The following is a 1,153,433-nucleotide window of genomic DNA, read 5'->3' as shown; positions in this document are numbered from 1 at the left end:
GTATACTTAAAGCTGGGTAAAGATGAGAGGTTACAAAGTAAAAAAAACCCAATTCTCGGATGACAGATCCAATGGCATTGGAGCAACACAATGTAAAACCCTAAGCTAATAAACCCATTTTTAATAACCATTTTTATTTTTGTTTATTGTCAAACTGGTAAAAATAAATAAAATGAATTCATACTGTTAATTAAATTACAAGATGTAGGCATTGTTTGGGTGCATTTCCAATTCTGTGTTCCTGTTTAGAGGGAGAACAATACAACATTTCGGGGCAGGAAGTAACTGAGTAAGACACAGTGAATCCAGGTCTATATGAGAAAGTGTCAATTAATCCTCTTATTCCTAAGAGAGAGGAGAGAAAGAGCCAGTGGCAGGACTGGAGACAGGATGCCAGTAGTGGGCAGGGGGCACAGATTGAATCCATCCAGGATGGACCTGGAATAATTCCTGCTGGCTATTACTATGCATTGTCCTCTCCTTTGTACATGTCTGCCTACTGCAGAACCCCTGACCTTTTGTCCCTTGTGTGACGCATAGGGCACTGAGTATTTCCAGATTGCATGGCTTGCCAATCAACAGAGCTGCATGCATAAATGGACCTTTTTTTTGATGACAGCAAACCGCATTGTAAATGAATTGAGTCTTGCCATAGATCCTGCCCCAAGCCATACTCAGATTCTGGCAAAGTCTGCTCAAGATAAATAGAAAATGAAATAACATCCATGGTCCTTAAAGAAAACCAAGGTACAAGCCTTAAGGAATCCTTAAAGGTCCTTAAAGAAAACCAAGGTACAATCTTGCCCTCAACACCTCTGCCACCCTGTGATAGTCCGTAGAGTTACATGGATGTGAGTGAAGGCAGGATTCAGTTAGAAGTGGATGACACATTATTCTTTTGTTATACAGGCAGTCCCCGGGTTACGTACAAGATAGGGACTGTAGGTTTGTTCTTAAGTTGAATCTGTATGTAAGTCGGAACTGGCGTCCAGATTCAGCCACTGCTGAAACTGATCAGTTTCAACAGCGGCTGAATCTGGACGCCAGTTCTGACTTACATACAGATTCAACTTAAGAACCCCAGGCATCCCCAAGTCAGCTGCTGCTGAAACTGATCAGCGGCTGATTCCAGGAAGCCCGGGGCAGGGGCTTCCTGTAGTCAGCCACTGGTCAGTTTCAGCAGCGGCTGACTTGGGGATGCCTGGGGCAGAGCAGCTGGGGTGCTGCTGGGTTGGTCCAGTAGCGCCGCCGCTCCTCGGCGCTACTGGACCAACCCAGCAGCACCCCAGCTGCTCTGCCCCAGGCGTCCTGATTCAGCCGCTGCTGAAAGTGACCAGCAGTGGCTGAATCAGGAGCCTGGGGCAGAACAGCGGGGGTGCTGCCCGGTTGGTCCAGTAGCGCCCAGAGCGGCGCTACGGGACCAACTGGCAGCGCCCCAGCTGCTGTACCACAGGTGTCTGGAGCAAAGCCACGGAGCACGGGGGCAGCGGGACAGCCCAGATGCGCCGTGGCTGTCCGCTGCCCGCGTGCTCCGCGGCTTTGCTCTGCTTTGCTCCCCCCCCCCTCCTCCTGGTCTGCAGACCAGGGGGATGGGGGGGGGGCAAAGCAGAGCCAAGCCGCGGATTGCGCTGCCAGCTGCCAGCCCAGATGTGTCTGGGCTGTCAGCTGATCGCGCGCTCCGCGGCTTGGCTCTGCTTGGCTCTGCTTTGCCCCCCCCCCCGTCCCCCTGGTCTGCAGACCAGGGGGATGGGGGGGGGCAAAGCAGAGCCAAGCCCCGGAGCGCCCGGCCAGCTGACAGCCCAGACACGTCTGGGCTGTCAGCTGATCGCGCGCTCCGCGGCTTGGCTCTGCTTTGCCCCCCCCGTCTGCAGACCGGGGGGGGGGGACAAAGCAGAGCCAAGCCTCGGAGCGCGTGGGCAGCGGACAGCCCTGTCCGCTGCCCACGTGTTTCGCCGCTTTGCTTCCTCTCCCTGGTCTGCTGGAGACCAGGGAGAGGAACCCCGTTCGTAACTGCGGATCCGACATAAGTCGGATCCGCGTAACTCGGGGACTGCCTGTACATAGAGTTGCCAGATGGTTTAACCAAAAATACCGAACACCCCAGCCCCCCAAAAAAATACCAGGAAAAAAATTCTGTTGAGAAAAAAAAGAGGGAGACCAAAGTAGTTGAGCAAAAAACCCCCCAAAAACCAAAAAAAAATAGCATGGCCCCTTTAAGAAGAGGCTTTTTTTTGCTGGCAGCCATTTTTTTTTCTGCCAGCCACAGGACAAGCCCCTGCAAAACCAGGTAAGCCGGGATGAGGGGTAGGCGGCCCAGCGGGGGTGGAGTCAGGGGGCTGGGCCCGATTTCGGGTTGCCAGCTGTCCAGTATTTTTGCCTCCTGGCAGGGAAAAAAAATAAAAAAATACTGGGCATTTTAGGTGTCCAATATTTTCTGATTTTTTTTTTTTTACTGGACAGGAGAATGAAAATACCAGATTGTCTGTGTCAATACCGGACACCTGGCAATCCTAGTTATACATGCATATATGTCCATGCACACACTGTCAGGCCAAAGATTTCCTCCCTTCAGGTGCTCACCAATACCAGGGGCAAAGTTCAGGCTCTCTCAACATTGTGTAGGCATGCAGAAAAATATGACAGGAAGGACCCCATCAGAGCTGCCTGGTATGGCCTGCTCTGGACTCCTCTCCAGCCTGTGAATTCCCACTCCATACTCCCAGTTTGGCTTGATTAGAAGAGGTGGAATTTTCAAGGACAAGGGGGATGGCTGGGGTACTTTTGCGCAGATACTTTTTAGCCCAGAAGCTCTATGTCTTATGCAGATTTATTTTTGCTCTTGGTGAGTTTATCTTTGTGGGGTGTTTTGGAGCCAGGATTTGGGTTCCCAGCAATGCTGCTTTTGCAGCGTGAATCATGTGAGACACTGTTGTGAAGTTTGAATGAGTGCCCATCTGCGGACAAGAGTCTTGTGTAATGAAACGCATATGCCAGCCCAGTGGTACATGCCATACCATCCAATAGGGATGTAAAAGTGTACTTGTTGAAAAGGTAAACCTATAAACCTGGGTTACTGGTTATTTTTAATGGTTATACATGGGTTCCCACACTGCTCCTGGGAAGATGGATTCCATCCTGCTGGCTGGGTGGGTGGGGGGCTGCTCAGGCAGGTGGGGCTGGGGCCTGCTGCATGGCGAGAGGGTGCTGGGACCTGCTTGGGGGGCCAGGGCCTGCTCAGGGGCCTGTTCAGGGAGCTGGTGCTGGCTCGGAGAGCCTGCTCCAGGGGCCGGGGGCCTGGTGCCAGTCAGGGGCCTGCTTGGGGGGCCAGGGCCAATCAGGGCTGGGGCTGTGTCCAGGACTACAAAGTGGCCTCCCAACTGCTCCCTGGGCTGGCCACATGGTGGCTGACCAAAGCTGGAGCTGGGCTATGGTGTAGCTGCTGCTGGGGCTGGGGCCTCCTGCATCTCTCTTCCCCCCTCCCACACCTCTCTATAGCCCCTCAGATCCCCCTGTTCCCCAACCCTCTTTCCCCCACAGTCCTCACATGTCACTGCCCCACCCCCAGCACCTCACTCCCTGTAAACCTGGGTGCTGGCAGCAGCTTCCCTCTGCCCCAGGTGGGAACTCACAACCAGCCCCATGAGGAGCAGCCTGGGACAGTCCCTGCCCTGCACACAGGCTGCCCAGGAAGCAGCACTCCTGCGCGGTGGCATGCCTCACCTTCTCCCCAAGGGGTGGGGGTGCACTACCTAGGAGAGTCTCTTGGGGAGCAGCACCACTGGTGTGTGCCACAGTGGGGCACATCCGAACAAGTGCACATGACCTCATTTTGGTACACAAGACAAAACTCACTCCGCTCATGGATGGAAAATGTTAGAGGGAACACTGTTGACAATCTGTGGTGAGGAGCGGGGTTTCAATGCAATCTGCTGCATATTCATTTCTTGACTAATTAGTATTAAAAGCCAGCTCATGCTCTCAGAGCGACTAATTGCCTTGCAAAAGACTTTTGATTTCTTCTTCTTTCCTCTACCCCTATACTCAAAGGATGTTTTGCAAAAGAAAATGATTTCTTGGCCATCCTGGTGCAATCTCACAAATAACTACTGCCTTCAGCCCAGTGCTCTCCAACCTTTTTAAGTACAAGATCACTTTCTGCATTTAAGTGCGAGCAGGGATCTGCCTCAAACCAAAATACACTTGCCCTGCCTCCTTTACATTCCTGCCCCTGCACCATCCTTTCTCTGAGGCCCTGCCCTGCTTACTCCATCCCCTGTCCCTCATCCTCACTCACTTTCACCAGGCTGGGACAGGGGCCGGGGATGCAGAGGATACAGCCTCGAGTCTTGGGCTGAAAGGTTCAGAATGTAGGAGGGGCTCCAGCCTTAGCTTGGGGCAAAGGGCTGTGTGCAGAAGGGGGTTCAGGATGCAGACTCTGGGAGGGGTTTCAGCAGGGGCCTTGAGCAAGGTGGAGGGGGCTGGCTCCTTGCTCTTAGAAGAGGTGTGGCCTTTGGTGGAAGTGGAGCAGCCAGCCCCAAGTACCACCTGGTGCGCACCATGCATGGCAGCACCCCTGCCCTCAGAGCCACCCAAAGTACGCTGCACTCCAGCAGCGATTTAAAGGGCCCTGGAAAAAAAATTAGATGGAATGAATTTTGTTACGAGCACCAATGTCAAGGAAATACGCAGATATGCACCACTAATAAAAATTATATATATATATATATATATATATATATATATATATATATATATATAAAACAATTACCAAATTACCATGGGGATAATTACTCCAACCCTGACAGGTTAGGTGTTTTAGAACTCACTACTCGAAGACTTATATTTAAGCAGAAGAGAAAAGTAGAAATTATGAAGTGCACTGACTAGCGTTAGGAGGTGAGTGTGAAAGACAGAGTGTGTTTGTGTGAGTGACAGATACACGCACACAGGTGACAGAGATTCACATTGTCCCTTTAAGTATACCGAGCACATCCAGACATAGGAACAGCTTCCAGCAATCTCCCTCTGTCCCAAGTCTTGCCATGTCCCCTCCTCTCTGTGGAGATGGGGTACAGAGTTTCAGTGATAATGTGTCAGAGGCTCTATGAGCTACCAGTGCATACCGATCTACTGGTTAGTGATCACTCCTCTAGCTTTTATAAAATGCTTTCCTATTTGGTTGTTTCACCAATTCAATCTTTTCTTCTATTATTAAACTTACTAGTAAAATAGCGGTGTTTATTATTTACAATGAAATGCAAAGCTATGCAGTATCCACCCAGCAGTCAAGATTTTGTAGCATATTTGAGACTCAGACCAAGTTCCTGGAAAGGTTTGTTACATTTCCTATACCATTGCAGGTGAAACTGGTTCATGGTGGAACAGCGAAGAGTGTGCAGTTTTACATGGTTTCAGATTGGTGAAACCTGGCAGTTCTGACTGAATTTCACCTGGAGCCTTCCAGTTTGATCAAAGCTAACTCATAGCAAGGAAACTCAGGGAGAATATGAATCACTGTGGCTTTAAACTAAGAAAACACCTACATGAACCTCTCTGAAATGAGATTGCTAATATTTGCTCAGATCTAATTAGAATCCACATCCTAATGTTGAGAATATGGTTGGCTATATTTGAATGTTTGTGAATGGAGGAGAATTATTTCTTAAGTGATGTAGCTTATTTCTAATTTGATTATATTAATTTCTCCAGCTATAAACTGTTTAGAAATATATTCTACAGGTTGTTCCTGCTATATGTAAGCGGGGGAATGGTCCTGCTCTTGTGGGGAACTTTCCTGGCTTCTATACACCCCGGTGAAATGAACCAGCGAAAGGATCTGAGTCCCCGCTCCCACTTCCTTTACCCCATGGCTCCCTGATCCTGAGGGCTCCCCCTCCACTCTCCTGAGTAGCAGAGCCCTTGAAACCCCAACAAGGCTGGGCCCAGGTTTCCTGGGGCTTAATCCCTGACCTTGTAGTCACTAGGGGCAGGAGTTAGGGTGTCCCCACTCCGAGGTGCTCTCTTTACACTGCAGGCCTTCTTGGCCCAGTGACCACTTCATAAGGTTCAAAGCAAATACAATTTATTAAACATCAACTGATTAAAGAGAATAGAATAAGAAACAATGAGAATGGTTAAATGGGAACACACAGCCCTGCTCTGTAGCACAGGGACATCAACACAGCAGTCTGCAGAGTGTAAGGACAGTTCACAGTCTCTAATTCTATATGGACTCCCCCTGACGGTCGGAATTACAATCTGGATTTCTAAAAAGCACAGATACAGACAGACATCATCTTCCTTAGAAGCCCTGGATGTGCTGCAAGGGGCTGCAGGCTGGACACGCTTGCACTGGCAGTGACCACACAGCCTCAGTCTCTAAGTGGCCAGACCCCTCTCCCAGTCCAGAGCCTTTCCCCACACTTTGCAGGTCCCAGTAGCTCACCACATCCAGCTGCAGGCTGTGCTGCTTGGCCAGTTCCAGCTCCTTGTGTTGTTTCTCTGTTCCTTTTGGCTTTCTGAGCACTGCCAGTCTGCTGCTCAACACAGGGTCTGCACTGCTTGGCCTGTCTGTGTCTGGTTCTGTCGCTGCAGGACTTCTTCTTGTCCTCCTCTTTCAGCTCTCTGTCTTTGCAGGACCTCTTCTGCACACAGCTTGTTTGTTCAGAGCCAGAGCCAGAACAATCCCCACTTACAACCTGTCAGTCAGGCTGAGCTGGAGTGTTGACTGCTTTCCATTGTCTCTGGGGTCTGTCAGTCTCATGAACCCTTCCCCTTCTGAAGCTGGTAAACCAAAAAACTCCCACAGAGTTTTAGTAAGGGGTAACAGTCCCCTTACATATATTGTGTAATAGAACAAATTTGTTGCACTGAGAACCATGAATGTTGCACCTTAACCATGGCAAACTTGCAAAGAATCTCCAAATGTGTCATTTAATATGATTGAGGGGGAGGGTATTATTATTACCTTCATTATTCAATTCTGCATATAGTAGGCTTCAGAGCTCTTCAGCACCAACTTTTTAAACCTCTGTGTTTAAGTTCTGCTTACAAACTATGTCCCCATGCATACCTGCAGGTAATTAATTATACAAAATGTGTCCACTTGCTTGTTTGACATGGTAAACTGTGTGCTAACGAGTGATTGTGCTTACAACTGCATATTTTGCATGTGCATCTATACATGCATATCCTGGAAGAAGTCAAGTATCTGAACCTACAATTTACCATAACATGGATGACAGAATGCCTTCTATTGTAATTAGCAGGATCAGGGAGAAAAATGCCCATTTCTGAAAACCACGGCCAGAAATATACCAATTTAGTCTTATTTAGTTATTTGAAAACTTTCACCATTTATAATGTCTCTATGCAGGTTCATGAACTTGGAAAAGCTTGGGGGGAGCAAGCTCTCATTATCTATGTTTTAATAACATTGTTGTCACATTCAGATTGGACACAGAAATGGACTCCATAGAATAATTTGTTTGGGCCTGTCTTTCTTTTATATTTGCATGTTATGTTGCTGATCTAGACGTAAAATTGCCCATTTGACAAACAGAAAATGCACATAACTCCATCTTTACTGCCTCCTCAAACAGTGTAGTACAGTGTGATCATGTTCCATTTTAATATGGAACTAACACACACACTTAGGGTATACGTAGACTACGGAGCTTTTCTGGGAGAAAAATGTCGGAAAAGCGGACACATTTTGTCAGCATCCTGGTAAACCTTGTTCTAGGAGGAATAAGGGATGTTCCTAAAGAGGGTGTTTTCTGACATTTGGCCCCATGTAAATGGGACAACTGTTGGAAAAGCCTCTTTTGGAAGAAAAGCAGAAAAAGACACACAAATTGCAGTTCACAATTTGCGTATCTTTTTCCAACTTGTCTTTGTAGTGTAGACATAGCCACACATGGCCAGCACATTTACCTGGTGTTGCTCAGGTCATTAAGGAGGGGCTCAATGCTTGGAGCTGTGGGTATGGGGTGTAGGAGTCAGAGCAGGTGCTTGGACTCTACAGTTGGTCTGTGGGGGGGATGGCAAGGCTCCAGGGGTCGGCCCCGGCCTGCAGCACACCCTCCCTGGCCCTGCAGCTGGCCCAGAGGAGAGGTGTTGAGGGTCCATGGGTCAGTCCCAGCCTCCAACTATCCCCATGGCTTGCAAGCTGTCTGCAGGGGTGTGTGTGAGGTTTTGGGGGCTGCCTCCAGTCTCCAGTGGGTCACTGTAGCAGGCTCTCTGAGGTTGGGGAGGGGGCAAGGCTCTGGGGACTGCCCCCAGCCTCCAGTGTCCCCCTCCCTCCCAATGGCCTGCAAGCTCTCCACAGGGAGCAGCCCTCCCTTGGCTTCCCATGGTTCCCGGCTCTAGCCTCTTCTTGGGGTGGGTGTCTCTCCTGGGGGTGGGGGGACTGGGCTTGGTTCCCAGCCTCTCATCAGTGAGGGGGGGTCTCATGGGTAGGGGCACGGAGGGTCAAGGGATGGGGAACTGAGTTGTGTCTGTTAAGAATATTTGGATTTTTCATTCTTGAGAATTTTTTTATCTGCTTTGTGGATAAAAGTGATTAGATTCCTATCAAATTAGCCTTATTCATGGAGGCATAAATATCTCTGAATGGGAGAAATACACAAGAGTTTCTTAGGTTGAATTTTAACATCTGTCTGAGATCTGGAATGAGTTGGAGGAACATCAGCCTGTGATCTGTAGACTGTATCCATGCCTAAAATAGCTAGTAAGCTCAAATTGGTGAAGTATGGTCTTATGTTGAATGACATCGTATAGTGTCTCCCTACATCAAACACTAATTAACCTCCAATAAATGAACAGTTGTTGGATCCCTGATGAAGAAAACATCTCTACAATCAGTTAATTATCCACTCAGCCCTCATCATTCAAGAACATTTATTGAGAAGGCAGGGGTGAATAATTGCCTTTTCACTTGGGCTACGTCTAGACTGGCATGATTTTCCGCAAATGCTTTTAACGGAAAACTTTTCCGTTAAAAGCATTTTCGGAACACAGCGTCTAGATTGGCATGGACGCTTTTCTGCAAAAGCACTTTTTGCAGAAAAGCGTCCGTGCCAATCTAGACGTGCTTTTCCGCAAAAAAGCCCCGATCGCCATTTTCGCGATCGGGGCTTTTTTGCGGAAAACAAATCTGAGCTGTCTACACTGGCCCTTTTGCGCAAAGCTTTTGCGCAAAAGGACTTTTGCCTGAACGGGAGCAGAATAGTATTTCCGCAAGAAGCACTGATTTCTTACAGTAGGAAGTCAGTGCTTTTGCGGAAATTCAAGCGGCCAGTGTAGACAGCTGGCAAGTTTTTCCGGAAAAGCGGCTGATTTTCCAGAAAAACTGGCCAGTCTAGACACAGCCTTGGGTTTTAGACTCTGGTGCAGCACAATGACCGTACTGGTTAAAACAAATGGAAAAAAGTGATGGAAAAAAAGTCATCCTTGGTGATTCTTTTAGATACATCTCTTCTACTATTTCCTATAAACTCTTATTCTGCCCTCCTCACTGTAATACCTGAGCACCTTCAGGTAATGAATTAAGTGACATCTGCCACAGGTTCTCTTTCATCTTCTCCGTAGTGTCAGCGACCCACAACTGAATCTAGACTCAGCTAATTTCCCCCAGGTAATTCAGCTAATGAACCCACCTTCTGATTGACTGAAGACTCCAGCTGGCCCATTCTTAAACCCTGCTGCCGGAGTTGATACTTAGCTACTTAAGAGTGTTCCATGTCTGCAACTGTGTTTCTGGTCCTGCTCTCAGTCCTATCCCTGCTTCTGGTTCCTGGTCTCTTCCGCCTTGTTGTTGGTTGCTGTTTCTGGGTTCTGCCTCTGCTCTGGTTGATATTCTAGTTCTGACTCATGGCTCTCAGCTCCAGCTTGCTCCCTGGACTTGATATTTAGCTTCTGACCCTAGCTCTGACTCTTGGCTCTGCTTCCTGTCTCTTGACTACAGCTTGTTCCCTGAATTTGATAACTCAGACCCTGATTTGGATTCTGGTTAGTATGCCTATCCCAACTATTAGACAAGCTTTCTGTCCTGACCAAAAGAAAGACCAAGCATGTCTTCTTAGAGCAGAAAGTGGTGAGACTTGTGATAGTCCTTAGTTGCTGGGAGATTTTGCTGCACCATCTGATTCCCAAGAAAGCTCTGTCTCCTGCATGAAATTCCTCCTGGTACTACTATGGCAGCTGAGGTCTATTGATGTGCTTCTCTTAATAGTCCTTGTCAAAACATTTGAACTTCTGAGGGCTAGGAGCAGAAATCTGGTCATCTTAAGAGCATGGGAAAAGGCCCATATTTTTACTAAGGATTTTGCCTGAAGCAGGCTTTGAATATGTGGTGGGTATGCAACTGACTGTGAGTATAGGCTTTTGGTTATTGAAAATTTAAAATAGCTTTTACATATTCTGCATGTGCCCTGAGGTGTTTGTAATGTGATATATTGAGAACTGTGTCAGAATTACAAGATACCACTTCAAGTATGTTAGGGAAGTGTGTAGCCTAGGCCTGGAGCTGTCAATCTGCACTGAGCCAGCCTAGATAAAAGTGGAGAGAGTTTTGTCTCTGTTTTAGGGAGTGGCCTATTTTGTGTGACTCAGGTTTTGATTTATTGTATGTAAACAATCTGAGTTCCAAGGCCTTAACTACACATACCTGCACCATCAATCTACTTTGGCTACACCATTTGTATAGCAGAAGTTGACATGCTCACCTCAGCATCTTGCATGTAGTCAGGTCAATGGGGGCTGATCTCCTATTGATGCCAACTACTCTATCACCTTGATGGAGTTCCAACATTGACAGGAGTGCTCTCAGATCGATTTATCATGTCTACAGCAGACACAATAAATGGACAGCTGGTGCATCGATCACTGCAGCGTTGATCCAACACAAAGTGCAGACAAAGGCTAAGCAAGCAAGCTGATTTACATTGAAACCTTCCAAAAGGAGTATTTGATGGTTTAAAACCTAATTTCCATTTCTGTTTGCCTTGACCAATTACAGTTATGTTCATACTTTTTATATAAATAAAGTAATGATGAAACTGAAATTCAGATTCAGGACAGACTTCCATTTTCATTGTACTGAATGTCTGCAAATCTCAAGTGCCTCTAAGCATGCCAGGAGCTTTATATTTGCTTCCCTTCTATTATAGTAGGTGTGCAATTTATATACATGAAGGCTGTGTCTAGACTGGCCAGTTTTTCCGGAAAATCAGCCACTTTTCTGGAAAAACTTGCCAGCTATCTATACTGGCCACTTGAATTTCCGCAAAAGCACTGACAATCTCATGTAAGATTGTCAGTGTTCTTGCGGAATTACTATGCTGCTCCCGTTCGGGCCAGTGTAGACAGCTCAGATTTGTTTTCTGCAAAAAAGTCCTGATCGTGAAAATGGCGATCGGGGCTTTTTTGCAGAAAAGCATGTCTAGATTAGCACGGACGCTTTTCTGCAAAAAGTGCTTTTGCGGAAAAGCATCCGTGCCAATCTAATCGCTCTGTTCTGAAAATGCGTCTAATGGAAAAGTTTTCCGTTAAAAGCAGTTGCGGAAAATCATGCCAGTCTAGACGTAGCCGAAGTGTAGGATATATGCATACAGTAATAAATGGGTAGCTTTGGTTTTTCTTTGAAGCTTATTAATTTTGTCATGAATGTTATAAAGATCCTCTAGTTTTTATTTTACAAGTCATGTACATGAACTTAGGCATGGCTTTTCGGGAAACTGGTGTGATTTGTGGTTTTTGCACCAAAATTACGAAATCTGTCACTTCCGTGCAAGGCCAGGTGAAATGGGGGAATAGCAACAGTTTTACATTTGTCTCAAAGCTAAACTGAGATGTCAGTAAATTACATGAACTAAAATTGGGTGAAAAAAGTCACACTAGACATGTGCTCAAACTCTGAAGTGTGATAAGCTAGAATTTTGAGGAAGCTTGAATTCACGCCTGACCTTGGCAACTCAGACTGATCTCTGTAGTAGGCAGAATTGGATCTCTTGATCTGAACTCCTTCACACCTGAACATTGGGGAAAACTTGGATTAAGATCTAACTACTGATTCAAACTTTGTGGCGTGCACCCATGTTTAATTTTTCACAACCCCCACTCCTTCCAGTGAAAACTGCAGTTTGGCACAGCTATTTGTGATCTAAGTTGGTGGGCTTAGTATGTAAACAGCATGGGGGTGTAGAAGGTGTGGAAATTTGCTATCAGCAGAAACCATCCGAAGTTCAAGAGCATCATCACTATAATAAAATTGGGTCAGTTTGACTTGAGAAAGCTCTAAAGGAGATTATATCATTTCCTGTCATAAAAAGAAACATTCAAGTGGGTTGGTGATACCAGAATTCTTCAGCATGCCAGTAATATGAGAGTGTCATTAGCAGTGAAATAGCAGAACCAGAGTCAATGAAATTTAACTCTCTAGAAACTCTTCTTTGAAAAGAGAAACATTCTTAAAACCTTGTTTCTTAATCTGTCCCATGTTGTTCAGAGGATGGATTAGATGTTACAACTAATAAGGGGATCCCCTTTTTTGCAGCTATGCAATAAGAATGGGATTTAAAAAATGACATGCTCCATGCATGCATATTAAAGTAGTGACTGAAGACAAATGCTGTAATTCTTCAAGCTTGATATAGCAGTGTTAAGGTATGTCTAGACTACATGGCTCCGTCGACGGAGCCCTGTAGATGAGTTTACTAGACATAGGAAAATGAAGCAGTGATTTAAATAATCGACGCTTCATTTACATAAAAATGTCCACTGCGCTGTGCTGATCAGCTGTTTGGTGGCACAGCGGGGCAGTCTGGACGTGCTGCGGTTGACAAGGGAAGCCTTTGTCGACTGCTCCAGTAAACCTCATTTCACGAGGTATACCGGAGCGGTTGACAAAGACATACCGGAGCGGTAAATCAAGACAGGTAGGATTGGTTCCTGACTTATGACTTTGGAAATGTCATTTTAATGAGCCTAGGCCCTAAGGCCAAAAGGGCCATAGAGAAGTCCTCTGGTGGCTACAGTGGCTATGAGGAAACCAGCGAATCAGGCGCCAGAAGGGACTGGATAAGAAGCTGCAGGACTAGCAGCAGCTAAGTCCTATGAGGGAGAAAGTCAGGGCTGGCTGGCTGGCTGGCAGGCAGGTAGGAAGGACTAAGAACAGCTCGGACTGGGGAGCCATTAGGACATTGTCTCCAGGAGAAGCCCTGGAGACACCAATCTCATGCTGAATGGGGAAACAGACTGAGAGATTGGACTGGACTCAGAGAGACACTCTAGAGTCAGCAGCGGGATGGGCCCCTGTTAGAGGTATGCCCCAGAAGAGGTAGTGATCACACACACGGTGCATCTAGACTGGCAAGATTTTGCGCAAAAGCAGTTGCTTTTGCGCAAAAACTTTCCAGCTGTCTACACTGGCCACTTGAATTTGCACAAGAGCACTGACTTTGTAATGTACAAAATCAGTGCTTCTTGCACAAATATTTTCCCGCTCCCGCTCAGGGATAAGCCCTCTTGCACAAGAATACTTGCGCGAGAGGGCCAGTGTAGACAGGCACCTTAATTTTTTGTGCAAGAAAGCCCGATGGCTAAAATGGCCATTGGAGCTTTCTTGCGCAAAAGTGCGTCTAGATTGGCACGGATGCTTTTGCGCAAAAGCACTTTTTTTTGCAAAAGCATCCATGCCAATCTAGATGCTCTTTTGCAAAAATACTTTTAACAGAAAAAATTTTCCATTAAAAGTATTTCCGCAAAATCATGCCAGTCTAGACATAGCCACAGAGTGAGACCCGGCCGGAAGGCTGAGTAGCCGCGAGGGTTTTAAAACAGAGACCGTGCAGGACCTCGCATTTGGCCAAACATGGCTGCTCTCGTGAGGTCAGTGCCGACTTTGTTACAGTCATCAAACCTCCTTCTGTGACTTTCTCTGTGAAATGGGGATAACCAGGCTGAACCCACTTTGAGATGTGCTTTGAGATCTGGAGGAAAAAATGCCGCACAACTGTAAATTCTCAGCCTGTTTGAATGTACTTTTTCCCAACCATTTCAGCCATGAGGTTTTGCTGAACACAACCTCTGTCAGACCATGTGGTGGCTTAAAAATGTAGATGAATTCTCACAGGATTAGAAGTTGAGTCACTTTCGCTTTGGAGCTGAGGTTTTAGTAAGTGACAGATATGTTCATCTCAGCACAGCTACAGTGATGTGTAGAGCGCAGATGCTGCCTGTCCCACTAGCATGGTACAATTAACACTGTAAACAGTGAGCCTTGGCTTAGGTGACTACGGTAGAGTGGAATACTATACACACATCTGAACTCTGTGTGCATACCCTATGCGGTATACTACTTTCCCAAGCTCCTCCCCTGTCTACATTTATTTTAACCATGTAGGGTTTCATTCCTTTCCCATTGCTGAATCTCTCCAGTGCCCCCTCACTGTCAGAGCCTTTCACTGTAGTTCTCAACTACTTGCTGCAATGGTAAGTGTGGACATAGTGGCTGAGTCTAGACTGGCATGATTTTCCACAAATGCTTTTAACAGAAAAGTTTTTCGTTAAAAGCATTTGCAGAAAAGAGCGTCTAAATTGTCACGGACGTTTTTCCGCAAAAGCACTTTGGAAAAGCGTCCGTGCCAATCTAGATGCACTTTTGCGCAAAAAAGCCCCGATTGCCATTTTCGCGATTGGGGCTTTTTTGCGCAAAACAAATCTGAGCTGTCTACACTGGCCCTTTTGTGCAAAAGCTTTGCGCAAAAGGGACTTTTGCCCGAACGGGAGCAGCATAGTATTTCCGCAAGAAGCACTGATTTCAGACAGTAGGAAGTCAGTGTTCTTGTGGAAATTCAAGTGGACAGTGTAGACAGCTGGCAAGTTTTTCCGCAAAAACTTTTCTGGAAAAACTTGCCAGTCTAGACACAGTCAGTCTGTGTAGTACGTAGCTGTGCATTAGAGGATGTACTCTAGCATGTCTACTTTTAAGGCAGCATTGTACTGACAGCCCACAGAGGCATTGCCAGTCTGGAGTAATGCTGTGATGCAATAAGCACCCACCACTCACATTAATCTAATTGACTTCTGATTAGCACCCAAATGCCACTGAATGGAGGGTGCTTAGTACCCTGTAGGATCATGCCCCAACTGCACAATTAGCCAGAACATTCAATCAAATGATTTAAGAAATCCAGTCCAAATTAATTTGACTGCAAGAATAATGAGGCTCATGATAAACTGGCAAATGTATATCTGACTGGGGTGCATGGCAATATGGAAAGCAAACTAAGCCCAGCCATTTATATTACTGTAGCATGTTGGAGCCCCACTCAAGGACCAGAACCTCAGTGTAATAGGTGCTGTATAAACAGGGCAAAGAGCTTATAATCTTACAGCTTGTCTACAAGTTACTGTAAAACAAGCCAGGGTATCAATCTACAGCATTCCAGTTTGCAGGAATGTCTTGTGAGGATACTATCGCAGTGCCAAGAGAGTCCCGAGTGCAGGTTGGCTCGCTGTGCTTTGAGAAGGAGTAGCTTGTGCCGAGGCACTCCAGGATTTTCAGCGCACTGTAGCAGTATCCAAACAAGACCTAATGCGAGGCTGGCTACTGCTCTGCAGATTCACACTCTGGTTTGTAATCACTTGTCAAGCCTTAAGTGTGAATTAAGAGACCAAGTGATAGAAAGACCAGGGGAGTACAAGGAAACCATGAGGACAGTACTGGTCAGCATGGTAGGCCGTGGGCTCAGCACACTAGTAGCCTTGCTGTTGGGGTTTTTGCAGGTCTGCTGACAAAAGAGAACTTTAAGGAGGGCTTTAAATGTCAATGACTTACTTCTGTGGATGTTTACAGGAAGCTCCCCAAGCATGAACTCAGCTGCAGAATTATTGTTCTAAACAGCTGTATTTTTGACATATTATCATTAATCGGCTATGCAAAATAATATGTATCTTTTGTGACATTATTGATCTGGTCTATAATTGTACCATACATTTTTAATGTGATCATTTTTCCCCAAAAAAGAATTGATCTCAGTGGAGTAACTGCTCTGTCAGTGTGTCTAATCTCACCTCAGGAGAGAGACATTTTAACCTTCGTTTTATTACTTATGACTGACATATTTCACCATGAAATCAGATTGTTTTCCTTTCAATTAATGTTGGCACCATGCTGCTTTGCTCTATTTGAAGGTATTAATGAATAAATTTAAACTCTGAATGTCTGGTTTTGAAATTAGCTGAAAGAATAAATGTATAGTGACACTCATAAGTATATATCAAAACAGTCAAATGAGGGGCTATATATTGTACTTTGATGTGCATGCAAAATTCTCATTAGTGTTAATGGGAGCTAATGTGCTTGTACTGAAAGGAGTCTATATTCCTGGCAGAAACCTGTAACCAGTGTTTATTCCTTTTGGCACCATTCCTCATTTTGTAAATAATGTCTGCTGCACTAGTGCAACATTCCTATTTTAGGAAACTTAATAGGTAAAATGGAGTTCATGCCTATACTGAGGTAGTCATAACAAGTTTTCACAAGACTGTTCATGTGCTTCACTAAGGCTATGTCTACACTGTTGTCATGGGGTATGATTGTTGCTTGTATAGATTGTCCCTGGGGGTATGTCTACACTACCCTCCTAGTTCGAACTAGGAGGGTAATGTAGGCATACCGCACTTGCTAATGAAGCCCGGGATTTGAATTTCCCGGGCTTCATTAGCATAAGCGGGGAGCCGCCATTTTTAAATCCCCGCTGCTTCGAACCCCGTGCAGCGCGGCTACACGGGGCTCGAACTAGGTAGTTCGGACTAGGGTGCCTATTCCGAACTACCGTTACTCCTAACCCCATGGGCTAGTGCTGAAGCATTTTGATGTAGCGTGTAATACCACAGCCAGTGCTGTACCTGCTCTATGGATAAATAGAGGGCTTACCCTTTAGAGCTATTAATCCAGCACCTTTCATTAGCACTCTGAAACACTGGCATAGGCTCTCATGCTGAAAACAACTAAGTAATAAGTAAATTTACTCAGTTGAGGAATCCTAGGATTGACAGGTATCCAGTTTTCAGTCAAAGCCAATAGGAGCTGCGTGGGTAGCACTTGCTAGAAGTAGCAGCATGCAGAGCCCCGGAGTCACTTCTCCGCCTAGGGGACAGCTACTTCTGGGGACTTGCCTGGTGCCCACACTCCATCCCATGCCCTACCCCCTGTCTGCATCCTGACACCCTTTCACACCCAAACTACAAGCCCAGAGCCCCTGCTCCCTCCCAGCCTGGAGCCCTCCTCCCACAATCCGAACCTCAGACCCACCTCAGAGCCAGCACCCCCAGCTGGAGCCCTCACCCCCATCTGCACCATAGTGTTTTGCCATGACCTGGTGAAAATGAGCAAAAAAGTGAATGGGAGACAGTGAGCAACAGAGAGAGGGGGGGAAAGTGTTAGCATGGGGGTGGAGGGGCTCAGAAGGGGCAAGGCAAGAGTACAGTAAAACTCCAATAGTCCGGCACTCCTGATAGTCCGGCATCAAAATGGCAAGAGCCTAGTGAGTGAGCTTCAGCAAAAAATGAGTCACACGGTAACAGCGGCAGCAGCTGAATTGAGCAAAAAGGGTAAAAAAAGGCTTAAAAACCGGAAACATTACAGTATACTGTATACAGTATGTACAATAAAAAGGGTTAAGAACACTTTATATACAGTATATAATGTATACAGTGTATATATAACCAGTTTATAGTACCTCCTGATAGTCCGGCATATCTGATAATCCGGCACCACCTAGGTCCCATAGGTTCCAGATTATCGGAAATCTACTGTATTTGGTTTTGCTCAATTAGAAAGTTAGCAACTCTATTTCACAAAAATCAGTGGGACTACTCATATGAGTGTTGTTATGTATGTACTTAAGAGTTTGCAGTACCATAATATGTATAAGAAATAGTGCCTTAGAACTCATACTACCCAATAAGTATTTTTATGCTTTATGTTGTTTTCAACGGCTTGGTTAGGCCCACAGTTTCTAAGTGTGGCTGGAGTGACAGATGGACAATATCTTGACAGGTAAAAGGCCAGCAGAGAAAAATAATCACAAGAAGATGTTAGTTCCGTCCCTGCTGCTGTGGGGAAGCCCTAAGTGACATGGTGTGCAGCACAGTGACAAATGCTAAGCAGCTGTGAATTTCTTCTGACAAAATGGCTTAAGCTGTCAGGTTGTCACTGTTCATTTGTGCAGGAGGATGGTTTAGAAGAAAAGAATACAGAAGGCACATCCTGTAACAAACTAGTTTGTGTGTGTGTTTGCCTGTGCTCCTTGGAGTTGCGAGTGATTTTCTGCAGGTCAGTCAGTATACTTCTAACAGCTAGCAGACCTTCCCTTCTTTTGAGTGATAGAGGGATGTGCCTTTAAAGCAGGAATATTGGGATTCTTGTCTTGCTACTAACATGACTGTCTGAGCAGCCACTGTGCAGAATAGTGTCAATGGTAAGGCTCTCGGTAACAGATTTATTATGCTATAATGCTCAATAGCAGAAGAACTGGTCCTCTTCAGATGCCAAGCATCCACCTGAATGATCATTTCAGGCTGAACAAGATTCCTGTAAACTGATAATTATGGGGTCACCCTGTAAAGTAAGAAATACTGTAATGGACAGGAGGAGTACTGACCAGCACCCAGTGACTAAGGGGTTAAGCCCATGTAGCTAGCAAAGGTGATGGCCAGGGGGCCCGGGAGAACCAATCGAGATAGAGTGTTGACATTTGAATTGGATATAGATAGATTCCTTGCCTGCTTTCTTTGTGTGGGAGAGAAAAACCAGGAGTGGAGAGACACAGGATGATTTACACCCAAGCAGGACTGCCATGTCTCCAAGGAATTTGGGGTATGGGAGTGGACTGAAGAAAGAGAAAATTGGAAGTAAGTAAAAGGAAAAGTTGATCTAGTCATGATCAGGGCATTTTTCTTTATTTTGTGGTTTGGTTTCTACTGCTCTGTGTGAATCTATGCCTCTCCTCCCCATTTACCATCTCACATTGTGCCCAGAGACTTTTTTTCTGTTTTCCTTAGTTGCTCTGTAACATCTAGCAACCAAGCATACTTTATCAAGTTTATTTTTAGTTCTGTAATAAAAATCACTTTTTTAAGGTGATGATTTGATTCTTGTGTCCCAGAAGGTCTGTCTGTCTGTGTATATCTGTATGCCATCGACTGAGGCGTCAGATAGTAGAGACTGCAGCTTGTTTTCCTCTTTTCTTTTTTCAAGTTCTTTTAAGGCAAAAGAGCTTGGGTGGGTTCAAGTTTCACCCATGTTTTTTTAGGGATAAATATCACTTGATGATGGCAGCAATTCCCCAAAATCTGTGTGTTATGATTCTGGGGGGAAATTTTTGTAAGCAGTACCTGTAGAGGCAAAGGGTTTTTTTTTTCTTTTAAGCTTTTTGCAGGCCCCCCATCTTCCCCACTTGGAGTGCCAGAGTGGGGAACAGTTCTGACAAATGCAAATAAGTATTAAGTCAGGCATTCTATAAAGGACCAAGAAACCCATTTGCTGTTGAAAATCTATATTCACTTGGACTCCCAAATTCAGCAACATACTTAAGTAGATGCTTAAATCTCCCGGGACTTGAGCACATGCTTAAGAATTGTGCCAAAGAAAAGCCTTGTTATAAGTCAGGATTGCAATGTTTTATCTGTGAAATGCCTAGCAAAAAGGATGCTGTGTCTCAACCTAAGATTAGAAATCTACAGCTAAATTGGAGATCCTAGCCACTTTTTTTTGTTTGTTTCTAAGGACCACTGAAAAACTGAATTACCTGTGTCAAAAGCTGTAACCCAGAGGAAATTTGTAAAGGCCTTGACAAGAGAGCATCCTTCATTCCAGGGGAACTACTATAGATAGGCACCTAAGGAGGTGGTCAGCCAGTTCACTAGTGTGATTTGGTGGATACCAACTACAACCTCATTTTGTGCTTTTAATATTAGAATACTGATCCATAAACAGTGACTTGCAAACAGGTAATGCCATTTTTTATGTAGAATGAAACTCCAAAGATTATAACCATTGATTTTAACATTTCAGTCATGCAATTCATCCCAAGATGTATAGTAATACCGACTACATCAAACTGATGATCATAAATGAGTAATACAGAAAGAATACCAAAATGACATGAGGCCCGTTTGGCTTAACAGAGAAATTATCAGTGAGCTTAAACACAAAAAGGAATCTTACAAGACGTGGAAACTTGGACAGATGACCAAGGAGGATTCTAAAAACATCACATTAGCACGCAGGACTGTAACCAGGAAGGTCAAAGTGCAGTTGGAGTTGTAGCTAAAAAGGGATGTGAAAGACAAAAAGAAGGGTTTCTACAGGTCCAGGCAAAAATGATTAGGGGGCTGGAGCACATGACTTATGAGGAGAGGCTGAAGTATTTGGGCATATTTAGTCTGCAGAAGAGAAGAGTGAGGGGGGATTTGATAGCAGCCTTCAATTTCCTGAAGGGGGATTCCAAAGAGGATGGAGAAAGGCTGTTCTCAGTAGTGATGGATGGCAGAACAAGGAGCAATGATCTCACGTTACAGTGAGGGGGAGGTCTAGGTTGGATATTAGGAAAACCTACTTTACTAGGAAGGTGGTGAAACACTGGAATGAGTTACGTAGGGATGCGTTGGAATCTTCATCCTTAGAGATTTTTAAGTCCCAGCTTGACAAAGCCCTGGCTAGGATGATTTAGTTGGACTTGGTCCTGCTTTGAGGGGGTTGGACTAGATGACATCCTGAGGTCTCTTCCAAACTTAATCTTCTATGACTCTATGAATTCCATTCCCTCTTGTTTGTTAACCAGGCTGCTAGCATTAATGTATGGGCAATTCAAGAATTTCTTCACTTCATGTTATTTGCTGTTTTGTTCTCAAGTCTCACTTTTGTGCTAGCTGAATACTTGTATCTTCTTTCTCTTTACCCTCCCCTTTTCCTATTAACTACTCTAGCCAACCTATCCCCAAGGAGACTAGAACCCCTCCTGTTGAGATGGAAGCCATCTAAATTATGCAGCCTTGCTTCACTAACTTTGTGTTGGCTTTCTTGGATACCCTGTTCTCCCTATAATATACAGATCTTTTGTTTTTATAGGTTCTATTTCCTCATGAAAGAGTGAGCTAGAAGTAGCAGACTTACTCTCTAGTGCAGCTTATGCAAACAAGATGTAGTAAAATCTCTCACCCACAGTATTGTCACTTTTCATTTGGAAAATTACTTGAAGAGATTTTATATAGAAGAAACAAGTCCTCACATTTCCTTATATGTCAGTTGTGCACCAGAATGGTCTCTTTGGACAGCAAATTGACACACATTTCCAAGAGATAACACCCATATTTATACTTGACATCCTAACACTATTTGACTTGAGTTAACCCCAAAGTTGCAATGTGTTGTGTTGGATGAAAATAGATGTTGTGGGTAAGGCAGAGTATAGGCTTGCATCATATCACTAGATCTGGCAAGATTAATTATTCTGAGAAAGTTTTGATGACATTTCATATGTACACAGTACCCTCTTCTGTTAATCACTCCACAAATGCTTCAGAAGTAAATAGCCAAAATAAACAGTGTGTAACCTTTTATTGGACCATAATATGTAGGCTGCAAGGGCCAAACTTCAGTTGTATAAAACAATATGAAGCAAAGAAACCTCTTAGTTGTGTGTGGCTTTCAAAAAAGGCAAGAATTTATTGGGAGGTGGCAATGAGGTATGGTCCTGTCGGTCTGGGGAAATAGTAATGTGCCTGTACATCTCCTGACCAAGGTTGGTTCTGTTAAAAAAGTGCCTCTTACTGTCCTTGCAAGGGACACCCACCTCCCACACATGCTCTTGTCCACTTGCTGAACTGTTACAGTGGAGAACTGTCTCTCCTGGATTCCTTTGAAGTTGTTATCCCCTGCTCTTCCCATAAGCTGCGCAGGGCTGATAACATGTAGAGTCTCTACCCCAGTAGAGTCTTCAGGGACTATGTTATCCAGGGCTGTGTCCTCCCCACAATCCCTTTGGGGATGGGAGTAACAGGAATTTGGGAATAATTGACAGACTCTGCGGAGCCTATTACAGAGAGATTCCTAAAATTCCCAGCAGAATAGCCAGAGGAACCTGCAGCAAGCACACAGTAATGGTGGTAGAGCACTCCAGATAGACACCATTACAATGGATATGGGACGTCTTTGCCCCATTGTTGAGTTAACACACATTTGGATGAAGACCCATTTTGAAGGAAGACGGTCTTTTGTGTTGTATGGCCTTCTTTATAAGGAAGAAAAAATCCTTTTTGTGAAAAGCACAACACAAAAGGAAAGGAGTGAAATAAAAAAAAAAGGGGGGAGAATCTTGTTTCAGTCCATGAAAATGTGAACACGCAAGGTACATCTACACTATAGAGAAGATCTACCATCTAGCATTCGATTTAGTGAGTCTAGTGTAGACCCCTAAATCAAATGCTAAGGGCAGTCCCCACTGGCATCCCGTACTCATTCTTCAAGGAGTAAAGGAAGCCAATGGGAGCATATGCTCCTATTGGCCTCTTGCAGCGTAACACTGCGGTGGCTCAGCTTAAGGTATGCTGAATCCAGCTATGCATTTTGCATAGCTGGTTGGCGTACCTTAAGTTGACCTGCCTGGTATAATGTAGACCTAGGCTTAGAGTTTTGTCTGTACATGTGGTGGTGTTGGGTTTTTTTTTCAGGATGGGGATCAAATCATTTACCTTTGGAGAAAGTCAATTGGTTCAAGTGGGGGAAAGAGTGTAGTCATGTTACTAAAAACTATCATAATGCATATACGCAAAGGGGTGCTGAAATAAAGGAAATTTTCATTCTAATATTTCCTAGCTTTCTAACCTTAATGTTCTTTTATTGCAGTTTTTCATGTGTAATGTCCTAGGATGTAAAAAAAGCAAATTGAAAAATCAAATTCCATCACAGGGCATCCTATTAAAGCACACCTGCAGCATCAGAAGGGGTTGGGACTCTTAAGATCCACTGCACAGACCTCTGTCACTTGAGATAACTGAGTAATAGCAGTAGTAGGCTCTCATTCTTCATATGATGCCACACAAGAGGGGATGGAACATTTTGTCAGTGGGTTGCACAGGTATTTGCTACAACATAGGAATGGTGAGACTCAGGAATCTTCAGGTCACAGATCTTTCTGTCTTGCCCCCTCAATCCATCTTGGCCAAGTAACTCTCCACCCCAACCCACCATGAGATTTCTTGTTGGAATATATACCCTTTGCCATTCCCATTGGTGGTTAGGATTTTGTCCATGCTACAGCTGATAAAATCCTACTATAGGCCACCTACCCAGGTGGAAGAGGTGGATGAGGCTTTTTTTAAACTACTAAAAAAATCATCCAAAGTGCAGGATTTGGTGGTGATGGGAGATTTCAACTATTCAAACATATGCTGGGAAACTAACACAGCAGGGCACAGACTATCCAATACGTTCTTGGACTGTATTGAAGACAACTTTTTCTTTCAAAAGGCTAAAAAAGCTACTGGGGGGAAACTGTTTTAGATTTGATTTTAATAAATAGGGAGGAACTGGTTGAGAATTTGAAAGTGGAAGACAGCTTGGGTGAAAGTGATAATTAAATCATAGAGTTCATGATTCTAAAGAATGGTAGAAGGGAGAACAGCGAAATAGAACAATGGATTTGAAGACAGAAGATTTTGGTAAGCTCAGAGAGCTGATAGGTAAAGTCTCATGGGAAGCAAGATTAAGAGGAAAAACTACAGAAGAGAGTTGGCAGTTTTTCAAAGGGACATTATTAAGGGCCCAAAAGCAAGCTATTCAGCTGCATAGGAAAGATAGAAAATATGGCAAAAGACTGTCTTGGCTTAACCAGGAGATCTTGCATGATCTAAAAATAAAAAAGGAGTCATATAAAAAGTGGGAACTAGGATAAATTACAAAGGAGGAATATAAGCAAACAATATAGGTATGCAGGGGTAAGATTAGAAAGGCAAAGGCACAAAACGAGCTCAAACTAGCTACAGATATAAAGGGAAACAAGGAGACATTCTATAACTATATTAGAAGCACGAGGAAGGCTAAGGACAGGGTAGACCCACTGCTCAATGAGGAGGGAGAGCAGGAAATTTGAAAATGTCAGAGGTACTTAATGACTTCCTTGTTTCGTTCTTCACCAAGAAGTCTGATGATGCAGGAATGCCTAACATAATGAATGCTAGTGGGAAGGAGGTAGATTTAGAAAATAAAATAAAAAAAGAACAAGTTAAAAATCACTTAGAAAAGTTAGATGTCTGTAAGTCACCAGGGCCTGATGAAATGCATCCTAGAATACTCAAGGAGCTTTCAAGTAGGAATAAAAGATCCTCCAGAAAAGGGCTTATTTTCCGGAGAATCACGTCTAGACTGGCGCTTTTCTCCGGCTTATCCCCAAGCTGGAAAAAAGCGGCAGCCATGTTAATGCAAATACCGCGGGGGATATTTAAATCCCCCGCGGATTTGCCTATTCCAAAGTGTCTAATCTGCATCCCTTTTCCGGAAAAGGGGTGCAGTGTAGACACAGCTGGTCAGACTAAAGGTCCATCTAGCCCAGTAGCCTGTCTGCCGACAGTGGCCAACACCAGGTGCCACAGAGGGGGTGGACCGAAGACAATGACCAAGCGATTTGTCTCCTGCCATCCCTCTCCAGCCTCTGGCAAACAGAGCCCAGGGATACCATTTCTATCCCCTGGCTAATAGCCTTTTATGGACCTAACCTCCATGAAATTATCTAGCTTCTCTTTAAACTCTGTTATAGTCCTAGTCTTCACAGCCTACTCTGGCAAGGAGTTCCACAGGTTGACTACACGCTGTGTGAAGAAGAGCTTTCTTTTATTAGTTTTAAACCTGCTACCCATTAATTTCATTTGGTGTCCTCTAGTTCTTCTGTTATGGGAACTAATAAATAACTTTTCTTTATCCGCCCTTTCCACACCACTCATGATTTTATATACCTCTCTCATATCCTCCCTCAGTTTCCTCTTCTAAACTGAAAAGTTCCAGTTCCTTTAAACTCTCTTCATATGGGACCCGTTCCAAATCCCTAATCATTTTAGTTGCCCTTTTTTGAACCCTTTCCAAGGCCCAAATATCTTTTTTGAGGTGAGGAGACCACATCTGTTCACAGTATTCAAGATGTGGGCGTATCATAGTTTTATACAGGGCATAGTTTTATACAAGGTGCGTGCATAACTGGCTGGATAACCATTCTCAGAGAGTAGTTAGTAATGATTCACAATCTTGCTGGAAAGGTATAACAAGTGGGGTTCCACAGAGGTCTGTTTTGGGACTGGTTCTGTTCAATATCTTCATCAGCTATTTAGGTATTAGCATAGAGAGTACGCTTATTAAATTTGCAGATGATACGAAGCTGGGAGGGGTTGCAACTGCTTTGGAGGATAGGGTCATAAATCAAAATGATCTGGACAAACTGGAGAAATGGTATGAGGTAAATAGGATGAAGTTTAGTAAGGACAAAAGCAAAGTACTTCACTTAGGAAGGAACATTAAGTCTCATATATACAGAATGTGAAGCAAATGTCTGGGAAGGAGTACTGCAGAAAGGGATCTACAGTCATAGTGGACCACAAGCTAAATATGAATCAATAGTGTGACACTGTTGCAAAAAAAAGCAAACATGATTCTGGGATGCATTAACAGGTGTGTTGTGAGTAAGACATTAGAAGTCATTCTTCCGCTCTACTCTGCGCTGATTTGGCTTCAGTTGGAGTATTGTGTCCAGATCTGGGCACCACATTTCAAGAAAGATGTGGAGAAATTGCGTAAGGTCCAGAGAAGAGCAATAAGAATGAAGAAAGGTCTAGAAAAATGCCCTATGAAAGATGACTGAAAGAATTGGGCTTGTTTAGTTTGGAAAGGAGGAGACTGAGAGTGGACATGATAGCAGTTTTCAGGTATCTAAAAGGGTGTCACAAGGAGGAGGGAGAAAAATTGTTCTCCTTGACCTCTGATGCTAGGACAAGAAGCAATGGGCTTAAACTGCAGCAACGGAGGTTTAGGTTGGACATTAGGAAAAACTTCCTAACTGTCAGGGTGGTTAAACACTGGAATAAGTTGCCTAAGGAGGTTGTGGAATCTGCATCTCTGGAGATATTTAAGAGCAGGTTAGATAAACATCTATCAGGGATGGTCTAGATTGCACAGGGTCCTGCCGTGAGGGCAAGGGACTGGACTTGATGACCTTTCGAGGTCCCTTCCAGTTCTAGTGTTCTATGATTCTATGACTCTGGCTGTATCTTTCCCCACAAAGCTTAGACCCAGCAGGTAGAACACAGAGCCCAAAAGAGGCCATTTCCCTGCTCTTTTTTGCTGTCCAAGCAGACTGAGCAGTCAGGAGGAACAATTACAGGGGAAACCCTGCTTAGCCCCTACAATTTAGATTGGAGCATGCACAGTACAGATGGACTCATTGAAGAATTTAACTGTCAACTCTAGCTAGTGTCTCCTGGGCTTGTGCAAGCTGATTTTTTCCCAATGTCTCATAACTTGATTGTGTTTGGGCGATTTCTTTTTTCCCCACAAACAGTAAAAGCCACATTCCTGGCACAAAGGCCAAATCTAAATTTGAACTTCCTTTTATCCAAAGGGTGGAGGAGCCAGAACTTCACAAGAATAGTCTGAAATGAGTAACAGTGTAGTTTTCCCTTATCTGATTTTGAGAAATGGGTTGAACCATTTCTGGTTTTTAAAAAAACAACAACTAGATTTCAGCCTGAGGCAAACCCCTAGCATGGAATATTTCATCTCAAACAGTTATAATTTGGTAGCTGTAAATAACTAAAAGCAGGGTCTTACTGAGGGAGGATTCAGGCAACCTTAAATTTGAGTGATGCTACCATTTCTGCCTATGGGTATGTCTAGACTATAGGCTTTTGTTGACAGAGGCTTTGTCAACAGATACAAGCCGCTTTGTTGATAGAAAGTCTAGACACTCTCTTTTGAAAAAGCACAGTGTGGATGCAATAGCGCCTTTTGTCAACAGAACTCTGTCGACAAAAGGCATTATTCTTTGTAGAATGAGGTTTACTGCTACGTTCTGTCGACCTTCTGTGGACAGAACTCGGCGGTAATGTAGAGGCAGGTATAGTTTTGTCGACAAAAGTCCACTTTTGTCGACAAAACCCTGGAGTCTAGACACACCCCAAGATCCGTGTGCAAGGTCAGTAGCTAATTACAAACAAGAGCAATGCAGATTGTGTGTGTATGGAAGTGTAGCATATTGAGCTCTACCTAGAGAGAGAACACAAAATGCCTGTCTTTTAGCAAGAAAAACAGCTACACTTAAGAAATTAAGCTAAGCAGAAATAGGAACAACTTTGGCTTTATATGTTCCCTTGCCAAAACTCAAGAGTTTTCACAAGTGCATAATGGACTTGTCATTTTTCTGCAGAGAAATATTTTATATGATTGGTTTTGTGCTCACATAGTGCTCAGATGCTGATAGTCTTTCATTTATACAGGAATAATCAAACTGAATTTCTTCTCCTTTTAACTTCTTCTGTACATAGCTTATGATACCTTTGAAAAAGGTTGCTATTGGGGCTGGCCTCTTGGCAATGTAGGATACCCACGTTTAGAGACTGGATGTGATCTTTTCCACTCCTGTGTACTGGAACTAAATCATTATATATAAGTAATAACTTAAAAAATAATGAATAGCTTAGTAGCACCTTAAAGACTAACAAAACATGTAGGCTACGTCTACACTGGCCCCTTTTCCGGAAGGGGCATGTTAATTTCAGCTATCGCAATAGGGAAATCCGCGGGGGATTTAAATATCCCCCGTGGCATTTAAATAAAAATGTCCGCCGCTTTTTTCCGGCTTTTAGAAAAGCCGGAAAAGAGCGTCTACACTGGCCCCGATCCTCCGGAAAAAGCGCCCTTTTCCGGAGGATCTTATTCCTACTTCAAAGGAATAAGAACCCCTACTTCAAAGGAATAAGATCCCCCGCTTTTTCCGGAGGATCGGGGCCAGTGTAGACGCTCTTTTCCGGCTTTTCTAAAAGCCAGAAAAAAGTGGCGGACATTTTTATTTAAATGCCACGGGGGATATTTAAATCCCCCGCGGATTTCCCTATTGCGATAGCTGAAATTAACATGCCCCTTCCGGAAAAGGGGCCAGTGTAGACGTAGACGTAGTGAGTTTTCGTAGGCACAACCCACTTCTTCAGATGACTGGAATATATGTCATGTTTAGCATCACTCAAGAATAGTTCTACTTACCAAAGAAGGATCCCTCCCTCACACACAGCACCATCCCAGGAAGTTTGTAACTGAAAACAAGCAACAACAGATACAGACAAATGGGTCTGCATGAGCAAACAATGAGAGAACTTTGGTGAGCATGACAGGCAGTGGTCTCACCATTTCATACTCCTCAATGTATTGTCTTTCTTCTAACTTTCTAGTAGGCTTGCTCCAGTTCCATGGGCTGGTACAGAGAAGGTATGGGTCATCTTCACCCTGGTAGGGTGTGCTCTGCCTAATGGAAAATAGAGAGCGGTCCCTTTGCACCCCTAAGGACAGGGATGGTGATCATCCCTGCTCTTGTGCAGAAAATGCTTACAAGGTGGAGGAATGATTCCTTCTCCCCTTCCCCTCATAACATGTGTAAGGCTCAGGTACAACTATGTACATCAGTGCTCCCTGTAAGTTGAGCGCTTGGGCAGCCACGCGGGAGAAATTCAGGTGCCAGTGAGCTGGTAGACAGAGCACCCACAGCTGCCCGCATGTGTTTCTGTTGGTGGTGTACATCTGCACATGGCTTGGTGCACATAACAAAATTTATTCTGCACATGGATAAAAAAATTAGAGGAAACACTGGTGTTGTCCTCCTCCTTTAAGATCGCCTACCCGCTATTATTTAAACACGAGACAATATTAGACCAGAAGATGCTCCTGGCAGGGTCTATGTCTTATGTGTTACATGACAGCTGTGTGGGGTTTGTTCGTTTTGCCTCCTTGTGCTGAGAAATTGGTCCAAGTGGCTACTTTTAGATATTTAATTTGAAAAAGAAAACCAGAAGGAAGAAGATGGAAGAAACCTAACAGTCAGCCTGCAGCTGGAATGAACTTGCCGGTCTATTGCTGTAAATAGCTGCACCTTGTTAATCAAATCATATACAATAGTAGAAAAAGACAAGGCTCAGTTGCAGGGATCTGTTTGTGAAAGGCATTAGTGGTTTTACTGATTCATCAAAGAAACTACCTGGCTACATCTACACTGGCATGATTTTGCACAAAAGCAGCTGCTTTTGTGCAAAAACTTGCTGTCTGTCTATACTGGCCGCGAGTTCTTGCGCAAGAACACTGATGTTCTAATGTATGAAATCAGGGCTTCTTGCGCAAGAACTATGATGCTCCCATTCAGGAATAAGCCCTCTTGCGCAACTGTTCTTGCGCAAGAGGCCAGTGTAGACAGGCAACATGAATTTCTTCTGCAAGAAAGTCCTATGATTTAAAATAGCCATCGAAGCTTTCTTGCGCAAGAAAGCGTCTACACTGGCATGGATGCTCTTGCGCAAAAGCACATGCCAGTGTAGACGCTCTCTTCTGGAAGAGTTTTTGCACAAGAACTCTTCCGCAAAAGAGTTCTTGTGCAAAATCATGCCAGTGTAGATGTAGCCCCTATGTTTCTTTTGCTTTGGCTTACTGGTTTCTCTGGTCTGCAGAAGAGCTCTGCATAAACCAAAAATTTGCCTTTCTTCCCATCAGAGGTTGATCCAATAAAAGACATCCCCTCACCCACCTTGTATCTCTGATTTCTTTGGCATATTTCAAGCATTTCTGTTTAGTTGCTGATTTTCCTTGGCAGGCTCTGCCTGCCCTCCTCTGGTCTTTCCCCACCTTCACAGGCCAGGGAACGGAACTCAAAAGTGTATGAATAAGAGAGATGATAAACTGAGTGTGGATGATAAGAAACTGGCTTACTCGACAGCTCGGAATGTGAAAGGGACTATGAAACAGTGAGCTTCTTCTTTCATGCAGCAGTTTCTGAGGTCAAGGAGCCCTTATGTTCATATTAATAATATAGTCTCTATATATGTTACTCAATAGTGTTATCTGCAGTAAAGTAGTGCCCAGGGGCCTGACAATCCATTGTGTTAGTTGTATACACATAGTAAGAGACAGTCTCTGCTCCAAAGATAGTCTACATAGAGTGGTGATAGAAATGTAGCTGTGTTAGTCTGGTGTAGCTGAAACAAAAAACAGGACTATGTAGCACTACATAGAGTGGGGAGGGAAGCTTGTCTCATTGGGTAAAATCTCAGAACTTGAATGTCTGACAAATTCAGTGCATTACGTTCAAGAGCCAAACAGCAGTGTTTTTTGAGGAGGGGCAAGAATCAATGTATTTTGAAAAAGCAGCAGACAGCTGCGATACGGGAATGCATGAGGCTATGGCTGACAACTTCTCCCTCTCTCCCTCCCATAAGAACTTCTTTTATTTTAAACCCCACCCTGTCTCTGCAAATCCAGTTTATTCCATTTCCTTTAGTGGCTGTTGAACTGAGTGCTCAGTTTACTGCCTTATCAGCTGGAGTTGCTTCAGATTCTCTGCTTGGTTCATTCATAAAAAAAAGTGTAGCAAATTAGCAATAGCTGTGGGTTTTCTGTGGCAGATTTCTCTGGTTACTTATCAAAGGTCTCTCTTATGCTGAGCAAATGGCTACTCTGCAGTTGCATCTCCACTGTGCAAGTTGGAAAGGAAGTGTATAGTACTCTGCTCATGAAAGAGGAAATGTTATGTGGGTAAAAAAGCCACGTCCTCATCAAAGGTCATTGAAAATTATTTTGTGCACAGCCACATCTTGCCATTAAGTCTGGCACAGAAGCCTGAGCAAACTGTGAACAAATACTTGTTTCTGGTATGAATGTGGGCATTGGAGGAAGAAAATAAACTACTACCCCATGCATGGTGGGTGTGTTTTTTTCCTACTTCCTGTAGTTTCCAGGTTGTTTCACTGGCAAGAAACTGATTGGGCTCAAAAAAGCAGAATATATTTGTTGGCAAAGCTTTGAACTGCTCAACCCAAGCTAAGATTTCCCATGTTAAACATACTGTAATTAATCTCTGAATTTACTGGCTAAATAAAAAAAAATCTACAAAAATACTCCGAGTTTGCTGCCTTATCTTTTCCAGGTCCCTGACATACCTAGTGACAGCAGCCAGAGAACAGCTGGATCATCTACTTCAACGGCTGCTTGCACTCCAGTGCCACCTATTACTCTGCCTAAAATTCCCCCTATAGTTTGGATGAACCTAGTGTTCTTTCCTGCCTCTCTTAAGACTCAATCCTACATCCAATGACAACAGTGTGGATGCTGCCCTTGACTGTGGTGTGAGTAGGAGCTGGCCCTTTTAAACACTCCATTCCGCAAGTTGCTTACTAATTTTAAGCACATGAGCTAGCCCATTGACTTACTGGAAATGAGAATTAACACTATACAACTGATGGGGGACTTAACAGCTGCTGTGTTCCTCTGCAGAGGTGATTGTATTTCAGTGGTGGTGAGTTAGCAGTTCTTCCATGTAGTTTGTGAAGTGCTTTGGGAGTCTTTGGAATGAAAAAATGGTACAAGCATTGCAAAATCAAGGGAATTTACTAACCTAGTCACTATCTGCTGCATTACTGATACCATGAGGCTGATGGGAAAAGTAAATGGTATTTTTTTAAGAACATCTCACTAGATGCTTAGGAATATTAATTATTCCTCCAAGAGTAACAAATGAGTAGACTATTGGATTGCAATTCTTTTCTGTAGAGATATTCTACATTTCTGCAAAGTTAATCTGCCAGAACAGAGATTTAAACACACCCATGATCCCCATAATCTATCACAAAAGAAATACAATCAACGCACATGTATACCAATTCTAGCCCCACCCTGCAGACGATAAGCAGTCACCAAGCTGTCAGGGGAACATCTTACATACCATGTACAAATCAACAAGCAAATAATATATTGTCTTGTAAAAGACCAGAGAATGAGAGCAGGCTGATGAAATCTAGTCTGTTCTTTCCCTTTTACTTAGGCATGACATTTGCTCTAAATTCTTTATTCTCAAATGTTATGGCCTGTGCTGTAGGTGGGGTGTAGGTGTGTGTGGACGTTTATGGCAAGTAGTCGAACACAGTTGTTGAGTATGTAGGCAGATAAATATGACTTCTTTAAGGAACAGTGGAATGGAAGACTCATGACCAAATAACTGTGGCTGAGAACAAGGAAGTGCTTGTTTGTACATGGAACCGACGTTAGGGTGTCTATCATTTATACCAGTCACTTTATACCTCTCTGGCTCTGTAAAAGGCCCATTTATGTTACCAGCTCAGTGTAAATGAGAATCAGACCTTTGAATATCTAACTCCCTTTCTATGTGGTCTCCTGTGCTAAGGTTGTGGCTAATCAAGATCACTGAACTACGTAAGCTCATAATTAGTACTATGTGTTTATGGTACAGCCCAGAATGTGCAGACTTTTATCTAGTCATTTATGTGTCTATAATATACAACTAGGCTTGTTAATGTAATGTCCATTAAGAAAGTGTTACAGAGGTGAAGGACAGAAACTCTACTCTGCTTTCAGAAGATTACAGAAGAAATCGTAACCATAAATAGCCCACCCTTTTTTTTTTTTACTTAGAAATGTGTCAGTGGTCATTTATCTGAGATCTGTGTACTGATAAATGGCTGTTTCTGGAAAGCAAACCTTATTTAAGTTATAGCTAAGTCATGGGTGTCAAATCTACATAAGAAATCAATTGAAAAAAGCTTCTAATTCTGACTTAACTTTATCATATGAAACTGTTCAGTTCTGTCTGCTTATATTACTTCATATGAAAAACAAAGCTACCTGTTTATACCTTGGACACAGAACTATTCCTAACTATCTGTAGCCCCTCAGTTTGTGTGTAAGGCTGCAATAATGCCATAGTCAAAATATGACTAGGCCTGGAAATATCATACATCACTTCTCTTTAAGAGCTTCCTACTAGAAGAAATTCCCTAAAAATCCAGCAATTGACATAGCTACTCACTTTATTTGTTCTCAGTGGAATTATGATGACATGTGCAATGTTCGCACATGCATACGATTTACCGACTTGTGAAGTCAGCTGATCTGAAAGGACCAGCGGAAAGGTTAAGCATTAAAACCAAACTGAGGCCCATGCCACTGCTTATCTCACAATTGGATAGGGGAAAATGGCTCAGATCTGTAGCTGGCAGTAGGGGTTCCTGGCTTTCTCCCCTTGTGTAAGAGAAGGATCCCTCATTTCAAATAGATCTGCCCCAACCCCACAGCTGGAGCCCCATGAGCCGCTCTCTTACCTCGCTCCTGCGGCCAGAGCAACAAGCCCCTCCAAGTAGAGGAGCCCTGGCCTGATCAGAGCCCAGAGCACACTTATCCACTCACTGGCAGGAGGAGCCCTGAGATCCCAGAGCCTTTAGACCCCTCCCCTACACACACCTGGAGGAGCCCTGGGCCAGCTACACCCACACCTCTGCTTCCCACCCCAGACTGCAAGCTGTCTGGGAAAATACACAGCATCTCCTCCTGAAGACAAACCTGAGCTTTTGATAGGCCCCGTGCAGGTGCCAGGGCAGCTAAGGCAGTGGCATCTGCTTCTCAGCTTCCTAGGTTCCTCAGTTATCTCTCTGGACTCCAAGGAGACTACTGATGAACCCAGGAAGCTGAGTAACACATAGCACCTCCTCAGCCATCTGAAACCTGCATGGGGCATAAGAAAGCAAAAACTTCCCCCTGCCAAACCCACAACAGGTGTCCAATGCCAGCACCAGGAGGGGAGGCAGAGCTCTGGTCTCTATACCCACCATTCATGTTTCTAGCCCTTTTCCTTGCAAATAATCTTGGAAACATACTGGGCTAGGTTTGCATAGCGGGGCTCCCCTTCTGCAGCAACAGCTCTTCCTCCTGCTCTCCCCCTACCATGTGAAATAGTGGCTGTTAAGTTTTATGTTCATTCCAACAAACCATCCTGCTAATCCTTCCCACCACCCCAAAGCCAGCCCTGTGTAGGTGCATAGGTGACTTGTGGCAGTAGCCGGGAAGTGCGCTGCTCCCCTCAGTCCCTGCTAAAATTTTAATTTCTAAATGGGATGTCCCTCATAATCCCTCCTGTTCCTCTGGCCAGCTCTCCTTGCACCCCATCTCCCTGCAGGCACCACTCGCCTATGTTTGAGTGGGATCGTGAGGGGCAACTATTGGTTATGTCATAAAGTGTTGTTTCTCTGGTTCACCCCACAGTGCCAAGGCTGGCTGCACCCATTGCAGTTCAGATGATCATGCAAGAGACTTTACTCCTGCAATAGGTCATGTGCGCTTATTTCTAACTCCTTTCACAATGGCTGAAGTATCTCTGCTTCTAGTTCTGCTTGATTTTATTCTTTAGCCCCTATCTGTTGGGGGCAAGCTTCGCTCAGAATAAAACAAATGTGACTCATTATTTATGAAGCACCATTAAGTGCATGGCTCTGTACATTTAAACAGAAGAAATGGGGTTCAATGTTCAAAAGGGCCCATATGACTGAGGGCTCATTTTCAGAAGTGACGAGGCACTTAAAGGCCTATGTTTCAATTAAAGTCAATGGTACGTATTTAGGAAAGCTTTGGAGAATGGGACTTAGGGACATTTGAAAATGTTAATCATGGTTTTTGCTTTTAAGGACCAGTATTGCAACCCATTTAGACACAAGTAGGTATTATGCTACCTAATAGTCTCTTTAGTGTCAGTATGTTAACAAGTGTTTAATTTGTAATGAAAGAGGTGCTGGGCTTCAAGTAATTAGGTGCTGGGGTGCAAGCAATATTTTACATTCCTAATAGACGCAGCAAGCACAGAGGTGCTGGGACTATGAACTGCAAAGGCTTTGAGCACTAGTGTTAACCTAGCAATGAGTCAGCCCATACACATGCAGTAAGTGATAGTAATAGATCAAGGGGAAGTTAAGGAAGGGAGATTGTGAGTGACAGAAATTTGACTCTAGGGGTTACACTGCTTTGCTATGTATTTGTCTCTTGGTGATGGTTTTTCTCCCTGTAGCATCTATCGTCAGCTTTACAGGATTTATTATCACTAACTATACGTAGTGCAGATAGTGCTGCCTTTAATTAAAGTAACTCGACTTCCCATTACAAGGCTGTTCTCAGTTGCTTATAACTTTACTAAACTCTAACCATTTGGGGTGAAATTTCCAGTGCCATGTATCTGCTTCATGCTGCTTTCTCTTTTGGAAGACTTTTAGCAAAAACAGCTCACCCATTTCCAAGGATGAGGTTTAGGGATGAACATGCTATTTTGTCCATATTAAAAATACAATATTATAGTTATTTTGATGAGAAACTCTAGAGCCTCCATGCTTTGGAGCAGATTTGTAATGTGTCAGGGAGGCACCCTAGGAAGAAACATGCTCCAGGACTTGCCCTGCAGTTGCTCCTCCCAGATGCTGGGAGCTGCTGTTAGACCAAGCACTAGAAATTAGAGCAAAGAGATTCTCTCGCCTGTGCTCTGTGCTCCCCCTGCTGGTGCCCAGGTAACCAAGGAAAAAGCATTTTTAGACCAGTTCAGAAAGTTGACATTTGCTCGGTAACATTTGGGTCCTAATTAGTCATAGTGGGCTGCCATTCTTTGCAAATAACAGCATAGTACCTGGTTGGAGGGCTCACTAAATGCCAAAGTCTTGTTGAAGATGTGAAAATTACCCACGGTTGTTAATGGATTCAGCTGAACTGGTGCTATAAATGTTGACAAGAATAAATTATTCTGTATCAAATTTAGAAATTGGGGGTGAATCTTGCCTAGTAATCTCAAAATCAGAGTGTCCCAACCAGAAATTACCAGTCACTATACTCAATCCCTACTTTTGACCCAAAAAAATAGAATCTCACCCTTATATATCCCTTTTTGTCCCAGTGAATCTCAAAATGCTATATCCACTGTATATAGGAGGAATAATTTCATTTACTATTAAAATGAAATCATCTCTAGGGTGAAAGGAACTGGTATTTAAAAGCACAGAGTAACTCAAAGCCATAGTTTCGGACAGTGACTGAGGAAAACAACAATATCCAATTAGAACTACAGAAGGAACTCCATTTGCGGAATGTAGTTCCTCCACTGAGGTCTGGCCAGCTCTGCAGAACTAAGACCTCTTCTCTCACAAGCCAAATTCATTCTTGGAGTGAAGAGATGACACAGCTAGAGAAATTAAACAGAGTGAGTTCTAGTCAGGTGTTAGTGAAATCCTGGAGGAATCCACAGTTTCTGCACATAGCCGTTACCATGTTGCCTCTATGAAGGTGATGGTGTGGCCTATATGACCATCACTGTGCCTCATTCCCAAAGTCTCTTCTAATATGCTGTGGGACTGTTTCCTTCCATCCCTGTGCTTGTTGTTCAGTTCACCCTGTGTGTGAAAACAAACCTCCATTTCCTAGTTCCCAAATCCTTTCACTGTGCGAGCAAGAGCTCTCAGATTGATCTACATCCAGTTATGCCCCAAGTTACATTGGCACTTATTAACTAATGGTATTTCCTGTGTCCCAGTTATGTGCACGTTCCTCCTGGGGCAAAGATTTTCAGCAGCTGATTGCTCCTTGGGGAAAAGAAGCTCCTTGGCTTTGATCCTGGAAGTCCTTGCACACTGTACAGCAGAGGGCACAGAGTTGCAATGCACCACCCAAGAAGCGTGCATAGAGTCCATATGGAGGCATAACGTTAAATACTATCTACATTTCTCTGCATTAAGTCTCAGGCCCCTGCTATATCTCTTTCAAGAGCAAAGCTAAGAGAGAGGATGCTATATCTCTTGCAAGAGTAAAGCTAAGAGGGAGCATGAGGAGCTATGAGGCCAAGTGAGTCTTGGTGTAAGCAGGCACAACTCCACCCAGCTCACAGGAGTTGTACCCACTCACCTCAGGGCTAAACTTGGCCAATAGTCTTAAGCTTAGTCGTTGTCTTTGGCCAGGTCTACATTAGGGCGCAACGTCCAACTAAGGTACACAACTCCAGCTACATGAACAGTGTAGCTGGAGTCGACGTACCTTAATTTGAGTTGCTGCAGCATCGTCTTTATGAGGGGTCAGTAGGAGACACTCTCCCGTTGACTCCTCTTACTCTTCTCAATCTGGTAGAGTACCAGAGTTGACAGGAGTGTGATCAGTGGTCAATTTAGCATGACTTTACTAGACCCACTAAATCGACCCCTGGGAGATCAATCTCCATAGCACTGATCTCCTAGTAAGTGTAGACAAGACTTTCGTAATAACACTGAGTAATAACACTGCCCTCTCAAGCCTGATTTTTGTTCCCCAGGCTGGAGTAATGAAGGGCTGCCCACAGCCCACATGTTAATGAAGGATTCCTATGTGTTCTGTGTCTTGCTTTTTACCTTGCACTTAGCCCTGAAAAGCAGAACTGTGTAAGATCAAGCCCATAATGTAAATTTAGGCTTGGAAGGATTTGATTTTTATTGGCAAATGTCAATAAACATCAATTTCACCATTCACACAGCTAATGAAAAAATGTGTCCACCAATAATAACCAAAATTTTAAAACAGGCAAAGTAAGAAGAACACTGCTTGGGAACTTACTGGTGTTTAATGTAAGGATATTGGCTTTGTATAATTTGATGTGTCAGGTTGACAATTTGTGATTTAACACTTACAAAGTTTAAACTTTTTTCCCCAAGCATCTACTGTTATTAAGTGTCTGTCTTCCCCTTCATAATCACCTGCTGCTATGAAAATTTAACTCGATAAAAACAATTTTTTAGAAAATGCTGAAAACTCATAATTTCACACGGCTGTGAAATTTAAATTAATTAAAATGACGGCGAATGTGTAAAAATAAACTTGGGTATCTGTCAATGATAAAAACATAAACATTGAATTGTGCCAAGCCTAGGTAAGCTGCATGGTTTTTTTTGTTTTAATTTCCATTTTCCTGTTGCTTTTCAGTGCAAATAGGTCCACAGCCATTAAAGTACTTGAACCCTACATAATGATTCAGCTGTAGGTTCCTGTTTCCCATGCTGTATGGGCTTTAGGGGGGCTGAATTGAGGTAGTAATGGCCCCAGAGCCCCATGCTCAGGTCCATCTGTTAGAGGGGTGAAATGAGAGGCGGGGAGGCCACTATGAACATTTCTTTTGATGGGCCTGTTTGTGACCTTTTGCTCTCATAGTACTTAACTACAAAATTTATGTATGTAGCCATTTCCAGTGATCTCCTTCATACAGATGGGGGAACTGGGGATTATACATCTAAGGATATTTGCACAGCTAAGGAACATAACACGGGTCTTTGGATTCCCAGCCCTGTGCTTCCCTCTTTGTTGCTTTTCTGATCTATCTATCTATCTATCGATCTATCGATCTATCTATCTATCTGTCTGTCTGTCTGTCTGTCTGTCTGTCTGTCTAATAATTGACATACAAATAAAATATGACTAAAATAAAGCAGCTTGGTTTAGGTTTTTGCTGGAATGCTATATTTAAAGCCTGAGCTTTGAAATGAGAGTTGATTTTTTTTTCTGCAGTAAAACTGTTTCCTGCTTTCTCTGAAAAACACACCATGAATTCACAGCTGTTGCTGCCCGACCTGTATGAGCTTTTCTTTAAGCAGCATCTTACATGTTTTCGTTTACATATGGCCTTTGGAGCTTTTAGGTCACATTCTTATATGCCAGTGGTCTTGTACCACAACAGGAGTTTCTAAACACCTCACCTTCATTTCACATCCTTTCACTCTTCTGAATTTTTATCTGGCCAGATGCATTTGTAAATTAAAATGTGTCCCTGACACCCACCGCCTACCCTAACCTCCAGTCAGAAAGGTCTGAAAATACCTGCTGCATAACTTAGCAGGGCTGCATGTTGTTCTGTTCTTGGGTTGGAGTGAGTCATCGTGCAATGCCGTGATGTGGTCTGCACAGCAGCTACAAATATTGGCTATGGTGAAGAGTAGAGCTAGTCTAGAGATAAGGGAAGGCTTCCAGTGGTTGGAGGGGGAGGTGATAGCTCTTCTCTAGATAACACTTTATTCTGCCCTGCCCGAATCCTTCCCTTGATCCTTCAGCCATGCACTGCTCATGTAGCATGCTCAGAGTTCCTTCCTAACTGCTAACTCAGGCATTCCATGTTGGGGGTGGGGATAGCGGATTGGATTAGTGCAGTTGTAACAGGAGAGGAAGGCAACAGATGATGGTTAGAAAGTCAAGCTGAGGTGCGTCCTTATAGGTTTGCAGGAGATTGTGTATCTCTTAATAGCTAAGGGTATGTCTACACTACAAAGTTAATTCGAACTAACAGACGTTAGTTCGAATTAACTTTGATAGGCGCTACACTAGCGCTCCGCTAGTTCAAACTTGATTCGAACTAGCGGAGCGCTTAATTTGAACTAGGTAAACCTCATTTTACGAGGACTAACGCCTAGTTCGAATTAGCTAGTTCGAATTAAGGGCTGTGTAGCCACTTAATTCAAACTAGTGAGAGGCTAGCCCTCCCCAGCTTTCCCTGGTGGCCACTCTGGGCACCACCAGGGAAACTCGTCTGCCCCTCTCCCGGCCCTGGAGCCCTTAAAGGGGCACGGGCTGGCTACGGTGCCCATGCCAGGTGCAAGCCTGCCAGCACCGAGCCAGCAGACCCTGCACCTAGCACGGCTCGAGCCAGCCACCCGCTGCCACCCAGCCCTCCGCCTCTTCCCGGGACAAGGCTGGCGGCTCCCGGGAGCCTGCCCGGGTCCGCAAGAGGCGGACGCCCACCTGGTCTAGTGCGGAGATCGTGGACCTCATCCACGACCTCCGCACTAGGCACAGGAAAGTGGCCGTCTAGGGCAGGATAGCTGCCAGCCTGGCCACCCAGGAGCAGGTGTGCATGAAAATCAAGGTGGTCCACTGAGACCCCCGACCCTGAGCCCTGAGCTTAGAATGGCCGTACTGGGTCAGACCAAAGATCCATCTAGCCCAGTAGCCTGTCTGTCAACAGCGGCCAACATTAGGGACCCTGGAGGGGATGGACCGAAGACAATGACCAAGCCATTTGTCTCGTGCCATCCATCTCCAGCCTTCCACAAACAGAGGCCAGGAACACCATTTCTACCCCCTGGCTAATAGCACTCCATGGACCCAACCTCCATGACTTTATCTCACTTCTCGTTAAACTCTGTTTTAGTTCTAGCCTTCACAGCCTCTTGCAGCAAGGAGTTCCACAGGTTGACTCTTTGCTTTGTGAAGAACAACTTTCTGTTATTAGTTTGAAGCCTGCTACCCATTCATTTCATTTGGTGTCCTCTAGTCCTTCTATTATGGGAACTAATGAAGAACTTTTCTTTATGCACCTCTTCCACCCCACTCATTCTTTTATAGACCTCTATCATATCCCCCCTCAGTCTCCTCTATTCTAAGCTGAGAAGTCCCAGTCTCTTTAGTCTCTCTTCATACGGGACCTGTTCCAAACCCCTGATATTGTAGTTGCCCTCCCCTCTCCCACTCTCTCTCTTCCCCTCTCCCACCTCCTTTTCCCAGTCTCCCCGAGTTTTGTTCAATAAAGAGAGTTTCTATTTTTGAACACACGTGTCCTTTATTTTGTACATCAGGAAGGGGAGCTAGGGCGGGGTAAATGGAAGGAGGTGAGGGAGGAATGGGATACGAGCCCCCGATGGGGAGGACTGGGGTGGCTCTGCGGGCTTCTTGGGGTGGAAGCTCTCCTGAAGCCCCTTGATTGACCCTCCCTCCGGATGGCAGCCTGCGGAAAGTGACGCCGGGCAGATGGCCGAGTGCTGTGATGTGCTGAGTGTGGGCACTCAGGGCACTCCTAGCAATGACTGCTTTGCAAGCGGGGAACCCCGGAGAACTGTCTGTCCGGGGTGGGGGTTGGGACCCTTTAAGCACAGCCCTCGGCTAACCTGAGGCAGCAGCTCCACCCTCTAAGTCCTAATCTGATGCCCTGCCGGCACTGCTTCCGGCCATCCTTAATCTCAGTTCAGGGTCCACTCAGTGTGGACATGCTAGTTCGAATTAGCAAAACGCTAATTTGAACTAATTTTTTAGTCTAGATGCGCTATTTCAAATTAGCTTAGTTCGAATTAACTAATTCGAACTAAGTTAGTTCGAATTAGCGTTGTAGTGTAGACATACCCTAAGAGATGGAAGAATAACATGATCTGTGTCCTAATGGGCTTGTCTTGCAGGGATCTAAGGACTAGGATTCCCAACCTCATCTATATTAGAGCTGTTTTTCATGGAAGTTAAGGGAAAACTTGTGCTTTTATCATTTATTAGCTTTAGAAATGTTGCTCTGACAGAGTGTGACTAAGAATGGGATAAAAGACACTGGAAACTTTTGTTGATTCAGATATTTCTAAAGCCTCAACATTCTGAGGCTGCACATTACCATTAATACAGGCAGTCCCCGGGTTACATACAAGATAGGGACTGTAGGTTTGTTCTTAAGTTGAATTTGTATGTAAGTCGGAACTGGTTCATATTGTAGGGGAAACTCTAGCCAAACATTTCTCCAGAGCTCAGTTTTATTCTCCCACACCTCATTTCCCTCAGTCCTTTATTCTCAAGCTGAGGTGTCTGCTGAGAAAAGCCGCTCCGCGTCTCCCTGGTCTGCTGGGGGAGGGGGGGGGCGCTAGCTTCGCGTCTCTCTAGTCTGTTGGGGGGAAGCAGCTAGTGTGGGATTGCCTCACCCCGTTTGTAAGTAGGGATCCGATGTAAGTCGGATCCATGTAACCCGGGGACTGCCTGTAATACAGGCAGTCCCCGGGTTACGGGTTACGTACAAGATAGGGACTGTAGGTTTGTTCTTAAGTTGAATCTGTATGTAAGTCGGAACTGGCGTCCAGATTCAGCCGCTGATGAAACTGATCAGTTTCAACCGCGGCTGAATCTGGATGCCAGTTCTGACTTACATACAGATTCAACTTAAGAAACCCAGGCGTCCGCAAGTCAGCTGCTGCTGAAACTGATCAGCGGCTGATTCCAGGAAGCCTGGGGCAGAGCAACTCTGCTTCGGGCTTCCTGTAGTCAGCCGCTGGTCAGTTTCAGCAGCGGCTGACTTGGGGACGCCTGGGGCAGAGCAGCTGGGGTGCTGCTGGGTTGCTCCAGTAGCGCGGCTCCTCGGCGCTATTGGAGCAACCCAGCAGCACCCCAACTGCTCTGCCCCAGGCGTCCTGATTCAGCCGCTGCTGAAACTGACCAGCAGCGGCTGAATCAGGACGCCTGGGGCAGACCAGCTGGGGTGCTGCCGGGTTGGTCCAGAGCAGCGCTGCGGGACCAACCCGGCAACCCCCAGCTGCTCTACCCCAGGGGTAGGCAAGAAAAGCCTAGTCTGCTGGGGAAGGGGGGGCACTAGCTGCACCCCCCCCCCAGCAGACCAGAGAGATGGGGGTGGCGGGACCGCCCAAGTCCTCCACGGCTTTGCTCCGTCTCCCTGGTCTGCTGACCTGGGAGACGCGGAGCAAAGCCGCAGAGCACGCGGGCAGCGGGACAGTCCAGGCGCGCCGCGGCTGTCCCACTGCTGGCGTGCTCCGAGGCTTTGCTCCCCATCTCCCTGGTCTGCTGGTCAGACCAGGGAGACGGGGAGCAAAGCCGCGGAGCACGCCCACAGCGGGACAGCCCAAGCACACCCGGGATGTCCCGCTGCGGGCGTGCTCCGCGGCTTTGCTCCCCGTCTCCCTGCAGACCAGGGAGATGGAGAGCAAAGCCGCGGAGCACGCCCGCAGTGGGACAGCCCAGGCGCACCGCGGCTGTCCCACTGCGGGCGTGTTCCGAGGCTTTGCTCCCCATCTCCCTGGTCTGCTGGTCGGGAGACGGGGAGCAAAGCCGCGGAGCACGCCCGCAGCGGGACAGCCCAGGCGCGCCCGGGCTGTCCCGCTGCGGGCGTGCTCCGCGGCTTTGCTCCTGTCCCCCTGGTCTGCTGGGGGGGGGGGTCCAGCAAAGCTGCTGGATCCCCCCAGCAGACCAGGGACACCCGAGCAAAGCTGCCACCTGGGCGGCTTTGCTCGTTTACCCGGGAGCGAAGCCCCCCAGGCGGCGGCTTTGCTCGGGTGTCCCTGGTCTGCTGAGGGGGGTCCAGCGGCTTTGCTGGACCCCCCCAGCAGACCAGGGAGACCAGGAGAAGCTTTTCTTGCCCCGGAGGACAGGGGTGGCGACCCGCCGCCCGTGAGCTCCAGGGCGAGAAAAGACCCGTTCGTAAGTGCAGATCCGACGTAAGTCGGATCCGCGTAAGTCGGGGACTGCCTGTATTATTACCATTATATATATAATATATCGTAGCATTAGAGACCCCCAACCAGGTCATGTCTGATTCTGTGGGCCTGTGGCAATTTGTGTAACTCTGCAAAAATGCCAGAAAGCATTTGCAAATAAAAAGCATGTGAAATGCAACAGATTGGTTTAGGACACCTGACTTTTGCTTCTGAGTTTTGGTTTCAAGTGTACATAAATGCTAAACAAATCTCATCTGAAATCCCATTTTATTTTAAAATGTAAATTGAGCACCTTCATCAAGATGACTGGTCTGTTCAACATCCTGCTAGGATGTGCCTTGTTACCATGGCATTAAGTGCTCTATGAAATCCAAAGTAGGTAAATTCCTTACAGCTCTAATGCAACGGTAATAACAGCATTTAAAATAAGCTGGGTACATTTGTGGTTCCTGAGTGAAAGGGTATGTCTAGACTACATGCCTCTGTCTCCAGGGGCATGTAGATTAGGCTACCAGACATAGGAAAATGAAGCGGCGATTTAAATAATCGCTGCTTCATTTAAATTTACATGGCTGCCACGCTGAGCCGACAAACAGCTGATCAGCTGTTTGTCGGCTCAGCGCGATAGTCTGGACGCGCGGGTGTCGACATCAAAGGTATTTGTCGACCACCCAGGTATGCCTCCTGGGATGAGGTATACCTGGGTGGTCGACAAATACCTTTGATGTCGCCACCCGCGCGTCCAGACTATCGCGCTGAGCCGACAAACAGCTGATCAGCTGTTTGTCGGCTCAGCGTGGCAGCCATGTAAATTTAAATGAAGCGGCGATTATTTAAATCGCCGCTTCATTTTCCTATGTCTGGTAGCCTAATCTACATGCCTCTGGCAACAGAGGCATGTAGTCTAGACGTACCCAAAGTGTGTGTGCCTGATATGATCATAAATGTCTGTATATTCATTGTATACTACCAACTGTATCCCAAAATATGATCGATGTGCTTGACTTCTAAGATTGTATGTTATGTTATGTCAACACTTCAGAGTTCTGTCTGCAGAGCTGTGTGGGTCCAGGATATGAAGAAGTGTGATCCCTGACTGACATGGCTGTGTGAGCAGAATACTCTGAGGTAGATGTAGCTACATTTGGAAAGCATGCTTTTACCAATGTAGCTTGTTTCACTAATGGGATTTAGGTCGGCGAAAGTAACCTGGTTCTTCTCTGCTCCTGTAACTTAAGAGGGAGTCTACAGTGAACCAGATGGCTAGATGAGGTTAAATGCACATGTGAGCTGCTTAATGTTTTAAAACCTTACCACTACTCAAAAAGATGTTTACCAGCTGTGGAGATGGGGCTAGGAGGGCACGTCTATACTTACCACAAGATTGACGCTCTGAAAGTCCATCTTCTAGTGTTGGATTTAGTGGGTCTAGTGTAGACCTGTAAATTGAATGTTGAGGGCAGCTTCCAGCAGTGTCCAGTACTCCTCCTTTTGCGAGGTTCCCATTGGCCTCCTGCAGGATGGATGCTGTCACAGCTTCGCTTAAGGTAAGCTGACTCCAGCTATGCATCTTGGACCTTAAGCTGACCTTCCAGGTGCTGTGTAGAGCTGGCCAGAGAGACCAGAGAAGGTGTAAGGCAGAGCTAGCCCCACAGTTTTAGCAGATAATTTAATTCATGTGATTAAACCTCCAGGAATACATCCATCTCAAATTGGCAACCCTATCTGGAACCTAACTACAAACTCCTCCACTACTCCCTGCCTCAGATTTGCTCCTGCTCTGACCCGAGGTCCTGCCTGCTCTCAGTAGATCCAGATAGAGTCTCCCATCTTAATTCTCTTCAGGCCTTTTTTCTGGCAGAGGGGCTGGCAGGCTTTATTTAATTGATTTAGTTATTTAGGAGGATTTAACAGAGTGTGGCCCTGCAAGCCACTGAACACTGACCTTGATCAGCAAAGTGCTGAAATGCATTCTCACTATCAGACAGGTATAGCGCCGCCGAACTCAGTGCAGCTACTCTCTAACTTACAGGTCAGCATGTACTTAAGTGCTCTGCTTTGGATTGGGGCCAAATGTTTCTGAACCTTAACAGCTGAGACTTTATCTTGCACCACAGTCTTTAAAATGAGGCTATGTCCCTTCTTTTCAGGATGATAACTCCATCAAGGTACGAGAGGTGTATTTTTTCGTCTGGTGCACCATCATAAATACATAAAACATTATGCATTTATGATGAATTGAGACACGATTAGGTCTTATTAAATCATAGACTCATGGGATTGGAAGAGACCTCAGGAGGCTATGGTGTCCAACCCCCTGCCCAAAGCAGGATCTATCCTAACTAAATCATCCCAGCTAGGGCTTTGACAAGCCAGGACTTATAAAACTCTAAGAATGGAGATTCCACCATTTCAGTGCTTCACCACCTTCTTAGTGAAATAGTTTTCCCTGATATCCAACCTAGACTTCCCCCACTGCAACTTGAGACAATTACTCCTCTGTCATCTGTCACCACTAAGAACAGCCTCTCTCCATCCTCTTTGGAACCTCCCTTCAGGTCGTTGAAAGCTGCTATCAAATCCCCCCTCACTCTTCTCTTCTGTAGACTAAACAAGCCCAGATCCCTTAGCCTCTCCTCATAAGTCATGTCCTCCAGCCCCCTAATCATTTTTGTTGCCCTCCGCTGAACTTTCTCCAATGTGTCCACATTCTTTCTGTAATGGGGACCCCAGAATTGGATGCAGTACTCCAGATGTGGCCTTACCAGTGCCAAATAAAGGGGAATAATCACTTCTCTAGGTCTGCTGGCAATGCTTCTACTAATGCAATTAATATTCCATTTTTACATTGACATTTTAACGGCACGTTTGTACTGATGAGTTTAAAAATAATAAATGAATGAAATCTCACACGTTGAGGGGGTGAAGCATGAACAAAAGGAGAGATAAAATAAAACCCCGGAGCCAAAAACTGATTTAAATCCTTTCAGTTTGACCTCACAGGACGTGAATGGCAATGTAATCCTGAGACTTCTTTATCACCCTGCTTGCATGAAGAAAACTCAACAAAGGCTGAAATAATACTTAACCATTCTGAGCAGAGAACTTTTTGTGGACAAGTACGATAAAAGGACAGGATTTATTGAGTTAAAATATTTATAATGAGCGAGTCTTACTTTCTAATTAAAATGTAATTATTTGGTATGTCTGCTGTGAACAGATGAAATAAAAATCAGTCAGCCTTTGTCCCTTTTTTGTGCATGACATAACTTATTCAGACAGGAATCTTTCTGCTTTTGAATATTTCTTGTCTTTTCTTTTACCTTGGTCTCGCTTTCCTTTCACAGTGTTACGATTTAAGCTGACAGTCCCCTTTGTGCATTGGGTCCAGATCTTCAAAGATAATAAAGTGGTTAACTCTCATCCAATAGGACTTAGACACCTAAATACCTTTTGAGGATCTGGGCTTTAGTGCCTTCAACTATTTCATTAGGAAGAACATTTAAGGTATAAAAACAGTGGATGTGATCATGGGAGTTGTTGTGAGCAGTGGTGTTAAACAAATACCATTTCTGTCCTGCAAATATATTTCATTTTCATAGAACTGGTTTCCTAACTTTGGATCTTCAAATCACTGCTGCCATCATCATAGCTGCAATTTTTACTCTGACACGCTAGAAGATAAACATCACAAAGATGAACAAAGTTCTTTAAAAGTGGAGGTATGTTCTTTATTCCTCCTCTGGATGGCTGAGTTAATTGATCTGAATAGTTAAGGCTCTGTCTGACTTCTGAGCAGGTCACGTTGAAAATAATCAGTAATTGACAAATTGTCCTACTTTGTCGTTTTGAGTGTTCTGATTCATTCATCCATTTCCAAGGAAGATTGGATTAGCTAGAACAGAGCAGCCTCCTCTGGTTTGAACTGCTCCTTCGTTTGGTAGGAAAAAAGCACTCACTTCTTCAGTGTAATTGTTTACTACCATTCAAAGCGGATGTGCAGCAGCCCTTGGACTCAGATGTAAAATCACCACAGTGCTGCCGAATGCAGGAGTACGGTTTAGTACCTATGATAGGCTTACTTTCAGATACTGGGGAATTGAAGGGAAAGGATGTTTGAATCAGCAATAAAAAAAAGAGACTTGGGTGACTTTAGAGCTACTTCTTTATTTTCCTGGCATAATGAAGGTTGAATTCCAAGGCTACAGGTTTAAACCCAATGTTGTTTTTTCTTTAATATGTTTTGTATAGTAGTTCATTATGTAGCCAAGTATAGCTAACATCCTCTAGACCAGAACTGGGCCAAACAGGCTCATACAGTTTGATTTCCTCTGATACCCCATATGCAGTGTTTTTGTGAAACAGTCAATTTCAGACTTTTTGCTTCAGTTCTGAACACCTGGCTTACCCATTCAGTGTAATTTTAGCCCACTTGGGTTTTTTTGATGGTACCTACAGACCTTAGTGTATGCCCTTTGCTCTGATCCACGTGGACATACTATAGTTTACTGCCAGGGTGGGCAATAATTTTTATAGCGGAACTAATCCAAGAATTTTGATAGGTGGTCATGGGCCACACTTTTCCATGATATTAATGGAGAGGATGTGAGGTCTGGGATGGAGTTTGGACGCAGGAAGGGATTCTGACCTGAGGCAGGGATGTAGAAGGGGGCCAGGGCCTGGGATGGAGTTTGGGTCCAGCAAGGGGTTGTGATCTGGGACAAGGTTTAGGGTATGGGAGAGGATGCCAGGTCAGGCTCTGGCTGGGAGATGCTTTCCAGCGTAGACAGCTCCCAGCTGGTAGCACAGTGCTGTATTCAGTCAGGAAGGCTTCCTGTATGTCATGGTGGCCCTATGTTGCTGGAAACTGCCAAAATATGTCTCTGTGCATCTCTAGGCTGATTGCAAATATGTCTCTATGCATCTCTAGGGGGGAGGATGGGCAGTGGGTCTCCATGAATTGCCAGTGCCCTCAAGCACCACCCCTGCAGCTCCCATTGAACATTTTCTGCTTACCAGCCACAGCTGAACATTCCCGGGAGCAGCAGGGCTGGGGCTTCAGCAGGCCTGAATGTCATATTTGGCTGCGGGACATTTTCTTCCAGCCCTGACCCACAGGAAATGTTTGAAGGACTGTATTTTGCCCACCCCTAGTTAGCTGTGTAGTCTGTTCTTACTTGGCATTAAGCACAGATTGGTAAATTGACAAAACAAAAATCCAGGATATCGAATGACAATATAACATAACTACAAACTGAAAGAGTTAATCAAATCTGAATATTCATATTAGGTTGGTATCTTCTTTCCCACATTCCCTTCCATTCTGTATCAAGATAATTATGTTAGGAAATTTTACCATTCCAGCCTAGAATATTCAGAACACTTCTGGTTGCCCCATCTAAAAAAAAAAAAAAAAGATATTTTTGTTTTTTTCTGCATCTTTCAATTCTAATTAGACTAATCATAAAAGGAGAGATGAAAAAGGGATTGACCAGTTTAGCCAAGAGACAACTAAGGGTACGTCTACACTTGCAGCCTAATTCGAAATAGGGCTGCAAATGTAGGCATTGGAAATTGCAAATCAAGCCTGGGATTTAAATATCCCGCGCTTGATTTGCATCTTCCTGGCAGGTGCCATTATTTCCTTTTTTGACTACCACTGCACACTGAGTGGATGTTTTCAGAGAACTATCCACAATGACTCCAAGATCTTTCTCTTGAGTAGTTGTAGCCAAGTTAATCCCTATCATATTGTATGTGCATTACTTTTACATTTATCAACATTAAATTTCATTTGCCATTTTGTTTCCCAATCACTTAGGGTACGTCTACACTTGCTCCCTAGTTCAAAGTAGGGATGCAAATGTAGGCAACCAAAAATTGCTAATGAAGCAGGGATTTAAATATCCCTTGGTTCGAACTAAAGTTACTCCTTATTTTTTGAAATGCTACAGTGTTGGGCTGCTGAGGTATTTTTCCCACCTCAGGGAAGTTAAATTTTATCACATTATGGTTGTTATTTCCAAGCGGTCCAATTATATTAACCTCTTGAACCAGATCCTTTTCTCTACTTAGGACTAAATCAAGAACAGCCTCTTTTCAGAACCAGCTGCTCCAAGAAGCAGTCATTTAAGGTATCAATAAATTTTGTCTCTGCCTCCCATCTTGAAGTGACGTACCCAGACAATACGGGGATAGTTGAAATCCCCCATTCTTATTGAGTTTTTTTATTTTTATAGCTTCTCTAATCTCCCTTAGCATTTCATAGTTACTATCACTGTCCTGATCAGGTGGTCAATAATATATCCCTACTGCTATATTCTTATTATTGGAGCATGTAATTACTATCCATAGAGATTCTATGGAACACTTTGGTTCATTTAAGGTTTTTGCTTCATTTGATTCTACATTTTCTTTCACAGACTGTGCCACTCCCCCACTAGCAGAACTACTCAATAATTACCCTATTTTGTTGATTTCAACCAATGTTGAAAGGCAGGATATTGGATAGATGGACCATTGGTATGACCCAGGGTGGCTGTTCTTATGTTCATACTGAATCAAATTCACTATTGCATAAAACAGGGCATAGGTATTGTGCCAGTCCTCTGTATAGAAGTGATTTTCACTCACTCTTTAGTCCAGATATTTATGAGTAGGCATGGGTTTTGCCCAGGCAGTTACTGAACGTGTTGACTATTTCAGAAACAGCATACTGGTGTGACATTTTATCATCTGAACTCTACCTACTTACAGTTATATCAACCCATTAAGGACACTTCGGGGCTACGTCTACACTGGCCACAATTTCCAGAAAAGGGATGCAAATCAGGTAAGTCGGGATAGGGAAATCCGCGGGGGATTTAAATATCCCCCGCGGATTTAAATAAACATGTCCGCCGCTTTTTTTCCGGCTTGGGGAAAAGCCGGAAAAAAAGCGTCTAGACTGGCGCGATCCTCCGGAATAAAGCCCTTTTCCGGAGGATCCTACCTCAGGAATAAAAGATCCTCCGGAAAAGGGCTTTATTCCGGAGGATCGCGCCAGTCTAGACGCTTTTTTTCCGGCTTTTCCCCAAGCCGGAAAAAAAGCGGCGGACATGTTTATTTAAATCTGTGGGGGATATTTAAATCCCCCGCGGATTTCCCTATCCTGACTTACCTGATTTGCATCCCTTTTCCGGAAATTGTGGCCAGTGTAGACGTAGCCTGGGTGTGTTTACACAGCAGGGCTTACCTCGAAATAAGCTATGCAAATTGAGCTACAACAACTGAATAGCTTATTTTGAAAAAACTTATTTCGAAATAGGGAGCATCTACACAGCACTTATTTTGAAACAGAGCACTATTCCTCTGACTTCCCTTACTCCTCGTACAATTAAGGTTACAGGAGTTGAAGTAAGAAGTCCTCCAGCTTGGCAGTGTTTTGATACTATTTTGAAATAACTGCCTGCTGTGTAGATACGGACTAAGTTATTTCAGAATAGTGCTAGTTATTTCAAAATAGTGTTGCAGTTTAGATGTACTCTTTTTGTAAAATAACTTCCAATATATTTCAAGGCAAAGTTTTTTTTTTCTTTTTGGTATAACTACTGCAAATATTTTGGATTTCAGTACTCATTGTCTGGTCCATCCATCAAAATGACCAACAGGGAATACACTAGTACTGAAGAAAACCAGTGAGGTCCTTCACCATTTTTGTATACACATTTGTGACTAATATTTTTATTCTTCATCAAAGAATTGCTTCTATTTCTAACACTATGTGTTTATATTCATTTTGTCCACAAATGCTAATTCTCACCTGAAAGTGCTAATCCTTACCTGAAAGAAGACAAGCAGGGGCAGATAATCAATTGTACTTATAGCATCATTAGAACTAGTTTCTTATAACAAGTTCGAACTAACTTTCATAGGCGCTACAACAGCGCTGCATTAGTTCGAATTTAATTCGAACTAACGGAGCGCTTAGTTCGAACTAGGAAAACCTCATTTTACGAGGATTAAGCCTAGTTCGAACTAGCTAGTTCGAATTAAGGGGTGTGTAGCCCCTTAATTCGAACTAGTGGGAGGCTAGCCCTCCCCAGCTTTCCCTGGTGGCCATTCTGGCCAACACCAGGGAAACTCTTCTGCCCCCCTCCCGGCCCCGGACCCCTTAAAGGGGCACGGGCTGGCTACGGTGCCCGTGCCAGGTGCAAGCCTGCCAGCACCCAGCCAGCAGACCCTGCACCTGGCACAGATAGAGCCACCCACCCGATGCCCCCCAGCCCTCCCTCTCTTCCCGGGACCTGGCTGGCGGCTCCCAGGAGCTTGCCCGGGACCGCAAGAGGCGGGCACCCGCCTGGGCTAGTGCAGACATCGTGGACGTTGTCCATGATCTCCACACTAGGCACAGGAAAGTGGCCGTCTAGGGCAGGATAGCTGCCAGCCTGGCCACCCAGGAGCAGGTGTGCAAGAGAATCAAGGTGGTCCACTGAGACCCCCGACCCTGAGCCCTGAGCTTACAATGGCCGTCCTGGGTCAGACCAAAGGTCCATCTAGCCCAGTAGCCTGTCTGCCGACAGCGGCCAACCCTAGGGACCCTGGAGGGGATGGACCGAAGACAGTGACCAAGCCATTTGTCTCATGCCATCCCTCTCCAGCCTTCCACAAACCTTGGGCAGGGACACCACTCCTACCCCCTTGCTAATACCACTCCATGGACCCAGCCTCCATGACTTGATCTCACTTCCCTTTAAACTCTGTTTTAGTTCTAGCCTTCACAGCCTCCTGCAGCAAGGAGTTCCACAGGTTGACTCTTTGCTTTGTGAAGAAGATCTTTCTGTTACTAGTTTGAAGCCTGCTACCCATTCCTTTCCTTTGGTGTCCTCTAGACCTTCTTTATGGGAACTAATGAAGAACTTTTCTGTATGCACCCTCTCCACCCCACTCATGCTTTTAGAGACCTCTATCCTGTCCCTCCTCCGTCTCCTCTTTTCTAAGCTGAGAAGTCCCAGTCTCTTTAGCCTCTCTTCATATGGGACCTGTTCCAAACCCCTGATCATTTTAGTTGCCCTCCCCTCTCCCAGCCTCTCTCTTCCCCTCTCCCACCTCCCTTTCCCAGGCTCCCCCAGTTTTGTTCAATAAAGACAGATTCCATTTTGGAAGACACGTTATCTTTATTTTGTACAGCAAGAAGAGGGGTTAGGGAAGGGTAAGTGGAAGGAGGTGAGAGAGGAATGGGGCACGAGCCCCCGATGGGGAGGACTGGGCTGGCTCTGTGGGCTTCTGGGGGTGGAACCTCTCCTGCAGCCCCCCAATAGGCCCCTCTCCTCAGATGGCAGCCTGTGGCAAGTGCAGCCGGGCTGATGGCCGAGTGCTGTGATGTGCCCAGTGTGGGTAGTCCGGGCACTCCAAGCCAGGACTGCTTTGCAAGCGCAGCACCCTGAGAACTGTCTGTCCGGGGTGGGGGTCGGGACCCTTTAAGCACAGCCCTCGGCTAGCCTGAGACAGCATCTCCACGCTCTAAGTCCTCCTCTGATGCCCTGCCGGCACTGCTTCCGGCCATCCTTAAGCCCAGTTCCGGGTACCCTTAATGTGGACATGCTAGTTCGAATTAGCAAAACGCTAATTCGAACTAGTTTTTTAGTCTGGATGCGTTAGTTCGAATTAGCTTAGTTCGAATTAACATTGTAGTGTAGACATACCCGGAATGAGGGATGTCTCGAAATAGTGCTTTATTTCAAAATTTGGTGCTGTGTAGATGCGCCAAATTTCAAAATAGCCTATTCTGAAATAAAATTGAAATAAAAATCTGAGTTCAATTTTAGAGTGCAGTCTAGATGTACCCTAAGAGAGCAGCTTCCCTTGTTAATAGTTATGCTGTTGTCATTGTTTGTTATGCTATTATTGTAGTGCTGGGCAGCCCTAATCATAGAATATGTCCACACGGTGTGAGACCCCTGTGCATACACAGAGCAAAAAGACAGTCCCTGCCCCTAAGACAATAGATATAGCCAGAGGAGTGGTGAGCAAGTATTGGTCAGTGTGGTAAGCAATAGTGTCACATTAGTAGCCTAACCATCAACCTTGCATTTCCTCAGCCTTTTATCTCATGCAATCATTAATATCTGTGCAGAACAGTGTTCCCTGTAAGCTGTGCATTTGTGCGGCCGCTCAGGAGACATTAGTGACACAGTTAGATTTATGTCATTTTTGGTAATGCATATTTGCACATGCCTCGGCGCACATAAAAATTATTCTGCACATAGATGGAAAAAAATCTGCACATGGATAGAAAAGATTAGAGGGAACCTTGGTGCAGACCTAGAATCAGTTAAATTAAACTGCTTCCTTTCCAGGCATGCTCCCTCAAATCCTTGTCTCTGGACAGTTGTTGAAGCTCTGGAAGTGCTCTGGAATGGCTTTGTACTGAGTAGCCATAAACCACAGGCAGTGACAGTGTTTTCTTATTGCTGACCTCTTCCTCCAAAACCACAGGGCCAGCTACTTCAGTGCCACACACACTTTCACGAAGTACATCAGCTGCTGTGAAAAGCGTCTTCAAGTCTCAGCGTGAAGCCAGGGTTATAATCCAATTACAGGCATGCTAAACTGTTCCACCCCAGTGTCAGGAGAGGGTGAGCATTTGCAGGTTCTCAAGCCTGACTGCACAGCATGTACCCGTCACCGCGCTGTACTTTTTATAACCTGAAAAGCACTGTTTATGCTTTCAAAGCTGCTGAACAGTCAGAAGCTGCCTGGAATACAGAGCTAGGAAAGCAGAAAATTGCCTTCCATCTGCACTGGGGACAGTGGGGGTATCGCAAGCTGTTGCCACTGCCTTCCGCGTGAATGAATAGTCGTCTTGTGAATAGATGCAGTATTCAAGGACTATTACTAGTAATTTAAATATAGTTCTCTTTACCTTAAGGATGCTCACTGCTACTTGTTACCATGGTATTTCAGTGCCTGGTATTCAGAGGGCTCTGGTTCATCTCCTGACTTTGTCCTAGCCATCCCGGGCAAGTCACTTCATTTCTTTGTGCCTCAGTGCCCAGTGTATAAAGCAGAGATGAAGGTAGTGATTCCCTTCTCCTATCTATTTGGGAGCTATAGTGATTTCAGCAGCTGATGATACAGCCTGTTTTTTCTTAGTAGCATAAATGCATTGTGAGATATGATAATTAGAAGAAATTCACAGATAATTAATATAACTAAAAATGAGCCGAAGTGGAGGAAGCAGGTCAGATTCAGCTATAAGCTTTGTCTACTTTAGGCAAACTAATTCCTTAATGTTCTGGGTTTAAATCGAGCAATCCAGGGTTGGGGCCATCGCTGGTAAATAGTGATATTCATTTATATGTTCCTTTCTCCTAGAAGACTCCAAAAGCTTTTTTTACTGGCTGTATACAGAGGAATTTGCTTTCCTATTCTTTCTTATTGCATGGAGTAAATCTAAGACAGGAAAAATTTCCTACCTGTGAGATTTTCCATATATGCTTTCTATATAAGTGCTGTGTGCCAAGAAATTAAAATGGCAGCTATAACATGCTATGAACAGACGGCAACAGAGTGAATAGTTTCCTTTTATTGCTCAAGGATTATTCTTTTATCCTCAAGATACTGAAAACAAAAAAATGTTAAATCAATTTCCCAAATGGAAAAGGAAATGTCAAAAAACCCTAAACCACCTCAACTGACTGAAATTATTTCTTAGAGGGAATAATAACCATGGTTTCAAAAGGAAAAAAAAATCAGTGAAGGAAATGCAAGGGGTTTGTTCCGTTCAGACTCTTTTGCAGACAAAGACGCTCAAAGTTTAAACTGTTGAGCTTCTTTGGCAGTGATTATCCAGCAACAGTACCTCATTAGGCAGTGTGTGGGATTTCCTTTTCACTTCCGCTCCAAGCTTACTCAAATGCAGCTTTCTCAAAGACAGGCCTTTTCTCAACCCCCCCAGGAATTTTGAAATTTCCTTGTAGAAAAGGAAGTTTCGCTTTTGTGACTTTTTTCAGACATATTCAGACCAATCTAGTCTGTGCAAACACACACACACAGATTTAAATTAGCATTTTTGAACAGGGCTTTTTTTTTTTTTTTTTTTTTTTTTGGCCAATGCTGAGACTTGACAGTTCAGTTCCCTGAGTAAAATATTCATGTCTATTTCTGGCTTGATTTTCAGACATGCCAAGCACCCTCACCTCCCGTAGAGTTCAAGAGCTAGGATTGCTCAGGGCCTCCGAAAATTAGGTCATTAATGTCTATGCAGAAAGTAGAGAAAACAATGGAAGAGAGAGTTCTGTTTCTCAAACACACATGTTTATATCATTTTAGAAAGAAGTTAAGTGACAAAGGAAACTGCCTTTGAAAGTTCATGTTTAGAGAAGGGGCAGAACCTTCACATGTGAATCCAAAGTTCAGCAATGTTTGAACCCAAGGCTGCTTTCTCTATGTCTATTTGGGCTCTGACATGGCATCTGGGCCTTAAATATTGTGATGCTGAGTGTCACCTAATTATTAGGTGCCTAGATAATCACCGGGATTCGCAATGCCTGAGTTAGATGCTCAAGTGTCCTATATAATGACTAGAGGGCGATAGGCACCTAAGAATGAGATTCATCCTAGACAACTCCCTACCTAAGTTAGCCAACAGGAGATGTCACGGAGCGGGGTAAGTCTCATGCCCCACCCCTTTTAAGAAGTTTGGTGTTTAAATTCAGGCTGGAAGGAGACACTATTTCTGCTGGGAACTTTTTCTTAGAATTAGGCACCTAAGGTGTGTCTTGCAGGAAGCTAGGATACAGAGGTGAAGGCTGCCCCCCTAACTCTTAGCACAGAGGTCAGGGTACTCAGATGCAATATTCTCTAGTCTTTTCCATCCATGTGCGGATGTTTTCCATCCACATGCAGAATACATTTTATGTGCACTGAGACATGTGCAAATGTGCAGCACCAGGAGAAACAAAAACCCTAGCAGTGGGTGCTCTGCTAATCAACGGAGTGGCAGTAGATTCTCTTGTGAGTGGCCGCAGAAGCATCTACTTTACAGGGAAGGCTGCTCATATGCATTCATTGTTTCTCTTACAACTGCAGGAGAGAAGGAATTTGCCATCATTCAGATATGTGCTTTAGCCTCTAGGCTGTAGGCTATTTTGTTTAAGCTGCTCCACTTTGAATAAATATCTACTCACTGGAACAGAGGGACTGGATCCTGGGTCTTTCATATCCTGGGGAAATGTTCTAGTCACCGGGCTATAGAGTCATTCTCACCCTTTTAATTTTTCTCTTTAATTATGTGGATCTTCCACACCCCAGGTGAATACCCTAACCCGTGGACTAAAAGTCACTAGAGAAGTTCTTCAATACCTTTGTGTGAGCCCTCTCAGGGCACGTCTAAACTATGTTTTTTTTCCGTGGCATTTGCATATCTTCTTCCGATCTCACTTTTGAAAGATCCTCTTTCGAAAGTGAAAGTCGTCTGGATGTGTTTTTTTCCAGGAAAAAAACCCTTTTTCGAAAAAAAAAAAAAAAAAAAAAAACCACGTAAACCTCCTTTTTTAAGGAAGAGCTTCTTTTTTTTTAATGGTTCTTTTCCTGAAAAAACTGTGTCCAGACTACTTTCACTTTTGAAAGATCCTCTTTCGAAAGTGAGATTGGAAAAGACCTCTTTCGAAAATTCTACATAGTCTAGACATGGCCTAAGAGCATGCCTACCCAATCAGGCCTTTGCTGGTGAAGGAATGCCTATCCTTCCCCAATTTAGCTAGAAGATAGGTGTCCAAGCACTTAAAGCGCAGCAGCAGTAACTATATCCAGAGGTAGAAACATTAGCTCCTAGGGATTTTTTTCTGCCAAAACTTAGGCATGGAGTGAGTTAAGGCATCTGCCAGGTTCAGTGGCAGCTCGATGAGGATTTTGTGAATATCAGTGTCATATTAATACAGCTAAATATATATATCTGGGAAGAAAGGAAGTAAGCCCACATTGATAGGATGGGGAAGCTTTGACTCTAAAAAAGAATTGAGAGGTTGTGGTAGATAATTAGCTGAATTTTAACTCTTGAAGCTGTAGCCAAAAGAACTAATGAAATCCTGGGATGCATAAACAGGGAAGTGTCAAGTAGGAGTAAAGAGGTTATTTTACTGCTGTATTTGGCATTGGTGCAAGTGCTTCTGGAACGCTGTGCCCAGTTTTGGTGTCTACAATTCAAGAAGGATGTTGATGAATTGGAGAGAGGTCAGAGAAGAGCTATGAGAATGATTAACGGATTAGAAAACATGCCTTCTAGTGATAAACTCAAGTGCAATCGATTGAGCTTAACAAAGAGAAGGTTAAGAGGTGATTTGTTGGCACTATAATTACCTACATGAGGAACTAATAATTAATTCTTTAATCTAACTGAGAGAGGTGTAACATTATCCAATGGCTGGAAGTTGAAACTGTACAAATTTAGACTGTAAATTCTTAATGGTGAATGTAATTAATCATAGGAACAATTTACCAAGCATCATGTTGGATTCTCTGACCATTTTGAAATCAAGAATGCATTTTCCTTTTTAAAAAAGATCTGCTTTAGGAATTATTTGGAGAAGTTTTATAGCCTGTGTTACACTGGAGGTCAGACTAGATTGTCACAATAGTTCCATCTGGCCTTAGATTCAATGAATCTATAAATCTGGGATTTGGCACCTACAGAGGCAATTAGGCACTTAAATCATTTTGTAAATCTGGTCTCTTGTATCTAAGCATTGTGCAATGGCAAATAGTGTCTATTATAAATCTGACCTATTATAGGCATGGGCACCAAAGTTTTGTTCCATATCTGATATTCCTTTAAGTTCTTTGGTAATCACATCCTGAGTTTTGCTTCAGTCTACTAATAATTAAAATCCAACATTTATCCACTTCTTTTTAAGCTTCAGAGGACACAGAAGTACTTCCCCACCAGAAAAAGTCTTGGTACCAGCTGCTAGGCTAGGGTAACAGGTTGAATTTTCACAGATACCTCAGGTTCAGTTTTGGTGGAAATCTTCCAAAGTTCAAGTTTGTTGGGAATAATTCATGGAGGATATGATTTTCAATTTTAAAAAGTCATTCGAATATTTAACAAAAAATGCCCAGAGTTTTTCAACCACCTCTGTGTGTTTTCAAAATGTTGATCGTGAAAAAAGTTCAGTGAAACATTGGCATTTTTCAAACAAAACCAGTACATTTTAAATGTACACATTAGCACATTTTTTTCAAGGGGTTTCAACCACATCTGGAAGCTAGGTGCCCAAATCTTATAAAAAAAATCACTGGAAGTGGGTGTCAAATTGTTTTAGGCAATTTTGAAAATTCCAAAATCGCAACCATGAGTTAATCTCCTGTAGGCCAAATTTAGTTCACTGGGAAAATTGGCTTCGGGAATAGATAAGCAATATGGTAGGTTTGATATCCTCATCCTTCCTGCAAGACAGAAAAAATACTCCAAAATGGTTATTTAATTGAAAGTGACAAAAATCTGGCACTTTGTTGAGGGTGGAAATAGTGCTGAAATTCTGCCAGCCTCAGATTTATGTATCGTCACGCTACCCTAAGAACTGCCATAATAAAACTGTCAGTGGAACAATGGAAGGGAATTAAATCCCCCTTCTTTACTACCAATGTGAACCAAAAGATTAAAAATGTGATCAAGTGTCTTCATTGCAGGAGATGCGGCTACCGTTGAAATGGAATGTTTTAAACCACCTGTCAGTTTTGGGGGCTTTTGTGGGATAATGTTATACAGCACAATATGCTGGTGGATAATAAATATAAAGACTGTTTCACTTGAGCCTTCCTAGCTCAGGCATTTGGGTTTGAAACAATAATTGCCATTGGAAATAGGTGTCCTGATCATGATCCTTCAGCAAGAGGGTTAATCTTTGAAACAGTAAACCTAAATTTGGATCACTCGCCATGCAATACTTTCCATAGCCCTGTTAATCTAAGATACTAAAAACAGAGACTGAAGAGTCCCTAGTGAAGTTTGCTTGGTAGCCTGTCAAAATAATTTTAACAGAGCTAATTAACCATTGAATGATATTAATGGACTGACAGAATTGAAGAGCAAGTGAATATTATGCCACTAGCAGACCAATAATCACTGAGGAGGGTTAACAGCCCGCTTTATCTTGAATGATTCCTTTCTGTGATATTCTGAGGACAGGTAACACCAAAGTGAAAACTCTCCTAGGCGGATGGAAGAGAGCTTTCCTGTCCATTCAGTTCATCCACCAGCCCAAAAGGTGCAGATGGTCTCCCATTGACATAGTATTATCTAAACAGGGCTTTAAGGTCAGCATTACTACATCTCAGGAATTTTCCACATCCCTGAGTGATGTAGTTATAGCAGCATAGGTCTGTAATATAGACAGGTCTATCCTTACCCATATGCATAATATGCAGCTGTGTAGGGCACCCAAAACTTTGGGGCATCACTGGGTCTTAATGTCCATCCAACTGCCTCTTCCTGTCCCTGTTCTGTGGCTCTGCTTCCTATAGGATCTAGTTAGCCTGAAAGTGAAAAGGCCTGGCAGGCCTATTAGCAGAACATTGAAACTGTGAAAGAATCGTTCAAGTGGTAATGAAGGCATTGAAAAAGAATTTGCCAACTCCAGATATGTACCATCAGTTTTTAAATTTACTGTGTTAGTTCTACAGGACCCGAGTTTAAAATTTGCTTTAAATATTTAATTAGTGTGGTGCTGAAGATTATAAAAATCACATCTCTAAAAAATCATCACTCTCACCCCAGGTCTACTATTGGGTACCAGTTTAATAGTACTGTGTAGGGCCCTGTAAATCCTAAGGATGTTCCTTAGTGTAATCCTGCCCTCAGGGGCGGCCCGAGACGAGCTGCCGGCAACTAGTGCTCCAGGCAGAATGCGCAGTCAGCGCCCCTGCCTCCGAGACGAGCTGCCGACAACTGGAGCCCTAGGTGGAATGCGTGATCAGCGCCCCCGCATCCAAAGCCCTCAATGGCAGTGCGTCATCATTGGGTGCCCCGTTTAATGTGGCACCCTAGGCGACTGCCGAGTCTGCCTGTATGCACGGGCTGCCCCTGCCTGCCCTGAGTATATTTCCCAGACCTGAAGAAGACCTCAGTGGCTATATCTACAGTACCATTTTTATAAGACTAACATGTAACTCTGGGGTATGGGAAGAAAAATACCCTCTGAGCAACAGAAGTTACAATGACAGAACCCCTGTTGTGGACAGAGCTATATCAGGAGAGCATCTCCTGTTGACATAAGTACAGCTGCTTGTTGGGGTGGTTTAATTATGTGGACATGACAGATCTCTCCCACTGATGTAGAATGGCTTCACAAGAGACCTTGCAGCTGTGCCACTGTAAGTTGTGGAGTAGAGACATGGCTTCTGTGAGCTCGAAAGCGAGTATCTCTCACCAACCGAAATTGTTCCAGATAAAGACATTACCTCACTGTTAAATATTTGACTTATCTCCCATTTTAAAGTGACAGAAGCTTCTAGTTCAGAGCAAAGAACTAGCTTGCAAACTATTCTAGGCCTTCACTCATCTTCTAAACTGATCCCACATCCTTGTAGTAAAGGAAGGGTTCAGTAAATCTGTCTTGTTGCGAAGGCCTCCAATGCTGCCACTTCTTCATTTACCTTCAGGTTGATATTCTTTGGATGGACCCAGTACCTGGTGAAGTTAATGGAATGTTTTCTATTGATTTCAATAGCTGAGGATCAGACCTTTTCTAAGCAAATCTACACGCATAAAATAAAAACTCTTCTTTTTCCTTACCCACTCTTGATCCTTCTGCAAAAGTCTTGACTTAGTCCATTGGTGAGGATTAAATACATTTGAATCGTGATTCTTGGGTCCCTGTCCACCTCGGTTCTAGCCATGTTCAGAAGTACTGAAACATCCTGAGAAAGGTTGTTCTTGAAATATTTCCAGACAGACCACGAAAAGGATGTCTTTCATCAGAAAGCTCCTCCTTACTCAGTTTTGGAGACCCAAGAGGCTTTGAGTGAGATTCAAACTAAGCATCAAACCAAAGCTAAATTCAGAATCTTCAGAGGATCATGTATAATTCAAGTTACAATGCACATTTATATTTGTTATATTTACTGTTGTAGCTCATCAATGTGGAAGAAATGATCATGTTTGAAATTTACATCATCCTGTATTCTCCTGGGTAGATTTATAAATTCCAAAGCTTGAAGAGACTTGTTGTGATCATCTCACCTGACTTCCTGTATAACACAAGCTGCAGAGCTTCAGCAAAATAATTCCTAGAGCAGAGCTTTTAGAAAACCACCCCATCTTGATTTAAAAATCATCTTGTTAAATGTGACAATTTACCAAGGGATTTGGTGGATTCTCCATCACTCACAATTTTTAAATCAAGATCATCTTAAATCTGGAAGATCTGAAAAACAACTCTGTGTAGGCTAAAAAACTCATCGTTCTTTCATCAATAGCAGTCAGTCTCATAAAAGGTATTACCTCTTCCACTTCCCTCTCTAATATCCTGGAACTGACATGTCTACAACAACAGTGAAATCAACTTTTATCACCTCTTTTTTTCTTTGGTGGTGGACATACACTTTTGCATGGGTGACTGATGTGACAGCATCTTACCTGTAGGTGTTCGGACATGTGATACTAGAAGATGAAGTAATGTTGCCAACTCACTCCACCCTCCTGACTATGGCTTTGAAAACCAGGTTCAGTCAAATAAACGGGTTTGTATATCTTCAGCCTCCTCCCACTTGCAGCTACCTGCTACAAAGGGGGCAACTGCCATTGATTCAAGTGAGCAGTGATGTAGTGGCACTCAATATTAAAACCTCTGTGGTACCGTGATTGCAGGATTTCCCTTAAAATCTGAAAGTTCTGTGCCTTCTCCAAGAAAGTAATTAAAATACAATCACCTGATGTTGCAGTGTAAACAGTCACGGACTGTCACTCTAGATTATAGGATCATTCAACCCAGAAAATGGAAGAAAGGGTTTCTGTGCATGTCATTGGTTGTTTCTTAAAGCACAGCTCAGCATCTCCCGGTGGCAGTTAAGAGTTTCTCTTCCTTAGGAAGAGTATGTAGTTGATGGAGAGGTCAAAGAAAAAAACACATTGAATTCTGCCAAACAGAGAAAAGATGGTTAGGGTTATATTTCTCTTTGCTTTAAAATTAGTCTCAGATGTGCACTAAATCCTCGTAAATAACGCGGTTTCTTTAAAAACAAACAAAACTCTGAAATCCATCACTCATGACCACAGCTGGCAATAGAAAGGCAAATGGGGCTTGATCCAAAGCCCACTGAAATCAACTAGAATCTTTCCATTGACTTCAGTGGGCTTTGGATCAGTCCAGGAGAGAGCTGGAAAACACTACTACTTGTGCATCTGTCTCAATGCAAATAGCAATTTGTGCATGCCACACGAGACTTGAAATGCCAAATTACTGGTTTCTAAAAATTACAACACAGAGTAGTTTTAGGCTGTCTCTACACTTACCGCCCCACAGCTGCGCAGCTATATTGGTACAGGTGTACTGCACTGATACAACTGTGTCACTGCAACACATGTGCTCTATGCTCTATGCTGATAGGACAGTGCTCTCTCATCAGCATAAAAAATTACACCCGGCGAGTGGCACAAGTTGTGTCAGTGAGAGAAGCATACCCACTGCTATAGCACTGTGCATACTTGTGTTTATGTTGGTTTAACTTTTATTGTTTTATTAAGTGGTGGTTGAAGGCAAAGCTTCAGTTTCTATTTGCTGGGAAATGGTTCACCCAGTCTTAGTTACAGTGGCACTCTTTGCTAGTAGTAGAAGATAGTCTATTTGCATGCACTACAGAATATCTGATAACATTAATTTCTAGCAGAAATAACCATTTCCAGATTTGACTGATAATTCAAAAAATAAAAATAAAAGACTATAGTATATGTAACTTCATGCTTAGGTACTATCTTGAATAGACATGTTTCCTTGAATGGCAACTTACTAGAGAAGTATAGGAGAATGCTGATAGAAAATTTCAGGTTGAGATTACACCCCATGAGTCTGTACTATCCAATAGGTGCTTAAAACACTTTACAGATGGAGATAGTGAGGCACAGAAAGGTCTACGACACAACACAGCAGGTCAATGGCAGAGTTAGAGACCGAACCCAAGTCCTGTCCTATGGACACAACCCCAAGATCATCTTTCCTCCATATTTTTAGTTTCCCAAAAATGTCAATATTGTGATATTTTAAAGCTAGTCAGGAATTTTCTATTAGAATGAATTTCCAACAGAAAATGAATCTTTTCCAAAATCTCAATATTTCCTAAGAAAAATTGATTTTGCTGAAAAAAGTCAACTTTGTATTGGGGAAAACTTATCATGCAAATCATTACAAGTCATTAAAGTAAATTTCCCTGTCAGTGTATTACCTTATGCCAGTTGTAGTTTGTCTCCTGTTGGCCAAGCTCCCTGAAGGATTACAGCTCCAAAACACAATGAAGTTTTTCCTCTGACTGAGTTGCATGGTGCATCATACGAGTCACAGGAGACTGGGTACTTAATGGGAGATGTAATCTGACCTGGAATCTTGGCCCTCAGAGGAGAATGGAGGCATCAGAATCCTAAACTACAACTCCCACAAGGCAATGTACCACTATGGGAAAATTCCATTTAAACTAACTTGGAACTAAGTATTTCAGGTCAATCCACTAAACCACAATTAAATATGTTGATTTTTTGAATGTTTAAATTTTAACTTCATTTGAAAACACCAACACAAAACATTGACACTTCCAAATGGAATTTTTACCAAATTTCTATTTTGTGAAAAAATTGAAATTTCAACTTTCCATCCCAATTTGGTATGAGAACAAGTGTTGAAATGTAGAAATTTCCATATATATACTGGAACACCTTCAAGTTTGGAAATACGTTTAGTTCACTGAAGTCTTTCAGTCTATGCCTATCTGCAATGTAAAGCTGACTCTTAGATTTTGGGAGGAGCAAAATTAGTAACACTAAATGAACTCAAGCTCCAATAGAAGTTTTCAGAGTGGACAAATCAAAGTGAGCTTCTGAGAGCCCTTATGTTTATGAATCACTGTGCTAACATCAGCAGGGAGATCATTATTGCAAAATCGCAGATACCAAAAACAGCCAGCTGAATTCCCATCCCAACCAACTATGAAATTCCATAGCTGGATCTTTGCATTCTGGAATCAACTGAGCTTGCGGGAGATGAGGAGGCTTGTCATCTGTGAAAGCTGTTCTCTTAACGAAAGCGTACGGGATGGTCCGTGCTATATAAACGGTGTTGTAACCCTTCCATCTCTATTTCTTTAAAATCGCAGCATAGCTTCCAATTGGCAGGCTTCCTCTGCTGCTCCTGGCTCACGGACCTTGTTAACTGGGTAGCAAACTTCCACCTCCCTGCCAAGACAGTTGGCCCAGCTAGCCTCAGAACTACACATGGGATCCAAAGCAGTGAGGAAACAAGACAAGTTCCAAGAAATTTGATGCACTGTACTTTAAAGCTACAGTTTCTCTTCATGTCAAGGAATGAGATTTTAAGAGATCAACTTTAAAACAGAACTGAAGAGAAGGTTGCTTTGGTAAGCCAATCAAATGCAACAATAGGTCTAAAATGCCAAACTTTTTCACATCCCAAAGGATGCAGCTCTATGAGGTGAGAGCTGACTGATCTAGACCACCTCTTTTCATACTATAAACCCTACTTTTAATCTCCATTTGAGGAGGCAATTGGTTGATGTACCAGGAATAGAATATTCCACTAGTGGCGGCCCGTCAATACAGGCGAACTAGGCAGTCGCCTAGGGCACCAAGATAAATGGCCATTGAGGGCTTTGGAGGCAGGGGAGCCTAGGGTGCGAGTTGCCAGCAGCTCGTCTAGGACTGCTCCTATATTTCACCACATTATAATATAAGTGTATGTGTAAACCCTGGTATTCATTATTGATGGACTGGCATTTCTGTAAGTATTTATGCTCACAGACTAGGGTTTGGGGTACCACATTGCCATACAGATAAAAAGTATCTTCTTCCAATTTAACTACCCAAAGTAGCACTTCCTCTAATCGGACACAAATGTGATCGTGATCATGATCATGATCCACACATTCATAACTTCAGACTTGATTATTTCAGTTCCTTTCCAGGAATGCAGCTATGCACCTTGAAAAATTCTATCTGAAACAAAATTCAGGAGGCCAAAGAACTAGTGGGAAGCTATAGGAGCAAGGGCATATCAGTTAAGATGTGTAGGCCTTTACCAATAGTTGATGGATCTAGACAGGGGAAGGAGTCATCATGAACTTACTTCATTTTTCTGACACGTGAGAGGAGTTCAGCTTTTAAAGGTTTAGGAAATATTGCCCTAGCCTAGATTGTACTCTCCATGGCATGGTTGGAATAATTGGGTCATTGCTAGAGTAAAAGGAAGCTTACAAATTGCTGTGGATTTATATCAAGGGAAAGTAGAAGAGTTTCATGCCCAAGATGCATCTGTCTGAAGATCATATTTGGAATGTACATATGTTCCCAATATACGAAACACATCACTGATGTTCATTCTTCCTACTCAATCTATTGTTTAGCTCTGCCTAGAGCAAAACACTTAACTGTTTTGTACTGTGTTGAAATGTTTAGCAGGGAGAAAATGTTTATCTGCAGGCAGAAAAGTGGAAATAATAAATTTCTATGTTTTTCAATTGTCTTTCTAAGAATCTGCCTGGAGAGCTGCATTAGTGGGATAAAACCCCAATAAAATTGTTTTTGAGCTTCCCTGAACTTTCCCATGCAAATCACTGAAGCCACTAAAGAATGACCATATCTTCTTAGCTTAAAGGAACTCAGTCAGTTTCTGATTTGATCTTGTCATAGCTATGTCAACACACTTTACAACAACAACAAAACCTGACAGAAAGGCTACCCCAGGTCTCTGAACAGGGGATGAAAATAATTTTGCCGTGTAAATCCTTGGAGAAGGCACAGCTGACCTGAATTTATTGCCTGCCTGAATAATAGTCCCAACTCTTATCCCTCTCCCTCTGTGGTTTGTATAATGTGGCAAAATAACTACCAGTGCTTCAGAACCACAGCAGGGCATGCAATGACTTTGTGACTGTGAAATAAGTTCTCAAAGAACAATTTGATCCTCCTCAATAGTTGTTACCCTACGAGCCCTGCACACTCCAAACTTGTGACTTGAGTTGCTTTTAAATGTATTTAAATGTATTTAAAAATAACCTCTTACTAATACGGATCCAGACCCTCAGCTGATGTAAATCAGTGTATCACTGGAATGATGCCAATTTATACCAACCAAAAGTTCCGCTCTCAGTTTTAATGCTGTGGATGTACAGGTTGTACCTCTCTTAACCGAAACTCTCCGGTCCAGCAACATCCATGGTCCGGCATTGCTACAGTTGTTCCTGGACCACAGAGCTCAGGGATAGGGAGATCAGGCAAAAGGGCAGGAGCACAGTGGAGGGCTAGCGACTCTGCTGAGAGCCCCATGGTGGGGAGGGACATGGAGGGATGGGCAGCATAGCAGGGAGTTCTGGCCCCTGTGGTAGTGAGGGGCTGGCCCTGGCTGCAGCAGCCAGGGAGCTCCAGTCTGAGGAGCCTTAGCTAGACAGACAGCAGCAGTGCTGGGCTGGAGCCCTAGCTGGGGACAGCAATTCAGTACTGGCCATGTTTGGGAGGGACCTCTCCGGGTCCAGCAAATCCCCTGGTTCGGAACCAGTCATGTTCCAAGGGTGCCGGATGAGAGAGGCCCAACTTGTAATTAAATTGAGCTAACACTGTTCTCTTTTAAAAATCATGTTCAGATCATCTAAAATGGGGGTGTTATTAACAATTTCAAATTAGTCACAGCCTAACACAGTACAAGGAGCTTTAAAATTCAAATAGGTTCCTTGTCCAGAGTGGTTGTTAAAAGCAAGCAGCACCAAAGTAGCTTCTCTCCCACTGAAGTCAATAGGAATTTTGCCATCATCTTTAAAAGGGGTAGATTAGGGCAATTCTGAGCCCTTCTGAAAATTTTACCCTGGCTTTTAATTTTTGGGGTGATGTGATAAGTGAGATAACATGTAGTCTGGTAGAGATGGGGTGAGGAAGGGTAAGGGTTACAGCAATAGGATCACACATCGACTCTAATTAGGTATCTGTACAGATAGGTGAATCAAATAATAAAAAAAAGGTTGTAAAGTATTACTGCTGTAATACTGAGGGCTGGCATAGTGGGCATAGTTTAACACTGTCTCACCCCTTCCAGCTAAATTGTGATTTACCATTTTAGCCTGATACATCTTCAAAGCATTTAACCAAACCCAGTTTTAGTACAAAGTAAGAATGGCTCACAGAGAATCAGAGCTAGAAATGCAGCCCCAAATCACTGGCTTCTAGACCTGTTCTCTGACCAGTGCAAATATTTCCCCTCTCGTCTGGCAAGTGAAGACTACAAAACATTTGAAAGTGACTAACCTACATCTTGTAAACATTAATTACTGTGGCACTTTTATGTATACATTCTAGAGTGCAGAGATCAGAGTGCTCAGACCGATTTCTTTCTAATTAGTTTTTGCTTTTCCTGGCCTCATACATGAGGGAATCATGCATCCTGGAATTACATAACACGGATTTGAAGCTGCCGCTTGGCTAGAGCAGCATTCACATAAAAACTCTCAGCCTTACTCAGGCTGTTTTGTTTCTCTCAACTAGCCATTGGTGCTTTCCTCCAGTCCAGAGGAATCACTGGGGATATAACCATTTATCAGCTCCCATGCTCCCATCCTCATGATGTATGGGGTTTTCTTGGGTCCAACTGAGAATGTACAGAAACATCACCTATATTTATAATGAATCTGGAGTGTTTGCAATCCAGATGCAAACTTTGTACCTAGAGAAATATTTCCATTGGTGATGTTACATTTTTTTCTTCTAATTTTCTTTCAACGTTGGCTTACCAGTCACTTGTGCAGAACTCCGACTTTGCCACAATTAAGTTCTTTAATAGCAAAAGGTACCACAGCTGTGGTGGACTTGGGACTCCTCTGTATTAATCAAACCCTTCCTTTCCAGAAACATCTTCTAGCTTATTCATGGAGAATTTCTCTTTCTGAGCCTTCACACTGGTAAGCTGAGAATGATGGTGGGAATTTTCCCTTCCACTGGGTCTTGAACGTCTCACAAATGAATGATTGTTTTGAAGATAGCCTGAAGCTTTAGTTAGTCATCACAAATAAATCTTATTTTTTTCCACACTCAAGTACAAGTGTGTAATGGGTATTTCACTGCTCTCACTCTCTCTTCTCACACATCTGCCTTATGTGGGTGAGGTTATCACCTTGTGTATTTTTCTAACCTTTTGTCACATCCAAAGAGCAGATGAGTAACATTTCCATTCTTCACAATGCGTGGGGGTAGGAGGCAAAGTGCTGCCTACCAGGTAAGTCAAAGCCTGGCACAGTGAAGGACTTTGAAATCTAGTTGCTTATTTACTTTTTGACTGAGGGTAGTCTACACATTCATCACTCTGGCAATGATGGTTCTTTTGTCAGCATAGGTAAATCACCTCCTGGTCTCTAGGTCAGTGGAAGAATTCTTCTATAGACCTAGTGGTGTCTATCCTGGGGGTTAGGATCAGCATAAACTTATTTCTTAAACTAATTTCTAAAGGGTGTGGATTTTTCACACCCTTTTGGTAATGTGAATTCCTAGCCTAGACTAGTCCTCAAAAAGGGAAATCTTGATTAAGCATGAACTGAATTTCAGTTTTGTAACATGAGCTGCTAACATCCCCAATTACCTGATATTTCTAGAGATTAGGGCTAAAATTTTCAAAAATAGGAGCCTAAAGTCAGGCATGTTACTACTTTAGTAGGTATTTAAAACAGGGGTGGCCAATCTGCAGCTCTTAAACCGCACGCAGATCTTTGGTTAAACAAATGCAACTCTTGTTCTGCACACATGCCCCAGCACCTGCTCACGGCCAGCCACTCTGCACACGCACCCCAGTGCCTGGAGGGGGAAGCGTGTGGCGATGGTGGCTCCGGGACCCAGGCATTGGGGTTGAGTGGGGGGCTGGAGGTGCCTGGCTCTGGGGGAGAGGAGGGAGCCTGGGTTAAAGCAGGGGGGCTGAAGCACCTTAAACTCAGGGGCTGTGTCTACATTGGCATCCCATTCCGGAAAAGGGATGCTAATGAGACACTTAGGAATTGCAAATCCACAGGGATTTAAATATCCCCCGCGGCATTTGCATTTACATGGCTGCCGCTTTTTTCCGGCTCGGGGTTTTTGCCGGAGAAAAGAGCCAGTGTAGACGCGATTTTCCTACTTTCAAGTAGGAATAAGAGATCTTCCGGAAAAGGGCTTATTTTCCGGAAAATCGTGGGCTCTTGGCACTCTATCCACAGCTATTTTGGCTCTTTATTTCTAACTGGTTGGCCACCCCGATCTAAAACATTAGTCTGATTTTCAAAAGTGCTAGCCATCCAGCATCTCCTGTTTTATGGGTATGGATGAGAAGCCTATATTAAATCCATTTTGAAAAATTTAATGTGGAAAACAGTTGTCCTCTTGACAGACAGCTGTCAGTTAGCGTCACATCTCCTCCGAACTGCACTGGACATTAGTGGTACTATACATTACCTATCTAGAGGAACTGAAGAGAATTCAAGGGACTATCTGGTCTTCTGTATTGATTAATATTGGTTTTACTTTCTTTTTCCATGCATTTTTTAATGTAGTTTCCTTATTACCGTGGGAGGGATAGCTCGTTGGTTTGCGTGTTGGCACCAACCATTCACGCAACTGTGGAAAATCATTAGGCTCACCGAGAAAATGATTTCCCATCTCCCTAGTTCAATCTGTCCAGCCTACCAACTCTGTACACACTAAGTCACAACTTTCCCAACTCCCAAACAGAGAAATATGTGAGTGAATGTACTTAGGTGGCCAGGCACCCTGGAGGATCGTATTAGAAAGTTATGGTAGAAGCCCTTTAAGGAGTCTTCTTCCCAGGCTCTGTTCCATAAACTTATTAAAATGTCAGGCTCGCTTCCTATTTACCATCAACTCGTTTCTAATTGAAATCTAAAAATGTATTAACAACTTTTCAAGACGTGCTAAAATCAACAGATGATCTGCATTTTATTGGAACATAAAACATCCTTCCTGACCTATTACAACAAACCAGAGTGATGGGAATGACGTAAGAATCAGACTAGAAAAGCATTGCCAATGTCTATCGGTGCATGCTATCCGCACAGCCAATGGGCCAGCCCTGTTCTGCCACTGTAGGTGTCTCAGAATATATAGCCAGTCTGTTTAATCTTGTGGCTTCAGACATCCTGAATGCTGAGGAAGGGGGCACAAGAGCTGATGAATGTTGTTTGCTTGATCAGCAGCATCGCTTCTCTGCCTCTGGCTGCCATGGGACTTCTCTACCTGGGACCCTGCAGTACCATTTCCCTTCACCATACATGCTGCTACCCCAGGACCCTCTCAGCTGTGGGGCCCTGCATGCAGGCAGCTCTTGCATACATTTCTGCCCAGCTCTGAAAATGGAGGGTGAGGAGGAGTTTCTGATGGAATCCTGACAGCTCCTCCAACAGGTACCCAAATCCCATGACTTGCCATCAGTTTGCAAGTTGGCCACTGCCTTCCCCTGGCTGTGGGGAGGAGACTCCTCTTCCCCACCACTGTCCCTAGGAAGGGGAGGGGGCTGCCATCAAATCCCTCCATCTCCCACCCCATCATTGTTGTTTGCCCCCCACGTCTTCCTCCTCCCCATATACCCTGCATACCCTGCTGCCCCTATATCTGTTTCCTGCTCGAGCTGTCCCCCAGCACCCTGCTCCTCACTCACGCCTCCATCCACTCACGACTCTGCTTTTCTTCATAGTCCCTCTGTCCTCTCTAATCTCCTGAACTGTTGCATGGCAGCCAGTTTGCCCATGGGGTCTTCTTCAAAACAGTGGCAGGTGGGAGCCTACATTCTTTAAGGACATGACTCCCACATGCACAGAAGGAAATGGTGGCCATCTTGCTGGCCTCAGCCCCATTTAGAGTAAGAGGTGCCGGTAGCCATTTTGAATGAGGGAGAATTTATGATTTGGCTCTTTTCATTGTTTTCATGAAACTAGGTGTAATTCCCCCTACCATTCTAAGAGCCACTGCAGCCATAGCTTGAAATAAGCTACACAATTTGAGTTATGCAAATTGTGTAGCTTATTTTGAAATTTTTCACTGTCTACACAACACTTATTTAAAAATAAATCACTATTCTGAAACGTCCCTTACTCCTTGTGGAATGAGGGTTACAGGGATGTTGGAAAAGTGAGCCCGTTATACAGTATTTCAAAATAATGGGAGCACTCAAAAGACTCTGGTGTCCTGAAATGGCACTGCAGTGTAGATGTCACCTAAATGATTACAGCCATGAGAACTGGCAATACTTTAACTCAGTGGTGGACAACCTACAGCCTGACGACTGCATGCTGCCCATTAGGGTTCTATTTGTGGCCCGTGAAACATTTTGTTTTTCTAGCAGTATTACTAAAGTGACATACACATGAAGTGAAGTGCTTGCTGATTGCCCACAATGTTGACTCTGAAAGCCATATGCTCCTTCTGCATCCAATCAAAGTGCTGCTATGGTTCAAATGGCACACCCCACAAATTCTAGGTATGCAAGTGCAGCTGGCAAAACTATCCCATCACGGGAAATCATCTTGGTTACAAGAATCTTGCTGCCCAATGAGCTGAAGGAGTGCCACTCATGCGGCCCACTCACTAGCTTGGCTTGCCCATCACTGCTCTAACTTTTCCTCCTGGGAAGTTTCTTCTTGATCTCCAATAATTACAGCTGGCCAGGTCACATGCTAATCCAGTGGTGGGATCTATAATAACCCACCTACTCTCCTGATGATGAGTCACTTGCTTTAACCATTAGGTATATTCCTTGCTAACAAGTCTGGCATGGAAATACATTTTAATACCGGAAATGACCTGATTTGGTGAAGAATTTCACTGTCACTAAGTTACCCTGCAAGCAGTTGGGCACTCCCCACTTTCACCAATGATTCCTCATTTGGAAGTTCAGTCTGACCATGTCAGCATTTAGCCTCATCTTAGGCAGGCTTAGCACATAGCATTGGTCATTACTATAAGTGCAAAGACACTGAAATGTCTCCTCCCCTTCCTCCCCCCAGTGGTTGTGGTAAAAGGTGTCCCTTCAGTTCTTTTTCTATGTTGCTGAAAATAAAACCAAATTCTTATAAGTGTATCTCAGCAAATGTTTATTTATAAATGTATGAAAATAGCTTCTCCTGGCTACACATTGTATAGTAATATATATTGGTTCTGCTTTGGTGATTTTTCTGCTGAAGTGGAAAGCTGTTTATTCCACTTAGTGATGGGCAAACCTTGAGTTTGGATTGAAGTTGGATTTCTGTTGCAAGTTTATGATCAACAGCTTTGGATCCCCCCCCCCCCCCCCCCGTTTGCAGTGTTCCCTCTAAACGGCGGGGCAGCACAGCTTCACAGGTAATTCATCAGCCCAGTCAGAGGCTCAGGGCTCCATGCATGGAGCTGACTGGCTGGATGGGGCTGATGAATCACCTGTGAATCTGTGCTGCCCCACAGCTTAGAGGGAACACTGCCCCCTTCTATCATCTCCAAAGCTGTAAAATACTTCATTAGAATCCCTTGTTTTCTCCTAATCAGACCCTGCAAGCCTCTAAACCAGCTGTGGCCAACCCGCGGCTCACGAGCTGCATGAGGCTCTTCCCCCCCACCCCAAGGTGCGGCTCGCGAAGCACCTCCCATGGCTTGTAAAGCCACCCCTGCACTTCTGAAAACAGACCTCTCCTCCCAGTTCCCTGTGCTCACCATGGCAGGGGAGCCATCCAGCGCGGCCATTAAAGATGGTGTCAGCTGGTGGAAGCCTGATGTGGTCAAAAAGCCTCCAAACATATTTTCTTAAAGGGGCAGACTTTTTTTTTCCTCAACCAAACACGACTGAGGGCTCCTTTTAAGGGGTCAGTCCTGTTTTGTTTTGTTTCTCAACAACTTTGCCCCAGCTCTTTGCACTGGATCCACTGATATCTTGGCTCTTTGCCTGGAATGGGGTTGGCCACCCCTGCTCTAACCAAAGTAATCATGACAAAAGACACTGCCTTAGTTCCAAAATTAGTAAAAGTAAAGGAAGGGGTAAAGTGTTTTTCTGAATTTCTTCCTTATGCTGGATGAAAACGAGGTGGGAGATTTTTGGGGAGGTGGGGGCAGAGGAATGTTTTCCTAGTGCCGTTTTCATGGGTTTTTTTCTTCTGTGTAGCATCACTTGGAGCTGTAGCTAGTTGAAAAAGAGGCTAGCATTATCAAGAAAATATGACCCATAGTTTCTTAATCAGAATTCCAGTCAAAAGTTTTGTCTGAGTATAACCCACACACTTTCTGAGTGTGGTTCACTGTCCAATATAGTGGCACTTAGACCACTTACAGAGAGAAAGAATGAGTTTCTTCTAGGGCCTTAGCTGTGAGCCAGCTACAGAGTCTCATGTACAGTGGTCCCAGGTTTGTTTCCACCTGTTGGCATTACAAATGGGGACTTGTCTAGGATTTCAAATGGGTGGCTCTGAAGCTTAGGATGTACTTCCTCAGGAAAGGGAAATATGTAACCCACACACCAAGTGGGTATAGTTCACTGTCCCATGTAGTGGCACTTAAACCACTTACAGGGTGTGTCTAGACTACAGGGTTTTGTTGACAAAAGTGGACTTTTGTCAACAAAACCATACCTGCGTCTACACTGCCACTGAGTTCTGGCGACATAACGTCGACAGAACTCAGCAGTTTTGTTGATGGTGGTAAACCTCATTCTACGAGGAATAACACCTTTCGTCGACAGAGTTCTGTCAATAGAAAGCGTTATTGCATCTACACTGTCCTTTGCATCTACACTGTCATGTCGACAAAGCGGCTTGCTTTGTCGACAGAACTGGATATAGTCTAGACGCTCTTTGTCGACAGAAGTTTTGTTGACAGTATCTGTCGACAAAACTTCTGTTGACAAAAGCCTGTAGTCTAGACGTACCACAGAGAAATAAGAATGAGTTTGCTCTACAATCTTAGCTGTGAAGCAGCTGGCTTTTAGCTCAAGCAGTGAAGGCTCATGCATGAAGCAGCAGAGGTCCCAGGTCTGGTTCTGCCTGTTGTCATTACATAAATGTTCTGCCCAGATCTAATAGGGGCATTTTTGTTTGACCTCACCTGTACCTTCATTAAGTCTAAATGTTCAGATGTATTTGAGAATCTTGAGTATACATTATGGTCCACTGGGATATTCCTTTTATGCTTTGTCTACACTTCAGCTTTTAGTGAAACAACCCTGTCACTGAAAGTCTGGTAGTGTAAACTCTGTGGCTACGTCTACACTACATGCTTCTTGTGCAACAAGCCTTTTTCGCAAGAGTTTTGTGCAAAAATGTCTTGCACATGAGCACGTCCACACCTCAAAGCACATCGCAAAAGTGATGTGCTTTTGCACAAGAGAGCGTCTATACTGCATGAACACTCTTGTGCAAGAAAGCTCTGATTGCCATTCACAGAAAGGCCATCAGAGCGTCTGTGCTTTTTCCCATAGGGGTTTCTTGTGCAAGAAATCCCTCTGGAGCGTCCACACATGTCTTTTTGTGTAATAGCTGTAGCTCAAAAAGGAGTTATGCCTCATAAAAGATGGTTTATCCACACCGGAAAAAGCCCTCTCTTCTGCCATTTTACTGTTGATTTACTTGCGCAAAAGTATATTCGAGGTGCGGATGCTTCACGGGTTTTTGCGCAAAAACTTTGCAGTGTAGATGTAGCCTGTATGTTGGTATTTTTGCTGACAAAATACTTCTGCTTCCTATGAGCGGGGTTTGCTTTGTTGACAACAATGAGACGTTCACATGGCTACTTGCTGTAGTAAAATGTTTGTCTTTCAGGAGGGCTTTTCAAAGCACCTGCAAACGACAAAAGTTTTGATGTTCAATTGGCAGTTTAGCCAAAGCCTTAGACCATACCATTGGATTACCCTGATCAACTCTTTGTATTGTGCCTACAAACAAAAAGGAAGGGTTAGCTGCTAAGTATTATAGCATGTTGTACATTAGTCATCCTTTTTAACTTCTGCAGCTTCTTTAGACCTATACTCTGACCACACTGAGTGAAAGAAACTGCTCTATCTTTCGAGTATGTTGGGTTTTCCTGTTGTAAGCAGGTCTGAAACTCATTACCTTGTGAAGCAATAAAACCACAATAGTAAAATAGTATACTGAAAAAAGTACTGCCTTTTACAGAGTGGCCCAAAGAAAGTGTTGTGTTTTGGGGTTTTGAGTTTTTAAAAAAAAAAGTTCTCTGTGATTATGTGAACATTATCAAGATCAGGACAGTTTAACTCACAAAAGTGTTCTCAGAACAATGTGCTTCCACTTACACACACCACGCAGATCTTAAATTTAGGCAGAATAAGAGTAGAAACTATTTGAAACTTTATAATGGGACAAGAGATAGCAAGATGAGTCTAACAAATTTTTTATAATAAAATGCTATAGATCCAGACTTGTTCAGTTCTCCTATTATGTTTAGCTTGTCCTGGTTTGAAATTTCAGAGAAGGTTCTGCCAGTGACACAGTAATGGAGCTTGGTGTGACTGGTAGAACCAGAGCCATGCAACAAGTTCACAGTGGAGATCAAAATAATGCAACTTTTACCTGGTTTCCATTTTATGACCCAGATATTTGACTTAAAGCTCAATTGATTTGATTGTTTTGATACAAAAAAAAAGTGACACTCACTCTTGTTTGATGCAAAATTTGGTGATTTTGATGGCATTTCACTCTCAGATTTGGGTGCTGCCTGCAACCCCTGTGGCTTTAAATCAAAGGAAATGTTCTTGCAAACTACTGTGATGTAAAAACTTCCAACTTTCATGGATTTTGAAGGACTGTCTGCTTTCAGCTACTATAAAATCATGACACCTTCCCCAGACCGCTTTGCTTTCTCTAGCGATGTTCATAAGTGCCATAGAAGACCAGGCTATGTTGACTTCTTCATTGATGTCTAATGTGGCAAATGTACTGCTAAAAATGGAGTGGGCTAAATCTCATTTCAGAGGCACATTTTCTCTCCAACTGCTTCTATTCGATTCAGATAACACTGTTTTGTTTATACTAATCATTATGAAGATGAAGAGACCTTACAATATTATAAATATCCCATGCACTAACTATGTGCCTGACTCTTGAGTTTCCATTAACTAAACTACAGGCCTCTCAACTTTCCATTTCACACCTTTGTACAGTAGTGGATGAGGCTGATCAAGTGATGTCAGATTTGCTTTACAAGAGCTTCATTTGCATGAGTAAAATGTGAGCCGTGATGTAAAATCTAGGGGAGAAGGAGCATAAAAGCTTTGGTGCAAAAGGCTGAAAAGTTAAAGTGGCGCCCCTAAGACAATGAGCTATATATAGGAAGTGATTGTAACTAACAGATTAAGCCCCAGAGCAAATGTAACACCCACACAAACAGGAGAGTGCTAATGCTTTTAGGCATGTGATTTTTAATTAACCGCACACAAAAGCCTTACAGGATGTTGACAGGATTTTCATATAACCTAAGACTATGCACTAGGGATTCGGCCTCCACCTAACCACAGGCCAAATTGTGATCCAGCATCTGCATCCCCGTTTAGGAGCAAGTGATTTCAATGCTCCTCCCTACCTCGAGCCTCTTAGAATATATCTTTGCTGCACTACACAGTTTTACCAACAGAAGTGCTAGGGTAGACATGGTCTAAATCTCTAAGGGTATGTCTATACTACAGAGTTATTTCGAAATATTTTATTTCAAAATAGTTAATTCGAAATCAGATATTTCGAAATAACGCGTCTACACACAAAATGCATTTCAAATAGCGTTTTGCTATTTCGAAATAGCGCGTCCACACTGATTGGATGCTGAATCATGTTTAAGGCCAGCTGAAACCAGTTCCAGCATGGCATCAGGTCAGTAGTTACTTTGTGTGGCTGCTTCCTGAGGCTATCTGAGGTTTGTGCTTAAAGGGACCCCCCTGGACTGCCAGTTCTCAGCTTTCCCTGCTTGCTTGCCTACCTTGCTGAGGGACAGCAAAGCATTTTTGTCTGTCTGCTTTGGTCGCCCTGACTCAGGACACCACAGCACTTGGCACAATGGGGCCAGAGTTGCCCCTGGGCACTCTGGTGCTCATTTTGGATGTCTTGCTGCAAGCCTGGCAGCAAGTGCTGGAGTCTGCCTTGCAGCATCTGCTGCAGCCCGACCCCCAGACCCTCTTCTGGACCCTCCTGGGGGATGAGGAGGAGCAGCAGCAGTGCCTGGACGCCAGCAAGCCCTGCCGCATCTGGCGTCTGGACACCAACAGCGACTGGTGGGACCGAATCGTCCTGGAGCGCTGGGGAGACCAACAATGGACCCAGAACTTCAGAATGAAGAAGGACACATTCTTCGAGCTCTGTGAGTGGCTCGCCCCTGCTCTGCAGCGACAGGACATGCATATGAGGCCCGCCATTCCCCTCCAGAAGTGTGTGGCCATCACCCTCTGGGAGCTCTCTACGCTGGATAGCTACATCAGGGTTGGGGACATGGACATGCCTGTGGGCCTGGTGGGGGATTCAGCCTATCCCCTACAACCCTGTCACATGAAGCCCTACACGGGACACCTCAAGCCTTCCTGGCAGCCTTTAATGCCAGGCTCAGCAGGGTCCGCATCGTGGTGGAGGGTGCCTTCGGCCAGCTGAAGACCTGATTTAGATGCCTCCTCACCTGCCTGGACCTCTGAGAGAGGAATATTCCGCACATGGTGGCGGTGTGCTGTCTGCTGCACAATTTGTGCGAGAGACAGGGGGAGGCTTTCTTGCCAGGCTGGATGGCAGAGGCCGACCACTTGGCTGGCCTGTACGTGTAGCTCCGCACAGCTGCCAGCCGAGAGGCCCATCGGGGAGCTGTCAGTATCTGGGAGGCCCTGCGAGAGAACTTCCAGACAGAGGAGGAGTGAAGTCTCCCTGGCGTGCCCCACTGGGGCCTTGTGCCTTATTCCACCCTCACGTCCTTTCACTTTTCCCTCCCTAGCCCCCCTTCCTGATGTAAAATAAACACACATATGTTGCCAAAAACAAACTCTGTTTTTTGAACATAATTAGGGTGGTGGGGGAGGCGAGAGGGTGGGAGAGGGGAGGGGTAAAACTGGGAGGAGGGAGCTGGAAGGTGTAGCCAAGGGGAGGATGGGGGAGGAGAAGCTCAGGGTTGGGAGTCTTGCTGGTCCACCTGTCTCCCAGCACTGCAGGTGTGGGGGTGTCGGCATCCTTGGGGGGGAGCAGGTATGGAGGGTGGGGTGGGTGGGGAGGAAGAGTTGGGAGAGGGAGCAGGAGTGGGAGGAGGAGCGATAGATGGGGCAGCAGCAGAGGCTGGAGTGGCAGGAGGCACCAATATCTGTACCAGGGTCTGCAGGTGGTTGCAGATGGCACGGCCCTGGGCAAGCTGCTCCCTTCAGCTCTCTCATCGCAGCTGCAGGTCTTCATGCACCCAGTGCTCCAGGATGCAGACCTACCTTCACAGGTGCTGCCGTTGGTACTCCTGGTTCTGGGTCAGCCTGCTGAGTGCCCGGGTGCGGGAGGATGTCCTGGGCGGGGTGGTGTGCCCTGCACTCACAGCTGCTGTGGCTGCGGAGAAACAAGCGAGGTGGTCAGTTCTTCCTGGGGACACAGTGGGTAAAGCCAAGCCCCACTCTGCAAGGCGAGGATGGCAGGTCTCCGCACCATCGGAGCCGATGTGCTTGCACACAGGCCATGTTTGGCATGTCCTTCTATCTCTGGGAGTGTGAGCTGGCCCGGGACTGCACCCATGCCCCTGTGCTGTATATGGTGTCAGTGTGTGTGTGGGGGGGGGAGGACACTGGGGGAGAGGAGATGTGCCCTGCCTCTGTGTAGAGGGGACTTGTGGCAGGAGGACATCATTCAGTGTCCCTCTCCGGGGTCAGGAGCATGTCATGTGCCTTCATACATACACGCGTGTGGGTAACAGAACAGGGCCCCTGTGTGGCAGCCAGCTGGGGTCATATACCCTGGCTGGCACAGAACATGCACAGGTTGCTGCATGCTCCTTAGTCAGCAAGGTCCACACACGTGGTCCCTGGTCTCCCTCTCCCCTGCCCTGCATAAGGGGACAGTGATGGCACTCACCTGTCAAGGCCTCCCCGGCCTCGGATGACACCAGTGACATGGCTGCTATGACATCTCAAGGGCCTGGGTGAGTGCCACGCTTCCTCCAGGATCCTGCAACTCCTGGCCATTGTCATCCTCCTCCTCCTCCTTCTCCTCCGTGACCTGCTCAGGGCCCTCTGCCCTAGGGTCGATGACCACCTGAGAGGTCTGACCCCCCAGGACTCGGTCCAGGGCATCATAATAGGGGCAGGGGTCTGGGCCAGCTACCCCCCGTGGCCCTGGCATAGGCCTGCCACAGCTCCTTTATCTTCATGTGCACCAGCTCCTGGGTGTGCATGTGGCCGTTAGTGGCCAGGCTGTCAGCCATCCATTTGTAGATGGCCGCATTCCTGCTTCTAGTGCGGAGATCATGTACATTGGAGGCCTCCCCCCAAACCTCAATCAGGTCTATGATCTCTGCACTGGGCCAGGAAGGCGCCCACTGTTTGCAGCCCCTGGCAGGTTCCTGGGAGCTGCCAGCCTGCTCCTGGGGAGCTGTGGAGGTCTGGGTGAAAATGGGTTGCTGGCTCATGCTGGGCCAGGGGCAGTGACTGCTGGCTCTGTGCTGGCAGGCTTGCAGCTGGCACAGGCATTGTGGCCAGAGTCTACCTCTTTAAGGGCTCTGGGGTTGTGGGGGAGCAGAAGAGTTTTCCTGGTTTGGTCCAGAGTGGCCACAAGGGCAGCCTGGGAAGGGCTGGAAGCCCCCTATTTCGAAATAAGCATCTACACAGTGCTTATTTTGATTTAGCTATTTCGCATTTGGCTTTATTCCTCGTGGAATGAGGTTTACCACATTCAAAATAAGCATTCCACTATTTCGATTTAATTTTGAAATAGCAATTTGCTGGGTAAAAGTTATTTCGAAATAATAGCTGTTATTTCAAAATAGCTTTGCTGTGTAGACATACCCTAAGTACCTACACAAGGACGGTTTCTGGTATTGGGGCATAACAAGATGCAATGGCTGGAAATGAAAGCTAGAACAATTCAAACAATAAATACAATGCATATTTTTAAAAGGAAAGCTATTTAACCACTGGAACAGATAACCAAGAACTGTTGTCAATTTTCCATCACTTGAAATCTTAAAGTCAGAACTGGATGTCTTTCTAAAAGATATTTTCCAGCTTAAAAACAAGTTATCCGCTCAGCTGCTGGAATTGCGGAATGAAATTCTATGTGATTCCTTACATAGCAGGTCTGATTAGAAGTGTCCCATACTAGCCTTAAAATCTGTAAGAGTAGGGACTACCTGGAGTTTGGGGGAACAAAGCTTTTGGATGGTAAACTAAAGCCTAAGAAACTTTAGTTGCAAAAAGGCAAAAAGGCTGAAAAACTTGAGTTGCACATGAAGTTACTAGATAATGCAGATATACATCAGCATCTTAGAACTCTTCAGTCTAAATACACTGTGGCGTTTTCTGCTCCTCTATTTGGGTATGTCTACACTACAATGTTAGTTCGAACTAACGGACGTTAGTTCGAACTAACATTCATAGCTGCTACACTAGCGCGCCGCTAGTTCGAATTTGAATCGAACTAGCGGAGCGCTTAGTTCGAACTAGGAAAACCTCATTTTACGAGGACTAACGCCTAGTTCGAACTTACTAGTTCGAATTAAGGGGTGTGTAGCCCCTTAATTCGAACTAGTGGGAGGCTAGCCCTCCCCAGGTTTCCCTGGTGGCCACTCTGGCCAACACCAGGGAAACTCTATGCCCCCCTCCCGGCCCCGGACCCCTTAAAGGGGCACGGGCCGGCTACGGTGCCCGTGCCAGGTGCAAGCCTGCCAGCACCCAACCAGCAGACCCTGCACCTGGCACGGCACAGAGCCACCCACCCGATGCCCCCCAGCCCACCCCCTCTTCCCGGGACCAGGCTGGCGGCTCCCAGGAGCTTGCCCTGGACCGCAAGAGGCGGGCACCTTCCTGGGCTAGTGCGGACATCGTGGACCTCGTCCACGATCTCCGCACTAGGCACAGGAAAGTGGCCGTCTAGGGCAGGAGAGCTGCCAGCCTGGCCACCCAGGAGCAGGTGTGCATGAAAATCAAGGGGGTCCACTGAGACCCCCGACCCTGAGCCCTGAGCTTACAATGGCCGTCCTGGGTCAGACCAAAGGTCCATCTAGCCCAGTAGCCTGTCTGCCGACAGCGGCCAACCCTAGGGACCCTGGAGGGGATGGACCAAAGACAGTGACCAAGCCATTTGTCTCGTGCCATCCCTCTCCAGCCTTCCACAAACTTTGGGCAGGGACACCACTCCTACCCCCTGACTAAGACTACTCCATGGACCCTACCTCCATGACTTGATCTCACTTCCCTTTAAACTCTGTTCTAGTTGTAGCCTTCACAGCCTCCTGCAGCAAGGAGTTCCACAGGTTAACTCTTTGCTTTGTCAAGAACAACTTTCTCTTACTAGTTTGAAGGCTGCTACCCATTCCTTTCCTTTGGTGTCCTCTAGTCCTTCTTTATGGGAACTCATGAAGAACTTTTATGAATGCACCCTCTCCACCCAACCCCTGCTTTTAGAGACCTCTATCCTGTCCCCGCTCCATCTCCTCTTTTCTAAGCTGAACAGTCCCAGTCTCGGTAGCCTCTCTTCATCTGGGACCTGTTCCCAACCCCTGATCATGTTAGTTGCCCTCCCCTCTCCCAGCCTTTCTCTTCCCCTCTCCCACCTCCTTTTCCCAGTCTCCCCCAGTTTTGTTCAATAAAGACAGAGTCAATGTTGGAAGAAACGTTATCTTTATTTTGTACATCAATAAGAAGGGGGGCTAGGGAAGGGTAAGTGGAAGGAGGTGAGGGAGGAATGGGGTACCAGCCCCCGATGGGGAGGACTGGGCTGGCTCTACGGGCTTCTGGGGGTGGAAGCTCTCCTGCAGCCCCCCGATTGCCCCCTCTCGCCAGATCGCAGTCTGCGTCAAGTGCAGCCGGGCTGATGGCCGAGTGGTGTGATGTGCCCAGTGTGGATAGTCCGGGCAATCCAAGCCGGGACTGCTTTGCAAGCGGGGCACCCCTGAGAACTGTCTGTCCGGGGTGGGGGTCGGGACCCTTTAAGCGCAGCCCTCGGCTAGCCTGAGACAGCATCTCCACGCTCTAAGTCCTCCTCTGATGCCCTGCTGGCACTGCTTCCGGCCATCCTTAAGCCCTGTTCAGGGTCCACTTAATGTGGACTTGCTAGTTCGAATTAGCAAAATGCTAATTCGAACTAGTGTTTAGTTCTAGACGCGTTAGTTCGAATTAGCTTAGTTCGAATTAACTAATTCGAACTAAGTTAGTTCGAATTAGCGCTGTAGTGTAGACGTACCCTTTCAATTCAAGTGTAACTTTCACTAATTTACATTTCCCCCTTAGTTCCTTTTTTCTGCTATTGGATGGGGAGGCTAAGGAGGTTACTGGAGCTATGTCTTCACTACCACTACAAAATGAGTTATTTTGAAATCTCAAAATACCTATTTGAAAATAAGCTTATTCCTTTTCACAAGCAGGAGGTACTATTTCGAAATAACAGGCTCGATAGTGTGGATGCTTGCCTTGTTATTTTGAAATAACTCCCCAGTGTAGACATGAGTGGGCAGAGACAATGGTTCTGCCTGTTATTTCACTTACACCAGTGTGTAACTTCATCCATTGCTTCAGAGGAGTTCTCTGACTCACACCAGTGCAGATGACAGACATGGGCCTGTACACTCAATCCAGTGAAAGGGAACCGTGGCCCACAAAAAATTGGGAGCTATTTTTCTAAACAGTAGATCAGTGAAAATTCAGCTGTCTACTGTAGTTTGCAGTGATGGGCTATTACTCTGGAAAAAACCTTTGTCACAGCCTTGAAGCTGGTCAAAATCATTTTCACCTTCCCACATCTTATTCTATCATGTTTAATAACAGCAGCCAACCACTCAAGAAATATAATCATGTCCAATATTTTCTTTGATATTATTCTACTGCTGGTGTGATACTGTGTATCACAAGTGCCTTCAAGAACAGCATAGGTACAACTGTAAGGGCAGAGGACTGGATTTGATGACCTCTCACAGTCCCTTCCAGTTCTAGTATTCTGTGATTCTAAGACAATCTCAAAGGCCGCCACAAAATAAAGTTAGTGCTAGGAGATTACGATAGCATAGACTAATTCTGCCTTCCTCCTCTCCTCCACCCCAACCAGACAACCTATTAAAAGCAGTGAGACTGTTGTAGAGATAATGTGAAGTAAAGAATTTACAGCTGCTGTTACACTAGGAGACACTGAATGTTATTAATGGTGCAACTTGTGTCCATCTAATTCCAGATAAAACAATCTCCTGCACATCTGCAGAATAAAGAATCTGATGGTGAGTCAGAGACCAGGAAGAAAGTAAGTTGTGACTGTTAGTCAAGCCCTGAGCCTTATTGTGTAGGAAGACTCATCTCTCTCTCTCTTTGTAAGTGATCCTTGGCATAAATCTTTCCATTGACTGGTTATCTAGCATACACAAAACCAGTCCACCCAAGATATGTGCAGCTGCCTTTATGCCACTGCTGAGATACATCACGCAGTAGTTATTTATATTGAGTGGGAAGGAGGAAGAACAAATCTCCCTTTATTTTATTTCTTTCTTTTGTCTTTTCCTTTCCCCCTTCATACTGCAGTGCTGACATACTTCATCAAATCCCAGCTATTCAGCCTGAATGATCAGACAGTCATATGTGCGCTGAAGCCCTGAAATATATGAGGTGTTAAGAAAGACGTTGATATGGGGGAATTAACAAATGGAGCTATGCCAGTTTACACCAGTGACATGTGCAGCCCTCTAATTATACACTTGGCCAATGGATCACATGTGAGGCTACATCTATCATAATTGTTATCCCCACAACTCTGTGGTAGTGGATGTAAGACTTGGGACTTTTTGACTTACAAAATACATGCAGACCCAGGAGCCATGAGACAGAAGAGACTTTCCATTAGTAGGTGTGGCATTAGGTTTATATGTTGGTGGTCCAGCACTAGAGAGTAACATTGAGCATGCCTTAACATTCCACCAGCATTTGTTTCAATAGCATCCTATAGCTGCATTTACATCGGGATTGTCTTTCCTCGCTGTGGTTTCATGTATCAAAGCCCAGGATTTTTGCATGTCTGTCTCTTAATGAACCTCCCCCAGAATAAAACCAAGTCAACATCTCATACTGCATCACAAGATCATTAACATTGCTACCTTGCTCACCATATAGTTCACACTCTTATCTCCTCCCTTTTGAGATTAGCCTTTAGATGGCTTGGGGTGGCTCGGAGGTTGTTGCTTGACAGGAGACACAATCTGACCAACCAGTGCTGACTCAGCATGGCCACTTGTAGGAGGCACTGGATTAAACTTCCTGTGAAGGCACCTGCACCACCCAAAGAGCATATGTATGTGTTTGCGTATACAAAGGAAAAAGGCTGCTTGGGATGTGTCCCTCTCACTTGACTGAAGGAAGTGTAAAGAGGATCCTTACAAGGAACAAGAAGTCAGTAAGGCACTACAGGCATATTTACACAGGGCAATTGAAACTCATCTCTGGACCTCACAGGGGAAGGCAGCTGAGCTCTAGGTTCTATGAACAAACTCCTCCTCAAAGAGGATTTGAAAGCCAAACATGCCTTGGCCATGCCTATAAAAGGAAACATTATGACGTCTGAGCCCTGAAAGCAACAGGCTCATTTCAAACACCAGACACATGTAGATGTTAGTTTTGGGGGAACAAGTCAATACATTATCGCTCAGATCTGCAGCAACACATCCTGCCTGAGATGCTGTTAATTTGGGAATTTTACACATCACAGCCATGGAAATATTTTTGTGTTCTACCTGCTGACAGCTACATGTAGGAAGGCATTCTTAGTTCTTCCATATGCAATTAAAAGATGATTCAAACTACCATTCTCAGGGAGAAGTCCATGGGGCTGGCGGGGTGTGTAAACTGGGATTAAAAAAAAGGCCACAAAGGCAGGTGCTAGTTCCCAACCTCACAGATCTCAGGTAGCTGCACCTCTGATATCACCTACAGTATCCCAAGCCCAGGCAGAGCCATCAGATGTATTAATAATGGTTCATTTCCCCTACTTAAATCAGTGACTCCATCAAGCAGAGATGTGAAGTATGCACAGAGAGTAGATTTTGCAAGATATTTTGCAAAGAGCAAGTTAGCTACCTGGGCCTGGGAAAAACAGCCTCCTTAACAACTTTCCCCCTATGAACTTTGAGATCTGCCGAGGAAAGGTATTACAGAACAGCTACGTATTGTTATTCCTGCTGTGATGTCTCTACTCAGTTGCTCTAATTCATTATTATGTGGTGGAGAAGGAACACATGGAAAACAGGTATAATGCACCCAGGCCTAGAAGCCCCTAGAGAGCTGCCATACCCTGGGCTCCTCTCAATGCCTACTGAAGCCACTTGGGCATCGCCTATGGGAGCTCTGATTGGAGGATTTCCCAGATCCACTGATTGGTCCAACGCTGCTGTTTAAGCCAGGAGGAAGCACGAAAAGTTGGTCTGACCAGCCAGGTGGTTTCCTGTTGTGGCTGTGTAACTCACACACCTGCTGGGTGTGGTGTGCTTATTCCATGTTGTGGTACTGAGACCACATACAGAGAGAGAGAGAGAGAGCAAATGAGTTTCTTTTACAGCCTTAGCTGAACACCAGCTAGCTTTCAGCTCAAGTAGTATAGGCTCATACACAAAGCTCCAGAAGTCCCAGGTTACAGGTAGGAGCTCTCTGAGATTTCAACTGGGTCTCTGCAGCTCCAGATGTGCTTTCTCACCTAAAGGAAGTTTGTAACCTACACACTTACTGGGGCTACGTCTAGACTGCATCCCTCTGTTGACAGAGGGATGCAAATAAAGCACATTGAAATTGCTAATGAAGCAGGGATTTAAATATCCTGTGCCTCATTAGCATAAACATGTCCACCGCTTTTTTTCGAAATGGAGTTTTTTCGAGAACCCCCCCCCCCCCCCCCCGGCAGTCTAGATGTGGATCTGTCAAAAATATAGCCTTTTTCGACAGATCCTGTATTCCTCAAAAAATGAGGTTTACAGGATCTGTTGAAAAAGGCTTTATTTTCGACAGATCTGCATCAAGACTACCGTTTTTTTCAAAAAACTCCATTTCGAAAAAAGTGGCGGCCATGTTTATGCTAACGAGGCATGGGATATTTAAATCCCTGCTTCATTAGCAATTCCGATGTGCCCAATCTACATTTCTCTGTTGACAGGGATGTGTAGTCTAGATACACCCTGGCTATGTCTACACTAGCATGATTTTCCGGAAATGCTTTTAACGGAAAAGTTTTCCATTGAAAGCATTTTCGGAAAAGCGCATCTAGATTCGCAGGATGCTTTTCTGAAAAAGCACTTTTTGCGGAAAAGCGCCCATGGACAATCTAGATGCGTTTTTCTGCAAAAAAGCCCCGATCGCCATTTTCGCGATCGGGACTTTTTAGCGGAAAACAAATCTCTGCTGTTTACACTGGCCCTTTTGCGCAAAAGTTTTTCGGAATAAGACTTTTGCCCGAACGGGAGCAGCATAGTATTTCCGCAAAAGCACTGACAATCTTACATGAGATCGTCAGTGCTTTTGAGGAAATTCAAGCAGCCAGTGTAGACAGCTGGCAAGTTTTTCCGCAAAAGCACATGCTTTTGCGGAAAAACTTGCCAGTCTAGACACAGCCCCTGGGTGTAGTTCACTGTCCCATGTAGTGGCACTTAGACCACTTACAGAGAGAAAGAATGAGGCTGTGTCTAGACTGCAGGGTTTTTTTTTTGAAAAAAAGTCGTCTTTTTTCTAAAAAACTTCACCTGCGTCTAGACTACAGCCGTGTTCTTTCGAAATTAAATCAAAAGAACACGGCTTTTCTTTTGACGGTGGTACTCCTCATTTCACAAGGAATTACGCCTTTTTTTGAAAGTGCTCTTTCAAAAAAAGGCGCTATGTAATGCAAACTGTGCTTTTTCGAAAGAGAGCATCCAGTCTGGGTGCTCTCTTTCGAAAAAGCAGCTTGGTTTTTCAAAAGTACTGATTGTAGTCTAAATGCTCTTTTTCGAAATAAGTTTTTTCGAAAGTATCTTACGAAAAAGCCTCTTTCGAAAGAGACTTGCAGTCTAGACGTAGTCTATGTGTGCTCTATAGCCTGAGGGGAGAGCCAGCTGGCTTTTCATTCAAACCGAAGAGGCTTAAGCACAAGGCTTTGGAGGTCCCAGGTTTGGTTCCGCGTGCTGGTATTACCGCTTCAGTCACCTGGGTTTCTGCTCCTGCCATTGCTTCTTTTTCCACGGAGCTCCTGTTTGGTCCTTGTCTCTCCACCTGTTCTTACACCTACCTCCTATCCTCAGTGACCAGTCCTGTCTTTCAGCTTCTGACTCAGGCTTGACACTGGGCTCTGGCATTTGCTGTTTGATCTCAGCTTTGGTTCCTGGTTCTGACCCTGGTTCTATTGCTGGCTCTTTTAACTGGCAGCTAACTCAGGTGCGGACCCTTGGCTTTATTACCTAACCTGGATGCTCGGTCTACCCACTAGACCTGACTCTTGCTCTGACCACTAGACTAGACTGCCTACATCTTGGTCCACAACAGTGGATTGGTTTAAAGATGGGTTGAGAAAGCTATTGCCTGTCTTTATTGATTCATTTAGATTAACTAACAGTGATGGTAAATGACAGGTGAATTGCAAAACAGGACATAAATATTACACAGAGCACAAACCCACTGAAACTGTAGAAAGGGCTGCCTTAAGGCTACACCCATAACTTTCAAAAGAGGCATTTCCTTTGCCATTTTCTCCATTCCAAATTGCATTGCCCACAGCAGCCTCTCACCAACACAATGGCAGTTCAAAATACTTATGCAATGTGTGCCACTAAACAAAGCTACTGAATGTATCCTATCTTCCTTCTGAAAAATCAAGCTCCTTTAAGGCATCTCAAACTGGGCACCCAAACTTATACTCATTCTCAAAATTCTTGGCCTTTTCCCTCTTTCTGTTCTTGCAGGGTTGGCACATTGTCTAAATACAACACAATAATAACAGCCACAACACAATCACCAAAGCTATGCCTACAGTGCAGTGTAAGCTCCGGGTTAGGAGAACTCAAGTTAGCAGAGCCAGGGTTTGTTGACCTAGGGCTTTAGCAGCTTTGTTGCCGTCCAGGTTAAGAATTGTTGAACCTTTTCCCTCAACCTGGGGTTCTGGAATCTTCATTGCATTATGAGAGCCTGGGTCCAACCACCCATACCTCAGATTTCTTAGCGCCTGCTGAAGATGGGGCTGCTCTAGTCCTTGGTTCATGGTGCAGTATGGGAAAATTTGTCTGTCCACCAAACGTAGCTGTCCAGAAGACAAAGAAAGCTGGCCTATGAGATACTTTTAGCAGACTCTCAGAGCATGTGTCCACATCTACCCTGCAAAGTAATAGGGCTTGAACCCAGAGTCCTGCTTGATTCTGGTTCAGAACCTCCCCTCTATAGGGCCTGGAGCTGAACCTGGGCTTAGCATGGTTTGTGTGTAGATAGAAGGGGCCATAGTTAGGCTGGGGCTTGATTTCAAATCCTGGGTTTCCATTGGAGTGTAGAACTACCCCTAAGTCAGCAGAAAAGCCTTGGCAAATCTAGGAAGGGGTTACAAGTCTCCTCAGGGAAGATTTTTTTTTTCTGGAGACCTTTCTCAAAAGAGGAAATTCTACAAATACTCCAATGAATCACAAGAAAAGGCTGTTTGTTCATTCCTTGGAAGACAACAAGGGTTAAGGATGCAAGGCCCCAGCCACTTGTCGGATTTGGCATGCTCCCGCCAACAGCTGGTGGAGGCAGTTAATTAGTCCTGTGCCCTGCTCAAAGTTCACCCTTTATTGGCAGGAAATGACAGGCTGCACTAGCCTGCTTTCCTCTTTCTATTAACAAAGACCTATGCCATCAGATTACCGTGGCAAAAATCCAAGGCCTACATGTCGTTTGCCTGCCCGAGGTTTGCCATGGTAACAGGAAGGCTACTCTTGCCAAAGTAGCAGCTGGTAGATGGGTGGCAGATTACCTGCCAAACAGATTTACTAGCCACAAAGTGCTGCAGACCTCTTCGATGAGTTAAATAAAAGGAGAAGAAAGGGGAGAATTTGTGACAAAAAGATTATTATCCCTGTTAGGTTTTCTTTTCTAAGCCAAGGTTTCCTGGTGTCCAGCTGCTGATGTATGGGTAGAGCACGTCCCTATTCTTTTGGGTATGAAAGGCATTAAACAAATTAGTCTTTATCTTAGTTTCAAGTCCCCCTGGACATTACAAAAGCAAAAGGCTTCCTTTCTAGAGAACTCATTTCCATACCTCAGTGACAAGCCTGGCACTGGCAGAGGACTGCCAATTTTTTCATTTCATTTGGTGGCTTTCTATGTTGAGTCTGGCATTGGATTGTGATTCAGAACGATGCATCTAAATGCTCTTAAACTTTGGAGAAGTTCAGATCTGAGTATGAACATCATGTCCCCCTCCAATTAGCTATACAATACCAGAACCATTCCAGAATTTGAATCATATGCAAGTTTGGGTCAAATTAGAGTTCAAACCTGATCTGTGCTCTTGGGGCCCATTTCTAATAGTTACCACCTTCTATGTGCAACTTTCTTGATCCTAGCAAAAACATGGCCAACTTTGTCAACCTCAATAAGTTTACAATTCAGGTTTAGTGAGTCTCAATGTCACAAAATTCAAAAGTTCTCCTGAATGCAGCCTTTCCTCTCTGGAAGACAAAATGTACTGTTGGCTTTCATGAGAAAGTGTTTTTTCCTAGTGATAGTTCATGAACTAGGATGGAAACAAAAGCTAAGATCAAAACTTCCTGGAATTTTGAAAAAAATTGGATCTGGATCCAAAGATTGTGGTTGGCCCCAGTGTCTTCTTGTGCTCAATCCAAATACAATTAAAACGGGGACTATCTCAGATTATTGTAAAATTCCCCCTCCCAACATAGCTATTATATTACTACATATTGAACAGCCTAATAATTCCTTTAAAATACTCCCAAAGAAGGGAAGCAGAAATCTCATCTTGTAATCAAGCAAGTCCTTTTAAACCCTATTTAGTCAAATTAACTTGACTCCCTTATTTTTCTTCTCCCGGTTGCTTGGGTCTGGACTTCCCTCCCTCCCTTGTTTACTTGTCAACTATCCCACCCCCTTCCTCATTAACTCTTTTCAGCTTCTCATCCACCAGCCACAGACATCTTTCCTGGTTTTTGACCATTCTTCTTTGCTTCTGGCCACGGCTCTCTTCTAGAGCCACTTCTCTTGCGATTCACAGCATGAGGTTGGGAATGAAGCCAATAGTGATAGCTGAAGATGGTGAAAAGTTGGGAGAAGGAGAGGTATCCAAGGCCATGAGAGGCCTGGCTCCATGCCCGAAAGCCAGCTCAGCCCATGCCCTGAGCACTGTCTATCTTCATACAGCACAATGCCAGTGAGACAGTCCAGAGTCTCAGGAATTCAACAGTGTTGGAGGGTAAAAATCAGATACTTGCAAAGGATTGTGATTGTCTTTGTGACAGATGGAAGCACACTGTGCCACACAAGTGGAAAGATCAGCTAATCCATGGAAAAAGAGTGCATTACATAGTATTTATACTCCATAGGCCCTGTGAGGTAGGGAACAGAAATATAAAGAAACTAATTGGCAGGACTATCCTTAAGATTTATGGTGCCTTTTGCAGAGGTGGAGAGTGACTGCTCCATGGGGCGGGGGCTGGGGAAGGAGCAGGGTAAGAAGGCATAGATGCAGAAACTGGAGGTTCTGTAGAATTCCCCACATTTTATGTGGGTTCCCAGCTGACACAAGCCCTTTGCCTGGGGTACCAGCTGCCACCTGGGACTCTGACACAGGCCCCTCACTCAGAGTTCTGGCTGCCACATAGGCTTCTATGCCCGGGGCCTGGCTGCTGCATAGGCCTCCATCACCAGCCTCTCACCCAGCTAGGGTCCTGGCTGCCTCCTGGATGTTCACCACCAGGGCTGCCTGGGGCTCCGCTGCTGGTCCCATGCCAAGGAGACCACATAAGCAGCATGCATCTGCCTAGCATATCACTAAATTTGGGGCACCTGGTGCCCTCCACAGCTTCGTATTCTGCATATGCCTATGGATGGTCCTAGTAAATGACTTACTTACCCAAGTTACACAGGATGTCCGAGGTAAGGCAGAAAATTGAACCTAGCTCTCTAATGGCCTAGAATAATGTTTGACCATTGGACCATCCTTCTTCTCATAGGCTATGTCTACACTACAGTGCTATTTCGAATTAACTTAATTGGAAATAGTTAATTCGAATTAACCTAATTCGAAATAACGCATCTAGACACAAAAACTAATTCGAAATAGCATTTCCCTGAATGGAAGGTAAGGCTGACCGGAACCAGTGCCGGCAGGGCATCAGGGTCGGACTTAGTGTGTGGGGCTGCTGCCTCAGGCTATCCGAGGTCTGTGCTTAAAGATACCCAACTCCCCACCCCAGACAGACAGTTCTCAGATTTCTCTGCTTGCTGATCTACCTCGCTAAGGAACAGCAAAGCATTTGTGTCTCTGAGTGCTCTGCTTGCCCTCACTCGGGACACCACGGCACTCTGCAACATGGAAGCAGACCTGTCCTTGGGCACGCCGGTGCATCTCATGGCGTCGTCGCCATCAGCCCGGCTGCACTTGTTGCAGGCTGCCATCTGGGAGGTCCACCGGGGGCTGTCAGGATCCAGGAGGCCCTGCGGGAGAGCGTCCACCCCGAGGAGCCCTCAGAGCCAACCCGGTCCTCCTCACCGGGGACTCATGCCCCATTCCTCCTTCATGTCCTTCCACTTACCCCTCCCTAGTCTCCCTTCCTGATGTCAAATAAAATACACATTTTTCATAAACATGAACTGTCTCTATTTAACAAAACTGGGGAGAGGGAATGAAACTCTGGGAAAAGGAGGCGGGAGAGGGGAGGGGGAAAACTGGGAGGAGGGAGCTGGAAGTGGGAAGCAAGGGGAAGAAGGGGGAGGGGAAGCTCAGTGCTCAGGGGTGGGAATCTCATCGGGCCACATGTCTCCCAGCATGGTGGGTGCGGGGGCCTCAGTGTCCCCGGAGGGATGGGGAGGAGTGTGTGGAGGTTGAGGTGGGGGGTGTGGAGATTGAGGAGGAGGGTGAGGAGGTTGAGGAGGGAGAGGTGGGAAGGTGGGCAGGTGTGGGAAGAGGAACAGTAGCTGGAGGGGCAATAGGCACTGGAGCGGCACGGGGCAGCACGCTCTGCAGCAGGGCCTGCAGGTGTGAGCACATGGCACGGTCCTGGGCAAGCTGCTCCCGGCGGAGCTGCAGGTCCTCCTGCACCCAGGCCTGGATGGTGCCATGCAGGGCCCCCAGGTGCTGGTCCCAGTACCCCTGCCGCATGCTGGTGGTCCGGAGGAGCCCTCAGGTGTGGGAGCATGTCCCAGGTGGGGTGGTGCTCCTTGCACGTGCAGCTGGTGCGGCTGTGGAGAAAGAAAGGGAGTGGTCATTTCTTCCTGGGGAGGCAGTAGATGATGCCCAGTACCCCCTGCGAGGTGTAGATGACCGTGTCCTGCACTGTCCGAGCCAACGTGCTCCTGGGTGCTCCTGTGGCCTTTCCTGGCCATGGTGGCCGCTATGTGGCTGTAGATGGCCGCATTCCGCTGTCTAGTGAGGAGATCATGGACGTTGGGGGCCTCCCCCCAAACCTCAATGAGGTTCATGATCTCCACACTAGTCCACGAGAGTGCACACTGTCTATGGCCCCTGGCTGGCCCCTGGGTGCTGGGGGGACTGGGCGGGGGATAGCTGGCTGCCACTGGATGACATTGTGTGGCCACTGGGTGAAGGGCTGCAGCTGCTGGCAGGCCTGGCTCTCGCACGTTCCCGGTGGCCAGACTCTACCTCTTTAAGGACCCCAGGGCTGGGGGAGAGGAGAAGAGTTTTCCTGGTTGTGCCCAGAGTGGCCACCAGGGGAAACTGGGAAGGGCTGGAGGCCCCCTAATTCGAAATAAGTGTCTACGCAGCACTTATATCTTTCCCTGATGGTTAAGTGTCTACACAGCACTTATTTCTTTCCCTGATGGTTAAGTGTCTACACAGCACTTATTTCGAATTAGCTATTTCGAATTTGGTGTTATTCCTCATAGAATGAGGTTTACGAAATTCAAAATAAGTGCTCCACTATTTCAAATTTATTTTGAAATAGCGGTTTGGCTGTGTAGACTCTATTGAAGTTAATTCGAAATAACTCCTGTTATTTCGAATTAACTATGTAGTGTAGACATAACCATAGTGACTTATTGTCTTTTTCCAACCCACCAATATACCACTATGACTCAATTTTGTAGTCTGTCCTTATTGCAGTCAATGGGAGATTAGAAAAGCTGTGAGGATTTGGCCCTTTCTCTACTAAAGCTTTCACCTTCCTTCGTATCGTATCATTTCCATTAAACTATTCTCTCTACCAGATCTCACACATGATAAGGCCTTCTTGTCTCCTTGGGTCTTTTGGAAGAAAGAGGATTCTGGGATTTTCTTTCCCTGATGCTTAAAAATGATGGACAAACAGTACTGATCAAACAACAAACATAACTTGGATGGGTATTGTTTAAGTATCTAAACTGTAGCTTTGCAAGAGCACTCTAATTCTGATTGGAAGTATATTTATAACTCCATTCTAAGTGCTCTTGTAAGAAGAAAAACTGCTTTTTCTGCCTGAATTACATTAAATGCCAGTTGAAATTTTCCAGATTTTTATTCCCCCCCCTCCCAAATTTAACCATAATAGAAATGGAGCAATATTAAAGTATTTTTGCAATAACTTTCCCCTGCTTTTCAACCAGCAATAATTACATTAAAAGGAATTTTAAAAGCATCGTGCCAGCACTAGAATAAGCCACTCAAATTCTCCCAAGTTGGTATATAGAGAGATTTGATTCTGAAGGTTGATGAATGTCTCTAGTAAAGTGCTTGGGGTCTTGAACTCTCCCTGATGTTACTCAGTGTTGAAAATATCCAAGTCCATTGCGCTGAGCACTTTTGGAAACCTGGTTGCTTATGTCCAAATGGGCATAGAGCTCTTGGTGAAAATCTAGCCTCAGGGACCTGATCCAAAACCTACTGAAGTCAATTGAAAGACTTGTGTTGATTTCATGGTGCATTGGATCATGCCCTAGAAAAAAATTATAAGTGACAATAATACTTGTGGGTGCTAGAATAGAATAGAATAGAATAGAATAGAATAGAATAGAATAGAATAGACTGCTGAAACTCTGGGCAGTTGCACAGGGTAGCTAAACCTGTGTCTCTTAGCCTGTTGTATGCATTTACGCTATCTTGGCTGTCTTCCAACATAATAAGGCTATTTATTTATTACCTAATTTATCATCTCATCCAAGACAGACCAAAGGACTGAGCAATATGGAATGTGCACTGTTAATTTTGTTTATCCCCCTCTCTGTCCCCATAACCTGATGTACTTATATCAACTTCAATGCAAAATGAAAAGGATAAACACGGGCTTTTAGCTCAGTCCCCAAACTATGCTCAGCAAACATGCAGTGTCGCACGAGCTTTGGAGAGACAGAATTGATCCAAAACGCTGTCGCCTCAAATATACTGCTGGGCCAGCCTAGAAAATCCTAATAAATCTTTCTGGTTTAATTGCTAAGCTCTTAGGGCATGACGACAGACAAAAGCAGAATGCTAAATGGCTTTCAGAGGCTGTGAAGTTTAAGAAGCTGAAACTAAGAACACATTCATTATCACTAAAGCGCTCCTATTATCTTGCTCAAGCTTGTTTGTCTTTTTTCATCAGGGCAACTTTTTATTGGGAGACAGCAATTGTCAAGGTCAAGCCTAATTACCTCCAGTGTTGGGGAGGCCTCAATCCAACATCCATATCAAATCCCAAAGGGAAATATCAGCTGGTCTGAGGAATATTTCTGAATATGGCTGTTGCATGTTTAAAATGTTTCTTGCGTTGGAGGACATTTTTCTTTGTCCACCGATTTGCTTCTACTTAGGGATGCTCAACTTGTGACACCAGAAGAGGCTTGATTTTCAGAAAATCCTGAACACCTGGCCTCCCACCTCTTAGAATTATCTCAAAGTAGGCATTCAAAATGAACTGTCACTTTTTTGGAGGGAAAAATGTAGGCCATTGTTTGCTGCTGTGAATAAATTCAGAAGTAGGTCAAATCCAGACGGTGCATCGTTAGATAGTAAAGTGTTCTAATTATCAGACTATTTTTAGAAGTCTCAGCATCTTCTAGCCAGGAAGGGAAGTGGAGAAGAAAATGAAATCTGAGTGAGATACTTCACTCATCAGAAGGGTTATGCATCAATAATACTATAAATAAAGGAGAGGCTGAATGAGCCACAAGTCCAGATTTAAAAGCTTGTTGCAGCCACGTGGGGGGTTGTACTCAGTCAGTTGTGTCCTCTGGAGCTGTAGTTACTGAAGAGCTGATCTTGTGATGGAAGGAAGTTTCAGGTGTTCCTCCTCAGACAGCCTGACAGTATGTCTACACTGCAGCTAAGAGCTTGTCCCCCCGACTTAGGCAGGCAAGTTGGCATGTTAAAATTAGCAATGTGGTTGTAGTTGCAGGGGCCAGCTGCCTGAGTGCCAGGCCACCAGATCCCAGGGTTCTATGCTCAGTTGGCTAGCTCATGCTGCAACATTGACGCTGGTACTGCTATTTTTAGTGTGTTCTCTTGAGCAGCGCTAGCATGTGTCTGTCTACCAGAGCTGGAAGGCACAGTCCCAGCTGAAGTGCTGACATCCCCGAGCACTAATATTCCCTATAATATTCTTCACTCAGAATTGGATCTATGCAAGCTCTGTATACTTTAGTCTGCAGGAAAGTCACATGAACCCTTTTCTTCCAGCTTTCATTTGTACAGGTTAATAGCCCTGATTTTTCCATAGTGCTGTTCATTTTAGAGAATGGGTGGGCTGAGCTGAATGATAAACCCACGTCAACCAAACCTCTGTTTCCAAACCAGTTCAATAGTACCTCAAACCCTTGCAGTGTCAAGTAATGTCATTGATCTAATGGAACAGCTTGGTCTTCTGTTCCCCCACTCATAGGCTGTGTCTACACTGCACCCCTTTTCTGGAAAAGGGATGCAGATGAGACAAGTCGGAATTGCAAATGCCGCGGGGATTTACATTTTCCCCGCTGCATTTGCATGAACGTGGCTGCCGCTTTTTTCCGGCTCGGGGCTTTGCCGGAAAAAAGCGCCAGTCTAGACAGGGATCTTTCAGAAAATAAAGCCTTTTCTGAAAGGTCCCTTATTCCTCTTAAAATCAGGAATAAGGGACCTTTCGGAAAAGGCTTAATTTTCCGAAAGATCCCTGTCTAGACTGGCGCTTTTTTCCGGCAAAGCCCCGAGCCGGAAAAAAGCGGCAGCCACGTTCATGCAAATGCAGCGGGGAAAATGTAAATCCTCGCGGCATTTGCAATTCCGACGTGTCTCATCTGCATCCCTTTTCCGGAAAAGGGGTGCAGTGTAGACACAGCCATAGGGTATGTCTAGATTACATGCCTCTGCCGACAGGGGCATGTAAAATAGGCTACTCAACATAGTCAATGAAGCCAGGATTTAAATATCCCTGGCTTTATTAAAATAAAAATGGCCAATGCGCTGTGCCAGCTCAGCTGATCGTCGGCACAGCGCACAAGTCAAGACGCGGATCGGTCGACAAGGAAAGCCTTTGTTGACTGCTCCCTTATGCCTCGTGAAACAAGGTTTACTGGAGCAGTCGACAAAAGCTTCCCTTGTTGACTGATCCGCGTCTTGACTCATGCGCTGTGCCAACGATCAGCTGAGCCGGCACAGCGCAGTGGCCATTTTTATTTTAATGAAGCCAGGGATATTTAAATCCCGGCTTCATTGACTATGTTGGGTAGCCTATTTTACATGCCTCTGTCGGCAGAGGCATGTAATCTAGACATATCCATGTATACAGAGGCCTGGATCACTCAGATGAGGTTTGTCTGAGCATCAGAATTTTTGACTGACTTTCTGAACAGAACTACTGAGCCTTCTGAACGTCCTCCATGGCACATTCTGACCCTTTTAAGCTATAAAGGACCTGATCATCAGCTTCCTTAGGTCAATGGGAGCCATTGTTCCCCCTCACCCTATTAGCTGGCCTCCATAAGCATGTATATGCCCAGGTGTATGTGACACTTGGCCCAGGCTCATTGATAGGTTTGAGAAGCATGGTAAACATACCGGTGCACTGGACACAGCCTCGTGCAATTTTCAGCCCACATCTTGGTCCCTGCCTAGAAGACCACGGTGGCAGTTCCTCAAAAAAGAAAAAGAGAGCAGAGTCACTGAGTGACTTCAGAAAATCCAGGGAAGACGAACACTCAGACTCTTCACATATTGGCACATAGGCAGGCCTGCTGATGGGAGGGAGGGGCAATTGCTTAGGAGCCCAGGTAATTTCGAAGGGCCCAAAGGGCCCCTGCTGCCATGGAGAGATTCGCGTGACTCCTAGCTGAGAGGTGGCAGGTTCCCCTTCCCCCAATGTTGCTCTGTCCTGCTGCAGCTCAGTGCTTCAGGACTCTCTTGCTAGCTGTGCAGAGCAAGGGGTGGGGAACTACTGATGTGACAGTCAGGGTGTCTCCCTTATCCCTGTACCCATCTCTGTACAGCAGGGGACAGGGGACCCAGGAGACTCTGGCTCATGAGGACTTGAGTTGGAACTGTTTTCCTTCTACTCTGGGGAGGGTGTTAGTGCTTCTCTTAAAGAGACAGTGCACTGCGGCTGAGATTTCCCCAGCAGTCCCTATGGTCATAAATATTTGTTTCTATTGGTGGTGCACATGTGCACATGCCTTGCTGCACATAACAAAATGTATTACTCAGATGCATAAAAAAAAGGAAAGCAGGAAAATGCCCGCAGTTCAGACGCAACACTGCCCAAATGTGAGGCATCATGGGGGCACATTGTGTTCTGTCCTGGGGCCTAGAATTTCTGCCAGCAGGCATGGTGGTGGGAGTCAGGCTACAAACTCTATAAGAAAACACCAAAGAAAAGTAGGATGGAAGTTCCCAGGGATTTGTTTTCTGGAAAGAAGTTTTTGGAGGTTCTTGCAGAAAGAAGTGAAGTTTTTGGAGAGTCTGCTTCTGTAAAACCCAGTCATTTAAGCTAGCCAGCAGGTGCTGGTTCAGTAAAGACCCCCACAAATGGACTGTAGCTACAACAAGGACCCCTGCACAAGAAACAATTGGGGTAGAATGAAATCTTTTGGCTAAAAGCAAAGCATTTAACAATATAGCAACTAAAAAAAACCTTCCAAAACAACAAATCGTTCAGATGAAGAAGTGGGTTGTGCTCACAAAAGCTCATGACACATCTATGGTTTTTTTTAGTCTCTAAGGCTGTGTCCAGACTCAGGGGTTTTTTCGGGAAAAGTAGCCTTTTTCCGAAAAAACGTCACCTGCGTCTAGACTGCAGCCGCGTTCTTTCGAAATTAAATCGAAAGAACGCGGCTTTTCTTTCGACGGCGGTAAACCTCATTTCACGAGGAAGAACGCCTTCTTTCGAAAGTGCTTCTTTCGAAAGAAGGCGTTCTTGAATGTAAATAGGGCTTCTTCGAAAGAGAGCATCCAGACTCACTGGGTGCTTTCTTTCGAAAAAGCGGCTTGCTCTTTCGAAAGTTCCGCGTGCAGTCTAGACGCTCTCTTTCGAAAGAGGCTCTTTTGAAAGTATCTTTCGAAAGAGCCTCTTTCGAAAGAGGCTTGCAGTCTAGACATAGCCTAAGGGTATATCTATGCTACATGGCTCCATCAACGGAGCCATGTAGATGAGCTTTGTAGACATAGGAAAATGAAGTGGCAATTTAAATAATCGCCACTTCATTTACATCAGCTGTTTGTCAGCATAGCACGGTAGTCTGGACGATCCATGGTCGACATCAAAAGCCTTTGTCGACTGCCCCGGTAACCCTCATCCCATGAGACATAATGAGGCAGTTGACAAAGGCTTTTGATGTCGACTGCAGAGCGTCCAGACTACCGCGCTGTGCTGACAAACAGCTGATCGGAACAGCGTGGCAGCCATTTTGATGTAAATGAAGCGGTTCCGTCGACAGAGCCATGTAGTGGAGACATATCCTAAGGTGCTGCAGAAATATTTGTTGTTTTTCAAGTTTTTTCAGTTACAGACTAACACAGCTGCCCCTCTGAGACAATATAACAACTAATTATGCTTGATGTTAACAACAAAATAAACATGATAAAATATGATCGCAACATTCTGTGTCAAAACCTCATGGAGAATTACCATTTGCTTTTAAATTTTCCTAAATGTAAATTGTGCATCGTTAGCAGAGTATTAGCCATGTGTTTTTCACCACTGTTTAATTACATGGGAGGCAGTTAAGTAGATCAAAAAGCTCTATTAACAACAGATAACCACAGAGCAAATATGATTAAAAGTAATTATGGTTAGTAAGTAATCTGCAGTTTCTTAATGGCTCTGAGAATTCAGAGTGGAGTTATCAAAGTGATTCACTTCACTAGGAATAAGAGTAGTACTATAATGACCCAATATATGGTATCTTGTCATTCAGAATTATGGGCTTTATAAGCTACATATTATCTTTATTCAGCAACAGCAGGTCATCTTCTATGTAATGCAACATTAGCTCACGAATAGCTGATTTTATTGATTTATTTAAAAATCTGAGATGATTTGGAAGCATCAGGAGCCACCAAGTAGTGCAAAACTTAATCAGGCAAGCGGACAATGTTACTTTGATTCCCCGGTTCCTCTTTCTAGTGCTCATCTCTCTTTTTGACTGTTACCCTCATGTGTTGTGACTTCCCAGATGTGGTAAATTCTCTACCACTTTAAATCAGGATTGGAGGCCTTTTTCTCAAAGATGCTCTCATTGAACTGTAACTTGATGAGGAATAACTAGATGAAATTCTCTGATCAGCGTTGTACAGGTGGTCAGTCTAGTTGATTCCCGAGGTGTCTTCTGGACTCAAAATATATAAAATATATATGTGCATCTGTCACAGGGCAACTTGCCCCTTTATGTGCAGTCAGCGCCTTGTCTTGCCTTCTCAAGTTCCATGTGAGAAGAGTTGGCTGCCCCAGCTGGCTGATTATTTGTTAATTAATAAACAAGTACCCGGTACTAATAAAGGTTACACAAGACCAGTTAGAGTGAGGGTGTCCTTAAAGAGGAATGGTCACAAGAGGCGTCCAGGAGAGCTCCCTGAGATAGGAGACTCCTAGTGGGAGAATTGCAGGCATCCAAGTGGGCCTGATCCCAGCCAAAATGGCTCTCGGACTCTGTCAGGCAGTCTGACCTGAGAGGAATCATGTGCTGCCCCTGGAGAAACCTCACCATGGACAAAGCTCCATGCAATTCCTGACTCCAGAAATGGATCCCATTCCAGTATCAGCAAAGGGCCCCACCTCAAGGATGTAGGCCTGAACTGAAAGCACTCCTAGTGTGCTTATCTCCATCCAGGCACCTCAAGACCCAGGTGGGGAGCAGGTAGACTAAGAATGCCGTGGGTGCCCAGATAGGATGCCACAGTGAAAGTTTTATTTATACTCTGCATTGGTATTTTTGTCAGTAAATGAGACCTTTCAAAAGGAATGCTTTTCACTAATGATCTGAGTGGACTTGCTGATATGCTGGGTGAGGGGAAATCACCTGCAACATAAGGGGGTTATCTGGGGTAGCCTGGAGGATGACCACATAAAAGGCTCCTATTGCCGACTTTTTCCTTGTGTCTCTCCTCTCAAGCAAAAGGAGAAAGAGCCCCAAACCTAGATTTCTAAGTCATCCCTCTTCAACAAAGCACATAACCCAGTGTGTCTAGACTACAAGGTTTTTTCGAGAAAAGTGGCCTTTTTTCGAAAAAACTTCCCCTGTGTCTAGACTGCCACCGCGTTCTTTCAAAATTAAATCGAAAGAACGCAGCGGGTTTTTTTGACTGCGGTAAACCTCATTTTATGAGGAAGAACGCCTGTTTTCGAAAGTGCTCTTTCGAAAAAAGGCGTTCTTGAATGCAAACAGGGCTTTTTAGAAAGAAAGCATCCAGACTGCCTGGGTGCTCTCTTTCGAAAAAGCGGCTCACTTTTTCTAAAGAAGTGGTTGCAGTCTAGACACAATCTTTCGAAAGAGGCTTGTATCTAGATGTAGCCCTAGTGCTTAAATCCCAGGACAAACTGCTGAATTGGAGTCAAAATGAGACAGGTGAGTGTGGTTATATATAACATTTGGCTTTTTGTTAATCTCTCTCATCCCTTAGTCTTCTCTCTGGGCTACTAGATCCATCTATCTACTCCCATTCCCCTTTTCTTTGCCCCTAGCCCTTATTTCTCTCTTCCAAGTCCCTGTCTTCATGACCATTCACCTGCACTTGACGTTATCACCTTCTAGTATTAACACTTATGTGCCTTGTAAGCCTTGTACAAAATGATTACAAACCACTTACAGCCTGCTCTGACCACTGCCACTCAACAGCTCTAATTGGAGCGTTCCTCACAGCACACTAAGTTTTGCTGCAATGTATTGCTCCTGACCCACAAGATCCCAACTTCAACCAATAAACCGGCATACTGAGCCCTCTGTGATCTGCAACACAATAGGGCCAGCATTTCCCCTCTGTGTGCATGTGGTTTTTTTAATGTATTACTTAGGTAGTTATAGTCTCTCAATCAAACCCAATACCATTTGAGGCTAAGATTTTAAAAGATAAAATTCTAATTCTAGGCTTCTCTATTCAAATTTAGGTGTCCAAATAAGTGATGTTTAAAATTTGCAGAGCATTCAGCCCCTCTCACTGAAATGAATTATTAATTCACAACTCTGAAACCCCATGTTTGCATGCCAGGCCTCTCCAGAACACAGTAAGTCAAAATCTGACATCACTGGGTAAATAGAGTAGGAAACTGAAATAGCCATTGCCGATGTCACGTTTAAAGAACTGAGGTCTGGAAGTAGAAGCTGAGGCCAGGCAGCTGAAACAAAGAATGTAGTCCCCCAGCCTAAAAGATATTTAGGCGTTTGACATCTCAAAGGGAGTCAGGCATCTAAATGCACTTGAGATCTTGGCCATCACAACAAGGAACATGCAGTCTGAAGGCTGCAATGGTGAATGTGAGATTCAGTTCAGATTCAGCATTGGGCTTTCCTGGCACTGGTGATAAATCTCTCTGCAGCTTGCGGTGCCAGGACAGATGCTGGGGTGGCTTAACTCTGTAGCCCTTGCGCTTTCTTCCTCCTTCCCATGAGTACTTTAAATGCCACCTTGACAGCTGGCTTGTCTGAACTATGCTAGGCATTTTTTTAGGTTTCCACAGTTTTTTCCTTCCTTTTACTGAATTCGTGAAGAAACTGTTCATTGGATTTGGAGGACAAGGGCTTGAATTTTACAGGCCCCTTTGTCACCTGTTCTAATTTGGTCTCATCTATTTAGGAGTTGTATGACTCTCATTATCATGATGTCTGAGCACCTCAATCATTAATGGAATTTATCTTCACAACACCACTGGTATAGGGAGACATCTCCAATTGAGAGATAGGGAGCTGAGGCACAGAGTTAATTAAGTGACTTGCATAAGGTCACTTAGGAAATATGTGTCTATGCTAATAACTGAACCCCACTTTCTTGAGTCACCATTCAGTGCTCTCCCCATTAGACCACCCTTCCTGTTCCTGCACTGGGCTATGTGCAAACACAGTTAGCCCAAACAGATCTCACTGAAGGACTGAGGCCTTAGGTATAAATTATACTGTAGGGCAGTTGCCATGGTTTTTTCTTCATTATTAGTGCTGAAACCCAAGCAGAATCCACAAGGTGTCCCATAATTAATGAATATATGAGTTTTGGCACAGTGAGTAGGTGCCTTCAGAGCTCTTGATCTGTCATACAACTTCTGACAATATGCCAGTGTGAGTAAAACTTTAAAAACCTTTCTCTTTCATTGTGAGGCAGCAAGTGTTGCATACGATAAACCAATCTGTGTATCTACCGTAAGCTGCAGAAAGAACTGCTTTTAGTTGCTAAGCTGTAGTTAGAATTTCACCTCTTCAAAGTGGGAGATGATATATTTGGTTACAAAGAAGTAGGTGTAAAGCAAGCAAGGTTGCTTATATGGCCAGTTCCTTTTGCCTGTTGCTCATTCAGTGAGTACAGGTTTTATGTAATTTCTGAGCGGGAAAAATAGACCCTGCCACATTTTGGTAGTAAAGAGGTTAACCTCTGGTAAGTCGAAGGGTCACTCTTACTTGCCTTAAGTGTAACAAGGCTGGAACAACTGTGTGGAAAGAGTGTTGGCCTGCTTTTATTGAAGTGGTGTCTGTATATGGACCTGTATGCTTGCATTGCTTTGGTAATTCCTGTTCATTGACTCATCTCCCTTCTTGCCCTCTTCTCTGTTGCTGATCTACAATGCAGCAGTCGCCCCTACTCTTCTTTGTGGGGCAAGACATGGGGTGACATAGCAAAGCCATCTTAAGCATCAGGAGTGGTCCCAACTGTGCTTCTTTAAGAAGATTCTCCATCTCAGTTCCAATGTTGGTGTTCTCTCTGCAGTTAATGTTGTGGTGAAAATGATGAACTAGCAACTTTGCTGGGCTGGCCATTATGTGCAGATGGCTGATGCTCATCTTCTGAAGAAAGTCCTCTTTTCTCAGCTTAGTCGTGGTAAGAGGATTTAGGGGGGACAGAGGAAACACTACAAGGAAACCCTTAAGGTATATCTTAAGAAGGGAGGCATTGACCCCACAACTTGGGAAAAGCTGGTTAGTAATAGACTGCAATGTCATCACATCATACATAAGGCCTCTTTCCATTTTGAAGAGAATTGGCTTGCTCAAGAGACTGAGAAATGGTAGAGGAGTAAGGCAAGTGTACAGCATCCTGGCAATCAGTTGTGTCCTCTCCAAGCAACCACCTATCAGATATGGATTGGATTGGATTCCATAGTCATCTTGGCTTTTCCCCTGCAGATAACATCCTCATATCTGGAGATATATCTGGACTGCAGGCTTCTTTTGGAAGAAGCTTTTCCTGAAAAGATCTTCCAAAAAAACTGCTTTTTCGGAAGATAGAGTCCACACTGAATGGATGCTATTTCGCATGTAAGCTGTGATTACCAGGGTTCGACAAATTATGCAAAACCCTACTTGCCAGACAAAAAAGGGACTCACCATCCCTTCCTTCCCCAAAAAAGTGTTTTAATGGCATAAATTCCTAATAAGAATAAGAACAGTAATTACTAATAAGTTATTAATAAATATTAATAAATATCACCCACGTTATTAATAAATATATTATAAACCTCTACCTTTTCCCTCTGCTGCCATATCTCCTCCCCTTGCTCCATCAGCTCCCCTGGTGCCTGCTGCCCCCCAATCCCTCACCCTCCTTTGCTGTCCTGACTCCTGCCCTTCTCACTTCCCTCAGCCTTCCTGAGACATGCCCCCCTTCACCAGCCCTTCTCTCCCCCCTGTGTCCACTCCTTCAGTAGCCCCACTCTGATCATGTGAGCTACCCCTCCTCATCCGCTCTCCTAACACCTCCCACTACACACCTGCCCTGGCTCTCTCCTCTGGTGCTGGTCCTTCCCTGCAGATGTCTTCCCTTCTGCTTCACCCCCAGAATCTCCTGGCATCTGCACCCTCCTGGTGCCTCCCCCTTCCCTCACTGCCCCTGCCCCCTCTTTTTCCCTGATGCCCACCCTCTCACCATCGTCTGCCCCTGTTCCCCTCATGTCCCTGTGCCCTCACACATACCTCGCTCCATCCCCACCTTCCTCATGCCCACACCTTCTTTCAAGCCTTCTCCCAGCACCTCCCGCTCCCCCCTCTAAGCCCCAATGATCTTACCCTCTCCTCTCCCAGCATCACCCTGTCCCCTATCCTACTGACACCTCCCCTCCTGCCCTTTTCCTCATTGTCTTCACTTGGCCCCCTGGTATTTGTCTCTCCTCCATGCTGTCCCTTGGTGCCTTCCCCTTTCTTCTCTTGACCTGCCCCCTCCCCTCAGCACAAGCCCCTTCCCTCTATTTTTCCCCCTTCCCCTCCCCTACCTGGTTTCTGCCTTCCAGTTTGCAGGGCTGCCAGAAACTTTTTGAATCCAGCGGTCACTGGCCATGATGCCACGACTCCACGTCACACCAGTGTCCTGGCATCTGCCGGTATCCCACCCTCTGGCTCGCGCCCCGCCTCCTCGCGCCGGAGCTGCACGCAGGCAGCCTGGCGGCGAGAATTGCCACGTTTCCCCATCCCCGGCGGTGCTCCGCTTCTCCACCAGGCCGGCGGATGGGGCTGTGCCACCCATAGTAAGCACGCCTATGTCTGTAGTTACTTGCCAGCTGGTAATATCTACTCTCCACGGGCGAGCGTATTTGTTGAGCCCTGGTAATTATTGTGGATGGAGTGGCCACTAAGGTACCTGTGCTTTTTCCTCTCCTCTTCTTTCGAACGAACTGCCTCTTCCCCATCCACACATACCTTTTTCTGAATAGCCTTTCGGAAAAAGGTTTCTTCCTCATAGAAAGAGGTTTAGGAATGTTGGAAAAAACCCTCTGTTCTTTCAATTTTTTTTTGAAAGAATGCGATTGCTGTGTGGATGTAAGTGAAGTTGTTTTGGAAAAAAACACTGTTTTTCTGAAAATCTCTGCCGTGTAGACATACCCAAGTGACGATTTGGTTCCCCTTACCAGAGTCACTCAGCACCTCACAGTCTTGAATGTATTTATCTTTTTATGTATTTAATTAATCTCCCCTGTATTTATCAAAGTTAATGGGAGTGTCCCTTAACTTCAATACTGTGCCCATTGCACATGATGGCCCCAATCCTGCAAATACACACAAAGGTGTTTATCTTTATACACCTGAATAGACCAGACAAGGGGCTTACAAAACATATGTGCTGTGGAGAGTCAAGATCTCCAGGAAGAGGACTGAAGACAAAAATAAGAGCGGAGGCTTTCTTTTCAGAAATTTTAATGTGAGTCCAGGGCCAGCCCACAACATTTTGGCACCTCATGTGGGGAGCTCAAATGACACCCGCATGCCTCCTTGCTCAGGCCAAAACTTTGAAAGGTCTCAAAGTGGCACCCCCTCCCCCACAGTCTGGCACCTGAGGTGGCAGCCTCAGTTAGCCTCATGGTAAGGCCAGCCCTGTGTGAGTCATAGTTTTGATCTGTGCTTTGGGCATGGCAAAGCATGTCTTGACATCTATGGAATCTTTACTCTCGCTGAGGGAAGTCCTGGAGTTGTATTTCTGTTTGGCTCTTACCTGGGAAGAAAATTCTTTATAGATGCTTTTCTCTATTATGACAATGCTAATCTCCACTTGAGTGCCCAGAAGCCTTTCCTCCTCTGAGCTGTCAGTCACAACTGGTTAGTTTCAAGAGAAAAAATTCTTTACTTGTATTCTTAAAACTGAAGTAGTTTGGTTTTCCCGATCTATGCTGTTAGTTTATACTGTGTGATAAAGTGGTGATAAAGCGTATCTGCAGAATATAAAGGTCTAGATACTTTTAAATATTTTCTGTTAAGAAATATAATCTTAAAAGAAAGCCCAGAATATCTCTTAGTTGGACCTTTAATAAACCATCTCTTAAACAGAAGTTGCTACTTCATTAACTAAAACTCTGAGCTCGCTGCTGAAGGCTTTTACTCTTGTAGGAATCTGTTCCCAGCATGCTTTTCTTGTGGCTATCTATTTACATTTGTGAGAGACAAGCAATTGCAGGCTCAAGGTGGCCATTTTCTATTTTACTGCAAGCTATGCCCTCCTTCTATTTTCCATTTAGCTCCTCTTGTGTCTTCTCTCATTAATGAGTATATGATGTGTTCTTGTATTTTGCCTAGCATGACTGAGAAATGAATATGTCAGTTTTATTTTCTGACTCCAGTGTTCACAGCACAAAATTCCAGATGTTTGGTTAATGCAAACTAAATTAAAGGGAACCTATCATGCCATACAAACTAAAATATTTATAATTGTTAGAGTACTAATACTGCAAATATCAAGTATTTTATTTATTCTAGTCTAAAAATGGGCACGCAAAGCTAAGTTCTAAATATGATTTTAAGATACCTGAATAAGTGTCCAGACTTTCCAAAGTACTGAACTCCTAACAGTTTTCATTCGCTTAATTAGAAGTGGATGCATGTTCAGCATTTTTAAAAACTAAGCTACTTATTCAGTTGTCATAGAATCACAGAATCATAAAGCTGGAAGAGACCTCAGGAGGTCATCAAGTCCAGCCCTCTGCCCAAGGCAGGACCAATCCCAACTAAATCAACCCAGCCAGGGCTTCGTCAAGCTGAGACTCAAACACCTTTAGGGATGGAGATTCCACCACCTCCTTAGGTAACCCATTCCAGTGCTTCACCACTTCTGTCCATCTAGTGCTTCTATCCATCTTACAGTCCATTTAGCCAATCGATACTCCCTTAACTTGCTGGCAAGAATATTGTGGGAGACCATATCAAAAGCTTTGCTAAAGTCACAGTATATTACATCCACTGACTTTCCCATATCCACAGAGCCAGTTACCTCATCATAGAAGCTAATCAGATTAGTCAGGCATGACTTGTCCTTCGTGAATCCATTTTGACTATTCCTGATCACTTTCCCCTCTTCCAAGTGCTTCAAATGGATTCCTTGAGGATCCCCTCCATGATTTTTCCGGGGACTGAGGTAAGGTTGACTGATCTATAGTTCCCTGGATTGTCCTTTTTTCCAATGTCTAAAGCCTTGATCCTTCAAAGATTCACATATATATGTTTTTTGTAAGATTGGGGCCTTAATATGATTTTAAACGTCTAGTTTTATGTTCTTAGTTCTCGTGAATTTTGGCTGTTAACTTCAAACTTCCTGGTATTCCTTTTGATTTACTTTAGAATTACAGCATCTAGTGCATGAAAGATTGGTTTTGACAAATAACTAAGATTTCATTATCTGAGCAGGTGGGAGGACATGACTGATAAGAAAGATGTCACATAAATCACTGGGAAAAATGACTTACTTTGTAGGCCAATCTCAGCAAAATGGTAAATCTCTCTATTTGGTACAGATTTATTCTTAAATCAATACACAAATCAGAGCTGGGAAGTTAAATTCAACAGCAATTAACTTATAATCAAGCTACTTCTCTCTGAACTGAAGAATTGTATATAGTCACCACTCTCTAATTTTTATTGGCCTTTATTTTAGTACTACAATGGCCACAATGGGAAGACGTTTGAAAACAGGTCTACTATTTTTGAAGGAAGCTGATGCTTTGAAGTCATTTAAGTACCTAATGATGGTGAAATAATTGAACAATTTGATGTAACCATATAATGCACTTTATATGGAAATTCTTCTTCACTACTGAACTTTAAAGAGGGATATATAACTTAATTCAGTTTGATATCTTTCCTTGCCTTCCGCATATGTTTTCTGAAGTCAGTTGCAAAGCATAGTCCTATTACAAAGATCACTTTTCTCATGCTACTCACTTCAGAGTCTAGTCTTTTGCAATCTTTATTAACCTCCTTCCTTTACCTCCTTCATTAAGAAATTAATTTCTGTTGGAATATTTGAAAAGGAATTCTGTATGCCAAACATGCTAGGGTTGTTTTAGAAATGAACGGGGAAGACTAGGGGACTACATTTAAAGTAAATAGCCAATAATTATTTATTAATTTGACACTAAATCATTAATCATGATCCACTAAGATGGATCGTATTATTTTCCAGAAGAATTTCCCTGTAATATATATTTGCCCATTACCCATACAGTGTATGAATGCTACTATTGCATAAAGCAATGTGTCTAGCAAAACAGTAATTATTTGCCTTCCTAATGTGCCTTCAAGGATCTCAAAGACTTTCATCAGTGCTAATTAAGTCTGACTACACCCCTGGGAGGTAGAAAGGCATTCATCTCTCCACTTTACAGTAGGAGTAAGTGAGATACAAAGTGGATGAGAGCTGAGTCTTAAGAGATTCTGAGTCCCCAGAACCTCAACAGAAATCAATGAGAGCTGATCGGCACCTATAAAAATTGGATCGTAACTGACTTACCTATTGTTACATAGGAAATGTTTGGCAGAAGCAAGAACAAAGCCCAGATCTCCCGAATTCCAGGCTTGCGTTAACCTCTAGATCTTGCATTCTCTGTGCTGCGTGAATGTGGCTGTGAGTGGAGAGGTGGAGGTTTCTTATTCTTTGATATGCTAAAAAGCAATTCTGGATTCTGCCATGCACAGTTGTTATTGCTATTCTGAATTCACTTCTCTAGTAGAGTGTCTACTCCAGCAGATTTATACTGCTTTAATTAAAAACCAACTTTTAAATAGTGGAATGGGCCCAAAAGGTCTTCACTAATGAGAAATCCAAGATGGTTCTTGCAATCTTGTAGCACATGTAGGGGCCCCACAAAATCCTACTTTGCCATGTGTATGCATCACTCTTCTGTTGCATGAATACTTTTCAAAGAATATTCTGCTTCCTTCTCAATGGCTAAAGCATTCTTTGTTTTCTCATTTCTCCAGGCTGCTAACTTGGCATTTCATTGGTAACTATTGTATGGTGGGAATTCTTCAGGTCCCTGATAGAATGTGACCTGGTTTTGGATAACAGGGAATGTTGGACAATTGAGATTTGGATCACGAAGGTTATTCTGTAGATCTGTATTTTACCTTCTGACAGAAGTGCTCAGAAGAGATTGTCTAACCTTCTGTGAAGCATTGGTTTTCCCCTCATATCTTGCTAATGATTACCCTTGTTTAAGAGCATTTAAGTCACTAATGAGGCATTACGTACACCTCTGAAGGTAATCCCCTTTGGAAATGCCACAGAAAATTGCAGAGCAAAGCCAGAGACTGAGAGAGAGAGAAAGAGAACTGCTGCTTCTGCAAAATAATGGATGAGGCTGGAGTGAGGTTTAGGCTATGTCTGTACTACAGTCTACTTACATGCATAATTTATGTCATTCACGGGAGTAAGGAATGACTTTCCTGAGCCACATAGATTACACTGACATAAGCACTCATGTGCACAGCACTATGTTGGCAGAAGAGCTTCTCCTGACATACTTTTTGCCACTCACAGTGTCTTCACTAGAGGCACTGCATGTAGAGCAGGTATATTAATATGGATATGCCACTACAGTGCTGTACAGATAGGCCTGGCCTTATTCTTCTATGTTGAAGTTGAGTGTGGGAGAGAGGGAGGGTAAACATCCCTGGTTTTGTAAACTCGTAGTACCAAGTACAGGTGAAAAACTGGTGGAACCACGAGAAAATATCTGAGGGAGGGAGAGGCAGGGAGAGAGCAAGTAGTAAGTATGTTAATTGTCATTGCAGCAACCACAATCACTCCACTCTTCTGGGAATCCATGTAAACTTTCTGCTTGAGTTTTTAACACAACATCAGAATAAAATAGCTTGTCACTTTAAAATGTAAGGAACATGTTGGCTCTGACTGAACATGTTAGTGATTGTGTGGATGAAATTGGACCCCGGGGAATGAGTTCATATATCCTGATACCATAGGGCTGACATCACTCAAATGGAAAATAAATATATTCTCCATATGCGCTTGCATGTTTAAGAATATAATACATGCATGTAACAATTCTATCTAAACCCTACCTACAGCATTGCAAATGGGAGTGGGAGGAGTACTATATTTAAGGGAAGACCAGTGTATTTACATATTTTTTCGCCAAAGTAATCTTTAGTGAGTTCCGTAGAATTACACTATTGATTAATTTAACCACTGTAGATTAATAATGGACATCTGTGGAAGGCACAGTTGTTTCCTAAGACCTACTGTTTCAATGTGTCCAATAGTTTTGGATGCCTCTGTGCCCAGGATCCAATTTAAATCACCTCGGTGTGTCAATTTGGGCCTCCAGAGTGGAAGGCACTCCAAATTCAGTGGACATCTTTGAAAAGGCCTGGGGCTTCAGCCTAAAGTGGTAATGGAGACGTATTTTCTTTCATACTGCCTTATTCTGTACTTGGCCACTATAGGGCTAATTTTATCTTTTTCTAAAGCAATTGGTACTGACCCGTATCAAATGTGGCCTTGATGAGTGACTGTTCTAATCTAGTATAGTAAGTCCAATGATCCCAAAAGAGAGGTGTGTGTGTGTGTGTGTGTGTGTTTTAGATCTTCTGTATGCATTGATGTCTTGAAACTAAAAAGGTCCATTCAAATTATTGGCACAATCTTCCCCTTGCAGGATCCCTGTCACCATCAACACAGTCTGGAAGTCCTTCTGTAGTTTCTTGGCAGCCTTTGCACTATTAAAAGAACAGAAGTTGGAGTATGAGACACTAATCTTGTGAGAACAGGAATTGTTGCAAGATTTCTGCTGCTGGGATCCTGTAGGTGGTTCTAAGGATGGAGTTTATAGCAAGAATGCCAATCCTGAAGTTGAAGATGGGCGGTTTCTGGATCGGCGTACCACCACCTGCTTTGCATGGCATGATTTTTTTCCCCAGAGGTCTTGAGCCCACACAGTGAACACCCAGAGCTTCCATTCACAACAGTACCTCGAAAACCCAAGCCTGTAGAGTTAAGGGTGATATTTCATAAAACATTAGAAGGGTTTAATCAAAATTTGTATTTAAAGTCATTCTAGATTCATTGAGTCCCAAATGCCCTAAAAATAAAGAAAGTGTATTTTATTTTGGTAGTGCTCAGATAATAGATGCTGCAGAAATATATAGAAACACATACTTTTCTGTTTTGTATTAATCTCTTTATTTAACTGCACTGAAGAGCCTGCAGTCCTAAATCAGCAAAGCAAATGATAAAATAAGAAACAGAGACAGAGAGACGGGAAGAGATTTGGCCACGATTGCAATGCACATTAGCGAAATAGAAACTACTGTGTTTTAGTGAATATAACCCATGGGTTATATTTGTTTTTACAACACATCCGCGCCCCCCCCCCCCGTGGGGTATACTCGGGTGCGGGGTATACAGAATTTTTTTTACTCACCAGGTGGTGAGCTCTCCATTGCCTCTTCCTGTGCCTGCGCAGCCACCAGCCTCTGGGCAGGGGAGCGCTCACTCCCTGGTTCCTGTGCAGCCGCAGGAAGGGGCAGGGGAGCACTCATCCTCCTGCCCCTTCCTGCGGCTGCGCAGGAACCACGCAGTGAGCACTCCCCCGCCCGGAGGCTGGTGGTTCCTGCTCTCCCGCCCCTTCCTGCAGCTGCGGAGGAACCTGAGGGATGTGTGCTCCCCCGCCCGGAGGCTGGCGGCTGCGCTAGAACCTGTGGCAGTGAGAGGCTAAACCCCCACCTCCCCCGCACTGTAAAAATACCCCCAGCAAATATACCCCCAGCACAGAAAAGTCTTGTATACCCACGGGTTATATTTGTGCACGGGGTATACAAGATTTTTTTTACTCAAATAGAAAAAACCACGGGGTATATTTGGGTGTGGGTTATATTTGCAAAATTACGGTAGGTGCCCTATCTCATGGTCCTTTGCTCTTCCCACTAGGCCACACCATCTTCTAGCCCACCATTCTCAAGCCTGCTATTTAAGTGTGCTTCTAATAATAAGACCTAGAGTTGTTTTGTTAAAAAAAGCTATTGGTTCGGGTTGATGCTTTCTCATTTTATGTAATGCTGACAACAAATCTGACCGCATTTGAAATTGGCACTGGAAGAAAACAATGTATTTCCCCTGTTTCTCGGCTCTTTTCCTCTGGGTAGCTCTTGTGCTGAAGCTCCCAGTGGAATGTTGCTGCAGGCTGTCTTTAGCCTTTTGCCAGCTGAATGATAATTGTTTCCTATCTCTCTGAGCCCTGACTTCCAGGCTTCCTTCCCTTTCCTCCTTGACCTGCACTGCAGCTCTGAGCTTCCTGTGAGGTCTCAGCAGTAACCCCGTGGGCCTCTTCTGCCACCATATGTGTGCAATCACAGGCTGAAAACTTCTCCACCTCTTAATTCACAGGGCTGCCATGTGAGATAATTATCTACAGTTATCAACCCCTCACTGAAAAGACAGTGTATTCACTGCCTTGCGATCCATCATTCTCTCAGGCTTTTTGTCTTGCTGTTTTGGAATTGCTCTACCATGAGCATAATGAAGGATCGATATTGAGTTAATCAGGCAAAAGAAAAGACACCGTGAAAACATAACAGCATGTCAAATCTCGTCTGTATTAGGAAAGTTTTACCAGACTAACTAAAATTGGACCAGCCACACCAGCACTAACCCCCACTAGTGCTACCTCTCTAAATTAAATTGGGTTAAGCATGAACAAACTGGGTTGAGTACATCTTATTTGTACCTATGTAACTAGAAATATTTAATTATACCAGTGCAAGACAAGGCTTGATTGAGGAGCTAAGATTTTGGCCTTGTGTGGTTATTCCAGATGAAAGCCATTGTGATGGAGATCAGAACCTGGCCCATTCTGCATATGTTTGTTATAACTCATCATTCCCCTCATAACTGGCTTCTCAATGGAAGCCGCCTTACCTCAACTAAATGCATCTAAGCTGAGAGTGGGTGTGTGTTAGTCTATATAGCTACAGTGCTTAATTCCTTACACACCAGAATGCCCTAGCTATGTCAAGCTAACTTTTAAACGTAGACCAGGCCTCTCTAAGAGCAAATCCTATGCTAAGAGGACAAAATACTATTTCTTTTCTCATGGAGCAATACATAGACTTCAGATTATATTTGAAAAATAAAATATACTCAAGGATGTTATCACTTCCAGCCATGTCACAACATGATTCCATTAAATATCCCCATGTTTTTTTATTGTTTGAAATGCTAGAAATGGTATCTTTGCAGTTTTAACCCCCCAGCTCCTATACCTCCCCCATCCTTCTGTTCAGGCTTTGTCTATACTTTAAGATGAGATTGCGATTCTCTTTTCTCATAGATGTACCTGTGCTAATAGGGGTGGCAGCTTAGTAGTCCCAGTACATATCCATTCGGTCTGGAAAATCATGCCTTACAGCTCCAAAAACAGACATACCCAAAGGGAAATGCAATGTACCCAATGTATCTTCTTCCATATTTTTATTATATATATAACAACTTTCAAAACATAAGCTTTCTCCTGAATTATTTCCACCAATGCTGTTGAGTGGTGAAATGATCCATGTGTGGTGAGGACCCACATACATGTTGAACACCGTTGGTAAACAGTTATTTAGAAATGGAACTATGGGGAGAAGTCAACCAGATTTTGAAACGACTCTGAAGTTTGAGTCACATGAACTTTACATAAACCACTCCGTCTACACTTGCAGAGTGTCTACACTGCACGTGCGTTCTTGTGCAAGTAAATTTACAGTAAGGCGTCGGAACAGAGGGCTTCTTGCACAAGAGTTATTCCTCTCCAGAAGAGGAATAAGCCCTCTTCTGCAAGAGCTCTTGTGCAAGAATGCAGTGTGGATGAGCAATAGGGCTGTGTCTACACTGGGCCACTTATTCCGGAAAATCAGCCGCTTTTCGGGAATAAGCTGTAAGCTGGCCCTTGAATTTCCGGAAAAGCAACGACGCTCTACTGTACAAGATCAGCCGCTATTCCGGAAAAGCTATGCTGCTCCCGCTCAGGCATAAGTCCTTATTCCGGAACACTGTTCCGGAAAAGGGCCAGTGTAGACAGGCCAGTAGTCTTTTCCGGAAAAGCGCGTCTACATTAGCCACAGATGCTTTTCCGGAAAAAGGGCTTTTCCGGAAAAGCAGCTTGCAAATGTAGACGCTCTTTTTCCGGAAATACTTATAATGAAAACTATTCTGTTTTAAGCATTTCCGGAAATTCATGCCAGTGTAGACACAGCCTTCGGGTTTCTTGAGCAAGACACCCCTATGGCTAAAATGGCCATCAGAGCTTTCTTGCTCAAGATAGCATCCACACTGCCATGGATGCTCTTGCGCAAAAGCACATCTCTTGCGCAAAAGCACATGGCAGTGTGGATGCACTCTTGTGCAAGACCTTTTGTGCAAGAACTCTTGCGTAAAACAGTTCTTGCACAGGAAGCCTGCAGTGTAGATGAAGCCCAGGTTAAACATGGTGGCTACGTCTACACTGGCATGATTTTCCAGAAATGCTTTTAACGGAAAAGTTTTCCGTTAAAAGCATTTTCGGAAAAGAGCGTCTAGATTGGCAGGATGCTTTTCTGCAAAAGCACTTTTTGCGGAAAAGCGTCCGTGGCCAATCTAGACGCGCTTTTCCGCAAAAAAGCCCCGATCGCCATTTTCGCGACAAGAGCTGAAATCACTGTTGCTGAGGTGAGCCTGGTGCTAAGCTGCTGGGCTACTAGCAGAGCAGCTTGCAAGGGACACCCAGTAAGCGCAGGCAGACAGCAGAGTGGTTTGCCGGGACAACCAGCTTGCAAGGGACACCCAGTAAGTGCAGGCAGACAGCAGAGTGGTTTGCCGGGACGAACGGTGAGTGCAGGCGAACAGCAGAGCGGCTGACGGGGACGACCTGCGGCCGGTAGGAGCGGCAGGAGCAACCAGCTGGCAGCCAGAGGCATGGACCGAGATGGTTGGCGGAGCCAAACAGTGGAGGCGGCTCACTGGACGGCAGGTGGAGTGTGGCGGAGGCAGCTTACTGGACGGCAGGCGGAGTGACTCACGGCGACGGCAGAACCCCACGGAGAGGCGGACCCATCGGCGGAGCCACCAGCAGACCATGTAAGGTGTATTGATCCCTGCCTCTCCAGGTTGGGATGGTAAAACCCTGCCGGGTGAACTTTTGAACCCTGGGGCGGCAGGAACCCGGGGCAGAGACTTTTGGGGTGTTCGACTTTTGGGAATTTGGGGGGATTTGTGGCTGGGGGGAGGGCCTTTGCTCATGTTTGGTCTGTAAATCCGAGTTGTGGTGTTTCCCAATTTAATGCTGATGTCGGTTACCTCATGTTATTAAAGGTTTGCTACTATACAGAGGCTCTGTGCTTGCGAGAGGGGAAGAATTGCCTCTTTTGAGGCACCCACAGGTGTATGTAAGATTTCCCAGGTCATGGGTGGGGGCTCGAGCCGGTGTTGTATTACCTTGTTGGGAGGAGACCCCTAGATACTGAACCCGGCCCTTGCTGCTATTTAGTCGGCCTGGCAGAAGGGCTACACCATACTGATTTATTTTGTTTTTACCTTGAACAGAGCACATTTCCACTCAAACTGGCCTAAGCTTCAGGTTTCCTTATTTTTTCTTGTATTTAAACAATGGAATTCCTCTCCTGGGTTGAATTACCAGCTCTCAGCTCTTCCTTACAGGAATCAGTGCTAGGGGCCTAAATTCCATTGAGTGCTTTGTCTTGCTAATGAGCTTAGGGCACAATTTGCCATCCAGCTATATATCCATTCTTTGGCTTGCTTGGGGCTGATTTTTAGCCCACAGGGGGAGAGTGGATTGCAATAATAATGTCAGAAGGGAGTACTTGTGCAGAGGATATGGAGGTCATGGGCAGCACTGTGCGAGCAGATTGCATTTTGTTGTCTAAGGACTGGGATAGGAAACGAGTAACAAAAGCAGTTCACAATGAGATGAAAGGCTCTCACTGAAGTCATAAACTGTAAGGAAATGATGATGGCCATGCATACAGGGAATGAAATGGATACAAGGGGGGAGGCAACATTATTAAGGAAATGGTGACATCTTGATATAAACTAAAAGGGGTTCTGTATTGGCAAGAAATATGTGTTGTGTTCTCCCAATGCTGCATGTGTGTAGATTTTGTATTTTGGTGATCAATAAGTCATCGTTACCCCTTTCTGAGTCTTATATTTAATGCTGGACCAGAATCAGTAGTCGTGCACTCAGCACCACATGAGAACTAACAGATTGCACACTCTACTGGAGCTCAGCCAGGGATCTCCTTTGTCCAGTCTCATCTCTTTCACTTCCCAATTGCAGGTCCTACACTAACAAAACACAGGAGCACCACACTGCAAACTGCCCCATCTCTTCATGCACCACCCTGAGACAAGGCTTCCCAAGTATAATGGGACATTGTGCCTTCCAGTTTGCATGCATAGCCTGGCCAAATTGGTGAGTGACACCGCTAAGGTATTGATATATCCCCATCGCTGTAGTATCTGAACACCTCACCTCCTCAAAGTAATAGAAATGTAGCCATGTTAGTCTGGTGTAGCTGAAACAAAAAACAGGACTATGTAGCACTTTAAAGACTAACAAGATGGTTTATTAGTTGATGAGCTTTCGTGGGCCAGACCCACTTCCTCTGATCAAATAGTGGAAGAAAATTGTCACAACCATATATACCAAAGGATACAATTAAAAAAATGAACACATATGTAAAGGACAAATCAAATTTCAGAACAGAAGAGAGATGGGGCGGGGGAGGTAAATGTCTGTGAGCTAATGATATTAGAGGTGATAATTGGGAAGCTATCTTTGTAATGGGTAAGATAATTAAAGTCTTTATTCAAACTTAGGCGTAAAGTGTCGAATTTAAGCATGAATGACAGTTCAGAGGATTTTCTTTCAAGTGTAGTCTTAAAAGGCCTTTGAAGCAGGATGCAGGTAATCAAGTCATTGAGACAATGTCCTTTCTGTTTGTGATCCTGTCTAATATCTGTTTTGTGGGCATTGATCCTTTGGTGAAGTGTCTGAGACATTTGTCCAATGTACATACCAGACAGACACTTTCGGCACATGATAGCATAAATTATATTTCTGGATGCGCAGGAATATGTGTTCTTGATCTTATAACTCACTTGGTTAGGTCCAATAATGGTATCAGCAGAGTGACTATGTGGACAAAGCTGGCAACGGGGTTTGTTGCAAGGGAAGATACCAGGGTTGGTATTAGTATGGTATGTCCTGTGGTTGTTGGTAAGAATCATCTTGAGGTTAGGTGGTTGTCTATAGGAGACTATGGGTCTGTCTCCCAGAGCCTCTTGGAGTTTAGTATCCTGTTCCAGTATAGGCTGTAGTTTATTGATAATGTGTTGGACAGGTTTAAGTTGGGGGCTGTAGGTGATGACAAGTGGTGTTCTATTGTTGATTTTCTTGGGTCTGTCTTGAAGTAGATAGTTTCTAGGTATTCGTCTGGCTCTTTCAATTTGCTTTTTTATTTCTCCGGGTGGGTAGTTGAGGTTTATAAATGCTTGGTAGAGATCCTGAAGTTTCTGGTCTCTGTCAGTGGGATTAGAGCAGATGCGGTTGTATCGAAGGGCTTGGCTATAGATGATGGATCGTATGGTGTGTTCTGGATGGGAGCTGGAAGCATGTAGGTAACTGTATGAGTCAGTGGGTTTTCTGTAGAGAGTGGTGTCTAATTTTCCATTGCTGATTTGTACTGTGATGTCCAGGAAATAGATCTCTCGTGTAGAATGGTCCAGGCTGAGATTGATGGTGGGGTGTAGGTTGTTAAAATCTCTCTGAAAAAATGAGGAAGAACAGCTCTTGTGCAAGAGTTGTTTTTTGCGCAAAAAGGAGTGGTCTACATAGCTCCTTTTCCTCTTGCGCAAAAACAGCCCCTAATTAATTATGCCAATGAAGCGTAGCACTATGCTAATCTGCGCTTCATTTGCATAGGCTTTTGTACAAGAGAGATTAAGTTTAGACGTAGCCTAAGGCTGTGTCTAGACTGGCAAGTTTTTCCACAAAAGCATCTGTCTACACTGGCTGCTTGAATTTCCACAAGAACACTGACTTCCTACTGTCTGAAATCAGTGCTTCTTGTGGAAATACTATGCTGCTCCCATCGGGCAAAAGTCTATTTGCGCAAAGCCAGTGTAGACAGCTCAGATTTGTTTTGCGCAAAAAAGCCCCAATGGCGAAAATGGCGATCAGGGCTATTTTGTGGAAAAGTGCGTCTAGCTTGGCATGGACGCTTTTCTGCAAAAAGTGCTTTTGCGGAAAAGCGTCTGCGCCAATCTAGACGCTCTTTTCCGCAAATGCTTTTAACAGAAAACTTTTCTATTAAAAGCATTTGCGGAAAATCATGCCAGTCTAGACGTAGCCTAAGGCTACATCTAGGCTGGCATGATTTTCTGAAAATGCTTTTAACGGAAAAATTTTCTGTTAGAAACATTTTTTGAAAAATCGCATCTAGATTGGCAGGATGCTTTTCCGCAAAATCACTTTTTGTGGAAAAGCGTCCGTGGCCAATCTAGACGCGGTTTTTCGCAAAAAAGCCCCGATCGCCATTTTTGCGATCGGGTCTTTTTTGCAGAAAACAGTACTATGCTGTCTACACTGGCGCTTTTGCGCAAAAGTCTTTTGGAAAAAGACTTTTGCCCGAATGGGAGCAGCATAGTATTTCCGGAAAAGCACTGATGATTTTACATGAGATCGTCAGTGCTTTTCCGGAAATTCAAGTGGCCAGTGTAGACAGCTGGCAAGATTTTCCGCAAAATCATGTGATTTTGCGGAAAAGCTTGCCGGTCTAGACACAGCCTAAGTGTTTTACGCAGAGTCACACGTGTAGCCTGTGGTAGAACAGTGAATCAAACCCAGATTTCAAATCCCTGCCTCATGCCCTAACCATTGCACCATCCTTCCCTTAAGCTATATTTAAGTGGGAGGAAAGGCCAGGAGTACAACAAGAATTCCATGACTTCTGTTCTTAAGGAGTATGCTGACAGGTACCTCCTATTTACATAGCAACGCTAGGTATTGATATTACATAAAAGCAACAAGATATGGGTTTATCTGATTTTGCGGAATAACTTGCCAGCTGTCTACACTGGCCACTTGAATTTCCGGAAAAGCACTGACGATCGCCTGTGCTTTTGCGGAAAAGCATCCTGCCAATCTAGACGTGCTTTTCCGAAAATGCTTTTAATGGAAAACTTTTCTGTTAAAAGCATTTTCGGAAATTCATGCCAGTGTAGACGTAGCCATGGTGTGTGTGCTGTCCTGAAGAACTGGAAGTGTGTTAGGGGTTGCTTCTGCCTCCTCACCCACTTTGACCAAGTTATAGCATGTGTGTTCTAGGCTAATTAACTGGAAATATAAGTACTTGTGGTGGGGGTCGAGGGGAGCAGGGTGCATGCAATGAAATGTTAAAGTTACCAAGATTCTTGTCCATCTTATGGAATTATTGTGTTGGGGCCCCTAGATACTGCCACAGTCAGGGATTAGAACCATCTGGTGCTATTCAGTGTAGAAACATATAATACTAAAAATGACCCCTGCCTCAAACAGCTTCAAGTCATGATATGAGAATGAAGATTACTCAAGGAAACCATGAACTGATTTTGACCATACAAAACAACTCAGTTTAAGAATGGAGCTCTGGACTGAATGAAGCTGCTTTTCTTCCACCAACATGATATTCAAAGGAATTTGACTTTGGTTTTGTCCCTTATCTATGCGTATGTGAACCTTAGGCACATTTAGTGTCAATCTTTCTGAGGGGAAACGGGAAGCAATGTGAATCTTAATTTGGAGATACAAAGCTAGCTTTACATCCTCTCACTTGTTGGGCTGTGTCTGCACTGGCCACTTATTCTGGAAAATCAGCCGCTTTTCCGGAATAACTTGCCAGCTCTCTACACTGGCCCCTTGAATTTCCAGAAAAGCACTGACGATCTACTGTAAAATCATCAGTGATTTCCGGAAAACTATGCTGCTCCCGTTCGGGCAAAAGTCCTTTTCTGGAAAACTGTTCCGGAAAAGGGCCAGTGTAGATAGCACAGATTTCTTTTCCGCAAAGAAGCCCCGATCGCGAAAATGACGATCGGGGCTTTTTTGCGGAAAAGCACATCTACATTGGCACGGATGCTTTTCCGAAAAAAGTGCTTTTCCGGAAAAGCATCCTGCCAATGTAGACGCGCTTTTTCCGGAAATACTTAGAACGGAAAACTGTTCCATTTTAAGCATTTCCGGAAAAGGGTGCCAGTGTAGACATAGCCATTGCAGTATAAAAGCGGGCTGATACTTTAAAATTCACTCATTTTAAAATGACAGGTTTAACTGGGGTTGGTCCAAAGGGGGATTGGGCGGGGGCCTTGCTCAAAGTCACATATTGAGTCAGCACCAGAAAAGGGACTATAGCCCAGCACTCACGAATCAAATGGCCCTAGCTATTGGAACCTGCCTTCCTATTGCCCCATATACCAGGGCGAACTCACCACCAAAGGCGCTGCCTGCTGGTCACTCAGGGAATTAGCATTTTTGGTACAGGAGCACCCCCTTCTGGCTGGTGGCTCTCCCACTGTTAATTGTTATTCTTGCCACTCTGGGTCAGGTCCCACATCTTTTCCAGATCGTGGTGCCCTCCTACCTAAGTACTGCCCTACTGTACTGCCCCCACTTTCTGCAGTCCTCTCCCTCTGGGGACCACCCACTGCCAGTCTTCATCTTCTAGCCCCTGCCACAGGGGCAAACTGCATTCTGAAATGGCCACTCCTCATTGGCAAGGGGTTGTGGAACTGCTGCTTTTGCCTCTCCCACCTGTCTCCCCACAGCTCTAGTACTCTGAGGCCTTGCTTCAGGCCCTGCAGCCTAGAAGCTTGCCTGGCCAGAGCTTCCCCAGCCCTGCTCCAAATCAGGAAGGCTCTAGCTTCCCTAGCGGCTAGGTCCCCCCTGCTTCCCTGCCAGAGCAAGAGTGAGTCTGCTCCGCTCCATGAACCTTTATTTATACTTCCCTCAACAAGGTCCTAATTGGCATTTATCTGCTGCAGCTGTATGCTCCAGGCTACAGCTCCCCAGCCCTCACCCAGGTTTTAACCCCTTAAAGGGCTAGTGCAGGGCATACACCCCGTCACATCCCTTATAACAATCCAGTTCTAGAAATGTTTTCCTTGTGCATGTGGGAGAAATTGCTAGACAACGCATCCCAGTCATTAGTGTTTTTTCGACTTGCTATTTCCAAGTGCCTGTGCTGGTGTATGTCCATTTTCGCTTAAGCCTCCATCCGGTTAGCTGCTGACTAGCATAACCCTTAAACACAGACCATATTTACCATTGTGACTTTCAGCAAGGCTAGTGAGGCAGGACATTATTTTAATTTGTTTCAGATGGCAGCAGAGCCCTTGGTTAAATTTTCCTCTCTAATTTAAGGAGTTTGTGGCTTAGGACTTAAAGGCCTAGTTAGGCTGTGCATCAAAAACAACAAATACTAACTCAAGTGATTCGTTCTGGAAGAACTGCCTTTCACTTTGGCTTGGTACCAAATAATAGGTCTTCTGAAGAAGATTCATCTTAAAAAAGCCATCCACACTTGTATCATATTATTTCAAGCCCAGTAATAGCACACCAGATAGCAATGCTCGTTCAGTTCAAATAACATCAGGGACACCATGGATTGAAAAGCATAAAATCTTGCTAATACACCTTCATATAGCATCTCAGTGGCATGTTTCCCATAATACATTGTATGTGTGAGCCACAACTACATAGGAGTTGTAGATACACAGTGCACAACATCCAAGTAGTAACTATGGCAACTGCTTCCATAAAAAAGTAATATTAGAAACTACTTATAGGATTAAATAACTCAGCAGCTGGAAATGAGGAGACAACTACATGTGACAGACAGTTTTCCAGGGACCCCAGACTAAAAACCTCAGGCCTAGTATACTGTGCACATGCCATTGTTGCTTAATGTTTGAAAAGTGCCAGTTGTGTGCTAGATTCTGTACATTCAAGTAGGAGTAAGGGTTGAGGGAGGCAGAGTTAGTTCTGTGAATTGGTGTGCAGAAAATAAGCTGCACTGTGAAACAGGAGGTGGGTTGCATTGCAAATCTAATGTAAGGAATAACTTAGAGGGTTTTCTTTTTAAATATAAGTGAGTCTTAGGGAGGGCCTCCAATATAAGGCAGGCTGTGGTTTGCTGATGTGGGTTTGGGAATGCATTCTGTGCCTAGAGAGAATTCTCAAAAAAGATATTGTGAATGAGTCAACAGGTAGCGTCTCTGCTCCAGAGAAATGAGCCTGGAATTGTCGGTTACGTGTCATAGGACAGCTATGCAATTATGGCTGAAGGGAGTATTGTGTGTGGAAACAGTCCACCAGTTGACACGTTTTGCTGTTAAGTCTGAGTGCATTGGCCTTTGCAGAAACTAATACAGGTTAAACCTCTCGGCTGTGTCTACACTGCACCCCTTTTCCGGAAAAGGGATGCAGATTAGACCAGTCAGAATTGCAAATCCGCGGGGGATTTAAATATCCCCTGCGGCATTTGCATTTACATGGCTGCCGCTTTTTTCCGGCTTGGGGATAAGCCAGAGAAAAGCGCAAGTCTAGACGTGATTCTCCGGAAAATAAGAAATCCTCCGGAAAAGGGCTTATTTTCTGGAGAATCGCGTCTGGACTGGCGCTTTTCTCCGGCTTATCCCCAAGCCGGAAAAAAGCGGCAGCCATGTAAATGCAAATGCCGCGGGGGATATTTAAATCCCCCGCGGATTTGCAATTCCGACTGGTCTAATCTGCATCCCTTTTCCGGAAAAGGGGTGCAGTGTAGACACAGCCCTCTAGTCCAGCATCCTCGGTACCCGACTGGTACCGAACCAGAGAATTTGCCGAACAACAGAAGTTCAATATTGTTTAGCTGCATGACCAACACTTCCACAGCTTACTGGGCTCTTAGAAGACATTTAGGGGTAAATTAGAACTTAACTACAGCACAGAACACTTAGAGCCAGTTTGGTGGCTATAAGCAAAATTTATGGAACCACATAGAACTTGGTGAACTCATAAGTGAACATCTAGCTAACTAAAATTATGCCAGACCGCGGTTGTTGATGGACCAGAGAGCACTGGATTAGATAGGTTCAACTTGTAGTACAGGAAAGGAATAGTCACTACTTCCATCTTTCTAATGATTCCGTCCTGTCATGTAACCTGGGCATTAGATATAACTCTTCTGAACATACAAAATGTTTCCAGGCAAACCTGGAACTAAACCTGGAGTTTAGTTAATATTTAAATGTAGATTTGAATAGTGACAAATCATTTTAGAGCAGTACCCAGATCTGAAAACTGATTGAAATCTTTTCATCGTGCTTTGAGGACCACAACTTTCTATCATTATTGAACAAACTCATTCTGAAGGACACTGTCTATTTTTAAGATGACAAGTGGTTTACTCACCTTGAAAGATAATCAGATACTAACCTACTTTGTTCACCGGATTCAGTAAACAATGGATCACTGATAATCTTTGACATTTCATCAATATATCTATGTGGATGCCTCTGATCTTTATTTGCTACTTTGATGTTACTAGAGTAGCTAGCAAAACTTCTTGTTCCCTGCCCATCTAAGGCAAACATTAAAAGTTGGTTTCCATAGTAGACCCAGGTATTTTTTTCTCATTGTCCTTTGGTTTCTTTCTCCAGTTTGTGAGCATCACTTAGCTCCTCAAAAGACTACTATTTGCTAAAATCAGAGGTGCTCCCCATCTCCATAAACTTACTGACCTGAAACCTGTATTTAGTATTCAGAATTCTGTGGCCTCCTTGCTGCATGAAGTGGAGGGGAGAGAAGAAAAAATAAAAAAGTGAAATAAAAGATCTTGCAAGGCATGAAAGGGTGTTTGACAAAAGTGTTACATGGTTAAAAAAATTCACCAAAAAGTGTGGGTGAAATCATGGGGGATTTGCTGTTGATTTCAATGAAAGCCAAGATATCATATACACTAGGGCTGCATCTAGACTGGCATGATTTTGCACAAATACTTTTAACGCAAAAGTTTTTCCGTTAAAAGTATTTGCGCAAGAGAGCGTCTATACTGACATGTGCCTTTGCGCAAAAGATTTGCTTTTGCGCAAAAGCATCCATGCTAGTGTAGATGCTCTCTTGCGCAAGAAAGCTCCGATGGCCATTTTAGCCATCAGGCTTTCTTGCACAAGAAATTAACGTGGCTGTCTACACTGGCCCTCTTGCGCAAAAATACTTGCACAAGAGGGCTTATCCCTGAGTGGGAGCGTCGGAGTATTTGCGCAAGAACCACTGATTTTCTACATTACAAAGTCAGTGTTCTTGCGCAAATACTCGCGGCCAGGGTAGACAGGTAGCAAGATCGTGCCAGTCTAGATGCAGCCTGAGGCTGTCAAGAGATTAAAATATTAATCATGATTAATTACATAATTAGAAAAAAAAGATTGAGTAATGTAGTAAACAATAATAGAAAACCATTTATTTAAATATTTGCGTGTTTTCTACATTTTTCAAATATATTGATTTCAACTACAACATAGAATAAGTGTACAGTGCTCATTTTATATTTATTTTATTACAAATATTTGTTTGCCCTGTAAACAAAATAAGAAATTGTATATTCCAATTCCCCCATTATAAGTACTATTGAGTAATCTCTTGACCATGAAAGTTGAATTTACACATGTAGAATTTGTACAAAAATAAATTCATTTTAAAATAAAACAATATTAATCTTTATGGCCTGCAAGTTCATGCAGTCCTACTTCTTGTTCAGCCAATTGCTCAGGCAAAGAAATTAGTTTACATTTGCAGGAGATCATGCTGCCTACTTCTTGTTTACAATGTCACCTGAAAGTGAGGACAGGCTTTTTCATGGCACTGCTGTAGCCACCATTTTAAAGTATTTATGTGACAGATATGCTAAACATTTATATGCACCTTCATGTGTTGGCCACCATTCCAAAGGACGTGCATACACGCTGATGATGGGTTCTGCTTGATAACAATGTGAAGCAGTGCAGACTGATGCATGTTCATTTTCATTATCTGAGTCAGATGACATCAGTGTAAGGCTGTTTTTTCTTTCATAGAGGTTCAGGTTCTGTAGTTTCCTCATAGGAATGTTGTTCTTTTAAGCCTTCTGAAAGCATGTGCCACACCTTGTCCTGCTCAGATTTTAGAAGGCACTGAGATAGTACAGCACTCAAGCCAGGTTTTGACAATCTTTAGAAAATTCACATTGGCACCTTTTTTGTGTGTTGACAAATCTTCACTGAAAGTGTCCTTAAAACAAACATGTGCTAGGTCATCATCCGAGACAGCTATTACTTAAAATATATGGCAGAATGATGGTAAAATGCAGCAGGAAACATGCAATTATTCCCCCAGAAATTCAGTCACAAATTTAATTCATGCATTATTTTTTTAATGAGGATCATCAGCATAGAAGCACATCCTTTGGAATGGTGGCCAAAGGATAAAGGGGCATACACATGTTTAACATATCTAGCACATAAATATTTTCAAAGGTGTCTACAAAAGTCCCATGCAAATTCCTGTTCTCACTTTCAGGTGCCATTGTAAATAAGAACTGGGCAACATTATCTCTCGTAAATATAAACTAATTTCTTTGCCTGAGCAATTGACTGAACAAAGAAGTAGTACTGAGTGGACATGTAGACTCTAAACTAGGAGTTTTCAAACTTTGGGTCACAGCTTCTCAGGGTGAGCCACTGGTGGGCTGAGACACACTTTATTTACCTGCACGGTCACTCGGAGAGCCCAGTGGCCATGATTCTCTGTTTGCAGTCAATGGGAGCTGTGGGAAAAGGTGACCAGGCCCTTGCCACTTCCTGCAGCTCTCTTTGTCTGGGAATGGTGAATCGTGGTCACTGGGAGTTGCAAATGGATATGCCTGCAGATGCTCAGGTAAACAAAGGGTCTCATTGCCCATAATGCTTACTCTGATGAAGCATGACCCAGAGTTTGAAAACTACTGCTTTTAAATGTTTACATTGTTTTGTTGCTGAGTGCAGTTATATAACATAACAAACAAACAAAAAAAAACCCTTTATGCATTCTGCTACAAAGACCTTTTACATCTGCACTTGAAAGGGAATCCTCTGAACTGTCATTCATATTAAAATTCGACACTTACCAACAAGGACTTAACAAGTCTTTGAACTTTCTCACCCATTACCAAGACAGTTTCCCCAATTATCACCTGTAATACCATTAACTCACAAACATCCCACTCTCCCTACCTTTAATATCAGCAATTCACAGACACTTACCTTCCTTCCTCCCCCTTCCCACCCCCCCGCATCCCCCTTCTGTTCTGCAATGTGATTTGTCCTTTTCATATTTGTTCATTTTTTTAAATTGTATCCTTTGGTATATATGGTTGTGACTACTTTCTTCCACTATTTGATCTGAGGAAGTGGGTCTGGCCCACGAAAGCTCATCATCTAATAAACCATCTTGTTAGTCTTTAAAGTGCTACATTGTCCTGCATTTTGCTTCAACTACCCCAGACTAACACGGCTACATTTCTATCACCTTTATAAGTTGTGCTTTGAGAATAAAGAGATTGTGCTACCGTACTTGTGTGAGGTGATTTGAAAAAATATTATTTCTTTTGTTTCTCATTTTTACAGTGCAAATATTTGCACTCAATAATAATATAAAGTGAGCACTGTGTACTTTATATTCTGTGTTGTATTTGAATATTTAATAAATTCCAAATGGTATTCTATTAACAGTGAGATTAAACCTCAATTACCCTTGATTAATTTTTTGAGTTAAGTGCATGAGTTAATTGTGATTGCTCAATGGCCTCACTGTATACCAATGTGAGAAGCTTAAAAGCAATAGTAGAGAAACTAGAATTTGGACAGTGGAAGATTTTGGTATATCAGATATTACTGAAATACAATGAAATGACAAAAATAAATGGGATACAGTAACGGTTAAAACATGAGATGTGGAGAATACTGCAAGAGCAGACTTTTTGCACAGAACCTAATGCAGAACATACAATGGAATAAGTATGGATACAAATCCCAAATCATAGGAATACACATATGCCAGTAAGGTTTTTTCCCCCTGGTTTCCAGATCTGGAAAAATATACTCAGTGCATGGCGCCAAAGAAGATCAAAGAAACAAGTACATCTAATAACAGTACTGATGGATGATTTCAACAATCTTATTTATCAAACCGGTCAAATGTCTTGCTGAGACAAGGTTTAGAGAAGCAGCTAATTCCAAAATGCATAAGAAGATACTTTTGATTAGTCTTTTGTAATAAACAAGGGTTAGTTCAAGAGTAAGTTGAGCCACTCAAAGTCTATGATTCCAGGGTGTCTAGGACTTTGCCAGAAAAGGCATGTGCTACATGTGCACGTACATTATTAGTAGCTAAATTCATTTCATTTCCATATTAGCTGCAATCTTATTTTGGTTTCTTCTTGCCTGTTTTGCTCCCTTTGTTTTATATGATTTCCTCTCCATAGGTGTTTGCAATTCATCCCAGTTTGGTATCACCCTCCAATGTTGCTAATGTGCAATTTTATGGCAATAAGCCAGTTGGGTTCTTCCCAATCTTATAATTTTATAGGCTTCTTTTGTTCTCCCTGCACTGAATGACCACAGAAAGGGGAAGTGTTGGGTTTAGCACAAATTTGGAGGCACTGCTGTATGTGTTTAATTTTGTTTACATCATTATAATTTCACAATCAGGAGCATTTCCCTCCCATAACTGAATCTCTTGGAAAGCTGATGAGGGTGTTTTTCATGCTCTTATGACATCAGCTGCTGCTTTCTGGTAGGAATGCAAACACTTAAAAACAAACAGCCAAAGTGGAAATTATGAAGAGTCCTTTCTGTTCTGGGAACAGTTGGCTTCATGACAACCTTCATTGTCTTTCTCCCCATTCTACTCCTGCCCCACCTGAACACTGGCTCCTTAGAGAGTTTCATCTGACATTTTAGGGCCTCTGTGCCCAGCTCTGTGAAAAGAACTGTACCTATGTGCCAGGCTGCTTTAAACATGTGCTTGTTTTATTGCCCTGGCATCAGTTCAAGAATTCCTGTTCACAAGCACAAGAAGTGCTTTATCGACTTTGCTTCTACTTGAGGCAGTAATAGATCTTGGGTGGAGATGGTGGCTCAGTGCCTGATGCTGGTGGGAAACTTACTCTCCCTCTCAAAATAGCCTTGGTTCTCACTCAGGTGAGAGCTGCAGCTGTTTGAGGGATGACAGCTTAGGGACTGAACTGATTAATTAAGACTATAAAGTGTGTTTTGCTGTAGCTCCTTTTTCTGTTTAATTGGCTCCATATGTAGAACACACATCCAAGTCTAAAACACAAAAAGCAGCAGATGCTAAGTTATGGATAGGGGCTGCAGAGTTGCTTGCCTTTGATCAGAGGGAATGTGGTGGTGTAGGTGTGGCAGTAATGAATGAGGAATCAGCACTCTTGGGTTATGTTCCCATTGACTCACTTTGCAATCATGGACAAGTCACTTGGACCAAAGCTGACAAACTGAGGGAGCTGTTAGTATGACTGTGTGCATTTAAAATTTGGCAAGTATTGCCCTAATTAGGGTGGTGTGCAGAGATGTTGAATGCGATGGTCACCATCTCTACTAAACAAACTGGGGGCAGCCAGAGCTAATTGCATGAGCAGCTACAGCTTGAGCTAAGGTGACAATGGCTTAATAGATGGCCTAAAACAGACTTTTATACTCCTGGATTGGGTTGAGAAATTACACGTACATGCCATTAGGTTACATTGACCACCTAGAGATCTCATCAACTTACATTCATTTCAGTGGGAGCTGAATACCTCTGACAAATCAAGCCAATTCATTACATGTCTAGCTGTTGATTTAGATGTGATCTTCATGTGCCTGTGATGGGGTGTGTACCCCTGACAGGTGCTGAAAGGATTATTACTGGCTTGAGAGGCCAATTATGCTACCTCGCTGCAGCTGGAAAGGCAAGCCAGGCTTAAGTGATGTTGAAGTCCATCTGTGGCTGGGCTGGGAGAGAATTTTAAACAGAGGCAGTTGAGAGCAGAAGGGGGCTGCAGGTGGAGTGAAGAACTTTGTAGCTGTGCTTTCTGGGACTAGCAGGGCAGCCAACAGCAATGCTGGGCACCTTGGCAAGATGGAGGTGGTTGGTTCTGTGCTCCCTGAAGGGGCATGGTCTCAGATGGAAAGAGCAGAGCCAGGCAACCAGCCCTCAGCCTGGAGTGTGCCACACAGCCCCCAGCAGCTCCGGCATCCATGGTGATGGCCAGGAGTCCTGGTCCTTTAGAATTGCCAGGCCCCAGGGCAATGGACCCCTTTACCCTTCCCCCTATCAGCAGGCTTGTGGACTAGAGATGTTGTGAGGAGACAGACCAGGCAGGATCCTAGGATTCTCTCAGGTATAGAGAAGTCTGGCATCAGGCCAAGAGTGATATGGAGCAGAGCAGAGTGTAGTTAGAAGCCCCAACAAAAGGGCAGGAACTAGACCTTCTAGGGAGCAAGACCTGAGGGGCATTTAATTGAGAAGGTTGTAAATTCATGTCCAAGAAGGGCAGATGTTAGTTTGCATTTATATTTTATGGTTTGGGACTTTAAACATTTCCAGGGGAGTGTACTCAGTGTCAGACCTTGGAAGATAGGTTAACCTAGACAGGTGATAGGTCAGAGCTCTTGAGAAGGGCTGTGTGAGAAGAAGACTAAGGAAACAGCAAGGAGGAGTTGGATGGATCACCCATTGGCTGCTGGTGATAAGGTGGGTGGTGTAATGTAGTGAGAAGGCCTAGGTTCCTCTAGCATCCACCAGCTGGGATGTGATGTGAGGCCAGAGACTGGGACAAGAACAATGGAAAGCCCTGAAAGGAAAAGAGGGGTGGAGGATTCAGAGTTGGGGCTGAAGACCCCATACAAGGTTTTGGACTTTGTTTTGTTGACTTATTACCCAAGAAGGGGTGGATTCTGATTTGACTTGGCCAAAGAACCAAGTCACAAGAAGAAGTGGATCACCATGGTATTGGCATGACTATCGACAGAGGGTGCTGGACAGGAGGCAATTGGTACACCTCACCCCAGCAACAAGGAAATGCTCTATTGGTGAGTCCGCACTTCTACAGTGTGACAGTCTGAAAATGTTGGCCTTAATCTGGTACCTCCTTGGGTCGTTATGAGGATTCATTACGAGAACCACAAATCAATCAGTCCTTCAAGAAAGCTGTAAGTAAATTTCCTTTATAAGCTAATTTTAACCAATACCTGCCAGGTAACTTGCTGAAACTTGTTCTTATTACATGTCTATGTTATAGTGTTTGCCATTATTGACTCTGATACTATTTGCTGATATTATTCCATCGTAACTAACCTAACTGGACATTTTACACTGCACATTCCCAACACTGACTTTCCAGTCTCTTATAACAATCTGCTTAATCATCCCCTCAACCATCATGAAGCCCCTCTGAACTCATGTCTGGCTGGGCAACATGAAATGGAGGGAACCACAAGTGTGGGGAATTGTTCCTTGTCATTCTCCCTCCACAGAAGCCCTGGCGGAGCAGGGAGGACTGAAAGGAGAGTTGCTTTCTGAAGCCTCATTTCTTGGCAAGCTGAATGGAGACCATTGTGTGTGCCACAATATGGGTCATCTCAAGAGTGTGTGTAATGAATATAGTCAGCAGTAGGACTGATTGGAAGCAAGGATTTTTGATTTATAGGAGAACCCTGAGATTTTCATTTTTTTTTCTTTTCGGCGCAATGTTTTGGTGCAGACAAATCAGCATCTTCCATTTTAAAAAAATAATTTTTTTTTGGTCTACAAGTTCCAGGTCCACACTAGTAAGCAGGCAAGCACTTGGCAAAATTGCAGTGCTGCCTCTGCACTTGAGAAATGAGGGACATCTACACTAGAGAGGCTAATGAGGTTGACCGAAATTGCAAATGAAGCACAGGTTTTAAATATCCCGTGCTTCATTAGTATGTTCCCAGGCGGTCGCCATTTTGGAAACTGACTAGCCCGGAATAACTGCCCGTGTCTTCACGCGGCAGTGAAATGGGAGTTGGAAGTAAACCCATTAACTCGAATTAGCAGTTAAACCTCATTCCACGAGGAATAACAGCTAATTCGAGTTAGGGGTTTACTTCAAACTCCCGTTTCACTGCCGCATGTAGACGCGGGCAGTTATTCCGGGCTAGTCAGTTTCCAAAATGGCGACCGCCTGGGAACATGCTAATGAAGCACGGGATATTTAAATCCTGCGCTTCATTTGCAATTTTGGCTACCCTCATTAGCCTCCCTAGTTTGAACTAGGGGGCTAGTGTAGACATACCCTGAGTGCAGACTTGTGGGATCACATCATAATACAAGTTTGGGACAATGAGCAGCAGCTGCAGAACTTTCAGGGGACAAAAGGTCCCATTCCTAGATCTGTGCGCCAAGCTTGCCCCAGCCCCCCAACTCAGGGATGCTAGAATGAAAGCTGCATTAAGGGTTGAGAAGTGAGTCTTGATTCACACTGGGAGACCAGACAACTACTGATCATCAGGAAATCATTTTGGAGTTGGAAAATCCACCTTTGTCATGCCCGTGTTCTGGGCCATTATAATTATCTTCTGCTATGCAGGATTATGACTCTCCAAGGTGGAAGACATAGAGAATGGATTTGTAGCACTCAGGTTCCTGAACTCCAGTCATAGATGGCATATGCACCCCTGTTTTGACACTAGACCATCTTGCCACAGAGAGCAGCAAGAGAAACTTTTCTCTGGCTATTCAAGCATTGGCAGCTCACCGGGGACACTTCACTGATTTTAGTGTTGGCTGGTCAGGAAAAGTGTGAATCTTTAGGAACATAGGACCACAGAACACAGTTCAGAAAGATGCAAGCAAGGATAACCTGAGCAAATGGATAACCGTTTGCAAAGTTGAAATATCAGCCCACCCTCTATTCCCCTGACTGATGAAGCCATACATTGGCCACCTCAACAATACTAGGGAAAGATTACATTACCTGCTCAGCAGGTACAGGATGAGAGAGAGACTCATAGAACCATAGGGTTAAAAGGGACCATAACAGTCATCTAGTCTAACCCCCTGTCAAGATGCAGCTGAATTTGTGTTTGGTAGACTGAAGGGACGCTGGCATTGAATATTCACTAGATGGATCTCTAAGAAAGATACCCCAATGGTTACAATTGTCTGCTGTGTCCTGCACATCATAGAATACTAGAACTGGAAGGGACCTCGGTAGGTCATCAAGCCCAGTCCCCTGCCTTCATGGCAGGACCAAGCACCATCCAGATCTTCCCTGATAGATACTTATTTAACCTGCTCTTAAATATATCCCCAACCTCCGTAGGCAATTTATTCCAGTGCTTAACCTCTCTGACTGTTAGGAATTTTTCCCTAATGTCTAATCTAAACCTCCCTTGCTACAATTTAAGCTCATTGCTTCCTGTCCAATTCTCAGATGTTAAGGAAAATAATTTTTCTTCCTTCCCCTTATAATACCTTTTTAAGTACTTGAAAGCTGCTATCACGTCCCCTCTGTCTTCTCTTTTCCAACTAAACAAACCCAGTTATTTCAATCTTCCCTTATAGGTCAGGTTTTCTAGATATTTAATCATTTCTGTTGCTCTTCTCTGGACCTTCAGTTCACTCATCTGTAGAATGAGCATAATGATAGTGGCCCTTGTTGTAAAGTGTTTTGAGAGCTACTCATGACAAAAATGGTAAAATGATTACTTCAATCACACCTGTAGGTCTAATCTAATTACAAATAGTATGAGTTTCATTAATTAAGAACTTCAGAAGGAAACGAAAGTGGTAGAGATGAGATGTTAGGGTATGTCTACACTACCACCCTAGTTCGAACTAGGGTGGTAATGTAGGCAACCGAAGCCTGGGATTTGAATTTCCTGGGCTTCATTTGCATATTGCCGGGCGCCGCCATTTTTAAATGTCCGCTAGTTCGGACTCTGTGCCCCACAGCTACACGCGGCACGAACTAGGTAGTTCAGATTAGGCTTCCTATTCCGAACTACCGTTACTCCTCATGGAAGCCTAATCTGAACTACCTAGTTCGTGCCGCGGGGCACGGAGTCCGAACTAGCGGACATTTAAAAATGGCGGCGCCCGGCAATATGCAAATGAAGCCCAGGAAATTCAAATCCTGGGCTTCATTTGCAACTCCGGTTGCCTACATTACCACCCTAGTTCGAACTAGGGTGGTAGTGTAGATACACCCTTACATAGAGGCTGTCTAGGTGCACCCATTAAAGGCATGAATCCTAAATGCCTTCAAAGCACAAACTATGAAACCAGATCACTTCTGAAACATGGGTATTTTATGGAGAGGTCGAGGTCACAGTATGTGGTTTAAAGGCATTTAGGATCCAAGCCTTTAATGGGTGCACCTAGACAATCTCTATGTAATGCTCTTGAATCTAATCTGTGAGCTATCCATTAGTACATATTGCCTCCCCATAGTGAGTTATCTTAGGGTACGTCTAGACTACATGCCTCTGTCGCCAGAGGCATGTAGATTAGGCTACCAGACATAGGCGAATGAAGCGGCAATTTAAATAATCGCCACTTCATTTAAATTTACATGGCTGCCGCGCTGAGCCGACAAACAGCTGATCAGCTGTTTGTCGGCTCAGCGCGATAGTCTGGACGTGCGGGTGGCGACATCAAAGGTATTTGTCGACCACCCATGTAAACCTCCCGGGATGAGGTTTACCTGGGTGGTCGACAAATACCTTTGATGTCGACACCCACGCGTCTAGACTATCGCGCTGAGCCGACAAACAGCTGATCAGCTGTTTGTCGGCTCAGCGCGGCAGCCATGTAAATTTAAATGAAGCGGCGATTATTTAAATCGCCGCTTCATTTTCCTATGTCTGGTAGCCTAATCTACATGCCTCTGGCGACAGAGGCATGTAGTCTAGACGTACCCTTAGAGATTCAAGACAATATTGGCCTACAAAAGGAGTCATTTACTTTGCCCATCCCCTCTACTGACTCTCAGCCATGCTCGGTGCCATCTGCTCTCACATTCTGTGATTTTTCTCGCCCTCAAAAGGAAGCAGGCTCCTCAACTTACATTCTGCTGGCTCTTGAGGTGTGGCTCAATGGCCTTTTCCCTCCCCATGCCCTCTATGTCAGCAATGGAAGTGATCTGGTCCAATCGGGGGAAGAGAGGGGTCATATGTATCTGCTTCAATATTTAATGGAGACCATGACTGTAGCCTACTGGAACACTGATTGGGGAAGAGGATGCCTTTTCATTCTCTCCCACCAACAGTCCTGTTATTTGGAAATCACTAGCATTGTGATCAACACTACACAAGCAAACTAGTCATGGTCCCTATGCAGCAGAGCTTGTGCATCTGCTCCAGCTCTTACTAGCCCCAAGCAGCACCTACCAGCAGTTCCACTAGGAATACTCATGTGATCTAGAACTACTCAGTGTAAGGCAGGGGTGGGCAGTAATTTTTGCCTGGGGGCCATTTCAAAATTTTTTGAAGCAGCCCTGGGCCACCCTGGAAGGGGCAGAGCCTAAACAGGAAGGGGCAGGGTTACCTTACCCCGGACTGTGATTGGTCTGGAGTTGGGGAAGCCCCTCCCCTCCCCCCCCCCCCCGCTTTCCACTAGTCACCCATGCCCTGGAAGAGGCTTGGCACACTCCCCCACCACCAGGCCAATCAGGACCTGGGGGCGGGGCAGCATGGGAAGCCTCCTCCTGCCCTGCAAGGAGCATGTGGCACTTTGAAGTGCCACGGGCTCCTTGCCGGGCTGGGGCAGGGTGAAGGAAGCTTCATGCAGTTCCCCCGCCCCCGGGCCCTGATTGGTCTGGGGGCAGGAGAGCGTGCGAAGCCTCCTTTGCTCTCCCCCCTGCCCTGCGAGCAGCACATGGCACTTCAAAGTGCCACATGCTCCTGGAAGGACAGGAGGAGGCTTCACACGCTGCCCCATCCCCAGGGCAATTAGGGCAAGGGCAGAGCGGAGAAGGCTTCTGGCACTCCCCTGTCCCCAGGCCCTAATCGGCCTGGGGACGGGGAAGCAGCAGGGCCTCCATGGACCGGATCCATCTTCTTGGTGGGCCGGATCCAGCCTGCAGAGGCCCTTTTGCTCACCCCTGGTATAAGGGATGTGCAATGTGGACCTCCCACGTCAAATTCTCTTCCCAAATTTCCAAGTGCAAAGGTCAGTAACTTTGTCTCTTGCATATCTTATACTTTATATCATTATACATTTCTATGGCTTCTGGGATCCCAAAGTGCTTTATAGCCCTATACACAAAGGTGTATTTGAAGTTGAAGAATGGTATTGATGCAGCAGACTTAAAAGCCTTTTATTTTTTTTGATCCGCCAGTTGCTGGGAAAAAAGTTTTATTTTGACAAGTGATCATACATTGGCTTGATTGGTTTTATGGGTACTGTATATTGTTTGCAATGACAACGAAGTGTACTGACAGTTAAACTATATTGATCTCTTTTTTGGAGTCATTTGCTGTTTTCCTAATCGAATATTTTTGCTTCATTTTAGATGGATGTGTTCAGTGTATTTAAAATTCCAGTGTTGGGTGTTTTTCTTAGCATCTGGACTTTTCAGTCCATCTGGTATTTTATTCAGAGACTGATCAAAAACTTGTGTTTCTCCCCCTACTCCGATCAACACACAAAATGTGAATATGTAGGTTTTGAAAAATTATTCTGCTATTTTTAGGGAAGTTTTGAAATAAAATGAAAATTCTCCATATGAATAAAAAAATTGATTTCAGTTTTAAATTTTTGGCTTGGGACTCTTTCTTATGAGAAAGTTCAGGGGAATTTTTGTTTTTACTGTTTCAATTGGAAAATTATTAAGTTATTTTTAATATAATACATCTGCCTAGAAAGTAGCACTTTCCTTCATCATCACTTTTACCTTTTCTTACACTTTTTTCAATTTAAGTGTGCATCTTCCCCTCCAATTTTTTACTTTTTTTGTCCAACATTTTCAACTGCAGAAAAAGTACATGAGAGAGAAAGTGGACTTTCTCCCACTTTCTTTTGATTCATTTATACTCACTCTTTCTTTGTTGGGGGTCAGGTGAGAGAGCCAGGGACTAGTTCACCAAAAAAGGGAAGAATGAAATGTAAAAATTTAAAACCAAACCATGAAATTCTTCACTCTTTTGAAAACTGAACTAAAAAATATAATTCAAAATGAAAACTTTAATTTCATCAGAAGTAACTCTTTCCAGTGAAAAGCTATTTGACCAAACCCTTATTTTTTGGAGAGAGAATTTTCACTTGAAAAATCTCAACCAGTTATTATTTTGTTTCCCATTCTTTTCTTTACTTGTCCACACATTCCGTGGCATTCTTTGCTTCCAACAGAAATATGGAATCATACAACCAAAGGCTAAGAAGGGCATCACGATTCACCTAGGCTAACCACCAGCCAAGATGTAGGATTGGTGTCTAAACTATTTAAGACAAATGGTTATTCAGCCTCTTTTTGAAAACCTCTAGGGTGGTTGTAGAAGCACCAACTATAAGACGGTCTCTTCCATTGTCCTACTCTTCTTATGGTTAGGATGTTTTCCCCCTGTGATTTAATCTAAATAAGTTATGCTATAGTTTGAATCCCTCATCTCTTGCCCTGCCTTCGGTGGCAAAACAGAACATCTCCTCTCCATCTTTCTGTGTCAGCCTTTCAAGTATCAGAAGACTGCTAATGTGCCCCCTCCCCAATTTCTTTTCCAGATTAAACATACCTAGTTCCTTCAGCTTTTGCTCGGATGACTTCCACTCTATCCCTTTGATTATCTTTGTGTCTCACCTGTGGATTCTTTCCAGTTTCTCTACAATCTTAGTTGAGACCTTCCCTTCCTCCAATCCAATATAATTCCATTAATAGTTACATAATTGTTTATACAGCCACATAGAGTATCTGCTAAATGGTAGTTCTGTTGAGCCCACATTTCTCCAACTTGATTATCAGAATGTCATGTGGGACTGTGTCAAAAGACTTACTGAAGTCCAGGTAGTATGTCCACCACATTCCCCCTTGTCCACCAAACCAGTTAGCCTGTCAAAGAAAGAAATCAAGCTGGTTTGGTATGATTTGTTCTTGGTAAATTCATGTGGATGCTACTGATTGCCCCTTCATCTTCCAAGTAATTGCAAATGGAATGTTTTATACATTGTTCTTGTAGTTTCCCAGGTATCAAGGTCAGGCTGATTGGTCTGTAGTTCTCCGGCTCCTCCTTTTTCCCTTTTTAAAAGATAGGCACTACATTAGCCCTTCTCCAGCCTTCTGAGGCCTCTCCTGTCCTCTGTGAAATTTAAAACATTTTTGCTAGTGGCTCCAAGATTTCTTCCGCTAATTCCTTCAGTACCTTAGATGATAGCATCCAGCCCCACAGCTCTGAATTATTTCAAATTGTTCAGAAGATCTCCGATGTGTTCTTTGCTTATCCTGATCTGCCTCCCTTCCCCTCTTTTGTCTTGTGGTAACTTCTCTAGTCATCTGGTAACACTTTTTTTTGTGAGCAAATGTAAGCAAAGTAGCATTGAGCAGCTCTGTCTTTTGGTCATCTTCCATTACCAGCTTCCCTTCTCCATTGAGAAACAGACCTGCCCAATGGCTTGGTGCAGGGGACTGGACTTGATGACCTCTCAAGCTCCCTTCCAGTTCTAGTATTCTATGACCCACTTTGCCAACCAATATATTACTTTAGTAATAAAATGTGATCTAATAGCTAGGAATGAAATCCAGGAGGTATGCCTCCTATTCCCAGCTCTATCACTGAGTCATACACTTTGAGGGAAGTCCTTTTTTTCCACTGTATCTCGGTTTCTCCAACCCCAAACAGACAGAATACTCACCTGTGCCAAGTACCTTTTTATCCAAGGATCTCAAAGCATTATGTGGTAGAATATATCAGTAATCATTATTTTTGTTTCTTTGTAAAAGCTTCCAGAATACCTTTCATAGAGAATTATTCTAGTTCCATGCATTTCATTTTATTTTAATTTTTTTAAAGCTAAGCTAACCATTTTTCTGCAATGGCATTTTATGTATTAAATCATTGTGGAGTGTATTTTAGATTGAGCTTACATCAGAATAGAGAAAGGCAGTTACAAGTAACACCTGGAATGAGAGTTTTGTGTGTGTGTGTGTGTTTGTAATGGAGGGCAGAGAAAGTAGACTGTAATTCTGAAGTGACTTGTTCTTGCATCATAGTTTTACCAATTATCAAATACTTGTACTCATAGAATTCATGTGACTATGATCAGTTTATGCAGCAGTGTTGTAGCAGTGTCCGTTCCACAACATTAGAGAGACAAGGTCATATAATTTACTGGACCAACTTCTGCTGGGGAAAGAGATAAGCTTTTCATCTATAGAGCTCTTCAGGTCTGGGAAAAATAGGGAGTGTCACAGCTAAATACAAGATCAAACAGCTAGTTTAGCATGAGTGTTAGCACATGTTCTAAGGGACCCTGCAAGGCAGAGTGGCCTCTTAACACCCCTGTGGTCAAAGGACAAAAAAAAGAAGTTAGTGTGTTGCTCCAAATTTTCATAAACTGAACTCTTAGAGATAAGTTTTGGCTAAATCTGAATTGTGACATGATCTACAACTAAAACCTTGTCTGTCATATCAGTACCGCCTTACAACAGCCATTACATTGAGTTAGCCTTCCTCTTAGAAACACTTGATATTTTTTCATGTTAGGGAACCAAGATGTATAACTCTGCAGATTACATGTATAGAGTGCTCTTTTAGAACCGTAAGGCACTTTTCCTGTACATGTATCTCTAGCCAGACCTTACAATAGGCCTATTTTAGTTAAACATGTAGGCTACGTCTACACTGGCATGATTTTCCGGAAATGCTTTTAACGGAAAACTTTTCCGTTAAAAGCATTTTCGGAAAAGCGCGTCTAGATTGGCAGGACACTTTTCCGGAAAAGCACTTTTTCCGGAAAAGCGTCTCTGGCCAATCTAGACGCGCTTTTCCTCAAAAAGCCCCGATCGTCATTTTCGCGATCGGGGCTTTTTTTTGAGGAAAACACTACTGTGCTGTCTACACTGGCCCTTTTCCAGAACAGTTTTCCGAAAAAAGACTTTTGCCCGAACGGGAGCAGCATAGTTTTTTCCGGAAAAGCACTGATGATTTTACATTAGATCATCAGTGCTTTTCCGGAAATTCAAGCAGCCAGTGTAGACAGCTGGCAAGTTTTTGCGGAAAAACGGCTGATTTTCTGGAATAACTTGCCAGTGTAGACACAGCCATATTGTTTTCCAGATTTTTCAGAAAGCCTACCTGCCTCTCTTTCTAAGAGATTTGCCTGACACATGTCACAATCTAAAGTCACAGTCATAATTAGAACTCAGATCCCAGAGAAATCTTCAATTGCCTTCAATGGGAGCCGGAGCAGGCCATTTAATATTATAAATGATCAATGGAGTTTTCACTTCCTGAAGTGAACACAAGTGAAGTGAAATAGCAACTGTGGCATAGTTTACATAGCTGGTCTTTCCGAAGCCCTCATTGCAGGATACTTTCTGGTTCTTTAGAGAACCACAACCTGTCATCATTTAAAATGAGCTTTTGAAAAGTGCCCATCATAACCTGAAACGTCCTGATGCTGAAATACACCCTGTTCTCATTTGTATACTCGATAGCCATCCAAGTCTGTCCCACAACAAGGCACTAAGTGAGAGCTCATGTTAAAGCCCTGTATATTAATAGACACACAAACCCTCAAGAAGGCATGCCACATACTTTGAAGTGTGACACTCTGAACAAAATATTTTAAAATTACAGAAAAAGAGATACATAGAGATAAAAATCCATTTCCCACTTATGAAGACCTCATGTTTATCTGGCCACGGGCACCAAGCCCAGAAATTCCAGGAGTCCGCTAAGAAAAGTCTTTTTTTTTTTTCCTCCTCAAAATATGACTTGAAATCTCAAATCCAAATGATCTGAAGATGAAAGAGCCCCTTCAGTTAATTTTAGACAAAGCGCTCCTATTTTGGTTGTGGACTGGAAGGAAAGAAAAGTAAAACGTTTACTCTGAGCACAACAGTCCTGGGCAGCAAGCCTAAATACAGCTCTCTTCCATAATTCTCTTACCATATAAGATATGGTTCCTTCCAGAACTATTTACAGCAGAGTTTGAACTGTCATAATGCTCCCCACTGCAACATATCATCCATTGACAGGGTAATCTAATCTGCTGAACTGCAATACACTGTGGTGCTGCCATTGTTCAAAAGCCGTTACCCAGGGACTAATGAGACTCAGTGATGAGGGTTTCTGGGTTTTCCCCAGGAAAGCTTACACCCTAATAAATTGGTTAGGGTATGTCTATGCCGTGATGCTATTTTGGGATACTTCCAGTCTCCCGAAATAGCTATTCCATGTCTTGATAGCATGCCCATTATTTTGAAATATCTTTTGAAATAAAGGGTGTACTATTCCAACGTCCCTATAAACCTCATTTCATGAGGATTAAGGGACATTTTGGAATAGTGGGTTATTTTGACCGTGCCAAATTCTCTTATGATAAGAGAATTTTGGTCTCATCTCAAAAAAGATATACTGGCATTAGAAAAGGTTCAGAGAAGGGCAACTAAAATGATTAGGGGTTTGGAACGGGTCCCATATGAGGAGAGATTAGAGACTGGGACTTTTCAGCTTGGAAAAGAGGAGACTAAGGGGGGATATGATAGAGGTATATAAAATCATGAGTGGTGTAGAGAAAGTGAATAAGGAAAAGTTATTTACTTGTTCCCATAATATAAGAACTAGGGGCCACCAAATGAAACTAATGGGCAGCAGGTTTAAAACAAATAAAAGGAAGTTCTTCGTCACACAGCGCATAGTCAATCTGTGGAACTCCTTGCCTGAGGAGGTTGTGAAGCCTAGGACTATAAGGGTATGTATACACTAGCCCCTTAGTTCAAACTAGGGAGGCTAACATAGGCATTCAAAGTTGCAAATGAAGCCTGGGATTTAAATATCCTGGGCTTTATTTGCATCTTCCCGTCCGGGCGCCATTTTTAAATCCCCTTAGTCTGAACTAACTGCCCATGGCTACATGTGGCACTCAAACATTAACACGAACTAAGTCCTTAGTTCGAGTTAACTGTTACACCTCATTCCATGATTTAACTGCCCTTATTTCAAAATAACAAGTGGAGTGTCTACACTAGTACGCCCATTATTTTGAAATAATAACTCCTGCTTTCCATGAGGAATAACACTTATTTCAAAATACTGTTATTGTGGTCACTCCACTGCTGCTATTTCAAAATAACTACTCCCCTGACTCGTTCAAAATAATTACTCCCTAGTGCCTCCTGGGGCTCTAAGTTGAGGTAGTGCGTCCACATCATGGGCACGTCTAAACTACAAAGATTTTTTGAAAGGAAAATCCGATCACATTTTCGAAAGATGATCTTTCGAAAATGAAAGTAGTCTGGATGCATTTAAAAAAAAAAAACAACCCCTCCCTTTTCAAAAAAAAGCTTTTCCTAAAAAAAAAAGAGGTTTTCACATTTTTTTTCAAAAAACGGGTTTTTTTCTGAAAAAAACACACGTACAGACAACATATCCATAAAGAAGTAGGCTAAAGATGGAGATTACAGAAGTGGAATTTTAGACCAGCTGGAAAAACATGAGGTTATTATTAAAGACCCAGAAGGAGGATATTGCCAGTAGTGAGAATGATTTGATGGTTGGGACTGAGCGTAAAGGCTGAAATTTAGAAATACCACACTGGGATAGACAGAGGAGGAGGGCAAAGATAGCCTCTTGCATCCCTTCTCTTCATTCTGAACTCATGCAAGGCTATGCATAATATAACCCTGTGACTTCACAGTGTAGCAGAAGCTCTACTCCGAGCTTTTGTTTCAAGTATTGTAAAATGAGGGTTATAACCTGAAGCATGAGGATCGGTTGAGTAAAGGGCACTAAGCATTTTTGAAAATGTAGCATACTGCAGCTTGATCCTGCAAGGGCCTACATGTCTTTAGCACCTCTTGAAATCCCTGTGCTTCAAGAACACTTTTGCACCTCTCTGGATAATCACCTAATCTATTTGCGCTTGACCTTCTAATTCCCATGAGACTCCCAACATAAAATAGGTGGATCCGCTATTCTTTGGGATATCTTAATACCCATCTTTACTCTCCCTAGCTCCTCTTCCTCCACCCCAAATCTTCCTGGTTTGGCATTTTTTGACGCTGTCCCATTACAGAAGCGCATAATCATACATACATATGTGATCACAGTTCTAAAATGGAATGCTTGGTATTTCCTTGCTCCTGTACAGGACCTTGGAGAGTATTTTGAACCAGATGTCTGAATCTGCAAGGCTCACATTTTTCCATCCAGATGTTCTAATGACCCCTATGCAAAAGGTTGTGTTGTGATATCACCAAGTAGTGAGAAGCCCTGGCAAAAGTGAAAGAAAAGGTGACATCCATCTGGAAAACAATGGTGATACAATAACACAAGGAAAGTACAAATCCAGTTCATGTATCCACAGCTGTTGGTTAGTGATTTATTCTGTTATCTGTGTGCAGTTCCTTTAACTGGACTGATCAGCTATCTTCCTCAGCACTCTTTACTCAGGCAAAACGCCCTCTAAAACGGGGATTTCCATGGGACTCTGTGGGATGTGAATTGGCCCTGAGTAAAGAGCACCAAAGAGGCAAGTCACTTCCTCTTCTTTATTGTTTGTTTTGCTGTAATACATTGGGGGGCTCTGATCTGTGACTGGAACTCTTTTGGGCTATGTACTGTACAAGCAGAGGACAAATAGACTCCCTGCCTCAAAGAGCTTAATGCTTATAAACTATGACAGGCAGTAATCTCGCTTCTTCTCCTTGTGCCTCTTTTCCTCCACCTCTTTCTTTCTGGTCCATTGAGACAGTCACTGTACAGAATACTATCTTTTAGAAGGTGTTTGTACAGTGCCAAACGCAATGGGACCTTACTGTCATTTGGGGCTGCTAGACTAGGCACTAATCATGACACTTTTTTTAAATGTTCTTTGTGTTGTTAATGATTCCCTGAAACAACTGCATCCTTTCCGTATTGCTAAATGGGAGGGAGACCCTCTGGCAGAGAGGAGTATGAGAAAGCTTTAGAAGTAGAGGTAGCTGAGAATGTTTGGGTGAAATATTTTTTTTGTTGGAAAACACTGGGCTTTATCAAATCCAAGACTCTTCAGGGAGCAGAAAGTCAGTTTGGATAAAAATTGAGCTGGGAAGATTTGTGTTTTGACCAGAAATTCCATTCTTGATCCCAGAAGGGTAGCCAAATGCCCACCCAAGAATAGTCAATTGATAAGGGCCCTCAAACAGACTGTGGGAAAACCAGGTCCAAATCCCTGCTTTGCCTGATTCATAGCAGGAACTTGAACCTGTTTCTCCAAGCTGAGTGTGGTCCTCATGTGGGTGGCTGGGAGTGTCAGGGGTTTTATTTGTGATTTTTTTTTTAAGTTCTTCATTTCATTCTGCTGCATAATGACGACAAATCTCCAAATCACAACTGTTTTTCACAAAATGGAATTTTTGTTTGCCACCCATCTCTATTCATAACCACTGTCATAAATCATCCAACATACTCCCTCCTTCCCCCACACACTTTACCTTCCTTAAGGATTCTGAAATGAAAACAAACAGCAAAACCATGTCATAACATTCTAAGTGAAGAAGTTTTCTTTTCTTTGGTGCACAACCTGCTGACATCCAGTATTTTGGATCTGTTCCCACCCTCTGCTGATATAAATCTCTGTGTTGGTGGTGTGTGCTTCTTAAGCCCTGGTGGAAAAGCGTTAACATGAACTGAACTCTTGGCTGGCTGCCTGGGATGAAGTGAACTTTCCCCTGCAATCACCACATGAGAACTTTCATTCACAATGTAACGCAACAGCGATGTTGTAAAGAAGTTGCTCTCTGGTTGTCTTGGAAACAACCTTTATATGTTCTGGTACATATTAGAAAGTGATGATACCTTTTTTTAAAGATACCAAGTTCCCTTTCCAATAACTGAATAGACTGTAGAATAGTGATAGAAATGTAGCCGTGTTAGTCTGGTGTAGCTGAAACAAAAAACAGAACTATGTAGCACTTTAAAGACTAACAAGATAGTTTATTAGGTGATGAGCTTTCGTGGGCCAGACCCACTTTCTCAGATCAAATAGTGGAAGAAAATTGTCACAACCATATATACCAAAGGATACAATTTAAAAAAAATGAACACACATGAAAAGGACAAATCAAATTTCAGAACAGGAGGAGGATGTGGGGGGGGGGGGGGGAGGAGAAAGGAGAGAGGAAGGAGGTAAATGTCTGTGAGCTAATGATATTAGAGGTGATAATTGGGGAAGCTATCTTTGTAATGGGTGAGGTAATTAACGTCTTTGTTTCAACTTAGGCGTAAAGTGTCAAATTTAAGCATGAATGACAGTTCAGAGGATTCTCTTTCAAGTGTGGTCTGAAAAGGTCTTTGAAGCAGGATGCAGGTAATTAAGTCATTGAGACCATGTCCTTTCTGGTTGAAATGGCAAGAAACTGATTTTTTCTTTGTGATCCTGTCTAATATCTGTTTTGTGGGCATTGATCCCTTGGTGAAGTGTCTGAGACGTTTGTCCAATGTACAAAGCAGACGGACACTTTCGGCACATGATAGCATAAATTATATTTCTGGATGAGCAGGAATATATGTTCTCGATCTTATAACTCACTTGGTTAGGTCCAATAATGGTATCAGCAGAGTGACTATGTGGACAAAGCTGGCAACGGGGTTTGTTGCAAGGGAAGGAACCAGGGTTGGTATTAGTATGGTATGTCCTGTGGTGGTTGTTAAGAATCATCTTGAGGTTAGGTGGTTGTCTATAGGAGACTATGGGTCTGTCTCCCAGAGCCTCTTGGAGTTTAGTATCCTGTTCCAGTATAGGCTGTAGTTTACTGATAATGTGTTGGACAGGTTTAAGTTGGGGGCTGTAGGTGATGACAAGTGGTGTTATAACACCTAGAAACCATCTACTTCAAGACAGACCCAAGAAAACCAACAATAGAACACCACTTGTCATCACCTACAGCCCCCAACTTAAACCTGACCAACAAGTGAGTTATAAGATCAAGAACACACATTCCTGCTCATCCAGAAATATAATTTATGCTATCATGTGCCGAAAGTGTCCGTCTGCTATGCACATTGGACAAACGTCTCAGATACTTCGCCAAAGGATCAATGCCCACAAAACAGATATTAGACAGGATCACAAAGAAAAAAGTTTCTTGCCATTTCAACCAGAAAGGACATTGTCTCAACGACTTGATCACCTGCATCCTGCTTCAAAGACCTTTTCAGACCACACTTGAAAGAGAATCCTCTGAACTGTCATTCATGCTTAAATTTGACACTTTACGCCTAAGTTGAAACAAAGACGTTAATTATCTTACCCATTACAAAGATAGCTTCCCCAATTATCACCTCTAATATCTTTAGCTCACAGACATTTACCTCCTCCCTCCCCCCCCCCCCCCCGCATTCCCCTTCTGTTCTGAAATTTGATTTGACCTTTTCATGTGTGTGCATTTTTTTTTAAATTGTATCCTTTGGTATATATGGTTACGACAATTTTCTTCCACTATTTGATCTGAAGAAGTGGGTTTGGCCCACGAAAGCTCATCACCTAATGAACCATCTTGTTAGTATTTAAAGTGCTACACAGTCCTGTTTTTTGTTTGAATAGACTGTAGAATCTATTCATGTCAACCTCCTGCAAAACTTCTTCTGTTTCTTTCTGTTTCGCTGTCAGACCACATCGTCTCTTTGCGTTTGGCTTTGCTGACATCTGCTGATCACCCTCTGAAGGCCAAATTCTGCTAAAAGTGACATGAGTGTAAAAGTGGACTCTACACCACTTACCTGCAGTGTTTCCTATGAGTCATGTGCCTGTGCGGACAATTGGGAAAGATTCAAACGCCTCTCAGCTGACTAGCAGAGTGCCCACTGCTAGGTTTTGTTTCTACTGGTGGTACACACTTGCACATGCCTTGGTACATACACAAATTATTCCTCACAGTGCTGGAAAAAATCTGCACATGGATGGAAAAGATTAGAGGGATCAGTGCTTAATTTATAATGAAAGAGATGCCAGGGCTTAAGTCATTGTTTTGCATTCATTATTGATACAGCATGACCAGAGGTGTAAGTGCTATGAATTGACAAGCCCAGAAGTGCCACGCTTAGCCCTGGTACAAATTAATCACTGCTACTTACTAAGTTTTCCACAGGTGTTGCTGAGAGCAGCAGAATTTGGTTCCTGGTGTCAGTTATAATACTAAATTGGAGAAATGCCCCTCATACAAAGCTGTTAATGTTACACAGTTCTAACATATGAACATGCCAAATTTCCTTGTTGTCTCTACATCCAATAGTGTCATAAGTAGATTTTTTTGGTTGGATAGTCAGCCATGAACTTGTGGCTCACTGTGTTGATGGTGATCAGAATTAGCAACTTGAATCGAGGCATCGAAAATTTACTATTAGTTGAGCATATGATCCAATCTGTGGTGTGGTCCCCAGTACAGTATTATCTGAGCCTCTGCCAGATCTTATGTGCATTAATCCTCACAACACCCCATGGGACACAGAAGCTCTATTATCTCCATTTTACACAGCAGGAAACTGAGCCCTAAGCGATCAAGTGATTCACTCAAGGTTGCACAGACAGTGTGGTGGAGCAGAGGAACTGAACTCCTGGCTGCTGAGGGATGGGTTGATGTCTGGCTTGTCCTTGCTCAGTGAGGGATACAGTTCATTCATGGGATTAAATGTATCTTTTATGGAATTTATACCAGCAGTAACTTTTGCCCCAGTGTATGAATGCCTGGTGGTTTTGCTGACAGATTTGAAGCTCCTGCTGCCCATTTTGTAGCCCACTGCTACAGAAATCCATGATGAACTTGAAATGTCTGGGCTTAGACAGATTAGGGAATAGTAGAGTCTTCCTAAAGACTGAGCATATGTTCTTCAAAAGCTCGTCACAGAAAGAAAACCTCCTTAAAATTAGTCCAAGGATCCTGACTTCCACAGTGAGCTGCTACTGAATGAAAGGGTCATCTTCACAAGAGCAAACCAGCTGAGTCGGATATCCTTAAGCTACCCCTTCTCATGAAAAGATATCAGAGGCATAGCTTGAGAATTAGAGAGGAGCCCGCCTAAAACAGCTGTTTGGTGGCTTAGCTACAGAGTAATATCAAAATGAACCCAAAAATATGTTTCTGAATCCAAATATTTTTTTAAATGCATGGAAGCAAATAGGTTCGTATGGCTGCGGGTACTGTCCCATCCGCGAAGGCCAGATATACCACAGATATATATATCTATATGGGCAGAACAGGTTAGGTTAGAAATGGTCTAAGACAGCTGGAGGAGAACAGTGTAATGAGAGAGGTCACCGTCAGTTGCAATCCAAGCCTGGACAGTTCTTCAGTCTGATGATGCTTGTAGTATATAGCTGTCCTAACTCAGTGGTTTTCAAAGTACAGGTTGCAACCCAACACTCTGTTGTGGCAAGTCAGGCGCTGGGTCACTGCTATAGCATGACAAAGTGACCAGTGGGGGTGCTAAGGCAGGCTTCCTGCCTGTCCTAGCACCACAGACTATACCTTCCCCTGAAAACAGTCAGCAGCAGGTCTGGCTCCTAGGTGGAGGTGGGTAGCCAACTCTCACAAGATTAAAAAAAACAAGCCAAAAAATGAAGCCCACCCTATTGTAAAACAAGCCCACAATGAGCTCCATCCATTTTTGCTCGGCAATGCCTGATGACAGACAACCCAAACAAGGCCATGCAGTCACTGCCCCCAAGAGCTAATGATTGAAATTGACAAGAAAAATGACAAAGGATGAAAAGGTAAAAACCTGTACAGAGAGGTGAAGCAATTTTCCAAAATCATCAGTGTGGGTTAGGTATCCTGACCCTCTGGCCTGCCTCCCATTTCTTCCCTGGCTGAAAGCAGGAATGGGCAGTCCCTGTACCAAGCAGAACCTGGAAGTCTTGTAGGTCAGCATCCCATCTGGCTCAGAGCCAGGTATTTTCTTAGTATCACTGATTTATTCACAAAATGTTCCCAAGCCCAGTTTCCTGGAGCAGTATCAAATAGCACACGATGATCTCCCTCTTCCCGAGCCTTCAGGTGAGATACGATTACCCTGTCCCCAGGCAGAGATCCCTTCTCTCCTAGGTCTTATGTCAGTATCATTGTTTAATTCAATTTGCTCTTTCTGCTTTGGTCCCTCGGTTTTGCACCTGGGAAGGCTTCAGTCCCCAGCTGTTCATTGGGACCATAAGGGCATGGAAAGGTGAAGCTGGGCATCGACCTTCCTATTCTGCAGCTCTTGTCAGAGAGGAAATTCGGAACTCCAGCTACTAGACCATGGAGAGTGCTGTAATCCACACACAGCCTTAAAGACCCTGGGAGAAATTCCATCTTGGGTGCTCAGACATCCATGACCCCTCATGGACAGCCATTATTGTCCTCAAACTCAAACTCGCTCCTAGAATTCCAGCCCAATTCTGAAGACTCGGGTTGAAATGTCCAGGCTTTGGGTAAGTCTCGACTAGGTTTTTCTTTCAAAAGGAGATATGCAAATGTGGTGCTACTTTGCATATCGTCTTCCGATCGCTTTTTCGAAAGGGAAAGCAGTTTAGATGTGGTTCTTTTGAAAAAACTCCTTTATTTTGAAAGAAACTTCTTCCTCAAATTGAGGTTTACAGGCTCTTTCGAAAAAAGGTGGATTTTTTTCCCGAACGAACCGAATCTAAACTGGTTTCACTTTCGGGGAAGAAAGCTTTTGAAAAAGCGATCGGAAGAAGATATGCAAATTAGTGCCGAATTTACATATCTCCTTTCAAAAGAAAAGCATAGTCTAGACATACCAAGGTATTTGTCTGAATTAAGCTACTGAAGATTTTGAGTCAGATTCCATGCCTGTTGTGATTACAGACATCTTAACATGGTGCCCTGTGCTTGAAGCACAGTCTGGATTCTCAGCACTTTGCCCCCAAGCATGCTTCTTTCACCTCAGCCCACTGCATTGTGTCCCATCCCCTACATTGGAGCTTGTGAACGGGATCTTGGAAAGCAGTCTGTCTGTCTTCTGCACTGCCTGAGCCAGAGGGACCCTCTTTTTGCCAGTAACGGGGCTTTTAGAGCCACTTCACTCCACTGTCTTATGCACAGAAAAGGGACAGATGGACAGGTGACGATATCATTTGAGATTTGCTCCTCTCTAGTTGAGACATAACTATCAGACATGTCTTTACCACACGGCTCCCCAGAAATACCCACCCAACCTGTGAGTCACTTGATGCTCAAGTTTAAAGGGCTGAAAGTCCAAAGCTTAGTCAGAAGTATATTTCAGAGATGAGTCCATCTCAGGCATAGTCATCTGGCAAGTAAATAAGAAAAGGGACCTGTTCGAAGAAAGGAGACAATAGAAAAGATCAGAGAGAGGCAGGAGAAAACTTTAAAAAGTGGTGGGGGGAGGGCAGAAAACAGTGAGGGATAATATGTAAGGGGTTGGGGAGGGAGAAAAGAGAGAGGCCTTTTTTACCTTTTCCCTTCTTCAACTTTCTCTTCCACCCCCAGTCGTCTCTTAAATGACATCTTAAGGCATTATCCTGTACATAGTTGCTATCATGAAATGGCACATGATCAATGGGCTTGGTAAAATGTGTGTACAGGATCAAGCCATTGCAGTCTGTAGGATAGGAACCATAGGGCAGACCCTCAGTCCATATAGACTGGCACAGCTCAATTAAAGTCCATATTTTTTGTTTTAATCAAGAGCTGTGCAGATTTATGTCTCTAAGCAATCAAGTGAACACTGCTTTGAACTGCTGAAAATCCACCCCTGATCTGAGATCCAATGTTTTACAGCTTTCCAACTTAAACAGTTTTTGATGCACTCTTGTGTCCACAGGAATGAGCAACAGATCTGTTCTGTAGCCCGGGAAAAATTTCGAGAGTTCCCCAAATTCAGTTTGAACCAAAGGACATAGGGATCTTTGTGAAAAAGCAATCCTTGGGGCCCTTTTGAAAACATACTGAATGCTCAGAAGTACTAATGCGTTCCACATTTGGTCATTAAAGCCTAATTGGTAACATGCTGTGCATGGGATCACACTTTGGCTAGCCAGTATTTCCTAGGTCAGGTCCCTGCAAGACCCGCTTTGACCTCAATGCCTTTGTGACCTGCCCTTTTGAACTCTTAATCCTACTTCTGGTCAAAGAGCAATGGTGGCTCAATCCATGCTTTAAACCACTGGAATTTTTCCCCTGGCTTTTTAAATATTTGCATGTGTGGTTCACCCCCCACCTTCCTTAATTGGTTATGATTTGGGATGACTTGTGAAGGTCTGTCTAAAGGACTCAGAAGCACCAGGTACTTTGATAAAACTACTGTCCTTGGTCAATGTCAAAGGGTTAGTGGGGTGGTTTTTATGTATTGTGTTTATCCCACTAATCTGCCATTTTCCTGTATAATTATGACCTTTGCGGTCAGTTTAACCAAGCTACTTTATATATAATGTGCGAGAGATTTTTCTTCTATGAAATAGCTCTTTATCAAAACAGTGGTTAGAATGGTGCATCTGGTGGCTAATGAGCAATTTAATAGCTATGATAAAGGGAATTATCAGAAAACTATACAGAAAAAAGGGGGAGAACCTCAACTGGGGATTTAGTGTGGCTAATTTGAATTTAATGTAACTAAGCATTTGTATCCCTCCCCCCCGCCATCCTTTCCCTCGTCTTTTTCTTCCAAATGAGATTCATGTGGATATAAGGAGGCATTGTTAAGAGAGTCTTCTGCATCACCAAGCATTCTTCGTAGCAGACTAATTTAATAAAAATTGTACCTATGTTGCCCAGCATTTTCATCCCAGCTTAGTACCCTACCTGCTGGGCTAAAGACAAGGCCTCAGGGAAGGGAGAGCAGCACCACTACCATCTCTTCTTCCTCTTCTGGCCGTTTTTGGGAACGGACAAAATGCTTTGTGTCAACTTGGCAATTTTTGTATATCACCCCAAACAGAATTTTTCATCTCCACTATTTGTCTGAGAAATTTCACCCGGTTCTAGTTACATCTACCATCTCGGTCTGAGAAATCAAATATGAACTTAATAGAGATGGAAAAAATGGTACTGATCATAAAAAGTGAATGTTAGACTTTTGAATCAAGTGGCAATGTACTGGTTTTGTGGTGTGGTTTATTAACTCAGCATGCAGCTGATGCATTAAATAACTCTAAATGCCAGGTTCCATAAATCATACCACAACAGAACAGTTATTTTTTGTAAGATTCATTTGAGGGGGGAACCTATGGTTCATGCTTTATACTGCCACATGGAAGACTTGGGTCTCATATCTGGGTTTTTTTCAGGCTATTGCATCCTTCTAGGATTCTTCCTCTTGTCTTTGAGACTCCTGTGTCACTTGCAGTATTCTACTGGTTAGACCTCCCTGATCTGGCACCCTCAAGACTGGAGCGGTCCCAAACTAGGGAGTTTTCTGGATCAGGAGAGGTCAATGCTCCCCTGATAGCTGCTGGCTCCTGATCCTGAGCTCCCTTCCTGGCTGCCAGCCCAGCTTCTGGCCACTAACTTCGGCTCCTGGATTCCACTCCCAGCTCTGGGCAGAGCTCCTGACCCAGCTGTGCTTCCAACCTGAAAAGGGAATGCTATTTGTATATAAATAAGCATTATCATCTGTATAACGATCCTATCTGAATTAGGGTCTTGTTATGCTAATTGCCATATAAACATATAGGAAAAACAATTCCTGCCCCAAAGAGTTTACAATCTAATTTATCTAATGATAAGATGATGTAACAATTAGCAGAAGCAGTTAATACTATTGACAGGAAATCAAGGTCACCTAGACTGCCAGTTATAAATATGGCCAGTGTAAAGGAACTCAAATTTTAGTATTTGTCTCAGGATCCAGGCCACTCAGCCATTTGGAAATCCTCAAGAAGGGCTATTTAAGATTGCTTAACTAAACCGAGCTGTATGACCTGAACCAATTGGCAAATCTCTAATTTCTCTCTGCTATCGGATTACACCTTTGTGAGATGTGGCTTCTATGTAGTGCTTTTAGGTGACTGATGCATCAGTGGTGTAGCATCTAATTCCTGTTGGTAACAAATCTAGAAAATCTTGGGAAAGATCTATTGATGGCTCACTAGTCTACAAAAAGCATTACATCACAGGTCCTTTAGGACAGTTAAGTTCTGGCAGCTAATCAAATGTCTAGGAAGATTAATTGAATCTCTACTGTGGATTCTCTAAGGGCTGTTAATCTTAACGTGAAGTGGTCTTGAAAACACCCATCACTATCTTAAAAAAAATGGGTTTGTTTGATGTTTTCAGTAGCTACTGAATTATGGTGATGATTGAATACTAGTATCCCCAGCTTTTTGTTGGCTAAAAGGTTTGGGCATTGTAATTATTGACAGATAGGGGAGATGACTGTGTAAACCCTCTCCCAAAAGGACGATGGGTCTAAGACTACCATGACGTGCACCCAGTGCAATCCCATTATTCCATTCAGGGTGTGCGTCAGGACAGAATATTGCTCATCAACTTTGTAGCTCAGATTACTGATTTGTGTAGTTTCCTGTGCAATGCCGGGGAAAGCAAAACTAAGACCATCAAAGCTATAGGTTTCAGGGTTTTTTCATGTGGTAATGCTCGCAGCAGTGACATTGAGTGACGTAAGGGAACAGGAAAAAGGCTGCTGTTGTACGTAGGGAAAAACTGACAAGAAGAAATCAGATGTCCACTAACATTAATCCTCCTCTAGTAGTCTTTTATGCTTGACTCAGTCACTGATTTCATTCTTCCCTCCCTACTGCCATCCTTAAGTCACTATAAGGTTCCTTAACCCTGCTCTGTAATTTAGTAGGCTGTCTTATCTGGCTCAGATTAGAAGGAAAACTGGAATTTTGATGAAAACAGAGTTTCTGCTTTCTGCAAAACACTGTTTCTACCCCAACTTCCCCCCACAAAAAAAATACTCAAATTCAGCAAAACAAAAATATTTCTCTGTTTGCTGAGCTGTAGTTTGAAGTTCATTCGAGCTGTAGTGTGTTTTCCTCATGTCCCCATTCTCCTCAATGGGTTAGGTTCCCAATCCAGAGTGATCTCTCATGAAGCATCACTTCCAGGATCTGACTTCTTTGTTGCATCCCCTTCCATCATCAAAAGGGGGAGAAAGTGGTGCATCATAGGAAATATAATCCAACCAGGGAGCCAAACCTACAGAGGAACAAGAATTCCAACCCCCATGAAGAACTAGAAGCATTACTCAGTCAAAAACTGCAACGTTTTTGACTGAGTAATGCTCCCCACCCCTTCCCCATAATGTCAAACTTTCCTGTGGAAAAACTTCAGTAGATGTGGATTCTTTTTCATTGTCTTCTAGACTTTTGGAAGACTATTTTGTGAGCTCTTCTAGTTTAGTTTCAGATGCCTTTTATTCCTTAAACAACACTCACCCCTTATTCCAGGGTGTGAATTGACCTCTATGTGTATTCAAACTATTGCGGATGCCTACTTGTCTGTCCAAAGGCCAACCCTTTCTATTAACTTCAAATCAGGCTCCTTTGGATCTAGCCCCGCATGTAGTGCTGTCTTGAATCATGAGTGGTGTAAGGAGCCAATGAAGGTCAGCAACTCATGTGCTGGATTGATTCTACTGCAACCACCTCTTGGAGTATCAAAACTACAATGGGAGACAAATAAAGGTTTGATGACCTCTCTCTCCACCTCTCAGCAGTTTGAATCCAGTTCTTTTCTGGGGCCCCACCTAAGATTCCAGCCCTATTTGTTTGTTTCAACCATCACTAACTTATGGATGTTTCATGGAAAGACGTGTAGACTTCAGGATTATGTCCTTTGGAAAAGCAGTTGTTGTTTCTAGGGTATTTGAGATCTGTGTTAAAATTGTAAACTGTCACTTTAAATTTCAGGAGGGTTTCCTGATTCTGCTTATATGGGCAAACGTGGGAACTAAGCATAGCAGCAGTCAGCTTGCAGACGGCTAAACTGATAGACAGGTGGAGTGAGTTGTGCCTCTCAGCTTTCAGGAGCAGCTTGTTTTGTCTCTGGTTTGGTTACTACGTGCTACTGTTCTGAATTCTAAGAACTAAAGTAGTGTTATGCTGCAGCCTTCCAGAAAGAGCATTTGATGGTTTTTGTGTGTTTGTTGTGAACACGATGCTATTCATGTGCAATCATCTCCCCCCCCACCCACCCCACGTCATCAGAGAGCTTAGAATGAGCATATATGGCAGTTGCATGAGCATGCTTCCCATGCTCCATAATTTAGTTTTGAGGTTCAAAAACAATTATGATCAGTTCAAAAATGTGCTTTAAAAACAAATGCTTCATGTATCACTTGCATCTTAAGACACTTAGTGGGGGTTTTTAATTTTTTTTCCCCACAGCCCAGTAACTGATCCCACTTTCCTTCCCCTGAGTCTAAACTTGAGGATGCGGGAAAGTGCATCTAGTCTGGAATACATGAAGATGCGTTGGTGAGGCTTCCACACTTTTCTTTCTCGGCTGCCTCCGCAGAGCCGTAGCTGTATAGAGCTCTGCACTGATGAGTGATCTTGTATATTGTGGTGCTCCAATACCTAGAAACAAAAGTAAAGGTCAGAGGTTCAGAATTTCGTGGCATTGGTTTAGAGTCAAACTTCGAATACTCTTTGAATAGGCAACAGCTGGGGAGTTGCTTTGGTTGTGCTGATATTTTCATACTTGGAGAATGAATTAAATACTCAGAAATGTCGCCAGTAGGGCAGGATAGGGGTTTTTTTTGTGTATGTTTTTTTTTTCATTGAAGTACTTGCAAATATTTTAATTTTATTACTTTTTGGTTGTTTCCCATGCCTATTCCTAATGTGCCTTCAGTTGCGGCATGTCTATACTTATGTGACAATCGACCTTCCGGAGGTCGATCTTCTCGCGTTCAATTTAGTGGGTCTGATGTAGACCTGCAAATCACACAGTGGGCAGGCCATGTCGGCGTCTGGTGCTCCTCATTCTGCAAGGAGTAAGGGAAGCTGACTGGAGCATGTGCTCCCATCGGCCTCCCCCAGTGTGGATGCCTCAGCTGCATGGCTTAAGGTAAGCTGACTCCAGCTACGCATTTTGCCTTAAGACATCCTGCCTTAAGGGAGAATGGTTAGGTTGCTAGGCTGGGATTTGTGAGGCAGTTTGATATGTTGCTCCACCTTTGGCAAGCCTCTCTGAACTTTAGATCCCCATCAGTAAATGGGGATTACAGCACCCTCAGGTTTACAGGATCTTTCGAAACAGGGCATTTCTGTCAAAAGATCCCCATCTTGACTGCATTGTGTGGTGTTTTTTTTGTTTTTTTGTTTTTTGTTTTGAAAAGCGGCTTTTTGGGGAAAAAAAGCCATGCCCACCATTATGCAAATGAAGCACAGGAAATTCAAATCCCGGCTTCATTTGCAATTTCGATATGTCTAATTTACAACCCTTTTTTGATAGTTTAGACATACCCATAATAGGGACAAGCCTGCCTTAGCACTGTTGACCGGACTTTTAACAGCCAGCCAGCAGTGTTAACAGGGTCCCTTTTTCGACTAGGAGTTCCAGTCAAAAACTGGATACCTGGCAACCCTACATGATCCACCATAGTGTACACCTAGAATTTTCAGACATTCCATGGACACTGTTTTGTCATACATGCCTGTGATCGGTATGCCTTTTGCAGCATCTCCTGGAGGTGGCAAATCAATGCTCTTACAAACCAGCTAGCGCTTTCAAGGTCTTTGTGAAGAAATAACTACTATTCCTAGGGAAGCTGACACACAGATTACTTGTGAGGTGGCCTTATCTGCCTTTCCTCTGTGATCTTTCACTGTGTATATGTGTTTGAGAGCCATTCAAAACAGAAAAGACTTAGTTCATGGGGGGAGGGAGAGAAGGGAGGTTGTTGTTTTGGTAGAGGGGTTCCGTTTATTAATGAAGAATTCAAAACAGACATATATTTTCACTTCTTTACCACCACTTTTTCTGTTTTTAATATAATACACAAAGTTAATTGAGCATATTACCAAGCTGGCTATTGAATTTTTTCATTTTCTGTGAATCTGATATGTTGACAGACTGGAAAAAAAAATGGACAACCATTTTGATAATTTTTAGTGTTACTCATAAGAAATTGTTTTAAAAGAAGACATTTTTAGCCAAAATGTATTTATATTGTAAACCATTTTCTTGTTTTGCTTTTTTTTAAAAAAGTCTCTAGAAAAGGCTATTTTTTTACACAATTTGTTTCAAAAGACTGAATTCCAGAATTTTTTTTCTAATGGAGCATGCAGTTCATAGATTTGTAAAGTTCAAACCCAGATGGACCATGAGATTAACTAGTCTGACCTCTTGTATATCAGAGGTCATTAAATTTCACCCAGCCATGCCTGTGTTAAACTCAGTAATTTGTTTGACTAAAGACAATAGGTACTTTTCAAGTACAAGAGGGAATGAAGAATCCCTGCTCCAAGGAGCCCAGTCTAAAAGGAACGTGGGGAGAAAGTGAGGCAGGGTAAAAGTGAAATGGTGACCTTGTGGGGGTTCTGTTTGTTCTAGGGAAAGGGAAGCATTGTCCGATCCCATGCAGCCATCCCAGAGACAACCAGACTTGGAGGAAGGAAACCTGTGTTATATTACCAGCTCTGCCACTCGCGTTTTGTATAATCTTGAGCAAGTCACTTACCTTCCCTCTACTTCAGTCTTCCCAGCAGTGAAATAGGCAGGTCTGCTTACAGGAGGAATAAAGCAGGCAACTGCCCTCGGGCCTGGTGATTCAAACGTGCCCTGGGCCCTTTAAATCACTCCTAGATGCTTGAACCACATACTCTGGGCAGTGCTGTAGGCTGCCTATGGTAGGTGTGCCCACTGTGCGCCACTGCTAAAGCTGTCTGGGAGAAGCTAGCCCCAATGCCACCCCTTCTGCCCAAGGCCCCACCCTTTCTGGGAGTGTAGAGCCACCCCCCCATCTTGACCAGGGGCCCCATTCTCAGGAACTAGGATAATAGGGGGCATATACCTTCCATAGGAGTACTATGTACAGGTTGGACCTTCCTGATCTGTCAACGTTGGGACCCGACCGGTCCAAACGAGAGACTTTTCCAGATCGGGGAGGTGTCCCCTGCCACTGGCCCTGAACCAGCCAGACCTCTGCCTCTGGTCCCCTCTACTTCCTTCCTAGCCCCAGCCAGGCTGTCCACCCTGCTGCCACTGGACTCCCAGCCCCAGCCTGTCATGGGTGTCTGGGGTTCTCCAGCCCCAACTCCATGCTGCTGCAGTTCCCTGGCTACGCACTGCCGGGGTTCTCCGGACCCCAGCCCCATGCTGCCCCGGGCACCTGGGATTCGCTAGACCTTGCCTCCACATTGTCATGGTTCCCTGGCCCTGTGCTGCCATTGGAGGATGGATTTTCCCGGCTCTGCACTGCCACGGGCTGTCCGGGTTCTCTGTCCCCACACTGCTGTGGGTGGGCAAGCTTCTTCCTCCAGCCTTGAGCTGCTGTGGGTTGCTGGAGTTCTCCAGCCCTGTCTCAACCCTTTTGTGGGGCTGCTGGCCCTCCTAGCATTGGGCTCTATGGTCCATTAGTGTTCATGGTCCTTCTGGACCATGGATGTTGTGTGGCCAGAGAGTGCCGGTTTTCAGAGGGTCAACCTGTGTCATTTCTTTATGTAGTATTTCAAATACTACATAAATATTAATGCAAAACTTAAAAATAACAAGGGTGTTGTCTCCTTCCCATTTAAAATGGGAGTAACTATTCTCTTGTCCCTCTGGATAAAGCATTTTGAGATGGATAGCAAATACCTAATTATAAACTCTGTCATGAATTCTCAGTGTTAGTCTGTAACTTTAAAAACAATGAGTAGTCCTGGGTCACCTTAGAGTATAACAAAATTTACTACATAACACGAGCTTTGGTGGGAAAAACCCACTTCATCAGATGAGCTGGAGTGGAATGAGAGTCATGGAATGCTTAGCTCCACCAGCTGTTGGTGTAAGTGAGCTAATGGGCTCCACTAACCAAGCCAGCTGTTCTGCCCAGGGCACGTGCAAATTTTTCTCTTTGCAGTAGAATTTGACCAAGCTACAGGGAGAGACTTCTGTTACAAATCATAGGATCATAGAGCTAGAAGAGACCTCAGGAGGTCATCAAGTCCAGCCCCCTGCCCGAGGCAGGACCAATCCAAACTAAATCAACCCAGCCAGGGCTTTGTCAAGCCAAGACTTAAAAACCTCTAGAGATGGAGATTCCACCACCTCCCTAGGTAACCCATTCCAGTGCCCCACCACCCTCCTAGTGAAATAGTTTTTCCTAATATTCAACCTAGACCTCTCCCACTAAGTAGAGACCATTGCTCCTTGTTCTGCAATCCTGCAGTACTGAGAACAGCCTTTCTCTATCCTCTTTGGAACCTCCCTTCAGGAAGTTGAAGGTTGCTATCAAATCCCCTCTCTCTCTTCTCTTCTGCAGACTAAACAAACCCGGATCCCTCAGTCTCTCCTCACCAGTCATGTGCTACAGCCCCCTAATCATTTTGATCACCCTCTGCTGGACCCTCTCCAATGCATCCACATCCTTTCTATAGTGGGGGGGGGGGGCGCAGAACTGGACACTATATTCTAGATGTGGCCTCACCAGCAGAATAAAGGGGAATAATCACTTCTCTGGATCTGCTGGCAATGCTCCTCCTAATGCGCCCTAATATGCCATTAGCCCTCTTGGCTAAAAGGGCACACTGTTGACTCAGGTTCTCATCCACTGTAATCCCAGGTCCTTTTCTGCTGAACTGCTACTTAGCCATTCAGTCCCCAGCCTGTAACAATGCTTGGGATTCTTCTGTTCCAAGTGCAGGACTCTACAGTTGTCCCTGTTGAACCTCATCAGATTTCTTTTGGCCCAATCCTCTAATCTGTCCAGATCACTCTGGACCCTCTCCTGACCTCCAGCGTATCTACCTCTCCCCCTAGCTTAGTGTCATCTGTGAACTTCCTGAGGGTGCAATCCACCCCCTCATCCAAGTAATTAATAAAGATGTTGCACAAAACCGGTCCAAGAACAGATCCTTGGGGCGCACTGCTAGAAACTGTCTGCCAACCTAACATCGAGCCACTGATCATTACCTGGGCCCGACAGTCTGGCCAGCTTTCTATCCATCTTACAGTCCATTTATCCAATCTATATTCCCTTAACTTGCTGGCAAGAATATTGTAGGAGAACATATCAAAAGCTTTTCTAAAGTCAAGGTATATCCCATCCACCGACTTTCCCATATTCACAGAGCCAGTTACCTCATCATAGAAGTGAATCAGATTGGACAGGCATGACTTGCCCTTCGTGAATCCATGTTGACTATTCCTGATCACTTTCCCCTCTTCCAAGTGCTTCAAAGTGAATTCCTTGAGAATCCCCTCCATGATTTTTTCCGGGGATTGAGGTAAGGCTGACCGGTCTGTAGTTCCCTGGATTGTCCTTCTTCCCTTTTTTTAATGATGGGCGCTACATTTGCCTTTTTCCAGTCATCTGGGATCTTTCCTGATCTCCATGAGTTTTCAAAGTTAACGGCCAAAGGCTCTACAATGACATTTGCCAACTCCCTCAGTGTCCTCGGATACATTAGATCTGGACCCATGGATCTGTGTATGTTTAGCTTTTCTAAATAGTTCCTAATTTGTGTTTTCCCCACCAAGGGCTGTCCACCTCCCTCCTATACTGTGTTGCCTAGTGCATTTGTCTGGGAGCTGACCTTTTCCATGAAGAAAGAGGCAAAGAAAGCACTGAGTACTTCAGCTTTTCCCACGTAATCTGTCACTAGGTTACCTCCCTAGGTTACCTCCCTCATTCAGTAAGGGCCCCACACCTTTTCTGTATCAGAGGGGTAGCCGTGCTAGTCTGAATCTGCAAAAGCGGTGAGGAATCCTGTGGCACCTTATAGACCCGTGGTCCCCAACCCGGTGCCCGCGGGCGCCATGGCGCCCACCAGGCTCTTTACATGCGCCCGCGGAGCAATCTTGGCTGGCAGGTGCCAGCTCCGGGCGCATGGCCGGTCCCGGCCCTGGGGGCGCCGCACGTACCCTTGCCGGCGCCGGCCTTGGCCCCGCCCCCGGGAGCACGGCGCATGCCCCGGCCCCGCGGCGCTTACGGGGGGGGGCGCCGAGCGCGCGGCGCTTACGGGGGGGGGCGCCGAGCGCGCGGCGCTTACGGGGGGGGAGGCGCAGGGCGCGTGGTGCTTGCCAGGGGGCGCCTTCCCCAGGCGCACGGCTATGGAGGGGGCCCCGCCCCCGGGCATGCGGCTGGGGGGGACCCGCCAGGGGCCCGCCCCCGGGCAGGCAAGTGTCCCCGCCCCCTGGCGCCCGGCGGGCGAACGGCCACGCCCCCTGGTGCCCGCCAACCTGAAAAAGTTGGGGACCACTGTTATAGACTAACCAAAGTGTTGGAGCATAAGCTTTCGTGGGCAAAGACCCACTTCATCAGATGCATGCAGTGGAAATTTCCAGAGGCAGGGTATAAATATGCAGGCCAGAATCAGACTGGAGATGACGAGGTGGATCCAATCAGGGAGGATGGGGCCCACTTCTAGTAGCTGATCTGGAGGTGTGAATTCCAAGAGAGGAGAAGCTGCTTTTGTAGTTAGCAAGCCATTCACAGTCTGTTTAATCCTGAGTTGATTGTGTCGAACTTGAAGATGAACTTTCCTCCTGCAATGAGGAGTAACGGTAGTTCGAATTAGGAGCTTTAATTTGAACTACCTAGCCCGTGTCATGTGTAGCTGTGGGCAGGTAATTTGAACTACCAGGCATTTAAAAATGGCGGCACCCGGGAACATGCAAATGAAGCCCGGGATGTTTACATCCCGGGCTTCATTTGCAAGTTCGAATGACTACATTAGCCATCCTAGTTCGAACTAAGGTGGGTAGTGTAGACATACCCCTACATACAATGCAACTCCTCCTCCTTTTCTCCCCTGCCTGTTCTTCCTGAACAGTTTATACCCTTCCATGACAGTGCTCCAGTCATGCAAGTCATCCCACCAAGTGTCCATTACTCCAATCAAATCATAGTTCTTCGACTAGGCCCGAGCTTCTAATTCTTCCTGTTTGTTTCCCAGGCTTCTCGCATTTGTGTACAAACACCTTAGATAACCAGTTGATCGCCCTACTTTTCCATCCAAATCAGAGGTCCTCCTTTGTTGCTCGTTCCTCCTTGTGATTCTTCCCAGTGTCCGACTTCCTCACTTACCTCAGGGCTTTGGTCACCGTCCCCCAACTAACCCAGTTTAAAGCTCTCCTCACTAGGTTTGCAAGCCTGCCCACAAAGATTCTCTTTCCTCTCTTGGTTCGGTGGATCCCATCTCTTCCTAAAAATCCTTGTGTCTGAAACAGAGTCCCATGATTGAGGAAACCAAAGCCCTCTCTCCGACACCACCTGCACAACCATGCATTTACTTCAATTCGACGATCCCTACCCAGACCTTTTCCTTCAACTGGAAGGATGGACGAGAACACCACTTGCGCTTCAAATTCCTTGATCTTTCTTCCCAGTGCTACATAATCTGCTGTGACCCTTTCAAGGTCATTCTTGGCCATATTGTAAGTTCCTACATGGAGAAGCAGGAAGGGGTAGCAATCCAAAGGTTTAATCACTTTTGGAAGACTCTCGGTCACATCCTGAATGCGCGCTCTTGGTAAGCAGCACACTTCTCGAGATTGCAGGTCTGGATGGCAGATGGATGACTCAGTCTCTCTTGGGTGGTGGTGGCCGGAGACTCCCTCCTATCTCCTTCTTTTGGGGGTGGGTCATGGAACCCCCATCCCTAGGACTACGTATCCCATGCCTTCCGGTAGAAGGTGTTCCCTTCTGATTTATTTCCTGAGAGGTCACTGCCAAAGCATTCTCCACCACAGTGCCTGTGGAAGGAGCCTGAAAGCGGTTTCTTACCTCTACAGGAATGGGGGATAACTGAGTTGGCCTTCTCCTTCTAGAGGTTACATGCTTCCTTGTCCTGTACTGCCCTGACTGGCTCTTCAGCCTGCTGTGCCTGCAGAGTTAAACTCTGCCTTCTGTCAAGGAAGTCTTCATCCTCTCTGATAGAATGTAGGGTCAATACTTGGGCCTCAAGTCCTCTAATTTTTTCTTCCAAAATGGTGACCAGCTTGCACTTAGTGCAGATGAAATCTCTTCTTTCTTCTGGGAGGAAGACAAACATGGCACATGCTGTGCATGTTACAACAGCAGACCTATCACCATCCATACCTGCCTTCCTTCGGAGAGATTCCTCAGTTGTTATTAAATGCCTCCTTGAAGGGCAGGAGTGTAGTGAAAGGATTTTAAAGAATGGTGAGTGTATCTCACCCCCTTCCGACTCCCTTCCCAACTCCCTCTCCAAACTCCCTGTTTACAGCCCCTGTTTGCAAGCCAATCACTTTCCCTGACTCTGCCTTTGATCTCTATCTTTGAGGTCACATCAATTTTCTGATCTTCAGAGAACAAGATGGTTGTTTTCTAGAAACACTAACCATGAATTATAACCCACAGAGTATAAATGTTTTTACAACCCCCATTCCCGGTGGGGTATACACGTCCGCATCTTATACAAGCTGATTTTTATTCAAATTAAAAGAAGGCAAGACCAACTTAATAAAATCAGCATCTTCAATTTAATAACAATTTAATTTAATTTAATAAGTGGCAGTGGTGTTTTGTGTACTAAAATACATTAAAAGTTAAAATGTTACTTACTGTGAAGCTACTAAAAATAAATAAATTGTAATAGTTTTAAAAAATTGCAGTTTAAAAAAAATCTATCTACGCATTGTCATAAAATAAATAGTACATGCTGCATAAGCTTATTCTGCATCACTTGAGTCAGAACTAGCAGCATCCTCCTCAGCATCTGAGTTTTCAGAACCGTCAAAACTTTCATCATACTCGCTGTCGTGAAAAACATCCATAAGCTCGGCTAGGCGTGCTTCAGTGACCGTTGAGGTCTGTGGTGCCGTGTCAGAATCGCTGTTGTAGTCACATTTTGAGCTAGACAAGTCGACTTCCGGAAGAATTTCACATTTACGGAATCCACTGTGAATAGTAGCCAGTTTTATTTTTTCCCAAGCTACCAATACCCATTTTCAAACTTCCACATAAGTTGCACCGTGCTGTTGATCTGCCAGAAGGAAGGTATGCTTCCCGTTTGTCATCCAGTTGTCCCACTCCTCACGGATGAAGCTCTTGAATGGATGGTTGATGGCCACATCAAGCGGTTGCAACTTGCAGGTCAGTCCATCTGGAATTATGGCGATATGCGCTCCCATGGCGTTAATATATTTTTGAACTGAAGTTTCTTTATGGGCGGCCAAAGCATCTAAAAGTAGCAGAGATTTTGGATTAAAAAAACCCACCTTTTCATGCACAAAAGCAGCTGTCTGTCCACATCTTCATCACCTCTGTGTTCATCCAGCCCTTTTTGTTACAGACCACAAAAACGCTGGCTGGTAGTTTTTCTCGAGGCATTGTCACCCTCTTAGAAATTACCATTGGTTTTAATTTCTCACCACCTGCCATGCATGCCAAGACCACCATAAAACAGGTGCATTCATGACCTGTGGTTGCTACACCGACTGTCTTTGCTCCAGCTGCTGCAACAGACCGAGCTGCGGGTATATCGAAGGACATGGGCACCTCGTCCATGTTAATGACGTTATTTGGTTTCAAGCCCAGCTGGTTAATTTCTTTATGGACAAAATATTTAAAATCATCCATCTTCTTCTCCTATTTGTCAGGAAGCCATTGCCCAACAGATGTCTGTGCTCAAATGGAAAGGCTGTTTTCTTTCATAAATTTGTAAACCCAGTTACCTGAGCCACCTTTAAAATCATTGATTTTCATCTCTACAGCCATAAGTCGAGCCTTGAGCTTTATGGCTACCCTTGACACTGCACACTGGCTATGTCTCTGTGCAAGAACCCGCTTTACCAGGTTTTCTTCTAGTTTTGGCCACTTGGCTTTCTTTCCTTGGCATGCTCTTTTCTGAGGATTGAATTTCTCAATCTCCACTTCTTCTTTTCTCCACTCCGGAACAGACTTTTTGTTGGCAGAAAATTTTCTCCCCACTGCTCTATTGCCATTTTCTTTTGCATATGTCAGAGCAGATCATTTAAAATCAGATGTGCGCTTAGGCATCCTTACAAATATTTTGTTTATAAACTGAAGAGGTTTTAAAATGGTGTGGTTCGTAGGACTTATATACCAGTAATAGGGTAGCACTTATTGCTCAGTGGCCTCAGTTGTGGTTCATTACGGGTTCATTACCTGTGGTTCATTACCTGAGGATTATGTACATCCGTAGGTAATCTAAGGGTTTTTTTTTTTACACATGAAAGAAAAACTGTGGGTAATACACGAGTGCATGTTATACATGAATGTAGGTTATATTTGCTAATTTACAGTACTACACCTTGAGCAGCTGTAGTTTGGCTTACAAGTAGCAGCTTCTCTAATGTAATGGGGGTAAAAACACAAGATGGAAACTTATTAAAGGTCAGGAATTAAAAAAAAAGTGTGGGAGACTGAATGCTGGTGGCTTCTTTCGCTCTATTCCCCCACCTCCCAACTCTCTGGTTTTGTTTTATCAAAAGGTGGGACAGATGGGGGCTTCTATCCAAATGTGTAATACAAATAAACACTCAGTGGTCTGGTGCCTGCTGTGGTGGCCTCTAGAAACAGGCTGTTCAGATGACAATTCCACTTGGATTTTAAAGAATCAGTTGGATTATAAACAGGGTGTCTGGCTGGCTGATGGCAGGGTGCTTGCAGTTAGTAGAGGTTACAAAGAGGAGTGAATACCTATCATGGCCTTTGTCAGCAGAGGCAAATGAAATTCTCCTATCCAGAATCCTTCTGCCTTTATAGTGTTTTTCATGTAAAAAATTAAAGTCATCTTGGAATAAGGCAAAAAACCCTTGTCAGGTTATCTGAAGCATTATGTCTTGAGTATCAAGTTAGGATTTATATCCTGAAACGCAGCAGACTGACAAAAATGAGCTTTCCTGTCCCCCTGTTAACAGCAGGTTACACACTTGGCATTGAAATCATTGTGACTTCTGTCCTCTGAGGTGTGTTCTGTAAACTGTAGAAAACAACATGCAAATTTGTGTCAATTTGTTCTGCTTTGTAGAATATTCTTAAACAGTCAATGGTGAGAGATTGTGAGTGAAAGTGACTCTACAGGCTGTTTGACCTGGAATAATTTTTCCCTACATTTCAGTTAGTCCCAAAGTGATTTCTTTTCAATTGCTCTCTGACTACTCATACCCAGTTTTAAGTCAATTTTCTTTGATCAGGCTTCCAGCCACATAGTGAAGTGCTCTTCTGAATCAAGGCTTATTGAGTAAGTCATTAGTTAGGAATGACTCATTGAGCTCTTTGTGAAACTATAATCAGAATATAGTCCATTTTTCTTAAATTAGCTCATTGCTATTGTGTTTCCCTGAAACAGAGAAGGGATTCTGGACTTGAACATATCACTGAAATACTGTAAATATTATTACCACTTGAGCACATTAATCATGGCTCTTCTCAAATGAGACCATATGCCTGACAGTGAGTCAGTCCCAATGTCTCTTCTGCTACATGCACTAAACAAATAGTTTACTCAAGTGCAACACTGTGCACTATGTATCTGCACAGACAGAAATCCCAAGGTAGGGAAAGTGGATTCAAACACCTCTATATTTGTGGATGGAGGAAGGTGCCAGAGCCCGTGATCTACCACTTAATATTTAAAAACAAACAACCCTGCTATGCTGAAGCATGAAAAAACTCTGTAGGCGTGTAACGGGATATCTTCCCATCCTCCAATGTTAGCAGCCCAGCCAATAGATACAAGTTCTAGTGATTTCAGTGCCAGCTGTGTAACCTGTTGATAGGGAGCGAGGAATGCCCTGCTTTTGTCTGCCAGGTTTCATGATGTAAATCTGAACTTGACAAAAATGCTTGAAATACAGGCAACAGGAAAACTCATGGAACAAGCCGGTTTTCAAGGAAGGTGTGAATGAAGAGTCTATTAGTTTGATGAACTGATAAGAGACATGGGTAATCTTTCCCCACCTCCCTCGAAACAGTGAATGGCTAGCCAAAATATAATATCTGCTCAAAAGTTTTTGTCTGGGGCTACAGTAGATGGTTAAATCCATGGGACAAAAATTGTATTTTTTTTAAACAGACCATGCCTCAGTTACTGAGCTCAAGATCTATGGCTCGATGTAAGTAACTGCAGGTGTCTATTCTAAAGCCTCAACTAAGGGCCAGCTGGCTTTTAGCTCATGTAGTAGAGGGTCATGGCTTTATGGGCAACATAGGCTAGTGAGTGGGCTGCATGAGTAGCCTTCCTTCACCTCAGTGGGCCACAAGATTGTTGTAACCAAAATGTCCTCTTAGGATAGGGTAGTTTTGCTAATTGCATTTGCATATCCAGAATTTGCAGGCTGTGCCTAATGAACCATAGCAGTGTATGGAATGAAGAGGGACAAATGATGCTTATAGTCAATGTTGTGTGCAATCAGCACACACCTCCCTTCATGTGTCCTTTCTTTAAGCCCATGTCACATTAGCAATACCAGTAGGAAAATAACTATGCGGCAGAAACCAGTGGAATCGTGGGCCACAGTAAACATGGCTCACGGGCCCCATGTAGAACCCTTATGGGCCACGGGTTGCCTACCCCATTGCTTTAGCTCATAGGTTCCAGGTTCAGTTCCACCTGCCCATGACTTAGGTCTGCTGTCTCTATCCTATATAACTCTGAGAGGGAAGAGAGGTCTCTGAGGCAATCTTCTTACATAGATTTAGAGCTAGTGAGAAGAATAGAATTTTTGTTCCCTTGGGAATTCCAACACTTTAAAATGTGTCTGTGTCTCAAAGTCAAAACATTGAAGTATTTTGCAGCATAGAAATGCCAAAGTATTTTCATTTGGACCCATTGAAACAACCTTACTTTTTTTGGAGGAATGAGGGGGAGACAATGTCTGAACACTTCATTTCAGTAATGTGGAAACAATGTATAATAAAATGAATGCTAAATGACAAACTTCAGCTTTGAATTTCTCCACGGACAATTGTCAGAATCCATAGATTTATGTAAAACATTTTGAAGAAACAGCATTTAATGACACAGTTAGTCTCCTGATTTTTTTTTTTCCAACCAGCTCTATTTCTATTAAGATGTGGTATTAAGATGGTAATTTTGAGCATTGCTTCTATACTACCAATACCCAGACTGCTTTTTCTTAAATGAAACAGAGGGCACATCTACACAGCAGTGTTATTTCAAAATAACAAAGTGAGTGTCTACGCAGCAAGCCTGTTGTTTCAAAATAATTTTGAAATAGCGAGCGTCTGACTCCAAAATCTGTACCCCGCATTAAACAAAGAATAACGCCTATTCTGAAATAGCTATTTCGAAATAGGGCATGTGTAGACAGCACAGCTGTGCTGTCTATTTCAAAATAAGTGGCCTCCAGGGCTTATTTTGCCCTGCTGCTGCTGGCCACTCTGTCAACACTCATCAGGACTCTAATTCTTCTTCCCCTGAAGTCTTTAAAGCTGCAGCCGCAGGGAAAACAGTGAGTGGTGCACAGCATGCCCAGCTCACACTGTGCCACACAGCAGCACCCAGTTCTGCCAACCCCGCTGCCATGGCAGACCACAGGACTGCACCTTAACTCCCCTTCCCATGGCTGCCAGCACAGCTGCAAGCAGCTCGCAAGCCCCTGCTCGGGCAGAAGAGGTGGGGCACCATCCTGGTCTGGTGCTGAGATCTTGGATCTCATTGAGATCTGGGGAGAGGAGGTGAACCTCCAGGATCTCCACACCAGATGCAGGAATTGCAGACCTTTATGGCCAGATGGCTGACAGCCTGGGGCAGAGGGGAGACATCAGCACCTGGGAGCAGGTGTGGATGAAGATGAAAGAGCTCAGGCAGGCCTATTCTAAAGCCAGGGAGCACAACTCCCACTTAAGGGAAGCATCCCAGAGCTGCCAATATTACGACCAGCTCCACCGCGTTCTGGGAGGGGGGGCGTCCGTTCCTTCCCCCACCCTGGTTGTGGACTCTGGATGGGAGATGCCCATTGTCACCCTCCCAGAGGGCAGGCCTGCCGAGGAGGAGGAGGAGCAGGCCAAGGGGTCCAGAATGTCCGCCAGCCAGGATCCCATCCTATCCTTAGGGCCGTTACCCTTCCAAGATGTTGTCCAGGGATTGGATGACACAGTGGAAAGCCCATCAGGTGAGCTCCCTGACTGTCCCTAGACACACCCAAGGTGACGAGGGGCAGCACGCTCCTCACTTGGCCTTCTCGGCCTGGACATTGCACAGCACCCTGTGGAGCGCCGGGCTGGAGCATTCAGCCCCAGGAAGCTGCCTTAGAGGACCCTTGTGCTCTTGCTCAGGGTTCCTGCACAGGTCTGCCTTAGTCCCAACCCCATGGTGGGACACCCTCCCATTGCAAGCCACCACTAACAGGGCTGGGGTCCTGGACGTACGTGTGTGTGTGTACACACAGCAGTGAGACACATGGCACATGGTCAGGCCCACACTCTCAGGGCAGCATCAGCTTCTTGGCAAGCACAGAAAAGTGGAGGACACTGATCCCCTGCAAGGGGAGTCTGCTGGGAGGGGAAGGAAGAGGAGAGGACCCCAGTAGCTGTCCCTCAAGGAGGTAGGCAAAGGAGAGGAGCCTGAAACACAGCAATACAGGCGGGCCCCTTTAAGCTTGAGCCTCAGAAAGCGGCTCCAGGAAGTGACTGCTGTCCTGATGCCCTGGCTGAAGTGCTTCTGGGTGGCCTTAGAATTAGATGCGATTAAACATCCAATGTGTGTGGAGGCTCTATTTCGAAATAGCTCAGTGCTATTCAATGGGCATTCGCGCATCTTCACAGCAATTTCCAAATAAGCTGTTTCGCAGTTTCTATTCCAAAATAGCTTATTCTGAAATAAGCGTCCAGTGTAGACGTTCCCTGAGAGAGTAAATTACCTAGGACCGGGTGAGGATTTATGAGCTGACTATAGTATTCATAAACTTGGAGCATCCCAGTAAGTAAAATAGTAAGAGCTTCCTCCAGCTGAGACAACATTCTTTGGCTGCTATGTTCATGTAACATCTGGAAAATAAATTCACTCCATCTTAATAGTGACTAGTAATAGATGTCTTCAGCTTCTCAGCACATCTCATATTGCACATACGGAAGGAAGGACTTTTAAAAAAAACTGTTAGATGATTCCATCTTGAAATCTATTAAATCACCTATTCCATTCTGGTATTACTAGTTCCTCAAATTGCCTCTAACTGGTATAGTTAAATAATCCCAAGAAGGCAGTCGTAAGAGTAACATCAAGTAGTGTACAAACATAGAATAAAGGAAAATGCAGGACAATGTAGCACTTTAAAGACTAACAAGATGGTTTATTAGATGATGAGCTTTCGTGGGCCAGACCCACAAGCTCATCATCTAATAAACCATCTTGTTAGTCTTTAAAGTGCTACATTGTCCTGCATTTTGCTTCAACTACCCCAGACTAACACGGCTACATTTCTATCACTATAGAATAAAGGGAGTGTCCCCAACCCGAAAAGCACGCAGTTTAGGTCAGAAAGTGGGCCAACAGGTTTCTGACTAACAGATCCTTAGGGTTGCTATCCAGGAGATCTCAGTCTCACCAAATTCAGATGCAAATTAATATCAGGCTTGAGTTAATTGGGATGAATCGCCTTGAAAACCTGAGTTGAAAGGAATTCTAAAAGTTCATAGAAGTTTGAAGATTTCAGTTCAGTCTCACAATGTCTATGAACTATTTTATATTATTATTATTTATTAAAGACTCATTTCACAGCCTAACAAAGGTACAGAGAAATGAAATCCAAGGGAACAGCCAACAAGTGGCATAATAAACTTGACCTATGAGGGACGACTGAAAAAACTGGGTTTATTTTTTTAAGAAGACTTGGGGTACGTCTACACTACAGCGCTAGTTCGAACTAACTTAGTTCGAATTAGTTAATTCGAACTAAGCTAGTTCGAACTAACGCATCTAGAACTAAAAACTAGTTCGAACTAGCGTTTTGCTAGTTCGAACTAGCAAGTCCACATTGAGTGGACTCTGAACAGGGCTTAAGGATGGCCGGAAGCAGTGCCGGCAGGGCATAAAAGGAGGACTTAGAGCGTGGAGCTGCTGTCTCAGGCTAGCCGAGGGCTGCGCTTAAAGGGTCCCGACCCCCACCCCGGACACACAGTTCTAAGGGGTGCCCCGCTTGCAAAGAAGTTCTGGCTTGGAGTGCCCTGAGTGCCCACACTGGGCACATCACACCACTCGGCCATCAGCCCGGCTGCACTTGCCGCAGGCTGCCATCTGCGGAGAGGGAGTAATTGGGGGGCTGCAGGAGAGCTTCCACCCCCAGAAGCCCGCAGAGCCAGCCCAGTCCTCCCCATCGGGGGCTCGTACCCCATTCCTCCCTCACCTCCTTCCACTTACCCTTCCTTAGCCCCCCTTCTTATTGAGGTACAAAATAAAGATAACGTTTCTTCCAACATTGACTCTGTCTTTATTGAAAAAAAACTGGGGGAGACTGGGAAAAGGAGGTGGGAGAGGGGAAGAGAAAGGCTGGGAGAGGGGAGGGCAACTAACATGATCAGGGGTTGGGAACAGGTCCCATATGAAGAGAGGCTACAGAGACTGGGACTTCTCAGCTTAGAAAAGAGGAGACGGAGGGGGGACAGGATAGAGGGCTCTAAAAGCAGGAGTTGGGTGGAGAGGGTGCATACAGAAAAGCTCTTCATTAGTTCCCATAAAGAAGGACTAGAGGACACCAAAGGAAAGGAATGGGTAGCAGGCTTGAAACTAGTAAGAGAAAGTTGTTCTTCTTCCCAAAGCAAATAGTTAACCTGTGGAACTCCTTGCTGCAGGAGGCTGTGAAGGCTACAACTAGAACAGAGTTTAAAGGGAAGTGAGATAAAGTGATGGAGGTTGGGTCCATGGAGTCCTATTAGCCAGAGGGTAGGAGTGGTGTCCCTGCCCAAAGTTTGTGGAAGGCTGGAGAGGGATGGCACGAGACAAATGGCTTGGTCATTGTCTTCGGTCCATCCCCTCCAGGGTCCCTAGGGTTGGCCGCTGTTGGCAGACAGGCTACTGGGCTAGATGGACCTTTGGTCTGACCCAGTATGGCCATTGTAAGCTCAGGGCTCAGGGTCGGGGGTCTCAGTGGACCCCCTTGATTTTCATGCACACCTGGTCCTGGGTGGCCAGGCTGGCAGCTCTCCTGCCCTAGACGGCCACTTTCCTGTGCCTAGTGAGGAGATCGTGGACGAGGTCCACGATGTCCGCACTAGCCCAGGAAGGTGCCCGCCTCTTGCGGTCCAGGGCAAGCTCCCGGGAGCCGCCAGCCTGGTCCCGGCAAGAGGGGGTGGGCTGGGGGGCATCGGGTGGGTGGCTCTGTGCCGTGCCAGGTGCAGGGTCTGCTAGCTGGGTGCTGGCAGGCTTGCACCTGGCACGGGCACCGTAGCCAGCCCGTGCCCCTTTAAGGGGTCCGGGGCCGGGAGGGGGGCATAGAGTTTCCCTGGTGTTGGCCAGAGTGGCCACCAGGGAAACCTGGGGAGGGCTAGCCTCCCACTAGTTCGAACTAAAGGGCTACACAGCCCTTAGTTCGAACTAGCTAGTTCGAACTAGGCGTTAGTCCTCGTAAAATGAGGTTTTCCTAGTTCGAACTAAGCGCTCCGCTAGTTCGATTCAAATTCGAACTAGCGGAGCGCTAGTGTAGCGCCTATTAAAGTTAGTTCGAACTAACGTCCGTTAGTTCGAACTAACTTTGTAGTGTAGACATACCCTGAGAGGGAACACAGTATGTGTTCCAGTACAGGTTGTATCTCCCTGGTCTGGCACACTCAGGACCTGACTGGTCCTGAATGAGGGAATTTTGAGTACCAGCCCCCTCTTTGCAATGAGCCCATCATCCCCTCAGTGCTGCCAGCTCCATTTCTGTCCCAGCCAGCCCCACTGCCTTCAGACCCAACTACACCTACACCGGCTAATCTTCTGGCCCTCATACCCCTGGCCCTGACCAGACTGTTTGCTGCAGGTTATCACCCGCTCCAGCCCTAGCCTCGCTGCTGTGGGTTCTGGCTGCTGGACACTGGCCCTCCTGCCATTAGGCTTCTGGCCCTCTCTGGCCCAAACATCCAGGGCCTGCTGATCAGAAGTTACTAGTTTAATTTGTAACCTGGTTCATTTTTGTGTACCTCAAAATAAGAAGCAAGTTCCTGTTGAGGTCCTGAAAGGCCACTACGTGCTCCATCAGCAGGTCCGTGTACACTAACCAGTGCCTGAGGGTGCCATAGGTCCGGGATGGTGGTGTGGGGTAGGTGTGGGTGCTCTCCTGTTGGGTAGAGGGAGGAAAAGAGGAGGAGACAATCAATGCCTGTGTGCATCCCTGCTGTCCCCGAAGGCATGCTGTGGCTGTCCTTTGGACAGGAGACTCAGGGGTGTTACATGTGACACCGCATGAGGGTTGGGCAGTGGCCTGAAAGCCTCACAGAGGCCCCACAGTGGCAATGGGGCTAGGTGGCCCCCGACACTGCCAACCCGGCCGTGTGTGGTGACCCCTCACCTGGGAGGCCTCTGGGGTCTGAGTCCCTGCTGCCTCCTCTTCCTCCTCCTGCTGCTGCTGCTCTCCTGCCTGGTCTTCCTCCCTCAGGAGGGGTCGGTTTATGATGTGGTGGGGTAACCCGGACTCCTCCACACACAGTGGAGTCTGGGCTTCCCCACCGCCCAGGATCTGCTCCAACTCCTGGTAGTAAGGGCAGGTCTCGGGGGCTGCCCTAGAGTGGGAGCTCTGGTCCTGGGCCCTGGCATATCCCTGCCGCAGCTCCTTCACCTTGGCCCTGACTTGTGCCATGGTGCAGGGGTGATGCCCGTTGGTGGCCAGTCCCTGGGCCAGGCACTCATAGATGTCCGCATTCCTGCGGTGTGCCTGCAGGGCTTCTTCCTGGGACCAGAGCTCCAGGAAGTTTTGGATTTCTGGCCCTGACCAGGCAGGTGCCCACCTTTTGGTGTCCCTGGCTGGGTCCTCGTGTCTGTCCTGAGAAGGGCCAAGGGGGCCTTGAGGCTAGGACATGGCTGGCACGGGTGCTCTGGCTAGCTGCCGGACAGCAAGGCCTGTCTGGGTGCCTGTGACTTTAAGAGGCTGCGGCCAGGAACCACAGAGGGTACATGTAAAGGCTAGACTATCCACCAGGGCTTCTTCCTGGAGGCTTTTTTTGTTGACAGAACTGGCTCCCTGTGTCCACACACCCCCTTTGGCATTCTTCCTCATAAAAGGAGGTTTACCACTGTCGACAAAACTGCCACATTCTGTCGATTTACTGTCAACAAAATGCAGCTGTAGTGTAGACGCAGGTATAGTTTTGTTGACAAAACGCCTCTTTTGTTGACACACATCCTTAATGACATGACCCAGATGAAGTCAACTGAAACCTCAGCTTTTTCAGTGAAAAATATTTCCCTGTCAAAAAGAGATTCTTTATTGCAAGCTTTATTTGGGCCAGTGTTAATGATATGTTTGAACCAAATGAAATGCAGTAAAAATCTGGACCTGGTTACTCCATGAAGAGCCCTTTCAACTCTGGGACAATTTAGTTTTTGACAGTCTTATGCACTCTCTCTTTATATCAGATGGTTTGCATTATGATTCCCCCTACCAGTTTTCTCTTGTAAATTAGGCGCTTGCACTAAGATTTTATGTGGTTCACTTAATGTGGTGGAGAAATAAGAGTCAAATACGGTACCAATTGCACCAAAATTAGGCTTAATCAAGTGGAGTTTTAGGAGCTCAAGTTGGATTTTGACTCCCCACAGAGTGAAAGATAAATACAGTCCTTGGACCCACCAATGCTCCATAGAGGAGGGATGCTCTGGTGATTAAGTTACTAGCTGGGGGCTTAGGAGTGCTGAGTTCAGTTGCTGGCTCTGCCTAGTTAACCTTATCACCTTAATCTGTGCCTCAGTTTCTCATTTGCAAAATGGGGATTATACTCCCTTTCCCCCAGTCTGTCTATTTTGGCTAGTTTATATTTAAAGACTATCCTCATAGGAAAAATGTCATGTCATGGGGAAAAATCAAGGTTTCACATTATGTATTTACTATACTTTTGGTGATGGTTTATTCTGAGCACCCTGGAAAACATTGCTGTCAGTTATAACTCACTGGATTTGTTTTGTCTCCATTAATGCTCTCAATAGTTGCATCTTAGCTACTGGAGTATATAGACTTTCTACCCTGCTTTTAATTCAAGAGATAAAGTTACTGAATGACTAGTGTTGCCTTAATTTATGATCTTATACCAGAACCTGAAATAACAAGCAGAGAGAGAGGAGACACTTTCAAAGCATGAAATTAAAACCTTTGGGCTATGACTTAACTTACTACAGTACTTTCTTTTTTCTCATTTTCTTGTCATCAGTACTTTAATTCTGAATTGGTTCTGTTCAGTGGGAATATGCTTGAGCATAATCTTGGGCCAACTTACATTTTTTGTTAGTGTTATTTTTTGCATTATAATATGTGTAGTAGTAGGAAGTGGAGTCTTTGATTTATTGGCTATCCCTGCTAATATATGTGGCATTGGTGGCTTACTGAGGTCAATAGACATTGGACAGGAATTAGCCCCGAAGTCATTTAACTCACTCAAGTGTTAGTGTTGATGAAACAAATGTAACTCCTTGATGCTAAATGATAAAAGCCAAATGATCCTCCTTGCTTCCATGAGGAAAGGGGAGGAAAATCCAGTAGATTCAAGTGCGGGAGAGGCCTAAATGCTGGGAGAACTTTGTGATATCCCCCTTCACTTCCTGTGAGCCAGGATCCCTACTGAGCTGTGAAGGATCACAAATTATTTCTATCAGAATCCTCTTGTTTCAAGATTCCCCTCCCCTTCCACTGCCTATAATTCAACATGCCAAAAATGCAGCTCTCTTAACATGCTCTCAATTTGGAAGTTAGGGAGGATGGTCTTGTGGTTAACATGCTCAAAAGATCTGTATTCCGTTCATTGTTCTGCTGCACTTGAGGCTTGAGCCCGTCACTTCCCCACACTAAGCTTCAATTCTGTTATGTTCATGGCACAGAATCAGAAATTGTATTTAAAAACATCAAACATGCTCTGGGATAGGTTTCCACTCAACACCCCCACTTTATTTCTTAGAAGTGAGAGAAAGCAGGCTGCTCCCTACGGCGGAAAGAGACTTGCTGCTGTGTCCTCAGCAGGGGGCTGCTGCTGTCGATGAGGGAGAAGTGTCCCTCCCCCAACCAGGCAGCTCCATGCATGGAGCCCTGAGCCCATGGCTGGGCAGGGCTGAGTAAGCAGCTGCAGGGCTATTCTTCCACGCAGCTTAGAAGGAACCTCGGTCCAGGGGAGCCAACAGCCTACATGGGCCCCTAGACAAGGTGTGAGGGGCTGCTCTGCACTCCCAGAAGAGGCAGGGCATTGGGCAGAAGGAGCCAGTCACATCGCTTTCGTGGGCACAGCCCACTTCTTCGGATAACCGGAACTGCTCTAGAAGACATGAAAGTATCTAGGTAAGTAAGTCTTGATTCTGGAATGCAAGCCCCAATTTTCTTATGCAACCATTTTGTTTCCTTTACTTCTACTTGCTATCACAGAATCTTGATACTTTTTACTTACTTTCACTACAGCGATATCTAAGGGTACGTCTACACTACAAGATAAGGTTGAATTAAGATATGCAACTTCAGCTACATTAATTGAGTAGCTGAAGTCAAAGTACCTTAACTCAACTTTCGGTGCTGTCCACATTGCAGAAAGTCAAAGGGAGAGCACTGTCCCTTTGACTTCCTGTATACTCCTCGTGCAAGTAGGACTACCGGTGTCAACCGGAATATCCCTCTCAGTTTGAATTAGCGTGTTTTCACTAGACCCACTAATTCAATCCCTGGATGATTGACAGCGGCAGCTTTGATCTTCTCTGTAGTGTAGACATACCCTAAGTACTCCGTGGGACGCACAGTGGGAATCCGAAATATAACTGGTACGATTTCTGTTTCTTTGGAAGCAATGAATCTATGAATACTGCATGTGTCCAGTGGACCAGGGTCTGGACCCAGCAGGGAGATGTTCAGAGGACTTGAGGGTTGGAATGTGACTTCTTTAACCTGGAGAGAGAGAGAGGGAGTAGGCCCTGAGTAGGCCTAGAAGGAAATGCTTGTGCAGCTTACAGAGCATTGGAACTCCCTGACCCACAGCAGACACAGAGCTTCCTCATGCTAAGGCCAAGGGGCCAATAGACTTGCCACCCCCATCCACCTTGCCCAGGGTCCCAGCTCCAAGCTCCCAGGACGGGTGGAGCCTCAGGAAGAAAGGGCTAGAGTGGGGACAGACAGCCTGTAGCACCATCCAGTGTGTGCTGTGCCACATCCCCTCCCACTAGCCCTTAGTGCTGTCTGGAGCACACCACCTAGTGCTCTGGCAGCAATTTAAAGGGACTGGAGCTCCAGCTACAACTGTGGCCATAGTAGCAATGTTCAGGAGCGCCAGGTCTTTTTTAATTGGGCCCTAGAGCAGCTGTCTCTTACCCCCTCACCTGTGGTTCAGGCCAAGGGGTAGCAAGGTGTGTCTCACAACCTTTGTACCTCCTGGAGGTCTTTCAACTGAACTCAGAGGCACATGTATCTTTTTCCACTATCAGTCAAATCAAAATGACAGAATTCATAACTCCTTGTATTGTGGCAGGAGAGGCCCAGAAAATGCCTCCCATTAAAAAATTCATAGTCTCCATTAACCAGCTACCATCCTGTTATTTTTGTGAGAAGGAGTTCAGGAGCATGTTTCTTACCCGAGAGACCTTTGATTCACCAATTTCATTACTGGGTTCTTGTCCTGCCCAGGGGGTGAGTTCGTTGGTTGATATATCAAAATTCCTAACTATAAGCTATAAGTACGTAAACTCTATGAAACACATTGATGTTCATAACAGGCACCTGGGCCATCCTCTTCTATCCACTTGCTGAATATTTGCTCCCCCATATCCTACAGAGGGAGATAAAACTGTCTTTCCTGCAATTGTTAGCAGTGCTTGTTCTCTACTGAGATTGTTTTCTGTCCTTACAGAAATTACTGGTTATAACGTTTAAAGATATTCAGAGATCAAACTCTTTTTGACTTCCAGGTTCTGTTGTGTATTGGGTGGAGGGATTTAGTACTTTAGCATCCCTTGCTTATCAGAACTGGGTGTTTAGCATCTTTTCTGATCCAGATCCACCTGATGGCTCCATTGTTGGATTCAGACCCATCAGTATTGAGTCTGGTACATCTCCAAAAAGTGATGGCATCTCTCAAACAATGCCTGCTGTTCCCTCTCCTATCTCTGCAATTAGTAGGCAGCCTAATGAGGCTCTCCAATTGCTTCCTCCTCTCAACCCAGTCTAACTGAAACTACCCCAGATTGAAGAGTAAGGCATTTCTAAGACTTCTTGAGCTGTGGCCCTCATTTAAAAAACTTTTCTAGGGAAAAAGTTATCACCGGCCCAATTGCAGTGATATTTGTATGGCTGGAGTTTTATTCTTTACCCAGTAACCATGTTCTAAAGGTTAAAATCAAAAATCTCTCTCTATGTAGTATAACCAAGAGGCACTGAGGCCACTGAGCCAGGAAAGTGAAGTCTGCTCAACAGCTTTAGCTAAGAGGCACTTGGATTTTAGCTGATGTGTAGATACTCATGGCTTTAGCCCCTAAGGTCCCAGATTCAATTCCACCTGCCAAGGACCTGGGTCTGTCAGTTTTACACTCCGATCATGTGAGTGTTACAGGTGGAGTTTAAAGATTGGTGGGTGGGTAAGAAAATCTGGAGTGAAAGAGCTCTACAAAGCTAGCCATTCGGTAGAAAAAGTCAGAAGGAAACAACTTATGAATACAGGGCCAGAAAGAATCTCTGATCCTTTTAACAACCAAATAAATTACCAGACTGTCCAATCACATTTTGCTGGACTATGTCCTGTTGCTCAGGTGAAACCAAACAGCCTGGTCTCAGACTCTTGCTCAAGACCCAAAAGCCACCCACAGGATTGAAGATAAAAATCCCCAGAGAATTAGACTAAAGCATAAAGACAATAGGGCAATTTTTCATGATACATTTTCAGTGGAGGCTGTAGAAAGGGAGGTGAACTGACTAGATGGACCTGAATAGGATTCTAGGAAAACTTTTATCAAATCTGTCTTGTGGAATACTGCTGGCTATAAAAGAGAAACCCGGGATTTGGATTTCTGAAGTTATTTCACTCAATGTGGTTGTTTTCATCCTAAACACTTGCTTTTCAAAGGTTGAGTCTGTTTGTTTACAAGGCTTTGAATTTTTTTTGAGAGGGATGCTAAGCATGCAAACAAATGTAAACCTGAGTGTGGCCTGGCCCCTCTTGTTCCCATTAAAGGAAAGCAACAGCAAGTTAACATCTGGCAACCCATATTTTCAAGCCTATATTTCTTTTTCCAGATAAATTGAGTCTATAAGTCTGAATGTTTATTGCCCACTTTGCTCTCTTATTATGAGTCTTTGTCCACAGAGTTTGAGTCTCTCCTTGAGTCTTCTAGCAGAATCAATGCCTGACAGGGTTCCAGAGATGAGGGAACTCTTTTTAATTTTTCCCTCAATTGAGATGTAACTTTCTCTTGCCCCTAGATAGCCTAAGGACTAGGGTTGTAAATTTTCTATAACTTAAATATGATTTGACAATTTGAATAGTAGAGGAGAAGATGATTTGAAGGATCATTTTATGTTCACCTATTCTCTGGGGGCACCATGACTGACTATATCACAGTTCCAATTTTAAGCTGATCTTTTTAGTTTAAGAACCAGTTTTGGACCTTAATTGTATTTGCAAATATTAAAACATGACAGGATGACTTAACTTCTAAAGAGGGACATTTTCCTCTTTTAAAAGATGAAAGAATTTGGTGTGAATTGGATTGTTTCAGTTGTAAGAAACAGCAGAAATCAGGTAGGGTTCTTTTTTTGTTTGTTTCTTTTGAGATTTTAGAAAATATAAAATATTGAGTTTTTGTTTTCTGGTTTCAGAGTCTGCAGAGTGCACTTGATTTACATTTTCTCCACAAACATGAGTACAGCCATGACTAAGAATGAAACACTTTTCTTCAGTGTTTATAGAGCCTCAAACAGAATAGGTCCTGGACCATGAGTAGGATGCTAATAAAAATATTTGGAAAGAAAGAAAAAGTTGATATTCTCACATAGTAACATCACTCAAGGAGCTGACACATTAAGGAAAAATACCAAATATTTTCAGATAGGAGTGGGCAACATTGGGGAAATCAGATGTATTTTAAGAACTTTTGCTGAATTTTCAGGACCTTACATTTGAAATGCTTTTTAAAAAGAATGTATACAGGCAGTCCCCGGGTTACATGGATCCGACTTACATCGGATCCCTACTTACAAACGGGGTGAGACAACCCCGCACTAGCTGCTTCCCCCCAGCAGACCAGGGAGACGCGAAGCTAGTGGCCCCCCTCCCCCCAGCAGACTAGGGAGACGCGGAGCGGCTTTTCTCAGCAGACACCTCAGCTTGAGAATAAAGGACTGAGGGAAGTGAGGTGTGGGAGAATAAAACTGAGCTCTGGAGAAATGTTTGGCTAGAGTTTCTCCTACAATATGTACCAGTTCCGACTTACATACAAATTCAACTTAAGAACAAACCTACAGTCCCTATCTTGTACGTAACCCGGGGACTGCCTGTATTGCCAAGTGTCCCCACATTTGAAAAGCATTCAAAAGGGTTAGTCATAGGTACCAAGAGCTTAGTACAATTCAGAAAAGGATTAGACATTGACATTGATCAAATGTATCTTCTGTTAAAATAGTCAGCAAATGGAAGGGATATAAATCTTCATGTTCCAAGGCATAAACCAAGCATTAAAGGCTGGGTATCACTAGGAAGCTTGTCCTTTAAGCAGACTATTCTTTCTTGTCCCCTTCAGAATTTCTTGCATCTTCCTCTGAAACATCCACTATTTTCCACTCTGAGGCTGGGGGGGTTTCGGAAAAAGGTACGCAAATTGTGAACCGCAACTTGCTTACCTTTTTCCAATTCTTTTTTCGGAAGAGGCTTTTCTGACATTTGGCCTGTCTACACGGGGCCAAATGTTGGAAAAACTCCTCTTTTGGAAGAGCCCTTATTCCTCATAAAATGAGTAATACAGGGCTTCCGAAAGAGCATATTTGCTCTTCTGAAAAAAATTTTGGAAGAGCAGATGCGTTCCCTGGACATGGCAGTTTTTCTGGGATAGCTGTGGCATCCCGGAAAAACTCTGTGGTGTAGACATAGCCTTAGAAGCAGGCTAAGTTACACAACTGGTCCTATTAAAGATAGTATCATAGAGTACTAGAACTGGAAAGGACCTCAAGAGATCATGTACAATCCCCTGCACTCATGGCAGGACCAAGCAGGCCTATATCATCCCTGATAAATGTCTGTCTAACCTGCTTCTAAATATCTCCAATGATGGAGATTCCACAACCTCTCTAGGCAATATGGTAATTCTATAAGTTTAAATATAAAATATTCTAAATCAGACCGGTCAAACCAAAATGCTAGATCTGAATATCCCCTGTTTTAGGTGCAAGTTCATATCCTAGGGCTATCTTTGTAGCTGGGCCCCCCAGTCATGTTCCAAAACACGATATCAATACTAAATCCAGCCACTTCTAAGCTTGAAAAAATTTATATTAGGACTTTCATTCCAACTTTTAAACTCAGACCAATTGCTAAAAGGTGTGGGGTTTGGGGGCTTCCCCCTAACCAACTGAATCATACTTGAAAGAACATAGTAGGTTTAAATTAGTTTCACAAGCGCTCGCATTCTTGTAAGACCCCAAATGTTTTATAAAATCTTGAAAATCATGAGGTTTGCTCAGATGTTTTTTCACATACTTTCAGTCTGTTAGGAAAGTCATTCACTGAACGAAACTGCATGTTTTCATAGCTTCTCGAACAAAGAAAACATGACTCATTCCTAGACTGAAAGATCTCTTTTAAATGCAGACCTATGAGGTTCACTGTGGCTATCAAGGTAGCCCCAGACATAAAGTAAGCAGACAAATCAATCACTTTGTTAATCCAGACCCATTAAGTTGCAAAATTTCTGATCAGCTGCTGTCCCCCCAAAGGGCACTTCCTATTTCTGCTCAGACATGTGCAGTGGGTACTTTTCAATGAAAGTAATACCCAGAATCCTTTGCGTGGTATACTATTGTGTCTCCTTTAAAAGACTGCTGTAGCTATTGCAGTTTATAGGGTGTATTTGTGGGCTGAACACAGAAAATAGGTTATGCCCTGGAAGGAAGGGCACAACATGCATCCGATGGGGGGAAGTGAATGTTTTTCTTTGATGGCAGTGGAATCAATTTTTGTGAGATCAAGTGTTTAGCTGGAAGGGCCTTAGTGTATTGAAGGTTTATTGAATCTTAACTCTATTCATTTTGTGAAAAATTGATTTTTTTTCCTACATTACCTTTAACTGGTTAACCTATTAAATGGGGGTGGGCTGGAGGGAGTTGCTTCAGTCCAGACAGAGCACCTCTGCCATGGATGTGGGCTGCTCCAGCTCCGGTGGAACGCCTCCCGCCCATGGGGAGCCTTGCGGGGCTGGAGCAGCCCTGGCTCATAGTAGGCAGGAGGCTAATCCAGCCCCTCCCCTCACTAATCATAAGCAGTAAACATCACCCGAGAAGGACGATGCTTACCGGTTAACCATTCACATCCCTAATTCCTACACTACTGCAATGAAGTCCCATGTGAGTGTAATAGGTACACTAAACTGCCCTCTGCTGAATAGAATCAAAACTGTGCAAGGCTGTAAGGTGACCCACATGGATAGGGCCCTACCAAGTTCACAGTCCATTTTGTTCCATTTCACAGTCAGAAAAATTTAAAAATTTGCAAATGTCATGATTTCAGCTATTTAAATCTGAAATTTCACAATGATGTAATTGTAAGGGGCTTGACCCAAAAAGGAAGTGTGTGTTTGGGGGGGGCAGCGGGGAAGGTGGTACTTACTGCTACCTTTACTTCTGCACTGCTACAGGTGTCAGCACTTCCTTTAGAGGTGGGCAGATGGAGAGCAGTGGCTCTGAAGGCAACAGAAGGATGCAATGGTATGTTACTGCCAGTCTTACTTCTGTGCTGCTGCCTGTAGAGTTCAGCCCTCAGTCAACAGCTGCCACTCTCTGGCCCAGCTCTGCAGGCAGGAGCACAGAAGTATGAGGTGGCAAGGTACGATATTACGTCCCGTACTTCTGTGCTGCTGTTGGTAGAGTGCTGACTTCAGAGCTGGGTACCCAGCCAACAGCTGCCTCTCTCTGGCCACACAGCTCTGAAGGCAGCACAGAAGAGTGGCAATATCACAATTCCCCTAAAATAATCTTGCAACCCCCTTTCAACTCCATTTTGGGTCAGGAGCCCCAGTTTGGGAAACACTGGTCTCCCCTGTGAAATCTGTGTCCTAAAGGGTAAAAGCACACAAAAGATCAAATTTCAGGGGAGGGCAACAGATTTCATGGTTTGTGATGCATTTTTCATGGCCATGAATTTGGTAGGGTCCTAGACATAGAACAGAGATTTTCTTCTGGGGCAAGTGTAAGGGGCCTGTGCTTTTGGAGCTGGAGGAGCTGCATCTCCATGTCTCTGTGACATTCCAAATAGGCATGGTGTAAAGTACAGTGATAGCCATGAAATTCCTAGGTGGCTGTGGATTTATTATACCACTCCTGGGTGACGCTTGCTATGTGGTTAATCCATGCATAAACCCTGGAAAATACAGCAATATGTGCTGTAGAAATGTCTCCAGAAAGTTAGGTTAAACCGCTCACTTATGCATACCAGAGTCGTCATGATTCTTTTGGTTTCCGCATTCATGCTGCCTATAGGAAAAGAAAATCTTCGTTCAGTACTTCTGATATTAATTCTTGGTCCTTTGGGTAGGCCAGCTGCAAAGAGGAGTGTTAATCAGAACTCTCCTATTTCCCTCTAGCAGGAATCAGTGACACACACACGCAGGCACTGACTCTGTGGGTGTTCCAGGACTGGTGCACCCACAGGGAAAAATGAGTGGGTACTAAGCACACCTGTCATCCATTGGTGGTCCTGCTGACCAACTCCTTCTCTGCTCCTCCTTTTCAGTGCTTCCAGAGTGACATGAACAGCTGAGTTGAAGCACTCAGAAAGCTCCAGTAAGGAGGGGAAGAAGCATGCGTGGGGCAGGGCTTGGAATAAGAGGTGGTATGGGGTGGAGGTGGAGCAGGGAGGAGATCTGAGGTGGAGTAGGGGGAGGGTTGAGCAATCCCTAGCTAGAGGGGACGTTGGCGCCTATGGACATACACACCACTTTGTTAGCACAAGACTGTTGGGGATCTCGAGATCTGCCAAGTGATCATTGCAAGGAAAATGGCTGTCAGTTTGCAAGAACTGCTTTGAGTAGCTGGATTAGCCTCTGTGAAATATTCCTGGTCTTCAGGATAGTAAATGCGGACCAGAGGAACCTATGTGGGAGTACTGACAGACAAAGGAGAACACTTATTTTAACTGAAATCTCTGTGTTGCATTGGGGCTGTAGATGAAATTCAGAGGAAAAGATTGTGCAGTGGTGGAGGTTTGGCTATAGGAAAACAATTAAAATATACCTTGTCCAGCATCAGACTGGGAATTCTTATGTACCTTGTGAGGTTACAGCAGGATATGGCTTACTTAAGTATAAATATATATTCACTGAGGAACTCTAGGTTAAAGAGATACAAAAGTTTCTTAAAAGTAAATATTCTGTGTGTGTGCGTGTGTGTACCCATACACCGAGCTCATACACATAGACAAATGAGGAAGGGATTATGGATAACTTGTGAAAGAGACAAAATCATTGATGGTTAGGCCAGACCAAAACTTCCAAACTTTTTTTTATCTTATGATATTTTATTTAAAACCTTTTTAGCAAAAATCTCATCTATTCTTTTTAGAAACCAGCTCTTTTTGTGGTCTATTTTTGGTGCTTTAAGAGTAAGAGCAAATTACTAATATCTGTGGAGTCTGAAAACTCAAGCATGGCTTCAGTTTGAGTTGATGCACGTTTTATTGGTCTGCCCTTGAGTTTTGAATCAGAAATAATTGTGCAAAGGCTGCCACATATCTACTTACCGATGTGTGCATATGTGCAGTTATCAGGTTAAAATAAATTGGAATGGCCATGCCCAGAAAGAACTAAAAATAAGCTCACATAAGCAAGGCTACTGAATGATTTATGCCACAGTTAAGGATAATATAATTCATATAACCCAGGGTGAACTGATGCCTTGAGAGTGAATGACCATTTGTTTCAGGAGTGGACCAATTTTGACTAATGATCTTTCTAAACATACCTGTTCCTTTTCAAAGATCATAACCAGTAAACATTGTTCATCAACCCTCTGTCACTAATATCTTCCATTTCTTATTTGTAATTAACATTGTTTTCCTGAATATTTGTTACAGTGCATGCAAAAGCCCCAGTCTATAACATGCACACTACGTGGTCTGTCCCCAAAGATATTAATCTAACAAAGATCTGTCCTGCTCCCTTGTAAGATCTGTCCATGATGACCATCTAAACCATTACTAATCCCACAACTTGACCTAGCAGATCTTGATAGTATTGAAACATGTTAACTTGGCTCTTTGGAAGCCCACACACTCCTTCCTTATCACAGAGGTAATTCATAAAAGGATTTCTAAGCCAGCTGAGCTGTTGTTTTTTTTTCTTAATGCTCTCTTGATTACAGAGTTTGTGTTTGGCTAGCCTGGTGATCCGAAGCACGCTTCTACATTCGAACATAAGCAGAAACCGATTGCTGTGCCATGGTGTGACTATAAAATATGAAGGAGGCTTGTCAACTCAGATTAGCCTTGCAAGTGGCTCTCCTTCAACCTGAGTTCTAGAGGAAAGAGAGAGGGCTGAGGCAAAGCATTCTGCAGATGCTTGGGTTTTGATGTGTGCAATACGCATAAAGCACAATTGTTTGCTAATGAAAATTGCACGACACAAAAAAAGTTGTTACATTAGTTAAAGTTAAATGCAGTTAAAGACAAGATAAATCCTTAAATACATCTTCTTAAAACACATACACTCAACAACATCCTATGGAAATCATAAACTGAGGTTAAAACAACAGTCAGGCTCATCGGTGAGGGGGAACAAAGGGGGCAGCAGTCCTAGGGCTCAGCATTTTAAAAGGGCTCAAGAAGCCAAAGCCAAAAGCCACTGCCATTTCTATTGCAGCAGCTGGAGTTCCGGGCCCTTTAAATTGCCACTAGAGCCCCGGGCAGTGTGCTCCAGGCAGGACTCAGGGTTTCCTGGTTAGGCATGTTACACTCAGGGCTGCACTCAGAACTGCCTGGGGGAGGCTAGCCCCAGTCCTACCTCCTTCTTCCTGAGGCCTTGCCCCTTCCAGGGCATTGAGCATCCCCTTGGGAATTGGAGAGTCTGTTGGTCCCACTGTCAACAGTTACTATATCTAGTTCATGTGCACCATGAACAAGAACTCAAACAATATTTCAATGACAAGAACTCCAATAATATTGATTCTGGACCTGGATTCCTATTTTCAGGCCTGATGAATACGTCCATTGAAATTACTGTTAGTTCTTCCTTCTGACTTCATAAGCGTGTACAGTACAGCTATTAATTTACCATGATAAAAAGGGAAAGAAGCCAAAGCCAAAAGGAACTGTTATGATACTCTAGTCTGACTATCTGTGTAACACAGGCTATAGAACAGCCCCAAAATAGTTCCTAGGGCCTCTTTTGGTGAAACATGTTATCTTGTTTTTAAAATAGTCAGAGATAGGGACTCAACCAAAACCCTGGTAAATTGCTCAAGTGGTTAATTACCCTCACTGTTTTTTTAAATAATCCTTATTTCCAATCTAAGTTTGTCTAGTTTCAACTTCCAGACGTCAGATCATGTTATACCTTTTTTCCGCTAGATCGAAGAGCCCATTAGTTCCTTCAGTAGACTGTAATCAAGATATCATTTTACTTTCTCTTTGTTCACTGAGGCTGTATCTAGACTACAGGGTTTTGTTGACAAAAGTGGACTTTTGTCAACAAAACTATACCTGCGTCTACACTACCACCGAGTATTTTTGTCGACGGTGATAAACCTCATTCCATGAGGAATAACTCCTTTTGTCGACAGAGTTCTGTTGACAAAAGGTGCTATCGCATCTACACTGTGCTTTTTCAAAAGAGAGCGTCTAGACTTCTTGTCAACAAAGCGGCTTGCTTTGTCAACAGAACTGGCTGTAGTCTAGATGCTCTTTGTCAACAGAGGCTTTGTCGACAGTATCTGTTGACAAAGCCTCTGTCGACAAAAGCCTGTAGTCTAGATATAGCCTGAACTCCTTAAGGCACTAACGGCATGTTTTCTAGTCTTCTAATAATTCTCACGGCTCTTCTCTGAACACATGCCAATTTTTCAACATCCTTCTTGAGCAGAGGACACACAAACTAAACTCAGTATTCCAGCAGTGGTTGCACCAGTGCCAAATTACAGACCTCTCCATGCCTACTGGAAATCACACTATTTCTTTTGACCACAGCATCACACTGGGTGTTTATGTTGAGCTGATTATCCACAACAACCTCCAAAACTTTTTCAGAGTCACTGCTTCCTAGGAAAGAGCCCCCCCCATCCTTTAAATACATCCATTATCTTTGTCCCTGGATCCTCTGTATGTTTACTTTTAGCCATACTAAATACATATAGTTTGCTTGCTCCCAGTTTACCAAGGGATCCTGATAGTTCTAAACTTGTGATCTGTCCTCTTTTTCCTACTTATCACTTCCCCAGTTCTTGTGTCTGCTGCAAAATTTATCAGAGCTTTTTTTCTTCTAGCTCATTAATAAGAGCATGGGACCAAGAATTAACATCTGCTGGACCTCATCATCAAACAGGTGCCTTTCAAATAATTACCCATTTACAATTACATTTGGAGGTCTATCAGTAAGCCAACTTTTAATCCATTTAATGTGTGGCACGTTACATTTATATTCTTAATTTTAATCAAAATGTAGGGGACCAGGTCAAAATATATTATATCAACACTTTTACTTTTATCAACTGAGCTTGTAATCTCAGAAAAAGGATTTAAAATGAGCCTGACAATCTATTCTCCATAAGCTCATGTCAATTAACATTAATTATAGTTCCCTCTCTTAATTCTTGGAGTCCCATATCAATCACCCTGGGTTTGTTTTTGTTTTGTTTTGTTCAGGATCAATGGCTGACAGGCCTATAATTACCTGGGTCACCCCTTGTACCCTTTTTGAAACATTGGCACATATGGATAGCTGAGTATGTGTATTGTTCTCCGGCATTATGTTTGATGGTTTGTTACTACATAAATAGTTTCTCTATAATCCGCACTGGACTAATGTTTAGCCAATGTTCCCAGTGCAGCTCTCTTTTAATGAAGTTTGTCCGCCTGTTGGTGGGAATTGTTTGGGTCAGTAGGCAAAGATGACTGCTTGGATAGTTTTACAAGTGAGACAACATGGTCCAATAGATAAGTCACTGGAGTGGGAGTCAGAAGACTTGGAATAAAATTCTCACCCCCATTTTTAGTACTTTGTGCCTGTTAAAAGGGCTGGAGTGATGTAAGGGGTCTTAAAAACTTAAGTTCCAGTTGAGAAGGATTTCCCAGCAAAGGCACAGAGAAGGACAACTGTAAAGCTGCCTTCTAAAGACCCTCTTGCTTTGGGGTCCTTAGGTGCTGAATCCTATTTCTCTGTATTCTTCTTCATTTGCTTTAAGCTACTGCCCTTGACCTCTAGCTACTGTCATAATGCAAATACAGAATAAGATCAAGATGACACTGAGCTTACCTTGAATTCAACTGGGGAGAGGGGGGACTTGTATGTGGCTGTACAACAGGCAATTGTATGAATAAGGATTATAGACTATATATATTTGTCAAAACTAAGGGTTGAATGAATAAAGCTGAGTGGATAAAGTTCATTTAAACTGTGCAGTTACTAGATTTGTGAAGGGTGGAGATAAGTTTATTAGGGTGGCTGTAATTCAAAATGTAGGGCATCAGGTCAAAATATATCAACAAGCTCAATGAGTTGTGAAAATTGGAAAATTAAACTGATGTGAGAATTGTGGGTGAAACCTTAGTATGCGAGTTCACATTTTTGTAATGTTTGTCGGGGGTTGAATTAAACTTCCATTTTAATGACCAAGGGCAAGTCATGCCTGACCAACCTAATTGCCTTCTGTGATAAGATACCTGGCTCTGTGGATATGGGGAAAGGGGTGGATAAGATTTACTTTGACTTTAGCAATGATTTTGATACGGTCTCCCACAGTGTTCTTGCCAGCAAGTTAAAGAAGCACGGATTGGATGAACGGACTATAAGGTGGATAGAATGTTGGCTATATCATCAAGCTCAATGGGTAGTGATCAATGACTCATTGTCTAGTTGACAGCTGGTATCAAGTGGAGTGCCCCAGATCTTACTCCTGGGGCCAGTTTTGTTCAACATCTTTATTAATGAGCTGGATAACGGGATGGATGGCACCCTCAGCAAGTTTGTGGATGACACTAAGCTGGAGGGAGAGGTAGATGGGCTGAAGGGATAGGATTCAGAGTGTCCTAAACAAATTAGAGGATTGTTTAGGCCACTCTGGGCCGAAAGAGATCTGATGAGGTTCAATAAGGAAAAGTGTAGAGTCCTGCACTTAAGATAGAAGAATCCCGTGCACTGTTACAGGCAGGGGGCTAAGTGGCGGTTCTGTGGAAAAGGATTATAGTGCACAAGAAGCTGGGTACAGTCAACCATATGCCCTTGTTGTCAAGAAGGCTAACATCATATTGGGCTGCCAATCGAGGGAAGTGATTACTCCTCCCTATTCAGCACTGATGAGGCCACATCTGAAGTATTGCTTCTAGTTTTGTGCCCACCGCTACAGAAAGAATGTGAACAAATTGGAGAGAGTTCAGTGGAGGCTACAAAAATGACTTAGGGGCAGAGGCACAAGACTTATGAGGAGAGACCGAGAGAACTGGGCTTTTTTAGTCTGCAGAAGATAAGAATAAAGGGGGATTTGATAGAAGCCTCCAACTACTTGAAGAGGGTTCCAAAGATGATGGGGAGAGGCTGTTGTTAGTGGTGGCAGATGACAGAACAAGAAGCAATGATCTCAGATTGCAGTAGGGAAGGTCTAGGTTGGATATTAGAAAAAAATGATTTCTCTAGGAAGCATTGGAATGGGAAGCCTAGGGAGATGATGGAATCTCCATCCTTAGAGGTTTCTAAGGCCAGGCTTGACAAAGCCCTATCTGGGATGATTTAATTGTGTGGGTTTTTTTTAACAGTTTTGGACTAGATGACCTCCTGAGAGCTCTTCCAACCCTCATCTTCTATGATTTGTTTGAATTGCTCCTCGCAACCTTAACTGTAACTTAATGAAGTTGTTTTGTCTTGGAATTTCCTTTTGCTTTCTGTAAATCTCTGATTTGGTACAAATGTCAGGCTGCACTGCTTCATGTACAAAGCTCTGTGCACTGTTTGGTGAAATCTTGAGTGCTGGGAAACTCCTCCTCTCAGGCATGGAAATAAAATTTTGCCAGGTCTTCAGGGCTGCTATTGGTAGCCTATTAAGACATACAATCTCAATGGCATGTTTTATGTAGAAATTTAGATGTCTGTCCATATAACTAGTCATTGCTTTTGGTGCTTTGAATAAAATTAAAATGTCTCATGCTTAGACCATGCTGTGCAATTCAGCACATTGGACGACCCACATCCTCCATGCTTGCTTATCTGTTGCCATGTCCCTTAGTCCTTCCATTTCAAATTAAATTGTTCTATGTTATTGATAATTGTACACTTCCAAGTCATCCTAGGTCTGCCCCTTTTCCTTGTTGGATTTTCTGTCTTCCAACTAAGAGCTATAATCAATAGCTTGTTCTGATCCATTTGTAACATATCCCCTAGCCATTGATGTCTTCTCTTACACATTATTTGGAATAGAGACTGCTTTAGTCATTTTTCTGACCTCATTATTCCTTTTACTTTCCTCCATAGTGTAGTTCTAATATTCTCCACAAGCACTTATGATGAAATGCATCTAACTTCTGAGTTTGTGGTGTTAAGATGCCAGGTTCCACTGCCATAGGTTGCTATGGTTATGACAGCTGAGTAGACACTTTGTTTTGTGTGTAAGGATACGTTATTAAGTTTCCAAATGTTCTCAAGTTTACCAAAGGCTGTGTTCACTTTGTCGATCCTCATTCTTATTTCCTCAGAGCATGTACCATCTCGGCTTATTGTGCTTCCAAGAGATTTGAATTGATCAACCCACTCTAGCTGTGTGTCTATTTTGATATTTAAATCTGTATCTTCAATTATCACGGTTTTACATGTCTTTACACTGAGTCACAGACATATCTTCTCCATTGTTTCTTTTACTTCATTTGTGTATCCTTGAAATCCTTTAGCATTTTCATGTAGAAGAGCGATGTTGTCTGTGAAAATCTAGATCGAATAATCTCAAATGATTCCATCTTAAGCCATATTGAGGATTCTTTCTTCCCTTGGGACCATAATCAAGGGCAAGGAAGAACAAGAATGGAGACAGGATGCACCTTTGCCTTAATTTCAAATGACTTACTTAATCCTCTCTCCATTTTAATACAACATTTGGAGTTAGTGTAAAATGCCTTCACTACATTGATAAGTTTATTTGGAATTCCATTTTGCTTAACAATTTTCCACAAAATGCCAACTGTCACAAACAGAAAGCATTTTCAATATACATAATTAACATCCTCCAGTGGGAGGTCTCGCTAGCTGATTGTAAAAGTGCTTTCTGGCCTTAGAGTCTCTGCATTTATGAAATTTTCTGCTTGTAAGATTCATACTATCAAAGCACAGTCAACCTAATTAGAATGAGAATCCAATATCCCATCTGTGCTCAAGATTTTGGCTTTCTGAATGGTGCTGAGCATGATTCTCCACGGCCCTGCATTTTGTGTCCTAATTTACCTCTGGAAATGAACATAAAGCAGGTATAAAACATTTCCATTCTGATTTGTTGGGCTTCCTGACTCCCTTGCACAACTGTAAATGACAAAATGTGCAATGGAGGAGAGAATCTAGTCTATTATCTCCAGCAAAAGAGCACCAATATGCTGAGTAATGTCTCAGAAGGAAGAGTGCCACCTACTAATTGAACAATGCTTTCCATTATTTAGAACTTGTCATGGAGAATTTCTCAGTGTGTCAAATTGCAGAAGCAGCCCTTTATATCTTATCATATATATCCAATATCCATTACATTATACGATAACTTCCTATTGAGGTCTGCAGATAGTAGTAATAATGGATAATGTTCACAAGCCACATGGAGGAAGATATAAAAGCATTATCTGAGTGTGAGGCATTAATCAGATGCACCTTAAACCTTTAAAAACTTTTTTATTACTAATATAGATGAACTGAGAAAATATAACCACTCAAATAATACCAATGTTCAGCTTTATTACAATATTTAGATTTTTAAAGAGAAAACAATGGAAATGCTGTTTTTCGTCTTTACTTTTTATTAAAGGACTGGGGTAAACCGATGGAAATGACATCAGTTGTGTGGTAAGAGCTGCTAAATCCAAAATCACAGAGCACTGTTGGGAAGCCTCAGGCTTGCATCTGATAACCATTTTATGGGAATGTGTGCTGACCTACAGTTTTGGTTTCCCACAAAATGCTGCAAGCACAAGTTTCTTCTCTACTAAATGTACTACAATGTCGTCTTCTAGCATTCCTTTTGCATCAGTTTCATACTTCCATCAGCTAAAGGTATTGAAGTTTAGCAGAGATCAGTGAAAAGGTTTTCATACCTGCTTCTGATCTCACAATAGTTTTAAATGTTTGCAATTCAATTAGCTTCAATAGCTACCCTTGATTTCCATTGGTTTAGGTGAGATAGGGATCAAGCCCAATATAAGTTATTGATATATTCCATAATAGTTGCATATTTGAATCTATGGACATGGATTTCATCTACTCAATTTACATATGCAGGTTGCTGGCAGTAGAATGGGCCAAGGGAAAAGATCTAGGCTTACCTGACTTTCTAATCAATATCTCAACAGCATGGACATCTGTCCGTCAGCTCCCCTCTACTCCTCCTACACTGGCACTACTCTATCTGATTAAATAATTAAACACTTTGGGCTCGTCTACACTGGCCCCTTTTCCGGAAGGGGCATGTAAATTTCACCTATCGTAGTAGGGAAATCCGCGGGGGATTTAAATATCCCCCGCGGCATTTAAATAAAAATGTCCGCCGCTTTTTTCCGGCTTTTAAAAAAGCCGGAAAAGAGCGTCTACACTGGCCCCGATCCTCCGGAAAAAGCGCCCTTTTCCGGAGGCTCTTATTCCTCCTTTGAAGTAGGAATAAGAGCCTCCGGAAAAGGGCGCTTTTTCCGGAGGATCGGGGCCAGTGTAGACGCTCTTTTCCGGCTTTTTTAAAAGCCGGAAAAAAGCGGCGGACATTTTTATTTAAATGCCGCGGGGGATATTTAAATCCCCCGCGGATTTCCCTACTACGATAGGTGAAATTTACATGCCCCTTCCGGAAAAGGGGCCAGTGTAGACGTAGCCTTTGCGGAAAGGGGGACAGAACATGTAGGGACTCTCTAATGATGGTATGGTGTTCTCTTTGATCTGCTATCGGAGAAAATTTCAGAGAAGTAGCTGTGTTAGTCTGTTTCAGCAAAAACAACAAGAAGTCTGGTGCCCAGTATTCCCTTTAACATTTTCTATCTTTAGGTGGGTTGAATTTTCTTTTGGGCAGGTTGAATATTCTTATATGTGCCATCAATATTGAAGTAGTATGCCGATGTACACCACCAATACAAAAAAAACTCTCTCACACATACACACACACACACACACTCTCTCACACACACACACTTACTTTAAGCAGTCCAAGACACTTGCAGCTAGTTGCTGTGAGGTACACTTAGGCTATGTCTACGCTGCAGGCTTCTTGAGCTAGAACTGTTTTACGCAAGAGTTCTTGTGCAAAAGTTCTTGCACAAGAGTGCGTCCACACTGCCATGTGCTTTTGCACAAGAGCGTCAATGGCAGTGTGGATTCTCTCTTGTGCAGCTCTGATGGCCATTTTAAAACCCTGTTTCCTATCCACACTGCCTTCTTGTGCAAGAGCTGTTGCTCAAGAGGGCTTATTCCTTGTGGGGAGAGGAATAACTCTTACACAAGAAGCCCTCTTTTCTGATGCTTTACTGTAAATTTACTTGTGCAAGAACACGCGTGCAGTGTAGATGCTCTGCAAGTTTTTGCACAAGAGCAGCTGTTCTTGCACAAAAAACCTGCAGTGTAGATGTAGCCCTAGTGATTACAAAGGTGCTGTACAAAAGTAGGAAATTAGCCTTCTTCCACTGGAGGAAGAATACAAACCCCAGAACAAATTAGCACCTGCCTTCAGGGTTTGTAGACAGGTCCATGTTTCAAAGAGATTGCAAATAAGTTTTCATCCTACAAATCAACTAGCATCACATCTAATACTTGCTGCTTCTGATTTATAAGAGCCAGCACTCTACCACATAGCAAAGGTCTGGCCTTAATGCTACACAATTCACCATGTATTACAGTAAAAGGCCGATAGTCCGGCATCCAACTGTTCGGCACTCCTGATACTCCGGCATCAAAATGCCAAGTGCTCCTGACCAGCTGATTAAAAAGCCTGCCACAGAGCCAGGTGTTGGCTGTAACCAGAGGGAGCATAAGGTTGTGGGAGGGTGGGAAAGGGAGTAGGATCCTGTTACACTATGGAGAAGAGCGTTTTGCTTCAGCGAAGGGGGGAGGGGAGGAGAGGAGGATCAGGTTACAGCACAGAGGAGCCAGGAAGAGGCAAGGGGAGAGGAGAGGGAGGGAGATTGTGTCCTGGCCAGCTGTTAAACTGTGCAGCTGATTCTCCAGCAAATCTGATAATCCAGCACCACCTAGGTCAAAAAGGTGCCGGATTATCGGAAGTCTACTGTGATTAGTAACACCGGATTTTTAAAAAAACATTAAGTTCAGAGTTTAGATACCTGCAACACTCCAAACAATTCTGTTAAAAATTTAAAAAACAATGAATAGTCCACCCCACCTTATGACTATTCACTGATTTTTAAAAAAATATTTTTTCAGCTAACAGGGCTACCCCTCTGAAACTGTTAATGGCTTAAGATCAGAAAGAAAAGATTCTTTTAACACCTGTATGCAAACTTGGTTTGAAATGTAATCATGCAAATGTCCTAGCACAAATGCGACCTCCCCCCCCCCAGACTTTCCCCGCTCCCTCCAAACTAGCCTAACAGAGAGGACTGCAGTGAGTCAGACATTCCAAACAAACCGCCCTCTGCTTCCACATCACTGCACAGATGCCAGCACTCACTAGCTTCTTCTTTCCACCACCTACCCCGTGCAGTCACCCCCTTTACCTACCCCTTCCCAGCCCAGGAAGATTGAAGAGACTGCTGGGTTTCTGCCTTTACCTCTTCCCTCTCCCCTCTCGGTCTCCTCCCACAGGATGGGACTTTTCCCCAAGCCAATTAATTCCTCCCTTCCTCCTTGCAGCCATTCATTCTCTGCTTATCTCAGCTGATTGTTTTCTATTTCAAGCATGCGACAGGCAGTGCTTAGCTGCTGTTTATGGAGGTCCCATCCCTGCTGATCAGCTGATCTCCCTGACAGCATGGGGAGTTTTGAACATAGCTGCGCAGCTTCGAGGGAACTTGCCGGTGACATCTCAAACTAACAATTTTAATATGGCATAAACTTTCATGAGGTGTGACAGTCCCTTACAAAGTGAGTTGCAAGCCATGAAAGCTTAGGCCATAGTAAAATTGTTAGCCTTGAAGGTGCCACCCGACTCCATGGGTAAAGAGTTGCAGGTGACAGTCTTCCAACATATGCTGCCATGTGCTCTTTAGAACGGTTTTAGTTTGTACACAAAAGCATATTAAGGAATCAATTCACTGAAATATACTACCATGCCTTGACATATCAGTGCCTCAGTGTACAGCCAGATAAAGTCCTGCTGTGGATATATTTAGTCCTTGGGACACACTTTCAGTATCCTTTATTATGAATACATCTTCCTTATATTTAACAGGTATAACACCTGTAAACAGAGTTCACACCAATTTGAATTTTCCCTGTCTTTGGGGATTCTGGAAGCCCCAGGAGTACTCATGTGAGAAAGCATGTAAGAAATTCTCATTTGCTTGTCATGAAAGCAATACTTCTTTCCCTTGTTTTGGATTATTTTAGGTAGGATTAGCGAAGATGTGTACCTTCAACCTGAGTCACTCAACTTCAGGGGAAACAGACTGTACTTTTCCAGCTGGGTCTCAACAACAAAACAGGACAGTCTTACAGAATAGGAGATCATGAGTAGTTACACACTAATCTGGGGAAGTGTAGCAGGAGGTTCTATTCCATTTAAAGATGCCTCTTTGCCCTATCACCCCAGCCGCCTCTTTTAGAAGTTATATGGTTGCTTTTCATGGCCATGAATTTCTGTTCCTGGTAACACTTAGCACCAGCAGAGATATAGCAGAGACAGTGATACTGCTCAGTCCCCCAAATGACCTTGGCAAGAGCTATCCTTGTTTCCTGCTTGCAAGTAGAGTGGAGAATCTTCAGGTACTTCCACATTCAGCCCCAGAGGGACAGAAATTCCGTTGTGAGATTTTCCCCCTCATCTCTCCCATTATCTTTACAACACCCTCGGGATATGCTCATGTGTTCATTCTTTAAAAGAAAATAGTAGCCCCAGATATTATGGTGATGGACACTGGCAAATAAACAACTAAGGCTCAAGCGACTACATGAGGAGAAAATAAGAAAGCACCTTATATGCACTGTACCAGGGACTCAAGAGACCAGTGTTCAATTCCCTGCTCTACTATAACATTTCTCTGTGGCACTGCATTTAGGGTTAGATGTTAAAGAATTATGTAGATGTTGCTGAGCTGCAGGAGGCATAACGGGGCGATTGACAAATGCCTTTAATGTCAACTGTTGAGCATCCAGCCTAGGGCGCTGAGCCGACAAACAGCTGATGGGCTCAGCGCGGCAGCCATTTTAATTTAAATGAAGTGGCGATTATTTAAATCGCCACTTCATTTGGGTATGTCTAGTAGACTAATCTACATGGCTCTGGTGACAGAGCCATGTAGTCTAGACATACCCACAATGTCTCAGGTACTACAGTAATGGGGGCCTTATAAATATCATAGATCGAAAATGAAAGCACGTGCCAAGTGACATTGGCTACAGCCTGTCTCCATATAAGCTATATATGATACTAGAAGATTTATCCAGCATTACTTGGATCCTTCAGGGCAGGGGGCTTTGGCTGTGGGGGGTGCAGAGTCAGGGTTGGGTGGGGAGAGGGCTGTATGTGTGGAAGGGTGCAGGAATCAGGGTTGGAGGTGAGGAGGTGGTCAGGGCAGGGAGTGGGGTAGTGCAGTATTCAGTGCAGGGGATTGGAAGGTGTGGGGGGTGGTCAGGTGAAAGGATGGGGGCAGCCACTGGCTGCTCTCCGGGCTGGCCCAGGATAGCAGGGGCCACCGTAGCCAGACAGAGACTGTGCCCTGAGACCAGACCAGGATGATGGAGGTGCTTGGCTGGTGGCTGAACCCCAGATCTGGGTTCTTGCTGTCTACCTGTGGTCATGCAGGAATATAACTGTTCCCGATATATCACCTCTTTGTTTTTCATCAGATAGAAAGGATCACATTCCACGTACATCCCATTGTCCTGGTGCAACCAAACCTTGAACTTGCTTTAAGTTATGATAAGAGGAAGCTGTATACCAAATTTGGTGGTTCTAGCTCTTACCATTCAGGAGTATTTCTTGAACAAACAGATAATAAAATGCACTGCATCCTGGGCTTCCCTTTCCAATTCCCTCTCTGTGATCTTAAGGCAAGAAAGTTTCCAACTTTAGCCCTTCGTGTAAGCATTCCAAATCACTTTGCTTCACCTGAGTCAGCAATTCTGCTTGCATGACAGTCTGTTTCAAGGAACAATGGAATGGTTTATTTATACTCATGCTTCTCACTTGGAATCCAAACTGATGCTTAAAATTAGCTGATTGTGATTGATTTCTACTTGAAGTAAATAGAGATCATTATATTTTTTAATGACTATAAACCCCATTGAGGGATCACAGGGAAAGGGAGCTGCTATGAACAGCTGTTTAGTTTTACAGTTTTGGAGAACTGATTTGGTGTAGGTGGAGTGGGAAGTAAAGGTGGGGGCAGTCAAAGAAGCATTAATATCAAAGACAGTGTGTTTAGCCAGTACACTCATTGCATTTTAAGGCCAGGTGAACTATAATTCAGGACCATAGTAGGTTCTCTCTTTAGGCATACATGCTGATTTTGATCTTCCTCCAAGGAAACTTCCATCATCTTTTGAAAAAGTATTTCTAGTAAGACCTCCCAAATGACTACTGAGTTCTCATGAAAGATGGTAGCAAAGCTAATAAAACATCAGGCTTTCTCTGAAAGTCAAACACTGGATCATTTTGTACTTTTAAGGCACCAACAAGCTTGGGAGGATTACTCCCTTGTCTGATATGCATGTCAGGCAGCAAAGATACTAGAAATATTCTGAAAAAATAATGTTGTTGAGCCCAGCGTACTAGGATATTCCATTTCACTCTTACCAATGGATTTATTCTCAGGCACATTGTTGGCACCAGGATGTATAATGCAAGGAAGTATTGCATCCTGGTAAAGCTCACACATCAATGCATCACACTGTGGGGAAGTGCCTTAGGGATGGAACTCAACGCCAGTGGTGTTCAACATTTTTATTAATGATTTAAAGAAAGGAGCATATAGCCCATTTGTAAAATCCACAACAATTACTAAATTAGAAGGTGCTACAACCATCAGGGAGGGCAGCAAACTAACAGAGAAGGACTTCGAGTTGTTATATATATGGACTCAGAATACATACCTGAATTAATCCAGGCAAACATACAGGTCGATACTGAAAAAATAACCTGAAAGATTATATTTAATTCAAGGCAAATACTGGGAAGGCAGCAGTGCAGCAAAGAACCAAAGGTGACAGTTGTCAACAAGTTAGACAAAAGCTTGCATGTGCTCTTGCCTCCCTCGGTAAAATGTTTCCTATCTCCTCTCATGTTGTACAGCATACCCCATACCATGTTTGTGTCTACACTATTTTCTTTTGCATTTTCAGAAAGATATTTTAATGGCTTTACTGCTGATGGCAAATGGAATGGTAGATGTGGAAACCCAGGGAAACCTTGCTTTATTTATAGGCCATCTACAACATATGTAGTTAAAGTAAAAGTTCTCCTACACTGCTCATCAATGGGTCTCAGAATAGTGGAGGAGTCATCAATCAGGTGCCTACTCTCCCTCTCAGAGGATTTTCACCATATCTGTCTCCACTTTTTATATTGCTTCCAGATCCTCACTCAGTTCCTTCACATCCCTACTTGGCATTCCCATTTACACAATGACAGGCTCTGTTTTCTCGGACCCCTCCCCCCCCATGCTGACAAACATTTCTTCTAGATCTTGTCATTATATATCCTTCACACCAGATAGTCTGTTAGAGTCATTTACTCTTGCTCTAAATTCACACAACTTTGAGCTTCTTCAGCTCACTCCACTCAATCCTTTGTCCTCTCTGAAGGTTACCAATAAAGGCCATTGTGAGGTTATTTTATGTTCATTTACACCGGAAAGTTAGACAAGTATAAAATATGGGATGAATGTAAAGCAGATTAACTATTCTTAATTAGCATTTTGTTTGGATACTCTTATTTTGGAATAAGAAGGCTTTATTCCAAATTAGTTTAATCCACTTCCAAAGACATTGTCCTCTTCAAAGTGGATTGAGCCAATTCAGAATAATAGCTGATCAGGATTAGCAATTCTGGAATCATTCCCAGTGTAAATAAGCCCTCAGGTCTGGTCTAAACTAAAGGGGAAAGTTGACTAAATTCATGTAGCTGGAGTTGCATATTTCTTTATCTTTATCTTATCACGTTTTGGTGTCACCCACACAGTGGGAGGTTAATGGGAGCAAATGCTCCCAGTGGCTTCCCTTACTCCTCATGAGGAGCAGGACTACTGGAGCTGATGGGAGCATCCTCTAAGTTCGAATTAGCGGGTCTTCACTCGACCGGCTAATTTGAACCTTAAAGATCGACTGCAGCAGCATGGATCTTCTCTGTAGTGTAGACAAGACCTTAGTGATGGTTTACATTTATCTTCACTTTGCTTTTTGTCTTATCTTTCAGTGCTATTGTAATCATATGTTTAGCTTTCCATACAATTTTGATACTGGTATCACCTTTCTATGATATTGTGGTTCTGGAGACTTTGGAGATAGCAAGTTATTGCTAATATATGACAACAACATCTTGCCCACTAGATGGAAGTGCCACGAACTATACAAAATAGAGACAACAGATCTTCCTGTAAGAGAAGAAAATGTTTTAGACATGGACTTAGGGTAATGAACTAGTTTTTCTCAAAGAGGAGTACTTACCATTCTATTAACTGCAAATGAAATACCCACTGTTCTACTCATGACCATTCTGTACTCTTATTGTCTTCAATAATTCATAGCAACCAGGTAGATAAAAACATTATCGAGTTGAACAGAAAATAGTTTTCTAGCAGCACTTAAGTTGATCAAAGGATGGAGAAGATGGACTCAAAGCAAAAGGAGCGAAAAGACCAAGAGACTTTGAAATCCTCTAAAAAGATGTGAATTTTACTTAGGATACAGTAAGATGCAAAACAGTGATGCCAGTTCTAAAACAGTTTTTGTTCATGGTTTCAGATTATACCTAAGGATCCTGTGGTTGAAAAAAATGAACTGACTTAGAATGACAGAGTTACACACCTTATTGTTAGTACTGATTGCTCAAGGAAAAGGAAGAAGGCAAATATTTCCCAGTGTCTACCGTTTCCATTTCTGCAAGCCCTCATGCTTTCACAGCCCTCTGCAGAATCAGGCCCTGGGGAGTTGGGATTGAGATTGCTCTGTCGTTGTCGTAACAGGATATTTCATAAGGCAAATATTCACAGTAATGTCTTATCCATTCTTTCATCTCTTCTTAACTCTGGTAAAACTCTTTATTCTCAGCCAAAGGGGCTTCTAAGTTTGGCCTACTGAGAATTAGTTATTATTAAAATACCTTTAATTATGAGTGACCTGCAAGAAATCTCATAACCCCAATTTGCTTGTGGGTCATTTGAACCATTGAGGTCTGCCATGTTTTAACGTCAAGATGAGGAAAGCCAGGGAGGAAGTAATTCTGGGAGTGATATCAGAGATGTCAGCCACTCAATGGTGTAATTTGGTTGGGTAGCTAGGTTCCCTGGATCGGTGATGTTCCTGCTTAACATTGTGCCCATTCCCTAAAGCATTAATTTAGGATTCTGCTCTGCTGCTGTGGCAGGAATAAAGGCAGAATTTTACTCTTACAAAGCAAAGGAAAACAGGTGAGCAACTGTTGCTGGTCTGCATGAAAAAAACAACTTTGAGGGTGAAAAATATTTCTGGGTCTTGTTATAGCCCAGCATTTAATATGCAAAAATGAAAGAAGAGGCAGGATAACTAGCCAGGGCTGAATAAAGGCCAACAACCACTAAAAAAGTGTATATCCCATTTGTAGCTGTAAATTTCTACTCATGTAGCTACTTATTAGACAAGAAGATGGCTTGGCAATTAAATCACTTCTTTGTAATGAAGTGGTAAATATGTAACCATTTTTGTTCCAGCCTATCAAATGCCTATAACCTGTTACCCTTATCAAGCAGTTCTGTGATGTTTTCTATTCATGTAGTTATTCATTCATACTGTACAAAGTTGCATTGGTGGGCTTGGTCTCATAAAAGCTGACTATTCCAGCCCCGAGGGCACAGGAAACTAGCAAATGACCTAGCACAGGAAACAAATCTAATGAAGGAATGTCCTCAGCTTTCACAGGAAATTATTTTCATTTTATGCCATTTTCTGCTTCCATAAAAGTAACAGAGTTGACCCCTTGTGATCTGAGCTAACCTTTCAGCATCAAGGATTGGCAAGCAGAAGCATTCCCTCAACCAACAAGATGCTAATATGTCAAGAGCATAACAGGGAACAGATTCGTTTTGCAAAGGGTGCACCAATTGCAATCAAGGGGTCAAGATTTTCAAAAGTGGATTTTGAGACACTATAAAGGAGCATGATTTTCAGAGAGTGCCATGTCCCTAGCCACTGAAAAATCAGCCTAAGTTGAGCACCCATAATCAAGGCATACATGATCCTCAGTCACTTTTGCAAATCCTGGCTAGTGTCTTCTGTGTGCTAAACTTGATAGGTTCTTATTAACGATCTTGAGGTTGCATGCATTGAAAACTTATTTCATAAGGAGAGAAAGCATGTTTCAGTAGTGTGCACTACATTTTACAAATAAATAAGGAGGAAGGTTTTGTGGTATATCCTTACCCCTTCTGTTCAGTTTAACTTCAGGCAAAAAGTTATGTCCCATCTTTATTTTCATGCAAAGTAGTTTTTCCATATTTGGTCCTCATCATGGTTTGCTTTAGCTTCAGGAGAAATCTAGTTTTCTTCTGGAAGTGCTTTATCTTGGAGGATGACTAAACCAAAATGAACTGCCTAAGGAAACAATACGTGAAACATGGTATTAGGGTGTTTCTAGACTACAGGGTTTTGTCGACAAAAGTGGACTTTTGTCGACAAAACTAAACCTGCGTCTACACTACTGCTGAGTTCTGTCGACATAACGTCGACAGAACTCAGCAGTTTTGTCGACGCTGGTAAACCTCATTTTACGAGGAATAATGCCTTTTGTCGACAGAACTCTGTCGACAGAAGGCGTTATTGCATCTAATCTGTCCTTTGCATCTACACTGCCATGTCGACAAAGCAGCTTACTTTGTCGACAGTACTGAATGTAGTCTAGACGCTCTTTGTCGACAGAAGCTTTGTTGACTGTATCTGTCGACAAAACTTCTGTCGACAAAAGCCTGTAATCTAGACGTACCCTTATTTAAGATATCCTGGAGAAAAAACAAAAATGCCTTTTTGTGTAACTATTTCACAAAGACCTTATGCTGCACTTTCAACATTTGTTGCTGTTGTAGGTAAACTGGCATTTTAACTTTCTGCATTATTTCTTTTAGGGTATGTCTAGACTGCAAGGCTATTTTGGGATACCAGAAAGCTACCCCACGTCCAAGGAACACATCCGCTATTTTGAAATAATTTTCAAAATAACGGATGCACTATTTCGGCATCTCCACGAGGAATAAGGGATGTCTCAAAATAGATGCACCAAATTTCAAAATAGCCTATTTTGAAATAGTGGACTTCCGATAATCCGGAACCTTTGGGACCTAGGTGGTGTAGGATTATCGGATATGCCGGATTATCAGGAGGTTCTATAAACTGGTTATATATATACATATATATACGGTATATAAAGTGTTTTAACCCTTTTTATTGTAGCACAAGCACTGTCTAGTGTCACACAATGCCAGTGGCAGACTGACTCAGTCCCATCCAGTTTCACTCGGTTCAGCTGCTGCCTCTGCTGCCTTGTGACTCGTTTTTTTGCTGAAGCTCACTCACTAGGCTCTTGCCATTCTGATGCTGGACTATTGGGAGTGCCGTACAATTGGATGCCGGACTGTTGGAGTTTTACTGTAAAATCAGAATAAGATACTGGCAGTCTAGGTGTACCCTTACAGTGATAGTTCAGGAGGTTTGAAATCCAGCTGCCTGCTGCTCCATCATTTCGTGAAATCCCTACTTCTGAGATGATTTTATAACATGCTCTGGGTCAGCTGTCAAGTGGGAAAGGCCTGTGTGAGTTACTTTATGTTGGAAGGGGTATTATGTTACTAGAAAACACATTGAGAAAACAAGGAAGAAAGAAAATGTTCTCCATGAGCCTTTGAAAGAATCCGTTCCGATCAGCCTTTAAGAAACAACATTATCTGCTCTGTATTTAATTTATTTCTGTGCTTTTATGTAACTCTTAAATTAACACCAGCACACTGAATCTTTGACTCTTGATTGCTCATTAAATTTACAATCAGCTGCCCTTGTTTCAAACCCCATAATAGCTAATAAGAATTTTAACCTCTGAGTCATAGCCTACTGTTAAAAAATCATCACATTCCTTATTCTTTGTATAACGTCTTATACAATATTAATAAGATTAAAACATAACCCCCGGGGGAGGGGTTCTTTGTAATAAAGCTGTGGAAAACAGCTAAGACTTTCTGAGTGATTTCCTCTTCCATGGCATGCACTTCAGGCAATTAAATTAACAGTAACGACTGATTGACCCTCCAAAGGTTTGGATAAGCAGGGCACACCCAAATGTTTAAACATCCTGCTTGAAAAAAACCTATAGAACTTTGATTACAAAATTTAAAGTGAAAATGTCTGTAAACAATGTGAGCAGTGCAAAAGCAGGTTACCTACATTAGCTGACAATGGAAGTAGACTTGGATTTAGCAGACATAGCTGAATGACCACAGTCAATGAAATCCTGGCTATAGAGGACATGGGAATTAATGTTAGATTAGATCAAACAGCTGGGGGAGTAACATTACAATGAAATCTAATAAGAGAAAAATTCAAGTGGAAAGGCCCATTACAGTTGAATCTTTATGGATACAAATCTGAAGTCATAAAAAATATAAATATTGTAGTTGGGTTATATTTCTGGCCTCCTGATCAGGAAAGGGTTATAAAATGTGCAATGCTGAAAGATCAAAGAGGCAACTAAACCTAATAAAATGATGATAATGGATGACCTTAGCAACCTGCCTATAAACTGGTCAAATGTCACAAAAGTTTTAGAGAAGCTTTTTCTTGCTACCTGAAATGATTGCTTCTTGGAACAATAATTAATCTACCGTATCTATGGCTACTGGTATATTTTTAGTTCTAATAGATAATAAGAATGCACTAACAGCTCCATACCCCAGATAGTTACACTTATGATGGGGTCCAAGAAGCACAATTAAGTCAGAGTATGGCATTAAAGATAGGAGTAGAAACAAGGAGACCAGGTGTATACTCATAGGCCTGCCACTGTTTTAACGTGGAACCTTGGGCAAGTTACTTGACTTCTCAGTGCTTTAGTTTCCCCATTGGTAATATATAGATAACACCCAGCTCGTAGGGGGCATTGTGAAGGTGAGCTCATTGGTTGTGAGCTCTGAAATCTTCTTCTGTTATGTAAATAGCTACAGAGGTGTAACATATTGCTGTTAATTCTGAACATTATGATTTATGGTCTCTTTGGAGTGCCCAAAGAAGATATGATCTTTTAGCAGATGTTTTAAATCACAAGCATTGTCTCCAATGAGTCTAAAAATACCATGACTGCGACCAAATGCACGGAGTCCATTCAGTCATTGACTTCATGGCTGATTACTCTCCTTTAACAAGAATAACATGCACTCTTATTTCAAGGGATGAAGAAGAGGGTCTGATGAGGCTTAACTTAAAGTCGCAAGAACCTCAGGGAGCTATTTTCATGCTTGCCATGGTACAGCATAAGGGGAAAATCTGAACCTCCTCATTCCTTGTGGAAATAATTCCAAAAACTATCCAACTGATGTATGCTATGTGTTTATTTATCATGTGTATTTACTAATACTGTTATTCAAATAGGTATTTTGCAGGCTCTCTTTTTTTCCTGACATACGGATGCTATAAATCCACTTAGTGAATTAGACCTCATTAACATTACAAAGTTTTGGAAATAAATATCCATTTTTGTCGATAAAAGAGTGCAGGTGCACACACTGATATGCTCTTCCCGCCTATGTAACCATCTTGGCGACAGGCAGAGGTCTTATGGCAGTGTAGTTAGAGTGATGCAATGTCTGTGAAGCTCTGGGTAGCTGCCCCTGGTTGAAGGCAATAATAGGCCAAGAGAGGTGAGGTTTGGGACCAAGTTTTTCCTTTGTTATGCCCCATGACTCCAGGGAGATTACTGAGGAATCCAGGTTGCTGAGTAGCAAATACCACCTCCTCAGCTGCCCCACATCTTGTATGGAGAAAAGATTTCTGATAGGAGAGGGCTCTTTATTCTAGTAAAGGTATAATAAGATCTAATGTCTGTTAGCTGAGAGACAGCAGATTCAACAAATGAGGTTTATGAACCTTTGAAAGAGTTTATCTAGGGATGTTGTAAATTCTCTATCACTTGAAGTTTTTAAATCACTATTGAATTTTTTCTAAGTGCTATGCTCTGGCTCACCAGAATTGTATAGACTTGGCAGAGGAATCGCTTTGTGAAATCCCATGGCCTGTATGTGGACAGTAGGTCAGAGGAAGAGTTGCTGATCAAACCTTTCTGCTCTTCAAAGTTGAGTCCACAACAAGGAGAAAACGAAATCAGAGCAAAGTGAAATGATCATCCCAGTTCCATACATTGTTTGTACCACAGGGCTGATTGTGGGAGAGTCATAAAGGAGGCACCAGCTAGAGGGGGAACATAACTCTCATCCTCACACATGATTCCCCCCATGTGACTTGTTCCCGCCTTCAATCTGGGCCCCCGATCTTCCTGCCTTCTCCCCATGGCACATTACCTATGGGGGGAGGGAGGAAGGCACTCGCTGCACATGCTCCCAAACACTATTCCAGTGCAGCACAATAGCTGCCTGGGAGAGAGCAGCCACTGCACTGCACTGGCCAGCGTTCCAGGCAGCAGCGTGGCCAGTACCAGGAGAGGAAAGACTCTGGCCTCACTGGAGATGTCTATCCAACGTGCTCTTAAAATATCTATCAGAGATGATCTAGATGGTGCTTGGTCCTGCTGTGAGGGCAGGGGACCGGACTCGATGATCTCTCAAGGTCTCTTCCAGTTCTAGTGTTCTATGATTCTTCCATTTTGGCTCTACTGCTGACTCATCCCCCTGCACCCACTTAGGGTATGACTACACTACAGCGTTATTTCGAAATAGCTTATTTCGAAATAATGCGTCTACACACAAAATGCATTTCAAAATAGCATTTTGCTATTTCGAAATAGCACGTCCACACTGAGTGGACTCTGAATCGCATTTAAGGCCGGCTGGAACCAGTTCCGGCAGGGCACCCTCTCCCGGACAGCCAGTTCTCAGGTTTCCCTGCTTGCTTGCCTACCTCGATGAGGGAAAGCAAAGCATTTTGTCTCTGTGTGCCCTGATTGCCCTCACTCAGAACACTACAGCACGCTGCAACATGGAGCCGGAGCTGCCCCTGGGCACTCTGGTGCTTCTTGTGGACGCGTTGCTGTGAGCCTGGCTGCACTTTTTGCAGGCTGCCATGTGGGAAGTCCATCAGGGGACTGTCAGAATCCAGGAGGCCCTGTGGGAGAGCTTCCACCCTGAGGATCACTAAGAGCCTCCCTGGTCTGCCCCACTGGGGGCTTGTGCCTCATTCCTCCCTCACGTTCTTCCACTTATCCCTCCCTAACCCCCCTTCCTGATGTCAAATAAAATACATATATTTTCATGAACATAAACGCTCTTTATTTAACAGAACTTGGGGGGGAGGGGGCGTGGCAGAATGAAACTCTGGTGACAAATAGAAAAACTTAATGTTAACAAATCTCTGGGATCGGATGGCATTCATCCAAGGGTTCTAAAAGAACTCAAATGGGAAATTGCTGAGCTATTATCTGTGGTTTGTAGCCTATCCCTTAAATCAGCTTCCGTACCTAATGACGGGAAGGTAGCTAACGTGACACCAATATTTAAAAAGGGCTCTAGAGGCGATCCTGGCAATTACAGACCGGTAAGTCTAACTTCAGTACCGGGCAAATTAGTCGAAACAATAGTAAAGAATAAAATCGTGAAGCATGTAGAAGAACATAATTTGTTGGACAAAAGTCAACATGGTTTCTCTAGAGGGAAATCCTGTCTTACTAATCTATTAGAGTTCTTTGAAGGGGTTAACAAACATGCGGACAAGGGGGATCCAGTAGATATAGGAAGGCACCCGCCTTCTCAAGGCCCTGTCAGGCTCCTGGGAGCTGGCAGGCTGCTCCTGGGGAGTGGTGGAGGGCTGGCTGTCAGTGGCTTACTGGCTCATGTTTTGGGGCCACTGGGTCAGAGGCAGTGACTGCTGGCTCTGGTCTGGCAGGCTTGGAGCTGGCATAGGCACTGTGGTCAGAGTCAACCCTTTTAAGGGCTCCGTGGAGGAGGGAGAGAGAGGAGTATTCTTGGTTGAGGTTGGAGTGGCCACCAGGGCACCCTAGGAACGCTGGAGGCCGCCTATTTCAAAGTAACTGTCTACACAGCACTTATTTCAAAATAGCTATTTCGAATTTGGTGTTATTCCTCATGGAATGAGGTTTACCAAATTCGAAATAAGTGCTCCGCTATTTCAAATGAATTTTGAAATGGCGGTTTGGCTGTGTAGATGCTAGTAAAGTTATTTCAAATAACTTTGCTGTGTATATATACCTTTAGGCTGTGTCTAGACTGGCAAGTGTTTCCGCAAAAGCAGCTGCTTTTGTGGAAAAACTTGCCAGCTGTCTACACTGTCCGCTTTGAATTTGCGCAAGAACACTGACGATCTCATGTAAGATTGTCAGTGTTCTTCCACAAATACAATGACTCTCCCATTTGGGAAAAAGCCCTCTTGCACAAATGCTTTTGCGCAAGAGGGCCAGTGTAGACAAGTGAGAACCGTTTTGCACAAAAAAGCCCCGATGGCAAAATGGCGATCGGGGCTTTCTTGCACAAAACCGCATCTAGATTGGCACAGACGCTTTTCCACAAAAAGTGCTTTTGCGCAAAAGCGTCCGTGCCAATCTAGATGCTCTTTTCCACAAATGCTTTTAACAGAAAAACTTTTGAAGGTGGGACATGTGACCACATATGTTATTTTACACCCGTGCAACTGCTTAAAGTCAGGAGCACTGAATGGGGAACTGGAGACAGTGGACCAAACATATAGATCTTTGCTTAATTTCTACTCTGTCCTCTCTCAGGAATCATTGAGAACTTCTACAGAAGATCTGTCTGGGTGAAAGACATATGCCCTCACCCTTCAGTAAGTGGTGTGCAAGTACAGCCTTAGGTCTGTATGGAGCCCCCATTGGCTTAAACGTAGCTCCATGTGTACAAAGATCCCTCTGCACACAGCCACTTGCAGAATCTGGGTCCAAGCTTAGGTGCACAGCATTTGAAATGGGCACCTCAATGTTGGTTCTTTATTGAAATCTGTGTATAACTTACCTATGTTTCTGGGTTTGTTGTTTGTTTGATTTAAAATAGCAGTTCTGAAACAATCCTAAAAATAAAATTATTAAACTCAACACTGAACCCGTAGGAAGTTCCGGAGTGTTACAGTTCCTCTCCCAGGCTCTTGTGCTTCTTCCAAGATTCCTCCTGATCCCTTGTCACAATGTCGGTGAAGCTGCAGCTTTTAGTAACAGTTCACCCATGATTGCACTGCTTTTAACTTTCATGGTTCATAGGGTGGAAAACCCTAACCTGGTTACTTAATGCAGCATGGTGAAATTCAAAGGGAATCAGGGACATCTGGAGTAGAATGTTAGTTTCAGGTGATGGTGCTCTTTGCTGAGTGTACATTCTATGCCATAAGGCAGTGAAGCAATTAATAGTAGACAATAGAATTTAACATCTAATGAAGTTGTTGACGGTGAAGTGGCACAGAAAATAACACAGGCCAACACAAGATTAAATGATTAACAACTAGAATTTGGGCCGGTTGATTGTTTAGGAAGTGTTTGCATGGGCCTACCTTTTCATGGCACATTTTTCTTGGACTGTGCTAGCTTTTTGTTTGCTCCCCCCGCCCCCAAACCATGCTTCAATGAAAGTATCAATACCCCATTTATAATGATTTATGTGTAGTATATTATTTTTCCACTAGATGTATTTGTATGGATAGTGGTTCAGATGGGGTGTGGTTTCTGGTAAACAAGGGAGAAAAAGCTGGAACTCAATCTATGTGGAAAAATGTTCTTGCTCTATAGTTTTCTTTATTAAAGTCTTCCTTTTTAAGATATCCTGTGACTCCATATATAAAGACACTGATGTCAGAGGCACACCCTGGAATAAGAAGTCATTAGTTTTAGCCGTCTGCAGGCTGGGAGGAAAAATCTGAGGGCAATGAAGACTTCAAATATTCTTAGACAAGAAAACATCACTATCGCTGTGTCTGGTTTTCGCCTTATTCTCTCCTTGAAATTAAATGTTGCTGCTGCTATAATTTTCTATTTTTTTTCTGATTCTGTTTGGACTGTTTTGCCAGTAATTTGTGTTCATATTCTCTTGTTTGTGGTGTGTCTGGATTTCTCTTAGTCTTTTGTATTTAATGCAGTTTTCAAATGCTTGGGTATCAGAGGCCTGGATCTGAGTCTGTTATAATTCATTTAAAACAAAATAACTGTTTTAATGATTAAATAAAAATCTGGATTTTCAACCAGATTGATATACTCCATATCTAGTCACACAAAATACCACTATTCTGGTATTTTACTAGTACTGCCTTCATTTTTGTCCTTGAATAACTGCTGTGATTATATGCACAAGTGTGTTTATTCCCTTTTACCCTTGATGCCACTAGACAGTAGTCTGATGGGGCACAAAATGAGATTAAATTAGCTAGAGACATCAAGGATAACAGAAAAAAGATGCTACAAATACATCAGAAGTAAGAGGAAGACCAAGGATAGAATAAGGCTGTTACTCAATGGAGCATGAGGTAGGTGGCTAAAACAGAAAATGTGGAAATGGCAGAAGTGATAAAAGATTTTTTTTTAAAAGTTTTCACCAGAAAGGATAGTAGGAATAGAACTTCTAACATAGGGAATGCCAGTGAAAAATGAGGTAGGATCCAAGGTTAACATAGGGAAATTACAAGTTATAAACTACTTAGACAAGTTAGATGTCTTCAAGTCACCAAGGCCTGATGAAATACATTCTGGAATACTCAATGAGCTGACTGAAGTGATATCTGAGCCATTTGCGGTTATCTTCAAAAAGTCGTGGAAGATGGGAGAGATTCCAGGGGCCTAGAAAAGGGCAAATATAATGCTGATCTGTTTTTAAAAAATGGAGGAGAGGATAAGAACAATCTGGGGAATTATAGACCAGTCATCTTAACTTCAGAGCAAATAATCAAGCAATTAATTTGCAGACCTCTAGAACAGTGTTTCTTAAACTTTTTAAGACCGAGATACACCAAACAATATATTTTTTAATGCCCCTTGAACAACAGATGACACTTTTACACTTTTACTGACAACAATAATATTCGCTCACTGCCCTATGAAGCCTTCTAGACTTCTGTCTTTTTGATAGGGAAATGTAATTTACTCTGTTTACTCATATTGGTGGAAATTATAAATTAAATACCTTATCAATCATGGGCTAATGTCAAGCAACTGATTGACAGCAGCCATGCCAGCATTAGGGACCCTCAGGGCCTTATCCTGCCCCTCAATTCACAGTGGGTCCCTTACTGCTTAATATTTTGTCCTGCAATAGTTCTAGCCCCTGTCTGTGTTATTTTTGACACAAAATACTGAAGGGAAGGGCCTTGTCTGTGTAAGAGGGTGGAAGGTGCTGGCCCCCCTCAGTTGTCCTGGGTAACAAGTGAGCGCTAAAGACAGCGGTTCAAAGACCTGATTAGGGTGGCAGCTTTTGGGCAGTTTTCTTCCCCTGGCAGGTAGGATCCCCAGAGCAGCAGCAGAGACAGCCAATCAGAGCCCTGCTGCTGGCCCTGCAATGCTCCTCCCTCTGGCAAGGGGTGCAACCGAAGTGCGGAGCTTTCCCAGGCGGTTGCAAGCCGGGCGCAGAAGCACGTGAGGAACGCGGGTAGCCCCTCCTCATTTCTGCCACGTCATCACTTGCTCACCTCTTTGCACCACCCACTGCATCTCAGCAGCTCTCACGGCCATTTTTTCTTCAAACAGCCGCAGCACACCTGTGAGTTCTCTACCATGAGTTACAGCATAGCATTTCTGACTCGCAAACAATAAAAGATCTTCTCTTTATGAAAAGCTAGACATGGGTCACAGTCAGTGACAAATAAATTCATCATCAAATATACTGTTCATATACATTTGCCTACCTTGGGCTTCCTGGAATTGTCCCTGACTCAATTTCGGCAATACGTTCCAGTTGGGTCACAGCCTGACAATGATTTTTGTTTATCATTGATCTCTGTCTTGACCAGTAAAGCAATGGATGTAATGGAAAAGGAGCATTCATCTAGTTCCAAGATAGCTTCTGTAATATGCCTTCACAATATATATGCGATTGAAATATTCCAGGCTGCTCTTTGCAGCTCTAGATATGTCTTTGAGCAGTGTTACTTGCTCAGTGTGTCTTCTAGTTCTGGCGCCCAGTTGAGGAAAGCAATCCTGCAATTACTTTTCCAATATGCTTGAAGAACTCTTCCTGTCAGTTGATTTTTTTTTTTTCTGGTAACTTTTAGAGAAAAAAAAAAGTAACTGTACCAAGATTCATGTTCCCCAACCACCTTCAAAGCAGGCAGGCCCAATAGGTTTACAAAACATCATGCTATTTGTTCTCTTCTCCCTCCCAATACCATCCAGGATGCAGACTTGCAGTGTGATTAGCAGACTCAGTGACTTTAAAAATTAGTCAAGATATCTCTAAGGAAAAACTCTGCATCTGAAGACCTCTGGAGTTTGGGGAAGTTTGCATCAGTATCTGAATTTGGTGGCTCAATCTACTTCTAAAATATGGTGTCCCTCTTCTGTCCTTCTCATGGCCCATTGCCAGATACCTTTAGCTCCCTTTTGCTGACTGCAACAGATTTCTTTAGGACAGAACTATCCAAGCATAGTCAGTGATGATAAATGGCACCAGCAGTTGGAGTCTATCCTGATGGGTCAATTCTGCAATGAGCTCTTGAGCATCAGTGGGCTCACTCGCTGGAGCTTGAAGAAATTTCAAGTGAACAACTAGCTGTCTCTCCACTTAAGTGTCCAGTCACTCAAACCACCAACCATAAGCCCACTCTGAATTAAAATGGAAAAAGAGATTCTGTTGTGGTAACTATAGAATCACTTCATCATGTTGGGCCTGATTCTTCCATCTTACTCACATTGTTTAGTATTTATTCAAATGAGCTACCCTGTTAATTTCTAACGGAATCACTAGCATCAGCAGGTACCGCTCCACGTGAACAAGCTTGTACACCAGACTTTTTATTATGATTAAACAGATGAACTTCTGGTGAAATTCTCTCACATTTCTTTATTCCTAGCCATAGTCGTCGTCTTAAGTATTATGTCTCTAATGATACATGATTACTTCTAACTTTATTAACACGTTTCTTTGGTATGAACAGAGGAGAGGGGAGGCAGCAAACACCTTGTCATAACAATTTATGCTGTTTCAGCAAGTTTCAGGAAACTACCTCTTTGCAGTGCCCAAAACAGAGGGATACCCTTTAAAAAAGGAAGCACTGGTCATGCTGGGACTTCAGTGACTATATACCACACTTGCTGCCTCAGCAATCATAATTTGGGTCTAAAAACAGTAACCTAGCAGGGGCCTTTGACAAAAGAAGAGAAATGAAAAGCAAAAAATAAAATGCCAAAGAGGAGAGAGAAAGCTGAGGCTGTGCTTACACGGAGGCATCATCCTGAGACGGTTCTACCATTTTAAATCTTTATTTTAGTATTTGATGTAATGAAATCATTACAGATTTTTTTTTTCTTGCCCAAACACGGCAGTTCTATTTGAACAGAGTCATACATGCTTAATGAAATCCTGTTTACAGGTCAGGCAACACGGCATTCAGCTCAGTGGGGCTGTTTTCCTTTGTGCTCCAAGCATACCTACAATATCTGGCTTGATTAATCTGTTGCCTTTGCATGGTCTATTTAAAATGTCAAATTAATTGTTAATGTGGGAAAACAACCTGGGCCTAATTCATAGTTTGGTTCCACCTGAGCTGCCCTACAATGTTAGAGCATTCTCTCAGCTGTAAAGAGAAAGCAGGCTGAGTCTGAATTAAGGGGGGAAAAATACACACGACACAATTCTTATTCTTTGTAAATGAGTCAAATGCAAAGGAGTTACAATGGTGTGTCTGACTTTACTTGGTGAAAGTCCACTGGAGTTAGTAGGAGTCTTTACTCTGACCTCATTTGGAACATGGATGAAGCCACATAGGTTAGCTTCTTTCTCAGAGGCACTTGTGTACAAATTAAATTCTTTCTTTAACTAGAAGTAAATGTAATAGGAATGGTTTCTATCTGTCTTAGGCACTGATTAGCATTCTGACTACCTCACAAATTTTAAAAATATTTATCCTCATAACCAGGACTCAACAAATAATACAATCTACTCGTGGCGAGTAGATTGTAACCCAGAAGAGCCGGGTTCAGGCAATCTGAACATGCAGCTGGACAGCGCGGCTGGCGAGCGTGGCTCGCTGCGGTTTGGCGTGCCCTGCTCATAACATCTCTGGGTGCATCTACACTGCAACATTATTTCGAGATAACTAGCATTATTTCGAAATAATGTGAGCATCTACACAGACATGCCTTTATTTTGAAATAATTTTGAAATAACAGATGGCGTATTCCGAAATCTATAAACCTCATTCTACGAAGAATAATGCCTATTCTGAAATAGCTATTTAGAAATAAGGCTTGTATAGAGGCTCCACTGCTGCTGTTTCAAAATAGAATGTCTCTGGTGAGGGGTTAAATTATTCCTCCCCAGTGCCTCCTGGGGTTCTAAATCAAGATAGCACATCTACATTAGGGAAGCCTGCCTCAGACTAATTTTGAGACTTCCCTGCAGTGTAGATGTGCTATTTCAAAATAAGCTATTTTGGAATAACTATTCCGGAATAGCTTATTTCAAAATAAGTGTGCAGTGTAGACGTACCCAGGCCTGTGAGGTAAGAAGTACTGCTGTCCCATTTTACAGATGCAGATCTGGGCTCTATGTACAGTACATTTTCTATTCCCAATTTCAAATATGTTTTCAGAGGATGCTGTATCCCTTCATTTCAGTAAATAACATTTATCCTAGAAGTTGTCGTGTATGTAAAATTAGGTTCTCAGACCAGCAATGTTGTTCCCAATGATTATGTTAGGGGACTGTCAACAACAAATAATCCTTTTGAAAATTTTGTAGTAGGTTTCCAAAAATACATAGATAAGACAATCTTGAAGTTTATTTCTGGACAAATATCTAATGAGTTAAAGCCTTCCTTTTCCTTGTTGCAGCCATGCCTTCCCCTGTCTTCAGAGGTTGACTGAGTGGTCATGTCAGTTCCCGTGAGTACTGCTCGGCAAAAGTTGCAGTCCATTGATTGATAGTGAGCATCACTATGTGCCCAGACTATTGCATTTTACTGTACCTTCTCTTAGAGCCTGTGTTCAGCCTAATTTCCTCATGACCCCCAAATGTTTTCAGTTACTGCCACCCGGGCACCATTCTTAGTTTCTACATGTATACGTTTACATTTAACGGTATTCAAGCACATATTGTTTGCTTGCACTCAGTTTACCAAGCGATCCTGATCTGTCTGTATCAGTGACCTATCCCCTGCATTAATTGCCGCTCCACCAGATTGTGTGTCATCTGCAAACTTTATCAGTGATGATTTTATGGGTGGGGTTTTTTTTCAGATCATTGATGAAAAATGTTAATTAGCAATGAGTTAAGAACCAATCCATGAGAGATCTCACTGGAAACACACACACTTGTTGACAGGTCTCCTTTTATAATTTCAAAACTTTTCAGACAGGCAGTTTTAAATCCATTTAATTTGTTCTGTTATTTTTTATAGTTCTAGATTTTAATCAAAATATCATGTGGTACCATGTCATACATTGTACAGAAGCCTAAGTATGATTATGCCAACACGATTACTTTATCAATCAAATTTGTAATCTTATCATAAAAAAAGATATCAAGTTAATTTTACAAGATCTACTTTTATATAAACCCATGTTAGTTTTCACTAATAGTTAGTGGATAATTACAATACCCTCCTTTATTTCTTTATTAATTGAGTATCAACTACTGTACTATCTTGCCTAGGATCAGTGTTAGGCGGACAGGCCTAAAATTACCTGGGTCATGCTGTTCACCTTTTTAATAAATGGAACAATGTTTCATCCACTCTTCTGGTCTTCCTTGGACTGCAAGATTAATAGAAAATCAACATTAATTGTCCAGTGATCTCATCCAGCTCTTCTAAACTCTTGAAAGCAAATGATCTGGACCTGTGTATTTTAAAATGTCTAACTTTAGTAGTTGCTGTTTAACATACTCCAGAGATATTAGTAGAATGGAAAGAATATTATCATATGATGAGACTATATCATCTGTTTTCCCCTAAAATATGGAACATAAATATTGAACACTTCTGCCTTTTCTGAATTATTATGTATCATTCTAACATTTCCAGCCAGTAATTCACTAATACCACTGTCAGGATTCTTTTTGTTCCTAATTTATATTTTTTTAAAATCTTATTGTTCTTTAAACCTGTTGGACATAGATTTCTCCTTGTGGCCTTTGTTTCCCACATCGTTTTTTTTTATAATTCTTATCTTCAGATTTATATTCATTCTATCAACTTCCTCATTTTTCCAGTTGTGTATAACATGTATACAGTTTATATCTGCCTTCATTTTACCTCTAAACCACTCCATTTTTTAAATCAGCACAGCCTTTTCCCTCAGTTGTGGGATTGTGGTTTTTTGGGCATCTGGTAAGGTGTTCTTAAATGATTCCCAATTATCGTTCACATTTTTTCTGTTTAAATTCTTTCTCCCTGGTGATTTGGCTCATAATTATTTTCAGCTTTGTGAAACTGGCCGTATATATGGCACCAAGTGTATATATTATTGAACTCGAGTTTAGTCTGTTCCACATTATAATTGTGATCAAGTCATTATCAGTTATACCTAAGTTACTGGCTTTTTTTGGTATGGTTTTGCTTTGCTTTGTTCATTTGTTTTTATTTTTCTATTACTCTCTTTATCTGTTGGGAAAAGATTTCATAAAGAATTCTCCTCCATTGGCTGCAGCAGGTTTTGAGTTAGGAAATTGTCATCTATAATATTTAGAAATTCCAAGTATGTTTTAGAGCTGGCAGCATCAGCCTCCCAATATATGTCACTGAAATTAAAATACCCTACAATCATGCCATTTTTTTCTTAAATATAGACAGGTATGTAAGGAAGCAATCATCCTGTTTCCTTTTATAATTCTGTGGCTTGTAGCAGACACCAATACCCCAGCTTGTGCTTTACCTGTTAGGACATTGATTCATAAGCATCCAAGTTCATTTTCTTGCACATTATCATTGACTTGGAAACTGGTAATACCATTTTTGACACAGAGTGCCTTTCCCTTGCCCCTTTTTGCCCATTCCATCTTTCCTAACCATTGATATTAGCATTCCAGTCGTGTGAATCATCCTACCAGGTTTCAGTAATACCAGCTAGAGTGAATTTATGCCCATAAATAAGTCGCTACTCAGCTATACTCATGCATCTCCATTTGCTCCTTACACTCCTGCCATTCCATGGAATGTTAAGTGAGGGAGAAATCTGGCCCTAAATATATGCTGATGAGAATATTTGTATGCTGTTCCCCTATAGAGAAATGAACAGTGGCAACTTGTCTACCCATGCAAACGGGGCCCAGCTCAGTCATATACTTCAAAAGCTCTAAACTCTATACTTTTTGTCTGTGTACACATTTGTAAGGACAGTTAAAGTGCTAAATAATTACTGAAAGTCCACAAGAAGCCCTTGTGATGTGATGTAATCTGTCACGTTGTTCACACTGTGTCTCCATAGTGAAACTCAATGCCAGAAAATGTAGTACTGAGTGTGAGACTCATATCATGGCATCGGTAATAGTGCCTCAGGAAGCTACCCTGTAACCATGGCAAATTACCACACTCGAAAGCCACTTTGAGGGCATTGCCAGGTTAACCACCCCATAGTGATTGTGGCAGCATGACTGCCACAATTAAGTCCAGCTCCGACAGTGGCACTGCAAGGGGCTCCTTCCAAGCATTGACAAAGGCACTAGAAGGGGCTCTTGGCATATCTGAGATGCTCAGGGCACAAGGGCGCAAGGTGCAAAGGAAGCATCAGCCATCCTGGCTTGGCAAAGCACTGAAAGGAGTAGCAAGAGCCACCAGTTTGGGGAGGGGGCCACCTGCTGCTGAACAGCTCCTACCTTGGAAAGGCTGGCTAGTGAAGGCTGAAACTGTGCAGAGAGCTCCCTGCATGGCTGCAAGGCCAGTGACACCTGATCCCTGAAAGTGCAAGGAACTAACAGCAGCAGGGTCCTGGCAGGGTGGAGCCGACATCCCTGCCAGGACTGCAGGGAAGCGGAGGTATACTAGAATTTTTTAGATGTCTCAATGTTGGCCTCTCCTGTGCAATAAATAAATACATACATAAATCACCTGCCAGCACTGGAAATTAGTACTAACTAGAATATATTTTCATTGCAGTTATCTTTTTCTGCACACCGTTATGTGTGTGTGCATAATGTGACTAGAAATGCCAATTTAACCATCCTGGAGCTGCAGCTATGCCCTTTATCCACAGAATGAGGATGTTTTGGGCAGCAGCAGCGTGAACATCTTCCCCACTCAGCTCTCCATGTTCACCTCAACCCTGCTTTGGTGTAAGAGGGAGGAGTTCAGACTCCCACCCATTCAGTTCTTGGGCTGCCTTCCAAGGCTAACAGCAGGAATGCCAATTGTGGAGATGGTCTGTATGATGTAGCACACTCTCTCTGCTGATTGCAAAGCGACTACGCTCTCTAGCCTCTGTGTAGTGCTGGAAATTCCACTGCTTTTAAAAATTGTTATAACTGTATAACCAAAACCATGATATAATCCAGTTGCATACCTCATGACAGACATTTACTGCCGACAAGCTCCCTGCATTGCTTAAGTGGCTAAAAGCAGTTGCCTTTTGAGGTTGTATTTGTCAATGTACCCGGAGATGTGTAGTCATGTGGCTTACCCAACACTGCGGTATCGAAAGACTGTTGACTAGAACAGAAATGAGCAAATGCAATGCACAGCTGAACACTAGTGGGGTTACTAATGCCTCAGGTCAGCAAAGCACTTAAGCACATGTTTAAACCCATTGGACTTCAGTAAGAATTAGACTTGTACTCAAAGTCATCTGCCTTTAGTTCCATTAGCAATTCATCCCTGCACAATAAAGCTCTTGCTCACACATTTAACTGTGAGCCCTGAAGAACATCTGTGTATAGGGGGTAACAGGAAAAGGCATAAGAGAAACAGATGAAAGAAACATCGAGGCAGAGCAGCGTGGGCAGGGGAAACAAGACAAGCTCACTGAAGCTAGCAGGACAGATTTCATATTCAGGCTTGGGTTCCAATTTGATCCACATTCTAGTCCATTTAGGAACTAGCCTGCTATTAGTTTTCTAAGCATCTTGGAGGATTTTTTCTCTTTGGAGCAGCTATAGTCACATTTGAATGTGAAGCCCCAGTCCAACAGACACTTAGGGTGTGTCTAAACTACATGGCCCCATCGATGGAGCTATGTAGATTAGGCTGATCGGCAAAGGGAAATGAAGACGCGATTTAAATAATCACGGCTTCATTTAAATTTAAATGGCTGCCACGCTGAGCCGACAAACAGCTGATAAGCTGTTGGCTCAGCGCACTAGTCTGGACGCTTCCGCGCCGACCTGAAAACCCTTTATCGCCCTCCCCATTATGCCTCGTAGGATGAGGTTTACTGGGGAGGTCGATAAAGGGCTTTCATGTCGGCAGGGGAGCGTCCAGACTTCCCTGATCTGCCGACAAACAGCTAATCGGCAGAGCGGGGCAGCCATTTAAATTTAAATGAAGCCGCGATTATTTAAATCGCGGCTTCATTTCCCTTTGCCGAACAAACAAATCTACGTGGCTCCGTTGACGGAGCCATGTAGTTTAGACTTACCCTTGTTGAGAGTATGCATCCAATTACCACCTGCCATAATTAAGCATGGCTAGTATTGCTTATCCTATAGCCCGCCAACTTCCCCTGCTGTGCTGTGTTCTGGGAGATAAGAGCTGCTAAATCTTATAGAGAGGAGAAAAGAGCTAATGTGATATTTCCCCTGACTCATTGCCACTTGTTTCCCCTGCATGACCAATATGATACAGCTTTTGATCCATGAGGCCAAGAGGACTAGGGCAAGGGGAAAAGCCAAAGGCCAGTTACTCCACCATAGCATATTACCCTTGAAAGCTATCAAGATGCATGATATATTGTAAGCTTCTGGTTTTTGAATGGACCTGCAACTCCTCCTATGTAGCTGTTCAGTACTGCAGAGTGGTCAGCCAGGAGTGACAAGCAGCAAAGATATGGTCAGGGAGGAGCCAGGAGACCCACCAAAGCAGGCTGTGCAAAAGGTATGGGGTGGTAGAATTGTACATAGAAGAGCACTGTAGAAGATGTCACTGTGGCAGGTAAGAGCCATAGAGAGGAATCACACATTACCAGCAGAATGGAGGTGTCTGGGAGAGGTGGGCCAGAGCAGAGTTGCACAGGGTCTAGAAAACAAGAATATTAAATCTGATCTAGTGGGGAAGTGGGACCGTTGTGTGTAACTATAAGAAGATTCAGACATACCAAATATAGATGAGTTGCTGCTAAAACAACCTACTCTACATTATCATGTATATCTGCTCCAGATCTATTTCTCCACGTGTCTGAGGTGAATTACAGCTGTCTACTTTACTTCTGCAGGAACTATGGAAAAGTATGAAGTCTTTATATTTTTTCTTCCTCCAGTTACACCAGACTATGATTTATTGGTGGAGGCTCACTAATGCTTTTTCTCTTAGGGAATATTAAGAAGTCACTGGCTGAGAAATGTAACTGACTACAATGATCAGTTCCATCACAGTGCAATACCCTTTTCAGCAAGGCATTTGTTGCAACAGATCAAGAGAAATGTCCTTTGAGGATGGTATTTTAAAGTGTTGCCCTAAATTACTGTTGTGCCATAAATGACAGCTTTAAACTAAGGCAGCTGAGAAATTATATATATTAAAAATTACAGTGATACGATCTTTTTGCACTGGCGCATAAAGATTTAATCTCCAGGGTTAAGTACCCAGAACACAGCAGTTTGTGTCAAGATAATAACTAGAAGGATGCACAGAGAAATGTTCTCATGGTTATTTCTCACAGCCTTGGAGGATATGCCCTCTCCAGAGCACAGGTGCAAAGTATACATAGAATTTTAGGGGTAACCTAAACCACTCCTGTGGAGACACTTTGCAGGAAAGAAGAGGGAACCTGGCCACAGGAGAGTTAACCCACATGTGAACTCTTATCATTTCATCTGTTGTTCTAGGAACGCTCCACATACTTCTGACTAAAGGAGGGAAAGTTAAAATTACCAAGGAAACCACATGGTTTGAGTCGTCAAGTTGGAAACCTCTCATTCAATGCAGCCATTGTTACACTTACAGGAAACTTTAACCAGACTTAAGGATGCATGTGCCTGTTTCCCTGTTGAAACTGTTCCACTGTGTATGAAATACTTACATTTTCACTGGAGTAGAGAGAAAGTAAGAATTACTCCATAGCCAAGTGGTTAGAGCATCTGGTTCCTCTTCCTGTTCCAATGACTATTTAAATTTATTATAAAAAGTGGAACAGCTCCAAGGGGAGCAATGGAGACCGAGCCTAGACTACCCTATAGACCAATGTTCATAGCACTCACCTAGCAAGTGGGTCACCTGCAGTCAAGTCCATGCTCTTAATTGTACTAAGTGGAGATCTGAACACCTAGGTCGCCAACATGCTGAGCCATCAGGCATAACTGGGCACCATCCCCTCGTTTTCATATGTCGTTCATGTGGGTTACGTGTTCGATGAGCTATCACACTGGGCCCCACAGGTCGGTCAGGCAGGGAAACACCTAGTTTGTGAATCTGGTGGGGCTTGTATGTGAGTGTAGAGCCCCTCAGCACCATTGAGACTTGAGTGGCTTTGCACATAACCACCTGCTGCAATTTAGGTACTATGGGGCTCAACGACAGGTAAGCAGGAATTACAAGGATCTACATTTTAGATATAGGCATGTAAAGTAGTAGGTAGGTCCCTACGGCTAGGTCTACACTAGGGGGCAATGTCAAACTAAGGCACGCAACTCCAGTTACATGACTAGCATAGATGGAGTCAACATACATTAGCTCGAGTTACTGCGGCATCTCTACTGGGGGAGGGGGGGTGATGACACATCGGGGGGTCCCCAACCCTGAACCCCCATCTGCATCCAGATGTGACACTCATCCATCCAGTAGAGTAGAAGGTTGTATTGGTTCTCAGGGACACAGCGTAGCATAGGAGTGATGTTAGCACAGGCACCGAGGGCAGGCAGCCTTATTCCTCCTGGGGGGAAGGGATCCTAGGCTCCTCACCTCCTTTTCCCTGCTCCCAGCCTCCTCTTTCCTGCTAGCCCAGACCAGACTGATTCTTCGCCCAGGCCCTACCCCTCAGCCTGGTGCAGCCCCGTCTATCCTTTGTCTCTTCCTGGCTATCTCCTGTGTCTGGCCCAATACACATCTGGGGTGAGTCATGCTCAGCCTCTCCCCATCCCCCTACCATGCAGAGAGTGCTGCAAGGGGGGTGGGGGACTGAGGTAAAGGTACACACACACAGCCCAATACAGCAAAGACTGAATGTAACAGCACCCCCACTACATCTCTGGGTGTCAATGGGAGAAACTCTCCTGCCAACTCCCCTTACGCTTCTCAATCCAGTGGAGTCCCAGAGTTGATGAGAGTGTTATCAGTGATTGATTTAGTGTGCCTTTACTAAACCTGTTTAATCGACCCTTGATCCCCACAGCACCGATCTCCCGTTAATGTAGACAATTTATAAAACAAAAGAATTGACTGTGCTCTTCTATACATGATCTCATTCTGTTATTCTATGTGATGAGAATATAGGTTGGGTTGATACAGATAACTGCATCACTAGAATAGACATTTTGTAAGGGGTGTGACTGAGTGCCACATGGCATTCTGATGAAAAACCCGGTATTACACAATATCAACAGAGCACATATTAAATGGATTAAGAACGGAATACATGACAAATCTCAAAAAGTAGTTGCCAATGGGGAAATGGCTTTGAATGGCAGTGTTTGTAGTGGAGTTCTGCTGGTATCAATGCTGTTGTTCAGAGCTTTTATCAATGACACAGAATCAAATATAAAATCACCCCTGATATAATCTGCAGATGATACATAAATTGTCAGAAAGAAGAATGACGATGAGGGCAGGGTAGTCATACAAAGCCATCTGGATCACTTGATGAATTTGGCCATTTTAACAAAGTATATAACTTTGCATTTGGTTATATTAAAAACATATCTAGGAAAAAGGAGTGCAGGATATACTTATTGAATGGCACTGTAATCAGGAAAGCAGTGAAACTGAAAATAACTTAGGGGTCATTATATAAGAAAATGAACATGAACTTTCAATGTGATGCTGTGACAAAAGGGGCTAATGAGAACTTTATAAATAGAGAAATAGTGTGTAGAAATAGAAAGATGATTTTTACTCTGTATATATCATTGTTAAGACCAATACTAGATTACTGAGTGAAGTTCCACACTTGACATTTTAAAAAGGATGTTGAAAAATTGGAGCAGCTACAGAGAAAATCCACAAAAATTATTCAAGGCCCAGAAAAAATGTCTTACAGAGGAAGACTTAATGAGCCCAATCCATTTACCAAAAATGAAGATTGAGAGTTGACTTGTTTATACTGTATAAGTGCCTTACTGAACAGCAAATGCCCGCTTCTAAGGGGCTCTTTAATCTAATAGAGAAAGACAGAACAGAAAGCAACAGTAGGAAGATGATGTCAGACAAATTCATATTAAAAATTATACACAATTTTTTAACAGTGAGGATGATTAACCATTGGAGCAGGGTACCAAGGAAAGCAGTTGATTCTCCATCTCTTAGGCTGTGTCTAGACTGGCAAGTTTTTCGCGCAAAATCAGCTGCTTTTGCGGAAAAACTTGGCAGCTGTCTCCACTTGAATTTCTGCAAGAACACTGACTTCCTACTGTAAGAAATCAGTGCTTCTTCTGGAAATACTATGCTGCTCCCATTCAGGCAAAAGCCCTCTTGCGCAAATCATTTGTGCAAGAGGGCCAGTGTAGACAGCACAGTCCTGTTTTGCGCAAAAAAGCCCCGATGGCTAACATGGCAATTGGGGCTTTTTTGTGCAAACGCATGTCTAGATTTGCACGGACACTTTTCCACAAAAAAGTGCTTTTGCGGAAAAGCGTCCATGCCAATCTAGACGCTCTTTTCCGCAAATGCTTTTAACGGAAAACTTTTCCGTTAAAAGCATTTGTGGAAAATCATGCCAGTCTAGACGTAGCCTTAGGGTCTACACTATGAGACAAGGTCGAATTCAGATACGCAACTTCAGCTGCATTAATTGCATAGCTGCAATCAAAGTACCTGAACTTGATTTTTTGCTCAGTACACACTGCAGGGAGTCGAAGGGAGTCCTATTTGACTTCCCTTACTCCTCATGGAAGCAGGACCACCAGCATCGACTGGAGTGCCCCTCTCAGTTCGAATTAGCATGTCTTCACTAGACCCACTAATTTGAACCCTGGAAGATTTACAGCGGCAGCTTTGATCTTCTCTGTAACATAGACATACCTTTAATGTCTTAGATGCCTTCCCAAAAGATGTGCTTCAACCAAAATCAATCTATTGGGGGTTAACTCCATTTGTGTCAGTTTATAAAGACACAAACTAATGAATTTAACTTTATAGTAATAGGATTTTCTCTCTACACTTGGAAAAATCAAAACTAAAGTTCCCATATGTTGAGCGTAGCTTTCTCTTACTGTTTGCTAGTTGCTCAGGTCCTTAACTCAAGAAAGGGTTTTTTTTTCTTCATTTAAATCATTGTTCTGGGGTGGGATTCTGGATGAGGGCTTCTGTATGCAGGATGCTCCAAGGAGTGAGGACTACTCCATCCCTCTCTCTCAGTAAGTAGGGGTCAGGTTAGGAGCACACCAAATTTGGTGGTGCTACCTTTTATTGTTTAGGAGTTCTTGAACACACAGACTCACAGACAGATGGACAGACAGACACACATTTCTAAAATATATAGTAGGAAAATTAATTTTTTTCCAGGAAGTCTTTTATATTTTCATTGAATTTCAGTAATTCCACTGCATGATAATATTGACAGAGTTAAAAAAAAACAACACAACAACCCTCAAACCAGAATTTCATGAGATTTTTTTTGAAAATCTTTTAAAAAGTCTGAGGTTTCTGGGGAACACTTCCATTATTTAAAAAAAAGCCAAATTTTCATAAAAATATTTTTCATGGAAAATGTTAATTTGTTCCAGTTCTAAACAGTTTCTTTACTGCTCCTGATGTGTATGGAGTAGACCTCATTTTCCTGGGTGTCTGCAACATCCTTCAGTCCTAAAGAACGGGAGTTGTCTTGTATCTCATGACATGAACGCTGCATAATGTTGGCCAGACTATGGGTCTGGTTCTGATTTCATTTACACTGGTTTAAATGTGGAGCTAGTCCATAATTACTGTGGATAAATGGAACCAAAGTTAGGCCTTTGATGCAACAGCATAATCAGACCCAGCCTTCAGTGCTTTGGCACAGAAATTACCAATTTCCCTTTTTAAAAAATAATGTAAGAAAGAGCACGATGGGTCAACAATGCAGATTTGTTTTCTCTTGAAGTTAGGCCTTACACTAGCAGACACTGGGCCATACTATTTGATAGTTCACACCAGGCTAGGCTTAGCCTAACCATTTAAGTGTGTGGTTCAGTATTTGGTTAAGGCCATCCCTGTTCACAAAACTTACTAACTACATATTCAGCTTTAATCATGAACTTAAAATCAATAGGCCCAAAGCAGTAGCTTGACTGCTTTGCTGAATAGGGGATGCACTGCTGAATTAAGGACCCAATATAGCCCACTGTTATGCAGGTATGTTTCCAAAGTATTACTACAGTTAGGTTCAATTGGCGTGTGAGTTAGTTATTGGTTAACTGTGTCAATTCTCGAGGAAAACTAGAGACTAGCCTATGCCAGACTATTAAACTGCCTCATTCCTTGCTAGTTACAGCTCAGTATTTTCCTTTCATTTTCCACTTTAAAAAAAAATTGTGGTCTGGTCAGGCTTGTGGGAGCTCCCCTCCTTGCCTCAGACAATGCGTTTTCACAAGTTTGCTTATCCTGTTAACTTCAGCCAGTAATTGATTCACATATTTCACTTTCCAAGATGGCAGTGCTAAGATTACTGTGAGGAGATACATACAGGGGAAGGTTATAAATCACAGATTTAGTGGACACAGAGGGCTGCAACACTGCTGTGGGTGATTTGCCTACTCCTCATACACGTATAGTATTTTATTGAAGTTGATATAAGCTATCATCAGCTTCCAAATAAAATTGAAGCAACCCTGTGAAAGCATGCTTATCTACACTATCTAAAAGCCTACAAATACCTGCACAAGGGATTTTGAAATTTGCTTCCTGGAGGCATTTTTAGCCACTAAAGTTGATTGCTCTAATGATCATGGGAAGAAAATGCAGAAGGGGCATGTACCTGGACTAAGCTAATTTCATAACTCTACCAAGGCACTGTTTTGTGTCCAGCTGTACTCTATTGTATTTAATAATTAGGTATTTAAGTTTAGGCAGGGTGGGACTCAACTTTTAAAAGACTCAGCACCGCATGAATAAACATTCATAATTGGGGCCAGGTTATTAAAATAGCTCTCATTTAGGCACCAGAGTGCTCAGCTCTCAGCAGCTCCTGTTTTGACACATATATAACTGGAGGATTTACCTGGCATTGCTCGAGTACTTGTGGGAACTCAAGGCAGGGGTGAGAGGTGCAGGAATCAAGAAATAGGTTTGGGAGATGTATGGAAGGAGGGGGCTCAGGACAGGGTGTGGGTGGTGCAGGAGTCAGGTTAGGGGCTTGGAAGGTGTGTGGGGCTCAGGGCAGAAATGTAGGGGGTGGAGGAGTCAGGGCAGAAGATTGAGTGTGTGAGGGGCTCACAGCAGGCAATTAGGTTGTGGTGGTCACCATGAAACTGTCCTGACAGTCAGGGTACGTCTACACTACAACATTAATTCGAACTAACTTAGTTCGAATTAGTTAATTCGAACTAAGCTAATTCGAACTAACGGATCCAGACTAAAAAACTAGTTCGAATTAGCGTTTTGCTAATTCGAACTAGCATGTCCACATTAAGTGGACCCTGAACCAGGCTTAAGGATGGCCGGAAGCAGTGCCGGCAGGGCATCAGAGGAGGACTTAGAGCATGGAGCTGCTGTGTCAGGCTAGCCGAGGGCTGTGCTTAAAGGGTCCCGACCCCCACCCCGGACAGATAGTTCTCAGGGGTGCCCCGCTTGCAAAGCAGTCCTGGCTTGGAGTGCCCGGAGTACCCACACTGGGCACATCACAGCACTCGGCCATCAGACCGGCTGCTCTTGCCGCAGGCTGCCATCTGGGGAGAGGGGGCAATTGGTGGGCTGCAGGAGAGGTTCCACCCCCAGAAGCCCGCAGAGCCAGCCCAGTCCTCCCCATCGGGGGCTCGTACCCCATTCCTCCCTCACCTCCTTCCACTTACCCTTCCCTAGCCCCTCTTCTTGATGTACAAAATCAAGGACAATTGTGTTCAAAAATTGAATCTGTCTTTATTGAACAAAACTGGGGGAGACTGGGAAAAGGAGGTGGGAGAGGGGAAGAGAGAGGCTGGGAGAGGGGAGGGCAACTACAATGATCAGGGGTTGGAAACAGGTCCCATATGAAGAGAGGCTAAAGAGACTGGGACTTCTCAGCTTAGAAAAGAGGAGATGGAGGGTGGAGAGGATAGAGGTCTATAAAAGCAGGAGTTGGGTGGAGAGGGTGCATACAGAAAAGTTCTTCATTAGTTCCCATAATAGAAGGACTAGAGGACACCAAAGGAAAGGAATGGGTAGCAGGCTTCAAACTAGTAACAGAAAGTTGTTCTTCACAAAGCAAAGAGTCAACCTGTGGAACTCCTTGCTGCAGGAGGCTGTGAAGGCTACAACTAGAACAGAGTTTAAAGGGAAGTGAGATCAAGTCATGGAGGTTGGGTCCATGGAGTGCTATTAGCCAGGGGGTAGGAATGGTGTTCCTGCCCAAGGTTTGTGGAAGGCTGGAGAGGGATGGCATGAGACAAATGGCTTGGTCACTGTCTTCGGTCCATCCCCTCCAGGGTCCCTAGGGTTGGCCGCTGTTGGCAGACAGGCTACTGGGCTAGATGGACCTTTGGTCTGACCCCAGGACGGCCATTGTAAGCTCAGGGCTCAGGGCTGGGGGTCTCAGTGGACCCCCTTGATTTTCATGCACACCTGCTCCTGGGTGGCCAGGCTGGCAGCTCTCCTGCCCTAGCCGGCCACCTTCCTGTGCCTAGTGCGGAGGTCGTGGACGAGGTCCACGATGTCTGCACTAGCCCAGGCGGGTGCCCACCTCTTGCGGTCCCGGGCAAGCTCCCAGGAGCCGCCAGCCTGGTCCCGGGAAGAGGGGGTGGGCTGGGGGGCATTGGGTGGCTGGCTCGATCCGTGCCAGGTGCAGGGTCTGCTGGCTGGGTGCTGGCAGGCTTGCACCTGGCACGGGCACCATAGCCAGCCCGTGCCCCTTTAAGGAGTCCGGGGCTGGGAGGGGGGCAGACGAGTTTCCCTGGTGTTGGCCAGAGTGGCCACCAGGGAAACCTGGGGAGGGCTAGCCTGCCAGTAGTTCGAATTAAGGGTCTACACAGCCCTTAATTCAAACTAGTAAGTTCGAACTAGGCTTAATCCTCGTGGAATGAGGATTACCTAGTTCGAACTAAGTCCTCCATTAGTTCGAATTAAATTCGAACTAACGGAGCGCTAGTGTAGCGCCTATGAAAGTTAGTTCGAACTAACGTCTGTTAGTTCGAACTAACTTTGTAGTGTAGACATACCCTCACTCCCTGGGGCTGGCAAGCACAGTGAGGGCTATGCTGGCCAGACAGCAGATCCCGGAGCTGGCCAAGGTGGTGGGTATAGTGGCTGGCAGCAGACAGAACCCCATCCCCAGCCAGCCACTCTGTTCCCAGTGTGGCTGCCTCCCTGTGGTCATTCAACAGCATGACTGTCACTGCTAGCAGACCCCTCCCTTTCTGTTTGATTAGAAATAATCGAATTCCAGGCACATCCCATTGTCCTGGCATAACCAAACCCTGACCTTGCTTTAAGTTATGATAAGAGGAAGCTGCCTACCGAATTTGGTGGTTCTAGCTCTTATAGTTTAGGAAGAGTTCTTGAACAAACTGAGTCACAGACATACACACACACACACACACTCTAAAAAATATAGTACATTTTCCAGACATGACTCTGCCGCAACCTTCTCCTTTTATTTTATGATCTCTTTCTTAGTTCATCTCTTCTGTTCTTTCATTCTTCTCGCTCACCACTCTCTTCCCTAAAGTCATGCTCAGACCTCTCCTCTTGCATGAGAGGAAATAAATAAACAGTGCCCTGATAAAGTATTGGAAGAAGTCGCACTTGCAGCTCACTGTATGAGCAAGCACTACAGCGTGGAGAAGTTCTAATCCTTTGTACGAGTGCTTTTTGAAACAATTAGTCTGTGTAACTGGAACACTGTGAGAGATTGAAACAGGACCCATGGTTTATTTGCACTTGCTGCATTGCAGAAACATGTTAATTGGCAGCTGAAGGTGTTGGGTGTTTTTCTAGGCCAAAGCAAAGAGGAGGTTTATTGTTGGGGCAAATCCTGAAGTTCTCATGCGACTCACTGGTAAGTGTGTATTATAGGACATGATCTGTGCCAAACCACTGAGGGATATGACTTAATACAGCCCCCTGCTACAGAGCCTTGGTTTTGTAAGCTCAAAATGTGTGGCAGTGCCTGAGTTGATCACATGTTGTGTTGGGCAAGAGGATGGTCATCACATTTGTGCAGTCTTTAACCTGGGTGGTTTTGTCCAAGTCAAGAATTCAGGATCTGGCCCACTCTTTTTTTATTATTGTTGAGGATGTACCATGTGCTTGACTCCATACAAAGTATAAAAAGATAGTCATGTCCATGTACTAGGTAGCTGAAAAGTCTGACCCTATAACTTCTAATAGAAAGATGAAGGAGCTTTGGATCACTCAGAAACAGGGCCTTGCATGGAAACTAAGTTATGTTCCTCTCTCAAAAAGGAGTGAGAAGGGTTTTGCTGCAATATGACTGTGCAGACACAAGACCCTTGTAATTACACAATTTAACTGTACAAAATAACATACATTGGGGATTGCATTTTTTGGAATTCTTTTGAAACAGACCAAACTTGGTTCAGTGTCCATCTGACTTTATTTAGTTGTTGTGATACCATTGCTTGAAGTGGTTCTTTTCCATTGTGGCAGGGGCTCACAAACCAGGCAGTGATGGTATAAGCTGCCACCCACAGTTAACTCAGAGGTATGCAATGCTCGGCTGGAAACAGTCATTGCTCTAGAAAGAGCAGCAACAGAGCACACAAAGAAATTGCTGGCTCATGCGTTTGGCTAGTTTGGTTTTCAGGAATTCACTGGTTTATGAAAAGATGAAATCTAGAACTGCTTAATTATATAGGGTAAGATGTCAGCATCCTGATTATCTACTAAAAAATCCCTGAATATTTTTATCTGACATGCATGACATTAATTTCCCTTGATTTCCATAGTTCAGACTCTTGTTTAATTTTACTAGGCACAGTTTAGAGAAAATATGGAGAGAGGATGTGGTAAGTGTCTATGAATACTACAGAGCGAGCGAAGGAAATGCAAGGGAGCTGTATTTTAGGATGTTTAAAGAAAAGAGAAATGAAAACATAATGGGCTGAAGAGAAAGGAAGTTTGTATAGCTTTGCCCAATTTCTAACTAAAATAACAATGAAACCATCTGAACAATGCAGTCATTTGCCAAGACAAATTGTGACTTAGGGTACATCTATACTTGCAAGGCTATTTTGGGATATCAGAGGTATCCCGAAATAGCTACCCCGCGTCTTTTGAACGTGTCCGCTATTGCAAAATATAGCAGACCCGCTATTTCAGCATCCCTGCAAACCTCCTTCCACAAGGGATAAGAGATGTCTCAAAATAGTGTGTTATTTTGAAATTTGGTGCTGTGTAGACACGCCAAATTTCAAAATAGCCTATTTTTAAATAGAATCGAAATAAGATATGCAATTTGCATAGCACAAATTGCATATCTTATCTGGAGCTAAAGGGTGCAGTGTAGACACACCCTTTATCTGGCAAAAGTGCTAAATAGAGAGATAAGGCCTTTGACAAAGATCCTAACTCCAACCTGGGGATCCTCTGTATCTCTTTTCTTCCTATTTTATATAAAAAAGCTACACAAAAATAGGATTATAAATATCTCATCATTTAATGAAGCCACTTTTTGCTCTATGATTATCTAATAAAAATGAATGCCACCTGTTGTTAATTGTTTGTATCACAGTAGCACGAAGGGGTGTCAAATGAGACCAGGATCTCATTGGAATGGGTAATGTACAAACACAGAATAAGAGAAAATCTTTTCCCCAATAGGTGTGACAATCCAAACAGACAGGCGAGACAAGGGTAGGAAAGAGGAGGTAGCACTATCCTCAATTTATCGATGGAGGAACTGAAATACAGGGAGATTAAATTACTTAAACTGTTCACAGATGTCTGCTGGAGAGCAGAGAACTGAATGCAGGCTTCCTGAATGCCTTTGAGTACCGAAGCTACTGATCCAGCCTTCCAATGACAAAAGGTTACAAACTTTTAAACAGCAGAAGCTTAGAAAATTTAATTTCTATGCATATTTTTGCTTTGCAAAAACCTCCCTAAATAATTTTTGGCAGATTTACTACTGTACGTTGTGACCCAACAGCATAAAAGAATCCCTGCATTCCTATTGCAGAAAGAAGTTAAAAGCAGGCCACAAATAAAATAGTATCAGTTACTGACTAAAGGTACTGTACTGTACAGAGTCTTTTTTTTTTTTTTTTTTTTTTTTTGGATCAAGTTAGCTTTAATTCCTTCCCGCCTGCCCCTTCCCCAAATGAATTATGGTAAGACTCATTCTCTTGTCCTAGGCTCAATTATTCTTTGTTTTTCTGCACCACTCACCCCAGAATTGACAACAGCAAAGGTCATGTAGGTCATGCTTTGCTAGTCACAAATGCCACAGCACATTATCTGTGACACAAAATATAATTATCTTTTCACAAGTGGCAATTAGGAAGAATACCTCCCATCAATTCTGTTTAGAATTTAACATGGTTGAAGCTGAAGTTTTATTGCCATGAGGCTCTGGTATCTTGACAGGCTGAAATTTGACACCAAATATTCTTGGACTTAGTGGTTAAAAGTAACGTTCAAAATTCTGAATTTCGTGGGATAAAACATAGTGTAAACAATTCTGAATATTTGAAAAAAACATTTTTTGTAATACTGTCTGTTGTAAAAGTACTTTGTTCTTGGACAACACTTTCCTTCTCAGGATATCAGCATGCCTCAGACCAGGGCCATCCTTAGGATTCATGGGGCTCTACACAGTACTATTAAACTGGCGCAATATGCCCCCAACAGCAGCTGAGGCAGTTTGGCAATTTTTTAGAGATGTGATTTTTATAATATTCAGCAACACATGAATGAAATATTTTTAAAGCAAATTTTAAATACAGACCCTGTAGAACTAACACAGTTAATTCAGAAACTGACAGGATATACCTGTGGCTGGCAAATGCCTGTTAAATGGCTTCATTACACTTGAATGGCCCTTTCACAGATTCAACGTCTGCTAATAGGTCTGTCACGCTTTTTCACCTTTAAGTGAACCGATCCTCTCTGGAGGAAGCAGAGCCAAAGAACAGGGATAGGAATAGGCAGATGGATGGATACGCACCTAGTGGTGCCCCAGGTTTTCAGGTGCCCTGTGCAACTGCATATTCTGTATATGGGTAAGGGCAGACCAGCCTCAGAGACATTCATGGATTAAGTTACTAAAATAGGTAAATAGTATTAGCCGTATAATATAGATGGACCCTTCATCTCAAGAAGGTAAGTATCAGAACTCCTATTTTATAGATGAGCAACGTCCCAGGAAAGATAGGTAAACCCCATTCTAAGTTGTTATCTTCATCCCTATTAAAACTGGGGGGGGGGGGGGAACAGAGATATGGAGAAATTGTGACAAATTTTCAAAAACAGGGTCTAATTTGGGGTGTCTTCATTTGTAGGTTTCCAGCGTGACTATCCCAAGTGACTTTCTGTAGGTCTCAGAGGCAGTCTGAATGATACCTCCAGATCTCCTGACTCCCATTCACCCATCCGTCCTTCCATCCCTCCACTACTAGATAGAGATTTGAAGGTGATATTTGGGTATCTGCAGACTGACAGGGAATGGATCCTGGATCACCAACAAATAGTTCCATTTGATAGGAATGCTTATTTCCTCCAGTACCATATTCACAGGATAGTTTTTTGCCCAGTTAACTTTCCTGTACATAATGGTCTGTGGTTGCAGCAGTTATTGAAAGATGTATTTGAAGTGAAATAGCTTTGGGCTTGATCATCTAAGATTTCGCTGTGCTCCAATAAGCTGAAAATGTCCAGACAGTGAAATTTCTGCTCATTTCTTTCTAATAGTATCTGTTTTTCTGTCATTTGTCTTCAAGCTACAGAAGCCCATTTGATGGTTTCTCATTCTCAGTGAAATACTGGCTTTCAACCCTCCATGATCTTTAGAGGGAAGAGGATATGTTTTAACTTGGGCAAAGGGCACAAAGAGAAATCAAATTATTCTGACAGCAATGTAGCTACCAGAAGAGGGATGAGCACAGAAATGAGCTCTGAAGTGACAGAAATACCCAACCTTTTTTCAAGTGACTGAACCACATGAGGAGTTCCACCCACTTTATAGGAATACTGATTTCACCCTGACATTCAACTCACAATTGAATTGCTGTGCCCACCTGAACTAGATACTGTCTGTACATTGTATTTAGGCACTTTAAGTCTATATGCAGCCTATATGAAATAATCCATAGTATCTGAGTACTGGTCACACCTCTAAAATCCAGGATTCTCTGGTCCATTAACACCCAGGGTCCAGCATGACCACGGATGTTCCAGGGTCAGAGAACACTGGTGCTCTGCAGGGGAGTAGGGACCGGGAGCCATCCAGTGGCTCAGTTGAGCTGCTAGGGGGAAGCCAGGAGCCAGCACATGGCTCGGTTGGTCTTTGAGAGAAGAAAATGGGAGCCAGCACGTGGCTCCTCTGGGCTGCGAGGGGGGGCAGGGAGCTAGTAAGTGGTTCAGATGGGCTGGGTGGGAGCCAGGAAATTGGGGAGGGGGGGGAAATGCGGAGAAGTCTGAAATGTCTTCCCCAGTCCAGAAAAATCCCTCATCTGGGATCAATCAGGTCCCGAGGGTGCCAGGCCACGGAGGTCCAACCTGTATCTTGAATAACACCCAGGGTATGTCTACACTACCCTCCTAGTTCGAACTAGGAGGGTAATGTAGGCATACCGCACTTGCAAATGAAGCCCGGGATTTGAATTTCCCGGGCTTCATTTGCATAAGCGGGGAGCCGCCATTTTTAAATCCCCGCTGGTTCGAACCCCGTGCAGCGCGGCTACACGGGGCTCGAACTAGGTAGTTCGGACTAGGTTCCTATTCCGAACTACCGTTACTCCTCATGAAACGAGGTGTACCGGTAGTTCGGAATAGGCACCCTAGTCCGAACTACCTAGTTCGAGCCCCGTGTAGCCGTGCTGCACGGGGTTCGAACCAGCGGGGATTTAAAAATGGCGGCTCCTGCTTATGCAAATGAAGCCCGGGAAATTCAAATCCCGGGCTTCATTTGCAAGTGCGGTATGCCTACATTACCCCGCTAGTTCGAACTAGCGGGGTAGTGTAGACATACCCTCAGATATTATGGTTATGCGAAACATATAAATACCTGCAGAAAAAGACCTGGGTATTACAGTAGATGAGAAGCTGGATATGAGTCAACAGTGCGCTAATGGCATATTGGGCTGCATTAGTAAGAGCACTGGCTGCAGATCGAGGGAAGGGATTATTCCCCTCTCTTTGGCTTTCATGAGGCCACATCTGGAGTATTGCATACTGTTTTGGGCCACCCACTACAGAAGGATGTGGACAAATTGGAGAGAGTCCAGTGGAGGACAACAAAAATGATCAGGTGGCTGAAGCATATGACTGATGAGGAAAGGCTAAGGGATTTGAGCTTATTTAGTCTGCAGAATAGAAGAATAAAGGGGGATTTGATAAGACATCAACTACCTGAAGGGGGGTTTTCAAAGAGGATGGAGTCAAGCTATTCGTAGCTATGGCTGATGACAGAAAAGAAGCAATGGTCTCAAGCTGCAGTGTGGGAAGTCTAGATTGGATATTAGAATAAACTATTTCACAGGGGTGGAGCGTGAAACACTGGACCACATTGCCTATGGAGGTGTTGAAATCTCCATCTTTAGAGTTCTTTAATGTGAGGCTTGACAAAGCCCTAGCTAGAATGATTGAGTTGGGATTGGTTCTGCTTTGAGCAGGGGGTTGGACTAGATGACCCCCCCCCCCCCGAGGCCCCTTCCAATCCTAATCTTCTATGATTCTGTGAGTACCAGGATGGCGTTTCATGGATAGTATGATTTCATTTTCACAGACAGACAAGCAAGTTGGCTTCATTTAATGGATCCTTTGCCAATGTGGAAATAGCTATTACTGCACTCCTCTATGAAAGCCTGGGATGTGGAACCATCTGCATGTTTGATGAGAGGAAACGATCAGTTTGACAAACCAATTTCCGATTGCTTCCTCTGGTAGCTTTTCAACGTCCACCCAGTAGCACAGGGCAGCCAGGTATTGCATCAGTGTCGCTACAAGTAACAAATAGATGCACTGAAATTCCTTCCAAACATTGGAAACTGTTTAGGAAAGTTCCCCCATGTCTCCAAAGATGGCTTGAATTATTTCCTGATTATTTTTTTTCAAATTGCTAAAGCTTTTGCAAGATGACACCAGAGCAAAAGAGTAACATAACAGCCATTGTTTAAGTACATTCACTTTATCTTACCAACAATGCTGTCAGGAATTAAATGAATGTAACAGACAATAAAGTCCTTATTTGTGCTAGGTCAGTGACCATAAGCCATTTTAGGTTTTAAATTCTACCATGAAACACTACCGTTCTGAAAAGATGCCACAACAGAGAGTGCTAGCGTCAATTCATCCTCAGAAATGAATTCAATCTCCTTTCTACACACTGTTAACTGAAACCATTTTGTGAGACCCCAAGGCATTCCAGGTATGTTGTGCCTTTTTTGGCTTCAGTTTCCAGGAGACAAGGTGGCAGCTTGTCCAAAAGCAAGGAAAAAGCTAAATGGCAAACCTGCATGCTGCTTAGAGATGGAGGAACTCATGTAACCGAATTTCTCATTCCTTGTGTGCTGCAACTCCCCATTCTTCCTAATAACAAGAATAATAGAATTCATATTTTATTATTGTATCAGGTAGAGGCCTCAAATGAGATCAAGACCTCTTTGTGTGTAGTATATACACACACTAAAAATCTTAGATGCAAAGAGCTTACTATCTAAATAGATTAGACAAAATACAAGTGAATTATAAATATCCACATTTCACAAATGGAGAAATATGGCAGGGAAAGAGTCTGATTTTCCCAAAGCCACAAGGGAATCAGTTTTCTTTTTGCCTCTCTTCCCACCTAACAGGTCTTGGCACACCTGCTTGTCACTTCTTTCTGAGACTTACAGGATGACATTTTTCAAGGCCAATAGCTACTGAAGTTACTTTCGACTGGAGAAAGCCCTCAGTTAGTTACCAGCAGTGACCTCCCCTTGACCCTCCTTTCAAATGTATGTAACATTAAACATTAACCAGCCAAAGAACTAAAACCTTAAAAGCAGCTAGAGATAAGTGAGAATCAAAGCAACAATGGACAAATATGAAAATACCAAGATGCTGCTCTTGTCTGATGTATTACAGCATTATACTTCCACTTGAAATTTTTTGAACGGACACAACCTATTTCTTTGCCTTTATCTTTGCCTGAAGAAAAGGCCAAAAAAAACCCTCCAAAAAACCCCACACTTGAAAGGAGTGGATTTCACTGTGACTCTCGCTGAAGGCATTTTTTTAAAACACAAAGGTGAAAGGATTGTTTTTAGCTGTTGGAAATTGTAGTAACATACACTTCTTTAGATAGGTATGCAGGCAAAAAACTTGCTTAATTTTTTTTTCTCCTAGATGTCTAATATCCTTGGTTCTGGCTTACTGGAGGCACTTCTTAATGTCTGCTGCCAACTCATTTGTGATAAACTAACCATAGTTGAAAAATAGTTGAATTGCTGGTTCTGTAATGCACACATTATTAAAGATTGTCTATCAGCATTAGCCTCTGGGAAGAGAGTGTCTGCAGGGCTCTCATTAACAGAAAACATACACAGTGAAATCAAGTGTTTCCTATTTGCTTTATTTAATAAAAAAAGGAAAGATATGAATAATAATTTTCCCTCTTAGTCTTTTTAGAAACAGGGAGGAAGCAGATAGCAGTGGGCTCTTCAAAGCCATTTAGCAGTCCTAAAGTAGTCTCTTATCAATTGGCATCTGCAAACCCATCTCTGAAGGCTTAATGGTATTTTCACATGGGATCCAAAGCAGCCAGTCTTCAAGGGAAGTTATTACATCTGGTGAAAAAAGTAAAGTTGACATTTTTTGACAAGACCTTTAAGTATGGTCTTCCCAGGAGGGTTGTAACATAGAAAAGGCTGAGCAGGTGGCAATAATCAGCATTACATACATTCAAGCATTTTCTATAATGTGGATTACCATGGATTTTTCCCCTCCTCAGGGAAACTTTGTATGAATTGGAAGTGTTTTCAGAGCACTTGGGTAGCATTTCTATCATAAGTTTCACAGCTGTAGCTAAATTGTTTTAAAACAAATACAAAAGCAGCCCCATCCACTCCCCAAGAAGTAAAAGGAACAGAGGCTGTGGATTTCCCACTTTCTCTTCTTACTCACTATTGTGCCTGGATAACAGATTGTTTTTGTTCGCTAATGGCTATGGCTATCCCATTTAGTTTTTTTAAAACTAGTGCTTACATGTTGGTAAGCCATTGCTAATCTGTGAAAATTGAATGTTACAACCATGTCTCTCAATCAATTAGTGAGAAAAAGTAATGAGGCAAGGCACAGATACTCTGTTATTGTGGGGATGGAAAGGCAAATTAAACTCACTGGACTTGCATCTTCTTTCACTTTAACCTATATAAGTCAGAAGTAATTCAGCTCAAGGTAGTAGCTGAAAGTCTTACTAGCACAAATGGTCCCACTGAAGTCAATGTAATTAAACCCAGGTAAGACCAATATTCTTATTCTCCTCTTTCTTAAACCAGTCTTAGACCAATTCAATGCAATTGACTTTATTTGTAGGAGAGTTGGGCCAGCAGATGCGCAGGTAAATAAAGTGCCAGCAGCCCACCAGTGGCCAACCCTGGTGTACCACAACTTGCCCATGGGCTACTTATTGCCCACCCTTGATCCAGTCCAATCTCCAAAATAACACAGGTGATAGAACTTCCCCAAAAATAAACAGATCTTTTAGAAAAAAATCCCAATCTTGATTTAAACATCGTCAGTGATGGAGAGACTACCCTCTGACCCTTGGTAAGTTCCAATGGTTAATTACTCTTGTTGTTAAAATTTATACCTTATTTCAATTCTGAACTTGATTGAAGAGCCCGCTGTTAAATATTTGTTCCCTACACAGATACAGAGACTATAATCAAGTTACCCATTAACCTTCTCTTTCTTAAACTAAATAGATTGAACTTCTTGTGTCTACCAGTAAAGGGCATGTTGTCTGATCCTTCATCATTCTTGTGGCTCCTCTTTGAATCTTGTCCAATTTATCAACTGCCTTTTTCAGTTGTTGATACCAGAACCGGGCACAGTATTCCAGCAGTGGTCATGCCCATGCCAAATAAAAGGTAAAATATGTTCTCTGCTCCCATTTGAGATTCGCTTGTTTATGCATGGAAGGGCTGCATTAATGTTCTTACCCACATGGCCATCCTAGAGCTCATGTGCAGCTGATTATCCACCATGACACCCAGATCTGTTTTTCAGATTCATATTCTTTAACTATGACCTACATTATTTATTCCAAGTTAACCATGTTAAAACTCATTGTTTCATTGCAGTCATTCATGAAGAGATCCAGTATGCTCGCCATCTTTTCTGTGACATCATATCAAATTTTAAACAAATTTTACTTTCAAAATGGAAAAAATTGTTTTAAACACTTCAAAATGTCCCATTTAACCCCCATTTAAACATTTTCTGAATGGGAATTTGGATTTTTCATTTTGAAACTACTTCTCATTTCAAAATGTGTTTTATATGTAGCAGTATATTAAATTGGTCAGAATTCTGAAAACCAGTTCAGTTAGACAGAAACATGCCTTTTTTAATTTCCTTTCATTAAATATTTTGAAATGTTGGCTTTTTATTTCCCGGTTTGAAATATTTGTTTTTACAAAATGTTCATGGGACAGAAACTCCATTTTCTGAACAGCTCTTATATCAGTAGACTGTAGCAATAATCTTCAATATCTGAGCAGTGTTGTCAATTGAGACTTAGCCTATATCTTCTTAGTTTAGACCAGTGGTCCTCAACCTTTTGGGGCTGCTGGGCGCCCGGGGGCGGGGCCATTCACGCTCTGGGCATCCGGGGCCGCTCACACGCTGCACCCCCAGGGGCGGGGCCGCTCACGTGCTGCGTGTCTAGGGGCGGGGCCACCCATGCGCTGCACACCCGGGGCAAGGGCCGCCCATGCGCCACGCACCCGGGGCTGGCACCACCCATGCACCATGTGCCCGGGGCAGAGGCCACCCATGCACCACACACCAGGGGCCAGCACCGCACATGCGCCGTGCCCCAGGGGCGGGGCCAGCCCAGATCATTCAGCGAGTGCACATAAATGCCCCAGCAGGCGCAAAGGCGCCCGCGGGCACCACATTGGGGACCACTGGTTTAGACAGATAAGGAAAATACTATCTTCCTTAGTGTATATGCCAGTCTGTGTAGAAATCTGAAGGAGTCTCCAGATTTTTTTTAAATTTGTAACTGAAAGCTTCAGATATTTTCAGTTTTCTAGGGGTTTTTTGTTTGTTTGTTTTACTATTACTAACCATTGTGATACCTTCGTGCTTCTTGATTGAAAACATAGACTGAAATTCTTGTTTCATGCAACACATCTTGCCTTGCAAAAAACAGGTCTGCCAGTTCACTTTTTTTTTTGACATAATTCTTTTCCTTTTTTTTATTCCATTTCTCCATGCTCAGTGACACACTATCATTTCACTTGCCTGTCAAAAAGCTTTAGTAAGAGGAAAATCTAAATAAAAGTACAGTGTGCTCTCTTTTAGTCTTCTCTCTGATGCAGTTCTCTCATGCTTCAGTACACTGAAGACTTTATTTTTCAAAGCACACAAGCAAGTTGAATAAACGATTAGGTCACCGCATTCTGGTCTGTTCCTGAACAGCATGTTTAGAACTAGTGTATTAAGAGATGATATTCTTATAAGGAGCAAGTAACTATCAATTTTTTATTTAAAAGATCATGCTATTAATGTTAACTGAATTATTTTGTGCAATTGTTAAAATGATGTTTAGTAAATAATTCCCTAGTGGAGGTGGACAGAGAGAAATTGCAGGGCTGCGTCTTTTGCATTTCATACATCTCCATGCACAGTCTGTAGCTGATTTAAGTATGTTATCATAATACTGTAAAGACAAAACAACTGCTTAGAAGGAAACCAGGGTCTAATTCTGGTTTCTGTTACAATAAAAAAAATCCCACTGAAGTCAATAGGATTGCACCATTGCAAAGGAGAGAAGACTTTGAGTCTGTGTTGATGTAAATTCTGCATCTAATCCTAAGTAAAACCTGGCAAAAGAATTCTCCATCTCAATCCTCATGACAGTAGTTCTGTTAGGTAGGCTTGTTACAGACTTGCACTCCAATTTTCAAGTTTGAAGTCTTAAAGCTCATCCTCTGTGAATTCACAATTGGGCACAAATATACCTATTTCAGCACCTAAATATGGATTCTGTAGTAATGCAAACCAGAATGAATTTTGTTCCTGTAGAAATAAGTTATGATGTTGTCATATGACAAGGAGCCATATCTTCCTATTTATAAAATAAAATGCTAGATATTCTCTTTCAGATGATGATTTATTGGAACAAATGTACACAGGACAGCAGCATGTAAAATGGAAGTTGTCATCTGAAATAGCCTGAGATTTCCATACAGCTGTGAAATCCAAGCAAAAGTAAAATATTGATGCAATAGTATCATTAGCATGCTGGATGCAGCATGTTTCTCAAAGACATTGGCTGGTTTAAATGTGTCAGTGATCAAGCCTGTTACATTATCCGACAGCTGTCTGACACTATGAGATCCTTAAAAAGAACATACCAGTCTCATTAATCCATTAACCATGTTCCCTCCCTGATCCAATGTCCCAGCTAAGCACTAGCATTACAGTACTTGAATACCTCAGTAATTGTAACCAAACATAAAAGAAATTAATAGCATGCGTAGATGTGCACAGCAGTCTTATGGAGTTTCTGTCTTTTAGTCTCATCAGTGCTTCAGGTGAATGGATCCGTAATCAGTTAAACCAATTACTTGAACATCTCCCCCTTCCCCCATCTTTCCCTTGCTTAGCAAGGCTCTATTACAAGGAATTTTCCCAGCTTATAAATTAACCCCCGTGAATTGTACTAGAAAAAGGATCTGAGTTCTAGAATCATAGGGTTGGAACTTAAAAACCTCTAAGGATGGAGATTTTACCACCTCCCTAGGTAACCCATTCCAGTGCTTCTTTGCTCTTCTTCCAGGTCCCTGAGCTGTTTTTCTAGTCTCTCTGGGTCTAGTTGCTGCAGCTGTCCTCCCGCCCAAGTCTGCTCTCTGGGCTGCATCTCTCTCTGCTCCACACATAGATCTGCTCCCTGGGTCCTTCTCTGGTTCTCTCTTGCTGGCATTGCCCTGCTCCACAGCTTAGCTCTGACTGATGCTTTCCTCATAGCTTGCTCCCACTCTCGTCCAGGCAATTCCAGCTCACCCACAGGATGCAGGCTTAAGTCTCTGTCAATCCAGCTAACTTGGAGCACTGGCCTCCCCCCATTGGTTGGGAGACAATCTGCCACAGGGTCTTGATTTCCAGTTGATGCTTCCCCTTTCTTTAGGGACTGGGAGCTATCCAGCCAAAAACCTCTCTAAGTTTTAGTAAAGGGCCAACAGCCCCCGTACACTAGGGATTATCCTTGCATGTTGTTAAGAGAAGTCCTTCAACAATAGATAAGCAGGGTGAAACTCTATTCACATGGTACATAAAGGTTCCTATTTGTAGCAGATGGGTTACAAAGTATCAGGCCTTTGGGAAAGAAGGGATGGAGGTACCTTCATGCATAGAAAGAGCAAGAAGTAGTTTGTCTGGCTGGTTGATTTTATTTTTTAAACTCTTTTTGAAGCCACTCGGAGACTTAGAATGTCAGAAGTGGCCACACGTAAGAGAGGTTTATGGAGAGAATTCACATGACACTGGCAAGGTTACTCAAATGCATGTATCCTAGGATGTCACCAATTCATATGTACTTCAGTGAATGGATATATCAATATACACAGGCATACACATTTATAAAATGTATGTACCGATACACCATGTATATCAACCCATTCGTTGGGTGGCTGTGAATTCTACTCATAAGCTCACTTGCCTTTCAACAATTGCCCAAAATCCGATAAAAACAGTGATCTCAGGAGACAGGTTTTTGCATACCGATGGCTTCAGCTATAATATGGCAGTGTCTTAGAAGAAACTTCCTATCACGTTTTGTGAGGTCATCCAAAGGTCATCAATGAGATAATCCATTTTCACAGTGATTATTGTTTAATAGAATCATAGAATCATGGAATACAAGGAATGGAAGGGATCTCGAGAGGTCATCGAGTCCAGTCCCCTGCCCTCATGGCAGGACCAAATACTGTCTAGACCATTCCTGATTGACATTTATCTAACCTACTCTTAAATATTTCCAGAGATGGGGATTCCACAACTTCCCTGGGCAATTAATTCCAGTGTTTAACTACCCTGACAGTTAGGAACTTTTTCCTAATGTCCAACCTAAACCTCCCTTGCTGCAGTTTAAGCCCATTGCTTCTTGTTCTATCCTCAGAGGCCAAGATGAACAAGTTTTCTCCCTCCTCCTTATGACACCCTTTTAGATACCTGAAAACTGCTATCATGTCTCCCCTCAGTCTTCTCTTTTCTAAACTAAACAAACCCAATTCTTTCAGCCTTCTCTCATAGGTCATGTTCTCTAGACCTTTAATCATTCTTGTTGCTCTTCTCTAGACCCTCTCCAATTTCTCATGTTTGCTTTTTTTGCAACAGCATCACACTGCTAACTCATATTCAGCTTGTGGTCCACTATAACCCCTAGATCACTTTCTGCCGTACTCCTTCCTAGACAGTCGCTTCCCATTTTGTATGTGTGAAACTGATTGTTCCTTCCTAAGCGGAGCACTTTGCATTTGTCTTCATTAAACTTCATCCTGTTTACTTCAGACCATTTCTCCAATTTGTCCAGATTATTTTGAATTATGACCCTATCCTCCAGAGCAGTCGCAACCCCTCCCAGATTGGTATCATCTGCAAACTTAATAAGCGTACTTTTTATGCCAATATCTAAATCGTTGATGAAGATATTTAACAGAGCCAGTCCCAAAACAGACCCTTGCGAAACCCCACTTGTTATACCTTTCCAGCAGGATTGTGAACCATTAATAACTACTCTCTGAGTAGGTTATCCAGCCAATTATGCACCCACCTTATAGTAGCCCCATCTAAGTTGTATTTGCCTAGTTTATTGATAAGAATATCATGCGAGACCGTATCAAATGCCTTACTAAAGTCTAGGTATACCACATCCACCGCTTCTTCCTTATCCACAAGACTCGTTATCCTATCAAAGAAAGCTATCAGATTGGTTGGACATGATTTATTCTTTACAAATCCATGCTGGCTGTTCCCTATTACCTTGCCACCTTCCAAGTGTTTACAGATGATTTCCTTAATTACTTGCTCCATTATCTTCCCTGGCACAGAAGTTAAACTAACTGGTCTGTAGTTTCCTGGGTTGTTCTTATTTCCCTTTTTATAAATGGGCACTATATTTGCCCTTTTCCAGTCTTCTGGAATCTCTCCTGTCTTCCATGATTTTCCAAAGATGATAGCTAGAGGCTCAGATACCTCCTCTATCAGCTCCTTGATTATTCTAGGATGAATTTCATCAGGCCCTAGTGACTTGCAGGCATCTAACTTTTCTAGGTGATTTTTAACTTGTTCTTTTTTATTTTATCTTCTAAACCTACCCCGTTCCCACTAGCATTCACTGTGTTAGTCATTCCTTCAGACTTCTCGGTAAAGACCGAAATGAAGTCATTAAGCATCTCTGCCATTTCTAAGTTTCCTGTTACTGTTTCTCCCTCCTCACTGACCAGTGGGCCTACCCTGTCCTTGGTCTTCCTCTTGCTTCTAATGTATTTATAAAAAGTCTTCTTATTTCCCTTTATTCCCATAGCTAGTTTGAGCTAATTTTGTGCCTTTTCCTTTCTAATCTTGCCCCTGTATTTCTGTGTTCTTTGCCTATATTCATCCTTTGTAATTTGTCCTACTTTCCATTTTTATATGCCTCCTTTTTATTTTTAGATCATGCAAGATCTCATGGTTAAAGCCAAGGTGGTCTTTTGCCATATTTTCTATCTTTCTGACGCAGTGGAATAGCTTGCTTTTGGGCCCTTAATAATGTCCCTTTGAAAAACTGCCAACTCTCCTCAGTTGTTTTTCCCCTCAGTCTTGATTCCCATGGGACCTTACCTATTAGCTCTCTGAGCTTACCAAAATCCTCCTTCCCAAAATCCATTGTCTCTATTTTGCTGTTCTCTCTTCTACCCTTCCTTAGAATTGTGAATTCTATGATTTCATGATCACTTTCACCCTAGCTTCCTTCCACTTTCAAATTCTCAACCAGTTCAATAGTTCCTCCTTATTTGTTAGGATCAAATCTAGAACAGCTCCCCCCCCCCCCCCCCCCCGTAGCTTTTTGAACCTTCTGAAATAAAAAGTTGTCTCCAATGCAGTCCAAGAACTTATTGGATAGTCTGTGCCCCTCTGTGTTATTTTCCCAACATATATCTGGATAGTTGAAGTCCCCCATCACCACCAAATCTTGGGCTTTGGATGATATAGTTAGTTGTTTAAAAAAAGCATCATCTACTTCTTCCACCTGGGTAGGTAGCCTGTAGTAGACTCCTAGTATGACATCACCCTTGTTTTTAACCCCTTTTAGCCTAGCCCAGAGACTCTCAACACTTCCATCTCCTATGTCCATCTCCAATTCACTCCAAGTGTGTTAATTTTTAATATATAAGGCAACACCTCCTCCCTTTTCTCCCTGTCTGTCTTTCCTGAGCAAGCGGTACCCTTCCATACAAACATTCGTGCGTATTATCCCACCAAGTTTCTGTGATGCCAACAATGTCATAATTGTACTTATTTATTAGCATTTCCAGTTCTTCCTGCTTATTATCCATACTTCTCGCATTTGTATATAGGCATCTAAGATACTGATTTGACTTTGCCTCCCAGTTTTGCTCTGACCCTCCTTTCTCTCTGCCATTATAGCCCACGCTCCCATTTCCGACCCATCTCCCAGGTCTCCATGTTATCCACTTACCTGTGGGCTTTGCTTACCTGTCCCCGTCGAACCTAGTGTAAAGCCCTCCTCACTAGGTTAGCCAGTCTGTGTCCAAATAGGGTCTTCCCCCACCTCAAAAGGTGAACGCCATCTCTGCCTAGAAGTCCTTCCTGGAATAGCATCCCATGGTCGAGGAAGCCAAAGCCCTCCTGGCGACACCATCCTCGCACCCAGGCATTCACCTCCAGGATGCACCTGTCTCTGCCCGGGCCCCTACCTTGGACAGGAAGGATCAAAGAGAATACCACCTGTGCTCCAAACTCCTTTACCCATACTCCCAGAGCCCTGTAGTCACTCTTGATCCACTCAATGTCACACCTCGCAGTATCATTTGTGCCCACATGGACGAGTAGCATGAGGTAATAGTCAGAGGGATAGATAATCCTCGACAATGCCTCCGTAACATCTCGGATACGGGCCCCCGGCAGACAGCATACCTCCCGAGATGAAATGTCAGAGTGACAGATGGGTGTCTCCGTCCCCCTCACAAGAGAGTCTCCGACCACCACTACCCTACATTTTCTATCCGCAGTGGTGACAGCAGACCTCCCAGCCTTGGGGGTATGAGGCTTCTCCTCTTCCATTGTAGGGGGTGATTCCTTATCTCCTGTATAAAGAAGAGCATAATGGTTTCCTAGTACCATGGCAGGAGGGTTTGGAGCAGGGGTGGAGCAGTAAAATGATGGCATATGGAATGGGTGAACAAATTTCATGACTTCAGCTTTAACTGGTATTGAACAGTTGAATTGAAATAAAATGAACTAGTGTTAAGGTGATCTTTAATGTAAAGGTCAAATTTGGGATCCCCTCATCCCTTTCTCTTTTTCTAATGGCCCAGCTTTCAAGATTGTGGCTCAATGAGAAAATGGATGCTAATTCTATTACTCAGTACCCTGATTATGAGTGTGCATATTTAATTAGATATGCGTTTATGTAAAAAGCACTTACCCATCCTGTTCTGAATTGTTCTTATTCGGAAATCAAAGCCAAAATCTGATACAATCAGAGGAGGTTTTATGGTGGTTTGTGGTTGAGATTTGAAAATAAATAACAAAATTCTTGGGTTTCAACTCAGGAAAAGCCGCCAGTGATACCATTCTAATAATCTGAAGAAAAAATGGTGCTGTGCCAGAGCCCAATGTACTGAATACTATATATATATATATAAGATGAGGTTAATCAACTTACCTAGAGATATGGTTAGTGGCTTCTCTGACACTCGGGGCACATCTACACAGCAGTGTTATTTAGGAATAACTGAAGCTATTCTGAAATAATATAGTCCACGTTGGCACTACGGGCAGTTATTTTGACATAATGTCAAAATAATGTCAAACTGGAGGACTTCTTATTCCGACTCCAGTAACCCTCATTGTACGAGGAGTGAGAAAAGTTGGAAGAAGAGGGCTCTTCCTCGTACTTCCTGCTGTGTAGACAGCACCAAAAGCTGAAATAAGTTATTTTGAGTTAAGCTACACAATTGACGTAGCTCAAGCTGCGTAGCTAATTTTGGCTTTAGCCCTGCTATGTAGACGTGCCCTTACAGTTTTTAAATCAAGACTGGATAGCTTTCTAAAAGAAAGGCGCTAACTCAGCTAGAAGTTATTGGTTGATGCCGGAATCACTTGGTGAAATTCAATGGCCTTGGTCATGCAGGTCAGACTAGATCACAATGGTCCCTTCAGGCTTAAGAACTAGGTATATACAGTAGACTTCCAATAATCCGGAATCTATGGGACCTAGGTGGTGCCGGATTATCAAATATGCCGGACTATCAGGAGGTACTATAAACTGGTTATATATATACTGTATACATTATATACTGTATATAAAGTGTTCTTAACCCTTTTTATTGTACTGTATACTGTAATGTTTTAGTTTTTTTAAGTCTTCTTTACTCTTTTTGCTCAGTTCAGCTGCTGCCACTGTTACCTTGTGACTCATTTTTTGCCGAAGCTCACTCACTAGGCTCTTGCCGTTTTGATGCTGGACTATCAGGAGTGCCAGACTATTGGATGCCGGACTATTGGAGTTTTACTGTGAGCATATATATATATATATATTTATATATATATATATTTATATTTATTTATTTATTTTAAAATATTGAAGTTGATTGATTTTATTTTTTATTTTCATTCAAAGGCAGAAGAGATCCCTATGATCAAAGGTCAATATAGTTTAGTTAATAACGATCCATAAAGGGACTACCAATTACCATCAAGCAGCATAACAAAACCCAGAATAAACCTATTTAATTACCAGTGATTGAAAGCAGCAAAACACACCTCCAACAACACCACCACCACACCCATGCCATTAGCCCTTTCAAACATGCATGCCTAAAATTAAGCTCCTTTGAAAATAACTTGCGGGTTTTTTTCGCCTAAAATTTCCAACAGTTCCCAGTGACATCAGTATGACTTACTGGATATTCATCAGTCTTAAAAACCAAACCTCTTAGCTTAGATTTAGCAGTCTAACTTTAAGCATCTATTTTTTAAAATCTTGGCCATTTTGGACTATTGGTGAATGGAAACATGTTACAGCAATTCCAGTTTAGTCCAGGACAGTAGCTGCTAACTTTTGTCTCTAGAGAGGGGCACATACCTTGACCATAGCTGTGGAAATATACAAATATATGACATTTGCTGGAAAACAGTTTGCAATCCTTTAACCTGAAGAAAGCCCCATTTGGAGCACCATTCTGTGACAGTGTGCAGTATGACAGGTGCCTTGACTTCCTCTCTTTGGAATCCCCAATAATGCCTCAACATTACCCCTCCTAGGTCTTGCCTCCATACTACCCCTCCTGAGCTCTCTCACCAAAGCATAGACCACATAATCTATAACAGAAGTGCCAAAACACACTCCATCGATCACCACCATTCTATATAGTCCTCCATATCCTCCAGCCATTGATATAGTACATGCACTATTCCAGCTTCTTTTGCTGCACCAGCACTCTTTGGCCCTCCCCTGTCCTTTTCCCAAGCCAGCTACTTTGCACTGGAGTGTCATGCTGCTTGTCCCTGGGGGAACTCCAATAGCCTCTCTTCTGGGAGATCATTCCTCCTTCACCTTGACCCTCTTGCCTTTCCAGCCCTCTGGGTCTAACTCTCCATTGCTCCACTGCCTTTGGTCTCTTTGGTCCTCCGCCTCAGTTCTCCATCTTAGAAATCAACAGACAACTCCCTTTGCTGTTCATCTGCCTTTAGGCGTCCAGCAGGGACCACTTACCACATCATTCAGGGACCACCTGTCTCCTGGTCTCTAGCAGTTTTCATGTGCCAATATATCACTTTCAGGCTGCTCTCATTTGCCACATTCCTTGCCAGTCCTCAGGCATCCCCCAATGTATATGGCCGAAGAGCACTTGCTTAAATCCAACAAGGAGGCAGCTAACTAACCAGAGTACGTTGGCCTCTTTTCTCTTAAAGAGCCAATGCCAGCCTGTGAAAGATCTCTTATCGCCATTTACAAACCATCACAGTCTTTTTTGGAAAGATGGTTGCTCTCAGGAGACAGATTTATATATTTGTGATTTAAATGTATTTTCCAAATACATTTCATAATTTTGATGTAATTTGCTTAATGATTTTAGAACTTGCAGGCTGTTGGGAGAGAGATTTTACATTAGAAATTCAGGTCTTGTCTACCTTGGAAGACTCTGGTGACAAGGAGGACTAGTGAAATTATGATACTGTAATAGTCAAACCAAATGAATGGCCCAGTTACCTTCTATCCATAGGTGAGCAGGGGGAAGCCTTTGTTCTGTTGTGTGATTTGCTTTAGCAGTTGGCATAAGATTCAATTTTGGGCAGGTTTAAAAAATTTCAGGAAGAGATTAGTTAAAGAGTACGTTGGCCCTTTTTCTCCAGCTGGACACGTGAGCAGTGATAGCAGACTCTACCGGGGTCAGTAATTAGGTCTGCCTCACTCCCAGGAGATTAATTCTCCACCACACATATTATTACAGTCCAGCTTCTGTATCCATGGGCAGACTCAGTCAGTAGGTTGATTTCAATTAGAGAAGTTAAACTCTATTGACTTATCCTATGTACAAGGAGAGGTAGGAGACACATAACAAACAGGATTACTGAGTTAATCTTACTGTCACAGATATCAGAAAGATTTGTAATCCATTATTATCTCCTAAAGGAGATACATTTTATTTCATGGCAATAAATTACTGAATTCTTATTAAAGGTGACTTGCAGTGACTTAAAGTGTGTGTGTGTGACAGAGAGAGAGAGCATTTTTATATTAGATGTTCAGGTCTTGTCTACACTGGAAGACTCTGGTATCAGGAAGGACTAATGAAACTCTGGTCATCTGAAGAAGTGGGCTGTGCCCACGAAAGCTCATGATACCATCTACATGTTTTGTTAGTCTATAAAGTGCTACCGGACCATTTGTTGTTTTTTGAGTTTATAGTGAAATTATGACACGGTGAGAGTCAAGGGTCTGAAAGCTGAGCCACTGAGGGTACGTCTAAACTACATGGCTCCATCAATGGAGCCATGTAGATTAGTTTACTCGGCAAAGGGAAATGAAGCCGCTATTTAAATAATCGCCATTTAAATAAAAATGGTCACCGCGCTATGCTGATCAGCTGTTTGTCAGCACAGCACGGCAGTCTAGATGGGGTTCTGCCAACCCCAGAACCCTTCGTTGGCAGATCCTTTAAGCCTTGTGAAACCTGCGTAAGCCTTTGTTTCATGTTAAGTGTGGTTTAACATCAATAACCAGCAAATGTTCGTAAGAGCCTGCGATGTGTGAGGTGTTAATTCTGAAACTCATTGCTGGTGGAAGGGACCCTACCAACACGAGCCTAACAGAGGACATGCTACAAGAGAGTCTTTGCTGCTTCCACTCCCATCACAGTAGATGTCTTTGTATGGATGGCAGATGCCCAGGGCTCAACTGAATCTACTGAATCTACTCGCCCGTGGTGAGTAGATTTCAGCCGGTCGCCCCGTTCACCAGCGGCACACGCATGCTCAATGCGGGTCTTGCACATGAGCAGTGCAGGGCCGGCGAGTAGGTTTCACCGCCGTTTGTCAAGCCCTGCTCATGCCGATACCATCTCAAATCTAGACAAAACATAAAGATGCTTCCAAAAAAGGGTGTCACAAGGAGGAAGGACAAAACTTGTTCTTCCTGGCCTCTGAGGCAAGAAGCAATGCAGCAAGGGAGGTTTAGACTAGACATTAGGAAAAAGTTCCTAACTGTCAGGGTGGTTAAACGCTAGAATAAATTGCCTAGGAAGGTTGTGGAATCTTCATCTGTGGAGATAGTTAAGAGTAGGTTAGATAAATGTTTATCAGGGACGGTCTAGACAATACTGGATCCTGCCATGAGGGCAGGGGACTGGACCTGATGACCTCTCGGGGTCCCTTCCAGTCCTAGTATCCTATGATTCTATGAAGAGTGTGTCAAAGACCCTGAATTGCTTAGATCCAGCCTTGGCCATTTGCTGTATTAGAGGTTCATGACATCTGTCCTTTCCGTGGACCACTTTGTGAACAGGCATAAAGCTTATCATGGTAGGGTCACTGGTGGTTCACAACTCTGTGTCAGCAACTTTTGTCAGGCCTGAAATACTCACTACACAATGCACTGCAATGATATCTACCCAAGGGGTGGCATGTAATGTATCATTGGAAAACTAAGAATTCAGGGTATGTCTGCGCAGCAGGGTTTAACTCAAAATAAACTACAAAAATTGAGATACGTCAATTGCGTAGCTTATTTTGAAATAGCTTATTTCAAAATTGGAAGCATCTACACAACACTTATTTCAAAATAGAGCACTCTTCCTCTGATTTCTCTTACTCCTCATAGAATGAGAATTACAGGAGTCGGAGTAAGAAGTCTTCCAGCTTAACAGTATTTTGACATTATTTTGAAATAACTGCCTGCTGCATAGATGCATATTAAATTATTTCAGAATAATGCTAGTTATTTTGAAATAATGTTGCTGTGTAGACGTACCCCCACTGATCACTGCTATTCTTGTGTGAGGTACTTACAAGTAAATTGCGAAAACAATTTATAGATATGTGCTACAAATGTCTCCATGGAGTATTCCCACCTAGAGTGCTGTTTAATGTCTTGGAAACACTAAACATTCACACAGAACTTCTAGCACATGGGTTCAGATCCTCAGTGGGTGTAAATCAGCATAAGCTTAAACATCAGTGAAGTCCATTCACTTCTATAGCATTACATAGATTTACATCAGCAGAGGGTCTGTCCCATGCTCTATAAAACATTTGTCCCTGATATCAGCAACATTTTCCCCATATTTTCCTGCATCTGATGAAGTGGGTCTTTGCCCACGAAAGCTTATGCTCCAACACTTCAGTTAGTCTATAAGGTGCCACAGGACTCCTAGCCAATTTCCCCATAGGAATCCAACTTTGAAACTTAGCATGTTTGATTATGGTGGTCTATTCAGAGTACAAGGGAAAATGTGCTCACAGGAGTTTATAGGGTTCATGTATCAACTAGAGTATGCCGAGACTAACTTAAAGAAGGCTGGGGTTAAAGATTCCTAATATATTTTCTTTCAATTTGCTGTGCAGATGAAGGAGCCAAATGTTTGCTTTTCAATAAGAGGAATGGCTGGTGAGCAAGTAGACAGTGATGCGGTGGTGGAGAAATCATTCTGATTCCCAGAGTGATCTCACATCTGTGTGCCGAGTGTGTCTCTCTAATCCCAGTCTTTATGTCTGTTTCTGGGCTCTCTTACTGAGTAGCAGTTTATTTGTAGCCAGAATGTGACGCCCAGACACTACCGCTTGGCTCTTACCTCTTCATAGTGATGTACAAGAGTAATTAATTAAACCTCATCCCTGTGAAGGAGGTAAATATGTATTGTACTATTATCTTCAATATCCTGATGAAGAAATAGACGTAGTGACTTGCTTCAAGCCCAAACTTCAAGTTAGCAGCATCGCTGGGATTAGAATTTGTGGATTCCTGTTTCTCCCCCCCCCCCCCCCACCCCATCCTCAGATGACAAGTGTCTGTGATTGCAACAAACACGTGGTCTTTGAACAAGAATAATGCCCCCTTCAAAAGTTTTATTTCCTATATGGAACTTCAGTGGAATAAAGGTAAGTTGGAAATATGCATCTTAGGTTAAATTGTCCCTCTTTGATGTGTTGTGATATTGACACATGACTGCCATGCTGGAGTGAGGAAACAGATTCCGCGAATTCCCACTTCCTCAGTTACCAGCAAACCTGCAGTGATATCCTACATACTAATTCAAGACATGGGACATCCCTGAATAGCAGGGGACAGTTGAGAATAGGACAGAGAGGATTGGAACAGAGAAGATGAGTGGATTGAGGGCACTGTCCCCCACCCCCAGCCCCAAGACACAACATCAGCATTGTTGAAGGGGCGAGCAAGAAGTCCATTAGCTTCATCACTGGTCTGTATATTTCTCTCACTCTCTCACACAAATGAACTCACTGTTAACACTACTGGAGGAGACAATTGTTTTCCATTTCTGCTGGGAAGCTGAGAAGAGGAGAAATGGCTGGCCTGTTTCCACCCCTGTCTCCCTCTCTAGAGGGGAGTCTTGAGGGTTGTTTCTCTCCTTCCTTCCTTCTGAACTCACTCACAATAAGGCAGTGGGAGTCACCCATTCCTGACAGAGAGCTAAGAAATAGAATAAATGGAAGGTCCACCCCCTCAGAGGATAAAAGCAGCAGCAGTTGTGTGGGTCAGAGTTCATCTCTCTTCTCCCTCCCCTTCTTTGCATCTCTGGAAGTTGTGGTGGGTGGCAACTGTGTTAGCAGGGTTAATGACACCCCTGAAAGAATTGCAATGAAGGGATGGAGAGAAAAAAACCCATCTCCATGGAGCATAAGCAGTGGTAGTGATGACAGTGTAATTGAAAGGAGTATGGGAAACCTTCCCAGCATTTTAGGCTAGACTAGTATAGCCTGGAGGCAGCCAGAATACAGAGTGTGGGACAGAGAGATACAGCAGGTGACCTTACTGTTAACAAGTGTATCTCAAATACTACTACTAATTATTATTATTGTTTACTTGTATTGTGATAACATATAGGAGCCCCATTGTGTTAGGTGCTGTAAAACCCCCAAACTAAAAGATAGTCCCAGCCCCAAAGAGTTTGCACCTAACCACAATGTGATTTCTTGTTAGAAATCCATTAGTATCCATTAGTATCTGGTTTAAGAACTCTGTTGGTCTATCATGTAACTGAAACAAGACTATGGTGTCAACCAACCTTGAATAATTAAGAGCAAACTGTGAATACCCTAAGGCCTGGTCTATACTAGACCAGGCAGGTCGGTTTAAGGTACCCCATCCAGCTACGCAAAATGTGTAGCTGGAGTCGACTTTACCTAAGCAGAGTCACCTCAGCACCCACACTGTGGGAGGCCGACTTGAGCATGTGCTTCTGCCAGCTTCCCTTACTCCTTGCAGAACAAGGAGTACCAAATGTCAGCGGGGGCTGCCCTCAGCATTCAATGTAGGGGTTTACATAAGACCTGCTAAATCTTAAACTGTGTTCCACGGCACACCGGTGTGCCGTAAGGCAGTCGGAGGTGTGCCACAGAGAACAACAGAATTCAAAATGGCCAACCTTAAAGGGACAGGCAACGTTGTTGGGTTTTTTTCAATGACTTTGCTCTGATCCTTTTTTTCTCAATAACTTTCCCCCCGACCCTTTTTCTTTTTTTTTCTTCTCAACAAAAAATCCTTGGTGTTCCTCATTAAAAAAATATTGTTTGTTGTTCCTCAGTCTTAAAAAGTTTAACAAAGTTTAACTGCGCTAAATCGAATGCTAGAAGGGTTGATCTTCTCTGTGGTGTAGACATGCCCTAAGAGTCCTTTAGAAGCCTTTAGAAGTTAGTGGATGTTTTTCACGAGCAATCCACAGGCTGACATTTGTTTGCATAAATAATTTCTCTATTTTGTGAATAATGGATGCATTCCCTGAAATCAGGGATCAGGTTATGAATCATTCACAAAGATAAAAAGGGCTTAATTTGAAAAAATCAAAATAAGTCACATCTAGTTTCCAACCAGCTGAAGCTAGTTCTTCCCAATCTTGATTCCAGAAGTCTGCAAAGTGAAGGGTAAGAAGTTCTCTTGTCCTTTCTGCTGGCACATTTAGTTTGGTTTCAGTGAAGATTCAGGTCAGTTCTAATTTTTTCCAAACCAGTTCATTCAACCTTGATGTCAAGTCAAGTGAGAAAGCTGCAAAATTCACACACATGTTAAAATGAATATTTGATTCTTTTGCTGATACTATAAATTCTCTGGTGCCCAGTTTTTTAACACAATAAGGATTAAGTTATCAGAGAAGCCTAGAGTCTACAAGCCCCATAATTCCCACTGTTCAAGTGCAACAAGAGTTGCTTTTTTTGCCATATATCATATCTCTTAGAAGAAAAACACTCACTTCAGTTTTCTAAAGAAAAACAGCTATAAGAACAACTGTTTAAGGGGATATGTACTATTGTCTGAAAGCTAACAGGGTCTGGTCTGTGATATAAATATGAGGTAACCCTCCCAAATAGATCAGTATTTCATCTTCAACACAGCAGCTGATGTGTTACTGTGCCCCGATAGAACTATCTTTTTTAAAAGGATACATCTTAGACCAGATACTTATCATGACTATGACCAAACAGCCTACAAAATAGAGACCAAACTTGGGAGATTTTTGCTCTGCATGGCAATTATTTGCATTCTTTTGCTGAGTCCAGTGTAATACACGTATGACTGTCATAAGTATTTCTAAGGCACCTATCACTGCATCATCATCTGAGGCCTCATTAAATCACAGTAGGGCTATGTCTACACCAGTGGGTTCTTGCGCAAGAACATCTTGCACAAGGGTTCTTGTGCAAGAACTCTTGCACAAGAACGCATCCACACTGCCATGTGCTTTTGCACAAGAGCATCCATGGCAGTGTGGATGCTCTCTTGTGCAAGAAAGCTCTGATGGCCATTTTAGCCATAGGGCTTTCTTGCGCAAGAAGCCCCTGCTGTGCATCTACACTGTCTTCTTGCGCAAGAACTCTTGTGCAAGAGGGCTTGCACTTGTTAGAAAAGAGCGTAACTCTTGTGCAAGAAGCCCTGTCTTCCGACGCCATACTATAAATCTTCTTGCGCAAGAACCTGCAGAGTATCCATGCTGCCCACCCGTTCTTGCACAAGAATGGCCATTCTTGCACAAGAACCCACCAGTGTAGACATAGCCCAAGAGTTCTCCTCTCTCTGCCGTCCCATGGGCAGAGGGAGTGGCTTTGCAGGATATGATCTTTTGTTGTTATTGCCTGAAAGAAGGCAGGACAATCTGAACACAACAGGGATTGGACTCAGCCAAAGGAAATGACAAGCCTGCAATCCTCCTGCTGGTATCATCCAGTTCCCATGTTCTAAAGACTAAACTTGGATTGTGAGCTCTCCGGGCACAGAGACCAGGCTTAAATGATCTCATTTGGGGTATGTTTGCTATCCCAAGTGAAGGACTAATTGCAACCTGGGTAAATATAGGCCAGGTCTACACTAAAGGGGAAGGTCGAATTAAGATATACAACTCCAGCTACATTAATTTCATAGCTAGGGTCTATGTACCTTACTATGAGTTTCTGTATTGTCCCCACAGCAGAAAGCTGATGGGAGCAAATGATTTCCCTTCCTTCTCCCAGGAGCAGGAGTGCAGACCACTGACGGGGGCAGCCTCTGAGTTCAATTTAGACCAGAGTCCACACCAAATGAAGACATGGCAATATCTGTGATAGCTTTAATCCAAAGAGCACAGGAAATAATAGCAGTGAAGATGCAGTGACACAGATCTTAAAATAGGCCAGCAACCTGAGTTTAATCCTAAGGTTTCTGGCAGTCTTGTAATTGAACAGCTAGCCTGTGCAGCCGCATCCTCACTACTACTGTTACTTACTTAAAGCTAGTCTGGGTATGCCTACCCATATTGCAATCATATCTTCATTTGTAGTGTAGACACCTGTGTAATTCTTATCATTATTCTTTCTACTAGCAAACTTAGGCTATGTCTACACTATCAGTACTACAGGGAAACAAGGGCACCAGTATAGCCATGCTGTAGTGTAGACACTGCCTACATTGAAGAAAGGTATTTTTCCATTGATATAGTTAATCCATCTCTCCAAGAGGCAGTTAGCTAGGTCAACAGGCTAATTTTTCCTTTGCCCGACCTGCATATACATGGGCAGTTAGGCTGACCTAACTATCATGCTTAGGGAACAAAATGTTTCACAGTCCTGACCAACATAGTAAGGTCAATCTAATATTTCAGTAAGGATGAGGACTAAAAATTCTAGGCACTTATGAAACAATAAAGAAATTACAGTCACTACACTGGTGCTAACAATCTAGAGAGGGTAGAGGAAGGAGTATCACCATCTGCTATATATTTGAGAGAGTTTGTTTGTGTCTCTCTCTGTGTGTCTGTTGCCAAGAACTCTTCTAAATGATAAGAGCTAAGACCACCAAATTTGGTATGCAGCTTCCTCTTCTCATAACTTAAAGTAAGGTCAGAGTTTGGAGGTGCCAGGAAAATGGGGTGTTCTTGGAATAGGATTGCTTCTCATAAAACCATAGGAAAAAAAAGAAAAAGAATCACCAGGCAGGTGAAAGATGCCCCCACCATCCAGGACTACCCCAGCCCCAAGCTTCCCCCTCCCAAATGCCTTTAGGGAAGGAAGGAGGACTGCAGCTCCTCCCTCCCCGATTCAAATGGAACATTGCTTGCTGAACCCCTTCGTCAGGTAGTGAGGGGAAAGTTCACAATTTGCTGCATTTCTCAATCTGACTGGGAAGTGCGAGGGCCGATGAACCTGGACCTGCCCAGCCAGAGGACATGTACCCCTCCCCCATCTGTGCCTGCTGGAGCTGCAGTAGCTGTGGAGATGTGCTTTTCACCTGGCCCCAAGCTTCTGTGGTGATAGAGAGCTAGAGTAGTCTTCTCTCCCTGGGGCACCCTGCATACTGAATCTCTTATTCCCAGCCCCACCCCAGAGCAATGACTCAAATGAAGCATTTACATTTTCATTTATTTTCCAAAACACAAAAATTAATTGAGTTAAAGACCTGAGCAACACTGGTTAAATGTGCTAGTGTGTGTGTGTGTGTGTGTGTATATATATATATATATATATATATATATATATATATATAAAGTAGTCCATTATAGATTATTGCTGAGTAGCTGCAGGATTATTAAATACGGTTTATTTATAAACACATACAAACATACACATATATTCACTTTTATATATTTTTCAGTCAGCCACAGAGATCAGCAAGGCTAGGAAAACATGATAAATGGCAGTCCCTGTCCAAAGATTTTAGAGTTAGAACTGGGTGGAAACCAAATTTCCATTCTGTGGGATACACCAAAATTCCAAACACATCCCTTCCATTCAAAGAGAGTTCTGAATCAGAGAGAAAAGCCAAAGTTTAGACATTTCTAGCAGAACAAAATTTCTGAGAACCTTCAGGTTTAGGCCACATTGAACATTTTATTGTCATAAAGTTGAAATGTTATAATGTAATATAATTAATATAATCAATGTATAAAATATGACACTTTAATACATTATAAAAGTCAAAACAAAATTAATGGAACAGATCAAGTCAAAATGAAACATTTTTACCTTCCCAGAATGAAATGTTTTGACAACATTGAAACAAGAAAGTCAATATGATTTAGGTTTTTTCCTGTCAATAATTTGTCAGAATTGACATGTTTTCATTGGAACATTTTGATTTAGACAAAACTGTATTTTCTGACAGAAAACAGTTTCATCAAAACATTTTTTGACCAGCTCTATTTACATGAAATACGAGGTAGATAAGTCCAATAGTCTGGCATTAGGAACAGAGACAAGGGTGACAAAAAATAAAAGTTGGCTACAATTAACCCAGCTACAGTGGCAGTCATAATGTTTCTCCATTCAGAGAATTCCTCTTTAAATAATCTACCCTAGCCATATCCACTTGCACCCATGCTGAACAATTCTTGTTTACAGTGAATTACTTCTTTTTATGTAGTTCTAGTCGCCACTGTGTTTAAACTGCATCTGGCACAATAGGGTCCTTGTTCATTACCGGGGCTCTTAGGAAATATGGTAATAGATATAATTGATTATAATAATTATGACTGATAAAGGTAATTGTAACTAATTGCCTTCATTTAAAGATGGAAGCAAATATCATTGTCTAGTCAATTAAAATAAAGGAAGTCATAGAATCATAGAAGTGTAGGACTGGAAGGGAACTAAGTAATCCAATCCAGTGTACTCTAGGAAGGACTAAGTAATAACTAGCATATTCCTGACAGGTGTTAATCTAACTTGTTCTTAAAAACCTCTAAGGAGAGAGAATCCACAACCTACCTAGGCAATTTGTTTCAGGGATTAACTATCCTGACAGAAATTTTTTCCTAAACTGCCTTTACTGCAGTTTAAACCCATTGCTTATTGTTCTAATCTCACAGGTTAAAGGGGAACAATTTTTAACCTTCCTCATCTTAACAAACTTATGTACTTGAAAACTGTTCCCTTCAGTCTTCTGTTCTCCATCCAAAATATAAAAGTCTTTCCTCACAGGTTATCTTTTATAAATCTTTGATCATTTTGTGTTCCTCTCCTCTGAACTGTCTCCAATTTGACCCCCCATCTTTCCTAAAATGTGGCATCCAGAACTGGCCACTGTACTCCAGCTGAGGCCTTATCAGTGCAGAGTACAGCAGAAGAACTATGTCTTGTGTCTGGCTTGTCTCTTGCTAATGTATCCCAGAATAATGTTTGCTTTCTTTGCAACAGTGTTACACAGTTGACTCATATTTAGTTTATGAACCTCTACAGCCCCAAGATACCATTCCACATGCTTCTTGCTAGACAGTTATTTCCTATTTTGTACGTGTGCAAATGATTGTTCCTTCCAAAGAAGAGTACTTTCTGTTTGTCTATTAAATTTCATCTTATTTACTTGAGACTATTTCCCCAGCTTCTCCAGAAGAATTTGAATTTTAATCTTACCCTCCAAAGCTCTTTTAACCCTTCCCAGCTTGGTATCATCTGCAAACTTTATGGCTCTCTTAAAATCAGGAATAAGGGACCTTTCAGAAAAGGCTTTATTTTCCGAAAGATCCCCATCTAAACTGGTGCTTTTTTCTGGCAAAGCCCCGAGCCGGAAAAAAGCAGCAGCCATGTTTATACAAATGAAGCGGGGGATATTTAAATCCCCTGCTTCATTTGCAATTCCAACTTGTCTCATCTGCATCCCTTTTCCGGAAAAGGGGTGCAGTGTAGACACAGCCTATGAGAATGGTGGCAAGGTCCTCGCTCAGGCCCCTTTCCCTGGGACACCTTCTGGTCCACAAATCAGCCAGAGGCCCCTTCTGGTACAGTCACCTCTGCCTTTTATTGTCAGTTTCCCACCACCTTCTTGTTACAAAGCTTTTGGATTGTAGCAAACTCAGCCAGCCTCTCCTTCTGGCTTGGGGAGCACACTCAGGCACACCCTGGCTCCTCTCTTGGCTCCTCCCTCCTGGCTCCTTTCCCTTCCCCTCTGGCTGCCTTATATAGGCCTCTTGCTAATGAGGCCCACAGCTGTTTCTAATAGCCCTTGCTCATCTGGTTCTAGTTGAACAGGAATGATTCCTGCAGGATCACTCTTATTATGCCCTTCCAGTATGATTGTGAACAGCTGATAACTACTCTCTGGGTATGTCTACACTGCAGCACTATTTCAGCATACTTCTGGTATCCCGAAATAGCTATTTCATGTCTTTTGAGCAAGCCCATTATTTCAAAATATAACAGGCTCGCTATTCCGACGTCTCTGTAAACCTGATTCCACAATGTGTAAGGGATGTTTCAGACTAGTGCTTTATATAAAAATTTGGCATTGTGTAGACAGCGCCAAATTTCAAAACATGCTATTTCAAAGTTAACTTGAAACAAGATACACAATTTGTGTAGCTCAAATTGCATAGCTTATTTCATGCTACGGGTGCAATGTAGATGCACTCTCTGAGAATGGTTTTCCAAACAATGATGCACTTACCATATTGTAGCTCCATCTAGCTATATTTCCCTAACCTGTTTATGAGATGTTCTAGTGACACAATATGAAAAGCCTTATTAAAGTGAAGATATACCAGATCTGCTTCTTTCTCCCATCCACAAGGTTTGTTATCCTGTCAATGAAAAATATCAAGGTGGTTTGACACAATGTGTTCTTGACTGTTATCTTATTAACTTCTGGGTATTTGGAAATTGATTGCTTAATTACTTGTTCCATTAGCTTTCTGGGGATTGAAGTTACACTTACTGGTTTGTAATCCCCCAGATGTTCCCCTTTTTATAGATTGGCAGTATATTTAACTTCTCCAGTCCTCTGGGATCTCTCCAATCTTCAATGTCTTTTCAAAGATAATCACTAAGGGCTCATATATCTCCTCTGTCATCTCTTCGAGTATTGTAGGATGTATTTCATCAAACCATGGTGACTTAAATATGTTTAACTTGTCTAAATAATTTTAACTTGTCCTTTCTCTATTTTAACCTCAGCTCCTGCCTTATTTTCACTAGAATTAATTATGTTAGACATCGGATTGCTATAAACGTTTTTGGAGAAAACTGAAACAAAAAAGTAATTTAGTAATTTAATTAGAGCAGGTTTGCCCATTCCTGTGATTGTATTGTGAGTCTTATGATATTTGCTGCGTTTTTGAAGCCTCATCTCCTAGTCATGTGAATACAGGCAGTCCCCGGGTTACGTACAAGATAGGGACTGTAGGTTTGTTCTTAAGTTGAATCTGTAGCTGAATCTGAACGCCAGTTCCGACTTACATACAGATTCAACTTAAGAACCCCAGGTGTCCCCAAGTCAGCTGCTGCTGAAACTGATCAGCAGCTGATTCCAGGAAGCCTGGGGCAGAGCAACTCTGCCTCTGGCTTCCTGTAGTCAGCCGCTGGTCAGTTTCAGCAGCGGCTGACTTGGGGACGCCTGGGGCAGAGCAGCTCGGGTGCTGCTGGGTTGGTCCAGTAGCGCGGCCGCTCCTCGGCGCTACTGGACCAACCCAGCAGCACCCCAGCTGCTCTGCCCCAGGTGTCCTGATTCAGCCACTGCTGAAACTGATTAGCAGTGGCTGAATCAGGACTCCTGGGGCAGGGCAGCTGGGGTGCTGCCGGATTGGTCCAGTAGCGCCAAGGAGCGGTGCTGCGGGACCAACCGGCAGCACCCCACCTACTCTACCACAGGCCCCGGGCTTTGCTCCACGTCTCCCTGGTCTGCTGGGGGGGGGGGGGCACTTGCTGTGTCCCCCCCCAGCAGACCAGGGAGACACTGAGCAAAGTGGCGGAGGACCCGGGCCGGACCCGCGGTGCTTCCAGCTGATCTGCAGACCAGGGATCTGATCTGCAGACCAGGGATCTGATCTGCAGACCAGGGAGACGCTGATCCAGGGATCTGATCTGCAGACCAGGGAGACACTGAGCAAAGCGGCGGAGGAACCAGGCTGGACCCGTGGCCCTTCCAGATCATCTGGAAGCGCCGCGGGTCCGGCCCGGGTCCTCCGCCGCTTTGCTCCGCGTCTCCCTGGTCTGCTGGCTCCCCCAGCAGACCAGGGAGACGGGGAGCAGTTTTTCTCGCCCCAGAGGAGGCGGGCGGCAGGACCAGGCGTCCCACCGCTCCAGTCCTCCGGGGCGAGAAAATCCCCGTTCGTAACTGCAGATCCGACATAAGTCGGATCCGCATAACTCGGGGACTGCCTGTACATGAAAATCTCTGCTTTGAACTCTTTTTCTTTCTTTCTTTCTTTTTCAGATTCTAGCTTTCATAATTACTTAGAAGCTTGGAATTATGACAAGTTCACTCCCTAATAGTTAAAAAATCAGAAGGTAAAGAAAGACACCCCTGCCTAAAAAAACTCTTTATTTTTTAACATGATCTTAAGTCAGTCTCGTGATTTTTGAATACTTAGGACTGGTAATACTGTTGGTGTCTAGTGTGTGTCAATTCTTGATAGTTTTCTCCAGTTTCTAGAGTTGCTTGGCGTTTGTATTTATGGAGGCCCGACGCTGGATTTATTTGTGTCTGTGTTCAGAATCCAACTTGTCTTCCAGAAGAACCCCTTAAGGTGTTATTGAGAGGCATAAGACTCTCCCCTTCTCCATGTAACATAACTTTTAGTTGAATATGGATAGCTGGTATTGTATTCAGAACATTCAAGTATAACCCCCTTTCTTATCCATTCTTGACCATCTTAGTGGTGTACATCTAGGCACAGATTTGTCAAGTATTGACCTAGAGCCAAACCTTGGTGTCTGTGCCCAGCCTGAATAAACAGAGTTGGCTCAAAGAGATTTTACATGAGTCTAAGAAGGACTGGATTCACTCACTCACCCACTACACAGTGTGAATTAGCCTAAGGGCTAAAGTATCCTGCCCAGCTGTTGTTCATTTAGCCCATTGCAAATTCATAGGGCTACTGGACATAGAGCTGGCTGGGGGAGGGAAGTTTGGACCAAATGACTTTTTTATTGAAAAATGTCATCTCAATGCAACTAAAACTGTTCACAACAAATGGTTGGGTTCAACAGATTTCCTAACCCATAAAAATGTAGAGGGAGGAGGAGTTCAAAATTCTGGGAATGTTTTGTTTTGACATTTTCAGCATGAAAAATTCTGGCTGTCCAATTCAAAGTGACCTTTTTATGTGAGACATATAAACTAGTGAGACTGAAAAAAGACAAGGGAGGAGGGCGGTCAGAAAGGCAATATTTTTGAGATTTTTGCAGTTTTGTCCTCATTTGAAATGTGAAAAAAATGCAACCTCTTGAAAATCTTTGGAGTCTGAGAAAACTGTTTCCTACCTACCTCTATGAGGGATGTGTTGACTATCCTCCAACCTCTGCCCAATGCACAGACTTTTCCAATCATGGAAAGCAGAGAGCTCCACAGGGGTCAGTTTGGAATCCCTTTATAGGCTCCTTGCTTCCTGCCCCTCATACTTTGTATCTGCATTGTTCCCACAGACATCAGGCAGTACATATCTCCTTGCATATTGCAGAAGGCGAATCCTGGCACTCTAAAATTGTATTTGTTTCATACATGTGAGAATGCTATAGTGATAGAGCAAGAAAATAAGCCCACCCTCTCATCCCAGTGCTTCAAAACTACATTCAGTGTCTCTCTGTAATGGAGAACTTGTTTTCTTTAAGGGAAAAAGCATGAAGATGATTTACTGATTTAGGAACTGGGTGGAGTAGACCACAAAGGAATAAACTGAAAACATATGGCGTGAATGATTTGCAAAAGAAAAAATGTGCCTCAATATCTCTATAGAAAGATCTGGGTATATCAATATGTAATATAACTTACTAGTGAAACAAAGCACAGATGATTTGGCCACATTTAGGCCAAACCAAACATTCACATTAAACATTGCGCTTGGCCACATTTCAAAACAGGCAGCAGCAGGAGCAGCCACAGAGAGAGAGAAAGAGACTGCTTGCCAAAATTGCATCAGACACACATTAGCAAAGGAGGAAATGAGTTTACTTGAGCCAGCTGTGACATGAAAGGGGCTGGTCTTGCAATGAATTGTGGGAAAGGGTTCCCCCTTCCGAGAAGTTTGCAAAGTTCAGCCAAACTTACAAAAAAAGACCAAACTCCAAAGACAAGATGGTTGTTCATAACTGTGTCAGTTATTAGAAGAGAAGCATTATCAATCAGCTAAATACAAGAGGGTAGTTAAGGGAAGGGGGATGCAAAGTTCTGAATTACCAGAAAAGGACTGGATCCTGGTTTGGACAATTGATATCTTTATAAAAGGTGCTCTAGTAACAAGTACTGATCATTGCTAGAATGACTGTAAATAGGTTTTCATCATGAGTAGTCTTATTATTGGGATGAATTTGGATGTAGGACCTAAGCTTTGGAGAAAATATGAAAAGGAACAATTTTTTCAAACTGCAGCCAATTTAATGGAAATACAGATAAAACTCTGGGTGGCATGGAGCTGGAAAGTGGATGAAGTCCTGACCTCACTGAAATCAGTGGCAAACTCCCATAAACTTCAATGGGGCCAGACTATCAACCAGCTTGTATGAGCCTCTCAGTTTAATCTTTACTCTGAGCCACCTTTCACCCTGTCTCCTCCCACAGTCATACTCCTAAGTCCACTGAAGACTTTCATAACTGCCTCAGCAATCCCAAAATGCCATACTGAGGGAAACTGCTGATGCAGCCAGCCTTCACTGAGAGCTACAGAACGGCTTGGATGGCAATAGAGTGGCCCAGAACACGCTGTGTGGCACTCTGGTGGTGATTTAAAAGGCCATTTGCTCCTTTTTCCCCTGCCCCATCCACTGGCAGAGTGTCCACCAACTACAGAAGACTTGCAACAGTATCATGTTAATTAACAGAAGATTTGAAACGGTTTTTGAAATCTGTTTTCTAAAGTGATTCAATATGCCTGTATCCACAGGTACAGAACAGTTTACTCTCGTTATGTGTATGTCCTGGTACAGTCCTTATGGTGCATATAACACAGTGGATGGTAAAACAATTACAGGCCAAGATTTTCAAAAGCAGCTAGTGGCTGTTTCAATGTTTGTGTGGGCCCTGATTATCAAGTTGTGGATTTAAGCCCCTCCCATCCCGGAGTGTCACCACCAGCTGCCCCATTAGGAAGGTCAGATAAGGGACATCCTGAAGGTAGGGAGATGGGGTGTGTTCTCGAGTGGCCTCGGAGTTAGGGCATTGGCCTGGAGACCCTAGGGTGGTGGATTCAGCATCTTCTGAAAATCAGATCCCATGCGCTGAGCACCCCAAAATGGAGGCTCCCAACATTAATTCATTGATCATTAAAAAACAACTGGCACAGAGCTGCCATAGCGGTGTCTGTACACCCCCATCCTTCCTGCTGATGTGTAAACTTGGTCACGGCTCACTTGTATCCTGAGATCCCTGCATGTTGTAACAGCTCCTTGCACCCTTGGGTAGCCTACAGATGCCTAACCTGCAACATGGGACTGGCATGTGGCAGAGTAGTATTAGGACTAGGGAGTACAAAGGGTGCTGTTGTATTCTCCCTCCAGGACTACAGTCAAAGATCGACCCCACGAGTTTTTCCACAGTTTACAGCAGTCTTTGCACTCCAACCTTCCACTGAGAGTGCCCTCCTGGTCCTGAGGACTCTGTAAAAGGTTCTAGATATCAGCATCCCTCTCTAAAGAGTGAGTTGAGGCTGCTTCAAGTTAGTGGACTATGCAGAGCTGAGGGTAGATCTGAAGTGACGGACGGCACAGAGCAGCAGAGGCTGGGGCAGAGTAGAGACTGATTGGGCTGACGCCACAGATAGAGAGCAGCAGCTTACAGAAGGAGCACCATATTCAGCTATTAAGGCTGAAATATCCCTAGCTGGGTTAGAGAGTAGGGCCCCCAGATCAGTCCTGGAAGCATTGGCCTGCCAGCATCCTTAGACTTCTCCAGCCGAAGCTAACTGTGAGTGAGGAGCTAAGGAGGAGGACAGTGGCTAGAATATGCCACGCCCTCATACAATTGCCAGGGGAACTGAGGTTGGAAGGGACTTTAACTAAGGGACCCTGAGGGTGGGAATTTTACCTCAAAATGTGTTTGATTTATTATTTTCTGGTTTTCCAAAATTCATTCTGTCCTCCCCTCCCCACCCACGTTTGTTTTAAACCCCTGGACTCTGTGTGGGTGGTGCGTGTACTCAATTTTGCAGCTTTCTGGGCAAGGGCTCAGACTGGTGTTATTTAAGTCTTTAGGGAAACCCCTAGAAAAATGAACCCAGACCTTTTTGTCCCCATCAACACCTTGAAGCCGGGTTACAAGTGATGCTATAAAGATCTCCTGTCCATGTGCTAGGGATTAGATATAAAACTATTGCAGGTATTCAACCAAGGAAAGCCACCATCCCCTTTTGGCAAAATAATGAAAACCTTATACAGTAATAAGTTCCAAGCAGCAGGGCATGGTACAAATCTAACACAGAACATGAGAGAGTTGGAATAACCAATTTGTTTTCATGCTATATGGCTATTACCTTGCGTAATTAGCTCATGGTTTTTCTGTGCTTCACTAGTTGTGAGTTACATAGTGATCCCCATCGCATAAAAATAAATGATTTATTTCCCATATACACCATGCTGTGTTTAAAGTAGTCACTAAACATTTGATTTCCCTCATCCCAATGGATAGCGGAGACAAAGATTGGATCTTGTTCTGGAAAGTTGTTACAAACCTCTTTTTGCCCAGTTAAAAGTGGAATATTTCAATTTGACATAACTGGATGCATGACAAACAATGAAGTTGTCTTAAGTATGTTTGCAGACTTCCCTGGCCCCTCAGTAACTGTTTGGTTCTGGGTGTCTCTGTCCTCTGTGGGCAGGTCTACGCAATGGGGAAAGTTGACCTAATTTACACAACGCCAGCTATGTGAATACCTTAGTTGGAGTTGACATACTTTATGTCAAGTTACCACAGGTTCTCCACTGCGGGGAGTGGACGGGAGAAACTCTCCCAACTTCCCTGATGCTTCTCGTTGTGGTGAAGTACTGGAGTTGCGAAGAAATTGATCGACGGTCGATTTAATGGGTCTTTACTGGACCCACTAAATCGACCCCTGGGGTTTGATTGCTGAAGTGCCAATCCCCCGGTAGGTGTAGACATGCTAGAGTTCTTAGTTTTTTCCCTTTAGCATTAATAGTTCCTTTTTAAGTTAAGATATTTCCAAAGTCAAAAACCAAATACCTTGTGTGCTGGCATTTTTACGGTAAAAAAATGTTCATAGAGAAGACAGAAGTGCACTTTTCGTACTGTATTTTAATGCCACTACTGCCAGCTTCTGACTCAACAGCCATGTCTGTTTGTCTCTCAGATGCTGTAGGAAACTGGACTGGACAAGCTGACCTAACAGTGTTTTCTGGTTTTGATTTCTATTAGCCAGAATGCATAGTCAGTAGCAGAGAGTTGTAGGGGCAAAACCACTGGTCATTCCTTTAGGTGAAAACCATCCTCTCCATCAGTGTAACGATCCCCAGTATATTCCCCTGGAGTGCTATACTCTTCAGGTCCTCTGTGGTGCCTATTTTTGCAGAAGGGAGCCATGTAACCTTTGAGTCTTATGTCCATGATTTTATTGGGATGGAGGAGACTGAATTTCCCAAACCTCTCAACAGGCTTGATTCAATTTTTAGGAGATAATGAAATCTTATGTTGCCTAGTAAAGACAAAGAAAAAGTTTACATGTATACTCTCCAGAAGAGAGTAAAGACTCTTGGTATTTGGAGGCCTATCCACCTTAGGTCTTAAAATTGGAGGCACGAATTTGGATTCTTTTTTTAGACTTTTACATTTTTTCAACCACTCTGTTTGTCTTAGGGTATATCTACACTGCACACTTATTTCAAAATAAGCTATTCTGGAATAGTTATTCCAAAATAGCTTATTTCAAAATAGCACATCTACACTGCAGGGAAGCCTCAAAATTAGTCTGAGGCAGACTAATGTAGATGTGCTATCTCAATTTAGAGCCCCAGGAGGCACTAGGGAGGATTAACTTAGGGTATGTCTACACTAGCCCCCTAGTTCGAACTAGGGAGGCTAATGTAGGCATTCGATGTTGCAAATGAAGACCGGGATTTAAATATCCAGGGCTTTATTTGCATCTTTCCGTCCGGGCGCCATTTTTAAATCCCCTTAGTCGGAACTAACTGCCAGCAGCTACACACGGAAGTCAAACGTTAACTCGAACTAAGTCCTTAGTTTGAGTTAACTGTTACACCTCATTCCATGAGGTATTTAAATCCCGGGCTTCATTTGCAACTTCGAATGCCTACATTAGCCTCCCTAGTTCAAATTAGGTGGCTAGTATAGATATATCCTTAGAATGGCTGTGGTGAGGGGCTATTTCAAAATAGCAGAAGTGGAGCATCTACGCACGCCTTATTTTGATATAGCTATTTTGAAATAGGCATTATTCCTCATAGAATGAGGTTTACAGATTTCGGAATTAGCCAACCGTTATTTTGAAATTATTTCAAAAAAACAGAATGGCTGTGTAGATGCTCACATTTTTATTTTGGAATAACAGCCGTAATTCTGAAATAATGGTGCAGTGTAGATGCACCCTTAGTCAATGCAGACAAAAGTTGTCATTGCTCAGAATTGAATAATGAAGCTATTGGTTTAGTCCATTTAGCAGAGGCAGGAAACATGGTGCATTCCTAAAGCACTTGAAGTACAATAATGTCTATAACATGTTATCCTTCAGTGAGTAGCTCTCATTGCCAATTGTTGTGCGGGAACTGAAGAGCAGAATTCAAACACTTGCTGTGCAATTTGTATCCTGCTAAAACTGTGGTTCTCAACTGGTGGTCCATGGTGACTTTTTCGGTGGTCCACAGGAACATTGTCCAAAGTCACACAGCATGAGCAGGTGCTGCCGTTAGGCTGTTTTATGCCGTGTTCACAAGTTTCCAACAATACTTTCCGGAGTTGGACAGGACAAAGGATGGATTATCTTTCATCAGGAATCCATTTACAACAGATGTTAATAGTGTTCCAGAGGATCTGCAGGAGGAATTCTTGGATCTGAAAAATGATTTTGCGGCTCAAGACGTGTACCAGCAGTCTACCATAGAGAAATTTTGGGCCAGCGTGACTGGGAGTTACCCAAATCTGTCAGCACATGCAGTCAGATTTCTTTTGCCATTTGCATCAACTTACATGTGTGAGACTGGATTTTCATGTTTGTTGCACGTTAAGTCCAAACAGAAGAATCGGCTTGCAGTGGAAAACAATATTCGTTGTGCATTATCAAGTACCACTCCAAACATTGAAAAGCTTGTCAGTGAGAAGAGAATCCAAAGATCAGTTAGTAAGAAATAAATTTCAAACCAAAATGTTCACTGTCTGCTCTTTTTTATCATGTCTCAAAAAGGAGGTGGTCCACAAAAATTTTTTGATTGGCCTGGTGGTTCATGGACTGAAACGAGTTGAGAACCACTGTACTAAATCTAAGCCACGCTGAATTAGTGTCAGGGCAAATTTGCTAAGTCAGCATGAGATTCAGACTTTGCAATAATTCTACAAAGGTAAAGAAAAAATACATAGACATTGATTTGCACTGCAGCACCAAACAACCTAAGGTGGAGCACCCTCAGGGACACTCCTTGAAGAAGAACAGCTATTACTTTTTTTGAGGGACTGTGTCTGCAAGATTCATGGCTTAGTGTCCCAGAACTTAATAGAAAATCATACTGTATGCACAGTTGAAATTTTTCAAATGGCCTGACTTCAGGGCCTGTGTGGCTGGAGAAGTGTGTCTTGCACTCTTGAGTCAAGTCTCTGCTGTAATCAAAGGCATGACTGCAGCACATGCAGCTGTAACCTGACTTGCTTTGATCTAGCTAGTTTGCATAACAATAGCAATTAGGCAACAGCATCACAGACTAGCTGCTTGAATACATACCTGAGTTGCCAGACAGGTTTGTACAGTGCATGCTGCTGCAACTTCACTGCTACTACTCAGGCTACTTAGATCAAAGCTAGCTGGGGGATATCCAGTGGCACTGCAACTATTTTGGGGTAGGGCTGTTGAAGTGCAACCCTCTGTAGACCTGTTGAGATTGGGTTGCCAACTCTCCTGGATTGGACAGGCCAGACTTCATTGGTGCAAATGGAACTGCCCCAGGCTCGGGCCACAGCTGGGGGAGGCTGCAGAGCAGAGCCAGTGGGCAATGGGATCTCAAGGGCTGGCAGGCACTGTGGGGCTGGCAGGTGATGGGATACTGGCAAAGCCCGGGGAAGCAGGACCTCGGGGGGGCAGCAAAGCAAGCGGGGCTAACAGGACCCCACAGGGTTGCCCAGAGGTCAGGACCTGAGGCTGAAGGAGTTGACAGCAGGACTGGCCACCAGGCATGTGAAGCCAGGTGCTAACTCTAGGGCTATGTCTAGACTGCAAGCCTCTTTCGAAAGAGAGCGTCTAGACTGCACGCGGAATTTCGAAAAAGCAAGCCGCTTTTTCGAAAGAAAGCACCCAGTGAGTCTGGATGCTCTCTTTCTAAAAAGCCTGTTTGCTTTCAAGAACGCCTTCTTTCGAAAGAGCACTTTCGAAAGAAGGTGTTCTTCCTCGTGGAATTAGGTTTACCGCCGTCGAAAGAAAAGCCGCATTCTTTCGATTTAATTTCGAAAGAACGCGGCTGCAGTCTAGACGCAGGTGAAGTTTTTTCGAAAAAAACCCTGAGTCTGGACACAGCCTAGGGGTGCTGCAGCACCCCCCCCCGCCCCCACATACACACACTCTTTCTTCCTGCGCTTATGGGTATGTCTACATGGGCTGCAGTCACATCTCTGATTTGTGCTCCAGAGAACCCCTTAGATAAAAGAATCCATTTGTTCAGCATAACTCCACCAGAGGTAATGCTAGTTTCCTATTAAGTTTCTTCAAGAACCGTTTACAGAAGCTAGCATCTATTTTGCTACACTTGTGTGTAGAGAATGTTTATCTCTGCGGCATAATTAGACATGTTAATTTAAAGTTAAAGTTGTTTGCTCCTTAAATTGGTTGTGATATGCATTCTACATACCTCAAATGTTCCTCATTTTGAGGGATTCCCCTTTTAAAGCCAAGGTTATTTAGGCACAAAACCAAATTGATCCCCCTCACTTTTACCGCTAAAAATTATTTACATCAGAATTAAGGAACCATGAAATTGAGGTTAAAGATTTAATTTACACTAAGGAAAGGATTCCCACAGGAATGCTTGTGTGAATAATTTGAAGCTGTAGTGTTTAATCCTTATTGCAGTGGCCAAATTGATAGCAGATGCAACACCGATGGTGCCACATCCGGACAAAGTTAGCCCTCTGTGCTTTGCTTTGACAGGTTAGGCTTCCTTATGAATTACACATGCTGAAATGCCTATGGGTTTCCTAATAGTGTCGTCACTGTACAATGCAAAATCTGTGGAGTATTCTTCAGGGTTACCGCTCAGCACATTACAATGCTAGTTGGACCAGTGTCAGCAGTTTAGGTCATTGACTGTCTCTAGAGAAAGTGTGGATGATCATTCCACATTATATCTTGGCATAGGAAATATTTTGTCTCCAGCCTCCTTTGTTGCTGTCATCTAGGTTTAGCACTGTCAGCTTGCTGTTTGGTTTTCTATTTCCAGAAGGAACATTAATCAAGACTTAGCTTTTTTTTAATGGCAGGAGAATTCTGATTGCTCAAAATTCAGATCCAGCTGAAAAACACACCCCTTGTCAGATGGGCCCCATTCCATGGAGCAAGGACAGGACCCCTCTGGGCTTAGTCCTTTATAGTCTCACAGCTGACGGGGGGCAATTTGCACAAGGTATGTCCATACTGCAACGATAAACCCGTAACACCATATCTCAGAGGTCGGGTCAGCTGGCTTGGGCTCCAGTTGCAAAGCTAAAAATAGTAGCGTGAACATTCGGGCTGCAGCCCAGAGCGTGAGCCCTCACTTCCTCCTGCCCAAATGACTACACTGCGGTTTTATAGCCCCGCAGGCTGTAAGCCTGAATCAGCAGACCCATGGCTCTTTTCTTGCAGTGTAGACATATCCGCAAACATTTGGAACCTGGGTGTATGTAACTGCATGCCTGCCCTGAGGTAAGTGTGCACACTTCAGTGCCCATTCCAAGGGCTTGGGCCAGGGGTGGGGTCACATGCCCCAGGAGTACATGGTGGCAGCCTGAAGGTGGTGCTTCCTATACAAGGGAACCAGTCTACAGAGAAAGAGAGAGCAGGATAAAAGAAAGAGAGCTTTCAGCCCCAGGAGAGTGGAAGATCAGCCTTTGAGGATAGGACAAGAAGCAATGGGCTTAAACTGCAGCAAGAGAGATTTAGGTTGAACATTAGGAAAAACTTCCTAACTGTCAGGGTGGTTAAACACTGGAAGAAGTTGCCTAGGGAGGCTGTGGAATCTCCATCTCTAGAGATATTTCAGAGCAGGTTAGATAGACATTTATCAGGGATGGTCTAGACAGTACTGGGTCCTGCCATGAGGGCAGAGGACTGGACTCAATGATCTTTCGAGGTCCCTTCCAGTTCTAGTGTTCTATGATTCTATGAAGATCAGGTGAGAGACAGATGCAAGAAGCAGGTAGGCCAGGCAGAAAGACTTGTTTCAGAAGAAACTTGTGTGTGTCTGGAAAAGGTTTGTTTTTGAGGGAAATTGGCTCATGAGAGACTATTTGCAGGTATTGGGGAATGCAAGAAGGGGACATTGAGGCATTGGGTGGAATGGCTAGATGGATCTTATACTGACCCTGTGACCATGCTCCTTACAACTGCCCAAACCTGAGTCAGGCATTGTCTCATCATTATTATTCTCTTTTTGCAATGTAAGATTTAGCAAGATAAAGATTTCTGGCATGAGAAGATTAACATTTCCATCAGTCACAGGCAGTATATATAGAAGAAGGCCTGGAGAGATCACCTGTGAAACAAACAACAAATGAATGCTTGACTGGAGCTTTAAGGAAGGATGGGTGTGGAGCAAGAGAAGGGGGCAGGGAGCCCTAGCACACAGGAAGGCAAAGTTGTTTCAAGCATAGGGCGAAAGCATGATACCCAGAGGGAGGAAAAGGGATAAAGGGAGCAGCAAGAATGAAGGAGACAAAGAAAAGCAAGATGTGAGTGTGTAGGAAAAAGTGAGAGCAGAAACGGGTAGTCAGGGATGAAGATTCTGGAAACGGAGTCCATAGAGAATAGACCTGATAAGGAAGGTGAAGGGAGGCCCATGAAAGTGCCTTGGTAGAGATGAGAGCTTTTTTAATGCCTGACCATGATACTCAGCTCTTTGGAGCAGACAGTGTCCTGAATTATACATCTACGAAGTACCTGGAGCAATGGGCCCTAATCTCAAAAGGAATCTCTTGATGCTACCACATCACTGCTATTACTATACTCTGTTTGAATCACAGTAGTGCCTAGGGGCTGTAATTGGGTATCTGGACTCCACTGCAGTTAGAGCTATAAACCACATACAAAACAGGTGTCTTTCCTTCCCTCCCCTTCCCTGAGTAACTTACGATCCAAACTGTACTAATAATTATAAGTTCTAATAACTCTCCATAAAGAAAATCCTGAAAATTGCCATTCAGATTTCTAAAGTTTCATAGTCTTCCATATGTGATCTTTTCTCAGGAGCAGAAAACCTGCTTCGGTGATGGAAAACATATTTTTCTGCTCACCTATAAATGTAACCAGTTTCCACCCATCTGAAAAATGACATGAGGCCTATAACTTCCCCTCTCTGGAGGTACCTGGAATGCCTTTCCTTGCCTTAGTTAGTATGATTTAAAGAAAGAAACTGTAAATTAAGAGTTGTTAAGGCTATGAAAAGTAAGTGTAAGATGTGTGTTTTAAAGTTCTTCATCAACTTTTATCATGCCTTCACCTGAATGAAATTGTGTCCTTTGGCCATTTGCCACATGTTCACTACAGCCCAAGTAATTTAGCGAACTCTGTGGTATTGGCAGTGATCCACCATCTGTGTGCTAGGAAAGTTCTCAAACTGCTTCCACTGGTGCAAGTTTGGTAGAGTGCATGAAATATTCCATTGTGGGAAAGTCTGCTAGAATTTCCTGATTAAGCTGGTATCTTAAAAGTTATTTAAAGCATGACAATAAGTTCATTGTCTCAATGCAGACTGGTACCAGTATGATTTTTTTTTAAACTATCTATAGTCTCTTATCCAGGATTAGTATTAATATTTATTCCATCTCATACATAATGAAAATAACTTGGTAAATTAATGCTCTAAATGTATTGATCAGGATTCTCTTTCTGCAAGTACATAATTTTTTTGAATTTAAAAGCAGTTTAGTTAAAGATGATTCTCTAAGCCTTCCCGCCCCAAAAAAGGCTTTTTTTTAAAGACCACAATGATAAATAAAACCAGACTTTGGGGGGATCTCTAAGGCAAAATATGGCAAGGAATCTCACAAAAATGTATTCAGATCAGATGCAAAATCTTTATAAAAACTATATACAATAGATTTACAAACTTAAATAAAATAAAAAAGGTAGAGAATATTGGAAAAGTTCTCAAGGGCTTATATTTCTCATTTTTCAGGCTATTACAGGCCTTACCTACAAATCCATCTTCATCTGAGTAGTGTCTTTGAAGTCAACCAAATTATTATGAATTCTAGTCACATGACTCAGAGTTTGCATGATCAGGCCTCTTGTGTAATTACTTTTATCTTATGTATAAGGTTGAATGAACCAACAAAGTGGCTAATTTAATTTTCATAGCCTAAAAAGCAGAATATAAGAGTTCAGGTCTCTATATGGTCAAGGCCAAATGCTGAAGACGGCCCTAATTTGTGCCAGTAATACCAGCTCCCTAGGATTTGTTCTATCTGCCCAGGATTGCTAGAGAATAGTGAACTGTAGCCATACCCCAGCTAGCCCTACACCCAGGAGAAGACCAAGAACCGGTGCTGTATATTCAACCAGGAACATACTGACACTCAAAATAGGCCCAGGAAATGGGTTGAGAATGGACCTCCCCATGATGCCACTCCTGCGTGCCCCTCAAGCCCTGCCCCCTGCGTCATGTCCGGCACACGGTGCAAGTGGCGGGTCGGGCTCTGCATGCCGTATACAGCACAAACACGAAGCCGATCGGAGTGAGGGGCAACAGCGTGCAGACACGACGGCCCACCAGGAAATTCCCGGTATCCCGCCGTGCCAGTCTGCCCCTGGATTCAACCACATAGTCCAGAGAATTACCATTTTCAAGGAGCGTAACCCTCCATTTGCTAATGCAGGTTGTACCTCACTTTACCAGGGTTCTCTGGTCCAGCAACATCCATGGTTGATACAGTTCACTGTTCTCTAGCAATCCTGGGCTGATAGAACAAATCCTAGGGAACTGGTATTACTGGCACAAGATTTGATCCTAGCAAATAGGGAGGAACTGGTTGCGAATTTGGAAGTGGAAGGCAGCTTGGGTGAAAGTGATCATGAAATCATAGAGTTCACAATTCTAAGGAAGGGTAGAAGGAAGAACAGCAAAATAGAGACAATGGATTTCAGGAAGGCAGATTTTGGTAAGCTCGGAGAGCTGAAAGATAAGGTCACATGGGAATCAAGACGGAGGGGAAAAACAACTGAGGAGAGTTGGCAGTTTTTCAAAGGGACATTATTAAGGGCCCAAAAGCAAGCTATTCCGATGTGTTGGAAAGATAGAAAATATGGCAAAAGACTGCCGTGGCTTAACCACACGATCGTGCACGATTTAAAAATAAAAAGGAGTCCTATAAAAAATGGAAAGTTAAAATTACAAAGGATGAATATAGGCAAAGAACACAGGAATACAGGGGCAAGATTAGAAAGGCAAAGGCACAAAACAAGCTCAAACTAGCTACGGGAATAAAGGGAAACAAGAAGACTTTTTATAAATGCATTAGAAGCAAGAGGAAGACCAAGGACAGGGTAGGCCCACTAGTCAGTGAGGAGGGAGAAACAGTAACAGGAAACTTGGAAATGGCAGAAATGCTTATTGACTTCTTTGTTTCGATCTTCACCGAGAAGTCTGAAGGAATGCTTAACATAGTGAATGCTAGTGGGTAGATGTGGTATACCTAGACTTTCGTAAGGCGTTTGATACGGTCTCTCATGATATTCTTATCAATAAACTAGGCAAATACAACTTACCGTAGATGGGGCTACTATAAGGTGGGTGCATAACTGGCTGGATAACCGTACTCAGAGAGTAGTTATTAATGGTTCACAATCCTGTTGGAAAGGTATAACAAGTGGGATTCCGCAGGGGTCTATTTTGGGACCAGCTCTCTTCAATATCTTCATCAACGATTTAGATATTGGGAGGGGTTGCGACTGCTCTGGAGGATAGGGTCATAATTCAAAATGATTTGGACAAATTGGAGAAATGGTCTGAGGCAAACAGAATGAAGTTTAATAAAGATAAATGCAAAGTGCTCCACTTAGGAAGGAACAATCAGTTTCACACATACAGAATGGGAAACGGCTGTCTAGGAAGGAGTACGGCAGAAAGAGATCTAGGGGTTATAGTGGAATAATACAAGCTGAATATAAGTCAGCAGTGTGATGCTGTTGCAAAAAAAGCGAGCATAGTTCTGGGATGCATTAACAGGTGTGTTGTGAGCAAGACAAGAGAAGTCATTCTTCCGCTCTACTCTGTGCCAGTTAGGCCGCAGTTGGAGTATTGTGTCCAGTCCTGGGCACCGCATTTCAAGAAAGATGTGGAGAAATTGGAGAGGGTCCAGAGAAGAGCAACAAGAATGATTAAATGTCTAGAGAACATGACCTATGAGAAAAGGCTGAAAGAATTGGGTTTGTTTAGTTTAGAAAAGAGAAGATTGAGGGGGGACATGATAGCAGTTTTCAGGTATCTAAAAGGGTGTCATAAGGAGGAGGGAGAAAACTTGTTCATCTTGGCCTCTGAGGATAGAACAAGAAGCAATGGGCTTAAACTGCAGCAAGGGAGGTTTAGGGCTTAAACTGCAGCAAGGGAGGTTTAGCTTCATAATTGTCAGGGTAGTCAAACACTGGAATCAATTGCCCCAGGAGGTTGTGGAATCTCCATCTCTGGAGCTATTTAAGAGTAGGTTAGATAAATGTCTATCAGGATGGTCTAGATAGTATTTGGGCAGGGGACTGGACTTGATGACCTCTCGAGGTCCCTTCTAGTCCTAGTATTCTGTGATTCTATGATTCTATGTGGTCTGGCATCTCATCCATTATTATGCCTCCAGGAGTAGCGTTCACCTGATAGATTCAATAGAATCTGAAAAATTACCATTTACATGTGTAGGCAATAGTGTAATACCTTATTCATAATTTAATCTGCACTCATGTGAGAAAATAATAGCACAGTTTCCGAAAGGCGCCACATCATTCAGTTTTTTTAGTATATATGTATGATTATACCAACTCAAGAATATTACATTTCCATGTTTCTCTAAAATGTTATCTTTTAACATGGAAAGCATACAAGATGGGAAGCGACTGTCTAGGAAGGAGCATGGCGGAAAGGGATCTAGGGGTCATAGTGGACCACAAGTTGAATATGAGCCAACAGTGTGATGCTGTTGCAAAAAAAGCAAATATGATTCTAGGTTGTATCAACAGGTGTGTTGTAAGCAAAACTCGTGAAGTCATTCTGCCGCTCTACTCTGCACTAGTTAGGCCTCAGCTGGAGTACTGTGTCCAGTTCTGGGCGCCACATTTCAAGAAAGATGTGGAGAAATTGGAAAGGGTACAGAGAAGAGCGACAAGAATGATTAAAGGTTTAGAGAACATGACCTATGAAGCCAGGCTTCATGAACTGGGCTTGTTTAGTTTGGAAAAAAGAAGATTAAGGGGGGACATGATAGCGGTTTTCAAATATCTAAAAGGGTGTCACAAGGAGGAAGGCGAAAATTTGTTCCTCTTGGTTTCTGAGGACAGGACAAGAAGTAATGGGCTTAAAGTGCAGCAGGGGAGGTTTAGATTGGACATTAGGAAAAAATTCCTAACTGTCAGGGTGGTCAAATATTGGAATAAATTGCCAAGGGAGGTGGTGGAATCTCCCTCTCTGGAGATATTTAAGAACAGGTTAGATAGACATCTGTCAGGGTTGGTGTAGACAGAGCTTGATCCTGCCTTGAGGGTGGGGGGCTAGACTCGATGACCTCTCGAGGTCCCTTCCAGTCCTATTATTCTATGATTCTATGATTCTATGGAAAATGATTCTCTTTCATTTTAAATGAACGAGGTTACAAAAATCAAACTGACTATTTGTTCACAAGCACAGCTTTCTATTCTAAACAGAGATAAGTTATTAATGTTTTTAAGCTCTAATCCTCTTACATGCAGGTAAATGTGCTTTGCACAGGGGTGTTCTACAAGGAAAAGGTGAGAGGGATGGAACTGTCTCCTTCTGATTGTTCTGGGATGACTCTGGCAGTTTCTGTGGCTGTTTCACCCAACACCAGTAGCAATGGAATGGGATGGAGAAGTGGGGTGTGTACAGAATGAGGAGGTTAGCTGTTAGAGCTGTGTACTCATAGATCATGAATGATCCCAGCCTGTCCCCAATATCGCCTCTTTGGTCCTCCTGTGACAGCTGCCAAGGGGGAGCGTTTCATGGTGCATGGAAAAAAAATCAGCCAGTTCTATGTTGTGACCTTTAAAGTGGAAGATGAGAAAGTCACATAGAAGCACTAGAAGGAACAGTGGGAAGGGGAAATAACTTGCATCACCTCTTTTTTAGATTCATAATGAGCCACTTTCCCTTTACTGGTAATGTGGGGCCAAGCAGTCAACTACAGCAGACTTCTGGCCTTGAATCAGAGTATTTAAAAATAAAATGTAGCAGTAGCAGAATAGTGGTTGCATGCATGCTGAAGGGAATATTGCAGACTTTTATTGGGGCTATTTGAGAACACTGTGTTTGGGCTATATTTTTCTAAGAGAAAAAGAAACAGTGGAAACTAACCTCGTCATTGTAAAGTACATAGGTTTATTAAGACATAAAATATCTTGTAATGTTTGTGAAGCTCATGAAGCTGAGAAATGCTATATAGAATTTAACACTTGTCAATATTTGAATAGTAAGTAACCAATGATCTCTCAAGTTAAATAACAATAATGTAAATATATTAGAAGTAAGACGGCTATGGGATTCAGAAAAGCACATTCCCTTGTTGATAACACTGATAGTTTTCAGAGACTAACAATTATGTTGATGATTCTTTTGGGGCTAACCCAAGGTTTAATGGCCACTGTGACAGTCATTGGCTTATCCCAGGAGGTTGCCATCTCAGGCTTACCCATGATGTGGACTGTTTTACTCATGTCATGATCATCACCTCCTGGCTATGAGATGGAGGTACATTCTCCTGAATGGGTGAGGTCCATCCTGGGTTTGATTTTTAGATAGCATATAGGCCATGCACTTTGAAAATCAGACTACTGGGGAGTAACAAGCTGGACACCCACAAAAATTAGACACTTTTGAAAAGATAAGCCAGCTTAATTTCATGCTACTTTGTGCTGCAGATACATTTAGTGTAAATGGGAAAAGAAATGCATTTGAATTGCCTTCCCATTTACTTGTCTTCTCAGTGCCAATAGGAACCAGTATGAATTGTTAGGAAGAATTATTCAGACAGTGGCAGGAGTCTTCTCTTGTTTCTCTTCCTGCAGTATCACTCCAGGTTCCAATGCCAGCACTCAAGTACAGAAACAACTAATTGAACAGTGCTTCAGCTGACCAGTCCACTTTGTTCTGAGCTTGATGGCAATTTGTGATCACAGTATGTTCACATTTCAGAAGTTCATTCTATATCTGTCTTTATTTCTGTGGAGAAGTGCTTCTACCATTCAGCCTGTTTAACCTACGCCAAGTTCCTAACTCAGGGGGTGTAACCTAGGAGCCTGATAGCTGAAATCTGAAAATCAATGTTATTTACTAGCAAGTAACTATCGGTTTGATTTATGAAGACAGATTAGTGATAGTCAGACCCTCATAGAACACAAGGGAAACCATAATCATTTACAGTCCTGCTCTGCTGTTCCCAGCCAAGAAAGTTTCAGTCTGTGCAATCTGTCTGCACTGTTTGGAGAACGTGTTTCCGTGCCTCCTAGAAACAAATAAGCTTGATGCAGTCGAACGTGATGTCTCCCTGCATACAAAACCTAGAGGCTGTTCCAGCCAGCACTACCAGATCTGTAAATGCTTTTCACTAGGTTGTCTTTCCACCATGCAGGAGAATAATTTGCTGTACTGCACAGAGGGTCACCTTCTGTTGTAAACCCAGAATAGCTACCCTGACTTATTCCATAGAGTGACCTTGGGTATCTGAGAGGTAAAATTAGATCCCAGAAGATTTTTGCTTTGCTTTTTCTTGTGGTCTGTGTTTAGCAGTTTTAAATCCTGCAGTAACCTAACCAAAAGAAATCTCTTTAACTACTATTGCCTGCCATCAAGTGAGCTAGCATAAGAGGGAAAAAAAAGCTCTTAGACCCGCACTGAGACAGATTTGCCACTCCCATAGGAACATTTGTGGGAACAGCTGACTCCAAAGGCTTCACTTGGAAGGGACCTAAGAGTGAGAGTAGAACAATGGCCACATTTGATGTGTGGGATTTAGGAAAAATGATCATCAGCTGCACAGTAAAGTCTCCCCTGGATTTCCCTGTTAAAAGTCTGAGGTAAATTAAATGCATTGCTCTATGGAAAGGTGCCCATGACTTCTGGGAAGTATGTTCAAATAGTCGTGCCAGGGAAATCAGCAGTACTTCAAAACTGCATATAGCACAGGATATATGTAGGGATGTTTATCTACCCACAGTTATATGCTTAAAGTTTATTTAGAAACTCCAGACAATAAAATGAAGAGACATCCCCAATGCCCTTCAATACATTTTCTGTTTTGGTGAATGAATGATCCCAGGAATCCACCCGAAATGTGAGCTAATAATCACTTTCTCATCTGGAATCCTTGACCCCTCCTTTCGCCTCCCCATCACCTTTCCACATTATTTGCATGGATTATATGTTACTATCTTATAAATCATAGGAACTTGGAGGTGAAATTCAAATTCTCACTTGGCATGTGGCCTGAACAAACAGAAAATGCCTCGCTGTAGCAGAAGAGATGCAAATTTAGCAAGAGTCATCTTGCTGCCAGTAACTAAGATGGAATTCAATCTCAGTCCTAGGTTGTGGGTTTTTCAGAGATAAAGAGCACTATCCTTGGAGAAACTGAGTGCCTTCACGTACCATAGACATCACTTGGAGCTAAAGGTACCTAGCACCTCATGCAATCAGGTCCAAAATATCCTGATGGAAATTTTTTTACATATGCACTGGGTAGCAGTTTTGTCTCTTAGAAAAATGCAGAGTTTCTCTCTCTCGTGCCTACTTTCCATTTTAAAATACTTTAGAGAGTGGTCTCAATAGTATGTTAAGATCATAAGCTTTCAAGGCCAGATGAGTCTACAGTGCTTTTGTCTTACTAAACCAGATAATTATAGAATCTTAGGACTTGAAGAGACCTTGAGAGATCTTCTAGTCCAGTCCTCTGCATGCAAGACAGGACTAAATATTATCAAGACCATAGGTTCCCAAACTGCAGGGGCGTGCACCTCTGGGGGGACATGAAGAAATTCCAGGGGGGGAGGGCTGCAAGGTGACCCAGCTGCCCTCCTTCAATCCCCACCCCAAGAAAAAGCCCAGTCCATATGGTAAAAAAATTCAGGGGAGGATGAAGCATCTTGGGCAGACTTCAAAATGGCCTCCTTAAAAGGGCAATGCCTGCTCTGCTCTGCTCTTAAAAGGGACCCACTGATATAGACCATCTCTGACAAGACCTTGTATAAAATACCATTACAACTGCCAAATCCTCAGTGATGGTATTTCATCTTCTTATGCATGTTAAAAGTTTGTTGTACGTTATTTATGAGCGTCATATAACATTAGTATCAGTTTTATTTCAAAAGTATTTATTTTAGTGGCAAGATTGTTGAGCCCCAAAGCTGAACAGAATTCAGAAAAAGTACAGACATTTCTGTACAGAACATTCTTAGGTGTATTACCTATGAGAAAAAAATAAGGATATAAACCCTCATGCTTCAGGGTATATAATCCAACCAGGAATTGCCTGGAGTTAGAAGGACGCTTTGCAAATGGTATGTTATTCTCTAATTATCAATTATGGAATTTCATGAATTTATTTCTGGAACCTCTGATGCCATACAAGACACTGGCTAAGGTGAACTACAATCTGACCTAGTATGGTAATTTCTGTGTCCCCTATTGTACTGCAAATGATCTGGGTTACTGGGCTCAGCATCTCTCTCTCCTAAGGCCAAGAGGCTACATACTGAGTCCCTGCACAATAGGGTATATATAGCGTGTTTGAAGGGTCCCAGAATTCTGTTGGTTTATTCTCAACCTTTTAGCCATTTAAATTTCTCCTTCCCATCTCTTTCCTCCCCATTGTAAGGAGTGGTGACAACAGGTCTCTGCTTCCATCTCCCTTTCCATGTGATCTGGAGAAGAAACAATATTCTCCTGTTTTCTTTTCCCATTGCAGATAAGGAGGGAATGAGAATGAAATATCGCCCATCCATATTTCCAGGAAGGGGAAGAGGCCTTTTCTGAAGCATAAGGATCTTGTGCAAAAGGGGGTTTTGTGCAAAACGGATCCGTCTACACTGCTCGTTTTTGCACAAAAACCTCTTGCGCAAAAAGCATAGGAAGAGATTATGCAAATGAAGCACAAGAAATTGCTAATGAGTGCTTCATTTGCATTGCCTCTTCCACACAAAAAAAACCCTAGTGTAGACATAGCCCTAATGTGGTTCGCTCCCCTATGCAGTGGCACTTAGACCACAGCAACAGATAAGAACAAGAGACCTCTACAAACTAGGCTAAGAGCCAATTGGCTTTTAGCTCAAGCGGTAGAGACTCCTCTACTAAGCTCCAGAGATTCCAGGTTCAAATCTGCCTGGTGCTGGTTACAATAGCACCTTTGCAGAATCCTGAAGTACTTTGTAGAAGAACAGCCATTTTTGTATTTCTATGTCTGAGTGAAACTTGGAAGTACTCCAGACAAATCTGACTTCTGAAAGGGGTACAGTAGTCTGGAAAAGTTGTTAACTACTGATGTAACCACTCCTAAAGAATTCCTTTGTGTCTGACTATTTTACTATTCTGGTGAAATCTATCTTACCTGACTGGATAAAATGGCTTATGTTTATTTTAAACGGTATGCAGTTGTATTCTATGCTGACCAACAGCCTATTCCACCATATTGCGTTCAATGCAGTTGGTCAGAGGGGCAATAAGCACAGATCAGGTCTTTCGCTGTAACATTAAAGCAATGACAAGATCATATATATACTCTGAAATTAACAAATGTATCTCCTCATTGAAAATCTTCATTACTTTTTAAGTGAGCCGATATGCTGTAATGCAAAGTGGCACTCTCTCTAATGAAATAAGATAATTACACTAATGGCATGACCAGTGATGCTAAGTTCACAATGTACAACTTGTAATGAGACTCCCGGATCAATAAGCAGCTCTTTGCCTTGTCACACCAACCACACGGTAGAATGTTTTTGAGAAGATAAAAGGCTTCTGAAAAATGCAGAAAATTAACTCCAAAAATGCTAGCAATATTCTCCATAAAGCCAATATTTTCTTCTGGTTGTACAATGGGTTACCTACCTATCCCACAATGTACCTTACTGATCAAAGTGATAAACTTATAGAAAACTAGAAGACGTACTTGGCATTGCCCGGATCTTTCACGGCAGGGAGCTGGCAGTGTGGGGGTGCAGAAGTCAGGGCAGGGCCTTGGGGATATGGAGATGGCAGGGTGAGAGGCTGAGGGACATGGGGGGAGGGGAGGTGAGTGAGTGAGGGTAAAGGGTTGAAGAGGGGCTTAGAGTGAGGGATCCAATCTAGAAAGGCTTTCTCTCGCCCCCCCCCCCCCCCCCCCCCCCACCTCTCTAGCCGGTGGGGCCTTTTCTCAACTTGGCTGGTATGGGCCATCTGTCTTCCTTCAGCCTCACAGATTTTTGTCTCTCCTCAGTCCTTCCTCCCTACCCCCGCCTGCCAGGGGCCTTTTCTCTCCCCATCAGCCCTCCCCGATCACCAGGGTCCTTTCCTTTCTCTCCCAGTCCCTCTCCCCTGGCTGCCAGGAACCTTCTGTGTCCCTCCAGCCCCCCTCCCCCAGCCAGCATGGGCTTTCTCCTTCTCCAGCACTGTGACCAAGAACCAGGGGGAGGGGTTTGGGGCAGTGGAGCTATTTACCTGGTCTGATGGCAGGCAAGATGGCAGAGTCCCAAACCTGCCATCAGACCAGGTCACTCTGCAGTATGGCTCTCCCCTGCGGTCTCACTGCCCCAGTGACTACTGTCAGTATCATGTCCCTCCTCTCTGTGCCCCTCCTTCTCCATGATATGGAAAACATTCCTATTCCCAGCACTTCCCATTTTCTTGGCACAACCAAATCGTGACCTTGCATTAAGTTAGGATAAGAGGGAGCTGCATACCAAATTTTATGGTCCTGCCGCTTACTGCTTAGGGATTCTTGAACAAATGGATTCATAATAAGCTATGTCAGAATAAGCAATGCAATTTGCGCTACGCAAATTAAGTAGCTTATTCCTAGTCTAGGTTGAAAGCGCTTATTTTGAAATTTGGCGCTGTGTAGACAGTGCCAAATTTAAAAATAAGGCGCTATTCTGAGAAATCCCTTAACCCTCATGGAATGAAAATTACAAGGACGCTGGAATAGTGCACCAGCTATTTTGGGAAATAGCGGGATCGTTTAAAGACGTGGCGCTGCTATTTTGGCATACTTCCAGTATATTGAAACAGCGCCACAGTCTAGATGTACCCTAAGAGAAATAGAGAGAGATTATCACTTGATAAATACCAAACAGGAATGTATGGTGCTATTTTCCCCATAACATTAGACACCAGGAAATTCCCAGTGGTACCATCATGTTCATTAATATTTGGAAGAATTAAAATGTTCTCATTAACAGGAGAAAGTATTTGTTATTACCATCAGTCGATGACCAGGGCTGGCTGACAACTTTTTGTCACCTTCCCTTTCAATGGAAAATTGGGGTTTCGATTAAATCAAAATGTTTGCAGAAACTGTCTGCTTTCCTTGAAAGCTTTCAGCTTTTTGTCAGAAATCTTTGGGCCAAAAATAAAATGATCTCCGCATTCATTTTACAACCAGCTCCACTGATGACTTTACCATATTTGAGGAGTCACAAGCAGATCTCCATATATTTTACTTCTTGAATGCCCTTCAATGTTCATCCATCTTCTCACATCAGCTTTAGTGGAAGTTATTCCCACTTATAAACATAAAAAAATAGATTTGCTTAGAGTGAGGAAAAAATAATGAGGGGGTCATTCTGGGAAAGTTTGCAAATGTTTAGGAAGACAGGGTCATAATTCAGAATGATCTGAACAAACTGGAGAAATGGTCTGAGGTAAATAGGATGAAATTCAGTAAAGACAAATGCAAAGTACTCCACTTAGGAAAAACAATCAGTTTCACACATACAAAATGGGAAATAACTGTCTACAAAGGAGTATTGCAGAAAGTGATCTAGTGGACCACAAGCTAAATTTGAGTCATCTATGTGACACTGTTGCAAAAAAAGGAAACAATTACAGGATATATTAACAGGAGTGTTGTAAGCAAGACAGGAGAAGTAACTTTTCCACTCCACTCTGTGTTGATTAGGCCTCAGCTGGAGAAATATGTCTAGTTCTGGTCACCACATTTCAGGAAAAATGTGGAGAAATTGGAAATTGCCCATAGATGAGCAACAACAATTATGAAAGGTCTAGAAAACATGGCTTATGAAGGAAGATTGTAAGAATTGGGTTTGTTTAATCTGGAAAAGAGAAGACTGAGAGGGGACATGGATAACACTTCACAGTTCAAGTACCTAAAGGGAAAAAGAAGTTAAGAAGAAATGGGCTTAAATTGCAGCATTGGAGATTTAGGTTGGATATCAGGAAAAATTATTAGGGTAGCTAAGCACTGGAATAATTATATACATAAATGCATTGCTTAAGAAGATTGTGGAATTTGTTATTGTATATTTGTAAGAATAGATTAGACAAGCACCTGTCAGAGATGGTCTAGTTATTACTCTGCCCTGCCTTAGGTGCAGGGGACAGGACTAGATGACCTATTGAAGCTCCTTAGACCTACACTTCTGTGATTCAGTATCAGGGATGAATTCACTTCATTGTTTTTTGATATCAGGAATGTCCATTATTTAAGTCTAAACTTCAAGCATTTGTTTTCAAATATTTCTTTTAACTAAATAGAAACTTTGTGGGCTCTGTTAAACATGAAATTTAAAATGCAAAGTTAAGGCAGCTGAAAGTGTTTTAGCATAAGGCATTATAGCACTTTAAGTCTATAGGTATCAAAACAGGGCACAGGAATTTGACAAGATCAGACTTCAATCAATCAGACAAAAGTACAACATGATCCAATAGACTGAAGTTGAAGCTGGACAAATTTATTTAGAAATAATATGCAAATTTTTAATCATGAGGGTAATTATAATTCCATTACAGTCCTCAGATCCTTTTCTGCAGAACATCTGCCTCGCCAGTTATTCCCCATTTTGTAGTTGAGCATTTAATTTTTCTTCCTAAGTGTAGTACTTCGGCACTTGTCTTCACTGAATATCATCTTGTCAATTTCAGACTGATTCTCTAACTTGTCTGGATCATTTTGAATTCTAACACTGCCCTGCAAAGTGCTTGCAACCCCTCCCAGTGTGGTATCATCTGCAAATTTTATTTGTACATGTCAGGGCTGTTCCCCACTCTGGTGCTCCAAGAGCAGAAGGTGAGGGCCCGCAAAAGACCTTAAATAGCTTGCCTCTATAAGGCTTCCCAGGGCCGGCCCACAACATTTTGGCACCTGAGGCCCCCCATGCCTCCTTTCTTGGGCCAAAACTTTGAAAGGTCTCAATTCTGCCTTATTCCTGTTCTGCTCCTCTCATGGAACTGCAGGGAGAATACATATGCACCAGCAGCAGACACAATTTTCTACACTCTGGGTCCTAGTGGCATCCCCCCACAGTCTGGTACTTGAGGCGGCCGCCTCATTTCACCTCATGGTAAGGCCAGCCCTGAGGCTTCCTTACAAATAACTCCCTAGAGTTACATATGCACTGACTCTGGAAGATAGGCTGCCACCATCAAGTGATTTTTAAGAACCCAAGATTAATGTCTATGAAATAATGATATTAGGGGTGATAATTGAGGAAGCTATCTTTGTAATGGGTATCTATTTGCAATTCAAATTTCAACAGTCTTTCCCATTGGCTTTCCTGGCTTTCTGCCAACACCCCACTAGCTACCTGAGTTTAACCCTTTAGTCACTGGGTGTTGGCCAGCACGCCTCCTATCCATCACAACACACACTTCACCCAATTATTTAAGTCATTAATGAAAATATTTACTAGTATTGGACACAGGACTCTGTTGGACTCCACTAGATACTTCCTCCCAGTTGACAGCAAATCATTGACAGCTACTCTTTGAGTAAGGTCTTTCAATCAGTTATGCATCCACCTTATAGTAATTTCATTTAGACTACATTTGGTGGCGAAGCCAATCTCCAATGCATGTCAGGGACTAACTTTGTGTTACTTTCTACCATATGTGGTACAATGGGACTCTGAAGTCCTTTGACTCTTCTGCAATATACACCATCCATAATAATCAGAGTGCTTAATTGTGAGAATCCTCAATTCATATCCACAATTTTAAAAAGAAATAGATATTTCTGTTAGTTTTCATTTTGGTGTCTTCATCTATATGGACGCATATAGATTTAAAATACCTCTACAAGCAAACGAAATTCTGTTGTCGAGTTGCCCATGGAATATGGAGACTTCTCCACATAGTTTTCCAAATAAGCAATTTCCTCCTCATCCCTTTCAATCAACAAACAAAAAAATTTAAGGGGAAAGGCTCTACTTTCCCAGTAGGAATTATTGCTGGTGTAAGTCAGTGTGCTACCCAATTAAGGGAAGAGGAAAATGCAACCATCTGTTGGAGATATGTGTTAATAAAAGCTAGACTCTAATTACAAGTGTAACCTGGTATCCTACGGACTGTTGGAGGAGCAGGAAACAAAAAGTAGTTGGTGTCTTTATTTACTAATAAACCATACAAAATATGTTAGAGTAACATTTTGGCTGATTTTCAAGCATTTATTAGCCATTATTGAACTGGGTGGGAGGAGGTTTTGCTTAATTACTGTTCCACTGGGATGCCCTAGGAAACAAGATGCATATCTTGTAAGTCAGTCCCTCAGTGTTTTAAATAAGTTATCTATTGGAGACAGGGATTAGATACCTAAGTACTCTAACCCACATGATGATAAACAACGGCCTGTAAAATGCTGTTGGCAAAGGTGTTACGCCTCATAAAATGAGGTTTACCTGCGTCAACAAAACTGCTGAGTTCAGTCGACGTTATACCACGTCGCTGGTCGCTGCTCCACACCTCTGGTCATCGCTTCTCGCCTGCAGTCGCTCTGCGCCACGTTACGCCACCAGCCAGTGATTCCTACCAGCCACTCCACTGGCTACAATGGGTCTGGCTCTCAGCCAAACCAGGATTTCAGCTCTCCATGATTTCAACTCTTTAGCCACCAGCTGGACTGGCAAAAGAATCCAGCTTCCACTGGACTAGCAAAAGAAAAGACTCCTCCGGGAGTCTCCTTTAGGTCTGTCCTTAAAACAAGGGGGGAAAGGGGCAGGTTGGGCCAGTCTTATAGCTCACACCTGGCCAGTATGAAGCAGACTGACTCAAGCCCTTTACCCTTCCCCCCAGCTCAGTTCACTCAACTCTGGAAGTGGGGAGGCATGTTCCTCCGAGACCTCTTACCATGATGGAGTGTCTCTCCTGCAAGCACCGGTGGCATGTTTTAAAGTTTCCACATTTATGGGTAGCATGATTAGTGACCCCCACAACAGTCCCAAATTATTTACAATTCTCCACATTCCATTCCAACACTGACCCTTCATCAGCCCTGGCTGAATGGGATTTACATAGCCACACCTCCTATTCTCTCCTGAACTGTATTTACATATCTTGCAGAGCTAAACAATTGTAATGGGCACACCCACCCCTCCTTTTAGCTGGCTAGCAAGCAGCAGTTCAGCTCCTGCTTACATCTGTAAAACTTGATTCTTCTTCTTTTTAGTTTTCCCCTCACTTTCTCCAATAGTCCTGCAGCTACACTTAGATGACTCTTTTTTATTTCAAACTTCTGTTTATATGCTCCCAAATTAACCTTCTGCAGTGTACACAAGTGAGACTGCCGCTGCCAGACCATCCTCCTGCATTTGTTCATACTTGTTAAAGGTATCTTTCCTTTACTTCTTAAGATATTGTATTTGCCCAGGCCAGCGCTGGGGCTTACAGATTCATTTTCTCACTCCTGCTGCTGAACTTAACCCACTCTGGGCCAGAGGGAGAGACGCTAAGCTTCCCTCTGTATTACTTGCCCCTGCTACGACCGAGGGTACATACACTGGGTGATCCGGGATATTTCCCTGGGAAGACTGCCCCCCATAATCAAATGTAAATTTCTTCCAGGGTCAGAGCAAGAAACGCTGAGTTCTTCTTTTGTGTTCAGCCTTACTATGACTGAGGGTGGATGCACCTAAAGTTACTCTGGTTTGGAGCGAGGATCGCTAAGTCCTCCCCTTGTTGCCCAACCCTACTACGACCAGGGGTATGCACACCTGATTCAGGGTATTTCCCTAGGCAAACAGCCCCCTGTAATCCAATTCCCCCCAGCAATCTGGGGTGGAGAGAAGGATACTAAACCTCTCCCCTATTTCTCGCCCCTTCTACGACTGAGGGTATGTATACCAACATCGTAAACAATGTGTACAATAGTGATCACAATTAGGTCCTTCTTATTAGCCAGTATCTCCTGACAGGGGTGTGCACACCTTTTTAGCAATACTGCTAATAATTACTACATTACTAAACCTAAGATAAGAAATATAAAAAGAATAAAACTTTCAGTTCCAACAATTAACCACAGGAATAAACTACCAAGGGGTTCTCCGTATCTTGAGGTCTTCAGGCCAAGACTGGATGCCTTCCTGGTAGATACGCGTTAGCCATAACCAAGTTGTTTGGCTTAGTACTGGGATAACTGGGTGAAATGTTATACCCTGTGTTATACAGGTAGCCAGATTAGATGATCACGATGGTCACTTCTGGCCATGAAATCTATGAATATGAATTAGATTCATTTTTTTAAAAAACTGAAAGTACTCATGCTGTGAAGTATTTATTCCATGAGTTGCCCAATAATGGGGAGTTAATTCAAGAGAAGAAAAAAGTAGAGGCCTCAAATGATTCTAAATTCCTTTTTCATAAATAAAGAGAAAATCAGCTAGTACATGAGATAAGGACACAAAGATAATTTTGATCCAGACGCATCTCATTCTACAATTACCAAAGATAGTTGAAGCATCATTTGCAATGTAAAGATTGTTTAAATCATTGTATTGGTTCTGTAAACTGATCTCTAATCATTTTCTTTATTGCTGATCAGAGGAAATAGCTCTGCTATTGGCATCGTGTTGTCTAGCCGATGGATTTTATCAAGGAGAAGTGAAAAATCTATACCAATTTACCCTTGTTGTTTTGCTTTGTTTGTAATCTTTTTTAATAGAGTATTATGGTTCAATCCTTGCAAAATAATCAGGCTAGCATAAATCCCAGTTTCCAATAATTTTAAAGCACTTGATTTCCTCCCTCCTTTTTAGCTATTGCTAGATAAACAGATTAATTTTTGTGACAGTCATGGAGCTGAGAAAACATCCTCTCATGAAATGCACACAGATTGATCCAGCTTGATTGGCTACCCTGACACTAAATCAGTGGTTTCTATTCCCATGGTAACAAAAGGGGTTACACTGGGCATTTGTTCTTTCTGTGAAAGACTTCAAGACAGACAATTGCAGTGTAGCAAATCCATCCGTTGTCTGACACTGTCAAGGCAAGGGATTCTGTTTACATCATTTACTACCAAGATTATATTTATTTATTTAAAGTGGTCATTTCATCTGTGCTGATACATTGTGAACAGCATTACAGTTTATCAGAGGATGAAAACGGATGCATGGTAGAGTATGTGTATGGGACAGGAGTGGTTTCACATGTCCTCATTTTGTTTTATGCTTTTGATGTTCCATAATATTTTATTTTTATATTATTTTCTGTAGTATGTAGACTAACTTTGACACACCCTAAATAATTTACAGATATTTTACTCCCAAAGCCTCTTTTAGTTAAGAGGGAAAGATCAATGTAACAAGGACTTTGGGTGACAGCTACATCACAAACATTTAGAACCAGGGATTTCTGCTCCATAAACACCAACTTGCACCACCTGGCTTAATGGAAACTTTAAGCTAGCTTTTCAAAGGACAGCACAGTGACCCATGGCCTCACAGATCAACATGGTTTCCCACATACACAAGAGCAACTTTGATTTTATATACATGGTGGACAATATCTAGTACATCGCATCATTATATGGTCTGCCCACCTAGGAAAAGCTTATACCCAAACATCTGAGGTTCCTAGAAGTCCAATTGAACAGTCAGGTGCCAAATTGTAACTTATGCATCCACAAAGAATGAACACCACAGTCCTCATCTAAGCCACAGATATGCTCCATTGGATATGGTAACCAAGATATTATTGTCCAGTCTATGACCTGAGCTAAAAGAAACTCTGTTGCTTACATTGATATTATTGCTCTTCATAGGCTGCAGCCATATGTTTTCATATACTGGGACAGGTATGAATCCACTCAATAGAGAGCAGTGGTACCAAGTCATGCTAATTAGTCTGCATCTTACCCTAACCTAGTGGCTAGGTCTTTGCTTTTAATTTCACTCACCTCTTGAAAAAATAAATCTAATAAATCAAACCATAGTAGATGTTGGTATGGAAGGATGCCATAGTGGACTTCCCCCAGGAAAAAAAAAGTATACAAATAGCTCAAAAGTTTGAAAAATTTGACTCAAGATGGTAGAAAACAAAAAGAAAAATGTAGAAGAGGTGGAAAGAGTAATCCACAGCTATGATCCTGTTCCTGAAGGATGGTGCTGAAAATTACAAAGCACCATATACTTGAAAAGCAAATGCAGGCTGAGAAATCTTTGAATGGAGGAAGTTTTAGATGCTGGCTTCCCGAAGCCATCTAACATCTAAATGTATAGTGACAGGAGATTATTGTGATTCTTCCCAAGAGTTACAATACTGTCCTTTCAAAAGTGCAGGGACTCATGAGAATCTGTTAGTTCTTCACCTGTTCTCAATAAGAGACTTGAAATTCATTGCAAACTTTCCCTTGACCCTTTATCACATTTCAGTGGTTGGTGCTTATTGGAAGCTAATTCTGAAATCCCCCTGTATCATGGTGAATTGAATTCTTTATAAGTCCAATATGATACTGTATAGTATGATACTGTATACTGCAGGAGAAGGAATGTTACATGTGCAATTAACAAGATTTAGAATGAGTTTATTTGTACTTAATCATTCTGAATATTTGTTTTTTTCTAACACTGAACAAAGAACTTAATTAGAACAAAAAAAAGTCTCTCTCAAGTTACTCTATTTCTTTCCTCCCTTCAGATTTCACCTGGAATTTTCCTTATCCCCTTGTTGCTGCCATTCACATAAAGAAATAAATCTTTGGTTCAGTAACAAATAGTATATCTGTAAATATAGAGAAATAGTGAATAACTACTGGATAACTATGTGCCTTTTTCATGCAGTTCTAGTGCTTTCCTTTCCAATGCCTTTTGAGTATTGCTGTAAATAATAGATGTCCTTTGAATTGTGTCCTTCTAGTTGTTCTGTAGCATTTACAATTCATTTAAGGCCTTGTTATGGTATACTTATTGTTTCCTTTTGTGTCTCCACAATAAATAATTATTTTGATCCCTTTTTATAGGCTATAAAACTAGCAAAGGGCCAAATTCTACAAAAATCTCTGCATGTGCAGTTTTCTTTGGAATAAAGGGGAGCGGGGTTGTCAGATGAAGGGTTCACAGGATTGTGCCTTGTGAATATATTATGTTCTATTCCTGACCCAGAGCTTGCTCAGAGTATTTCAATCTTTCCAGATGATCGCTTCCCCTCAACTCTCAGTGGTAATTTATTTTTAATTGTATGGTGGCACAACTAAGTGCTGTTCCCTTAATTTAATGATAGTGAACTGATCACACAACAGATTTAATAACAGCATCAAAATTATGAGTCATGGGCACTGATTTAAGACAGATAATCCCCAGGCCCAGCAATGAAGCTGGTCTTGCTTGTATGTAATACCCATTGCCTGGTATTTTGTTAACAAAAATGAATCAGAAGAAAATTCAGGTGTCAAAGGCATGTTGACCTAGTTGTTGATTCAATGTCTAAGCATAAGAAGGAAGCACTGAACCTTTTATAAATTTACAAATGTGGAATATGGGCAGAGGAAGATGGACAAACTAATGTACTGGTTTAGGAAGTTATGCCATTAATCAGCACATCTAACAGTAAAATATTAGCTTAATCACTGAGGCCCGACGATAAAACATCCGCTTGTACTGGAAGCCCAGTCATCCCAGTTTCACTGAACGTATGATAATTCAATCATGACTAGGAATAATTTATTTGTAACAAGGAAGGCTTCTGTTTTCCCATAATGAGTTGATTATATCTTGTCAGAGGAGCCTTAAACCCATCAGATGTCAAATGAATTATATCAAATGTATTATTTTCATAGCAGCTGAATATGACTAACTGGTGAAACAGAGCTCTATTGTCATATTTCACTGAGAAAGATCAAATAGAACTTGCAACTGTGGAACTCGTGACACTGATTCATATAGAACCCTTATTTTTTACTTTAAAAGGTCCATTCTATGTGTATGACATTATTTCCCCAAAGATTAACTCCTCATTTGCAGGGAGAGAAATTATCCATCATAGAATTCTTATGTAAATTAATTGGCCACTTTTTAGTGTATCAATAATAGCCCAGATTAATAAAGTACTTTAGATCAATGGATGTTTCCAAACTAAGGTTTAATTATTCCTTCATCCACCAAGAGCACTGGCTGAGAAAAAGGAGGGTAACAAAATGTCACACCTAAAAAATTGGGCAGACACCTAGGGTATGTCTAGACTGCATCCCTCTGTCGGCAGGGGGATGCAGATTAGGCAGGTCGACATTGCAAATGAGGCAGGGATTTAAATATCCCACTCCTAATTTGCATAAAAATGGCCACCACGTTTTGCCGACTCATCACTTTGTTGGCAAAAAGTGACAGTCTAGAGGGGGATCTGTCGAGAAAGAATGCCTTTTTCGACAGATCCCTTATACCCCTAGCTTTCACAATAGAAGTGCATAACTGAGCCTTTGTAGCTCACAGGTAGATAATCCTTGTTTACGACGTACTACTGCAAATCAGTCAGTGTAGTATTTGTTCCTGGTGAGGAAGTTTTTTAGGATGTAACTTATGGGGAATTGCCAGTGACTAAGCAATGTGTTAGAAAGAAGAAGAGACATAGAACAGTGCTTAGATACTACAGATATCAGAAGGGTAGGCATGTTATTCTGTATCCACAAAAACAAGTAGTCCTCCTTTTGTTTAGAGATAACAGAAATCTGTAGTATACAAAATGCTGATTGACAGAGAGGGTCTCTTCAGTCACCTCTGTCAGACTTGCACACCCCTGCCCATACTATCACAGCTATTCTTCTAACTTCATGGCACTACAAGGATGAGAAGTGAGTGGGCTAGGAAGATAGAAAACACCCTCCTATCCCAGCACATGGGCTATAGAACCAATGGCTGCATCCATTCTGTGCCAGTTGTTCCGTGACAGAGCAACTGGATTTGGGCATTGCCACTTCCAAGTTTTCCCCAATGGGGCAAACTGTATAGAAGCCGGAGGGTGGAGCACAGGTTGCAGGGAAGTAGACAGATAGGCTGTGTCTACACTGCACCCCTTTTCCGGAAAAGGGATGCAGATTAGACACTTTGGAATAGCAAAATCCGCGGGGGATTTAAATATCCCCCACGGTATTTGCATTAACATGGCTGCCGCTTTTTTCCAGCTTGGGGATAAGCCGGAGAAAAGCGCCAGTCTAGACGTCATTCTCCGGAAAATAAACCCTTGGAAGTAGGAATAAAAGATCCTCCGGAAAAGGGTTTATTTTCCGGAGAATGACGTCTAGACTGGTGCTATTCTCCGGCTTATCCCCAAGCCGGAAAAAAACGGCAGCCATGTTAATGCAAATACTGCGGGGGATATATAAATCCCCCGTGGATTTTGCTATTCCAAAGTGTCTAATCTGCATCCCTTTTCCGGAAAAGGGGTGCAGTGTAGACACAGCCATAGACTGTTAGCTGCACTTATGGCATCTCTGTAGCTAGATTAAGCCAGAAGCCTTCTCATGTTTTATGCCACACATAGTACATGCCCACCACATTAGTCTATGCAGGCCTAACATAGAAAGCCCTTGTGAGGATGTAAGGGGTCCCAGGTGTAAGAGAGGGCCTTTTGTTTGTTTTAAACCTTCTACCTATTAATTTCATTTGGTAACTCCCAGTTCTTATATTGTGGGAATAAGTAAATAACTTTTCCTTATTCACTTTTTCCACACCGGTCATGATTTTATAGACCTGTATCCTATCCACGCTTAGTGTCCTCTTTTCTAAGATGAAAAGTCCAAGTTTTTTTAATCTTTTCATATGGGACCCCTTCCAAACCGCTAATCATTTTGTTGCCCTTTTCTGAAACTTTTCTAATGCCAATATATCTTTTCTGAGATGAGGCTACCACATCTGTATGCAGTATTCAAAATGTGGGCGTACCATGGATTTATATTAAGGTATTTTCTGTCTTATTCTCTATCCTTTTTTAAATGATTCCCAACATTCTGTTTGCTTTTTTGACTGCCGCTGCACTTTGAGTGCATGTTTTCAGAGAACTATCCACAATGACTCCAAAATCTTTCTCTTGAGTAGTTGTAGCTAAATTAGACCCCATCATATTGTATGTACTGTTGGGATTATATTTTCCAATGTGCATTATTTTACATTTATCAACATTAAATTTCATTGGCCATTCTGTTGCCCAGTCACTTAGTTTACTGAGATCTTTTTGAAACTTTTCAGTCTCCTTTGATCTTAACTCTCTTGAGCAGTTTGGTATCATCTGCAAATTTTGCCACCTCTCAGTTTACCTCTTTCTCTAGATCATTTATAAATAAGTTGAATAGGCTTACTTCTACCCCGCTAGTTACCTGTCTCCACTCGGAAAATCTACCCTTTATTCCTACCCTTTGTTTCCTTTTTTTTTTTAACCAGATATCAGTCCATGAAAGGACCTTCCCTCTTATCCCATGATAACTTACTTTGCTTAAGAGCCTTTGGTGAGGGACCTTGGTAAAGGCTTTCTGGAAATCTAATATTACATCCACTGGATCCCCCATGTCCACATGTTTGTTGACCCCCCCTCCCCAAAGAACACTAGCAGATTAGTAAGGCATGATTTCCCTTTACAGAAACCATGTTGACTTTCCCCCAACAAATTATGTTCATCTGTGTGTCTAGGTATTTTTGTGCCTGGGGTAAAATACTAATTATTCGCCCCCTCTTCTTAGGTTAACACCCATTGCACTTTTTACTTTTGCAGCTTATTATTTTTACTTTGTGCCCCAATTTATGATGCACCTGAGGCGAGTGCCTTCCTTGCCCCACCCTTGTTACGACCCTGGTGTCTGACAATTTTATTCTTTACTGTAATTTCAACTAATTTGCCTGGTACTGACGTTAGACTTGCCTGTCTGTAATTGTCTGGATCACTTCTAGAGTCCCTTTTAAATATTTTAAATAGCTACCTTCCAATCATTAGGTATGGAAGCTGATCACAGTTAATAGTTCTGCAATTTCCCATTTGAGTTCTTTCAGAACTCTTGGGCGAATGCCATCTGATCCCAGTGACTTGTGACTGTTACGTTTATTAGTTTGTTCCCAAACCTCCTCTAATGACACCTCAATCTGGGACAATTCCTCAGATTTGTCACCTAAAAAGAATGGCTCAGGTTTGGAAATCTCCCCAATATCCTCAGCTATGAGAGGGACACTGGTGGCTCCTAATAATAATCCCACTTGATACACACTGGTAATGCTTCATGTATAGTCACAGGACCCTTTCTTCTGCTACTTTGTTATATTGATGTTGCTTGGGTTTTTTTCAGTTGTGAAACTCTCTAAGGACTAGAGATTCAGTATTTAGCCATCGCTTTGAATAAGCAGCTGTGCAACTTCTCAGGCAGTGTAATCCCTTCTGGTTATCATGGGGGTCCTATATAAAAGAGAGAGATCCATTCATATGTCAGCCCTGTGGCCTGATGCACTGGACATCAGGGAGCATACTGCTCCCAATTGCAGCTTACAAGGGGGAGTGGAAAAGAGTTGTTTCATAACTCTTTGTTTCCTGAAAACTCCAGATGGATAGAAACTCCATGAGGGAAGGCGTGCTCTGTCGCCATCTCTTGATGAGCAGGGGGAAATATGGCTACAGAGCAAATGTATTCTTTGTACCCAGAAATCCAACAGGTGGTACTTTGAAGTCATCACACGCACTCTGTGGGGTAGTGAGTCTGAACTGAGAGGAAGAGAAAAAGGCTCCAAACTTGTGGCAAGGGGCAACACTCCAGCAGCAAGGTCTCTGCTCAAGGGTCCCATCTGACACGGATCTCTCTTCACTGAAGTTTTTGTGAAGAGACCTTGTAGAGGGGACTTTGCAGAGAGGCGTTGCCAAGGCAATTCTTCACTAAAGCTCTAGAGAGCAGCAGTAATGCAGAGTAAATTCTGGGGAGCCTCCCACGCACAGACACACCGTAGCACCAATAAAGCCAAAAATTACTTTAAGTGGTGGAGCTGGAAGCATACAACCTAGATGCTAGAGTCAGCCCTGCCTGAATGCATTCCTTGGTTCTAGGACTGCACTCACCATGGACACCAAACCTGTGAGTGAGTGAGGTGTAGTAGAGGGAGAATGTCTTAAAGGAACACTTGTTTATTGGATGGTCACTCCAGTGGGTGGAGAACTGAAGTAAGGAACTACTGCCAAAGATGCCCCATGAGAGTGGGTATTTTACTGATTATTCAGTGATCTATAGTGTTGATTTGTTCACCCAAGTGGACTGCCAATGATTTCCTAAATACAGCCATCGCCATTTGCATTTCAGAGAGTGTGCATCTTCAAACCTTCCATTGGGTGGTGTCACTGGCTTCATGCTTTGTAATCAGCTGGTTCAGTGAGCAAGATTGGGAAAGTCACATCCATGCTCCTCCCCACTTATTTTGGGGTGATTTATGACCTGACTCCAGAGGGCAGATAAATTGTAATCTGAATAGGATCTGAACCTCCCAATGGATATAGACTTCCTGCAGCATTGCTGCTAGTCACTCTGTGGAATATATTGTCATAAGAAAACATTGATCCAATTCTATAATGGATTTTAAATAGGTCAGCTAATTTTCCAACCAGTAATATTTATAAACATTCTAAGGTGAATGTCAAAATCTCATGATGTACCTACCTATAAGATAAGATGAGCAGCTACAGGGTGCAGGAAAGAAGTTTCCCCAGTTCCCCTAGTACAACAGATGAGGAGCTTTGTGAGGTGAAAAACAATTTGCTCTCTTGAAACCAGTTGCCACTGCTGGAGTCAAAATAGCCTATGTTCATATGACAGCCAAACATGGTCATGTTATCAAATATTTGTTACTATTATACTGAAGTGAAGTTACAGGAGACCCTTGTTCACAATCAGCAGAAACATAATGGAATTTCCCTACACTCTGAGGCCTAGGAATGAAAAATTCTGTAGAAGTGCTATTTATTCATGGTTTGTAAATTGGCTCATGACAGCATCAAGTTCAATTTCTTATTGTGGTAAGGGGCCCCCTTGCCCTTGCCAAATTCTACACTTCTCCCCTTGGCAAGAAAGGCCTCAGGCAAAACACCCCCTTGTCTGTCATGTAGGGGCAATCAGACTTCCCTTCAGAAGTGGGTTAGACTAGTAGTCTGTTCCTGGGATAAGGGGAAGGTGCCTAACATCCTTTCTCCCCCATCTCTAGCTCTACCCTCCACTTAACATGGGAGGCTTTTAGAAGGTTTTCAGCAGGCTAAAAGTGGAGTCAGCTGGCCCTGATTTGCCTGAGACAGCTCCTTGTCAGCTGCTGCTAATTGGCCCATTTCTCATTAAAAAGCGAGGGTTTTTTTCCCCTCCCTTCCCGGGGTGACTTTCTCCAGCTCTGTGGCAGCCCTCCAACTTGACTTTGTCACATTATGCTTTAGATCCACACTGTGTGCTGGATGTACTTTAAAGAGATTATGTATTTTTAACATGTATTTTTATAATACATTGAAAAACATTTTCTCTGTGCCAGTCTTGTCTTGGACTAGTTTTTCAAATCAACTGTTATCAACAGAGGCCACAGTGCTATCAATACATATACTTTTATTACACTTTTAGGCTGAATGGTGCTGTCAGTAAGAGCTGTGAAAATTTAGAGTGAGTCCATTGATTTTAGTATTGTTATTCTCTATTTACTATACCTGTATGACTAAGAACGAATTTGTCCTTTCATTGCTAAAGTCAGCTCTTCTGGAAAGCTAGACGCCACTACAAAATTTTAACTGTCTACAAGAGATTGAATTGTGGTTATAGCTGAGTATTTAACACTCTTTCACATGTCTTCTGTCATCTGGATTATATAACAATGTGTTGATTTTATAAACAGCAACTACTCATTTTTGTGGTTGAGTTTTACTGAAGACACAAGAGAAACATTTGACTAAATAAAGCTGGAGACAGAGAAATTGAACACAGAGGCAAGAGTGACATTCCCAGGCACATGAAAATAAACTGTGCCAGGCCTTTCAAACTGCAGTGCCACCAGACAAGGCCCCTGGCTTCATTTGCAGCAAAAATACCATAAGCATTTACTTTCCTGAGGTATTGCAAGTGCTTTTGCTTGACAAGCTAGAGAAAACCTGCAATCACCACCTCTCCTGTCACTTACACAGTGGAAGGGGCTAAGAGTATAAAGGCAGGATAGGTATGTTAATTTGCCACAAGCTTGTACCAACATGAAAACTTAAGAAAAATCTTTCCTGCAATATAGCAGTACTATTTTGGACAGCTTATGGTCCTCTGTTCTCATGCTGATGTTCTGGGGCATCCTTTCAACTTGAAGCAGTAGAAAAATATCTTTTCATATAACAAATGTAACCCTGAAAGATCCCAGATGCACCCTAACTCACTTTAGAAACAGCTGGCTACGTCTACACTGGCAGCTTCTTGCGCAAGAACTCTTTTGTGTAGAGTTCTTGTGCAAAAACTCTTCCACAAGAGACAGTCTACACTGCCATGTGCTTTTCCGTAAGAGATGTGCTTTTGCGCAAGAGCATCCATGGCAAGCTACATGCTCTCTTGTGCAAGAAAGCTCTAATGGCCATTTTAACCATAGGGGCTTCTTGTGCAAGAAATTCATGTTGCCTGTCTACACTGGCCTCTTCTGGAAGAGCTCTTGCGCAAGAGGGCTTATTCCTCGTGGGGAGAGGAATAACTCTTCCGGAAGAAGCCCTGTTTTCCAATGCTGTACTGCACATTTACTTCTGGAAGAACACTCATGCAGTGTAGACGGACGGCAAGTTTTTGCGGAAGAACGACTGTTCTTGCGCAAGAAGCTGCCAGTGTAGACGTAGCCAGACTGATCCTAAGAGGGTCTGAGGAGCCACAATCTAAAGGTTATTTTATGCTGTGTGAGTATAAATTCTGTACATTCTGAGCTATGTGAAGAAGTATAGAAATGACTCCATATCCAAGGAGTATCATAGCACATAGGTGTTAGTAAATACACTTTTAAATAGCTTGAGATGTAGTGGTGCTCACTGAGTTTTGTTCACCTCTTAGTGCAATGGGACACTTCACCCCATATTAGAAACATTAGTAAGATCAGACAGGAGGTCAGCCTATCAAATGTGACAGGCTTAACACCCTGAAGTAGAGAGAAAATTAAAAGTGGTTTGATACAATAGATTTCACCTCTGTAGATCAAAGCAGAAAATTATCCTTATTCCCATTGTCATAAATTCAGACCAGAACTGGGTCCAAGTGATGTTTACATCTAAGCTTTAGTAACTCACTGCTCCACGTGTGGATGGGGATTTGGGTCTTACAGTTCTCCACTCATGAGTCTAGTTCAAACTCTGGTTTTCAGAGCTGGAAGTCACTGGTCCCTCCATGTCAGCCAAGGTGGTAGCCACCATATTTTCTTTCTAATTTTACTTGTTTCTACAGCTGGGTGCAAGCAGTGTTCATATCTCAATTCCCATCCAAACTTTTGCAAAATTCAGATCTGGGGTTCTGATTGAATCTCTCTAGTCCAGCAGTCTCTGGTCTGACAGGATTTTAGTTGGTTGGGTGTCTACTTATCATGAGTGTGGTCAAGTTTCCCATGGTCTAGTAAGTTTGTTTACAGACACCAGTCCTGGATCTCAGGGTACGTCTAGACTACCGCGTTTTGTCGACGGAAGTTTTGTCGACAGATACTGTTGACAAAACTTCCTTCGACAAAGAGCATCCAGACACATTGAGTTCTGTCGACAAAGCAAGCTGCTTTGTCGACAGAACTCCATAGTCTGGACGCAATGTTACAGGCAATAACACCTTCTGTCGACAGAGTTCTGTCGACAGAAGGTGTTATGCCTCGTAAAATGAGGTATACCAGCGTCGACAAAACTGCTGAGTTCTGTCGATGTTATGTCCACTTTTGTCGACAAAACTAGGTAGTCTAGATACACCCTCAGAGTTCTGTGGTGTTGTTTAGCTCTAATTTGCCCCTAAATGTCTTTGAAGAGCACAGTAAGCAGTGGAAGCGTTGGTAATACTGCTAGACAATATGGACCTCCTGTGGTTTGGAAAATTCTGTTTTGGCACCAGTCAGGTATTGAGGGTGCCAGACTAGAGAGGTTCAACCTGTATCTCACTCGCTGCCTCATCTCATGGAAACGCTTGCATAACCTTATGAGGAAGCATAGTGAACTCACTACTACTGCAGCTTTCTGCACTAAAGACTTTTCAGCAGAAATGAAAGGAATAAAATAGTATATTCAATTGAATGTACAACAAGGGCCAAAGTCCAAGATCAATATGTACAAAAGCAATATGCTTATTCCCAGTATATGTCTCTTAGTTTCATGCTGTGTGTGATGGCCTCTCATCAAAAAGCAGTTTCTTTTGTTCCTAACATTTTTGTCTATGTGGGGAGGCCTCACCTAGTTACGGTAATTTAAAAGCACCTGTTGTCATATATTTTCATATGGCAAGTAACATTGTAAGTAATCCCACCTAATCCCCTTAATATAAAAAGTTATGGATTTACTCTACTGATATGGGGTTTGCCTTTCACACATCTAACTACATATAGATTTTAGTTTATTCCTGACATTTCACTACTATTTCTAAGTGCATGTATTATTTGTAACATTTCCCATCCATTTCAGAGAGACAAAATAGACTCTGGAAATACAAAAAACCCACCAAATTCCTTCACATTATCATATTTCCCTATGGTTTTTAGCGTGCCCATTGTAACCACATTCTTTCTTAATATACTTGACATCATTTTCTCCCCTCCCTTTTTTTTTGGGGGGGGGGGAGAATTCTATTTGTCTGTGAGGTAGATAACTCAGAATTTTATTATCATGTTTCAACTGTAGCCTGAATTCAGAAGAGCATTTACATTTGTGCTTATGTCCATGTCTGTTCACCAAAGCACTTAAGCACATGCTTATCTTTAAACATGTGCCTATATCCTACTGATATCTTTAATATGTATGAAAAATACATGAAACATTAATTATTACCTAAATAAATAAAAGCATGATGGCTAACTGCCATTAAAAAGATAATTTACAAAACACATCATTTTGATTCTTTGAATGATTAATGTCATTTTGTCAGATTAATAGTTGATAAAAGCATGTTTGTTCAAACCCTCATCATCCTGTTCCATATTTCATATCTCTACTTATTTGAATTTTGTTGCCTGTGATGGTGCATCTGCCCTGCACTGGCCCTTTACGGGTTAAAACCCAGCCCTGGGAAAGGGCTGGAGCAGTGGAGCTATGGAGCCACCAGTATAAGCCAATTAGGGCCCAGTTAAGGGCTGTATAAATAAAGCCTCCGGGGCGGGGTGGAGGCGGGGAGAGACAGACACACTCTTGCTCTGGCTGAGCAGCAGGAAGGACCAGGCTGCCAAGGATGCTGAAGGCTTCCTGAGACAGGGCAGTGCTGGGAAGAGGCAGACAGAGCCATGGCTGGACCTCACTCCCAGGCTGCAGGGCCTGAGACAAGTCCTGAGAATACTAGGACTCGGAAAAGGCCATTAGAGCAGGACTGGAGAAAGACCGGCAGAGTTGGGGAAGCTCTGGCCAGGCAAGCTCCCAGGCTGCAGGGCCTAAAGCAAGGCCTGCGTCCTAAGGCTGCAGAGAAGCAGAAAGGATAGGCAGACAGCAGGTCCACACCTCCTTGCCAATGATGAGTGGCCATTTCAGACTGCAGTTTAGCCAGGGGCGGCCCGTGACTATAGGCCAACTCCGCTGTCGCCTAGGGTGCTGCCTTCAACGGGGCACCTGGGGCTCCCGATATGATGTCATGGGGCGCCCGGGGCGCCCAGTGATGACATCACTCCATTGACGGCCATGCAGGCAGGGGCGCCAACCGTGCATTCCGCCTGGGGCGCCAGCCGCCGCAGCCTGCCTCGGGCCGCTCCTGAGTTTAGCTTCTGACCTCAGGAGCAGATGAAGACTGGCAGTGTGTCACTGAGGCAAGGAGGGCATAGGGGGTTGGTGGTTCCCAGAGCGGGAGGACCCCAGGATACAGAGACATAGGAAGACATCAGCCAGAAGGAGATGCTCTGGCACCAAGAAGCTAATTCCGAGAGTGGACAGCAGGAGTTGCCCATGGTGGTGAGCTGGACCGGTGACATTGCCCAACAGCCTCTTATTCTGATTTGAGTCTCATCAGGCTTCTCATTCAGACCCTGATATATAGTCAGTTTTAGCCACTATTTTCAGCTGTTTTGATTAATATGTAGGCATCTATTTTACTATTATTATTTTTATAATTATTATTCACCCTTACATTGCATTCACTCCTATTTACTATCGTCACTTCATATTTGTGCTCAGGCTGTATTCCTAGGTGGCGCAGGCATGTGTTTGTCTAAGTATATATAGTTTACAATGCATCTGTATGGAATGTCCAAAAAAACTGCATTAAAGAACATTAACAGTTCAAAGTCAAGCATTCACTAGTTAGGAAACGCCAGTATTAAAGTTGCTTGTGCAGCCCTAATTTTTCCTCCTCCCCCTGCCCTAATGTGTACATGTATATTCTTAAACAGGAGATCAACAGACTTTCCAGGCACTCAGGCAAGGTGTGTGTATGTGTGTGGGGCAAAGGGCCTGGCTCTGCGTTCCCTGAAGGGACAGGACTGGTCTTAAATAACATGATCACTATTTCTTTCCACAGGACCTCTGCCTTAGGCAGTGCACAGGATGGGTGGGGCTCACTGTATCAACAGCTATTCAATATTTTGTTTTATCCTCGCTGTTCCACACTGACTGTGAGCCTAATTTTTTGCAGATTATTCAAACCTGGCTCTCAGCTGTGCTTTTCTATGGCACTTGTCGCTATAGCATAGGAAAATGTTTTTACAAACCTTAATGGATTTATTTTCATAACCCCCATTATTATTATTGTAATAGTCATACAGGAGCAGCCATGAATGAAGGCCCCATTTTGCTAGGCATTACACAAATACAGAACAAGAAGCAGTCCTTGCCTTCTCCCTGCCCAGAGTCCGTGAGGTGAGGGGCTATTATTATCTGCATTATATAGGCTTAGAGAGATTAAAGTCAACTATGTCCATTAAGTTTTGGTGCCTAGACCCAGAGGGTGAAGGCCTGATTCTTCACAATATTTAGCATTACGGCTATGTCTAGACTGCAAGCCTCTTTCGAAAGAGCCTCTTTCGAAAGAGAGCGTCTAGACTGCACGCGGAACTTTCGAAAGAGCAAGCCGCTTTTTTGAAAGAAAGCACCCAGTGAGTCTGGATGCTCTCTTTCAAAGAAGCCCTATTTACATTCAAGAACGCCTTCTTTCGAAAGAAGCACTTTCGAAAGAAGGCGTTCTTCCTCATGAAATGAGGTTTATCACCGTCGAAAGAAAAGCCGCGTTCTTTCGATTTAATTTCGAAAGAACGCGGCTGCAGTCTAGACGCAGGTGAAGTTTTTTCGGAAAAAGGCTACTTTTCCCGAAAAAAACCCTGAGTCTGGACACAGCCTGTACGCCGTTCCTTATGTCAAAAGCACAGCTCTTGTTGACTTCTTTTGAAGCAGTGAGTGTTCAGAATTTATTCAATTTAAACCTCAAGGTCTCAAACTGGACACCAAGAAAATGAGGCGCGCACAAAGGCTATGTCTACGCTGGTGGGTTCTTGCACAAGAATAGCCATTCTTGTGCAAGAACCTGCAGAGCGTCCACACTGCCTGCCCACTCTTCCGCAAGAAGATTTACATTATGGCATCGGAAGACAGAGCTTCTTGCGCAAGAGCTATGCTCTTTTCTCACGAGTGTAAGCCCTCTTGCGCAAGAGGGCAGTGTGGATGTGTGGCAGGGGTTTCTTGCATAAGAAAGCCCTATGGCTAAAATGGCCATCAGAGCTTTCTTGTGCAAGAGAGTGTCCACACTGCCATGGATGCTCTTGCGCAAAAACACATGGCAATGTGGGAGTGTTCTTGCACAAGAACCCTAGTACAAGATGTTCTTGTGCAAGAAGCTGCCAATGTAGACATAGCCAAATAGTGGCCAATGGCCACCCTTGAAAAGTTTGATTTTAAGGATCATTCTCAGCATTGCAGGGGCAGAGGTAGAACCCATTCTCGAGGAAAGCTACCTTTAGCTGTGAAACGGTTCTTCCTCTTCCTGCAATCCCCTGCCTCATTCACTACCCAGGTTTCAGTCCCAGTCCCCTTTCACTTCATGCATGAAAGCAGAGTGGGTGGTGTCCACTGCTTCCTTAGATGTCTTTCAGGAGAAGAGGGGACCATCTAGAAATCCCCACTTGATGCCCCCTAGTTCCCTGATGTTTAACCTTTAACTTCACTCCTATCCCTATTTTCTCCTTTGTTGCCCCAATTATTCAAATGAGGCCTGGACCTAGAGGCTCTCCCCACCCCCCTCCCCATTAGTTCAGGGAGAAGACTTTTAGTATGGGGGCAGGACTAGACCTACCTGCCCCAGTCCTGCAAACAGTACACATGCTCCAATTCTGGATTCTTGCCACTTCATGGCTACATCTACACTGTGCGTTGTTGTGCAAGAAGATATGCAAATGAGGTACGGGGATGAATATTGCTGCATCTCATTTGCATACCTAATGAGCCACCATTTTTGTGGAAGAGACTTTTGAGCAAGAAGGAGCTGTGTACACTGCTCCTTCTTGCGCAAAAACCCCCTCTTGTGCAGGAGCCGTGCTTCCTGAAAATAAGCAGTAGAACGGCTCCTGCACAAGAGGGTGTTTTTGCGCAAGAAGGAGCAGTGTAGACAGCTCCTTCTTGCGCAAAAGCCCCTTCTGCAAAAATGGTGGCTCACTAGGTATGGAAATGAGGCACAGCAATATTCATCACCGTGCCTCATTTGCATATCTTTGCAGTGTAGACGTAGTCCGTGTGTTTGGGCAGAGTTCCTCTGGGCTCTCTCCACTGGCTCCTTGGACTCCTTTGAGGAGCAGTGGGCATTGCCTGGGATTCTCTACTCCATGTCCTCCTATTGATCTCACATTTTGGTCCTATGACCTTCTTGCCCATCCCTGTTTTCTCTCATTCTCTCCCTGCCCACACTCAACCCCACAACTGTGGCCTCACTAGTGGTTTCTCCACCCTCAGTAGAGGGGATAATCCATTAGATGTGGTCATGTCTAGGCCTGTCTGTCCCTGTCATGTCTAGGCCTGTCTGTCCCTCAACAGGTACATACAGGTTCATACCTTCAAACTTCTGCAACAACTGAGGCTTATTCCATGAGCTCCCCACCCACGTCTTCTGTCCAACCTCTCTCTCTTTGCCCAACTGGTCCCAGCCCCCTTTCCTCATCCCATGCTGCCAGCTCCTGGTCCCAATCTCAGTTACAAGTCTCCTTGTCCCAACTTTTCCTTCAGCCCTCCCTCTAGGTCTGGGTCCTGCCATTCAGCAACTGAGTCAAGCTGTACTCATCTCTACAGTATAGTTCAGGGATGAAAGAGCTGTAGAAAGTCCAGGACAGAGAGTCGCCTGCTCTGAATTCCAATTCCCAGCTACAGACAGCAACTGCCAGGGAAGGCCTGCTTCACTGCTGCAGCCCGGCGATAGAATATGTTCAGTCAGTCGGACAGGAACGTTTAGCTCCCCAACTCCTAAATCATGTGTGAATTGAAATTTTTTCAAAGGCTTATAACTTGGCCAAATGTAGGCAGTTTTCTCAGGAACAGCAAAAGGCACATCCATGCTCCAAAAGCCATCTCCTAGATAAATTCCAAGTCCTTGCTGTTCAGCATGGAGGCACTAGAGCATCTCAGCAAAATGGCTGAAATATATTTTGTAACATGAATACAGCAATTACATTTCCCCCAATCTTGTTCTCAAAAGTGGTTGAACATTTTTTTGCTGAAACTTTCCAAAACAAAGAAACTCAGAGACAGTCACTGAGCCTGGTAAACTTCAGCCCAAATGGTAAAGAACTGTCAGAGTTATAAGCAAACAAAAACAAGGAAGTGTCAGACAATCTTAAATATAGGTGATGCCACTGGCTCCCCTGTCAAAGTATATTGAGAGGTATACATGAAGACATGCATTTATATACCATATTACCATATACTTTGTTTAAAATAAATTTCCCATTTTCTTCTGATTTCAGGACATAGTCATGGCATCCCAAATTCATTCAAGGTTGTAGCACATTCTCTTGAGACCAATATGCACTTATCATTCATATTACAACATCATGCAGAAGTAGTATTGCTGCTGGGGCATTATTTCAGAGCTAGTGCTCCTATCAAGGCCCAAGACAGCGCCACAGTATCGATATGCAAAATGGTCACAATTCCAAAAATATCATTGCGAAGGCAGCCTTGTGTTCTGCAAATGTCAACTAATGAACACATTTTCCAAAATTCACAGTTTAAAGTTACTGTTTTCCCCTTTGGGATAGTGATTTTTGCTTCAGAATTTTGTCTCCATCTTTTTTATGGCAGCCTTTGAAGTATTTGAAGACCACTGTCATGGCATCACTTAATCTCCTCTTTGCCAAACTAAGCATACCTACTTCCTTCAGCCTTTGCTCATATAGATTGTGTTCCATCCCTTTGATCATCTTTGTCACTCATCTCTGGATTCTTTCCAGTTTCTCCACATCCTTTCTATACAGCTGTGACCAAAATTGGACACAGTACTCCAGCTGAGGCCTAACCAGTACCGAGTAGAGTGGTATTGTCACCCCCTGTGACATGCATGCTGTGCCTCTCTTAATATGACCCAGAATTGCATTTGGTTTTTGTTTGTTTTGGGACTGAGGGTTGGGTTTTTTTTTTTTTTTTTTTTTTTTGCAACAGCATCATATTGTTGACTTATGCGGAGGTTGTGGTCCACCACAACTCCCAGATCCTTCTCAGCTGTTCAGCTGCCAAGTCAGTTATCCCCATTTTGTAGATGTGCATTTTTCTTTCCAAATGTAGCACCTTTTATTTCTCTTTGTGGAATTTCTTTTTATTGTCCATAGCTCAAGTCTCCAATTTATCAAGCTCTCTAAATTTTAGCTCTATCCTCCGAAGTGCTTGCAGCTGGAGATATGGCTGATAAGCTGGGGAATATTTTTAGAGGAATCCTACATTCCAAAGCTAAGCTGTCAGAGAGGACATAGCAGAGGCCCATCAAAGTGTCTCCTCCTCTAAGAAATTGTAACAGCGATGGGGTAAGAAAGCCCTCCACTATTAACCATCTTTCCCTAGGAGGGTAATAACCCACTGGAGCTGGAAAAGGCTTCACCACCATCAAAGGATGCTTTTAATATAAATGAGACCTATCTCATAGGCCATCCTGGTGCACTGGGAGTTGTGCACATAGGTCAATGGCTGTCTATAAACTTTAGAGTTGCATACACTATGAGCAGTTTCCATCTCACCGTGGATGCCCATCATTTTAAAAGATAACAGAAAAGATGTATTTGAATTCCTTGAGGGTCCATTGCTTCTCAAAGGCTAGTTATATTTATGAATACTCTGAATGTGTTCTACATTCTAAATCCACTTTCACATTCCATAAGATGAGATTCACTGAAGTGGGTTAAAAAGGTCAAAAATTAACATGAAATCCTCTCTTTTGCATCTTGCTGGGATCTTGGCTTTGCTTTGGGCTTCTGATTCTTAACATCCTTGCTTAGATGCCAGTCATTTAAGGATCTTTGCTTCTCTCTTATGCATCGTTATTCTACATAAAAGAAATGGATTTTTTTTCCAGAATTTCCAACCTTCTGGTCTTTGAATTTTCTTTTCCCAGGTCTGACTAAATGGTTCTATTCTGAAAACACTTGAATATACAGGGCACCAATATTTAAAAGTTTGTTTATGGAGGCTAAGAATTCTAAGTTATTGATGATTCATAGGTATAGAAATGTTGATGCAGTTAAGGGATATTGGATGGCATTATGCAATAGTTTGTGAACCTAATACAATGAGCTCAATAAAGTATAAAAGTAATAAATTGTTTACATATTTATATTTAAACCATAGAATTATTACAATTGAGTCTATGTCTCCACTCGCAGCTTCTTGCGCGAGTAATATGCAAATGAGGCTAAGCGTGGAATATCGCCGAGCCTCATTTGCATACCTAATGAGCCACCATTTTTTTCAGAAGAAGCTCTTATGCAAGAAGGAGTGTCTACACTGCCCCTTCTTGCACAAGAAAAACCCTCTTGAGCAATGCTGTTACAACTATTACTTTTCAGGAAGAACGGCATTGCGCAAAAAGGTTTTTCTTGTGCAAGAAAAGGAAGTATAGTCGCTCCTTCTTGCACAAGAGCCTCTTCTGAAAAAAATGGTGGCTCATTAGGAATGCAAATGAGGCTCGGCAATATTCCACGCTTAGCCTCATTTGCATATTACTCGTGCAAGAAGCCACGAGTATAGACATAGCCCTGGTGTTTAATTATATTGCCAAGTTTTCACACCCTGTATATCATCTCCAGAGCTTCTGCGGCATAGCATTCAGCCTCATCAAACTTAGTGATACCATCTACATATTTTGTTAGTCTTTAAGGTGCTACTAGACTATTTATTGTTTTTTAAGTTTTTCCAGTTACAGACTAACTCGGCTACCCCTCTGAAGCTTTTGAACCCAGGTTGTCCTGCTGACAAATTAGAATCTTGTTTTAACCCAGAAGTCAGAAGAAAATTCAGCATGGTGGTTGAAATTACAACAGATTAACATGTTTTGAATGTTGTTTCTTTTAAAACAACATGGAAAACTCTTGAATGAGGAGGAGGGACGCAATTCTTCTTTTTCTTTTTCTTTTTCTTTTTCTTTTTCTTTTTCTTTTTCTTTTTCTTTCTTTTCTGCCTGTTGTAGCTGAAATTGAATCTTCAGTTTCTGCAGCTTTCTCCAAACATTGAGTGATTTAGCAGAGCAATTAGTGCAATACATAAGCACAACCAAGATGAGTTAAGGAAAGAGAGGAATGAGACTTGATAGAACAGTGACTAGCCAATCTCAAAAGATTTATAGTCTGGACTGACTGACTTTTTGGATGAGTAACCAAATCTTCAGAGGTAAATGTGAGCATCTTGAGTTCACAGACCAGAACCAGATCTCTCTGAATCTCCCCTGCAAAATTCCAGTCCTTCCTGTGGAGGGAGGGTGGTTATTGCTGATCACTTTGGGCCAGATGAGTAAGTAGCATTTTACTCCATGATTGGATTCTATTTGCGGAATAAGGGAGAACTCAATATGATTAAAGTTGGCAGAATATGCACTGTGAATACACATGGTACTTTTCAAACTATAGAGTAGGATGTTGATCCCTATCCTAAGGAGTTTAAAGTACAAGAGGCTGCACAAACCAAGCCAAAACCACTGGACAGCAATGCAAGAAGGATAGTCTAGAGAATAAACCACAGAGTTGAGAGACCAATTGCTCTGTGTCCTTTAGTCTCTCTGTGCCTCTATTCCTCCAGCTGTAAATGTGCAGCTCCTTCCCAACCTTACATGGGTTTTATGCAGTGATAATTGTGAAGCACTCAGATACTTTGGTGACAGGGGTTATAGGAGGACCTAGGCAGAGTGTATTACCAAAGAGAACTGGGAAGAAAAGACCTGGAAGAAGTTAGTTAAAGGAGGGATATGGAACAGAATAAAGGGAGCAAAGGTTTGGTGGACAAGAAATGAATAATTTTTCCAGCTGTAGGGGGGCAATTCAATGGAAGATAAGAAGGAAGTGGAAAGGAGAGAGGACTGGGAAGAAGAAATGAGGACAGAGAAATGATATGTTGTAGGACATTGAAAATGTGGGCAAAGAGCTTGAATCTAGTTTGATAAAAGGCAGGAAGCAGACCTTCTTGTGGTATTTTGGTTTCACTTGCATTTCTATTTCCAACAGAAGCAAATGTATTTTTTCTCCAGGGATATATTGACAAAATCAAGGGCAGGAAGAGACTCAACAAAACTTGATGAAACCTCCAAAGACATCAGTACAAATTTTGGACAAAAGTCTGCACAAGGGTGGGGGGTTGAGGAGGAGTGCTTTTATTTTTTTCAAAGCAAGTTACCCATTCTTGACTCCACCCTGCATTCCTCGCAGTAGCATTACTAGCACTCAAGTTTGCTTTTTTACCCCTTCTCTTCTAGAGTTTAATATAGTGATCATGTTATCAGCAGTCTGGAACTAAGTCTCAAGGTAGAAATCTTTTGAAAAGAATTCCTATCCTGTGGCTACTCTTTCCTGTTTAAAAGAGAGAAAAAAAACACATGTATCTTTAAAACAGCTGGGGTCAAAGGAACTATGCTTGCTTCTAATTGTCCCAATAAATTTTAAAGATGCTATTACACTGCAGTGATTAAGAAATGGTAAAAAGAGATGCAATTTGATAACTTGAAGGCCATCAAGCTTAATAGTCCTTAACTGATTGTCACTCCACTCAAAAAATATAGATAGATTGCTATGCATGCTGTTCTTTACCCTCTCATGCCGTCCTTCTCTCCCAGTCTTCTAAAAGCACCTTAAGCCAACAGGAATTTATACTTCCTGCAATAAAACCCAAAGTACAGAACAGCTGGCAGCTGAATTTAAGATTTCTAAAACAAATATTGTGACATTGATGGGCAGAGGAGATTTTATTGGTATTTCAACATGATGTAGCTGGTTCTGCTGCATGCAACCAAATGGCTTTTTAAAAAACAGAGAGAGAGAGATAATTCTATTGGATTTAAAAATACTTAGAAAAAAACAATGGCCAAAATGTTTAAAGTTGGATACATAAACTTAGGGTCAGGGTGAATATTTAAGTATCTAAATAAGTGGCCTGATTTTTGGGTCAGAGATTCATAGATTCATCCAATTACCCCTGTATTGAGGCCAAGAAATTGCGTTTGTTTAAAGCATATCTTCCAGAAAGGCATCTAGTTTTGATCTGAAAACTTCAAGAGATGGAGAATCCATTACTTCCCTTGGTAATTTGTTCCCATGGTTATCACCCTCATTGTTAAAAATGTGCACCTTATTTCTCAGTTGAATTTGTGCGGCTTTAATGTCCAGGTATTGGTTTTTCTCATGCCTTTTTCTAGTGGGATAAAGAGCCACCTGCAACTTTCATTTTTCTCAACCTGTCTCTGGCCAGTAAGGTATATAAGCACCTGAGAAGGCTGACTGACATCAGCATTACTATTCACAGGTTTATGACACATAGCTACCTTGATGCTTTAGAGTCTGGGTTGAAGGCAGGCATCAGTTATGCAATTCTTTCCCTTAAATGGGGTTTCATGTGTATGCACCAGCCTGTCATCAGATAGCAAGCTGCAGGATCAAAGCCACAGTGATAGACAACCAAAAGATGAGGCTGCTTGTTGAGTGGAAGCAGGTGGGGACAGCAACAAATCCTAGCAAAGCAAATTTAATAGACTTTCAGCATCGGTTTGGCTTTTTTTGTGCCACAGCTGCCCTTGAACTCTAAATGAATCATGCAATGCCAGATGACATGGTATTTTTCTCTACTTTCGGTAGCTTCATGACATACAAAAGTGACATTCATTTCTCAATGGCTCTAAATGTAAACTCCTCTCGCAGTCTTCTGTCTCTCTTAACACGTATTGCTGATCATTGCTCACAGAACAGTGATGTGCACAGACAAGAGTCAGACTCAGGGCTGGAATTTACAGGTGGGAAAAAAAACTGAGCTCACTTAGTGCACTCTCCTTCCCTTAATACAGGATGGTGCCCTGCACTCGTGGGAGCGCAAGGGGAAGAAGAGGCCGGCCAGCCTTTCCTCTTGCTTGCTGCTTTAGGGGTGCAAGATTGTGTGGCACAGGCATGGCCTCTGCCCCCCAGCTGTTCTGTGTGGAGTTATGCTTGGAAGACTGCAGTTTATGCTCACTATCCATGTGTCAAAGTGGTCAGTGGTGAACATGCTACCTTGGAGGCAATATGTGTCTTGTCCTTGGCACCATGAGCCCAGGAATTTCCTCAAAGGAACATCCCTCTCCACACTTCCCACAGCAGGGCCAGTGGCTGGACCTGAACTTGGTTCCAGATCTAACACTTTCCACTGATTTCTTTCCAACACAATGGCAGCTCGTCTGCAAGTATCCAGTTATAAAGTAAGGTCACTGGGGCCTTAAACAGCATAGGGCTAAACAAACAACAGAGACGAGACTTTTGGGGTCATAAGCATTCATTATCCATCTGTGCTGTGTGCAGGGAATATTATCTTGCATGGTTTACACTGAGGAGGCACCTATTTTTTCCGGTTGGAATTAAAAGCTTCAAAGTAATAGTGCATGACTACACAAGCTGAAAAAAAAATGTTACCGTAATGACATATAAAATCACCAGTCATCCGAGAGATATGAAAAAAGAGCTTCCTTGTTCTGCTCCTGAGAAAGTGAGTTCAGATTTGGGTTAGTCGAGGATTTAATCAAAAGTGTCAACATCGTGACTGTAAAGAAAGAAAAATATGTGAAATACAGGTTCCCATTGTTTTTGTTTGTTTTTTGCGGGTGGGGAGGCAATCCTCCACCCATTACCATCCTTATCCACATTTTCATTTTTACAACTGAAGTGTTTTGATACTGCTCATTCCACAACTTAGCTGGGGATGACTGAAAGAAAGCAAATATTTTTCTTCAGATACTGATCATAACAACTCTCCTGTTATTCCCCCCTTTCTCTTAGAGGTACCGCACCCAGGTCATTGCACAATTCTATTAAGGGTAGATGCAGCAGATGCCAAGCATAATCTAATCTGTGAATTGTGCAAGAGTGGAATGATGGAGCCTTGTTCTGTAGCTTGGCTAAAGAATGACACCTGCTGCTCCCCAGATAGATAATGAATCTTCAGTCTCCATAACTGCAGGCGCTGGTACTGACAGAAATGCCCCAGCTGGTTATTTAGTGGTTTCTACCTTGACAAAACAGGTGTGAAAAATTCCTTTGATCATAAACTACATGATACTTTTTCAGTTAGAGACCAAGGATCCAGTGGTGTTTTTCTATTGAAAAGCTTTGTGAAGGAAACCAACAAAAGTTGGTCTATTATGCATGGTATTTCTAAGGGCCACAGTAGAAAATATTCTGATATCCCTACATTTTAAAACAAACACATGGGGGCTGAGTTTAGGCTTAGTCATCTAAGGATAGTCATCTATTAGACTTATGTCATTCACTTCCAGCTATCCTAATACAGACTACTAAGGCCAGGTCTACACTAGTCCCGGCAGTTCAGCTTAAGGTACATGACTCCAGCTATGTCGAATACATAGATGGAGTTGGCTTACCTTAAGATGAGCTTGGTGGCGTCCCCACAGCGAGAGGCCGATGGGTGCAAATGCACCCATAAGCTTCCCTTGCTCCTGGCAAAAGTAGGAATACTGGATGCCAGCAGGGGACACCGTCTAAGTTTGAGTTAGTGAGTCTTAACTGGAAGATCTATCGCAGCAGCTGCAATCTTCCGCCGAGTGAAGACGTGGCCTAAGTCCCCTCATTCACTGTCACTGTTCTCATCACAGTCCTCTTCCTGTTGTAACTTAGCAACAAGAATATAGGTCCCAAATCAGCATGGTATGGAAGCCCATGCTTAAAGTTATCCTTTGAGTTCAGTGGATCTACTCACATGCCTAAAGTTACCTATGTGCTCAAGTCCCTTGCTGAGTCCGTGCATAAGAAAGGGTGTCTGGAAATGAATGGTTTGATGATGATCACTTAACTAAGCACTCTCCCTCTGACAGAGTGAGGAGTAAACCCACCTTCTAAACTTGGTGCTTATGGATATTGTGCTGAAGAAGGTTTTATCTTGCAGGTGAGATGTAAAACTTAAGCGCAGTTATGGTCATTATAGCTCCATGAAATTTTTTTGCAAGAACATGGGGCATTTGGTCAAAACTCATGCCAGGTCTGTATACATTCTGGCAGTCTTAACATTTTGGTTAAGTGTTATGTAACAAACATGTTTCTAATCATCTCTTCATTTTCTGTTTTCAGTTGAGATTAGTATAAGTGGAACCCATATGCCTACATTTTTTTTAAACAGGGTGTTCTTGCTACAATGTTGAAACTAGAAAGAGCTAGAGCAATTATGAGAACATTTGCTCTCTCTAGGTATCCAACTAGAGAATTTGACTAATAAGATAAGGATCATATCTTTTGGATGCGTATTCAAAGTGAACTTCCAAACTCCTGCAATTTCACCCAACTATACTTAACAAGAACAAGTCCTTTTCAGCCAAATGGAAGTGCAGAACATTCCATTCCTGACATTCTCTGCATCCTCACACCTCAGCCCCCATGTTCAAACAATTCCCTGGTTATCTGGATCTCTGAAAGGGCTATTACAGACAACATAAACTTGGTCTCAATGCAAAAGATAGCAGGGAATTGCTTATGTTTTTACTCCCTCCAAAAATTATATATAATCAAAAATGATCAGCTACAAAGTTACTTTTCATTTTATTGTTAATAGACTGAGGTCTCTCCATTAGCATGTTGTGATTTTGCAGACATACCACTTTAATTAAGCTACTAGAAAGACATATTTAAGCCTCCAAAACTAAAGTATTGCAGAGGGGACAATACAATGAGTACACTAGAGAAACTCATTCTTGAGACTATTTGTGATGTGGTGGGGAAGCAATCTCAAACATATGTCATTAGATCTCAGTGCTTCCTCATATAGAGATGTATGGAAGCATTGATGACACTCCTTATTGTAGTGCTGCTGTGAAAATGAATGGTTTGCCCTGCACGGTAGGGGATTTTAAGTTTCTTTGGAAGGTACAAACCCAAACTGGCTTTAAACATCATTACCATACCTTTCATCTTAAGTTTTGAGTTTTAATGCATTGTGATGTGTTGAATCACAGGGGTTCCTTGGATCTGTCACTCAGTGTGCTGGTCACTCCACTGACCCTACCTACCTGCCCTTTGGGGCACCCCACTATCCTGTCCTGTGGGGCCAGAAACTCTGGTCTCCTCCAGATAAGGCAAAAAGCTAGGGTAACATCCCGCAGCAGAGTAACACAGGCACTGAACCAGCTCAGCACTGGAGGTGCATCTACACTGCACCTGTAGCATGAAATAAGCTACGCAATTTTAACTACGCATATTGCATCTCTTATTTTGAGGACATTTTGAAATAGCTTATTTTGAAATTTGGCGCTGTCTACACAGCACTTATTTTGAAATACGTCACTATTCTGAAACGTCCCTTACTCCTCATGGAATGAGGTTTAAAGGGACTTCAGAATAGCGAGCCCATTATATTTCAAAATAACAGGCGCGCTCAAAAGATGTGGAATAGCTACTTTGGGTGGATGTGGAACTTACAATAAAGATGATTAGAACAACTTGTAGGCTAAGAATTTGCATGTAACCAGTTTATTAGTGTATTTGAGTTAGCTGGCATGTTTTGCATATTTTAGCTTAGTAATTTACTTTGATCTGTTTGCTTTCACTTGTAATCACTAACATCTTACTTTTTTATATTTAATAAAAACACTTTGGTTTATTATCAAGCCCAGTGTAAATAATTGTTACCTGGAGGGAAAGCAACTGCTGTGCATCTCTTGCTTTCATTGATAAAGAGGGCAAACTTACAAGCTTTTTGACAGGAGTGAGACTGGTGCCAAGAGAGGGAGCTGGTTGGATAGTTAGCAACATCCCAGTGCAAAACCATCAAATTAAAATCCCTGTGTATTCTCCTTTTCCTACCCCGGACTGAGTGTTTGGCTCTCAACTGGATTTGATGCAGGGTTTGAAAACACCAGTTCATCCCTCTCCTTCTACCATCTCCCATTCCCACCATGCGATGATCTCACAGTTCCTTGAATGTGGTTTGGGACAGAAGACAAACGTGTCTGTGTGGCATTTGTGTGTCGGATAGGGGCATGCATGGGGCTCTTCTGGAGGCTGGGCAGGGAGGGTAGAGGGACTGTTCACGTTGGCTCTGGGGGTCAGGGCTTTGATTTCATGCAAATGAATTTGAATAATGAATATTCAAATATGCAAATCAAATGTTACCAGTCTGCCAAAAGTTTATGAATGGGTTTGCTAGTCTGCGGTATAAAAAAGGTTGGGAACCACTGCACTAGAAAAGGTAAGGCCTTACATTCAGGAGTCACAGGATGAGGCTGAACATCAAGCTAGATATTTTTTACTATTTACTCTGTTACTGGTGATTTTCCTTTCCTGTAATAAATATTTACCCTTGAGGAAAAGACCTTACTACCTATCACCATTTTTCTTTTGTTCCTGATTCACTTTTTCACTAGCTCCTTATCCTATTTATATATTAAATATTATACATGTCTGAGTAAAAGTTTGCAAAGGACACTAATTCATTTAAAAGTTGCAACAATGTTATGTAATCATAGAATCAAAGGTGTAGAAGAGATCTTGAGAGGTCTTTTAGTCCAGTTTCCTGAACTCCTGGCAGAACTCTGTATTATCTAGAACACCCTTGACAGGTTTTTGTTTAACCTACTCTTAAAAATCTTAAAGGCTAAAGAATCCAAAACGTCCCTAGACAATTTATTCCAGTCTTTAACTCCTCTGACAGTTAGGAAGCTTTTCCTAATGTCCAACCTACACCTCCCTTGCCACAATTTAGGCCCATTGCTTCTTGTCCTATCCTCAGACGTTAACGAGAATAATGTTTGTCCCTCCTTCTTGTAATGCCCCTTTAGATACTTGGAAACTGTTATTATGTCCCCATTCAATCTTCTCTTCTCCAGACTAAACAAACCCAAGGTTTTTTTAATCTTCCATCATAGATCTTGTTTTTTAGACGTTTGATCATTTTTGTTGCTCTTCTCTGGCCTTTTTCCAATTTGTCCACATCTTTCCTGAAATGTGGTTCTCAGAAGTGACCACAATACTCCAGCTGAGGCCTAATCAGTGGGGAGTAGAGTAGAAGAATTACTTCTTGTGTCTTGCTTATAACACGTTGCTGATGCAGCCAAAATGTTATTTGCTTTTTTCATGACACTATTGACTCATATGCAGCTTGTGATCCACTATGATCCCTAGATTCCTTTCCACAAATATTTTCCATTTTATATGTATGGAACTGATTGTTCTTTCCTAAGTGGAATACTTTGCATTTTTCCCTATGAAATTTCAACCTATGTATTTCAAACCATTTCTCCAGACTTGTCCAAATCATTTTGAATTTTAATCCTTCAAACCATCTGTAGTCCGTCACAGTTTGTTATTGTCCACAGACTTTATAACTATTCCACTATCCTAAATTATTGAGGAAAATATTGAACAGAACTAGACCCCAAATTGAGCCCTGTGGGATCCCACTCAATATGCCCTACCAGCTTCAGGCTACGTCTAGACTGCAGTGCTTTTCCAGGATACCTGAGGTATCCTGGAAAAGCAATGCCGTGCCCAAGGAATGCGTCCGCTTTTCCAAAAAAAAATTTGGAAGAGTGGACATGCTCTTTCACCATCCATGTAAACCTCATTCTATGAGGAAGAAAGGATGTGTCAAAAGAGCAGGTTTTTCTGAAATTTGGCACCGTGTAGACGCACCAAATTTTGGAAAAGCATGTTTCTGCAGAAAAGCGGAAAAGATACGCAAATTGTGCTTTGCAATTTGCATATCTTTTTCTGACTTACCTTTGTAGTCTAGATGTAGTTTCAGTGTGAGCCACTGATAGCTTCTCTCTGGGAACAGTTTTCCAATCAGTTATGCAACCACCTTACAGTAGCTCCATCAAGGTTGTATTTCCCTAGTTTGTTTATAAGGCTATTCAAGACAGTATCAAAAAACTTACTAAAGTCAAGATATACTACATCTACCACTTCCTCTCTATCTACAAGGCTTGTTATGCTGTCAAAGAGAGCTGTTAGCTTGATTCGATACTATTTGTTCTTAACAAATACATGGTGGCTATCATTTATCACCTTATCTTATATGTGTTTGCAAATTGATTAATTATTTGCTCCATTATCTTTCTCATTACTGAAATTAAGATGATTTGTCTGTGATTCCTGAGTTGTCCTTCTTCCCCTTTACATAGATTAATACTTTATTTCCAGTCCTCTGGGATCTCTCCCATGAGTTTTTGAAGATAATCAATAATGGCTCATATCCCTTCTTAGTGGTTTCTTGAGTATTCTAGGATGTATTTCATCAAACCCTGGTGACTTGAAAATGCCTAAGTTAAGCAATTTGACTTTTTCTCTCCCTATTTTAGCCTCTGATCCTACCTCATTTTCCCAGTCATTCATTACATTAGATATCCAATTGTTCCTAAACTTTTTGGTGAGAACTGAAACAAAAAAAGTCAGTTAGCATTTTTGCCATTTCCACATTTTTTATTATTCCTCCTACTCTGGACCTACTCTGCCTTTGGTCTTCTTCTTGCTTCTAATGTATTTATAGAATGTTTATAGAATGTTTTCTTGCTATTCATTTTGTCTCTAGTTAATTTAATCTCATTTTTTGCCTTGGTCTTTCAATTTTCTCTCTACATACTTATGTTATTTGTATTCAGACTTTGCAATTTGACTTAGTTTCCTCTTTTTTGAGGTTCTTTTCTGAATGTCACATCTGTGAAGATCTCCTCATTAAACCATGATTATCTGTTTTCATCCTTCTAATCTTTCCTAGACAATGGGATAGTTTGCTTTTGTGCCCTTAATAATGTCTCCTTGAAAAACTGTCAACTTTCTTGAACTGTGTTCCCCTTAGACTTGCTTCCCATGGGATCTTATCAGCTCCCTGAGTTTGCTAACATTTGTCTTTTTGAAATCTGTTTTCTTTGTTGAGCTGTTTTCCCTTCTGCCATTTCTTGGAATCAAGAATTCCATCATTCATGACCACTTTCATTCAAGCTGCCTTCCTTCTTTTTAAATTCTCAACCAGTTCTTCCCAATTGGTCAAATTCAAATGTAGAACAACCTCTCCCCTATTTGCTTTCTCCAATAAAATAAAAAATTGTCTCCAATACATTCCAAGAACTTGTAGGATAATCTGGGCCCTGCTGTGTTATTTTCCCAACAGATGTCAGGGTTGCTGAAGTGCCCCATTATCTCCAAATCTTGTGCTTGGGATGATTTTGTTGTTTATAAAAAGAATCATCCTCCTCTTCCTGGTTAGAAGAGACCCTACTATGACATCACTCTTGTTTTTTACCCCTTTTATCCTTACCCAGAGACTTCCAACAAGTTTGTCCCATTCTATATCAATTTCAATCCAAAATTTTTATAGCTAAGACATCACCTCCTTCCTTTTTCCCTTCCTGTCCTTACTGAGCAAGCTCTTCTCTTCTGTCCTAATATTCCAGTCATGCTTATTATCCCACTATGTCTCTGTGATATCAGCTATGTTGCAGTTATCTTTTACTAACATTTCTAGTTCTTCCTGCTTATTTCCCATACTTCTCACACTAGTATGCAGACACCTACGATCCTGATTTGATTCCCTCCTATGTTCTCTCTTGTCTCTGCCTTATCCCTGCTATAATGGCCCATGCTCCCCCTATTTCTGACCCTGTTCCCAGGTCTTCATGTTTTTTTACTTATTTGTAGGCTTTTTATTTCCTGGCCTTATCAAACCTAGTTTCAAGTCCTCCTCACTTGGTTAGCCAGTCCACATCCAAACTCCTAATGGATCCTGGAGCTACTATCACCATTACAAGAAACCCATTTAGGATATGTCTGCATTGCAAAGAAAATCCCTTGGTATTGGATCTCAAAGCCCAGGTCAATTGATTTGGGCTCACAGGGCTTGGGATGCAGGGCTAAAACTAGCAATGTAAACAATATCTTTCAGGCTGGAACACGGGCTTTGAAACCCAATGAAAGAATGCTGGATAGCTCTCTGCCTTGGGTAGTTTAGACCCAACAAATATTGCATCTTGGTGGGGAGTTAAATTAGATTAATCTTGTGGTGTCTTCTAAGCCTGTGTTTGATGATTTTATGATATTATGTCTACAATGCTATTTTAAGCCCTGCAGCCCAAGCCCTAGGAATCTAAATGAATTGATCCAGGGTCTGAGAAAGGGGTGGGCAATAATTTTTTTCTGGCAGTGGGGTGAGGGCCTCAAATGGAAGGAGTGAGGCCAGGATGCTTCTGGGCTTCCCCACTCACATACCATGATTGGTCCAGGGTTGAGGAACCTCTTTGCCCCACCCCCAGGTTCCGTCTAGGCACCCATGCCCCTGGCAGTGGGAGGAGACTTTCCGTGCTCCCTCAGCCCCAAGCCAATCAGAGTCCGGAGGTGGGGAGCACACAAAGCCTCCTTCCACCCTGCCAGGAGCAGGCAGCACTTCTAAGTGCCCCAAGCTCCTCACAGGGTGAACTAAACTTTGTGCACTCCCCTTACCCCTAGGCCAATCAGGGTTTGGGGGCGGGGGAGCTCATGAAGTCTCCTCCTGCCCTGCCAGGAGCGTATGGCAGTTCCTGGCAGGGTGGAGGAAATTCCGTGCACTTCCTCCCTTCTCCAAGCCCTAATTGGCCTAGGGGCAGGGGAATGGCAGGGCCTCCGCAGGATGGATCAACCTGCTTGGTGAACCGGATCCAGCCCACGGAGGCCCTCTTGCCCACTCCTGGTCTGAGACTTGATAGTGCAGGATTTTCTTTGTAGTGTAGACATACCTTAAGCAACACACTTGATCTGGCCTTTCTGGCAAAAATATTATCCAGGAGCCTGATCCAAGATTAGGGAAGGCAATTGAATGACTCCCAATGATTTCTGTCTCTATGAAGAGGAATAAATGGACACAAATCATACATACAAAATGGTAACATACAAAAAACAATGGGAAATACCTGGACCTATAATTATAGATTTGAAATTTCCCATTCGTAAGCAAAAATTCTTCAAAAACAGACTGCAACCTGAAACCAGAGAGCTGAAATTCATATGCAAATTGACACCATAAGAATGGATCTGAATAGAAACTGGGAAAGGGTTTCTCATTACAATACTGCAATAATAATAATAATAATTAATAATAATACAATAAGTAATTTTCCCCTCTAGGTATTCTCACTTTCTTATCACTGTTGTTAATGGGCCACATCCACCCCAATTAAATTAATTAGAATATAACACTCCCGTCTCTGTATCCCTACATCTGATCTTTCATTTCACACATCTGACAAAATGAGTTGCTACAAATGCCCTAATAAAATTGTTAGTCTTTAAGGTGCCACTGGACTCCTTGTTGTTTTTAATTATTTCAGTGAGCTCTGTAACAGGCCACAAGAGCAAAATGTATTTCCTTAAGTCTTCTCCATGGGTGTTGTTATTTATGTCAAGTATGTAAACTTTTTTTCATGGTAGGGACCTTGGGTAACATTTTCAAAAGCACCAAATTAACTTAAAAGTCTAAGTCCAATTTTTAAAAGTGACCTAACCTCTTCTCACTGGCTTTCAATAGAATGTATGAGCCAAAGTTCACCTTTGAAAATAAAATGGGATTTGAGTTCCTAAAGCACTTAGACTTAGTGGATTACCATGCACAATTGTAGTACTAAATAAACAATAATAAAATAAAAGCTTTGATCCACAGTTAGACATTTCCACACCTCCTTTCTGGGTCTGGCATTGAAAGTAGAACAGGAAGTGTGTGTGCTGGATTCTTTAGTGAAAAAAGATTTTCTTTCCTATAAAGGTTATAGCCCTGGCTGTGAGAAGCAACAAGATGATGGGAGAACTCTTTATTCAGGATGAACTTCCAGGCTTGGTCAAAATGAAAGATCATAATAGGAGAAAATAAATCTGTTTCTGGCACAAACACCAAAAAAATAGATTATGAGCTTATGAATGAAAAGATCCCTTCTGAGCTGAGAGAGAAAGATAAAGCAAAGAGGAAAATCCTCCTTTCCATAACAGCTTGCAACTTCTAACCTGCTGGGAAGGAGGAAATTCTCTGAATTCTTCCATGGTTACAGTGGTGCCGCAGGAGGGAAAGTTCCTGACCAAAGGGACAAAGAAGGTCCTGCATTTGACGTTTGTGAGTAGGAGGCAGAGTTACCAGATGTTCAGAAGAACTTCCGGCTTCCAAACCAAGTTCCATGAAGCCAAATATCTAATTTAATTTGGGTTTTAAGTTTCCCATATTTACACAGAAACAGGATATACCGAATGAACAATCCTGAACCACACTGGGGGCAGGGATGGCTGGACTGCCCAAATAAGACGTCTGACCCATTTCTAATTTGTTATTCCTACAATATTGAAGTAACGTTAAAATAGACGGTGCCACAAAGTGACCACACCTTGATACAATAAACAATTCTGGGATCTATGGACATGGCTCAGTTATACTTAGAACCAGAGGGGGGCATGTATGTGTGTCTGTGTGTGACCATAAGGCCGTAACTCATGCCTGAGATGCAATGAATCTGAAGGCACTTAAGATCAAAGCTAGCAGCTGATAGATTTTGCCTGTATGCAGGCTGAAAATATGCAAAAGCCCCCAATTTCAGTTCACAAGTCTAATCCCTCATTGATAACTGAGCCAGGGCTCAGGTTCATGTACAAGTTTGCAAACCTTAATGAAACTGAAGTTTTTAATGACCCCCAATTTGTCTGATTGTCGATTTTTATAATACTAGTGAGAATATGGAGTTGCATTCCAACATCCATCATAAAAGCCTAATTTTAGCATACAGCAAGGTACGTAAAATACTCTGGGAATGGGGATAATACTGTACATTGCAACAAAAGTGAGGCTGAATGATCTTGTCTACATCCAATGTTCCTGATTCATTAAAAGTGCTTGGGATGATTTTTCAGCAGCAGGAAAGCGAGTGAGGGAATGATTCTTACTCATGAAATTTCTCCTTGTTAAGGCTTGAGAGTCACCTCAGTTAAAGGGCCAGCACACAGCTCTGAGGGGGTGCTTAGCTGGCATTTCAATGATACAGAGAGTCCTGAACAATTTTGCTGCAGTAAGGTGAATTTCTCCCCAGATTCTGGCTCTTAAGCAAAGCATATGTGTGACTGGAAACATCTTTCTTTGTGTAATACTTGTCCCTATTCCATAGGATCTAAAATAGTTCCTCTGTCTCTTTATGAGGAGACTGGTGTATGTCATGTTCTCTAACAGCTGTAGGCTGCATCCTGTCAGCTGTTGGGTAGCTGAATCAGCTGCTAGAACTGCAGCAAGCATAGGGCCTCTTGGCTCCACTACAGACATCTTTGCATGTCTTGGTGAAGGCTGCTGGCTGTTTCTGAACAAGCATTTCACCAGCTCTAGAGATGATGGGGTGCATTTTGGAGTGAATGAATCATCTCTTGGGGAAAGAGGGAGAAGAAGAGACAAATGACTAAAATGACTGATTGCTTATAGTGTGAGTTTGCTTTTAGTGTGTGTCGTTACAAATGGATTTCCCACATCTGTGCACCAAATGTTACATATTTCAGGTGGGACCCTGGTTTATCAAAGCCCAGAAAAACAGAAAGGGTGAAGATTGTCAGTGTACAATTTTTAAATCCAGTGAAATATACTTAGTGATCAATTCAATTAACATGAGTTTAAGGAGCTAGATTCTCAATTAGTATAAATTGCCATGACTTTAAGGGAATACACCAATTTACACCAGCTGAGGAGTAAATTGTCAATGTCAGGAAAGGGAGAAGGTAAAGAAAGGGGACTAGTTATGTCAAAGGAATGAGACTGTGGAGCTATGCCTATACTACAAAGAAAAGTTGGAAAAAGATACACAAATTGCGAACCACAATTTGCATATCTTTTCCCGCTTTTCTTCTGAAATAGGCTTTTCCAACATTTGGCCCATCTACCTGGGCCAAATGTCAGAAAAAAACCCTCTTTCAGAACATCCCTTCTTCCTCATAGAACAAGGTTTACAGGGATGCTGAAAAAACGTGAATGCGTTCCTAGGACGCAGCAGAACTTTTGAAAAGCTCTGGAGTGTAAACAGCCTGGAACCAAGCTGTTCATTTGTGCTAAATTTGAGATAGAACTGGTAATAATAGATATAAGAGGTGGAAAAGACCAATTACACAGGACCCAAGTATTCCACAGTTCTACTGAGGAATCCAAAGCAAAATTCATCCTTTACTGTGGAAATGGATTCCATTGCAAAAGCAACCTTGAAAACAAGAATCCGTTATAAGCCAATGCACTGATATCTTTCTGATGGCAGTTTAAATCCAAGCGTTGCTAACTATTTCACCATGTTGCCAGTTATTGTGCTTATCCTACAATGGCAAACTGCCACCCAGGTGTCTAAAATATCAGCTGACCCCTATCCAGCTGTCAAAACAGCCACCTTCCCCTCTGATGGCTTCTTTGATGCAGTTAGGCATTGTCAGTGCAAAAGGCTGTCACACGCTGGAAACTGACAATTCGAGGATAGCAAAAATGACATTGAATTTAACATAGAAACTAATAACCCAGGGGCTACTTCCTCTGATTCAGATTAAATTGTCCCTGTCTCAATTTCATCCTATTACTCATATCCATTGCTAGGAGGGGGCAGGGAACCATCTCCTCCCTCCAAAGAATAGGCAGTTGCTTACAGGCTGGTGTTCTTCCCATATGTGACTGAGCTGTCTATCTTCAACAGAGATGAGCTGATTCTAGTCAGGGGGATTATGCCTAGCGGTTCCCTGCAAAGCCAGGAGAGGTAATGTGTGCAAGGAAGAAGAGGAATTAGCTAAGATGGTCCAGGAGAACATGCTTAGAAGAGAGGGGACATGTTTTCTTTCTCTTCTCTGGGGAGTCTGATTTTCCTTATTTTCCTATGAAGATGGGAGGAGGACACTCTGAGGCATCAGCAAGAGATGATCAATGGCAGCTGGACAAAAGAAATGGGAGGATGTTATGTGAGGGTGACCTTGAAGAGCCAGGCTCACCTCAGTGTTCTTTGCTTTTGACTGCTTGATTATGTGTATCTATTTCTGTTTGTTTGCCTTGTGTGTTAGACTGCAACCTCTTTGAAGCACAGAATTTCTTTCAGTCTGTTGTTTACTCCTAGGGGAGTTCTGTGCCAAAAAAAAAACCCTAAAAATTTGGCACCAAAAAAACCTAAAAATTTTGTACACAATGTTTCAAAATTCTGTACATTTTATGTGCCAGTAGAACACAATATAATCCCGGTTTCAATTATTTTGGTAATTTATTACAAAATATCTGCTAGCAAATATGTCTGTAACAATACAGACAACAAAAAGAATTCGGTAATTTTTTATAAGTAAGATTAGTCACTGGGCATATTAGCACAGAACTCTGAGTAATAATTCATTTAAATTAAAATACAAAAAATAGTCACAATAACTCTTCAGCACTTCCTGAACACATGAAAGCACATATGTAAATACATAGTAACCAGTACACTGTATAGTAATTGTAATCTTGGATCTATATTTCAATTACATTGTAAACGACCAACCAGCAAAATAAAAATAAAATAGAATGTCATTGGAAAAAGTAGAATGTCATTGGAAATCACTCATTTCAGTCACTGTAAAACTAATCTGTAGTTCAAATTTTCACTTTTTCCTACAAAAGATGATACACACAAAGCCCATTAGTGCACTTCCCATGAAGTGCTGCATACACGTTAGAGACCAGATGCAGGCAGACTGCTGTGCCCACATGGCTGCGTCTAAAGTACAACGATTTTTCAAAAAAGGAAATGCAAATTCCATGGGAATTTGATTATCTTCTTTCAATCACATTTTCAAAAGAGGATCTTTCGAAAGTGAAAGTAGTCTGGACGCATTTTTTTCAGGAAAAAAAAACCCTTTTTCGAAAAAACCGCTCTTCCTAAAAAAAAGGAGGTTTACGCGGTTTTTCAAAAAAGGGGTTTTTTTCCTGAAAAAAATGCATCCAGACTACTTTCACTGTTGAGAGATCTTCTTTCAAAAATGCAATCAGAAGAAGATATGCAAATTCCATCAGAATTTGCATATCCTCTTTCGAAATAAAAACATAGTCTGAAAGTGATGGAGTCTTACTGCAGGATCAAGGTATGAGTTGCCCCACAGATTAGCCAGGTGAAAGAATGCATTAGCTTAGTGAGGTCTGTTCCCGGTCTCTTGCCAGTGAGAGGTGAAGGTGCCCCCTGCTGCTTTGAGGGCAAGAAACCTGGCAACTCACTTAGCTGCTCCTAGCCCCTACCCCTTTTTTCAGCTCCCCTCCCTCAGGATCCTTGCCCCACACACTGTTCTCTCAGCTGCTCATCCCACACTGACTGCCCTCTCCTTCACAGCCCCATGCCCTCACCTCTTCTATCCCTAGGAGATTGACTCCCTTTTCCCACCCCTGCTCCAACATGCAACCCCACTACTGGGATCCTCTCTTTCCAACACCATGGGGCACTCTCTGCTTCTTGCCCTCTCCCAACAGCACTGGGGACTCTGTACTTCTCCCTCCCACCCTGACTGATACCTTTCTTGCCCACCCCTTCCCCAGAGGGGCTAGCACAGTGCAGGAAACAGACCACAAGAGCTGCCGCTGGAGAAACTCAGTTCTTGGAGGAGGGGACCTGCCTGCATGGTGCTTCAGGTAAGAGCTCTCCCTCGGCACGTGCTGTAAACAGACTTCCAGTACAAAACTCAGGGAAGAGCAGGTACTCCTCCACCACCATCCCTACATGGTACCCCCATGTGTTAGACCCCTGCCTCTGCAAGGGTCGCACACAGGGGCTGCCTTCCAGTGGAAAGTTCAGTCCAGTGGCTGCATGGAGGTGAGAGATCACCGTGCAGTCCCCTTTCCCAGGATATGGACTCAGCAGTGAGGCTGCACCCAACCCTTACACAGCTCGAGGGCTGGGCCTGCTCAACATCTACCCTAGAAACACTGTGAGACCCCTTGCTTCCCATCAGAATCTGTTATTCTGCGGGGAAACGAAAATATCTGTGGCAGGACATGAATTCTGTGCATGCCCAATGGTACAGAATTCCCTCAGTAGTAATAATTGCAGTGAACAGGCAATGGAGCATTTATATGCAGCATATATAACCATCATGTGATTGTGAAGAGGTTCTGTGCCTTGGTGAAAAGCTGGAGGGTATCAGACCCTGGATTATGACCAGACAAGAACAAGAGAACTAAATGATTTAAAGATTGTTATTGTCCTTCTAGTGTAGAATATTGTTCTTTTATTTTATTGTTTGTGTCTGATGGTATGTACGTCATGTGCTTGGCATCTTTCAGGCACAATCTTGCCACAGTCTCTGCAAAGACAAAACAACCAGACAGAGAGACAAAGGGACAGCAAACAAGTAAGGTGGCAACTGTCCAAGTCCTAATAATACAAAGTTTTAAACTGATATATTTAGAGAGAGATTTCTGATGTTTCCCTTTATATAATTGTTAGCTTTATCCAAGTTCTGTTGTAGTGATGCAAATCTAATGGAAGTGCAATTTAACCGTGGGAATGTAAGGCCAAGCCTTTTATTGCTGAAAAATCTGTGTTCTCACAGAGATGAACTCCTGGAACTTTTACCCAGTTCTTCAAAAGACAAAAATCTTCTCTATCACCAAAGCCTTAACTTTGATCTGTACCCTCTGTAGAGTGCTTATCCATACAAAAGTTCATTCAGAAATGCCCACTCTTGTTCATGCTTTAAAATTCCACATCTGGTTCTTACATAATGCATCAGCTGGATTTTCAGCCTCTCACTGTCTCTTTCTCTGAATGTTGGCACTTCTGTCTCCTTAGTGTGTAGAGCGCAGCTGCGCCAGTTATATGGTGGCTTTCTGATTTATAGTGCTTCTGCATGGCTGCCAGTTGTTCTTATACTTATTAGCACTGCCTTTCACAACCCCAGAAGAGCCTGGGTTGTTTCTTTTCCCAAAATTTTCCTTATGAATGTTCAAAAGCGACGAGGAGTCCTGTGGCACCTTATAGACTAACTGAAGTGTAGGAGCATAAGCTTTCGTGGGCAAAGACCCACTTCGTCAGATGCATGTAGTGGAAATATCCAGAGGCAGGAATAAATATGCAGGCCAGGATCAGGCTGGAGATGATGAGGTGATCCAATCAAGGAGGATGAGGCCCACTTCTAGCAGCTGATCTGGAGGTGTGAATTCCAAGAGAACAGAAGCTGCTTTTGTAGTTAGCAAGCCATTCACAGTCTTTGTTTAATCCAGAGTTGATTGTGTCAAACTTAAAGATGAACTGTAGCTCAGCAGTTTCTCTTTGAAGTCTGGTCCTGAAGTTTTTTTGCTGCAGGATGGCTACTTTTAGATCTGCAATTGTGTGTCCAGGAAGATTGAAGTGTTCCCCTACAGGTTTTTGTATGTTGCCATTCCTAATATCAGATTTGTGTCCATTGATTCTTTTACGTAGGGACTGTCCTGTTTGGCCGATGTATATAGCAGTGGGGCATTGTTGGCACATGATGGCATATATTACGTTGGTGGATGTGCAGGAGAATGTACCAGTGACAGTATGGCTGATCTGGTTAGGTCCTGTGATGGTGTTGCTGGTGTAAATATGTGGGCAGAGTTGGCACCGAGGTTTGTTGCAAGGATTGGTTCCTGAGTTCGAGTTATTATGGTGCGGTGTGTAGTTGCTGGTGAGAATATGCTTCAGGTTGGCGGGTTGTCTGTGGGCAAGGACCGGCCTACCTCCCAAGGCCTGTGAAAGCGAGGGATCATTGTCCAGGATGGGTTGAAGATCACTAATGATGCGTTGGAGAGGTTTTAGCTGGGGACTGTAGGTGATGGCCAGTGGTGTTCTGTTGGTTTCTTTCTTGGGCTTGTCCCGTAGCAGGAGGCTTCTGGGTACACGTCTGGCTCTGTCAATCTGTCTCCTCACTTCCTTGTGTGGGTATTGCAGTTTACAGAATGCTTGTTGAAGATCTTGTAGGTGTAGGTCTCTGTCTGAGGGGTTGGAGCATATGCGGTTGTGCCTCAGTGCTTGGCTGTAAACAATGGATCATGTGGTGTGTCCGGGATGGAAACTGGAGGCATGCAGGTAAGTATAGCGGTCGGTAGGTTTTCGGTATAGGGTGGTATTGATGTGACCATCACTTATTTGTATCGTGGTGTCCAGGAAATGGACCTCCCGTGTAGATTGGTCCATGCTGAGGTTGATGGTGGGGTGGAAGCTGTTGAAATCATGGTGAAATTCTTCCAGAGTCTCCTTCCCATGGGTCCAGATGATGAAGATGTCATCGATGTAGCGTAGGTAGAGAAGGGGTGTAAGTGGACGAGAGCTGAGGAAGCGTTGTTCCAGGTCAGCCATAAAAATGTTGGCGTATTGTGGGGCCATGCGGGTGCCCATAGCAGTGCCACTGGTCTGGAGGTATATGTTGTCACCAAATCTGAAATAGTTGTGTGTGAGGATAAATTCACAGAGTTCAGCCACCAGTTGTGCTGTGGCATCATCAGGAATACTGTTCCTGACAGCTTGTACTCCATCTGCATGTGGGATGTTTGTGTAGAGAGCCTCTACATCCATGGTGGCTAGGATGGTGTTTTCTGGAAGATCACCTATGCATTGTAGTTTTCTCAGGAAATCCGTCGTGTCACGAAGGTAACTGGGAGTGCTGGTGGCATAGGGTCTGAGCAGAGAGTCCACATAGCCAGACAGTCCTTCAGTAAGAGTGCCAATGCCCGAGATGATGGGGCATCCGGGATTTCCAGGTTTGTGGATCTTGGGTAATAGATTGGTCCAACCTCAGCATGGACCAATCTACACGGGAGGTCCATTTCCTGGACACCACGATACAAATAAGTGACGGTCACATCAATACCACCCTATACCGAAAACCTACCGACCGCTATACTTACCTGCATGCCTCCAGTTTCCATCCCGGACACACCACATGATCCATTGTTTACAGCCAAGCACTGAGGTACAACCGCATATGCTCCAACCCCTCAGACAGAGACCTACACCTACAAGATCTTCAACAAGCATTCTGTAAACTGCGATACCCACACGAGGAAGTGAGGAGACAGATTGACAGAGCCAGACGTGTACCCAGAAGCCTCCTGCTACGGGACAAGCCCAAGAAAGAAACCAACAGAACACCACTGGCCATCACCTACAGTCCCCAGCTAAAACCTCTCCAACGCATCATTAGTGATCTTCAACCCATCCTGGACAATGATCCCTCGCTTTCACAGGCCTTGGGAGGTAGGCCGGTCCTTGCCCACAGACAACCCGCCAACCTGAAGCATATTCTCACCAGCAACTACACACCGCACCATAATAACTCGAACTCAGGAACCAATCCTTGCAACAAACCTCGGTGCCAACTCTGCCCACATATTTACACCAGCAACACCATCACAGGACCTAACCAGATCAGCCATACTGTCACTGGTACATTCTCCTGCACATCCACCAACGTAATATATGCCATCATGTGCCAACAATGCCCCACTGCTATATACATCGGCCAAACAGGACAGTCCCTACGTAAAAGAATCAATGGACACAAATCTGATATTAGGAATGGCAACATACAAAAACCTGTAGGGGAACACTTCAATCTTCCTGGACACACAATTGCAGATCTAAAAGTAGCCATCCTGCAGCAAAAAAACTTCAGGACCAGACTTCAAAGAGAAACTGCTGAGCTACAGTTCATCTTCAAGTTTGACACAATCAACTCTGGATTAAACAAAGACTGTGAATGGCTTGCTAACTACAAAAGCAGCTTCTGTTCTCTTGGAATTCACACCTCCAGATCAGCTGCTAGAAGTGGGCCTCATCCTCCTTGATTGGATCACCTCATCATCTCCAGCCTGATCCTGGCCTGCATATTTATTCCTGCCTCTGGATATTTCCACTACATGCATCTGACGAAGTGGGTCTTTGCCCACGAAAGCTTATGCTCCTACACTTCAGTTAGTCTATAAGGTGCCACAGGACTCCTCGTCGCTTTTGCAGATTCAGACTAACACGGCTACCCCTCTGATACTTATGAATGTTGTCACTCAAGTTCTAAAAATGAAGGTTAAGAGTAACGACCAGGCCTCTGAAAGAATTTCAGACTAATGCCAGGGAAGACCAGGAGAGGACCTCCTATAGGCAGTGAAATGGAGTTTTGAAAGAGAGAGAGAGAATCATGGAAATTAGGAGTGAAACTATCCAGAATGGGCCTGATCCAATGCTCACTGAAGTCCACAGGACTTTTTCCATTTACCTTAATAGACTTTGGTCAGGCTCTAGGTGACCTCATTCATAACCTTGTCGGTACAAGCTTGTTCCCATTAAGTCACTCACCAGTCCAGTTTTATGTGTCTCAAATGCTAGAACTTTTATAGCTTCCCTTCGCAGATCATTCCACAGCCTAACGTGTCTCTTTGTCCACAGGTATTTCATCTTTACTGACAGGAACCTCTGGGCAACCTAATGAGCACAGGTGGCCTATAGTAGGCTTCCTGGACAGTCAGCAGCTGATTAGCTGCTCCAAGCATTCACTCAGCAGCTCCAATAGTTCCTTTGCCTGCTTGTTCCCAGCCTTGTCCCAACACCACTTCTGCTGTAGCCTCAACTCTTTCCTCTCTCCAGGTAGCCCAATCCTTACCCTCAGCTCTGTTTCCTGACTTTAACTCTGACCCTGAGCTGTGGCAGCTGGCTAGAAACTCCTGGATGAGGCTTGACTCTTCTCCAACCACGAGGCATAACCAGGGAGACCCAACAGACTTTCAAGGCCCCTGGGCAGAGTGGTGGGGTCTTAGCTTTGTGCTCCGGGGTGTCAGGTGAAAGGGTAGGCCTGAGGCAGGCAGGCAGCCAGCCCTCAGCACCACCGGGAGCACATCACACTGTGCACACCCCCTCAGCCAGCCCTAAGAGCTGCCCAGAGTGTACCATGCAGCACCCTGGAAGTGCTTTAAAGCACCTGGGAGACCAGCCATCACTGCTACCAGGCCTTGGGGTAGCTGCCCCTTTTGCCTGTCTGTCAGCAGGCCTGGGCACAACCCCCCATGTTCTGGTCCTGTGTTAGAATCTTCTCTTACTTAATCTCATCCCACCTGACCCTTGTTTCATCCTAGATGAATGTCTTGTTCCACTCTAGATGAATGTCTCCCATCTTCCTGTTTACAAACATCAAATAGATGTAGACTTTTATCTCATCTCCAGGCGGAGACAGATTTTCCAGACTAACTCGTCTGGAGTAGTAACATATTTACAAGGAGTCCCACTGATGCCAATCAGACTTTATATCACATAAGTAAGTTATACCCGTGTACCTCATTTAATATTGCCTCCTAAATTAAATTCCCCTAGCCTTCTGGGCATATTTTTTGCTGCTCTCTGAATGTACCCATTTTTCAGTATTTTTCAGCTAATGTCCATTTCCAGACAAAATACTCCTAATGAAAGCACACCCAGAGCTATGTAGAGAATGACCCTTAACCACTTTGCTCAATGTATCTGCAGCCCAAATCTCATCAGCCTCTTTTGCTGCCATATCACATTGCAAATCCACATCCAATTTGCTGGCCCATCTTCTTAACATTTCTGTCAGCATATTGATTGTTTCTGTTCTGAAGATCAGAGCTACATTTGGCTTTCTCCAGTCCTCTGGCACTTCCCCTGTGTGTTTTCCATTAGTTTTTTTAAAAAATAGTGAAGCTGAAGAAGAATTTTTTTTAATTTGTGACAATGCCATTAGAATGTAAGACAGATACTGAGGTCTCCCACGAGCACTGGTTAATCTTCAAAAGTATGTTCATAAACCTGGTTGACTTTATAAACTCATAATTGTGGCCCTAATTCATTTAAGGCATTTAAGCATGCATCTAACTTGAAGAATGTGATCAGCGCTCAGAATTAGGCACATAGTTAAATAGAACCGTAAGGCTACGTCTACACTGCACGATTATTTCGGAATAAACTACAGGGAAGCCTGGAAATTAGTCTGAGGCAGGCTCCCCGAATATGGAAGCGTTACCTAGATTTAGAGCCGCAGGAAGTACTAGGGAGTAATTACTTTGAATTGCTCTGGGAAGGAGCTATTTCATCCACACTACTGCTATTCCGAAATAGCTATTTCTGAATAGCCATTATTCCTCAGCATGGTACATCTAAACTACAGGCTTTTGTCAACAGAGGCTTTGTCAACAAAGAGCGTCTAGACTACATCCAGTTCTGTTGAAAAAGCAAGCCGCTTTGTCGACATGACAGTGTAGACGCAAAGGACAGTGTAGATGCAATAATGCCTTCTGTCGACAGAACTCTGTAGACAAAAGGCGTTATTCCTCGTAGAATGAGGTTTACTGCTGTCAACAAAACTGCCGAGTTCTGTCGACATTATGTCAACAGAACTCGGCGGTAGTGTAGACACAGGTGTAGTTTTGTCGACAAAAGTCCACTTTTTCCGACAAAACCCTGTAGTCTAGACACACCCCATATTACAAATGCTGAAATAAGTCACCCGTTATTTAAAAATTATTTTGAAATATTATGTGTAGATGCTCACATAGTTATTTCGGAATAATGTCCGTTATTCCAAAATAACACTTCTGTGTAGACATACCCTAAGTCTGTTTAAGTAGCTTTTCCTCAAAATGAGAATAAACTAATGAGGCACCCTGATACTAGGAGTGGATCATGTCCAGTCCCTGGATGGGTATACAAAGTGGGGTGCAATAGAGAGGCAGGATTTTTCTGTTGCCCCAGATTGTTAGCAAATGTTAGAAACACATAAGATGTGTCTAGACTGGCCAGTTTTTCCGGAAAATCAGCCAGTTTCCGGAAAAACTTCACAGCTGTCTACACTGGCCGCTTGAATTTCCACAAAAGCACCGACTTCCTACTGTAAGAAATCAATGCTTTTTGCAGAAATACTATGCTGCTCCCATTTGGGCAAAAGTCCCTTTTGCGCAAAAGTTTTGCGCAAAAGGGCCAGTGTAGACAGCTGAGATTTGTTTTCCGCAAAAAAGCCCCAATCGCTGAAAACTTTTCCGTTAAAAGCATTTCCGTAAAATCATGCCAGTCTAGACGTAGCCATAGGGAATGGCTGATGGATTCCTGTTGGTTCATTGCAGCAGGTGGGGCTATTAATTGGATATAAAGGACTGGGAAAACTTCCCTGAATAGATATCTAGACTGAATAGTGTTCAGAGAGGAAACCTAGGAGCAGCCAAGTCCGGGGAGCAAGTTTGGATTAGACTTTGTTATTGCTTTCCTTGCTAATAAAGCCAAGCCCCAGGAAATGGTTGGTTTGAATTTATGCAGAATGTGTGGACTAGCTTCTGAAATAGCATGCAAAAGTGGGATATTTTAACCACAATTTCGAAAGAAGAATAAAGGGGAAAGATGGAAGAGGTCCTGAAATTGTTAATGAGGCATAGGGAGGTGCTTGGAGGACTTTTTGTTCCCCTGTCCTGTATCAGAGTTTTTAATCTTGAATGCAGCAGCAAATTTATTGCAAGGAGGATTGTGTGAACGCCATGTGTGTTCTACCCTTAGAAGCACAGATATGCTCAGATGAGAATAAATTACCGATTACCATGGAGAAAGCCAGGGAATGAAGTTGCACGGCTGTTTGCAAAGTTATACCTGATACTCTTAATATTTTAATGGCCTCATACTCCAATTTCCTTCCCAAAATTGCTGCTTTAAATGCAGACAGCATGCTTATAGGATTCCCTTCTTGCACAGCCAATTTCTTTGCTTTGTGGCTGGAGTGGTGATGATATGAGTCTCATGCCCAGGAGAATACCAGGAAAACTAAAAAGCCATGCAGTCATATAAAGAAGCAGAGATAAGGCCATACCTGGCTTACAACTCTGTTTTCTACTGTAGAAGCTTATAAAAAAATCAAAACTGCTTTTTCCTGCTGTGCCAGGAGAGTCTTCAAACAAGCCTGTGAAGCCAGTAGACTACTAAGGTAAAACAAATTTTGAAAAAGCTGGAGCTGGGGATGTGTTCTGGCTCCATTCTCATTTGTTTCCTTTGTTTAATTCACAGCACTGGTAAAAATGTACATGTGTACATGGTGTTTACATATCTATATAAAATAGCCTTGCTCATCAATAGCCTCATCTCCTTTTCGTGTGAGGATCTCAGGAGAACAGCAGTTCCACACTGTTGCTCCTGCACATGGTCGTGGTGCAGAGCAAGCAATGTAATTAGAGAACAGTCTGATCTCTCTCAAGGTGCTGAGTCCCTCCTGCCGTCTACTTAATATCTTCAATTTTCATAGACTCTGGTGAGTGTTCAAGGCACTTGGAATGATGCCAGAAGTGCAAAGCCCTGAGCAGGAGTGGGCCACCTTGAAGTGCAAGATCTGAATTTCCCTAAGGCTTGCAGGTGTTTGTGTAAGCCAGTGGTGAGTGTGTCACAAGTGGGATATGAGCAGTCACAGTGACTGTTTAGCTCAGCTCAAGCTAGAGCAGCTTATTCATTTAGTTATGGAGATCCTGGTATGTTGGCTGAGAAGGCAGCCATTATCTCGGCAACATCAGTCAATCTTTATGTTGGTTCTTTTTGCACTGGAGATGCTTACAGGCAAAACTTGATGTCTGTCCAAACTATCTGTTTGGTGCTGCAACTTTAAAAATCTGCCTCCGTAGTTTAAAAAATTCATAGTTTGCCTTGAATGAAAGCAATGGGGCAAAATGGAACATAAATAGGCTGGTATCAAGCTGTGAACATGCTTATTCATATATGGTTACACAATGTTGCTGCCTTAAGTCAGGGAGAATTGGCCAACTAAGTCCTCTGTAGAAGTCACATGACAGGTCCTGGTTTCATAAGAAAAAGTAAGCCACTATCAGAAGGGACTTTATTTCTAATTTTAATGATAACCATAATGTTTTGTGCAGACAGTATAGTGAATGGAAACAGAGCATGGTCAACCCAGTTATCTTACCAGGTAACCCTGTTATCAATCATGTAGAGACAATAAAGCTAAACAGAGAATGTTATTTCTTTTATTATTTTTCATTACAATTTTGAATAGATATATTCAGAAATGTGTAACTGACTTTTTGTAAAAGTTAGGAGCTCACAGCAAAACATATTGCCCTCATGCAGGTTATAAATACAGCCCTTCCCAATGTCCATAGATACCATTCACTGCTTTCACAGAGCAATCCTGTGGCACCTTAAAAGCTAACCAATTTATCTGGACATAAGCTTACATGGACCACACCCACTTTATCACATGCATCTGACATGGGACGAGTACTGTCAGATGCATCTGACAAAGTGGGCTCCAATGCATGAAAGCTTATGCCCAAATAAACTTGCTAGCCATTAAGGTGCCACAGGACTTCTCATTGACATTAAACTAGTGAACAGTAAAAACAATGTTAATCTTTCTATCCTATGGGCTTTTGGTTAAGGCACTGGGCTGAGACAAAGATGATGCAGGCTCGATTACTGGTTCTCCCACAGATTTCCTTTGCTACTTTGGGCAGCCTTTATTCCCTTCTGATCCAGCAAGCTGCTGTGCAATGCCTTTAGGCTCCACCCAGGCACAGTTGATTGTAGAATCAGGCCCTTAGTCTCTCTGTCCTCCCAAAACTGGACTAATAGTGATGCTTCCTTCCTCCTACCCATTGTCTGTCCTATTTGGAATGCAGGTATTTTGAGGCCTGGACTGCACCTTAGTATGGGTATGCACAACACCTAGCATGAGTTGGCCTCTAGATGCTACTATAAAAACAATGAAAACTCTGTGTTTAGAGATTTCTCTTCTTTTGGTCCATGTATTTTAGCACAGGTCAGCATCCAAGTAACATCCCTCAGTGCTAAAATCCTTTGTCCACGAAGTAGCTAAGGTGAAAGGCAGGAACAGTGCAAACCTATCCCCCATGTGGAACTCTAAAAGGTGGCTCAGGTAATGAAAATTTCACCCTCAGCTATTGCTGTTATGGCCACATAACAAGAGAATACCAAGACAGGGTGTGAATTTTGCAATGTGCTCAGGTCAACAAAGAACCAGGACTATTTCACAGACCACTAAAGCTGTTGAATGCCTTTTTGATCACTAACAAACAAAGGTTCCTTTAAACTAGGATCTCCTTTTTATCAGGTACTACAGTAGCAAAAGGAGTAACTTGGTTGGCAGTCAGCAGTAGTAGGCTGTTATCATCTCTGATGGACATTTCCAAAGAAGTCTGAGGATATGCCTATAAAGCAGTCACAGTGTGTGTTTTTACCTAATGTGGGTCTTGGAACAGTGTGGCTTTCAATATGGGTTAGCCCTGACAGGAATCACCCAAAGGGAGTCAGGACTTCCAATCCTATTGAAATTCTGTGGAAGCTAAGGGTACATCTAGACTACAGGCTTTTGTCGACAGAGGCTTTGTCGACAGATACTGTCGACAAAGCTTCTGTCGACATAGAGCATCTAGACTATATCCAGTTCTGTCGACAAAGCAAGCTACTTTGTCGACATGAAAGTGTAGACGCAAAGGATAGTGTAGATGCAATAACGCCTTCTGTCGACAAAAGGCGTTATTCCTCGTAGAATGAGGTTTACCGCCGTCGACAAAACTGCCGAGTTCTGTCGACATTATGTGGACAGAACTCTGTGGTAGTGTAGATGCAGGTATAGTTTTGTCGACAAAAGTGCACTTTTGTTGACAAAACCCTGTAGTCTAGACATACCCTAAGTGTCTAATTCTTTTTGCCCCATGGCAAATCCCAGTCTATATGGATTTACTAGATGCAATATGCACTACTAGATGCAATATGCACACTATAGACATGCAATACAAATGCCTACTTGTACCTTTCCAGTCATAGAGAAGGAGAGATTTTTTTAAAATGGCCTCCTTGTTCCATTTCTTAGCACTGGGAGTCATTGGGCAGGGAATTAAAAACTTAAACCTGTGAGATATCAACCCCCATCAGCATGGTGCTGCATATTCCTGTTGAAGTCATTGGGATCTGATACGTTCAGCCCTTTGCAGAATCCGCCCACTTCCCACCAAAGCAACCCCACAGCAGATGCTATAATTTCCTGATGTGTACCTGGAATCACTGGGCACATCTACACTATGTTTTTCTTTTGAAAGAAGATATGCAAATTCGGCACGGATTTGCATATCTTCTTCCGATCGCTTTTTCTAAAGAGTTTTTTTGGAAAAAGCAAGCAGTCTAGATGCGGTTCTTTTTTTAAAAAAAACCCTTTTTCAAAAGAACCCTTCCCTAAAAAAAATGAGGTTTACAATGCTTTGTCAAAAAAAAGGGGGTTTTTTCCCAAAAGAACCGCATCTAGACTACTTGCTTTCTTGAAAAAAACCTCTTTCGAAAAAGCGATCAGAAGAAGATATGCAAATTTGTGCCAAATTTGCATATCTTCTTTCGAAAGAAAAATGTAGTCCAGACGTGCCCCCAAGAGCTATTGCCAACAGCTGGGGCTTTTAGAACCTGTGATTTCCTTTGCTATCTGTACAGAACTAGAGCTGTCTGGAACAGTATGAATTAATTCCCAACAGTTGTGAATGCTATATAATTCATTTATCTGTGTGTCTATAAAAGGCATTAAAATGTAAGTGTCTGAAATAAAAATGAATGTAATTGCACCTGTCTTTAGATTCCTTTCCAAGCTGCTGTACCATTTCATTTTTATTGCCATTTAAATGGCACAATGTTAATCGAAAACTCCAAACTGCTGATTGCTGGTGCAATGTGACTTCTCCATGAGAAAAACCTCTATAAATAATTTGAAAATGAAATGGTAACCTTGCTATCCTCAGTAACATGCCCACATGTGAAAAGCCAGCATGAGAAGAATGATCATGTTCATCATTCTGGCTCAGTGAGGATTCCTGGGGCTGTTTTTAGTGACCATGTGGCATGTATCAGATGAAAACTTTGACATACATTGTATCAGCTTGCAGTCAGTTTACCAGGTCCTCTTCCTCTTTGTATGGATCAGTAACTAGCTAGTCAAAATGACATACTACGTCGATCAGTTGTTTAATATTCAAAATAGTGGCAAATTTTAACAGATAAAAATAGCCTTATGTCTGGTTTATGTCTATGAGGCAATTTTCCAAGTCCCAGTGCCTGGTCCAAAAACTATGCAGTCTTCTATAAGTCAAAGAACAATAGGTGGATGAAACAAACAGTGAAGAGACCACGCAAGAGTGCAACACTAATGAGTTGGATAATACAGGCAGTCCCCGGGTTACGTACAAGATAGGGACTGTAGGTTTGTTCTTAAGTTGAATCTGTATGTAAGTCGGAACTGGCGTCAGCCGCTGCTGAAACTGATCAGTTTCAACAGCGGCTGAATTTGGACGCCAGTTCTGACTTACATATGGATTCAACTTAAGAAACCCAGGCGTCCCCAAGTCAGCTGCTGCTGAAACTGATCAGCGGCTGATTCCAGGAAGCCCGGGGCAGAGTAACTCTGCCTTGGGCTTCCTGTAGTCAGCCCCTGGTCAGTTTCAGCAGCGGCTGACTTGGGGACGCCTGGGGCAGAGCAGTTGGGGTGCTGCTGGGTTGCTCCAGTAGCGCCGCTCCTCGGCGCTACTGGAGCAACCCAGCAGCACCCCAGCTGCTCTGCCCCAGGCATCCTGATTCAGCCACTGCTGAAACTGACCAGCAGCGGCTGAATCAGGACGCCTGGGGCAGAGCAGCTGGGGTGCTGCCAGGTTGGTACAGTAGCGCTGAGGAGCGGCGCTGTGGGACCAACCCGGCAGCGCCCCAGCTGTTCTACCCCAGGCGTACGCAAGAAAAGCCTGGTCTGCTGGGGGGGGGGGGAAGAGGGTACTGGCTGCACCCCCGCCCCCTAGCAGACCAGGGAGACGCGGGTGGCAGGACCGCCCGTGTCCTCAACGGCTTTGCTCCGTCTCCCTGGTCTGCTAACCAGGGAGACGGGGAGCAAAGCCTTGGAGCATGCCCACAGCTGGACAGCCCAGGCGCGCCCGGACTGTCCCGCTGTGGGCGTGCTCCGCGGCTTTGCTCCCGGTCTCCCTGGTCTGCAGGGAGATGGGGAGCAAAGCCTTGGAGCACGCCCGCAGCAGGACAGCCCAGGCGCGCCCGGGCTGTCCTGCTGCGGGCGTGCTCTGCAGCTTTGCTCCCGGTCTCCCTGGTCTCCAGGGAGATGGGGAGCAAAGCCTTGGAGCACGCCCGCAGCGGGACAGCCCAGCGCGCCCGGGCTGTCCCGCTGCGGGCATGCTCCAAGGCTTTGCTCCTGTCCCCCTGGTCTGCTGGGGGGGTCCAGCAAAGCCGCTGGACCCCTCCAGCAGACCAGGGACACCCGAGCAAAGCCACCGCCTGGGCGGCTGTGCTCGTTTGCCCGGGAGCAAAGCGGCTTTGCTCGGGTGTTCCTGGTCTGCTGGGGGGGGGGGGGTCCAGCGGCTTTGCTGGACCCCTCCCCCAGCAGACCAGGGAGACCGGGAGAAGCTTTTCTCGCCCCGGAGGACACGGGTGGCAACTCGCCGCCCGTGAGCTCTGGGGTGAGAAAAGCCCCGTTTGTAAGTGCGGATCTGACCTAAGTCGGATCCGCGTAAGTCGGGGACTGCCTGTAGTAGTGTTGAGGCACAATGGCCAAAACCCATTCAAGTCCCTAGAAATGCTTCCATTCATTTAATTGCCTTTGGATCAGACCTCAGCTGTCAAGCACCAAATCTGATGTGGATCTGGATGACCAGGAGACAATAGATATGGAATGACTAGGTGGCTGTCCACTAATGAGAGATAAATAGTGGAGTGTTTGGAAAACTGGGTCCAACATGGTGGTGGCTGCATTTATGCCATCTAGCATATACCAGCACCTAGCTTTAGGAAATTGCTCCTGTTTTGTCATTATGGATCCAAAATTCTGACCAAGTTTGCAAACTTTTAGATTACATCTACACTGCGGTAGTTTTTTGGAAGAGGAAATGCAAATAGAGTGTTCATTTGCAAATCTCGCAGTCTCATTTGCATATTTTCTTCTCATCCTTTTTGAGGAAAATGTTTTTGCGACAAAAAGCCCCGTCTACATGGGGCCATTTGTTAGAAAAACCCTGTTTTGCGCAAGATCCCTTATTCCTGAAAAAATGAGGTTTACAAGATCTTGCACAAAATGGTTTTTTTCTGACAAATGGCCCCATCTACACAGGTTTTTTTATTGCAAAAACCTCTTCTGCAAAAAGGATCGGAAGAGAATATGCAAATGGGAGTGCAAGATTTACAAATGAGTGCTTCATTTGCATTTCTTCTTCCGAAAAACTGCCGCTGTGTAGACGTAGCCTTAAGGTATCCGAGCCACAATTCAAGCGAACCTTGACCAGTTTATAGTTTTGCTTATTCTCTGCTCTTGCCTGGTTCCAGAGTGAGAACACACAAAAATGGTAGTTAGAGATTAGATTTTTTTAAAAAAGAATTCTCTATTTCATTCAAATGCAGAGGTCATGGCACATAAATAAAAAAATTCTCATTAAGCCCTGGGAAATGATTTTGCTGAGTTTTTCTCAGCTATAGTTTCCAGCCACTATAAACATTTTAATATGATCTAAGTGAACTAAGTAATTGGGCAACAAAATGGCCAATGAAATTTAATGTTGATAAATGTAAAGTAATGCACACTGGAAAAAATAATCCCAACTATACATATGATATGATGGGGACTAATTTGGCTACAACTACTCAAGAGAAAGATCTTGGAGTAATTGTGGATAGTTCTCTGAAAACATCTACTCAGTGTGCAGTGGCTGTCAAAAAAAACCAAATAGAAGGTTAGGAGTCATTAAAAAAGGGATAGAGAATAAGACAAAAAATACCTAATTGCCTCTATATAAAACCATGGTACCACCACATCTTGAATACTGTGTAAAGATGTGGTCGCCTCATCTCAAAAAAGATATACTGGCATTGGAAAAGATTCAGAAAAGGGCAACAAAAATGATTAGGGCTTGAAAGGGGTCCCATATGAAGAGAGATTAAAAAGACTTGGACATTTCACCTTAGAAAAGAGGAGATTAAGGGGCGATATGATAGAGGTCTATAAAATCATGACTGGTATGGAAAAAATGAATAAGAAAAAGTTATTTACATATTCCCACAATAAAAAAAAACAAGGAAATAAATAGACAACAGGTTTAAAACAAATAAATGAAAGTTTTTCTTCACTCAGCGCATAATCAACCTGTGGAACTCCTTGCCAGAGGATACGGTGAAGGCTAGAAATTTGACAGGGTTCAAAAAAGAGCTAGATAGATTCATGGAGGTTAGGGCCATCAATGGTTATTAGCCAGGGTGGGTAGGAATGGTGTCCCTAGCCTCTGTTTCTCTGGAGGTGGGTTTACCCATGTGAGGATTACCTGTTGTGTTCCCTCTCTCTGTGGCATCTGGTATTGGTCACTGTCGGCAGACAGGATACTGGGCTAAAGGGACCTTTGGTCTGACCCAGTAAGGCCGTTCTTATGTTCTTATGATCATTACAAATATAGACAGACGAGACATTTTTCTACAATAGTTGCAGGCATGGGAAGTGTTTGAAGCATCCCTGTGGCTGATGGTAAAATGTATCATATTACTGAACCTGTGAAGACCTTGATACAGCTTGTACCAGGTCTGTCCTGCTGAACATGAACCTAGTGTTAATTCTAGCAGATGCTGGCTGACCATGTGTTAGACTTTGTTATGACATGGCGAGACTGGCTTTTAGAATTAATAGGAGTAGCTGGTCTCAAAGTGCCCTTGCAGGACACAGTGACAGAATGTGATGCTTTCTCCAAGCCAGACCAAGAGAGTCCATTTGCACTGATCACATCCTGCCTGGGTGGCAATAGAAGGCTAGCTTCTCCTATGTGGCTGTGCCATCTCACACACTGCTGTCTAGGTATACTTTGGAACCTGGGCGAAAATACAGCCATCTAATTGTAAATTTACCACACGCCTCCAAAACAGAGAATGCTAACCTATGGACGTCACAACATCTGCAAATCACATCTGATTACCTCGCCTCTCTTTGTGTACATGCTCGTACAATAGCAAACAGGAGTAACAATCCTCTACGGATGCAAAAATTGACTGCTCTGTTGCCTTCCTATTGATTAACACCACTCCATTGTTTATAGTCTGCAAATCATGCAACCGTATTTTTAGACCTAGATTTGCTTTTTTGTACAGGGGATAAAACTCAAGCTGAATTTGATTTGTCAGAGAATGAAAAATCCTTAGGATTACTGCTCAAAAGGGACAGATGTAAATAACATCTTATAATTTGCCCCTCAGGAAAAGGATGTGATTTGCCAAGACTACTGTATCCAGGGCAAGAAAATGTTTGCATCAACCTTAAGACACAGATAGATAGATAGATAGATAGATAGATAGATAGATAGATAGATAGATAGATAGATAGATAGATAGATAGATATCCACAACATGTGGAACTCCTTGCCTGAGGATGTGGTGAAGACCAGGACTTAAACAGTTCAAAAAAGAACTAGATAAATTCATGGAGGTTAGGTCTATCAATGCCTGTGAGCCAGAATGGATAGGAATGGTGTCCCTAGCCTCTCTTTGTCAGAGACTGGAAATGGATGACAGGAGCAGGATTACTTGATGATTAACTGTTCTGTTCACTCCCTCTGGAGCATCTGGCATTAGCCACTGTTAGGAAGACAGGATACTGAGCTAGATGGACCTTTGCTCTGACCCGGTATGGCCCTTCTTATGAACTTATGTTCAATTTAGGGGGCAGACAGCTAAGTGGGGAAGAGTTATTGAGTTTTCAAATGATATGTTACAAGGCATATGTTGTACAAAGATTATTACACCAGTGCCTAAGGGGTGAATACAGGAGTGTTTTTCACACCCCCAGATCTCATCACTTTTAGCCTAGTGGTTGCACACTTGCTTCAATAGCCCCACTCTCTCTGCTGGAGGGCGAGAAATTATTTAAACTCATATCCTAAGAGACTGTGCTGACCACTGAGCTATAGGATAGTCTAATAGGAGATCCCTCCGTCTCTTCTCTTGAAGCTATTCCTCTGTGGATTAAATATTTAAACAGGCATTAAGCCAGAGCAAAAGCAAGTGAGAGGGGTCCAGTGGTTAGGCACTACCCTGTCTGACAGCTGGGAGACCCTAAGTCCAGTCCTTCTGCTCCAAACACTATTTCATTGTTCACTCTCTGGCACACACATGCATTGCTAGAAAGACCCCGCCAGATCGGTTAAGATGTAAAAAGAAGTTTGCATTTATGGTGATCACTATTGTGCACTGTTCCTTGGTGTTAGTTGCACTATTCTCTACCAAGCTCCTTGTCCAGATCCTCAGGTGATATAAATCTGTGTAACTCCATGTACCTCCAGTAGAGATGCATCGCTTTGTACTGCCGTACCAGCCTGACAATTGCTCCCGAAGAGCCTCTCTATTAGCAAACTGTTTGCCTTGTGTCATATTTAAAAGCCATTTCAAAATAATCAAAATCCTAAGAAGCAGGTGAAGTTGTGTTTTAGCTCTGCCAGTGACAGCTGGTATATCAGTCAGGATATATGGTAGCAGAAACACACTGTCAAGTTAATTTTCACAACTTTTGCTGGACTCTTCTTTTCTGGGTGCCCTATAGCTGATTCAGAATGACAGTTGCTAAATCTTAAAAAGAAACCAAAAAAAATGAAGCTTATCTTCTACCTTTTTGAGAAGTCAGCACTCAACCCGCCTGACAGCAGCTAATGCAGAGTAATTATGTAAATATGTGCAATGAGCTACTGTAATCAGAGATAACATTCTGCTAAATTATGGGAATAAAAAAGGTCTTATTCAGGGTTTTGTTCATAGTTGTATTCATGTTCCCAACTCTGCCCCATTATTAAGGGACCATACAGTAGTAGTCTATGCCTGTGATAATAGGGGGATAAACTCAACCAGGGAGGTCCCTTCCACACCTATGCTACTAAGTATTAGTTGTTAAGCAGTTGCAATTTTCAAAAGTACTCAAGGCATCATGAGCTAGAGTGCCAATGACTTTCAGTGTGATTTCTGTGCCCATCTTCCTTAAGTGCCTTAGAAAATCCTACCTTCATTTTGAAAGGGCCCATGTGCTTTCTGAGATATTCTGTACAATTGAAATAAGGACTTATATCACTGCCACCGGTCATATCTGCCAAAATGGAAAAAAGGTTTGGGAAAAACTTTACAATGTGACCATTGTATATAGCTAATTATTATTATTTATATTAGACTAGCAACTAGAGGTACCATCTGCTATCTGTTAGGGTCCTAATGTACTAGCACTGAACTTTCAGTGAGTATCAGTGACGCAAAAATATCTTACTATCTCAACAGACACAGGAAGGGAGAAAGGGCAAAGTTTACTCCTGGGGAACGAAGGCCAGGTCTTCACTCTGGGGAAGATCAGAGCTGACACAATCGATCTTTCACATTTTGATTCAGCTGGTCTAGTAAAGACCCAATAAATTGAACACAGAAGGCATCCCCATCATTGGCCAATGCTTCTGCTCCTGAGAGGATTAAGGGAAGCTGACAGGAGTATTTGCTCCTGTCTGTCTCCAGCTGTGGGGTTGGCAAGGAAACTCAAATTAAGGTACATACTCCAGCTATGTAATTAACATATCTAGAGTTGCATATCTTAATTTCACTTTCTCTAGTGTAGACCTGGCCTGAGACATACAGACACTAAATGACTTGCCCAGCATTTAACAGAGCCAAAAATGACACGCAGGCCATTGACGTAACTTTGTCACCAGTTTACCTCTCTCGAGGTGACAGTTAATGATTTATGAAGTGATCAAAAGCGTTCTAGGGAAAACTAATAAAGACAAATTACACACCCCTAAAGATCTTACCATTGAAAGGCCTGATTCTGAAATGAGATACATGCAAGCAGGGAAAAGGAGGCTAATGCTTACAAAAAGCACATTGTGCTCTCATGATGTTTGCAAATACACAGCAAGGGCCATGGGCAGAAACAGACAAATACCTATGGATTTTAATCCACAGGGACCACTAGGATCATCTTTTCCAGTGTCCTTCATAATACAGTTCATAGAACTTCACCCAGTAGTTCCTGCAATATGGGCAATAGCTTGTGCCTCACCTACAACATACCTTCTGCAAAGATGTCAGGTCTTACTATAAAGACAACAAGTGATGGAAACTTCACACAGTCCTTCATAAGTTGTTCCAATGACTACAGGTTTGCACCTCTATAATGGGGACTTTCTGGTCCAACAACATCTGTGTTCCAGCAGGACAATGTAGGGACAAATGGGAGCCTGGCATGCAGTCCAGCTGGGCTTCCTGGAGTGCTGGGAGCAAGGAAGCTGCCACACTGCCAGTGGAAAGGGAGAGCAGGAGCCGGAAGGTCCAGCGCCTGGGAACCATTGCATGACTCAGCTGGGATGTGGGGGTGGATGGGAAGCTGGGAAGGCCATAAGGGGACAGGGCAGGGGGTGGGACCAGGAGCAGGAGAGGCTAGAAATGACCTCCTCTGGTCCAGCAAAATCCTTCATCTAGAACCATTCATGTCCTGAGGGTGCTGGACCAGGGAGATCCAACCTGTAATTTATCCTCACTGTTCCTGTTTGAACTTTTTCTACCTTCCATTTCCAGCTACTGGATTTTCTTATGTTTTTTTCTGCTACTTTAAAGAGCCCTATGGTATTAGATATCTTCTTTCTCTGTAGACATTTTTGATCAATGTCTATGTTATCTCTCAATCTTGTTTTGTAAAGTTCACTAGATAGATCTCTGTAAATCTCTCACTGTAAAGTGTGTTTTCCAGACCTCAGATAATTCTTGTACCTGCACTCTTCAATTTGTCAACATCTTTTAAGTGTGGACACTAAAGCTATGTCTAGTCTGCAGAGTTTTTGCGCAAAAATTACCATTGTCGCGCAAAAACTTGCAGAGCGTCCACAGCTGAAGCACGTTTTTGTGCAAGTAAATTGACAGAACAGAGGGGGTATTGCTCAAGAGTTATTCCTCTTTCTACAAGGAATAACTCTTTTTTTGCGCAAGAGTTCTTGTGCAAAAAGGTGTGTGTGGACGGAGAACTGCCTCTTTTTGAACCAAAAAAAAAACCCTATCGAAAAAAGCACAGGTGCCCTGGTAGCCATTCTGTGAATAACTATCAGCGCTTTCTTTCGAGAGAGTGTCCATGCATTCTGGACACTCTCTTCCACAAAAGCTCATCGCTTTTTCGATGTGCTTTTGCAGTGTGGACACTCTCTTGTGCAAGAAGTTTTTGTAGAAGCTCTCTTCCGCAAAAAGCTTCTTACGCAAGAAGCCTGTAGTCTAGACATAGACTTATAAAACTGGAAACAAGATTCTAGTAGTAGTCAGCACAATATCCCAAAGTCTCTTTCCTGAGTCCTCCCCTGTAGAATAGACTGTTTCCCCAAACTGATCACAGCTGGCGTCTTGCTTCCCATCAACTTAGCACAGCACAAACATTCACTCCCAGGCAGATGCAGACTGACACTGCCTTTTTTTTCTTTTCTTTTTTTTGAGTTTCCCCTGTCAGACAGCTCACATAGCATCTGTGAGGCAGCAGTTTATTGCAGTGTAATTGCCACCCAAGCAAATTGTTTTAATGTGGTAAAATGTGACCATGATTGTTACTTCTATTGCAAACAGTGGCTCATAGTACCATCTGCAACCCATCAACGGATCACATAGCAAATTTGCCGCAGATGTAAAATGAACCCTCAACACCTCGAAGCATATTGTTAAAAACTCCTCTGAACCGAATGCTAATATTTCTCTTTCAGATGTCACTGTGGCTTTTTGCATAAGGCTCAGTGGTGCAATACTGTTGATGAGAAAATAAGATTCATAGATGTCAAGGCCAAAAGAGACCCTTGTGATCATCTAGTCCAGGGGTTGGCAACCTTTAAGCAGCTGGCAGGCTGTGTGACATTCATTTACCCTGAGCGTCCATAGGTAAAGCTGCCTGCAGCTCCCATTGGCTGCGGTTCACTGTTTCCAGACAACGGGGGCTGCAGAATATGATGCAGGGCTGGCTGCTCTTCCCACAACTTCCATTGTCTGAGAATGGCAAACTGTGGCCAATGGGAGCTGGGAGTGGCTGTACCTGCAGACACTCGAGGTAATCAAAGCATCTTGTGGCCAACCAGTGGCTTACCCTAATGGGTCAGGAGCCAAAGGTTGCCAGTCCCTGATCTACTCTGATCTCCTGTTTAATTCAAACATTCATTCTTAGGAGCATAAAGAAATATCATCAATGCTAAACCATATTTCGAAAGTACAGCCAAAGCATGAGGCAGACAATGTGTCTTAAGATGAGAACATCCTATTGGGAGTCGGGGGTGCTTAATATAGGTTGAACCTTTCTAGTCTGGCACCCTCTGGACCTGACTGGTCCTGAACAAGAGAGTTTGCTGGACCACAGGAGGTCAATATTGTCTAGCAGCATTACCAACACTTCCACTGCTTACTGGGCTCTTGGACAGTTAGGGGTAAATTAGAGCTAAATGACAGACGTTATTCCGAAATAATGTAGTGCGTGTCTACACAGCAAACCCATTATTACAAAATAAATTCTAAATAACAGGCTTCTTATTCCAGCTTCTGTAAACCTCATTGTATGAGGAGTCAGAGGAAGAGTGCTCTATTTCAAAATAAGTACTGTGTAGACATGCCCAAAATCAAAATAAGCTATTTCAACTTAAGCAATGCAATTAGCATAGCTCTAGATACATAACTTATTTCAAGTTTAGCCCTCCGGTGTAGACGTACCCATAGGCATTTAGGAGGATTACATTCTTTTGAAAAATGTCCCCATTAATTCATAGAAATCTAGATATTCAGTGTTCTAGCAAAACTCATTCCAAACTGAATTATGAGGCATATTGTGGCTGGTGTTTCTGCTGAAGGTATTATGTCTGGCATTACCAGGATGCATTAGTTCATGAGTCAGAAATGTTTTTCAGTCACAGTGATTGTCAGATTTTGGGCCACATCTATTCTGTGTGGTAATTTGAGTAGAGGGTGAGCAGCTTAAGGGGCCTGAGGGGCCTCACACCCTTTGTGTCTCTTCACTTCTTGAAGACTTGGAGCTACTGAAAAGGGGGGGAATATAAACAACAAATTTAAAATGTGATGCATTTGTAAAATGTGTGCTTGCTAACAAGTGTTATGGTGTGTCTGCTGAGCTTGATCTCCTAATGCCAACATCTATTTGTATATAAAAGCAAACCCGTTAGTGTGCCAGTACTCTTTTGGAGTACATGAAGGCATAACGGGCCATGGAATTAACTTGATGTATGTATTTGCATGAATTTTGCTGGAGCAATATATGCATGATAATTTGGAAATGGCAGAGGTGCTTAATGACTTCTTTGTTTCGGCCTTCACCAAGAAGTTTGATCAAGGAATGCCTAACATAGTGAATACTAGTGCGAATGGTGTAGGTTTACAAGATAGAATTAAAAAAGAACAAGTTAAAAATCACTTAGAAAAGTTAGATGTCTGCAAGTCACCAGGGCCTCAGAGAGTAGTTATTAATGGTTCACAATCCTGCTAGAAGGACATAAGAAGTGGGGTTCCTCAGGGGTCTGTTCTGAACAGCTGTTTTTCCAACAAAACTTGAGGAATGTCCACACTGCAATTACGTTCTTCTGCAAGAAAATCGAAAGAACAGAGGGGTTTTTCTGACATTGGTAATCCTCACTCTACAAGGAAGAAGCCTTTTTGCAAAAGAGCTCTTTCACAAAAAGGTGTGTGTGGACGCGGAAGAGGGAGTTCTTTTAGAAGAAGAGGAAAGAGAAAAATGTACAGGTGCCCTGGTGGCCATTCTGTCCATAGCAATCACAGTTTACATGTGAGAGAGAGTCAATTCAGTCTGGATGCTGTCTTTCAAAAGAGAAGATTGCTTTTTCAATGCACTTTTGCAGTGTGGACGCTTTCTTTCGGAAGAAGTTTTTTTGCTTTCCTCAGCTAGTCTTCACTGGTCTAGATGGTACTGGATCCTGCCATGAGGGCAGGGGACTGGACTCAATGACCTTCTGAGGTCCCTTCCAGTTCTAGTGTTCCATGATTCTAAGACATTCTACACCAGGTAATCTCAGTTCTTGGTGGATAGTATCTTGCCTTAGGATAAATGAGATCACAATGAGACCACACTCTCAAACTTGTGTTGTTATACTACAGTTTTACAACTCCGAGCACTGATCCTCAGTTTTATAATAAAATAGTTAATCTTTGTGAAGTAGAGAATGGAGGCTGGCTGACTTTCAGAAAGAATGCATAAGGCTTTTTACCGTCTGGGAGGAGAGGGGCATTTTATTTTTTAGGAAGAGTATGCTCGCAATTGAAAAGATTTTATTTTATTGGATGAATGATTTGTAATGTTTCATAATGTGCAGCCCATTTTACCAGCATTATCTTGGGAGCAAGGCACTGTCTTAATGATGTTTACTCTCATAAAATAAACTGTAATAAAAATGTTGAAGCTAGCACTCGATTATCTCTTCCATTACAGAGCACTTTCAGGAAACAGTCACATTGGCACATCTCTGGTGCAACGTAAGGGGTGGCTTTGGGCACTTTTCAATTAGTAAAACTCAAAATTAACATTGCTTTATTTCATTAATGACTTTGTCAGTACCAAAACCACTTCTTTTGGGGGTATTTTGCACTGGATTAGTAGTGGCAGCTAATGAATGCCTATCCTTTATGTCTGCTCAACTTGCTGAGTAATATGCTCCAGCAATCCCCACATGGGAGAAATCTCAGTTGATCTACTTAGCTGTTCACTGGTATGTTTGCACCTCTAGAGTTTTAAGAAGTAGCTGGAGAATTGTGGTCTCTCCTAGTTTTCATATCACATGACAGGTGTTATTGGCTTGGAAACAGTGCATCTCAGAAAAAGGAAGGTTAGAGAGTTTTAAACAACCTACATGACAAGGCAACTTTGGAGGGCTTACATGGTGTATAGTTCTTATACGGATAACTTTAAGCTCAAGAGAATTTCATTCGGTTTGTAACTTCCGCCAGGCAGATTTGAATCAGAGACCTTTGTGGAGGAGCCTTTAAAGTTTACAGTTTGAGCTATAAAAGTAGCTGGCTTTTAGCTGAGACTGTAGAGCTCCCTTGTTCTTATCTCTCACGGTACGTGGTCTAAGTGCCACTACATGGGACAGTGAGCCACACTAGGCTACGTCTACAGTACAGTCCTCTTGCAGAAGAGCAAATGCAAATGGAGTGCTCATTTGCATATGTTGCACTCTCATTTGCATTTCCTCTTCCTTTCCCTTTTGAGCAAGAGTATTTTGCACAAAAAAGTGCTGAGTAGATATAAGGATCGACCCGGGGAGGCATAAGGATCTTGCACAAAAAGGGGGGTTTGCGCAAAATGGACAAAGTCACGCTGCTTGTTTTTGCACAAAAACCCTTTGTGCAAAAACCCTTTGTGCAAAAACAGCTCAGAATGGATTATGCAAATGAAGCATGACAAAATGCTAATCAGTGCTTCATTTGCATTGCATCTTCTGGCAAAAGCTGTAGTGTAGACAAAGCCAGAGTGTGTGGGTTATATGTACATAGAGGAAACAAGCTATAAAGTGATAAAATAATTGTAGGGAAAAAATCAGCTTTAAGAATTCTGTGGTGTTATTAGGAACATAATTAGAGCTGCCCATGAATTTTCATTTTGACAGAAAATATCTTCCAAAAATTTGACATTTTTGACAGGAAAATTCACTTTTTTTCCTGACACTTTCAAATTTTCAAAAAGAAATGTTTTGTATGTAATCAATATTTCAAAATAAAAACATTAATTTCAAACTAAAATAGCAAAACAAAAGGTCCTAACATTTCCAAATTAAAATATTTTATATTTTATTCTGTTACAAGTTCATATTTTTCATCCTGAATCGGGACAAAAAATGAATGTCAAAACATTAGAATTTCAGGTAGAATGGAAATTTCATTGACCAGATCTAAACATTACTTAATAAAATATTCTGTTATTTTTCATCTATTTTCTTGTACCAAAATATATGGATTTGCTTAGTGCTGTTGTTCCATAGAAGAAGAGGGAACTTCTTTTCTTATCAGGAGCCACTGGGCCCCAAAAAAAAATCAGTTGTGGGTGACACACAGCACTGTGGGAACGGCATGCAGAGGCTTGGGTCTTCCCCTAGGTTCTGGTGTGGGGCCAAAAGTGAGGGGTTCAGGATGCAGGAGTGAGAACCAGGTTGGGGCAGAGGGCTGGGGGCATAGGAGGGAGTAAAATGCAGTGGGGGGCTCAAGGCGGTGTCAGGAGGTTGGGGTGTGGGGAGGAGGTTGGGCTCTGGGATGGAGCAGAGGATGAAAGGGTTGGGGTGCAGGAGAGCGATCTCGGCTGGGCGTGTGGGCACTATGGGGAGTTAGGGTGCAGGAAAGGATGCAGGGCCAGGGCAGGGGCTTGGCATGTAGGAAGAAGTGCAGGGTGCAGCATGCTTATCTCATTCAGCTCCCTGCCAGTGGCACATCAGTACTAAGGCAAGCTCCCTGCCTGTCCTGGCCCTACACCACTCTTGGAAGTGGCCAGCACATCCTTGTGGCCCTGGGAGAAAGGGCTGGCAGGTGGCTTCATGTGCAGCCCTCAATTGCAGGTGCCTCCCCCCGCAGCGCCCATAGGCTCCCATGGTTCCCGGATAATGGGAGCTGTGAGGGCAGTGCCTGCAGGCAAAAACAGCATGCAGCGCTTTTCTGATAACCATGAACTACCACTCGCAGCTCCAGGCCAGAGGGGGGAAGCAAGGTTCAGGGCTTGTGGTCCATAGCATGGAGACTTGCCATGGGCCAGATGAAATTAAGCAGGGGGCTGGATGTGACTCACGGGGTGGAGGTTCCTCACCCTTGCTCAATAGTATTTGCAATAATTATTATTGGGGAAGAATACACAGGAAAAAATGAAGGCTCACAAAAATATTCATGCCATCTTCCTATTTGTAATATACAGTAAATACAAAGTCTTACATTGCTGAAGGCCAGTACTGCTTCCTATTTCCTCCTATGTTTAGTTCTTTTAAACATTTTTTAAAGTTCATGAATCAAGACAATGGAAGTATATCCTGTTTTTTTCAGTAGGCAAAATATATAGTTCTAGTTCAAGGGGGGAAAGGGCAGCAAAGTTGATCTGCAGACTGAACCTTAGTAATTTTAGACAGGTGCCCTCTGGCTAGTGGTACTTTACTTGAAAGAATGTATTTGGCACAAAGAAAAAAATAAGTAATTGTAGACATGTGGCCTTTAAAATGACTTACACACCAGTTTTACTGGAGGCCTGTAACAATTACATGACTTGTCATTTATGCTGCCACCTAGATATTTACTTTGTTGGAGAAATATTGTGCATTTTGACATGTCCTGAAAGCAGAATACAACAACTCCAGCACTGCTGAATAGAGTTCTGTTTAAGCACTTTGAGGTGATACAGAAAAGCTTCCCTGTATCACTTCTTTTATAAGGCTGGAAGGATAGAAGAGAGAACACGTCTGCTCTTCCAACATTTTTTGTGGAAGAGCAGATGTGCTCTTTTGGAAGCCCTGTCTTCCTCGTTCAACAAGGAAGAAGGGCTCTTCTGAAAGAGGAGTTTTTTCTGTAATTTGGCCTAGTGTAGACTGGCCAAATTTCAGAAAAGCTTCTTCTGACAAAAGAAGCATAATTTGCATACCTTTTTCCAATAAAAAGCGACAGTCTAGATGTAGCCTCAGATGTTATGGTGATGAAAACCAAGCTATATAATCAGCTAGATTGAAACAGAGGAATTGTCCTCACTACCGGCTGGATCAATGAAGCAGTGATAAATCCAGTGGGAGGGGGGAGGGGGGGTCGATTTATCGCATCTAAAATAGATACAATAAATCAGCTACCAATTGTTATCCTGTCAACTCTGGTACTCCACCACAATGAGAAGCAACAAGAGAGCTGATGTGAGAGTATCTCCTGTCAACGCACTGCAGAGTAGACACTACAGTAAGGAGATCTAAATACATTGACTTCAGCTAGCTGAAGCTGTGTAGCTCAGGTTGCTTTCCTCCCTTAGAGTACAGGCAGTCCCTGGGTTACGTACAAGATAGGGACTTTAGGTTTGTTATTAAGTTGAATCTGTATGTTAGGGTATGTCTACACTACCCCCCTAGTTCGAACTAGGCGGGTAATGTATGCATACCGAACTTGCTAATGAAGCCCGGGATTTGAATTTTTAAAAGCCGGCTAGTGCGAACCCCATGCCGCGCGGCTACACACGGCACGGACTAGATAGTTCGGATTAGGCTTCTAATCTGAACTATCTGTACGCCTCGTGGAACTTCAAATCCCGGGCTTCATTAGCAAGTTCAGTATGCATACATTACTCCCCTAGTTTGAACTAGGGGGGTAGTGTAGACATACCCTAAGTCGGAACTGGCGTCCAGATTCAGCCGCTGCTGAAACTGACCGCCAGTTCCGACTTACATACAGAATCAACTTAAGAACCCCAAGTGTCCCCAAGTCAGCTGCTGCTGAAACTGATCAGCGGCTGATTCCAGGAAGCCCGGGGCAGAGCAACTCTGCCTCGGGTTTCCTGTAGTCAGCCACTGGTCAGTTTCAGCAGCGGCCGACTTGGGGACGCCTGTGGCAGAGCAGCTGGGGTGCTGCCGGGTTGGTCCAGTAGCGCCCAGAGCGGCGCTGTGGGACCAACTGTCAGCGCCCCAGCTGCTCTGCCACAGGCATCCGGAGAAAAGCCTAGTCTGCTGGGGGGGAGGGGCGTACTAGTTGCGCCTCCCTCCCCCCCCAGCAGACCAGGAAGACACGGGCAACGGACCAAGTTGCACCGCGGTCCTGCCACCCGGGTCCTCCGCGGCTTTGCTCCCAGTCTCCCTGGTCTGCTGGAGACCAGCAGACCAGGGAGACGGGGATCAAAGCCTCTGAGGACACCGGCAGAGGGACAGCCATGGCGTGCCTGGGCTGCCCCCCTGCCGGCTTCCCCCAAGGCTTTGCTGGCTTCCCCCGAGGCTCCGCTGCCCGAGCCCCTCCGCGGCTTTTCTCCGCGTCTTCCTGGTCTGCAGACCAGGGAGACGCGGAGCAGCTTTTCTCGCCCCGGAGTACACGGGCGGCGGGACCGCGAGGTCCCACAGTCCGTGTCCTCCGGTGCGAGAAAAGCCCCGTTCGTAACTGCGGATCCAACGTAAGTCGGATCCGCGTAAGTTGGGGTCTGCCTGTACGTCTAGACTACATGCCTCTGTCACCAGAGGCATGTAGTCTAGACATACTCTTAGTGTTGACCTGCCCAGAGATATTATGAAAGCTAGGAATACAGCAAACTACACTATCCTCAAGCAGTTATTGTAAAAGGTATGGTAGCTATTGCCCTTGATTAGACTAATTCAAAGCCCTTTGAAATCAATGGGAAAAATTCAGTGGGCTTTCAATCAGTCCCTTGGTCCACATTTTTAAGCTCCAAATATAAATCACAAAAATATATTTGGGCATGAGCCACAAAATTAAGATCCATTTTTTCCCAAAGTTTGGGTGTTTGGATCCAGGGTTAAGTTTCAATATTCTCTTGTAAAACTCAAGAGAGAAGCAGACTGAAGAAAGGAAAACTTTCTTCTATATCTTGTGTTTTGCACAGTTTTGTGGACTGTAATTATTAAAAAGATTTTGTCAAAGTTTATTTTTTAATAGCAGTGGACCTGAACTGTACCCACAAAGGAGTCATTTAATAACAGATGTTTGCAATAACGTTGTTGAAGTTGACATACTTACTTTGGTGTCTTCCATGTGATAAGGTCATGAGGGATTGCACTTCTGTGAACTCCTGCTACTCTTCTCATCCTGGTAGAGTACTGCAGTTGGGAGAGTGCTCAGAGGTCGATTTATTGTGTCTTAGCAGACTCAGTGAATTGACCACTGCTGGATAGATCGCTGCAGCATTGATTCACCATGTAGTGAAGACAGACTCTACCTCACAATGCAGATTGATTACAACTGAATTAATAGCTATTTCCCTCACAGTAACTACTTCTAGGATCTTCAGAGGAGTATAGGATTCTCTTCGGGTTCTCCAGTTGGGAAGTAGTTATTTGGGAAATTTGGGCCCTGCATATGAGCCTTTTAAGATAGCGTGAGGTTCACAAATGCAACAGCCCTCAAACCCAGACTGAGTCTAAATGGGTAAAAAATTGTATATGACTCAACATACACTTAGTTCCCTTCATTAGACAAGGTTTCTTGAAATTCCCTAGAAGATTAAACCAAAAAAAATGCATAGAATTACAAAGCTAGAGAAGATTAGGTCTTTTTAACCAGTCACCTACACTCATGTCAGAACTAAGTATAACCTAGACCATGCCTGAGAGGTTTTTGTCTAACCTGCTCTTAAAAGGAGATTCCACAACCTCCCTAGGCAATTTTTTCTAGTGCTTAACTAGTGCTTGACAGGAAGTTTTTCCTAATGTCCAACCTAAACCTTCCTTGCTGCAATTTAAGCCCATTGTTTTTTGTCCCAGCCTCAGAGGTTAACAAGAACAATTCTTCTACCTCCTCCTTGTAACAACTTTTTATGTACTTAAAAACTGTTATTTTGTCTCTTTGTAGTCTTCTCTTCTCCAGACTAAACAACCCAGTTTCCTTCAATCTCCCCTCATAGGTCATGTTTTCTAGATCTTTAATCATATTTGTCTGGACTTTCTCCAATCTGTTCACATTCTTCCTGAAATGTGGCACACAGAGCTGGACTCAGTACTTTAGCTGAGGCCTAATCTAGGCTACATCTACACTGCATGGTTATTTTGGAATAAACTATTCCAGAATAATTATTCCGAAATAGCTTATTTTGAAATAGCACATCTACACTGCAGGGAAGCCTCAAAATTAGTCCAAGGCAAGCTTCCCTAATGTAGACGTGCTATCTCGATTTAGAGCCTCAGGAGGAATAACTTAAAATGGCCTTGGTGAGGTGCTATTTCGAAAAAGCAGCAGTGGAGCGTCTACACATGCCTTATTTCAAAATAGCTATTTTGGAAGAGGCGTTCTTCCTCGTAGAATGAGGTTTACAGAAGTCAGAATAAGCCGTCTGTTATTTTGAAATTGTTTTGAAATATCAGAATTGCTGTGTAGACACTTGCATAGTTATTTCGGAATAACAGCTATTATTCGGAAATAACTTTGCTGTGTAGACACACTCTACAGTGCAAAAATTATTTCTCATGTCTTATTTACAACACTCTTGCTTATACATCCCAGAATGATGTTTGTTTTTTTGAAGCGCTGTTACGCTGTTGACTCTTCTTGAGCCTGTAATCCATTATGACCTGCCCTATATGCAGTACGCCTTCCTAGGCAGACACTTCCCAGTCTATATGGCTGTGTCTACATTGGCACCCTTTTCCGGAAAAGGGATGCTAATGAGACACTTCGGAATTGCAAATGCTGCAGGGGATTTAAATAGCGGCATTTTCATGAACATGGTTGCCGCTTTTTTCCGGCTCGGGGTTTTGCCGGAGAAAAGCGCCAGTGTAGACGGGATCTTGCGGAAAATAAGCCCTTTTCCGGAAGATCCCTTATTCCTACTTTCAAGAAGTCATGATATCTTCCCTTTTCCAATCCTCTGGAATCACTGCTGTCTTCCATGACTTTTCAAAGATAATTGCTAATGGCTCTGATATCTCCTCTGTCATCTTGAGTATTCAAGGACATATTTCATCAGGTCCTGGAGACCTGAAGACATCTAACTTGTCTAAGTCATTTTTAACTTGTTCTCTCCCTATTTTAGCTTCTGATCCTAACTAATTTTCACTGGCATTTGCTATATTAGATGTCGAATCAATATTAAACTTTCTGATGAAAAATGAAACAATAACGACATTTAGTACTTTGACTTCATATACATTAACAGGTCAATATTCCTTCTAATTATGAACATCCATGCAACTATATGATTCCTGTTTGTCTGCACTGAACTTTTAGAAGCTACCTGATGACTTTCCTTGGTTTATAAGTGTTTTATTCCTTTTGTGGAGAAGAGTGTATAACTTGATCTTCATTAAGTACCCGACTTTAAGGAAATATAATCAGTTTTAGAAAATAAACTGGAATTTAAATGGTAATTAAATAGTGATATGTTAAGGGAGGTAGTTGTGGTATGTTAATTCATCACATCTAAAGTAAATTCATTCAGCATAATAACAATACTCTAATAACTAGCCACATATTTAGTCTACACTTTTCTCACAGAACAGAATCAATGTTACGAGAATAAGCTATCTTAGAAATATATAGAGGTGTCATTTTTATCTTTAGGGGATTACAAAGCTGACTCCGAAAAATACTGTAGATGCTGCTATGTGAGTTTAGCTCTAGACCAACCTTCAATAGGGAGACCTGAGATTTTTCCATTAAATCATTGTTTTACAGCTAGTCAGTTTCAGCCATTAACTGGTAATGCCCAGCAGGCTTAGAGCAGAGAGACTTTGACTGCTGTCAATGTAAAACAGTCAATAAGAGTTTTTACGATCCATAATAATTTGTAGGGGGGTTTAACTGTAGTAATAACAAATCCAGAAAGTAAATAATGTATAAAGGTGATGTCGCTTATGAAAAACCTAGTGTACATTCCCAGTATGACTATAGATATCAAATTATGAAAAAAAATTCTCCCCAAGAACAGATGCTGTACTGATGTATACTAAACATTTTCCAGCTTTTCAGTACTGTTCTGAACTAGAGATTGGTTGGAACCAAAATTCCAGATCCAAACAAGTTGGAGATTGAGAGATATTCATAATCAAGCTGTGAATTCTGTGTGTTAGAAAGAAGAGGTTTTCTATGTCCACTGAAGGTAAGAGAAGAAGTAATCAACTTAATATTCAGCAAGAGAGATTTGGGCTAGATATGAGAAAAAGCTTTTCTTTCTAACTGTAGGTTTTGCAGTACCCACTGCAACCCAGGGCAATGGGCTTGGGGTGTAAAGCTATGAAACTTCAGCGTATACCTCTGGGCCTGGGCTGCAGCCCAGGATCTAAGACCCTACAAGTGGGGAAGGTTTCCCACAGATCTTGGTCTCCAACCTGACCCAAATGTCTATACTGCAATTTTATAGCCCTGCTATAGAAGCCCCAGGAACCCTAGTCAGGTGACCTACTGCTGCAGCTCTTTTCTCAGTTTAGATTTACCCTAAAAGAATAGCTAAGCAATGGAATAGGCATGGAACGGTTGTGGAACCCCTATCACAGGAGATTTTTAACAATAGGCTAGACAAATACCTGGTGGGGATGGTCTTGGCCCTGCCTTTGCATATGTGGTCTTTTTTAGCTCTATTTTTCAGTGTTTCTGTGATTTTGAGACTAACTCTATTCTAAACAGAAGATAGCTAATGTGATGCCAATATTTAAAGAGGGCTCCAGAGGTGATCCTGGCAATTATAGACCAGTAAGTCTAACGTCAGTACCGGGCAAATTAGCTGAAACTATAGTTAAGAATAGAATTGTCAGACACATACATGAATATAATTTGTTGGGGGAAAAGTCAACATGGATTCTGCAAAGGAAAATCATGCCTTTACTAATCTATTGGAGTTCTTTGAGGGGATCAACAAGCATGTGGACAAGGGGGATGCAGTCAATGTAGTGTACTTAGATTTCCAGAAAGCCTTTGACAAGGTCCCTCACCAAAGACTCTTAAGTAGAGTAAGTTGTCATGGGATAAAAGGGAAGATCCTCTCATGGACTGATAACTGGTTAAAAGACAGGAAACACACGGTGGCTACGTCTACACTGGCCCCTTTTCCGAAAGGGGCATGCTAATTTTAAACTTCAGAATAGGGAAATCCGCGGGGGATTTAAATATCCCCCGCGGGATTTAAATAAAGATGTCCGCCGCTTTTTTCCGGCTTGTAGATAAGCCGGAAAAAAGCGTCTAGACTGGCCCGATCCTCCGGAATAAAGCCCTATTCCGGAGGATCTCTTATTCCTACTTCAAAGTTATCTAACCTGCTCTTAATTATCTCCAGAGTTGCAGATTTCACAACCTCCCTAGGCAATTTATTCCAGTGTTTAACCTCTCTGACAGTTAGGCCGAGTCTAAACTACACCACTCTGTTGGTAGAGGGATGTAAATTAGATGTATCGAAAGTGCAAATGAAGCAGGAATTTAAATCTCCCACACTTCATTTGCATAATGGTGGCTGCCGCTTTTTTTCAAAACAAGGCTTTTCAGAAAAAAAACGGAGATTTTGACCATGTCCCCTTCTTTTTAACGAATTTCAGTCCACTTTGTTGTCTTAAAAGTTTAAGGTATTGTTGAAGGTTAACAGCTGTAACACCCTGTTCTAAGGTAAAAGCCAGTGCAGGTGGGCAGCTGAAAGGTATATTAACTGAGTAGCATTGGAACAGAAATAGAAAGCTCAGAAGGTTTTCTAATGGAGGACTGTGCAGGGAAGAACTGTTGCTGAAATTCATGGCAGTGCATGGGGACATCATAGTTACTGTATTATGCTTCATTATGGCTGCGTCTAGACTGGCAAGTTTTTCTGCAAAAGCAGGTGCTTTTGCGGAAAAACTTGCCAGCTGTCTACACTGGCCACTTGAATTTCCGCAAGAACACTGACAATCTCATGTAAGATTGTCATTGTTCTTGCAAAAATACTATGCTGCTCCCATTCGGGCAAAAGACCTCTTGCGCAAATGCTTTTGCGCAAGAGGGCCAGTGTAGACAACGCGGTATTGTTTTGTGCAAAAAAGCCCCAATCGCGAAAATGGCGATCGGGGCTTTCTTGTGCAAAACCACGCCTAGATTGGCACGGACGCTTTTCCACAAAAAGTGCTTTTGCGGAAAAGCATCCATGCCAATCTAGACGCTCTTTTCCGCAAATGCTTTTAACGGAAAAACTTTTCCGTTAGAAGCATTTGCGAAAAATCATGGCAGTCTAGACGTAGTCTATTTGTATAACTTCATCAGGGACCAGGACCCTACTGTGCCTTGCAAGGTGCAAACACATAATAGCCATTTAAGTGATGATATGCCTGGCCTTCCACACTTCAGGCTTCTTATGCAAGAAGCTTTTTGAGGAAGAGATCTTCCGCAAAAACTTATTGCACAAGAAAGCATCCACACTGCAAAAGCTTATCAAAAAGCAATGCACTTTTGTGAAAGACAGCGTCCAAACTGCATGGATGCTCTCTTGAAAGGAAACTCTAATTGCTATTTACAGAATGGCCACCAGAGCCCTTGTGCAAAAAGGAGTTATTCCTTGTAGAAAGAGGAATACTTACACCAGAAAAAACCCTCTGTTCTTTCATTTTACTTGCACAAAAACCCCCTTGAGGTGTGGACGCTCCATGACTTTTTGCACAAAAAGAGCCGTTTTTGTGCAAATGCTTTGAAGTGTAGACCTAGTCCCAGTGAATTTTGTGTGGTATAAACACTGAGCTCTGTAACTAAAACTAAAACCAAGGAAACTTCTGACACGGTTTCAGAAATCTAGATTCTGCTACTCTGCATTGCCTCTACTAAGGGAACGAGTTTACTGATGGGGCCAGAAGAGTGCAGTGAATTTGATTTGAAGGTGAATGTTCTTCTTTTTTAACCTGGCTAATTTGTCTGGAGACCTTCCTGCTGATGGCTATCTGGGGTGGAGATTACATTTCAGTCTGTTTGTAAATGGACTCTCCTGCAGAATATGCAATAAGTAACCTTTCATTGGGCACAGATTGAATGAGACACAGCTTAATACATATTACATCAAACATCTGCCTGTCTGTCTCTCTCCACTTTACTGGGCATGTGGATGAACATTAGTGATTTCATCAGTGGGCAATTATACTCGATAATTGTAGAATTCTAATGTACATCATACAGGGCCAAGCTGTGACCTGGCATAAATGGTGTGATTCCTTTGAGGTTTACAAAGAGGTTCCTGCTTTCACCAGATCTGAATTTGGCCCTCATTCATAGACACAGACACCTGTTATCATCTACCAGAGAATCGTATAACTATCTGTCAGATCATATTCCCAAAGAGAAGGCAACTGTAATGGCTTTTCTCTTATCTTCTTCGCCATGAAGAGTGCCTGACCAATCAAACAGCAGCTTCCAACATTGCATTAAAGAGACATGGTCTTGTTTTAGTCTAACACGTATGCATCACATTCCCATGGAACCTTTCCTTCAGTAAAAGAAACTGAGCTGCTTAATTGCTACAAATGCAACATATAGATTTGCCTCAGCTTCCTTTGTACTAAAAGAAAACTAGCCCTGCTGACCTGTTCACATGTGTACTACTATGCTAGCCTATGGATATGCCTATATGGGAGCTGAAAGGTGTTATGTCCAGCTTAGGAAGACGTAGCAGTGTGAGCTTGATCAGAGCTAGCATAGGTATGCCTGCTCACACTGGAATCTATAGCATCCAGCTCCAGTGAAGATGTACCCCAAAAATGTGTCCACATGGGACTCTGACAAACCATGTCCCCACCTAATCTCTAGTTTGGTAGCCTAGCTAAGTATGGATACCCACTCATCACTGTGGTGTCTGAGTGAGCGCTGCTTAGGTTTCAGATTCTCCGTTGCAAAACATTTTGGAATGCTGGCATCAGTTTGTGGCCCCTCCCACCTCTCACAGGGATCGGTGTCATAGAATGACAAGTTTCAGGAGCCCGCCGCAATCAGCTGAGCTCTGTTGCTCTCACAACCAGCGGCTGCCAGTGGCGATCCTCCACCACTCTGTGGGATACTTTCAAAAATGAAGGTGTCAAAAGCCCTCCCGTGAGTTAGGAACACAAATCTCATTGGCTGTGAGTGCCATGGGAGCTCAGAGCTCCCTTTTGAGAACCCCCACCTATTGTATGAAGATGTATTCAGAAAGCTCTAACCAGAGGGTTTAGGAGCCCCCTGAAAGGTAGCCATGTATAGATGGCCAGTTGGTTCTCCTCAGGGATAGGGATAATGTTTTTTATTGCAGGCTACACTGAAGATGCTGATGCCAGCGTAAGCAGGTGGGCTCTTGCACTTGCCCAGGAAAGAATGAGTGCCACACCCCAGGCTCTTTCAGTCCCTTGCCACACAATATATTAGCCAAAATCACGCAAAGTCATGTTGTAGTAACACAGCATACAACAATGCCCCTGGCCAAAACAGACAGCTGTCCCCAGAGAGATTTCCCCCTGGCTCCACTCAGCTTGGAAAAAGAGTATGCCCCTTCTCAGCCAGCCATATGATTCCAGCTTTTTGAGACGTGCAATTGCTGTTCATAATGTTGCAGGTCTCAATCTCACCGGGAATAATAATAGGATGGAGACTGAGACTGTAGATGGAAAGGGACGTAGTGTGGGGATGGGCATGGGCATGGAGACTGTGTCTCCTCTCAGACTGATAGAGAATGATTGTCAGAATGGAGAAGGGACCAGGAATGAACACACTACTCATCTCTTGGACAGCAACCTGCATGCAGCTGGATCACTGTGGCAGACTAGCAAATAGGGGGTCTTACCATAATTACATTTGTCAATGACAATACACACTGCCTTCACATTTAATATAAAAGGCAGCATATCATCTTCAAGCAGGGACAGTTGCTGCTTCACATCATTTCTAGCAAGGAGGAAGCTGCCACTTGCCTGGAAATCTATTCAGAACTGATGAGAAATTATGGCATGGAGGGCAATCTTATTTTAAAATCTTTCCTCTAAAAGGGTCTGAGCTGTGGGCACCACGGAGACTCCAACCAATGCGAAAGCCTAATTAAAGTGAAGAAGCCTAATTAAAGTGAAAAGGTGTTTGATTTTTTTCTCCATGTCAGCCAGAGCTTTCAGTTTCCTTGCTCTATTATAAATAAAATAATTCATTTTAAAAGAGGAAGACAAGACTGAGCCAGCATGGGAACTATGAATACATATTAGAAAACATGCTACAATATTAGACCTTATAGAATGTTATCTGGTGACTATATGGCGGAGGGCGCATTAAAAAGAAGGGGATATGAGAGGAAAAGAAGTTGCTACAGATGATAGAAAATAATTTTGTTTTTTAAAATGTGCTATCTGTTGAATAGCAAAAGGAATTAGTCTAGTCTGATGAGCTGCTCTGAGAAATCCCATCTCTGAGTCCAGGTAGTTCTAGTGATCAGTATAAAAAACAGAGTCTTTCTTCCTCCTGAGCTTTTTCCACTAGCAATTCTTTTCCTCCAGCCTCGGGATGACCATCATAATTCATCGCTAAATGGTGCTGGGTTGAAAAGACAAGTATAGCGAAGCTCGAAACAGACCAGGGTCTTAGACAGAGGGCATTTGAGATGTTGTGAGTGGAGATGCATTGAGTCTAAAACGTGCCTATTAGGTGAGAACCTGAGTTCAAAATAAAGGTGCTTGCTTGTCTTTCATTTTAATTGAAAGTCTTTGTCCCTTCCCTCTCTTCAGTAAAGACAACACAAATAGTAATGGAAGTTTTAAAAAGTTCAAGAAACATTCTGCCAGAAAGAGATGTCAAAGAGCTTCACTTTCCTTACAGAAACATTTCTTCTGCTGTTTATTACTTCAGTTTTCCACACTGGCAGGTCACAAGCCTCTCTAAAATATAGGAATCCCCTCAGTAAAAAACCGAAGACACATTATGTCCTTACAATGGAATACAACAATGCTGTAGACTAGATTTTGTCCCCAACACCCATATGTAGTGTCATGCAGGGCAGAGTGTGGACCAGGCTCCAGTGGAAGTGAAAGCATCGTTGTCAATGCTTTGGCAGATAATGTTACATCTGCTGCTTTATTTTTTCACCATTAATTCAAGCAAAAATTTGCACTAACATTTCTCTGGCATATGATTTTGCAGACCAGCATTTGTAAAGAGGTAATTAACTTCCTTAGAAATTGTTTAATTGCCTTCTCTGATCATAAGAGAGGTTCTTCACATTTCAAACATGACCCTGTAGCTTTCTGCATTTTTGTCATTCTGCTATACTAGGCTGTAACTGTTATAATTTAGAGTCTTAATCATCATTCTTTACTCACACCTCTCTAAAGGAAAATTCCCATTGAACCAAATTGCCAGTTTCAATCAAAGTGGTGTAAATCTGAAGTAGTGTCTGAATTCCAGGTGTGAGAGCTATATTCTGCTCACTGACTTCAATGTCACTCTTTCCTGAGTACATTGTGCTGCAGTTGATCCTGTCTGTTCTTTATTAAATATCCATCTACTTATTGCTGATTATCATATTCTATTTTACCAGTTTCAACTGTTATCAGCAACCCAGCACAGAAGAACTCTAACTGGGAGTCATTGGAGAAATGAATTACCTTTATGACAACAATAACGTACGGAAAGTGTCCTTAGACAAACTGTCCACTTTATGGTCTATTTGTTAAGAGGTGATGCCTAGTCTCTACTGCTCAAAAGGCACAGAACTGAAAATGTTGTAATTAGGGCTGTCAAGTGATTAAAAAATTTAATTGCGATTAATCCCGTGTGCCTCCCCTTTGAAATGCAATGGCGACATTTCAATGGTGCAGTGCTGCATGGACCCTGGGATCAGCTAGAGTCTCCAGTTGACTCTGAGCTCCATGCAGCATTGCCCCTTTGAAGCACCACAGTGGTGCATCAAAGGGGCAGTGCAACACGGAGCCCAGGATCAGCTAGAGTGCCCAGCTGATCCCGGGCTCCATGGCTGCCCCTTTAAAATGCCACCCGGCGTCAGCTGGGGACTGCCCAGTTGATCCTAGGTTCTGCATGGCATTGGAACCCAGGGTCAGCTGGGGGCTCTCAGCTTATCCTGTGCTCCCTGGGGCAGCAGAACCCAGAGTTCCACATGGCACTTCCCCAGAACCTGGGTCAGCTGGGGAGTCTGTCTCAGCTCTCAGGCAGCTGCCCCTTTGAAATGCTGCCTCTGCGCATTTCAAAGGGGCAATGTAGCCTGGCGTCCACATTGTGCTGCCCCTTTGAAGCGCCGCAGCAGCACTTCAAAGGGGCAGCGCAGCATTAACACCTGCAATTAACGCATAAAAATGTAACATTAATCCTGGCCTGCGGTATTCGCAGGCGTTAACATGTCAATTGTCAGCCCTAGTTGTAATACTAGGTTTTCATTGACACCAGTCTTTCTAGACTGCCCAGTACACTGAAGTGGTTTGCATAGGATTAACGTACTTTACAGCAAGAGTAAATGGAATTGCCTTTCTTCTAGGGTTTCTCAGAGATTCATTTATAGGCTGTAATTGGGCCATAATTCCACCACATAGTAAATGTTACATCAGATCTACCATTCTGCTAGTTACTAAGGGTATGTCTACACTAGCTCGTTAGTTCGAGCTAAGTAGGCAAATGAGGGCAACCGGGGTTGCAAATGAAGCCCGTCATTTAAATATCCCGGGCTTCATTTGCATCTTCCTGGTCGCCGCCATTTTTAAATCCCCCTTAGTCTGAACTCCGTGCCTGTGGCTTCACGCAGCACGGAGTAGGTAGTTTGAATTAGGATCTCTAATTCGAACTACCGTTACTCCTCATGGAATGATGCAAATGCAGCCTGGGATATTTAAATCCCGGGCTTCATTTGCAACCCTGGTTGCCCTCATTTGCCTACCTAGCTCGAACTAATGAGCTAGTGTTGACATACTCTTAGTCTAAAATGAAGCATCAGTTGGTTTTTAAAACCATATCATTTGCATGCAATTCTGAGGCTGTTTAGTCTCTAGATTGATATAGACTGCTTCTACCAATCTTCTGCACCTTTCTACATCTAAGAGTTCAAATCCCTCAGCTAGATAGAATTCTCAATCCCTATTTTGGATATGAAGAAGATTGTGCTAAATTTGAGTCCTTGGCTCTGTTAATTCCTTCACCAAAATGCTACTATGTAGGCTAGCACTGTACTGGCTGAACTTGAATGATTGATGATTAAGTATGGCTAGGATAAATGGGCTGTAAAGTGGACAGAAAGCTGGCTAGATCATCAGGCTTAAAGGGTAGTGATCAACATAGGGTCAATTTTGGGACTGGTTTTGTTCAATTTCTTTAATAATGACCTGGATGAGGTGATGGATTGCACCCTCAGCAAATTCTCAGATAACACTTAGATGGGAGGGAGAGCTGGAGGGTAGGAATAGGGCTGAGAGTGAGCTGGACAAACTAGAGGACTGGGCCAAAAGAAATCTGATGAGGTTCAACAAGGATAAGTCAGAGTCCAGCACTTGGGACGGAAGAATCCCAAGAACTGCTACATATTGATGCCATATCTGGAGTATTGCATTCCATTCTGGACCTGCCCCATTACAGAAAGGCTGTGGATGTATTGGAGAGAATCCAGTGGAGGGCAATAAAATGATTAGGGGACTGAAGCACATGACTTATAAGAAAAGTCTGAGAGATTTGGGCTTATTTAGTCTACAGAAGAGACGAGCAAGGGGAGATTTGAGAGCAGCCTTCAACTACCTGAAAGGGGGGTTCCAAAGAGCATGGAGAGAAGCTGTTCTCAGTGGTGAAAGATGTCATAATGAGAAGCAATGGTCTCAAGTTGCAGTGGGGGAGGTCTAATTTGGATATTCGAAAAAACTGTTTTACTAGGAGGATGGTGAAGCACTGGGATGGGTTACCTAGGGAGATGGGTGGAATCTCCATCCCTAGAGGTTTTTAAATCCCAGCTTGACAAAGCCCTGGCTGGGTTGATTTAGTTGAGATTGGTCCTGTTTTTAGCAAGGAGTGTACTCAATAACCTCCTGAGATCTCTTCCAACCCTATGATTCTATGATTCTATGATTAAACAGTAAGAGCAATTGGTTGATTTAAATGAGAACAAGTTATGGTAAACAGTGGTTTTCCAATAAATCAGAAACACATATTACTCACTCCGGAATGGAAGTTCTGAAAGCTCTCAGTTCTGATGACCTTTATAATTTTTTTAACAGATAAAGACTAAGGAATCCAAATATCAATTAGCTGTTATCATAAACTTTACAAACTAAACCAATTGGTTGTAATGCGGTACAAGCAAACCTTACTGATATAACTCAACATTTCAAAGACAGTGATACAGTTGTAAAAGTACAAAGGTGGTTACGTATTATTACTGGGTATCGGATACCCATAAATGTTTAGGATTAATCCAAATATGCACCTTTAAAAATCAGTTAGAACATTGCCAGATGTTCAGGCAAATGACATAAAATTACAGTACAAAGTTTTCTAGAAACTTCAGCCAAGAGTGTTTCAAATCAAAGTTGTCTTTGTATGCATGTGTATGTATTTAAAACTGAATGGGAGTATTTTAACGATAAATAAGGAAATGTGTATATGTCAATATTTAAGTAAATCATCTCCCGCATTTACTGGCAATGGTACTAAAGCAAGTGGGTCTGATGGGTAACCAGGTAGCAGGTTATGATGCTCTCTTGAGAGAGAAAATGGATTTGACTTTCTCAGATGAAACACAATATGAATGAGAGGGTCAGTTTATATTGGTTTTAATTTATGGACAGCATCTGTTGACTGCTTTGTGTGTCATGGCTCAGGCTTCAATTCTCTGGTAACGGATGGTATCTACTGGATGGTGTTGTTCAGTTCTGGACTACTAGTGTGGAGTCATTTTTAACTTTGAACTAAACAGATGATCGATGAGAAACCAAGCAAATGATGAAGAGGCACTCCCCTTGAGTGTTCCTGCTAGATTTACACATGTGAAGCTTTTGAAATTGACTGTGATAAGAGCCCCATTTGGAATTTGCTAACTGCAATCTCTGATAGATAAAACTTGGTGTCCTGCACTGTAAATAACTCTTGATTTATTAATTTATCAAGACTCTTGAACCAAAGCATGTCTAATTGCCCTCTTTATTAATACTTGTAAGAATGTTTAGAATTTTACTGCCATTTAAACAAGAGTTCCAGAAAGATACAGTATCAATTAATGGTCTTGTTAAAAGTCAGATGTTATTTTTAAAACACCAGCAGAACTTAACATTACACATTAGATACCTTGGAACAAATCTTAAGAGCCAAGAAGAAAAGGCAATGAGAAGTCCTGTGGCACCTTAAACACTGAAGATTTATTTGGGCATAAGCTTTTGTGGGTAAAAACTATTTCATCAGATACATAAGAAGAAAAGGAGCACTTGTGTTTTTATTTGGAAAGGTTCATGGCAGAGTTGTGCTGCCAGTACTTTAACAAGGGACGTCCCCAGGAAATCTTTTCCTTAGCCTATGAGAAATGTCTTCTATCCGGGAAGCATGGGGTCACTCGGGGAAGGGGATGACAGACAAGGGAATCCATTCCTTTGTTTTCCTTTTAAAGATTTTTTTTTTCATAACTCCAAGGCACAGGGTACCTGTACTTGCCAAGTACAGTTCACTGGAAATGCTTATATTTTGCTCCTTAAATAGGCATACAGCACAGTGTTCCACTTGTCCAGGGGTTTGTGAGATGGCTGAGGAGAACCGCACAGTTAGGCAGATGAAATTAATATGCACATGGATGGAAAATATTAGAGGGAACTTTGATGGGGACCTCAAAGCAGGTGTCCATGGTGCTTTTCCCACTCTGGTTGCACAACAGCTTCTTCTGCCAACAGAAAGGTATGCGAGAGACGTGATTCTGCAAATGTGTTTAGTGCAGGGGGAAGCAGGAGAGATTTGCATCAGGTTGAGCATCTGGTGAAGTGTCAAATTTTGGTGGCTTTTTGGGCCACCAAAAAGCAGTGGCTGTCGGATTTATGAGATTATGACTTTGGTTGAAACAGCTGTTCAGAGAATCTCCACGTGAGCTAATTCTGTTTCCTATCCCCTGCCATGCATGCAGACCCATGATGTTTGCTAAGCGTAGTGGTTATTTTTACTGTTCCTCTGTGTGTGGTTAGAAGATGTGCTCTGTTCCCCTTCCGTTTGGGTGCATTTACTATATTTTTAAAAAAGACAAGCTTATAACAAACTATCAACAAATAAACTTCTCCTAATCAGAATAATCATTGTGGCTTAAAGGAATTCAAACATACTTTCCTTTTCCTGCCATTTAGCTGAGCACCCTGGGCCTGCACCAGCCAAGAACCTGAGCCTGTGTGTAACTTCAGACTCATGAATCATCTGACACCAATGGAACTCCTCACGTGTTTAAAGTCCAACATGTGCTTAAGTGTTTTTGCTGGATCAAGGCCAAAGTGATCAGCATCCTCAAGGAGGGAGCACACATGACATGAGGGACCTTTTGTCCAAAGCTTTGTTCAGGCTTGGCAAAAGACCTGGGGAAAGCAGCTGAGTCTTGTTCTTCAAGATGAAGTTCACCAAATGGTGATTGTGATGGACCCGCAAGAGGGAAGAGCTGCAGAACTGAGTACCCTTTACTGAAAATGTCCTTCATTTAACAGTTAGTGTCTTGGGTCTCTTAGACGAAGCACCTTGGCTGACCTTAAACGTAGGAACAATACCCACCGGGAGATAAGGTCTCTAAAATTACAATCAGATCATGAGGAGGATGGCTAGCTTCATTCTTGTAGTAACGCCACTGAAATCAATGGAGTGCAGGAATTAATTTGGTCCTGTGCCTTGTGTGTGATTGGCATGAAAGCCAGTGATTTTAGTTCACACTGCTTCATGAGAGCTCCCATTCTCCTTCCAAGTTTGTGACATACCCTGAACTATGAGTTCTGCATGGTGTCAAATTTTTGAATGAAAGATTTTCACTGATCCTTCTTTTATTGAAAGTCTTTTATTCATTTTTTGAAAAAATACGCTTTTTAATTGGCATAAAGTTTTAAAAATTAAACATTAAAGAGTAGTTCATGACCACACTCTTTAATAAGTCTTTCGTTCTAACTCCTAACAAGGCCAAACCCTCAGTGATATGAGGTGAGCCCTTCCAGAGAACAGACAAAATTGACATAGTGAAAACAACTGCAAATATATAATAGGATGTTTGATTTTTATTGACCAGTCTTACCACATGTATCCTTCAGAGTAGACAGGTAGAGCAGTAGCATAGTTAAAGCACTAGATTGGGATCCAGGGAGGTTAAGTTTAGTTCCTGGTTCTGCCACAAATTTCTTATATGACCTTGCACAAATCATATATTCCCTTAGCTCTCCTATGGAGATCAGAATTTCTTTGTCTAACTTGTCTACTTAGTTGTTAATATTTTGCAGTAGAAACTGTCTATTACTGCTTTGTTTGTACGGTTGCTACCACACTGGGGCTTCAATCTCAATTAGGCCTGTAGTTGTGATTGATAACAAAAGTTGTGTGTTTTCTCAAGAAGAAAGATTGATGGTGAACTCATAATAGTACTTTGTACTTCCTCAGGCACCTTTTATTTGAAGAGCTCAAACTGTGCTCTAAACTAAAACTTATAATATCTATATGGATTAGCTCAGTATAAATACATCCCAAAGTGGGCAGGGCACTGGACTAGGATGCAGGGATTTGGGGTTCAATTCCTGGCCCTGCTACTGGTTTTCTATGTGAATTTTGGCAAGTCAGATGCCTCCCCTTGCCTCAGTTTCCCCATCAGTAAAATGGGACTAGTTATGGCTATCTTAAAAAGCATTTTGAGTGGTGTTCATAAGAGCTAAATATTACTACCATATACCAATTCATTAAATTGTAAGGAGAAATTATTTTTCAAAGGTCATATAACAAGTCAGTAAGGGTGCGTCTACACTGCACCAAAACTCGAAATAAGATATGCAATTTGAGCTATGTAAATTGCGTCTCTTATTTCGATGCAATTTCAAAATAGCTTATTTCATGATTTGGCATTGTCTACACAGCACCAAATTTCAAAATAAAGCGCTATTCTGAAATGTCTCTTACTCCTCGCAGAATGAGGTTTACAGGGATGTTGGAATAGTGAGCCCAAAATAACAAGCTTGCTGTGAATACATGGGATAGCTATTTCAGGATACTCTGGTTTCCAGAAATAGTCTATGTCTACACTGCAATGCTAAGAGAGATGGGAATAGAATCTCAAAGCCCTGCTTTTGGCATGGGGCTGGACTCAATGACCTCCTAAGGTCTCTTCCGGCCCTCGGATTCTATGATTCTATGACTATTAGACCTCTGTTAGAACTATTGAATACTCCTTCCTAGTACACACTTTACCGAGTTCTGTTTTATATCATCTAATACCAGTTGTATATAATAACATATATTCAGATGCTATAAAATGTGTGAATTTTACTTTTAATGAATGCAATTTATGTAACATTTCACTTCATTTTTAAGTAATTATTGCAGAAATCCTAATGACTTTAATGGAGAAGTTTTCATCTGTCACTTAAGATATCATCATCTGACAACTGACAAGAGAGGCCTGATTGTTTGTGAAATCCTAAACATTGTCTTTATTTAATTCAGTTCAATATGCATAATACTTGGGACTAACTTGTTAAGATTTAGAGAACAAAAATTTTTTTTAACTAGCCGACAGCTGGAAATGGAAAAAAAAGTATTATGTAAGGAGAACTAATGTAGCAGCTTGGAGTGGTTAGAACAACAAGCTGCTAGTGGGGCCGTGTTCATAAAACATATATCATGGAATCATCATCATAATTCTGTGTTCACAAGTCCTGCCAAAACCTAAACATTGCCAGTCTACAATTACAGCCAAGAGTCAATTCGCAGAAATAAGCCCCAGCCCTGAAATGAGCTCTGCCCAGACAAACCACTGTACTGAACTCTAGTGACTTCACCAGGGCTTCATGCAGATAAAAGGGTTCATCCGTGTCGGATTCGTTGCCTAAACAGAGCCCTAAAGCAAGTTTCTGTGAGATACTCAATGCTCTCAGCTCCTACTGAAACTGCTCTTATTGGATCACATCTCTAGTCATGGGCTGCATCATCCTTATTGTTCCATCACTTACGTCAAGCCTCAAAACCTGTTCTATGGCCTTCTCCAACTATCTTGTACCTTCTTCCACTGTACCCTCCCAAGCCCAGCCTTCCCCATGCCCCTATGTACCCCCTGTTTCTTCCACAAGGCCCAGCAGTATAAACAATGTAAAAGGATCTGATTAACAATATATAAAAAATAAATGCAATCTCACACGTACAAAAATCACAAGTAAGGCCCTGCCAATCATGTTATTGGCTAGAAAAAAGTCATGGGATTACAAATACAAATGACATAAATGTTGGGTTTCTACTTACCTCCGATTATTTGAGTCTTTATTGGGGTTTGGACTTTTCCCTGCAACCACCCAGGCCATAAACTTGTTTTATTTAAAATGAAAGCTGACATTTTCACATAATCATGTGACTCCATGAGCTGGGGCTTTTAAAAAATTGCCCCATATCATGAAGACAAGTGATAAAATTGCAAGAGTGGGCAATGCTATAAAATTGCCCACAGCGACTCTTTCCTTGATGTGTCCCAGTGCATCTCCTCCCTCAATATAGCTCCTATAGCTTATAAATTCTGAGGCAGGCACTGTCTTCATTGTGTCTGTACAACACCAAACACTTGGCTGGCACATAAATTACAGCCACAATGTGCGTTCAGGCCATTTGGCACCTAGTAGGATGAAACACCCTACGGTAGAGCAGCATTATCCTGTTTGTCCTTTCCAAAGACCCTGTGATATGAAGTCATAAAATCCTAGAATACTAGAACTGGAAGAGACCTCGAGAGATTATCAAGTCAGTCCTCAGGGTTGGCCTTACCATGAGGCGAACTGAGGCAGCTGCCTCAGGTGCCAGACTGTGTGCCTGGGACCCAGAGTGTAGAAAATTGTGTCTGCTGGTGTACATATGTATTCTCTCTGCTCTAGATGCACAGAGATGGTGGAGTGCCATGACAGGAGCAGAACAGGAAGAAGGCAGAATTGAGACCTTTCAAAGTTTTGGCCCAAGGTGGGGCATGGGGGTGTCATTTGAGCTCCCTGCCTCAGGTGCCAAAATGTTGTGAGCCGGCCCTGCCAGTCCTGTGCCCTCACGGCAGGACCAACCACCATATAGATCATCCCTGATAGATGTCTGTCTAACCTGCTTTTAAATATCTCCAGTAATGAAGATTCCTCTTAATGACTATCTTGTATTCTGAGGACCTCAGCTAGACACAAAATACTCTCAGGGTACGTCTAGACTACCGCGTTTTGTCGACGGAAGTTTTGTTGACAGATACTGTCGACAAAACTTCCGTCGACAATTTGCGTCCAGACACATGGAGTTCTGTCGACAAAGCAAGCCGCTTTGTCGACAGAACTCCGTAGTCTGGACGCAGTGTTACAGGCAATAACACCTTCTGTCGACAGAGTTCTGTCGACAGAAAGTGATATGCCTCGTAAAATGAGGTATACCAGCGTCGACAAAACCGCGGAGTCCACTTTTGTCGATAAAACTAGGTAGTCTAGACACACCCTCAGTTACAGGAAGTGACTTCTCTCCCGCCCATTTGCTCTTTTAATAAATGCCTCTCAACCAATAGGATTTAAATGGCCATCATTCAGGGCAAATGGCACTTGGTTCCCACTGCCTGGCTCAGTCACAACATGCTGAGCAGCTAGTGGTCTGTGGAGTGGTCATCTTCAGGGAGCTGACCAGTCACATGATACGAGTTCTCCCTCCATGTTTCCATTTGACCAAGACAGAACAAGGGAGAGCAGGAAAAACTACAAAACGCTACAGCAAATAGCGTGACTGATATTTTCAGCAGCGACTAAATTCTGTTTGTACCTGAGAGAGCTGCCCTTCTAATGCTATTCCATGTGTAAGCAATTGCTGTTGTATCTAAAGGGATGTTGATTGCATATGGGAGAGGAGTAGGTCTGTGCGGTCACCCATAGGAAGGAAACATTTGGTATGTCTACACTGCAGAGTTTTTCTGGAATAATGGGCATTATTCCAGAAAAAAATACTTGTGTTCACACTGGAATCGTGTTCTTTAGCCAAAACATTGAAAGAACAGAGGGTTTTTCTATGAGGAAGAAAACCACATAAAAAACTCTTTCTGCAAGGAAGAACGCCTTTTCCGAAAAAGCTTTTTTCAGAAAAAGGCGTGTGTGGACACGGAAGAGGGAATTCTTTCAAAAAAAGAGGCCTCCAGGAAATAACTCTGGTGTCCTACTGGCCACTCCATCCAAACACATCACAACTCTATAGTTCCTGTGTCAAGGTAGCTCTTAAAGCCACAGGCACCCAGTACAAGGCTTGTGTCCAGATGCCGGCCCTGGGAGCTGCTATTCTCCGGGCAGATGCCACTGCCACACTCCTCCTGAGCCATGTCCCACCCTCAAGCCCCCCAAGAACTCACTGGCCCTCACAGGGAGCATGCCCAGGGCTCCCATGACCCTTCCATGGGCACCAAAAGGCGTGCACTGTCGTGGTCTGGGGCAGAGATCCTGGCCCTCCTGGAGGTATGGGGTGAAGAGAAGTCCCTCCAGAATCTCCACTCCAGATGGCGCAACACCAATATCTATGGCCAGATGGCCAAGGCCCTGGCCATGAAGGGGCACCACCCCAGGAGCCTCAAACAGGTGTGCAGCAAAGTCAAAGAGCTGCAGCAGGGCTACACCAGAGCCAGGGAGTACAGCTCCCTCTCCAGGGCAGAACACCACTCCTGCCCTATTTCAATGAGCTCAACCACATCCTGGGGGGCAGTGCAATCCCTTCCCCACTCCTTGTTGTTGATTCAGGACTGAAGATGCCCGTCATCGCACGGGCGGGGGTTCCCAAGGACAAGGAGGAGGCTGAGCTGAAGGAGAAGGAGGAAACTGTCAGCACCGTCACACTAACCCTGGAGACGGTACCCCAGGGCCTGGATGTCTCCCAGGCATCCTCTGAGGCCGGGGAGGGATCATCAGGGGAGTGCTCTGAGTTTTTCACACACACAGGGTGGGGGAGGCAGGTGCTGATGGGCTGGGGTGCGGTCATCACTCGGCCTTCTCAGCCTGGCCTTTGTGCTGCAATCCGTGCACGTGGATGCATGTGCAGCACCAGGCTACAGCACGCAGCCCCACGAGGCAGCCCCGGACCCACCTGGGCTCCTGCTCACAGGCTCTGGGGAGGCCACACACATGTCTGACACCCTCCCACCATCAGCCCCCCACTGGAAGCAGACTGGGGACAAGTGCACATGCATGCCTTCACACAGACTGAGGAGTGCCGTACACAGGCATGCCTGGCTGCTCAAGGCACCACCTGCTCCCGGGGACAGCTCTGCCAAGCGCAGGTGTGTGTGCGGCCCCCATGGAAGGCCAGGCTGCTCCAGGCCCCTCTCCCACGTGTGGGATCCCAGTCTGGCCAGACACTTCCCTTGCCTGGTTGTCCATGGGACGGGAAGCATGGTCCCCTCTGCACCTCTGGGCCCCTGTGAGGCAGGGCCTGCAATGCAGGCCACACATGGTCTTGCTCCTGGGACATCACCATCCTGTGCCCTAAGGACTGTTGCTTGCAACTCCCAGAGGAGGGGAAGACTCAGGGACAGTGTCTGCATGGATGAATGACCACCTCTCCCTCTTTATTCTCCACAGCTGGACCAGCCGTGACTAATGGGTGATTCATGCCCTCCGAGGCAGTTGCCTGACCCTGATCGTGGGGGAGCCGTAAGTGCCGGAAGGTCCAGGAGGACCTCATAAGGGAGCATGTGTCCGTCCTCCAGGACATGCAGCTGACCCTGACCCAGAAGGTCCAGGATGATGCCCAAGGGCGGGCCCAAATGTGGACTGAGCTGGTGCAGCAGGGCCGCAACATGCATGCCACCATCCGGGAGATGATGGCATACCCAGCTCCTGTCCCTGTCCACCTCCCACGCCATGCCTATGCCAGCTCCCCCTCCTCCTTCCATGCCTGACCCCACTACAGCCCCCCCCCCCACCTATCCCCCTGTTGTTCCTGGACCCACCCCAATCTGCGAGGTCACTGAGGTCCCCAGACCGAAGGAGGAACTTCCAGGCTCATCACACGGCACTCCCAGCCCCACCTTTGAGCCCCCCCTCCTATCCAGGTTGAGAGCCCCCCTCCTCCCTGCCCTATCCACATTCTCAGCCCCCCACCTCCCCCGTTTCATTTGTTATAAAAAAAATACAAAGTTTTTTGTTGAACAAACTATTGTATTTATTGGGTGTAGAGGGAAGGGGGAGAAGGGAGGGGTTGTTGTGGGAAAGGCATGGGGGGGCAAGGCACAGGCCCCTAGTGGTGAGGCCCTGGGGAGAGTTACTGGGGTCCTTCAGAGAGTTACTGGGGTCTTCCTCAGGGCCTCCTGGATGTGCACCCCCACTTGATGGGCCTGGCAGGTGGCAGCTGTCCACAGCTGCTCAAAGGCCCCTTCCCTCCCAGCCAGCCTCTGCCCCCCATGCCAGAAGGAATGCCTCCCTCTTGCGCTCTACAATGTTGTGGAGAACATAACAGGCTGCGATCACCTCAGGGATGTTGTGCGCCCCACATTCAGGTGGGTCAGGAGGCACCTGAACCTCACCTTCGAGCGTCCGAAAGTGCATTCAGCCTGGATGCAGGCCCTGCCCAGGCCGGCATTGAAACGGCCCCTGCTCAGGTCCAGGTGGTTGGTGTACAGCTTCATCAGCCACTGCGTGAGGGGCTAGGCCACATCCCCCACAATGCACAGTGGCATTTCAACATCCCCAACCATGATGTTGCACTGGGGGAAGAATGTGCCAGCCTCCTGCTTCTGGCAGAGGCTGGAATTTCTGAAAATGCGGGCGTAGTGTGCCCGGCCTAACCACCCAACAAAAATGTATGTGAACTGTCAGTGGTAGTTGACCAGGTCCTGCAGGACCATTGAAAAATAGCCCTTCCTGTTGATGTACTGGGCAGCTCAATGTTTTGGTGCTCGGATAGGGATGTGGGTTTCATTTATGGCTCCCCCGCAGTTGGGGAAGCCTAGGGCAGCAAATCTGGCCATGATAGGGTCCAGGTCTCCCAGGGTATGTCTAAACTATATGGCTCCGTCGACGGAGCCATGTAGATTTGTTGTTTTGGCAAAGGCAAATGAAGCCGCGATTTAAATGATCGCGGCTTCATTTAAATTTACATGGCTGCCGTGCTGAGCTGACAAACAGCTGATCAGCTGTTTGTCCGCTCAGCGTGCTAGTCTGAACGCTCCCCTGCCGACATCAAAGCCCTTTGTCGGCAGCCCCGGTAAACCTCATCCCATGAGGAGTAACGGGGCTGCCGACAAAGGGCTTTGATGTCAGCAGGGGAGCGTCCAGACTAGCGCGCTGAGCGGACAAACAGCTGATCAGCTGTTTGTCGGCTCAGCGCGGCAGCCATGTAAATTTAAATGAAGCCGCGATCATTTAAATTGCGGCTTCATTTGCCTTTGCCTATGTGTCTAATCTACATGCCTCTGACGACAGAGGCATGTAGTCTAGACACAGCCCCAGGCGGATGACCCTGCACAGCAGCACTGGGTTGATGGCCCTCACCACCTGCAGAAGGAAACAAAGAAACACACAAAACAGAGAATCAAAGGGGGTACCTGAGCCCTTGGGAGGTCCCCACCTCCTCTCCTACCCCTCAAACATCCCAGGAGCCACCCCCTATGAGCCCCCCCCTGCAGGGTTGTGTAAGGGCAATACTGCCGAACCCCCCAGGGACGAGGCTTCCTCCCCACACCCAGCTGATTCATGGGGTTGAGGAAAACTGGTGCAAAATAGAGCAGCCTTTTAATATGCACCAGTAAGCCAACCTGCCAGGAGAGACTCAGAATCAAGGGAATGTAAAAGTTGCTTTCATCCACCATTGCATCCTATACTGGGCTTGTGTTAAGCACTGTTTGGTTGAACCAGAGTATCGGATCTCTTCTCTCCCAGCTCACATATTTCTCACCAACATTTACGTTCGAGAGCTGCTCTTAGGGATTTGTACACAGCAGCATCTTGTGCCAGGAGTCAGGACGTCCTGACATTAGTCATAACAGCAAACTCCCATCAGACAGCATCCTTTGCTGTAAGTGTGGTTAATGTGAACCTGGAAAAGCTCTGCTCGCACAGCCAAAGAGCTACAGCATGGCAGACCATTAATTATCCCCCTTCCCTCCAAAACTGAACAGGAAAAAAAATAGATGAGCACAGTTGGACCCAATACAGCAGAGCCTTTGGGTGAGTCTGTCCATTCAGAATTCCTGGACTCTGAGCTCCAAGCACATATGTGACAAGTAAAGATCAGTGAATGTTTCTCTGACACATCACCAATCTGACTGTGCCTCTTCACTCATTTATTGTCAAGTCTTTATCATTTTGCATTGCCGTCTCATAACGTAGGATCTTCCTTCCCTGTGTTTTGTATTTCCTTTTACTTGCCAGATGTATTCATTTCAGATTCATTTTTTACGAACGCCTCCTCCTTGCTTCTCTAGGACTATCTGCTCTGCTCTGCTCTCATCCTTCCCTACCTCCCCCAGTATTCTGTTCCTACCTCCCAAGGCTTCTTGATAATAAGATCTCTCAGCAAGTTAAGGAGTCTTCAATTAGACTGTAGCTTTCCATCTAAGACAGCAATCATAGAAAAGCCCCAAGAGTTGCAATTTCTCCTCCTCCTGTTTTGATGCACTGATTATCCTCTTGTTGGATCAATAGCCCATCTACTTCTAGGGGTTTTCTAGCCCTCTGATGCTAAATTAAAACAGATAGAATCAATCCTCAGTTAATTTCCCCAGCCAAACAATTTATATCTCTCTTCTGATCCTCCGTAGGGTAAATTATATAATACTGACATGCTATTAGGCCTTCCCAGACAAAGTAAGCACGTTTATAATGCTGAATTACCCTTTTTATTAATAACTCTCAAAAGTGACAAAGCAGGGGATTTGTTTTATAATGTTACTTAGTCCTTGGCAGAACTTGTTCAGACACCCAGTTACGGTACCTTAATCAATCTCTGATTAAGAGTGGCTTGGGGTGTTTGTTAATTTACTTGAGATATAAATCTGAGAGTGATTTTAAGCGCAGTGTAAAAGAATATTGCCCTTAATTATTTCAAATCAATTGTTATGCTAATAGTAAATTGCATCTCCCCTTACTGCAAATTAATATCCCATAAATAACTAGAAAAGAAAGACACTAGGTAACAATCTTACAGGGAGCAAAAAGGTTTAACATACTCATAGAGCCCCTGGGGATTGATTCTCCACTGTCTTGGATCTACTATAGTGTCTAAGTCAGGGGTGGGTGATAATTTTTGCAGGGAGGCCATTCCAAGAATTTGGAAAGTGATCATGGACTTCACTTTTCTACTATATTACTGGAAGGAGTGCAGAGTTTGGGGGCGGGGGATGTTAGGTGAAGGAGAGGATTGGAGCCTGGGGAAGAAGGTGTGGAAGGCGGTGCAAGTGTAATCCACACACCTTCTGGGTGTGGTGTGCTGTCCCATGTACTGGCACGTAGACCACTTACAGAGCGGGAGAATGAGTGTGCTCTATAGCCTTATCTGAGAGCCAGCTGGCTTTTTGCTCAAGTAGTAGCAGCTCATTCACTAAGTTCCAGGGATCCCAGGTTCGATGCTACCTATCAGTACAGGCAGTCCCCGAGTTATGTGGATCCAACTTACGTCGGATCCGCAGTTACGAACGGGGCCCTCTCCCTGGTCTCCAGCAGACCAGGGAGAGGAAGCAAAGCGGCGGAACACGCGGGCCGCGGACAGCCCAGACGCGTCTCGGCTGTCCGCGGCCCGCGTGTTCCGCCGCTTTGCTCCCCGTCCCCCTGGTCTGCAGACCAGGGAGATGGGGAGCAAAGCAGAGCAAAGCCGCGGAGCCTGAGGGCAGCAGGACAGCCATGGCGCGTCTGGGCTGTCCCGCTGCCCCAGTGCTCCGCGGCTTTGCTCCGGACGCCTGTGGTACAGCAGCTGGGGCGCTGCCAGTTGGTCCCGTAGCGCCACTCTGGGCGCTACTGAACCAACCCAGCAGCACCCCAGATGCTCTGCCCCAGGTGTCCCCAAGTCAGCCGCTGCTGAAACTAACTAGTGGCTGACTACAGGAAGCCCCTGCCCCGGGGCTTCCTGGAATCAGCCGCTGATCAGTTTCAGCAGCAGCTGACTTGGGGTTGCCTGGGGTTCTTAAGTTGAATCTGTATGTAAGTCAGAACTGGCGTCCAGATTCAGCCGCTGTTGAAACTGATCAGTTTCAGCAGCAGCTGAATCTGGACGCCAGTTCCAACTTACATACAGATTCAACTTAAGAACAAACCTACAGTCCCTATCTTGTACGTAACCCGGGGACCGCCTGTACTACAAATGCTGTGGCTGAAAGGAACGTACCATAGACAGCTCCCAGCTGGTGGCCTAGCAGGGCACCCAGGCAGGCTGCCTTGCCTGCCTGCCTGCCATAGCCCCACATGGGGTATGTCTAGACTACATGCCTCTGTTGGCAGAGGCATGTAGATTAGGCTACCCGACATAGTCAATGAAGCAGGGATTTAAATAATCCCCACTTCATTAAAATAAACATGGCTGCCGCACTGTGCCAGCGATCAGCTGATCCGGCACAGTGCAGCATCTAGACGTGGATCTGTCAGCAGAGGAAGCCTTTGTCGACTGATCCTGTAAGACTCGTTTCTGAGTACCCCACTTGGCTGTGGGGCATTAGCAGCTCAGAGGCTCCTGGCAGGCTAGAGCCAAAGGTTTGCAGGGCCCAATCCAGCCTAAAGACTGTATTTTGCCCGGCCTTCCCTAAGTTTTTCACTAAAGAACCTATAAGCAGGAGTTTAAGTTGCAATAAAGGCAACACTTGTCTAAAGTTAAAGGACTAAAGTGTTCTCCTGAATCATGTTTTGTATGAGTATGTGGGCTGCAGAGGAAACTTTTAAAGCAGAGATGTAGGGCTTGATTTTCCCTGGCTTGCCCATTGTGAAGTCATTTACATCCCATACAAAGGAATTGCAAAGTATATTTATACTATTAGCATCCAGCTGAATGTATATAATGAATGAATTGGTGCAGCCCCACTGATTTCAATGAAGCAATGATCTACCCACCTCTCCCCTTGTCCTCAAGCACTTTTTTTGACTACAGTATAGGTTTGCGCACACAGGGGTCTTGCTTCCCCTCCACAACTGTGCGTACATTCTTCTTATTAATGCCAAGCAGACAGGAGGAGGCTTGTTCTTAGCTCTCAACATCGCAGACAGCAGAGAGCAAACTGTTTTGATTAAGGCTAAGTAAGTGCTTCTGTGTTGTACACTTTACTAGATAGGCAACTGACATGCTCCTAGCTGAGCACCCCCACCTCGCTGCTCACCAGCCAGCGGTGTTGAGACAGATCCATGTGTTTCTCAACTCCCTGGCTTTGGGCAGGCTCCAAGCAGTCTTTAGTCTCTCAGCGTGCATCTAGACTGCAACTAGATACCCATGGCTAGCTCACACTGGATGACTCAGGCTAAGGGCCTGTTTACTTGCAGGGCAGCTGACTGGTACTGGAACAACTTTTATAGTGGGGGTGCCTAAAGTGATAGCCAATATTTGGGTCCATGCAGGGTCCTAGACTCTGGGCTCTGGCTCAAGCCCAAATATTTACACTGAAGTTAAACAGCCCCTTAGCCCCAGCTCCTTGAGCCTGCATCAGGTGGAATGGGCCAGCCATGGGTTTTTAACAATAATTTAGACATATCCACAGGCTCCATCCTAGACACAAACTTTGTGTAGTACTGCTTCTAAGGAATGGGGACCTTGTGGTCCAGCTGCCCTGGGCCTCCAGGACTGGTGTTGACCTCACATCCCCTATCATTCTAGCATACCCTCCTCCTCCTTCTGGTCAGTGAGAGAAAGGTTCCCAAAGCAGATCTTGTTCTTCTAACAACTTTCCACTTCCCTTTGTCATGTGACCCTCCTGCTCAACCTCAAAGGCTATGTCACATGATCAAGATTCCTCTCCAAGGCTAGGTCTACACTACAGCTTTTTTTCAGAAAAAGCTACACAAAATGCACTCCATTTTTTTTTTGGAAGAGGCTTTTTGGAAATTTGGACAGTCTACACTGGGCCAAATTTCAGAAAATCCCCCTCATGGAATGAGGAAGACTGGGCTTCCAAAAGAGCACATTTGCACTTCCGCAAAAAAAAGAGGAAGAGCAAACATGTTCCCTGGACCCCCGCAGTGTACATGTACCCCAAAGTGTACGTGAAGGCTAGGACTATAATAGAGTTTAAAGAGAAGCTAGATAATTTTATGGAGGTTAGGTCCATAAAAGGCTATTAGCCAGGGGATAAAATGGTGTCCTTGGCCTCTGTTTGTCAGAGGCTGGAGAGGGATGGCAGGAGACAAATCGCTTGATCATTGTCTTCGGTCCACCCTCTTTGGGGCACCTGGTGCTGGCCACTGTCAACAGACAGGTTACCGGGCTAGATGGACCTTTGGTCTGACCCAATATGGCCGTTCTTATGTTCTTATGTAAAGTGATCTTTTGCTGAAAGTCTGGACTGAAAACCCTGGTTTCCTGCAGCTCACTCTCCCTCTTTAAACAACTCCATGGGTGGCCAAAATAGACCTGCTCAGATGTTAATGAGACTTGATGTTCCTGCATCAGCTGTCTAGTTAGGCTGATTCAATATACACTGAGACATTCAATGACACAGCAAGTCCATAAAACCAGACAAAATTCAGAAGTTTTACACAGACAAATTCTGCACACAGTCATCATAATGAAAGCATTTCAGCAGGAGAATGGAGTCTAGTGATCAGAGCAAAGGCCAAAGAACAAAGGTAGGCAAATACTGTCCCATGGGCTGGATCCAGTCTGCCAGGGTTAGTCCCTGATGAGTCCCCACATCACCTTATTTACCTGCATCTCTGCAGGTACAGTTGATCACAGCTCCCATTATCTGCGCATCGGCATTGCCAGCCAATGGGAGCTGAGACCACCTGTATCTGTCAAAGTGCGGGTAAATATAGTGTCCCACTGAGTCTAACCCTGGTGAACTTCTATCATTTTATTGCCCACCCCTGCCTAAGAACTATTGGTCACTGGTGCATTGTATAGTCATGGTCAGAACACTTCATTTCTGAACTCCAGGTTCCCATCTCAGTAAAATGGTTTCATTCACAGGTCCATCACAGAGGTGGGGGCTGGGAGGTGTTTTCAGATATACAGCGGTAATACCTTTCAACTGTAATACCATTTTGGTTTCTTTCTAGGGTTGCCAGATTTCCGGTATTGACCCAGACAATCCGGTATTTTTGCCTCCTGTCTGGTAAAAATATTCAGAAAATACCACACACCTAAAATGTCCAGTATTTTCTGGGTTTTTTCCCTGCCAGGAGGCAAAAATACCAGATACCTGGCAACCCTATGACACATTCAGCAACTGGTCCCAGCGCCCGGACTCCCCACTAGCCCCCTCCCATCCCCGGATCCTCTCCCACCCCCCTGCTTACCTGGTTCTACAGGGGCTTGTCGTGTGGCTGCAACAGAAAAACAAACTGGCCACCGGCAAAAAAGCCTCTTCTTAAAGGGGCCATGCTGATTTTTTTTCTAAATAACTGCTGATAGGGTCCTTTTTTTTTTCTCAACAACTTTGGTCTGCCCCCTTTTTTTTCCTCAACAGATTTTTTTCCCCAGTGTTTTTTTTTTTTGTGGGGGGGGGGAGTGTTCGGTATTTTTGGTTAAACCATCTGGCAACCCTATGTACTGCAACTTTAAATTGTTAATGTCTCTGCTGCTTAGTAATATGGGCAACCATTTTGTATTTAGTTCTGTGCAGACTGTTACAGAGGAGGTGCATACTCTGTGACCTCTCACATTTCTTCTCAAGTTCTGTTCTTTTTAACCTACAGCTGAAAGCCATCCCAACTGAAAATACACGAGTATACGCTTTGTATGAAGCAACTGTAAGTAAGAGTGTGAGACTCTGTGAATTACTTGTAAAGCATTTTGAGATCTGAGATGCAAAGTATTATTGTTATTGCTGTTATTTCTAGTGAGCATACTATCAAGTTTGTTGACTTTTCCCAGCATTTCATGGACATTTACACCACTTCTACGTGTCCTCGCATGGCCTTGTTTCTCAATCGAGAGAGATGGATATTGTGCATTCCAAAAGTAAAATAGGGTTTAAATTTGCGGTCAGAACTTTAATTAAAACACTTATAGATCAACTTTACCATGGTAAATTGTCTGTGCTACTATTACTATAGCAAGATGAATGTTAGCTGTGAAAACAGGCAAAGTGCACTCCCCTAGACTAATGTGTAATTTCATAGCCATTGATTTTTGACTTTGAAAATTCTCCCACATGCTCCTGGGAATTGGAACTTGTTACAGGTGACCTGGCAGCAGTGTTACAATTTGTTAAATCTTTTTGTGAATGTGGGAGATCAGTCCTTTGGCCCATTCATGTTTTACCCCTTGGCAGCCATGACCCATAAATATTCATCTCCCTGGTTCTGAACTCAAGGCTAATATAAATATATGAATGACTAGATTTAAGAGATAATTGTTAATTCACAGTTTTGACAGCTTTGGGTGTTAGGAAACAAAAAACTTTGTTTTAGATTAGGAAAGCTAATTTTGAAGTGGGTTTGAGCACAAGACTTCCACAGAATTTGGGGAAGAGCTGGGTAAAAACAGAAGGCTTTGATTTCACTTGGTGTAAATCAGCTTAGTTGCATTTACTCTAGTGGAAGTGTGTTTACTTATACTAGCTGAGGTGTTTTCTGAAACATCAGAACATAAGAAACTGCTGTCAAATTGAATATATGCTGTTGAATAGAATAGCATATAACTCTTACTTACAATGGTTGCAGAAGTCAGCAAACAAATGTCATCAATGAGGAATAACAAACTCAAAGTTATGATGATTTTGATGACTATTGTAGCATTTAAAATAATTTTAGGTACTTATCACCCAGTCCCTCACTTCACCATAGTATCTGAGCACTGCAGTCTTTTTAGTGTTTTTGTCTTCAGAATCCCCTTGTTCTGTAAGGAAGCATTTTTATCCCTATTTTATAAAGGGGATACTGAGGTGTAGAGAGGCTAAGTGACATGTCCAAGGTCACACAGGAAGTCTGTGGTAGCAGAGGGAGTTGAGCCTGGCTCTTTGCTAGCATCCTAACCAGTGGCCCATCCTTCTCCAAGAATTTGTGGGTTTCTGGTAATGACCATGCATACATCAGTAGTAGCTCCCTTTGATCATTCCACAATAGGACATGTAGGGGGGAAGCACAGGGATCAAGAAGGGAACATGAATGGCCATCAGGGAGATGAAAGAAGGAGAAAAAACTGGTTTCTAACAATTTTTGTAAAATGGTGGCCCTTTATGGAGGGATGTTCATTGCTTCTTAAATGTATGGTGCTGAGGTACCATGGGGAAGGGCACATAGCAAATGCCTGTCACTAGAGCCCCAGCTGTAGAATGGCTGTAAATGATGATACCGTCATTTAATTGGGTTCATGCTGTCATAACTGTTAAGAAAACATATTACCTCTAGGGGGAAAATATAATATCTGGCCAAGCTGCCACTAGCACTAAGGATGTTAAAGAGCAGTTATTCGGCTAATCATGTAGTCGATACAATTTGTCGATTTTACAAAGCCTGCAGGAGTAGTATATGTTTTGGTCACTCCCCATCTGCCACCCAATGTGCTCCTGCTCTTGGAGGGACCAGAAGGAAAGAGCATAAAATGAACTATACTGGCTTTTTTGCCTACCAGAAATTCTTGTGGTCCACTGGAATCTCCATTTGGCCTTATGGGCCAGCTTGAAGCTTGTCCTGCCCCAGAGTGGTGCAAAGAGGCCTCACCTGCATCTCTTAGTGCATACCAGGGTGCCTCCCTGAGTACCATGCAGCAGATCTGGGGCCTCAGTCTGCTCTCAATTATACCAGTTTTGTATTGGTATAATTTCAAGACCCTGATTAAATCCAGCCCAGCAGTTGCTTCCTAAGGAGCCTATGCCCTAATTCAGCCATGTACCTGGCTGTTGGAAGATGTTTATCATTTATGTTGTGCTGGTGCCTGGTTAGGGACTAGGGCCCCACAATGCTTGATGCTGTACAAACACAGAAAAAAAAGTAGTCCCAGGCTTCAAATCTTACAACGTAAGGTTATGACTACACTGGCAGATGTAAAGCACTGATAGTTGCAGCGCTGCTCACAGAGCACTGCGGGGTAACTGCTGTTGTGTGTTCATGCTGTGCTTCTTGTGACAGGGGAGCATGTCCACATTAATACCTCTCGTGATGCCACAGAGAGCAGTGCATTGTGGTAGCTGTCCCACTGTGCAACTGGCCACAGGGTGCTTTGGGAATGGCAATGTTGCATGGGGCAACGAGCATCACATAATTCATGTGTCTCAATCCCATTGCTCCCTGATACACTGACAGCTGCTTTTCGATGGAAGTCGGAGGAAGGAGAGAGAGAGTGCGACAGAGTTTGGGGAGGTGGGGAGGGAGACTCTGTCTTTTGGGGAATGACAGCATGCTGTCTTGTAAGTTCAGGCAGCAGCAGGAAGCAATTCCTCCTGAGGCAGGGGGAGGAAGAAACCCTGACATCTCAGCCCCTCTCCCCACTCATACATACAGATGTCTGACCCTGTGTTCAACAGCTTGAGCAATCCTTATGACTTTCCGGAACGAAGCTCTGAAAGGGGATATTCGCATGCCTGCAGGGCAGAGAGGCAAGTTGCAATCAAAGAGCAGAGTAGACTTCAGGGATTATGGGCCACTTCCATAGGCCAGTCACAACACAGAAAAAAAATGCAAGTGTCCACGCTGGCCTCCCAGCACGGTATCAAGAGCACAACAAGCTCTGCACTTCTCATTGAGGTGGTTTACCTAGAGTATCACAACTGCAGAGTTAGTGTACACTCAGTACCATGGCAGCGTGGTCACCTCGGGAGTTACAGAGCTGGGAACTGATTTACTGCGCAGTCATTTGCCAGTGTAGAGGTGGCCAAAATTTAAAACCAGAGAGACAGGAGCATACAAAGAACCTACAGCATCATACCGGGGAACAAAGAGACAATGTTAGACAGCATGATTGGCAATGGCGTCTGTTGCAAAAGAAATAGTGCTGAATGTGCCACTTGTGTCTAAATTTGTGGGTGAAATTTGCTATAGATCTGAACACACAGACACACGGAGCTAACTTTTTGCCCCCTCGTGATGATATAAAGGTTCAGATTTCCCACCTAATATTCACAAGTAGAGGGAGTTTGGCAGATGCAGGAGATGTTGCATGCTGAAGCCTCTGATCTTCAAGGCAGCTGTTGTTTCTCTGTGACTCAGGCTTGTGGCAAGTGTAAGTGTGCTTTGCTGTGCTCCTTAGCAGTATTACAATGAAATATTCAGGAAGGGCTAATATTGACCAACTAGCCAATTAGCCCATCATAAGACGGGATTTTAAGGTCTTCTCTCCTGAGCGTGCGCGCTCTCTCTCTCTCTCTCTCTGTCTCTCTCTCCTACTGCCTACCCTCCTCTCTCTCAGCTCTCCTCCATCTCCTGCCTCTCTCTCTGTCTCTTTCATTCTCTTCTCCCCCTCCTGCCTCTCACTCTCCCTTTCTCGTCTCCTCCTCCTGCCTCTCTCTCCCCTCTCTGTCTTTCCCCGCCTCCCCCTTTCCCCTTCCCTCACACCGTGGCACTTGGCTGAGTGCTGCCTGCTCAGCCAGGCTGCTGCGAAGGAGGGGGGCAGGGCAGTGATGTACATGGCCGGGGCTGGGGATGCACGGACCCCAAAGGGCCACTTGCTGCCACTTGCTCCCCTGCCAGGGCCCAGCGGGAGTGCCGCTCAGCTGGGAGTGGCGCAGTGCACCACAGCGCGCAAGGCACGGAGGGGTAGGGGGTGGGGCTGGCCGGAAGGGGGATGGAAAGCAGAGCTGGGGGGAATTGGGGGATGTGGGGCTGGAGAGGAGGATGGGGGGGGGCCGGAGGAAGTGGGGAGGGAAGTAGTGCTGGCGGGTGGAGGTGTCCAGGGGGCCCTGAGGCCACTTGCTGCCATGGAGCGAGGGGAAGGGGGGTGGGGCACTGACGTACACAACCAGGGGGTGTGGCCGTGTACTTCAGCGTTACAGACGCACAGACGCTGGTCTACTATATATATGATAAGATTAATCGTGTGCCTGTGCAGTTTTTGGAACATTGGAATCCATTCTTACTGCTCCCCAAAATAAGATTTGTCTTTAAACATCATGCTAATTTTTACCATGTATTTTTAAAAACAATTACCTAAGGGTGCGTCTACACAGCAGGACTTAACTCAAAATAAGCTACGCAAATTGAACTATATCACTTGTATAGCTTATTTCAAAATAGCTTATTTCAAAATTGGGAGCGTCTACACAGCACTTATTTCAAAATAGAGCACTCTTCTTCTGACTTCCCTTACTCCTTGTACTATGAGGGTTACAGGAGCTGGAGTAAGAAGTCCTCCATCTTGACAGTATTTCGACATTATCTCAGTGTAGACACGGACTAAGTTATTTTGAAATAACACTAGTTATTTTGAAATAATATTGCTGTGTAGATATATCTTAAGTCTTATTGCTTAGTCTAAGTACACTGGATATGCCTTGATATTGGACTGTTACAATTATGTGCAAAAGTATTGCATAAATAAGTGAGCAAGCTATCATTTCTCTCTGGGCTAATGTGCTGTAGCAAAACACAGCAATTCTTCTGAGTCCCACAAGGATTAGCACTACAAAATATGCCACTAAAGAAGCTCTTTGCTACCGAGCACAGCAGGCTTGCCACAGCACAGGCGTGCCTTTCCAAGTCTGGAAATGATTTAACAATAAAGCTTTTGCTGGGAAATGGAGCTCTGCACTCTTGGGGTGGTCACCCAGGACCTCACCATACACATTTTTCTACATGTCATGAAACTAAGGAAAAGCCACAGGTTATGTGACCCAGAGGTTTTACCGTTGGGTCTGAGTCTGGATTTGGGTTTCCTTTGTGTTGTCTTTGTTGTTCTCTTTAAAGCCCCACGTGAACTGCAGGATGATTGGCCAAAAAAAAAAAAAAAGAAATTGTGGCCGAGCTGAGGACAAGCCATGGAAAACTCTGTAGAAAAGTAATAAAGGGCCTTATTGTTTGCAGTAATAAAGTCCATTCCTTGTCTATGATGTTCCACTGTTGGCCACCTAGAATGCAGAGCAGGGGCTCCCATTGTTGGCTACCCAGGGCTAACAGTGGGACTCGCACTCTCTGCCAGGGGGCGGCTGGGGCTTCTGCTGTTAAAGTTGTGGTGAAAGCCTCATATTGCAGAATCCACAATTTCCACAATAGCACAAGTTAAGTAGGCCCTTAGTTATTTCTGTACTACAATAGTGCTACAGGCCCTCCTCAGCGTCAGGACCACCTCATTATGCTAGACCTTGCACAAACACACAGTAAGTGGCAGTCACTGTCTTAAAGAGCTTACAGTCTAAGTAACCAAGAAAAACAGAGGGAAACTATTGCTCCCAATCAACACACGAAGAAATAGGGCCCAAGAAAGGCTAAGGCTCTGACACTCAAAAGGCATTGATTTCAATAGGAGTGAGACACCTAAATACCTTGGAGGACCTGGGCCTAAGATTACACAAAATCTGAGGAGAGCCAGGAATTCAAATCACAAATCCTGAGTGCTACTCCAGTATCCCTTAACCTTAGCTCTTCATCTTGGCTATGTCTACACTCGCGGCTTCTTGCGCAAGAATCTGCAGAGCATCCACACTGCCCACCTGCTCTTGCGCAAGTAAATTTACAGTACGGCATGGTAAGAGGGGGCTCCTTGCACAAGAGCTACGCTCTTTTTTGAGAGGTGTAAGCCCTCTTGCGCAGGAGCTCTTGTGCAAGAAGGCAGTGTGGACGCTCAGCAGGGATTTCTTGTGCAGGAAAGCCCTATGGCTAAAATGGCCACCAGAGCTTTCTTGCGCAAGAGAGCGTCCATACTGCCCTGGGCGCTCTTGCGCAAAAGCACAGCGCGCACATGGCAGTGTGGACATTTTCTTGCTCAAGAGTTTTTGCACAAGAACACTTGCGCAAGATGTTCTTGCATAAGAAGTCGCGAGTATAGACATAGCCCTCTAGTGGCACAGATTATCGATGGGTTTTTCCTTGGTTCTGTGACACCATAACATACAGCAGGAGTGGGGAACCTTTTTTGGGTTGGGGGCTGCTGACCCACAGAAAAATCAGACAAATGAGAAGCAACATAAAATAAAATATAAACCCTTACTGGCGTGGCCCCGACTGAGAAGAAAGATACTTCTCACATTCCCCTCACACACCAGTGCCTACAGGGGCTCAAGCTACTAGATTTTTTTTTGCTCTAGCCCCAAGGGAGGATGGCAGGGGGCTGGAGCACTAGCAGCGGCTCCCCAATGCTGGGGGAAACTCCAAGCCTTGGGGGCCGGATCCACACAAGCTAGGGGCCACATCTAGCCCCCGGGCCTTGGGTTCCCCACCCCTGACATAAAGTGAGGCAGGCTGCAACATTTTGTTTCTTACAAATGTCCTGTGTAAAGGATCCAATTCTGAACCCCTTCAGCTCCATGGCAGTTGTGCCAGAGACTTTGTTGGGAATAGGCCTGGGCTGAGGCTCAAAGTTAACTCTTGGGCTATATCTATACTGCAGGCTTTTTGCACAAGAACTATTTTGTGCAAGAGTTCTTGTGCTAAAGGTCTTGCGCAAGAGCACGCCCACACTGCCATGTGCTTTTGCACAAGAGATGTGCTTTTGTGCAAGAGCATCCATGGCAGTGTGGATGCTCTCTTGTGCAAGAAAGCTCTGCTGGCCATTTTAGCATAGGGGTTTCTGTTGCCCGTCCACACTGCCTTCTTGCGCAAGAGCTCTTGCGCAAGAGGGCTTATTCCTTGTGGGGAGAGGAATAACTCCTGCACAAGAAGCCCTCTGTTCCGACGCTTTACTGTAAATTTACTTGCGCAAGAACGTGCGTGCAGTGTAGACGCTTTTCAAGTTTTTGTGCAAGAACAGCTGTTCTTGCACAAGAAGCCTGCAGTGTAGGCATGGCCTTGGTGTTTGTAGGGTTTGAGCAATCAACAAGAGCACTGAGTTAATGGAGGACAAAGTGGATTAGTAATGAATACAGGGTAAACAGTTTATACTGGATAAAAGGAGGCATAAAGAGGCTAACTGGCAGCTCTTCCAGCATAGCCTTTTTTGTGTGAACAATGCAGCAATAGGCTGCCCCCAGAGCCATTGTCCCTAAAGTAATATAATACTTCCCACCTCAAGTCAATGCATCCCCAGCTACTCTCTGTGCTGTCTACTAAGAGGAAGGGTGGCTCTTTCCCATCTCTTCTTACCATTATTAGTAGCAAACTCTCTAACATGGGTATCACCCGCCTGCTGTCTGGAACTCCAGAAACCACAAGGGTTTCAGTTGTGCCCAACTGGTGCACAAAAGAGATGGTGCAATTTACTTTCTTTGCCTTGTACACTGAATCCAGGCCAGGAATGACCTTGCCATTTTATACTTGTTTTGCTCTTTACTTTGTCAGATCATTAATTGTTAAGATCAGATAGCTGCTTTATTAGCAGTAGTATTGGGATTGGAATAGAGTTCCAAATGGAGCAGAATCAAATGTCATTTGCTCTGCTTCTCCTGCAAACAGACCACTAGATATTTTCTGTATAAGGTTCGGGGGCGTTCAGTTAAATCAACATAGATTTTTCCAGAGCACTCCAAATGAGCATCACTCTTACCACTTGTCTTGTCCCAGGACCTGGAAAATCTTACTCTTAACAGCTACCCAGCAGGAACCTTCCCCTCTGTCAACTGACAGCAGGCAGATAGATTTGAGTGCAAAAATAAATAGCTAGCTTTCATGATTCATGAACATACGGAAAGCAGCCAGCAGCCTGAGGTTTTGGGTGTACATTGGTGGTGGAAGGAGTCAAATTCCAAAGTGGCATTTCTAGGCTCTGAAATCATCAGCAAGATTTCTACTTAAGTTAGAACCAAGCCACTCTTGTGATAGTTTTGACAGGCCGGCCTGTAATTTAGCAAGCCTATGGAATGTGCTCAAGTCTCGTCTGTTTGGCTTATACACCAGGCTGCACTAGTGCCTAGTTCTGCACCACTGATGTCAGTGGGCGTTCTGCCATTGACTTCAGTGGGAGCAAGAACACAGACTTAAAGCAGTGCCGGTCATTCCTCCTGCAAGGGCACAGACCCAGAGGGGGAAGAGCGCATCTCTTTATATGCTGAGGACTGCGCGGATTGGTCTTCATCAAATGGCTAAGGCCACATGGTATTTCTACAGGTTCCCTGATTGGCTGGCCCTGCCCCATCCTCCTAAAGGACCAACAGCAAACATACTGATGTGTTTTCACTGACAGACACGGGAAAGAGGACAGGGGCTCCAAAATAAGGGATTGAAGGTTTTGTTTTTATTTTGTTTTGTTTTTTTATCCACCAAAGATGCTGGATGTAGTTAGCATTCCATCAGTCCTCCCTGAAAGACAGAGGATCCCCAGGTGGCAAATGGGGGAGGGGAGGCATGTGGACGTGAATGGTACTAGGCCTGCGATGGCCTCTGTAGGTTTGGATATATTCCCAGGCATAATGTCTGTTGTCATCAAGGAGTGCACCTAGGACCTGGCATTCCTCTATGCCCTCTGCCCAGAGACTAAATAAGTGGCATTAGGTTTCTGCTCCAGTGTATTCTTCCACCAAAATCCCCTAGTATCTGAGGAGGTTGCAGCCCCTGCTGGAATCCTGTGCCTAGGCCTGGTGTCCACAATTCAAAAAGCATGTCAATAAATTGGAAAGAGCCATGAGAATAACCAAAGATTTTAAAAACCTGCCATGTAGTGATAGACTCAGGGACCTCAATATATTGGGAGAAGGTTCAGGAGTGACTTGATTGCAGCCTACTAATACTGACATGGGGAGCAAGTATTGGCTAATGGGCTCTTCAGACTAGCAAAGAAAAGTACAAGAAGCTGAAGCCACACAAACTGAGATGAGAAATATGGCATCATTTTCCTCTGGTGAGTTATATCATTACCTATTGGAGCAACTTGCTAAAAGTGCTGATAGATTCCTTAGCACTGACAATTTTTAAATCAACATTGGATTTTTGTTTTTTTCCTAAAAGCTTTATTCTAGGAATTATTGTGGAAGAGTTCTATGGCCTGTGTTATATAGGCAAGGATATTAGATAATCACAGTGGTCCCTTCTGGCCTTGAAATCTATTAATCTAAAATCTCTGTTCTCACCCAAGCTGTGGCTGCACACACAGATCAACCACTTGTAGGCAGAGTTATCTAGTGCTCACTTGCGATTGCAGTATTGCATGTACACACATCCACACAGTCAGTCATGCATCAAAACTGCAGATCAAACCAGCACGCTGCGTATTTATTTTTAATGTCATCTGAAATGTTTCCATCTAGAACAGATTTTCAAAGGTGCCTTACACGTTGAGAGTCAATTTGAGTGTTAGAAGTAATTCCTGTTATTGCATGCCTGGGTTCAAGCGTTTGCTGAACAGAGAAATGTTGTGGCTGATTAACCTTAAGGCTGGTTCCTTTTCCATATTTTCACCTTAATCCTTTCCTTGAGCACATACAGCCCAGATGCCATTGTGCCTATATTGATATAAGTTTGCTTCTAGTCTACAATAAATAAGAAGTCAAAGGCAGGGGGCAGAATTGCTGGACCCTAGCCAAGGTGCAGGGGGGCCAGCTCCATGCTCCCGAAAGGGGTGGAGCCTCAGGCGGGAAGGGTGGGGTTAGGACAGCTAGTCCTCGATGCCTGCCGGAACACACCGCACCCCCTCACAGACACCAGTCCTTAGCACTGCCTGGAGTGTGCTGCCTGTGCTCTGGCAGCAAAAGCCTCACTCCCCCAGGCCATTTTGAATTACTGGGCCACGGGGCAGCTGCCTCCTTTGCCCCCACCCGTCAAAGAGAATCAAGGAGAGGTTCTGGCTAGATCGTGATAGTCTCATATTGAGCAGATAAAGTGAGTTTACTGTGACTATTACCTCCATTGGTATTTCCTTTGACTTTTGACCTTCTTTGATGCTAAGGCTCTGTTCTCCTCAAAGCCAGCTGCCGCTCTCTCTGAAGTGCCAGCAGTGTAACATGATACCTGAGGAAATGGTACCTAGGGTAATTAAAATGTTTGTTGACTTTGGTACTGCCTACATCAATGAAGCTGCGTGTAGGAAGCCAGGATTTACTTGTTGATTAAGTGCCGAACAATTAAGAGACTAGGCATAACAGTGCGGTACATTAAGCCATCAGCTTTCCTAGAACTTAATGCTTCATCTCCCAGGTGTCTACCTTTTTCCCAGTCAGTAGCCCTGGGTATGCACAAGTGAGGCTGTAGCTTGACAAGGGCAGAAAATAAACATCTGCATGTGTATCATTTTTTATTTTGCAGAATACAGTAAACATGATATATTACTCAATGAGACACTCCAAAGATAATATATAATAATTTTTGAGTTTTCAGAACCTTGTGGGATTGGGCCTTTTGGTATCTCTCTCTTATTTTACACACGCACACGCACACATACACACAGAGTTAGGAAATACCAGAATTAAAGTTGCTTGGGCAACCTTATTTTGACCCTTTTGTGTGACTTCATGATGGTACAGTTCTTAATGATATGATCACAACATACAATTTTTTCCCCCCACAAGGCTGCCACCTCATTCTTGCATAGGATGGACAATGATCAATATTTTTTCTCAGTATGGGCATATCTACACTAGGAAATTATTTCAAAATAACATGCCCACACTGCAGGGAAGCCACAAAATTTAGTCGGAGGTTGGTTCCTTTAATGTGAACTTAGAGCCCCAGATAGCACTATGGGGTAATTACTTTGAATGACTCTGGGGAGTACTTATTTCAAAATAGCAACAATGGAGCATCCACACTAAAAGTATTTCAAAATAAGTATTTTGAAATAATCATTATTCCTTGGTGAAATCAGGAGTTATTATTTTGAAATAACCAGCTTGGTAGTATGGCCCTAGACCCTGTTTAGTGCGCACTATTCAAACCCTGCACTGAGGACAGAATTATTGTGTTCCTAATAGGCTCCTCTATAGCACTTAACACAACTGTGTCTGAATGCTTCACTTACAGTAATGAATTTATCTGTGTCACACCCCTGTGAGATGAGAGGTGGTATTATTCCTTATTGCAGTCCCTTTCTCCTCGCCTTCCCAGTCCCAGTCTCCACACAGATTTCTTGTCCCAGTCTCCTTGCCCAATGAGTCTGAGTCACATACTTGGGACTCTCTGTCTTCCTCCCAAGCTTCTTGCCCAGTCATTCCCTGATCCAGCACACATTGGAAAATTTCAGTCTGAACAATTAAAGTTTGGCAAATATATAACCAATTGAAAAGAGGGTCTTATAATGGGAAGTGTTGGACAACCTAAATTATAGGCAGTGCTAACAGCAAGAATACCAAGTGCTAATAGCAAGAACATGAACTTGATTTACTTCTGTGTTACATAAGCATAAATCTGGATTGTAGAGGAGAAATGCCAATGTAGTCTAAGCAGTGCAAACGGAAATCAGTCCCTGTATCTTTACATATATAAATGTTCCAAACAACTTTAAAATATGTGTATTCATCAAAGGAGGCTTCTCTTGTCTCTGCCATGGGGGGAGGGGCTGCTGTTTAACTCACCTTTCCCATCTACTTGTGGATTGCCAGGATGCAAAGGAAACCCCCCAGGTAGTTGGCTAAACTGGCTTTACAGTTTCTTTGCATCTGAATGCAACAAAGCGGCCTCATAACAGGGGGTGAACTGCTGCTGGTGAATCTGCAGCTGAAGCTCAGCAGTTCTTTGCAAGGTTGGGCCCATTACTGCCTCCAGATTCTTGCTCACCTAGGTTAATACACTAATGTGGCCCTAGTTTTGAAGTGGGTGCAACCTACTTCTCAGTCTGTACTGGGTGTTGCAGTCCCATATTGTAGCTGATCCATCAGGAAAAACTGCCAGCTAATGAAGCTAGCTAATGGAATGGACACTTTCAGTTGGTTGTTGAAGTCTATGTCTCAGTGCTAAGGTTCTACGTTCAAATCCCTGTGAGTGGTTGCTGCAATAACACCAGCAGTTTGTGTCTATGAACTAAAGCAATCTAAAAACAAAATTCCTCTCTTTCATAAATGAATTCCATAACAATAATGTGTCCTATTAAACCACCCTTGGGCTTTCTATAGTTTTGGCTATTACTATTACTAGAAGATATCACAAGTCATAAATTAGGTGAGAGCTTCCTAAAAGCATAATCCAGTATCAAAAGCTTTATAACAGAAATTTTAAAACAACATCCTAAAGAAATGCCACACAAGACGCAATGTTTTATGTGGCTACTTGGGATTTCCAAGTTATTCAGGGTGCATCTACACTGCACCTTTAGCTTGAAATAAGCTAGGCAAGTTGTGTAGCTTATTTCAAGTCAATTTCAAAATAGCATATTTCGAAATGTGGTACTGTCTACACAGTGCCAAATTTCGAAATAAACCACTATTCCGAAACATCCCTTAATCCTCGTGGAACAAGGTTTACCAGGACACAAGAATAGTGCATCTGTTATTTCAAAAGATATTTCAAAATAATGGGCTTGTTCAAAAGACGCGAAATAGCTATTTCAGGACACTGGAAGTATCCCAAAATAGTGCCACTCTGTGTCCTTAAACATTTGTATTTTAGCCAAGTAAAGCCTGGATGATTATTTTTATTATTATTTGGATTACAGTGGCAAGTCCAGACCCATTCTAAGATCAGGGCCCTCCTTTGCAAGAAAGCATAATGCAAACTCGGAGGGAGACACAGTCTTGCCCAGATTACAGTAGGAACAAGACAGGCATCAAATGGATGTAAGATATCATTGATTAACTCAGTTTTACAGACGAAGAACTGAAGCACAGAGAGATATGCTCAAGATCATGCAGGCATGATGATGAGGGTGGATATTAAGAAAACCTTCCACTAAGAGGGTGGTGAAGCACAGGAATGGGTTACCTAGGAAAGTGGTGGAATCTCCATCTTTAGAAGTTTTTAAGTCTTGTCTTGACAAAGTCCTGGCTGGGATGATTAAGAGGGGATTGGTCCTGCTTTGGTCAGGGGGTTGGACTTGATGACCTCCTGAGATCTTATCCAGCCCTATGATTCTATGAAAACTGAAGCTTTCCTTCTGAGACACTGATTGGTGCCTTGATCACGAGGCTGTTCTTATGCCATTCAGTTACTGTGTTCCATGTACATGGCTGATAACTACATTAAAGAAACTGAAAGGCTGGAATGGATCACAGCTTCTGCTGCAAATGGATTGGAAAGCGATGCTGATTTTGGAGCATCTGGAGGTAGAATGCAAGCATGGCATGGGAGCATTGAGGAAACAACCAGCTACTGCAAAATGAGAAGGCAGAGCAGCAGGTAAGTAAACTCACAAGAGAGCTACTTAGAAGCTGAAAGAACCAAATTCTACAGGCAGGAAATCCAAAAATGGACAGCCACAGACGAGAGGGAACCTTAAAAGAAAATGTTGAGAAGAAGGAAGAAATCCAAGGAAAGGCAGAAAAAAGGAAAACTGGAAGGAAAGAAGTGATCCCAGAGACTGACCAAAAAAGGGAGAAGGACACAGTGCAAAAGCAAAGAGGTGTCTCTACTCAGCAGGTACTCTGATAGAGCACAGCAAACCAAAGCAGAGTATGTCTACATTGCCACCCTAGTTCGAACTAGGGTGGCTGATGTAGGCATTCGAACTATTTAAATATCCCGGGCTTTATTTGCATGTTCCCGGGTGCCGCCATTTTTAAAAACTCCTCATTACAGGAGGAGTAATGGTAGTTCGAATTAGGAGCTTTAATTCGAACTACCTAGTTCGTGCCGCGTGTAGCCGCAGGCAGGTAGTTCAAACTACGGGGCATTTAAAAATGGCGGCACCCGGGAACATGCAAATGAAGCCCGGGATATTTAAATCCCGGGCTTCATTTGCAAGTTCGAATGCCTACATTAGCCACCCTAGTTTGAACTAGGATGGCAGTGTAGACACACCCTCAGAAATGGTAGACAATGACGTGGGGTAGCAGTTTGAAAAAATGCTTAAAAAAACAACAAATAGTCTGGTAGCACTTTAAAAACTAACAAAACATGTAGATTTAGGAACCTAAGTCCTATTGACATTTCATGGGGCTTTGATTCCTAAGTCATTTAGGTGCTTTTGAAACTCTTCCTCTAGGTCTTTATCCACCAAGGTCAAGAACAGTCTTTCTATGAGCTTTGGATCATGCCCTGGAGTAAGCCTTGGAGATCTAAGACCGAGAAGCCATTCCAAACCACAGTGGTCTTGATTTCATACTGAACCTCAGTTTTTTGCCAGCATAAGTTTTTTCATTAACACTTTTCCTTGCTAATCTATTGCAGCCGTGGGGGAGGAGAATCCCTAAAAAAAAGGCCAGAATTAAAAATCAGGACCTCTGCTTTGAAGTTTGTTCTCATTGTTACTGCATAACTAAAGGGAGGAGATGGAGGGTTGAAAAGCAATTTGAAGTGAAGAGCAAAGATTCTGAATTTGTGCTTCATCACATTTAACGATGTATTTAATAGCATTTCATAATTTGATTCCAGTTCTCACTAGATGGGATCCTCCCAGTCACAAAACACTGTAACAGTTGCTATTGGTTACTGACTTCTAGCATGTGATCAGAACTTGAACTTTTTTACCCCAGGATTATTGAGGAAATAAAAATCCATTCTCTTAGAAGCACTACTGAGGCAGAGAACTGAATGAGGTGGTTTCAGTGCTTCAGACTGTTCTTAAAAGCAAGTGCTATTGCAGAGAAATTGAACAGCACAAAATCCTCCACATGGCTGTAGGTGGCAGGCCCAGAAACCCTGGTAGTCTACAGTTCATTCCAGTGAAGGCATGAAGACAATTATAGCCCAATCTCAACTTGAATAGTTAGCGCACAGACTAATTAGAGACTGAATTATTTGTGGTATAAATGATAGCCAGGTCAAAGCAAGGTTATAGCAGAAATAGACTTGTCTTTGCAAAGACTAGATATTTGCAATGGGAGTGAAAACTATTCTTCCAAATGAAAATGTGAGCAGGTAACAAATGGAATGAAGGGAATCTGATTAAAAATGCACAACCAGGCATAAAAGCACAATGCAAAGGTAAATGAATGGCATACCAGATGTACTTGCAGAAAATGTGACAACAGTCTCAATATGACAGGTAGTTCTCCAGCACCAGGGGAGAGGGGTCATGAATGAAGCAAAGGAAGCCATTCTGGAAGCGTGTTACTCTCTCAGCACAAGTTGCAGAGAAATACAAAGGAAAATATGTGCCTGAACACATACCTGAAGAACAAAGTTATAATGCATGATCATAGTTCTTGAATTTTAATTTACAAAGCACAGTTCTCACAATAGACTTATGACACTGAAATAAACTAAAAGACATTGCAGCTGAGTGCAATGTAATTATTATAATCTTTAATTATGTATATCACAGTCGTGCCTAGAAGCCACCAGAGAGATTAGGCCCCGTTATTGTAAGCATTATACAAACACATAGTAAGTGACCATCCCTGTCCCAAAGAGCTTGCAGTTTCAAAAGACAAGAGACAGGAAGGGAAATAGACACCGAGAAAGGAAGGAAGAGATTTTCCCCCCAGTGCATTCTGGGAGGATTTTAATATCTCCTTCCTCTGAAGCAGCAGAGATGGGGCATAAGGTGGGGGTGGGGGACAGCTAGGGCTCAGAGGTCCCATTGAGCATTCTCTCACTTGGGTGCTTGGCTGACTGGGTCTTGCTCACATGCCCAGGGTGTGACTGTTTGCTCTATGTAGGGTTGGGAAGGGTTTTTTCCCAGGTGAGGTTGGCAGTGACCTTATGGGTTTTTCACTTTCCTCTGCAGAGTGTGGGTGTGGGTCACTTGCCAGGATTATCTCATATCCCTGCTTCTACAGGGGTCGTTTGCATTGGTAAACATTGGTTGCACCTATTCTTTCCCAGTAGCACATCACAGTCTAGTCTCCTGTGGGCAGAGCACTTCGGTCTAATTTTGGTTGTTGTGTTTCAATGTAGGTGCTGGTGGCCCTGTGATACACAGGAGGTCAGATTAGGTAGCTTGGTGGTCCCTTCTGGGTTCAAAAGCTATGACTCTATGAAGCAACATTACCCATATGCTGGTCATCAGTAGAGCTGGGAGTAGAACCCAGATCTCGTCTCTGCCAGCCCGGTGTCTTGCCCACTAAACACCCTGCCTCTTGCAGTGAGCACAGCAAATCTAGTCAGAAAAACTGACCTGTGTGCATGGAGCAGATGCAGAACAAGCTGCCTCCCCTCCCCCCATCATAGCCACATTGGCACTTCTCCAAAAGGTCAAAATGGTAGAACAGGATGTCTCAAGTGCTTCAGTTGAAGACAGTCATCTAATGCAGCTAATTATTCTGGTATATAATGCAAAAAAAAAAATGCCTGAAAGAATTTGATGAGGTAGGTGTACAGAGAACTGGAATTCACTAAGCATATAATCTGTCATGTTGGTAGATGCAAGTGAGGCACAAAAATTACATGCACCACATTTTAGCACAAAGGAAGGATTTGTCTAGTTCTAGAAGATTCGGGACAAGCTATCCTGAGTACCTGCTGGGAACAGCTGAGAAGGCCAAGTGTAGGCTTCAAAATTCAAGAATATTTTCAGTTTTGGATGCAATCCAGGAGTTTTGGCCAGCACAGTTCAAGAAAGAAAGGGTAACACTGCACTTTCAGCACCCCTCTTTCATAGACAAGAGGGAGGCATTTTAAAGGCATGTGGAAAGTGAAGGACCTTTCTTCCTTAAAAGTAATTGCTCTAAATCCAGTATGAGACCTGGATCAGCTGGCCAGAAGCTTGCTCTGATTAAAATCTATGCTGTACCCTGTCCTGTCAAAACATAGAAGGCTTCAGTCTGCAGGGATGTCACTATGATACTAGGGGTCTTCTTGGTATCGGGGCAGTGGGTATTGACTGGGGTTCTCTGCTCAGTGTCTCCTCCCCTGTGGAACCCTTGTTTTGGCCAGGTGACCTATTGCCCCATCCCTGTTTATCCATTCTTTGCCCTATGTATGTATTTAGGACCTTTTCTTCCTCCTCTCCCCCCCCCCCCCCCCATTATCTGAAAGGGCAAGCTGTAGAGGTAGGCTCTGTTCTCCAGTCCCTAGATTTAAATAAACCAACATCAGTCCTCTTCTCATAGCAGGGAGCAATGTCTGAGGTTCTCTGCTTAGAATCTTATTCTGGTTCCTCAATGCAGTACCAATGCCCATATCTTCCCCTTTCTATTATTCCTAGATATTGATCCTCCATCCTTCTTTGTCTCCCTCACCTCAGAGCAGTAACCAATGATGCTTTCATGGCGATCTTCCCAGGTCCCTTCCTCCTAAGGTCAAAGAAGCTAAATTTACCACACATATTTTTTAAAAGTTAGACATATTTGTATTGTTGTATAGCATCCCCCACCTTTCCCCACTTTTAATCCATTGGGCCGTTTTTGTGTGGCTGAAGCTGGCCAAATAATGGAGTACTGAACTGTCTCACAACCACCTTAGTTAGTCAGGGCTGAGATTAACGGGCTGTGGGAGTAGGCACCGAATCACTATTGTCTAATAAACCAACCTCGGTGCTTGTTCTAACTTTGTTTAAAATGCAGAGTTTAATAATAGAAGCTGGCCAAGTGGTTGAAGTGTACTTGTCTGTCAGGAAGGAATGTATTGGAGGAGTGTGAGAGAATAAGATGTTCCACACAGGTGCTTGAGTGTACAGCACTCAAACCATTATCTGATCTCACCTGCAAAGAGGCCTTTCTGCTGATGTCAATGCAGTTGACTGGCAAGTTAAAGCCAGCTGGTGAAATGAGAATCTAATTTATGCTGTTCAGCGTTCATTGGAAAGGGAGTGCTTTCCAGGCAACTATATTGGGGTCTGTATTGACCTCTGCTAAAAGGAGCGCAAATAACATCCCCCTACCACAATGAGAGCCATTGTGAATGACTTCTTCTGTCACCTCAATGGCCTGGCTCCTTATTTCCCATGTAAGTAATTCTCAGTACTACAAGAAAGGATGCTGGATTTGTGTGGAACGTAGGTAGCTTTGGGAATAGAAAGGGATTCATTCACCTTTGATGTATGGTAGGTATTGATTTCTGATAGGTGGATGTACAAGCAAAAAGTCTTTTTAAAAATAATAAATTCAATAATAATTAAATCTCAATCCCCTTTGAGAACTATGTCAGTAAATGGCAAAGAGTGTTTTACCCCTGCTATTGCCCAAACCTTCCATCATAATAGGGTATCTTTAGCTTGTATCTAGGACTCCATGTTAACCTTGCCAATGGAAGCGACCTCAGGGATATGCCAATTTGCCAGACTCAGCAATTATGCACCAGTGCTGGCCCTTCAGCTTCCTGGGTCTTAAATTAAGCCCAGGCTGCTTATACGGAACCACTCTGCCTGCAAGGAAACAAACTGAGATTGAATTTATTATTTTTAAGAAGACTTTTTTGCTTGCACATCCACCTATCAGAAATCAATACCTGCCACCCAGTGAATGTGAGTGAATGAAGGTCACACGGGCTGTTTTGATCGGCATGATTAATTGTATAGGGTCAGTTCTAGTATATACTGTCACTGGCAAAAGACGGCAATAATGCAAATGGGTCAGCTAGGAATAAACATCATTAATTCTACATGACATGAGGGATAAAGGGGCAATGGAAGGCTATGGATTTACAGAGCATCAAAAGGCTAACTTGGGTAAATTTTATACTGATGTAGCAATAATGGTGATCAGTTGGGGTTTGAACAGCTTCCGAGAGAGGTGATGAAACAATTGAGATGAATGGCAAACACATGTACCTGCTGGCTGGCTTGCAGATACCACACATAGCACTATAGCTCAATGATCATGGACCCTGTGAATAGCAGGAGCTGCATGCACTGCCTTTGATGGTCACATCCAATTTTTGTTAACGGCCAGGGTAGACATGGGGCAGAGCCTATCTTTTTGTGCCGTGTTTGTACAGCACCTAGCACAACGGGTTTTTGTCACACCTTGGTGCTTTAATAATAATAATTAATAATAAATAATTTAATATTATAACTAAATTATTATTATCTTTGTATCCTGAAAGTCATATGTGGTTCTAACTACTACTTTATTTAGTGTAGCGGTATCTACTGCTAGGTGTTCTCTTGATTAAGGCTATAGCTACACTTAAAATGCTACAACAGCCCAGCTGCAGCACTGCAGTGTAGACACTTAGACCAAGTCTATACTAGGGGAGAAGTTTGAATTAACATACACAACTCCAGTTATGTTAATTGCATAGCTGGAGTTGATGTACCTTGATTCAAACTTTGGCGCCATCCCCTCAACAGGAGAAATGATCCCATCGATTTCCCTTACTCCTGACGAGGAGTAGGAGTACTGGCACCAATAGGGACATCCTCAGCATTTGATTTATTGGGTCCTTACTAGATCCGCTAAATCGAACACCAAAAGATTTACTTCTGGAGCATCAATCTGCCAATAAGTATAGATATGGCTTTACTCTAACAATGGGAGGGTTTCTCCCATACGTGTAGGTAATCTACCTCCCCAAGAGGCTGTAAGTAGGTCAATGGCAGAATTATTCTGTTGATCTAGTGCTGCCTACACCAACGATTAGGTCAGCTTAACTACCTCACACAGGATTGTATGAGTTTTCACAGCCCTCAAAGGCATAGTTATGCCAGTGTAACTTTTCAGTGTAGACCAATACAGTTAATCAAGTGAGGCCTAATCTGGGGTCTTTATATCCAAATCTGTTTCTTGTATTTTGAAATTTTGCCATAAATGCAAAGATCATTTAGCAGTGGCACAAGTTGCCTCACACTTGTTTATAACAACAAGCCAATCCTAAATAACCACACAGAGCATAGCAAAAGGTGATCACCTCACAGTCCCCATCCTAGTCTTCCCCCACTCACTTGTTTCTAGGAAGAACCCTGGGAAAAGAGACCAGGATTATAGCATGCCTTGAAGGTTGACAGGTCTGAGGTCCAACAAACCAAAGAGGGAAGTGATTTCTGGAGTGTGTCACACGGGTTGTCCCTATATATTAAGCCAGGAAAGTGTGTGAAGCAGGGCAGGGGAATCAAGTGCTTTGGGAGACTGTAGCTGCCATGGTATCTATCACACAGAGAGAGGGGCAGTCTCTAGGGCAGCCAAGACCAAACTATGTAGGACTGCAGAAGCCAAATCCAACACCATAAACTTTGTGCGAATTAAACTGTTTTATGCAATTTTTTTTCATTCTCTCAAACACCCACACTTTTTTTTTTTGAGGGGGCGAGCACCTTGTGAACCAGGGGAGGAAAAAGTATTTAAAAAATAACTTTGGGCAGGAGTCTGGGAACATCTTACCATTAGTCAAGAGTTCTGCTTCCTATGTTTCATCCTGTACTACCTAAGAAACAGTCTCTCATCAGATAGCTCAATGAGGATGGGACACTTGGGAGCAACAGACGAAATTTGGGATGGGAACTCTCCAAGAGCCTGCTCCCAAACCCTTGAGCGTCAATGGAAAACTTCCTATTTCCATAGCTGGCTTTCGGGTGAGGCCCCTAAACCCCAACGACAAAATCTGCAAAAGAGGATTTTCTGACAAGCTGAAATGTGACTCCACAAACAGGGCTGTAAAAGGTCTCTGACCATTATAAACATATGATCTTAGAAAACTTTTTTTTCCTCCTAACAATAGAAAAGTGCTATGTAATGTAATTTTCAAATGTTATTGGCAACATGTTTATAGGATTCAGGAATAGAATGTGTCCCCTGGTTAAGTCAAGGAACTGAAAATCAGAACTCCTGGGTCCAATTCCACCACCCTCACAGGAGTGTATTATAAAACACACCATATAACAAAACACACCATATAACAAAATTGGAGTTATACTGAGGTGAGAGAACAGGGCCGGTGGAGTCTATTTCTGGTTGGTATCTGGCTTGCTCTGTGTTTGTTAGAGCAAGTCACTTAACTGCTTGACACCTCCATTTACCCATTTGTAAAATGGGGATAAAAGTACTTATCCTTAACAGCATGTGTTGGCTGTTTACTTAACTAATATTTATCATGGTCTTTAAGCGCCTTTGATGGAATGTGCTTTTAGAGTGGAAAAATGATTCTATTACCATAAAAAACTGCTAGTCTTAAGAAAACTACTCAACAATTCATGGAAAGGGGAGGGATATGCCAGATATATGTGATACAGAGCCTGTGTTGATATTAGCATAGGCACAGCTCAGAAAACTCACAATTTTTTTCTTGATGGCAGCAAATGTACATCTGAATATCCAAATGCAGCTTTTGTATAGGTGATATGTACTGAGAATGAATGTGATACAGTCTTGTTTTGATTCATATTTTATTCACTGGGTATTTTCCATGCAGCATAAGAAAGCAAGCCATGGAATAAAAGATTTCAGTTAGTCAAGCTCCATTATCTGTCCAGGGAAAGATTTGTACTAACCCATCAAATAAGTGATGAACAGCATAGTCAGTATTAACATGTGGCTTTGGAATCCACAAACAACTTTTGCATTCTCTATTATTTTGTTAACATGAGTCTGTCTAGGTCTCTGTGTATTTATAGCTTACTTGTTACAGCCCTATCAATGTAAAGGAAATGAACAAATATCATCAATCAAAATGAAAACAACTTGCTCCATTGAATCTATCTACCTATCTAGATCAGCTTTAGAAATTTGCCAGCTAAGGCACAAAAATTACTCATTCCCTTCCCTCCTCTCAGAATTAATGGTGCAAAACCAAATGACAGTTTATTCACCCCAAGTCAGTGGCTTAGCTACACTTTGCAAGGCTATTGTATGTGTAGCTAATGCAGACATCCTACAATATCTATTCATAATATCAAAAATTAAAAAAGAATGAATTGCTGCTTCTCCTCTCCTGGTTAGGTCATATTTCTAGGGTTCTTTGGAGAGAGACACTTTAGAGATGGAAAATCTCTTTGTTCATGTTAAAAGCCCCTCTTTTGGGGGGAGGCATTCACTAAGACGTAGCCAGAAAAATGTTCTTCTCGGGACTTCAACTAGCACCAATATTCTGTGAGTCGCCACATTGACAACAGATAACATTTCTTCTTGCTTCAATCACATCTAAATCAGTAAAACAGAGACAAAGTCTTTCTGCAGAGAGTTCAGTGCTAGTTAAATCATTCCTACAGATGCATATAGTCTGGTTGTGGATTGACAATATGCACTCTAGGAATTTGCAAGGGTATAAATGCCTTTTATCTCATGTTTCAGTTTGTGAATCCCCATGATGCCTATGAAACTCAAACACTTGATCACTGTAGTTTCTTACCATAATAACTTGAGTTCTCTCCAATCTTCCACTGTTATTTTATGGATGCTCTCTTTTAGTATGGTTGATACAGCCACGCAAACTGAAGTTGTATTTGAGATTAGCAGTGTAAAAAGTCACAGTTCAGGAGCATCTTTCTGACCTTTCAAAATTAAGGAGAGTGTGCCATCTAGAGGGCGAGTCATTTTGGTCATTTTGGAAAGTGGTTCTTAATACCACACATTACAATTAGGTGAACAGAATTGCTCCAAATGAGGAAGGATATGATGGTTTCTTTCTGACTGAGCCTTGCAGAAACAGTAATTTTCTTATCTAAATTGTGGGAGCTGAAATATCCAGTTTAATAAAGGTGAATAGGTCGATAACTTTCACATTTAGCAGAAGACAAAACTTGCTAGAGCGTATACACATTTAGACTAGTCACAGTAGATTCGGAATATTCAGAATCATGATTATGACAACTACTTGTTAAACCCATAAGCCCTGGTCCTATGAATGTGGCTTACTATAATTAAATCATTCATTTTAAATCTCCTAGCACACACACTCATAGGCAGACACAGCTCTCACATATTAAAAATGCTGTACAGAGAAAGCAAACTCGGGGGCACTCACATCCTACTCAAGCCCAGTTAAAATGTCATGCACAACCTCAGCTCTCATTTGATTCCACTTATTTCAGTCCTTTTGAGTGTCAGGATTTTGCTCTTCAAGCTATTTTTTTATTCTGAATGCTATGTTAATACTGAAGAGAACATCCATTGTGCTGCACTGGAACCCTGGACATAGGACTTATTAGCTGGTGTGGGCATGTAATCAAGGCTATGTCTATACAGCAGCATTATTTAGGAATAACATCAGTTATTCCAAAATAACGTAGTGCGCGTCTACACAGCAAGCCATTATTTCAAAATAAATTTGAAATAACGGGCTTCTTACTCCGACTTCTGTAAACCCCATTGTATGAGGAGTAAGAGAAGTCAGGGGAGGAGTGCTGTCTTTCGAAATAACTGCTGTGTAGACAGTGCCAAAAATCAAAATAAGCTATTTCAACTTAAGCTACTCAATTTGCATAGCTCAAGTTGTATAGCTTATTTCAAGTTTAGCCCTGCTGTGTAGACATGCCCCAAGAGACCTAGTGTCTCATCTTGATCTTGCTGCTTGTTCACTGAGGGTATGTCTAGACTACATGGCTCCGTCAATGTAGTTTACCCAGCATAGACAAAGAAGCGGGGATTTAAATAATCCCTGCTTCATTAAAATAAACATGGCCGCCGCACTGTGCCGACGATCAGCTGATCCGGCACAGCGCGGCAGTCTGGACATAGATCTGTCACCTGGGGAAGTCTTTGCCAACCGATCCTTTATGCCTCTAATTCTTGAAGTGTCCATTTTTGGGCGGCCAGCTTGTGTGATCTTAGCCTTGATGTTTCAGTGGTGCTGAGCAGCTACTAATACACTTGAAGTCTGCAGGAACTGCGTGTTCTCAGTGTCTGATAAACCAGGCCCAACCTGTCTCAAACTGAGACACCCAAAATTAGTATTCACTTCTGCAAAATGTGGCCTTTATCTCTTAAATAAACTTTGCACTAACATTGCCTTAAGATTTATTAAGAACAGGAACTATTATAAAACACCAACACCTACCTCTGCCCTTCCATCCCTACTAGGCAACTATATGCTAGCTAATAACTCTTGCAGAAGTTTAGTTGGATGACCATGCCTAACCCTGCTAGTAGTGGAAATGTTTCACAGAACTCAAGTCTCACTTTGCACTCAGGTTGCAGGGAATATACTTTAGCTCCGAGTGCTATTGCAAATTTCCTCTATTCACTGTAGTCTCATCATGTTGGACTTAAAACATGCTTTTTGGTGCTACTCTTCACAGACCTTTCAAAGTACATTGATGAGGAGTTGCTTCCTGTTGTATCATGGCCTAGATCACACTAAAATCATGTATATTTTAAAGGTGTGGTTCCATTCACTTTTCTCATAAGCATGCAGTTGGGAGAGAAACATAAATCTGAGCAACTGGAGTGCCCTGAATTCAAATCCCAGTTCTAATAATGACCCCAAAGCATGGAAAAAGTCACTCAACCTCCATGTTTTAGTTTCTCCATTTGTTAAATGGAGATATGACCCTTCCTCACTAGGGCACTAGGGAAATTTGTTTCAAAATGCTTTTCTTAGGCCTCATCTTCACTAGACAGAAGATCGACAATGACATGATCAATCTTCCAGAGTTCAATTTAGCAAATTTAGTAAAGACACACTAAATTGAACTCAGAGGCACCCCTGTTGTCCCTGGCCTACGCAAGGGGATAAGTTCAAATGAAGATACTCAACTTCAGTTACGATAATTATGTAGCTTAAGTCAAAGTATTTTAACTCAAATTTTGGTGCCATCCACACTGAGGGAAGTCGAAGGGAGCACACTCTTCCTTCAATTTCCCTTAGAAGCAGGACTACTGGCATCAACACTATTCCATTTGAATTAGCAGGTCTAGTGAAGTCACACTAATTTGAACCCCAGAAGATGGACTGCAGCTGCTTTGATCATATCTGTAGTGTAGACGTGGCCTAGGTGGCATGGTCCTTACTCCTCATAAAAGCAGGACAACTGGCCTCAATGGGAGCACTCTCTCAGTTCAAATTAGCGGGTCTAGTGAAGTCACGCTAATTTGAACCCCAGAAGATCAATCTTATCTGTAGTGTGGACATGGCTTAGTGGCTCCTTCGAGGAGTAAGAGAAGCTGATGAAAGCATTTTCTCCCATCAACCCCCCTCTGTGGGAACAGTGGAGAAACATGAAACAAGGTACATTGAATCCAGCTATGTAATTAACATAGCTGGAGTTGCATATTGATTAAACATTCCCTATGGGTATGTCTACACTACAGTGTTATTTCGAAATATCTTATTTTGAAATAGTTATTTCAAAATAGGTTATTTCAAAATAACGCGTCTACACACAAAATGCATTTTGAAATAGCTTTTTGCTATTTCGAAATAGCGCATCCACACTGAGTGGATGTTGAATCACATTTAAGGCTGACCGGAACCAAGTCCAGCAGGGCATTAGGTCAGGAGTTACTTTGAGTGGCTACTGCCTGAGGCTATCTGAGGCCTGTGCTTAAAGCAACCTCCTCTGGACAGCCAGGTCTCAGGTTTCCCTGCTTGCTTGCCTACCTCGATGAGGGACAGCAAAGCATTTTGTCTCTGCGTGTTCTGGTTGACCTCACTTGGGACACCACAGCACTCTGCAACATAGAGCCAGAGCTGCCCATGGGCACTCTGGTGCTTCTTGTAGATGCATTGCTGTGAGCCTGGCTGCACTTTCTGCAGGCTGCCATCCGGGAGGTCCATCGGGGGGCTGTCAGTATCCAGGAGCACCTGCGGGAGAGCTTCCACCCTGAGGAGCACTAAGAGCCTCCCTGGTATGCCCCACTGGGGGCTTGTGCCTCATTCCTCCCTCACGTCCTTCCACTTATCCCTCCCTAACTCCCCTTCCTGATGTCAAATAAAATACATGTATTTTCATGAACAAAAACTCTCTTTATTTAACAAAACTTGGGGGGGGGGTGGCAGAATGAAACTCTTGTGAGAAAGGAGGCGGGAGAGGGGTGGGTGAAGAGCGGGTGTAAGAGGGGAGGGGGAAACCTGGGATGAGGGAGCTGGAAGGGGGAAGCAAGGAGAAGGAGGAGGAGGGGAAGCTCAGGTTTCAGGGTTGGGGGGTTTCACTGGACCAACTTGATTTTCATGCGAACCTGCGCCTGGGTTCGCATGTGGCCTTTGGTGGCCAGGCTAGCAGCTATCCTGCCATAGACGGCCACATTCCTCCATCTAGTGCAGAGATCATGGACATTGGGGGCATCCCCCGCAAACCTGAATAAGGTCCGTGATATCCACCCTGGACCAGGAAGGTGACCACCTTCTCTGGGCCCTGGCAGGCTCCTGGGAGCTGGCAGACTGCTCCTGGGGAGCAGTGGATGGCTGGCTGCCAGTGGCTTGATGGCTCATGTTTTGGGGCCACTGGGTCAGGGGCAGTGACTGCTGGCTCTGGGTTGGTAGGCTTAGAGCTGGCACAGGCACTGTGGCCAGAGTCAACCCTTTTTAAGGGCTCCGGGGAGGGAGGAGAGATAGGAGTGTTCTTGGTAGAGGCTGGAGTGGCCACCAGGGCACCCTGGGAAGGCTGGAGGCCTCCTATTTCAATATAAGTGGAATGAGGTTTACCAAATTCAAGATAAGTGCTCCGCTATTTTGAATTAATTTCCAAATAGTGGTTTGGCTGTGTAGATGCTAGTAAAGTTATTTCAAAATAACAGCTGTTATTTCGAAATAACTTTGCTGTGTAGACATACACTGTGGCTGTGTCTAGACTGGCCAGTTTTTCCAGAAAAGCAACTGCTTTTCTGGAAAAACTTGCCAGCTGTCTACACTGGCTGCTTGAATTTCCGCAAAAGCACTGACGATCTCATGTAAGATTATCAGTGTTTTTGTGGAAATAGTATGCTGCTCCCGTTTTGGCAAAAGTCTTTTTCCAAAAAACTTTTGCGCAAAAGGGCCAGTGTAGACAGCAGAGATTTGTTTTCCGCAAAAAAGCCCCGATTGCGAAAATGGCGATCAGGGCTTTTTTGTGGAAAAGCGCGTTTAGATTGGCCACGGTCGCTTTTCCGCAAAAGTGCTTTTGCGGAAAAGCGTCCGTGCCAATCTAAACGCTCTGTTCTGAAAATGCTTTTAACAGAAAACTTTTCCATTAAAAGCATTTCCGGAAAATCATGCCAGTCTAGACGTAGCCCTTGAGCGTAGATCTGGCTTCAGAAGAAAAACAATAAATCTCCATTGTTGGAGGTGAAATTTCCCTATGAAATCCTTTTCACTCTTTAATCAGCATTGCTCTTTAGTTCAGTCTCAAGAAAAAGATACACCATAATTCCTCATGGCAATACAAACAAAAACAAACTGTGCAGATCCACTCAGTCCATGCAGTATTTCCACTCAGTCTGAGAAATTTTTCTTCCTCAGCACTTTTCTGCATTGTGTGTATTGTGATCCAAGCTCTCATTTCTTCAGTTGTGCCTGCATCATTTTGATTAAACATTTCCTAAAAATGCTGAGCTATCTGAACTAGCAGTTACTTGGAAGTGGAAGAGAGGAGAGAGCCAAAGCAGATCTGTGGAGTTATCGTGACTCAGTTTTACTGTGAGGATATTATGTCAGTCACTCAGGTAATAGTGTTTCCTGGATTCTGACTTGCACGCAGAAGGAAACCTGCTCTGGAAACACTTTTCAACTGCTTTCATTCTTGCTTCCAATCATTTTTTAGTCACTAATTTTGCAAGCTTATGTTTGCATTCCTAAAAATCTCCTGGCATTGGGTCTTCCATAATATGGTTGCAGGCTACTGTTTATACTTTGTCACAATCTGTGCAGCCCTAAATGCAAAACCTTCTAGGTTTGGGCTATCACTTTAGCATAGCCAGAAGTGGCAGGTACACACAAGGCAAGCAGGTATGGACCTGACTTAAAGCAGTGCCCTCCCACTCATGGTTTTAGGGGAGTGCTTTGTTGCTAGAGATGCTTTTTTTATTTTAAATGCACCATAAGCCAAGGTTCTGAACCCCTGTGGCCATTACAAAGTATAGGCCACTTTTTGTAAAAGCAAAGTTGTCAGATTTGTCCTCTGGCCAATTTCTAACCACAGGGATTATGTATTGCCCACTTTCATTTGCCGTCCAACTTCAGGTAAACACCAAGGGGCCAAATTCAGAATGAGTCTGAGGGCTAGTTTATATAAGAAATGGTACACCATTGCCACTATATTAATGTAAAATCAATTTCGTTGGACCACTCCAAACAACTCATGTAGGTGTGATTAAATTGATTTAGCCTTAGCTTAAATCAATTGAGTTTCATTTGGCATCTTACCAATTTCAGATAAATTGATTTAAGTGAGGATTAAACTGATTTCAGTGCAGCTTTTGAGTGGATTGCTCTGGTGTAACTAGATCTATTTTATTTCCTTTAGTGGCAGTGACACAAATTTTTAATGTAGGCCAAAAAAGAACTTAAGCAAGTGCTTCACTTTAAACATGATGTGAGTAGTTCCATTGACTTCCATTTCCACTTTCTTAAAGCTCATTCAATTTGCAAGCTACAGATGCTTGGAATCTCTTAGGGTGCATCTACAAAGCACAGTTATTTCAAAATGACTGACATTATTCTGAAATAACGATGTGAGCATCTACACAGCAATCCTGTTATTTTCAAATCATTTCAAAATAACGGATAACTTATTTCGAAATCTGTAAACCTCATTCCACAAGGAATGATGCCTGTTCTGAAATAGCTATTTCGGAATAGCAGCAGTGTGGACGATCCACTTCTGCTATTTTGAAATAGCTCCTCCCCAGGGCCACTCAAAGTAATTATTCCCCAGTGCTGCCTGAGGTTCTAAATCAAGGTAGCATGTCCACATTAGGGAAGCCTGCTTCTGACTGATTTTGAGGCTTCCCTGTAGTGTAGTCGTGCTATTTTGAAATAAACTATTTCGGAAAAAAAATCCGAAATAGCTTATTTCAAAATAAGCGTGCTGTGTAGACATAGCCCTAGGCTCCATGGGCCAGATGCAGAGACCAGTGGGGAGGAAGTGTGAGAAAGTTCAAGTCTGAGCTGCAGCAAATTACAGGAAGGGCTGAGCTCACTTATACAGCTATAAACAAGGGCAGATGGAAAATGGTATAAATCACACAAGCAACTTTTAGACTCACAATCCAGGCATACAAACATCTATGTGATGAGGACATTTCAGTGAGGGGATGGCTCCTTAGTCTAGGAGAAAAGGGTATAAAAGACAATGGCTAGAAGGGGGACACATTCAGACTAGACATAAGGTGCTCATTTTTAAGAGTGAGGATAAATAGCCATTGGAATAACTTATCTCTGGATGGAGTGGTTTCCCCATCACTTGAATAAACTCAAGATGGGGTATCTGTTTAAAAGTTATGCTGTAGCTCAACAGAAGTGATGGACTTGAAACAGAAATTATTGGGTGAGGTTCTCTGGTCCGTGTTATAAAGAATGTCAGACTAGGTAATCTTAATGGCCCTTTCTGGACTTAAAAATCTATGGCCTATGAATCTTAATGACATATTAGAGTACAACCCACTGTCTATGCCCCACACACGCCTCCTGTATCACTGGCACATTGGGTTCACTGGGTCTCAATGTCTGTAAAGGAGCTGTGTACTTGCATGCTAATGGTTCAGGAAACAGGAAAGGGGCAAAAATAACTTCTCAGGAAATTGTAAAAATGTAATGCAAAGTAGACCACTCTAATATAGATCTTCTACTAGGGGTCGCCAAATGAAACTAATAGGTATCAGGTTTTAAATAAACAAATGAAGTTTTTCTTCACGCAGTGCACAGTCAACTCCTGTGGAACTCCTTGCCAGAGGATGTTGTGAAGACCAAGACTTTAACAGGGTTCAAAAAAGAATTTGATCAATTCATGGAGGTTAGGTCCGTCAATGGCTACTAGCCAGGATGGGTAGGAATGGTGCCCTAGCCACTGTTCATCAGAGGCTGGAAATGGAAGACAGGAAAGGGATCATGTGAGGATTACCTGTTCTGTTCACTCTCTTTGGGGCATCTGGCATTGGCCACTGTCAGAAGATAGGATACTGGGCTGGATGGACCTTTGGTCTGACCCACTACGGCCATTCTTATGTTCTTACAATTCCTTAATCTCCTATATGTGCATGCCACATCTTGTTCAGCCCCCATTTACTGATTTACACTTCGGTATGTGGGATGCTCTGAGTGCGACCTAAAGGATCCTAACTTAAATCAACTCCTATACCACTTTTGAATTTGGCCCAGAGTGTTTCCTGCCCAAAGTGTTCTATACCTGGAAGTGACAACACTTCATTATGTGAAGCAATTCCTGTCTGTTATTAAATTGTAGTACGGGTTGAACCTCTCTGCTCTGGAAATCTCTGGTCCTTTTGCTGGACCACAAAGCCCCTGGACCAGACAACCCTGGAGGCCGGGGGGGGGCAGCAGCCAGGAGCAAGGCAGGGAGGCCAGGAGCAGAGCTGGGAGCTCAGGGGCCAGAGCTGGTGGCGTGGGGTCAGGGAGTCCAACTCTGAGGGCTGGACCAGCAGCAGAACTCATCTGGAGGCAGGGAGCATGGCAGCCAGGCCTGGATGCCAGAGCCAGCAGCAGAGCCAGGCCAGCAACAGAGCCTAGCCAGTGACAGGAGGGGAGCTGGACGAGTGCCAGGGCCGCCAGCAGAGCCAGGCTGGAGGTGCAGTACCTTGCAGCAAGGGCCCAAGGGCTGGCCTGGCAGCTAAGCCAGGCCAGTGGTCCAGGGGCAAGGAGCTCAGTGATCCCAGTCAGTAGCAGAGCTCAGCAGCCAGGCGGGGAGCTAGGCCAGATCTGCTAATGAACGATGGGTGAGCCCATTGTCCCTCAGGAAAGGGTCAGGAATTGACCTCCCCTGGTCCAGCAAACTCTCTCATTCAGGACCAATCAGGTCCAGAGGGTGCCAGACCAGGGAGGTCCAACCTATAGCAGTATGTATTATTTGTACTGAGGTAGCCTTTAGGGCTGTGTCTAAACTACATCCCTTTTTCGATAAAGGGATGTAGATTAGGCACGTCTATATTGCAAATGAAGCCGGGACTTAAATATCCCATGCTTCATTTGCATAATGGCAGTTGCCGCTTTTTTTCAAAATGGGGCTTTTTGGGAAAAAAAATGGCAGTTTAGATGGGGCATTTTCAACAGAAATGCCCCATTTCAAATGATCCTGTACTCCTCAAAAAAGCCCTGTTTCGAAAAAAGCGGCTGCCGCCATTATGCAAATGAAGCGCGGGACATTTAAATCCTGGCTTCATTTGCAATATCGACGTGCCTAATCTACATCCCTTTATTAAAAAAGGGATGTAGTTTAAACACAGCCTAGAAGTTCCAGACATGGACGAGGGGCCCCAGTTGTGCCAGGTGCTATAGAAACACAGAACAAAAAGACAGATCCTGCCCCAAGGAGCTTACAGCCTAGGTACAATCTTACTTTCTACAGTGTATTGGTGGTAAAAGGGACTACATAAGAGAAACCTGTTATTTATTATTAATAAGCCTCTATCACAAGAATAGGCACTGAAAAAGTCTGAAGCAAAGGAATGTAGCTAGAAAACTATTCTGGTGATTTGTCTTTAAAGGGCGTATTAGTGGACTTTAGTGAAACTATGTAATGGACTGGATTTCTCAGCCTCAGCTAATATTTTGCAGTTGTAGTCTTAAGGCTATTTTTTTCAATTGGAACTTCCAGAATCTACACTTTCTGTTCAGCTTTTGCAACTTCCTGTATGAATGAAATATCCCCTGACCAAAACGCTTCCACATCTCTTTCAAAAATTCACCTCAGCAAATGTAACATCCTCACCAGAAGGAAGCTTAGCTCATAAAACATTCTACTGCCTTCCTTTCTGTCTGGCTTTCTTCAGGCTTCATTCATAAAAGAGAACAAAATAAAAAGTGACAGTTGATTCAGAAAAGTTGTACACACTCATCCCTGGGTGATGGGTGGATAGCTAGTGCTGCATATCTCTAAGGACAACAACACATGCCTGTCTTTCATACTTGACAAATCATAACGGCCACTATTATCAGCCTACAGTAGCTTCCAAATTCCTACTGTCACTGAAATTCTTAGAAACACTGACACACTGAGAAAAAGACAACAACACTGATCATTTTTATGCTGCAAGTATTCAGGTTCAATCCCGCAAATGCTTGAATGATCCTAACTAATGCAAATTTTCTTATTAAAGCCACTAGCACCAATCAGGGTCCTTATAATGGCTCCCATTAACTTATTTATTATTTGTATTACTGTCGTAGCAAGAGGATCCACACAAGACCACCTGAGTTCTGTTGTCCTGGGCATTGTATAAACACAAAATAAGAAACAATCCTTGAAGAGCTTAAAATAAATAAAGATAAATAAGCAGATAAGTCTTATTAGCCCCATTTTTAAACATGGGAAAATGAGATAGGGATAAAATGAGTTGTCTAAGGTCACTGAGGCTACATCTATACTGCACAATTATTTCAGAATAAGCTATTCCAGAAGAAATACTCTGAAATAGCATGTCTACACTACATGGAAGTCTGGAAATTAGTTCGAGGCAGGCTTCCCTAATGTGGACGTGCTACCTCAATTTAGAGCCCCAGGAAGCACTGGGGAGTAATTACTTTAAATAGCCTGGGGAAGAAGCTATTTCAAAGTAGCAGTAGTGGAGCTTCCACTCTACTGCTATTCCAAAATAGCTATTTTGGAAGAGGTGTTATTCCTTCTGGAAGGAAGTTTACAAGCGCCGAAATTAGCTGCCCGGTTTTTTGAAATTATTTCTAAATAACAGGCTAGCTGTGTAGATGCTTGCATAGTTATTTCAGAATAGCAGACATTATTCTGAAATAACGCTGCTGTGTAGCCATACTGAGAGAACCTGTGGTAGAACTGAGAATTCAGTCCAGATCTCCTGAGGAGCACTCCAGTAGCTTGAATACAAAACAGCACTTTCTATGTAGAGGCTTTCGGGCCTGGATGCACAAAAGCAGTTAGGCGCCTGTATTCTTGTTTTAGGCACAGAAGTCCCAGTTTTGTTCTGCCTCTGAGCATGTGTACATCTGCCCTCCTCAAGGTACCCGTGCACCTATCTCCCACTTAAGTCTCAGAGCAGTTCACCAACCAGGGAAATGTAGGCATTTGGCCACTTAAGTCACAGACAGGGCGCAAGCCAATAGCTGTCCTCTGAGCATACCTCCCAGATTGGGCCTTTCATGAAGGTTCACATATCCAAGCCAGAGGGAGGGGGAGGAGGATGTGCCTCATAACTTTTAACCCAGGCTACGTCTACACTGGCCCCTTTTCCGGAAGGGGCATGTAAATTTCACTAGTCGTCGTAGGGAAATCCGCGGGGGATTTAAATATCCCCCGCGGCATTTAAATAAAAATGTCCGCCGCTTTTTTCCGGCTTTGAAGTAGGAATAAGACCCTCCGGAAAAGGGCACTTTTTCCGGAGGATCGGGGCCAGTGTAGACGCTCTTTTCCGGCTTTTTTAAAAGCCGGAAAAAAGTGGCGGACATTTTTATTTAAATGCCGCGGGGGATATTTAAATCCCCCGCGGATTTCCCTACGACGACTAGTGAAATTTACATGCCCCTTCCGGAAAAGGGGCCAGTGTAGACGTAGCCCCAGTGGTTGGAGTTCTCCTCTGGAATATGGGAGGCCTCCAATTCAAGTCTCCCTTCCACCTGTGGGGGAGTGAGGTTTTGAATAGGGATCTGCCACCTCACACATGAGTGTTCTGTTAGGCTATGGGATATTCTGGTGTTGGGGAGGAAGAGAGGGGGAGAGACCTAGGAACCAATCTTCCTGCTCCAATGACTTTACTTAAACAGGGAGTGTTCCATGCTCTGAGTACTCTAACTGCTGGGCTAAACCTCATGAGGGAACTCCTCCTCCTCAGTTTCTTGCTAAAATGTCAGGGGTCACCTACAAGATTCACTAGCAGACACACAGACCACTTCCATACACCCTAAATTTAGGGGTCTGTCTCCATCAGGGAGAGTGCCAGGCTGCCATGATATTTCCCAGAGGTGATTTTTACCAGGTGTCATAAAGTAAATAATGGTTTTTACCAGGTGAAATAAAGAAATAAACCACCCTGGGAAAAAATAGTTAGCCCCAGTCTAAAGCATTTTTCTAATTTAAAAACTCTTTCATTAATGCACACCACGTTACACATGATTTTAGTTACATGTTCAAATTGCGGTTATATAAGGCAGGGGATTAATTTGGGGTGTACAAATAAGAAGTCAAACTGCAGTGGGCGTAATACTAACGTAATTATAACACTGAACAGTTGAATGTCTATATGCTTTTTGGTTCAGCAGTTTCTCAAGGAAGTTATACTTGTCATGACTCATATTGCAGCTTTCAGTATTATACAGACAAAAGTCAAAACTTTTCAACGCTATGAAAATGACAGCTAGGCACAGTTGTAGACTTGACGCATTAAGCAATCAGAAACACGCAGCATTGCAGATTTATCAGTCCAGGGCCATTTGGCCATGCAGCATTCTGCAGCAGAGGATGTACTTTGACATAGTCGACAGACCGAGCCTATGCCTCAGTTTTGAATGGAGGTATCCTAAGCTTGCAGATTCGTTCTATGGTTGAAGCAATTCTTTCCCCCCAACTTCTTAAACCAGGTTTAAGCCAAGTATTTACCAGCAACCTGCCCTAAATGAGTTTGTTACAGGAAATTGCCATCCTCAGGGTTATAACTTAGCACACATCTTCGTCACTGACATCTTCCATTGGTTAGCTTAGGCACCTCCTTGCCTGGCATGCTAGCGTAACCCACATACCTACTGGGTGTGATTCACTGTGCCACTTAGGGAGAGAGAGAATGAGTCTGCTCTACAGCCTTAGCAGAGGGACAGCTGGCTTTTAGTTCAAGCGGTAGAAGCTCATGCACAAGCTCCAGAAAGCTCAGCTTCATTTCCACCAGTCGGTGTTACCTTGGATTTGTGTGTCACATTCAAAGGTGCCTATCTTTCGCCATTTTGCTATATAGGACCTAGGAACCTAACTCTGTGTGCATCACGGTGATTTTTGTAGATGCCTAAGCCTCACATCAACTCCTTTTGTGCAACCAGGCCTAGGTCCCTTGCATTTTTCCCGGCCTCCATATTCAACTGTATGACTCCATGTGAAGCTGTGCTGGGAGGGCTTCCCTTGCTGGCAGCCCATTCTGGGTCCACCCCCTAAGGGGAATTTCCACTATGACGGTCATGCTGGAGGGCCAGGAATGGTATAAAGTCTCTGGCTATATTCTGTTTCTGCTGTGAACCCTAGTGAGTGAAAGGGGGTGAATGGTGATGCACACATTTCCCCACATACCAGCAATACACAAAATTAAAATGTGTTCTCACATACAGAGAGATATGTACTCAAAATAATTGGGTCGGTGGGAGCAAGAACTTCTGACCAATACTACCACGAATCATCCCAAATTGCCATTTGAGGGTACGCCTACACCGCAGTGTTATTTTGGAATAACTGATGTTATTTCGAAATAACATAATGCACCATTATTTTGAAATAATGTCAAGATGAAGGACTTCTTACTCCGACACCTGTAACCCTCATTTCGCCAGGAGTAAGGGAAATCAAAGGAAGAGTGTTCTTTCTTCCACTTCCTGCTATGTAGACTGCGCCAAAAGCTGAATTAAGCTATTTTGACTTCAGCTACGCAATTGACATAGCTGAAGTTGTGTATCTTAATTTGTGTTTTGTCCTGCAGTATACATTTGCCCTGAGTGATAGCACTAACAATGGGGAAACAAACCTAAAAAATATCGTCATGCATTTTCCAATGAGCATCAAATTAATTTGGGGCCAAACGTGCCAAAAGAAAAGACAGTAATAGTTTATAAAAAATAAACCTTTTCTCACCAGTGATATGAGAATACATGGCAATGAGTACAGACATCATTCTATTACCTGGAAAACTCCAAAAACAAGGAACAGTCTTGTAGCACCTTAGAGACTAACAAATTTATTAGGTTATGAGCTTTCATGGGTAAAACCCACTTCATCAGATGAGCCAGGGTAGAAATTACAGAATCCAGAGTATATATAACAACAACAGTTACCTGTGAATTGTAGGGCTAGTGTTAATGAAGCTATTTAAATCCGGCTGGATTCATAGCATGTGATATGGAAATGTGAATATCAAAGGTGGGAAAATTGCCTTTGTAGAGTGTTAACCAGTTAAGATCTTTATTCAAGCCTAAGTTGATAGTGTTGAACTTGTAAATGAATTCCAGTTTAGATGTCTCCCTCTATAATAGGATAACATTATTTTGTAGTAAGATAACTTCTTTTAAATCCATTATTGAATGTCCAGAGAGGTTAAAATGTTCTCCTACAGGTGTATGTGTGTTACCATTCCTGATATCTTCTTTATGTCCATTTATCCTTTTGCACAGAGACTGTCTGGTTTGGCCAATATACATAGCAGAGGGGCATTGCTGGCACTTAATTGCATATATCCCATTAGTGGATGTGCTCCAAAGAACTCTAGATAGTCAAGCAATATGAGCAATGCCTTCACTCTGGATTTGTGTGTGCAGGTGTGATAGATGTAGTGGTGCATGGGGGGGGGTACTGTATGTTGGTGGCTAATAAAACTGGGAGTTGGAAGATTTACTTACTGTTCCCAGCTCCACCACTGTCATGGTCTATAACAAACAACCAAGGTGTCATAAGACAAGCATCAAAATGTGGGCCTAAAGCCTCACTGTGATTTGATTTGATTTGATTTGATTTGATTTGATTTGATTAGCTGTAAAATGGGCATGATGGAGGTTCATAAAGCTGCTGCGTGACTGAACATTGTAGTTCTTTGATTCGATAGCCATAGGGTGCCACAAGTTATCAGTAGATTTTCTACATCACTAACGTCTATATTTGTTCCTACCCATCATGGCAGCAGTCCTGGGCAGAAGCAGCACAGAGCATAGTGCAAGGGCAGAGTTAACCCTGATTAGCTATTGCTGCAGGGGTGGGGGAGGACGTTACACCCTTTGGTCCACTAGTGCTCGCTACTTTTGAATGAGCTGGGATTGTCAGCTGGCACTGGGAATTTGTGGCACACTGATCAGCAGTGCTCCCCACTCTGGAGGATTAAGCCATATAACTCACAGACATGAATGATATCTAGGAAGCCAGACCCCCACAGATAGCAGTTTCTAATTAGGCCCCTGAGCTGGCATGCAGCCTTGTCATTCTTGCTGGCAGAGAGAAAATAGGAATTGTTTGCCTTGCACTTCTCGTGTCCCAGTTCACTGAGAAAAAAGAGAGTGTGTTTGGTATTAGATAAATTATCTTTCACTGGGCAAAAGTGTAGTTTGTGTGGGTTTTTTTCAATGACTTCAGTCATCCCACTGACTATAAAGGTTACTTCCCTCCTTCACCTCACTGGATCCTGTCACAAGCTTCACTGTGAATGAAAAGCAGAAACTGCAGGGCTGAATGAAACCACTTCTTATTTTCAGTGTTTAGTGCTTGCAGCATCCCCACCCCCCTCTCATATATGGCCTATAGCTCATTTCAACATCTGAAATCCTTCTCTTGTGGTCAGGAGCTGCTGAGAGAGTTAAGGTAGTTCAAAGCTATTTATGGATTTTGGCCTGACTGCACAAAAGGAGTTCTGTGTTGTGATCCCTTTCAACATTGTCCTGCCTAACTTTTAGGTGCCTGGAAAATCATTTGGATTCACACTGCCTGAGTTTGTACCTAAACTCCTATATAATGAATGGGGGGAAGGGAGAGACACCTTAGTGTCTGATTGACAAAAGTCAGCATGTGAGGCAGAGGCAGATGAGTGTGAAGATAGGCACCTAAATCCAGGCTGCTGCAATATGCCACCCTCTGCTTTGGGACTCTCAGCTGCTTGTGTTAGGCGCCTATGCTGTTAGCAAGATGCTAAGGGAGAGGCGTAATAGTTCCCTTGGAAGTTTTAGGCCAGTTGTTAGGGTGCTCACGTGGGATGTGAAAGACCCCCAATTCAAACCCTCCTCTGCAGGTGTGTGCTCTACCGATTGTGTTCTGGTATATCCCGACATAGGGCTCTCTCAGACTCTCCTGTTAAAAAGGGTATACTCTAGAAAAAGAATTAAAGCACCATTGGACCAGGGAGACTGGCTCTTGGACCTTCCACATCCTTAGAGAATGACTTTCTAGCCGGGTGGTTAATGCATTCTCACACTTCTGTTTTTCTCTTTCTCAAATGACTCTGAGAGTGAGCAAAGACAACAGAGCAGGCTTAGACAGGGCCGGTCCTAACCAATTGGTGGTCCCGGGCCAACCAAAAAAAAAGCCGGGGAAAATTTGTCGAGGGAAAAAAAAAATGGTCAGGGAGCGTTCGGGCCAGGCCGAAATGCAGTTGTAGCCTACTCCTAAGACCAGCTCTGTCCGTGGCCCCAGGTAATCAACCGGCTCGACTGCCCCTAAGATCAGCTTTGGGCTTAGAGCACCTGAGACGTGGAATAGCACTGTTCAGATCCCTCCTTCCCTTTTGGTTGGAGGGGACTTGAACTGGAAATCTCTCATATCCCAGTGACTACCTAACCACTGAGCTGAAACTTAGAAGGCAGGGCTGCTGCATTCTCTTTTGTAAGAGCTCACCTGATCCAACAGATGCCTACTGGAGTTGACCCTACATGTAACTTAGATGGAGGAACCTATCTTCCCCTGGTTTGTGACTCCCACTGGAGCATAGGTGGGAGATTGGCAGCTGAGTGTCCAGAGCACTGGTTCTCCAATCAGTGTCTACGGGCCACTTGTGACCCAATCCGCATACAGATGAGGCCCATGTGGCATTTGCAGGGCCCCCAGATAGTGTGCATGTTGAGTGGATGTGGCCACATACCGTATAGAGAGCTGCATATCAATTTGCAGCCCACAATGGTAAATGGGTGGAAAACCATTCATCTAGAGAGAGGCAGCAGTGTACCTGCCAAGAGGCAGGTGCCTAGGGAACTTTTATTGTAAAAACAAAGGTTCTAAGTGATTTAGGGTTCAGTGAGAGTTTTGTGCATCACTATAGACCCAAGGCTGAAATTTTGGCACCTAATTCTTTCTGTGCATTCAGGCCTATGCGCTTAGAAGTGTTTGTGTGATTCTCTGTAACTGTGCACATAAATTGGAACTAGGCTTGCCTTGTGATACATAGGAAATGCAGGACTGTGGCCTTCAGCCATTCCCTGTGATAAGGTAGTGCAACTGCTTCCAGACACAGGCACCTCACATCCATGTCTCTGCAGTTTTAAAAGCATTAAAATCCCCCATGGATTTTAACAAGAGTAAAATGGCTCTGGTGTAATTCAACTGAATCACAGAGTTTAAAGCCAGAATGGACCATCATAACATCTAGTGTCACTTCTCTACATGACAGGTTCCCAATATCACCAGCACAATAAACACAGCAACCAAAATGAGACCAAAGTATTACAGCCCACAGGAGAGGTGACTGTTGTGTACCATACAGACTAGGAAGGACTGAGATGCACCATTGCCCCAGCTCTTTGCAATGGCCAGGAAATAATCGAGACATATTCCCAATAATCCTAGCAAGTGACCCACACCTCACACTGCACAGGAAGGGGGGAAAATTCATTGCCAACTTCACCTGGGGAAAAATTCCTACCTGACCATACAAATTGTGCACAATTAGACACTGAGCCATGTGAGTGAAAACCAGCCAACCAAGCACTTCATCTCCAAAATGCAACAACAAAAGGACTTTCTCTTTCCTTGTCTCCTCCCACTCCATAACAGAGACTTTACAAAGGTATGTAGGTATCTTACTCTCAACGAGCTGCTGGCAGAATCAGCCACTTATTGAAACTGCCAATAACTATACTGCAAATATGCCACACATTGCATCAGAAGATGGGGTGGGGGTGTGAAAATTAGCTCAAAGGAACTTTGGGGAAATCATTACCTGTGTTAGGCTACATCTATGCTGCAGCACTATTTCGGGATACCAGAGATATCCTGAAATAACTATTCCAATTATTTTGAGGGCACCCATTATTTCAAAATAAAACATGCTCGCTATTCCAAAGTTCCTGTAAACCTCATTCCATGAGGATTAAGGAACATTTGGGAATGGTGATTTATTTCAAAATAAGTGCTGCGTAGACAGCACCAAGTTTTGAAATAAGCTACAGGCAGTCCCCAAGTTACGCGGATCCGCAGTTACAAACGGGGATTTTCTCGCCCCGGAGGACCGGAGCGGCGGGATGCCTGGTCCCGCCGCCCGTCTCCTCCGGGGTGAGAAAAGCTGCTCCCCGTCTCCCTGGTCTGCTGGGGGAGCCAGCAGACCAGGGAGACGTGGAGCAAAGCCGCGGAGGACCCGGGCCGGACCCGCGGCGCTGATCTGGAAAAGCCGCGGGTCCGGCCCGGGTCCTCTGCGGCTTTGCTCAGTGTCTCCCTGGTCTCCTGGGGGGGGACGCAGCTAGTGCCCCCCCCCCAGCAGACCAGGGAGACGTGGAGCAAAGCCCGGGGCCTGTGGTAGAGCAGCTGGGGCGCTGCCGGTTGGTCCCGCAGCACCGCTCCTTGGCGCTACTGGACCAACCCGGCAGCACCCCAGCTGCTCTGCCCCAGGAGTCCTGATTCAGCCACTGCTGATCAGTTTCAGCAGCGGCTGAATCAGGACGCCTGGGGCAGAGCAGCTGGGGTGCTGCTGGGTTGGTCCAGTAGCGCCGAGGAGCGGCCGCGCTACTGGACCAACCCAGCAGCACCCGAGCTGCTCTGCCCCAGGCGTCCCCAAGTCAGCCGCTGCTGAAACTGACCAGCGGCTGACTACAGGAAGCCCGAGGCAGAGCTGCTCTGCCCCGGGCTTCCTGGAATCAGCTGCTGATCAGTTTCAGCAGCGGCTGAATCTGGATGCCAGTTCCGACTTACATACAGATTCAACTTAAGAACAAACCTACAGTCCCTATCTTGTACGTAACCCGGGGACTGCCTGTATTTCGAAATTGACTCAAAATATGCTATACAATTTGCATAGCACAGATTGCGTAGCTTATTTCGAGCTTTGGGTGCAGTGTAGATGCACCTTTAGTGAGAGCACGAACAGCCTTCTAAGTGAAGTGAGTGATAAATATATGCAATGCTTGGAAGGATAAACACCAAGGAGGGAAAGGAATTATCTAGCATGGCACACAAGTGATTAATTAAGAAAACGGGATTTAACTTAAGAATGGAAGAGTTTAGTCTGAATATCAGTATTAACCTACTAACAGTGAGGTGTATTTGCCTGTAGAACACTATCTCAAGAGAAATGATGGAAGACACGCCTTTTGAGTGGTCTCTGCCACCCCCTCCCCCGCTTAGTTATTTGGTTTGTATCATTCTAGGCACTCTTTAGGCACAATGGAGACAAGAGTATTGGATAGGATTCTTTTTCCCCCAGCAGAAAAAAACTGATTCACCAAATCAAAAAATTTCTGGCAGAAACATTCTGGGTTTGACACAATTTTTTTGGAGTTTCTGAGAGAGAGAGACCCCAGAACAGCCAATAGCCTAGGGGTTAGGACACTAACGTGAAATGTGAGGGAATCAGATTCAAAGATTCAAATGGCTGCTCCAAATTTACCAGAACAAAAACCTTGCATCTAGCTCTCCTCCAGCACAGGTAAACATCTTATCCGCCAGATTATTGGCTAGTCCAGAGGATGGCTTTCCCTGCCTGTTTTCCCACAAAACCAGTTGAAATGGCTTTTTGTCAGTCTGCCATGACATGAAAACAAATTTCAGAACAATACAATTTTTCACAAAACAGAATTTTTGCTTGCCACCCATTTCTAGCCAGTGTACAAACTTGCATCAAACAGAGCAAGGGAGAAAAATGAAAAGTAATGTACTTGAATGTGCAGGATAAGCACAATGTCTTGTTAATTTCACAATATGGGGGCGAGCTTGAAGGGAGTGTGTGCACATCTTTTCCTGTTACTTAACAAGTGAAGCTGTCTAGGGTTTACAAATCATTTACAATTAAAACCACACTGAACTAAGTGCTCACGAGTGCAGTACAAGGAACAATCCTGCATTGCCAGTGAGATGGATTAGATTATGGACAGAAATAACTCTTCCGCCTCTAATGTTTGTGAGTCTATGGAACACATGGCATGGAACCAATTAATCATAAAGGCCTGATTCTCCTCTTTTTTTCATGCTGATGCAGATCCACTAAGTGAATGGAGTTACTCTGTTTACACCAAAGTAAAAGGAACAGCCAGACCCAAAGTCTTGAAGTACAATTTTCAAGCAAAAGCATTTGCTCTGCAAAAATTGATGATTGGCATTTGAATTATATACTAAGGGGGGGTCAAGTTTCATATTCACACTCTATTCTCAGATGCAATTTCAGACAGTGAATACAAAGGAAGTTTAAAGTACTTGGACTTACCTTTCTAGTTTCGAGCTGGATACCTGTATGTCTATAAGGGCATGTCTACACTAGGAAATTATTTTGAAATAACTTATTTCAAATAATATAATAATTCCTGAAATAACTATTTTGAAATTAGTGTTATTCCTTGTGGAAAGCAGGAGTTATTATTTCAAAATAACCCGCCCCTTCTTTTGAAATAACCGCCTTGATAGTGTAGACACACCGCTTGTTGTTTCAAACCAAGGGGAGTTATTTTGAAATAACTCTCTAGTGTAGACCAGGGCTAACAGAATGTCCAGGGCACAATCCTGCTACAGAATATATTACCATACACTTTGCTAGAAGAATTAATGCACTTGCCCGTGATAATGCATACGTCACATACTGTTATGTATATCCAAGTGTTAAATTCTGTTGTACTTCTTTGTATGTATTATTTGTATTACCTTAGGGCTTAAGGGTATGTCTACACTACAGAGACGATCAAAGCTGCAGCTGTCCATCTTCCAGGGTTTGATTTAGCGGGTTTAGTGGAGACTGAGAACTGAGAAGGGCACTCTGGTTGATGCTGGTAGTCCTGCTTCCACAAGGAGTAAGGGAAGTCGAAGGGAGAGTGTTCTTTCTTTGACTTTCTGCAGTGTGGACAGCACCAAAAGTTGAGTTAAGGTATTTTGACTTCATCCACATGATTAATGTTGCTGAAGTTGAGTATCTTAATTCAACTTTATCCCGCAACATAGACATACCCTAAGAGTTCTAGTTATGGACTCCTTTGCGACAGGCACCTTTGAGCCTGTGTATAGTCCTCTGCAGTGAAGTGTGCCAAGTGCATCAGCTCCATTCAGGACAGAGCCCTTGTAGGACAGCATCCTGTTATGAGTGGAGAACTTCTTTCACTCATTCTTGCACATGGAAATTGTTCTGCAATCTTCAAAACAGCACTTCTGGCAGTCAGTGTGCTTATTAGCATATGACTGTTCATAAGTACTGAATGAAGCTCTTAACCAGACTGAAACGTGGGAATGTAGCAGTTCATTTACAGAGTTATTCCAAGAGAACACAGACAGAGGACAAAAAATGCACTGTTTATACTCAGTACATTTAAATGAGTAAAATGACAGTCATGTGATTATGCGCCAAACTTATATGTAGACTTGTCACACTTAAATTGCCTCAAATAACTAAATAGCATTACTTCGCAAGATACTGAGTACACTTTATGATAAGTACAAAGGCATATGAGGAATGCGGAGAGAACTGTATCTGTTTAAATTGAAGCTTGCTTATTTTAAGGGTGTACATTGTACGGGACCCAGCATTTGTTGCAGAGAAGAAACGTGATCACTTTAAAAAAAAAACAGTTAAAATTACTGGTTCTTGGCTTGCTAATGTGAATATTTCCAGTCCCTCTGTTCAAAGTCAGTCAACTACCATCAAACAGATTTTCATTCCCCAGTTTTAGGACATAAAAAGTCAACGGGTTCAACCCTGTTGTGTCTCCACTGATTTCAATGGATTCACGCTAGGGAGGGGCATAGTTTGATATGTGATGGGATCCAATTTTACAATTGCTTTTACCCACCCCAACAAACCTGTAAGATGGATGGGGGTTTTTTTTTCTAATGGAGCACATTTGAACTAAAATATACAGAGTATAACTTCCTACAGCCAAGGTCTGCTCTTGGGTGTGGTATACATGATTCATCTCTCCTCCCCCTCCCCTTCTAATCTGGCACTGAGATGCAGTTCAACAAACAAGCCATTTTAAGATAAAATGCGCAATGTGATATTATCTGTCTTGAGTAACCATTCAATTAGTTAATGGCATCTATCTACACACATTTTTACTTGCAAAACAATACATTAACAACATCCCCAAACAGAAGTACTAAGAGAACCACTCAGAGAAGTAGTAAGTGTGTTATGCGCCCAGGGGCAAATGCAAAGTGTCTCCCCCGCCCCCCATCCGGCCACCACCACCACTCGTTGGAGCCCTGAACCTGGTGAACGGCTGAGCCCAACCTTGGGAGGAGTGGGGGGAACTTGTACCACGTCTTCCCCTGCCCCTTCCAGTTTGGGGCTGGACCCCTACACACACTAACCTGCTGGCGGAGATGGAGGAGGGTTGGGCTCAGGGTGGAGAGGCAGGGAGGAGGCTCCAGCCAGCACCTGCAGGCAGAGGAGGAGCAAACAAGCTGAGGGATGACGGGAGAGCAGAGGGGGACTAAATTGGTGCCCACCCTAGTGTAGAGTCTGGGAGCAACTGCCCCCGCCGCCCGTCCTTGCTATGCCACTGAAACCACTGGTTGTATTAGTTGAGCCAGAACACTTTGTGTCATATGCTGAAGTGTCTGACATTTCTCTGTAGGAAAAGAAGGGGGGAGGTCACTGGCTATGAGTTAAAAATCAAAAGTCAGCTCCTGAATAGAGAGTTGCAGATTCTCCACACAGCTAGGGATTTGGTCCCAAATCTTTGCACTGCATAACAACATAAAGAGCCTGATTCTGATTTGTATTAATCTGAATGAGCGTAATTGCAAAGACCTCATTTAAATTACTGCAGATTCACAAAGATGTAAATGAAAAGAGAGTCGGGCCCTTCATGTAATAAAAAGACTCTTGGAAACCAGAAAAAAACAGTTACGTTATAGAAGAAAATGTCAAAAGCTACGCTGCTTTTTAATACACACTATTAACAAAAGTTGAATGATTAAAAGACTCCACTAACTAGCAGTGGAAGATCACTGTGCTGTATTACTTCAGCTAAGATGCCTTTCTTCATCTGTGCGTGGGAAAGCTAAACAAATGAAAATGAAGATATTTACTTGCAAAGCATCCCCAACAGTTGACATGATTGACAACCCTGTACAGAAAGGTGCTAACTCAGGAATCAATGTAACATTTCTTGACTACAGTGCAATCCTAGATAGAGCTGGAGTGGAGAGGAAATGTGGGTTTTTTGGGCAACAGCTCCCCCTAATGACATTTTGGGTTTATTGTGTTGGTTGGGGTTTTAAACAGACTCAAAATCAAATCTGAAAATGTAGGAGATGTCTCATTAAGACACAAGTGAAATGAATGTATCACTATGATCCAATAACTGTTAATAATAATGTAGAAGTATTTTAATAAGTCATTATTTAAATAATACTGGTTAGTAACTGATTGTTAATAGAATAAGGGTAATTAACAATGTAGCATAACTGTTTTTCTATTGATGCCCTATCCAGCCACCTAGAAGAAGCTAAAGCATGAATGGCTACCAGCACTGCTACTGCTTAGAAAACATGTAAACTTTGAAACCAAAGCACAGGAGTTAGCAGTGGTTGTAGTATTTTGACATATTAGTTTGAGAGCTAGGAAGCATTTGCACTACAGAGGGTAAATGCCCACAGAAACAGTAGCTATTTCTTAGCAATCCAGGTCAAATTCTGCTTGGTTACCATTGTCTCCAGCTGAGTTTCCGTGGTGATTGAAAATTTGGCCTTCCTCTCTGAACAGAAAAATATTGTTTGTTTAAATGAAAAGCTTTTCTCTCCTCTCATAGTCTGCCAACTCAATGTAACATTTTAAGAGACTGATTGGGCTCCATTGAAGTCAGTGGGAATTTTGCCATTGAGTTGTATGAGAGCGTACTGAGACTCCATTCTCCACCAGCAAGTTTCCCTCAACACAAGTCCAAGAACTATAATCATAAAGATGAGTTAATAATTTGCTAGCAATATATCAAATGTCATGTCCTGACTAGAGAGGGAAAATGCCCACATAAACCACTGCACAAGAAACGGAGTCCACTGGTTTCTATTTCTTACTCTGGCAAAGGCTTGAGGCATTTCAGAGGTCTCTTTTTCTTGGAAATGCTAAAGCTCTGAGCCTCTCCTTCACCCATGCTCCCAATAAAGCAGTACTGGAAAAAACTATCTGCACTTGTGGGTCCTATACAGTGACTAACAGGTAGACATTTAGGTTCTAAATCACCAGTACCTTGCAGATTGAGGAGTCATTTATACCAGTGCAGAATGAATGTAAAATACTAAAATTGGTAGCATTTCACACTCATTTTGCACAAGCATAAATTAGTGTAACAAGATGCAAAGCAGTAGCCAATCAACCCCTTCTCTGCAGCAGAGAGAGAGATAGCTATGGTCAAATCCCTACAACCTTTTACACCTATCAGGCAGAACTTACTCACATGAGTAACACCATTTACCAGAGTTCTGATTGCACAAGAGTTGCAGACTCAGACCTGATTAAGTAAAAAAGGAGGAAAATTGCTATTTGTATAGACTAATGTAAATTCCGTGATCCCTGCCTCTGGCCATATCTTCAAATAGAAATTTTACTGCATGCAGATAGCAGAACTGGGGATTTAATTAGTATTAAGTTGCCTAGGTAGCAGTTAACATAAAAAAAAGCTTTCACTTAATACATGAGAGTTACTTAAAGACTAAATGTTCTTTTTCAATTAATTTGCATTGGCTGTAGGAATTTTCCTCTAACTTTCCAAAACAATGATTTTTGGGGAAAAGACCATTAATGGAAAAATTAATCACAAATGGATATTTTTCCAAATTTCATATGAGACTGAAATATGCAGATGAATACTAGAAGAGACATCATTAGCCAAAGCATTTAGTACCGATCCTACATAGAGAGTCCAGTGTCTAAATAGCATGTTCAAGTATCCTATAGAGCTACTCAAGTCAGTACTACCTATAGGTAACTAAATTCCCATTTGATGCATCTAGATTCCAGGTTGGGATTTCGATATCCTGTTAAGGTGCCTACTTCTGAAAACTGGGCCTCTGGTATTATCAGTCTTTATGTGCATTACTCTCAAATTCTTCACCTTATGCAGAAAGATCTTTTTAACACCACATGTGATTGATCTTTAAACACTCAGAGGTCACGCTAGTGGATCATAATGATCCTTCTGGCTTTAAATCTATGCCAATATGATCTCATCAATCAGTCCATTGATCTCATGTTTACCTTCTACACCACTTCAAGGAAATCCTAAGCAGTTGGTGTGAGTGACACTAGACAGAAGACTTTTGACAGGAAGGTTGTAGTGTCCATGTCTTTCAGCAGTCCCTAACAAAAGGCATTGCTCTCAGCAGAAACTTATCCACAGGCAGGAGAAAGAAAGCCTAAACAAAGAGTAAAAAATATCAGTAAGATGCTGCCAAAGATCAGCACTGAGTTGATTTCTGCTGGAGAGTTCCATACAATGGTTTGACTGTGCTTCTCATAGCAAAAGGCAATAACGTATCATGGAGTTATCTGTATTATCATAAAAAATAAACTATCAGACTTTCAGATCAAAACATCCCAGATTCTGCTCTCCAATTTATAAAAGTAGGAAGGATTCTTCATAATGGACATTCTAATAAGCTTGTCTTTTACCATGATTCATGGTATCTGTGCTTTCCCTATATTTCAAATGGGGGATTACTGCAAATATAATATATATTTACACGGCTAACTTGATAAATGCGGCTTTTTAAAGATGGCCCTCAGCACACAGCATATTGAATTATTCATTACTCACTGAGCACTGACAACATGCTAAGTGCTGTCCATTGCAGAGTAAACTCCCTTCTTCACTCTGGCTTAGATGGGCAATGAAATGTAAATGTGTAGAATACCTGAGGATCAGCGATTTGGGGGGCCTAGTTGTAGTATGGCGCTAAATGCTATTTTTTGCTTTTCATTTTATGGATTGATTAGTGATGAAAGCTTCACAGGACTATACATTTTGAAGGAGCCATAATAAATTTGTGAGTCACAAAATCTGTTCTATCTTCTGTTGTGCTATTGTTTGTGTTACATTTCCTCCTGAGAAGGGCTAGATTTTCCTCTTCAGAAGGGCTAGATTTTCTTAATTGCTTCCTTTGGCCATTGGTCACAGATGATGGGGAGCCACAAAAGACATAGTTACAGTTCTTTGGGTTAGTCGCCTTACCCTATCTTAGAGCCACCTGACTTCACTGGAGCTGCAACACTGTCCTACACTAGCTCCCTGAAAGGTAAAAATAGCTGTGTATTTGGAGAGGCTCCGTGTTTATTCTTTTAGTGCCATTCCCAAGCCCACCTGAAAACAAGCACACTTGGCAGTGAGACCTGGCCACTTCAAATGACTTGAACAGTTTTACAGCAGACTAAATAAACCACTCTAGCAAGATAAGCATATCCTGGAATGCTGGGATTTTCCAACATGTAGGGCTATATGCTCTGCTGGTGGCTCGTAGCATAGCTGCACTGAAGTCAAAGGCAATGTGCCAATTGATGGTAGCAGAAAATGGCCTGTAGAATAGTGAAAACAATCATACAATCATAGAACACTAGAACTGGAAGGGACCTCAAGAGATCATCAAGTCCAGTCCCCTGCCCTCATGGCAGGACCAAGAACTGTCTAGAAAATCATTCCTGATAGATGTTTATCCAACCTGCTCTTAAACATCACCAGAGATGGAGCCTCCACAACTTCCCTGGGCAATTTATTCCAGTGTTTAACCACCCGGACAGCTAGGAAGTTTTTTCCTAATGTCCAACTTAAGCCCCCTGGCTACAATTTAAGCCCGTTGCTTCTTGTCCTATTATCAGAGGCCGAGGAGAACAATTTTTCTCCCTCCTCCTTGTAACACCCTTTTAGATACTTGAAAACAATGTTTGACCTCCCCCCCGACCCAAAACATTTCATTCTTCTAGCATCCTCTGCCCCTCCAAGTGCTTATACATATGAGAATGTGCTAATTGGCACTATGGTCCCACATAACGGCCATAAAATTAGTTCATTAACCAGTCATGCTAAAATAGATCAGGTATCAGTAGCAGCACCAGCAAACAGACAAGTAAGTCCATCTGTCTATCTAGCTTGGGTCCCAGTGCTGTAGTGCCTGAAAGTGTAACCAAAATCAAAGGGTGTCTTTCCATTGACTTCCATGGGCTTTGAATCAGGTCCTGTCTGGAAGAAAGCTGTGGTGATAATTACAACTACAGCTGAACACCATGCAATGACTGGGGGATATGTCTACACTACCCCCCTAGTTCGAACTAGGGGGGTAATGTAGTCATTTGGAGTTGCAAATGAAGCCTGGGATTTGAATTTCCCGGACTTGATTTGCATGATGCCGGCCGGCGCCATTTTTAAATGCTGGCTAGTTTGGACCCCGTGCCGCGCGGCTACACGTGGCACGGACTAGCTAGTTCGGATTAGGCTTCTTAACTTTCAAGTAGGAATAAGGGATCTTCCGGAAAAGGGTTTATTTTCTGCAAGATCGCATCTAGACTGTCGCTTTTCTCCGGCAAAACCCCGAGCTGGAAAAAAGCGGCAGCCATGTTTATGCAAATGCCACGGGGGATATTTAAATCCCCCGCGGATTTGCAATTCCGAAATGTCTCATTAGCATCTCTTTGTCAGAAAAGGGTGCTAATGTAGACACAGCCTCAGGCTTTGTCTCCCCCATGCCTATTGTAGTGGCTAATGCCATAATCAGTCCTACAGCTAAGTAAACCCAGAGTATGACTACACAGCAATTAAAAACCCATGGCTGGCACAGGTCTGCTGACTCAGGCTTCTGGGACTTGGGCTATGGGCCTGCAAAAATTGCTGTGTAGACATTTGGGCTTGGGTTGGCATCCATGCTCTGGGATCCTGCAAAGGGAGAGGGCTCCAGTCTGAGCCTAGATGCCCGCACAGCGATTTTTTTTTTAGCCCCGTAGTCTGAATCCCTTGAGCCCAAGTCACCTGATCTGGGCCAGCTGTGCTTTTAGTCATTTGTGGAGATATCCTGTAAGAACTCCATTCTTCCAGCTACCCCAAGAGAGTGCATGTGTCTGAGTGTAACTTATTAAAGGCACTTAGGTGCCTAGGGATCCAGATAGAAGTGCATCTACTGGAATTTTTAATCTGTATCTTAGACACCTCAATTCCTTTCAAAATCTGGCTTGAAGAAGACAGAAAGCTGTACTTTCAGGTAATACCCCCAGCATGATTTTTGTTGTATTTTATTTAATCAATCCCCTCCCAAAAGCAAAATCCTCACCTGTTTCTGAAACTGGATTGTTATCCAAAAACCCTGGTTTCACAGAAATGAGCAATCTAACATTTTAATGAGATCAAGCCAAACAAAACCCAATTGTGAATACTCTATTGCCACTGGAGCCCTTAACCTGTGTGGTGCCTAAATGGAACTGGCAGCGGTGCCTCTCCTCATCTGGCAAACAATGCAAAGGAGGTTCCGAATCAAGCCACTCGCCTGATCATTACATCAACCTCAAGTTTCATGTTCACTTTTGCCCTGCCCCTCATTACACTATGAAATTCATTAGGAAGGAGATAACTGTGGCTATTGCTTCGATGGAATGAGCAGCGCAATTGCAGAGTAACAAAAAAGAACCAGGGGTGGAGGGAATATCAGTTAAAGGGTGGTCTAACCCCAGAGTACAGAGCTGCTAAGCTGCAGATGTAATGGAAGAGATGTTATGACATAAATTGCCCCAGAATCATCAGGTCGCTCTTGAAGATAAGAGTGGTTTCCAAGGTTTGGCATTATATTGAGACGCTAATGCACAAAATGTCTCAGGGAAGTAGATAGATTAAAAGAGTATCTAAAAAAGTCTAAGATATGCTTAAAGCAAAGGTTTGCATAACCCAAATGGATTCCATGTTGTTAAGGGGGGGAACAGCACTTGTGCAATTCTGCACAGACAGTTCTGGCTTGTTGCCAAATAACTCAGCCAAGTGAAGACGACAGATCCCCAGTTTAAGAGTCCAAAAAGACAAGATGGGGACAAGTGTCCAGAGGATTCAGTGGTGAAATCCTGTTGCCATTGAAGTCAATGTCAAAACTCAACAGAGCCAAGAGTTCACCTACTATTTGTGAGACGCAGCTCTTAGAAGGCTTATGTAAAATTAGTGGGCCATTGTGCTGAGCACTGTTGAAACGCATACAAAATCCCGGTCTGTGCCCTGATAGGCTGAGGGTAGGTAAAGCAGGATTCAATCAAATGTACACCATTTTATAACGATCTATGCATTTATTATTGTCAGTGGAGCTTGCAGTACTGGCTAATATTAAGTTTATAAACAGATACGGTGTTAGCTATCCTCACGTGCCTGACAACCTAGCAGCCACTAATTGGCTTATTTCTTATCTTTGTCACAGCAGCCGGGGGTGTTGAGGTAGGGCTTAAACAGCAGAGGCTGGTGGCCTTATGGATCAGTTACATGCTAAAGGTGTAACATGGAAGAAGACAGGGAGATCTTTTATCAAAGGCATGTGAACCACAAACTGTCTAACAACTTGGTGAAGACTATAAAAATCTGTAGCCAAACCTTGTTCATTCCCACAGAATGGCTGTGATTTGACTCAGGTAGCTTTCATAATATAACGGTTTTTCTTTGGGGAAATATTTGAGCAATTTCCCACAAACGCGAGCCCCCGTGCCAGCCTTACAGCATCCACTGTGTTGTCTAGATGCTTGCTTGCACACAGTAGTATTGTGAATTGTGTCTGGTTTCTGACTGTCTTGGATAAGAGCAGTCATGTAATTCCCACAAACCACAAGTGACAAGGTGCAGTGGGAGATTGGAGGGAACTTGTTTCTTCTGTTAGTAACCACAGGAGTTTCTCTAAGTCTCTTGTGGTTAATAATTCCTAGAACAGGAAGTTGGAGAAACTTTAGGTACAGGAGACTCTGGCTCCCAGTGTGCTGTGCCCACCCATCCAGAGGTCAACTGATTAGGGGAGCTCTCAGAGTTACATAATGACATTTTGGGTTGGTTCTCGGGGAAGGCTGGGAAACAGAAAAACCACAAGCAATAGAATTTTCTCTTTGTTCTTTTAATCTTATATTTATTCGTTTAGATTTAAACTAATGTTAAAAATATTTTTCTAAAGGAGTACAATAAAATACCATGAGTATTTCAACAGAAACTCAGCCAGCCAGCCACCTACAGAGACTTTTTTCCACCTCTTCATTGTTGTGGGCAACAGACAATCAAGTCCTCTCCGAAAACCCTCTGATGTCTTGGAGCATGCTTCAAAGGCCACTAGATTTGTGGTAGGGCCTGTGAAGGGGCAAAACATTACTCTAGTAAAGAGGAAGCTAATGGGCTCTTCTGGGCTCAGCCAGCGGGAATCAGGAGCATCTGTAATACTTGCTTAGCCTGTGGAAAGGATGCTTAAAAAGGGAAAGCCTTCCACAGGAAGCGGCGGTGAACAGGAAGAAGCCTGTTGTACTTCAGAGGCTGCTGATCCCAGAGACATATCAGCCAGGAGGGAGACAGTCACAGACCTCACTGCTTCTGAGACTGCACGGCCCAGGTATAAAGTGAGGTAGCCCAAGAGGAAACACTGGAGAAAGACCCTAATCCTGGTTAATGACACTACACCAGATGATAAACCTAGCTCCAAAGCGGTGATCCAAATGACTGCTTTTGCCTTTCATTCTGATTCCCCTCCCTCTCAAAGGAAAGAAAGAAAAGGAACATTCTTTGCTTGCCTGTTTTGTTTGGAGAACACCTCCTGTGTTACAAACTGGGGAAGGACTTTGTAAACAACTGAGTTTGTGGCATCGATTACCATGTGATTTTCTGAATTAATAAACTCTGCTTGCAGTGCATCTTTGGAAACATAGTGACCATTAAGATTCAGGAAAACTGTAGCCAAAACAATGTATACACTACAGTTTATGTCGGCATAAGTTGTCGCTGAGTAGTGTGAATTAGCTATTCCCTGAGGGTATGTCTACACTAACCGCCTAGTTCGAACTAGGGAGGCTAATATAGGCATTTGAAGTTGCAAATCAAGCCCGGGATTTAAATATCCCGCGCTTGATTTGCATCTGCCCGGTTGGTCGCCATTTTTTTAAATTTACAAGACCGGACTAACTGCCCGCGTCTACACATGGCAGGGACCCGGTATTTCGAATTAAAGTCCAGGAGGAATAACAGGTAGTTCGATTTAGGCCTTTAATTCGAAATACCGGGTTCCTACCGCATTTAGATGCGGGCAGTTAGTCCAGACTTGTAAATTTCAAAAATGGCGACCAGCCGGGAAGATGCGAATCAAGCGCGGGATATTTAAATCCCAGGCTTGATTTGCAACTTCAAATGCCTACATTAGCCTCCCTAGTTCGAATTAGGGGGCTAGTGTAGACATACCCTGAATGACATAAGTTGCAATGGCTTATGTGCTGGTGTAGACTTCTCCTGCCAATATAGCCACTGCTGTTCATGGAGGCTGGAGGAATTAAGTCAATGGGAGTGCTTTCTCCATCAGCTTAAAACCTCTACATGAACAGTGCTACAGCAATGCAGCTTTGCCACTGTAGGATCTGCAATGTAGCCATAGCCTAAGTAAAGGCCAACTGTTTGGTGCTCTGCATGCTTTTGACTTTAAGCACTGGGCAATGTTTTAGCTGAACCTGTACCTCTTCACCTTCTATGCAGACATTGAACAACTTGGTTTTAGTAGCAATTTAAATGTGATCCCCACAATAGTAATCTTCAGATGAAAAAGGTTGTTAGAGCTGTGTATTTGGGCCCTGTTCTCTTTTCACTAATATAACTGAAAGTCAGTGCGGGAGGGGAAGGGGTTCTAAGAATTTATTTTACGGACTTTACAAAATAAATCTTTACTGATCCCTAAAAAAAAACAAACCCAAACCATAGTGTGGTGGGGACAATGGGGAGCTCCCAACCTCCCTTGCCCCACCACCTGTGGTGAAGAATGCGGGCATAACTACGCTGGTTACAAGGGGTTAAAAAGCTATAGAGGAAATAGAACTGAGCAGCTCTGTACATGACATAAATGGACTGGGGGTGGTATAAGTGGCTAGCAGAGCTGCATCAGCAACAGGTTACCCAGCAACAGGTGTTCCAGCAGCAATTGCTACAGCAGTGGGAAATCCAACAACAAATCCAGACCATGCAACAGCAACAGCTGCTGAAGGAACTGATAACCCATAAGCAGAAGTTTCAAAAAGAAATGGTACACAGATAACAACAGCTCTACATCTGCAGGCAGTCACAGTGGGCCACACTTAGGCAGAAGGGGTACCAGTACCAGTGAAGCCGATCAAGATGGGGTAAGATGATACTCCCTACATCTTTTTAATAATAGTGGTAGTAGCATTGCAGTCACCCCTAGAACAGTGGGCTTTCATTCTAGCTCCAGACTTGATGGGTCTGTTCCTGACAGCCTATAGTAATCTGGACTTGGAACAGGCAAAGGACTATAAGCTAGTAAAGTCTTCCATTTTGGACTATTTGGACTACTGCTAACTGGTTTAGAGACAGATAAAAACTAATCCACTGCTAAGTGATTTAGGGGGATAGAGAATAAGACAGAGAATATCTTATTGACTCTGTGGTCTAAATCCATGGTATGTCCTCATCTCGAATACTACTTGCAGATGTGGTCAGCTCATCTGAAAAATGATATCTTGGTCCTCCAAAAAGTTCAGAAAAGGACAAAAATGATTATGGATCTGGAATGTCTACCATATGAGGAGGTATGAATAAGACTGGGACTTTTCAGCTTGGAAAAGAGGTGACTAAGAGGGATATAACAGAGGTCTGACTGGTGTGGGAAAAGTGAATAAAGGACAGTTATTTACTTATTCCCAAAACATAAGAACCAGGGGTCACCAAATGAAATTAATAGGTAGCAAGTTTTAAACAAACATTTCTTCATACAACACAATCAATCCATGGAACTCGTTGCCAGAGAATGTTGTGAAGTCCAAAACTAAAGAGGAATTTTTAAAAGAGCTAGATAAATTCATGGAGGATAGGTACATCAATGACTGTTAGCCAGGATGAGTAGGAATGGTGTCTCTAGTCTCTGTCAGAAGGTGGGAATGTTCTGTTCATTCCCTTCAGGCATTGACCACTATCAGAAGACAGGATACTGAGTAGATGGATCTTTAGTCTGACCGAGTATGGCCATTCTTATATTCTAACACTCTTGGACATACTCCAAACAGCATTGCCACCGTTGAGAGAACACTGTTGTAAGTGGCTCCACCCAGAAGAACAATCAGAGCATGAAGTGGCCAACACCATTGCGTCTGAACAATTTATAAAGATTACCCATGAAGGGCAGGAAGTGGGTACTACATCACCGCCCCCACCTTACAATGTTAGCAGATGTGATGTGGCTAATGGAAGACTGTGTAGAAGTCGAAGGATTCCTGGAGGCAGAATCCCCAAAGCCCTTCGTGGGATGGGGGACAGATCAGAGAGAGACCTGCGAGGGTGAACCCAAACTAGAAATGACCCCTCTGAAGGTCCAACCCCGAAAGAAGTCCTCCAAGATGGTCAGACCACTCCTTAGACCAGGGATAGTCAAAGAGGATCAGACATAGATGTAACACTGACAATGGGACAGCCAGGCACCTCACATAATTGGACTTCAGAAAACCATGTACAAAAAAAAATTAAAATGAAGGCATCAGTAATGGTCCGAAGAAAGAGGGTCCAAAGACTCTTGGATTCTGTCTGCAGCCGGTTGGGGGTGCAAGCCTCCGGAGCAGGAGCCAACAACAAAATATCATCCACCTGCTGTGAATACACGGTGATGTCAAAACGTGTCTCAGCCAATGTTTACAACTGACAGCGGGGACCCACAGCACAGTGAAAATGGCTGATCTTGCCAAAAAATTGGTCTAACCCAAAATCATAGACCAATTGGTGGTAACACAATCTGATGGGATGGGAAATGCGAGGAAGCTTTTAGTGAACTAAAGGTGCGACTATGCTGGACATCTCTCCTCTTCAACTCTGATTTTTCTTCCTGTAAATTTATTCTGAACACAGATGCCTCAAACATTGGACTCAATTCTGTGATTTCACAAGACTTCAGAAGAGAAGAATATTCAATTCTATCCCTGAATAGGAAGCTATTCTCCCCTTCATTGGTTTCATGCCATGAAAGACCTGAACCTGCATATAATGTGATGGCATCTTGAGTCACAGCCCTCTCGATTCAGAATGCCATACTTGATAAGCGGGAACCACACTAATGTCCATTTATTTTCACAGTAAGCAGGAGATGAAGACGTCCCACCTCAGGACTGCCTTTCTGATCTCAGCATCGGGCCATGCCCTTATTCTAGTGGAGTGAAGGCTCACAAGCGTTTCTGGGCCTGGCCAACACTAATCAGGTGCACCTGTAAGGACTATGCTGTGAGAAGGGGAGAAGCTTCAAAAGGGAAGCTGCTACAGGGTTGAACAAGAAGACCGCTTCACCTCAGAGGCTGCTGACAACAGAGCCAAATCACCCAAGAGGGAGACAGTCACAGACTCCACTGCCCCTGAAACTTCATGGGCCATGTATAAAGTGGGGTGACCCAAAAGGAGGGGCTGGAGGCAGACCCTCATCCTGATTAAAGACACGATACCTGCTGATAAGCCTTGCGCCAAAAGACTATCTAAGAGTCAGGCCACCTGTGCCTGTCTTCTCTTTTACTCTGATCCCCCTCTCCAACAAGGGGAAGAAAGAGAAAAGGATTTTGTTTTGTTTCAGCTGGAAGACTCCTCACATACTACAGACAAGGAAAGAACGTACTAACCAGTGCATACTGGAGTTTGGTGGGAACCCAAACTAGCATCCACAGGCCAAAAGAATCCTCCCAGATTCTCTGTTGACCCCTCTCTGTCAAGTTGAGGGAAGTCCAGCATAGGTGTCCCTGCTAATAGCAGCTGTGGCAATACTCAGTGCTGGTGAAAGAAGCTAGATTAAGAACAGTACTGACTGAAGCCTTCTATTTGAGTGACATTCTCACTTAGACAGAAGATCAATGTGATGGCCACCATCCTGGCTGATATCCTAGGGACTCAAAAGGGACATTCTAAGATAGCTGCATGAGCTGCTACAGCTTAAATGAAAAACCCACCGCTCTGAAGCTGGCAGTTGTCACAACTCATTTTCTCTGTGCTTTGGCACAGAGGAGGAAGGGAAGAAGTACCACACGCATTTCCCAGCACCAGGCCTACCCGTCATATAATCCTTCCAAATGGCCGTTCATGTACTATGGCAAAGGCAATACAAGCAAACTCTGCCTCACACTGTACAACGAGGAAGCCTCAGTTCTGACTTGAAGAGGAGACCTGTAGGCAGGAAAGAAGAGTTCAGGCTCCAAACCCATTTGCTTCTTGGCTGCTATATTTAGAGTGACTGACAACAGCAGTTCAGCTGGGGCAAATGTGGCAGTGTTCTCATGATACAGATTTTTGCCTGCAGCAAGTGATGCTGAAACCTCCCAGTACTTTTAGATAGGGCACTGAACTCCATACGGCAGAGAAAGGGAGGGGGGTTAGGGAGGATGGTGGGTGTAGGAATGGAGGCAGGGGGATGGGGGTATAGGGATGGAGGTGAGGGTAGGGATGGAAGGAGTTTCTGGGCTGTGGGCCATGGAGTGCTGGGATCAGGACTCGCCGCTCAGATTACCCCACTGGGCTCTCTTCCCATGTGACCCAAATCTGATTCCCAGGAGAACGCAGGCATGTAAAGCTGGAGGCTCCCCCATGGTTCCATGTCTCTCCATTGCACCTTGTCTGCACAGAGCATGTCCCAGCTCTACAGCAGGAGCTCACCTACCAACTGGAAAGGCACATCTGGAGCGCTGCTGCCCTGCAAAGATGGGCAGTTGCCGGTCACAGAGAGCAGGGAATTCTGTCCCTACCTGGCTGCTCACACGTAAGCAACCTGGGTGCCCAGGAGCATCCAGAATGAAGGGGATTCATTTGGAGTCGGGCCCCGTTTTACTGATTGTGTTTGGTTTTTGTTTACACATAAGGCCCACAAACCCACAGATCATAGCTCTTCCTGGCAGGTCACTTCTCTGTAGCCCCATGCTAGCTGCCAGGAGAGGCTCCGAACTCTACACACAAATGAATTATTTTATTGGCGGGTGAGGAGGGTGTGTGTGGGGGGGATTGAATGGTTGGCGATCAAAGGGTGCAATCGGGCAGGATGGGCCAGGAGTGTTTGGATAGAGGGGTGTGGTCCAGGAGTGTGGTGGGGTGGGAGTGGAGAAGGGTGTGAGTAACTTGGGGCCATGGAGAATGTATCTGGTCTAAGTGCACAATTAATAGGCTCTCTGGCTGTGAAAGCATCCACTGAGAAGGGCGTTGGTGAGCGTAGCAATCGGGGGGCACAGTATGCCATAATTTTCTAGACAAAATGTTGTTACGAAAACCATACACGTAGGTGACTGAGAAAAGTTCCCTCTTCCCAGAGAGAAAAAGATAAACTGCTCTGAAAAAATTCTGACCTGCATCCTAATGGAATTCGTGGGAAGATATATTACAGCCACATGGATGCCACACCAATTCATCATGATTAATGTTATCTCCGTGAACCCAAGGGTTGCAGTAATGATTGGCCACTTATTGTGAAGTGTTGCTGAATAGTTACTTTGTTTTGCATGCTAAACACTGAAATCATTTAAGCACCACCAATTGGAAGATGCTGATTACATTCACCTTTGAAGCATGCAAATATTTTCTCCCACTCTCTTTTAGCTATTAAGGCATGTGCATTTTCCATGGAGTTCTCAGGAGATTAGCCACACAAATCCTATCAAGTGTCATGAGAGTTGTGTAACCCAATTTCTCAGTAATCACTCTTAAAAATAAGTCGTGTTCTAGAACATCGGTGTATTGGGGAATGGGAGGGGGGCGTTAGAGCAGATGTAGACTATGACAGAATTCAGTGGTTAATATCTGTTTACCGGACCCCTTTAGTGCCATAACCATACTATTACGTGTATTACAGTAGTGTCTAGAGATCCCAACATGCTAGGCACTGTGCATACACACAGTAAGAGACCTTCCCTTCCAAACAAGACAGTAATGAGAGAGGTGACAGAAGAAAAGGAAGATGGAATGACTTATCCATGGTCACAGAGCAGGTCAGTGGCAGATCCAGAAATAGTACCCAGATCTTAGTGATTGCGCCACATCACTAAGACCTTCAAGTCATTCCAGACAGACCTCATCCAAAAGGCAATGGTGACTCTAAGTTAACTGCCGCATTACTCTGGTGTAGCTGAGCTCCTGGGTGACAAGACTTAGGTGGTCCAAAATGGAACCAGGATCGTCCAAAGTGTAGCTGGTATTGGCTGACGTAGTGTGATCAGGAGGCTGGTCAGTAAGTCTCCCAGGGGAGCTCAGGTGTATTTTAAATCTGTGCTCCTTCCAGGCAGAAACAGCAAAATAAAGCAGAAACTAAAACACTGTCTGCCCTGTGCTGGGTGAATCATCCCTTCTGTGCTGGACAATTAGCTGAATTCAGAAAATGGAGGACAGGCTAAATTACTAAGCCATTTAGAAAGTTCCTGGAGCCATTGTAAGCTGTTGAATAAAGTAAAGGGTGAAAAATATGGACTATGGCCTCAATACACCTGTTCAACACTAAGGCAGATCCATAGTGAAGAATGCTAGAGCAATGGCCTGCCCATCAGGAGAGCCAGATTGTCTTCCCAGACCTGCTGCCCACCTGCACTAGTCACTGAGATCCATGGATGGAAAGTGCTGAATGAAAGCTAGGAAAGGCATGGACAACCACATGTTTCAGCAGCTTGTTATTTCCAGACAGCACCTTCAGACCTATGAGGTATGCAACGTTTTGCTCAGCAGAGAATGCAACATTCCCATTTTCGGGGCCTGTGAGCGTGTCAAGTGAGCATATAAAACACCAACAGACCCCAAGTGTCAGCGGATAGGATGGAACCTGGGACATTTGGAGTTAAATGCACAAACCTCTACCGTGTGAACTAAAAGCCGCATTGCCCTTAGCTAAATATGGAGAGCAAACACATTCATTTTTTTCTAAGTGGTCTTGGTGCCACTAGATGGAACAGAATATCACATCCAGGAGGTATGTGGGTTACACTTGCACATACACTCCCATATCTACATGTATGTACCTGTATACACCCAAAACCTTCAGTCCTTCTAGGCCTGTGACAGATTTTAGATACATCTCATCCACCTTAGGAGCATCCATGAGCCCATTAGAAATGGACTGTGACAGCTTTCCAATAGGAAACATACCCCTCACAGTAGTGGGGCATACACAGCACCATCAAACCTACACAGTGCCAAACTTCAGATTAACCTGCTATTCCAAAATGTCCCTTACTTCTTGTGGAATGAGGTTGACAGGGACGTTGTATTTTGAAATAACGGGCATGCTGTTAAGTCCCACGAATAGCTATTTTGGGATACCTCAAGTGTAGATAGTAGCTGCAGTATAGATGTAGCCTAGGTGTCATGGAAGGCAGACAGTCAACATTTGCCATAAGGACTGAGCCAATAACCATCCTGGTGCTTAAAATATCCATAATAAGAAGGAGACAGCAACTTGTTTCCTCCATCTAGTGTGTCCACAGCTCTGTTCACAGCTGCTGCTGTCAATAGCAGTGTTTCCTTCATGAAAAGTCATGATCACAGCCAAGGAACATTTCTTATTTCTAGATCTATTATTGTAATTCCTGGAAAAGAGTTGGGTAAATAATTATCCTTTCAGACTTCCAGGAATCAATTAAATAATTCCTTATAAACACAGGAATGAAGAAGGCACCTGAGAAGGTATTATTCACATCCTTCAATTTCCCTTTCAAAACTCTTCTGGAAACTGGGATGTCTTAAAAACCCTGCCTGTCTGAATGTCCACATGCCACTCATTGTCCATGATTTGTGTTAGTAGTTTAGGCTCTCAACTGTCAAGGCAAGGATATGGTTTTCTTTCTGCTCGTTGATTTATGTAATTTAACCACTGCAAAGTTCTGTCAACGTCTGTGACTAATAATATCTCCTGACTTAAAACAGCAACTATGATGTTGCTGTTCTTTGCATTGCCTGCATATTGGACTACAAAAATCTTGTTATAGGCATGACCAGTGTCACCTCGGCCACAACGAATGTGGTTTTTAACTATTCAGCTTAGTAGACGAATCAATGAAGCTTCTGAAAGAGCCTTTGAACCCAGACTCTAATTAAAAGGACATTCCATCAGAGGAACAACAATGCATTCTACCACCATCAAATGGTCCAGGTTTAGAGGTGAACATGGAATTATCTACTCCCTGGGATAGACTAGCAAAGGAAGCAGTGGATCAGACAGTGCAAGACTGCCCCCTGCTGCTCATGGAAAAGATCGCATTAGTCACATATAGGCAATTTTTCATCTGGCCAGACAAACTGTTACTGTAACAGAGAAGAAGAAGAAGAGGAAGATGCAAATAGCAGCTGGGAAATAAAAGATTTAAAAGGATGCAGTCAAACTTCTTTCAATTTCAGTTCATTTTGCAATAGTTATTTTTGTCATCCAAAAAATTGCTCTGCACAAGTGCTTTCAATTTTCAAATATTAATAGGCAAATGTTTGGTTTTCTGGGATTTGCATTTATTCTCACTTCTCTATTAATCACCTAATATAAATATCCCTTATTAAATAAAACAAAACAAGTTAGAAGAGTGATTTCAGGTGTCTTTCACCAATTTTGTACTATCTTTAATAAAAATAAAAGAGGCACTACATTTATAACTGATTTGAGTTCCCTGCTGTATTATATTCCCTTTTTCCCATCTCCTGGTTCTAAATTTACTCTAATGTCGGTCATTTCTTCAGTGCTCTTCATTCAAAGATCTCAGTGCACTGGGGGTGAGGGAGATTTTGTACTTCATATTCTGTGAGGTAAATTACTTTGCTATTTAACCTTATCAGCTTTCTCTGACTGCGACCACACTGACTTATTGGTGGTAACATCAGTTCATGATCTAAGCAAGGTCATGTGAGGTGAAAGCTCAGAAGATCTCTAGGGAAAGCTTAGGTGATGCTGGAATTAATGATTCAGCAGAAAGAAACACTTTCCCCAGAATTAGCCAAGAACCAGCATTGCAGTATAGTGTTACATGGAGCAGGACTGGTGGAGGTGCCAGTTTGTAGATGAGTCATGAAAATGTGGTCCTGATCATTCAAGGTTGTTAAAGATGCCAGAAGAGTCAATGTATTAATTCGCTGCATCCTATCTAAATTTCAGTTTGAATTCATCTCACTTAAATTTCCTCCTGGTGTTTCCAAATGGGTGAGGGTCACTCTTCCTATCATGTCCTAGAATGAGGTCTTCTGCTTCCTAGGGAAAACACATGCAAAGGTGTCATCTGCAAAGCTGAAGCAAAATGCAGGACAATGTAGCACTTTAAAGACTAACAAGATGGTTTATTAGATGATGAGCTTTCGTGGGCCAGACCCACTTCCTCAGATCTGCAAAGCTATTTGTTTGTTGGCAGTTATGTAACATTTCAGCGGTTGTACTGGGCAGTAGTTACTGGGGCTGTGCGCGTATGGGAAAGGGTGTATGCTGCAGATTGAACGTCTGAAAATCTACAGGATTAGGAAGGGCATTTGTCACACATGGGATCCCAGCTGCATCAAGGAACTGGCTCCATGCTCCTGTTCTTTTGATCACTAAGTGTGTGACTGATGTGCTGTAGAAGCTTTTCTTCTGTGTGTCACCCTGTTCAGAATATTAATTAGTTATAGTGCTTTTTAGGCCACAAGTTGAACGTCTTAGTCCACAAGTTGAACAACTTATTGTAGTCCACTTGTTGTGAATCGTGTCTGTTCTTCAGTGTCTCCCTTTTTCATCAGGCCACATTCCCTTTTCATACATTAAGGAGGTCTGCTGTGTTAATTTAAGGACAGGGTACTGAGTAGAGCAATGTGATGTGTGTGACAGAGAGAGATACCATTTTTAATTTTCTATTAGCTTTGCCTTCTACACTCCTTCCTCACACTTTGAGTTAATGGTCTTTGGTTCCACTCTGTACTGCATAAAGTTTGGGGAATGTATGGCCCATTAGCAGCTGGGTAGCATCGCCATATGCTGGCAAACAAATGCTCCAGAAAAGGCTGCACAGCAGCATTGCATATGTGAGTTTGTATATGCATGAGTTGTACACAAAGTAAAGTTTGGATGAATGTTACTGTATAAAACCAAGCTCAGAATCACTGATTGGAGGGCTTTTCTATACAGTGCTAACAGAATAGGACAGGGACTCACGAGATCCTGCTTCTATTCTCACCTCTGCTACAGATTTTCTATGTCTGGGCAAGTCACAGGGCCTTATCCAAAGTCCACTGAAGAAAAGGGAAAGATTCTCGTTTAGACCATGGGATCAATCCATCACTGTCTGTATGTCTTGGTGTCACCATCTGGAATAATGAGTTAATAAAATGTACCTGGAACACAGGAGTGATATGAGTCTTAATTCATTAAAGGCAAGATCCTGCTACCTTTATTGGCACGTAGCAGCAATCTGGGGGCCCGTTTCAAAAATATACTGATTGGTTGTATAGCACTCGTAACAAGAGCATTAAAAGTATTTGTTTATGCTAAGAATGGAACATCCCATTCTGATTATCGAAGGCATGATCCTGCAAGGTGCTGAATATCATCATCTCCTTCCTCCCCCATGACTTCAGCATTCACACGAGGTGCACCCAGCCCTTTTACTTTGTGATTCTCCTCAGAACTCACTGCCTGTCAGAACTCACTGCCTGTCAGAACTCACTTCCTGCAATTGCATCTTCCTGCACCATAACAGATCACTGAAAAAGGTTCACAAGCTAAGGTTCTGCTGAATACCAGCTAACCATGAATTGCTCTACTACAAGGGAGGTCAGAATTCCCTTGTGTCCAGGGATCACTTGCAGAAAGACATCTGCTAGAATGATCCATCACGGCAGGCTGATGTGAAATCTAAAACAAGCAAGCAAGAGGCTGAAGCCATTCTTCTATGTGTCTCAGAGTTTCAGGGAAAACATTTCAAAGGATACGTGTTTATAGTCCAGAGATGTTTTTTGTCGGTTTTAGACACATTACCATAGCAAGAAGCAACGTGCAAAGGAAAAGGAGACACATGGCATAATCTATGGGAAAGTTTTCTGCAGCTGGAGTGAAGCAGTTAGGAAAAGTTCCAGTTTCATCCAGAATCTTGTTTTCTGTATCCAATAGTATGTCGTTTACTACCTTTCTTTATTGATTGAGTAACATTTAGAGATTTAGGCCCAGACCTTCAAGGCTGTGTAGGCACTCAGGTTCCATTTTCAAAAGTGACTTTGACCTTTAGTAATACTATGAGGCTTAGGTGCCTAAGGGTATGTCTACACTGAAATTAAAAAACTATGGCTGGGCCTTGCCAGCTGACTCAGGCTTGGGGGCTTGCGCTAAGAGACTGTTTAATTCCAGTGTAGCTGTCCAGGCTCAGAGTGGAGCGGGGGAGAGCGGGTAGGACCCTGAAAAGATGGGATGATCCCAGAGCATGGGCTACCTTAGCTCAACCCTGTGAGCCCAAGGCAGCTTGCATGAGCCAGCCACAATGCAAACATACCCTAAGTCATTTAGGGTAGGTCTACACTACAGCGCTAATTCGAACTAACACATCTTGAACTAAAAACTAGTTCGAATTAGCGTTTTGCTAATTCGAACTAGCGCATCCACATTAAGTGGACCCTGAAGCGGGGTTAAGGATGGCCGGAAGCAGGGCCGGCAGGGCATCAGAGGAGGACTTAGAGCGTGGAGATGCTGTCTCAGGCTAGCCGAGGGCTGTGCTTAAAGAGTCCCGACCCCCACCCCGCACAGACAGTTCTCAGGGGTGCCCCGCTTGGAGTGCCCTGAGTGCCCACACTGGGCACATCACAGCACTCGGCCATCAGCCCGGCTGCACTTGCCGCAGGCTGCCATCTGGGGAGAGAGGGTAATTGGGGGGCTGCAGGAGAGCTTCCACCCCCAGAAGCCCGCAGAGCCAGCCCAGTCCTCCCCATCGAGGCACGTACCCCATTCCTCCCTCACCTCCTTCCACTTACCCTTCCCTAGCCCCCCTTCCTGATGTACAAAATAAAGATAACGTGTCTTCCAAAATGGAATCTGTCTTTATTGAACAAAACTGGGGGAGACTGGGAAAAGGAGGTGGGAGAGGGGAAGAGAGAGGGTGGGAGAGGGGAGGGCAACTAAAATGATCAGGGGTTGGGAACAGGTCCCATATGAAGAGAGGCTAAAGAGACTGGGACTTTTCAGCTTAGAAAAGAGGAGACGGAGGGGGGACAGGATAGAAGTCTCTAAAAGCAGGAGTTGGGTGGAGAGGGTGCATACAGAAAAGTTCTTCATTAGTTCCCATAAAGAAGGACTAGAGGACACCAAAGGAAAGGAATGGGTAGCAGGCTTCAAACTAGTAACAGAAAGTTCTTCTTCACAAAGCAAAGAGTCAACCTGTGGAACTCCTTGCTGCAGGAGGCCGTGAAGGCTAGAACTGGAACAGAGTTTAAAGGGAAGTGCGATCAAATCATGGAGGTTGGGTCCATGGAGTGGTATTAGTCAGGGGGTAGGAGTGGTGTCCCTGCCCAAGGTTTGTGGAAGGCTGGAGAGGGATGGCACGAGACAAATGGCTTGGTCACTGTCTTCGGTACATCCCCTCCAGGGTCCCTAGGGTTGGCCGCTGTTGGCAGACAGGCTACTGGGCTAGATGGACCTTTGGTCTGACCCAGGATGGCCATTGTAAGCTAAGGGCTCAGGGTTGGGGGTCTCAGTGGACCCCCTTGATTCTCTTGCACACCTGCTCCTGGGTGGCCAGGCTGGCAGCTATCCTGCCCAAGCTGGCCACTTTCCTGTGCCTAGTGTGGAGATCGTGGACGAGGTCCACGATGTCCACACTAGCCCAGGCGGGTGCCCGCCTTTTGCGGTCCCGGGCAAGCTCCTGGGAGCCGCCAGCCTGGTCCTGGGAAGAGGGGGAGGGCTGGGGGGCATCGGGTGGGTGACTCGATCCGTGCCAGGTGCAGGGTCTGCTGGCTGGGTGCTGGCAGGCTTGCACGTGGCACGGGCACCGTAGCCAGCCCGTGCCCCTTTAAATTCGAATTAATGGAGCGCTAGTGTAGCGCCTATGAAAGTTAGTTCGAACTAACAGACGTTAGTTCGAACTAACTTTGTAGTGTAGACATACCCTTAGGCACCTTTGAAATTTTTATCCTATGTATTTATCATTAACGTGTAATGCCCACCATGTGCTCTGCACTATACTTCAGAAAAATCCAGACACTCCCTCCCCCATGGATTTTTAAAGTCTATGGACAGGCACATGTGACATACTGGGAGACCCAAAAGTGGAGATAATATTATCTGCAATTTTTTTTCTTTTCTTCTTCGTAATTATTATGACTTCTTTTCTAAGAATAAGATCGAAGCTTCTGCTATCTATCTTCCAGGGTTTGAATTAGCGGTCTAGTTAAGATACCTAATTCAAAGTGAGAAGGGCACTCCAGTAGATGCTGGTAACCCTGCTTTCACAAGAAATAAGGAACATTGAAGGAAGAGTGTTCTTCCGTCAACTTCCTGCAGTGTAGACAGTGCCAAAAGCTGAGATAAGCTACTTCGACTTCAGCTACACAATTACAATAGCTGAAGTTGCATATCTTAATTTGACTTTGTCTTGTAATATAGACATAGCCTTAGGAAACAATACATAGTCTCCAGTCTTTTAGCTTTAGTGAGCAGGGAATAAAGATGAAGGCAGAATCCACACTAGCATTTTTGTCAGTAAAAATTATGTTGGTCAAGGGAGTGTTTTTTCACACCCCTGATCAATCCAAGTTTCACCAACAGACGTGTTGGTGTGCACAGTGCTATGTCAGCAGGCGATGCTTTCCTGTCAGCTCATTGTGGGGTGGTTTAATTATGCAGATAGTACAGCTCTCTCCAGTCGGCATAGAGTGACTATATGGCAGATATTACAGCAGGCACCTACAGTGGTACAGCTGTGCCACTGACAGATATGTACTGTAGATGCTGGTTAGTAATAATATTTACAAAGGATGGCTGAGTGGAATCAGTAAGGGCTTGTCTACACAAGGTTACCCAGAAAAGTTAATTCAAATTAACTAAAGATATGAACTGAAAAGTACTTATTTAAGCTATATAAAACCCCTATGTATAACTCTCATTCTGATTTAAAATGGTCTTAATTCAGTTTAGTGACATTGAAATGAGTTAAAGTAAATCAAATTAAGACAACTTTCATTCTGACTGAGAGCATCCACATACGGCTTTCATGTGGTTTATCTAAACCACTTTACATTCACACTGTCCATTAATCTGGATTAATTTTCCTGAGTGTTCCCTGTAAACAAGCCCTAAAACAATAAACAGGTTCAGAATAGTGTCGTTTTCACAGATTCATCAATACAGTATAAAAAGGGGGGAGGCATTCATCAGCTTCAATAAATAAAATGTCATGGAATGGCCCCTCCTTTATCTAGCTGTCCTAATTTAGACGTCCCCAATGATCCAGAGTGAACCGGCTCTGGATTTAGCCTCACGTGGGTTTTGCGTCAGCATGCACACGTGACCCCTACTCATTTTACATTTATTTGATGAAGATCTCTGGTTTCCAGCCAATGCTAGACACGTGGGCTTGGTTAACATGATTTTCTCTCATGACAGTGTATCTATTTTGAGTGTTAGAACTGCACTATGCATGTATTAGGTCTCACAGAGTTTGAACTCTCACAACCTCTCAGATTGAGGGCATGCCCTCTCTTAACCTTATTGCACAGCAACTTGGGTTTACAATATTTTACATCAGGATTTACTCTCTCATTTTTTTTCATAGCTTGGAGCAAAATAGGGAAGTATCGGGTATGTTCCACAAACTTCAATACCACTTTGCACATTTATTGAATTTGTTAATGAATTGTTAGTTACTATCTATACTACGATAGTGACTAGAAGTCCCAGTCACAGCCTAGCACCCCAATGGGCTATATTTTGTACAAACACAGAATAAAAAGACTATCCCTGATCCAAAAAGCTAACAAACCAAGTAGAAGACAAGAAGCAACAGACAGAGACGTGAGTGTAAGGAAACAATGAGACAATACTGTCCTCATAACAGTTGTGTAAGGATAGCATTGTTATATCCATTTTACGGGGGCAAACTGAGGCACAGAGATGTAAACTCACTTCCTAAAGTCACAAGGGGACAGATTCTGTCACTTCTGAGTAATACTTTGCTCCCTGGGCAATCCCATAGAATTCAGTGGAATAAGTCCTGGGGGAAGCTAATTCTCAGAGGATAGAATCAGAGCCAAGAACAAAACCCAGAAATCCTGAGGCCCATTCTTATACTTCAACCACTAGACATGCAAAACTCAAATGGATTTTAACTGTGGAGCTGTGATAATCGATACCTGGTTCAGATATAGATTCATGGAGAGAATAAATAGTAGTATGGTGGAGTAGAAAGGTTTAGCTAGCAAGAGTTTGGGATGATAACATCACTTGCAGCAGAGGTCTAAAACTCCTGGCCTGGGGAGTATCCCCAGCTGGAGTAGTTGCACAATCCAGCCCAGGAGTCCTGGCAGGCTGGTGAGGGCCTGTCCATTCCTTTCCCAATACTGAAGTACAGCTGCCTAGATATTTATAGTTTGTATTACTAAAACTATCTATATGACTTTTAAAATCCTGGCAGAGAAATGCTTTCTCATGGGTGGCTGCAGTTCCAATTTGAGTAGGAAAAGTTTGGGCTATGGAGTTGGGCATTATAGAAATCCCCTAGATAGAGAGTTAATTGTGCTGAAACCAAAAGTAGCTATGTCTGTATTAAGCACAAAAGGATGAAGGGAATGGCTAATGCAGTGAGGTGCTTAGTGTCTCTGCTTTGCACAGTTTGCAGCTGTGGACTCCCTCTACCAGCCCCATCATCCTTGCATACAAATCTAGGAACCAAGTTTCCCTGTCAAGTGAAGAGATGGTGTGCGAGAGAGAGAGAGAATACTGTGCCTGATTACATCCCTACTGGGAGGATCATGAGTGTACCTTCTTTCTAATGACAGGAAGCTTCCGTGTTTTCTGTCGTGGACAGTTTAGATAAGCTGTATGACTGGTGGGCTTCAAATAGTGTGGTTGGGAGCAATATTTGTGTTTTCTTGAGATGTGTTTTCTGGATGTTATTCATGCCCTTCCCCGAAATTCATTGTTGTAAGGCTACAGATAGTCCACGCTTGCGGTGGGCTGATCTCTCTGTTGCAGTATGCTGGTTTTAAACAGTCCCTCTTTTCCATCTGCTAGTGGTGTCTCAAAGCAATTTGCATTGCAGCCTGCTAGTGATAGTGACAGGGTAAGTTGGATGCATATGCTCAAGCCTTACTGAAGTAGCAGCATGCTCTGCTGGTTTACCCATAGTACAGGTTGAACCTCTCTAGTCCGGCACTCTCAGGTCCGGCAACATCAGTGGTCTGGCATGATTTTAGTTAGCCAGATGTTCACTTATCATGGGTCTGGCCAAGTTTCCTGAGGTCCCAGAAAGTTTGTTTACAGCCGCCAGTCCTGCCCCTCAGTGTTCTGTGCTGTTATTTAGCTCTAATTTACCCCTACATGTCTTCTAAGAGCCCAGTAAGCAGTTGAAGTGTTGGTAATTCTGTTAGAAAATATTGACCTCCCATGGTCCAGCAAATTCTCTGGATCAGCACCAGTCAGATCCCAAAGGTGCTGGAATAGGGAGGTTTAACCTGTCTGTCAAAAATCAAACTGAAAATTCTATGTCAGGCTAGCAGACAGACCTATATGCTAACAGGTATATGTGAAGCGTTTTCATAAAAGACTGATAATAAGCAAATGCTATAATCTTGCTTAGTTTCCTAACATTTACTTTCAGTTTGACAAATTTTACCCATCTAACCCTGTGTTTCAAATTCCGAGTGCACTTAAAAGCTCATGTTGACTTCAGTCAGGTACTTTGCATGCCAAAGAACGGTAGGATTAAGCAACCCAGACACAGTCTAGCTGTGGAATACATTGCTTCTCTTACAGCTTTGTTCCATCTTCTGCAAGATTTAGAACTCACCATGGTGACACCAAACCTATCCCAGATGCCATGTGACAGCGCACTGTCACCCTGGCCTTTTGTTGCATATACTTTCTGTAAGACATAGTGCCATTTCTCCTCTCTAGCCCATGGGCTTGCCATAGCCCTAAATATACCATTTACCTTAACTCTTGTGCTCAAATTGTTCTCCTTTCTATATAGTTTTCAAGCCTCTGGAACAGTGATGGGCAACCTCTGAGACATTTGGCTTACCATTGTCCATGCACAAGGTTGTTGGATTCTCCTGGTTTTTGTCCATGTCATTTTTTCCTACTGCTATTACAAAAGTGACACACAATTAAAGCAAGGGCCGTGGTGGCCCATAAATATAGGTGAACTAGGCAGTCACCTAGGGCACCAAGATAAATGGCCGTTGAGGGCTTTGGAGGCTGGGGTGCCGATCGCACACCGATCGTGCATTTCACCTAGGGTGCCAGTTGCCGGCAGCTCATCTAGGGCCACTCCTGAGCAAGGATACATGAAGTGTGGTGTCTGCTGATTGCACACAATGTTGTGAGAGACATGTGCTCCCTCTGCATCCAAACAAAGTGCTGCACCAGTTCAATTGGCACATCCCCCTAGTGCAGTTAGCAAAAATGTCCTATCCTGGGTGGCCATCTGGGTTACAACAATCTTGCGGCACAGTGAGCAGAAAGAGGTCCACTAATGCAGCCCATTCACTAGCCAAGGTTGTACCTCACTGCTCTGGAGCCTGACTTTTAGTATATGCTCCACTTTTTAGTAAGTTCCTATTTATCTACTCCTTCTGTCCTGACAACAACATAGGCCTGGCCCACATGCACAAGGGAAATCAATCAAAGTTATGTAAGTTACATAACTTATGTTGGCGTAGCTTAAATCGACTTACAGCAGTGTCTACACCACACTACGTTGATGGGAAACACTTTCCCATTGACATAACTTCTGCCTTGCCTCTCGGGGAGGTGGGATACTGAACTCAACCAGAGAGCACTCTGCTATCAACTTGTTTCCTTGTTACCAGACTCACTAAATCAATGCCCAGTGCATTGATCTCACCAATGTCAATTTAACCCATGGTGAGGACAAGCCCATACTTGTGAAAATACAAAGTGACAAAGCAGGGGATTTGTGATGTATGGCTACAATGCCAAATTTTAATTACAGTTCAGTAACAAGACTCAGAATAACTTTATATACTCCTTGCAACAGGCAGACAGACAAGAGATGTGAAACTTGTGTTATGTGATCATTCAAGGAAACAATAAAAATTGGTGTCTTAGAGGAGCTCGTCTCCAAATAAAAGTAAAGTGGGATTGTTTGTAAACTGGGGATCTTACGTAATTATGACAACTGTTTGGCCCATGGGAGTGAACCAGTAGAATTTGGTAAGCCTGATATTGATATTAATTACTAAAAAATAATAGAAAAACAAAACCCAAAGCAATTCGTTCACTGAAATGTTTTAAAGTGTACTTTTCTCTTCTTGCCTTTTAATTTCGGAAACCTCATTAGAGAAGACAAGTATGACCTTGTAAGTTCCAGTAGTGGATGGGCCCTCCCTGAAGAATTTGTTTTTGATACAAGGTAGAACCAGGAGCCTGAAGCTAACAGAGAAAAGTTGTAAGCTAAATATTGAGAAAATATCTTAACAGTCACACCAATTAAACTGACGGGATGAGGATCTGAGGCACCATCACTACACATATTCAGCAATGAGTCGTAGATGTTAGCCTTGAAAAAAGACAGTGGATAGACTGAGAGTGGCCTCATATGACCCAATTCTCTAAGGTCTCAGTCATGCACCATTGAAGTTAACAGTGTTTTGCCACTGGCTATTATGAGAGCAAGAATAGACCCAAAGGACCAAAATCTAGAGAGCTGCTGAGTATTTCTAACTGGTGCAAAAATCCATGGGAGGTGCAGATGCTTTATGACTCTCAGCATTCATCCCAAATAACAATAATCAGGGACCTAATGCAGAGGATTTGAGGAAACACAGCATCAGTAGTACGTGAGTGTGTGATGCAGGTGTATAATGCACATTCATTCCAAGCAATAACCAACACTGAGGTAAGAGAACAGTTGAAATCACCTTTAAGAGTTTTCTCTTGCTACCTCAACTCCTTGGAGAAGGTGGTGTTTTCTCTCTGATTTACAGCTCTCACTTCAGTCTTCCATGTTCTCTAGTCTTTACCAGTCCTTTCTGATGCCAAGCTAAGTGGGGAGGGGAGGAGAGGGGACTGTTAAGGAGGGCTGAGGGGGGCAGCAACTTCTTAATTCAGTTAACGATTGCAGGAAGTGGTTTGTCAGTTTAGAGGTAGTCCCTGCTCAAAGCCAGTGCCCTTCTCAGAAATGAACTTGCACTTCTCTAAAGATAGATTGTGCAAAACACCAGGGGGCCCTCGGGAATCTGCAGCCACAATTCCCCAGACAAGGACTTCCAGAAAAGAATTGAAATGCACCCCCTCCCCTTTGTGCAGCTGCTCTGTGGACTAAACCAACGCTCAGTGGAGCGGGTCTCTTATGCAAGTTCTCAGGTTTCATATCCGCAGTGACCAAATTTTGTTAAAAATACGACAGCTGCGCGTGTCACTTTTTTCCACGTAATCTTAACTGTAACTTCCAACTGCACATGCATTTACTGAAATTCTGTGATATTAATGAGATGTTCACAGAAAGTGTGGAAGATTCCAGCTTTCACACTGAAGATGCTGAGCATGTGATAGCCAGATAGATTAGATAAGACAGTTTGCAAACCACAGCAAGTAATCAATCTACTAGGTGATGTTCAGAACACACTACTGGAGTAATGTGACTGGTCACCTGTGATCAGTTAGAATGGCAAAGAAGTAGGCAGTTAGTACGAAAAGAGCTTGCATCACAAGACAATCACTCCAGGGATCCCCTTTGAAAATGAGGAGGAGATGACGGGTGTGAGAAAGTATTAGGTCTTCTAGTCCATCCTCATTGCAAATGCAGAATGAGTCTCTTCATCATAGTCTAAGATAAACACGTCTGCTGTGAGACTATTATAGTCATTGCTAAAGAATTGTTCCTGACAGTCAGTTTAATGGCCACATTATGTTCTCACAGAGAGGTTTCAATCCAGGGTAACTCCACTCATTTCAATAGATTTATACTGAGTTTACCCCTGCATCCCTTGAGAGTAGAATCATGCCCTACATTTTCCTTTATTAATATTCATCTCAATGTATCTCTTTGTACTAGCAGGAGGTCCTAAATAGTTATACCTACTCCACTCTGCCACCTTAAACATAAGAACCGCCATGTTCACTAAGACCAGTGGTCCGTGTAGCCCAGTATCCCACCTATGACTGTACTTGCAACATCACCTATAGAAGAAACTCTGAAGCACGGCCAATGGAACATCTTCTCCTAACATCTATTACTTAGAAGTTAATCTAAAATGTCTTTCATCTCTTGCCTTGATTTGTATCCTGTCCAAATATTAAAAGATGATTATCATAACTCTATGACAGTGGGAATACAGGTGTGAATTATTCACCAGTTGTACTTCTACCTTTCCAAAATAAATTTAATTGTTGTTTTTCTCACCATGAGACTATTTTTATGCTCCCCCAGCCCAAAACCTTAATGCAAATATTTTTAAAATAATAAAGGGGGTTGTGTGTTTTGAAAAGTTTAATTTTTTAATTTAAAAGTTTTTAAATGGTATAAGATATAGATTGCAGACCAGATTTACAGCAGTATAATTCTATTAGACCAAATTCAGGGATGAGTCTAAGACAGTCATAGGGGAAGTCAGCAAAGAGAAGCAAGGAAGAACAAAATCCTTTTAAAAATTTAACAGCCAGTTCTGCTGTCAGTTATATCCATGTAAGTCTGGAATTCTATTCACTTCAATAAATTAATTCAGATTTCCACTGCTTTAACAGGCTACATCTACACTATAGCAGAAAGTCAACTTCAGGCATGCAATGCCAGGTCTGTGAATAACGTAGCTAGAGTTGACTTAAGTTGAGTTACCTCATGCTCTACATCGTGGGAGGTCAACAGGAGAAATTCTCTTGTCGACTTCCTTTACTCTTCTCATCTGGGGTAGAGTAACAGGGTCAAGAGGAGAGTGATCTGCAGTCTGTTTGGCAGGTCTTCTCTAGACCGATCACCGGTGGGTCAATCTCAGATTGTCAATCCAGGCTGTAGTGTAGATAAAGCCTTATAGCAGAATTTTCCCTATGAAATGTATTGCATTACTGTAGAGCAGTGGTTCTCAAATTGCAGTCCAAGGACCACTAGTGGTCCATGGCCACTTTACAGCTAGTCTGTGGCTCGAGCTTAGTCCCCCCTTGCTCCCCATGCAGCAGAGAGTTCACATTGCCTCTCCAGCCTCATGGTTGCCATGCAGCCTCGAGGCTGGAGCACCAGCTCTGGCTACATACTCAGAGGGCACAGAGGCAGGAGGTGAAGAAAGCGCTGGGGGAATGGCAGCACAGTGATGCACTGTTTAGAGGCTTTTCCTGCTGCTCCCATTGGCTGGCCAATGGGAGCACCAGGAGGAGGTGCTTGGGAGCAACGGGGGCACAAAGCCAGGTAAGCAACACCCTCATGCCCAGACCCCTGCACCCTAATTCCCCTCACTCACCTCCCCATCTCTCAGCAAAGCTCTGCATCCCCAGCTTGTTTCTACCCCCGCCCTTGCTCCTGCATCCTCCCCACAGCTAGACACCCTACCCCAAAGTCCCTCCTCCACCCTCCCTTGCTCTGCACCTCCATCCTGGTCAGACCTCCACCCTGCTCCTGCATCCACCATTGCTCCTGCAGCCTCCCTCCTGGCCACACACTGCACCCTCCTTTGCTTTTGTTCCCTCTCCCTAGCCAAACATCCTACTCCCAGCCTGCTTCTGCACTCTTCCTTCCACCCAGACTTCACATCCACTCCTGCACTCCACTTCCAACCCACATCCTGCACCCTCATTGCTATCCCACTCACTGGTAGCCTTGTCCCACACACCAAACTCCTCATTTTTGTCATTACCCAGAGCCTAAGGGGATCTACAAAATCTACTAACTCTGGAACTCCAGAAAAGTAAATCTGGGGGGAAGCCCGGAACCTCAGTCCTTCCTGCCCCTTTTTCTTGCCCCATAGAGCTAGAGCACCAGAGGAATGAGGTGTCTCAATTGGGGGCCACATCAGTGAGGGTTGGGGGGTTTGGAGGAGGTTTTTTTGCTTCTCACTTGTGTGGTCCCCAAAAGATTTTTCTGTGGGTCAGTGGTTCCCCACCATAAATAAAGAAAACAGTGAAACCTTTTGTGTTGGACATCAATTAATATTTTATTTTATTTAAAATGAAGTTTGATAAACTAACATGAGAAAGTTAAAACACTTAATCTGTTTAATCATTTAAATTAAACTGTTCTCCCTAGCTGCAGAACTAGCAAAATGGCTCAGGCATAGTTATGTAATTAACAGCGAGTTTCCATTAATGACTGGTGGTCTGCAGAAAGGTTTACATGGGTGGGCCACAGGCCAAAAAGTTTGGGAACTACTGCTATAGAATAACACAAAGTACTGCTGAGTCCCATCCTGGGACTAGAAGTCCAATCTTTATTGGGCTTCTTTTAGCACTTGTCAGGCTGAAATCACACACAAAAATGTAGATCTGACACCTGAGGCTGAATTCAAGCAGCTAAGCAGAGTTAAAAACCAAGTTGCTGTATCTGCACTGTTATTTTAACCCAGACTCAAGTTAAAAGCAGAGTTGCTATGTCTGCGTTGCTATTTTAACCCAAGTTAAACATGCACCATTTTTTTGCAGTGTGGAAAGACCTTCATGGAGCACACGTCACTTAGACCTGTGGCTAAGGGATCAATGCATTTTCACTCTTGTTTCTCTACCCAACCCCAGCTTTTGGTAAGCAGTTACGTCACGTCTCCTGAATCCTAATCCCCCGGGACAGCAACTCTGTAACCACTGCACAGACAGGCTGACTCAGTCCATTGACATTGTGCAGACCTGGACATTAGACATATCGCAGGGAAGTAGAGACAAATGCTCTGCCAATAGATTTTGTACAGAATCATATACTCATAGAATACTAGAACTGGAAGGGACCTCGAGAGGCCATCAAGTCCAGTCCCCTGCACTCTCAGCGGAACCAAGTATCTGCAGAGATGGGGATTCCACAACTACTCTAGGAAATTTATTCCAGTGTTTAACCACCCTGACAGGAAGCTTTTCCTAATGTCCAACTTAAAATTCCCTTGCTGCATTTTAAGCCTACTGCTTCTTGTCCTATCATCAGAGGCCAAGGAGAATAATTTTTCTCCCTCTTCTTTGTAACACCCTTTTAGATAGTTTTGCTAGTCAAGGCCTGATCTAAAATAGTGAGTCTCAATGACCTTTGAGATGAAGATTTCATAGCACTTTATAAACATTAAGCCTCCAAGAGTGTGTCTACACCGCACCCTTATCTCAAAATAAATGACGCAATTTGCGCTACACAAATTGCGTAGCTTATTTTGAGGTACATTTCAAAATAAAGCGCTATTCCAAAACGTCCCTTAACTCTCCTGGAATGAGGGTTACAGGGATGTTGGAATAGCGTGCCCGTTATTTCAAAAACTATTTTGAAATAACGGGCGTGCCCAAAAGATGCGGAATAGCTATTTCAGGATGCTTCCAGTATCTCGGAATAGCCCCGCAGTGTAGACGTAGCCCAAGTGACCTAAGTAAAGCTACCTTCAGTCCCTGTGAAGTAGGTTTTAGCATTTCACTCCCAAGCCTGACTCCCAGCTTCCCTCTTTTGATCCCTGACAAACCACACACATCTAGCAGGCAGCATTTCAGTTGCAAGCCACCAAAAATACCTGCCACACATCACATGGGTAGCTGCACCACTCGTGAGTAAGTTATAGCCTGCAACTTGCACTCTACATCTTCCAGCAGGTTTTAATAGAGGTAAGACCTCTGAAAACAACAACAAAGTGACTGCATTCAACTGAGAGCTAGACTCTGTATGTCATTACTCCTCAAAGGGACAGCAAGGAAGTGTTAACAGCATGACTGTGAGTTGCGCAACCTCCCCTGCAGCTGTGAGTGTTTGAATCAATGGCTTTTCTGCTATTATACACTCCTTCCATAAACCCCCTTTATTCTTATGGAATAATTTAGCTTTTGTAATAACTCATAAAATAATCATGCATTGAACCACTGAACACTGGGATTGTCAGGGTTCTGTGGTGGGTGAATCAGATGACTGAAGGAGTGTTCTCAGCCCTTCCAGATTCCAGTATTGCTAGTCAGAGTCTGATCACGCATTCCTCGCTCGCCCAAAATTCCCACAATAGGCCCAAGTTGTGCAATATAGCCAGAGATTCTCCCCTTCCCCCTGCATCCTCTGTATACCAGAGAGCTGGCCACACAGCAAGAGAGGAAATGAACAACATCTGGTGAGATTCCTCCCTCTGGTAAGAATTGTGAGTGAACAGCTGTGTCAGGCATTTCATCCAGCTCTGGAAGAGGGAAAGAAATCCCTTTACCACACCCCCTAATTCTGGCATTTGCACTGGCCCTAAAAGATAATCTTTTGATTTACTTTCTTGAAAAAAACAGTGGAATTGTATCCTATGGAGAGAGGGCATTCCTTGCTGTGAAAATGCATTTGTTTTAAGGGAGGGATGTTATTTTAAAAAACATTTTCAGTATGTTGCTGTATCTTTAGTGAATTTAAGCCCCATTCCAGCACAGCATTTAAGTGCCTCTGAGTATGTGAGTCATATCACTGGATTCAGTGAGACTACTCACATGTTTAAAGTTACCCATGTGCGTAAGTGCTTTGCTGGATTAAGGCCTTGGTCCTGAGAAAAACTGCTGTACTGACAGACCTGGAATGCAGAGTTCCCTTCTTAGCCACAGCCTGGATTCAAGGAAACAGCAGCCACCAGACAGGTACAGCACAGGTAGTATTAGGCAATTTTTCCTTCTCAGCCCTACCAATATGTCTCCACCCTGTCTCGGAAGGACAAAGCTAAATCGAGGATTAATCATTCACTTTCTGTGGCCTATTCAGTTCTTTGCATTTCTGTCCACATTGCCAACAAGTTGCCAATTAGTCTCAATGGCCATTGCAGTTTTTGTGATGTAGGCACTTGACCACAATGACCCATCACCTGATTTCATAGGATTCACCAAGGAGGCATGAGAACACAATGATCTCACACACAACCCTCGGGTCTTCCCAGGAAGCAAGGAAGCAACCAAGGAGACTGGGTGTAAAGGGTTACACATTCTCAACCCCGGGACAGCGGCGTGCCAGGCCAAAACTCCAATGTAGCCTATGCACTAGAATTGTTCTCAGGGAAGTCAGCTGTTAAAAGCCCTAATGGACCATTGTAGTAGTGATTAGTGAAGCCAGAGAAAAGATGGTAGAGGCTTCCACTGTTTGTACCAGCAGCAGGCGCTGAGGAGCAATATTACTGTGGTTCTACACCCCTAGAGGACCTCTTCACTGCTGTGCTAGTTTTAGGACCAGATTCCATGAGTGGAGTGGCTCAAGGCAGAGGAGACTGTACACACCCATAGTCATTACCAGCCTGACCTGGTGTTTGAAGTGAAGGGCAGAGAAATAGATCAGATAGGAAAGACTTTGGACCAAACCCTGGACCCAGCAAGCAGACCAAGCATCTGTTTGATAGATATCTCCACAAGAGCTGCAGGAGCACACCTGGCCCTGTGCTCTAACCATTACACTACATTGTCAGAAATGCCTGTAAACAGCCTATAGGTTATCATGATCTTCATCTTGTTCTCCCCTCCCAACCATATGCCATTTCAGTTGTCTTTCATGTTTAGCTCTGGCCACTCAACTATTCAAGCCTGTAAAGAGAAAAAAAAAACCTAAGGAAGAGAGAAAAGGAGCTTTTCAGCACCACTGGGTAGACCACCATTCTTGCTATCTGGGCTCTCTTGCTATGGTGCCTCCGAGAGGAAATGTGGATTGCCACATTAGCTCTCCCCCTTTCCCAGCATCAGCCACACACACCTCCATCTGCAGCTGTACACAAGGCTCCCCTCAAAATGGTGAAACTCGTTACAGTAAAATGGTGTGAGAGGGGCAGCTCTATATGTAATCAAAGGAAGTAAGCTGTGCTATTAAGATTAAACTACCGATGGACGTTTTCCCAATAAGCAGTGTAACAGCACAGGTTTATGATTTCATCACTGATGTTGCATGATAGCAGATAATGAATAAAATATTTGCATGCGGTTTCAGACAAAATATTACTGCCTGGGTGAGCATACAAATGTCTGACACTCTGCACGTGTCTCTTGTAAATGCAGAGTTAAAGAAGAGAAAAAATAGCAATGACAATACAACAGACTTTCCCATCCAAACTGGGAATTGAGCAAATAATCAGGGAGAGAATTTAAGGCAGAGTGTGTGTGTTGGAAACCTGTCACTTTTTTTAACATACTTTTTTTTTCTTGTTTTAACATAATCTACCTTCTCCAGAGTCTACTTAGAAAGCCCCCAGTACTGGAGTGCTTGTGTATCACAAACTCACTGGGAAGTAGGGCAGGACAGGTTGGACCTCCCTGGTCTGACACCCTAGGGACCTGGGCACTCCCAAAGGAGGGAGTTTGCCAGATCAGGGGAGTTCAGACCTGGGGCTGTCCCTGGTTCCCCTTCCGGTTGCTGGCCCAGCCAATACCCTGCCCCTGGCACACTGGTAGAGCTGCAGCCCTGCTCTGGCCAGTGGCAGCTCCACACCCCTGGCAGCTGGGACTCCCTGCCCTCAGCAGGTGGCAGCAGATCTGTGCCCTCAGCTGCAGGGGCTCACCTCCTGGCCACCAAGACTCCCTGCCCCTGGCCAGTTTCCTGGGCTCCCTGCCCTTAGCCAGTTTCCTGGGCTCCATGGCCCTGGCTGGCAGGGGCTCTGCAGCCCCAGCCAGCAGTGGCTTAAAGGCCAGTGGGTCTCACCACCTGGCCTGCGGGGCTCCCCGCCTGGCCCTGCTCCAGATGCCAGCCTGGCTCCCTGCTCCCAGGCCATTGGCCCTGCAGGCTGCCTGCTGCCAAACTGGCTGAGCTCCCAGTTGCTGGCTATGAATGTTGCCGAACCAGAGAGTCCTAGACCACAGAAGTTCAAACTATACTTTTATCCGCATTTTACAGAAGGGCAACTGAGGCACTGAGAGGCTAAGAGACTAACCTACAGTCACACAGGAGGCTGTGGTAAAGCAGGGAATTAAATATTCTAACCACCAGACCTCAGCAGCCTTCTTTCCTAGAGGACCCAGAGGAACCACACAACGTTCATGGCAGAGAAGAAAACATGCTAACAAATGAAATCTCATCCTCATAGGAGCTTCTGCTTCCACCTGCCACACGTGAAATTACTGGGTGCTTGGTGAGTGTTAATTTAAAGGAGAAATATAACTTGGATTTGTGCCTCAGTTCTGCAAGCTATCATACCCACCTGTAACTGTACTCATGTGAGTTGGTACCCTGCTGAGAAAAGCACCTCTGCATTATCACAGGCTGGCTATGTTGAGGAGGAGCGAATATGTGAAAATTAACCCCTTTTTACTGCTTTCATCACTTTAATATCTTGGATTGGCTTCAAGCTCTGCAGGCCAACACACAGCCAAGAAATGAGATTGGTCTATAAAAAGAGCCACCAGTTTGGGCTCACATAAGGTTCAGACAGTATGTAACAGATTCAAGTAATAAGGGTTTGTATCTCCTGAATTTTGCTTTGAATTTCGGGAACCAAAAAGATCACAAATAGAATCTCAGATGAAATCACCCTTTTATATGATTTATACCTGAAACTATAAATCAGCTTACTGCCACTTGAAGTTTCCCTCAAAATTTTGCCTAAATTGGCTTGAAACTTGGTTGGACTTGTTCAAACCTCAATTTAAGCTTTCTAAAAAATTCAGAAACCTTGGTCAACATGCCTCAAGGATTTAGGTCATAATTGAAAGTGAAACGAGGGCAGTTTTCCTCCTCCTGTACATCCTAAGGCAGGTCGAACGCTTCAATCTCAACCAGAAAGGGGAACATAAAAGTTTCCCGATGTCCATTTTGGGAACTAGAGATAAAAATACTTTGTACAGTCCATCCTCGCTGTAAATCCAAGATATGTTCCAAAAAAGTGGACTTATAGAGAAACAACTTAAAGAGGGAAATTTTTTTCCCATTGCTGACTTCCATTTGCACAAATTGAATTGAGTTTTTGTTTCGTTTTTGTTTTTTTGCACGATTTAAGAACAGGGAATGTGAGGACTTATAACACGTCAGTTTCTACAAGCATCAACAACTTTAATGTAGAACAGATGCATACCAGAGCGACTTATAGCAGGTATACCCTGCATAACAAAGCTCTTGTAGATAAATAGTCATCACCCAGGTTTCAGCACTGGCAGATCAGAGCGATCTAGAGCAAACTCTAGAAAACACAGGCAGATGGCAAATAGACTGTGTAGATTCACTATTTTCCAAACCTACATTGAGTTGTGAGAGGTTTCTTTTGATTGCTGATACTTTTTCTCTTTCTGATTGACATACTGCTAAGACAGGTACATATTCTGCCTAAAAGCAGGACAAAATTAAATTCAACCTGGAACAAGGCTTCTATATTGAAAGCTGCTGAGCACCCTAAAAGTCCAGTGAGAGTTGAGATTGCTTAGAAGATGTTCAGCACCTTACAGGTTTAAGCCTCAGAAGTATGTGTATTACTCTGAATCAGGGCCTGAGTGAGCTGCTCTGATTGTCTCTGAAAATTGAACCCTGTAACAATAATGCCCAAATTCAAATTGGTAAGAAAAAACTCCACTTAAAACTTTGAAGCTTCCAAACTACACAATGTTTTGTTTGTGTTACTTTTTTTTTCAGCAATGTAGAGCTGCATGTTATTGGTGTGTGTGTTTTGAAGAAATCACCTTATTATTTAAATGAAAAAAAAATACTCGGGTACCCTCCAGCCCCTCCTCCATCCCACCCACTCGATTATTTCTAGCCCCAAATATATAACATACAAAAATACGGGTATTAAAATAATTCTGCTGCTTTTGATTTGTAGTGTTTTTGTAGCCATGGTGGTCCCAAGATGTCAGAGAGATGAGTTTTTCTTCAGGTCTGGGAAAGGAAAAGACATTTGTGTAGCTTGAAAACTTGTCTCTTTCAGCAGCTGAAGTTGGTCCAATAACAGATGTTATCTCACCCACTTTGTCTCAGTTGCTTTCTGTTGTTACTGTTATCACATGGCATTCTGATTTCAAAAGCAGCATTATACAAATTCAGTGTAGTTCACAGTAAAGGGATTAAAAACTAGATCTAAACAAAGTAACCAGCAATGGATAAATGCCACCAAAAGTGTTTATTTCTAATGGGATCCCACCAGGATCTGTTCCTGGTCCAATGCAATACAGTATTTTTATCAATGATCTAGAAGAAAATATTTTTTAAAAGCATGACACAAATATTGGTGGAATATTAAATAATGATAGGTACAGATTCATGTGTGTGGCCTCATTTGAACAATACATGTCTTAATATAGTCCATGCAACACAATATACATCTAGTGACAAATAATATACAGTAAAATTCCAATAGTCCGGCATCCAATAGTCCAGCACTCCTGATAGTCCAGCATCAAAATGGCAAGAGCCTAGTGAGTGAGCTTCGGCAAAAAATGAGTCACAAGGTAACAGCGGCAGCTGCTGAACTGAGCAAAAAGGGTAAAAATGGCTTAAAAAAACTAAAACATTACAGTATACTGTATACAGTATGTACAATAAAAAGGGTTAACACTTTATATACAGTGTATAATGTATACGGTATATATATAACCAGTTTATAGTACCTCCTGATAGTCCATCATATTTGATAATCCGGCACCACATAAATCCCATAGGTTCCGGATTATCGGAAGTCTACTGTAGATCATTCAGTGTGGGGGAATATATCCTGAAAAGCAGTAAATCCAAAACATGATGGCTAATTAACTGCCTGAGTTCCCAGTATGATGGCATGGCTGGAAAACATGATGATTTTGTGTATAAACAGGGGACTATTGTGTAGGAGTAGGGAGGTGCTATTACCTCTGCACATTGTATGGGTGAGACCATTTCTGGAATCTTATGTCCTGTTCTGGAGGCAAGGTAAAGGAGCAAGTTGGTGCATGAGGTTCTGTAGCCTGCAATGTGCAGGAGGTCAGATTAGAGGATTATAATGGTCCCTTCTGGCCTTATAGTCTAACAATCTATGATGCAGGTGCTACTTGGTGAAATGCTATATTATGTGTTATTCTAGAGGTGAGACTAGAATATCATAATCATCTCATTTGGCCTTAAAAATATCTTTTATGCATTAATGGATCATAAAGAAAATGCAGGGCCCCATGGATAGTTCTTATGTCCTTTCAATGAAAATTTTTCATGGACCAGTTTATTTAGGGTTTGTCCAAAGATTTCTGAAGTCTGTGAGAGTATTTACATTCACATCAATGTCAATTGTATGAAGAATTTATTGTCTGTAACAACCACCCTTGCTTGAGCTCTGTTTTCATATTGCCTTTTAATGCAAAGATTCCCCTTTGCGTTGCCATAATGTTCTCATTTCCTTCAGGTGCACAGATTGATGACAGAGCCATGCTGACATAAAAGCTAAATGAGGTGAAAATATATCTCATAAAAACTCCCATTAAAGGGTTTACAGAGAGCCTTCCTACTACTCTGACTCAAACAGCCATATTTTATTCCTTCCAGGAAACAGAAAACCCTTAATCCAGTAAGAATGCCGCTGGAATCAAAGAGCAAGAGGTAGCATTAGGTTGCAAGAACAAGGGGAAAAAAGAAGAATTTTACAGCACACTTGGAATGAAAGGGATATCATTATGGCCACTGCATAGCTCCAAAGCCCTCAGACAGAGAGCTAAGCGGATATGGGAGAACAATAAACTGATAATCTATGAAAAAAAATCAGTGATCAAATAGCATTGGGTCACCATAATGGTAACAGACCATGGAGTGCCTAATGACCAAGTGTCCATTAGGAAATATGTGTATAAAAAAGATGTTCACAAATGGCTTGCATTCCCCATAATTAATTAAGAAAATTGGGCGCCAGCGGGAGAACAACTCACTCTCAAAGACTCTACAGTCTCATCTATAAATCTGATATAATCTCCCCCCCAACTCCATTTCCTGCTATTTATTTTACTTTTCTTTTTTAAACCAGACCCTGTTCAGTATAGCATCCCAGATTACGGGGAAGTAATGGCTTGTGTCAGGTACAGCATGTGCATTCTTAGATGAAAGGTGTGGTGGTATGGTTCTCTGTCCAGGCTTATTTATCTGCAATTTCAGTGCAGTTTATCCGGTGATTTTTTTTTTATTGCTATGTTAATGAAAATATAGTAGGTCACATTCTGCTCACACTTCCCCTGTGCAACGCTACTCTCATCAACTCACGATAGAGACAGGCAAAAGAGAATTCATGTTTGCCTGGTCTCGATGTTTTCTGACATCTCACAGTAAGGTGCGTTGAATTTGCCATATTGTCATATATAAATGCATATCAGTATATAACCATTCTGGGACAATTCCCAAAGGTGCGGCGCCCCTTTTTAAGTCAGTAGAATGAGGAATGCACAACAGGAGCTCAGCACATCTCAGCTGAGTCGGTATCATATTTCAAGTGGTGTTGTCCAGTGTGAGTTTTTCTTTGCACTTACTCTCTTTTGTGATTTTCATATAGTCTTTGATGTTGCTAACACAAAGAGACACACACAGAGAGCTCATGTAGCATACAGAGAATCTCAATTTCAAGGCGATATTGACTAGCTTGAAAGTCAACAGAAATACAGGCTCAAGGGGGGAGGGGTAGTTCCCCATCTATTGACCTAAAGTCGAAGGGTAAAGGGAACACTTTATAATAAAAAGAACATGAGCTGACCTCATGGGAGAGGCCAGGGAAATGACGTTTTCCTTCCACACCCTTTGATCACACTGTACATAGAATCAGTCTTTGGATTTGGAGAAGAGTCTTCCAAATAATTCTTTGCATCCCCCTACATTTTCAGACTGCCATCAGCAACATCTGCTACAAGAGTGCCACTAAGATGCTCATGCTGGATCCATGCATAGCTGTTAATACTTTTTAGTTAAGGCAAGGGAAAAGTCTCCATGTCCCTGATCATAAGCCCATTGAAGTCAATGGCTTTGGATCAGGCGCAATGAAAGCATTTGGGGTAAGGTGGGGATGTTAGCCAGAAAACTAATGATCTTAAACTAGACTGGCTTTCAGCCCTGTCCGCAAACCCACATGTATCATTGGGAGCTATTAGGCCTTCTCCAAGGACTAGGACAGACAGTTAAGGTAAACTAACAACAAGTTTTATTAAACAGTAAACAAGGTAAGTATGACTATAAACAGGAATAAAAATTAGACCCCACCATAGGAAATAGAACAAAACAGGCTTGACTGTGACTCAAGGTAGGTATAAGGTAAAGACCCAGGTAACCAGTGTCACAGGGACTGTACAATATCTCACAGATGTGGGACTCTCACTCCAGCACCTCGATTCTGGACTTGATCTTAGATGTCTGGAATAGCAGGATCGGAACAGCTGGATCCTCCTTTGGGCAGGTCTGTTCGGCCTAACAAACCCCTTTTCACCTGCGCCATCGTGGGGGCAAATGAGTCCTAACCGGAAAGGAGTGACAGATGGATGTTCACTCCTTGCATGCGAGTATACCTCCCACAACCCTAAACCTATAATGCATGCACCTGACCTGGCGTACTCGTCTGAATGACATCTGCACTCTGCCACTCAGATGGGCAGCCCTGGGCAAAGCCAGAGGCAGCCTTTAAGTAATCTGCTGTTGCAGGGCAGACTATGATCACGTGTCTGCTGTCACTGGGCAGACTCGGGTCCCCTGACACTGGGTTTCCCACCAAAACACAAAAAGGGCAGGAAAAGGAGGGAGAAGAAGGGCAGCCAAAATGGAGTCCCTGTTGTTGTTTGTACTCACAAGATGGTGTTTGTGCCCAAAATGGAATCTCAGAGAATTAGACCATATAGGGAGGGGGCTGCTGGGTCCTCATCCACCAAATGTTAGATTTTCTGTCTTCTTCTGTGGTTATTTGACTGCAGAATCCAGCATCACAAACACCAGATTACAAGGGCTCAAGAGCCCAGCCCTTTGCCTGAGATGTACAGAAATACAGGAAACTACAACAAAGTAAAGGAAAATATATAAAATAGAAATCACCAGTCATCTTGAAAGTCCTACGTTTAATTATTCCCTTCCTCCAATTCGTTATCCCCTTTCTTCTCCTTCCTTTCTCTGGCACAGTGCCCATGTCTACTCACCAATTTGGCTCCCCTTATCCCTGATGTTGATCCCTTGGCCTGGCTCTCGTTTGAGGCATGAATAAGCCTACTCAGGAGATTAAAGCAAGCAGCTTTGGGGCCACAAGACTGCAGCAGGTCTGATTAGAAAACTGCACTCAGTCACCTTTCACAGGAAATGTTGCCACGAGGGCAAACTGCAGTCCCAGTGCGGGTGTGCATGGGATGCAGAGCGATGATGAGACGCCTTTTCTCCATTTTAAGCCCCACCACCGCTTCTGTGCAGAGGCTAAAAACACAGTCCCTTCTGCATCCAGGCACTGCTCAGTGTTTGCTCTCAGGTCCCTGCCAACCTCTCTGGCCATAGATGCTGCCTGCATGCACTCCCTCCTTGGAGTGTAATGTTAAATGTCTGCGTGCCAGGCACGGAGAGGCATTGTTCCTCCCTCAAGTCCTAATGCTTCCTGGTGACCTTGCACCTGCCCTGACATAGGTCTCTGGCCTAAAACCACAACCGAGACCACTGAAACTTTGTATACAAAGGCTCCTGTTTCACAGAATTCGTTCTCTGCTTCATGTGGATTCCCCTCCTTCTTCCATCCCCTGCCCCATCTTCATTCCAGGGTTGATTCACCCACTGCTGCCTCACCCAATACTCAATCACCTGCCCTAGTTTGGGCCCAAGCTGCACCTTAGCAGTAGAAGTCTCATGTCGCCGATGAATGAAAACATCCAGTTCTGATATGTATGGTAGGAACTAAGGGATTGACAGAGGGTTACTCCGTATGGCAGATTCTCTAGTGGGATTTCTCTCTGTCTCACATAATAGTGGCTATTTGGTCTATAGCTACAGTGAGCTGTTCTGAGGGTGCGTATTTCCTTCCCACTATGTTTGCATGGGTATTTGGGGATTCCAGATTGTCCACTACGTGCGCTGATCTTGAAACCTACTACATACGTAGTAGTGGGTGCTAGCAGCTACTATTGGCTGATTTTAACGCCCTACCTAGTATAGCTGTGATTATGCAGAGTGGGGAAATACATATTGATCTTTTCTCCAACATTCTGATCCTACACATTGACTTTTCCCTGCCCTCATTTTACATTCTCCCTGAATCCAAGAGTTGAGGTGCAACATTTTGAAGCTCTTATTCCGAGGAACAAGAGCCAATCCCCTTTTCTTGTCAGTGATCCCACCACTGGACTCAGCAACTCCTTCCCATTCTGTGGCTCAAAAAGATGCTATGGTTTCTCCATCACCCTGGGCTGCCACATCCCATTGCGCAAACTTGTGACACAGACAAGGATAGCTGCAGCCAAATGAAGGGAGCACAGTTTCCTGCCGCAAGAAACAAAAGCTGCTGCAGCTCATGCTTAATGAGTACTCTTTCCCTACAGATTTGTGCTGGCTCAGGCTGTGTAGTCTGTCTGCATCATTGAAAGACTGACCTGAACTTTCACTCAAAAGTCAAACTAACAATGCACTGACCTGAACATGGGCTTGAGAAACTGTGAAGTTTTCACTCTGATCAGAGATTTTGGACACTGAAAGATGAATACACAACTGCATCACTACTCTGAAAAACACAACAGCGCACTGAACAAGCCCTTTCATGGAATGTCTCAAAAATAATGCTAAGTTATTACAGTACTGCCAAAGCACAGTATATAACACACAGGACTCAATTTAGGGCAAAGGTTGCTGGCAGTGGTAATCCCTCCTCTAGTAGGGGCACAATGATGCAAACTCCTCACAAGCCCTGCGCTGCCAAGTTAAGGCACAAAAACATTTTCATAAACTCTCCAAACGTCTGAATCTCTTGTTTGAAAAATTATTACACAGACAGATATTTCTCAAACTGTATGTAGCAAGGATTCCATTACTTCTTCTGGATTTGGCTCAGCAAGCTGTGTGACCAGTCCCCTAAGACATGTAATATTTTTTCTGCTAGTTGATAACTTACACATTTTAAAGTACAGCCTCTTACCGGGTTTGTCTGCACCAGGAATGAATTTCATTCTGTGCCAAAACTCATTCATTTCCATGGATTACAACTCAGTGTGGGGTGCAAATGTGGCAGTTCAGGAAACAGGCATACAAACAAAAACATGCAGACAGGAAAAGCAAACAACAGGCCAGATCTGTAGCTGATTCATCAAACTGTTTGTGGACAAGTTTTTACATTATTAAACCAGTTCACACATGTACAATAACATGACAATCACCTGAATCTTTAGGGACCGAACCATGACCTATTGAAGACAATGGGATTCTTTCTATTAACTTAGTGCAATTTAAATCAAGCTCTTAATTCAAACAGTTGAAATGTTTGGTTCCTTTTATAACCTTTCTCTGTGGACTCAAAGGAATCCTACCCCATATTTTACTGAGCAATAATATTGGATGGAGATCAGCCAGTTAGTCATCCATCTGTTTTATCAGCTATTCTCTGTGTTGTATACATCACCCTTCAGAGACTGATTCTTCACTATAATGCATCTTTTATAGCCATCCACACCTGTGCAAGATAGGTGTAAAATGTTACGACAATGCCAGCAGTTCCCCAGGCAAATAATTAAGGCCCTTGCCTGACTTTAGATCGAGTGATAAAATGGGATCAGGCAACATGAATTTTGATCCCCTCTGACCTTTGAATGCTTTGTGTTATGACAGAGGGTTCATTAACATGTCAGATAGTGCACTGGGTCACATTCCATGATTTTTTGATGCCATTTCATGCAACACATTCTGGCATATCATGATGTGACGACACAATGGGTACGTCTAAACTACATGCCTCCGTCGACGGAGGCATGTAGATTAGACAGATCGGCAGAGGGAAATGAAGCCGCGCTTAAAATAATCGCGGCTTCATTTAAATGTAAATGGCTGCCCCGCTCTGCTGATCAGCTGTTTGTCGGCAGATCGGGGCAGTCTGGACGCGCCGCGTCGACAAAGAAGCCTTTCTTGATCGGCACAGGTATGCCTCGTGAAACCAGGTTTACCTGTGCCGATCAAGAAAGGCTTCTTTGTCGACGCGGCGCGTCCAGACTGCCCCGATCTGCCGACAAACAGCTGATCAGCAGAGCGGGGCAGCCATTTAAATTTAAATGAAGCCGCGATTATTTTAATCGCGGCTTCATTTCCCTCTGCCGATCTGTCTAATCTACATGCCTCCATCGACGGAGGCATGTAGTCTAGACACACCCCATATGAGAGAGAAGCCAAACTGGAAGTACCGATTACCCACTCCTAACCTTTAGTAGGGGAGGAGCCCGATTCTGGTTGCCACATGGTCTGCTTACTCCCTGCCAAATTATTCCTAGCTAGTAGTAGAAATAAGGTCTAAAAAAGAGGAACAGAGAGCTAAGTGCCTCATTAACTTGAAGATAGTAACTGAGACCAATTAGACAGCAAAAATCAATAACATGCCACCAAGTTTCCTGCTCCTTAAAAGAACCACCCACACACTTGCATTTACAACTCCCCATAACATTCTTAGCCGAGATCATCTATCATTTGGATCTAATATCAGACTTTCCCACACCTTGCTCTGGGGGGGGGGAGGTTCTGATTCACCTGTTTCACCTTCTAAATCTGTGTCCTCTGACTACACTGCATTAGGCAGTACCTTTGAAAAATCCATGTGTTGGTAGGAAAGTGATGACGTTGCTCCTTTTCTTTCCTCACTTTTCTTCCTCCTCTTCTTCTCCATTCCTTTCTTCCACTATTGACGCTGCCTTGCAGATACCTCATTGTTATACCTCAGGTTTGTTATACTTCACTGAGTTGTACAATTGCAGGCGTGGAGGTAAGTAGTTGTAGAAATGTAGCTGTGTTAGTCTGGTGCAGCTGAAACAAAAAACAGGACTGTGTAGCACTTTAAAGACTAACAAGATGGTTTATTAGGTGATGAGCTTTCGTGGGCCAGACCCACTTCCTCAGATCAAATTGTGGAAGAAAATAGTCACAACCATATATACCAAAGGATACAATTTAAAAAAATGAACACATATGAAAAGGACAAATCAAATTTCAGAACTGAAGGGGGATGGACAACACATTATCAATAAACTACAGCCTATACTGGAACAGGATACTAAACTCCGGGAGGCTCTGGGAGACAGACCCATAGTCTCCTATAGACAACCACCTAACCTCAAGATGATTCTTACCAACAACCACAGGACATACCATACTAATACCAACCCTGGTACCTTCCTTTGCAACAAACCCCGTTGCCAGCTTTGTCCACATATTCACTCTACTGATACCATTATTGGACCCAACCAAGTGAGTTATAAGATCAAGAAAACATATTCCTGCACATCCAGAAATATAATTATGCAATCATGTGCCGAAAGTGTCCGTCCGCTATGTACATTGGACAAACGTCTCAGATACTTCGGCAAAGAATCAATGCCCACAAAACAGATATTAGACAGGATCACAAAGAAAAAACAGTTTCTTGCCATTTCAACCAGAAAGGACACTATCTCAACGACTTGATTAGCTGCATCCTGCTTCAAAGACCTTTTAAGACTTCACTTCAAAGAGAATCCTCTGAACTGTCATTCATGCTTAAATTCAACACTTTACACGCAAATTTGAATAAAGATGCTAATTATCTTACCCATTACAAAGATAACTTCCCCAATTATCACCTCTAATATCATTAGCTCACAGACATTTACCTCCCCCTTTTTTCCCCCTCCTGTTCTGAAATTTGATTTGTCCTTTTCATATGTGTTCATTTTTTTAAATTGTATCCTTTGGTATATATGGTTGTGACAATTTTCTTCCACAATTTGATCTGAGGAAGTGGGTCTGGCCCATGAAAGCTCATCACCTATTAAACCATCTTGTTAGTCTTTAAAGTGCTACACAGTCCTGTTTTTTGTTTCGGAGGTAAGTAGGTGATTTATATTTCTGTATTATTTAGTAGCCCCAACCAGAACTGGCACTGGTGATTGTCAGAAAATGGGTTTCTCTTTTGTGGAAAAACATCAACAAACAAAAAATTGTTTTCTGTGATTTTTTTTTTTTTTTTTGTCAAACTCCTGAAAAGTTTTGAGATAAAAAACTTCAGGTTTCAAGTTAAAAATTTTTTAAATAAAAGTTGAACATTTCCTCAGAAAGACTCACTTTTGGTAAAAAGCCTGTATCCTGCTACATGTGCACAATAGAGCTCTGAGTATCCCACAGGCTATGTCTAGACTGTAGGCTTCTTGTGCAAGAAGCTGTTATCAGAAGAGATCTTCCGCAAAAACTTCTTGTGCAAGAGCACATCCACACTGCAAAAGTGCATCAAAAAAGTGATGTGCTTTTGCAAAAGATAGCATCCAGACTGCATGGATGCTCTCTCGAAAGTAAGCACTGATTGGTATGCACAGAATGGCCACCAGGGTACCTGTGCTTTTTCCTCTTTCCTCTTTTTGTGCAACAAACCCCTCTTCCCCATCCACACATGCCTTTTTCTGAAAGAACTCTTTCACAAAAAGGCTTCTTCCTTTTAGAAAGAAGAATTCCAATTGCGCAAAACCCCCTCTGTTCTTTCAATTCTCTTGCGCAAAAAAGTGCTTGAGGTGTGAATGCTCCACGAGTTTTTGCGGAAAAATGGCTGGTTTTCCACAAAAACTCTATAGTGTAGAGTTTATTTTGGCCACATGCATCGAGACGCACAAAATAGCTCAGTGTATGATAAAGATTTTCGAGCTCAGATTGTAATACGAATTTGACTTTGTCTTGGTTTGTTCCCACACAGCCTTGCAGAACTCTCGAAATAAAGTGTGTAATGGTATATTTTTGTTAATCATCTCCACTGCTGTAGAAACATGACACTATCTGCAGAAAATGTTTAGCTTACAGTGTGAGAAAAAGAGAGAGAGAAAATCTCTAAAGCGTCTGCCATTAAAAATGGCAATGACCGTATCTAGTTGTATCATTTAACAGCTGGCAACTATGAATATGATATGGCAGATCACAGCTAGGCTGAACTAACAAAGTCCATTTTGTTCAGAGCTGAGCAATCTTGCAGAGATTCCTTGTGAGAAAGGCTGAGGGAAACACAGAGTTAGCCAAAGATGTGCTTTCTTTTGTTGGGATATGCATTGCAATTAGTATCGTTATTTCATACTGACACATTCTTCCATGAGTTTCTTGGGTGGAGCGAAAGGACTAGCCAGTCTCCAACAGGGCTGGGGACCGCACAGATTTCAGAAGAACACTGTGTAATCACAGAAAGAAAAGTGCTGAAATGATACAATCAAATTCTTATATGATGGGATTTTAAAAAAAAAGACATATGAGAACCATTGTACCAAGTCAACAGGGCAACTGGAGGATTAAGGATAAAATCTCCGTGAGTGGGGCTTTAAAAGATGGTTGTGAGCAAAAATATACACACAAAATATTTTCAGTACAGAAGAGGGCATGGACCTGATGGATAATTCTTGGACTGAGTTAGCTGGCACAGTTCGTGATTCAGGATTCTTCTGCCCAAGAAATGACAGTATCTTCACAAAACACTATGGGCCCTGCTGCGATAGTACAAATCTTACAAACTTGCATAGCATATGGAGTGCTAGATGGCGGGTCATGGCTATGCTGATATTTAATAGGAAAGTGGGCTTTCCAGACACTACAGAACCCAGGGTGTTACGATTCCCTGATCCAAGCAGTGCACGCTGCATGAGAGTGTTAGATTTTGTGGGCTGCAACTCTGTGTCAAAGTGATGAATGAGCTAAAGCAAAGCAAAAAATGTTCTCACACCTCTGAGCTCTGGAGCAATTGAGCACCAGATCAGAACTTTGCAGCTTGGGCCTGCCTGTCTGTTATAGATTAGGTATCTGCAATGCCTGGTATTTTATGCCAAATAAGTGTTGCTTTCTGGCTCCTGGAAAGACACCATTGCAGCTCTCAGATGATCTAAGTTTGGATGCCCCAATTGTAACAAATGTTACTCACACATTCTTATGCAATAGGAAATGGCTTTCTATAATTTAATTTTATCTGAATTTTTTTTATAATTTTGTTTTTATCACATAAATGGGCCATGATTTCAGAGTGATTGCCATTCTTACAATTTAATATTTGAGTTACTATGTAGGCTTGCTATGACATGGGTACGGCTGTATTTTTTGGGAGACAAGATTCGGGAGGCAAATGAAACAGAATGTCTGTACTAGCTAAATAAACAGGAACACCCAGGGAATCATTTACAATGGAGAAGACAACAATGGATATGGTAAGTTGAGAATGTAAAGATGAGCTAAAGAGTAAGTCGTATGTGGATAAAATATGCTGCATGGGAATTGGCTCCTACAAAGTAACCAAGTCAGTCTCCAAAGGTGTGATGCAATGAATAGTAAATGCAATGTAATGTGTACATGCATATAAAGGAAAGGATTTGCTGTGTATCTTTGGATGTGAAATATGCCCTGTCCCATGACCTATGTTTGCATCTGATCAACTCAGCATAGCTTTGCTGTATGCCAAATAAAGTAACCAGAGTAATGAGACTGTAATCCAGTTGAGTTCTTAGTAAACTGACTGGAAGAGGGTTTAGGGGAACTCCAACATCCTAAAGCACCCAAAGAACAGAAAGCTGGATCCCACTGTGCGTAGTGCTCTATAGACACACACCAGAACATGGTCACCTCTCTCAACACTTCAAAAGCTAAGATTAGAGTTTGATTTTTATCACAAGAGCCAGGAAAGGGGCAGTGTTTGGTGGCATTGCCTCCAGAACAGACGTGGACCTAAGTCATGATTCAGAGTGTCACAATCTGCATTCCAGCTTCCCCATTTACTGTAAAGGAGAAATAATCTGCACTACCCCTGTGCTTGGTTCAGATTACGCTTCTTCTGCACTGACATGCCCTTCCACATAATCTCTGCCTACCTCCATAGACGGGAGAATAGCAGCCCCATGGAGTCTGATATCCCAACTGAATTGCTACCGGGTATATGGCCAGCTCAGGATGGGGACCAAGAGATGCCTTATACCAAGAGATGCCTTTACTTCCTGTATCTCATGCTAGGTCTAGACAAGTCTCTTTAAAAAAAGAGAGTCTAAATTACAACCAGTACTTTCAAAAAGCAAGCTGCTTTTTCGAAAGAGAGCACCCAGGCAGTCTGGATGCTCTCTTTCGAAAAAACACAGTTTGCATTACATAGTGCCTTTTTTCCAATCGAGCACTTTCAAAAAAAGGCATTCTTCTTCGTACAAGGAGGTTTTCCACAGTCGAAAAAACTGCCACATTCTTTTGATTTACTTTCGGCAAATATAACCTAGATGGGGCTCCTGTATGGCAGGTGCATAACTGACTGGATAACCATTCTCATAATTTAGTTATTAATGGTTTGCAGTCATTCTGGAAGGGCATAACAAGTGGGATTCCGCAGGGGTCTGTTCTGGGATTAGTTAGGTTCAATATCTTTATCAACGATTTAGATATTGGCATAGAGATTATGCTCATTACATTTTCAGATGATACCAAGCTGGGAGGGGTTGCAACTGCTTTGGAGAATAGGATCATAATTCAAAATGATCTGGACAAGCTAGAGAAACAGTCTGAGGTAAATAGGATGAAGTTTAATAGGACAAAAGCAAAGCACTCCACTTAGGAAGGAACAATCAGCTTCATGCATACAAAATGGGAAGTGACTGTCTAGGAAGGAGTTCTGCAGAAAGGGATGTAGGGGTCAAAGTGGGCCACAAGCTAAATATGAGTCAACTGTGTGACACTGCTGCAAAAAAAGCAGACGTGATTTTGGGATGCATTAACAGGAGTGTTCCGCCCTACTCTGCACTGTTTAGGCCTCAGTTGGAGTATTGTGTCCAGTTGGAGTATTGTGTCCATTTCCAGGAAGATGTGGAGAAATTGGAGATGGTCCAGAGAAGAAAAACAAAAATTATTCAACGCCTACAAAACATGAGCTATGGGGGAAGACTGAAAGAACTAGGTTTATTTAGTTTAGAAAAAATACTGAGCGGGAACTTGACAGCAGTTTTCAAGAATCTACAAGGCTGTGTCTAGACTGGCCAGTTTTTCCGGAAAATCAGCTGCTTTTCCTGAAAAACTTGCCAGCTGTCTACACTGGCCACATGAATTTCCGCAAAAGCACTGACTTCCTACTGTAAGAAATCAGTGCTTCTTGCGGAAATACTATTCTGCTTCCGTTCAGGCAAAAGTCCCTTTTGCACAAAGCTTTTGCTCAAAAGGGCCAGTGTAGACAGCTCAGATTTGTTTTCCGCAAAAAAGCCCCGATCACGAAAATGGTGATGGGAGCTTTTTTGCGGAAAAGCACATCTAGATTGGCACGGATGCTTTTCCGCAAAAAGTGCTTTTGCGGAAAAGCGTCCGTGACAATCTAGATGCTCTGTTCTGAAAATGCTTTTAACGGAAAACTTTTCCGTTAAAAGCATTTCCGGGAAATCATGCCAATCTAGACACAGCCCAAGGATATTACAAGGAGGAAGAAAAATTGTTCTCCTTGGCCTCTGATGATAGGACAAGAAGCAATGGGCTTATTTCCAGCAAGGGTGGTTGAACACTGGAATAAATTACCTTGGGAGGTTGTGGAATCTCCATCTCTGGAGATATTTAAGAGCAGGTTAGACAGACATCTCTCAGGGATGATCTAGATGGTCCTTGGTCCTGCCGTGATCTCTTGATGATCTCTTGAGTTCCCTTCCAGTTCTAGCATTATATGATTCTATGATGTACCGTACATTTTATATATCACATACATTCAAACTTGCCGTTTTTAAAATCACAATAACTAGATGAAGCACTCAAGTCATCTAATCCCTGTTTGCCTCTCAACTCCTGTATATAATTCATAGTAGCACAGTTCTGTTCTACTTTAGCTCCAGACCCCCTATTTGCTTTGGCATTGCTGCAGTGTTCAACAGCACACCACCCTCAGATCCAGTGCTGGAAATGTAACTTTTTATGTACTAAATTGAATACAGGGAAATTGTGAAACCTTAAAAGACTTATACCACACATATTAAAATATTAATCAAACTCGGGAGCCTGTCAATTGTATTGATTTCCTTTGAGGTTAGGGGTTTTTGTTGTTGTTGTTGTTTTAAAAAGTGAAACAGATCAAGCTGTGGTTGAATGTCCTGATCTTACATTCTGTTCCTAAGAAATCAGAAACTGTGTTTGGAGGGGTTTGCTTAAGTAGCTCAACTACTATCCTTGTGCTGTGGGAAGTTTTGCCTTTGGATGAGACTGAAATCAAGACCTTGCCCATCAGAGCAGCTGTATAAAGCCCAAGAAAGAATATTTATACTTAATTGTATCAAATCATATCAAGGTGGATTGGACTTTGAGCACTGAAACATACCATACCTTTCAGCTGCATGGAGGTAGCTAAAACCTGATCACTGTTTCTGCATGTCTGGTCTCAAGAATGTCTGGTTGCCACCATGAACACTGCACTGGATGCCAGGATTTCAATATGAGAGAATACGTAAACAAGTCCTCATCTTCACTTCCTGGGAGATCAATGCTGTGGAGATCAATCTCCTGGGGGACGATCCAGTGAGTCTAGTAAGGATGCACTAACTCAGCCACTGATCATGCTCTGAACTCCGGTACACCACCAGGTTGCAAGGAATAAGGGGAGTTGACCAGCAATTTTCTCCAATCAGTCCCCCACAGTGAGATGTCACAGGTCAAATTAATAGACACAGATTCTAGCTATGCTATTCACATAGCTGGAGTTGCATATGCTAGGTTATATCAACATTGGGAAGCTTTTGGCGACGAAAGCGCTATGGACATGAAAAAGTCTCCAAAATTGAAAACCAGTCAAACCAGTTTTTCTGCCTCACAATGTCAACATTTCATGGCCACATTGCTAGCACCCTGTCCCCCAGTGCAGTGTTGTAGGAAGGCAGAGCAGCTCTCTGAGCTCTCCACGTGGGGAAATGTCAAAGCAGCGCCGTAGCCTCTCCAGCCCTCCCCCTACATCAGCAGTCTGTCTGCCTGTGTTCTTAGCAGGGCAGCACAGGAAGGAGCATTCCAATTATTTGTTCTTTGTTTATTCCCCAAATGGAGAAGCTCATTCAGATATCAGATACTTCGCGGGCTTGGAAAGGGGTGGGGCACATGCCTGCAGGGCAGCATAGATCACGAAAAATTGAGCACAGCTATTAGGGCAGGCATTATGGGATAGTGGTGGAATCGGGTTCTCTCGACAAAACAAAGAGCAGAGTCCATTCTGGCTCTTTGTCAATAATAAAGGAGGGGAAAAGACAAAATTTTCTTGCAGAGGTGGAAGGTTTTTGTTGACGAAATTGGGTGGTTTTCCAGACAAAAGGAAGCACTCATCTTGTCTGACCTCCTGCATAACAGGACACAGAATTTCACCTGGTAATTCCTGCAGTGAACCCAATAACCTGTGTTTGAGCTACAGCACAAATCTTAATATATTTTGATTTAAATAGGAGGGAACTTGCGACAAGCAGGCCCTGATTCTGCAAATCTTACTCTCTGAGACAGTGCTATCTAGACCACGGATTACACCAGCAATCCTCAAACTGTGGTTAAGAACCCCAAAGTGGGTCGCAACCAAAATTCCCTCTACGATGCATGGCAGCATGGGCACATCCCCTCCCTGCTGGCTGGCAGAGACTTGCTACTCTGTCCTTGGCAGGGAGCTGCTGCTGTCACTGAAGAGAAGTGCCCCTCCCCCAGCCAGGCAACGCCGTGCGTGGAGCCCTGAGCCCCTGAGCAGGGCGCATTAAGCAGCTGCGGGGCTGTGTTGCCGTGCAGCTTAGAGGGAACCTTGGTCACAACCCTCTTTTAATGGAGTCACCAAGCCTGGCTTAGACTTGCTGGCATGGGGATGGGGGGTGGAAGCTGAAGCCTGAGCCCCACATCTGAGGCCAAAGTCGAAGCCTGAGGGTTTCAGCTCTGGACAGCAAAACTCAGGTTACAGGCCCCCTGTCTAGGGCTAAAGCCATGTCTGCAGTGGTGTTTGCAGCAGCAACGTTCCTGTGAATTAATCATTTGCTGCTGCTGTTCCCTAATATTAAATTGTCTATGAAAAATCTGACAACAGTTAGGTAGTGCTGAGATCACTGCTAGTCACGCTGGCCAGTACTGTGTTCCCGTCTGTCTGTCTCTCTCCATCTGTTGTCCCTTGTCTTACACGTAGATTGTAAGCTCTTTGGATCAAGGACTGTCTTTCTGCTCTGTATTTGTACAGTGCCTAGCACAGGAAGGTCCTGGTCCCAAATGGGAGATTAATAAATAAATATAATATAATATAATATAATATAATATAATATAATATAATTATAATTAATTAATATAATTATAATTATAATTATAATACATACACAGGTTCCAGGTAGGCATGCACTACCTGCAGTCCCATTTTTTTGCTGCTATTGATAGCCATGCTAACTAGATTCAAGGTAGTTTGGGATTTCTTAGGTGAGCTGCCTTCACACTTCCTATGGTAGCACAGACATACCCTAAAAGGCACATGGTCCACCATGACCTATTGGGACTGATGACGGAATGAGTGAGTGAAAGCCAATAATTGGCTGTTAGGCAGCATACTGCTAAGATTTATTGGGCCGAGTTTGGGCTGGGTGCATTACTTATAAATAGTAAAATTATAGGCTAACTTTCTCAGAGCATACGAACTGCTTTAGCCATTCAACTCCCCTTAAAATTGCTGCAAAGCATGACTGTGACATTTCTACTGACATAACCTAGTTGTTTGACACTGCCATGTGATCACTGGATATTAGGAATATTGGCAACAAAGCTGTGTCACCATCTGCTGTGCCAAATTCATTGCACAAAAGCCAGGAACTCCACCAGCTGGCAACACATTTTGTTCACTACTGACTTGGGCTACACATGGACTGGAGGTAACGTTATGCTATCATATTACCAGCCCCTAATCCATCACATCTTAAAGGTCTTGTTCTCCTCTCGCATCCCAACACCACTGAAACCCAAGTAGACAGCAGCATTTTTAGAGGAGTACATGGAAGGGAAAATATGAACAAAGCTGTGATATTTCAAAAGTAAATGGAGCACATTAAGGAAATATTGTGTCACAGCTAAATGTGAACCAAATCTGACAGTAGAGGATTTTGCACACAGTGTACTAGCAAGCTAGAGCCACTGCACTTTCTGTTCCCCTGAGTATCAGAAAACCCATCACATACACAGCAACAGTTATGTAATAGGAAGCAATCATTTCCGGCAATTTCTACATCAGCATATTATATAATGAACACATTGATGTGGCACTGACCAACGACCAAGCCACAGCGGGATGCAACATTGGCAAGTAGATTTATAGCTTCTTTAAAAAAAATGGGTTTTGTTCCAATAATACTTTGCCTTTCTACTGCACCTTTCACCCAGAAATCTCCAAGTGCTTTGCAAACTTCCTGCCATTTCACTGTGCAACACCCCAGGGCAGTACAGTACATTGATATTAGTAGCACTCTTATCTGGATGAATAAACTGAGGTAAAGGAGCGAAGTATTGTATTGTGGCAATGCTCTGCCCTGGGATTCAGCAGGTTTGGCCTCATTTTCCAGCTCCACCACAGATCCCCTGTGGGGCTTGGGCAGTTGCTTAGCTCCAGATTTTCAAAGTATTTAGGCATCAGGAGATGCTGATAAGCACCTTGTGAAGGATCAAAGAGACTTACACACCTAACAGCCATTTTAGGTCGCTAAATCCCAGATTCAAGCCCCATTGGGATTCACAAATCTCCCTCTCAGCTGTTACCAAACCTGATAGGCATCTAAAATCCCTTTGGCGCCTCTGTTCTGTCTCCACATTTGCCCACAGCAGGTCCATGCCAGGAGTCCTGATGCTTATGCCCTAGAGCAATGCACAAATTGCTACCTAAACTGTGGATGGAGCTTCTCCCTCATCATCTTTAGCCAGTGGTTAGGGATGTGGGAGAGACCAGTTCATGTCTCCCAGCCACATGAAAAAGAGATGAGGTTTAAACAAGGATCTGCTATCTTTTAGGTTATAGATACTAGCTACCAGGCTGTGGGCTATTCTGACGTGGGTGGCTGTTGGTTGCTGGTTCACTTTGTACAAAATGCTTTACTATAGGATTTCGTTGGCATTTAGCTGTTAGACAACACCATTTCCTTTGCATGCTCCATTTCTTCTTGAAATATCACGTCTGTATCAAAACTTACCCTTTTCTCTACCGCTTGAAGCTGTTCCACTGTGGATAAATATGTATGAAAGGCCTTTGGAGCAGGGGCATGCGCTAACCACTTGGCTACTGAGTCTCATGCTAGCTTACTCTCTCTAGCTCAACAAATCTTTCATTGTTTATCCACAGTGCTAGAGCTTCAACAATAGGCCAGGAAGCGCAAGCTAGCATGAGAATGATTCTGTGGCCTACTGGTTATGGCACTGAGATGGGAGACCCCCACAGCTAACCTGCCCTGCTCCAATGGCTCTTTTTAAAATTATTTATCCACAGTGGAGCAGTGTCACTAAGAGGAAGCAGATCCCAGTTCAAATCCCTTCTCCCACTCAAGCAGAGGGAGGATTTGAATGAAGGGTCTCCCACAGGCCAGCTTTGTATTGTAACAACTGAGTTAAACAATACATGGAAGCTCCTAGACTTCCTCTTTCTGCCACACCTTGCTACAATGGCATAAACACCTAGCACCAAGAGAGGGTTTGCAGCCCAAGCAGAAGGATACTGACTTATATACCTATTTTGAGGGAGGGGCAGGGCTTAGCACACACCCCCAAGCTTGTCAACTCCCATGTGTTAGGGAGTGCCTCATCTAAACTAACCAAACAGCTTTTGTGAATCCCATTCTAAAGTTCCTACCCCTCTCCATTCATTATATAAGGAGGCAAGGCACCAAACTCGGTGTTTGTGAATCCCTGCAATTTTCTAAGTACCTCCGTTTCTTTATGAACCTAGCCCTGGATGAGGTTGTCCAAAGTACCTAACCTGGCACCTCACTCCCACTGTTTTCAAGGGGAGTTAGGTGCCTAACCTGCTTGGGTGCTCTTGAAAATCCCATTAGGCAACTAGCTGCATCTTTAGGCACCTACATACCTGTTGAAAGTCAAGTTCTTAGTCCCAAGGGTTACTCGTGTGTTTCCAGTCACACAAGTGTTGAACCCAGGTCACGAACTCTCTGTGCCTCAGCGTCTCCCCTCCCCCCACCCAAACTGGGAGTATGAAAATGGCCTTTTTCATGTATTTTACCTGTCTTGTCTATTTAGATTGCAAAGTCCTCAGGGCACTGACTGTCTCCTACTATTCGTTTGTACCCTGGTTAGAACAAGGACCTAATCTGGTTAGAATAAGAATCTACTCTCAGCTGAAGGTTCTAGCTGCTACTGGATCACAACTAAATGATGTTAATAAACTATAATAAAAGAAGAATAATTAATAAAGCAACTTGTCTTTGGGATTCTGTCATTATTTAACAGACAATCACCATTTTGAACAGGAGTAATTATCTCTTGTGGGGCAAAATTAGACCTGACTGCATGTCATAATAGCATAACAGAACAAGTTTCCCTCTGTCTATTTTACCTATATGCCCCCTATGACTGCAGTATCTGACAGCTTCACAATCTTCTCCCACAGGACAAAGTGCAAGAAGTAGCAACCCTTGCAAACCAAATGCAGCATAAAATACAAGCTGGAGCAGTAGCAATACAGATTGTCATCTACATACATTGGTCCCAATCCTGCTTTTATCAATGTCAGCTGAAATTTGCCTTTGGTGTCAGCGGAAGCCAGATTAGGCCAGTCAAAATATAATCCTCCTACTTTGCTAACAACCATCTCTTGGCAGTAAGGGAAAGACGACAGCATCAGGTTTGACAAGTGAAAGAGCAAAAGCAGAGGAGTTTAGAGTCTGGCAGACAGGGTTGGTTTTTTCCCCCTCACAAAGTGCCAAAAGTTTGGCAAATGATTTTCATATTCAGTTTGCCAAGGTGGGACTCCCAGGAAATTGTATTTTATGTTATAGATGCATTCACCTCTGCTTACACACCTCTAAGCTAGTTACAGGTGATCTCACCCTCCTCCTAGTCACGTACTGTGTCCCGTGCCACTGCTATTCCAGTTAACAATCAAACTTTACTGAAGGAGAAATGATATAGACCATGTAGGCAGGATAGACTCTTAATTAGTTTCCACATACCCCTGAATATTATTTGTGCTCATTGTTGCTGTGGGATATACCACAACATGTCAGAATACCTTTCCACTGGTGCTTGCTGGTAATGTGACAAGGGAAGTTTAAAATGTACGTGCCAGGAGGACCCAATAAAGTAATGACTCTGAGGGTGAGCTCAGTGAGTTCGTTGTGCTTTTTTATACTGGACATGTAAAACCAAAGCCAAAATTAAGACAGGCCTAGACTGCAGCATACACCAAAGTTTGGGAGATGGAGTGGCCTACTGCACAGAGAGGTTCAGTTGACAGAACAACTCTGAATAATAATAATAATAGGGGCTGTCGGATCTGATAGAGGGTGCAAGATGAAGGAACTCAACAACAAAGGCTGCTTCTGAAACTGTGGACCTGAACGGGGCTCTGCTGCTCTGGATTTTGAGTAGCCATTTACAGCTACGCATGTTCAGAGCATGTGCAAACACTGGTGTGCCAGTTCAGAATGGACATGCTTTTGCACTCCCTGGGGACAGATTTTGGGCTGAGGTTGAGCAAAGCACAACACAGTTCAGGAAGGGATGGTTGCACAAGTGGCTCTAAACCAATCCTTGTCTTCTTCTGCGCATGGGGCCAGTCTAGTCCCTGGAGGGGATGAGAGCCACCTGAAGTGGCCATTCTTGTGAATGAGGAAATTGCTGGGTGTAAGGAAGTATTAACAACACCCTCCCTTCCCCAAGCCACGTCCCCTACACCCACAGCCAGTCTGAGAAGCCAGATTAGAAACTACTACAGCGATTCTGTGCCACCTGAGCTTTCTTCTAGCCTGTGGGACTTCCCCACTGACTGGCTAGGCAGGCTTTAGGGCTGCATTGCACGCCAGTGAATGAGCACAAAGCTTAGTGAAACCAAGCATCAAGCTCTATCTTTTCACTTGCAGAAGAGACAGATCCAAGACTTCCCTGGATTTCAGTGGGTTTTGGATCAAGCCCTGAATTACTAAAGGTAGTGCAATGGAGAGACAGGCTCCGGCTGTTTCTAAGGCTGGTCTGAGGTTATATGGAGCTTCCCGTTAAAACGTACCCCACTACACACACACAACCACTACCTACTTTAATCACTACTTCCCTAGGAAGCACAGATGTTTCAGAACCAGCCCTACCATTTGTTTTAACTTTGCTTTGCTTTTTTTAACTTGCGTTTCCTGGAAGATGCTGGGCTGACAGTCCTGGTTATCTTTAGAAGAGGACAGCATGAACAGCCTCAGTGGTAACCTTACTCCATGACCCTGGAAAAATCCCCACACTTAAGGTCAAAGTTCACGTTCTGCAGCCCATTTAGTCCTTGGCCTCCCTGACAAAGCTGCAAACCACGATGCTAATTAGTGTCAGTTTTGCCAGTGGGTTTTGTGATGGGGGCACTTGTGTGCTGTGAGATAGACATAGACCACATAACTCTTTTGACATAGCCTATCCAATATTGTGTAATTAGAGTGTAATCTTCATTTACTACCAATCAGGGGTGGATACAAACCAGCAGTCTGGGAGTAAAAGACATTCTAACTTATTACCAATTCCACTCAAGAATATTCATTTAAACTATGGGGTTGATTCTCCAATCACTGACACCAGCATAACACAGAAGTAATGCTACAGAAGTCAATGGAGTAACACTGGTGTGTGAGAGATCAGAAATCCACACTATTCTGGGCTGCTGTTTAAGTGTTCTGTAACTGAGAATTGTAATTCCGTTTAGCTAAAATCTCTGGTGATTTCCAGCTGGCTCTTTTTATGTCAAGTCACCTGTGCAGGATAGTTTTATATGCTGACAGCAAACCATAATTAAACACCAATACTCCCGGCTTTTTGTGAGGCTGACAATTTGTAGCCTGAAGAAACGAGAGGCAGGAAAGGGTTTCTTTTCTCTCATGTAAAGGTTAAGAACATAGGAGTTGCCATAGTATGTCATCTGTTCACTACTTACCCATCTCAAGGGCAGAGCAATGAGCAGAGGTTGGCTTTGGTAGCCTCCATTTGCATATTGCCTCCTCCCCACATGCTGCCCCTGCCTGCCGATGGCTTCAATTAAATGAGAGAAGATTAGACATTTCTTAAGTGTATTCAAGTGGCAGCTTAAAAATTCAGAGAGAAACACAGATTTTCATTCATAAGTCACACTGAACAGCTCTAGCTAAAAACTTGGCACTATGAAGGTTTTCCATGATTCCGTCATCTCAATCAAGTAAGGATCAGAGGGTACATCTACACTACAACGTTAATTCGAACTAACTTAGTTCGAATTAGTTAATTCGAACTAAGCTAATTCGAACTAACGCATCTAGAACTAAAAACTAGTTCGAATTAGCGTTTTGATCATTTGAACTAGCGCATCCACATTAAGTGGACCCTGAACCGGGGTTAAGGATGGCCGGAAGCAGTGCTGGCAGGGCATCAGATGAGGACTTAGAGTGTGGAGATGCTGTCTCAGGCTAGCCGAGGGCTGTGCTTAAAGGGTCCCGACCCCCACCCCGGACAGACAGTTCTCAGAGGTGCCCCGCTTACAAAGCAGTCCTGGTTGGAGTGCCCTGAGTGCCCACACTGGGCACATCACAGCACTCGGCCATCAGCCCAGCTGCACTTGCCGCAGGCTGCCATCCGGGGGAAGGAGGCAATCGGGGGGATGCAGGAGAACTTCCACCCCCAGAAACCCGCAGAGCCAGCCCAGTCCTCCCCATCGGGGGCTCGTGCCCCATTCCTCCCTCACCTCCTTCCACTTACCCTTCCCTAGCCCCTCTTCTTGATGTACAAAATAAAGATAATGTGTCTTCCAAAATGGAATCTGTCTTTATTGAACAAAACTGGGGGAGACTGGGAAAAGGAGGTGGGAGAGGGGAAGAGAGAGGCTGGGAGAGGGGAGGGCAACTAAAATGATCAGGGGTTGGGAACAGGTCCCATATGAAGAGAGGCTAAAGAGACTGGGACTTTTCAGCTTAGAAAAGAGGAGACGGAGGGGGGACAGGATAGAGGTCTCTAAAAGCAGGAGTTGGGTGGAGAGGGTGCATACAGAAAAGTTCTTCATTAGTTCCCATAACGAAGGACTAGAGGATACCAAAGGAAACGAATGGGTAGCAGGCTTCAAACTAGTAACAGAAAGTTGTTCTTCACAAAGCAAAGAGTCAACCTGTGGAACTCCTTGCTGCAGGAGGCTGTGAAGGCTAGAACTGGAACAGAGTTTAAAGGGAAGTGAGATCAAGTCATGGAGGTTGGGTCCATGGAGTGCTAATAGCCAGGGGGTAGGAGTGGTGTCCCTGCCCAAGGTTTGTGGAAGGCTGGAGAGGGATGGCACGAGACAAATGGCTTGGCCACTGTCTTCAGTCCATCCCCTCCAGGGTTCCTAGGGTTGGCCGCTGTCGGCAGACAGGCTACTGGGCTAGATGGACCTTTGGTCTGACCCAGCACGGCCATTGTAAGCTCAGGGCTCAGGGTCGGGGGTCTCAGTGGACCCCCTTGATTCTCTTGCACACCTGCTCCTGGGTGGCCAGGCTGGCAGCTCTCCTGCCCAAGCCGGCCACTTTCCTGTGCCTAGTGCGGAGATCGTGGACGAGGTCCACGATGTCCGCACTAGCCCAGGCGGGTGCCCGCTTCTTGCGATCCCGGGCAAGCTCCCGGGAGCCGCCAGCCTGGTCCCGGGAAGAGGGGGAGGGCTGGGGGACATCGGGTGGGTGGCTCAATCCGTGCCAGGTGCAGGGTCTGCTGGCTGGGTGCTGGCAGGCTTGCACCTGGCACGGGCACCGTAGCCAGCCCGTGCCCCTTTAAGGGGTCCGGGGCCGGGAGGGGGGCAGACGAGTTTCCCTGGTGTTGGCCAGAGTGGCCACCAGGGAAACCTGGGGAGGGCTAGCCTCCCACTAGTTCAAATTAAGGGGCTACACACCCCTTAATTCAAACCAGCTAGTTCGAACTAGGCTTAATCCTCGTGGAATGAGGATTACCTAGTTCGAACTAAGCGCTCCGTTAGTTCGAATTAAATTCGAACTAACGGAGCGCTAGTGTAGCGCCTATGAAAGTTAGTTCGAACTAATGTCCGTTAGTTCGAACTAGCTTTGTAGTGTAGACATACCCTAAGAGTGCTAGAACTGCAAGGGACCTCAAGAGGTCATCAAGTCCAGTCCCCTGCCCTCACAGCAGGACCAAGCACTGTCTAGATCATCCCTGACAGATGCTTGGCTAACCTGCTCTTAAATGTCTCCAATAAGTTTCAAACCTCCCTAGGTAATTTATTCCAGTAATTAACCACCTTAACAGGAAGTTTTTCCTAAAGTCCAACCTAAACTTCCTTGCTGCAATTCAACCCCATTGCTTCTTGTCCTAGCATCAGACTTTAAGGAAAATATTTTTTCTCCCTCATCCTTGTAACACCTTTTTAGGTACTTGAAAGCTGCTATCATGTCCCTTCTTAATCGTCTCTTTTCCAAACTAAACAAGCCCAGTTCATGTTTTCTAGTCCTTTAATAATTTTTGTTGCTCTGCTCTGGATCATCTCCAATTTCTGCACATCTTTCTGGAAATGTGGTGTCCCAGACTGGACACAATACTCCAACTGAGGCCTAATCAGTGCAGAATAGAGCAGAATACTCCTGTTTATGCATCCCAAAACCATGTCTGCTTTTTTTGCAGCAGTATCACACGGTTGACTCATATTTAGATTGTGGCCCTCTATGACCCCAAGATTTCTTTCTGCAGAACTCCTTCCTAGACAGTCACTTCCCATTTTGTATGCATGAAGCTGATTGTTCCTTCCTAAGTGGAGTGCTTTTGCTTTTGTCCTTATTAAACTTCATCCTATTTACCTCAGACCATTTCTCTAGTTTGTCCAGATCATTTTGAATTATGATCCTATCGTCCAAAGCACTTGTAACCTCTCCCAGATTGTTATCATCAGCAAACTTTATGAGTACTCTCTATATCATCATCTAAATCAATGAAGATATTGAACAGAACCAGTCCCAAAAGTAACCCCTGCAGAAACCCATTTATTATGCCCCTCCAGCATGACTGTGAACCATTAATAACTACTCTCTGAGAACGTTTATCTAGCTAGTTATGCAGCCCCATCTAGATTGTATTTCCCTAGTTTATTAATAAGGAGATCATGGGAAACTGTATCACATGCTTTACTACAGTCTAGTTATACCATGTCTACCACTTCCCCCTTATCTAGAAGACTTTTTATGCTCTCAAAGAAAGCGATCAGTTTGGTCTGATGTGATTTGTTTTTTACAAATCAATGCTGACTGTTACTTGTCACCTTATTATCTTCCAGATGTTTGCAGATAGAATTTTTAATTATTTGCTCCATTATCTTTCCTGACACAGAAGTTAAGCCGATTGGTCTGTAGGTTCTTGGGTTGTCCTTATTTTCCTTTGTATAGATGGGCACTATATTTGCCCTTTTTATCTCTTCCGTCTTCCATGACTTTTCAAAGATAATATATAATGTCTCAGATTCTTCCTCAATCAGCTTCATGAGTATTCTAGGAGGCATTTCATCAGGCCTTGGTGACTTGACGACATCCAACTTGCCAAGTAATTTTTACTCTGTGCCAGAACCCCATCCTTCACAACCTCCACCCCAATTTAATAAGATAAATCAACGAGGTCCATAGAAATATAATAAGGCCTATAGGGATTACTCCTAAAACTTACAACATTTATTCTACAACAAGCACATTTTTGCAGGCTCATGGGACCATCCCCCAGAGTGTACAAATAGTAGATATACATCTTTAAGGACGATCCAAAAATCAGTAGAAAAGCTATCAATTTATACCAAATGCAATAGGATTTTTTCATAAGGGTCCCACAACTCCTTCAGCTAGGCCAGAACTTAAGCAGATCCTGGATAAATCAGTATGCATTGCAGATCAAGTATGGGAATAAGAATGTACAAGGTCTTGTCAGTGGTCCAACAGCATGGATCCTCTTTAGAGCTCACACTACAGACAGGACATAGATTGATTGGGCAATCCTATTTAGCCAACCTTTGAGGAACCCCCTTTCCCCACTTAGCTCAATCTCAGTTTCACTGATTATATCTGCTAATACATACATGTATTACTTTCTTCATCTCTCCCCTGAATGTCTTTAATTCCTCTGAAATGGGTTCCCTGGGGTGAGTTTGGTACAGACATGAATTCACTCCAGTCTAAACACCGAGTGCATTTTAATACATTGTCTTATTTATGATTATTCGTGATTGCGACCAAGCATATCTGCTGACCCCAGGTGTTGGAGAAGTCGGAGACAAAGTCTCCCACACATGTCCAGTTCTGCAATCCACACAGGCCTGTTGTATTCAATCTGCTCTGCTTTGTCTGGGGGGGGGGGGGGAGAAGGCAGCGTGGCTTCTCTGTAGGCTCCCATACAGAATGCTCCTCCAGGGGGAGGGCAGGCATGTCTAGTTACACCACCCCCCACAAGCTCAACACCTGGGCTCTAAGAAACTTTCCAGGGGGACCCTCTTTACTGGTGTGTGTCATGGAAGGTCCTGGAGGTGACCCTGCCAAGCAGGTGACTTTGGTAGCAAGGCACCAAACAGTACGTGTAGGGAAGGGAGTGAGGGGAATTCAGGGCCCTTGAGAATCTTGGGAAATGTGTGTGGCTTGGGAGTGAACCTACATCTTCCACAAGGGGGCAGCCTCCCTCCCCAAGTTGTGACTTTAGCACACGCAGAAGTGGGCAAAAGGGCCTCCGTGGGCCGGATCTGGCACTCCAAGCGGGTTGATCGGGCCCACGGAGACCCTGCTGCTTCCCCGCCCCCAGGCAAATTAGGGCCTGGGGCAGGGGGAAGCGCACAAAGCCCTGCCCCTCCCCTGCAAGGAGCGCACAGCACTTAGGAGTGTCGCATGCTCCTAGAAGGGCAGGAGGAGGCTTCACACACTCTCTCACCCCCAGGCCCTGATTGGCCTCGGGGCGGGGGGGCAAAGTTTTCCCCACCCTGTGAGGAGCACGTGGCACTTTGAAGCCTGGGAGTGGAGGAGCATGGGAAGTCTCCTCCCACCGCCAGGGCATGGGTGCCTAACAGGAATCTGGGGGGACAAAGGGGCTCCCTCACCCCCAGACCAATCATGGTCTGTGGATGGGGAAGTGTGGAAGCAACCTGGACCCACTCCTTTCATTTGAGGCCCAACCCTTCCGGAGTGGGCAGGGGCCATTTCAAAAAATTTTGAAGTGGCCCCCCAGCAAAAAATTATTGCCCACCTCTGGCATATAGAGAGCATGATAAATCCTCTTCCATCTTCTCTGGAGAAGAGGGAGAACAGGCTGCTTTGTATTCCTTCAGGAGTGGCTCCCTGTTATCTGCTCTGCTGTTTCTTCCCAAAGGGCTGACAGCATGAGCTTGAGCTACACCGCCAGCTTTCCATTATGATTAACTCCTCAGTCATAGCGCAGGACGTAAGCATTCATCTCAGCAGAGCCAAACGCAATCAGTGACCAGCTCCCTCGGCACATTTATCACCGTGTTACATGGATGAAATGAACAAAAGGTGTCACTTGTGCGTGGGTAGAATGATTCATTAAAGCGGCACATTCTTAAGAAAGACCAGTAATGAAAAGCACCAAGACATTTCTGATTCCCTGACAGAGCCAGTGCTCCCATCTCTATCACCTTGCCCAGTAAACGCCTCTTTGAAAGGTAACAGTGCATGGGGCAGCTTCCCTCCTCAATCAGTGCTGGTCCCTGCCTGGTCCTTGTGCACCACCACTGCTGTATAGACAGGCTGTGGCAGAGGAGAGAATCCCTTCCGTGTTCACAAAAATGTCAGCACTGGAATTACCTTGAGAGCCAACTCAATTACAAATGTGTTTCAAAGAAAAGGAAAAAAAGTTATCTGCAGAACCAAGAAGGTTTCCAAATCACGTGCAGGCATTAAGTCACTTCCATATACCCCCATCCATAGCCAAAGAGTCAGCCCTACCCTTTGTCTGCCTGACTTTTAGTCTAGATAAAGTGAAATGGAAAACAAGAAAGAACAAAAGCAAAGTTTTAATGAGAGAGAGAGAGAGAGAGAGAGAGAGAGAGAGAGAAAGAGCAGTGTGTGTGTGTGTGTGTGTGTGTGTGTGTGTGTGTGTGTGTGTGTGTGTGTGTGTGTGTGTGTGTGTGTGTGTGTGTGTGTGTTGCCCTTTTGAACTGCCTCCCAGCACTGCAGTCTGCAACTTACAGGCAATAAAGTCCCCTGCACATTCCAATGTGCAGTAGACAGAAAGTGGGGTAATAGGCACTTCTTGCAGAAGTTACCTTCTGAAAAGGACTCACTCTGATGGCACCAAGAAGCCACTGTTCACAGAAAAAAGCACTGGGCCATTGAAACAGAGCAATGCACACAGGCTGGGTCTGTGCCTTCAGCGCTGAAGTCCACAGGACTTTGTAGCCTGCAGCAGAATGGGGCCCACAGCAAGGATGGCGAAGCAAGTACCAGGATGGAGAGAAGATCTGTGGCAAGAGGCCTACTCACAAAGATGTTCCAATTGCTCTACTCAATCAAAGGGCTACAGTTGAGATTCTTTTTTTTTTTCTGTCCTGGTTTTTAAGCCAAGAGATGTAAATTAATTTCTATACCCATGAAAGTGGGAATTTTTTTTAGTTGTGTTATGAGAAATGCAAAAAATGTTTTTGTACATATTGTGGTAACTCAACAATGGTCTTTATCCTGAAATCCGTCATGTACACGTGTCATTTATGGACACAATTAGGGTATGTTCCCTACTTTTAGATTGCCATCACAAGTACTCCTGATTTACACTAGTGCAGGTGAGTTCAGAGTCTGGCTTAATGTTTCATAAAACACCCAGAATATTTTACAAAGTTTATAACATCTCAGTCCCTGAATCTTCTCTCCTGTTTCTATCCAGGTTGATTTTTCTAATTGTACATCCTGTACAAACCAATGGCATGACAAGCTCTATAAATATTGCTTAAGCGTAAGAAAAAGCAAGGCCTCTCATGTATCTGTTATGGGTTGCGCTGACTCACTTGGGATAGAGGTGCCTGCAGTTGTTTGAAGGTTTGCTCTCTTGCATTTCTGTATGCTGCCTGTTCCTGATCCAGGGACAGGTTGTTACTTGGCATGGTGCCATCACACACTCTCCTTTCTCCTAAACCAGCAGCATTTCCTCATCACTTCCCCATCCTGAGAATTCTCGTGTTTCCTGATAATTTGAGGAAACATCTTTCCCACACTTCAAACACAAAAGTAGGAAGGGCATTTCACTGTGGTGAGACATCAGCTAGTGTGATGGTGTTTTCTACCATGTCACAGAGTTCCTACAGCAACAGAGCGACACTGTACAAAAGTAGCTGAATAGCGTGAATATCCTTTCAGTGCTATGTGTCAGTGTGCTGGGGTAGTGTTGTTTGAAACAGCTGTGTTTCTCCCATTCCCAAAATAACTAACACCATGGCCTGGAAATGAACATGGTGCCTAGACTCAGAGTTTCTAGCACTCAGGTTAGTGCATTACTCTGACGATCAACGTCAGACCCATCTGTCTCAAGTTTCCTTCTGCACGCTCCATCCATGTGGTACAAAGACAGCTGGAACTTACATCACAAAGCTGTAAAGGACCTGCAAATAATGAGACGCTTTTCACTGGCCTGACTCTATTTGGACTGAGTCCTGATGAACCAGAGGTTCAAAAGATTGTCTAGGGTTGGCTTTTTGTGGCAAAGTTCTGGGGCCACGAAGGAGGAAAGCCTGAGACTTAAATGTACTTAACCAATTACAAACTTTATTGACTACAGTCTGATTATATTATGTCTTTGATTAGTTTAAGACAACGTAGCATGCAAATAAAACATACATTAAAGAATATTAGTTTGCCTATTCACTTAACAACCCCTCAATTCTACTCCTAGTTCTTATTTAGACCTAGGTGTGATACCATTATACAATATGGTTAGTACAATACAACTAACTATTGCTAAGCTGATAAAATACATTAAGCAATACTTACAAACCCAGTGACAATTACGATACACAGACAAAAAACAACGCGTAGCATGCTCCAGATTCATACACCCTTTTGTGATTCGGTGGGCGGGAGACGGCCTTGGGAGATCAACCCCTCAGCCAGGCTGGATGATACGTGCCTTTTATCTTAGGGCGCAGGGTGCTTTATACTATAATTTTGACATCCGGTACCATATTAGGGTTATTTGATATCCGGTACCACATTAAGGTTCCTTCCTTGTGATATGACATCTGTCTCAAGGCATTGTGGTCAGTGCCTGATGCAGACATGACTGGCACACGTGAAAGCTAGCTATGGTTTTTGTTTCCCTGCTCCAGGTGCTTGTTAACTGATGTATAAGACAGCTCATTTCTCTTATTCCTATCTTGTCCTGTTTTTTAGTGCTTGTTAACTTAGTGTATGGGACAGCTTGTGTCCCTGCTCTTATCTTTCTGGCCCAGGTGCTTGCCAAGTTAAGTTCCATTTACAGAGCCTTGAAGGCCCCTGGCCCGGGTGCTTGCCAAGTTAAGTTCCATTTACTAAGAACACTGAGCACTCGAGGGACTTCAAGCTCTGTCTCTGGATCCACCTCAGTGGCCTGTGTTTTTCTTGTGAGGGGCTTTAGTGTGGCAGTATGGGCAATACCTGCGAGGCTGTGGTCAAAAGGACCTGCTACTCGACAAGCCCTAAATATGTTTTTATGTGCTCCTTTGTAAAAGAACACACAGCTGCTGCAAACATTTCCCTCACCTGTTATGTACATGTTTAGGTGACCTGCCAAAGGCTAACCTGGCTCTCCAGAAAGAAAATATGGTTGCCACAATTGTTTACAGTCAGAAAGAATTAGCGCTCATGTGCTCTGTTCCCTAGATGCATGTCTGGGCAGTTCAATCTGAGACAAGCCAGGAGGGGAGTTTAACAGAGAAGGAGGCTAAATGAGCAACTCTTGCTTTTTCTCTGCTTTCCCTGGCATGGCCACAGAACCAGAAGTGAAAAGATTTGATGTTCGGCCTTATGGCAGAAATCTGGCCAAGGCCATGTCCCGGGGCATGGCCTGCTTTCACAGAGCCTGGGTTCACTTCAGTGTGTTTCCACTGAGTTTGATTTCATAGCCTCTCTACTATGAAGAGACTATGGCCCCCAGTGAAAGCATGGTTGGGGGGGGTGGGGGGGCAGAGCATGCTCTTCTGTGTTAAAACCCAGAGGATGGGGTGTCACTAGGGCTTGTCCTGTCTCCAGCGCCAAGCATGCAGTGCCACACCCACTCTTTTCAAGCAGGTTTGTTAACAGAGGTTATTAAGCAACTAGAAAACAGTCTGAACTCAGTCCTTGGCCCCAGGGTCTCACCTTCCAGGGGTCTCCAGCACTTCTGCTCCTGGCAGCTTCCCACCTCAGTCCCTTGCTCCAGGGACCTATCGCAAGCGCTAGCTCCACTCCAGCATGGCTTTCCCTCCCCTGGGCTCGGCCTGCCTCAGTCAATTCCTTCTCCAGCTGCCCACTAGCTACTTTAAAAGGCTGAGGAAGAGTGGCCAGTTTTCAACCGAACACCCAGCTGAACAGGGACCTTTCCCAACCCTGTGAAAAGGAGCAAGTGAGCGAGGATGCAGGAGAGCGAGCGATGGCAAGAAGGGCTGGAGTGAGCAGGGCGGAGCTTTGGCGAAGGGGTGGGGCAAGGGCGTTTGGTTAGAAAGTTGGACACCATAGGCCCAGGTGTAGCCCAACCTACTTTAATTGGCTGCTTTTGTTTTGCCTGCTTTTATCCAGGGGATCTGGGCTTAGTTTATCCACAGGGTCCATCTACCTCATGACAAGGGGGCTTTATAGAGCAAAATATCCCCACACTGTATCATCAGTGGATGTGGAAGAGGCTACAGGGCTCACCCCTCAACCTGGTGGATCCCCATACCTGCCCGGCAATCCAGCTCTAATCCTCCCAAGGACTCTAGCCATAGGGTCCACAGAATCTTTAGTGTGCTGTATAGGGGATGGCTAATGTAGCTTGGGCAATATAATCTATTCTGCTTAAAAACTGGTACAGGAAGGATGATGCTAGAAGGCAACACAAAATCTATCGTCCCTCCCGGACACCATCGCCCCCATACGCAGGCTAGAGGATGGATAGAGTTAGTACCACACAGACACCTAACCCACTTTTCCCCATGAACACGCAGAGACCCCTGCATGGGGGTGTCCCCTCCGCACATGAATCTCATATGCAGTAGATGGGACCGGGCTGAATGATCTGAGGCCAGAGGGATTTCAGTACAGGTCAGCAGCTGTCTAGTGGGTCACAACGGATTGTGTTGTAGCTGGCTAGGAGGAATCGGGGGCTCGAACCCAAGCCAGACAAGTGAAATACAAACACGTTTTGCCTCATGCAGTGAGTGCTGGGGGAAGGGTGGGACAGTATTTTGATTGAGTTCGCTATTCTTCTGAATAACAACTCAAATTGTAAACCTGCCTATCTCCATCTTCCATTTTCCAAAAATTCAGGCTCACCCTAGCCCTCATCAGACAGCAGCAGCTGCTTTGCTGAGACACTAGATATTCTGCCAGCAGGCAATTTCTCAGGGGATGATGATGAAATCAGCTGTAACTGTCAGCCCTACATTCCAATTCAAATGCCTATGCTGCCATCTACAGTCTCTTCTGCTTTTCAGGAGACTCAACTCGTAAAAGAATGGCTGGGAGAAGAATCCTCATTTCCAAGCACAAGGCAGGATCGCGTAAACCCCGACTCTCATTGGGCCAAACTTACTCCCATTGACTGTAGGAACTAAATGTCTTTTGAGGTCTTCAACAATTGCAACCCCAGTTTAATTTAGGAATGTAGGTGCATTAAACAATTTGGTTTAGGAATGTAGGTGCATTCTGTGCATGTGCACGTGTGTTTGTTTCACATTTGGCTGATAAATCAGACCTGTATCTCGTTTCCTGTATTTATAATCATTAGGAGCCAGACTCACAACCCATTGCCTCTGGTTAGGCAAACACCACACTGCTGGTGGTAAAACAATATGAGGGTGGAGCGGGGGGGAACCAATCCATAAGAGAAGCTCATTTTCACATGGCCATGTTTCATTGAGGGAGGTAAATTCTTATGACTAGGGATGTAATAAATAATGAATACCTAACACTAATATAGTACTTCTCCTAGAAGGGCTGTATCCTCCTCAGATTACAGGTGGTGATACTAGCTCATAGGGGAAGTGACTTGCCCAAGGACAACCAGCAGGACAGTGGCAGAGCCACAAGTGAAACTCAAGCAGGGCTGCGGACAAAATTTGCCCCTGAGCAAGGTGGGACGGGACGGCCCTGGGCCCTTGGAAAGCACAGGGTCTCAGGCAGAAGGGACAGATGTAGGAGTTAACCTCCCCCAGCCAGGCCTTCAGCACTGCCTGACCCATGCCACTTGGAGCTCCGGGAGCAATTTAAAGGCCTTGGGGCTCCAGCCACTGCCACTCCCAGTGTAGTGTCAGTGGCAGCTGGAAAATCACCAGGCAATGGGACAGCTGCCTCTTGTGCCCCACGCCATCAGCGGCCCTGATCCCAGGTCTCTTTGTGAAGCGACACTGCCTCCCTGTAGCAATGTATGCTTTAAATACCCTACTCCTGCAAATGGACACATTTGCATAGAGCCATAACAATGGATGGCAATCCGCATTCTGTCCCATCCCTTCCCCAGTTAGGACTCAGCTGGTATTTCAGGAAAGTGGCATCTTGAAGCAGCAACATGCCAAGTTTAGCAGAGTAACTGTCTGGTTGATAGCCATAGTAAAGAGTGACTGGCCGTGTTTCATGGTGGCATAGTAAACATTGCCCTTTCTTGCTGCAAAAATGCAGTCAACTTTTCTAAAGGTCACTGTCTAGATAAAAACAATTGGGGCTGAATTTGCCCCCAATGTAACTTCAGTGAAATCAATGTATTTACACAGCGATAAATTTAGGCCTTATCCCCATTGGGAAGCAAATTACCCTTATGCGTGGAGTAACAATTGGTAGCAACACCTTTGATTAGTCAAACTGGAAAAAACACCAACTTTTTTTCAGTATTTATGGTGCGGGATTTGTTTGGTTAATTTGTTTTCTACATTTGAGAGGCCGTGTCTTGTTTGTTTTTTTGTATTTTACACAGTGGGACAGTGAAACTAGACTTTTACTTTGGTGTCAGCAAATTTCTAGTCAATTTTACTTTCAAGGTGTCTTACAAACAGGCAAAGAAATATTTGCTCATTTCTTATAGAGCTCTTTCCATGTTCAATCTTAAAAATAAAATAATAGAAATATTGATGGTTCTATCTTGTAAAACCTTCTTCAGGGCAAGATTTTAGCAGTCAGTATCCTTTTTAAAGCCAACGTTGGTAAAAGTCTTTGAATGTGCTTCTAGGACCTATGTTACTCAGGAGTTCAGACTGGATGATTTAATGGTCCATGATGGCTTTAAAAGCTATTCATCTATACAACTTGAAATATTGTCACAATTAAAAGTAGTTTATCTCCTAATTGCCTAGCCAATTTGTGTGGTTTGCCACCACATTTTAAAATAATGAAGTGTATTTTTTAAGTTGATGACGTCTCTTTAAATGCAGATGTCTTTCTAAAATCTTATATTCTTGTGTGTTCTTCACACACACAAAAATAGTGTAACACATTGGTGGCCCTGTAGGACTTCAGGATTGTGACTGTGCTGAACAACAAATCCATTCCCAATGTCACAGAAGCTAGATCCTCCTGCTTCAAAAGCACAGCCCTTTACCACTTGAACAAAAAGAGAATTGTGAGCTGCCTGCAGTATGGGGTCTATGACACACAAGAACTGTTCTGATTTCATTCTGTAGATGGCAGAGGTATGTATACATATACACTAACCAGTGCATTATTCTGTCTACACAAGACATGTTCAACACTAACTTGTATGCATGTGTTAGATACAATTTTACAAAATAAATACTTTGCCTTTTTGAACCACTGAAATGGACATCCATTTATTTTAAAGATACACTACATACAATTTAAGAATGAATAGATTAACAGCCACAGGCACCAGTCACAATGTCTAAGAACATTTTTTTATTTTAAAAAATGGCAAATATTATGTTTTGTTGGTTGGAAACACAACCCCAGCTCCTTATTCAATGGTCAGGTTCTGGATCCACAATGAGTCCATGAATCCAGGAAAACCTGGGGACAAAGACACCATTAATTGCTCTGCCCTGGGAAATTCCTGCTAGGAATTTAAACACAGTTCACAGCTAGAATTCTTCAGCCTGTCAGTCACATACCAGGAATGTGGCAACCATCAAAGTAATGCTGAATTAGCTACAGCACTGTGAAGCCCCATCACATGAAAGGCACTGCCTGCTGGAGCAGGATTTCAGATTCCAGCCTCATGAATTGAATTTCAGATGATTCCACCACACGAGGTAGCTGGAGGATTGCCATGAGAGAATTGAAAGGAAGCCAGAGGGGGAAATGCATTTGAGAAGCAAATAAAGTGACATAACTATTGTAATATGTCTGTATTTCCTTCCAAACGGTGCTCAAATTATTCAAAGGCTTGCAAAAAAAATGTATACTCCATGTGTACATGCTAAGATCTACCCTTTCCTGGATGGAATATGTCTGCCCTGCCCTAATGTAATCCACATATGTATTTTCACACTGGGATTTTCCAGAGCATTGGGCCAACCAGTGAATGCGAGTTTTACCATTGATTTCAACAGAAGTAGGGTTAGGCCAGTACTGAATGTTTTAGAAAAATCCCACCCTTAATATTTATTTTTCAACTCTCTCTAGACTTATGAAGAGGTCCCTTATGTTCTACTACACAACAAAGAGCAGAAGAGAAGTCCCATAAGCCCATGCAAATAGAGCTAAAAGGGGCTAAACAAAAGTGGATCTACATCCCTTTCCAGCAGCCATAGCAGTAGGCAAACCATTGACCCTTCCTCTGTCCATCTCATGTGACTCTCCCATCAGATAGCTCACACTCCACCGCCATGCTCTAGCAGCCAGGGACAGCATAGAAATGGAGACAAACATATTACCAGGACTGGAAAGGGAAGAAGGAGGAGTTAAGAAGCAAAGGGGCTCCCCACCTTTGGGTGGTCTCAGCTGTCTTTTGGTCATCTTTCCTAACATGTTCCTTGGAGGACAGCCCCTTGACCCTTCCCCAATAAAACTAACCCAGCCTAGCCAGGGAGCAGCCTGCGCAGTGAGGAAGCAGTGTTTTTGAAACAACCTTCATTGTTTTTATGCACTTTTAAAAAGTTAATAAAGCTCACAGTCCGAATGAAATGTTTCGATTTTATTGAAACAAACTATTTCTGGTGACCCAAAGCAATTTAAAGTCTTTTTTTTAATTTCATTTCATAGGGCATTTTGACAGGCTTATGTTTTGTTCTTTTTGGAAAGCAAGAAATTTCAAAACCACAGGATGATCCATGAAACAGGAAATCTGGATCTTGCCTGGTTCTATCGGTGACCAAATCCTGGAGGCCCTTTGCAGCCTGATTAAAGCAGGCAAGGACTCTCCACTGACACAAGACCCTCTCTCTCATAATGCTCAGATCGTTAGTGCAGTCACTTTACAGCTGATGAATGTTGTGTTAGCACACCCCTCCACCTATCCCTCCTCCCATACAGAAATTTAGATTCATGTCACCACTGTCCTACTGGCCTTGGCCTCCTTACTTTCCAGCTGGCCTAGATCCCCTTCCTGTCCCAGTTAGCCTCCTACCCTGTTTTCAAAATGTACCCCTACCTTTCAGTCTTCGGCAGATCTTAAAACAGCAGAAATGTTGGTGCAGCTTCTCTTTGCAGGGTAGGCAGAATTCCTCAGAGATGATGGGTAGATGTAGCCGGGGAAGCTATGAGCCTTGTGCTCATCCATAAGTCATTCTCCTCCCCATAATAAAGAATGGGTAGAGGTAGCTACAGGGGCAACCACAGCTTTGAGGTAACACCATTGACACCCTATCTCCTATCAGAAGTGGTGAGAAGATTCCTCTGGTCTCCACAGAACCCCTGGTCCCATGCTGGTGTAGATAGACTTGGTGTCAAATAAGAGGGATGCTCACACACCTTCCTTTCCAGAATTTGCACTAACTGTATTATGTTTGACTACTGTAGCTTCTACTAGCTGCCCTTTAAAGTAAGACTAAAAAGGCCCAGCATACACAATCCAATTTTCCTGGTCATTCATGCCACTAATTTTCCCCATGCCTTCCCACCCCCAGTACAGAGAGCTTCTGTGTCCTATTTTTCAGGACACTTTTCTTTTCTGAGAAGAACCACAACAGAACCTCAAGATATCTGATTCATGGGACATGCTCAGATACTGCAGTAATGGGTGGCGCACAGATAACTAACTAGAATTTCCTATCAGTACTCATCTCCAGAACTGAAGGGGACCTATTTTGCCAATATGCAGCCAAAAACTCTCACAAGATATCAAGCTAAAATTGCAAACGTTTCCTGAGATCATCAGACCTTGAGAAATTTCCACCATTTCATGTATCTGAAAGGTTGTTAGACGGAGGAGGGACAAAAATTGTTTTCCTGAGCCTCTGATGGCAGGACAAGAAGCCTGGGTTCAAATTTCAGCAAGAAAGATTTAGGTTGGACATTAGGAAAAACTTACTGTCAGGGTAGTTAAGCACTGGAATAAATTGCCAAGGGAGGTTGTGGAATCTCCATCACTGGAGATTTTTTAAGAACAGGCTAGACAAACACCTTGATCCTGCGATGAGGGCAGAGGACTGGACTTGATCACTTCTCGAGATTCCTTCTAGTTCTATGATTCTACGCTTTGCAGCCAAACTCTTATAAGGACAGCTTGAATCTTAACCCACATCCTCTTCCTGGTATGGCCCAATCTGAAGTCTGTATCCCATGGATGGGCAAATACCAGTGCACGGACTGGTTCCAGTCCTCTAGGGAACTGCCACTGATGGACTGCCACCACTATATTTGCCTGTGCCTCTTCAGGTACGGACCATTGCATCTTCTGTTTACTGTGGATCACCATTACTGGCCAACAAGTACTGAAGGAAGTGGTGTCCCAGTACATGCCTTTCCTGATGCCACCATTGGCCGGGAACGGTGATCTGCAGGCAACGGAGCTGCAATAGCCCTTACCGGCAGAGGAACAGGTAAATATAGTGGCTGCAGCCTACCAAGGGCTAACCCTGGAGAACTGCTGCTATTTTATTGCCTACTCCGCTCTATCTAGACACTTGCCTTCACACAGCTCACCTGTCTACTTTCTTCTGCTAGTGGGCTTCAATATTTTGAGGACTTCTACGCTGGAGGCTGACTTGATTGTTCCAGAGAAGGCCTCATGCTCAATCAGATCTTATGCTCCATTTTGCTCTTTTCTGTTTCTTTCAGTTGCTGCCAAGTTTCTTATCTGAACAATGAAGGAGTTTCTAGCGTCCCGGTGATATGGGCAGTTCATGCATTTTCTGGGAACCCAATTGTGGGGTGTGTGCTTCCAGGACACACCTCCTTCCGAATACAAATTCTGTGAATTAACCACTGTGCTGTTTATCGCTTCTGGCCCAGCCCTGATCAATGGTGATAAGTCTGACAAACTCCAACACTGAGAGTCTGAGAAGCACAACAGGCCCTGATAGTTTCCATCTCAGTGGTGTAAGTCAGTCGGCGAGTGTTCCTACTAGTCAAGTTACCAGGACTGTGGCAGGGCTGAATAAGCTGTGGAATTCAGTGTAAAAAAGGGACAGATACGATTCATTATTGGCCATTATTTCTTGTGGTGCAGTGGTACGGACAGGGGAGGGATAACGAGAGGCATCACCAGCAGCCTTTAAGCAGACTGAGGGCAGCAGAGAGAGCTGGTCCTGGCCCACACCAGACAAGGTGCCCCACTTATGCAGTGGTGCTGGGATCCAATCCCTCGTGCTATGCTTGTGTCAAACCCCACTCCCACACAACACCAGCTCTAGAAAGCAAGAGAGGGCTGTGGTCGCTGTCAGCACAATACCAATCTCCAGGCCTCCAGTCTCTCTGCCACATTCAGCTTCATTTCACCAATACTATCCCTTTTGTTGCACAAAACACAGTGAAAATGATGCCGCAGTGTACAGGCGTAGCATTTCCACCAGCACAGGGTCCCACCGAAGAATCAGAACAATGAGCCACATTCCCACAATGGGCCAGATGGATGTAAGCCTTTAAGTCCCAGATAACACCCCGCAAACAGCTTGCATGTGTGGACATTCACACATGCATGCTGCCTCGAAGGGATCTCGGATCCGGTGCCCCATTCATAGAGTGATGAACTGGCACCGGCACTTACACCTGTGTCACCCCCGCTGAGTGAACTGGATTCTGTGCAGCATCAGCTTGTGCAATTTCCTTTACTGGCTTGGGAACCTAATTTTCTAGTTCAAAGCACTAGTAGGTGTGTTAGCACACAGTCCGTCTGCAGGCACTGCCCGCAAGCCCTGCTTAAACCCTAACCAGTACTTTTCTACCGGCTTGGTAACCTGAGCAGTGGATCTATGGATGTAAAGTTTGTTTGAAATGCATTTTTTTTTCAGCATAACAGTCACCAACAGCAGCAAGGTGGACAACCCTGCTGTCTTAGAAAGATTAAACTGCATGAAATGGCAATTGCTGTGTCCTAACAATATCTTGTGCTGACACAGGGGGCCTGAAAAGGCAGTTCTTAGCACTGGCTAGTTAAGCTAAGTTCAGACACAGGTCAGCTCTGGGGTCTATCAGAGCTCAAGAAAGAGTCTCTGGGTTAATACCAGAATCCGGCCCTTACTCATAACAGATTCCAGCTGTTCATGTACCAATCCCACTATTTCTACTGCTGGGAGGCAGGGGAAACATATTCACACATGCTTTGCAGAAGGGAAGGTCAAGTGGGTTTCTGAAAATAAGGTTCAGTGAATGTCAGAGGCAGGCAGGCTTTTAACTAGAACAGTGAAGCTTCTGTTGCTTGGCTGGCTGCAGCCAGTTTGGAGGTTAGATGGATAAGAAAGCTGTCTCCACGCAGTAAGCCCATCGGAAACCCCGGTCACAGTTCCTGGCTGCCTACTGCAGAGAGGCCCGTTTGTGACCCCAGAGATGTGAGTTACTTTTTCCTCATTCAGAGGTTAATGGGATACACAAGCAAAGAGTATGAATACATGAGCCTTAAAACGTCATACACAGTTTAACTACTTCATTTTTCTTGCTTCCCGCTGTGATGTAGGCACCAGCCTTTCACTTATATTTTAGCAGTGAGAAACCCGAGACAAGGTGGCTAATGGTCTAGTTTCCACAAGCTGAAGGAAAATACATGTTCTCATCACCTCTGATAATCAGACCACCAGTGATTTACTTGCCCAAGACTATAAGCAAATGTCCAATGGGATTTTGGCACCCAGCTTCTTTAGGCTCCCTTGAAAAATCACAGCCCAAGTCTCTTTTCAGTGAGATGCCTAGATAGTCTCAAGAGCTCAAAAAACAATGGTGCCCCTTCTTCTGATAAACACGCACACTCTGACAGGTCTCACCCCCATGCGAATAGTAACAGATGTCTGGAACCTTGCAGGTTGGCTTTTCAGTGGCAGAGAAAGCAGTGATACAGAATCTGGGTACATTCGAAGTGCGTCTTGCTTTATTTACACATATACATCAGTCGAGGAATGGTGGTGGTCAGTTAACATGCAGGGCATTTCCTGCTTTCAGGAATCTCAGCCCAACACCAATGCCTAGTTCCCAGAGAACCACTCTGCCTCCAGAATTGACTCTAACTGGAATCCCAACTTAAGTTCAAACTCTCCCTGCTGCTCACACAGCATCCTCTCTCCCAAAGTTGCCCCTCTATAAAACCTTGCATAAGCCAAAAACTAAGAACACAGCATATCTTCTCAAAAATTCGCTTGCATACGGACTAGGAAGATCATGCATGCTACTTAGTGACACCTGTCATAACAGCAATAATCATTTCATTGACTATTCAAGCTAGTTGAAAAATATGACCCTCTTCACTGCCTACATGTATTTAAAATATTTTGAAGACCTCAGCATGCTCAGAATTTTTGAAGTTGGCCACAACTGCTAGGGTGAGTCTTCAGCTCCTCTGGTTCTAAGCACATAAGTTTAACAGTCATTGAAGTAATGGCTTTATGGATGACACGAAGTTGATCGATTAGATGTTAGGCCCCTAAGGGACCTCATGCTTCTGGGTGTTAAGGTGCAACAAAGGCTTAATGTTCAGTGAAAAAGAAAAGAGAAAACTCCGCTCATATGGCCACCTGCATGTCAGCATTTGACATCTGACCTTGTGTGACAGATACAGGTCAACAGATATTATCTTTAGGGATATTGGAATGTCTTTTGGATGAATGTAATAGCAAAGATTGTCTTAATTTCTCAGCCCACTGATGAACAGGATCTTATCTAGTGCTGAAAGAAATTGTTTATCTTTCCTAGAAGAGTGGAAACAAGCAGATGCTAAACCAAAACAGATTTTCCCACTTTCTTGTACCAGTTCTATGGCAGCAGAACTTCATTGCATTGAAACTGGAGAACCAGGCTTAGAATCTGCAATCCAGTCCTCCACACACCTCGCTTTCTGGCACCAGAAATGTTCAGTGTCCCAGGTGCAAGCCTGTACCAATGTCATACTATAATAGATCCTGAGCTGATGTAAAATTGCCTTCTTCTATTAACTTCAGGTTCAAAACTAAAACCCAATGACTGTCTGGTGGTTCTAAGGGGGATATAATTTATTGGTTAGATCCTTCACTGGTGTAATCAGTGTACCTTTCTGTAACTGTCCAAAATGGTAGCTTAGTAGGATGTGTTTATATTTTGATGGACACTTTTCCTGCTCCCATTCAAATAAACAGTGACAAATCCTCCTTAACATTGTTGTAACCAGGGGTTTGGTCAAGTGGCTGATACAGAGCAAAACGTGCAAAAACTGCATCAGGTGAGTTCTGCATGGTTTCTGTTATAATGTCAGAACCCCATTGAGCAATCTGATTTTCACACAGGTCCCTTACACTCCTAAAGGGTACTACTGAGGAATCAGGGCCTTAATACCAAGACAACGTGTTTGCATGACCTGTGTCCTGAGTGAATCACACCAGAGATTTTCACTGAGTTTTATTATAGGCTTATTTACATTGGAGCCTAAAGCAAAGCTCAGAGGCTATCAAGAGTGGGCTATTCTCTTCCAGGCACAAATAATTTCAGCTGTATCGCAGAAGGAAAATAATCACATGCTGCTAATATGTCAAGTACAATTTTGGTACCATAGGACCAGATAGAAAGTCTTGGTTAAATTGCAAAGCATGAGATCTGACAAGAAAATGAATTGTTCAGGTTAATTATTATTACATTGTATTGCTGTAGCACCCAGGATCCCATTGTGTGAGGTGCTGTACAAACACAGAACAAACAAAAAAACCTAGCCCCTTCCTCCAAAGAGTTTACAATCTCAGGATAAGAAAAGAGACGACAGGTTGAGACAGACAATGGAACGTTAAGTGTAAGGGACTGGACTAGCAGACTTTTCAAGGTCCCTTTCAGTCTTATGATTCTAGTGAGTATAAGGGGACAATGAAACAATATTTGTTGCAGCAACAGCAGCCTAACCATTGTCAAGTGACTTGTAGAAATCAGGGCAAATGAAAGTTAAGGACAAATATGGAACACTTCACGAATTTGTATGTTATATAGAATGGAGCTTGCCTGCAGGGAAGAGGGATGGTCTGGAGACTAAAGTATAGACGTGGTAATCAGAAAATCAGGCTTCTTGTTCCATCTCTGCCAAATACTGCGTGTGTCCTTGGGGAAAGTTACATAACCCCTCATTGCCTCAGTTTCTCCATCTGTACAAAGAAGGTAGCAACACCATAATGCTCTCACAGGTTTTTGCAGTGCTCATGGCTAAAGCAATGAGTGCTGTAGAAATGCCAATCTACTATATATTTGAGAACGTTTGTGTCGGTCTGTCTGTCCATCTACCTGTCTGTGAGTCTGTTCAAGAACTCCTCCTAAATGATAAGAGCTAGAACCACCAAATTCAATATTCAGCTTCCTCCTATCATAACTTAAGATAAGGGTTGGTTGTGCCAGGACAATGGGATGTGCCTAGCACGGGGGCGGTCTTCTGAGGGCAGAGGCCTGGATTTGATGATCTCTTGAGGTCCCTTCCAGTTCTACCATTCTATAACTCTAGAGGGGAGGGAGTAGCAAGGGGCCAGAGTTGAGGACTGGGACAGCTATAATCCCATTGGAGTGGCAGGGGCAGGGATGGAGAAAGGGATAGCTATCTACTATATCTTTGAGAGAGTTTGTCTATTGGTGTGTCTGTCTGTCCCTTAGCCAAGAGACATGCACCCTTCTCCTGGCTGCACCCACTACAACTACAGCAGCCATGGGCAGGTGCTTCTCACCTGGCCCCAACCTGCTGCAGTGACAGAGAGCTGGTGTTGTCCCCTCTCCCTGAGGCACCCTGCATACTGAACCCCTCCTCCCCAACCACACATGAGAGCAGTGATTTAAATGAAGAAAAACAAAAATGACCCGAGCAACTGCAGGTAAATCTCCCAGTAAATAAATACAGAGTAAACTGTTATACAGCTGAAGTATGCAGTAGGCTGACACTAATTTCACAAAACTACGGGAACACAATGGGATACAAGCAGAAGGAGAAAAAAGGATTGTGTCAGGCTGACTTTGGCAACACATACAGTGAAATCCCAGCCATTCTCTGTATGCATCACATAATTGTGCTGTGCTGAGGGGCCCAGAGATTGCTCCATGTGTTCCTGGGGATGGGAGGAAGCCAAGACCATGGCCTATAACTCAGTGAGTTACAGACAACACTATTATTGGTTTCAGTTTGTACTTCCCTTCACCTCATCCCCACAACAAGGTTCTGTTGATGGGTGTACAATTCATCCCCTTGCTTTCCAAAGGGTAACATGCCTCTGCACCACATCTAATGCATGACTGTATCTGACAGGGTATAAACCTAAAATTAGAGGAATACACAGAAGATTAGCTCACATCCTAAAAAATCCTAAGTATCACCCACAAACAGGGGCGGCCTGTGAGGCTAGGCAAACTAGGCAGTTGCCTAGGGCGCCGCCGGCTCGGGCACCCGATGATGATGTCACGAGGCGCCCTGGCACCCCGTGATTATGTCACGGCCATTGATGGCCATGCAAGCAGGGGTGCCGATTGCACCTTCTTCCTGGGTGCTAGCTGCCGCAACCAGCCTCAGACTATCCTTGCCCACAAAAGCAAATGTTTCAGGAAGAGAGAAAAAATAAGCGTTATGGGCATAGCATAGCTATATGTTAAGTCAAAATGGAATCTGAATCCACAACTACATGTAAACTTTATATTTCTAGATGCCCCTTGGTTTGCATCCAAAAATGAAAGCAACAGAAATTTGCACAAGCACGTGAGAGTGAGGTGGAGGGAGCAAAGGATTAGAATGAGGATGATCAAAATAATTTTCCATGCCTGCCTTTCTATTAATAGAATCATAGAATCACAGCACTGGAAGAGTGTCCAGCCCCCTGCCCAAAGTAGGATCAACCCTAACTAAATCATCCCAGCCAGGGTTTGCCAAGCCGGGACTTAAAAACCTCTAGAGATGGAGATTCCACCACTTCCCTAGGTAACCCATTCCAGTGCTTTACTACCCTCCTAGTGAAATAGTTTTTCCTTATATTCAACCTAGACCTCCCACACATCATGGCCTACTTAGGAATAATGCAGTCCAATGCCACACAAAGAGTTCATAAAGAGCTTATAAAAAGGGAAGAGGCTGTGCAGAGTTTAAAACTGCAATAAATAACTTCAAGTGATGATTTTTGCCCTACTACCCATAACTAACTGATCAGTCCTACTCCCACTTTTAAAACAAAACAGCTGAGCAAATTATTTACCTGGAAAGTAGAGGTATGGGAACAGGTTCAAGAAAGGGAAAGGAGAGGTCAACCATTCAGTTTGTCAAAATAATCATTTCCCAGTGTTAAGGCTTATTGTCTAACGGGTACAACAGACTCTACATATGCTCATTGGATCTTACTTAGCTAAGTGTGTTCAGCATGCAGAATAGATTATACTCTATTTAGACAAGGTGGTTTTTTTGCACTTGTACATGTAATTAAATACATGATACAAAATTAAATACAAAACCCTGCTGTGTGGTTTTGGGGAATTTGTGACCATGTTATTTCATTGGAGTTGGAAGAAAAATGGTAATTATTTTTCTCTGTTTTTTTTTAATTGGGAGAGTAGGTAGGGGTTTTTTTGTTTGTTTTTTGTGTTTTGTTTATTAACTTATTGCAAAAAGTTTTGGTTTCACAATGAAAAATGAAAATCCAAATAACTCTTGGTTTCTGAAAAGCCTTTTTGGCAAAAATATTCTGGTTTGGTTAAACTGTTCATGTTTCAAAACTGACTTTTTTTTAAATGTTAATAAAAAATTTTCCACTTTTAATATTCTGGTTTTGTTAAAAAGCTACCGCAGTTTTCCCCACAAAATTTTCATTTTTGTAAAAAAAAAATTCATGTTATGATGAACAAAGGTTTGAATTAACACATTTTGACCAGTTCTAGATTTTATATACAAAGAGCAAGATTTTCTCCAAGCACAGGTCTCCAGTTCTGTAGCTGGCAAATAATTGCAGGCTTAATTTTATAACCACAAATTCTGGTAAATTAGCTAGCTAAGCCACTAATTTGCAGGTTAAAATTATTGAGTATGAATAACTGCAGCTGTAAAATCGTGCCTGTGAAAACCTGTGAGAGGCTGGGTTGCATATTTGTCTCTGTGTATGTATATGTGAATGGGAAACTATTTCAGAGACGAGAGCAAATTTCCCTTCCTTGGCTTTATAACCCTCCATGCATTTGCTTCAGACTAGCTTAAGGCCTTTGGATGGGATTGTTGAAATGACTAAGAATATGTCCACAATAAAAATAAATAAAAATCCACAGCAGTGAGTCTCAGAATCTGGGTTTGCTGACTTGGGCTCCTGGGGCTCGTGCCTGGGGCTAAATGTAGCAGTGTAGATATTCTTCCTTGGGCTGAAGGATGGTTTTGGAAATCCAGTAAGAGGGGAAGGTCTCAGAGCTGGGGCTCGAGCCTGAGTGGGAACATCAGTACTGCTATTTTTCACCCCATAGTGCAAGCCCTGCGAGGCTGAATCAGTTAAGCTGAGCTCTGACATTTACTGCTGCAGGTGTCTTTGCAGCGTAGGCGAGTTCATACAAATTACATGTTTTGGAAAACGTCACCATTTTGTCTCCCTCTGCTCACCACTCTGTGCCTGAACAGAGGTGTGTAGGTCAGATAACAAATGATGCTCCAGTCTCCCCACTCTCTAGACTCACTCCTGCAAGGCACAGAATTCTCTCTCCCCAATCCAGAAAAGCACTTAGCAACAGAATAGCCGCAAAGGAATCAATGGGACCGTGCCTCTGTTTCCCCACCTGTAAAGCGGGGTTAATGATCCTCAACTCCTTTGTGAAGCACTTTGAGGTCTACAGATGGAAAGCACTAGGAGTTAGAGATTGCAATTATCACTAATAAGAGAAAGCAGGTGCAGTCCACTCACCTACGGAGTGTGGTTCACTGTCCCATGCAGTAGTACGTAGACCACTAACAGAGAGAAAGAAAGGGCATGCTCCACAGACTTAGCTGAGAGCCAGTTGCCTTTTGCTGAAACAGTAGAGGCTCATGCACGCAGCTCCAGAGGTCACAAGTTGTGTTCCGCCTGTCGGCATTATGCATAATCTTAAATGCTTTACTCAGCATCCTCAGAATCTGGCCTTTAAAGCAATTGCCCCATATTTTGCAGCTCCTTCTCTCTGGAACAGCCTGACTCTTCTCTCTTCATTTCATCGCTAATCTTCCTGAAAATAAAGCATATTCCGGTGCCACACCTCTTAATTTGTCCCTCTCAATTTAATGTGGTAAATTTTATACATCAATACTTCAAAACAGCTAGTTCAGGATCTGGTTGGCATGAAAGACACTCAATCAAACTCCACCTCTGCAAAGAGACCCACACTGTTGTGGATTTCTTCATAGGTGATATTTTGCCATCTCCTGCAAATGATTTGCAGCTACTCTATAGGCCATACCAGCTGCTTGCCCTGACATGGGACAACGTACTCTCTCTCCCATGCACTTTAACAAATTGACAAGCAGGACACAAGGCAAAACATGAATTCGGCTCTCATGCACGCTCGAAAGTGTCAATAGCATTTAATGGGACCATTCCAAAGCAATCTGTTTGAAGTTCACTTTATATTTTTTTTCCATTACCCTGCAAGCGTTGTATTTCAGTAGCCACCAATGAAGTAAACAATTATATTGCCAGCAAGCAACCACTGCTGTAAACTGAAATCAGCTCATGGCCTTAAAATATATAGTAGCGGATAGACAGAAAAGTAATCTCTCACTTCTGGAAGCATTCCTGCTTTATACAGGTTCACTTCCAAATGCAGGAAGAAAGTGTCACGGAGTAAGAGGCTGAAAGAAGAGTTCATGGCTACTCTAACAAGAGATAGTTCCTCTAAATTACACCTGTCCTGTGTTTTTAGAGTATCTCAGCTGAACATTCAACTCTTTTGCTTAAGCAGGAAGGTTCATGGCCTTTCACCTCTTTAAACACATACACTCAAACAGACACGCATGCTTTTTTACCTGTTTTCACACACACACCCCAAACACACCCTCAAGTATTTCTAAAGCACCACACACCCCAAACACACCCTCAAGTATTTCTAAAGGACGTTGTTAAGGGCCCAAAAGTAAACAATTCCGCTGTGTAGGAAAGATAGAAAATACGGCAAAAGACCAGCTTGGCTTAACAAGGAGATCTTGCACGATCTCAAAATAAAAAAGGAGTCCTATAAAAAATGGAAACTAGGACAAATAACAAAGGATGAATATAGGCAAGCAACACGGGAATGCAGGGGCAAGATTAGAAAGGCAAAGGCACAAAATGAGCTCAAACTAGCTACAGGCATAAAGGGAAACAAGAAGACCTTTTATAAATACATTAGAAGCAAGAGGAAGACCAAGGACAAGGTAGGCCCACTGCTTAGTGAGGAGGGAGAAGCAGTAACAGGAAACTTGGAAATGGCGGAGATGCTCAATGACTTCTTTGTTTCGGTCTTCACTGAGAAGTCTGGAGGTGTGCCTAACGTAGTGAATACAAGCAGAGAGAGGGTAAGTTTAGAAGATAGGATACACAAAGAACAAGTTAAAAATCACTTAGGAAAGTTAGATGTCAGCAAGTCACCAGGTCCTGATGAAATGCATCCCAGGATACTCAAGGAGCTGATAGAGGAGGTAACTGAGCCTTTAGCTATGATCTTTGAAAAATCATGGAAGTCAGGGGAGATTCCAGAAGACTGGAAAAGGGCAAATATTGTGCCCATCTATAAAAAGGGGAATAAGAACAACCCAGGAAACTACAGACCGGTCAGTTTAACGTTTGTCCCAGGGAAGATAATGGAGCAGGTACTTAAGGAAATCATATGCAAACACTTGGAAGGTAATAAAGTGATAGGGAATAGCCAGCATGGGTTTGTGAAGAACAAGTCATGCCAAACTTATCTGATAGCTTTCTTTGATAGGATAACGAGCCTTGTGGATAAGGGAGAAGTGGTGGATGTCATATACCTAGACTTTAGTAAGGCATTTGATACGGTCTCGCATGATATTCTTATAGATAAACTAGGCAAATATAACTTAGATAGGGCCACGATAAGGTGGGTGCATAATTGGCTGGATAACCGTAGTCAGAGAGTTGTTGTTAACGGTTCTAAATCCTGCTGGAAAGGGATAACAAGTGGAGTTCCTCAAGGGTCTGTTTTGGGACCCGTACTGTTCAATATCTTTATCAATGATGTAGATATTGGGATAGAGAGTACGCTTATTAAGTTTGCAGATGATACCAAACTGGGTGGGGTTGCAACTTCTTTGAAGGATAGGGACATAATTCAAAATGACCTTAGCAAGTTAGAGAAATGGTCAGAGGTAAACAGGATGAAGTTTAATAAAGAGAAATGCAAAGTGCTCCACTTAGGCAGGAACAATCAGTTCCATACATACAAGATGGGAAGCGACTGTCCAGGAAGGAGCATGGCGGAAAGGGATCTAGGGGTCATAGTGGACCACAAGTTGAATATGAGTCAACAGGGTGATGCTGCTGCAAAAAAAGCAAATATGATTCTAGGTTGTATCAACAGGTGTGTTGTAAGCAAAACTCGTGAAGTCATTCTGCCGCTCTACTCTGCACTAGTTAGGCCTCAGCTGGAGTACTGTGTCCAGTTCTGGGCGCCACATTTCAAGAAAGATGTGGAGAAATTGGAAAGGGTACAGAGAAGAGCGACAAGAATGATTAAAGGTTTAGAGAACATGACCTATGAAGCCAGGCTTCATGAACTGGGCTTGTTTAGTTTGGAAAAAAGAAGATTAGGGGGGGACATGATAGCGGTTTTCACATATCTAAAAGGGTGTCACAAGGAGGAAGGAGAAAATTTGTTCCTCTTGGTTTCTGAGCACAGGACAAGGAGTAATGGGCTTAAAGTGCAGCAGGGGAGGTTTAGATTGGACATTAGGAAAAAATTCCTAACTGTCAGGGTGGTCAAATATTGGAATAAATTGCCAAGGGAGGTGGTGGAATCTCCCTCTCTGGATATATTTAAGAACAGGTTAGATAGACATCTGTCAGGGATGGTGTAGGTGGAGCTTGGTCCTGCCTTGAGGGCGGGGGCTGGACTCGATGACCTCTCGAGGTCCCTTCCAGTCCTATGATTCTATGATTCTATGACCTGTCGCCTTGGTGCTCATTCACACTCTCAGGCATGCCAGACGTTCAAGTTTGCATAACCACATGTTAATCCACCATAGAAAGAAATACACAGGACGAAAAAGTCATGCCTTGAGGCTTGCAGACGCTGCACATCTGAGCTGTATTGTTTGTGGCACCTTAGAGACTAACATATTTATGAGGTCATGACCTAATAAATGTGTTAAGTCTCTAAGGTGCCACAGGACTGTTCGTTGCTTTTAAAGTTGTAGACCAACGCGGCTACCTCTCTGAGACTGTATTGTTTGTGCACTAGAGCTGATCCTGAAAGGAGTTAAGCACCCTCATCTCCAATGAAGCACTTCAGGCATAAATGTTATTTGTTTACATACTTTTATGCAATTGAGAACGCTATCATATATTTCCTCTTACATCCTATTGGGGATCTAAGGGTAGGTGGATCCTTCCCATTGGTAACGCCTACCCCCGCAAAAAAATTCCCCAGATAACACTGTCCTGTACAGATTGATTTCCTTTTGTAGTAAACTCAACTCAGGAGCTCTGTGGGGCTCCTTGTAGGCTATGGGATCCCATCGCCGATCAGACACATTTCTGTTGCGGTACATAAAACCGACTGCCCATTTCACAGAGTCATTCGAACACAGTTATTGCTATTCACATGGCTGTGCGCTCAGAGGAAGCGCAGTCACCGCTAGATAGGATCTCTGTGGTGTGAAGATTGCCACACCCTAGTGCAGCTTGCTAGCCAAGATATAGGAAGGTGGGGCCATGATGTCACCTCCTTCTCCCCCTGTCACAGAAAGAGAACGGGGATGGAACAGCCCCCATGCTTCTCCATGCAGAGAGCCTGCAATTCTGCTTGATCTTCCTTTGGCCTTCCTGAGAGGGGAGTGGTAAGATTTCTTCTTCCACCCTGTGTACACATGGAAGGGCCATGAAACATCTGGCCTTTCATTATTATGTGATGAACTATAGCCAGAATAATGTTCTGCCTCCTCTGCCCTGGATTGAAAACAACTTCGCAGCTTTTTGCCAAGAAGGTAATTGTCCCTGAGAATCAGGTAGTGCCCCCACATGCCTCCTGGCAGGTTTCGAGCCATCACAACAGGAAATGATCATTGGCAGAACTCACAGAAATCTGTGAGGTGGATATTCCCAGTGTGCCTGTAGGGACCTGACTTCACACTAGGCCCGAGTGCCACTAGGCACCGTGTCTGAGACGTGCCAGTTTTCTCCTGCCACTGAAACTCAAAGCCACAGGACAAATCCATGTATTTCCCATGCAATTTGAAGCCATCCTGGCTGCATTACCCACAGGTCTCAAGTTTCAAGGGCACTCCTCAGTCCTCTGTATTATAAGTAGCTAAAACAAAGCCACAGATCATAGAGGTGTTTATAATAACAGATAGCAAGGGTGATAACAAACAAGCAATTAATTTACAGGCTAGGGCTCTGTATTCCATGTTAACTTTAAGGGTTATTTTTCCTTTGAGAGTTACAGAAAGCAAGACAAAGTAAGCCCCATGCAACCCTGGACCAGAATCTCTGCTTTCCTAAGATTGTCAATGATCAGGTCGGAAATCACTAGCAGGAGTCTAACTGTCTGTAAGGCGATGCTTATCATCACAGACCACCTCAGATGTGTTAGCATCTTCTCCTGTGGCTGCTCGGGTGTCTGGATACAGGGACTTAGTCTTTTAGCTCACGCATGGCATGGAGCTGGGGGAGGGGGCTCACTCTTCTAGCTTTAGAAGTTTCAGATTCAGTCTCTACTGACATCCAAGATTATCCTTGTTACTGACAATATAATAATTAACTAATAATTAACTAATTAACTAATCCTCCCCGGCTGTGAAAGTAACTTAAATTTTCTTACAGGTAAGCTGGGTCCCTGCCAGCTTGCTACCTATTGCAAGCTGGGTCCCTGCCAGCGCTTTAAGTAGTTCCCTGCTGGTTTTTACCGCAGCTCAGCCAGCTCTTGCCGGAGCTGTGCACCAGGGCACACCCACTTATTTTCAACTCTGATCCTGCCTCATGGTAAATTCATACATCCCTGCTGGAAATGCTCCTGTAAGAGCCCTTGAGCACAAAGACAAGCAGGAATCTGGCCTGGATATTTCAAGGTGTGACAATTATTTCATCAGTTCTCTTCCCAGACAGTCTGTGATCGATTCAGTCAGACCTATTGACACGTACAATACCATAGCTGGCAGCACTGATGCAGTGTAAGCATTACCCAAGAAAATCAAAGCAACCGAACAGAATGACTTTCTGGATATTTTAACCACTGAACAATGCAAGAGCACAGGGGAGGCTAATCAAAAATACGACTGTTGTGAGACCCAGGTCTGGAAAGCACAAATGCACTAAGAGCTCTTACCAAAATCCACACATCTCTCCTTACATCCCTTCCATTGATTTATTAATGAGCCTCCATATCCTAGGGACAGACACACATATGTTTCACATTGCCACTGGTTCTGTTTCCCACACATTTCTGCTGGATGTGACCATTTGACCTCGCTATTTTACCACACACAGCAAATTCCCTTCCGCATTCTAATAGCTAGTGCCCAAAAGAAGTGGACTATGTGACAGAGTTTATCAGAACCAGCACGTTGTTTTATTTGACACTTTCTGGACTAAATTAGATTTGGATAGAAAGAGAAAAAAAAGATACCAACAGCCTACACTTTAGCCTAATATCCCTTGTTTTGTCTTTATCTGCAGTCTGTGGCGTATGCTTAATAAAGACAATTAGAGACAGTCAAGTTACTTCTTACAGCATGGAATGTAGGCAAAGCCTCTCTGGTACACATCACACTTAGATTTAACAAGACCCAGTTATACCACTGTGCCAGCTCAGCTCTCACCTTCTCTTGCCATGCATAGAGAAATGGGTAAATGGGGAGATTGGTGTGTATCTAAGATACTCATCGGGCCCCCATTAGCACAGAATCTGAGCACTTTAACATATTTAAGTTCATGCCACTCCTGTGAGGTAGGACAAGGGAACTAAGGCACACAGCTGCAGCAGTAAGTCTTAGAGTCTGGGTCTGCAGACTCATGCATGCATTACAGCCCTGAACCCGGGTGAGGGAAGTGGGTTTCAGACCCTGAGTTCCAGCCTGAGCAGGAATATTCATGCAGATGGGCTCTATTCGAGCCGGAACGTCTACACTGCTGTTTTATAGCCCCTGCAGCCTCACCCAGAGTCAGCTGACCTAGGTCAGCTGCAGCCATTCAGTGAGTCTTTGATCACAGTGCAGACTTACCCTTACCAAAGTCACACAGGAATTCAGAAATTGAATGCAGTTCTCCTTAGTGCCAGTCCGGAGTACTTGACCAATGCGCCTGACTTTCCCCTCAATATTGATTGCTGCCAACCTCTGTGCTTACTCTTGCCTCCCAAAATAGAAAGTAATCCACAGAGCCTCCTCCTATTTGCCCTCTCTCCACATGCACTGTTAGGGTGTGTCTACACTGGGCCACTTATTCCAGAAAATCAGCCGCTTTTCCGGAATAAGCTGCAAGCTATGTACATTGGCCCTTGAATTTCCGGAATAGCAACGATGCTCTACTGTACAAAATCAGCCGCTATTCCGGAAACACTATTCTGCTCCCGCTCGGGCAAAAGTCCTTTTTCCGGAAAAGCAGAAAAAACGGAAAAAAGCGGTTTGGACGGCAGGAGACCCTGTAGAAGCCGCGGACTTCCGGGTAAGCCGAGGTCTTAAAGAGCGCGGACGCTACTGGCCGCACGTGGCAGGAGCCCGCAGGAGACCACCCTTCCCAGCTCTGCCACGTGCCAACTGTGCTGCCCAGCCACCTCACAGTGCAGGCATGACAGCTCTGGGTGGTCAGCCACCATCACCCGGGGCAGGGGAGGAAGCCCCCAGGGGCCGCAAACGCAGGGCCCCATCCTGGACCCCAAGGGAGCTGGAGACCCTCCTGGACTTGTGGGAGGAGAAGGAGGGTCTCCATGACCTGCAGTCCCGCCGCCGGAACGCAGATATCTACAGCCGTCTGGCACGGAACCTGGCCCAGCAAGGACACCCCAGCCGCAACTGCGAGCAGGTGCGGTCAAAGGTGAAGGAGCTGCGGCTGGGGTACGTGCGGGCCTTGGAGGGGAGGGGAGCAGGACCCGATGCCTGCCCCTATTTTGAGCGGCTGAACTCATTTCTGGGCCAGCCAGCCCCGCAAGCCCCAGCTGTCCCTGTGGACACCTGCCAGCACCCCCCCATCAACCGTCCCACCGAGCCGGAGGAGGGAGAGGACAGTGGCGGCGCGTCAGGAGAGGAGGCCAGCATTGCCACCCAGCAGGCCCCCTCCAGCAGCTCCTCTGTGGCTGGGGAGGAACCCACTGGTGAGTCTTTGCAGATTACACTCCCAAAGAGCGGGGGGCAGAGGGCGGGGGGGCGGGAGAGCCAGGTGCCCGGAGAGGGGAGGGGGAGAGCATGTCACTCAGGCCATGTGAGCTGCACGCTGCGTAGCATTAGGCAGTTAGCAGCACGTGCAACCACGTGCAGCCTGGTGACTGAGCTGCAGGTGGCTGTGGCAGGCAGCTGCAGGGCACGCCTGGGACCGTGCTGCTCACACACATTCGGCGGGACCAGGGGGAAGGGTGGATGCTGGATGGAACCGGCCAGGGCCCCAGGGACTCAGCCCAGAGCCCGCTGCTCCACCAAGGGTGCAGCACAGAGAACGGCACACCGTCCCATGCCTGGCTGTGAGGTACAGCCAGCTGCTTCTGGGAAAAGCGCAGCGTCACAGTCCTGTGACCGTGGACCCCCACCGAGCCCCTCGCCTGCTCCCGGTGCCTTGGCAGGTTCCCCAAGGGAAGTCCCCACTGTGGCCACACCTGTCCCTTGGCTACCGGGCTTGCGGGAGGGATAGTGAGAGGGAGAAGGGCCACTGAGTTTTGCTGCAAGGATGGGACATCCCCCCACCCAGTCACTCTTCTGGTTCCGTCCAGGAGATATCCCACGCGAGGGGATCTGAGAGCCCAGACCATCACTGACAGGTGTGCTCCCAGGCACTGCCGTGGGGATGCATCTTGCTCCCTGTCAAACACCAGTGATTAGCCCAAAGCTTTTCACAGTCTCCACCGGCAGGGAGTTCCACAGATGAACGCAGCACAAGCACCCTCCCGCCCTCCACGGGGCCAGGATACAGACCGGTGCTTACAATACTGGAGGGAGGACCCTACTCCAGGGGCGGTCCTCCTTGCCAACATACAACACGGGAGCAGGAGGGGAACCGAGTGGGCCCAAGCCACACAACTGTGCTGTCACCTGGGCTCTGGGGTGGAGGGCATGAGGTGTGGGGACAGTGGATGGCCTGCCTGACTGACCCGTCCTTTGTTCTCTTCCCTGCAGCGGGACCCAGCACCAGACCCGCGACTCCAGCAGCAGCGGCACCCCCAGCTGCCCAAACCCGGAGGCCGAGGCTCCGACACCGGGACCAGCTGCTCCGCCGTCACGTCACCGCGGTGGAGGGGATCCAGACCTCAATTGCGGAGCGGGTGCAGGGGGACCAGGACTGGTGGCAGGAGGGCTGGGCTGCCTTCCTGGAGGAATGCCGAGGGATGCGCACCACAATTTAGTGCATGCCATCCACTATGGCATGGCCGGACCGCATGCCCCCGCCATCCTGCCCGGAGCACAGCCCATGCCCCCTCCTATCCCTGCTCCTCTCCCAGCTCCTGCTCCTCTTCCTGCCCCTGCCCCTACCCCTGACCCTGACCCTGACCCTGCCCCTACTCATGCTCCTACTCGTGCTCCTACTCGTGGCCACCTCACCGTGCAGCCTGCCCCGAAGCGGTCTGCCCAGCATGGGCAGGTCCGCCCCCGGAGGGGCACTCACAGGGGCCACCCGTCCCAGTAACTGCCCCCCCCCATCTCCCAGTTAAAGGTTCCCCCCCGTTCCAATTAAAGGTCCCCCCCCCCCCGTTCCAGTTAAAGGTTCCACGAGGGCCTGCAGAACGATGGAGCAGTACCCCTTTCGGTTCATGAAATGGGCTGCTCGATGCTCCGGGGCCCGGATAGCGATTTGGGTGGTGTCCAGGGCTCCCCCGCAGTTGGGGAACCCGAGGGCAGCGAAGCCGGCCATGGTATCATCCACGTCGCGCAGGCGGATGATTCGTGGGAGCAGGACATCATTGATGGCGTGGACGACCTGCAGAAGGGTGCAGAGAAACACAAGGGAACACATCACATAGAGCCAGGGGTGAGTGTGCACTCCCTTGGGTCCCCCCCCTTGATTCCCTCTGTCCTCACACACACACATACACACACACACACACACACACAAACACACCAGGGCCCCCCTCGCCCCACGCCCCCCCCCCACCAGTGGGCCTGTGCAAGGGAGGGATGGCCCAAACCCCTGGGTGACCCAGCCTGGAGTCTTGGCTGTCCCTGGGACTGGAGTGCAGCACCCTCCCCCCATCCCACTCCCCCTGGGACTTTCCTCGATGACAATCACTCTGACGGTGGAACTTCCCACCCCGAACTGGTGTGCCACCAAGCGGTAGCTGTCTGGTGTGGCCAGCTTCCAGAGCGCGATGGCAACCCTCTTGTTCACGGGGATGGGTGCCCGCAGCCGGGTGGCGGTTCTCTGCAGCGCGGGGGTGAGCCAGGTGCACAGCGTCAAGAAGGTCCGCTTTCTCATTCTGAAATTCCGGATCCACTGGTGGTCGTCCCATAGTCCGAGGACCACCCGGTCCTACCAGTCAGTGCTGGTCTCCAAAGTCCAGATGTGCCTCTCCACAGTGGGGTGCTGATGCCACACGGTTGCCAGGACCTCCCTGGTGAGGGAGTCCAAGGCGATCTCTGCCTCCTGGTATGTGTACAGCAGGGCACCAGCCTGCAGCACGAGCGCCAGGCACCTGTACAGCTCCAACAGGGGCCCGAGCAGGTACATGGCCTCCCACGGCTCCATAGCAGACAGAGCAGGGCAGACAAAACAAAGCACCGGGAAAAGCTGTTGGGGGACCAAAGGGTGGTGTCCCCAAAACTCACAGGGCAACCACCGACCCTGCGAAGGGTGCCAGTCCCTGGCAGAGGTCCCAAGGCACGGGAGCACGAGACCAACGGCTGCCCGGTGAGACCCCTTTAACCACGCGTCTGGACAGAGCTCCGGCCCCGCCCCCGGAAAGGTCTGGTGGCCTTTGCCCTCTTCAAAATGGTTCCGGGCTTTTGCTTTTCCGGAAAAGCGCGCCGCCAATGTAGACGCACTTTTCCGGAAAAGCGCATCGTTATCACGAAAACTCTGCGGCCAATGTAGACGCTCCTTTTCTGGAAAAACTGAAAACAGAATAGTATTCCATTTTAAGCATTTCCGGAAATTCATGCCAGTGTAGACATTAGGACATGCAACTTGAAACAAAAAGAGTTCTGTAAAGGAGAACAACATTAGCTAGGAATTTAATTCCCTGAGGTATTAGCCAGCCCTGGAATCCCAGGAGTACAAAGCTAGTACCAGCATTCCAGCCTGCAAAACCTCAGGTTCTGGATCCAACCTTGGAGCTCAGGCAGAAAATAATTACTGTATATATTGGCCGTCTGGCTGAGCTGATGAGAAGGGCAGCTCTGAAATCTGCATGCTGAATTGTAAGAGCTTTCAAGGGGAAAGTAAAGCTGATCCTGATACCCCATGATCGAGGAGCATCTATACCACCCCAACCCTATAGCAAACAACAGCTCACGTGCTTCTACTAATTGATACATAATCCATGAGCAAGCAGAGGCAAACTCATGCAGATAGATATAGAGGGGAAAACAGAAGTTTCAGCCATGACATGCAGGCTATGTCTACACTGCGTGGTTTTTTCAGCAGAAGATATGCAAATGAGAGCACTAGATATGCAAATGAGCGCTCCATTTGCATTTCCTTTTCCACAAAAAACACACAGTGTAGATGTAGCCTTTAAAGAAGGTACAGAGACTTGCAGCCATGCTTAACGCAGCCTATGTTCAAGAGAAAACTGATGTAGCCACAAGATAAGAATACTGCCATCTTCCAACATCACTTTCTAGCATCAGTGGCAAGTGCAGAGGAGGATCTGGGGAGCACACTGAGCCCCCAAGGCACGAGGGTGGGATTGGTTAGAGTTGCAGGGAGTTCCTGAAATAGAGGGGAAGGTGTCACACAAAGATATAGCGGAGGGAACGGAGGGATGCCAGGAGCCCCCAACGTGTGCAGAGTTCGGTCAACAGCAGCTATCACATATGTGACCGTCTCATAACTAGCAAGCCTCTGTGATGCTGAAATCTCTTAGTAAAGGCACCTTGAAAAACTGGGTCCATGATTAGTAGCTATGTTATGGATGGGGGCAAAAAATCAAGGCAGCTATTACTAAAATGCTGTAACAGTGTTTGAGACATTTTGAAATACATCCAGAGGAAAACCTCCTTTTTTGATGGGGCAAAGAGGGTACAGCTTCGTTTTGGGAATGGACTAGCAAGACATATGGGCAGCAGAAAATGACAGCATCTGAGAGGGGTCTGTAAACCTGCCATCAAGTGGAATGTGCAAGAGACATGCTGAGCAGGGTCATGCTTTGTCTGGGGAAATGATTTATTTCCCAAGTTCAGGGCCAAAGCGCCTCAGCCAGTGTAAATCAGCCAAGCACCTTTGACTCCAATGGCTCCAGGCCAGTTTACACCAGACGTGGATCTGACCCAACCGTTTTCAGTCTAAGTGCATCTTGGCAATGTTATATGAACATTCAATATTTTTTAAATTAACTTAGTATGTATCCCTCCATTTCAGGCCAGGCCCTATTTTGGAAATGAATTTAAAAACTCTGTTCAGTATTTTGATGTCAAGTGTCTTGCTGGGGCATGGAATTTCCATGCACATACCAAACAGAGCTCAAAGCATTTTCTGCTTTTTGCTTTTGGATTTAATGATTGCTGGTGATTGATAAGCAAAGAAATCCTCTTAGCCGGCTAACTGTGAAAGCAGTACTTTCGCCTTGCCTCCAGGGTTATCACAAGTGATCGCATCTTTAAAGGAAAAGTCAGCTGCAAAGAAACTGGAAATCACAAAAGGTTTCAATTGTGGGCTTGCACATGTGTGTGTCCACGAGGCTAGAGGCCGAATGAAATGGAAACACATGAAGTAAATGACACCAGTCCACAAAGGGCCAGTTCTCCCATGCTGCTCTGAATCAATAGGAACAGAAATATCTCTTGTGCTGCTCAGAAATGCTACTTTGACAAACAGAATTTTTTTCTCTCGTGAAGACAATTTACTGTGATCCTTGAGGATGCTGATGGGAGATCCCCATTAGCACATTGCTGGCTGTCTCAGCTACTGTTCAGTGTTCTTCAGATGTTTCATGGCCATTTCTATTTCCATTTCTCCTGAAGCTCATGCTGTTTCTAAGCTGGAGCATACATTCTTGTAGTCTACTATATATTTTACCAAGTTGTCTGTTTGATCAAGAACTCCTTCTAAATGGTAAGAACTAGGACCACCAAATTTGGTATACAGCTTCCTTTTATCATACCTTAAAGCAATGGTAGGTTTTAGTTGTTCCAGGGAAATGGGATATGCTTGGAATGGGATTGCTTCTCCTAAAACTATACAGAGAAGAGACGGAATCATGAAATCAAGTACAGTCCTCAAAATTGAAAGAGACTGAACCAAGATTCTGAGGCTAGAACAAGAAGCAAATGGGCTTAAACTGCAGCAAGGGAGGTTTAGGTTGGACATTAGGAAAAAGTTCCTAACTGTCAGGGTAGTCAAACACTGGAATAAATTGCCCAGGGAGGTTGTGGAATCTCCATCTCTGGAGATATTTAAGAGCAGGTTAGATAAATGTCTATCAGGGATGGTCTAGACAGTATTTGGTCCTGCCATGAGGGCAGGGAACTGGATTCGATGACCTCTCGAGGTCCCTTCCAGTCTTAGTACTCTATGATTCTATGAAGATGAGCCATAAAGTGCTTCTCAATAAACCTTATAGAAAAGATTTTAAAAAAGGAGACATTTGGATTATTGCTCTGTTTTGGCACAGCTAAATCCGTGCTAAAGGTTTGATAACTAGAAGACAATGTTATTAGAAACCAAATTGATTATTGCCCTTTTTGTTAAAACATAGCCAATGATAAGAGTTTATAGGAATGAAGAAAAAAACATGCTTGATGGAACTGACATTTTAAAAAAATTACTAAAAAAATTAAATGGACAAATTTTAACAATCCCTTTTGTTAAGACATCTGACATAAAAATTAAATTAACAAAAATAGCAATAATTTTTAAAAATACCAATATTTAAATTAATCATGTACATTTTCCTTTTAATTCCCAGAGCAATAAATTGAGTTATAGTCCTCAGCAACACCAGATAAATCTGCTAGTTAACTTATAAGCAATGATTTGAACATAAGCCCTGATTCAGAAAAGCACTTAATCACATGCACAAGTACTGTGATGAATCAGGGTCATAATAATGTAAAATCCTTAACCGGTAACCCCTAACCGTAGATGGTTTCCAATGTGACTAGTTTCTGATAACAATGTGTTAGGAGAGCAAGGCTCAAAGTGCTTGTGAATGACACTACAATCCCATCATAAACTATCTGAGGAACACATTAGCCATAGGGTGTCACCTTGGATTGAGAGTCATAAGCTCCAAGGTCATTGAGGCCAATGTTTTTTAAAGGCATAACAAATACTAAGCAACTCATTCAGAATCCGTTGACATCCTCTGGCTTAAAAACAGATTTGGGATCAGGACTTAAGACGAGCCCAAGGAACAAGAAACATGAGGTGTTATTCATGGGTGCAAATGTACCAGAAGGCAATGCCCCCCACTTTTTAACATGGACATAGTTTGGGGAGGCAGAGAGTGGTGTTGATTCCCCTCTCTCCTGAAAAACTGCAAGCCTCAGGCTGATATGGCGCGACACCAGCAAGGGCTGTACTTCACGGCATGGGAGCTCCCTCACTGCGAAGCGCAGCCCCTGCCAGTACTTCTCCCTGCCCAGTGGAGGCTTGTAGTTGGTGGGGAGGCAATGCTGCAAAGCACAGCCCCTGTCAGAGCTGCTCCACTCCTGCCCATGTGGTTTGGGGCAGGCAGCTCCGCCCCCCTCTCAAATTGCACCCATGTTAAAAAGTGAGAGACATGGCACCCTGGTCCCTCTGGTTCTTCACTCCCACTTCCCTGGCTTCTACAAAGGGTCTGGTGCCCTTGCAAGGGATGAGGCAATCAAATAGGGGAGGAAAAGGGTCAGTTAAAGCTTGGAGGGAAACAGTGGGGCAGCTAAACAAAATGGAGTTTGTGCTAGCCTGGAACGCAAGAAAAACAAGCGGGGCTTTCACAAATTGCAGAGTAGTACAAATAAACAAGGAAGGAGTGCACCCGGGCCCTGACATAAAGAAGCACATAAGTACATGCTTGATTTTAAGACTGCTTTAAGTCAATGGGATTTGTTAGGCACTCAGGCTGTGTCTACATTGGCAAGATTTTGCGCAGAAGCGACTGCTTTTGCACAAAATCTTGCCACCTGTCTACACTGGCCACAAGTATTTGCGCAAGAACACTGACGTTCTAATGTACGAAATCAGTGCTTCTTGCACAAATACTCTGACGCTCCTGCTCAGGGATAAGCCCTCTTGCGCAAGTATTCTTGCACAAGAGGCCAGTGTAGACAGGCAACGTTAATTTCTTGCGCAAGAAAGCCCGATGGCTAAAATGGCCATCAGAGCTTTCTTGCACAAGAGAGCGTCTACACTGGCATGGATGCTTTTGCGCAAAAGCACATCTCTTGTGCAAAAGCACATGCCAGTATAGACGCTGCCTTGCACAAATACTTTTAACGGAAAAACTCTTCCGTTAAAAGTATTTGCGCAAAATCATGCCAGTGTAGACATAGCCTCAATGTTTAGCAAAACTTTGGTTCTCCTTTCACTTGAGCTTTCAACCCCCATAAGTTCCTCAGTTAAATTATTGCCAGGGCTCTCTCTCCCTGGAAATCAAGATCCTGCCCCATTGGCTGGGCTTGATCCACCCTGGCTTTCAGATGGATTTTTGTACTCAGTAGAAGATCCCAAGGCCAACTCTCCCTCTGAGCTTTCTCGTGTATCCTTCCAGGTTCTCTAGTCCTGGAGAGTCAATGCAGCCATTCTCTCTTATCTCCCCCATTTGCTCAAGACTTCCCTTCCTTATAGCCACAACCCAAGTCCTTCATCAGGTGGGCTTCAATTTTAATTAAGCCTGGCCCATCCTCAAAGTGCAACCAGGTGTGTTAATTGACCTCTCAGACCCTCTAACTTTTTCTTTGCTAGACACACCCATCACAAGCACCTGGATACCAGGGAACCATTGTGCTAGGCACTGTATAAACATATTCCCTGCCCTGAAGACTTTATACTCTACATGGACAAAACAGAAGACTGGTGGGTGAATTCATAGATTTCAAGGCCAGAAGGGACCATCGTGATCATCTAATCTGACTTCCTGTATAACTCAGGCCAGAGAACTTCCCCAACATAACCCTGAGAGCACATTTTTTTTAGAAAAAACATCCAATCTTGAATGAAAAATTGTTGGGGATGGAAAAATCCATCACAGCCCTTATAAATTGTTGCAATTGTTAATTACCCTCACTGTTAAAAATACATGCCTTATTTCAAGTCTGAATATGTCTAGCTTCATCTTTCAGCCATTCAGTTATGTTATACATTTCTGTGCTAGATTGAAGAAACCATTATCCAATATTAGTTCCTGGTGTAAGCATTTGTAAGCTGTAATCAAGTCACCCTTTAACCTTCTCCTTGTAGCTAACTATATTGAACTCCTTGAGTCTATCACTACAATGTGTATTTTCCAACCCTTCCATCATTCTCTGGATCTTCTCCGAACCCTCCCCAGTTTATCAACATCCTTCTTGAATTGTGGATACCAGAACTAGATACGATTATCCAGCAGCAGTCACGCTAGTGCCAAATACAGAGGCAAATAATTCCTCTGCTTCTAGCTGAGATGCACTCATGACACTTTTGTACACCCATGGATTGCAATAGTCTTGTTGCCCTCTGATTTGCACCGGTAGCGTATGTTCAGCTGATTATCCACCATGACAGCTAAACCTTTTTTTGAGTCACTGCTTCTCAGGATACATTAACTAACCTGTAAGTCTTTGTGTCTAGAAGATGGCTGCATTTACATTTAATTGTTCCAAAATGCATATTTGCTTAGGACTAGCTTTCCAAGTCATCCAGACCACTCTGTAACAGTGACCTGTCCTCTTCATTATTTACCACTTCCCCCCAAATTTGGGGTCATCTGCTAACTTTGTCAGTAATGGATTTTCTGTTTTCTTCCAGATTATTGAGAAAAATGTTAAATAGCATAAGGACCAGATCCTTGCAGGAGACCAGAAGAAACTCACACCTATTCAGTGATGATTCCCTGTTTACAATTACATGTTAAGACTTATCAGACAATTCTCACTCCATTTAATGTGTGCTATTTTCATTTTATATCTTTCTAGCTTTTTAAAGGAAAATGTGTGGTATCAAGTCAAATATCTTACACAAGTCTAAGTATAGTAAATCAACATTATTACCTTTATCAACCAGACATGCAATCACATACAAAATATACATCTAATTGTTTTGACAGGCTCTAAAATCCACAAACTCATGTTGATTGGCATTCATTTCATTACCCTTCCTTAAATGTTTATTAATCAGATCACATATCAGCCACTCCATTAACTTGCCCATGACTGATGTCAGACTGATAGGTCTATCATTTCCTACGTCATCCTATTTACTCTTTTAAAATATTGGCTAAACATTAGCTTTTATCCAATCTTCTGGAATGGCCCCATTGAACTATGTTCCAACATGTATTGAAAATCAACAATAGTGATCCAGTGAGCTCCTCATCCAGTTAATTTTAAATTCTTGGATGAAAATTGTCAGGACATGCTGATTTTAAAATGTCGCATTTTAGCACTATTGTTAAACATTCGCCTGAGATATTAATGGAATGGAATAAGTGTTAGCTTCGTTTGGTATAACTACATCATATTTTTCTCAACATAACAGAAATATTTATTGAATGCTTCATCTTTTCTGGATTATTATTGACAATTCTACCACGTCTGATTACTAATGGATCGCTACCATTACTTCTATTCTTAATATACTTCAAAGACTCATCCTTTGTTGTCCCTAACTCTGCTGACCAAACATTTCTCCTTGAGTCCTTTTGCATTCTTTATCGATTTTCTACAATACTTAGTCATGAATATAAATCAGAAGCCATCAATTTCCCCTTCCATTAGATATTTTATTTTATTTTTATTTTTCATAGCTGCCATTTTGGATGGAGGAGCCAGGCTGCTGGTGTAGAGCCCTTTCCAGGCCAGGAGCTGTTGTGTTGCAAGTAGAGCCTGATACTGAGAGCCTGCTGGGGCTTGGATCTAGCAAGCTGCTTCAGTGGCTGTTGATTGTCCCTAAAGGGGAGAGATCCTGGCTGTGCCTGTAGCTAGGAAGAGCCTACATAATCCTGCACAGGAGGTAACTGTGAGTACCCATGGCTGTTTGTCTTCTATGCTCTGTCCCAGGCAGCACTTTTCCAAACTGACTCTAGGTCCAGTGATCTTCCCAGGGAACCAGAGCTGCTGGCATTTGGTGGAGCCTGCTCCAGTGGCAGAGGAATTTTGCAGCTAGCTGCCTGCCTGGACTGACACACAGAACCTGTCCAGTGCTGTCTCCACTCCAGCTGCAGACCTTCAAATATATATGCAAATATATGCAAATAGCTTCTTTCACAGAGTGTCCCTGATGCTCCAGGCATCTCCTCCCTGGGGGCTAGAAATGCTGACATTCTGTACCTGTCTGTTCCAGCCAGCCCATCTGCCTGCATCTTTTAATGCTCATCCTGCGTGGGAGATACCTTGCTGTTGTGGAGCGTGTTCCCAGTGGAGGCCATGTTCAAAGGATCCCACATATGAGCTCTGTGTTGAGCCCCGCGTAAGCCCAAACGGCACCATGGGCTGCAAACAATCAGGCCACAGGCCGCATGTTAAGAAGCCCTGTTCTACAGAATCAAAACACTGCCATGAGCACAAAATTATTAGCACAAAATTATTTTCCCAGTCTCAGAAATATACTCCCTATGACACTGTCAAACTGACAGAGTCAAAATCACATAATCGGTATCAAAAAAGGAGATGGTATCAAAGGTAGGATTAGAATCCAGGAATACGGACACCAGACCATTGTGTTCAGAAGAAACTCACTATGAAGATTCTCTGCTCTTTCTTTTATACTTCTTCAGCCTATTAGTGTACTGATCACCACAGTGCTACTTCAGGTAAAACAACAACTAATAAAATTACTTCCCTATGCAATAGAGCTTCCAGCAATTTTTCATGAATTATGAGTGTCTAAGAAACTCCCCTTATCATCAGATATGTAGTAACCCTGACCATCAAGATGTCTACAAAATCACCCAAACACTTTATATACCATGAATATGGGAGAGTCCCTTGAGATTTAGTTTCTTGTAGAACTTCCTCAGTGTCTTTTGGCAGCATGAAAAGTTATCATGCGATATATCTCAGGGTATGTCTACACTACAAAGTTAGTTCGAACTAACGTCCGTTAGTTCGAACTACCTTTCATAGGCGCTACACTAGCGCTCCACTAGTTCGAATTTAATTCGAACTAGCAGAGCGCTTAGTTCGAACTAGGAAAACCTCATTTTACGAGGATTAAGCCTAGTTCGAACTAGCTAGTTCGAATTAAGGGCTGTGTAGCCACTTAATTCGAACTAGTGGGCGGCTAGCCCTCCCCAGCTTTCCCTGGTGGCCACTCTGGCCAACACCAGGGAAACTCGTCTGCCCCCCTCCCGGCCCCGGCCCCCTTAAAGGGGTACGGGCTGGCTACGGTGCCCGTGCCAGGTGCAAGCCTGCCAGCACCCAGCCAGCAGACCCTGCACCTGGCACGGATCGAGCCACCCACCCGATGCCCCCCAGCCCTCCCCCTCTTCCCGGGACCAGGCTGGCGGCTCCCGGGAGCTTGCCCGGGACCGCAAGAGGCGGGCACCCACCTGGGCTAGTGCGGACATCGTGGACCTCATCCACGACCTCCGCACTAGGTACAGGAAAGTGTCTGGCTAGGGCAGGAGAGCTGCCAGCCTGGCCACCCAGGAGCAGGTGTGCAAGAGAATCAAGGGGGTCCACTGACACCCACGACCCTGAGCCCTGAGCTTACAATGGCCGTGCTGGGTCAGACCAAAGGTCCATCTAGCCCAGTAGCCTGTCTGCCGACAGCGGCCAACTCTAGGAACCCTGGAGGGGATGGACCGAAGACAGTGACCAAGCCATTTGTCTCGTGCCATCCCTCTCCAGCCTTCCACAAACCTTGGGCAGGGACACCACTCCCTGTCCCCTCCACCCAACTCCTGCTTTTATAGACCTCTATCCTGTCCCCCCTCCGTCTCCTCTTCTCTAAGCTGAAAAGTCCCAGTCTCTTTAGCCTCTCTTCATATGGGACCTGTTCCCAACCCCTGATCATTGTAGTTGCCCTCCCCTCTCCCAGCCTCTCTCTTCCCCTCTCCCACCTCCTTTTCCCAGTCTCCCCCAGTTTTGTTCAATAAAGACAGATTCTATTTTTGAACACAATTGTACTTTATTTTGTACATCAGGAAGGGGGGCTAGGGAAGGGTAAGTGGAAGGAGGTGAGGGAGGAATGGGGTACGCGCCCCCGATGGGGAGGACTGGGCTGGCTCTGTGGGCTTCTGGGGGTGGAAGCTCTCCTGCAGCCCCCCAATTGCCCCCTCTCCCCAGATGGCAGCCTGCGGCAAGTGCAGCCGTTCTGATGGCCGAGTATTGTGATGTGCCCAGTGTGGGTACTCCAAGCCAGGACTGCTTTACAAGCGGGGCACCCCTGAGAACTGTCTGTCCGGGGTGGGGGTCGGGACCCTTTAAGCACAGCCCTCGGCTAGCCTGACACAGCATCTCCACGCTCTAAGTCCTCCTCTGATGCCCTGCCGGCACGGCTTCCGGCCATCCTTAACCCCGGTTCAGGGTCCACTTAATGTGGACATGCTAGTTTGAATTAGCAAAACGCTAATTCGAACTAGTTTTTTAGTCTGGATCCGTTAGTTCGAATTAGCTTAGTTCGAATTAACTAATTCGAACTAAGTTAGTTCGAATTAGCGCTGTAGTGTTGACATACCCTCCGAGTCTTTGATATTCCTCAGATTCCAAGCAGGTTTTAGAAGCAATCCAAAGCATCAGCATGCCTCCATTTGTGGATGAAGAATGCTACCAGCAGTCAGTGCATTTATTTGTGGGATGGGCCAGAGGGGTTGAGTTCATGAATGGCCAACCACCACCTTAGAGGTGTCTCGAAATGCTGTTAAAGCCAGACTAATTCATCTCATTCTACAATAATAGCTGTGCTTCTGCAGTCACAGTGCCATTTTACAATGACCCAAACATTCTATTTTGCTCATCTGAAAGCATGCAGTTTGTACCCTCTCTGTTCCCTTGCTATACATTTGACTTTAAAAAGACAAGCTAATTTTCTGAAGTGTCCATCATACCAGTACTATGTTTGCCAGATCTGCTGGGGCTGCTTGGGTTTCCTTTTTATTCACTATGTGACTAGTAATAAACGCTTTGAGGTTTTTTTGTTTGTTTGTTTGTTTGTTTGTTTTAATAGCTTCAATTTTTTCCTGCAGTAGCCTTCTAATACTAACATATGTCAGTAACATCATACAGACTTAGATCAAGAAAGAGATGCAGAGAGGCAAAATTCAAGTGCATACCAGCTTTGCATGCAACTCAAAATATGCAGAGGCAGCAAAATTTAGGGTTGAGTGAGATGAGGATAGTCCAGTCAGTGGATTCCTGTTGCAATAATGACAATGTGTGTGATTTTCTTTTCTTCTGAGTTTGAACTCACAGTCCCAGATCACTTCCAGATCTCGGCAGAAAGCCTTAATTTTTTTTCAGCTGATACGTGGATCTACTTAATCTTGTCAGTCAGAAAACAATGACCCACACTCAGCTTCTGATCTGATTTATAAAACAATGCATCAAACAGGATAAAGTGGTGGGTTGCTACAGCAGTGATGACATAATGTTCAAGCGTAAGGCACAGGAGAAAGACAATGCAGCCTAATTGGATGGCACAGGGTAATGATCTCACCTTCCCAGTAACATCAATCCTGTATGTCAAAGTGACAACATTACATTCCCTGCTGCCCCCATCCCCACACCTCAACCACTTCAGGTCTCTGCAGCAGCTCTCTTGTTCCTTTGCTTTAAGGGTTTGGGCCCTCGACAACCAAGGGTATGTCTACGCTACAGAGTTTTTTCAGAAAAACGGTGTTTTTTTCCGAAAAAACTTAAATTATGTTCACACTGCAATTGCATTCTTTCGGAAAAAAATAGAAAGAACTGAGGGTGTTTTCCAAGATTGGTAAACTTCTTTCTATGAGCAAGAAGCCTCTTTCTGAAAGAGTTCTTTCAGAAAAAGTGATAGAAATATAGCCGTGTTAGTCTGGTGTAGCTGAAGCAAAATACAGGACTATGTAGCACTTTAAAGACTAACAAGATGGTTTATTAGGTGATGAGCTTTCGTGGGCCAGACCCATTTCCTCAGATCAAATAGTGGAAGAAAATAGTCACAACCATATATACCAAAGGAAACAATTAAAAAAAACCCACACATATGAAAAAGACAAATCAAATACCCATTACAAAGATAGCTTCCCTAATTATCACCTCTAATATCATTAGCGCACAGACATTTACCTTCCCCCCCCCCCTGCATCCCCCTTCTGTTCTGTAATTTGATTTGTCCTTTTCATATGTGTTCTTTTTTTTTAATTGTATCCTTTGGTATATATGGTTGTGACTATTTTCTTCCACTGTTTGATCTGAGGAAGTGGGTCTGGCCCATGATAGCCAGACAGACCAACACCCCATCTCATCCATCTTATTTGCCTCTCTGAAGCATACAGGACAGAGAAGGAGCAGTAAAATCAGCATAGTCTATGCTGGCTCATCTGATCCTGAGAAGCTGAAAACATAGATATGAGGAGAGCGCGATTAAGGCAATCAGCACAGCCATTAAGTTTTGATCTGCTTTAATGCAAGATCAGGATATGCGAGACTGCCACCGGCTGGCACCTATGTTGATTCGAACACACACACAGTCCCTGGGAGAGGAATTTCCCACTGAGAAAAGAATCCCCAGTAATTCCAATTTAGTTATCTCTGGGTATGTCTACACTACCACCCTAGTTCGAACTAGGGTGGTAATGTAGGCATACCGCACTTGCAAATGAAGCCCGGGATTTGAATTTCCCGGGCTTCATTTGCATAAGCCGGCCGGCGCCATTTTTAAATGCCGGCTTGTTCGAACCCCGTGCCGCGCGGCTACACGCGGCACGGGCTAGATAGTTCGAACTAGCAAGCCATTCCGAACTATCTGTACGCCTCGTGGAACGAGGTGTACAGATAGTTCGGAATGGCTTGCTAGTTCGAACTATCTAGCCCATGCCGCGTGTAGCCGCGCGGCACGGGGTTCGAACAAGCCGGCATTTAAAAATGGCGCCGGCCGGCTTATGCAAATGAAGCCCGGGAAATTCAAATCCCGGGCTTCATTTGCAAGTGCGGTATGCCTATATTACCCCGCTAGTTCGAACTAGCGGGGTAGTGTAGACATACCCTCTCTTACAAGTGTAAATTAAGTTCACAACTCCCTTGTAAGAACTGGTCTCACAAAGGACAGACCAGCCCCATTTGGCATGACAGACAAGAAAGAGAAATGCGTGACCCCATGAATATAAAAGATAGGACCAGCACACAATCACTTTGAGTGTCATTCTACCCTCTACCTGCTGGTCGGGTTAGGCGTTTGACCTCCCGAGGTTCTATGGGGACGCCCACCTCGTATTTTCGTCTTTCCTAGGAATTGAGGGACCGGCCCTGGCCTGACATGCTGAAGTCGAGAGGCACAGAAGGGGGTAAAAATTGTACCTGGATGTGGTCCTCTGTCTTAAGTGTACACATAGAAAGAGTAAGCTGTTACTTGGTACCATTATTTCTATTTTTCTATCTTTATCTTCTTTGTAACCATTTTTAATATCTATATTTTGCTAGCAGTTAAGAAATAGAACAATAGCCATTGCAACCATATGATTTATAAGCTTCCTCAAATAAACCTGTAACTGTTTAAGTTTTAACCTGACTCCTTCAGTTGCTGTAACAGAACCAAGCACAATTTAAAAGAACTTCAGCCGGTCTTAGGGACAGATATAGGGAGAGCTTGGGCGTTTGGATTTGTGTCACACCCAGGTGGCACAATCCATTGGGGCACTCGTCAACCTCCTCCAGGTTGCCCACTGCAAGGGACCCTGGTCTCAGCAGTTAAAGTCTCGAGTGTATAGTATACACACACACACCACTCACTGCCCTGACCATTGGTTGGCAGAATTGGGGCACTCGTCAACCTCCTCCAGGTTGCCCGCTGCAAGGGACCCCGGTCTCAGCAGTTAAAGTCTCGAGTGTATAGTATACACACACACACCACTCACTGCCCTGACCATCGGTTGGCAGAATTGGGGCACTCGTCAACCTCCTCCAGGTTGCCCGCTGCAAGGGACCCCGGTCTCAGCAGTTGAAGTCTCGGGTGTATAGCACACACACACACGCACACACTGCCCTGACCGTCGGCTGACACCCATGAAAGCTCATCATCTAATAAACCATCTTGTTAGTCTTTAAAGTGCTACATTGTCCTGTATTTTGTTTCAGAAAAAGGTGTGTGTGGACAGGGAAGAAGGAGTTCTTTCACAAGAACAGGAAAGAGGGAAAAGCACAGGTGCCCTGGTAGCCATTCTGCCCATAGTAATCACAAGGGCTCGACAAACCGCTGCAAAATCCATTCACCAGCCCCGCACTGCGCATGCGCCAGACCCAATTGCGTATGCACACGCCACCGGTGAACGGGGTGACCGGCTGAAATCTACTCGCCATGGGCGAGTAGATACACTGATTTGTCAAGCCCTGGTAATCACAACTTACATGGAAGATAGCGTCCGTTCAGTGTGGACACTATCTGTGGAAAAAGCGGCTCACTTTTTCATTGTGCTTTGGCCGTGTGAACGCTCTCTTTCGGAAGAAGTTTTTTCTGAAGATCTCTTCTGGAAAAGCTTCATCCGAAAGAAACCTGAAGTCTAGACATAGCCCAATTCTCACTGAATGTCAGAGGGAATTTGACACTGAACTCCCATAATCTCTTCTTTAAGGCCATCTTAAAGAACTTCAGTATCCACCGGCTGAGCTTTGAAAGACATGCCTGCCACCCTTTGCAACTGGAGTTAGCAATTAGCTTATTTGGGGCAATAGAGATCTCCCTCTCCAGCTAGGCTTCATCTTCAGGTAAAGTTACCTGAAAAAAATATAAACAATTTTGAGCTAAAATTGAAATACCAGACTATATTGACACTTTGAAGAACCTATGATATGCAGTTAAATTAACAGTATTTGGCTATAACCTTAATGATTAAGACTTTTGGGGCCAAAATCAGAGGTTAACTAGTTCCATTATTTTTTGTTAAATTGCGTGATTTAATAGGCTGAAGGAAGGTGGAATTATTCCAATTTAGGCTTCTTTAATTTCATTGTGGTCTAGTCTATGCTAGAAAACCTTTTCTAAAACCAGCAAATTTTCCTAGTGTAGACATAACTTACACTGGCAAAAGAGGGCCACTGTAGCTTATACCAGTTCCTTGAGTGAAATAAATTCTAACAGCAAAAGGACATTTAACAACAGTTAAATGCTAGTTTAGATGCAAGAAAAAAAAATCACACATCTAACCGACATTTCTTTACCCAGAAAAAATTTCTTCTATGAATCTGGCCTTAGAATCATCTTCAAATCTGATCTTTTGCGTGTAACAATTTCCAGCTCATGAAGAAGGCATGCAATTCCCAGTGTGACTGAATTCTCCCCATGTGGTTACAAGCTCTTTGTTCCTGTGACATGGAGTAAATTATTTACTCCACTTGATGTTCATTAATGAGTAGCTGAAAAGGTATCTGCGTATGCCACACAATTATCAGCATCAGAAAATTAAATTAATATCACAATTTCAGTGTATTCTTGTTCATTTAAGTTAAACCGCCCTTTGAACAGATGTAGGTAATAGCATCACTAGTGGAGTAGAATAATTGCTATAATTGTCACAGTGGGTGAAAAGGTGTAGCACTGTTCATTCGACAATGAGCTACACAATCCATGCAGCCCTTAAAAAACATCTCCTTTGCTGAATAAATGCAACTAGAAGCCTTATACTTTATGTGGCTTGCTGTGAAGCTTAACTTAGTGTCCCCAAAGCACTTTGGTACCCACTGAGTGAAGATGCACCAAAAGTGAAAAGGATTATTGAGTCTTATGATTATTCTTTCTTCAGGGTGTTTCATAGACTTCCCGCCCTACTAAGTCTGAAGCCTTTAAAAGCAACCTGCCACAGGGCACTCAACGCTGGCTGGCACCTCCTCCTAGCCACTGCTGCTCCACTCTTTCCTGGATCGGCAGCTCTCTCCTCCTGACTGGACCCTTCGCCCAGATCAATTAAGTCCTCCCCTTCCAGGGAATCACAGTCTCTTCTGAGCCTGCTCTCTGCTTGGCATGTCCCACACTCTTAGGCTATGTCTACACTGCACTGCAAACTCAAAATAAGATATGAAATTTACATTACACAAATTGCGTAGCTTATTTCAAGTTTATTTCGAAATAGGCTATTTCGAAATTTGGTGCTGCCTACACATTCCTTGTGGAACGAGGGTTACCAGGATGCCGAAATAGTGCGTCCGCTATAATTCAGAATAGCAGACACATTCAAAAGTTGCAGGGTAGCTATTTCGGGATACCTCTGGTATCCCAAAATAGCTTTGATGTGTAGAAATACCTGCCTCTGGAAATTTCCACTACATCCATCGGACGAAGTGGGTCTTTGCCCACGAAAGCTTATGCTCCAATACATCTGTTAGTCTATAAGGTACCACAAGACTCCTTGTCACTTTTACTAATTATACAATACCTTTAAAAACTCTGATTAAAAGCACTGATTAATTGATTTGAGTGCCAAACAAGTCAAGTACTTTGCAAAGAACAAAGTACTTTGCAAGAACACAGGAGTAGAATTTCCCCATCTAAACATTTGGGAGCTTACTTTGTGGTCTGATCCTTTGAGGAAAGGATGAAAGAAACTAAGATTCAGTCAGTCATATCAGTTTTTAGCTCTGACAGTCGGACTAATCGTATCAGTGTAGCTCATTTATCAGGTAGATCTTTTACGTTATCAACCTTAAACACAGAGTCTATAGGAATGGGAATGTCCCACAGGAATGCTATTTCATTTTGCGTGTGACTTGCTAGCACACAAAAACTGAAGTGTTTGACAGAGCGACTCATGCCAGAGCTTGTGAGTTTAATCTCAGAGGAACAGAGGCCTTTTTGCAACAGCCCTGTCTGCCAAGGAATTGACAATTAACGTTCCTCTCTCTTACAAGACTCTTCATTTCATGACTCAGCACTCTATGTTCCCTCCAAATGACTTCTGAAAGGTGGAGCTCAAACATTTGGAGAGCAATTGACCAGGCCTCCTTTGAAAATCCTGCTGATGTGAACTCCCAACATCCCAGCTTCAGGGCTTTCTGTCCTGGAGATCTGAATTAACCCTCTTGACCCCTTTTGATCTGAACCAAGGATTTAGATTACTAAGAAATATTATTTCTGATTTTTTTTTACCAACTTGTAGTGTTTGACCATACAAAAATTACAACACTGGTTCAATTCCATTTTGTGTCCCAGATTAGAATTTCAGCAGCTCTCAATCGCAAACTCCTGATGATATAGTTTAGTCTAGTTGACAAGACTAAGAATCAGTAGTCCTAGGTTCCAGGCTACACTCTACCACTAGCCACAACCATGGGTGTTTAGAAAATAACATCCGTTTAGAAAAAATGGTTACTCACCTTTTGCTCTTTGAGATGTATTGCTCAGATCTATTCCAATTGAGGTGTGTGTGCACACCATGTGCACGACTGCCAACAAGTTTTTCCCTACCTGCTACCTGTTGGATCAGCTGTGGAGCCCTCTGGAGTGGCACTAGTGTGTCACACTATGTATAATGCTGCTGACCCAACCACCCCTCAGTTCCTTCTTGCTGGCTACTCTGACAGTGGGGAAGGAAGGGTGGGTATGGAGTAGGCATGAGCAATACATCTTTAAAAACAACTGTTACAAAGGTGAGTACCAATCTCAACTCTGTATCCCCTGTTCCATGGCTGTTTTGGGGGACACTCCAGTTAACCAATTAGATGGGATTTTACATCCCTAATTGAAACCCCAGTCAGGAAGACAGGGATCCGCACAACGTTCTTCTATACAAAGTGGGAAAAAAAGGGTAAATATAGTGCCCAACTATAAAAAGGGAAATAACCCAGGAAACTATAGACCAGTCAATTTAACTTCTGTGCCAGGAAAGATAATGGAGCAAGTAATTAAAGAATTCACCCGCAAACATCTGGAAGATAATAAGGTGATAGGTAACAGCCAGCATGGATTTGTAAAGAACTACTCATATCAAACCAATCTGATAGCTTTCTTTGATAGGATACCAAGTCTTGTGGATAAGGGAGAAGTGATGGATGTGTTATACCTAGACTTTAGTAAAGCATTTGATAGGGTATTGCATGACCTTCTTATCAATAAATTAGGCAAATACAACCTAGATGGGGCTAGTATAAGGCGGGTGCATAACTGGCTGGATAACCATTCTCAGAGAGTTAGTAACAGTTCCCAATCATGCTGGAAGGGCATAACAAGTGGGATTCCTCAGGGGTCTCTTTTGGGACTGGTTCTGTTCAATATCTTCATCAATGATTTAGCTGATAGCATAGAAAGTACGATTATTAAGTTTGCAGATGATACCAAGCTGGGAGGGGATACAACTGCTTTGGAGGATAGGGTCATAATTCAAAATGATCTGGACAAATTAGAGAAGATAAACAGGATGAACAGGTGTAAGATAAACAGGATGAAGTTTAGTAAAGACAAATGCAAAGTGCTCCACTTAGAAAGGAACAATCAATTTCACACTTACAGAATGGGAAGCGACTGTCTAGGAAGGAGCACTACAGAGAGGGATCTAGGGGTCATAGTGGACCACAAGCTAAACATGAGTTAACAGTATGACACTGTTGCAAAAAAAGAAAACATGATTCTGGGATGCATTAACAGGAGTGCTGTGAGCAAAACACAAGAAGTCATTCTTCCACTCTACTCTGCACTGATTAGGCCTCAGTTGGTGTATTGTATCCAGTTCTGGGCACCAAATTTCAAGAAAGATGTGGAAAAATTGGAGAAGATCTAGAGAAGTGCAACTAAAATTATTAAAGGCCATGAGCTAAGAGGAAAGACTGAAAGAATTGGATTTGTTTGTTTAGTTTAGAAAAGAGAAGACTGAGGGGGGACATGATAGCAGTTTTCAAGTATCTAAAAGTATGTTACAAGGAGGAGGGAGAACAATTGTTCTCCTTGGCCTCTGAGGATAGGACAAGAAGCAACGGGCTTAAACTGCAGCAAGGGAGGTTTAGGTTGAACATTAGGAAAAAGTTCCTAACTGTCAGGGTGGCTAAACACTGGAATAAATTGCCTAGGGTGGTTGTGGAATCCACATCAGTGGAGATATTTAAGAGCAGATTGGACAGACATCAGGGATGATCTAGACGGTGCTTGGTCCTGCTACAAGGGCAGGGGATTGGATTTGATGACATCTCAAAGTCACTTCCAGTTCTAGTATTTATGATTCAGTTATACTTTCATTGAGCCAAGAGGAGTCCAGAATGTCCTTTTTATTGTGTGATACCTGCAGTTATGTGGCGTTCCATCACATTCAGTGACATCCCTCTTCCCTTTCCCAATTGCTTTAACAGACTGAAAACTGGGTTCTAGCATACATTTTTAGATTCTAGCCCCACGGAAGCATCCAATGAAACTGAAAGGTAGCAAATGCAAAATCAATACAAGGGAAAAAATTCATACAGTACACAGTTATCCTGTGGAACACAATGTCACAGAATACCACTGACATCAAGAGCGTAGCCATTTAGAGAAGTAACAAGAATGTCCAGAGTTATAATACTAAATATTTTTAAAATAATGTGGTGGCAATATAAATGTTCATGAGGCAGGGCTCTCTAACTATTAGGTATTAGGAAATGTACCATGGTGACAGGTTAGCCTTTACTTGCTTACTGCAGTACTCACTACTCAGAACCACTGATCCAGCATGACAGTTCCTATAGTATTAGAAAAGTAATCACAACTAATTTGTTTTAAAAAATCTGTATATATTCAGTATATTGTACAAGCGAAACCTATGTATTTTAAAATAACCATATAATATGTATGGCCTCTAGTGCCCTCTGCTGGAGAATGATAGACCTGCTTTGCTAGCACAGGGAACCTCCTGCACAGAAGTCTGCAATTCACATCCTTTAATGGTGCTGCATTTAAGGGGAACATTTGAAGACCATTATGCAGTAGTGCAAATGCACTGAGATCTCCACGCATTGTATAACAACTTGCTTACTTTACTATTGCTTCACCTCGTTCTCCATGTGGTTATCAGATTCACCTACTGCATCCTGAATGGCGAGTTATTTTTTTACTGCATGACTGGACAGTGCCCAGAACTACAGGGCCCCATATGGTTGGAACCCCAAAGTGATCTGTACTTTAATACAGGAAGTAATAATGAGACCCTGAGGCTTGATTCACATCTCTAGGAACTAGTGCAATGCAAATAAATAATAAAAGTGTTTTTACATTTTCTTCATTCAGTCCCATATTCCCTTGTCCGCACACAAAAATCAATGCACAGACTGTTTTAGACATACTGCCAAGAAAAGTTGTGCAGACATTGCTGGGTTTTCTGACCTCGACTCGCTGACATTTGTTCCGAATTCCTGGCTTTATCAAAGTTTCAGATACTGCCTAAATCCGACTGCTGCTCGCCTGCTATCAGGTTTCATCCTCTATTATATCTCCTCAAGTGGGGTGAACCTCATTTCCAAATGTCTGGAATCGTCATTCTCAACAGGAAATGGCACAGACTGACCAAATTCCAATCCCATTATATAACACTTCCGAGCCACTCCTACTACGGGAGAGCGGAGCAGTGAGCTGCTCGCTGTCAACGTAAAACACTGCTAGAAGGATGCTGAACTACTCGTTTACAATGGAAATCCAGTGTCACTTTCTGTCAGTGTGTTCTTAGCACCCAAGCAGCATGAAGCCAAACGGAGCATGTTGCATCAGGCAATGTGCAATGACGAATGATTTTGGACAGGCTCAGGACAAAAAGGAACACAGGCCAAATCCCAGATCAGAATTTAGATCCTCAGCTGTGCAGGATTATACGATCTGTCTAGAGCAGTTCTGAAGAATACATCTCCACAGTACCTTAAATTCTACAGGGATGGGCCTCACAGAACACTGGAAGACAGCTGAAGGCCTAATGGAGTCAGCTAGTTCCCCACAGCACTCACCAAGAGGACAACATAACTGGTGCTTCTCTCTTCCTCTCCCAGCTCATAGGAGAGGGCCTTCTGTGATTGGTACCTGGTCTTGCTCTCCCACTGGCTGGATGTCTTCTTAGGCTTTTTAGATTTGAACCTCCCATTAGCCAGTTCTTCACATTTATCTTAATAATGAATAGTCCTGAACATCACGTAAATCATTTCTCAGCATAAAATACCTTTTATATCGCATTTCATAAAATCAGCATCATAAAAAGCTTCCTTAGACCGAAAGTGTATCTGACTCTGAGCTCTGCTGGCAACGTGTCAGCAGTATCAGCAAAGAGGCCAGGGATGAGTGGGCAAAATAGATTTCCCGAACTGCCCAGTCTAAGGGCTTCCACCCTGATGTGGAAGGGCAAAGTTTGCTCTACTACCCACATTGTACCCATTTAAGGATTCTCCTCCCCACGGATGTCCAACCAGCACCTTTCAGAAAAATGAAACCTACGGGATAAAAAACAAGTAATATATCCACTTAACAGAACAATTCCAAATTACAGCTCTGCAGCTGCCGACGCACAGAATTTTGATTTTTGTTGTGTTAGAGTATAATTATTTTAATGGCCTTGTCACTTTGCAATACAGACATGGAATTTGTATGCAAGTGCTCCTCGTTTGCAGACCCAGAGAATGAGGTGGGCTGTGGCCCAGTGCTAAAAAAGAGGGGGAAACAAAGACAGTGATGTGCCTTTGAGCTTGTGCTATAGTAATTTATAGGAGGGAGAATTTGTATGTGGGACAGCCACTAGCAGAACCCTGGCATCTAGCCAATGAAAGAGCTCTCATTTCAATAGATCTCTACTGCCATCTTCAGGACAGTCAGCTCCTTTTCAGTGAGAAACATTCCCCCTCCCCCCAGCTTTTTTAATAATTTGTTGTATAGGAGGGAGAACACTTATATTCTAACACTGTAATCATTCCTGTTGCATGTTATCAAATTTGTTAGCTCATGGTTTTGTTCACCACGCTTCCATCTCTGAACTCTCAATGCCAGACAATAGTTAGGAATCTTTTCTAACCATTTACTTAAATTGAATCACAGATTATCAGAAATCCAAGATGGGAAAGATCTGTTTAGGTCAGCTAGTCCAGCCCATGCCAGTGCAGGAGTGCTTCTTAATGCACACTTTCTAGTGTTTTACCCAATTTCATTTTCAGTGCCTCCAGGAGTCAGATTTCAATAACTTCCCCTGAAAGACATTTCTGCAGCATGATAGACCTCGCTGTTAACAAATTTCTTCTTTAGCCTGTTTCCCCCTTTCTTGAGTTATACTCTACTCTCAGATCTGTAAATATCTGCTCTTCGTAGCACACCAGAATGATACTCCATTTATCACTCTATTGGTTTTTGCAAACAGTTGTAAACATTTCCAGTACAAAAATTAATGATGATAGACACACATATATTATATACAAAACCTACATTAAAATATTAAAGCTCATAAAGCAAGCAAACACAAGTTCAGAAATGGTAGAATTAAAGGTGTCTGAGAAACTTCAGTTCAGCCCCCGCCTCCCCTCCTTTGCATTGATAAAAGCCTGCTCCTGTGTTATTATGATAAACTCTTTCATTACATGATCACATTCTTTTTTGTTTTCCCACAAGCCCCCATCACATTCAGTGCTCACCAAGCAAGCAGCTAGTCACTATTTCTTTTTAATCCTATTGTTCAGTATATGGCCCCATGCTTTAGTTATTGTCCATTATTCAAACACTGCACTGAATACAAGAATTATCATCTTCCTCATGGGCTTGTCTGTGGGACTCATTGCTAAAGGGTCTAAATGTTTCCCAAATGTTAATTTAATGTAGCTGCACCACACTCTGGGGCAAGGGCACCTAAACTTCCAGGTGTCCTTAATCTGAGAACACCCGTGGTACAGCCCCTGGCAGGCAGAGGAGAAAGTCTCGCCGAACGCTGCCGCTTCCCCTCTGAATTCCAAAGAAACAGAGAATTAACAAGACTCCGCCCCTGAGAAACAGAAGCCTGAATTCCCAGGGGGCCTTCCTGACTTGAAAGACAAAGATAATCCCTTTGGGGACATTAGGAGCAGAGAGGTTTTCCATCGTTAACCTTCACTGTAAGAGGCAAAGGCAGAGGTGGTTATTCACCCTGTGTGGTAATGATGGTTCATCAAGAGAAGTGTCCGTATGTAACCCTTCTTTCAGGTGGAAGCAACAGCAGCTAGGCCCGTGTTCAATATTTAGGGGTTCCTCTCCATCTGTCCAACACAGAACTGTCTCGAGCCCTTCCCAGTAACGTGGGAAATTCACACAACACCCCTGGGAGCCTCTCAGATGCAAAGCTTCCCCACCTACAAGCACAGAGTCTAAGTGTAGGGAAAAAAAACTTGTAATAAAAGGGGAGGGAAGTAACATGGCATTAATTTGGGAAAACTCCACAGAGTTCATAACCAAAACCATAAATAACAGTCCCACCCCAAGTAGGTTGGGCAATGCCTTTTCCTCTCAGATTCTTAAGTCCAGACATGTAAATGTCCCCTGCACATGCCCAACCCTTCTCTGCACCCCACTCACAGTTGCTGCACTTGGTAAGAGCAGACCCAAAGTTCAGAGGTACGTCCACGGAGTTCACCTCCCATCCTGAGTGGAGGGGGGAGAGGTAAAGAGGCATCTTACTCACTCCTCTGGTCACTCACCATCTACCTGCTCACTGCTTTCTGGTGCCGCCCTGCTGGCTATTTGTCTCATGTCTCCACCACCGCTCTGCTGACCTCTCATTGCACCTCTCTGTCACTGTCCTGTTGGCCACTCATCATGCCTCTCCATTGCTGTTCATCTTGTTGCCTCCGCTCTGCTAGCCACTCACCGCATCTCTCCACCACCGAGCTCTCAGTCACCATCCACTTGCTGCTTCTCCCGGCTTGTGGCACATGTGGCTCTGGGCCAAACCTAGTGTTTTCAGTTCTCCGTGATTTCAGCTCTCTGCCCAAAGCACAGTCCAGCCACAAGAAATTCCAGCATCCACTGGAAGAAATTTGAATCATAAAAGAGACTGCTTGTGGAGCCCTTTCTTTAGCTCTATCATTGAAACAGTGGGGAGAAACAGGCTGAACCAGTCTTACAGCTCACACCTGGAGGTCATGTAGCCTGATGACTTAAAGTCCTCCCTCTTCAGCTTAATCTCATCTACATTGCACTGTTATTTTGAGATAACTACCGTTACAGCCACTTTCTGAGTTACGAACAAGTTACGGACCAACACATGGGCCGTAACTCAAACTGTTCATAACTCGGACCCCATTGAGTTACACGTGACCACGCTGTTCGTAAGCATGGGTGGCGTTCGTAACTCAGGGACCGCCTTTACAACCGCTCCTTGGGAGCTTTGGTCGTAAGTGCGAACGGTCGTAACTCGACTGTTCGCAACTCGGGGAGCGGCTGTATTTCAAAATAACAATGTGAGCATCTACACAACAATTCCATTATTTTGAAATAGCGGATGGCTTATTCCAACTTTTGTGAACCTCATTCCTTGAGAAATAACGCCTAGTCTGGACTAGCTATTTTGGAATGCGGCTGTGTAGACGCTCCACTGCTGCTATTTCGAAATAGCACCTCACCAGGGCCATTCTAAGTTATTCCTCCTCAGTGCTTCCTGGGGCTCTAAATTGAGGTAGCACATCTACATTAGGGAAGCCTGCCTCGGACTAATTTTGAGGCTTCCCTGCAGTGTAGACGTGCTATTTCAAAATAAGCCATTTTGGAATGACTATTCTGGAATAGCTTATTCTGAAATAACTATGCAGTGTAGACATACCCATAGGGCTCTGGAAGAGGAGCCTCTGTCCATCCATGTGTATTTACACTGACAGGTCTCTGTGCATCCATGTGTCCATCCATGTGTATTTACACTGTCCAGCCATGTGTATTTACACTGACAGGCCCTGATTGGACTTTTCAGGTTGCAGTGTCCATTCAGCCTCTCTCCCTCATGGTCGAGGCTGTCTAGTACTGGGCATGTGAATCATCCCCACTTCTTTGTCTACTGAAAAGTGCCATATTGAGAACTCCAAAGAAGAGGGGAAGGAGTCAGGCTGTAGAGCACCCTGAGGCACAAATCTTGAAGAACCATTATTACTGCATAAGGTGAATAACTGCCTTGTCTTCTTCAAGTAGTGTCTCTATAGGTGCTCCACTGTAGTTCACTTCACAGCAGTATCCACCCTGGAGGGCTGAGGCTTCAGAGAATAGACTCTGTTACTACACAAAGCACTGTGGAGCCAACGACGGCTTCAGAAATTGAAGCTCCAGTGACCACACAGTACTCTGGAAGTATGGGCTGAGGCCCAGGTCACTTACTAAGGCCTGGTCTATACTAGATCTGGAAGTTCCGCTTAAGGTACACAACTCTCACTATGCTAAATTTGTAGCTGGAGTCGGCTTACCTTAAGCAGAGCCTTGGCAGCGTCCAGACTGTGGGAGGCTGGTGGATACTCCTCATAAAATGAGGGTTACAGGGATTGGAGTAAGAAGTCCTCCAGCTGGACATTGTCAAAATAACTGCTTTTGTGTACATGCACACTTTGTTTGTTTGAAATAATGGCAGTTATTCTGGAATAACAGTGCTGTGTGGACGTACCCCCAGTGAAAACAGCTCTCTGCATTGATTTCCAGAACTCCTTCACAGAACTCGAAAATGCTTAAGTTCTCCAAATGATAGGCAGTCTTTAAAGAATAATGTGAAAACTGGTAACAAAATCCCTGGAAGGAACTGAACCCATCACCCTATTGCACAGTACATACATTTTATTTCTAAAAACTATTAGTACATTGTCTTACCATTATTAGCCTCCAGTCCTTTCCCCAGGGCTACACAAGTTTTCTGAGAACCAAGGGCAGTCTTAACAGTACCATTCTTGAAATGCTGAAAAATATCGGTATTGTGGCTTTTGGTTACATTGTATAAGGGGCTTTCTTAGCTTCTTCCAAAGAGAAATATATAATATGCTACCCTTGTCCTTGAATCGGCAGGACCTTTGGCTCTTGAAAGGGGAAACCATTCCAGGGGGAGGGCAGGCTCAGCACCACAGTAAAGGCAAATGGTGAAAGACTCAGGAGAACCTGATTATCAACCTGCTGTCCCCAAGACGTGTACTTAGAACATCCCTTATCTTCCTTGCCCACTGAACCACAACTTGTGTGCACATGACTAGGATCCAGCTGCTGGGCAAAGTGTATAAACTAGGCCTGTCTGGTGCCCACTCTGGATGGAAGAACTTCCCCTTACTCTCACAAATATTCTGAAGGGCACAGCAGGTGATGGTTGTGTGAAGAAGCTGGGTTACAGTGGGTTTTGTAGGCATCACCAATGAGCTTTCAGCCTTCCAAATGCATGACCAACCTGCAGCTAGCAAGTTTGTAATTTAATTCCCTTTTTCCAGGGTCACTGATGGGGGGTTCGGTTTCATGAGCCAAGTCAGGAGCAGATATGCAGGGTGCCCCTTATTTAATTGTTGGCACGCACTATAAAGAATATCATTTATGGAGAACGATGTCCTCTTCTCTCCACTCAAATACAATCCAGATCTTTTAGCACCGGGGGTCATGGATCTTTTCCAGTATTTTCCACACTGGTATTTATGAACCTGTCTGTGATGGTTCTCAGAATACTAGGACTGTGAGTTACCTTGTTATCCCCCTGCATCCAGTATGAAGGAGACTTGCTTGTGGTTACATGGGTGTTTTCTCTTTGCCCTCTCCAGCCTATTACCTACCTACCCACACACTCTCCCAGGGGCAGTGCTAGCCCTTACTTTGGTTTGCAGGTTTGCAATAGGTCCTCCCCAGTCCTGAAGTCCCTTTGAAATGTTCCTCTGTAGTGTTCAGACCCACAGAAAGTGGTTTCTGGTGCAAATGTGTGTCATTGGAGCGATATAAATTCTGGTTCCTCAGCACTAAAAAACATGGAGCCAAACCACTTGAACAAAAGGAGTAACTAATGGCTCGCATAAATAGCTAGTGCAACCCCAGCACTAAACCACGTAACAGAGGGACAGAGGCCACATACTACACTAGGTATGCATGCATGCAAATAGAAACCATGCTGTAACAATTTAACTGCTGACATGTGCAGTCTGCTTGCTCCCTCTTTCAAAGTCAGTGAAATATGCCTCACACAACTATGAGATTGACAGGAACCCCACCACTTAGCTGCATCAAGGTAACAGCATTTGCAAGAGACTGGCAAGACTGGCATTTGCAAGAGACTTTGCAAGAGTGTTGGCTGCTGTACATGCAGCTCAGAGACCAACATACCTCCAGTTCAGAAGCTGAACAGCTGAGGCAGACCTGCCAGCACCCCAGATGTCCATTTCTCTTGGGAGAGGACCTGGCAAAATCAAAAGCATGCCAGTTCTAATCCCTCTCCTCAGCTGCATACACAAAGAGCAAGCACTGACCAAAAAGACTGGAAAGAGAAAGGAAAGCTCTAATTAGTCTTGGGCTGCAAAGGAATGATGTTTAAAGGCAAGGTTGGAGGGAAAGCAGAGAGGAAGCGCTGTCCAAAGCGGTCAAATTTAAAAGGCCTCATTGTTTTTCGCACAGCTCAAAGAAAACCCTGATATACTAAGTCTTTAAACAATAGCTTCCCTGCCGGATTTACTCTCTTCTAATGTCTCGAGCCTTCTATAACTAGATCTTAAATGGGGACTGACAAATGACACTTTAAAACATACACTCCAGAGGGGTTTCCTCAAACATGCTTTATTTCCTTTATTACAGGAAGCAATAAAGCACAACAGGGGGTAGGATTGTGTCTCCTGAGATTACTATTAGATAACAATATTCATTGTGACAAGGTAAGAGGCAAAACTAATTGTCCCTGATCCATAATGGTGGTGAAATCATCAGGTTGGCAAGCGCTCAGGTACCCACAATGTGACTTCAGCTATGCTGTCAGGAAGGACCATGCGCACACACCACACAGAAACACTCTAGGTGTAATAATCTAAAGGAGTGGAAACAAAGAGTCAAATCCATCTGTGGGGTAAGCAGACAGTGTAGTGGATTTGATTTGACCCATCAACTCTGTAGCAGATGTCAATCAGTATAGATGCAATCAAGGGCGCCTTCAGAAATATAGTGCTTCTCTTCTATAAACCCTTTCCTGTGTATCATGTATGCAGTGTAGAAGAGTTACTTACCTGTGCTGAAAGTGTAGTTCTTCCAGATGTGGGTGAAGCCGTGTATACCACCACTCAGGTACATATGCTCCCCGCTCATCAAAGCCAAAGACCTTTGCTTAGCTGTGCCCTCATGGCCTTGCAGCCGCTCTCCTATTTTAGCACTGCACCGCCCCAACATCCCTCAGGTCTTAGCACCAGAGTTAGAAGATATGACTCTGATACAGAGAGGATGGAAGGTGAGTCAGGGAATAAGTCTGTGCTCACATCTCAAAGAACAACAGTTACAGCACAGGCAGGTAACCACCTTTTCTTCGAGTAGCTGCAGATGTATATTTCACTACAGTGGCTCACAAGCAGTATCGGTAGGAGGTGGGGGTTGGAGTCTACTCAAAAACTGCAGAACTGTTTTCCCAAAATATTCATCAGGTCTAGACGCTGTCATCATAGCATAATGTATGTACGGAAAACCAAGTAGTACCCCTGAAAACCTTCAATATCGAAAAGTGACAAAATTTTATGTCTGCACATTGTAACTTAAGCAGAGGATAAGCCCCACATACATTCCACAATATGATGGCTGCTTTTGACATATTCAGTACTTTTATAGCTAAGCAGTCATGATTAGGGACTTCTCTATTCCAGAGAAGTCTCATTGTCTTGGTTCTGCTGTGACCCACAAAATTCAAAATCGCTCCAATATTTTCTTGTATGATCATTTTGCAGCTTTCTTTTCCCGAGAGCAAAGACTGCATAATATGTTTTTGAATCCAGGTATCTGGCAGGAATCCCTGATGGCAGACATGTAGTCATCAGTTTAACTCTGATGCTTGTAACATGCTTTCTTCAACAACTAATGAGGTATGTGAAAGGTCAACCAAGTCATATATTACTTCTGCCTTTGATTGAAAGACAAAAACAGATGGTGAAGACAAGCTGGCAGATACTATTCTTTCTAAATAAATATCCTTGTTTGCATGTGGATACGGGTATTCATTTAAAAGGAGCCACTCCCCTGAGTATTTGTACTTAATGTTCACAAACATAGGGGAAAATCATGGTGAAGCGAACAATAGCTTTACAGAATTCAAAGTGCCAGCAAACAATGCTTTGGATCAGTCCAAACAGCTTTGGTCATGAAAATTTTCCAGATGTTTTCTACCGAATGAACTTTAAACATATATAAGTATTTCAATCCCTTCTAGTTGAGAAGCTTCGCTATATAAAAAGGTATAGTTGTGTTAATTCAATACTACATTTGGAATGTGTAATTTGTGAAGTTTTCAATAGGCATATGTAAAGTGTTAAATCTGAAGGATTTTTTAAAATGAGAAATCAGTTTATTCTATGCAAATGCTCAACTTTTGATTGTTTTAATTGTTGATAATCTGTGGTAAAATTATCTCAACTATGCACTCTCTATTCTGTGGTCCCTACAGCTTTTCTCCATTTCTAACAGATTTTAATAGGGAGTGGGAGGGGATGACTTCTGTGTTTTGAACAGTGCTATCACACTTATTGAAAATATAAAACATACACACACTTTAGTTTTTTTCCAATTGTTCTTTACTGAAAGAGTACAAATGATTATGGGACACAGTGGGAAAAAAAAGCTGGGATGTTTTGGGTTACTCAGTTAAAAAAGCCTCCTGGATTAGCTGAACTAACATTATTTTTTCCCATGCATTGCTTGTATGTTTGTAATTGGATTGTGAAATAAACTATATCATAGCTTATACTGTAATTAGAGATCCTAACAGAACATGTTAGGTTTTACTAAGTAATGGCTCCATATCAAGTAGGTAATGAAAGAGCAACATAATTTTCAGTATATATAACTTTTCTGGTAAAAAGCCAAAAAACAAGGAGACATCTCACTCAAAACACTGGTAAAACAAACCACACTTAGAAAAATGAAAGCTGATTTTTATTATTTTATCCACAGCCAATCATTGACATGAACATGCATACGTAAGTTTGCTACGCACACACCACATTTTTCAACGTTAGTTATTAAAGGTTAAACATACAACATACATTCTTACAAAAATGAGTCAAAATGCAAACATAACTTTTAAACAAAACAGTCTTTACTTATTTAAAAAAACTTTTTGTGTCGGGTACCATTTTGTACAAACACAGTTAATTTAAACAAATCTGCTCTTATGTTTCCTCATGGTTGCACATGAAAATAAGCTGCAATAGAAAATGAAGTAATTGAGGGTTTTTTAAATAGCAGAAATAGGCAGTTTTGCCATGCAGAAGAAGCAATATTAAATATTAGTTTTTCAAAAAAAGAAAAAAAACCACAAGTTTAAAAATATTTAGTTCAAGTCACAGAACTTTCCCCAGAACAGAGAAATCCAAACGCAACGCATAATTAGCTGCCATTTAAGGATGGCTATTCTGAAAAGTATAAATACCTTCCAGAATTGATCATTTCATTGATTTGGCACAGAAAAGAAGTCTGAGCTTACTTAAGAACAAGAAAGTGATTAAAAAGGGATAAGAGGAAGAGAGAAGAAAATAAAAAGCAAGAATGAATGAGATAGTAGTTGCAATCACTAAAAAAAAAATCTGTGCATCTCAGTCATTGCAGAATACTGTCTTCTGTATACAGCAGGTGCTAATTTCAGGTAACTGTTATTGCAACATAGATTTAATTTGCTTGGAGGTAGTCTCATCATTCAAATGCTTTGTTGTGTACCTAAAAAGGAAAAAGAAAAAGTATAAAAAGCACACTTAGAATTCTGATCTTCTACAACAGACAAAGCCAGTAACTGAAGGAACAATATCAAATGTATTGTTTAGTTACAGTTAATACTCACCAAAGATTGGAACATCTATTTGTGTACTTCTTAACTAACAAAATTCAGTAATTCTCATGGGAAGGAACATTATTTCTTTCAGAAAATTATATTCTACTCATGATTATATCCAACTTTTCTGTTACTAAAGGAGATTTTTGAAAGGGACCCCTACACGGATTTGAGGGAGAAAAAACCTCAGATCTCTTTTGAGTTGGAGAGATTGTGCCTATGTCACTGAAGAAAAAAACCTGTATTTCCTGCTCTGAAACCCTTTTGTTTTCTTGAACCCAGCTCTCCTTTCTTTTCCTTTTAATTTTATGTTCAACAGATAATGTTTTTTTCTATTTATATGGACAGTATCAGTAGCTCCTTGGTACAATGTAAACAATGAGGAGTCCTATGGCACTATAAGCCCAGTTCTACATTAGGGGATAAATTTGAATTAAGATATGCAACTCCAGCCACGTCAATTACATAGCTGCAGTCAACTTACCTTGAGTCATACTTTGGCGCTGTCCCCACAGCTGGAGGTCAATGGGAGAAACACTTTCATCAACTTTCCTTACTCCTTGCAAGTAGGGCTACGTCTAGACTGGCATGATTTTCCAGAAATGCTTTTAACGGAAAAGTTTTCCATTAAAAGCATTTTCGGAAAAGACCGTCTAGAATGGCACGGACGCTTTTCCGCAAAAGCACTTTTTGCAGAACAGCGTCCGTGGCCAATCTAGACGTGCTTTTGCGCAAAAAAAGCCCTGATCGCCATTTTTGTGATCAGGGCTTTTTTGTGGAAAACAAATCTCAGCTGTCTCCACTGGCCCTTTTGCGCAAAAGTTTTTTGGAAAAAGACTTTTGCCCAAATGGGAGCAGCATAGTATTTCCGCAAAAAGCACTGATTTCTTACAGTAGGAAGTCAGTGCTTTTGCGGAAATTCAAGCGGCCAGCGTAGACAGCTGGCAAGTTTTTCTGGAAAAGTGGCTGATTTTCTGGAAAAACTGGCCAGTCTAGACACTGCCTAGGAGTAGTACTGGTGCTGATGGGGGTGTCTTCAGCATTTGATCTAGCGGGTCTTTACTAGACCTGCTAAATCAAATGCCAGAAGACTGACCTCCGGTAATCTGCTGGTAAGTATAGATGTGGCCTTAGAGACTAATAAATGTATTAGGGCATAAAGCTTTTGTGAGTTAAAAACACTTCCTCAGAAATCTGTTAATCTATAAGGTGCCATGGGACTCCTCGTTGTGTTTGCAGATTCAGACTAACACAGCTACCCCTATGAGCTTTGTACAGCATGTTCTTTTTTATTTTTTATGACTGAAAGGACTGCAATTATATCCATGTGTCCTATGTTGGTGAGTGGGGGCACACCTCTGATGCTTTTCCCCTATCTTAGGGCTAGAAAGACTCATCTTCAGAAGCCCCATCTCCGTGGAGCATCAGAAGGTTTGCAGAGGCGGCAGGGGTGAAAAAGCCACTAAACAGTAGACCAGAGGTAGGAAACCTGTGGCCACCCCAGCTTGCCTGGATCTGGCCCTCGAGGCTCAGGGCTCCTACCCCCAGAATTGAGGAGGAGACTGTGCTGGCACTCTAGCCCTCCCTCCCACCTCGGTATCCCTCTGGGGGGCTGGAGCTCACAAAAATCTACTTGCTGGGGAGTCAGTGGCCCCTGACCCAAAAAAGGTTCCCTGCTCTGCAGTAGCTGCTGCTTCTTAGGGTCTCAAATTTTGAAAGTAGATTTTAACAATGATTCAAGCAGCATGAACATTTAGGGGCCTACCTTCCCCACTTTAAGGTTGCTAAATGAAGCCCTTGCTGCTGTTGATAGCTCGGTTCTCAACACAGGACAGTTGCACAAAAGAGTTTTCAGGAGATCTGATGACTGGGGACAAGAGGAAATCCCCAACGCAGCATGAGTTGGAGGACAAATTGAGCTGGCCACATCTTACTCATTTCTGGCCATATTTGGCACATCAAAACTTGTGATACAAGATTTGGCTAGGACCCTCTAATGACAATGAATTCAGCAGATTTTTTGGCTCAATTTTTCATTCTTACTGCATGTTGTGCACTTCTACATACGTGAAGAATTTACTATGCACTGAGATTTTCCCAGGTATCTATCTATACAGTCAACATCAGAGTATTTTCCACAGTTCTATGAAAACACTGGCCATTTTTATCTTTAAAAACCAGGAGAACATTGTATACAACCAGAGTATCATTCATGTACAACACCCCAGTTGCTTCATATTGGATGCCTATTTTATTATATTCACAGATCATAGCTGAAATTTATTTCTGTAATTACAATTTGTTATACTAAATTATTAGCCACTTGTCTGCCTTTGAGTCTTAGCTAAGTAGATTTTGAAACTGGTTACTCTGATTTGCTATTGTTGCTATCCTTGTGAACAAATGTAACGAGACTTTCTTCCTAGGGCAACTGTTAAAACAAATGAAGCCTGATATCAATCCACATAATGTATGTTCTGTGCAAGAAGAGGACTAAGGTTTACACAGTACTTTGCCAAAGTGATATGCTGACCTTAATTTAAATATTTAGCTGAAGTTTGAATTTTACATGCCCTGTATCTACCCTCACATACATACAAATAGCTATTTGTTTAAGACAAGGTTATGTGGTATCTCAAAACATACAATATAAACATTTCTGACATTCCTCACAATCCAAAACTGAACTTCAAATCTGAGGAACTAGAGAAGTTGCTTAAAGTGTCTTCTCTAACAATCTTCTGCCTCCTTTTCCCATCTACCCACTAAGCAACTAATTATTAGGGCTGTGGAGCAATTAAAAAATGTAATTGCGATTAATCATGTGCACCTCCCCTTTGAAACAGGTAAGCCAGAGTGATTTCGAAAGAAGTGGTTTATTTCAAAATAACTGCGTCTATACAGCGTTTGTTATTTCGAAATAAGGTATTTTGAAATAGCAGCGGTCCACGATTATGCAAATTCTGGCTGGGAAATTCAGATTCATGCTTCATTTCCAATTTTGCTCAGCTGCATTTGCAGCCCTCTCTCGAAAGAGGGGGCAAGTGTAGACATGCCCTTAGTGTCTCACCTAATGTGCACAGTTACGCAGTTAGGTGGTCAACTGGCTATGGAAATGGGCAATACAAGGCATATGAAAGCTCCATGTTAATAAATGCAAATTTTGAACTCAACAACTATCAAATAACATGATTAACAGCAGGTAAGTTCACTGGACGTTTCAGCCAGGGACCAAGGAATGAATGGGTCTGAAGACTTGATTATTGTTTTCATCAACAAAAACGGTCAATATCTTGTCAGGATCAAGACATACTAGTGAGGAAACTTTCAAAACAGAGCCTCATCTTTTATCATCATATAGATAGAAAACTTCATCATCCAGATGTGTCTGTTCATCACCTTCTAAAAAAAAAAATCACATTCAAATAGTTTCAAGTTAAAAATAATTACCTGAGAGCATTAAGAAGGCCTTCTACACTGTTAGGAGGCTGGTCTTTAAGGACTTTGATGCATCCTTTCATCTAAAATTAAAACAAGGTAATATTTTATATTACATGAATGCCATAAAAAATAACATGCAAAAACAAAATTCCCCAAGGCCTAACACTTACTTTAAAGGACTGTAGAGAAAAATACAAATGTACATGTTATGCTTCTGGTTATCAGAAAGATAGCAAATACCTAGTACCCTGAAATCTTTCCTTAATGTAGAAAGATTTATTTGGTTTGTTGCAATTATATTGAGAATTCCACGCATCTACAGGCAGTGAAACAGCTACATCAAAATCTGCTGTAAGGAACTGAAAGGCCGTAGGGACAATATAAAAGATTTTACAGTTTTTTTTTCTGGTTTGTTTTTAAATTAATACTTGTTTTGCTAGTGTGCTCAGAGAAGTACAGAATAAAAACCCTGATCCTGTGCCAAGTACCATATGAGAATATTTATTTTGATTCATCTACTAGACATTTAACAAATAAGATATAAATTCAATAGTCTAAATCCAGCAACACATTTCAATTACAGAACAAAAGGGGGCTAAACTGAAAGTTTGTTTAGATGATAGTGAGACACAGAAAATTGTGTGGCAGTGGGGAATATATTGGACCTACTACTCTTTCATTTCCATGTAGTCTAAAGTTTGTTATTTAGAAAATAGACACTGTGTAACTAATGTATAATAATATTTCTAGATGTTATCTGGATTCCACTGAAACTCACTTTCTACTTTAACTCTTAAGATGACTTTTTGTGCATTTGAATGCACATTTTGGATTATTTGCAGATTGAAGGTCATCAGTACTTTAGGGCTGGTAGTATATGCCAACCAATTAGGAGAATCCCAGAATGTACATATGCTTATTATGGATTTATCTAGACTCAGAAAATTCATATGACAAAGAAAAAAGGCTATAAATAACTTTAGTTTAAACATCCAAAGACTATGAGCAACAAATAACTTACATCAATTTTTGAAGTTTTGGCAAAGGCGCCCACTGGATGCACATGGTCATAGAGTATGATGACACCCACCATTACCCTCAGACAGAACGATACTGTTTCCTCATTTGTAAACCTGCTTCTGTACTCACTGGAATTTTAGAACACAAAACTATCCATTATTACATTAAACACCAGAACAGGCCTTTGTCTTTAACACTAGGAAAAAAGGTCATGCAGAGGGGATAAAAGAGCAACTATTTTCCTCAACACAGAAATCAGATCATTGAATAGAAAAGTCCATTATCTGGGAACTGGCAGAATAAATCTCTCTCAAACCCAAACTGACATCTTGCTGCTAACTTTAGGGATGTAATTATGCAAGAAAAAAAGTTAACCAGTTAAACAATATAATTGCAATTGTTTAATGGTTAACCATGAAGCAGCTGATGTCTGGCCAGCCACCATGCAGGGAGCTCCTCCAACCAAGTCATCTGTGTGCATGGGAAGGGAGGTTTCCTGGCTGGCATCCCATCACACCATAATGCAAGGGGGCGCTGCTCTGGCTTGGGTCCTGTTATGCCAAGCCGCAGGTGGAAGACTGCTCTGGCCATCCAGGTCTTGCCAGCTAGGCCACAGCGCATGCGGGGCTACTCGCCCACCCAGCTGGTTAACTGTTTACCTGGTAAGTATGTCGGTAAGGTTAATGTTTACCAGGTAACCGGTTAACCTTTTACATCCCTAGCTAACTTCAGGAATTTTGTATTAGCTGTCTTGTCTTCTTGCAAAAACTGACCATTTAGATTACGCCCAAAAGAGAAAAAAAACAATTCATTTGTGATGTACCAATGGAATAAGAATGCCTATTTTTTGTGTGCAAAGCTTAATTGCTTGTGTCTATGGCACAAAGTGCCCCTGAAGTTCAATGTTTGAAGTCCCTATTACTTGTACCCCCCAATGAAACATGCACAGTGGTCTTCAGAACAACCCTTGTACTTTTGCTTTTGACATTGTTAATCCACTCATGAATTACCAAAAGCAACTTATTCAGATCTGTTAACTGGTTTGAAAAAAAAAATACTTAGCAAACGGTGTTTGACTTTTCTTCCACCTGCCAATAGTTTCTGACATTTACAGTAGACTCAAGTAGCCCACGCTTGCAAGTTACTGATTCAAACAGAGAACAAGGCAGTGGACTTGCTGAAGCCACTATTCACCCACTGAACTCTTTCATGGAATAATTAACAAAACAGGAAAGAACCATTATGTGCATTGCTCAAGACAGTTTTCAAATCACGCTCTAGGCAAGTGTTCTTAATTTTTCTATTTTCTTGAATTATGCATGACAAAGGCATTTACAAAGGAATGGAGAGATCTTCTAACTTTCAAACGCTTTCTATTTTTAAATATGAAACAATATTCTCAGAGACAGACATCATGACGTGTCTAGTGCATGAGACATAAGCGATAAGAAGGTGAGAAAAGAAGTTATGGAATATAGCATGAAATTATTTGGCTCCCGTTTTGCTGTTTTTCCTTTTTTACCCATTTTATGCATTATGGATTATGCCTGCTATGCATACTTACACTTTCTGTAGTCATTGTGCACAACAGGCCCACAAATAAAGAATTGAATTTTGTCATGTGGCTCATACTTACGGGGTTTCCAACATGACTCTGCACACACTTGCCATGGTGCTTAAACAATCTGTGGTATTTTCTATGGGTAAATTTTTATTCTGTAAAAGAAGAAATGAGTAATTCTATTCAATATAACCAAAGTGTAATATTGTACAATCTCGTACAATTCCAGGTCAGTGAATACTACCTTAAACGTAGTGCTCTAGTTTAAAATCTCTAGTTTAGAAGAAAGGAAACACGCAATAGTGGTAAATCTAGTTTTACAATAAAGTATTTACAATCAGTTGTTTTAAAAGAAGTAACTTAGTGCAGTAACGATGGTTCTTCCAGATGTGCGTCCTCGCACCACTGATCAGAGATTTTTGCCTAGCAGCGCCTCCCACACCCTGCATGCGCAGTTGCCGTCTCGTGCTATTTTTGTCAGTTAGATGCGCATGCAGCACAAGCCTTCCTCTGTTCCTTTTCTACCGGAAATCTGATAAAGGACTCCAAGTAGAGGGGAGGAAGGGAGAGTAGTGGAGCACCCACAGGGACATACATCTCAAAGAGCCATCATTACTGCACAAGGTGAGTAACAACTTCTTCCTTGAGTGGTGTCCTTGTGGGTGCTCCACTCACATGACTTAGTAGCAGAACCTGCCATATCGTGGTGGGCACTGGAGTCATTTATGTGAAGAAGCAAAGACTGCATCTGCTAGAGTGGTGGTAGGTATGGATCCTTTCTGTGGAGTGTAATGTTGTGTGAAAGCATGATAGGAAGATCATGTCGCTGCTCTACAAATGTCTGCTAGGGGCACATTACGTAGAAAAGCAGATGATGTGGCTATTACACGTGTGGAGTGTTCTCTAAACAGTCTGTAGTGGTTCTTTTCCCCGTAGGACATGTATATGCAACTCACAATCCACTTGGAAACCTGTTGAGCACAGACGGCTGTTCCTTTGTGGGGACTGGACAAAGAGATGGGGCTCCCATTTCCTGGAGTCCTTGGTTCTAAATAAAATGCTTGGGTTCGTCTAGCATCTACAGCAGGGCTACTCAACACATGGTCTGTGGGCGGGATCTTTTGAACATGGCCTCTGCTGGGAACACGCTACACAATTGCAAGGCATCTCCCAGGCGGGATGAACACTGAAAGACGCAACCAAACGGGGTGGCTGGAATAGATGGGTACATGGTGTTGGCATTTTTAGCCACCAGAGAGGAGGTGCTGGGAGTGCCTGGGCATTGTGGGAACTGCTGGCTGCTTAACCTTCTAGGCAGAGCCTGAGAGGTGCTGACTGGCTCACACTGGCCACGTTTGGGTCCAGCACTGCAGCTTAAGGCTTAATCTTTGTATTCATGCCAGTCAGTGTGAAATTATTTGCATATATTTGCATATACCTTTGCATGTATATGCAACCACACTTAAGTTGCGGCCCTCGGCACATGCTGTGAGTTTCACTGCGGTCACGCCAGGAAAGCGCATAGCACTGAAGCATCTCTGTGGGGTGATATAGCTAGCCCTCTCGGGGGGTGGTGAGTGTGTCTGTGTCTTTGGGATCTTATCCCCTGGTGCTTGGAAGGATTTCTCACAGAGAAGTTTCTTCAACCTCATTTTGCGGTCTTTCCTTGTTCTGGCAGTCATGTTCTGACAGTCATGTTCTGACAATGGAGGCATGTTTGTGCTGTGTGGCTTTTGCCTAAGCATTTTATACAAGAGGCGTATCCATCAGAAACCAGTATTGAGTCCCAACATGACTCCCATTTCTCAAAACCAGGAGAGGCTGGCATGCTGAGTGAACGTGAGAGTTCAAAACTTGGAGAAGGGGGGGAAAGCTGAGTAGGAAGGCAAAAGGAAAAACCCAGGGAAGCAATTTTGGTTTTTTTAAACAGAGAACTGGGTAAAACTAAGTATAAACTGACTAAAACTATGAACAACTGTTAAAACCAGCTAGACTATTTTACTATTTTCTGTCTGAAAGGAGAGCACTGCTGCGACCATCTTCAGCACAGGATGGTAGAAAAAGAACTGAGGGAGCCTCAAGCTGCGCGTGCACCTAACAGACAAAAACAGCACAAGATGGCAACTCTGCATGCATAATGCAGGAGACACTTACAGGCAAAAATCTCTGATCAGCAGCATGAGGACGCACCGAGACCTGAATGGAGCATCCATAGAGATACCACTCGAGGAAGAACCGTCGTTTTTGTACTTTCTCCACTATTAGAAACACCAGGCTTTACTATATTTTCCATTTTTACAAAGAATTTCTCATTGCTTTTGGAGGAGGGTGGGGTTTTTTTGGGGTTTTTTCCTGTATTGATTTCCGTAGGGAGCTTAAACAATGGCATGAAGAAGGAAGAAAAACGTAACCTTAAAAATAAGATTCTCTAATTAACTGGAGATAATTATGTGTTAAAATATTAAGAATACATTAATATTCATTTGAAAACAAAATAACATTTTATTTAAAAAACTGCATAAGCGTAAAAATTGTGTGATTTTCCCATTGATACATGGGAAACTGGTAATTAGCGAGCTAAGTCAGTAATAGTTGTGTTGCGACTATAACGTCAGATATGTCAATAGGTAGTTCAATGACAAATGGGAAATAGGATACTTTGATCCCATCTCCTAACAAGTTCAAGATTTATTCTAATATACTTGCGTATCTAATCAAATTTATGAGTGTATTGTTATAAATTACATTTTAACTTCTATGTGTACCAGAAGAAAGCTCTCCTGAATGCTTTAAAAAAGAAAAAGCAAAAAAAAGCACAACTTCACTTCCTTTTCATTTGCTTCTCAATTTCAAGCAGAGATACTCAAGTCAAAATCATTTCATTTTGTTTCTAGAAACCTTTTTCAAGTACGGATAAAAGACCAGAAAGATGCAGATCATCATACATTTTAACCCAAGGCATACCACCACACCAGGCTTGTTTTTACTGGTTAAAGGAAAATAAGTATTACTAGTAACATCACAGACTCAGGTATTGGATAGCCTACAACACATCTGATACTAGCTACATTTCTTCTGATTGTGTAAAAGGAGAGATCTGATATACAGATTCTGCTTTTGAATGAAGTCCTTTGCAGTTAGAACACAATGTTAAAGTGATCTACAAATAATTCCCCTCTATCCTTCTGGTGCACTTAACTGTGCCATGTAGACAATCCCTAAGACTTAAGCAAATTTCACCTGAAAGTTACCAGGACAGACTTACCAAGATGACTTCTCTACAGTCATCTTTCAGAGCATAGCTGCATTTTACATGCAATATCAAGTTAGAGAAAATCCTCTACTATATATGCTTACCTCTGAAACAAATTTTGTCGTGGCATCACTTAAGGTTTTCAACATTGGTGTTGCTTCAGCATAAAATAAAGACATTCTGTTTGCCAATTCATTATTTACTTCATTTTCACCCTCAGCCTATAAACAGACACACAAAATTATATGCAGTTGTTTTGTACCAAAAAAACCCCCAACAATAACAACCACTCTGGATAAATAGTATAAAAAGAAAAAGAATTTAGCATTCAACTGTTTTTTTCACTTCCAGTGGTTACCTACCGGAACATTATTAATCCTCATGCGGCTCAAAGTTCTTCTGTAATAGCTGAAGTCATTCTGTATAGCAGGATTTGTCATCTACAAGAGAGAAAATGAATATAATTTAGTGACATCTGCTCAGTTACAATCCAGGAGACAAGCTTTATGGAGATACAATACTAAGGCCATGTCTTCACTACCGGGAAGACTGACACTCCAGCAGTTGATCTTCTGGAGTTCGATTTAGCAGGTCTAATAAAGACCCACTATTTCAATGCTGGTATTCCTCAATTTACAAGAAATAAGGGAAGCTGATGGGAGCATTTGCTCCTGTTGACCTCCCTCTGTGGAGATGGTGCTGAAGATTGAACTAAAGTACACGGACTCCAGGTACACAATTTAACACAGCTGGAGTTGCATATTTTAATTCGACCTCCCAAGTAAGTATAGACAAGGCTTAAGAGGGATAGAGCACTATCAACTGTTACTGAAGTTATCGGAAGTGTAGAGCACCTAGCAAGTCCTGGATGTCTTTAGAAGAAAAGTTCTCCATCTGGGAGGCCTCTCCCCACAGCGTGGGGTAGATGTATTGGGGAGGAAGTGAGAGAAGTTGTTGTGTTTTTTTTTTGGGGGGGGGAGGGGAGAGACTTACTGTGCACTTTCAGAGCTAAGTGGCCAGAGAGATACAGCTGCTGAGCAGCTAGATGCTCAGCCCTGAAAGCAGCACAGCCAGCAGCACTGAAGTAAGGGTGATATGGTATTGTCACTTGGCCACACAGAAAGCAATAGCTGCTGGCCAAGTGCCTGGGGAGGAGGCTGTGAACTACTACAGACACAAAAAAGGGGCATATAATCAAACAAGTTTAAGAAGAGATGGTTACTCACTTGGCGCAGTAACTGAGGTTCTTCAAAATGTGCAACCCTGTGGGTGCATCCTTGCATCTTTGTTTGGAGTATTTGGCAGCAATGCCACTACAAGTCACTCGTGCACTGCCTGCCTCATGCACCACTGGTGCTTCCTCATGCATTTGACTTGGACTCCTCAGTTCCTTCTCTACTGCAGGCTGCTTAAACTCTGAAGTAGAGGGTAGAAGGGTGGGTAGCAAAGCACCCAGATGGACACACATCTTGAAGATCCTCAGTTATTGCACAAGGTGAATAACCTCCTCTTTGAAAGATGTCCCTGTGGATGCTCCACTCCAAGTGACTGTAAAGCTTCTAGAATGGCAGTGACTTTGGAGTTGGTAGAATAATTGCCGATAATATAGCTCGGTCCAGCCAAGTATCCGCCTTAGGGTCTTGCATGATTGCATAACGTTTGGCAAACGGTAGCTTTGAGCATGTCAGTCTTTATTTTCTGTATTACTTTGGGTAGTAATGGTGTTGGTGGGAACACAAAGAAAAGGTTTGTGTTCCTGGTCAGGAATGTGTCCCCCATTGATCCCATTCTCAGACCTGCCCTGAAGCAGAATTTGGAAACTTGGTGTTACAGGCAGTTGTGAATAGATTGTGAGTGGCTCCATTTTCAGAATATGCATTCCAGTATTGCGTCATGTAATTCCCATTTGTGGTCACAGAGAAAACATCTGCCATAGCGTTCTGGTATCCAGGTAGGTAAGAAACCAAGATATGGATATTGTGAGTTGGATGCACAAATTCCAGGATCTCATGGCCTTGGTACATAATGAGCATGATCAGGTTTTCCCTTGCTTGTTTATGTAAAACATGCAAGTGATGTTGTCAGTCATTAAATCTCTCATGCATTGGTTTACTGTAAATGATCGGAATTGGGGATAGGCATTGTTGATGGTAGGAAGATCCTTCAGATGTACATGTTTCCTTGTCTTGGTTGTGGACCCTGAACTGTGCTATGCTGCATCTCTGCTCCCCACCCAATGAGAAATATCCATTGTGATAATCTGTGATGGCAGAGCTTGTGTAAGCAGGATCTCTGAGCACAGGTTGTCAAGTATCAGAGGGGTAGCTGTGTTAGTCTGGATCTGCAAAAGCGACAAGGAGTCCTGTGGCACCTTATAGATCAACAGATGTATTGGAGCATAAGCTTTAATGGGCAAAGACCCACAAGTGCATCTTTGCCCACGAAAGCTTATGCTCCAATACATCTGTTAGTCTATAAGGTGCCACAGGACTCCTTGTCGCTTAAGCACAGGTTGTGCAGCTAGATCAACCGGACTAGAGTCCTTGAGAGGCACTGTTTATATCTATCCTGTGTTTGTTTGATCTGTATATGGCAGCTAGCCATCCTTGCAGGCAATGCATGTGCAAGTATGTGTGTGACCACAAATGTGCATGTTGCCATGTGGCCCAACAGTTGCAGGCAGATGTGAGCTGTGACCCATGGGCTGTTCTGCACTGTGGATATAAATGTTTTTATCCTGTCAAATACTTGTCTCATGGAAGTGATGCCTTATCGCCACCGAGTCAAGATAAGCACTAGTGAATCTAACCATTTTGCTGCTTCTATTGTTGATTTCTTTTTGTTTATTTGTAGACTGAGGCTCTGGTAACAATCTATTGTCTTTTGGGTAAAGCAAATGACATCTGACTGAGTGTGTGACTTCAAGAGACAGCTGTTCATGTAAGGAAATATTATTCCTTGTTTTCTTAGCCACATCATCACTGTTACGAGGATCATGAGAAAACATGAGGCACTATTGACAGACTGAAAGGTAAAGCCTTGCATTGATAGTGGTGTGTGCCCAAAGTTAATATCAGAAAATGCCTGTGGGCAGGATGTAGAACATGAAAATAAGCATCCTACAGAATGAGGACTGAAAACCGGTCCCCTTGCTCCAGCGTGGTATTCCTGTTGTTAGAGTGACCATCTTGAACCACTGCTTTCTCATGAACTTATTCAGTTGAGAATGATGATAGGTCACCACCCTCCATTTTTCTTTTCTGTTAAAGAGTGGAAGTAAAATCTCTTCCTCCTGCGTTGTGGTGGAATAGTCTCCATTGCCCCTAATTGGGGGAGATGACCTACGTCTTGGCACAGCCAACGTTTGAGAGAAGGATCCCAGAAGAGGAGTGAGAGGATAGTATAGACAGGAAAGGAATGGTACAGCCTGTCAGATGATTTCTGGGTCCCATTTGTTTGTGTTGATGGCAACCCATGTCAGGCAGAATGGAAGTAAACAGTTTCCACTTAGATGGGGGGATGGTATAAGTGCTGGAATGTGGGAGAGGTCTTTCAGACTCATTACCAAGCCTTCAAATGTGTTTATTAGAGGCAGTTGGTTGAGACACTTCTAGTGGTAGAAGCTACTATCATTGGTGGTACTGCAATATACCAAGGTGACTTACTGCAGGGGTAAGCCACACTGGCATGTACCTCCCTTTACAACAAAACAGCACCTGTACACTGTACATACCTGTAGAAAATACTGTACATACCTGTAGAAAATACCGGTACAAAAGTCCCTAACTCTGACAAGCTCATAAGCTTTCTAGCTTTTGTCAACTGCCTTCTGCTCTTTTCATGTTAATTAATTATTTCTTCCACATACTTGTAATAATTATTTTCAGGAACATTGGGACAGATCTGTGCCACACTGATAGTTAATATAGACCTAAAGCCAGTGTAATCAGCCCAAGAGGACTTCACCTCTGCATGGGAGAACTTCCCGTGTTAGAAAGCCAACTTATCGAGCTCTTCAGCCGCTGTCCACTCTTCTTTCATTGCTGCTGCCATTGCAGGAAGAGAGCATGGTCAGATGAAAAACCATCACTGAGGACAAAGGTCATGTGCTATACTAAGCCTCGGCTGCATTTTCAGCACTGTGGTGGCCATTGCAGTCTTATCTTAAAGCAGGCATAAGGGGACCTAGCTTTCATACAACTTTAGGAGATATCAGGAAAGTGAAAAAAGTGAGCTTTAAACTATTTTTTCCCTCTCCTGGACCCCAATATTAGACCTGTGTAATTCGGCCACATTCCAGGATGTGGCCCATCTGACAATTATAAGCAACTTCTACAGCACGAACAAAGCAATTCTCAAATTCTCCAGAATACTTGATGAATGCTAACTTTCAATGAATTATCTTTTCATGATCAAGACAGGGTATCTGAGGATTTTAAGAATCAGGAAGTATCACAGAAAGACTGAAGCAATCATCATTCTTTTTACAGACAGAGAATCAAGAGGGATCAAGAAGTTTGCCCGATGTGACAGAGTCTGTGGCAGTGTCTGGAAAGAATCCCAGGTTTCTCCAAATCTCAGTCCTGGGTTCCTTTTAGTTTAACTGCCTATTTACAAACCACATGGCATTTTACCTTGAGCTCATCAAATCGGAGTGTGAAATGAAGAATTTCGGCAAACTGCTTAGCAAGAGCCTGCTCTCGCTCCAGGTGCTGAGTTGGTGAATATGGGGTGCTTGTCAGGGCTCCCAACAGACCTCGTAGCCCTGCCTCTAAACAAAGAAACAAAATCAAAACATGGTAAATGGTATCTCCTACTACTACTTAAAATGCTAAAACATATGTTATTTCCATGATCTAAAGTGAGTTTTCAGATCAAATAAATTATACTTAGTTTTCATGGTGTATTTAAACTGGAGAATACCCCTGAACTGCTATTGATATAAAGCCTATGTCTCACTGGATTGTATAGTAAATTAATTTTTCTAGTTGTTTCAAGACATATTAATTTTTTTTAACTTACTTTATAGTCAATATAACCATATGAAAAGCTATGCAACATTATGGAACAGAAATTAACAGTGAAAACAAAATTTCCCTAACTCCAAATGCCATAATAAAAAAATGGAAATAGATCTAGTAGTTAAAGAAGCCAAGCAGTGATGTCTTAAAATTTGGAGACTAAAATTTTATTTAAAATAATATATTGGCATGAAATTATCTACTTAATTAAAAATTGCAATTCTAAGTATCTTTCAATCCACTAGTCCAGAATGGAGAACTCTCCTGTTGGTTGAATATTTAATGAAGAATGTTTAAACCTTACCAGTAACAAGTGAGAACTTAAGCATATAATTGGTCAGTTTAGGTATGTCTACACTAGCCCCCTAGTTCGAACTAGGGAGGCTAATGTAGGCATTCGAAGTTGCAAATGAAGCCCGGGATTTAAATATCCCGGGCTTTATTTGCATCTTCTCATCCGGGTGCCATTTTTAAATCCCCCTAGTCCTAACTAACTGCCCGCAGCTACACACGGCAGTCAAACGTGGGACTTAGTTCGAGTTAACATTTGACTGCTGTGTGTAGCCGCGGGCAGTTAGTTCGGACTAGGGGGATTTAAAAATGGCACCCGGACAGGAAGATGCAAATAAAGCCCGGGATATTTAAATCCCGGGCTTCATTTGCAACTTCGAATGCCTACATTAGCCTCCCTAGTTTGAACTAGGGAGCTAGTGTAGACATACCCTTTCTTACACTTTTTAGACACATTTCTGTAGGCTTTCAAATGTTATTGGTCTACCCATTTTTTTCAGAAGGGGGGGGGGAAGGAGAGGAGTATGAGAAAATTTCCTTAAGAAAACTGAGTTTACCTCATTCATGAAATGCGATTGTGCAGTTGGCACTGTTTTGCTAGTAATTGTGGAAGTAGTAGTAGGCTGTTCAATAGGCAAGACACCACATATAGTTCTGAAAGTTCTATGATGTAGTTTCAACTAAACATACACAGGACTCTTTAGTATACTGGACAATTAACACTTCTATGCTGTAGCTCCAAGGGATGTTCTGGAATCTTGTGTCTCTCACCTACAAAAACTGGTCCAATACAAATACTGCCCCACCCAATTTGCCTGTTTAAGACCTATAAAACTAAGTTAAGCTATAGCTTTTTTATTAATTTTTTTTTCCCACCTTCAGAAACTTGAAACATTTAGGTATAGAAGATGCTACATTTTCGTGGGGATCACAAGAAGTTTCCAATGACTCTGTGCTGACATACAAGGGAAGTTTATGGAAACATATTCCTGCAGGAAACATAGTATGGTGAGCGTGAAATATTTTCTTTCATTTTAGTGGTATAACTGGTTTGCCTAGAGATAGAGATACGAGTAGGCAACAGTGCATGTTTAAGATAAGGCAAGCACCTTCTGGAGGACAGTAATAAAATACAAGTGCATTATATCCACAGGATCAACCTTATCTGTGTTTGCTGACCTCCTCAAAGAATTCTAATAGATTGGTGAGGCATAATCTCCCTTTACAAAAACCATGTTGACTCTTCCCCACAAATCTTGCTCATCTATGTGTATGATAATTCCTCTCCTTTTTATAATTTCAACCAGTCTGAGTAGTACTGAAATTAGGCTCACCAGCCTGTAATTGCCAGGACTGTCTCAGGAGCCTTTTTAAAAAATAGGTGTCACTTTAACTATCCTCCAGTACTCTGGTACGGAAGCTGATTTAAATAAGTTACCTACCACAGTTAGTTGTTCTGCAATATTTGAGTTCCTTCAGAATTCTTGGGTTAATACCATCTGGTCCTAGTGATTTATTACTGTTTAATGTATTAATATGTTCTAAAACCTCATAATGATACCTGAATCTGGAACAATTCCTCAGATTTGTCGCTAAAAAGAATAACTTATTTATAAATTATCTAGAGAAAAGGGTAAACAATGAGGTGGCAAAATTTGCAGATGAAACCAAACTGGTCAAGATAGTTAAGACCAAAGCAGACTGTGAAGAGCTTAAAAAAGATCTCACCAAACTAAAAGATGGGGCAACAAAATGGCAAATGAAATTTAATGTTGATAAATATAAAGTAATGCACACTGGAAAAAATAATCCCAACAGTACATACAATATGATGGGGACTAATTTAGCTACAACTACTCAAGAGAGAGATCTTGGAGTCATTGTGGATAGTTCTCTGAAAACATCCACTCAGTGTCCAGCGGCAGTTAAAAAAGCAAACAGAATGTTAGGAATAATTTAAAAAGGGCTAGAGAATAAGACAGAGCATATCTTATTGCCTCTACATAAAACCATGGTATGCCCACATCATGAATACTACGTACAGATGTGGTCACCTCATCTCAAAACAGATATACTGGCAATGGAAAAGGTTCAGAAAAGGACAACAAAAATTATTAGGGGTTTGGTACTGGTCTCATATGAAGAGAGATTTTTCATCTTAGAAAAGAGGAGACTAAGGGAGAATATGATAAAGGTCTATAAAATCATGACACGGTGTGGAAAACGTGAATAAAGAAAAGTTATTTATTTATTCCCACAATATAAAAACAAGGAATTTCACCAAATGAAATTAATAGGCAGCAGGTTTAAATAAACAAAGGGAAGCTGTTCTTCATTTAGTGCATAAACAACCTGTGGAACTCCTTGCCAGAGGATGTGGTGAAGGCTAGGACTTTAACAGAGTTCAAAAAAGAGCTAGATAGATTCATGGAGGTTAGGTCCATCAATGACTATTAGCCAGGATGGGTAGGAATGGTGTCCACTAGCTTCTGTTTGTTTGGAAATGGGTGACAGGAGAGGGATCACATGAGGATTACTTGGTGTGTTCCCCCACTTTGGGGCATCTGGTATTGGCTACTGTCGGCAGACAGGATACTGGGATAGATGGACCTTTGGTCTGATCCAGTATGGCTATTCTTATGTTTTTAACTTAGGTGTGGGAATCTCCCTCACATCCTCTGCAGTGAAGATTAATGCAAAGAATTCATTTAGTTTCTCCACAATTGCCTTATTTTTCATGAATGCTCTTTTAGCACCTTGACTGTATCAGGCTACCGGCTTCTGATATATTTAATTTTTTTTACTGTTACTTTTTGAGTCTTTACCACCTTTCAACTTACCTAGTCTTTGTGAAAATTCATAGAATTTCTTTAGCTTGCCCACTAGTGGAACGACTGCACCCCATGCCTTTTCCTGCAATTTATCATCAGTGGGATGCTGTATTGCCTTGAAAATCAAACACATGAAGAAAGAAAAAAGTCAGACCTCACTGAATGACAGGAATCAAAACTATGAAAGTTTTCTTTCATTCAAAATATTGATTAAAAGAGATTCATCAAGGGCAATGATTGTGGGAAGAGAACACTCTCTCAGAACATTATGGTTTTAACCTGCATCCTATTATGAGCCACATTTCAGAGAGGTAGCCACATTAGTCTGTTTCAGTAAAAATAATGAGTCCGGTGGCATAAAGACTAACAATTTTATTATGGCATAAGCTTTTGTGGTTTGCAACTTACTTTGTCAGCTGTATGAAGCGAAAGCAACAGTAGATAGAGACAAATACCTACAATGCTCTATCAAGCATTCTTAAAACTATAATACCCATATGGGGAAATGAAGAAAGATTGATAGAGCCAGACGTACTCAGAAGACACGTACAACATGATATTCCCAACAAAGAAAGCAATAGAACACCACTGGCCATTACCTAAAGTCCCCAATCAAAACATCTAAAACACAGCATCAAGAATCTACAACTAATCATAAGCGGCGAGGAGTCCTGTGGCACCTTATAGACTAACTGCAGTGTAGGAGCATAAGCTTTCGTGGGCAAAGACCCACTTCGTCAGATGCATCTGACGAAGTGGGTCTTTGCCCACGAAAGCTTATGCTCCTACACTGCAGTTAGTCTATAAGGTGCCACAGGACTCCTTGCCGCTTTTACAGATTCAGACTAACACGGCTACCCCTCTGATACTTGACAACTGATCATAGTTTCAGGTGTTCGGAAGCAAGTCAGACCTCACTTACACACAGCACCCCTAACCTGAAACACATACCATCAATCACACACTAACCCAGTAAGCAATCACGGAAACAAAGCCCCTTGCTAAACCTGTCCACACATCTGCACCTGAGACACCATCATAGGACCTAACCAAATCAGCGATATAATCAAAGGCTCTTTCACCTGTACATTTACTAATGTGATATGTGTCATCATGTGCCAGCAATGCTCTTCTGCCACATTCATTGGACAAACCAAACTGTCTCTACTAGAGATGTGAATGGTTAACCTGTTAACCGGTAAGCACCACCCTTTTCGGATGATGCTTTCTGGCTATCGGAACTGGAGGTGGATGGAGCAGCTCCCCACCCATCGCAGGCCATGATTGGGATGCACTCCAGCCCAGCCAGAGCAGCTCATGGCAATAGAGGGGGAAATGTTCCAGCTTGTCCATCCCCATTTAATCAATTAACTGGTTAAGCATAACATTTAACTGGTTAATTAAAAGGTTATTTATATCCCTAGTCTATATGGAACAGAATAAATGGACACAAATCATTCATCAAGAATGGTAATATACAAAAACCAGGGAGGTTAAAATGTTCTCTCACTGAACACACAGTTAGGCTACGTCTACACCACAGCACTATTTCGAGATATTGGATGTGTCCCGAAATAGCTATTCTGAAACTTTTGAGTGTGCTCATTATTTCGAAACATAACGGGCTTGCTATTCTGACATCCCACAAGGAGTAAGGGACGTTTTGGAATAGCGATTTATTTCAAAATAAGTGCTATGTAGACAGCGCCAAATTTTGAAATAAGCTATTTCAAAATTAACTCGAAATGAGTTATTCAACAATGACAATTAAAACTTGTATTTGCTTGTATTTGGAATTTTGCCAGATTAGATTAGTGGTTCTCAACCTATTTACCATTACGGGCTGCATATGCAGCTCTGTGTTACATGGGCCGTATCCACATAATATATATACTTCCTGTATGGACTGAGGATGTCACATGGTAGGGCTGCACAGTTTGAGAGCCACTGGATTAGAGTATCACAATGGTCCATTCCAGCCTTAAAGTCTGAGTCTATGACTCAAGCAAATATTATGTCCAGTTCTGGTGCCTACAAATTCAATAAGAATTTTGATGATTTGGAGAGGACTCAGAAAAGAGCCAGGTTAAAAAACATGTAATATATTGATTGAGCTTTTTTGAGTCTGTCTATTTATCTTAACACTGAGAAGGTTTAGGGATGACTTGTTCACAGAATATAAATATCTCCATGGGCAGCAAATATTTAATAATGGGCTCTTTAATCTCTCTGAGAAAGGAGTAACATAATCCAAAGGCTAGAAATTGAAATTAGATAAATTTAGACTGCAAGTAAGGCATAATTCTTTCACAGTGAGAGTAATTAACCACTGGAACAATTTATCAAGGGTTGTGGTAGATTCTCCACTACTGAGAATTTTTAAATCAAGATAGAATGTTTTTTCTAAAAAGATACTCTAGGAATTATTTTTGAGGAAAGTTCTATGGCCAGTGTTATATACAAGGTCAGACTGGAAGATTACAAGGATCCCCTCTAGCCTTAGAATCTATGAACATTGTCTTGGCGCTGAGGTTTATAGTAAGAACTGTTCAGACCTGCAAAGTCTGACTCCTAGTTGAACTTAAGAGCAGACCATAGAAGTATCACGTGGTGCCTTTTTAAACACTTCAGATGGTAATGGCTATATAAAATTAGCTAACAGGTCTATGCAATTTCTATAGATCTTTAGTTACTTGCAGTAGGGAGAATAGTTGTCATTTGCATGGCTGAGGATTACAATAGAAGTTCATATACTTTTGAGGCATGGCTCAGAACCATGAATTCTCTAGAAATGGAAAAGCTGCCTGTTCCATCTTTTATTAGAAGCAAAGAATAACTGGGACAAACTTTTAGAGGGGGAAACCACGACCTCAAATCTGGTTCTAGTTCAGATAAGACTATTAAAATATATTGTGGGGTGTTTCTTGTCTAAAGATTCACACAGAAACTTTTTCCAAGCAAGCAAAAAGATGGCTCCGACTGAATCTAAAAAGGTAAACTTTTCTTTCTGGCTCATGCATTAATACAGTAACAAGGATTTTGCAATTTCAGCTTAGTTAACCAAAAAAGGTGTGGTGAGACAAAATCTTCAATGGTCTCCAATTGCTGTGTTAGCTTGCAGTAGTAAACAATAAAAAAAGTTGTTTTAGTCAGTAAAGTCAGCAAATGTTACTGAATATAGACAGAAAGCAGATTTGTCTTAGCCTAGACAGCCAAGATCCAGCAGTAAAAATTCTGTTAAGATAAAAGCTTTAGAAGAAACATATTTTTATTACTGAACTATGTGCATTTAATATCAAGGCTATTCAAGACTAATTTTAGAATAGACCCATGCTTCAAAATAGAATATTTTAATTTAAGATTACTAGTACAATAGTTCCTGCCAGAGAAACTGAAGATCAGATCTTGTCTGTGTGTTCAGGATTATGTACACCAACAACACTCTACAGAATTATGAGTATCATAAAATATCTAACAATGCTTTACCTCTCGTATTTCGTGGCCAGCTCCTCTATATGACTGTAAGTCTTCCAGGATTCCTTCAGCATCCTTTAACACTACATTCACCTGATTATAAATTTCCTTTTCAGATTCTGTGGGCTGGGCATCTAAACAGTAAGAAAGCATATTAAATCATCTGTTTAACTGTGTGAGCTTTAAGAGGTACACCATGATCTATAAGACAAAGTTCCTAATGAATTTCCATATAACTATATTCCACTTTCTACATAAAGCCACCACCATATCGCTGAGAAACTTCAAAGATAGCTACAGGTATATATTTTCTCCATTATTATTTGGATTTGGAACCTTCCGTGTATGAACTCTATAGGCAGTGGGGATATTATAGTCTCAATTTTACCCTCCAGATTACCCCACACTATTAACCATGTTTAGTTATTATTTTAAGGGTTTTTAAAATTCAAATTGACAAGTTTAAATATATTTTTATTTATCACATCATATAATGATTTATTCTCACCTTTAGGATGCAGTAGAAACTCAGTGAAAGTGTTATGGAAATACACATTGATTAAGGATACATTAAAAGTGTTACCAAACAAGGTAGCCTTAAGTACTTTCATTTCAAAAATTGAATATTTTCTATGTTTTAAGTTTTCAGGAGCAGGTACTGTATTTTTGTGTATTCTGTATTGATCTGGGAACTCTCTCAGTACTGAATGTATTAAAAAATACTAGGGGCAAGTAATTAATTGGTCATGAGACGATTCATTGTAACTGGGTCAAAGACAGATGCAACAAGTTGATAAAGACATTTGTGCAGTTTCTCCTGTATTTTTATTACACTTGAGCTATATTATTATCCCATGTAACTGGATAATTAAATCTCATTTTCAGATAGAAGACATGCTCCTTCTTTCAGCATCATTTAAATAATACTGTATTTGCCCAATAAACAAAACTAATAAAAAGGATGTGTATGTTTTAAGAAATCTTGAACTTTTTGTGGTCTAATGAGTCTTTTTTCTTAAATTAGGAGGTATCATCTGAGGTGAGATCAGATTGTGAGAAAAAAATATAACAATACAGTATTGCCTCCTTTCAGATCCCTAACTGGTAATTATGATGTCAGAAAGAAAAGCAACTCAGACCAATAAAACTGGTCACTATTTCTGAACTCTACAGCTTTTTTATTGACACTATTTCTTAGCTAACTATACTAGCAAAATGATTTAGGAAATAAACTTTCAAAAGTACATTAATCTAAGATTTTCCAAGTACAAAATCCAGGGAATTATACTGATCAAATAATTATTTTTCTAAGATTATCTGTAAACAATTGACCACTAAATACTTATATTAGGTGCAGCTAGGACTTTAAAGGTGTAATGTAACTAATAGACACCACATTAAAGGTTAATTTTAGCAAGGGCCTTCTTTCCATGATATAAACACATAATTCCTATGAAAGTTGATGGAAGTTGGGTGCCCCCATTAACTGGAGTGCACATCCTTAAATTTACACATAGTGGAAAACAGTTTTAATACATGGATCACGATGGAACAAAAAGATTACACATACATAGTCTATCTGGCTTTAGTATATTTATTTGTCAAAACCACAACTACAGAGCATCTAATGTTAAGTGCATATGGGACAATGTTAGCAAGTAGACCTTGCAACAGTTTATTAATACTTAGTATTTCATTATTAAGAAGTGTCTGAACACAAGGAAGCTTGCTGCTCCCTTTTAAAAAGAAAAACATATCACCACATTGATTAGGGAATGACTAAAGAAATAACTGGCCAAAATTTTTAGGATTGTCACAGAAAATTCATATTTATAATTTTGAAAGCTGCTGAAGACTGCTGTAAGAAATGAAGACAAAAAATGGGAGAAAATAGCAGATAGATAAGCAGCAGTTTACTATTAGCAGTTCATGTACAAACATGAAATGCTACAGTACATGAAATACTATAGGACAGTACAGTCTAATATAAAGCTCTGTAGCGTTCCAAAGTATTTGCATAGTTTAATAATGCAATCAAGACTTGCCACTTCGGTTTTCTTATGTTGAACACATCTCCTGTAGTCTTAAAACTTTTCCATTATCCTATCGGGTTTCACCCTTCTTATAAAGGGGTGTTCCTTTTAGACACTGACAAAGTAGTAGAAAGATTTGTGAAGATTCTAGTCAAGTCAGAAATTCGACACTGAATGGATATGCTGAGTAAGATGTGTTAGGGTAGATTGTTCTCTTTATTTTTTAATTCATCTGATGTGTGATACTGCCTAGATATTCGTCTCTGGGAACTGCTTCAGTTAAGGGTCTCTGGCTATGGAGCTCACAAGGAAGAGGAAGGATATTTATGCCACTGTTCATTTTACAATCCTTTAATGACTGATTGCATTTATGTATGTCACGTATCCAGAACAGGATGAGGGGTTGATACAATTGTTTATTCTAAAGCAAAGGTGGAAAAGAGTTCCTATTCCTGCTCATATAGCAAGACCAGAATTCTATATTTCCCTTGTAACACCTGATGACAGAAAAAACACCAAAAAGTTCTCTGCAATGTTTAAATGATTGGGATTGTCAATTGTTGCTTGTGGAAATTACCACCTTTCAGTAAACAGGCTAATTTCACCATGTATTTGCTGTTACCCATGCAGTCCTGTGATGCACAAACAGAGGAAACTTGAGGAATAGAGAGATTATTTTACAGCCATATTTGGCACGAGTGTGATCCTTATAGGAATACTGTGCCCAGGATTCAAGAAAGAGGTTAATAAATTGGAGAGGGTTTAAAGCAGAGCTATGAGAATGATTAGAAAATCAGAAAACAAGCTGTATCATGAAAGACTCAAAAAGATTAATCTTAACCAAAATAACATTAGGGGTGACGTAGTTACACTTTACAAATACTTACATGGGGAACAAATATTTTAAAATGGGTTCTTCAATCAAGCAGAGAAAAGTATAATATAATCCAATGGCTGGAAGTTGAAACTAGACACATTTAGATGAGAAATAAGGTGGAAATTTTTAAAGGCGAAAACAGTAAACCACTGAAACATTTTACTAAACTTTGGTTTGCACTCTCAATTACTGAGAATTTAAAAATTTGTATTGCATGCTTTTCTAAAAAATCTGTTCTAGGAATTATTTTAGAAGAGGTTCTATGGCCTGTGCTATCCAGGAGATCAGACTAAATAATCACAATGGTCACTTCTGGCCTTGAAATCTACCAATTTGTTCTAGATTAGAAATTAGAAAGACTGGCCAGCTGTTTTGAGCCATTGATGAGTCATTTTAGAGCTAGCCACCAGTGAATTTTAAAATGTGATTGGTAAGGGAGTGCCCTAGGTTCAACATATAGCTAGCACCAGGGCCGGCCTTAGGCCGATTCCACCAATTCGGTCGAATTGGGTCCCGTGCCTACAGGGGCTCTGTGCCCCTGAATCCGGAAGTGCCAGATGGCGAGTTACAGAGCCGGGGGCCCTGCTCCACCAATATGTGGAGCTAGGTCTCTCCCCTGCCTCTGCCCGGAGTGGGCCCCAGACCTTCCCTACTGGTCCCCCATGCGTCCTTCCACTCTGCCCCCAGAGCGTCCCCCTCAGTTCCTGCTGTTGCCCATGTGCGGCGCTGCACGTGGGCGGGGAGGACGCCCAGGCCGTGACGTGACGTCATAGCCCGGGATTTTAAAAGTCCTGGGAGGCCACATTGTGGGGACTCGCTGGCTCTGGCTTCAGCCTCCAGGGCCCGAGCACAGGCCCCGGCCTCGCAACCACAACCGCAACGTGGAAGGTAGGGAACGGGCTGTGTGGCGGCAGCAGCAGGGCGGGGGGAAGGGAAGGGGCTTGGGCTTAGGCGGGGGTGGGGTGATGGTGGGGGGGAAGGGGCTTGGATGGAGGCAGAGGGGTAGGGGTGGAAGGAGAAGGGGCTTGGGCGGGGGGAGGGGAAGGCACCAAGAGACATGGGTGCAGGAGAGACAAATGCAAGGGGCGGGGGCCAAGGTCAGGAGGGGAGGTGTCAGTGGGAGAGAGGACAGGGTGAGGCTGGGAGAGGAGAGGGGAAGGGCACTGGGGGCAAAAGGGGCAGGTGCTGGGAGAAGGCTTGAAAGAAGGGGTGGGCACGAGAAAGGTGGGGATGGAGCAAGGCATATGTGAGGGCACAAAGGGGAAGGAGGGGAACGGGGGCAGAAGATAGTGAGGGGGTGGGCATCAGGGAAAAAGAGGGCAAAGGGGGAAGGGGCAGTAAGGTAGTGAGGGGGTGGGCATCAGGGAAAAGAGGGCAAAGAGGGAAGGGGCAATTTATTCCAATGTTTAACCACCCTGACAGGCAGAAAGTTTTTCCTAATGTCCAACCTAAACCTCCCTTGCTGCAATTTAAGTCCATTGCTTCTCATCCTAACCTCAGAGGCCAAGCAGAACAATTTTTCTTCCTCTTCCTTATGATACTCTTTTAGATACTTGAAAGCTGCTTTCACATCCCTTTTCAGTCTTCTCTTTTCCAAGGTAAACATGGGCAATTTCTTCAGCCTTGCCTCATATCTCATGTTCTCTAGACCTTTCATCATTTGAGTTGATCTTCTCTGGACTTTCTCCAGTTTCTCCACGTTTCCTGAAATGTGGCGCCCAGAACTGGACATGATACTCCAGCTGGGGCCTAATGTAGGCTCATTCCCTGCCTAAGGGACATGAGACTGGGTGGGTTAATTTCCAATTTTCTTGTTTATTCTTTTCCTAAGCCAGGAGGGCACAGTAGTTCTGATGGGGGTTGGAGAGGGGATGGAAGCCAGATCCAAGATCAATGAGCCCTGGGAAGGAGACTGGACCTGTGGATGCCTTGGGGGACAGCAGCAAGGGCCTGCTTTGGGAAGCCCCCTCTTTGGAGGTGAATGTGGCAGCACTGAGACACCACTCAGAAGCAGGCGCCACAGATACTAACTGCAGATTCATGGGACGGCTCTCATAGATCTTGCACACTCATAAGATGATAGATCTGCAGGGATGGGGAGCAGTGGCGTAGTGAGGGGATCAGAGGGGTCAGTTGCCCCTGGGAGAAAAATATAAAATGGATCAAAATTATAGGTGCTTTGTGAATATGCTGACTTGAGAGCGGAAAGATTTCATATGATCACATATGATTCCTGGTAACCCATCTCAAATATGAAAAACTAGGTTGATACCTGTTCATATCAGGAGCTGTTGAATTCAGTTCATCATTTGCAGTATCTCATTAGGATGTTTAGTGGAGAAGATACTGTTGTGTTTTTTTTATTTATACTGTGGGCAAAGCATGGGCTCACAAGAATTCCTCCATTATTTGACCATTAGTCTCAAAACATTTGGGCTGTGTCTACACTGGGCCACTTATTCCGGAAAATCAGCCGCTTTTCCGGAATAAGCTGCGAGCGGTCTACACTGGCCCTTGAATTTCCGGAAAAGCAACGACGCTCTACTGTACAAAATCAGCCGCTATTCCGGAAAAACTATTTTGCTCCCGCTCGGGCATAAGTCCTTATTCCAGAACACTGTTCCGGAAAAGGACCAGTGTAGACAGCCCAGTAGTCTTTTCCGGAAAAAAGCCCCGATCGCGAAAATGGCGATCGGGGCTCTTTTCCGGAAAAGCACGTTTACATTGGCCACAGACGCTTTTCCGGAAAAGGGGCTTTTCCGGAAAAGCAGTCTGCCAATGTAGACGCTCCTTTTCCAGAAAAACTGAAAACGGAATAGTATTCCGTTTTAAGCAGTTCCGGAAATTTATGCCAGTGTAGACACAGCCTTGGTGTTTTTCTAAAGGCCTGGAGTCAGTTGATTATGTAGGAATCTCACCTTTATTTATAAAAAGTTCTCTATACTTTTGGGCCTTACAGCTAAGGAAGAAAGCTTTAAAACATGAACCCTAAATACTCAAACAAAAGGCCAATAAAAATCCAACATGTTTTATTTTTAAAGTATCTTATGATTTGTAGACCACTCTCATAGCTTTGTGTAGGCATTCCTTGTGATTTTTGGTTTTGCAATACTGCTCTTTGGTGAATTTAGAGAGGTCTCTCCTTTCAGTTTCCCTTTCCACCCTCCTTTTTTGTCACAGGTCATCAGAGAATCATGGACACAATGGAGAGTAGGGTGAGTCCATGACTATGATTAATGACTGATCAGGGTGGCTAACTATTATCAGCCAGTGGTCTGAATGAGCTATCTACTGCCATCTGTTAATCAACTGTAGGAAAAGGCTCCAGGAGAAGACCTTATTTATATAGACAACTTACTTTGCCACAGAGATCAGTAGACACACTTGTTGTGTCAAGGTGATCAATTTTGGCTCTTTTGGGTTGAAATTCACTTAAGACTTGGAGCTGGGAGAATGAAATGTTGTTATCCATATTGTATGATTAAAAGACCTGAACTTAATATGACCTGGCTTAGGGTCTACCATAACTTGAACACTAAGCAGAGGACAGTGAGTCACATCTAACAAAGTCACAAAAGATGGAAACAGGTTTTATTTCTGGTGGTGTAGAGTCTACTTGGGAGTCCTCAATTATATCTGACACTTTACATCCAGAATAGTGATAGAAATGTAGCCGTGTTAGTCTGGGGTAGTTGAAGCAAAATGCAGGACAATGTAGCACTTTAAAGACTAACAAGATGGTTTATTAGATGATGAGCTTTCGTGGGCCAGACCCACTTCCTCAGATCAAGTTTGATCTGAGGAAGTGGGTCTGGCCCACAAAAGCTCATCATCTAATAAACCATCTTGTTAGTCTTTAAAGTGCTACATTGTCCTGCATTTTACTTTACATCCAGTGTTTCAAGGCAGAGCTGACTAGAATCAATTGAGAGTCCCTTGTCTTGTCTCAATGATTGCTTGAGCAAAAATCATTGATAAAATCTTGTCTAGACTGATCTTGGACTCAACATGCAGGCAGTGTGTTGAAGGGCAGTGCAAAGGAGGCAGTGGTGGTGAGGTACCATATTACCTAGTGAAATCACTGGTGCTGAAATCACTAAGGCCTAGAATTTGACCACAGAACTGACACTTTCTTAACAGACTCAATTTTTGCTATTTAAAAAGAATATCAATGTAACAGAAAACTGCAACGCCCTCTGGTAACTTTTTAAAAATCAAACTTTAAACTTTATTGAAAAAATTGGATAGTTTGCTATTGAAAATATTTGACCTACACTTAAGGCAATTGATTTAATTTTGTGTAAAATTTTGCATAATAAAGGATGGCATTTTTTTTTAAATGTTCAACTACATTTTGATCAGATCTACTTCTGATGTGATATTTGTGTGCGGTTGTGGTTTGTTGTGTGGGTGCGTGTTTGTTTTTTTTTTGTTTTTTTGCTCAACAAAAAAAAATCCTGGTTGGTGGGGTGAAGGGGCCCCACCAAAGTGGTTCTAATTGGGTCCCGCACTTCCTAAAGCCGGCCCTGGCTAGAACCACATCTTCACTTAACAGAAAATCGACACTGCCACAATCAATCTTCCAGAGTTCGATTTAGCAAGTGTTTAAGACTTACTAAATTGAACTCAGAGGGTGCCCCTGCCAGCAGCCAGTACTCTCGTGAAGAGTAAGTAACCTTAAACAGGTTATTAACAAAAAGCAGGAAGTCTAAAAGGAACGGAAGTAGTGATGGATCAGCAAGGACCTCTGGGCGGTCAAATGGGGGAAATGCCAAAAGTCAAGCAGAGATGGACATTCTATATGAAATTAAAACCAACAATAAAAGGTTCTTTATCAATATAGATTAAAAAAAACCCAAGGGGGAAAAAGGATACTGAGCATAAGGTAGAAATTAAAAATAACCTAGATTTGGCCCAATGTCTGAATGAATACTTTGCCTCAGTTTTTATTAAGAAGGTGCTTAAGGATAGTGGTAGCACGACTAACCGAAATGAGGATATGGAAGTAGAAGTTACCACATCCAGTGTGGAAGCCAAACTCCCAACTGTGGAGGCTGGATAATGTTCTTCCAGGAATATTAAAGGAACAGGCACATGAAATTTGCAAGCCCAAAATGATCAATTGTTAATGAACCCAGGACCATGGGACTCGTACCTTCTGACTGGAAAACTGCAAATATAGTACTTCCATTCTAAAAAAGGAAAAGAACAGTGATCCAGGAAACTACAACCCCTTAGACAGACCTCTATTATATGTAAGGCCTTAGAATGAATTTTGAAAAAAAGCAAATGGCAGGTGGGACAAAAAGAACATGGTTTTACAAAAGATAGATCATGGCAGACCAATCTCATTTCATTCTTTTATACACAAAGACAATGCAGTTGATCTACTCTATCCCGTTTTCAGTAAATCACCTAGAACAGTTGCACATGGAAATCAGCTGATTTGAAGACAATGGGGATTAACGTGAGAACTGAAAGGATAGTAAAGAACTAGGTACAGGGAAGAGTACAACAAGGTCATACTGAAAGGAGACGTGTCAGGCTGAAGGGAGGTTACTAGTGGAGTTCCCTAGTGGATCCATCCATCCTGGGACCAATCTAATTCAATTAATGATGTTAGCAAAAAAAGCAGAAGTGTGCTAATGAAATCTGCAGATGATACAAAGTAGAAAGATACTGCAATACATAGGAGGACCAAAACATAATGCAAGAATATTTGGATAACCTGGAAAACTGGAGCAATAGAAATGGAATGAAATGTAGTCGTCCATAGTGCTAGGTCATTTTTGGCTATAAGCTAGGGATGTACCACAGTTGGTAGTAACAGAGGAAGGCAAAGACATGGATTTATTGGTTGATTACAGGAGGACTATGAGCTACTAATGTAATGTTGCCATAGAAAAGGCTAATGAAATCATAGGATGTAGCAGATTAAGGGGTTGGTTTTTTTTGGTAGATATAGATAAGCATTATCACCATTATACACAGCATGGATGAGACCTCATCTAGAATACCACATGCAATTCTGGTCTCCTGTTTAAGAAAAATGAATTCAAAACAAAATAGGCTCAGAGCGGGGCTACTAAGATGATCAGAGGAATGGAAACCCTATCTTACCAGAGGAAGCTTAAGAAGCTTGGCTTGTTTAGCCTAATAAAAAGACTGAGGGGAGGGATAAACACCAGGGAGAGAGAGGAGTTATTTAAATTAGGGGCCAATGGTACCATAAGAACAAATGGATATAAACTGACCAACGAATTTAAGTTTGAAATTAGATGAAGTTTTGTAACCATCAGAGGAATGAAGCTCTGAAACAGTGGGGACATAAAACCTAGCTGGTTTCAAGACTTAATGTGATCAGTTTACGGAAGGGATGGTATGATGAGATTGCCAAATAGCATACGGCCCATCAACAACTGCTATTAGTAAATATTTCCCCCAGCTGCAGAGGGGACACTGGATGGGGAGCGCTCTGAATCACTACAAGGGACTCTTTTCCAGGTATGAGGCTGGTGGGTCTAACCCATATACTCAGGGTCTAACTGATCACCACATCTGAGGTTTGGAAAGAAATGTTCACCGAAGTCATAAGTACAAACGCTGGTGGATGAGGGCTGTAGCACAGGCACAAAGGCACTTTCTGGTTTTAACCAGACTAAATGGTGGATTCTTTGTAATGTGAAGTCTTTGCATCAAGATTTGAGGACTTCAGTAACTCATCCCAATGTTATAGACAAGTGTAACAGTAAGTGGGTGAGGTTCTGCAAGGGACAGGAAGTAGGATTAGATTGTCTTGATGATCTTTTCTGGCCTTAACGTTTATGCAGAGTAGAAGCCCTAAGGTACATCCTCTAAAACTCACATGGGCAAAACACTTTAAAGTAGGGTATAGACACGATTTTGAATTGCCAGGTCTGGAATAAACTATCTGATATTTCTTTTATTGTCCTCATTACTACACAGATCCTGCATTGTTGACTCATTTGAAATCCAATTACGTTCTCACCACATGTGACACAGAATATCTTATGCAAAGATAACTATGGATTTGCAGCAAAAGTATGCTGGATTCTATTTGTTTTTCCATCTTGAGTTGTTGAATACTACTCAATATTTTCTCTGTTGGTGCAATTACACCAACCTACATGGTGCAATGTCACCACCCTCTGCTACCTTGTTTCAGCAGTTCCTAGGTGTTTTTTCACAAATAACCACACCATATTGTCTCCACCATACCTGCGTCCCATACACTGGTGGTGTTACAATGTTGGTGCACGGCAGAGTGGCTAGAGATCAAGTGTGAAAAATTGGGATGGGGGTAATAGGCATGTATATAAGACATAGCCAAATGTTGGGAATGTCCCTATAAAATCAGGACATCTGGTCACTTTAGTGCGTGGACAAAAGTACAAAAGGCCACTACTGGTTTTCAGATATATAAGAAACATTACAACATTGCTGAGTTTAAATCCACCAATGTTGCAACACACTGACAATATCTAAAGGGAAAGCCAACAACCCATCATGACAACTTTCTTGATATTCTCTCTTTTCATTCTCTGACCTCTAGTGAGATTGCTATTAGTGAAACCTAGCACCAAACAAAATTAAGTGTGGAAGTCAAAGAAACTGGCATAAAAATCCATACTATCCTTCAGGTTCAGCATGTACCCTTAGAAAACCTTATGGAGATTAACTTTGTGCTGTGTACTGTAGTCTCCGATAATATGGGTGTTTAACAACTAACCTTTTCAAGAGGTCATTGTGAAGTGAGTTTATAGGCTTGAATTATATGCAACGATGACCCCAAAATGGCTAGTTTTGTAACATTGTTTGGCCAAACATAACATAGCATTTAGCAAATTTGTTTTTAATATAAAGCTTCCTCACTTGCCCACATACAACACGACATTAAGTTTATCAAAAGATCAAGTGCCAAGTCTTGAAGAATAAGATCTTGACTTTATCAAAGCCAAGATTCTGTAAATGCAAGCCATCTGAAACAGAACAGAGAGAATAGAGAGAGGCATGGACACAAAGTACAGCAGCAGAACCAAATGCAAGTTCAAAATGAACAAAATACACAATTCAGCCATAATATAAGCTGCTTCATTTGATTGCATATGTAAACACTTTGTGTCAGCAACTTGCTTATCCCCATGCCAATGACCCTTTTTCATGCTGAAAACATGCATTTTGTAATAGAACTGATCATTTAAAAGGTCAAAACATTTTTAAAAGCTTAGCACAGATTTTTATCACATTTTAAGTTTGCTAGATGTATGATTCTTACCATTAATATTATTTGATAAAGCATTATTGAATAGCCTAGTGTGTGGAGGGCATCTCTACTCCAACATTCTGATATATAACTCTAAACCTCCCTCAGTAAGGATATAACTTCCCTGAGACTACATTATTCATAAAGTATTTTAATAATATTAAAGAATTTTAAAACAGTAAACCAAAGACATAATACATAAAAGGCAGCTATGCCAAGGTAGTGCAAGGAACAACATAAATATATTCAGGAAAGTCAATACTTGCAAACTTCAACCATAAAGGAAAGACAACTTTAGAGTTCATTATTCTTGTTCTGTTTTAAAGATTAATTTTAAAACTAGGTTTTTTCCACATTAAAACCAATACAACCAAGATGGCTTTTTTTTTTTTTTTTTTTTGGCCAAAAAGGGCAGATTTTAAAAAATAGAGTAGAGTGCATTTCAAATTTGCTCTATATCAATATTTGCTCTCTTAATACTAAATTTACACATTACTGATAATATTTCACTAAAAGGCCAACGCTCTTCCCCCACACAGATTAATAGGATTTTTTCATGTGTTTTGGTGCACAGCTGGGAAGTTAAATGTAGCTATAAGCAAAGCAGTTAAATGTGCACAGCAGCAGCCATCAATAACACTTACCTGCCATTCTTAGCCCATATTACATCATGCAACGTGAAGCAAACAAAAAGCAAAAGATATGTGAACCTTTCAGGACATCTGGCACTAATCAGGAAAGGAGATTTTTTTCCTTACTAAAAATTACTGAAGTTCTGCATGAGAATTTGGGGGTTTTGGTGAAGTCTAAGAAGCACTTCTATGCCTCGTCAAGTTAGGTTCACATGTACGTTTAACGTTCTATTGTTAGAGAGTGATGAATGGCTTTTGTGAACTGATTAGCATGGTTAGCACACTAATGGTTGTTTCACTGTATTCCTTCTGGGGGAATCCTGCACAACTTGCAGAATTCATGCCCCCCACAGATTTATTTGCTTTCCTGCAGAGCAGTTACATACTACTCCCTAAAACTGCACAGGTACATTGTTTCAGGCACCTAGAACAGATGGCATAAGGGTAAATCACTTTACAGCAGGGAACGCCCTAGCCAGTGGCTCCTATCCTGAGCTGGGATCAACTGCTAGTCCCAGCTGGGCTGGAGACAGGAGAGCACAGGACTTCTCCTTCAGACTCTCGCCCCAGAAACCTTCTCCAGCTGCATGAAGCTCAGCATGCTCCCCCACGTTACTCCTCAGCTGGGGAGGGAAGGGAGTCACTGTAAAGGGAGCTGCTCCTCCATCCATACAACATCCTTGCATCTGAACCTCCTATACCCAGACATCCCTGCCAAGCCTCACCCGGTACATTCAGAACCCCTCTAAGCCCTCCTTACCCAAACCCTACCCCACTGAACTTCAACCACTGCATCTGGAGTACCCATGCACCCAGACTCCCACCTCTAGACCCGCAACCTGCATCCAAATCACCTCTCACTGCACTCAAAACACCCACCCTGATGGGCCTCATCTCCCTGCACCATCCTGAGTCTGCATATCCAGACCTCTATGCCACTAAACAACTATCTGAACCCAGACCCCCCACCCCACCAAGCCCCATTTCACCTAAAGCCCAGACCCCTCCGCTGAGCCTCAGCCATCTTCACCTGGAAGCCCTTTTGTCGTACCTGGGGATTCCCCTCCTTCCCCCCCAGATCCCACACACACCTAGACACCCCCCGAGCTGACTGCATGCAGACCGTCCCCACACAGAATCCTCTCATCCTACATCTAGTCTCCCCACATTGCACCCCTTTGCACTTGGATCCTGTCTGGTGGAACCTGCTTGTCCCATACCTGTTCCAACTGGCACAAAGGGGCAGGGCCATAGGGTGTTTCTAGGGTAGTCCCAGTGCTTGTACTATGCTATGAACTGGTTCAGCCTCAAAGCTGAGTTCTAGAGGTGGGGAGGCTGCAGGATGCTCTTTCATCTTCATGCAGCCAACTGCCCTGTGCTCTCATTGCCATGCAGTAGCCTTTACATTTAAAATACAAATTCTGCATAGAAATTCTGTATGGTGCAGAATTTTCAATTTTTGGCATAGAGTGCCCTTGGGACAGAATGCCCCGGGAGTACTAGTATATACTGGTATAGTGTAGTAGAGGGGATTCACATTAGTATTCTAGTTCTAGAATCTGTAAGCAAGTTTTTGCAAGACATTCTACAATTCTTTTTTAAGGTTATACATTTTTTAGAAGATTATTTACCTCTGTACTTAAAAGATTTTTAGAAGGGCTTAATAGATCATTATGTGTGCAGGCTCTTCAGCTTGTTTATAATTAGTGAAGTCTCAAATTTGCAAGACATAACTTAAAAGGTAGATATTTTATTTAAAATGTATTAACGTCTAGAAAAGGCACAAAAACATATCAGATCTCTATTTACAACATAGTATCAAAAGCTTTACTTAAATTTACTGCTGGTGGTTTTTTAAATGACAAACTAAATATATTGGGATATTGAAAGTAAAGTAACTAATCGTTCACAAAAGTATTCATAACTCGGTCATGCAAAGTAGTTAGAAGAATAGCAAAGTGAAGACATACATTCAGTATGAGACATAAATGCAGTCTATTACAGGCAAAGAGAAATAAGTATATAAAATCATCTTCTCACTTTCAAAATCAAGGAAAAAATTTGGCCCCTGCTCAAGGTCTGTGCATGTCAAAACTTTAAGAAGGTTTCCCATGTTAAGGTACCTGTCGAGACAAGAATGAGAGAAAAGAGAATATCCCTTTGTAAGAAGGAACAGCCCAAATATAGTACAATGAAGGTGGTGGGGAAAAAAGCAAACAGTTCCATCAGACATAAAACCATCTTTCAGGCTCCTGCAATGGTGCGTGCTTGATGGAGGTTGACCCCCCCAACCTCCATTTCAAGAATGTACAACTGGTTATCCTAGAGATGCAATGTGGATTTCCTGTAAAAAGTGACAGACATGTCACCCACATCTTCATAGTCTCTTCTTTGAAAAAGACGCAGAGCTCCAACTGAAGGCCTTGTAAGTAAATAAATTCCATCTCACTGAGGCAGAGTCCTGAGCAAGTGTCTGTGCCTTCAAGGGTAATTATCCTATCTGCAGCATGGCTAGTACGTTAATATTGACTCAGACTGTGTTTGATTATGTGGTGCAGTGAAGGGGTGAAGAGTTTTATTTTTTCCTTTATAATTTTACTGAAGGAGAAACACAATAGAAAGCTGCACATATAAACTTTGTTCGTATCAGTTTCATGTGTACAAAAAAACCACAGCACCATATTTCAGCTTCGAGATCCTGTTGTATTTCGGTAATGCTGCTGACAATTAATAGGTGTGACTTCCAAATTCACATCCATTCATGACTTTAAATCCCCGTTAAAAACAATACTATCCCTGCTGTGAATTAACAAGTCAGAATTAAACAGGGATTTTACTATTCCTTCATACAAGTCTGCAGTGTGCTGCAGAACCACTCAGCACATTTCATTAAGGCACACAGAGAATTTTTCATTGTATGGCTACTTGATTTGCAGGCAGATGAAAGGACATCACTGAGCACACAGACCCAAAATGATAAAACACATGAAAATCCAGAATTTTACAACAGCGGCATGATAGGGGCTTGGCTCAACTGAAAAAAACCCCAAACAAAACATGCAATCCTTTCTCAGACTGTGCTTTTGCAACTAATGTCCCCTTTCCCTTCACTGTGGTGGTGGATACACACAATCCTACTGTAACCATTTTAAATGCACCAGCTGTGAAGGGCTGAAAGACTTACTTTCAAAATCCAAGAAAAAATGTGCTGCATTGTGGTCTATGTCCCTGGTTAGCACTTTAATGAGATTACCCATGCCAGCAAACCTAAAAATAAAAATGGCAAAACTGTTTAGTTCCAATAATTGTTTTCTTTTTAAGCAGAGGACTTGGGTCCAGTTAGGGCTGGCTCCTTTGTGGTTTCACACATGTTGCTTCACCAACTTGTGACTTGAACAGGACTAACGTGCACTTTGTGCAAGTCCCATTTCACCTCCCATCTCAAAGTGATTAATGAAAAACAAGGTGGTAATTAGAAAGAAAAACTAGATTCTGAGATGATTTGTATCCAACTATGAAAGAGCAAAGAATAATGCTAACATTGTGGACGCTTAATGTCGAGTGGTGGGTGATTTGCTGTGTGACATGAAATCACAATGACTAATATCAATACAATTTTCTCCATCCCTCTAACATTGAGAAAAAAAATAATTCTGGCTAGAAATTTGGTAGGAAAAGGACAATTCCCCCCTCCCCTCCAAAAAAATAATTGACAAGCCAAATAAGTTAAACTTTATTCCCCCAAAGTATGAGCTAGTCTTATTTCAAAAGTTCTTCTTACGCTTTTCTGCTGCATCTTAGCTAAAAACAAATAGAAAGTGAGAGAAAGATTAATTGTGGTTTGTTAGATTCATCTGGTTGAGATATAAATCCACATGATGAAACCTCAAACATTATCAGCACATTATAGAGATAATTAAATGCTTAAGTAAGAATGCCAGAATAAAAAGGCTGCCATTTCAATGCATATCCATAGTTCTAAGACCAACACACAGCTCACAATCACCAGCCTTCAAATAGCTTTGGCAAGATCTGCCAAACAGCAATGACCATGCAAAATCACGAAATTGTTGGACAGTAAATGAGAATTTCCCTCCAATGCTAAGGTTTATATATGCTGCCCAATTTTAGCTTCTCTCTTGAGTCCTCAAAAAAACATCATATGCACTTTAAATTTTGCAAGTCTGATCCATATTTTTGCAATCTGGAATTTGAGACGTCAAAGAGCTGGTAATAATCTTTTGAAAATTCTCCCTATCCTTTTTTGCCATTTACCTCATTTCAAAACACAGCGTATCAAACTCCAAATGAAGTTTATTTTTAAGATCTAAGCAAGTTATAGCACCCAAGACCATTAAGGGGAGCATTGGGGGGCAAAAAACCTAACTGGCTTTAAGACTGAGCTTGATCAGTTTATGCAGGGGATGGTATAACTTGACTGCTTCAAATGTCATGTGGCTGATCTGCACCCACTAATTGCAAATTTATCCATTGGCTGGCAATGGAACATTCCATGGAGAATTACAGAGGATTCTTTCCCAGGTGTCTTGATGTTGGGTCTTGCTGAAATGTTCAAGGACCAATTAATTGCTATATCAGGAGTTGGGAAGGAATTTTCCCCTGGGTCAAAGACCTGGGTGGCTTTTCTCCTTCCTCTGCTGTGTGAGGCATCAGTCACTTGCAAGTTTAAAATAAAGTACATGATGGAGTCTCTGTAACTTGAAGTTTTAAGGCATGATTTGAGGACTTCAGTAACTCAGCCAGAGGTTTTGGGTCTATTACAGAAGTGGGTGGGCAAGGTTCCACGGCCTACTGCGTACAGGAGGTCACAGTAGATTATCATCATGATGGTCTCTTCTGGTCCTAAAGTCTATGAGTCTAAAGGGGCTAGGAAATACATGTAGGAAGTTATTCGTTAGAAAATTAAGTACATAAGACTGGTCCGTAGGGTTCCAGTACATTTTAAGGCCAACTAAAAGGTAAGACTAGCCCTTTTTCTTCCCAAGGAATCTCTAAAATGTAAGGCAACTGACCATGATGAACCACCTTGACATTTTAAACAAAAACGAAACGACACTTCAGATAAACTTCACAGCTTACACCCTCCTGATGAGCCATATGTTCTCCTGTTTGGCTACTGTGTAAAGGATTTTCAATGTTTACCAAAAATCATAAATTTGAGAAATAAGTTAATACAGAAACTAAGCATATTTGAAACCCACCACTATAGCCTTAAGCTATTTTGCATGAGAACCTACAACTAACCAGGACTCTCAGTACTTCCTCGGCCCACCAAGAACAGGGACTGAAGTTAATGAACTATGTATTTTAATAGGTTCAAGTACCCCCAAGCCGTGGCAAATGTTTGGCATTTTTGGCTCTCAAGAGCATGTTAGCACCATGATGTTAAAAATCAGGTAATTCGGTAAACGTGTAACAGCTGAAAAAGCTCAGTGCTTATATGCAGGGTTCCCTCTGAGGTGTGCGCATGTGTAGGTGCGCATCAAAAATTTCAGTCCTGTCCACCTCCTCACCAGAGCCACACAGCCACAACCACAGCTGCTCCCGGGGCAGAGTCGTGTGGTGGGTGGCTGACCGGCCTGTGGGTGGCTGACCGGCGCAAGAGCAACTGGGCAGCCACCACGAAGCTCGCATGGTGGCTGCCGGAGCTGAAGCCTGGGCTGTGGTACTAAAAATAACACCGCGACCCCGGCTGCAGTCCTTGCACATGGGGCAGCCACCAGCCACGTGGCCGTGCCCCCGGGAGCAGCTGGAACCGCGGCTATGTGGCGGCTGTTGGAGCCATGGTGCTATTTTTAGTACTGCGGTCCCTGCCCCAGCAGCTGCAATCCCAGCTGCTCCAAGGGCAGGCTGCATTGCAGGCGGCTGCACCATGTTCCAGGGCTGCAGTCAGCTGATCCTGGGCCAGTGCTGCAGTGCTAAAAATAGTACCGCGACCCTGGCTTGGGTGCAGCCATCACATGGCTAGGTGGATCATGGGAGTCCCGAGCTGCAGTGGGACTGCCAGGTGGAGTGCAGAGCTCTAGGCATGGAGCCACTGAGGAGAGTTCCTGGCAGCAGCAGGGCTGTTGTACAGAGCACAGAGCTCCAGATACAGGAGTTGGGACTGCTGCAGACTGCTTCCCACCCCCTTGGGGAGAGCAGAGTCCAAAGCATTACCGGGTGGCCAGGAGGAAATGTGGAGACCCGGATGCACTGACATCCCCTGGTCCAGCAAATTCCCTGGTCTGGGACAATTCAGGTCCTAAGGGTGCCAGACCAGAAGGGTTCAACCTATAGTTTATTTTTGAAGGGTATCTTTACAATAATTAAGGCTAGAGCTTTTTTTTTTTTTTATGAAAGTTCAGGTTCTGGAACACAACAGAGCCTCTATGAGAAAGAGCCAACTCATTGAACCATCATAAGTTTATTCGTTAGTATAGAAGAAGGTGCTTTGTTTCATTCAATTTAATGAGATACCAATTTCCTTAAATTACTTGCATGAATCTGTACTTATGTAGTAAGCAGAGTTTTCTGTTGACAGCCTCATGACATTTGCTTTTGTTGGTGGTGAAGACATGTCTTTTGTCTGTTACAATGTTTCCCCATTAAAAAAAAAATCAACATGTGCCAAAAGATACCATAGGGCATGAGATGACTGTGCTCCCTCAGTTAACACTATGTGCTAACTAATGGAAACTGCTGAATTTTCTAGTGTTTTGGAAAAAATAACTATTAATGGGACAACGTATTTGGAAGGAGACCTCTATTGGCATTCCACAGGGTTTTATTCTGGGTCTGGTGGTGTTTACTATCTTTAGTTATGACCCTGGATGTAAGAATGAGAGCATATTAATACGATTTACAGGGGATACAAAGCTGGCTGGGGGCAGGGTTGCAAATTCTGTGAAGGATAGAACTAAAATTCAAAGGGATCTTGATAAATTAGAGAACTGGGTTATAGATCAGAAATTCAGCAAGGATGAGTGTAAGGTGCTACTACACTCAAGGAAGAAAAACCAAATGCACAAATACAGAATTTCTTTTCCTCTCACTCTCGGAGCATTTAGGCAACTAAACATTTCTTAATGAATACTGATTATTTTGTATTGATACTAAATCAATATGCAGTTGATGATGACACGTTAAAGGGACTTTTCTATGATTCACGGGCTTCTACAGCATGCAGATACTATAAGAAATATAAACAATAATTAGATTATGTTCTATGTATTGCATAGTAATGTGAACTGAAGAAAAAGATGGATGAAATGTTTGGGTGATATCCCTATTTTCATTTTCTGAATGTCATTAACTTGCAACGGCAGAATGAGCTTTTAGAGTCAAAGGTGAAGGATAATGCATTCTTTTTTTATGCTTTACAAATTACAACACTTTTTTCACTGAACTGGGCTGGGAGGAAAGTGCAGGAGCTGGGATGAAGGGAGACTGTGCAGAAGTTAAGGGCAAAGGGGGCACAATACAGGGTTAGTGGTAAAGGGTGCACAGGATGGGGGAGCAGGGGTTGGAGAGCCCATGGATTCAGGATGGTGGGAGCAAAGCTGGGTAGGAGTGAGAATGGGTGCCAAGCTGGGTGGTTTTCAGGGTGTGCGTGCGTGCGTGCGTGCAGGGTCCTACCTTGTTAAATACCCTTTGTTTTAACAATTGTCTTCTATGACAATTTAAATATATAATTTAGTTAGTTAGCAAGTAACTGGTGGTGCCATGGTGGCACATATCCGAATAAGTGCACATGACATCAATATTGGTGCATAAGACAAAACTCACTCCGCTCACAGATGGAAAATATTAGAGGGAACACTGGTTATATGATTACTTGCACCTGTGGAGCAGCAGCTGGCTCCCTGGGAGTGGAACAGGAGCCTGCATGTTACCATGAGCCAGGCTTATTGGTTTACCATTTACATGGTTATGCTTTCACATCCCTAGTTACCATAGATTAATTTATTTCCCTGTTTACTGAAAGGTCACAGAGATCTCTAAAATATCACTACAAATGGAGTGCTACTGGTTAATCTCTCATTAGAACTGGCTACTTTTCAAAGAAACTTGATAGCTACAAAAGTTATTACGGGTGAACCCCGACTTGCGATGCGATTGGTTCCCGGGGAAGCGTCTCAAGTTGGGGGCATCGTAACTCGAACCCTTCCTGACGATACGCGCTGTGTGCCGTTATAAATGCAGGCTGAGGATGTAAGTCGGGGGCTTTCGGCCCCTTCTGCACTTTAAAAAAATAATTGTAAGTGCGGGGGAGGGGAGGGTTGCAACTCCGGGTTTTCCTTTAAAAGCGCTTCACACTTCTGAAAGTCAGATCACTTATTTAGGCCTAAATATGCCCTCAGAAGCCTAAGTTCAAGCATCTGTTTAGGAAAACCTGGATCTTACTTCAGAAATGTTTAGACTCATATTTTTAGGAGTTTAGATTAATTTTTTTCCTAAATACACACCCACCAACCCACACTCTTCCACAATGCTCACGGACAGAACCTTTGAGAATTCATAAATTTTAATCACTTTTTCCTCAAAAGCCACTTGTGAAGCAGGGATGTAAAATAGGGATAATTATTTCCTCTTTTCCTCACAAGTGTATTCTGAGTACATATTCATTGTTTGAGAAGTGCTCAGATATACACCATAAAGAAAATAAAATGAATTCATCCTTAGAATTTCAGATGGAGAATTAAGACAAAGTAACTTTCCTATTGTCTCTCAAAGCCTGTAGCAGAGCTGGAAATAAAATTCCGATCTCCTGTATCTAAGTCTAGGAGCTTAATAAAAAAATTTATCTCTCCTCTCAAATGCTTATGATGTTGCTGTTTACCTTAGGACACTTATGTTACCTACTGAAAGAGAAAGAAATATTTACGTTCAACTAAACGTGACTAATATCATTATGTGCATCCTTGAGCTTCCCAAAAGTTCCCTCAAATATTTTCAGTTCTAAAATTATATCTATAATTTTCCTTTATTGCAAAGATGGCAGAAAATTCCTGCTTCAGTAACTGGCTCAAAACAAGTCAGAAAACAAATTCTACACACATAGAATTTGTTTTCTGACTTGTTTTCAGCCAGTTAGTGAAGCAGGAATTTCTGCCATCATTGCAATCCAAGTTGCAATAGTTCATGTGGTCACATGCACTATTTACAGATAGACTAACACGATTACACGGTCAAATTAAGTTTGCAAGAATGTGCCGTTGCGTTGAGAAGATAAACATTTTTAGGAAAAACTGGCCATCATCCAAGAGCAGTTTTAAAATTGTGGACTGTTCAACAAAATCCCCCTCTTCCAAGCTTGAGGGCAAATACAGTTTAGTGCCTAACCACTCCTCAGTCAAAAAAGTCTTCATGCAATAGTTTTTCATTTCCTGCAGGAATATACTATTCCAAATTTCTTTTCTAGCAATAATGTTAAAAAATAAAACCGCGGCCATGCTTCACTGAAGCTGTATAGTGCAATACCCCAGAACACATGGTATATTAAAAACAGAAATGTGATTACCTAAAGGTAAACTGCCTAGTGTGCTTTTCTCACAAAGAGAGAGGCCTACATAAGAATTTCATTCATCTTTCTCAATTTCTACTGCGAACAAGTATAGCCAGAAGTAATATACTGCACAAATACAATGATGCTGGATTTGTCATTTTGTGCCAGTTAGAATTCAAAGATGAGCAGACTTCTCATACAATGAATTCGTGAGCAAATAGAGCATTTACAACATATATTTTATCAGCAGAAAAAAAAACTGTACATATCAGCTGCTCAGACAACCATCAGGATTCCTTACAAAAGGTCTAAAAAATATATATATATTTTCAAATTCTGTGTAAAACTAGAAGATAGGGAGGCTTTGGAACAAATGTTCATTATTTAGGCACTAAATAGTATTAATGAAGACCAAAATCGGTAGGCAGAAGCAAAACACAGTCAAATTAGAAAATTTGGTTTTGCTATCTAGCTTCAGAAGTGTGAAAAAAGTTATTCAAGGCTCCCAAAAGTTTTAAGAGTATATGAAGATGAGGGTCTTATCTCGAAAGTAATGCTTATTGTAGTTTCATAACAGTTGAATATAACCACAACACCTCACTTTGAACTCAAAATTTTAATTCTCATAGGTAATGTTCAGAATGTTTCCTACTTAACTCATATTCAATTCACTGAAAATACAGCATAAATAAAAGGGAAAATATACCCCAATACATAGGAAAGGGCAATTTGCTTTTATAGAACTGTGAGCTTGTCATATGAACAGAGTTCAGCTTTCAGGACCATTAACAGCTCTATAATAAATAATTTAGACAAACACTCAAATAGTTATGTATTCTGAAGAAAAAAGAAAGCCTTACCATTATACAAGAGAATGCAAATGATGTACTGTATTCAGCTTTCAAAAGAAAAGGCTGACCCAATTTAAATGTCCCAAGATGCTGAAATTACATGCTCAGTTCAAATACACAAAGCTAGGCAGCGTAGGGCTAAAATCAGAAAAAGAAGGATTTGCAGAATATGGTGCTGGTGTTTTGAGAAATAGCTTTCTTCCTGCTACATCTGCACTGATCTAATGCCCCAGAACGGGATTAAAAGACCAGAGGCAGGGGAGAGGGTTTTGTATCCGGGATCATAAATTGCGAGTAACCGACTAATTGAATAGTCGGTGCATTTTGCATCAACTATTTGACTAGCTGATTGAGCGTCTTTGCCTTTGAAGTACAGAAACAGCCCTAGGCCTGTTGCTACACTTTAAAGGCAAAAGTGCCACATGAAGCTCCCCAGCTGACCCTAGGCTCCATGCAGCACTGCTTCTTTGAAATGCTGTCGCGGGAGTCCAGCATCAGGCTCCTCCCAGCGTTTCAAAGCGGCAGCGCTGCATGGAGCCTGGGATCAGCTGGGGACTCCATGTGGTGATGGAGTTTTGAAACTCCGTGAGAAGTCTGACACCAGGCTTCCATGGTGGCGTTTCAAAGCAACAGCGCTGCGTGGCACCCTGGGTCTCGCCCCAGGCTCCATGTGGTGCTGCCACTTTGAAGTACCCCCTTTCTGCCTCTTTCTTGTAGAGGCAGCAAAGGGGGGGAGTGACTAGTCGACAAGCTTGTCGACTATCCAATAAGTATTCATTCATCAGACAGTTGACTAGTCCTTCACGTCCCAATTTTGTATAAGAGTTACAATGAGTGTCTTTGATCATTTGGGAAAAAATTCCTTGTGCTCTTCATAAAGTCCAGGGATGAGTTATTGTTCTGGCCAACTTCAAACCTATCTACTAAAATAACACATCATGTTTTAATAAATACTGTGTTCTTCACTCACTCTTTTATTAACGTGTTTTCTATATACACAGTTGAGAATGAAAGGATAGAAGCCTAAGTTGGGGAAGACCTGGTGCTCAGCATAGTAGCATGAGAACGTCTTCCACTTAGGCAGGTAAGTGGCCCTGATGGATGGCTTCCTACTGCCTAAGAGAATCTGTTGGGCCTAGAGGGAGCAGTGAAGTTCTGTGACATTGAACCATGGAGCTTCCATGCCATGAGGTGCAGGGATGGAAGGTCTAGGTGTCAGATCTACAGATCAGGTACAGGTAAAGAGGGAGCTCTATGGGCAGTTCCACCAACATCTCGAGGAGTGACATGTACCAGTGCTGGTACAGCAGGACCACCTGGGTTCTCTCCTTGTGGATTCTTAAGATCACCCTGTGAATCACAGGAAGAGGGAAGGTGTACAATAGCTGCTCGTTCAGGGCAACAGGAATGCGTGTGTCAGTGAGCATGGGCTGTGGCCCCTGAACGAGCAAAAGGGCATAGGCCTATGACACTTTTTAAAGGACTTAAAGCCTTGCGGACTGGGCATGACCTGCCGAAGGCGCATGGTACGCCGCGGCGGGGAGTAACTAAACAGAAAATAACAAAAAAGTCTTTAACTTAATTTGCAGCTACTTAGCTGAAGACTGATTGAAAGACTGAGAAGAACAATGCTGAAGACAACGATTGCTGTAAAGAGCTGAGGGTTGTTCCAACAACTGTCATGGAGGTAAGAAGGAAGTGAGCGGGTGAAGGGGCAGCAGGGGTACATATGGGCCGGGGTACCGGTGCCACTCCAGGGGGCTTCCCTGCTGGCCCTAAGGGTACTGCTGAGAGAAAAACTTCCGACGGCACGTGCACGCTGCGCGTACACACCTAATTGGAATGCACATGAGTAATCACTTGAAGAAGAATAAGAAGTTTCCAAGTGTTTAAAGTGGACTATATAAAACTCCCAGAGGAGGAGAGCTTCTTGGCACAATGGAAATGACGTTGCATCTCCCTTCTTACTGACACAAAACATGGCAGTGGTATCATCTGTCAGAACTGTGACCTTCCATAGTAGAATGAAAAAGTCTGAAAGGCCAAACCAACTAACCTAAGCTCCTTAATACTGATGTGCAAAGGCATCTTGTCATCCAACTATCTGCTCTGGATCCACAGGTCCCGGTGGTGTGCACTCCCTCCTCCCCCGGAAGATCTGATTAATCTGTGACCAGCATAAGCTCTAGGTGGGGGTCTGAAAGAGTACCCGTGCACACACCATCAGGGCTCCACCCACCACCAGGGACTGCAGGACATTCATTGGAATGCTAAGTACCTGGGTCCATGCAGTCTTGACCTGGATGGTAGACTGTAGAAGGCCGTGCTTGGAATGGCCCGAGTCTCATTTTGGCACGTGGAACCATGTAAGTGCATGCTGACATGTGGCCAAGTAAGCTCAGGCATTTCCCGGCAGGGACAATTCCTGGAACAATGGTGCAGTGACTATATTAGTCAGCACATGGCCTGGAACCTGGTGTCCAGCAGAAAGGCTTTGCTGCTGTGGTGTCCAGGATAGCCCCAATGAACTCTATTCTTCGGGTGGGAACAAGTATGGACTTTTCCAGGTTGAGAAGGATGCCTAAACTCTGGAACCATGTCCCTGACAAGGAAACATGCATCCACCTTCTCCTTAGAACAGCCTGTCAGCAGCCAGTCATCATGGTACAGACGCACCTCAACTCTACTTTTGTGGAGAAATGCTGCCACTACTGCCATGTGCTTCATGAATTTGTGGATGGCTGTAGAGAGGCTGAAGGGAAACACTGTGAAGTTAATGTATCTGACTTACCACTTCCAACAAGCTTATGTCTCAGAGTTTGGGAACTGCAAATGTATAGCATAACTGTCACACTGTGTGTGGTGATCTGAAACGTCAAGTTTTGAAGGACAGGTACGAATGTCAGAGAGCAATCTGATGGTCCTGGGCTAATCATGTGATTTGAGGACCAGGCAGGTGCTCCAATAAGCTCTTCATCCTGTGTCTCAAGTTCCAACCACTAAGTCAGCTCTGCAAAAACATAGAATCATAGAATACTATGACTGGAAGGGACCTCGAAAGGTCGAGTCCAGCCACCTGCCCTCATGGCAGGACCAAATACTGTCTAGACCATCCCTGATAGACATTTATCTAACCTACCCTTAAATATCTCCAGAGATGAACATAAGAACATAAGAATGGCCTTACTGGGTCAGACCAAAGGTCCTTCTAGCCCAGTATCCTGTCTACTGACAGTGGCCAGCACCAGGTGCCCCAGAGAGGGTGGACCGAAGACAATGATCAAGCGATTTGTCTCCTGCCATCTCTCTCCAGCCTCTGACAAACAGAGGCCAAGGACACTATTTTATCCCCTGGCTAATAGCCTTTTATGGACCTAACCTCCATGAAATTATCTAGCTTCTCTTTAAACTCTATTATAGTCCTAGCCTTCACAGCCTCCTCTGGCAAGGAGTTCCACAGGTTGACTACATGCTGTGTGAAGAAGAACTTTCTTTTATTAGTTTTAAACCTGCTGCCCATTAATTTCATTTGGTGACCTCTAGTTCTTCTATTTAGGGAACTAATAAATAACTTTTCTTTATCGGCCCTCTCCACACCACTCATAATTTTATAGACCTCTATCATATACCCCCTCAGTCTCCTTTTTTCTAAACTGAAAAGTCCCAGTCGCATTAACCTCTCCTCATATGGGACCCGTTCTAAACCCCTAATCCTTTTAGTTGCCCTTTTCTGAACCCTTTCCAAGGCCAAAATATCTTTTTTGAGGTGAGGAGACCACATCTGTACACAGTATTCCAGATGTGGGCATACCATAGTTTTATACAGGGGCAGTAAGATATTCTGTGTCTTATTTTCTATCCCTTTCCTAGTAATTCCTAGCATCCTATTTGCCTTTTTGACTGCCGCTGCACACTGCGTGGAAGTTTTCAGAGAACTGTCCACGATAACTCCAAGATCCCTTTCCTGATTTGTCATAGCCAAATTAGCCCCCATCATACTGTACGTATAGTTGGGGTTATTTTTCCCAATGTGCATTACTTTACACTTGTCCACATTAAATTTAATTTGCCATTTTGCTGCCCAATCTCTGAGTTTGGTGAGATCATCTTGGAGTCCCTCACAGTCTGCTTCTGTCTTGACTATCCTAAACAGTTTTGTATCATCTGCAAACTTTACTACCTCACTGCTTACCCCTTTCTCCAGATCATTTATGAATAAGTTGAAAAGGATTGGTCCCAGGACTGACCCTTGGGGGACACCACTAGTTACCCCTCTCCAATCTGAAAATTTACCATTTATTCCTACCCTTTGTTTCCTGTCTTTTAACCAGTTCTCAATCCAAGAAAGGACCTTTCCTCTTATCCCATGGCCATGTAATTTACACAAGAGCCTTTGGTGAGGGACCTTGTCAAAGGCTTTCTGAAAATCCAAGTATACTATATCTACTGGATCCCCCTTATCCGCATGCTTGTTAACCCCTTCAAAGAACTCTAATAGATTAGGAAGACAGGATTTCCCTTTACAGAAACCATGTTGATTTTTGTCCAACAAATTATGTTCTTCTACATGCTTCACAATTTTATTCTTTACTATTGTTTCGACTATTTCGCCCGGTACTGAAGATAGACTTACCGGTCTGTAATTGCCAGGATTGCCTCTAGAGCCCTTTTTAAATATTGGTGTCATGTTGGCTACCTTCCAGTCATTAGGTACGGAAGCTGATTTAAAGGATAGGTTACAATCCTATTGATTCCGCAACCTCCCTGGGCAATTTATTCCAGTGTTTAGCTACCCTGACAGTTAGGAACTTTTTCCTAATGTCCAACCTAAACCTCCCTTGCTGCAGTTTAAGCCCATTGCTTCTTGTTCTATCCTCAGAGGCCAAGATGAACAAGTTTTCTCCCTCCTCCTTATGACACCCTTTTAGATACCTGAAAACTGCTATCATGTCCCCCCTCAATCTTCTCTTTTCTAAACTAAACAAACCCAATTCTTTCAGCCTTCCTTCATAGGTCATGTTCTCTAGACCTTTAATCATTCTTGTTGCTCTCCTCTGGACCCTCTCCTATTTCTCCACATCTTTCTTGAAATGCAGGGCCCAGAATTGGACACAATACTCCAACTGAGGCCTAACCAGCACAGAGTAGAGCGGAAGAATGACTTCTCATCTCTTGCTCACAACACACCTATTAATGTATCCCAGAATCATATTTGCTTTTTTTGCAACAGCATCACACTGTTGACTCATATTTAGTTTGTGATCCACTATAACCCCTAGATCCCTTTCTGCCGTACTCCTTCTTAGACAGTCACTTCCCATTTTGTATGTGTGAAACTGATTGTTCCTTCCTAAGTGGAGCACTTTGCATTTGTCTTTATTAAACTTCATCCTGTTTACCTCAGACCATTTCTCCAATTTGTCCAGATCATTTTGAATTATGACCCTATCCTCTAAAGCAGTTGCAACCCCTCCCAGCTTGGTATCACCTGCAAACTTAATAAGCTTACTTTCAATGCCAATATCTAAATCGTTGATGAAGATATTGAACAGAGCCGGACGCAAAACAGACCCCTGCAGAACCCCACTTGTTATACCTTTCCAGCAGGATTGAAACATGTTGTGGTATTACAATTCTTTTTTCTGACATTTCACTAGGGAACAGATTGGCCTGAGCCAGAGCTGCAAGACTTCAGGTAAAGTCTGGTAAATGGCATCAAATCACGTACATCAATGCCAGCACGTGGCCTACCACTGAAAGATAAGTGCTTATTGTTGAAGCTGGTTATGATAATCAGAGCATGAATGAAAAGCTTGTAATGAGTGGAACCTATCCTTGGGCAAGTATTCTCTCTTAGATCCAGATCAAGGATCTTATGAACTTATCATATGTGCGGGAGCAAATGACTTTTCACAATTCTCACTTTTTGCTCTACTGGACTTCCTAGTTAGAGCACATTACAAATTTGTTGCTGCCTTCCACTATGACATACCTGACAGTCAGTCAGTCATCCAAGTATGGGCAAATGCACACTGAGACAATTGCAAGGCATTGCATGAAGACCCTCTGGCGTATAGAGAACCCAAAGGCAGCGCACTTTACTGATAATTTGATCCCATTGTGATACCCATGTACTTACTACCTGTGGGCTTGATGAATGGCTACATGGTAACAAGCAACCTTTAAGAGCCGCAAACTAGTCTTGAACCTTACAAACTAAAACATTAAGGCTACTGCTACCACCCAGAATCTGAGGAGGTATATAAATTTTTCAGTCTCTTCAAGTCTAGGGTCAGACAAAAATTTACCTTTCTCCCCCCAGCCCTCTGTTCTTAAAGTACTAATTCAATAAAAAAAACCTTCTAAATATGCTCAGGGCTACGTCTACACTGAGCATTGTTGTGCAAGATGATATGCAAATGAGGCACGACGATGAATATCGCCGTGCCTCATTTGCATGCCTAATGAGCCGCCATTTTGCGGAAGGGGCTTTTGCCCAAGAAGGAGCTATCTATACTGCTCCTTCTTGCACAAAAAAACCCCTCTTGTGCAGGTGGCTCATCAGGTATGCAAATGAGGTATGTGCCTCATTTGCAGATCATCTTGCACAATAATGCGCAGTGTAGATGTAGCCTAAGTGTATCTCTTCCCCTGCGCCACTGATCAGACATTTCAGGTAATGGTAGCCATAAGTTAAAATGGGTAGTTTAATTACAGTCTTTAGAACTAGACTGAGGTCCCATGTTATAGTCGAATATCTGCAGTGTGGGAAGAGGTTTCCTATGCCCTTTAGGAATCTTCATATTGCTATATGGGTAAATACTGAAAATTTATCCAGGATATCCATCATGGTCGCAAAAAATTCTTAAAGCGAGCTAAGAGAAAAATTGAACTTTTTAACATCTAGTATCAAAGGGAGGAAGGAAGACAGAGCAACTTGTTTGGCACTGCACTAAATTTAGAATTCTTTTCACTTTTGTAGGTAAGTGTGATGAGTAATCAATTTCATACTGCGTAGAAACATTTCCTTTGCCTTCCTGAAGCAGCAGCTCTCTGTGTTGCAACCAGGAAGAAGCCAAGCCTGAAGCTGAAGGATCTGTAAGTTAGGGTGATGAATCTTAGGGAGAGCAGGTAAGGAATGGGTTGGAGAAGAATAGAAGGAGACATTGCTAGCTATGTAGCACTTTAAAGACTAACAAGATGGTTTATTAGATGATGAGCTTTCGTGGGCCAGACCCACTTCCTCAGATCAAATAGTGGAAGAAAGTAGTCACAACCATATATACCAAAGGATACAATTTAAAAAAATGAACAAATATGAAAAGGACAAATCACATTGCAGAACAGGAGGGGGATGCGGGGGGGGGGGGGAGGACCCCTCCTCTACCTACGGTGACATCTTTATGATCTGGACGCATGGCCAAGAAACACTGGAGATATTCCACAGAGATTTCAACAACCTACACCCCACCATCAACCTCAGCCTGGACCATTCTACACGAGAGATCCACTTCCTGGACACCACCGTACAAATCAACAATGGAAAATTAGACACCACTCTCTACAGAAAATCCACTGACTCATACAGTTACCTACATGCTTCCAGCTCCCATCCAGAACACACCACACGATCCATCGTCTATAGCCAAGCCCTTCGATACAACCGCATCTGCTCTAATCCCACTGACAGAGACCAGAAGCTTCAGGATCTCTACCAAGCATTTATAAACCTCAACTACCCACCCAGAGAAATAAAAAAGCAAATTGAAAGAGCCAGACGAATACCTAGAAACCATCTACTTCAAGACAGACCCAAGAAAACCAACAATAGAACACCACTTGTCATCACCTACAACCCCCAACTTAAACCTGTGCAACACATTATCAATAAACTACAGCCTATATTGGAACAGGATACCATACTCAAAGAGGCGCTGGGAGACAGACCCATAGTCTCCTATAGACAACTACCTAACCTCAGGATGATTCTTACCAACCACCACAGGACATACCACACTAATACCAACCCTGGTACCTTCCCTTGCAACAAACCCCGTTGCCAGCTTTGTCCACATATTCATTCTGCTGATACCATTATTGGACCTAACCAAGTGAGTTATAAGATCAAGAACACATATTCCTGCGCATCCAGAAATATAATCTATGCTATCATGTGCCGAAAGTGTCCGTCTGCTATGTACATTGGACAAACATCTCAGACACTTCGCCAAAGGATTAATGCCCACAAAACAGATATCAGACAAGATCACAAAGAGAAAACAGTTTCTTGCCATTTTAACCAGAAAGGACACTCTCTCAATGACTTAACCACCTGCATTCTGCTACAAAGACCTTTTACATCTGCACTTGAAAGGGAATCCTCTGAACTGTCATTCATGTTAAAATTCGACACTTTCCAAAAAGGACTCAACAAACATTTGAACTATCTCACCCATTACCAAGATAGTTTCCCCAATTATCACCTCTAATACCATTAACTCACAAACATCCCACTCTCCCTACCTCTAATATCAATTCACAGACACTTACCTTCCTTCCTCCCCCCCCCCTGCATCCCCCTCCTGTTCTGCAATGTGATTTGTCCTTTTCATATTTGTTCATTTTTTTAAATTGTATCCTTTGGTATATATGGTTGTGACCACTTTCTTCCACTATTTGATCTGAGGAAGTGGGTCTGGCCCACGAAAGCTCATCATCTAATAAACCATCTTGTTAGTCTTTAAAGTGCTACATTGTCCTGCATTTTGCTTCAGCTACCCCAAACTAACACGGCTACATCTCTATCACTATTGCTAGCTATGTGAGGCATGGGCACCACACTGTCTCAATTGAGCAGGTGCAATCAGTGTAACTCTTTTTCTGGCCTTATTGATAGACCTTCTATATCAGAGGGAATGTAAGAAAAGTGTATAGCAGTTCTCTGCCCCACTGAAGGAGGAAAGCATTTCCTAGGGACTGTTTCCCCAGTCTGTCTCTGGAGTAGTAGCGGGGACATTTCTTGTTCTGGTAAGGAGCAAGCAGATCTACGTCTGGGATTCTCCATTGACCAAGTATGCTGTGAAGCATTGCTGGGTTCATTTCACATTCATGATCATACCCAGTCCCACAATTACCAGAGGAATCTGCACCTTCCCTAACAGCCCAACTCTGTTTCATTAAAGATTTGAAAAGTGACCAAGACAACAACTTCTCTCTGGACATACATTTCTAACTACCTACTTCCAGTTATTTTTACTGGTTTAATTTACAAATAAATCAATATTAGAGAAAAATGAAGTTCTAATTTTTTAAAGATCTGCTCAGCATTATAGTAGAACAGAGTTAAGAACACCAGAATTATGAACTGATTGGTCAATCACACACCTCATTTGGAACCGGAACTACACCATCAGACAGTAGGAGAGATGAAACAAAAATAAAAACAAAAAGGCAAATAAAGTACTGTACTGTGTTAAATGTAAACTACTAAAAATAAAGGAAATGTTTTTAAAAAGTTTGACAAAGTAAGGAATTTTTTTTCCTATGATTGTTTCATTTAAATTAAGATGGCCAAAAGCAGCATTTTTCTTCAGCATACTAAAGTTTCAAAGCTATATTAGGGCAATGTTCAGTTCTAAACTTAAAAGAAGAAAACATTTTGTTGAGAGTTGTGAACATTTCAGAATCACAAACAACCTCCATTTCCAAGGCATTTGTAACACTGAGGGTCTACTGTACTTTCGTTTTCTGTTGCTGCAAAGTTAGCAAGATAAAGCCAGAGAGAAAATAAATGCTACTACTAATCACTCAGTCTAGAAAACTGACTATCCTTTTGAGGCTGCCCATAATCCCTCCTGGCACTCAAGGTATTTCAGCCAATGCTCAGGCTACATGGAACAGGTTGTGGGAAACAGAAGGGATAGCAAAAAACATGGTTTCAAACTTGACCTACTTTCAGAGAATAAAACATATGGAATGCCACATTGGATTACAATGATTTGGCCCATTACAGCCTTATGGGGCTGTATGATGCTGAGTGCAGTGTCAAGATCAGACAAGCGGAAAGCAAAGGCATAGTTTCAAAACAAAACTCGCACGCATGCCCTTCATGCTGAAAATACCCCTGACAGATTTCAGTTTTTTACTGAATCCCGAGGAAATTTAATACAAGTTCATGATATAACCAAATTCCCAAACATCACAGACTGATTCCCTGAGAGGAACTGTACATTAAAGTACTTTGCTCCCAACTGGCGAGCAACAAAATATATGCTCAATGAATGATAAAACCCTTTTTAGCATTTATGTAAGAAAACATGAGACTTAAGGATGGTGCCAAATATAAAAGATGTAAGGCATAAAATTGCCATGCTTTTAAAATCAGATAATGTATAAATACAGGAACATATATTTGTTATCAATGAGGCAGTTTATTTAAAGAATAAATCAACTCATCTTTGTAAAGGTAAAACAGAAAAGATTAAAATATTCTAGGGATGGTTTATTATTTACCTTTAAATGCACATTAACATTGATAGATGTTATATTTAAAATCAATGTTAAATATAGCTGAAGTCTTGTGCTTAATTACAACCAGTTACCTTAAATACAGTTTCAGTTTCCTCTCCCTACCCCAAGACATGCAACAATACATACTATTAAGTCAGATGAGCATTTGTAATGAGAATCGCCTCATCCCTTCAGCACGCTGTTTGTTTGGCCTTTGGCAAAACAGCATGCTACCACTTGGAAAGGCACATTCCACAACAACACATACCTGACAGACCAGCCATATCACAAGAAAAATGCAGAGACTGATAGACAAGAGTCCAGCTGGAAATCAATCTTTTAAAGCACGCTGAACTTGTGTTTATTTAAACGCATAATAAATGGATAACCAGCTCTTCCCTTTTTAATGAATAAGTTATCTTCTGAATCTATGATGTCCCTGAATTAGATGAATTTGATAATTGCCTGAGCAACACATGACATCACCATGTAACTAGCCAATTGGTTTGAGAGATTTGCTTTTTTCCCCTATATGAAATGTACAGTTTGTGATTGGGAGAGAGGAGGAAATGGGAAGTTGTGGTTATACTCTGAAGCTTCACCACCAATATTGCAGGATTCAGAGGTTCTACTTACATTCAGCCTTCAATGCTGATAGCAAGCTCCAGGAACAAAGGGAGGGTTTCTAAGCAATGCTACTAGAGTTACTTTTCACTGAAAGGGTCCAGAAATATTTTAATATTTTACTTAGGCTCTAAATGCAGTGCAGATTACTGTCCCATTTCCATAGTAGTTTTTCTCTCTCTCCATTCAAGTCATATGAAGGAACAGGAATATTTAAAAATTTAACCATCTATTGAAACACACTGAATCCCAGTATTATAGATGTTATCTAATGAGATCCTCCTAAGGAACTAAGGATTTAACCTTCTGACTCAAGGACAATATTTATGTAAACAAGCCTTGATGCCCATCTTGGAAAAGATTATTCCAATAGATTTTTACTTATACAAATAGCAGCTATTCAGAGATACTTGTATAAGCTTTTACACAAACTGCTCCACTGCTAATTGATAATGATCAACATATATATTCTAAGTGGAATAAAGCACAGCACTACTAATATTTAGACTGAGTAATCATTCAACAGCAGAGATGCAGGTTTAAAATCCAATGACAGAACAGCAGTGATGGAATTTTTATTTTTTTAAACACAGAAAAGTTTAAATGTAGAGTTATGGATCTTTGCTTATTTCAGTGCATGATTCAGATTAAAGAATGGAAACTACCATGAATTTCATATGAGCAACGCAGAAATCTATTTGTGCTATAGCTATTTGCTACACAAATTACTCATATTTTACTGTTTCATGTGCTCAACATCAAATTTTTTGTGTTTTCTTTTCCATGACTGACATCTAGTGGTAGCTCTTAAAGAGAGCCACTGAAGAATGCCATAATAGTTTTCACATAGACCAGTTTTATCTTGGATCAATAGTCTATTAAACAACAGTGTTTTCTCATAATTAGCCTGTCAATTCTGCAGTTAGAATAGTTCGTTATTGTTTTTTAAGAAGAAGAGTAGTATAATCATTGAATTAATCAATGGAATAAATGTAAATTAAGTGTTCCAGCAAATAGTTATCTACTTGGAGGATCCCTCCTAAGCAGTTTGACATACGATTATAAGGAGAAGGGTTCTTTACTAATATCTGAGATGTGAATGAATTGCCTTTTAATTTCAGGAGAAAGTAAAAATTTTTAAAATAAACTATTGTGATGGAATGATATTTTTAAAGTACAGGGTGACCTTCTCTAATCTGGTACCCTTGGGACCTGTCCGGTGCTGAACTACAGAATTTGCCAAACCATAGGAGGTCAATATTGCCTAGCAGCATTTCCAAAACTTCCACTGCTTACTGAACCCTTGGAAGACATTTAGGAGTAAATAAGAGCTTACTAATATCACAGAACACTGAGAACCAGGACGAGTGGCTGTAAAACTTAATAGGACCACAGGAAACTGGACCACACCCATGAAAGTGGTCATCCAGCTAACTAAAACCAGGCCTGATCACAGATGTTGCTGGAACCAGAAAGTGTCAGACTAGTGAGGTTCAACATGTAGTATCAATAGTCTCTACTCTCATTTAAAAGAGTTTAGGAGTTCATATCTAGGGATGTGAACAGGTAACTGGTTAACCAGATATCTGGTAAGCATCACCCTTAACAGGTGATGCTTACCAGGTACCAGTTAACTACCAGTTAATTCTTTGATAAGATAACGAGCCTTGTGGATAAGGGAGAAGCGGTGGATGTCATATACCTAGACTTTAGTAAGGCATTTGATACGGTCTCGCATGATATTCTTATTGATAAACTAGGCAAATATAACTTAGATAGGGCCACGATAAGGTGGGTGCATAATTGGCTGGATAACCGTAGTCAGAGAGTTGTTGTTAATGGTTCTAAATCCTGCTGGAAAGGGATAACAAGTGGAGTTCCTCAAGGGTCTGTTTTGGGACCCATACTGTTCAATATCTTCATCAATGATGTAGATATTGGGATAGAGAGTACGCTTATTAAGTTTGCAGATGATACCAAACTGGGTGGGGTTGCGACTTCTTTGGAGGATAGGGACATAATTCAAAATGACCTTAGCAAGTTAGAGAAATGGTCAGAGGTAAACAGGATGAGGTTTAATAAAGAGAAATGCAAAGTGCTCCGCTTAGGAAGGAACAATCAGTTCCATACATACAAGATGGGAAGCGACTGTCTAGGAAGGAGCATGGCGGAAAGGGATCTAGGGGTCATAGTGGACCACAAGTTGAATATGAGTCAACAGTGTGATGCTGTTGCAAAAAAAGCAAATATGATTCTAGGTTGTATCAACAGGTGTGTTGTAAGCAAAACTCGTGAAGTCATTCTGCCGCTCTACTCTGCACTAGTTAGGCCTCAGATGGAGTACTGTGTCCAGTTCTGGGCGCCACATTTCAAGAAAGATGTGGAGAAATTGGAAAGGGTGCAGAGAAGAGCGACAAGAATGATTAAAGGTTTAGAGAACATGACCTATGAAGCCAGGCTTCATGAACTGGGCTTGTTTAGTTTGGAAAAAAGAAGATTAAGGGGGGACATGATAGCGGTTTTCAAATATCTAAAAGGGTGTCACAAGGAGGAAGGAGAAAAATTGTTCCTCTTGGTTTCTGAGGACAGGACAAGGAGTAATGGGCTTAAAGTGCAGCAAGGGAGGTTTAGATTGGACATTAGGAAAAAATTCCTAACTGTCAGGGTGGTCAAATATTGGAATAAATTGCCAAGGGAGGTGGTGGAATCTCCCTCTCTGGAGATATTTAAGAACAGGTTAGATAGACATCTGTCAGGGATGGTGTAGACGGAGCTTGGTCCTGCCTTGAGGGCGGGGGGCTGGACTCGATGACCTCTTGAGGTCCCTTCCAGTCCTATTATTCTATGATTCTATGATACCCGGGAGTAGCTCACCACCTGTAGGCTACTCCAACCCCACTGGTCCTGCATAGGGCAGCCAGAGATCAGCTCCCAGCCTGCATAGGGCCAAAAGCGGCAGCTCCACCCACTTTCTCCAGGCTAGAGAGCCTCCCCTCCCTGAGCAGGCAGGTGCTTCTCCAAGTGGGCTGGAGTGGCCCCCTGTGATCTGTTAATCAGTTAAACACTGCATTTAATCGGTTAACCAATTACACAGGATTTTACAATCCTATTCAAATCGCAGACCTTTCTTCCCAGGATCTCATTTGCCAAAAGAAATGGCTCAGTGAGGAAAGTAATATCTAGATTTCTTGAAATCATAGTTTCAAAGTCTTGTCAGAATTAATTCCACTGCCTTCATTATAATAGAAAAATGAAATAACATACTATTTCTTGTGCATGAATCATTGATGAGACCTTAGTAGAATAGTCTATTCTGAGAAGACACGAAAGATTCTATGGAACTTTCTTCAAGAATTGAGAAAGCCAAGACCCAGAATAAGACCTCAAGTGCACAGGGAAATTGGCCAGTGTAGATGTTGCAGAATAAGGTAAATTTACCATGTGGGCACTACCGCAGAATAGAAGTCACTTTTATTCTGGAATAATTCCTATGTTTTGTGAACTGACTTATCCACAGCCAAAATCTGGGTGCAGTTCAGCTTGGAGTGTGTACATCCAGGGTTAAGACAGGCTTGACTATTTTCAGTGTACTTTTCTTTTTTGTAAGAACATGAGGTAAAGGATGTACTCTCTAGTTTACTCCAGATCTCTTGGTTTGTTAGGTGTTCCATGCACATTTTCTGCATTTAATTTTATTTTTATACCTTGATTATGTAAAATATTTCTGAGTTGTATTTTTTTAAGATTAAGTTAGTCCCCAATTCCTAATCAAATTAAACAGTTTGTATGGAAAGTTAATTAAGTTGTTAATTAATGGAAAACAGAAAACAATTTTCAGAGTTGGGTACAATGCCCAGTGTAAACTCGAGCACTATCGCACCACCAATCTCAGGCTTTGTATACACTACACAATTTTTAGCAACACAGCTGTGACACTACAGTCATGTTGCTAAAAGAGATACACAGTAGCTGCTATGTATCGGCTTTTTTGACAACACTTCCACCAACCCATCTCTTCTCCCCCCACCCTTTGCTGAGTGGCATTAGCTTGGTCAGCAAGACAGCATTCCTGATGACAAAGTGCTGTTCACATAAGCACTTGTCTGTCATTAGAAAAAATTATGCCTTTTAAGGTAGTGTGTGCTTGTGATTTTAACTCCTCGAAAAATAAAGTTTGATCATTCAGTTGCCAGTGTAGACATAGCCTTCATTACATTATATTTATATTCAAGTGCACGCAATCTGTGCCTTCAGGTTTCAAATTTTGAAATAAAAATACTCCTGTAGTACTAAAACTCCACCTGTAGAGGTCATTCATTTACAACCTGACATTGCAGACCTAGGGAACTACTCATCACAACATCAGAGAAACAATTATTGTAATTTTTCTTTGCATAGCCCCAGATACACAGTTCCTTCTTTTCTGTACTGTACACAGTATCAACCAAGATCTTCAAATCTTAATCACTGGTATTACCTTGTAACATTAATACAGTAAAATCTGCACTATTTGGAACTTAACCATCCGGAAAAACTATTGAAACTGGCAATTTTTTTTTTTCTTGGCATCAAAAAAGGAAACTGGTCCTGTAAGTGCTCCTCAGATGAGCGTGCAGCATGTATCTGAGAAAGGGGCGAACGGCAGCCGGAAGCAAGCATCTCGGCTCCCTCCGCGGCTCTTGACACCCCCGGCAGGCCAGCTCCCTCCGTGGCTCCCGCCTCCCCCTTCGGCAGGTTTCTCCTTCCCGCCCCCCGCCAGCAGGCCACATCCCAGCCCCCACACGGCTCTTGGCCCCCTCCTCCATCTGGATAACACAGGTTTTACTGTACATTTCTTTCCTTTCAAAGATGTATAAAAATGTCTTCATTCTATTAGTGTTTTTTGACACAGTCATGGGAAAGTTAACAAGAAATTCACATAAAGAAAAACACAAGACAACTTGCTAAAAATTTCTCAAGGTGCTTTAGATGGCTCAGTGATTTAGAATGGGATAGAGACTTTCATCCCTGATTTAAATCAAGATCTAGATTTAACAATTTCTCTCATTTGCTTCTATTTGAAATAAATTGATGAGTTTGTATATTTCCTAAGGAATGGGTACCTGTCCAATGTTATAGAGCCCACAACTTTACTCTTAGAAGCGACACCTTCATAAAAGGGATGAGATGGGAAAGCTTGCCATTTCTATGGCTAAATTTTGTACTCCTCAGTGCATGGATTGCTTTACTCGCCTTGTAAAGTGCTATGCATATTTATTGTTTTTCAGCAGTAATACAGGATTTTCTATTTCAGGGCTGTCAGTCTAGCACCTTTAAATGAGCACTAAGATCTTCCCCTCCCCCCTCCTTTAAAAAAAAAAAAAGAAGAGAGAAACTCTTTCACATCTTATTGAAGGATTAGGTCAAAAGAAATCTGAAGAGGTTCAACAAGGACAAATGTAGAATCCCACACTCTGGATGGAAGAATCTTAGGCACTGTTATAGGTTAGGGACTGGCTGGCTAAGTACAAGTAGTGCAGGAAAGTTCCTAGGAATTACAGTAGACAAGAAGTTGGATATGAGTCAACAGTGTGCTCTTCTTCTCAAGAAGGCTAATGCTCAGTAGTAGGAGCATTGCCAGCAGATTAAGGAAACTGATTATTCCCCATTATTCAGCCCTGGAGAGGCCACAACTGCAATAGTGTGTCCAGTTTTGGGCTCCCCACTGCAGAAAGAATGTGGACAAATTGAAGAGGGTCCAGTAGAGGGCAATGAAAATTATTAGGGTGCTGGGGTACATAATTTATGAGGCGAGGCTAAGGGAACTAGGCTTATTTAGTCTCCGGAAGAGCAGAATGAGGGAGGACTTTATAGCAATCTTCTACTACCTAAAGGAGGGCTCCAAAGAGGATGGAGTCAGGCTATTCTTGGAGTGGACATAAGCAGCCAGTCTTCTAGGTAGGGATAGACATGCAGATCTCTCCTTTGAAGGAATGCTGCCACTACTGCCATGCACTTGATGAACACCCTTGGGGCTGTGGAGAAGCCAAACGGTAGTACTGTAAACTGGTAGTGGTCCAACCCTACTGTGAACCGAAGATATTTCCTGTGGTGGGATGATTGAGATATGGAAGGACTCATCCTTCAAATCAAGGGCGGCATACCAGTCTCCTAGATCGAGGGAGGGGATGATGGAGGCTAACGTCACCATCCTTAACTTTGACTTCCTCATGAAGGCGTTGAGCTCTCTGAGGTCTACGATGGGGTGAAGACCCCCTTTGGATTTTGGGATAAGGAAGTACCAGGAATAGAACCCCTTTCCCCTGAATGCTGGCAGGACCTACTGCACCGCCCCCAGGGACAACAGCGAGGAGACCTCCTGCCTGAGCAGGGTCTCGTGAGAGGGGTCCCTGAAGAGGGATGGGGTACGGAGATGGGGGGGGGTGGGCGGGAGGGTAAGGAATGGGATAGAATAATCTCCTTTGCACTGTGTCTAGAACCCAACTATCTGTGGTAATGGAGCACCAGGCAAGGTAAAAAAGGAGACAGTCTGTGACAGAAGGGTCGATCTAGAGATGCGGCTGGTATTCCGTCCTCAGGCGTAACTTCAAAACCCTGACTTGGGGCCCTGGGACTTGCTGGTGGGGGGTCCCTGGTTTTGCTCAAGGGGTCCTTGTGACTTCCTCCTAGCCCCCCTGGTGGTGGTAGCCCTAGACCACCTCCTACTGTCGAACCTCGGGCCTTGCTGATAAGCCCTCTGTGGCCTTTGGTTGAGGGGACGATGCTGCGGGGCCGGGGTATGGATACTGAGGGACTTTAACATTGCCCTGGAGTCTTTAAGGCTATGCAGCTTGCCGTCCATTTGCTCTGAGAATAGTCCGGAGCCCTCAAAGGGGAGGTCCTGCAGGATCACCTGGACCTCCTGAGGGATGCTGGAGCCATGAGCACCTACGCATGACTATGCCTGTGGCCATGGATCTAGACGCTGGGTCCACAGAATCAAGGGCAACCTGCAGTGCTGTTCTGGAGACTATTTTCCCCTCCTCCGTAAAAGTGGCAAATTCTTGTTGGGAGGCCTAAGGAAGCTGGGCCTTGAATTTGTCCACCACCACCCAGGAGTTATATACGTATCTACTGAGCATCACCTTCTGGTTTGCGATCCTCAGCTGCAGACCCGCTGTAGCATAGGCTTTCCTCCCCAACAGATCTAGCTTCTTCAGCTTTTTACTCTTCGGAGTGGGTCCCCACTGCCCCTGACACTCTCTCTGGCAGGAGACCTGGACCACCGCCATACCTGCTGGTGGATGGGCAAAGAGGTGCTCGTGCACAGATTGGGGCACAAAATACTTCCTTTCCACCCCCTTTTGAGTCGGGGGAATGGAGGCTGGTGTCTGCCACAAGGTCTTCATTATCTTTGCCACCGTTTTATTCAGCGGGAAGGCAATTTTAGCTGGGGCATCAGCTGTGAGGATGTCCACCATCAGATTGGCCTCCTCTTTAACCTACTTGGCCTGTATCCCTAGGTTTTGTACAAGGCGTTTGAGGAGCTCCTGATGGGTCCGCATGTCCATCGTAGGCACGCTCGGAGACGGGTCAGCCAAGGCCTCGTCCGGTGACAAGGATTCTGGTAGTTGGGGCTGAACCGTGACTGTATTGATGGGTTCCACTCTGGCATCCAGGCTCTGTGTAGGGCCCGCTGGTGGTGGTTGACGGGTTGGATGAGCAGATTCTCCCCCCAACCTGGGGGGGGGGGGGAGGGGAGGTGGGCTAGCTCTGGTCTCTGAGCCTGAATCCCTGGTATGGGGAGAAGGGATGGGAGCTGAAGAAGCAGACCTGCAGCTGGAATGTATCGAAGTCATAACCGATCCTAATCTTGATTAGTCAGGACCCTGGACCTGATGATAGGCCCAAGGTGTCCAGAAGGGCCACTGCATAAGTGGTTGCCACTGTGCGGGCCAAGTCTGGGTCATAGATGGGCTATGTGGCCTTAAACGGTGCCAAGATGGGGACCGGTGATCCGATCTGGAGTGGTGCTGGAGTGTCAATCTGTGGGAAGAGCGAGTCACCCCCGAAGCGACTGACCATTGTGAAGAAGCTGCCGAGGTCAAGGACTCAATGTCAGATTCTGAGGAATATTCCGACATGGACCACGGCAGTGCTGAAGACACCTGTTCTCCCTGCTGTGTATGGCGAGCCATAGACGCCGGTTTCCCTCTATGGGCAGTACTAGCAGTGGCGGCATAGCATGGGATTCCGGTGCCAGGTGACATGGTGCCAGCAAATACGGTACCGGTTCCACGGGGAGAGTCGTCCTTCCCCACGTTGCCTTCTGCGCTGGCGGTGCTGTAACTAGCGGTGTGGCTGTGCCGGGCTCTTGCCTGGGTGACAGCCTCGGCAGCACCAGCTGTGGTGCTGGGACTGGCTTAGCCATCTGGCTCTCGCAGCACGCGTGCTCCTCTGTGCCATGCAGTGTCGGGTTGGGGAGGCCGTGAGCGCTATCAGCTCCCAGGCCGCTGTGAATGTTTCGGGTGTGAATGGCGGGGAGGGGGCGGGGAGGGACACAACTATTAACACTCTTAACACTATCAACTTCTAACTACTTCTAATTAGTGAACTATTTACATAAGAAAGGGCACACTTGCAAAGGCAAGCACAGTGTTCCAGCAACCGCCACGGGCAGAAAGAAGGAACTGAGGGGGTGGAAGGTCAGTAGGGGATTATATGCACAGATATACCTGTGCCACTCCAGGGGGCTCTCCGTTGGCCCAACGGGTACTGCTAAGGGCAAAAAAGCTTCTGGAACTTGCGCATGGGGCGCGCACACACCTAGACGGAATGGACATAAGCAAGCACTGGAAGAACAACAGACAATATCAGAATTGCCCTGAATCTCACTAAAAAGAACTTAAAATTAGATGTAGATGGGTCAGTGACATATAAATCGTCTTGTAAAAAATGTGAACCAAGTATAGACACACAAAAATGTTTAACCGCATTTTGATGAGTGGACAAATTTTACACATAAACAGCTCATCAAGAGATGAGACTATAAAAGTCGTCAGCCCTAAAGAACAGCAGGAAGTTAGGCAAAGATGAGTTACCAATTAAGAGATGAAAACACTCAATTGTGTGACCATGCAAATATTACTGAATTGAAGTCTCCCAGGAATTGAAATCAACACTTAACATTTGAAATAAGCAGATATCTAAAATGCAATTAAATTCACCAATTTAATTAGTTCACTAGTGAGCATGTTTTTATAGTGTTACTAGTAAGAACTCTGTCAAATAAAGCTGAATAAAAGAACTGTCAACTTCTGGTTCAGGCACTAGACCCAGACCATCAAGGCAATTCCCAGCTTTGCCACAGACTTTCCATCTGACATTGGGAAATGACTTAAAAATCCCTCAGTGCCACACTTCTCTCTATATATTCAACTATCTCCCTACATACTTATTCCTTAAATAAAATAGTTTAATTGGCAATTAAGAGACTTCTTGACACTACTCCCAACACTGATCAGACAGAACAGATGCAAATAATGTTTTCCCCAGGATTCAAACACTTTCTTGATGAGGCATCAAAACTAAGAGGTAAGATTCACTTTTTCTCCATCTGGTGCCAGGGGTATTTTTTTTTCAGCATCCCTAGCTGAGAGAGAGCTAGTATTCCTGAGCCTGCGCTGGCACAAAACCACATAAATATGGAGGTACAATACAATATGCTTTATGCCCTAACTTATATGACTGCAAGACACACAAGCTAAAAGATGGAGGGTTTGTAGTGCACACCCCATTTCCCAGAATCTTGAAAAGATGGTAAAAGATGTTGCTTATTTTGAAGATAAACCATCTGGTTGAGAAAAGATCCTAAAACAACTGTCACAGTAGCCACACATTTTTGGAGTATAGCAAAGACCAGAAATAATCAGTTTTCTCTTTGTTTAGGTCTTCCAAAGAGTTTAAGAAACACTGCCCTAAAGCATCATTATCCTTTTAAATAGCTATCAATGATTATATGCTCAGAGTCCACATTGCTTTAAACAAAAGCCATTTCAATGAGCTTTCTTCAAGTTATCTTCTTATTCATTCACTGTTAATTAAGTCACAGATTGCATTAGGCTATTGAATGAGTAATGCAGAAGCAAAAGACTCCTTTACCTGTTTTCTCCCTGGCAAGATACTGTAAAAAGTGGATCTTAATGAAAAAAATAGTTAATCAGGAGAATATCTACTCTGTTATACCCTCTGAAGATTAAAAGTTATACAATTAGTGAGAGAAAAGGTAGGTGAGGTAACACCTTATATTGGACTAGCTTTTGATGGTGGAAGATTAGAAACTCAAAAGCTTTATCTTCCACTAATCAAAAGTTAGTCCAATAAAACATATTTTTTCATCTATTTTGTGACCAACATAGTTGCATCAGCACTACAAACAACCATGAATAAGGGTAAAGAAGACTGTCTGAGGCTAAGAATCTAAGTATTTCCCAAGGAGCGTTGTACATTTCTTAAATTCAAGGGGCTTTTCTTTCAATACACAATTAATGCTAGCTTAACAATATTCTTCCATGTACTATCTCTTTAAAAGCTTGCAGTTATTTCCCTTGGCCAAATCTCTCCCTGCCAATGCATGATAGATAAGTCATAATTCTTACCTACAGCCAGTGCTGCTCTCTGTTTTTGGCCCTCCGTCTGTAAAAAAATAAACACACATACATTAGGAATTAATGTATTTTTCTGCACCTAGATTGTATAAAGCATTTTAATAAATATTAAATGGTTTCAAAGCCTAAGTTTAAGATTTTAAACACATTCTATCTTTTTTTTAAATATTATTTTATTTATCCATTTCATTCACTGTACTATTCTTTTGAAACCACTGGTGTTGAATACATTCAGCTATGTGCTGTATTGAGACCTTTATCTTTTACAGCTGTAGGGTTTTTTTAAATGAAGGACTCAATACCACATTCTAATTCATTTTGCTGATATACATCAGAATATACTATGTATTTTTGATTATTTTGCAACTTGGATTAAAAAAATTAGTGGAAACTGCTAGTTTTAATCTCGCCATTGGTATACATATGCTGTCATTACATTAACCACTCGGCTCCCAAATAAAAGCAAAAGTTTTCAATTACTGCAAGAGATTGAGATGCTTTAAATGACACTAAATATCATGAGATTCTTCTGGAAACAGAACATCAGACGGTCTGGCTCCAGTGCTCAGAACATGCTTCTTTTAGGCATCTGCACGTGTGATAAATTCAAAAAGTTACATCTGTGCAGCACAGAAAACCACCTGGCTCCTGCACAACTCTAGTCTATGTAACCCATTACTTTCATTAGCTATCACACAAGTATTTTTAGGATAATATAAAAAAGAAACATTAGTAAAATATGTTAACATGCCTCAAAAGAAAGAAGGGAATGGCACGGAATCCAATGCAGCTCCCAAGCTACAATCTTTTCTACTGATTACAGTACCAAAAAAGCACGTACTGTAGTACCGGGAAAGATAGGGAGGGAGGAGCCCCAGCTAGTCCTCTACCCCCACAGCGGTATCCAGGCCCACATGGACCATCAGATGACTAGAACTGATGGGGACCACCAGTCATCAAGTCCAGTCCCCTGCACTCACAGCAAGACCAAGCACCATCTAGATCATAGGTTCCCAAACTGGGTGTGCGCGCCCCTCTGGCGGGGGGCGGAGGTGAAAGTGAAGAAATTCCAGGGGGAGGGAGGGTGCGAGGTGACCCAGCCTCCCCTCCCCCCATCAAGTTTTGCTGCCCTGTTCAGTTCTTTTTTTTTTGCTCAACAAGTTTTGCTGCTATGGGGGGGGAGGGGGGGAAGGGAGGGGGAGGGTTTTTCAAAAATCAAAAGGGGGGGGGGCATGATGCCCAAAAATTTGGGAACCACTGATCTAGATCATCCCACACAGGTGTTCATCTAATCTGCTCTTTAAAATCTCCAATGATGGAGATTCCACAACGTCCCTAAGCAATTTATTCCCCAGTGCTTACTAACCCTAGCAATCAGCTCTGAATACATTTAAAAGGCAGAGGTGCACCTGGGACTAGGCACGAGCCAGGAAGCAGCGGATTCCCGGCTCGCGCCCGGTCCCCACTACCCCACTGCCTCCCCTGTTCCCTGCGGAGACAGTGCTGGGGGGAAACTGGCTTTTAAGCCGGCTCCCCCCAGCACCAGCTCCTGCTCCCCCACCCCTTGCTGCCTGGGGAGAGAAGTGACTAGTCAAAGGACTAGTCGACTATCCAATGAGCTTTTGTTTATCGGATAGATGACTAGTCACTTACATCCCTAGTACACATAGGCAGTGTTTAATACGTTAGAGCCCTGATCACTGACTCTTTGGAGTACCATCCACTCTTTCCTCTGATGATCAGCTACTGGCTCCTACCCACTCTTTCACAAATAACCAATAGCAGCTGCTTTCCCCACTATCTCAGTTGAATATTCCATGTTAACTGCCCTGAGAACCGTCCCTAAGAGGGTGCAGTGCCTGAAGCAACCCTCTCCCATCCAATCCCCCAAGTATGGGGCAAAGGGCAACTTCCCTGCCACCATCCTCACCTCTGCTCTGCCTCTGTTCCACCATGTCATGCCCCTGCTCCACCAATTCCCTAAGACCCACCCCTGCTCTGCTTCCTAGTCCCCTCCCCCAAGCAACGCAGCTCAGGGGATTATGGAGCTTGACACACAGGGGCAGGAGGGTAAGTTCTACTGTGGCGGGTCGGATGCGCCCCCTCCGGCAGCCGACGGGCCCGCGCTGAACCCAGTGGACAGTGGCAGGGCGGCGCGAGGGCAAAGCGCCGCGAAGAACCCCGGGCGGACAGCAACGGGGCCCACGATGGGCGGACGGGTGGAGAGGCAGCGACGGGCCAGATGGGAAATGACCGGCGTGACGTCACTCGTGAAGTCATCCCCCCACGACCCGGAAGTAACGCGGGGAAATGGCGTCGGGGGGAATGCTCTTGGGGAGGGAATTTAAAAGGAAAGGCTGGGCCGAGAGAGGGGGAGGACTCCCGGGGGTGCGGGAAACGGGGTCGGCAGCCAGCAGAGCTCCTCGGGCTGTGGAGGCCTTGGGGTGAGGCATAACCTCGGGGTCCCCAGACCACGCGTCTACCAACGTGGGGGGGAAGAAGTGGCCCAGGGCAGGGGAGTGGACCTCGAGAGCGGGGGAGTTTAGGGGTTTCTTGACCCCCTCCGCTAGGTCCGGACGTAAAGCCGGACTTTAGGGCCCTGGGTCGGGGTTCGGAGCGAGGGCGGGCCCAAACCCCCTTCCCCCAGCGGGCTATCAGGTCAATTGATGTTCGTTGGGTCGGGGGATAGTTAACCTCGGCGTACTTATAGCGAAAGTGGACGGTAATAAACCGGTAAGAAACTTAACAGACTAAGGGGGTTTGTTAAGGGGCACGACCGGGTGACTTCGGGTACGAGGAAACCCGCCAACACGTGGTGGAGAACGTGGGCACATTCCGACCCCGACACAGGGGTCTAGAGGGAAGGGGTGCAATTAACACTATCCTTGTTAGTAGGGAAAAAAAATGGAAGTGAATAAGATTCTGGAATGGCTAATGGAAAACCAAAAGCAGCAGCAGCAACAACAGACACAAGCGCTACAACAACTCCTTACTCAGTTCCAAGACCGGCAGGACCAAATGTTGAGGGAACTGAGAGGGACTCCTACTGGGGTAACGGCGGAGGGAATAGGAAATCCACTAGGAGGAGAAGGAGCCGCGGCGTGGGATCACAGTTGCCCATACGTCTAACGAAATTAGGACCGGAGGATGACCCAGAGGCGTTCCTGATTACTTTCAAAAGAGTGGCGACCGCAGCCAAGTGGCCACAGGAACATTGGGCGACACTCCTGGCCCCCTACCTTTCGGGACCAGCGCAGCTAGCGTACCGGGGTATGTCTACCCGCGATGCACTCTGTTATTACAAGGTCAAGGAAGCTATCCTAGACCAGCTAGGGGTAACCCCAGAAACGCATCGCCGCCGATTCCGAAAGGCCCGGTACAACCTACACAAGCGACCACGCGCAGTGGCCCAACGTGTAAAGGAAGCAGGAATGAGGTGGCTGGAACCCGAGGCAAAGATGGGCGTACAAGTGGCTGATTTAGTGATCCTGGAACAATATGTACGGGTCCTACCTGCCGAGGGTCAACAAGGGGTGTGGCGCCATTTGCCCGAAACACCGGAAGAAGCGGTCACTCTAATGGAACGCTTCCTCGCAACTGAGGGAACGGAAGGGAAGGGAGCGTCCAGGACCCCACGGGAGGCTAGGAAGAGTGAGCATACGGCCCAAAAGCCTACGACCAAACCGCCGTTAGGCTTATTCCCGGAAAGAAGGCTGGCTCCACGGTGGAGCAGGCCTACCAGCAGGGCGGAGACCGTGCGGGAACCAGATACCGAGCCGGGACCCTCCCGTCAGGCAGAGGTGGCCCACACGATCAGTGTGGCCAAGAGGGGCATTATAAAAAGGATTGCCCCCTCATGGATTGTACCTTTGGACAGCGCCGTGGGGACAAGGCAAGCCGGGGAGAGACGAGCCACGCCCAGGTAACGAAGGAAATCAAGGTAAACGGGAAGTGGGTGGAGGCGGTATTGGACTCAGGCTGTGGGCAGACCCTCATCCGGAAGGAAGTGATATTCCCTGCCACGGCAAAAAGCCCCCCCGTGTCCCTCCGCTGCATCCATGGGGACATACACTCTTACCCCACAATTCGAGTGAAAATAGAGGATGGGGACCTAGCGGAGCTATGTACCGTGGCCGTAGCACCTAAGTTAGCGTACCAGGCCCTGTTGGGGAGGGATTGGCCCGGTTTAAGGCGGTTATTGGGACAATGGGGGGACGAACAGGCGAGGGGGGAAGCTGAGGACTCAGAGCTGGGGACGCTGGTAGCCCATGGGGAGGAGGCTGAGAGCCTGACTTCAGCAGGGCAACAGGAACAGGACCAGACGCAGGCGACCCTCCCCCTAGAACTAGATGAAGGAGATTTCCTCACCTTACAACGCGAGGATCTGGCCCTGAGGGGAGCCTGGGACCAAGCGAAGGGGGAGGAAGACAACCGGGAAGGGAGACAACCGGAACAGAACTCGGGACCTAGATACGAGGTAAGCAACGACCGTCTATATCGGGTGGCCCCTGGAGACCTCCCCGGAGAGGAAAGGCGGCAGTTGTTAGTTCCCTGCCCCTATCGATGGAAGGTCTTGGAGTGGGCACATGAGCACCCCTGGGCGGGACACCTAGGAACGGATAAAATGCAGCAGAGGGTACTGCAACATTTCTACTGGCCCGGGGTGTACCAAGAAATTAAGAACTTTTGTGCATCCTGTCCTAATTGCCAGACGTCAAGGTACCCCCAGCCCCCTGATCCCACTCCCCGTAGTTATAGAATCACAGAACTGGAAGGGACCTCGAGAGGTCGAGTCCAGCCCCCTGCCCTCAAGGCAGGACCAAGCTCCATCTACACCATCCCTGACAGATATCTATATCCAATAATTAGTCAAATAGTTGGGACCCCGTTTGAGCGAATAGCTCTTGACCTGGTGGGACCACTTGAGAAATCAGGGCGCGGGCACATCTATATACTCGTCATAGTCGACTATGCCACCCGCTGCCCCGAGGCCATCCCCCTGAAGAAGGCGACGGCCCCGGTAATTGCCAAGGAATTAGTGAAGTTGTTTTCCTGGGTCGGGCTACCCAAAGAGCTATTGACTGATCAAGGGACAAACTTGACTTCGAAAACCATAGTTGATTTGTGTAAGGCATTGCAGATTAAAAAGCTGAGAACGGCAGTTTACCATCCCCAAACGGATGGCCTGGTGGAACATTTCAACCGGACCCTGAAGGGAATGCTGCGAAAGTTCGTTCAAGATGACCCTCGGGACTGGGACAAGCTGCTGCCAGCATTAATGTTTGCCATACGAGAGGTACCTCAAGCGTCATTGGGGTACTCCCCCTTTGAGCTATTGTATGGGCGACGGCCACGGGGAATTTTGGATCTAGTGAAGGAAGGGTGGGAGGCAGAAGTATCCCCAGCCCTGGGGGCGCCCAATATGTGGAAAAACTGCGGAAGAATTTACACGCCCTGGCAGACTGGGCCCAGGGAAATTTATGGAAAGCCCACGAGAGCCAGAAAACATATTATGATAGGAAGGCCCAGCCAAGGGAATTTGAGCCGGGCGAACAGGTACTCCTATTGCTCCCGGTGGGTGACTCCAAATTATTAGCCCATTGGCAGGGACCTTTTCGCATAGTGAGGAAAGTAGGACCGGTGGATTACGAGGTGCGGGTAAATGGGAATCGGTGAGAGACCCAAATTTACCACCTGAATTTATTAAAAAAGTGGAACCAGTGGGAAGCCCTTTTAATTGAGCCACAGGCCGCTGACATAGAATTTGGACCGTGGGGCGAACCCAAGGTGAGATTCGAAGAGATAAGAGTGGGGGAGGACCTCTCAGGCATACAGAAGAACAATTATACCAGGTGCTCAAGCAGTTTCAACAGGTGCTGACAAGCCGACCCAGACAGACCAACCTGATCCATCATGAGATAAAGACTGAACCGGGGAAGACGGTAAGAGACAATGTCCGCCCCCTCCCCAGGAAATTATGGGATACGGTGAAAAGAGAGCTGCAGGCTATGCTGGAGTGGGGGGTAATCAAGGAATCCCCACTTACAAGATGTGCTACAGGAAAAAAAGAAAATATTTACAGTTTTCCAACAAATCAGTTCTTGCAGCTGAGTTGGACTGACATCAGCGATTTACTATTTGATACTAATGCCAGGAATACAGTTACCTGACTAGAACTCTGTTTATCAGACTGTAAGCCAATAGGACTCAGGTAGGGAACCTTTTTCTGGTGAGGGACCAGTGACTCTCAGAAAAATCAGTTGGGGACAACACAAATGAGAAGCAAAAACAAGACAACACTCTCTCACTCAACTAGTAGATGGGGGGGGGGGGAGCACTGATGCTTGGGTCTTCCCTCCATATTGTGGAGATTCACCATGAGCTCGATTAAAGTAAGCTGGGGGCTGAATACAGGTTGTGGGCCATAGGTTCCCCACCCTTGTGTTCAACTACTAAAGTTGTGAACTGTAGAAAAAGAGCACCAAGACATGCCACTGTAGCATTGTGTATAAATTCAGCACTTTAAAGCTTGCTGACTTTGAAATGGAAAAATAAAAATCAAATCCCTTGTTTGAGCTTGGAGATCATGTAAAGACTTTCCCTGATAAGCACATTACTGATCAGCACTGGACTGCTGTGAATGCTTCTCTCCAGAGACGTGATATGACACGTGTTTTCTCAACCTGGAGAACATGGCCACCCTGACCTTTTCACATCAGTAAAAGGGATGGCTGGTGGTCTTGTCTAAAGGAGTGAGGAAGATTCAGAGTAGTCCCAGTATGGAAAGGTTGAAGAGCACTATGTTAGAGCTCTGCAGAAAAAGAGCTTAATTTAATTTTAGTCCCCTACTTTTGGGGCTACAAATGTAATACATTTATTTAGGTAAATGCTAGCAGATTTTGTGTGACCCAGCCCAGTAGTGGGGCAGCAGGGAGGGGTGAGCTGGAGCGCCAGCGCAGGTGCCCCAGTGCTGGAGGGAGCCCTGAGCCCCAGAGGCTAGATCCGTGCAAGCCAGGGGCCACATCCAGCTCCCGGGGCCTGAGGTTCCCCACTCCTATTATAAGTAAACAAAGGATTTAGAAGATGTCCCATGAATATCTTAAATAAGCATTAGCTGTGTACTTACTCCCAGAATAAGAGCACTATACACGGATAATGTAAATGATAATTGATATCTAGTTCACATTTACAATAATTCCCTTGTGACCACCTGGATCACATTTTTTTCTCCATCATATTTATTGTACAGCATGGATTATTCAAGCAATATGTTTTATTTGAAGCCTCGAGAGGCTTTTAATAGAACTAAAAAGTAAAAAGCCATCAAAATAAGATCAGAAATATTCTGATATGGGGGAGAAAGTGAGTCAAACTGGAGGTGGGTAAAGAGTGGAGGAGGACAATGCCAGAGGCCAATCAGAAAGAAGAATAAAAATACTCATAGCAAAGTCCCACCGCCTAAGAGAGATAAAATTAAACACACACTGTTGGGAAGCTAGAAGTCTCTAAAAGGTACCAAATAAGCCTTGTAAAAATCATACCTTGATATCAGATTATTTTTTAATTCTTACTGGCATTCAGAAAAATACTAAGTGCTTATTCTGCCCAGCTCTATATAAACACATCCAAAGTTAAACTATGAAGTATTGGTCCCAAATATGAAAATAGCACCTTAAGGTGTAATTCAAACTCTGATTTAGAAGCTAAATACCTTATGTAATTCCTCTCCTATGTACTATTCCCAGAAGCACCCCTTTATTAGAAAAGCACTGAGTATTATTCATTCTTAAGGCTCCTCAAACCATCACCAGAAAGCCCAGATATAATACAATGAAGTGTAGGAAAAGTATGGGATATATGTTGGAAACCATAAAGCACACATGATGCTGCACAACAGTGGAGTAGGGAAATTATGGCTAAGGACACTAGGGGTATGTCTAGACTACATGCCTCTGGCAACAGAGGCATGTAGATTAGGCTACCCGGTATAGGAAAATGAAGCGGCGATTTAAATAATCGCGGCTTCATTTAAATTGAAATGGCTGCCGCGCTGAGCCGATCAGCTGTTTGTCGGCTCAGCGCGGTAGTCTGGACGCTCCGCGATCGACATCAAAGGCATTTGTCGACCTCCCAGGTAAACATCCCAGGAGGCATACCTGGGAGGTCGACAAATGCCTTTGATGTCGACCGCGGAGCGTCCAGACTACCGCGCTGAGCCGACAAACAGCTGATCGGCTCAGCACGGCAGCCATTTCAATTTAAATGAAGAGGCAATTATTTAAATCGCCGCTTCATTTTCCTATGCCGGGTAGCCTAATCTACATGCCTCTGTCACCAGAGGCATGTAGTCTAGACATACCCTAGGACGATAATGTACTCTTATGATCAATATCACAGAATCCTGAATGTACAAATAGGAGCTTTGTTTTATTTCTATCCCAAATATGCTCAAATGGTAAATTACATGGTACTCAGTCTACTGTGAAAAAATGAATCGTTTCAATTCACTGCATTGAAATATAATGGTGTATTTTCAAGGAGGTTGGTTATTCCAAACCTGAAGCTTAGATCACTGGGAAATCTCATGTAACAATAAATATGTCATGTTAATATTTGAAAGATCACCACACACATCTAAAATTAAGCTTTCTTTAAAAATAAAGGACTTTGTCATAACTTAGAACAGAAAGGAGCTCTCCTCATTTGCTATTTAAAGGGGGCTAAACAAAGAAAAACTAAAAATAGTTAAACTGACTCTAATTTGAACTCTGTGGTTTAAAATGATCAAGTATAGAAACAAGAACAAAATCCTCAAGAGTCTGTTTCTCTTTCTTGCATCAAAAGTTGCCTCTGCCCACTATGACCTGACTCATTTTAGGGAGGAAAATGAGGAAGAATCAGGTTCGAGTGGCTGATCAAAATGGCTGATTCTCCTCACTGCCAGCTCAATCTTTCCTCTGCCCAGCCTAGTTGCTCTCTATTCCATAGGGCAGCCAGGTATGAAAAGGGATGAGGAAGAGGGGACATGGACTGGACTGGATAGGAGGCTAGATGAACCAGCCAGCTAATAATCCTAGTTGAAGGGCTTTCATATGGCCATAAGGACAGAAATAATGAAATTAATGGGTAGCAGGACACCAAATGAAACTAATGGGTAGCAGGTTTAAAACTAATAAAAGAAAGTTCTTCTTCACACAGCACACAGTCAACCTGTGGAACTCCTTGCCAGAGAAGGCTGTGAAGGCTAGGACTATAAAAGAGTTTAAAAAAGAGCTAGATAAATTCATGGAGGTTAGGTCCATAAAAGGTTATTAGCCAGGGAGTAAGGAATGGTGTCCCTGGCCTCTGTTTGTCAAAGGCTGGAGATGGATGGCAGGAGACAAATTGCTTGATCATGGTCTTTGGTCCACCCCCCTCTGGGGCACCTGGTACTGGCCACTGTCGGCAGACAGGATTCTGGGCTAGATGGACCTTTGGTCTGACCCAGCATGGCCATTTTTATGTTATTTTCTTAATAAAGCCACTGAAGAAAACAGCAAGGATTGAGCTAGAATTCAAGAGCTAAAAGCCAGGGAGATACTTTTCTGTCCAACTGCAAGCACAGGGTCATGACCTACAGCTTGTCAAACTCTGATTTGAGCACACCACACCATGCAAACAAACGACCATCAAGAAAACATCAGACATAATAGCATCCTACTGAGCATGTGGTTAAGCTCAAAAGCATCAACAGGACAATTATACTTACCTCTCACATAACTACTTGTTAATGAACACATGGAAAGTAGCTGCTTTGCAAGGAAACTGAAAGTATATGAAGATTTTACTATTTTCCCTTTCATTCTAAGAAGGAACTGTTTCACTTTCACTGTATAAATTTCAAACAGGGTGTCCCTACTTATATTTTAATTCTAAGCAAAGGTTTGCTTTTTCAAATATTTTGTACTACTGTAGAAGATTTACCTGACATTGTTCAGGTGCTTAACTTAGTTAAGGGTTGGATTTTTTTTAAAATAAAAAGAAAATGTACATACTTCATTTAAACAATTGCATTTTTCCGGAATACAGTGTTATTTTTATGAAATTAATTTTTATTTCAGATTTCTTTAAAAAGGGATTGTTAAAATTTTACCTTTTTTGTAATTTTTTTAAAATGGCAATTCCATCAAGTATATTTTTTTATTCATCTCTATAAACTCTTACTATTCACTATGTTTTAAGAAAAAAGGGCTATAGTCAATTAGGTTTCTAACAACATTTTCTTTTCGTTTTTAAACCTTAAGCATAAGTTAGCAGTGCCAAAAGAGCACTACTCCAAATTTCTCCGTTTTATCTCTTCTGTAAGGTTTATTGAGAGGCAATCCTATTCCAGGTTCATCCTATTTTTCTGAATTATCTTGGTTCAGTCTCTTTCAACGTTCACTCAGTTGTATCAAATTTGAGGACTATACTTGATTTGGTGATTCCTCTTTTCTGTTTGGATTTATGAGAAGCAATCCTATTCTAAGCACATCCCATTTTCCTATCAACCAAACCATACTATAACAAAAATTATTAGAGGTTTGGGGTTTGGAACAGGTCCCATATGAAGAGAGATTAAAAAGACTTGGACTTTTCAGTTTAGAAAAGAGGAGACTACGGGGGGGAGGGGAGGGGGAAGGAGGGTTCAAATAAAGGTCTATAAAACCATGACTGGTATGGAAAAATTAAGTAAGGAAAAGTTATTTACTTGTTTCCATAACCTAAAAACTAAGGGTCACCAAATGTGAAATAAATAGGTAGCAAGTTTAAAACAAGCAAAAGGAAGTTTTACTTCATGCAAAGCACAGTCAATCTGTGGAACTCCTTGCCAGAAGATATTGTGAAGACCAGGACTTTAACAGGGTTCAAAAAAGAGCTAGATACATTCATGGCGGTTAGGTCCATCAATAGCTATTAGCCAGGATGAGAAGGAATGGTGTCCCTAGCCTCTGTTTGTCAGGGGCTGGAAATGGATTCACAGGAGAGGAATCATGTGATGATTACCTGATCTGTTCACTCCCTCTGGGACACCTGGCATTGGCTATTGTTGGAAAACAGGATACTGGGCTAGATGGACTTTTGGTATCACTTAGTATCTTATGTTCTTTAAAAACAGCCAAAAATATAAACCCGAACAGAAATCAAAAGACAAGGTCTGTCCAAAAATAACTTGGAAAACTGTGATAGATACAAAAAACTGAGTGGAAATAATGCCAAGACTGCAGCAGGACTTGGGACCAAATTCTCAGACAAGTCCACTACACTAATTTAGCACATTTATACATTAAGTAATTATGTGGAAACTCATTATAATATACAAAGTTGCGAGTATTAAACAATATACAGTGAACCCTCGTTTATCGCGGTAGATAGGTTCCAAACCCGACCGCGATAGCTGAAAATCCGCGAAGTAGGGACACCATATTTACGTACAGTACAGTATTTATTTAACATGTATATTCAGACTTTTAAAACCCTCCCTTTACGTAGTACTGTTAACAAACCACCCTTTAATGTACAGAACACTTAATGCATGTACTACAGTACCCTAAACTAAAACAGGCACAAATATTAAAATGTTAGAATATTAAAGTCTTTTCCTGGGACACCTCTTCAACTTCTTCCTGGGATACTTCTTCAATTTCTTCCGAAGGCATAGTAGCAGGAGGAACTGGCTCTTTTTTGCGAGGCTGGAAGAACATTGTGATCGGAAGTTGCTGCCGCTGCTTCTTTTTTCGCTCGAAGAGCATCCTGTAGGGAGTCATGTCTTCATCGATTTTGTTGCAGAATTGCAGAGAACGAACCATATCCTCGTCCCACTCTTGCGACAATTCTTTCAACTCCTTCGCAAGGTTGCAGAGCTTGGCAAGCCGTTCTAATGTTAAGCCCGTTTCTTCGTCAATTTCTTGGGTCTCTTCCTGTGTTTCACTGTCTTCGTCACTGGCCGATTTCGTCAGGTCTTCGAGGTCTGCGTCAGTTAGCGGCTGGGAATGGCAGTCCAACAACTCGTCGACGTCTTCAGTCGTCATGTCGCCAAACCCGTCACCTCCAATTATCGCAGCCAACTGCACAGATTTCCGTACTGCAGAGTGTTGAATCTCAGCAGGTGTAAATCCCTCGTCATCGTAAACAATCTGGGGCCACAACTTCTTCCAGCTCGCATTAACAGTAGCAGATTTCATTTCTTTCAGTGCCTTCTGGATGTTCTGCATGCACGTGGCTATTGTGTACTGCCGCCAGTACGCCTTCAAATTGAATGTTTCATCCTCATCATCTTGGGCAGCATCCACACACGCAACGAGATCCGCCAAGGTATTCTTCGTGTAGAGGGCCTTGAACGCCCTGATAACCCCCTGGTCCATCGGTTGAATTAATGACGTTGTGTTGGGTGGCAGGAACTCAACCTGAATGCCCTCATGCGACAGATCAGTTGCGTGTCCACCAGCGTTATCCATAAGGAGAAGGATCTTAAATGGCAAGCCCTTCTCTAAGAGATATTTACTGACTTGCGGGATAAAACACTGGTGGAACCAGTCGGAGGTCAGCATCTTCGTAATCCATGCTTTTGGATTATGCATCCAGTACACGGGAAGGAGATTCTTATTTTTATTTCTCAAAGCGCGAGGGTTTTTCGATTTGTAAATAAGCCCCGGCTTTAGCAAAAATCCAGCAGCATTGCCACACATCACGAGGGTAACACGATCTTTGAATGCTTTAAAGCCAGAGGCTTTGGCATCTTCTTTGAACAGGAAAGTTCGCGACGGCATTCTCTTCCAAAACAAGCCGGTCTCATCCATATTAAACACTTGTTCGGGCTTGTATCCACCTTCAGTGATAATATTCTTAAATGTCTCATTCGCGTAAGTTTCAGCAGCGGTAGTGTCAGCGGAAGCAGCCTCGCCATGCAGGGAAACGCTTTTCAGGCCGAAGCGTTTCTGAAACTTCGCGAACCATCCTTTGCTGGCGGAAAAACGTTGTTTCTTAGGCTGGGAATCAGTCGATGTCCCTGCTTGAGGTTCATCTAGTACATCATCTTCGTCTTCTTCAGCATGGTCGCCATCGTCGTCTTGAGGTTCCTTTGCCGCAAAATTCTCATACAAACTCAAAGCCTTGGTTCGGATGGTGTTCCTATCCAAGGCTATGTTCTTCTTCCGGCAGTCGGCAATCCAGATTGCTAAAGCACCTTCCATATGGACGATCGTTTTATTACGAGCAGTAACAACTCGCTTCGCTGACCTGCTAAAGGTGATGGCAGCCGTCTTTCTAATGTTCGCCTCGTCCTTCTTAATGTAGCGAACGGTGGATTCGTTCACTCCAAAGTGGCGGGCTGCGGCCGCGTAACTTCTGCCTTCTTTCAACATATCGAGAAGTGTCACCTTCTCAGCAATCGTCATCATTTTTCGGTGGCGTTTAGGCTCACTATCAGCCTTAGCAGAAGCAGAACGCTTGGGAGCCATTGCAGGGGTTAAACAGAAAGTTCAACAAAAAGTTCAACTTCAAACAGTCACGCACAGCACAGGTTAAAGTTACACAGTAACGTAGCAGCATCTACCCGGCGAGAGAGCGGCAAACAAAGTGGCCGCGAGAAGATGCTACTGGTCGTAATGAAAAAAGTCCGCGAAGTCGTGAATCCGCGATGGTCGAACCGCGAAGTAGCGAGGGCTCACTGTATACAACATCAAGTCTGAGTGAGCTATTTTACTACTTTCTTCTTGTTTTAATTAATTGTTTTTGGGAGAAGGAGAAGTGCAGAGGATATAAAGACCCGTGGAACTGTTTTGGGAAAAGGGACGTATCACACACAATTTAAAAATTTCAAAGAAAAATGGTATTATTTTAAAAAGTGTGTTTAAAATGTCAGCACACGATGTAAACGTGTTAGTCTTTGATTATTATACTAGTGCTGGAACACAACGTGCATAACATGCTTAGAGCAGATTGTACAATGCACCATAATGGGTGAGCATATATTCTTAGCATTAAAAATACAGGAAATTTGAACTATTTCTGGTAAATAGCTATATAAAAACAACTTCTAAAACATGCAGGGGGCAAAACAAAGCTATTCATAGAATTATAGGACTGGAAAGGATTTCGAAAGGTCACCTAGTCCAGGTCCCTGCATTCATGGCAGGATTAAGTACTAGCCAGACGATCTCTGACAGGCGTTTGTCTAGCCTCCTCTTAAAAATCTCCAATGATGGAGACTGCACAAGTTCCCTGGGAAATTTATTCTAGTACTTAATCCTGACAGTTAGGAAGTTTCTTCTAATGTCCAACCTATACCTCCACTGCTGCAATTTAAGCCCACTGCTTCTTGTCCTGTCCTCAGAAGTTAAGAACAATTCTGCCTCCTCCTTGTAACAACCTTTTAAGGACCTGAAAAGACTAAGAGGGCATGATAACAGTTTTCTTTTCCAAACTAAACAAATCCATTTTTTTCAATCTTGTCCCGATTTCTAGATCTTTAACCATTTTTGTTGCTCTTCTCTGGACTCTTTTCAATTTGTCCACAACTTTTTGAATATGTGGGCAACCAGAACTGGACATAATACTGCTAATGCATCCCAGGATGACATTCGGGCTTTTTGCAGTGCTACACCAACTCATATTTAGCTTGTGGTCCACTATGATCCCTCGATCTCTTTCTGCAATACACCTCCTTAAATAGGAATTTCTCATTTCTCTGTGGGTGCAGCTGGCTGTTCCTTCCTAAATGGAGTATTTTGCATTTGTCCTCATTGAATTTCATCCTATTTACTTCAGACCATTTTTCCATAGTTTATCCAGATCATTTAAAATTTAATCCGATCCTCCAAAGCACTTGCAACCCCTCCCAGCTTGGTATTGTTTGCAAACATTTTAAGTGCACTCTCTATGCCATTATAGCTATTGAACAAAAATAGACCCATAACCTTCAAAATGCAAGTTACGTTATCCTTTTTAAGTAAAGATGGGGTTTTGGCCTTGAACTCCACACTCAATAAAAGTTTATTTTTAGAAAGAAAGTTCCTTTATACAAAAGAAATAGCCTACATGGAGTCAGCTAGTTTATTCCTGTGGATTTCTTTCCCTAAAAAACCTTGTACACTGCAACCTCTGATCCAGGAACACCTGTGGTTCAGACTCTGACAGTGAGAGGAGCAATCGGCTCTGCGCGCTGCTGTTCCCTCTACTCCCCAGCTGAGAGAAGTGGCACTGCTGGTCCAGAGGATTTTCCTCTGCCACTCCCATAATGGCAGGAGGTGGTGTCTGGGAGTGGAAGGTTGCACAGACCCACATGTGCCCACAGAAGCAAGACATCAGGTAAGCACTCCAGTCTCATCCCTCTCGTGCCCAGACCCTGCATCACCCTTCGTGATCTGGAAAATTCCATAATCCGGCATACTTTATTCCCCAGGGTTGAGGGTTAAAGAGATTCCAGTGTATTTCCTATTAATTATTGCTATTAACTGTCTTTAGTTTATTTGCATGCACAAGAACAGGGCAGAGTTATCTGTCATGTAGTGACAAACACATACAGTATTTGTACCAAAAAGATAGCATGGTTCAGTTGACTGTAGTTCTTGACCCATAGTAGGACTGTAGTTCAAAATCAATGCTGACAATGTGATATTTGGGTATAACGTCAAGTAAGGATATTAAAATGTAGTTTTTTGGTAAACATATAGCCTCTGAAATTTTCAGTGATCACACATTTACATACCGGGGGAAGGCAGCTCCCCGGGAGCTGGTGCACGCGGGGAGCCAGCTTTTATCTTCCCCTACCCCCTTAGAAACCAGCTCCCCAAACATAATGGCGCCCATCTGCCTCGTCCCTCAGGCTGCTGCCTCTGTATCGGAGGCAGTAGTATGCGTGGAGAGGAGCTTGCGTGTAACCATAAAGGTTAACTGAAGAGCCAAGGCTCATTGATTAACCGCTTAAATGTATACACTATCACATCCATAACATCAAGCACGCCACACTAAAAATGAGAGGTCTCTTCTGCTTGTTCAAATAGAAGTTAAGAGCCTGATGGGGTTTTTCAAAGCTAGCAGCGAACAATCCCTTCACCTGCATGTCCTAATATCAATAGTCACCACCTCTGGTGACTGTATCCAAAGCCGTGCAAGCTGTCAATTACCTCAACAAATTGCTGAACTGTTAAATTACAAATCAAGCACTATGTTAAACCTTGTATAAATAATATACTTTTTCCAGATACTTGATGTCACTGTCTTCTTAAAAGTGTCACAAAGTAAGTATAGCAAACCATTTAAACTTAATCGCCATTCTTCTTCTCCATCCCACCTAAGGATGTGAAGGACTAGTCGACTAAACTGTGTGATAAGCAAATGCTTCCCCTCCCCCCCTTTGTTATCAGAAAAAGGCAGCAAGTGCGGGGGGGGGGGGGAAGAGGGTACTTCAAAGTGGCAGCGCCAATGTGGAAGCCCGGCATCAGGCTCCTCCCGGCGTGTCAAAGTGGCAGCGCCACACAGAGCCTGGGGTCAGCAGGGAGTCTCCAGCTGACCCTGGGCTCCACATGGCCTTTAATTTGTAGCAACAGCCCTAGGACTGTTGCTACACTTCAAAAGCGGAGACACCCCACTAACTATTCGATTAGTCAATTACCCGCAATTTAACTTCCCTAATCCCACCTATAGTAATGGTCAGGGCTCGCCAAGTGGCAGCGAGTCCCACTCGCCAGACGTGCAGTTCTGCCTTCTGTGCCGACTCTTCCGGGTTGTAATCTACTTGTCACGGGCGAGTAGATTACATTATCTGTCGAGCCCTGGTAATGGTTACCCAACCACTTTCCATAATGAAACTCCTTTCACTTGCTTATAAATCTTTGAGCTGACCTTTTCCATGCTGTCTCTCTGCCCCAGGCTGATTTATTTAAGTTTCAGCTAAAATGGTTCCTCCATCTGTCAGAATAAGTTCAAGGAAAAGTAAGATGTTTTGCCCTCTCTAATTCTGCAGCATCGCCATTCATTCCTGACCATGGCTTGCTCATGCGATAAGTCCAGACTGGTCACCTTCCTACATATTGTGTCCCACCATCTAGGTCAGGGTTGGCCAACCCATTAAACAAAGAGAGCCAAAACAGCAGTGGAAAAAATGCGAAGAGCCGCACCAGAATTGTTGAGAAAAAAAGATGCTGCCCCTTTACAAACCACAGGTTAGGCTTTTTGGCCACATCAGGTTCCCACTGGCCAACACCATCTTGCCAATGTCATTTTGCCACGCTGAACACCTCCCTTGCACCCGGTGAGCACAGGGAGCTGGGGGCCGTTTGTAGGGGCACATGGGGCAGCTTTGCGAGACACACTTTCAGGGTGAAGAGCCACATGTAGCTCATGAGCCGCAGGTTGGCCACCCCGATCTAGTTGGTGATCACTCTCTAAGTCTTACAGTTTTAGAGGAGGGGTGGGCAATAATTTTTGAAGGAGGGGCCACTTCATAAATTTCTGAAGTGGTTGCGGGCTTCCCTGGAAGGGGCAGGGCCTTGGGCAGAAGGGGCAGGAGGCTTCCTGTGCTCCCCTGCCGCCCAGAATAGAGAGTCATGGAAGACATTTGTTCCTGCCCAAAGCAGCAGAAAAGACAGAAGAGGAAGGATTTTGATTCCGAAGAAATTGAAGTAAGACTTACATCCCCAAGCTGTTTATGGAAGAGGAGAAACATGGTGAAACCATTAGCCTACATATATATATATGTATATATATACACACACACACACCTGAGCATGATGCAAGACTATGCAAGAGCCTGATTGGCCTGGGGGTGGGAGGAGAGCGTGAATCTTTACCTTCACTCCCCCACCGCTTAGAGCAGTAGTCACCAAGCAGTAGATCGGGATCTACTGGTAGATCTTAGAGCCTCTGACAGGTGATCCTGACTGGTTTGGCCAAGAGGCTATCAAGTGCCTACCCTTCAGCTGCCCCTCCCCCACACTGCTGTGCATCTCCTGCCCTTTGCCTTGGAGCTGCCTCTCCCCTTGGGAGTCTCCTGCTTTCTGTGCAGGGCAGGGAAGGTGAATGAGGGGTGCTGATGTCCAGGTGCCCCTATCCCATTCTGTATCCTTTCTCCACAGAGCAGAGAGGGGGCACAATAGGACCAGGGATGGAGTTTGCTGGCTGCTTTAGGGAGTGGTTCATGGCCAGGGCCAGGGCATGGGTGAGCCTGCCTTAGCCCCACTGCACCACCACTCAGGAGCCAGCAGCAGTGCCCAGATGGAGCCCACATCCCAAACTCCTACCCCAGTCATGAACCCCCCCCCATGCACCCCAAGCCCTTATCCTAGCTCTGAGCACCCCTGCATCCAAACACCCTCCCAGAGCCTGCATCTAGAACCCCTTCTACATCCAACTGCCTGCCCCAAGAGCAGCTCAGAGCCCCTCTCACACTCCAAATCCCTTCATCCAAGTCCAGAGCCTGTGCCCCCAACCCTCTGCCCCAGCCTGATGGAAGTGAGTAGGATGGGCAAGAGAGGGAGGATGGAGTGAGTAGGGGCGGGGCCTTGGGAAGGGGTAGGAAGGAGGCAGGGCAAGGGTATTTATATATGACGTAGATCTTGGATTGCACTTAAATTCAAAAATTGATCTCGTGCTTAAAAAGGTTGGAGACCACTGGCTTAGAGAGAACTGCCAGCTCCCCCGTCCACAGATCTCAATTGGCCTTAGGGCATAGGAGTCGCAGGGCAGCTGCAGCTGGATTAATCATCTTGACGGGCCTCATCCGGGCCACAGGGGCTGTCTTGCCCACTCCTGGGATAAGGAAAAGCCTGTGAGGGATTATGGGTGAAGGAGACAATTGTGATCTGGGGCACGGCATTGGCGTGCAGGAGTTTGGATTGTGACCTAGAGCAGGAGGGGACTGTGATCTGGGGCAAGGGATTAGGGTGCAAGGTCTGGGAGGCGATATGGGCTCAGGAGGGGGGCCGAGGGTTTGGCTTATGAGAGATAGGGAGTAGGAGTAAGAGGGCAGCAGGCTGGGGGGGAGAGTGGGGTCGAAGAGGCAGGTGCTGGCTGAAAGACTTCCCTCCGAGACTCCCAGTCAGCAGCCCAGCACATTTTTCAGGCAGGAGCCTGCCACACCCCTGCACAGGCTGCAGTACCACATGCTCTATGATAAGAGCCTGAGGGGAGGAGGGATGGTGCTTCGTATTCTGCCTGTTTTTCAAACAAGCAGCTTCCATTGGCCAGAAACCAGCTAATGGGATTGTGCTGGGGATGAGAGCAGCCATGAAGCGCCACTACCCTCTCCCCTCCAGGCTTATAGTTTGTGGAACACAAATGGCCAAGCAGCCGCTTTTCTGAGCAGTGTGGGGGGATGAGGCAAGTAAAGGAGTCTGCCTGAGACTCCTCACTGCACCTGCTGGCTGGATGCGGCCCGCAGAGGATGTTTTGCCCAAGCCTGCATTAGAGCCTCTATGCTAGGCCAAGCCCTTTTTTCTGTTTCTCCTCCACCCTAACCCTAGACCCAGTTGTCCACCATCCCTGCGGCTTAAAAGCCTCCTGTATTCAGCTAGTTTACTTTGTCCTGTAGCTCTAGTGGTAGCAATCTGTGCTGACATACTGAAGACTGAATGTTCAAACTCTGCTGCTGGATCACAGTGAGGGGTTGCTACAATTCTATATGGAATAACATTAGTTTTGATCTTATTTCTGTAAAAACCTCAGGAAGTTGCACACAACACACTGTATTAGGTTGCAAAAAAGAAAAATGGAATTGAAAAAAAATTAGGAAAGACCAGCTTTACAGTCACTTGTATACAGGCACAAGGGGGTGGAATAATGATTGCACAATCATACACTCTTTAATTACAGGATTACTATTTTTGCCATGGTGCCTCTGTCTAATCATGGACACAGAGTGGATACACAGACAGGAAACATTTGTTTGTGCAAACTTATTTCTAACTTTTGAATGTTTGACTAAACCTTTTTTTATTATTTATATCTGCACTACAGGAAGGATAATATTTTACCACAAACCAGTAGACATGTGAGGTCTGAAGCCACACATCAAGACAACAGAATATTTTAAAAAACCTGAACCATATATCTCCTTTACTATAGGAATTTTATTCTCCACCTCTGGAAATACCTTAGAGATCTGAAATTCCAGCATTGATTTTATGGTACAGTGCCGAACCAGAGAATTCACCAAATCAATGGAGGTCAATATTGTCTAGCAGCATTACCAACACTTCCACTACTTGCTAGGCTGTTAGAAGACATTTAGGGATAAATTAGAGCTAAATAACAGCACAGAACACTAAGAGCCAGGACTGGCTGCTGAAAACAAACTTTATGACACTGCGGGAAACTTGGCCACATCCCTGATAAGTAGACAGCCGGCTAACTAAAAACATGCCAGACCGTGGAAGTTGCTGGACCAGAGAGTGCTGGAATAGAGATGCTTAACATGCACTGCTTCAACAATACATTGGAATAACAGATGTTCAGAGAGATGTGAGGTATCAGGAGTGTGTAGTCTTAAACCAAACTAAACATTCAAACATCCCTATTTTAAATACAAAAATATTGAATTTTAAATGAAAAGCCATTTTATTTTCTCCACTGTAGTGAGATCAAAAGAGAACATAAAAATTAATCTGATCACGTTGATTCTAAAAATAATAAAAGAATAGTTACTATTATTAAAAAACAAACCACCATGACCTAATACTTCCCAATATAAAGATCTGCGTCTCAGTGGATAATGCATTGATCTTTAAATTTAATTTGGATATGATGATGTGTAAAATGCTATTCTTTCACTAAACACAAGATAACTAATGGAATACAAACAAAAACACCTGAATAAATATTTACCAGTTGATGAGATGTTCTTGATGTCTTAATGGAAAATTCTTTCTCCTCCCGGAATTGATGTTGCAGCTTGTCTTCAGAACCTGAACAGAGAACCAAAATTATAAATAAATGGCACATAATACCACAGCTCATTTTTTATAAATGTTAATGTACAGTAACAAAACTAAATTAATTAAAGGTTGTCAACTATTTTCATATCAAGGAACGAATATAATTATTCCATCTACTATATATATTACAGACTTTGTGTGTGTCTGCACGTCGATCCATCCGTGAGTCCATTTGTTCAAGAATCTCTCCTAACCTGTAAGATCTAGGACGACCAAATTTGGTATGCAGCTTCCTCTTAACAGAACTTCAAACTAGGTCAGGATTTGGTTGTGCCAAAACAGTGGGATGTGCGTGTAATGCAGGGGTGGGCAAAAGGGCCTCCGCAGTCCGGATCCGGCCCACCAGGAGGGTGGATCTGGCCCACAGAGGCCCTGCTGCTCCTCTGCCTCTAGGCCCATCAGGGCCCAGGGGCGGGAGAGCAAGGGAAGTCTCCTCCACACTAGGGGCATGGGTACCTTGGGGGAACTTGGGGTGGGGGCACTCCCTCACCCCCAAACCAATAATTGTCTGGGGATGGAGAACCCGGGAATATCTTGGCCCCATCCCTTTTGCTCGATGCCCCGCCCCTTCCTGTGCAGCCCGGGGCCACTTCACAAAAAAATCGACGTGGTCCCTGGCAAAAAATTATTGCCCACCCCTGGTGTAATGTGACTGCTTTGCATCAAATGGAAAGGTAGGGGTATGAGAACAGGGACGATTATACTCACAAATGACCACAGGAGGGCAGCAAGTGCCCCAGCCCCAGGGAGCAGCCACTGGCCAGCAGCATGGTCCCTGCCACCCCAGCCTGCCCCACAGAACAGCTGATGATTGGGCTATGGGGTTCCCGCCACCCCAGGGAGAAGACAGAAGGGGACTGTGCAGGTCCCCACCATGCACAGGCCAGCCTCAGGGAGAAGCCACTGGGCGGGCCATGCAGCCCTTGTTACCCTGGGCCATCCCCACAGCTGGGCATGAAAGGTAAGTCTTCTAATCTGAAAAATTAAATACAAATGACATGCAAAGAGCCGCCCAGAATAGAGAGTCATGGAAGAAATTTATTCCTGCCCAAAGCAGCAGAAAAGACAGAAGAGGAAGGATTTTGATTCCGAAGAAATTCAAGTAAGACTTACATCCCCAAGCTGTTTATGGAAGAGGAGAAACATGGTGAAACCATTAGCCTACATATATATATATATATGTATATATATACACACACACACACACCTGAGCATGATGCAAGACTATGATTCTAGATCTCTTCAGTTGCCTCAGGAATAAAACTATAGGACATACACTAGACTACTGCAGTAGCTATAGGTAAACTCACACACCTCTGACTCATTATTTGGTAACACAGAACGTTTAATAATGGGTCCTCCCTCACCAACATAAAATGAGTATTAAAAAAAATTCAAAAATGTAATTTTTGCTAATTAGTTCCATGAGTCACCATGGGCATCTGGTTAACTACGACCAGCAGCATGAATCATAAAGTAACTTGTGGCTTTAAATCTAGCATTATTAATACATAATAGCTGGCAGTTAAACACCACCATGCAAAGTGTAATTCTCATGCTAATCAAATAACATTTACAAGTTAGTATCTTAGTACTTTTTATGTAAATGTTTCTTAAACTTTTTAAGACTGAGGAATACCAAACGATTTTTTTTTTAAATGAGGGAACACCACGGATTTTTTGTTGAGGGGGGGAAAAAAAAGGTTGCGAGGGGCAAGTAATTGAGGAGAAAAAAAGGGGGGGAGGCATTTTGAACTCTGTTGTTCTCCGCGGCACACCGTTTTATATACTATTTTACATCACTAAGAATGATGAATATGTTAAATATAATACATTTTTATAGAGTGTCCTTTTTTCATGAAGATACTCAAAATTACTCTCTTACTGCCCTGAAGTGTTTAGAAACCTAATGCCTGTATAATCAGAATATAATTTTGGTTTCATATAAATCCCAAATTCTCTTAATACAGGCCTCTTGAATGCACTCAAAATAATGACACACACACACAGAATGTTAAATTTTGATTAATTAACGAATCAAATAGTTGATGGGACTTCCATCAACTATTCAATTAGTCAATAAGGACTAGCGTGACAAATCACCTTTGAAATGCTGCATGAAGCATTTCTGTGGGGAGTCCCACTTACTCTGGGCTCCATGTGGGTGTTTCTGCTTTGAAACGTACAAGAATCCTGCTGGCCCCGGGCTCCACGCAGCATTTCAATCTTTGAAATACTCAAGAGCCTCTGCTGGGTGTCTTGTACATTTCAGCTTTTAAACTGGCTCCCACCAGCACCTCCTCTTCTCTCTCCCCCTCCCCCAACTTGCTGCCTCTTTGTGATAGAGACAGCAAGGGGGAGGAAGCAACTAGTTGACTAGTGTGTTGACTCGATTAGTCGCTTACATCCCTAACACACATACACATTCCTTTTGGATGATGGACTGGCAACAGGTTTATCTCCCACTATTGCAGACCTACTAGGCCTTTTTACCTTTTATTATTAAAGAGTCTACAAATATATATCCTAGATTTTTAGTTTGGTCATGCTTAGCAGACACCTCATGGCAACTGAAATATTTAAAAACACACAATTAAAAAGAAAAAAGTTCATTGCCCAGGGGTGGGCAATAATTTTTTGCTGGGGACCAGTTCAGAAATTTTTAAACTTGCGCCCCAGGCTGCACCGGAAGGGGTAGGGCCTCAAGTGGAAGGGGCGAGGCCCAGATACTTTCCTGCTTCCCCACCCATAGACCATGATTAGTCTGGGGGTTGGGAACTGCCTTTGCCCTCCTTCCCCCCCCCCACAAGATTCCCCCATGGCACCCATGCCCTGGTGGTGGGAGGAGACTTTGGGTGCTTCCCCTTCTGCTGCCAGGCCAATCAGCCACAAACTCCTGGCAGGGTGGAGAAAACTTCATGCACTTCCTCCCGCCCCCAAGCCCTAATCAGCTTGGGAGCGGGGAAGTGGCATAGCCTCCGCAGGCTAGAACAACCCACTTGTCGGGCCGGATACGGTCCGTGAGGCCCTTCTGCCCACCTCTGCTATACACCCTCAATGAGGAAGGCCAAATACAACAAGAAAAACCTTCCTTATAGCACAGATAAATCCAAGAAACTAAATGAAAAACAAAAAGTATCCTTTGAATGGGAGGCCCCAGATTTTTTATTTTTAGAAAACATGCAAGTCAGAAAAAATAAAAAATAAAGCATACAAACAAAAAAGCTTCTTCCATTAGGATGAGGTTCATTAGGCCAGGAAGCAGTGTTTGGGTTTTGGTTTGGGGTTTTTCTCCCCCCTGCGGTCCTGAAAGCCAATATTTGTTTCTATTCTAGGGAAGATGTTGTATTTGGTTCAGATGCCTTCTGTTATGCTCTGGAAATAGAAAGTCAATTTTTTTTCAGCCTTTACAATATCTAAGGGTAGTGTAGGCCAAGCTAGAGAGGTTGACAAAGCATCATCATACTTTAAAAACATAAAAATAATAGATTTTTATTTAAATAAAAAGCAATTTAATAATAAGAAGCCTGTATTTTACATATTGGGTAGTGGTTCCCAACCTGTGGTCCACGGACCCCTGGTGGCCTGTGACGATACTGCAGGGGGTCCATGGAAAGTTTTCAAAACTTTCCCCTTTCCTTTTCTTCTCCCCCCGGGGCAGCGGGTCCCATGAAATTTTAGTAGATTGAAAAGGGGTCCATATGCTCAAAAAGGTTGGGGATCACTGTACTATGGTTTAAGACATAGGACTTCAGTCTGTCACTTGAAAGTCAACAAAAGGAACTGAGTCCAAAAGATAGCAATCTTTGAACATTTTAATTTTCTATCATCTCTGGCAATATTGACTGCTTAAGAGCATGGCAAATGTTAGATTGGATTACATTCAGTGTAGTTGTAGCTGTGTTGGTCCCTGGATATTAGAGACAAGGTTGGTGAGGTAATATCCTTTACTGGACCAACTGCTGGTAGAGAGAGACACAAGCTTTTGAGTCACACAGTACTAACTCAAATTTCATCTGAGATAATACTATACTATATCTGTTTCACAAAGAATTACCATGGTGTACATGGTTGCAGCAACACAACTGTCAAATGGAGGAATGGCAAGTCACCAGTTACAATGAACAAAAGGGTTACTTTACACAGTAATTTAATGCAAATGTTCTTCTGCTACCAGAATGCCTTTCTTAAAATTATTTATGATTTCTTTAAAGAGGAAAAGTGAGTCTTCCTTTCTCCAGTGAGCACTGTGTCTACACAGTAACTACTCTGACTCCCTGTATGTATGTTTAGCTATACAGTAATATAAGTAAAATCACTTAGAAATTTGGATTTATACCATTCACCAAGAATCTAGATTTTTATAATCAACAAAAAATTAAGAGAAAAAGACAGGCTTATCAATAAGAAAACTCGAGTCCAAATCTATCAAGCTTAAAAAATTTCAAAAAGATTAAGTCATTTTCAATCTTGGAAAATGCTAGAGGGAGCATGTTCCAAAGTTGAGAATCCCTGACTGAAAAAGTGCTTTCAGCCACAGAAAAATTAATTGCAGCAGCTTTAAAAGAAAGCTGCAACAGCTGCAATGCCTAACACAACTGCTGTGTTCTAGAAAAGTGAGAAAGAAAAAATTACCATAACTCATTTCAGTTCCAACCTCTTTTTGAACATTTTCATCCATCTTTCTTTATCCTTCTGACCTTCATAGTGGCATATATCTGATCATTTAACAGCTTCCACAAAACTGACTATTGTATTATCAGAACAACAGAAACCTATAATGGGAATACATTGCCATACACGGGATCAAGTCCAATATGCTGACTGTGGCCTATATCCAGATAACCGAAAGGAAGCTGAATAACCTGTCTTAGCAAATGCTAATTTTGTTAATGAAAACGTTTCACCTATTTTAACTGGGTGTTCTATGAAATAGCTCATCCACTTGACTCCTGCTAAGATCCATTCCTGACTTCAATTATATTTAAACAAAGCAAGTTCAAAGTTAAATATTTTATTCTAACTAAATTAAATTTGTCATATTTAAATGTGCCTTTGTGAATAATGCATGCAAACAAGAGCATCCCAGAAATCTCCTTTAAACTGTTTGTTATTTTATATGTTTTTAATCACATCTGCTTGTGTCTCATCGTTAGAGTCCTAACCTGTTCAATCATACCCAATACAGTACAAAAGTCTGTCCATGCCTGCCTCTAAATTAGTTTCATTTACCACTTCTGGACTTCTTAGAATCATAGAATACTAGGACTGGAAGGGACCTCGAGAGGTCATCGAATCCAGTCCCCTGCCCCCATGGCAGGACCAAATACTGTCTAGACCAGTGGTCCCCAACCTTTTGGGGCCGCCGAGTGCCCGGGGGCAGGGCCACTCATGCACCAGGCACCTAGAGGCGGGGCCACCCATATGTCACGTATCCGGTGCCGGCACCACCCATGCTCAGCACTCCCGGGGCCGGCACTGCTCCTGCGCCCAGGGGCGGGGCCACCCATACGCCACACGCCCAGGAGCCGGCAGTGCCCATGCGCCTTGCGCCCAGGACCCGGCAGCGCCCATGTGCCTTGCACCTGGGTCCAGCACAGCCCATGCACTGTGAGCCTGGGGGCGAGGCCGCCCAAGTGCTGCGCACCCGGGGCTGGCACCGATCCTGTGCTGCATGCACAGTGGAGCATTTTACATTTGTCTTTATTAAACTTCATCCTGTTTACCTCAGACCATTTCTCTGCTCGGTGTCCCCTTCTAGTTTCCTTGCTTTGGCCCTTTGATCTTCATGCCTGCTCCTGTTTTTCTTTTTATTTGTCCCACATAATCAGCTGGTTTCCAGGTTTCAGTGGATCCTCCCCATAGGCTGGGGGGGAGGGTTCTTTAACAACCTCTGAGGTTCCAATAGGATTTATCAATCACAAAGCATGTCTTTAAAATGCTGTTTCCTGCTGAAGTTCTTCTTCATTAGAAGACATCTTTTAAAAAATCACCAGAAAAAATAACCTTATCGAATTCCAGACCAAAGTATGTAAAACCTATCTACAGAGGTCTATCTTCACACCCCCTCTTAAACGTGCACTGTGATAACTTAAGATGTTTTTCCCTTAACTTTGCCAAGCCACTTTGACACATTTCTACCAAGACAGTCTTAGAAATGTGATCTTCCAGGAAGTGAAACAAATTTTCAAACTACAGTAGTGAATGGGGTCTAATTCAGTTGGAGTATTTAAAGTCCATGCATCTAGAGAAGAAACACTGGACTCCAGAAAAACCTGGCATGATACATTCAGCATGTTTTAGCCTTAATTTGGGGGGGGGGGGGGAGAGGGGAAAAAGCTGAAGCACAGCTATGGAAATTTTGTAAAACAAATACTGAACTGAAAACACCCTGGAAAGCGGAGGTCTGTGGACCCAATTCCATCAGTTTCAATCGATTTCTTAAGACATAGTAACCCCTTTCAGTTGCAAAGTTAACTTTCCCCACATGGAGTATAAAATGATTTGGTGACAACCTCATATACTTTTAATTTCAGTTAAGGGCCTCATTCTTGGTGCCTCTAGATTTTTTTAACACCTAAATATTTGTTACTATCAAAAGGAAGACACCATGACCCAAAAGGAAGGAAAGCAAATTTTTACAGAGTAGAATCTTGATCTAATTTACTTTCTGAATTTTGAGTACAGCCGGTCCCCGACTTACGAACAAGTTACATTCCAAGCACTTGGTTGTAACTCGATCTGTTCATAAGTCGGATTACATTCATTTACTTATGGCCGTGCTGTTCGTAAGTGCAGATTTCGTTCTTAACTCAGGTTCCAGTTGTATAGAAGGTTGGTTGTAAATACGAACGGTCGTAAATCGATGCATTCGTAACTTGGGGATTGGCTGTATTATTCCTTCTAAATGCATTATAAAATAAAAACATTAATTATATGACCATACTACAAAAAAGGCCAAAGTAGGTTTATTTTTCCTTTCAAGTTCACCTACAAGACTTTTTATGCATAGACTGAACTTACTTTAGCATTGTGTTTATCGGTCACTCTCACAATGTCACCATCTGAACAGATTAGTCAACTGATAAAACAGATTTCAACTATGTGCTTCCAAAAAGATGCTATTTTACATGCTTAAAAACCATGTAAGGAACAGTTAACATTCACTGAAACCCAGCAGGGCAGTAAAATGCAGATTTTTTTTTTTTTTTTTGGTATTTCAAAAGCACAACAGCAACTCAGTCAATTATTGGTAGACACATGGGGAGTGTAAGCATCTCTCTTATATCCTGCACATGGAGCCAGCATGGGACTCACTGACATGTGAGTTGTGAATGCTTTCACAATAGAATTTTGAGAATGTTTACACAAAAATATAAGAATTTCAAATAGTAAACTACTGAATAAACCATCTGTATTTTGGAATATTGTCCGCATGGAACATTATAGAAAAAGTTTTGTGCTGATACGCTGAAAAGGTGATAAAATTGTCTTTAGGAGGAAAGGAGGCTAATCCAACACTAGTGCTGTTTGTACATCGTTTTAACAAACATGCATGGATTTAGGAAAGTTGCTTAGCCACCGTACCTATTATTTTTCAACTATCCAGCTAACTGTATACAGAATAGCATTCTACTAACAGAGAGGAGAACAGTTCCGTTATTTTGTTTCTCTCTTTCATAATCTGCACCCAGGAAATAAGGGACTTCTGTCTCATTTTGTTTCAGAAGATGAAAGGAAATAGCTTGTCATTTTCCCAAGTAAGTATAGAGGCAAGTATCAATATACAGGTGAAACAGTTTGCTAAGTAATACTCCCCTTTGCCTGGTGCCCTCACATTCTTTTCCAACTGATGTCAGCAAAAATTTACATTATTCTAATCAGACCCAAACTACAATCGCTGGGAAAGCTGTGTCATACTGCAGAATATGCCACAGAATGTGCCTATTTGTGAATTTGTTCTTCGCAGTCTTTACTGTGGAATTTGTGTACTGTACTCAGTTTTGCAGTCTCATGCTCCATTTAAGCTATGCCATTGGAGGAGTTCATGTTGACACTTTTAATGCTGAGATCAGTGACTTTACAGGTGACAAATCCATAAAACTAAGAAAATCCATACTCAAAACTAAAATTTAACTTTTACTTCCTGAACTTAGTTGCAATGGTATTAGTTCTATTTGGGAACAGTGCCAATGTTGAAAGTATGCTGCAACAATTTGCCAGAAGTTCAGAACACATCGACTGCCTTCACTTCACGTTTCCTTCCTTCCACAAGGAAGTGTCTTATCTTAAGTCTGTTTCCTTTTTAGAGAGCTAACATAAACTAGGTAACAAGGAAAAGTAATAAGACATTCTAGTGTTTTAGAGACCACACTGCATTATCAGGAACATGGCCTTTCACATCCAAAAGTTCTGCAGTCACTGTTCATCACTCCAAACCTTACGACTCCACCAGTCAAAGCTTATTACGCTGTCTGTAGTTCCACCCTGAACACCACCAACAACCTTGATTTGTTTTTCGCATGGTTCTCAACAAGGGACACATGTATCTGTGGGAGGTATGCAGAGGTTTTCCAAGATGTACATCAACTCATTTAGATAGTTACTTAGTTTTATTACAGGCTACTTAAAAAGCAATACTGAATGACAATACAAACTAAAATTTCAAAAAATTACTTGTTTATACTGCTCCGTATACTATATATTAAAATATAAGTACAATACTGTATTTACATTCCAATTGGTTTTATAATTATATTTAAAAGTGAGACTATGCAATTTTTCCATAAGAGCCTGCTGTGACTTTTATTTTTTGTGTCCGAGTTTGTAAGTAAGTAGTTTTTAAGTGAAGTGAAACTTGAGAATACTCAAGACAAATCAGACTCATGAAAGGGTACAGTAGTCTGGAAGGGCTGAGAGCCAGATAACCTTAGCAAACTGTTCTCAAAGGAATCTTCATTTCCCCTGTTGTGGCAATACTTCTTGCAGGTCTGCAAATACAGAATTGCACATCCTGTATTTGCTACATTCATGAGAATTGTACAGAGTTCAGCAGGCAGCTACAGAAAATATGAGGTTTTTTTTAAAAGGCATGTAAAATAGAGGCCTTGTGCTATGGAGAAAGTTGCATGCTGAAATCTTTACCCTTAACTCTCAGAGACGCCTAGCTGAGTCATTTATATCTTATAACACATTGCAAAAATTTCTGAAATGGCACTGCACCAACAACGGCACGTGGCACATTAGGATACTTACACATGGTACACCATAATTTGCATTAATATAAGCACTCCTAGAAAGCAAAACAAGCAGCCAATTATGCATGCCTACAAGCAGAGCTCGACAAATAATGTAATCTATTCGCCTGTGGCGAGTAGATTACAACCTGGAAGAGCCGGCGCAGAGCCATCTGTGCATGCGCAGAACGTCACTTGGCAAGCCCTGTCTATAAGTATGTTCTTAGGTAGTTATACACCAACATAACTTGTATTGACCAAAGTTTGTAGTGTAGATGTGGATTTTTTAAAAAATCTATATGCAGGAAGTTCCATTACAGTTATCAAATAATTCATTTTTAAGGGGATACTCAAAATAATTGCAGTCCCTCACAGAGATCACAACAGTACTGTATAAGCTGAACTCAACAAAACAGATCTCCTGTTTCCGGACAGACACACTAAAATATTACACCTAGAACATATTTGGTTAAGGATTTTCTATTTGGAATTTCAATAGCAGACTGTGGTTCAAGTGAAGCTACATCAACAGGTTTCCTCTTTGGATCAACCCTATCAGAATTACTATCACTATGGCGAAGATGTGAGGAGCTCTGACAAGTCCAAATCAACAGAATTATAGGCACTAGAAGAATTATTAGGCACAGTTAAAATATGGTTTGGTCCCTTCCTCCCAAAGATTGCTGAATTGTGTTCCAAGCAGTACTGTAAATGGAACAAGGTAGTCGCATTGGCATAAACAGATTTACACTCCTCTACGTTACAATTTTTTTTTTTTAACATGTAGTGACTAGGGGTGTCACTGTGCAGTTAAGGGCCTCATTCTTGGCGCGTCTAAATTTTTTCCCTGGGAGGTGGAGCAGCTTCTGTTGGTGGGGAGCTTGGACCCCCCCTTCCAGTGGGCAGGGGCTGCTGCTGCCCCCCACTGCTGCCTCTATATCAAAGGCAGCAGCACAGGGTGGCAGGCAGCCAGTTTGTGCAGGGAGCTGGTTTTTAAACTGACTCTCCTCGCAAACCAGCTCCAGGCAGACAGAGGCAGCAACGTGTGGTGGCAGGAGGCTCCCCAGGAGTGGAGCTGGAGCACACTGGTTGCCGGCCCCAGCCCTGGGGACTATAGAAGAGTCAAACAACCAACAGGAACTCATGCGGTTATTGGACTACTCAATCAACTGATATCTAACAACCCTAGTAATGACATAGCTGACTTCATATTTGATATGATTGACATTTGACTCCTAGCCATGCTTCACAGTGGCTCACAAGCAAGGTTGTAAAACAAGCCTGAGACTGCAATAAGATTGCAGTAGATCAGCATTTGTATTGCCCAAACAATTAGACAAGACTACTTGATTCTAAATTCCTGTATCAGTGCAAAAAGAACCCCTAAAGTAAACTATTTAGTTCAAACACAGCTACGGTCCCCCTGCTCTTGGCCCCTGCAGCTAACATAATACTTGTTATCTCCCCCAGTTTACTGCACGTACACTTACTGAACAGCATAAAAGATACGTACTAGCAACCACAGTTTACAAATGAATTAGCTTAAACCATTCAGAATCTGATTGAACATAACACTGGGCCTTTAAACAAGTTATTTTTATTAACATTATACCAATAAACTTCTAGTTCTATTGAATTATTTTATTTTTGCAAGATATAGGTTCAGTAAATACATGGAGCAAAATTATCTGTATTCCAAAATACTGCACTAGTGATGAGAGAATTAACTGCTGAGGTGCTAGTCTAGAATGTGGGAACACTGAAGATTTGCCTACACTGTAGTTTAAAAATCTGCAGCAGGTTGGCCATCTGCAGCTTAGAAGTAGGCAAAGAACTAAAAGAAACAAAGACCATGAAACCAAGAGAAAATTCTCCTCAAATTTAAAAAGATTAGGACAGTTAAGGGCACAAAACAGGTGAGATTTTCAAAATTATTCAGAGTTATTGAAACTTTTTTTAAATTATTAACAGCAACTTAGCCTTGGGCCAATGCATAGAAAACAAAATATATTACAAAAGATAAAAATAAACTCCAAAACTATAAAATTAAGATACATGCAGATTAAAAATAGACATATACCATTATTCTGAGTATAATCATCTTGCCACTTGCCTTTTCCTTATTTTAGCGGTTGATTGTGATCCTAACAGCCTCATAATGCAAGAGGACAAGGGGCTTATTCCTATCTTCTAGTGAGTTTCAGCTGGCCTGATCCATTCAGTACTCCGGCTCATAAAAGTCAAACTGATGTGTGTCACATAAGGTATCCTTGAGAAACTAACACCACATTGATCATTAATATTCTTGCATGATGTCTTTGCAGTAAAACACCCATGGAACTTCGTTTACACAAACAAGTCAGGGGAATGGGTAAACAGGTTTCTCCCAGACAAAGGATAGGCCAATGCCTCCAGCCAAGCGAGAGTGTCAATTAAACATTTATCTGCACTGGACAGGGGAGGAACAGATCAATTCGCAATTCTGTAAACACTAGCACAGAAAGAAACCAGCATGGAAGTTCTTTCACCATGAAACTCCATATTTCCTTCCAGACAGCTCAAATGAACTTTATTTTGGGGGGAACCTCCACAAAGATCCATTCCAAAGGTTCACTTGAGGCAAAAAAACTCAAATTATCTGTCACCTAGAAAAACAGGGGCAACCAGCACTATGTACTTCTGTTAAAGGTTTTGACTGAGAGACAGCCAGTCATGATGGACAGATGGACATGATGGACAGATGGACATGATGGACATTTTTTGATCTGAGGAAGTGGGTCTGGCCCCCGAAAGCTCATCATCTAATAAACCATCTTGTTAGTCTTTAAAGTGCTACATTGTCCTGCATTTTGCTTCAGCTACCCCAGACTAACACGGCTACATCTCTACCACTATGACGGACAGAGTATCTGATGAGAGAAACCAATTTAAATGGGGACTGTACCTTGCTAGATTAAACTTTAGACTTTTTAAAATTTGCTTTGTAATCATCTCTGCCTTTATTTCTTTTACTTGACATCACTTGAAATCCTATCTACTTTTGATAATAAGCTTAACTTTAAACTAAGCCAATTGAGTGCGGAGTTTGGACTGAAGTGATTGTTAACGCCAGTTGAAATGATAAACTGTGCATTCTGTCTCTTTACAGGGGCAAGTTAATCTTATTATTCCACTGAATGATCCAGGAAAGAGCTGGAGATTGGTAGCACATGATTTGGAGAAAATTCAGAACTGGGGAGGAGTTGGGGTCAACTTGCCAGGAGTAACCAATAAGACGATGGGTACCAGAGTGTGGCTGGGAGTGTAACAAGCAAGATGCTGGAATAAGAATTGCTCATCCATGGCTGCTTATCAAAATGTTCAACTCAATACGTGTTTGCATGCTGGATGAGAGCAAGGGAGGTCTAGCAGCAGTGCAATTGCAGGTAGCTAGAGCTACAGGGCAGACAGTGACCCAACCCCACACTGGTCTAGACTGCATCCCAAGATGTGACACTGACCATGAAGACAGGGTAATCGCTCCAACCCGAGATACACTGTCAGTTCCTAACAAATACTCTATTTTCTGAGAGGTTGCCTACAAATGCAGCCAGCACAAAACCCACAGAAAGCCATTTTAACCTCAAATGGTAATACATTTTAAAATGTAATAACTAATGGGGTAGATCCTTCACCTGCCCTAAACTACATGGACAGAGGGGCTGTCTGTATATGACGCTAGTATAGCAGCCTTATAAGTAAGCTGTCTGCATTAATTGAAAATGGAGAGCTGTCAAGGCTCTTACTAAATATTATCTGGCATACCCATGGGTCTTTTTAACAGGGGGAACTGAAGTGACATTTCAATTAGACACAATTGCCATATCCCAGCTGCTTATTACTATCTTCTATATTGGACTGGATTAGAGATTTCACATTTTTAAAGATTAAATCTAAACATTTGCAATTCTGAAAGGCCCTAGAGCACACAAATAATTTTTACACAGGAAGCTTATGTGAGAAAGTCCTGCTAAACGGTTTGGCTTAGCATAACCTTGGCAAATACTGTGGGTGCATACTATGAAAGCATAGACAAAAAGTAACATCCGTGCAGCACATTGGATAGGACAGAATTCCTACCTGTCTCAGATCTAAGAAGAGTGGCTGAAGTATTTCTGAGAGACCAAGGAGTTTCCAAAGATTTGTTTTGAATCACTTCCAGTTACCTGGAATCATTCCATTCCTATATTTCGGCTCCATACAAACTTGAATGTATACATTAGCCTTAAAACTGTAAGGGCTAGTGCAATTAAGTTGATCCCATGAATTCAGTAAAACATAATACTCTTTGCACTGCATACGAGGCCTTCTCTTTAGTTACCTGAATATGCTTAACCCACAACCCATTTTCCCAAAATAGGAGAAAGAGCTAACTCATTCACTGTATTGCCCACCAATACTTCATTTATACAGCCTCTATCTCCGATTAAAAACAATTACTCTAGTTGTGGAATAATTTATTGATTATTCTCGTTCACAGTATAAACGAAATGTGTTTCATAAATGCTTCAGTCTCAAAGGTGTTCGTGACAGCAGAACCATACCATACAACCAGACACAGCGTGATTCGTGATTTTGTGGGAAAATACTGATCCCCTTTTAATGCTAGATCATAATTAATACAAAGGTAAAGAAAAAGGGCTAAAGGACAGTCATATTGAAACCCCTTTGTCTTTGGCATAGAATCAGTCAGTTCCCCATTCAGAGCGATTTTAATCTCCACCACTGTTTGTCTCTGAAGAGCTTTTCATACTCAAAATGACCAGGGATCTATTCTTACCATCTTTACACCACAGATGGTCCCTATCAAGAGAATCAAAGGAGGACTTTAGACTGACAAAAAGCAGCATACAATTTTTCTCACTTAGAAGGTCCATACACCACAGGCAGGGTCTGCCCCAGTATAGCCAGTACAGCCCCCTGCCTGTGGTGGGTAAGGGGGCCCCTGAAGCCAGGCTAAAGAGACCCTCCCCCCCTCCTCCCTTTAATCAGTTAACCCAGTTAAACAATAAAATGGGTTTTACAGCCCTACACTGCCTGTTTTTCATTTAACTAAAATATTCTAACAATTCAGAATTGAACAGTTTTGCCAGTAAACTTTCTGCTCAGTGACTTCTGGTTGACTGAAGTTCTTACTAACCATGAGAGTCCAGCCCTGCCTTGAAAAAATAGAGGCTGCTGTCACAGAGGCAACTTTTTACTGCTTTGGAAAGACAAAAAAGAGAATGCAATCATCTGTAGCAAGGAGAATGTGTCAGATAGATGGATTCTACCATGAGATGCTCTGCCCTGACAGGAAAGGGATGGCTAGAAGCACAAATGGTATTAAAGAAGAGAACCATTACCACCATCAAATCTCCAAATCTATTAATATTCAAGGTCAGAACCACTACTAGTGATAAACACCATGTTTGGGAACGCGGAGAGAAAAAAGACAGACGTCAGTGACAACGGAAGAGGAAGATCAAGATGTGCTAAGACCGTTTTCTACTCAAGATACTGTTTCATCAGTTAAAAAAACTGTCCTAAATACAAGTCAAATGCAATGTCAGAAGTACAAAGAGCAACAGGCCAGATTAGAATTCTCTGAACCAAGGTAAAACTGGAATATGACCACTACTTTCCAAATGTCTGAAGACAAGACAAAATGGTTGAAGTAATATCTTTTATTGGACCAACTTCTCCTGGTGAAAGAGACAAGCTTTTCAGTTATACAGAGCAAATCTTCTAGTCTGGGAATGGAACTTAGACGATATGTCTACACTGCAAACTGGCGCTCAGGTTGTTTAACTGCAGTGTAGACCTGCAGCCTGAGCTCTGGAACCCTGCCACCTTGTAAGGTCCTAAAGCCCAGACTCCATCTCAAGCCCAGAAGTCTACACTTCAATTAACCAGCCCTGACTCAGTTGGCACAGGCCAGCCATGTGTAATCATAATGAGGACAAACCCAGAATGTCACACCTAAAAAAAAAGGTAGAAAAGACTATTTAGCATAAGTAGCTAACACATATTCTAAGGGACCATTCAAAGTAAAGTGGCCCCGTAACATTCCAAGAACCAAAAACAGAGGCTGGTAGGTCACAGGTTGTTGTACTAAGCAAGTGATGGACAACCCGTGGCTCGCGAACTGCACGTGGCTCCCGAAGAAAAAAATTGCAGCTCCTAATGGAACCGGGACAGGAACCCAGAATCGCTCAGGTCAGCCGCTCTCATGGCCGGGCTGCTCTGAGCCGCATGCATGCTCAAGCCCCGTGCTGTTCCGCTCACAGTCCCCAGCGCATTACGTAATATTCTGCACGTGCAGGCCGGGTCGCACTCAGCGTCCCGGCCTGCATGTGCTAGCAGCCGGCCACTGAGCACCTGGCTCTGGAGAAGAGAAGGGAAGGGGAGGAGAGGGGAAAGGGGATCGGGTGGGGGGGGAAAGAGGGTGCGCATGGCGTCTCAGCCAGCACATGCTTAAAGCCGGCCGCTCTGCTCACACACCCTGCACCTGTAGAAGGATGCACATGGCAGTAGCAGCTGCTCTGGCTCTGGGACCTGGGCATAAGATTGGCGGAGGGGATTGGGTTAGAGCAGGAAGGCAAGGTGTCTGCTTCTGGGGAAGGGGAGAGGAGGGGAATCAGGATGGGGGTGCACATGGCATCCCAGCCAGCACATGCTCAAAGCCAGCCGCTCAGCACTCACATCCAGAGCCTGTAGGGAGACGTGTGTGGAGGTAGCAGCGGCTCTGGCTCTGGGACTCAGGCATAAGGTTGGGGGCGAGGAGGATTGGGTTAGAGCAGGGGGGTGCCTGGTTCTTGGGGAGGGGATGGGGATTGGGTTAGAGCGGGGGAGGAAGGAGGGGGGAGCAGAGGAAGCACCCAGCTGTCGTGGGGAGCAGAGGAAGAGCACGCGCTTCCTGAAGTTGGAGTTGGCATGCAGTCCCGGGATTCCCCCCCCCCCACACACACACACCCCCCCACCTACCCCCTGCACAGGCAGGCAGCAGGAGGAAGTCAGTCCCCAGATGAGCGACAGACCCGGCATTTCAGGAAGTGTGCCAGCTGTATACGGGAGGGGAAGGGAAGAGCAGCTTGTCCCTGTCCCCTCGCTTTGGCCAGACCCGCCCACCAGCACCCTGCCACCTGCCCCAGCACCTTGCCCAAGCACTCTGTCCCCTGCCCCCACCAGCACAGTTGAGGCCACATTAGTGAAGCTGGGGTTTTTTGGAGGGGTTGTTTTTTGCATCTCACTTGTGAGCCCTGAGTTGACTTTTATGTGGGTCAATGACCCCTGACTCAAAGCAGGTTCCCCGCCCCTCTCATAAATAAAGGCAATGCTGAAACATGTTGGCTACGTCTATATTGGCAAGATTTTGCACCAATACTTTTAACGCGAGAGTTTTTGCGTTAAAGTATTTGCGCAAGAGAGCGTCTACACTGGCATGTGCTTTTGCGCAAAAACATCCGTGCCAGTGTAGACGCTCTCTTGTGCAAGAAAGCTCTGATGGCCATTTTAGCCATCGGGCTTTCTTGCGCAAGAAATTCATGTTGCCTGTCTAAACTGGCCTCTTGCGCAAGAACACTTGCGCAAGAGGGCTTTTTCCTGAGCAACAGCGTCATAGTTCTTGCGCAAGAAGCACCGATTTCTTACATTAGAACGTCAATGTTCTTGCGCAATAACACCCCGCCAGTGTAGATAGGTGACAGGTTTTTGCTCAAAAGCGACTGCTTTTGTGTAAAATCTTGCCAATGTAGGCACAGCCATTGTGTTTGACGTATTTTATTTAAAAATGAAGCCTGGACAACAAGCCTGCAATTGGGGCCAACCCCCCATCTGGCTGCAGCATCATAACACTCCTGACCCTCCCCTGACTCCAAATCTGAACCCATCATACCCTGGAACCCCGTTCTGAGCCTCTAACATCCTCAAACTCCTGCACCCCCATATCCCCAGTCTTCTGTCACAACACCATCCACACTGCAAATCTGTGTCCTGCACCCATCATACTCCCAGCCTCCTTGTCCTAAGCCCCTCAAGCACCCCAGAGCAAAACTCCTGCATCCTCACAGCTACAAGCCTATGGCTTGCTCAGCACCCCAACCCCTCCACCTGACTTGAACACTGTCCAGCTTGGAGCCCCATCCTGGGATGGCGTACTGGCACCTACTTTCCCCCAGCATTGCTGCTTTTTTTTGCTCAACTCTTCTCCTCCCTCCCCCCCGGGTACATGGCTCTTTGCACCCTGTTCATTGCTATTTTGCCTCTTCATCCCTAACAGGTTGGCCACTGCTGTACTAAGTGATAAATCCCATGAGAAACGAGGTAGGTTTGTTGTTGAGTGGGCATGGGGGAGGGCGGGGAGAGATATTAATCATTATAGCAGTGGAGATACATTTGAAGATTTTGCAGCCCTTTGTTATGGCAAGGTCTGATGCAGCTTTGAGTTGACGGGTCCTAAGCTATAGGGAGCTTGTTTTGGCTGTTGAGGCTGGCAATAGTTTGGCTGTTGAGATGGCCAAAAGAAGGGGTATAGGAAAGATTTCTTTCAGAATAGGGTCCCCACTAAGAATGGGTTGTAACTGTTTAATGATTCCTTTTTGTGGTGGCAGGTGGTCAGAGGACTTTCCTACCCCATAACTTGTGCTGGAGCAAATTCTCTTGGGGTATCTGGGTGTTTTTTTCCATGAGACAATCTACATTTCTAGTAGAGCGTCCTTTTGGTGAAGGTCAATCTGTGTATGGTAAGGTGTGTAGCCTGAATTTTCTTCTCAGAGCATATTCTGTGGGACTGTCTGTAGATAATAGATTTCTTGCTGTGGTTGGTGTGGTTACTTGATCTGTGAAGGTTAATCCATATTGAAAATAGATTAAGTTATCATTGGTGGAATATGGCTTCATGTGAACAGACTTCTAAAATGAAAACCCATGTACTGATAGAGAGATCACAGTGCTGGTCTAAGAATGAGGCCTTTTCTTATACTGGGAGGGAAACAGCCATGAGCCAAGAAGCAGAAAGTCACATCCTCACAGTCCATCTAAACTGCATTAAAAACAATGCAATATTGGGCAGCTATATTTAATAAAAAGGAATTAAACAATAAGTCAAATTTTCAGTTAATATCATTGCTTACCTCACTGCTACATGCAGTGAAAAGAAAAATCTAACTACCTTTTTTTCTATGTAATTTTCTATCACTAATAGTGTCAAAGATAACTTAAATCAGTTTTTGATGGTGGTATTTAAGGCCATCTTTGTATTAGTAATTGAGTATTGTAGTAACATTATTGTAAGTCATAATTGTGTGTTCATTTATAAAAGTAATGTAATTAAAACTGCAACATGAGCTATATTCAGTCACTATGCTATATACCCAGACTAAAGTAAATGAAAGCTTGAATTTGGAACCAGGAAACAAACTGTTGCTCTGATCTTTAAAATCAGTGCTTCCCATTTTAAGGAAGCTTTTGATCATTTTAATAATACCGCTTTTTCCAGTTAAAGAATTTTAATACTGAAACTTGACATCTTCTGAATAAATTAAAACTATAGTTTCCGCTATCTTGAAAAAGGCCTACATTGTTTTACATTACATAGGATGCTTTTTTTAGTTCCTCTTTTTGAAAATTTACACATACATAGGCAAAAAGGAAAAATAGTATGCAAGCCATTTTGTCAATACTGCAAAGGCAGCAAACATGAAATATAAAGTGATAAAAAATTAACCAAATGCAAACAATGCAAGTTTCAGCATTTTGTAAGGAATGCACACACACGGCCTTTCCAGAGTGTAATGACTACTACCATCACAAAATGATCACAATTACATGTCTAGAGTCCAAATGCAAAACGTATCTTACATTTTCAGCAACCTCCTTTTTTCTAGAGCAGCATTAAGTCATTAAATTTGTAGAGGAGGGAAGACATGAGGTGCTTACCAATGATTTTAACTTACGCCTAGGAAATTTAACATTTTATTCACAGGCTTTATATAGGAGCTCAAATTATTTCTTAAGTAGTAGTAATTTTAATTCTTTTTTTTTTGTCCTGAAATGACATGGATACATTCTTTTTTACCAGAATTCTAACACAGAAAAGCAAACTTCATGTTATTAGATTGACAAGAAAAATGTCATTCCCAGCAGCTTTATTTCATACTTCATCTCCTACAGCTATTTGGAAACAAGATTACTTTGTTTTGATTTTTTTTTTAAATAATGCATTGTTCATTCTTAATGCCACTACACTCATCTCATGCCTGACTCACCCAGAACTATCTATGTTTCAACATGTTGCTTTTTATGTTCCTCTATAAACATGCCATTACAATCCCTCACCTGGCACTATAGAGATTTAAAAACCACATAAATCCACCCAATGAGATAAAGATATGAACTGAAAGAGAACATTACACATAAAACGTGTAGAATGGCAAGACCATTGAGCCCTTGAGGATCTCACATTTAATTGTTAATATTTTTCTAACTATACCTCTTTTACGTGAAGTGCTGCCATTTGAAAATACATATATATGAATAGCAAATGAAGTTAAGTACATACCCCGTGTCACATATCAGTAACCAGCTGTGCTAAGAGACTCAGCATAGACTTAAATTTTTCAGAGCAAAACCACAACTGCTATTATCACCCTATTTTCCCAGTGAAATAGTGTGATCTTTAAATTGCCTTAAAAACCATTCACTAGCAGTGAGAGTAGGAAGCTTTCACTGGAAACTGAGATGTAAACCACTTTCTACAATTTTTAATTTTTATGTGACCATTTTTTTTTAACCTTTAAGGTTACAAAAATAACCTTCCAAGATGAACTGAACATAAACCTTCACTGTAGCTGTTCATGGCTTTGTCAAATGTAGTGGAATGTAATAAGATTTGGGTCAGTTTCATGTGTGGTTCGGAACCCTTGCCAGAAGTGAAATTGTTAATAATCGTATCAATTTCACTCAAATGCTTCTGAGTAAGGAACAGGAGAGCAACAGAAGGCGCTGGAGTTATTCACACACAGAAACGACCCAGAAATTAAGGATGTAGGAGAGAGCCAAGCAAGGGCTCACTGACCTTGATTTGCACACAAAAAAGCAGCGCTAGAATAATATTAAGATTGCAATTTCCTAGTTTGAAAAACCAGAGTGAGGACAGGAGGAAGGGGAACAAAACAAATTCCCTCGCACCTACTGACACTCATGGTTCATCAGCAGGGTTGGAACATTAGAGTCACCACACAGCCTTCTGCCACTTGAACTAATAGAACAGCCGATAACAGTAAGAGTGATCACCCTCTAAGGAATCAGGAATTTGGGGATTCCTTTCAGGGTCTTGATGGCAGTATGCTCTAGTGAGCACAGAATCAGCCTGCTCCCCTACAAGCTTGATCTTCTCTGTCAAGTCTCCTCGAAAGTGTTGCTGTCCCATTCTTTTTGCCTTCCTAATCTCTGCTGTTCAAGCTTCTCATCCCAATTGCAGCTTCCTTCTATATCCAGTTCAAATTGCATCAGGCTCCTTGTCTGATTGCAGGGTACCCTTATTCAACTATCTGGCTCATATCTCCTCTAGTGCCAGTCTCCTTGTCTAACCATTCTATCCTACTCCCAAAACCCTGCTTCTCAGTCCTCATCTCCCCATCCCACCTAGTACTTGCCTAGCCTCACTAGGCCTTGCCCCAATCAATCTACTCCTTTTCCTTCTGGTATAGCTCTTGTTCCCTTTGCATTAAAATGACTGCATCCTCTTCCACACTGCCTGGATGCTGGAGAAAATCGGGGCGAGAACGGGGGAGAAGATGACATTCAGAGTATAGGACAAAAAAGTGATAAGCAATGGTGTAGCGAGGGGGGCAGATACCCCTGGGCACTACACTGGGGGGGGCCCCAATTTAGTCCCCTTTCATTCCCCATCATCCCTTGGCTCGCCTGCTCCTTCTCCGCCTGCCGGCACTGGCTGGAGCCTCCTCCCTGCCTCTCTGCCCCCAGCGCGACCCTCCTCCATTTCCGCCGGCAGGTTAGTGCGTGCAGGGGCCCAGCCCCAAAGTGGAGGCGGTGGGGGAAGATGCAGTACAAGCTCTCCCTCCCCTTCTCCCAGGATCAGGCTCAGCCATGTACCAGGTTCGGGGTAGCGGGGGGTATGCGTGCAAATTTTGCCTTTGCCCCTGGGCGCATAACATATTCACTATGCCTGTGGTGATAGGCTCCCTGCTCTCATTTCCAGGGCCAAGTGCTATTCCAGCCTGAAGCACCTGTGAGCTGCCATTACAAAAATCCAGTTCCACACCTATAGTCCTGGCCTGGAGCATGCTCAGTGGGGATGACGTGCTGTCTGGTCACATGTCAGCACTGGCTGAGGCTTAAAGATGGCCAGTGAGTATGAAATGTTTGGCAATTTTAACAGCAAAAAAATCTAGGAAGTCTCTACTGAGCATACTTGAACACCAATTTGTCATAGTTTACATGAAAATCACCCTTACTTGATCAGGATATAGAGGGTTAAAGGTATATTACTGATAATGATTTTCATGGTGAAATCAATAGCCAGGGTAAGGACAGCTTCTACACAGACATTGGGTCTCCCTAACTAAACCAACAAAATCATCTCAATGATTATGTTATGTTATATTACGTCAGCATAGCCGGGGAGTTATATCAGCAGGGGAAGGGGAAGTATTTCAGTATGTACACTTATGTCAAGATAGTGTAGACAACATTCTAACCCCTAGATGCAAAACATGGGAACATTAAAGCATTTCAAAGAGAAAAAAAACAATAGAATTTTTTAACATGGGCTAGACCAAGGTGGATAAAAATTGTGGTTTTTTTAAAATTAAAGAAATGTGTTATTTAAATCAGATATTTTGATTTTTTAAATTAAATACTAAATTTCACATTTAGAAATAACAATTACAATTAAAACTCATCACAAACATGCTACACATACACTTACAGTCCCATAAAAATGAATTAACGGCCTTAAGTCTGTCCAGCCTAACTGCTTTCTTCTTGAAAGTTTTGGGCTTCCAATTTCTCTCTCAACAAATTAAAAAGTAACATATGCAAAGACACACAAGTTAGATCGGATTGTTTTTGTTCTGTGCTTAAGTAGTGGTGAACCATGGCCAAGCATGACAGAGGAGTTACTTAAGACATTGTTTTAAAAAGATAGACACGATATGTAGGAAAGGACGGAAGCAACATAGAAAGAAATAGTGGAGCGGATTGGAAAAAAGAGGCAAGACATTATTCAGCACACACTCAGCTTCCTATAATCCCCACACTTTTTCCACCCAAAAAACGGTCATGGCTTCTGGGTTTAAGACAGACCCAATCTGGGAATATTTTGAAGAAATCCATTCCCTGGGTAAAAAAGGAAAACATGTCAAGTGTAAGCAGTGCAAGAAGATGATGCAGGACTGAGTTGCAAGAATGAATCATCATAAGGAAAACAGTTTATTGGGAGAAAATGATGATGTGGATATGACTGAGAGGATTAACTGGTTAATAACTTTAACTGACTTTGCAATTAATCATTCCTCAAGACTCTATGTCTTTTAGTATAAGTGTAATTTGACTAGGGATGTTAACATATAGTCATTTAAATGATTAACTGATAAGCTTAGGTTTATCCGTTAATCCAAATGACTGACTACATGCACACTCCCCACCCTTCACTGCCACTGTATCAGAGGCAGCAAGGGGGAGGAGGGAAGGCAGGAGCTGGAATAGCCTCTGTCTGCAGGAAGCTCATCCTCCCACCCCAGACAGGGGTTGTTGTGCAGAGAGCTGATTATAAAACAGCTCCACCTGCTGCCACACACTGCTGCCTCTGATACAGCCACCCCACTAGCTGCTGGCCCTGCCCCTGAGGGAGAGCATTTTAGTAACCTTGTAACTGCTAAAAATTGTTATGGCTACACAATTACTAAAAAAAAAATGGTATCTAACATCCCTAGATTTCACAAGTAAATTCCCAAACTGTTTGCAGTGTTGGATATTGCTAGGGGGAAAAAAAGGTTCTCTTATCTAAGCCTTATGGCTTGTTTAATTAGTTAACCAGGCTTACAACCTGTAATTCAAGTATACAATACAGAAAGCTGCAGTAAGAGAAATCCAAAGTTTCCATCAAGTGTCATTTTCTTATTTTAAATTGCATAATACATGCCCCCATATTTTGGATCGTCATTGTGACAGGCCATAATGGTGATGCCATAAATCTATTTCCTATTTTACTTCAGCATCACTCAGCTTTTCCAAGGGAACCCCATTCTATACTTGTTTTCTTAAACAGGAGTGCTAGTGAGTTAATGGGGCTTATTCCATAATTAAGTACACTCTGGCTGCGTCTAGACTGGCATGATTTTGAGGAAATACTTTTAACAGACAAGTTTTTCCGTTAAAAGTATTTCTGCAAAAGCGCGTCTAGATTGGCACGGATGCTTTTACGCAAAAGCATCCATGGCCAATCTAGATGCAATTTTGCGCAAGAAAGCCCCGATCTCCATTTTAGCCATCGGGGCTTTTTTGCGCAAAACAGTTCTTCCCTGTCTACACTGGCCCTCTTGGCAAAAGAGGGCTTTTTTCCCCGAACAGGAGCGTGAAAGTATTTGCACAAGAAGCACTGATTTTGTACATTACAAAGTCAGTGCTCTTGCGTAAATTCAAGTGGCCAGTGTAGACAGCTGGCAAGCTTTTGCGCAAAAGCGGCCACTTTTGCGCAAAATCTTGCCAGTCTAGACGCATCCTCTAAGTATAGTCGGTCTTAAGCTTTTTTGGTAACTTGATTTAAATCAATGATTTTTTTCATGATTTAAATCAATTATTTAAAATTAATCTAGCCTGCTTCTGTGGCTCTGCTTGACCTTTAAACACTCTTCGTGCTGACACCTTCATATTTGTTGGAGACAAGATCTTTCACACCTGCTGCTAGCTTGTGTTTAATGCTGACTTTGAAGACCATCAAAGTGCTTCTCAGTAGTACTCAAGAGCTGCGCAAAGACCTCTGTGTCACTCTCCCAAAGAGCCCACTCCACTTCCCCTGCTGCCAGAGGCTTAAAAGTCCACTGGCTCCCACCTGCTCCCCCCAACCCTGCTGCCTCTGATACACGGGGCCTTGCATGTAATCACGAGTATTAAAAGATGAGCCCAGACTCATCAGTTAACCATTTAATCCTCTACACTAGCACATCCCTAATGTATATTACCACAGAAGCAAGTGTATTTTAGAGGTGAAGCAACAGAGTCTGTAAAGCACTCTGGAATCATTCCTGGTAAAGATACAAAGGAAAGTGGAGCACTGGAAAACTTTTTACATCTGAGCACTGGGGTAAAAAGAAACTTAATAAGCAGAGCACACAACCAGGATATTTAGATTCAAGCTCCAGCCCTGCCAATAAATTAGTATGTGACCCTAGATAAACCATTTAATCTTTCATCCCAAGTTCCCTACCCAGGCCAATTCATAACATGGAATTCATGCTTCCCTAACTCAGTGGTATGTTGCTAGTCTTAGTTCATTAGTGTTTGTCCAATGAAGTGTAAAGAGTCAGTATGTTCAATTTATAACTGGATAGCATATGGAGTAAAATGTAATCTAGGTGAGAATACAGTACCTTGACTAAAGTTACAAAATTATTTCCCTGCGTAATAGAGGATCAATGCACACCTGAACAACAATATATTGCACTTAAAAAGCATTAAAAATGGTGTACAAGTTTTAAATGAATGCTATCCCACCATTATAGCAAAAAGCTGACACCTGCCAAACTATTACTGCGGTCAAAGTCTAGGCCTAGGATGTTGATGAAGTTGCAAAGGGAGAAAAATACCAAGAATCTTCACAGCAGCAGTTTCCATAAAAACTGTATTTTAGATGGCAAAAAAAAAATTACCTTGGTATTTTCATGAACAGTGAATCAATAGCAAAGTGACAAAGAAGAGGTAATATTTTATTATGGAATCTAAACTTCAGGCTATTACCAACACTATGATAAATTCACAGCAAGTGATGTATTCTAGTTAAAATATTCAATGGTTTATCCCTAGCTTTTTAGGAAAACTAGATGTTTGTAAAACAAGCTTAGCCTGAATAGGTCAACAACAAATGCTCATATTTTTCTTCCATTACTACAAATCCTAAAATAAGCCATGTTGTGTGGTGCAAGTACAGTACCCCAAGTGCAAATAGGTTTAATAGAAATTAAACAGAAGATGAGGCATGTTCTTTAGGTCACTAATTACTGGAATAAGAGTAGATAGTACTCCATTAACTTTGAGAGAGGTGTGTCCATTTACATGTGTGGAGAAATTAGCTCGTTTGATATTTGGAAGGGAAAGAAGTTTAAAGCCTTTGGGAATGGACAGATTCGGAATACACACTTCCTAGAAGATGTTAATATATGACAATATATACAAACTAGTGCAGAGATTCCCAAGTTCTTTTTTGCTGAGCCCCACTAAAGAGATGCATTGTCCCATGCTCTAGGGAAGAGGTGCCCAGTACCCACTGAGACCCTGGGATAGGAGAGGAGAAATGGAGAACCACAGCATTCCAGAGGCAAAGTAATCAATCGACATGTAACAACTACAGTTTCTCGCATTGTCAAAATACTGATGGGAAAAAACACCCACAGATGAACAATTACACAACCCTGCTGCCTCCTCTAAGTGTCATTCTTAAGTGCCTGCAGGGCATGCATGGAAATAAAACAGGTAGTGAAGAAGAGAGAGTCCCTGCAGACAGTATAAAATACCAAACACAGCAAGGAGCCTGGAAGCTAGTAGAGTTAGAAAGTAATGAAGGTATGGTTGAAGGAGTGAGAAGATACAAAGGGAGAGAAAGAAGCCAGGCTAAAGGTGAGAGTTGGATCAATATGTGAGAAAGGAAGGAAAGGATTAAGAAGTCTGATGGAATACTCAGTGAAGAGAAGACAACAGAAAGAGGAAAAAGAATTGGAATACAGTGAGGGTCAGCAAGTGTTAACTGACAGTAAAGCAACAGATGCCAGGAACCAGGCCATTGAAAATAGGCAGGGGATCAGTGGAGAGAGAAGATAGATGACTGGGAGGTTTAAATAATGGGGTTAAAGAGTGGGCTCTGATGGAAGAGCTGGCCAAGAGGTCAGTTAAGGAAAATATAAGTGATGACAACTGTCTGGAAAGAGGAAAAAAATAGCTGACCAGTGAAGGAGGGGAACTAGGGTCATTGTAGGGAGGAAAGAGAAAAAAAGTGAAGGAAAATCAGTTTAGGATAACTGGCAGTGCGGTGAGCAGAGTGAGACTATCGATGGAGGCAATGGTTCAGTTAAGGAATAAGGAGCATAACTGACTTAGAATGAAAGGCTGGTGAGTTTGAGTGGGGAGTGCTAGAAAGACATGCATGGTTTAGTGACACTAACGGGAGTGGGGGATCCTAGTCAGCACAGAGTTGATCTGGGAGATAGCAAGAGTACACGGGAAGGAATGAAAGGATGGGGCTACTAAGACAACGGCAGAGAAAGGTGGGGAAAAAAATCAGTGTGTATGCATGACAGGGAAGATTCAGCTTGGGCTCAAGAAGTAGGGTGCAAATGAAAATCGAGGGCAGGGTTAAGGACAAGTAGCGGGATGGGGCAGCTGAGGTAAGAAGTCAGATGGGGAGAGAGGAGGGAAAAGGGCTGGAGCTGAGGTCAGGGAAGGACATCGAAGGAAGTGGGTATGGGGAGTGAAAGCAAGGCTAGGTTCAGGTAATCGGTTAGGAGAGGAGCGGCTACATGGAGCAGCAGGGGTGGGGTGAGGTGCATGCACGGTCAGGGGAAAGCAGAGAGCTGGATGGGTATGGGGTCAGGGGAGGTCAGTGAGGGTGGGGTTAAGGGAGGTCAGTCAAGGGAGCAGAAGGAGTCAGTGGGCGAAGCAGAGGGGAGTGGGGAGGTCAGTGAGGAGAGTGGGGGGGGTGGGTCAGCAGGAGAGCAAGAGGGTTCAGGCTCAGTAAGTGAGGGAAGCGGGGGGGGGTTGGTGAGGAGATGGGGGGTTGGCAAGCGGAGCGGGGAGGGTCAGTAGAAGGTGTTAGCGAGAGGAGCGGGGGAGGTTTGGTAAGGGGATCAGTGGGGGGGTTGGCAAGCGGAGCAGGGGGGTCAGTAGGAGGTGTCAGTGAAGGGAGCGGGGGGGTGGGTAAGAGGATCAGTGGGGGGGTGGGGGTGGCAAGCGGAGCGGGGGGATCAGTAGAAGGTGTTAGCGAGAGGAGCGGGGGAGGTTTGGTAAGGGGATCAGTGGGGGGGTTGGCAAGCGGAGCAGGGGGCGGGGGGGGGTCAGTAGGAGGTGGGTGGCAGCGAGGGGAGCAGGGGGGTTGGTAAGGGGATCAGCGGGGGGGTTGGCAAGCGGAGCGGGGGGGCAGTAGGTGTCAGTGAGGGGAAGGGGGGGTCAGTAGGTGTCAGCGAGGGGATCAGTGGGGGGTCGGCAAGGGAGCGGGGGGCAGTAGGTGTCAGTGAAGGGAAGGGGGGTCAGTAGGTGTCAGTGAGGTGAGTGGGGGGGGTCGGTAAGGGAGCGGGGGGGCAGTAGGTGTCAGCGAGGTGAGTGGGGGGTCGGTAAGGGGATCAGTGGGGGGGTTGGCAAGCGGAGCGGGGGAGCAGTAGGTGTCAGCGGGGGGAGCGGGGGGGGGGGGGTCAGTAGGTGTCAGCGGGGGGAGCGGGAGGGGGGGGTAGGTAGGTGTCAGCGCGGGGGGGCGCCAGGGAGCGGGGCCGGGCGCCGGCGAGGTCACTGCGGAGAGGCAGCAGGCAGCAGGCGCGGGGAGGGCGGGGGCGAGGTCGCGGCCGGCGGGAGGGGGGAGCCGAGCCGCCCGCCCCTGACACTCACCGAGCCGGCAGAGCGGGCGTGGGTGGAATCCGGAGCCGCCTCCCCCCGCTCGGCTCGAGGCAGCGCCGCGGCCGGAGCCCTGCCGAGGGGATGGACCGATCTTGGCAGCACGGGGCCGCCGCGGGGAACAGGAGGCAGCCACCAGGGAGACCCGTGCGGGCGTGCGAATGACCCGGATGTACCGGGGGGCAGCAAGCAGGTGATTGCGCCTGCGCGGCGGTGGCTTACACCTTGCGCATGCGCATGCACCTGCCTAAACTCTGCGTATCTCGGGCGCCGAATGGGTTTGGAAAATGAAGCGGGCGGGTACGGCAGCCAATACACCCTTTGAAAAGCACAGCGACACCGTGGACGGCTGCCCAGGCTGCTGCTTGCTTCCTATTACCCTCCTATCCTAAGCTACCTGGGCAACCGCCGCCCCCCTTTGCTGAGGGCTCAGGGAGCTGTTCTCCACCCCACAGACAGCAGGGCAGGGTGGGAAGCCCTGGAACACCCTTGGGAGGCCTGGCCCGCTGCCAGGAGGGTCCCTCCATCACCCCCCTGCAGCCAGCCCAAGGCCAGGCTCCATGCAAAGCCAGTAGCAGGATTTCAGCCAGACCCAGCACATTTCACACCAAGGCTGCAGGCAGCAGAGCCCCCGCTTTGTCCCTCATCCAATGCAAGGGAAGGCGCCCACATTCCCTGTGGGACCCTTTCGGGTGGGGTGGGGGCGAGGGATCAGTCACACAGAGGTAGGAGTCAACACCGAGTGTCTTTGACAGATCATAGAATCATAGAGATGTTACTCAAGTATCAGAGGGGTAGCCGTGTTAGTCTGAATCTGCAAAAGCAGCGAGGAGTCCTGTGGCACCTTATAGACTAACTGAAGTGTTAGAGCATAAGCTTTTGTGGGCAAAGACCCACTTTGTCAGAGATGTTACTACAGCCCTGTTTAGTGCCTGCTTGTGTGCACCTTCTGCAACGGGGCCTGGCTGCTGGAGGGGCCCCTGGCACTAGCTACAGTGGCCAAAGGCAGGGGCATCACAGGCACAGCTTTAAGTCAGCAGTTTCCAAACTGGGGCTCACACCAGCAGCAGATAGGGGTGCAGTGAACCTAACGTGTGGGGCCATCATTTTGCTTTCAAAACGCCATTTTCTATGCTGTCTTGCTCAGACCCACCTCACGCCAGGTCCAGCAGCCCCTGTCCACTGGGTGTCGCAGCGTGGACAGGAGCTGCTGTCAGAGGCAGCAGTGCACTGTGGGGGTGGGGAAGCAGCACCACAGAGACAGTGCTAGGGGGAGGGGGGAAACCAGCCTTTAAGCCAGCTCCCCCCAGCACTGGCTCCTGCTTCCTCCCCCAACCTTGCTGCCTCTGGTCCAGAGGCAGCGGGGGAGAGGGGAAACATGAGTTGTCGACTGACTACTCTTTTACGTCCCTAGTTTATGCCATGTAACCTAGCACACGAACCAGCATCATTTTACTTTCAAAATACCATTCTCTATGCTGTCTAGGATCCCGCCAGGAAATTCTTCATCTTGGGAATCTTTGCCCTAAGTTAAGGAAGGGCAGGAAGGGGGTAGGTTTGTCCCCTCTCACATTATTTAGGATTATTCTTAAAGGACCAACTTCTAATACCAGCCTTACATGAGAATTTCAGTTTTCATTCAAAAAAGTTTTTAGAGCTAAGGATGACATGTGGAAGGCTCTAAAACTAGAACAACAATTAAAAAATAATTGCCATCACCTTCCTCCCTGCCCCATGTTTCAGACCTAGCTCATGATTTTTGAATTGGTGTTACTGAGACAAAAAGGAGCGCACAACAGCTTGGCTTCTGCCTACCACAGGATTGTCGACTCCAAGCATTCAATTAAAATAATAAAGTCACAAATTTCTTCCTAAATAGATCAGCTTGCAAACTCTGGGCAAAAGGGCCTAAATCCTGCCATGCGTTAAGTGTAGGCAGAGCCTCACCCTCCTGGGTGGAGTATCCACTGCAGAATTTCTGCCTCAATGACCATTGCCAACCGGGCAGTCCTGTCCATTTGCAGTAAAATACAAACTACAAAGTAAGTTAAATTAAAAAGGGACAATAGTTGATTTTTTATAATAGTTTTTAAAACTTAAATGCTTAAAAAAAAAGATCTTCACAATCCCTCCCTCCCCCCTCCTCCCCCCCCCCGTATGCACCCTTTAATATTCTTTTTTAATGAAAACTAATTGTGTGTCTCCTAGGAATTCACTTGCTCTTTTCTGACTGTTCCTCTTTTGGAGTCATGAGCCTCCTTTTTTTAAACCACAAAGTTATATGAAAGTTGTTAGATTCTCATACACTAGATGAGACAGACTTCACATGTATGCTAAGCTACAGGAGATGAGCAAAACAGAGATCCTGTTTTCCAGGCAGCAACCTCTAGTATGACTGTGTACACAAAAGGAGAAGAGATCTTATTTTTTTCCTGATACCTAAGTAAACATTTTTTCAACATTTTCCACAAGATGCCTTAGGTGGTCTTGGAGTTGCTACATCTTCTGAAACCAACCAATCCTCTTGTTTAAATTTGGCACTGCTGCATTACCAGCTCCACAGAAGATGGACACACACTGTAGAATAGGCAAGCTGCCTTCAACACCATGAGCTTCAACAATGGTAATTTAAGGGCTGCTAGAAGATTCTGTCCTGCAATTCAGGAACTGTATGAAAATCAGGATAGGTGGACAACAAGGAAGAAGTAGTGCAATAAAAAAAGCAAGTGACTGGCTCTAAGGCTTCAGAACTTCGGGTATTCATAAACACAGCATTATGAGTAAAAGAAGCACAGTGGGCAGAGATGAATACCCAGACTGAACAATAGGCGAGGAAGTGTAGCTACCAGGAAGTTTAATTGGTTCAGCTCCTTCCTCTTCAAAAGAGAAACTCTAGTTTAATGCGGGAGCTGTCAGCAATAATGAACATGAAGTGCCCCTCAACCTCATTTTAGTAGAGAGAGAGAGAGAGAAAGAGAAAACACAGAGAATCACATCAGATTTATGCACTTTATTACCACCACCACTATTGCTTGTGGCAAGACTAGTGCATATGTCCACTCATGCTGCTGTCCATACTCTGACATCCTATACAAATCTTCTACACAAACTGGTAGGAACTAAGGGTAGGATCTACAAAAGGTACATAGGCACCGAAGTCCCATTTTTAGGCACCAATGTAATCCACAAAACTACTCATCTGTCACCTAGTCTTGTAGGCATCAAACTTACTTTGCACCGAAGTTCTTTCCCCTGTACACGAACACTGCAGCTTCACTTAGGTGCCTCTGTTCTGCTTGAGCAGGCTCATTGCTGCCTTACAAGAGGCATCCAAGCACCTATTTTCCACCTTAGCATAAACAGGGGAATCATCCCACTATTGTGTGGAACTTTCCTAGCTTCTACACTACCCCACTGAAATAAGCCAGGCAAAATGATCTGTGTTTCTCCTCCCACTCCCTTTGCCCAGAGGCCTCTCTGACCTTAAGGTCTCCTTTTCCACTCTTCTGTGTGGCAGAGTCCTCATAATCCCAACAAGGCTGGGCCAGGGTTTCTGGTGGTCTCAACCCCCTCCCCTCCCTCAGCGTTGGGATGTACTCCAAGATACTCTCTCCACACTCGCTGCTTCCCTGACCCATTGATCATTAGTATATTGTATTTGCTTTGAACTATATGTAAGCAGCAATCAATCAATTTTTGAGAAACAAGCAAGGTTACAGAAAGACAAAATCCCGCTTTTTTTGGCACAGGGACATCACAGTGTCTGAAATATGGGGACAGTTAGCAGACGAGACTATTCATTGTGGATCCCACACGGGTGAAAATAAGTTCAATTTCTTGCAGGTACTGTTCTGTTGCAATCTCCTCTTAGGGTGGGTCAGGGAAAGGAGTTGAGGGGAGGCTGCAACAGAACAGTACCTGTAAGAAACTTAAGTGTGGAATGGGGAGCTGAGGGATCAGAGTGAGGGACTCCGGCCAAGGGTGTGAGGGTGCAGATGTCAGGAAGGAAGTTGTGGGTGGGGAGCCTCAGGGCAGAGGATTGGGGGCTGTGGGATGCCAGGGTTCAGGGCTGGGAATGTGTCCACTGTGCTGCCTGATTGGCCATTCAGCTGTGTAGCTGCCAGATCCCTGGGGCAACAGGGACCATGCTGCCTGGCCTCCCAAGCACTGGGGCTGGAGCCTGAGTGCACTGTGGCTGCACAGCCCAGGATGCCAGCAGCATCCAGAGCTCCGCCCCCCGTCGGCCAGTCTCTTACCAGTGTGCCACAGTGGGGCGTGCTGGCTTACTTTCACCTTTGGTTCCAGGCCTCCTTTCCAGACTCTGGCAGTGCCACCTACAAATCAGTCACTTGCTCTGGTGATGGCCACATGCCTTCAGGCTCCAGATGACAGGACCCTTATCCCCAGCATCAGCCCCCCCGTCAGGGTTATGATACCCCTCCAAGTCAGGCCCGCAGGGCCTCTTGGCTGGTGGCATCTATTTGCACAGGGCTTCTGCCCAAAGCCCCCCTCACTCTGCCCAGCCTCTCATCACACCTAGCTCCAGATTGCTCCAGCATCTGTTCGCTGTGCAGGATCTGCTCTCTATGCTGCGTGTGTCTGGTTCTCTCTGGCTGGCGCGGTTCTGCCCCCAGCTCAGCTCGGGCCATTACTGCTCTTTCCTTAGCTCCAGCATGCTACAAAATCCAACACCTTGCTGCAGGGCCATCCCTAGGATTTATGGGCCCCTACGCAGTACTGTTAAACTGGTGCCTCGGTGCCTGGCAGCAGCATGGGGAGGGAAGGATGATGATTCTTTAGAGATGTGATTTTATAATCTTCAGCAACATACAAAAGAAATATTTTTAGAGCAAATTTTAAACTCAGATCCTGTAGTCTAACACAGTTAATTCAGAAACTGACAGGATAAAACTGGGGGTACCAAATGCCCGTCGAAGGTTTAATTACCACTTGACTTTCACAGTTTCAGTGTTCTATTAATACAGTGGTGGGCAACAGTGTTCCCTATGAGCTGAGCACTTGTGCAGGTGCCCAGGAAAGAGTCAAATGCCACTCAGCTGATTAGCAGAGTGCCCAGAGCCAGAAGCATGTGTTTCTACTGGTGATGCACATCTGCACATGCCTTGGTGCACGACCAAATTTATTCTGCATGTGGATGAAAAAGCTTAGAGGAAACATTGGGGGACAACCTGTGTCCCAGGCACCCCGTCAGCCCTCTTCTCCCATGCACCTCTCATGCCCATGGGCACTGGAGCCCCTCACTTACTAGTCTTTCCCCTCCCTCCCAGAGCTTGAACAGCTGATTTGCTGGGAGGGAGAGGAAGGAGTGGGGACAAAGCGTGAATCAGCGGATTCATGGCATTCCAAAAGCACTGGGAGGAAGAGGGAAAAGGGGGCAGGAAAGCGGGGCGCAGGCCTCAGGTGGAACCCTAGTGGGCTGCGAGCCACAGGTTGCCCACCATTGGATTTCAATCATGCGGCCCACTGAGCCAAAGGAGGGCCACTCACTAGTCTCGGTTGCCCATCACTTTACTAATAGGTCTGGTGGTTTTTTCCCCACTTTTAAAGTAATTAGAAAGTCAGCAGTTCCCAACCTTTTCCAGATGGGGACGCATTGTGACAATTCAGGAAGACTTGGTGACCCAAGGCAATTCAAAAACAGGGGGAAGCGGGGTGGGCAGAGCCACCTGGGGAGACACTTGGCGACACTTTTAAAATGTAATGGCGACCCATATTTGGGTCCCGACCCATAGGTTGGGAAACCCTGAACTAGATCCTCCCTGGAGTTAGACCGGGGTGGGCAATAATTTTGGAAGGGAGTGGGCTGACCCAGAAGGGGCGGGGCCTGAGGCAGAAGGGACAGGGTTGAGAATTACCCTGCCGGGAGCTTTGCTTGACCTGAGGGTCCCTGTCCCCTGACCTCTGGCCAAAGGAAGGGACCTGGAGCAGAGGGGAGGGTGCTGGGGACTAGCCTCCTCCCAGAGTTGTCTGGGGTGGAGGCTTAGAATTCACATAACATGGCTGGCAGCTCCTGGCCCCACTGCTAACCTGTTGCCTGGCAGCCGCCCAGCAGACACAAACCCTTTGAATAGAAGCAGTTGAAAGGGCTCGCGCATCTTCGGCTCCCAGGCAATGCACTAGGGCAGGGGTCAGCAACCTTTCAGAGGTGGCGTGCCGGGATTTGACTCAGTCACCTCCACATACAGGTCCGAGCGCCGGTGATACTTTTCCAATAATAGTCCTACATACTACAGCTTCATTAATAAATACATTAAGATGCAAATCTTACCTTTTAGTTCAGGGGTCGGCAACCCTTCAGAAGTGGCGTACTGAGATTTAACTTATTCACAGAACTGTGTGCCGGGAAGAGGAGGGGGCAGGGAAGGCAAGGGCAGGCTGGGTACAGTGACCTTATTTTTTGAACCAGCTGCAGCTAGTGAGAACGGTTTAATTTAAATTATGAAACAGATTAAGCACTTTCACTTTCTCATGTTAGTTTAATCAACATTAATTTCAAATAAAGTAAAATATTATGTCCAACACAAAAGGCTTCAATGTTTTCTTTATTTATAGCAGGGGTGGGGAACCCTTTTAGGGTTGGAAGCCATTGACCCACAGAAAAATCAGCTGGGGACCACACAAGTGAGAAGCAAAAAAACTTCTCCAGAACCTCCCAGTGCTCATTGATGTGGCCCCCGAGACATCTCACTCCTCTGGTGCCCCAAAATCACGGGGTGAGTGGAACAGAAGGGGGAAAATGGGGTTCAGGGATTCCCATGGACCAGATTTACTTTTCTGGGGTTCTGGAGTTAATGGATTTTATGGACCTACTTGGGCTCTGCAGTAGGGACAAAAATTAGAGGTACAGTATGCGAGACAGGGTTGCCAGCAAGTAGGATAGGGATGGGGTACAGGATCTGGGAGGGAGCTGGGGTGCAGAAGCAGGCTGGGAGTAGGGTGTCTGGCCAGGTGGAGGGAGCAGAAACAAGGAAGGGTGCAGTGTGTGGCCAGGAGAGAAGATACAGGAGCAATGTGGATGAAGGAGTAGAATGGGGTGTCTGGCCAGGAGAGAGGGTGCAGGAACAAGGGAGGGTGTTGGAGCAAGCGGGGGGTGCCAGGTCTTGGGGGCAAGGAAAGTGAGAGAAGTAGGGTGGGGAAGTCTGGGCATGAGGGGTACCTTACTTGGCTTCGTGCCTTCTTGCAGCAACGACTGCAGCCAAGCAGCCCCAGGCCAGCCCCGGAGGCCGGCAGTGCCACTGCCCCGGACCTTGTGGCCATGGCAGCGGCACCGGCCCCGGACCACATGGCCGTGGTGCCGCTGAGGAGCCTCAGCCTCAGCGCTGCCTCCTCCCACCACGACCTAATCTGCTGCAGGGAGGAGGGAGCACTCTCCTTTGGCTGCGCAGGGGAAGAGGGGCAGGGCTGAGCTCTTTCCCCTGTGCTGCTGCGCTCAGGTGCGGGGCCTAGAACTGCCTTGGAGGCCGAATTAAAGCCCTAGGCAGGCCGGATCCGGCCCACTGAGGCTTTTTCCTACCCCTGTTCTAGTATAAATACCTCAGAACAGCTTCTTACTAGAACAGTGTTTCTCAAACTGTGCTCTGCGGAACCCCAGGACTCCGCAAGACATCTCCAGGGGCTCCGCGAGGTTGACAAACTGGAAACATCGACAGGTACAACACATACAATCAGTGGACCACTGAAGCTCCGCATACGTTTTTACGCATGTAAAGAGCTCCGGAGCCCAAAAGGTTTGAGAACCACTGTACTAGAATAATAGTAACAGAAACCTAGGAGACCACTCTTGCAAGTGTCACGTAAGCAGTAGGTGTTAATAGTAACTGTTAACTCTTCATACAACAGACTGTGTCCAAGTTTGTTTTTATTCTATTCTAACATAGGAGTCTGAAGACAGATCTGACAGCAAACTTGTGGTTTTACTAATCTGCTCTAAAATGTTCTCCAAAACTAATAATGAACTTATTTTTAAAAATGTACACAAGTCGTGAGCCCAAGGGAACCAGGCACTGTTAACAGTTACAATAGTTCTATTATTTCTCTTTTTTAATGGTAGCCTGAGGGAGAAAGTCAGAAATAAAAAAAGGGAAGTTCTTATCATTTGTGCACAGCAATTACAATCTGATGAATTGTTGACGGACAGTAATGTTTATCCAGGGGGCCAATTAAGTTTTCCATTACATGTTTGAATGTGGAAAGCAGGCTTCTTCCATACCCAGAGGTTTTGGGTTGTTTTTTTTTTAATTAAGAGAATTTACTGTAGAATCTTAAGCATGATAGATGGCAGCTGTTTTTGCAGTAATCCTTGTTATACAGAAGCAGTTCATATCATCTTTCTGCTACAGATAAAACTAAGGTTATATATTTTCCCACCTACAGATTTCTCTCCTACAGTCACTGCATCTAACATATAAATTGCTGCAAAAGTAGTTGCCTTTGGACTGCACAGTCCTTTAAGGCTTTACACATTTAATTTCAGCAAATACAATTCCTACAATATAAAAGACATTACCTCACCAACCTTCTCTCTTCGGAAACAAACATTTGTAACAAAATGTGAATCAACTATGTAAATTTCAACATGTAAAGACAAAACAAAAAGCCAAGGTCAAATTACTCTATGCTGAGAAGAATGCCTTTAGGGTTTTCCCCAGTAAAATAAAAGTACTTTACATTGGTGGTAACCAGTCACCCTAGGTCAGATATTGAAACACTTTTTAAAAAGTGGCTATTATCTCTCACAGATGCAAAAACTGTGGCACAGGAAAATTAAGGAATTTATTCCAGCAAATGGAATGCTAAATTGGGGAAAGACCCCAGATCTTCTGGCTGCCAGACTACTCCCACTGCATTAGTAATTTCTTCCTATGACAATACAAAATCTGCAATTATTTTCAAAAATATTTCAAACTAATTATTTATTAGTTTCTACAATTGCCTGTACCACATGATTAGGGTAATTCCCTAGACTGGTATGGCCTAGGTCCCAGGACAATGACAGAGTACATCCACAGGCCATCACGGACAACTCCTGAAAGTCAAGAGATGCAGGAGGATAAGATGGTAACCCATGATCAGAGATAATGCTGGTATTACAACAGTACAGTTTCTTTCAGTTTCACACCTTTCCTTCTGCATTTCTGCCTGCTCATATGAGGTGGGGAAGAGAAGGAGATAGAAATTGGCAGGTGTTGAAATTGTGCTACAAACAGAATTGTAAAATAAAGATAAAGGAAGGTCAGAAGAGAAACTGCAGCGTTTATATTGAATTGTACTTTGTTCCCATTATAAAATAGAGCAATATCCAACACTATGCCGAGTCTTTGATTAGCTTGTTGAGCAGAGTACAATGTAGAATTCCTCCAGTAAGTAGGGTTACAAATTATTATTGCAGTGGAGGGTAATCCTTCCCCAGATGTGGCACTGCATTCTAAAAGCCATTAGTTAAAAAAAAAAAAGAAAAAAAAAGTGAAGTTGAAGACTGAAAGAAAAGCCAGTTTAAATGATCCTCAAGACAATTTAGCATTGTCCAACTCAGGAAACAGTGGCAAGAAAGAAGAATCCAGAACTAAAGGATCTTTGGCTCGGTTCAAACAGAGGCTCAGTGATTCATTTTGGCCCTAGTACAGCAAGGATTTGATCCAAAGTCCACTCAAATCAATGGAAAGACTTGTTTTCACTTCAACAGCCCCAAACTCTTTAAGCATGTGCTTAAATACACTCGTTTAAGCACTTTGCTGAATAAAGTGCTTAACTCATATTCAAGTTACTAGGTTTAAGCAAGTTTAAGTGCTATGTTGAATAGGAATGGACTGCTGAGTCAGGGCCCATGTTACCTCAGACATCTTAGTTGACCCTCCCTTCTGCCTTGGTAAATTCAGCTATCAACTTTGGTTAACAATAAGGACCCCACCGAGAGCTAGATATTGTGTCTGAACTGAATTTTCATGTCCAGACATCCATTCTTCCCCTTATATTAGTCTGAGTCAACCGTATTCCAACTAATGAATATATTCATTATTACAGACAAGGAAGAGCCCACATTTTTTAAAAGAACTAATTACTCTCTGCCAGAATGAGAAAACTTTCTATAAACCTAATTAATCCTGCAGGCCTAATGCAAGCAGACTCCACTGATTTTTTTGCCATCTTCAGAAACGTAAAACCAGCTTTAATTTGATTATGTCCTTTGCGGAAATGTTGTAGCTTTGTTAATTACGTGCTAAATTCATTCATTAGTAGAAGTTATTAGAATATCATTCTATGCATAATTGTTTTGACTGTATCTAGTTTTCCTCCAAGAACATAGTCAAAGGATCACTTCAATTCTCCTCAGCTGTTTTCCCCTCTGCAGTTTCACTTGTAACATCTTCTTTAGCTCTCACATGAGCATTGAAAAAATAAAAAAATTCGCGTGGTAGACTTGGTAGGTAACTTAGTCAATGTACTGCTAAATGGCTTGGGAGAGAGATTTTCCAGTGCTGAGTTTAAGTATCAGCATATAAGCACACATTTCACAACAGTATCAGGCAAAGACAGATGTATCATGAGCATGAATATCAGTGGTTCTCAATTTGTGGTCCAACACACCACTGTGGGCAATGTGCTAGTCTCAGGGCCATGCAGGTAGTACTGAGCATTGGGTGCCGCCCACATAACACAATAGGCAGAAACTCACTGGGTGTAAGGGCCTGGTTTTACAAGCTCGTGTGTGGCCTCCAACTTCAGTGGGACCTGTGGGCACGCAGCAGGTTTCAGTATTGAGACAGGTTTCCCTCGCTGTTCTGGTTCTGTACTTCTATGACAATTTGCAACCCTCCCCCATTCCAGTTTTTGGATTCAGCTACACTGCCTTCAAGTCCCCTCCCCCCCCCATCCCTTTCTCCCAGCCCTTCCCCAAAAATGTTTGATCTTATATGGGTTATTTGTTTTAGCTCTCTCCAGTTAAAAGAGCAGGGAAGCCAGGGCAACTCAACTTTTAACTCTTAACAGTTTGAATTTGGCTTTTAGATTTCCTAGAAGCTTGAGCTCAACGCTGCTAATTCTTTCACCTAGTTAAAAACTGGGCTGCTGTTTTTCACTGCTATTGTAACCCAAGTAAATAATGCAGGTTAGCTAATCCGCATTAATAACAGGTTTCTGGGGGAGGGAAGGGGGGGAAGGAGTTCTTCATCGTTAACATACTCTCTATCCAGTTCTGAGAAGAAGTAGTGATGGCTTGATTCACCAAAACCTGTTTTTTGTGACCATGAAATGCATTTCCATTTTTAATCTGAGCAGGGTTGAACACACAGCTTTCAAATGATGGGTGAAAAACGTCCCCTCAGTTAGCGCACTACAAAGGCAACTTCCCTCATCTTTGATATTCACATTTACACATCAAAAGCTATGAATGGGACATATCCAGCCTGACTCAATTAGCTTCATTACCACTGGTCCTACAATTGAAAGGTAATTGCTTTTGCTGTTATATATACTCTGGATTCTGTAATTTCTACTTCAACTCATCTTATGAAATGGGTTTTACCCATGCAAGGTCATGATAATATATAAAAAACAACAAATGGTCTGGTAGTACTTTATAGACTAACGAAACATGTAGATGGTATCATGAGCTTTCATGGGCATAGCCCACTTCTTCAGATGACCGGAGTTATGAGTTGGGGATATAAAACTCAAAATAAATAGGAGAGGGGAAGGGGAGGGAGGGAGGAGACAGAGCATCATTAAGTAACTGGAGAATGGGTACTTAAACCTATCTACATGTTTCGTTAGTCTATAAAGTGCTACCAGACCATTTGCTGTTTTTTTCTGTAACAGACTAACTCAGCTACCCCCTGAAGCTCATGACGATATATGTTAGTCTAAGATGCCACAGGACTGCTTGTGTTTTTTAAAGTTACAGACTAACACAGCTGAGACTCCTCACAGAACTTGTCACCAGCCATGTGTCTATTTTTAAAAATGCATACTATATTCAATGCATTTTACACTAATGTGCTCTTAAAGACAGGGTTTGTTGCAGGGGTAGATTCCTGGGTGAGTATGTCTGAGGTGTGATGTGTGGCTGCTGGTAAGGATTTGCTTCCGGTTGGGAGGCTGTCTGTAGGCAATGATTGACTTGTCTCCCAAGACCTGTGAGAGTGAGGGATCATTTTCCAGGATAGGTTATACATTGTTAATGATGTGCTGGAGGAGTTTAAGCTGAGGGCAATAGGTGATGACAAGTGGTGTTATTTTCCTTGTTGGCCTGTCTTGAAGAAGCAGATTGTTGGGTACTCTTCTGGCTCCGTAAGTCTGTTTCTTCAATTCCCCAGATGGATATTTAAGTTTAAAAATACCTGATAAAGATCTTGTAGGTGTCTGTCTCTGTCTGTGGGATTGGAGCAAATCTGGCTATATTTTAGGGCCTGGCTGTAAACAATTGATAGTGTGATATATCCTGGATAGAAGCTAGAGACATGTAGGTAAGAATAGTGACTGGTAGGTCTCCAGTATAGGGTAGTGTCAATGTGGCCATCATTTAATTGTACTGTAGTATCAAGTAGATCTCTTGTGTGGACTGGTCTAGGCTAAGATTGATAGAGAGGAGGAAATTGTTGAAATCCCTGTAAACCCTGTTGCCAACTCTGTCCACACATCTATATAAGCGACACAATCACAGGGCCTAATCACATAAGCTACAACGGTACATCCTCTGTAATACATGCCATCAAGTGCCAGCAAAGCACCTCTGTCATGTATATTGTCCAAACTGGACAGTCTCTATGACAAAGGATAAATGGACACAAATCAGACATCAGAAATGGTAACATACAGAAACCAGTAGGGAAACATTTTAACCTGCTTGGGCACTCATTAATGGATTTAAAAGTAGCCATTCTTCTACAAAGGAATTTCACCAGCCGATTACAGAGAGAGTAGAGTGAGCAATTGACATTCATCTACAAATCTGACACGGTTTCCCTGGGTTTGACCAAAGACATTAACTGTATGTCACATTATAAAATCAGTCTTCCCTGCATTTGACACCTCATTTACATCAAAAGCTAAACGACACTTCCAGCCCACTCCATTAGCCTCATTTGGACCCGGTCCTATAATTGACTAGTACCTTCCCTCTCTGCCTCCTTTTTCTGTTATAAATTCTGGGTTTCTGTTATTTCCATTCCAGCTCATCTGAAAAAGTGGGTTTTGCCCACAAAAATTCATGATATTGTATATATTTTTGTTAGAGTCTATGGTGCCACAGGACTACTCATTCTTTTCAAAGTTACAAACTAATATGGCTAGCCCTCAGAGACATTTTGACATATAAAGTCATACATGATACATTATCTGTCCCAACATACACAGCAAGCTAAACACAGACATAGCTCAATCCCGTATTTCTAATACCGGCAAAACTCTCACTGACAGCAAAAGAAGATTCACCTGCATATGGAAGATGAAAGCAGGTCCTTTTTGTTTCTAAGCAGATCCTATTCATAGGGCAAATAGCAGAAAGGTAATGTGAAGATGTGTCAGACTTCTCCATCATCCCCTTTTTTCAGAACTTGAGCATAACATCTTTGAAATCCATACTACAGACTAAATATAGATATGGCATCAAATTCAGCCCTTTAAGGTTTACCATCAGAAAAGTAACTAAAATAGACACTGATATTCCATATTTTTGAAAGCTTAAAAAGTATGTTTAATAGAAGATTTTTCTAATCAGTCTACAAAATCAACATAAAAGCTGAAAAATTATGTTGCATCTTTTCTGCTTTTTTTAATCAACTATAATAAAATATATGTAGTCCAAGATCAGGGGAACATTTTGCTGACAAGGAATGAGGTAGAATAGAATCCAGCAACTTCCCCTCTGCAAGAGTATTGGCTCAATATGTATGCATTCTCATGTAAGCTTTAATTACATGATCTAAGAATTTGCAGTTGATTTCAGCTAGAGACTTCAAAGCAAATATGTCTATGTACCAAAGTCTTATTCCCTATTCTCTAATTAGGGTATGTCTACACTTGCACCCTCTTTTGAGGTAAACCTGATTGTATGAGGAATAAGGGTTATTTCGAGAGAAGGGTTTTCTCTCGAAATAACTACGTCTTAACAGTGTCTGTTATTTCAAAATAGAGCTATAATGCGAATATGCAAATGAAGCACGGGATATTTAAATCCCATGCTTCATTTGCAATTTTGAGTGTCTTCATTCGCCCCTCTCTCGAAAGAGGGTGCAAGTGTAGACATACCCTAAATCTTGGTGTTCCCCATAATAGCGAATAATCTGAAATAGCACTTGGCAAATTCAGTTAGAGGCATTAATGATCAATCAACCCTCCCAAATGTTGACCTGTAAAGGCTGAAGGAAAAAAAAAAAAAAAAAAAAAAAAAAGCACAGAGCTTTAAAATAAATGCATTTGGAATTACAGTTATGCCTATAATGTTCCTTTCCCAGTACAAAGGAAGACAAATTATTATAATCCCTTAGTAACTGAAATAATTTGAATAATCGGTTTGCCCTTTTTTATCTTTAAAGATGTTTACTACACATCTTGAAAGCTGCATTTCTCACTTTGAAGCAGAGTTAACTATTGCAATTCGTTAATTGACAGGTATAGCCAATGAATGTGGCAGTCAATACAGACGCAATGTTTTACACTTTCACCATTAAAACCAAAACCAAAAGATACTCTATTAGATTTACTTGGCTCAAGAACAATACATGTAACTATTTGATTATTAATAATGTTTGACCTCCAATACAGCTTTTTGGATCTTTACTTTTGTCTGATGACCGAGTCATAAATATGTGGGAAGTGGAAAACAGTAAGACAGAGCATAACATGAGTCTCTAGAACAGAATCCAAAAATAACCATCTTTTTTATATCAACCCAAGGGAATGAAAGCAACACAACAGTGCGAATCATCAGTGGTTTATGAAAATGAGACATCTGTTTCTAAGGATCTGATCCCTCAAGAGATTAGAAATGTGACAAAGAACCCTTCACCTCTAGATCATCAGTTCATACCCAGTCCAGTAGTGACTGGAAGCCATTAAACATCTTATTTCTTTGGTCTATATAACAAGAGTGAGATTTCCTAATGGACAGGTGTTTATATCACAAACAAACAACATTTACATTGGAGTCTCAGCAGAAAGGCATAAGACTTGAGACTGAATGAACCACATAGGATGTCCAAGGGGAGGCATAATGGTAGGGTGTAGTAAGATATCTTGCCGTGGCTGAAGTGTTGCCAGAGCACTTATATTTTCCAGGGCTACCAATCTGACTTTATTTAAGCAAGTGCTGGCAAGAAATCTAGAGTCTCTTAAAATGAAATTGTTTTATTTTCTTTACTACCTTATTTATTTTCTTCCTTAGGAGAACGTATCTCCAAGTTGGCCACCCACAAATGGCACCCATGTGCACAAGGTCTCAATGTGTCTTGGAGAAGGAAGAGGAAAGGGGATGTGGTCAAGAAAACAAGATCATGCATTATTCTTATGAACAGTTTAGGAAATCCTGATCCCTCAAAATGCTGCACGCGGCACTCTTCAAACCACATTCCAGATCTGCCACAAGCAACGTTTACAGAGTGCCTCAGTGGTCAGAGATGACGAGACCCCTGAGGAAGAAAGCTGGGGCACATGGCCTACCGCACCAGGTAGGACAAAGTGAGCCCACCAAACAGGCACCAAGCCCATTTATCTCCTATCTTAGATTACTCCAATTCTAGGTAGGGAATGCAGATCCATAGAAAGTGCTGCTACCAGCTCTGAATTCAGGTGCATTTTCATACCTGCATTTCAGTTAAAGGTTCCTTCACAGAACATGGCAATGGCAACATGGCCCATTTCTGCTCTATATTTTGTTAGGAAGCAATCCCATTAAGCATCTAGCTTCCCTCAACTCCCACGACACGTTTCGACTTGTGAGCTGATCAGTTCTGAGTACAGGGGGCTTAATCACGCTTATAATACCAACATGGGAAGAGTTTTTAAAACCAAGATTGTTTATCATTTGAATTCTCTTCAGATAGTGATTCAAGTTTACATTTAATTCCACCAATCCAAAAACATAAACCTTCGAACTTTGTTATAAGAATTGTGTTCAGTGCTGCAATATTTTGTAGAGGTGGGAGGTAGGAATTCTTGCTCTTTAATAAGTTGCACTATACTTGCAGCAAGAAGTGAAATGGCCTTTTCAAGAATATCACAAAAATATCCAGCCACAGACATTGCCACCCCCTTAAAAAAATCCAAGGCCAGGAGTGCTGGAACAGTTTGTATAGTGGGGGTGCTAAGAGCCAAACTGTAAACACTGTATATAAGGAATCCTCTTCACGCCAACACCCCTAGTTCCAGCAACTATATCAAGCATTTCTGGGCAGAGTCATTCAAGTAACTCTAGAAAATTTGAAGTTAATGAAAAAGAATCCACTTAAACACTGCTCATTTCTTTTCCTTGTTAGATGCAACTCACTCCCTGAAGCTAGCTTTGTCCAGTACTTGTAAGATTTGCTAAAGACAAATTCCCTTTGACATTGTGGTCCAGAGGATAGAGTGCTGAACTGGATGTCAGGAAACTTGGAGTCTATTCCCAACTTACTCACCAGCTTGCTGTGTGACTTGGTACGAATCACTTCACCTCTCTGCTTCTGTTTCTGCACCCATCTATTTACAAGGAAAGCTCTCCAGCACAGAGGCTTAACCCTTAACCCCTTATGTGTTTATACAACAATATCAAAGTAGGACCCCAATCTCTTTTGAGTCCCTGGAGCACTAATTTAAATAACCACAACTAAGAACTTACAGCCTAGGGTGGGGAGAGAGAAGGAGAGAAACAAAAAAGGGGGGGGGGGGAGTAGGATGAGGAAGGGAAGGTTTGCTGTAACAGGATCACTTGGTATCAGTATGTGCACAGCAAGCTATTCCAGTGCATTATCATCCATTGTGATGCAGGTGAAATGTCACACTTCAGGGTAAAGTTACACCATAGTAGGGGAACTTGCCCTTCAATAGTCTCTTAGCATTACTGGGAGATTGATCCAGCAATTTAAACTCACAAGGCATACAAACTCTTGTGCAATTATTTTTTAAAGAAGAGTCCAGTTTTGGAAACTAAGTACAGATACATTTTATTCAGCATTTAAAAGGTCAACTGTATAAAGAGAAGATGTGTAATGAAAGTTTAAGATATTTGTTAATGTTTTCTAATCTGTTTGCTCAGGCAACTAAAGTGACTTTATAGAAGTAGATGATCAATATTTTAGAGTTCTCCATTTTATCTGGCACATCTTATTATGTGTTTGGAGCCTGATGTCTGCCACTATATTTACAATAAGAGTCTGCAGCACAAAAGCAGATCTTTAGAAGGACACTGAATTTCAGTACAAGGGGACCTGTGGCACCTAAGGGTGCATCTACACAGAACCCTTAGCTTGAAATAAGCTACGCAATTTGCACTACAGACATTGCGTAGCTTATTTTGAGCGTATTTCAAAATAGCTTGTTTCATAATTTGGTGGGTCTACACAGCACCAAATTTCAAAATAACTCGCTATTCCAAAATTCTCCTTGACTGGGATGTTGGAATAAGCCACACGTCATTTCAAAATCTATTTTGAAATAATGGGCTGCTTCAATAGACATGGAATAGCTATTTCAGGATACTTCTAGTATCCTGAAATGGCTCTGCAGTGTAGACGTTGCCTTAGAGACTAACAAATATATAGAATCATGGGCTTTCATGGGTAAAACCCACTTCATCAGGCGATTTTGGAGGGAAAGGCTCATGATTAACTATGAAAACTCATGATTCTATACATTTTTGTGAGTCTCTAAGGCAGGGTTGGAGAATTTTTTTTTGAGTTGGGGGCTGCACACAAGTGAGAAGCCCTTGACTGAGCAGCAAAAAGACACTCCTTACATTCCCCTCGTACACTAGAGCCTGGGGAGGCAGGCTAGTAGATTGTGTGTGCTCCAGCTGTGTGGGTAGGTGGCGGGGGGGGGGGGGGGGAGACGGACACAAGGGTGGAGAGAGGGGGCTGGAGTGCCAGCACGGACTCCCCAATGCAGGGGGATCCCTGAGCCTCAGGAACCAGGTCCAGGCAAGCCAGGGGCCACATCCAGCCCCTAGGCCTTAAGTTCTACAGTGCCATGGGACTACTTGTTTTCAAGTTACAGACCAACACAGCTACCCCCTCAGACAGAATTTCAGAATTCCTTGTATTTAATCTTCGGGCGAGAAGTGTCTCTTCAAATAGTCGGTGATACTTTTGTTGATATAAAGGTCCCAATCTTACAAAGATTTACATGTGTATTTAAATAGACGGATAGTCTCCTTGAGTTCAACAGGAGTGCTCCCATGAGGAAGTCTTTGCAGAATTTTTAGCTAAACAGCAGTTTAATTTGTTTGTTGCTTTCTTTTTTAAGAAGTGATTTGATTTGTGAGCACCTAGGGCAGAGACTGGTCTGCCTCTTGTGTTGAGAAAGTCCCTACACACTGGGGCTACGTCTACACTGGCATGAATTTCCGGAAATGCTTAAAACGGAACAGTTTTCCGTTATAAGTATTTCCGGAGAAAGAAATACATTGGCAGGATGCTTTTCCGGAAAAGCCCTTTTTCCGGAAAAGCATCTGTGGCCAATGTAGACGCGCTTTTCCGGAAAAAAGCCCCGATCGTCATTTTCGCAATCGGGGCTTTTTTGCGGAAAACACTACTGTGCTGTCTACACTGGCCCTTTTCCGGAACAGTTTTCCGGAAAAAGGACTTTTGCCCGAGTGGGAGCAGCATAGTTTTTCCGGAAAAGCAGCTGATTTCTTACAGTAGATAGTCAGTGCTTTTCTAGAAATTCAAGGGGCCAGTGTAGACAGCTCGCAGCTTATTCCGGAAAAGCGGCTGATTTTCCGGAATAAGTGGCCCAGTGTAGACACAGCCATATTGTAGATACAACAGGAATTAACTCATCATAACTAACAGCCATGCCACTGCAGATACCAGCACTTAGCTAACTCATTCCAAGGAGCTCAAAACCAAGAGAGCTCCATGGGCTAGAGCAGTGGTGGGGAACCTATGGCCCAAAGGGCCTGATCAGGCTCCCAACTTGCCTGGATCTGGCCCGTGAGGCTCAGGGCTTCTACTGGGGAGCTAGTGCTGGTGCTCTAGCCTTGTGGCTCCCTCTGCAGTCCCGCCCTGCCAGGCTGGAGCACCTGCACTGGCACCCCAATACTGGGGGGAGCCCCAAGCCTGGGCAGGAGTCAGGCAAGCTGGGTCCAGATCCGGTCCATAGGCTCTACTCGTCAGGGAAAGGAAGCAGCTCCATGTGCGGCTGTTCCCCCTCGCTAAGGAAACAGCAGGGCAACAAAGCACTGCCTGGAGGCTTTCCTCCCATTTCTCTGATTGGCGGTAATCATGACCAATAGGAGTAGCGGGGTGTGTGTGTCTGGGAGCAGTAGGAGCCATTGAGTCAGGTGTGTCCCTGCGGAGCTGCGCCAGGTAAGCACCCCCCCATTACCCACACCCAAGCCTGCTTCTTTACAGCCCCCTCCCCTCGTTTTTGGCCTCACCCCAGAGACAAGGGAGCCCCACAAAATCTACTAGGCCAGACCCCCAAAGGCTCTGGTGGGCCAGGGGAATGATAGGAGTGTCTTCTCACTTTTTCGTAGCCCTGAATGATTTTTCTGAGTCAATGCCCCTGACTCAAAAAAGGTTCCTCACCCCTGGGCTAGAATGTAAGTCTGCAATCTAGCCCATGGGAAGGGGGAGGGAGGAGGTATTATTGTGCTGTCCATGGAGCAGCCTAGGAGGGAGCCTGTAACTTGGGAAAAAAAAAATCATACTCTTCTCTCATGGTCTCACCACAGCATTAGGGATGGAGTCAACTATACCTGTTGGCATATCCCTGTCTCCTCCTCATCTCAGCATAAGTACGTCACTGCTGGCTACACCATAAAGCTTCCCGAATGAGTGACCGCCGAGCTGCCAGGAGGCAGGAATATGCTAATAGAGCAAACCTTACTAGGGGTTGCCTGTTCTACTAGCACAAAAAAAAAAAAAAAAAAAAAAAAAAAAAAAAAGAGTTCCCACTGTCAGTCAACACATGGGGACTTAGTAGATGCACAGGAAACAGACTGGCCCAGTCCACTGGAGCGCATGCTTCTGACCTGCTGTTTCTGAGAAGACATTGCCTGAATGTTCTCTGCTGCTAGCGCCAATGCTCTGTCTCAAGGGCTCAGACAAGGACACAAATGTTAGCAGGGTGGAAAGAAAAGACTTTGTGAACCACATGCACGACATGCTGCTGGAGACAGAGTCACTTCAAGTTCCTCTCTGGCATTAGTATTGCAAAGAAGGATCTTCCCTTCCCCCACAGGAGTACATATAAGAAAGATTTGCATTGCTTGGAATCATAAGAGGAAGTTGCAAGGAAAGTACCATTCTCAGCCAATGTCTGAGTGAATGCATTGTGCACATAGGATCATGCTTTTAGAGATAAACGGAAGAGGAAGAACGAAAAGCCTAAGCAACATGCAAATAATTCAGAGGCAGTTCATCCCTAAGAAAATAAGAACCTAGAAACACCACAGAGTCCACAAAGCACTAGGCAACATGCTACACAAAAATGCTTGCTGCCTATAACAGTGCATTCTCTCCAGCAGCACTGGTCAAAGTAGAGAACACTAAGTAGAATCGTGCATTCAGAACTCCCATTGAGGTCCAAGGAGATAAGAATACTGAAGAATCATGCAACGGGTCTACAGCATCAAGTCCATTATATTCAACAACATGTTCACTTAAGCAAGTTCTTCCCTTTCAAGCATCCCAGCTCTCTTTCCTTGTTTCCTAGAACAGGCTAAGCTACCATGAGAGGCTATGGGGAGAAATATTCTTGATGTTTTATTGTTTGCACGAGAGGTCAGACGAATTCAGTAGCAAGACAGACACTCATATTTCTGTAGCAGTCAACCACAAAAAGCATTCTCAATCAGAATACAAACAAAGAGGGCAAAGTTCAGCAGGTGGCTAAGTCTGGAAATACCAAGTAGATTAGCTAAGAGACCCATCTTTTTTTCCCAGACTTGTAGAACCCCTAGCATGATAGGAGACCTACTCATTGACCAGGTCCAGAAGAGCCACTGCGATAAAAATAAATATTTTAGATTCACGAAGATTTATATTTTATGCATACACAAATTTATCAAGTAAACACTAATTACAAACATAAGAACTGAAGGTGGACCTGAACGCTTTCCCCCCAAAATCTCAGGAAAAGGCTTCTCTTCCCTTCATTAGCCAAAGTTTTCAGTGTTTGAAATCCACCTCTAATAGAAATTAACTTCAAAACAGCAATCATGGCAACAATATTTGGTTCCAATCCTTAAATAGATATTTGAATAATTTGTTCATTCATAGGGAATCCTACTAATGTTCTAATTTGATAAGCTGTCTTTGGCAATGGGGGTCTGGATATCTGTGATACATCGAGCATATTAAAAAGAGATTGTGTTGCTCCTTTCAGTAAATATTTCTTGAGGCTTCAACACAAGCAGAATGCCAGGCAAACCTACTAATGGACAATAGATCATATTTTGGGGACACAGCCAAACCTTTAGAGGGAGCGAACTGCCTCAGGCAATCATAAAACGGCAGCTTCTGCTCCACTCACTTTTGTAAGTGGTAAAAGGTTTGAGGACACTTTGGTTCCGTGATTTATTTTTTCATGTCGTGCAGGTGAAAGGTTCCCAACTCACAGCTCTAGAAACCGACATCCTTTCCTGTATATGCTGGCAAAAGACATACAGGTTCCCTTCTATCACATTTCAGTCCTGGCCTGGAGTCGTTCCTGACAGAGCTCTCTTGTCGGTAATGGAGTTACAGTAGGGGTTAAAACGGCTCTATATCAGGGCTGCACAGAAGGAGAGTTCTTCTGTGTGTTGGCCTCTTTCGTTATGTGAGAGAGGTCCTCTGTGTGGACATCACGGTAGAGAAACGAGACATCTGAGCAAACTTTTGAAAAGAGCTTTAAGATACGGTTTGCAACTGACCCTTATAGCCTCAACCTGCCCACCGGAGTTAAGTAAGACTCCCCAGAGGTGGAGAATGTGCTTGGATTGGGTGAGGACTAAACAAACCTAAAATTACCTCCCTGCAGGCACGGGCAGTAGTAGAGCTGCAGCACCCCCAGGCTTTGGTCCCATGCCTGGGGCTTTGCAGCCACCTGGGCCCAAGGTTCCATTCCTGCCCCAGCCTGGGGCTCCTCAGCCATCCCTAGCAGTAGCTGCAGCCTAGGGAGGTGAGGAGCATGGTCAAGGGTAAAGAGGAGGTGCAGTTCAGCATCCCCACACTAAAAAAAAAAAAAAAAAGTCCAATGTCACTATATCTACCAAAGTTTGGTTTCTGGTTGACTTCCAAGTACTGTAGTTATTAATGTTTGGACTCCAGCTCTTGGGCTTCTCCATCCCATGTAAGAGGAAACGATTCTAGAAATCTTTGTGCTCAGTGCTAGAAATCTTTTTGTCCTGTGGAGTCAGTAACAGAGCTTTCCTTTAAGGTTTGGAGTCTGGCAATGGTCTCCAACTGTTCTGTGGAGGGAAGGAGTAGCCCTGAGACTCAAAGCAATGTCCACCCATCTCCAGCTGGAAGGAGGTGCTAATGATGCAAGGCCATGGGGACTGAAGAAAAGATATACAGGAGAGCCAGGTATGTGTCAGGAGAGGGGAAAAATCCAAAAACATCTAACAGAAGCATAGATTTAAGGAAAGATAATAAAAGGAGCATCCAGACATAGTCTGGCCTTCTGAAACAGTGCGCAAAGATATAGGCCTCACTGGATTCCAGATTGCTCCCTTGACTACAGAAGTCCCTAAATGTTCTAGGCAACTTACGGCCAAGTATGTAATTGAGCAACAGCTTAAACAGCAGTGCTTTAATAATCCACCCATTCCCAGGGGTAGTGCTGCCAGATGGTTTCACAAAAAAATATCAAACTCAAAAAAACACAACAAAAACCACACACACACACACACACACACACACACACACATGCTGGGAAAAATTCTGTTGAGAAAAAAAGAACCAGGGTTCAATACCGGACACCTGGCAACCCTACCCAGGGGTTATAATTTAGTACCTTCAGATAAAGCATTTTAAAATAAATAGCGAAGAGGAAATTATTTTCAGAGCAGGGAAACAGGAAGTCCAGCTCTGTTGTCCATTTTTGATAATTCAGTAGTTCCTCAGTTGAGATTTACCCTCACACGTGGCAGTGCTACGAATTTAGGACCTGAACTTCCAGTTCGTCTGACTTTTTTTTACTGACAAACTCGGGGAATAATACTTTCCTTCCCCTTCTGAGGTCACAGCTCCTGGGCTGAATAGAATTTGCAGAAGTAGGGCTTACTGTAGGACAGTGGTTTTAACCTGTTTTTCCATTTGTAGACTCCTAAAAATATGGAGGTGCAGACCCCTTTGGAATTTTACATAGCCTGTGGATCCCAGAAGACTGCAGACAGGCTGAAAACCACCACAATAGACTGGTGAAATCAATGTTTTTAATTTCCCCCTTACAGGTCCAAGGTCAAGGTTTATGAGCCACAAGTTGACGGACGTAGTCACAATTTAGACACCTTGCATTTCAGAAAGTCAGAGTGAAAGTGGTCAGTTTCACACATCATTATCGCTCTAAATGTCAAATGGGTGGACTAATATTAGTAACTGCTGATCAGCAGGGGTAAGAAATTCATTCACCGTGTTCCTTTTAAACACACCTTTGGTACAGCCACAGAGAATACGTGAATTACTATCCGTTAGCAGAACTTAGAAAATTTTGTCTGGCTTCATTTAGCATGACTGGTTCAAAATACACAGAATTGAGGCTGACAAGAAAGACCTTTCTGATGGGACTATTGGCAAGAGGGGTTAATTTTTAAGACCCATTAATGCTGATGTTTACATTAAAAGAAAAATGGTCTTAACCAGTAGTGTTATGCATTCTGGTTGCAATGTCTTGAGAGTTGATTGTATATTGGTCCCACATTTTGCAGTGGGTAATTCCAAAAGTTCACACAGTCCCTGGGTGGTTACTAATCGACACAAGTACTTTGAAGGCAAAGAATGCTCCTTAGCTTCAAGGGTCTACAGTGATTATTGCAGACGTGGTATTGAAACAAGTTAAGGTCCCATAGTATCTCTAGCAGCTATAGAATGTCTTAAATCCAAGGGGGTTGTGGTGTACTGGTCTGAGCACAGACTGAGAGCAAAGCGTACTCTGAGTCTGGCTGAGCTTTACCCTGAGTCTCTCTTAGTAAGACCCAGGAAGTGGCTGTGAGGACTTTGATCATGGGGGTCCCCTTGGGACTGGCCCCCAGTATGCTGATCATGCCACTGAGTCCACCTACCTGCCATGAGGTGCCCGACCAGCCTGTCTTGCTGGGCCAGAAGCTCTGGTCTCCCCTGGCCAAGAAACAAAGATGGGGTAACTGCTCAACAACAGAGCAGCACAGACACTGAACACTCTCAGCTCTGAGAAGGCTCAGCCAACAGGCTGACGACGGCACCCACGAACACAGTCCCAACGAGAACAAAAATCACAGATAAATCCATCTTATACTGTATAGAAGTTTTACACAGAGAAGTTTCATGAGATCAGCCCTCTTTATCAGTGAAAGAGATATGCATAGTGGTTGTCCCCTCCACCCCTCAAAAAAAAAAAAATCAGTAAAAATTATTTATGCTGGACTTGATGATAAACAGAAGTATAAAGAGCAGGATTTCAATGAATGCCAATGAGAACAGAGATACAGAGATCAAAGTCAACTGCTAAGCCAAAATAAACAAAACATGCCAGCTAATTCTAATATACTAAGAAACTTGTTACACACAAATTCTTACCCTAACAGTTGTTCTAATAATCTTTTTAACAAGCTGGACAGCCTCCTAGCTTGGGCGCGATCCTTCCTCCAGTCAGTCTTAGATGTTTCCAACAGGCATCTTAGGTGGTAAGAGGGGATATCCTGGCATCTGGCCTCTCTCCTATTGTTTTGGTTTCCCACTTTTAATTCCCCATTGCCCAAGGTGGGAAGTCTGTGTGTTCAGTTCAAACTTCTCACTTCAGTGGAAAAGTACAGGATCCAAAATAGGTTCCAGCATCAGGTGGCCTCATCACATGTCCTGGCAGGACCAGCCACAATCCAGGCTTATAGGAAAAATAAAGCCATTCACTGACTGTTACCTTGAGCACTGGGTCATTAAGTTCTTAAATACCACTAACAGCTCTAAAATTCTAGATTTATAAACAGAGTTACACTTCATATTTCTAACTTCACATACAAGAATGATACGTGCAGAGAAATACTATACACACTTCAGCAATTGTAACTTTAAAAGTGCTATGTTACATCAGGGCTACTCAACTTTGGAAGCCCTGGGGGGCCACAATGATACTCACAGCACATGCCGAGTGCTGCAACTTAAGTATGGTTGCATATACATGCAAACATATATGCAAATAGCATCTTTCACACTGACAGGCATGAATACAAAGATTAAGGCAAGACTACACAACACACAAGCCCCATTTAAGTCAGTTCTGCGGAGATTAATAACATGAAATAATATGACAGCACTTTTAATGACCAATGATAGTCCAGGAATGTAACTACTAAAATGCATATCAAAAGAAGACCATTATATTGACTTTTTTTTTGTTTTAGTTCCCACCCATGGGCCACGTGTTGAGTAGTCCCTTGTTATACCATGTATGTTGTGTGAAGCATCTGAGTTATGCATATTCATAAGCCAGTTTCATGAAACATGGTGGGGGGGAACCAGAGTCCTGGCTCCCAGTTTTCTACCCTCACTAGTAGGTTTTATATTTACCTTTTTGTAGACAGCAAGCTTTGAAAAATAAAGAACTTGCACATTAGGTACCATGATAACAAACACATTGCAGACAGACTAGAAAGATTTCTTGCAGTTTTTTTGCAAGGCACATGGATTTTGATTAAAAACATTTTAAAGATGTACTTTTTTTTTTTTTAAAGAAATGCAGCACAATGCAATAAACAAGGAACAAGTGGAAGCAGGAACTATATAGACCTAATAATTTTTGTTACTCTCTGCTGAACTCTTTCCTATATGTCCGCATGCTTCCTGTAACGGGAGGTGGCAAAACTAGACACAATACTCCAGATGTGGGCTCACCAGTGACAAAGAGGGAAATAATCACTTCCCTAGATTTACAGGCAATGTTCCTATCAATGCCTCCCACTGTACCATTAGCCTTCTGGCAACAAGGGCACACTGCTGACTCATATCCAGCTTCTCAGCTACTGTAATCCTCACCTGCCAAACTGCCTCTTAGCCAGTCAGTCTCCAGCCTGTAGCAGTGCATAGAATTCTTCGATGCTAAGTTCAGCACTCTGCACTTAGACTTTATCTACATTTGCAGAGTTTTTGTGCGATCAGTTTTACCAGCGATAGTGAACCAGTATAAGAAAACTACTAGTTTGTGTATTTACTTCCACAGGCGTCAGATAGCGTTTATGTTTGCCACAGTTCCATCGCAGGACCCTGAGGACAGCTGTCCTTCAGTACAGCTCCTTTCATTTGGATGACAAGTCTTGTGGGAAGGGAGGGGGTGATTGTGGGGACATCCTGAGTCCTGCACAGTCCCTTCTCTCCAAACACTGATCAGTTTCAGTAGCTCAGCATTGCTCCATACAGAAGATAATGCCTGCTCCACAGAGCAAACTGTTACCTGGTCAGATGATAACACTTGCCAGGAAAACAGGAAGGGGAGGGGAATTTCAAAGTTCCTGGAGATTTACAGGGGGAAGGGCAGATGTCTATTTATCTGAGATCACAGCACCAGAGCTGCTGGCCAGGGTGGTCACTTCGGCATTGGAACATCCTGAAGAGGCTAAAAGTTCTGTAAACAGCAAGAATGAGTCTTCACTTGCACACAACAAAAGCATCACGAGTTGGAACCCTATATACCGCTTATGGAGGGGATTTTCTTTTTGTGATGCAATTCACCCAGAAAAACTCATTGGCAAGTGTGGGTGCTCCTATGATTTTCACACAAAAAGGGTACTTTTTCTGCTTTAAATGGCAAGTGTAGACATGCCTTCAGAACAGAAGCATCTCATACATTGCTACAGGGCCTGATCTTCACCATTGGAGGTAGGCCAATTTACAGCAACTGAAAATCCAACCTATAGTATCAACTCAGACATTTAGTGACATTTGTAGGCAGACAGAATTAACTCTCCCACCATGCTGGTGAAGTGAGGCAAGAGAAGTATTCTGTTATACACCCACTGCAGAGTTAGGCAATGCTGCAAGGCACTAAAACCCTCCCTTCCCCTGACTTCAATGTCCATAGAGAATCCCAATCATGAAGAAAGAGAAGTTCCATTTAGAATTTCTTTGGAACTAGGCAGACTTCCCCAGCTGTGGATCTGATCCTAAAAGAGTTCCATGAATTTTAGCAAGAAATACTCCCAAAAACAAAACAAAAAAACCACAAGAAATACCTTATTTGGGCTTCAAATAATTAGGTAGCTGCCATTTATCCTATAGTAACTTTCACTAAGAAGCAATAATAATTCATTAGAGTGACTATGGCCTTTCTACATTCTGCAAATTGCATTAAGCTTCTAACTGGCCTCACCAGCTAAACATTTTGCATCTTTATCTGGCTTGTTCACATTTAGAGGCACAGCAGCGACATTTAATTGTTTGTTCTCTTCCCATTTCTAAGGCTTAGTAATTGTGCTGTTTTGTGTTATTGAAAACCCATTACATGCTCCTTCCCAAGCAATGTAAACTACAGATCTTGTTTAAAGAAAAATATTCTGTAGACCATATCAGCAACATTTTAAAAGATGCTTACTGGCCACAAGCCCAATCTGCTTTCCACTGGACCCCAGAGCACTTGTCGACTTCCATGAGTGCCAGAGCAGGTCCTGTATCTGTTTAAGTAACACTCTCAGAGCTGTGATTACTTTTCTCTCCTGACACTGGAGAATCTGCAAAATAGACATTTAATATGGCACAACTGCCTACTGCAAGGTTTCTTGCACCTTCCTCTATAAAACCTGCTAAATAGCAGACCAGATGGACTATCTGGTCCAAACCAGCATGGCAATCAAATCCCAGTCCTTTCAGAATTTATTTCTCCTTGGTGCAAAATAAAAAATAAATAAATACAGGGTTAGTGATCTTTGTGCAATGAAAGCAGATACTCTTTGCTGTTTTGTATTCTAATCAGGCAACGCCTTGTCTTTTTAAAGGGACTTTAAGGAATGATCCATTTACAGGAAACAGCTCATTGGTTCACTGGACAAGCCTGGCAGCACAATAGGAAGCTTAACCACAAACCAGGCAAATCAACTAGCTATAATTATTTTGTTAATTTTCTCTGTATTGCATCACCAGTCCTTTTGAAACCTACTGTAACTTCTTCCTTAAGAGAGGTGGCTAACTGCATACAAAAGCCATGCCTGCTGCTCACACCCATGCTTTGTCCCTTCTCAGACAAGGAAGTGCAAAGCCTCCAAAAGCAGAAGTGCTTTCCTTCTCACAGGCCAGCCCAATACATTTTTGGCTCTCACACTGAGCTTCTAGCAGCATTAGCTAACAACAGGTGCAAGATTTGCATCAACAATAACAAAGATTCAAAAGTCTCAAACCCAGCATCTGCTCTAACAAAAGGGGCTAATATGCTTTTATTTACATAGATCAGTCTATGGTCCTCCAAGGGCTCATCATGTCAGTCACCTCAGTCTGATATGTGGATTATCTGAGAAGCATGCCCACGCCCACGCATGCATGCATGATGAAACATTAGCCTGCAACTCCTAGCAACTGATCTATCAAGTCATCAGTTAATAATGGGACTTCAAACTGGGACTTACTGGAAATTACAGTGATCAAAACCAGGAATGTTATCTACTCACTGGTGTTTCCTGGGAACTGACATTTGCTGTGATCATCTTTATTTACAGGGCAAAAGCATTAATACTACTTAGCACTTCCACAGCTCTAGTATCTTATTTAACACAAATATTCCAGAATTCTAGCCTTATTACTTTTCATCTTCAATTTCCTTTACAAACATTCACTAGCTGAGCTCCACAACCACATCTGCAAGGTAGGTAAATACAATTAATCCCGTTTTACAAGTGGGGAAACTGAGACAGACAAGCCAAGTCACATTAAGGTCACAGTCAAGGTTAAAAGCATAACTCAAATGCCTGCCTCCCAATCCTACGATTAGAGCACTAGGACGTCTCTCTCATAGACGATGCCTCTTTAAAGCCTATTTCCATTGAAGACCCCTGTAAAGTCTAAGTTTTCTGTCATGTAAACTGGTGCAAGTCCGCTGACCACACTGACCTCAGTGGAAACAAGCTTGTGTAAAATAATTGTAACTGAGAGGAGAATAAGGCCCCAGGGATCTGCAGGTGGATTGGTCCAGTCATTCTCTCCTTTGTAATTTACTTATCTCAGCCACAAGCAGTCTCCATCAAATCAATGCTAGTGCCAATGGCTGAGCTTTCCATGCGTTGTACCTTATTGAACAACAAACTGAGGCTCATGGCCTATTGATTTGTATAGTTATTTTAAAGTACAGGCAAGGAGAAGAAAATCCCTTTGTTGTAAACAAGCCTTTTGATTGAAGTTTCATTATCTGCGTATTTAAGAACATGCTTTTTTTGCCATCTCCACTGAGTGCAGATGGCAAGGGCTAAAAATGCTCTTAAAAAACCCCCACACCAATCGAATTAAATGCAAGCCCTTTCTTTCCCTAATTCTGCCAATTCCTTTGAAAATCTTCCATGCAATTCTTGCCCCATTATTCACTCCCTTGAGAGATTCAAACAAACGATCTAGATTTCTGAGAGTACGTTTCCAAAATGTTCAGACTGAAGCACCTCTCCTTACTGCTCCAACAAAAAGGAAGTCTATTGGTTTACCCCTTTGAATACTTAGCTTGATGCTGGAACATTATTGGGCTAATAACAAACACCCCTACGAGATGAACAGAACCAAGCCCATTTTGTGCATGGAAAGACTGAAGCACTGTGACTTGCCAAGACACAGCAAATAAGAGCTAAAGCCAGGAATTCCCAAGAGTCCTGAAATTCTAAATTCTTACAGCAGGTAGAGAAATTTTTAACTCAAGTGCCAAGTGTAAGAGAAAGACCCCCACACAAGCCAAGGAGCTGCTGCTGTGCCTTGCCTCCCACTTTGCCTGCTTCCAGAGGAGGGGAGAGTCACCGTGCCATTACAAAAATAAATCTTTCCACATCTACTTAACAGCTCTGGATAAAAGTATCCTGGGTTTTCCCTGTGTGGAATTTCCACCACTCTGACATCTGCAAAAACTCTTCCTTCCCTCCCTGATCCCACACCCAGTGTCAACAAGGAGAATTAAAACAAGCACCACAAGAGACCCTGGCCTGCATCCTTTGCATTTTTTACTGCTCATTCAAGCCAGTTGCCTGTGACCCCTTTCATCACCCCTAGTCATGCACACTCCCTCACATGGGAGCTAGAACTCACACACCAGCGGTCAAAGGAACATCTTTTTATTTCCGTTCTAGCCAATCTAGGAGCAAGGAATGGAGAAGGGGCCCTCGTTCCTGCTAAGCAACATTTTTCTTAAGGGGATTTTTTTTGTGGGACACCCCAAATTCACAACTGCCCCACCAGCATCATGGTAGATGGAGTACAAAACAGAGAGGTTTATATCACACTGTGTTAAAAACAGAACGGTCGTCCCCCCACACTACTCACAAACCTGAAATAAACGTTTTTAAAGCGGAAAGAGGAAGTCTCCATAGAGTCCGGCACCAGCCTGTTTTAAAGGAGGAAGTAGAAGAGTTCAAAGATCTGCCCTTCCCCCCCTCCAACCCCAGTTCCTCAAGGCTGCTGCTGCTTTCCAACCCTAAATGACATGATGACTTAAACCAATGCTTTGGGCTATCACACTCGACCTGTCTTGGAAACAGGGCTCAGGTGAGCCCCACACTCCCCACCAGGCCAGACCATCTTCTTCACACACACAGGGAGGACACCTACTACTGCCCCCAGGCTGCTGTCGTGTCAGACTGGTTGTGCCTGGGGTTGGTTTTGACCCCAAGCCACTACATGTCTCCTCTCCCTCCCCCCAACCGCGTCCGTGCACGGCCAGCCTATCTGCACACCGCAGAGCCATGTAGCACGGCCGGAGGGCAAGGGAGGGTGATAGTCGCTGCGGCTTCATTCCCTGCATCCACCCAGGTGCAAACCACCATGCCGGGCTTGGCTTGGCCACTTGCTGCTCCTTGCTAGCGGTGCAGCCCTTCATGCATATGCATTATGTGGGGTGCTTCCCCCCAGGGTGGCTTGGGATGGAGAACACACAGGTGGATCTGCAGGGGTTGCTTTCTCCTTGCACCACATTTAGGTAGAAGCAGCATTGGCACATCCCTGCGGGAAAATCCCAGCCTTAGAAATAATCTGCCTCCTCCCCCACCAATACACCTTCCCCAGCGCCCCCTCCCCACCCCACTCTGCAAGCGATCGGAATGCAGCCACCAGCTGAAGCCCATGGAACAAGTTCAGGGTACCTGGTGCTGGGAGCGGGGCGAGGAGCGAGGCAGCCGTCAAATGCTGAAGGAGCCTCTGGTTTCTGCACCACTAACAGCCCCGGCTTCCGGGTTGGTCAGTTTCAACGTCACAGCCACAGGTTTGCAAAGCGGCAGCATGAAAAATAACTATAAAAGGAAGAGAGACTCGGGGAGGAAGAGGAAACCCTGTTTACCTTTGAAAAGCGCAGCAGCCCTGCCTGCCAGGAAAAGCAGATTTTCTCTACAAGCCGGGCAGGGACGCTGCACGCATGTACCGTGGGGAACCAAAGCTTCCCTTCTCCCCCACCTCTTACTCAGGATTGCATCCTGCAAAGGGCTGAGTGGCTCCTGGGAATACAAAGCACCTGAGCTCTCACCGACTGGCACTGGGCACCTCGGGCACTGTGAAGTTTAGTGGTGGTGAGGCGTTGCCAGATCTTCACGAGGGAGACATTTGTTTAATGCTGGATTCATTTTTCCGGGAGTGATAGAACTACCAGCTAGTTCTCCTGGATGACAGTCAAGTCCAGCCATTCTCATTCATTGTTTCTCAGAACTAGGGTTGCCAGATTGGTATCTTTTGTTAAACTAACACCCCCTGCCAAAAAAACAAAACAAAACAACCATACAGGGAAAAAATTCTGCTGAGAAAAAAAAAGGGGGGGGGGGAGAGAGAGATCAAAGTTGTTAAGCAAAAGTTGCACCACTCCCTCCAGTTTCGGGCCACACACTAACCCCCAATGCACGCACCCTTCCCCCTGAGCCAGGCACCCTTGTCCCCCCATCCCAATGTACTCACCCCTCCCCCAGAACCCACCATCCCAATGCACTCACCCCTCCCCCAGAGCCAGGCCCCCTCAAGCGCCCCCCCATCCCTGCCTCAGATCCAGGCCCCCCCCGCAGCATCCCCCATCCCAGTGCCCTCCCCGAGCCAGGCATCCCCAGTGCCCAGGTGCCCCACCCCAATCAAACTCCCTTCCCCACTCCCCCAGCAGAGCCAGGTACCGGAAGAACAGGACGGCCAGGTAAGTTAATTTTACTTTTAAAGTCACTGCTCCTGCAGCGCAGCCCAGCTGCCTCGGCTCACAGTGTGTAGAGGGAGGCATCACATGGCCAGCTCCCAGGTCTCTGCCGGGACCAGAGCAGCATGGGCCAGAGCAGTGTGTGCTCTGCTCCCACCCCAGCCTGGCATCCCCCCTAGTGTGGCACCCAGCAAGTGCTCCCTCCCGCCCCCCTTCACTACGACTTTGCCATGCTCCTCACTCTCCTGCTCCTACCAGACACGGCAGGGGAAAATTTTCCCTGCCAGGCTTACATCCGAGGGAAACAGGAAATACCAGACATTTCACCATTTCACATGTCCGGTATTACCTGTTTTTTTTTAAACCTGACTAAACCCACAAATACCGGACACCAGGCAACTCTACTCAGCACCCGCACTACAGCTAGACTCCTGTTTTCACTCACCTGAATGCACCCAGTAAGGGTCTGATTTTCACACCTCTTCCCCCCCCCCCCCCAGCTCCATCTGAAACTAATCAGCCTGATTCTCTTCTCACCCTGGCCTACATCCATTAACATCAGAGGCGTTGCTCCTGTTTTGCATTCAGGGAAGAGAGAAATAAGCCACAGGGGAGGCGGGTGGGAGTATTTAGCAGCTGGGAAAAGCAGGCTCTTAGCATCCCTGGAAGGTGGTTCTTGTGAATGGGACCAACAAGTCATAGATGCAGAAATTAACTAACACCACCAGCGATGCCTGTTGTGGATTCCAACCAGGGGCTACTCCTCTCATTAGAAGTCCATCTGCATGCACATGCTTGCAGGAATATCCACCAGCCAGCAGAAGGGGGGTGGGGGTGTGATAAACCCAGCCTTTCTGACACTTGAGCACATAGTTAATTTTATGAACATGGGCCATAAAGTAGGAGAGTCCTTAAACATGTGATTAAATTCATCCATATTAAACCAAACACTTGAGTTTGTGTTCAGCTTCAAACATGCTGAAATCCCACTGAAATCAATGGTACTTGACAGAACAGAAGCCCAGGTTTAAGTATTTACAGAGCAGAGATCAATGGCTGAATCAGACCTGGGTAGCACTGTGGCACTCCCTGGAATCCCTCGCCTGTATTCAGAGGGGGATTTCCCAATGCTGACTTTGACAGAGACTCAAAGGGCTGGTTTCACTGAGGACAGGGCTCATGCTATACATGCCCGGCCCGTTTTGCACACGAGTCAAAGTGCAAGAACTCTTCCAGAGAGCACAACTGACAGGCAAGGGTCCACTCCAAGACATGCTAGGGGTGCTTCTACACTGCACCCTTAGTTCAAAATAAGCTATGCAATATGAGCGACACAAATTGTGTAGCTTATTTTGAGTTCATTTTGACATACAGCACTGTTCCAAAACATCCCTTATTACTCATGGAATGAGGTTTACAAGGTTGTCAGAATAGCAAGCCCATTATATTTCAAAATAACAGGCTTGCTGTTAAGACACGGGATAGCTATTTTGGGATACCGAGAGTGTCTCAAAATAGCGCTGCAGTGTAGACGTACCGTATGGGGGCAGAATTGGGCCCCCAGTTCCTTAATTCACTGTAGCAGAGATCACAAGACCTTAGCATTGGAAGGACAGCAAACAACAAGCCTTCTATCAAAATACTTCTCAATCCTGCAAACACTTCCACAGGCTTAATTTTAGTATTTCCATGGACTTCAATGGAACCATCCCTGTGTTTAAAGTTAAGAGTTTACAGGATGTGTTGGAATTTCTTTTCCTCATCCAAATAAAAGCAAACTCCTATCTATCTATGTTAGTTAAGAACTTAATAGCATTCTTCACCCTATATCTCACCTCCAACCCAGAACAGTGAAGTCAAACTCCCACATCTTAGTCTGACTCCACTTTCTTATTTAAAATGTTACTAAAGCTAATGTAAAAAATTGACATACTAAAGTCTCCTAATGGAAAGTGTTAAGGAACCTTCACTATAAATGCTACTACCAGTGTTGCTTATAATAGAGATAATCTACATCAGCTCAGAACCTGCAACAGGTGCAACCTTTATAGCTCTCCACTCATTTCAGTGGGGCTTTGCACAGATGTCAGTGTCAGCCCATGTGTGTCCAATCACAGCATCAGAAGCTAATTTTCATAGTAAATATTTTCCTACATTCCTGCAAACTGCCTGTGTATCTTTCCTATATGGCCCATTTCAACATAATACCTGAGCTCATAATAATTAATAACTCCTGACACCTCTGAAGTAGGAAAGAGCAATTATTTCAATTTTACAGATAGGACCTAAGGCAGAGAGGCTAAAGGCCTAGATCTGCAAAGGCACCTCATTCTTACTGATTGCAATGCTAGTTAAGGACATGCACAGCTTTGAGAATCTTGTTCACAAGCATCAAAGGGAATTGATCCTGCTTTCCAAGTTCTAGAGCAGCACCCTAACCACTGGACCATCTTGCAGGCTCAGTACCTTGGCTATGAAAATTAAATAAGCTGAATAGATGGTACTTGATCCTTCTTTAGTTTACTCAGTTATATTACTTTGATGTCACTTGCATTGAGATAGCAGCCAGGAATCCTAATTATGGCCCAGGATCCCACTGCATTAGACAACAAACAAAAATAGGGTCCCTGCCTCAAAAAGCTGGTAGTTTATATATATTATTAGCAGATTGTATGTAAAATGTGTAAAAAGGACACTCATGGTAAAATGACATTTTAAGACCTCCCCACCCCCCCGCTTACTCATGTTAACCCTTAACATTACTATAATTTTTCCCATTTAATTTACTTTCCATCTTGTATGCTCTTTATTTCATATTGGATTTCCATTATCCCCATCTGGGAAAATGAGACTAGGGGACCTTTGCTGTTCTTTAGGTTCCAATCCTGTAGTCAGTTCTCTGCCCAAAGACCCATACCTCCACACAAGAGCACACTGATACCAAAAGGTGGGAACAGTTAATCTATCCATTAACTCAAAGCATGTGTGATTCATTGCAAATAATGCTGGGGAATATGAGAGAGATTAATAAGACTGGGATTTTTCAGCTTGCAAAAGAGATGACAAAGGGGTGAGGATATGATAGAGGTCTTTAAAATCATGACTGGTGTATGGCAAGTAAATAAGGAAAATATTTACTTTTTTCCATACACAAGAACTAGGAGTCACTAAATCAAATTAATACGTAGCAGGATTAAAACAAACAAAAGTACAGGTTGTACCTCCCTTAATGTGGACTCCCTGGTCCAACACCATCCGTGGTCCAGCATGAACCACGGATGTTCTTGGACCACAGAGCCAAGGAAAAGGGAGGTCTTAACGGTGGGGCAGGAATGCATTCAGGGGAGTTCTGGCCCCAGTACTCCTCCCTAGCCCTGGCTGTGCAGCTCCAGCCTCCGCCCAGGAGCCAAGTGGCTTGCAGAGCCCTGCCCTGGCTGCGCGCTCTGGCCCCTGCTGCAGAACCAGACAGCTACAGAGCTCCGGCCATGGCACTCTGCCCTGGCAGGAGCAGGGCCAGCAGTATCTAGAGAGCCCAGGGGGCAGGCTGGAACCCTAACCAGGTGGCAGCACAGGCCAGGAGGAGAGAGACCTTCCCTGGTCCGACAATCTCCTCTTTGGGACCAATCAGGTCCCGAGGGTGCCGGGCCAGTGAGGTCCAACTTGCATTTCTTCACACAATGCATGGTCAACAAGTGGAACGCCAAGCCAGAGGACTTTAACACGGTTCAAAGAAGAGTGAGATAAAATCATGGAGGATAAGCCCATCAATGGCTATTAGCCAGGATGGGTAGGAATGGTGTCCCTAGCCTCCGTTTGTCAGAAGCTGAGAATGAACGAACAAGGAGGAGAGGGGAGGGACAATTACTTGATGATCACCTGTTCTCTTCATTCCCTCTGGGGCACCTGGCATTGGCCACAGTTGGAAGGCAGGATATTGGGCTACATGGATCTTTGGTCTGACCCAATATGACTGGTCTTATGAATGCTGAAATCCAGACACAAATCATCTTTATTAAAAGGTCAAATATATCCTGGCAACTGGGCCCCATGGTTTTTTAACAACGTAAATGCGGCGCCCACCTTCTCTCACTGCAGTACCAGAAAGAACACAAGGAAGTACCTTAACATGGAAACGGAGAAGTGAGTCCTCTAGCAAATACCCAGTGAGGAGCCTGACTCCATGAAATTGTCTCCTTTGCCTGAAACGAGTGGGCTTGCGAAGACGCCATTTCGTTGTGAATGACCCTGATGACATTGAGAGATGTCAGGGGGGTGGCACTAGAGACCCAGAGGGGTCCCTTCAGGGCCTGAGAGATGGCAACAGGATTGACAGAAACACTTCCCCTTGGGGAGGGAGGACACTGCACCTCCCGAGGAGAAGATCCCTTATTCTCCATGGGAAGGAAAGCGGGACAGATGTTACCTCAGGCCATCTTGGCCGGGATTCTCTGTCCAGTAACTTCCCTGTGGGCATAGTCCGCAGAGGCCCCAGCCTCCCATAGGGCTGAGCGCCCAGCGGTGCCCCACGCCTCTGAGCCCCTGCGGGGAGGAGAGGGGGGCGGCCTGGCCCAGCAGGTGCGGGCCGGCGCCCATCAGCGCGCCCTATAAAGGCGGAGCCGGCGGCCCGGACGCCTCCCGCCAGAATGGGGGAGCCGGAGCCCGTCCGCAAGACGCACATGAACATCGTGATCATCGGCCACGTGGACTCGGGTAAATCCACCACCACGGGGCAGCTCATCTACCAGTGCGGGGGGCTGGAGCCCCGGCTGCTGGAGAAGCTGGAGGCCGCGGCCAGCCAGGTAGGCTGCCCCCGTCCCTCGCCGGCCGGGCGGGCGGGCGTGCGGGAGCCGAGCGGCGCGGCGGACAGGCCGTCCCCACGTGGCCCGGCCCCGCGCCCTGACCGCCTCGCCTCGCCCCGCAGGCGGGGAAAGGCTCCTTCAAGTTCGCCTGGGTGCTGGACAAGCTGAAGGCGGAGCGGGAGCGGGGCATCACCATCGACATCTCGCTGTGGCGGCTCCACACGCGCCGCTTCTCCCTCACCATCATCGACGCGCCGGGACACCGCGACTTCATCAAGAACATGCTGACGGGCACCTCCCAGGTAGCGGGGCGGCCCCGGGCCTACCCCCCCCCCCTCGGGCTGGGTGGGGTGGCCCAGGTCCTGCTCCCCTCCAGGCTGGGTGGCGCGGGATGCGCGGGGCGGCCCCGGTCCTGCCCCCCGGGCTGGGTGGGGCGGGGGCAGGTCCCCCCCTATTGCGGCTAAGGGAGTGGCCCGGATCCTGCTGAGCTGGGCGCAATTGGGAAGGCTGCAGCCCCGCAGGCTTGGGGAGCGGCCCCGATCCTGCCCCGTGGGGAAGGGGCAGCCTTCCAGGCGGACGCAGCGCCCCCCAGCACCCTCCCTCCTCTTCCTTTCTGCCCCAGGCGGACGCCGCGGTGCTGATGGTCTCGGCCGCGCCCGGGGAGTTCGAGGCCGGCGTGTCCCGGCAGGGGCAGACCCGCGAGCACGCCCTGCTGGCCTACACCCTGGGCGTCAAGCAGCTGCTGCTCTGCGTCAACAAGATGGACCTGGCCGAGCCGCCCTACAGCCAGCGGCGCTTTGAGGAGGTGGTGCGGGGCGTCAGCCTCTACCTGCGCAGGATCGGCTACAGCCCGGCCGCCGTGCCCTGCGTGCCGGTGTCCGGCTGGACCGGGGAGAACGTCACCCTGCCCAGCTCCAAGGTGGGGATGCAGGGGGCTGCGGGGTGGCTTCCCCCTTGGAGGACAGAACTGCGGGCCCTCTGCCTTGCCCAGACGGCAGGGGAGGAGATGGGCCAAGGGGCACCCTCAGGGTGGGCCCAGGAGGGGAGAGTGGCCCTTCTGCTGGGGGGCAGCACCGGCCCCAGGCTGTCCAGCTTCTCACCCGCTTCCCTCCACCTGCTGCAGATGCCCTGGTTCAGAGGCTGGAAGGTCAAACGGAAGGAAGGCTTCGGGAAGGGGCAGACGCTCCTGGAAGCACTGGATTCTCTGCTGCCTCCTGTGCGGCCCAGTAACAAACCTCTCAGGGTGCCTCTGCAGGATGTCTACAAGATTGGTGGTCAGTCCAGGCAGGAATGGGGCATTCTGGGTGCTTCATGGGGTCTCCATTTGGGTACAGGGCTCAAATCATCCCCCCCAAATTAATGACTTTGTGTAGATAAGTCTCTCGGTCACTTACTTCCTTAGTCTGAGGCATGACCAGAAGCATCTAGCAGCAGCCTGGGAGCTGGTCCCTTCACTAATCCGACCTGGGTTAGTGAAAGCTCAACTTCATGAAGGACGCTTTCTGAAGTTACTTTCCCTCCTTCACCAGCTGGGTCAGGACAATCTGAGGTGGCATGAAGTAACTGGTCAGCTTGCTGTGCTGGCTGAGGGCTTTCCAGTCAGTTCTTATTCTCCCGGTCTCCTCCCAGGAATTGGCACTGTACCAGTGGGGAAGATAGAGACTGGCATCCTCAAGCCAGGCATGAACATCTCCTTTGCCCCTGCAAACCTGTCGGCAGAGGTCAGAACCATTGAAATGCATCATGAGCCTCTGCAGGTGGCTTTTCCGGGTTACAACGTAGGTTTCAACGTAAAGAACATTGCTGTCAAGAACCTGAGACGGGGCCATGTGGCTGGCAACTCCAGGAGTGACCCCCCAGCAGCAGCAGCCCACTTCATTGCTCAGGTGCAGAGGTTTGCTTCTATGGGGCTTACATTGGTCATAGGGTGTTAGCTCTGCGTGTGCATGTCAGGAAGGCTGCAATTGCTATGAGGTGTGACCTCTAGTGGCATGACTGGGAGGCTGGGAATGTACAAGTGGGGTGTCAGTGGGCTCTGCAGAACAGTGTCAGCAACAGGCAGAGTGGGCCGCATGAGTGGCCCTCCATCTTGGTGGCCACAAGATTGTCATAACCAAGATGGTCTCCTGGGATAGGATAGTTTTGCCAACTGCCCTGGTGGACCTAGAGTTTGCAGGGTGTGCCAATTGAACCATAGCAGCTCTTTGACTAATGCAGAGGGAGCACGGCTCTCATGATGATGCGGACAATCAGAACGTGCCTCACTTCATGTGCCCTTGGTTTACATGTCTCGTGTGTAATACTGATAGGAAAAAATGACATGGATGAAAACCAGCAGAATCTTGCAACTGTACACAATGTCATGTGGGCCACACATAGAACCCCTATTAGGCTGTGGGTTGCCCACCACTGCAGTAAGTACTACAGACAATTCTCCTTCCTCCCCAGTGCTGGTGTAGGCTGCTTCTAGTGGTATCTACTGCTCAGTTATAGAGGACATTGCTCCCTGTAGATGTCTAGGCATCTAAAACAGGAAGGTAAGGGCTGGGGAACTCAAGTAGATTCTTAGTTCCTGGAACACATCCCTCCTTTGTTCTAGGTGATCATCCTGAATCACCCTGGCTTTATCAAGGCTGGCTACTCACCAGTGGTGGATTGTCACACAGCTCATGTCACCTGCCAGTTTGCTGAGCTCTTTGAGAAGATTGACCGTCGATCTGGGGAGAAGCTGGAGGACAATCCTTCTGTGCTGAAGTCAGGAGACTCTGCTACTGTCAGGCTTGTACCCAAGAAGCCGCTGTGTGTGGAAAGATTTTTTGACTATCCCCCTTTAGGCAAGTGTTTGAAGAAAAGTCAGATCTGCATATTTTCTACCAATCCTACATGAGATTTAAAAAGTCCCTTAACTAAATCTAGGAGCTTCCATTTCTATTGTCTTCATAGTCCTGTGTATTTTTGAGGGATTGGGTAGGGAATTGGAAGATGCAGTCTTCAGCTAAGAAACTTAAATAGACGGTTACTGCAATAAAGGAAGCCTGCCTATCTGAAGTACTTGTAACAATTTAGTCTACTTATGGGCCAGGCCCCCACTGGTTAATGCTATAGAGAGAAAGAAAATGACCCTCCACAAAGAGCTTAAATCTAATTGAGATAATCGATGGGGTGGGGAAGAGAGAGTACTAGACTGCTTACTGACTACAAGCAGTAGCATCTTCCCCTTATTTTGAAAGGCAATTCAAATATTTAAGTTCATTTCAGGTCGCTTTGCAGCCCGGGACTTGAAGCAGACTGTTGCAGTTGGAGTCATCAAATCTGTGGAAAAGAAGCCTGCGAGCATCACTAGGAAACAAGCGCAAAAAGCTTTGCTCATCAAGTGAAATGGGTCTTTTTTTTTTTTTTGTCTAAAGCCACTTTAATTGAAAAGTAGCTCTAATGTAATGTTTAATTGAGCTGGACTTGTGTTTTGCTTAACCCCGAATTGGGATCATTCTGTGTTCTTGTGGGCTCTGAAGTATCTGAACAATAAAGACTCTTCATCTCCAAGGTCTGCAGAGAGTTGATTGCAAAAGTCATTTAAGATGTAGCTTAGTTTCTCCTTCTTAACTACTTTCAACTAAGGATGCTAAATTGCAATCTGGATAATCATAATTTGAATACCTTTTCCTGTGGGTTTTTTTTTTTTTAAATTTAGTCAGCCTATACTGCGCCAAACTTCAGAAAAACCTCCTCTTTCGGAAGAGCCCTTCTTCCTTGTGAAATGAGGAAGAGTGGGATTCCGAAAGCGTCTGCTCTTCCACAAAACATGTGAGAAGAGCAGACATTCCCTGGGCTGGGTGGAGTTTTTCCTGGGATACCTCTGGTATCCCGGGAACAACTCCATAGTTCTAGACCTACTTGTAGTCAATGCAGCTTGTATCAAGTACACAATTAGTCAATAAGGATTGGTGTGCAGAGCCACAGTTGGGGTAGCTCCAGGAATCCGTTTGCACCAGGAATGAGCAGTCCCAGCTCCTGCTGGTTCTGGAAGCCACCCATGCTGTGGCACTGCATTTTAAATATGGTAAAAGCTTGATAGCTCTTACTATATTTAAAATGCAGAGGCATAGTGTTCTGGACCAGCATGAGCTGGGATTGCTCCATCCCAGCTAGCGCTGAGTCCAGCAGACCCTGTTCACAGTGGCCAGGGGCTGCTGCCAGAGCAGCCTCTGCCTACGGTGTGCCTCTGTCTGCCATGGGCAGAGGCTGCTTTGCCCCCCTGCTGCCTCTGGGGGAGGGGGTAGACATCACCATGGAGCCTGTGCTGGGGGAACCAGCTTTTAAAACCTCAACTACTTCAAAACAGGTCAAGTCAACTTGAACCCTGGGCAGCTTCTATGTTAAGGGCTCTTAAATTTAAGTAAGCTCACTTTTTTTTTATTTATGGGAGGGAAGCAGTAGTTTGAAGCCTAGCATGTGTGATTCCAGGAGCAGCCAAGTACAGTGTGCCTAGAGGAAATGGAGGTATGATAGGGTTTAAGCACAAGTGTCACTGAAAATCCTAGCATAATTCTAAGAGTTCTAATTGACTAGTTTTCCTTCCTGTTTCCTTTAGGCATCTTTCAAAAGTCTTCCTTTAGCCCCTTCAAGGTTTAAATTCTTATCCCGATGTAGCGTTAAAGACCTGAGATTTTCTGTATCCTTTCTAACTGCTGCTATTCCTTGGCTAAAGTCCAGCCTATGGCTTTCTTATTGAGTGTAATACAGCTTAAGGCAGGGGCCCCCAGAGTAGGGGACATGGCAAGGCCCAGGCCATTACCCCCGGGAGCAAGGAGGGAACACAACTCAGTCCCTCTCTTCCCAGCTGGGTCCCTGACTCCTAGCAGTGCCCAGTCTGGGTGTTCCCAGTGGAGGACGAGGAATGGAGCTAGACACACTTGGTTGCAGGCTGAGCTGGCCACTACTGCAGCCCAGCTCATGGACCCTTCCCCCTGTCCACGTCTGTCCCACCTATGGCCATGGTCGGGCATAATCCCCAAAAGTTTGGGGACCCCTGCCTTTGGATGAATGTGCAATGATAACTGTCCATGTCTAACCTCTTTAGTCTTACTGGAGTTTTTTTTTTTTACAGTTAATCTTACATAACTGTTGGTCACAGCTGTTAACCTAAGGTAGCAACCTTAAACTTGTGCACCTTGTGGTATAAGCCTGCTTGATTAAAGAAACCTGAGTGGGAGGCAGTAGAAAGGCCCATCTTGCTAAACATTTCTCCACTCCAGGCAGTATTGCTGCCTAGCTTTGCAAGAAGGCTTTTCTGATGGGACAGAATTACATTTATGTAAATGCTGATCTTAGTTGTTTTATCTATAACTACAGACACAATTTTGACTGCAGGCATTTTAAACTGGCTGACAAACTTAGGTGAAATGGGAGTAAAAAAAGAGTGGGTTGAGTCAATTTGTAGTTCCTAAACCAGCTGCCACTGGTCCTGTAATCATGTACACTAAACCACTAGTGCATTGTTTGTGACTGGTGCAAGAAAGTAAAACTAAACAACAGCCATTTGCAAAGTCAGCTTCTATAAAATCATTTCTGTCACAAAGCATCAGTCAATGCTTAGTTTCCATTTTTTGACTTTATTCCCACTACTTGTGCTTATCGCACATACTCCGGAAACAAAACCTTGAACAAGCCATTACTTACATCTTTAAGCTGTAAGCCTCTAGGGCTGTGTCTAGACGGCATCCCTTTTCTGTAAAAGGGATGCAAATTAGACACATGGCAATTGCAAATGAAGTGAGGATTTAAATCCCCCCTGCTTCATTTGCATAAACATGGCTGCCACTTTTTTTCTGGCTTGGAGCTTTGCCGGAAAAAAGCACCAGTCTAGACACAGATCTTTTGGAAAATAAAGCCTTTTCCAAAAGATCCCTTATTCCTCTTAAAATAAGGCTTAAGGGATTTTTCAGAAAAGGCTTTATTTTCCAAAAGATCCGCGTCTAGATTGGCAGTTTTTTCCAGCAAAGCTCTGAGCTGGAAAAAAGTGGCAGCCATGTTTATGCAAATGAAGCAGGGGATTTAAATCCCTGCTTCATTTGCAATTGTTGTGTGTCTAATTTGCATCCCTTTTACGGAAAAGGGATGCAGTCTAGACACAACCTAGCTGTACAGTATGAGTGAAGTTCTATAGTATTCAGAACCTACTGTATGTAACTGGCCTTACATTTTAACAAGTGCCAGTTAGTGTTGGGACATTTCCAGTGTTTTGCAGGCTAATAATGTTGGTGTATTTGAAATAGCCTTACATGTCATAAATTAGAGTCCTAAATAGTTGAGGGAAGGTTATTTAAGGTTCACCCAGGGGTGGGCAATGTTTGGTAGGAATCACTCCCAAGACTTTGATAAGTGGTGAAGGGTGGTACTTTTTTGTGTGTGTGTGCAGGTTTAAGTTGGGTGCAGAAGGGCACATGGGGTGTAGGAGGGGGGTCATGAGCTGGGTCAGGGAGGGAGAGGGGGTGCAGGAGAGGATTCTGGCCTGAGGGAGGGGTGTAGAAGGGATTACAAGTTCTGGGAGGGAGTTGTCATCTGGGGCAGGGTGTGCAGAAGGTTTGGATGGTGAGCTGGGGGAGGGAGTTGTGGTGCAGGAGGGGTTGGGGTGCTAGAGGCAGGTGCTGGCTGGGAGTAGTTTACATAAGTGTCTCCTGGCCAGCAGCTACAGCACCCCCAAGGCTGGGTTCCCTGCCTGCTGCAGTCCTAGCCTGCTTGACAATACAGGCTGTTCTTGTCATGTGACACTCAACTCAGGGTACGGGAAGCACTGCCCCAGTCTCTCAGGCCAATCTCTCAGCCAGTTGGAGCTGAGAGTTTGGCCAATAGGAGCTAAGGATTGGATGGGGAGCTTGCTCTTTAGGGAGGGAGAGGCTACCTGCAGAGAGCCACAGGGACTGTGTTTTAAATCACTATGCATATACAGAGCACATCTTTAGATGTGCTTTCCCCTGCCCAGTACAACCAAGGGTCCTACTTTCTTCTTGTTCTTACCAGGCCATGTGAGATGCAGTATATGACTGACTACTTTTGGGGGTAGTGGTTTGGGATTTTTTTTTTTTGAGCAACCATCACTATTGAACTGCAAATTTTTAACCCTTTATCTTTCAGTAGGCAATCTACAATATAAGATTGCTATAAGTCAACACAGTAAGGCTACGTCTACACTGGCATGATTTTCCGAAAATGCTTTTAATGGAAAAGTTTTCCGTTAAAAGCATTTTCGGAAAAGCGCATCTAGATTGGCAGGATGCTTTTCCGCAAAAGCGTCTGTGGCCGATCTAGACGCGCTTTTCCGCAAAAAAAGCCCCGATCGCCATGTTAGGGATTTAGTCCATATTTACAGCAGCCTTACTACTTAGCTTCTGAACCTAATCACGGGGTGCTGCTGCTAACCCAAACAGCTTTCACTTTCTTTGCTGGTGTTGAACAGGGTAAGCTGATCATGCGTTTCAGAACAGCATACTGAGGAATGACTCAAATATTAACTGTTGTGCAGGAAGAGGGCAGGCCTATTTAAAAATTTGAGCAGCAACTAGTAAAGTGTCTAAAGTTTGTTTTCTCAAGGAGGATTCAAAGATCTTTACACCATCTGTCAACAATTTTCTATTCTTGACTTGGAAATGTCAAGTTGTGCATACCCGGCGTGTTTTTTTTTGCCAGGGTATGGGAAGGATAACAGAACTGACTGTTTAATACTTTAGGCATTTGAGTGCAGTAGGTATGTTTACAAACCATTAAGTAGTACGCACTCTTTATCAAAGTCAAACACTGCTTTCCTTCTTAAAGAAGGGACCTTCAACCCTACTGTGGCAGGAAGGTTAGGTAAATAGCCATTCAAAGCCACTAAAAAGGAAATACTTTGCTGTAATCATAGAATACTAGGACTGGAAGAGACCTCGAGAGGTCATCGAGTCCCGTCCCCTGCCCTCATGGCAGGACCAAGTACTGTCTAGACCAGTGGTCCCCAACCTTTGTGGCCACTAGCACACTCATGTTTTCAGAAGTGTGTGGCCGGCGCCAACAATTTTTCAAGGCTTATTTTGTATTTGTACATTAAATAATACAGAAAATATCATATTTAATATTACACAATATATGAATCCAGAAGATAAAGGTAATTTTACATGTAAAAGGTATTAATTAAATTATTCAGCAATTACTCTTTCACCTTACCATGTGAATTTGCTTTTTTATCTACCTGTAAGAAAAATTAAAGAATTTTTACAAAATAAATATCATAAACAGTTTTATCTTATTTTAAAAAAGTAAAACATTGTTGAACTGCTGGTCCAAATATATTTATTATTCTTATTTTAACATAGCCAATTATGCTTAATTAAATAATATTCTTTGTATTGTCACTTGTATCTGGATTTCAATAAACAAACATATGAAAAAAAGTTAAACATAAATTAATCATACGCGCTCATCAGCACTTAATGGAAAATAGTGAAAAAAAACACATTAATTTATGTGGTTTTTCTAATAAAGTCAGTGTGATTTTTGGCACTGCATTTCTTCAGCCAATTTTTCATTGTTAGGAAAGTAGGATGATATTCCCGTTCATAAGCAATCATCAAGAGGAGCAGCTGTAAGCCGAGATCTGTACTTTGATTTTATGAAGTTCATTGCTGAAAACAGAACTTTGCATAGATAAGTGGAACCAAAATAAGATTTTATTTTGTATGCTACAATTTTTAAGGCAGGAAATTTTTTTCGGTCAACCAGATTCCAAAAGTTTTCATCTGTTGCACAGGATTTTAGAACAATATCATTTTGAAGGTCCAAAATCTCCAGTTCCACTTCTGTTCTTACTTGAACTAGCCAATTAGTCCGTCATAAGACGGGATTTTCAGGTCTCTCCTCCATGTTGGTCTTCTCTCCTGAGCCTCCGGTCTCTCGTTCCGTGTCTCTCTCTCCTCCTCCTCCTCTTCCTGCCTCCCCCTCCACCTCTCTCTCTGTCTCTCTCTTTCACTTCTCCTCCCCCTCCTGCCTCTCACTCGGGGGACTGCGGAGCCCAAATGGCCATTTGTGCTGCTTGCTCCCACGCGGTGGCCTGGCTGAGTGGCACAGAAGTTAGCCGACCGCCACAGTGGGAGGCGAAGGGGGGTGGGGCAATGATGTTCATGGCCAGGAGGCGGGGCCTGGAGCCGCTGTCATGCTGCACATCACCGCCCTGCCCCTCTTCGCCTCTCACCGTGGCACTCAGCTGTCTTCTGCACCGCTCAGCCAGGCCACCGCGTGGGAGCAAGCAGCGCAAATGGCTGTTTGGGCCACTCGCTCCCCATGCAGCATGGGCCGCCCAGAGGGAACAGCCAGCATTTCAGCAACAGCGCTGCCCAGGGGGAACAGCCAGCATTTCAGGCAACAGCGCCCCCCCAGGGGGAACAGCCAGCATTTCGGCATTACAGACTCTCAGACACTGGGTTACTTTCTTTCTTGAATGAGACTCACAATTGAGGTAGCCATTTCTGTTACCTCTATTTGGGAAGTAAAAGGATTCACAAGAAAGGCAACTACAGGCTCAATGATGGTGAACTGTTGAAATCTCTTTTCAAATTGTTCCAGAAGTGTTTGAATATGGATAACAAATGGTGATGGGTTAAAATCACTGTCACATACCATTTTCTTCATGCTTGCGAAATGTGCGAGAGACTTTGTCTTCATATGTGACATCCACAAGATCAGTTTTGCTTTGAATGATTTTACAGAACCTATCATTTGAGCCACATGTTTGTCTTTTCCCTGGAGCTCAAGATTTAAAATGTTCAATTTGTCAGTTATGTCAGCAAGAAAAGCCAAATCCATTAACCAGCTGGAGTCTTCTAGTTGCTCGAAGTTCTGATTTGTGCACCTCAGAAATTCTTTGATCTCTTCAAGTAGGCTTAAAAAACGTGCAAGAACTTTACCTTTGCTCAGCCATCGTACTTCTGCGTGCAAGATAAGATCAGATTGTTTATCATTAATATCTTCCAACAGGGCCTTAAAAAGTCGGTGTTGCAAAGGTTTCGCTCGAATAGAGTTAATTATTTTAATAACGACATTCATGACATGTTGAAAAGAAAGAACTTTGACGCACAAAGCTTCTTGGTGGATAATGCAATGATAAGACATACATTTCGGAAAGGATTCATCCTTCTTGCAGAGTGCAATGAATCCACTGGTACTGCCCATCATTGCTAGTGCCCCATCAGTGGTGATCGCAGACAGCGTGTGTAGTGGCATACTAATTGATGTTGCGTATGATTTGAATAAGCCTTCGTTCACCTTTCATAGGCAATACTTTTAGTAACTCTTCTTTTACGGTGAAGTCACTAAATACCATCCTCACCATAACTGCCAACTGCGCTGTATCCAATATATCTGTTGACTCATCGAACTGCAGTGAAAACCAGTCACATATTTCCACGTCATCCTTTAGCTGAGTTTGCATGTTGTTTGAAATTGCATGTATCCTCCTTGTAACTGATAACTGCAAGTCTTGTATTGCCGACAAAATCTCATGCTTGTTAGAAAATCCTTGAAACAGGCAATCAGCACCAGTCAAAAATGCTTCCTTCAACAATTCACCATCTTGAAAGGGTTTTTTCTTCTTTGCGAGCAGATGAGCAATTTTAAAGGAAGCAATAGTAACCCTTTTAGACTTTACTACTTGTCTAGTGAAAACAGATTGCTGGGCAGATAGAAGAAAATTAATCAACTCAAATCAAACCTCTCTCAACTCAGATTTAAGTGGATGGCTAATGTCAAAAGAGCCATGATTAGTTTGGAAATGGCGTTCAACATTACGTTTTTTTTGGCGCTGCAAGAGTACCACCGCACAATAAGCAAACACATTTCCCTTTATTGTCAATAAAACAATAGGATTCGTCCCACTCTGCGTTGAAATAATATGTACGTTGTCTTTTATTTGAACCACTCATTTTGGGCAAAATGTTATAAAAATAATAAATTACAAAGCACGATAAAACAGCAGTATCAGTCAGAAGCAGATGAAAGTTTTGCAGGGCCAGGGCAGCACAATTTTGCGGGTTCGCCTTTGGAGAAAAAAATAGAAAAAAGGTGTCAAATGTGAAATTGAAGGCTATTTTCATATTAAATGTGAATTGGGTAAATTTGATAGAAACTTAATTTAGTTGGATAATTTTTATTTTAATTATATTGCACTTCATTTTAAAAAATCTGCATTAATAAAAAGGGGGGAGGATGTCCACATGTTGAGCAAAAAAAGCACCCTCCTTTCCCCACAAAAAATCATGGCACCTTTAAATCTCACACTCCCCATCCCCACCATGGCAGGGGGAAAAATGTCAATTTCGCAGCCTCCCCACCCCCATTGGAGAAAAAATAGGAAAAAAGTGTCAAATGTGAAATTGAAGGCTATTTTCATATTAAATGTGAATTGGGTAAATTTGCTATAAGTTGGATAATTTTTATTTTAATTATATTGTAATTCATTTTTAAACAAAATTCTGCATTAATAAAAAGGGGGGATGTCCAAATGTTGAGCAAAAAAGCACCCTCTCCTGGCCCTGCCCCCCCCCCCCCAAAAATCATGGCATCTTTAAAACTCACACTCCCTTCCACATGGCAGGGGAAGAATGTCCCAAGTGGCTTTCCAACTGAGAAACTGAAAATACCAGACATTTTACTCGGGGGGAGGGAGGGTCAGGCCAGGGGTTTGGATTGCGCCTCAGGGCAGGGGATTGGGGTGCAGGGACTGGGAGGAGAGTTCTGTGGGTAAGATGTCAGAGTGGGAGTAGCGGGGGGAGGGGGGAAGAGGGCGGATACTTACCAGCAAGATGTGCTGCTCTCCTGTTTCTCCCACAAGAGCTGCCTGGCCCTGTGCTTGGGGATTGGTAGGTTCCCGCAGCTGCCATTGTCTAGGTCCAGCCAATGAGCTTGTGCGGGGAAGAGGGTGGAAACAGCAATGAGGGACCCTCCCCTGCCAGCTTGCAGCTCCTGCACGACAAAGGGCCCCGCCATGGCTGTTTTGCAGGAGAGGGGAGGGGGGACTGTTGCTGCCTCGTGGCTGGACCTGACCAGCATGGGGTTTGCTCAGACTGCTGAAGCACCTGTGCGGGATGTCTTCTGCGGTGGGGGCGGGGCTCAAGTCTCCAAAGCACCGCGGCAGGCTCTCTCGCAGGCCCCAGGCTGCCGACCCTACTCTAAGCAGGGGTGAATGTGCATAGTTTTAAAATGCCACATAAATGCCAGCACCCGCGGGCAACGTGTTGGGGACCATGGGTCTAGACCATCTCTGATAGACATTTATCTAACCTACTCTTAAATATCTCTAGAGATGGGGATTCCACAACCTCCCTGGGCAATTTATTCCAGTGTTTGACTACCCTGACAGTTAGGAACTTTTTCCTAACGTCCAACCTAGACCTCCCTTGCTGCAGTTTAAGCCCATTGCTTCTTGTTCTATCCTCAGAGGCCAAGATGAACAAGTTTTCTCCCTCCTCCTCATGATACCCTTTTAGATACCTAAAAACGGTTATCATGTCCCCCCTCGGTCTTCTCTTTTCTGGACTAAACAAACCCAATTCTTTCAGCCTTCCTTCATAGGTCATGTTCTCTAGACCTTTAATCATTCTTGTTACTCTTCTCTGGACCCTCTCCAATTTCTTCACATCTTTCTTGAAATGTGGTGCCCAGAATTGGACACAATACTCCAACTGAGGCCTAACCAGCGCAGAGTAGAGCGGAAGAATGACTTCTCATGTCTTGCTCACAACACACCTGTTTATGCATCCCAGAATCATGTTTGCTTTCTTTGCAACAGCATCACACTGCTGACTCATATTCAGCTTGTGGTCCACTATAATCCCTAGATCCTTTTCTGTCGTACTTCTTCCTAGACAGTCACTTCCCATTCTATATATGTGAAACTGATTGTTCCTTCCTAAGTGGAGCACTTTACATTTGTCTTTATTAAACTTCATCATGTTTACCTCAGACCATTTCTCCAATTTGTCCAGATCATTTTGAATTATGACCCTATCCTCCAGAGCAGTCGCAACCCCTCTCAGCTTGGTATCATCTGCAAACTTAATAAGTGTACTTTCTATGCCAATATCTAAATCGTTGACGAAGATATTGAACAGAGCCGGACGCAAAACAGACCCCTGTGGAACCCCACTAGTTATACCTTTCCAGCAGGATTGTGAACCATTAATGACTACTCTCTGAGTACGGTTATCCAGCCAGTTATGCACCCACCTTATAGTAGCCCCATCTAAGTTGTATTTGCCTAGTTTATTGATAATAATATCATGCGAAACCGTATCAAATGCCTTACTAAAGTCTAGGTATACCACATCCACTACTTCTCCCTTACCCACAAGACTTGTTATCCTATCAAATCTGATAGGATCATCTGAATGTGTTGTAAAGATCAAGCACAATGCAAAGCATTGTGCAAAACTTTTGGAAGTGACACACCCTTTATGCAGACACGCCTCTCATTGAAAATTAGATGAGAATTTTTTCCTGTGGGCAGGTTATCACAGTTATTTGCTGCAGAGTTTGTTGCACCTCTCTGAAGTAATGAGCACTGGCTACTATTACAATATTTGGAACAAAGGAATTACCATACAGTCTCAGCCCATTTTCCTAACACCACACCAAAAAAGCACAATTTGATACCTCAAATTGGTTAAAAAAAACAAAAACAAAACCCAAACCAAAATCCATTCTTTTTTGTAGCTGGAAGGAGGAAAAGTGATTTTCCCCCTCTTTGCAAGTCATCGTTACTGTGGATTCATAACTAATTACTTCATTTTGAATACTAGCAACAACTGTCTTCTCTTCTCCCCCTCCCCCAGTATCACTAAAGCACTGTTTGATGCCCTGGGAAAGGTTGCCTTGTTAAAGAATCAAAAGGGGAGAGGCTATAGATACATCAGAAGTTCCATAGTAGTGGGGGTGGGGGGTTTCTACTACAATAATTAGCTGTGAAATAGTTAAAATAATTCAAATGACTGCTAACTGGAGCTCAGCAATGTGAAACAAGAGCTCTAAAAGAGCAGTGAATTTTCAAGTCTGTGTATGCAAAGATGGCAAAATATTAGGTCACATTTTGAATTTTTTTCTTCAGTCAGAAGGGCTAGTCATTTAAAAGAAATTACAACTCTACTCTGCAGAAGCTTAATCCCACCCTTGAAAGAATGTGTATTTTGATACTAACCTACAGAAGCTAAAAATGTAGGATAAAATTAAATTCATTCATATTTAAAAAATAGCTTACACATATACTTGTATTAGCAACTTAAATAATATTTATATTGATAATTCAGCTCTACTCCATAGCTTAAAATGAGCTCGCTCTCAAAAGCCACCTACGTGAGATGTAGACTTTCCTCCCACAGGAGATTCCAGCTGACAAAAGGGCCTTGTTCAGATGTCTGGGATCAACTGAATACATTTATTTCAAAGCAATTTTAAATATTAAAAAAGTAGAAATTAACACATACAGTACTCAAAAACTGTCACATTTAAATACATGTGAATAGACAAGTGTACTGATGTTTGAGCTTAACATTCAAATGATAAGTCAAAATTTTAACTAGTGGCACTATCAGTTCTGATTTCTATACAACATGTTGATGTATTATGTAATAAAAAAATAAATAGCAATTGCTGTTCAACAGTAAAATAAGACATCATTTGCAGAACATCCCCATCCCAGGAGAGAAAACTAATTATTAGCTATTTGTCTATAAAGATCTAAACTTTCCAAAGACTATTTCACGTACAAAATTGCAGATAGTGGCTCACTGAGTTTAAATATAATGTACTTAAACTCAATCAATATAACACAATGTATTTTAGATTTCCTATGACCATAATAAGCCAGAACAAACAGAACTCTTGTTCCCGATGGAACTAATCTCATTTAAAAAATGCCCATGTAAACTACTGCAAAGGGTGTACAAAAGAATAGACATTTGCTCTTCTACATAATTTTACATGTCTAAGTTTTCTTTATGTAGATAGCTTTTATCAGATTATTTTGAGATAATTTAAAAATACACTTGACCACAAAAGTGAATAGGGTTTTTTCCTTTAATGCAACTTAAAACATTATATTAATGGATAAAATGGAATGCTAAATAAACTCAGGTCCGGACTGCCTTCCATAAAAACAGTATAAGTCAAATACTGAAAACTGATAACACTGAGGATGAGATGTGAGCAGGCTCACCCACTTGTGTATTTGGTTTTGAACACACTGTTGTCATGACACTGATAAAGCAATAGTTTAAAAACCACTTTCCAGTAACAGTTGATAAATATTTTGGAATATTTTTCATGCAAGGTTTATTTGATATTTACGTTTTCATAACTAGATAAATAGAATTAAATATTCACTGACTACAGCTTTTTAAAACTGCACTAAAATGAAAGCCTTCAATTTGAGTTGTGCTTTTATGAAATAAAATACCTTCCTATGTAGCCAAGACTGTTTGCTGTAAAATATTAATAATATGTATTGTTGCCAAAGGAACGTTTTAAGCAATATAATACTAGGCCTACATATGAAAATCATAGAACCTGATAAATCTTGATCACAGAGAATAATTTCATTCTCTTTTAAAAACGATACAGGAATATCTGAAGTAAATTTTATGTTTTTACTATTACAATAAATATTGTTTTAAAGGAGAGAGTAAGTGAATTAACTGCAAGGAATGTGTTTTTCACTAACAACTTTTAAGCTAGCCTTCCAAAGACTTATTAGAAATTAACGTTATGGTGTGTTTGTTGGCTGGTGCTTGGAATTAAGACTATGAACTACAAATATAGATTAATGAAGACTGTCATTATATAGCTTGATACCGGTGATTAGTTTATATAATGAATAACTTGACAAACTGCATGAAAGGGTCAACCTTTCACTCCGATTTTCTAAATATTTTTTTATACTGTAAAAGTTTAAGTTTATCCAGACAATAACACTGAGGAAATTTTATACTAGTTAATTATAACCTTCAACAAAGCTGAAGACTTTTCTTTTAAAAATAATAAGTAATTTTCAGAGCGCGCCAATCAGCTATAAACAAATACTGTTGCAAGCGCACATTTCAATCTGAATAGTTATCAAATTAAAATGTTCTTTTTTTTCAACTTAAGCTATGTGACTACAGTACTAATCTTGTACAAAGGCAGGTTTCAAGTAATATTCTAAATGCATGCATAATGTAAACAGTGTAATATTTTCAAGAAGTCCTTGGTTACTTAAAATTCAGTGAAAAGCCTTCAGCAAATGTCACATCTGTATAATAAAAGACAGTATGACTAATTTTTATCAAAATAAATTTTAGATGGAAGTAATTTGTAACTGTCTTAAAGTGAGGTAATATTACAGGGAAACTGCAATCACAGTTTGGCATAGGTCCACATAATATAAACATGATATGCTGTATGCACATCATAAAATGCTACTGATTTTCTGTAAAGTCAGTGAATATTTCTCTTGCTTTCAAACTTACATTTAATCGAACACTTTCTTTAATAAATATCTAAGTGGATTTCATAGCTGTAAATTGTGAATGCTTAACTACAGATTGGTCTTTAACTGGGCCAAACCCATTCACTTTGAAAACAGAATCTTAACTCTGCTAATCATATAATACTGAGTTATTAGGAACAGTCATTTCTACAAAGTTACATGGTTGATGGAAACCTATGTTTGGAAAGCTGGCAGTTGATACACGTTGTTAACAGCATAGACAGAGACATAAGTGCTAGATGCCAAGGATGGCTTCAGCAAACCCAATAAGGCATGCCAGGTTCCAAGGCTACGGTAATACTGGCAAAGGCAGAATAACACAGTATATTTACAATACATATCATTCACCTCATGAGGTGAACCTTAAAAGAAATCTTGTTTTGTAACAGCAGCTATATATACAATTGTGCACAGGATTACAGGGAGGCAGCAGCCATTAGTTTTTGCTAAAAAGCTTGTCTTGCATGAAGGATGTGCAATGCTCAAGTTTAGAATTTTATTAATCTGACAAAATGTGCACAAAGGACACAGGGAAGACTCCTTTCCTCTCTGGCTGTCCTTCTATGTGGCCAATCTGCAACAAAGGAGAAAAACAATGTGGGTTTCTCGCTTACACCATTTCACAAAACACATGCATATTAATACAAGCCTGGAAATTGTCCTTGGACATTTCACAATCTATCTAAACCCTCGCCAAGGAAGCTACATTTTGGTGTGTTTTACTCTTCAATACCTCCTTCCTCCAAACATAGACACTGAATTCTATTTTGTTTTATTTGGACTAATACATTCCTCTGTCTACCTCAGTTATAACACTATTTGGATTTATAAAGAGATCAATAACTACCGCAAACACTATTGTACCTTGGATAAATAGGGAGACAAGTTAAATGAACTAGAACTAAAGGACCATGGTTGGAATGGAATATCTGGAAGAGTCACATATTCTACTCAACTGAAGACAGAGAGGAGAGGTTTTCTTGGTTGTCACAATAACCTACAGTTATATTGTATCTTGTAAGAGAATTGAATTAATGCTTACAAGCTCACTCCAGAATGAAAAATACTGGGATTATCCTATACTAGGAAGCAGACTGTGAATGAGAAGAGCAAAAGAGAAATCTACAAGCTTGCTAAAAATGGGAAGTCACCCGAATTAATTCTATGTACGTAGGTAGAAGGAATTCTAGCAAAGCATTTTGCACCAAACACAGAAGAGGAACAGGTGACAAAGTGTGTGTTCCCCAGCTCCCCAAGTGATTCAGAGCACCAAATAATATCTGGCATTCATGTTTACAAAAGGATAAATCCAACAAATTTCAATAACTTGTAAGTAAGGGACCAACCATACCACACACACCATATTTGTACAAGCAATCAGTAGCATATTATTTGAAATTGCTTGGATAAATATTTATGAATGTTTAAGAAATTATCTTGTGTGAGGACGTTTCACAAAATGGAGAAAAGCTAAATAATTTGTCCATTACACATAGTTTGCCCAACTCTAGTTAACAGTGTCAGAACAGTATGCCTTGATTTATCAGTCAGTCCTCTTCTAGTTCTTAATGCTTCAGGATTGAACATTTAACTTCTGATTCATCGTTTTCAGAATAGTAATGTGACTCTCACTGTTCTATAGATTACCAAATAGGGAGGGGAATTGAGGAGCCCACTGCTAGCTCCTATGGAGCCAAAACTTTGAAACAAATGGTCCAACAGCCCTCATCCCCTAATCCCAGGAGCACCAGGTAATTCAGAGCCCTGCATGGTGTTTTGTAGGGGAATGGGCTTTTAAGAAGGTCCCAGCATCCTTCCCGAAGGAAAGATTTGGCAATCATCAGCGTCAAAAGAAAGGGGTAAGGCGACAAGCAGAAATTTCCTTTCTCTAACAGTGCTAAGACTTTGGGGGGCAAATGGCCCCAGCAAAAATCTTCTCTTTCTCTGCAGTGCAAGGTGGGGATTCATTCACAGCACTGGGAGCTCTGATGTTCACAATTCTGGAGTTTGTCAGCTGTTCTGGGGACTTGCTAGATTGACATGTGTGTAGGTAATTGAGTAAGGAGTCAGCTAATAAACAGGCTCAGTGTAACCTTTCCAGCTTCAAACTCTAGTTATCACACCTTAGACTTCATAAATGATCAGTGTACTTTCTAACTTTTATATCTGACATCCACAGAACCCACCCCTATCCTTTGGAGAGCAGCAGAGAATGGAACCTTGATTCTAATTGTGGCCTTTGCGTGCTATTGTGTAACACCACTGCCACATCATCTGAGTTCATACAAGCCATTTCTACACTGCAAAGTTAGGTAAAACCTAGAGTTATCAAGTTACAAACTGGATGATCCAGAAAAGCCATCATAAATTCAGAAAAAATTAATGCTCCCATGTCTTTATATAAACTAGGTAGAGTATCTTTGCTAGAGATTTGAATTACATTATCAGGGAGATGGAAGAGATGACATAATAGGTTTTCCCAGAATCTAATATCTATGACATTTGCTAATTTCTTCTTGATTCACCATGTCATACCTATGTATGACTGCAGAATATACTGGGCTCTATTTAAAAAAAATAAAATTAAATTAAAAAAAGGCAGCACCATCCAGTACCTACTTTTGTAAAAGATAAATTTCATCCATAAATAAAAGTGTTACACTGAAAAAGTGCAAATGGCATGCAGCTGCATCTTTTGCAAACAAAATCTTTGGTTCACATTTCTGAAAGTATAGGCATTATTTTAATACCATCCATTGTTCTGAATTTTCTACAATCCAAAAGCTAAAATAATTTGATGAAAAGAATGGCAACCTTAACTCCAAATTTCCTTTTGTCAGTCTCAGAGAGGTTGTCATGTTAGCTTGTGTCCGAAAAAAAACAATGAGAAGTCCTGTGGCACCTTAGACACAAACAGATTTATTAGGGCATTTTGTGGGTAAAATCTGATAAAGTGGATTTACTCAGGAAAGTTTAGGTCATAATAAATCTGTTAGTCTCTAAGCTGCCATGGGACTCCTCATTGCTTTTGTCAGACTTCATCTTTAAATAATGCATATGAAATGTAATTTTGTTAAAAAATGGAAGTATAAATATAAATAAAGCAGATAAAAATAAATGTTTCAACAAATATGAATACTGGGTTTGAAATAAAGAAGACAAAAAAGAAACATTAAACTGTCATGACTGGCTTTGATTCAAAGACACATAGGTGATGAATGTCTTAGAAATTTGCAAGATGGATGGCCTATGACATATTGATGACATATAAGATCCTCTTTTTTCCAATGTGAATGAAACTGTTACTACTGACAATCACATGACATACAACATATCTATCCATTTATCAATGACTCAATGTCATTACAAATGAATGAGGCACATATAGTGGCCTAATTATAATGGTGTTTCCACATAGGCAATACGATTGACACGTTCTATAAATTCTATTTTCAAAACTGGAAATTTCAAGTTTATGTGAATGGATATCCAGCAGACCATATTCTGAGATTTCACAGATTTCACTAATCTTTAGTTTGATTGTATCTATTTATGCACAGATTGGGAGAACAGAGATACGTAGCAGTGTTGTTACCTGTCTTTACACTGAAAGAGAGCCTCTGTTTCCCTTCCCTGCTGTTTCCTCCTCATTGTGAGGAAAAGAAACAAAAAAAGCAAAATGTTTTAACACCTTGCATCTGTGGACCAGTCTTTTTTCATATTCGTTCGGAGTCTGAACTCTTGACAGGAAACCCTGAGTGTGGTAATCAGTGAGAAGAAACACTACATTTAGCACAGACCAGAGACCATATGGAAGGCACTGCAGCTGAATTGGTGGAATAACACCTGCTGGGACAGTGCAATAGTAGGAATTACATTTTTACTGCTAAAATTTGTCTCATTTCCCTTCCTTACAGCTGCAGCCTGGGAAAGCAGGATTCACTAGGGCTTGGGAGGAAGCTAGCAGAGGATGAAGGAAGGACTGGGCCTCAGGCTAGTTTTGAGAAACTATGAGATTAGCAACAGAAGAACAGTGATTGGATCATGTCCAGGAATATAGAAGTAGGGGAGTGTGAGGCAGGAGGAGGACAAAGCATAAAAAAAGGGTAACTGCAGAGTAAGAAAAAAGTTGATCAACTGCATATAACTGAGGAGGAGAAACCAATAATGAATGGAGTTAATTACAACAGACATATTCACGGCAAATATTGTAACTAGCTTAATGTTGCTGGTGAATTCAGACAAGAACCACATTCTATTATTTATCACCGTTTAAATGGAATGATTTGCAGGGGTGAGGAAGGGAAATTTGGGACTTTCATTTGGTAGAAAGCTGGTGCATGCTAAAGGCAACAAAATACTGCATTTCAGAAGTATCTCTGACCCTGGCAGGGATAGTTTTAGGAGTATCCAGGGAAAACTGTCTCTTCACAAAAGCAGGTATATTCCTTGCCTGCACACATACATTCTTCAATTTAAATACTGTATTTAGATTTGTGTAAATTCTGTTGCATCATTTTTTGACTAAAAGATGCAAACATCAATGCAAATTATGTATAGTGCAAGATATGTTGTCACAGCCCAGTTAGTTTCCTCTAGGGTAAAGGAAGGGCTCAGATAAGCCGGAATTGCAGTTCTACAAGAATCAAAGAACATATAGGTCTCTTGGTAAGCTCAATCATCAGCAAACCTATGAAAGGGGGTCAGTTTTTGATGCTGACCCTATTAGTTGCTAACATCATTCAGAATGGGAATCTGCATTTAAGTCCCTATGAAGCATAAAATAATTGGATTTCTTAGTGAAATAGGATTGGTCTGATGTTCAAGAGGTTTAAGTAGGTCAATTAAGGTATAGCATACAGTAACTATGAGTAAGCTAGTAGCTGCTCAGTTGAGAATGATGCCTAATAAAGTGTCAATTATGCAGAATTTTCATAAAAGGAGAGCTACATACCCACCACTCTTGGTCCTCTTCACCAGTTACTATAATTACTTCTCCTTCAACAAACGTAAGCTCATCGTCATTGTCTGCTTGACAGTCATAAATGGTCTTCACTCTCCTAACTTTGTTTTTCCCCTAAAAAGTAAATACAATTTTAACTGAAAGAGCTAAGAAAGAGAAATACGTATATATAGAATTTAAATGTTGGGGTTTGGCTATGACTTATTCTACAAATCCAGTGCATTTTACCAATAGTTTGCATCTGATTTTAGGGAGAACCCTCCTCTCTCTGTCTCCGCTGCCTGCTCCTCTGTCCATCATGTCAAAGTACCTTGTTTCATCAAGGTTTTTGAACAATATCTCAATTATATAGTCTGCATTCACACACACAATTTTAGAAAATGTGACATCTAACTTCTGCCTCTTCAAATGATTTAGGCCCCACTTATACTACTTAGGCCATAAAACAGTCTTAACAATGGTTCCAACATGCTTTTAGTCTATATACCCTAGCCCATTAATGTGTATTAGAATTAAGGATAGGTCAAATCCAAATTGAAATCCAATTGCCTATGAAATTCAGAAAGATAGGAGAACTGAGGGAATTACTGAATTCAAACCCCAGTATCTATCTGTCTCCTAAAGTTTTGATTCTAGGTCCAGTGCAAAACCAAAATAAACTTATTTGGTTCTGGAATGCACACAGACTAAATCTAGCAAGACAATATTTCATGAGATTTTAACACAATGGCAAAAATTCCACATGAAGATCTACTCTAAGACAGCTGGCATTGTCTTGGGATGATCTGTCATGATAATAGCTTGTGTTATCTAATCTGAACCCAAACTCATTTTGTAGGTCTGATTCTGCCCTAGACTGCCAATTCATATCCAAACACTGCTGCTCTGGAACATCTGTAGATGCAGCCTGTTTGTCTGGGAACTGTTGGAAACAAGTTTCCAAACTTAACTACCTTGCAAGTATCTGATCTGTCACTATGCATCACACTGCAAACAATGTTCAAACACTAAAAGAAGGCAAATAATGATAAAAGCTTCAGAAAGCAACAAAGAAGAAAGGTAAGTGAACCATGCAAGCTTAGTCAATAAGACAACAAGAGACCCAGAAAAAATAAGACTAATGTGGAGATGGTACCTGTTTTCAGATATATAAAGGGATATTATATAAAAGGGAAGGGACCCATTTGTCAACACTGAATTAAAAACACTGTATTAAAAATCACATTAAATATTAAGAAAACCTTTACAAACTTCAAAGCAGTTAGGCAACAGAGCAAACTATCAGGAGAGGTTGAAAGTCACCTTTAATGGATGCCCAAGGTGAGAGTAGGTACCCATCTTCTAGTGATAGTTATACATCAGGGATAATGCAATCAATCATGAAATGAGGCAGGGTACTGGGACTTCCTCCTCTGACCAGACTGCATTAATTTTCTAGTTCAAGTGAATTTCCATGCATGTCTCAAGTTACAAAGACATGAGTAAAAGTGACTGCTATTGCTCCAGGTAGTCAGCATTTTATTAATAATACATAGGTGACATTTTAATAATCTGCCCACTGTAACTCATTAAAGTGATGGAAAGGTGAGTACCAGCCTGAGGTGGTATATATCTCTGGAAAGGACTATCGGCTGCATTTTAAAGGAATATACGTTAAGAGCACTGTTTGGGGTTTTCTGTAAAGAGACAAGTATTTTCAAGGCATGTAATTTTTGCATCAAATGCAATTAATAATAATTATTTTTCTCTGTGCATCCAAATCTGTTACTCCACTCTAAAAGGCCCATACATCAACGTATTCAGGAGGAGGGTTTGGTGCTCACAACTGCCTAATGATAGTTTCTGCCATGCTAATAAAATGGTATTATCCCTCCAATTTGTGCTGTCATTTTTAGTAAAGGAACGGTTTCTAATAAGTAACTTTTCTGTCTGTTGAAGCAATGATGTTTATAGCCAAAAAAATCATTTGACTGTTAGAACTACATATAGTTTTAATGATACTGAGATCAAATTTTATTTCTCTTCAAATCCCAGTCAATTCTTTAAATATTAGTAGTACTTTATCATACCTATTGAATGCTTCTGAAATACCGGATTCCCTCAAACTGTTAAACAAAGACTTGCCTGCATAGCAGGTGATTAAAGTCCCACTAACATTGGTGGCTGACCTCATAGGTGTGAATATTACAATGCAGCATTTTGGTGACAGAACACAACAAGGGAACTGGATGAGAAATGTATGTGTGAGGTTCACGTCTCTAAGCAGCTTCAATGCCAGCCAAACACAAGAGTGTGAGCATAAATGCACAAAATCTGGAGACATGCAAGAACACATTTCTGGTTCTCGCCCCCATTTTTATAAATATCTTTTAGATTATGCCAGAACAGTGAATCTATATTTATGTAAAAACAAATATAAATAGAAGGCTCAGCAGTTTGTCCTCAGAACATTTGGAAATATCCAGTGTGATTTTCTGTATTTTAGAAGATATTAATCAAAAGATTCATAGAGGGAAGAAGGAGTTTGCAGTAGTGAGTTTTGCGCTTCAGTCCAAGAGACAAAAAACATCTGTTGCTCCCACTTCAGTTTACCCTGAGTGGTGAGTCTCACCAGTCAAGCAGGAATGGTGAGCTGAAGAGATAGAGTATGTCTCCTAAGCCCAGGAGGAGCTCTTCCTCTTCTTTTAGCGAAGAGGAAGAAGCCGTGTATCTTACCTAAACCCTCTGCATATCCAGTTTGCTGGGTAAAAAACACTTCTTCCATTTTTTGATAGTTCATAGGATAAAAACGTTATAAATGACTGTTCAACACTTTTTTGTCATCTACTTGGATTGTTAGATAAACAATTAAAGGCCACTCTATGAGAATAACTAGTGTGTGTCTTAGTAAATTAGACTAAGATATATTGTTCCCTACTACACCCAAATTTGTAAGATGTGAATTACATTCAAGTGCAATGGTGATAACTCTGGATAGGGTTCCAATTCTGTTCTCAGCTGTGCCACTGACTTGCTACATGACCTTTGGCAAGTCAAAATTTCCCTCTGTTCCTCAATAGTCCCTATGCTAAATGTAGTGATTCTGTTGCACCTTTGTTAGGCACATAGGTGCTAAATATCTGAATAAGTACGTTGTCAAAATTGACTTTTGGTGATTGACATTTTCAGTTCTGTAGCAATTATTAAAAGGAAGTTTAAAATAAAAACTATTAAGTGCTTTTCTAAATATGTTCAAAACCAAATACATGTCCCAGTTATTTTTGTGTGTAGGAAACAGAGACCAAAGAATTAAAGACAAACAACTTTTAAATAGTTTTTAACTCCTTAACAAACAGAAAGCCACCAGTTATTGCAGAAGTGCAATTTGTACTCTTAATACTGCCAAAAATGCTCTGGGGAATTTAAGGAGGTTGCCTTGATTTCAGGCCTGTCCTTTTATAGACTCATAGACTTCAAGGTCAGAAGGGACCACTATGATCATCTATATGTTCTTGCGCTCCTTTTGGAATGCAAGAGGCTTTACCCTCAGAAGCATTATCTTTTGAAACCATTCAAAAGCATACATCTGTGCTCAAATTTGTGAGTTATCACCTGTTTTGTACACATTACTCAAGTGCAGTCTTTTTGCAAATTTAGCTTTACGAGGTCAAAGCTTGCCACGAGGTTTTCAGCACACTGGAATACTAGAACTACCCACCATATTTATTTTCCTGGGAAGCGGCACTGGGGTCTCTGGCAGGGTGTGTGTCGCATCATTAGAATCTTCAGATGCTTGCTTTTGGACGGCATCTCTAGAGTGTACATTTGGAGAAAGATCTATGGAGTGAGATTTCTGATTTGCCTCTGAAGGCTGAGGCTTTGGTGATGCTTCTCCAGCTTGAGTTTTAGCCAATACCTCTCCTAGATGAGGTTTTGGAGGAAGGTCTTTAATTTGTGGCTTTGGTGGTAAGTCTCCAAGTTGTGGTTTTGGTGGCAAATCTCCTAGCTGAGGTTTTGGGGGTAGTTCTCCTGGTTTTGGGGGTAAATCTCCAATTGGAGGCTTCTGGGTGAGTTCCACAGGCTGAGGCTTTGGGGGCAAGTCTCCAAGTTGTGGTTTGTGCGGCAGATCGACAGACTGTGAAGACTTCGGAAAGATTTCCAGGTGTTGATTAGATTTATCTATTGAAAGATGATGACTGGTTTCTATTTTTCTTAGTGCCACTAAAACAGAAAGCAAAACCAGGATATTTTCATATGTATTTCACGGAAAGACAGACACATAATATCATTTTACCATATTACATTTAAGAAGAATATGAAATATGCAAGACAATGTCTTTTCTTCTAGAAAGATTTATTTCCGTCATATATAATAGAAATCCTTTTTCTACATGTTGATTTCATGCTAACTCCAAGAACAGATATTGACAATGAAAGAAACTAAAAAACTCAAGACCTAGCACTAAGAATTAGCAGTTATCTTCAATAACTGAAGAGGTCAGATATATTCTGAGTTACCTTTCACAAATTTTAAATAAAACATTATTTCCCAACAGTTGAAATCAATAAGCAGTATTATATTTGTGATTTAAAAGAAAGGACTAAAATTCTGAAAATGATATTGTCTTGCAGTGTATCTACAAGAGATGGAAATAGGTAGGTCCTTTCAATCAACATTTACTTTTAAATTTTTTTAGTTTCACTGATCTTCCTTTCATTAGATTCTTCCATTAAGAGTGCCAAGCAAAACTTGACTAGCACGATTGCACTTAACTATATTTTACAGGTATAAGTGTATGAAGCCTGATACTGAAAGAGTAAGCTCCTTGATGAAAGTACAACTTTATTTTAACTCATAATAAGGATAATTCCATGTTTAACATTTGCTTTTAAGTTGAGCGATACAGTAAAAATGATAGGTCCATACATTTAAACCTCCCACAAAATAATACTACAGATACACTATTTATAATGTAACTTACTACGAGAACACATGGCCATCATTATATATGATGTCCTAATTTTAAGACGAGGATTGTGCACACATTACCACAGATCAGAGATAATTCAGCAACACGTGTACATAAGAAAGACTTCTAAATAGATATAGCTACACATATCTAAACAAGGTACAAATGAATTAGGTTCAGGCTGAAAACCAGGCTAAAGCAATTTCTTTTAACAGCACTTGTGATATTAAATACATTCTTATTAACCCTCTAGAATGAGGGCTTCAAATACACAGAACATCAGATTTATTGCTAGGTAACACACCCTTCATAAAGGCTGGAACAATCAATTGCTAGGGCTTGCTTGCTAGGAACAATCACTTGCTATTTGGCCCCACAGTAATTTCAAGCCCATGATGACAGTCAACTCTAACCTAATTTTATACCAAGTGAATATTGGTTTCTTTTGTAGTGACACCTGTCATCTAAATTACATTTTAAAAGGAGACTGTTGAACTGAATTAATTATCTTACTCGGTTAAAAAAAAACTTGATTTTTTGTAATTTGAATTTAGTTTTTGCCATTAATACTTTGCATTTCTCTGTATCTTTCAGAATGAAGTTAGACTAGCCAGCTTCATTTTCTGGTTCTCACACTTTAGAACAATCTATTTGTTATATCCATTGACCCCGACACACTGGTAGGCCCACTGATAAGGGGGAGGGGGCAGAGGTGGCAGAGACAGCAACTGCCCTGGGGCCAAGTAGCCATTGCTGCTGCAGCGGCCAGAGTCCTGAGCCCTTTAAATAGCTGTCAGAGCCCTGCGTGTTTCGCTAAGGGCAGAACTGAAGGCTGCTTGGGGAAGGCTAGGCCCAGCCTCATTCCCCTTCTACCCAAAGTCTCGCTCCTTCTGGGAGTGAAGAGCCCCCTCCTGCCTCCACCTTGCCTGGGGGCCTGGCAAGTCTGTCAGCCCTACTGCACAGTGGTATATGTAGAACTGTACAATATTTTATATGCTTACTCTCACTGTGTATGCATGCAGAGAGGTATATATACTTTTCTATTTTGTCCAGTTCTCTAAATAATTCTGATACATCAGTCAGCGAAAGAGACTTCCATTAACCACCTTTTCCTAAAAACCTTCAATTCTGGTTCTCAAAATGTTCCACTCTACAGACTATGGTACAGGAAAGGCTTGTAGGATCAGTGGTAGTCCATATACCAATGGTTCTGAAACTGTGGGTTGGGAGCACAAAGTGGGTCATAACCCCCTTTCAATGGGATCATCAAGACTGGCTTAGATTTGTTGGGGTCCAGGGCTGAAGCCCAAACCCCACAGGCTAGAGTTGAAGCCAAACCCCAAGGCCTTCAGCCCTGAGAGATGGAACTCAGGTTGAAAGCCCTCTTGCTGGGGGCTGCTTTGGACCCCCTGTCTGAAGTTGCTGGGGCTTGATCTTTGCCCTCTCCCACAGAGCAGTGGAGCTTAGGTGGGCTCAAGCTTCTGTTTCCCTTCTTGGGGTCATGAAGTAATTTTTGTTATCAGAAGGGAATCGCGGTCAATGACGTTTGAGAACCCCTGCCATTATGAGGATCCTTAAGATTTATCATCACTTGTTTAACACACATATACAATTCAACTATGTATGTATCTTTTTTAAAAGGTCTTACCTTTCTGAGGTAGTTTAGGAAGAACTCTTGGGCCAAGTGCAGTCTTTGCTGTCCCTGTGCTAATTAACAAATATGGATTATCAATATTTAAACTTAACTGAATAATGAGTTTACTGTGTCCCATTTCTAGTACCACCCACCCATTATTCAAAAAAAATATAGTAAGTTTATGTATAGTCAGGACACACAATGTTGTACATGAAACAGCTCTGAAACTCAAAGCAATGTTGGCAATGGGCTTGGCTTACTCAGATAGAAGAAAAAGCCTTGCAAAGCCCATACAGTGTTAATGCAGACTGGGACATCTGTTCCATAGATAACAATGAGTGCACAGGTGTATATTTAAAAACTGATTAAACTGAGAGGGCAATTCATTGGGCAGATTTTATTTAAAAACAAAGTCATAAAAGCACAAGTTGAGAACTTAAATTAACGCATTAACATAACTGTATTTAATAGATGGGTAATTCATTCCAAAAGCGTACAGTTATGGTGTAAGATAGTCTTTTTCTTTTGTTACTAAAACTTCTCAGGTGTTGAACCTGTGCTTCACAGTTCACCCCATGTGTATACTACTGTAATACGCATGGTTTTGAATATGAATGGTCACCTTACGGAATATTCCACAAATGAGATGCGTCTTAATTTTTAATTGAGAAAAACCACTGAACAAATATATTATCAGATTAGGGGATTTAACTACTGTATGTTAATGAGCAGATACTGTTAAAATTGGAATGGTTCCATTTCCCAGCTGACCCCAAAACAGTGGCTGACCCCTATTAGTTTAGGCTACTGACCTTATAAAAGCATTTGCCTCATTTACTCACTATATATATAAACTACTATTTGGCTTGGGACCAGCCAAACCCTGCCAAGAAAAAGGAAAGTTACAGACGTGTTATTCTTCTTTTCAGAAACTATAATTCTGACAAGACTCTCACTTCTGGGTCTCAGCTCTTGAAGCAATAGACTTGTAGAACTCCACAAGCCATAGAGGGTGTGTCTAGACTACAGGGTTTTGTCAACAAAAGTGGACTTTTGTCGACAAAACTATACCTGCGTCTACACTACTGCGAAGTTCTGTCGACATAACTTGGCAGTTTTATCAACGGCGGTAAACCTCATTCTACAATGAATAATGCCTTTTGTCGACAGAGTTCTGTCGAAAGAAGGCGTTATTGCATCTACACTGTTCTTTACATCTACACTCTCATGTCAACAAAGTGGCTTGCTTTGTTGACAGAACTGGATGTAGTCTAAACGCTCTTTGTCGACAGTATCAAAGTCTCTGTTGTCAAAGTCTCTGTTGACAAAAGCCTGTAGTCTAGACGTACCCTAAGTGTTACAACATTTAAAGACAACAGTAAGAATATAAGTCAAACTCTCTAGTGGTTGTCATTTACTTTAACTTGCTTTGGGAATGCTTAGCTAGTACCAATTGTCTGGGAGTTGAAGTCACAAAGAAAAAGCAAGCCAAAAGAGGTTATAAAAAAAAAAATCAGTCTGAAAGTAAAAATCAAGGTGCAAAAATTCAGCAATACCTCCGTAAAGATTAATGTAAAACAATGAGGGCAGGTGATCAGTTAATTGGAGTCCTGTCAGAATACTTTTCAATAAGCAGAATTCAAACAATCCTCTGATGCATGGGCAACCTCAATCCTCAATTCTGGTATTTGTTAACATGCGGGTGGATTTTGTAACATTAATAACAAATTTTAGATGTAGTTTTTTAGGTTTTTCTTAAAAAAAAAAAAAAAAGACATGCAACCGTAACAGCCCTCACACGACCACCTTCAAAAACAACGGGTCATCTCTGTTTGAACGTGGGACTTCACAACCAAAACTCAATCACTACAGCTAAAAGATTACTCCTCTGGCTGGTAATCATTGAAAGCTGTTCTTTTTTTATGTTCAAGCTAGTAGAGCGGTATTTAAAATTCATTGAACCAGTGGGTTATATATGCAAGAGTAGATTGATTACATTGCAGACAGTATATCCAAGTGCACCGGTAAGGCAGACTGAGAAATGTGTTGTTAAATGAATAAGACTTAGATGTGTCATAATAGAGAACCACGTTCTAGTCCAGAGCTGGACAAAATATGGCCTGGGGCCCCTGGCCCACCAAGCCATGGGATTTGGCCCGCAAATTGCCCTGCCAGTACCCTCAGGATATGGCTACACTAGCCACCCTAGTTCAAACTAGGGTAGCTAGTGTAGTCATTCGAACTTGCAAATGAAGCCCGGGATTTAAATATCCCGGGCTTCATTTGCATGTTCCCGGGCGCCGCCATTTTTAAATGCCCGGTAGCTCGAACTACCTGCCCGCAGCTACACATGGCACGGACTAGGTAGTTCGAATTAACACTCTTAATTCAAACTACCGTTACTCCTCATTGCAGGAGTAGTTGGAGCTACCGGGCATTTAAAAATGGCGGTGCCCGGGAACTTGCAAATGAAGCCCGGGATATTTAAATCCCGGGCTTCATTTGCAAGTTCGAATGACTACACTAGCCACCTTAGTTCGAACTAGGGTGGCTAGTGTAGCCATAACCTCAGACACCCAGCTTCATGCTTTAAAACACAGTCCCTGTGGCTCTGTGCTCTGTAGGGAGGGGGAAGCTTCATGCAATCTCCCCGCCCCCAGCCCAATCCTAAGGTCCTATTGGCCAGAAACAACTGGCCAATAAGAACTGACCTCAGCCAATCTCTCAGCTCCTATTGGCTGGAAACAGCCAGTCAACAGGAGCTGAAAGATTGGCCTAAGAGACTAGGGCAGTGCAAGCTACTTCCCCCACCTGGAGTTTAGAGCCAGGTGGAGGGAGCAGCCTGTGTTTTCAAGTGGGCTGGGAATGCAGCAGGCAGGGAGCCCAGCCTGCACTGGGGGTACTGCAGCCTGCTGGCCAGGAGACATTTAGGTAAACTCCTCCTAGCCAGCGCCTGCCTCTGGCACCCCACTCCTTCTGCAGCCTAACTCCCTCCCCCAGATCACCATCCAAATCTTCTGCACCCTCTGCCCTAAGTGACAACTCCTTCCCTCCTACATCCCTCTCCCTGGCCAGAATCCTCTCCTGCACCTACACCTCAATTCCCTGACCCAGGTCACAACCCCATCCTCCACCCAAACACCCTCTCAGACCCCACACCATCTCCTGCACCCCAGTCCCTTTCCCCAGGCACCATTCTGCACCTAACCTCCAACTTGAACCTCCTCCACAGAAAAGTGTAGCCCTTGACTTCTTACCAAAATCTTGGAGTGCCCCCCCACTAAAAATTATTGCCCAGCCCTGTTCTTGTCCAAGTTATGCCAAGAGTGAACTTATGTCATGTTAGTGAATGGTAGGAGGCACAAGACCTTGCTCAGTAATGAGGATGGTGAAACACACAGAATTATTTCACATCAGCAGAGAACATGAGAATAAAACTCCTGGATCATAGCCTAGTGCAACTTTCTCTAGTTACAATGGTATTTTGATGAGAGAAAACAGCAGCAGTAGTTGCTGCAATAATTTTATCTGTACCACTCAGAGATTCAATTCTGAAAGGCTACTTCAAACTGATCCAAGAAGCTTGGCAGCACCTGAAAGCAAGCATGCATTGTGTAGGTGGAATATTCAGATAATTAACAAATGATTTTTCCCTGGTTTATAAATTGGCCATATCACACACAACTTTAATATATGTAAATATATAAAATCTTACCTTGACTGCTGAGACATTCCCTCAAACTTGTTTGCAGTCTTAATTGAGGAGGGACCCAAATCAGTACCTAAGGGGATAAAAATACTTAGACTTCTTAAAATGGAGTTTAAAACAACAGAAACATGCAGATAGAAGATATAATCATATAAAACAAAAATCTGCAGCTTTCTAAATATGTTCCATATAAAATCTAAGGACATTTTAATGACTATTTTTCATTCACAGACTCACAATTTTTAAGGACAGAGGAGACCAGGAAGAATATTTACTCTTACTTCTTGCATACCATGTTTGAAAATCTGTCACTCATAGCCTCTAACTGGGAGGATGGCTACAAAATAATTAAAAAACCCAATTACAAGGGAACAAAATACAGGACTATGTAGCACTTTAAAGACTAACAAGATGGTTTATTAGACGATGAGCTTTCGTGGGCCAGACCCACTTCCTCAGGCCCACAAAAGCTCATCATCTAATAAACCATCTTGTTAGTCTTTAAAGTGCTACATAGTCCTGTATTTTGTTTCAGCTACACCAGACTAACACAGCTACATTTCTATCACAATTACAAAGGAAGACAGCCGAACAAGAGGAGACAGTGAACAGGAGCAGCTAACAGGGAGTTCTGTGAGGGAGTGTAGAGGAGGAGTTTGAAGAGGGCTAGGTACACTTAGCATTCTTTAAAACTTTTAAACTAAGCTAAATCCAAAACTATCTGATTGAAATGAAAACCCTATCAATAATACAATTATCTGTAGGAGAGAATGCAGTCAGAAGCTCAGCAGCAGAGTGGGGGCTATCTTGTTTATTGCATCCAATGTAGCATGTATGATTATCTGCCCTATGGATAGGTGGCATGTGTGTGCAATCAATGCAAGGAGCTCCTGCCCCTCAGGAGACCGCATACAGGCTTTGGAGGCCAGGGTAGCTGAATTGGAGGAGTCAAAGGAGGCAGAGAGGTACGTAGATGAGGCTTTCTGGGACACTGTAGAACTGTCCCACCTTCAGTCACACAGCCCCTGTGCTGTTAAGGAAGGTGAAAGGCTCAGGGAAGAACATTCAATTGGAGCAGAGGGAAACCATCCTATAGTTGGGACCCTCCTTCTAGATGATATTGTGGTATCCGCTCACACTGAGGATACCCCTTGGGGTAGGAAATTCCAGTCATTAGGAGAAGGTAGGTGTTGTTAGTAATGGGGGATTCAATCATAAGAAATATAGACAGCTGGGTTTGTGATGACAGGGAGAAACGTACAGTTGCAGATCTCTCGAGACATCTAGATAAACTTATATGTAGTGCTGGGGAAGAGCCGGTGACTGTGGTATATGTAGGTATCAATGACATAGGGAGGAGCAGGAGAGGCCAAATTTAGGCTGCTAGGGAAAAGATTGAAATCCAGGACCTCTATGGTAGAATTCTCTGAAATACTTCCAGTTCCACATGCTGGGCCAGGTAGGCAGATAGAACTTCAGTCTCAATGCATGGATGAGATGATGGTGTAGAGAGGAAGGGTTTAGATTTATTAGGAATGGGGGAAACTTTTGGCAAAGGGGGAGCCTATACAGGAAGGCTACGTCTACATTGGCATACCTTTCCAGAAAAGGGATGCTAATGAGACGAGTTGGAATTGCAAATCCACGGGGGATTTAAACATCTCCCGCAGCATTTGCATTTACATGGCTGCCGCTTTTTTCCGGCTTGGGGATAAGCTGGAGAAAAGCACCAGTCTAGACGCGATTCTCCGGAAAATAAGCCCTTTTCCGGAGGATTTCTTATTCCTACTTTCAAAAAAGCGGCAGCCATGTAAATGCAAATGCCGCGGGGGATGTTTAAATCTCCCGCGGATTTGCAATTCCGAACTGTCTAATCTGCATCCCTTTTCCGGAAAAGGGGTGCAGTGTAGACACAGCCTACGGATGGTCTCCACCTAAACCAAAATGGAACCAGATTGCTGGCACTTAGTTTAAAAACTGCTCTATGACCTTTTTAATGTTAAGGGCTGGGGGAAAGCCAACAGGTGAAGAGGAGGGTCTATTAATAGAGATTCTCTATGTTCTAATTAGGAGGAGAAGATGGAAGATGATAAAGTATGGGTAAGATCAGATGAGAAACAATTAAACAAAAAAGAGTCTAACACAGTGGTCTCCAACCTTTTTACACCCAAGATCACTTTTTAAATGACAGAACAAGCCAAGATCTACTGCCCCACCCCTTCCTTGAAGCCCCGCCCTGCCCTCTCTATTCTCCTCTCCACCACTTGCTATCCCCAACCCTTATACTGCTGTTTTTTTCCCCCAATTCTTCTGTAGGAAGAGGTTCTTCCAACATTTGGCCTGTCTAGACTGGGCCAAATGTCAGAGAAACCCCTTCTTTTGGAAGCCCCCTTATTCCTCGTGGAAAGAGGAATATAGGGGTTACTGAAAGAGCATGTTTGCTCTTCAGCTAAAAAAAGTGGAAGAACAAACACATCCCTGGATGCGGAAGAGTTTTTCTGGGATACCTCAGGAATCCCGGAAAAACTCCTGAAGTCTAGCTGTACCCTCATTGGGTTGAGACAGGATGTGTGGGTTCTGGGGTGGGAATGAGGGGTTTGGGTATGGAAAGGGGTGAGAGGTGCAAGCTCTGGGAGGGAATCTGGATGCAGGAGGAGATGGAGAAGGGGATTCTGGCTCAGGGAGGGGGCTCCGGGCTAGGGAGTGTTGCGGTCAGGTGGAGTGTTGGGGTACTGAGCAAGCCACAGGCTTGTGGATGTGAGAATGCAGGAGTTTGGGTTGGGGGATGGGAGGAGCTCAGGGCAGGAAGGTTAGGAGCATAATGGGCTAAGGACACAGATGTGTGTGTGTGGATGGTGTAGGAGTGTTGTGGCAAAAGACTGAGGATGTGGGGGTGCAGGAGTTTGGCGATGTGAGAGGCTCAGGACAGTGGGTTCCAGTGTATGATAGGCTCAAATCTAGGGTGTGTGTGTGTGTACGCGCACGCGCGCAGTAGTGTTATGAAGCTGCGGACAGATGAGGGTTTGTTGGCCAGGCTTCATTTTTAAAGAAAATATGTCAAACACAAAGGGTTTCTGCAATGTTTTTATTTATGAGAACCTGTTTTGATTCAGGAGTCACTGAAAAGTCAGTTGGGGCCACACAAGTGAGATGCAAAAACACACCCACACCTCCTCCAAAGCCTCACTAATGTGGCCCCAATTGTGCTAGTGGGAGCAGGGGACATGGTACTGGGGCAGAGGAAAGGGTGTCAGTGGAGGCAAGGGACAGGATGCTGGGGTGGGGAGAGGGTGTCGGCGGGGGCAGGGGCCAGCATTTGTACCAAGAAGTTATCCCCAACATTCTCCAAAAACTTCCTGGATTGCCTGTGTACTGCTGTATTGGTTTCCCAACAGATGTCAGGGTGATTAAAGTCCTCCATGAGAATCAAGGCTTGCAATCTGGAAGCTTCTCTCAGTTGTCTGAAGAAAGCCTTATCTACGTCATCCACCTGATTCAGTGGCCTGTAGTAGACACCAACCACAACATCACTGTTGTTGTTTGCACCTCTAAACTTAACCCATAGACTCTCAACAGGTTTTTCTCCCTCTATATACTGGAGTTCAGAGCAATCATAGTGCTCTTTTACGTATAGTGCAACTCCTCCTCCTTTTCTTCCCTCCCTGTTCTTCCTGAACAGTCTATACCCTTCCATGACAGCGCTCCAGTCATGCGAGTCATCACACCAAGTCTCTGTTATCCCAATTAAATCATATTTCTTAGACTGGGCCAGGGCCTCCAGTTCTTCCTGTTTGTTGCCCAGGCTTCTTTTATTAGTGTACAAACACGTTAGATAACCAGTTGATCGCCCTATCTTCTCCATTCAAATCAGGGGTCCTCCTTTCTTGCTCATACCTCTTTGCATTTCTTCCCAATATCCAACTTTCCCACTCCCCTCAGGGTTTTGGTCTCTGTCCCCCAACAAACCTAGTTTAAAGCCCTCCCCACTATGTTTGCAAGCCTGCCCGCGAAGATGCTCCTTCCTCTCTTGGTTAGGCGGATCCCAAATCTTCTTAACAATCCTTGTGCCCAGAACAGAGTCCCATGGTCGAAGAAACCAAAGCCCTCTCTGAGACACCACCCGCACAACCACGCATTTACTTCCCCAATTTGACAATCCCTGCCCAGTCCTTTCCCTTCAACAGGGAGGATAGACGAGAACACCACTTGCGCTCCAAATTCTTGGATCCTTCTTCCGAGCGCTACATAATCCGCAGTAACCCGCTCAAGGTCATTCTTGGCTGTATTGTTAGTTCCCACGTGGAGAAGCAAGAAGAGGTAGTGATCTGAAGGTTTGATCAGTTTGGTAAGCCTCTCAGTCACATCCTGAATTCAAGCTCCCAGTAAGCAGCACACCTCTTGAGATTCCAGGTCCGGACAGCAGATGGATGGCTCAGTCCCTCTTAGGAGGGAGTCTCTGATCACCACCACCCGTCATCTTCTTTTGGGAGTGGTGGTCGTGGAACACCCATCCCTAGGACTATGCATCCCATGCCTTCCGGTAGATGGTGTTCCCTTGTGGTTTCTTCCTTGTGAGGTCCCTTCCAAAGCATTCACCACTGCAGAGCCTGTGGAGAGAGCCTGAAAGCGATTACTTACCTCTATAGCATTGGGGGATTCCCATGCTGGCCTTTTTCCCCTTCTAAAAGTTACATGCTGCCCGTTCTCTTCCTGGTCCCGTACTGCCCTCTCTGGCTCTTCCGCCTGCCGTGCTTGCAAGATTAAAAGCTGCCTTCTATCGAGGAAGTCTTAATCCTCTCTGATCGAGCATAGGGTCGACACTTGGGCCTCCAGTCCTCTAATTTTTTCTTCCAAAATGGTGACCAGCTTGTACTTTGTGCAGATGAAATCTGTTCTTTCTTCCGGGAGGAAGACAAACATGGCACACGCTGTGCAGGTAACAACAGCAGACCTATTTCCATCCATCCCTGCTTTCCTGTTCGTAAGCTCCTTGGTCGCTTGCCCACTGCTTTATAAAGCCCTGGGCTGCCTGAAAGTCCCTCCTACTACCAAGACTCAGCCAATCACCAGAGGCTTCTAGAATTCAAACTTTAATTAGAAGCCAACAGTTTCCACCTGCCACTCACAGCACACACTCCATGAAGGAGACAGGGAGGGGAAGGGGAAGTGAGGAGAAAAAAAAACCAAAAACACCAGGGCTGTCCCTCTGAGACTTCATACCTTTTCTGTATGAGACACCCTATTATTATCATCATCATTTCCTCTTAGTATAACTCTGTTCCTGAAGATCCTTAAGTGTGACATTAGAACTCTGTTCCTGAAGATCCTTAAGTGTGACATTAGAATTTATATCACTTGTTTCCTGGATTTCAAAACTTCAGATAAATTCATTACACAGAAATGAAATTTACTGAAGTGACACCTAATAATCAAAGTAAAGAAGAAAGCATAGACTTTACTACACAAAGACAATGAAATTGAATACTGTAGAATCTCAGAGTTATGACCACCTCAGTTACCAACTGATCATCAATCACAACTTCCTTTGGAATCAGAAGTATGCAATTAAGCAACAGCAGAGACAGAGAGAGAAAATACAGTACAGTACTGTGTTAAATGTAAACTAAAAAAGAGGGAGAAAATGTAAAAAAAAGATTTGACAAAGTAAGGAAACTTTTTATGCTTATTTGGTTTAAATTAAGACTGTCAAAATCAACATTTTTCATCTACATAATGACGTCTCAAAGCAGTATTAAGTCAGTGCTTAGTTATAAGCTTTAGAAAGAACAACCATAACCTTTTTTTTTTTAAGAATTATGGGCATTTCAGAGTATAAACAACCTCCATTCCTAAGGTGTTCATAACTCTGAGGTTCTACTGTAGAAAATTAGTGGCAGTGGCAGAAAATAACTTTTTGTAGGAATTAAAATTTTCATCTCGTGACATTTTCTATGTTGATATGGAGTGAAGATCCATTTCCATTACTGCAACAAAAAAAACTTTAAAAACAGACTTCAAAGAGAAAATGCAGAGCTACAATTCATCTGCAAATTTGACACTACCAGTTTAGGATTAAACAAAGACTGTGAATGGCTAGCCAACTACAAAAGCAGTTTCTCCACTCTTGGTATTCACACCTCCACATCAGCTGCTAGAAGTGGTCCTCATCCTCCCTAACTGAATTGACTTCGTTATCTCTAACCTTACTCTTCACTGGAACTCTTTTCTTATACTTGCCTCTGGAATTTCCACTACATGCATCTGAAAAAGTGGGTCTTTGCCCACAAAAGGTTATACTCCAATAATCTGTTAGTCTATAAGGTACCACAAGACTTCTCGTTGTATTTCCATTACAGGTCCAGTACTCTCAGGACCTGACTGGTCCCAGATGAGGGATTTTGCAGGACCAGGGGAGGTCATTTCTGGCTGCCTCCTACAACTCCCCCCACAACCCTTACCTGGCTGCAGACCTCCTGGTTGGCTCACCTCCCACCACCAGCCCTGCTACTCTGTCAGTCCCACTGGGCAGCCCTGCTATCATGTGGCAGGCTCCACTGGGAAGCCCCGTTGTCTCATGCCAGGCTCCCCGCTGCCTTGCAGGGCTCCCAACTGCCAGTACCTCCACCAGGACTCTCTGGGCCTAGAACATCCATGGGCCTACCAGATGTTACCGAACCAGAGAGTCCCGGTTTAGAGAGGTTCAACCTATATAAGACCTATTGTGCCAGGCTGCGACTAGACTGGCATGATTTTGTGGAAATACTTTTAACGGAAAAGTTTTTCCGTTAAAAGTATTTCTGCAAAAGCTCACCTAGATTGGCACCGATGCTTTTGCGCAAAAAGTGGTTTTGTGCAAAAGCATCCGTGGCGAGTCTAGACGCGATTTTGTGCAAGAAAGCCCCGATCGCCATTTTAGCCATCGGGGCTTTTTTGCGCAACACCGTTCTTCTCTGTCTACACTGGCCCTCTTGCACAAGTATTCTTGCACAAGAGGACTTTTTCCCAAGCGGGAGCATGAAAGTATTTGCGCAAGAAGCACTGATTTTGAACATTACAAAGTCAGTGCTCTTGTGCAAATTCAAGTGGCCAGTGTAGTCAGCTGGCAAGTTTTTGCGCAAAAGCAGCCACTTTTGCGCAAAATCTTGCCAGTCTAGATGCACCCCCAGTGTATAGACAGGACATTCATATAATGCCTTTTGGAGCAGTTGGAGGAAGCTTTTCCTGGGAAAAGCATCTGACACATATGTTATTCAACAGCTAGATAGGAGGGGTCCCCTTGAAGCCTGGCTGCTAATTTCTTAAAACCATTTCAGACTTTAAGGGTAACTATAAATGTTTGGAATGCTCTGAATTTACTGCTAGTTTGTGTGTGCGCATGTGGATGTGCATACATGCATGCTCAAGACCTAGTAAAAACATTCTGGTTTATATTACTCATATCAAACGGAGGAAATGTGTTTCCCCTCTCGATTTATTTCTTACACCACCTGAAAAGAAACAGTTAAATCATCGCTATTTTGGATTCTGAAAACCTTGCATAACAGAAGCTACTAAAGTTAGATTTTTTTTTCAAATCAGCAGGTTCCATTAACTTGAATTCAAGAATTTAAAAGAGGACCTCACTAGACCATTTATTTTGATTTCCAGTAAGTTTTGGACCACTGTGAAAGATCCACAAGATTGGAAGAAAGACAATGTTGTACCAATATTTTAAAAAGGTAAAGGAGATGACCTAGGTAGCTAAGGCCTATCAGCCTGACCTCAATACTGGGGAAAATAATGGAGGAGCTAATATGAGACTCAATTAATAACAAATTAAAGGTGGGTAATCTATTCAACATGATTTTATGGAAAACTGATCCTATTGAGTTAGCTTGATTTTTTTTATGAGATTACAAGTTTGATCAATAAGGATAATAGCATTGACATAACATTTAGACTTCTCCAAGGCATGTTTTTGTATCTCGCAACATTTTTATTAAAAACCTAGAACAATATAAAAATAACATGGCACACATTAAATTATTTAAAAATTTTGGCTACTGATGTCTCAAAATATGAACAAGGAATGGTCTTTGAACTGGTGTTTCTCCCATAGGGTCCAGAAGGATTGTTTTTTGGCCCTATACTATTTAACATTTGTATTACTGACCTGGAAGAAAAGAAAGCTGTCACTGATAAACTTTGCAATGACACACTAATTGAGGGAGTGGTAAGTAAAGAATAGGGTAGGTCACTGATTCAGAGCAATTTGGCTTGCTCGGCAAACAGGGTGCACCAAACAATTTGTGTTTCAATATAGCTAAATGTGAGGGAGCATGGGAGAGAGGGGAAGCTCTATTCTGGGAAACAGTGACTGACAAAGATTTGGATCATCAGCTGAACATTAACTCCCAGTGTGATGCTGTGGACAAAAGACCTAATGCCATCCTGGGATGCATAAACAGGGGAATCTCAATCAGAAATAGACAGGTCACCATATCTATATATTTGGCCTGGTATGACTACTGCTGGAACACTGCATCCAGTTCTAGTGCCCAGAATTAGGAAGGATGTTGATAAATTGGGGAGGGTTCAGAGAAGTGCCAGAAGAATGATTATAAAGTGAGAAATATTTCAATGTATTTATCTTAAAGAGAAGGTTAAGGGATGTCTTAATTATAGTCTATCAGCATCTACATGAGGAATAAATATTTAATAAGGACTTCTTCAATCTAGCAGATTAAGATAGAATACAATCCAGGGGCTGGAAATTGAAGCTAAACAAATTCAGACTAGAAATAAAGTATAAATTTTTAACAAGGAGAGTAATTAATCATTGGAACAATTGATGAAATAATGTGGTGGTTCTCAATCTCTGACTATTTTTTAATCAAGACAGGATTTTTTTTTAAATATATGATTTAGGAATTATTACAGGGAAGTTCCATGACCTGTGTAATACAGGAGGTCAGGATCACAATGGTTCCTTCTGGCCTTGCAATCTATGAATGCACTTCCCACTTTGTTCTGAAATAGCCCAAGGATGTGCTTCCGGACATGCCGCATAGTCTCTCTTCACTTCTAAAGCTTCTAGGGAAGCAGAGGTATGATGAATGTAACAGAAGAAGTGTAAATGTTCTTCTTTACATAGCAACTTTCACTTTCCTTGAACTTTTTCATCTTTCACACTGGAAAGTGGCCTGGGTCCCAAACACAGATGACAAACAAATCAGCACTAGAATCAGACTAGGATCTAGGGTAAGTCTAAAGATTACTGACTGGACTAATTATACGGCTTTTACATTTGTCAGAGATTTTTGGCTATAGAATAGGATAACCATAGCAATCTGAGTAAAATGTGAGTGACCAATTAAACATGTTTTGGACCTAAATCCTAAAGTTAAGGAAGCTTAGGGAAAGCCTGCCAGCTGGATTTAGTGAAGTTAAATGTATTGTGTCCAAAAAACCCTATATTTGTCAGAGGAAAACATTTAGGACATCGGTGATATTAACTTGGAAGTATCCTAAAAAAATACATCAATCTGTATTTACTTACAGTAGTATCAAAAGTTTACTGCACATAGCATTATGCTGACCAGTACTGGTGACTGTATCAATCACACACTTTAAGACTGGATGTGAACACATCCTTCAACTAATAGAAGGATGAGGATGAGCTAATCTGACGCCTCCCACCTCAGAAGAAATGGGTGCTGATGGCAAAAGGCATTTTGCTTCTTCAAATACAGGCTTTTCTTGGGAGGGTTCGGTGGCCATTAGACTGAAACATCACTCTTGGCGTCAATATTTTTTATGACTCAGTGTGTTATCAGGACCAGACAATTTCACTACTTCTGTTAGCAATGTCTCAAGACTCTTAAATGGTTGATCAAAATATTAAATGAGGTTTGATTTATTGTCTCTTGCATAATGCATGTTCACCTACAATAAAAACAAAAACCTATCAAGTGTCATGAATCTGCCCAGGAGTTTGGACTGTGTGTATGTAGGCAGAACACAAAAACATACAGGACAAAGAGAGATGCAGAGGAAAAAACCAAACAGACCAGCAGTAGCTGGCAAGCACAGGGTGACATTGGAAAACATGAGGGAGAGAGCTTTTGGGTCTGTTAGCCAAAGAGGCTTGGGATTGTATCCTCTTGTTCTTTGCACACACCAAGTAAACAAACAAGATTACATTAAAGAAAATACAAGACTATCAATTTGTACTTCCAACTGGAATATCCTCAAGATCCCAAACTCTGATTAGTCAGAGTTGAAAAGGGAGAACCAGAAACATTTTTATTAGTACTAATCCCTCCCTTCATTTTTTCTAAGGCTTCTCTTCACATAAAGTGCTGCTGATGTGCCACTAAGTGCTTTAGTGAAGAAGATAACAATATAGGTCTGTAGCATAAACCTGGCCTTAGGCTAAAGACAAATGGGGCATGCTGGGGCTAGTTTTATGAAAGCAGCAGCTTTCTCTCAGAAAAAAATTCTCTTTATTATGATGAAGGAACTTCCTTTAAGGGTGTCTCTACATTGCGGGGCTTAACTCAAAATAATCTACGCAAATTGAGCTACGTCAATTGCGTATCTTAGTTCGAAATAGCTTATTTCGAAATAAGGAGCATCTACACGGCACTTATTTTGAAATAGAGCACTCCTCCGACTTCCCTTATTCCTTGTACAATGAGGGTTACAAGAGTCAGAGCAAGAAGTCCTCCAGCTTGATAGTATTTTGACTCTATTTTGAAATAACTACCAGCTGTGTAGACGCGGACTAAGCTATTTCAGGATAGCGCTAGTTATTTCAAAATAGTGTTGCAATGTAGCTGTACCTAAGAGTTTCAGTTATCAGGAATAGGTAGGATTTACAGATAGAAGCAGCAATTTGGCTGGGCTAGTTAGTCTTAGCTATGCAGAGAAAGTGCCTATCCAGACAGTTCTGTAATAAATGTTTCTATAAAGTTTTTGTAAGCAAAGTATCCTGTTACACACATAATCTGCTTTTTACTGGCAGAAAGATGTAAACCCTGCAAATCTCTGGACTGGTACAGGCAACATCACAGAGAGCTGGATATTTATATGAGGATAGAATTGTTCTGAAATTCCACAAAAGATAGCAGCAATACCAAGAATGGAAAGACAGCACCAACTAAGAGACGTAATATACACCAGCCACCTTAAGTTTTATTTTATTTTGCATTTTAAGACTTACCCCAAGGAATTGGGCCCTTATTCTGGGGTCCATGAGGTAGTGGGCTTGGTGGGTCAGAGAGGGTTCTTTTATGTCCAGGGGGCGGGGGAGGTGGTCTCTTCTTGGAAAGAGTGGAGCTGCCACTAGAAGGTTGAGTGCTTAGAGGAAGGGTTGAAGGTGGACCTGTGAATTTAAAAAAATCATTTTATCAATATGGGATGTGTAACATCAAAATAGTACCGAAGAATTCAAAATCAGAATTTAGTAAAGTGTAGAAAAGCACTGAAAACAAAAATAAACCATGCCAAAACATTGTTGAGATTAATGACACTCCCAAAGCATTTTAGCCATTTTAATTGTAATATGAGAGTATGCAATTGGACAATAAATGACATATACATATTTTAAAATGTACATTCACATAAAGTTAATCACATCAGGATTTTTAATTTTAGGCACTGTTAAAAAGAACAGCAAATGTTTTAAATCTTTATGAAATATTTATTGAAGATAAACCTTAACTGCTGGACCTTGTTTAAGAATTACTATTTATAAAATCTGCACCTGACAAACACCCTAAATCTTTTAGCATGTTGCTAGTATTGTTCTGAGCATCATACTTTAGCCAATGAAATTAATATAGATTTTACAATTTTCTACCTGTAGCAAATTCTCCTTGAATGATGAGAAATAAGTTTCCAAAATAAATTCATTTTTCTATTGTTAATTACTACATTTTGTGTGTGTATTAAATATATCTAAATATGTACTGGTAGTGCACGATAAAGCATTAAACTTAATGGATAAGAAACAGAAATTACAAATATCCATTATAAACAAATATAGTAGCACACTGGCATTTGTTTAGAATAGCTCCAAATACTTTCTCAACTAGTAAATTAATATCACATTTTTTGGCCATGATTCTGCAATGAAATCTGCATGGGCCTTTGGCTGGATTGAGCACTACTAGTCTGAGAGGGTATGTCTACACTACCACCCTAGTTCAAACTAAGGTGGTTAATGTAGGCAACCGAAGTTGCAAATGAAGCCCGGGATTTGAATTTCCCGGGCTTCATTTGCATCTTGCCAGGCGCCGCCATTTTTAAATCCCCGCTAGTTCGGACTCCATGCCCGCGGCTACACACGGCACAGAGTAGGTAGTTCGGATTAGGCTTCCTATTCCGAACTACCGTTACTCCTCCTTCCAGATCAGTTGCTAGAAGTGGGCCTCATCCTCCTTGATTGGATCCACCTCGTCATCTCCAGCCTGATCCTGGCCTGCATATTTATACCTGCCTCTGGAAATTTCCACTACATGCATCTGACGAAGTGGGTCTTTGCCCACAAAAGCTTATGCTCCTACACTTCAGTTAGTCTATAAGGTGCCACAGGACTCCTCGTCGCTTTTGCAGATTCAGACTAACACGGCTACCCCTCTGATATGAAGACTATGTTACTTTTACAAGCATACTGCAAAACATATTCATGTAAAAATTATGTGAGCCAAATTACATGTCATGTGTGTGAATTTATAAATTTTGCAATTAATTATCTGCTATTTTTATGTAACTTATTCACAACTCAGTAATTTATTAGAGGTTTCCCAGACATCAGTGCAAATTAATGAATTACTTCTATACTAATTTTATCATTTAGTTTCTATGTAAACAATTTCTATAGTTTTTAAAATTACATTATTAAAAAAAGTTATTTAAGAAATACAATTCTCCCAATAAAATTATAGCCAATTTTGCTACTATAAATCTGGAGCTTTTCATTTTATTTTATATGAATGAAATACAATTTCATTTTATATAATTGAATGTGTGCACTAAAGGAAGTGATACAAACCAATAGAAGATCAAAATATACCCTCAGGTTGTATCAGAACTCATTGAGCTGCTGCTAACACTATTCTAAAGTCACAGTTAATTAGGGATGTTATAATGCGATTACTTCCCTAATCAAATAATCGATAGATTTTCTGTCAACTATTCGATTATTCGACAATGGTAAGCAGTTCCGACGCTCAATTTGGCTCACGCTGATTCACAGCAAAACCTCCCCAGCTGAGGCTCTGCACTGTAAAGCCCAGGGAAGCCAACATGTGAAGTTGCTAGCACGGCCCCTGCTCTGCAGGTGTCTTTTCATTCATCACACTTCACATACACAGTGTATTGTGTGTGTGTGCGTGCGTGTGAGGTGTGATGAATGAAAAGACACCTTCAGAGTAGAGTCCGTGCTAGCAACTTTGAGCAAAGGCTTCCTTGGGCTTCCCAATGCAGAGCTGCGGGGGGGATGGGGGATTGGGGGGGGCGGAGGAAGGGAAGGGGGGAGACACACGACTAGTCGATAGTGCTAATTGATAAGCTCCTGTTTATCCATTAGTCGACTATTCAACTAGATGCTAACATCCCTACAGTTAATACAACAGATTTATTTCCTGCACAAGGATTAAAAAAAAAAAAAGAGTTAATTATTTAAAATCTCTACTTTGGAGTTACATGTGCTGATACATGGATCTTACAGATGTAAACAACTAAAGTTACTGATCACCCCCTAGTGACTAATTGATGGAGGTACATACCATCTTTATCAGTTATTAACAAAAAGTTTCCTTCCAGCTGAACAACCCCCACTTTACCCCCAAAAATCCAAGCTTCATTACAAAAATGGAGAAAGTGTCCTAAACTGGTCCTGTACACTGCCATTTCAATTAAATGCAACATAAAGTGGAAGTCAACAGAGTAAGCTCCCTCTCTTTTCATTAGTACAGGCAGTCCCCGGGTTACGTACAAGATAGGGACTGTAGGTTTGTTCTTAAGTTGAATCTGTATGTAAGTCGGAACTGGCGTCCAGATTCAGACACTGCTGAAACTGACCGCCAGTTCTGACTTACATACAGAATCAACTTAAGAACCCCAGGCGTCCCCAAGTCAGCTGCTGCTGAAACTGATCAGCAGCTGATTCCAGGAAGCCCGGGGCAGAGCAACTCTGCCTGGGGCTTCCTTTAGTCAGCGCTGGTCAGATTCAGCAGAAGCTGACTTGGGGACGCCTGGGGCAGAGCAGCTGGGGTGCTGCTGGGTTGCTCCAGTAGCGCCGCTCCTCAGCACTACTGGAGCAACCCAGCAGCACCCCATCTGCTCTGCCCCAGGTGTCCTGATTCAGCCGCTGCTGAAACTGACCAGCAGCGGCTGAATCAGGACCTTGGGCAGAGCAGCTGGGGTGCTGCCGGGTTGGTCCAGTAGTGCCCAGAGCGGGCGCTGCAGGACCAATCGGCAGCGCCCCAGCTGCTCTGCCCCAGAGTCCAAAACAAAAGCCTGGTCTGCTTGGGGGGGGGGGGAGCACACTAGCTGCGCTCCCCCCCCCCCCAGCAGACCAGGGACATGGGGAGCAGAGCCGCAGCGGCAGTGGGGTGCCGCGCCTCTGAGGCTTTGCTCTGGCAAAGCCTCAGAGGCGAGGGACCCCGCCGCGGCTGCGGCTTCAGTCCGGGAGCCTGTGGTCTGCTGGGGACGGTCCCCAGCAGACCACAGGCACCCAGATTGAAGCGGTAGCAGCGGCGGTTCCCCGCGCCTCTGAGGCTTTGCTCTGGCAAAGCCTCAGAAGCGCGGGAACCCGCCCGGTGCCCCTGGTCTGCTGGAGACGGTCTCCAGCAGACCAGGGGCACCGGAGCAGCTTACGAAGCCCCGTTCGTAAGTGCGGATCCGACGTAAGTCGGATCCGCGTAAGTCAGGGACTGCATGTAATGGAAAACAATTTGATTAAGAATAAATATTTAAATAATGAAAAATAAAATTGAATAGAAAAAACGTGTGAATAAAAGTTATATAGTGCACACATTTTAACATCACATGATACTAATGTACAGTAAACTTCCGATAATCCGGCACCTTTGGGACCCAGGGGGTGCCGGATTATCAGATATGCTGGACTATCGGAAGGGGGAGCTATGAGGGGTCTGGGGGGGGGGTGCCACCCCAGACTCCTCATAGCCCCCCCTTCCGATAGTCCGGCTCTGCCCCAAGCGTCCCTGATTCAGCCGCTGCTGAAACTGACCAGCAGCAGCTAATCGGAGACGCCTGGGGCAGAGCAGCTGGAGTGCTGCCGGGTTGGTCGGGGTAACGCCGACCCTTGGTGCGGCGAGACCAACCAGGCAGCACCCCAGCTGCTCTTGGGGACACCTGGGGCAGAGCAGCTGGGGTGCTGCTGGGTTGGTCCTGCAGCGCCGCTCCTTGAATGTGCTGTCTCAATTTCAGCAGCGGCTGACTTGGGGACGCCTGAGGCAGAGAAGCTGGGGTGCTGCCGGGTTGATCCAGTAGCGCCGAGGAGCAGCGGTGAGGGACCAACCCAGCAGCACCCCAGCTGCTCTGCCCCAAGCGTCCCCAAGTCAGCCGCTGCTGAAATTGACCAAGAGCTGACTCCAGGAAGCCTGAGGCAGAGCTGCTCTGCCCCGGGCTTCCCGGAATCAGCCGCTGGTCAATTTCAGCAGCGGCTGAATTGGGGACGCCTGGGGTGCTGCCGGGTTGGTCCCGCAGCCCCCAGGGGCAGTGCCAGGGGACCTACCCTGCAGCGCCCCAGCTGCTCTGCCTCCGGCTTCCTCGATTCAGCCGCTGGTCAGTTTTAGCAGCGGCTGAATAGGGGAAGCAGGAGGCAGAGCAGCTCCAATGGTCCAGCTGCGGAGCACTTCCGGGTTCCTGATGGTGCCGGACCATCAGGAGTGCCGGACCGTCAGATGCTGGACCAATGGAGTTTTACTGTATTTATAGATGTTACATGAAGAGTTTAAAACGTGTATAACTTTATAAGATTTAAATGTTCACATTCTACCTATGGATGCTACAATAGCAATAATTAACGTACAATTCCTTTCAATACAGGGGCAAATTTTAAGACTTGCAACATATGTTGTGAAATAGTGTTATGCCCATTTTATAAATAGAATAAACAGACAGAGTGGTTTTCTTGTCCCTTTACAACAGTTAGATTGTTGGTCTGCAGGAACCACTGCCAATCATACTGACCAATTCTGTGTCACTGTTTCTTTTTATTCCCTGTCTTTAGCTATTTGTGGTCTCTTGTGTTATACTTAAACTGTAAGCACTTCAGAGGCAGGAACAGCCTTTTCATTCTGTGTGTGTACAGCAGCTAACACAACATGGGCCCTAATCTATAACTAGGACTCAGCTGTTACAGTAACACAAAAAATAATGAAACAAAATACAGGACTATGTAGCACTTTAAAGACTAACAAGATGGTTTATTAGATGATCTTTGTTTCAGCTACACCAGACTAACACGGCTACATTTCTATCACAAAAAATAATGACTTTCCCAATGCTAATAAATCCAGTCACTCTACTGTTCTATTAGATGATAAGCTTTCGTGGGCCAGACCCACTTCCTCAGATCAAATAGTGGAAGAAAATAGTCACAACCATATACAGGCAGTCCCCGGATTACGTACAGGATAGGGACTGTAGGTTTGTTCTTAAGTTGAATCTGTATGTAAGTCGGAACTGGCGTCAGCTGCTTCTGAAACTGATCAGTTTCAACAGCGGCTGAATCTGGACGCCAGTTCTGACTTACATACGGATTCAACTTAAGAAACCCAGGCGTCCCCAAGTCAGCTGCTGCTGAAACTGATCAGCGGCTGATTCCAGGAAGCCCGGGACAGAGCAACTCTGCCTCGGGCTTCCTGTAGTCAGCCCCTGGTCAGTTTCAGCAGCGGCTGACTTGGGGACACCTCGGGCAGAGCAGCTGGGGTGTTGGTGGGTTGCTCGAGTAGCGCTGAGGAGCGGCGCTACTGGAGGAACCCAGCAGCACCCCAGCTGCTCTGCCCCAGGCGTCCTGATTCAGCCACTGCTGAAACTGACCAGCAGCGGCTGAATCAGGACGCCTGGGGCAGAGCAGCTGGGGTGCTGCCGGGTTGCTACAGTAGCGCCGAGGAGCAGCGCTGCGGGACCAACCCGGCAACGCCCCAGCTGCTCTACCCCGGGCATAGGCAAGAAAAGAAGCCTGGTCTGCTGGGCGGGGGGGGGGGGGAGCGGGGGGGGGGCACTAGCTGCACCCCCCCCCCCCAGCAGACCAGGGAGAGGCGGGTGGCGGGACCGCCCGCGTCCTCCACGGCTTTGCTCCGTCTCCCTGGTCTGCTGACCAGGGAGACGGGGAGCAAAGCTGCGGAGCACACCCACAGCGGGACAGCCCAGGTGCGCACGGGCTGTCCCGCTGCGGGCGTGCTCCAAGGCTTTGCTCCTGTCCCCCTGGTCTGCTGGGGGGGGTCCAGCAAAGCCGCTGGACACCCCCAGCAGACCAGGGACACCCGAGCAAAGCCGCCGCCTGCTCATTTGCCCGGGAGCAAAGCCGCCCAGGCAGCGGCTTTGCTCAGGTGTCCCTGGTCTGCTGGGGGTGTCCAGCGGCTTTACTGGGCCCCCCCAGGAGACCAGGGGGACAGAAGCAAAGCCGCCCAGGCGGCGGGGGTCCCGCTGCCTGGGCGGCTTTGCTCCCGGGCAAACGAGCAAAGCCGCCCAGGCGGCGGCTTTGCTCGGGTGTCCCTGGTCTGCTGGGGGGGTCCAGCGGCTTTGCTGGACCCCCCCAGCAGACCAGGGAGACCGGGAGAAGCTTTTCTCACCCTGGAGGACACGGGTGGCGACCCGCCGCCCGTGAGCTCCGGGGCGAGAAAAGCCCCGTTCGTAAGTGCGGATCCGTAAGTTGGATCCGCGTAAGTCGGGGACTGCCTGTATACCAAAGGATACAATTAAAAAAATGACCAAAGGATACAATCTAATAAACCATCTTGTTAGTCTTTAAAGTGCTACATAGTCCTGTATTTTGTTTCAGCTACACCAGACTAACACGGCTACATTTCTAACACTATTCTACTGTTCTAATAACTGAACAACACACCCTCCTTTCAGACATTTACCAAAGACGGTTTCTGGCATTTACCAAAGATAGTTTCTTTTCAGGAAAATGATGAGTATAGGGAAAAACTTCTAAAATATTTTTAAGGCAATAACTTGTTTCAGAATGACAGAAAGCCAAATTGATAGATTTTCAGGAAAAACTTGAGGAAAAATAAATTTCAATCTATAATTTATTACTTAAACAGATGATAGAATGATATTAAGATCTGTAATTATATGTGTAATTCTGAAAAAATATTACTATTTACCCTCTAACTATACAAAACTCACAACAGCATAAGGTTAAATAATGTAAGTTAGAAAACATTTAACAGACTATGTACTTTAAAATTAAAATTTCCAGCCTTAAAATATTTATTTATACAGAAATTAAAAACATTCTGTGATTAGCTAAATAATTATAAGAGGCCTACAATTAACAATGTGTGTACTTCAGCTTTTGTGGAGTTAGTACATGTCCTATGTATTAATTTTTGTGTACCAGTGACAACATGCAAAGCTGTTACATTCATTAAATAATTATTTTATGGTGGGAGAGCCTACAGTATATATTTTTACCACTGCATGAGAGATATGGCAGAACCAGTATTCCAGTTAATGGTAGGACACGTACTGTAAAAGAAAGTGACAAGATTGTGTTAAAAATGGTACTTTCATAACCAATATTGCTTTTTTCCCTCTCAAAATTCTTATGAGAATTATTAATTGCTCACTTGCATTATTTAAAATGTTTGATTACACTCATCATTTCAGACAATATCTTTTCTGTACTTGTCAAGTACAGTGCCAACTCTTAGTGCCAACATTTGCGAAATACTGATCAGAAGCACACTACAACTCTTTAGGACCTGAGCAACACAAATTGATTGAACATTAACACAGGTATTTGCAACTGTCAACTCTAAATTTCTCCTGTAAAGTGAGCCAACACCTACTATTAATAACTTCATAAGGTTTTCAGATATTTTGCCAACAGGTCTCTTTTCCTAATACTGGGAAATTAACAATATAGCAAAACAAGACTAACAAAATAGGATATAAACAAGAGTGAAATAGCTTGTGCTTTACCTAAATCAAAAACACAAAGTACTGAAATACCACAGACATAGCTAGAAGCATTTTTCTTTAAAAAATTATTTGTATATACATATTATATATAGTAAGGTAAGACTGTCAACATAGAATCTACAAATATTGAAGTCAGAGCTGTGCTTTCAGTGTGCATGGGTTCAAGTTTGGAGATCAAATGAATCAAAATTCTCAAATCCAAACAGACCTAAATTAGAGGGTTTGGATTAGGTTTTCTGATGGAAACCAGAATAACTACTTAGATTATCTTAATTTTCACCTAAAATTGGGAAAATGGCCCATATTTGCCGCAAACCTTTACAATGAGACCAGAAGAACTAGGGGACAACACTACCTTGAATGCTTCTGTAACTAACATTTGCAAAGATTTAATTAAGATCAGTGACACTAATTGGGCTATACTACTCGTCTAAGTTTAAAAATCATCACAAAAATAACAGACGTTACAGACAACTGAAGCCATGATGAATACATGTGCTTCCCAGAATTATGGAAACAGAAATTCAACTCTCACTAAGTATTACCGGGGACTGGTTTTTACACTAGAAAGCTAATCCAATTAAACTAAAGATGTGTTTTTTAAACCAATTTATTTGAACTGCTGCCAAAACCTGTGTGGACAAATTTATTTCAATGGGAACTAGGCTTATTTTGGCATATCTTAAATCAATTTAAGTAATCAATTTTAGCTAAACCAAAATAAGCCAACCTTTTAAAAAAATGTAGTTTGTGGAGAAAGTACTGGTTTTGCTAGCAGTTGTGGGAAGGGCTTGCAAGAATATGGCTTAACTGGAAAAGCTAAAAAGCAGGGACAATCTATGAAAACTGCTGTTTATGACAAGCTCCAGCAAACACTCCCTCAAGAGGAGAAAGGAAAAGAAGATAACCCCATATTTCTTCCCCATTTGTTTAATACTGGTAGTAATGACTGCGTGTGAAGGACATACTTGCTTATGTCTTTCTGGGAGACTACAGAATTTGCAGGATTTACTCGAGTACCATGAGAATATCCTGAATCACAGTGGGAGTAAGGAGAGCTGTGTAGGAGTCCCACTTCTTTTCCCATGGAGCTGACAACACACTTCAGTATCTGGAGGGACTCTAGATCCTTTCAGGATTTCCCCCCCTGCAGCCCAGGCCTGTTGCAGTACTTACTCCCTAAGCTAACCAGATAGCTTTCTCCAAATCCTTAAATTCTTCCCAAAAGCTTAGAAGCTCCTGATCGGGCTTTACTGTGCGTTAGTCACAGGACATTGGTACAAGGTTGGGACCCAACATACTGGCCTGACTCTGAGCTCCATGCCCTAGTAATGCAAGGGTCAACTGTCTGGCACCAGGGAAGTCATAATTTACCCTCTAAATCTTGTAAGTGCTGCCTCATTTAAGGAGTATGTCTTAGATTTAAGCACAGTAAAACTCCAATTGTCTGGCATCCAGTGGTCCGGCACCAACTAGAACCTGGAAGTGCTCCGGCCATCGGGACAATTGGAGCTCCTCTGCCCCCAGCTTTCCCAAGTCCGCTGCTGGTCAGTTTCAGCAGTGGTGGACTTGGGGAAGCTGGGGGCAGAGCAGCTGGGGTGCTGCCGGGTTAGTTCCGCAGTGCCGCCCTCTCCCACACTGTGCAGTTCCCTGCCGACCCCCACCCCCACCCCAAATCCTTCATAGCCCCCATTCCGGTACTCCGGCATATCTGATAATCCAGCACCCTCTGGGTCCTAAAGGTGCCAGATTATCGGAAGTTTACTGTATAGTGTTTTTAGAACAGCTTTGCATAGGAGTCTAATAGGAGTTGGTGCAGCAGCAGATCCAGAGGGCTGAAATTATCATGCGGCTATTCAGCTGATCAAGAGGAGGAGGAAGACAAGTCACAAATGCATGAAAATGAATAAAACTGAACTGTCATCTTGCTCCACCACTGGAAGCTGAAACTCTGGTGACCTTAGCTAACAGGAAGAACTTAGGGTATGTCTACACTACCCTCCTAGTTCGAACTAGGAGGGTAATGTAGGCATACCGCACTTGCAAATGAAGCCCGGGATTTGAATTTCCCGGGCTTCATTTGCATAAGCGGGGAGCCGCCATTTTTAAAACCCCGCTGGTTCGAACCCCGTGCAGCGCGGCTACACGGGGCTCGAACTAGGTAGTTCGGAATAGGAAGCCTAGTCCGAACTACCTAGTTCGAACCCCGTGTAGCCGCGCTGCACGGGGTTCGAACCAGCGGGGTTTTAAAAATGGCGGCTCCCCGCTTATGCAAATGAAGCCCGGGAAATTCAAATCCCGGGCTTCATTTGCAAGTGCGGTATGCCTACATTACCCCGCTAGTTCGAACTAGCGGGGTAGTGTAGACATACCCCTAGTCCTGGAGATCCAGCAACAACACTGGACCACCTCCGAATTCCACAGGAGAGGTAGGATTAGTCCACAAGAAATGAATAAAGAGAGCAGCTACATAACAGAACAGCAAGGCTAGTCAATCAGTCAATTGGCAATTTTCCTATATTTAAAAAAAAAACCAGGAAACACTAAAATCATCAGTACATGACTAATGCTGTCACATGATTGTTTTCCAAGCATGGTATCTGCATCGTGCAACTGCTGTTCTATAAAGCCAACAGAGACTACTGCATAAAGTGTCACACTGTACATTATAATGAAATCTTTTCTTTATTCCTCTTGAAAACCCAAACTATTTTAAGAGCAAGAAAATGAAATCCAAATAGTTATGTAACAGCTTTATAATTTGGGGGGGGGGGGGAGAAATTCACTTAAGATACTTAGCCTCACATTATGCTGTTAGCTACTAAGTTCATTTTACATAAGTCTAGATTTAAAGAAAATCTAAATAATTCAGTGTGACAGGGTACAAGAACCCCGCACGATAACGCGGTGGACCCCGAGTGAGGACGGCGATGGGACGACGCCTCCCGTCCCCGCGCCGGGGGAAAAACTGGCAGCGGAGGCTAGTCTGGGAAACGGCGTCCCGTCAGCTGGTCATGCATGCACTGGGGGTGCCGGAGGACCAGATGCCGACGCACGCCCAGAAAGGGGTGGGCGCGTAAGTGACTGCGCGGGAGGCGGAAGGACGCAAGACGCCGGTGCAGGCGCAGAGGGGTAATGGAGGAGGGAGGACGGTGCAAAGTGGAGGGTAGGAGGAGACAAAGGCCGGGAAGGAGGAGGGAGTCGGAATGGAGAAAGGTTAAGAGGTGAAGGAAGGACAGGGAGGACGAGGTGAGGGAGTAGCCCAGGGCAGGTGGCTGGCTCACCATTTGCGGGCTGACGAGTTGCGGCAGTTAGCCCCGTCAGCCAGGTGAATAGCGGACAAGGAGGACACCCGCACCTGGGGGCTTGGGCTGGGGCCTGGAGAGAGGGTGGGCCCAGGTCCCCCTCACAGCCCCCTCCTGGGGTAAACAGATAAAGAGTAAACCACAGCAGCACGTATCGAGAAATCACTGCCGGGCAATCTGAGACCAAGGGGGAAATAAGAAGGGGTAGACCCTCGGGAAGAAGGACGTACCCGTTCACAGTCAGCAAAAACAGTTTTGCTCTGTATAAACTGCAGGAAAGAAAAAAGTGGAAAATTTGATGATAGCAAAGCTTCAAGATTAGACTTAAGTGAATTACAGAAAATCAACAATTATATTTCACAGCCCACACCAAACAATTTGATTATGAACATAACATAAATGGATTAACATCTATTACAGCAACAATATGTAAGGTATGAAAAAAACTTCAGGACTAATAAAGTTGTAAAAGATTCTGTTCCCTTTTAAACATTATTAAAAAAATTTATTATTTCATCACAAAGACAACATTAAGTATCTTATGGCTTTATATTAAGTATACGTGGTGATGATGATACACAACTTTAGCAGAAACCCATAACTGTTCTTCATGGATAACCCTACAAGATGAAGCAGTTATTTCACGCAGTGAAGACGCAGGGTCTCTTGTTCACATTTTTAGTGAATATGCAGTTTGCTGGACCTCCGTGGAGGGCTAAGGACCTTCCCTTTCACCCCATTAGTGCTCAGCAGAGCCATTCTAGTAGCTCCATGTGTGGGGAGTCTAGCATAATGAGTGGGGACCTCACCAGCCTGTTCATGGTCTGGCTTTCTGTCTTCTCTGCCAGAGTCTGCATAGCATTGTAACCTGAAGCACTGCCCATTCATTACCAAGATATTGAGGGCTCAGATTTGAGATTTTGGTTTGGATTCACATCTAGTGTGTCCTATTAAAATAGTGTGTTTTAACAACAAACATAACATGAGCAGAATGATTTCTATCTAAAATGAATTAGCTCCTTCTAGAAAACAACACTGCAGTTCATATTTGTTATTCTTAACAATTTATGTTGAATGCAACTTAAAATATAAATATACTGTAAACATTTCATTTCAGTAAAAAGTAAGTTTTCAAAACGTGAACTTCATCGGATTAAAAAGCTTTATACAAAGTGAATGAAAAGCACACTAAATATTGAAAGAACACAAGTGTTCAGATTGGTTATGATGATAACCATCAAACAATCATTTTTGGTTTCCATTAAATTTTTTGTGAGCAGACTTACCTTTGCCAGCATTTCTAGGAGGGAGAGGAGGAGCATCTACTGTGGGAGAAGCTGGAGAATCTGTGCTTGTAGAGACAAAAATCTGATTTGTAAAGGCTCCATAGGACAGTCTTTGTTTGTCTCTAGGAGTGCTGAATCCAGGCAGAGTCATTTTGTCTTGGGGGGAAAGACTGGAAGAGTGACAAAAGCTCTGGGGTCTTGGAGAACGTTCTTTCTTTATAGGACTAGGCTATGAAAATAGAAAAAAATTACATTATAGCATAGATTTAGTATAGGAGGGCCAATGTATTCATCATATACACATTTTGAAGTCCTGCAATTCTCCACTTTATCATCTTTTTAAACATACCATACAAACTGTGAAAGCCACTGGGATGTGTGTGTGTGTTTATAGGATTAAATACACAAAATATTTGTATATGATTACAACATAACAAATTTCTGATATACATATAAATAGACACCAATGTGGTTTCCTTGCATATTGAGTAAATAAATTCAGCTCACGCCCTTAAAGTATCCTCATTCATGAAACTCCCACTCTTCCCGCATAAATTAACGATTGTGGTTTCAGCAGCTTAACATTTACAAGTTGTAATTAGATTACTGGCACTGAAAACTATATATCTGTATTGCTATACAGACTCATCTGAAGAAGTGGGTTGTGCCCACAAAAGCTCATGATACCATATATACATTAGTCTCTACAGTGCTACAGGACCACTCATTTTTTAATTTTGCTACATAGATGTTATTCACCTTGCTTGGATTTTAACAAAATATTATTCAAGAGGTAACAGTAAACGTACAGTTTGAATTACACTTAAAATATTTAACCAAGTGAAGTCAAGTTAGCAGACTACCAACGGGGCCAGGATATTAATTTCATATTACATGAGATGCTAGAATGAATAATAATTGTATAGACAAATAAAGAAGTTACATTTCAGACAAGTTTGGCATGCTTACTGCATTGTTTAAAAGTTTTTGTTTATACGTATGTTTTGTGAAGCTTCAGGAAAAATAGCCGACAAATAAATTAGTTGATTAATGTGGAAATTGGAAACCACCTTTGTCAAGAATTTTGTTTGAGGGTGCAGATGAACTTTATTCTTATGGAAAACTGAAAAAGGAGATTCTGAAACCAAGGCTCTCAATTCACCCACTCTTCTTGCTGAAGTTATTGCAATCAGAAACACCATTTTCATGGAGAGTTGGAATTAGAAACAAGTCATGAAAGGTTCAAAGGGAGGTGACATTAATTCTATTAGTGCTATGTTGAGATCTCATAGGGAAACAGGTACTTACACCCCAGGTATTATCTCTCTAACCTTTCAGAAACCCGACAACAAGATTGGGGGAGGGGGGGAAGCTATTACCCACTGGAGGGATGGAATGTTGATGTTGTTGATAAATGTGTTTTAGTGGAACTGTCAGAACGTGATATTTTAGGAGCAACAGATAATTCAAAACATGGATAATGGAAGCCTGCACTGAACAGAGTCTTTTCTGTTGAGATCATATATAGAAAAATATTTTCATTTAGCCAGGTGGTATGTCTAGTTAAATGCTTTCTACTGTTCAGAAGCACCCCATGAACATCTTTTGAGCAAATTATTTCCACTATGTTAGCCATGAAGCATCCATACTGTCAAGTAGAAAGCCTAAAATCTGGATTGGAGCAGACGATCATCGTCCTGAGAAATCACATGCAAATAAAATGGAAGAGGTACAGGTGGCTTCATTAATAATACTAGCAGGATCAAAAAACAACATTGCCAAGACCAGTGGGTGCTGTTAGTAAGAACATAAGAACAGCCATACTGGGTCAGACCAAAGGTCCATCTAGCCCAGCATCCTGTCTTCCGAAAGTGGCCAATGCCAGATGCCCTAGAGGGAGTAAAAAGAAAAGATAATCATTAAGTGATGCCTTTTTTGTCACCTGTTTCTAGTCTCTGACAAACAGAGAATAAGGATACCATTCCTATCCATCCTGGCTAATAAGTATGATTCTGGTTGGCCTTGAACAGGGCTCTGAATAGTAATAGCATCAGGGAAAAGGTGGGAAGAATCTGTCAAAGACCCTGAGCTGTAGCCCTATGGAAACAGAACTGACAGCACTTTGTTGGCCATTGTTGCAAATGGCCCTTTCTGGGAAGTTTCCTCCCCAAAGCTAGTAGGTGTATCAGCCATGTCTGGATGTTATGACCATTCATAATCAGTCCCTGAAGAGGGATGGGAAGAGAAGTGGAGATGGAAACGAATGAAGGGAATAGCTCAGATCCACTATGCTTTGGACCACCCAGATGTCTCGTGAGTCCAAGTATGAAGGACTGGAAAAGATAAGGGTAGGAACAGATTAGTTTCTAAGTATTGTTCAATATCTTCATCAATGATGTAGATATTGGGATAGAGAGTACGCTTATTAAGTTTGCAGATGATACCAAACTGGGTGGGGTTGCGACTTCTTTGGAGGATAGGGACATAATTCAAAATGACCTTAGCAAGTTAGAGAAATGGTCAGAGGTAAACAGGATGAGGTTTAATAAAGAGAAATGCAAAGTGCTCCACTTAGGAAGGAACAATCAGTTCCATACATACAAGATGGGAAGCGACTGTCTAGGAAGGAGCATGGCAGAAAGGGATCTAGGGGTCATAGTGGACCACAAGTTGAATATGAGCCAACAGTGTGATGCTGTTGCAAAAAAAGCAAATATGATTCTAGGTTGTATCAACAGGTGTGTTGTAAGCAAAACTCGTGAAGTCATTCTGCCGCTCTACTCTGCACTAGTTAGGCCTCAGCTGGAGTACTGTGTCCAGTTCTGGGCGCCACATTTCAAGAAAGATGTGGAGAAATTGGAAAGGGTACAGAGAAGAGCGACAAGAATGATTAAAGGTTTAGAGAACATGACCTATGAAGCCAGGCTTCATGAACTGGGCTTGTTTAGTTTGGAAAAAAGAAGATTAAGGGGGGACATGATAGCGGTTTTCAAATATCTAAAAGGGTGTCACAAGGAGGAAGGTGAAAATTTGTTCCTCTTGGTTTCTGAGGACAGGACAAGGAGTAATGGGCTTAAAGTGCAGCAGGGGAGGTTTAGATTGGACATTAGGAAAAAATTCCTAACTGTCAGGGTGGTCAAATATTGGAATAAATTGCCAAGGGAGGTGGTGGAATCTCCCTCTCTGGAGATATTTAAGAACAGGTTAGATAGACATCTGTCAGGGATGGTGTAGGTGGAGCTTGGTCCTGCCTTGAGGGCGGGGGGCTGGACTCGATGACCTCTTGAGGTCCCTTCCAGTCCTATTATTCTATGATTCTATTGGCATGCTTCCCTTCACAAACCCATAAAATGCATGTTTAAACTGGGCTACTGCTCATTTCAGATGATGAGGGGGACTGTCATGCCCTATAATTCCTGACTTTTTTTCTTGGCACATCTTGATGCCAAGGAATATATTTCTGATACCTGCCAGAATGTTTCCCCTTCGTCACCAGTGTGTAAATACCACATGACTTCAGTGTTGTTCTGGAATCTTTCAGCCTACACAGCCTCTCTCACACTAGGGATGTGAATGTATACCCATGTACCTGAGTAACTGATGAGCTTGAGCTCAATGGTTAACCCTCACAGTTACCCCTCACCCCAGCGTGCGGAGGGGGGAGGGCGGGATAGTTGGAACCAGTGTGTATGGAGAGATGGTTTTTAAGCTGGTTTCTTGCTGGCTCCTGTGAAGCTGCCTCTCATCCCTCTTCTCCCCCCACGCATTGCTGCCTCAGAGGCAGAAGCATAGAGGGAAGGTGGGAAGCAGGTGTCTGTGGAGAAGTGCTCGCAGATACAGCGGCAATGGGGGGGGGGGGGGGAGGAGGGAGGCGCACTGGAGGAAGGCAGGAGCCAGTACACGTGGGGAGCTGGCCTCTACTTCCACCTTCGGCGCTGTTGCCACATACACTAATTGTTGTTACTTCTTGGTACTTCCTGAAATTCACATACATTTTCTGTAATTTTATTCTTTCAAAGTGTGTTATTTTAGTCTTTGATTGGTTTTATTTTATACTTTAATTTCTCTCGGGGTATGTCTACACTACCCTCCTAGTTCGAACTAGGAGGGTAATGTATGCATACCGCACTTGCTAATGAAGCCCGGGATTTGAATTTCCCGGGCTTCATTAGCATAAGCGGGGAGCCGCCATTTTTAAATCCCCGCTGCTTCGAACCCCGTGTAGCGCGGCTACACGGGGCTCGAACTAGGTAGTTCGGACTAGGGTGCCTATTCCGAACTACCGGTACTCCTCGTTTCACGAGGAGTAACGGTAGTTCGGAATAGGACCCTAGTCCGAACTACCTAGTTCGAGCCCCGTGTAGCCGCGCTACACGGGGTTCGAAGCAGCGGGGATTTAAAAATGGCGGCTCCCCGCTTATGCTAATGAAGCCCGGGAAATTCAAATCCCGGGCTTCATTAGCAAGTGCGGTATGCATACATTACCCCGCTAGTTCGAACTAGCGGGGTAGTGTAGACATACCCTCTTATACTTAAATTTAAACTCCTTGAGTAGTGAGTTCTAAAATGCCTAACCTGTTTTGGCTTGAGTAATTATCCTCTCTGTTAGCTTTTTCAAAATATATATTATATCTAGGGTGTATTTTTCCGTGGATGGTGCACTTCTGCACATTACCTTGGCTCACATTGCAAATTTATTCTGCACGTGGATAGAAAATATTAGCGGAAACAGTGTTCACAAATAAATAAACTCAGACTAATTCATTACTCGTTGCTGTTCACACTTGGTGGTGTGGCTCTTCTGCTCATAAGTTTTTGCCACCACCAAAGAGGCTGGGAGAAGGTCAGATCAGAGATGTTTTCTCCTATTTAGCCATAGGTATGAAGGAAGAAGAGATCTGCCAAAGCGTTTTAACTGGCTCCAGAATTGCTTCATTAATTGGAACTGCCACTCTGGAGTGCTCCACAGATATGAATATATCCACTAGCTTGCGATACTTTTCATGGACACCTTTCCCTTGATTATCTAAAAATGAGGCCACTTCTTCAAGCAGTACTTAGTGAGCCTTGTAATTCTCTGGTGGTGGAGAATCACTCTCCATCTTTACAGCCTCATTGGTGATGATGAAGAAGATGCATCATCATGCAAAGTGCAATTCTGAGGGAATGGCTGATCTACCTCTTGCAATGGAAGTGGTGTTTGAGCAATTTCCAGTTGCTCAGTACACTTCTTGGTACTGGGCACCAAAACCCATTGTCTGTGGTGCTAGTGATCGCTGCGGGGAGGAAAGGTCCTAATGCAGATGAACGTCCCCCCTTCCAGAATGGCCACTGACATGGTGGTGGGCCCCATGGTTGTGCATGCCATTGTTTTTTGAGATGTGCCAAATGCAGAGGCTGATGCAACATCCATGGACATTAAGGCTCTCGCTGAAAGTAAGATTCCTGTCTGGAATGGGACACAAAAGACCCCCACTTCTAAAATATGATGGGGCCCTGCAATAATGATGCAGCAGAACCCAGATGAATAAGAGATAGGAAAGCTCAACCAGGGGATGGTGGTACTGGGGATATTAACAGCAGCTTGCCCCTGGAATATACAGGTCATCTAGGTACTAGAAGCTGCATTGGTACTGCATGCTCTGGATAAACTGATGCAGGAACTATAGCCACTGTATCACCTTCCTGCACTGTCAGGGACACCAATATAGAAAGGTTAAACAACTCTCTGGAAGCAGCATTTGCCTTTCACATTGTCAGTAGTGGAATTGGGTCTTGAGTCCACCATATAGGACCTTCAGGAGTCAGACACAACAGACCTGGCGTAAGTTCTAGAGTTGGCAAATCTTTCCCCTTTGCAGCAGAGGAAAACTTTGGAGAAGGTTCTTGCTTCTAGCAGCCTTCAGTTCCAAAGGTCTTGCTGTATGAGGTATTGTGTCCTGGGAAAAGTTGTCTCTTCTTTAATACTAGAGAAACAGAATGAAGCGCTGAAGACATCTCAGTGCGGTGTGTACTGCTGGTGCTATACTCCAAGTCTGATGGCTCCCATGGAGGGCAAAGTGCTGCCTCCATAAAGAGACACTTTATTCTTGCTGCTCTGTCTGTTTTAGAGTGAGGCTTAACCCCTCTACAAATGTGATACTTGTCACTGATGTGGGACTCCTCCAAACATTTTAGACAGCTGAGTGTGGGTCACTGACTAGCATCAGTCTGGCTTACAATGTGCAAACTTTGAATGACAAAGAATGAAGCATGGTTCTTGCACTAGTCCTGGGCCTGAGAAACAAATTTGGTCCAAAAGAACCTAAAGACTGAAACTTAAGACTAGCATTAACTATACACTGTATCTTAATTAACTACTAAATAAAAAGCAGAGAAACTGTGGGCATGGCATACCTAGACTTTAGTAAAGGATTTGATACGGTCTCACATGACCTTCTCATCAAACTAGGGAAATACAACCTAGGTGCATAGCTGGCTGGATATCCGTACCCAGGGAGTAGTTATTAATGGTTCACAGTCATGCTGGAAGAGCATAACAAGTAAAGTTTTGCAGAGGTCAGTTTTGCAACTGGTTCTGTTCAATATCTTCATCAACGATTTAGATATTGGCATAGAGAGTATGCTTATTAAGTTTGCAAATACCACCAATCTGGGAGGGGTTGCAAGTGCTTTGGTGGTTAGGGTTCTAATTGAAAATGATCTGGACAAACTGAATAAATGGTCTGAGGTAAATAGGCTGAAGTTAAATAAGGACAAATGCAAAGTACAGTAAAACTCCAATTGTCTGGCATCCAGTGGTCTGGCACTCCTGATAGTCTGGCACCAACTGGAACCCGTAAGTGCTCCGGCCAGCTGGACAATTGGAGCTGCTGTGAGCTACATGGGTGCTCCCAGCTGGGAAAGGGAAGGAGAGAAGAGGGGAAGGATATTATATTCCTGTGATGGGTCTGCCGGGACCCACACTGCGACCGACTGAAGGGTGGCGGGTGGGCAGGGAACGGCACGCGAAGGGCGAACCTTCCGCCGTTTTGCAGGAAGGCGGGGAAAGCCCTGCACGGCTGCTGAGAGTTTCTGGGCGGGGAACGGACTCCTCACCCCCCAGACTGCAGTATTGTAGTTATCGCCGAGCTGGGGGGTGAGGGGCGGCACTGCGGACCGTGGCTGCTGAAACTGACGAGGAGGACTTGGGGAAGCGGCAGAGCAGAGCAGCTAGGGTGCTGCCCAGTTGGTCCCGCAGCACCGCCTCTCACCCCCCTGCTCGGCAGTAACTACACTACTGCAGTCTGGGTGGGGTGGCGAGCCCACTCCCCTCCCGGAAACTCTTGGCAGTGGCTGCCTTCCTGCAAAAGGATTCCCCTGCCTTCCTGCAAAATGGCGGAGGGTTCGTCCCTCACCGCGCCGTTCTCCACCCACCCCCGGACGCAGTGCAGGTCCCGGCAGACCTGTCAGCCCCCGCCGGAGTACCTCCCGATACTCTGGCATATCTGATAATCTGGCACCACCTAGGTCTTAAAGGTGCTGGATTATCGGAAGTCTACTGTACTCCACTTAGGAAGGAACAATCAGTTTCACACATACAGAATGGGAAGCAACTGTCTAGGAAGGAGTACTGCAGAAAGGGATCTAGGGGTCATAGTGGACCACAAGTTAAGTATGAGTCAATAGTATGACACTGTTTCAAAAAAAGCAATCATCATTTTGGCATGCATTAACAGGTGTGTTGTGAGCAAGACACGAGAAGTCATTCTTCCACTCTACTCTGCACTGATTAGGCCTCAGTTGGAATATTGTGTCCAGTTTTGGGCACCACATTTCAAGAAAGATGTGGAGAAATTGGAAAGAGTCCAGAGCAGAGCAACAAAAATGATTTAAGATCTAAAAAACATGACCTAAGAAGGAAGACTGAAAGAACTGGGTTTGTTTAATTTGGAAAAGAAAGACTGAGCGGGGACATGATAGCAGTTTTCAAGTACCTAAGAGGGTGTTAACAAGGAGAAGGGAGTAAAATTATTCTCCTTCATACCTGATGCTAGGACAAGAAGCAATGGGCTTAAACTGCTGCAAGGGAGATTTAGGCTGGACATTAGGAAAAACTTCCTGTCAGGGTGGTTAAAAACTGGAATAAGTTGCCTAGGGAGGTTGTGGAATATCTCCATCACTGGAGATATTTAAGAACAGGTTGGACAGACATCTTCTAGAAATGATCTAAAAGATGCTTGGTTCTGCCTTGAAAGCAGGGGACTGGATTTGATGACTTCTCGAGGACCCTTCCAGTTCTAGTGTTCTATGACTCAATTATATACAAAGAGTGAGGAAGGAACACTACGAGAAGAAGTTACTCACCCTGTGCAATAATGATAGTTCTTTGATATGTGTGCCCCTGTGGGTGCTCCACTATCCTCCTGTCCTCCCCTCTGCTTAGAGTCTACAGGGACTTTGGGTAGAAAAGGAACAGACGGGACTCGCACTGTGTGCATGCTCCACGGCCTCCGGGGGGGGGGGGGGGGCTGCAGTGTGCGCAGGCGCAGCGTGAGGGGCACTGCTAGCAAAAACTCTGATACCCGGCGTAGGCACGCTCCGAGACCTGAGTGGAGCACCCACAGGGACACCACTCGCTGAAGAACTGTTACTGGTGGCAAGAAGGAACTGAGGAGGATTGAAGGTAGCTCCACCTTCTTACATGGCATGCAGTGGTGCACAGCAACAATACTTGATGGGTACTGTTGAGGGAAATAGCTTTCCAACAATTGTGCATGAGGCATGCACACATCTACAGTGGAATGGATAAATGCAATCACTTGAAAAACTGGGACAGGATAAAGATGTCAGCAATTATTGAACTTCATATTAAATTTACACTGAAAATATTTTCTCACATTTCCACAAAACTAGCCAACTTTGAGAACGTCTTGGAAACTGATGTCAACCATTCAAAATTCACTTTTACCTTGTCATCTAAATCATCATCACTTTCATCAATTTCTTCCTGTCGAAGGTTCCATTCATATTCTACATGTACATGTGGATTTAGCTTCCCTGCCTTAGCCTGGGAAAGCTGAAAAGCAAAAATGCAATAGTATCAAAATGATTATTGTTTCACCAATATCTGCTTCCTAGTTCTAAAAGGGTGCATCAAGAGGTTTTTTTAACTATTGAAGAGCATGAACAAATGGCAAAACACACTGGCTACATCTACACTGGCCCCTTTTTCGAAAGGGGCATGCTAATTTTAAACTTCGGAATAGGGAAATCCGCGGGGGATTTAAATATCCCCCGCGGGATTTAAATAAAGATGTCCGCCGCTTTTTTCCGGCTTGGGGAAAAGCCGGAAAAAAGCGTCTAGACTGGCCCGATCCTCCGGAATAAAGCCCTATTCCGGAGGATCTCTTATTCCTACTTCAAAGTAGGAATAAGAGATCCTCCGGAATAGGGCTTTATTCCGGAGGATCGGGCCAGTCTAGACGCTTTTTTCCGGCTTTTCCCCAAGCCGGAAAAAAGCGGCGGACATCTTTATTTAAATCCCGCGGGGGATATTTAAATCCCCCGCGGATTTCCCTATTCCGAAGTTTAAAATTAGCATGCCCCTTTCGAAAAAGGGGCCAGTGTAGACATAACCACTGAGTCTACATTGCAATTAACCATCCCCTTAGCCCCAACCCCAAAAGCTTGAGTCAGCTGGTAGAGGGTTTTAGTATCAGTACAGACATATTCTTAGAGGCTAGAAACACTCCAGCCAGTTTCCTTAAAAAGCAAAAAGAAAAAAATTTACACATTACTCCACTTGTCCAAAAATGTCACCTTGCAGAATTCTCATTATTGGTTTCTGGTCCATTGGGAAATTCCCCACACTGTAACATTTCTGGCCCTCTAAGATACCTGGAGGTCTACTCAATGGCCTTGTCCAATCAGAGTTTCCCTTAGGTGCTCCTGAACATGTAGGTAAATTCTATGACTGCATTTAGCAAAGGAGCTCCTCTACAGGAGATGCCTAAGAGTTTTAACCTTGTGTTCCCTCACTACACCCCACTCCAGCTTATTTCTGTAACCAACATTGTGTGCTAGTTATCCTTACTTTCACGCACTGCCTGTTCATTTCTTTGTTCTTTAAGAGCTCAATATTTATTGAGTTGTTTCCATTTCTCTTTTCAGGATTTCTTAAGATGGAGCTATCTAATTGCTGCTTCAACAAATATGTTCTGTGCTCCTGGGAGCAAATCTTAGGGGAGACCCAGACCTGGCATGTCCACCATCATTTTATTGGCCAGATTTGGGGTCCTGGCAGAAAGGTCAACAAGGAGAACATGTGTTCTGTGAGTACAGTGAAGGGTAGCCAAAATGTCTAAGACTGGGGAAGAGGCCAGAAGAGAAAAAGATGCACAGCTACTAAACTGGATCTATAAAAGTAAGAGCTGTAGCTGTGCTGGTTAAAATCTCCAAAGCATTTCTTGTTGGAAGAAACATCTTCAGGGACCAGAAACTATCTAGAATATTCTGAGTTTGAAGCATACCCAAGTAAGGCAGAACTTCCAAACCAAGCTACAGAAGACCCATAGGACACCAAAAACCAAACAAAAACCTTAAAAGCAAGGAAGTTTCCAACATGGAGACCTGAAATTCAGGAGTGAGACTCCTGCATAAACATTGGAATTATTTCTCATTTATCTTAATTCTGCCAGTGTTTTGAAATGTTGTGTGCTTAAAAAAGACTCTTTCTTACCAGCTCTTCACAATGGGAAGCTTTCACTCTCTTTGCTATATCCAGAGCTGTTTCTCCAGCTTGGTTTACTATAAAATAAAGTAAAAAGATTATGCTGTAAAATCTCTCTGGAACCACACATTAACTTGTAATTCTTTCAAATAAAATATTGAAAAAAATCAGTTAAAGCCTATTTCCTAGCTGAATCCCGCTCTCAGTCTTGTTAGGAGGGCATTTGGGTCATAATGTGCTTAACATTTTCATTTTTACTTGGTAAATGAGTTTTTACACACTGGTATAAAAATAAAAATGGTTAAACTCATAATATAGGAGCAAACATTTCAAGTATCACATATAATATTGAGCTTACCTGTATCAATAGTTGGCTTGCTTCTCAAAAGCAATTTCAAACATTCAGGTTTATTATATATACTACAGTAGTGCAGAACTGTATTCCCCAATGCAGTTTGTTTATCCAGGTTTCCACTAAACAGTGAAAGTAAAGAAAAAGAGAAGAAAAAAAATCATATGCCTGTTCAGCCCCAAATTTGCCATCTATATATTGAATTTATTATGGATTACATATATGATAACATGCATAACTTCTGCAAAGAAAAAGTGTAGTTTAATAAGTACTGCAACTTCCCTTTTTAGGTTAACAGCAATTCTTCTGCGGCTGCATTGCTTTCAATAAAACATATTGTAGGCTCTGGAGCCTTTTCTTAAACAGTAGCTGAGAATTATAAGGTATGCATATACCTTTCTCGAAGCCAACATTCCATAGCCTAAGGCATGTGCTTTGCCTCTTATACAGGTACCTCAAGTTCCTATTTATTTGCCATCAAGAGTGGTCATGAAACCCTACTCTTTTTCTCAATCATGCTAAAATATCAAATCTAACTTTGTACAGGTTGGACCTCTCTGATCCGGTACCCTTGGGACCTGAGTGGTCCCAAAGGAGGGATTTTACTGGACCAGAGGAGGTCATTTCTGTCCCACTGCCACCGGCCCCCCAGCCTGGCTCCACTCCTGTTCTGGCTTGCTAGTGGGCGCCCCATGGGAGAGCAGACTTGGTGCCCTAATATGGCAGCCCACAGTCCTGCCGCTGGTGCTTTCAGCTTCACCGCAGCAAACCACTACCCTGCTGCCCATGCTCCTGGCCCCGCCAGCCCACAATCATATCACTGGGACTCCTGCCCCACTCCCACTCCTCATGGCAGACTGCTGCTCAACCACTAGGGCTCCCGACCCTGCCAGCCCTACAGAGGCCTTCCATGGTCCCGCTGCTGGGGCTCCTGCCCCACTGCAGCTGGCTGCAGTCCTGCTAAAGCCCGCTGACGTTCTGGCTGCCCTGCTACTGGCTCAGCTGGACTCCCACATCAGGGATCCCAGCCACTGGCCACCCTGCAGCCATTCAGGTTGGGTTCCCAGCCCCCATAGTGCTCCTGTCCCTGGCTCTCCACCGGGTCTCTCTGGTTCAGCAACAGCTGTGGGCTGCCGGACCAGGGAGTCTCAGTTGAGAGAAGTCTAACCTGTACCTTAACAAGTTCTTTATATTTAGGGCCCTACCAAATTCACATCTGTGAAAAAAATACATCATGGACTGTGAAATCTGGTCCACAGCTACAGGCTCCTATGCTATGCAGGGCTCTAGCTATTAGTCCTAGCTGGGCATGAGGATAAGACTTCCTCTTAGCCTGCAGAGACTGCTCCCAGGGTAGAACAAACCCACCTCCAGAACCTCCCCAAGCTGCAGGAAGTTCAACAGCTCCAGCTGTCACTTCCCACCAATGCAGAAAGGAACTGCAGACCCTGGGGTAGGAGACTGCTGGGAAAAATGTATATATGGTAATCCCCCCCCCCCCCCCCCCCCGCATACCCTCACTTAATCCACTGTTGCTGGTGTTAGAGCTGGCACCCAGCCAGTAGCCTCCCTCTCAGGCTGCTCAGCTCTGAAGACAGCAGGGCAGAAGTAAGTGTGGTAATCCAATGACTGCCTGATTGCCCTACAATACTCCTGTGACACTCTTCTGCCCCCCGATGTCCTTTTGGGTCAGGATCTCCAGGGTTACACCAGCACAAAATTTCATATGCAAACATCTGACAACATAAAATTTTAAAACGCCTGACCTTGAAATTGACAAAAGGGACTGTGAGGCCCTATTCATATTGTTAGATTTAATTTAGGTTGAAAAATCATAATTTATTTTTCTTTGAGCTTTCTATTACATTTTTGACATTCCATTACAATTCTGTGTCACCTTGCATCTTGCCCAAAATGGAAATCTTGTTTTAAGACAAGGTTGGATATATGTCCCTCTTTTCCTATGATCTTCTTACATATTTTTATTTGAGAGTGTTCAGCTTCAAGGTAGCATGCCACTTTTAGTGGAGCTTATTGGAGTCAATATCGCAAAAGAGAAAATCTTCATTATTGCAATGTAAAGCCACTAAAGATTTTACATATGTCCAGGGGCTGATTTTTTTTTTAAATTTGGCTTTCTTGTCCATATGCTGAATTTTTCATTAGTTTGCTCCATAGAGTGATTAGAATACAATATTTATCTCAAAACAGAGAGATCTGCAAGTCAGCTTTTGGGCTGATGCAACCTTTACTGTGTTCAGCTTCATGGGGAATCTGATGCATGGGCAGACCAACCATATTGTTGCCTACATATTGGAATGAACAGAACTTCAATAACAACCAAAAGGTGCAGACAATCAGGGAAAGTGGACTCACGATATAATTAGAACATGAAAGCAGCAGAAATGCTTCCAACTTCCTTATTGGAATTCCTTATTCCAATTCCTTATTCCAATTCCTACCCTCAAGTGACTGAGAGATAGCAGGAAGAGTAAGCAGGAGTCACCAATGACTTTAAGACTCTCCTTCTCTTCTTTTGCTGGAAGCTCTTGCCTGAAACCAGGGACATGAACGAGTATCACCGATACTGTGTCCCTAGCATGATAGGATAATACTCTACCATTTCTGGAAGTTTGAGTTTTGTTTTAATGTGTTTGTCTATGAAAACTCAAAAAAACACTCTCAGGACAGCTCTACCCTACTAAAGTTGATTTAATTTATGTTGCTCGGAGGTGTGAACACTCCCACCTCCAAGTGGCACAAGTTTCATGCTGTGCACACCGGCACCAGGAGACACTTCACCACCAACATAGCTTCTGCTTTTCACTGAGATGGAGTAATTATGCCAATGGGAGAGCACATCTTCACCAGACGTGCTATGGTGGTGCAGCTGCATTGATGCAGCTATGTTGATGTAGAGCTCTAGTGTAAACTTGTACTCAGAAAATTATATACAATTAAAAGGCAAATATATATGGTGGCTGAACAGTGTTATTTACAGGCAGTCCCCGGGTTACGTACAAGATAGGGACTATAGGTTTGTTCTTAAGTTGAATCTGTATGTAAGTCGGAACTGGCGTCCAGATTCAGCCACTGCTGAAACTGACGGCCAGTTCTGACTTACATACAGAATCAACTTAAGAACCCCAAGCGTCCCCAAGTCAGCTGCTGCTGAAACTGATCAGCAGCTGATTCCAGGAAGCCCGGGGCAGAGCAACTCTGCCTCGGGCTTCCTGTAGTCAGTGCTGGTCAGTTTCAGCAGCGGCTAAATCAGGATGCCTGGGGCAGAGCAGCTGGGGTGCTGCTGGGTTGCTCCAGTAGCGCCGCTCCTCGGCACTACTGGACCAACCCAGCAGCACCCCATCTGCTCTGCCCCAGGCGTCCTGATTCAGCCGCTGCTGAAACTGACCAGCAGCGGCTGAATCAGGACCAGAGCAGCTGGGGTGCTGCCGGGTTGGACCAGTAGCGCCCAGAGCGGCGCTGCGGGACCAACCGGCAGCACCCCAGCTGCTCTGCCACAGGCGTCCGGAGAAAAGCCTAGTCTGCTTGGGGGGGGGGGGGCCGTACTAGCTGCGCCCCTCCCACCCCAGCAGACCAGGAAGACACGGGCGGCAGACCGAGACGCACCGCGGTCCCGCGCCTGGGTCCTCCGCGGCTTTGCTCCCCGTCTCCCTGGTCTGCTGGAGACCAGCAGACCAGGGAGACGGGGAGCAAAGCCTCTGAGGATGCCGGCAGCAGGACAGCCGCGGGGCGTCTGGGCTGTCCCGCTGCCAGCTTCCCCCGCGGCTTTTAAAAGCCTCGGGGAAGCCGGCAGCGGAGCAGCCCAGGCGCGCCTGGGGTGCCCCGCTGCCCGAGCCCCCGCCCCCTCGGCTTTGCAAAGCCTCGGGGAAGCCAGCAGCGGGGCTGCCCCGCTGCCCGAGCCCCTCCACGGCTTTGCTCTGCGTCTTCCTGGTCTGCAGACCAGGGAGACGCAGAGAAAGACCCAGAGTACACGGGCGGCAGGACCGCGAGGTCCCGCAGTCCGTGTACTCTGGGGCAGCCCCGTTCGTAACTGCGGATCCGACATAAGTCGGATCCGCGTAAGTCGGGGACTGCCTGTATACTGAAGAATCAGTGCATGAATTTTTTTGTTGGAGAAGTGCACTCACATTTTGAGTTTAGCAAGGCAAAAAGAGAGTGACAACTGTCCAAAAGAAATTTGACCATGTAGATAGAAACATTGACATAAAAGCTCATCAAGTGAAGGTAAGACCTAGAAGACTTATTAACTAAACAGAATCACTATAAGTAATCATGGAGTAAACTATGTGCAAAAGCCTGTAATGATAATTTGCACTTTCAAAACATTTTCCAATTGATGGTCTCAAAGGGCTTTCAAACATGAATTAATTCATTCTTATAACACTTCAGCAAAAGTAGGCAAGTAATATTTATTCCATTTGACAGATGAGAGAAGTGGAGGGTCAGAAAGATTGAGTGACATGATCAGAGACACGTAAGTCAATGAGAGATCTAGAAATGAAATCCATTTCTGACTCCAAGTTCAGTGCTTTAGCCTCACTACTAAGCTTTTTCTCTTATACAGAATATATAAAGTGTGGAGTAGCTACATACTGGAAAGGGCAAGGGAAAACAAGTATAATTCAGACTGTAATCTGAAGGTCAAGAGGAAATATCAGCTGTGTTAGAAGAAAATAGGCTGTGATGAGCCTAGGGATCATTTTCTACCCCAGGGGTGGACAGATCCAGTTCACAGGGTTAGTCCCTGGCAGGCCCTCATCTATATGTTTACCTGCGCTCCACAAGTATCGGAGGATCTCCATTCTGGTTGGCTGCAAATCACCATTCATGGCCAATGTGAGTGGCAGGAAGCAGTGTCCCTGTCCGCGACATTTCATGACAATTGCATTGGCCGCGAACAGTGATTTGCAGCCACCCAGAGCTGCTATCCTCTGATATCTGCAGAGGCACAGGTGAACACAGCAATGGTGGCCTGCCAGGGACTAACCCTGTCAGCTGCCATTATTTTATTGCCCACCCCTGTTCTAGCCCTTAATTACTGCTACTGAGCTAAAACCACAATTTGACATGAAAGCAGCAATTCTATTTTCTTCACTGAACAGGAAATCATTAAAAGTGACATAGGATCTATTTAGTCAGCTCATTGCACACACTGTGAAATCTCATATGAAAAATAATCATGCTGCATTGTGTGTGAATTGATTTTATTTCCATTAGAGCTTGCATTTTCACTGTTTTCCTTCACCATGTCGTCACATTCTCTCTACACCATAAAATATCTCAACAACCAATTGATAGGTTGAGAACTTGCTATTTAACACTGCTACACCATCTACAGTAGAACCTCAGTGTCAAACACTAGAGTAACAAACCGACTGGTCAACCATACATATCTTTGAAACAGGAAGTATGCAATCAAGCTGCAGAGATTTAAAAAAAGCAAATACTGCACAGTACAGTACTGTGTCAAATGTAAACCACTAAAACATCAAGGGAAAGTTTTTAAAGAAGATTTGACAGGTAATGAAACTGTTTCTGTGCTTGTTTCATTTAAATTATAATGGATAAAAGCAGCTTTTTTCTTTTGCATTGTAAAGTTTCAAAGCTGTAACTTTGAAATGGTCAGGTGCAAACATTTGAAAGAAAATCCAGAGCATTTTGTTCAGAGTGACGAACATTTCAGCATTATTAACAATCTCAATTCTCGGACTATTTGTAACTCTGAGGTTCTACTGTACTGCATTCTCCACAGTTATAAACATACTATTTATTAAAATGGTTATCTTTTCGTAGCTTACTTTTATTCTTTTATGTCCCATTTTCTGAAAGAAAAAATGTCTATACCATTGTTTTCACTGTCTTGCTTTCCTTGAATTATTCTATCCCTAATTTTAGAATCTTTCTTGCCATCTCTTTTCCACATTATCTATTTGTTTTCACTGTCTTGCTTTCCTTGAATTATTCTATCCCTAATTTTGGAAGCTTTCTTGCCATCTCTTGTCCACATTATCTATTTGCATTAGTGTTTTCTCGTCCCCTCCCTCTATTCTATCATATAGTATCTCTTCCTACGTAGTTAATGTACTAATGTTATTTTTTTCCCATTTTTATTGCTTTACAACACAAAGGTCAACTCAAGTTAGTAATTCATATGGAACAAACATATAATAAATGTAATACAAATTCCATGCAAAGCAATACAAATTAATACAAATTCCATGCAAAGCAATTTGAATTATTCTGAATCGCTACATTTGTCATTAAAAAGTCTCAAAAGGGTAGCCATGTTAGTTCGTGACTTTAAAAACAAGTAGTCCTCTGGCACTTTAGACACTAAGGGTATTCCTTTCGAAAGAGGAATGCAAATGCAGCTAAGCGAAATTGCAAATGAAGCGCGTATTTGAATTTCCTGTGCTTCATTTGCATAATCGCGTCCAGGCGCTATTTCAAAATATCCTATTTAGAAAAAAGCAACACTATCTAGACGAGGTTATTGCAAAAGAAAACCCTTCTTTCAAAATTACTCTTAAATCTCATTTTATAAGGAATAAAGGTAAATTTGAAAGAAGTGTTTTCTTTCAAAATAACCACATCTAGACAGCGTTTCTTTTTTCGAAATAGGGTATTTCAAAACAGCGCCTGGACACAATTAAGCAACTGAAGCGTGGAAAGGTCAAATCCGCGCTTCATTTGCAATTTCACTCAGCTGTATTTGCATTCCTCTCTCGAAAGAGGAATGCAGTGTAGACATACTCTAACAAAAAATAATATATAGTATCATGAGCTTTCGTGAGCAAAACCCACTTCGTTAGATGAGCACATTTGTCATTAAAGTTATTCTGGTTAACAAGTGAATAATCCATACCAGTTTTGTACAAGGAAGTCAACCAGATGAAGAGAGGTTTGGTCAGCAGTCCGGACTGCTAAATGAAGTGCTGTTTCCCCTGGCTCCTAAATACATGAAAAAAGTTACAAGTTCAACACCTTTTGATTCTCTTTTCTGTAAAGATTATCATAATTAATCCCTTACTTAAGTATACTTCAATTCACTTAGACTGTAAGAATCTCCTGGTACAGCCTCCTTACCATATGCTTGTAAATCTCTATGCACAACAATTGTAGTATTGGTGATCAGATTATGATTGATAATGGAGAGACAATAGTATAAGCCAAATTTTTCAAATATAAGTACATAACTGTAGATGTCTCAGTCAAAGCATTCTGATTTTCAAAGGAACTGAGAACACAACTCTCATTGAATTTCATAGAAGCTGTGTGTTCAGGATTTCTAAAACAATCAGCTATTTTCCTATTTAAGAAAACAATATTAATAGTAATTATGTATCGTGATTAGCACTTAAGAAAACAGAATTACTTTTTCATAGTGTATAACATACACTGTATGACGTATGTATTAATGCCACCTCATGGCATTTCTTAGACACCGTGGGTATGTCTAGACTACATGGCTCCGTCAACGGAGCCACGTAAACTAGTTTACCCAGCACAGGCAAAGAGGCATAAGGGATTGGTCAGCAAAAGCTTCCCCAGCCAACAGATCCGCATCTAGACTGCCGTGCTGTCCCGGATCAGCTGATCATCAGCACAGTGCGGTGGCCATGTTTATTTTAATGAAGCAGGGATTATTTAAATCCCCGCTTCTTTGCCTGTGCCAGGTAAACTAGTTTACATGGCTCCGTTGAGGGAGCTATGTAGTCTAGACATACCCTCTATGACTGTTATGTATTAACTAGCCAATTAGCCCATCATAAAATGGGATTTTCAGGTCTCTCCTCCACGTCGTTCTTCTCTCCTGAGCCTCCAGTCTCTCTCTCTCTCTCTCTCCCCCCTCCTCCTACTGCCTCTCTCTCCGTCTCTCTCTTTCTCTTCTCCCCCGCCTGCCTCTCACTCTCTCTGCTCTCCTCTGTCTCCGTCAGGGATGCATGCTCATCCAGGCCCCGCCCCCCCCCGGTGTGTATGTCACCGCCCCGTCCCCCTTCGCCTCCTGCCGTGGTGCTCGGCTGACTTCTGCACCACTCAGCCGGGCCACCGCATGGGAGCAAGCGGCTGTTTGAGCCCCACGCTCCCCATGTAGCACCCAGGTGCTGCATGGGGAGCAGAGACCCCAAACAGCTGCTTGCACCGCTTGCTCCCATGCGGCGGCCCGGCTGAGTGGTGCAGAAGTTAGCCAAGTGCCACGGCGGGAGGCAACAGCATCACCCAGAGGGAACAGCCAGCATTTCAGCATTACAGAGTCACAGACATTTGGCTACTATATATATGGTGCCACCACATGGCATTTCTTAGCTACTTTAAAAGGAATATAAGTTCGAACAATTTTGTGTCATTTTTATAGGATATAGTGCTGCTGCTGCGCTTAGAATGTAAACAAGGGCACCAACTAACTAGTCTCCCATAATGTATTAGACTGCTCTCTGAGCATAACTATTAGCTATATGCACAAGTTACAGGCTTCAAATTTTTTTTTAAATATACATAAAATAAAGATTTTGATGGGTATGTGCCAGCTATCTGTTAAGCCATTATTGTTAAGCCTAGTATTGTGCATACCACAGAGGAAGTAATTTTTGAGAAGTGACCTGAAGGAGAACAGATTAATGCCTTTATGAATAGATACAGGGAGGATATTCAGTGTTTAGAGAGCAGCAAAGAAGGTGTTTAACCCGCTGTTGTCAGAATAGAGGCACGTTTACAACATGATAAGGATTAGAAGTTTGTATCTGATGTGGAGAAAGGTGACTTGTTGCAGGGACTCCAAAATGGGAATGACATAAAAAACTCATTAGGGAGAAACATGGATGCACCATATAACACTCAGATCTGACCACCCACATTCTTTACCTTTTTCAGACTTTAAAAATATACTAGACTATTCTTTGAGCACATTCACAAAATCATTTAAATTGTACAGGAGAATCAAGAGTAAATGCACAAGCAGGAGGCTAAGACAGATCAGCTCAGATCAGATTAGATGTTTTTCATCCGATTCCAATAAAACATCATTCATCCATGAACTTATACATTAAGTAACTATTTTAACTGATGGCTTCCAAATATCATGTTCTTATCAGATAAACAATATTGAGTAAGTTAAGTTTACCTGTCCAGGCTCTAACAGTGGCTCCATTAGCTCTACTCCCTCTGCATAGACTTGAATTAGTGCAAGTAAATCCCTGGATTTGACAGCGTCAAGTAGTTCATTCAGTTTAGCTGCTGCAGATGCACAAGTCTTTCTAGAAAATCTATGATCTACATACTTAGCAGTGATATATTCTTTACGAGCTGTCCTATAGGAAAAAGAGCAGAATTTATCTTAGAATTATAAGCAAAGTGGATCTCAAATGAACTGTTAATTTCTGCTTGCTTAATCTGAAACTAAGAAGTAAGGATTGACTATACAGAAATAAAGATTTGATAATCCCTGTTTATATCTAATAATTTCATCGCTGTGCATATGGCATACTATTTGCAAAGAAGAGGTCCAAAATGAAGTAAAATAGTGTCCTACAGTATGCCTCCTTTTCAATAATAAAGGAGTTACATCCTTTAATTTTGGGAAATTAATTTAATTTAAAACTGAAGATGCAGAAGACAATTTTCATAATATGTCCTTTATAATTTTTCTTGCACTAAGAATCAAAAGATCTGGAAAGCAGACATTAATGATTAATAGTGCAAACAAGTTAAGAAGAACAGTTGAACATGTTGATTTATCTTACATGTATTTTAATATTATGAAAATTCTCCTCTGAATCTTCAAAACTGAAAATCAAAAGAAAAGGTTGCCTGAGGTCGGAAAAAAATTCATTCCACCTGCCATTCTAGGCTGCTAAATTTCTCATTATGGAATTCCAGATGCCTTCTCTAGTCATCATTTCTCTGTACATTTGCTCTTAAAAGTACACTGGAGTAATCTTGAAAAAGAAGACATTTTTATAAACATCGGTAATTGGATATTTAATTTTGGTTTCCCTTTACTGTTATGAACGATGTTACATTTGAAAAAGGGCTTTCTTCTCAACCCTTCTTCTCCTTGTTTATGCAGTGAAGTCATAATTCTCTGTTTACAGTACATGTCAATTGCCTTGGAAATACTTGTTGTAAATTCAGTTTTATGTTATTAGTGCAGGATTACTGCAAATTTATGATAGTCAGATATACATACACATATGAATTACATCTTCTTTAACTTCTCCTCTGACTTGATTATAGCTTAACATAGTTCACTATGGAAAACCTATCTCCACACACATACTCCATTACAACTGAACCCTGGGGAAGTGTTCATGTTCAGTACTTACATATCACTTGATGGAGTGGGTTTGGGCGAAGGACTGGGTAAACTTCCTTCCATTATATCATTAAAACTATTATTTCCTACATTCTTGGCCAGCTGTAGCAAAAACAAAAGCATATGTTTTCATAATTTGCTATTGGTCTCAAATTTTCAAACAAGACTTTTTAAAAAAAATACAGTGCATTTTTCATATCAGCAGAGGACAGTACAAATAATGAAACGCAAAATGAATGCATATCAAAGTTAAACTAAAGTTATGTCAACATTTGGAACTAGATGAGCAATTCTCATCTCGAGAGATGTCCTTGTGTTAGCTCTGATCAAGCTAACATGCTAAATATAGCATAAATGGTAGCTGACAGTGGCTACACTGGATAGCCATGTCAAGTACAAACTTGTCTGGACCCTGTAGGTATGAACTTGGGCTAGCACATTCTGCCACTTGTCATGCCACCATGGCCATACCCCTATTTTTAGCACACTAGCTCAATTAGAACTAGTGCAATTATACCTACTCAAGAGGGCAATCACATCCCCAGCTCCATGCATAGACATAGATTTAACGCATTGAAAAATATTCTTACTTACCTTATAGTAATTGGAGTGTGAACTCTATGTGTACTCCACGCTAGGTGCATGTATAGTCCATGTGCCTGAAACAGGAAGATTTTTTCATTAGCAGTGTTCATTGGTCCACATCTGCACCCTGTGTGTCCTTGTGCTCCAAATGAAGGGCATATGAGGTGGCGTAGACTGAACACCTCTTCAATTCCTTCTCTACTGAGAATCGCCTTAGGAAAGAATCCAAAGAAGAGAAGAAAGAGGCAGGATAGTCGAATACATATAGGGCCCACATCTTGAAGAACTCCAGTTACTATAAGGTAAGTAAGCAGAATTTCTTCTTTGAGTGATGGTCACTATGTGTATTCCACTTGAGATGGCTCATAAGCAGCCCTTATTGAGGAGGAGGGCATGAGGAAATCTGCAGAACAGTACCTTTATGAAAAGCCTCAGGATGGCTGAGAAACATAAGGAAGTACTCCATACTGATAAAAGTTTAGGACAACTATAAAGTGCAGGAACCTCCTGTGTGCTGGACAAATATGTGTGTGGAAATAGGAGTCCTTTAAATTGAGAACTGCAAACCAGTCATCTTTCTACAAAGAGGAGATTAGAGAAGCCAAGATGACCATTTTGAACCCTTAACTGTGGATGAAAACATTCAGTTGTTTGATATCCAGAATGGGTCTCCAGCCTCTCTTCTTTCTGGGGATGAGGAAAGATCTAGAACAAAAAACCCTGACAGTACGCTAAGGGAGGGCAAGTTCTATAGTTCCAGCTGGAGCAGGAAGTGTACCTCTTGTCTGAATATCCTCACATGAGACGTGTCCCTGAAAAGAGATTGTCAGGAATGATTTCTGGTAAGAATGGAGAGAAGTTCCATAAGGTATCTGTTAAAGACAATTTCTGGGACAAATTCACATAACATGATAAGATACCATGCTGGGAGAAATGGACCAGGTGGCTAATGAATGCAGTGTGAGTGCCAGGAGGATTGGTTTGTGTCTATCAAGGGTACCATCAAAAGACTTCTTAGCAAGAGCCTATGGCTGCTCAGAAAATGACAGAGACATTCCGTCTGCTGCACTACACCTTGGTACTTCCTGGAAAGTTCATAGGGCCTTTTGTAGTAAAAGAACTGAAAGCTGGGACACAGTTTATACAGTGATGGTGTGCAGTATTTTCTCTGAAGAGCTGGGGTGCCTATACGAGGGAGCAGAAGTTGCAGTCCTCAGAAACAGCAGATATGCAATGTCTCATGCATTTGGTCACTGAACAGGTTGTTGCCCTCAAAGGGAAAATCTTCCCAAGTTGCTTGAACTTTCTTTGAAAACCCAGAAGACTGCAGCCATGAAACTTGTCTTTTGACAAAAAGAAGTCTCGATGAAGTGAGAAGTGGTGTCTGCTTCACCTACTGCAGCTTGAAGGAAAAATTTAGCTATCACCAGCCCCTCATCAATCATGATTGGAAATGCAGTCTAGGGTAGGCATTTGTTTACTCAAAAAAACTCTTATAATTTGCAATGCAAAGTTATAGATTCATATAGAGTTATAGGACTGGAAGGGACCTCAGGAGGACATCAAGTCCAGTACCCTGCACTCATGGCAGAACCAAACACCATCGAGACCATACCTGACAGCTGTTTGTCTAACCTACTCTTACATTGTCTCAGAGGGGTAGGCATGTTGGTCTGCAACTTTAAAAACAAGTAGTCCTATGGCACCTTAGAGACTAACAAAAATATATAGGATCATGAGCTTTCGTGAGTAAGACCAACTTCATTCGATGAGTTGGAGTAGAAATAAAAGAATTCAAGATTTTCACACATACAGAATGGGAAACGACTGTCTAGGAAGGAGTTCCACAGAAAAGGATCTAGGGGTCATAGTGGACCACAAGCTAAATATGAGCCAACAATGTGAGACTGTTGCAAAAAAAAGCAAACGTGACTCTGGGATACATTAACAGGAGTGCTGTGAGCAAGACACGAGAAGTGATTCTTCCGCTCCACTCTGCACTGATTAGGCCTCAGTTGGAGTATTGTGTCCAGTTCTGGGCACCACATTTCAAAAAAGATGTGGAGAAATTGGAGGTGGTGCAGAGAAGAGCAACAGGAATGATTAATAGTCTAGAGAACATGACTTATGAAGGAAGACTGAAAGAATTGGTCTTGTTTAGTTTGGAAAGAAGACTGAGAGGAGACATGATTGCAGTTATCTAGAAAGGTGTCACAAGGAGGAGGGAGAAAAATTGTTTTCCTTGGCCTCTGAGGAGAGGACATGAAGCAATGGGCTTAAACTGCAGCTAAGGAGTTTTAGGTTGGACATCAGGAAAAACTTCCTAACTGTCAAGGTGGTTAAACATTAGAATAAGTTGCCTACGGAGGTTGTGGAATCTCCATCTCTGGAGAAATTTAAGAGCAGGTTAGATAGATATCTATCAGGGATGGGCTAAATGGTATTGTGTCCTGCTGTGAGGGCAGGGGACTGGACTCTATAACCTCTTGAGGTCCCTTCCAGTTGTAGTGTCTCACACACACACACGCACGCACGCGCTAATTAAGTGGGCTGGATGTATCCCATTCATAATTTTTTATGTGAAAATGTGGATGTCAATGACAGAGGAAATTGGCTTTGTGTGCGTTACCCAGTTAATGTCTTTATTCAAGCTAGGGATGTGAATGACTAGTTAGATATCCATTTGCTTATCGGATAGTCGACACACCAGTCCACTAGTCACTTCCCCCATTCTTGTCACATCTATCAGAAAGAGGCAACAAGGGGGGGGGAAGAGGAGAGGATGCTTCAAAGTGGCAGCGCCATGTGGAGCCCGGGGCCAGACCCTGGTCTCCATGCAGCACTGCCACTTGGAATGCCACATGCAGCCCAACGCCAGCTGGGGTCTGCACACTGTGTTTCAAAGAGGCAGTGCAGCATGGAGACCAGGGTTTGCTACTTTGAAATGCTGCAAGCAGCCCAGGGCCAGCTGGGGAGTCCAGCTGGCCCTGGATTGCATGTGACATTTCAAAAAGCAGTGCCACGTGGAGCCTGGGGTCAACTGGGGACTCCACTGCTGATTCCAGGCTCCATGTGGCGTTGCAGCTTTGAAACACCGTGGGGAGCACAGGCCTAGTGGGGGACTGCTTGAGTCCCCCTCTGGCCCTGTGCTCCCCAAAGCACTTTTGCCTTTCAAGTGTAGCAACAGCCACTTCAAGGCTGTTGCTACACTTAAGTTGGGAGGTGCCCTTATTGACTAATTGAATATTCGATGCAAATTACATTGATTATTTGATTACCCAATTTATCTAAATTTAACATCCCTAATTGAAGCCCAGGGTAACTGTCAAATTTGTAAATGAATTTCAGTTCTGCATTCTCTCAGAAATATGGTGGTGAAATTCCTCTGTAGAAGAATGGCTAATTTAAAATCCACAATTGAATGGCCTGGTAGGTTAAAATGTAGGCTAGCCAATGTGAAACTTTTTCATCTGAAGAGGTCTGTTGTTTTGTATTTTTGTTGGAGGCAGCAGACTTAGATTGGTGCAGTCTGTTATACTCAATGATGGCCTATAGCACTAAAGAGTTTGGCGTGAGACACTAAGGTAAGTTTTCCATCCTCTTAGAAGGTATAAAGTATTTCTTCTCCATTCCTTTCAGAGTGGGGATTACAAATGACTGGGTTGTGCCAGACCTGTTTGGCCAGCTCTGATACGGCCTCATTGATTGTAAATGCCATCTTGCTAGGATCTGCACTCTGGAGGTTATCTAGCAACTTAGTAGTATCCTGAACTTTTTCCAGGGAAATGTGGAATGCAGCTGCAATTCTCCTCAGGAGATCTTGGAATTACTTACAGTCATCAGAAGTTGACAGTGAAGCAGGTACAGCAGCCTCATCAGGAGATGATAACAAAAATGCTGCTAAGGAGAATAGGTCCTCTGGTTCAAGTTGCTCCTCATGCTCATAGTGCTCCTCACTGGGCTGGGGTTCTTCCCTCTGAGGTGACTCTGTCTGGTCCTCTGTTCCCACAAGGTCTCAGATATGAATCTCAGAAACCCTAACAGCCCAGCAGATCACAGGTGCCAGCAGTGTGAGAACCTCTCTGGTTATTACCAGCTCTGAAAGGACTGGGGATCCCAGATCAGAATATTCAGCCAGGCCATTACACACAGTGCATCCAGTCCTTGAGGAAGGGGAACAGGAGAGACTTGTACCTCTTGGCAGAGCCAGTGCTGTTGATTTAAACCAGGGCAGTGAGAGCAGGTACTGCTGAGTCCATCTTCTTGTTGTGAGATAGTACTAATGATGTGAGTGGCTACCCTCTTTCCCTCACCAGTTCTGAAACTGGACATGATCCTTCAACAGCTGGTAATTTCAGATCACTCTTCAATCTCAGCACTGACGAGACAAGCCCATACCAAGTGTGGAAGTTACTAACCAGAAAGACCCAGGGCCACACAGACTTGAAATTGGGGATCTCAGACATACTAAGTACCGCAAATGAGGGGTAGTCCGGGATGGGGGGGGAGGTACTCTAAATTCCTACTAACATTATATAGTTAAACACTAACAACAAAAGCTAGAGATTGGTAAACTATTTATAAAAAATGAAATTTGAAGCAGGAACATCAGCCAATCTCTGGACATTTGTCTAAGATGCAACCTCTCTAACGGTGGTAAAAACAAACTGGAAAGGTAACTGGTCAGTACCAACCATTATGCATTCAGTTCAGAGAACAGGGAACAGAGGGTGCATGTGTGGATCAACGGACACAGCTTATGAAAAATCTCCTGGTTCCAGGCATCTAGCGTGCTTGTACAACTTGAGTGGAATACACACAGAGACCACCATTTGGAGAACTTCAGCATTATCTTCTGCTTAAATCCTAATAATTTTACATGTCCCCCCCCAAAAAACTTTTCATGGTTTTCTATGCAAAACATCAAAGCATACATCTCTAGGCAAAACATATTTTGTTTGAAACACGTCAAACTTCAGATTTGTTTTCTCCCGAATTCAGTTCACAAATTATAGTTTCATCTAATGCAATTTAATAGCAACATTCTGAACTTTCTTCTGAATTGAACTTGACTTTCCTCTCTCTTGTCATGCAAGGATTTTGACAGTAGCTTTTGATTCAGGATCAAGAGTACCTAACAAAAGGTAAAATTCAAAGTATATCAAAACTGACAGTAGCAGTTAATGTGTCATTAGGGAAAAAAAAACTTGATTCACTAAGAAAATAAAATTGGTAGTACAAGAGAAATCCATCTCGACAATACTAGAAAAATGTGAATATACAATTTTCTGCAAAATATGTCCTTTAAACAAAAGTAACAGCACATTTTTCTATAGCTGGAAGTATCCTTTACATGCAAAGTATGTGACTAAAGATATACAAACTACAGAGACTTACCAAGAGTTCAGATGTTCCTAATTTGTCTAGTTCCAAAGACTGGATCCGAGAAATATGAACACCCATTTCCCTATGTATTCCAGAACACTCTATACAGGTTAAAATGCCCAGGTTTGTTGACAGCCAAGTTGGATCTGTAGAAGAGGTTGAGAAATAAAATAATTATTAAACATTACAAAGACAGACAGCAATATTCTGTAAAAATCAATATTTAATGAAAATTATTCTCTCTCTCTTAGGGATTTAACAAAAGCAATTAAACTATGAATGTGTGATGCTTTTTTCAATCTTCATCACCGAAGTGAACCAAAAACTGAATAAAATTCATTTTCCCTCTAACAGAATTAAGTTTGTATATTTCTAAAAATCCATCACCTCTATAAACATCTAGGCCAACATTTTCAAACCCAGGTGCCTAAACAAATATTTAGGCTTCTAAATGTAGTGCCCATTCCCAAATTTATCCATTTTGTCCTTAATTTTAATGCTCAACATGTATTTGATAAAAAATTAAATAAGAAACTTTTCACTTTAGATAGAATGGACATCCATAAAAGTAAACTTTAAATTATAGGGGTGGCCCAATAATAGTGCTGTGCACTGCCATGTGGGCATCCTTGTTTAACACCCAGGTAGTTCTTACATCACGTATGTTGCAAATGAGCACATTTAGTGCAAAACTTTTTTTTTTCTTGAAAAACTTAACAGTAACAATATGGGCAGGTTAGAGAAGAAAGATATGTGGTTCAAATTAGCTTCATTCAGTCTTGTTTGACCAGAGGGATAATTATGTGCCCATCACATGAAGTCTTGGTTCAAGAGTTTAAAAGCAAGAAGAAAGAGAAGAGATGTTTGAGACTTCATTATAAACAAGGTGGCAAAGGTTAATAAAAATGTTTCCCCAGATTCCTAGTAATTTCAATTATAAACTATGAACTATTTATTGTCTTTCCATACTTGAAAAGCTACTGTATACTCTTCTATGGTTGCAATACTCTACTTACATATATATCAGTGTATGCATGTCTAATGTATTCTTCACTGTAGAATGTAGCTACCAATATTTCAGTATAACATTGGTATTAATTCCCTGCCAAAGACATTCTTCTTCCATCTTCCCTGGTCAACTGTTCTACCACCATTCTGAGGATCTTATTTAAGATATGAAAGCAGCAGCTATCATGCACTATAACCTCAGTAGCCCTATGATGATTTATAATCAACACTTAATTGACCTCAAGCTCAGACAAGGGAAAATGACTGACCAATAATTCTGCTGCTCTAAAGATATCATTCCAAAAGGGTTCTTACACCAAATCTTTGCTTCTTGGCACAAGACTGGGAAAATTATCAAAGCACTGAAGAGTTTAGGCACTGATGGGTAAAAAGATAAAGCACAAACTGGGACACCCTATTTATGTGTGTGTCAAGCAGACAGCTTAACTGCTAAACAATAAGGGGATGCTTTGTGCATCACACTATTGCCATTGTTCTTAGGGTCCAGCAATTTAAAAGCCTTTGGCAATTCCACGAGTCTCATGCTATGAAGCTGAGATCCAAGAGTAAGACTCCTAGAGGATTAGTAGCTTCTTTAAGCACTGCCTAAGCATGACTCACTTCCAAGTAAGTAGTTTACAAAGGAACAGTGATGCCAAACAATTTCTATTCCATTCCAATAAGAATCTGGAGAGAATGCAACATCAGCAATCCAAATCCCACACAGGGCTTGAACTGCTGAAATGGAGCGCAGACACACGCAGTACTGATGAATGAAATTTAGAACACTTGTTTTAAAATAGGGTTGAAGGCTGATCTACATATTACTTAAGTTATTCTGCACTCTAAAAACTTTTTAAAAATAAATTACTTTGATTGAAATAAGACATTTGGTGACATTCATGTAAATAAGATACCTGGTGATCCACAATCACAACAGACTTCATTTCCGGGTAACCTCTGTATATCATCAATAATGGCTTTTGTTAGATCCTCTAAACTGTTTTCCCCTGTGCTCTGCTCTCCACGGAATGCCATGTTTAATGCTTCTTCTTTACTGTTAGTCAATACTGATATCCATCTAGTATAAAATGAAGGGGTTTTATGAAGATTGTTTTGCAAATACAACTTTACCAAATACAACCCTTTTACCTATAGGTGAAAGTACAGAGTGGAAATGGAGGAGAGGGAGTGTATTGGAGGAGATACTGAAAAGGAAAAAAAGGGGAAAGGGCAGAAATAAAACAAGAATGACAGAAGAAGGAACAAAGTAAAACAAGGGGGAAATATTTTTCAATTGTTCATCAAAAAGGTTCTGAATTAATGTACTGGAACAATTTGTGCCATCATATGTAATTCCTAATTTCTGCAAGTGGGTTAGAGCCTGGGAGTGAATGGAGCCAAATGGTCAGATTTGGAATTCAGGTTCTAAGGTACTTTTGAAACTATCATGAGGCACTTATCTACATCTTTAGACACCTCAATTCTTTAAAAAATATGGACCCAATTATTTTGCTATAATAGCCCATATACAGGGAATTTGAAGTCCAAATAGCTGAATAGGTTAGGAATAAAAAAAGGACAGGATTTTAGAAAGGGGGAAAAGATGACAATAGAGAGTAATAGAATAACAGTAGTGGCCAACATTACGATTGTAACTGGTAAAATGTGATTTTACAGACATTGCCAACCTGCAACTTAGTCAAGTTAAACAAATCAATAAGAGTTAAAAGTTGTTTCAGGTACTATATCTGTCCTGAGTCTACTTACTGATTTTTAAGGGTTATACAACATTTCCTTTTTTTTAAAAAGTGCATTTCACTCACTTCCTGATGTGTGAAAGACACAGATTAAGATGGGATAGTGACTGACCAATTTTACAAGGGAATTTGAAAAAATGGATACACACGAAGAGCCATCTAATATATCAAACGAGCAGGTTGAAAAAAATAAAAATAAAAACAAAAACAGTTTTTTTCTCCACTTTCAGCTACAGTAATTGTGTTATTTAGAGAGAAAGCAGACAAGATATCACACATCTGTCTAAAACTGCTCTACCGCTTTACACATTTCCTGCTTAGATATTTCAACATTCTATACTCAATGTGTGATTTTTTTTTATTGCAGTGTGCTTTAATGGCTAGCTTCAACTGAATGGATTGATGATGAAACTTTAGATTTAATTTCATAGCATCTATCATGCAAACATTAAAACATGTAACTTTACAGACCTAACTAGTTTAAATGGGGTAACTTTATTCATACGAGTTCATCATACATGTTTGCAGAATCAGGGCTTGAATTTGTGCTTGCACTCACATATGAATATTTTGATTTTGCGATTAATGCACAAAGAACTATCTGGGAACAAAAGGTCTTTTCCATAGAACTTGCAAAGGAAGGTTAGGAAAAGAAAGCCTAACATGCCCTCTTCCCCTACCTCTAAGAAATGTAATCATTTACTATATTTCCCCAATATATACATGCTAAACAATCTGGATTTGTAAAGTAAAATATATAAACCCACTCTAGGTGGCAGTCATTTGTAATTTTGCTGATGAAGACAGGTTTGAGAGAGAAGTAGTATTCTTGGGTTCTGATATTAGCATAATCCAAAAATATTTAGGCAATGCAAGTGGAAATATGTTTTAATTTATAAATTGACAACTGACTTAAACAACTTGTCAGCAATTATAGTTATTATGACACTAATTTAATTGCAATTAATGTAAATAGAAGTTAACAGCCAACCTCAAATAAACAATTACAATTTTAAAAAAAACCTTTCAATCAATATTAGAAGTAATTAAAATTAGATGAAAAATTGGATGAGTAAGCTGATCACAGGTTTGATCTAGTGTTTCAATCATTCTTTTATTTATTACAATTACATGGTTAAAAACAATTCTTATTTTATTCTTTTTAACCAAGGAAATGAAAAATTCTATATAGCTGCATCACACTGTGTGCCAGCGATGGCCAACCTAGGCTAGTGAGCAGGCTGCATGAGTAGCCCTCCAACTCAGAGGGCCGCAAAACTGTTGTAACCACGACAGTCTCCAGGGATAGGATAGTTTTGCTAACTGCACTTGTGTACCTAGAATTTGCAGGGTTTGCCAAATGAACAGTAGCAGGGCTTTGATTGGATGCAGAGGAAGCACACAGCTCTCACAGTCATGTTGTGTGCAATCAGCACACACCTCACTTCATGCGCCCTTGCTTTACATGCATGTCACTTTAGTAATACCGGTAGGAAAAAAACTACAAGGATAAAAACCAGGAGAAACTGGCAAACCTGCATGTGAGCAACAATAAAATGTTTTGTGGACCACATATAGAACCCTGATGGGCTGCATGTGTCCCTTGAGCTACAGACTGCCCACTAGTGCTGTGTGTTGTAGCTAGAGATTATCAGCAGGGCCAATTCAACACTAACATTTGTGCCAGTTACATAACAGAATTGACCATTAGCACTGCAAAATGGCAGAAATACAATCTATTCATTATCCCCTGAATAACCCCCACCCACCCCAAAAAAACTCCACTCAAACCAGTAAAAATGGCATTTTAAACCAATATGCCATTACCAGGTGTCTTATGGTTCTCTCTCTGTTATAATCACAGCTTTGCTGGTTTTGTACAATTTCTGTTTGAAGTACACAGAACATTTCTGCTTTACTGTATGAAGCCAGATCAGGGTTCTGCAATCTGCACCACAATTAAGTTTCAGCTTTCTGTGGTGTTTCTCTTCCTCAGGTGTCCAGACATTGGACAATTTTCTATTTTCTTCTAGGACTCTATTACTGCACAGAATTCTGCCAGTCTATTCTATGGGCTGTGAGCTGATCCAAGTGCCTGAAAGGCTAGGCTGAAATCTTGCCAGTGAGGTTTTGTCTTGCTATCCTTTAATCCTTAATCCCTTTAAGATTCCTTGACAAAATGGCAAGAGAACAGGGGTTTAAAAAACAAGCTTCTAAGCAACCAGAGGATCTAGTGAACAGGGAAGTGTTGCCAGGGACTTGAGAAAGGGAATGTGGGACCTAGATACACCTAATAAAAATACTCTAAACTTAGTACAATAACCCCCAGGCATGCTGGTGAGAAGAAAGAAGGTATATTCAAGCTAAATCTAAATACCTGTATCCTTATGTAAACATACATCCTCCCCATATCTATATATCTATCTGCATATCTACAGTTCTGCAGTGACCTGGTAGCCTATTTTTGCCACATCTGACAGAAGGAATATTTATAACACACCACAGAACATTGCACTGACCATGAGAATTCCCCCCTATTAATCCTACAAGAAGACTTCTACGTGGACCCTCCTGACAGTAATGAAAGTCTGGACTTCTACAATGATTGCTTCCGCAAATGTGCACAGGCTGACATTTTGAACAAACATCATGCGACATAACACCTCAGACATGCACAACCCAAGGCTATCCACAGCCTCAAAACCAACTCTGACATTATAATCAAAGAGGCTGACAAAGGGGGTGCTGTAGACATCATGAATAGGTCAGATTACGAACAGTAGGCTGTCAGACAACACACCAACACCAACACATTCTACAAGCCTCTTTGCTCTAATCCATTGCTGAATACCAAAAGAAACTAAATCATTTGCTGAAGAAACTCGCTGCTATAGCTTGGGTCCAAATCTACACAAACACAGGCCTGACCAGGAACATTCGGTCTGCTAACCAAGATCCATAAACCTGGAAATCTCAGACATCCCATCATCTCAGGCATTGGCACCCTTACAGCAGGATTATCCGGCTACGCTGACTCTCTCCTCAGTCCCTATGCTACCAGCACTTCTAACTATCTTTGGGTATGTCTACACTACAAAGTTAATTCGAACTAACGGACGTTAGTTTGAATTAACTTTCATAGGCGCTACACTAGCGCTCCGCTAGTTCGAACTTAATTCGAACTAGTGGAGCGCTTAGTTTGAACTAGGTAAACCTCATTTTACAAGGACTAAGCCTAGTTCGAACTTACTAGTTCGAATTAAGGGCTGTGTAGCCCCTTAATTCGAACTAGTGGGAGGCTAGCCCTCCCCAGCTTTCCCTGGTGGCCACTCTGGGCACCACCAGGGAAACTCGTATGCCCCCTCCTGGCCCCGGAGCACTTAAAGGGGCACGGGCTGGCTACGGTGCCCGTGCCAGGTGCAAGCCTGCAAGCACCCAGCCAGCAGACCCTGCACCTGGCACGCCATGAGCCAGCCACCCGATGCCTCCCAGCCCTCCCCCTCTTCCCGGGACCAGGCTGGCGGCTCTCGGGAGCCTGGCCAGGACCGCAAGAGGCGGGCACCCACCTGGTCTAGTGCAGACATCGTGGACTTCGTCCATGAACTCCGCACTAGGCACAGGAAAGTGGCTGTCTAGAGCAGAAGAGCTGCCAGCCTGGCCACCCAGGAGCAGGTGTGCATGAAAATCAAGGTGGTCCACTGAGACCCCCGACCCTGAGCCCTGAGCTTAGAATGGCCGTACTGGGTCAGACCAAAGGTCCATCTAGTCCAGTAGCCTGTCTGCCGACAGCAGCCAACCCTAGGTACCCTGGAGGGGATGGACCAAAGACAGTGACCAAGCCATTTGTCTCGTGCCATCCATCTCCAGCCTTCCACAAACTTTGGGCAGGGACACCATTTCTACTCCCTGGCTAATACCACTCCATGGACCCCGACCTCCATGTCTTGATCTCACTTCTCTTTAAACTCTGTTCTAGTTCTAGCCTTCACAGCCTCCTGAAGCAAGGAGTTCCACAGGTTGACTCTTTGCTTTGTGAAGAACAACTTTCTGTTACTAGTTTGAAGCCTGCTACCCATTCCTTTCCTTTGGTGTCCTCTAGTCCTTCTATTATGGGAACTAATGGAGAACTTTTCTGTATGCACCCTCTCCACCCCACTCTTGCTTTTATAGACCTCTATCATATCCCCCCTCCGTCTCCTCTTCTCTAAGCTGAGAAGTCCCAGTCTCTTTAGCCTCTCTTCAAATGGGACCTGTTCCAAACCCCTGATCATTTTAGTTGCCCTCCCCTCTCCCACCTCTTTTTCCCAGTCTCCCCCAGTTTTGTTCAATAAAGAGAGATTCTATTTTTGAACACACGTTTTCTTTATTTTGTACATCAGGAAGGGGGGCTAGGGAAGGATAAGTGGAAGGAGGTGAAGGAGGAATGGGGTACGCGCCCCCGATGGGGAGGACTGGGCTGGCTCTGCGGGCTTCTGGGGGTGGAAGTTCTCCTGCATCCCCCCGATTGCCTCCTTCCCCCGGATGGCAGCCTGTGACAAGTGCAGCCGGGGTGATGGCCGAGTGCTGTGATGTTCCGTGTGTGGGCACTCAGGGCACTCCAAGCCAGGACTGCTTTGCAAGCGGGGAACCCTGAGAACTGTCTGTCCGGGGTGGGGATCAGGTCCCTTTAAGCACAGCCCTCGGCTAGCCTGAGATAGCAGCTCCACGCTTTAAGTCCTCATCTGATGCCCTGCTGGCACTGCTTCTGGCCATCCTTAACCTCTGTTCAGGGTCCACTCTGTGTGGACATGCTAGTTCGAATTAACAAAATGCTAATTCAAACTAGTTTTTAAGTCTAGCTGCGCTAATTCGAATTAGCTTACTTCGAATTAACTAATTCGAATTAAGTTAGTTCGAATTAGCGCTGTAGTGTAGACATACCCTTTGAGACACCACTGACTTCTGAGGAAACTACAGAGCATCAGAAAATACCATTCTGGTCTAGGGATATTAAATTTTGTTTAATCAGCTAATTGAATAGTTGATGGAATTTCCACTGACTTCTCGATTAGTCACTAAGAGGGGAAACTGCAGAACCACAGTGGGGTTTGCTCCTGGCCTGGAGCTAACCCTGCTATGGCTCTGCCTTTTAAATGTAGTAACAGCTGTCTGGATCTTACTACATTTAAAAGGCAGAGGCACAGCATATGGGACCAGGCACAAACTGGGAATCAGCTGTCCCAGCTCATGCCCGGTCCCAGATGCTGCACATCTGCTTTAAAAGGCAGAGGTGCAGTGGGGAACCTGGTGTGAGCTGGGAATCAGCTGTCCCAGTTTGCACTTGGTCCCAGATGCTCTGCCTCTGCCTTCCCCCACAGAGGCAGGGCTTTTAAGCTGGCTCCCCTCAACGCTGGCTCCTGCTTTTCCCAGCTGCCTCTGATAGAGGCAGCAAGGGAGGGGGGAGCAACTAGTTGAGTAGTCACTTGACTACCTGATAAGCATATGCTTACTGGGTAGTTGACTACTCAACTAGCCACTTACATCCCTACCCTGGTGTGACGTAGTGGGGGTACCTGGCTGGTTTCTATGCTGGCTCTGGGGGAACCCCCACTGGCTGCCGTGGGTACCACGACCCAGCAAAACAGGATGAGTCACTATGCAAACCAGTGGCCAGACACCCCCCATGGAGAGGAACAAAGGAAGGTGGAATGCTGCCTTGGCTGGGGGGCAGGGCTGGAGGTGAGTGAGTTGGTTGCTGGCTGTCGGAGGGCATGGAGGAGAGCCTAGGGGAAGGGGCTGGAGTTTAGGGGCCCAGTCTCCCCCCATCTCAAGGGGGCCTGAGGCATCCTAGCCCAGTTCCTATAACCAGATTACATCTGTGCTGCGCTGTGCTGGAGGAGCAATAAACCACCCTCAATTCCACTGGCTGGTGCAGTCTGTTTGTGCCATTCGGGGTGCAGGAGACGGGGAACCCCCAACGCGCCGTCACACCTGGTCACTATTATGCGACTTTGTCGTCATCCACAACTATTTCCAATTTGGGGACAATTTATACCTTCAAGTCAGTGGCACTGCTAATGTGTACCTGCATGGTCCTACAATATGCTAACACTTTTATAGCTGATCTCTAACAACATTTCCTCAGCTCTTGTCCTATAGCACTCTCCCTCTACTTACGCTACACTGATGACATCTTCAACATATGGACCCACAGAAAGGAGACCCTTGAAGAATTCCACAGGAATTTCAACAATTTCCGCTCCATCATCAACCTCAACCTAGACCAGTCCATACAAGAGATGTACTTCTTGACCCTTCAGTACATATGCATGATGGTCACATAAAGACAATCTTATACTGGAAAGCTACTAACTACTATTCTTACTATTTGCCTCTAATTTCCATCCAGAACACAGCACATGGTCCACCGTCTACAGTCAAGCCCTAAAATACAACTGGATTTGTTTCAGTCCAACAGACAAACACCTACAAGATCTTTATCGGGCATTCTGAAAATTTAAACATCTACATGGGGAAGTGAAAAAACAAACTGACAGAACCAGAAAAAATACCCAGCAGTCAACTCTTCAAAACAGGCCCAACAAGGAAAATATCAGAATACCATTGGTCATCACCTACTGCCCCCAGGTTAAACCCCTACCAGCACACCACTGACAATCCACAACCTATCCTGGAAAATGCTCTCTCGCAGCCCTTGGGAGACAGGCCAATCCTTGCCTATGTCTAAATCCCTCAATCTGAAGCAAATTCTTTCCAGCAGCTACACATCACACCTTAGACACACTCACTCAGGAAACTATCCGTGCAACAAACCCCGTTGCCAACTCTGTCCACATATCTACATGAAAGACATCATCACAGGACCTAACCACAAATGTCACAACATAAGAAGCTCATAGAACTACACATCCTCTAACAGGATATATGTCATCAAGTGCCCCTTTGCCATGTATATTGGCCAAACCAGACAGTCTCTAAGACAAAGGATAAATAGACACAAATCAGACATCAAAAATAGTAACACACAAACCTGTAGGGGAACATTTTAACCCTTCTGGTCACTCAGTCATGAATTTAAAAGTAGCCATTCTTCTACAAAGGAGTTTCACTAACCAATTACAGAGAAAGACTGCAGAATTGGAATTAACCTACAAGTCTGACACTGTTACCCTATGCTTGATAAAGCCTGGTTGGTACATCACAAAACCAATTTCTCCTTCCTTAACATCCACATTTTCACATCAAAAGCTATGAACGGGACACATCCAGTCCACTTAATTAGCCCTATTAACATGGGCCTTACAATTGACAGGTAGTTCTTTTCTATTATATATATTGGTTTCTGTTATTTTTACTCAAACTCATCTGGTGAAATGGGTTTTTATCCATGAAAGCTCATGATTCTATATATTTTTGTTAGTCTCAACAGTGCTACAGACTAACACGGCTACCCATCTGAGACTATCTACATATAGGTATATATTTTAAAATATAAGGAAAAAAATAAAAGACACTCTACTACTACTAAAAAGCTCTAGGTTACAAAGAAAGCATGAGGTAATATAGTTGCTAACAGATTGCTAATAGCTCTGTGTCTAGCCTGAGGTGGTAGAAAAGGAATTGGGGGAGGAAGAGGATAAGCCTATGTGCACTGACTAACCTTATAGGAGGGCATGAGGAGAGACAAGATGTGTGTAGGCCTAATGGACACTGCTACCAAAGTTCTCCACTCAGCAGCGTAGGAATGCAAGCACACCTACAGTGTAGCTCCCAAAGGGACACAACTTGAACAACCACCCAGTAACAAAAACCATAACATAATAAAATTTAACATCTTTGGGAGGATGAGGAATACCAAAGGAACCCATCTCAGTAGCCTTTTAACTTCAAAATGTTGATCTACATAAAAATGAGAATGCTAGTTAAATGGAAATTAAAAGAGACAGTCATAAGAATGAAATGCCTGTAAACTTCATGGAGGGTTATTAAAAACACCATAATATAAGATCAAACTAATGGTATATCTCAAGTAATTAAAAAAAAACAACAGCAAGAGGATGCCGCCATGGCTAACCACCAGACTAAAATAAACAGAGGCAAAAAGGCATCCTTTAAAAACTGGAAGTCAAATCCTACTAAGGAAAAAGAAAGGAGCATAAAGTTGGGCAAATGAAGTGTAAAAATATATTTGGGCAGGCAAAAAAAAAAAGAATGAATTTAAAGAGCAACTAGTAAAAGACACAAAAAACCTAGAAGAAAGCCTGCCAAACAATCACTGAATGACTGAAGTGCTGAAAGTGTACCATTGCACAGAAATTAGATGATTTTTTTGCCTTGGTCTTCACTACAGAGGATATAAGCGAGACTCCCACATTGGAACTACTCCTTTTAGGTGAAAAACCTGAGGAACTGTCCCAGATTGAGGTGTCAACAGAGAGGACTTTGGAATAAACTGGTAAATTAAATGGTAATAAATCTTTCCTAACAGATATTCCACAGGAGTTCTGAGGAAACTCAAATACAAAATTATAGAACTACTAATTGGTATGTAACCCTATTGGTTAAAATCAGATGACTGGAGAATAGTTTATTGTAATATCAATTTTCAAAAGGGCTCCAGAGGCTGATCCTTTCCATTACAAGCCAGTAAGCCAAACTTGAGAACCAGTAACTACAGTTACTGGCTCAAACTACAATAAGAATAGAATTATGATGCACACTTATGGAGAACATTCAACACAACTTTGTAAAAAGAAATCGTGTCAGAATTCTTTCATGGTGTTAGGAAACATATCGACAAGAGTGATCCAGTGAATATAGTGTTTTGGACTTTCAGAGAGCCTTCGACAAAGTTGCTCATCAAAGGTTCTAAAGGGATGTAAGGAGTGATGGGATAAGAGGAAAGGTTCTCTCAACGTTCAGTAATACGTTAAAAAACTGGTAAACAAAGGTTAAGAATAGATTATCAGTTTTCACAATGAAGCAAGAAGTGAATAGCAGACTCCACAAAGGATTTGTACTGAGACTGGTGCTGTTCAACGTATTCCAAAAATGATCTGAAGAAAAAGGGTAAACATAGAAGTGGTAAATATACAAAACTATTCAAGATAGTTACGTTCAAAATGGACACCAAAGAGGTCTCACAGAACTGGGTGACTGGGAAACAAAATGGCAGATGAAATTCAGTGTTAATAAGTGAAAAGTAATGCATATCGGAAAACATAATCCCAACTATACATGTAAAATGATGGGCCCTCTCAAGAAAGACCTTCATGTTACCATGGACGGTTCTCTGAAAGCATGTGCTCAATGTGCAGTGGCAGTCAAAAACGCTAATAGAATGTCAGGAACCATTGGGAAAGGGTTACATAGTAACCAAGCAAAATCATAACCCCACTTTATAAATACATGGTATGTCCACACCTTGAAAACTGCCTAAATAGCTAGTTGCCCCATATGTCTGTTGCCCCATATGTCTGTCTGTCTGTCTGTCTCTCTCTCTCTCTCTCTCTCTCTCTCTCTCTCTCTCTCTCTCTCTCTCTCTCTCTCTCTCTCTCTCTCTCTCTCTCTCTCTCTCTCTCTCTCTCTCTCTCTCTCTCTCTCTCTCTCTCTCTCTCTCTCTCTCTCTCTCTCTCTCTCTCTCTCTCTCTCTCTCTCTCTCTCTCTCTCTCTCTCTCTCTCTCTCTCTCTCTCTCTCTCTCTCTCTCTCTCTCTCTCTCTCTCTCTCTCTCACACACACACACACACACACACACACACACACACACACACACACACACACACACACACACACACACACACACACACACGAAGCGAAGCAACCTATATTACTGATCAAATCTGCAAAATTTCATAGATGAATGTAACGCTATTTGAGTCTCTTATAAATACTTGCCCAGAATACACAGCACTTGAATAAACAGAACTACAGCAATTTGTTTGTAGTTTTTAGTGGTTTGTTTTTCTAAAACAGGCAACATATCATTAGTGTTAATCAATTTACTACCTCTAAATCCAGGAAACTTCTCAAGTCTATCTGTAGGCCTAGCAAGTTCTATTTACAATAACAATATTAAAAAATATACTCCAGCATAAATTCATTCTCTCCGCTGTTGAAGTTGAACCATTTTTTAAATTTTGATACATTGCACTGAAGCTTACAGGAAATAAAAACAGTGGGATCTCAAGCTAGCCTGACAAAATAATCAGAGGGGAAAATATCTACAGTATCAAAATAACTATTTTAAATGACTGGGTCTCAAAATGCTAAGATCAATAAAGAAAATGAAATACATTATAACTTGATCTTTCAAACAGAGTAAAAGCTAATTTATGGTAAATATTTCAAGCTCAATTAAGCATTAAGAACATTGCTGACTGAATATTTTAATGGCTTTGTTTTTTTCCCCTCAAGCAAACAAATGAAGGGAAAATAACATGGTGTTTCCCAAACAATGTGTAAAGTCAAGCTGTAAATATGACAGAACAGTCATCTTTCACAATCTGCAGGACTAGCCTAAAGCTTAATTGCAAGTACAACATGAGGATCGTTCCCTGCTCACACTCTGTATGTGATTGGGCCCCAAACTACTGCTTGTCTATGACATCTACTTCTCCACCTGCCAATCAACTATAAAGGGTTCTCAAATGTAAACAAGACACCAAGCATAAAAGAACAATCTGATGTTAGACTAGAATACAGGTGAGCAGATAAGGTACAATGAAACTAAGAGGAGGGAGGTAGATGGGCACTAGCCCTGGGCATTCCATCAGCAGCTTTCTTACTGGAATTGTCAGGTGGCAATGGAATGCAATATTCTACACCTGTGGTTCTCAATGTTGCTGGGGGTATGCACAGATTTTCCAGGGGATACATCAGCCCATCTAGATATTTGCCTAGTTTTACAACAGGCTACATAAAAAGAACTATCAACGGCAATAAAAACTACATTTCATATAGTGACTTGTGTATATTTTTCTATATATTACATACTGAAAGTTCAATATTTATATTCCAGTTTATATAATTATTTTATAATTATATAGTAAAAATTAGAAAGTAAGCAATTTTTAGTAACAGTGTACCATGACACTTTTGTATTTCTATGTCTGATTTTGTAACCAAAGAAAAGTGAGGAAAATTTGGGATACACAAGACAAATCAGACTCCTGAGAGGGGTATAGTAATATAGAAAGGTTGAGAACTGTTCTATATAATCACACTGCTATGAAAGCCCTATGGCTACCAAAAGCAATACGCAGAAGACAAATATAGGAATGTGAATCAGAGAACACTAGAAAGTATGGAACAGTTCTGCACTGGCAGATAGATGGATTAGTCTAATGAAATTATCTGTGGGAGTAAATAAGTTACTTTATTAATTAAGTTATGTAAAATGAATAGATTCCAAAGTACATTAAGACTCAAACAGAAGGTGTTTTTGGTCTCCCATATGTAGTATTATACATTTAAGGAGGCAGATATATAATTTTTTCTGTAGTGAAAATGGTGAAATATGGTAAGATTCTACTTTTCTTTCTCCTTCCCATGGAATTGTTGGCTTCAAATCTTTAGTAACCCTTATCACTGTTCACTCTGATGAAAGGGAATTTTCACTTATGACTTTCAGCATAGCAAAATATTCAAGGAACAAAGGCATACAGTGTTTTTCCTCTAATACAACAAACATCGTTTTGCTAGCGATGCATGTAGTTTTGTGTATTTCTAAACACAAATTTTAAAAATATCTTTATAACAGTGTAAACACTCTTACGCTATATACTCTTGCTCATCCTCCGCCTGAAAGTGGTATGTTCTATTATCTGAAATACAAACAAACAAAACTCTTTCTAATGTTGAACACTTCTGAAAGATTTAAACATTTAAAGATGCCAAAAAAGCATGTTACCAAAACATATTCAGCAAGTAAGACATAAATGAACGTAAGTCAGTAAACCTGTGACATCTTTATTTTCAGTTACTAACTTTTTAATAAACAGAACTTTATTTAAAAAGAAAAACAATTGTTGACAATGTAAGTCATTTGTATAAAACAAGGATTATGGTGACAGTTATAGTTAATGAAATACAGAAGATCTGAGGCAGTACAGTTATGTTTCATGACGTTCACATACTTATTTTTTGTACAGCCAACATATTTTATTCGATTTTATGCCACAGAGTCAATTTGTTGAAAATAGATACTCATCTTATATAGAATACATAAAAACGTAAGAATGGCCATACTGTGCTAGACCAAAGGTCCCTCTAGCTCACTATCTTGTCTTCCAACAGTGACCTAATGCTAGGTGGCCCCAGAGGGAATGAACTGAATAGGCAAAAAACTTAAACACCCTGACTAATGGTCCTGTAGCACCTTAGGGTATGTCTACACAGGAAAGTTATTTTGAATTAACAGCCGTTATTTCGAAATAACTTTACTAGCGTCTACACAGCCACACTGCTATTTTGAAATTAATTCGAAATAGCAGAGCACTTATTTTGAATTTGCTAAACATCATTCCATGAGGAATAACCCAAAATTCAAAATAGCTAGTTCGAAATAAGTGCTGTGTAGTCACTTATTTTGAAATAGGGGGCCTCCAGCCTTCCCAGGGTGCCCTGGTGGCCACTCCAGCCTCAACCAAGAACACTCCTCTTCTTCTCCCCTCCCCGGAGCCCTTAAAGGGGTTGACTTTGGCCACAGTGCCTGTGCCAGCTCCAAGCTTGCTAGCCCAGAGCCAGCAGTCACTGCCACAGCCCAGTGGCCCCAAAACATGAACTCGCAAGCCACTGGCAGCCAGCCCTCCACCGCTCCTCAGGAGCAGTCTGCCAGCTCCTAGGGACTTGCCACTTATTCATGTTTGGGGGGGGGATGCCCCCAATGTCCATGATCTCCACATTAGATGGAGGAACGCAGCCGTCTATGGCAGGATAGCTGCAAGCCTGGCCACCGAAGGCCATATGTGAACCCACGAGCAGGTCTGCATGAAAATCAAGTTGCTCCAGCGAGACCCCCCAACCCTGAGCTTCTCCTTCCCCCTTCTAGCTCCCTCCTCCCAGGAGTCCCCTTCCCCTCTCCCATCCTCTCTTCTTCCCTCTCCTGAATCCTTTCCTCAGTCTCACCAGAGTTTCTTCCCCCCCACACTTTTGTTAAAGAGAGTTTGTGTTCATGAAAATACATGTATTTTATTTGACATCAGGAAGAGGGGTTATGGAGGGGTAAGTGGAAGGATGTGAGGGAGGAATGAGGTACAAGCCCCCAGTGGGGCAGACCAGGGAGGCTCTTAGTGCTCTGTAGGGTAGAAACTCTCCTGCAGGGCCTCTTGGATACAGACAGTGCCCCGATGGACCTCCCGGATGGCAGCCTGCAGAAAGTGCAGCCAGGCTCACAGCAACATGTCCACGAGAAGCACCAGAGTGCCCAGGGACAGTTCTGGCTCCATGTTGCAGATTGCTGTGATGTCCCGAGTGAGGGCAACCAGAGCACGCAGAGACAAAATGCTTTGCTGTCCCTCATCAAGGTAGGCAACCAAGCAGGGAAAGCTGAGAACCGGCTGTCCGGGGGGGGGGGGGTTCCTTTAAGTACAGGCCTCAGATAGCTTCAGGCATCAGCTACACAAAGTAACTCCTGACCTGATGCCCTGCTTGACCTGGTTCCGGCCAGCCTTAAATGCGATTCAGCGTCTACTCAGTGTGGACGCGCTATTTTGAAATAGTAAAAAGCTATTTCGAAATGCATTTTGTATGTAGATGCGTTATTTCAAAATAACTTATTTCGAATTAATTAGAAATAACGCTGTAATGTAGACATACCCTTAGAGACTAATAAAATGATTCCACTCCTGTAACCCATTCCCAACCTCTGACAAACCAAATCTAGGGACACCATTCCTCCCACCCTGACTAATAGCCACTTATGGACCTATCCTCCATGAAATTATCTAGTTCTTTTTTGAACCCTGTTAAAGTCCTAGCCTTCACAACATTCTCTGGCAAGGAGTTCCAAAAGATTGACTGCACGTTGTGTGAAGAAGGACTTCCTTTTGTTTGTTTTAAACCTGCTACCTATTAATTTCACTTGGTGACTCCTAGTTCTTATGTTATGGTTTAAAACAAACAAAAGGAAGTACTAGAGAAACACTATATGGCTATATTCTGCCTTGTAAAATTCCTTTTAAAGTAAAAGGAGTTGCATAACAAAATCAATACAAAGAAAATGTTATTTTTAGCACAAACAGAATTAATTTCTATGACTAAGGCTATGATATATGTATTCATGAGTATTTTTACTAAAAGTCACAGAGGGTCATGGGTGTGAATTTTTGTTTATTGCCAAGGACCTACCTGCTTCTGACCCTTACTATAAATAACTCTTAACTAAATCTTGGGACAGCTGCTGCTGCAGGAGGCACTATTGTGAGAGGTATACCCCAGGAGACTGCTACAGTGAGAGGGTAGCTGTTGTTGAGGTGGGCAGAGTCAGGGTTACCAGCAGCTGCAGACCACCGGAGCAGCAGCTGCTCCTGCTGTCCTGGAGACCACTGCATGGGTGGCCCCCAGGGCCAGCCACTCTGGCTACTGGTTAGGCAGTCCCTGGGTCTAGCTGCACCTGGCACTTCTTGAGCATTTCCTGAGGGCAGCTGCCTGGGGTGGCTCCAGCTGTGGCCTGGGAGGCTAACTGCACAACCACTTCAGCAGTGGTTGGTGAAACTGACCCAGGGTCACCTGAGTAGCTGGTCATGGAGCCAGCTGATTGAGCAGCTCTGGGATCAGGCACACTGGCTGCTGCAGAAGTCATACAGGTCACAAAGTCACAGAATCTGTGACTTCTGCAACCTCTGTGACAAACACAGAGCCATATCTGACACAATGCAGGATAGAGAAGCACAGGTATTACTGAATGGTTATAGGCTATCTTTCATCTCTATGAAGGAGATGAAACCAAAGTTTCACATATAATAGGGAATATTTTGAAGAATTACTGACAGACTGTTAAAACTGCAAAGTTACCTGATCCAATCTGAGCAAGCATATTCACATCTAGTAACTACACTTCATAACAGTTAATATTTACAGTTTGCAACATATATACCTGTAGATGTTAGAAAACTTTCCATATAAAGATGTATAAAGTCATGTCCATTGAGTTAAAATTAGAGAACAAGCCAAACATCCACAAAAGTTTGCATAAATTTGGACCAGGTGCTTAATTTGTAATTAAAATAGAACCTTTTAATTATTTTGCTATACAATAACATTTTGTAAATACTAGACAATGGATTACTTGATAATGAATGGGGCAAATATTTATTCACTTAAAATGTTACATACGTGATATCAGATCAAAAGACTTCTTATCTTCGGCATTTGGCTTCACCTGGCAGGTTAGTAAATTCAGTTTGGCAGGTTGCCTGTTGGACTAAAGAAAAAAATTACCTGTAGTAGTCTTGATGTTGGGCCCTTTTCTCACCAAAAAGGTATTTTTTCATTCGTTTTATGTATGGCTATAGTCATATTTGTATCAGTATTGATGGAACAGTACAAGAATAACTAAAATTCCTTTTTAGCAATTTATTTTTTTGATAATTTTAGAAGTGTTTGAAGAAATAAACTTATTTTAAAATAAGTTCCAATATTTAATTCTACAATTGTGTTTAATAACACAAAAATCCCATTATCTTTAAGACGTTTGTGTTTTATAATGAATACACAGGGCTCGACAAATAGTGTAATCTACTCGCCCTTGGCGAGTAGATTACATCCTGGAAGAGCTGGCATTGAGTGATCTGTGCATGTGCAGAGCACAGAACCACGTGGCTGGTGAAGTTGAATACATATATGAATATATATTTGAATGCTTCCATTTTCCTTCCATTTTATTTAATTATTTCATACAATTGAAAATACCTACAAAATAACAAAATAATCTTGAAAAATACACACAATATATATATACACGGATGCATCCACATCTATTTTCCTTACTGGGAGACAAGTATAATTTCTTCAACCAACTGACAGAAAAGAGATGAAACCAAATTAATTATACAGGCTGGCTCTGATTTTCCCAAAGAGTAAGGTAGTTCCTGTATAAATCCAGAAGGGATTATTGCTAACCATTTTTTTAGTAAATATGCTTACACAATGTGATTTGTTAAATCTTTTCCCATATTTTCACTTACTTGACTGTGGCTGTGGTTCAAGAAGGTACTTAAGCATATGACTAATTTTACTGAATCCACTCACTTCAACTCACTATTCAGATAAACAAGTAAGAGAACACTTTAACCTCCCTGGACACTCAATAATGGATTAAAAAGTAGCCATCCTTTTACAAAAAAAAAAAAAAAAAACCAAACAAACAAACAAACAAACAAACAAACAAAAAAACACACACAACCCCAACCAAACTTAAAAACCAGATTACTAAGAGAAACAGCAGAACCTAGTCCTAACAATTGTTAACTACCTTCTTTTGCTAAACCAGTACTTCTCTCTCTCTGCATATCTGTACATATAATCTCCTTATGCCCTAATAAATCTTTCAGTCTCTAGTCTAAGGGTATGTCTACACTACAGTGTTATTTCAAAATAGCTTATTTGAAAATAATGCGTCTACACACACAATGCATTTTGAAATAGCTTTTTGCTATTTCAAAATAGCGCGTCCACACTGAGTGGATGCTGAATAGCATTTAAGGCCAGCCGGAACCAGGTCCGGCAGGGCATCAGGTCAGGAGTTACTTTGTGTAGCTGCTGCCTGAAGCTATCTGAGGCCTGTGCTTAAAGGGACCCTTCCCCCAGACAGCCGGTTCTCAGCTTTCCCTGCTTGCTTGCCTACCTCGATGAGGGACAGCAAAGCATTTTGTCTCTGCGTGCTCTGGTTGCCCTCACTCGGGACATCACAGCACTCTGCAACGTGGAGCCAAAACTGCCCCTGGGCACTCTGGTGCTTCTCATGGACATGTTGCTGTGAGCCTGGCTGCACTTTCTGCAGGCTGCCATCCGGGAGCTCCATCAGGGCACTGTCTGTATCCAAGAGGCCCTGCAGGAGAGTTTCTACCCTACAGAGCACTAAGAGCCTCCCTGGTCCGCCCCACTGGTGACTTGTGCCTCATTCCTCCCTCACATCCTTCCACTTACCCCTCCATAACCCCTCTTCCTGATGTCAAATAAAATACATGTATTTTCATGAAGACAAACTCTCTTTATTTAACAAAAGTGGGGGAGGGGAAGAAACTCTGGTGAGACTTAGGAAAGGAGTCAGGAGAGGAGAGAAGAGAGGGTGGGAGAGGAGAAGGGGAATCCTGGGAGGAGGGAGCTGGAAGGGGGAAGCAAGGGGAAGCTCAGGGTTCAGGGTTGGGGGTCTCGCAGGACCAACTTGATTTTCATACAAACCTGCTCCTGGGTTCGCATGTGGCCTTTGGTGGCCAGGCTGGCAGCTATCCTGCCATAGACGGCTGCGTTCCTCCGTCTAATGCGGAGATCATAGACGTTTTGGGCATACCCCCCCAAACCTGAATAAGGTCCATGATCTCCACCTTGGACCAGGAAGGCGTCCACCTTCTCTGGGCCATGGTAGGCCCCTAGGAGGTGGCAGACTACTCCTGGTGAGCGGTGGAGGGCTGGCTGCCAGTGGCTTGCTGGCTGATATTTTGGGGCCACTGGGTCAAGGGCAGTGACTGCTGGCTCTGGGCTGGCAGGTTTGGAGCTGGCACAGGCACTGCGGCCAGAATCAACCCCTTTAAGGGATCTGGGGCGGGGGGAGGGAGAGGAGTGTTCTTGGTTGAGGTTGAAGTGGCCACCAGGGCACCCTGGGAAGGCTGGAGGCCCCCTATTTCGAAATAAATGTCTACACAGCACTTATTTTGAACTAGCTATTTCAAATTTGGCATTATTCCTCATGGAATGAGGTTTACCAAATTTGAAACAGCGGTTTGGCTGTGTAGATGCTAGTAAAGTTATTTTGAAATAATGGCTGTTATTTCAGAATAACTTTGCTGTGTAAACATACTTTAAGAGTATTTCTACACCTCTGGTATCCCGAAATAGCTACCCCACAGTTAACATGCGTTTCATCTTTCATAGTGCAAGGAAGCAAAACTAAACAAAAAAATTGTTTGGATTTAGGAAGGATGATTTCTCCATTTCTCACTCCCAGAACTACAAGAAAATTTTGCTAATACACACATTGTATAACAACCATTTCTTAGAAAAATGAAGAGACATTTATTAAAGTTTATTAAGATTTTGCTATTTTATAAAATATACCAAATTATATTAGCACAATTAGGTGATCTTGGTTTTGATGATGACATTGTCCCCCTTAGTTCAACATATTGTTTGATGGAAGATTCAGATTTTGGCAGACCCTGCAAAACAAGTTTATCAACAGGGGGAAGACAAAATATATGGCCATCCATGCCCCAAAAGCGACCATCAGAGTAGAAGGTGACACTAGAAATAACTCATTTTACATATCTGAGGAATTAAATGTGCAATGGTGGTGACACCATGCTAGATATCAAGCAATGAACATCAAAAGCAGCAAACAACTTTCATAAACTTGAAAACAAATCCAAAGCATCAAACATGCTAAGGTGGTGGCAATGGATGTATTTAGAAGACACTTTAAAAATTGCACCAATATGATATCTACATCAACTGCTATTAGAGATACCACCTGGAAAGAGAAAAGGAGGATAAGCTAAAGAAATAATACACAGAACAAGAGAGAGAGAAGTCAAATTCATCAACATCACGAAAAAAAGCCTGTACAAATCAGTACAGGATCAAAATAAATGGTGGAAACTGATGAACATCCTATTATGCATCTGAGGGCATGGGAATAGAAAGAAAAAATATTAATACATTATGCTGTTACCATGCAGAATTAAAACTGAGCCATTATAGTGAAAATATTTGGATCTCCTTCTTCTACATGCCATATATCATATCCATAAGTAATTCTCCAAAACCCACCATGCTATACTTGTTATGTGATGCTAAACTAAACTTGTGCGTTTCCCAAGATCTAGGCCCGTGGTCACCAACCAGTAGATCGCGATCTACTGATTGATCTCAGGGGCTCTAAGAGTCGCTCTCGAGCCCTCTCTGAACTGCGCGCCTGCACAGTACATTTAAATTTGATTTCCTCATTTGAGGAGCAGCTACTCACCGAGCAACAACACAGGTGAGTAGCTGCGCGGAATGGTGCGAGGTGGAAGGCTGGGAGGGCTGAAACACCTCAGCCAGCTGGCTGTGGCTTTCAGCTGAAAGAGGCTGCCCTGCGCTCCAGCTGATCGGGCGGCTTCTCCTCTGCGCCTGCCCACGTGGAGTGTGGGGCACCCTGGCTGAGCGCCATGACCAGCTGGCCATGGCGCTCAGCCAGGGTATACCACGCTCCATGGGCAGGCACAGAGGAGAAGCCACCTGATCAGCTGGAGCGCAGTTCAGCCTCCTCCGGGCTGAAAGCCACAGCCAGCTGGCCAGGCAACTTCTCCTCTGCACCAGCCCACGTGGAGCATGGTGCACGTTGGCTGAGCGCCATGGCCAGCTGGCCAGGAAGCCGCTTCTCTTCGCTCCAGCCCAGCTGCCCTGCGCTCAGCCCAGGGAGGTTGCGCCTAGCTCCAGCTGTCCTCCCAGATTTCCTCCCAGAGCTTGCACCGCTCACCCTTTCCCACACCCAAATCCCTCATTCCCACCCCAGAGACTACATATCCTGTCTCAACCCAGTGAGGGTCCATCTAGACTGCAGGAGTTTTTCAGGATTCTGGAGATATCCCAGAAAAACTCTTCTGCATCCAGGGTTGCGTTTGTTCTTCTGCTTTTTTAGTGGAAGAGGAAACAGGCTCTTTCAGTCACCCCTATATTCCTCTTTCCCAAGGAATAAGGGGGCTTCCAAAAGAAGGGTTTTTTTCTGACATTTGGTCCAGTCTAGACAGGCCAAATGTTGGAAAAACCTCTTGCTACAGAAGAATTAAAAAAAAAAGCAGTATAAGGATTGGGGATAGCAAGTGATGGAGAGGAGGAGGAGAATAGAGAGGGCGGGGCTTCAAGGAAGGGGCGGGGTGGTAGATCTTGGCTTGGTCTGTCATTTAAAAAGTGATCTTGGGTGTAAAACGTTGGAGACCACTGATCTAGGCACAGACATTTGCCTGTAACTAGTGTGTCACAAAGTATCACTATATTGGTTTGTGCGTACAGCGCACGAGGGATTACTAGATTAAGCAAAGGCAAATGAAAGCATGAAGTAAGCATGTGAAGTCTTAACTGAAGGCCAGTTGTAGACCCGTAGAAGAAAAACAAAGAGCACACTCTGGTATTATTTCACCTGTCATATCTGCTTAATAGAAAAGATGAAATCTGAAAGACAGGTAGGTAAATCTTCAACAATACACAAAAACAAAAGAAAACACTATAGTAGTCCTATTTTTTTTTTTCAGGAAGAAGGAAAGGGCAGCCATCATCCAACCCTGGCCCCAACTTCTGCCCTTTCCCAGGGCTGGAGTTACTGCCAGCATGGGCTGCGTAGTGTCTGCAGGAGCTGGAGCCAGAACTGCAGCGTAGTTGCTCATGGAGCCACGGTACTAAAAATTGCACTGTAGCCCCAGCCCCAGGAGCAACTGCACCGTAGCCCATAGGCTTGTAAAAGTAGTGACCATAATAGTATGCCAATCAAAAAGATGAATATCTTTGCAGTCACGTTGAGCTTTTTCAGATTAGTCGGCTCAGAAAATAGACTTTGCTGGAGAATGATATCCAGTCCTTTCATGGACCACTGCAAGAACAAATGATTCAGATATGGAGTGCATTTAAAAGCATTTAAAGCTGCCTAAAAGGTAGTTGCTAATAGCGATCTGTCTATTTTGATGTCTGTGCTAGAGAAGCAAGTATTGGTCAGAGCAATTTTGCACATTCTAATAGTCCCTCATTTATGGGCATTGCAAGACAATCAGTTAGGGTATGTCTACACTTGCAGCCTATTTCGGAATAGGGCTGCAAATGTAGGGCTGCAAATGTAGGCATTTGGAATTGCAAATCAAGCCCAGGATTTAAATATCCCGCGCTTGATTTGCATCTTCCCGGCCGGGCGCCATTTTTTGAAATTTAAAAGACCGGAATAAATGCCCGTGTCTACACGCGGCAGTGAAATGGGCGTTCGAAATAAAGCCCTATTTTGAACTACCTATTAAGCCTCATTACATCCCACCCCGCACTCAAGCTCAAGGAGTCCACCTGGCCCAGGTGGCTGAGTGGGCCGCACTCCCACAGCCCTGCTGGGCATGCTCCCAGAGCAGCCCAGGTACAAAAGGCTGCAGAGAGGCTCAGTTGCGGCCGACCTCTGAAGGAGGAGCTGGTGCCCAACCTCCAGAGTGGCAACTGCTGCAACCAGAGCGAGAGGCGCTGGACCAACTAACCAAGCCGCTACCTGCCCTGGGTCAAGCCAGACCACAATGCAGACTACGCTGCCCAACGTCCCTAGACATGGGCACCGCACCCGCTGCAGCTGCACGAGATGCCAGGGCTGGGAATGCCGCTACTACCGCCAGACTTGCACCTACAGGTGGGACCGCTGCGGACCAGGGGAAGGGGGTAGGAAGTGACCTAGGGCGGGGAGCAGGAAAAAGCCCGGCAGGCTCGGCGAGTTTCGGGGAGAACTCCCTGCCAAGCAAGTGGTGGGAGTCTCCCACCACTGATAGGGCCCTGGGTCGGAGCCCGGTGGAAAGGGCGGGCCCGGGCCCCCTCCACCTCCAAAGCCTGGAAAGAGACTGGACCATTTAAAGGACTAGGCCAGAGGGCCATATTTGCCCTAAGTCAGGGGCACGGCACATTGGTACTAGGCCAGAAGGCCGTATTTCCCCTAAGACTAGGTCCGTGGTCCCCAACACGGTGCCCGCGGGCGCCATGGCGCCCGCGGGGGCATTTCTCGGCGCCCGCCAAGTGCTCAGGGCTGGCCTGGCCCCGGGCACGTGGCGCATGCGCGGTGACGGAGCCGGCTCAGGGCGCGTGGCGCACTGTGAGCGCCGGCCCCGGGGGCGCCGGCCCCGGAATGTGGCTATGGGGGGCCCCGCCCCCCGGGCGCCCAGCGGGCGAACGGCCATGCCCCCTGGCGCCCGGCAACCCCAAACGGTTGGGGACCACTGGACTAGGTCATCGTATTCTGGGGCCTGAAGTATGCCCCGGGGTCGCCCTTCGACACACATGAAGAATAAAAAGAGAAAGCATCTTTGGAGAAATAGGAACACCACCACAGTATAGGACAGGAGTGGGCAATATTTTTGAGGAGAGGCCACTTCATGATTTTGGTAAGTAGCCAAGGACCACACTTTTCTATGGAGGAGATGTAGGGTCTGGGACCGAGATTGGGTGCAGAAGGGAGTCTGGCATAGGACACTTGGGTGCAGGAGAGAGTGTGGGATATGAGAGGGAGTTTGGGTGGAGGGGTGTCTGACCTAGGGCAGAGGATTGAAGGTGCAGGGTCGGGGAAGGGGTGTGGGTGTAGCAGAGGATTCTGGCCTGCAGTGGGGATGTAGGAGGGAATGCAGGGTCTGGGAGAGAAATGTGACTTGGGGTAGGGAGAGTGAAGAGGATTTGGGTGGAGATCTGGGGCACGGAATTGGGGGTGTAGGCTTGGCTGGTATGTACTTACTTAGACAGCTCCTGGCCAGCAACCCAGTGGGACTCTCATATAGGTTCCTTGCCTGCCTCAGCCACCAGCTCAAAGGAGCTGGCTGCTCCCTGCAGCCTTCTGTGACATATGTTGGGGAGGGGAGCTTCGCATGCTGTCTCTTCCCCCAGAACAATCTCTCAGCAGCATGGGGCTGCTCTGTACCCAACATCCTGGCAGATCAGGCCACAGGACAGACTGAAAGGTTTGGCGGCCAGATCCAGCCTGTGTGCCATATCTTGCCCGCCCCAGTATAGGACATCTAAACCTCTGCAATACATTCTGTTTTTAAAGATATTTTTAACAGTCTAGTAACCTGAAATGCAAATGTATCACGGTTTCAACCACCCGAAGTATTTTGTTATATAACTGCCTACTCATTTACATTACACAAACTTCATGCTTAAGATCCTGAATACAGATCTGAGGGGAGCAAACTCAGATTAAATAATTTTATGGAAGCTACCCCAATAGTCTAGCAGTAGTTTTAAACTCATGCAAGTGACCCAATGTAAAGGGAGAGTCCAGCTGCCAAAGCTGTTCCTCACTCTGGAACTCTGAATGCAGAAGGTTGGGGCCTGCAAGAGGCCTTAAAACTACCCTGCCACTAAAGGCTTCTGTTTAAAAAGCTCCCCAAAGTCACAGATTCCCTAATCTTGGGTGGTATGCTGCCATCATTCAAATGCAAAAACCTCTTGAGAGCCAGGAATATGTTGTTGGCAATGTCTTCCTGTGGGGTAACCTCAAGCTCTTCCGGTAGATGGTGTTCCCTTCTGATCTCTTCCCTGAGAGGTCCCTGCCAAAGCATTCTCCACCGCAGTGCCTGTGGAGAGAGCCTGATAGCGGTTACTTACCTCTACAGGAATGGTGGATACCTGAGTTAGCCTTTTTCTCCTTCTAGAAGTTACATGGTGCCAGTTTTCTTCCTTGTCCTGTACTGCCCTGACTGGCTCTTCAGCCTGCTGTGCCTGCAGGATTAAATGCTGCCTTCCATCGAGGAAGTCTTCATCCTCTCTGATAGAATGTAGGGTCAATAACTGGACCTCAAGTCCTCTAATTTTGTCTTCCAAAATGGTGACCAGCTTGCACTTAGTGCAGACAAACATGGCACATACTGTGCAGGTAACAATAGCAGACCTATCACCATCCATATCTGCCTTCCTTCTGAGAGATTCCTCAATTGTTATTAAATGCCTCCTTGAAGGGCAGGAGTATAGTGAAAAGATTTTAAAGAATGGTGAGTGTATCTCACCCCCTTCCCAAACTCCCTCTTAACAGACCCTGTTCACAAGCTCCCTGGTCACTGACTCACTCCTTTATAAAGCCCTGGACTCACTGATAATCAGGGGGAGGAGCTAAGGGTCAACCAATGAGCAGAGGCTTCTAGATTTCAAACCCTGATTAGAAGCTCACAGCTTCCACCTGCCAGCCACAGTGCACTCTCCGTGAGGGGGCAAGGGAGAAGGGAAAGGAGGAAAACCCCCCAGCAAACAGCTGAACACAAGCTCAGCACACAAGAAAACCCCCAAAACAAACAAAAATGAGTTTTGTATGTGTTTTTCAAAAAAGGTTTTTTTTCCTGAAGAAACCATGTCCCGAGTACTTTCAATTTCGAAAGCTCTGCTTTAGAAAGTGAGATCCCATGGAATTTGCAAATCCTCTTTTGAAAATAGAACATTGTTTAGATGTACCCTAACTAAACAGTCCCTGTTTACTTGTATACCCGTTGCTCCAAGGTTCCACCCTTTCTAGACTTGGATATTGCTGAAAATTCCATGTTTTATTCCGGGCTTAATCCAGCTCTCCCCCAATTCCTGCTCTGAACTCACACAAAAGACTGGACTAGGAAGAACCTATTTCAGTTCAAATCTCACACACTTTTCCCATTGGCTTTCCTGGCTCCCTGCAAACATTTTCTGGATACCCTCTGATTTTGGGTTTAATCCTTTACTGGAAATTGAGTTAACTGAATGCTGAGATGTCTAGAAAAGGGTAGTATCCCTCCCTTCCATCACACCTGCTCATACCTACTAAACTAAGACAGGGTGTTAGGAAACAAATGCATTTGGTTACCAGATTGTTGTACACTGATGTCAAAATTGCCCTATACCCTTCTGCATTCAATACAGATACTGTTTGGCCATGGCTTCTGGAGCCACGACAGAAATATAGTGAAAGCTTTGTTACCCTGCACTCATGGGGAATGGTCATTGCCGGTTAATTGTATGTGCTGGATATTCAAGCTTCTTGCTCTGCTCCCCAAACACACAGCATGGCACACGGCACCCAGCCCCCACCTCCTTTGGAACGCCTGGCCATTCAAGATATTATTCAGAATGTTTGCTCTGAAGGCAAAGGGTTAGGTTATCATTCTGGCTACGCCAGATAGGAAAGTACTAACTTTCTGTGCATCAGAAAGAAAGGACTAACAAAGCCTGGTGGAATGAGGAAGCAGACCAGTCCTCTCTACCACACACATTCACTCACTCAGAGTAATTTAATTGTGCATGCTTCTTAAACGGAAGGCACACATATGGGCTAGCTGTCAGGGAACCCTCTGGCAGATCTAGCTCCCAGTGGCTTGAGGCAGAATGACGGGGAAGGAGGTGCCAGATGATGACATCTCCAGGCAGTGCTGGCTGTCAGAAGCCCCACAATGCTGGAGGCATGATGTGTCAGGCTGGATAGGTGGGAGCCAGATGCACGTGCCTAAAGATGCAATGGTATTATGGCTGGGGGCAATACCAGTTAAACAAGCTTTCTGATTAACAAAGTACTGGATAACAAAGCTTTCACTATAGTTAGTTCTTTACTCTTATCTGGAAGGAAATGAGCTATTACAATAATTGATAATGAATGTGAGACAGAAGGGGGGATTAAAATAACAACCGCATTGGTAGGCATGGTTTAGGTGATGACACACACAGAATAGTAGTTATTTTTTAATGTTTATTAAATAAGTGCAGCAATTTGCATTTTTGTAGCATGTGCTTGCCAAGCATTTTGAGACACTTTGCAAACATGAACACTTCGTCTCACAACATCCCTCAATTATCCTCATTGTGAAGGTTCAGAAAGAGAGGTACAGAAATATTAAGAGATATCCCCAAGATCACACAGGAAGTCCATGGCACTGCTTTCAGTACAACCATATTCTGACTCAGGCCTATGCTTTACCCACCAAATGTAAATTACAGCAATAAAGTAGCTGTATTAGATTTTATTTCATTTGCAAGTGTTAAAATGTAAAATGCTAAGTCTGCTGCATACAACGAGACATCTTCACAAGTGCTAAATTTATATACTTTATAAAGAAGTGATCTGCAGCTTTAATGTTGTGTGTGTCCTGGGTTTAACACAGTAGACTGCTAGACTAGTCTAAAACTAATAAATGCCTATAAGACCTTTAGCTATATTTTTAAAAACTTATAAAAATCTAAATCAGATAAAAATGACATATTCTGTAAGAGACTTTACATGTTAGTCTAAAATCTTATACATTTAGCTTCTAAATTTGTGATCTCATTTTACTTTCAATCTTCTTTCAAAGAAAGAAACTATTTCCTGGAAATATCCCAAACTTTGCTTCCCTGCAGCTACTCTAAAAGCCTTTGTTTAAAGATTTGTCAGCTCATTTATCTCTATCCATCTTGCTCACCTTACATAGGAAGTGACAAGCAAAAGAATTTTGCTCTATGTAACAGGAAGCAAGAAATAAGTAAGTAATAAGAGAACTGACATCTTACCCTGGACATTTATCAAAAAGTCTCTGGTCTTGATGGATACAGAGTCTGAATTCCCAAGTGTCTCACTAAACAGATGTCTTGAAGGGTAGCCCCATGCTCTGTGCTATTAGACTGGTTTATTTATACTGTTAGGGATTTTCAGTAGATGAAAAAAAACACCCTTTCATTTATAACTTTTATCATGGTATCAGCTAGACTCTTCAATCAGCCCAAGGCGTCACTGTACTAGGGGCTGTACAGTTATATATTCAGAAGATTATTCCTACCACAAAGATCTTACAAGCTCATCGACAGCTTGCAATCTAACTTATATCATCACTAGATCTAGACTTAGGGTATGTCTAGACTACAGGCTTCTGTCGACAGAAGTTTTGTCGACAGATACTGTCGACAAACCTTCTGTCGACAAAGAGCGTCTAGACTACATTGAATTCTGTCGACAAAGCAAGCTGCTTTGTCGACATGGTAGTGTAGATGCAAAGGACCGTTTACATGCAATAACACCTTCTGTCGACAGAAACTCTGTCGACAGAAGGCGTTATGCCTCGTAAAATGAGGTTTACCAGCGTCGACAAAACTGCTGAGTTCTGTAGACGTTATGTCGACAGAACTCAGTGGTAGTGTGGACGCAGGTATAGTTTTGTCGACAAAAGTCCACTTTTGTCGACAAAACTCTGTAGTCTAGACACACCCTTAGAGGCAAACACTGGGCAACTGTCTTTCAAAGCTCTGACAAAGCATCTCAGTCTGGACCTGTAATACCACGATTTTAGTTATCTCCCTTGAGCAAAACACATCAAACACATGCCAAATGCCAAAAAAAGGCCATGATTATTCTGAGATAATTTTTATATTTTCATAGTGATATGGTTTAAAAAATGTTATATAAACCTTACACTCTCAAAACCCTGCCCAATATTTTATAAATGTTACTAAAAGACTTATTCAGCATTACCCGCGTCCTTTCTGGTTGCAGAAAGCAAATTTATCAATGTGTAAAGACTGACCCTCAGTAATTGAGAATTTAAGCTAGGTTGTCCATTGGATAATACAGTCCATCAGGGAAGTATGTGATTTCCCAACTGTGGTTCTCATCAGCACTCCAGCTCATCCCCATGAAGTTCAGCATGGCAGGTACTTGTCACTTTAGCAAACTAAGCCTTCTAAGTAATTAAACTGTTAGAAGTTGAGTAACAGCCTAATTTTAAAAAATAAAACTAGCTAAAGCTGAAGAAGGTTTCTTGATGCTTAATCTGGGAAGGTTTATTATGTTTTAAACGGATTACAGTTACCACTTATAAATCAACATTTGTTTGCCTTTACATTTTCATACACCTTCAGAGAAAGTTTACTGATTTCTTGCAAAATATGGAAGCTAGAGAATTTAAATTTCTCTAGAGTAGCAGTAAGGGAATTTGTTGTGGATTTCTCAATATGAATTGTGATCAGAAATCAGATCTAACATTGTACTGGAACGAACCATGTTTTTAGGTCAAGTGTAAACCTTAAGTCATGCCACTCCACAAAATACTATAGTAGATCAGATATGGGGGACAGTTTGAAATCAGATACCAAGCAGTACATAATAGACTTAATTCATACCCAATCTGCAATTCAAATTATTTGATCAATTTTTGCTCTTTATACCTATTTCAATACGAGTAACAATTTTTTGCAAGAATTAAAGAACTGGTCACTGAGGGAAAAAAATCATAAAAATGTCCTTCATGAACAATAATTGTAATTATTCACTGTGAGGAATTCTGAGAAGTCATTTGTCATCCTGTGACATTTAGATCCCATAACTAAGCAAACACATGAGGGTAAATGAATAAACTGATACTGTTATCTGAATATGAATGAGGCATTATTTTGTGCTTCCCATCCAAAGACAATTATAATATATTTCTCATAAGTGTTTGCAATTAATTTTTATCCTGTTGCTTAATTACCAAAAATCAGAAGGCACCGAAACTCCTGTAGAGATTTCCCTTTCAGGAGCTATGATAGCACTACTGTAATTTTTAGTTAAGTGTAAAGGAGACTGTCACCTGCTGAGTTAGTCATGTATTGGTGAAGAGTGACAGAAATGTAGCCGTGTTAGTCTGGGGTAGCTGAAGCAAAATGCAAGACAATGTAGCACTTTAAAGACTAACAAGATGGTTTATTAGATGATGAGCTTTCGTGGGCCAGACCCACTTCCTCAGATCAAATAGTGGAAGAAAATAGTCACAACCATATATACCAAAGGATACAATTTAAAAAAATGAACACATATGAAAAGGACAAATCACATTTCAGAACAGGAGGAGGATGCAGGGGGGGGAAGGAAGGAAGGAAGGTAAGTGTCTGTGAATTGATGATATTAGAGGTGGGGAGAGTGGGATGTCTGTGAGCTAATGGTATTAGAGGTGATAATTGGGGAAGCTATCTTGGTAATGGGTAAGATAGTTTGCGTGTTTGTTCATTCCTTCCCGGAGAGTGTCGAATTTTAACATGAATGACAGTTCAGAGGATTCCCTTTCAAGTTCAGATGTAAAAGGTCTTTGTAGCAGAATGCAGGTGGAAAGGGAATCCTCTGAACTGTCATTCATGTTAAAAATCGACACTCTCCGGGAAGGAATGAACAAACACGCAAACTATCTTACCCATTACCAAGATAGCTTCCCCAATTATCACCTCTAATACCATTAGCTCACAGACGTCCCACTCTCCCCACCTCTAATATCATCAATTCCTTCCTCCCCTCTCCTCCCCCTTCTGTTCTGAAATGTGATTTGTCCTTTTCATATGTGTTCATTTTTTTAAATTGTATCCTTTGGTATATATGGTTGTGACTATTTTCTTCCACTATTTGATCTGAGGAAGTGGGTCTGGCCCACGAAAGCTCATCATCTAATAAACCATCCTGTTAGTCTTTAAAGTGCTACATTGTCCTGCGTATTGGTGAAGATACATTGTGAAGCTAAATACATTGAATTCTTTGGTTCACTATAAGGTGGCATCATATTTTGTTCTAATGAGGCTCTCACATCATGTCACCATTCTACATGAGCACCACTGCAAATACAAATTAGTCAGGTTCAGACCTGATTGAAGAGCTCATTGCCTGAAGTGGAACAGAAGTTGTTCAATCTTATAGATCAAATTATAGTCTCATTTGTACATGCCAGGGTATATCTAGAATAAGACCCAAGACCAACTTTGCTTCTTTTATGGAGTTTGATTAATGTTGCACCCCAACTTGCTACCTGAAGGCAAAAAGCAACAAGTATTTATGTAGCAGCCTATAGAAGGAAAATAGTTCAGCCAAGAACATAATTAGTCTGGCTGACACTTTATTATTATAACCATAAATAAAATGAACATGTAATTCACAAAAGGAATTGAGGATGGGATTCCAGCTATTAAAAGTGGGTGTGAATGTTCCTTTAAAATACGTTAATGTGCACTAGCACCTCAGTACAAATGCATTCAATGCCAATTCACTTGCCAAGGAAAACATTTTATTAGGCCATGTCTACACTACCAAATATAAAGCGCTGGCATTTACAGCGCTGCTGAAAGAGCGCAGCAGTGAAAATGCTATTAGGTGTCCACACTGTCAGCCGTCAGCACAGTAGCATGACCACACTCGCTGCACTTGCAATGCCTTTCAAAGTGGTGCATTCTGGGCAGTTATTCCACATAGTACCTCTTCCTGTTCTACCACAGAGGTTTATGGAGAGGAGCAGGGCATCCAAGGTCTAGTCCCAATGCCCCATGGTACATCACTCCACATCCCAGGCATCCCTGAGCTTTTGTCTGCATTTGGCACCATCTTTCAATGGCTTTTGAGATGCACAGTCTGCCTTCTCAGTATGCTGGAATATGCTGATAGGTCTCACTAGTACATCATGAAAGGCAGTTAAGTTATTCCTGAAGATGCAAAGTGACAATAAGGACTACAAATACTGCACAAACAACATGAGATTTCATGTGGTATTCCCAGAGGTGCTGACCACAGTGGAATGTTGCTTTTGGACTTGGGAAACAAGCACTAAGTAGTGGGATAACATCTTCATGCAAGCCTGGGACGAAAAGCAATGCCTGCAGATCTTTTGGATAAGCAAAGCCACGTAAATGAGAGCTACCATGCTGGTGATGAAGTATGTGGCGATTGCAGTGTGGAAGGTGGCAACTCCAGGCAGTTTGCCAATCATTTCAGAGTGGAAATTCGACTATTAGACTTGTGTTAATGGAAATGTGCAGGGCCATCAATTGCATCCTGCTCTGAAAGACTGACTCGGGCACTTGTGTGAAATTTTGGATGGCTTTGCATGGATGGGCTTCCCAAACTGCAAAGAGGCAAGAAATGGCACACACGCATTTCAATTTTAGAACCAGAACACTCAGCTTCTGAGTATATTAACCACAAGGGGTATTTCTCCGTGGTTCTGCAGGTGCTTGTGGATCAATGTGGAGTGGTCCAGAAAGGTTCACAATATACACATCTTTCAGAACACTGGCCTGTTCAGAAAGCTACAAGCCTGTTCAGAAAGCTACATTCTTCCCAGATCAGAAGATCACCATGAGGGAAGTGGAAATGCCATTGTGATCCTTGGAGGCCTAAATGCCAGGACTCATGAAGCCATACAGGGGGAGTCTTGACAGCAGCAAGGAGTAGTTCAATAACAGGCAGAGCAGGTGCAGAATGACTGGAGTGTGCTTTTGGCCATTTTAAGGCACATTGGCAATGTTTTTATAGGAAGGTGGACTTGGCCGATAACAGCCCTATGGTTATCACTACGTGCTGTACCCTCCATAATATTTGTCAAACAAAAAGTTAAAGTATCACCCATGGCTGGACCACTGAGACACAGCACCTGGACGTCGAGTTTGAACAGCCCAAGACCAGGGATATTAGAGGAGCGGAGATGCCTTGAGGCAACAATTTGAAGCTGAAAGTCAGTAACACTTGTTGCAATGCATGAGAATACAGTGTCTGCATTGCTGAGGGGTTACTGACTGGTTTGTGCCATAGTAACTGTAGCTTTGCAGGGTATGCTTGCCTGCTTGCTTTCATGTAACAGAATGATGACTGCTTTCAAACACATTAATTTCATTTATTATGTAGGGATAACATATTAATGTATTAAAAATGTGATTCCCCCAAATGGAAGTGACTCCCCATAATTTGTTCCCCACAACTTAAAGTGTTTAGATTTATTAGGATTCTTCTTCTTATTATTATTATTATTATTATTTGTTAAGATTGTTAAATGTTTAGATTTATGATTATTATTGTCCCTTTAGAATATAATGTATTAGGTCATGTAACTTAGAACTGTTAAAAATATAATCCTATGTAACCAGAAACAGCCCCCCCCTCTGTGCTCCAGGGCATGCTCAAGTTTGTGCAAGGGGCTGCTTGAAATTAACATTGCAGAGATACATTGTAACAATGCATTGTCAAGCCACTAACTCTGCTATGGGAGCCAAGCCCTGTAATTGACTAAGGGCATTGTTACTTAATTGACGCCTGTTCTCTTTAAAACATTGTAACTTTATTCAGCACTCAGAGAATGTTTTAAGCAATACCACCCAGAAACTTTCTGTAACTACAACTTTTATTATTATACAAAATACTGTATGAATGTATGAGAGAGTGCTTGGATGATGAGTGAATGGTTCTAAGAGGTGCCAGCCTGAGAATACAGCAACAAAGGGCTGAAGAAGGCGTCAGGTGCCAGTGCAACCAAAAGGTGTCAAGTGGAGAAACTGGAGGTCCACCCGATGAGATCACTGATGAGCACCTGGCAGCCACCCTGGAGACATCAGCATGATACAGCAATTTCCATAGACTGGCATAGGAAGAAATTCCTATAAGAACTGGACTAAAAAACTATGGAATCAGAGTCCAAGGTTCTGCTGCCAGCCTACCAGGAGCTTCAGATGTGCACCTGATCAGGACTTCGCTCCCCACTACCATCACTTGTGTACAGAATACCTGGCCAGTATTCTGTCACAAGCAACTTCCAGGCTGGTAACTATACACAGAACTTGAATGAATGGATGTATGAATGAATGGTTATATATATATATATATATATATATACACACAAGTGTATAAGGGTTAAGTAGTGATAGGAATAAGTAGTTAAAATACATTTTGGTGGAGAATGCGAAAGGGGGAATATTGGTAAAAAGCCTCAGGTATTGTGAACATTAGTGTGCACACAGCTGACTCTACAAAGAGCAGTTCTATTTTTTTTTCTTTCTTTTTATTTTGGTTAACCAAAGCCTGCTGACCTCCAGAGGGTAGAGGCTTCACAAAAGAGCTCATAGTAAAAAGAAGCTACAATTATTGAAATAATTTAGGCTGTAAATAGAAGCTATGGTTATTCATTGAAATAATCTAGGCTGTGTAAGAAGCTACGATTATTCATTGGAATAATCTAGGCTGTGTAACTAGAAGCTACAATTATTGAAATAATTTAGGCTGTAAATAGAAGCTACGACTATTATTGGAATAATCTAGGCTGTGTAAGAAGCTACGATTATTCATTGGAATAATCTAGGCTGTGTAACTAGAAGCTACAATTATTAAAATAATTTAGGCTGTAAAAAGAAGCTACGATTATTAATTAATAGTCTAGGCTGTGTCACTCGCTGCAAGGGTTCAGGGGTGATAAAGGAAACCACAAAAGTATTAAAGATGTTTAAGAAAAGTCCAGGGAAAGCAGTCTCAGAGGGAGGAATAGAGTTTGAAGGAGCTCTAACCTCACATTTCATAAAAAAATAACACCCTTTAAACAAATCCTTCAGAAATATGGGCACAGTCCTTGGACTGGACAAGCCCTTGAAGATGTTTGTAATATTTTGGACCTAGAGGATAGATTGGCACAGTATATCCTCATGTACAAACCTTCTAATGCTGCCAAAGGAGATGCAGCAGCAATTTGGCTATTATGGGAGGCATGTAATAACAGTTACCTCCACTTAGCTACCTGCAAAGAAGAAAAAAAAAATATCTCTCTGCAGGAAAAGCTAAACCCAAAAGAAAAAGGGAAAAGAAAACACAGATTCAGTTTGGCTCCTATGAAACCTGTAATGAGGTGTTCCTCAAATTAACTAATTATAAAAATTCAAATAGGAAACTGCAAAATGTAAAAGCCTCTGCTGCAAAAGTAAAAAGGTGGAAATGTCTGTCCCTCAGTACCCAGACACAGCTAGATTCCCTTAAGGATGGGTACTGAGAGTTAAAGTAGCACTCTCAAAGTTTTCAGGGATATGCTTCAAAAAAAGGACCAGGAGGTGTGGGATTTAGTGAACAAGGCCACCCTCCTTGCTAACCTGGTAATGGGACAAAGCCTGTGTCCATGGAAAAGGGCCATTCAGCAAGAAAAACAGGATCAGGCCCAAACAAGCAGGCAGGCAAAAGATAGATTAAAGGCCTTGTGGTAAAACTGGGAAAAAGCAGTAAGTACAGGCACTGAAAATCTAAATTCTTAAAACAATACTTACAAGAAGTAATATCTGAAGCAAGGCCAGTTTTCATTTTAAGAAATAAGAAAGTGTTTTAAGAAAAAAAAAACACAAAAAAAGTTAACTCTACAGAGTATGGAAGAAATTGAGCAGTTGTAAAAATGCTAAAATGTTATAGGAAAAAAAGTTCTTGGTTTCTTTGCAGCCATTCTGAAGGAAAAAGGGGCCCTTTTCCAAAAGAGTGTCTGTAAATAATCCAGGCAAATTTAACTAAAGAACTTCAAGGGGGTTCTATTGGAAACTTAACTACCCCCAAATGAATAAAAGTGAATGTAATTTTTGTACAGGTATGTAAAAATAGTGTTAGAAATATTCAGAGAATGTATCTGTGTGTAAATATAGTGTAAATAGTAAGTAAGGTTTTTAAGATCCAGAACTCCTGTTTTGTAGGTTAGTAAACTGTTGTGTATTCTTAAAACAAATTGGTTTGGTTTGTTTTCAGTAAAGCCATTTCATACCAAGTTGTTTAATAAAAGTATAGGAAAACTCAGTGAGCATAAAAGAAATAGTTACACCCGATGCAAAAATTAATATGGCTAAATAACATTATAAACAAAGAATGCACATTTTCCTGTGACATGCAATGTATATTGTAGAAGGAGGTAAAAATTGCAAACAAATCAAAATCCTGTGAAGGCTCCAGGAGCCACAACAGGTTGTAATTTCCTTTTCAGGTTGCTGTGTGAGAAAGCAGAACTTAAAGTAAAAACTCAAAACTGTAAATCTCTGGCAAAAGTTATTGTGTCCCTTTTTAAGACAAAGCTACAAACAGCTTTTAATCTAAAAGCAAGCCAGAAAGTGTCTGTGGTGCAAATGCCCTAGCTGGCAGCACGAAAAAAAAAAAAAATGTTTGCAGGTAAATAAATAGTTTGATTAGCAAACTACCTGAGACCAGAACAAAAAGGGGTCTGCATATGAAAAAAATTTCAAAATGGTTTTAAACACACTGGTCTCAAAGCTAAGTTGTCTAAATAAAAGGCATGCTATCCCAAAATACTTAAACACCTATTGGTAAGATCCACAGGGCTACTTGTTATGTGATGCTAATGTTCATAAGTAACCCTGTAATATGTACATGATTTTCTTTTTAAAAAAAAAGAAAAACCTTTAAAATGTTAAAATAATCATTGGAAACACATCTCACACTTAAAACCCTCCCAGAATTATAGTAACAATGCTTCTTGGCTACTCTCTATTCATAAACCTAACACAGCAGGAACTTACTAACTTAGTCTGCTGTATAAGAGAAAAACTAAAGTACACCTCCTAAATTTAATAATTACACAGTGGGGTAATTCACCCACAAGAAGGGGTAAAAACCATTAAAACCTGTTTTGCTACAAAACAAAAATATTTAACTATAGGAGTAATTGTAAGCAAAGAGACATGAAAGCATATTTGTAAAATAAAAAGAGAAAGTATGTAAATAATAATGCCACCCCCAAAGGGGTAGAAGTATGTTCTTGTTTTGTCTTTCAGAAAATCAGGACAAGCTGGTACCAGCTAAATACCCTACAACACCATGGATGTATTGTTGCAACAAAGATTGTTTTATGTTTTGTGTTTGTCTCATGTCTGTCTGTCTAACTAGCTAGTATACTGTGTTAAAGATAATCTGCAGTAGGCAGGAAAGGTTCAATAAGCATTAAACATTTTAACTGCATTTAGAGAAACCCAGTGTGGATGGCTGTGGAGAAATCTCAGAGGAACTGATAGTTGTTTCAGAAGAGGCAGAATCAGCCAGGGAATTGGAGCAGTCTGGCAACCAAGTAACTGAGTATGACCAGCTTGCTGGGAAGTCAGTGTATTTGGGACAGGAGTGTTCCCAGGGGAGGCACACCCAGTCAGGCCTTTTGTCTTTGGAAGAGGGAGCTTTGCATTTAAAACCACAGGGCAATGGGGCAAGACCTATGTGGCCAAGGAAGGCTGCAGATTTTTCAACCTAAAAACCCAAAATTGTCAGCGTACACTTGGGATGGATTTGTTCCTGCTACTTATGCTAACTTTCATAACCACTGTACTGCAGTTACTAAGAATGTAACAATGTTCAATGTGCAGGATTTTGTACCAAAACCCTGGAAATGGTTAAAAAAATGTACCCAAGAGCACATTGTATGTTCAAAAGCCTTGTAACACTGGTATTTTACTGTTCATACTTGTAATTAGTGTTGGAGCTTCTCACCTGAGAAAGGAGAATCCAAAATTGGTGTGTGATGTGAAAAGGGAAACTGAGGCACACCACCAATTTTGTTTTCAGGGCTAGATGCAAAGATGCCTACACTATGTGGGATGAGAGCACATACATTCATGCACTGTTAATTGGGTTTCAGACTGTTGCCCAAACTGCCCTGGATAAAATCACTATTTTCTCTCGCTCTGGGCAAAGTCACCTAACCTGGATAAAGAGAATATTTGTTACATTTCAATCACAAACACATGTTGCCTCACAATACCTTCTCTTAAACAAATTAAATAGAAAGTGACACTACGAGTATACCAGATATCGTAGTGTCAAAAGGGGGAGTATGTAGGGATAACATATTAATGTATTAAAAATGTGATTCCCCCAAATGGAAGTGACTCCCCATAATTTGTTCCCCACAACTTAAAGTGTTTAGATTTATTAGGATTCTTCTTCTTCTTATTATTATTATTATTATTTGTTAAGATTGTTAAATGTTTAGATTTATGATTATTATTGTCCCTTTAGAATATAATGTATTAGGTCATGTAACTTAGAACTGTTAAAAATATAATCCTATGTAACCAGAAACAGCCCCCCCCTCTGTGCTCCAGGGCATGCTCAAGTTTGTGCAAGGGGCTGCTTGAAATTAACATTGCAGAGATACATTGTAACAATGCATTGTCAAGCCACTAACTCTGCTATGGGAGCCAAGCCCTGTAATTGACTAAGGGCATTGTTACTTAATTGACGCCTGTTCTCTTTAAAACATTGTAACTTTATTCAGCACTCAGAGAATGTTTTAAGCAATACCACCCAGAAACTTTCTGTAACTACAACTTTTATTATTATACAAAATACTGTATGAATGTATGAGAGAGTGCTTGGATGATGAGTGAATGGTTCTAAGAGGTGCCAGCCTGAGAATACAGCAACAAAGGGCTGAAGAAGGCGTCAGGTGCCAGTGCAACCAAAAGGTGTCAAGTGGAGAAACTGGAGGTCCACCCGATGAGATCACTGATGAGCACCTGGCAGCCACCCTGGAGACATCAGCATGATACAGCAATTTCCATAGACTGGCATAGGAAGAAATTCCTATAAGAACTGGACTAAAAAACTATGGAATCAGAGTCCAAGGTTCTGCTGCCAGCCTACCAGGAGCTTCAGATGTGCACCTGATCAGGACTTCGCTCCCCACTACCATCACTTGTGTACAGAATACCTGGCCAGTATTCTGTCACAAGCAACTTCCAGGCTGGTAACTATACACAGAACTTGAATGAATGGATGTATGAATGAATGGTTATATATATATATATATATATATATACACACAAGTGTATAAGGGTTAAGTAGTGTTAGGAATAAGTAGTTAAACAACGTTGTTTGCTTCTATCTTTTCTTTATTTTTTTATTATCTTTACAATAAATGTGGCTTTTTGCCTTATCCCCCTCATAAGATCCTGCTTGCTTTTATTTGGTACAACAATTAAACACAGTAAACACAGGATACACGTGAGGCATGAAACATCTGCACTATATGGGAGACAGGGAGGGAGAGGATGAAAGAGACGGGAGGTGAGGCATGCCCTGAGATTTTCACAGGTTTGTATATGTCCAAGGTCCATAAGCAGCTCTGTCGTCTGCTGTGCTGTTTTTTTAGGGGGGGTCTGGGGGGGGGGCGGTCGCTGCAATTCATAAGAGCTAAACTGCATACGGATCGAAGTTGAGTGCATCAAGAGTCTGTGGGAGGCTGCATGGGTGGAGACTGGGTGGGCAGGTATGCAACGCGACGGGTGGAGCCCAAATTGTGTCGGCAGTGACAGGGGTGTTTGTATGGAAAACTTTTGGGACACTGCTGTAGTGGGGGCCAGTCATGCAGCTGTTCCATCTGCAGTGAAAGCAGGGTGTCCGCTTGTTGCTCCATAATGTTTTGGAGCCGCTTCGTGCTCTCCTTATGCTCCGTCTTGTCGCTGTCCCTCCACTCCTTCAATTTTTTGAGATGTGTGGCAGCATAACTCAGGGTGTTCTGCCAAAGTTCTGGTCATTCTACGTGCTTTTGTGCCATTCTCAGATGCTCGACAAGCGTTAAGACCTCAGAATGGAATTCCAAGGCCTGCTCTATCAAGCCAAAACTGCAACATGTTACAGAGGTTCCATTGTCCATTGCCCATTGCTCCAACCCCTGGCCCATCTCGGAGCGATTATACATAAAGTCCAGGAACTCCACACTGCTGAGTTCACCACTAGGGCACAGGAAACCCTCTGCAGCAAGGCAGAGGAAAGGTCCAGGAAAACCCTTGCTGCTGTGGAGGAGGGGTATCCCTTCATGAAGAGACAGAGCGTAGAGATCTTAAAATGCATTTAATTAAGTAACCATATAACCACTGACAATTTCAGTGGTTACATGGTTATATGCGGGCAGCAATCGCTTCCTGGGAGCTGGTGCGCATGGGGAGCCCCCCCGCATACATTTTCCTTCCTGCTGCAGCACGCTGCTATATCAGAGGCAGCAGCATGGGGCAGCAGGCAGCTCCCCAGGAGTCTGCATGTACCCATGAAGGTTAACTGATGGACCCAGGCTCATCTGTTAACCATATGCATTTTCACATCCCTAGTAATGGCCACCCACTTCCACAGGCTGGAAGGCATTTCACAGTTTAGGTTGAGCAAAGAAGTGAAGGAGGGTCTTTTACTCTACTAAAGGTTCTGTGCAACACTAGTCCCCTGTTACCCCACCCCTGCTCATGGCACAGTAGCAAGAGAATGTTGGCCTTCAGTGTGGTCAAATATCATGTTTGCTTTGCCAGCTCATTTCTGAGAGGCAGATTATCGAGACATAACAGACTGAATCAACAGCCTGTTCACCATCTGACTGACCCTGTGCTGGTGGCAGTATCACACAGAACCAAGTCTCCTTTCTATAACCTTCCACTCCCAGCAAAGAAGTGTTTCCTGAGACCCAACCCACTTACCAGGCACGTTATCCACAGCCTCCAAGGGCTGTGAGAAGCTCATCTTACTGGGAGCACAAAAAAGCTCCTAACTGCAAGCCTCTGTGGATGTTGAGTCCTCCTCTGGCTCTGAGCTCCTCTCCCCCTCACACTCGGATGCAACTTCCTCTTCTTGACTTGGTCCAGTGTTGGATACCCCTTTGATTTCTCTCTTCTGAGCCCCTGATGTATCTTCAGAGTGGAGGTGTAGTCATCTCCAAGTATATCAACCAACTCTTTATAGTGCCTGCAGGTATGGATACAGCACCGGAGCTTCATTCTGCTTCCCACACCTTGTGGCAGATGTTTTGCAGCTCCTTCACTTTGATCCTGGCACTGCAGTGCATTCCATTCATGGTCTCTTTTGGTCATGCATCTAGATATGTGCCCATAGTTATCGTCATTCTTATGGCTGAAGTGCAGCTGGGACTCTACTGCCTCCTCTCCCCAAATCCTAATTAGGTGATCCAGCACCTCGGCATGGCTCCAAGCAATGGATCTCCTGGTGGGTGGAGCAGGCATGGCTAACTGAAAAGATAGGCTGAGAACACACCAGGTTTCACCGAGCAAACAGGAAGGGGATTTTCAAATTTCAAAAGGGATGCAAAGGACGAGTCTGAGGATTGATCCCCAGAGAAGAGAGCAGTAGAGTTCAAACAGATGACCAGAGAGGCAAGAAGAGGCATTGTATGAAGGATGTCGTAGACCAGTACTACACCATGGTGTCCACACTGGCAACCCAGTGCTGTATCTAGAGCGCAGAAAGCTCTACACTTCTCAAAGAGGCAGTTTACTTGGAGCGCATTAGCTCTGGAGTTCGTGCACACTAAGTGCTTTGGCCATTGTGAACATCTCGAAAGTTACAGTTACTGATTTACTGTGCAGTAACTTTCCAGTATAGACTTAGTCTCAGTTAATCTGTTATAACTGACAATGAACTAACATTCAGCATAAGACATTTGAGGGCCACCTCCTAAAGTCCATAGATGACAATGGGAACTTTTCCTAAATTTCCAGAAAAGGTGAAATGTTTAATAAATTGATACATTAATCTTACTGTTGCACCCCACCCATATGTAACATATGGCAAACACTTGGCAACAGTTCTATTCTAATGGTTGGACAGGCAGATCAATGTAATATGATTTATATGGTCTAATTTTATTTTTAAAAAATAAGTTACAAATTGCAGTTTGTGCACCAAACTTTACTATTGTTAATGTGCAAAGAATAAGATAGGTTTTTTAATATTGTCTGTTGATTTCAGTTCTTCCCATTAAGTCCAGGGAAGATACCTCAATTAGATATCTCAAACTTGTAATTTAGCAACCCTTGCAACAAAGTACAGCGAGCTAACTTATTCATTGTGAATAATTTCTTCAACAAATTTTGCCACTTGCCAAATAAATTATTCAGAAATATATTTTAATTCTTTAAATCAACTGTTTTAGTGTAAGTTAAGGTAAAATCTTAAAGGCCTCTGAAGCCCAAACTAGTTCAGAATTTTTTATTATACACAACATGAGATATTAACTGTGATATCATTCAGCCATTCTTTTATGTTTTCATTTATTGTGCTTAAGTGAATTTTCAATTTTTCACAAATAAGTGAAAAGACGTTATATTTTCTGTTTAATTATCATACTTTAAATACCCACATAACAGCTCTATATTAATCTAGGATTACTATGCATCTGGTTTTTCACAGACACGTCCTCCTTTTTGGTCCTTAAATCTCCATCCAGCCGGATTTTTTAAATATCTAAAAATGTACGTGATTTTGCCTTGCTCATTCTTTTTCAAACAAATTTGACACTTGAATAGCTCCCCCAACCCTGCTCTTGCCTCACTCCTGCCCCAGCGCCGTACACATTGGGCTGTAGCAACATAAGCATCTGGTCGCAGAGCTCGCTCCTTAGGGCACAAAGTGCCGGGGCCCCAAAGGGGAGCATGCACAGTAGCCGTGTCTGACACTGCTGCCCTCACTCTGCGCGCAGGCGGGCAGGGGCTGGAATGCTGGGTGCAGCTAGCACCACATGCAGCTGGCAACACACACACATGGCTCCACGCACTGCCTGCCCCGGGCACAGTCCAGCTGCAGCTAGGCGGGGCCCCAGCCACTCACGGAGGCAACAGCAGTGTGTGACCAGGCAGCCCCGCCACAGGGTGCAGGTGGGAGAGACTGAGCTTCCAGCCCCGCCCTGCAAAAGCGCCCGGTATGGGGAGTCAATGGGTCCTCCCTCAGCTCCCCAGGGGCTACCCTGGGTATCGCAGCCTGCACTGGGGGCAAGTGACCCTGGGGCTGCCCCTGCCCAGCTTGGGCATGCGGCTCCGGGGAGCTGAGAGGTTAATGTTCACTCCCCCCCCCCCCACACACACACAGGCTCTGCCCTTTGCTCCGAGAGGGGGTGGGGGCTGCTCCATAGATGGGGTGGGGTGGCCAGTCACACGTTGCTGATGCCGCCGTGGGGCACCGGGGCCCGGGCTGCGCCGCAGGCTGCAGGTGAGGGGCGAGCCCTGGGTGAAGGACTTGGCTGGGCCGGGAAGTGACTGTGTCCTCCGGCCCTCCCCACAGCCTCAGTGCTGCTCCCTGGGGGCGAGGCTATGATTCCCAGTGCTGCTGATCTTCCAGTGAGTGTGCTGGGGGCACACAAATTGGGGAGCAGGAGGAGGAGGGTGAAAGAGCATGCAGGCGGAGGATGAGAGGGGGCAGGGTAATGGGTGTAGGGCGAAATTCTTGCATTATAGGGTGATGGGCACTGCAGGGGAATCATGGGGTTGAGGGGAATGAGGCTGGAAGCCAGAATTGGGCTGTGGTTAAGAACTGCCAGGGTGCCTGGGCTGCGATGGGGCTGATTTTTGAGGCCTTAACTCTTTTTCTTATTTATGAATACTCAATGTCGACGACATGTAGTACACAGAATAGGATATACTCACGTGGTATACCCACTTTTACACGTTGTATATGCTCACATTGTATTAATGTGTTATATACTGTATTAACGTGTTATATATTGTATTATCAATATGTTACTATATGAATTAATGTTAACACATTAATACAACATGAGTTGGTAGATACTGATACAGATACACTCCCACTCAGAACTGTCCTCTTTTTTTAAAGTTTAAATATGGTAACCCTAATTAATCAGTTAATGGATTCACAGTGATAGAGTTCATTGAATTCACTATGGAAATAATGGATTATAAAAAAGTCAACTTACTGTTGCATGGGATATGGTAAGTATTCCATTTTTGACAGTGCACTTTCTTCTTTGCCACACTTTCCTCAACCTAAACAGTAAGACAACAATATATCAAGAATAAAACATAATTACTGGTCTTTTTAGATTATACAACAAACTTGGAAACAAACAGAATGTAAAGATAATAAACATGCTTTTTATTCTGTTTACATTTTGCATAGATTAGCAAGCCAAAAGTGATCAATTCCCATTTTCAAAGGAGACATCAGCCCTTTTGAGCTCAAGTCCCACTGATTTTCCATGAAACTTAAGACACTTAAGTGGCTAAATTACTTTTGAAAATTTTAGCACTACTCTTTATGCTTTATTATTACATTAATCACATCAGTTTCACTGACATGTTTTTAAATAAAACACCTAATTTCACTTTTGTGACCAGGTGAGCAGAATTCTTCATGTAAAATAATAAAGAGTGACATCATCCAAAGCTTATCTGGCTTAACTGACGTTTTTCATTTATGTCTCCACTTTTTAAAGCAAACAAAAAACAAAGAAACATTTATACACTGGAACCATCATAGAAGTTAACAATTCATGCCTTTGATTTTATCTGAGTGAAAGGACACACTTTTTTTTTCCAAGAGAATTTAATGTATGTACATTAAAAGGCTTATCACTCTAAGTCACATAATCCCCCTGCTTCTAAGTCTATAAAGTACTTCAAACTGACTAAAACAGAACTGCAGCAGGATTCTAATGTTTTTAAGATTTCTCAGAGTTAAATTTCCATTTTAAGAGACTATGCTTACATGAATTCTATTATCCAACTCTTGCTCATCTTTTATATGAGATGGGGAGTGTGAAAAACCTTCACACTAGTGCCAATTACCTTAAAGCTATGAAGTTTTGATGGTGTTCATTTAATATTTTTCAGAGAGAGAAAACAATTATTTTAATGTGCTCCTGGAAGGTTCAAAGCAGAAAATTGAGTCCTCTTCCATCAATAAATTTCTGTATAAAAGCTTTGCATGTAGAATAGTGATAGAAATGTAGCCGTGTTAGTCTGGGGTAGCTGAAGCAAAATGCAGGACAATGTAGCACTTTAAAGACTAACAAGATGGTTTATTAGATGATGAGCTTTCGTGGGCCAGACCCACTTCCTCAGATCAAATAGTGGAAGAAAATAGTCACAACCATATATACCAAAGGATACAATTAAAAAAAATGAACACGTATGAAAAGGACAAATCACATTTCAGAACAGGAGGGGTATGCGGGGGAGGGGGGGAGGAAGGAAGGAAGGTAAGTGTCTGTGAATTGATGATATTAGAGGTGGGGAGAGTGGGACGTCCACTCTGAGAAAGCTGCTAACTGGTTGCTTCCATTTATTTATTTACTGACTCTACAATCACAGAGCCTCGCAACTCCCACTGGCTACAGTTCGCCATTTGCAGCCAAGGGGAGTCATGGGAAGTGTCATGGACCAGGCTGCTGCTTCCCATGGCTCCCTTTGGCTGCAAACATTGAACCACAGCCAATGGGAGCTACCCATAAACAAACAGGAGAGACCAGTTAGCAGCTTTCTCAGAGTGGGTCTGCAGGCCACTTTGAGAAATACTGCCCTAGAGCATCAATGTACAATATCTTTGAGAAGAAAGCTAGCATCTACAGATAGAAAGTACTGGCAATAAAGAATTCAGATTATGATTTCATGTCTAATATTTTTCACCACCATACCATGTTCCATTTCCTTCAATAAATAGATTCTGGCCTGTCTTCCCATTCCTCACCATATCCTCCCAGCCAATACAAAAGTTGTTCAAGAGGTGGCATTGCTGTAATCTGTTTTATATAATTGTTGTAGGTTGAAGAAGACAGCAGTATCTAAAAAGTGGAGGGCTAGAAGGGATATGTATGCGCTGTTATAGCGGCACCACCCCACGGGGAATTCTAAGGGTAAAAAGCTTCCTTCATGCATGCGGTGCGCACACAGCTAAGTGGAATGGACATAAGCAAGCACTGGAAGAAAAACAGAATTGTTAAGAATTCTAAAACTAACTAAAAAAAACCTGTTTATTTGTAGATATTGATAATTTGAATATAAGACATGCATTTGCTCTCTTTGAATCCTTAATGCTACATTCAAATTACTTCAAGTAATAACTTTTTTGGTAAATAAAACAGTACAAATTAAAGCTCTGAACCTAGTTAAAACCTCTCATATCTGAATATGCCTTTTATTAGTTGGCCAACTGAAGCCTACAGAACATTTTGAGTGAATACCGGCTTGCAAGTTTGGCCTATAAACTACCATAATTCTATTTTCTACAAATATTCAATTTATATTTCTATATTACAGTTCATGCCATGAGCCCAAAAATCATCAATTTCAAATCAAGGATTTACAGAGCAAAACGTTCAAATTTTTATCACTGTATTTTTATTTATAAAAGGTAACATTTTCTCAAGTGCCCCACTGACTTAAAAGATGATCTCTCAGAGAGAGCTAGGTCCTAAGCACCCCCTATTTAATTTCTAAAATACAACTTAGGTTCTTAAGTTTCTAAGATGCTTTTGAAAATCTTGTTCAAATGGCCTACTAGAATATGGCCCCAAAAGAGAGGTTACAATTGTGTATAATATGAATTGAGAAGTATCTGAATCTAGTAGCTTATGTTCTAATGTACAAATTATAGATTTTCAAAAACACTAAAACGATATCAAATGAATTAAGGAAATGAGTACTCCTGCACACCCAATGGGACAAGCAATAAAAATTCAATACTGAAGTTAAGCAAAGTTTTACATATTTCCATGTTACACAACATATGGGGAGCTTAAGAATGGATATACCAAACAACACTAACTCTCAGCTGTTTTCATAAATTCTGACTTTTAACATCTAAAGAGAAAATAAGCAATTTTACAATAGAGATATGCATGTTTTTGAAATGTATGAGCTCAAAAAATTCATTGCATACATTACATGACAGCGATCCCATGTATTATATACTTCAACTACATACCCATCACTCTTCTTTAAGAGATAACCCTTCTTCTCACTTCCATACTCCTTATTTCCCTGAAGCTGATGCATACTATATCCTCCCTGCCGGCTCTGGGAATCCTATAGAAAAGAAAAAGCCATTAAAAAACTTTAATGTATGCAATAAGATCTTACACTGATTGATTTACTTTTCCTTCCACAACTCCTCCCAACTTTACATAATAACAGATTTTTAAACAAAGAATCCCAACTAAGAAGTTTAATAACTAGTTATGGACTCTTGCATTACCTGATCATGCATGTATTGCATATCCAAAACTCCTATTAACTTCATTGGGAATTCTGAATATACATAGGGTAGAGGTATATGTCCCAAGGTAATGAAAAAATTTAAAAGGCCCATTAGAAATTGCTAAAGGAGAGCAAGTAATTTTTACATGCACAGTTATTTAGGATACAACACCAGTAATCATCCTCAATTTAATTAAGTTTAAAATTACATATAGTGGACATATTGTTTAATAAACAGAATTTTCCCAAATACATTTCAAAAATTGAAAGAAATAAACAGAATGATCAAAATATTATCCAATTCACACACAAAAAAAAGGCTAATTAAACATTGACTTACTCTCCTAGCCTTCGATCAGGAAAGGCAAAAGCAACATAGGAAAGAAAAAGCAAAGAATTTAAAAGAGAATTCATTTTGCAAAATGATGTGCTCCTGAACATACATTCTGCAGTTTCCTAATTTAAAAAGACAATCAGCAAATGGCACTAATTAGTGGGAAAACACAAGACTGTTCATTGTTTAGAGATACATTTGCCTTTGCTTGCCAAGTAACATTAGAGCGCAGTAAAATATTACACAGGTTTATCTTGTAGTGGAACATGGAAGGTTACTAATAATGTGTTATTGTAGCCATGTCAGTCCCAGGATATCAGAGACACAAGGTGAATGAGGTAATACCTTTTATTGGACCAACTTCTGTTGGTGAGAGAGATAAGCTTTCTAGATACATACAGCTCTTCCTCAGCTCAGTTTCACAGCTAAATACAAGATTGAACAGATAGTGCTAAGGGACTATTCAAGGTAAAATGGCTTTTTAATACCCCATGTAGTGGGGACAAAAATGGGATGAGCTGCTGGTAGACCAGCACTTGTCAAAGCTGTAGGCATCAGCTGAGCATTGACAAATTCATAGCTGGAAACTAGACCTCCATGTGACTCAATGACCTCCTGGGATCTCTTCCAGCCCTAGGATTCTATGATCTGTACATTAGTATTGTTCAGCACTTGTATTAGAATTGTAAGGATGTACTTAGTGTTGAGAACATACCACCAATTTGGGGTGTTAGTCATTTTTTTTCAGTCTGCTCTGAGATTGACACTGCACAGTCATGAGCCACTGCAGACATCATGATGGCAGGAGGGGAGAGAAAAGGGGGTATTACCAAGTTATGGTCTCTTGTAGTAAGCCATAAATCAAATGTTATTATAAAAACATAATTTTTAGTGTCTAGCAAAATTATGAATTTGAAACCAGGTAATCACTACGTTCTCAAATGAGCTCTCCCAGAAGAATGATAAAAAGAAAAAAATCTCATGGACAAGTGAATACTTTTCATAAAAGAATCACTCTACACCTGACATATTAATCCTCATCCTCAAAGGAAATCTGCATAACACTTTTAAAAAATGTGCCTGGAATAGGGATGCCAACCCACCAGGACTGGTCTGGAGTCTCCCGGAAACAGCATCTATTCCCTGACTCCTGAAAGCAACCATGGAAATATGAAAAGACTATTTTAAGAAAACAATATTACATCAATGTTGGAAATAAAATCTTCTGGAATACTTTTAGATAAAGTTGGCAAACCTAGTCAGGGAGCTTAAATTCATAACTTTGCTAGGCACTAAAAATCATGGTCTTAATAGAGACATTGGATTTATGGCTCATTAAAATAATCTGTAACTCACAAACCTCCCTTTTTGTCCTGTGACTACAAGGTTGTTGTCCACTTCATCTTCATGTTTCCTTAAGAGTATGTACCAACCATATATGCTAAAGTATCTGTTTGACCTTGCATTTAGCTGTGACACTGTAAATACCTTTTCAAGATCTTCCAGAGCACTGAGACACAAAAGCTGGTCTCTTCCACCAACATAAGTTGGTCTAACAAAACATATTACCTCACCTATCTTGTTTCACACTAATAAGATCATTACTCAAGGAATTTAAATTTTTTTCTTCTGCTTTCAAGCATGTTTGCTGTTTGAACACCTTGATAGAGAAGAATTTATAAACTAAAATAATGTAGTTATTAATTTACTCATGTGAAGGACATCATTGATTTCTGATGAAACTACTCAAATGAACAGAAATTATCTTCACATGACTAGATAGTTGTAAGATTTTTTACTTGGGCATCTCCTTCTTTTTATATGTTTTTGAATGTTCAGAACAACTGAACCCTATCCTTGACAAAACTGGAACTAGAATTAACTATGGAAGAACAGAGCTACTTAAAGTGTTACCACAAAATATTTTAGCTGAAAAATTATATTTTGTAAAAACCAATTTTAAAAATCTATGATTTTTTATGAATGTAATTTAAAAAAATTTAAAACTTCATTGTGAAGCATCTAGACAGTCATAACACACCTGAAAAAAGCAACAAAAGCAAGGAAGTAAAAAGTAAAATAGTTAATTTTTATATAACTTCGTCTATCCACAAATGCACACCTTAGAATTACTCCCATTACACTATACTATACCACAGATTATGTATTTCAATCATATCCTACTTCCTCAACATGTCCTTTTGCAATTACTCCCCCATGTTAACAGTATCTTTGGTGCAACAATGTGTTGAGTCAGGAGGGGGCCGTTTGGTGAATGGGGTGATGTAAAGCTGGTATCCCCAAGGTGTGCAAAAATAAGATTTTAATCTGTATCAACACCAAAGATTTACACCACTGAAGCATACATAAGAACAGCCATACTGGGTCAGACCAAAGGTCCACTTAACCCAGTATCCTACCATCTGGAAACTGGTTGGCCTATAACTATCTGCAACCGTTAACTAACAATTATATAAAGAAACTGAAAGATTTTCTCCATAAAGGATCTGAAAGATTAAGTATGCACCAAAGAGAAAGCTAAAGCCCGTCTGCTATCCAAGGACTGAATCTATTACTCATTCCTATGCACATAGGAAACATGGCTAAAAGGATTGTGTGGTTAACATGAAAATTAGAGGCTATTTTTGTAAGAAATTTCAGATCATGGAATAGATAAAACTTATCTTAATGGAAAACAGTGCAGGAAGTTCTGACACCAGAACTCTCAACTCATCCACCCTTCTAGCTAAAGTAATTGCCACTAGAAATGCCACCTTCAGAGAGGAGAAGGAAGTTACAAGAAGTTCAAAAGGTGAGGCCATCAATCTTACTAGGGCTAATTTCAGCTTCGGAGGAGGCATAGGGTCCAATACTTGATGGTACAATCTGGCCACACTCTAGAAACTAGGTGATGACAGGGTTGGAAAAAGCAATCTATTATCCGCTCGGACAGAAAAGGCCAAAATAGTTGACAGACGCACTTTAATAGAGCTAACAGCCAAACTCTGTTTTTAGATCTAGAAGATAGTCCAGTGCAAGGTCTAGAGGAACTTGCTCTGTAGATACACCTTTCCCTGGAGGCCACACGAAGAAGCACTTCCACTTAGTCAGGTAATTGTTTCTAGTTGAGGAGTCTCTGTTATTCAGAAGCACATTTTGAACATTCTTCGAGTAGGACTTCTCAAAGGGAACAGACAATGATGCATCTATTCTATCAGATGCAGATCTTGGAGGTTGTGATGGAGCTGACACCCACGGTCCCAGAGATTATGTCTGTATCCAAGAGGATGAAGGAAGCTCAACCAACAAAGTTAGTAGGGTCAAGTACCAATGATAGAAAGGCCATACTGGTGCTAAAAGGATGAGATTAACATGCTCTTGTTTTATTCTGAATACAGCTCTGGGCACTGAAGAAATCAAAGGGAAGGCGTAGAGGAGAAAATTCATCCAGGATAGGAAAAAATTATCTGTCAGTAAGCCTGGACTAAGATCTTCCCAGGAAACAGAACTGGTGGCCTTTTCTGTTGGTTCTTGTTGCAAAAAGATCCACTGCGGAGTCCCCCACAGTTGGATGATGGACCTGGCCATATCTCCATATCAGTCATGTTGATTGGAGAAAAATATGTTCAGTTGATCTGCTAGTGTGCAGCTTTGAGATAGATTTCTGTATTACCTACTCAGTGTAAGAGGTAGATTGCCTCCTGGCAGGATTGGGCTGACAGTGTCCCATTGCTTGTTTATTTATGTAAAACATGGTCACCAAACTGTCAGAATCCACAAGGATTTTTTTTTATAAAACTACTAGGGAGATGCACCCCCTGCTCTCTATGCTCGCCAACCCCCTTCTAAGAGCCCATCTAGACTACGCATGGCTTCAAAAGAATATATGCAAATCTGAGCCGAATTTACATATCTTCTTCCATTTTTTTCCCCTGGAAGAGGCTTTTCTGATATTTGGGCCATCTACATGGGACCAAATATAGGAAAAAAACCCTCTTTCTTAAGTCCCCTTATTCCTCCTAAAAGGAGGTTTAAAGAGGGCTTTCCCGACAATTGACCTGTGCAGATGGGCCAAATATCAGAAAAGCCTCTCCCAGGGGGAAAAAAAAGATATGCAAATTCGAGCCAAATTTGCATATCTTCTTTCGGAAGCTGCGCATAGTCTAGACGTGCCCTATGGGTAGTCAGACCTGGCTCTCCCCCAACCTAGCTGCCAGAGAGGGCTGAGCTGAGGCCAAGACAGCCCCAACCCACCCCGCCTCCTGGACACCGGGGAGGGCCAGGCCAAGGAATTTTTTTTTTTTTTTAAATAGAGAGAGAGAGAGCGATATGGTGGAAAGAACGTTACAAGAGATTTTTATGTGCTTTGATGTTGTATAAAGATTGCAACATCTTTGATAGAGATACTAAAAGAAGGAAATTCTGGCAGGATAGGAGAAAAGCATCTGACAATTGGAGGCAGAGGTGGGAGTTAGAAAGACTGGGAACAATTCATCTCTTCCAATTAGCATTACAAAGGCAGTGACAGCATCAGAATGCTTTAGTTTGAAAGGAATAAGAGATAGTTTTAGGGTAGATGATTTAAAAAAGTTAGAATTAATGGTATTTTATCATTAAAAATCCAAAATTGCTATCACAATAATTCTCTATTAAAAACATCAAAGATGGAGGATACAGACTGAACTGGCCAATAGCAGATAAGAGATAGGGGTGAAAACAAAATTCAATGAGTTGTGACTCAACTCACTCCAAAATATCTGAAAGGAGGGGCAGAAATGAGTGACAGGCAAAGCTAACTGGCTGAACAGCTGCCACTCATGTAGGGAGGAAAACGGGAAGCTTTGTTAATTATTAGAAAGGTCAACCAATTAGAGGAGGTCAGAAACTGAATATAAGGAGATGTTGACAAAATGATATATGTGGGTATGAGCGAGAGTGGAGACGACCAGAAAAGAGGACAAAAGAAACAAGACCAGAGGGTAGAGAGAAGCAGCGGAAGGAAAAGATTGTGAGCAGCAACAGCATACTTGACAGAGTAGAAGGACCCTAGACAATTCAGAGGGATTGTTGGAGGAGTACAAGTCTGATCTATCTGATGATTCTAGAGAAATGACCGAGTATGCCTATATTAAAGATGAATTCCTGCTTCTGAGTGTGATCAGTCCCATCCCACTTTGTGACTTTCTGCTCACGGCTCACAAAATGGTTATGATAGTACAGCTGAACATACCTTAACCGGGACTTCCTGGTCCAGCAACATCTGACCACAGATATTCCTGGATCATAGAGCCCAGGAACAGGGACGTGTGGAAGCGGGGTAGGAGTGCCGCAGGGGGCAGGGGCACCAGCAACTCAGCCGAGAGCCTAATGTCACAGCAGGGAATTATGTCCCCAGCAGTGTCCGTGGAGCTCCAGCCCCACCCCCAGCGACAGCAAGGGAGCTCGGGCCCGAGTAGTGGAGCTCCAGCCCCCAGCCCTCTGCCCCAGCCCTGGCTCCAGCTGCAGAGCCAGGCAGCTGCCAAACTCTGCCCCAGCAGCAGTGGGGGTAGTGTCATCTAGAGAGCCCTGGGGGACTGGAGCAGCAGTGGGGGCAGGCTTGCACTCTAACCCAGTGAAGCCAGACCAGGGAGGTCCAATCTGTACTATGAAATTATGACAAAACACTGAGCTGTTTTAGGTTAATTGACAACTTTAAAACTGGCATAATTAAAACATGATGATATGTATTACAGGAAAGAATTACTATGCTATGTTAATATGTTGGGATTCTCATATCAAACATTCATATATCCTTTTTTATTAGCGCTAGATCTTAAAATGAAACAAGAGTCAATATTACTATTGCTAGATTTCTTGACAAAGTATTTTTAAAATTTATGAACATTTTCTCTTAATCAATTTCTGTCAATGAAGCCAATAATTATAGAACACTGTCACATTATTGGGTTTTAATGTGAACAGGCCGATCATTGTTGTAACCCCCAAATGTGATGCAAAGTGGGCCATGTGTTGTGTCAAATGAAAGCCTATGCTATGCTAAGTCTATTCATATACTTGTATGATATTTATATGTAAAGTTATGAATATGGGCTCTGTACTTGTATTTCTACATGTTTTCTGTCTGGGAGACAGCAATAGGTGTCGACCATCTATTGAGGGGTGGAGGTGGTCCAATGAATAGTGAATGCTGCATGAACAATTGACAATGATTAAGAGCCTTTAACACCTGAGGAGCACACAAAGGCCCCTTGCCTGGGAAGGACACACCTCAAAACACAATGGCTCCTTGCCTAAAAAAAGGACAGACTGATTTTGTGGTTGTGTGATTAGCCCCATTTTGGGAGGAACCAGCACCCAGGGGAACAATGGATTTCCCTTCTGCATGGGCAAGGTTATAAAAGTATCCTGAGGGTGCCTCCATCTTGTCTTCCCGCCTGCCATCCACTCCAGAAAAAACTGGACAGAGGGCCCAGAAGGATTTGCTGACCCATGGTAACATAGCAGGTACTCCAGAGACTTTTAAGCCAGCAGTTTGTTATATCTCTGCGAAGACGCAGCATCAAAAATTTGGTGATTGAGATATGCAATATATTTTCTTTAAAAATCTTACGCTCAATCTCTTCTTTTATTAATAAACCTTTAGTTTTTAGAATCTAAAGGACTGGCATAGTGTGCTCTTTTGGGTAAGACCTGAAGCATAGATTGACCTGTGGACTGTGGCTGATCCTTTAGGACTGGGAGAAACTGTTTGGAGTTGGTTCGATTGGTGTAAGAATGGTGTAGGTTGTGGTAAAGCTGGGGTGTCTAGGGGATAGCTTTTGTAACTTCTTGAGGGCCAGATTGACAGCTGAGGTGTACTCTGTAACTGGTTTGGTGCCTTATAGAGGGGGAACCCTAGTGTAGGGATCTAAACAGTTTTCCCTGATTTGATCCTCTCAGCAGCGCAACCAGACCACCTGACACATTACAAACACTTAGCATATATTCAATATGAAGATGTGGGAAAGACTGTCTTATGAAAATTTACAAAAGAACTAAATTACAAACGTACATCAGACGTTAAATAAACCTTCTGAGAAGTCATATAGCAATCTTCAGACATCAGCTAAAGAATTTCAGTGTGCTACCTACAAAATTAACAAAATAAAGTATATCAAAATGGTCATTTGTTCTGAATATCAATGTCTGCTGCCTAATATTAGCAGAACTAATTATAGGGTCCCCACGAAGGCATTAATCTTCACAAGCATCTTATTAGAGAGTGGGGTTACTTGTGATTTAGAATGTATGGAATTACAAAAGCATCTACACAATCTACTGATCACCATTTTTAATACTCTATGTTTAAAAACAAAACAAGGTATTTTATAGAGTTTTGCATTTTTAATCTACTAAAACTGAATCACATTCTTCACTATTTTGGCAAGAATATGAAACACTTCTGCATTTGATTTCCCTTAGGTTATTTTTAATTTTATACATCTATATACCAGCTGATGTTTAGATTTAGACTGAGCAGCCAATGAGGTACAACACTAGTTGCCAGCAAGACTATGTATTACACTGGCTACCAGCATGGTACATAACTGGTTACTCCAGAGATGGAGAGTTTTAAAAACACTACAGTAGAGTGCAACATTAAGATTATGCTATAACTATATTAAGTAAATGAAATAATTGATCGCAAAAGACAGAAAACTTCAAATTCTTAATGTTATTTTCATTATATGTATAAAATAATATTAAATATTTCACATTCTTAATATAGTTAGATGGGGGAATCAATATTTGTTATTTTTGGCCCTTGATTACAATAATTTTATAATTTAATGAGCAAACCATCTGCTTGAACTGCAACTAGAATCCTCTCTTTGCAGCTAAGCATACAAAATATGACATTACGGAATCATAGAAGGAAAGTGTATGTATTTGCATAGGGTTTAAGAAAATGACTGGGTCAAGGGACGCTGTTAGGAGTAGTCGGTCATACAGACCAAACTTCGTTATATATGTCCTGCTGCTGCACTCAGGATATGAAATAAGAAGGATCTGGACCAGCCTTAACTGTAAACATTTTATTTAAAAAAAATGAAGTTTTTATTTAAAAAACAGGTTTATATTCTTTCCCATATAAAGCATTACATACATCTCAAAATAAAAAGGTAGACGCATGGGAAGAATATGCTAAGGCAGATCTTTTTTTTTTTTTAAATATTTTGTTACTTAGCATCAAAATATTGCACAGAGGTAGAAGTAAGATTTCTTGCTGTTCCTTTCGAGGAGCAGAAGGGGAGGGAAAGATCTCTTCTCACATATGAAATCTGACAAATATCCAATACTTTGCTTTGCATTGACACGTAGTTGGATATTCTAAACGTTCCTTTGTTGAATACCATTCAGGAAAAATAAATTGTTCTGCGCAAAGAATTTATGACTATTTAAACCAGTTTTCAACTCAGACTTCATACAATTTACATTCTGCCTGAAAGTAAGACACATGTAAAATTACCTACCTCTTTCTGATCAAGCTGTAAAGAGGATTTTATCAAGTCTCTGAGTGCAGTCAGCTGTTTCTTTTCTTCATCTTGTGTCTGCTTTATCTGTGGAAGGAAAAATTACTGGTATTATTTCCTTTTCAAAAAGCAACTTTTACCTTCATAGTTTTATTTCGTCAAATTTGGTAGTCTGATGAGGTATATTTGATATTCATGACTCCTGCTAGAGGACATGCTACTCTGCCACACCTACCCTAGGAAGCAGTGAAATTTAAAAAAAATGGAGCAAAGATGTGTTCTCCAGGCCTTTTTAGTGAGGCCTCAGTGAAACAGCCATCTTCAAAGCTTGAAACCTGGTCCTCTAAAGTTTAAAAGGGATACAGACAGCCAAGCCAATCAGACTCTTGCAGGCTCAGATAGATAACAGGAGCTGCAGGGCCTTAGTGGGTCAGTTCTTGGCTGAAACCAGAAAAATGAGGAAGGGTGTTCCTCCATGGCTTAGATATAGAGAAAAATGTGATAATGCTGGCCCTGTGATACAGAGGAAGGTAAAAAGGACCTCTACCAGACATAGGGAAAGCATAAACCCCAAGATGGGAACATGGTTATTTGGGAGTCTGAACAAAACAGCCCAGTTTAAAGTGCCCAGGGCCATGGTTGAAGACCTCAGTGAAGGCAAACAGACTGTTACTCATTGGACTCTAATACCCCAGAAAGGGTTCATTCAGACTTTATGACTGGCCTGGAAATCCAAGCCCCTGAAGGAAGACACAATTATGTCAGCCAGCGGCCTGCAAGGAACATTAGGAATGAGCAAAAAAAATTTGACAGCACACCGTAGCACTTACAGCTGTTATAATTATCCATGAAAACTATTATAAACATGCACTAGTCTGTTCCTTATATATTTATCAGCTATTCATTTACCACAAAAGCAAGCCAAAGTGAAAGGTATACTGAGAAATAGCCTTTTCAGTCTCCACAAATGGACAGCATGTATTTTTTTGTCATATGTTAATGGTTCATTATAGTGAACTCAACCAAATTAGCCTCCAAAGTCTTAATATTTCAAATAAGCTTGACAGCTGGTTTACAACTAGACTTGGAAATAGTTTCATTCAACCACATACAATCTAGGTGCATGTGCAATTCTATGGGAAAAGGTAAGACTGATTTAATTTGATTTGTATAAGTCTACAGAATCTCATTTTCAGTAGTGTCAATTTCTGCAACATAATAACAGAGAATCACTGCCGTCCTGGTTCCCAGGTCAAGATTCACCAATTGGCACAAATGTGCAGGGCTCGACAATTAGGGCAATCTACTCGTCTGTGGCGAGTAGATTTTAGCCCGGCACAGCGCCGCATCGCAATCAGCGCATGCGCAACCCGGTCTACGCATGCGCAGCATGCCAAACTGCGCTGCTGGCGGGTGGGCCTCGCCGCCACTTGTCAAGCCCTCCAAATGTGGATAATTTAGGGTATGTCTACACTTGCAGCCTATTTCGGAATAGGGCTGCAAATGTAGGCATTCGGAATTGCAAATCAAGCCCAGGATTTAAATATCCCGCGCTTGATTTGCATCTTCCCGGCCGGGCGCCATTTTTTGAAATTTACAAGCCCGGAATAACTGCCCGCGTCTACACGCGGCAGTGAAATGGTAGTTTGAAATAAAGCCCTATTTCGAACTACCTGTTAAACCTCATTGCAGGAGGAACAACATGTAGTTCAAAATAGGGCTTTATTTCGAATGCCCATTTCACTGCTGCGTGTAGACGCGGGCAGTTATTCCGGGCTTGTAAATTTCAAAAAAAAAAAGGCACCCGGCCGGGAAGATGCAAATCAAGCGTGGGATAGTTAAATCCTGGGCTTGATTTGCAATTCCGAATGCCTACATTTGCAGCCATATTCCGAAATAGGCTGCAAGAATAGACATACCCGTAGTGCCACTGGAAATGAGTTGAACTAGTATCATTCAAAAGCACTATCTCCCAAGAAAACAACTGTACTATATATGACAAATCTTAGAATAACTGCTTCACACACACCCACATCCTGTAATTTCCACTCCAACTCATCTGATGAAGTGGGTTTTTACCCACGAAAGTCCAGGATCATATGTTTGTTAGTCTCTAAGGTAACACAGGACATCTCATTGTTTTTATATAAATATATAAGAAAATATTTTAAAATATATTTTTAAAAAATTACTCTTGTGAAGTTGAATTGTGGCCTTTGACTAACAGTGCTGTGTTATCAGTTAATGTCCAGAATATATTTGCTATTTTTTTAAGGTTACAGTCTACTATAAATAGAAGGAGAACTAGGAGCTGATTTGCTATCCTCAGCCAAAAAAAAAAAAAAAATGTGATTCAGTGGTACTGATTATCATTTATTTATTATGCCAAAAGAGTTCTAATGAGGCAAAGATAAAGACATCAGCATCCAGTCATAAATTACTGGAATTTATCTGCAAACAATATGCATATAGTTACATAATGAATAATACATAACATAATTAATTACAATCCCCAAGAAATTTACTACAAAATCCTTATTTTTACTTTGGTCTTGTTCCTTTTTCAGGCATTTATGGGGATACAAAGAGTACTGACTGCTAGCTAAGTTTTTGGAGCAGGAGTGGGGAACCTCAGATGCAGCATGTGGCTCCCAGCTTGCCTGAATCTGGCCCCCGAGGCTAAAGGGTGCACTGATCCAAGACACCCACACATATAACACTGCCTATCACATCAACTATGCCAATAATGCGTTGTATCAAAAAACACAGAAATAAAATACTGTTTTTGCCATTTTACAACACAACTGGAGTTCACTAATTGCCTTGCAGAGGCTTTAATGCATGGGAAAGTGGTGATGGCTGATGCACAGGCTAAATAGAGAAAAATACATCCTTTGAACGGGATTGAAGATGATGAAATGTTTAGCAGAAAGTCTCTTAGAACACTTATTGAAGATGAGTTGTGGGCTATGAACATTGCTTTAGGCAATCCTCTCCAAAGAAATGAATTACAGCACATACACTTACATGCTGAAGGACATGGCACTATCAAAAGCAGAAAAAATAAGAACTGATTTCAACAGTAACATGAAGACTTTGCAGTTGCTAAATTTTCACAGAAAAATACTTTGTCCTGCATGCAGTATGCTGAAGTTTCAGGGACCCATAGTTGATGCCAAACCTAAATAAGAGGTATAGAAAAGTCTGATCCTGATATATGGGAGAAATTCTGAAAAGGAAATTTGATTGTTAGAAGGTTGCCTCTTGACCTCTTCCATCCACATGCTTTATATGATGCGCTACAAAGAAACAGAACTATGAAAGTTGTTGGAGGGTTGATGGGCACAACAGTATCCAAATGCTTTTTCCTGATTTTTCCTGACAATCCCAGAACTCTATCAAATGTCAAATGAAATATTAAGCATGGGTGGGATGACTTCCCAAAAGTATCGAAATATCATCTATCCTCAGTAAATGATGTTAAACATGAAGAATGCTCAATATTAAATCTACAGGATTATCTTACTCTCATTAAAAACTGATTTACAGGCAACAGATCGGAGCTCATTAATATGAAGTCTTCAGCAGTGAGATTACTATGCCAGTTGAATGGATAAACTGGGTCATGACTTATATGAAGCCTTCAAAACTCAAAGAATTATCCAAGGCTTTATCAGTCAGTAGGCTTAAATCAGGAAGAAGGAGAGGTTACTCACCTTCGGTGCAGTAACGATACTTCTTTGAGGTGTGTCCCCGTGGGTGCTCCACGTCTGGTGTCGGGCTGGTCCCGGCGCCGCGAATCGGAGCTTGCCAGAGCTGTCATCGACCGGGTCGCGCATGCGCGAGCAGCCTTCGCGCCTTTGAACAGCTGCGCGCGACCCAATCCCCGCCAGTTCCTCTCACCGCCCATCTGAAAGAGATAATACAACAAGATTCCGTAGCGGGGAGGAGGGCGGGTCGTGGAGCACCCACGGGGACACACCTCGAAGAACTATCGTTACTGCACCGAAGGTGAGTAACCTCTCCTTCTTCTTCGGGTAGTCCCCGTGGGTGCTCCACGTCTGGTGACTCCGGAGCAGTAATCCACTAGACGTGGGCGATGGTTTGGCAGCACTGCTGAGGCCAGGGCTGAGTCGGAAGCCAAGCGCTGCACTATCGCGTAATGTCTTGAGAATGTCGTGTTGGAAGACCATGTAGCCGCACGACATATGTCACATAATGGGACTCCTCTGACAAAGGCTGTTGACGTAGCCATTGCTCACGTAGAGTGGGCTCTAGGCTGTGATAGAAGCGGCCTCTTACAAATGTTGTAGCAGGTAGTAATACAAGAGACGACGATCTTCGAGATGCGTTGGGCAGATAAAGCTTGACCTTTAGAGTGTCCCGAGGTGGAAACAATAAGACGGTCCGTTTTCCTAACATCACGTGTTCTATCTATATAGAAAGCTAGCGCCCGACGGACGTCTAGAGTTTGCAGGAGAGCGTCCTGCCTTGACGTGTGAGATTTTGGGTAAAAGCATGGCAGAACGATCGGTTCATTGATGTGAAACTCAGTGCAGACCTTCGGTAGAAAGGCTGGGTGAGATCTCAATGTTACAGCGTCCTTAGTAAAAACTGTATAAGGGGGTGATGACATCAGTGCTGCGAGCTCACTCACCCTGCGTGCTGACGTTATAGCAAGGAGAAAAAGTACTTTCATTGTAAGGACCGGCAACGGTACAGTTTCTAGGGGTTCGAACGGAGGTCTTGTTAGAACATCTAAGACCAGGTCAAGACTCCACACAGGTGGCGGGGGTCTGACTGGTGGATTGAGGTTAACGAGACCTTTAAAAAAAAATCTTGTCACCATGGGATGGGAAAACACTGACTTCCCTTCGATGGGAAGGTGGAAGGCCGCAATTGCTGCTGCATGGACTCTAAGAGATGATATGGAGAGACCAGTAGTCTGCAGCTGGAGAATATAATCCAGTATGACATTCAGTGGTGAGATAAGGGGATCGAGGTCCTTAGGAGCGCACCAGCGAGCGAATCTCGACCATTTAGGTAGATAGGTCTTTCTGGTAGATTCTTTCCTGCTATATAGCAAGATGCGCTTTACCTGGTCTGAGCAAAGCATCTCGGACGTGCTGAACCATCTACCATCCAGGCTGTTAGGTGTAGGGTGTCCAGCTTCGGATGAAGAAGGGAGCTGTTCTATTGCGGCAGCAGGTCCGGTAGGTGAGGAAATCGGTGCGGTGTATGTGTCGAGAGCTGCAGGAGGGTCGAATACCACGGTTGCCTGGGCCAAGCAGGGGCTATGAGCAGCACTCGTGCCTTGTCCATGACAATCTTCTCTAGTACCCTGGGAATGAGCACAACAGGAGGGAATGCATATAACAGTGATGTTCCCAGTGAAGAAGAAACGCATCTCCCAGAGAGTGAGCGCCCACTCCCGCTCTGGAGCAGTAAGTTCTGCATTTCGCATTGGTCCTTGTGGCAAAGAGATCTATCTCCGGGTGACCCCAGCAGTGGAAAAGGGGTAGGAGGACGTCCGTGCGAATTACCCACTCGTGGTCCTGATAAAAATGTCTGCTCAGCGCATCCGCGATGGTGTTGTCCACACCGGGTACGTATGCAGCCACGAGAAAAATGTCGTTTCGAATGCACCACTTCCACAGTCGAACTGCCTCTGCACAAAGGGACCTGGAACGAGCACCGCCTTGTTTGTTCACATAGTACATCGCTACGATGTTGTCTGTGAGAATTCTTGTCGTTGTGCCTTTTATGTGCCTCTTGAACCGCCTGCATACATGAAACACTGCCCGCAGCTCGAGGAGGTTGATGTGCAACAACATCTCTACTGGGGATCACCGGCCTTGGGCCTTTTCGGCACCCATGTGAGCACCCCAGCCCATGAGAGACGCGTCCATGGTTATCTCTCTTACTGGTTGTGGCGCATGAAACGGAACTTCTGATAGCATGCTGCTGGGGTCGGTCCACCAGTGTAGGGACTCCTTGACTTGTACGGGAATCGCCACGGTTTTGCGAATACTGTGTCTGATGGGACTGTACACGGTGGTCAGCCACTGTTGTAGGCACCGCAAATGTAGTCTTGCGTGCCGCACGATGATCGTAGTAGCCGCCATATGACCCAGGAGCTGCAGGTATACGCGGACTGGTAGTATAGGGGACTGCAAGATTGTTGTCACCAAGTCTTTTATGGCTTGGAAACGCTCAACCGGCAGATGTACTCGCTCCTCGAGGGAGTTCAGCCGAGCTCCTATGAAGGTAAGAATTTGTGTCGGTTGTAGTCGGGATTTTACTGTGTTTACAACAAGGCCGAGGGATTTGAATAGAGCCAGCGTGGCCGTCACCATGTGGGAGGTCTCTGCGTGAGTGGAACCCTTGATCAGGCAGTCGTCTAGGTAGGGAAAAATTGTGACTCCTGTTCTGCGTAGGTGGGCTGCTACCACCGCTAGCGTTTTGGATAACACCCTTGGTGCTGATACGAGGCCGAACGGAAGTACTTTGAATTGGAAGTGATTGTCCCCTACCACAAAGCGTAGAAATCTTCTGTGTGCTACATGGATTGAGATGTGGAAATATGCGTCCTGTAAATCTAGGACTGCGAACCAGTCCCCTTTGTTTAGTGCTGGTATGATCTTGACCAGCGTGGTCATTTTGAAGCGCTTTTTGCGGATGAAGCGATTTAGACCTCTTAGGTCGAGGATTGGCCTCCAGCCCCCTGACTTTTTGGGAACCAGGAAGTCCCGGGAGTAAAACCCTTTTCCCCGAAACTCCCTTGGAACTCGTTCTATGGCACCTACGCTTAGAAGATGGAGGATTTCTTCCCGAAGAACGGTCTCGTGAGATGGGTTCACAATAAGGGCCGAGGTGGGAGGGGTAGTGGGGGGAACTGAGATGAACGGAATCAAGAGGCCTGATGGTATCAGCTCTAATACCCATCGGTCCGACGTAATGCTGGCCCATTGATGGAGATAGGGTTTCAGCCGATGATTGAATATGCTGGAAACAGGCTTTTGTGTGATGACCACTGGGGACATGTTCGAGTCCTTGGCGCAGGAGTCAAACCTGCTGCCTAGAAGCTGGTCGGGTTGGTGGGCGATTCTGCTGTTGGCGTTTGCGTTTGCGTTGCGGACGCTGTCGGAATTTTGGCTGCTCGGGTCCACGTTGCTGTTGCTTATATGACGAATAATCGTACCTCCTTTGGAATGGGTAGTATCTCCTTTGCCTGAAGGGCGGCGTGTACATACCCAAAGTTCTGAGGGTAGTACGCGAGTCCTTCCCCGAGTGTAGAATTTCATCGGTTGTGGAGGCAAACAGCTTTTGTCTATCGAAGGGCAAATCCTCCACTTTGGTCTGTAGCTCCTTAGGAGCTCCTGCCGACAATAGCCATGAGGCTCTGCGCATGGCGATACCTGATGCCATGACTCGCGCCGCGGTGTCCACTACATCAGCAGCGATTTGAAGGGATGTTCTGCATGCCGCGAATCCTTCTTGGACTACCGCTTTCAGAAGGGGTCTCTTGCTGTCCGGAAGGTGTTGCATGAGTTCGGGGAGCTTGGAATAGTTATCAAAATTATGGTTTGATAGGAGTGCAGCATAGTTAGCAATTCGGAGGAGCAGGGTTGAGGAAGAGTAGACCTTACGTCCGAATGAATCTAGTTTCTTAGAGTCCCTGTCCGGAAGGGAGTTCTTGAAGTGAGGAGTCTTTGCCTTATGGCGGACTGCGTCGACGATCAGTGAATTAGGCTGGGGGTGATTAAAAAGAAAGTCCAGCCCTTTGGATGGTACGAAGTACTTCTTATCCACTCTTTTATTAGTAGGTGGTACTGATGTTGGCGTTTGCCAAATCTCTTCGGCCACCTCCATAATGGCTTCATCTATGGGTAGGGCAATCTTCCGCTGCTGCTTCGGGTGTAAATTTTTGAACAGTTTATGTTGCTTGCCCTGGGTCTCGGTAAATTGCACCTCTTGGGATTGTGCTACACGTCTAAAAAGATCTTGGAACTCCTTGAGGTCATCAGGGGGTGACGTTTCAGCTGGAGTTACAGCTTCATGTGGCGAAGGTATGGAGGAGTTAGCATTAGGTGACCTGTCTGGTTCTGACTCAGAAAGTTGTCCCTCCTCCGGGTCTGATTGCTGCGATCGAGGGGTGGGGGATCGTGGAGGCAATGCAGGCCTGAGCGAGGACTGCTCTTGCGGTCTGGAGTGTGTGGAATACGGACTGATCGACCGACAGGAGCATGGCGACCTACGGCGAGATCGCGACCGGCTATATCGAGAGAATTCGCCATAGTAGCGACTATGATAGTGCGAGTCATGTCGGACAGAGTCTGCAGGCGACGAGTGTCTAGAAGATCTAGCGCTGCTGTGCCTGCCATAGTACGTGCGCCATGGTGAGTGTGTTAGGGAATGTCTGGGAGGAGATCGAGATATGGAAAACCTGTGATGAGAACAGCTACGCTCCCTATGGTAATGATGATGAGATGACGCACTGCGATTGTAATGTTTCCTGTGTGCCGCTGTGCGGTCAGCATGAGTAGACATATGAGGTGATGCCTCTGGAGAGGGTGAAAGAGAAATCGCCTGAGCATCCGGTCTGCATGCTGCCTTAGAAGGCTGTGGTGGTAGCTGTTCCTGACATGAAGGCTGCAGAGCTGTAGGTTCAGTGGAATGCGATGAGGCAGGCTTTTGTTCTGTAGCATGCACCCCCGGTGCGGACGGTGCTGAGGACAGCTCCCTGTGAGGAGAATGAACTGAAGAGGCTGGTGGGGTCGGCACCGGGAGCGTAGGTGCCGATGGAGCTGGCCCTTTAAGAGGCTCCTGCGGTGCCGGCGGCGGCCGAGGCTTGGACGTGCCGGGCGGCTTTTTTGCTGCCGGTGCGCGGGCTGCCCTGGAACCAGAGGCACCCGGCTTCTCTCCTGCGCTGCCCCGCGACTGTGGGGCTATTGGCAGGGACCTAACAGGAGAGGCTCTCTTCGTCTTTGGGGAAGGCACATTCGGGGAAGGAGCCCTCCGCTTTTCCAAAGTGGGGTCTGAGGCAGAGGAGCCTGTTGAAGCAGAAGGCATCAGTGCCTTATCAAACAGGATTTCTTTGAGTCGCCGTTCTCGCTCCATGCGAGCTCTAGTCGTAAGTTTAGCACAGTGGACACATTTTTGGGGAATATGTGCCTCCCCAAGGCAGCGAACACAGGCAGAGTGACCGTCTGAGAGCGGCATAGACTCTCTACACATGCAGCATTTTTTGAAACTGGGGGAACCCGGCATTTTGACAGGTGGAGAGGGGTTTGTCTCGCACCTCTCTATGTTGACTAGCTCTCTTATTCCCGTTTCTTTTATTATTTTCTTTTCTTTCTTTTTTTTTTTTTTGAATGAGCCGTCGAGGCTAAAGGCTGCCGCGGCCAAAGTATCGGGAACCACGGTCTGAACTATCAGTCTTAGAAATTAAATATATCAGAGTTGGGGTTTTTTTTGGTTTTTTTTTTTTAGGTAAATGAGGAGAGCTCCGTCTGCGACCAGGGGCGGATGAGAGGAACTGGCGGGGACCGGGTCGCGCGCGGCTGTTCAAAGGCGTGAAGGCTGCTCGCGCATGCGCAACCCGGTCGATAACAGCTCTGGCAAGCTGCGATTCGCGGCGCCGGGACCAGCCCGACACCAGACGTGGAGCACCCACGGGGACTACCCGAAGAAGAACAGCCTAAATCTGTGTTCAAATGCAAAGAAAATCAGAGTGAAGTTGGCAGGGACTATTATAGAGCTAACCACATTGGAGAAGGTGCAGAGGAGGGCGACCAAATTGATTAGGGAGCTGGAGCGCATGACCTATGAGGAGACACGGAGGGATTTGGGTTTGTTTAGTCTGCAGAAGAGAAGAGTGAGGGGGGATTTGATAGCAGCCTTTCTGTCTAGGAAGGAGTAAGGCAGAAAGGGATCCAGGGATTATAGTGGGCCACAAGCTAAATATGAGTCCACAATGTGAAGCTGTTGCAAAAAAAGCAAACATGATTCTGGGATGCATTAACAGGTGTGTTGTGAGCAAGACACAAGAAGTCATTCTTCCGCTCTACTCTGCGCTGGTTAGGCCTCAGTTGGAGTATTGTGTTCAGTTCTGGGCACCGCATTTCAAGAAAGATGCTGAGAAATTGGAGAGGGTCCAGAGAAGAGCAACAAGAATGATTAAAGGTCTAGAGAACATGACCTATGAAGGAAGGCTGAAAGAATTGGGTTTGTTTAGTTTAGAAAAGAGAAGATTTGAAGGGGGACATGATAGCCATTTTCAGGTATCTAAAATCTTAAAATAAATCATGATATAATTTACAGAATGCAAAAGTAATCTAACTAAGGTAATTGTAACAAAAATCCTAGGACAAGCTGAGGCTTAAAGAAACTTTTTTTATTTGTACACTCTAAATGTGACATTAGCTTATACTTTTAACTATTTGATACAGATATGGAGTTATTTCAGTTTACTGATAGTACTTAGACTGAATTAAGATGAACAAGCAAAAACATTTTCCTATTTTCAGACATTACGCTACCTTTAATTACTTACATTATACAAATCAGCAGCTAGTTTTTCAATATACTGTTTCAATTTATCAGCTGTTTTCAAGCCATCTTGGAAGAAACTAAAATGGAAAAAAAAATATTGGATTTATCAGCAATACATGAAATTTCTGTATAAAAAAAACCCTGAACTTTCAATAGAAAATTATACACAACTTAAACCTATTCCTCCGTCAAGCAGAAACAAAAAATATTCCTAATTCATAATTTACTTTATATTGCAAGCCATCTGATGGAATATAGCGTCCATATAGCTCAAATGCACTTTAAAGATCTGACGATTCTTTTTAATTATTCACAAATATCCTTTGCTGAATGAATATATAATAAGGCCAAATGCATGTAATTTTACAATTGAGTTAATCTTGAAATGGTTTTTGCATACCATTTTGATTTTGTTTTAGCATTTCAGTTTTTACAACTTACAGTGATGTCATTTAAAAAGCATAAGAAATATGTTCACATAGTAAAAATATCGTGAAAGCCTACATGTATCGAATGTCAAAACTCTGCAAACCCCACACTTTCACCCAAACTGTATTGCTGGATTCATCAACTGGCAGCTATACATAGGACATACAAACCACTGTATATAAACACAATTTTAATTTCTGTCAACCAAATATTTACTTTAAATTGAAAGCTCTGGGAAATAATCCCTAGTCATTTCATCTTAGAGTCAAGCTCTTAATTAGTGTATTTCTCTGCAGATTTCAGTGACACACTATCCATTACCAGAAGAGGTTTAACACTGACTTCTACCCTTACATACCAACATCAATATAAGTTATATCTCATTGCTGTATTTTATCACTGCTAGCAAACTTTTTTTTTTAAGCAATTCCTATAATCTTTGTCATGTAACTTCATAGGACATCTCTCATCTTGTTCATCAAGCAAGAAAAAAGTGCCTAAAAGCCTAGTTTTGGTATGTCTTCCTCCATGCTTCCATTTCTAAAAACTGACATAAGTTGCCACTTATCTACTTATTTCATAGTGATTCTGAGAGGATTACTTGTTTATAAAATTAATTTAAAGTGCTATGTAAATAATAATAATAATTGTACTGTTATTATGTAGATGTAAACACGTTACCAGTTCTTTACATTCCAGCTCCATTTGCTGTGAGATAAAAACTGCTCCCAATGCAGAACTAGAGGGTTATGCTGCCTTTTCACTAGAACCATCTCTCTCTGGTTCCCTTATTTCTTTTTGGAAGAAGCAGTTCTTTACTCACCCATGGAATCCCTATGTAGGATAGTCACATTGTAATCACTATCACTTGGAGGAGGATTAGAGAGCAGTATATGGACCAGTCAAAGCTATTCCCTAATTAAGCTGATGAATCACTGTTGAGCAATATACAAAATACCCCTCAATCCTCACAGGCTCCCATAGAGTGAGAAACTCAGAACAGAAATGAAAGATACAAATTTGATTTGGCCTTACAGAACACTGTCTTCAGGGTGCTTTACTAGTAAGAATTATAGATGCACATAAGAGAACTAGCAGGTTCTCTACAGCAGACCAGTCTCTTTACACTTATTATATTAAATGGAATATTTAATAGTTATGCTAAAAATTTCTGATACCATTTTTATAAACAAAAACAAAAGAACTAAGGGTCACTGTTGAAATGTTTCAAGATTCTTTCTGAAAAAGTGAATATTCAATGCAAAATGGTCTCATTTTAAAAGTACTGACATTCAGTAATTCATTACTTAATATTAAATATAAATATAATTTATATTTGTACAGGTTCCATTATAAGATCATATGGTAGCAGTTTTATTTCTATCCAAAACCTATTATTTTATTGTTGGTATGGTTCAAATAAATTCACAAAGAACTCAAAAAATAGTACTAAGAACCACTGTAATCCAAACTAGTGAGATGGTTAAGTTTTCACTATAGGGCTTCAAATAGTTCAGGGACTAAAAAAATTAAAGAACAGGTTACACCTTAATTTCCTAAAATTACTGCAGAATAGAGTTAAAGGTAAATAACAAGGAAAGCTGCTGCTCTGGATTCCTAAGCCTATTACTTTGCCTCTATTAAAGACTATTTAAAATCTATTTTAAAAGAAATTAATTCTACTAATGTTTTAAAATCAAATTCAATGGGACAAGGATTTGGCTTTCAATGTATAGATCATCAAGTATTCAGAATGGCCCAATTTAATAGTCTGCTTGGAATTGACATTGCCCATACAAGAGGCAAAGCTAGGCAATATTCACATTTCTGTCGTCAGATTTATTCTGCAGAAAAATCTCAAATATTTCAGTAACCCATTGTTAAAAGACAGACATCATCATGGTAGGAAAAGGAGGTGGAGAAACCCATTTGTTTAACTGAAATATTGGATTTACTGATCCAAAGAGTTATACTGTACTTACTTGCACTGTGCATGATAATATTTAATAAGATTCTGCAGAAGGTCCACACCTTTTTTAGTCTTGATTTCATTAACCTTAATGAGATACTGTAGAAATAAAAATAGAATTTGCTGTTGATAATTGTATGTTAGGTCTTCAGCTATGTTCAACCAGGAGAGCTTCCATCTCCAATCTCTTCAATTAATTTAATAATTATCTCTGCCATTATCTTGTTGCTAGTTTGCAGAACATTGAACCAAGACAATGATTAACACACAAAATGAATTAGTATGTTTTTAGAACTCTCAAATGAACTAATGTTAACATTTTCTAATACAAATCTGCCATAAATGCATGATTTCCCCCCTCAAACGGTAGGAAAACACGCCTTTTTGTGACATTACAATTATTACTGCATTTCTTCAAAAATGAGAATGTTACTAAATTCTAATTGATTTATCCTCAAATTAAATAGAGAACTATTTTAAAAGTCACTAGAAAATATTTTAGAAGTGATCATCATAGATTAACAATGATTGAACTAATACGTCACAGACATTTGTCAGTTTAACAGGCATCACCACAGGATCTCAACCAAATCATTCCTTTTTTTAAGTAACAATATATCAGAAAAGACATCCTGAACAGCAGTGCTTTGCACCTAAGGACTGAGAAAACTACCTGCACTTACTATGCTTTTTTTAGCCTGAGATCTTTACTTTAACAGTCTAAACAGAGGGTTGAAACTCAGAATTAGTAAGTGAATTAGATGGAGAACCTATGTCTTGCATAGGATTGTCAGAACAAGAATCTTTAATATAGTTCAGCCACTTGACAGTCAATGCATTTTCCTATTATGCCTCCAAGAGAATTTAACCTGTCTCTAAGGGTGTCTAGACTACATTGTTTTTTCAAAAAACTTGCCCTTTTTTCGAGAAAACTTCACCTGCCTCCACACTGCAATTGTGTTCTTTCAAAATTAAATTGAAAGAATGCAGGGTTTTTTCCAATATTGGTAAACCTCAAATTACGAGGAAGAACGCTTTTTTCAAAAGAGCTCTTTCAAGAAACGGTGTGTGTGGACGCAGAACAGGGACATTTTTCGAAAGAAGAGACAATCAAGAAAAGCACAGGTGCCCTGGTGGCCATTCTGTGAATAGCAATCAGGGCTTTCTTTTGAGAGACCGTCCATGCAGTTTGGACGCTCTCTTTCAAAAAAGCAGATTGCTTTTTCGATACGGTTTTGAGGTGTGGATGCTCTCTTTTGAAAGAAGCTTTTTCCAAAGAGCTCTTTCAAAAAAAGCTTCTTTTGAAAGAAGCTTGCAGTCTAGACATACCCTAACAGGATCCATAGGACACTTCCATTAAAGTATGTAACATAACTGTTTCTTACTTCACACATCTGGAGCTGAAATAACCGTCTTTCTTTCTCCATTTCTTCTGCTATCTCAGCTCCTGTTATCTCTGTTCGTATCATCCCATGCTGTTTTGCATGTTCTCTTTTTTCCTTTTCAATTTTTGTGCTGCAATTACAATTAAAATAGATTTCAGGAAATGTATATCAACTGTCATATGATCTAGAAATTTTACTAAAACAGACTGTATAATATTCTGATGGCAAAATAGCCACGCTGTAAATACAAATTCTCCCTTATTTTTAAGCTTTACATAATTTAACAAGTTTCGCCAATAATATCTTGGGACTTAAGAGAACTGACTTGCTGAAATCAGTACTAAATGAGCTGTCAATGAATGAGAGACAAGAAGACTGAAGGCATAACAGGAACTTCAAAATGTCCCAAATGAAGGCCACCATGGGCTGAATGCTCCACCTGGCCCAGTAAGTTACTGTTATAGAAGGCTTCCTACTATGAAGCAACACCAGTCAAACTGCTTCCAAACATTGTTCCTCCCCTCTTATGTAGTCATGCAACATCCATAATATGAGATGCAGACCTCAAAGTGCAAAACTTGACCATGGTGCCAAGTCAGTACATTGGGATGAAGAGGAAGTAACACAGGAGGCTGAAGTAGCAGACTACAAGGTAGAACAATCAACATTGTCTTAGCCAAGCCAGAGTAATGAAAATCAGTTTGGCATGATTTAGCTTTAGAATGACTTTTGAGTGACTGGGATGAGGTGGTGGGAAAGAAAGCACACATCAAAGCTAATCCTCAAGTGAAGTAGAAGAGATTGGTTTGTACGCCCAGGATGAGACCTATTTGAGAGCAAAACTGATGGCACTTCTTGTCTCTTTTTACAGAAAGATGAACTGTCAGAAAGTTTCATTCTGCAAAAATGGACCTCAGCACACACTGGCTTCAGAGAACACTCATGATCCTGAGAGAAATTCCTATTGTGGTGATCTGCCAGTTGCCCAACACTTAAACAAATACTTCTCCTCAGTTTTCAGTAAAGGTAATGAGGAGTTTAGAGTCAAGCAGCTAATAGGAATGAAAATAAGGAAATAGCAATTACCGAAGTGGAAGCCAAACTCAAACAGCTTAATGGGACCAAATGAAGGTGCCCAGATAATCTCCATTCAAGAATATTAAAGGAACTGGTTCATGAAATTTCAAGCCCAGTAGCAAGGACTTTTAATGAATCCATAATCTCAGGGGGCCATATCCTATGACTGGAGAATTGCAAATGTAGCACCTACATTTAAGAAAGAAAAACTTAAATAATTTATAAACTATACACCCATTCATTAGACCTCCATTGTGTATAAAGTCTAAGAGCACATTTTGGAAAACTGAGTGATTAAAGATACAGAGGTTAAGTGGTAATTGGGATAAAATTCAACACGGTTTCACAAAATGTAAATCTTTCTTTGAAAAGATGACAGATTTTCTAGACAAAAGAAGTTCACAAGATCTTACCTTTCTAGATTTCAGTAAAACATTTGATACAATTCCATATTGGACATTATTAGCTGAGTTCCAGCTAATAGCACAATTTTGGATGAAGAATCTGCCACATCCAGAGCCAACTACAATGTAGTTCTGGCTACTAGACAACCCTCCATAATTAATGCCTTAAAAACTCTACACTGGAGGATTCTGGCTACTTATCCATTAACTTAGAGGCAGCATCCCAACAAAGGAAGTTATCTCTGGATAACAGTGCCTGCTGGTTTGCAATGTGCATCTATAAAGAAGCTGTGTATATATTTTTTCCCCCATCAAGTCCAACTCTTAGACCAGGGACGGGCAATATCTGGCCCACCAAACCTTCATATCTAGCCAGCCATGATCTTCTGGGTCACCAATATCTCGTGGCCCAGCAGAACCCTTTGCAGGCTACCTGCATGCTGAGCCCCCGCACGCTGCTCAAAGCACCTGGCAACTGGGGCCAGCATGTACATATCTGTGCAGCATGCCCATTGGAGGGAGTCTGCATGTGCTGCCCCCGTACCCAGAACAATCCATGTAGCTCCCATTGACTGAAAATGAGTTAATGAGAGCTGCCTGGGATGTGCTTATGGGTGCGTGCAGCATGCCAAGACTCGCTGCCCCTCCTGAGGGAAGTGCTGCGTAGACACATACACTGTCTCCAGCACTTGGCCACCTTGAGTGGCTTGTGGGGGCATGGCAGGCAGGGAGCCTGTCCAAGGATCCCACTGGGCTGCTGTCTATGAACCACCTACTATGGTTAGTGCCTCCTGGTCAGAGCCTGCACCTGGTACCCTCCTCTCCCTTCACCCAACTTCCTACCTCAGGTCACAATCCAAACCCTATGACCCCCCCCCCCCTTCCTGCATTCCTGACCCTGGTTGCAATTCCCTCCCATACTGCATCTCCTCTTACACCCTTCCTCCAGATCAGAATCCTCTCCTGAACTCTTATCCCCTCCTGTACCCCCTCCTACACTCTAATCCCCTGCCCCTGATCACAACCTCCTGCTTCACGCAAACTCCCTCTTAAACCCCTCACTGTATCCTAGTCCACTACCTCAAGCTTCCTTCTGCACCCAACTTCCATCCCAGACCCTACCCCTCCATCATTAATGGAAAAGTGTGGTACTTGACCACTTATCAAATTCTTGGAATGGCCCCACCATCAAAAATTATTGTCCACTTCTCTTTTATACTCTTTGACCTTAAGAGTGATATTATACCTTTCATGTTGTAATCTGTAACTCACTGCAAGGGAGAGTTAGAAGCTAGATGTGTTTTAAAAATATTTAAAGCCCTGCATGGAAACATACTATCTTTCCCCAGAACACTTTGGTGTAGGAAGTAACAAAGCTGCATTACTCCATGAAGACTTTACAGGATCCAAGGGCATTTCATTTATCTGAGGAGCCATTTTTTCCTGGTGCCAATGATTGGAGATTATTCAATAACTCTATGTATGCTTTTGCACAAACTCAGCCTGAATGCTCAAGGCAGAGGCCATACATCTGAGAAGGTCCCAGTATGACCTGAAATCCTCGGGAACATGTGAAGAAGAGTCTGGTACTGTAGTTGTCTGGTGAGGAACAAGGACTAATAGAGGCTCCTGAGGGTGAAACTGGTTCCAGTGTAAAAACATCAGGCTGAACTGGGTCAGGAGCAAGGTTCCCTGTAAGCTGTGCGCCCACGTGGCCGCACAGCCCTTTTATGAGCCCCGCACAGAGGTTCAGAGCTCCCCGTGCTGACCGGCTGATGAACAGAGAGGGAAGTCAGGGCACTTGTCCTCTCCGAGAAGCAGAAACAGCAGTACCCCAACCCCAGATCACAACCCCTTCCCAGGCCCCCTCCTCATCGCAGTCCACTGCCCCAGGTTATGATCCCTAACTTCACCCAAATTCCCTCCCAGATCCCACACCCCAATTCTCTACCCCAAGCTCCCTTCTGCACCCAACTTCCATCCTCCATTCATAGAATGGAAGAGTGCAGCCCTTAAGGACTTACCAAAATTTTCGCCCATCAAAAATTATTGCCCAACCCTGTGTTAATGACTTAAGGCAAGAAAGAAAAAGATGCTTAACAGAATTTTTTTGAGTGTTGCAGATATCTAAAACTCTGATCTTAATGATTTTTTTTAAAATCCACTGTTATTAATTAATACATAGTAAACTGTACTGCATTCAGGCCAGATCTTTGCTATATGGTAGAGGTCTGGCCCTTATGAGTCAGAAGCAGCAAGTAAGTGCTAGTTGTGTGATGCTAAGTGTGATGCTAGTTGTTTTGTACGATGAAACCTTATTTGCAAGATCTCTTAAATATGCATCTGTCTGTTAGAAAGGATGATATATGTACTCCGATGTCTCAGAGGAGTGGCCATGTTAGTCTGCAACTAAAAAAAATTAAAAAAACAACATTGGTCCTGTAGCACCTTAGACTAACAAAAATATATAAATAGCATCATGAGCTTTCGTGGGCACAACCCACTTCTTCTGACAAGGGTAGTGTTGATTTTCTTTTTATGTGATTTCGTATTAAATAATCATAAGCATTGCTCCTTGTTAATTATCCATTGTTTTAATATATTTTTCCACACCTCTGGACTATTTAAAATTTATAGCTATGGTTTTTGTTTGTACTGGTGGGTGCACATCCACACACTACCTCAATTTTGGTGGTGCACATAAGTTTCAACCCACCCAAAATAAAATTCCATCTACCCACTAATGGAAAATCTTAGAGGAAACACTGGTCAGGAGGAATGCCTTCAGACTGTTCCTACAACAAAAGTGGCTCATGAGCAAAAATTGTAACTGGGATCAGTGATCTTGCCCTAGATTGGGACTGTAGACTAGGGGTGGGCAATACTTTTAAAAAAGGGGGCCACTTCATAAATTTCTGAAGTGGCCCAGGGCTGCTCTGGAAGGGGCGGGAACTTGGTCAGAAGGGGTAGGGCCAGGAGACTTCTTGTGCTCCCCCCAGAGTCCCTAACTGGCCTGGGGATGGGGAAGTGCCAAGGTGCATGATGGCTAGAGAGAGCCACCAGCTGTTTTAAAACAGCTGACAGTTCCCTCTGATGCTCTGCGCCCCGTCAGAGGGAGGAGACTCTGCACAATCCCCCATCCTCAGGTCTTGATTGGCCTCGGCTGGGGGAGGAGCAAGGCATCCATGGGCCAGATCCACCTGCTTGGTGGGCCAGATCCCACCTGTGAAGACCTTTGCTCACCCCTGCTGTAGATTGAGGAATATCCTAAGGATTTCAAGTAAACCACTGAGAATAAGGGAAAAGCATTGGTGACCAGTAGGTTCCAAGTCAGGAGCACTGATCCCTACTGCAGAAACAGCGTCAATCTCTGTACTAAAGATGGTCTTGAAGAATTCCAACAGCAATGATCTGAATGTGAGAGAGAAGCAAATGTCCCTGAACTGGATCTTAACAAGCCCTGGAAATCATCCTGTGATAGCAGAGGAGCCACACCAGATAGGGGAAAACAAATGATCAGATTTGTCCAAAGCCCAGTACAAGGATGGCATCAGAACTGAAGATGAATAAGTAGCTGATGCCTTTGTTGCCAGATGAAGCACATTTCTAACTGGCTCCAGAACAAAACAACTGTACTAGAGTAGAGGTCAGCACTGAAACAGATCCTGGGGTCTCACTGCACTGAGGAACTCCTTAGTAGGGATGTAAAATACTGTTTAATTGATTAGCCAGTTAAACGTGATGTGTAACTGGTTAACCAACTGAAGGGGCGGAGAGGAGGAGGGGGGGGGGGGATAGGCGGGTCTGCTCCAACCTGGTTGGGTTGGAGTGGCCTCCCGCGCCCACCGCTGCTGGGCTCGAGCAGCCGCTGCCTGCAACACACCAGGGACTGACATTGACACGGTTGGAGTAGCTTCTGTCTATGGTGGGCCCCAAGGGGCTGAAGCAGCTCCCTGACGATGGTGGACAGGGAACTGCTCCAGCACCCACTGCTTAACTGAAACTGATAAGCATCACCTGTTACGCTTTGGCAGACGGGCTCCTTGAATGCCTGACTGGAATATGTCTGCAACCATTCAAAGAAAACAAGAGCTTCTGCTCTCTGAGTCAAACATTCTGCATACTCTAAGGTAGGAATTTGTAAACTAGTAAATAATTACAGGCAGTCCCCGGGTTACGTACAAGATAGGGACTGTAGGTTTGTTCTTAAGTTGAATCTGTATGTAAGTCGGAACTGGCGTCCAGATTCAGCCGCTGCTGAAACTGACCGCCAGTTCTGACTTACATACAGATTCAACTTAAGAACCCCAAGCTTCCCCAAGTCAGCTGCTGCTGAAACTGATCAGCAGCTTATTCCAGGAAGCCTGGGGCAGAGCAACTCTGCCTCAGGCTTCCTGTAGTCAGCGCTGGTCAGTTTCAGCAGCGGCTGACTTGGGGACCTGGGGCAGAGCAGCTGGGGTGCTGCTGGGTTGCTCCAGTAGCACCACTCCTCGGCGCTACTGGACCAACCCAGCAGCACCCCAGCTGCTCTGCCCCAGGCGTCCTGATTCAGCCACTGCTGAAACTGACCAGCAGCGGCTGAATCAGGACCTGGGGCAGAGCAGCTGGGGTGCTGCCGGGTTGGTCCAGTAGTGCCCAGAGGGCGCTGCAGGACCAATCGGCAGCGCCCCAGCTGCTCTGCTCCAGGGTCCAAAACAAAAGCCTGGTCTGCTGGGGGGGGGGGGGGGGGCACACCAGCTGCGCCCCTCCCCCCCCAGCAGACCAGGGATACGGGAGCAGAGCCGCAGCGGCAGCGGGGTGCCGCGCCTCTGAGGCTTTGCTCTGGCAAAGCCTCAGAGGCGCGGGACCCCCCGCGGCTGCGGCTTCAGTCCCAGTGCCTGTGGTCTGCTGGGAACGGTCCCCAGCAGACCACAGGCACCGCGACTGAAGCGGCAGCAGCGGGCGGGTTCTCCCGCTTCTGAGGCTTTGCCAAAGCAAAGTCTCAGAAGCGCGGGGAACCGCAGCTGCTGCCGCTTCAGTCCCCGTGCCTGTGGTCTGCTGGGGATGGTCTCCAGCAGACCAGGGGCACCGGAGCAGCTTACGAACGGGGCTTTCTCGCCCCGGAGCTCGCAGGTAGCAATCCGCTACCTCGACCTCCGGGGCGAGAAAGCCCCGTTCGTAAGTGCGGATCCGACATAAGTCGGATCCGTGTAAGTCGGGGACTGCCTGTACTGTATGAAATGTGTCTTCAGGCAATTCTGTAAATATGCCATGACTGAGACTACCTATTTTCTCCAGAAAAGAAAATACTCAAAACCAAGAATATGAAGTGCTAAAACTAAAGGCTGGGATTATGCCTAGGACCTCTTGGTAGTTTTAGAGCAGGGCTACTCAACTCTGGAAGCCACAGGGGCCACAATGACACTCATAGCACATGCTGAGGGCTGCAACTTAAGTGTGGTTGCATATACAGGCAAATATATATGCAAACAGCGTCTTTCACACTGAGAGGCATGAAGACAAAGATTAAGGAAAGACTACAAAGAGTTCTGCTGCTATTAATAAAATGCAATATTTACCCATTTCTACCTATATGACAGCACTTTTCATGAGCAATGACAGTCCAGGAATTTAACTACTAAAACACATATCAACAGAAGACCATTATATTGACTGGCCATTGTGGAGCATGTTTCCAGTAGAGGCCATGTTCAAAGGATCCCACCAGCACGCCACGTGTTGAGTCCCACATAAACCCAAACCACACTGCGGGCTGCAAACAAACAGGCCACAGGCCGTATGTCGAGTAGCCGTTTTAGAGGGTCTCAAAGAATCTCTTTAGTTTTGTATGCAAATCTAGTTTCCCCAATACAAAGCAACAAAAATTGAGTCGACATCTGCTTTCCTTCGCAAAAATCTTCTGTCATCCTTTCCTGACTAGATGAATACTACATAAACTTTTGGAAACCTTTAAAGTGTTTAGCAAAGCAGAAAGATTTTATATTTGTTGGACTAGTCGACCCGGGGCAGCCAGCCCACCGGCTGCTCTCTGGGGCTAGGCCCTGCTTGCTGTTCCTTCACAGTCATTGTTATCACATCCCTTCTTTGCTGTCTGATGAGAAACAATCACATTCCACACACATCCTGTTGTCCTGGCACAACCAAACCCTGACCTTGCTTTAAGTTATGATAAAAGGAAGCTGCATACCAAATTTGGTGGTCCTAGCTCTTACTGTTTAGGAGGAGTTCTTGAACAAACAGACTCACAGATGGATGGACACACAAACAGACAGATGCACAAACTTTTTCAAATATATACCAGAAGATTACCAATTGCTTAAGACTAGAGTGTGTGAGTAGCAGTTTAAAGACTTTTTAAATCTATAAAATCTGTGGCACATAGCCTCAGAAGTTTTATTATATCTAGTGTCTAATTATTATATATATAGTATACAGTTTGTACGTCTGAATACCAACTGAAAATATACAGCCCCAAATAGAATATTAAGTGCTAGACCAGCAACCTAATCTTCTTCCAAATTCCAGAGGAACATAGGCATAAAGGTTTGACTCTTCAATAAATACAAAAAGCCTGAATTTCCATTACCACCGACACTTATATGACTAATGTGGTGTTAATGTCATTGACAGTATGTCTATTCTTAATTCTTCATTTTACAGATTCATCAATCATCTTCATTCTGAACCAGAACAAAAATCCAAGAGTATTACTGACCTACTAAATAAGACTATCTAAGATAAATGGCAGATATTTTCAGTATCATAATCATCAAGGTTAGAACAAAAAAGTATCCCTTCTGTGACATTAAAGTGTTTCTCTTTCTATGAATTATGATAAAATGAAGCACACTTACAATTTTGTCTCATAATCCTTCCACGCTTTGTCAAAAGGCTTTTTAAGATCCTTAGGAAATAGAAAATATACTTAAAATATGTTTATAAACACTTTTAAATTCTAGGTTTAAAACCAAGATCTTCCAAAAAATCATATATAGCATTTTTAAAAGTCTTTCCTTTTACATTTTTTCAAATATGTCATTCACATGGATCTTAAGACATTTGAATCACATTTTCCAAGTGGAATTTTAATCATGCAACTTCAATTATACTTAGCAGAATCTATGCAGATATGATAATAAGTGCCAACATAAGAATTTGGATGCATAGATGGATGTATAGCAAGCAGTTGAAACCTAGGCAAGCCTGAAAATGTTTTCCTGAAAATCCTCTAGATTTGCTGAACACTCACCCCTTTAATTCCTTTCAAGTCTCCTTTTAAGAGAGAATCCAAAGTGAAAATGACATTGTGGCTTAAGCCCTGAAGCTGAGAAAATAAAAAAAAACACTAGTTGAGTTTAAAAAAAAACCAAAACTTATAAATATCATGATTTAAACAAATATACTGCACACATATTTTTGTTTAATTTCACTATCTAATGTAGCTGAACCTATAGCAAAAAAGTTCCACACTAATAGCAAATTCAGACCCATACAGAGTTAATCAAAATGTACATGGATGGAAATCGAAATATTGAAAATATAGGAAATGTTATGGACAATCAGGGAAACATGAAAAGTGAAATTAAAATTAGCAGATGAAGGAAGTCCTGAAAACAGATCAAGGTAGTTTCCAGTTTTTCTACAAGCAACTGAACATTACTGGGGGAGTAATTTAGGAAATACACTGGCTTCTTTTAAGAGTGATGATAGTAAGCGCCAACATAAGAATTTGGATGCATACATGGATGGATAGCAAGCAGCTGAAATCTAGGCAACCCTGAAAATGTTAATACAGTAAAACTTCAGTGATCCGGCATCCAATGGTCCAGCACTCCTGATGATCCGGCACCATCTCGAACCCGGAAGTGCTCCGGGCAGCTGGACAATTGGAGCTGCTCTGCCCCCGGCTTCCCAGAGTCAGCCGCTGCTGAAACTGACCAGTGGCTGACTCGGGAAAGCCGGAGGCAGAGCAGCTGGGGTGCTGCCAGGTTGGTCCTGTAGCATCACCCCTCAGCGCTGCGGGACCAACCTGGCAGCACCCCAGCTGCTCTGCCCCAGAATTCCCCAAGTCAGCCGCTGCTGAAACTGACCAGCGGCTGACTCCAGGAAGCCCAGGGCACAGCAGGATCTTCCCTGGGCTTCCTGGAGTCAGCCACTGGTCAGTTTCAGCAGCGGCTGACTTGGGGAAGTCTGGGGCAGAGCAGCTGGGGTGCTGCCGGGCTGGGCCCGCAGCGCCGAGGGGCGCATCCCCCCCACTCCACCCCAGACCTCTCATAGCCCCCCCTTCCTATAGTCCGGCATATCTGATAATCCAGCACCCGCTGGGTCCTAAAGGTGCCGGATTATCAGAAGTTTACTGTAAGTAAATAGGACTTTTCTTATATACAGTTCACCAAACAACAAACAAAAGATGTGGAACAGTTCTAATTTATCAATCATTGTTTTAAAACAAAACAAACAACTCAGACCCAAAAGTCACTAGGAAACTTGGGATCCACAGGACTAATGTGAAATGTTCCACCAAATATACCAAAAAGGTATATTTTAAGTTGGTATATTTGTTTATTGTAAAGAAGTAACCCACAATGTGATTCTGGAGCTGACCACAGGATAGCCTTTGAAAGATATGACTGGGAGAAAGATCATGGATATGAGCTATATAGTTATTGATTTCTTCTTCATCTAATACAATTTGTCAGCATTATTTCATATCCCATCCTTATGTCTCATGAATATTAACTGATTAAGACAGTTGTTTCAATTCAAATGACAAACTCAAGCATACAGGAAGGAATATCTTTATAGTGGTCATGAGCTATAGGTTAGTAATAAACGAAATACACATATTCTGGCTTTTTATATGCATATAAAAAGTTTGTCCTCATATCACTAATAGAAAATCATTATCAACCATCATATAATCTTCAACTGCAATTGCATCAATTCTCCTAAGTAATATGAGGACGGTTCAAAACTTGGAAAGGAAATCACACAGGATTGGTAAAAGATACTCAAGTGGAATTCCTCCATCCAAAGCAGTAATGAATTAATGTATCAGAATACAATATTTACATTTCTATTAAACAATACTGAGGCCCTTACCATTTGTAGTTATTAGAAAACAACAATGACATTTACTCCTTTGTCTTTAATACCATTATGGGTAACCAAATAACTTTAGCTTTCTCCAACAGCATAAATTGTACAGATATTTAACACTTCGGCTAAAACACTACCTGTTCAAACTATCTAAATGCATCTATATAAATGTAAATAAGGATTTTCAATCAATCAATTTAATTTAATTTAATTTAATTTAATTTAATTTAATTTAATTTAAATGTATATTTTTTAGCTTGTGTGGACAAACCTTTCAAACAGGATAAACAGCCATTTCAAAACACTAATGTTAGATACATTAATTAAGTTAATTAATGGGACCCCCTTTGGATGGGGTGCTGATGGAGCAGCCCCTGTTTGCAGCAACTGGGGCTGGCCATGAACACAAGCTGCGTTGGCAGGAGCCCCTGTCCGTGGGGGTCCTAGCTCCACATTGGGATCCCCCCACAGACAGGAACTGTTGGACCCAATGCAAGCCCAGCTCAGTCCTGGCTTGTGCCGGGTCCAGGAGCTACCCCTGCTGTGGCTCTGCATTTTACATATACTAACAACTGGCCTGGCTCTTGCTACATTTAAAATGCAGAGCCACAGTAGTCCCAGACCCAGTGCAAGCTTGCTCAGTCTCAGCTCCCACCAGGTCTGGGATCTACCCCTGCCAAGCTGCAGCAGCTCCGGAATGCAACCAGGACAGCCCCAGAACAAGCTGCTCATCCCACCCCTACTAGCTCCAGGCCCGAGAAGCTGGTGATCCACCTCCCTACCTTCAGCTGGTGCCAGCTTCAGCCCTGTGCACCCAGCTCTTACTACACTTAAACTGCAGAGCCGCAATGGCATAGCTCCTGGACGTGGCGTGAGCAAGGACAGAGCACCTTCCCTTATCGACTAATCGTGTAGTTGATACAAAATTGTATTCACTACGCAATTAGCCAGTTACCAGCCTCTTAACATCCTTAATCTGGACATGATCTAGCTTTCTTTAAGAATTCTATACAGCGACCTGTAGGAATTATAGAGGATTGTAAGATTCTTCCATTGATTTTATAATTGTGTATCAGTTCACACTTCCATCATTCTGTCTGAATAGACATCACCATAATTAAATATAGTATGTGTAACATAACTTATTCTTTCCAACATTTTTTGAAGTGTAACTGCAATTGAGATTATTTCTGTAGTATACCTACATTGATTTCAGTTTAAAATTAACTGATTTGTTTACAAGATAATACTTTGATGAATATTTACATAGCTAATCAAATCATCAGGAATACAAAGGTATTTTACTTTGTTTTGAATAATTTTATAAAAATAACATAAAATTTCTTACCAGGTTTTTCAGCAGTGTTGACAATTCCTTAGTAAGTGTTGAAAATTTAACAAAAGCAGTACCAAGATCTGGGTTATCCCGACTCAAAAAATTACTTCCAAATTTATCTAGTACTTGTGCATAGTTTTCTTCATTTTGAACATGATCTGAAAAAAGAGGTTCAAAATTAGCAAGTTTCTTTCCTATACCTATTTCAAATCAATACTTAAAGAAGCCAAACTGGTGAATTCGCAAGTTAGGACCACATTGTAAAGAAAAACAAATTGCTGCATTTACAGAAAATCAGTTATTTTACTATTTAAAAAGGACTTTTAACATGTAGCCAGAAGTTAGATCACCATCTGAATTTAAGGTCACATGTAATGATGATCAATGGAATACAAAAATCTGTCCATGATTACTAAAGTAACAAAATGAGAAAAATATGAAAAAGAGCAATTTAAGTGAGACAGAATGTTTTAGTTTTAATTTTTAGTTTTGTGAAAAATCTCTCTCTCACTCTCTCTCTCTATATATCTTTCCTGCAGGACAAAAGAATTACGTCATCATCATATCATCTGCATCCACAAGCTGGGGGGTAGGCATGGGCAGTGAAAGCCCAGCTGGGGAAGGCAAGTCCTAGCCCTGGCCCTTCCAACACTGGAGCCAAGCCCCACCCACTCCCAGCCTGGCCATCTCCAGCAGCCACGTGGAAAGCTGGGGATGCCTCGCTGCAGCACCAGCCCAGTCTCTTCTCCCAGAACTAAGAGGGAGAGCTGGGGATGCTGCGCCATGGCCTCGGCCTGGCCTTCTCCTGTGGCTAGGGGGGAGGAGGAGGGGTGGAAAGCTGGGGATCCCATGCTGTAGCTTTGGCCCAGCCCTCCCTTCCCCAGCAGCTAGGGGAAGAGCCAGGGCTGCCCATCCCCAGAGAGTGGGGGGTTGGCGAGTATAGCGTGCAAGGGGCATTACCCCCTAGTTGTGATGGAATTTACTTAGGAGTAAAAAACAAAATGAAGTTATACCTACTACTATTAACAGGTACACGTTTAATTACAAAACAAACCATGAAGTCAATAGTATTAGAGGTATAAATATGGGATATACTGGACCTCCAATTTGTAGAGTAAAAACCTTCATTATTTTGTATGTTTGGAATCTCTCTGTTCTTCATTCTGCTTGTTTTTGTCTTCCATTTAAGTAGCATAGTAGAGAGAAACATTCATTTTGTGCCCTTAAAGAACGTGAGCCTTCCAGCTACTCACTGACAACACAAACTACTAAACTAAACATGTACAAGTAAATTGTATATATGCACATACAAGTAATACTATTGACAAGCGGTAGCTTGTTATCCCAGGATATGTAGAAGAGCAGCTTAAAGAGGCAGAGTTAAAACTGCGGAATATGGTTTGGTATGGTAGCCAGGATAGCAAATGCCTGTGGGTATAGAAGTAGAGGGTATGTACTCCAAGGTAATTTAAATTTAAATTTCCTTGCTGTTGTGTTTTTGAGTCTGGCAGTGATGAGTGTTATGAGACTGAGTCTGATGAATCATTTAAGATAATTACCTATGAGTACTAAGGGCCCAGCCAATGCACAAGCAAGTATGGAGCCAGGTGACTCCAATTCAGGTATATAGACTCTTAATGAAAGGAGCAACTACAGCATGCTCAACATCATTATTCTGTTTGGCTGTGTCTACACTGGCATGAATTTCCGGAAATACTCAAAACGGAATACTACTCCGTTTTCAGTTTTTCCGGAAAAGGAGCGTCTACATTGGCAGGCTGCTTTTCCGGAAAAGCCCTTTTTCCGGAAAAGCGTCTGTGGCCAATATAGACGCGCTTTTCCGGAAAAGAGCCCCGATCGCCATTTTTGCGATCAGGGCTTTTTTCCGGAAAAGACTACTGGGCTGTCTACACTGGCCCTTTTCCGGAACAGTGTTCCGGAATAAGGACTTATGCCCGAGCGGGAGCAGAATAGTTTTTCTGGAATAGCGGCTGATTTTGTACAGTAGAGCATCGTTGCTTTTCCGGAAATTCAAGGGCCAGTGTAGACAGCTCGCAGCTTATTCCGGAAAAGCGGCTGATTTTCCGGAATAAGTGGCCCAGTGTAGACACAGCCCACGAGATACTAGTTGGTACTTCTGACAGACTACTCCTACTCACCTCTGCCCCTATTTCAGCTTGCTTCTGTTTTAGCCAGACCTAAAGGCCTGGCTGTACTGATACATATACGGCATGTGTAGCAATCATAACTGTTTCCCAACAACATACTGTGAATTAACATATACGATCTCATACACCTTAAATTATTTCTGCTGGGAGAAAGTTTAAATAATCTGTTTAAGAGTTTTAGAGATCTTTTAAAAACAGAACAGCCAAGCACCTTCCAGCAATACATAAACCGCACCTTGCACATAAGCGCACCTTGCACTTGGAGCAGAAGCACACCTTGCATTTGGAGCAGAAGGTGACAATGTATGTGACTGACCTTCTCTGGATGGAAATTTATTCCAGTGTCTAGGACTACCCATGAGCAGTCTCTCCTGCAGAGAGCTTTTAGATATTCTGCACCCAGGCCTCTAAGTGCCTTTTAAACAAGGCCTGACACCTTGAAGGATAAGCTAATGTGCTCACAGTAGTTTGTCTTGTTTAAGCAAGAGTAATGTCGCATTTTGTACTAGCTGGAGTTCTAAGGGTCAATGGTTTCATTCCCACATACACTGCACTGCTATAATTCAGGTGAGAGGAGACAAAAACCAAGGCCAGGACATTGTCAGCCAGAATGGTTGGAATGTACTTTTCTGGACAACAACTACATATGGATGCTGCAATGAGAGAGATTAGCATCAAAGAGAAATCATGGAGCTGACCAATAATTTCTGGGTGTCAATCTCCAGCCAAAGCAGCCTGTACCATGACTCCTCAAAATCTTTTCCTCTGCCCCTCAATACAGGATTCATCCTGCTCATGTTCAACCAGATCTTCATCCATAATGGATCACATTCTAGTACTGGGCCATCATGCCAGTAGCACCATGCTCAAGGAGAGTACAGTAAAGGATACTGTACCATAAATAGTATCATCTGCATGTTTGAGCCCATGTCATTTTACCTGTTCATCTAGTGGCTGCATGTAGATTTTGAAATGGACCGGTGGAAAAAACCTGATCCTTCTTGGATTCTACAAGTGAGCAGTCCATTGGCAAAGGTGAAATCTCCCATATCTACTCTTTGGACATGAACTTCCCTGCTTTCTATCTTAGGCAAGACAACAGTATCTCCAGGTCAAGAGAAGGATGAGCAGATGTCTACTCTCAATCCAGAGCAAGAGATCAATCAGTGCTACTAATTCAGCCCACATCCTGACCTGAATCCAAATTGTGCTGGGCCTAGGATATTTCCTTCAATTAGAAAAGCTTATAATCGGCCCTGGGCTAGCTTTTCTATGAGCTTGCTCAGATACTGATTTTTTTTTACTGGAAAGTAGTTAGAACAGATTTATCCAGGGTGGGTTTATTCAGTGTTGGTCAAACTTTTATGCCAAGGAAAAAAATGGAAGGGACTATTACTTCCCTGAATGGTGAAATGGCTATTTCAGTTATAAGTGCAACCAACTGCTTATAACTCTTTTTCACTAGCCAGGAAGGGCATGATTCACAAGTCTTAGGTTGAGATTCCTTCAACTGAAGTCTGCAACTTACAAACAGGTTGTGCCCCAAAAGTTTGTTTATGAATCGCTTGTTTGGAACTCGGAGCACTCGGAACACATTTTCCCTTAGAAACAATGTTATAAATGGTGGTCAGGTTCCCAAGCTATCCCACAAAAGCCTTTAAAAATCATAATGGATCTGAAAGCTGCATATTTGCAATGAAAAATAGTAGAAAATAATACCATTGCAATATTAATTAAAAAAAACTCCAGAAAATCAAAAAAAATATTTCGGAGTCAATTTTAATTTAACATTGAACTCTGGTGCTTGAGGAAAGACAGGTTTAATAAGAGGAAAATGAGGAAGTAGGTGGAGATTTTGAAGGGGACTTCTGGACATCCCTCGACTGCAGGGACATGCTTATTAGATTTTTGGGTGCCCCCTAAGCTCTGGGGTGGGGCCAAAGGTGAAGAGTTCAGAATGTAGGGAGTTCAGAATGTGTGTTGAGGAAGATGGTAACGCATTGGAGGGGGTGAGGGCTCCAATTGGGGTTCTGTGTTGGAGCTGGGGATGAGGCATTTAGGATGCAGGAGATGGCGGTGCAGCATCTGGGCAGGAGCTTGGGTATAGAAGAAGGCTCAAGGCAGAAGGTGAGAGTGTGGGTGAGCTGTGAGGTCTGGGCAGGAGATAGGGTGTGGAAAGGTGCTCAGGGCTGGGGTAGAGAGTTGAGGGGCAGGGAGCTTACCTGGGGCAACCCCCCTTTGGTGGTGCAAGCCTTAGGAAGGGGGAAGGTGGCTCTATGGAGTTGTGTCCCCCTCCCCACCAGGCATGCCTGGAACACAGAGGTTTTAGTCACTGGATTAAGGGGACACTACAAAAAGAATTCCAGGCCACCAAAAGCGTAGATCTTTTTACGGCACCCCCCTTAGCCCGAGGCTACAGCCTCTAATCCACCTTTCTTAATCTGGCTCTACCTGGCCACCCACTCCACCCCAGGCTCAGTGACAGCTTGCACCACCCACCCCCGAAAGCTTAGCACTGGTTCCACCTGCCCCCCTCTCTTCCTGCAGGCTCAACACCGGCTCTGGCTGCTCCAATCCCCACCTCTCCCTGTGGACTCTGCATCCAGCCCCCTGCTCACCAGGAAGCAGCTCAAATGCAGGATGGAGCAACCCAGAGGAGCAAGGGGCAGCTGCACAGCCAGTGGCTGGAAAGAAATGGGGCTTAAAGTGCTGGCTCTCTTCCGTCACTGGCTGCCCCATTGCTTTTCCGGAGTCCTGCATCCCCACCTGCTCACCGCTTTCTGGTGAGCAGAGGCTGGGAGTAGAGCCCTTGGAGAGGAAGATGGCTTGGGATGCCAAAGCCTATGCTGAAGATGTTAGTCAGGGGATGGGGCTTGCTGCAGTACTTCAGCCCATGTTCCTGCTGCTCTCTTGCCTGCTCCCAAGGCTGCAGATAAGCGTTCATATATGCAGATATTTGTAATTCGGGGAGTGCCTGTATCCAATATTTCTGGAGAAGTGAACATATTCATACTGATAATACAGCTGGCTCAGAGTGAGAGAGAGAGATTTCATTTTGTTTTTGAAGAATACAGAATCTTTTAGAGTCCAATCCTGTAAGTCTTCTGTTCTCCTTTCAACAATATTTAATCTTTCTTCATTTGCAGCTGTGGTAATGGTATATCTCCCTAAGCTCCTCTTCTGTGTTTTTTACTCCTGAGGAATTTCTCAGCCAAAAATTGAAAATTCTATACCAAAAATTAAAAACTCTACGCATGATATTTCAAAATTCTACAAATACTACTCATTTCAGAGTTCCAGGTGCAGAGGTAAGGAGCAATGGAAACATGGGAGCAGTGCAGTTTCCTGGAGTGGGTTTGACCTAGCCCCTGCTGCATCTTGAAAGGCAAGAGGAAGTTCCATCTTCCTGAGTCCAGCCAGGACTAGAAACAGAACCTGGTATGATAGGAGCCACCAACTAGGGTATCTCCAGCCCCACATCACAATGATTTCCTGCTCTTACAGCTGTTCTAGATACCTCAAAGGGTGCACCTGAACTGCTGGGAAGGGACACATGACTTCTCTAGCAGCTTCCCTTCGCTTCCCTGTCAGAAGTAATTCTTTTGTGAGGAGCAAAGAAATATGTGATACAGAATTTCCTCAGGATTAAACGTCTCAGACACTTCGCCAAAGGATCAATGCCCACAAAACAGATATTAGACAGGATCACAAAGAAAAAACAGTTTCTTGCCATTTCAACCAGAAAGGACACTGTCTCAACGACTTAATTACCTGCATCCTGCTTCAGAAGCCTTTTAAATCTGCACTTGAAAGGGAATCCTCTGAACTGTCATTCATGCTAAAATTCGACACTCTACGCGGGGGGCTCAACAAAGACTCTAGCTATCTTACCCATTACAAAGATAGCCTCCCCAATTATCACCTCTAATACCATTAGCTCACAGACATTTACCTTCCCCCGCCACCTCCTTCCCCCCCCCCCCCCCCGCATTCCCCTTCTGTTCTGAAACTTGATTTGTCCTTTTCATGTGTGTTCATTTTTTTTAATTGTATCCTTTGGTATATATGGTTGTGACCATTTTCTTCCACTATTTGATCTGAGGAAGTGGGTCTGGCCCACGAAAGCTCATCTAATAAACCATCTTGTTAGTCTTTAAAGTGCTACATAGTCCTGTATTTTGTTTCAGCTACACCAGACTAACACGGCTACATTTCTACCACTACTCAGGATTAAACTGAGCCTCCTGTACTGCTTTGTTCTATATTTCTTTATTAGGTTCCCACCCGTATCTTAGTTATTTTTAAATCAACAAACACACACAGAGACAACGTCCAGAATTAATTTTCCCTAGCGGGAGAGATAGGGTTATAAATGCAAAAAGGAATTCTGTTTCTTTCAGGTAGCAGTAGCAGTATCATTTTCTCCAAGTTGTAAATTCTGTCAGACAGTATTTAAATTACAGAAAATCAGTAGTGACTAGTTCAGATATAAAGTTGAAATCTTTGGGTGCTATAAACTACTACTTTTCTGTTGACTTCCACACTTTACTTTTAAAACTATGAATTTCACCATAGGCCATGTGCATTATCCCATGATGCATGAATCATCTTAGACACTAAAAAAATCCTGGCAAAAAGCCTCAAAAGATCTGTATTTCCAAACCATTAAAAAACTGCCAAGTACGAAGTTCCACTACAACCAAAAAAGACAAAAAACAACTGTCTTTTCTTAAACTCAAATCAAAATTATGAAATTGCTCAAGATCTTTAAACTTTATTTTGAAAACAAGATAGTACTATATATGTTTATAATTAATTTACATACCATTGTCATACTTATTGCAACACAATGAATGTCAAATGTCCAAAATTTAGTCATATGTTGTTGTGGATTGACAAACAGTAAAATATGTTTTTAATAAATTATATCTGTTCTAAAAACTTATGCTTTTAATCACATATCTTGGCATAAAACCCAAAAATCATTATGCAATAATAAAATGCATATTTGTAATGTAAAATGTATTCTGTAAATATGCACAGGAGACATGAGCTAAGGAGAAGCATTAACTGACTCAGTCTTGACCTAAAGAAGCTCAAATGCACAACAGTGTTTGGTTCTAAGGTGAAGGAAGAATAATGGAACCACAGACATTAGAGATCAAAAAGACCCAGTAGATCATGCTGTTCCTTTCCTTGCCAATGCAGGATTTCGCACCAATATATTTATTAGTACTTTATTGAATCTACTTTGTAACGGTGGTAATGGCTACTCAGGACAATACCTCACAGGTGTTGGTATTAAGCTTTAGATCAGACCATTGTCTTTACCTGGGCAAAATAATATATGCTTCCCAAGCTCATCGTAAGAAAGGGGACGCAAAGAAGGAAAAGGATAGTTATTCTCGACTGAATGCATGTAAGAACACTCAGGAATCCAATATAATAGTCCATGAAACTATTTTCTTGTAAGGTAAACTGAATGCTAGGGATGTAAGTGACTAGGGATGTAAGTGATTAATTGACTTTCCAACAAGCCAAAGCTTATCGGATATTTGACACACTAGAAGACTAGTCGCTCCCTCCCCTTGCTTCCTCTATCACAAAGAGGCAATGGAGGGGGGGGGGGGAGGAAGGATGTGGAAAAGGGGTACTGGACAGAGCCAGCTTAAAAGCCAGTTCCCCCCAGCTCATGGGAGGGAACAGGGGTGCAGAGGTGGCCAACTTTGAAACGTAAAGAATCCCCGCTGGGGCTCTTGTACATTTCAAAGTTGGAATGCTGCGTGAAACCCGGGATCAGTGGGGGCGCGTGTACATTTTAAGCAGAATGCCCACATGACACCTGGGGTAAGCAGGGGATTCCCCACTGGCCTCAGGCTTCACGCCGCATTCCAACTTTGAAATGCGCAAGAGCCCCCCCCCCCCCCCGCTAAGGCTCTCATGCATTTCAAAGGCGGAATGCAGAAGTTCTTAACTAATTGAATAGTCGATGGAAATCCCATCTACTGTTCAATTAGTTAATAAATCAAAATATAACACCCCTAGTGAATTCCACTATCATCAGTAAATAAGAAAATAAAACTCAAACATATGAAATTCGAGTACTACAGATAAGGATATTTAATAATCTTTACTATAAAAGTACATCTACAGCCTACCTTATCTAGCTGAAGGATAAATAGAAAATTAGTTAAGCTGTGAAAATCTGAAAATATTCTTATCCAGAGATTTCCACTAATTTTCTAGTCCATCCAGAAGTTATACAAGACATATTACAGCTGTATTTTATGATAAAGAAAAATTTAAAATACATGAAACAGTGACACACATACAGAAGATAGAATTCTACAAGAATTTACATCCCAATTTGAACCATGCATACATGGCACTATGTACAAATTATACATAAGTAATTATCAGAGGGGCAGCCCTGTTAGTCTGAATCTGCAAAAGCGGCGAGGAGTCCTGTGGAACCTTATAGACCAGTGGTCTCCAACCTTTTTACCCCCAAGATCACTTTTTAAATGACAGACCAAGCCAAGATCTACCGCCCCGCCCCTTCCTTGAAGCCCCGCCCTCTCTATTCTCCTCCTCTCCATCACTTGCTATCCCCAATCCTTATACTGCTGCTTATTTTTTTTATTATTATTATTCTGTAGGAAGAGGTTTTTCCAACATTTGGCCTGTCTACACTGGACCAAATGTCAGAAAAAAACCCCTTCTTTTGGAAGCCACCTTATTCCTTGTGGAAAGAGGAATATAGGGGTAACCAAAAGAGCTTGTTTGCTCTTCCACTAAAAAAGCGGAAGAACAAACGCAACCCTGGATGCAGAAGAGTTTTTCTGGGATATCTCCAGAATCCTGAAAAACTCCTGCAGTCTAGCTGGACCCGAGGGCTACGTCTAGACTGGCCACAAATTCCGGAAAAGGGATGCAAATCAGGTAAGTCAGCATAGGGAAATCCGCGGGGGATTTAAATATCCCCCGCGGATTTAAATAAACATGTCCGCGGCTTTTTTTCCGGCTTGGAAATAAAGCGGCGGACATGTTTATTTAAATCCGCGGGGGATATTTAAATCCCCCGCGGATTTCCCTATACTGACTTACCTGATTTGCATCCCTTTTCTGGAATTTGTGGCCGGTCTAGACGCAGCCTTGCTGTGTTGAGACAGGATGTGTAGGCTCTGGGGTGGGAATGAGGGATTTGGGTGTGGGAAGGGGTGAGAGGTGCAAGCTCTGGGAGGAAAGCTGGATGCAGGAGGAGGTGGAGAAGGGGACACTGGCTCGGGGAGGGGGCTCCAAGCAGGGCAGTGGATGTGAGGGTGCAGGAATTTGGGTTGGGGTATGTGAGGGGCTGAGGGCAGGAGGTTCCAGTGTTTGATAGGCTCAGATCTAGGGTCTGGGGAAGGGGCAGTGCAGGAGTGGTTATGGCCAGATGGGGGCTTGGCCCCAACTGGGGGTTTGTTGGCCAGGCTTAATTTTTAAATAGAATACTATGTTAAACACAAAGGCTGTGTCCAGACTCAGGGTTTTTTTTCGAAAAAAGTAGCTTTTTTTCGAAAAAACTTCACCTGCGTCTAGACTACAGCCGCGTTCTTTCGAAATTAAATCGAAAGAATGCGGCTTTTCTTTCGACGGTGGTAAACCTAATTCCACGAGGAAGAACGCCTTCTTTCGAAAGTGCTCTTTCGAAAGAAGGCGTTCTTGAAAGCAAACAGGCTTTTTAGAAAGAGAGCATCCAGACTCACTGAGTGCTTTCTTTCGAAAAAGCGGCTTGCTTTTTCGAAAGTTCCGCGTGCAGTCTAGACACTCTCTTTCGAAAGAGCCTCTTTTGAAAGAGGCTTGCAGTCTAGACATAGCCAAAAAGTTTCTGCATTGTCTTTATTTATGAGTACGGCAGGGAACCTGCCTTGAGTCAGAGGTCATTGACCCATAGAAAAGTCATTTGGGAGCAGGGGACACAGTACTGGGGAGGAGTGCTAGTGGGTTCTGGAGCAGGGAACAGGGTGCCAGTGGGGGAAGGGGAGAGGAGGCAGGGTGCTAGGACAGGTTTCTGCAGCAGGGGACAGGGTGCTGGGGGGGACAGGTTTCTGCAGAGGGGAGCAGGGGGACAGGTTTCTGTAGTAGGAGACAGGGTGCCAGAAGGAACTGGTTTCTGCAGCAGGGGCAGGGTGCCGGGGGACAAGTTTCTGCAGGGGGGGGGCAGGTTTCTGCAGCGGGGTCGGAGGGGCAAGGGAGAGGGAACAGGGGCCAGGAGGGCGGGGGACAAGTTTGGGGCAGAGGAGAGGGGACAAGTTTGGGGCAGAGAATTCCCTACACCAGCCACGGAGGGAAGCCTCCGACCCGCGCTCCCTCCAGACTGACCACAGGACAGCCGGGCTGGAGTGAAGAAAAGCATCTGCTCGGCCAGCTGGCCAGGGTGCCACCAAGCTCCACATGGGCAGGCGCAGAGGGGAAGCCACCCAATCAGCTGGAGCACGGTTCAGCCTCCTCTGGGCTGAACGCCACAGCCAGCAGGCCAGGCAGCTTCTCCTCTGCGCCAGCCCACATGGAGCGTGGTGCACCCTGGCTGAGCGCCATGGCTAGCTGGCTGGGCGGCTGCTTCTCGTCCCTCCAGCCCGGCTGCCCTGCGCTCAGCCCAGGGAGGCTGTGCCTAGCTCCAGCTGTGAAAGCCACAGTCAGCTGGCTGGGGTGTTTCAGCCCTCCCGACCTCCCAGCTCCCACCATTCCTCGCAGCTACTCACCTGTGTTGTTGCTCAGTGAGTAGCTGCTCCTCAAATGAGGAAATCTAATGTAAATGTACTGCGCAGGTGCGCAGTTCAGAGAGGGCTCAAGAGCTACTCTTAGAGCCCCTGAGATCTACCGGTAGCTCACAATCTACTGGTTGGTGACCACGGTTATAGACTAACTGAAGTGTTGGAGCATAAGCTTTCGTGGGCAAAGACCCACTTCGTCAGTTGCATCTGACGAAGTGGGTCTTTGCCCACGAAGGCTTATGCTCTAACACTTCAGTTAGTCTATAAGGTGCCACAGGACTGCTCGCCGCTTTTATAAGTAATTATGTGCTTCTGTTTCAATGCAAAGGCTATAAGGAAAAGGGAAGGTCAGAGTTTCCATAGTTTACCACAGGGTTCATGTAAGTCCGTAACCCATCCATTCAGTAAAATACCATTATTTATTTTAAGATTACCAATGTACCTGAATGTTTGAACAAGTTCAGCTTTCACAGTGCATACAACAATTTTGATAGAAGAAATAGCACGTCTACACAGCACCCTTACCTCAAAATAAGCTATGCAATTTGCATAGTGCAAATTGCATAGCTTATTTTGAGGTTATTTTGAAATAGAGCGCTATTTTGACAAATCCCTTAACCCTTGTAGAACCAGGGATACAGGGATGCTGGAATATTGCGCCAATTATTTCAACATACTTTTTGAAATAATGGGTGCGTTTAAAGATACGGAATAGCTATTTCGGGATATCGGAGGTGTCCCAAAATAGCTCTGTTGTGTAGATGTAGCCTAAGAAATCTGTAAGTAGAAACAACTACTATGTGTTTAACTTCAACAGTAGACTGTTTTATTAATCTCCACAAGGCAAGGCATGTTTTTATAATGAACAATGCAATCAACAAAGAAACTAAAGTCTATGTGTGAGTATTAAGTAAACAGACTGAAGTGTGTTATGTATTCAATTCTGGATACAGTGCATAATAAGGATGTTAAGTGGGAAACTGACTAATTGCGTCATTGATACAAACTGCATCAACTACATTATTAGTCGATAAGAGGCCCCGCTGCAGCTCTACAGTTTAAATGTAGTAGGAGCCAGGTGCAGAGGCAGCTCCTACAACATTTAAACTGGAGAGCCGTAGTGTGGGTAGATACCAAAACTGGCGCTAGTCAGAACTGAGCAGTCCCTGCTCGCACCGGATCCCGGACAGCTGTCGCTCTGCATTTAAATGTAGTAAAAGCCAGGTTGCCTGCCAGCAGGGGTAGGTCCAGCACCCAGCGCAAACTGGGATTGAGCAGTCCTGGCTCGCGCCTGGTCCTGAACCAATGCACCTCTGCATTCTAAATGTAGTAAGAACCACCCAGACAGCTGTGCCTATGTCTTCCCTGACTCCCCCATCTTTGGCACTGTGGAGATGTGTGGGGGGGAGGGGGAGATGAGTAACTGAGTAGTGACTTGACTAGTCGCTTAATCCCTAGTGCATAAAAGATCAGCCTTCCTGCACCGTGTGGAAAAACAGGTTTACTGAATGTGTACACACAGCAACAGAGTAAATCTCTTTGTTGAAGTCCAACACCCTTGTGAGGAGAGACAGACAGACAGAGTCAGGGCAATCGGATGTACATGAAGGAAGCCCTTCTGAATACCATACTCCATGTTTCTAACAAGATGGAGTATAATGAACAATTCTGCAAACAAAATAGATGTGAGTCATGTTGATTCTCAATATGCCAACCTCTTCATAGGCCACTTTGGGGAAGAATTTCTGGGGGGAAAAAATACCACAGAAACAATAATATATGGATGTTTTCACCCTCTGGACAAACTACTCAGATTTCCACCACAAATTCAGTAACTACCACCCATCCATCAAACTCTTTCTAAAACGCTCCCAGATGAACAATCAGATTCAACAATGAAACTGTACAGACAACTATATACAAGAAACCTACAGATTACCACATTTACTTCCTCAGATCCAGTAACCATACCAGACACACCAAGAAAATCTGTTAACTACAGCAAGGCCCTCAGATATCACAGAAAGGCTCTAAAGAAAAAGTCCAGAATACACACCCCTTAACACACTTAAAACTATCTTAATCAAACAAGGACAATCCATCACAGAAATAGATTAGGTTCCAAAAGCTTATTGCAACATGTGGAACATCTTCATCCAGTGCATTAAATGCCCCTAATAATAACTGTGTGGGTGAAACCAGGAATTCGCTCTCAAATGAAATCACACAGAATAATGACAAGACAAAAATGATCTCTCTCATATGGGCGAACACCTTTCATAAAAGGATGACTTCATATCTGACCTTTCAGTCCTCGTCCTCAAAGGAAATCTGCACAACTCCTTCAAAGGACAAGCCTGGGAGCTTAAATTAATGGAAGATCTCTCACCAAGACACTACACTTTACAAAAGGAAGATACCAAACAAGCAGCAATTTCTCCTATATATCAGTATGCTCCACATTGTGTTTCTTTGTACATATATTTCTAAAATTAGTAAGAACTACTTTTATAGTTTTGTTTCAATCTATACAGGGGCCTATCCATATAAAATATCTCTGTAGGTATCTCTGACAAAAGAAATCCCGGGTCAATTTTTTTTTAAATGAACATAATGAAATAGGAATTTTAATCAGCAAGACTGTAAGACAGAAATAATGAAAAGAAGGAGAGGCAGTGAGCACAGAAAAGCAGATGAAAAGTTGAAACAGTAATTTCAACTGTGGCATGAAAAGTTTAAATCATTTGTCTCAATCTCTTCCTCAATGGAAACGTAAAAATAAATAAATTAGCCAATTCACCATCTCACAACTTTCCAGTCCCTCTTAAAATTATTTTAATACTGCAATACAGTATCTTCACATTTACACACTAAATTAGCCTTTTTTGTGACACACACAAGTATAAAAAAGCTGAGATGAGAACTGCAAGAATTAGTTTGCTCAATACAGAGGCATTCATCCACTGAACATTTTCCATTGTAAATTATGTCTTGCTAAGACTTGCTATAAATTAATGGAAATTAGCTTTTAGAGATTAGTCATTCAATTGAATTAACAGAAAAAAGCTATTAAAATTTACACTATTAATTATGATGTAATTCAATGTCACTAAAAGTCAACTGGGTGTTATTGGATAACTATCCAAAAGTATTTTCCACTTACTTAAGGTATCATCTTCAGTTAGACAAAAGCTTGTAGCCCACAAATCCTGGAGTAGGCAAATACTGGCCTGTGGACCAGATCTGGTCTGCCAGCGTTAGCCCCTGGCTGACCCTCACACTGCCATATTTACCTACGCCTCTGCAGGTACAGGGAAATCACAGCTCCTATTGGCCGCAGATCGCTGTTCCCGGCCAATGGGAGCTGCAATCGCCCACACCTATGGAGGAGGAAGTAAATATAGCAACAGCAGCCGAGCAGGGGCTAACCTTGATGAACTGCCGCCATTTTATTGCCCCCCTGCACAAATCCAACCTACCCATTACAGAAATATCTAACAAGTTTGAGGGACAATTGCAAAAAGCTTCTCAAACAGGTTCAGTGGGGTTTAAACTGACTTGAATTCTTTTGTTAACAGAAGAAAAATCTCCTGCCTTTAATGTTTCAACAGTAAACATGATTTGTGATATACCAAGACATTTGAGCTCTTCTTTCTCAGAACCCTCCAGAATCTGGTATAAGATGTACCCATTCTCTGAATGCCATTATTTATATATCATTACAGGCAAAACAATAATGAAATTAGGAAGCATACATTGGAGTAGAGATCTCAGGAACTATTACTGCCCCAATGTAATTTTATTTGCCTCCATCCCAACTGGATTTGATTCTTCAAAAGACTTTACAAGGTAGGTGAGAGTTTAACAAAGTCACTATATGAATTATCAACCTCATATACCCCAATAAATAAAATATAAAACAAGTCATCTAAGCTCCCAAAATGTGGCTAGTGGCCTCCTCCTACAATATAAAGATATCATTCATATCCTTCTTGACCTATCTGTGACAAGAAGTTTCACTGCTACCTTTGGTATCTTCTGTGGAGAAATTCTACTTGGATGTTATCTCAAAATACAATTTATCTGCATCACTATTATCAGTCTCCAATCACTTTGTTTTCACATATTTTTCCTCTAGAAGACTCAATATATTTAATACTGCGTGCACTGTTCACTTCCTTTATTTTTCTTCATGCTGTATAAGCCAACGTTTCTATAGAAAAGAGACAGGGTGGGTGAGGTAATACCTTGTTATTGGACCAATTTATGTTAGTGAAAGAAAGAAGCTTTTAAGGATGGTTTTAAGCTTGTCCCTTCCACTAGCAGATGCTGTGCAATAAAACATATTACCCCATCCACCCTATCTCTAATACAAGGAGATAAACATGGGTTAAAACACTGAATATAACTTTTCCTTATGTTTACGGACTATAGTTAGGGATGTTAAAATGCATTTGTGTAAACATATATCTGTTGAAATGGGGAGGGGCAGGAGGTGGGAGCCGGTGCTCATGGAGCATTGGCTTTAAATAGATTTAATCTAATATCTTTTTATTAAGTACTGGCTCCCATTTCCCTCCCTCGATACAGAGGCTAGGGGGGGCAGTTGATTCGGCGCAAGCTGGTTTGCACGGGGAGCTGCCTTGCATATGGAGTTGCCTCTCCCCCATGGTTCCCTGAATATATCATCGGCTCAGCAGAAGCCAATATGTGCTAGGGATGTGAACAAGTAGTCGAGTAGTCAACTACCCGATAAGCAGGAGCTTATTAGGTAGCACTATCGACAACTTGATCTCTCCCCCATCCCTTCCATTGCCACTCTGCACTCTAACAGGGACAGAGAGGAGCCAACATGCAAAAACCTTGGTTCAGTCTCTGGTCCCCTGCTAGGTCTCAGGACAACCCCCCGCCCCTCCCCCACCAGTCTGCATTCTGAAAGGGACAGAGCAGTCGGTCCCGCTGGGCTCAGCACAAGCATTTTTGAAACTCAATCTGCATCTACTTGTGTCACAACCTCTTCAGAATCTGATATGTTGCTTCACTGAGGACCTTTACAAATTTATTAATGATACTGACGCACGTATTAATGGAAATTTTGCAAAGTACAGACCTCAAATGACAAAATATTTGCATTCTAGCCTTTATTGCACTGTACTGAAGCTCCTCCTAAGGGGCAAAAAATGGCAAATATCACCTCTCCTCCCTGACAAGATACAGGATATGTCTACACTACGGAGAAAATCGACCTTCCACAGGTCAATTTTCTAGCATTCAATTTAGCTGGTCTAGTGCAGACCCCCCCAAATCCAATGCTGAGGGCAGTTCCCACTGGCATCGTATACTCCTAATTTCACGAGGAATAAGGGAAGCCGTTGGGAGTCTGAGCTCCCATTGGCCTCCTGCAGTTAAGGTAAGCCAAATATAGCTATGCATTTTGTGTACCTGGATGGCTTACCTTAAGCTGACCTGCCTGGTCTAGTGCGGACCAATAACGTTCATTTTCTGTACATTATTATTTTATACAAGACAGTGAGTGATGACGTAAGATTATAAATGTTGTAAAGCTTTGACAAAAGGGTAATTCTGATAGTGAAGAAGTTAATAGTCTCTCATTTCATGTGGTAATCTTGATCCAGGATTCAGCTTCTTGCTTTAACAAAACTCCTCTGGTCAATTGCTTTGCAGTTCCAGTGGAATCAAGAATGTACCCATAGTTAGATTTCATGGTAGCCCAGAATGACAAAGTCTCTCTGCCCTCTCAGGTAGACAGGATCAGTTCAATAGGGAAGTTTGGAGGAAAAATATCAGGAGTACTTCCTTGAAATATATTGGTTCCAATGAGGTGTTGGAGAGCAGCAACAAGTACTCTGGGAGAGGCAGGCATCACCTATTCTTTAAGTAACCAACCCTAGCTCTCCCCACACCGGCCACTCGGGATGGCCAGGCTGCAGCCGTGCCAGCCCAGATTCCTTCTCCCTCTGCCCTCTTGCCAGCCCGAGTCCCTTCTCCCATCCCCCACCAGCCAGGGTGCCTTCTCTCTCCTCTCCTCCAGCCGGCCCGGGCTCCTTCTCCATTCCCTCGCCAGTTAGGGCCTCTTCTCCCTCCCCACCTCCGCCAGCCTGGACCCCTTCTCCCGCCCCTCCCCGCCAGCCTAGAGCCCTTCCCCACGAGCCAGGGTCCCTTCTCCCGCCCCAACCCTAAACTCCCTCTCTCCTAGCCACACTGCGCACCAGGCCTGGCTCTAACAGCAGTGGCCGGGAAAGCACAGCAGTGCCTGTCCCGCATGTGGCGCAGTGAGCACAGGTAGTGCCGTGTACACGCAGCACTCTGGGATATTGTAGCCTGCTGAAGTGGGGAAAGCAGCAGTGCAGGGGGCCACTGTCCCGACCTCTCCCTCATACGGTCCTGCCTGTGCTGCTCACTGCCCCAGCCCTGCCTGCAGAGCCCAGGGCTGCCTATCTGCCCACCAGGAGCAGAAGGAAAGGAGCAGATAGGTCAGTGCAGCGGATCCCCTGGGCAGTTCAGGGGTGCTCTGGCAGCCACGGGGGAGGTGATGACACTCTGCGGGAGCAGCCAGACTCTGGGCAGTTGGGCACCGTGTTCCGGCTTCCCTACAGCCTGGCAATAGGGGATCCCCCAAGAGGCCGCTGCTGGCATGTAAGCCCAGCTGGGAGCCCTGCTCCTAAAGCCTGTCCCCGGGCTGCTGACCCAAACACCATACCCTCCCTCTGCCCCTGGGCTTTCACAGCAGTAATGTAGGGTCTGCCAGCTACTGTGCCATGTTTCTTGGCATTAAAAATCCTGTGGGGTGCGGGTGAAGAAGGGGAGTAGGGGCTTGGTTTAAAATAGTAATTCCAAGTGGCGAGGGGAAGCAGTGAGATCTGGCTCGTGCTGGAGAAAGGGGTGGGGGAGAGAAGGAGGAGGCAGGTGGGATGCAGAGTGACATAACGGCATCACTGTCATCCCATTGGAAAAGGTTTTTTTTAATATATAGATATGCAATTAGCAGCAAAAAACTTTGTAAACATAATTTAATAGAATAATCTTCTCACATAAGACTAAAACTACTTACCTTGCCCAGAATTGTATATTGCTTTTACAGATTTTTTCACTTTCTGTAGTGCAGTTCTGTCTTGATCCAATGCCTGAAATAAAAGAAAGATTGTCAAAAAAACCCACCTCTTTATGGCTTGTTATTGAATAGCATCAAGCAGTTTCACAGTATTTGTAAGTAAATAGTGAATAATTTCTGAATCTGGAAGCATGACAGATGCACTGTACTGAGCCCTCTGGGAAGGTCTTGAGTTACTCAACACCTTCAAGTCAATTAAAGAGCTAGATTAGACAGCTCTCAAGGGAGTCTTATCAGGGACAGCACAGCATCAGAAACACAGTCAAATGAACCAACACCTAGAGAAAATATTTTATTCTCTATTTTCACTGAGTAATTTTGGGGTGAGTTATAGTGATAGCAGCTACCACATTTTTACATAAAATTCCGACTTTTTATACTGACTGTTCCTTTTAAAATAATTTGGACACAAGAGCAGTAAAGAAAAAAAAACTAGATTAAGAACCTGATTTTTAAACATACACAAGTCCATTATTATTTCTGTGGAACAACATATAAAAGCATCTTTAGAAAAGTAAATAATTGTTTTCAGGTTTGGTCCCTTGATTTAGAACACAGAAGCTTCTATAGACTGCAATACTTTCAAGGTACAAGTAATTCAATTTCTCTGATTAAACTCCTAACCCAGTTGTTTGAACCTCATAAAACTTCTAATGGGCCCATTCACAACCTACTGAAAAAGATGAAACAAGTTAATACACGTTGAGAAAGACCATCTCTATGAATGTTCCAAATTAACATAAAGTTAAAGAAATAAAAAGTTTGTGGCATACGAAATTTTTAAAAGTCACACTGGAGCTTCTTAGAACTTTCTAGGCCCACTCCCTTGTAAATTTAGGTATTGGTATTGCCCGATCTAAAATTACTTATGAATTTCCAGTTACCACCTATATGGTTGACAGGTCCTTTGTTCCAGGATCAGAGCTGTATTTAGTGATTCCCTGATGTGCACAGTTGCAACACTCATACTATAGGAACTCTGGTATATTTACAAATATAGTTTATTAATACATTTAGCACAGTCACAAACATCCCAACTTCATAAGATAGATAGTGAATGTACATCTGTATCTCCCTACCATATATGTTTTCTAAGCAATGATGTACCTGGTAAGTTTAACGGTATTCTTGGAAGCCCCTATGCCATTAGAGATTGTTTATCAAGGTGAAAGGTCCCAAATATATGCGCATTGATTCTGATATCTGGGTTAAAGGTCCCAAGCATGTTCATGCTAGCTTTGCCTTAGTTCAACTTACAGGATGTGGCCTGTAAGTCCTGTGTGTAACAGACAAACTGTCAGTATAAACCTACTGTAACTTATTATAACAAACATATAACCAAAACCATAAAGAAATGATAAATCCATACATATACTGGCAAGCATGCAGGTTATCCCTATAGGCTACACTGGGAATACTAAGCACTTTCATTACATGTTTGCTTACATAACTCATTGTTCATGACTGAGAGTATGTCTACATTGCAGAGCTATTTCGGGATACCAGAAGTATCCTGAAATAGCTACTCCGCATCTATTGAAGTAACCCATTATTTCTAAATAGATTTTGAAATAACGGGCTGCTTATTCCGATGTCACGGTAACCCTCGTTCCATGAGGGTTAATGGGAATTTTGGAATAGCGCTTCATTTTGAAATTTGGCGCTTTATAGACAGCACCAAATTACAAAAGAAGTGATTTCAAAGTACAATAGAAATAAACTACGCAATTTGCGTAGCACAAATTGCATAGTTTATTTCGAGCTAAAGGTGTTGTGTAGGCACATCCTGAGAGAATAGATACAAAAGTGTTTAAATTGATTATTTTGGACCATGAAAGACAAAGAGAACAACTTAATATCAGTGACTACGATGTTAGGTTTACAAATATTCAGTTATACCCTGCACGCTGGCAATACACCTTGATTCAGACTGTTACAAATGTAAGTGGCTCAGTTCTGACAAAGCAAAATAGTCATAGTTAAAAGATACAGAATACCAAGAGTAAAAGATAATATGTAAGTAGGGGGCCGTGCCCTCTGCTTGTGTAACCTCCACCAGGCAGATTTGAACCTGGGATCTCTGGAGCCGAGTATAGGAGCCTCTATCCTCTGAGCTAAAAGCCAGCTGGCTCCCAGCCCATGTTGTAGAGGTCTCTTGGTCTTATCTGTTGCTGTGGTCTAGGTACCACTGGCATTTTTTCAGTAACCACACAAGTTGCGTGGGTTACACTTGCTATGCTTGCCAATGCCCGTGTTGGCTGGGAGGGCCCATGGCCGAGGCAGCCCTGGCCCCAGCCCCAGCTCTTCCCTCCCCCACCGCCCGGAGGGGAGAATGACCTTGCTTTAACTCAGTGGTCTCCAACCTTTTTAACCACAAGATCACTTTTTCAATTTAATTGCAATGTAGGCTCTACCTCAAACCCAAATACCCTTGCCCCACTTCCTTCCCACCCCTTTTCGAGACCCCACCCCTTCTTCAAGGCCTCACTCCATCTCCCTTCCTCCCCCATCCTCACTCACTTTCAGGCTAGGGTAGGGGTTGGGGTGCAGGCTCTGGTCTTCGGTCAAGGGTATAAGAGTATGTGTTGGGTTAGGAGATGATAGTGAAGGACAGTGTGTGTGTATGAAAATGACAGAGAAACACACAATGTGTGAGAGTGACAAAGATTTGCATTGCCAAGCTCTCTCCATCCCATTCTCTCTGTGTGGAGATAGGGTACAGAAGTGGGGGGAGTAGGGACATTGACATCAGAGCCCTGCCTCTTCTCTCTCCCACACCCTGCACAGCAAGCAGGGAGTCTCCAGGGGGGCAGCTCCAAGGTGGAGGACAGGAGCAGCATGACAGTGGGTAGAGGGACAATTGAAGTACCAGCACTTGATACTTTCCCAGCCAAACCAGTCAGGATCACCTGTCAGAGGCTCCAAGATCTACTGGTAGATCCCGATCTACTGGTTGGTAACCATTCATGGTAAGAGGAAGCTGTATTTGGTGGTCCTAGCTCTTGCAGTTGAGGAGGAATTCATGAACAGACTCACTCTCTCAAATATATAGTAGATAATGATCCAGCAAATACCAAGTTAAAATATACTATAAATTCATATAAAATAATATAAATATGTTATATATTGACTATAATTGATTATATACTGTACTATGCTCTAAAATCTAACCAATTTCTTCATATAGAGAAATCTCAATAAGGAAACACTTAATAGCATTCAAGCTAATATACTCAAGATTAACACAAATTAGTTTATATTAAGAAAAAGTCTATCCTGAAATTCTAAGATGATGGAGATATTCCTTTCTAGACCTCAGAGGCTACACTGCAACTGTACTCCTCCAATGTCAAGCATCCATTAGTTAGGAAATTCCACAATCAAGATTACCTGTGCAACCTCAATTCATCTCCTATGTGCATATGCATTATCAACATGTCTTTTGGATCATGCAATTAAAGACTATCATAATGCATATTCACAAGACAGCAAATTCTGGCATTTCATAATGTTTGAGTGTTTGACACTATAATGTTAATAAAGTTCTTTCAAAGTATCTTTTTGATATGATTTCCCAGGGGGTTTTTTTTTTAAACAAAAACATAATCATAAGGCATATTTGACAACCACGTGTTTTGAACCTCATATTCTCTGTTATTTCATTTAATAGGGTAACTGGAACCGTATTATTAAATACTTCTGCATTTAGAAATGAAATTTTCTGCATTTTGGTCAAATGTGATCAGGACAATGTAAAACAATCTAATGAACACTTTTCACTCACTAAAGCTGTTACACAAGCCAGCAAAAGAGGAGGGTAAACACCAGTGTAGGAGATGGTTAGTAATGAAATTTCTGGAATTATCCAATTACTAAGTATTTTAACATGTTTTTAACCATGTCATTTACTTGTGGCAATTTTCCCAGTTTTTAATTAAAATCAGCTTCTATCTGAGAATTTTTCTGCAGTTCCATTGCTTTCCTAATTAAACACATACACATACTTTATAAAAGCTTTTCTGATGCAGACCATTTATTTCAAATAAAATACTGGTTTTCTATCAGAGCCTAGGGCTTTAGAGCCATAACCAGCAATCAATTGTTTTAATATTTATTCTCTTGTGCATCAACTGTTTTTACTGCTGTTTCCTCTACCTCTGACTTACATACTGATTTTTTTAAAAGGAGGAGGAGCAGGGAGGTAAGTAAGGAATTTTTTAATCTCACTATTGAATTCAAACTTAATTGGGCAGGAAATAATCTGAAAAATGCATTTCAATCACCAATAAATAAAAACCTGCACAATATATGTATCAACTAGGGATGTAAATGGGTAATTGGTTATTAGATACTCAGGAGCAGTCTCCCTCCCCCGTGCTGAGCAGAAGCCTGCCTGATGCCCCGCATGCGGGGGGAGGGGAGGAGAGGGAGCCAGGAGTATAAGCCAGCTAGCCACCACTTGGGAGGGGGGAGAAAAAGAATGGGAGCAGAAGCCACCCCTCCCACTCCAAGCTTGGGGCTGCCAGCTTCTGTTGCCAGCCCTCAACCCCGCAGCCAGCAGTCCTAAGTGCAGGGGAATCAGGAGCAGAAGCCACACTTCCTATCTTCCACGCTTTGTACTGACGACTCCTTGTGCCACTACCACCATGCAGGATCCCACTTAACTGGTTAAACCTAAGGTATCAACATTTATCAAATACATTTTTTCTTTATAAATCATGAGTGAAATCCTGCTCCACTGAAGCCAATGAGAGTTTTGCTATTGACTTCAATGCAACAAGATTTTACTCATTGTCTATCACCTTAAAAAATAAATGTACAAGTCCCCCAAAAATATTCACTACCTTTTCAAGACTTTCTTTTTATGTTAATATTGAAAATTTTAAAAATAAGTGTCTCAGAACTCAAAATCTAGGCGATGACTTCTCATGGTCATGAGGCTTTTTAAATAGTTAAGTAATAGATACCTTAGAGCAGTGTTTTTCAACCAGGGATACCATATTCCCCTTGGTGTATTCAGAGGTCTTCCAGGACGTACATTCATTCATCTGGATAGTTGCCTAATTTTACAATACGCTACATAAAAAGCACTAGAGAAGTCAGTACAAACAAAAATTTCATAAGGTATGTCTACACTACAGAGAAGATTGAAGCTGTCGCTGTCAATCTTCCAGAGTTAAAATTAGCAGGTCTAGTTAAGACAGCTAATTTTAACTGAGAAGGGCATTCTGGTCGATGCCAGTAGTCCTGCTTCTGTAAGGCGTAAGGGAAGTCGAAGGGAGAGTGTTTTCCCTTTGACTTCCTGCAACATGAATAGTACCAAAGATCAAGTTAGGATACTTTGACTTCAGCTACACAATTAACGTAGCTGAAGTTGCATATCTTAATTTGACTTTGTCCCATAATGTAGACATACCCATACAAACAAAATGAGAAAGTAAGCAATTTTTGATAAGTGCACCATGACACTGTATTTTTATGTCTGATGTTGTAAGCAAGTAATTTTGAGTGTGGTAAAACTTTCAGCTATGGCAAAGCAAATCAAACTCCTGAAAGAGATATGGTAGTCTAGAAATAATGAGAACCACTGCTTTAGAGCTCTCAAGTAGGCAAATGTCATCTACTGGAGTGGACATAAGACTGAGAAGCCAGGTATTTTTAATTCTCAATCCAGATTTGCTCACTGTGATGCCTTTGCAAAATCCCTTAGTCTGTGTTTCTCCAGCTGTTAAAGAGAAATAGGCTACCTCTACACTGGCCCCTTTTCCGGAAGGGGCATGTAAATTTCATGAGTCGTCGTAGGGAAATCCGCGGGGGATTTAAATATCCCCCGCGGCATTTAAATAAAAATGTCCGCCGCTTTTTTCCGGCTTTTAAAAAAGCCGGAAAAGAGCGTCTAGACTGGCCCCGATCCTCCGGAAAAAGCGCCCTTTTCCGGAGGCTCTTATTCCTACTTCAAAGGAAGGGCGCTTTTTCCGGAGCATCGGGGCCAGTCTAGACGCTCTTTTCCGGCTTTTTTAAAAGCCGGAAAAAAGCGGTGGACATTTTTATTTAAATGCCGCGGGGGATATTTAAATCCCCCGCGGATTTCCCTACGACGACTCATGAAATTTACATGCCCCTTCCGGAAAAGGGGCCAGTGTAGACGTAGCCATAGAGTTTAAAAAATTTTGAGGACAGTTAGATAATGTTTGCCAAGATCTCGGAAAACATAAAAACCCTTAAATTGAAGTCCTTTTTACTGAAATTCTCTCCATTTCAGCATTGCACAAATCCTTTAAAAAGCATTCTTCACTTTAACAACTCTCTGCTATTTCTGTAATTATTTCCCTGTAAACGTTTCACCAGTGACATCTTCTGTTTTTGCAATCTGCATCATCCAGTCTCTGGGCAACTTTATTAAATCTAGTTTAAGGAAATCTGATTGCTAGATGTCTGGACCAAGACTCTAGCATCATTAATATCAACAGCTAATTCAATTACCAAAAGTAGAGTATAGGAAAATTTTAAAATACAACTTCAGTTGCCAAGCTGCATGTTGGTATTGCAAGAGTATGTGGATGCCATGGTTAAATTCTGTGGAACAAACTATGGAAAGTCAACAGGGCATTCTCTTAAGATGATGATAGTGATAAAAAACATTACCCTTGCTGGTTTGTATGTTGAATTGTTCAATGTTAAGAGAATTATGATACAAAAAGAAAATAATTATGCATTAATGGTCTACAGAGATTAATTCGATGAGGAGTCCTGTGGCACCTTATAGACTAACTGAAGTGTAGGAGCATAAGCGATTAATTCCTTTCACAGACAGCAGCTTTTATATGACCAAATTAATATTTACTTGAGTTTCATATAATATTTCCACTGATACTTAAAACAGCAATTTGGTGCTAAAGTTTTAAGTAGCCCGGTGCCAGAGGCTTATGTCAGACTTATTCTTTAGGTTTAATGTTCATTTACTGATTTTTTTTTTTTAGCCCAGAATTTAAACTTTATATTACTGAAAATGTTAAATTATTATGCGTATTATAGGTTTAACTTGGTTGGAAAAGAATACTATTTGTTAACCCCAGTTCACTGTAAATACCAAAATAGTTAATCCCAATAAAAGTAATAAGTACACAAATAAATGTAACACTTTAAATCTCACAGCCATTGAAGTTCTCAGCTACCACAGTGCTAGAAGACTTTACAGAAAGCCCAGATAGACTCAAGTATTAACAGTAATAAATTAACAAATTAAAAAACAACTTCAATCTCTGTCATTATACAAGTGGCAAATAAACATTTCTAAACATTCCTTTTAAATGTTAAAACTGCTATATAAAACAACCTGTTAAAACACAACGTAAGCAATGGGAAACCAAACCACACCCCAAAACTGCAATACGTTAATAAGGTCACCTTACTTGTAAAGCAAAAGCTATTTTAACTAGAGATGTCAAAGGTTAACCAGTTCCAACTAACCAGTGAGGGCTGAAGCAGTCCCTGCTCTCTGTGGGCAGGGGGCTGCCCCAGCCCCATGGGGCCTACTGGTCAAAGAGCTGCCCTGCTTGCAGTGGTGGGCCCCTCCAGCCTGGCAGCGGTGGGCCCAGCCTCCCCCTTAATTGCCTGTGGTCCAGAAGCACCAGGGATATTCCAGGACCAGAGAGTTCTGGTCAAAAGCTGGCAGCTGGGAGCCCTGTGGGCAGGGTCAGGAAACGCAAAAGGATCAGCAGGGAAGTGGGGCTGGCAGCAGGGGCAAGGAAAAGCCAGCCAGGAGGCTGGAAGATGGGCCAGTCCTGGGGAAGCCAGTGGCAGGGGGGCCAGAAATGACCACCCTTGGTCCAGCAAAATTCTTCATCCAAGACCAGTCAGGTCCCCCAGGGTGCCAGACCAGGGAGGTTCAACCTGTATTTAATTTAACGCTGGTATGGGAAAAGCTTGTGCAAAGAAAAGGCTGGTATTTTTGGCAATTTAGAGCAAATATAATTTTAAAATTGCAAGCAGAAAAATAAGAGGTTCTGCCTGTATTTTGCTTGTATTGTAAAATAGCATCTTTATAGTCTAACATAGAATGGTATACAAAGCACATAAACCAGCCTGTGTATGGAGAAGGAAGTATAAAACTCCTTTATCATACTCTGTTGAAAAAGACATTTTCACATGGAAGAGGAATGACTGTCAGATATAAGAGATGATTGCAAGAGTCCTTGACAAAATATAAATTTAATCAAAAGAATGGCCTTAAGTAAAGGCTAATCAATGCCCCTTAGCCTCTCAGGGAAAACTGAAAATAGTACTTGAAAGGTTGAGATTCTAAAGTTATGGAGAAAAGATTATAATTTTAACTATAAAATAATGATTATGTTTACATATTAAAAGTTAATGGATACACATTATTAAATCCAGCTCAGATCTAGACATTTATTATTATAAGGAAAATATATTTACTATAAACAGGCATACCAGATTTTTTTTTAATTATATATCTTTACTTAATCTATAAAAGCAGTAAATTTTTATTTATTTGAAGTTTGCAGAAAACTGGTATTAGGTAACAAAAAGGTTTAGAACAGGCTTTATCTGAATAGGACTGTAATACTCAAGTTTCCTATTGTCTATTTTAATACTTCATTGGAATTTTACTTTTTCCTTTCCTTTTCTATGAGATTGTTACAGCAGCTCAGTGACTGTCCATCTATGGTCCATGCACTCTTAAGCAGCCCTTTGTCTGAGTTAGGGATGTATGTGAGTAGTCAACTAGTCATCTACCAGATAAGCCTGATCAGGTAGTCAAGTTGACTAATTGCTCCCTCCCGGCCCAGCTGCCTCTATATCAGAAGCAAGGGTGGGGTGGAGAAAAGCAGAAGCTGGTGCTGGGGGGAGCCCGCTTAAAAGCTGACTCCCCCCCAGCACCATCTCTGCTGTGCCGCCCTCCTCCCCCAGAATGTTTATTCCCCAGGTTTGGGCAGTGCAGCTGGGGTGAGGAGAGGGGGCGCTGGTTAATAAGCACAGGCTCAATATAAATCACAAAGCAAGGGGGGCTACAGGCCCTGTGCTCCTAGGGTTGCCAGATGGTTTCAACAACAATACCAAACACTCACCTCCCCCACCCCCCCCCCCAAAAAAAAAACAATGGGGAAGAAATTCTGTTGGGGGGGAAAGAAAGCAGGGGGGGAAGAGAGACCAAAGTCGTTGAGCCAAAAAACAAAACAAAACAAAAAAAAGGACCTCAAGAATTATTAAGCAAAAATAAATAAATACATAAAAACAGCAGCAAAACAGTATGGCCCCTTTAATTGCATGCAGAGTCAGACTAGGGATAGGAAGCGGTTGACCACTTAAGACCCAGGAAAGAGGTTTTTTGCCAGCGGACTTTTTTTTTTTTTTTTCTGAGCCACAAGGGAGTTTCCCTGCGGAACCAAGTAAGCAGAGGGGCCCCCGCGGGGAGGAGGGAGGGAACTGGGCCCAGTTGCTGAGTGTGTTGTAGGGTTGCCAACTGTCTGGGATTTTTGCCTCCTGGCTGGGAAAAAAAACAGAAAATACCGGACATGTCAGGTGTCCGGTATTTTCTTTTTTTTAACCGAACAGGAGGTGAAAATACCGGACTGTCTGGGTCAATACCAGACACCTGGCAACCCTATGTGCTCCCCAAGCTAGCCACACACAGCATGGAGAGGACTGCCCAACGCAGGTTTTGGACCCTGTGTCCTGAGTAGGCACAGAGCATTCCACCCCAGCATTTGCTTGCCTGTCATCTCCCCTTCTGAGTCAGTCCTTTCTTCCTTCCTTCCCATTCTGGGAGGTCGTGGTCCTTATTTTGTGGCTCGGGCTGGGGATGCTGCTTAGCTCCTGACTCAAGCAGGGGGAAAGGTGTCTGACTGCTCTCGCAGGGCCATTTCCTCTTGCCTCTGCTGCCCCAACATGGGTTTATTAATGGCTGCTTTGCACAGCACAATGTTTGGCATTTCCTAATGGAATTGGTGTCCAAGTGTTCTGCTGGAGGTGGCGCTCCCAGCTCCCCCTTGGTTCCGCAGGGCTGGTGGGGAGAGGGGGTATGTCTACACTACAACGTTAATGCGAACTAACGGATCCAGACTAAGAAACTACTTCGAATTAGCGTTTTGCTAATTCGAACTAGAATGTCCACATTATGTGGACCCTGAACCGGGGTTAAGGATGGCCGGAAGCAGTGCCGGCAGGGCATCAGAGGAGGACTTAGAGCGTGGAGATGCTGTGTCAGGCTAGCCAAGGGCTGTGCTTAAAGGGTCCCGACCCCCACCCTGGACAGACAGTTCTCAGGGGTGCCCTGCTTGCAAAGCAGTCCTGGCTTGGATTGCCCGGACTACCCACACTGGGCACATCACACCACTCAGCCATCAGCCCGGCTGCACTTGCCGCAGGCTGCCATCTAAGGAGAGGGGGTAATTGGGGGGTTGCAGGAGAGCTTCCACCTCCAGAAGCCCGCAGAGCCAGCCCAGTCCTCCCCATCGGGGGCTCGTGCCCCATTCCTCCCTCACCTCCTTCCACTTACCCTTCCCTAGCCCCTCTTCTTGATGTACAAAATAAAGATAACGTGTCTTCCAAAATGGAATCTGTCTTGATTGAACAAAACTGGGGGAGACTGGGAAAAGGAGGTGGGAGAGGGGAAGAGAGAGGCTGGGAGAGGGGAGGGCAACTACAATGATCAGGGGTTGGGAACAGGTCCCATATGAAGAGAGGCTAAAGAGACTGGGACTTTTCAGCTTAGAAAAGAGGAGATGGAAGGGGGACAGGATAGAGGTCTCTAAAAGCAAGAGTTGGGTGGAGAGGGTGCATACAGAAAAGTTCTTCATTAGTTCCCATAAAGAAGGACTAGAGGACACCAAAGGAAAGCAATGGGTAGCAGGCTTCAAACTAGTAACAGAAAGTTGTTCTTCACAAAGCAAAGTGTCAACCTGTGGAACTCCTTGCTGCAGGAGGCCGTGAAGGCTAGAACTAGAACAGAGTTTAAAGGGAAGTGAGATCAAGTCATGGAGGCTGGGTCCATGGAGTGCTATTAGCCAGGGGGTAGGAGTGGTGTCCCTGCCCAAGGTTTGTGGAAGGCTGGAGAGGGATGGCACGGGACAAATGGCTTGGTCACTGTCTTCGGTCCATCCCCTCCAGGGTCCCTAGGGTTGGCAGACAGGCTACTGGGTCCCTAAGGTCGGCAGACAGGCTACTGGGCTAGATGGACCTTTGGTCTGACCCAGGACGGCCATTGTAAGCTCAGGGCACAGGGTCGGGGGTCTCAGTGGACCCCCTTGATTCTCTTGCACACCTGCTCCTGGGTGGCCAGGCTGGCAGCTCTCCTGCCCTAGACGGCCACTTTCCTGTGCCTAGTGCGGAGATCGTGGACGAAGTCCACGATGTCTGCACTAGCCCAGGCGGGTGCCCGCCTCTTACGGTCCCGAGCAAGCTCCCGGGAGCCTCCAGCCTGGTCCCGGGAAGAGGGGGAGGGCTGGGGGGCATCGGGTGGGTGGCTCGAGCCGTGCCAGGTGCAGGGTCTGCTGGCTGGGTGCTGGCAGGCTTGCACCTGGCACGGGCACCTTAGCCAGCCTGTGCCCCTTTAAGGGGTCCGGGGCTGGGAGGGGGGCAGAAGAGTTTCCCTGGTGTTGGCCACCAGGGGAACCTGGAGAGGGCTAGCCTCCCACTAGTTCGAATTAAGGGGCTACACACCCCTTAATTCGAACTAGCTAGTTTGAACTAGGCTTAATCCTCGTAAAATGAGGTTTTCCTAGTTCGAACTAAGCGCTCCGTTAGTTCGAATTAAATTCGAACTAACGGAGCGTTAGTGTAGCGCCTATGAAAGTTAGTTCGAACTAACATCCGTTAGTTCGAACTAACTTTGTAGTGTAGACATACCCAGGCAGATTGGCATGTGAAGTGGCCCCAGCTTCAGTTTCCCAGAGTCAATCCATTTTAAATACATGTGCACAAGTACACACCGTGAATTAAAACGACCTGAATTAGAAACCAGACCTGGGCGTCCCGAGGTAACCTGGCACCCCCAGAATGAATGGCCTAGATCTTGCCTCTCAAACTGGCAAGCAAAGGGCTTTCTTTGGTTCCTCACACTTGCTGCAATTTTTAAATTATTGACTTTGCAACCAGCTAACCAAGCTGCATGCGTTGGTTTGTTTGCCCGCATTGGGGCATCAGGAATGAGACAACCTCCCGCCGTTTGCTTCCCGCTGGGCTTGCCCCCAGCAAAGTTTGCACAGAAGTAGAAGGTTGCAGTTCAGAACGTACAGGCAGCAAGCGAGCCGGGATTGGCAGATTTGCGAGTCTAGTGGGTGCAAGTCTCACCCTCCCACCACACACCCTGATCCATTGGGGATGCTGGGTTTGTAACTGCTGGGAGAAGTGCAGGAAAGAAAGCGTGTGGGGGTGGCAAAGGAGATGGAGAGAGGCAGGCAAGGTAGAAGAGCCTGCCTCAGTCCCGGGGAGCTTGAACCTCTTCTTCTACGCCTGGCTCTTTCAACACGGATTTTTCCCAGTGTGTTTCTCACTCTGCAGAGCTTGCAAGGTAAAGGCGAAATGGACAGGCTAGTGATTGAGACCTGGGGAGCTGAGTCTGGACCCTGCCCTTCCTACTTTACCCAGCCACACCTTTACTGATTAGCCTTCATTTATTTTTTCTCATCCCCGCCCACCATGGACCGTGGTTAAAGTGCAGAGCCACAGCGGAAGCGATCCCCTTCTTATCGACTACTCAAGTAGTTGATGGAAATTCCATTGACTACTTGATTAGATAATTAACCGGGAGCCCCCCACACTGCAGCTCTGCATTTTAAAAGTAGTAAAATGCCTGGCGGCTCTTTACTACATTTAAAATGTTGAGCCACAGCAGTCCCGGAGCCAGCGTGAGGATGGGACTGCTGAGTCCTGGCTCACACTAGGTCCCCTGCTGTGGCTCTGCCTTTTAAATGTAGTAAGAGCCAGGAGTGTCTTTCCTCTGAGACCAATCTCCTTCTTTGGACAGTACCGACATTAAACAGAATCCTCTGCAAGAAAGCATGCCGCTTTTTCTTCTCTTTTGTCCAAGCTTCCTTTTGAAGTGGCTGATGATAGATCACCACTTCCCTTTTACAACTTCCATCCCCCTTTGTCAAGTGACTTCCTGATCAGCCTTGTCAGGTGATCAAAGCCCCCATCAGATTATCCTGTTACTAGTTGCAATCTTCCTGGATTCCAAACTTCAAAAATGGTTTGCCCTGCATGCCAGCCATTTCTTTGTTCATTTGGTCTTTGTACAGATTTGACCTCCCTGATCCGACACCCTCAGGACCAGACCAATCATGAAAAAAAGAATTTGCCAGACCAGGGAAGGTAAAGGCTCTCCCTCCAATTCTAGCCACCAGTTCCAATCAGCGGGCCAGCAGCCACTCCCAGCCCTTTGGCAGCTGCCGGCTAGGCTGTGCTCTTGGCCTCCTGGTGGCAGCCAGCTGTACTAGGCTGTGCTCCCAGTCTCCTGGCAGCAGCCTGCTGGGTCTAGTCTGGACTCTAACAAATCTAAGCAAACAGGAGCAAACTGTATCTAAATGCACACACCCAGAGTCTCATTTTTTCAAGTTAGAGTGTTTCCCTCTTTTGAGCCATGTTAAGCACAGTCTTTCATATTCCCACAATTACAGATATTGCAATTAATATTAAAACACAATTTGTGAGCCAACACCAGCCAAGTTGATTACAATGAGCAAAACACCACTCCATCAGCTGAATATTGAACAAACCTAAACAAAACAGAGTAATGGTATTTACATGGACACACCAAGGGTCTCTACCCACTTCCAGCTAGCTGTAAGGGGGACAGATTCCTTCAGAACGGGGTGGGGAACCTTTTTTGAGTCAGGATCATTGACCAACAGAAAAATCAGTTGGGAGCCACACACTGACCCGGCACCTGACTGAGAAGCAGACAAGCACTCCTTATATTCCACTTAAGAAAGGGATAGAAAATAAGACACAGAATATCTTACTGCCCCTGTATAAAATTATGGTACGCCTACATCTTGAATACTGTGTACAGATATAGTCTCCTCACCTCAAAAAAGATATTTTGGCCTTAGAAAGGGTTCAGAAAAGGGCAACTAAAATTATTAGGGGTTTGGAACGGGTCCCATATGAAGAGAGGTTAAAGCGACTGGGACTTTTCAGTTTAGAAAAGAGGAGACTAAGGGGAGGTATGATAGAGGTATATAAAATCATGAGTGGTATGGAGAGGGTGAATAAAGAAAAGTTATTTATTAGTTCCCATAATAGAAGAACTAGAGGACACCAAATGAAATTAATGGGTAGCAGGCTTAAAACTAATAAAAGAAAGTTCTTCTTCACACAGCACGTAGTCAACCCATGGAACGCCTTGCCAGAGGAGGCTGTGAAGGCTAGGACTATAACAGAGTTTAAAGAGAAGCTAGATAATTTCATGGAGGTTAGGTCCATAAAAGGCTATTAGTTAAGGGATAGAAATGGTGTCCTTGGCCTCTGTTTGTCAGAGGCTGGAGAAGGATGGCAGGAGACAAATCACTTGATCATTGTCTTTGGCCCACCCTCTCTGTGGCACCTGATGCTGGCCACTGTCGGCAGACAGGCTACTGGGCTAGATGGACCTTTGGTCTGACCCAGTACAGCCATTCTTGCGTTCTTATGAAGTAGATTTAAAGACAGATTTATCCATAATTTAGGACTAAAGGCATATATTCTGTGGAAGCATACACACTCAATCACGGACTTACTTTTCTAAAATACCAAATAAACACAACAATCAATAGGCCTAGTGAGGCTCAGGTTTAGCATGTAGCAGTGATATTCATAGGTGTTCACTTTCAGAAAAGGCAGAAGAGCAGAACATTACGGCACAACTGTTGTGTAAAATGAGATTAGCTTCCTTTGCCTCTTTTGATTCAGTGCTCTGATATGCTGTTCAGATTCAAGGTAGCTAAAATCATCAGTATTGAAGGAAGTTTAATCTCCAGAAATAACAAGACAAAGTCCTAGAATCTGGGGTAGAAAAAAAACAAACCGATCTCTTCTCGGCATCTCTTCTGAGGCAAGAATGGACCTGTAGAAAGTCATTTATTAAAAAAAGATGCAAAAATTATGGCTTGCGAATACAAATCCCATTACTTCCACATTTTTTTAATTATCTGCCACAAAATTCTGAACCATGTAGGAAAGCATTTAGCATTCCTTTGACAAGCTGGTTTCTACTTAAGTTAGAGGAAACCCTACGGAAACAGGTGAGCAAAGGGAAATGGAAAGAGGAACCAAAATGTTAACTGTTCATGCCTGGTAGATTTTATTATCAGCATACTTCAGACTTTGAAAGTGTAACTCATCTACCAACTACAGCTGTTTACAAATGAAAAACTGCAAAATGCGAGAACAGTTTCAGCCTCTGTACATATTTTTATATGTAATACTCATAGAAATGTAGGGCTGCAAGGGACCTCAAGAGATCATCAAATATAGGCCCATAAAGTGATTCAGGACCAAGTAAACCTAAAAGATTCTATTTTAAACTGGATGGACTATTTCTGCTCTTCAAAAATATAGTCACTATGGTTTTTCTTCTTGTAACTAAGCCTCATATTATAAGCAAAGTTATGAATACCTTGTCTTAGCTATTGAATGCAGCATAACTGTGAATATTACCCAAGTATTACTACAAGAATTCTGTACTCATCCACCTATTGTCTAAATAAAGTTATTCCAAGGATAGCCAAGCTTAACACCAGTCCCTTATGTAGCAAAAAATATATATAACTGGAGAGCCCTGATTAACTTTAATTACAGTTCATATTAAGGATCAAAAGGTAGTGCAATTAAACTTACCCCAAGAGGATCACATTTCTATAAAACAGTAAAACATGGTTCCATAAAGCCCATTCAGTTGAAAGAATATTATGTGAGTACTCCCATCTCCAACTAGACAAAGCAGACATTTTAATAATTAAGGTTTACTTCAGTGTAACTCTCCTGGAGCACTGGTCTCCCTGAAGGCATACCAATGATTCATACTTCTACAGAAGCTTAGAAGAACCAGTACTGTATTTTAAAAGGGCTATTTCCATGACTGTAAAAAAAGTTCAAGCATTATACCTCAGTAATTAAACCTTTTTAAACAAAAATTTCAATTTAGAAGAAAAGGAGGAATAAACCACACATACTTAAATGGAAAAACAGTAATATGAAATAAAAAGTCCAGTTTCCTGAGGCCAGGAGGCATCTTGAAATTTTCTTCTTTTAAGTTTATAGGAATTATCCATACTTTTTTGATGCAGAACATGCATACCTTTTATTTCTCTGAGGTATATATTTTAATTTTTCACAAAACCCATAGTGTACATTTTATTGTCTTCTGGAAGACTTACATGGCATTGCCCAGGTTCAGCCCAGGAGTGAAGGGGAAGGGAGGGCTACGTAGGCCTCCCCTGCCAGCGCTCCCCAGGCCTGGGCCAGGGGTGGTGGTGGTAAGGAGAGCAGGACCATGCAGACCTCCCCTGCTGGTGCTCCTCAGGCCTGGACCAAGGAGAGGGGAAAGGGAGGGGACCACGCAGTCCTCCCCCACCAGCATTCCCTGGGGCCGCTGGGGAAGGGGGAAGAGGCCTCCCCTGCTGGCGCTTCCTGGAACCAGCTGGGGTGGGGGACATGTAAGTTAGACAGGTGGCCACAAAGGGTGACCTGGTGGGTGTGGCAGGCATTGGTGAGTCCTATGGGAGAGAGCTGGGGTTGTACTGCACAGCCCTGGTGGTACTCCCAGACGACGCGGAAACAACAGGGGTCCCCCTCTCCAGAAGATGGGGCCGAGGGCTGAGAGGGCAGGATTTGGGACCACTTAACCTGGGCCAGTGTAGGCAAGATGGCAAGCTCTGTTCCCAGCTAGCTGCTCCTTCAGTAGTGTGGCTGCCCCCCAGAGGGCATTCTGCAGGATAGCTGTTCCCTGCACTTGCTGCCCCCAGTGATGACTGAGTATTGCGTCTCTCCTCTCTGTGGCCTCCCTTTCCATGTTATGGAAAACAATGGAATTCCAGGCAAATCCCATTTTCCTGGCACAACCAAACCCTGACCTTGTTCCCCATGCATACCAACTCCCACCTGCTCCTTTCCCCCCCCCCCCCCCGCCCCGCTGCTGATACTGAGGCAGCAACATGGGGGAAAAGAGGGCCTTGCATATAAGCGTGAAGGTTAACATTGGTTAACCGTTTATACTGTCATATCCCTAGCATGCACACACCCCATCCTGGACTGCTCCAGTCGCACGCCTCTCTCCCCAAAGTGTCTTTTAAGAAGGGGGGCACTGAAGCTCTCCGGCCCCAGGTTCATACAGGGACGTTGCTGGCTGTCCCCCTTCGTCAGCAAGTGAGGGGAAGTGCACAGTTAGCTGCATTCCTCATTGTGGCTGGATTGCACTGGGGGCAGATGAGCTATGCATGCTCTACCCCTGACAGGGACAGGAAGGTAAAGAGCAAGCAGCCCTGGTACGACTCATGAGGGCGGGGGAAGAGAGCAGGGGACCCTTTTCTCCCCATAGAGTCCCCTGCCCAAAGCCTCCTTTCACCTCCCGACCCTGACTCCTGTACCCCTACCCCATCAGTTCCCTGCCTTTTGCTAAATCTGGCGACCAGTTAGCCCTTGAGTACACGAACAAGATAAACCAGCCAGTCATCTAAAACAGAGTAATCTAAAAGATTACTATTGTGCATGAGGGAAAAGGACTTTTTTCCAACCCATTCAAATGGCCATGGGAAGCTCTGAAGCAGGAGAGTAGATTATAGTGTAGCCGAGCCGGTTCAGCTTCCCGGAGGGGTTCCTCCGCCACCGGGTCAGTGGGCAGCCACTACACCCCACTACAATAGTCATTATGAGAATACAGAGCTACCAGAGTTATGAGGATGTTGCGGACAATGTAAGTAATCTTTTGATCAAGACAATGAAAGAAAAGAATGAAGTGGACATTTATAGATTCACAGATTCCAAAGTCAGCTCAAGTCAATACTACCCAACCAGCCCAAATCAGCTTCTTCCCACTTCGCCTCACATACAAGTCACCCAGCTTCTCACTAATCTTGTTTAAATGACACCAAAAAATGGTGAGTCTGTCTCACACTATAAACTGTTCTGAAAATGCCAAGTACATTGTCAGTGTAAATAATAATAAAATTATGACTGAAATATAAAGGTATAAAATTCTGCTAATTCAAAGTTATGGATGACATTCACTTTAATTCCATTTCCTCAGCCTTGAAATAAATGTATATATTCTCATTCTAAAGTTACATTAGAAACCATGAACATCCTGTACTCAGATATCTGCACATCATCCTGAAAACAAAAAAACTTTCCGTTCTCTCCTCTGATTAAACAATTGTTTCGATACAGTGAAATATAATTTCCTACAAAGAAACTAAATCTGGTTTGCTTACTTTAAGACATGTAGCCATACATGAGCAGATATTCATTTAAGCCAAAAAAATACAAACTAGCTATTCATCACAATTCCCATTAGCTTAGTCCTCCAATTATTCAAAAGAAACTTTGGTGAGAGCCCTGATTGTACAATTTGTCCAGAGGGTTAATTAAACAAAAAATGTTTTAGATAATAGTCAGTTGATGGACAGAGGAGTGAAAGAATAAGTATTGAATTATCTCCATTTCCCTGTGATGGTTGAAGACGTCTTAGGGATGGACGCTTGAACAAGTTCAGAGTGGAGATGGAAGTTTAAGAACAACCTGCTATTTCTGAAGGATGTGAACTTTCCGAAACCGCAAATTCAATTGTTGATGACTCCTTTTGTTGTGTTTCATTTTCTTCAACCTCTTTCGCCAAGTTCAAATGTAGCAATAGATTTTGTTTTTCGAGTCGTCGAGCAATATCAAGGAGCCCTTCCTTTGCTTTTGGTATTTCCCTTGAGGTAAGAAGAATCTGATACCATGGGTCAACATAAACTCCAGCAAGGAAATGAATATTGTCAAAAAGCTTCTCTTCGCGTTTCTGCATGGAGGATAGAATTCCTTCTATAATTTGTCCACCATTTTCTTGCAAGAATTTTGACAGTTTTCGCCATTCCTTCACTAAAACTCCCAGGGTTACATCTATAGCTTGAAGATTCACGGTTGTTTGGTTTGGCTTTGCCAAGAGGTCTCACAGGTTCTTCACTTCATCCTATTCAGCTTTTGTTAACTTGAGTTCTCTTGTTGCAGCAGCAGCCACTTGTTCACAGTAAGATTGAAAAACGAGAAGCCGATCAATCATCGCAAATGTTGAAACCCAGCAAGTCACAGTATCCAATGATTCAAAACCCAGCAGGCTCTCAGTCACAGGCTCTAGCTGCAACACAACAGCTCCTGGACTGGATAAGGTTCCTCCACAGCAGGTTGGCTCCTTCCTTCCGAAAATGGAGACTTCTCACTATCTGTCTGTATAGCTTGGAAGAGACACCGTTCCCCTTTTTTCCCCCCAAGGGCTCATAGGAGTTGCAGTCTCTAGGGCTAGATTGCAGCACAAAGGATCCTCCCAGAAAAAGTGAGAGGGCCCTGTAGTAAGGGGACTAGACTTATTGACCTAACATATAGAACTTTCCACATTGCATATTGTATAAAATATTTCTAGGAGGATTCCTTGGAGTTCTTTTAGTATATCAAAACCAATACATGCTATTATAATACAAATGGCCAAATGACTGACTATGTCTATTTAGCACACATGGTACTAATAAAAAACAACAAATAGTCTAGCAGCACCTTAAAGACTAACAAAATATGCAGAGGGTATCGTGAGCTTTCATGGGTAGTGGGTTGTACCCATGAAAGCTCATGATATCATCTACATATTTTGTTAGTCTTTAAGGTGCTAAAAAACTATTCGTTGTAGTCTTAAGTTTTTTTCCAGTTACAGATTAACTCTGCTACTCCCCTGAAGCTTTTTTATGGTACTAATATTTACCTTAAAGATTTTACAATGAATTATATTGAACGTGAATACATTTGGAATACACTGAATTAGCAGTGAAAGCAATAGCTCTGGATTTCATTAAAATGTTTGATTAACTATCATTAAGTGGATTTATAAATCAAGATTCCCAACATCTCTTTTCACCATGATTTTAGTGACTCCATCCAGTCTTCACTGCAATCAAAAGAAACTAATTGATTTAATGCATGTAACTTTAAGTAGTAATGGAAATATTTCCAGAAAGCCAATTTGTTTAGTTCTTCCATGAAGAATAATGAATTTTTCATGTAAAAACCATCATGTTGGCTTCTTCCCTGAAATAAATTGCATCTTTATAATATAGTTTCTCCTTGATATAAGTTCTAACACACACAGTTGGAAGAACCCCACTGTTTTCCAAACAAACATTAAGTTCAGTTCTCTATCAGTCCAACTCGTATTGCTAGTAACGCAGTAATGTCGCATTTTACCAATACTGAATATTACTTATACAGTTCCTATGATCTAAGAAACATCCTTGGTTGATGAGAAACAGTTTTATTAATATTATTGGTCCCCTAGAATATTCCCTTCTATGTACAACTACAGCCCAGTGGGTAGAAACATAATACAAGCCCACTTTGGATCCCTAAGAAATTAGATTTTGTTTGGAAAAAATTGTAGTCACAACTGAGGTTATGTTCCACTTTGGGCCTTAAAACAGCTCAACTACACAATATTAATATAATGTGGTCTAAACTTTTGTACTCTGTCTCTGCCTGTGAATTACTGGTAGCCAATCTAGCCTTGCTATAAGAGTCAATCCCTGTTCATCTGGCCACTAATATTTATTATCTTTCAAATTCTTCATAACACAAACAGAGAGCAACATCAGAAAAGAACGCTGTGTGCAATGGTGCAAAAAATTCCTATGGCTGATTAGTATTCTGCCTAAACAACAGGGAAAGAGTAAAAAAAACCTAATTCAATCACATATGAGGAATACAAACAGAGGATAACAAAACAGAATTGTTCAGGGTAGAAATAGGTCCATTCAGCAGAGCTGCAGCGGAGGTAACTCCAGAAGCCAGCTCAAGCCAGGACTGAGCAGTCATGGTTCATGCTGGCTCCGAAAGCCATCCGTGCTGTAGCTCTGCATTTTAAATGTAATAAGAGCCACCAAGCTCTTACATTTAAAATGCAGAGGGGCAGTGCAAGCTGGGACTGCTTACCCCAGTTTGTGCTGAGTCCAGCAGCCCCTTATTGGAGCAGCTAGCCCTGTCCACCGTGAACAGAGGCTGCGCTGGCACCAAGATATAGTAAGGTGACAAATATTGTATTGTTTTAACAAAGGTTTATTTTTTTATTATTATTACAGATTTATGAAACAGGTCCTTATTTAAAATTCACACAAAATAACATTCATAATAGCATCTAACTAACAGGGTTTCTGGAAAACTTTCTTGAATTATGGAGCTGTTTAATTACCATTTATAAAAGCTTAGATTTAACAGTAACAAGAATAATTAAGCTAGATATTTTTAAGCACCTGAAAAACTAAGAATTCCAATTCAACTAGTTAAATCATAGAAATCAGCATTAGAAGAGATAGATTACCAAAATTTAAAGAGAGAGCTTACTCAGGAATCTCAAATTTCATCATCTTTGGAATGAGAAGCAAGAATATTAAAGGTTTAGAGAACATGACCTATGAAGCCAGGCTTCATGAACTGGGCTTGTTTAGTTTGGAAAAAAGAAGATTAAGGGGGGACATGATAGCAGTTTTCAAATATCTAAAAGGGTGTCACAAGGAGGAAGGAGAAAATTTGTTCTTCTTGGTTTCTGAGGACAGGACAAGGAGTAATGGGCTTAAAGTGCAGCAGGGGAGGTTTAGATTGGACATTAGGAAAAAATTCCTAACTGTCAGGGTGGTCAAATATTGGAATAAATTGCCAAGGGAGGTGGTGGAATCTCCCTCTCTGGAGATATTTAAGAACAGGTTAGATAGACATCTGTCAGGGATGGTGTAGACGGAGCTTGGTCCTGCCTTGAGGGCGGGGGGCTGGACTCGATGACCTCTCGAGGTCCCTTCCAGTCCTATTATTCTATGATTCTATGATTCTAATAGAGATTTCTTAAAACAAAAGGAAAATTAAACCCCAACTTACTGATATTTCCACCCATACAATCAATACCACTACCAATCTTGCGGTACTTTAACAGTTTCCATTTCTGGTGTAATAATGCTGTGGTTAGTAGAAGAAACAGTGAGTGAATAAAACAATTTAGTAAACAGCTGGTAAAGTAAAAAGGTCAACTGTGACCAAAAACTGAAACGTCCACACAGTTACAGCAGCTTTAGAACATGAATACCAGAACCAACACTCATCCGTAATAATTTTAAAAAATTAAACTTTGTTAAAACAACACAATATTTGTCACCTTACTATAGTAATCTGTCCTCTATTTTAACATGTTTTTAAATAACAATCAACACCTAGAACAAAATAAAATTCCCTTTAAAGTTCACCTTCTCAGCAAAATTAATTTCTGAAAAAGTTCTAACATTTGCCATTTTTACTTATGAAATCCATTAGAGAACTACAAAACAGACATCTCTGAATTCTCACTATGGAGAGAATACCATAATGTAATGTTCATAATGTGAGATCAGTGGCAGCAACTTTCAGTCAGATATTAATAGTGCATATACATCTGATACATAATATTGAGATAGTTAAGTATAGATTCTTCAGTGTTTTTGTTTTAACATGTAAGAGAAATAGCAATTGAATTGTGGAACCATTATTCCTATTTCATTTAAATATATTCCCCAGGGCTCACCATTCACTTTGTTCACAAGGTACAGTTGCCAGACCTTCACATTCTCTCTGAAGTAGGAACTAGAAGTAGCTTCCCCAGAGCTACTCAAAAAAAGAAACAGGAAAATTCTTGATCCTTTCAAAGATCAGTCTGAAACAGAGACGGTGATCATGACAAAAATGTGTTCACTGGTATTATTTCTCAAATAGTGTCAGTTCTTCAAGTAATAAAGTGATACTAGGGGGTGGGCCCCCTACTTGCTACGCTCGACACCCCCATCCACCCCCGCGCCCTCCTCTGCTGCAGCCACATGTGGCCTCTTCTCCTACCTGTGCCACAGCAGGAGGGGAAACACCACCAGCTCTTTCTGCAGCCAGATTGGGGATAGAACACAGGGCCTGCCCCAGGGTTGGAGCTATGGATAGGACGCTGCAGCCAGACAGGGGTTGGGCCCTATATTAGGGGTTTGTTGGCCAGGCTTCATTTTAAATAAAAGTAAAATATTATGTCCAACACAAAAAGGTTTCAGTATTGTCTTTATTTATGGCAAGGGTGGGGAACTCTTCTGGGTTAGGGGCCACTGGCCCATAGAAAAATCAGCGGGGAATAGGGTTGCCAGGTGTCCGGTTTTCACCCAGACAGCCCAGTAACTGCATCTTCTGTCCAATAAAAAAAAAACAAAAAACAGAAAATACTGGACATATAAAATATCTGGTATTTTCTGTTTTTCTCTGACATTTTTTCCCTGCCGTGTCTGGCAGGGGTGGGGAGCACAGGAATTTAAAAGGCGCAGAGACTTGCCCCCCCCCCCCCTCAACAAATTTGGTCTCTGTTTTGTTTTTGTTTTTCCTCAACAAGTTTTGTTTCTCCCCCCCACATACACACACTTTTTATTTTGGTTCAACCAATTTTTTTCCCTGCCATGTTCGGGATTTTTGTGAAAGTATCTGGCAACCCTAATGGAGAACCACACTAGTGAGAAGAAAAAAAAAGGCCCCTCCAAAAACTCCCAAACCTCCTTATGTGGCCCACAACTGAAACACCTTACTCCCCTGGTGCTGCAGACCTATAGGGGTGGAAACGAGGTTCAAGGCCTCAGGCCAGATTAACTCTTCAAGGGTTCCAAGATTAGTTGCTTTTGTGGTTCCCCCTAAGACAGTGTTTCTCAACCTTTTTTTATAAAGTTCCCCCTTTTTAAAAAAAATTATAAGTACCCCCAGTACCTACAGTTTTCAGAAACACGATTTTTTCTACCATTGCAACACATTTGTTCAGGCAACTTAATCGTAGCCAGACAGGTGATGACATTTTTGGGTGTAAAAAGTACAAAAATAATAACGCGCTGTAAACAAAAATTCAGTTCTCTCCAAATTTCAGTTGTGTTCATGTACCTCCAGACTTCTCTCAAGTACCCCTAAGGGTACTCGTACCACTGGTTGAGAAACACTGCCCTAGGCTTTATAGTGGGGACAAAAATGAGGGGTTCAGTGTGTGGGACAGGGTTGCCAGTGAGTGGGATAGAGATGGGGGTGCAGGATTTGGGCAGGAGGGGGGATTTACGAGGGGCTGAGCATGCAAGGTCTGGGTGGGAGGTAGGGTAAAGGAGCAGGCTGAGAGGTAGGGTATCTGGCCAGAGGGAGGGGGCAGGAGCAGGCTGGGGGGTACATGGTCTCAGTAGAGAGAGTGAGTGAGAGGGCTGGAGATGAGGGGCAGGAGCAGGGTGGGGGCAGGTGTGTGGCCAGGAAGGAGGGGTCAGGAGTGGATTGGGGGCAGGGTGTCTGGCCAGCCATCGGGGTCAGGAGTGGGTCTTGGTAGAGAGAGTGAGTGAGCAGGCTGGGGGTGCAGGGTCTCGGCGGGGGAGTAGAGTGAAGGGGCTGAAGATGAGGGACAGGAGCAGGCTGGGAGTAGGTGTCTAGCCAGGAGGAAGGGGACAAGAGCAGGGTGGGGGTAGGTGTCTGGCCAGGAGGAAGGAGACAAGAGCAGTGTGGGGGTAGGTGTGTAGCCAGGAGGAAGGGGGCAGAAGCAGGCTGGGGGAAGGGTGTCTGGCCTGAGGGTAGGGGGCAAGAGCAGGCTGGGGGTGTGTGGTCTCGACAGGAGGGTGATTGAGGGGGTTGGGGGTGCAGGGCCTGGGTACAACAGGTTGGGGAGCACTTACTTGTCTTCAGCCCCTGTGCTTGTCCCAGGCTCAGCCTCCCACTGCACCCATTAGCCGGAATTTGGCCAATGGGAGCACAGGGAAAGCCTTCAGACAGCACGCTGCTGTTCCCCCAGCCCGGGAGGGGGAGTGCTTCTTCCCTGCACAGCAAGGCTCGGGCTTTCTCTCCACTACCCCCGACCCTCCAGCAGGAAGCCAGCACTGGTGCTCCAACCGCACAAGGGAAGAGAAAGGGCGAGGCTGCAGAGCCAGGCAAAGGGGGCTCCGGGTCACTCTGGTCAGTGCTGCCAGGCACCTGCTCACCTGCCTTGCAAAAGCACCACTCGCTGATGCAGCTCCATGCATGGCTGGACAGGAGGGAGCCAGTCTGGGCTTGGGAGACAGGCTGAGCTTGGGTCTCTCTGGGAAGTCGTGGCACAGGACACAGCCACTCAGGGCACACCAGAGGATGGGGTGGCAGGTGGCCAGGGACTTGGGGCATCTTGCTCTGTGCTTCTCCTGAGCCTTCTCCAAAGGCTGCAGCCACGGCTGAGTGGGCAGGACCCTTAGGAGGTGGAATCTGCCCAGGTTGGGCTGCCAGGAAGCTTTGACATCCCCTAACAGTATCCAGGCAGGGAGCCCATGTGAGGGCAGAGCCTGCGGACACAAATGACATATGGTGTCATTCTGTCATCCCGCAGGAATTTTTTACACACACACACACACACACACACACACACACACACACACACACACACACACGGGGGGGGGGGGGGGGGAGGAAACAGCTGCTTCATATTAACTTTTTCAGAAATAAGCCAGTCTGTCATATACTTTTGTTCATGGTTGCGTGTTCAGGAATTAATCTGTTTTTAAATGTGAATGTATGATATTTGGGATTCAATCCAGATCAGTGAGGTTCTGTCTCACCCTGTCCTGCAACTTTGGGGCGTCTTACAATGCCTTCTGCTGTAACTCTCATCTCGGCCATTCACAAACAGCTCGCCAGATGTAGGACACACCTTAAGTGTCTATGGCTAAAGCTTTGAGTCAGCAACTCACCTTGGTTTCTGTAGATAATTTGACATAAGTTCAGAACTTAAGTGTTATGCTGTCAAGATATTTAATAGTATAGACACGCATTATGTTAACTGCTACCAATCCACACTTTGAACAAACATGACTATCAACATTAGCTAGGAAAACAGCAATTTAGAACACTAGCGCAATGCCCCTTTAACTTAAGACATGATCTTAAAAATCACCTAGAAAAGTTAGATGCCTGCAAATCACCAGGGCCTGATGAAATGCATCCTAGAATACTCAAGGAGCAGACAGAGGAGGTATCTGAGCCTCTAGCTATCATCTTTGGAAAATCATGGGAGATAGGAGAGATTCCAGAGGACTGGAAAAGGGCAAATATAGTGCCCATCTATAAAAAGGGAAATAAGAACAACCCAGGAAACTACAGACCAGTTAAGTTTAACTTCTGTGCCAGGGAAGATAATGGAGCAAGTAATTAAGGAAATCATCTGTAAACACTTGGAAAGTGGCAAGGTGATAGGGAATAGCCAGCATGGATTTGTAAAGAACAAATCACGTCAAACCAATCTGATAGCTTTCTTTAATAGGATAATGAGTCTTGTGGATAAGGGAGAAGCAGTGGATGTGGTATACCTAGACTTTGGTAAGGCGTTTGATACGGTCTTGCATGATATTCTTATCAATGAACTAGGTAAATACAACTTAGATGGGGCTACTATAAGGTGGGTGCATAACTGGCTGGATAACCGTACTCAGAGAGTAGTCATTAATGGTTCACAATCCTGCTGGAAAGGCATAACAAGTGGGGTTCCGCAGAGGTCTGTTTTGGGACCGGCTCTGTTCAATATCTTCATCAATGATTTAGATATTGGTATAGAAAGTAAGCTTATTAAGTTTGCAGATGATACCAAGCTGGGAGGGGTTGCGACTAATCTGCCGGACTGAGTCCTAATTCAAAATGACCTGGACAAATTGGAGAAATAATCTGAGGTAAATAGGATGAAGTTTAATAAAGATAAATGCAAAGTGCTCCACTTAGGAAGGAACAATCGGTTTCATACATACAGAATGGGAAGCAACTATCTGGGAAGGAGTACGGCAGAAAGGGATCTGGGGTTATAGTGGACCACAAGTTGAATATGAGTCAGCAGTGTGATGCCATTGCAAAGAAAGCAAACATGATTCTGGGATGCATTAACAGGTGTGTTGTGAGCAAGACACGAGAAGTCATTCTTCCGCTCTACTCCGCGCTGGTTAGGCCTCAGTTGGAGTACTGTGTCCAGTTCTGAGCACCGAGTTTCAAGAAAGATGTGGAGAAATTGGAGAGGGTCCAGAGAAGAGCAACGAGAATGATTAAAGGTCTAGAGAACACGTCCTATGAGGGAAGGCTGAAGGAATTAGGTTTGTTTAGTTTAGAAAAGAGAAGATTGAGGGGGGACATAATAGCAGTTTTCAGGTATCTAAAAGGGTGTCATAAGGAAGAGGGAGAAAACTTGTTCATCTTGGCCTCTGGGGATAGAACAAGAAGCAATGGGCTTAAGCTGCAGCAAGGGAGGTTTAGGTTGGACATTAGGAAAAAGTTCCTAACTGTCAGGGTAGTCAAACACTGGAATAAATTGCCCAGGGAGGTTGTGGAATCTCCACCTGTGGAGATATTTAAGAGTAGGTTAGATAAATGTCTATCAGGGATGGTCTAGACAGTATGTGGTCCTGCCATGAGGGCAGGGGACCGGACTGGACCTCTCGAGGTCCCTTCCAGTCCTAGTATTCTGTGATTCTATGATCCTGCAATAGGGTAATTTCTTGGAAGATGGAGATAAGGTAACAAGTACACTCACTACATCAGGCTCCTTTTGAGGATACAAAGACTAGGAAACAGCCAAAAGGAAAGAAAAGTGGGTAGGAAGAAATTAGAATACATGAGACCACTGAAATGAATATAAAAGTAAGTTAAAGAAAAAAATGGTATTTCACTAAATATACTATTATCTGTTGGAAATTATGATATTGCAATGCTAAGCACAAGACCAGTGAATGCCCTTCATATCACAGATTTGAAGCTTGAAGGCACAAGTAACAACCAACTAGCGAATATAAATCACTGCTCTCTGAATATTCCAGTCAGTTCCTTCTTCACCCAAGTGAACAAAGTAATTCCCTGTTCATGATGCTTCTGCATGGCTCCGGTTCTTCGCACGGTCTCTGTGTATTCTTTATACAGTGTCCCCACCGAGCACATGGTCTGTTATCTAAATTGTGAAGCCCTTACTTTGAATACTCCAGAGAATTTTTTTAAAGTTATTGTCTTGGTTCTGCAACCTTTCATTAAAACTGACTCCCCAGCATCTCCATAAGGGCTGACCTGGTATAAAAGATTAAAAACAAAAGTTTTTGCTATTTGTTAATTTTCCTTTTGGAGATATTCTATGCCTCTCTAAACTACGGATGTAATAGTGTAGTCGATTAAATGATTAACCAATAAGCAAAAGCGTATAAGGTTAATGCTACAGACTACAGGCATTTCATCCCAACGTACCAGTAATTTTTTTAGCAGGCTGGCCACCAACCTGGCTCAGTCCTAGCTTGTGATAGGTCCAACACCTACCCCTGCTGCAGCTCTGCATTTAAAATGTATTAGGAGCCGGGGGGCAGGCAGCCCAGCTCAGTTCTGGCTCATGCTGGGTCCAGGAGCTCAAACCCACCCTCCCCCCTCTCAGACAGGGGCTGCTGCCACCCCATGCTCCTGCCTCTTTATCAGAGGCAGCAGCAGCACAGGGTGACAGACCAACTCCTGCCTGGCACCCCAAGGCACAAGCAGCAGCGCAGGGTGTCAGAGGGCTCCTCGGGAGTGAGGCCGGAGCGCACTGGCTAATGGCCCTGGCCCCAGCCCCGGGGACTATAGAATAGTCGACTAACCGATAATTCATGAAGTAACTTGACTATTCAGTTAACCAATACTTAACATCGCTATTCTAAGCCATTTCACTGAACAGATTATTACAACTGAAACTCATGCTCTCCAAGATGTTTTGATGGTTACTATTAGTAAAGTTAGCTGTAACATTCAATAAAGGATAGTATCGGTTTTCCTTGTTTCATAAATATGGCTTCTAAGTATTCAATGGAAAACAGAGAGACAAGTAGACCTTTAGATAGGGGGACGATGTTGCAAAAGTCTGGGAATTCTGTGTATTCATAGGAAGAGTGATGAGATTTATACAACAGCACTTCATCAGGCACTTAATGGACACGGACACACACACCATGGTTTTCATGTTAATCAGCCATGAAGTGGTTAGCAGAGTCCCCCAATATCACTATCAATGAACACTAAGCAATGTTTATCTCCTTGAAGTTTAGAAAATAGTAGTCATGAAGGTCAAGCAATATTGTACTTTTACATTTTTCAACATGTTTATCTGGATCAGATCTGGGCAAAAGGCTATCAAATGGGCTGGAAGTGGCCCGCCAAGCACTTTGATCCAGCCCATAGCAGCTCCCAGCTCTGCCACGAATGCGTTACCTGGGAGCTGCTGGGGAGGCTTGAACCCTTTCAATTGCTGCTATTTAAATGGCTCATGCTGTCTGGGCGGCTGCCAGGCCACGAGGTAGTAGCTGCCCAGCAGGCGCAAGCCCTTTAAATTGCAGCTATTTAAAGGGCTCACAGCTCCTGCAACCAGAGTCCAGAGACCTTTAAATAGCAGCAATTGAAAAGGCTCCAGGCCAATCAAGATCAGGGACACGGGAGTGTGCAAGGTACACAGCACCAGAAACATAGTTCAAAACAGTTCAAACAGTTCAAACCAGCTGACAGTTCTCTTTAAGCGCTGCACGCCCTGGCAGGGCGAGGGGGGAGACTAAGACTTCATGTGCTCCCCAACTCCCAGGCCAATCATGATCAGTACGCAGTGAAGTCTCCTGGCCTCACCCCTTCCTCCTGAGGCCCCTCCTCTTCCGAGGCTGCCCACAACTACTCCAGAAATTCCAAAAGTGGCCCCCTTCAAAAATTATTGCCCACCTCATATCTGGACCCTTGAAAGTTTAGGAAAAGGCCATATTCTGTTTAACGTGCCCACCTTTTAATGGGTGCCTAGTACTCCCTATGTAATGATTTCAGATGTTTATAAATTTATTTATGCAGTTTGTATAGCTATATATTTGGCTGGGAGAGAGGGAGATGCCAATCAAAATTTGACTGCTAGTAGTCAGTACTGCTTCCACTTTTTCTGTAATTTTTTTTATGTGGTTTACTCTTGTGGTAGAGTTTGCTAACTTGAAGCCAGTTTGCTTCAAGAGATATAAATAAAATTACTAAATGCTGAAGTAGATACCTACTTAAACTACGAACCCAAGATTTTGTTGGGCTAAAAGAGGTCAATTGTAGTATTGGTCTTAATATCCAGCCTATCCACTGACAGAAAAATTCTCCTTGTACACAATGCTCCTTTTATTTTAAGTATAATCCCCAGTACTGCACAAATATTATGGGAATAGACATTAAGTTTCCAGTCTTAGTAATGTTTCTTCAAATGTGTTTTTCCTCTCACTTCCAATTTTTTTCTCTGTTGATCCATTGAGTAGGTTGTAGCAATCAAGTATTTAGGCAGCAAGACATACAGTGCTAAAGCATGCCCATACAGCGGAAGCTGCTGCCAGGTTTCATGCCCTTCAGCCCCTTTGATGAGGACATCATGACCTCAAGCATGATACAAAGCTGTGGATTTATGGAACAACAGTTTTATGTGAACAGTGTTAGATGGAAGCAAAGCATGGGCACTGAGGAAGGCTAAATAACACCGGATTAATGTTTTCAATTCTCATCACCTCTGCTAGCTGCTCTGTATCAAGAGGCAAAAGAGAACAGATCAGGAACAGAAACATGGACATTTGAAGTTGAGCCCATCTAATGCCTCTGTCAGCACTGATTCAATTTCAGCAGCTTTCTTGGTATGGACATATTATAAGAATATAAAACCAACAAATTCTGAAGCATGTATACAAAGGGATGATACTAAATACCAGGCATAGAATGTCTTCTTGTTTCCCTTTATGCCTGTAGCTAGTTTGAGCTCATTTTGTGCCTTGCCTTTCTAAACTTGCCACTGCGTACCTGTATTGTTTGTCTATATTCATCCTTTGTAATTTGTCCTAGTTTCCATTTTTATAGGACTCCTTTTTTATTTTTAGATCATGCAAGATCTCCTGGTTAAGCCAAGGCGGTCTTCTGCCATATTTTCTATCTTTCCTACGCAGCAGAATAGTTTGCTTTTGGGCCCTTAATAACATCCCTTTGAAAAACTGCCAACTTGCTTCATTTGTTTTTCCCCTCAGTCTTGCTTCCCATAGGACCTTACTACCAGCTCTCTGAGCTTACCAAAATCTGCCCTTCTGATATCCATTGTTGCTATTTTGCTGTTCTCCCTTCTACCGTTCCTTAGAATCATGAACTCTATGATTTCATGGTCACTTTCACCCAAGCTGTCTTCCATTTTCAAATTCTCAACCAGTTCCTCCCTATTTGTTAGGATCAAATCTAGAACAGCTTCCCCCGGTAGCTTTTTCAATCTTCTGAAATAAAAAGTTGTCTTCAATGCAGTCCAAGAACTTATTAGAACATCTGTGCCCCGCTGTGTTAGTTTCCCAACATATATCTAGACAGTTGAAATCCCTCATCACTACCAAATCCTGCGCTTTGGATGATTTTGTTAGTTGTTTTAAAAAAGCGTCATCCACCTCTTCCTCCTGGGTAAGTGGCCGGTAGTAGACCCCTAACATGACATCACCCTTGTGTTTTACAGTTTAACCCGGAGACTCTCAACACATCCATCTCCCACGTCCATCTCCTCCTCAGTCCAAGTGTGAATATTTTTAATATATAAGGCAATACCTCCTCCTCCCTTTTTTCCCCTGCCTGTCCTTCCTAAGTAACCAGTACCCTTCTATACCAATATTCCAATCATGTGTATTATCCCAGCAAGTCTCTGTGATGCCAACGATGTTATAGTTGTATTTATTTATTAGCACTTCCAGTTCTTCCTCCTCATTACCCAGACTTCTTGCATTTGTATATAGGCATCGAAGATACTGATTTGATCTTGCCTCCCAGTTCTGCCTTGTCCCTCCTTTCTCTCTGCTATTATAGCCCACACTCCCTCCCATTTCTGATCCATCTCCCACTAAACATATGAGCCACTAAACAGTACTCAAGGGCTCTTTGGAAAGTGCCCCTAAAAAGGAACACACACAATCAAAAATTAGGGCAAGTTACTTTGCCCTACCTGAAATTTTGACTTAGATTCACTATATTTTCCCACATCAGACATAATCCAGTATTTCTGTTTCCATTGGCTCAAGGATAAAACTGATGACACAGTATATAGACATGCACTGCAGCTTGTAACTTTACAGAGCTAAGTACCCATCCACTGTATTTTGATGTGGCATTTAATTATAAGTATGGGACGGATTTAGCAGCCGCTTCCCTCCTCCAATATTTCTGATATCCTAATTAGGAGTCACTCTTTAAAAACCTGTATGAGCACTGTCCATTTCCCACTTGCTTTAGAGAAATCATATCCCTGGTTTTACTTATTTGGTGTAGAATTAGCTATATACAGTAAAACTCCGGTGGTCCGGCATCCAGTGGTCCGGTACGCCTGATGGTCCGGCACCAACTGCAACCCGGAAGTGCTCCGGCAGCTGCTTCAAGTTGTTAGAGTAATTGATTAACTGTGGCTGGATCCACAGCCAACACGCAGTTAATGTAACTTTCCTCTCTATTGCCGGGGGGGGGGGGGCAGGGGAAGGTAAGGGTCGGTGGGAGAGGGGGAGGGAACGAGGGTGTGGCAAAGCAGCCGCATTCAGGATGTTCTGGTCAGTTACAGTCACTCCGGCTGGATCCACAGCCGACATGCAGTTAATGTAATTTTCCTCTCTACTGCCGGGGGGAGGGGGGGGGGGGGGCAGGGGAAAGTAGGGGTCGGTGGGAGAGAGGGAGGGGGAAGGGGAGGAGGAGGAGGAGGAGGCGGCGGCGAGGGTGTGCCAAAGCAGCCGCATTCAGGACGTTCTGGTCAGTTACAATCACTCGGGCTGGATCCACAGCCGACACGCAGTTAATGTACTTTAACTCACCCCCTCCTTCTCCCCCTCCCCCTTTCCCACCGACCCCTACCTTCCCCTGCCCCCCCCCCCCCCCCTCCCCCCCCCCTCCCCGGCAATAGAGAGGAAAATTACATTAACTGCGTGTCGGCTGTGGATCCAGCCGGAGTGACTGTAACTGACCAGAACGTCCTGAATGCGGCTGCCTGCCTGTCACCGCCTCTCCTCTTCCACCGTTCGCAGGCTCTGCCTCCCTGCAGCAGGAGGGAGGGTTTGGCACACCCCCGCCCCCTCCCCCGCTTCCCCTCCGACGAGACCCGCCCCTGCCAGAGTACCTCCTGATAGTCCGGCATTTCTGATAATCCGGCACCACCTGGGTCCCAAGGGTGCCGGATTATCGGAAGTCTACTGTAGTAAAAAATAATTACCCTAATCTTCTTTTATGAAGCAAACAGGCTTTTGATTTCCTGTGTGGCTCTTTTTGGATGTTTTGCTATCTAGAACATATGTACTAAAGCACTCATTTGAAGCTTAAGTATAGCTTAGTGTTTAAACTTAGCTCTTACATAACTGACCACAAGCACCGCCACGATGCCGGACTGCTACAAACTGCATAAAAGGCTAGAAAAGCTAGCTTTAAATTTTTTATTACTGGAATCCTTTATAGCCATTATTTGAAGAAACTTATTTTGGATTTCAAATTGGAACGAATAAGAATGTTATGATTTCTGTTGCAGTAGTGCAGGGGGAAACCATGTGCTTTAGTAGAAATAAAAGTCAAAGAAAAATAACTTTCCATTTTAACCAGTGGCTTAAAAATAGACTTCCCAATGGCTTCAAAACAGTAAACTGTAATCAATAACGCATGCATCACAGAATAGAAGCAGCTGACTTAAAAGTTAAGCTTGGTCTACACTACCAGGCTACGTCTACACTGGCCCCTTTTCCGAAAGGGGCATGCTAATTTTCAACTTCAGAATAGGGAAATCCGCGGGGGATTTAAATATCCCCCGCAGGATTTAAATAAAGATGTCCGCCGTTTTTTTCCGGCTTGGGGAAAAGCCGGAAAAAAGCATCTAGACTGGCCCGATCCTCCGGAATAAAGCCCTATTCCGGAGGATCTCTTATTCCTACTTTGAAGAGATCCTCAGCACTGCCTGAAGTGCACCACACTGCCCCCAGCCCTCAGCACTGCCTGGAGTGCACCACACTGCCCCCAACCCTCAGCACTGCCTGAAGTGCACCACACTGCCCCCAGCCCTCAGCGCTGCCTGAAGTGCACCACACTGCCCCCTACCCTCAGTGCCTCCTGAAGTAGGAATAAGAGATCCTCCGGAATAGGGCTTTATTCCGGAGGATCGGGCCAGTCTAGACGCTTTTTTCCGGCTTTTCCCCAAGCCGGAAAAAAGCGGCGGACATCTTTATTTAAATCCCGCGGGGGATATTTAAATCCCCTGCGGATTTCCCTATTCTGAAGTTGAAAATTAGCATGCCCCTTTCGGAAAAGGGGCCAGTGTAGACGTAGCCCCAATGTATGTCAGCATGACTACATCAGTCAGGCGTATGGAAAATCCACAATCCTGAGCAACAATTCTACCAAGCTAAACCCACTCCCATCAACATACGTAGCATCTTCACTAAGAGAAGATGTAGCCAAGCCCTTAGTCAACTTGAAAACAAGCACTTTGTCTCTCCTTCTCTCTCTCGCGCTATACCCCATAAGTTCTCTCTGCTCATCTGTGTCAACTACCACCTTTCATGTCAATACCTCACTTATGCCTAACACTCCCTCTCTCAGTCAAAACCCACCTCTTAGCCTACTTTTCTGATCTCATTTTTAGTACCTTATCATTATTATAAACTTACATGGCCCAGGTTCAACTCATCATTTTCCTTCCCTCCCCATTGCATATCTAGTTCAGAAAGAACAAGATACATTCATGGAGGTTAGGTCTATCAATGCTTATTAGCCAGGATGGGTAGGAATGGTATCCCTAGCCTCTGTTTGTTAGAGGCTGGATATGGGTGACGGGAGGAATCAATTGATGATTACCTGTTCTCTTCATTCCCTTCAGCATCTTGCATTGGCTACTGTCGGAAGACAGAACATTGGGCTAGATGGACCAGTATGACCCAGTACAGTTGTTGCTATATTCAAGCCCTCACCGGTGCCCCCTTTCTCAAGAAGTGTTAATATCAACATCCTCAAAGTCACTCGTGCCTGCAACTTAGGTGTCATCTTGGACTCTGCCCTGCCTCTCAAACCACACGTTCATATGACAACTCCTGACATTTCTGCCTTAATTTTAAAAGATTAACTTTTTCTCTTTATCCACAGTGCCAAAGGTTTGGTGGACCCTTATACTGCTTCTTGACAGCAGTTGCCTGCTCTCCTTCAAGTTTATTTGATCTTTGCAATTGGGTTTTCTGTATTATATATACACACAGAAAAAAAATCTTCACAGTCCATCATTCTTACCATGTCATTCTTTCTAAGCCTCCCTATTGGCGTCCCTTTCTCTACACATCAAATAAAGCTTCTAATCCTTGATTTTAAGGCCCTCCACTAGTTAATTCCATTCTATCTGACCATTCTAACAGTTTATCTAAAAGCAGCTGCTGTGTTTGCTTTTTTTTTTAATGTTTCGTCCATTGCCCGATATGTACTAGGGATATAATAGGATAACTGTGTACACAGTTAACCGATAAGTTACTGTGAACAGTTATACGCAGGCTCCCATCCCGCATCTCTGCCTCCAACACAATAAAATAAACTATATATATATATATATATATATATGCTGAAAAGCTTAGCAGAGATCACCTCCAACTTTAACCTAGGGCTCTGGCAGATACTAGTCCCTTTAAACTCACAGTTGGGTTTCCCCCATGATTACAGGTTCATCTGTCTTAGATCCAAAATCAGTACAAAGGCTGGACATTTCTTTTTACAGATCAGGCCTGGTAATCAGCAGACAATCACCTTCTCCTCAAGGCTTACCTTCAAAAGGCTGTTTTTTGCGCAAATGAAGTTGGGGAATTCACATTAGGCTCTTCCTATGGATTTCCCATTAAATTCGCTTAACACTTAGGGTGCATCTAGACAGCACCCTAAACTTGAAATAAGATATGCAATTTGCACTATGGAAATTGCATACCTTATTTCGATTCTACTTCATAGCTTATTTTGAAATTTGGCACATCTACACAGTTCCAAATTTCGAAACACTCTGTTTTGAGACATCTCTTAACCCTCATGGAACGAGAGTTACTGGGATACTGAAATAGCGTGCCCATTATTTCACAAAATATTTTGAAATAACGGGCAGCTTGTATAGATGCAGTGTAACTATTTCAGGATACCTCCAGTATGCTGAAATAACCGTGCAGTGTAGACACACCATTACTGTCACAAAAGTCCATACTTGACTGAAACATTTCAATGTAATCTTTTTTCAACTCCTTTACACTCTTCAAGTCTCTCGTCTGTCCCCTAGGGAAGTTACATACAATCCCAATCCCCCTTAATACATAAACATAATACAGGAACATCTCCAGGAATAGTGCAAGAAATTGACATATCTGTCATAACTACTACCTTACCTTCCTTGAAATGCTTCTTCAATCTCTACAGCTATGATGTCTACAGAATACTACCAGTTAATAATGGCTTAACAGGTAGCAAGCTGGAACTATTATTTCTGAATTGATGTTTGAAAAAACACTACAAATTAAGGATGTTAAAAACTAATCGATTATCCAATAAACATTTGCTTATCAGACAGTAATGTCGACTAGGCAATTCCCCCTCCCCTTCTTGCTGCCTCTATTAAATAGAGGCAGCAAAGGGGGAGTAAGGGGTACTTTAAGGTGGCAGTGCGGCACTGCCACTTTGAAACCCCAAGGAGGCAGCTGCACAGCTGATTCTGGGATCAGCTGTACGGCAGGCTGCCCCTTTAAAATACTACCTCTGCGGGTATTCAAAGGGGCAGCCCTGGAGCCTGGGGTCAGCTGGGGATTCCCAGCTGATTCTGGCCCCCTGCGCCACTTCCCTGGGACCCAGGGTCGGCTGGGGACTCCCCAGCTGATCCCGAGTCCTGGGGAAATGCCTCGGGGAGCCCGGGATCAGCTGGGGAGTCCCCAGCTGACCCCGGGCTCCCCTTCTGCCTCCCTCCGAATCACGCAGAGGCGACAGTTTCAAAGGGGCAGCCGCCACACAGCTGATCAGCTGTTCATCTGCTGCCCCTTTGAAACTGCCACCTCCGCACAATTCAAAGGGGCAGGAGAGCCTATAGCATGGAGCCCGGGGTCAGTGGGGGACTGCAAGTCCCCCGCTGACCCAGGCCTCCATGGCTTTGAAATGCACAAGAGCCCCCGGTGGGGACTCTTGTGCATTTCAAAACAGGCACCTGTGTGCAGCCCAGAGTCAACGGGACTTCCCGCTGGCCCCGGGCTGTATGCAGAGTTCCGTATTCCTGCTGGGGCTCTTGTACATTTCAAAGGAGGAATGCGTAAGTGCCTATCGACTAGTCGAGTAGTCAATTAACCGCATTTTAACAGCCTTACTACGAATAGTCAGCTGCTTTTCAAGAAAGTATCTTGGTATTACTTCTACTCTTTCCTCCTCATGCCCCAAGTCCCTCCCTTCCACTCACTCATGCATACAAACTAGGGATGTTAAGTACTGCTTAACTGAATACTCGATTAACCTCATGAATTCTTATCTGTTACTCAACTATTCTATAGTCCCTGGGGCTGGGGCAACAGCCAGTGCCTGTATCAGAGACAGCAATGTGGGGTGCCAGGCGGCTGTTCCCCTGTTGGTGGGCGGGGAGGTCTGAGCTCCTGAACCCAGCACAAGCCAGAACTGAGCCAGGCTGCCTGCCCACTTGGCTCCTAATACATTTTAAATACAGAACTGCAACAGGAGGTAGGTTCTGAACCTGGCGCAAGCCAGGAGTGAGTCAGGCTGCTCACCAGCCTACTAAAAAATTTACTGGCGGAGGAAGGAGGCAATGAATACTGAAACATGTATGTATATGAGTAGTCACACTGAACCCAATAGGTTTACTCACGGGAACAGACTAACACGGCTACCCCTCTGATGCTTGTCACGGGAACAGTTACTCATAAATGCCTGCATAATCAGGACCTCAGACTCTGGCTATGTCTAGATTGCAAAGCTGTTCCGGGACACCGGACACGCCTGCTTTTCCAAAAAAAATGACAGAAAAGTGGACGCGTTTTTTCAGCATCCCTGTAAATCTCATTTTATGAGGAAGAAGGGATGTTCTGAAAGACTTTTTTTCCCTAAATTTGGCCCCGTGTAAATCACAGGCTACATCAAAATGGGTTCGTTTTTTGCTTCTCACTTGTGTGCAGCCCATGACTGATTTTTCTATGGGGTAGCAGCCCCCAACCCAAAAAAGGTTCCGCGCCCCTAATGCAATACAAATAATTACATACAAAAGGCTACATTAAAAGAACAGTAAAGTTATATTAAGGCAGCGATCCGGTGGAAAAACATACGATCATGATAATTTAAAAGACTATATATTCTCTCTCTCTCTCTCTCTCTCTCACTCACTCACACACACGGAAACCTTAATTCTGGAACTTCCTAATGCTGAATGCTTAATCTTGCAAGCAACTACAAATATGGGTCTTATGATGCAAAGTATTAGGCAACCTGAACTACAGGCATTCTGTGTTTAATATAGAGTCACATTACCTATACTGTGATGAATTTAAAGTACTTTTAGCACTACATGAGCATTGGAGTCTTCCTGTCTGTTTTTTATTTTACAATCCTATTTTTTAAATATGTTTTTAAACAAAAGCAGAAAGTGACCATCAAATCAGGGTAAACAAGTTAATAAAAATTCACTTTCCTTACTCATCTTAGATATTACATTTAAGTCTAGCAGAGAAATTTTTGGAACTTCACTTTCTTTAAGTTGTCTAATATTGTGCTGTGATCAAGAACATAAATACTCTACATAAGTCCCAGTCTATCTGATTAAATTTCTATATGCTATTTTAGTAACAGAAAGAGTATACGTTATATTTTATCTACAGAAGCAAAAACACGATCGACATTTCATATGTATAGCTAGATATGAAATATTCATAGTGTTTTTATGCTATCTATATATACACATAAAATTCTACCAAAGACTAGCACAGACAGCAAAACATGCAAAATAGAAAACCGTTTTGGCACTCACGTTTTGTAGATACCCAACATCATCTTTCATCCCATCTAAGCAGTTCCTAAATTTTCCTACAAGTATGGCTTTCTGAGATTACTACTACTGAAAAACCTTTCAGGCCTGAGAAAGTGATCACAGTGTTTAACTTCTCTTTAATTCTATTCAGTGAAATGTGATATTTAACTCTAAGAGTGCTACAGAAATTTACAGTAAAGTAGTCATTGGAAGCAACTGTTAGTGGTGAAGACTATGTCACAAGAGCTGTTTCTACACACACACCCTGCACCACTGCCTCCACAGCCCAGCGTAGCAGGGGACTCCCCAGGAGTGGGGTTAGGAAGACACTGGCTGCCAGTCCTGCCCCAGGGGACCATCAAATAATTGTGTAACTGATAATTGTGTAACCACATCAAATCTTATTAAATCAAACAACATTTAACATTCCTAGCTCAAATATGGAGCAAATCAGTGGTGATAGAAGATCATAATCTGACAGCTGTTGAGTAGTCCATCTAGAGCAAGTTTGGAGTCTGTATCTAGTTTTAATATGCAAGTGACCATATGACAAACTCAACCAAAAACACATGTAGTGTGCCACCTGTCAGCCTTAAAAGACAGATTAAAGATCACAGGACATACCACACTAATACCAACCCTGGTACCTTCCCTTGCAACAAACCCCGTTGCCAGCTTTGTCCACATATTCATTCTGCTGATACCATTATTGGACCTAACCAAGTGAGTTATAAGATCAAGAACACATATTCCTGCGCATCCAGAAATATAATCTATGCTATTATGTGCCGAAACTGTCCGTCTGCTATGTACATTGGACAAACAGCTCAGACACTTCGCCAAAGGATTAATGCCCACAAAACAGATATCAGACAAGATCACAAAGAAAAAACAGTTTCTTGCCATTTTAACCAGAAAGGACACTCTCTCAACGACTTAACCACCTGCATTCTGCTACAAAGACCTTTTACATCTGCACTTGAAAGGGAATCCTCTGAACAGTCATTCATGTTAAAATTCGACACTCTCCAAAAAGGAATGAACAAACACTCAAGCAATCTTACCCATTACCAAGATAGCTTCCCCAATTATCACCTCTAATACCATTAACTCACAAACATCCCACTCTCCCCACCTCTAATATCAATTCACAGACACTTACCTTCTTTCCTTCCCCCCCCCCCCCGCATCCCCCTCCTGTTCTGAAATGTGATTTGTCCTTTTCATATGTGTTCATTTTTTTTAATTGTATCCTTTGGTATATATGGTTGTGACTATTTTCTTCCACTATTTGATCTGAGGAAGTGGGTCTGGCCCACGAAAGCTCATCATCTAATAAACCATCTTGTTAGTCTTTAAAGTGCTACATTGTCCTGCATTTTATTAAAGATCATGTGATCACAACGGAGTTACCCTTTCACAGAAGAGGTCTTCCTCCAGTTTAGGATGGAGGCACATTGGCAAGGTAGTGAAAAGAACCTTCTGCTGCTACTGTACATTTGGAACTTGTGCTATGAATAGTTATTTTCATTCCCCAAGATGCAAATAAGATGGCATTTTTCACAAGCACTGAATACACACATACTACTTTTAATGAGAGCAGATTAACTGTTTCATTAATTGGGTTCACGGAGCTATCTGATTTACAAGCATGTTTGTCAAGAACAAAACTGAGGGTATACCTACACTGCAATAGCTACCCCACGTCATAACAAACCACTCGTTATTTCAAAATGTTTTTCGAAATAACGGGCATGCTATTTTAACGTCCCAGTAACCCTCATTCCACGAAAGTTAAGGGATGTCTCGAAATAGCACATTATTTCGAAATATGGTGCTGTGTAGATGTGCCAAATTTCAAAATAGCCTATTTTGAAATTAAATCAAAATAAGATACGCAATTTGTGTAGCGCAAATTGCATATTATTTCGAGTTTAGGGTGTTGTGTGGATGCACCCTGAGAGACTACACTTGAACAGATCAGATCACTCATAACTAGTACTTATATACTACCTATCCCATGTCTTCAACAACTGTGTATATTTCTTGCAGTATGACTACATATACTCAGTGTCCCAATGACCTATCAATTTTGTATACAATTTTGTTTTATATAGCAATTATGCAATAACTTCATATAAAAATAAAGTTACAATGATAGCTCTGGCAAGGATTTTTTTGTGATTTTAATACCATGACAAAGCAATCTTTGTAGGAAAATACAAAAACATTTCAAGCTTTATTGAACAAAAACTACAACTATAAAATTTAATTTTCTCCCAATGGCTCTTACATCCTTCATTCTTCCATCAATACAAACATTTATAAATATCAGTAATGCCTATTATTTTAGCTTTAGTAGGAATTATCATATAACCCCCATTTACTGATGCAAAAATTACTTTAATTTAAAACATATGAAATTATCTAAACTACTAGAGTACATAAAGACTCCTGCAATTCTTTTAAGTGTTTGCCTAATAAAATACTTTGTTACAAGTATTTAAGATTCAACCAGTTTTGATTTAACAAAAATCATGCGATGGTCTAGCTGCACCTTAAAGACTAACCAAACTTGTAGATGGTATCATGAGCTTTCGTGGGTACAACCCACTTCTCACGAAAGCTCATATCATCATCTTCATGTTTTGTTAGTCTTTAAGGTGCTGCTAGACTATTCGTTGTTTTTTAAGTTTCTCCAGTTACAGACTAACTCAGCTACCCTTCTGAAACTTTTGAACATGAAAAAATCATGTGGTGTGTTTTAGTTCCCTGAAATTTTAAATATATGTTCCATTAATATTCTGTAATATTCTCTTAAAACAGATTATACCTTAAGAACATTCCTACTAGTAAACTCATTTACTAGAATATTGCAAAACACAAACACTCTCAAAGTGTATTTAAGAAGCTGAACTAATATGTGCTCAACTCAATGAACTACAAGAGTTCCATACACTGTACTAGTCAATGTGCACTTGGTGGCTTCCCCCACGGCCAGAGTCTCAAATTACATTTAGTTTTACTTAAATATGATTTACAGAGAAAATGAAGTACTCAAGAGTACTTTACAGAGTGCTTCTAAGATTCCTGACATTATCTTCTGAAGAATATGCTCACATTTTTGGTTAGGAACTAGGGATATAACCAGTCACCCAGTAAGCATGCCCAACCTGGCATCTGCTAAAAATGTACCAAATTATAGCATATAACTACTGGTGTCGTAAAATAAAAAATTATTAATTTTCCATTTGAAACCAGTTTTAATATTATGATACTATCGAATCTCCAATGAAGAGAGCTTCAAGAATTTACTTAAAGTAATACTATGGGGCTGCGCCTCTATTCACTATGATCACCAACCCTCCTCTCAGCCAGGGAATGCCCTGGGCTAAGGCTGCCCTGACTCTTCTCCCACCTCCTGCCACCAGGGAGGATCTGAGGCCTCCCCAGCCCCAGCTCTTCACCCCCAACCTCTGGTTCTGTGCCCCCACCAGCCAGCTCTGGCTCTTGGGCACCCTCCCAGACCCTTGTCCCCCCCGACCTCTGGGGAAAGATTATGAGGTGAGGTCGCACGCAGCTCCTCCCTGGCCACTGGGCAGGAGGGTGGAGTGAGCCCAGGCCACGTCGTCGGGCCATGCTTTTCCCCAGCCATCGGGTGGGACTCAGCCGAAGCCGCTCTGGGGGCCAAGTCAAGGCTGCAGCTCTTCCTGCCCTTCCCCGGGGGCGAAGGTCTGAGGCCACCCTGGCCTGGGCTCTTCTCCCCTTCCCTCGGTCACCAGAGAGGGCCCAGTCCCAAGGCTACTCAAGCCCTGAGACCACCCCGGCTCTTGCGCAGGGCCTGGCTCTCCTCCGGGCTGCTGGGAGGGACTGAGCCGAAGCCACGCTTTTCCTGCCCCCCCCCCCCTCCTCCAGGGAGGGCTGGGCCACCACTGCAGTGGCTCCCACCCAGCTGAAGGGAAGGGGAAAGGAGGGCTGGGATGAAGGCAGCCCCAGCTCTCCACATGGGCCTGGGAAGGGCCAGGCTGGGAGTGTGTGGGGCTTGGCTCATGTGGACACATACTGACATGTTATATATTTGTTTTATATAGTGAGAGAGATGAGAGGAGTCACAAATGAATATGTGTCGGTGTACTAAGGCAGCTGAATGAGCTACATTCTGGTTTCTTCTATGGAGAAAAAAAATTAATGAGGAAATCCTAGTTAAGCCAGCCAATAAATACCACTACCCTTTCTCCCACTTAAATATAAAGGCCATCAGTTATGACATGAAAATGAGGAATTCGTGTTTCAAAGATGTCTTGGCATTGATTGTGAATGTGGAAAAAATAAAATCAGAGCAATTTTGTCACTGTCCCAGTGAAGCAGAGTGCTGATGCAATTGTTGATTGGAATGAAGTTAGATATTAAATTTAATTTGGGGAGGGCACTACACAGCTGGGTCAGGCTATAGGTTCACTTCTCCTACCTACAGTATATAAGCCAGGTTTTTAAACAATCTCTTTTTTAAGTTTCCCTACAAAGTCTTTATACAAGGCAATCCACCCATCTCCGATTTTTCACTTCATCTGCAAGCCACTCCCACCTCCCAACATCTATGAATTAAAAATCAAGTTAAATATATTTTAAGAACTCAACAGTACAATTTATTGGTCTGCCTTCTTCTCACTCTGCCCCCTCACCGAAGGCCTGCCTAAAATGTTAGTGAAACTTCAAAAGTAACTAATTTTTTAGTCTAATTTACTAATATATAACATAAAGGTGAAGAATATATGCAGTTTCACAAAAAAAAATCTCCAAAAGTATCAAGGCAAATATAAGCAATGCTCACTGCTGCTGTGCCTCTTAGAAAAAAACCCTCAATTTACAAAGCAATAAAAAAACACCCTCAATGTACAAAGTAATGTATTTTGCCAAAACAGACATTATATATTCCAAAGGTCCAACATATGTAGGATAACTACAGAAATGATGCAACATATGTTATATTTAACTTACTTATTCTGACTTCTGAATACAGACTCCTATTTTGTTTTTAATTGGAAAGTCATAACTGAGACTGTATCTTTTCCGAGTTATATAAATGTATTTGAAGTACACCTATACTTAAAAGTTGGCAGTGAGAAAAGAATACCACTGTGGAATTTAAGCAGCTCTATGATATTTTACTTTAACTCCCTCACTGTCTTTGAAGATGTAGCTTTCAAAAACTATCATCTGTACTTGCTAAACCTATAATGGCTGTCCCTATTTCAAGCTGTTGAAAACAGAAAGGTGCATCACTGTCAAATACAGCCCAGAACAAACTTGATTACTGACCATTGTAGAAGTGGGTATGTCTTATGAAATGACTCAACTTAATTCTCTTTTGAAGATGTGTTGGAGGATGATCAATGCCACAAATGTAAAAAGAAATGGGATGCAACAGTATTTATCCAGTAACTATATTACCATTCTATTACCTACTAAGTTATTATAGAAAAGAACAGATGAAAAGAAATCATTCTGAACACAGGGAACATCCATTCATGGTAATCCTATGGAATTACATTTAGGCTACCAAAAGAATATAACAACAATTAATACTATTCCTTTACATACCACACAAGACATTTTGTCTCCTATTAGCTTTCAGCAAAACTTGGTAATATAAAGAGAATCAACACAATCTATTTTCTAATCTGTATGTGAATGCAAATATTGAGAAAATCACCATAGGGAACTGAGAGCTGTGAATTTTCAAACTAAAGTAAAAATGTTTCACTTTCTTTATATGACAATATACTATCAACACCGACCCTAATATAGGAAAAAAAGAAGGTTTAGCATTGTCTTCTTTCATTAGTCTTGTCTCTAAAATATCTACTACACTTGCCCCATTCATTATACAACAGAGAAAATCTCTATGTCACAAGGGGCAGATGCAGATCATAAGATGCTACAATACGGTCTCTGCACAGTTACACAATATATCTAGTTCCCTCTCAGCACCCTTTCTAGTCACAAAAACAGCAGAGTAGGTTTAAATACCAATGATGTATGTATTATCAGGCTGCTAGGCTAAATGTGATGAAACCAAACTGACAGTTCAATTGCATCATTTTGCTTTCCTTAAGACCCATGGTTTCTTCCAAACTTATCTTCTCACCCTGCCTTCATCACTTCACCCTGCCTCACTTCTGAAGCAGAATTCCTCAGCAGTTCCCTCCCATCATCACATTCCTCGCCAAGCAGACGAGATCTACCACACTATGCTGCCCAAGAGAACACAACCTCCATTCCTCCAGTCTTCTGCCTGCTGCCGCCACCTTCACCGAAAGGCAAAAATCTGAGGAGAGGGGTAAAGAAGCTCACGCAACCATGCCTGTCTGAGACCTACCGGCTTCGGACCTCAGAGGTGTAAAAGGGGCATGGCCAGGCTTCCACTATTACAAGAGCGGTTTAAAGGACAGCGCTGCGCGTACACCGCCTCTTCGCCCTTGCTTGGCTCGGGTGCCCCTTTCCCCTGTCCCACCGCCGTTTCTGCGGGGCGAGGCGGGGGTTATTTACCTCCTCCAGCAGCGTGACCGTATTCCTGCAGTTCTGCAGCCGGGTAGTGAAGCTGGACGTGGTCGGCGAGTTGTAATCCTCCGTGGTCTCTGCGATGAACTCCGGCACGGTGATCTGGTCCGGCATGATCCTGCCCGGAGGAGACGAAGGAACACGGGGGGGGGTTAATGAAATACACCCCGGAGAGACACGGAGCAGCCACCCGCCGAGCAGGGGCAGCGGGAACTCCGCCGCCCTGCGCCCCAGCTCAGCCCTCGCCTCCCTGCGGGCTGGGGCTGCCTCCGGCCGACACAGCCCCTGCCCGCCCGCTCCGGGAGGAGGTGCTGCCCACGGCCAGCGCTGCCGCTGAGGCGCCGCCGCGGGGACCCCTCGCTCGCCGCGGTCCCGCCCGCCCGAGGAGGGGGCTGGGAAGTTGAGCACTAACTTGTGCGGGCTCCGGCTGCGCCCCCGGCCGGGCGGGAGGGGGGAAAAAAGGGAGGGGGGCGGCGGCGGCGGCTGCTCCGGGGAGTCGCTCGGGCTCCAGCCGCTTCTGACAGCCGCTGCGTGAGTGACACTCGGCGCCGCGCAACCCTCCCGCCCGCTCCTCTCGCAGCCGTTACGTGGGCAAACGAGGAAGTGCTCTGCGCCTGCGCCGCACCCGGCCGGTCACGCGCACGGCGGGGCGCGCTGCCACCCGGGGCTGCCCCGCGCCCGGCCGGAGCCTCGCGCTCCCGCTGGGGGGGGGGAGCTGGGTTAGGTCCTTGAGGGCCGACGGGCGGGGGCTGAGCCCCGAAGGGGGAGCTGCTGCTAGCCCACCCGGGCTGGCCTCGGCTTCTCCAGCCGCTGCTGGGCAGCACCGGCATCCTCCCCTGCCCTTCCGCGCAGCACGCAGGGCTCCTGCCTCAGCAGCATTGGCCTGTGCTGCTGGAAATAGGCATCGGAGTGAATGTCTGCGCAGCGGCTGGGAGCAAGCAATGAGTTGAATTGTACTTGCCGTCAAAGCACAAACATAAGGACGAGGGTACGAGCTCGGGGGGAGGGGACCGAGGTAGGTCTGATTTCAGCAGGGGAAGGGCCCACACCTTTCTCCTGTTCTTCTAACACGACAGATGGTCCGTTCCCTCCTCCCCTTTACCAGCCTGACCCCGTGCTAGTTATACACATCCATATAGCCGAGTCCCCTCTTGGTAGAACGGAGCAATTCTTTAGTAGGACTTAAACCGCTCCATAAGACCATTTCCTAAAGAATGTCATCTAATGTTAATATTTCTAACCAATTGCACAAGTTTAAATTCTAGCAACGTCTTGGCTTCAGTTAATGATTGTCACCCAACAAAGCACAGATCGATGAATTGCTAGTCTAGTTCCTGGATGAATCCCAACACATCTAATCAGCTCAAGATAAATCTCAAGGGCACGGCTGTAGATTTTTTTTTCTTTAATGTCCATCACAGTCATCCAATTAAAATGCTTGGACTGGTTTTGGCACTCACAAATCCTTGTATTGCAAGCATTTTGTAATGGGGGAGGGGCAAATTAAGTTATTTCATATCTCAATAAGATTACATTTTAGGCAAGCTGATTCTCCCACACATTCCACTTTTCATTGTAGGGGGCTCCTGTTTTTATGAACACAACATAAACAATACATTTTAAATAAAATTACGTATAGACAAATAATTGAAAATTGTGCTACTTTCAAAGAGTTATTATATCTGTATTTTTTATGCTGAAACGACGATTGTATATATCATCATTATTCCCACCTGGATGAGTTAAAACAGCAGAAAAAGTAGCCTGGCATTTTCCATTGCCATACAAAGGATTCCTGGGATGGATACACTCACTGACCTCATATTTAAGATATATTCTCTATAATCCTAAGTGATTATTTTTAAAGTTAAATTTAATACATTTTCTGCATTGTTTTTCCATGTAAATTTAGGAATTAACAAGCTGATGAAAAAAGGTGCTTATTAAAATGTATCTGTTAAAAAAAAAAAAAACCTTAGGCTCAGAAGGCCTGAATAATCATCAGCCACATCTGCTGTTTCAGTTACATTTGTATATTATGCTGGGTGGTGCCCCTCTCTTTCTATGACCTGCCACAATAACAGCTGAATATAGAGAACTGGATAAATTCATGTATTCTTAAAAACTTCCCCACAACGTACAAAAGTTTTGTCACCTAATACTCTATATTGCAATATAATTGCAATTTTTGGCTAAATTTTAAACCATAAGTAATAGATTTGTGCCTACCCATAAATATATGTTTTCAGTAGTGTTTGCATCCTTTCTGTGCCAGAAGAATATGAGCAGTGCTGAAACAGTTGCCCGTCCTGAACAAGTCTCTTTCTTTGATCATGGTACCTTAACAGCAGCCCATCCTATGCCCATGTGACTTGTATTTGTTCACATGACATAGCTTTCACCTACATAGATGCAGGGCTCAGTCGTACAGCCCTTACACTGAGGAGCTTTCACAAATAAAGGTGTCAGGGTCAGGCAGCTGGCTAGCACAGCCTTGCTGGAAGAGGGCTAACTATGAAAACTGAAGTGATGATATAAGCTTCTGAAAAACTGCAACCACTGAAGCCATGAAGTCAGAGCCCTTGGGACAGATCATCCATTCAGCTGAGGTCAATGAATATTGAATTTGTGCAATTGACAAGATGATTAGGTTTTGGTTATACGTTACAGAGGAAAAAAGTAAAAAGAAAGTGAAACGGAATAAGAAAAATAGGGTTCCAATTTTCCCTGGAAAAGTGACCTATTCACTAAGATATAGTGTTCTCGCTCAACTCCCACTGAAGTCACGGGAGCTGCTCTGTATTTTGCAGGGTGAGGCCAAGACTACTCATAAACCACACACACAACAATGAACTAACAACAATGGAATTGTAATAAAATAAAAAATAATGGAGCTATTTTGTAACCATGTTCTCTTTGCAGGTGACCAGCTGTTATCCCTTTTATAGAGTCCTGGGACTTGCTCACAGATGGATTACAAGTAGCACATGGATCATAGCTGTCTGCTGTTTCTAGCCTTTTTTTTTAACATTTTCTTTTGCAGTCTAAGGCTTTTAAACTTTGAATATCAGCTTTGAGATGCTTGTCACAGTTGCCCTCATGGAAAGTCCCTGGTGGGTACAAAAGGCATTAACATTTGTCAAAAAAAAAAAAGGCGCTCCTGCTTCAAATGCTATAATTCCATTGCTTGGGTGCTTTCTGAGTCCATGTTTAATTAATGAACTCTCTTAATAGCTATTCTTAATAAGACAGAAAAAAAAGCAAGTAAATCAACTACAGTATCCCTGGTCTGTTCTTGCAATCAACATGTCTGTGTAAATCGTAGGTGTTTTATCACTGATGCTATTCTTATAAATAATTTGTATCACCATAGTTCCTGGAGGCCAGTGCCCCACTGTATTAGATACTGAACAAAAATACAACAAAGAGATAGGCCCTGTCCCAAAAAGCCCCATTTTAAGACAAAAGAAAACAGCATGAGGACAAGATTACAGTGAGGCAGTTATGACCAGCGTAATAAACAGCAGTCTCAGCATGCCATCTGTATTGCCATTGTGGAAACATTATGACATAGGTTGGTTTTTAGGAGAAATTGAAAGGAGGATAATATAGCATGTGTTACAGATATTTACAAGGCGTTCTTACCACGTCTGAAGTAGTGGCATCAGAAAAAGCACAAGACTTTATCCAGGATTTTGATAAACGGGGCTATTCAGGAGGGTATTGTTGGTGCCGTGGGAGTGATGATAGGTAGGGCAGGAGAAGACTAGAAGGGTCTTAAAGTGAAAGACGGTACAGAGGTGATGACTACATGATGTAGTGGAGGGAAAATGGAGACAAGATGCAAGGAGGGAGGTGATGAGATTGAATGAGCCAGGAAGGTGATCTTTATTTTATAGCAGTATTTTGAATAGCTATAAGTAAGGTATGAATACATTTGTCAGGGTCAGAAAGGAAAAGGTCAAGATACAAGAAGAGGCCATGGATAAGGGCTTTAACTGTGTGGATGGAATAGAAAGGATGGATCTTGGGAGATGTTACACAAGAAGAAACTGCAACATTAGATACAGTGTGCATATGATGTTTTTAGAGAGAGGGATGAGTCAACAATGATGCCGAAGTTATAAAACAAAGTGACAGGGAGGATAGTTGTGTTCCCCAAACTGAATGAGAAATGTTGAGGGAAAAGAGAAGAAGGGAGGGAGTGTATGGGGAAAAAATAGTTCAATTTTGGCCATGTTGAGTTGGAAAGACAAACTGAGATTTTGGTTTGGATACATGGAGACAGTTCCAGAGTGGCAGCATAGATCTGTGAGTCATCAATATTAAAAGGACAGTTAAAGCCATCTTTATGAATGACTTCATAAAGAGATAGATTGGAGAGGGAGAAAAAGAGAAAACCACACTGGAACTTACACAGAAAATAAGAACAGGGAAGAGAAGGATCCTCCAAATGAAAACACCAAAGGAATGATAAGGAAAAGTAGGACGGAATGATGTCATAAAACCCTGGGGGAGAAAAAGATATTAAGAAGATGACTATAAATGACAATGTTGAAGATAGCAAACAGATCAAGGAGGAAAGAGTAAGGAGTTCTGAACTTTGACCAGGAAGTAGTTGTTAGAGGACTTTAGTGAGAGCTGTTTCAGCGGAGTGGTATGAGTGGATGCTGGACTAAAGAGAATATAGTCTCTTTAAGAATGTGTTTAATACATTTTTAAAGCCAGAAAGGGCCATTATGATCATCTAGTCCAACTTCTGCTATAGCACAATGCATAGAATTTCACACATTTATTCCTGAATCAAGTCTTTAATCTCTGGTTTAGCAGATAAACTCTAGCATATATTTTAGAAAGACAGCCACTCTTGATATAAGGGCTACTTTAAAGTGTGGGAAATCTACCACATTCCTATATAAACTATTAATTATTGTCACAAGAGCCTTCCCATCCATCCGACGGTTCAGGTTGTCTGCCCTGAGTCCTACACTTTGGGGGGCTCCATGGCGGCAGCCACCCCAACCATCCTATGGATGGGATGGTCCCCCATATAGATATTAGCCTGCAGGGTTCAGGACAGCCTAGAAGATTAAGCGCCTGGCCTAGGGTGTCAGCTAGGGTCATATCCCACCCCACTCACCATGGAGGAGGGAGCTGTGTGAAGCATAGCAGCGCAGTAGCTTGCACCGCTCCACTGCCATCTACCAACTGAGCCTCTTCAGTTGTGGTAAGTGGAATGTGCTGGAGTCTGGCAGAATAAAGCAGGCTTCTGCATTTCTCTTCTTTCCGTGGCTCCTGCCACAGCAGTGAATGCAGGTGGGTCCAGCCTCTACTGCCACCATGCACCAACTCCCCCCCCCCCCCCCCCCCATTAATCCGCCAAGTCGCATTGCTTGGAAGGAGGAATCTGGGGGAAGGGATTTAAAGGGGGAGTGAGAGGACAGAGGAAGGACTGGAAGAGGCAGGGTGGGGGTGGAGCAGGGACAGGGTTTGAAGAAAGGGCCTGGGGCACTGGAGGGAGTTGCCCCTGGTTCTGTACCTCTCTGGGAACGGCCCTGACTGTCAGTTAAAAATTGTGTCTTACTTCCAGACTGAATTTGTCTACCTTTAGCTTCAGTCATTAGATCATATTTTGCCCCTGTCTGCTAGATTAAAAAGACCTCTACTATCAGAAATCTTTTCCCCATGTAGGTAGTACTTACAAACTGTGCTATTATTTCAATATTCTCTTTGTTAAGCTAAATAGAGAAAGCTTCTCTGCTCTCTTATTGAAAGTCAGATTTTCCAGGCCTTGAATTATTCTTGTAGCTCTTTTCTTAATCTTTTCCAAATTATCAACAAACTTTTAAAGTGTGGATACCAGAACTCGGATACAATATTTAATAATGGTCTTGCTACTGCAACTTAGAGAGGTAATAAAACTGGAAGAAAGGAATTCCAGAGAGCAATTGTAGATGGCACATATAATGGGAAGGAGGGACAGGCCAGTAATTGGAGAGGCAAGAGGAGTCAAGGGTCTGTTTCATCCTCAGACAGAGATGCAAGTCCTAGAGGTATGCAGATGTTTTGATATCTCTCAGGGAAAAAAATCTTTATATACATAAAATATTATGGTTATATATGTATAGGTTTAGTCTCATAATAACATATAAAGAACTTCCATTACTTTTAAGACAAAATACACATATATATCTATATGCATTGGAATCCATTAATATGTCTAAAACTGCCACTGATATAATTTTGATTGAATGTTGAGCCTACAAAGAACCATCTGCTAAATGAATAAATTTAAAGCAAGGATGAATTTGGCTTGTTACTTGCAAGTGTGGCTACAGCTGTACCAAGATGTAGTACATTTTATTTTTTTTATTTTTTTATTTTTTTTGTCATTCAGTCACACATAGCTTGAATGATCTTTTTATTTATTATTTATATATAGATATGTAATACTAAATACTCCACTTTAGCTTGAAGTGTTTGTTCAATTCAGGAGCAGTTTCACCTTCAGAAACAGTGTCCTTGCAGCAGCATGTTCAAGCAGCTGACTCAACCTTGTGTGACAGGTAACAAAAATGCATTTTAAATGCAGAATGTTTATACTTTTAATCTCACATGAAATGCATCATGTACTCACAGTGAAAGGCTAAATCTATTGTAAATGTTGAAGCCTACACCATGTATTGACCTCAGGGCTAATTTGCTATAAGAAGACCTTTATGATACATTGCAAACTGCCTTCACTAAAGAGACTATGGGATATGACATTTACAAACAAATCTTTGAAATTATTGTTATTTTTGGCCCCTGGCAGTTGGGTGCCTTTACAATCAAAGAAAGCAGCTGTCATTCTACCTCACATAAACTCTGTTATATCTGAAAATCAAATTTCTTATCAGCTATATACAGTATTCTGCTTGTCATGTGTTTTTAAGTTACAGCATCCAGCAGCTTCCCTTAGATTCCTGTCTCAAGGATTTTTTGTTGCTCTTCTCTGGCTGTTTTTGATACAAACATCAGCTGATTTCTGTTTTCAAACTGGCAACTTCAAGTATTTTTCTTTACTTGGCATTTAAAATTAGATAAGGAAACACAGGCAACTATTTTGGAAATTACTGTTTCAGTTTCAGAGCATTTCAGTTGTGTTTTCAGAAATAGCTATCTAAACAAAAGGCTCTTTTTGCAGTCTTTCATATTAATATGATAGGGAAAAAAGATCCATTGTTTTCCCATTATAGATGACATGTTACTAACATTATGTTCTGTCAGTTTAATTCTATGTGAAAAAGATCAAATAAAACATTATTTAACTGACTACATATTTTGCTTCTCATCCACTTTATCTTTAATGTCCTATGATAGGCGCTTATACTAATATTGAATGCACTCAAATAGCTGTGTCAGAGGGCAGCTGAAAGCAAAACCCCTGAAAACTAAGTAGAGCATTAAGTTACATGAGATTAAGTAGACTAATTTGCTGATTCAGTTGTGCCTTTGTTTTTGGTGTTGTCATGCAAGATCAAGAGCCATACAGACAAACAGCATAATGGCATTCCAGACTCATAGTAACAACAACAAGAAATGATCTATTCTTTGGGATCTCTGTATCCTGCCAAAATAAAAACAAAGCAGACAGGAACTAACACCAACTGGTACTAGGACAATACCATAGAAGATGTTCCCTTCTTATTGCTATAGGTGTGCTGAATTTTGTATTCTTTAATTGAAGATGCTCCATTTAAGAGACTTTCTAATTTGTAGGAAACATAATTGTGGTATTGGGGGGAGGGGGCGGAGAGCTTAGGAAATCAGGGCTTTCCCTTACCTTAAAAAGTCTATACAAGATAAAACCCCAGAGTATATTCAGAGAATTTATAGAGGAAAAAAATCTTGTTGAAGTTGATTGCCAGAAGACAAACACACCAAGGACCTCATCATGACTGTTTTCTTAGCAAACTTGGCTTTTGTGTGGACAGGAGTGGAGATAATAAACTGGAAAGGCCACCTAAGCAGTGACAAAGTGCACCATGGGAAGTGGTGGAAGGGTGGAAAGACTGTCCCCATTGGAACTGTTGTGCCTGTATCTGCCACAAACTTCAGCCCCTCTGCACTGGCAAACACTAACACAGCAAGGAACTGAAAAATGGTTACTCTTCCTTGAATCAAATTTGATCTAGACTCTTTAAGGTAAGGGAAAGCCCTGATTAACTAAGCTCTCCCCTTCCTCCCCCCCCCCCCCCCCCCCCCGCCCATACCACAATTATCTTTCCTACAAATTAGAAAATTCTTAAATGGAGCATCTTCAGTTAAAGAATACAAAATTCAGCACCCGGTGATTAAGGGGTTAAACTCAGGTAGCTAGCAAGGGTGTTGGCAGGGGACCGGGAGAATCAATTACGATAGAGGGCTGAAATTTGAATTGTGTAAGATTCCTTGCCTGCTTTCTTTATGTGGCTATGTCTAGACTGCAAGCCTCTTTTGAAAGAGCATCTAGACTACAACCAGTACTTTCGAAAAAGCACAGTTTACATTACATAGCGCCTTTTTTTGAAAGAGCACTTTCAAAAAAAGGTGTTATTCCTTGTAAAACGAGATTTTCCGAGGTTGAAAAAACTGCCATGTTCTTTTGATTTACTTTCAAAAGACCACGGCAGCTGTCTAGACGTAGGGGAAGTTTTTTCGAAAAAAGGCCACTTTTTTCGAAAAAATCCTGTCATCTAGACACACCTTGCGGGAGAAAAAAAACCCCATGAGTTGAGAGAGACAGAATGATTTAAACCCAGACAGGACTACCATGCCTCCAAGGAATTTGGGGAATGGAAGTAGACTGAACAAAGGGAAGACTGGAAGTAAGTAAAGGGAATTTAGCTGCGTTCAGGGTATTTTTTGTTTATTTTGTGGTTTGGTTTGAACTGCTCTTTGTGAATCTATGCCTCCCTTCCCCATTTATCATCTCGGATTGTGCCCAGAGACTTTTCTCTGTCTTTTAATTTGTTTTCCTTAGTTGCTCTGTAACATCTAGCAACCATGTATGCTGTATCAAGTTTGTCTCTTTTTTATAATAAAAATCACCTTTTTTAAGATGATGATTTGAGTCTTGTGTCCTGGAAGGTCTGTGTGTCTGTGTGCGTGCGTCTGCATGCCTCAGACTAAGAGGTTAGCTACTAAAGACTGCAGCTTGTTTTCTTCTTTTCTTTTTTCAAGCTCTTTTAGGGCAAAAGAGCTTGAGGTACCCCTGGAGGCAGGTTCAAGTGTTCATCCCTGGTTTTTTAGGGATAAAAATCATTTGATGGTGACAACAATTCCCCACAATCTATGTATTGTGATTCGGGGGGGAAGGTTTTTGTAACCAGTGTCTGTAGAGTCAAGGGTGATTTTTTTTTCTTTTTGAACTTTGCGTGGGCCCCCACCTTCTGCACTCAGAGTGTAAGAGTGGGGAACAGACCTGACAGTCTGCCTGGACATTTGTTTGTGGCGTGTTACAGAACTGCTTGGGCTGGGCAGTTGACAGGATGAAATGCAAATACAGGCATCTGTAACAACAAGGCCAGTGAATGGCATTTGCATAACAGCAGAGGAAAAATAATATAACCATGAATTTAGAACATTTCCTCTTTGTATTAGAAAGTGATAGTAACAGGTCTTGAAGACGGGCAGAAGTAACTAGACTGAGCTTTTAATATGACAAACAGTGCTGACTGAAAAGACAGAAAGACTTTGCAAAAATTAACAGGTTGCAGGGCAGCTGGTGCAGTAGGCTTCTCCAGAATAAAAAGATGAAATAGTGCTTCAAACCATATTGAAAACATTTCAATATTTTCTGTCTCTGATAGAGGAAGTGATTTTGCTACATCGCTACCTAAGCAGATCTGCCAGTTCTATCAGGACAATTAAACTAACACTCATGATCATAAGTCTCAGAAGGGATAGCGGTGTTAGTCTGTAACTGAAAAACATTCACAATGAATGGTCCTGCAACACCTTAGAGACTAACAAAAAATGTAAATAGTATCATGAGCTTTTGTGGTAGGGATGTTAAGAAGCGAGTAAATAGCTAATCATGTAGTCAATAGAATTTCTATTGCCTACACAATTAGTCGATAAGGGACGAAACCTCCAGGAGTTACCCCCCCACTACAGCTCTGCAGTTTAAATGTAGTAAGAGCTGGGCAGGCGGGAGTCGGGACTGAACAAGCCCGATGCAGTCCCGGCTTCCACCAGTTTGATACCTACCCCTGTTGTGGCTCTGCAGTTTAAGTGTAGTACTGTAGAAGCTGTGCTGAGTCCAGCAGCCCCTGTCTGCAGGCGGCACTGCGGATATGGTGCTGGGGGGAAACCAGCTTTTAAGCCAGCTCTCCCCAGCACCGGCTCTTGCTCCCCCCTTTGATACAGAGGTGGGTTCCAGCCCACATAGGGAGATAAAGGTTAAAACTCTCTTAGCATGGATGTTGCAGGACCAGAGAGACCTGGTGGAGGGCCAGCAGTAAGGATCCCTGGAGGGCCAGCAGAGCAGTGGGCTGCCCACAGGGAGCTGATGGGGGGACCATCTAGTGCAGTGGTCCCCAACCTTTTTAGGTTGTCGGGCGCCAGGGGGCGTGGCCGTTTGCCCGCCGGGCGCCAGGGGGCAGGGCCCGGGGGCGCCCCCCCCATCCACGCGCCCGGGGGCCGGGCCCCACCTAGCCGCACGCCCGGGGGCAGGGCCCCCTCCAAGGGCCACGCGCCCGGAGCCGGCGCTCCCCCTCCCCCCCGCCGAGTGCCGAGCGCCCGGAGCCGGAGCTCCCCCTCCTCCCCGCCGAGTGCCGAGTGCCCGGAGCCGGCGCTCCCCCCCTCCCGCCGAGTGCCGCGCGCCCGGGGCCGGCGCTCCCCCCCGCCGCGTGCCCAGGGCCGGCGCTCCCCCCCGCCGCCTCCCGCCGAGTGCCGCGCGCCCGGCACTCCCCCCGCCAAGCGCGCTCTCCCCGCAAGCGCCCGTGTGCCATGTGCCCGGGGCCAGGCCAGCCCCGAGCACCTGGCGGGCGCATTGAAATGCCCCCGCGGGCGCCATGGCGCCCACGGGCACCGTGTTGGGGACCACGGATCTAGTGCGTGGCAGCGGGGCTGGGAGACCCGGCATGTGGCTGCCTCATGGGGCTGGGCACACTGGTGCGCAGAGTGCATGGGATTACCCAGGGAGCCCCAGTGCACAACACACAGGACTGCTCAAGAAACCCTGGTGCAGCACGTGCATGTGTTCAAGAAGCCCCAATGCGCAGCACTGCCCAGAGAGCCCCAGGCTACCAAGAAGAGCCACAGCAGCAATGGCTGCCCAGTGAGTCAGCAGTGCAGCACAGCCAGCAGGAGCTGTGGAGACAGCTGGGAAGCCAGTGGCCAGGCCAGGGGGGCCCGTGGGAGGGGTTAAAAATGACCTTCCCTAGTCTGGCAAAATCCCTCATCTGGGACTTGTCAGGTCCCGAGGGTGCCAGACCAGGGAGGTCCAACCTGTAGTATGCTCACTGGATAGGGAATTGGATAAGGGTGTGACTACATGCCAGCTGGGAAGTGTAATCCCAGCTCAGGTAGATGCATGCTAACTCTGGGTGAGCTAGCACACTAAAAACAGCAGTGTGGCTGGGAAGGCACAGGCCGTGCCTCCTGTGCAAGGTCCTTCTGCGGTTAGCTTGAGTTCTCACCCATGCTGCTCTGGCCACACTGCTATTTTTGGCAAACACACATACATCTACTTGAGCTGGAAATTATACCTCTCAGGTGTCATGCAAACACACCCTAAGGTTACATTCTGCATGGCAGCTGGCTGAATGCTTTTCAACACACTAAAAATAGTGGCGTAGCCAGAGGCGATATGGGCAACAACTCAGGTAAGCTGTCTGAATAAAAACCCACTGGACTGCTGGGTACATATTCGGGGGGACCACGCAAGTTGCACTATCTCTGGCTAAACTGTTATTTTCAGGGTGATAGCTCAAGCAAGCCAGTGCTTGCTTGTCTACTCATATTGGGAAACATGCTCCCAGTTGCAGCATAGACAAACTCTAAGGCTACGTCTATACTAGCCTTTCTTGTGCAAGACAATATGCAAATGAGGTGAAGCGGAGAATATTGCCGCGCCTCATTTGCATACTTAATGAGCCGCCAGTTTGCGCAAAACCCCCTCTTGTGCAAGAGCCATTCTACTGCTTTTTTTTCAGGAAGAACAGCTGTTGCGCAAAAGCCCCTTGTGCAGAAATGGTGCCCGTGGCGAGTAGATTGTATTATTTGTCGAGCCCTGATCATGAGAGTTAGCCAGCAGCCTGGAGACTAAGGGGTTAACTATACCTAACCCAGGTAGAGTTGGCCAATAGGAATGTAGCTAAGAATTTCAAACCGGGACAAAGGAATTTTGGGGTTTTTCCACCTTTGTCTCTGGGGCAGTTTCTCTCCAGCTGCTGAGGGAGACAGACAGAATGTCTCCCTCCAAGAAAAGACTCTTCACTGAATGTAAGTAGGGTAAAGTTTAGATACCTCTGTTAGGTTTTATTGCTTATGGTTTGGGAAATGGGATCTGATGTCTGTGCATGTAGAAATGGATTTTTCTCTCCTTTGTAAGTAACCTCCTGGCCCATGGTGGGGTTCTCCCCCCATGAGTATATTACCTTGTGACTTTTCCATCTAGTCATTATGCTTGAAACAGGAATATTGTGTTGATAATAAAAATTCTTTCTCTTTTCTTTTTATTAACCTGGCATTGGTTAACTTTTGTGTCCTGGTTTTTACTTTAGGAGTGAGATTTCCCAAGTGATCTCCCCCCTGATTTTCTTATCCTTACTTGGGTGGTGGCAGTGGATTTTACCCCCAAAATCTAGGTTTTTAAGATTTTGGGGAGAAGTTTTATACCAAAGCCTGGAAAAATAAGGTTTTGGGATACTTTTGCGGGCCCACACTTTTGCATTCATCATGCCAGAGTGGGGAAGAAGGCTTGATGGACTCATTTGCATATATTCTTGCACAAGAGAGGGCAGTGGAGACAAAGCCTAAAGGTATGTCTACACTACAGAGTTTTGTCGGAAAAACAGTTGTTTTTCCGACAAAACTTGAGGAACGTCCACACTGCAATTGCATTCTTCCAAAAGTAAATCAAAAGAACAGAGGGGTTTTTTCGGCATTGGTAATCCTCATTCTACGAGGAAGAAGCCTTTTTGCAAAAGAGCTCTTTCGCAAAAAGGTGTGTGTGGACGGGGAAGAAGGAGTTCTTTCTGAAGAAGAGGAAAGAGGAAAAAGCATAGGTGCCCTGGTAGCCACTCCGTCCATAGCAATCACAGCTTACATGTGAGAGAGCGTCCATTCAGTCTAGATGCTCTCTTTAGAAAAAGCAGATTGCTTTTTTGATGCACTTTTGCAGTCTGGATGTTCTCTTTCGAAAGAAGTTTTTCAGAAGATATCTTCCAAAAAAAGCTTCTTTCTAAAGAAGCCTGTAGTCTAGACATAACCTTAGAGTCAGGAGGCCTGATTCTGTTACTGGAACTGTTATTTGACCTGGGCAATTCACTAACTTATGCCTCAGTTTCCTCACCTGTAAAATGGGGATATAACAAAATTTGACTCTTCAGTTAAAGTGCTTTGAAATCTACAGATGAGAAGTACTATAAGAATTAGTCTGCTTATTTATTCATTTTATTATAATGTTATCATCTATATAGTAGCCCAATGTCTGAGTCTGTAACGCTGAAATGCTGGCTGTTCCCTCTGGGGAGGTGCTGTTGCCTGAAATGCTGGCTGTTCCCTCTGGGCAGCCCGTGCTGCATGGGTGGACGCGGGGCCCAAACAACTGCTTGCGCCACTTGCTCCCACTTGGTGGCCCGGCTGAACGGCGCAGAAGTCAGCCGAATGCCACGGCGGAAGGGAAAGGGGGCGGGGCGGTGACGTACATGCCCAGGGGGTGGGGCCTGGCCATGTACATTACCACCTCGCCCCCCCCCCCCTTCGCCTCCTGCCATGGCACTTGGCTGACATCTGTGCCACTCAGCCGGGCCGCCGCAGGGGAACAAGTGGCCAAGCAGCCGTTTGGGCTCTGCGCTCCCCATGCAGCACGGGCCGCCCAGAGGGAACAGCCAGCATTTCAGGCAACAGCATCCCCCGAGTGAGAGGCAAGAGGGGGAGGAGAGCTGAGAGAGGGGGAGGGTGGAGGCAGTAGGAGGAGGAAAGAAAGAGAGAGAGAGAGATGGAGCGAGAGATCGGAGGCTCAGGAGAGAAAACTGACGTGGAGGAGAGATCTGAAAATCCCATCTTATGACAGGCTAATTGTCTAGTTTTTAAATAATACGCAACAATGATACGTTCTCAGACCACAGCCTTTAAAATCAAGGAATAGTCCTGTGGCATCTAAGATAACAGTGGCAGGACCTGTGATAATGTATAGTAGTTTAAGGGAGATCAGGGACCCATTGTTACATAAGAACGGCCGTACTGAGTCAGACCAAAGGTCCATCTAGCTCAGTAGCCTGTCTGCCGACAGTGGCCAATGCCAGGTTCCCTGGAGGGGGTGGACCGAAGGCAACGATCAAGTGATTAGTTTCGTGCCATCTGTATCCAGCCTCTGACAAACAGAGGCCAGGGACACCATTTCTATCCCCTGGCTAATAGCCTTTTATGGACCTAACCTCCATGAATTTATCTAGCTTCTCTTTAAACTCTGTTATAGTTCTACCCTTCAAAGCTTCCTCCGGCAAGGTTGATTATGTGATGTGTGAAGAAGAACTTTCTTTTATTAGTTTTAAACGTGCTACCCATTAATTTCATTTGGTGTCCTCTAGTCCTTCTATTATGGGAACTAATAAATAACTTTTCTTTATTCATCCTCTCCACACCACTCATGATTTTATAGACCTCTATCATATCCCCCCTCAGTCTCCTCTTTTCCAAACTGAAAAGTCCCAGTCACTTTAGCCTCTCCTCATATGGGACCTGTTCCAAACCCCTGATCATTTTAGTTGCCCTTTTCTGAATCTTTTCCAAGGCCAAAATATCTTTTTTGAGGTGAGGAGACCACATCTGTACACAGTACTCAAGATGTGGGTGTACCATAATTTTATACAGGGGCAGTAAGATATTCTGTTTTATTTTCTATCCCTTTCTTAATAATTCTTAATAATTGTTCTATGCTGTATACAAAAATATAAGATGTATCCTAAAATACTTGTTTTTAAAAGAGATTATCCTGCTAAAACCCCAGTCTTGCAAACATGCACATCTGTGGTTCCAAAGAATTTTAGCAGATGAAATCCAAGAGATGGCTTGTGTTGAGTGAACATATTTGACTGTTTATTGCTTAATTTCTTGAATGGTATTTTGTTATACTGATGATAAAATGAGTCTACAGATATGATATAGTATTGATAAAATTAATCTACAGATATGAGATAGTATAGGAAAGGCCCCTGGCCCTTACAACTATTGCATTTAATGATATGTCTGCATTGCCTTTATAAAAACTCTATTTCCAGGCATATATAACTCACCCAAAAATAATCACTCCAGACTTGAAGTTGGCATACAAAGTTTCAGCTTGGGAGCAATTTTGTTCTTGCTGTTATAAATTTAAAAAAAATCCATTTTGTCTGTTTATGTGCAAAACTTGAAGCATTTGAAGCATACTGATTTCAGGATGCAAAGGTCTGGAATAACTCAAAGAGGTTTGGTTTGAAAATGAAGTCAGGGGTGTTTACAGTCTACAGTGTAGATTAAGACCTGCTTCTATTTCTAAACTAGAACAGGGCAGCTGGATATAGCTTAGGGTATGTCTACGCCAGTGGTGCTTGAATACTTTTAACAGGGGGGTGCTGAAAGTCAGCACCCTATTAAAAATGTTCGAGCGCCACTGGTATAGACATAGCTGGATAGCTCAGGATGAAGGTCAGCACCCCATCCACCTCCTCCCAGAGTTGGGTCCAGGAACGGGACCGTGCCTCTGGGAGGAGGGGAGCCCGCTAAGGAGGCCAAGGCTGGGTCCACTACAGGAGGCAGGCCCAGGCAGAGTGGCAGCTGAGCCCCAGGCACAGGGCAGTAGCTAGGACCTGGGGCCAGAGGGCAACCAGGACCTACATAGAACATGGTGGTGCTGCAGGACCCCCTCACACCTCTAGTTCTCATGCCTGTGGTCTGCACTGCAGCTTGGCTGGCTGGCCCAGGTCTATCGACTCAGGCTTGTAGGGCTAGAATTTTGGACTACTTCAGTGTACTCGATGGGTTTAAGCTAGAGCATGGCCTCTGATCTTCTGGAAGGGTGAGGGTGGCCTTTGAAACACGAATTCAAGTTTTTATGCCTTAATTGTCCTAGCTTTTCATGAAGGTTTTTTTTTTTTTTTAATTAGGAATGGTATGAAATGTGTTTTAAAATTAGCCTAAATCTATATACAAATGGGTATTTTTAAACCATGTTGTTTACTTGCTAGGGCTAGGCCATGCCAGCTGGTTTTTTAAAATCATATGCAGTAGCAAACTTAAAAAATAAATTGGCATGGCTTAGCAGACAACTTACACATTTTTAAAAGGCCTAGATGTAAAGCTGCAAGCTAATAAAAACAGAGATTTAGTGTGATTTTTAGGCTATTCTAGTTTATCTATATGATATGATATCAATTAACCCCTCTCAGGACTCTAAAGTAGGCGGAAGCATCATGTGTCACAATAGATGGATCTAGTGAGTCAGGGGAGGCTCAAATTTCAGTCCTGACCCTGAATTTTGTAGTTGCTGTGGGTTCAAGTCAGGATATCCTGGCAATCTGAATGTAGCTTTTTGTGGTCTAATGAAGTACAGTGCAAACTTTAAAACAGTATTCACCATTCACAGACGGAATAAACAAAAGCATATTTAGACAACTGTGTGCTGTTCTTTAATCACCAAAACGAATAAGAGTCTGCTTTTTAAAGCCCCCACACCAAGTCCTAGCAGGACTGCAAATGCCTTACAGGCTGATTTCAAATGTGTGCTATTTTAAAAGTTAAATGAGCATTATTTACTAGATCTGCATGCACTTCACAATGGTACAAACGGCTGCTTTTTAGATTTCTTTTGCTAAGAAGCTTTGAAACATATCTATACAATACAAAATGAAATATTTAATACATATTAGTATTTGCCTTGTTCTGTGTTTAGACAATTATGACTTAAAAAGGAATGATTGAGTAGTGCTTTTTGCCTTCCCCTGCACAGCATCTTTTGTAATTAGTCCAAACCCAAATCAAAACAGAAAGGGAAGAATTGGCAAATATTGCATTTGGTATTTTTGTGAGAGAGTTTTTTTGGTTTGGTTCTTTTTTTTAAAGGTGGCAAATACTAGAAACCAGCAACCTTTTTTTTTTACCTAAAATTTCATTTTGCTTTCTTACCGATTCCATAATGAATCTCTTGAAGAAAAACTTGAAAGCCTGGAGGCTGAAGATCTCATGTCTCATCTGTCACCACAAGAAAACTACCTGCAACAGGAGAAAAAGTGAGAAAAGTAATTAACAGGGAACACAGCTGAAGAACTTGTAATGTCCTTTTTTTAAACTTTAGTTTTGAAACAATGTCCAAAATCTATAAAAGCCACAGTATCAAGAATAATTGTAAAAAATTCAACATAAATTACTTAAGTTATTTTTTCAATAAGAAACTATACTTGTTTTATTGTACTTCATGTTGCAAGGGTCATCATAGTGCACAGAACTTAGAACAGTGTTTCTGAAAGTGGACCATGGGGTGCTTTGGGAGAGCCACTAGCAGGTGTGGCCCGGGCCACCACTTCCCGCAGCTCCCCTTGGCTAGAACAGCAAACTGGAGCCAATGGGAGCCGTGAGGCTCCATGGCAACAGACTTTTAAGGTAAACAAAGTGGTGTGGATCCGCTAGCGGCTTTTCCTGCAGAACACTTTGAGAAACATTGTCTTGGATCATAAGATAATCTCCCACCAGAAGCAGTGGTGGTCCTAGCTTTTGAGGCAGTTATATTTGATAAAGCGGTAGAAAATACGGAGGAATTATAAAATTGGAATATATAACTTGAGAGGCTATGTATCAGAGGGGTAATCGTGTTAGTCTGGATCTACAAAAGCGACAAGGAGTCCTGTGGCACCTTATAGACTAACAGATGTATTGGAGCATAAGCTTTCATGGGCAAAGACCCACTTCGTCAGATGCATGTAGTGGAAATTTCCAGAGGCCGGTATAAATATGCAGGCTAGAGATAACCAGGTTAATTCAGTCAGGGAGGGTGAGGCCTGCTTCTAGCAGCTGATATGGAGGTGTGAACACTAAGAGAGGAGAAACTGCTTTTGTACTTGGCTAGCCATTCCCAGGCTTTGTTTAATCCTGAACTGATGGTGTCAAGATGACTGTGAATAGCTAGCGAAGTACAAAAGCAGTTTCTCCTCTCTTAGTGTTCACACCTCCACATCAGCTGCTAGAAGCAGGCCTCACCCTCCCTGACTGAATTAACCTGGTTATCTCTAGCCTGCATATTTATACCGGCCTCTGGAAATTTCCACTACATGCATCTGACGAAGTGGGTCTTTGCCCATGAAAGCTTATGCTCTAATACATCTGTTAGTCTATAAGGTGCTACAGGACTCCTTGTCGCTTTTGAGAGGCTATGCCAAATGTAGCAGTGGTGGCATGAAAGGTTTGGGAGTGGGTGTAGGAGAGAAGAGGATCAAGAGGCGTGTTTCTACTCTTCAGTTACAGTATGTGTATTTGATATTGTTTACAATTCATGTGTTACCATCCATAGGTAATTTAATTACTCGCTTTGGATTTTTTCTCTTCAAAAATAATACACAGCCCGAACAACATGTATACTTTGCATCTCTAATTAACGTTTTAGGGAAAATATTAACCAGCCTATTTTCATGGAATGTATGAACTAAGTTCACCTAAGCAGAAAAACTAAAAGAAGCAAATGTTAATATTGTTTCTACACTCACTGATATAAAAATAATAGTAGTTGTACACCACGGTGCTGAAAATCAACTCCCTTTATGTCCAAACAATGGAGTGAATCACAGAACTCTGACCTTGATATATAATGTATGTAGTAATTATAGCCCTTGTACCTTCTGTATAAACAGACTACATTATCAGTAAATGCTGTGAAGTATTGCTTCCTACTGCAATTTACAGAAAATGGTTGGGTGATAGTATAAAAATGATGAGACTTTATACAAGAGAGAAACAAATCTGATTGTCTGCAAATAAAACAAAAGCTGGTTATTAGACCTACATGGGATCACCTTATTGTTGGCATCTAGATTCTGCTGAAAAGCATGGCTTAGAAATGTAAAGATTACAAAAATATATAGATTGAACTTTTGTGGTCTGGAATTCTCTGGTCCAGCAACATTCCGGACCACGGATGTTGTGGGACTAATGCGCCCCAACAGTAGAGCTTGCTGGTGGCTTGGAGAAGAGCTGGCCAGCAGGGCAATGGCCATGGGGCACAAGAGCCCATGGTGAAATAGAGAAGCCTGCATGGGGAGGGGAGGGTGAAGCTTATGAGGAAGCAGAGCCCACAGCTGGCAGGAGTTCTTGGCAGGGTGGTGGTGGCAGGGATCCCATGAGGCCGGCGGGGCTATGAGGCGCTCCAACAGAGCGGCGAGGCCTCTGTGAGGTGGGCAAGGCTGCCAGGGGCTTTGGTAGGGCTGCCGTGAGGCTGCCGAGGCTGCTGGACCAGGGGGGTCCAACTGTATGTAATTCAGGGTGGGCAATTATTTTTGAAGGGGGAGCCTCCTCATGAATTTCAGAAGTGGTCGCAGGCCACCCTGAAAGGGACAGAGCTTAGGCAGAAGGAGTGGGGTCAGGAGACTTCATGTGCTCTCCTGCCCACAGATCCCTATTGGCATGAGGGGGAGCATGCAAAGTCTTTGCCCCTCCCCCCACCATTCTGCCAGGGGCAGGTGGCACCTAGAGAGAACCTCCAGCTGTTCCCCTCTGGTGCCGCATGCCCCTGGCAGAGGGCAGGACACTTCGTGCACTCTCTACCCACAGGTCTCACTTGGCCTGGGGACAGGGGAGCAGCAGAGCATCTGCAGGGTGGATCAAAGGGCTTGGCGGGCCGGATCCAGCCCACGGAGGCTGTCTTGCCAACCACTGGAGTACAGGGTCTGGGAGCGGGTCATAACCCGGGCAGGGGAGAGGTGCAGGGTCTGGGATGGGGTTGTAACTAGGGATGTAAGGGACTAGTCAACTACCCAATAGCCCTAGGCTAGGAAATTCCATCGGCTACTTGATTAGCTTCCTAACCACTATTTAACATCCCTAGTTGTAACCTGGAGCAGGAATGCAGGAGGGAGTACAGGGATTTGGGCTATGTCCAGGGATTGTGGTTTGGGGTGCAAGGTCTGGGAGAAGTGTGTGACCTGAGAATGGGCTTAGGAGGGGGTGCAGTGTCTGGCAGGATGTTTGGGGGCTGGAGCAGGGGTGCAGAAAGTTTGGGTTACATGGGATAGGAGTACAGGAGGGGGACAGAAGGTTTGGGGAGGGAGGGGCTGGGGTGCCAGAGGCAGGCTCTGGCTGGGAGACTCTACCTGGGTGGCTCCCAGCCAGCAAGTACCTGAACCAAGGTCCCTGCCTTCCACACCCCCGTACCGCTCACTACAGCTACAAGAGCCATGTGCTGCAAACTTTGTGAGCAGGGGAGATGGGGGGGAGGGACACTTAACATGCTGCCTGTCCTGTAAACAGGCAGCTGCTATTGTCCGGAAACTGACCAATGGGAGATACTGGAGGCGGGGAGCAGTGTGAGAACCCTCTGTGCCTTTCCCCAGGTTCTCAGCATTCACAGAAGCACATGGTCCTGCAGTAGCTGGTTTAACTGAGTGCCGAGTGGGGGTGGGGCAGGCAGGGAGCCAGCTGAGGCTCCTGTGGGCTGGTTCTGGCAGCTTGGCGGGCCACTTTCAGCCCGCAGATTATATTTTACCTAGCCCTGATATAATTCATGAAGGTGAGTGCTGCTATTTTCATGTCCAAAGCACGACATTAAATGACAGTGTAATGAAAGAAAATTCCTCTTATTTCATGGCAAAATCTCCCATAAATTTGTGATGTTTGTGCTCCTTTGGTGCAAGCCAAACTAGATGCTCTTCAGCTGCACCTTGGTCTTTGGTTTGAACAACATCACTAATATGCATTTTGATGTACAGGTTGAACCTCTCTAGTCTGGCACTCTGTGCTCTGGCAACATCTGTGATCCAGCATGATTTTAGTTAGCCAGAAGTCCACTTATCGTGGGTTTAGCCAAGTTTCCTGCAGTCCCATAGGCTGTGTCTAGACTGGCCAGTTTTTCCAGAAAATCAGCCTCTTTTCCGGAAAAACTTGCCAGCTGTCTAGACTGGCCGCTTGAATTTCCGCAAAAGCACTGACTTCCTACTGTAAGAAATCAGTGCTTCTTGCGGAAATACTATGCTGCTCCCGTTCGGGCAAAGTCCCTTTTGTGCAAAACTTTTGTGCAAAAGGGCCAGTGTAGACAGCTGAGATTTGTTTTGTGCAAAAAAGCCCCAATCGCGACAATGGCGATCGGGGCTTTTTTGCGCAAAAGCGCGTCTAGATTGGCCACGGCCACTTTTCTGCAAAAAGTGCTTTTGCAGAAAAACATCCGTGCCAATCTAGACACTGTTTTCCGAAAATGCTTTTAACGGAAAACTTTTCCGTTAAAAGCATTTCCAGAAAATCATGCCAGTGTAGACGTAGCCATAAAGTTTCTTGATAGCCACCAGTCCTGGCTCTCAGTGTTCTGTGCTGTTATTTGATTCTAATTTAACCCTAAATGTCTTCTAACATGTCAGTAAGCAGTGGAAGTGTTGGTAATTCTGCTAGACACTTTTGCCCACCCCTGGTCCAGCAAACTCTCTGGTTTGGCACTGGTCAGGTCCCGAGGGAACCAGACTAGAGAGGTTCATACTGTATTTCACTGAGCAGAGACAGGAGTATTTGTGGCGAGTTCAAATGACATTGGGCCTGATTTTCAGAAGGCCTTGGCACTCAGCAGCTCCAGTTTGACCTCAAAAGGAAATGTGAGTTCCCAGCACTTTGTACAATCAAAATCTTCAAATAATTTTTATGCTGCTAAATGCTGAATAATTAAAATAAATAATAATACAATCATCCTAATCACTTTCCTTAAAATAAGGAAATACATAACGTTCGCAAACGAACAGGAGTCTTGAGGATGGAAAAAGTAATAGAAGCTGCTGTAATACACAATCTCTATATGTCCTTTAGGACTAAACCATGCTAAAAAACTGAGGACCCCTTGCTTATGTTTAGAAGTTTTGCCCTCTCCTGAAAGTCCATGCAGCATAAGGTAATAATATCTTCTTGACAGGGACTTTTATTCTATTTTTACAGAGCTCGTGCTGAAAGGAGTAGTGTTTGTGCATGTCTCCTCTTCTGAGCTGTTGGGGAGCAATCAACAAGTCTTTCATCCATTGATGTTCCACAATGGCTTCTCTGCTGTGCTGTTTGAACAACTGTTATGGTGGGAGTGTTGAGCTGCATCCCCTCTTTACCTCTTTCTTTGTCCCTCACCAGCCCAGGCTAGGACTACAGCTGGGGGTGGCTGCAGAGCCCTGGGGTTGGGGGCTGGGATTCTGGCCTGCACTGGGGTCAGCAGCTGGGACCCCAGGTGGCAGCAAAAACCCTGGGCAGTGGTGGAGTTGGTGGCTGGGATGCTGGGGCTAGCATCTGGGAGCTCAGACAGCTAAGGTCCTGGGGGAGGGGCTAGTGGCAAGGATTCTGGGTGACAATAGGGCCCACAGGCATGGGCTGGGGGGCATGATCCCAGTGCTGGGCCTTGCTGGGACAAAACTTGGGGGGGATGCTGTATTGCCCTCCATACCTGTGTCTACCACACCTATCCTCAGGTGTCTATGGGCTTTCCTTTGTTAGAGAGGAGATGATAATTCTTGGGCAAACTAATATTTCATTGTTGGAAATGCTTCTCTCCTGACTGTGGGGGTGTACGATTTTAAAGCAAACACTTTTATAGTTACAGAGCAAACACTTTATCTTACTTAGAACATCTGTACCTCACGTTATCAGGTTATATTTAAACACATGCAGCATCCTACAAGCATTTCATAAAGACTAAACACAGTCTTATAACTCTATCTTTTTTTAACAGTATTAACACTCAAGTGAGTTAGACTGGCTTCCAGCTATGCATTTATCAGTGTTCAGTGAGGCCTAAGAATCTTGATAAGAGGTGACACCTGCTCTGCCAGTATCACCCTCCACCACTGTTAGGTCAGTAATAGTATAATAATAGTCTATTTCTTGAAGGGTCTGTAGAAAATAGGCCTGCATTATAGATGAATCACATTATTTGGCTTAACGTCCTCTGCTATCGATTTGTAATATTAAAACAGATATTGTGGGCTGAATTGTACGCAGTAATTTCCTTATTGTCTTTGTGGGGCAGACATTATAAAAATTAGAGACAATTAGAGCTGTCTGCAGCCACGTGCAAGGTAATTTTGCTTCCTTATGAAAAATTAGGGAAGTCAGAACTGCAAGTTCCTGTGGTCCTCCTGCCGTGAGTTTCTTACTCTGTGACCACAGCTCTGCATTGAAACAAACTACATATTTCTACACTCGGTTCCCACTATCTCTCAAGGTCAGGAGTGGGCACATACTGGGCCATGGGCCAGATCCGGTCTACCAGGGTTAGCCCCGGCAGGCTCCCACTGCTATATTTACCTGCGACCACAGCTCCCATTGGCTGTGGATTACCATTCCTGGTCATTGGAAACTGTGGGAAGCGGTGTCTTGGTCCATGCCACTTTCCGCTGCTCCCGTTTGCCAGGAATGGCAATCCACAGCCAACGGGAGCTGTGATCACTGTGGAGGAGCAGGTAAATATAGTGGTGGCAACTCACCAGTGGCTAACCCTGCCAAACTGCTGCCATTTTATTGCCTACCTTGATATAGGTCCTAATTAGGGATGTTAAATATTGTGTGTTTGTGTAAACATGCAACCACTGAATTTTTTTAATGGTTACATGTTTACACGCAGGGGAACAGGCGGAAGCCGGAGCTATCAGGGGCAGCAACACAGTGGGGCAGGTGGTTCGGCAGGAACCAGTGTTTGTGAGGAGCCGGCTCCCATGAGCACCTCTCCTGCCTGTTCTCCCTGTGCTGCTGCCTCTGTGTGTAGCCATGGGTGTGGGGGAGGCTCTGTGGGAGCCAGCACGCATGGGGAGCTGGCTTAAAAGCTGGCCCTCATGGGCACTGGCTCCTGGCTCCTCTCCTGAGACAGAGGCAGCAAGGGTGTGTGTGCATGTAATTACAATATTAAGATTGACCAATAAGCCTGGGCTTATTAGTTAATCATGTAAACAAGTACATGCTAACATCCCTAGTACTAATTCAGTTCCCACATCGATCCAATGTATGAATACCTCACAAATGTTAATCAATGTCTCCTCACAAAGCCCCCTTTGAAGTACAAAAGTATTATCCCTAATTAATCTCCAGGATTTCAAGGTCACACAGGGAGTCTATAACAGAAACAGAACCCAGATTTCCTCATATTTAGGCTGTTTACACTACAGCAGTTGAAGCTGTGCCGCTGTAATGCTTCTGGTGAAGACACTAAGCCGCTAGGAGAGAACTCTCCTGTCTGCTTAACTCCTACCTCCATGAGAGGCTACAGCTATGTCATCAGGAGATGCTCTCCCACTGATGTAGCCCTGTCACCAGCACTGACACCAGCATTTTGGTAGGTATCACTTTATGTTGCTCAGGGGTATGGATTATTCACACCTCTGAGCAATGTAAATTATATGGATGTAATTTGTAGCGTAGACATTGCCTTAACCACAGGACCATATTTTGACTGCACCAATGCTTGTGTATTAAACTCTGCCAACCTATTCTACCTCACTGAGCCCTTCTAAATCTTCTCCCTCTAGCATCTCTCTCTTTTTCATGCTGCCCCCTGGATCTCTCTCCTCCTGTGCACCAACAAATTACATGCTCCTACTTGGAATCTCTCCTAGAATCTCACATATTATGGCTAGCTTTGCATTGTGGATTATCCCCTTCTTTAATGAATAGTTAACTACATCCTCTGAAGTCCTGTAGAGTTAACTATAGCCCCCTTCTTCCCTCCCCTTTGTGTCTGTGCCAAAACTTACACTGAGTTTTACCTTACTCAGTGACTAGTCCCCTTGAAACCAAAGTGACTATTTGCACAGTAAAGAGGACATAATGATGATCTTAGAACTGGATCCGGACTCTTTTAAAGTCAATGGGAACCTTTACATTGATGTTCATCAACTTTGAGTCAGGCTTTTAGATTATAAGCACCAGGACCTCTTAAGTTTGTCTGTAAAGAAGCATGCACATATAATGTAAATAAATAAAAAGTAATAATAATGAATCGTAATGCATTATAAAACAGGTTTCAAGTGCCTTTAGACATTCCTTAATCTCTAGCAGTCCCTAGCTCTACCATCCTTGCAATCTTCAGAACCACTCCAAATGGCTGAGAATGACATGAGAAGCATGTAATGTTTTCACAGGAGACCAAAGGGTATTAAAAATGAAAATTAGACACCTTCACAGAATTTCCGACTGCAAGCCAAAAATAAATTGTTCAGTGGCAAATAACTTGTTGTCTTCACACTTTTATATCAACTGATCCACACAGGAATCAATTAAGATGATGTTTGAACTATTAGCAATTTACATTATTAGTCTCCCCCTGCAGTAGAAAAAAGTATGTATTGTGACAGGCTGCTAGGTAAGCCAGAACTCTGCCACTACAGCTTGTCTGAAAAGGGCAATTGAAGCCAATTTAGCAAACCCATGCCTGAGGGGCTAATAGGAAACAGCAGAGGGCCTCATTAGCCAATGGGCTAAATAAGGCAGCCAGAGGGGATGCGGAAGGGGAGGAGCCAGAGAGTGGCTGAGCAGTGCTCCCCAGCCAGAAGGAGAGGCTAGCTGAATTTGTATTGAACAAAGCTCTGTAAATAGACAGGTGTGGGAAATTGGCATGGACAATAAAAGGCATGGGTGATTGCACCAGAAGGGGTCTCTGGGTTGATTTTTGGATGAAGAAGGGTCCCAGGATGAGGAGCCGGGGCTAGGACCTTGTCACAGTATATATTTAAAGTAACCTTTGGACTAAGATCCAACACTGAATGTGTCAACTCCCAAAGAAAATCTTTTCAGAACATTTTGGAGAAATTAAAATAGAAATTTATAATGGAATGTCCATACCAATCTTATCTATAGGATACACTACCACAAATGCTATATTATGCATCTCCAGCTGAATATTATTGGGAGGCTTAGTTTATTAACATTTGGAAGAGCTTTGATCTTCTTGGATGAGAGTTGTTACTTGAATATAAAATATTACAGCGTAATATACCATAGTATTATAATGGCATCCTTTTTTGCCAAGGGAGTAATGAATTCCATTATTTTCATGGTTTTGACATTTGAGAGTTTTTGAGGGTAGGTGGATGAGATAGTAACAGCTGAACTAAATATCACTCAGAACGTTAAGAGCTGTGAGGTTAAATCTTGGGCTTCATGGGGTGTGTGGGTGGGAGTGGGGGAATAGAAAAGATACATTTTTCAGGATACCCTTACTCACAGCAAGTAGCTCACTGCTGCTGTACAAGAAGTCCCACTGATTTCAGTGAGATTTCCTCTGTGAGCCAGTGTTCATCTGCATCACTAGAGGGATCACAAAATCTGGACCTTAAGGGGACCTGCATAAGCCCCATTTTATCAGCGTACTAACGCCTAGCTTTAAGCATGCAAACAGTCTCACTGAGGTCAATGAAAGGATTATTATAATACACCGGGGTGGCCAAACTTATTGACCCTCTGATCCACATAAGTCAACCTTTAGAAGTTTGAGAGCCAGGATACATCTGCTGAGGTAGGTTCAGGGCTTCATCCCCACTCCTGCTCATGCAGCTGTGGGGAAAGGCAGCAGCAAACAGCTGGGCACTGCAGGGAAGGGCCACTGAGGAAAAGACGGGGACATGCCTGGATGGAGTGTAACTCTTGCTGTGGCAGGGGATGAACATTTAAATTGTGTCCCCCATTCTCAGCAGGCACCAGCTATCTGACAGAAGCCCCTAACTCTATCACCCTGCTCCAGGCAGGCACCCTAAGTTTTCCCCCTCTCCCAGTCTGGTGGGTGGAGAATGGGGGAGCTAGCCATGTTTGTAGAGTGTATGTGGTGGGAATCCCGTAGGCATCCCTAGCCCTGCTGTGCAAGTGGAGCCCAGCTGCATGAGCTGAATCTGTGCAAAGCTGACCAATGCCAATATTTAAAAAAGAAAAAATAATCTTGGGGTGGACACAAGGCAGAGCAGGTCAGATGAAGCTAATTAGCCTTATAGGCTGCATATGGAGGAAAGCCAGGGACTGACAAGGCCAAATGGGATATGAAGTTCAATTTGAAGAAGCAGATTGGGTCTGCATAAAAAGATGATGCTGTGACCAGAAAGAAGCTGAGGGTTGGCACTAGCACGGCTGACCAAAGTTGGAAACACAGGATGAGAATAAAAGGTTAGAGCAGAGGTGGGCAATAATCCAGAGGCAGTTCACCAGGGTTAGCCCTTTAGCTGCTGCTTTATTTATCTGCAGTTCCCCATGCTTGCAGTTCTCATTGGCTGCAGGTTGCTGTTCCTGGCTAATGGGAGCTGTAGGAAGCAGTGCAGTCCTGGACACCGCTTCCTGCAGCTCCCATTGGCCAGGAATGGTGATCCATGGCCAATGGGAGCTGCAAATGCCCGTACCTGCAGAGGTGCCGGTAAATAAAGTGGCAGCGGCCTGCCAAAGGTTAACCCTGATGAACCACATCCTGCCCACGGGCCAGTTATTACCCACCACTGGGCTAGAGGGTTTCGTGTAATATATTGGAAAATCAGAAAGGCACAAGTTGTGGCTTCAGATCTGGAAGAAGAAAAAATAGAAATGTCTGTAGTTGAAGACTACATGAGTCTGGGAAGGAGAACAAAAGAGTTTGGGCACAAATGGTGTTCTGGTCCATCCTGCCTATTCCAGGAAAAGCCCAGGAAAGGGCCATTGAATCGTGGAAGTAAATGCCTATATTTATGTCTATATTGTATGTCTATATTGATAAGGAGAGTTTTAAACCATGAATTATAGGGGATGATGCGCATCTAAGCTCAAATAATGAAGTCAAAGGGAAGGAGCTAAGTTCTGGAGAAAGGACTAGAAATCACAATCTCATTAAAAAGGCAAGAAGAAAAGCAACAGGGCAAGCTTCAAAATATCTTCAATGGCTATATACCAATACAAGGAGTGTGGGAGGAAAAGAAGGATAAATTGTAAGTCATGGTATTTGAAGAAAATCAATTATCACTTAATTGGCACTCCAGAGAGTTAGTGAGACCACTTGCATGTTTGGAGTACCAGTGTTGTGAGAGAGAGCTTGTTTCAGAAGGATACATATGGGAGAAAAAAAGGAGGAAGCATTACCTCATACATTAAAAGTGTATACATTTCTTCAAAGGTCCAAGAAGAAGTGAATGACAGACCTACTGAGAGTCTCTGGGTGAGAATAAAAAAGAAAAAAAATAGTAGCAATGTCAGGGTGGGGGATCTATTATAAACTACCAAACCAAAAAGAGGAAGAGGGTGAGGTAATCTACAAGCAGGTAACAAGATTAGCAAACACACACGAGTTAGTGTAAATGAGGGATTTTAAATTCTCTGATATCTGTTGGCTGGCTATTACAGCAAAATGTATTATGTCCTGTGTGGGGAACAACTTTCTGATTCAGAAAGTTGAGGAAACAAGTAGGGAGTCATCCATTTGGATCTGGTGTTGACCAACAGGGATGAATTAATTGCAAACATGAAGACTGTCAAGATTCTTTGGAAAGGAGGACATAAGAACAGCAAAACAAGGACACTAGATTTCAGAAAGGTGGATTTCAACCAACTGAAAGAAATACAAGTTGTAACTCTATTCTGGAACTCTCTGGTCCAGCAAAATTCATGGTCTGACATGATTTTAGTTAGCCAGGTGTCTACTTATCATGGGTGTGGCCAAGTTTCCCACAGTCCCATGAAAACCTCATTTTATGAGGAAGAATGCCTTTTTTCGAAAGTGCTCTTTCAAAAAAAGGTGCTATGTAATGCAAACTGCTTTTTTGAAAGAGAGCACCCAGGCAGTCTTGCTTTTTCAAAAGTGGCTTGCTTTTTCAAAAGTACTGGTTGTAGTCTAGACGCTCTTTTTTGAAAGAGGTTTTTTCGAAAGTATCTTTTGAAAAAGCCTCTTTCGAAAGAGGCTTGCAGTCTAGACATAGCCTAAATGTCTTCTAAGAGCCCAGTAAGCAGTAGAAGTGTTGGTAATGCTGCTAGACAATATTGACCTCCCATGGTCCAGCAAATTCTCTGGTTCAGCACCAGTCAGTTCCTAAGGGTGCCCAACTAGAGAAGTTCAACCTGTAGTAGGCTCTGGAAAGACCAATTAGGAAGAAAAGGAGTTGAAGGGAGCTTGAAGTTTATGTAAGATGTAAGAGTAGAGGCTGAACATCAAGCTATTCCTATGCAGAGGAAAGATAAGAAGAGCCACACAAGACTAATGTTGGCTTTTAGCTATCTAAAAATGAAAAGGGATACATACAGGAAATGGAAGGGTGGCATGTCATCAAGGAAGTATGCACAGTAATAGCGCAAGCGTGTAGTGACAAAAATCAGGAAAGCCAAAGCAGAGAACAAGTTACAGCAGGCAAGAAATGCTAAAAATTACAAAAAGGGGTTCTACAAATGTGTCAGACAAAATAAAAAAAGATCAGGGATAGTGTGATTCCACTACTCAATTGAAAAGATAAACTTGTAACAGAAGATGATAGGTAGACAAAGCTGCTAAATGCCTACCTTGCTTCGGTCTTCTTATAAACAATAACATGTGACTGGATGTCTGGCAAACTTACCATAGACAATAAAGGGGAAAGGAAGCAGATTATTATAAGAAAGGAACATGTCAGCGATCTTCTTCTGATTAATCCGAATGAATTTAAGTCAAGGGAGCCTGATGCTGTTCACTCCAGGGTGTTGAAGGAATTAGATGAAGAAATCTTGGCGTCACTAGCAATAATATTTGCAAACTCATGAATGACAGGAGAGTTCCTGAAAGACTGGAGAACGGCTAACATAGTGCCCATCTTTCAAACAGGGGAAAAGGGAAGAGCCAGAGAATTACTGGGAAGCAGAGCTGTCCTGTTCAGGGCAGCCCCATACTTTGGGGGGCCCCATAGTGTCCACCCTAAACTTCCTCTGGATGGGACAGTCCCTCATACTGAGTTCAGCCCGTGGACTCAGTGCAGTCTGGGCGATTAACTGGGGTGCCTGGCATTGGGTGACAGCTGAGGTCAGACCCACCCCCCCGCTTACCGTAGTGGCAGGAGTCATGGGAAGCATAGCGACACAGCAGCCTGCTCTGCCCTGCTGCCATCTGGTAGCTGGGTTGCTCCACTTCATTAGGGCAGCAGAAAGTGGAGTGCCACAACCCCTGGCCCTAGCCCACTCCCCTCCCCTGAGAAACCTGGCTAGGAGATGATGGCAGAGTGGAGCAGGCTGCTGCATCTCTCTAGCTTCCACTCCTGTGGTGAGTGTGGGGAGGTCCCGCCCCTGCTGCTGCCCTGCATCAGGCCCGCTGGCAGTCCCTCTGGTCACGTCTCTCATGGGAGGAAGCTTTGGCGGAGGGGTGCAGTGGGGATGAGAGAGCACAGAACAGAGGCAGGAAATGGAGCAGGAGTGTGGCTTGGGCATGGATGGAGTAGTGGTGGAGCAGGGGTGGGCAGAGGTGGAGTGGGGGGTGGGATCTGGAGCATCGGGGGTTGTCCTCAGCCCTGTGCCCTCTTACTGGACCTGGTAGCCCTGATGGGAAGCTACTAGATGTGTAAGGCATTCCATTTGTGAATACCTGAGGGTATGTCTACACTGCCATCCTAGTTTGAACTAGGGTGGCTAATGTAGTCATTCGAACTTGCAAATGAAGCCCGGGATTAAAATATCCCGGGCTTTATTTGCATGTTCCCGGAAGCCACCATTTTTAAATGCCCGGTAGTTCGAACCTCCCTCATGAGGAAGAGTAACGGTAGTTCAAATTAGGAGCTTTAATTTGAACTACCTAGCCCGTGCCGCATGTAGCCGCGGGCAGGGGGTTCGAACTACCGGGCATTTAAAAATGGCGGCGCCCGGGAACATGCAAATAAAGCCCAGGATATTTTAATCCCAGGCTTCATTTGCAAGTTCAAATGACTACATTAGCCACCCTAGTTCAAACTAGGTTCTGTGATTCTAAGAGGAGGGAGTATACAGTGATGGAAAAGAATCAACATTTTACAATTATCAAGTCACTAGGGGTACATTTACACAGCACTGTTATTTCGGAATAACTGATGTTATTCTGAAATGATAAAGTCCTACACTACAAGCAGTTATTTCAACTTAATGTCAAAATAGCGTCGAGTTGGAGCACTTCTTACTGTAACCCTCATTTTACGAGTAAGGGTACGTCTACACTACAGTGTTATTTCAAAATATCTAATTTCAAAATAACGCAGCTACACACAAAATGCATTTTGAAATAGCTTTTTGCTATTTCGAAATAGAACGTCCACGCTGATTGGACACTGAATCGCATTTAAGGAGAGCTGGAACTCGTTCTGGCAGGGCATCAGGTCAGAAGTTACCTTGTGGCCAGGTTGGCCAGCAGCGCACCCTGAAAAGTGCTGGAGGCCTCCTATTTCAAAATAAGCATCTACACAACACTTATTTCGAAATAGCAATTTCGAAATTGCTATTCCTTGTGGAATGAGGTTTACCAATTTCAAAATAAGCCCTTATTTCGAAATAGCAGTTGGCTTGTATAGACGCTAGGAAAGTTAGTTCGAAATAACTTTGCTGTGTAGACATACTCTAAGGAAAATAAGAAGAAGAGGTCTCTGTTTAGGACTTCCTGCTGTGTAGATCGCACCAAAAGCTGAAATAAGTTATTTCAACTTAAGCAATTGGTATAGCTCAAGTTGCGTAGCTTATTTCAGCGTTAGCCTTGGTGAGCAGATGTGCCCTAAGGGAAGATGTAAAGATAGAAGATGTTAATCCATTGAAAACAGTAGAATTGATTAGGCAAAGTAGCGGAGCTATATTAAGAGCTAAACGAATGCAAGCTGGAAATTTATTAGTAGGATGTGCACAAAGGAAACAGGCTGATAAACTTCTTCAAGCTATGCTTTTAGGCAAAATAAAAAGTAATTTGCTAGCAGCCTATGTTTGTGACCGAAGAAAGATGGGTAATCTATGGGGCTGTCCCAAATATAGAATCATAGGACTGGAAGGGACCTCGAGAGGTCATCGAGTCCAGCCCCCCACCCTCAAGGCAGGACCAAGCTCCACCTACACCATCCCTGACAGATGTCTATCTAACCTGTTCTTAAATATCTCCAGAGAGGGAGATTCCACCACCTCCCTTGGCAATTTATTTCAATATTTGACCACCCTGACACTTAGGAATTTTTTCCTAATGTCCAATCTAAACCTCCCCTGCTGCACTTTAAGCCCATTACTCCTTGTCCTGTCCTCAGAAACCAAGAGGAACAAATTTTCTCCTTCCTCCTTGTGACACCCTTTTAGATATTTGAAAACCGCTATCATGTCCCCCCTTAATCTTCTTTTTTCCAAACTAAACAAGCCCAGTTCATGAAGCCTGGCTTCATAGGTCATGTTCTCTAGACCTTTAATCATTCTTGTAGCTCTTCTCTGTACCCTTTCCAATTTCTCCACATCTTTCTTGAAATGTGGCGCCCAGAACTGGACACAGTACTCCAGCTGAGGCCTAACTAGTGCAGAGTAGAGCGGCAGAATGACTTCACGAGTTTTGCTTACAACACACCTGTTGATACAACCTAGAATCATATTTGCTTTTTTTGCAACAGCATCACACTGTTGACTCATATTCAACTTTTGGTCCATTATGACCCCTAGATCCCTTTCCACCATGCTCCTTCCTAGACAGTTGCTTCTCATCTTGTATGTATGGAACTGATTGTTCCTTCCTAAGTGGAGCACTTTGCATTTCTCTTTATTAAACTTCATCCTGTTTATGAGTGAGGATGAATTAAAAGAGCTATAGGCAAGGACCAAATGCTGTTTGTTAAGTGACTGATTAGCAAGAGAGAACACAAACCTTGCATTTAAAGGTACAGTGAGGTTACTGTATGACAGTGTTTCCCAAATGATGTTCTGCGGAACCCCGGGGTTCTGCGAGAAGATTCCATTACAATAACATTTTATGATTTAAAAAATAATAATTAGTATTTAAGCATTTATGAGTTTTATTGAAAACAATTTTCATTTGTGTTTGCCACGATAAGTGTCCCTATGTAATGCCAGCTTAGCCAGAGAGAAGGGATGATGATGTCACTACTCAGTGCTGCGCGCGCAGTCAATCAGTGGTGCAAATCCCTGTTATATACCACCGTAAATCCCCATACTCACTCTTAAGGAGCGTGGAGCACGCGGGTGACAGAATACGAATATACTAGCGCCGCGTTGGACAAAGTTGAAGCTTCAGCTGTCAAACCAGTTGCTTGTATGGGAGTGCGCAGGCAGTGCTCTTGCGAATACTTTATTTCAGTATAGTTGCGTGGTTTCTTGTATTTAACCATGACAAATATAAATTGACTATGAAAGATTAATCTATGTGCAATTAAACTAAATGTTGATCTCATGACCTTGTTTAGCATTTGTTTATTATTATCCTTATTTATCTGTGGTCTACTTTTTCAGCTCCATATATAAGACTGTTATTAGGGGTTCCGCAAAATTCTTTCAAGTTTAAAAGGATTCCGTGGTCAAATAAAATTGGGAAATCAACCCTGCTGCAGGATACCAACCCTTCTAGGTTAAACCACATATCCTGGCCCCTCTGAGATTCTATGAATGTCAAAATTTGGGTGACTGTCTGGGGAAGACGAGGTGTGGTAAATGTAGCGGAGAACACTCAGATGAGATCTGTATGAAAGGAACAGAAATACAATGCAGCCATTGTAGGGATAAGCCCAGTACAGCATACAAAAGGTTTCTAGCAGCAGAAAAAGCTAGAGCTACAAAAAGCTAAAACTATATATAAAAAAAATACTGTGCAGAAGCTACCAAAATATATTCACAGCAGAATATGGAAATGCCAGTGGGGGAAAAGAGCTACTGGTACAAGAAGACACAGCTTAGAGCAGAAAAGATAATGTAAAAGTAACAGATGAAGATATATTGCTTGTGGGTAAAGAGAAATTTATTGCATTTATGATTGGAAATGATAAAGTGCACTTTACGGACAGGGATGAGACTGAAAATAAAAATAGTAAGAAAAGTAGCAGAAAAATATTTGCATATTGGCAATCTCTTGATAGACTGCATACATGCAATTTTAAATGAAGGCAATAAATTAGTTTAAACAACATGATTCTATTGTTTTCAGCTGGAATGCAGATAGTTTAAAAACACATGGTCAGGAATTAAAGAAAACTGGTTTTGAAATGGAAAATAAAATTTAATATGATATGTATACAAGAAACACAGTTAATGAAAATGTATGTTTAGGCTGCCAGGGTATGATGCAATAGGATGTGACAGAGAAATAACAAAAGGAGAAGGGACCTGTCTACTTAAAAAGAAAGCTCTTAGTTATATTGACATAGAACTACAGAATGTAAGTTTTGAATATAATGCTCTGCAGAATAATAGCACCCTTTTACGAATTTTTAATATTTACAATCCATGTAAAAAAATAGGCAGCCTGGAATTGGAAGAGTTAATTAATGGGGTCAAAAGATCGTATGTTATTTGTGGAGACTTTAATAGCCATAATGAATTATGGGGAAGTAGGAAAACTGATTATAATGGCAAAAGCTTGGAACACTTAACTGACATCAGCAACCTGCTACTGCTCAAAAGATGGAACCTTTTCATGTTTAAATCTGGGAATTGTAACAGGCAATCTAACAAATAAATGAAACTGAGAAACCTATAAAGAAGATGGAATGGGAAGTGATCATTTCCCTATGCTAATTACATATCAAGGCCAAAATATCATTGAACACACTGAAGGAATTCCTATTTGGACCCTTAGAAAAGCAAACTGGAGATTCTTTAAGAGTAAGTATGCAGAGTATCTAAGTACCAATTGTATATATGATAAATCTAGAGTAATGTTACAATCTACTATATATTTGAGAGAGTTTGTCTGTCAGTCCGTTTGTTCAGGAACTCCTTCTAAACTGTAAGAGCTAGGACCACCACATTTGGTAGACAGCTTCCTCTTTCCATAACTTAAAGCAAGGTAAGGGTTTTGTTGTGCCAGAAAAATGGGATGTGCCTGGAATGGGATTGCTTCTCATAAAATGATACAGAAAAGAGACAGAAGCAGCATGCAGGTGATAGGGGCTGGCTGGGGGCATGCTCCTCATCTGGGACCCCTTAGGTGCCCTTTATTTGTACAGGATTGTTATAGATTGTTCCCCTTAGTCAGAGAGTGGTCAACTTGATAACCAAAGGAGACCTGTTCCTTCCCCCCCCCCCCCCCCCGTTAAAGAATATTACTATGCAAAAATCCACAGCCAAAAATCCACAACCTGCCTGCCTTCATGGGTGGTGGGGGAGGGAAAAGCATGGTAGATTGAGGGATACTGAGCTAGGAGTGGGTGTGGAAGGATTGATGGACTGGGGGGAAGACTGTTAACTTTATGGATTATGAGGAAAAGGAGCATGGAGCTGATTGTTTTTTGAAAACTGGATGGGGAAAAACATTGTTGAAATACCACTTCTGCAGGCTGTAAGTAATATTACTCCCATTTTATAGTTGGGATTGTAGAACTTTGCTCGAGTTTACTATGCCACAATAAGGTTAATCTGGGAATCCCAAATCACTTTCCTGTGGTTCAAACACTAGGCCATAGTATAACTTTCTCCACCCCAGCCCAGACTGGAGAATGGATTTTAAGAAACACATGTGGTCTAGTACCAGCTGATGTGGAAGACTAGTTCTCTTCTCATGCCACATAGCCACAGGTGTGTTCAGCAGAAGTGCCAGAATTGGAGACTATAACAGAAAGGGAGCAGCTTGCAGGGCTGCCTCATGAGGCTCAACTAAAACAGTACTAGTTAGTCAACCTTTGTCATGATTATGAGGGTTAGCCAGCAGCCTGGGGATTAAGGAATTAATTACACCTAGCCAGGTGGAGTGACCAGTAGGAATGTAGGTGGGACTTTCAAACTGGGACAAAGGAATTTGGGTTTTTTTCCTTTCTCTTTTTGTCTCTCTGGGGGAGTCCTCTGCAGCTACAGGGAGGGACAAGCATGTCTCTCTCTCTCCAAGAAACAATTCTTCACTTTCTGTAAGTAGGGCAAAGTTTAGGTAGTTTCGTTAGTCTTTATTGTTTTAAGGGTTGGGTATGGGATCTGATATCTGGCACTGCTTAAGAGATGTTTGGCTTTTCTTTTTAACTAAGTTCTAGCCCATGGTGTAATTCCTCCATGAGTATACCTTTCCATCTGATCCTTATGCTTGCAACAGGAATATTGTTGTAATAATAAAAGTTTTCTCTTTTCTTTTTATTAACCTGGCATTGGTTACTTATGTGTCCTGATTTTTATAATAGGGATGAGATTTCCCAAATGATCTTCCCCCTAATCTCGCTGTTAATTTGGGTGGTGGCAGCGGAAGTTTTTATTCCCAAAATCTAGGTTTTTAAGATTTTGAGGGAAGTTTTATACCAAAGCCTGGTAGATAAGGATTTGGGGTACACTTGCTGGCCCCCACTTCTGCATTTGTCATGCCAGAGTGGGGAAGGAGCCATGACAACCTTAATGGCATGCTTCAAGGCACATTTACCGAGGGCATGTCTACACAGCAGGGCAAAACTCGAATTAAGCTACGCAGCTTCAGCTACGTCAATTGTGTAACTTAAGTCAAAATAGCTTAATTCGGCTTTTTGCACTGTCTACACAGCAGGAAGTCAAAGGAAGAACACGCTACCTTTGACTTCCCTTGCTCATAGAATGAGAGTTACAGAAATTGGAGTAAGAAGTCCCTCAGCTTGACATTATTTTGAAATAAAGGCTTGTGGTGTAGACCTGCACTATGTTATTCTAGAATAATGTCAGTTATTCCAAAATAACACTTCTGTGTAGACATAGCCTTAGGGACTGAGCTGAGAGATGTTGGGGGACTTTGGTGGGAGACCATATAGGTTGGAGACATATTTTTAGCTGCTGAGTTATTATTGGGTTATTTTAAATGCTGAATTCCTTGTTTGGCAAAGGGAGATTACCAGTATAGCCAGTCTGTATGGCTGATTTCTTTAAAGTGTGCCTGCAAAATGTCACCTAGATTCAGAGCAAAGGATAGGCAGTCCTGTCTATAGCATGTGTGCCTGCATTACAAATGGAAATCTCCTTTTACAGTAGACTAGAGTAACCGCCACATGGGCTATGTCTAGACTGCAGGCTTCTTTCAGAAGAAGCTTTTCTGGAAGAGATCTTCCGAAAAAACTTCTTCCAAAAGAGAATGTACACACTGCCAAAGTGCATCGAAAAAGTGATCTGCTTTTTCGAAAGATAGCATCGATTCAGTCTGGACTCTCTCTCACAAGCAAGCTGTGATTACTATGGGCAGAATGGCCACTAGGGCACCTGTGCTTTTTCCTCTTCTTGTGAAAGAACTCCCTCTTCCCTGTCCACACACATTTTTCTGAAAGAGCTCTTCTTCCTCATAGAAAAAAGTCTTCTTCCTTGTCAAAAGAGGTTTACAAATGTCATAAAACCCCTCTGTTCTTTCAATTTTCTTTCGAAAGAATGCTATTGCATAGTGGACATAATTGAAGTTTTTTCGGAAAAACCACCCCGAGTAGATGTGGTTTACTGCCCATGTAGTGGCATTTAGGCAACTTACAGCGAGAGATAAGAATGAGTGAGCTCTACAGCCTAAACTCAGAACCAGCTGGCTTTATAGCTCAAGTTGTAGAGGCTCCTACATTAAGCTCTAAAGGTCCCAGGTTCAGATCTACAAAGTGATGTTTATATTAGTTACAGTCGCTGATTGTAAGATTTCTCATGAGTTGCTCCACTGAGAGAAATTTTACAACCTTAAGTTTTAGGCTACAGCTACACTGTAGCCTTCTTCCGGAAAAGCTTATGCAAACGAAGAGTAGTATGGAATATTGCCGTGCTTCATTTGCCTAATTAATTAGCAACCGCTTTTGCACAAGAGGCTTTTGCGCAAAAAGGAGCAGTGTAGATAGCTCCCTTTTGCGCAAACCCCCCCTCTTGCGCAAGAGCCATTCTTCCTGAAAAAACAAGGAAGAACGACACTTGTGCAAGAGGGGCTTTTTGTTCAAAATGGAGCCATCTACACAACTCCTTTTTGCGCAGAAGCGGCTGCTAATTAATTATGCAAATGAAGCGCAATGATATTCCATACCATGCTTCATTTGCATAAGCTTTTCTGGAAGAAGGCTACAGTGTATCCGTAGCCTTAGTGTTTTATCTAAGTTCTTTACAACCTGGATAGTAGCTGTGCGACTGAAGCACCATGCAAGTGTATGAGTGTTTACCCCAAAGTCATGTGTCCAGCTACAATATTTATGTTTTGTTTGCACTCTGCCCCACCAATTAATTAGAAATTAGTGATGGAAGAAACCTCGTAGAGCATTTAGCTCACCCCTTCACCCAAACAGGAATGCTTCCTGCTTTTGTGGCTTCCACTAGAGACTATTCCACAGCCTCACCTTCATTAAGCTTTGTAACAAATATTCTTAAATTTTAGTTTGTTATAAGAGGGAGAACGACTTCAGAAAGGGTGTAGGAGGCAGAGTAACAAATACTCTTCTTTCTTCTCTCCTAGTTTCATTTCCTGTTACGTGTTTCACTGTGAGATGCCAAGCAGAAACACAATATAGCTTTGACATTGGAGAGCAGCTGGGCCTTGCCCTAGCGGGCAGACGGAAGATAGGTTCCAAAGGATAAAATGAGTTCATTTTATCAGGAGCTTTGTCGTGGGATGTGTACAGCTTCCTGGCGCAGTATTACAGTGCATCTAGCAGAACCAACAAACACTCCTTTCCTGTTAACATAATTAAAGGCTGCAAATGTTAGAGATCGGTTTTTTTGAGTTAGCCAAATGCTTCAAATTGTTCAGTGGTTAACCACTATGTAGAGCCCTCTAACCTCCTCTTTCCCTCTCCCCCAGCAAATACCTATACCGGCTTGGTGAGTGGGGGGAGGAAGTTTTCTTTGTTTGCTTTTGGTGATATATAGAGAAGGCAAAGCAAATCAGTAGATTCCTCCTGACTTTTAGAAACAGCGAGCAGCCATTGAGAAGAAAACACTGATTGTTGTGATTGACAGTTTGTTCAAATGTAATGCTGGTGAAAGGTGCTTTGTTCAACAGCTCGAGCTATCAACATCCTGCGCTAGATCAGCTGGTGTAAGTTGGCAAACCTCCATCCTCAATCCTAGTTAGCAGCAACCAATTAGCTGCTGTCCACAGGACATATACTGTCAGCATGCACCTGCTTCTTGATAGTGATCTGCCCATGTCCTTCTACCCTGACTTAAACAGGCCACCTATCAGGGAGAATGACAGTTCATTCTTTGTCTCCATTCAGTATTTGGTTCCCCAAAGAGACTGGCAACATGAGAGACAGTGATGGCATTGTGGGATTTTGGGTGTGTGATGTGGACATCTATCTGCCAAAACTATGCTGAAAACACCCACAGATCCCAGGAGGCCAATGCCACCTGAGAGTTATAAGATTGTTGGTAAACAGCCATTAAATGGTGTGGCCATTATGGGCCTGATCCAAAGACCACTGAAATCAGTCGCAGTCTTTCTACTGACTGCCATGGCATTGGATCCCGCCCGGTGTGCCCCTGGGATCAGGCTCTGTGAGACAACAAGTATCCTCAAGTGCTCTAGAAGTTGGGGGTGGCACTTCACAAAATCAGACCCAATCAAACTAGGAGAATTTTGGGCTGGTGACCTATGACATAGCTGAAAGATTCTAGCTCCTATTACCAATTCTGTGTTGTCTGGGTCATCCGCTCTCCCTTTAACACAGTGGCAGGGTCTCTGAATCCGCCTAGGGATACAGCATTCTTCTAGAAACTCATCCTGTTTCTGGGTGCTACTCTGCATAACGATGCAGAGTAATTTCTGCTGACTCACAGTGGTAGATTTTTTTTTTAACTCCAGCTAAAATAGAAGAAAATATAGTGTCCGAGTCACTCTTTCTAGGGAGAGGGAACTAAACATAGAGACGCACAAATCCTACAGGGAACCCTAGAAACAAGCCCGTCTCATGTAGGAGGAGCTTAGTTTGTGGGGCGAATACCAAGACTGAACTTATTCCAATCTGAGTGCTAACTCCATTCCTTTTATTCTGACACATGGTATGAAGACTGTATATTGTGTCCTCTCCTACCTTGCATCTGAGATACCTTGGCTTCCTAAAGCCAGAAAGGGGATTTTGAATCAAAGGGCAAGTGCAGAAGCAGAAGTACACTGATATATTTAAAACTCTCCACTCAGCACCACTGAGCCTACTTTAAATCTGGGCCGATTCTCATTGAGGCTACATCTAGTCTGGGCCTCCCCGCCGCGTCCAAGGAACGTGTTTGCTCTTCCACTTTTTTTCGCGGAAGAGCAAACGTGCTCTTTTCACGAGGCATATGGGCGCTGCCGAAAGAGGGGGCTTTTCTGCTATTTGACCCCATCTAGACTGGGCCAAATGGCAGAAAAGTCTCTTCTGCAAAAGTGATCGGAAAAAGCTACACAAATTGCGGAGCGCAATTTGTGTAGCTTTTTTCTTCTTCTTCTTCTTCAATAAAGCCCTGTAGTCTAGACCTAGCCTAATCCTCTTCAGATATTCATGCAATGAACCTAATTGTACAGAGAGACAGTTTTGCAACATCAGCTGCCTTATTTCTCCATTCAGATTCCCCAGTTGCACCTACAAGGGCATGTGATCACCTACCCCCTTTGTGTGCCTGAAATGCCCACAAGTGTGGGAATTTCACTTGAAGTTTGTGTGGCCATTTAAAAACAATAGGTTCCACAATATGAAAATGAGAAATTGTAGAAAACTGGTTGAAGATTAAAAACGATCTTCAGGCCACAAGAGACACAAAAATCACATCCTACTCTTTTTCCATAAGACAAAGAGGACAGAAAGAGTTAGAAGCTTTTAATATGAGAAACAATTTAGTTGGAATAGTTTAGTTACTCTGGCGCATTGATTGTCTGAGCAGAGAGACATCATTGTATGTATTAAGTTGACTCTCCAGGACTCTGCCTGTCAAAACTGTTTATTCGCTCTTGCCAACAACAACAAGAAAAGCAGGATTGGCAGGCACAACAGTGAATGAGAGACACAGAATGAGTGCATGAGTTGAGGAGTGCCTCATATATGTAAAAGTAGATTGTTTATAACTGTATAGTATTTTGGTGGTCATTAGAATAAATTTAAAAGACCATGACCTGATGGAAATATCTCCAAGGATAACAGAATGGTTTGATCTCCGCTCATTGTCACTTAGGAATTTTCAGAGGCTGAGTTACTACAGTATGATCCTTATTGTTAGGTTGGCAAATGGCCACTGCTAGCTGGACCAAGACCACAACACAGTTTTTGTTTTTTTTGTTTTTTAAATAAAGCTAATGTAATAATCACTTGTAGTTAAAGGAAGATGGTTTGGTGCAGCTAAATAAACAAAGCGCTGAACAAATTCATGAAGTCCAAACCAAACTGAATTTTAAAACTTTGTAAGGTTTGAAACAAACAGACAAAAAGTCACACAGAGAAAAAAGAACACATACACAAATAAATAAAGTTTGTGCGTCTGCATTTCCTCTTTCTGGGTGTGAGCAAAAGAGGAAATACCAAAACACTATGAGACAGGCTGTCCCACAGTATTTCCAGCTTTATCAAAATCAGAAATACTAGCTTTTCTACAGAAAATCCTGTTCTTATGACACTGTCCACCAGATTTTCAAACTCAAGACATTTGAATGGGTTTGTAAAAGTCCCCATTTTCAATGCTTATCTCCACTCATCCTATGAATTTTCTGAAGATCATCTATCATTAGTGACATCATTAGTGGGGATTTAGTATTGCTTTGGTATTGCTAGGAGTTTTGCTGACAGAACATCATAACAAGGAGATGAAGATATTCCTCTTTATTCTGCTCTATTCCCAGTCATGCATATAGACACAACCAAAATAGTGTATAGCCTTCACTGCAGAGTGGAACCCCAAAGATCAAGTTCTGCGCACCATTTCGCAGATGAGAAGTCCTTACTCATACCTCTGTTGGCTCCAAAGGGCTACTCACATGAGTATGGGTTTCTGGAAAGGAGTTAGCTCAACGCACGCAACTTTGAAAGAAAATCTCAACTTCTCATGTGTAAAACTGGCTACTTTCGATTCAGCATCACAAGAAAATAAAAATGGCGTTCTTTCCAGACTGATGAAAGAGAAGATCCTAATCCTGACAATCTCATTTACACAAGCCTCACTCATATTGAAACCAGTGCATTACAGCAAAACTGCAAGATCCGGTCTAAGGTGTTTCACAGGCAGGGGAAGCACCAATTTAAAACAAAACAAAACAAAACGTGATTAGACTCTTCAAGGACTCCACACAGTAAGATTTATAATGCGAAACTTGAAAGGGGGTGAGTGCTTTCTTTCAGTTTGTAAATGGGAAAGTATTTTCTCACTAAAACAGCCAGAGAGTTTTAGTTTTGAAATGGCTTGACTGCCCCAGACCTGCAATACCATATCTTAAAATTCAGGGACATTCCATTATTCCAATGTGAAAACAATGCTGAGCTGTAAATATTTCAAGTAAACATATTACACATAATTCCCTCTAGCACAGATGCTTCCTAATATCCAAGCAATTTAAGGCACTTTCATCCCCCATTCCCACTAAAAGATTTTTGAACTAATTCACATAACCCAGAAGCATTCAGTGTAACTATAGAACTTGTTTAAGGACAAAGTAAAATACACTTCCAATAACACAGCATTTCTATGGGTCCGATTTGCCCCCTTAGTGCAGGCTGAACACCCACTGGATTTCTTGAGGAGATTTGCCTGAGCAAGAAGTACAAGATTAGGCCTTAAGGTTTCCTTTCAGATGCTGACTCACTGACTTTGAGACCATGGGCTTGCTGAATTTGCAAGCTGGGTTTAATTAAAAATACATAAAACTAATAAAGCTGCTATGCAACCTCGCATTCTGAAATGAAGTTTAATCATAAGCTACATATTACATGGCACAACTCATTTGCTACAGACAAAAGGAAGCCCCCTTTTTGCCCCTGCAATACAGCTTCACTAAATACATTTTTGCTTCTATTGCAACATTCTTTGAAAAGACAACAGGAAAAAAGTGTCACCTTGGTTCTTGTTGATGTTTAAAACCAAGTTGGTATGTAACATGCAGATGATTTATTAGGAATATAATTACAAATACATCTATCTAATTCTTATTTTGAACAAAAATCTCCTGAATCACACTATGCAAATATCAAAACATTATGCTTTTCTAAGTAACGTATACATGGATGAACTCCTTAAAGCCCTTGTTTATCTGTGCAGTTCTTAAAAATAAATCACTCTACTCATGAGTAAGGGTTTCTTGCAAAAGTAAGGACTTGCAGAATCAGGCCCTATATATATTATTCAGCATGCATATATTTCCAGGGAATTAAAAATTGGACTTCACCAGTATACCCTTCACACCCACTTCCAATCCAGAGAAGTACTATCTCCTCAATGTCATGGATCTGTTTGTTGTAATGCGATTAGCAGTCAGATTCAATGGACACACACTCACACCTTGTCTTTGTCTAAGTACTGTACAGTACTAACCACACCTAAACATAGCATACTGCAACTCACCAGCACTTGTGCAGTTTGAATTCCCATTCCAAATTTGTTCCACAAACCTAAGGCCATTATTCCATTTTAGGCTAAAACATCCTCTCGCATGGGCTGCCGAAAGAAACCATGTTTCTTCAATTGTTATTTCCAGTTAAAAAAAAAATCCAATTTCCAATGGTCCACAGACTTCTGGAACTAAAAGTTTTGATTTCGATCCATAAATGTCCTGAGCAGTGAGGACACACAGGCACTATAACTGGGAAGAGAGCAGGAAGGAAAGCCTGCCATGTGAGCACAAAGAAAAAAAAATCCACAAAAGTCTGTTCAATGGACAGCACTTGGGTCGATAGCAAGGATTTCAGGAAATCCAAACACTTAACAGGAAATCTGATCACTGGATAAACATTCCATAATCTCCACAGATACAACTAACATGCTGCGTCTCCAGTTAACTCTTTCCCTGACGACTGGTAACACTGAAATCTGACATTCCTTGCAATGTAATCTGTTTAGTTGGGTTCAAAAGTCTAAATGGCTCCTCATTATGTGTTTGTCTGAGCAAGCAGAACCCTGTTGAGATTCTTTTTGAGCCTGTTGCTTTTGAAACTACATGGAGACATTTTAATTACATTTTTGTGCAGTTTTTGTTAGGTTAATATTCCTTTTTGAAAAATAAGTTATATTGTAGCCTTAGAGTGCAGCAGCAGGATAAATTTGTCTGGTCTATGCTGCTATGTTCATTTACTAAGTTCTCTGTTTGCTTTATCGCCATCTGTATTTTTAGTTTTTCTTTTCTTTTGCTGTAACGTTTGATTATACAGCCTTCTATGTGCTACTTTACAGGTATCATCTTATGATTTTATTATTCTGTTGACTGGAGAAAGGATAGTTTTTTTTTTAAAAAATGAGAGAACTCTTAAAAGGAATAGGGGATATTTAAAAAAAATACCTTTACTATATTTTGTCAATTTCTTCAAAATCAAATTCTGCAGCTTCTAGGATAAAGTATCAATGAAAGCAGGGGAGTTTTGCCCAATAAATACTTTGATCTGTCTTTTTTGGTTTATTTTCCTATGCAGCACATGAAAACAGCATGTGGTACAATTTTCTCATGGGATTTTTTGCTGTTTCTTATAGTTGCGTAATTTTATTGGCTACAAACTTAATTAGGACCCTGAGCAATTGTAGCTTTTAAAGAACCATTAGAACGTTGTGCAAAAGTAGGCGCATAATGGACCTCTGATTCTACAAATGCTTATAGTCAAACATTTCAAATGTGAGTGGTCCCATTGTTGTCAATGGGAATATTCACATGCTTTAGGATAAACACATGTGTGTTTGCACAATTGCAACCATACTATGTTTTCTGAAAGCAGCCAGGTGCAAATTTAGGTGACTTTCTGGTGTTAATTGTAAAGGCCAGGACCTATTGCTAAGAATGCTTTGTCCCCATCTCCCTTGAATCTGTACAGGGCATATGGCATGCTAGAAAGCAAAAGGTTGTCCTTGAGGTAGCTGGACTCCCCTGTGTCTTTGTGGGCTTATAGGATAACTAGCACCTGGATATCATCCAGCCAGTGATGGGCTTTGGACATAGGAGTAATATGCTTTCAGTAGTTAACCTGGCACAGAGGGTGGGTACCCACTTTCTGCACTAGCTGAAGTATTCTTTCAGAGAAATCCCAGGTATATCTGTATGTTTATATAGTGAAGTGCTGGTTTCCCTCCAACCCAGAGGGGGAGAAAGCACTCTCCTTGCCTAAGTGGGAGGAACTAGGCCTGTCTCCTCCCTCCCACCAGAACTTTGCCTCCTCTCCTGCTCAGTCAGAACTGGGACACTGAGGGAGGCGGAAAGCTCCTGCTTTCTCTTGGCTGCTGACCCTGCTGCGAAGCCCAGCAAGGCCCTGTGTGAAGCTGTATGGAATTTGGGGGACACTTTAGGACGGGGTGGCCAACCTAAATCAGAGAAGGAGCCAGAATTTACCATTCCCATTGCCAAAGAGCCACAGTTCTATGTCACTAGCCCTGATCATCTCCCCACCACCACTCTCAGCACATCCCGTCCACAGGCAGCTCCACTGGTCAGCACTTCCTTCTCCTTTTCCTCCTGCCCACTGTGACCAGCTCTCTCTTAGGGGGAAGACACTGAAGGGGGGAAACATGTGCTCAGTGGCAGGATCCTAGGGGAAAGGGTGGAGGGGGACAGCACCTAAGGCAGAGCTGGAGGTTGCACAGTGAGCACCTGCCAGCCCAGTGGAAAGTTGGCACCTGTAGCTCCAGCCCTGGATTTGGTACCTATGTTCACTTCTGAAGAGCCACATGTGGCTCTGGAGCCTCAGGCTGCCCACCCCCGCTTTAGGATATTATGAATATCAATATTGTAGCGTGGCACTGAGCGATGCCAGATATGCCATGTAAGAGACCTGCATAAATGTTATAACCTGGCAAGTATGATAATCACATTGATATGTTTGTATCACCTTTGTATTTTGGGGTGTGGCTATGTATGTATATCTGCATTGTATCGCTTGTGCTTTGCTTCTGGGTGACACTGCCTAGCCTGCTTGGTGGCCCAGCAAGAACCATCAGCTATTCAACTGACCCACTGAAAAAAGGCGAGGGATAGGCCTTATGACTCAGCAAGGCATGGTAGAATGCAATAAAAGGCATGGTAGAATGCATGGTAGAATGCAATCTTTATGATTAAGATTAAGCCATGTGATGTCTGTTTTGCTTCTTGATAACCAGTGTGGAGGATCAGAAGCACAGTTTGGGACTGGTTGGGAGGTTTGACTTCAGTCTTGGGAGTATCTGTTCTTCCTTTTGCAGCCTCGACTTTGGCATTTCCAATGATTGCTGCCCCGGGCATGCCCAGTTACACCTGGCTCAAACCTGCAGGGAGATGGAGGACCCCCTGCTGACTGACCCTCCAGCGAGGGAAGGAAGTGGCCCAGGAATAGTCAGTCTCAGTCTGGCTAGAGCTTGGCCTGAGCCATTGTCTGTATGTTGTGGTTGGGATCCTCACTGACTCAATGGCAGACCATTCCACTACTGTTAGGGCCCTGAGTTGGGATCGAGTGGAATAGGATGTACCGAGACCACCAAGTTTGCTGAATTTCCCGAAAAAAACCCAAAACAACAACCATTGTACAAGCATGGAAGCAAGAACTGAGTTTGTTTACAGAGCTGATCATGAGAGATACAAGTGAACATAAAACTAGAGTTTTACTATCTCATTGGGGTGGGAGGAAGGATGACAAGTGAATAAGACCTTGTTGGTGAAAAATAACGTTTTCACACAGAATGGCATTTTTTCAAAATCAGAATTCTCAACAAAAACATTTTTATTTGAAGACTTATACCCTTCTCTAGTAGGCAGTGGACTGGGGGAGGAGAGAAGGCCTATAATTTGCTGCGACAGTTCTGTCAGAGTTAGACAAATGTCCTTTTGCAGGACATAATTCACTCAGGATGAGAAAGGACAAAATAATAATGAAAGAGACAAAATAAAAGATGCCAAGACTTGAGCCAATTTCATTCTTCCCTACCCACAAATGGGATTGTAGCCACCTTCATCTTTGGGGCTGACTAGTAGGGAACTTTGGGAATAGGGGGTAACCTTGTGAGAAGCCCCAAGTAAGGGGAATCTAGACTCTTGGGGCCATGCCTCAAACCTAAGGGCTTGAACAGAATGGTTCAGAGTTAATGGGCAAGGAGCACAGAGGGCCAGTGCACTCCCCCCCCGCACATGCTTACTCAGCAACCTAACCATGAAGGCTACTCAGCAATCGGGGACCTGTCCACATGGACATATAACTGCTGACAGGAAGAACTGAAGCCTCTACAGCTTGAGCTATAAAGCCAGCTGGCGCTCAGCTAAACTGTAGCACCGGTGGGGAATCTTCTTTGGGTTGGGGGCCACTGACCCACAGATTCTCACTGACATGCTTCCCTACTGAGAAAGAGAAGGACACTCCTTATATTCCCCTTGAGCCCTGAGCTTCGGGGCCCCGATCCAGGCAAGCCAGGGGCCTCATCTGGACCCTGGACCTTAGGTTCCCCCATCCCTGCTCTTTATAATTGGTCTAAGTGCCACTACATGGGACAGTGAACCACACCCAGTAGGTACGGGGGTTATAGACAGACATAGAAATGTTTGGAAAATTGCAACAAAACTGAAGAATATAGTTTTCCTTGAAGTTTTCCATGGAAAATTTTGCCTTTTCACCAAGAAACCCAAAATCATCATATTTTCAGCTGAAAACTGCCAAACACTGGTGGCAGGAGGATTGTTTTTTTTTTTTATTAAAACTTGGATTTTTTTTGTGGAAAGCACAATTTTCTTCTGTTGAAAATGCAATAATCAATCTGGAAAAGTTTTGATTGAAATGTTTACAAATAGGCCTAATCAGATGGAGAGGAAAGGGGAAGAAAGCTGACTGAATGATAAAACTGATAAAAAATAAATCACGAGGAAAAAGTCTGTATGTTGGAAATAGAGCAGAACAAAAACTTGAAACCATTGCCAGCCTAATTACTGTAGCTGAAAACAGGGTAAACTTCCTAGAAGACCACACTGCTACAAGCCATCCACTATCACAGACACAGAAAAGCCGAATGTTTTATTAAACACAGATGTGAAACTCCTTTCCACTACGTTAGAAAGTATCACATACTTTCAATAACATGCCTGGATTATGTGGGCTTTATACTTGGTTTATTCCACCATCCCTAGGTCTTAATATGTTCAAATGCTAATGAGCTGGTGAAAAGGATTAAACATTTTCAACAACATACTCTAAAAACTATAAACTGAAGTAGACAATTCTAATGTAATGACATTCAAGATGGTTCAGCTTTGTATCTGACACAGAAAGAACAACTCTCCTAATTAATTATCACTGAAGACTTAACAAAAGTAATAGAAATTAAAAAAATTTAGTTAAGTCAGCAAAGTCTCCAAATTCTATCATTTTCAGGATTGAAACTGCGAGACATATTAGTACAAATAGTTGGAAGATCATCAATTTTGGGGGGAAAAAAGACTAAAAAACCCTGTTTGCTCTCCTATTTTCATCCAAATTCTTTGAATTTTGAGGGGGTTTGTCAAAAGAATGAAAATCTAAAAATCAAAAACACACAAAAAAGTCTATACTTTTTTTGGAGGGGTTTATAATTTTGTATGTTCATCACCAATCAATTATGATATGGTGTTTCCACTTTGAAAACTCCTAACTTACAAATATGTAATTATTTTACTCTCTTTTTCAGACCTCTGAATTTGGCCAGGCATATTTAGTTGGTGATCTCAGCCCACTTCATGACTACTAGAAGAAGTCCGCTCGAATACTATGAAGTGAAGAAATGGGGTTCCACATTTAGGGCACATCTACACTACAGCGTTATTTCAAAATAACTCATGTTATTTCAAAATAATAATGTGAGCATCCACACAGAAAGCCCGCTATTTCAAAATTATTTTGAAATAACAGGCTTTTTATTCCAGAATTATAAACCCTCATTTCATGAAGAATAACACCTATTTTGAAACTGCTATTTCAAAATAGCGGCAATATGGATGCTTCACTCATGCTATTTTGAAATAGCTCCTTCCCAGGGCCATTCAAAGTAATTACTTCCCAGTGCTTCCTGGGGCTCTAAATCCAAGTAGCACATCCATTTTAGGGGCGTCTGCCTCGGACTAATTTTGAGGCTTCCCTGTAGTGTGGACGTACTATTTCAAAATAGTTATTTTGGGAGTTATTATTCTGAAATAACTTATTTTGAAATACACTTGTAGTGCATAAATACACTTACTCTGTGACTGTATACTGGATTTGTAACACCACACACCAACTCAGGCAAACCATTACAGAAGATTATTAGAAAACAGACAGATTGCATGAACACTAACACTGCTTAACGGAAGCCATAAACAGTATTTGGATCACAAAGTTCAGCAATTAGCTGCTGTACGGATTTCTTACTGTTACAATAAAATATTTGTACACAATGTCTTTCACTTGCTAAGATGTTTGCTTAGCAATCCCTGCCAGTTCTACTATGCTACTCTCTTTCCTAAATGAGCAATCAAGGAGGTTTAGGTTTAAGATTAGCCTCCCTGCTGGCAGCATTTTGCGTTAACAAAAGCACCAAATCCTCCTCATACACCAGCACACCATGTGCTTTTATATTAAACAACAAATGTTACTATTTGCCCCATGGTTCAATCAATGAAATAAAACAGAAGCAGTATTCTAACAGGTTTAACAACATGTTTGTACATTGATTAATTAAACAAATATTAACTCTCAGTATTATGGAATGGCAGGAATTAGAAATTGATTACCAAATGACATTTGATCCTTGGTGACTATTGCAAAATGCACCAAGAAAATAAGATAATTTGTTTCACCGTTACAGGTTTCACTAAATATCATAATTAAAGATGACCAAAATGGTATTTTTCATGAAAATATTCAAAATGTTTCCTTTCCAACTTATTTTTTCTCTGTGAGATACAAAGACTGAATTTTTTTCTCCCTTCCCCCCCCCCCCCCACCCTCCCTTTTTCAAAGGAGAAGCGGAAGGGGTAGAGAGAGAAGAAAGCATAGTGGAAACTCATTTCTCTTCCCGTATACATCCTACAGTTTTCAGAGGATTTATCTTTTGGGAAATTTCAAGATACCATGAAACAATTTTCCATGAAGAGGCAATTTTTCAGAGAAAGTTTCAAACTAAACATTTTAATGATCTTTACTGTAATAATACATAGCACAGAACCACAATCTGTCTGAAGTAGTCTTGCTTTTTTTTTCTTTGATAAACAGCTGCCAACTAAATTTTCACAGACTTCCCCACAACTTGAGTTCCAGCTTTGTCTGCCAGGGATCACAACCTGTCTGGAACTCCACACAAGATACAGAGACATGCAGTGGTTGAATTATATATTGTGAACAAACATATCATAGTACAACATATTACTAAATGCTTACTAGTAACAGAACGTAACTTTTACTTTAGGAATTTTTAAAAGCAGGGTACAGTCACTGTTCTGTTGTATCATGCACTTTGGACTTACAGCTATGCAGAAGAAGGAAAATATTTCATATGACATCCTGTGAATCTCAGGCCACGTGTGTGTTTTCATTTTGCTGTCCCTCACAGGAACTCATAGAAAAAATTGATTCTTGTCATATAGCCATTGGCTGATTTTAAAGAACATTTACAGTATTGCAAAACTCTAAGCATTCCAAAATCAGAACTCAGGCCCTACACAAATAATGAGGGTTTTAAAAAAGCTAATAATGTTAAAGCCAAACATTGGGGTTCTCTCTCAGTCCTTTGTGGTGCACTTAGCCAGTGTTTCTTAAACTTTTTGAGACCACGGAACACCAAAAAATAATATTTTTTTATGCGGAACACCTATGAAATTTTTTTTTCAAAAAAATTGTTGTCAGACAAAAAAAAAAAAAAAGACAAAAAGAAAGAAGTAACAAAAACAAAGAAGAGGTTGCGAGTTGTTTATGGAACACCAATGTTCCACAGAACACAGTTTAAGAAACACTGACTTAAGTCATGTTTTCAAGGCTTACCCCACAATAAGGCAAAAAAAGGCTTGAAACTTTTAAAAAACAAAAATTAAAACTAAGATCCCTGGAGCAGAGGCTTTAAGAAAAATGCCTGATATTATGAAGCTTGCCTTGAAGTTGTAAAAGTTGGCAAATATTGAAGTGTCACATGACTGTGTTTCACAGCAAACATACAATATAGAATATCCCTTATCTTAGAGAAGTTCAATGGACAGGCAGAAAGAATTGCCTCTAGAAATGTGGATAAGGAAGATAATATGAGCAGTGACTTTATACATACAGCTAGGAAGTTTATACTTAAAACATAAAATAATTCATTTTACGTGCTTGCAACAATTTTTGATGATCAGGTTTACATATGTGTGGAGTGCATACATATATGTTTAGGACCCAAAGCTTGACAACCCAAGAGTGCACTAAAAGATACTCTATGGAAAGAGTGCTAAAAACAAAACAGCCATGAAAAATACCGAAGTAGTGTATTGCAAAGTTGCAGACAACTGTGACAGGAGCTTCAGGGGCCTAGGGCTGTCATGTAAGGAGAACAGGAAGATAAAAAGTCAAACAGGAAAAACAGCATTGCAGCACCCAGCCAATTCCTCTCCTGTAATCAAGTGCTTGGGATGAGGGACCAGCCTGTAGAGGTATGTGGTGCTCCAGGAGAGAAGCAAAATAGAACAATCACAGGGGCTGTCACAGGAGAGAGCACTCACTCAGCAAGATAAAAGCTAAGGTACATTCTGAGAGCCTCTGTGCCACAGGAATGTGCATTGATAGCTCCTCCTGTCTTTCCTCCTGTCTTTCCTGTCCTTATTCGTTGTACCTGCACGATAAGAATCTGTTACTTAGACTACAAAAACCAAAACAATTTGGCAGAAGCTGTTTGTCGCTCAGGTCCTCAATGTGTCTCTGTGTTGATATACATGTGTTCACCAGCTGAAACAGTGACACTGGTTTAGGAGAACTGCATCCCCATTCCTTGTGCAGACACCCTCTGCTGAGTTATAGTCTGAGGCTTTCAAGCACTGCAGTGTAGTATGATGAGGGCACATCTGTTTTAGCTACACAGCACATGCATGGACGAGGGCCATAGGACACAAAGCGAGAGTTAAAGCTCTCTCTGTCTGCTTTACCTCCGGCTCTTTACTCTCTGGGCTAGCATGGCTGCTAGTGAGGGAAAGACATGCCACGCTCCTCCTCTCACTGTGCATGCCCCTTTTCAGATAGCCACTTTAATTTCCTTACAAGCATAATGCTTTATAATAAAAGTTCCTATACACCCTTGTCTGTTCCTGAGAGCAGCCATGGCCTTGGCACCCACACAGGCCTTCTGATGCAAGTTATCCTCTCACTTTAATTGATGCATCTTGTGCTTTTCCCCTCAGTCACAGGCAATACACTTGAATGGATAATTGGGCTCCATTTAGTGCCATAGTAAGCGAATGTCATATCACACCCTAACGTCCATATCCTGGGAAGGAAAAATAGTCCAGTGGTTAGGTCACTGGCTAGCACTTAGGTCCAAAATCTTGCTCTTCTACAGGCTTCTATGCAGCCTTGGGCAAGTCACTTAGGGTACGTCAACATAGCAGTGTTATTTTGGAAAAACTGACATTATTCTGAAATAACATAGTCACTACAAGCAGTAACAATAATGCTACAAGCAGTTATTTCAACATAATGGAGGACTTCTTACTCTGACTCCTGTAACCCCCATTTTACGAGGAGTAACGGAAGCTGGAGGAAGAGAGCTCTTTCTCAGGCTTCCTGCTGTGTAGATGGTGCCAAAAGCCGAAATAAGCTATTTCAACTTAAGCTATTCAATTGATGTAGCTCAAGTTGCGTAGCTTATTTTGGCTTTAGCCCTGCTGTGTAGACGTACCCTTAGAAAACTGACATTAAGCGAGATTAGCTGTGAAATAAGGGAAATAGCACTCCCCTGTTCATGAGAGTGTTGCGAGAGTAAATACATTTACAGTTGTGTGGGGCACTCACATACTAAGGTAATGTACATAAGCAGGAAAATGAGATGTTGTCTAGAACATCTACACTTATAGTAGTAAATAGTCACATTAGATCCTTGACTGTATGATCGTTAGAAAATGTATTGTAGCGGATACATAGGATATTTTCCCCCTCTCTCGTATTCTTTGCATGACTTCAATCTGAAAACTTCATTTTGTCTCATAAAATGTGCTGAGAGGTTAACAGCTTATAAACTCTTCTCTAAGAGATTTTTAAAGTGGTTTCTTGATTAAATAAAATGAAGAATGGTTTTAGAATCAACAGCCATTGCTATCTGCAGCATAAGGAGGGTTAACTTCTATGGGAGGAGGAGCTGTATCTAAAAAAAGAGTTTGCCATTGAATACAAAGGGAGTTTGAAAGACTAAGATAATTGGAAACACATGTTTGTGGCTACATAAGTACAGCACAAACTGCATGAGAGAAAATGATAATAAAAAGACATGGACTATTTCAAAGCATAATCAGGAAGGTCAGCATTTTACAACAATCAGAGTTACTGTACCTGAAATATTGTTTTGCTTTGTTAATGCTTTTAAAGTGTAATTTTCTATAAACTTTCTAGTACAGTATTAATGTATAATAAAATGAATATGGCAGATCTATTAGAGTTCACAATAATATTCTTCTTATGTAATACTATTTGAACAAAGATGACTCAGAATGAAACAGTTGGATACCTTATTTTAGGCACACAGTGCTGTGAATTAACTAACTCCTAAACATAATATACCCTCCCAGTGGCTTTTCAATGAACTTTATTGATACTACCTGGATGTGTAACTTTTTTCAGTACAGCAAGATTTTTTTTTATAATCTATTAATGCACCTATTCCTTGTCAGGGTAAAGTTTCACAAATAAGACAGGCAGAGTTCCCTTCACACCTACACTTTTGTTCCATTTGCATTCTTACAGTTCTGATGCTCAGATAAGATCTAAATAGCACTTCTTATGTAGCTAAAACCAGAGAAGGCAGCAAAATGTGTGAAAAACTGTGCAAAAGAGTGACGATTCATATATACTGTGACATACATTCAGAACATTACAAAGCCAACATGCCTCAGCCCTGCAAGCATAGCTGTAAAACCCACATTGCAGAACCTCCAAAGCTTAAATATCTTGTTACACGTACCACATTCCAGCACTTGCCAGAATACACTGAATTGTATCAAACAATCCAGAATCCCTGGAAATCAGAGGTGAGCTGTACACAGCTACGAAGGTGGGAGGAAGTCTTCTTGAACTCCTAAGACCAAAAGCAACACCACAGTAGAAATATCGACCCCATGCTAGTGTTGCCTAGGACTGCATGAATGCACAATGGTGCTTCTGTACTGACTTATGCTGATTTTGCAGGGAAGCACGCACATATTCTTTGTCGGATATGCTGACTAATTCCCACATTACTGGCCTGCATTTTTACAGTTGCGCTTCCATTGTGGAGCTAGGACCTTACTGAGGGGGTGCTTTGCCATTGGTTTCAGTGGAAGCAGGAGGAGGGCCCTGATGCATTGTATACCAATATTTTAAAATGTTGAAAGAATATTATTAGGGTTGCAAAGCCAGGCACAACCAATTAGATTATCCCAGAAGTAAACCATGGGAGCTGTAGCAGAGATTCTCTTAGGGTCCAGAAGGCCTAGTGGGCAGGCCACGGTTATCAGTCCTCAAAGTCCTGGGAATAGGGTTGCCAGGTGTCTGGTTTTCGCCTGGACAGTCTGGTAATTGCATCTTCTGAATGGTAAAAAAACCCAGAAAATACCGGACATGTAAAATGTCCATTATTTTCTGTTTTACTCGGATGGAAGGCCGTCGGGGACATTTTTCTCCTATCACGTCGGGCGGGGGAGTAGGGAGCGCGGAAATTTAAAGCTCAACAAGTTTGGTCTCTGGTTTTTGAGTTTTTCTCCCCGCCATGTTCGGGATTTTTTCTGACGGTATCTGGCAACCCTACCTGGTGATGGCCTGGTCAGGCAATCAGGGAATCAATTTACAGTCCATCCTTCTCCAAGTTGCCCCAGCCAGGAAAGAGGCAGAGGAAGGGTGCCTCTCCACCAGCTCAGGGCCCAAGAGGGAAGAGTTGAGGAGTACCTCAGGCCCTCTAACTCATGCCTCAGGCCAGCTTTCCCGGGCCACTTCCTACCAATACATCTCTCCTCCCTTTGGGGCCAAGGTCATAGTCTGCTTCCCTCCTAGAGGAGGGTTGGCTCAAGCAGTCTCAGAAATTCAGATAGTCAGTCAAGCTTCCCAGATCCCTCCCTGGTGTCCAATGAGTCTCCCTTGTAGGGGAGAGAAAAGGGGTCAGGCCCCTACTGCCCAGTCAGGCCTTATCCATGGTCTCTCCTCGGTAGAGTCCCCGCTCTTAGTCCTCTCCAGTGTGGAGGATGCTCTGCAGCTGCTGAGGGGTGGGGCTTTCTTGGCTTGATACAGCTGCACCACTCTTACTGAGGAGCATGTAAACCCCACAACAGGGCACATGTGAACAACAAAGTGAAAGCAAAATAGGAAACAGCTGCTTCCTGTATGAGCACCATCCACTCAGTTGCTGTCAGGGATGGCCAGCGTATATTTGGTTCCCCCCACATTTCTGTGAATGTCCCTTCAAGCCTTATGTTTCTGCGATGATGCACGTGCACGAAGGAGTCAGATCAAAGTTACCCAGACAGCCTTAATTCTGTCATTTCCTAACTTCTATTACACGCGCAATAATGTGGATTTTTAATAGTTTTTTTTCTGGGTATTTTTCTGGGTATTTAAAAAAGCTGACTGAACCCCCTCCTGAAATTCAATCATGTGGCACCATATTGAGGCCTACTTGATTATTAGCAGGTAGATCCGTGGCTCTGACCTCTGCCGCTTGAGTTAACGGTATAACTGATAGCAGCAGTAGGTTGTCATCTTCAGTGTGAACCAGGGCTAGAGAGAAATGGGATTTTTGCCAGACGGTTTCAGAGAGATTTTCTGATAGCAGAGGAATGGTGAGACTCAGGAGTCTTGAGTTCCAGTATTTTGGAGAGGAAGATTTCCATTACCTCCAAGTGTTTCCTCTTCAGTCTGTGTCTTCCAAACCCTTCCCCCCCTCATTTTCCTCACCTGCCCAATCCCATTCTCCACTCCTCAGGCTTCTCATCCCACTCTTGGTCTCTTTACCCACCCAGGAAACATTGGCAGATTTCCACGGGGATGGCAAGAGGCACATTCTTGATGAAAAAACCACCTCCTGCCAAATTTCAAATCCCTGCTTAACACACAGAGGCACTTGACCTTTCTAGAGAGAAGGTCACCTGACCTTTTTTACATTGAAAAACAATGTATTTTCCCCTGGCCTCTTTTTCCAAAAACAGCTAAACTACTTTGGCTGAAATTTTCCAAAAAATCTTTTACACGAGACTGTTACCGAGCATAGGAAATTTGAGCCTAATTGTAAAAGTTCAACAAAGTTGTGTGACAGATATGGCAATCTCCTGACACATCTTGGTGATCTTACTATGTCAAGTTGCCATGTCATTGGGGGCCAAGGACTCTATGTAATTTCCTCGGTGAGGATGAGCACAACTTGTCCAGGAGCTAAAAACAGTGGCAAGTGATTAGACAAATTCACTCAGCTGGTAGTACACCAGGCTCACTTGGAGAGGCTCATCTATACTAGTTCAGACTGGATTCTCCAGAGACCAACATACAAAGAAAGTGCTTTTGGATAAATAGCCTGAGTTTAAACTGAGTCAGGGCCTTCTTTCTGACACAGCACATGGGCTGGACTTACTGTCCGAGGAGGGCCCCAGTACTTCCTGGGAATGGTTTGAAGGACTTTGGCCTATGAAGGCCCCATAGAAGGAATCAATAACCTCTGATAAGTTTATGAGCATGTGAGTAGGTTCTGTTACTGTTTTTGATATACTTTCTTTGCACCCTAAGAATAAATGTGCTTGCTTAGAAAGAGCAGTGTGGCAGCTTATAAGCGTGGGCAATTGCAAACTGTTTGTAGCCTCTGAGAAGACAGAAACATGCAGATGCAGGCCTGTTTAGGCAGGATGGGGATAACACAGTGTAGGCGAGGAAGTGTGCAGCCTCGCGAAAACTTGGTCAAGAGGGAGAGAGGTGCGGGTCTTTGGCCAAGAGAAGTGATGGCTGAGAGATGAAAGCTCAAAGCTGCATGTCCTTGTGGGACCATAGAAGAGGTGCAGTGTCCCTGAACAGTGACTTAAGCAACTTAAAAAAGGATCTTATAATGGGAAGTTTTAGGCAAATGTAATACTAGACAGTGTAACCAGCACCACCTCCAATAGAGGCTAATCCAAAGCCTATCAATGTGAGTCCTTCTATGGACCTTAATGGGCTTTAGTTAAGGACCCCAAGTCCTTCGCTGGAATAGTTCTCATTGTAAGCACAGGGGATCTCTCAAACACTGTGGTGCAGTATATATCCATGTTTAATTATTGGCATAATCTCACTTAGTCACATTTGGCACATGTCAAACACTGTTAATTCGCATGGCTTTTCTTTGACATGTGGCACATTAGCCGAGGGAGCATATGGTACTGTATGTTTTGTCCTATGTTTGTCTTCTGCTAGGGTCTGGGTAAATCAATTCTCTCATGAGCAATATGAAAAACACCTGTATGTAGGACAGATGGAAGTTAACATTTTTCTCTTTTGCTTGTGGGATCTGTGAAAAAAAATCTGCTGAAATTGACAGGATATATTTTACTGTGCTAATAGGACAGGGAAATCTATTTGCACTCTGGCAGATGTTCTCAAACTTTCCTATAACAGGCACCACATCTTACTACTAAGATTGCCTCATGGGCACCTCCCATGATTATATAACATCCCTGTGGCCACTTATGTTACATGGAAAAGTCATATTGAGAAAATATTTTGTGCCTCTCTTTAACACTGTCTTTACTGTAATAAGTGTATTGACCTTTTCTGAAAAAGTTAACCGCAGTAACGTTTTTTGCTGTTTTGTTCATCTCTTCCCCTTCCATTGGCTGTGTTTCATTCAACTGGAAACCAGGAAGAAAGCCAGCACACCATCTGAGTAGCGAGCTCTCTGGGGGTATGTCTACATTACAGGACAAAGTCGAATTAAGATACGCAACTTCAGCTACGTTAATTGCATAGCTGAAGTCAAAGTAGCTAAACTCGGCTTCTGGCGCCATCTACACTGCGGCTGAGTCTAGATTACATCCCTTTGTCGGCAGAAGGCTGTAAATGAGGCACTTTGAAAGTGCAAATGAAGCAGGGATTTAAATATCCCATGCTTCATTTGAATAATCACGTAATGGAGCTCTTTTGAACAAGCGCCATTTTGAAAGTAAAACCATGGTCTAGACGTGGTTCTTTCGAAAATGGCAGGCTTTTTCAAAAGATCCTGTAAACTTCGAGGTCTAGACTGCGGTTTTACTTTCGAAATGGCACTTGTTTGAAAGAGCGCCATTATGTGATTGCAAATGAAGTGGGGATTTAAATATCCCACGCTTCATTTGCATACTTTCTAAGTGCCTCATTTACCTCCCTTTGCTGACAGAGGGATGTAATCTAGACGTAACCTGCAGGAAGTCGAAGGAAGAACACTCTTCCTTCAACTTCCCTTACTCCTCGTGAAAGCAGGGTTACCAGCATTGGCTGGAATGTCCCTCTCACTTCAAATGATCTTCTAACTAGACCACTAATTCGAACCCTAGAAGATTGAGAGTGGCAGCTTCAATTTTCCTCTGTAGAGCAGACATACTCTGGTAGATCAAACAAGTGGTCTAGGGGCCACATTCTGGGAACCTGTGTGTTTGTAATTTTCTGCCTTAATTTGTTGGTGTTCTGCTTTATCAGTTGCTCACATGCAAGTTGCTTACAAGGTCACACATTTATACTTGAGGCAAAATAAAAAATGTTAATTCAGCACTAATGCTTATCCACCAGAGCAGGGGTGGGGAACCGTTCTTGGGTGAGGAGCCACCCACCCACAGAAAAATCAGTCAGGGCCACACACACGTCAGAAAAAAGCAAAAAAAAAAAAAAAAAAAAAAGCAAAAGCAAAACAAAACTCTCACTGACATGGCCCCTGACTGAGAAACAGAAATACTCCCCACGTTCCCCTCACACACCAGAGCCTGGGGGGGGGGCAACCTAGTAGATTTTGTGTGTTCCAGCCCCATGGTAAAGTAGCAGGGGGACTGGAGCACCAGTGTGGGCTCCCTAATAGTGGGGGTGGAGGGTGGGGTGGGGTGGGCTATGAGCCTTAGGGGCTAGATCCAGGGAAGCCAGGTCCTGCATCTGGCCCTGAGGTTCCCTATCCCTGCACCAGAGGGATGTTCAGGTGATTATAATGCCTTACCCTGATGTATCTGACTATTTTTCCAAATTCTTTACTTCCCTGATCACATATAAACAACAGGAAGGATAGCATTGGGAACTGAACTTTGACATCAAAGTCTGCTGTGACTGCTACTTTGGATGCTGCTGCTCTTGCTCCGCATCTGGGTTGGATCCCAGATGGAAATGTTTAGTATCTCACATTGGAAGAAGAAACATATTAAAAATTAGCAGCTCTATTTACAGTGGGAAGGAACATTTTTTGCCTGTTATCAGTATGATAGATGGCATAATATTCACATATTCTAATTGTGCTTGGAAGTATCAAATGGTGTCTTAAGGTACATAGATTTACACCAGAGGGTATTCACTTGAAATACATTCTATCTGAGCACTTTTAAACACCTGTGAAAGAAATGTTTGAAAAAAGGCAAGCTATAAATAAATATAATGTAAGAATGGCATACTGGGTCAGAGAATCGTCCGTCTTCTGATAGCGACCAGCGCTAGATGCTTCAGAGGGAATGAACAGAACAGGGTAAATTCCAGTGATCCATTCCTCACTATGGTCCCAGTTTCTGGAATCGGGCTATGTCTACACTCGCGGCTTCTTGTGCGAGAAATATGCAAATGAGGCTAAGCATGGACTATCGCCCATCCTTATTTGCATACCTAATGAGCTGCCATTTTTGCAGAAGAGGCTCTTGCGCCAGAAGGAGCTGTCTACACTGCCCCTTCTTGTGCAAGAAAAACCCTCTTGCGCAATGTCATTATTCCTGAAAATAATCAGCATAGCGGTATTGCGCAAGAGTGTTTTTCTTGTGCAAGAAGGGGCAGTGTAGACAGCTCCTTCTGGTGCAAGAGCCTCTTCTGCAAAAATGGCAGCTCATTAGGTATGCAAATAAGGCTGGGTGATATTCCACGCTTAGCATCATTTGCATATTTCTCATGCAAGAAGCTGTGAGTGTAGACATAGCCTGGAGCTTCAGGGACACCAGAACATGAAGTTTCATCTCTGATTGCCTTGGCTTAGCCGTTGATGGACCTATTCTCCATAAACTTATTTAACTCTTTTTCGAATCCAGTTATACTTTCAGTCTTCACAACCTCTCATGGCATTGAGCTCCACAGGTTGACTGAGTGTTGTGTGAACAAGTAGTACAAGACGTACTTCCTTATGTTTATTTTAAACCTGCTGCCTATTATGGGGTGGGCTTTGAATTACTTATAGCAAATTCTTTCCAATGTATCTGCCTGGTGGGTCTTGCCCACATGCTCAGGATCTAACTAATTTCCATTTTGGGGATTGGGAAGGAATTTTCCCCTGGGTCAGATTGGCAGAGAGCCCCCCCCCCCCACCTTTGGTGCTTTTTTTTGTTTGTTTGTTTCTGCAGCATGGGGCACAAGTCACCTGAAGGTTTAAACTAGTATAAATGGTGAATATTGTGTAACAAAGTCTTTTAACCATGATTTGAGGGTTTCAGTAATGTACACAGAGGTTAGGGATATTTTACAGAAGTGGGTGGGTGAGATTCTGTGGCCTGTAATGTGCAGGAGACCAGATTAGATGATCATAATGGTCCTTTTTGACTTTAAAGTCTATAAGTCTATTTTCATCCTCTATTTCTTGTGTTATGTGAAAAGGTAAATAACACTTCCCTATTCATTTTCCTCACAACAGCATCATTTTACAGACCTCTATCATATTCTCCCTTTTAATAATCTCTTTTCTAAACTGAACAGTGTGTCGTTTTTTCTATAACCCAACATTTTCATTGTCCTTCTCTGCAACTTTCCCTATTCTAGTACTTTTTGGGGGGAGGAGGGGGCAAACAACATTGCAGGCAATATTCTAGGCGTGGATGTGGCATGAATTTATATCGTGGCATTATAAGTATTGTTTTATTATCTATCCCTTTCCTAATGGTTCTATTATCTTCTTTGACTGCTGCTGCATGTTGAGTGGATGTTTTCAGAGAACTTTTTACTTGTGGAAAATGCAAATGGACACATTGGAACTTTCAGAATGAAACAGTGCAGAAATCTGACATCAGCTGGTATTACACAAGCATGAACATTGTAATCAATGGCAATGCTACTGAGCACTCTGTATAGAGTGTACTTGTCTGAAAGCAAAGGCAAGATTTTAAAATCTTGGCCATCTCAGAGGACTTCAGTAGGAATTTTCTACTGTCTATCAATATCATGTCTTATAGGACAATCTGGCAGAAGGGACTAATGCTACAGTGGCTCAAAACAGGACCAATAAGGAGTTCCAGTCATGATACCTTCCCTTTGTGGGTATCTTGGCTCAGAATTTTGTCAGAATTTTAATGTTAATTCATCATTACAGAAAGAAAAGCAGCATGGGAGAGCTAAAACAATCAAACCATCGAACTCAAGATCATCTCATCTGAAGAAGTAGGTTTTGCCGATGAAAGCTCACGATACTATATATATATTTTTTAGTCTCTCAGGTGCCTCAGGACTACTCGTTATTTTTCAAGTTATAGACTAATACGACTAGCCCTCTGAGACATTCAAAGCATGTCTGCTGTGGTAGAATAAAGCCAAACCGTATGTGCTATGAAATAAACAACCTAGAAGTAAATTCTTGGGAGAAAAGCAAAGGTGGCTTTTTCTCATTTGGGACATTCTGAGCCATTAGAGTCTGTTATTAATGGAGCACTGAGAAAGGTCACTTCAGACTCTTCTCTGGTGACAACTACTTTATGTACCAGAAGAAGAAAGTTATCAAAGGGGATAAATAAGGTCTTAATTAAAAGGTAAGCTGGACGTAGTTTTTCCTACTACTCAAGTTCCCAAATCCTGTTCTAAATGTGATCCTGACGTTCTTGGGTGAATGTGCCACATAGCAAAGCGTGAGAGGGTGGCTGGGCAGTTTAAAACTGGAGGAGGCCAGCTTCACATAGAGGATCCAGGCAAGCAGGGAGACACATTAGGCCCCTGGGCAAACCCCCCCCCCCACCTCATGTAATAGGAGACTAAGGTGGAAATTTAGGTATACAGAATGTAGTTGCATAAGTTGGACATTGGCCAGAGCTCTGGGGCTAAGAAACCTCTACTCCCACAAGAAATGCTGTGGGTTTTTTTTTGTGACCGGAGTGGACAGGATGTTTGATTTCCACCTCCTCTGAATGACAGCAAGTCCAAAGGTGCAGTTCTCCTAACACTATGCGCGGGCTTTTGTTTAGGACTGACTCAGAGGAAAGGATGCCGCTTAGTGAATCACATCATCACTTCCTTCAGCCCTTGGGTTTTCTTTAGAGTTTTCCCAACCTAGTATGGAACCACTCTGCTTAACCAGTGAAATCTCACAGGATTGCAGCATAAGGCAAGTGCCTACCAACCAGCCCGCTGACTGGGAGGTGGGGCAGCAAACAAGGCAGTTGCCCTGGAGCCTGGTGTTTCAAAGGGATGTGGGGCTCCCAACTGCCACCACTGCTACTGCAGCAGCAGTCAGAGCCCAAGGCCCTTTCAATGTTTGTGGGAGCACCGCACAGCATTTTCCAGGTGGCTCTAAGGCAGGGGTGGGCAATAATTTTTTGCAGGGGGGCCACGTCAAGAATTCTAGTAGTGGTCACAGAACCGCTCCACCACCCCCAAAAAAGTGGGGCTTCAGGTGGAAGGGGCGGTTCCCTCTAGGTGCAGCACACTCCTGGCAAAGGGAAAGAAACTTCTCATGCTCCCTGTAACCCCAGGCCAGTGAGGAGCGGGTGGCAGGGGAATGCGTGAAGTCATTCGCTCTCCAAAATGGCTGGCACCTTCCTCTACGCACTGTGTTCCCCTTGCAGGGGGAGGGAGCTGCCAGCTGCTTAGAACAGCGAATGACTTTGCACACTTCCCCGTCTCTGGGTCTCCATTGGCCTGGGGGCAGGGGAGCAGCAGGGTGGGCCACGGCCCAGATCAAATGGCTTGTCAGGCCGAATTTGGCCTTCAGGCTGTAACTTGCCCACCCCTGCTCTAAGGCCAAGGCAGGGCTGGCCCACAACATTTTGGCACCTGAGGTGGGGAGCTCAAATGACGCCCCCATGTCCCCTCACTTGGCCCAAAACTTTGAAAGGTCTCAATTCTGCCTTCTTCCTGTTCTACTCCTCTCATGGTGCTGCTCCGCTACCTATGCCAATAAAGGAGAACTAACAACTTAAAATGCCTTGTTCAGAAATGTTAACCAACACTTAACTTTCAGAGCAGAGAGAATACATATGCACCAGCAGCAGACACAATTTTCTACACTCTGGGTCCTAGTGGTGCCCCTCCATAGTCTGGCACCTGAGGCGGCCGCCTCAGTTCGCCTCATGGTAGGGCGAGCTCTGGGCCAAGGGGAGCATCATGCTCTGGGTGGCACGGAGGACTAGCTGGCCCCAACCCCACCCCTTCTGGCTGAGTTCTAGGGACACAAAACCAGCCCTCCCACAGATCTTGTCCAGGGCCCAATGCAGGCTGTTTGTTCCCCTTGCTACAGGCATTGCAGTGGGACTGCTTCCTCATCTATGAGTGCAATATCACTTAGGCCCTGATCCAGCTCACACTGACACACGTCGGCTATGTGTACACTCACGGCTCATTTGCATCCCTAATGAGCCGCCATTTTTGCAGAAGAGGCTCTTGCGCCAGAAGGAGCTGTCTACACTGCCCCTTCTTGTGCAAGAAAACCCCTCTTGCGCAATGCCATTACACCAATTATTTTCAGCAGTGTAGACAGCTCCTTCTGGTGCAAGAGCCTCTTCTGCAAAAATGGCGGCTCATTAGGGATGCAAATGAGGCTCAGCGATATGCCACGCTTAGCCTCATTTGCATATTTCTAGCACAAGAAGCCGCGAGTGTAGACATAGTCATCCTGAGCTCTACATGTATGAGTAACTTCACTGAAGTCAATGGGATAACTCATGTCTTTAAGGTTCTACAGAATCAGCACTTTTAGCCTGTAAGTACAATTGCCTGAATTCCCACTAGAAGCACCTTCCTGGAAGCCTCTCCCTTTCTTCTCCCTACTGCATCAGATGCCCTCTTATAGGAAGGCCCAACCCAAGGCTGCTATTGATCTAGGTCACCTGACTCAGCTGCCCTGTTCAGCCTCACCTGTGCTAGATAACTAGGCACAACACCTTAAAAGGATCAGCCCTACCTATGAAAGTCTGCCTTTAAAATTCTTCCTACATTTGGTAGTGTTTTGTGCAGTAGCTGCTTTTCGAACTGAAATCACCTTGCCATGCTTGCTTTAAAAAAAGAAATAAAACTTTGAAGGCTGTGACTTTGTTATTTTAAATAGTTATTTGTGGGCAAAGGGTATTATATGCATCAAAAATAAAAAATATGTAATTCTCCTGGGGGAATTCTGCATCATTGTGCACGTGTAGAATTTATGTCCTTCACAGATTTTTTTGCTTCTTCATAGCAAAATGATTTCTAGTGGAGAAGCAAAGAGAAGTCTGCAAGAGCAGTCATGTGCCTCCTCCCCAGCAGAGCAGGCTGGTTGGTTTGGGCACCTGGAGCAGCAGGTAGATATGTGTGTGGGAGTTCAGGGACTGGGCAGTCATATGTGAGTGAGAAAAAGACCCTCTGCTCCTCTTGCTTGCTATTGTGGCACGCTCAGCATGGAGAGGCAGGGCTTTGAGGTATTTCTGTGAATGTAGACGTGGGGCAGAGCAGAATGTAGCAGCCTGCCTGCTTAGTACATTTTTTCTATTGTCTTTGTGAATTCCCCAGAAGTACATAAAAGGGGTGAAAGTTTTAAGGCTCCTTTACATTGCCAGGATGGTATAGAGGACAGTATGGTATCATACATGGTTGTGGTATTTTAGTGGCTATATAACTGGTCTAAATTTTTTGACTGAAAAAAATTGCTATCAAAATGTGCTACATGAACTATTTGGTACTGACCTTTCTGGAGAGGATCAGTAGCCAATATAAAATATGAGTTTGATTCCTGAGCTCTCCTTCACTTGCTCTTCAGTTCTCTATGATGTAATGCTGAGCACATGACTGCATATATTTATTGATTAATAAGGTCAAACCTATCTAGATTAATATTTAGCGGGGGGGGGGGGGGAGGCTGGGGATTTCCTCCAATACTCCTCATCCACTGTATTTTAATTTAAATAAATTACCAAAATAATTGAAACTTGTGTGATTATGTTGCATTACTTTGACAAATAAGATATGTAGAATTTTAAAATACTGTGCACAGAATTATTTTGGCACAGAATGTATAATATTTTGGCACAGAATTCCCCCGAGTAATATAAACTTGGAAGAAACCGTCTCCAGAGCGATAGTGAATTTCTTTTGTTTAACTATTCATTCTCCCATTAGAGACCATTTATGCCAAGTCTGAGTTTGGAGTGAATTTTTATTGCTAAGTTGCAGCAAGTCCTTGAAAATAGGGGTTTATAATGGAAACTCTGACAAACCCATAGCTAGCACTGTGCTAGCAGCTGTTTCTGTAATGAAAGGACTGTGCAGAGCAGTGAACAGCATAACGGGCTTTGAAACTTGCAAATATTAGAAAAAACCTATGATGAGAGCAGTCATGTGTGCATACGCAGCACACATACATGAAGTAATATGTGAAAGGTATGTTACCAGATGTTAAATGGAACTTACTGCCCTGTTACAAATAACAGGATAAAAAAGGCAAGTTACTTAGCTCCTCAGATTGAAACAATAGGAGTTTGGAGATACTAAATGTATATGCTGGACTTCAAAATGGCAAGAGGATTTCTGCAGACAGCTAACTAGTCCATCAATACCAGGAGCGGCTCGAGGAGAGCTGCCGGCAACTTGCGCCCTAGGCAGAATGCGCGATTGGCGCCCCCGCCTCCATAGCCATCAATGGTATGGCGTCATCATTGGCGTTAAATGCGGTGCCCTAGGCAACTGCTGAGGTTGCCTACATCCATGGGTCGCTCCTGATCAGTACATTTAATCAAGCAACTGACCTGAACTGAAAACCAACCTTTACAATTAATATTAGGATATAGAGTAGTATGTTTCTTCCTCCCAGAAAACACTAGGCTGGTCAATTCTTTGCATTCATGCACCTTGCACACAAATGCAAATGCTATCCCAGAAAGCTTTGATACTTACTCCTTCAATAGTATAATTACAGGTATTTGTATAGTCTCTCACAGTGAATCATAGGGTGTGTCTAGACTATGGGTTTTTTTTTTAAAAAAAGTGGCCTTTTTAAAAAAAAAATGTCCCCTGTGTCTAGACTGCCGCTGCGTTCTTTCAAAACTGAATTGAAAGAATGCGGCAGTTTTTTCGATCATAGAAAACCTCATTTTATAAGGAATAAAGCCTTTTCTTGAAAGTGCTTTTTCGAAAAAAGGCGTTATTGAATGCGAACTGTGCTTTTTCAAAAGAGAGCGTTCAGACTGCCTGGGTGTTCTCTTTCAAAAAAGCGACTCACTTTTTCAAAAGTACTGGCTGTAGTCTAGACACTCTCTTTTGAAAGAGGCTTGTAGTCTAGATGTACCCATAGGGTTGGAAAAGACCTCAGGAGGACATTGAGTCCAACCCCCTGTCCACAGCAGGACCAACCCCAACTAAATCATCCCAGCTAGGGCTTTGTCAAGCCAGAACTTAAAAATCTCTAGGGATGGAGATTCAACCACCTCCCTAGGTAACCCATTCCAGTGCTTCACCACTCTCCCAATAAATTAGTTTTTTGTAATATCCAACCTAGATCTGCCCTACTGTAACTTGAATCTGTTGCCCCTTGTTCTTTCATTTGTCACTCCTGTACTGAGAACAGCCTCTCTCCATCCTCTTTGCAACCCCCCTTCAGGTAGTTAAAGGCTGCTATCAAATCCCTCCTCACTCTTCTCTTCTGTGGACTAAATAAGCCCAAATCCGTCAGCCATTCCTCATAAGTCATGTGCTCCAGGCTCCTAATCATTTTTGTTGCTCTCCACTAGACCTTCTCCAGTGCACCCACATCCTTTCTGTAATGGGGGACCCCAGGACTGGACACAGTACTGTAGATGTGGTCTTACCAGTGCCGAAGAAAGGGGAATAACAACTTCTCTAGATCTGCTGGAAATGCTCTTCCTAATGCACCTTAATATGCCATTAGGCTTCTTGGCTGCAAGGGCACACTGTTGACTCATATCCAGCTTTTCGGGCATTATAATCCCAAGATCTTTTCCTGCCAAATAGCTGCTTAGCCAATCAATCCCCAGCCTGTAACAGTGTTGGGAATCTTCTATCCCAAGTGCAGGTCTCTGCACTTCCTGTTGAACCTCATCAGATTTCTTTTAGCCCAATCCTCCAATTTCTCTTGGTCACTCTAGACCCTATCCCTGCCCTCCAGAGTATCTACCTCTCCCCCTACCTCAATGTCATCTGCAAACTTGCTGAGGGTGCGATTCATTTCCTCATCCAGGTTATTAATAAAGATGTACAAAACTGGCCCCAGAACCAATCCTTGGAGCACTCTACTTGACACCAACCAACCACCAACCATACATTGAGCCATTGATCACTACCCATTGAGCTCAACAATCTAGCCAGCTTTCTATCCACCTTACAGTCCACGTATCCAATCCACACTTCCTTAACTTGCTGGCAAGAATAACGTGGCTCACTGTATCAAAAACTTTGCTAAAGTCAAGGTATATTACATCCACCGCCTTCCCCATATCCATAGAGCCAGTTACCTTGGCATAGAAGGTAATCAGGTAGGTCAGGCATGACTTGCCCTTGGTGAATCCACGCTGACAGTTCCTGATCACTTTCCTCTCTTCCAAGTGCTCCAAAATGGATTCCTTGAGGAGCCCCTCCATGATTTTCCCAGGGACTGAGGTGAGGCTGACTGGTCTGTAGTTCCCTGGATTGTCCTTCTTCCCTTTATTAAAGATGGGCACTACATTTGCCTTTTTCCAATTATCCGGGTCCTCCTCCGATCTCCATGAGTTTTCAAAGATAATGGCCAATAGCTCTGTAATCACATCAGCCAACCGCCCTCAGCACCCTCAGATGCATTAGTTCTGGCCCCAGGTGATGTGATACAGACTGCAAATGCTGTAGGTGAGAGCTAGGTTGACCAGATAGCAAGTGTGAACAATCGGGACACTTTCTATTTTGGGGGAAGAGGAGGGATAGTAATAGTTGCCTATATAAGACAAAGCCCCTGATATTGGCACATTAGTGAGAGCTGAATCCTTCTCTCGTTTAGATGTGGGCAACCCTTTTGGGGCTAACCTGCTGTAACAGAACAGAAGTCTGACTCACTGGGAAAGATCTCCTACCCTATTCCAGCCCCTGTATTCGGTGGGGATGAAGACTGCATGCAGATTCCATCAGGGCATTTCCCCTTCATGGAAAAACTGACTCCATCTCTCTCCCTGGTGGTGGGGGAAGGGAATGGTGTAGCCGGAATGCCATTCCCAGCTGGCAGATGGCCTTCTGAGGACCATTGTCTGCTGGCACAAGTCAGAGCAGGTCATAGGGGTCCGGGTCCGGGTCTGGGTCCGGGGTCAGGCAGAGAATTAGGGAGTTGTAATTAGCGTCTCGACAGCTTTCCTTTTACCCAGTAGGAGCAGAGAATTTGGCCCACAATCATATAGTAGTTGAATTCTAACTTAAAATGGAATAATTAAAAAAAGAGGACAGAATTAACATACAGATTCAGCAAAAAAGGAGGTTTTAGCAGATTTTTTTTTAAAAAAAATTGTTCCCGTCAGAGCTCATTAGCTAGAGATAAGAATAATTAGATCATGAGTTCCTGAGGATGCATTTGACTCTGCTATGTAGACCCCAGGCAGCCAGCTGCATGCCACGAGGCTCGCTGGGATATCATAGGCAGGATACTAATGAATATATTTATATACTTGTTTTTAGCCATCTTGCTTTGTAAGATCCATGTTCTGTCTATCCAGTGTGCCCACATTTCTTATAGTGATTAATAACAAGACGATATAATTAAAGCTCTGCCATATTGCCTACCCATTTGTATGTTGCACGCAGAAAAAAAGTCAGCAGTGTTGCATTCTTCATCTTGCTCACAGAAAAAAAATGACACTGTGACTTTTACAGTTGTGCATCAATACATGGGGAACTGATATGTGTAACTGTTAGCAGAGTTAAAGGAAATTATCTTTGTAAATCTCTCAAGCAGCGGTGGGGAACCAGAGCTCTATATCACTGTAATTCTGATACCACTGGTATGCTGTTTTCAGGGTGGATTTAACTTGAATTCATATGGGTGCAGCATTGTTTACTGGAACCTCCTGGGTGACCTTCCCTACTCTCATATTACTTCCTTCAGCTCATCCAAAATGACCGTTCCTTGCCTGTCAGTCTGATCCTGTCACTGCTTGCTTTGAGCCTCTCACTTGTTTCTCCCTTGCCATGGCATTGAGATTTAATTTCTCAGCCTTGCCGTCAGGTCACCTACATCTGATCCTGCTTCTCACATCTTATTTCGACCCTAGGGGGTCATATAGGTCATATTTCTATGCTTGGACCACAGCTCCCTAGTGCAACACAGGTCAGTACTCCTTTGTCTTTCTAGGAGTATAGCTCTTTTGGTACCTCACTCAGAGACCAAGTGGCCCCATCTAGAACATTCCTTTATAGTTCCTTCCTGACCATGCTTGGGTAACTCCCCAGTCAGAACTGCAGCCATCACTGCCATTCCTATGGGCTTTGAGTAAGCTGGCAGCAGGATTTCTGTATCATATTAATTGACTTTCTCCCTTCATCTCAGATTCCTCATACCCCTGACAGTTCCTTGCAGCATCAATGTACCCTTCAGTGCTTTTAGCTTTGGAGCCAAAGCTGTATTTCAACTTTCAGTGCGTCTTTGAGGTAAAGAGTGGGGTTTTGGCTGTCATCACAGGTGCCAGCTTTGTCATTTCCTAAGGGAATGCTTGACCCAGCTCTGCCAAGCTCCTAGCCCCACTCCACCCCTTCCCCCAGAACCCCACCCACCCATTTCCACCCCATCTCTTCCTGTGCCGATCTTTCCTCTCCCTGAGGGTATGTCTACACTACCCCGCTAGTTCGAACTAGCGGGGTAATGTAGGCATACCGCACTTGCAAATGAAGCCCGGGATTTGAATTTCCCGGGCTTCATTTGCATAAGTGGGGCGCCGCCATTTTTAAAACCCCGCTCGTTCGAACCCCGTGCAGCGCGGCTACACGGGGCACGAACTAGGTAGTTCGAACTAGTAACTACCGTTACTCCTCGCTCCACCCCCTCCCTCTAGCACCTCCTGCTCATTGCTGAACAGTGGGTGGGATGTGCTGGGAGGGAGGGGTAGGAGCTAATTGGTGGGGTCTGCTGGTGGGCACTGAGAAATCATGATTTTTTCCCCCCACGGAGCAACCATGGAGCAGACAACTATGGCTGCCATGATTCATGTGTCAAGGATTTTAGTCACTGGCCTCATTTCCCTCAGGTGATATTCCTTCCACATGCAATATGTCACATGTATTTAAAGAGTTTACAGACAGAAGGGACCACAAGATTATCTAGTCTTACCCTCTTTTATGTCACATGCCATTAATTTTTACCTAGGTGCCCCTATCTTAAGTCTGAAGACTTTATTTAGACTAAGACATTTCAGTCTCCAGGATATTAATCTGTATTCCACAAGGAGCAAGCAGGAGAGAAAACTGGACCAGGTTATCTCTCATTGTGCCTTCCAGTTCTGTGAATCTGTAACCACCACCAGGCTGGGACCTCTGAAGCAGAGTAGAGGAACCTCTGCCCTCTGAGCTAGAAGCCAGCTGGCTCCCAGCCCATGCTGTAGTCTTAACTGTTGCTGTGGCCTCGGTACCACTTGCATTGCTCAGTAACCCTCTGGCGCAATGCCGTTCTTCCTGAAAAGTAATATGTGTAACGGCGTTGCACAAGACGGTTTTTCTTGCGCAAGAAGGGGCAGTGTAGATGCTCCTTCTTGCACAAGAGCCTCTTCTGAAAAAAAGGCGGCTCATTAGGTATGCAAATGAGGCTCGACGATATTCCACACTTAGCCTTATTTGCATATTACTTGAGCAAGAAGCCGCGAGTGTAGACATAGCCTAGGTGTGTGGGTTACAATTCTGTGAAGGTGTCACCAATGCTTTGGACCTGTGCAGTGGCAAGAAACTGATTAAGAGCGACAAGGCCAGCTGATCTCAAAAAGCAAACCATGCCCAATGCCACAGGGGAAGGAGAAAATTCCCAAGGCCACTGCCAATTTCTTGGGGCGGGTGGGAATACTTCTCAACCCCAGATCTGGTGATCAGATATACCCTGGGCAGGACACATGAGCTAATCATCAAGAAAAAGACCTCTCTGTATCACCTCAGAGCACCAGTCCGCAGTTCAACTGAGCATTAGGGGAAAACACTCCTTCCAGTCAACAGCTCTAATGCTTTACAGGTATTGTTGGCTTCTTTATTTGCCATGCTTCAGTGGAGATACCATCAGGTTGCAGGTGCAGTCCACTCAACTCAAGACAGCTACTTTTGGTGTCACAAATCTGGCAGATTTATGGCTAATTTAGTAGAAGAACAAACAATAGAGTTGAGAGTATGAAGAAGCAGAGATCTCGGAGAGCAAAGATCTAGGATATGCCAATGATATAAGGTGAATGCTATCTCAAATTGGTATCTTTATTGACCAGAATAACTACAAAATGGAAAACCACCGTCTTTTCTCCCATATACAACTATCTTACCTTTTAATATGATTGGGAGCCTGCATCTATATTGTTAGTGACTGCAGTGTTCCTACCTGAATTTTTTTAAAAGGAATTACATATACTAGAAGAATATAGTGTTGCCCAATATTTGATTCTGGAATCCAGGAACTTCTAAATTCTAATCCCAGCTCTGAAATTAATTCTATGGATAACTTTGGGCAAGTCACTTGAGTTCAAATTTTAGGCATCAATAATGAATGACTAAGCTCTCAACTGCTCTGTTTACACATCTGAAAAATAAAGATTACATGGACTTAATGCATAGGGATATTAATGGTGGCAAAATACCTGAAGATGTAAATATCTGTAAAAGTGCAAAGTATGTTTTTATGAGTAAACACACTGGACATTGAATTCTACTTTTTCCATGAGTACATGATAATTATGTTTATCCTAAAGGAGCTATGTTAGGTCACCTCTAAAATATGGAATCAAATGACATTCATGACCTATATATGGAATATTCCATTTATTTTACCTTGGGCAATATCCTTTCTTATGCCCAGTAATTTAACTTCCTACGTCATTGTCTGACTTCATTACTGCTGGCTCTGAAGGCTGTCAAAGAAATCTGAATGAAAAGATTAAATTCACTTTTTGGGCTATTGGGAAATCTTAGTGACCTTCCTGTTGCCAGTATATCTTCCTCACTTAGGCATAGGCGGGAACAGCAGATTTTTAAGCACATTTATTAACGTACTCTTTGAAGTTTTAATGTTATGTGCATTCCTATTTTTAAAAATACATCTTTTTGGATACATTTACAATGAATAACAAATTACCATGCATGCAAAACACATCACAATGACAAGCAAGATTCACTGTCACCTATTAATTCAGGACTGGCAATGATGGCTGGAATTAAGGACACATTACAGTTTCCTTTTAGTACTAAAATGAAGAGACAAGGTACAAGGCCGTGAAGAATCAAGGCCGACACAAAGGATGGCAGTAAAGCATGTATAAAATATAAAGACCAAGAGTGAATTCCTGAGTCTACTGAAATCAGTGGCAAAACTCCCATTTATTTTAAAAGGATCAGGATTTCACCCCAGATTTTTGTCCACGGTAAATCAACATAGTTACCTTTACATTACTAGAGCTATGCTGATTTATGGCAGCTGAGAATCTGACCCTAAATCTATGAAAACCTGTAATATATAAAACTATAGTGATGCTTAACTACATAGAGCTATAATTATAGCTTTAGTCCCATCAAGTGGTTCTGGTGATATCACAGAACATCAGAATCAAGTGAATTGTGAAAATGAATTCAGTGCAGCCCAAGTATCTTCTTTGTCTCTCTCTCAATAAGCCTGCTACATATAGCATGAAGATATTTAAATATTTTTATCTACTCAAACTAATAATTGCAAGAGAAAGATTAGTTAGGACACCCTTAGGCACTGAGTCAGAAGTGTTGCATTTTGAGCTAGTCTAGAAATAGCCATTCCAAAAGTGCGATGGTTCCCATGCACCGCTGTGCTCAAACATGGCTATAAACACTCCTTTTGAATCTGATTTTTATTTTACAGTATTATTATCAACCAGCCCAAATGGGGGTGGGGTATAGAAATTGTGGAGAAGACCTATTGAATTTAATAGAGTTCCTTTTCATTCTACAGAATTCTGTACTGGGACATAATTCTCTATTATAAATATAGGATAGTTAAAAAAATCTTTAGAAAGGTTATTGGAGAGACAAGATAGGTGAGGTAATATCCTTTTTGGACAAGTTGGTGTACAAGACAAACTTTCAATCTGCACAGAGCTCTTCTTCAGGTCTAATCTCTCTCTATATTTTATAGTGAGTCTGTCTGGGTGTCTGTCTGCAAATCCATTTGTTCAAGATCTCCTCCTAAATGGTAAGAGCTCAGGCCACCAAATTTGCTATGTAGCTTCCTCTTCTAACTTAAACCAAGGTCAGAGTCTGGTGTGCCAGGACAACTGGAAGCCCTGGGAAAAGGATTATTTTCCGTAACATGCAAAGGGAGGGGCTGCTGTTTGGAGGGACACAATATGAGACTGGCACTGGGGGAAGTGAACCCACAGGGAAGAGCTATCCTGCACAGTGTCCACTGGGAGCATCCGTACCACCAAGGGAATAGCCAGCACGGTGGGTCTCTGACACCTTGCCTTCTGGAATAATGAATAAGTAGCTCCCCTGCCCCCAAACCGTTTCCCCCCTTCCGGCCCTTGGCCACAATGCCAGAGGTGGGAGGAGAAAAAAGGCCCCTGGTGGCTGGAGGAGGGATGGGGGGAAGGACAGAAAATGCCCCTGATAGCCTAGAGGGCTGAGGGGACAAAAAATGCTGGATGGGACCCCCCCCAACCATCATTCTTCCACCCCACAGCCCACAGCCCACAGTTTCTTGCTCCCTCCCCACATCCCCAAAGCTCTGCCCTAAGTCCTGCATGCCCCACACTGCCAGCCCCATGCCCTGAAGGACCTGGGCAATGCCAAGAAAGTCTGCTAGTTTGGGTTATAATTTCCTATTCAGTTCTTCAGGATTTTACTATGGGAGACTGTGGCAGGTTAACTACAGTATCTGGAAACAGAATTACAGCTCTTCTGTGTGATAGACTGGGATGCACCAAGACAATAACCAGGGGAAAGATTATTATTGGCAGCGTCGCTTACAGAAAATCCATTTTCAATTTAGGGATGTAACAGTGTACTCGACTAAATGATTAATCAATAAGCGGGTGCTTATTGGTTAACGTTATTGACTATACACAACACTACCCCCCCTCCTTCTGCAAGTAAATTTCTGAGCCAGTGTGTGGGCAGGCTGGCTCAATCCCAGCTCTTGCTGGGACCCGGCATCAACCCCTGCACTGTTTCTTAGTACTTGTTGTGCAAAGCCTCAGTGGGACTCTCCGAGAGAGGCATAAGGATCTTGCGCAAAACAGGATTTTTGTGCAAAAAACCCCCATCCACACTGCTTCTTTTTGCGCAAAAACCCCTTGCTCAAAAAGAAATGGCAGAAAATATGCTAATGAGATAATGACTTATGTTAATGAGTCCCCTATTAGTATATTTTCTGCCGGAAGAACTGGCAGTGAAGACATAGCCTCATGGTGTGATAGAGCAAAGCCCTTAGGCATATGCCATTTGGCAAAGCCCCCACTCATAAATCCCATTCAGGTCAATGCAGCTTTAAGCATGTTCTTAAGTTAAATGCATGCATAAATGCTTTGCTGAATCACGGTTTAAAGGCCTGTTCCAAAACTCACCAAAAGTAATGGTAGTCTTTCCATTGACTTCAATGTGCTTTGAAACAGGTCTTGGAAAAAATATAGCTCACATGTACTAGGAGGTAAGCAGCAGGCTGTTCGGGATATTTATCTTTCCTAGTTTGCCGTACAAGCATACAAGTCAGAGTTAAGAGAGGTGTCTGAGTAAAGCCAGGGTCATGTCTGGGCGACTTCAATGAAACAACACTGATTTGAGTCAGCTAAAGAGCTAACCCTTAGTTTCCATTCCACAGTCCACTCCATATATCATCATTCACACATAATACATTCATTTAAAATATGAATTATAGGAAGGACATGGATACTGGATATTTTAAAAATAAATAAACCAACACTCAGGTGCCACTAGCATTTCTCAACAACCTGCATTATAGGAATTAATATCGATGTTTAGATGGAAAAAATGTTACCTGATTATGCTGAACAGATGTAGGAGTGAAGTTCAGGAAAGCAATTACTATGTGTATAGGGTCAGGAATACTAAGGTGAAAATTGTCACAGAAGAACTTAAGCTACTTATGTGCCAGGAAATTTCTGTCTGGTATAGAATCATAGAAATGTAGGGTTGGAAAGGATCTTAAAAGGCCAGCTAATCCATCCTCCCAAGCAGTGAGGCAGGATTAAGTACACTTGTGTATGTATCAGTAAAGCAGAGGATGACACAATCGATTCCTTTTACAAACAGGATGTTAATCAAAAGTTTTATATATCAAAAACTCAAACAAGGAAGCATCCCTCTTTATATGGACATGTTAGTGGAATCTTGGGATTAGAAATGGAGAAGGGAGAAATTCTATTCCATTGAGGATTTCAAAATGTGTCTTGGTTAGAACACACCCACCTCCCACCCCCATTTCTAAACATTCAGCCAAAGAAAATTCAGATATTTATTGTTTCCATTTTTACTTTTTTATTTTGTACTACAATATGTAGTATAAATTATATAAATTATAAAATTATAATATATATATATATTATAAATTATATAAATTATAAATTATAAAAAATTAGAAACAAAACATAGTCTCAAAAGAAAAAATTGAAATGTTTAATCCTGAAAATAATATAACATGTTGACATTGTTGGAACTTTCCCACCTTGTTTCTCTGAAACAAAACTTTGGCAAAATCAACATGATTTTGTGAAACATTTTGATTTCAATGGAACTGCTTTTTCTAATGGAAAACTCTTCCACTGATGCTTTTTTGCTGGGCTTTGAAACTGCAGTACTGTATTGCCAAATGGGCTGTTGACGTTTCTTCCAGCAGTTTACTTGCATATTGCAGTACAATTGGTTCAAATTAGGCCTGGACTACCAAGGTGTTCATCTAGTTTGTCAGGGAATTGGTGAAGTATATAGAAACTTAGCTAGAATATCTTAAATTATAACAAACCTAGAGATGGACCTGAGGCACAGAGATCAGATTCACATTTTCCTAAAATTTGGAAATAAAGCTCCTACAGAATATCATACTTTATTTGGGGGTAGTTCAGTGTAATGGGTACCGTATGGTCTGGGTTCAGTCCAGAAATACTACACAGGGCTACAGGCAATGGAAAGTCAGCCTGCAGACTTTGAAACATGGGCAGTGCTAGATGGCCAGGGATGTGCTAATTCAGTGCATCCCATCTGTTGACAGACTTTGCTGGCGGGGAGGCCCTGGCAAAAGTCCAGTGATGGAAACACCTGGATGTCCTGGGATTGATTCTTCCCTAGGAGTAGTGGACCAGGGTTCTTCCCTAGGAGTAGTGGCTGCAAAGGATGAAATAGAGCCAATGAGAACCGTGAGGCTCCGTGGCCATGGTGCCGGTAAATAAACAATCTGGGGCAGCCAGTTAATGTGTTTCTGAGAGTGATTCCACGGAACACTTTCAGAAACACTGGTCTAGACCTTTAATCATTTTTGTCGCTCTTCTCTGACCCTCCTCCAATTTGTTCACATCTTTCCTGACATGTGGCACCTGGAATTGGACACAGTATTATAACTAAGGCCTAATCAGTGTGTAGCACAAAAGAAAAATTACTTCTTTTGTCTTGCTTGCAACACTCCTTTGAACACAGCCCAGAATGATGTTTGCTTTATCTGCAAGAGTGTTACACTGTTGACTTGTATTTAGCTTGTGATCCACTATGACTCCCAAATTCCTTTCTGCAGCACTCCTTCCTATGCAGTGATTTCCTGTTTTGTATGTGTGCAGCTGATTGTCCCTTCCTTGGTGAAGTATTTTGCATTTGTCCTTATTCAACTTCATCTCATTACTTCAGACCATTTCTCTGGATCATTTTGAATTTTAATACTATCCTCTAAAGCACTTGCAGCCCCTCACAGTTTGGTATCAGTGGCCTCTAAATAGATTTAATCAGGGTCATTACAGTTAGCAGCAGGGCTATTATGGAAACCTGAAACGGGGCCAGACATGCCCAGCACTAATGTAAGAAAACATTTCAAAAGAGAAAGCTCCAAAGAGCCCAGCTGCTTCATTTACAATGAGTGTTGAGGGGACCAGGAGGAACAGTAAGCGCAAAACTTGTTCATTTTCGGTGCGTTGGGGTGGGCTTCTCAAGTTTCAATAACTTTGATAATTGAGGGTATTAACTGGTACCTCTCGATTAGGGAGCCAGGGATCAAATGGTGCCCCTAGCACCACACAAGCTTGCTAACAAGCCAAGGTTAAATCATTTTTGGTTTTTGCTTTCTGAAGGTTAGCATGTGTTTTTTTTTTCCCATAAATAGCACTAACTCATCCCCATCAGCAGAATGATGTGCCAGGCAAATCAGGAGTAGTCTCTCTAAACAACTGCTAGGTCACTGCACATTGCTAAGCAGGGCAGCTTTGTAGCTTTCACTGTTTATTTGGGTGCCGTTCTCTCTGGGCCTGAACCAATCAGGGGTTGAGGCACTCCCAAAGGTTCCTGAACACCCCCCATTCCTGTTGACTCAACAGAACCTCTTGAATGTGCTCAGAACTTTGTAAGACCAAGTCCCATATCCATGAGTATGCAAGCATCCCTCTACTCCACTGTGACTGCATCGCAGACATCTCTGCCTCTACCTTGTTCTCTCTCTCCTCCCTTAGGGAAATTGTGCTTCTGGTTCAGTAACTGGCCACGAGCAAACCAGGGGAAGATTTTTACTTGGGTTTGGTACTAATCTACTTCAATTTGACTGTTTTCACATCAGAGCTGACCAAAGCCAGAAAGTATTAATCAAAACAAGCTCTTCAACTCCACGAAACACAGAGCAGGGATGAAGTTGAATAAGCGACTTTGACCATAGGGGCCCAATCACCCCCTACACAGTCAACAGAAAGGCATGTTTGCATCTGAAGGGAACCTGTATGCTCACTGATGTGGTCATTGTCAGTTTCTTCTGTGAGTACTGATCCTTCCCTGCCAGAAAACTCCTGTCTTCTTCTAATGAGCAGCATAGGGTGGATGTGGATGTGGCTGTAGAAGAGGAAATGATTTAACAACTTTTGACATTCGAACAAAAGAAATCTAAGCCTCCCCTCAAAATGGTAAAGCAAAGACTGGGGACAATTTGTCTGACAGGAAAGCAGTTTATACTAACTCTCTTCCCCGCTGCCCAGAGACAAATGCCAGCTAGAGCCTTTCAACCCAACCAAATACAGTTTCTGTGAATAAACACTCATCTGGCAGGGATTCTAACAAATCCCTCTATAATCTATATGCAAGGTTCCACACAAAGCTGCAGCCTATGTTAAACAGCAGCAGCATAACTGTCATCGTCACTAACAGGGACAATCATTTCTACTCCGTGGGTATGTCTTTGTTCACTCCCTTACACAGTCCCTCCGGAGCACAGCATGTCTCTTAGAACCAAGACTAAAAGGCCACACAGAGTTGTTCACACTAACCAATAGCATTTAAATCATGTGACTCATTCCCTGAGTCGAGACATGCAAACACCTTCTACTTTGACCAGATGGATTTCTCCATACTACACACTGACTGTAGTCTTGTTGCTTGAATAATTAATAAAGGCTGTGAGTCAAATTCCCAGCTGATGTAAACTGGCACTGTTCCATTGAAGTCGATGGAGCTACGCAGAACTGGATCAAATGAGACTTCAATTCTATATATTAATTCTGTTTAGGGCCTTTTATTTTATAGGCTTCCAAAATAAGCTTTACACTCAACTTCTAAAGGGATTACTGCATCCTCCATTACTTACTACACTCACTTCTGAAGGGATTATTGCATCCACCATAGCAATGCAGTAGCTGTTTAACAGTGCAGCCCACACAACAGAATAGTTTGGGACAACAACAGTATCAGCTAGGGACTTTTTTCTCCAGTCTGCTCAATGTAGGGGAAGAAATATGTCTCCTTAGTCCTTATTGAAGAGAAATGGTATTTTACGGGGAAAAAAGAGAAAATATAAAAATTGCCTTTAAATTTTCAGTTGATGACAGAGGTAAGGTTGGTGATTCCCTGAGATCACACTATTGTAAAGGATCTGAAATTGAACAATGGCTTTTCTGGGTAGAGACTGTGCCTTGCACTGTTGCTTCTGATAGAAGCAGCAGCACTGGGGTGGGGTGGGGGGGAAGAAGGGGGTTGCAGGTGGCACCACGGAGACAGTGGGGTGCCCCCAGCACTGGCTTCTGCTTCCCCTCCTCTTGCTGCCTCAATCGGGGCGGGGGGAGGGGGAGAGCGAATAGTTGAGTAGTCGTCTCGACTACCCGATAAGTGTAGGCAGCAGGGGAGGTCTAAGCACACAGACCAGATGAGGCCTACAGGCAAGTTAGGTGCAGGAACACTTTCTCTTCCCCAAGTTTGTGCCTTGCTCTAGGGTGCATGCATCCAGATATCTGACGTGGAGCTGCATTGTGCATGCTCAGAGGCAGAAACAGAGGTGCCTGGGGAAATGTAGGTACTTAGTTTAGGCACCTACAAGGTTTGGGGGCAGCTGAGTGAAAAAAGCCTCATCATTGGGTAGTAAACTACTGGACTAGTTGATTACATCTCTAGTGGGAGGTTGTCAGATGTAATCAATGCATTGAATTACATACAGTTTGCTTTGAGGTTCTTTCAGCGCTAATGTGACCCTCCCCCCCGCCCTATTTTGCTGTAGTTCCTGAGCTCCACAGAGAATATGTTAATGTATTCATACCCCAAGGGCCCGGTGAGGAAGAACAGTTTTTGCGGAAGAGGGTTTTTTGCACAAAAAGGAGCCATCTACATGACTCTTTTTTGCGCAAAAGACTCTTGCGCAAAAACAGCTGCTCATTAATTATGCAAATGAAGCACGGTGATATTCCACGCCGAGCTTAATTTGCATAATCTTCTCTGCAAGAAGGCTACGGTGTTGTCGTAGCCTAAGGGCAAAGAGAAGGCCAATAGGTGTGGAGCATAAGAATATAAGAACGGCCATAGTGGGTCAGACCAAATGTCCAGCTAGCCCTTTATCCCATTTTCCAACAGTGGCCAATGCCAGATGCCCCAGGGGGAATGAACAGAACAGATAATCAAGTCGTCCCTCTCATATCACCCATTCTCAGCTTCTGACAAACAGAGGCTAGTGACACCATTCCTGCCCGTCCTGGCTAATAGCCATTGATGGACCTGACCTCCATGAATCTATCTAGCTCTGTTTTGAACTCTGCTAAAGTCTTGGCCTTCACAACATCATCTGCAAAGGAGCTTACAGTTCGGACAATCACATCAGTTAGGGGAGGATTTATTCAAGGGTATATTCAACATACTCCACTGACCAGGTGCTTACATTTAAGCATGCAATACAGTCCCATAATCTTCATATACTTCAATGCATAAATGGTCTGAAAAGGATGTTTTTTCTGAACCAAAGCCGCTATTTTGTAGTATGGTACAGCTGAGGATCTTCACTCTTTTGTACACATTTACTACAATGGAATCTATAGTATATACATTGCTCTGAAAGTGTCCTGCTCTATATGACTTTAGAAAAAGCCCTGAACTAATATTATTACATACTTAACCTCTCAGAAAAAGGAGTTCTGGATAGAAACTAGCTACCACATGGTGTGGTTGAAAAACCAAGGAGCTTAATTGTTATGATAGCACTGGATTCAGAAACAAAACACAGATGGCAGAAAGAGCCTGCTCAAATTTCCAAACAGATAGCTTTTGCCGGCACTAAAGCACTGTTTATTTAAACCCTGCTGTCATGCATGCAGTAAGTCATCAGACTTAACTTCCAATTTCCCTTGCATTAGTCAGTTTAAATTAGACTCGAAGGTTATTTGTACATTGCAATTAAACATCGCTGGTTGCCTTTGTCAGTTGTCTTAGGCTTGGGCTGTGAGGCTCTTTAGCTATAGTATAGACATTTGGCCATGGGCTAGAGTCCAGGCCCTGGGACCCTCCCTTCTTGAGGGGTTCCAGCATCCAGGCTCCAGTCTAAGCCTGAATGTCTATAACTGCAATTAAAAAGCTCTGCAGCTTGAGCTCCTTGAACCTGAGTCAGTTGACACAGGCCAGCCCGGAGTGTTCAATTACAGGGTAGACATACCCTGAGGGTCAAATTCTGCTCTCAGTTACAAGGGTGAAATTCCCATAAAAGGAAGTGGAAATTGCTTCTGAGCAGCAGAAAACAAAATTTGGCTTATAAGGCCCACATTAAAAAAAATATGAGTGAGGGCTATCATTTGTGAATGCAAAATATGTGTGCAAGTGCATAAGCCAATAACAGTGCACACAAAGCTTACATCTGCATATGTAACTGCTTATTTGCACATGTAGGCCCTGATACTGAAAAGTGCTTAATCATGTATTTGATTTTAAGCAAGACATTGGCACTGCTCATATGCTTAAAGTTAAGCATGTGTGTAAGTGTTTTGCTGGGTTGAGGCCATTATGACTTTTTTTTTACATGCACAAAATAGGAATCAATATTTGCTCATTTAATTTTAATATACGGTATCTATGACAACTAAAATTTTGTAAGTATGTCACTTAGGTAATTATGGTACACACATTACTCTTTTAGGTACCCACTTTAATCACGCATATAAGCCCATTAATTTAAAGGTGACTACTGTGTGTAAGTACTCATTAATGGAAGGGTTGCATCAGGCTCTTAATAAGCAATCAGCCTAAGAAAGAATCTACATACTTTACATAAAGATGATTCAACAATGTAAACTGTCACCAATTGATTCTAAATCCCATGCACTGGCATCCCTTGCAGTGCATCTAAATGGAAGAACAGTGGCTGTAGGAGATAAATGATCAGAAATATTACTCTGATGTTTATAAAATTGACTTCCTGTTGTCTGGAGTCCACCCAATTCCTTCCTCCACCATGTGTTACTGTCGTTCTTAATGATCATAATAGTAACGTACTGGGCCCTCAATGCGAGATCATGGCCACAATTTGCTAAATACCATTCAGACATACAGGCTATGTCTACACGGCAGGCTTTTTGTGCAAGAATAGCCAGTCTTGTGCAAAAACTTGTGGAGGGTCTACACTGCACGTGCATTCTTGCGCAAGTAAATTTACAGTAAGGAGTCGGAACAGAGGGCTTCTTGCGCAAGAGTTATTCCTCTCCCCACAAGGAATAAGTCCTCTTGTGCAAGAAGGTAGTGTGGATGGGCAACAGGGGATTCTTGCACAAGAAACCCCTATGGCTAAAATGGCCATTAGAACTTTCTTGCGCAAGAGAGCGTCCACACTGCCATGGACGCTCTTGCGTAAAAGCACATCCCTTGCACAAAAGCACATGGCAGTGTGGACATGCTCTTGCACAAGACCTTTTGCACAAGAACTCTTGCGCAAAACAGTGAAAAAAACAGGCCCAGCACCAATAACATTGCAATCAGGATAATGACAAGATGTTAAAAGGTGGATGACGTAAGCTAAGAAGGTGTGTGCAGGTGAAGCAGTTAACAGTAAAATATGCATCTTTGCACAATAAGCAGAAGTCTCAGGGCGACAAGCCATAAGTAGCATTTTTGCGCAAAAAGAGCCAATTGAAAAAAAAGCACAGGTACTCTGGTTGCTATTCACAGAATGGCCATCAGAGCTTTCTTTTGAGAGAGCATCCATGCAATCTGGACCCACTCTTGCACAAGACGTTTTTGTGTAAGATCTTTTCCGCAAAAAGCTTCTTGCACAAGAAGCCTGCAGTGTAGACGTAGCCCCATGGTTTACAAAACCAAAGTGCCAGGTCCACTCCTGGTTCTTAGACTACTGGCATCCCAAGTGAGATCATGTGCCTAAAACCACAGGGTCAGCTCAGCACTGCTTTCATGGTAGACATATTAAACGTAGCGCAATAGAGGTGGTATACAAGAAAAAAGAAAAGAGTGACAGTGTATTAATTGATTGGGTTCTGTTTACAGTAACAGTAATTGAGATAATTAGTAACAGATGGAGGCTGACTGTCGATGTATCGCAAGTCATTTGATCCTGTCGAGTGCCAGGTGAATAACTGTGCACATTTGTAATTTTTTTTATCCATAGAACAAGAATCATAAAGAAAGAGGACACCCTCTGCAACGGTCCTGCCACAAAGCCTGCCTGTCTAGTGCATTGGGACACATCTGTTGCTATGGGCTAACGGTGAAGTATGTTAGCGTGTACAGGTTAATTCATACCATGCATTGGAATCTCAGCATTGTGGGTGATACATGTGCTATGAGAGAAGCCAATATGATTACAGCCTGAGAACTACAAAGTTGATTAAAGGAGTTAGGTGCCAAATCTGAAATTCCATGAGAGCCAGACATTTAATGCCCTTGGGCACATTTCAAAATCTCCACTTGTAGGGTATGGCTAGACTACATGCTTCTGCCCCACAGAGGCATGTAAATTAGACTACCCAACATAGTCAATGAAGCGGGGATTTAAATATCCCCCACTTCATTAAAATAAAAATGGCCACCATGCTGTGCCGGCTCAGCTGATCGTCGGCACAGTGCGGTGGTCAAGACGCAGATCGGTCGACAGGGAACGCCTTTGTCGACCGCTCTCTTATGCCTCGTCAAACGAGATTTACAGGAGCGGTCGACAAAGGCGTTCCCTGTCGACCGATCCACATCTTGACTGCCGCGCTGTGCCAACGATCAGCTGAGCCGGCACAGTGCGGCAGCCATTTTTATTTTAATGAAGCGGGGGATATTTACATCCCCGCTTCATTGACTATGTCGTGAAGTCTAATTTGCATGCCTCTGTGGGCAGAAGCATGTAGTTTAGACATACGCATAGGAACCGAACCTGAGACTTGCAGAGCTTAGTGCATGAGCCTCTATAGCTTGAGCTAAAAGCCAGCTGCCTCTCAGCTAAGGCTGTAGAGCCCACTCATTCTTTTTCTCTGTAAGTGCTACTACATGGAGCAGAGAATCAAACCTAGTAGGCGTGTGGGTTACATCTGCAGCACCAGAACCTTACAATGAATGGCGGTGAAGGGACAAAGTTTCCATGCCTGGGAAATGATGCCGAGGCTTCGAAACAGATTTGGTTCTGCAGTGAAACTATGCAGAAGGGCTTGGACCCCTCTGTACACCATGAAGCATTGTTCTGCAGTAGCACTCTGTGAGATACCGTGGAAAGAGAACAGGGGGCTTTGCTGAACCATGGAGAGGAGGGGAGAGTGGATCCTCAACTCCATGCATCTACTGGCCAAAGCACATCTTTAGTGGCCACATCGTGTAGTGTTCCATGCCTTCCACACCTGGGCTGGGGTGGTGGGAGGGAGAATTTCTTTCATCCCAACACCTGCAGAGGTCCCATGCTGAAAACCCATCTACTTAGGCTATATCCATGAGAAGAACCTTGGGCTATGAGAGTGGAAGTTTAGTGTAGGACCCAGTAAGCAGTTTGCCTTGTGTATGTAGCAATTACACATGGTGCCATACGCTGCTTTCCCAGAGTCTGAGCTGCAGGGCTCAAGCCCCAGCTTACCTGTGAGATGTTTCTGGTCTCATATCCCTGTATCTCCTAGGAAAATCAACACCAGTTCTGGACCTGCCCCTTTCTTTTGTTACTGGGGTCCCCATTCTATGCACCCCTTCAGTAGGAAAGTTTCTGTGACAGGTTTTTGACAGGTCCATTTTGCCTGAGGGGTGGGGTATAAATGAATGCCTGAATAGGGGATGCTCTTTTTCCAATCTCACTTGCATATATATTCAGAAATTATCAATACAATCTTAGCAGAATAACATGCTTTTAATAATTGGGAGGAAGAAGAAATGAACTCCAGCTATTTAATACTGATTGAAAAATTAATACCCTTTAGAGGACTGGTCTGGCAACAAAACACTTGTCTTACTAGTTGTGGGGTGGCGGGTCATAAAAACAATTACTCAAGTTAAAATTGTGTTTGCTACTGCTAGACTTTTGTTCAACTTGCTTTACTAGTACTATACAGTTACAAACTGTGAAATTAGTAATACAAGAGTGAACACATTTATCTTTGGGACCTTAAGCCAAAAAGTTGATCATTTCTTTTTCAAAGAGAACACAAGGGGGATCTACCAGGTAAATCCCATTAGTAGTAATACTATTTTAACAGCTCACATAATGCACTTTTAATAATAATAGCTAGGCTGTTCAATATGTATTTTTCAAACATTAAATATCTAATTCTCCCATGGTGGGAAGTATGTAACTCTCACTCCCATCTTACAGGAAGGGACGTAAGGACTCGTTTCTGCCATTCACCCTTCTACTTCCCAGTAGGGATGGTGTTTCCCGTAGCTCCATAGAATGCCGGGGGGAGTGCAGCCTCTGCTAATCTCCTCTGCAGCCAATCAGATCTGTGCTGCCAGGCCACAATCTCTTTCATTTTGGGATAATTAGTACCACCCATCATTAGCCTGATCTGAATATGGGAGGAAGGACTGCAGTTGTGGCTAATCCCTTTATGGGGGTACAAGATGGTAAGTTTCCTTACAAACTCCCAACCCTACTCTTCCAAGCCGCAGCCAGACATAATCTAGCTCAAACAGTTTAAGCATCTTGCCTGATGCCACAGAAGCAGTCATCTGCAGAGCTAGAATTAGAGGGCAAGGGTTCCATGCTGCAAGTCCTGTACACAGATCACCAGAATACTCTTCTTTCCTTGAAGTGTAACCCTGTGTTGCTTTAAGATCATGAGCGCATCCCATGTGGATATTGAGTACCAGAGGTATGTGTGTTTTGTTGCATCGGTACTCTGCTATTATCCCTGTGTTGATAACTCTGCCGGTGATGATAAATAGAAGTATTGCAGCAATATGTAAATTGCTGGCACACACGTTACTTCTGCCACCTCTGAATTTTTTCATGTATCTATTCAGGTTTTGTTTTCCCCCAATAGTAGCTGCTTGCCCTTCCCCGCTGCCTCCTTTAAACAAATCAAGTTCTGCTTCCTTGTTTATTTCCATGCCCCTGTCCTGTGCACCAGTAGGAGACTCTTTGTACACACAAATCAAAAGGAGTTCTATGCATGCCCAAGAGAAGCTCATGTAGAATACACATTATTCAATTTTTTTCTCTCCTTAAGCTGTTTAAACATTGTGGAAACAACACATTCCAGTAACTTTTTGCAAACAAAAGCCCTGTGCTTGAGAGAATGCACAGCAAGCAGTTTACACATACAGACTCTGTGTTTTCTCAGAGCTGGTTATTTTGTTAGATTATGATCAAACAGAATCCTTTAGAAATGAGGAATCATTAGAAGCACACACCACTCATCCTAACATCTTATAGCTAGATGCAGAAATCAACTCATTTCAGTTTAAATTTCTTGAGCGTCACCATTCTCATAAATGCAACCAAGGTTCCTAGTCTAAGATGATGCTATTTATATCTTCAGCCTGAGTAAAATGAAGCACAATTTAAAAATTTGTAAGGGTAAGTGGATCCGATACTTACATGGACATGATCGTTTTCTCTTGTGAAGCTCTTACACATAGAAATGTTAACAGGGTTTACAAAATCCATCTGTTTGCAAAACCACCATCTCCAAGTGTATTCAGATTTGTAAGTCACAGCAGGTGCATAAACTGTGGCTGACTCATTCAGCATACAGATTGAGTCAGTAATGCTGCTCTGTATTTCCTTGTACTGACACAGAGCACAGTTTTGCTTCTCAGAACATTGTGAAAAGCTGATTCCAATTCGCCAAGTCAAGATAATTTAGTATTTGAAATGGTTGAATCAGTGAATTCTGCAGGGAAAGTTTCAGAGTAGGAGAGCAGCTATAAGTGATATATAATATTCCTAGGAATTTCTAGAGCACCATTCAGGAGATGATACCTGAGCAGTTCACAGATATTACTGAATTAAAGCTGCAGCATTCCAGAGTGCTAAGTGATTTCACTGATCCCCATTGCACAATGGGAAATGGGGACACAGAAAGGAGAAGTGATTAGCCTATAGTTTGACTGTCTATGATCCAGAAAGCTTTCTGCAGCTTGCTGGAGTGTGCACATGTAACCCAAAAACCTACTGGGTGTGGTCCACTGTCCCATGCAGTGGCTCTTAGACCACTGACAAAGAGAAAGAATGTGTCTGCTGTACAGCCTTAGCTGAGAATCAGCTGCCTTTTAGCTCAAGCTGAAGAACATGGGTTCCCAAACTGGGGGCGTGGCATGAAGAAATTCCAGGGGGGGGCGCAAGGTGACCCCGCCCCACCCCACCCCAAAGTCAATACCCCCTCGCAAATTTTGCTGCTATTTTTTTTTTTGGCCCTGGTCAGTTCCTTTTTTTTTGCTCAACAAGTTTTGCTGATATGGGGGAGGGGGGCGTGAGGGCTTCTCAAAAATAAAAAAGGGGGCGTGATGCCGAAAAGTTTGGGAACCACTGCTGTAGATGCTCCTACACTAAGCTCCAGATGTCCCCAGGTTTTGGTTCTGCCTGTCAGTATTACATACGCAGTGCTAACCTCTCTGCAGGGGTCAGGTACAATGTAAAGATGTTAAGGACTTTTTGACTAGTCGACTATCCGATAAGCAAATGCTTATCGGATAGTTGAGATGACTAGTTGCTTCCCCCGCACTTTGCTACCTCTATCGATGGAGGGAACAGGATTTCAAAGGGGGCAGTGCCGAACAACTGATCCCAGGCTCTGTGCGGCACTGTTCCTTTGAAACGCCGCGGCAGTGTTTCAAAGCAGCAGTGCCACATGGAGCCCGGGGTCAGCTGGGGCCGCCCTAGCTGACCCCGGGATCCATGAGGTATTTTTGCGGAACCCGGAGTCAGCTGGGGACTCCCCAGCTGATCCCAGGTTCCGTGGAAATGCTGCGCGGAGCTTGAGATCAGCTGGGGAGTCCTGAGCTGATCCCGGGTCTGCACAGCATTTCAAAGCAGCAGCGCCACATGGATCCGGAGGTCAGCGGGGGGCACTCTTGTACATTTCAAAGCTGGTACACCGCGTGCAGTCCTACCATGTTAGGACTACATCAACTAATCAAAACTGGCGACAGATCTCTGCCATCCCAAAACAAAAGCAATAAATGATAAATGCAAGAAAAAAGCAATAATACAAGATGGAAACTGGGTCGTAAAAATGGAAACTTTTGAGAAAATTATTTTTGACAAAATTCCAATGTAAACATAAGCAAAAGCCAGATTTTGTCAAAACAGTTGTTTTGATTCTATTAAGTGTCACACTCTGGTCTCATCAGAGACAGGATCAAGGAGTAGATGGATGAGGAGTTGATCGGTGTGAGGCAGATGTCACGTTTCTGGATTTATTATCCAGTTTTCAGTATTTTGAGATAGATCCTGATCCTATTTCACTCATTGCCACAGGCAAAATGTGATTCTTCATAAATGCTACTTAGAGCTCCTTTTATTAACACCCTCTTCCTGTGTGCTAATCACACTCATATCTCCTTACAAATCTTCCTTACAAATCACGCTTTTCATCAAGCTCTGGGAGCTACTAGTTTCTTCCTGTTTGCCTTAGGGCAGTGGTTTTCAAACTTTTTTTCTTGTGACCCACTTGAAGAAAATTGTTGATGTCCATGACCTGACATAAATATCTATCTTTTGACTAGCATGCAAGTTTGGGGGGGGAGGGAGGAGTCAGGGATGAGGGGTTTGAGCTGCAGGAGGAGGCTCTAGGTGTGGGGGGCTCAGGGCTGGGGTAGCGGATTAGGGGGCGGGGTTATCTCCAGTGGCTCACGGTCAGTGCCACAGTGCAGGGGCTACAGCAGGCTCCTGATTGTCCTGGCATCGTGGACTGTGCTGCACCCTGGAGACAACCAGCAGCAGTTCTGGCTCCTAGGCAGAGGTATGCAAGTGTCTCTGTGCACTGCTCTCAATCACAGCCACCGCTCCCCAGCTTCCACTGTATGGTGTCCAGCCAATGGGGGTGCAGAGTTGATGCTTGGGGATGGGGGCAGCATGCAGAGCCCCGTGGCTCCCCTGCCTAGGACCCGGACCTGCTCCTGGATGCTTCCAGGACATAGCATAGTCCATGGTGCCATGAAAGGCAGGAAGCCTGCTTTATTATCCCTGTTGGTCATCCTATAGCTAGGTGGCTCATTGGCTGACGTTCTGTGACCTAGTACTAGGTTGTGACCCATAGTTTGAAAATCTCTGCCTTAGGTATTTCTCTGGCCTCTCTGACATTAGCATTAGTGACATCTATAAAGTGATTTCCACAGCGGACAAACACTGCTGCCTGTCTGCCTCACATTCATCAGCATTGCCTACTGTGTTTTTGAGCTATTCTTCCTGTGGCACTTCCCTTCCTTACAGAAGGGTGAGTCATGAGGCACACGTTCTAAAAATGGGCCGGCTTGCAAGCACACCCCTTTGTCTTCCTTTAGGTAGGTCTAAAGGCAATAGAATCATAGAATCCTAGAGCTGGAAGAGACCTCAGGAGGTCATCGAGTCCAGCCCCCTGCCCAAAGCAGGACCAAGCCCAACTAAATCATCCCAGCCAGGGCTTTGTGAAGCCAGGACTTAAAAACGTCTAGGGATCAAGATTCCACCACTTCCCTAGGTAACCCATTCCAGTGCATCACCACTCTCCTAGTGAAATAGCTTTTCCTAATATCCAACCTAGACCTCTTCCACTGTAAATTGAGACCGTTGCTCCTTGTTTGGCCATCCTCACTACTAAGAACAGCCTCTCTCCATCCTCCTTGAAACTTCTCTTCAGGAAGTCGAAGGCTACTATCAAATCTCCCCTCTCTCGTCTCTTCTGCAGACTAAATAAGCCCAAATCCCACCGCCTTTCCTTGTAGGTTATATGCTCCAGCCCCCTAATAATTTTGGTTGCCCTCCACTGGACCCACTCCAATGCATCCACATCCTTTCTATAGTGGGGGGAGGGGCAGAACTGGATGCAGTACTCCAGATGTGGCCTCACCAGTTCCGAATAAAGGAGAATAATCACTTCTTTAGATCTGCTGGAAATGCTCCTCCTAATGCACCCTAATATGCCATTAGCCTTGGCTACAAGGGCACACTGTTGACTCATATCCAGCTTCTTATCCACTGTAATCCCCAGATCCCTTTCTGCTGAACTGCTACTTAGCCAGTCAGTCCCCAGCCTGTAACAATGCTTGGGATTTTTCTGTCTCATGTGCAGGACTCTCCCCTTGTCCTTGTTGAACCTCATCAGATTTCTTTTAGCCCAATCCTCCAATTTGTCTAGGTCACTCTGGACCCTATCCCTACCCTCCAACGTATCTACCTCTCCCCCTAGCTTAGAATCATCTGTGAATTTGCTGAGGGTGCAATCCATCCCCTCACCCAGGTCATTAATAAAGGTGTTGAACAAAACCAACTCTAGAACTGATCCTTGGGGCACTGCTTGAAACCAACCACCAACCAGACATAGAGCCATTGATCAGTACTCATTGGGCCCGACAATCTAGCCAGCTTTCTATCCACCTTACAGTCCATTTATCCAATCCATATTTCCTTAACTTGCTGGCAAGAATATTGTGGGAGACTGTATCAAAAGCTTTGCTAAAGTCAAGGTATATCACATCCACTGACTTCCCCATGTCCAAAGAGCCAGTTACCTCATCATAGAAGTTAATCAGATTGGTAGGGCATCAATTGCCCTTAGTGAATCCATGTTGACTCTTCCTCATCACTTTCCCCTCTTTGAAGTGCTTCAAAATTGATTCCTTGAGGATCCCCTCCATGATTTTTCTGGGGACTGAGATGAGGCTGACTGGTCTATAGTTCCCTGGATTGTCCTTCTTTCCTTTTTTAAGATGGGCACTACATTTGCCTTTTTCTAATCATACGGGACCTCTCCCGATCTCCACGAATTTTCAAAGATAATGGCCAATGGCTCTGTAATGACAACTCCCTCTCCAACTCCCTTAGTACCCTTGGATGCATTAGATTCGGCCTCCTGGATTTGTGTGTCTAACTTTTCTAAATACTTCTTAACCTGTTCTTTCTCCATTGAGGGCTGCCCACCTCCTTCCCAAACTGTGTTGCTTAGTGCAGTAGTCTGGGAGCTGACCTCCTCTGTGAAGACAGAGGCAAAAAAAGCATTGAGTACTTCAGCTTTTCCCGCATCTGTCACTAGGTTACCTCCCTCATCTATTAAGGGCCCCACACCCTCTCTGATCACCCTCTTATTGCTAACATGCTTGTAGAAACCTTTCTTGTTACCCTTCACATACCTTTCTAGCTGCAATTCCAAATTGTGCTTTTGCCTTCCTGCTTACTCCCCCACATTCTCAAGCAGTATGTTTATACTCCTTCCTAGTCATCTGCCCAAGTTTCCACTTTTTGTAAGCTTCCTTTTTGTGTTTAAGCTCACCAAGGATTTCCCCGGTAAGCCAATCTGGTCGCCTACCGTATTTGCTTTTCTTACTGCGCATGGGGATGGTTTGTTCCTTTGCCTTCAATAAGGCTTATTTAAAATATTGCCAGTTCTCCTGGACTCTTTTCCCCTTCATGTTAGCATCCCAGGGAATCCTCCCCATCAGTTCTCTGAGGGAGTCAAAGTCTGCTTTTCTGAAATCCAGGGTGTGTGTATTTCGCTGCTCTCCTCAGGGAACTTTGATTGGGAATGCTTTATTTCTTCTTTTTGAGGGATCAGCCAACAGAAGTGTCTGAATGAGTCATGAATTCAGAGGCTAACTCAGATGTAGCAAGTCCTTAAAGATGAAGACCAGCTCCTTGAGTTGCCACCTGAAGTGAACTGGAAGCCAAGGGAGGGTATGGAGTACTCATGTAATGCGCTCTTCATATTTTTACAGATGCTGTGTTCTGCACCAGGCTGAATTTCTGTGTTGTCTTCACTTTCAGCTCCAGATGAAATGAGTCACAGTGGTACAGGCTGGAGGTGATGAAACCCTGTTACACTGTGACCATATCCCCATGTGACAGGAAGTTGTGCAGTTTCCTGTTAAGCTGGAGATGGAAGGAATCACTTCTTAAAACTGCAGCTACCTGGAGATTAGAGTTGATGCGTTCAGGAAGACCTCAGGACATTGTCCTAAGTGATGACAAGAAGGTGGAGGGCAGATACCTTTGACAGAGGAAGTGAGCACCTCCTTCTTTTCCTTTCCCAAAAGCATCACTTAAAGGTGTTGTGCCAGGGTTCAACCGGAGCCAGTGGCTGTTTTTCTGGGTGCTGATATCGTAGGGATAGAGCCCTGCATATTGGCGGAGATCTGCTTTATAGCCACGGATAGTGGAGTGAATAGTAGAGTGGATATCCATGCAGGGATTCCCCCTCTCTGCTTAGCTGCCGACTGAGGGGGCGGCACTAGGGCAGACCCTAGCACTGCCAGCAGGGAAAGGATGCAGCAAGATCTCCCTAGCTCTTTCTGCAGGTGGGGCTGAGAGTCAGTGAGCAGCGACCTGCAGAGCTCTGGGTCCAGGTCCCTGCTCTCCCTTACCCCCAGTCTCTGCTTTCATGCTGCCTGCCTCTTCTCTTTACAACACTGCTCCCTCCTCCCTCTCCTGGGGTATGTCTAGACTACATGCCTCTGCCGGCAGAGGCATGTAAATTAGACATACCGACATAATCAATGAAGCGGGGTTTAAATATCCCCCGATTCTTTCAAATAAAAATGGCCGCTGAGCTGTGCCGGCTCAGCTGATCATTGGCACAATGCGGCAGTCAAGATGCAGATCGGTCGGCATGGAATACCTTTGCCGACTGACCCTGTAAACCTCATTTCATGAGGCAAAGGCTTTCCTTGCTGACTGATTCGCATCTTGACTGCCGTGTGCCAACGATCAGTTGAGCCGGCACAGTGCGGTGGCCATTTTTATTTGAATGAAGCGGGGGATATTTAAATCCCCGCTTCATTGACTATGTCAGTATGTCTAATTTACATGCCTCTGCCGGAAGAAGCATGTAGTCTAGACATACTCCTGGTGTGCTGTGCAGATACAAGTAAAATCCGGATCATGGATTACAGATTGGATGATGAGTAGAGCCTGGTGGATGCAGAGCGGATGCAGATCTACCTTTCCTCTACTCAAGGGATTCTTTGATTATGTGTTTTGAGATGAATTATAAAGTTTGGTGAAAGACAAAATAGTCTCAGTAAAAATATATTAAAACAAATAAGATTTAAAACAAATAAGCACAGACATAACCTCCACACCCCTACAAGGCTGTACAAAAGACAAATCACACGATTATTTACTATAGAAACCTTCCTTCATTCTCTACTCTTTTCTATTGAGTCTAAGTTAGCTCTTCAGAGAAGGCAGGTTGTCTCATTATGCCTAGAATGTGCCAGGCACACCTATGAGACTGCTGTAACAAGTAAATAATAATCAAGGTCCTGTATACACCATAATGAGCTTGACCTACATTCTATGGCAAGGCACCTGGATTCTGGTGATACTCTGCAGCAGATGGGAGAATGTGCAGTCACTTCATAGCCTTTAAAACTAGGGTGGTTTTTGTTGAATTAAATATGAAAAAGAATGTAATCAGTACAGTATTTCTTGTCTTGTTTAAATTACGGTTATTTTAGGATGCCCCCAAAATGTTTCACTTTTCATTTCAATTCACTGCAGAATTTTGTACTGAAACCACATAACTGCATTGAGAAGCTGCAATGAGAGAAGCTGGTAGCCGTGTTAAGAATTAATTGAGGTTTTTGGTAGCTGGTAAGGTGCAAGAAGTACTCTGGGTTTGTGGGAGTGACACATTATCAAGATATTTCCATTGGCCCATGATAGATACAGTTAATAATGTTGATGTTTACAATGGCATCATTAAGTTTCAGAACCAAGCTATGAAGGCAAGTATTCTGATAGGTCTGGATTGATTCACGCTTGAAAAGCTTTCTTCCCCATCTGCTGGAAATGTAGTTTCTTTAATAAAGTTTAGACCAGGGGGTCCCACCTTGGGGTACACAACCCCTCAGGGGGTACGAGAAGCTTGTAAAGGGGGTATGGAGAATATTTGGTAAATAACTAGATTGTCCTAATTGAAATATTCTCAAAGTAGTAGTGTTAGTGAAAAAAGTTGTGGATTCTAGAGTCTAGAATTTATTTCCTTTCATATTGAATAGGGGGTACGGGAAGGTTTATTAAAAGCCAAGGGGGCACGGGGACCGGAAAAGGTTGGGAACCCCTGGTTTATGTTATGATACCCAGGTCTCTGAGAAGGGGTGGATTCTCCAGAATACCCTAATGGCCATGGGAAATGCAGACTACTTAGGGTACTTTCAACACTAACGTCCAAAACAGCGTACTTAGAATTATGCCCTCAGGCACAACTTGGATTTTGTTCTGAGAGGGGAATTAGAGATTGGACCGAAATCGAAAGTTTGGATCTGGACAGAGGAGGCAACAGATTTGCCAGGCCCTGGAGCAAGGTGGGGGAGGGGCAGCTCTGCACTCCTGGAAGGGGCGGGACCTTGGGTGGAAAGGGAGGAGCTGGAGCAGCCATCCCTCAGTGCCTCAAGGAGCACACTGTGCCATGGTTCCCTCAGCAGCCATCTGAGCTGCCTGGAACGCACCCCGCAGTGCTCCAGTGGCAACTGAAAGGACCTAGGGCTCTGGCTGGTGGCTGGGAGCCCTGGACCCTTTTTCAATCACTGGGACCTAGGGCAGTTGCCCCCTTCCCTACCTCTGCATCAGTGGTCCTGGATCTGGATCTAAACTTTCCTCATTGGCGGTGGCAATGAAAGGGTTGTTCATTTGCAGAATTTTAACAGAGGTTCATTTCTCAGTGAAACCTGGGGAGTAGACAGGAGAGGTCACCATTTGCCTGATTCTCCTCTTACACATACTGATCTTACACCAGTATAACTCTAATAGCTTCACTGGGGCTTATTCCTGATTTACACCAGTGTGAGTACCAAGACAATTAGGCCTCAAATTTTCATCCACAGTGAGCCTCTGAGAATCATGCACTGCATTAGCCAGGCAAGGAAGCTGATGCTTCTTAAAAGCAGTTGTCAAGGACACACCGGGCACTGCACAACCCTGTGGAATTCAGCTTTGCCATCTCCTGCCTGGTTTATTTTGGACATCACTGTTGCCAGGAAGAATTGCAAAGGGAGGGGGTTGATAACATTTCTAAATCCAATGTCAAACTGTAGAATACATTTGAATCCCAGCATTGGGCTTATCACAGCCACCACTTGCTGTTAGATGTGATTTCTGAACAACCCCCCCTTATGCCTTAATTTGGAATAAGATGAGATTGAGTTATTTTCTTTTGTTATTGCCCACAATGAAAAGGTGTGGTTGAGGACGAGAATGATGGAGGATGTTCCTTCAAAGGTGTATGTCATGTGCCTGCACTCCAAAGCATTCACTCTATCTTCCTACTTGCTGACCATTTCATTCAGTTTTCCAAATTCTCCTTGCGTTGTCCCTGCTCTCAAATGGGTCCTTTTAGTTTAAAAAGAAACACTAAATGCATCTAGTATAGCCAATATTTCTCATGCATGTTGTTCTAGTTGAGGCACAGACAACTTGGATTTAATGCTTTTTATTTAAAGAGTATGTCCCAGATCCCCAAAAGGATTTTTATTTCAATGTGAGTTAGTCATCAGCAAACAGAGCTGGTTCTGGCCCATTGTTTTTAATGACATAATAAGACCTATACAATTATCAGTCTTTCTAGATGCATTGTATTTTCTTTGCAAACAAACCAGGCTACCTACAATGGATGTAGCGATTTGAAGAGTGGGTGTGCAGTAGTGTAATTTGTTTCCAAATGGAAAGTATGGGTTCTGACATACATAATGGGTGGCATTTGATAGAGGACCTACAGAATTAAGCTTAATTTGGGCATGTACCACTAAAATGTGATAAGCTTGAGAGATGCGCAGTTGAAGTTGTTTACTATTACCCTTTGCTCTATTGGGACAATAGCAAGCCAGTGGAAAATGGCATGTGCCTTCCAGCAAAGAAGGGGAACTCTAATATCCAGCATGAAGGATGTTTGCACATCATATTTGTGAAACAAAAGGGAGCCACGCAGGTTACACTTGTATCTGTGGCTTGAAGTCATCTAGCCGAAGAGAATTAATGTTGGCCTGCATGCAAAGATGAGGCCACATAAACCACAGAGTGGATGTCATGAGAATATACCACTGCAAAGCAGGATGTTCCTGGAAGTATAAAAGCTCATGAAAGCATGTGGAGCTGAGGTGACTAGAAGCCAGCATCTTACTCCAGGGCTGTGTCTACATTGGCACCCTTTTCCGGAAAAGGGATGCTAATGAGACACTTCGGAATTGCAAATCCGCGGGGGATTTAAATCGGGGTTAAATCCAGTCTAGACGGGATCTTGCGGAAAATAAACCCTTTTCCGGAAGATCCCTTATTCCTACTGTCTAGACTGGTGCTTTTCTCCGGCAAAGCCCCAAGCCGGAAAAAAGCGGCAGCCATGTTCATGGCTGAAAATTGAAATCCCTGGGACATTTGCAATTCTGAAGTGTCTCATTCGCATCCCTTTTCCGGAAAAGGGTGCCAATGTAGACACAGCCCAGGAGAATAACTAAGGAACAAGACACAGCAGAGGGCCAGTTCCTCAACAAGTGTCAGTTGTAGTAGATCCATTGGCTGAAATTAAGCCTATGATAAGCAGTCGAGAGAATCACTAGGGCAGGATTTTAGAGCTCATTCCCCTTGAACTGCAGCTGCCTTGATAACTTTCCTGGACACTGTGACTACATGGTAACTGAGACTTGTCTGGCCTCCCCCTGGAGCTCAATTCATATCTCTATCTCGTCTCTAAACAGTGGGGACAGACTCGGGGCTCACTTCTCAATGATCACTGAAGAGAATCCTTCCATCTCTTTGTTAAAAAAATGTACTCCTCCATCCTGTGCCTGGGGAATTGCTCCTGCTTTGTAATTCCATACAGTGGGAATATGCAGAGGCAAATACATGCAGGAAAGAGGCATGTTTTCTTCTGGTGTTGACTCTGCAGATCTAAACAAAGCCTCCCTCCTTCTCTGTATCAGTTGTGCTAGGTTTGGATCAGGTGGAAAGGAAAGGAGGGATAGTCTGGGCAGTAGGCATCTTATATCCTCTCATTGAATAATCTGGTCTGTGGTCAACAGGGTTGTCTTGAGGGGGACACGGGACTGGGGCAACCCCTCCTCCCCCGCCAGGGCCTCAGGTGAAGCACGGGGCACTCCCCACTGCAGGCCCCTTTTAGCTGCTATTTCACCCCCGCTCTACCCCATTGCCCCCTCTTCTGAGCAACATGGCCATGTGGGCAGCAGGAGCTGGAGCAGCCCTGCAGCCTACTTTGCTCTGGGGCGACCCCCTGCTGCTGCTATGTCAGGCTCCTGTAATCCTCCAGGTCCCCTCCCATCCATAGGGGAATTGGGGAAGCCACCAGAGAGTCCCCAGAAGTGTGGGACCTATGGGTGGGATAGTTCAACACAGTGGTTAGGCACTTTGAAACACTTCTGGAATTCCAAAAGCTCCAGGCTTGGGCTCTACGTGTGGAATAAATGGGAAAGAACTCCAAGTACTCCTGAGTTCTAAATAAACTTCTCTTTTAAACAATTTGTTTCAGAGCTGGCTCTGGATAAAAATCATCTTGTTTTAATCACTGTGTCTTGTGGCAGCAGCGGCTCCTGCCCCAGCCACTCTGGTACTCTGACACCATTTAAAAAAATGCTTTTTCTCCTTCCTGGTATAGAAGGACCTAAATAATTTCACAGCTAGAGAATGAATGTGCTTTATTTCATATGTAGTCTGGCAGATGATGTCAATGCACTAGGCTTGTTGTTGTTATTCTCTTTTTAAACTTAGTTACTATAAATGCGGTGGAGCCAACCCCAGACACACTGATTTCAAAGGGAGAAGAAAATCCCACAACTCTGGCAGAAGCTAATTGCTTGCAGGCAATCTTGCTGCCACAATCTCTCTGTCCTCAGGGTCCTAAGTCCCCTAGGTTATTCCATCAGAACAGGGTTTCTTTGATCATCCTACGCATAGAGCCGGCCTCCCCAATGTATAGCACATAAAAGAGGGACTTCTCTCTCTTCCCCGCTCCCTTCTGCAGCCAAGAAATGGTCTTTAAAGATAGTCTGACAGCATTAAAAAAGGAAATGTTTCCTCTCCTTCCTGACAGGGAACTAACAGACCAACTTCACAGCTAGAGAATCTTTTAATGCCCATATAGCTTGCCATATGACATCAGTGCAATGGATGTGTTAACATTATCTGTTAAAACCAAGCTGCCATAGGAGCAGCTGAGCTAGCCTCAGCCACATTGATTTCAAAGGGAGGGTAGAAAATATCACAGGTGGTTGGAAAGATCTCTTTTACCATGTGGACAGGGGCAGCTTGGGGGATTCAGCATGTGTCACATGCAGCTTCTTCTCCATTCTTCACCCTTGGGGAAATTTGGGTATGGGCTTTTTGTTGCTGTAGCACCCAGCTGTTTATATTTCTGGCTGCAGGATTTTTGTGCAAGAAGCTTTTTGCAGAAGGGATCTTCCGCAAAAACTTCTTGCACAAAAGCGTGTCCACACTTCAAAAGTGCATCGCAAAAGTGATGTGCTTTTGCATAGGGGAGTGTCCACACTGCATGGATATTCTTGCGCAAGAAAGCTCTGATGACCATTAACTGAATGGCCATCAGAGCGCTTGTGCTTTTTCTGATAGGCTCTTTTTGTGCAAGAAACCCCTGCAGAGTGTCCACACTTGTCTTTTTGCACAAGAGCTGTAGTGCAAAAAAGGAGCTATTTCTCATGGGGAGAGGAATAACTCTACCAGCAAAAGCCCTCTGTCCTGTCGATTTACTGTATTTTTTGTGTGCAAAAATGTGCTTGAGGTGTGGACTCTCTGTTGGTTTTTGTGCAAAAACACACGTTTTTTGGCAAAAACCTTGTAGTGTAGACATAGCCTCTGAGAGCAAGACTTGCCAGGCCCTTAGGCAAGGTGTGTGTGTGGGAGAAGCGGCTCCATGTTCCTGGAAGGGGCGGAGTCTTAGGTGGAAGGGGAGGGGCTAGGGACTAGCCTTCCTCTGCCAGCCCTTCAGTACCTCCTGGAGCTTGCCACCCAGGACTCCAGCAGAGATTTAAGGGGCCCAGAGGAGTCTCAGCAGAGGATTTGAAGAGTGGCCCAGGTCACCTCTGGAGAGGATCAGTCTCAGAGCAATTCCTGCCCCACCTCTTTGTAAGGGTGACAGCTGTCATCCAAGCTACAGTGACAACAACGTCCTTCCCCCGCCCCCTTCCCATCTTTCTAGGACAGAGTCTTTGGTAGAAAATGAACTCATCTTAACTGAGTGATTTCTACGCTTAGAATTCAACTGGTACCAGGTGGATCAGACAGGTCCCAATACTCTGAGGCTCTTACCTTCTAAACAGGGGCTACAAATCAATAGTAGGGATGGAGAAAACTCCAATGAAGTTCCTCCTCATGCTCATGTAGATTAGTTTAATTCTCTCTTGGTCCCCAGAGAGAGACCTTGAGAAGGAGTCTTGCTGCTGCAGAGCCATGGAAGTCTCTGATGTTGCCCCTGCCTTGTGCTCTGTCCTGCCTGGCTGATGTCAGGGTCTCTCTGTGAGGTCACCACTTCCCTACCACTTTCCCCCAATAGGCTGAGGTCCTGCAGCAGGCTTTTGTGATGTCACCGTCACACCCACCTGTCCCAAGCTGGTGTCCTGATCCTGGCCAGACACTTTGTGGCTACGTCTACACTGGCCCCTTCTTTGGAAGGGGCATGCTAATTTTGAAAGTGGGAATAGGGAAATCCGCGGGGGATTTAAATATCCCCCACGGGATTTAAATAAACATGTCCGCCGCTTTTTTTCCGGCTTGGGGAAAAGCCAGAAAAAAGCGTCTAGACTGGCCCGATCCTCCGGAATAAAGCCCTATTCTGGAGGATCTCTTATTCCTACTTTCAGTTAGGGCCAGATGGGACCATTAGAACATCAAATCTGACCCCTGCTTACTCCACCCCTCCTGTATATCACAGTGGCTAAGTTTTGATCCAAGCACATCTAGTCTTCATTAGAAAACATCTAGAAATGGAGAATCCATCACTTGCTTTGGTAGTTTGTTCCAACAGTGAAGCATCCTCACTGTGAAATATTTGTGCCTTATTTCTAATATGAATGTGTCTGGCTTCACTTTCCAGCCACTGGTCTCATTCTGCCTTTCTCTGCACAGCCCTTTACTGCCCGACATCTCTCCAAGGCACTTAAATACTTCTATGAAGTCACCTCTCAACCTCTTTTGTAGAAGCTAAGCACATCGAGTGCCTTTCAGTAGCTCACAAGGAGGCATTTTTCTCCAGCCCTCAATACATTTGGCTCTTTGCTGCCCTATCTGCAATTTTTCAACAAGTTTTTAAAATGCGGTCCCTAGGACAGGCTGCAGTGTCCAATCACAGTCTCACAGAGGCTGTCACCTCCCTTCCCTGCTCACACCTCTGCTCATGTGTCTAATGATGCCTTTAGCCCTGTTCACCATCAGCTTTCATATAAAAAGTGTTTGCAGAGAAAAGGCTGACCTGACCTGGGAGTGTCCTCAAGGCTCAGAAAGCAAAGACACATAAAAAGACCCCAAATCTATCTATCTATCTATCTATCTATCTATCTATCTATCTATCTATCTATCTATCTATCTATCTATCTATCTATCTATCTATCTATCTATCTATCTATCTATCGCTCCTGCCAACAAAGCAGTGTTCACATGTGCATTTGCCGTGGCAAACTTTGTCATTCATGGAGTTGGAGGGTTAAGCTTCCATGAACAATGAAAGTGTTATCAGTCAGATGCAAATGTAGACATAGCCTCAGAGATAAGTACAAGGCCTGGCTGCAGGATCATGAACAGGAGACATAAGGCTTAGGAACATAAGGTGTTGTGACCCAAGGCATTTTTGATGCCAAAGGACAGAGGACACAGGCGATGCAATTTTACCAATAGACAGCATGACACTGGTCATCACAATCAATGTGAGATATTTACACAGAAGATATTTAAAGAGTTATGTAACTGTACTGAAAATCATGTTACGGGGTGTGAGTTAATGCAGATCCCCAGAGAGCAATAAACATGACTCTGTTCGGGCAGGGGAAAGTTGACACATATCTCTATTATCTGTGTAATGTGTGCCTCATAACATAAGTCTATTTGCATATTGAGCCACCAGCTAACTGAGATTCCTAAACTGACAAGAAATCACAAAATCTACGGAAAGGGACACACAGCAGGAGGGTGTCCTATTTATGACTAAGATTAAAGGATTAGCCTGATATATCAGAAGTATGTAAGAGGACACAGGGTACCCTTCACTGAAGAGATGAGCTGGTAGTGTGGTCTGTCTTATGAACTGAGGAACAACCAACGTGGCTGGAAAATGCTGCAACGACTAGACAAGATAGTATCTGGTTAATTAAGTCTAGGCACCTGTAGGCGTGCGATGATTTTATTTTACATGTAACTGTTTATTTCCAATATTCTCGTTTGCTACTTCTCCAATCTACATACTTTGTGTAGATACTTGTTTTCACTATCTTCATGTCCAGGTGATGTGTGTTAAACACGTGTGTTCAACAGAGCAACGATCTGAAGGGAAATGGATAAACTGGTGTCTGCTGTATCTTTGGGAGCACCTAATCTGTGAGTGTTAGTGTCCAGTAAAACAGGGGCTGGGAAAGCCATGGTGATGCTCAGAAGCGGGCCTGAGGCTATCGCTAACAAAGCCTGCATAGGCTGGGAGGGGTGTCTTTATGCCTCACAAAACCTGGTGCCCCCAGGGTTGCTGGAATGAGTTAGAAGCTTGACTTGCACCTTGCAAAATGGTTGGCAGCAGAGCAGTTGGTGGGAGCACCCACCTTATAGCTTTTAACCCAGGGGTTAGAGCACTGAGATTGCATGTGCGAGGCCCACTTTCAGTTCCCCCCTCAGGTGCAGCGACAGAGAGAGGAGGTGAACAGGAGTGCTCTACCACTAAGCCATGGGATGCTCCAATGTGGGGCTCCCTTAGCCTCTCTGGGGAAGCTGTTTCACTGTGGATAAATAAAAGCTTGTAGGGATTGAGCAGGGCTACTTAGCAGTGTGTAGGTTCCCACTTAGGCTGGACCCTACCCCTTCATCAGGTTTCAGAGCTGGCTCTAGCCTGAGCGGGAACACCTACCTTGTCATTTTTAGCTGTGAATTCTGAACTCTGTGAGCCCAAGCCAATTGACTGAGACTCTGAGGCCTTGTCTGAACTGCCGCAGGCCATTAACCTAAGTTACACAATTCGGCTACATGAATAGCATCAGTGAAATTGATGTACTTAGGACTGCTTACAGCAGTATCTTCACCATGGTAAGTCCACAGCTGATGCTGCCATCAACTCCATTTACTCTCCTTGTTTTGGTGGAGTACTGGGGTCAATGGGAGAGCACTTGGTGACTGATTTATCACATCTGTTCTAGACAGGGTACATTGACCCCAGTTGGATCGATCTCTGTGTGTCCGTCCAGCCTATAGTGAAGACATGGCTTGAGACTCAGTGCTGTGGGTTTTCCTTTGCAGTGTAGACCTACTCTTAGGCACTTGAATCTGAGACTTAGGTTCAGAACTACAAAGGTGCTTAGGTTCCTAAACACCAGACTTGGGCACCTAAGAGCTCTCTGGAAAAAAACATCATAAATAAAACAAACATTAAAAGAATGTTAACATTGCACATTCCAGATCTCTAAATTCAATTGATGCCATATTTAAGGGCCAATAGCCATTAGGCATTGGCATTTTTTCATGGTATTTAATTGCATGGTTACCTACTATTTTTTAAATAATAGAGTCACACCTGTTTAGCTGTAGATACTGTTATGTATTGCTTTTATCAGCCTCTTCTCCTGACACTAATTCCTTTGCCAGAATAGTCCAATATCTCTTTCTTAACCTGGAGTTTCCATATAACAATCTCTCTGCTCTGGAAGGTGCAGTACATCCTCTGATAATTTTGTCAACACCAACTTTCCCATTTTAACCAGCAGATGTCCTTTCTTAGGTGCAATTCAGGCACTGGAGGAGTTAGCTAGGAGGCAGATTTAGCTGGGCATATGTGCAGAGCAGTGTTCTTTAGTAGCATATAGCATACTATATGTACAGCTCACAAAGGACATTTCATGTGACACCCCTAAACTCTTTCTCAAACCGAGAGTAGTACATGTTGCACGCATGCTAGATGTGTATAGATGGGTGCAGATACAGATAGTATGATAATATTGCTCCTGATATGAGAAATAGTATGTGATCATGCCATAACAGACTGTATCATATATATTCACACAAAGGGGGAAATGCTTAGGTTAAACAGGCAACATTAACAGTGATGTTAAAAGTGTAGAAAATGCCTAGGTGTTTTTCTTCCAACAGAATGTTTTTAGGCTTCCTCTGCAGAGTTCATGAAGGTCAATCATGAGCCAAATGTGTGGTGAATGAGGCTTGGCTCCACGGGGAAAAACAAGATGCTTCCCACTAGGTCTCTGAAAACTGTATTATTTGATGTATACCACGTGATGCTGCAATTCAAGATTATCATGGTGTTTACAGACAAAGGGGAAGAGTTAAGGTTGTCCAGGCAAGCTTAATTTTTAGCATTTCCGGGCTTTTGAATAATTAATCACTCAACCTTCATGGTATATTTATGACAAGGAAAGTGTATTTTTCCCATTCCCCTCAGACTCAAAATCAGCAGATCCATCTTTGGCTGCAAGCTTCTGAACAAATTCACCTTCACAGAGAGATCAGGCAGGGAAAATTGTAGCCAGATAAGTGAAAGTTTCAGAACTATACGAAGGACTTAAAATAGCAGCTTAGATGGAAGCATTCAGGCCACTAAATAGCATTCATTACCCCTAAGAAATACACAATATATGGATGGTGCCATACATATTATATGTATTAAAAGCAGCAAGAATTGTAAAATGATTCCTGACTGTCCCAGATTCAACTACAGTAACAGACTCAACATTAGATAGTAATAAACCTTCACATTAATAGGCGTTTCCTTCCTTTCGGGTACTGGATGAGTGTATATCCTGTGATTATTCTTTCTCTCTGTTTCTCCCAGCAGTTTCCCAATACAAATCAACAGATGTACAAGAACAGGGTGAATAACTCATTGCCCTGAAAAAATCCAGTCTTACAGGAAATTCCTTTATAACCAGAAAGAGGAACCTCAGGTCATGGAACTATTTCCTCACTTCTTCCAGCATGCCATTAGGAGAACAGTGGCTTGTATGAAGATATTGTTTCTGATTAAACTTAAAAAACAACAAATGGTCTGGTAGCATTTTAAAGACTAACAAAACATGTAGCTGGTATCATGAGCTTTTGTGGGCACAGCCCGCTTCTTCAGAAGACTGGAGGGTTGGATGTCCTTCTGCTCTCTCTGTCCTCGAAGGTGATGAGCACTAGCAATGGACATTCATGTACACATGTGTTTGTAGCCTCCACACAAGGTGACAGATGCCAGGAGCATCTCTTCACGATGCTGTGAAGGTGGTGATGTGGAGCTGGTCCTTCCCAGCTTCAAGAAGATAGAGCCACCTGCTCCCCTCTGCTGCTGTGGCCAGCACTTCATGCTGGAGAAATGGGTAACATGGAACATGACTGGGCACAGAGCTAGGAGTCCCTGCATTCCCTCAGTTGATTGCAATGATTCCTGGCTCCTGAGCAGGGCACAGAAGCAGGGGAAAGGGTCCTTCTACCTTCTCCCTGTACACATACCTGCACTGATGCACAGAGGAGATCTAGTCCCAGGCAAAGAATGATAAGTGCTGTGGCTTTGGCTTAGCACTGCTTGCAAGGAGGGGGGAGGGAGAAGGGGAGAGGAGGTGGCAGATGTGTCTTGCCCCCAGTACCATGCTTTCCAGGGCCAGATACAATGGGATGCAAGTGGCTCACATGTGCTGCTGATTACAATATGCACAGTTCATCTGTCCATCAATATTACCCATCACCTTAGCATCGGGGTGCCCTAGCCAGCATAAATGGGGGCTGGACCCCTCCCACCTGGCTGTCTTTACTCCACTGGTCATAATATAGGGGGAGTGTTCTTAGCTCTAGAGAGAGATCCCACCCTGCCATGATCCACTTGGTTGGAGGATTTAGCTGAGACAGTTCAGGCAAGTGTGTAGGGAAAGACAGTACAAAATGGAGGGAAGCCTTCAAAGTGACTGACTATGCTGATTGCAAACCCTTCATAACACACGTAATAATACTTCCCACTTATGCAGTGCTTTGTACAAGCACTATTTAATCTGTAAGGCAGCAGGAGAGGCCGTTTGCTGCAGGGCCTGTAACAGTGAGAAATGATTACACAGAAATGCACTAATAAAATGCACTCTCATGTTCTCCAACTGACCCTGGCAGCCAAAGTTTCCTCCAGAAGTGATCATGTGCTGAGGGGGGGGGGGGGGGGGGGGAGGGAAAACACCTAGGAAAAAGTCTGGATTGTCTTTTATGGCTTGTGTGTGTGTGACTGTTTCCCTGTTTCTTTTAGGCTTGGTGCCTGCCTGAATGCACAGAGTTAGATCAAAAGAAGCTGTAAAGGAGGGCATTAAAGAACCCAGGAAAGGTAAAACAATGGCACAGATAAAACAGGTGATCAGTTTCAAAGGAGTTAAGATAACAGCTGACTCCATCTACATTAGAATCCTGTACCTTTCCAAAGGCCAAACCTGAGAGCAAAAGGTCTTGAGTGACAGAAAGGAAGGGGGTTGGGGTGAGCTAAGGATGTGTAAGAGAAAAAATGAACAATCTGATTGAGACAGGAGGCAAGGCTGCAAGCAGAGTAGGCTGATTCTTCCAGCTCAGCAATGGGCAATAAGCAAGAGCTACATAAGTTATGGATTAAGAGGCTAAGTTTGGTCTCTTTCCAGCATCTTTCCAGTGCATGTAGGACCTCTTTGCTATGGACAAAAGAAACCATACTTTGTTTTGAAGACATTGTCTGGATCATTGCAAATGCATGGTGTCACAGGTTCCCAAAGAGAAAGCCTGGCGGGCGCTGGACCTGGCGAGTTAGGCCATGTCTATACTTATGCAGGAGTTTGAATTAAGATACACAACTCCAGCTATGTTAATTATGTAGCTGGAGTCGACATACCTTAATTTGAACTTTGGCGCTGTCTCCACAGCGGGAGGCCGATGGGAGTGGACTTCCCTTACTCTTTGCGATTTGAGGAGTACCAGCATCGATGGGGGTGCCTTCAGCGTTCGATTTAGCGGGGCTTTACTAGACCCGCTAAATCAAACTCCAGAAGATTGACTGCCACAGCACTGATCTTCTAGGAAGTGAAGATTTGGCTTTAATCACAGTTGGTACCAGCCAGGCTGCAATCCAGGACTTGGTCTTAAAATGAATGAACTGTGGTGTTCTGCCACAGGAGAGCTGCAATCAGAGAGACTGTGTGCCCTCACCTCTCAGGTGCCCCTTCAGGCCCAGAAATGGCATTCCAAGAAATCCTTTTCTCTGGTGATTGCTTCCTTGGCCCTGCAATGGCTTTTCCCAGCCTGAGTCTTCTCCTGTGTCTCTCTTTCTCTAGGCATACTGTGGCTAGGCCAAATGGACATTTGAACACCTTTTGCAGTAATGAAAGGCACAACTCGATCTTCACCCTAATACTCATTTGCTCTCCTTGGGCCACTCTAAAGCCTTCTGCTTTGCCCCTGCTGCTGGCCCCAGAAGATTTCCTACTCTGAGCTTCTTGCCCATCAGCACTCTTCCCTGCCCTGCCTCCTTTAACCGGGGACTCTGTCAGTTTACCTCAGGCATCTCCCTGACCAGCAGAGCTGACAGCCTCCACAGGCCCCTGGGCAAGGTGTGTGTGTGAGGGCTAGGTCTGTGCTCCTGGAAGGGCTGAGGGTAGAATGGCCCTCAGTGCTCCTTCCCCAGCCTTTAGTACTACCTGGAGTGCATGGCTCAGAGCGCTGGCAGTGGCAGTAGCTGAAGCTACAGCTCCGGGCCCCTGGGTCTGAGAACAGTTGTCCCCCTTCCCCTCCATCCTGTTGGTGGGCCTGTCTCTGACCCTTACAAGTCTTCTCTCAAGGTCTCCCCCCCAAAACCCATGGATCCCTTCTAGCCTGATTTCCCTAAGCCTTGTCTAGAGAGGGAATTCTGCTTGTTAGGCTCTCCTGGGTCCCTCCTCCCTAAGTGAGTTCTGAACCCTGTTTATAGTCTTTTCCTCACCCCTTCAGAACTGGGCTTATGAATGATTACCATCAGTGAGGGACAAAGCTGAGCCTAACTCGTTTAAAGGGCCAGCCAGGCTGCAACAGGTTCTAAAGATCCTTAAAATACTTGTTATTATCCTCTTACATGTCTCAGTTTCTGTTAGTGAATGTATCTTTAAGGAGACTGGGATCTCTGTGGTTGCTATGGAAAATGTTGTGCATCTCATGAGACTGAATCACAGAAGCTACAGCAAATATCTGGAAATATGCATGCCTCAAGAGCGGCAGTAATCAGGAGCGTGGAAGCATTTTAAATAAAGATGCTCCACATGGGAAATTAGATCTTTTTTTCTCCATACACGTACAGTATGGGCATAGTGGATGACAGGGCATGGAATTCCTTCCTACTCAGTAGCAGAGGCAAATGGAAAATTGTGAAAGAAAATGGGAAAACCTGCATGGGACTTTGTCATTCATGCAGTAGAGTGTGGACGACGGGATGAGAGGGTCAGCTGAGGAATGAAGAAGGCCTGACCCTGAAATCAAAACCTTTTAAATTCTGAATCAGCTTCTCCCCAATTCCCAACAGGGTTATTGTTTCCTCTCCTTTCATAACCTTCCCTTCCTCCTCCCACAGTAATCTCCAGAGGGGCGTGTGTTCTGCAGCTGGGGAATATGCTGCACCACATGCCACAAAAGAGATAAAATTCCTATGTCTTGAAGCTGTAAAGAAAAGTTTAAAATTGTCAACTGGGTCTGTGTTTATACTCTGCATACTATACGAGCATAGCCCACCGGCATAAGCACAAGCTATACCAATAAGAGTGTTTCTGGGGGTGCAGAACACCATGAAAGAAGCCTTCTTCCATCCACATAGCTGTATCTACAGTGAGGGTCTGTCAGCATAGCTCTGTTGGTCATGGATGTGGTATTTCACACATCTAAGTGACATAGCTATGCTACTATAACTTTCAAATGCAGACCAAGCCTGTAACTATTTGCTTCTAACATTCGTTATTCATTAGAAAATTGCACTAAGGTAAGCCCTGCTTGGCGTCTGTGCTGGGGTGGGCAATAAGTGGGCCAGGAGGCTGGATGCGGTTCACCAGGGTTAACCCTGCTTGGCCACCAGACACTTTATTTACCTGAGTGTCCACAGGTATGTCCGCTTGCAGCTCCCATTGGTTATAGTTTGCCATTCCTAGCCAATGGGAGCTGCAGGAAGCAGCATGGGCTGGGCATCTACTTCCTGTGGCACCTATTGGCTGGGAACTGGGAACCTCAGCAAATGGGAGCTGCAAGTGAACATACGTGCAAGTGGATGTACAGATAAGTCAAGCGCCTGGTGGTACAGCAGGGGCTAACCCTGGCATACCATGTGTGGCCCATGTGCTGCTTATTGTTCACCTCTGGTCTATGCCAGCGGTGTGCAATCCATGGGTTGTGACCCCCTTGGGGGTCGCGGCTGTCTTCCGGGGGGAGGGGTCGCAGTGCTGTGATTTGGGCTGGCCGGTATTTTCTTTTTTCCGGCTCAGTGCCCGACATACATGCAGTGGGGGTGAGGGGAGTGGCAGGCGAACAGAGCAGCATTTAAAGGAGCCGTGGGGCTTGTGAGTACAAAAAGGTTGTGCACCACTGGTCTATGCAGTGTAGCTGTGCTACCAGTTTGTATGTACAGTATGATGGGGGCTAATTTGGCTACGACAAATCAGGAAAGGGATCTTGGAGTTATCGTGGACAGTTCTCTGAAAACTTCCACGCAATGTGCAGCGGCAGTCAAAAAGGCAAATAGGATGCTAGGAATTATTAGGAAAGGGATAGAAAATAAGACACAGAATATCTTACTGCCCCTGTATAAAACTATGGTACGCCCACATCTGGAATACTGTGTACAGATGTGGTCCCCTCACCTCAAAAAAGATATTTTGGCCTTGGAAAGGATTCAGAAAAGGGCAACTAAAATGATTAGGGGTTTGGAACGGGTCCCATATGAGGAGAGGTTAAAGCGACTGGGACTTTTCAGTTTACAAAAGAGGAGACTGAGGGGGGATATGATAGAGGTCTATAAAATCATGAGTGGTGTGGAGAGGGCTGATAAAGAAAAGTTATTTATTAGTTCCCTAAATAGAAGAACTAGAGGACAGCAAATGAAATTAATGGGTAGCTGGTTTAAAACTAATAAAAGAAAGTTCTTCTTCACACAGCGTGTAGTCAACCTGTGGAACTCCTTGCTAGAGGAGGCTGTGAAGGCTAGGACTATAACAGAGTTTAAAGAGAAGCTAGATAATTTCATGGAGGTTAGGTCCATAAAAGGCTATTAGCCAGGGGATAAAATGGTGTCCTTGGCCTCTGTTTGTCAGAGGCTAGAGAGAGATGGCAGGAGACAAATCGCTTCATCATTGTCTTTGGTCCACCCTCTCTGGGGTACCTGGTGCTGGCCACTGTCGGCAGACAGGATACTGGGCTAGAAGGACCTTTGGTCTGACCCAGTACGGCCGTTCTTATGTTCTTATGTTCTTATGTAACTACACCGATGTATGCTATAGTCAATTCCCCTATTGTAGGTGGGCTTTACAGTGACACGTTATATTTGCATAGCAATGCCAGGCACGGATCTAAAAAAAACCCTCCTTGCCCAGCATGGTTATGCTGAAAAAACAAACAAACCCAGTGTAGTCAGAGCTATCTGCAGAAATGGACTTCAGGCAACACTGCTGGCTTTGGGGTGGTGGTTCTGAAATCCCCGTGCTGTAGGCATTGGCTGCATTTATACTACAGGATTATGACATCATAGCTGTGGCAACATCACTCTGTTTGGTATAGTCCCCAAAGCCCAGATACAGCCTTGGGTTATGGCCACCCTGGTAGTTGTAAAGCATTGGCAGTTATAGCGCTGCTCACAGAGCACAGCTGTGAAACTGCTGTTGTGTGTTCACACTGTCAGCTGCTTGCCAGCACAGTAGCGTGACCACACTTGTGTGACACTTACACTGGCATTCGGAATGGTGCACTCTGAACAGCTATCCCATAGAGATGCCACTGAAGCTTGTGAGGAAGTGGAGGGGAGGTTTTGGGGCATCTTGGGTCCTGTCTCAATGCCCCTTGGGACATCACTTCGCATCCCAGCAACCCCTGTGCTTCCCTCCACATTTGGTGCCCTCTTTCAACAGTTTTTTGTGACGTTAATCCACCTCCCCCAAAGACCTAACTTTCACATAGCTGAAGCCATAGCCTCCGTTAGCAGAGACTCTGAAATAGACATAAGAAGCAGAAATCATTTCCATTCATCTCAGTGAGGTAATAATGTCAACACAGTGATCCTAATGATGATAATGCACGCTGCACTGTAACTGTGTCCCTGCTGCTCATTAGATTAGAATCTGCCAACTAAAGGGTTTATCTCAGACTGCCTCCTACATCTTCTGAGATGCTAAAAGCTACAATTTTCCCATCTCCCACTGCCGAGAATGTACATTGTTCCATTTGAAAAACTTAAAAAACTACAATGGTCCCTTAGCACCTTAGGGTATGTCTACACAGCAAAGTTATTTCAAAATAACAGCCATTATTTCGAAATAACTTTCCTGGCGTCTATACAGCCAAACTGCTATTTCGAAATAAATTCGAAATAGCGGAGCTCTTATTTCAAATTTGGTAAACCTCATTCCACAAGGAATAATGCCAAATTCAAAATAGCTATTTTGAAATAAGTGCTGTGTAGACACTTATATTGAAATAGGGGGCCTCCAGCCCTTCCCAGGGAGCCCTGGTGGCCACTCCAGCCTCAACCAAGAACACTCCTCTCCCTCCCCCACTTCCTGGAGCCCTTAAAGGGGTAGACTCTGGCCACAGTGCCTGTGCCAGCTCCAAGCCTGCCAGCCTAGAGCCTGCATTCACTGCCCTGACCCAGTGGTCCCAAAACATGAGCCAGCAAGCCACTGGCATTCAGCCCTCCACTGCTCCCCAGGAGCAGTCTGCCAGCTCGCAGCAGCCTGACAGGGCCTGGAGAAGACGGGCATCTTCCTGGTCCAGGGTGGAGATCATAGACCTTATTCAGGTTTGGGGGAGATGCCCCCAACATCCATGATTTCCGCACTAGATGGAGGAACAGGGCCGTTTATGGCAGGATAGATGCCAGCCTGGCCACCAAGGCCACATGCGAACCTAGGAGCAGGTTCGCATGAAAATCAAGTTGGTCTGGTAAGACCCCCAACCTTGAGCCCTGAGCTTCCTCTCTCCGTTCTTCCCCTTGCTCCCCTCCCCTTCAAGCTCCCTCCTCCCAGGTGTCCCCCTCCCCTCTCTCACCCCCTCTCCACCCCTCTCCCGCCTCCTTTCCCCAGTCTCACCAGAGTTTCATTCCCTCCCCCAGTTTTATTAAATAAAGACAGTTTGTGTTTATGAAAAAAATGTGTATTTTATTTTACATCAGGAAGGAGGGTTGCGGGGGGTGGCGGGTAAGTGGAAGGATGTGAGGGAGGAATGAGGCACAAGCCCCCAGTGGGGCAGACCAGGGAGACTGTCAGTGCTCCTCAAGGTGGAAGCTCTCCCACAGGGCCTCCTGGATACTGACAGCCCCTCCAGTAGACCTCCCGGATGGCAGCCTGCAGAAAGTGCAGCCAGACTGGTTCCGTCCGGCCTTAAATGTGATTCAGCATTCACTCAGTGTAGATGCACTATTTTCAAATAGCAAAACGCTATTTCGAAATGCATTTTGTGTGAAGACGCGTTATTTCAAAATAACTTATTTCGAATTACTATTTCAAAATAAGATATTTCAAAATAACACTGTAGTGTAGACATACCCTCAGAGACTAACAAAAATATATAAATAGTATCATGAGCTTTCGTGGGCACAACCCACTTCCTCAGATGACAAATATCATTCCACTTGGTGAGTTCTGTAATAAAGCGAGGAGTTTTTAATTCAAACATTTAATTCTGAATTTTTTTTTAAAAAAGTAGGAGGAATGTAAAAACTGAATTTGATAGTGAATTCTGTCTTAGTTGTATTATCCATTTGTGTATTTCAGCTGAACAACTTTTTAAAAAAATTATCTGAGTCCTCTGCAGCACGGAGGGATCTTGTAACAAAATTTATAGATGGCCGTAAGAGTACTCGGTTCTTAGCTTAGAGCCATGGTGTCCAACCAGTTCTGATGCAGTAGCCACTATATATGGCGAACTAGCCACATTATTCTGAAAACGTAAATAATTTTTTGATCCAACTAGCCACACTCAATTGGCCCAATAGCCACGTGACTAGTGGCTAGCATGTTGGACACCGCGGGCTTAGATATTGCGCTGCAGCCCTTCTCCCCTGCCGCTGTTCATTCCCATTAGTCAAAATAACTAAATTTTCATTAATTTTCATTACTTGACATTTGTAATATAAATTTGCTGAGAAAAATTCTTCTGCATGGAACATGTCTCAGCCCAGGACAGGAGGGGCTGAGCAAGACTTCTCCTACAATTCTTCCTCCTGGCTACAGCAGCCCCCTGTGGAAAAATAATACATGATTGTATATGCAACCCATGTACCTAACAGGGAGGTATCTCTTTAAGGGGTGGGGGAGGTAGGAATGCGCTATGTTTGGGTCATTATTGCTAGGCTGATTTAGCACTCCACACCCAGAAGCTTCTGGACTTGGGTGTAGTAGTTTTGGGGTCTGCTCCAACAGGTTCTGTCCCTGTTGCTGGGACCAGACTCCATGAGTAAGCAGGAAGGGCAGCTGCTTTTCTAATGGCCTTGTGCCCTATGTGAGCTGGGAAAGGCTGAGCCAGGAGCAGAGAGCAGGCTGTTGTTCCTCATTCTGCAGCACTTTGCCACAGGTAGTGAGAATGTTAACCCTCTACCAGGGAATGATGGACAACGTTAATTATAGCCAGGGGAACCTGGGAGGGAAAAATAACGTCTTCTGTTTTAGTTGTATGCTTGGAATGTTGTTTGATTTTAGCCAAACTGTTCTAGTTCACTGTCTCAGGGTATGTCTACACTAGCTCGTTAATTCGAGCTAGGTAGGCAAATGAGGTGACTGCAGTTGCAAATGAAGCTCGGGATTTAAATATCCCGGGCTTTATTTGCACGTTCCCATCCGGTCGCCATTTTGAAATTTCACTAGCCTGAACTCATTCGACGAGGAGTAACAGTTAATTAGAACTAAGGACTTAATCTGAATTAACGTTTCATTGCCGCGTGTAGCTGCGTGGCAGTGAGTTCGGGCTAGTGAAATTTCAAAATGGCGACCGGATGGGAACATGCAAATAAAGCCCGGGATATTTAAATCCCAGGCTTCATTAGCAACTCCGGTCACCTCATTTGCCTACCTAGCTCGAATGAACGAACTAGTGTAGACATACCCTCAGTGTCATTCTTCAGCTCCTTTTTAAATGTAATAATGGGGAAAGAGTTGTTTCTGTTTTGTTGTTCTCCGTGTTTGTATTTTCTGGTAACAGGGTTTTCTTTAAGTCTGTTGTGACTTAACCGACTGGTTAGCCAGTTAACTGCCTGTCTAGCAGTGATTGGTCTGCTTGGATTCCAACTGAGGATCCCTACAAGCAAGTGGAGAGATGGTTCAAACTCAGCATATTGTGAAGATCTGGCAATCAGAGACACAAACTGAGACTTTGGTGAACTAAATCTAAACTTTTGGGACTTCTGTTTCTTTTTATTATGTTTTGTGTGGACTGAATTATTCTAATTTTGTTGTAACTGTGAAGACAATGTGGGTTATAAAATAGTTATGTTGTAAAAAATAGATTATTATTTGTTTCTTTATCCTAAGATTTTATACAGTCATTTAATTAAATCAATTTCTTTAGTTTGACTTGAATGTCGGGAAGCTGCAATGCTTGCTGAAATTCCTTACAGACTGAACTCTGGGTCTCCAGCTACCTTCTATGGGAGTGGGTTTTTTTTTTAGACACTGGAGAAGGGCAGTGAAGTCTAGCCCACACAAAGTTACACATATCCTCATAGAGACCTAGTTAAATTTTCAGCCTTAATATTGGCATTTGCTAACTTTTAAAAAATTGACTTTGCAACTTTACCCTTCTTTTAATACTTTTTAAAAAGGTCATCTATTTGTTAAATGGCCTAATACATGCTTGCCCCATTTCCCCCTTCCACTCTAATTTGTCACAGTATCTGTACTGCAAAAGCAGATTCTCTTGTGCATTTGATCACGGGTCCTGAGTTCTCCCACTTTCTTCAGGAAGCGCTGAGTGGCTAGGCTCTGAAGAACAGTGACCATCTTTCTCTCTGTACAAGAACACATACATACCCTTGTCCTGCATGTCCATATTCTGGCTGACAGCATTGCACAGGCCAGTAGGGAGAGCTGGTTGCTCTCCCAGATTTTACCATCAACAGACTTTGAAATGAACGTTGCCCAGTTCTCATCACTGCCATGATAGGGAAGACTGACAAAACAGAAAGAATAAAAAAAAAGGAACAAATGGTAGAATCCTGAATAGTGCTGAGAGGGAGTGGAGAAACAGGTACAAGATAAATATACATTCAAGCTGGACATGTACTTCCTTGGTTAAGTGTGTTTGGACTAGCTTAGAGCAAGCTTGTGGACTAAAAAGATAACAATGGCAGCATGAGCAGTAGAGTGGATGAGGGGTTAACCACTCTAATATGTACCTAAGGTCCTGCGTGGCACCCTATTAAGGGAGGGTAGTCCACTGTTTTTGATGCTGTAGCTACAATGCTATTTTTGGCACAGAAGCTCGGTTGTAGCTTTTTATGGAATAATTTTGATGAATTTCATTCTGGGCAACTTTTGGGGGAAAAAAATTCTGAAGTTGTCTATATCCTGTTTAGATATTTTTTCAAAATGGAAAGTTCTGTTTCTCTGTACAAAATGACATTTTCTCCAAAACATGAGTAACTTCATAGTAAAGAAGAAAACATTGGAAAAATTATTGAATTTAAAAACATTTGGATTGAACTCGACCAAATGTTTTGTTTGGGAAAATGTTTTGGACTGACGTCTTGTCCTAATTTGGGACTGAATTTTTTTCTCTCCAAATCTCCAGTTTTTACAGGACAGGCAATTTGTTTCCTACCCACTTCTCCTATCTGGAAACTGAGGCAGGTAGGGTCCAGAGGAGAGGACAAAGAAGTTGTCTATATCCTGTTTAGATATTTAGTATCCTGTTTAGCACTCAGATACTGAAGGTCTTTTCTTTCCGGGTAGCTGTGCCAAGACAGCAATTATCAGAGAAGCATGGGATGTAGCTATCCCTCCTATCACCTCATCCAAAGCCCATTGAATTCAATGAAAGACTAACAAGTTGAAATGATCTTTAATACATTTGAGGCTGATGTTCAGCCTACAATGCACCCACCACCTTTTGAATATGGCCTATTCAAGTCAGCGAAGAATTAAAAAAATAGAAGACAGACCAAAAGTGAGGTGTAGTTTGTTTGCAAAATTGCAAGATCTTTAGAACCAATTGCTTTTTTAATTTGTCTTCTGAGCTTTGAAGTTGCAGAGTTGGGCACAACTGGGATGTTGCAATTTGTCCTGGCGTTAGTAAATCAGATGGTGCTTGTAGAACTGCCAAGTCTGCTTCACTGTTGGGAGAGAAGCAGTCAGGGAGCGAGAAGGGAGAAAACCAGCTGTCGGCTGTTTGTTAAAATGTACAATATTGTTATCCACAGTATTGGGCAGCTACATTCCTAATAACAGAGCTCTACCTTCAGAAGCTTTTTCTGGCTTTTCCCACAGCAATTTCTATACCATGTACAAACCACTGAAACATATAGGGAACCATCCACTTCTGTTGCTAGTGTAGTATAGCCAGGAGTGCAGGGATAATTAGTGTAGTGGGGGTGCTGAGAGCCATTGAACCAACCTATAAGCCCTGATGGGAACCACTTCAAGCCAGGGATGCGATAGCCAGTGTTCCCGTTAAGATTTTATGTCCATGTGCAGAATGATTTTTGTTATGTGAACCAATATGGAGATGATGTGCAATTCATTCTGCAGATGGACAGTCTGTGCCGGGGGTGGGTCTGATGGGTTCAGAATATGGTTAAGGGATCAGGATTCTGGGGGGGATGAGGTCTTGGCCTGGGGATACAGGCTCTGGAGTGGGGCTGGGAATGAGGCATTTGGGGTTCAGGAGGAGGCTCCAAGCTGAGGCCAGGAGTTTGGAATGTAGGAGTGGGCTTAGGGCAGGAAGTTGGGATAGGGGGTGGGGTCTGGGCAGGAATTAGGGTGCAGAAGGGGGCTCAAGCTTGGGGGGTGGGATCTAAGAGGGAGCTAGGCTGGTGGAATGGGCTCAGGGCTAGGACTCTGGATTGGGGGGCAGGGTCTGGGAGGGAATTAGGGACTTGGGGTGTGGGAGAGGGTTCTGGGCTGGGGCAGGGGATTGAAGTGTGGGGTTTTGGAGGGAGTTAGGCACTGGGGATGGGAGGGTGGCCAGGGCTGGGTCAAGCGACTGGGGCACAGGGTGCTTACCTGGGGCAGCTCCCCTTTGGAGGGGTGGGAAAAGGGAGCTCTGTGTGGCCTGTGCTGCCCTGCATTGCCCCACAGGCCAATGGGAGCTATGGGGGAAAAGTCTATAGATGAGGGCAGTAGGAGGACAGAGTTTGGTGTTCACAGTGACACAGCTTCAGCCCAGCCTCCCTACCCTCCCCCCCCACAGAGTCTTTATAGGAACACAGAGGCTGCAGCCTCTAAAGCCCCTTTCTTAATCTGGCCCAGTTGCTAGGGCTGGAATAGTGTGCCTCTCCCATGGCCATGGCAGCTTCCTTATGGGGTCAGAGGAGGGTGCCTCACCTTTGGCCCCAGCCAGGAGCTGCCGAGGCTGGGGGAGAAGGGCCTCTCCCCCAGCCTCAGCAGCTCCATGCAAGGCAGCTCTGAGCCCCTGCACAGGGCTTATTAGACAGCTGAGTGGCTGTGTGACGTAGAGAGAACCATGGTGGTAGCACACACAGCACCAATGTATATAATACAACAAAGTAGAATCATAGGACTGGAAGGGACCTCGAGAGGTCATCGAGTCCAGCCCCCTGCCCTCAAGGCAGGATCAAGCTCCGTCTACACCATCCCTGACAGATGTCTATCTAACCTGTTCTTAAATATCTCCAGAGAGGGAGATTCCACCACCTCCCTTGGCAATTTATTCCAATATTTGACCACCCTGACAGTTAGGAATTTTTTCCTAATGTCCAATCTAAACCTCCCCTGCTGCACTTTAAGCCCATTACTCCTTGTCCTGTCCTCAGAAACCAAGAGGAACAAATTTTCTCCTTCCTCCTTGTGACACCCTTTTAGATATTTGAAAGCCGCTATCATGTCCCCCCTTAATCTTCTTTTTTCCAAACTAAACAAGCCCAGTTCATGAAGCCTGGCTTCATAGGTCATGTTCTCTAAACCTTTAATCATTCTTGTCGCTCTTCTCTGTACCCTTTCCAATTTCTCCACATCTTTCTTGAAATGTGGCGCCCAGAACTGGACACAGTACTCCAGCTGAGGCCTAACTAGTGCAGAGTAGAGCGGCAGAATGACTTCACGAGTTTTGCTTACAACACACCTGTTAATACAACCTAGAATCATATTTGCTTTTTTTGCAACAGCATCACACTGTTGACTCATATTCAACTTGTGGTCCACTATGACCCCTAGATCCCTTTCCGCCATGCTCCTTCCTAGACAGTCGCTTCCCATCTTGTATGTATGGAACTGATTGTTCCTTCCTAAGTGGAGCACTTTGCATTTCTCTCTATTAAACCTCATCCTGTTTACCTCCGACCATTTCTCTAACTTGCTAAGGTCATTCTGAATTATGTCCCTATCCTCCAAAGAAGTCGCAACCCCACCCAGTTTGGTATCATCTGCAAACTTAATAAGCGTACTCTCTATCCCAATATCTACATCATTGATGAAGATATTGAACAGTATGGGTCCCAAAACAGACCCTTGAGGAACTCCACTTGTTATCCCTTTCCAGCAGGATTTAGAACCGTTAACAACCACTCTCTGACTACGGTTATCCAGCCAATTATGCACCCACCTTATCGTGGCCCTATCTAAGTTATATTTGCCTAGTTTATCAATAAGAATATCATGCGAGACCGTATCAAATGCCTTACTAAAGTCTAGGTATATGACATCCACCGCTTCTCCCTTATCCACAAGGCTCGTTATCTTATCAAAGAAAGCTATCAGATTAGTTTGGCATGACTTGTTCTTCACAAACCCATGCTGGCTATTCCCTATCACTTTATTACCTTCCAAGTGTTTGCATATGATTTCCTTAATTACCTGCTCCATTATCTTCCCTGGGACAGACGTTAAACTGACCGGTCTATAGTTTCCTGGGTTGTTCTTATTCCCCTTTTTATAGATGGGCACAATATTTGCCCTTTTCCAGTCTTCTGGAAGCTCCCCTGTCTGCCATGATTTTTCAAAGATCATAGCTAAAGGCTCAGATACCTCCTCTATCAGCTCCTTGAGTATCCTGGGATGCATTTCATCAGGACCTGGTGACTTGCTGACATCTAACTTTCCTAAGTGATTTTTAACTTGTTCTTTGTGTATCCTATCTTCTAAACTTACCCTCTCTCTGCTTGTATTCACTATGTTAGGCACACCTCCAGACTTCTCGGTGAAGACCGAAACAAAGAAGTCATTGAGCATCTCCGCCATTTCCAAGTTTCCTGTTACTGCTTCTCCCTCCTCACTAAGCAGTGGGCCTACCCTGTCCTTGTAATAAAAGTAATAAAAGGGAAGGTTCTTAAGACAGGCTATTTTCCTCCATGGTGCTGGTTGTTGGGTACATCTGGCTGGCAGGGAAAAACCTATCAAATGAAACTCTAACACTCCCCGTGCAAGGGGTAACTACTGACTGAGTACCAGGCAGTTTGCAAGAACAATCCGGGACACAAAACGAAGCTATCTTATCATTGGGAAACTATTTTACAAGAGAAGAAGTCCACATACATGAGTTTCTTTGCTGCCTGGCAGTGAGGTAACCCTCTGGCTCCATTCCATTCGCCACTTTGAATGTTACATCCTATGAGACAGGATGCCACATAAACTGATTTCATTCTACACTGGGTCAATTACATGGCAGAACACAAACTAACATGACCCAAATTTACACCCCTCCATTTCAGAGAGAATCTTCTCATGTGTACTGCAATTGCTATGGGATGTTTGAGTAGCAGAGCGGGATGTTTATTCCCATGCTGTGACGGTGTGTGTGGGGGAGAGAGGCGGCCGCGCCCCGCCCCGCACTCAAGACCAGGGCAACCACCTGGCGCCGGGGGCCGAGAGGGTCCCACCCACACAGCCCTACTGGGCATGCTCTCAGGGGAGCCAAGGTATAAAAGGCTGCAGGCCTGCTCAGAAGGGGTGGACTGCAGCCAGAGCTGGAGCTAGCGCCCAACTACTTGAGCTGCAGACTGGACCACCAGAGAGGGAGTCGCCGGCCAACCCCCCGTGATCCAGGCACCGGACTGGCCACCCCCAACCCCGATGCTGACTGGGGAAGTGCTGCTACAGCCACCCGACTTGCGCCAACAGGTGGGACCACGACGGGCCGGGGGCCAGGGGTAGGAAGCGACCCAGGGCAGGGAGCTGGAAAAGCCCGAGGGCTCGGTGCATTGTGGGGAGGAACCCCCGTGAGCCAGTGGTGGGAGCCACCCGCCACTGATAGGGCCCTGGGTTGGGGCCTGGTGGAGAGGGTGGGCCTGGGCCCCCCTGCCCTGAACCCCGCAAGTGGGGGTTTGGCTAAAGGACTAAGCCACAGAGCCTGTGTACCAAAGACTAGGCTGGGAGGCCGTACGTCCCCTAATACAGGGGCAGTGTACGTTCAGACTAGGCTGGTGGGCTGTATTCCCTCTGATAAAGGGGCACTGTACTTTGGGACTAGGCTTCAGGGCCTGCGTGCCCAAGACTAGGCCAGTGAACCGTATTTCCCCTAATAAAGGGGTATTGCACTTTGGGACTAGGACCGGGTGGTCTGAATTATGCCCCAGATGTGGGCGGCAACCCGAAACGAGAGGGAAGACCCCCGACACATGCTATAGCAAGTTTAACACACGATTACAATGTATACCATACCAGAGTCATTATTTTAGTGCTAACAATAACACATTGTCTAAATATTAACTACACATGTCAGTTAAATATGTGCTGTGTGTACCCTGGATTAATGGGGCACTGTTATAACTGGATATGTATATATAAAGGGAAATTTCTTTGTGACTAGAAGAATTTCCATGCTGTTGGAGCTTTCCCTGGTCTACGTAAGAATGGCCATTCTGGGTCAGACCAAAGTTCCATCTAGCCCAGTATCCTGTCTGCCGACAGTGGCCAGCACCAGGTGCCCCAGAGAAGGTGGACTGAAGATAATGATCAAGCGATTTGTCTCCTGCCATCCCTCTCCAGCCTCTGACAAACAGAGGCCAAGGACACTATTTTATGCCCTGGCTAATAGCCTTTTATGGACAAAGAGAGAACAAAAAACCACTACAGAGTACTACACTTCTAAGCAGAAGTGGTTCAGCACCAGAACCACAGACTCAAAAATCCCCAAAGTTTGGAACGTGCATAACCTGAACCTGGATCCACAAGGGAAGCCTATAGTCCATTTCCACTAATTAGCCCTGGCTGAAGAAAGTTTATCTGATTTTGCAAATCAGGCATCCAAATGCCCTGGGAAGGCAGTGTGGAGTGAAGTATAGCACCACTACCCCTGGCAGCACCATAGTTATTCTGTGGTTAAACAGAAGATTTCCATTTCTGGGGCTTTCACCAGCATTTAATTGCTTTAAATGGCTCACAAAATGTTGCTTCTAGTTTCTTTCTTAGAGTTAATACATTCATCACCACAGTTTGCCTTTTCCTCGTTTGGGTTTGTTCCAGACCTATCTTTGTTGTGTGGGCTTCTGCGGTCCTTTGACTAGTGCCGTGACAAAGCCTCCAGCTCACTGCTTGCATAATAATAGCTTCAAATATTTATACAACACTCATTTTTAGTTCCATGACACAAATACTGAGTCTGCTTCTCTGCTACCTGCACGGAATGTTTGGTGCTGGATCCGAGGATGAGCCGGTTCACATTTGTGATTATTTAAGTTAATATTTTCCCTTTCAATTATTATCCTGTTCCTTCAGTCTAACTTTCCTCTCTTCAGCAACCTCACCAATTCTACCTCTGATCCCCTTTACCAACAAAACCTCAAAAAACCCTCTCTTGGAGCAAGAGAAAAATTACAGAGATCTGCTTGTATTCCTTCAGAGATGAAAAAGGACTGGGGTAATGGACACAAGGCAAGAACCTAGATTGCTTGACAGACTCTAGGATTATGATGTGACTGAATGCCAGCCTTTGAACTCCTTGAGAGCAAGGTGTGGTGATATCTTATTGTTGTTTGCTGTGCTAGAAACTCCAGAGGAGGTATGTGTCATGGACGGGCCTCTGTCTGTTTACAGGCTAGTGGTCTAAACCTGGGAGAGGGGAGGAGAAGGGGGCTACTGCCATGGGTCCCAGTGATTTAAAAGGGCAATGGGCTTCCAGTCACTGTCTCCACTTCTACAGCAGCAGCCAGAGCCCCGGGCTCTTTAAATTGACGCCAGAGTTCTACCCAGTATACCCTGGGTGCCTCTTAAGGGCTGGCTATGGGGGAAGGGGAGCTAGCTCCAGACCCACCCCTTCCAACCAATGTTCTGCCCTTTCTGGGGGACACCGAGCTGGGCCATCTCCCACGTTGCGCAGGGGGCCTGGAAAGTGTCTCTGCAGTCCTGGAGCCAGGCTGTATCTTCAGTGTAGTTAATAGATTCATAAATTCAAAGGCTAGAGGGCTAATGATCAGTTAGTCTGTTCTCCTGCTTAACAGAGGACATAGAACGTCTTCCAAGTAATTCCTAGAGCCGATCTTTTAGAAAAACTTCCAAATATAGGGGCCACTCGCAGTGCACCAGACTGAGCCCCCAGCAGCACTGTCCTTGCCTCAGCGTTCGAACAACAGAGCATCTCCCATCCCTGGGCTTGCATGCCCTCCTTATTGTGATTTGAATAGAAACAGCCTGGCCAGGATATCCTGTGTGTACATGAAGTTAATTCACCCCGCCCCCCGCCTCTTCTCAAACCATGAAGAGTCTGTGAGAACATGACGGGCACTTGCAGGATGTCAGAAAGCTCCCACTGAGGAGGTGTGAGCCCTTGTACAGGAGACGAGTATGTTCATGTTGGCACTCCCCCCCCGCCCCATTGCTTTGTACCGTCTTTGAAATCTCCCAAGTGTGAAATCCTTGGAGGAGATTGAAGATTCTCTGTGTCTACATTTTGGGAAGCATGATTTTACTAATATTGTGTATTAATTTCCTGCTGTGCCTTCTCAGAGAATTTCAAAGAGCTTTGTAAACATTAACCCCACCTATAATACTGGTATGAAGTAGGCTACTACACGGGGGAAAAAAACACACAGGAAGGACAGGCTCCACGTTTTAAAAATGGGCACTGATTTCAGTTGTGTCAGCTTTGGATGCCCCACATTAGACCCCTAGCTCTATGCCTCTAAAGTTCAGGCCTATGTGGGCTGCCCATAGTCAGGGCCATACCAAGGGGGTGCAGGGCCTGTGAACCCTCTCCTCCTAAAAGGCTCCATTGTGCGGTCTGGGGCAACCTCTCCCACTCTACCCTTTTCCCAAGCTCTGCATCTGCTCTGACCCCACTTCACCCCCCCCCCCCCCGAGCCACTGGGCCTTAATGTCCACCCATCCACCTCTTCATATCACTGTTCTGTGGCTCGGCTTCCTCTGGAGAGGATCTAGTTAACTTAAAAGTCAAAAAACCTGCCAGACCTATTAGCCAAACATTGACCCTGTGAAAGGGTCAAGTGGCAATGAAGCCATTTAACAGGCATTTGCCAACCCCAGGTATATCCTGTCAGTTTCTGAATTAACTGTGTTAGTCTACAGGACCTGAGTTAAAATTTTTCATTCATATGTTGCTCAAGATTATAAAATCACATCTCTAAAAAATCATTCCCTCTGCCCTGGGCTGCCATTGGGTATAGGGGCACCTGTTTAATAGCACCACATAGTATCCCATACATCCTAAGAGCGACCCTGCACCTGCCCCACCACAGGCCTTCTCTGAGATTCTCTGCTCAAGGAATTCTGAGGGTTGTGTATTGCAAGTGCGCACTCCTTTCTCAGCCTAAGCGTGCAGTGGAAAGTGCAAGTCTGAGCTCCCACAAACAGGCCCAGTGGGAGAGCCATGTCTGCTTTAAAGACCCTCCTATACTTACACTATTACCAAGGCAACAGCTCCAACTGCAAAGGGTATTTAAAAAAAGAAATGTACGGTCTTTGACATCACAAAGCTGCATGCCAGCTTTGACCCATCCACAAGGGCATCAAAGTCTGGAGCACGCATATTTCTCTTTCTCTTTCAGAGGGGAAGGGAACAAATTTAAAAATCACTCTGCTCTTCTATGTGTTGACGTAATAGCCATTTGCAAGGGCTTATGTGACCAAGTGCTGCTGCAGAGGTGAGAACTGGGATTCTGGGTGCTTGAGTAGAGCCGATTCCACAGATTATCATCCCACTAATCTCTCCCACAGTTCCATGCAAACCTGATGAAGGAAGCAGGTTGAGAGGAGTGAAGGGATCACAAGATATATGATCTGGAATGGCTATGGGGATATTAATAGTGATAGACAGGAATTTAGCTGAAACACTGAAATATTTGTGCATCATTCTTCTTAAACAGTTTTTTTTTAAAGAAATAGATTTAATCTTCACTGAGGAGCTGGTTACTTTGCCCTTAAGCAAAATAGGCAGTTCTGGGATAAGTGGGAGTGTCCTCTTCTAGATCAACAACTGATTAAACTGGTTCAAAATAGGAAACAAAGGCTAGGAATGAGTCTAGTTTTCACAGGGGAGCATGGTAAATACAGGGGTCCACCGAGGATTTGTACTGGGTCATGTGCTGGTCAATACAGTAAACTTCTGATAATCCGTCACCTTTAGGACCCAGGGGGTGCCGGATTATCAGATTTGCCAGACTGAAGGGGGAGCTATGAGGGGACTGGAGGGGACTGGAGTGGGTCTGGCTCTGCCCCAGGCATCCCCAATTCAGCCGCTGCTGGTCAGTTTCAGCAGCGGCTGACTTGGGGATGCCTGGGGCAGAGCAGCTGGGGTGCTGCCAGGTTGGTCCCATAGTGCTGCTCCTCGGTGCTGCAGGACCAACCTGGCAGCACGCCAGCTGCTCTGCCCCAGGTGTCCCCAAGAGCAGCTGGGGTGCTGCCAGGTTAGTTCCACAGCACTACGGGACCAACCTGGCAGCACCCCAGCTGCTCTGCCTCCAGCTTCCCCGATTCAGCTGCTGGTCAGTTTCAGCAGCGTCTGAATCGGGGAAGCCGGGGGCAGAGCAGCTCCAATTGTCTGGCTCCAAGCACTTCCAGGTTCCTGATGGTGCCAGACCATCAGGAGTGCCGGAGCATTGGATGCCGGACCAATGGAGTTTTACTGTATATTCATAAATGATCTGAAAAAAGGGGTAAGTAGTAAGGTGGCAAAGACTGCAGTTGGTACAAAATTACTAAAGATAGTTAACTCCAAATGTGACTGCAAAGAGTTACAAAGGGATCTCTCAAAACTGGAGGACTGGTGAATGATATTCAATATTGATAAATGCAAAGTAATGCATATTGCAAAACATAATCCCAACTATAAATATGAAATGATAGAATCTTGAACTCATTGTGGATGGTCCTCTGACATCTGTTCAATGCGCAGCAGCAGTCAAAACGTGACCAGAATGTTAGGGACCATTAGGAAAAGAATAGCTAAGACTAGGAAATATCATAAAGCCTACTATATAGACCTATGGTGCACCCACACTTTGAAAACTGTGTGCTGCTCTGGTCATCTTGTCTCAAAAATATATATATTAGAAGGGAACATCTAGACTACAGGCTTTTTTCAACAGAGGCTTTGTTGACAGATACTGTCGACAAAGCCTCTGTCAAAAAAAAAAAAAGCATCTAAACTACAGCCAGTTCTGTCGACAAAGCAAGCCACTTTTTTGACAGAGTCTAGATGCTCTCTTTTGAAAAAGACATAACTCTGTCGAAAAAAGGCATTATTCCTCGTAGAATGAGGTTTACTGCTGTCGACAAAACTGCTGCGTTCTGTCGACTTATTGTCTCTACAGAATTCAGCAATAGTGTAGATGCAGGTATAGTTTTGTCAACAAAAGTCCACTTTTGTCGACAAAACCCTGTAGTCTAGACACACCCGAAATGAAAAAGTAAATTGAAGGACCAGAAAAATGTCTAAGGATATGGAACAGCTTCTGTATGAGGAGAGATTAAAAACATTTGGTCTGTTCATCTTAAAAAAAAAAAGAGATGACTAAAAGGAAATATGATAGAAGTCTATAAAATCATGGATGGCATGGAGAAAGGGAATAAGGATATCTTATTTATTCCTTCACTTAACACACAACCATGTTCACCCAATGAAATTAGTAGACATCAGGTTTAAAAGAAACATAAGGAAGTATTTCTTCACATAATCTATAGACAACCTATGGAACTCATTGCCATGGGATGTTGTAACGGTCAAAAATATAACTTGGTTTTAAAAAAGGACTACATAAGTTCACAGAGGACAAAGTCTACCAATGACTATTAGCCAAGATGGTCAGGGATGACACCCCATGGTTGGTTTGCTGATTGCTGGAAGCTGGTATTGCATAACAAGGACGGATCACTTGATAGCTGCCCTATTTTGTTCTTTCCTTCTGAAGCATCTGATATCAGTCACTGTTAAGAACAGAATACTGGGCTAGCTGTACCATTGTCTGACCCTGTCGGACTATTTTTATGTTCTTATTTCACAGCGAGAACAAAGTGTCCTTCAAAATCATCCCTCTAGTGCCCTTTGTATTTACATTGCCAGAGCTTAGGCACAGTCTCACCCCTCTCTACAGCTGCAGAAGTCCTTCTCACAGCGGAAATGATGCTGTGTCATTTGCACTGGTTGGAGGCAGAAATTGGAGAACCTGTCCTTGGGTCAATGGCAAAACTTCTATTGACCTCACTGGAAGTGAGGACTTGCAACCTTTGTGAAGTTCTCCCCTGTGCCAACTCATCGACCACTCAAGGCTCATCGACCACTCAAGTCTCTCTCAAGACCAGTTTTAAATTGTGCCCCACAAAGACCAGCTGGGATTAGGATGTTCTAGCTCCTCCTGCCTGACACATGGGAGCAGCACAGAGGCAGCTCAGGGCTAGTGGCCCCTGCCATGCCAATGGTATGACACTGAACACACACGTGCCCTGTTCTTAAGAGCTTGTTCTGTCCAGTCTAATTTGAGATGAGACAGAACATGTGAACTAGACAACAAGAAAGAAAGGGGGTGAGAGAGGATGAAAGATCAGATCATATGTTACATTATCAGGGTCAGCTACTCACTTCTCAGCAGTGCCTCCTAGTGCCTCACCTGGGGAATTAGCTTGCCACTGTCCCCAGTCCATCCTGCCTTTGCCTCAGTGATTCGCTCTTGGAGCTGCAGCATTTTTCCTTCCTGGATTAGCCCTCCAGCCGAGTCATGAGCAGTCTCCCCTTCTGGGGGATTCATCGGAGTCTTAGGCTTTCTCCACATCCATATGACACTCCTGCAGTGGCTGGTAGGGGAACCTGGGACTACCTGCTACACTGGGCATCTGTGCAGGGACCGTCAAGCCAGCAGATCAGGTCTATGCTCTCTCTCACTGCTTCCTACACTGCCCTTTTCAGGCCCCTGCTCCCTCTCTCATCAGCTCCGGCCCCCCTGTTCCTTCTCAGGCCAGCTTCATTCTCAGTTAGTACAATTGCCCCTCAGTTCCTTGGCAGGTGCAGCCGACTGCTAATTGGCCTCTTTCCACCTTACCCCATTCAGTGCCGGTGTGGGGAGAATACCCCATCACTGAAATGTACACACTTATTCACACCTATGTGGCCCCTGATGGTTCCAGATCACCATCAATTTTTAACTAAGTAAATAAGTGAAACTGGCGATCCCAGCCTGACAGAAACTGCAACCCCCACTGGCTGACTGGTTTAATCTAAGCATCATAGCAGAGACAGGCCACAAGGCAGGGAACTGAAGGAGGAGAGGGCACTGGATTCAGAAATTACAGCAGGGACCATGTCCCACAGCAAGGACCATGTGTGCCGAGACAGCTGTGGGGGAAGCTCACAAGACAGGCAGCTGAGCGTGAATCAGGGAGCTCGCTGGCAGAGTGGAGGAGGTGGGGGTGAAGAATAAAATACAAGATTGGTGCAACAGGGAGAGGCAGCTTTGCAGCTTGATTTTTTTGATGGATAAAAGACTTCCAAATGAAAGCACCCAGCTATCCGCTTCACTGCCAGTGAGAAAAATGTGACTGACATCAAAACAGCCCTCTGGTGAAGTGCCCCGATATCTACTTCACATTACATTCTGAAATAGCTTCAGTCTGGCAGGGAGAGGTAAGGGATGTTTCAGAAAGTTTGCAGCAAAAATTAAGTTCGTAACTTACTGGTAAAGTGTTTACCCATATTCCTTCAGTTCAGGGCCAATGGGATAACCTTGGGATGTGAAATATAACCTGCCACAGAAGTGACAAAAATATGGACTATCCTGGTGTCCTGGCAAACCTTTATCAACTGGATTAACCAAATTGTGACAGCAACCAAACCGACATGCTCTAGCACAGTGATGGGCAACCAAGGCTAATGAGTGGCCCTCCATTAGCTCAATTAGCTGCAAGATTGTCAGAACTAAGGCTGTCTCTTGGGATAGGGTACCTAGAATTTGCAGACTGTGCCATTGGAATCATAGCAGCGCTTTGATTGGATGCAGAGGGAGCGCACAGCTCTCTGTCAGTATTGTGTGCAATCAGCACGCACATCAGTTCACATGCCCTAGCTTTGTGTGTATGTCACGTTAGTACATATTGAACCTCTCTAGTCCAGCACCCCAGGACCAGACCGGTGCTGAACCAGAGAGATTGCCGAACCATGGGAGGTCAATATTGTCTAGCAACATGATTCACACTTCCACTGCTCACTGGGCTCTTAGAAGATATTTCGGGGCAAATTACAGCTAAATAATAGCACAGAACACAGGACTGGCAACTGTAAACAATCTTTATGGGCCACACCCATGGTAAGTGGACATCCGGCTAACTAACATCATGACGGACCATGGATGTTGCCAAACCTGAGAGTGCTGAACTAGAGAGGTTCAACCTGTCATACTAGTAGGAAAAAAATGACACATGGAAACCAGCAGAATCTGGCATGGTCAACAGAATGTCTGGCAGGCCACACATAGAACCCTGATGGGCTGCATGCGACCCTGGAGGCACAGGTTGCCTGCCACTGGTCTAGCATCATGTGCCTGGAATGATCAAGAATGGGATGGATAACAATTACTGGACAACAGTAATACTGTACGATATTCAGCTGCTATTATATTTGACTGTTGAATACCAGCGTTGGGCCTGAGGTATTGTCCACAGTGCAGCTGCAAAATGTTATTTGTAGATTGAACCTGGTCACTCAGTCATGGATTTAAAAGTAGACATTCTTCTACAAAGGTATTTCTCCAGCCAATTACAGAGCGAGAGAGTGCAGAATTGGTATTCTTCTGAAAATTTGACATCGTTTCCTTGGGCTTCAAAAAAGACATTAACAGATGTCTCATTATAAAGCCAGTTTCCTTTGTCCTTAACACCTCTTTTTCACATCAAAAGCTAAGTATGGGACACTTCCAGCCCATTTAATTAGCCTCATTAGCACTGATCCTACAGTTGACAGGTACTGGTTCTTTTCTGTTATAAAATACTGAGTTTCTGTTATTCCTTTCCAGCACATCGTCTGAAATAGGTTTTGCCCACGAAAATTCATGATACTGCATAGATTTTTGTTAGTCCCTAAGGTGCCACAGGTCTCCTTGTTTTTAAAGTTACAGACTAACCTGGCTACCCCTCTGAGACTAGATTGAACCATCATACAAGTGTAAGCTCTGATCAGGCTAGTGTGTTGAAAACATAAATGTAGCCAAAGGAGCGTGAGGGGCCAGACAGCAATCAGACTAAAAGCCCCTTTGTAACCTTCTGTTTGTACTTGGGCAGATAGACTGTGTTGCTGTTCATGCTGCATTTCTATTTTTAGTGCATTTAGCTCCATCAGTGCTAGTGTGGGTACACCTGCCCGAGGTGGGACTTTCACTGGCTCCACTATAGGCTTACCCTAAGGCAGGGGTCTCTGACATTTTTAAGCACAAGATCACTTTTTGAATTTAAGTCAGTCCAGGATCTACCTCAAACCCAAATACCCCTGCCACACCCCTTCTCTGAGGCCCTGCTCCACCCCTTCAATGAGGCCCCACCCTCCTAACTCTGAAGTGTGGGACAGGGGAGGGGGACAGAGTGACATCAATGCCTCCCTGCCTCTGTCTCTCTTATTCTGTACAACAAGCAGGAGGCTCCCAGGGGTCAGCTCTGAGGCTCTCAGCAGGAGCAGCAAGGCGGGGTGTGTGTGTGTGGGGGGGCTTGCCTCCCAGCCAAACTAGTCAGGATCACCTGTCAGGCTCCAAGATCTCCTGGTCGATCCTGATGTACTGGTTGGGGACCACTGCCCTAAGGCTACAAGGATGCGAGGGAGGTGAGGGTAACCTGAGCCTCACATATGGGTAGGAGTATATGTAATTTGCATTATCTTTTGAACCAAACACACTCTTTTTAATGTGTTTCTCCTGCTTTGCTGCAGAATAAAAATGGTTTCCTAGGTGGGGGATCAGGATCATCCCATTCTACTGTGGTATAGATTTTGGGAGGGGAGAGAGGATGGGGAAGGAGAGGAGAAAAGATGGAAATTATCTGCAGCGAAGAAGCGGCTCCAATTGACACTTTCTGCACGTGTCTTTCTCTGAAATTCCTTGTTGTGCACTTTTTTCCACTGCAGCATGTAGCTGAACAAATTGTTGACTAGGCTGCATTTGCTGGCTTGCTCAAGGGTGGATCATCAGTAAGGCTACAAGTCTGTCATGGAGGTCATGGAAGTCACAGATTCTCCGACTTTCCCAGACATCTGTAACTTCCGCAGCGGCCGATGCAGCTGGTCTGAGCAGCCCGGGAAGCCCCTGGGACAGCTGCATCAGCTGCTGCTGGGGCAGTACTGGGCTGCTGCACTGCCCCCCTCCCTCAGCAGAAGCAGCAGCCAGGGCTCCATGCTGCTGCTGATCCCTTCCCCAGCACTGCCAGGGACCCCAGGCTGCAGGCTTCTGCCTGGTCTCCCCCTCCCCAGCCCCCACAGGAGTCCTCGACCAGGGGCAGATGACTGTTTTGCGGGGCCCCAGGCAGCATAATTCTGCAGGGCCCCCCCTTTGCCACGGCGCATGCGCGGGGCTTTTTGAGGCTCTGGGTCCAGGGCAGCCGCCCCGTTCGCCCTGCCCTATATCCGCCCCTGTCCTCGAACATGTGCTACCGCCCCTGTCCTGCTGGGGGTCCTGGGCTGCACGACATCCTCTGCCCTCATGCACTTGCTGTTCCCCCCCCATGCCACTCCCTGTCCCAGAGCACCTGTGGCTCCCCTGGGCTGCCCCGTACCCCAGTGCACACCTGGTGTGCCCAGGCCATCTCTGCCCCAGAGCACCCAAGATTTAGTCAGGTCAACTCACGGCAAGGGCGTGGGCTGTGAATTTTTGTTCACTGACCGTGACCTGTCCAAGACTTTTACTAAAAATACCTGTGACTAAAACGTAGCCTTAATCATCAGTCATGAACTGCTTTACTGTCTCCTAAGGAGCCCATTATTGCTGGCTGGGTGAGAGAGTGCCACCCTTGTGCTCCTTTTGGTGGTACTTTATTCCTTGACTAGCTGCACGGTTGTCGAGGAGCCAACTTATGCAGCAAGGCAATATATAGGAAAGAGTGGCAAACTCTGGCCCTAAAAAGGCAAGGAATGTTACTCCATCTTTGCCCCCGCTAGGTTCTTGTAGCTTCTAATATTTCTCCTACTGCCCTCACTACAGTGATTCAGTGCATCCTGGGGACCCTACTGATGTGCCTTGGGGGAGATTTTTTAATTGTTCATCATAGGCAAACACAAAGAGCTCCCTTTTCTTTACACAAGTAGAGCACCACAGGAAACACTTGGGAGTGGAAAGGGAACTATTAATCCTGTCGGGGGGATGGGAAATGCCTTCTGCAGGTGCTCCTGGCCTGAAGAATAAATGCTGTGAAATCTTTCAGCTCAGGTAGTGTTAGCCATTAGTTTGAGCAAAGAGCAGACAGCCTGGTTCTCCTCTCATGTATATTGATGTAAATCAGAGAGCATTTCCATTGCTTCAAGGGAGCTACAGTGGCATAAAATTGTGGCATAAAGTTGTGTACACCTGACACGTGACTCAGGTCACGGTGTACATTAAAAACAGAGGGACTGATTCTCATTGACACTCACTCTGTGTAGACTTTGCCTGTTTTGCGCAAACAATATGCAAATGAGGCAAAGCGTGGAATAGCACCATGCCTCATTTGCATAATTAATGAGGCTCTATTTTTGTGCAAGAGGCTTTTCTGCAAAAAGGAGCCATCTACACACACAAACCCCCTCTTGCACAGGAGCCATTCTTCTGGAAAAAATGAGGAAGCTCAGCTCTTGCGCAAGAAGGGTTTTTTGTGCAAAAAGGAGCCATGTAGACGGCTCCTTTTTGCGCAAAAGCCTCTTGCGCAAAAACAGAGCCTCATTAATTATGCAAATGCGGCACGGCGATATGCCACGTTTCACCTCATTGGCATATTTTTTGCGCAAAATGGGGGCAGTGTAGACATAGCCTCAGACCCTTGAAGGCACCTAACTTCAAGTACCTTTCAGGTGTAAATGAGCCTTGTAGGGGGTGTCAATATAACTGACACCCAATTTAAGAGTTTTTTTGCACTGCCAGGAACATAAGAATGGCCATGCCAGGTCAGACCAAAGGTCCATCTTCTCCAGTATCCTGTCCTCTGACAGTGGCTGATGCCTCAGAGGGAGTGAACAGAAAGAGGTACTCATCAAGTGATCCCTGTCCCATCACCTGTTTCCAGCCTCTGACAAACAGAGGCTAGGGACACCATTCCTACCCCTCCTGGCTAATAAGTATGGATGGACTTAACCTCTATACGTTTATCGACTTCTTTTTTGAACCCTGTTAATGTCCTGGTCTTCACCACATCCTCTGGCCAGGAATTCCACAGGTTGATCTTATTAAAAATGAACAACAGGCCCCTAAAGGAAACAAACCCTTAGAAGGTGGATATTAAAGAGCTCTGAGTGCAGAGGATGTCGGCAAACAAAATAATCCAATGGAAAGGATTTGGGAACATCCCAGCCTGTTCAAGATGGATGCAGGATTTTAAAACAGTTTCACTGGCTTTGAAATACATCACAAGAGTCAGTGGGACTGATCCCGCTCGTAGCTCCTCCCCTGGAAGCCCCCTCAATGTACTGCAGTGCTTAGGTAATAAAATGCTGGGTACCAAGATAGATGGAGAACCTGACAGATGGATAATTGGGAGCAGTGTTTGGGGCATACATTATTGAAGTCATGTTCTTGCTCACTTCTGGGGGCACCCATTTTCTTGAAATGCTGTCACCTGGGGAGCATGCTGACAGAGTAAGGAAAACTAAGACTGTGGGAACAAGAGGGGGTGAAACCCTGGCCCTGCAGGAGTCAGTGGGAGTTTTGTCATCCTGTTTCCCCACATCCTTGGCCCCCTCTGTGCTAACTGTGCAGTGAGAGATGAGAAGAGCTCTCTGCGATGAATGTGGAATGGAAAATGGCATCCACTCGTTTGTCGCCCCGATCTGAGTGAGTCTGCCAAGGAATGATGGACACCCTCTCCCATCACCTACACTGGCAACGATGGAGCAGCAAGTCCAGTCTGCCACTGGTGCCCCCCTACTGGAGCAACACCACTCATCCAGTAGGCCCCTGTGTCATGCTCTTGCCACTGTTTTCATAAGATTTGCACTGTTTAACACCTAGATTCCAGATCTGGGTTATGTATGGCAGCTCTTTATTCTGGATACTATCGGGTTACTATCTATGGCCTAAACTACAATCCTACACCAAAATACCCTCATTCTTTTCAGAGTCTGAAATCAGAATTTGGGGGCTTAGGTCTGTTTCTAGTAGCTTATTTAGTGACAGCAGCCATATGAAATACAGGCAGCACCAATCAAGCAAATACATGAACTGGCTGGGCCATTATATTCAACACCCAAATGACATCAAAGGCTAAATATGGGACACTTACAATCCACTCAGTTATCCTCATTAGCACTGGCACTACAATTGATAGGTATTTTCCCCCTCCCCTGCTCCCTTTTTTTCTGTTTAAATTGGGAGGTTTCCCCCCCTTTTTTTCTCCACTTTCATCTGCGGAAGTGGGTTTTTCTCAGGAAAGCTCATGATACTATCTATCTATCTATCTATCTATCTATCTATCTATCTATCTATCTATCTATCTATCTATCTATCTATCTATCTATCTATCTATCTATCTATCTATCTATCTATCTATCTATGTTAGTCTCTAAAATGCTATAGGGCTACTAGTTGTTTATTCCTTCAGTAGTTCAAATGTGGAACATGGAGTTCTACATACAACTGCTCTCATTTTGAACAAGGAGACTACAATTTCAGACATCCAATAACACATGGAGAAGACCACCTAAATGAAGATGAAACATTGCAAGGTGGCAGGGACCTGTGATCTACCCGAGATGAACCTCCTTATTGAACTGGTGAAGACTGCAAGCTGCTTTATTGTATACATACTACTGTAATTGTAGTCCTTAGACTCCTGGTAAGCTGTCATAACAGTCCTCCTCTGGGTGAGTGTAGCAGACCCATGGTTCAGTCCAGAATGCAGAAGAGGCTTCCGGAAGTGGTAAGGATATGTCGCAATAAATATTAGTGGTCTGTTCTTGAGGGCAGATGATTTTTTTTAAGTATAAAATTGCTATCAGGTCAGAGATAAGCCTGCCTCTTCCAGGCATTCTCTCCTGTATCTGGTCAGTCAAACATCAGTGAAAAATAGTGCAATACAAAGAAGAGAAATAGGAGAGGACATGGGGCCAAAGAGAGGCGGGATAGGCCAGTGATAGGATGTGAAATTGAAGACCTAGGAGCCTTTCTTGGTTCTTCCACTGCCCTCCTGTATGACCGTGGTCAAGTCACTCCACCTCTCTGTGCCTCTGTTCGCCCTCCCACCTTTATCCTGTCTGTCTGGGTTGCTAGATTCTCAGGGCACACACTGCGTCTCACTGTATGTTTGTACAGGGCCTACCACAACGGGCCCCATCTGCAGCTGGGACTTCTTGGCGCTACAGTAATAAAAACATATAAACAACCCACAACAATTCTCCTCATAGAAACACTCACCACTAGATAGAGCAGCCTTCATGAAGCATACTTTGGAGAGGGCCCACTCCTCTCCTACTAGGCTGGGTCATTACATTAGTATTTAGAATCTTCTAATGAATTCACAATTTACAACGACAAGATAAATGATCCAATCAATAGGATGCCGTATATTTCTTGTAACCTACAAGCTTTTACTTATCTTTAGATTTTATTTCTTGTGAATGTGTTGTCCCTTATACAACTTTTATACAATTTAATTACAAATAAAACAATTAATTGAATTTATATTTATGAATGAAAATACTTATTTGAAACTGTCAAGTTGAATTTCCCCCCAGGATTGGCTACAATAAAATTTAGTTCACACAGAATGAACACCAATTGAACAAACTTTCAAATAGAAAACCCAACAACAATAAACTGTCCTCTCCAGTGTAAAGTTCTCTAATACACTGTGAACAATAGTCAAACAGCCTATGATCATTGTCTGTGCTGCAATGCAAATTGAACAAACAGCACCGGTCACTAAAGTAAATTAGATTAAACTTTGCCCGGTTCTAATAATGACAAACCTTGCACCTGTGTAGCTTTCTGTTTAAGACAGAGGTGTGTGATCCGGAACCCTGGAATCCAATGGGAGCTCTGCCATTGATTTCAATGAGTGCAGACTCAATCTCTTAACAAGTAGGAGAATATGGACAAGTTAGGCGATCGTGGACCAGGCTGTGCCAGGATGTTGCTGATGTGCACCGAGGAAGCCATGACAGGGCACAAACAGCCTTTCCCCCCACCCTGTATGACTGTATGAGGGATGGGCAGAATGGCAGTCCCTGTTCTGAGCTGCTGAGAGGGGTTGCAGCAGGGTTACAGAGCATCTCAGAGTGGGCAGGGATAGGCAATGGGGCTACAACCCTGCTGTGAGCACATCAGCCTGCAGATTAGGACTGGTGCAGTTAGGGAATAAAATAAGTGTGACCCACACCCATTCAGTAGGGTGCTGTCCCTTTCTAGTGGTGACTGGACCATATTTAAAGTTGATAAGCCTGCTTTAGACTGGGCTAACAGAGCTGGCTATTTTAGCTTAAGCGGTAGAGACTTTAAGGCCCAGGAACACTGATGTTGTGCATATTTCCTTCTACACGCCAGGCAGCTTGGGAAGAATTTAGGCCTCCCTGAGGCAGGTCTCCTCCCCGAGCTCCCTCAGGGTTGGCACAGTTTTGCTCTGTCCCAATATGCCACCCTCATAGCAGGAGATTCTGAGAGAAGGAACTGTCCCTTCTAGTAATGATCTAGTTGTCTTCCTGACTCACAGGGACTCTCCAGCACAACTGGTAGCCCTGTGATGGAATGAAGCAATACTGCTTAATTGAGGACCTGCTGGGTCATGAGTCAGTGGCCTGATGTGGTTAGTCAATAGGTTAGAAATAGTAGGAAGTTTAAAAAGGCGTAATCATGACTGACCTTCAGATAGCACTGGCTTAATAGGCACTTAGATGGCTTTGAGCACTAGGGGGTGTGAATCAGAGAGAAGTGAGGTTTCTAACTCCTTGCATAATATGAACCATAAGATCCATAGAAATGACTGTGTTCATGATATTTGTAATGCCGTTACGGATGCCTACAGTGTTTCCAGCAGAGCAGCCAACACCTTCCTTATGTGTTATTGTACACAATCTGTGAACACACGCCAGATGTGCATGCGCCATTCCAAGAGATAGACAGGGATCTTGCGACGAGGCTGGGCATACTGGCGGTGCCGCCTAGTGGTTACACAGCACTGGGTCCCGGCTCTCCCCCATCTCTGGCATCCCTTGCCAGCAGCTGTTCTGACACTAGCACTCCCTGCCTTGGCCTTGTGGCATAGTCATTAATCAAGTTCATTCCTTACAGGGTAACAGAGTCCAATGCCATATAGTCTAACATCCCCACAAAAGGAAGGCTCTTCAGCCCATCTCCAGGTCCCTGTAGGTTGCGCACTCTTGCCTAAGGGCTTTGGCTTCTCTCCCCCTCATCTAAGGGGGAAAGAAAGAATCGGGAAGAAAGTTTTGTGCCCCCTTCATGAGAGGGTGGTTGGTCAGAGAGCTTAGAATCATGCCCCCACCAGAGTAAGTGACATCAAAGACCCTGGGCCATTTCCTACCAGTTAACCCCCAGTCTAGAGCATGGGTAAAAGCCTCAGAAATGATCCTACCAGAAGTTAGAGTAAAGATTTTCCTAACTATGGACCCTGAGGTAGCCGGCACTTGCAGACCTTTCCCTTGCATCCAGGATTTCAGCTGTTCCCTCATTCTGCCACTCCCAAGATAAATCTCCACTTCTCTCCCAACTGGCCCCTTTGGAGGTGTCCGGCTCTCTTGTAATTGCTTCTCCAGCCTAAGGAAGCCCTGCAGTTCCAGGAAAGTGGAATCTCTTGCACCCAGAACTGCGTCTTAACCTCTTCTGTCCCACTGTGTAGTTTACACATCCCACAACAGATCTGTAAAGGAAAAAAAGTCCATATATCTTGTTAGAGAAAAAACTGCCCTCCCCCCCAGTAAAAAGTTTGGCCAGGCTGCTTTTGCTATAGTGGGCTGCAGTATTCCTTGGGAGAAACCAGCCACACCCTTCCTGCATACCATTGCCTTTAGAAAAGGGTAAGGTGTGAAAAGGGGAAAATAGCCTCAGGCTCTCCCACCTGTCACCTTGGTGTGAGAACTGCGGGGCTTACCTGGTCGCATGAAACCTACACAGTTTTGCCCAACCCTTGGGACACAGACATCCCACTTGGTGACCATTTGGTCATATATGGTAATATGCAAGCGCGGGAAAGCGATGTGCAGATTTGGGGATAAATACCCATCACGCAGTTCGCTCGAGGAGGTCTTTGCAACACATGTACCTCCATGTGTGGGCTTTCCTGTATTCTCCAAAGCGCTTCTGGCCTGATCAACCGACCAGCCACCTCCCCCAACTCTTGGGCATAACCAAGACCTTCGCAACCGAACCGATATCTTTGAAATGTTCCATATGCTGTGTAAGTTGGTATGTATGATTCGATTTTCTTTGTTGTATAAGCTTAGTGTTGTAGTTGTTTTTGGTAGTACATAGAGTTTGTAGTTATTCTTGTTGTTAATTAGTGTAGCTGGATATCTTTAGAATAGAGACTATTCCTCTTGCTGTTCCCATTCTTATATTCCTGACATGTTTAACTAGAAATCGTAGAATAAATATAATAAATATTGTAAATACATTATTAACATGGTCTATTAAAAATCTTAGAATAAATACTATAAATCCATCACTATCATAAATAAATATCTTTAATTTACTAAAACTGTCTACCTGGTTCTGTCCTTCTGTAGCCAGACATGAACCCCCATTTTAACATCCATTTTTGTCTGCTTGAAAGCATGCAGGGCACACAGAGCAGTGAAAAACAGTATGATCTTTGAAAACCTTGGAGCAGGAGGTTCAGATATGCTGGCTCAGTGACCATGGACAACTGTAAGCAGAGATAAGAGGGTGGTCAAACTAATTGCTGACCAAGAGGCTGCACAAAGAGCCCTTGACTTAACCCATATTGATACGAACACACAGCCGTCCACGGGGGGAGGAATCTCCCGCCCAACGAAGAACATCCGGCACTCCTAATTTAGCTATCTTCCTCTCTTACAAGTGTAAATTAACTTGAAACTTGCTTGTAAGAACTGGCGCCACAAACGGACCAGTACAATTTGGCCTCCTAAGATAAGAAAGAGAATATGGGCCCCCAGGGGTATAAAGATGAGTCCAGCAGCACACTTACATCTGCTGGTCAGGTTTGGTGTTTGACCTCCCGAGGTTCCAGAGGGGACGCCCACCTCGTATTCGTCTTTCCGAGGAATTGAGGGACCGACCCTGGCCTGACACGCTGGAGTCGAAAGGCACAGAAGGGGGTAAAAATTATACCTGGATGTGGTCCTTTGTTTAAGTATATATATACATAGGCTGTGTCTACACTGCACCCCTTTTCCGGAAAAGGGATGCAGATTAGACACTTTGGAATAGCAAAATCCGCGGGGGATTTAAATATCCCCCGCAGTATTTGCATTAACATGGCTGACGCTTTTTTCCGGCTTAGGGATAAGCCGGAGAAAAGCGGCAGTCTAGACGTGATTCTCCGGAAAATAAACCCTTTTCCGGAGGAAATAAAAGATCCTCCGTAAAAGGGTTTATTTTCCGGAGAATCACGTCTAGACTGCCGCTTTTCTCCGGCTTATCCCCAAGCCGGAAAAAAGCGTCAGCCATGTTAATGCAAATACTGCGGGGGATATTTAAATCCCCCGCGGATTTTGCTATTCCAAAGTGTCTAATCTGCATCCCTTTTCCGGAAAAGGGGTGCAGTGTAGACACAGCCATAGTGTTAGAGCTCTTTAAAGATTAAGCTGTCACTTGGTACCATTATTTCTATTTTGTATTTTTACCTTTTTTTCCCCTGTAACCATTTTTAAGACCTATATATATTTAGTAGCATTTAAGAAATAGAGCAATAGCCATTGTAACCATATGATTTATAAGCTTCTTTAATAAACCTGTAACTGTTTACGCTTTAACCTGACTCCTTCAGTTGCTGTAATAGAACCAAGCACAATTTAAAAGAACTTCAGCTGGTCATAAAGGGACAGGCATAGGAAGAGCTTGGGTGTTTGGATCTGTGTCACTCCCAGGTGACAGGTCCGTTGGGGCACCTTTCAGCCTTTCCTAGGCTGCCCGCTGCGAAGGAACCCTGTGTTCTAGCAGGTAAAATCTAAGGTGTAATAAGCTCTTCCTATAAACAGGGGCATCTGTTGGCCTGCTGGCTACCCTCTGCGAAGGGACCCCGGTCCTAGCAGTAAAGACATGGACGTTAAACCTTTTCTCGGAAACACACACACACATACACTGCCCTGACCGTCGGCTGACACCTTCCCCCCTTAGATATGCATCATTGGACCTGTGGTTCTTGCGACATATCTGTCCTTTTATCTTTCTTTATAGTGGCCCAAGGAAAATAGGGGTACACACTTTGGAAAGTCAGGTCTTATGTACCCTGTTGGTTTTTTTGAGAGAGAGATGCTGTGGAAGACTGGAGATCTAGGAGATGTGTGATGCTGGATATGCTATGCAAAACAGATCCTATTAGGAAGAGGAGAAATTCGGTGTTAACAGCTCCTTAATTCCAATGCCTGTGAAATGCTTTGGAGACAGAAAGCTTCAGAGGGGTAAAAGCCGAGTTAGTCTGTAACCGGAAAAATGTAAAAAAACAACGAATAATCTTAGAGCAGCACCTTAAAGACAATATGTAGATTAGTAATAGAAATGTAGATGGTATCATGAGCTTTCGTGGGCACAACCCACTTCTTCAGATGCCTGGAGTTATTCAAAGTCCAATTTCGAAATAAATTAAGGGACTAGGGGAGAGAGAGATGGGGGGGGGGGAGTGAAAAGGGAAAAAAAGGGAAAGAAATAGTTAATTAGAGTCTCTATGCTACATAAAGCTGATAGGGAAGTTTCAAATTGTTCTTAAGTACCCATTGTTTGTTTTTTTATGTCATTAGATGTGGAATGTAGCCAGCCAATGTCTTTATTCATACCTTTGTGATAGGAATTTGGAAAGAGAGATATCCGTGTTAAAAATTCAGCCCCAAGAATGCTCCTATCTGAGGACTTATCTATATTGAGGAAATATGCACTACATTTCCTATATTAGTGCAACCTTCTGATGAAAGTGTGCTGCTCCATGTAATAGGGTTTGAAACTAGAGTAAGCTGCACCAGTGTAGCACATCAGCACTGAGGGTTTGCACTGGTGATATAATACAGGTGCAGCTATGTTGGTATAAATAACACCCTACTGTTCAATTCTAGGATTTTCAAGTAGTCTCCCAGCAATATCAGAGAAGACTGGACTTAAAAGTCATGATACTTCCAAAGTAATAATAAAAAATACGTCATCTCCTACTTTTCCTCTTTCCTTTGCGCCACCACCACCACTACCTTTTAGGGTTTGTCTATGTAAGTATAAAAAAGGCACAAATGCCAAACCGCTATCCCTCACCTGCCAAAAGAATATGGCCCTATACAGAATGTTGGGTGGCAAACATTCTCCTCTTTGTCATTGAACCATGGAGCATTAATTCTGTCCAGGGTATTTTAACTATGGTGATGAGGACGTTAAATCTAATTTTCTATTGTCAGCAGATTAAGCTATTAACTTTCACTTATTCAATAGTGTCTCATGTACGACATGCTAGGTAATAACACAAGTATATTTCAGTGTTAGAAAACTAAACTGGCTCTTTATAAGAGAAATATTTTACAGAGATGTTGCAACAGCGGTGGCATTCTATGGATGTGCACACAGGCAGATTGCCGGGTGCCTCCTCCAAATCCTTCCCTCCTGCAATCAGTGCCATTCCTCAAGTTCCATATAGGTTGCTCTACATGGGAGAAAGTGGTTTTGGAGAAATAATTTTTTGACATGCTAATAGATAGCAAATTCAAGCAAATAATCTGACAACCACTTCTTTTGGATTAGTTAATGGTTTAGTTATAAACATCATAGTTTGCAGAAGAGCATAAAAGAACATTTCTTAGTTGCAATGTATGGAAAGCAATAGTGTATGTATGTGTATATTATTAATATTTCTGTTATTCAAAATTCCATCACTAAATATTTGATTTGATTTTAGGCCTGACATTTTATGAAATAGGCAAAAGTAATATAATAACTTCAGAACACTTCTGTATACATCTTGTCACTCGCTTCTATTGCTGACCTATATTTCTGTCAGCAGTACAAACAGAATTGGAAGAGAGAAACCCTTATAGGTAGCTTTTACTACCTCTCATTTTATGAAGTCTTTTCAAAAGTCTGCAGTTAACAGTTAGAATCAGCCTCTCCCTCACCCTGTTCTCCAGTAGGTGTAAATGTGAGTCACAAAAGGGGGCTGAAAGACATCAGGTAGATGTAAGAAAAAAACCCACTCACGTATGTTAAATTAAAGAAAATAAACATTCATAAGAAACAGCCACCCGTCAAAAATATCAAGAGAATGTGATTTCATATTGTCCAAAAGAAGATAATAAATCTCATTTGATCCAGTTCTGTATGTAATGATAAATCAATTTCCTAAAAGTAATTACTCTCTCTCTGTCAGTAATACCTTGATGCTAACTAGGAAGCTACTGTACAAACACATGTACAATTATTATAACGATTTTATACATATTACCACAGTGCCTAGGAACCTTACTCATGGACCATGATTCCATTGTGCTAGGTACTGTAGGAACCCAGACCAAAAAGATGATACCTGCCCCAAAGTGTTGACCCAAGTGACTTGCCCCACAGAGGTGACTGCTTAAAATGCAAGACATAACCGGTAAATAAGAGAAAACTAGTGGGTTGAAAGAGGTGACATGGGTTACAAAAATAATAAGACATGCACAATTCTTAGCCAGGAGCAGCAATCATAACGTGACATTTGTCATGTATTATAATCCCCATTTCAAGGTCAGGGTAACTGAAGCATGGAGAAGTTAAGTGACTGACCTAAGGTCACATAAAGTGTCCATGTCAGAGTTGAGTCTAGAGTAGAATTCAAGCCCCCTAACTCTTCTCTACTTTAACCCGCATTGTTATCATGTTAGTTAAGGAACATTGGCATCTGTAATTGTAATGAACAAGAGAGGGAAATAATTTCCAAACAAAGCCAATGACTGGGCTTTCTAACTAGAGCCTGCCACAGCAATGGACTGAAGGAAATGTCAAGAAATGGAGAGGAATTTCATCACTGGCAAATAGTATTACTAGAAAAGTGATGCCTGATTAGTCCGTTGTTTAATAAGTCAGATTAGAGTTTGAGTTCTATGGGGAATATTGAGCATTATGATTGAATCCTGCTGGCCATATTGGAAGGAGTAGTCCCCTCTGGCACAGCCGTGAGTGAAGAAGAGTGTGGAACTACACTGAGACATTGTTTCTCAGAGTGGTAGGGTGTCTTCTGGAGCTCATTGCTTTACAGTAGCAATCACCTTCAGGATGTTATCACATTCTCTTCTGGTTTTCCAAGCAGCTCTGCTAGCTGGCAATATTGTGGGTGTTGATCTATGTTTTTGTCATGGTGCATCATTCCTTGCACATTCCTTCCTTCCTATGTACATGTGCAGGGAGGCAGAAGTGAGAGCTGGACTCAGATGGGCTGGAGCAACAGCGGTGCTCAGGATCGGGCTAGGGAACAGATAAAATGCCCTCCCACCTGCTAAATCACAGTAGCTCTTGATGCAGAGCACCCACCCTGACCTTCCCTCCTTACCCTGTTGCTTCTGACTCCCTACTGTGCCCTAGGAGGAGCATTGTGCTCCACCCCCTCATTCAAAGTAAGTTTCCACTTGACTTCCTACCCATATCTGATGAGTACTTCCAAGAAGCACAAGACAGGAACTGTTCCGTGGCTTGGGGGAATGTAGGGGCTGCAGCCGTGGCTCAGGGGTACAAGAAGGTGGTTTGCTGTTTTTGCCATCCCAGGGCCCACCTGATCAGACCCACTGACTTCCATGAGATTATTCGCATGGGTAAGGCAAGCAGGAATTGGCCCCACGTCAAAAATTAGTCAGCTGTGATCCTGAATGTCTCTGTGCTGTTCCCAGATGAAATGGAATACGTGAAAGGATGATTCTTCTCTGATTGCTTGGTGCATGACTGAGTGGCTCTTGGAAATAATCCAGCATGATTTACACCAGAGTCTCTGCCTATAGTAAAAGAAAGAGTTGGGAAAAGATCAAATAAAGTTTCCAGCAAATGTATGCAATGTATTGTATATTTGTCATTTATAATTATTCCTTACTAGCTGGGGGGGGGGGGGGGGGGGGGGGGGGAGGGGGGGAGAGATTTGTATGACTCCCCACTGTCTGAAGATTTGCATGGATTGTAATTGCACCACATAAGCTTCTGCTGAATCTGGGACTACCCTTATAAATTCTATTTTCTGACCTGGGGAGAAGATTGCCTGGTTCTTCTTGATCCAAAACCTAGGACCCTGAGAAGGGATTGGACTAGATGGACTGACAAACTTCGAGCTTGGATCAACATTATACTAACCAGGTAAAGAAATTATTGCCCACCTGCTTTCCTTAGGAATGCAGCTACTACTGCCCTGCATTTTGTAATTACTTATGGGGCAGCAGACAACTCAAAGGGTAGGTGTAACACAGAGTGTCTCACCACCATGGCGCCTCCTGCTGGTTACTCTGGGAATTAGCTCTGCTTAGCACTGGAGCACTCTCTTCCGGCTGGTGTCACACCTGCTGTTACCTTTTAATGGTTCTGCCACTTTGTGTTAGGAGCCACATCCCTCCCAGACTGCAGTGCCCTTCCCTCTATATACCGCACCCTGGGGTTCTCCCCCTCAGGGAACCCCTAACCCCCAATACTCACCTTACCCTAGTGACCCTACTGCCTGTCGTCATCTAGCCACTTAGCTCAGGAGCAAACTGCAGTCTGAAATGGCCACTCATCATAGGCACAGGGGTGTGGACCTGCTGCCATCTCCTGCTCTGGCTGCCTCCCTGCAGCCTTGACATCCCTCAGGCCTTGACTCAGGCGCTGCATCCTAGGAGTGAGCTCAGGCCATAGCTCCCCAGCCCTGCCTGCCTTTCCCCAGTACTACTCTGTCTCAAGAAGACTCTAGATTCCCTGGCAGCCAGGTTCCTCCTGCTCCACAGTTGGAGCAAGAGCGTGTGACTCTTCTCCTCTGAGGAGCCCTTATTTACACAGCCCTCAGCTGGGCCCTAGTTGGCTGCTATCTGCTTCAGCTGTTTGCTCCACAGCCCTTCTTAAGCCATTGCAGGCAGACACCCCATCTCAGCAGGACTATAAACTGTTAAAGAATATTGTTGACAAAAAATCTCAGGATTCACATGGAAATATGCATCCTTCAAATCAAAGACAGTGTACCGTTTCCTGGGATCCAGGTGGGCTAGGATGACCATCTGAAATCTTATTTTCTTTTCAGATTAGTTCAAATTTGGAAGTCCAGGATGGGTCTGAATCCCCCTTTTCCTTTGGAATCAGGACTTGATGTGAATAGAAACTCTTCTAGAGTGCCCAAATGAAGAAGAGATTGCACTTCTTGGAGGAGGACATCTTCATGAGAGAGGTTTCCGAAAAGGGACAGGGAAGGGGATTTGGGAGGGGAGAATGGAAATAAATGGCCTAGTATATCCGTGTTCCACATATTTAGGATCCATTAATCTGAGGTAATATGGGACCAATAGGAAGTGGGATAACATATTGGAAAAAATAGGAATGGGAGGAAGTGATACATCGTGATCTGATACTCTGTCTCCAACAAGGCACTCAGAAAGACTGCTTGGTATTTCCCAATTGTCTTGAATAACTTGGTGAAGATGAAAACTGCTGAGGAGGTGGCCTTTTCTTGTGGTTTTTCTCTCATTTTCTAAACTAGCCAAGCTGCTTATCTGTGAAAGACACGCATCTTTATAAGTCAGAATTTGCTTTCTTTTAGGGAAAAACAACAACTTTAAGGTGGCCCTCCAATCTTTAAGAGTGGGGGGAATCTCATCTGTCTTCTCAGTAGGACCTTCAGAGTTGAGATCCTGGATCAACTGCTGGATCAACTGCTGGATATCTCATGGGAGACCCAAGAACTAATATCTATGCACAGAAACGTGAGATGCCATGGCTCTGGCTATCAAATCTGCCCTATGTGTACATGCTTGGCAGAGAGATCTGAATGACCAGCTTGCTCTCAGCTAACAATGCCTGGAATTCCTGTCTGGCATCCTCTGGCAACTTGTCTGAGAACTTCAATGTATTATCCCAAAGGGGAAAGTTGTATCTGGCCAATAAGGCTTCTTGGTTAGCAGTACAAAATTGTAGACAAGATATGGAATACATTTTCCTACCAAAAAGGTCTACTTCATGCCTTCAGGCCAAGGGACTAGGGAGGATCTGGAAGAGAGATGCATGCCTCATGGATTTCAGTAAGACCACAGGAATGACATAGGACCCCAGCCACAACTGCTTCATGGATCCATGCCTCTGGGCCATCTTTGGAAATCTAGTGGGTACTAGCAACAGAACTCCCACAATGAAAGTGAAAGGGAGTGTTGTGTATCCCAGGAGCCAAGGGCATAAAGGCCATCCTCAAACTCTGAGGAAGACCTGGAGTTTCTTGACCATGGTGGTTCTGTGGCAGAGAGTGCTCAGATTCTGGGGCTTCTTTCCAGAGAGATTGGCTCTCGGGACAGCATTCAGGGTGTAGTCTTGGACTGCACTGGGTGAGAAAGCACAGGATGCTCCAAAGATCTAGCCCTCCCTGGTACTGAGGGCTGAACTTGTCTCTGAGAGTATGTCTACACTACCCCGCTAGTTCGAACTAGCGGGGTAATGTAGGCATACCGCACTTGCAAATGAAGCCCTGGATTTAAATTTCCTGGGCTTCATTTGCATAAGCGGGGAGCCGCCATTTTTTAAACCCCGCTGGTTCGAACCCCGTGCAGCGTGACTACACGGGGCACAAACTAGGTAGTTCGAACCAGGCTTCCTAGTTCGAACTACCGTTACTCCTCGTGGAATGAGGAGTAACGGTAGTTCGAACTAGGAAGCCTAGTTCGAACTACCTAGTTCATGCCCCATGTAGCTGCGCTGCACGGGGTTCGAACCAGCGGGGTTTTAAAAATGGCGGCTCCCCGCTTATGCAAATGAAGCCCGGGAAATTCAAATCCCGGGCTTCATTTGCAAGTGCGGTATGCCTACATTACCCTCCTAGTTCGAACTAGGAGGGTAGTGTAGACATACCCTGAGAGAAGTGTACAGCTGAGGCTTAAGACTCTAGTGTTACTGGCTGGCTTGTCTCCTGGACCATCAGAGAGTTTTGGCATTGAGAGGCAGAGTAGGTCCTGTGCTGCCACAGAAGCCTCCAGCCTTGCAGGACTGAGAGATTTAGTACGGAGAGTTGTTTCTGCACCACAGAAGTTGGCCCGGGGAGTGGGGAAGGGTTGGTCTCAATGGCCTGGGTACCAGTGATGCAATCAACAAACCTTGATGAGAAGAGGTTGGCACCAGGATTGTTCCTCCCCAAAAGATGCACTACTCTGTTCTGATTGCTCACTGGTGGATAATCCCAGAGACCTTGTTCTTTGAATGAAACCAAATCTTGGTTGTTGAATGGTCTAATATTCTGTGCTTCTTTTTAGGCCCTGGGTAAAGCATCCAATGCTAACGTTCAGACACAATGTCTGGAAAGACACTCCTCAGTGATGCCAGAGTATTTGATGTTTTTCCTGAGAGGGAAGGTTCATAAGGCAGATGCTTCTATGAGGTTGTGGCACAGTCTCACCTCTGTCCTTTTTTGTCTGGGGTTTCAAATCTTTGCAAATCTGGCAGCAGTCTTGAATGCAGCCTTCTGGAGGCACTGGAGTCAGATGGAATGAGGGTCACTCAATGGCATAGATTTATTTTCGCTGGCACCAGGCTTACAACACGGAGACTAAGGCAAACCCTAGTACTGAGGATTGATACTCTGGGACTAAGAGGGAACAAATGCTCCAGGAAAAATATAAGAACATAAGAACAGACACACTGGGTCAAACCAAAGTTCCATCTAGCCCAGTATCCTGTCTTCTGACAGTGGCCAATGCCAGGTGCCCCAGAAGGAATGAAGAGAAAAGGCAATCATCAAGTGATCCATTCCCAGTTGCCCATTCCCAGCTTCTGGCAAAACCAAGGCTAGGGACACCATCTCTGCACTTTTTGGTCAATAGTCATTGATGGGCCAATCTTTTGTGAATTTATCTAGTTCTTTTTTGAACCTTGTTATAGTTTTGGCCTTCATAATATCCTCTGATAAGGAACTCCACAGGTTAATTTTATGTTGCGTGAAAAAATGCTTCCTTTTTTTTGTTTTAAACCCGCTGCCTATTAATTTCATTGGATGAATGAATTTCATTCTTGTGTTATGAAAAGGAATAAAATGGCACTTCTTTATTTACTTTCTCCACATCTCTTTTATAGACCTCTATCATACCCCTGTAGTAGTCTCTTTTCCAAGCTGAAAAATCCCAGTCTTTTTAATTGTTCCTCATATGGAAACTGTTCAACACCTAAACATTTGTGTTATCCTTTTGAGCTCCTTTTCTAATTCCAATATACCTTTTTTGAGATGGGGCAAAACCGCATCTGCATGCACTATTCCAGGTGTGGACATACCATGGATTTATGAAGAGGCAATATAATATCCCTTTCTTGATGATTTCCAACATTCTGTTAGCTTCTTTGACAACTACTGCACTTTGGATGTTTTCAGAGAATTATCCACAATGACTCCAAGATCTCTTTCTTGAGTGATAACAGCTAATTTAGACCCCATAATTTTGTATCTATAGTTGGGATTATGTTTTATACTATTGAAATTCTGTAGTTGCTGCATTGGGAGCCATAGTAAAATTGCAGAATTCTAACAAGATTAGTTTTTTTAATATCCATTGCATTGCACTTATCAATATTGAATTTCATCTGTAATTTTGTTTCCCAGTCTGCCAGTTTTGTGAGGTCCTTTTGTAACTCTTCACAGTCTGCTTTAGACTTAATTATCTTGAGTAGTTTTATATCCAAGTTTTGCCATCGCATGTTTACCCCCTTTTCCAGATTGTTTGTTTATATTGAATAATACTGGTCCCAGTACAGACCCGTGGGGGACACCACTATTAATCTTTCTCCATTCTTAAAACTGGCCATTTGTTCCTATTCTTTTCCTATCTTTTAACCAGTTACTGATTCCAGACGAGGACTTTTTTTCTTATCCCATACACTAATACAAAACACACACTAATTTAATATTAATGATCAGGCCTTGCCTACGCTTACGGGGAGATTGGTGCTTTGGGGATCGATATCCCAGCGGTCAATTTAATGGGTCTAGTAAAAACCTACTAAATCAACTGCTGATTGAATTCCTGTTGACTGTGTTACAGGATCAAGAAAATTAAGGGGCGCCAATGGGAGAGTTTCTCCTGTTCACCCCCCTGCAATGGACATGCTGCGGTAACTTATATGGTATGTCAGCTCCAGCTATGCTATTCATGTAGCTGGAGTTATATACCTTGTCCAACATGGCTCCTTCTCAGAAGATCATAAAGTCCAGCCGCCTGCCCAAGGCAGGACCAATCCCAACTAAATCAACCCAGCCAGGGCTTTGTCAAGTCTAGACTTAAAAACCTCTAAGGATGGAGATTCCACCACCTCCCTAGGTAACCCATTCCAGTGCTTCACCACCATCCTAGTTAAATAGTTTTTCTTAATATCCAATCTAGACCTCTCCCACTGTAACTTGAGACCATTGCTCCTTGTTCCGCCATCCGTCACTACTGTGAACAGACTTTCTCCCTTCAGGAAGTTGAAGGCTGCTATCAAATCTCCCCTCACCCTTCTTTTCTGCAGACTAACAAACCCAAATCCCTTAGCCTCTCCTCATAGGTCATGTGCTCCAGACCCCTAATCATTTTGGTTGCCCTCCACTGGACCCTCTCCAATGTGTCCACATCCTTTCTATAGTGGGGGGGCGGGCAGAACTGGACACAATACTCCAGATGTGGCCTCACCAGAGTCAAATAAAGGGGAAAGACGAATAAAGATCTGGCCTAACTTAAATATTTACAGAAAGGAAGATAATGCTCCTATAAAGGGAGAAACATGCAGTAGCAAGCTGATGAACTAACTACGAATTATGCGTGGTAAGAAGGAACTGAGAAGTGTCTGGGGTGACTCCACCCTTTATACTATCATAGAATCCTTGTGGTAGAAGAGATCTCAAGAGGTCATCAAGACCAATCCCCAGCTAAAAGCAGGACCAATCCCAACTACTCATCACTCATCAGCACGAGGCTATGGGTGCATGTGCCAACCCAATGGGTACCACTAAGGAAATGTTCTGCAAATCTGGTGCTCTCAAGGCACCCACAACTTAAGTGGAATGGACTTGCGCAGTCACTCACATAAGAACAGTCAATGCTCCTTAACCAATCACTTTCCATCCCAGACCCCACCATGTGCTCCAATCCCAACCATGCCACAGCCATGGATGGGGGAGTCACTGTTCCAACTGGGCACACTACAGCTGCAGGCAGAGTCCAGTTGGCCAAGCCAGTTAACCAGCTACCTTGTAAGCAAACTGATAAGCTGCCTGCTTACCAGGTATCTGGTTAACCTCTTATATCCCTACTTCAAGCACGATTCTACTCTGAGAAGTGACTTTGCAGAAATGTCACGGGTGGAGTTTTGTGCTCATTGTTTCCCTGTGACTTAAATTCAAACATGCTCCTTTCACAAATAAAGAGATTCTTCCTCTCTAGCTGCCAGTCCCGGAAACTCAGTTGAGACCTAGTAGTTAAGCTGGGTTCTTTCCTTCACCACACATCACCGCCACTGACACAGGATTCTCTAGGCAATATCAGACCAGGTGCAAGTCTTTGGGTGTTATTCTCACCATGGTCCTGCTTTGCTCAGTCTTATACTCAGATCAGAATGAGAATGGCTTCACACTCACTTTGAACTAGTTTAAATAACATGAAAAGGGAGAAAACAGCAGAGAATCAGCCCCATTTCTTCAAGAGATGTCCTAAGGGTCACCTGTGCAATCCACTGCCTTAAATACACACAAGGAACAGATCTGTTGCACAAGAAGGTGTCATTTTTACACACTGGCTACGTCTACACTGGCCCCTTTTCTGGAAGGGGCATGCTAATTTTTCAGATCGTAATAGGGAAATCCGCGGGGGATTTAAATATCCCCCGCGGCATTTAAATAAAAATGTCCGCCGCTTTTTTCCGGCTTTTACAAAAGCCGGAAAAGAGCGTCTACACTGGCCCCGATCCTCCGGAAAAAAAGCCCTTTTCCGGAGGATCTTATTCCTACTTTAAAGTAGGAATAAGATCCCCCGGAAAAGGGCGCTTTTTCCGGAGGATCGGGGCCAGTGTAGACGCTCTTTTCCGGCTTTTCTAAAAGCCGGAAAAAAGCGGCGGACATTTTTATTTAAATGCCGCGGGGGATATTTAAATCCCCCGCGGATTTCCCTATTACGACCTGTGAAATTAACATGCCCCTTTCGGAAAAGGGGCCAGTGTAGACGAGCCTCTTTTCAGAGCAGTTCCACACCTCTAAAAATGGCTTGTTAGAATTTACTTCTAATTTTACCCCAAACCTTCTCCTCTGGTCTGAGATGAAAACACCTGAAATGTTAGTCTGAAAAGAGTTATTTCTTCCTTGCTTTTTGACCCAAGTTGGGAAAGAGATCAGGTTGAGATTGACGTATGTTTACACTTATTATGGAAATTGACTCCATAATCAAGATCCTCCTTTTGTTCTATTTTTTTATTTTGCATGGGCCATGAGCCATGCCAAAAATGCTATGCCAGTTCTAATTTCTATGCTTTATTAGGTCTTAGCTGACATGACTAGCCTGAGAGAGAAATTCACAACTCACATCTGTTCCTTTGGAGTGCCTCCCTAATCCCTTCCTCTCCTTTATAGAATAATACCATACAGGAATATATCGACAGCTATGTCGCTATACAGCAGAACAGAGAACGGGTTAGGAAGGCCAACTCATGGGAGTTTCTGTATTAGGAGGATGGTTTTCAACCTGAGTTCCATGGACACTGAGGGGTTAGTGTAAGATTTCCAAAGGGGTCCTTCCCTTCACTCAAAATGTTTAGGGATCCACAACTGAAAAGAGATTGAAAACCACTGTATTAGAAAATTTGCATCCATTTAAATAAATTGATGTTGTTACAAACATCTAGCCAACTGCAGTTAAGATTAATTGAAATTGGTTTAAGCCATGGTTTTACTGATTGATCTTAATTTAGTACACTAACGGATTAAGCTCCATTAGCAGTTCAGAGGAGTGAAACAAAGGGCAACTAATTAAATTGATGTGTAGGCTCTGTGATGCATATATTTGTTCCTCATAAATAGAATTTTTAGGGAAAGATATTAATTATTGTACATAGGGCTACAATCCTATAGTTTTGTACTGATCACATTTCCAGTAATTAATTATACTCGCTGTTAAAAATGTGGATTTAATTTCCAGGTTGAATTTGCATAATTAAATTAATAGCTAGTTCTTTTCATCAGTAGGCCTCAAAGTGCTTTACAAAGGAGGTTGTTATCCTCCTCCTCCCTCTTGTATAGATGGGAAACTGAGGTACAGAGCAGTGCTTCTCAAGGTACCCAGCAACTTGTTCAAACAGGTAGCTGAAATCAGTATAGAACCCAGGTCTACTGAGTAGCAGGCAAGCAGTCTTAATCACTTGGCTACACCAACACCAGTTTACTCTGACTTCAGTTTTTTTTCTGTTCAAATGATTGAGGCCTGAGACAGCAGTACGTTTCCCACCTTGCCAGTTCCCACATTCATCTGGTTGCATGGCTAGCATGTTCTTGGATATCAAAAATCCAATATATTAAAAAACCCTTTTGGGCCTGTCTTTCTTCTTATTTACACCAATCTAAACCTGGCGTGATATCACTGAAATAAAATGGACCAAATCTTCAAGCTGGTATATATAAGATAAGATCAGATCCATATATTTCTTGCATTGTTGCATGTTTATTTCTGGTGGACCACTTGTTGGAGCTACCCAGTCACTGAGTATCTTACTGTCCACTCAGAAATTGATGGAAATAAGACGTGTGTTTTCTGTCTTCAATGAACGGGAGACCTTTAATACTGGGGCCACTCATCTGCAGTTGAAAGCTTTACGATAATGTGTCTGAAATAGATCGTGAGAGAGTAGGAATGACTGTACTCAATGTAAAATGGTTTTCTGTCACTTTAGCAGTCCAAGTTGGTTTTGGAGTGAGGCTCACAGGAGAAGAGGTACTACACTGAGAAATGAAATCCAAAATCAAAGAGAAGACAGACATCTATGAACTTTCTGCATGGACTGCATTTGTGTGCCATGAACATGTGCAGTGGGTGGATAAGGTGGAGGTCTAAGATGCAGTGGAGCTGAATGTGAAATAAGCCGCTCTTATTAGAACAACATGATTAAGGGCTTTTCTCGTAATATTTATAGTGTATTTCTGTTCTGAAAAATGGTTGTAAAAATGACACCTCTTTATTTCAGTGTCCTGCTCCCCAGGCATATTCAGTTAGTTTTCTTCGAATTTAGTAACAAAAAAAGTTTAACTGGTTTTAAAAGCTTTTACTACCCCAGAAGAACAAAACAGCAGAGACGGTAGGGTGTATCTAGACTACAGGCTTTTTTCTGAAAAAAAGTGGCCTTTTTTCGAAAAAACTTTACCTGCATCTAGACTGCTGCTGCGTTCTTTCGAAAGTAAATTGAAAGAACGCGGCAGTTTTTTCGACCATGGTAAACCTTGTTTTACAAGGAATAATGCCTTTTTTCAAAAGTGCTCTTTTGAAAAAAGGCGCTATGTAATGCAAACTGTGCTTTTTTGAAAGAGAGCATCCAGACTGCCTGGGTGCTCTCTTTCAAAAAAGCGGCTTGCTTTTTCGAAAGTACCAGTTGTAGTTTAGATACTTTCTAAAAAGAGTATCTTTTGAAAAAGCCTCTTTCGAAAGGGGCTTGCAGTCTAGACGTAGCCAGAGAGAGGGAGAGAATGAGAGAGAGAAATGGGTTTTATCCAACAAGTCATTAACAGAAGTATCACGGAGGCATGCCCTTAAATGTTAGCTGAGATTCCCAGTCCTGTTGCTCATGAAAATATTTCTCCCTATTCTAAAGATGGCAAGCTCTTGGAAAATCTTCAGTGCTCTGTTGCATATAGACATATGGCTCCACGAGGAGTAACGGTAGTTCGAATTAGGATCTTTAATTCGAACTATCTACTCTGTGCCGCGTGTAGCCACGGACACAGAGTTCAGACTAAGGGGGATTTAAAAATGGCGGCACCCGGGAACATGCAAATGAAGCCCAGGATATTTAAATCCTGGGCTTCATTTGCAACTCCGCTTGCCCTCATTACCCTACCTAGCTCGAACTACCGAGCTAGTGTACACATACTCTTATGGTATCTACCCAGATTCTAGTGGGTTGGATAAATTAAGACCAAGCGCTGAGTTAATATTAAATGATTTAATTTTGTCAAACCAAATCCACACACTACTGACAAAGCAAGCGATGGAGAGTAAAATTTTCAAAAATGCCTAAATGACTTAGTAGCCCACCTTCCATTTTTATAAGTCACTTGGGCCTCTAGGAGCCTATGTCTCAGGAAGGCCTGGTCTACATTAAAGAGGAAAGTTGACTTAAGATACGCAGCTCCAACTACATTAATTTTGTAGATGGAGTTGAAGTATCTTAAATCAAGTTTTGGCAACATCTGCACAGATGGAGGTCGACGGGAGCACATGTTCCCATTGACTTCCCTTACTCCTCATGAGAAGGAGGACTACCAGTGCTGACAGGAGTGCCCTCTCAGTTCAAATTAGTGAGTCTTCACTAGACCCACTAATTCAAACCCTGGAAGATTGACTGTGGCAGCATCGATCTTCTCCAAAGTGTAGACAATTCCTGAAAGTCATTTGGACTTAGCTGCTTTGGAAAACTTTGCTCCTAAACTGGAACCATTTCTCCAACATCCTCTTCATTCCCGACTAATTTTGGCTAAAATGGGGACAAGCTCTGAACCTTCTCACTATGGGTAACACAACTTAAAAAAAGGGGTTTCTCCATTTCCCCTGAAAGTACTTCACTTGCTCATGTAGGCACTCTATAGATCTGAGCTTCAGCAGGTGTAAATCAGCATAGCTCCAGGATCTGGCTTCATGTATGGATTTCCTACCAAATCCTCCAGGAAACTCACATTCTAAGGCCTATTATTTTCCACTCTTAGTAATGAGCAATGCAGGCTTTGGCCATAGGTAAAAAAACCACTTCAGTATATTGGCACATCTCCAACAAGAATGCGTAAAGTCAGCAGTAATATTCTAAAAACAAAAAACAAAATGTATTTACAAGTAAAATTCAGTTTAAAGGGCTAATGGAAATGCTTCTGTCTGCTCATAGATTATACAGTCAAAGATCACTTTACAATGTCTGGCCAGCACCCAACCCTTCCTAAATGGAGAACTCACGCAGTCATACCCTTGTTCCCTCAGAGTGTTTGTTACTGCGCTGAAATCAACTGGAAAGATGCAGGGCAAGAGGCTCTGCCAGGAGGCAGGGTTTTTAATCCCACTCCAGAGCAAAAAACGATAAATCACCCTCTGCCATCAGCTCATTATTTTTCTTCTGTTTCTTATAAACACAGCAGTGACATCAAATGAAATATGAGCTTTCCAAGGCAGTTGGGTTTCCTAGGATGTACTGTAGAAAGCAACATTTGCAGACATATGGCAGGCAGGCTGTACTCAGAGAAGTATTTTGAAAACTGGAGTATAGCATTTTTCAGTCCAATAATGTGTAGGTGGTCTGTGTTACTGAACCTAAATCACTTCAGTGGTAACTATTTTTCCTGATCATTAGTCATAAGCACACATCAGCCTATATGCTGTTGGATTTTTCGAGGGTTTTGTTGTTGTTGACTAATGGAACCCTCAGATATCATTCACTTAAATGAACTGTAAAAGGTTACTTTTTGACTGAATTATTATTTTTATTGTGTATTACTTTTCAGTGCCCAAGTATATTCTGATCAAGGAAGCATACATCCTGTTTTGGCCAGACTGGTTACAGTTTTCAGCCCTGTCCCAGCTATCCTGACATTTTTTGCAAAATAAGGCATTTGTCCCATTTGCTCCTGCCAACTGATCATATGCCGTTTTTTATTAAATTAAAAAAAAAAGGTAAGGTGCAAAGGAACATTCAGGCATTAATACTAACTACAATCTAATTGCATTGTGAAAATGAATAATTGCAAAGCACCAAAATAAAATGTGAAAAATCTTAATAGAAGTGTAAAATATTTTTCAGAGCAATTCTTTTTGTTGTTATGTTCTAAAGCAAACAGCAAATTGCATTTTGAATATAGGCAGGAAGACAAGGTCCCTTCCCTGATAAGCCTGCAGTCTAAACAGATAACATACAGATGAAAGACAGGAGCTGGGATGTGATGAAAAATGACATGACCACACAATGAAGCTGAGCCCATCTTCTCTGGTGAACGAGGCCCTCGCCTGCACTTTGGGAAACTTTCGTTCTGTTCCCAGCTCTATCTGTGACCTATTTTGTATCCTTGGTCAAGTCCCTTCCTGCCTCTGTTTCCTTTCTTTATCTCAGAGAGACATTGTGAGAATGAATACAATAAAGACTGTGTCAAGCACTCAGATACTATAAGAATCAAGGCCACATATGCACTTAAAATCCCTTATTAGTTCCACACTTGTTGCCTATGTTCTTTAACTTAGTTGTATGCAGTGTTTCAATGACTTTCTGTCAGATTAGCTGTGCAGGGACTAGGATTTATTGGCCTCTTGGAAGGGATGCATTTGAAGGAAGGTCTTGGAAGATTAGATGAGGGCATGGCAGATTGAGCTAGTGAGGGGTACACAGGTATAGAGAGATGTGCAGAAGAAGGCCTGAAGACAAGAATTGGAGAAGGAAACAAGCAGAACAGCTTGTACTTCTGCTTGGGTAGAGCGGGGTGAAGTGGGAGAGGGAAAGTGTGAAAGGGGACAAGGTTAGAGAGGGAGGCAAGAGCAATGTTGCACAGGGCACAAAGGCTAGAAGAGCAACATTGTCATAATCAACACTCAAGTCTAGAAGCCTTATAAAGAGCCTGCTGTAAACCAAACTGCTCTGCTTGACACAGCCTGACTTGCAGGTATCCTCTGGGTGATCTGTACCTTGCAGGGAGGACACAAGAACCCTAAGTATTCCATTCGCTTAGCATTTGGTCCAAAGAACTGATATGAGGAATGGCTTGTGAGTTGCCTTGATCCACATGCCCACAAACCCACACATCATGGGAGTTTCTGTGGAGCTGCTACTCCTGTCCATATTCTGCGATAGTAGAAGCAGATGTGGCCAACATACTGCCGGCTTGGTCTGAAACCACAAGCGACTCAGCACTACAAGCGCTGGGATGAGCACACAGACTGTTTAATCACACTGTGCACTCTCTAACATCATTGCATTTAAGTTTATCGTTACACTGAAAGAAATCAATGATGCAGCTAGTAGTTTAGATACGATGGAATAGCCCATTAGCTCAATCAGAAAATAGTCTGACTTCCTGTTTCTGATAGTGGACAAAGTCAGATGATTTCGATGTTGCTCTAGTTCCCCGTAATACATCTAATTGGGTTATCCCAGACCATTAGGGAAATTGACTCAATTCAGTGAGCCAGCATATTTAGTACCTTTGTCCTACAGTCTGGCTAAACCTCTTTAAAATATACTAAGCTATTTGTGTCACCAGCACCCTGCAGTAGTGAGTTCCTCAAATAAATTATAGACTGTGTCAATGCAGAATAGATCTTAAAAGTAGACGAGGCAAAGCACTAAGGGTACGTCTAGACTACATGGCTCCGTCGATGTAGCCATGTAGATTAGTTTACTCGACACAGGGAAATGAAGCGGCAATTTAAATAATAGCTGCTTCATTTAAATCAAAATGGCTGCCACGCTGTGCTGATTATCTGTTTGTTGGCACAGTGCGGCAGTCTAGACGGGGATCTGCCGACCCCAGAACTCTTTGTTGGCAAATCCTTTATGCCTCGTGAAACGAGACTTACAGAATCTGCCGACAAAGGGTTCTGGGGTCGGCAGATCCCCATCTAGACTGTTGCGTTGTGCCGACAAACAGCTGATCGGCACAGCGCGGCAGCCATTTTGATTTAAATGAAGCGGTGATTATTTAAATTGCCGCTTCATTTCCCTTTGTCATTCTGCCTCATCTACATGGCTTCGTTGATGGAGCCATGTAGTCCAGAGACACCCTAAAAATATACCATAGAGAAGGATCTTGCATGGGCAGGGGGAATAATGAGATGAACCAATAACTGCAGGCTTTTTCCATTTTTTAATTTCTATAATCCTATGATTTTACCATATGTGCTGTAGCCCATTAAAGATACAGACTGAGGTTGCCCTAGGTTAGACTTTAAGTGCTTTGAAGACTTCATCAAAAACTTGTTCTTTGTAACATTTTTTTTCTGCTGTGTAATGTTCTTCATTGTGTATTCTTCAGCCTTAACCTTGCTGATGAGTTTGATTTGTGTTCAGTTAATTCAATTAAGATGCAATGTCTGCACTTGAATGGTCATAGCAAAACAGTAGTAAAGAACACTTTGAATGAAGCATGAAACTTTAGTGATTTGGCTTCTTCTTATTTTCAGACCACCTCTCTTTTTTCCTTGTGTCTGCAGAATGGTAAGTCTTTAATACTAACAAAGTAAAGTGCATTGGCAGGACTGGATGATTGAAGGCATCTTTTTCATCTCTAACCTCTGTATTTCCCAAATGGGTAGTGTTTAAAATTCATCCAGCTGCTGTGAAGCATACTTTCTTATGCTTATGCGGTCCTTTATCTTGAATTGGAAGCATTCATTATTTATCCACATCTGTCATTCATAAATCTGTTTATTATGCAAGGAATTAGACACCTCCCCCATACAAATCCCATTATTCCGGGGGATTTATGGCTATACAATCAGCATTCTGCTTTGAAACTGCCACCGTCTGGCTTTAAACTACTTTGGGAGATTTCTGTCTTTAAATAAACACATGACAAATTCCATGTTATATCTGCACTTCCCTAGAGCTGCATTCTGCCGTTCTGACTCATGCCGAGCAGTACTTACTTCACAAGGAGAGTAAACCAGGATGGCAGAATGTGGCCCATAGTGTCTTTCAGCAGAGGGTCTCGAAGCATTTTATGAGCAATTTATTCAGCAGCACCATAAGGCACGTCTTATTCCTGAAGCAAAGCAAAGTTAAATGATACGCCTTAGGTCTCATAGACAATCAGTGAGAGAACGGATGTTTTTCCTTTTAGTCACCTGTTCTCAGCACACACAGTTCTCTGATGCTTCTGTTTAGCGAAGGCCCATGGTTTCCATCTGCTCGGTCTAACACCGGGACCAGCATTGACTGGCTACATCACCCCCATTGTGAGTATGAGTTTGGGAGAAGGTGGTCAGAGAATCACAGGGAGAGAAGTGTGGACAGCAGCAGGGACTGCTGGTGCTAGGATGAAAGTCACCTGGTCAGAAGAGCAGAGGCCAAGCCTAAGGACCCTTGTGACAGATCATAGAGAATAGAAAACAAAAATAAGGACCAAGTTCTTGTCTCCCATACACTCGTGCAGGGGAGCTAGAATAATTTGCACAGTGGGGCTGTGTCTAGACTACATGGCTCCATCGACGGAGCCATGTAGATTAGGGTTGTAGGCAAAGGGAAATGAAGCGGTGATTTAAATAATTGCTGCTTCATTTAAATTTACATGGCTGCCGCGCTGAGCCTACAAACTGCTGATCAGCTGTTTGTCGGCTCAGCGCGCTAGTCTGAACACTCCCCTGCCAACATCAAAGCCCTTTGTCGGCAGCCACGTTATTCCTCGTGGGATGAGGTTTACCGGGGCTGCCATCAAAGGGCTTTGATGTCAGCAGGGGAGTGTCCAGACTAGCACGCTGAGCCAACAAACAGCTGATCAGCTGTTTGTTGGCTCAGCGCGGCAGCCATGTAAATTTAAATGAAGCAGCGATTATTTAAATCGCCGCTTCATTTCCCTTTGCCCAATAAACAAATCTACATGGCTTCGTCAATGGAGCCATGTAGTGTAGACGTACCCTGGGGGTCCAGAGAGCCATTGAATCAAACTGGAAACCCTGTATACAATTTTCAAAGGGGTAGGTAGCCATGTTAGTCTGTGCCAGCAAAACCAACAAGGAGTCCTGTTAAAGGCAAACACAGTTATTAGGGCAGCAAGAAAGTTTATGCACTAATGTATTTGTTAGTCTTTAAGGTGCCATAAGACTCCTCATTGTTTTTCCTGTATAGAATGGAAATCACTTCAAGACAGGGGTGCGGCAGCATCCCCAATACCACTAGCTCCAGCACCTCTGTGTAACAAAGGTGAAACAGAACCTGGGACCTCTAGAGTAGTGGTTCCCAATCTGTGGTCCGTGCACCCCTAGTGATCTGTGACGGTACTGCAGGAGGTCCATGGATCGTTTAAAAACAAGGAACAGGCCCATCACAGTGGATCTAATTCTTATTTTTCTTTTCTTTTTTTCCCCTCCTTTTTCTTTCCTTACTTTTCTTTTGTTTCTCCTCCAGGGAGTGGATTCTGTGAAATTTTAATAGATTGAAAAGGGGTCTGTTTGCTTGAAGAGTTTGGGAGCTTCTGCTCTAGAGATTAGTTCATAAGCCTCTACAGCAGAGCTACTCAACTTTGGAAGCCCTAGAGGCATCAGTGATACTTACAGCACATGCCGAGGGCTGCAACTTAAGTGTGGTTGCATATACATTCAAATTTACATGCAAATATATGCAAATAGCTTCTTTCACACTGCTAGTCATGAATACAAAGATTAAGGCAAGACTACACAACACACAGGCCCCATTTAAGTCAGTTCTGCTGATATAAATAAAATGCAATATTTACCCGATTTCCACCCAAATGACAGCACTTTTAATGAGCAATGACAGTCCAGGAATTTACTAAAATGCATATTAACAGAAGACCATTATACTGACTACTTTTTTGTTTTGGCTCACACCTGTGGGCCACATGTTGAGTCCTGCGTAAATCCAAACCACACTGTGGGCCACAAACAAATGGGCTGTATGTGGCCTATGGGCCACGTGTTGAGTAGCCCTGATCTACAGCTTGAGCTAAAGGCCAGCTGAGGCCAGCTAAAGCTGTAGAGGAAACTGATGCTTTCTCTCTGTCCGTGGTCTAAGTGCCACTACATGGGACAGTGCATCAGACCCAGCAGGTATGTGGGTTACCTTTACCCTGGTGTAATTCTGTTGTGTGGAAAACTCAGATCAAGAATAATAGATTTACCCTGATTTACAGTAGTTGTGAATCTGGCCCACTGATTTCAATTGAATCACTTCTAATTTGTGCTGGGATAAGTGAGAGGCGAGCCAGGACCATGGACTTTATGGAAATTAAATATTAACCCTCAAATTGATAAAGGTAGGAAACTGGTAACTTACTGAAATACATACCTGAGATGCAAAACAGTATTGGGATCCATAAACCACAGCAGTGTATCCCAACACCATTACAAACTGCAGCCAGTTATATCCACTCCAGTTCATTGGATGAAGTGTGTTTTACCCATGAAAGCTCTCTAGTGAAGACCTGCTAATTTGAAGTGAGAGGGTGCCTCTGTCAGCATCAGTAGTCCTTTTCCTACTGTCAACCCCCCGCTGTGTGAACAGTGCAAAAACACAATTTAAAATATAAAATATATAGAAAGGATGGAACAGGCCAGGTGGGTGGCGGAGTGGCACTGTATTTGAAAGATAACGTAGAATCAAATGAAATAAAAATATTAAATGAATCAAAATGTTCAATAGAATCGCTACGGATAGTAATTCCATGCTCCAATAATAAGAAGTTAGCAGTAGGGCTATCTTACCGACCACCTGACCAGGACAGTGATACTGACATTGAAATGCTGAGGGAGATTAGAGAGGCTACCAAAATAGAGAACTCTATAATAATGGGGGATTTTAATTACCCCCATATTGACTGGATACATGTCAGCTCAGGAAGAGAAGCGGAGATAAAATTTCTCAATGGCTTAAATGACTGCTTCTTGGAGCAGTTGGTACAGGAACCCACAAGGGGAGAGGCAATTCTTGATTTAGTCCTGAGTGGAGCGCAGGATCGGGTCTAGGAGATAACCGTTACAGGACTGCTTGAGAATAGTGACCATAATATAATAACATTTAACATTCCTGTGGTGGGAAGAACACCTTAGCAGCCCAGCACTCTGGCATTTAATTTAAAAAAGGGGAATTACACAAAAATGAGGAGGTTAGTTAAACAGAAATTAAAAGGCACAAATCCTAGACTAGAGCCAAATCTCTGCAAGCTTCATGGAAACTTTTTAAAGACACCATAATAGAGGCCCAACTTAAATGTATACCCCAAATTAAAAAACATAGCAAGAGACCTAAAAAAGAGTCACCCTGGCTTAACCACCATGTAAAAGAAGCAGTGGAGTACAAAAAGGCATCTTTTAAGAACTGGAAGTCCAATCCTAGTGAGATAAACAGAAAGGAACATAAACACTGTCAAATCAAGTGTAAACATGTAATAAGAAAAGCAAAAAAAAAAAAAAAAAAAAAAAAAAAAAGATTTTGAGGAACAACTAGCCAAAAACTCAAAAAGAAATAACAAAATGTTTTTTAAGTACATTAGAAGCAGGAAGCCTACTAAAAAACCTGTGGGTCCCCTAGACGATTGAGATATAAAAGGAGCAATCAAGGACAATAAAGACATTGCAGATAAACTAAATGATTTCTTTGCTTCAGTCTTCATGGCTCAGGACGTTAGGGAGATTCCCAGATCTGCCCTGCCCTTTGTGGGTGATGAATCTGAGGAACTGTCCCGGATTGAAGTGTCATTAGAGGAGGTTTTGGAACAAATAGCAAAACTTAATGTTAACAAATCTCTGGGACCGGCTGGCATTCATCCAAGGGTTCTAAAAGAACTCAAATGGGAAATTGCTGAGCTATTATCTGTGGTTTGTAACCTATCCTTTAAATCGGCTTCCGTTCCTAATGACTGGAAGGTAGCCAACGTGACACCAATGTTTAAAAAGGGCTCTAGAGGCGATCCTGGCAATTACAGACTGGTACGTCTAACTTCAGTACCAGGCAAATTAATCAAAACAAAGTAAAGAATAAAATTGTGAGGCATGTAGAAGAACATACTTTGTTGGACAAAAGTCAACATGGTTTCTGTAAAGGGAAATCATGTTTTACTAATCTATTAGAATTCTTTGAAGGGGTTAACAAACATGCAGACAAGGAGGATCCAGTAGATATAGTATACTTAGATTTCCAGAAAGCCTTTGACAAGGTCCCTCACCAAAAGCTCTTACGTAAATTACTTGGCCATGGGATAAGAGGAAAAGTCCTTTCTTGGATTGAGAACTGGTTAAAAGATAAGAAACAAAGGCTAGGAATAAATGGTAAATTTTCAGAATGGAGAGGGGTAACTAGTGGTGTCCCCAAAGGATCAGTCCTGGGACTAATCCTTTTCAACTTATTCATAAATGATCTGGAGAAAGGGGTAAGCAGTGAGGTGGTAAAGTTTGCGGATGATACCAAACTGTTTAGGATAGTTAAGACAGAAACAGACTGTGAGGGACTCCAAGAAGATCTCACCAAACTGAGTGACTGGGCAACAAAATGGCAAATTAAATTTAATGTGGATAAGTGTAAAGTAATGCACATCGGGAAAAATAACCCCAACTTTACATACAGTATGATGGGGGCTAATTTGGCTATGACAAATCAGGAAAGAGATCTGGGAGTTATCATGGACAGTAATCTGAAAGCTTCCACACAAAATAAGACACAGAATATCTTACTGCCCCTATATAAAACTATGGTATGCCCACATCTTGAATACTGTGTACAGATGTGGTCTCCTCACCTCAAAAAAAATATTTTGGCCTTAGAAAGGGTTCAGAAAAGGGCAACTAAAATGATTAGGGGTTTCGAACGGGTCCCATATAAAGAGAGGTTAAAGTGACTGGGACTTTTCAGTTTAGAAAAGAGGAGACTGAGGTGGGATATGATAGAGGTATTTAAAATCATGAGTGGTGTGGAGAGGGCGGTTAAAGAAAAGTTATTTATTAGTTCCCATAATAGAAGAACTAGAGGACACCAAATGAAATTAATGGGTAGCAGGTTTAAAACTAATAAAAGAAAGTTCTTCTTCACACAGCGTGTAGTCAACCTGTGGAACTCCTTGCCAGAGGAGGCTGTGAAGGCTAGGACTATAACAGAGTTTAAAGAGAAGCTAGATAATTTCATGGAGGTTAGGTCCATAAAAGGCTATTGGCCAGAGGCTCTGTTTGTCAGAGGCTGGAGAGGGATGGCAGGAAACTTATCGCTTGATCATTGTCTTCGGTCTACCCTTTCTGGGGCACCTGGTGCCGGTCATTGTCGGCAGACAGGCTACTAGGCTAGATGGACCTTTGGTCTGATCCAGTACGGCCGTTCTTATGTTCTTATATTATATTCTTATGTAAGATAAGTTGACTCCAGCTACATAGTTAACATAGCTGGAGCGGTGTGTCTTAAGTTGACGTTCCCCTTTAGTGTAGACCAGGCCTAAGGTGCCACAGGACTACTTGTTGTTTTTAAAGTTACAGACTAATAGGGTTACCTCTCTGAAACTTTCTAGCCAGCAACTAAGGGATTCAACTGATGCCAGATTTTCTCCTCTACTAGGAAGTTTCTAGCACATGTTGTTTCAGAGGCAGATGTTTCTTTGAAATGTAAGGCATTGGAATGAGCATCCCTTTGAGTTGCAAATAGACTCACTCCTCTCCAAGAGGGAAAAAACAGAGGAAATGGCACTGAGCTGAGACACAATTTGATGGACACTTGATCTGCCAAACCAGAGAGCAATGCTTCTATGTAACACCCTAGGTGCACGCTAACAGCAAAGGGACTTAATGTGTTTGCACAGGAGTTAAAACAGAGCTGGAGCACTCACTGAGAAATAGGCTGAGGGTATTCTGAACACAGTTCTGGAAAGGGTATGAAACAGCTGAGTTGCTTGCTGTGCTTTTGCCTCAATTCAGAAGTGTATCTGCAGTAACTAAATTAGAATAGGACACAAGCAAGGAGGAAATAGACTGCTCCTCCAACCAAATGCATCTCTGTCATAATTCCTTTCACTCCCGTGAGGTAGCACCAGTGATAAATCTGACTCTGGAGCACAAACCATTCTGACTGCACAGCTACTTTACTGTATATTCTACTGTCTATGCAAGGTATTCCCCCAAAACCGATAATCAGGATTTTCCTCTTAAATGTGTAGCACCTAGTTCGATGGGCACCCAATCTCAGTTGTGGCCTCTCTAATATACTCTAGTACAAAACATAATTGCTGCTGTCTGTGTTACTGACTTGGGGGCTACCCAGAGGCTTCAGCCTTCTTGGCTTTCAGTCTAGTAGCTTGCATAAACATGGAGACTTGATTTCAATATTTTTTAACGGAAGCATGTGGTGCCCGGCTAATGAGTTACTCCTGGCTTGCTGAGATGGTGTTTTTGGTTGATAATCTGTACCTAGAGTGAAACACTTTTCAAATCATAGTTCAAAAAGCATTGTCACCAGTAAAGGGGAGAGGATTGGATTACCTGAGTCTGTGATTCAGCTGAAGCTATTTTAATGAACTCAAATAAATGACCAAAATCTGACCAAAACACAAAAGGCGAAGATAAAAAAAAAAACACTTCAGTCAAATTTCTTGTCACTCACAGAAGGGGTCCCTTTATTGTCGTTTAAGCAAGATCTTCCCTGCCTCTGGAACATTCCAGGACACTCCAGTAGCATTGCTGCAGCTAAGGTTGTGGCTTCATTCCCTTTGTAAAGCCTCTTACCCCCAGGGGTTTATAACTCAGCTGTTAAAAAAATTGCTTCTGGATGAAACTTGGCAGAAAAGGTCTCTTTCCAGGCCAGGATTAATTTTTTTCCTCACAAGATTTTTAGAAATATTTTCTGGGTCAGATTTAAGCTACAGGAGCGAGAGAAGGCAGGGGAGGGATACTCCATACATAGAGCAGCATAGAAGATGTCTGCCCCTGGATGCTTTGATTGTGCTCCAGTAGCACTCTGAGTTTTTTAAAATAAAATGTAGGTGATAACTGCATAAAGTGCCATAGACATTTTGGTACACATATTTATTGCTGCATGGAAAATGGCTGAGTCACTTCTGCTGGAAAATTACTTTGCTGGGTGAGCTGTTTTCTTTTCTTCTGGTTTTGCTTAGCTCTTTTTAGTGCTGACATTTAAAAAGAAAGTGAAAAACAATGCAATACTTTTCAGGCCTGGGAGTGGGAATATAAATGACTGTCTGTTGCCTTTTGATTACTGCTCTAATGTAAATAATACAGAACATATACCCGTGAATATTGTCAGTGTAGTACCACAAAAGCAAAGAAATAATACTACTCTGGATGATGTACGAGAGTAGTGCCTGCAGACCCATTTTGAAACCAGGATCCAATTGTGGCAGGAATTGTACAAACACATAGGAAGAGACATGCCTGCCTTCCAGCACTTTCAGTCTAAACAGATAAGAGAGATGAAAGGTGAGAGGAGAAACAAAGACACAAAGGGAGGGGAAGTGACTTCTTCAAGGTCACGCTACAGAATAGAATCCAGCTCTCCTGGCTTTCACTAGAGTACTTGGGACCAGTGTATCACTATGACAGAATGCACTTCTGTGTGCACATGCTAATCACTCTTGTAATAATCGTTGTACAAAATATGCCTTGTAGGTATCATTCAGCATCTAAAATCTTGCTGGGCAGTGATATCCTGGGGAAATATATGCAGACACAAGTCTGGGAATTGGGTAAATCTGTTCCTCAAAGACAAAGCACAAGGGGGAGGGTGCGCCATGTGGCCCAACCCCAAAGAACTGGGAGGGCAAGCACTGGGGACAGCAACACTCTGCCCCCAGAACACCTACAGCAGGCGTTCTGGGGGTGGAGTATGGGCAGAACCATGCCTGGTGGTTTGGGAAGGCAGTCTTCCCCCTCCTAGGCTACCAGATGCCCACCAGAGGGGGGAACAAACTGATCTTTTTCTTGGCAAACAACAGCATAACATCTCTTCTCTACAAGCCTCCTTGCTCTCAGTTGGAAAGAACTTTATCTAGGGGTCATCCTCATGAAAATGCATTTCAAAGGGTGACTGAACTATAACAACAAATGGTCTTGTAGCACTTTATAAACTAACAAAACATGTAGATGGTATCATGAGCTTTCATGGGCACAGCTCACTTCTTTAGATGACCGGAGTACTGAGTTTAGCATGTGCAGACCCAAAATAAAAATTCCAGTCATCTGAAGAAGCGGGCTGTGCCAACGAAAGCTCATGATACCATCTACATGTTTTGTTAATCTATAAAGTGCTACCAGACCATTTGCTATTTTTTTCTGTACAGACTAATTCGGCTACCCCCTGAAACTTCTGAACTATAACAATTAGGGGAAAAAAACAAGCTATCTCCTCCTGCCCATCTCTCTCTTAAGAGGACAAAAGAAATGGCAATCATATTTTGGAAGCAGATCCTGGCCCTTGAGTTTGGTCAGCAGGTTTACTAGCACATATAATAGAATAATAGAATCATAGAATACTAGGACTGGAAGGGACCTCGAGAGGTCATCGAATCCAGTCCCCTGCCCTCATGGCAGGACCAAATACTGTCTAGACCATCCCTGATAGACATTTATCTAACCTACTCTTAAATATCTCCACAGATGGAGATTCTACAACCTCCCTGGGCAATTTATTCCAGTGTTTGACTATCCTGACAGTTAGGAACTTTTTCCTAATGTCCAACCTAAACCTCCCTTGCTGAAGTTTAAGCCCATTGCTTCTTGTTCTATCCTCAGAGGCCAAGATGAACAAGTTTTCTCCCTCCTCCTTATGACACACTTTTAGATACCTGAAAACTGCTATCATGTCCCCCCTCAATCTTCTCTTTTCTAAACTAAACAAACCTAATTCCTTCAGTCTTCCCTCAGAGGTCATGTTTTCTAGACCTTTAATCATTCTTGTTGCTTTTCTCTGGACCCTCTCCAATTTCTCTACATCTTTCTTGAAATGCGGTGCCCAGAATTGGACACAATACTCCAACTGAGGCCTAACCAGCGCGGAGTAGAGCAGAAGAATGACTTCTCTTGTCTTGCTCACAACACACCTGTTAATGCATCCCAGAATCATGTTTGCTTTCTTTACAACAGCATCACATTACTGACTCATATTCAGCTTGTGGTCCACTATGACCCCTAGATCCCTTTCTGCCGTAGTCCTTCCCAGACAGTTGCTTCCCATTCTGTATGTGTGAAACTGATTGTTCCTTCCTAAGTGGAGCACTTTGCATTTCTCTTTATTAAACTTCATCCTATGAAGGACTTCAGCTTAAACCAAGTCTCCTTTGTTAAGATTAAAAAGCATTCTTTCTTGTAACCATTTCTGACTTTATTGCATCCTTACTGGTACTCACTTAAAACCTATCTCTTTGTAGTTAAATAAACTTGTTTTGTTCTTTAATCAAAACTAACCCAGGGTTGTGACTGTGTGGACAATCCATTTAAAATGGAAAATTGTTCTACACTGACTCCTTAGAAAGACAAGTGACCTAATATATCTGGATTATTGAGAAGATAATTGCACAGTGCAGAACATACTTTTTTGGGGAAAGTGTAGGATTGGAAATGTATTGGGGTCACCTGGCATTTGGTAACCAAGGCTGGCGGTAACCAGAGTGTGTTTGATGTGTTCTGATAGGCTGCGGGGGTCAAGGCTGTTAGGCCAGGGCTATAGCTGTACACAGACACTCAGGGTGTGATCTGCTTGCTAGCAGGCTGCTTGTAAGTGGCCCAGATTGGAAACTACAACACTAAACTACCCAAGGTTGCAAGGCAAGTATGTTTTTGCTCAGTCCCTTACTAGTCCGGATTGCACCACACAGTGCATTAATCACACTGCCACTCAGTATAAATTATACTAATACTAATTGCCTGGGTCCTTTAGGGCAAGGAGCTGGCAATATGGAGGTGCAGGAATCAGGGAAGGACCTTGGGAATGTGGGGGGTTCAGGGCAGGGGGCTGGAGATGTGTGTGTGTGTGTGATGGATAGGAGGAGTGCTGGCCTTTTCTGAACATCCCAGCATTCAGTGATTAAAGGGTTAAACTCAGGTAGCTAGGGAGTGTTGGCAGGGAGCCAGGAGAGCTAATGGTAGAAGGTGTTGAGATTTGAATTGGAAGTTATACCTGCTTGCTGTTTTTCTTTGTGAGAGTTTTAAGCCAGGAGTTGGGGGAACAATTGAACCAGGCAGAACTACCATGCCTACAAAGAATACTGGGCATGGAAATGGACTGGACCTTGAAACATGAATCTGGTAGTAGATAGGGAAATGTCTATTTAGATGTGATCAGGTTCTTTTCTTTGTTTTGTTGTTTGATTAAACTTCTCTGTGCTAAGTCTATGTGCCTCCCTCCCTCTCCATACACTGTACTAAGTGGTATCTCAGGGATGAATTTCTCTTTGTTTTTAAATTGTTCCTTTTTCAGTTGCTTTAAAACAGTGGTGTCCAAAGTTTTTTCAAAGAGGGCCAGATTTGATGAAGTGAACATGCGTGAGGGCCGACCATTTTGCCTGACATTCTTTGAACCATTAAAATTAAATGCAAATTAACTATTTTATGCAAAGTTTATTGCAAATGGCATACTTTTCATTTCGTCACATGGATGACAAATCTAAACAGGTGTTAAATCACTCTGCCTTTCATATCTGAAGGCCAGATGAAAAAAAAAATCCAGGAAGCTGAAATATATGTCAGGAACATTGTAAAGTACATTACATATTATTGGTAATAAAGGTTGTCTGTCAACTTTTAAGTTCAAAAAATATGAACAGGAACATAACACCAAGTATACATGTTGTGTCCAAATATATTTATAACTGATTTAGACCAACTGACATTAACTGAGATTTTACAATGTATTCATCTCAATACATATGGATTCGTTGGGGGCCATAAAAGATAGATATTGCCAAATTACCTGGGGGGCCGTATTAAACTGGAACACGGGCCGCAATTGGCCCGCGGGCCGGACTTTGGACATGCCTGCTTTAAAACACCTAGCAACCAAGTATGCTTTATTAAGTGTATCTTTTTGTTTTGTTAATAAAATCAACTTTTTTAGGTGACAATTTGATTCTTGTGTCCTGGAAGGTAATAAGAGGTCTGTGTATACATGCCTAAGACCGAGAGGTCAGCTATCAGAGAGTGCAGTTTGTTTTCTCTTTTTTTTCAAGCTCCCTTTTCGTAACAGAGTTTGGAGGCACCTCTCTGAAAGAAGTCCAAGTGCTGTCTTCCTGGGTTCAAGAAGAAAGGGGTTTTTGCTTCACTTGGTTGCAGCTACATTCAAGGGCTAGGGAATCTGTGACCTTTCAGAGCTTTTAAGTAGAAATCTATAGAGGCAAGGTATTTTTAAGGTCTCTTGCGGACCTCAACCTTCTGTACTCAGAGTACTAAAGTGAGGAACAGCCTTCACAGTGTGAGAGTGAGGTTTGGTGTGTTAGGAGGGATTCAGGGTGGTGTGCAGGAGTCAGGGAAGGGGTGGGGATGGCCACCAGCTTCTCTCTGAGTGTGGCCTGGGGCAACAGGGGACACTCCACTCACCAGCTTGACCCCAGGTTGGGGAGGGGACTGTGTACTCTGCCCTCCAGCTTCTTCTGGAACTATGCAACCCACCCTCCAGCTTGTCCCTGGGATGCGGGGGGAGGGAGGAGGAGTTTTAACTCTGTTTGGTGGCTTGTCTCCAAGGGATCGTGTGGGGCAGGGGCCATGGGGTTTTCTCACCATCCAGCGGGATCTTTTCTCCCCCCACATCCAGTGGGGTCCTTCTCCCCCCATCTAGAAGAGCTTTTTCTCCCCCTTTCCCCATCCAGAAGGGGTCTTTCCCCACTTCCATCCACTAGGGACCTTTTCTCCACTCCCCACATTCAACAGGGGCCTTTCTCTCTCCCCCAACCAGCGGGGCTTTCTCTTCCTTCCATGTTGTGCTGGACCTTTCTCTCCCCACCATCTGAGGGGCCTATTCTTCCCCCACTATTCCCCTGTACCGCAGGGATTTCCCCTCATCCAAAGGGACCTTTTCTCCTCTCCTATCTGGCAAGGGCTTTCTTACTCGGTGGCCAAGTGCTGGGTGGAGAGTTTTTGGGGGCAGGAGTGCCTCTTACCTGATCCAGTGGCCAGGAAGATGATGGGTCCCAGCCCCAGCTGGCCATTCTCTTGGTGCTGCAGCTGCCCCCAGTGGTCACTCTGCAGTGTTGCAGCCCTCCAAACAGCCCCCTCCCTTTCTATGTTTTGGAAAATAATCCCATTCTAGGGACTTTCTGTTTTTCTGGCATAACCAACCTCTGACCTTGATTTAAGCTAGGAGAAGAGGCAGCTGCATACCAAATTTTCTGGCCCTAGTTCTTCCTGTTTCGGAGGAGTTCTTGAACAAATGGACTTGCAGACAGACACACAGAGGGTAGGGTCAGGGCATGCAACCCTTCACATGTTGATGGAAAGTTTGAAAGCATGATGTGCTGTGGTGTTTTTGCCCAGACTGGAGATGTGGGCAAAGAGTATATAATACCACATGTGTATATAATGAGTGATTATAGGTTGGATCTCTGCTAGACAGTGACATTTTGCACAAAGTCAGACCACTTTATGGTCAGGAATTGGATTAGGATATAAGTGATTTCAAGTGAAAGCAGGCAGATCAAACCAAGTTACTAATCTAAAGTTAACAAACACACCACCTAAGCATAACACACTAAGAGAAATGGCTACAAATAACATTTCTCACCCTAGTCCTTATTTCAGGTAAAATACTTCAAGTCAGAGTTGTTCTTTCCTATGGCCTGGGTTTATAAGCCTCTTCTGTATCCTCTTAGGGTGGGGAGCAGTTTCAGAAGTCATCTGAAGATGATTATTTGAGTGTTTGAGAAACAATCAAATAGAATTTCACCCCTCAAATAGAATTTCTCCAGTGTGGGAAGTCTTTATTCCATTCTCCCCATCCCAATGGAAAATTCAAGATCGATTCCTGCAGCAGATGGCATAGTCACATGTCTTCATAGACCCAACCACAGTTTGGGCTTACAAGAAAAACAAAATCATTTATAGATCATTGTCTTGAGCACTGGGCCATTAAGCTCCTTAAGTACCACTAATGGCTTGTATTAGAAAACCTAGAATTAATAAAAACAGGCTTACACTTCATATTTCTAACTTCACATACAGGAATGATACCTGAACACAAATAGAATATTCATGGGATCACAGGCTCTTGAATGATAGGTTACTTGCCCTGTTTTGCATAAAGCATATTCAAGTACATATTTCCATAAAAATATGGGGGCAAAGCATCACAGGAATGCAGCACTACATGGTCTCACTTGTATGTTGCACTATGACATTATTTCTTCTTACCTCATAAAGTCATTCTAAAAGACTGGATTTCATTATTTGAAGAAAAATGCCATTAAAAATTAGGCCATATATAGATGCATGTTTCATAATTATTCTAGATCCTTAATTAACTGCCATGACATCAAATTTATTGTGTGTGTTATAAATATATTTCCCTCCCTTCCTTTTTTTTTTCTAATCGGAGAGGTCAAATCAAGCATCTTCAGCTCACCTGCCATTCATGGGTGCAAATTTACACACATCCAGAAATCCAGAAGAGAGAATCTGAAGCAGAAAACAGTATCAGAAGTAAGAGAGAGAGAGGGAGAGAGGGAGAGAGACTGTGCTGTAGCCAAGAAGAGAGATCATATCATACTAGGAACTGGAAAGAGTGAGAATTACTCCCTGTTATTGCATCTGGAAGCTTTGGCATCCATACTTGACAGGATCTATAAACTGTCAGGTTATATGACAAGGAACTGCTTTGCTTTTGCTATTTACCACAGCAGCCCGATTGCTGATACTAAAGCAAAGTTTCAACATTATTGATTATCCTCATTCTGAGTTTCTAAATCATTTCCCCAGCAACTATTCTCACCTCATTGACTACGATGTTCCATTTTAGCTGGTAAGCAATTTGGAAAAGGAGATGTTATTTATAAATGTTGTACAGTCTAGCAGCCATTGGCTGTCCGGGTCGCAGTTCATCCGCCATCTCCACAAGGGACCTGCTGTTGGCCACTTGACACGCGGATGGGGAAGGATGTTCACTTCACCAGCCAAAGAATCTTTGTCTGGCTAGCTGCATGGTATTCAGCTGATCAGCCAAGATCAGGAACCAGAGTGGGCCTGCCACCCGTGTCCAACCAGCTATGAGGGGGCAACCGTGCCATTTGAGTGTGGCATGCAGACCAGTGCATCCTGACCATCTGAGAAAGACAGGCGTGGCCGTTTCGCTGCAAAGGTACTACCGCTCCACCAACATGTCAAGCACCCCAAGCTGGATAGATTAGCACAGTGGTTTCCCCCCCCTTTTTGATTTTTGAAAAACCCTCATGCTCCACCCCCCCCCCCCAATAGCAGCACAACTTGTTGAGCAAAAAAAAAAAAGGAAAAAAGGAACTGAACAGGGCAGGAAATCCGCCCCCCCTGGAATTTCTTCATGCCCTTCCAGGGGGACATGCCCCCCCCCCCCCAGTTTGGGAACCCATGGTCTAGCACCATGAGGCCCTAACTTGTTAGCCTGTAGGCACTGCTGCTGTATTAAGCGCATGTCTACACATGGCACTGTTATTTCAAAATAACAAGGAGAATGTTCACACTAACAAGCCTGTTATTTTGAAATAATGGGCTTGTTATTTGAAATAATGGGCTTGAAATTATAACTCCTGCTTATGAAAAGGAACAAGCTTATTTCAAAATAATTATTTTGGGAGTTGTTATTTTGAAACAACTTATTTTGAAATAACCTGGTAGGGTAGACACAGCCTTAGTGAGGAACAATAACAGTCTCCCATTTCCCAGATTACTCCAGCTATCACCTGAGACTGTGGATCCTGTGGTGCTGCCAGTAGTGATTCTGATTCAGGAGCATGAATGCCAACCTTCGAGCAGGCTGTTAAAAACATGGGCATAAACTACAAATTGGTTGTGAATCTTATTGTGACAGATTCAGTCACAGAGATCCCCGAGACTGGCAATTGATATGCTGAAATACCACATAGCCTACCTAACTGCCCACCTACCTGGTTGCCTATCTACCCTTTGGAACTCCCCACCACCCTGTCTGCTGAGCCGGACCTTCTAATCTCCTCCAGCATTGTCACAGAGACCAGGCCACAGGCCACAGCAGTATAATACAGACACTGAGATCAGCATGGCTCTGGTAAGGCTTAGTCAAAGGGACTTGCTTAGTACTCAGGTGCACAACCCCAGTTGGACCAGAACCCCAGATAACTCTGTCTTACTCTGTATAAAGCTTTATGGAGAGCAAGCTCATAACATGTTCTCCCCCTTTATTAGTAAAAGAGGCTACAGCTACACCGTTTATTTTTTCCGGAAGAGGAAATGCAAATGAAGTGCTCATTTGAAAATCTCACACTTTCATTTCCATATTATCTTCCGATCCTTTCTGCGGAAGAAGTTTTTGAAAAAAAAAAAAAAAAAAAAAAAAAAAAAGCCCCTGCAGTGTAGATGGGGCCATGTGTTGGAAAAAAAACCTTTTGTGCAAGATCATGTAAACCTCATTTTTTGAGGAATAAGGGATCTTGTGCAAAAGGGTTTTTTTCCCGACAAATGGCCCCGTCTACACTGCGGTTTTTTTCCGCAAAAACCTCTTCCATAAAAAGGATTGGAAGATAATATGCAAATTAGAGCGCGAGATTTGCAAAGGAGCACTTCTTTTGCATTTCCTCTTCCAAGAAAAACAAAGTGTAGACATAGCCAGAGGGATATGCACAGCTGTTTGCCCTGTCATGATCATAAGGGTTAGCCAACAGCCTGGGAACTAAGGGGTTAACCTTACCTAAGTCAGGTAGAGTCAGCCAATAGGAATGTAGGTAGAAATTTCAAACTGGGACAAAGGAATTTTTAGTTTTTTCCCTCCTTTGTACTGGGCAGTTTTCTCTCCATCTACTGAGGGGGACAGACAGAATGTCTCCCTCCAAGAATAGACTCTTCACTCTTCTGTAAGTAGGGTAAAGTTTAGATAAATCCATTAGGTTTTATTGTTTTATGGTTTGGGAAATGGGATCTGATGTCTGTGCATTTAAAAATGCTTTTTGCTCTCTTTTGTAACTAAGCTCCTGGCCCATGGTGGGTTTCTCCTCCATGAGTATATTACTTTGTAACTTTTCCCTCTAGTCATTATGCTTGAAACAGTAATATTGTGGTGATTATAAAAGTTCTTTCTCTTTTCTTTTCTTTTCTTAACCTGGTATTGGTTAATTTTTGTGTCCTGGTTTTTACTTTAGGGGTGAGATTTCCCAAGTGATCTCTCTCCTGATTTTCTTATCAGTACTTGGGTGGTGACAGCGGAGTTTTATCCCCAAAATCTAGGTTTTTAAGATTTTGGGGGGAAGTTTTTTACCAAAGCCTGGAAAGATAAGGTTTTGGGGTACTTTTGCGGGCCCCCACTTCTGCATTTATCGTACCAGAGTAGGGAAGGAAGCATGACAGCATGCCTTTATGACAGGTTGTCCTTTACACCAAGAATCACAATATCCAGGTTGCTCCCAGTCCCTAAGGACCAGTCACTTATCCCAGAACAATTGCACCTTAGATCTCACACTAAAGACACTTGTAATAAAATCTTATAATACACTATATAGTGATTAATTAACTAGAAAAAGTAAACAAGACAGTTATTTACATGGTTAAAGCAGGTAAATATATATAGACAAGTTACAATCTTAAATTTCAAAAGAAAACCGAACCTTCGCAAATAAACAAGACCTATATGTATTTTAGGGCTAACCTAGGCTAAGCATCTGGGGATCTCTTGTTTATGCCTAGAAAACCTTGCTTCCTAGAGTCCAAGCAGCACAGAGTCTGTTGGTTCTTCTATTTGTGGTTATTTTCTCCTTCCTTCCATGTGATCTGAGCTTCAAATTCAGCTGACAGGGAGGAACCCATTTGCAGAAGGTGAGAACAGAATAACCAACATCTGTGTCCTTTTTAATGTCCCAAGTTAATTTTTCTGATGCCAATGGATGTAACAACATTTGTTGGAGACCAGCACTTCACACTAGTGAATGTCTCTCTCCTGTCTGATAATTTACATCATCACAAAGCTCACATTACAACCACTCCGATATTGTCTTACAGTTGGGGATACAGAGGTTACAAGTTAGTTTAATGCATGAAGCAATAGACGAGCATTTGATAAAATCTAAACACTAAACACATTCTTATAATGCTAACAGTTATTTTAATAGTAATAAGACACAGAGCTTGTCTTCACTACATGGAAGATTGCTGCTGCCATGATCAATCTCCCGGAATTTGATTTAGTGAATCTAGTTAAGACTCCCTAAATCAAACTCAGAGGGCACCCTGCCAACATCTGGTACTCCTCCTTTTGCAAGGCGTAAGGGAAGCCGATGAGAGCATTTGCTCCCATTGACCTCCTACTGTGGGAATGCCACCAAGCTTAGTTTAAGATAAGCTGACTCCAGCTATGTAGCTGTAGTTGCATACCTCGAGCTGAGCTGCCGGGTCTAGTGCAGACTTGGCCACAGGTGAGTGAGACTGATTTCAACTTTGTAGTTGTCAGCGTTCAGTTAAGACATGGGGACTTTGGCAAGAACTGGCACCTGATCTGCCAACATCACAGATGCCCATTTCATTTTCTCCTGCACTCTTTGCATGTGGTGCCTTAGCAATCAGTCTAACTCAAATGGCCTCATCTGTCACTCTGGCAACAGAAGGCTGTATCAATGCTAATATCAAGGTTAAAAATAAAGCAAGGGCCATTAATTTAATTCTTATTCCAGGCACGTGGCAAAATTGTTCTGTTGGCTGCCAGCCACACAGCTCTTGTGGCAACAAACAGTATTTCCCCTTAAGAAATCCCAACAGCATTGCTTTCATACGGGCTGAGAGGGTAAGAAAAATCAATTAGTAATATCATGGGATGTTACTCAAAGCCAGGTCTAACTGACTTTAAATACACTTTTATCAAAGACTTGAAACAAACTTGAAACAAAAAATGCTGGATCATTTTTATAACTGCTAATTTTTGCTGCTATTCATTCAAAGGGTGAAATAGTACCCTTTGATGCAATGTTATTATTTATTTCTACAGCAGGAGCTCTGCTGGACCCTGAGCAGAGATTAAGTGTTATTGGGGTAGGCACTACACAAACAAAATACACATAGATAGTCCCTGCCCCAAAGAGCTCACAGTGTAAGATTTAGAGCACACATAATAGAGGAAAAAAGAGACTAATGAAGATTAATGAAGTGTCCAGTTCTGGGCCCTCCATTACAGAAAGAATGGGAATGCATTGGACAAGTCCAGTAGAGGGCAACAAACATGATTAGGGGGCTAGAGAGCACAAGACTTATGAAAGATGCTGAGGGATTGGGCTTATTTTAGTCAACAGAAGAGAAGAGTGAGGGGGGATTTGATAGCAGCCTTTATCTGAAGGGGAGTTCCAAAGAGGATGGAGAGAGGCTTTCTCAGCGGTGACAGGTGACGGAATGAGGAGCAATGGTCTCAGTTGTGGTGGGGGGAGGTCTAGGTTGGATATTAGGAAAAGCTATTTCACTAGAAGAGTGGTGAAGCTCTGGAATGGGTTACGTAGGGAGGTCTTGGAATCTCCATCCCTAGAGATTTTTAAGTCCTGGCTTGACAAAGCCCTGGCGGGGATGATTTAATTGGGATTGGTCCTGCTTTGTGCAGGGAGTTAGACTTGATGACCTCCTGAGGTCTCTTCCAAGCCTAGGATTCTATGATTCATGTGGAAGGACCATGGGGGTGTGTCTACACAGCAAAGAATAACACGGCTGTTATTCTGAAATAACTATGCAAGAGTCTAAAAGCAATTCAGTTCTTTTGAAATAATTTTGAAATAACGGATGGCTTATTCCAACTTCTGTAAACCTCATTCTACGATGAATAACGCCTATTCCAAAATAGCTATTTCGAAATAAGGCATGTGTAGATGCTCCACTGCTGCTATTTCAGAATAGTCCCTTTCCAGGGCCATTCTAAGTTATTGCTTCTGGGGCTCTAAATCGAGATAGCACATCTACATTAGGGAAGCATAATTTTGAGGCTTCCCTGCAGTGCAGACGTGCTATTTCAAAATAAACTATTTCAGAATAACTATTCCGGAATAGCTTATTCCAAAATAGCTGTGCAGTGTAGACATACCTAGAAGAGTAGAGGTCTATGCAATTGCATGGGTTAGTAATCTTATGTACCACAATGTGATAACTGCTGGCATAGGCATCGACTCTGTGGGTGCTCTGGGGAAAAATTAGTGGGTGCTAAGCAGCCACCGACAGCCCCGCTCCTCCCTAGCTCCCCCCATGCCTCTCGCCTGCTAGTGGCCCTGCTGACCAACTCCTCACCTGCCCTTCCAGCACTTCCAGAGCTTCACAAACAGCTGATCTGCCGTGTCGGGAGAGCTCCAGCAGGGAAGGGAAGGTTTGGGGGAAGGAGTGGAAAGAGGGTAGGCCCTGGAGTGGCATGTGAGGAGGAGGGGGTCAAACATCCCTCAGCTAGAGGGGAAGTCGGTACCTATGACAGGTGGCATCACTGCTGCCCTGGTGAGGGATGACACCTCCAGGCATTTTTAAAATATTTCATATAGTTTTTTTAATTTTGTCAGAATTTTTGAATAATTTTATTGTATCCCTTTTATCTGCACTGTGCAGGGTTGGGGTGGGGAAGCTGCCGGGTTCAGCCCCTGGGGAGTAAGGACTGGGTCCTGCCCTGCCGGGGGGCGAGCCCTGGATGTGTGTGCAGAGTGAACCTGTCCCACACTCACCCTGCAGTGGTGGCTTCTGTCCTGCAGAGCTGGGCCCAACTCGTTGCTGTGGAAGTTGCAACCTGATGCATGAGGCTGTAGCACTGCTCAGGTTTGGCCTGGCCGCCAGGCCACATTTGAGTGAGTTCTGTTACTACCTGGTATACAGAGTCACAGCAACACCCACGCAGATTTGGTCTAGCTGGCCCATACCATGATTGTGAACTGTGACCCTGTGCGCCAAGTCACAATGTCTGGAACAGGGAGTCAGGCTCAACCCAGGAAAGAAGCCATCATAGTGGGCTGAGTTTTTAATTTTATTTCCTTTTATATGCTGTTTTTCTGTTTTGTTGTGTGTTATTTCATATTTGTGAAAAATATGGGCCTCTATATGTGAGACAAGAACCTGAATAGATAAATGTATCCGGGGCTTAGTTCAGGGGGCTGGACTGTTTCTTTAGATTTTGTTTTCAACTCTTGCTGTGTGACTTTGGTAACAAGTCCCATTCTTGTTACCAATGGCTATTAGCAATAATTGGCAAATGTGTTGTGAGGGGTGCTATCTAAGTATAAAATAGCATTACATTCACTGGGAGTTGGAACAGCATTCTTCATTTTTCATTTATCTACAATGTGAGTCAACTGCATTTTAAAGTAAATATTTCGTTTCCCGCATGCCATAAAGTAGAATGTAAGGAATGTTATTGCCATTCATTTGGCACCGTTTAAACTCACACATAATATCTCTGTTGATACTTAAACTGTTTTTAACACCGTTTGCTTTCTGCATTGTAAGGGGAATCATTTAGAACGATGGAAGACACTCAATTGCTCCCTGGGGTTTATCTTTGAATTTTCAGAGCTAATCGTTTTCATTCAGTAAGAATTTCATTCTTCTGTATGTGTTTTATATTTTAATGCAATACATATTAATGATATTGCATCTGGTGAAATGACCTGAATGGACAGATTCTCTGCAAGAATGACGAGACACTTCATAGGCTGATAGGATAGTGTGTCTGATAACTATATTGACACCAATGACATTTGCTGAAATTGCACATTATATTTTGTAAATAAGAATCTTGGATCCTAAGTGCTTTAATCCTGTCGGTGGAGTTCTGAATTTCATTTCAAGTGTGTAATACATATTTTAACCATTGATTGTATAATCTGAGATGTGATGTCATGATTATGAGGGTTAGCCAGCAGCCTGGGGATTAAGGGGTTAACTACACCTAGCCAGGTGGAGTGACCAGTAGGAATGTAGGTGGGACTTTCAAACTGGTACAAAGGAATTTGGGTTTTTTCCTTTCTCCCTTTTGTCTCTCTGAGAGAGTTATCTGTAGCTACAGAGAGGGACAAGCATGTCTCTCTCTCTCCAAGACACCATTCTTCATTTTCTGTAAGTAGGGTAAAGTTTAGGTAGTTTCGTTAGGTTTTATTGTTTTAAGGATTGGGTATGGGATCTGAGATCTGGCACTGTTTAAAAGATGTTTTGGCTTTTCTTTGTAACTAAGTTCTAGGCCAATGGAGTTTCTCCTAGAGTATATTTTGTTACCTTCCTATCTAGTCATTATGCTTGCAACAGGAATATTGTTGTAATAATAAAAGTTATTTCTTTTCTTTTTATTAACCTGGCATTGGTTAATTGTGTACCCTGATTTTTATTTTAGGGGTGAGATTTCCCAAATGATCTTTCCCCTGGTTTCTTTAGCAACATTTGGGTGGTGGCAGCGGAAGTTTTATTCCCAAGATCTAGGTTTTTAAAATTTTGGGGGAAGTTTTATACCAAAGTCTGGTAGATAAGGCTTTGGGGTACACTTGCTGGCCCCCACTTCTACATTTATCATGCCAGAGTGGGGAAGGAGCCATGACAGGTGGAGTTCTGAATTTCATTTCAAGTGTGTAATACATATTTTAACCGTTGATTGTATAATCTGAGATGTGAACCCTACTAAAACAAGGGGACAAACACTGGGTGAGGGGGAATCAAACCTGCAAGTGTAATAAGGTATGTCTACACTACAACGTTAATTCGAACTAACTTAGTTCGAATTAGTTAATTCGAACTAAGCTAATTCGAACTAACGGATCCAGACTAAAAAACTAGTTCGAATTAGCGTTTTGCTAATTCGAACTAGCATGTCCACATTAAGTGGACCCTGAACCGGGGTTAAGGATGGCCGGAAGCAGTGCCGGCAGGGCATCAGAGGAGGACTTAGAGCGTGGAGATGCTGTCTCAGGCTAGCCGAGGGCTGTGCTTAAAGGGTCCCGACCCCCACCCCGGACAGACAGTTCTAAGGAGTGCCCCGCTTGCAAAGCAGTCCTGGCTTGGAGTGCCCGGACTACCCACACTGGGCACATCACACCACTCAGCCATCAGCCCAGCTGCACTTGCCGCAGGCTGCCATCTGGGGAGAGGTGGCAATTGGGGGGCTGCAGGAGAGCTTTCACCCCCAGAAGCCCGCAGAGCCAGCCCAGTCCTCCCCATCAGGGGTTCGTGCCCCATTCCTCCCTCACCTCCTTCCACTTACCCTTCCCTAGCCCCTTTTCTTGATGTACAAAATAAAGATAACGTGTCTTCCAAAATGGAATCTCTCTTTATTGAACAAAACTGGGGGAGACTGGGAAAAGGAGGTGGGAAAGGGGAAGAAAGAGAGTGGGAGAGAGGAGGGCAACTACAATGATGAGGGGTTTGGAACAGGTCCCATATGAAGAGAGGCTAAAGAGACTGGGACTTTTCAGCTTAGAAAAGAGGAGACGGAGGGGAGACAGGATAGAGGTCTCTAAAAGCAGGAGTTGGGTGGAGAGGGTGCATACAGAAAAGTTCTTCATTAGTTCCCATAAAGAAGGACTAGAAAACAACAAAGGAAAGGAATGGGTAGCAGGCTTCAAACTAGTAACAGAAAGTTGTTCTTCACAAAGCAAAGAGTCAACTTGTGGAACTCCTTGCTGCAGGAGGCTGTGCAGGCTAGAACTAGAACAGAGTTTAAAGGGAAGTGAGATCAAGTCATGGAGTTTGGGTCCATGGAGTGGTATTAGCCAGGAGGTAGGAGTGGGGTCCCTGCCCAAGGTTTGTGGAAGGATGGAGAGGGATGGCACGAGACTAATGTTCGTTAGTTCGAACTAACTTTGTAGTGTAGACATACCCATAGTGATAATGGACCTATGAGTACTTATCAGCAAAGATTTGTAAAGGACAAATTGTGCCAAGCAATGACATGGAACATGGCTACATAGAAGCATGCCTCTGATTTAGTTTGCTACTGCTGCACTTGTGAGCTGAGGCGTTTGAATTAGGGTCCCCTTGGCTTGAAAGAGCAGGGTATTATTGATCAAAGGTGCTCACTTTTGAGATTTTCTTTCACCCTTGATCCTCCAGAGCCTGGATTTGTTAAGCTTCTGTGATAGGAAATAGAGTTGGGCCAGGCAAGCAGTGCCATCATTGGATATATCCTCCAGTCTTCTCCCACGCCATGGACACACAACTGGTTACGCGGAACAGTCTTTGCAAAGTGGCTTTGTAGCTGAGATAGAGGAGGTGGTTTCTTTCCCTGTGCTCAGCAGCCCACCAGCTACTCAGACATGGGAGTTGGGTCTCTTGATGTGAATGTAAATGATTTAGGATGCTGCAGGATCTTTTAATAAACCTGGTTTTGGTGATTCATCGGCTGTTCATTGTAAAACTAAATATTTATCTGGGGGGTGGAGTGAGAGTAGGCCTGTAGGCTGATTCATTTGGTTGTTGTTGTTCAAACAGACCCACTGATTCAATACGCTCAATGAGCACAAACCTTCTCTCTGTTCCAGAGGCAGGAAAATAAGCAGCAGGAGGCCAGCTCATCTCTATGCCGCAGGGCCCATGAAACTATATTTGTCATGGTGGCAAGCTCCTTGCTGAAGAGCAAGCATAACCTGCATGTGGCGGCTTATGATCTTAACATGTCTGGATGTAAAAGCTCCACTGCTTCTCCTCATTTGTATGTTCAAGTGGAGAGCAGCAGGCTGTGTGAGAAAGCCTTGCCTGGGGCTGAAAATGAATGCAAAAAACTAACAAACAATAGAATCTAATCCTCTGCTTATAATGAGGCACACATCTTCCCTGCTCTTAAGTATCCCTGCCCCAGATTGGCTAATCCAGGAAAACAATTCTTCAACTGTACCAGAGCGACCTTTACTGGTAATCTGTTTCCTAAATAGATTGCCAACACACATACTGCTGTGCATCCTTCCTGTTCTGTTGCCAGCAAGCAAGTTACGGTGACATTAGAGACAGGCAGTGGGAAGCGAATGCAAAATGGGTATTTTGTTCAGAATGCAGGCACCGAGTCCATGCTCCTCTGCATCTCTTCGAGTGAATCTGAAGGGCTGAAATGAGAGGCATGCTTAATGGCAAAGATGATCTGAGTTCAAGCCAAAAATAATTCCAGACAACCAGTTTCTGGATCCCTGTTGTACTCAGGATTTCCCAGATGGGCGACAATAAGAATTGGTGGCTGGGGATTTCAGTGGTGAAGCCCTTGGGAATATCAGTCTTTATTGGGTTCAAAATTCCCATTATCACAGTGTAATTCAGAAGTGGAAGCCAGCCATGCAGCTAAATTTGCTGCCTTCTTCAGGGTTCCCACAATGGTTATTTTCTCTTTAAATCCAATGTGAAAGTTCAGTTCCCATAACGTTTTGTCCTGCTTTCAGTAAATGTCATGCACACCAGTAAGTTATGCTTATCAATTAGTACTGATTTGTGTTTCCTTGCTCTTGAATAAAAGATAAACAGCATGGCCTAAGTTTACAAGTTATGGATATAAAAGGGTGTTCTGCCCCTTTAAGGACCTGAGAGACTAGGGCCAACCAGTGTTCCTCTGAGGTGCAGCCCTTTTAAGAACAGGTTGCCTTGTATAGGAGGAGGGTTCTGGATGCCCTTTAGGAGGACTGGGAAGAACCAGCAGGAGGATGGAGTTTCTGGCAAGGAACCTCTGGAGCAGGTAGAAGGCAGCTACTGGATTGGTGCAGAACTATACTTGAAGTTTGCTGAGGATAGTTGGTGCACTTAGTAAACTGGTGCCCTAAAGAAAAGCCCTGAACAGACTCAGGGTGTAGAGTTGATCCTTCCTGGGGAGAGACAGCTCAGTAGATTCCTTAGGAAGTTACCTATTAAATGTGGAAGGTACAGGTACAAGATACAGGATGGTATACACAAAATAATTTGCTTGTGTATATGTCCACAGAGAATCCCTCACTGGCATATCCATAGCACAGCAAAAATTTCTTAGTGTTTGGGCAGAGCGAAACATTATAGAACTTCAGATCCATTACCCTACACTTCATGTGATCATTTACACACCAATCCAAAGTAGATATAAAATGCTACCTTGTATAAATGCCTTCCTTTGAATCATTCTTGGCAAGGTTTCTCCTGTCTTTATTTCTCTTCATTTTTTCTCATCTTCTGTCTGTTTTTGAATGGTTGTTGGGGGAAAGTAAAGTCAGGGTGATTGTTCCTACACCTTGCTCTGACATGGTAAGCTCCTTGACCATTCGTAATATCTCACAGAAATGAGTTCCATGGTCATGGACCCTTCTACTGCAATGTCACCCTTCTTCCATCTTATCTAAGGATGTGTCTAGACTGCAGGGTTTTTTTGGAAAAATGGCGGTTTTTCAAAAAAAACTTCACTTACATCCACACTGCTATTGTGTTCTTTCTAAAGAACATCGAAAGAATGTAGGGTTTTTTTCAACATTGGCAAACTTCATTCTACAAGGAAGAATGCTCGTTCGGAAAAAGGCTTGTGTGGACACAGAAGAGGGATTTTTTTCGAAAGAAGAGGCCTCCAGGAAAAAGCACAGTTGCCCTGGTGGCTACTCCATCCATAGTAACCACAGCTTAAATGCAAGATAGTGTCCATTCAGTCTGGATGCTATCTTTTGAAAAAGCAGATCACTTTTTTGATGTGCTTTGGCAGTGTGGACGCTCTCTTTTGGAAGAAGTTATTTCGGAAGATTGTGAAGTTTTGCCTTTCTGTGTGAGACAACCATAGAGCCAGGCAGAAGCTATCACAAAAAAGACCAGATTACAAGGTAAGTCATTTGCCCTTATTGTCTCTCTAACGGTTAAGGCAGTATCTGGAGTGCCTCAGCAGGGAGGTGAGAGAGGAAGCTTTATAAATAATAATAAATGAAAGAAAGATATTCACAAAATGGAATACCCAGCATGAAACAAAAGTTCATTAAAAATGTATGACCAGAATAATAAGACCAGTTCTCTTCTGGCGCTGGCAGCCGGAAGAAAAGGGGAGGATAAGAATTACATTACTGAGACGAAAAGCAAGGAAGGCAGAAAAACTATTGCTAAAAACATTACTTTTAAGGATTGTTATCAAGAGCTGCATACATCTCAAAATATTAAAGATCTGGGATGACAAAATGGATTGTTGGATGATACAGATTTAAGTGAAGAGAAAGAAAAGACTACCCACAAAAATTACACATCAAGGAAAACAAAGAGAGCCATGAGAAGCATGGAGTGTGAAATCTGCCACCTTCTGAGAAACTGGCAGATGGAATTCCTTGCCAAGAGGAGAGAGCCCAGAGAAGAGATGTGTGCAGTTCTCTGGTGCCAGTACACAGATTATAGCACACTGTTAGACACCAAAGGATCTTGCATAATAGGGCAGGATAATGTTTCCCAGGGCCACCCTTAGGATTTATGGAGCCCTATGCAGTTCTATTAAACTGCTGCCCTGTGCCTGATGGCAGCTGGGGTGGCGATGACGATTTTTTTTAGATGTGATTTTATAATCTTCAGTGACACACTAATGAAATATTGTCAAGGAAATTTTAAATTAAGGTCATGTAGACTAACAGTAAATTCAGAAACTGACAGTATATATTTGGGGTAGGCAAATGCCTGTTAAATGGCTTCATTACCACTTGATTGGCTCTGCACAGGGTCAGTGTCAAGTAGGACAATCAGACCTGCTAATAGGTCAGGCAGGCTTTTTGACTTTTAAGTTAACTAGATCCTCTCCAGGGCTATGTCTACACTACAGCGCTAATTCGAACTAAGCTAATTCGAACTAACGGATCCAGACTAAAAAACTAGTTCGAATTAGTGTTTTGCTAATTTGAACTAGCATGTCCACATTAAGTGGACCCTGAACTGGGGTTAAGGATGGCCGGAAGCAGTGCCGGCAGGGCATCAGAGGAGGACTTAGAGCGTGGAGCTGCTGCCTCAGGCTGTGCTTAAAGGGTCCCGACCCCCACCCCGGACAGACAGTTCTCAGGAGTGCCCCGCTTGCAAAGTAGTCCTGGCTTGGATTGCCCTGGGTGCCCACACTGGGCACATCACAGCACTCGGCCATCAGACAGGCTGCACTTGCCGCAGGCTTCCATCTGGGGAGAGGGAGCAATTGGGGGGCTGCAGGAGAGCTTCCACCCCCAGAAGCCCGCAGAGCCAGCCCAGTCCTCCCCATCGGGGGCTCGTACCCCATTCCTCCCTCACCTCCTTCCACTTACCCCTCCCTAGCCCCCCTTCCTGATGTACAAAATAAAGGACAATTGTGTTCAAAAATAGAATCTGTCTTTATTGAACAAAACTGGGGGAGACTGGGAAAAGGAGGTGGGAGAGGGGAAGAGAGAGGGTGGGAAAGGGGAAGGCAATTGCAATGATGAGGGGTTTGGAACAGGTCCCATATGAAGAGAGGCTAAAGAGACTGGGACTTTTCAGCATAGAAAAGAGGAGACTGAGGGGGGGATAGGATAGAGGTCTATAAAAGGACGAGTGGGGTGGAGAGGGTGCATACAGAAAAGTTCTTCATTAGTTCCCATAATAGAAGGACTAGAGGACACCAAAGGAAAGGAATGGATAGCAGGCTTCAAACTAGTAACAGAAAGTTCTTCTTCACAAAGCAAAGAGTCAACCTGTGGAACTCCTTACTGCAGGAGGCTGTGAAGACTAGAACTAGAACAGAGTTTAAAGAGAAGTGAGATAAAGTGATGGAGGTTGGGTCCATGGAGTGGTATTAGCCAGGTGGTAGGAGTGGTGTCCCTGCCCAAAGTTTGTGGAAGGCTGGAGAGGGATGGCACGAGACAAATGGCTTGGTCACTGTCTTCAGTCCATCCCCTCCAGGGTTCCTAGGGTTGGCCGCTGTCAGCAGACAGGCTACTGGGCTAGATGGACCTTTGGTCTGATCCAGTATGGCCATTGTAAGCTCAGGGCTCAGGGTCGGGGGTCTCAGTGGACCACCTTGATTTTCATGCACTCCTGCTCCTGGGTGGCCAGGCTGGCAGCTCTCCTGCCCTAGACGGCCACTTTCCTGTGCCTAGTGCGGAGGTCGTGGACGAGGTCCACGATGTCCGCACTGGACCAGGCGGGTGCCCGCCTCTTGCAGTCCTGGGCAAGCTTCTGGGAGCCGCCAGCCTGGTCCCGGGAAGAGGGGGAGGGCTGGGGGGCATCGGGTGGCTGGCTCGAGCCGTGCCAGGTGCAGGGTCTGCTAGCTGGGTGCTGGCAGGCTTGCACCTGGCACGGGCATCGTAGCCAGCCCGTGCCCCTTTAAGCGGTCCGGTGCCGGGAGGGGGGCAATAAAGTTTACCTGGTGTTGGCCAGAGTGGCCACCAGGGAAAGCTGGGGAGGGCTAGTTAGTTCGAACTAGGCTTAGTCCTCGTAGAATGAGGTTTACCTAGTTCGAACTAAACGCTCCGTTATTTCGAATTAAGTTCGAACTAGCGGAGCGCTAGTGTAGCGCCTATCAAAGTTAATTCGAACTAATGTCCATTAGTTCGAATTAACTTTGTAGTGTAGACATACCCCAGAGGAAGTAGAGCCACAGAAGAGGGATAGGAAGAAGCTGGTAGGTGGACAAAACCTCTCTACGGAAATGGGGAGCAATAAGGCATCATTGTTCATTCCTGTCCTGCTTCTCCATTAAGCTGAACCTGGTCATGTCTCTGCATGCAATGTCACCCCTTCTAGTTGGTTGGTTGACCTCTACATCTGACATCCCTTGGTTATGTTTGCTCTATTTCTTTTGGCACCTTATCATCTGTTTGTCTTCTACAGTGTCCCCACCATCCAGCATACCATTGTAGGCAAATACAGCACACCATGCCCTCCATAAACTTACCATGCACACTCAAGAAATAAATTAGGCTTTTTGTCACCACTATTGTCCATAGAAAGTTGTTCTAGAACTTAACTCCTCTGATGATTAGAAACCTATGTCTAGTTTCAAGCGTAAATTTGACGATGGCTATTTTAGATCCATTTGTTCTTGTGCAAACTCTGATTCTTGACTTATATAACTCTCTCTCTAACACTAGTATTTGTTCCTCTGATGTACTTATAGACAGCAGTCTCACCTCCTCTAAGCCTTTGCTTTGTAAAGCTAAAGAAGCCATGCTCTTTAAGTCTCCTCTCATAGGACAGGTTCTCCATTCCTGTGATCATCCTAGTAAACCTTCTTTGCATCTGTACTAGTTTGATTTTATCGTTGTTAAACACAGGTCAGCATTGCACACAGTATTCTAGATGAGGCTCAGCAGTGCCTTGTACAATGGTAATGTTTCTCTGACTGTACTGGAAATATCTCATTCACTGCATTCTACTATTACATTAACCTTTTCCATGGCCTCATCACTTTGGGGGCTCGTAGGGATCTTCTGATGGACTAATATATCCATCTCTGTCACTTCCAACTGTTAAGTCCCCAGATTTTAGCAAAAAACACTTGTTAGTCCTTAAGTGTATTACTTTGCACTATTACATTTCATTATATTCCAGGGTATGTCTACACTAGCCCCCTAGTTTGAACTAGGGAGGCTAATGTAGGCATTCAAAATTGCAAATGAAGCCCGGGATTTAAAAATCCTGGGCTTTATTTGCATGTTCCCATCCGGTCACCATTTTGAAATTCCACTAGCCCAAAGTAACTGCCCGCAGCTACACGTGGCAGTGAAACGGTAATTCGAACTAAGTCCTTAGTTCGAATTAACTGTTACTCCTCCTGGAATGTGGGGTTCCCTTTGACAAGTTCCTTTGCCTTCTTTCAGTTCATGTCTTAATCTCTGTTGTCTCCAAATCAGCTAATAGTTTCCTGTAAGGAACTATATCAAATGCTCTACTGAAATACAGGGAGATTAAATTATCTGCATTTCCTTTGTCTAGAAAATTAGTTATCTTCTTAAAGAAAGAAATCAGGTTCATCTGGCATAATCTACCTTCTGTAAAACCATGTTGTATTTTAGCCCATTTCTCTTCCTCTCTATTCTGTTGCTTTTTAAAAAGAACCACATACTGTCTTTGCACCACTTGATCTATGGTAATGGTTCCCACCCGTTTTGGGCATCAGTACCAGTTGACCACAATAAAAGCAGAAGCTGTACTAGCCCATACCTAAAGCTCTCTCTTCAGCTGCACACACTGTTTACATATGATGGAGCTTGCAAGTCACAACAGCTACGTGTGGAGATGCCTAAATACTTTTAGAGTTTGTAACTGAGTGAGAGCTCCGGTCAAGCAGCTTTTAATCATACATGGAAGCCCCCAGGAGTGAGGAGTTTATAACACTAGGCATGAGCATCAGTAACACATGAGGTGGTTATGGGTTGATGGCTTTTAAAGTACTAGCAATCCATTTCCCCCTTTTTTAGACTCTCAAAAATAGCATGCATTGCAGAGTTCCTTGCTCACCCCTTCATGTGTCACTGGTAGTTGTCTCAGGATGACAGATAAATATCTTCTTAATAAAATCACAGCCAGGATTCAATCTACCCACTACACAATAGACTAAACCAAAGGAATCAAGTTTAGTAATACAATTACCTCAACGTGAACCCCAGAGACACTTTTCTTGTGTCCAGAATGCTGATGTAACTCCTTTAAATGGATTAAAATATTTTCTATTGTGTGATAAAACAAAACCAAGAGCCTGTTTGGCCTGTTTGTTGGTCTCAGTGTGACACTGCAATTTCTTACTTAGCCAAGTTGCAATAACTTGGGATTAGCTGTCGTCACGTTATATACTGGAATTTACATTTGGGTTTAGAAATTCAGAGTCATTGGTCTGACTTTGAGCTGACACTGAAAACCCAGAGAAATTAATGAGTGCAGACTTCAAAACCGTAGAGATGCAGGTTGTAAAAATTATAGTAGAAGTGAATTATGCTCCAAGGATAACAGCTCCCATCCTTCGATCTCTTTGCATTGACACTTGATCTGCTGTGTGTCTGGAAAAGGCTTTTTCTCATGGCAGATTTTTGGGCCGTGTGTGGGTTGTGGTTGGAGGTAAGCTCAGAAACATCACATCAGATTTTACTTCAGAGACCTCAGGTTTCTGCTACAACATTTTTTTCAGGGAATCTGATAGCAATAGTCTCACATTGCATGAACAAGTCATATATATCCAGCCATTTCAGAAGTACCTCCTTCAGTCTTATAGCCCATGTGCAGCCAAAGGAAGTCAGTTCATGGGAATAATAACAACGAAAGCTAAAAATAATGTTGGAAGGGACAGACTGGTGTTGTAAGTGAAGATTTTGAAATACTGAGATTTCTGGGAACTACCATTAGAATGTCAACATGGGCATCACAGATATAACATCTCACACGCACAAATAATCTTACAAAGAGATTAAGCAGGGTTGCCTGAGCTTTTTATCTTTCTGAGGTAGGTAAATGGAATTCCATGGAGTTTACTTTGTATGATTTGGTTGATGAGATGTGAGATGGAGGCCTTGCCTATTCTATGTGGATGGTGAATCTTTTAGTTCTCCTCAGAGTACACAATAACACCCAACAGTGCTACTACAACAAATTGTTTTATTTGGACTAAACCATGGCAGCTAACACTTCCTGCAGAATATAGTTCAGCATCCAAGTGGCTGAAGCTGTCAATAACCAGCTATGAAGGTGTTGGTAAGTGGTATTACTGGTATGCTTAGAGTCCTCATTAAGTATGTTGGCCCCATGTAGATACAGGTAGATTCAATTGGCTGCATTGAACATGTACTCAGGAAGTCACAATCCCTGACCATAGGAGTTTGCAATCAAAATACACGCGACAGACAAAAAGGGGGGAAACAGAGGCACAGAAGATCAGCAAGGGTATGTCTACACAGCAAAGTTATTTCGAAATAACAGACGTTATTTTGAAATAACTGTACTAGTGTCTACACAGGCCAACCGCTCTTTCAAAATTAATTTGAAATAGCGGAGGGCTTATTTTGAAATTGGTAAACCTCATTCCACGAGGAATAGCACCTATTTCAAAATTGCTATTTCGAAATAAATGCTGTGTAGACACTTATTTCAAAATAGGGGGCCTCCAGCCCTTCCCAGGGTGCCCTGGTGGCCATGCTAGGCACAAACAGGAAAACTCCTCTCTTCCCAGAGCCCTTAAAGGGGTAGAGTCTGGCTACAGTCTTTTGTGGCTAGCACCAGGCCTGTCAGCCCAGAGCTACTCTGCTGCTGCCCCTGAGCCAGGCTGCAGCATGAGCCAACAAGCCACTGGCAGCCAGCCCTCCACCGCTCCCCAGGACCAGTCTGCTAGCTCCCAGGAGCCTGCCAGGGGCCAGAAAAGGTGGGCACCTGCCTGGTCCAGTGCAGAGATCAGGGACCTCATTGAGGTTTGGGGGGAGGCCTGCAATGTCCATGATCTCCACACTAGACAGAGGAATGCAGCCATCTACCACCGTATGGCTGCCAGCCTGGCCACCAAAGGCCACAACCGAACCCAGGATCAGGTTCAGATGAAAACCAAGGAGCTGCGGCAGGCGTATGCCAGGGCCACAGGGGGCAGCTCCCAAACAGGGGCAGACCTAGACCCCCGCCCCTATTTTGATACCCTGGACCACATCCTGGGGGGCGGGATGGTCTGTGTCCCCCAGGTGGTCATCGACCCTGGGACAGAGAGCCTTGACCAGGGCACAGAAGAGGAGGACAGCCAGGAGCCGCAGGAGCCTGGAGGGAGCATGTTGAACAGCCAGGACCCCCGAGCCATCCCAGCGGACTTGTCGCCGGTGTCGTCCAAGGCCAGGGAGGCAACAACATGTGAGTGCCATCACTGTCCCCTTATATGGGGGCAGGAGGGGAGAGAAGGGGAGGGAGACCAGGAGTCACTCTCATGGGCCTTGCTGGCTACGGCTCACACAGGAACCTGTGCATGTGCTGTGCCACCCCTGGGCAGGTGGCCCCAGCTGGCTGCCACACAGGGGACCTGTTACCCACATGTGTGTATGTATGAAGGCACATGACGTGCTCCTGACCCAAGGGTGGGACACAGCAGGACGCCCTTCCTCCACAAGCCCCCTCTACACAGAGGCAGGGGACATCTCCCCCCGCCCCGCACACAGACCCACACCACATACAGCACAGGGGCATGGGTGCACTCCTGGGCCAGCTCACAGTCCCGGGTATAGCAGGACACCCCTAATATGGCCTCTGTACTAGCACATCGGCTCTGATGGTACGGAGACTTGTCATCCTTGCCTTGCGGGGGGGGGGGGGGAGGAGGGGCTGGGCTTCACCCACTGTGTCCCCAGGGATAACTGACCACCTCTCTTGTTTCTCCACAGCCGCACCAGCTGCGAGTGAAGGGTGCACCACCCCGCCCAGGACATTCTCCCGCACCCGGGCACTCATCAGGCTGTCCTGTAACCAGGAGGAGTACCAGCAGCAGCATCTGGGGATACTGCTAGGCCTGCACTGCACCCTGGACTACTGGGTGCTCAAAGTCCTGCAGCTCCAGCGGGAGAGCAGGCAGGAACTGCTTGCCCAGGACTGTACCATCGGCAACCACCTGCAGACCCAGGTTCAGAGATTGCTGCCTCCTGCCGCTCCAGCCCCTGCTCCTCCTCCCATGCCTGCTCCCCATCCCATTTCTTCCTTTCCCTTCCTCCCCCACAGGGACACCAAGGCCCCCGCATCCACAGTGCTGGGAGACAGGTGGGCCGGCAAGACCCCCAAACCTGAGCCCTGAGCTTCTCCTCCCCCTTCCTCCCCTTGCCTCATGCTTCCAGCTCCCTCCTCCCAGGTTTACCCCTCCCCTCTCCCACCTTCATTCCCCCCCACACCCCAGTTTTGTTCAATAAAGAGTTTGTCTTCCGCTACACATGTCTTTATTGTACATCAGGAAGGATGTGAGGGTGGAATGAGGCACAAGCCCCCAGTGGGGCACACCAAGGAGACTTTAGTCCTCCTCCGGGTGGAAGCTCTCTCACAGGGCCTCCTGGATATGGACAGCCCCCCGATGGGCTTCCTGTCTGGCAGCCATGTGGGGTGCATGTACAGGCTGGCCAAATGCTTGGCGTCTGCCATCTAGACTGGCAGGAAAGCCTCCCCCTTGCTCTCACACAAATTGTGCAGCACACAACACGCTGCCACCACGTGCAGAATATTCAACTCGGAGAGGTCCAAGCGAATGAGGAAGCATGTAAAATGGGCCTTCAGCCAGCCAAAGGCACCCTCCACCATGATGTGGGCTCTGCCGAGCCTGATATTAAATGCCTGTTGGGGAGGGGTGAGGTGTCCCGTGTAGGGCTTCATGAGCCAGGGCTGTAGGGGGTAGGCTGCATCTCCCACCAGGCACACAGGCATGTCCATGTCCCCGACCCTGATGTGGCGGTCGGGGAAGAAAGTCCTGGCGTGCAGCCTCTGGCACACGGAGGAGTTGCGGTACACATGTGCGTCATGTGTTTTGCTGGACCAGCCCACACTGATGTGGTCATGAGGCAGCCTGCAGAATGATGGAAAAGTATCCCTTCCAGTGATATAGAGGGAGGCCTGGTGTTCTGGGGCATGGATGAGGATGTGCGTCCCATTAATAGCTCCCCCACAGTTGGGGAAGCCCAAGGTGTCGACATCAGCAAGGCAGATGACTCTGTGGAGCAGCGCTGTATTGATGGCCTTGACCACCTGCAGAGGGACACACAAAACCGAGAGTCACTGAAGTGCCAGGGTGGCTGAGAGTGCTCCTTCCCTGCCACTTCCCCTTCCCCTTAAATGCAATTCTGAGTCCAATCAGTGTGGATGCGCTATTTCAAAATAGCAAAACACTATTTCAAAATGCATTTTGTGTGTAGACGTGTTATTTTGAAATAAGATATTTCGAAATAACTATTTCAAATTAGATATTTTGAAATAATGTTGTAGTGTAGATGTACCCCAAGAGTATGTCTATACTGCATTCCTCTTTCAAGAGAGAAATGCAAATGCAGCTGAGCAAAATTGCAAATGAAGTGCAAATTTACAAATCTCACACATCATTTGCATTGGCATCTGAGCGCTTTTTCAAAATACCATATTTTGAAAAAAAAAACCCGCTATCTAGATGGGGTTATTTTGAAAAAAAAAAAAACCTTCTTTCGAAATAACCCTTACTCCTTAAAAAATGAGAGCTAAGGGTTATTTTGAAAGAAGGGTTTTTTTTTAAATAACCCCGTCTAGACAGTGGTTTTTTTTTTAAATAGGGTATTTCAAAAAAGCACCCAGATGCCATTATGTAAACGAAATGCGAGATTTGTAAATTTGTGCTTCATTTGAAGTTTTGTTTGGCTGCATTTGCATTCCTCTCTCGAAAGAGGAATGCAGTGTAGACATACCCTAAAAGAGCTGGAGATGAAACCTATGTCTCCCACCTCCAGCCTCAGTGCCCTATCCAGTTGATTCTGCTGCCTGCTTCCTAATCCTGTGTGTGTGGAAGAAAACACCAAAAATATTGAGACAGAGGAAAGTGATGAAGGGAACACAACAAAAACACACAGTACAGTGCAATTGACCTTCTGTATGTCAGAGTTAGGGAAAGATTGCAGTATTGAGTGTTTGAGAGGAAGTAGAAAAATTATATTTCATTTCTCAGGTCCTTTATTTTCTTGCTTTTTCTCTTATATTGCATATTTGTTTATTCATTTATTTGAAAATTATTTTTCATATCTACTCAATCTTGAAAAGAGCCAGTGATGTCTGTATAAGGCACATCTCCTCTACACTGGTTTTATCCCCGCATAACTCCATTCATTACAATGGAGTTAATTCCTGAAATATCCTAGTGCAAGTGAAACCCTAATAGGCTTTTACTGTATTATCTTACCAGTGATTAATTATTTCAAAACCTCATGCTTATCCAGTCTATTTTGGGAGAAGGGGAGAGAAAAGGTTGTGCTGTATTTTCTGTTATGCTCATTAATATAATAATTAGTGGAGATGGGAAATCATGAATAAGTAAAGAATTGCTGAAGGTCTCTCATTTTTTCATATTTAATATCTCTTTCTGATCTAGAGGATACATTTGATCTGGAGCCAAGTAAGAATATGCATTCTGAGCACCTCTGAAATGTTGGAAAGGCGTTCCCACCTCTTTCTCTTATGCCAAGGGCATTATGTTGCCTTCTCTGCAACACTTGGCTGTGTCTCAATAACTTAGTTAAAGTAATTGCATCTGCTTTCTTTGCATTGTGATTTTTAATGACAAGTAAATGGGAACCCACCTGGAAGAGCTCCCAGGATGGAATTTGCTGAATATAGGGGAAGATGTATTGAAGAAAAATAATACATATTGGCTACGTCTAGACAGGCATGATTTTCCGCAAATGCTTTTAACGGAAAAGTTTTTCTGTTAAAAGCATTTGCGGAAAAGAGCGTCTAGATTGGCAAGGACACTTTTGCACAAAAGCACTTTTTTGCGGAAAAGTGTCCATGCCAATCTAGAAGCGGTTTTGCGCAAGAAAGCCCTGATGGCCATTTTTGCGATTGGGGCTTTTTTGCGCAAAACAATACCACGTTGTCTACACTGGCCCTCTTGCGCAAAAGCATTTGTGCAAGAGGGCTTTTGCCAGAACGGGAGCAGCATAGCATTTCCACAAGAACACTGACAATCTTACATGAGATCGTCAGTGTTCTAGCGGAAATTCAAGCAGCCAGTGTAGACAGCTGGCAAGTTTTTCCGCAAAAGCATCTGCTTTTGCGGAAAAACTTGCCAGTCTAGACGCAGCCATTGATTAATATACTGTACCACTAAGGATCTGTGCTCAACTCCCTTTTGATTCAGCAGTGTAGCATTATTCAGCAGAGAATTTAAGCACATGCTTAAGCCAAAACTCTGGGGGTATGTCTACACTACCCCGCTAGTTCGAACTAGCGGGGTAATGTATGCATACCGCACTTGCTAATGAAGCCCAGGATTTGAATTTCCCGGGCTTCATTAGCATAAGCGGGGAGCCGCCATTTTTAAATCCCCGCTGCTTCGAACCCCGTGTAGCGAGGCTACACGGGGCTCGAACTAGGTAGTTCGGACTAGGGTCCTATTCCGAACTACCGTTACTCCTCGTGAAACACGGGGTTCGAAGCAGCGGGGATTTAAAAATGGCGGCTCCCCGCTTATGCTTATGAAGCCCGGGAAATTCAAATCCCGGGCTTCATTAGCAAGTGCGGTATGCATACATTACCCCGCTAGTTCGAACTAGCGGGGTAGTGTAGACATACCCTGGGGCTTAAGAATGTGCATTTCTGACTGGGAATGGATTAGAGCACATGCTTAAATGATTTGCTGAATTGGGGCCTAAGAGAATTTAATTGTTAGAAATAAGACATTGACTTACTGGCCTCATGCTGTAAGGCCCAATCTTGTGAGGTGCTGAGCTCGCTCATCTTCCAACACAGTTAACAAGAGGTCTGAACACCCAACCCTTTGAAGGACTGGGCTTCTGAATGTTCACTCTGGGTGCCAGCCAGGTGGATGCAAATTGGCACAGAGTGTGGAAGAAGGTAGGAATCTGCCATCATGATAAAATATTTAAGACCCATGTACTGTCAAAGTCATCCTTCACAGCAGTAGAATAGCACTTTTTTACAGACTGCCTAGATACCAGTGATTTGTACAGAATAAATGCCAATCTTATATTCTAGAGACAGCCCAAAGCTAATTCCTTAAAGTGAGTTGTTTGGTAGATAAATCTTTATCTCCGGATTGTTTTGGAGCTGTCACTCTTTTCACCTTTAAAGCTGTTTGTTTGTCCCCTGTTAAGTTTACCTGAAAAAAAAATCAACAAACCATTCAACTCAGTTTAGCCCTTCATTACTATACATGGAGTTATATGAACTTGCATATATCCATATCTAGATCTATCTATGTATCTATAACAAATCTAGTTGAAAATTCAGAATTGACTAGAATCAGCATGATGTCACTAGCAACACCCAGGGTATGTCTACACTACAAAGTTAGTTCGAACTAACGTCCGTTAGTTTGAACTAACTTTCATAGGCGCTACACTAGCGCTCCGTTAGTTCGAATTTAATTCGAACTAACGGAGCGCTTAGTTCGAACTAGATAATCCTCATTCCACGAGGATTAAGCCTAGTTCGAATTTACTAGTTCAAAATTAAGGGCTGTGTAGCCCCTTAATTCGAACTAGTGGGAGGCTAGCCCTCCCCAGGTTTCCCTGGTGGCCACTCTGGCCAACACCAGGGAAACTCATCTGCCCCCCTCCCAGCCCCGGACCCCTTAAAGGGGCACGGGCTGGCTACGGTGCCCATGCCAGGTGCAAGCCTGCCAGCACCCAGCCAGCAGACCCTGCACCTGGCACGGCTCGAGCCACCCACCCGATGTCCCCCAACCCTCCCCCTCTTCCCGGGACCAGGCTGGCGGCTCCCGGGAGCTTGCCCGGGACCGCAAGAGGCGGGCACCCGCCTGGGCTAGTGCAGACATTGTGGACGTCGTCCATGATCTCCGCACTAGACACAGGAAAGTGGCCGTCTAGGGCAGGAGAGCTGCCAGCTTGGCCACCCAGGAGCAGGAGTGCATGAAAACCAAGGGGGTCCACTGAGACCCCCGACCCTGAGCTTACAGTGGCCGTCCTGGGTCAGACCAAAGGTCCATCTAGCCCAGTAGCCTGTCTGTCGACAGCGGCCAACCCTAGGGACCCTGGAGGGGATGGACCGAAGACAGTGACCAAGCCATTTGCCTCGTGCCATCCATCTCCATCCTTCCACAAACCTTGGGCAGGGACCCCACTCCTACCCCCTGGCTAATACCACTCCATGGACCCAACCTCCATGACTTGATCTCACTTCCCTTTAAACTCTGTTCTAGTTCTAGCCTTCACAGCCTCCTCCAGCAAGGAGTTCCACAGGTTGACTCTTTGCTTTGTGAAGAACAACTTTCTGTTATTAGTTTGAAGCCTGCTACCCATTCGTTTCCTTTGGTGTCCTCTAGTTCTTCTTTATGGGAACTAATGAAGAACTTTTCTGTATGCACCCTCTCCACCCAACTCCTGCTTTTAGAGACCTCTATCCTGTCCCCCCTCCGTCTCCTCTTTTCTAAGCTGAGAAGTCCCAGTCTCTTTAGCATCTCTTCATATGGGACCTGTTCCCAACCCCTGATCATTGTAGTTGCCCTCCCCTCTCCCAGCCTCTCTCTTCCCCTCTCCCACCTCCTTTTCCCAGTCTCCCCCAGTTTTGTTCAATAAAGACAGATTCTATTTTTGAACACAATTGTCCTTTATTTTGTACATCAAGAAAAGGGGCTAGGGAAGGGTAAGTGGAAGGAAGGGAGGGAGGAATGGGGTACGCGCCCCCGATGGGGAGGACTGGGCTGGCTCTGCGGGCTTCTGGGGTGGAATCTCTCCTGGAGCCCCCCAATTGCCCCCTCTCCCCAGATGGCAGCCTGCAGCAAGTGCAGCCAGGCTGATGGCCGAGTGCTGTGATGTGCCAGTGTGGGTACTCCGGGCACTCCAAGCCAGAACTGCTTTGCAAGCAGGTCACCCCTGAGAACTGTCTGTCCGGGGTGGGGGTCGGGACCCTTTAAGTGCAGCCCTCGGCTAGGCTGAGACAGCATCTCCACGCTCTAAGTCCTCCTCTGATGCCCTGCCGGCACTGCTTCCGGCCATCCTTAAGCCTGGTTCAGGGTCCACTTAATGTGGACATGCTAGTTCGAATTAGCAAAACGCTAATTCGAACTAGTTTTTTAGTCTAGATCCGTTAGTTCGAATTAGCTTAGTTTGAATTAACTAATTCGAACTAAGTTAGTTCGAATTAACGTTGTAGTGTAGACGTACCCCCCGTGAGTGCATGTCAGTTACTTGCAGTAAGCCTTTGAATGGATGCTTGTGAACTTATGGCACTGAATAAATAATATACAATATCATAATATACAATATCATTTTTGCTTAAATTGCAGCAAGGGAGGTCTAGGTTGGACATTATCAAAAACTTCCCAACAGTCAGGGCTGTTAAACACTGGAATAAGTTGCCTAGGGAGGTTGTGGAATCTCCATCACTGGAGATATTTTAGAGCAGGTTAGACAGACATTTATCAGGGATGATCTTGTTCCTGCCATGAGGAAAGGAGATTGGATTTGATGATCTCTTGAGGTCCCTTCCAGTTCTAGTATTCTGTGATTGTGTGATAATCAATGCTGCAATTTTGCCTGTAACATTCATAAAAGAGTGAGTATTAACTAAACTTTTCCAGGTGTAGAGGAGCTTTAGGAATACTGGAAATTACAGATCAAGGCAGTTTTTAACTGTGAAAGACATCAACGAGTTCCATACATTTACGTTTGCTTTGTATGAAATACTTTCTTCTGTTGGTTTTTAATCTGCTGCCTATTAATTTCATTGGATGACTCCTGGTTCTTGTGCCTGTGAATGGATAAATGACACTTCCTAATTTATTTTCTCCTCACCATTCATAATTTTATAAGTCTCTTTCATATCCCCTCTTAGTCATCTCTTTTCCAAGATGAAAAGACCCTGTCTTTTTAATTTCTCTTCATATGGAACCTGTTGCACATCCTTAGTCATTTTTATTGCCCTTTTTTATACCTTTTCTAATGCTCATATGCCATGTCTTCACTAGGAGATTATTCTGAGTTTACTAAATTGGATTTGTGGGCTCCCGATTTTACATATTCAAACTTCCGTGTCCTCACTACAGGTAAGAATCAAATGTACTCCGAGGCATGCTCTGTTAATATAGACACTCGGTCTCAGACTCAGAGCCCCAGGAAGTACACTGTTGAACTGAGGGACACCTCCCGGAGGCTAATAAGTTTGAATTAGCAGCACCGGAGTATCCACACTGACGTTATTTTGGACGTACACATTCAGGAATAGCTTTACTCCCCATGAAAAGCAGGAGTACAGAGTTCAAATTCTGCAGACCCTTATTCTGGAATAACAGGCTTGTAGTGTGGATGCATTGCTTACAAATTCAGCCTTGGGAGGCTTATTTCCAACTAAGGTTCTAGAGTAGACCAGGCCTATTTCTTTTTTGAGATGGAATAACCAGAACTATACACAATACCATGGATTTATATAGTGGCATTGTGCTATTTTCAAGTCTTATTATATATGTCTTTCTTAATGGTTCCTACCATTCTCTTAGTTTGTTTGACTGCTGCTGCCCATTAAGTGGATGTTTTCAGAGAACTGGCCATAATAACTACAAGATCTCTTTCTTGAATGGTAACAATTTATATCCCATAATTTTGTATGTATCATTGGGATTATGTTTTCCAATGTGTATTAGTTTGCACTATTCAACTTGAATTTCATCTGACATTTTGTTGCCTAGTCATCCAGTTTTGCAAGATCCCACTGTAGCAGTCTGCAGTATACTTTGAACTTGAACTTGACTATCCTGGGTAACTTTGCATTAATTTCAAATTTTGCCACCTCACTGTTTACCCGTTTTTCAGATCTTTTGTGAATATGTTGAACAGCACTGGTCCCAGTACAGACTCTGCTAAGGGACCCTGCTATTTAGTGCTCTTCATTCTGAAAGCTGACCATTCATTCCATTTTCCCCCTTTGGTTCCTATCCTTTAAACAGTTACTGATTCAGTTCTTATTCCATCACTGCTTACTTTGCTTTAGAGCCTTTGGTGAGGAAGCTTTTTAAAGGCTTTCTGAAAGTCCAAGTATACTACATTATGGGGATCAGCCTTGTCCACGTTTGTTGAACCTTCTTGAAGAAATCTAATAGATTGGTGAGGCATGATTTCCCTTAAAAAGGCTGGACTGATTCTTCCCTAAGTCATGTTCATCTGTGTGTCTGATAATTCTGTTCTTTATTATACTTTCATCCAATTTTCCTGGTACTGAAGTTAAGATTAGCAGCCTGTGAATGCCAGGATTGCCTCAGGAGCCTTTTAAAAAAATTGGCATCACAGTAGTTATCCTTCAGGCAGCTTGTACAGAAACAGATTTAAGTGATAGGTTGCATACCACACTTAGCAGCATGATGAGATGTTGACAGATAGTTGGCCGTGTGTATGTGTTCTCTTTGTGTGCTTTCCCAGCCCTGTGCAGACAGCTGACACAGCAGACATCGAGTGAACCGTCCAATGACCACAAGAGCCATTAAGAGAACAAAGGCATCAAAGCAGGTTTATTGTCAATGAAGCACAGTAATAGCATGTGGCAGATGTTATGAGGATACCCTAAGACATATGTGCCCATGACAATGGATGCAGCTCTGAGAATGGCTTGATTTTCCATTCTCCCCTCTGCTAGACCAAGATACTCTAAGACACATTTTTATACTCCAGTATAAACAAGTTAGTACTGACCTTTTGACATAATTACTGCCCCCTGAAGTCACCATGTATATGTTAGTATAACTAAAACATTTCTATTACATATTGTCATCCTACTTTTATCTCTTAGGAGAGGTCAGTGAATTCCTGTTATAATTGGGAAATATTTTTGTACCATCCTTAATATCAGCATGTTCCGGGACAACTTTATATTGGAATGTTTTGTGTGAGTACTTTGTAACTATCACTTTTAAAAAAATGTGTATTTCTGCAATATCAGCCCTGCTCTTGCCAAATTCTGTAAGCAAGTCCCGCTTCATACCACGCCTCTGATACAAGGGTTTTTGTCTCAGGCTTTCTTTCTACTACTAGTAGTTCTGCAATTTCATGAGTGAGCTCAGAACTCAATTATCTCTCACGTGCTTTGGTAAACAGTGTTCCCCTTCCTTCATGTATGGGGTAAGAGTTTTCCCTCCTGTTCCCGTCCAGTGTGAGCATTTCCTGGTATACTCCTAGGCCAGTATTGAACCCGCACATTGAATTCCATGTCTGTACAAGTACTTGAGTTCCCATTGCTGCCATGCTGTGAGGACCAGGGATGTTAGATACAGTGCAATTGAACAGTCATCTAATGGCATGAAATATTATTGGTTACTTGAATATTTGATAGTCCCCGGGGGACATAATGGGAACACAATGCCCAAATTCTCTATGAACATTACCCACTGTAAATTACTTAGCCAGCCCTAGGTCCAAGGTGGTAGTGGCGGGCAATGACGATAGCCTGTTTTTGCCTTTTCAGCTGCCAAACGGGCCTGTTGCCACTATCAGCATAGGACAGTGGTAATACAACTACTGAATATGCATTTTTCTTGAAAAGGCCTCTGGTTCACTTGTTAGTGTTAGGTATTAGAGATAGCCCAATCCCTCAGATCCAACATGCAGCTCTGAATTTGGGGGATGAGAAGAATCCTTGTGGCTGCAACTAATTCATTAATCAGTAGGGGTTTTTTTATATATTCTCTCTCTTAATAGAGAGCATTGTGAGCATGGAGAAGACGAGGGCTACGTCTACACTGGCCCCTTTTCCGGAAGGGGCATGTAAATTTCACTAGTCGTCGTAGGGAAATCCGCGGGGATTTAAATATCCCCCGCGGCATTTAAATAAAAATGTCCGCCGCTTTTTTACGGCTTTTAAAAAAGCCGGAAAAGAGCGTCTAGACTGGCCCCGATCCTCCGGAAAAAGTGCCCTTTTCCGGAGGCTCTTATTCTTACTTTGAAGTAAGAATAAGAGCCTCCGGAAAAGGGCACTTTTTCCGAAGGATGGGGCCAGTCTAGACGCTCTTTTCCGGCTTTTTTAAAAGCCGGAAAAAAGCGGCGGACATTTTTATTTAAATGCCGCGGGGGATATTTAAATCCCCCGCGGATTTCCCTACGACGACTAGTGAAATTTACATGCCCCTTCCGGAAAAGGGGCCAGTGTAGACGTAGCCCTCGTCTTCTCCATGCTCACAATGGGATTTAAAGGATGGGATTTAAATATCCCCCGCGGCATTTAAATAAAAATGTCCGCCGCTTTTTTACGGCTTTTAAAAAAGCCGGAAAAGAGCGTCTAGACTGGCCCCGATCCTCCGGAAAAAGTGCCCTTTTCCGGAGGCTCTTATTCTTACTTTGAAGTAAGAATAAGAGCCTCCGGAAAAGGGCACTTTTTCCGAAGGATGGGGCCAGTCTAGACGCTCTTTTCCGGCTTTTTTAAAAGCCGGAAAAAAGCGGCGGACATTTTTATTTAAATGCCGCGGGGGATATTTAAATCCCCCGCGGATTTCCCTACGACGACTAGTGAAATTTACATGCCCCTTCCGGAAAAGGGGCCAGTGTAGACGTAGCCTTAGAGTTTTCTAGACCCTTTTATGAGAAGGAATGGTACCATCAAAATTCTATATTTGTCTACTGTAACTCAAGTGATTGGCAGAGAAGACTGAAGTGTGAGGTCAGATTTGCTACAAATCCTGGAGAAGGGTGTTTGTATTATTACTGTTTTTTGGCTCTGCTCAGAGGTGTGATCCAAAGCCCAATAACGTTGATGGGAATTTTTTTGCTGGCTTCAATAGGTATTGCATTGGGTGGTCCATAAAGCTGTTTTATCTTTTGGCCTTACACTAAAAAGACATTTCAAATAGGATTTTCCTTTGTCACCACAGAGTCAGCTAACCTATTTGAATTCTCACAGGCCTTTGCAGAGATGTCAGGATTTATCACTCAAATGTGTATTATAATGTCTCTTCATAGTCAGATTAATCTGCATTAAAGCACTCCTTTAAAATGTAGATTCTTGACTGCCTGGATGGCAGTGACATCTTGCTTAATTTGCACTAGTGAAATTGTATGTATGTATATATATGCTGGTCATTTTGAATACATGCATTTTTATCACTTTTAGGGATGCTTTCATAATGCATGTACTTTAAGGGCATGACTCTCCATCACCCTTCACTTTGTTTAGTTATTTACAACAGTGCAAAGTGGGCAAGAAATGCTAATTTGGCTTGGTATACACCAGCTTTGCACAGGTGCTGATACTGACTCCTCATGCAGGGCAACAAGGAAGGGGATCATAGAATTTGATTCTTTTGTAGTTCAATGGTTTTTTATTCATTGTACAAGTGCAATAAGACTACACAGAGATCAATCAAACTCTATATTTAACCTATTGAAATTCCACTAAGAACAAATTCTCATTTACAGTTAAGGCATGACTAACAGAGAGCATGCCAGCTCATAGGCAATATTAAGAATCATGCAGGAGGTGCTAGATGAATATCAGTAAACGTTTCTCCCCCTCTCTTCTGTTTAGACACCCACAAATTAAATGTATCTAACCCGCTGAATTATTTTTTCTTTAAAAATTGTGTGTGATATTTATTGCCTTTAGGGTGGTTACTAACATTATAGGCCCTGGCAACAGAAGCTTTCTATTTATTACTCTACAGAACAGATGCAACAGCACTCAAGACTTCCTGTTAATGTGATTCAAACCTGGGGGAGGGTTTCAATAGGTAGCCTCCTGTTAATGCAAATACATTGCCCTCTATACCATGATGTCAGTTACAGTGATTCTTTTTGTTGTGTGGACTCCTTAATTGGAAACTGGATTAGTCAATTTAGGTTGTTATGTTACACCCATTGCTGTAGTGTTAGGACATCCTACAGTGCAGAAAATAAATTAGGGTGACTCATCCTTGATCTGCTTTTTTTCCTTCTGAATATTATTAATTGCTACAATTATCTTAAGTTATGTGTTGCTCTGTGGGGAAAATAAGGCACAAGAGGGGAGATAGCATCATAGAACTGGAAGAAATCCCAAGAGGTCATCAAGTCTAGTCCCCTGCACTCATAGCAGGATAAAGCAGCATGTAGACCATCCCCGACAAGTACTTGTCTAATCTGCTCTTAAAAATCTCCATTGATGGAGATTCCTCAACCTCCCTAGGCAATTTATTCCAGTGCTTATCCACCATGATATTTATATTGGTCATGCATCTGACGAAGTGGGTCTTTGCCCATGAAAGCTTATGCTCCTACATTTCAGTTAGTCTATAAGGTGCCACAGGACTCCTCGCCGCTTTTGCAGATTCAGACTAACACGGCTACCCCTCTGATACATGATATTTAGTAAGCCTTTCCTACTGCCCACCCTAAACTGTCTTTGTTACAATTTAAGCCCATTGTTTCGTCTCTTATCATCAGAAGCAAAATAGAATATTTTTTCTCTCCCATCCTTGTAACAACCTTTTAGATACTTGAAATATTTTCTCATGTCCCCTCTCAGTCATCTCTTTTCCAGACTAAACAAACCTAGTTCTTTCAATCTTCAGTCTTCTAGATCTTTAATAATTCCTGAAATATGGCACCCAGAACTGGACAAATACTCCAGTTGAGGCCTAATCAATGAAGAGTGGAGTGGAAGAATTATTTTTCTTGTCTTGTTTACAACACTCCTGTTAATGCATCCTAGAATAATGTTTGCTTTTTTTTGCAACTGTGTCACTCTGTTGGCTTATATTTAGCCTGTGGTCCACTATGACCTTCTGTAGTATTTTTTTCCTAAATAGTCATCTCCATTTTTTTGCATGTGTGTAACAGATTGTTCCTTCCTAAGTAGAGTATTTTTCATTTGTCCGTATTGAATTTCATCCTATTTACTTCAGACCATTTCTCTAGCTTGTCCAGATCATTCTGAATTATAATCATATCCTCCAAAGCACTTGCAACCCCTCCCAGCTTGGTATTATCCACAAAATTTATAAGAGTACTCTTTAAGCTATTGTCTAAATCATTGATGAAGATTTTGAATGGAACTGGTCCCCAAACTGATCCTTGTGGAACCCCACTTGTTATGCCCTTCCAGCATGACTGTGAATCACTGATAACTACTCTCTGGGAATGATTACGCAACCAGTTATGCACTCGGTTTACAGTAGGTTGTATTTCTCTAGTTTATTAATGATGTAATGCATTGCGACACTGTATCAAATGCTTTAGTAGACTAGCTAAAGCACATCTACTGCTTCCCCCTTATCCACAAGGCTTGTTACCCTGTCAATGAACGTTAGGTTTGTTTCACTTGGTTTGTTCTTTACAAATCCGTGCTAACTATTACTTATCACTTTATTATCTTCTAGATGTTTGCAAATGGATTTCTTAATTATTTGCTCCATTATCTTTCCTGGCACCGAATTTAAGATGTCTTGTCTATAGTTGCTGTCTTCTGGCCCCAGATATACACTGGAAGTGGAAGGCAGCAGGATTTGTGGTCAGGCTCCTCATAGTTTCTGTGTCTGTAAGGTCCAGAGCCATGGTCCAGCTACTGAGAAAGCCCTGACAGGTGGACAGTTTCATTGTTCTTGTGAAGTGGGGCTGTCCACGGACACGGAGATCCTAGTGTTAGAGGTTGTCTTGCAGGAATCTTGGGAACTTTCAATTGAGGTCCCTCAGCATAAACTCTGTGAACTTAAACTTGGCTTGAAGTTCAGTAGGAAGCCAATGAAATGAGCATCACATGATGTGTTCTCAGTGACCTGCTCTGCTGAGGAGGTAGGTTGTTGGGCTCTCCATCAGATGAAGATTATTTTAAGAGTTTGTGTTTTCCCATGAATGTACAGAGCTCTGCAAGAGACTGGGGCTAGAGATCACAAAAGATATCTGTGGCTGGAATTTATGTGGATGATGCATAAAACACAGATAAGGTTGGAGTGTATGGTGAGGGCTAAGGAGGAGCAGTCTGCTGTGTTCACGTTCTGCATACAGTCCCAACCACATAAGTGTGGACTAAGAATACTCCCTCATCTGAGGCCAGTAACTGGTAACAACACTGCAGATTCAAATTCAGTCTAGAACATAGTGATTCAATGTAGGTCTCTCTCTCTCTCTCCTATTACTAATGCTGCTTTTAAAAGCTCATTTAAAATCAGATAGGGGTTTTTTTGGATGGGAAGAGCATTGGGAATCCTTTAGGTATCTGTTCAGGACCCAAATATCCCTCCTCAAGAGCTATTTTTTCTCCAAAACACTTGTCATTTAGATTGAGGAGGGATAGATGGGGTTTCCTTGGTGAAAATATAAGGTGCTTCATCTGAAGGCCTAATTCTGAGCAAATGTGAGAGAAGTACACCCTACATGTATAAATATCAATGAGACTTCTATTCTGTGCCTTGACACTCAGTTATGCACCCATCGATCAAAAGTGTTAGGGAGACAGAGTGTGTGAGAGGAAAAAGTCCTCAAATCGAATAAAACAAAAAGTCCCTGATCAAACCTGATTAGCTCTTGTCACTTACGACACCCACATGAGGGGAAGAAATTAACACCGCCTGACAGAAATCCCACATATGCAAAAAACGAGTAATGCCAGAGAAGAGGCACATAAAGGAATGAATATTAAAGTAATCAGTCAGAGCAATCAGTCATCTCCCACTTCTAACTAGGCATGGATGAAAAATGCAATCCAACAGAGGAATTTTTATAGGCTGAAAAGCAACTGGTTACCCTAGGGAGATGAGTCAATGCTTGGGAAATTGTGAAGAGCACATGAAGAAGAGCTCAGCTTTATCAATCACTAGCACATTTACCCAGTGTTGCTTGGGTCCTTAACTCAATTCATTATTTTTGGAAAATAAAAGCAGATTTCATACTAGGGATGCTTTCTCTTCCCCTTCCTGTCTCTGTCAAGGAGCGAGAGCAAAGTACACAGTTCTTTTGCCCCTTGTACTCCTCAACTAGAGTGAGTAATACAGCAAACTACACTTTCCTTTCACTCCTGATGAAGGAGAACAGCCAGCAATGTCCCCATACAAAGCCCCCTCATCCTCCCTAAGGGGTACCTTGGCTGAGTGGGAGGCTTGGGGCTGGGTGGGGGGAGAGGTTCCTCCAGCCAGTCAGTTTCACCTGCTTAGTGATTCTTTCTCTTTTCTGCATAGTTTTACAGGACGCAATCCCATTCCAGGCAAATCCCATTTCCCTGGCATAACCAATTCCTTACTTTGCTTTAAGTTAGCGTAAGAGGAAGCTGTATGACAAATTTGGTGGTCCTAGCTCTTACTGTTTAGGAATTCTTGAACAAACAGACAAAGAAACAGGGACAAGCTCTCTCAAATGTATAGTAGATGGATGGATATCAGTGATCTGAGAAATAATAGGTGAATAGTTGTGTAGTGGGGGTAAACAATGATTTAAAAGAAAATACTAGGTAGTAAGAAAGTTGGTGCTTGCTAGAGAGTAACAGAGGCTGAAGACAGAATACTTAAAGTATTATAGAAATGGCACTCCTCATTTTCTAAATGACTTGAGACAACCACTGCATGCAAGTAGTGGATAGATTTCCTCAGCTCTTGGGTCCAGCCAAAAGCAGAGGTGGACAAAGTAGTATGTGGCCATGTAGTTATAGACCAGTGGTCCCCAACGTGGTGCCTGCGGGCACCATGGTGTCCACTGGGCCATTTCTGTGCGCCTGCTGAGTGATCGGGGCCAGCCCCGCCCCCGGGCACGTGGTGCATGGGTGGTGACAGTCCCTGGGCGCGCAGCATATGGATGGCCCCGCCTCCGGGTGCATGGTGCAAGGGCTGTGCTGGCCCTGAGTGCGCGCTGTATAAGTGTCCCCGCCCCTGGGCACGTGGCACAGGAACGGCGCCGGTCCCAGGCACGCAGCGCATGGGCGCTGCTGGCTCCTGGGCGTGTGGCACAGGAGCGGCGCTGGCCCCAGGAATGCGGTGCATGGGCGGCCCTGGCCCCTGAGCACGCAGTGTATGGGTGGCCCCACCCCTGGGTGCCCGGTGCATGAGTGGCCCTGCCCCCAGGTGCCCGGCAGCCCCAAAAGGTTGGGGACCACTGTTATAGACCATATCATAAGATGTGATATACCTAGACTTCAGTAAGGCAATTGATACATTTTCGCATGACCGTCTCATCAATAAACTAGGCAAATACAACTTGGATGAGGCTGCTGTAAGGTGGGTGCATACCTGGTGGGATACCTGTTTTCAGAGAATAGTTAATAATTGTTCACAGTCATGATGGAAGGGCATAACAAGTGGGGTTCCACAGAGGTCTGTTTTGGGACCGGTTCTGTTCAATATCTTCATCAACGATTTAGATATTGGTATAGAAAGTACACTTATTAAGTTTGCAGATGATACCAAGCTGGGAGGGGTTGCAACTGCTTTGGAGGATAGAGTCATAATTCAGAATGATCTGGACAAACTAGAGGAATGGTCTCAGGTAAATAGGATGAAGTTTAACAAGGACAAATGCAAAGTGTTCCACTTAGGAAGGAACAATCCATTTCACACATACAGACTGAGAAGTGACTGTCTAGGAAGGAGTAATGCAGAAAGGGATCTAGAGTTCATAGTGGACCATAAGCTAAATATGAGTCAACAGTGTGACACTGTTGAGAAAAAAAAAAGCAAACATGACTCTGGGATGCATTAACTAGAGAGTTGTGAGCAAGACACAAGAAGTCATTCTTCTGCCCTACACTGCATTGTTTAGGCCTCAATTGGAGTATTGTGTCCAGTTCTGGGCACCACATTTCAAGGAAGATAAGGAGAAATTGGAGAAGGTCCAGAGAAGAGCAACAAAAATGATTAAAGGTCTAGAAAACACGAGTAACTTCCCCCCCCCCCATCCCCTCTCTGTTCTGAAATTTGATTTGTCCTTTTTATATGTGTTCACTTTTTTTTATTGTATCCCTTTGGTATATATGGTCATGCTAATTTTCTTCCACAATTTGATCTGAGGAAGTGGGTCTGGCCCACGAAAGCTCATCACCTAATAAACCATCTTGTTAGTCTTTAAAGTGCTGCATAGTCCTGTTTTTTGTTTATATAAACTGGGGTCCAAGAAGGAGACCAGCAAGAAGAGCAAAAGTAATAGAAGCAGAAGGAAAGAAGCAAAAGGCTAGAAGAGCAAAACAAGAACAGGAAGGAACACCAAGAAGAAGGGGGAAGACCTGGAAGGAGATCTGACCTCCTAGACACAGCCTAAGACCAAAGCTGCCAGGATTCTCTTTCATGACTGTGACGTGCAGCAACTAAGATCCAGAGAGACTGATCTTGCCTGGCCAACAGGGGGAGTCTGCCTGCCTGAGGATTGGTGAGCATGACACTGTGTGCTTAGCATGTGTATTCTGCTTGCTTGGGAATTGTCAATAAATAGAGAATAAGAATATTACTGTGTGACACTCTTTCAGTGGCTAAAGATCCTGCAAACCTGCAGGAAATTCTGCCCTGAGCCCTAGGAACTGGGGAAAGGTGTGTATCCCTAACGTGTGGAAGGGATAGAGAAATTTTTGCGGGTAACAAGAGGAGCCTTTTCACATCCTCTGAGAACTCCCCACATGGGGAAAATTCTTAGCTGGTCAGATATAGCCTGTGTGTGAGCAACACAAAGGGGCTGGATTTAGGGGAGAACTGGGCTCAGAGCTTTCAAACTATGAGTAGCTTCTGCAGAACATAAGAAACAAGGTGAAGCATTTCAAATGGGGATTACCTGGTATTAAAAATTAAAATAAACAAGTGAGCAAAGCATTATAGTCAGCCCCTCTCCTACTATTAAAAACACGTTATGACCTGAAAATCATACACTAATTAATTCTGGCTGCACTCTCTCTACTGATTTAATCTGCGTATACTGACATGTCTCTTGCATTCGTTGTCACCATGAGACTCTATCTTTATTTTCTTCAACAGCTTTTGAGTGGGTTCTTCAACTCAAGTAATATACAATCTTCCCTGCAATACTTGTCTCTTCAACCCCCATGTGCTGAAAGGTTAATTGTGAATATCTAGCAGCCTGGAAGGACCTGACACGATCTGGAGTTATCTGAGTGAAAGCCTATTGCATTACCACATAGGTAAAGAGAATGTTCAGCTTATTTCAACATAACCAACAGAAAATGTTGGGCTCAAATCTGCAGACGATTTTACATGTGATATGTAGGCTGTAAATTCTCTGTGTGGACAGTGCCAAACACAATTGGATGCAAATGCCTGACCGTGGCCTCTAGGTACTATCATAATACAAATAATTAATAGCTAATGGGTTCGCAGATTCCCAAGGCCAGAAGAAGCCATAATGATAATCTTATCTGACCTCCTAACACAGGCTGTAGAGCTTCCCCAAAATAATCTCTAGTGCATATCTCTTGGAACAAACATCCAATCTTGGGGTGTGTCTAGACTACAGAGTTTTGTCGACAAAAGTGGACTTTTGTCGACAAAACTATACCTGCATCTACACTACCGCTGAGTTCTGTCGACATAACGTCGACAGAACTCAGCAGTTTTGTCGATGCTGGTAAACCTCATTTTACGAGACATAACGCCTTCTGTCGACAGAGTTTCTGTTGACAGAAGGTGTTATTGCATGTAAACTGTCCTTTGCGTCTACACTACCATGTCGACAAAGCAGCTTGCTTTGTCGACAGAACTGAATGTAGTGTAGATGCTCTTTGTCGACAGAAGTTTTGTCGACAGTATCTGTCGACAAAACTTCTGTCGACAAAAGCCTGTAGTCTAGACGTACCCTTGATGTAAAAATTGTCTATGATGGAGAATCCACTATAATCCTTGGTGAACTGTTCCTCTGGTTCATCACCCTCACTGTAAGTAATGTGTGCCTTATTTCCAGTGTGAATTTGTCTAACTTTAAACTTCCAGCCACTGGATCATGGTATACCTTTTTCTGCTACATTGTTCAGCCCATTAATATTTGCTTGTTGAGTAGATACTTATAGACTGTAATCAAGTCACTCCTTAACCTTTGCTTTGTTATGCTATATGGATTGATCTCTTTGGGTATGTCTACACTACAAAGTTAATTCGCAATAACAGCAGTTATTTTGAATTAACTTTAATAGCATCTACACAGGCAAACTGCTATTTTGAAATAAATTTGAAATAGTGGAGCCCTTATTTTGAATTTGGTAAACCTCATTCTATGAGGAGTAACACCAAATTCAAAATAGCTATTTCGAATTAAGTGCTGTGTAGACACTTAATTCGAAATAGGGGGCCTCCAGCCCTTCCCAGGGAGCCCTGGTGGCCCCTCTGGGCACAACCAGGAAAACTACTCTCCTCTCCCCCAGCCCCGGAGACATTGAAGGGGTAGACTCTGGCCACAGTGCCTGTGCCAGCTCCAAGCCTGCCAGCCTAGAGCCAGCAGTGGCCACCGGGGTCCCTGATCCAGTGGCCCCAAAACATGAGCCAGCAAGCCACTGGCAGCCAGCCCTCCACCGCTCCCCAGGAGCACTCTGTCAGCTCCCAGGAGCCTGACAGGGGCTGGAGAAGGCGAGCGCCTTCCTGGTCCAGGGTGGAGATCATGGACCTTATTCAGGTTTGGGGGGGATGCCCCCAACGTCCATGATCTCCGCACTAGACGGAGGAACGCGGCCGTCTATGGCAGGATAGCTGCCAGCCTGGCCACCAAAGACCACATGCGAACCCTGGAGCAGGTTAGCATGGAAGTCAGGTTGGTCCAGCGAGACCCCCCAACCCTGAGCCCTGAGCTTCCCCTCCCCCTTCTTCCCCTTGCTTCCCCCTTCCAGCTCCCTCCTCCCAGGTTTCCCCCTTCCCTCTTCCACCCTCTCTCTTCCCCTCTCCCACCTCCTTTTCCAATCTCCCCAGAGGTTCATCCCCCCCATTTTTGTTCAATCAACACAGTTTCTATTTTTGAACATATGTGTCTTTTGTTTGACATCAGGAAGGGGGGCTAGGCAGGGGCAAGTGGAAGGACATGAGGGAGGAATGGGGCATGAGCCCCCGGTGGGGAGGACCGGTGAGACTCTGAGGGCTTCTCGGGGTGGACACTCTCCCTTAGGGCCTCCTGGATCCTGACAGCCCCTCGATGGACCCCCCCAGATGGCAAGCTGCAGCAAGTGCAGCTGGGCTGATGGCAACGACCCCATGAGATGCACTGGCGTGCCGAGGGGCAGCTCTGGCTCCATAGGGCCGAGAGCTGTGGTGTCTTGAGTGTGGGCACTCAGGGCACTCCAAGGCAGGAC

The 1,153,433-nt window shown here is 43.4% G+C and overlaps 5 protein-coding genes across 13 annotated transcripts; 1 reads left to right on the top strand and 4 right to left on the bottom strand.

Moving 5' to 3' along the window:
* Positions 1–557,264: 557,264 nt before the first annotated feature.
* Positions 557,265–703,857, bottom strand: CYRIB (CYFIP related Rac1 interactor B). 5 transcript variants are annotated; one of them, XM_025184919.3, is made up of 14 exons: positions 703,711–703,856; positions 643,871–643,950; positions 623,021–623,057; positions 594,076–594,158; positions 592,932–593,014; positions 579,078–579,199; positions 575,601–575,706; positions 572,083–572,219; positions 567,811–567,888; positions 567,553–567,669; positions 564,271–564,350; positions 562,636–562,762; positions 561,624–561,694; positions 557,265–558,061 (listed from the first exon to the last, which is right to left on the bottom strand). In XM_025184919.3, exons 5-14 carry the CDS (start codon positions 593,002–593,004, stop codon positions 557,998–558,000), a joined length of 975 nt encoding a protein of 324 aa, XP_025040704.1. In that variant the 5' UTR covers positions 593,005–593,014; positions 594,076–594,158; positions 623,021–623,057; positions 643,871–643,950; positions 703,711–703,856; the 3' UTR covers positions 557,265–557,997. The 5 variants fall into 5 exon arrangements, with proteins under 5 accessions (XP_025040704.1, XP_025040705.1, XP_006123621.1 ...); XM_025184920.3 differs by lacking the exon at positions 592,932–593,014 and having other exon boundaries at positions 703,711–703,857; XM_006123559.5 differs by lacking the exon at positions 594,076–594,158 and having other exon boundaries at positions 623,025–623,057.
* Positions 703,858–709,353: 5,496 nt separating this feature from the next.
* Positions 709,354–713,078, top strand: LOC102449205 (elongation factor 1-alpha-like). 2 transcript variants are annotated; one of them, XM_075920141.2, is made up of 7 exons: positions 709,354–709,531; positions 709,654–709,833; positions 710,154–710,450; positions 710,655–710,805; positions 711,314–711,417; positions 712,131–712,365; positions 712,790–713,078. In XM_075920141.2, the coding sequence occupies exons 1-7, from the start codon at positions 709,376–709,378 to the stop codon at positions 712,906–712,908; spliced, it is 1,242 nt and encodes a 413-aa protein (XP_075776256.1). In that variant the 5' UTR covers positions 709,354–709,375; the 3' UTR covers positions 712,909–713,078. The 2 variants fall into 2 exon arrangements, with proteins under 2 accessions (XP_075776256.1, XP_075776255.1); XM_075920140.2 differs by having other exon boundaries at positions 709,356–709,531; positions 711,161–711,417.
* A 4,635-nt stretch (positions 713,079–717,713) lies between these two features.
* LOC149525237 (general transcription factor II-I repeat domain-containing protein 2B-like) lies at positions 717,714–719,782 on the bottom strand. The gene is made up of 2 exons (XM_089775921.1): positions 719,012–719,782; positions 717,714–717,755 (listed from the first exon to the last, which is right to left on the bottom strand). The coding sequence occupies exons 1-2, from the start codon at positions 719,780–719,782 to the stop codon at positions 717,714–717,716; spliced, it is 813 nt and encodes a 270-aa protein (XP_089632047.1).
* A 4,827-nt stretch (positions 719,783–724,609) lies between these two features.
* ASAP1 (ArfGAP with SH3 domain, ankyrin repeat and PH domain 1) lies at positions 724,610–1,040,529 on the bottom strand. 4 transcript variants are annotated; one of them, XM_075920136.2, is made up of 32 exons: positions 1,040,430–1,040,529; positions 1,035,721–1,035,829; positions 957,201–957,287; positions 939,831–939,960; positions 893,957–894,029; positions 875,973–876,118; positions 872,775–872,849; positions 872,380–872,429; positions 864,045–864,174; positions 862,673–862,758; positions 860,263–860,338; positions 849,708–849,794; positions 840,589–840,689; positions 837,581–837,650; positions 810,567–810,654; positions 807,007–807,055; positions 794,390–794,553; positions 792,477–792,610; positions 786,505–786,596; positions 785,304–785,490; positions 783,048–783,133; positions 776,168–776,283; positions 775,819–775,886; positions 774,049–774,156; positions 765,099–765,327; positions 759,998–760,051; positions 752,535–752,696; positions 741,338–741,404; positions 737,635–737,693; positions 734,735–735,237; positions 731,029–731,151; positions 724,610–726,648 (listed from the first exon to the last, which is right to left on the bottom strand). In XM_075920136.2, exons 3-32 carry the CDS (start codon positions 957,257–957,259, stop codon positions 726,574–726,576), a joined length of 3,447 nt encoding a protein of 1,148 aa, XP_075776251.2. In that variant the 5' UTR covers positions 957,260–957,287; positions 1,035,721–1,035,829; positions 1,040,430–1,040,529; the 3' UTR covers positions 724,610–726,573. The 4 variants fall into 4 exon arrangements, with proteins under 4 accessions (XP_075776251.2, XP_014429342.3, XP_075776253.2 ...); XM_014573856.4 differs by lacking the exons at positions 1,035,721–1,035,829; positions 1,040,430–1,040,529 and adding an exon at positions 983,811–984,179; XM_075920138.2 differs by lacking the exons at positions 759,998–760,051; positions 1,035,721–1,035,829; positions 1,040,430–1,040,529 and adding an exon at positions 983,811–984,174.
* Positions 856,772–860,121, bottom strand: LOC149525236 (uncharacterized). The gene has a single exon (XM_089776164.1). It carries the CDS (start codon positions 858,975–858,977, stop codon positions 856,773–856,775), a length of 2,205 nt encoding a protein of 734 aa, XP_089632290.1. The 5' UTR covers positions 858,978–860,121; the 3' UTR covers position 856,772.
* Positions 1,040,530–1,153,433: the final 112,904 nt, after the last annotated feature.

This window comes from Pelodiscus sinensis, chromosome 2, assembly GCF_052426305.1.
Source record: "Pelodiscus sinensis isolate ZL-2025 chromosome 2, ASM5242630v1, whole genome shotgun sequence".
NCBI classification, from domain to species: Eukaryota; Metazoa; Chordata; order Testudines; family Trionychidae; genus Pelodiscus; species Pelodiscus sinensis.
Note: the sequence above shows the minus strand (reverse complement) of the source record. Positions and strands in the feature narration are given on the sequence as shown.

Bases quoted from the DNA above. Each gene is read 5' to 3' on its own strand.
- CYRIB (XM_089776165.1), bottom strand. From the start codon at position 594,148: ATGGGTAATCTCATTAAAGTGCTAACCAGGGACATAGACCACAATGCA. The intron at 567,670-567,810 runs GTAGGTAACCAC...GTCTGTTTATAG, and splicing joins TGAGGATTAATAATGTTCCG to GCTGAGGGTGAAAATGAAGT. The intron at 562,763-564,270 runs GTAAGTATGAGC...CTAAAATTCCAG, and splicing joins AGAGTCATGTTGGAAACCCC to TGAGTACAGAAGCAGGTTTA.
- LOC102449205 (XM_075920140.2), top strand. From the start codon at position 709,376: ATGGGGGAGCCGGAGCCCGTCCGCAAGACGCACATGAACATCGTGATC. The intron at 711,418-712,130 runs GTGCAGAGGTTT...CCTTTGTTCTAG, and splicing joins CAGCCCACTTCATTGCTCAG to GTGATCATCCTGAATCACCC. The intron at 712,366-712,789 runs GCAAGTGTTTGA...AGTTCATTTCAG, and splicing joins TTTTGACTATCCCCCTTTAG to GTCGCTTTGCAGCCCGGGAC.
- LOC149525237 (XM_089775921.1), bottom strand. From the start codon at position 719,782: ATGCCACTACACACGCTGTCTGCGATCACCACTGATGGGGCACTAGCA. The intron at 717,756-719,011 runs GTGAGTCTCATT...TTTTTCTTACAG, and splicing joins CAGAAATGGCTACCTCAATT to GTAGATAAAAAAGCAAATTC.
- LOC149525236 (XM_089776164.1), bottom strand. From the start codon at position 858,977: ATGCCGGGTTCCCCCAGTTTCAAAAAATGCTGCATGTGTAGAGAGTCT.
- ASAP1 (XM_075920136.2), bottom strand. From the start codon at position 957,259: ATGAGATCTTCAGCCTCCAGGCTTTCAAGTTTTTCTTCAAGAGATTCA. The intron at 776,284-783,047 runs GTATGGATTATT...TTCACTGTTTAG, and splicing joins GACTTCCTTGTACAAAACTG to TGGAAACCTGGATAAACAAA. The intron at 737,694-741,337 runs GTAAGATTTTAT...TTTGTTAATTAG, and splicing joins GGAATGTCTCAGCAGTCAAG to CACAGGGACAGCAAAGACTG.